This window comes from Balaenoptera musculus, chromosome 18 (genome assembly GCF_009873245.2).
Source record: "Balaenoptera musculus isolate JJ_BM4_2016_0621 chromosome 18, mBalMus1.pri.v3, whole genome shotgun sequence".
Taxonomy (NCBI): Eukaryota; Metazoa; Chordata; class Mammalia; order Artiodactyla; family Balaenopteridae; genus Balaenoptera; species Balaenoptera musculus.
Window position 1 is genome coordinate 70,006,699 of NC_045802.1, and position 1,037,391 is coordinate 71,044,089.

The following is a 1,037,391-nucleotide window of genomic DNA, read 5'->3' on the forward strand; positions in this document are numbered from 1 at the left end:
CTGGGGCTCCCATCGGAGCAGGTTTGGGGAAATCTTGGAAATTTGAGCATCTTGCTCGGACCCAGGGGACATTATCCTCTCAGCTGCATTTGTTGAAAAGTTTACTCAGGCGCTGGCATCTTGCTTTGTAGTCAGATATTGAACCCACCAAGAATCATTGACAGTGATTTGGTGCTTGTGTGTGGTCCTGTCTTCACACGCATCGTACACACACAAGCACATAAATACAGGGAGAGAGAAAACTGAATGAAACTTCCTCTAGAAGAGAAATCAGAACCCCCAAACCAAAGAACCATTCCCTATTACAAAATTATAGTCCAAGAGATGGGAAAAAATCACATACACACATTTTTAAAATAAAATCTCCAGTTCTGCATATTTAATTAGCTTATCATTTAAAAAAGAAAAAAAAAACCCTTGCACAATCTATTCACATTGGGCCAGTGTTAGCACTTTTTTATTATTTAGAGGAAATTTTAAAATAATTAGCATTTCATGAAATACAGAACCATGTGGAATATATTCTTCTGAAGATTTCAGAAAGACCAACTATATGAAAAGCTAAGTTTTAAACAAATGAAACCATATGGAAATATTCTTCACGACACAAAATGGACACACAATCATTTCGAGGCCAGGGAGATGAGAATGCAGAAGCTATATATAGACAATTATTTCAAAGAGTTTTGCTATAAACATTTGGAGAGAAATGGTGTGGGAGCTGAAAGAGGAAGTGGAGAAAAGACAATCATTATTCTTTTTAAGGTGGGAGACATAACAATACATTTTTTGCTAATGCAGTGGATGGGGAAAACTTGGTGATGCAGGAAGATGATGAGTAAGTAAAGCATGTCCCTGAGTAGAAGAGAGGGTTGAGGTTTACTAGACAAAGGAGGGCTGGCCTGACCAAGAAGCACAGATGATTCATGCATTCATTCATATTAACAGGAAAGGAGGTAGTGTCAGGTCCTACATGCAGGGAGGTGGGGAGTTGGATGGCATGAGCTTGTGGAAATTATCTTCTAATTGATTTTATTTTTTATTTCAGTGAAAGAGGAAGAAACTCATCAAGTGAGGGTAAGGATTGAGGAAGGATGTGTTGGAGGTTTGAGGGAAAAATAAGTTGGGAAATTGTCAACTAGGACAGTGGGGGAGTGGCTGCACTAGGGAACATGATTACTGGTAATCTTAAGGACCCATTTGAAATTATTGATTATGAATTTATTGTAAGAAATGCATATTTTTTCCTAGCCTTGTTTAGTTGCATGAGTGAAGGTAATTCCTATGTAATCTGTTTTTCTCCGGGTTGTAGTTTATCCTGGCAAATAATACAATATCTTCAAGCCCAGTACCGTAGTAGCAAGGCTTCTTGTGAAAGTTCATTGATTTCACATCACATTATTTCTGCAGGTATTACAATATTGCACCTGTTTGGGCCCAAAATTTAAAAAAAATAGAATTTAAGAAGATAAAGTCAGATTTATGCTACTTTCTGAAGTCAATGAATCTTGTGCTAACACAGGTTTCTTTGAATTCAATAGCCCTTTTGCTCATGGAAGATATCTACAGAGAGAAAAAAGAAATGAGAAAATATATTATCAAGGGGAAAGAAAGATGAAGCCATTTGGACAATATCAAGTAAATAAAAGGATCCTTTAAGAAATATGCATTGTGGTTTCTCTCCAAAACTATTCAACCTCATTAATCTCAGTGGTAACCTGCAAAGTTGATTTTGAGATGTTTTCAGCTTGAATCTATCAAAACACATCTATTTCTTAAAGAACACAAGTAATCAAGGGAAATTTCTAAAAGGTATGTGGAATATATTCACCTGATGTATTATTCTACATTAATATTTTCCAGTGGATAAATTGGTCCTAGTCTTGTTTCCATACTGTCTTTTATGGTAATTATTTGTAAACACGTCTACTTATTTAGATTTTAAGGCCCTTAAACTTAACCTTATAAGCCTTTGCATCCCTGTTTTGCTTTATCTAGTACTTTTTTTACCCAGTAAGGTGCTCAATCAATATTTGTTTAACGAATTAACTAAATACCAATTAGTTCACAAATTTAATTGTCCAAGATTAAGCACTTTGTATGAATAATTTTCCCTTTGATGCGAAAGGTATTTTTAGTGAGGCTGTCAAATATTTTTATATTAGGAACAGAAAATTTTCCATTCCCTGACCAGAAAGCAATCTCAAAACACAGCTGTGATAATGTCTAATTACTAAACTGCCAGGGAGCTGAAGCTTCCTACTTTAGTGTGAAAATAAAATAGAGGATGATGTTGAATAAGTATGTCCTCATTAATTTTTGAAACAGCCTTGCATTGTAAGACTGGAAAAAGCCTGCAGAGCCCATTGGATTCAGTATCTACATCTAGGCAGGATGATAGCTAAATTATACAAAAAGTATTGTTGCCTCTCTATATAAGAACCTTCCGTGAAAAAACTTATAAAATTGTTTTAGCTATAAATTTTCACAACATTATATAACAAAATAAAAAGTACAGATATGATCTGGCTGTTGTGTTTATATAACATTAAGCCATTGATGTAATGGATCTTTTTAACTAGAATTGCAGACTCCAGCAGCGATTTTCTTGTTATTCAAAGCCTTCCAGTGATCCAAGAGTATATTTGTTTTTCCAAATAGTCACCAGAAATCTTCTTCTTGATTTAAGCCTATTTCCTGCCTTTGTCACATTATAAGTGGATATGAAATGGTTGCTTATCATGAATTTTATTTTGTATTTGTGTATATGCCTATATGTTGTTATTATTATTATTATATGAATTTTCTAATTCACAAAGGCAGTGGCTAAATCTAGCCTAATCTTTTTCTCCAAGTTAAGTAATTAATTACCTCTTGATCAATCATTCTATATTGAGCAACAATTATTAGATCACAACTATTAGATCGCTACCATCTTCATTGGTCATAAACAGTTGAATAGCAGCAATTGCTTGTGGTTTAAACTAAGATATCCCACATAACATTAGGTGCTACATGTGGTACACGGAAAATATATGATATGGTATCTTAGTTTGAATTTCCCAGAAGCAGACACTGGGATGAATATGTGTGTACAATTAATTTTAAAAGAAGTGCTCCCAGGGTAGATCAAAGTGGAAGCAGGAGAGAAAGAGGAAAAAGAAGCGATTTGAGGCATAAGACTCACAGAGAGTAGGTTTTAACATGATTATGTAAAGGAATGCTGAATTATAACTTACACCTCAGACATGTCTAAACCTAGGGAAATTTGCTGGGCTTTCACCCAACAGCCGTTGGTTAATGGCTTCGGGAGGGTAAGTGGGAGAGGGAAGAGGAGAAGGTAAGGGAATAAAAATAAACATCCAGGCACGTCTGACTCTCTGCACTTATTGACAAAGTGGTCCCAACAGTCTGAGGGCAGTGTCCTGAAGATCTGTGGGTGCCGGTCTTTGAACGTGTACCAAAGGGGCACCACTTATACCAACAGAATCTGAGAAACTGAGGGGACCTGGGCAGGGCACCAACAATGTCTGCCACCTATGGTAGATGCCTTCAAGGTGCTGAGAAACTACAACCAACATATATAAGGCAGTTATAGTACAATGCAAGAATTAGTTAAATAGCTGTCACTGTAAGTCCAACATTAGTTGAGACTGTCAAGATTATCCACATGGGCTGGAGAAGACTGAAAAGACTTGTGAAAGGCATTGAATTAAAGTCAGCCTTTAAAATGTGGAAGATTTAATTGCATGGAGGGAAAGAGAGGATATTTTAAGTGGATGAAAAAGCAAAATTTTGCAGATTTGGAAGCAAATGTTGAGAAGGAATTAGGAATACAGAAGGTCTGGGGGGAGTAACACCTGGGGAAGGGAAATGGAGGAAGCAAGACTGGGGAGGGGGAGCCATCAGAATACTATGCCGGCCTGACATTGCCCCGTGCCAGCCCCATGGGCAGCTCTCACACAGTGATTGTCCCGTAGTGGCACCACATTGAGCGGAAATGGCTGGACACTCACACCACTGCCTTATCTAGCCAGTGATAGGTCATCCTGAGAAGAGTCATGACCTTGACTGGAAAGCTGATGTAGTCTCTAGAAGGACAATTTATTTCACTTGTGCTTTCCCTTTGATTTATAGAATAGAGAGATATGATAAAAAATATATATAGAGAGATAAGTCTAAAAGATCTCTTTCAATCAGTATAAAATAAAACATCTAACTGATAAGAACACATCACAGTTTAGTTGGCCACATTTTCTCTTTCTCAGTGGTGCATAAAATAATAATGAATCTTATATTTGATGAAATATAGCATGGAAAATGGTTGACACATTATAGGTTCTCAATGAAAGTGAATGGACTTGATTTTTCAGTTATTTGTAAAGTCACCAATCTTAAAGAACTTAGATATTTAAGGGACTTCCCTGGTGGTCCAGTGGTTAAGACTCCGCACTCCCGATGCAGGGGGCACAGGTTCAGTCCCTGGTCAGGGAACTAATATCCTTCATGCTGCATGGTGGAGCCAAAAAAAAAAAAGAACTTAGGTATTTAAGACATTGCAATAATGCTTTGGAAGAACAAACACAATGAAAAGTAAAAACTAATCATGTAATTAATATCTTTTAAATATATTTGTAGTTTTATCATTAACTGAAAGACATAGATGCCATCTCTCTTTCTAAACACGCTTATATCCAATCAGTTGTAAATAGTCCTAGGAAGAGAGTTAATTTAAGATATGACAATTACAAAACAATGAACTCAATTTTCCCATTGCTTAAATATCCTTTCAACACATCAGGACAATATTAAAGATATTTAGGTTTTCAAGAACTGTTAAAAGTGAAGATTCATTCTAATCTACAATGCCAAAGCAACTGATTTAGGTGCAAAATTAACTAAAAGAATGAGCTGTTTGACCATTTCAACCAGAGCTTGAAAGGCAAGTAAAATTTATGGTGCTGCCAAGGTCAAGAGGAAAGCAGAAGGTGAAAGGAGAAGAAATCGAGTGAGTTACTCAAAGACAAGATAATGAGCTGCTGTCTCTTCCACAACTGGCTTTTTCATCCCAGTTCTTCCTCAGCTACTCAGTTAATCTTCTTGTTGGTTACTGACCTCATTTGATCCCTCTCCTTTTTCCTAAGGCAATTTAATTCATATCCCATTTACAGTAATTTATCTAGATTGATTACCAGGCTTCTATCAAATAAAATTTCTATGAAACTGAATTTCTTCATTGTTTATGAAAATAAAAAGGTTTGCTGACAATTTTCATCACAATAAGAAAATGTTTGCAAGCTGCCTAGTCAAACATATTACATCAAAGTCCACATAATGTTTTTTATACCTATAATTTCAGTTTATAAGTTGCATATTATTGTAGGAAAATATTCATCTCTGATCTGAGCTTTTATACACTTATTATTATCAATGTCTATCAATTGTTATCAATTATTATTATGCTTATCAATGTCTCAGAAAACACACTCAGGGCCCCTGACTCAGGGGCTATCATGCAACCTGCCAAGCATCTCTCTTCACCTAGATAATGTGCCTTTAGTCTGCTTATTTTTTTTCTGATTTATGTTGAATGGATTCTTCTCCTGTTGGAATAATATTGAAAATAATGCAAACAGTCGTATAAATATAAGTTTTAAAACAGGGTCGTGTATGGTGTACACTGCACAAAAACTGTGAGTAGTGATGACGAAGAGAAAGCTGAGGGGCTAAGTCACTGACCAGCCTGCATAGTGAGAAAGGCACCAACCAGCACAGAGTTCACATAAAAATACACATAAGTGAAATATATTTTTAACTTCTTTTTAACTAGGTACGTACACTAGCTCTATGTAAATGTCCATTACCAGAAGACTACAACTTTCTGTCATTTCCATCTCTAATAGATGTGCATATGTAAGCGAATATATATATTTGTTTACATTCGCTTGCATATATTTATATACAAATATATATACACGTATGTCTATATGTATATATTTCCTATTCCCCCTTTATTATTGGAAGACTTTGGACAAATATACAAAGAAAATCTAATCACAGAAATTTAGAATTGGGGAAAACCAACGTTCCCTTCACCCACGCCATTTGGGAACCTGAAATTCAGCAGGTTAAGGAACCCAGCCAAGATCAGGCAGCTAGTGGATGGCGGAGCCAGTGTCAGAAAACCTTCTCTGAACAAACAGTTCAGTGTCCTCTCCACTTGTGGGCTCCTGAGTTTATCTTCCCGGTTGTTATTAACTGATTAACCGTTGAGCATGACTTTAAGAATTAAGAGTCTATTAGGGTAAAATAATATTGAAGTGATAAATCTTTTTCCCCTGAAGTCAGTGAAAACCTCCTCTATATTTTTTCCCCAAAATTTCCCTTCCGCATCAACCAGAACTGTAAAAATATTCAGAAGACTGAAAGATTATTTCTTATCCCAGAAATGCCTAATATTTCCAGGTGTTTTTACTACGTGGGAGGAAAAAAAAATGCTTCTGGTTCTGCACTAATGCCTGGAAAAGGTGTTAACTAGACACCTTTTTATTCCACAGCTCTGGCTCAGCTGAAAAGTTCTTTTTGTTGGAAATTGAAACTTATTTTTATTGCTGCCCCAGAATATTTAGCCTTCCTGAAAACTTTGATGTACCTTTTACTATTTGAAAACCTGGACACTTCTTTTTAGCTGAAAATATTATCCAAGTGAGTTTTGAGTGAAATTGTGATTTTTTTTACTTCAAACTTGACTCTAAGTGATTGAACAATTCGTGTGGCACATATATGGAGAGATCAGTAAGAGCTGTTGATTACCTGACTCTAGATTAGCCTTCTTGATTTTTTTCATGGCAAATATAACTTTCTTGATGATTTTTATATTTTAATTGCCTTAATTTATCTCATAATGGTGTGTTAATTCTTCCCTTCCATTAAACCTGAAAAACCATGCTTTAGGTCAAATTGTTGAATCTAATCAAGGTGTATCAAACTTTTAAAAGTCATTCATTCATTCATTCATTCACTTAGTCATTTTCTAGGCAAATATTTGTTGAGATGCTACTCTGTGCCAGGCACTGGAGTGACAGCAAAGAACAAAGGAGCCAAAGTCCCTGCTTTCATGGAACTTGTATTTAATTGGGGAGAGGTAGATTATACACAGTAGGTGAACAAAGGAAAAACATAATGTTAGATCCTGGGAAGGGTTGCCAAAAAAATAAGACAGAATAAAGGGTGCTTGGTCTGGAGGGCAGCTTTAGACAGAGTGAGGAAGAAGGAAGAAAAGAAGGAAGGAAGCAAGGAAAGAGGGAAGGAAAGAAGGGGGGGAAGGAAAGGAAGGAAGAAGGAAGGACAGGAGGAAGGGAATAGTAAATAAATAAATAAACAAATAAGTAAACCAATAAATACGTCTGAAAAATCTTGCTCAGCCTCACATCTCACACATCTCGCTGTCTTCAATTTTTGAGACTTCTCCCGCCTTGTCGACGTGAATCACAATGATGGAGCTGTCCAGCTCTACAGTTTCCATAAGGGAGGTGTGTTAGGATGTCCGTACTGTTGCAAGTGGGGATTAGGGCACCGTCTTGGATCTGAGTGATCAGCCGCAGGGGAGGCTGTTCCTGAGGCCTAGGGCAATTTCCAGCAAGGGGTGCAGCTGTGAGCCGTCAGCGGCTGATACTGCCCTCAGCCAGGGGATGGGTGCATAAGCCCTGGGGAGGGGATCTGGATGGAGCATCCACTATGGATACCAAACATAAAGTGTCTTCTATGAAGTGCTGGAGTATTTGAGCTTTATACTATAAACAATGGGGAGCTATTAAATATTTTTCAACAGGGAGTGAGTGTGATGGAAACTGCATGTTAGAAAGACCTCCTAGGGAGTGGGATAAGGAAAATCACAAAACTCTGAGACTGGATGCAGTGAGGCCAGTTTGGAGGCTATGGCAATGGTGTGCAAAATAAAAGTAAAAATAAACATGTTGAAGCAGGAGGAATCAACATGATTCAGTGATTTACTGGACAATCCAGGTAAATTGTAGACAGGAGCCAAAAATAATTCTCAGAATAAAGGCTATAAGAATTCAGTAAAATGATATAATTAATAAAAATTGGGAATATAGGAAGAGGATCTGGTGTTATTTGGATTCGTGTTGTATCTGCATGATGGTAGGAGGTTACTAAAGTTTGCAAATGCCACCTGACAACTGATCCAGAATCCTCTATATCACCTGCATCCTTTGTTGACTCCTAGGTCTATTATTCATATTGTGCATCATTTCCAATTAATTTATTCATGACAGAAATATAATATGTATGGAGTATATAATATGTATTGGGTACTGTTTTAGGCCCTGGCAAAAACATGTAAAAGCCCAAGTTTTACCTGGTAAACTAAGATTAATATGGCAACTGATGGGAACTTTCATAACAGTCTTGTGAACAAAATGAAGACATGGGCTGATTCCATACAACTCAGGACACTGGTAAGTGGTTAGATTTCACATTCAGAATGTGCAGATATAGGGATTCTTATTGTCTTGAAGAAAGGTCTCTCCTAAGCTTGGTCCTCACCCTAATTTTTTTCAGCTACCTCATCAGTTATTTGGAGAAAGACACAGAAAGCATGCTCAATCATATTTACTTTGGAAAGGGTGAGAGAAAGATGAAATCTGTATCCATAATGATTCTGACCGTCTGGATAGAAGAACTGAGCCTAAATAAAATTTAACAAGGATAAATATTGACTTCTATTTGGGGCACATACACTTGTAAAAGCACACGACGGGAGTAATGAGACAGTCAAAAAGTTAATGTGGTCTTCAGTTTATTAGCAGAAATATAATATATGAAATAAGAATGGTGAAAGCACCCAGCCGTTTCCAGTTGGTAGAGGTCAAGGTGAGGATGCGACCACCAGCTGACCTGTGAGCCGGACCTCAGAAATCAGAGGTCCCTCACATCCTCCTCTCCTCCTCTGCCCTTGGAATGTACCTTCTGTCCACTTTTCCACAGTGAGAGCCCTTTAGAGGGATGCAACCTTGAGAGAGCAACGTGTCGTCGAGACCATCTGGACCGTATATGCTCCGTTAAGGCCTCTGCATAAACTTTTAAGATACTGGTGTGCAGGTGTGGAGATCTACTCATTCTGCATCATCCAAGACAAGCCTCATATATAAGTTCCCTTGCTTATGGCACCTGCCCCTTACCCATCTGGAATGGTCTGCCTTTCTTTGGTCTTTCTCTGCCCTCATGTACAAGGCCCATTTTCCCAAACAGCAGTTCCCCGCACTTTCAGCCGCACCTACCTTATGGTCTCAGTGGTGCCTGCCACGTTTTACAGAAGCATCCACACCAGACAAAGCAAAAACGCTCAGGAAACCAGGCTATTGGAGACTTGACAGTGTAATACACAAGGAAGAGGTGATGGAAACGATGATGCGTATCTTGAAAAGGGTAGAATTATTTGGGGAGTACGTGGACAGGTGGGGGGCCCTGGGGAACACATATATTAGACATCTTAAAATATTTTAAGCAGCTCATGGCCAGGACATTATTTTAAAAGGCCTCTTAGAGCAGATCTGGAACCAAGGGGTAAAAACTTCAGAGCTGCTCTCAGGAAGGGTGTGTTTCCCTTAATTTTCATTCTTACCGAGTAGACTCAGTCCCTAATCATTTGGCAGGGGTGCTGTACATTGTCAATAAATTTAATTTTGGACTAAACGACCTTTAAAATACCTCTTGAACCCCAGATTCTATGATTTTGTGGCTTGATGACTCAGAACTATATTTAAGGACTAAGATGTTTTCAATCCTTTTGAGCTTGGTTTCAGTTACTAGGACACCCCCAGGCCTTTCCCCCAGAGCTGTCACAGGGTCTTTGGGGTCAGTGAGAAACCCAGGACCTTTCACACAGCAGTTGGGTCCTTTCCACATTGGCCCTCAAGAGACATGTGTCCTTCAGTTTTCTGCAGACTAGGAGAGGGAAGAAAGTAGGTCGTTCCAAGATATTTGGTACTTTGGCAGAAAAAGAATAAATCATAGTTTGCTAAAAAGTGAAAATGTTAAGTTATTTTCTTTTATCTTGCCAGAGTTTGTGTGGATCCAAGACTTTCTACTGAGTTACCAACTCAGCTGCAATATAACTATTTCAACTTCCTGGGAATATTATTTCTGAGTCGCAGTGATACAATGATCTGAATATTTCAATGCTTTCAGTCACCTGGAACATATTGTCTTTGCTTCACAGCTGCACTCTCCTCATGATAATATTCCTCATTGCACGGTACACTGTAGGAGATTAAAAGAAATGTTTTAATTCCTGAAAGAAATGTTCAAACACCAGTTCCCTATTCCACAACGATTCTTTTTTTCCCCTCAGAAAATACGCAAAAAGTAATACATGACTCATTTATTAAAAGTTCCATGTTTTCATTGCAAATTCCTAGTGAGGCTTTGGAATTGATGCTTCCCTTCTATGGTTCCCATATTCTCTGAGTCACCAAGGTTTTTAGATGTTGGCAGGAGAGCCTGTTCCTACGTCCTCATAGAGTTACAACGTGGCCAGGAAGGAACAGGATGCCAGGAGTTGAACTAGGAGCGAGTGTGGCTACCATCCTTAGATCCAGGCATCCGTGGCCCCAGCCCTGGGCCCTGGGGCTTGCAAAGCTTCCCAAATATGATGTGCAAATAGTGTTCTCAGCAGTATTGTTAAAATGTAGCCGGTGATTCTGTAGGTCTGGGGATGGGGCTGAGAACTTTCATTTGTAGCAAGTCCCCAGGAGCTGCTGCTGTGGCTGGTTCACAGATATCACACTTAGGAAATGACTGGTTTAGTGACTCCCTCTGTCTCTTCTCCAGACATACCTCCTCCCCTACAGGATGAGTACTTCACGTGATCCAGGGCACCTGCCAGTGAGCGTTTGAGGCTCCTTCTAAACCACACTGTGGGTACCCATGACTCCCGGATTCCCTGCCCAGACCACTCTCTGGCCTTTGCACACCTCTCCCCAGCCTATCCTCCGGGTGGCAGATCCCTCCACCAGCGTGTACACGCTTGGGCCCAAGGGTCGACCAAGGGTCAGCCTTTGAAGGAGGCTTAGCTGCCTGGGCTAAGGATGTGCCCCAGGCAGAGCCTCTTCTGGTACAGATGGAGTCCGGTGAAGCAGGAGAAAAAGTGTGGGCTCTGTTCAGGAGACCTCCTTTTGCCTTCTTGCCCCAGTGGGTAAATATTGGGGGTGGTCTTATATCTGTTCACGTAAATGACAGGAGAGATCTCATCCTGTTATGTGGTCCTTGATTTTAAGACCAGGGCCACTGCTTGGATGGTTCTATTTCATGAGGATCCACTGCATCTAAAGGTCTTCTTACGGCAAAGGGAGACTGTTTCTTCCCTTCCCTAAAACCTTCCACAACACCTCTCCCAGATGACCGCACAATGGAGGGGACAATGTGGGAGGTTTGAGGGCTCACAGCTTTCAGCTGAACCCCAACTTCCTGTGTGAATTTGAGCAAATCAGTCGTTTTGAGCAAGAGGTCATCCTTTGCCCTCAGTTTCTTGATCTTTATAATGGGACTAAGAATGCTACCCCACCCTCTGCCACCTCTTCCCCATTTCCACCCAACTTACTTCTATTCCTCCTTCAGCCTTCAGCTCAAATGCCATCTTGATTAGATCAGATGCCTGGAGCTAAGCTAGAAATAACTTTCAACCTTCCTTCCTTTTATATTTGTGATTTTGTTTTATGTCTGCTAGCCCAGTGGATTCTGAGAGCAGGGATCCTGTCTCCTTAATTCCCTGCTGTGTCTCCTCTATCTGGCCCAGAGCCTGGTACCTAACAGATGCTAAACCTGTGTTTGTCTAACGAGTAAACGAATGTGTGGTTATTGTCACAATTGGAGATAAAATATATGAAGCGACTGGCACATAGTATGTGTTTCATAAATGACACTGATGATTTTTTAGTGCCATTGACACTAATCACACATTTTATTTTCTCATACTTGATCCGTGGCAGAGAATAGGGTGAACTTGGGACAACTACAGTTTGAACTGTCCAAGTTAAGAAAAAATGTGGTGTGATAAACTACTGGCCCAAACAACTAGAAACATGACACTCTCTTTAAAGGATCAAGAAACGAGAGACCCATAATTTAAAACAAAGGATCAAAAGTCCAAAAAAAGTGCTATTTATCAATTTTGCTTGCCCCTCACAACTCATACCCCAAAGAGCCAAACTGTGCATCTTTTTGAAAAGCATGTGGTGAAAGTAATTCCCTCCGCAAGTGTTCTTGCTGGCATCACCGACCTCCCCCTTCCCCTTCCCATCGCAGGGATTATTTTACCTCTCCCTTTAACATCAGCCAGCCCAAATATCCTCTTGTCAAATATTTCTGGGGCCTGCACTTGAAGAAAGAAACGATTTTCTCAAATCCGTGAACAGGACTTTTTTTTCTTTATGTCAAAATAAACCATCTGCTTGTACAACTGTTTCTAATTACTTCCCTGCCTAGACTCTCCACTTGAGGGGTTTCGTACCAGCACCCCGCCCAGAGCAGTACTGCTGCCCAAATCCTAGCAGGCAGCTCATCCACGCCCTTGCAGCTCCGGGGAGAGCCCCGGACCTGCCCGCCTGGGTGTCTGTGGGTCCTTCTGCCCGGCCATCTGCTGGTGGCACCTCTCCCCCGCCGGAGCCTCCCCGACCCCCGGCCCCGTGTGCGCCACCTTGCAGCAGCGCTGCTGGCCTCCGCAGCCGGGAAACTCAGCATGCGTCCCGCAGGCTTCGGGAACTTCTTGCTGCTGGTGTCCTCCCTTCTCTTCGCGGGGCTGTCAGCTGTTCCTCAAAGCTTCTCGCCATCTCTGAGGTAAGTCTGGTTTGTTTTTCTTTCAGACAGACCTGCCCTGCTTTGCGTGGCAGGACTCAAGCTTCAGGATGGCTGCCCTAAGCCAAGAGCAGTTAGGAAGCTGGACACGGGATAAACTGTTTTCAACCTGTTCCTATTCCTTTCCTTACATCTACACTGTGTATTGCTTTACCCTTGTCCTTTTGCTTTTCCTTTGGAAAAATACAATCATTAAATGAATATATAGTTTCCTCCTATTCCAATACACATCAGGAGGATTATCTGCCATCCTATGTGTACCCGTGTGATCTCACCGCCTATAGGGCAGAGTTATTCCATGGGGTCTGTATTACATTCTGCATTACATTTTAAAAGAGAATTTGGGGCACATCACAATAACTAAACTTTTACATTTTAAAAGTATAGTTCATAAGCATCGCTTATTGCAACTTGAAAAAGCATTAGGCACTATGCTATCATAACATGTAAAGCTCTTTCTATATATGTAAAGCTCTTATTTTTCATAAAATAACTGCCCCTGGCCACCAGCTAGCAATGGGACTTTTTAAAGAGAACTGAAAAGTCAGCCAAGTGTCATATACTGGATTAATTTGTATTTAAGTATGCATGTAAGATTCAGAGGCAAAACGCCAAGAGGCAGGGCCGGATCACCTAATCCACCTGGAAGACGGTCCTGTTCTCAGGTGGGCAGGTCACCGCTTGGACATTTTGCGTCGTGGTCATTTCTTAAGGGATGGCCCGTGGGTGGTATCAGCTTGGTCTCCAGAGAAACGTGGGGTCCCAGGCTTCCTATCCACGGGGTTGCACGTCTCCGTTTGGGATCTGGGATCTGGGTGGACCCTGGGAGGCAACGTGGGCTCCGAGCAGAAGGGGCAGTGTCTGGGCTTGACCGTGGCCCCGCTGTGGTTTGTCGCCCCTGCAGAAGAGGCCCGGGCGCCGCGTGCCGGCTCTCCCGGGCCGAGTCGGAGCGCCGGTGCCGGGCGCCCGGGCAGCCCCCAGGGGGCGCTCTGTGCCACGGCCGCGGCCGGTGCGACTGCGGGGTCTGCATCTGTCACGTGAGCGAGCCCGGCGTGTACTTCGGGCCCCTGTGCGAGTGCCACGAGTGGATGTGCGAGACCTACGACGGGAGTACCTGTGCAGGTAAGGGGGCGGCGCTGTCCCCTCCGCGTGGCCCGCCGCGCCCGCCGGGGCGGGGACGTACGCGCTCCCGGGGCGAGAGGGGTGGGGACGGCCCCTCCTACAGCCCTGGAAGTTCTCGCCGCCGGGAAGGCCGTCCTTTTGCTCCTCAGTTCTGGAATCATGTCTCGTAACGCTCGTCTCCGCCCTGGGGTCCAAACTTCAGTGGAAATAATACGTGTAAGATTCATTCGCTTAATTATAATAATCTCACTTAGCTTCTACTTTTAGTTCCGTATTACGGACCAAATCTCCCAACTGCCTCGTAAATGGGATTATTTCGCTGGGCTCTCCTACCCTAATCACGAATATTAATCATAATATTTGCAGGCTGTAAGCCTGTATTTATTTTATTTTATTTTAATTGAAGTATAGTTGATTTACAATCTTGTATTAGTTTCTGGCCTGTATTTTATTTTTACCAAGGAAACACGGGGATATTATTTCCCTAAATTCCAGCGGAGCAGATTGTGTCTTTGAACGTGGATTTGCCCTCTCATACTGAGCATATAGTTCACAAAGAGAAGCACATATCAGAAAACTGTATCGGAAAAACAAGCAGGGCCCTATTTTCTTGGAAGCGATGGCTTTTGTATTGTTTTAGCTGCTCCAATTTTTTGGCTGTGGTGCAACTTGGTATTTTGTAAGGGTGGAGTGAAAATACATTCATTTCTCTTGCACATTTTTAAGGAGTGATTCGGATTCTGATACTGGAAAGGGTCAAGCTGTTTCTTCATAGAGAATACCCCTAACCTCTAACCAGTGTCACATAACCGAGCTGTTTACTTAGGGCCAAAGAACCTCAGTCAGGTCATTGTGAATGATCCAGACACTCTGTCAGTAAAAGGACTACACAGTGCCTTCCCACCAGGGTTTGGCAAATACGTAGGAAAAGAAAATCTACTTATTTTACCCACAATGTAGCTGAGAATGAGAGTCCAACACTAACAAAGAGATCACGAATCAGTTTATAGCAAAATGTTTTTTTTTCCCTTGGCATCTGGGCCCAGAAGTGCAGGGGGGATACTTAATATGCAGGCTGTTTGGCCGTGAAAAAAATATAGTCGTATGAGTAATTTGGAGGGGCACAGGTGCTTCTGAGTGTTTGTTTAGCCTTGAAGGCTGCGGCTCAATCCTTCAAACATATTGAATGCCACAACTTATTTTAGCTTTGTCAGTCCCAAAAGCTGCAGGGTTATTAAGGGCAGCCCTTTGGAATGAAAGCTAAGTATTGTCTAATATTTCATTCCAAATTCAACTGCTACCTGGCTTCTCGGGCTTTGATTGCCTCTGGCAAGGCCTCTTCAATATCATGAGTTCTGAACACACTTTTCGGGCCTTTTGTATCGCCATTTCATTGGAAAAGTAAGAAGCAAGATGCAGTTTTTCAGCCAGTGAGCTAGTTTTGGTTGCCAGATAAAACTACCCTTTTGAGGAAGCTGATCGGGTCCCTTTCTGTAAAACTAATGCTATGGTATGTATACTTTTGTTTACCTCCCATGGGAAATGATTCATTGTTTCCTCCTACCATCTTTGTCACTACATTCCTTCCTCCTTGGTACAAAATGCCGCACTGAGTCAGGCACGGTTTTGTTTGCTAGTGTGTGCATTCCTGTAGAAGGTGAAATGAGTCTCTTTATTTAAGGCTGAATGAAATAACTGTGTTCGTTTTCCATCCTCTTCTGACTGTTTCTCATTGACACCTACTCTCCAGGCCTGGTGCAGAATCTGCCCCTGCGAATGTGCTGGCTACAGTTGCAAGGGCAGTGAGGACAGCCTTACACACAGCCTATCTGGCGGTCCTGCCAGCTTGCCTGCCTGTTCTGTGCTTCAAGTTTAGCTACTCAATTCCGTCTTCAAGAAATAATTCCTATATTATAGCCAGCAAGATAGAAATGTAGCAGGTCGTCTTTTATGTTTTTATGTGCACCTGGGCCTTTACCTCTATGATAAGTCCCTATAGGTGATTTCCAGAAATAGAGTAGCTTCCAGAGACTTCCCCCACCTCCGTGAAGAGAACAAAATCATGCTCTGGGAGTCTCTCGTAGAGTGGTTAAGACTATGGGCTCTGGGGGAGATTTTCCAGGATTCAAATCCCACACTTAACAGCTATATGAACTTGGGCAGTTACATAAACTTCCTGAGCCTTGATTTCTTCATCTGTAAAATGGGAATAATAAAGTACCTCCCTTATGGGATTGTTGTGAGGTTTAACATATGCAAAAGACTTAGAAAAGTGTTTTGCACGAAGTAAGTGCTCAATACACATTAATATGCTTATATATGTCTATATAACACATTATTTTGTGATGCACAAAAAGTGAGCTGGGATGGATAGATGGGTGGATAGAAAGATAGAGAGATTGATAGATACATAACCTGGCTTTGTATTTGTTGGTCATTTGATGCAGTGAAAGCAATTTTGTTTTGTTAATGTAGTCTGTGCCTGTTATTGAGCCAAAGCTCAAAAGGTCAAGCAAGGATAACTGTTTTGGCCCAGCCTCAGAGCAGCTGTAGGAGATGCACCATGCCCTTTTAAAGTTAAGTCCATTGGGATCCTTACACTGTGAATCATAAGAGACATACTTATTTTAGTTGTGCTGGTTGAGAGTGGTGACGTTTACATTATCACAAGTGGTCTGTTTCTCCGAGTCTCCACTGGCTCATGGCACATGAATCTTCCTTGGACTTCTCTAGCATAAAGGTCTGGCCCAGCGATTGTTCCTGTGGGTGCGATTTTCTAACGAGGAGTACACTCATTTTGGTTCTCATTTCTTTGAGAACAGTCAAATGTTTGGCTGCATAAAAACAAACTTTCAGTTAGTACTTCAAGGCATCCTGGATAACCCTCTGAATATCTGTGATTACACTTAAATAAAATATAGGTTTCTTAAACATCTTTTTAAATCACTTTTGAAATATATCACTTAAAAGAGTTTCAGGGCTTCCCTGGTGGTGCAGTGGTTGGGAGTCCGCCTGCCGGTGCGGGGGGCACGGGTTCGAGCCCTGGTCTGGGAGGATCCCACATGCCGCGGAGCGGCTGGGCCCGTGAGCCACAGCTGCTGAGCCTGCGCGTCTGGAGCCTGTGCTCCACAACAGGAGAGGCCGCGATAGTGAGAGGCCCGCGCACCGCGATGAGGAGTGGCCCCCGCTTGCCGCAACTGGAGAAAGCCCTAGCACAAAAAAAAACGAAGACCCAACACAGCCAGGAATAAGTAAATAAATAAATAAATAAATTTAAAAAAGAGTTTCAGTTTTAGGAACTTGGAAGAGCTAATTGAATCCAAGTTAGCAAATACTATGAAGTGCTGTATATTTGCTAGACTCTCTGTTTGCTGTTAAAGGTGCTATAAAAGATGAGGAATATATTACAGCTTCCCACTGAGTGGGAAGGTTCAGAGAAACACCAAATGCCTATAAAGCAATGCAGACTATAAATTTCTACAAATTTCTATGAGGGTTCCATTAAGGTAGGAATTAAATATTGCGGTTAAAAGTTCTCTAGAAAAAGGTAGCATTGGACATAAATCTTTAGGTGTAAGGAGGTTTTTAATCCAAGAGGTAGACTTTTGGAATTCTGAGTGAAGAAAAATTCAAGGAATGGTTTAGAGGCAGAAACGCACGTGGGTGTGTTTGGAGAAGAGTGAGGGGTTCCGGGTTTGTCTTCGCTGGGTCTTAGGGCTGTGGGGAAAGTGGTAGAAGATATATTGAGAGTTACAGCTGGACATCTGGTAGAGAGCTTTGAACCTGAATGTGAAGCTTGTGCTCAGTTAAGTAGCGTATAGGAGCCATGAAGCAGTTTGAACATGGGAGCGATAGATGATTAATGCTTTGATTCATGAAAAGTAATATGGTGTCTGGGGGCCCAGCAGGTTGGGGTAGACACTTGATGGGGAGGAACTCAGGTTAGATGCTATTTAAATTATAGTCCTGGGAGAGAGAATAAGAATAGAATTATGAGGCATTTTAAAGACTTTTGCAAGGTAGAATCAGCATGCTTTGGTACCCAAGGATGAGTAAGATGGTGTCAGTGACCAGGCATGTGGCAGAACTGAGAAGAACCAGATAACTCCTAATCAATGGTGAAAAGTCCCCATTAAATTGAAAACACTTATTTTTATCTGGAATTGCTGTAAAATGAAGAATTATTCCTAGAAGAATGAGTCTGGACTTTATGACACTTCTGGGGTTGGATAGGAATCTTGTCTGAATTGTTAACTTAGGTTAACTTGTTTCTGTCAGTCACCCTGAGACAGTCATTTGATTTTTCTGAAGCTTAGTTTCTTTTTCTGGAATGTCTTTATGGATGTAAAGAACTTTACATTCTGCATGGTATTATTCAGAAGAATTTTTAATATTTATATATAAATATATTTAATATTCATATAATTTATGCATTTATACATTTATTCAGATTATAAAGAACCTTATAAGCATTGATTTATATATGTAAACACACATGGTATGAAAATAATTAAGAGACATGAAAACACACCTAATATGCAAATATTAGTAACTTTTTTCTTGCAGATATTTCTGACTTCTACACTGTTAAATAAATAGTATAAGAATTGTATATGACTACTCATGAGAACTGGACTTTCTGGCTCTTTATAGTGTTTCCTAGGACTGTTTGACCTGCTTTTTCATCACAGTTGCATTTTTCTTAGATTGTTGAATAATTGTCTGCAAGACTATTTTGTGGAATCATCCTTTGGTTTTTCCTTTCTTTGTCAGCTTCCATTTGCCACCTTCTCTTCCTTCCTTCATACCTTGTCCTGTCCTACTTGCCCGCTCCTTTACCTCTGCCTGGGCCCCCTGGTATTTGCCACCCTTTACTTCTTTTCAATATCCCCTCTGCCCCTGCACCGAGCACCAAGCACAGAAGAGCATTCACTGCTCTTTAGCGCCCTCTCCAGTAAACGAGTGTGTTGAACAGACTCCAGTTTCTTTGTTGCCTCTTCGCTTGTGTTTTCATCCTGGTCTTCACATGTCTTGAGGTTTTGGAGAACACATTCAGGAGCCCGCACCACCAGCTTCCCCATGTCGTGCAAGCTTCTCTTCTGAGCTCTAGCCTGTTAGGTTCATCCATTTTGGATAAATGCATCTTGTCTTACCCCAAGGGACACATAAAAATTAAAGATTTTCATTCTCAAAGAAAGTGCCAGACCTGCACATGACTTTCTCTCAACTGTCTGGCTTTATTTGGACTGTACTCTGCAGCTCTACTGTAGACACCGAAATACCTTGGCCTTGGACCAGATCATCTGCACACCTTGATAATCCAGAAGAGCGTAGTTATAACATCATAGTGTTGAGATCAAATAGTGTCAATGTGACAAGTTCAGCAGTTATCTTTTAAGTAAAATTTCACCAGAAAGAGAAGGGAACGTATGGGAACAAATTTATTTGTGATACAGATTTTAAATTTGTAGAGCATAAACCACCACAGTAGGGTTCTCAAAGACTTTCAGCATGTTTTGAGACATGATGCTAAAGCTGCCATCCCATGCTTCTTGGTATCAGAACCTACCCCCCGACCCCCCCCCCCAAAAAAAGCTGCCCAGCTCCCTGGGCCTCAGACACAGATTGTTAAGTCTGATCTGGTGCCTCATGATGCTCAGGGCCTGGAGGTGGAGGCCCAGTGCCATAGGAGCAGAGATCCCTGATTTGGTCCTTTGACAAATTCCCTGTCTGAGGAGTTACAAAGTGAGACCAAACATTTTCCTAAGTTCCATATCCTACCTGCCATTGTGTTAGTTTTCTGTCACTGCTATAACATTGACACTCATCTTTTGACTTCAACAACACAAATGTATTTTCTTATACTTTTGTAGGTCAGAAGTCCGACGTGGGTCTCCCAGGGCTTAAGGTGTTGGCAAGCTCTGTTCCTTTCTGGAGATTCTTGGAGAGAATTCATTTCCTGGTCATTTGACATTAAGAGAATTTAGTTTCATGAGGTTGTAGGACCAAGGTCCCTGTTTCCTTGCTGGCTGTCAACTTAGAGTGCCCCTTATCTCCCAAAAGCCTCTCTTGGGTCCTTGCATACCCATCTGCATCTCAGAACGAACAGCAGGTGTCAGATCCTTCTCATGATGCTGCCCTCTAAGCGTCTTGCATTGGCACATCCCTCTTTCACCACAGCCTAGAAAAGTGCTTCACTTTTTTTTTTTTAACATCTTTATTGGAGTATAATTGCTTTACAATGGTGTGTTAGTTTCAGCTGTATAACAAAGTGAATCAGCTATACGTATACATATATCCCCATATCTCCTTCCTCCCTATTCCACCCCTCTAGGTGGTCACAAAGCACCGAGCTGATCTGCCTGTGCTATGGGGCTGCTTCCCACTAGGTAACTATTTTACATTTGGTAGTATATATAAGTCCACGCCACTATCTCACTTTGTCCCAGCTTACCATTCCCCCTCCCCATGTTCTCATGTCCATTCTCTACGTCTGAGTCTTTATTCCTGTCCTGCCTCTAGGTTCTTCAGAACCCCTTTTTTTAATTTTTTTAGATTCCATATTTATGTGTTAGTATACGGTATTTGTTTTTCTCTTTCTACTTACTTCACTCTGTATGACAGACTCTAGGTCCATCCACCTCACTAAAAATAACTCAATTTCGTTTCTTTTTATGGCTGAGTAATATTCCATTGTATATATGTGCCACATCTTCTTTATCCATTCATCTGTCGATGGACACTTAGGTTGCTTCCATGTCCTGGCTATTGTAAATAGAGCTGCAATGAACATTGTGGTACATGACTCTTTTTGAATTATGGTTTTCTCAGGGTATATGCCCAGTAGTGGGATTTCTGGGTTGTATGGTAGTTCTATTTTTGGTTTTTTAAGGAACCTCCATACTGTTCTCCATAGTGGCTGTATGAATTTACATTCCCACCAACAGTGCAAGAGGGTTCCCTTTTCTCCACATCCTCTCCAACATTTATTGCTTGTAGATTTTTTGATGATGGCCATTCTGACTGGTGTGAGGGGATATCACATTGTAGTTTTGATTTGCATTTCTCTAATGATTAGTGATGTTGAGCATCCTTTCGTGTGTTTGTTGGCAATCTGTATATCTTCTTTGGAGAAATGTCTATTTAGGTCTTCTGCCCATTTTTGGATTGGGTTGTTTGTTTTTTTGATATTGAGCTGCATGAGCCGCTTGTAAATTTTGGAGATTAATCCTTTGTCAGTTGCTTCATTTGCAAATATTTTCTCCCATTCTGAGGGTTGTCTTTTCGTCTGGTTTATGGTTTCCCTTGCTGTGCAAAAGCTTTTAAGTTTTATTAGGTCCCATTTGTTTATTTTTGTTTTTATTTCCATTTCTCTAGGAGATGGGTCAAAAAGGATCTTGCTGTGATTTATGTCATAGAGTGTTCTGCCTATGTTTTCCTCTAAGAGTTTTATAGCGTCTGGCCTTAGATTTAGGTCTTTAATCCATTTGGAGTTTATTTTTGTGTATGGTGTTAGGGAGTGCTCTAATTTCATTGTTTTACATGTAGCTGTCCAGTTTTCCCAGCACCACTTATTGAAGAGGCTGCCTTTTCTCCATTGTATATTCTTGCCTCCTTTATCAAAGATAAGGTGACCATATGAGCGTGGGTTTATCTCTGGGCTTTCTATCCTGTTCCATTGATCTATATTTCTGTTTTTGTGCCAGTACCATGCTGTCTTGATGACTGTAGCTTTGTAGTATAGTCTGAAGTCCAGGAGCCTGATTCCTCCAGCTCTGTTTTTCTTTCTCAAGATTGCTTTGGCTATTCGGGGTCTTTTGTGTTTCCATACAAATTGTGAAATTTTTTGTTCTAGTTCTATGGAAAATGCCGTTGGTAGATTGATAGGGATTGCATTTAATCTGTAGATTGCTTTGGGTAGTAGAGTCATTTTCACAATGTTGATTCTTCCAATCCAAGAACATGGTATATCTCTCCATCTGTTTGTATCATCTTTAATTTCTTTTATCAGTGTCTTATAGTTTTCTGCATACAGGTCTTTTGTCTCCTTACGTAGGTTTATTCCTAGGTATTTTATTCTGTTTGTTGCAGTGGTAAATGGGAGTGTTTCCTTAATTTCTGTTTCAGATTTTTCATCATCAGTGTATAGGAATGCAAGAGATTTCTGTGCATTAATTTTGTATCCTGCTACTTTAACAAATTCATTGATTATCTCTAGTAGTTTTCTGGTAGCATCTTTAGGATTCTCTACGTGTACTATCGTGTCATCTGCAAACAGTGACAGTTTTACTTCTTCTTTTCCAATTTGGACTCCTTTTATTTCTTTTTGTTCTCTGATAGCTGTGGCTAAAACTTCCAAAACTCTGTTGAATAACAGTAGTGAGAGTGGGCAACTTTGTCTTGTTCCTGATCTTAGTGAAAATGCTTTCAGTTTTTCACGATTGAGAACGATGTTGGCTATGGGTTTGTCATATATGGCATCTATTATGTTGAGGTAAGTTCCCTCTATGCCTACTTTCTGGAGGGTTTTTATCATAAATGGGTGTTGAATTTTGTCAGAAGCTTTTCCTGCATCTACTGAGATGATCATATGGTTTTTCTCCTTCAATCTGTTAATATGGTGTATCACATTGATTTGCATATATTGAAGAATCCTTGCATTCCTGGGATAAACCCCAGTTGATCATGGTGTATGATCCTTTTAATGTGCTGTTGGATTCTGTTTGCTAGTATTTTGTTGAGGATTTTGGCATCTATGTTCATCAGTGATATTGGCCTGTAGTTTTCTTTTTTTGTGGCATCTTTGTCTGGTTTTGGTATCAGGGTGATGGTGGCCTCATAGAATGAGTTTGGGAGTGTTCCTCCCTCTGCAATATTTTGGAAGAGTTTGAGAAGGATAGGTGTTAGCTCTTCTCTAAATGTTTGATAGAATTCGCCTGTGAAGCCATCTGGTCCTGGGCTTTTGTTTGTTGGAAGATTTTAAATCCCAGTCTTAATTTCAGTGCTTGTGATTGGTCTGTTTATATTTTCTCTTTCTTCCTGGTTCAGTCTCTGAAGTTTGTGCTTTTCTAAGAATTTGTCCATTTCTTCCAGGTTGTCCATTTTATTGACATATAGTTGCTTGTATTGACATGTAGTTGCTCATCGTCCTTTGTATTTCTGCAGTGTCAGTTGTTACTTCTCCTTTTTCATTTCTAATTCTATTGATTTGAGTCTTCTCCCTTTTTATTCTTGATGAGTCTGGCTAGTGGTTTATCAATTTTGTTTATCTTCTCAAAGAACCAGCTTTTAGTTTTATTGATCTTAGCTATTGTTTCCTTCATCTCTTTTTCATTTATTTCTGATCTGATCTTTATGATTTCTTTCCTTCTGCTAACTTAGGGGTTTTTTTGTTCTTCTTTCTGTAATTCTTTTAGGTGTAAGGTTAGGTTGTTTATTTGAGATGCTTCTTGTTTCTTGAGGTAGGATTGTATTGCTATAAACTTCCCTCTTAGAACTGCTTTTGCTGCATCCCGTAGGTTTTGTGTCATCGTGTTTTCATTGTCATTTGTTTCTAGGTACTTTTTGATTTCCTCTTTGATTTCTTCAGTGATCTCTTGGTTTTTTAGTAGTGTATTGTTTAGCATCCATGTGATTGTATTTTTTACAGGTTTTTTCCTGTAGTTGATATCGAGTCTCATAGTGTTGTGGTTGGAAAAGATACTTGATACGATTTCAATTTTCTTAAATTTACCAAAGCTTGATTTGTGACCCAAGGTATGATCTATCCAGGAGAATGTTCCATGAGCACTTGAGAAGAAAGTGTATTCTGTTGTTTTTGGATGAAATGTCCTATAAATATCAATTAAGTCCATCTTGTTTAATGTATCACTTAAAGCTTGTGTTTCCTTATTTATTTTCATTTTGGGTGATCTGTCCATTGGTGAAAGTGGGTTGTTAAAGTCCCCTACTATGATTGTGTTACTGTCGATTTTCCCTTTTCTGGCTGCTAGCATTTGCCTTATGTATTGAGGTGCCCCTATGTTGGTTGCAGAAATATTTACAATTGTTATATCTTCTTCTTGGATTGATCCCTTGATCATTATGTACTGTCCTTCTTTGTCTCTTGTAATAGTCTTTATTTTAAAGTCTATTTTGTCTGATATGAGAATTGCTACTCCAGCTTTCTCTTGATTTCTATTTGCGTGGAATATCTTTTTGCATCCCCTCACTTTCAGTCTGTATGTGTCCCTAGGTCTGAAGCAGGTGTCTTGTAGATAGCATATATACGGGTCTTGTTTTTTTTATCCATTCAGCCAGTCTATGTTTTGGTTGGAGCGTTTAATCCATTTACATTTAAGGTAATTATTGATATGTATTTTCCTATTACCATTTTCTGAATTGTTTTGGGTTTGTTATTTCAGGTCTTTTCCTTCTCTTGTGTTTCCTGCCTAAAGAAATCCCTTTAGCATTTGTTGTAAAGCTGGTTGGGTGGTGCTGAATTCTCTTAGCTTTTGCTTGTCTGTAAAGGTTTTAATTTCTTTGTCGAATCTGAATGAGATCCTTGCTGGGTAGAGTAATCTTGGTTGTAGGTTTTTCCCTTTCATCACTTTAAATATGTCTGCCACACCCTTCTGGCTTGTAGAGTTTCTGCTGAAAGATCAGCTGTTAACCTTATGCAGATTCCATTGTATGTTATTTGTTGCTTTTCCCTTGCTGCTGTTAATATTTTTTCTTTGTATTTAATTTTTGCTAGTGTAATTAATATGCATCTTGGTGTGTTTCTCCTTGGATTTATCCTATATGGAACTCTCTGCTCTTCCTGGACTTGATTGTCTATTGCCTTTACCATATTAGGGAAGTTTTCAACTATAATCTCTTCAAATATTTTCTCATTCCCTTTCTTTTGCTCTTCTTCTTCTGGGACCCCTATAATTCGAATGTTGGTGCGTTTAATGTTGTCCCAGAGGTCTCTGAGACTGTCCTCTATTCTTTTCATTCTTTATTCTGCTCTGCAGTAGTTATTTCCACGTTTTTTCTTCCAGGTTACTTATTTGTCCTTCTGCCTCAGTTATTCTGCTATTGATTCCTTCTAGAGAATTTTTAGTTTCATTTATTGTGTTGTTCATCATTTGTTCATCATATATTGTGTTGCTCTTTAGTTCTTCTAGGTCCTTGTTAAATGTTTCTTGTATTTTCTCCATTCTATTTCCAAGATTTTGGATCATCTTTACTATCATTACTCTGAATTTTTTTTTAGGTAGACTTCCTATTTCCTCTTCATTTGTTTGGTCTGGTGGATTTTTATCTTGCTCCTTCATCTGCTGTGTATTTCTCTGAACTTCTCATTTTGCTTAACTTACTGTGTTTGGGGTCTCCTTTTCACAGGCTGCAGGTTCGTAGTTCCCATTGTTTTTGGTGTCTGACCCCAGTGAGTAAAGTTGGTTTAGTGGCTTGTGTAGGCTTCCTGGTGGATGGGGCTGGTACCTGTGTTTTGGTGGATGAGGCTGGATCTTGTCTTTCTGGTGGGCAGGACCACATCCAGTGGTGTGTTTTGGGGTGTCTGTGAACTTATTATGATTTTAGGGAGCCTCTCTGCTAATGGGTGGGGTTGTGTTCCTGTCTTGCTAGTTGTTTGGCATGGGGTGTCCAGCACTGGAGCTTGCTGGTTGTTGAGTGGAGCTGGGTCTTAGCGTTGAGACGGAGATCTCTGGGAGAGCTCTCACTGATTGATATTACATGGGGCCAGGAGGTCTCTAGTGGGCCAATGTCCTGAACTCGGCTCTCCCACCTCCGAGGCTCAGGCCTGACACCCGGCTGGAGCACCAAGGCCCTGTCAGCTGCATGGCTCAGAAGAAAAGGGAGAAAGAAAAAAAAGAAGAAAAATAAATAAAATAAAATAAAATAAAGTTATTAAAATAAAAAATAAAAAATTATTAAAATAAAAAAATTAAAAAGTAATAAAAGAAAGAAGAGAGCAACCAAATTAATAAACAAATCCACCGGTGATAACAAGCACTTAAAAACTATACGAAAAAATAAAAAGGACAGACAGAACCCTTGGAGAAACGTTAAAAGCAAACCTATACAGACGAAATCACACAAAGAAGCATACACATACACACTCACAAAAAGAGAAAATGGAGGGACTTCCCTGGTGGCACAGTGGTTAAGACTCCATGGTCCCAATGCAGGGGGCCTGGGTTCGATCCCTGGCAGGGGAACTAGATCCCACATGCGTGCTGCAACTAAGACCCGGTGCAACCAAATAAATAAATAAATAAATAAATATTTAAAAAAAAAAGAGAGAAAATGGAAAAAATATATAAATATATATATTTATATATAACAAAAAAAGGAAGAGAGCAACCAAATCAATAAACAAATCTACCAGTGATAATAAGCTCTAAATACTAAACTAAGATAAACAGAAAACCAGAAACAAATTAGATGCAGAAAGCAAACCCCAAGTCTACAGTTGCTCCCAAAGCCCACTGCCTCAGTTTTGGGATGATTCATTGTCTATTCAGGTATTTCACAGATGCAGGGTACATCAAGTTAACTGTGGAGATTTAATCCGCCACTCCTGAGGCTGCACGAGAGATTTCCCTTTCTCTTCTTTGTTCGCACAGCTCCTGGGGTTCAGCTTTGGATTTGGCCTCACCTCTGCATGTAGGTCACCTGAGGGTGTCTGTTCCCTGCCCAGACAGGATGGGGTTAAAGTGAAGTGCTTCACTTTTAAGGAGGCTTGCGATTAGATTGGATCCAACCAGATATCCAGTATAATCTTCCCATCTCAAGATCCATGATCTTCATTGCATTGGCAAAGTCCCTTTGGCCATGTAACATATTTATAGGAACAAGGATGTGAACATCTTTTGGGCCCTTCTTTTTCCTACCATAGCCTTCCTTCTATAAAGCCCAAGAGGAAGGCCATGATGTGTGTACATGAGGGAGAGAGGTTCCAAGGCCATTAATACCTGGCTGTCCTTATGCTCCATCCAGGCTATGCAAGTACTGTCTTTTCCATCTTTCAGAGCTTATCTACAGGACCTAGTGTTCCTAGATCCAGACTTTTCCACACCAGTGATGATAAGGAATACCAGGTTTTTGGTCCAGAACATGAAGAGTGACCTAGAACCTCAGCCACTGCTGAGGTTCAGTGCCTGACATTATCACTTGCCAGTTGTGGAGCTATGGGCAAGTTACTCAAATGCTTTTTTTTCAAAACAAAACACAAGTTTTAATCATTTAAATGTTAGTCCTCTAAAATCAATATAGGCAGAGGTATGACATGCATTATATAAGAGCATTATACGTGCAATCATATGTGCAATCACGATTAAATATACCTAGGTCTCCAATGTAAATTTTGTTGAGGTTAAAATGATGTTCACTTACACCTCACATGTAGGTAAGTGAACATGTAAAACTAATAACAATGTTGATAACAATCAACAATGAATAAATGAAACTAACTTTTGCATAGCATTTTAGAGTTTATAAATCAAATGCTTTTAATGTCTGTTTCCTTACCTGTGAAATGGGGACAATAATAGTCTCAAACGGGGATGATAATCATGCCAAGCACATACGAGTGATGAGTAGGTCACTCGAGTTATTATGCTGACTTCTGTCAGATGCCCCTGTTCTACCCTATTGTGATACTTGGTCCTGAGATATTTACTCCCAAAAAGTGATTTTCCTTCCATGTCATATCTTCTTCTGGGTCTCAATCTATGTTTCACATTTCCTCCTTTGACTGTCAGTGAGTGTTTGGAACCATCTCACCTCAGACAACAGGCCTGCTCCATAGTGTCAAGTCTGGGCGAGCTTTCAGCCCTGGCCAGCTTGAGGCGACCAAGACTCACTGGGTCATGCTCCAACTCAGTGGACCTCTAGGTTTCTGACCCTCATTTCTGTCTTTATCTCAGAAGCTGACTTTTGTGTTCCTGCCCCTGAAAACTTCACCCCAATTTTCACCATCATAATTGACTTGGATGGAAGTTTCCAGAGCCCTCCCCTCAATACTGTGTGATTAGTCCTTGAATCTGGAATTTTCAGTCTTTTTCTTTACTGGAAACCCCAAGAGTTCTGCAGATTTGCAAGGCTTACACTCAGTGTGTTTCTGCTTCTGTCTCTTACTTCCACTGAGATGTCTGTATTTCCAGGCTGTTCCTTAATCTCCTCCAAAGTCTTGATCTCAAATAGGTTGATCCCAGAACCCACTCATTCCGCTTACAAAAATGGGAAAAGCAATACAATACAAAACGAAATCAAAATAACTCACTTTCACAGAGTTTTTGAGTGCAGCTGACCCTTGAACGATGCAGGGGTTGGGTTGCTGACTGCCACACAATTGAAAATCTGAATATAACAGTCGGCCCTCCATAGCTGCCGTTCTGTATCTGCAGGTTTAAGCAACCATGGATCCTGGAGTGCTGTACCACATATTTATTGTAAAACATCCACGTTATAAGTGGACCTGTGCAGTTCAAACCTATGTAGTTCAAGGGTCAGCTGTATTTAATGAACATTACTAAATGTTCTAGAGACATTGGGGTGGGGTTGTTTAATCACAGGAATGTAAACACCTTAAGACTGAATAGTAATCGTTCTAGTTCTTAAAACCCCCAGGTTCCCAGTTGTGTGCCTCAGTCATCCCTCGCCTCTTCAGACTCCTGTTTCTTTCACTACTCATAATTTTTATTTCATTTCCAAATTCTGCTCATTTGCGGCAAGGAGTTTAACTATTATTTTTATCATCTTGTTTCTTGCTCATCCACGGTCTTTGAAGTCTTGGCCTCTATCCTGAGAGTTGATGTCCTCAGGTATTAACGTTATACATACCTTTACTTTTTTTCACATCTTGCTTTAATGTATGTGTATTTATAAATAACATAAATAATATAAATAACAAGGCCTGAGATGGTTCTCTTTGTACATATATATTCTGATTGCCCATACAAACATATATATGTGTGTATGAATATGTATTTGCTACCTTAATTTATATGCACATGTCATATACATGTGAATACATAAGTATGTCTTCAAACATGTTTACATATGTATGTGTTTATATCACATATATGTGAATATATAAATATGTGCACAATCACATTCACATATGTGTGTTTATGAAAGTGTGCGCATCTAAATGTTACACACAGAGACACACATGCATAACCCATCTTCCTGGGGGACTGCTACCTGTGGGGGGCAGACATTCCATTTTCAAATCTTTGTAATGCTAGTACTCCTGATAGAAGAGGCACCTTGGGATTGTTATCACATGTGTAAACATGCTACAAATCAGTATCTTATTGGGGAATTCTTTTGGTGACTGCCTCTTCAATACATTTCATGAAGACAGTGAGAAATTATTTGGTTGGCTCCTAATTTGATTGTCTTTTTCACTATTCTGTCAATTAAATGTTATTAGGCTGCTGAAGTCACATTTGAATTACAATTAATACTTGGTAAAGAAGTTCTCTTTTTCTAACACTAAAACTTTGTTCAAAGACGGGAAAGATTAAAACAGCTTCTTTTCCTATTTTTTATGAATAATAGTACTACTCTTGTCACTAACATATTTTTATCCTACGTACATTTTATGGAGAGTTTGGAAACTCCTCAAAGGCCCCTGTTACATGCTAAAGCCTTGAGTCTAAGTTTGGATGCAAAAACCATTCAGGATTTTTTTATAGCTGGTGGTCTTAAAAATATAAACCAAATTGTAAATTTTCTGTATTCTCAAGGCAATAATATCTTCTTGTATGGTTTTGCATATAACAATAAATTCTACTATTACAGAAATTTTATTCTCTGCTGAGTTCATCTGAATTTTCTAATCATACCTCCACAGGGAGAAAAAAGGAAATAAATAAAATGATGAGATAAACCAGCTTTATATTTCTCTGGATTTAAGATCCTCTAACTTAAGAAGCAGGTTGCATTAATGGGAAGACAACTGGATTAGGAGACAGAAGACACAGGGGGAGGTGTTGTGGGAACCAGAAGGGGGCTAACTTGTAGGAGGAATTTGTTTTGCCTTTCCACCTTTCTTCCTGCCTAGATTGCACCTGGAGTTCCAGCAGCCCCCCTTTTTAAAATTGAAGTAGATTTGATTTACAATGTTGTGTTAGTTTCAGGTGTAAAGCATGCTGATTTTCGGATATATATATATGTGTGTGTATATATATATATATATCCTTTTTTTCCATTCTTTTCAATTATAGGTTATTATAAGTTATTGAATATAGTTCCCTGTGCTATACAGTAGGTCCTTGTTGTTTATTTTATATGTAGTAGTCTGTATCTGTTAATCCTAATACTCCTGTTTTATCACTCCCCATCCCCTTCCACTTTGATAACCATAAGTTTGTTTTCTATGTCTGTGGGTCTATTTCTGTCTTATAAATAAATTTGTATTATTTCTAGATTCCATGTATAAGTGATGTATAACATTTGTCTGACTTACTTCACTCAGTATGATGATCTCTAGGTCCATCCATGTTGCTGCAAATGGGATTATTTCATTCTTTCTTATGGCTGAGTAATATTCCATTGTATATATGTACCACATCTTCTTTATCCATTCATCTGTTGATGGACACTTAGGTTGCTTCCACATCTTGGCTTTTGTAACTAGTACTCCAGCAGCCCGTTTGAATCAAGGGATGAGTATATGGCCACCTATGAGGATAGCTTAGCCACAAGACAGGAATTTGGATTTTTTTGAGACTCTGTGGAACCTGCCACACCTGTACTGGACTGCCTACCTCTGGATTGCTGTTTGCACATGAAAATAATAAACTTTTATCTCTTTAAGCCCCTGTCATTTTGGGATTTTCTGTCATCGGCAGCTAAATATAACCCTGTCTGAAACAATGGTTTTATTTTAAAAGTTCAAGTCTATTAAAGCAGGGCGAATAGAATATGTACAGTGGTTGAGAGCTTGAACTCATGAGACCAGTAGGGCTGGATGTCATACCTCTTTACCTGCTCCGTGGATTTCAACAGTTTTGGTAAACTCTGCAAGACTCAGTTTGCTCATCTCTAAGATGGGCTCTGATTAACACTCTGGGGTAGGTTATTGTAAAGTTTAAGTGAGAAAATACACGTGAAGCATCTAATGGAATCACTGATGTTTAATGATCACTCTAAATAGTAGCTATTATTACTGTTGTGATTAAACCTGGCATCCCTAAGGGGATTATTTTAAGGCAGAAGGGAATATGTCTTTGCTTTTAAATGTATTTACTAGTAACTAAGTGACCAGTTATGGACATATAGTCCCTGTGCCTGTTTACATGGTCAACATATACTACTTTTTTGCCTAGAAGTATTTATGAGGTTACAATTTCCATGAGAAGACATAATTTTTAAATGTCTGGTTACCAGAATATAAATTACCAGAGAGAATACAAAAATTGTTTATGTATTTAAATATTTAAAAATTTTCAATTGATTTATCTGTATATTAAAATTATTAAAACATAATACATGTTTGCTCCAAAAAGTAAAAAGAAAATATGTTTATTGAATAAAAAATCAGTACAGCAGCATTGCATCTTAGGCAGAGAACAGGTTCTACGTCACCGCAAAGATCAAACATCTGAAGTTTAAATATTACCCTGACAAATCTCCAAGGAAGTCTCCATGTCTGAGTTTATTCCACCATATCTCAGTTATATAGCACAGTAAACACTAGTAAATGGGGGTTTACTCCATGGCTAGAAGACATTTTCAGGCTTTGGCCGGATCGTTCTTTTGGGGCCACTCAGCCCAGTAAGATGCTGACGCTAGGAAATAGACATCAAGAAACTCAGCCCCCAGAGGTAATGTCACTTTCTTGCTCCATTTCATACCCACTTGGGGCCTCCACTCAGTGGATGGAATGACAGAATTTCTATGCTTTTAAATTATTATTCCACCTCCCTTTATTGCCAAATATATACCTTAATTGCCTAAGCACATATAATGGAAATCAAGTAAGTTAAATATATGTGTGCTGTGACTCCCCTTTAGACTTACTTTTAATCATAACCTCTGGAGTTAATATTAAATTAGGGTGTATACTTCCACATTTTCCCATGATTATATAAATATGCGTGTTAAGAACACACATACATACACTCACACTCACACACACACACGTAGGTTGTTTCCCTTCCTCTTTCTTGCTTTTTCTCTTTAGGAATACATCATGGCCCTCATTCTAGTTTTTATATATATTTATGATTAAGAATTTTCACAGGTATATGATGTTCTATAGTATGGATGTATTACTTCATTAAACTATTTGCCTATTAGTGAACATTCTGGTTGGTTGCAGTTTTTGTTATTTTTTGTGTTTGGTTTTTTGATATAGGAGACTTGAAAGAGCATTCGATTTTAAATTGCTTACACACGCTCACACTCATACACGCGCACAGCTCTCTAGCACTCTGGCTCTTGCACAAGCACGTACACATTTCCACTAGAGTGAGTCGGGCTCCAAGACACGCAAGAGGGTATCACCAGTCAACAGAAGTGTTAATAAAAGTGTCTTCCTATGTTGAGGATCTTGGCAAAAGCAAACTTCAAACCGGGTGGAACTGGGAGATCTGAAGCCTTTGTCCTTTGGGAAATTTAGATTCCCAGCCTGGTCTGGGATTCAAGGTCACAAGTAACATCTGAGAAGAGGGAGAAGTATAGTACTGCTGGTACAGGGAGGACCGGGGGACCTGCCAGGGCATTTTCTGAGCCTCACACAGGTAAATTCTCAAGCTATTGTCCATTAACTCATAAATTGATAAGGACTGAAAGCTGCAAGAAGGTTGCAAATCTCATTTTCTTTGGAAAAGAGTGCTTTGTCTTTTCAAGGATCACATTTCCTGGCAGATAAGAAACTATATTTTGTAATAGAACTCTTTCTTCTGTCTACTCTAAATCATCTTACTTAAGGCTGGGTAGAATGATGGCTTTGTAGAGGGAAAAGAAAAATAAGACCTTGAGAAGAATGCTTGCTGGTTTGACCTTGTGTAACCTCAGTCCTAATTTATGTGGTAGGACAAGTATCTATGCCAAAGGCCCTATCATCCTAATTGTACATAGTCACTCGTTCAAACATCAAATTATTCCAAGTCAATAGTTACCCACTCCAGTTTCCTGTTTTATTATTTTATCTGGATATTTCCTAGGAAAAGCCAGGCTAAAAAATTTTTTTTTAAAAAGGTCGGGCTTCCCCGGTGGCGCAGTGGTTGAGAATCTGCCTGCTAATGCAGGGGACATGGGTTCGAGCCCTGGTCTGGGAAGATCCCACATGCCGCAGAGCAGCTGGGCCCGTGAGCCACAATTACTGAGCCTGCGCGTCTGGAGCCTGTGCTCCGCAGCAAGAGAGGCCGTGATAGTGAGAGGCCCGCGCACCGCGATGAAGAGTGGCCCCCACTTGCCACAACTAGAGAAAGCCCTCGCACAGAAACGAAGACCCAACACAGCCATAAATAAATAAATAAATAAATAAATTTAAAAAGGTCAATGAGTTTGGTATTGCTTAGAAACTTCTCTTATAGCAAGGCATTGACATAAATTTGTGATTTAATCAATTGGAGAGAGTAAGGAGCCAAAATGAGAAAATCAAAGCATGGTAAATGTATTTCCTAATTGGTCATTACTGCTCTTTCAAAGCTGTCATTTTCTGCTGTGCAGAACAGTTAGACAAAACTAGTTATTTTTCTAAACAAAATGACTTGGCCATTTAATTAAACCTTTTCTTTTCCAAAATACAAAAGACAAGTTACAGACTTTTTTTTTGCTTTCTTGGTCAACACCATTACTTATATATATAAGCTCTAAGAGCAGTATTGCCATGAAAATAACTCATTTTTAAGAAAGAAAGAAAGAAAATTTTTACAAAAGAAAGAAAGAAAATATTTGATTTGTTAGCTATGTACTGGATAGACTTCTTTTGATTGCTTGCTTGGATAGATTTGAGCCCTAAAATTAGTGCTGCATTAGTAATACAAAAGAATAATGGGAAAATATCTATTTATATTTCAGTATGCTTTGCTGGAAAATATTTTCATATGTATCAATTCATTCACTTCTCATGTAACTTGTAAGAGGTAGTCAAAATTATTATTCTCCATCTATCATACTGAGTAACCTGAGAAGAAATCTATCCCCCAAATCAACAGGCAGCTTCTCTTCAAGCACAATAAAGTTGTCCTAAAACCACATATTTAGGGAAAATATTTTCATCAATTTGGAGTCTTGAAATGAAAACATAATTTTCAGGGACCTCATTTTTACATTTAAAATATATCTTGATTTTTTTCTTGGAGAAGCAGATTTTTGACTCTTCTTTCTGTCTTATGTCAGAGAGAGTGGACATAAAAGCTCAAATACTGGGCAGAAGAAAGAACACCTCATTCACTTAGCATCAAAAGAAGTCCAGGTAGCAGAAATCACTGGGACTAAAATTACTTGTCATACCAACAAAGAGCATTTCTCTCAGCTGTAACTGAAATTCTTAGAGTGATTGCATTTAGCACCAAGTATTATCCAAATAAGAAGGATTCTCTGGAGCCAGCAGTGGGAGAAACTCTTTTACAACCTTTGGTTTTCCTTTTCTATAAAAGTGAAAGAAAACGTACGTAGGAGAGTTGAATATATATTTGTTATTTTCATGGACATTAACTAGTGTTGTTTTGTGTATTACATATTTTGGCTGTTATGAACAAATCACATTAGAGATTTATTTTGCTTTTATAAAATTAAAGTGTTCATAATATGAAATCCAGAAATTCAAATACATGTAATTTTAATATATATAGAGCCTTTTTTAGAACAAAGAGATGTGAACTGACAGAAATGCACAGGGAGAGAAGAAAAATGTGTATAGAAAACTGAACAATTTTGATTAGATCATCACGAGGGTTTCCTTTGTGCCTTGAAGGTGGGTATGTCAACCTTTGGGTCATGATATGAGGCTTCTGGGGACATCCTGCATATGCCACTCATCAATCTGCCTGGTGTTCCTGCATGTCTATATCTCAAGTATCCATGCTTATATGCCAAATGAAGAATTTTAAGACTTATGAGTGGCAATACATTGATCTGTTATTAATAAAGCCTTTGTTGAATTTAATAATCTTTCCTGGGCTTCCCTGGTGGCACAGTGGTTAAGAATCCACCTGCCAATGCAGGGGACATGGGTTCGAACCCTGGTCCGGGAAGATCCCACATGCCACGGAGCAACTAAGCCCATGCGCCACAACTACTGAGCCCTCGTGCCACAACTACAGAAGCCCACATGCCTAGAGCCCATGCTCCACAACAAGAGAAGCCACCACAATGAGAAGCCTGTACACTGCAACAAAGAGTAGTCCCCACTCACTGCAACTAGAGAAAGCCTGCAAAGAAGACCCAATGCAGCCAAAAATAAAATAAATAAAATAAATAAATATATATTAAAAAAAACTTTCCTTTGGGAGAGCTAAGTGAGAAGGTTTGGATAGGATGGAAATGCAGAGGCAGGCTGCTCAGGAAAATGCCTGGGAATTAGAATTAAAAAAACAAAACAAACTGTTCTTTCTTCACTATTGTCACTTACTGTGTGACCTTGTGCAAGTCACTTAACTTCTCTGAGCCTCAGTTAAATTACATTTAACAAGCATTTATTAAACATCTCCAAAACGATGTCTAGAGGAGGACAGGGCATCAGGAGCTGTGCTCTGCCCTCTCTACTCTGCGAGGTGGGTAGGCAGGAGGGAGTTGAGTAGCTGATGGCAATAATTCTCTCAGCCACAGCATTTAACATAAATATTTGAATATAGTGGCTTTTCAGTGCAATTAATGGATTGATGTGATTGTGAATATCTGATATTTAGATTTAATTGGGAGGTAATTTTGTTTCATTTTTAAGTGTAACCATATTAAATTAATTACATGGAAAATTATATTGGCATCTTGAGGATTTTTATGAAGGGGCAAGAAAGTTAAAAAGAAAAAAGAAAAAATGTATCTAGAAACTAATATTCAATGAAGGAATTCATATCAATCGCACAAAAAGGAATTCCCTAAATATAGATGTAATGTTCTATGAGTCAAAGGGGGAGTGTTCCTTTCCACTGTACTTAAATATACCAAATCTGTCATTTTATGGCAACTTCCAACTGATCTCTGGATAAATGCATGTTCCAAATGCCATAAAATACAGTGATTCAATGAAAACCAAACTATTGATCCGTGTTACCATGTAAGGAAATAGGTTCAGTAGTTGTCTGTTTCCATTTGCATGTTCAGTAAGCCATTTATCTACATTTTTGTTAAATTACTCTCTTTAATTTTCACACTTATTCTACCTTAGAAGAACATTTTATGTAGCACAATGTGTTTGGTTTTTTGATAAGCTATTTTGGGAACTTCTTTTATCTCCTGAGAACTTCAAAAAAGCATTGGAATCAGTCTGCGTATTTGGTATTATTCAGATTTCTGTTTTTCAGCTTTTTAAACAATGGAATTCAATTTACTTAAGAAGAAGAGAATGCAAAGAGTTTTAAATTGTGTGAGCTGTCAATACAACCATTGGTTGGCCAGTCAACCATTGTAAACTTGTTGACAGCACTGTTATGTATGTACTTCGTTAATTTAATGCAGATTATATTTCCTGTTTCTCATGAAGAACTTTAGGTCCTTTAGGGACTAATTTTAACATGCAACTTGATTGATTTTGAAATTCAAAAGACAGTTTTATTGGAAGTCCGTATGAGTATAAATATTTTTGACAAAAATATGTGTGTAATTATTACTTCTAATGATTTGGAAGTTGGTATAAATTAGTCACTGTCTTTAAGTGTTGAAACTGAAAATGGACTGCTTTTTCGTATATAAAGAGCCAAAGACTTACATACGAGTATAAAATTAGAGATACAGATCATTGTGTTGTATGTGTTACTGTTCAATCACCAGCTGTTTACTGAGCAACTACTATGGGGTAAGACCCTGCGTCAGTAGCTATAGGGGTTATAAGGATTAAAATACATGATTATTTTCCTTGAGAAATCTGATAGTAGGTTTAAAATATAGTATAATGTAGTATTACAAAGTGTCTGGCATGTAAAGAGCTGTTTGGAAGATGAGTAAGGTATATTAACTAGTGTATCTGAGGGGATCAGCATTTTAGCCAGAGGGAGAACATGAGCAGAATTTGAAGCTAGGACATCGTGGATACCAGTTTTGCTTCTTTAAGTCAGCGGGTTCTTTCAGAAGGGTTCTCAGAGAGAAGCCTGCAGAGATAAGTGGGAGCCTTTCAATGCCAAAAGTATGACTGGACGGCCCTGGGCAAGTAATGGTGAGCAGAGAATTGGCTTTGCACATAGAAATTTCAGGGACACTGCTCTTAGGATGAATGGAAAGGGGAAAGTCTTATGTGGAGGGAACACTGAGAAAGCTATTTTAATAGCCAACGGTGAAAACTAATCATGTTCTGAAGTCTGCTGATGACCATGGAAAGCAAGGGAAAGAATGACGCTGGGTACATCGTTATATGATGGAGTTGATAGGAATTGAGGATGGGGCTGGAGGGTGGAACAAGACTTATCTGTTGAATGGAATCTGTTATGGTCATACTGGTTTTCAAATAATCCCAAAGTTTGCAACCTCCCACCCCAGCCCCCATTCCAGAGACACCTGGGTCTCTTCATAATTTGGAATTAAAGGGCTAATTCCTGCCTGCCTAGAGAACCCTGCCGTGCTTTGGTGTTAAGCACTGGTTCCTCATTCCTGGTTAAATACTTCAAATATCTTCTACCTGGGAGAGTGGAAGGGCCTATGTTGGGGCCATAAATAGGAAATTGGGAAGGCAATATTTTTGAGGGCAAAAGGATGGGGAGCAATTGTTCACCAAACAGCCATCTGCAGGTGGCCAGTGGTGACCAAAGAATACAGCGGCTCCCAAAGGCTGCCAGGTTATCACCTAATGAATTTGTCTTAGGAGCCAGAAGACTCCGAACAGTTACACTCTTGAGCTCAACTCATTTTCTCTAAAATATCACCTCCAGAGAAGTTTCTAGTTATTGAAATATGTATTTTTATTTGTGGGTGTCTAGGACACTTTCACTCTTTAGCTACAGGTGACCATTTCATTAGGGCTGTGAAAGATGAATGAGAAATAAAATGATAGGTTGCATGTTAAACAAATACTAGTTGCAAATCTTGTTATTTTTACTATATCCAAAGTAAAATAAGATCTCTCTGTCTTGTTCATTATATTCCTTATGTAAAAATAGCTTCCATTTGGGACTTCCCTGGTGGTCCAGTGGTTAAGACCCCACGCTTCCAGTGCAGGGGGCGTGGGTTCGATCCCTGGTCGGGGAACTAAGATCCCACATGCCACGCGAAACAACCAAAAAAAAAAATAGCTTCCATTTAAGTTCATCAAAAATAATATTCCAAATGAAAATATCAGAAACTTCCTATTATAAGAAAAAGAAATCTAAGTATTAAATAGTTTTCATGTGTACCTCCAATATTTGATTACAAGATGTGATGAAATTTAATTGTAGCACAGTATGAAGTAGGAATAAACCCGAAATATACTATGAACTCTGTGTTATTTTGTATAATAATTTCCTTATGACTTTCCTTCATATACTTTTCAGCGTATAAATACTTAAATGAGATGGAATAATTCAGGCTTATATCGGGGGGGCAAATGTATTTCAGATACTCATGGGTTTATCAGGTAGGACAATTTTCTTGGGTCCAAGTAATAGAAAACCCAACTCAAACATGCTTAAGAAAAAAAAAATGACAATTTACTGGCCTACTTAATTGAAATATTTAAGATAATGATTCCCAAAGTGTGGTTCAACCGGGGACTTGTTAGCAATGCAAATTCTGAGGCCTCACCCCAGATTTACTGAATCCAGAACTCCAACTGTGGGCTCAGCCATCTGCTTAAACAAGGTCACCATGTTGTTCTGACACATGGTAAGATTTGAGAACCACTGGTCTAGGATTAAATCTGTCTTCAGGTGCAACGCAGTTTAGTGCTCAAAGGACATTACCAGGATCTAAATGTGGGCTCTGCTACCCCAGGACAGCCCCATTTCCAGGCTTCACATGGTAGGTAGCCAGTGACAGCTGGAGATACCTGTCATCACAGCACGTTGTCCAGTGGACAAGAGAAATGATTTTACCTCCACAGAACCTTTAATACCAGATGGAAACCTGGATCTACACAAAGAAATGAAGAGAACTAGAAATGGTAACCGTATGGGTCAATATATACGATATATTTTTCTTTTATTCACATCTCTTTAAAAGAGATGGAGGGAGAAGAGTTTGACTGCAATAAGGACAAGAAGACGAGGTACTGGAGAAAAACAGGAGATGAGGTGACTGGAGATATGAAGCTATTTGAGGAATCATGGGAAATGGCAAGTAGTACAGATCTGCAGCATGGGTTTCATATTTTAGAAGTCTAGACCCCTTACAGCTTTAAAACTTCATAAGCTATTTAAATGTCATGCTTAATATTGTAAAATAATGATAATTTTTTTTAAATTAATTAATTTATGGCTGTGCTGGGTCTTCGTTTCTGTGCGAGGGCTTTCTCTAGTTGCGGCGAGCGGGGGCCACTCTTCATCGCGGTGCGTGGGCCTCTCACTGTCGCGGCCTCTCTTGTTGTGGCGCACAGGCTCCAGATGCACAGGCTCAGCAGTTGTGGTTCACGGGCCCAGTTGCTACGCGGCATGTGGGATCTTCCCAGACCAGGGCTCGAACCCGTGTCCCCTGCATTGGCAGGCAGGTTCTCAACCACTGCGCCACCAGGGAAACCCCAATAATGATAATTTTAATCATTCTTGCTATTGCTATTCTCAGTGGCTACATTACTATTCATTTATTCAGTCGATGCATGTTTACCACTGTAAGGGGAACAAACACACATCCAGTATTCCACACTTTACTTAGGTTAGTGTTACACACAAAAAAATGACTATACTGTAGCTTTCAAGTGTCAGCTTTTTTTTTTTTTTTAATGCTTTCAAAATTGCATCAAACCAAATGGGAAAAAAAATCTAAAACTATGTGAAGAACTACTAAAATACATTCTTAGGGACAATATTTTACAATAAAATTTTCTTTATAATATTTCTTCATAAACCTTGAACTTGTTTTGTGGCTTCTAGGTACTCCCAGTGATTTTAATGACCGATCTTGTTTTTTGTTTCTCTATATCTTTCTTAGGTAAAAATAAATCCCAGATTTAGCATATTACTCAAGCACATCAGATTTCACAAGAGAAATGTGTAGCTATAGCTCCACGGCAGGTGTTGTGATCCTGTCAGATTGCTCAAGCTAATTGCGAGCCGTGTCAGGGCAGTTGCCGGGAGACGTGTGAGGAGCACGGGAAATTATATGGAGCTTGTGGATTAACAGCACGTGCTTGTTCTGTGGCCGAAAATAATACCACACCTGCCCCTTCACCAACGCTCTGGCTAAAAGAAAGGCCGGGATCGGAGGTTTACCTCAGCATCACTGAAAAAAGAAAATTAGGATGCTTTAAAAATATGGTTCTAATTGTTGAAAAGTTGCCAGTGAAAATATGGATAAAATTGGCAATTACAATTGTATTGGCAAAAATTTATTTTAAAGTATATTTGATGTATAATTAAATTACTTTGGTGTGTTTTCCCAGCTTGGGTGATGGTAAGAATTAGCTGTGATGGTTTCCTGTCATCGGCTTCCTAAGCCCCTCTTCTAGAGAAGTGCATTTCATAGATGTGTGTCTTTCGTCAGTGTTCCAAGTAATTGTCAAGCTCAGATGTACTGGCAAAGCAATGGCCTAAAGTAAGGAATTTGTTTACTTTTCAGGGGAGCTCATAGAAATATACCCAATCTCAGCTTATAAAATTTATTTCCTTACAGATTATTCAGGTCAGGAAGAAGGGTTAACCCTCCCTAACTCCTCCCTAAATCTGTACTACTGGTAAGTACAGTGCCTAGGAAGATAGATGGAAGGTTAGACAGTTGCATGTTCAGTGGGCAGTTGTCACAGAAGGAGGGCTGCATACAGCTGTGCAGAAAGGTTGAGGCCTAGGAGGTGGTGATGATAGAAATCCCGGGGTTCAGAGGGGGAGATCATCACAGTGGGCCTTCACTGTGATGGGAGAGGGGACACAGAGGAGGAAATTGGGGCCCCAGTAAGTGGCGATATTGATGTTGATATTTCCCAAAGGATGTCTGGATGACACCAGCCACGCCTTTCAAACCAAGGAGCCAGCCCTTGCATTGGCATTCGGGGGAGAGCGTGATTCCAGAAGAGGCCGGAGTCACGAGAGCAGTGGCTTTTCGAATTAGAAGGCATGGTCTTTTCAGAGCAATCTGCTCATTCTTTGTTGTCATGTTAAAGGGAGTATAGTTTTTTGCTTGACATACACATTGAACTGACTCTATATCCTGACTGAAAAGAGTGGATGGCATTTCAGAGTTCATTCCTTTACTTTTAAGTAGGTTAAGGACATATGGCTGCTTAGTTTTCCCGTGTCGATTGTAAAAGTGGGATGCATTCAGGAATGGTCATGGGGGGAGATTCGAGGTCACAGGCTTTGGAACCAGGAAGACTTCAGCTGACTCTTAACTCTACCTTGTGAGAGCTGTGTCAGGATGTAAAAGCTACTAAACCTGCCCGACAACTATCCTTGCCTATAAACTGTAGAATAGGACAACTTAATAGAAAGTGCTATTTACTCAGTATATACTGTGTGCCCAGGCACTGTGCTAGGTATTCTATATATTATTCATGGAATTCTCAGTACAGCATTCTGAGATCAGAGGTCAGCACTACTGTGTTCTGACAATAGCAATAACCATTAATCTCTGTTACAGGATATTTTGGGGGGGCGGTAATCAATGAGATTAGAGACATTCAACAAACAAAACTCATGTTCCAAAGTAGGGATCAAATTCTACTTTTTTTGAGATATAAACCGTATACAGCTTTGCAACGGTAGGTTTTTTTTTTCCAACTCACATCCATTAAATTTTTTTTTTTTTGGCCGCATTGTGTCATCATTGCTGCACGCCGGCTTTCTCTAGTTGTGTCAAGCGGGGGCTACTCTTCGTTGCAGTGCGCGGGCTTCTCATGGCGGAGGCTTCTCTTGTTGTGGAGCACGGGCTCTAGGCGCGTGGGATTCAGTAGTTGCGGCGCGTGGGCTCAGTAGCTGTGGCTCGCAGGCTCTAGAGCACAGGCTCAGTAGTTGTGGCGCACGGGCTTTCTTTCATGCGGGATCTTCCCGGACCAGGGCTCGAACCCACGTCCCCTGCATTGGCAGGCAGATTCTTAACCACTGCGCCACCAGGGAAGCCCCCATCCATTAAATTTTTATGGAACGCTTCCTCATCTGTTAGCATGTGGCATATAGGAGGTGCTCAATGTGTTTTGGTGTCCCTTCAATACATTGGCAGATGGCTTGGAAAGACCAGATGATGTAGTTGAATATATATGGGCTTCAGGGTTAAAAATATTGGATAGATAGAATCTTGTCTTGTCTTGGATTGGCTGTGCAACACCGAACGGGTTATTTCACCTCTTCTGAGTCTGTTTCATAGGAAGAATGAGAATCATCTCTCTTATGAAGCTTAAATGAAATAATGGAAGGTGACCTATCACAGGGATTGACAAAAATTGGATCATATTTAAATGAAAACTGTCACACTTGAATGACCATTTGGAGAATAATTCTTTGTAAATGCAAGCCTACATCATCAGATCTGCAGCAGAAAGATTCGTTTTCTGAGAAGCGTGAGTGGAAATAATGTTAGAGTAGCATTTGGTAAGATCCCTTCTGAAGGAAGAGAGTTAGTAAACTTTTGTTTTATTTTGTTTCACGCTAGAGGAAAAAGCCTTAATGTACTGCTAGAGATGAGGTCACTGACATCAAAGGACACCTAAATACTGATGCACATTGATAAAGTAGCATTCACTTTGTCTGACTCACTGGTGAAAAAATAGAAACCATTGAGAGGTGGAATAAAGGTCTTGGTGTGAGAATTGCTAGCTTTTAAAACAAGTGAAAAACAAAATGTTTTCATTTTAGACTTTGTTTCAAGAGCTTACTTGCAGTGATGGAAACATTCAATAAGGGTAAACAGAACTTCCTGATGGGCTGAAAGTTTGTGTCCCCCACTCCCCTACCCCCGCTGCCCCGTCCCCCAATTCATATGTTGAAACTCCAACCTCCGGTATGATGGTGTTAGGGAGTGGGACCTTTGGGAGGTGATTAGGTTTAGATGAGGTCAAGAGAGTAGATCCCCCATGATGGGATTAGTGCCCTTATAAGAAGAGGAAGAGACACCAGAGCTCTTTCTTTCTTCGCCATGTGAGGATGCAGTGAGAAGGCAGCTGTTTGCAAGCCAGAAAGAGGGCCCTCCCCAAGACCCAAGCATGCCAGCACCTTGATCTTGGACTCCCCGACCTTCAGAACTGTGAGACATCTCAGTATCTGTTGTTTGAGCCACCCGGCCTATGGTATTTGTTATAGTAGCCTGAGCTAAGACGCACTTAATGGGCAGCTATTACACACAGAGTTCTCGTAAGCAAAAAAGAATTGTCCAACCCTGAAGCCAAGACTGATTAAAATAATACTACTATAAGCAGAGGTGTGAGTGATTGGCCGTTCACGTACCGTGTGAGAAGCCGTTAATTCTGCCTGGGATTATCATGTGGGAGGTGGTGCCTCTGAGCTGGGTCTTGAAGAATGAGAGGGATTTGTATCCTTGGGGTGTGATAACTTCAGAGGGGTGAGAAATTATAAATGAGGACAGAGAAGAGGCTAGACTACAAATCAACGTATTGACAAAATATGCCAAGCCCAACGAGCGTGGGCCAAGTCAAACGCAGTAGCTCTGGCTCTGTTTATCTTCTCGCTTCAGATTTTAGTGACAGATATGCAGAGAAAGAGAGCAGAGTTTCTTGGTCATTAGAGAAATCATCACTGAATAACATGCTTTTCTGTCGATGAGCTGGGAATCCCTTGGTATTCCCAGCACCAGCGTTGCCCCAAAGCCAAAGACATTTCCTGACGTTTAGTAAAGACTTCTCAAATTTCTTCTTCATATTGCCTCCATAGTTAATAACTGGTATACTAGCGTATTGCATATGTGAGATCTTTCTGTTTCTGGGTAAACCATTTGGCTGGAAGTTCTATAGAATGATTTTTTGAAGATTCTAATGACTTTTCTGCTCTATCATTTGTAAGTGCTTATATACCTCCAACTTATAATTAGGTAAACCACTGTGAGTTAAATGTGTTTGAATTTTGTCGTTAAGGAAACTCTGTCTGTTTCTCTGTCTCTGATGAAAGATTGTGAATAAAGTGCATGGGTCTCCTTTGCAGACATTTTCTCCTCTTCCAGGTCAACAGATGGCGGAGCTGATTAGGGCCAAGCTGTCCTTCTGACCATCCTTTTAGATCATCTTACCTTCCCTGTCTCGGCCACAATTTACCTTATAAAGCTGATAGCTTCCAAATTAACCCACTTTTTGGTTTTCTCATCAAGAGAAAGTTTGTATAAACAGGTACAAGCTGTGACATTGAATTTGGATTGTTAACGTTGGAAGATATTTTTTAAGATTAGACAAATGGTGGCAGAGGGTCCACGTCTCCAAACGAATTCTGGCAACTTTTCTTCCATCATCCACGGCCACTTTCTTCTGCCATACATTCCTTTGATGATTTTAAATATTTCACTTGGTTTAAGCTGAATTCTAAGATGGCAAATTCTGAGTCCCCTGGATGAACGTTTTCTTACAGGAAAATCTGGAGTGTAAGCAGAACCTTCTTTGTCAAGTTCAACTGCTTCAAATATATGATTGTATTTGTGGTCATGCTTGACCATCATTCAGTTAGGAGGTGATTTTGCTATTTTGGGAGAAGAGAGAAATGGAATAAATGGGGTTGCCTTTAGAGTCCAGAGATGTATTTGACTCAATGGAGCTGACACACTTTATTGCAGTTTTTAGGGCCTCTTTGTAATTTACAGTGGATACTAATTTCCTGTTCAGGTTTCCTGAGGCCACTTCTGTTAGTCAGAAAGGAGGCTAGGGCTGGCAGTGTTACCTGGAATTTCCTGAGAGGGGTTGTCAGAATTCCCCGTAGGGATCGGATCTGCTTCCTCTGCCTTCTTTTCTCTGGTCCCTCTTTTCTTTGTCTTTCTTTCCCCAGAATTCCTTAGAGCTTGAAAGGATGAGCTTTTCCTTTACTTCCCCTTCGATGCTCCTGGGAAATCCATTTAGTAAAACACCAGGATTTAATTCAGCAGTCCCAGCGGGTGATAGGTTAAAATGTAGCCACCAAAGGAATTTAGAAAATCTCTTAGAAGATCCTGGCTTTCAAGTGTATTGTCTTGCTATGCAATCTTCTTTTGAGTTTCAGAAGCCGAATATCAATTCTTTCTTTCTCTGCATTGCTTTTCTAATAATCCTGAACCCTTTCACCCTCCAAATTTAAATGGAGATGCTTCAAGCTGCCTAGGGTATAAATGCATTTAACAGTATTATTTAACAATAATCTCTCTATGAAGGCATTTTCTGGGAGTAAATCCCAAAGTTTCTGGGATTGCTAAGCACATAGTAGATGCACAAATAAGTAAATATCAAAAAATAAATAGGTGAATGGGTGTCAGGGAGATAGAAATGACAGGTTTTGTTGAATGAGCAGATTTCAGGTCATGCTAAGCATTTTCAAAATTTTGCTCATAGGAGTTTCTGTTTAGAGCTAAGAAAGCCTCTAGTAGTTCACAAATAAAGGACTATTTGAATTCTCTAACTTCCTTCCCTAGCAAAAACGGCACTCTTTGCTTTTTGATCTTTTACCCTCTCTCCCAGTGATTTGATGAAGGATGATGACCCTGATGAAGGCTGGCCAAACTTTAAGAAGACAGCATGTTTCACTTACTTTTAGGAAAAAAAAAAATTGCAGCTGTTTCCCATTAAATCATTTGAATATGCCTCATGTCCTGTACTCTTTATTATGATTCTCAATGTTGCAGTAAATTGTGTCCTGAGAGTCTTTGACTGAAACGTACATTCTGCATTCTCTTACGTGGACCGGAGTGGCTCTGATCTGCGGGTGGGAAATGACACCTGCACCCAGGACAGGCTTCAGCCACGCAACTGTTCTCCTGAGTGATACGTGAGCTGGGCCTTCATCACCTGTTCATCCTGCCAATGTATTTTCCACATCTGTCCTCCCAGTCACCCAAAGATTTATTTTGCATGCCTGATGGCAAAATGTCCTTGCACCTGGGAGACTGAAGCCCAGGGAACATCAATCTCATCTTCTTTCTTTGACATGAGTCTATTAGCTTCATCTGTCTCGAGGACAACCCTGGCTAAGAGCCTATCTGATTTTTCTTCTTTGGGGACCTTTCAGAGTTTCAAGGTTATAGAGAAATTGGCTTTGCGCAAAGCATGCTGCCATCTGTTGCTGGTTTCTAACCTCAGATCCATTTAAGAGATGTGCCAGGTTAGATTCATACAGACGTTTTAACTAATGATATTTCCTTGTACTTAACCCAAGAGCACATATTTAGGTTTGCCCTATCAGTATCATTTATCTAAATATCCCACTACTCAGCCATTTTGGGGGGAACATAGTGTTTATCTGCCATCAGTTGTGACAAGACATAATATGCGGTGTGTGTGTATTGGGTAGTCATGAAATAATAATGTGTACAAATGGAGAGCCAAAAAGCAAGCAGGGGGTTTGGAGATTCCTGTTTTGTTTTGTTTTGTTTTGTTTTAATTGAGAAAATTGAAACCCAGAGAGCTTATGTGGCTTCCTCTCAAAGTCTCAAAATGAGCTCATGTTTCAGGTGAAATTTGCCTTCAAGTTTTAAATAGCACTGAACTTTTGGGTGACTGTTTACTTATTACTCAGATTTTGTTTGACTCCTTGATTAATAAGTAGCAGTTTTTAAAAGTTATGAGTATAATTTTTCTAGTAAAAATTTGAAAGGGGCTAAAAATAATAACACCTCAATCAGAATATATAACTATACAACTCTCTTTATATATATGTATATATATACACACACACACCCCTATATATATATACTCACCTCTATACAAATAAATATAATATTTATATTAATATTCTATGTTATGTTTTATGTTATTATATTACGTATGCTTCATATTCACTTTTCCTTTATTCACTTTTTCTAAGTTCTAACCTTAGCGACAATAAGCTGTCTTCTAGAAATTTATCCTAAGGAGATAACCCAGGGGAAGGAAAATGCTATATACATGAAGATGCTTAATGCATTGATGCCTATAAAAGCAAAAAGTCATAGGCAAATTATTTATCCAGTAGTATAAAATACATGATAGCACATCAAATTAATATGATAATTTAAGTCATTGAAATGATAAGTATGAAGATTTCGTAAAATATAAAATCAAGTTTGAAAAACCACAACCACTATTGTATGTCTCCTCTGTTGTCAACTGTGGGAAAAGTATGTATGCATACAGACAAACGTGAAAAATTCTGCCAAAAAACAGGAATAAGTAACAGGAATGATGACTGGGCCCCAAACCCCTGGTGTCCATGACTTAGAAATGTGGGCTATTGAAGGGTGGGAATATTAGGAACTGAGATTTGCCATTGACATAACCATGAAATAGCCCACCTTTGCTGCCAGCCCCCCACACAGATAACATGCAGTCTTCTATCCCAACAGACATAACCATAGCTATATCTTCCCCGGCTTGATTTCTTTTCCCAACCTAGAGTCTTCTTGTCGAAACGTACCTGTCCTCATCCCATCCTCTCAAGGATCCTCAGGGCTTAATCTGTGTACGGGTGCGTTCCTTCAACAGCGCTGTTGCTATGTGTATAGGAGTCTTCTGGGAACACACTTTTTTTTGGTAGAAAGAAGTAACAGGGAAGATTTTTTTCAAGCAAATAATTTTTGGTACTTCTCAAATCATACTGTAGGAGGGGCCTCCCTCACATAGGATGAGCCCAGGTTGGGGAGGTGGAAGAGGATTAAAAAGGTCTTTACTTGCCTCTGTCTGGAACATAATTAGGAATCAGATTTTCCATTTGGGGGGGGTGGTAAATTTACATGGTTTACTTAACCAGCCTAGCTTCCCTTTGTCTTGACACAAGGATTCTAGGTAAAAGGAAGTCATTGAGGTAAAAGTTAATATCTTGTAGCTTACAGTGTGTATTTCATAATAGAGTGGGATATTTTCAAAAGGTTTATTGTCTCATGTGGGTTTTGTTAATACTCTTTAATTTTCCCACCAGCCTGTTTCCACAGATGCAGATACCCTCCCCCGAAATCTGTGTGTTCCATTCTGTATTACTCCACAGTTACTATTTTTCATAGAACATTTCTACTTGAATGATTTACTAACCTCTGAAAATTAATATATTGAAACCAGAGTTTAAAACCTATTTCTGTTGCAAGACAACAGATAATACTCGGTATAGAATTTCACACTCTAATCAAATCCCATTTACTCCAAAGGGAGATAAACTCCCAGGGAGGCCAGTGGCCAGCAGGGATGGAGCCCAAGGCCAGGAGTTGGGAGAACTTGGGCTGGGCTTCCTCTGTCTGAGCACAGCTCTGTGACCCAGTAAATCATTTAACGTCTCACACTTCACACCAGGGAGTGGCTCGACCTACATAATCTGGAAAGCTTCTTCAAGCTTAAAAATTCTGGTTCTATGATTTTAATATTTCGCAATATGCATAATTGTGCTTGTGCTGCATGATAATTAGGCATGAATGATAAACGGCTCACAATGAATGGCTGTAATTAGTTATAACCTACAGAGAACACATCAGTTTTTTAGTCTTTCCTCTTCTCATTTTATTGGGTTTTCCAATATCAATCATCAGTATCAATGGTGTTTGATTTTCCCTTGAAACTTGCATCCTTTTATCATTGCCATCCTCAACTTCCTTCTCTCCATTGTTTTCATTATAGTGATCACACATGGACACATATGTTAAAGACTGTTAAGTTGGATATCACTTCCCAAATCCTCCCTTTTCTGATTCTATGTTACAGTGGTCCTCTCCCATGTCCTTCCCTCTCATCCAGTGAAGACCCTTTGGCGGCAGCTTCCTGCCCTATCCTGAACAAAGGTTAAAAACCTAGAGATGTGCATGGAGGAATGAAGAAACAGGGTCTCTGCTATGAGAGTGGACAATCTGGGGAGTTGGATTAACGAGCTTCTGGATCACTATCGCTAGGCTGGGTCTGGAGAGCCAGGGCAGCCAAGGGAGCGTGGCAGAGGGCAACACCCAACCGTGGGAAAGGCCCTGGAAACTGCCTTTGCAGCTGGGAGGTCTGATGCAGAGGGAAAGAGAGGGAGACTTGGCTTTACAGGATGGGAGGGAGCTAGAATGGAGGCCATTTGATAAAGTGGTCTTCTGGGCTCTGTAAGTAAGTTTAACCTCATGAGCACTGTATTCATTATTAACAACTAATAATAACTGACCACTACGAATGTACAAGGCACTATGATAAGTACCGTAAAAGGATTCTTTTAGTCTCACGTTATTCCTTTTAGGTAAATTCTTTTTAAATTCCTAAATCAAAGGTCAAGAGTCCAAGGCTTAGAGATTTTAGGAAGCTTGGGTTCAGTCACATGGATAGCAGTTACCAGAGCCAGCTTTAGGAGATGTCTGTTTTAGGCACAAGGAGAAGACATTTGCTTTCCCCTTCTGCTTACCTTATACTACCCACCCCATCCCCCAAATGTATAACTGCCATATCGATTTTTCTTATTGAGTTGGGCCAGGACACTTAAACCAGGAAGACATCGAGACTCTGGAAGTTCTATGTAATCGAGCAAACTAGTCATAAAGTGAAGACGGAAATGAAAGAAAAACTTTGATTCCACTTGGCATCTTTTAATTGAAATTGGCCACACGGAAGTCCTGAGCAAAGGTGCTCCGTGACCCAGGTGGCTGGTACTTGTCTTCCTGAGATGAAAGCACATCTTGTCCCTGGTCCCATGTGACCATGTAGCTTTTCTTAAGGGCTGTTCCTTTGAATGACGGCCGAGTGGTCTCTAGAAAAATTATCTGGAAGTTGATTCTGATGCTAAGGTGTCCTTGAGAGAAACAGCGTGTCCTTTTTTTCAAAGTAATTCAGCTGATAGATATTTTCATTTCAGGCAGGTACAAAATTCCCTGCTGCTCAAAGATGAGTGTTCCTTATGTAGGGTTTGATACTTTGACAGTTCCAGTAGAGGTCGGGGAGATTTTGATGCCAACCTCTGATTGGAATGTTTTTCCAATAGTAGCATCTGGTTCCGTGGTAGGATTTCAGTTGGTAAGGTTTTCCGTTCAGTCGTATGATTATGTGCTTCTGGTATTTACATTCTCATTTAATGTATCTGACCCGTCATTTAAAATTTTTTAAAATTTTTATTGCACTTTTTTTCTTTTAATTTAGTACCGAAAAAAATGTTCTCTACCTGAGACCTCATATGACTTCCATTGGGAGCTGTCTCCACTTTCAACTTCCATTTCCTTTGAAATTCCACTGGCTGGCCTTAGGTTCCACATGTGCAGATGAGAAGTCTCTTGCATGAAACCTGGTCATTGTATTTCCTTTGCAGATGTGAGTGCACTTTTTTTTAACTTCTCAAATATGATGAATAGCCAAGACGGTTAAAATAATCTGTGATGGTGTGTCTGAGGGTGGAAATATGAGGCATATTTATCTATAGGGATATATATTACAATCATTCTTTTGTATATCATTTAATACCTGTGAAATACCTTTATAAGTCCATATGTTTCCCCAGGTCATATGGGAAGGGGTGCTGTTTGCACTAACTTATGTCTAGAGAGCTCTAGCAAAGTGTTCAGTGAGATGTATTTAGGATTCAAGTAATTTTGGCTTATCAAGGCTTTAGGATTTTACAAAAATAAAAGAATTATGGTGATGGATGCAAACTAGATTTTTGGTGGTAAGCACATTGTAGTGTATACAGTAGTCAAATTATGAAGTTATGTACTTGAAACTTATCTATATGTTATAAACAAATATTACTGCAATTAAAGAAGGAATCAGATAAGAAGATGTGGAATATCTTTCAGTTAAAAGATATACAGGTGGTCTAAATAATTTATTCGGATGAATCTGCATACATATTTGCATGCATGGGTATGGTATATATGTCAGCTTATTGAACCACCAATCTTATTTCCTTGAGCCTAGTAGCATACATGGCCCCTTGGTTCCTGAATGTCTTTTACCAGCACAATCTTGCTTTGCATCATCTGTGTCTTTAACTACGTACTGGTAATCCCCTGGTTATCTGCAAAAAAAGAATTTCATGCTTCTTCTGCATTTACCCTGTATCCTTTTGTTGTGGTATACATGCTCTACACCATGTATTAAAGAACAGCTGTTGCTAGATATTGGTTCCTACTTTGGTTCCTACTGTTCTTTTAACTCTGTCAACTCCTACCCCAGATCTTTGCACTTAGAATTACACAGAGGCACTGGATGCATAATTTATTGTATCAACAGCATAGAAGGCTGCAATAGTGATTGCTTTACAGTGGAAGGTTGTACAGTTTTTAATGGTTTTTATCTGGAGAAAGAAAGCAGACTGTTTGCTAGCACTGAAATATTCTTTTATGGTCTTTATGTTCATATTTTCTCTTTGACTTTCACTATAAAATGCCCCAACTCAGTTCTGGAACTAGATCAACAGGAACAAGGAAAGTTGTCCACAGTTGTCACTTCTGGCTTGGACAAGAAGTTTCTCACGTTGTTCCTATCCCCTTAATGTGAGTTGCCTATAAATAGACAGAATTTAGCAATTGATTTTTCTACTCGGAATCAGGTGTCCCCATAGGGATCATTAATGGATGGCTTTGAAAAAGGAAAAAGTTTCTATGTGTTTGACATGTTTTCATAACAGTAATTGGAAAAAAGAGAAAGAAGAAATGGGATGCAGCTCAGGGTTTGGGGGTCTCTGTGTCCTAATTTGCTCCTCAGATGGAACCTTGTGTCTGGAACACATTCCTACCTTCTGCTGTTTCAGCTCTTGCCTTTGGCTCAGTTTGGCTCTCCCGGTGGCTGTGGGCTAACCTTGGCCTCCCCGTCACCACTCCTTCCTCTGATACCATCTCCTGCTGCCCCTGTGGGCTACCGGTGTCATCCACAGCACTATCCCACCTACCAAAGTGGTCCCCTAGGCACTCTCATTTCCAGTGATCTCTTGGGATAAAACCATAAGGATGAAGACAGTAAATTCAAAATTGCCTTTATTTGATTGATTGTGGTTAGAATAGTCTTTGATCATGGCCTGCAAGCTTCAACATACTAGCAGAAAGTCCACTAAAATGTCTCGTGAAGTATCCCTTGATAAACCATTTTCTTGAATAGTTATGAACAGAGTCCACTGGATTCCTACTTTTAACAGTGAATTTAATGTAGTGAAATTCCTGCTGACCAATATTGGAAATGAAAGTTTCCTTTATAAGGATGCATTTAAAGCACTGCCAAGTTAATGATGTCATGTCACTCTGTCAGTGAGGTTCATTATGCTATATTATTATATTTGTACGAATCCTTTCTTCTGAGGGGCTTAATGTTCTCTCTGAATGTTAAACAACTGCCACAAAATTCTTGGGAGATTATTATTCTTCCAAATTACATAAAATTAAAAAATTATTTACTAATTAATCCTTCTGAATTTCTCCAAAATAGGGAGAACTCAAGCAGTCAAGAGCCTCCCCCTTTCCAATGTTGGGTTAGTTATTGGATCCCCCATACTTACCTTTCATGTAAATCAGTCCTAGATGCAGAAGAGGCATTCTTTTGGGGAATGGCATTTTACAGTCTTCAAACAGCTTTTTCAAAACAAATAATAATCAAAATTGGGCACATGTGTAAGTCCTCTGGGAACCCTGTGTCTAGCAGAGGGATTTGAATTGACCCCAATATCCAGTCCAGAAGTGCCTTGGACTTTTCCAGGACAAAAGCAAATAAAGCTCGGAATCCTACCCAGTTGGTTACCAGTTGAAGTCACTCACAGTTAATCTAACCTTATTGCTCTTCCCGCTTCCTCTTGATAGTAAATAGAATAATAATTAAAAGTTATTTTTTTTTAGACATAGAAAACAAACGTATGGTTACCAAAGGGGAAAGGGGAGGGGGAGGGATAAATTAGGAGTATGGGATTAATAGATACACCCCACTATATATAAAATAAACAACAAGGATTTACGGTATAGCACATGGAACTATATTCAGTATCTTGTAATAACCTATAATGGAAAAGAATCTGAAGCTGTACACCTGAAACTAACACAGTATTGTAAATCAACTATAGATTCATAAATGAAGACTCTTTTAAAAAGTTACTTTTAAACAGCAAAGTGAGATAGATCTCGGTGGCTATTGTTATGATTATTACCAGGTGCCCCTGTTCTGTTTCACAGCAGGGACAGAGTTTGGTTTGACTTGGGTTCACCTCTCTGCTCCTGCTGTTTGGCTTGATGACTTTGGCCTGTCCTGCCTGGCCTGTATTATAGGTCCTGGAATCCTTTCTAGGAAGAATTCAAGTAGCCTGTATCTGATTACTTTTCTGGAGGGAAAGAGGGTGAGACAGGGGAGGTGGTAAGAAGACCTTCCACAATTCCAGTCTTTCTGTGGCAGCCCAGACTTCTGGAAACGTCTGAGTTGCATGCCCCCACTGAACACTCACAGCGATGGTTGACCCTGGAGTGGGGAGCTGTCAGGCGATGTCCTGCCGTCTGCAGTGAGTGCCGCCAGCCATTCTTGGCCAGCTCATCCTCTCCTTCTCAGGGTCCTGATGGGGTGTGACCCTCGTGGCATGCAGTGCCCTGTCACTCTCCTAGCGATTCAGTTTCCAGGCAAAACCGAGGACGAGCTTTCCCATGGAGGGTCCGGCTGTCTGACACTGACATCCGCACGTGAAATACATTGATTGCAGGAAACCAAAACGCAATCTTGTGAAAAGGCAAATGACTCAGATATTACCCAGCAAGGAAACCAGAGTGTTCCAGAGACTCGTAATGCCCTATGATAACCCTTAAAGTCCCTCCCCACTTATGATTTGTGATTGAAAGATCTGTAAAGGGTGTGTGACCTTAGGCTGTACCCTCCAACGGGGTCAGTTTCTTCCACAAAATAAGTTGTACTGCTTATTGTTGGGTTCCCGTGAGGTCAAGATTTCTCCAAGGTCCCTCCCATGGATAAACTTCTGGACCAGTGATGAGCAAACTATAGCTCGGTGGAGGGCACATACTTCCTAATGGGCTTCCTGAAGTTGCTTATCATCTAATTTTTGGAAATCCCTTATCATAAAGATGGAGAAACTGGGGACCAGAGGATCAAACGTCAGCCAGTTACTTCCTGCGTCCTCTGCATTCCTTCTTCCCTAGGGCTCCAGTGATCTGCCCGACCACCGAGGGATGCTTAGATTAGCCCCATTAGTGGAAGTGAATGGGTGCAGGCAAAACAAAGCGAGAATGTGTGCTGGCTCCCAAGGAGATACCCTCATTTAAGGGGTGAAGGGATTTCACAGGCGTAAGTACACACTTAAAAAAACAAAACTGATGCTCTTTGACAGATGCCCTTCTGTGGGTAAGAGAAATACTTTAAGCTCTTAACAGTCTTTAATTTTTATATGAATTGGTATTTTTATTCTCCAATTACAAAAAAAACTGTATTGTTAAATAAAACATAGATTAAGAAAACCACACATAACCTTGTATGGCATAATGAAGTATTAGAAGATTGAATTCTCAGGCCAGGAAATTGAAAACTGCAGGCACACCAGAAGCCATGTGTCCCATCCCAAATTTGACCTCACTCTTTCCCTTCAAAAGTAATCATTGACCGGGTGCCCATTCCTTTAGTCAGTTATTCAGCATTTGACAAGCATTTATAGAGTACGTGGCATACATCAGCCTTTTCTCTTCCATCTGAAACATTTGGAATGGCATTTTAGATAGCCAAGACATAGTTCTAAATAAATTTGATTCTCCTGGCCTGGAAACTCATTCTCAAAAACTGCTATTTATGTGGCTACTCTGATTACTTGGGTGTAGAGGGGCTGGTTCACACATTTATTAATTAAATATGCTTTTATTGATAACTTTTAATATTCAGCACCTTGTGTTGGCAATTATGAGAGAGACAATATGATTAAATCACAATTTTATTTGTTTCTGTAGTACTTATACTGTAAGGGCAGCAGACATATTGCAAAGGAAATATTAGTAGTAAAAATGTCAGGGGCTCTTTTTCCCCTAAATTCTCATATGCCTGGTTATAGCTTTTGAGATGGAAGGAAAAAGAAAAATGTGTTTGGGATGTTTCTTTTCTCCACCAGCCATTTCCTGGGAGAGAAGAGAGAATGAGGCAAAATGAATTGGATTGTTCCTCAGTCTTTTCCCATTTTTCCTCTCCCATCTACAGATTCTATCCTCTAGCAATTTCCTTCCTCTGATTTAAATGCAGTGCTCCTGGGATCCTGCTTTATGTATACCCAGTAAAACAGCATTAGTCTGATAGTGGTTTGTTCAAACTGGCACAAAATTTGAAGCAAGTGCTATTTTCAACCTGCCAGGTGTCATATTTGGTAAAAGAAATATGCGATAATCTACTTTATAGTCTCCAGGGTCTTACCATGCTGTGAGATTTAGGGAAGTAAAAATCAGGATTCAGGCAGAAGGATCCAGAACATGAGAAGAAATAAAGTTGTGTGCTTAGCCACATGTACATATTCTTAAATGTGTGAACCCACTGTTTTAATGCTATTTGTAGTCAGGGTTAAGGGTGAGGCTCTCATGGGCATGACCACTTCAGACACTGGGATATAATAGGGGTTCACCAGGCGTCTACCCCCGAGAAGGGGCTGCTGGACCTGTGAAGAAATGGTGACAAGAATTTGAGCTGATAGTCAAGGCCTAAAGAATGGAAAATATTATTCTGAAATAATGAAGGAAAATACACCATGCTCCTACCATGGGGGCTGGGATCAAGGAAAGATCTCCAGGAGAGTCAGGAACTCCCCCTTCAGCTGGGTGGATGCAGTGTCCTTTCTCATGGTTAGTAGAGAGCATGCCTTTGACTGTGACACTGATGGACAGCTCTGAAATGACCTCCCATATGACCCCTGGAGGATGCACCTCAAATTTCCCAAAAAACAAGGAACCATAGAAATTGAGAGAACTGGTTTCCTTTTGTGGGGTGGGGGGAGTTAGTTCCTGGTGGGGAAAAATCCTCCCTTGGCCTCAGCAGGTAAAACTGTGTGCAGGTGATAAGTAACAGTGCTGAGACTGCCCTCTTTTGCTGTTAAAGGTGACAGAATAGAGTCTTTCGGCATCAGAGCAACCAGTAACTAAACAGCAGTACATCATATACCATGATGAATGGTCATTGGGAAGAGGAAGTGTATTCAAGTCTGGGTATTCATAAATCCTGAAGTTACTGCTCTAACCTTGATGGTCATCTTAGGCTAACATGACCTGGTAAAGCTAGGATTATGTGAAAAGTTCAGAGTGTAGCTGAAATATGGGCATACCTTTCAATCTGTAACAGACAAAAGCCAATTGGAAAAAAACACCTGATTTTAAAAGAAAGCATATTTTTTCTGAACGTTGAAATAATTATTAAAAATATTTTACATTTTATAAAGATTTTATAAAGATGTATCCCCAGGGGAGCTGTCAAAAGCACTATGGTTAGGATAGCTCCATGTTTTTTAAAAAAGGAAAATATTTTTGTTACAAAACTGTTCACCCCTCAGTACTTTATGTCTCCATCAAGTACTTGGTCTCCAGGTAGATACAAAGCAGATGGAAGGGAATCAAGTCCTCTGATAGAGTCAGTCTAGTGAGGGATTTGAACGTGACAATATGACTGCGAAGCCCAGTAACTTAATTGCTATTTTATATTACATCCCAAATTTGTTTTGAAGATCAAATAAGATAATAAGAGTGCGTTGTAACATTATACACAAGTAAAATACCACTAACTAATAAAGGAAATGTTCTGTGCATTTCTTTAAATATCTAAGTATTCATCAAGAACATCAAAGTGCTACTGTCCTTACACTGCTAGTGAGAGGAGATATTAATAAAATAAATACTGAATTCAGAATGTTACATGAACATTCCACCTTAGCACCTATTTTGCAGGAAAATAACTTAAAGAAGCCAAAGTAGTATGTGGCAAATGACAGCTGCCTGGCTGATTCATTGCTTTAACTTTGCTCTGGTAGCAGCTGCTTCTGTCTTGACTATGTTTAAGGGGAAAATATACCTAGCAAATTTCTCTAATGTGCGTTATACTATGCTTGGAGAAAATGACATCTTCACATAATGTCAAAAAAAAAACCCAGCATCCTGCAGCCTATTTGTACAATTAGGGATAATTCTGTGTAAGTGGAAGACGGTGAGGGCAGAATAAAATGTTCAGCAGGTCATCTCTCCGTGCAGTGTTAGTACTGAGACATTTTGGGTGTCCATGCTGTGTTTTAAGCTATTACCAACTCTCAAGCTTGCCTACTTATTTATTATAAACATTAAAAGCTGAGACCTTCACAAAAGGCCAAAATTAACAGTGAGTGCATTCACACAAAGAAAATGTGTTTGAATGAGATGTCTCTGCTGTTAGACGGGTTGTCAGTAGGATTGTCTAAAAGGGTATTTGTGCTTCTCTCTAAATTGCTTGACTTTGACAATCAAGAACATGTAGATACCTGTAGTAGGAGTGTGCACATAAACGACATTTTTACCGATTTCATGAATACTTTTTGAGTGCCTACTATGTACTAGATGTTCATGTCTTTGAAGAACTCAGAGTCTAGCAGAAGATATAAATAAATGAATAAATAGAAATACTGTACTTGGTTCTGGGAATACACTGGTGACAGAACATACTAGTGTCAAGAACAGAAAGGATCTGAGACTTTTACCCTCTTTGCAAGCTAACAAGTTAGCCTGACAGTATCATCAAAATTCCTGGGTCAGAAACAAAGGACTTTATTTGTTACTCATGTCACAGCAGGCAGCATACATTTCATGTTCATATCAGTTCCTCCTGCTCTACAAATCTTATGGGAAATTGCAGTAAGGGTCCATGTGGATACTATGTACACAATTGTGAATTTATATTTTCTACTTATTGAGTAAATCTTACTGATTTATACTTTATGTCAAAACTACTTGTTACATTAAAGTTTTCAACTTGTATTACTATTTATCATTGTATTACAATTTATCATTGTAATAATAATTACAATTATTATATAGCCTGTATTATTAGTGAAAAATGTTTTAATCTGTATTTACTTTTTATTTTCAACAAGAATTCTATTATTTCGTATGGCCTTAGTTTTTTGTTCATAAATATCTGAGTTTTACCTTTCCTTTGGTTAGATGTTAAATAACCAATAAATTTTAAATAATTCAATAAATTATTGAATTTATTGATCAATTTTACTAATTTTAATCAATTTATTTTCTATATATTTATATTTTCTTCCTCTGATTTTATTAAGGCTTTGTGTTATTCTTTTTAAATTTCGAGCTTAATTGATTTCCATTCTCCTGTTTTTAACTCATACTTGCTTAATACTGCATCTTATTGTATACTGATTTGTTAGCATGTATAACAGGCCACAAGGGATGTATGAAATATCTGGCAGACATTTATGTACCCAAACAGAGGAGTTTAAACTTTTGAGTACTTACGATGACATTTCTCTCCTGCCCTTTGTCCTGATGAGTTGGCTTTTGTGATCAGAGAAATGACCTGCTTCTTTGCCCAGAAAGATGATTCTCAGTAAAAGATGATAAAAAAAAGGGTATAATACGTTGAAAAAAATACAATGTATAAGATATCTTTATTCTTGTGTTTTTAAAAAATACAACACAAATAGATCATTCTTAAAAATGGAATGCAGTAGTGTATAAAGAAAAAAAGTGAGAGTTTCCCCCGTGTTCCCTCACTCACTGTGGTAAACTGTATTCTTAATTCCCTGTTACCTCTCATGACCATCTGTGATGTGGACAAGAGGTCTGATCTCAGGGCTTTCTCTCAGGCTGAAGGACCATCAGTAACTGACTTTATCATCCTCTTCCCACTTGCTAACACCCACAGAAGCAATCATCCCACAGCTTTACCCAGCTACTGAACAAGGGCAGTTTGGGGTGGCAGCTTTCCAGTTCTTCAGAAACTATTAAACTGAGGACAGAAAAGAAACTGGACTTGCTGGAACTAGGTCTGTAGATTTGAAAGTTGTTTCGGTAGCAGAGCATCAGCGCCTGAGTTCTCTTTTTTGGCTGCATGTCAGCCCCGGATGACAGTGCAGTAGCGACATGAGAGGAATCTATTGCCAAGAGGCCCAGCTACTTCTGAAGAGGTGGGTTTTCCTACCAAGTGAATATTGTTCTGATGGTGCGCCTACTGCAATGGGCTTACTGTGGAACTAACCTAAGGACATTTGAGAAAGCTTCAGATGTCCTAAAATGTGATCATGTCCTGCTGAGCTAAATAAGACATTCCTGATGTGTTGAATTTTACTCCTTGGTTTGATTCAGGACAAAATACCAGGGGGCATAACTTTCTACTTTTATACAGCATTTGTGACATTGAAGATAGAAGAAATGTTATTTATTATTATTTTTTGGCCACATTGAGTCTTCATTGCTGCACGCGGGCTTTCTCTAGTTGCGGTGAGCGGGCTTCTCATTGCGGTGGCTTCTCTTGTTGCAGAGCACCTAGGCGCGCGGGCTTCAGTAGTTGTGGTGCACGGGCTTCAGTAGTTGTGGCGCACGGGCTTAGTTGCTCCACGGCATGTGGGATCTTCCCAGACCAGGGCTCAAACCCGTGTCCCCTGCATTGGCAGGCGGATTCTTAACCACTGTGCCACCAGGGAAGTCCAGAAATGTTACATTTTTTTATCGTTAAAGACAAAACTAAAATACGTCAACGTCAGTGCCATAGTTTCTTCATTTTGTTTATTTTGGGATACATTTCTAGGGTCATGTGTCAGAATAGCAATGGGATTTTGATCGGAGGCACATTTTCCCATAGCAACTGTAAAGGCCACGTGCAGCAGGGTATTGGGATACTTAGAAGATGTGCCAGATGTTCAGGGTGAAGTAGCAGGTGCATAAAAGGGGAAGCAGGGCGGGTTCAGATTGGCAGTGCTGGGTGTGGAGTGGCTCTGCCTTCATGCCCTCTCCCCACCCTCTGTCTGCAGGCTCCACAGAGCACCCCCAAACCTGGAGGGGTTCCTGACTCAATAGGAAGAACGAGAGACTCACTAACTGAGATGAAATTTGCTTCAGGTTCAATGTCTTCTTCTTGTTTTTTGGCCTCTGATTTGCATTTGATTTCTGATTTCCTTTGACTTGTGTGACATGTAGGATTCTTGTCTCCTGAGATCTCCTTTGACTCTGAACCGATTACCCAGGGTGACATTGAAAAAATGAAAGGCTTCCAGTTTCTAAGGATTGTGGATATTTAAAGAGAGTCATTTGTTTGTTCAGTGGAGATCCTACGTTTGAAGGTGTAATTGGGAGAACTAAAGTTTTCTGCACAAGGAAAGAAAAATAAAGACACTGGGGAAGGTACTTCCCTGGCGGTCCAGCGGCTAAGACTCTGTGCTCCCAATGCAGGGGGCCCGGGTTGATCCCTGGTTAGGGAACTAGATTCCACACGCTGCAACTAAAGACCCCACGTGACGCAACGAAGATCCCGCGCGCCATGCCACAGCTAAGACCCGGCACAGCCAAATAAATAAATAGACATATTTTAAAATTATATATTAAAAAAAAGACACTGGGGAAGATCTGGGAGAGGAGGGGACTGCCGGGGTTGGGGAAGAGGAAATAAAGGAAACCTTGTTGCTAAAGGGTGTATCTAAAGAACACTCCCTCTCCATGACCCAGTAGGCTTCCCACGTAATACAGTCGGCCCTCCGTATCCGCGGGTTCTGCACCCTCAAATTCGGAACCCACGGATACGGAGTAACGACTGTACTACACCATTTAATATTAGGGACTTGAGCGTTGATGGATTTTGGTATCTGTGGAGGCTTCTGGAACCAATCCCCCACGAACACCCAGGAGCAGCTGTTTACAGAGTAAACCCTTTTCCTGCCAACCTCATGAAATTGTTAGGAAGACGTCGCTCTCTCATCAAACTGTGGTGAAGTCCGAACTGTTTATTTTCTGCTTTTCCCACCGGAAGTTCTGTAAGGGAGGAAGGCTGGCCTTTTCTGTTCTCTGCTTCAGTCCCAACACCAAGGACAGTGCTTGGCACAGAGTCTTCCAATACTTCTTGAACAAATGACTTATTTATTTAGAAATAAATCATTTTATTTTTATGATAGTATTGACGGGTAAACTATTTTTTCTATATTTATCATCCCACTTCAAATAATATCTATTTCTAGTACATATGGTTTTTAAATTTTTTATGATTAAAAAATATAAAAATCCTTCAGTATTTTTAAAATACAGAAAAATGTGGGGCAGGGAAAGCACAATTTCAACTGCCTTAGGAAACCATTAGCTCTTTTACATACTTTTTTTTAGTCATCTTGTGTTTTTATATAGCTGACGCTAACTGTAGCATCAGTCCTATAAATAACTGTAGCTTGTGTTTTAAGGAAACATGGATATAGCAAGCTCACAGACCCACGACACAGCTAAGCTTTTGGAAGTAACTTCCCATTGATCCTATTTTCTTTCCAAATCTGCTTTATAAAACTTAGATCTTGTAGAGGCGTTGCTTGCAAGGGAGTCTGGGAAATGTAGTTTTAACGCACCAAACTCTTTCCTGTGTATTACTCCTTGTACTTTTATTTCCTTTGTCTAGAACACTCCTCTTGCTGCTGTTCACAAAACTGACCCTCAGTTCAAAAGTCACCTCTGCAGAGAGACCTCATCTGCCCAGTGACCCCCCATGTGGCCTCTCTCAATTTATCCCACCACCTAGTTCATTTTCTCTATAGCATTTCTGACAATCTGTAATTCTTGTGTCTCTTGACTCTCTCATCCCCTAGAATGTAAGCTCCAGGAGGGCAGGAACTTTGTTTCATTTAGTGGTGTATCCACAGTACCTAGCACTTTGCCAGGACTTAACATATTTTATCCACATTTGTTATCTGATGGAGCCACCCAAAGTTGTACCTTTAGTTTCTTTCTAGCTTACCCCCTTAAGAACTGCAGTGATGGGCATCTTTGCACAAAATTGCCTGTGTACATTTCTGATCATTTTCTTGGCTTAAGAGAGGATGAGCTCTTGGATAGTCAGGTCTGGAACATTTTACATTTGCTGAGCTGTTTTATAAGAATACCGTTCCAGTTCCCTTTCCTGCCAGCAACGTGTGAGAACTCCCATCTTATCACATCACCACTGAAACTGAATATGTTCATGTTTAAATCTTTGCTAATTTTTTCCCACTGAAGTTTAGAGATTTTTTTTAAAAATTATAAATATTTTTCAAGTTTGAGGGTATTATGCATATTCATTCATATTTTTAAAAATAAAATAAAATTTTTATTTTAAAATAAAAATTTACATTGTTTTGTTCCATGTTAGAAGTTTTAAACATCTATGTAGTCAAAGCAATTGATTTTTTCCTTTGTGATTTCTTTTACTGAGTCTTCATCTAGAGACCAGATGAATATCCTATTTTTAATTCTTTGATGTTTTCAATATTTCAGTTCTTTGAGATACTTCCTGTATCAAATTTTATATTCATGAATTATATTTTAAGGGCTTTTAAAATTATCTTCTTTATCAAATTTGAAACTGGCTTATATTAGTAGGTAATAAAAAACATTGGCTTAGAAACCAAACATAAATCACAGACAAAAAAAAGAAAGACCGTGAAACTAAAGCTTTTATATCTTATGTATTTGTCTATTCTTGTACCAGTGTTAAGCAAGTCTGAAAATCACATTCAAACACTCATCCCCCATTTTAACTGTATTCACAAACCTAAATTAATGGTGTGTCCATGTTCTAAATGGAATGATGCCATCAAACCTGGTTTGCTTAGCACAATGTTGTGATTGTTTCAGTATTAATTTATTGGATAGCATTATTGTTATTGGATGGTAAGGTTTGTACATGGACCTAATTGTAGCCTTGAAACGGATCGCAGTGACTTCCCATAAGTGAGGATGAATGGGGGAAATTTGATTTTAGCAACGCAGGAAGCCCGTCCTCCTCAGTGTCTGACTCCCGAGTGAGTGAATGGAAATAGTATGCAGTCCTGTTAATTCTTTTAAAGTGCTAACATATCAGCTGAAGCCCTTAGATGAATCTTTTTGAAAATCCACTTTCTCCAATTTCCTGTTGCTAACTTCAGGTCGAAATTAAAATCACCAGTATTTTATAACTGTGATTAGTTACTATAATAGTTGATTTCATTTAATTGAACAATGTGCCTGTCTAGACACAGATTATGCAGTGACCTTCAAAGAATGAAGAGTACTAGAACAATTAAATATGGCCCATGCTGATTTCTTAGTTTTCCTAATTTATTGGCTCTTTTAAAATTTTTGGAATAGTCATTCTCTTCTACTCAGTTTTGAAAAGACTCCAGGAATAGGATGGAAGATGATTTTAATTTGCAGAAACTATGGGTTTACCTATTTAGGTATTATAAATGAGAACTGTGAAAGGAAGTTCAGAATTGAATGTATAGGGAAAGTAATTGTGTCAGGTAGTGTGACAGACACACCCTAAAGGGAACCCATCAATGAGTCACACCTGTGTATAGTGCATTTCTCTTAAGTGGAACCTGGGCGTTGCCTTTAACCAGTGGAATATGGCAAAAGTGATGGGCTGTCACTCCAGTGATTATGTTAACGTATATGGCAAAGGTGATTTTGTTGATGTATTAGTCACTAGTCTGTTGCCTCTGAGCCAATCAAAAAGGGAGATTATACTAAGTGGAACTGACCTAATCAAGTGGGTCCTTGAAAGGAAGATTCAGGCCATCCCTGAAGTTAGAGAGTCAAAGCAACAGAGCTCTCCCCTCCTTCTCTGGCTTTGAAGAAGCAGGCTGTCATAAATCCTACAGCCACCAGGAAATGAATTTCACCAACAACCAGAGGGAGCTTGCAGGTGGACCCTTCCCTATTTGAGCTGCCTGATGAGAACACAGCCAAACATACACCTTCATTGCCAGCCTTCTGAAACTCTGATCAGAGAACCCAGCTAAGCTATGTTCAGACTTCTGATCTACAGAAGATCTGCTTCTGATCTTACATGCCTGTGAGATAATGAATGGGTGTTGTTTTAAGCCTCTCAGTCTGTGGTCATCTGTTATATGCTATAATAGAAACTTAAAACAAGCAGTCTCCTTGATGGCATCAGCTAAGGGAGGGAGAATTTCATTTCGCAAACACAGCAAGATGTGCAGTTCCTCTCTCTCTCAGTTTGCAGATTAATTTGAATATTTTTGAATATTGTCATTCTAATTTGAAGTTATGTTCATGCCTGAAGAACAGTCTGGTCTGGTACTCCTATTTCTTTTTGAGAATTATGTTTTATTTGATGGACAAAACTGAGGACTTAAGCCTGGAACACAGCCTCTCAGATAGCTCTCCTGTGGACAATTTTTATTAAGGAATGCTGATAAAAATACCAAAGGACGATTCTTGAAATAATACCCTCTCTGACTAATAGTTGTTCTTGTTTCTGTGAGTTTTGAGTTTCCCTACGATTCTATTACTCTTCTAATTTTTGTCTATTCTCATTTAAGCCATTTCGCTTCCCAGCTCAAGTGGACACCCCCTTTCCACTTGTCATTGTGTGTGACCTGATCTCCTCTTCCCCTTGTTATTTGTCCCTTGTCTTTTTCTGGGTGATGCTGTGTTTCCCCTTCACTTGTACATGGTCAGGGTGCTTACTTCAGTTTGCGTCCTCTTTCCATTCCCATTCAGGGTCCACTCTTGACCCTTCATCTTTGCATCTTCCCTGTGCCACCCAGTATTTGAGAAATTTCTGTCTCCTTTCCTCCTTCAGATTTATCTCCACTTAAGAATTTCATTTTCTGCTTGGCAAGTTTCAAATTTAGAAATGTGGAGCTTATGCCCATTCTTTGTGAGATTCATGTTTATGTTTACTCTGCTCAAGAAGTGTACATATCAATATGCAACTTAGAGTGAGCACGGGATTTTTCATCATCATTGGATACACATATGAAAATCTCACCCAAGTTCTAGAATTGTGGACTATTAATTATAGGTTGTGAGTGAGCATGAAGACCATTCACAGTGGATGTATGATCCTTTGGAGCGAGAAGTATTGCAGGGAAAGTTGGTTATTCTTTGAGAAGAGGACATCTGTATAGATTGAATATTTGTTTTCCCCCCACCCAAATTCACATGTTGAAATCCTAATCCTCAAGGTGATGCTATTAGGAGGTGGGGCCTTTGGGAGGTGATAGGTCATGAGGGTGGAGCCCTCATAAATGGGATTAGTGCCCTTGTAAAAGAGACCCCAGAGCAACCTTGATCTTTCCACCACAGGAGGACACAGCAAAAGGCAGCCATCTATGAACAGGATGTGGACCCTTGTTCAGATACCAAATCTGCCAACACATTGATCTTGGAATTTCCAACCTCTAGAACTATAAGAAATAAATTTTTATTGTTTATAAGCCACTTAATCTGTGGTTTTCTGTTATAGCAGCCTGAACAGACTAAGACAATCTCTTTTCTGGAGTATATGGTTTCTCACGCATGATTACCTTCCCTTCAGTTGATCTATGTGCCAGGGTCTCCCCTAGTTCTTACATCTGTGCCTCATTCTCAGAAGCTGGGATTCAGAATATATTATAACAGAATACATTATAAGGAGTGCTTGGGTATTTCCTGTACCAGGACATAGCAGTGGCTTGGTGTCCTGCCCATTTGTGTGGCAGGAAATACTTTTATTTGTGCTGGTGAATTCATTTTGTCTAGGACTCTTCCTTCACTAAAAACCTTGCATTCTTTTACTTAACAAACATTTAATGGCTCATTATGATTTTTCAGGGAGTGTTCAGAGGGCTATGGAGAGTTTAAAGATGAAAAAGAGTTACCTTTTCCCTCCCAGATGCAACAAATGTGGAATATACTGGGAAGGTACCACTGATGTCTGGTGGGTACACATCTGCTGTGGCATAAGGTTGGTACTTGGTAAGACTAACTAAATGAAAATTTCTGGCTATGGAGCTTGGGGATCCAAAAAGCCTCCCATGTGATTCTTGTGCACACAGAAGTTTAATAACACTATTACCTGGTGACAAAATAACATCATTGTTGATGATGATGATGATGATGATGGTGATGATGAAGATAAGACAGAACACCAGAAATTCCCTCAATTTCTTATTAAGTCTTTAAGATAATATTATAATTTTAAAAGAGAAATCATATACTCTTTAAAATTATTTTCACTTATCAAAATTAGCATTTGGACTAGAATTCCTGTGCCTTTATAATTCTCTTGTACTTGTAAGTCTAAAGCATTTAATATGGTCTTTTATAATTATACTTCAGATTAATTGAGAACCATTGACCCTGTGAAATCAAGTTCTGAAATTGACCTACAAGTAATGAATTCTTAATAAGGATGTATTATTCACATCTGCAGAAATTTTTTTGGACTAATTATATTCTAGATTAAAATGATCTTGGAAAATACCTCACATGCAATACTTCTCAATCTCAAAACAGAACTTAATAATGGATAATGTATAGTAACTTTTATTTTTCTGCAATAACTGGGAATGAGGTACTACCCTGAGTATGTATAGATATACATATATAGCATTCATTTGTCTAATGTTTGAATTTAATCACATGTAATTAATACCCTAAATTGTAATACTTTCTCATTACTAATCATTATCTTGTATTGTGAGATTTTAAACATATCTAAAGTTTAGCATCCGTTCTTTGTTTTCATGTGATGATATGTAAATGAGGACATATTCTAAAATTAGAAGCCAAATAGCCTATATCTAAATATTCCATCCTGTACATCCCCATCTTTTTGCACTGCCTGAAGTGTGTTGATTGGTTTATGCAAACTTTGTAATTAAATATACATTTATTGCTGGAATGAAGATAAAAGGAAATGTGCATCTGAAAGTGGTCAAAATGTTGGCATCTGTTAAAAACCTGCCAAATTTCATCATTGACATTACCATGACTCAGTATCCTCCAGTAAATAGAATAAATGTCTCCCTTGGAAAAAACAAGGCACTTAAAGCACATTAACTCTTCCAGGTCAGCAAGGTACTATTTCATGAATCACATCTAATTATTTTAATTTTTTTAATTAGGAATCATTTTTAGGAGTTAATTTCCTAAAGTGTCTCATTTCTCCTTTTGAGGTCATTTGTGTAGTGAGAAATACATGTTTATAAGTGATGATAAATATTAAAACAAATTGCTTATATCTGTTAATAACTACATCTGTTAATATTATGAAATTACAATTTTCCCTCCAGCTGTTCAAAATCACTTGCATTTAATATCTGAATTTCAATTCCTTTGATATTCCTTTTATATGAAAGTTTAAACTCGAGTCTAAAACAACCACTGAAAATATTGCCCTAAAAACCTGAGAACTTGAAGACATGTGAGTGTGGTGTGTTTACACCCTCATGTATCTGAACTTGGGTGATTTTAGTTCCTTCCATCTTTGCTTCTGATGCCTCCAGGCTAGAGGAACCTGAGCTCTACTAACATGCACTTTAATATTGGCCGCCAGAGGGCTCCCATATTCCTTCCATCTAAGTGTAAAAATACGAAGTACAACTAACATAAAATTCACCATCAAACAAAAAGCATTGTAGGTATTTATGATAAAGTTATCTTTGGGAGAAAATGTTCCAAACCCACTGTGTTCTTATTCAAAACGATTTGAATGAACAAACTTGAGAAACTAAACACTTTCATTAAAACAAAGTGATGAAATTTTGTGGTTGATTTTGTTTTGTTTCCAGAGACCATAGAACAGACTGACAATACTTAATACTTGGTAACTCCATTTAAAAAATATTGACATTAATTTGTGTATAAAACCATTCTACACTTATGAATGATGTAAAATATGATTCTAGTCATTGGAGTACAGTTTTGTTTTGTTTTGTTTTGCTTTTAAAATTACAAGCTAGCTTGTAGATTATCCTGAAATAAAACTCTGGGTATTTTTGTTAGCCCAGCTTTTGGTATTTCATGAAACTTTATAAGACAAGACGGTGGGATTTTTTTGGTTGGTCGTTGGTGGTAAGAGGAATAATGTCATAAGCTGTGGATATTTCCACTGAAGAGGAAGGAAAGGATTGCTTCCTTTGTGGGTCTTTACTGGTTCTTTCTGAGTTGTGTTTGCTGAAAACCAGTCCCAGGAGCTGAGGCTTTGCCAGGGTAATTCTAAAGGTTTCTAGAAGCAGCAGATGCATGTGCCATTTTCCTATTTTCTTTTATTTACAGTCATTTGTCTGCCTTTGATAATCCAGGCACTGTCCACAGAGTTTATGTTTGCAGGCACATTTCTGCCCTGAGATAGAGGGTAGGGTCAACATTTAAGGGAAATGTTGTAATTTCCATTACATGCTTCGAAAACAAGCATGTTTAGGAACTCTTTGAATCCAGGTGAAACATTTCAAAATGAGTCATCTGATTGATCTTCTCTGATGTTTTTAAGCTTCAATTCTTTTATCGTCAGTCACCGAAAACGCGGTTTAACCATTTTACCCCTTTCAATTACTTTTTTCTCGAAAACATTAGTTATTATTTCTGCACTTAAATGTGCCTCAAAGAGAATAACAACATGGAGGGCCTGATTAACTCAATTATACACCCACACCTCCATGCCATCTTTTTGACTGGGAGACTGCAATATTGTGTTACAGAAGAAAATAAAACAATCTGTTCCCCCTTTTATCCGTTATGTTCGTCTGGTCTAAGAATTATTTCGTTTTTTCTCTAGAGAAAGAGAATTTAAAAATAGAGCTAATTTTGTTTTATCTTGTACTTATCGAAATAGTTTTAAAGCAGCCTTACGAATTCTGTTTTAATCTCTGTTGGTTTTTTCTTTTTAACATCATTAATGGAGTATAATTGCTTTACAATGGTGTGTTGGTTTCTGCTTTATAACAAAGTGAATCAGCTATACATACACATATATCCCCATATCCCCTCCCTCTTGCGTCTCCCTCCCACCCTCCCTATCCCACCCTCCCTATCCCACCCCTCTAGGTGGTCAGAGAGCACTGAGCTGATCTCCCTGTGCTATGTGGCTGCTTCCCACTAGCTATCTATTTTACATTTGGTAGTGTATATATGTCCATGCCACTCTCTCACTTCGTCCCAGCTTACCCTTCCCCCTCCCCGTGTCCTCAAGTCCATTCGCTACATCTGCGTCTTTATTCCTGTCCTGCCCCTATGTTCTTCAGAACCATTTTTTTTTTTTTTTTTAGATTCCATATATATGTGTTAGCATACGGTATTTATTCTTCTCTTTCTGACTTACTTCACTCTGTATGACAGACTCTAGGTCCATCCACCTAACTACAAATAACTAAACTTCATTTCTTTTTTTAATTTTATTTTTATACAGCAAGTTCTTAGTAGTTATACATTTTATACATATTAATGTATATATGTCAATCCCAATCTCCCAATTCATCCCACCACCACCCACCTGCCCCACTCTCCCACCTTGGTGTCCATACGTTTGTTCTCTACATCTGTGTCTCTATTTCTGCCCTGCAAACTGGTTCATCTGTACCATTTTTCTAGGTTCCACATATATGCATTAATATACAATATTTGTTTTCTCTTTCTGACTTACTTTGCTCTGTATGACAGTCTCTAGGTCCATCCATCTCACTAAAAATAACTCAATTTCGGTTCTTTTTATGGCTGAGTAATATTCCATTGTATATATGTACCACATCTTCTTTATCCATTCATCTGTTGATGGACACTTAGGTTGCTTCCATGTCCTGGCTATTGTAAATAGAGCTGCAATGAACATTGTGGTACATGACTCTTTTTGAATTATGGTTTTCTCTGGGTATATGCTCAGTAGTGGGATTGCTGGGTCGTATGGTAGTTCTATTTTTAGTTTTTTAAGGAACCTCCATACTGTTCTCCATAGCGGCTGTATCAATTTACATTCCCATCAAGAGCGCAAGAGGATTCCCTTTTCTCCACACCTTCTCCACCATTTATTGTTTGTAGATTTTTTGATGATGGCCATTCTGACTGGTGTGAGGTGATACCTCATTGTAGTTTTGATTTGCATTTCTCTAATGATTAGTGATGTTGAGCATCCTTTCATGTGTTTGTTGGCAATCTGTATATCTTCTTTGGAGAAATGTCTGTTTAGGTCTTCTGCCCATTTTTGGATTGGGTTGTTTGTTCTTTTGATATTGAGCTGCATGAGCTGCTTGTAAATTTTGGAGATTAATCCTTTGTCAGTTGCTTCATTTGCAAACATTTTCTCCCATTCTGAGGGTTGTCTTTTTGTCTGGTTTATGGTTTCCTTTGCTGTGCAAAAGCTTTGAAGTTTCATTAGGTCCCATTTGTTTATTTTTGTTTTTATTTCCATTTCTCTAGGAGATGGGTCAAAAAGGATCTTGCTGTGATTTATGTCATAGAGTGTTCTGCCTATGTTTTCCTCTAAGAGTTTGATAGTGTCTGGCCTTACATTTAGGTCTTTAATCCATTTTGAGTTTATTTTTGTGTATGGTGTTAGGGAGTGTTCTAATTTCATTCTTTTACATGTAGCTGTCCAGTCTTCCCAGCACCACTTATTGAAGAGTCTGTCTTTTCTCCATTGTATATTCTTGCCTCCTTTATCAAAGATAAGGTGACCATATGAGCGTGGGTTTATCTCTGGGCTTTCTATCCTGTTCCATTGATCTATGTTTCTGTTTTTGTGCCAGTACCATACTGTCTTGATGACTGTAGCTTTGTAGTATAGTCTGAAGTCCAGGAGCCTGATTCCTCCAGCTCTGTTTTTCTTTCTCAAGATTGCTTTGGCTATTCGGGGTCTTTTGTGTTTCCATACAAATTGTGAAAATTTTTGTTCTAGTTCTATGAAAAATGCCATTGGTAGATTGATAGGGATTGCATTGAATCTGTAGATTGCTTTGGGTAGTAGAGTCATTTTCACAATGTTGATTCTTCCAATCCAAATTGAACATGGTATATCTCTCTATCTGTTTGTATCATCTTTAATTTCTTTCATCAGTGTCTTATAGTTTTCTGCATACAAGTCTTTTGTCTCCTTACGTAGGTTTATTTGTAGGTATTTTATTCTTTTTGTTGCAATCGTAAATGGGAGTGTTTCCTTAATTTCTGTTTCAGATTTTTCATCATCAGTGTATAGGAATGCAACGGATTTCTGTGCATTAAGTTTGTATCTTGCTACTTTAGCAAATTCATTGATTAGCTCTAGTAGTTTTCTGGTAGCATCTTTAGGATTCTGTATGTATAGTATCATGTCATCTGCAAACAGTGACAGCTTTACTTCTTCTCTTCTGATTTGGATTCCTTTTATTTCTTTTTCTTCTCTGATTGCTGTGGCTAAAACTTTCAAAACTATGTTGAATAATAGTGGTGAGAGTGGACAACCTTGTCTTGTTCCTGATCTTAGTGGAAATGCTTTCAGTTTTTCACCATTGAGAACGATGTTGGCTATGGGTTTGTCATATATGGCCTTTATTATGTTGAGGTAAGTTCCCTCTATGCCTACTTTCTGGAGGGTTTTTATCATAGATCAGTGTTGAATTTTGTCAAAGCGCTTTCTGCATCTGTTGAGATGGTCATATGGTTTTTCTGCTTTAATTTGTTAATATGGTGTATCACATTGATTGATTTGTGTATATTGAAGAATCCTTGCATTCCTGGGATAAACCCCACTTGATCATGGTGCATGATCCTTTTAATGTGCTGTTGGATTCTCTTTGCTAGTATTTTGTTGAGAATTTTTGCATCTATGTTCATCAGTGATATTGGCCTGTAGTTTTCTTTCTTTGTGACGTCTTTGTCTGGTTTTGGTATCAGGGTGATGGTGGCCTTGTAGAATGAGTTTGAGAGTGTTCCTCCCTCTGCTATATTTTGGAAGAGTTTGAGAAGGATAGGTGTTAGCTCTTCTCTAAATATTTAAAATAATTGGCCTGTGAAACCATCTGGTCCTGGGCTTTTGTTTGTTGGAAGATTTTTTTTTTTTTAATTTATTTATGGCTGTGTTGGGTCTTCATTTCTGTGCGAGGGCTTTCTCTAGTTGCGGCAAGTTGGGTCCACTCTTCATCGCGATGCGCGGGCCTCTCATTATCGCGGCCTCTCTTGTTGTGGAGCACAGGCTCCAGACGCGCAGGCTCAGTAATTGTGGCTCACGGGCCCAGTTGCTCCGCGGCATGTGGGATCCTCCCAGACCAGGGCTCGAACCCGTGTCCCCTGCACTGGCAGGCAGACTCTCAACCACTGCGCCACCAGGGAAGCCCTGTTGGAAGATTTTTAATCACAGTTTCAATTTCAGTGCTTGTGATTGGTGTGTTTATGTTTTCTCTTTCTTCCTGGTTCAGTCTCTGAAGGTTGTGCTTTTCTAAGAATTTGTCCATTTCTTCCAGGTTGTCCATTTTATTGGCATATAGTTGCTTGTAGTAATCTCTCATCGTCCTTTGTATTTCTGCAGTGTCAGTTGTTACTTCTCCTTTATCATTTCTAATTCTGTTGATTTGAGTCTTCTCCCTTTTTTTCTTGATGAGTCTGGCTAATGGTTTATCAATTTTGTTTATCTTTTCAAAGAAACAGCTTTTAGTTTTATTGATCTTAGCTATTGTTTCCTTCATTTCTTTTTCATTTATTTCTGATCTGATCTTTATGATTTCTTTCCTTCTGCTAACTTAGGTGTTTCTTTGTTCTTCTTTCTCTAATAGGTTTAGAGCTTAGGTTGTTTATTTGAGGTGTTTCTTGTTTCTTGAGGTAGGATTGTACTGCTATAAACTTCCCTCTTAGAACTGCTTTTGCTGCATCCCATAGGTTTTAGGTCATCATGTTTTCATTATCATTTGTTTCTAGGTATTTTTTGATTTCCTCTTTGATTTCTTCAGTGATCTCTTGGTTATTTAGTAGTGTATTGTTTAGCCTCCATGTGTTTGTATTTTTTACAGGTTTCTTCCTGTAATTGATATCTAGTCTCATAGTGTTGTGGTTGGAAAAGATACTTGTTATGATTTCAATTTTCTTAGATTTAGCAAGGCTTGATTTGTGACCCAAGATATGATCTATCCTGGAGAATGTTCCATGTGCACTTCAGAAGAAAGTGTATTCTGTTGTTTTTGGATGGAATGTCCTATAAATATCAATGAAGTCCATCTTGTTTAATGTATCACTTAAAGCTTGTGTTTCCTTATTTATTTTCATTTTGGATGATCTGTCCATTGGTGAAAGTGGGGTGTTAAAGTCCCCTACTATGACTGTGTTACTGTTGATTTCCCCTTTTATGGCTGTTAGCATTTGCCTTAGGTATTGAGGTGCTCCTATTGGGTGCATAAATATTTACGATTGTTAAAGCTTCTTCTTGGATTGATCCCTTGATCATTATGTACTGTCCTTCTTTGTCTCTTGTAATTGTCTTTATTTTAAAGTCTATTTTGTCTGATATGAGAATGGCTACTCCATCTTTCTTTTGATTTCCATTTGCATGGAATATCTTTTTCTATCCCCTCACTTTCAGTCTGTATGTGTCCCTAGGTCTGAAGTGGGTCTCTTGTACTACCTGGCCTGCAGGGAGAACCCTCAGCAGGACTGTCTGGCCGGGAGGGAGAACCCGTGGCAGAGCTGTCAGCCCAGTGGGGAGCACCCCCGATGGGGCCGTGTGACCAGTGGGGAGAACCCTTGCCTGAACCACCTGGCCAGCATGGAGAACCCCAGAAGTTGCTGTCTGTCCTGAAGGGATAACCCCAGCGGGGGTTAATCTGTGTTTTTGAAATGATATTTCTCAATGCAGGCTTTCTCTGAAACCTCCTGTATTCCAACCATTCCTGTCTCTGAGTAAGACACTGGTGATTAAAAAACACGGCAATCCTTAGGCTTAGATTACCATGTCTGAATGAAGGGTGCTTGTGAAATTATCAGAGTGTAAAATTTATTTTGGAAGTTCAGGTGGAGTTTGTTATATTTACAGCCACATAGAAACAAATCTAGAGCAACTCACCCCCATGATTCACTGGATTTGTTTTGGTGCCGCTTTTGCTCAAGGAAACTCACAATGTTGCAAGTGGTAGTTAACTGCTTTTAAACCCTCACTTGTGTCTAGCTCAAAACAGGCAACAGCAAAAGAGAAGATAAAAAAATTTGATAGCGACTGTATATCACCATAGCCCACAAGCTAATTATATTATGTTTTACATTCCTTATGGAAGTCTTTGAATTAACAATGAAGGAAAATTTTCTTGGTTAGATTTCGCTCAGGAAAGTCTGCTAATTGTCATACCATTTCTAAATTTCTATTATTTAGGAATAAATATATCTTGAAATATTTTAATTAACATGTCCAAACAATTTTACATAACATGCTTGGTTCCTGGGTTTCCTGAATAATTACTTCAGTTCTGAAATTCTGTATGTTTAGATACTGCACCAATTGTATGTATTTACCATTTAGAAAGTTTGTTCCTATCTGGACTTGATGAAATCAAATTGGCATGAAATGAGCTTTGGCTCCAAAGCTTCTCCTGACATTCATTTACAAAGGTTTCTATGGCCAGTATTCCTGCAGCCGAGGTGACATTAAGCCTCACTGGTCACTAGGGAGAAATGTGGCTTTTCTCTTTACTCATTCCGGGTATGAGAAAAAAAGGAACTACTTGAGGATATGCCAACCTTGATTTTGATTTGGCTCTTTCTGCCCCAAGCAGTACTTGATATTTACATTTCAGCAAAAGAACAAAGAAAAAAAACCCTGAATTCCCAGCACAGGGAGACAATAATCAGGGAGAGAACTTACAATGCTTGGCTCTTAAAACCTACGTAAGTCCCTCATCTTAAAGCCACTGATGGTATCTAGAGGGCTTCCTTGCTCAAGCTCTGATGTGTATCATTCTTTTCCCAGGATTTGGGATGTCTTTAACAAAAAAATAAAATATAAACATTTATCTTAGAATATTGGGGCTCAATCTTGACTGCACATGACAGTCAACTGGGAGTGCTTTTTAGTTCCTAATACTCAGGCTGCATCACAGACCAGCTGATCATGATGTCTGCAGTTGGAACCAGGCATCCATCTTTTAAAAATTAATTTCTATTGAAGTTTAGTTGCTTTACAATGTTGTGTTAGTTTCTGCTGTACAGCAAAGTGAATCAGTTATACGTTACACATCTCCACTCTTTTTTAGATTTCCTTCCCATTTAGGTCACCGCAGATCACTGAGTAGAGTTCCCTGTGCTGTATAGTGGGTTCTCGTTCGTTATCTATTTTATACATAGCAGTGTATATATGTCAATCCCAATCTCCCATTTCGTGCCCCACCCCGTTATTGGCCAAGCAGAAATAGAGTCACAGAGGCATCCATTTTTTTAAGCTCCCAGGTGAGTACAGTATGGAGCCGAGTTCAAGAATCGCTGTCTTATAAACTCACATCCCCAAATGATGTCGTAATCATGCATCCTGACATGTGTAGCAGATGAGGATCTTAGGCTCCAGGTCCAAATGTTCCAGAAATGCAAGGTATTTTCTTTTTTTTTTTTTTTAATGAATTTATTTATTTTTGGCTGCATTGGGTCTTCGTTGCTGTGTGCGGGCTTTCTCTAGTTGTGGTGTACAGGCTTCTCATTGCGGTGGCTTCTCTTGTTGTGGAGCGTGGCCTCTAGGTGTGCGGGCTCAGTAGTTGTGGCTCGCGGGCTCTAGAGCGCAGGCTCAGTAGTTGTGGCACACGGGCTTAGTCGCTCTGTGGTATGTGGGATCTTCCCGGACCAGGGCTTGAACCTGTGTCCTCTGCATTGGCAGGCGGATTCTTAACCACTGCACCACCAGGGAAGTCCGCAAGGTATTTTCTTATCATCTAACTTAATTTTGATTATGAGGTGCACACTCCAACTTCTGTAATTCGACCAGTGTGGTAGAGTGTTGGTCTTGGCCAATTTAGGATTCTTTCTTTCCCTGGGATTGTAAGTGAATTGCAAGGGGCTTGCATGGTACTAAAGTGACTGGAGAGAGAGCTGGTCTAGGTCGCTACTTAACCACCTGCGCTGGCCTTGCTGAAAGCACACCAGCGTGTCTGTCCCACGATGGGTCTGCGGTCCACCAAGTCCCCACAGCACTGCCCTCCTACTGGGTTCCATCCCACCTGAAGAGCCCCTTCCTTCTCCCATGCCTGGTCGTGGTGTGAGGCCTTGAGGTGAGCTGGCTGAGTCTGATTTGAAGCACCATCAACATTTCCCCTCCCCCATCTTCTGGACACTTGGGAAAATAGCTCCAGGGTTGCTGTTTCGGACAGACTTAGTGTGACATTGAATGAAAATGTTAAGAAAGGAACCAGAATTAAACTGGAGCTTCTGGTCAGCAAAACCAGAGTCCCCTCCTCTTCTTTAGACAAAAGCCTGTAAATTCCTTTTTAGTGTATAAGGGACTGTAAAATTACGCCTCTTGTCTTTTTTTTTTAATATAAATTTATTTATTTATTTTAGTTTTGACTGCGTTGGGTCTTCATTGCTGTGCGCAGGCTTTTTCTAGTTGTGGTGAGTGGGGGCTTCTCTTCGTTGTGGTGCGCAGGCTTCTCATTATGGTGGCTTCTCTTGTTGCAGAGCACAGGCTCTAGGCGTGAGGGCTTCAGTAGTTGTGGCACGTGGGCTCAGTCGTTGTGGCTCGCCGGCTCTAGAGTGCAGGCTCAGTAGTTGTGGCACACAGGCTTAGTTGCTCTGCGGCATGTGGGATCTTCCTGGACCAGGGATCGAACCCATGTCTCCTGCATTGGCAGGCGGATTCTTAACCACTGCGCCACCAGGGAAGTCCTATGCCTCTTGTCTTGAAGCAATTTTTTAGCATAGGATTGTTTGATTAAAAATTATCACTGAAAAGTATATTACTCTAAAAGTTCAACTCCAAATTGTTTTGCTAGATACATCAGATTTGTCTGTCTTCCTCAGGTTCTTTTGTCGTCTGTCTAAACAGTATGAATCACCTTTAAAATTGTATCAACTGGTGCCACCTCCAGCGGAACAGGGCAGACTTTTTTTAATCCTATTAGTGCTACCCTCTCTTGTCATTCAGAACCTCTCCTTAATTATTGATTTGCATTAATTACTTCATTTTAGTGAAACTTTGAAGCTGATTCAGGGAGAGAAGAAGAGTTTATTGATTAGTACCATTATTGTGAGTACATCTTTTCAGTTTGTCTAACTTTAGGGAAACTCTAGTTCTGAATAACCTTGGCCTTCAGAAAATATTATTCCCCCTTACAAAGTCCAAGTCAAATACTCATAGCATTTATGTTACTATTATTGTAACCACAATATCCATTAATCATGTGCCCATTCTGTGTTGGTCACTACTTTCATACTTTATAAAGATTGTCTTGTTTTGTTTAACAATCTCCTTTTACAGATGAGGAAACTGCTCAAATCACTTCTCCAAGTTTACTCAGCTTGTTAATCGCAGTTAGGACCTGCTTCATGCTCTTAACCATTTTATTGATACTTAGACATACAAATTGAAGGCCGTTCTTGATATTTGAAACTGATGATTGTAAACATACACACACGCGCACATACACACACATACACACACACACACACACACACTAAAATACTGCTTTTCCTAGCAGGTACTAAACTTAGAAAATAAAGTTAGTGGCATGTACTAAAAATAAATATGTTCAAATTCATAATGGAATTTCAAGACAAGCTTGGAAATATTTTGGGAATAAAGCTTTTGAAGGTAATGTGATAGATGCTACCAAGGCCTCCACAAAGTGTCTTGATACCTGTGTCTGATACAGGGGACTGTGCTAAGGGGACCATCGTCTAACCCAGAGTTGTCTGATAGAGCAGTAAGCTTGATGGAAACGTTCTTTATTTGCACTGACCAATATGGTAGCCTCTTTTCTTTTCTTATCATGTCTTTTTTCTTTCTGTCTTTCTTGCTTCTTATTGAATAAAGCAAATAAATATAAGCTTTGGAGTCAGACAAACAAAAGTTTAATTCCTAATAATAATAATCTGAGTAAGTGACTGAGTTTTTCCTTTCTGAATGCAAAGAGTAAATAGTAGCACCTACTTAATATGGTTATTTTTAGGATTAATGGGATGACCCATGTAAAGCATCCAGTAGAGTTCCTGCTATAAATCATCTGTTGATGGTGATTTGATCATGTGATGGTCATACTGATGCTGATGGTGTGTCGTCCATTTAGCAAATGGGAAGAAAGTGCCATCAGTGTCTCCTGTGCTACGTCATGCATTTCCTCATTAATAGTAACATCTGACATGTTGTTAATAATAATGCCATGTGTGTACACAGTAGTTTCAGACTATGGAGCAGTTTATCATCCATGCATATGTACATGTGCTTTTTGAGGTAAGGGTTGAAATATTAGGCTCCTTTTACTAGTGGTAACATCAAAACTAGTAAGAGAAGGATTTGCTGCAGATCACAAAGAACTTGCACTCATTTCTTTCTGCACTCTCCTATTGCCTCCTAAAAAATAATGTGAAAGACTCTAAGACCTGGTGAAAAATATAAATGTTTTGGGGCTTCATTAAACCTTTCTGACGTGAAAGAAAATAATAACGTATTAGAATCAGTGGGTTTAGTATGATCAAAATTCCAGAGGAAATGATTTTTCAGTAGTCTCCTCTTTTTTTAACAGACCATTAGCGGTGCTTTTTAGAGGGCAGCATTTATTTTGTGTAATCTGCAATTAGAAAGTTTCAGCCCAAGCCCCTGCAATGAGTGCAGTAGTGGCAAGTGGTAGAGGAAATCCAGTATCCTTAGGGGATTAAAAGCTAAAGAAGTAATCTTTTGTCCAGGAAACATGCCAAGTCATGAATCAACTTCCACCCTCCACCGCTGTCAAAGCTCCATGGAAGAGATGGCGTGTAATCATGTTCCTAAAGGATAAATCATCGTTCTGTTCAGGGTGTCCTGCTGACTCCACGGGATTGTCGTCAGGTTGCTGGCAAGGCTGACTCACTGGAACCGAGGGATTTAGCAAATGGCAGGAAAGGAGAGCGAGTTTAAGCTGAGAATACAAGTGATTTGCTGAGATTCCAAAGCAAGAAGAGTGAAACCAGAGGATCGCTGGTACATCATAAATCCATGGGGCTAAGGAAGGGAATACAGGATGTCAGAGGCCAAGATAGGCTTCCAGTGAAACAGGTTGGTGCCTAGGGCTTGAGAAGGAGGAGGAAATGAGGAACAGACAGGAGGGTGAAGGATGATGAAGTGGCAGACTCACTGCCGTCCGTCTGCTCTGGTACAACAGTCATTTTGTATCCGACTCCTGTCTTAAATAAAAATGCCACTTGAGAGGTAGGATTTTGGCAGAAATGAAAGAAGAAGGGGTTACCAAACGAAGGGATGATAAAAAGTACTGGAATGGAAAGATATTTACAAACTTTGGGTGGACTCAAGAGAACAGAACTTTGCTAATGTGGGAGCCGTGTTTGGTGACATATAGCTTGGGGTAATATTGGAAAGTTATCCCGTATTCATTAGTTCATTCATTCTTTCACTTACTCATTTTCAGACACTGTGTTAGAAGTGGGAGTCAAAGCAGCAAATAAAAACTGATAAAATTCTCTGCTCACTTTTAGCTTTCATTGTAATATGGGAAACAGACCGTAAGCTAGAAAAGAAGGAAAAAATAAAGTATGTTAGATGGTGATAAATACTACAGAAAATTAGATGAAGAAGGGGAGTAGGGATTGTTGGGCTGAGGAGAACTGTGGTTTTAAATGGGGTGGCCAGGAAGAGCTTGCAAATGCAAAGGACCTTCCTTTCTGTTCAAGGACTAGCTGGGGACAGTGCAGCTCCTGTGGAAGGAGTGAGGGGGGAAGGAAGGAGATGATGTCAGAGGAGCAGTGGGTGTAGTAAAGTCGGATGGAGCCACAGCAGTAGACCTGGACGAAGGAGATTGCCCCATCACCCACGCTGGCATCAAGAAGGCCTTTGTCCTCCTAGGGATGCTGAAGAGCTTCCATATTCCTTTTCCTGACACATTGTCCCTCCACAATGAGCGCAAGTAAAATCGTAATCAAAGCGTTGTGTTCATTATGTCTGTCCCTCTCGCTAGTTATTTTCCATACAGAAAACTTTTTTAAAAATTAATTAATCAATTTATTTTTAAATTTATTTTATTTTTGGCTGCGTTGGGTCTTCATTGCTGTGCACGGGCTTTCTCTAGTTGCGGCGAGCAGGGGCTATTCTATGTTGCGGTGCGCGGGCTTCTCGTTGCGGTGGCTTCTTTCATTGCAGAGCACGGGCTCTAGGCACGTGGGCTTCAGTAGTAGTTGTGGCACACAGGCTCAGTAGTTGTGGCGCACGGGCTTATTTGCTCCGTGGCATGTGGGATCTTCCCAGACAGGGGCTCGAACCCGTGGCCCCTGCATGGGCCAGCAGATTCTTAACCGCTGCACCACCAGGGAAGCCCCCAGAAAACTTTTTAAAACTTTAATAATGTTTAAAGATGACACTCCCACCATTCTATCCAATTTACCTCCATTGGCCCAGCCCTGGAGGTTTTGATTTCTATGGCTCCAATGGCGTATCACGGAGGAATTTGAGATCAGATGTGAGATGCCAGTAAAGTGCTCTCAAAAGTGAGAAGAGATAGATAAAGCTTCCCCAGAAGCATGATTTAGGAAGAATAATATGGACAACTGCTTCATGGGAGACAGAAAGATTAGGAGCACAGAGACCATTAGAGCAGCTTTTAAAAGTACTCTAAGAAAAACATGGGGAGGCTCCTAAGTGGGACACTGAGGGAGGTTCATCCAGTCATCAGAATTTATTGAGCATCTACTATGTCCTGATATCTATGGTGTCCCATGTACAGGGTTCTAGGTGCCAGAACCAGTGAGGGCTCCTTGCACTCATGATATTTACATTTAACGAAAATCACGAAAAGTCAGATTTGAGGAGCTTTAAACCCAGGCACGGGAAGACATTTTTTTTTTGATCCAGGCAGAAAAGTGGCAAAGAACAGGAGCAAAGAGTGGCAACGGCATGAAATCTTAGAGTTAGGAAAATGAAGTAATGTCTTCAAAGGAAAAGAGAGTGTTTGGTGATGCAGCTGCAGGCAAAATAGTGCTGGTGGACACAATACACATTCGCTGCTCATCCAAAGATTTCACCTCCAGTCATGCAGGGATTTTTTCTTTTTCCTTTTGTATAAATTCAAAATATAAACTAAATGGAAATAATGCTGCTTTATGAAAATTCACTCTTTAGCTACCTTTCCTGCAGCATATGTGTTCCGTCAACCAAAAGTGATTGCCCATCCTAGTTGAAATAAATATGGTCCTAGATCCAAGATTTCTTAAGAAATAGATTTTATTGCTGGAAGTGTTTCAGCAATCTGTGAGTGACCCTACATTACCTATTTACAAGAAGAGAAGGCCAGGGCTGGGTGGCAAGCAGTAACCTTGCAGTCTTCCACGACTTCCTCTCCTTGGCAGACCCCCTCAGGCCTCTCTGTGAGAACCCAATGCTCTGCTTTTCTGGCCAATGGAGTTGACTTAGAATATGTCCTGGAGCGTGTAGCTTACCACCCACCATATTGGAAACTGAAAGTGTTTTTGCTAACTGAATGTCAAATTAATGAGATTTTACTATCTGGAGAGCATATATTGACAAAAATTCCGTGCGCCTTTATTGACAGGGAGGCTTCTGCTCTGGATTCATGCTCATCTAAGACTGCCTATTTTTCATGTCAGAAACCCATAAACTTGTGACTTCTGAAATGTCAAAAACTGAACACATTGCTTATTCACTAGGGGGGTGTGTATAGTTCAAATTCGGGGTGGCTTCTTTTTATTCTCTTGACAACACTTTGAACTTGAAATATGGAAGCGCATCAGACAGTTTGTAGCATGTCTGTGGCTGTAAGAAGAAAATAAAACCCTGTGCTCCTGTGTGGGTCCATCCTAGTGATCTTCAGTTTTGTTCCAGAAGCAGTGTGCATTACTTCCAGTGATTCAGGACCAGCTTGTGGGAGGGACAACCACTCCAAGCTGCAATGAGCTATCGCTGCATGGACTGTGATGACTTTCCCCAAAGCTTTACTCCTCAGACCAGGTCTGTTGTGGTAGAGGTGAAACGTGATGGCTGAGAATTACGGATTATGGTCAGCTGAGTTGTCACTCCCTGGTCTAACGTGGGCAAGAAAGAGAAGGTGACAGAACCATTTCTACTGCAGTTAAATGTGATTAATCTTTGTCTCCTTAATGAGATTAAGGGAAAAGAAAAGCTATTTTCTTTTTTTTCACCACCTCTCCTCTATGCTACAAGTTAAAGTATTCTGCAGAAGTGATCAGCAGGGAACTATTGCTGCCTTGCTGGAAATTCTCCTAATTAAAAGTATAGCCTGTCTACATAAAACAAAAACAATGAATACCATTGATACCTCAGAGTATATATAATCTGCTCACATTGCCCCAATTGTGATTTACTTTATAGAGGAAATAATTCAGTGCTTTTATTGGTGAAAGATAGATTGTAGAACTCAACCTTGCCTCATTCATTCTTCTTGCCATTATTCTTAAATCAAAAAGTTAAAACATGACACTAGAGCTTGATACTTAAAATCGGGAATGTCAAGAAGAATGAATCCATCTCATGTTTGGGAAGGATTTGGACGGTCATTAGGCTATTATCATTTATTTCGATTTATTTATTTCGATAGCTATCATCACTGATGTAATTTTACATGTGTTTGTGTGACTACTTGATTAAGAACTGACTCCTATACCAGAGTCGAAGGTGTATGAAGTCAGGAATCACAGATGTGCAGGCTCACTGCTCCCTGCAGAGAACCTAACATGGCCCGTGGCCCAGAGTTGGCTCTCGCTTGAATGTTTGTTGAGTTAAAGACTGAATGAATGAACTAACTACCTATAACTAGAGTTTTGTGCAGTTTCTGTTTAAGGGGGTTGTCTAAATTTTTTGGAACCCTTCTAGCAAAGAGGAAGCCTTGCATCACAAGGGTGCCCAATGCATTTTAGACAGTTTTGGCTATTAGAAAGTTTTTTCCTTCATTGAGCTGAAATATGTTGATGTCTAGACTTTATTATTAAAAAATAGAATATGGTATTGTGCAGAGTAGAATGACTGATAGTGCTAATGTCAAAAAATGACTAAAGAAAGTAAACTTACATGTAAGTTACATGTTTACATGTTTGAAAGTATCCTGGGCTTTTTTTTTTTTTTTTACTATTGGAACTGTTACAGGTGTTCCAATTCATTCTAGGAAGATATATTACAGGACAATCTTGTTGACTTAAAAAACCTTTGGAGGTATATGAGATAAATTTTAAAGGATGGCCGAGTTCATGAAATTCAACTGAAGTATTTAAACTATAAATTGATCTTTGATTGTTGATTTTCGAAAATCTTATACTAGTTGGTTCAAATCAGAAGTATTACTTCATGTAATTAAAATGTGACTTAAAAAGTCACTAAATAGGGGCTTCCCTGGTGGCGCAGTGGTTGAGAATCTGCCTGCCAATGCAGGGGACACGGGTTCGAGCCCTGGTCTGGGAAGATCCCACATGCCACGGAGCAACTAGGCCCGTGAGCCACAACTACTGAGCCTGCGCGTCTGGAGCCTGTGCTCCGCAACAAGAGAGGCCGTGATAATGAGAGGCCCGCGCACCGCGATGAAGAGTGGCCCCCACTTGCCGCAACTAGAGAAAGCCCTCGCACTGAAACGAAGACCCAACACAGCCATAAATAAATTAAAAAAAAAAAAAAAGTGTATTTGTTAATATGGTAGTGACGTCGGGGCAATTTAAAAAAAAAAAAAAAGTCACTCAATAGGAAACACAGAGAGTTGCTTACAAGGTAAGATTACAGGGCTCTGATAGTTCCACCACCACTGGACTGAAATTCCTTCTTGTAGCTTCAAGTTTCTCTTTAAGCTTTTTGTAATCATTAATATTTATTCACTTATTCAGTTGTTAGGTATTAATTAAGGTCCTCCTATTTTCTTTGGGTTAGATATTGTGCTGTTTTAAAGCAGTACTCTGAAGGGATTAAAAATTAGCCGTTAACAATAGTTGTGAAGTCAAGCCCATTGGGAAGGTTTTCACAAAATTGGAAGGATGATGGGTACTGGAAAAGATGCCATGCCCATTTGCTTCATGGTTTTATTGAGAATCTACCTTATCTGTTAAGTAATTTAGGCACTTTATTGGTGATTTGGACTTTTCTTGAAGGTTTCATACTTTTTAATTTGCTCTCAAAGATTCAAGACAAATGTGTACATCTTAAAATAAGGCATGCACCCTATTTAAAGAACTAATCTTTCCAAATTATTCCCTAGAAGGCAGCTGTTTATTTGAAGACATGTTAATTAAAAAAAAAATGATTCAGGTACCGTTAAGTGCATGTTAAAAAATGAAAAAGTAAATAAGCACTAAAAAATCATTTGCAGTAATTCTCTACTTTTCTAAGATGCTAATTTCTATTTTAAGAGCATACAGAGGATCAATACTCAGTACATTATCTGACAAGTGGTATGTTTATTCATTGCAAATTAAAAATCATCAAGTTCACAATTGTTCTGCTTAATAGATGCTTAAATATATTTTAGCAGATTCCATTTAGCAGTTTATTTTTGGAATTCAGTATCAGTATATTTAGATGCTAATTGCATATTAATCTGTCTTCCTATTAAAATGTAAGCTCCATAGATTATAAACAGCACCCTTATTGCAGATTTTCTAAACAGTGTATCTCCTGATAAAGTCCTCTTCACTTCCTGGCACTTAAGATTAGGAAGAGGAAAGGAAAACTATTGAACGTATGAAATTCTTCTCTGAATATGAAATTATAAAGTGAGAATGTACAAGTGCAAAACAATTTTAAACTGTTACCTTGAAAAATGTTTTGTTTTCCATAACACTATTGTAATAAAGTAAAAAGATTGATGAAACTAATGAATCTAAATAATAGCCTTTCACTGTCATAAAGATGATTATGGTTATCAGTAGAAGCCTAGAAGCATTAGGTCCTAACTCCTAACATTAGGTCCAATTGTTATTGCATGGTTATTTAAAGGCATATAATTAAACTAACCTAGGATTATTTGGAATAGAAAAATTGAAAAACCCTGTTTAAGCAGTATTAATAATACATAATTGAGGTACCATGTTCCCAATGAGCAGGTGTTAATATCAACATTCAGCTGAGTTTAGGCCAACACTGAATACCATCGTCATAGAGCAAACTTCTAGAATGGCAAGAATAAATCTGAAAATTGACTAGTAGTTTAATTCTATTAATTTTATCATTGAAAAGTTTAGTGGTCAAATTTCAAAGACATACTGGGCAAACTAGCTTAGTTGGAACTTTTAGCCTCATTCAAAATATCTTTGAACCCCTATGAAAATCATAACTGGAGAAATTTCTCTAAACTTCCTTTGACTTGCTGGAATCTATGCTGTGTTTCTGTGGAAACTTTATCTAAGCTTTAGTTCCAGCCTCATTCCTTAAGGGTCAGTGGAGAGCTCTCCTGAGCATCTGAGATCTGTCCAGAAGTGGAAACAAGTTGACACTGATTGTCATAATCTTCACAAACAACAACAACAGAACATGTCCCAGACTGTCCTTAAGCTCTTTGAAGACAATTTGATTCCTCAAAATGTTGGTGGAGAGAGTTACAAAAACATTTTCCTTGCAAGACTTCCCAATTTGAAGCCTTTCTTCATAATCATTCTATTAAAAGTTCCAGCTGAATATTTTTCATGTGACCCTGAGGAAGTGTACATCAAACATTGACAATAGGCTTAATTTTTGTTGAGAAGTTTCTAAAGCATATTTCTCATGGTTAGTTCTATAGTTTAGCTTCTTGACATAAATTCTGCATTTGGTCCTCAGTTTAGTTTATTCTCTTGTTCTTAAATATGGGTACCTGGAGAAGGCTGGTGGTCTTATATTTAAAAGGACTCTGCATGACACGTAATCAGAAGACAAGACTATAATTATTTTCTCTAAGAGCAATATTAATTGCTTTTCTCTCCCTCAAGTCAGGCTTACTATTAGAACAATGTTGCATTTTTTTTTTTAACTTCTAGAAGCATTTAGTTTCCAGAAGAGAAAATACATAAAACAACATCCAATTTCTCTAGCATAATCAATCTAGGTAAGATTATATAACACATTTTCTTAAGACATTGTTCTAAAATAACGAACCATGGAGTCATGTGTGTACCTGAAAATTATGTTGGAAAGAGGAAAAATTGAGAGTGAGTGTTGAAGCTGAGAAGTGTGGTAGAAATGACAAGTTCAGGGATACTGGGTTTGAATCAGATTTTATGATTTGAGACAAGCCAGTCGGTCTCCATGGGCCTACATGTTGGCTTCCTCATTCTGAACTCACAAGGTTTTGGTAAATAACCTAATGCTAATGAACATGAAGTACCTAGCATAGAGCCTGACATATAATAAGTACTCAGTGAGAGTTAATTTCCTCCTTTCTACCCTTGTCTTTACCTTATCTTATGAAAGTTTCTGAGTAAATTGATGCAAGCCCTCTATTATTTTCCCATGGTCATCTCAATAGCAAATATTGCCTTAATCACAGAGGATGATTTCTGGTCAAATTATCTTATTTTAATCACATGTTAATAATTGTTCCCTGGAAAACATTGAGGGCAAATGATATTTGTGCATATTCAAGGAACGAATGGCATTTAATAAACTTTCAATATATAGCATTTCTTTGCTTATCTCCATATTGAAGTAGAAGCTTTTTTTTTCCTAGGAGGAACATGATCTACATTTTCAATAAATTATTTCCTAAACCTATTCTGGCATCCAATGTTCCTTTCCCTGATTATGATCACACATTTTACTAGAACGGTGAGCATATAGAGATGACAGGGTTAAAGTGATACCTCCGGTGGCATTCCATGATCAGTCTCCTGAAATATGTGAAATTCATAATACTTTAATCAAGTTGACTATTACAGCCCTGACTATGAAAGAATTATATCAGCTCTGACTGCCAGAAAGCACATCTTGGTAGTCAGAGACTGGCTCTCCAGGCCCTCCTTGAGAGCCACTCCTTATCTTTTTTTTTTTTTTTTTTGAGAAGAACACCAAGAACTAAAACAAATTTTGGCCAAGAAGTTTAGGCAATATTTAAAATAGAATATATATCTTAAGTGATCAAAATATATTAGATTAAAATAATTTCATGTACAACTTAGTCTTTAGAGATACAGAACATTTCAAAGAATGGCTTTGAGTTCAGCCATTAGGACTGAAAATATTTGGCAGTTTGAGGATGCCGTTGCCCATGGTGTGGCTTTGGCAAAAGTTAAGTTGAAATGAAAGTATAAATTTTGACAACTGGGCAACTTATTTCATTCAACATAACAGCACTATGATAATCTCACTGAATTGCCTAGATTCAAGAATCCTAATTAAATAAAATTATTAATTTAAATCATACACATTTTTCATATAAAACAGAAATGTTCCTGTCCTCTCCGACCTAGACAATTAAAGTTTTTATATGGATCACAATCTATTAAATTTCTATAATCAACTCCCAGGCATTTTACCTTAGAATGGACTCTAAATGTCATCTATATCTTATTTGAAGATTCTATAGGAGTGTTTGCATTAGAAGAAGTTGAGTTCTAGTCATAATTATCTATAGTTGGTTAGTTGCAGCTTAATCAAAAAAAGAATTATGCAATACTTTTATGAGGGTTTATTAATCCTATGTCAAACTTTGCTTATATAGATAGAAACTACATTTGAACCAAGCTTTAAAATCTCATATGAATTAAAGCTTATTATTAATGTCTATGCAAGCCACACACCATAATTTTGCCAGTATTAGAATGAATGAGTCATTTGCAAGTCATTTGAAGGATAATTATAATTTCAAGTATATAAAACAGGTTTTTGACCTAGGCTTGAGTCCTTTAATTTATATTCATATAAATGAGGAAACTTATTATGAATATATGAAAAAGTATGATTTGCAGGAAGAAAAAACTGGATTAATATGCGACTTTTATTATTTACCAGTAGTGTGTCCCTGGACAGTAATTTTATGCTGCCTTCATCATCTGTATATTTGTCAGACTTGGCAATTACTATGTGCCAGAAAATCGGATAGGAACCAAAGATATAAAATTAAGATGACACAATCACGGTCCTAAAGAAGGTAACTGTTTAGTGGGGGGCAGAAAGCCATGTAAAGAGATAATTATGGGTTAGTGAAGTAATAGATATGTACATGGTATAATGGGAGCCTGGAAATGATTTCTCTTCCAGTTGAGGGTCGGAGAGCATTTCAAGCAGAAGAGAAAGCATAAACAATGCAAGTCAAGAAGAGGCACTCACAACTGTTGGTGGAAACGAAAGTCATTTACAGACATTTTGGAAAACACTATGGGCATATCTATTAAACTTATATATTCATATAACATTTAATTCATCAAATTTACCTTTAGAAATTAACAATTAAATGTTTGCATGTATGTGCAAAGCAATATTCATAGAGAAGTTCACTTATCTGATTCCTTTCCACATTATCCTTTCAAAAATAATTGTTCCAGGAAAAATCCCTCTCATTCAGTGATGAATAATAATTAAGAAATTAGTATGAGACCTGTAAAAAAGTAATATAAGGAATACAGAACATAAATAATAAACAAAACTCAGATAATAAATCAACATCTGAAAGATCGAACTGTGAAGCTGATAAAAATTATGAACAACTTTTCATGTTATGAGGTTAAAAAGAAAGGATTCTTTATAATGGATATATTGCTTCCAAGCAATGAGCTCAAAGAGAAGATGCAAGTACTCAAGAAGAAAATTATAGGAAAACAGAGAAAAAAGTGTTAAGGATTTAATAAATATTTACATAATGTTTATTATGTGACAGTCACTATCTTAAACACTTTACAATTGTCATCTGATTTAATCCTTATAATAACTCTATAATGCAAATACCACTATTGTTCCCATTTTACAGATACGAATTCTGGGATATATAAAGAGATTAAATAAGCTGCTGACGTTCACACAACAAAGCTATGTAGTGGGGATTTGTACACCAGCAGTACAGTGACGGAGTCCATGACTTTTAGCTTCATACTGTGCTGCCTCTAAGAAGGAAAAATGATCTGACAATATATGGGGTAGCGGGGGAATATAAGAGAAAAAAATCACAGAAATGAATGTATAGAAAAGAAGAATAGATGCTCCCCAGGCCACTGAGGAACAAGGAACACAGGCTTGAGAATATTAACAATGAAATTAGAAATAAGTGTCATATCAAAGATTAGGGAGAAAATGGTTTATGAAGAAGAAGAAGAAGAAAAAAAATGACCTAACATAACCATAATTGGTGTATCTATAGAAGAGGAAAAAAACAGGCAACAGAGTGATTTTCAAATATATAATTCAGGATTACTTTGTTAAAATATTTGCACATTAATTTGTAGAAAGGGGAAAACATGTCCTAGAAAAAAATGCAGATCAGCCAACAGTAAAGTATGGTATGGTAGAATTATTGGACTTGCAAGAGAAGAAAAGAATCCTGTAGGAGAACCAGGATAAACATAAACAAGCAAACAAAAATCAACTTCAGTATTTTACTGAAGGTGCTAGCAAGTGAAGTAGGAAAAAAAATAGTATAAGAATTTGAAAGAAAAATATTCTCAATATTGTAGGGTCAATAGTTCTGTATAATTTTAAAAATAAAATAAAACACACAAAAGACCCTATTGATTATAAATTTTAAAAATTTCTCTTGAAACTCTTACAAAAAGGAAAATAAACCCAAACTGCAGCCTACCAAGACTTTAAAAATAATCAAAATACTGGTTATCAGAATCTTTTATCAGGAATGTAGTATTTGATAAAAGTGGCATTTTAAATCAATGGGAAAGGAATAAACCATTCATTAATGGTGTTGGAAAACCTCTCTAGCAACATGGAAAAATAAATTTGAACTTTTCTTACCTTACTTCTTACACCAAAAGTTTCCAAATTTATGCATTAAAATCAAGCTTTCAAGAAGACAGCATGAGGGAATTTGATCATATGATTTAGAAGTATGAGAAACTATATATGTCATAAAATATTTGCATTATAATGACAGAAAAAAGACTAAATTATTTAATGTAAAACCTAATGCTCCTAAAAATGATGAAAATATCCAACAACCAATAGAAAAATAGACAAAATATATAAGCAGAAAATTTTAAGAAAATACACAAAAATGATTTTGTTTATAAAGTAAAAATGATTTATAAACCAAAGAAAATATGTTGAATCTCATCCATAATTGGCACATGTCAACAAAAATATCCAATGTAATTTTTTTTTTAACATCTTTATTGGAGTATAATTGCTTTACAATAGTGTGTTAGTTTCTGCTGTATAACACAGTGAATCAGCTATACATATACATCTATCCCCATATCTCCTCCCTCTTACGTCTCCCTCCCACCCCTCACCCCTCTAGGTGGTCACAAAGCACCGAGCTGATCTCCCTGTGCTATGCAGCTGCTTCCCACTAGCTATCTGCTTTACATTTGGTAGTATATATAAGTCCATGCCACTCTCTCACTTCGTCCCAGCTTACCCTTCCCCCTCCCCATGTCCTCAAGTCCATTCTCTACATCTGTGTCTTTATTCCTGTCTTGCCCCTATGTTCTTCAGAACCATTTTTTTTTTTTAGATTCCATATATATGTGTTTTAGCATACGGTATTTATTTTTCTCTTTCTGGCTTACTTCACTCTGTATGACAGACCCTAGGTCCATCCACCTCACTACAAATAACTCAATTTCGTTTCTTTTTATGGCTGAGTAATATTCCATTGTATATATTGCCACATCTTCTTTATCCATTCATCTGTCGATGGACACTTTAGGTTGCTTCCATGTCCTGGCTATTGTAAATAGAGCTGCAATGAACATTGTGGTACATGCCTCTTTTTGAATTATAGTTTTCTCAGGGTATATGCCCAGTAGTGGGATTGCTGGGTTGTATGGTAGTTCTATTTTTGGTTTTTTAAGGAACCTCCATACTGTTCTCCGTAGTGGCTGTATCAATTTACATTCCCACCAACAGTGCAAGAGGGTTCCCTTTTCTCCACACCCTCTCCAGCATTTATTGTTTGTAGATTTTTTGATAATGGCTAAGGAATCCAAATCAGAAAAGAAGAAGTAAAGCTGTCACTGTTTGCAGATGACATGATACTATACATAGAGGATCCTAAAGATGGTACCAGAAAACTACTAGAGCTAATCAATGAATTTGGTAAAGTAGCAGGATACAAAGTTAATGCACAGAAATCTCTTGCATTCCTATACACTAATGATGAAAAATCTGAAAGAGAAATTAAGGAAACACTCCCATTTACGATTGCAACAAAAAGAATAAAATACCTAGGAATAAACCTACCTAAGGAGACAAAAGACCTATATGCAGAAAACTATAAGACACTGATGAAAGAAATTAAAGTTGATACAATGTAATTTCTGATGCTCAGATTGACACAGTTTACTTGATAATATTCTATGGTGTGTGTTGGCAAGTGTATCCTCACACATTGTTGGTGGGAGTGTATTTAGTATAGTTTTGGAAACAAATCTGTCTACATCTATTAAAATTTTAATGATATGCCTACCCTTTCATCCATAAACTCTGCTTATAATAATTTATCCCACAGATCTATTCACACTTCTGCTTAAAGATGCATGTTTAAGGAAGAATCCTTACGACAACATTGTTTGTAGTGGTAAATGATCAAAACTAGTTAAGTGCAAATCAATGAAGGATGGCTACATGTTGTGGTGTATACAGTGGAACGTTATGCATCTGTTAGAAAGAGTTAATTAGATCTCTATGGGCTGGGATGTTGATATGAATAGGTGTTGGGAGACAATTCTCCATGGTCTCTTGTGTTACTGTCCTTTTTGTCAGCACAGGTACTGATTGCTTTCATTCAAGAATATCTTCTCATGGATGCTTGTACAGAGAGCCTTGGAAGATAGACCTGGTGTCTCCCTCTGGAGCAAAGGGAAGTTTGTTTATAGCCTAGTGTGATAAGAGAGTGTATCCTTCTGTGGAAGGTTCAGGCATGCTTACTCCCCAGTATAAGAGTCCGGATGATCCCTATCTGGGAAGTTTCTCTCCCACGGTGCAACCCACCACATGTTCAGGAATCCCCTGCTCCTCCTGTGTTGTTCTGTGGGAACTGGGGTTTAGATAACTGACTCAAATTGAGATTTCAATTACTGCTACTGATGTGAGGAATAAAGTCCTTTGACTCTGACCCAAGAGTCTCATGCCTTCTTCCAGAATCCATGGCACAGTGGCAGGCTAATTTGTTAGTTTCAAATAGAGGAAAATCAAATCTCAGCCCCCCCTTCGCAGTTCTTGACAGAATCTCTCCAAGATATATTTTAGGTAGAAAAAATAAAATGAAGGGTAAGAACAAAGTACGTTGCAAATTTTAAGAAAACTGATAAGGGAGTGTATGTGGCAGATTTACCTTTACATTATTTAACTTGGCTTGGATATTTGGATAAGCAAAGGAAATATTGCTTTTAATTCCTTTTAAAATTTTCTCTGACATTCCTCGTGAGCTTTCCTCCTAGTTTCCAACTGCTCACTGAATGCCAGTGGCAAAAAATAAAACAAAAGAAAACAATTAAACATGACTTAGTTCAAACCTGCTTAAAACTTAGTGTGATTCAGTAATGTAATGATGATCTTAGGTGTAATTAACTCTCTTCAGAATAAATATTCCAGTATTTTTTGTTCCTCTTATTTTCCTTATAATGTGTAAGATGCACTGGGGAATATGATTTTACTGATGCTATGTGTTCCGGCATGATGAAAGAGGGCAAGGAAGTGGAGAAGGACAAGGGAGAGGGTGGGAGAAAGAGGGGAAGATGCCAAAGGATTGAGAAGCAGCTAATAAGATAAGGACTTAAGTGTTAATTGAATTAAGGAATAAAAAGCATATTAATTTTTATTAGAAAAATGTTAGTAGAATGGGTTTGAAATCGAATTGTAGATAAAAGGTGAGACTGGGAGTGAAAAACTACCTATTTGGAGCTTTGAATAAGGAAGGGAGAATTGGCTTGGAATAGAGACTAGAAATAGGGATGTGGGTACAATGGAGGGAGTGTTGATTACACTTTGTAAAGACCAGGAGACGCTTGTTCAATTTCATGGTATAAGAGGAAGGTGCTAACAATGGAGCTGAGGTTGAACTAGAGGAGAGAGAGGAAGCAGGGCCCCCAGAGAACCAGATGGCAAAGAAATCAAGGCTCCTTGAAAGGAATGGACCTTGACACAGCCTCTGGGGCTGGAGAAGAGGCAGAGTGGATGAGGGTTACGTAAGAGGAAGAAAGAACAGGAAGTTAGGGGATTTCATTCTTGTTCAAGGTTGTGGGTACCCAAGCTGAGTGGGCGACTTGAGAGCTTGGTTAGAAATTTGGAGGAATCATTTAAAGACATTAACCAAGAATTTCCTTTTCTATAAGTGAGGATGGTCATACTGGTTTTCTACTTTTTCATGCCATTTTGATGACCAAATAAGATAATATGAATTAAAGTGATTTGCAACTGAGAAGTTTAATATATATTTGTTATTTTAGGCATTCTATTATAGTTTGGTAAAGCTATTTTCCAGGGTAAATATCTCTATACCAATGTAAAAAAGGAAGACAAGATACATTATCTAGAATGATTAAAATGGGATATTTTAAAATTGAATGGTAGGTTAGACTTTTCTATTATGAATTATGATAACTATAACCTTTCAGAATGGGGAATGACATAGCTCATGAGTCAAGAATAGGGAGGGGGTCCTGGGAGTCGGTAAGTTTTGAACTGTTTATATTTTCTTTCTTTTTTTAAAAAAATATTTATTTATTTATTTTGGCTGCGCCAGATCTTCAGTTGCGCCATGTGGGACCTTAGTTTCCTGACCGGGGATCGAACCCGGGCCCCCTGCATTGGGAGCATGGAGTCTTAACCGCTGGACCACCAGGGAAGTCCCTTGAACTGTTTATGTTTTCATGTGAAGATATTCCTTCTGTTTCGAGCAAAGGCTACCTTTGTTGTTATTTTCTTTTCCAGTTCTCCAAATACCTTGACTTTAAATGGTTTCAAAACCAATGAGTGCACTGGCTATTACAGCAACCTTTCCTTTCCTTCTGATACCCTGAACGCACTCCTTAGTAAAGTTTGCCCCTCCTCTTCCAATATATATGATTTCTAAAAGAGCTACTTGTCGAAGGAACTGTGTCTAGTGTTTTTTTCTTCCCGAAATGAGGTAGGGCTATCAGAACAGTGTGACAGAGTATTATATCCTAAAAAAGTATTGCTTGCCCTCTGGTTTTATTTCCAATTTAATTTTTCTGTCTACTGACCTAGATTTTAAATTTTTTAAAAGGGAACCAAAAGTGACACCTTGTTTAAAAATATTTTACCTTGTCCCCAAGTTCCTTTTTTCAATTTTCTAAATGACTTCATGAGCTCCTAAAAAGTTTTAAAAATGAATAGTAATGAACTGAATTCAGTCTCCATGCCAACTACTGATATATATTTTTTCTGGTGACTGATCTTTGTATTGTAGAAAATATCATGATTTAAAGTCCTTTTACCTGCTTACAAGAGAGCGGTTTCATTTTTTTCCAGTCAAGTGAACCAAACTGTCAGCAACTTTTATTCACTATCCACTTTATAATAGCTTAGAGCAGAGGTACCCTAGATAGTTACTGAATTAATAGAAAAGTCCTTGCAGTTAGAGGATTTACATTAAAGTTGACCGAACATGTAAATGTTTGTTAATTTTTGAACTGAGCGAGAAGGAAATTAAAAAGCAGTTACCATCTGCTCCTTTTTAGTTGGATGAGGAGAAAAGAACCAAAGAATTGCTTGATCATAACCTTTGAAGACCATGAGGTGATCATAACCTTTGATTTAGCCATTGCACAGACTTCTTTAAGGAGCAATAAAAGAGTTCTTTTTGAAAAATAGATTTTTTAAAAGGTAGATATTATTAAAAGTCCAGGCTTTTGGTAAAGTCTACTTCTGGGCATACTTTGGAAGCTCTGTATAGGGGAGCCTTTCCACAGCCCATTGGAATTTAATAATGCAACAGGGCTAACGGGAGAGGCGTGGCATTCTTTTCAGACAAAGGAAGTGGTTTTATTTTCTAGAAAACAGGGTTTGGGGAAAGGAGGAATCCTAAGCAGAATGATTAGAAAGATAAGCCACAGAGAATCATTTTGCCCATTTCCCAGTGATTCCATAAGCCGTGTGTTTCATTATATGGGGGATTTCTGTTGAATTCTTTTCCTATTGACTTTTTTTTTTTTTTAACTTCAGATTATTTGCTGTGCACGTAATTCTTCCATTTAGTTTTTTTTTTTTAATTAATTAATTTATTTATTTTAGTTTTGGCTGTGTTGGGTCTTCGTTTCTGTGCGAGGGCTTTCTCTAGTTGTGGCGAGCGGGGGCCACTCGTCATCGCGGTGCGCGGGCCTCTCACTTCCGCGGCCTCTCCTGTTGCGGAGCACAGGCTCCAGATGCGCAGGCTCAGTAGTTGTGGCTCACGGGCCCAGTTGCTCCGCGGTATGTGGGATCTTCCCAGACCAGGGCTCGAACCCGTGTCCCTTGCATTGGCAGGCAGACTCTCAACCACTGCGCCACCAGGGAAGCCCTCCTATTGACTTTTGACACAAGGTGACAAAGAGAAATATATACTTTTGTTTAGAGATTTTTGCCTTCTAATGTCACCTTTAGGACGGTCCTGGGTGTACAAGGTACCATTCAGATTTAGTTGTTTCTGCCAAGATGCAGGTAAACGTCAGCCTTTATTTATGGAGTCATCTATTAAGCATGTGGGTTAAAATGTGCTGACTGTGCCAGTGGGTGGCAATTACTTCCTCAGACCTTCAGCTCAGAAATGTAAAATGATACACCTTCATTTTTCTATAATTCTTTAAAACCATACCTTGAGCTTCTGTATTAGTTTGTTAGGGCTGCAGTAACAAAGTACCACAGAGTGGATGGTTTACATGACAGACATATTTTGTTTCCCAGTTCTGGGGCCTAGAACTCCCAAGATCAAGTTGTCAGCAGGGTTAGTTCCTCCTGACGGTCATGAGGGAGAACCTTTCTCATGACTCTCCCGAGCTTCTGGTGTTTTGTCCGCAATCTGTGGTGTTTTCTGGCTAGTAGAAACATCACCCTGATCTCTGTCTTCATCCTCACATGGCGTTCTCTGTGTGCAGATGTACCCTTTTTATAAGGACACTGGTCACAATAGATTAAGGACCCATCCTACTCCAGTATGACCTCATCTTAACGCATTACATCTGCAGTGACCTTACATTCTGAAGTATAAGGGTTAGGGCTTCAACATCTAAAATTGGTGGGGACACAGTTCAACTCATAACAGCTCCCATTCCACCTACGATAAAAATGGTTTTTGGTTTGATTCTGGGTGTACTCAGTTTGGGGTTTTCCCTGGAGTACAGATGCTAAGGGCGATGGGGACATAGGGTCTTTGGGAGTAAACTGCTCACAGCCCACAGGGCCCTGCTGCTGTCTTCCTGTTCCAGATCATCTCTGGTTCTCTAGTTGCTGCAGGACAGTGGTGGCCTGTGTCAGGTACTTGCACCTTCACAGCCATTTCTGTTCTACTGAAGCTGTTCCAAGATGGTCCAGAGTCAAGTTACATCTCCCGGAATGGTCACAACCCTATCTCTCTGTGTCCTGTACTCGACGCCCCCTGGAGAGGGCAGGGGACAGTACCTTTTCCTGGAGACCCAGGCCGTGCATAGCTCTTGCCTGCACCTTGCTTCCTGGCTTAGCCTGTATCCTTCTGAATAACAGTGTCCTCCCATTCAGATTGGCAACTACGTTCTACCAGCTCTTCACAGACCCTCAGCTTGTAAAGATTAACCCTACTGTCTCTTCCGTGCAGTGTTTTATGAATATGAGTCAGGGTGGTGGCACCTCCTGAGCGCTGCTGAAGTCCTAAAACAACACTCCTTTTAACATCATCCCTCGTAGGGGTATTGCTTCTAACGGATGTGTTTTTTTCTTTTTAAAATTTTTGAGTAAAATATGATCATAAAGTATAAAAAATAATTAAAAAGATCAATATTGTGTCTCCACCACCTAGCTTAAGAAATAGAATCTTTCTTATAAATTTGCAAATCAATTATCTCCAAACTCCTGATCACACTTCAAGAAATTGAATTTTTACCTGTATTTGTGTATTCATTGATAATTTATCTAGAGAATAATTCCGCATTTTGGAAACCACGCGCTCGTGTCAGGACCTTTGTTCTGAAGCTGAAAAAGAAAGATCGGCTTTTTTTTTTTTGCTGCTTTTTGTGCTTTTGCTGCATTGCCAAATGCATCCAATGCCAAAGGCTAGTATGAATGTGGGGGGAATTTTATGAAGCTTAAAAAAGTACACAGACACCTGGATACATACACACACATAAATATGTATGTATTTAAGTGTATATATACTTGTTAGCACATTGGTTAGCACACTAGAGTCTTAAACTTATTATTTGGGCACAGTTAATCATAGAATTAATTAATAGGTTTGCCTATTAGTTTTGTGAAATTTGGACCTCCCTCCTGGGAATATTTCTTATCTCTGTAACACATATGCATTCTTCGTATAGATCAGGAATTTTTCTGTGCAGTATTCGAGAGGAAGATACATGAATCAAAATTTGCACCTAATAACCATTTTTTATTCTGCAAAAGTACTTCTTCACTTAAGTTTAGGATTGGAATTATCATGACAGTTGTATTTGGGCTACCTGCTCTCCAAATACTTTCAGTAGAGATGTTAATAGCTGACATGTTATTGACAGGCAGTGTTTTGAGTGCTTTATGGGCACTAACTCATTCCATACCCATGAGAACCCTGTGAGATAGCTGTTATTATTATCCCCATTTTACAGATGAGGAAGCAGAGATAATGAAAGGTGTTTAATTGTGTCCCCAAAAACATATGTTTAAGTCCTAACCCCTAGTACCTCGTAATGTGACCTTGTTAGGAAATAGGGCCTTTGCTGGTGTAATTCGTTAAGATGAGGTCACGATGGATTAGGGTGGCCCTATCCACCAATCAACATGACTACTGTCCTCATAAGTAGAGAAGAAGAGACACAGGCACAGGCGGGGAGAGGGCCATGTGATGGCAGAGGCAGAGGTTGGAGGGATGCAGCTGCAAGCCAAGGGACTCCAAGGATTGCCAGCCCCACCAGAAACTAGGAAGAGATGAAGTATTGTACACAGAATCTCAAAGTCCATGACCCAGCTGACACCTTTTTTTTTTCCCCATGGAAAGGCATTTTATTTTAAATATAGCAGTGTGTACATGTCAATCCCAAGCCGGCACCTTGATCTGGGACTTCCAGCCTCCAGAATCGTGAAGACAGTAAGTTTCTATTGTTGGGAGTCACCCAGTTTGTGGTACTTTGTTACAAACCTAGGAAACTAATGAAAAGCCTGAGTATTTGCCCAAGCTTACCCAGCTAGCAAGTTCTGGCCGCGGGACTTGAACCTAGGCAGTGTGTCACAGGAGGACATTACACTGCCCCCTGGAGGACACAGAGCATCACCATGTTGGCTGTGAGCCGTAAGGGCATGAACAGAGTTTGCTCTGTCGACAACCAGCACAGCTTGAGGTGAAGAAGGCTAACGTAACCAGATGGAGCATATTATTAATATTTGTCAGAGATACACATACACAAAGTTCTTTTTTTAAAAAACATATTATTGGGCTTCCCTGGTGACGCAGTGGTTGAGATCTGCCTGCCAATTCAGGGGACACGGGTTCGAGCCCTGGTCTGGGAAGATCCCACATGCCGCGGAGCAACTAGGCCAGTGTGCCACAATTCCTGAGCCTGCGCGTCTGGAGCCTGTGCTCCGCAACAAGAGAGGCCACGACAGTGAGAGGCCCGCGCACCGCGATGAAGAGTGGCCCCCACTTGCCACAACTAGAGAAAGCCCTCGCACAGAAACGAAGAGCCAACACAGCCATAAATAAATAAATAAATAAATAAATAAATAAATAAATAAAATTACAAAAAAAAAAAGAAGGAATGCTATCTTTTAAGGAGTTGTCTTGGTGCTGGGAGAATGTTGCTCTTAAAAAAAAACATATTATTATTTTTATTGATATTAGTATAGTATTTTTTAGAAATTTATTTATTTTTATTTATTATTTTTTGGCTGCGTTGGGTCTTCGTTGCTGCACGCGGGCTTTCTCTAGCTGCGGCGAGCGGGGGCCACTCCTCTTTGCGGTGCGCGGGCTTCTCTTGTCGCGGAGCACGGGCTCTAGAGCGCACGGGCCTCAGTGGATGTGGCACGTGGGCTCAGTAGTTGTGGCACACGGGCTTAGTTGATCCACGACATGTGGGATCTTCCCCGACCAGGGCTCGAACCCGTGTCCCCTGCATTGGCAGGCGGCTTCTTAACCACTGTGCCACCAGGAAAGCCCAGCACATACACAAAGTTCTGAAAAAAAAATCTCGACATTGAGAGGGGTGCTGACAAATACCATCCAATCATCCAGAGCTCTTGGTAACCACATTAAAAGACAAGGTTTAGAGTCTTGCTAAGTCTCATATATAAATATACATACCCACATATATGTGTATTAATAAACACACGCATACATATACACGAACATACATATACACATATCTCCATTGACCAGATTCCTTGACACACATATTTATCTATAATGAGAAGGAGGTGATGGTGAACAGGGAGTTTCCTTTTGTTCTTAGTAAAACTGAGGAGATTTCAGTCATTTCTGGTCTCCTAGTCTGGTTACAATATTCTGAGTTTCTTAGATTCCAGTTCGATTAAGTTCATTTCCATCAGCTAAGAAATACTGTTGATGGATATTGTGTCTAAGGCTTGAGTGGCTTCTGTCATTTGGTGTATTTGAGATGAAGTGACACCCTTGAATAAAATACCCCAAGACAGGACAAAAGACCAAGACAGAAACCAAAGGAAGTGAGGGCTCCTTTTATTTTTCTTTCACAGAAGAAAGTGAAGGAATCTCTGTAAAGATTTCTGATGAATAAACTCGTAGAACTGGGAGCTGGCGGAATAGAGGACTGGAAGATTCCATCGTCTGGTCCAATAGTCTTTCCTCTCTCTCTTTTCCTTCTCAGGACATCTGAGAAATATAGCACATGCTCTAATTATGGGGCAGGGTAGGGAACACCAGCTTCTCGAGAAATGTGGATGAAACGGCAGAGAAGACAGTTCTAATAATTCCCCCTTAAAGACACATACTCTGCAACCCTCGAGAAATACTGAGTTTATGTACATGTTTAACTTACCAGACCAAAAAAAAAAAATTGAGTCCAAAAAGTTCGAGGATTAACTCACCTGTTGAGGGTCACAAGACCAACTATGGCAGAATCTATATGAACACCTAGGTTTCCTGAATTTCCAAGCTAGTGCTTGTGTCTGAGTGTGTTTGTATAATTCTTGCCTGACTATGATATTATAGGTTTGACTTTATGAAATTTGCCACCTAAGATTCAGCTAAAACATTGTGTCTTGATTTGCTATAATTTATATTTTATAATTTATAATTGTCACAGGTTACCAGAATTCTAATGTTAAATCCCCCAATTTTAGCAGTATTCAACCCAAACCCACTTTAAAAATAAACGTATCAGGATAATCGGTGGTATTTTAATGGGTACTTTGAATAACAAACAGGATTTTGTTTCATGATTGTTTTCAGTAGCAAACAAGATTTGGTAACAATATCCACAGCTACCACCCTGATTTAATATGTTGAATGCCCCATTTGAAGGAACCACCTTGGTTTGTTGTAAGAAAAAGAAAATGATTGAGGCTATAGTATGGAATTTTCAAGATGAAAGGAGTCTTGGGGTTATTCAGTCCAATTTCTTAATTTTGCAGATCAGCACCCTGAGGTCTAGAGAAATTAGATAACTAGATTCCTGAATTCTTCTATCTGCCAGCTTTAGCATTATTTCATTTTAAATAGTGAAATCTGATAATTTTACTGTTAGAATTCTTTCAACATGTATCGAGTAATCCAGTTCTGAGCATGTGAGTTACACAAGGAAACAGTGTCGTCAAGCCACTAATCCATAGATTTTACTGGTGCCACTTTTCCTAGACCAAGAGGGTGCTCTCACGTTTACTACATTGCAACTAAACGGATAATGTTGGCTGTAATAGGAAAAACACAGCTTTTCAGCTAATAAACTGACCTTGAGCGAGCTAATTACACTTTGCTCCTCCTACTTGTAAAACAAGGAAACAAAAATCTGTCTTGCTGGCTCCTTATGGCAAACAGACTAGCCTGTGTAAAGTACTTATCACTCTACCTGGAAACCAGTAATTGTTAGTTTTCCTTTCCTCTCTTCTTTTCCATTTTCCTGATCAAGGTTGCCTGGTGGATTAGTGTCCAGGTAGGACTAGAGCCCAGATCTTTCCATTTCTGGGGCAGAACTCCCTTCTACACGGAATTCTTCCATCATTCACATAGTAATGTTCTCAGAAATGGGAAACAGAAATATCTAAGAAGTCAGTTTTTAATTAGCCTGAGAAGCAAAATAGGGACTTGTACCTCTGTCTTGAAAATGGTCAAGTTTCTATTGCAAACCATGAAGTAATTGTAAAGTTAGTTAAGGGATCCTCGTCTTAGAATTTTAGATGTGGCATTGTTCTTTAGTTTCTTATAGCTGGAGAGGCTGGGAGATCTATAGTGGCTCAGAAAGAACAGGAGAAAAATTGAGTGTGTCTGTTATTAAATGAGCTTGTTTGAATCCACTGGACAATAAGACAATTCAGGTCTTGGGAGTTTACTTATTTGACCAAACCAAATAGATTTGCAGGGCCAACTGAGTGCTCAAATTAAAATATCTATTTCAAGGTTACCATGTGGCTCTAGCAGTGGAATACCTAGCTTATCTGACATCCAGAGAGAATCACTTTTTAACATCCTCCTCCTCTAGATAATAAAATTGTTGTCAGTAGTAATCATGGAATAATAATTAATCATCAAGATTTGTTTCCAGCTTTATTAAGATACAATTCACATACAGCGTTGTGTAAGCTTAAGGTGTACAGCATAATAACTTACATATATTCCAGAATAATAACCACAATAACTTTAGTTAACCTCTGTCATCTCATATAGATACAAAAAAAAGAAGATAAAATTTTTTTCTCCTTGTGATGAGAACTCTTAGGGTTTACGCTCTTAACTTTGGAATATACTGTACAGTATATTTGTATGTATATTAACTATAGTCATTGTGTTGTACATGACATACCTAGTACTTATTTATTGTATAACTGGAAGTTTGTACCTTTTGACCACCTTCATCCAATTCCCCTCCTCCTATTCCCGCCTCTGTTAACCACAAATCTGATCTCTTTTTCTGTGAGTTTGGTTTTTATGCTTGTTTGTTTGGTTGGCTGACTATTTTTAGATTCCATATATAAGTGAAATTATACAGTATTTGTCTTTTTCCATCTGACTTATTTCACTTAGCATAATGCCCTCAAGATTCATTCATGTGTCCCAAGTGACAGGATTTCCTTCTTTCTTACGACTGAATAGTATTCCATTATATATATATGCTATATATACTATATATATATATAATATATATACACATATATATTATATATATATATACTATAGCTTCTTTATCCATTTATCCTATACCTATGCCTACCTATGTCTACATTTATCTATTATCTATCTACCTTTTTAAGACTTCAAAAAGACTTGAAGCCAAAAACATATAGCTAATCCAATAGGCACGTTAATTTTGGCAGTTTATTTCCATCCAAAGTATCAGTAGACTTGGAGGAGAGTTAAGTGCCGTCCCCTTCAGCTTTTTTTTGTTTGTTCGTTTGGCAAAGAAAGGTACTATTACTTTTCATTGGTATATGCAAATGGCTAATTGATTTTTAAAAGTTCTTCAATACTGGTAAAGTATTTCCAATTGGAAACAGTTTGTTTTAATTTTTTAAAAAAGCATCAACTTCTCCACTGTGCACTAGTGTATCTTATCATCACTCTGAGTGGAATAGATTAGTGCCTTTGCATTACCCAGGTACAAGGGATCACGAAATAGTGGTGGCAGTGCTGCAGTTGCATTGTTTATTTGAGAATCACAAACCCCATTTTATTCTGTCTCTGTTGGAATGTCCTTCCTTGATCAGTGGTGATCAAGGCTTTAGCTCACCTGGGAAGCACTGGAGACAGTTGACCAGGCCTCCATATTCTTACCCAAAAAGGAGACTAAACTACTGGATTTTACCCTCCACCGTGACTTGTCTTCCCTTTCCAGCAACTGGCAACACTACTCACAGCCCTGGGAGCAATGTGAATAGCCTTTGGCTTTTTCATCCTTATTACTTTGTGGGGGGTTGTTTTGGCATTTCTCTCACATTCTTGTTTTGTGTGTTTGTTTTCTCTTGACTCCTTGAGAACATATTTGAAGGGCAACAGATTTATTCTCAAGGATGTTGGATGGTTCGTTTTAAGACGGTATTTTGTAGTTGTGGAAACAGAGTTATCTGGAGAAGAGCCAGAACTGGAATGGTCTAGACAGCCGGGAATGGTGGATGTCCTGCTGGTTAGGACTTCATATTGCCCTGGGCAAGGGCCACCCTTTGACCTGGACAATAGGAGGGGTTCGGCTCTGGTCCTCCTCTGCCATCCTTTCCCAAGGCGGAGTGGGGTGGGATGCCTGAGAGGCCAAGGGGACATCGCCACCTGGAGCCCTGGGCCCTGCCACCTCTGCTCCCCTAGGCTGAGGTGCCTGGGACCCAGGACCTTCTACCCCGAAGGTCCCCAAATCTCTTCCAGAGCCTGCTGTGGCTTTCCCCCAAGTCAGTGGCAGTGCAGATGTCCTGAGGCTGGGCTGGTGGTCAGGCAGCAGCTACCGCAGGAGGGGCAGGGGAGGGGAGGGGCTGGCAGAGCTGTGGAAGCACATGTGGACCTGGGCCAGGCTGTCTGGGAATTCTCAGGCCCTCCCTGTGTAGGATAGAAACGGGGAGGAGGGGGCTTGCTGCCAGCTCTAGCCGATTTATTTGCATATGTAAGAGAGAAAAATGATCCCATCTTATACATGACTATACAGCAGGAAAGAGGATAATCAGGACCTACTGTTTGCAGCTGTTGAGGTTTAAATTGTGTGCCCCTAAGAGATGGGTGAAATCCCACCACCAGGTGCTTGTGAATGTGACATTTGGGAAGAGAGTCTTTGAAGGTGTAATTAAGATGAGCCTCTACTGGAGTAGGATGGGCACCAATGACTGGGGTACTCATGAGGAGAAAGATGTGAAGACACAGACACACAGAGGAAAAGGCCACGTGAAGACAGAAGCAGAGCCTGGAAAGCTTTCACAGCTAAGGAGCACCAAAATCACAGGCAACCATCCGTAGGTAGGAGAGAGGCACGGAAGAATTTCTCAGATGCCCCGGGAGGAATGGATCTGCAGACACCTTGATTTCAGGTTTTGGGGCTCCAGAGCTGGGAGAGAGAAAATTTCTGTTGTTTTAAGCCATTCAGTTTATGGTACTTCGGATGGTAGCCATAGCAAACTAATACACAGTGGATAAATTATTTTGCAAAACGAGATGTTTGCCGAAGCCGTGTTATTGACACTGTAATGGAGATTACCTTGCTTCGATAATACAGCAAACTCATTCCCTGAGGTTGGCCAAAGCTCTTATTAACCTTGGATAAAGAGTAGAAATAGAAGATTATTTTCTTTCTAAAAAAAAATTAGACATTTATCTCCAAATAAGGTTGTACAGGCTATTACTTGGTAATCTTGACAGTAAAAAAAAATCGATTCTCATTTACTTTCCTAAATGGAGGAAAGTGAATCAAGAAGGCCCTACTGGGCATGAAGATTAGAAAGAACATAAAGGTAGAGGACCCTGTCCTACATTGTCTGTCATCTTTGCCTCCAATCAGATGCTACAGGAAAAGCTGAAAACACATTACCTGACACAGTGTGTGCCCAAGATATTAGTATTAGTTGTAAGGAAAAAGGGCCCTCTAATCAAAAAAATTGTGTATTCTACGTAAAGTTAAATAGCTTTTTCATGAAAGGACCTCTGATGGGCTTCAGTGTGCTGATATATATCATAGCACGCTAAGAGAAGAATATAGCATGTCTCTTTCCATGTTTATTTTATCATAGAACCTTTTATGGAAGAAGTTTCTGAAACTGAACCTCCATGGACTAACTTTGGGTTGTAAGCACCTAAAATATTGCTTCTACTGATGCTTCATTTGGTCAGTGTGGGATGAATGAGTCTTTTCCTATCATCTGTACATTTTCCTTATTTTTCCAAATCTCCCTCCCTTTCAAAAATCTGTAACCTTTGACCCACAAACCATTACCCACCTCTGTCATCTATACCTTAGTTTGGAGTTTAAGATGTTCTATCCAATATAAAAGAAGCATTGAGTATTCTTTTATTCTAGATACTTCATTTTCTTCTAAAGCATTTTTATTTTCTTTGCAGTTGATATGGAGCTTTTTAATTGGGATGAACCATAACTGACATTTAGCTTATAAAAGTGGCTACTTCATGTGATTTAACCTAATACACTAATATTATTAAAGAATCGTTACAGTTACCGAGATACTTAATTCACCAAAAGAGGCTCAGCCACTTCAAGAATTTGGCTTAATACTTTTATAAATAGACTGGAGGGTTGGCAGGAGAGATCACTTATGCTTGTAAATGATACCAAGTTGGCTGAGATTGACAATATCATGTAGGACCAGACAGGAATGCAAGATGATACAATCAATTTGACAGAATAATGTGCACTTGATAAAATGAATTGCAATTAAGGTGCAGGCAAGGTTTTGTTTGTAAAATAGAAAAATTAATTCGAAAAATGCAACAGGAATAGAAACACTTACCTGGACTGGGCCCAGGGGAGTTTTAAAGTCAGCCAATCACAGATCCAGGCTCTGCCAAGCATGCCCAAATGGCATGCCTCAGAGCCATTCATTCTGACCGACCATCTGGACTTCATCATGTGGATTTTGGCTGCCACCTCGAATGACTGTTGGCCCAAGATCAATGATTCCATTCCATTGTGGCTATGAATTTCAGGCATTAAGACATAGTACTGTTACCTTGAATAATACAAGAATATTCTCTCTGTAACCCATTCAAACTCTACTCACCTTCCAAGGCCCAGTTAAAAGTCAAGAAAGTCCAGAAAATCTTTCCCCTCTTATTTCTATAGGTTGTAGACTACATCCCTCAACTTAATATAAGGTCCAACAAACATTTCTGGCTGAAGATAACACAATTCTCTTTGCATATTAGCCTCAACTTTTCAGTTTTGTAAGTTCCTTAAGGGCAAAGACCAAGGCTTGTGTTTTGTACTTCTTTCTAATATGTAGTCAATAAAACATTAGCAGGATTCTTCAAGCAGGACTTAATAAAATTAATAACCACAACAATAAAAACAGCAAAATGTTGATTTGAGAGCATGGAAGGTTGAGAAATTTTTGTGGCAGTAGATGAATATGACTCTTATCCTTTTGACTCTTGAACCAGATTACCCCATCAAGAAACAAAATATATACTTATTTTTCATGTCAATCTTATCCCAAGGTGGTATTTAATGTATCTATACAATTTTATTACATATCAAATTCAAATAAATATAAGGCCAATGTTTAGTTTAGTGGAATTTCATGTGTTATAAAATGCAGTTAAATGGAAATTGTTCTTACGGGGCTTTTGTGTCTTAAATATGCCGGTGCTAGGTGGACTCCTTTTAGTGCTAAATTTCTGATCATGTGGTTTTTCAGACCTCTGGTTTATTATTTATCCTCATGTCTCTATGAGTTAAGTGAATGTTTTTAGAATGATTTATCGAAGTTGATTATGAAAATAAAATCCACATACTTCATTATATGGTATATAAATAGGATTACCCCTCAGTCACTGTTGTATACCTGTGTTTGAATTGATTATAGCTCGGTCCAGAACCAACATCACTGTTAAGATCCTTAGTTACAGTAATAGTTTCCTTTGGAAAAGAATTTGAGTCTAACGGAATGTTGTTAAATTCTCAGGCCACGGTGTGTGTGACTGTGGAAAGTGCAGATGTGATGGAGGATGGTCTGGGGACGCTTGCCAGTACCCAAAGACCTGTGACCTGACAAAGAAACAGAGCAACCAAATGTGCAAGAATTCTCAAGATATCATCTGCTCTAATGCAGGTAAGAATTCCATGCCCTGAGAATTGTTAAATGAAATAATCAAATGTGGGTTTTTAATGGAAATATGTAGGTGTTGAGAAATGTTGAACCTCCGAGTGAGACTGCTTTTGAGCATATTTTTTTGAAGTGAAATTCAGATAAATCAATTGGGAAAAATGTCCTCTTGCTGAGACTGGCAAGTCTGATGCTCTCCAGCTGTTCCAAATGCCTCCTTCAAGTAGGATAGTCACTGGAAACAACACCCTGACAACATTTTAGGTAAATTGTGAGCCGTGATTTTGAATGCTGGATTAATCCTTTTAAAAAGGATTTGTATAAACTTACTTAATTATCTTCTGTTACAGATCAAGGGTGCTTTGAATTTATACCTTGGCATCAAATAGAACCAAACTTTTCAAATCTAATGGGGGTTTCCGATGCCCTGGATGTGAAAACCATTGCAGAGTATAGTGATAGCAAGAGTTTTGTTTGACTAAAATATTTTTATAGCTGATAGACGTCATTTAAAAATATTTCTTAGAAATTTACAGAGGAGCTGTTAAAGTTAATTACCAAAATCATATAAAACACAACAGCTGTGGTTTTGGATTCAATGGTATTCAGCCAGTGTTACTATAATTAAATACTCTTTTAACTGTTGGGCACGTAGAACCTCAAAGTCAGTTTTTTCTCAACCCTGGTTGAACTTGAGAATGCTCCTGTCCTACATTGGAGGCTCTGATTTAATTGCTTTGGGGTCTGCTATGGACTATAGTGGGGTTTTTTTCAAAGTTCTCTGGGTAGTTCTTACGTAGATCCAGGGGTGTGAGCCTCTTGCTCTGCATGCTGAAGGCCAGGGTTTGACTACGTAAATGAGTATCTTCCCCTCTGAAGCTCACATTGTTGGTAGAGTCCTGCATTCAGAGCTGGGAGCTTTCCACAGGCTTTGATTGACAGGAATTGCTCTGTGTAGATTGAGTGCAGTAGGGTGTTTTGCTAATAGCAATCAGGTCTACTGCCAAGGCACGCTGTGAGTGGAGCAGCCGGGGACCGTGACGAAAGTGCTAACGGTCAGGTTACTCTCTGTGTTCACTGATACTCTCCTGGCTTCTCTCCAGCACTTCCTTTTTTCTTTTCCTCTCAGTAGAATCTCTCTAATTCTGGTTCATGACACCCTCTAAACACACACACACACACACACACACACACTCACCGTATAGCCTCTTTTGTTTTGAAAACTTCATGCTTTCCAAACTTCTTTCAGTAATAAGACTTGAAATCAATTTCAGTTTTGTTTCTTTGTACTCTATTTTCAGATTGATGGATGGATTAATTGATTGATTGATTGGTTTTCAAATCCAGGGTTTTTTTTCTTTTTAATAACACATTATAACCACATAGGGGTTAGTTTAGGAATCCGAAGATGTTTCAGTGCTAAGGAATCTAAATGCATGATTCACTACATCAACGCATCTTAAAGGAGAAAATTTACAGAATTGTTTCAATAGATGATGAAACACGTTGGATAAGATATAAAATACGTTTCTAAGATATCTCTACCTCTATTTTTTTAACATGGATACAATACTTTTATGTAATCTTACTGTCCATATTCCAATTGTGTCAATTGACCCAACAATGCCTTTTACATCATTGTGCCCACCTCTGTATAGGGGCAGTGTTACGTCTGGCTGTCGTATCTCTTCGATGTCCTTTAATGTGTCTTTAGACAACTTCCACAGGCAGCACAATCTTTTTTTCTCTCTCTTACTCTCCTCTCAGTTTCTAAGCCTTTCAAGTTTACTTTGGGGATCTTGCTGTCACATAGCTTTCTTTTAATGCCTACTTCTACCAGCCTAGTTCAGGACCACTGCCCCCAAACTGCATTAGTCTCTGAGTTCTCTATACTAATCTTTCCCCCTCATATCGCAGTGTGATTTGCAGGAAGCAGCTTGGAACAGAAGGGGAAGAGGAAGTATATGGAATGGGCAGAAGACTGAAGGGCAGGGGGAGATGGAGATGGAGCTGGGCACTAAAGGAGTTCCAGAAGTTGACTCCGTAGGGGTGCAGAATGGCAAGGCACAGTCTGCAGAGCAAAGCAAGGCTCCAGCACCATTGCATCAGGAGTATAGGCTGGTGTTCAAGACAGGGAGTCATCCTAGAAAGAGACAGCTATATTAGGCAGAATGAAAAGTCAGAGCTAAAATAATCTAGCATAAAACAGAAGACCAATCCTAGAGACTGAGTTACCTGGCAACCAAGAGAGAGGTGCAGGATGACACAGCACGAGCACGCGAGTCTGGCACTTTTGCCTGGGCTTCCATATGCCGTATCTTGGAGCCTCAGTTGTGAATTCTACTTGATGAGTAAGACAGGAAGTCTCTGAACTGTTGTAAACTTCCTGCATCACCCAGGAATGGTTCAGATGTGTGGACTGGAGTGAGCCAGCCTGTGGGGGACGTCAGTGAGAAGTTGTAGAATTCAGAGGCAGAGACTGTTCCTTCCCATCTTTCCTGAAAACAATGACTGCATACGTAGCCCTAACTATGTTACACCTCTCTCCCTACCCATGAAGGGCTCCTGGTATTCCAACAGATAAATTCTAAAATTCTTGACCAATATTCTTGATCCTACACTGTCTGCCTTTAGCCTACCCTTTTTTCCAAACTCAAGCCAGACTCTTCACTGTTAAATTCTCCATCCTTATTCCTTAGCCCAGGCTCTTTCTTCAACATCACAAGTTTTTTCTCCATCTCCACTTGTTGAAATTCTATCTATACATCAAGTGCCAACTCAAGAGCTTACTCCCCTACTGTGCCTTTCCTCCTTCACAGAGCCAGACTGAGGTTTATACTATCTTTATAGCATTTGTCACAAATCTGTTGCAAATGCCTTTGCGTCATCTGGTTTCATATAGATATATGTATATGTAAAAATTATCAATCACCTAGCTCTTTCTTCTTGGTCTATGATTTACTTAGTTTTAATTTTATCCATCTTATTATCTTCTATAGCACTTATGACTTCACCAATAATATAATAAGCAATGAGAAAATTTAATGAATGGATACGTGGATGGTTGAAAGACAGCATAAATAAATGTGAAAATGAAAAAGAAGGGTGATAATTAGAGAACAGAATGAGATGAGGCAATACCATGAATTGTAGCGTTAGATTGGAAACGAACTTTTATAAATTAAAATAGTTTTCAGGGAAAAAAAGCAAGAAAACGAAGTTTAATAGAAGTAAAATTCACACAAGTATTCTCAAGGAAGAAAAATAACAAGCTCAAATTCTGCAGAATCACCATTTATATGTGACTGTGAGAGAAAGAACCCTTACAGAGAATAGCAAATCACAAGTGACCTGTGTAACAGAATCACGCAGAGAGTGTGAAACCAGGAAGTGGTGGGATCCATAAATATAAAATGTGTCTGGAGAAAATATTTGGGAAAATATATGGCTAATATACTCGATGTCTTAATGGGAGAAGACAAAGAACCTGACATTTTCTGAAAGTCTACAGTGTGCTAGACACATTAGCATTTTTAGATAGATGACTGGGTGATATATTTATCACTTGATCCACACAGCAGCTCTATGAAGAAGACGTTATTTGCAGATAAGGAATTTGAGAGTTAGAGATAAAAGTAATGACCTCAAAAATGTATAGCTAGTGGGGATTAAGACCTGGATATGGCTGCGAATCTACCTTAGTCCTAAATCTATGCTCTTTCTGGTACACCACATACAGACTTGCCAGTATCCAGTAGCTCAGTTCAAATATCCATAGTACCATCTTCGGTTCCTTCCCATCCTTTACCTCTCATACCCAGTCACCAAGTCATCTTTTCGTTCTCCTGAAAATATCACCATGTGTATTTGCTTTTTTTCTAAACTCACAGCCATGACCTGGGTCAGCCTCTATCTTCTTTCCTGCAGACTAATGAACTAACATTCCCTCATGTCCACTTGGCCTCATTTCAGTTCATTCTCCGTATGACAACCAGAGTAACAGGGTGGGAATGAACACCTGATCTCATGACTCCCTTGTTGAAAATATTTCAATGGCTTCTCATTTTTCTTCTTGATTCAAGTTGGAAATCTTTAATGTGACCTCTTAGACTTCCGTAAACTGCGTCTTTAATTGCCTTTTTCCTTTCATGACATTTTCCACTTTATTTTCTGCTATACGCCAGCTGTCTTTTTCATTTTTCTCTTATCTCCTCTTTTACCTCAGAGCCTTTGCTGTTGTTTCTTGCTGGAAGTGGGCTTCTTCACCTTCTCAATTCTCTTAGCTATTATTTTTACTTGGCTTTCAGTTCTCAGTTTAAGAGCCATTCCCCAGGGACTCTATCTTTGACCACCGGGTCTCAGTTAAATCCCCTTACTATGTGTTTCTGCAACACTTTGCACTTCTCCCCTGATTTTATCACATTGTTTTTTACTCATATAAAACTTTAAGAGGAGGATTATGGCTGAATCAATCTCCTGTTGCATTTCCAGAGTCTAGGATGATACCGGTGAATGGCAAAGTCTCAGTTACTCTATGGTGACTGCTGTGATGATCGATTAAAGATTTTAAAATAAGCATTAAAAAGGAAGCTCCTCAAATGGACATTATACTTCTCAATATCCTTTGGATGCTGTTTTATTGTCAGTGAAATCACTCTTGGGGTTGTAGTCAAATCCTCAAACTTGGCTGGATATGTTGTGTGTGGTAGACTAGATGACTCCAGTGCCTCTGTATCACCCTGAGCTGCCCTGAGGTTTTGGTGAGGTCCCAGGCACTCTATGCAGAAGAAACCCACTCTGGTCCCATACCCATAATGACATGGGTATCAGTTTAACACTGTGGGTATGAAATTATTAGGAACACCTAAGGTTTTCATTTATGCATTTGATAATGAATTCCACAAATATTCATTATATAAATAATATGTTCAAATATTGTGCAAAGCATTGAATAAATAACTGCTGAGGAAGATAAGCAAGGTTACTTCTCTCACAAAGCTTAGAATTTTCTGCTTTAATTCACTTCAGGCCCTGGTGTAATCAGAAGATATTCACTCACGCATTGATTGGATGGACATGTATAAAGTAGCTCTGCTCTTGGGGAGGTCACATTCATGAAACTGTTAGAGGTCAATCATAATAGCTGTGTGCTATAAAATATAACTCCTGGGCTACAATAATCTCAAGAAAGAATGTCATTATCTATCTCATCATACCCACAGTAAAACCTAATTGGAATGTTAAATTGATTTGAATTGTCTTTATCTATGAAAGAGATAGGTTAAAATTCATTAATTATAATTTATATGCATTTAACAAATAATTTTTGCTCTGTTTTAATGGTTTAGGTACCTGTCACTGTGGCAGGTGTAAGTGTGATAATTCAGATGGAAATGGACTCATTTATGGTAAATTTTGTGAGTGTGATGATAGAGAATGCATAGATGATGAAACAGAAGAAATATGTGGAGGTATGTATATTAACTTTGCAGAAATTAATAAAAGTACTTGACTTTTTCACCTATTTCATTGCACTTTTTTTTCTATGAATTTCTGTGCTAAGTTTACTCATTTAAGTTGAACCTATGTTTATTTGGAATATACTTCATATAGGGAAAGTTAGACTAAGGCATTCAGAGCAAACTAGTACATCTTAAAAATTTTTTATAGATTTTATTCTTTAACTATTATTTATTGAAGTATAGTTAATTTACAATGTTGTGTTAGTTTCAGGTGTACAGCAAAGTGATTCAGATATATATATGTGTGTGTATATATATACACATATATATATGTATATTCCTTTTCAGATTCTTTTCCATTATAGTTATCACAAGATATTAAATATAGTTCCCTGTGCTATACAGTAGGTCCTTGTTGTTTATCTATTTTATATACAGTGGTGTGTATCTGTTAATCCCTAACTCCTAATTTATCCCATCCCCTTTGGTGAAACATGTTTGTTTTCTATATCTGTGTGTCTATTTCTGTTTTGCAAATAAATTCATTTGTATAATTTTTTTAGATTCCACATATAAATGATATCATATGATATTTAGAGCAGACTAGTACTTTTTAAATGCAAAATCAGATTGTTCCTCAAGGAGAACCAGATCAATATGGCAACAGGCCAACTGCAGGGTTCTGTAGTGGTCCTAGCTGGACTCTATCTTCTCTGCTCACCTTAACTGCTTTTACTCTGCCTCTTTTATCCCAGTCTCTCCATTGCATTGTCTTTCCTGTTCTGAACCATAAAACTTTAAATAGTCTCATGTCCTATTGGGGACATTGAAGGCCAATAGGATTATTAGCCTAGAATCTATCCCTCCCCGCCACACACTTAGATAACTTTTTTCATGATTGTTTCTACAGACCACCATTACCTCAGTCCATTTTTCTGTTGTACCAATTATTGCATGCTTGCTAATGTCAAGCACTGCAATAACTACTTCACATTCATTGGGTAACTTACCAGCATTTGGAATGACTTACCAGGGTTGAATGGGAATTTAGACTCTGGTCTGTCTGATGCCAAAGGCTGTGCTGTTCACCCCTCACCATAGAGAACTGCCCTGGAGTTTGGAGCTCCGTGAGAAAAGCCTTTCTCACCACCCGCAGTGCCCTTCCCTTCTGCTTGCCTATCTGCAACCTTGTGCCCAGAGAGAGTTTCAGTCGTGCTGGCACAGGAGAGGAAAGTAAACAGCAGTGAGAATCCCTTCAGTTTAGGTAAATTCTTCTCTGCTGTTATTAAACATTTCAACCTGGTTACCTCTGGCCTCATCTCTCTATCCATGAGTAATTGCTTCTTTCATTGAAATCTGAAAAGACTCGGTGCATGGAATCCTATCCTGCGTACCAGATGGGTGATCAGAGGAGTATTTTCCCTTGAAGGATCAGGAGCAAATGGGGCGAGGAGGAGCCAGAGGGCCATACAGTGTCACTAAGCTGTCCTTTTGTTTACAAAAACAAATTGTGGCTTCAATTCCTGGGGTCATCCAGATGCTCTTATTTTAGGTCAGCTTGGTTTTTTTCTCTCTGTTTTCCTTGCTGCACAACCAACCAAGATAAAACCAACAAACACGAACCTTCATTTTTCAAGCCAGTGACCTAAGCTGGGTGCTGCTCAGACAATTCTGCTAAAGGGCTCATTCCAAAATAATTAGAAAAATTAGATAAATCTACCCACAGATATTATGTATTTGTCCTGATATCTTATTTCCAATTATTACAGATCAAAAAAGAGGAAGGGAACATGTGTGGAGCCAGTGTTTTCTGATGCACACCACCAAAGCAAAGTCTATTTGCATGTGTAAATATAAACATTGAACTGGAAACAACAGGAAATGTTTAACTCTCAAGCTTTCCACTCATTATTTCCGTTGGTTTGAGGCTAAAGCAATTTCATGGTGCAAAGTCTCTGACCACAGATACTAACACTCCAGTAAACAGCCTCTGGGGATGACCTTGACTGGGATTCTAGATTTTTCCATGTGTCATTCACATAAAACCAGTCTGTTGAGAGGTGATCCTACAGCCCAATAATGGAGCAATTCAAAAGCAGATTTTCTTACACCATTAGTTTGCACAAAGCAGAGAATGATGCTCATTGTCTGGAGTGTGTTTTGTCCTGAGGCTTATATTTTATCTCAATTATTCAGGTATGTCTTATTACAGTATTTTCATTTGAGCTATGAATATATCTGCTTAATTTTCCACCTATATCTGCATACAGTGTAGCCTTACATGATTTATCCTAGTAATCCTATTCACCTCTACCTCAATGATTTTTTAGTAAAACCCCAATTCAATGCTGAATTTTCTAAACATACAAAGAATTTGGGTTTGAAGAATGAAGGTCTATGATCATTTGTTAATCTCATGGTAAGCCTTACATAGGTAGCATCTTAAATAAATTTCCTACAATGACAGAGGAATAAATTTCTGAAGATTTCTGAGATTATAGCGGAAATTCTACTTTTTGAAGTTTTAAAAAAAACCCTGACTCCTAGGAAAAGTTGTCTTGCTTTCTTCCAGTGTAATCCTCAAGTTCCTAAGGCTTGTGATGTAATACTGGAATGTGATTTTTTTTGTGTGTGTATACATGTAGAGATATCTTGAAGTTCATAAATAAAATGTATAGCTTTTATATTTTATTATTGATGAAATCATTTGATAGCCTTTATGTTTGCTTAAGTGAACAAATTAAAATTTGCTGTAGAAATGATCGTCTATTAGCTTAGTTTTCTGTGGCTACCCCGATTACAGCTCATTTAGACAGAAAACATGGCATGGTATGCTTGGGTCCCTGTCTCTTTCTCTCTGTCTCGCTATAGCACTTTCTCTTCATCTCTCGCTCTTTCTGTCTCTCTCATGTATGCCTGCTGGCAGGAAGTTTCATCTGAGAGACAAGAATGTCATGAGACCAGAATATTCTACTGTATTTCTCCCTTCATATGTGAGTGTCTCAGGCCCTACTGACACTCTTGCCATTGGCCAGATATGCCATAGTGTTTAGAAAGAAAAATAGCCTCACAATTAGTTTCCCATGGCCCTCTGGGACGATGACTGTTGGAGAAGAGAGAGGCAGGAACAAAGACTTTAGCCATAGACTCTGATAAAACATAAATTCCTATAAACCAGAAAGAATAGACTAAAACCCAAAATGGCCCTGGTTTTCATCAGATTTGCAAGAACAAGAACATACATTCATGGTTGGGTGGCATAACTACAAAAAGGGAGGATATAAAAAGTGATTTGGGATACAAGGTATTGTCATCTTTTGGGAATTTGTAGGATTGCTGGACATGGGTGCAGGAAGCGATGATGTGACCATTCATTACAGATTGTTTGGCATAAGTACAAACAAGCAGAGTAACAGTTTACAGCATGGAGGGAGCTGAAATTGTGTGGAGGCATCTGGACACAAAATGACGGGCTGTCCTTACCTAGCATTTGTATCCTCTTGACAGATAGGAGGGGAATTTGATTGTAAGACCAAGGGTCCATGGTATTTTCTTTGTAATTAGTAGTTTAAATGACTACTAAACATTGATTTCGCTGAAAACCTCTTTTCCATGTGGTAAGACACAACAGCTTGCAGGACACAGTTTAATGAAACGATGAAATATTTTCTCTGGTTTAAGAAATGGTCATTAATGATGTGCATCCAAGGAAGTATGCACCATTGCTTTCTCAATGGTGGATTTCAAATATCAAGAAATGCTCTTAGAGTGAATGCTTACATACATTTGAGTTTGATGTACACATCTGAGATCAGAAACATAATAGACTTGCACAGTCTTTCATGCCATTTCCTTAAAATTCTGTCATTTTAATCAGCCACCTGGCTAGGACAAGTTAGAGGACACCTTGACTTGCTTTATGTGTGTAATTACGTAGGTATAGGCACACCTATGATGTTTTGGGGGCAAACTATATAATTTGATTACTTTAAGCAAGGGCTGTGGAGCAGGTGAATTATTTCCAAAGGCAAAAATGATCACCAAGAGGTAGAAAGTTAATTCTGCTTTTAAAAGTTGCTTTTTTCCTCACTGTATAAAATTCATTTTGGGTAAAGGCCACGGAAAGTGTTACTGTGGAAACTGTTACTGCCAGGCTGGTTGGCATGGAGATAAATGCGAATTCCAGTGCGACATCACCCCCTGGGAGAGCAAGCAAAGATGCACATCTCCAGATGGCAGAGTCTGCAGTAACAGAGGTGTGTCTTTCATACTCGTTACTACGTAATTGTGAAAAAAACAAACCTCTTAATTATTAACCCAGCGTTTCTCTGTATTTCCTTCCATGTGGAAGTCATCTTTTATAGTGTTTGACTTTGATGTAAATCAACATTTCCTATACCAACAAGCTTCTCTTTCTTATTTTTTATTGGGCAGAAAGCAGAAAGATAAGAAAGTTGCTGTCATACTTTCAGCTTCACTGAACAGATAGTTAACACAGGGACTGTAATTTCTTTGGCAGCCATCCAGAAATGGCATAGTACAGGGAAAAGGCAATTCTTGTAGATACTTCTGTTGAATGTCTCTTGACTAACAGAACCATCTACAGCATGAGCATCTAATTATCCGGAGAGCATTCCAAAAAAAAACTCTCGTCTTAATTATGAGTAAATTGAAGGCTTGTGTTGCAATACAGAATTGATATGGAGTCATTTAACTTTTATATGCAATAATAAAAATGTGATATTGAACAAAATATAGCCATGTGGAATTGAGAGTGACTTAAAGCAGGAATTTTAAAAATATATTAGTATTGCTAACATATAATTTCAAGAGAGTTAACTAAGTGTTTGATATCAAATCAAATAGTTTTAAACACTTCTAGGAAAATCCTTGCAAATACTTGTTCTTTTTCCCTTTGTCAGCTGTACTGGTAGATAAAGAGCCATGTTGGACTCTTCTGACTACTTGAAGATATCAGTGAGTGGTCAATTTCCTTCTATACAGTAGTAAAAATCTAGAAAGCTGGAAACTTATTTTTTTTCATTTCTCTAAATGAATGGTACACTTTAATAGGTAATGCTTACATGATATCCTAGGCACACAACCAACTTTATCTTTTTACAGGCTGTCATAGAAGAGTGAAATGTACATAGAGGTTTCTGTACATAGAGAGAAAGGAAAGCAAAAGGCCTGACCTTGGGACCAAAATTATAAAGAAGAGTCCTCTCTTTAATTTTTGCAGAGTAGATTTGATTCTATATCATACTAATTCACCTATATTTTCCTTTAATATATAAGCTCTGCATGGGCCATGACTGCATGAATTCCCCATTGATGAACATTTAGGTCACTAGTGGTTTTTCAATAACATGAATACCATCATATTTAATATCCCTGTACGTGTACTTTTGTGTACTTTTCCTTTCCTTTAGATATGTTAATTGAAGTGAGCTGTTATGTTATATGAAACACACATTTAAAAAGTATATGTTGTGAAATTGCCACCCAGAAAGTTGGACATTTTGTACTCCATACCCTCACCAACTCTTGATCCTAACAATCTTTTTTATTTCTGTCAATCGTATGTCTGAAATAATTTCTAACTCACTATTGTTTAAAAGTCCCTCACCCCTTCATCATGGTAGCTTGAGTGGTAAACATTTTTATGTCTATCTATCATCATAACTTCTCTCCACAGAATTTCCAATTGGTGGTCTTTGCCTTTGTCTATTTTGCTGTAGGCAAATTTGTCTTTAGATATGACTTCATAAGAATTGTTTATATGTTTGTGAAAGTAGCTTTGTCTTTTACATACATATGACTACTTGTTTCAGCTGTTTTTATCTTTTAGTTTGTTTTTGGTGTCTTGCCCCCAACCAAAATTTTAGATTTTTATGTCGTTAAAGCTTTTTCTTTTTTCCTTTAAATAACTTGCTTTGAGGCTTTTGAATAAAAATGAATTTATTTCATATTTTATGGTTTTATTTTATATCCTTAAATCTTTAATCTAGCTAGAATTTACTTTGATCTAAGAGGTAAGAAAGGGATTTAACCTTGTTTTGTTTTTTTTTCACAGTGATTAACTGGTTACCCTAAAGATGATTATTAAAATTCACACAAAGTTAATATGATTTACAACTAAGCATTTCTCCTATGCAAATCTCCAAATGACCAAAGTTGTATCTCTCCACCTACACCAATGTCCTCTGTAACCTGAGCTCATCTGATCCAGCCGACCTTACTTCTTAGTCTTCCTGAATATGCACCTTCTGTTCCAATGAGTCAGGTCTACTTGGGATCCCCACGTCCATTCCCACCCTCCTTTGCTTATTCTTGCTGTCTTGACTTTCCTTGAGTTGTTCTACCTTCAGTCCTCCTAGAACATTTCCCGTTCTCTCTGCTTATCCAAACCATCTACCTTAATTACTTCAGCCCACACTGATTTCCTCTTCCCCAAACTCTTACAGTATTTATGTCCTAGTTTACAAAACGTTAGTACTTTAGGTGCTTGTTTGTTTTTCATTAGCGTTTTTTTGGTCAAATAAATTGTAAGCTTCTTGAGAGCAAAGATTACATCTTACGTTAATTGTGTTGGTATTATCTTTGAGTCAAACCAGCACGGTGCTCATTTCACATCCTGTGATCGCACATATGTATAGACATAGATAATAACTTTTGTTTATTAAAGAATCTCTACTGTCAACTTTAGATGGTGTTTTCCTCTATAGAATATTTTCCCTGAATACGTGTATTTTCCAAATATAAAGTAACAACAGAAAAAAAAGAGCAATGTGTAAGATGCTTTCTCTCATGATTTTTCTTCACTAGACCCATTTAAAATTATTTTTACCCTCTAGGGATTTGTGTGTGTGGTGAATGTTCTTGCCATGATGTTGACCCGACTGGAGACTGGGGGGATATTCATGGGGACACCTGTGAGTGTGATGAAAGGGACTGCAAGGCTGTCTATGACAGATATTCTGATGACTTCTGTTCTGGTAAGTGCTCGCCTAACTCCTGTTTTTAAATAAGAAAGTAGTCATTTCCCCATTTTCAAGATTTATTTGGCTTCTCACAGAAACCGTAAAAGAATGGAATGCGCCTTCTAAAGTATTCGGTATCCATAGGACTCTTAATAGCAACGTGAAAAACTGTTAGAGGAATCACACATTGGGCAAAGATTTGAGATGAAAATGCACCCACTCTCTGAAAATTAGTCTAATTCCTCACCAAGAAGAACTATTACCTCCAAGTGTTGAATACTCAACCGTGAGAATACAAAGCTAGCAGACCTGACCGTGAACAGGAGAGGTACCATTATGGCAGCCATATCAATATAGTACAAGACTTAGGACAATATAGTTCTCATGGATAGTTTAATGCATTGCTTCTTTGGTATGATTTATATACTAAAATTGTTCTGCAGTGCAGCCTACAATTGAATATCAATTAGTGGTTTCAAAAATTCTATTCCATGAATTTTTATGGAACAGATACTATTTTCCAGGCTCTCAATACTATTTGCCAGTGGCCTCTGGGCCACTGGTACCAGCAGTGAAGGAGACAAACATGATCCTTGACATTATGGAGCTTGTAATCTAAATGCAAAGGAAAAAAAAATACATCCTGCCAGAATTTCTAATAGTGCAAAGGGGGAAAAAAAAAACAGGCAGTCAGATTTATCTGAAAAAGTGTCATTTAGCAAAAATAGAGTTACACATTTTCAGTCTGGTTATATTGGGCAATCGAGAAGACAGAGACATGGGCATATACACGTCTTTATGCTTGACTGCTTCGTTGGTACAAGGATATAGAGAGGAAACGCCGCTTGTCTCCAGAAAGTTTGCCAGCAAAGGGAGATAAAAGAGCTGCCCTATTTAATTATGATTATGCAACTGCAAAGACTTCTCTGCCCTGGCTGAGGAGAGCCTGCTGCTAGAGCTTCCCATTGCAGAAGAATTTCCCTCTTCTGATGATCCCTTGTGCTTGGGAGAATTTCCTAAACATTTTGTCCTTTGGCAGGACACACCCAAAGAAATTGAAGTATACCATGTAGCTCATGGGGACCACATTCGCAAAAAGACACTTCACAAGGCAGCAGCTTTCATTTGTGGTTCCATCCCAGGGCTCTGTGCAGTTGTTGGTGGCACTGTCTTTACTGTCCCACCCCAGGAATGGGGTCAGTCCAATGCCAAAGGCAAGGACCAAAGACTATGCCCTTTCCAGGTTTTTCTGTTATTCATTCTGGGTGAGTGTTCTTTATTATCTTCATTATCAACACCATGGGAATAAAGCAGCTAACAACTATTCAGTGACTTCTGTATGCCAGACAATCTGTAAAGCACTTCCCAGATTTGCATTTATTCTTCATAAAAGACTATGACATAGGGAACATATTTATTCTCATTTTACAATTGGGGAAACTGAGGTTCAGGGAATTCCATAACCTGCTGAAGCCTCCACCACTAACAGCTAAAATCAAAATGTTAACAAGGTCTCTGAATCTGAAGAAATCTAAAGGTTCTTTCTTTACTGAATGGATCTTTGTTTAAACTTAAACTTCAATTTAATATAACCTTTATTGAGTGCTAATTATGCTATAGGCACGGTGTGAGATATTAGGGGATTAAAATATAAAAAAGCCTAGGCTCTGACCTTAAGAAATTTACTGTTTAGCAAAGAAAACTGCCACATAAATATACATTTCAATATACTATGGTGTGGGAGATTGGCATATTCATGTATATGTTTACTTATACTGGGGACGTAGCAATGAACACAACAGATAAAATTCCTCTCCTTGGGGAGTTTACATCCAGGTGGGCCTGGAGAGACAAAAAAGAAACAAAATTTGTAGTAGGTCAGTGCTATATATTTTCATGGCCATTGTGCTATAGACTAAAATGAGCAGAGAAGGGGGTTGAGAATCTCGAGGCATGGGCTTGTTTGACTTTTTAATTAGGAGGGTGAGGCTCTTCACAGAGGTGGTGATGTATGACATGCATCACATGATGCTTTTGGGTCACCGTGCATGTACAGTTCTGCCCTAAAGGGTAGGCTTATGGGTCAAGAGGGATGAGATGGGCATCCCAGGCAGAGGGGAAAGAGGCATAAGATCTGTGCAGGGGCCTAGAATCAATTTGGTTATTACCAGAATGTACAAGTAACGAAGGGTGAAGCCAGCAGGAAATAAGGACTGAAGGACTTTTTACCTTGCTGCTGAACTAGACTCTGTTCTAAAGGCAACGCTAGCGATGGTTTTAGGCAGTGGAGTGCTGTAGTCACCAGGTTTCTAGTCTGGTTGTCTGGGTAAATGTTGGTGCCATTTACTGAAATGGAGAATATAGAAGAACGCTGTCAAATTCGTTTCTAGACATATCAGGCATATAGGACCAATGGCAAACCAAAGCCGATCATTTTTTTCAGCCTGTTGAATCTGCGACTCTGAAGGATCAGGGCTGAACATGAGAATTTATAGAGTCATAAACACTGAATTGTCAGGAAAAAACTATACCGGGGCTCAGGGAACACCATTTAAGATTGTCATTTTAAGATTGTGTGATAAAACATGAATTCACATAAATTAAAATAGGAAAATAAAGAGGTAATCAGAATACATATAAAAATCATAACTTTGTGATTTTCTGATAGGATGCTTTTTTTTTTAAGCATAGGGAACACTCTTTCTTGTTAAACCCAAGATCCTGATTTTGGAGTGGGGTTGGAAAATTCAAAATGACTACATCATAGTGATAATTCAGGGTCATGTGAGCTAGTCCATCTCACCGTGAGGAGTAGGGCCGTGGGGTGAAGATGGGCATTGACACTTAGGTTGACACTTGGATCCTTTTATAAGCTCACAATCCCTGATGCACGTTATTTAGGCTTAGAGTTACTACCATAGGTGGGGCAGGTGAAAGCCACTGAGGAGGTCTCCTTGGAATCTGAAATTTTCCACTTCAGCTAATCCATCCCTCCTTCCTGCTCCCTATTTTCTTCTTTCTCACATTTTCCATTCTTCCCTATGCTAGAAGGTTATAGAGAAAGTTAAGTGATTGGGCAGTTATGGTTGCGTGGTTGGTGGAGTTTCTCATGGGAAGAGTTTAGGAGAGAATTTGTATGTGGTCTCTATGCCCTGGGTGTAGACAGGTAGGGGTGGGAAGAGGTGATGGGGTAATAGGCTGTGATTTGAGCAATAAAACATCAGGCTGTGATTATGATTTTTTTAATTTATTTGTTGAAGTGAATTAAATGTGGACAGTTCTCCACAGCCTGTCTCCCAGACTTAAAATGAGAAATTTAGGAAAGAAGAAACACATTGACAGAGATCCTGCTCTGTTAGATACCCATCAAGTTCGTTCACACACCTCATTCCATTTTATGTTCGCCCTAACTCAGAGAAGGAGACCTGATTATCCACATTTTTTTTTCTTATCCACATTTTAACAGAAGAGGAAATGTTCAAAGAAATTAAGCAACTTGAAAAAGTTCACACTGCCCTTAAGTGTCATCTGAAAACACATTACACGAGCCTAAGTACTCATGTAATTTAATCTCCGAGTGATGCAAATAAAATTCTTCAATTTTACTTTATTTTGGTAAGGAAGAGCTGTCCTCTGGATGCTCAAAATTCTTATAAAACGAAGCTTCTCTGAACATTATTCTGATCTGGGGCAGGCATCAGTCTCTGGAGTATTTCTTCATTCCCGCTATATCTGTAGAATTCCATATATGATGCTTAGTAAATTATTAGTCTTCGCAGTTTTCCTAATTGCCTGTCGAAGTTGCACCACAGGAAGGGAGCCATGCAGTTGATTACCGAGTGTGTTAATACCTTAGTGATATAAGACGGAAGTACCCCAAGTACGTGGATATTATCTAGTGATTTATGCCAGGCTGGAGTGTAATAAGGCTCAGATGAAATGCAGCTTTATTTTTAACTCCCATTCTTGTCCTCCTGAGAGTGTTGAGCTTATTTAAGTCCAAGGGAAATCTCCCATTGGATTATAGTTGTCTTGTTTAATTGACCTCATTTTATTCATTCATTCCCACTGTATCCATTCATCTATTCAAAAATGCACTTAAATGTAAATATTTTGTGCCTAAGGCATCATGGGTATAGGGGATGGGATACAAATTTTGAAACATGTTCCCTGCTTCCAAATAAATCAGTTGTATTCATTTTTTCTTTCACTCCTAAATGTTGTTCACTGACACATGAATTCATCCATACACAAACATGACTCATATACCCACAAAAATACACACACACACACACACACACACACACACACACACACGGCTCAAAGATGATACTATTGACAAATTTTGAGTGTGACTAAAATGGCAGGGGCATGACCAGCCATCCTGAAGTGTACCAACTGCTCTGTTACCTCGATTCTATGAGCTGCTCCCCTGAACTGACTTTCTGATTAGGAAATAACTTCTTTATTCCTAATGGCTGTTTATCACTCTGGTCTATTTCCCTAAATCCCTTAATAGGAAAAATATGCTGCAGTGTGACTTTCCACTTTTTCAGCTTGTTCCTGCCTATCAAAATGATGAAAATACAAAGTTAGTCCTGGCTTAGAGTTCCCTTGGTTTGGAAAGTGGAATCATTTGATAGAACCATATTACGTGGGGAAATTCGTCTTTGTGGATTACCAAAGCATTAAAATGGAAAGAAACTGAAGGAAATGATTACGTATATTCAGTTTCCATTGTCTTGAAAGGGAAAATAATATATCAAATGGATTTTAGAAAAAATATCAAGTACTAGTTAGATCTAACTTATCCCCCCCAACTTTTTTCTCTTGATGGTCTTCATATTACTTTGTAGGAAACTAATTGTAAATATCAGATTCCAGTTCATGAGCATTTTTTGATCATTTTTAAGGCAAGAAATATCCTCTATGGAAGAAGAGTGTTCTGGAATGGATGGAACTACATTTGTCCTGGATTGATGTTTCTGAGGCTAGATAGCTTAACACAAAAGAGCTCAATGATTACAAAGAAAAAAATAAGTTTTGGTGTCAACATGCTCTCCTATAATGTCCTGAGAGCCTTTAAAGCTCAGCATGGCCGTGATGCCACTTGATGTGTCTCTTGCTGCCAAATTCCTGCCCTTGTGATACAGTTCAGGCTGTGATACCATTTACATACCAAAATTAGACACCATGTTGTTCTTCCAATGTCATGGATGTGTGTGTGTGTGTGTGTGTGTGTGTGTGTGTGTTTTCAGAGAATGCTCATAGGTCTTTTGAAAGCAATTCTCTAATGTATGTTCCGCATATTTGCTATCAGGGATAAACAATAACATTCTGTACCTTTCATCTCTATTTTGTCGATCCTCTGCCTACAGAGTTGAAAGGAATCCTTGTTAGAATCAATGACATTAACTCCTGCAGGCCAAATATATGTGTACATATACACACCTAGATTTGACAAACTAGCATTGAAGCATGACATTTCAGATCAGTGTGGTAAAATTCACTTCTAGTTCTCTCATTTTCAAGATAAAGTGAGATGAAGGCCAGAAAGATGAACTAGTGACACATTTATTTATTTATTTATTTAATTTTTAACATCTTTAATGGTGTATAATTGCTTTACAATGATGTGTTAGTTTCTGCTGTATAACAAAGTGAATCAGCTATACATATACATACATCCCCATATCTCCTCCCTCTTGCGTCTCCCTCCCACCCTCCCTATCCCACCCCTCTAGGTGGTCACAAAGCACCGAGCTGATCTCCCTGTGCTATGCGGCTGCTTCCCACTAGCTATCTATTTTACACTTGGTAGTGTATATGTGTCCATGCCACTCTCTCACTTCGTCCCAGCTTTCCCTTCCCCCTCCCCGTGTCCTCAAGTCCATTATCTACGTCTGCGTCTTTATTCCTGTCCTGCCCCTAGGTTCTTCATAACCTTTTTTTTTAGATTCCATATATATGTGTTAGGATACGGTATTTGTTTTTCTCTTTCTGACTTACTTCACTCTGTATGACAGACTCTAGGTCCATCCACCTTAGTGACACATTTAGATGGAAGACACAGGCCTCCTAATTTCTTCACTTATGCTTTTTTCCCCTACTTGTTTAGGAAAGACCTTGATATAGTATGTTATGGCAGTCTAAAGGATTTTCATGCTAAATAGATTTTATCATTTCTAAACTCTATAAATCAAAACCAAGCATTTTCATCTTCATTTTATCGCTATAAAATGATTCCTTCTCTCTCTCTCTTTGGCATAACTTTTATGCTGGAATTGAGAAACTTGTGACCTCAGAAAAGAAATTGCAGTTTCAATTTTTGATTTCCTGCCTTTTCTGAAAGGCTAAATACCTGCTTCAGAATCTGGTATCAATACATTGCATTTCTAACTGATTTTCCTAACTCCACTGATAAAATACCATGAAGGATTTTATAGAAAAAGTACAGTTTCATTTAAAGTGGGATCCATAACATATTTTTGACAACGTGTGACTTTGAGTTATTAAAAGATGTAGAACATATTTAATTTTTGTTACTGTGAAAGTAAAGTTATGTTTATGTTTTAACTTGTCAAATTAATCTCTGATCAACATTTAGATTAGGCAGTACCACTGTCGATACTATTTTTCATCATGCTAGACTAGTTATTTAAACCTTTTCTCTGTTACTTTTACATTTGCTTCTTCTGTGATCTTCATTGGGGCATTTGATTTAGGTATTCCTACTTTCCCCAAACGATGAAACCTTCAAAAACACTCTATATGCCACTATTTCATCATTTAACCTGGTTGCCATATATTCACTGACTCTCAGGAATTTCATTATGGATGGTTTGCTTTAAGTCATCCATATTTTCATAACCCTTCTTTCCTCAGCTTGAACTTGTTCAGTGGATGTTGGCTTCTAATGGCAAAGTGTAGAAGACACATAAGTGGATGATTTGAGGAGGAGCAGCGGCCTTCCTGAACTAGGCGATGTTCTCCCACTTTGATACTTTCCTATTCAAAGGCCAAACCTTTTATCCCAAGCCAAACACAGCAATGACACGATCTCATCAGTTCTTTCCAGTGTGTACACAATTGACTGCAGCTGTTTTTGAGAGCGTCTTTTGATCAAATGAAGCAGGGGCTGGGGTACAAGGCTGAGGCAGAAGCACGGACGTTAGGGATCATCACACGCATGGTAAAAGTGAGAACACTCTTTATATCCTCTTCCCAACTTTCTTTGGAGTTGGTGATGCCTGGAGGTGACGCGGACACTCATAGGAGTAATCCTTGAGAATGTTCGTGATGCTGCATTAAATGCACAGGGAGTAGAGGTGAAGACCTTACAGGCCACATTTCCCCCTGGAGTTTGTAGTAGTGCACAGAAATAGCAAAGGGATAGAAAAGTGAAGCTGCATAACATTAGGGGGGAAAAGCACAGAGATTAAAGACTGAATGAGGAAAATAGAACAAAAAGAAAACAGAGTGAATATGAGGGCAGAAAGGGGAAAGACTTGCAGAGATTTCTTCTAGCTAGCGCATCTGTACATTTTGCAAAATTTGTTGAAGCACCCACAATTAATCTGACTTCTTTTGATATTAACTGGACCAGATTTTAATTCTAAAAATCTCTATTGATAGCTTCTGACCATCTTCACGGATTTGTTTTATGCCACCACAGTTTTTTTTTAATGTTGGCATGTGAATGAACCTCAGATAGAAGGTAATGGCTGCTCTTACACCAACTACAGAACTTGAGAACGTTCTCCCTTCCGTCCCCGTCTCCCTCCTCACAGGTTCCTACTTTATTCCACGTGCCAAGGGATCAGGACCTTCACTGCCTGTGAATTCCAGGCACCTGCAGCAGCAAGTGGCATCCTCTTGGGTACTTACAGATTTCCTGGCATCCTCACCTACTGGATGCTTTGTTCTAACTTTCACAGCTATTTTAAAGTTTCAAGAGTAAAGCTTTTTTCCCCTTTCAATCGAACTCTGTTTTTCAGTTTTATTGTTGAAGTGTCAACTTGTCTTCCACAAATGGCAGCATGTTTTGTACTTTGTCCAGCATCCTCATGGCAGATCTAACTGCCCTTGAAATGAAACCTCTTCTCTCCAAGAATTTCAAAGCCACTGGCTCCCATAAAACAGCAGAATTGATTGTACTTTAAACATTAAAGATTTTGTGTTTAAAACTGTTTTTTATCTATGCATTTGCAACATAGCTCTGTTTGCAAATTTTGCTCTAAATTATTGGGTTGGCCAAAAAGTTCATTTGGGTTTTTCTGTAAGATGTTAAGGGAAAACCCAAACAAACTTTTTGGCCAACCCGATACACGAGGATTGGGAAGATGGGTAGGAACTTCTTAAGCCAGGGTAAATGGCAAGAAGCCATGGAACCCAACAATCTCTGAGATATAATTGCTAGTAAGTTAAACTATTGTAATAAAAATTCTTATATTTGAAGGTCTAAATGATCATAGTCACGTAATATGTATTTATTAGCAATCAAAACTTTTTTCCCTTAAAATGATGAGCTCTAAGGCAAAGTATTAGTATTAACAGCAATTTGTTGTATAGACTTTGTTACATAGTAGGTGCTCAATAAATGTGCATTGAATTGAATTTAATGTTAAATGAGAGATGTGGACTCTGTGATCCTTAATAGCTCATCCTACTTTGACCTATGATTTTATGATTTGTTCCATGAAGAACCAGGTTTATAGATAGTGAAAAGCTTCCTGATAGGTGGATTGTCCAATACTTCAAACTCAAAAGATGGACATCTGACCATAGACCTCATGGAATACTGATAAAACAGACCAGTCTTCCCTAAAGACTGGTCCATACCAGTTTCCATATTGTGTGATATATATTAATATCAGATGCCAAATACAAAATAACAGGGATTGTTATTCATTAGCATTATATTTGATTTACTTAAAGAAAGTGTAATTCCACTTCCTTTAAAATTCTTCATGCATTTTTGGAGAAATTATAGAAATCTACTTTACATTGCATCTGTAATAATGAGTATCTGAATGGTTATTAGGAGTTAGGAAAAGCTCAGCTAAATTATCATGCTTTCCTTTCCTTTCTATCCCTACTTGGTTGTATATGTGGGCTCAAGTGAATAAAAATAAAAATTGCTCACTTTTATGTAGCATTTTAAGATATATTATGTACTTCCTGATAAATGTGGATAGATAATCCGATTTAAAATGAAGAACTAAACCTCAACGAGGTTGTCATTGGACCAGCCCTACTCTGTAGGGAGCAGGGTCAGGATCTGAACCTACTTATTTGATTGATAACCTGGTCTATTTTATGCTATACCATATCAGTACTTATCACAGTTCTTTACAGGCTCTGTGCCCATGTAAATTTAATATCTTTCCTGACCTCTTTTGTGTATAGGAAATTAGTCTTCAAGGGTTGCAAACTCCACACCGGTTACTGGTTTTAAGCTAAGGGTCTATAGGCTAAGCATGTAGTGTGTAGTAAAAAGATAATGAAAATAAAGTGTGAGGGACTCCAGAAACTAAGACCATGTTTCAAAAACAAATTGTTTTCCATTTCCTATGGCTCTCCTCCACGTGAATTAATTGCCCAATCCATCAAATCCTCCTTTTAGGCCCCAGCAGACTAATTCAGTCTCATGCACTTAGATTTTGAAAGATTCAAGTTGATAGCCCTATGAACCTGTTTATCTGATCTGGAGTTGTTGCTTTTCTTTCCCCGTAATCAATCAATATACCTAGATCAGGTATTTAAGAACATTGAGAAAAATGGGCTTTTGCCTTAATGTTTTATATTGTGCTTAATTGAGATCGTGACTCATTTGTGACATTCACTGTTGAAATGAAAGTTAATTCTGACTTTGGTATATTTTTCTCATATACATGTGCATATATATATATATATATATGGCTCATAAATACAATAACATATATATATTATTACTCCCATTGTGAAGGTCATGGGCAGTGTAACTGTGGAAGATGTGACTGCAAAGTAGGCTGGTATGGGAAAAAGTGCGAGCACCCACGTTCCTGCCCGCTGTCAGCTGAGGAGAGCATCAAGAAATGCCAGGGAAGCTCTGCTCTGCCTTGCTCTGGAAGGGGTAAGTGAGGGTCTCAGGCCTTGCGACCCATCGCCTCGTGTGAGTCAAATGAATTCAGTTCGCATGTATCTCATTTAAAAGGTAGCTGAGATTCCTGAATGAGGAAAGTTTAGTCTTTTCAGAACTAATAATGACTCCAATACCCATGAGTGAAAGTACATGGAGAAATATAATCTCATTCTTTCTCCCTCTCTGTCACACACACACACACACACACACACACACACACACACCCATCAGTCTACTTTAGCTCTGAGGTCTGTTCAGTTTCTATTCAGTTCAATGCTACATTAAAAAAGAAAAAAAACAGTTTGGATATTTGCTCAGAGCTTTCTCAATAAGATCATCTAATTGTCCACTGACATTTCTGAAACTTAATAACATCCTATTGATTTGTACTGTTGGCTTTTGAAGAAGTATTGTGTAGACAGATAGCTTGGAATAAGCTTTTCTTGTCTTAGACGGTGTGTAGCCTCAGGTGTGCTCTGGGTATCAGATCAGTACAAATTGGAGGAGAAGGAAGAATTCATCTAGGGGAAAGCTGGTTTCATTCTTTTTGATTTATCAAAATAAGAAATACAATTTCTACTCTCACATGAAAATGGCAAAGTTAATGTGAAATTTGCTTTCAGAGGAACTGGTAATTGAAGTTATTACAAATTTCATTCATGAAAGAGGAAAAGGAGAAAGATTTCCTTTAATCTGAATGTTAGATCAGAAATTTAATTTTATGTTGCAGGGTAATTTTTTTTTGAAAAATGAATTTTTTAATTGAGATATAATTCAAATGTCATAAAATTCACTCTTTTAAAGTATACCACTTAGTGGGGTTTTTTTAGTATATTAACAGAATTACCCAACCATCACCACTGCCTCATTCCTAAACGTTTTTGTCATCACAGAAAGAAACTCTGTACCCTTCCTGGGCACTCCCCGTTATCCTTTCCGCTCAGCCCCTAGAAACCATTCATCTACTTCCTGTCTCTGTGGATTTGCCTAATCTGGATATATCACATATAAATATGAAATATGTGTTCTTTTTGCTCCTGTTTTTTTTTTCACTTAGCTTAATGTTTTCAATGTTGTAACATGTGTCAGTACTTCATTCATTTTATGGCTGAGTAATATTCATTTGTATGGATATACCACATTTGTTCATCCACTCATCTGTTAATGAACATTTGGGTTGTTTCTACTTTTTGGCCATCGTAAATAATGTTCTGTGCATATTTATGTACAAGTTTTTGTGTGGACATGTGCTTTTGATTTCTCTTGGTTATCTACCCGTGAGGGGAATTGCTGGGTCATATGGTAACTCTATGTTTAACTTTTTGAGGTACCACAAAACTATCTTTAAAGTGACTACACCATTTTACATTCCCTCCAGAAGTGTATGAAGGTTCCAATTTCTCCACATCCTCACCATTATTTGTTATCATATGTCTTTTTCATTACTTATACTTTTTTTGGGGGGTGGACAAAAAACTCCCAAAGTCTCCAAGATTATTTGTAACATAGTATTCTCTCATACTCTGATATTCATCCTTCATGATTATAAGGAGGAGGGTAGGATATGGGTAGAAGGAATTTTTAATTTCAGAAGCATTTCTGAATTGCCCCATCTTTCATTAATACTCCCAGGCTGGAAGCAATGTTCTACCAGTGTTAATAAAATATTGTGATTATAGTGCTTGAGTAAGCCTATTATGCTCTTAAAATAACAAAGACTAAAAATCAGTATTCCTTGGACTACTGGTATTATTTATTGCTAAAAATAACAAATTATAGGACTTCCCTGGTGGCGCAGTGGTTAAGAATCCACCTGCCAATGCAGGGGACACGGGTTCAAGCCCTGGTCCAGGAAGATCCCACATGCTGTGGAGCAGCTAAGCCCGTGCACCACAACTACTGAGCCTGCACTCTAGAGCCCACGAGCCACAACTACAGAGCCCACATGCTGCAACTACTGAAGCCCACGTGCCTAGAACCTGTGTTCCGCAACAAGAGAAGCCACTGCAATGAGAAGTCCACGCACCGCAACAAATAGTAGCCCCTGCTCGCTGCAACTAGAGAAAGCCTGCGCGCAGCAATGAACACCCAACGCAGCCAAAAATAAATAAATAAATACATTTATTTAAAAAAATAAATAAAAATAAATTATACGATGGAAAAATTTTAAAAGCATATAAAATATATCTCAAACATAGAAAATGACTTTAAGTAGATATATATATACACACACATATATGTGTATGTATATATTTGCCAGCGGTTTCTCATTTGTCTTGAAATTTTTTTATATGATGCTAGTGCAAGAGAATTATTTGTGGACTTTATATATCAATGTTTAATAAACTGACAGACACATATTTGTCTCCTACCTTTCTAGAGATTCATTAAGTTATTTAGCTACCATTTTTAAGCAATAGCTTATATTTAAAGTTTATTTTATTAAAAAGGTGTTGATATGTATAGAATTGTATTTTTTATTTTTTTGTAATTCATTCAAGCCTTTTGAAGCACTTTCCAGATAAATATAAGCTTCTCTAGTTTCCTCACAGGGAAACGGAAGTATTGATGAGTGAAGTGATTTTCCAAGGAACTGTAACAAAATATAAGAATTTTGAGAATGAAGACCAAGGATTTATGACAGGCAGTCCAATGCTCGGACCAGTGGTCAAAGACTTCCTTTTTCATAGGGCTACATCTGCAACCTCCTGGGCACTGGAGGTCTTAAAGCAAACGGCTAATATGAAAACTTCCAAAGGATTAGTTTTGCGATTTATGAATGACGACTGCGGCTGTGGTTACATGAGTGAGGAAAGCAATTACAAGGCTCATCGGTTCTCCAGCCGGAGAGCCTCAGCAGCTCGCTAGCTGGGGCCAAGGAAAAAAAACAGTTCTCCTGGTGGCATTAAATTAGATTACTTCCTTGTGCTGCTGATGACTAAGTGTGATCATTATGTCTTAAAGGTAGGGGAATCATTTAGAGGATCTTTTAAATTCTCTGTTAATTCCTGTGATTCCTTGATTTCTGTCCCTTCATTTAGTTAGATGACTCTCATAAAGACAATATTGATGTACAGTGATTCATCCTGCTCCTGGGGTTGGAAGGTGGGGCACAGCTTTCTCAATGCTCCTATCAATGTTCTGCTCAAAAATTTTAAATGGCTTATGATAGTCTACACATTAGTTTTAAACTCTTCTTGATTCAAAATGCATTTTTATTATTATTGAGGTTCTCCTGAGTATGTGTCTAGCTTTGGCCAGAAAATGTGAGCAAAATGTGTCACTTCGGAGCAGAAGTTGAGGCAGTAAGAGATTTGCCATTCTCTCTTTTTCCCTGGCAAGGGGATTTGAAGTTTGAGATGGTGGCAGATCCATTAGCCTGGGTCTCTGAATGAGGATGGTCAGCAGAAACCTCTGCTGACCCACCGAGGTTCTGTCACACGAGTGAGAAATAAACCTTTGTTGTTTTAAGCAGCTGAGATATTGGGGTTGTTTGTTATGGCTGCAGAACTCCTGACTCATTCTCTCTTCTGCATACAAAATAAGGGAACACAGCTAAAGCAAAGCAAACAAACAAGCAAACGCAACAAAAATCACACTCAATCCAAAGAGATAAGCATAAAAAAGTTGAGGCTTATAACTATATATGTATATCGCATCAGTATCAATATCTAAATCAACATAAATATCTATATATTTTATAAATGATGTTTTTATACAATTCTATCGACATTTGTGTGCACTTATTCGACAAGTTAAATGCTAAGAGCACTGAATGCATTATCTTTTTTAATATTCCCGAAACACAATGAGATAGGAAGAAATATAATTCTTCTTTTTTACAAAAGAAGAAATTGGAAATTTGAGCAGTTTGCTATCTTACATAGTAGGTGCCAGAGGTGCAACTTTTAATAGAAACTTTTAATACAGGCCCTCTGATGCCAGAGCTGTCATCTTAGGTAATTTACTAACATGCCACAATTTGTTAACGTGTTCTTTTAACATGTCAATTTTCTGAACAACTTGTCATGAATATATTTTCTTGTTTTAAATATTCTTCTGCAAAATTATTGATATGGCTGCATAGTATTCCATAATATGGTTGTAGCAAAAGAATTTAATCAACCCTCTTTTATTAGACATCTAAATTGTCTCTTATTTTATTCAAGTTATAAATGTTATAATTTACATTCTTGAAGTGGAATATTTGCATAAATCCGAAGTATTAATTCTTAGATATAGATTGCATAGATCTAAATGAATAAAAATATATTAAAACTTTTTAATAAAAAAATTGCCCAAACAATTTATAGTCTCTAGAAAAATTGTTCCAGTATACCCTCCTACCAGGAGTGGAAGAGGGGTTGGTTCCCTTTGCCCACCAATAGTGACAATTTTAAATAATTAGTTTGCTTTTCTTGGTGTATTTTGCTCTTCGTGTTGTAAACTTTTACTTTATCAAACTCCTTTCATTGACTTCTGTAATCATCAAAACAAATGATTTATCTGCAGGCATTAATATTCAGAAGCTTGCGTGTGCGGTATTTGCCTTCTTTGATCATCATTTGTCCTTATGTCTAAGTCATCTTTTTGTTTGGTATTGCACTCCCGTGTGTTTTTGTTGTCTGTCCTCTGTGCCCTTTGGTTTTCTTTCATCAGACTTGTTCTAAGAGGTATTGCATATGATTTGGTCCTTCAACAAACATACCCATACACCTCCACAAGGGGAGGTGTGGAGTGGAAGAATGACAAATTGAAGCTAATTATTTAATATTGTAGCTTCCAGAAAATAGGAACCGTGTCCTCATTTTTATCAATTAGTATGCTTTAATTAATTAATTAAGCAAGTTGGTTCAATTCCTCACCTAGGAACGTACTTTCAAAGAATGATAGCATGCCAAATTCTCACCATCTGGAGATTTTTCATTTAAGCTGTAATTTATCTCTCCTTTTTAGTGGCAAAGCACTCCTTTAAATTCTTTTCTTTTATTAATCAGAGAAGTTTTCTATGATGCATGTATTTTTTTAACCTACATGTTTTTTACTCTATGTGATTTTTTGGGCAACTAAATCATTTTTCTTATTCATGTATACAGAGATATAATTATTATTTGGAACATAATTTTTTTTTTAATTGGAAGTCCTCTAAAATTTTTAAAAAATTTTTTTGGGAGGAGAGTCTTTTAAGTTTTTTTTCAATTTTTATCAGCTTTATTGAGGTATAATTGATGTACAAAAACTGCACATATTTAACATATACAATTTGATGAATTTGGACATGTGTATACATCTGTGATGCCGTCAACCACAATTAGGGTGATAAGCATATCCATTACCTCCAAATATGTCCTTGTATCCCTTTGCTTTTGTGTGTATGTATGTGCATGTGTGTAAGCATGCTTAACACAAGAGAGATCTAAAATAGTCTAACCTATAGAAACAGAAAATAGAATGGTGGTGGCCAGGGATGGGGAAAGGAGGAAATGGGGAAGTTGTTATTCAATGGGTAGAAGTGTCAATTATACACGATGAATAAGGTCTAGAGATCTGCTTTACAACAGAGTGCCTATAGTTAAACAATTTTAACTTTTTTTGTGTGGTTTTGTGGACTGAAAAACATTTTTTTAATTAATTAATTAAGTTTTAAAAGTTTTGGCTGTGTTGGGTCTTTGTTGCTGCACACGGGCTTTCTCTAGTTGCAGCGAGCGGGGGCTACTCTTCGTTGCGGTGCACAGGCTTCTCATTGTGGTGGCTTCTCTTGTTGTGGAGCACAGGCTCTAGGTGCATGGGCTTCAGTAGTTGTGGCTCACAAGCTCAGTAGTTATGGCTTGCAGCCTCTAGAACACAGGCTCAGTAGTTGTGGCTCACAGGGCTTAGTTGCTCCGCAGCATGTGAGATCTTCCCAGACCAGGGCTCAAACCCGTGTCCCCGGCGTTGGCAGGCGGATTCTTAACCACTGTGCCACCAGGGAAGTCCCCTGAAAAATTTAAGAGGATAGACCTCCAAACATTTTAGATTAAGTACAACACCACCTAGTGTGATTTTGATTATATTTTTAAAATCCCCAGTGGCCTAATTAGATATCTTATTGTAAATTAACTGAAGTGGGAAATGTGTAGAGTTTTCAAGAGGCAAGGGAACCCGCTGTGTTCTTCCAGTAGTCCTTCGAGAAGGAGAGTGGGATTCAGATTTCCTCTCTTCTAGGCGTTCAGATTGATTGATCCACCCCATCTGTCAGTGCTTGAGAACCCTGGAATAGTGATACACTGAATTATGACCTTTCAAACGTAGTTGTTAAGGATCACATCCAAAGAAGATGAAGAAATGACCCTGTAAAATTAACTTCTTTACTCTTCCTTATCCAGAAAGAATCATCCTGCTTTCAGTGATGCACAGAATGGGGATAATAACAGTGAATTGGGAAATCGTGTCAGAAGCAAAAGTCTATATTTTGTATAGACGTTAAATGATGAGAAATCAGCCTGTGGATCCCAGGGAGTCTTCTATGGATCTCTGAGCACATCTTAAACTTACCGTGCTCTCTGTTATGGCTTTTATGTGCTCTATTATCGTGGAATAACCCACAATAGAAAGATGGTATCTAGGAAGAGAAAAGCCTGTTTGTTATTTGCTTCCTTTGCACTCAGAAAATACTTATTAGAATGTCTTTAAACTGTATATGCAATCCACACTTCACAAAACCTCAGGAATGTAAATACTCTTTCTTATGACTTTGTTGAAGATAGTACAGAGACAAAAAGATTGGGATCAAGTGGGAGAACTTAATATGGGGCCTCTAGCATCCTTTACGTCCTCATGATGTGTTGGGACTTCTGTGTGTTGGTGGGGCATTTTCTACCTTCATGAGGAAGCCAAAGGTGCAGGTGCCCAGAACTGGTGTTTGTCTGGATGGTCCTGATTCAATCCAGTATTTAACCTCTCAGTCATATGAAGAAGCAGCATTTACTAAAGGCATAATTTGTGTACATTGAAGGAAACTGCTAAAAATAATGGAAACAAGCCAAGAAAAGATCTCATGCAAGACGGTTATGTAGGCACTCCCCCTTTCCAGTGGGTAAATAATTATCTCTGTTCCTTATTTTCCCTTCTTTATTTCATCTTGCCTTTCTTCTTGCTATTTTTATATTCAACAGAGCACAAAGGAAATTCAGAAGCTGAATTTAATAATTTTGTCTATCTTTTAAAAAGACGGTGGAAAATAATTCAATGGAAAATAATAAACATAGTGTTTTCTTCGATAACCTGAGTATTTTCTTTTCTTTTTTTTTTTTAACCTGAGTATTTTCTAATCCATAGTCCAGAAAACTGTATCACTCCCAAGACAGAGTGAATATTTTTTTTCATGTTCCAGTCAGCGATCTTGCCTAAATGCTTTATCTATGGCAACAGAACACTTTGTGTCAAAGATAGGAATCGATCCAAATAAAAGGACAATTTTTATTACATTTTGCATAATTTTTATGTGGTAAATTGAAAACTGGTGAAATTTTTTGGCTAAGAAAACTTCCTAGGAAAGGCTGCAGTGAATATTGTCAAAATCTATTTGAAATGAAAATAGAATATTGGACATGAATTCAACCCCGATTTCTTTAAGGGACCTTAAAATGAAACATGTGACAACTATGACAACTTTGTTACTTTAATTATATATTTATTTCTATTAAAACATTAAGCACACAGTGAAGGATGTAATGTGGGGCTCTAGTGGTTATTTAATTGATTTTATTCAATATAAATAAGCAAACCAGATATTTTTAGTGGGAGAAAAACAATCTCTTCTGCTATCAGCCATAATCTTCGCAGAACTACACATTCTACGGACTTTCTTTTTAGTAGAAAATCAATGAGGCAGAAGGTCATTATTTTGTCTAGGCTTTAGGGTCATGTAGATGATCAGAACTCTATGATTCCTTTCTTGGATACATAAGATGCCATTAAAAATTTATAAGGCTGGTCATTGTGTTATATTTGCATGATGAATATATATGTGAATATTATATTCAATAAAAATTAGTATGTTCAATGTATAATCACCCTAGAGCACACTGACATCTTATGCATCGTATTTTCATTAGTGATGTTGCTCATCGAATTTAATAAATCTAATATTTATTGATCACCCTACCAAGTATCTCTATGCTAAGCTGGGGATCAGGAAACTAGGACCAGGAGGCCCACATTTTGTTTTTGTAAATAAAATTTTATTGGAACACAGCTATACTCATTTGTTTACATATGGCTGCTTTTTTGCTATCATGGCAGAGTTGCCACAGAGGTGTATGGTACACAGGGCCTAAAATGTTTACTATCTGGCCCTTTACAGAAGGAGTTTGCTGGTTCCATGCTAAGCATTTGTAATAAAAGTGGCAAAGAACAGGTTGAGTGTCTTGAGGGTCAGGGGAAGAAGATATTATTTTCTAAATAAATTTGGGGGCATATAGGGCCTCATGAAGTGAGTGAAGCTAAAACTGAGTTTACCTATAAGCAGCATTAGACAGATACTGGTTTAGAAAAAAGAACATTCCTGCTAGAGGGAACACCATGGAGAGAAACACTGAGTTAACAAGGGAATAACTTTTTCAGGGGACAGGAGACAAACTCACTTTTGATGATATATGAAGAATCAGACAGTGGTGGGAAGCAGCCTGGGGGCAAATGCCATTTCTCCCATCCCCCATTACCCTCTCTCCATGTTTTGATGGGTTTGAGACAGAAAAAAACAACTTCTTTGCAGACCTCTTGTTCTCATAATTGTCATAGGAGGTTGATGTTAGTAAGAAGGACATACATTGTAAGTACAGATTTTAAATACACTGCAATGATGTCATAGAAATGCCAGGTTAACCTTGCTTAGTGCCTGTTCCAGTGCGTCATCGCTAAAATACCAAGTTTAACGTAAATAAGGTGACCAAGATCCAACCTTCCCATACACAAGGCAAGTATGCTAACATCCTCTCCTGTGCTTTTCTTCCTCTTTCCTATGCCTCCAATCATGTTTACTTATCTACTGAGGGAATAGGAGAAGACAAACACAATTCTAAAGTGGCTGTTTTATTGAGTCATTCATATTAGCAAAGTAAAATGACAGCAGTTTAGCAGTTGGATTGGTAGTTTGAGGGTCACATTATCTGTAACCGGTATGTGTACACATACCTGCATGTTTTAAATGGCAAAAGGACATTGTGTCGTAGTGAGGCAAGATAGTGGGTTATTGGTTTGGGTTGAGAAACCCTAGACTGAGTCTGGGCTCTGCTACTAACCAGGTGTATGATCCAGCAAGTCACAGGCTACCTTAATGGTGACTTTGAACTTAGCTTCTTCAGGCTACTTTTCCTCTCCTTCACTTCTCTCTGCAGCAAGTGAACTTGACTCTGTGTTCTGACTCACTTGGATCCGTAGATTCTGTATGCTCTCACGGGCCCCATGTGTTTCATTTATGCCTCACCTTCTTGACAGACTTTGTCTCTGGTTTTGCATAGCTAACTAGATAGCTGACTACTCTTCAGGAGAATCAGGTGACTAGCCAAGCTGTTTTCTAGAGTCTGCTTTCTACCAAGTGACTGTTTTGGGTACAAACTAATATATTCTTCAGTTATGGAATCCTTTCATTTGCAGTGTAACAGTTAAGATGGATGAAATTTTGGTTCTTCATAAATATTTATTTCTCATGTGATGCCTTTCATTTGGATAAAGGAGGAAAGACAGGATTCTTTGGCTTCTTATTTAAGTTTCTAAATAATTTTGGCCTCTCTGCTGCTCAAAATATCCATGCCATGTGGATGCTTGTAAATACTACCAAATGGTCTGGCATAGTACAGTCATGAGCCGTTTAAGGTTTGAACGGTCCCAAGGATGAAACAGAAAATATTTGAGGTCATATGTAAAGTTCTTTATAAGGACATTAAATCATTTGCCAGGATTTCTTTCTCTGGATTTTTTCCTAAAGCCCTGTGTTGCACAGTAGTTAACTGAAGGAGCTTAAAAGAAATGTAAAAAAAAGATCGCCAGCAGGTATAGAGTATACGGTGACTAGAAAGGTGTCTCACACAGCTTCACTTGATTAACTTGCTGGAAGAGTGCGTATCATTAATGTTACTATTAAATTATAGTCACAACAGTGAGACGATCGCAGAACTTATACGCTTGAGTGTAGTTTACTGTAATTATAAAGAGACAGTAGCGGGCTTCCCTGGTGGCGCAGTGGTTGAGAATCTGCCTGCCAATGCAGGGGACACGGGTTCGAGCCCTGGTCTGGGAAGATCCCACATGCCGCGGAGCAACTAGGCCCGTGAGCCACAACTACTGAGCCTGCGCGTCTGGAGCCTGTGCTCCGCAACAAGAGAGGCTGCAATAGTGAGAGGCCCGCGCACCACGATGAAGAGTGGCCCCCGCTTGCCGCAACTAGAGAAAGCCCTCGCACAGTAACGAAGACCCAACACAGCCAAAAATAAAAATAAATAAATTAAAGAGACAGTAGCAAAACCCAAGAGGTATAATTCATGCTTGACTCTAAAGGCACTATTCTGGATGATTCTGCGACATAAAGAGAGAAGCCCAGAAGGATTATTAGTAGATGAGATCCTGGATGTGGTAGGGGGCCTGAAGTCTTGGGGCTGCACAGAGGTGTGACAGGGCTGGAACATGCTGACATTGTTCAACCCTGTTCCCAAATGTCACTCCCATCCTTCACTTGTGTGGTCCCTGGGAAAACTCTCGACAGGCATCTGCTTCCTGTTTGGGTCGAGAGGTGCACACGATGCTGCCATCCTTGTGCTTCCTTTGAGCATCTATAGCCTCATCCAGTCAGTCACTTTCCAATCCCCAGGGCGTGTGCCTCTGCGGGGGCAGGAATTCAAGAGATGACCATGTGGCCTATGAAAGCCTCTCGGGGCAGATGTGCTCACCCCATTTATTGTTTGTGTGGCCCTGGGAAGTTGTATTTTAGCTTTATGGACCCTCAGTTGTTATCTCTAAAAACAGTATTATTGGGCTTCCCTGGTGGCGCAGTGGTTGAGAGTCTGCCTGCCAATGCAGGGGACACGGGTTCGAGCCCTGGTCTGGGAAGATCCCACATGCCGCGGAGCAACTAGGCCCGTGAGCCACAATTGCTGAGCCTGCGCGTCTGGAGCCTGTGCTCCGCAACAAGAGGCTGCGATAGTGAGAGGTCCGCGCACCGCGATGAAGAGTGGCCCCCACTTGCCGCAACTAGAGAAAGCCCTCGCACAGAAACGAAGACCCAACACAGCCATAAATAATAAATAAATAAATCAATAAATTAATAAAAAAAAATGTTTAAAAACAGTATTATTATAACAGCTGTTTCCTCTAAAATGTTGTGAGGGGCGATTAAGATGGCACATAGGAAATTGCTTTGTTAACTTTAAAACCAACATGCAGTTGTGAGGGATTGCAAGGGTTTAAGCAGACGACATAGCAGCTGAACTCAAGGCCGTAGAATTTAAGAGAGAAAACAAGATCAAAATTCCTTCATTCATTCATTCATTCATACAGTCAACATATATTTATTGGGATCCTACGATGTGCCTAGAACCAGTCTAGGAGCTTAGGATAGAATAATAAATAAGGCAGCCAAAGTCAGGGCTCTCAGAGAGCTTGTGGTAAGTTTGGTCAGAGAAGTTAAACAAGAAAACAAATAATTTTGGTTAGTGCTAGGAGAAGGAAATCAAGATAATTTGGCCAAGGTGGGGTACGGGGCTGGCTCCAGATAAGGTGGTCAGCGACCCTCTCTGAGGAGTCCTGCTTGGCCAGATCTGAGTACTGAAAAGGGGTCAAATGCGAACTGAGGGAAGATGGCCGGAAAACAGGAAAAAAAAAAAAGGTTTATACCAAATTTCAGACTCAAGTAATGAAGATTTTCTGGAAGAGATCAAAGCTGGGTGGGCTTTGTTCTTTAAGGATCCAGAGAGGAGGGACTTCCCTGGTGGTCCAGTGGTTAAGACTCCACGCTTCCAATGCAGGGGGTGAGGGTTCGATCCCTGGTCTGGGAACTGAGATCCCACATGCCTTGGGGTGTGGCCATAAAATTAAATTAAAAAAAAAGAATCCAGAGAGGAGACTTAGAATTTGTTGAAGAAGTATTTTTAAAGGACCAATGTGAGCTCCTACCTGATTTAATTTGTCTGTGAGATGGCCTGGGCGTCAGGGATTTTAAAAGCTCGCTGGTGATTCTGCTATGCAGACACATGTAGAATCCCTGCTCTGCAGAGTTGTGTAATGGGCATCGTCCTGCAGCAGAAGGACGGACACTTTTGCTTTTGCCCTACTTCCCGCAGAGCAAACAGGGCTTCAGGGAGTGCTTAAGAGTTGCAGAAAAATTACTGTCCTGTGGTGTCTTTGCCTGACGCTTCCATTGAATAGATGGGAAAGCAATGAGGCAGTGGGTGGGCACGGGGAAGGTGTGCTCTTGGAGAAAGGGATAAAGAATTTTCAAAACAGAAAGTCCCATCAGGAGGCACAGAAATATGAAAGAAGATGGTATATTTGTTCAGGGAATTGCTCCATCCCAGTTTTTGTATATCTGAGGTGGGAGTGAGAATCTGTATTTTTAAATAGATCCAGTGAAATTACGAAGCATTTGGGTATGAATGCGGGGGGTAAACCTCATTTCACAAAAATATCCTTCCATGGTCCTCAATTGTCCAGAGGCCTAGACCTGCTTTATGCTTCACCGATTGTTTTCTGAGAACTAATGTGTGATGTGTTTTTTCAACCAGAATATTTGTATTATAATGAGGGATTCTTGGAATTCTATACCCAAGGATTCTTAACCCGAAATGCACACAACTCTGGAGGTTTATGGTTGGGTGCCAGGGCAATAAACACCTCTTATAATAGCACAAATATATTATACATACCTTTTATATTTTTATAAAGAGAGGGTCTGTGGCTTCTTTTACCAGATTCTGTTGATAAAAGGGCTGCATGATATCAACAAAAGGTGGAAGTGATTTAGAAACCATTGCATAAAACCAAAACACTTTTAAAGAGATGTTACAGTAGATTATTAAGGAACGTATTTTGAGGTAGATGTGCCTTAACTAGACATTGTATAGTTTAATAGTTAAATTAGTAAATTATCCAAATAGTAATCAAATATAGAAATACTTTGTGATATCTAGTTGTATTCGTAACTTATGATGTGGCTTCTTTTCTTCTTTATTGAGGTATAGTCGATGTACAATATTATGTAAGTTTTGGGGGTACAACAGTGATTTACAATTTTAAAGGTTATATTCCATTTATAGTTATTATAAAATACTGGCTATATTCCCTATGTTGTACCATATATCCTTGTAGCTTATTTATTTTATAGATAGTAGTTTGTACCTCTTAATCCCCCACTCCTGTCTTGCCCCTCCTCCCTTCCCTCTCCCCACTGGTAACCACTAGTTTGTTCTCTATATCTGTGAGTCTGTTTCTTTTTTGTTATATTCACAAGTTAGTTTTAGTTTTTAGATTCCACATATAAACAACATACAGTATTTGTCTTTCTCTGTCTAACGTGTTTCACTTAGCATAGTACTCTCCAAGTCCATCCCTGTTGTTGCAAATGGCAAAATTTCACTTCTTATTTTACGGCTAAATAGTGTTCTGTTGTATGTATGTGTATATATATGTGTGTGTGTGCAAATATATGGGTGTATATATATATGGGTGTGTGTGTATACATATGGGTGTGTGTGCATATATATGGGTGTGTGTGCATATATTTGGGTTTGTGTGCATATATTTGGGTGTGTGTGCATATATATGGGTGTGTGTGTGTGCGTATATATGGTTGTGTGTGTGCCTACATATGGGTGTGTGTGTGCATATATATGGGTGTGTGTGTGTATATATACATATACACCCCCCACATCTTCTTTATCCACTCATCTGTTGATGGACTCTTAGGTTGCTTCCATATTTTGGCAATTGTAAATAATGCTGCTATGAACATTGGGGTGCATGTATCTTTTTGAATTAGTGTTTTAGGTTTTTTTGGGGGGATAAATACCCAGGAGTGGAATTGCTGGATCATATGGTAGCTCTATTTTTAATTTTTTGAGAAACCTCCATACTGTTTTCCATAGTGGCTGTACAAATTGACATTCCCACCAAAAGTGTATGAGGGTTCCCTTTTCTTAGCATCTTTGCTAACATTTGTTATTTGTGGTCTTTTTGATGATAGCCATTCTACCAGGTGTGAGGTGATATCTCATTGTGGTTTTAATTTGTATTTCTCTGATGATTAATGATGTGGTGCATCTTTTCCTCTGCCTGTTGGCCATCTGCATTTCCTCTTTGGAAAAATGTCTACTCAGGTTTTCTGTCCATTTTTTAATTGGTTTGTTTGTTTTTTGATGTTGAGTTGTATGAGCTGTTTATATATGTGGGGTATTAACCCCTTATCGGTCATATCATTTGCAAATATTGATATTTTCTCCCATTCAGTAGGTTGTCTTGGCTTTTTAAGAAAAAATGTGTTCACAAGATTCAAGTTTGGAACGAAAAGATGGACCAAACCCAAAACCATTTTATTCTAAGTCATGAGAATTTGTCACTGAAGTTTCTTATTAGGATAATTGGAAACACAGATGAAATTTCAAGCAGAGAATAAAAATTAAGTTCCTGTTTTTCCCTCAGAACAGAATGACATTTCTTCTATAATGCTCTGGGTTTTAGTCTCTACTCATGACAGGTGTCCATTCTGATTAATAAATGTTGCTGTCCGGAATGCTCTAAGAGTATAACCTGCCATTCTAGAAATAACAGGAGTATAGGAACAAGAACAGAAGGAAATTTAATTTGTATGCTAATCAAGTTCTATTCGGAATTTTATTAACATATATAAAAATATAATACAGAAATACAATTGGTGTTTTGCAATACCTCCAGGGCTCCAAACTAAGATTTAGCCAGTCTATAAACTTCTTTCTAATCAACATTCAGTCATATTATTACTGTTATAACTTTGGCTAGTTAATATCCGTATGAGTCTTAGAAATATGAGGGACAGGGATAAATTATCAAAGAAAATTTCAAGCAGTGTGACAGAGCACGCAACCTGAGGAAACAGTAGAGTAGGTAGAAAACCAGGTCTTGGAGCAGCAGTAACTTCTGTGATTATTAATCTTGAATGATCCAGGCGCTACCTCCTGGGCTTGTAACTGTTTGCTCATCATCATATCTCCATTCATGTATTCATTTCTTTATTCGATGCAATTAATTACATTGACAATATAAAATGACAAGGAGGATCTCCCTAATATTTACTTTAATGGAATAATTTGGGTAGCTGTTATTTTAACTTTGATGTTGCTTCTAGATTCTGGTTGAATCCAAGGGCTTTATTTCTATGTATAAACTGGCTTCACTGAGAGAAATGATGCATAATGAGAATATTGACTATTATCTGTTCAATGTAGGCAATACATTGGAAAGCGTTCACGAGACCATGGTTGATGCTTACTGTAGATCAGAGACTCTCAGTAACAAAAAGGTGGAGCATTACCGCTGCCAGATCACATTTAAGAGAGATCCCCAGTTGTGGACATATTAAGAGTTGTTTGGTTTTTATGTCCTGAAAGAAGTCTAGCTTTCTTGATTATGTTTTTAATTCCCTTGTCATTAATTACAGTGCTGAGGATATAACAATATTATACAACATCTATTTTAATTGAGTCATTTGGATGCAAATGGCAGAATCCCAGTTCAACCAGAAACAAACAAATGAGTTATGTGCTTACCTAACCGAGAAAGACAGGGGTAAAGATGACCTTTAGGAGGAGTGGAAAAGGGATTTCCCTCTCCTTCTCTCTTTTCTCTCTCCTTCACACACACACACACGTGTGTGTGTGTGTGTAGGCACATGTCCACACTCAACTGCCCCCAGCACACACATTTCTGCTTCTGTCAGAATTTTGGTCTTAATCTTGCCTACTGCAGATGAATTTTTCTCCGTGCAGGAGGGTCATGGGTTTTAGCATCACCTAGGATTGTATTTTTACTGTGCCCTGACCGAGGAAAATAAGAGACTTTGCCTTGTCAGTTCAAGGGAGAAACAAAAATAACTGGCGGATTACCTTAGCTTGGAACCATGATCAATTTTGAGCCAGTTCATATTTCCAAAGAAGGGGTTGATGGAGTATTAAACTTGGTTCAACTTGGGGGCAGTGCTGGGGTGGTGAGATGTAAGATTTTAAGACTTCAAAGAGCCCTTCTGAGCCAAGAAAACAATGTTTACTGGCTACAACTGCATTTCAGGTTGGTATTGGTCTTGAGAATCTTTGATTACATGTAGAGCCTTCTTGGTATAGCAAGGATGATATATAGCATATTTTTCAGATTCATAACCTAAGGACAGCACGCCATGATTAGGCAATTCATTAATGATTGTGGTAGGCAGAGTAATGCTCCCCCAGAGACATTCATGTCCTGATCCCTAGAACCTGTGATTATGTTAGATTATGTGGGAAAGGGGAAAAAGTTGCACATGGAATTAAGATTGCTAATCAGGAGATTATAGTGGATTATCTGCGTTGGCCCAGTGTAATCACAAGGGTTCTTACAAGGGGAAGAGGAGACAGAAGAGGAGTCATAATCAGAGGGATGTGACATGGGAACTTAACCTTCTGTTGCTGACTTTGAAGATGGAGGGATGGGACCAAGAGCCAAGGAATGTGGTTGGCCTCCAGAAATTTGCAAATACAAGGGAATATTTGCCTTTAGAGCCAGACGGACACAATTCTGTTGACACCTTTATTTTAGCCTAGTGAAATCCATTTAGACTTCTGATCTCCAGAACTATAAGGTTATACATTTTGTGTTGCTTTCAGCCACAAAGTTTGTGGTATTTTGTTATAGCAGTGATAGAAAACAGTGATCTGTGGATCACTAGTGATCTAGATAGTAAAGTGATCTATGGAAATATTCTTTGGCCTAGGTACTAGAATATAAATCAGAATTTTTTTCTGAGTGAATTATGTATTCCCGTGAATTTTTTAGACTTCCTACAGACAATCTGAAAAAAACTAATGTTAAAAAGGTATTTCTTTTACTGCTAGTATTTCATCTACCAGCATAAACATAAAAAGCTTAGCTAAAGTATAATTTCCTCATTGACTTTCCTCTTGCATCATTTTAAAATAATGGAAGCTAGTTTTTAAGCACAACTTTATATCTTTCTTTTTGCAATTATATGAGATTTTACAGTTTATTCCATGCTGTAATATAGTCTGGATATATTGTTTTTAATGGCTATATACTGTATTAAGTAAGATCTTTTGGCCAAGCATAATATTCATCTTTATTTCATCATTTAATCCATTATTCTACTTAAATGGCCCATGAACACAATTATACGATCTTAATATTATGGTCTGAATTTTTTTCCTGTTTCTATATTGTAATTCTGGGCGTGCATCATTATCCAAAGTAAGTAGATCCAAGTTTTATAGGGCCTACATTTTGGGAGTCTTTTTTAATAAAATGAATTCAAAATTACAAGAACAAAATTAGTTAAGGTGAATTTTTATTTAGGATGAAAAGGGAAATCAACATACTTCTTTTTTAAAGCAAATACCACAAACATTACAAAGTCCAGAATATGATAGAATTATAACTTTATGCATCGTCTGTAAATGGCTCTATATACATCAAAACTTGTTTCTTCTCAACTTCCCTAATGTGGAAGTTGCCAAATGTGGGCTGGGCATTATGGAGTGCATCACTGTTATGACTTGATCTCTAGCCTTACATTGTCCTGACCCAGTACTAATCCTAGTGTTCCTAGAAGCCATTCCTACACCCTGAAAAGCCATGCAAATGACTCTACCCCACTAATCCCAAAGTCACTGTATCCTTGATTCAACTTCGGTCTGGCTGAATCCCCAAAGCACCACTTGACACGAGGGGAAGTGTGGTTGAGTGGAAGTTAGAATAGAAAGAAAGCGTGGTCTTAATTCAGGGAAAATGTCTTATTTTTTGGAAATTTTCAAAAATATATGTCACCTATTACTAGGGTCCTCCCCAGCACGGTAGAAGGGACCCCTACATATTTGGGGCTTGTACCCAAAGTAGGGAATAGTGGGTTTCTTTGTCCTGTCATTGACTTTCTATGCTTTCCTCTCCAAAAGAATAATAAGCAAATCATTTGCAAATGCAGAACATTTGCTGTGGCTTCAGCCCTTCTTGATATCACTATAAAAGATGAAGGCCACCTGTAACTGTTGATGATGCTTCCCAAGGGACTGTTGACATCTTTGTGGCCTGACAGCTGTTTCATGATGTTAATATCATAAATATTCTTCTGAACTATTAACAGGAAAGTATCTGTTTAGATAGTTCTCTACAAGTAGATGCTTCCAGCCCAGGAATCTTTCCACTCCCTGGGCGTGCGTGGTATTGGAACTGTTTCTCACTTATCAGCTTCCAAATACATTTTTAAAAAATCTGGGAGTGTATAGCCTGAAGCCTCAGTATTTCTGTTTTTGTTTATTTGTCATGCAGGATGCCAGTTCGCTCCTGAACCCCTTACAGACATCAAGATCTTCCAGCAAAATATAATCATGACCTTGAGTCTTGGTTTCACAGCCTATAAAAAGCTAGATTTTAGGTGATGGAAATTCAGAGTTAGAGCCCTTCTATTTTTTTCCCCTCACTTAAGAAGAGATAAGGAAGTTGATCCAGCCCAGATTGACGCTAAGCCTAAAACGAGCTTTGCATACTCATTGAAAAGTGTTCCCACACTCTAGAGCCTTTATTCCACCTTTAAAATGCTCTTGTCCATCTCTTCACAAGACTTCGGAGACTGGAGATTTTCAGAGTCTTAACGCATTGATACGAAGATAATACGAAAAGAAAGCTTTTTCAAAACTCTTTTACTCTCTACGACTTCTCTGGGGGGAAAAAGCAGACCTTTATCTTCGTCAAAAGGGAATAAGACTGTTGGTCATGACAAATTCGGGTTTGAGGGGATAATTGAAATCAGGAAGTGGAAAACTTTGGTGGATTATCCCCAAAGCCTGGATCAGACAAGGCAATCAACCAGAGGCAGCACAGATTTAAGTGAAGATGTGCACCCTCAGGTCAAGGCCTGGGCTGCTTGGGGATAAAGAGATGTAACAGAAGAAGAAGAAATGGGAGAAAATGTTTTACTAGATTGAAGCTAGTGGTGTGTATGTGTGTGTGTATACACACACACATGGCTGTAGCAGATAGGGGTTATATTTTTTATTTCTTTTGTTTCCTTTGCCTGCACAGAGCCTAGGAATGTACTAGAAGCTTAAGTATTGATTGAATTAACCTTTCCCCATATGCAAAAATCTGTATGATTCAATTTTTGTTCTAATGCAGTGCATCCAATATTATATTGAATATTTAATGAGTAATAGTAATTCACATTTGATGAGTATTTACTATGTGCTGGGCACTGTGCTAGATGCTTGATATATTTCATTTAATAGTCTCATGACCTCATAATGGTCGTATTGTTAATGAATATATATTATTTAATAAATAATAAATATTTATTAAATAAATTATTATTTATCTCTACAAAGCTAATAACAACTGTCTCTCTCTGTCAGTTAAATTCTGTTATTTCTATTTTCATCAGTACTATTCTAGTCCAGGTTCTTGTGTGTGTGTCCTTCTCTCTGCCTAGGATATCCACGGACACATCATCTGTTGGGGTAAATCAAACCTCGCATGTAGCTGTGATCATATCCTTCTCCGTGCTACAGCTAACCCTGTGTACACTTTTATTTTTGCAACTACACTACTTTACTATAACTATTTGTTTCCATTGGTCTCTCTTATTGTTGTCTCCTTGAGTAGCCATGTTTTTCTTTGTGTTTCTAGATTCTAGCATCAAGAAGTACTTGGCTGAGAGTAAAGAGCAATGATTGTGAAATAAATGACTAAGTGAATGCACAGACGAATCCAGTGTTTTCTCCTTTAAATAAATGATCATGTACAAGTAATTAAAGAATTGGTTCTTAGATGTATAACTGAATCACTTTGCTGTACACCTGAAACGTTGTAAATCAACTATACTTCAATTTTAAAAGATCATCTGCGAAAAACAAAAATAAGACTTTGTTCTAAGCGTGAGTTCCTAAGTTGTTAGAGAACCATGAATGGAAAATGTTTATTTCAGTGAATACAGGGCCTTCTTCCCATGGGTTTAGTTCTATATTCCTGGCACTGATCTGGAAGGGAAAAGAAAAATTGAATCTAGAATGAGGTTGGTGTGTGTGTGTATGTGTGTGTATTTTCCTATACTTGTGACTTAATTCTAAAGTCAATTAGCAATAATATGGGAATTTTCCATTATTTATGATTTTTTTCTCTAATTGACAGTAGATTATATGTACATTTTGCAGACAGATGAACAAAATTTTAATTTGTTAATAATAGGTAATTTCTATGTCACTGATATTAACATTATTAAGATGGATTTAATTCTCCATTTAACTTGTGTGTTTTAATCTTTGCTATTAAAAATACCTCATCACAAATTTTAAGAAAACTTAAAAAATTAATACAATAATGCAACCTGTTGTTTATCAATTTAACTTGACCCTATGATATAGTGATCTAATATTTAGCATATGATCAACAATCTGTAAGAAATTTTTAGAGATTACCTCTTAAATTATTCTAGGGTGTTAACTACCTACTGGTTTCTCTAAAAAAAAGTTTGTTTATTGAATCATCTCATATTTTCTTATACTGAAATTCTTTTCTTATTTCTTTCCAAATACCTAATGCAGAGTTCTATTTTATTTCTCATTCCACATAGAGAAACATTATGTCATTATCTTTATAAAAGGCATATAAATGCATTTAGTTACTACTTCAGGTATGGTTCCGCACAGATTCCTGACAATATGATCCTATAAAATTATAAAACCTAAGTCTCCTGTTGACTTTCATCTGAGGACAGGTAATGAGTTCAGCTGTGAGTCATTGTAGTTCCAAAGATGTAAAGAAAATCATTGCAATCACACTTAACCTTCACATTGCATGCATCTAAGGGGAGATGCAAGATTTTAAAACAGACAATTAACATAAGAACTTTCTCCTTCATGTTGGGTGAGATCATCAGGGCAGTCTAATGAATAGTCTGAATGTAGAACAGTTTATTTTTATTTTTTATTGAAGTATAGTTGATTTAAAATGTGTTAATTTCTGCTGTACAGCAAAGTGATTCAGTTATACATATATATATATACTTTTTTATATTCTTTTCCATTACGGTTTATCACAGGATATTGAATATAGTTCCCCCATGCTATACACTAGAACCTTGTTGTTTATCCATTCTATGTATAATAACTTACATCTGCTAACCCTGATCTCCCACTCCATCACCTTTGGCAACCACAAGTCTGTTCTCTATGTCTGTGAGTCTGTTTCTGTTTCATAGGTAGGTTCATTTGTGTCATATTTTAGATTCCACATATAAATGATATCATATTGCATTTGTCTTTCTCTTTCTGACTTACTTCACTTAGTATGATAATCTCTAGGTCCATCCATGTTGCTGCAAATTACATTATTTCACTCCTTTTTATGGCTGAGTAGTATTTCATTCTATATGTGTACCACGTCTTCTTTATCCATTCATCTATCGATGGTCATTTAGGTTGTTTCCATGTCTTGGCTATAATGAAAAGTGCTGCTATGAACATAGGGGTGCATGTATCTTTTTGAATTAGAGTTTTGTTCAGGTTTACGCACAGAAGTGGACATAAATCTGAATTTGTTGCTCTTTGACTACCCCTACCCCTTGCTTCTTCCAGGTAAATTTCACTGGATCATATGGTAATTCTGTTTATAGTTTTTTGAGGAACCTCCATACTGTTTTCCATAGTGGCTGCACCAATTGAGAATGTAGAATATTTTAAAGGAATGAAATATTACTTTTTTGAATATATACTCTAGCCTTTTGAGTCTGTTTTAAATCTCATTTCAAAATACCCCATTGCATAAAACGACTAATGGAACAAATTTCATAAATCCCATTAGATTGATTAAACATGCCCCTCTGCGGTCTACTGAAAATAGCAATATATACGGAGGCTTGTGTTCATTCAGAGCAGTCATGTGTACAGACAGGGTGGCCCAGAGCCCCCAGGGCTCCTAGAGATATCCTGGAGGGATCCTGGAAAGGTTACTTTGGAGAGAGAAAAATCTGGATTTGTTGCTCTTTGGCTGGCTCTACCCCTCGCTTCTTCCAGGTAAATTTTACTTATATATGTTTTATTTAGTAAGGATCTATTAATGATTTCATTTGGCATAAAATGTTTCTGCTGGTTTCTTGTTGCTGTTGTTGTTCAAATGCGAAAACCTTTGCTTTAATGAAAGCAAACACCATTTCTTCCCGAATTCATCTCCAGTCTAGGCAAACATTTATATTCTATGCTCCAATAACTACAGTGCATTTCATTTTCCCTGCTCTGAGCCTTTCAGTGTTCACCTGAAATTATTTTAAAAATAGACTGTCACTCCAAAAGAAAGCGAAGTGTCTGTGCAAGAAGAGTGGGGAGGGCTCAGGATTATAGATTCACCTGGGGTTGGTCATGGATTGAGACCAAAAGCCGAGGAAGAATAAAATCAAAAGGATAAGAATGAGCGTTTGTGTCCAGTACTGACATGTGGCTTGAAGCCGCTCTGCATTTTATTCCTCTTAAATCAGTGACTCTACTGAGAATCAGGCAGGAGAGCCCTGCATCAAGAATTTCCTCTGCCTTCAAATCCTGGTCGCTGCAACCAGCTGGAGCCACCCACAGATTCCTTTGTTGATAAGTGGTTCAGGAAGGGAAGGGAAACCCTCCCCATCAGTAGGCTGTAAATGAACTGAACTGCAGCCGGTTCACGACGTCGCTAACAGTTACCCTCATTTTTGTAAGGGGTGGAAAAGGCATCTTTTTTTATAGTAATAAGGTGCAGTCTGTGAATCCTGCCATATACCAGATTAAAAGAGCTGCCGGTACATCAGTCCACAGAGAGAAGAAGCAGGTAATTATTCAGAGAGAATGCTCTGGAACAGAATGTTGTCACCCCATAATGGTCCCCTGCTGATAGATAAATGTAGAGGCAGAAGCAGTGTACTTATTTTTTAAAGCCGGAGTTGTTTTTTTCGGTGACACAATAGCAGCTCTTGTGATCAGCTTTCCTGTTTTACCAGATGAAAGGTTGTAGATTTAATCATCATTGTGCCTGATGGAGAACTGATGTCACAAAGTGACAGAAGGTGACTATAGCCTGCAGTGTGCAGACTGACTCAGTAAACAGTCTTGGTGCAGACTTGGAAGAACCGCTTAGTTATAAACGGGTAGATTCTTGATTATGCACCTTCTAAAATTCTAAATTAGTTATACTCCTACCAGTTAAGACTGAATACGTCTTTGCTTTGACAATGAAAATTCAGCTGGGTAGTAACCCATGAGATGACAGATTTCATTTGATTTCAGGGGATGACACCATTTCATCTGTGGTTCGAGGGTTACCTGTAGGGCTAGATAACTCTATAACAGTATTCTCTGAATGGAGACAATCGCTTTCTCTGATCTTGTATTTATTAAATAAATGACTTCACCATTATGTGAAGTGGGTAGAAATAAGACTCTATATAACTTGAAATTTCTGAGCTGGCTATTAACTTATGGGTCAAAACTACTGGGTAGAGGGTTCAAGAGAAATTTGGTGTGGTTTGTTCTCCTGCAATCTATTTGCCCTAACCCTTTTGTAACTGTTATAACTGGTTTTGATTTTCTGGATGTCAACAATTTCTCCTTGATTTTATCAGAAGTTGCCTTGGCTTCCTGTGATTTTATCATATTTTATCCAAATCCTATTCTCAGTATATATATATTTAAAGGAATAGAATATTTGTAAATAAAGGTTTTTATCTTGTGCAAAGCCAAGAAAAAAAAAGAGCTCATCTGGCCCAACTCTGTATTCATATCCAACCATAGTAACAGTTAACTTTTATTGAACATTTACAATATGTTAGACACCGTGCCAAGGACTTCACATAAATTTATCATTAATCGTATAACATTTAAAAAAATAACTCAGTGGATATTCTCATTCTACCCAGGAAGAAATTACACTCAGAAGAATGACTTGTGCAAGATCTCATATCAGATAAACGGTGGGATTTTGACTCACCAGGCCTCAGCCACTGTACCTTTGCTGTTCAAAGTGTGGTCCTTGGGCCAGCAGTATCAGCATCACACCATCTGGGAGCTCATCAGAAGTGCAGGATTCCAGACCCCACCCCAGACCTACTTAATCAGAATCTACATTGGAATGCCACCCCCAGGTGATTGGTATTCACCACAAGGATTAATAAGGGCTGCATTGTTCCTTTCTTACAGGTCTGCCAACCTGTTTTGCTTCTCTTTACGAGAGGAAGGGTTTAGGGTGTCTGGGTGAGTGATGACGCCTGCTTTGGAGAGGAAGGGTTTAGGGTGTCTGGGTGACTGATGACGCCTGCTTTGGAGAATCTGTGACAGATTATAGCAGTGCCTCGAGGCTGAGACTTTTCTCCGAGCATGGCGGGAAAATGATTCTTCTAGTTTCAATGACAAGGGGCAAAAGAGTGCCCTGGGAAGTATCCCTATGAAACCCTAAAAGAAATTAATGATAATAAATTCAGGAAGATGTATTGAGGTACCCAAGCCTATTTTTAAAATCATTTCCTCTCCTGGCACCACGTGACATCTTTTGATTCTTGATCATTCTACTTCATGTCTCGGCACTACACTCCCTCCCGCTGGAAACACATTTGTAAGGTGATTATGAGGGCCTGCATTTAGACCTGATGGAACCAAATTGCTGACTAAGGTGTGCTGGCCTCTTCTAAGCTGGACGGTAAATTTGTACAAGAAATTGAAATTTGTAACTTAAATACGCTAGTAATATACTTAACCTTTACAGTCTGAAATGCTTTCTCCACACGCAACAAAGTAAGGTTGATATTTAAGCATTTGACACATTAATGTTTAAAAAGGAGGTCACTTTTTTTTTATTTTGAAAGATTGCATTAATTATTGGAGAGGCCAGGAAATATACTTTAAATGGTTTTTCATCATGGGGTAGTATTTCTATTCAGTATTTTGCACAGACCCTAGAAGTAACATTAAATATCAGAAACTAAAGGCGGTATGTGCACATCCTGAAAAATAAGCCTAATTATTTTCATCATCTTTCATAATATTATGTTTGTTTAACTTTAATTATTTGAACAGTCAGTAGAAATGAAACTGATATTTCAGGCTCTGTGATGATTAAAGCTCCTGTCAGCTTTAATATCACCATCCTAATAGAGTAAATTTGAGTTGGAGTGTTCAATGAAATAACCACAAATTGAAACTTCAGAAACAGGTAGAAAAAGATGGATATCAATTTCCTTGCTGTTGATAGTTGTCTAAAAAGGGACAGTGGTGGTCCAGAAGAGGTGCTTACATCCTGATGTGCCTAGCATAACCTATTTTCTAGACTTAAGACATTCAGTGATGAAGCAGACCAGTGACTGGCAGTATGTAAATAATGGTTTGGGGAGTAGAAATGTTATATAAAATGTACACATTAAAAAAATTAAAATTAACAAATATTTATCAATTTTATTATCCACAACAAATCTAAGCCTTCTTCATAAATAGTGCCTACAAATTCTTCATAACTTTTTTGCTATTTTAAAAGATGTATCATTATAACCCATACGTTTTTATAGCCTTTCCTATAATCCTTGATCTTTTAAGCATTTTGAAAATGACACTCTAGTTTCATGGTGCAAAAAAGAATAACAGAATTTTGTGGGCATTTCAATTTTTTAAAAAAGTGATTGTAAGTGAATAACAGCTTTCTCCAAGACAAGGAGCTGACGTTAAAAGTTAGTCACTGACTGGTTTTAGTACTTGAGTGATGGTCCTTTTGAAGAATCAGTCCCATCTCTCTCACCTAGTTTTTTTTTTTAATTAATTTTTATTGGAGTATAGTTGATTTACAGTGTTGTTAGTTTCTCCTGGACAGCAAATCACCTAGTTTTTAAAAGTACCATCTACTCCAGGAAACCCGGCAATTTCTACTGCCTTTAACTGCATTGATTTTTGCTTTGCTTGTGGCAGTTTTTCCACATGCACAATAGCTTTCTTGCATTTCAATGCTTTGTAAAGATTTTTAAAATACAAATGAAGGATTTGAATTTAAATTAAATTTTAAATTAAAATCCATTATAAAAATAAAATACAGTGTGTGTGTGTGAAAAAAAAAAACAAAAAAACAAAAAACTGCATATCCAGGAGTCATGAAATATTTGAGGAAAACTCACCATTTGAGAGAGAATAAAAAGTTTCTAACAGAGTTTGTACTATGAACAACACGACTTCAGAATAAATATAAGTAACATCCACAGAGCAAAACTCAAGACACATGAACAGATTAACTAAAGTCAGAGAAGTTAAACTGTACTGTTGAAATAAAAAGCTCAAAATCTGGTTGGATGAGTCCAAAGGACATAGCTAAAAAGACCATTCATCAACAAGAAGAGTAAGGAATTACCCAGATGCAGGGCAATGGATGAAGAGCAATATGTATAAAATATGTAAAACAAAGACTTGAGGTTTAATAATTTGTCTAATGTAGTGATTATGGAAGAGAGAAAATATCCAAAATACAAACAGAAGATAATTTCTAAAGCAAAACAGGAGTTTTCAAATTGAAAGAGTTAATTGTGTCTGGCAGCAAAAATTCTAAAAGTAACCCCTCGTCTAGAGTCAACATATGGAAACTGCGGAGGGAAAAAACTGAAAACCCCGAACGTGGGCGTGGGAGGAACCTGATTAGCTACACAGGCATGATAATCACTTTCATATTAGTTTATTAGGTTTCTTATCAGTAAAACTGGATGCAAGAAGGCAGTGGAACAAGATCTAAGTTTTGGGGGCCAATAACTTGAAATCTAGAATCAATACAAAATCAAAGTATCATTCAAATATCAGAATGAGATAGTCATTTTCAACTATAAGAATCAGAAATTTGATCATTTATAGACATTCTGTGAAAAACAATATTGCTTCAGCAATAAGAAAATAAATGTAGGAGGTAGAAATGAAATGTAAGAAGAAACGTTGAGTTATGGTAGTAAAATTCATGGATACTTGCAGGTAAATGTTGACAATTTAAAATAAAATTTGGAACTAAAATTCCAAATGATAGCTATATGACAGGTGAGAAAAGAAGGAAGTGGAAGTAAAACTATGTGGAAATTCTTGACTTCTTCAGGTAAAAGAAATCCTGACTACACATTTTAAGAAAAATAATATGAAGGTAAAATATCAAATGATAATCATAAGAGTATGAATAAAATGTGTAATTTTTTCACTAGTGAGGAAAAGAAAGTGGATTAGGAAACTTCAAACCACATAAAGGCAGAAACAGGGAAAAATAATAGATAGTTTAAATAAATAAATCCTAAAGTATGAGAAATAATAAATGTCCATGGATTAAGCGCACCTATTAAAACAGACACTGATTCTTCCTTTTATTAATTTTTTATTGAATTATAACATGTACACAGTGGACTAATCCTAAGTGTATTTTATACAAATGAAACATATGCTTTCACAAGTTGAACATACTGTGTAAGCAGCATTAAAATCAAGAAACAGAACATTTATGGGCCTTCAAAAGCATCCCTTCTTTCCCTCCATCGACCCCTTTATCCCTACCTCCATTCAGGCATTACCTCTTGTAAGGGGAAACACTTACTGACTTCTCTTATGATAGATTAGTCTTACCTGATTTTGAGTTTTACGTAAATGCAATCTACATTATGTCCTTTTTTTCCCATGGCTCTGTCACTCAACGTCATGTATGTGAGATTGAAACATGTCATTGCATGTGTGGTTTAGACTGTTCATTCTCAATGCTGCATAGAGTTTTATGGTATGAATATTCAACAATTTTTTATTTAGCCATTCCATTGATGATAGACATTTGATAGTTTCCCGTTTTTGGCTATTGTGAAAGCACTGCTGTGAAAATCCTACTTCTTATAAATATATGTCCTTTGGTAAACACGTACACATTTTTGTTGAGTTTAAACCTTGAAATGGAATTGCAGTATATACGATTTCCAACTGCATCACCTATTTGTTCATAGTTGGTATTTCTTGTCTTAAATTTTAATCCATCTTGGTAGAGTTGCATTGTTATTGCTGGTTTTCAATTATCTGATCATGGAGGAGTTGAGCATGAATTTATGTTTATTCATGTTTATTGACCTCTTAAAAAAGCTTGCTCAAGAATTTTGTCCATTTTTTCTATATTGTGTCTCTCTCATTGATTTGCAGGTGTTTTCTATATACTCTGGATAATAATTATTTATCAGATACTGAAAATGTTTTATCCCAGTCTGTGACTTGCCTTTTTACTCTCTTAGTGATATATTAAAATTGGAAATTTCTGTTTATAAAAAGATACTTGTTTTTTCTTTCATTATAGCAAATTGACCCAGAATCCTTTATTTAAAAAAAGAAACAAAAAAACCCAAAAATAACAACAAATTTTTCCTACTGCTCTGAAGTGAAATATTTTCATAAATGAAATTTCTATATATTTATGAGTTTCTGGGCTCTCTGTTCTGTTTTCTTTGGCGTATTTGTCTATTTTCACCCACACCGTACTATCTTATTGCAGATTTATTATATCTTAGTGTCCAGTAGTGTTCTCTGTTCTTTGCATTCTCCAAATTTTTACTTCAACTGTTCTTTTTTGTAATTTGTCTTTTCAGTTTCATATAAATTTTATTTTATTTTTAAATTAAAAAAAATTTTATTGACGTATAGTTGATTTACAATGTTGTGTTAATTTCTTCTGTACGGCAAAGTGACTCAGTTATACATGTATGTATATTCTTTTTCATATTCTTTTCCATTGTGGTTTGTCACAAGATATTAAATATAGTTCCCTGTGCTATATAGTAGGACCTTGTTGTTTATCCATACTATATATAATAGTTTGTCTCTGCTAACCCCAAACTCCCAATCATCTGCTAAATTTTATAATTACATTGATTTACAGTTAACCCTGCTGGGATTTTGATGGGAATTACATTGGATTTGTTGCTCAATTTGTGGAGAATTGGCATCTTTGTAATATTGAGTATTTCAGTTCGTGAACATGGCCTAGCTCTCAATTTATTTGACTTATTTTACTTAACAAAATAAAATTTCATGAATTTCTGTGTCTTTCAAAAAAAAAAAAAATTAAAATCCAGCTGCACACATTCTTATTAAAGTTAATTCACTTGTGGAGGAAAGCTAATCAGATATTTTCTATTGATGTTAATTTGCCTTTTCTCAGGCAATGAAAGTACATCACTTTCAAAAGAAATCATTTCAAGATTCATCCTAATTTCAGAGAACTTTTTAAAAAAGTCTTAGAATCAAGGGATTGGCTAATTAAATGCTTTCCAATTATGATCTTAGTTTACTCAATAGGGAGCCAATGGGGTATCTTGAAAATTTACCTGGAATAGTAGACAAGATCTGAGTTGAAGTCCTGGTTTGGCCAGTTTCGGGCTGCCGTTTAGCAGAGGTCACTTAACCTTTCTGATTCTCCTTTATCTTGTCTGCAAGTAAAGGTAAAACTCTTGTTAGGATTAAATGAGGATTAATTGTGGAGTTTTCTGTTTCACTAATTTCTGTGGTAGGTTTTATGGTTTACTTTCATGTTCACTGCTTCTCAAAGTGTAATCTGAGTTGTAGAATTTCTCTTTCATTTACCTTTTTTTTGGGGGGTTATCTCTTTCTAGCTTTATGGCATTATGATCACATAATATAGCTTAGAGAAACCATGTTTGGAATATTTTAACGATTTTTATGGGATCTGGTATATGATGTATATAACCAATTTTGGTAAATGTTCTATGGATAGTTTAAAGAAAGTTGTCATATTTAATAAATTAGCCCTATTGATGATTTTGTTCAGATCCTGTACGATCCTGTTTAGATTTAATCTATCCAAGATGGAAAAGAGTGTACTAAATTTCCCATAACAGTAATCAATTTCTCATTTTATTTCTAGCAGTTTTTATGTCATATGTATTGATGAAGCATGATGTGAACAAAAAAATTCACAACTTCATGTATTCCTTAACTTTCAAATTATAAAAGAACAAAATCATATGACCTTGTTTGTTTAGTTGTTTTATTTTAAATTCTGCTAGATCTGAAATTTATGTTACTATCTGTTCTTTCTACATGCTTGATAAATCTTTGCCAACCCTTTTACTTTTTTTTTTTTTTTTTTTTTTTTTTTTTTTATAAATTTATTTATTTATTTATTTATTTATTTTTAGCTGTGTTGGGTCTTCGTTTCTGTGTGAGGGCTTTCTCTAGTTGTGGCGAGCTGGGGCCACTCTTCATCGCGGTGCGCGGGCCTCTCACTATCGCGGCCCCTCTTGTTGCGGAGCACAGGCTCCAGACGCGCAGGCTCAGTAATTGTGGCTCACGGGCCCAGTTGCTCCGTGGCATGTGGGATCTTCCCAGACCAGGGCTCGAACCTGTGTCCCCTGCATTGGCAGACAGATTCTCAACCACTGCGCCACCAGGGAAGCCCCCAACCCTTTTACTTTTATTCTTCTTCATTCTTCTTAGATTTGTCTTTTGTGAGTATCGCATATTTGGATATTTGATTTTGTTTGTCTCTTTTGTAATCTCTGAATCTTTTAAGAGGGTGGAGATTAAACTATTTGCGTTTATTATCCTGATATATTTGATTGTATTCCTGCCAACTTGTTTTATACTTTTTTCATGCCATTTTTTATTTTCTGAGTTTTGTTTCAATGCTGGTGTGAAACACATTATATAAGTTTGAATCTCCAATGCTTTGCAAATATATCTGATTTTATGTCTCTGAATGGTTACCTTATATTATTTTTAAAACATAGTATAGGGCTTCCCTGGTGGCGCAGTGGTTGGGAGTCTGCCTGCCTATGCAGGGGACATGGGTTCGAGCCCTGGTCTGGAAGGATCCCACGTGCCACGGAGCGGCTGGGCCCGTGAGCCACAATTGCTGAGCCTGCACGTCTGGAGCCTGTGCTCTGCAGCGGGAGAGGCCACGATGGTGAGAGGTCCGTGCGCTGCGATGAGGAGTGGCCCCCGCTTGCCACAACTGGAGAGGGCCCTCGCACAGAAGCGAGGACCCAACACAGCCATAAATAAATAAAATACATTAAAAAAAAAAAAACATAGTATAAATTTTTGCAATTATCAAGGTCTCCAAGTAAATGGTATCATGTGCCCGTCATCTATTGAAAACGAAAGATTTAACTTCATTTTATTTTCCTCTCATCTTTACTCACAGGAAATTATTATTATAACTTTGGATTTTAGAACTCATTAAATACAATTAAATTACGACTATTTCATAGTGCTTCTGTTTCAAGCACTATTTTTTTTTTTAACATCTTTATTGGCGTATAATTGCTTTACATTGTTGTGTTAGTTGCTGCGGTATAACAAAGTGAATCAGCTATACGTATACATATGTCCCCATATCCCCTCCCTCTGCATCTCCCTCCCACCCTCTCTATCCCACCCCTCTAGGTGGTCACAAAGCACCCAGCTCAAGCACTATTTTTGACATTTTCATTGAGCTGTAATGGTCATTAAATCTAACTACTATAAGTAATGATTACAGTGCTTATAACCAGTCCCATGTTCCCCTTCTCCCATATTTTTGATACCTTTTATTCACATTTCTCTGTTATTCTCTTTGAAGTAAATTCTTAAATAATTTTCTTCTTTTTTAAAAAAATTTATTTATTATTTATTTTTGGCTGTGTTGGGTCTTCGCTGCTGCGCAGAGGCTTTCTCTAGTTGCACCGAGCGGGGGCTACTCCTCGTTGTGGTACGTGGGCTTCTCATTGCGGTGGCTTCTCTTGTTGCAGAGCATGGGCTCCAGGCACGCAAGCTTCAGTAGTTGTGGCTCGTGGGCTCTAGAGCGCAGGCTCAGTAGTTGTGGCACACAGGCTTAGTTGCTCTGCGGCATGTGGGATCTTCCCGGACCAGGGCTCGAACCCGTGTCCCCTGCATTGGCAGGCGGATTCTTAACCACTGCGCCACCAGGGAAGTCCCAAAGAATTTTCTTTGGGTAGTTTATTTCTCAAAACCTTGAATATCTAAGATTATTTTTCTATTGCCCCCAAACCTAATCATCAAGTTCCCTTTAGAAATCATTACCTTGAGTGATAACATTTTATCTCTAAATGTTCCATTTCCTTCTGATATTTTAATTATAATAAATCTGCTCCTTTGTAGGTGATCTACATTTATTTCGCATCTGTATATTTAAATTCTATCATTAAGTGAATCTCTTTCAATTGCTCTTTCCATGGAGCATGGTGAATCGTTTGTAGCTTCAATCTGAGATCCGATTTTGGGGTCAAAATGCCTTTGTCAATGATTTCTTCAATATCGCTTCTGTACCGTTGTACTTGATTCTTCCTAGGAAGACCCATGATTCTTAGATTGGGTAGTCCTACAGCCAGCATCATCTTCTAGTAATTCTGTCTTTATTCATTTCCTAGGCATTTTTGGAAATATTGTCAAGTTTCTATTCCGAACCACTGATTAAACTGATCTCCCCTTGCAAGTATTGCCCTTTATTGTTTTCATTAGAGACTTTAGTGTTACAAATGTGCTTGACTTTCTGTGTTCTTCTCCCATTCTCACCCAGCTGCCTTTTATCTTAGCTCTCCTGCATGGCTCTTTTAAAAAAATTGAAGCTATATCTCTTATTGCAATCCACAAAGAAAAAAAATCTTGTAGGGCTAAAGAAGTTTTTAGAAACATGTGTTTTTCTGAATTTGACTGTCGCTATGCTTGTTCTGGAGTTATTCTTATTGTCCCTCTGTGGATTACTCTGTCCTCTTTAGAAATACACAATGACCATGACTTTGCTAAAGGCACTGATGCATCCCACAGTAAGGACACTCCTCAACTCTCTCCAACCCAATAGCTCCTAAAATTTTAATTGATCCTAGAACTTTTCTCCCCACAAAACATCTCACAGAGCCTGTGTTTCATGAAATTATATTTGACCACAAATGGCTAAACATATATCATTATATAATCTGTAAATATCAAGAGAAATCCTTTGATTGCTGTAATTATCCACTAGTACTCATTTTCACTTTAGGCCAATTTACTATGATTTTATATTTAGTTAGGGTTTCTTTACAAATGAAAAGAAATAGAGATGTGGAGTTGCCCAATGTTTTCTCTTGTTAGGTAAAACTAATACGTAGAAGTTAAGTATATATATATATATATATCTTATAATTCTTTCAATGATGAAAATCATTTAATGAGGTTGTAAGATATATTTTCAGACACCCACAAAGAGAGACTGCAGGAGAAAATTGCAAACATTTATCACACACATCATACTATCCTAGGTCACACTGAAATATTGCAAGAGTGCTAAGAGATGTCAAAGTAACTAATTACAGCATAGGTACAGCTGGCCATCAAGGTGAGCCAATGAGGAAAGGAAACCTTTCAACAAATGGTGCTGGAACAATGGAATAAATGTATGAAAAAGAATCATTGGACACCATACATAATCAAATGTAAAAGCTAAAACAGCCAGTTTCTAGAAGAAAACATGAGACGGTATTTTAGTGACCTTGGGTTAGGCTGAGATTTTTATAGGGGATGCAAGAACAAAAACCATAAAATAAATATTGATAAATTGAACTGCCTCATAATAAAAATAATAAACTTCTAGTTATCAAAAGACACTATTAATAAAAAGAAAAAGAAAATCACACATAGGATAACATATTCTCAATACATATGTCTGACAATAACTTATTTATATTTAAAATGTATAAGCATCTTTTATTGCTCAGTAATAAAGGTAAACAACTCAATTACATAGTAAAAAGACTTGATGAGACTTCACAAAAGAAGACATATGCTTGGCATAACCATATGGAAAAGTATTCAACATCATTATCAGGGAAATGTTAATGAAAACCCCAGTGAGTTACCCCTGTACAGCCAATAGGATAGATGGAATTGAAGAGACTAAAAACACCAGATGTTGGTGAGGATGTAAAGCCTGGAACCCTCATACATTGCTGTTAGGAGTATAAAATGGAACACCTAATTTGGAAAAAGTAACTCTATGCCACTTAGGTGTTAACCCAAAATAAATATCTGCAAAAAATACTTATGGGTGAGTAAATGGTGGTAATTCATAAAATGAAATAATACTCAACAATAAAAAATAATACACACTGTACCTAATCATATGGGTTCTTTGGATGGTATACACAATAATATGGATCTATTTATACGGCTTTTATCTCCACTGAAAAATAATTTTGGGAGGAAAATGCATTATTTTCTTCCTTGAGCTTAGTTTTTCTTAAAACAGACTGTCAGGTTTTCAAGTTTGGAAGTAAAAATGCTGCTCTTCTAAAATATTAATTTAGAAAAGGGCAACTTCTGAGTCACAGACTAAATCCAGCCTTTAGTTTAATGTCACCTGGTAATATTGTTTTTACATCTGATAATTGCTGTTAATGACAAAGCAGTAGTTCTCAAGCCTTAATGTACATCAGAATTACCTGGAGTTTCAGATTCAGCAGATCTGGGGTGGAGCCTGAAATCTTTCATTTCTAACAAGTTCCCAGTTGATGCTGATACTGCTGGCCCAGGAACAGGGGAGTACCGCTGGATAATGAACTTTCCTGGTACTGGCTGAAGAGCTCAGAAGAATCGTTAACTTTCAAATTTGTATTTCAAAGAGTACATGAATATCAGAGTATGGTGGGAGAGCCTGCTGGGTCTTGAACTTCAAGGTAGATCACTGATCTGACTACTGTTTGAGTTCTTGTAAGCCACTTAAGGCACATTCATAATGAATATATCTACTTTTGGACAGAGTTTCCTGTTTTCATATCTACTTGGCCGGTGAGGAAGCGATTGTGAAATGTTATTAATCCATGTCGCTGATTAATCGAAGGGGGCGGGATGGTGTGGTAGATTTTATTACTGTGCCCAATTCTTCTTTCCATGTGTGCTGCCATGTGACTTATATTGCTGTATGGGGTGGGGACATGGGGAAAGATATATTCCCACTGGACAACAAACTTAGTTATGTGAGTTGTCTTGGCCAACAAAAAGTGTGTGGGATATACAGTTCTGAGGAGAAGCTTTGAAAGCCCTCCTGCGTTTTCCCCCCTCTGCCGTAAGAACAGCATGTCACAGATAGTGGCCATTCCATTGGACAGAATGAGAAAAATACGTGCAGAAGAGTTGCAGCCAACATGTAACCTGAGCAAGAAATAAATATTTGTTCTTGTATGTCAGTGAAATTTGGGGGCTATTATTGCAGCAAAATCTAGAGAAAATTATTGAATACCCCATACCTCCTACTTCATGCCAGGTATTGGGCTAGGCTGATTATGTGTATTGCTTTAGTTTTAGTTACCGCAATAATCCTATTAGTTAGATATTTTCCCTCAAATTATAGGGGAGAAAATAAGGTTTACAAAGTTGACTACATTAATTCTGGTAGGAGATTTCTTTCAATTATACCACGGTGTGGTAATGCATAAAATGTTGAACTATAAATAAATAAGATTATGTGGGAAGACAGTAAAGTTTATTAAGAAATATTATTAGTTTGACATTTCTAATCCCAATATCTCAATCAATGAGCAACTATAGAAAATATAACCTCCTCCACCAGAATTGGTGTTTCCATTAAAAGCTGATTAAATAAAATCTTAACCACTCAATGCAAAAACCTCCAGTTAAAAATGTTCACTCTTCAAAACTCTGAGTAAAATTTAATTTGGAGTAGACAGGCTAAGATTTTGGTGTTTCAAAGTAGAAGATAGATCCCAGTAAGGAGAATGAATGGGGAGACAATATTAGCCAATTTAAGAAGCATTTAGTTGGGTAAATAAACATGATAACTTGATAGGTCATTGGAAGTTTGATTGTTAGTGAGGCAGTAAGTGAGGATTTCAAAGGAGAGATGGTAAAAGGCCTGGAATCCAAGGTTTGTGCTTAGGAGGTGTGTGTTAATGGGTAAGCTTAGGGGTGTTCAAGGTGAGGTACTTTCCCATTAAGATGGGAAAGATTCCAATAAAGATGTTTTATTAGGAAAGATTAGAGAATCTACTGGGCAAGTCATTTGGGATTAGCTCTCTCAAATGTTTCATTTTTAAAATAAGTGTTTATAATGCACCTGCTCTCTGCCAGATGTGCCAGGTGTGGATCATATGCAGCAAACAGGAAATAAACCTGCTCTCACAGAGCTCTTACATTCCAGCAGCAGAAACAAACAGAAGGGATGATCTTTTGGAAATCCTAAATGCAATGAAGCGAAGATAAGGGAAGAGAGGATTGAGTGTGACGATTTGTGGGGGGCAGGTGGTATTTGAAGGAGGAGGGTGACAGTTGGGGTGAGCAGAAAAGGACATGGATGAGAACTTGATAGTTGAGCTGAGCTCTGAATGAACTAAGAAAACCAGCTGGGGAAAGATTTGGAGGAAGAGTGATCCTGGGTGGTACCAGCGATAGGAAATGCCTTAAGGCAGCAATGAGGTTCTCATGTTCTATGATGTCACCAAGGCCAGTGTTTCCTACATTTATAAAGATATATAGATATAGATCCTTTTGAAAATAAGGGTGTGTGTGTTTGTGTGTGTGTGTGTTTGTGTGTTTCCATTGTTGGGCTCCTTTTAAATAATTCATTTTATAGGCAAATAGGCTCAATTTCTATTTTAATTTATTTTTGTCCTTTCCCTTGTAGATTCATGGGCATGTCTTAACTGTAACAGCTGTATTGGGAACATGTTAAATTGTATATTATATAGTCAAAAAGAAAATGAGAATGTACAATTATCTGGGAAGTTTCATATCATTCATACATACTTTTTAAAAACTAATTTTGGTTGCCTAAATTGTCTGTGCATGCTCTGCAAATAAGAGTTTCTCGAGGTTTTGTAGCACAAAATATTCTATGAAGCAAAAGATTTAGTCAATGGGCTATCACCACCCCCGACCCCCCTCCAAAAAAACTCAAACCAAAGAAAATAAAACATATGTTAGATATCTGGATAAATAAACCAAATAAAAGAGCCCAAAGTAACTTCTATTTCAATAGAATGAATAAGAATATTATCTCTTTGAAATAAACTCCAATTTAGTCATAAGCAAATTACTTATGTTAGTCACAACATTACTCCATGTCATATAGTTGTATGCAGTAAAAAAAAAAAAAAAAAACCTCTCAAAGCTTATTAAAGACAGTATAATTGTGTTATGTGCTGAAAGGGTTAGAAATACATAAAACGTGGCCCCATTTCAATTCTTGCTGTTGTATAAATACTTTATTAGTGTAGATGGTGGGGACAGGAGAAACATCCCCTAATCTGAATGCACTCAAGTAGAGAAGATTAAATATACAGCTCTTTGTATATTTGGATTAGCTCCAATAATGTAAACCTGAACTATATAGAAGTTAGTGATTATATATGAATAAAGATGGGCATATAAAGCCTTTTCAAATACTCTAAACAGTCCCTGCATTAATTTTCTGCTTTCATGTGAGGATCTGAACTGAGAAAATCCAGACTAAAAAATGCTTCACCATTTATATTCATCATAACTTAATTTTGGCATAATTTGGCCAGTATCTAAAGAAAACTTAGGGGGAACAATTACTGTTTGTCTAACCATCAACACCAAAACCAAAAATCTGCTTTAAGTGGCATATTTTCCAGTGAGCTATTAGAAAATACAGAGCCTATAGAACTCTAAGAATTAACAATTTACTCAGTGATGAGATTGAATGTTTTTTCCAGTGGGTAAGAGACCACATTTTGATAATTTTCCTTCCATTTTATTTTTTTTTTTTTTTTTTTTTTTTTAATTTTTATTTATTTATTTATTTATGGCTGTGTTGGGTCTTCGTTTCTGTGCGAGGGCTCTCTCTAGCTGTGGCAAGCGGGGGCCACTCCTCATCGCGGTGCGCGGGCCTCTCACTATTGGCCTCTCTTGTTGTGGAGCACAGGCTCCAGACATGCAGGCTCAGCAATTGTGGCTCACGGGCCTAGTTGCTCCGCGGCATGTGGGATCTTCCCAGACCAGGGCTCGAACCCGTGTCCCCTGCATTGGCAGGCAGATTCTCAACCACTGCACCACCAGGGAAGCCCCCATTTTATTCTTTTATGTAATACACTGAAAAAAATTCAGAATGTGTTTCCTTTTCAGTTTGTTCCTAATGTTAGCCAAGAGATTCCCAATGGCAGTTCAGAATAGAAGAACATGTAAATCTAGAAATATACTTTTGGGAATCGGAAACCTTTTACAGATGCTTTTCTTGTCAGGGAGAAAGGCGACTTTCTCATTAGGCAGTGGCAAGTGCACCTGTTCTTCGAATCATCAAACATATATCTGCATAGTGGGAAAGTTACCTTAGTTTATTGCCATTTAATCTTACGATTCATTTTCAAGCTGAGTGAATTAGAAATGTGCATGACCTCTTGTTTAATGAAGGGCTACTGGGAGGAACTGGCACGTAGTACTCCCCATAAATATAGATTCTCCATATTTGATTAGAAGCCTGTTCAAACATTCGTAGATTATAGGCTTTAAATATACTACTTATATTTCCTCCTATTTAAAAATTAATTGGAACCTTTTCTTTGACTTTCTTTAGAGACACCAAGTTAGCAATGCTAGGTTAGCAATTTTTAAGTGCATTGAACCACTTAAAAATAGCTTCAGCTTGTGCTCTCCAGAGATGGGAAGGAGAAGCTATAACAGATCATTATTCCTCACTTCCGCTGTGTAATAAACTGATGATTTATAATGATGATTTATAATACTTCAGTGTGTTCCAGTATTTCCAAACTGATATTGCTATGTCTTGTGCTGGAAATATCATGTCATGGTATTTGTTTGGTTGCCAAAGATTCAGTCTACTGCCTTGATAAATTTTGTCCTAGCTCATTATACCAAATATGTTTTTTGAAGGAATTTAATTAGAGTCATTTTATGTATGATATAATTAAATAATCACATCCAACTTAATTCTGAAATTAACTCTTCACTGAGGCTAATGTTTGAATCTACTAAATCTAGACAATTCCATGGGTACTAATTAGAAAATTTCCTTTTCATAGGCATAAAGAGTTTTATGTATTGAGCACCAAAGTAACAAAATGGGAAGATACATCAGAAGTTGTTTAGAGCAGGCTTTGCTAAACAAAAATTTTAGCATTTTCAGTGACTTAGAGGTGATGGTATTTTCAAATAAAATAATTTTAAAACATTTCAACTTAATGTGTGCTTATACATATATAAAAATGTGAATATATGTAAGCATATGTGTGTGTGCATGCATTGACTTTGAAATCAGATCAGTGATGGGCGGAGCAAAGTGAAAATGATTGGAACAATAATTTTAAGACCATCAATCATTGTTATATTGGCTGCATCACACAGACAGAAATACTCCCATTACTATATGCCAAGTACTGCTTTTACTCTTGGTTTTCATGGAAATTCCATGTCTGTGTGAAAATTTCCTGGGAATTGGTACTATACTTTCCCATTGTTCAGTATTGCTAGCACTTAATCTGATGTCATTTATCTGCTCATGACTCAGTTGAGTTGATTTTGTGCAGTAAGACTTAGTTTTATAACAGAAACAAATCCTCACTTACTTGTGTCACCCCATTTAATTATTACTGAATGAAAACTCATTAAAATAAAATAAAGCCCTTTTTCAAAGGAATATTCCTAGTACACCACAAAATATATTACCAAATAGTAATGTAGGTTAGAAGAAAGGAAGGATCTGTAATGAAAAATATATCAACAAAGATTTTTACTTGTCATTCATGGTACACAATTTCAGGGTGTGTTGAGAGGTCCTGATGAAAGTGTACTCCTCATCTTTAGAAGCATAACTCCCCTCCTCAAAGAAGGTCAGGGGCATTATTTTACAGACAATTTGGTAGGAATGAAATGTACTTTAATGCCTTAAAAAAGTAAAAGCATCATATTTGTCATTGCTACACAGTGGGTATATTATAAGTTGCTGCTGCCCTTAAGGGACAGCATTTGAAGAACAAAGGGAAGGGAATGTGGTGTCATGTCTTAGCGTGAGTTGAGAATAAAATAAATTAACATTTGGTTTCCAATATCTATTTATCTTCTTACTCAAAAAAAAAAAATCCACCATTGCATTCGTTTTGCATAATTATGAAATACAAAATGAGGTAGAACTGAAAATCTTTCACAGTAATTTCTTTTGGAGTTGTGGCCAGTGTTCCCCTATGACAGAATTTTCTTTTGTTCTGAGAGTCATGGGATGAAATTGCTTGAACAAGTGGTATTTGAAGGTACCAATGAGCGTTTCACAAGAAGCAAAAATACACATATTTCTTTGTCACTGGGAGTTGGGTGAGTCATCTTCAAATTACTTCATATGAAATATGATCAAGTCAATTATTTAAAGTACAGCCTACAGATATTCCTGAAATTGCTATTCTTTCAAATATATTTAAAAAGGAATTAAATATTTACTTTTAATATTAATTCTAAAACAAACCGTTTTAGAACAGTGAATAGATACAAGATTTCAAGTTGGGTTTTTAGGTATAAGGAAGGCTTTTCTTCCTGGCTTTTTAGTTTTCATTTTATTTAAAGTTGATTTTATTCTTCTGCACTTCATGCACAATCTTCGTGCATTTTTAATTACAAGACATCCTTTCCTTGGATTCTTTCTGCTTTTTACAGTATTTTGTTTTTGTTTTTGAAATATTTTGTGCTTGTTTCCTCTCTAAAATGCATTAACGCAATTTCATTTAAACTTCAGATCATCCAATTATCAGAATAGCACTATGTAGACAACACATGAAGAAATGAGTCATTCACCCATTTCCCATCTTTTGTTTCCTTTCCTGATTGAAGGGTTCAATAAATTGCTTCCGCTCATAATGACTATGAAAGTTAAATACTATTTTTATACATTCAGCTGGGTTTTAAATACAGCATGTGGACCCATCATTCTGTCATGGGCAAAAGCTCTGGAACTTCTTGACAGCTTGTAATCTTTCCTACACATATTCACAAGTAAAAATGATTATACTTAATAGCAGGAACTTTACACACTAATTTTTGAATCAACTTTCAGAAAGGCAAGAACCCCATGAAAATTTGTGCACTCATTTGCTTTTGAGAAAGTTCTTATCTCAGAGAACAAAGCATTCAGGGTTTAAGGATTAAATTTATTACTTGTTTGTCATAATTTAAAGAATAAAATATATGAAATCTAATTATTAGTGATAACACTTTTGATTTACTTATATGTAAATGTTCTAAGATGAAAGTTGAGTCAAAACATTTGGGAGTCTATATGGTAGAAAACATTATTTCCACATAAGGAAAAGAGTATAACATCCTGGTCCATTCAGTTTAATCTAAGTCAAACCAAGCCCTCACACTGTTTATCCCTTACCCTGGTATGTATTTTTTCATAGCAGTTTTTACTACCTGAAAGCGTATTTTTTTGTTTACTTCTAGAAGTCTCTTTTAGCCATTAGAATAGAAACTACAGAAGAGTGCATGCTTTTCTTATTTAGCCCTGGACTAGTAAATGGCACATCAAGAACTATGGTGTCACTATGGTGTCCCAGTAAATAGTTGATAACTGACTGACTGACTGAATAAATGAATTTTAAAAATCCATTACTTAGTTTATTTAGTAGGAGTGTACATTTTGCTATCAAGTGCTTTTCATACCTGGCATCTATGACTAAAGGTTTTGTAATAGTCACTGCAGGACATCACCATGGACCTTTATGTCAGTCAGTGTATTTTCTTATGCCTGTTTTCTGCATGTTATTATTTCATAGTTGTTATATATATATGTATATATTATAGATTTTTTTTCTTCTCAACTAGAATGTGAACATGCTGAAGGCAGGAACTTGTATTATCATCTTATGAGTTCTGTAATGTCTGACATAGGTTAGGAGCTCAGTGACTAGTAAATGTCTGGATATATGGTGGGTGTCAAATGCTGTTTGTTGAATGAATGCATTAGTTCAATAATAACCTGTCAACAAGTTTATGAATAGTGTAACACTCTGTGTGTGTGTATACACACACGTATACATATGCTTTCGTAAAAAGAATATAAATATATTTCTTTTCATTTCCTCTTTCTATGCATGATAAAGGAGTTAAAATAGATGCTTCTTAAACCCCCTTCAGTTTTTCCATCATTTATTTATGTAATTCTGGTTCTTATTCTCAGTTCTGCACAGAACTCCTTCAAAACTTTTTGTGCATTTCTCCATTCCGTTACCATATTTAAAGTCCAGGGCTTCATTTTCACATGTGATTTTTTAGTCACCAGTGAGAATGATCTGCTTTCATTCCCCCAGATGATTGGTACAGGGTGTTCATAGCCTGGGGCCTGTGCAGTCACCCATTCCCCACACTCAGAAGGGCTGAGATTAGCTTTTCATGCTCTGCTATCACTGTCTTGAAATTCCTAATACATTTTGAACAATGGGCCGTGCATTTTCAGTTTGCTTTGGGGCCTGCAAATTATGCAGCCTGTCTTCTTTGTACAATGTCATAAAGATTAAATAATACAATATTATGAAATATTTAGAACTGTACTTCATTAAAAATGAAATACACTTCCCACTTATTTCCTTCTTTTCATCCTAAGATGTATAGATTTGTGTATTTCCACAGACTATTCAATAATCCAATGACCAATAATCCAATCTGAATTAATAATCATGGACTGTATATAATACACTCCTCAATAAATTGGGTAGCTTTCAATGTGGAAAGACAGCATTCTTTTATAATTCAGTTAGGTACTTAGAGTTTTGCAAGGGCCGTTTTTTTCCTATAGTTATAAAAACTGTAGAGAAAAAATATTCATCTTTCCTTTCTTAGGATAATGGTTAGTCTTAACTTTTCCCATCAGACCATTTCTTTTTGTTTTCTATATCTATTTCTGTTTTACATTACATCTTACACTTAATTATATAACTATATATTATATATTAAAGAGAATACATACAAAATAAATGGCTATAATAATACTACCAATAATAGCCAAGTCTCTGTTTTCCATGTTAAAATAATTTTATAAATTAAAATAAATTGGAAAGAAATGTATATTTATTTTCTTTCTTTCTTTTTTTTTATTTTTGGCTGCGTTGTGTCTTCATTGTTGCGCGCGGACTTTCTCTAGTTGTGGCGAGCGGGGGCTACTCTTCGTTGCGGTGCGTGGGCTTCTCATTGCGGTGGCTTCTCTTGTTGTGGAGCACGGGCTCTAGGCGCATGGGCTTCAGTAGTTGTGGCACATGGGCTCAGTAGTTGTGGCTCGCGGGCTCTAGAGCACAGGCTCAGTAGTTGTGACGCACGGGCTTAGTTGCTCCGCAGCACATGAGATCTTCCCGGACCAGGGCTCGAACCCGTGTCCCCTGCACTGGCAGGTGGATTCTTAACTACTGCACCACCAGGGAAGTCCCTATATTTATAAAATAACTATTCAGTCTGTAATTAAGCAAAACTAGACAAAATTTTAAAAGAACACAATTACAAATTGTGATAAATATAAATAATGAAAGAAAATCAAAAATTTTAAGTCTATAATAGGTATGTAAGAATAAAACAGAACAAATATAAGAAAAATGAATCCAAACTGGGAAGCATGAAGTGTCAATAATACAAATAAATAATTCAGATACTTTAAAAATCCCAGAGAGGTTTGCTGCTGTAGTGCAATGAAGGGCAGGGTACAGCAGGAGCCAGCCGGGCGAATTCCAAGGCTTCACACGGTCTGCAGAGGAGCCCCGAGCCCCGGGGGCTTCAGTTGTCTCATGGGCTTTGGACACAATCAGCCTCTCTCATCTTTGGGGTGTGGCGAAGGGTCCCTGGGAGCTGCACTGCTCTCTGTGTGTGGCTAGGGGTTTGGGGTATTGGTGACCCTCAGGCTCTCATCCTGCCATTATGTGTTCAGCACTTCTTCTGGTTTTGCAGTGAGAAGCACGGTAACTTCTTAATCACTAGCAAGTTTTTTCCCCTCTTCCTGGGCTTGTAACCTAGTGATCCTCCAGATCTGCCCACAGGGTGTTAGCTCCATTTCAACAATAGAATTGACATCTGGAGTTCTAGAAACTCTTGAAAAAGCAGAGCTGGCACCACTGACCCAGATCCCTGACTGGCCATGTCCGCTCAGCTGAGTCTGGCTGTGTGGAAGGTCAGTGCCCTCCCCTCTGGTCTAATACTCCTTCCTGCTCCCTCACCTGGTCCTTAGTGTGGCTGTGTCGTCTTCACACTTGTTTCGTTCCGTCAGGAGAGAAGAAAATATTTACTCTGTGCCTTCACTCACTTAATTTACGGGCTTGGTCAATGTAGGTATTTGAATTTGTCCTTTCCCCACCAGAGTGCAAAAGCAGTGGTGTTTTATGTGTCAACTAGAGGAAGCTGGCTAGGTGAAATTCTACGCTTTTCATTGCATTTGGAAGCTGAGTGATATTCACGGAGAGGACAACCAGGGGTTTAAATATTAGAAGTGATGTCTAATATTTACTACAGAGAATGGTAATAGCAAATGATGGTGATACGTATAGATAGATAGATACTGATGTAGCATCAAAGGTATTAAGTAGGATATACTCAGTTTTCTAACTACACCCACAAGGAGATTACATCAGGAAAAATAAAATTCACCAAGCCCACATTGTAAAAGAAATTTTCAACAAAATCTGTCAGATAAAGATTAAACTTTCTCTTTTAGGGATTCAGCAGTTACTTAGAAATCAAAGTCATCTTTGCATGTAAATTGGTAGTAGTGGGTAAACACAACCTTATAGTTTATAAAAGGCTCTGTCACTATTATATCTTCTGGATATCTTCCTGATTATAACACCAATTTATTCTATATGTTTTTTCCATTTCTGAATTAACCATGCCTCTGATTTTCCAGTAACTCTTTTTCGACTGAACAATAAGTATTTAATCATTTATGTAAACAAGCAATTAACGAATAAAGGAATAAATTGGATGATGTGAAGGACCTGATTAAAAATTTTAGGCTGTATAAGTAAGAAGGATTTCTAAGTCATGTGAAATGTTAAGCAGCAAATTCTGGGAGAGAATATTTAGTCAGTTGCAGAGGAAAGGATGCTAGATAGAACAAAAAAATAATCAAAATAGAGGAGCAGCAGAGGAAAACAGAGATGAGGTAGTTGAATGGGTACTTCAGGAATTCCATCAGTCAGGAATAACTTTTGCCTCTGATTAACAGATACCCCTACTCCCAATCAAATAGTAACTTCAGTGTATGTCGGGGGCGGCGAGTGCCTCATTTTAAAGGAGTCTGAAGATGGGCAGTATAGGGATAATATGACAGCTTTACAGTGTCATCAGGGGCCCAGGCTTGCTTTGGTTTTGTGGTTCTTAGGGTGGGACCACCTTTGCCCTCATGCTTTCAAGGTATCTACTGAGATGCCAGACATCACGCCTGTGTCTCAGGAATGATGGAGGTGAAAAGCCAAGGGCAAAAAAGGTTGTTTGCCAGCTTCACTTCTTTAAAGGAGTTTTCTCAGGAGCCTACCCATGGGTTCTGTTTTTATCTCATTCTACTATATCTCATTGGTTAATATCTTTTTAGACAGGATGGTATCATACCCAGCTACAAGGAAGCCTTGGAATAGGGCTTTTTATTTAGACACATTGCAAACATGGATAAAATAGTTTTGTTTGTAAGAAGTTAGGGGACCATTCTATTGTATAGACCACTAGCATCATGTCACATTTCTCTCATTCAGGAAAATGAAGTATAATAATACCTTGATGCATAGTTGGCAGGCTTTTTGCAAGAACCTCATCTGCTTTGAGCCTGGCAGTATCCATGTGAGTGAGTCAGAGAGTCTGAACACAGGCCCTTAGAGAGGAAGATGGGTTATAACATGGCCACCTCATGACTCGGACCCTGGGACTGCCTCATGCAGGAGGGATGAATGGTCGTTTTGGACACATGTGTAAGGACATTGAATTTTGATAAATGTGTTTTATAATTGAATCTTTCATTTCTTGTCTTTTATTTGCTGGGATAGTTTCTTATCATTTTTTGAAAATTAAATGAGAGGAAATCCTAGTGTTTAGGTTTCAATATTCGAGTTTTCTCTCTTCCTCCAACTGGACTTCTGTTCAGCCTGACTCAAGAAGCAGTCTCTAATTTTGGTGCAGGAGCGATACCATACTGTTCTCTGCCTAACGAAAGCAGAAAATAATGATTAATGCCAATGAGTGTGTGCTCAGTGGGAGGAACAGAACTACTGGGTGTGGTCCTCAGCTCTCCTTTAGATTGATGTGTTTCCATTGGCTTTAACCCTCCATTTCCTTACATGCACAACGGTGCGAACTTTAAGCACCATCTGGAGAATAACTTGCCTTTTGTTGTTTGGCACCAATTTAGTGTGTGTTCTACCACTCCACTGAGTTTCTCAGTGAATGAAGCACTGTTATGGTAACTGGTATAATTACTTTCCCTAGATGGAGTTCAGTAGGAAAAAAAAGTTTTCATTTCTAATATGAAAAAGCCTAAATATTATATGAAAAATACAAATTCTACAAAAAAAAAATCATCAAAGTATTTAAACAACTTACCCAAAGAAAAAAAATAATGAAAAATGTATATATGAAACTTTCTTTAAAATGGAAATTTAAACTTGTTTACAAATTGGAAGAATGTTTTTTATGCTATTCAGTGTTTAAGGATTCACTATGAGTAGCGTGCTGTAGCTTAAAGTTTCTTAGGGTAATTTGCCAATGTAAATTATAAGAGCCTCAAAAATTTATATCCCTGACCTAATACTTTTATTTCAAAGAATTTACCTAAGCAAAAACCCCAAGGGTGCAAAGATTTCTATATATAAAAATAATCTTTGCAATTTTATTCCAGTAGTGGGAAAAAGGAAGACAATTTAAATATCTAATAATAGGATTAAATGGTTAAATGCAAAAGGATGAAGAGCCACACTAAAAAAAAAAAAGTTTTCAAAGGTTAAATGAAAGACATGGACAATGGTTGTTATATAATAAGTGAAATAAGCAAGATTTAAAATACATCCTCAAGTTTGATATTATATGTATTGTATATAATCTGTTTTAAAGAAAGAATGGAAACAAAGAAGCCAAAAATGTAAAAGTGATAAGCTCTGAGTGATGGACTTATAAATTATTTTTTTTTATTTTCCAAATTTATATTCATTTGGTCACTAAAATGTGATGAAATATCTTCGTTAGCATGATGTTTATTATTCACTGAACTATTAGAAGGCAATTTCTGGGACAAATGATATAAAAAAATGCCACATGATTATGAGAATAGTTTTTGAGACCTCTATTTGCCAAAATTATAGAAATCAATTAATGTTAAACAAGTGATTCAGTAGTAATAGAAATAGTTACCTAAATTAATATTTTCCATTTTCAGAATTCTCTGTGATGAAAAAAAAGAATATTTGTCTATAATTTGTTTGTAATAAAATATAAAATTTTGTGTGGCAAAAATTCACTGTAAACACATTTTAGGAATGAATAAATTGTTCTATTTCTCACTATGATCAAATAGTTTTAATAGACCAATGCAGTGGCCAAAGACAACTAGAAAAGCTGCAGTGATACCAAAAAAAAAAAATCTATTTGAAGGAATTGTGATGCTGTTGAGACAGCCAGGGCTTGAGAAGCCAAGTTCTCATAGAGAAGTGATTTAGGTGTGAACCTGCTATTCTGTGCAATGCTTTCCCCTCAGATCATTTGCCGATTTTTACCTCGTGCAGGGAAAGAGGGTGAGAAGCCAGCAGAGGGCTTGGTTACAAGAAGAGGAGACATTTGAACTTTCTGGAATCTGAAAGGGAAGGAGACAAAATATAGAAGGTTGAAACTGCCAAGACTGCCAGGACTTGAAGGGTCATGATCTTGGAGATAAGGGAGGTACAGAAAAGTGAGCCAAATATTCCACCTTAGTTTCTCTCCAAGGTGTTTACCCGTTCATGATCAGGGAAAGATTAAAGACTAAGAAGGCAAGAAGAAAGTGACTAAGAAGCTGATTAGAACTTCAGAGAGTCATGTGGTGCTCGGGAAACAAACACTGAATTTCAGGACCCACTGAGAGCATGGATCATAGACGTCTACACAGGTGCTGGGGAATTAGAGAGAGATCAGACCTAGCAAAGGCTGCAGCTTAATCAAGTCAGCTCAGTCCCTGATTGGACTGGGGAGATCTACCTCTAATTTTGGTGCCTGCTAGAAATAAGATAAATGATTTCAGGAGAAGTATTACACAAGAGTTTCTTCAGTGTCCTGCATTTAATAAAAATGTGTCAAAACAAACAAAACAAACAAACAAACAACAACCAACTAGGACCATTTGGAATACAAACCCAGAGATGCTACTGGAATATCAGATATATATGATCTACGTTGAAGAAAAGAGATGGCAAATACAGTATGCTAACACATATATATGGAATCTAAGGAAAAAAAAAAAAAAAGGTCATGAAGAACCTAGTGGCAAGACGGGAATAAAGACACAGACCTACTAGAGAATGGACTTGAGGATATGGGGAGGGGGAAGGGTAAGATGTGACAAAGAGAGAGAATGGCATGGACATATATACACTACCAAACGTAAAATAGATAGCTAGTGGGAAGCAACCGCATAGCACAGGGAGATCAGCTCTGTGCTTTGTGACCACCTAGAGGGGTGGGATAGGGAGGGTGGGAGGGAGGGAGATGCAAAAGGGAAGAGATATGGGAACATATGTATATGTATAACTGATTCACTTTGTTATAAAGCAGAAACTAACACACCATTGTAAAGCAATTATACTCCAATAAAGATGTTAAAAAAAAAAAAAAGAAAAGAGATGGCAAGATGTAGAATTTCAACATAAATTTAGAATCAATATAAGAATACAATTACTAATATTGAGAGTTCAGATGGTGAATTTAATAGCAGGTTGGGCACAACAGAAGAGAGGATTAGTCAAAAAAATGAAAAATATATTTAACAGTGAAATGCTTAAAGCAAGACAAGGATGCCTGATAGTACCTCTTCTATTTAGCATAGTTTTAGTGAACCTAATCAGTACATAAGAGAAGAAACTTATAAAAAGACATGAGGAATGAAAAAGAAGAAATAAAACTGTCATTATTCACCAATGACATGAATATCTATTTATCTAGATATTGAAAAGAATTTCAGGCTAACCATTAAAAATAATAAATGAATTTCGAAAATTCCTAGAAAACAAGAATCTAAGAAAAAATAAGTTTTAAATCTTTATCCCAGGAACAATGCTAGACACAAAAGAGGGTATTCTATGTGATTCCATTTACATAAATTTCAAAAAAATACGGATCTAGTATAGTAGTAATAGAAACTGGTAGTTATGTTTGGGGGCTGTTGAGGGGCATAGTAGAGGAACATCTGGAGGTGTAGATAAAGTTATATGTCTTCATTTGCGTGTTACATGGGTCTGTTCACTTTATGAAAATTCATTGAGTCGTAAGCTCATGACTTGGGCACTTTTCTGTACGTATATTATAAGATGACTTTAAAATTAATACACTCCAAATACGAGACACCTACATAAGATTTTAAATATTGAAAAGAAGAGCCATAATTAAAATTATGATTAACACATTTTTCCTCTTAATAAAGAGGAGTATACATATGAATCAAGAAATGGATAATTCTAGATTTAGAATCTTGGTGGCTTTTGAACATCTGTTCACTTTCATTGTTCACAGGTTTTTAATTTTTATTGAAATTCACACGTGAAAACACATCTGTTTCTCTGATTCATATTTTTATGGTGAACTCTGAAATGAGACAATTGTTGTGAACCCAAGAAATCATTCAAAACACAAGGGATGTGTCTTCATATTATTTACGGGGAAGAAGTACCCAATAAAGTCCTGAAATCAGCAACTTGTATTGCTGGCTAGTTTACATGAGAATTTATATTAAATATTTACATTTTTACTTGTGTATTTCTGTCTTTTTCAATTAGAGTATAAGACCAATGTAAGTAGGGTCCCTAAATAAACAATTGAAAAAAAAAATGAAAGCATGAATAGCTGGGTTATCTTTTGAATTAGAAATAGATTTTTAAAAATATTTTAAGATATTGGCTCTGTGGATGATAATATTTCATATGGGAATTTTATACTTCTGTAGTTATTTTCCTTTTCAGTCAAATGAAGAAATGTCAGATGCTCTCTATCAACCCCTCCCCCAGATCATCATCTCTCATTGCTCTGAGAACCTCTCACCTGGTTTCTCCATCATGTGTCTTATGTACTTTGATTCAGGTTTTCTCCATACCGCTGTCAAGGTAATCTTTCCAAAATTCAAATTTGAGTTTCTAATTTTCAAGCTTAATGCATATTAAACCTTTAGGGAAAGTCCTGACTCCTTTCCTCTCCCACATCCACTTAGGCTAACTTTAGACCTCACTCACGTGTTACTTTTTCTAAGAAGCTGCCTGCATCTCCGTGTTCCTGCACCTACTTTTATCACATTCTTAGCATACTGTGCTATAACGTGTAGGTTTCTTTGTCTGCTCTTCCCAGTAAAGTATAAGATGGCTGAGGAGTAGTGAGAGCCAGAATGACAGAGGGAGAGAGGGAGAGAGAGAGACAGAGAGAGTGAGAGACTGAGATACACAGTTGGCTGTTTTCCTAAAAATGCATGGCCCTCTTAAGTTCACAGTACCGTTGAATCTCAATATTCTCATCAGATCCTCAAATGCCCAAAAGATTTTTGAATAAGGTAAATATAATCGATGCCCCACACCATGGTTTTATATTTTGTCAGATATATACTAATAGCATCGGAAGATGTGCCTTATTTTCTTTCCTTTAAGAAGAAACATTTAGTTTTCAAAATGAACAAACTGGTTTGCAAATGTGTTTTGTAAGCAGATGATACAAAGTTTTTTCCCCCATGCCTGATGTTATTAGATACTGTTTGTGTTAGACCCTTCCCCAGTACCTCCCCTTGCGTTTAGAGTAATTGTTACATCATGACCCTTATTTCATTCTGAAAAGCAAGAAATACATTTTATGCAAACTGATAATTAATTAATTGTGGCATTTGTCCAATCAAGAATAAGTATAACCCAGTGATTTAAACTATACATTTGTGAGTAAGCCAGATACTGAATTGAATCCTGGCTCTACTATTCACTGACTGTGTGACTTCCAATAAAGCACTTAAACCTTGTAAGTCCGTGGGCCTCATCTGCGAAACAGGGAGAAAATCAGGACCTTCTTCCAAGGGGTCATGTTGGAGAAGAAATCAAACAATGGACAGAGAATATTTAGTACAATACCGGGAAACGAGTTGAGTGGTCGTAGTCACACAACTGCCTCAGGGTAGGACTATTTTCTTGCAGACGTGTAGTCTTAGGACATTGTCAGGAATTCCAACCCCAAGACCAACCAATGTGTGGAAAATCCAAATTCATTGCCTAAGGACAATGAAGATCTCAGTGAATGTCTTATCCCCTGCAACTGCTTTGTTATAGTTAAATGTATCCACTACTAGATGGGAAAAATGGGAGAATGCTCAGGAACACATAGAATGCATGAGAAGAAAATGGACACGCCAAAATTACCACTTTGATTGACGGCATAGAATAGGTCTTTGGTTTATCTTCTCTATTTTCATATGTGGGAGGAGTGGACATATTGCAAAAAGCAGTTGTTAGACATGCATATTTAAATGTAATGAAACGAGGTGGTAGACGAGATAAATTTAGTCAAATTAATGCACTAATAATTCATCCTCAGAAAATGCAGATCGCTGTTGTAGTTCTCTTCCTCTTCCTACATATGTAATTAAAGCACTCGTAATGTAGGGAAACCACGGAACTTGAGAGCAACCTGGTGTATAAGGAAGGAAACATTGACAATGTTATTATAAGTTTCTCCTCTGCTTCTTAATTAATATTTCTATATCTGTAAACCCAATTTTTGCTTCCCCTTTCTATGATGCTAGTTGCTCAATCATCTCTTTGCCTACGTTTGAAACAAACATCCACTATTATGTCTAAAATTCATTTGCTTCCCTGTTGTTAAGTCAGATGGTCGCAACCTCCCACTATACGCCATGTTCAGGTACATGAGCTGACTGGATGTTGGCAGTTCTTGTTACAGTGGCCATACCTTTTCCCATCAATTGCTGCAACTGATAATTGGTAGTGCCCTTAAGATAAGCAGTTGGAAGCCTTAATATCCAGAGAATATGATGTATATTCACAGCGGAATTTAAGGGCCATCAGTGTCAGTGTAACACCCTACTTTTCAAAATGAACTCATGTTTTAATTTGTTTATAATGATTGGCAATATTTTCCTTTCCTTTGTGGATAACTAACCCTCACCCTTATTGAACATGTTTTGGGGGAATAGTTTAACATTTTTTGCAGCTCCACGTGTACATAATATATTTTCACATCCTCCTTACTTACTTCTTTTTTGTCAATAAAATACATCTTAGATATATATTCAGTTTCCTCTTGTGCTCAGATAGTGTTGATTAAGTTGATTAGACTGTGTTCCCCGTATTGCCTCTGATGGGAAACTAGCCCAGATGCGGAAAGGAAAGTGCCTTGACGTGGCCTTAAACATAATGAAGCTGATGTAGTGTGTGTGGGTTAAAATGTGAGTATGAATATAATTGCTACATTTAGGTTGTATTAAATCAGTGAGGTTTAAAATTGTGCTTAGCCCAGTGTACCTTCAGTTTTTAATTGGAGTTGCATAAAAATTCATCATTTACTTTTTAAATAAATTATTTATTGTTAACATTTCATTTAATTCATTGTTTTAAGCCTTTATCAAACCTGCCACCTCTCTGATGATCTGATGATATACTGATCCTGGTAAACAGCCTAACACATACACCAAATCCATAAACAAATTACACCGAAGGTATAATTTTACTTTCCTCCTCACTTGCCCATCACACATAAAATAAAACTTTTTAAAAATCATCTTATGATACATTCTTATCCCCATTCTGCATGTTACTATGGGCCCCTTTCTTTCATTTTGATTTGTTTTATTTTGTATTACTCTCCTTACATATTAGCTAAACCTGCCCAAAGTACAGTAGTAGTTTTCTTTATAGTTACGAAATATGTTGAGGTCAGTTTTCATTCTGTGGAAGCTGGAATTCATATTGGAGGGTAACTTTCTCTTCCTTGGGGCCATCAGTCTTCATAGACTCATCTATTTGATTTAGATTTTAGCCTCTCTCCCTCTGTGTTCCATACAACACCTAGAATGCTGTTCACGTGGTTGAATATTAATGATTGTCTCCACAGATTATGAAGCAGAGAACAAATGGTTCTCAATTGAGTAATCTGCATTAGTACAACCCTGAGTGAAGGGGGCAAAGGAAAGACTTCCCCCCGACCTTTCCATCTCTTCTTATCCCTTGGGTGGCACGCATGACAAAGAAGCTCATTTGTAAGAGTTTATGAGCAATTTCAAAAGAATAGTGTAGAAAGATGAATTTCTTCTCCCACAGATGGCCTACTAACTGATTTTTAAGTGACTAAATCAGTATTCTGTCTCTACCCAGAGTGAATGGCCAGTAAGTCAAGTTTTAAGTAAATTAATCCACTTGAAATTCTGACAACAGGAGGAATTCAAGTGTGTGCAGTAGAGGTTTGGGCTGGTACCAGATATATCTGCTCTTTAAAAAATGTAATACCATACTTTGGGATTAAGTCCAGCCATAGCTTAGGTCATGGAAAGGGCTACTGGAAGAACGATCTTAATTAAAATGAATCCTTTACAACATGCTCCTAGCTAAAATATTCATGTTATAACTTGAGATAAAATTATATTGCCTTGTTTACTCATATATGTAAAAATAAGTGTAGATGAAAGTCTAGAAGGAAATTCATTACAATGTTAACAGTAATTGTCCCTGGAGCTGAGTTTAACGGGGGATTTCCTGCCTTATATGTATTATTTTATTTTCATTTACATTTATCCTGCATTGATTTATAATTATGTATTGCCTTGATAATACTACATTTAAATCAGTTAAATCATAATTTTAAAAGTAAAAGGGACTTAGTGTTTTAGTGTGTGTGTTTGTGTGTGTGTGTGTGATATTTAAAAATCTTGATTTGAAACTAGGGAAGTGATTTTTTTAATAGGGGATAATGGGAGAATACATTTAAAAAATATAGTGAGTGGCAGTCTTAGGTAATGGCATAAACTTTTAACGATTTGCATAAAAACTGAATACAAGATGCAGATGAGCAGCCTAGATTAAAAACTGTAAAGCAGACTCAACACCATGGAGTACATTTTAGATCAACCAGTATCTGTTTAGATTGATCAGTATATCAGGCTAGAGTGCTGCCAAGGTTCTGTTTTAAACATCATAGTGATACCTAATCAAGCCTTCAGTGGTGGTTGTGTATGGGGACTCAGGAAGTGGCAGACAATGCTTCTTAGAGGGGGTGACAATGGTCAGTCTTAAAGGAGGAAGTATAGACTCGGGTGGGCCAATTTTCATGTGAGTGTCCATATGTGCACATGTATGTGTGTGCATGAGTGCAGATGCCAGTGTGCTTGGACCTCTTGGAAAGGGCAGGGGTAAACAAGGAATAAATGCAACTCAGCCTCAGGGGAGCTCATCTCTATTTGGATTAAGGTGATCTGCCGTCACTTATCTTAGGGTTTCTCAATAGCAGCACTATTAATATTTTGGGCTGGATAATTCTTTGCTGTGGGGCTGTCCTGTGCTTTGTAGGATGTTTAGCAGTGTTTCTGTTCGTTACTTACTAGATGTCAGTAGCACCTCCAACCCATCATTACAGTCAGAAATATCTCCGGACATTGCCAAATGTCCCCTGGGGGGCAAAATTTCCCCAGGATGAGACACATTGCTGTATCTGCTTACAAAAGTGAACTATTTCTGGGGAAAAGGCTATCATCCAGAGGCTCTGTAATCTTTCCATATGCAATTTCTGACATTCAGTCAGAGAAATAAGAAACAGAACCAAGGAAACAACAACAGCCAATAGAAATACATGCATAAATGACCCATTTACTGGGATTATCAGATACAGATATTAGAGTCACTATGGAAAATATATTCAAGAAAAAAGATAGCAAGACAGGTTTCTAGACAATATCAAGTCTGTAGCACAGAGCTAAAATTAATATTGTTTTTGCTGGCTTTCACTCATGGTGGTTTGTTTCCTTGTGTGTACCTATTTGTTGGTCTTCAGTTGTAAGCTTATACATGGTTTATTCTAAACGCTGGAAAATCTTCAAGTGTAAATTCAGGACACCTTTCTTCAGTGAGGATTTGTGTTAGATTCCCCCAGGATATTACTGATCTTGGATCTCTTTAGCCTTCTTTCCAGAGTCTCCACTTTACTCAAGGAGTCTCAAATTCAACTTCCACACTTAAATTGCTTGAAGTGCTGATGTAGGCTTTTACCCTCAGGACCTCTTTCATATGGGCTTATGGTAATTGCCCTTGTTCCAGCTTATAGTTTGTTTTTTTTAAATAAATTTATTTATTTAATTTATTTATTTTTGGCTGCGTTGGGTCTTCATTGCTGTGCACGGGCTTTCTCTAGTTGCACTGAGTGGGGACTACTCTTCATTGTGGTGCGCAGGCTTCTCATTGTGGTGGCTTCTCTTGTTGTGGAGCACGGGCTCTAGGCTCGTGGGCTTCAGTAGTTGTGGCACGCGGGCTCAGTAGTTGTGGCTCTTGGACTCTAGAGTGCAGGCTCAGTAGTTGTGGCGCACGGGCTTAGTTGCTCCGCGGCATGTGGGATCTTCCTGGACCAGGGCTCGAAACTGCGTCCCCTGCATTGGCAGGCGGATTCTTAACCACTGCATCACCAAGGAAGTCCCCAGCTCATAGTTTATGAAGAATTACATGACTTCATAAGCCCAGCAATGGAATAGACACTTTATTTTAGGTCCAATATTTTTTTGTTCTTCATATTGCTGGAAGCTAAAGCCTACATACTATGTACTTCATTGTAATATATCTTTTGTAATACTATTTCAAAAAGTGAAAGTTAATAAAAACTCATATTTAAAATCATATATCCCCACCAAAAATAAATGAATAAAATTTAAAATGAAGTGGAGGATAAACAAGAGACTTAGATTTGGAAGAGAATAAGTTTAGAATGTTTATTAACTATACTTCCCACACAGCAGTTGTCATTTGCTAGAAGAAAAAAAAAAGGAATATGCAAATTAAAATTCCCAGTGGAATTAATGCAGTTTCTCATTACATAACACATCATGGGCAAGCAATCAATCCTTTGGACTCTCAGGCAATCAGATGTATTTAAACCAAAGATGTCTCAAGACAAGAGTAATCAGGGTTCCTCCAACACTGCTTTTTGCGTGATGTAGAGTTTATCATTGTTTAAAGCATCTGATCTCATAGCTTTCTTTGTTTTCTTTTATTACCTCATTTCATTCCCTGAATAGCTTTTGCAGTAGCAATGTTAACTATTATTGCTATGAGTGATTGAATGGCCTATTTCTTTTGATACATCAGGTGAAAGCAGAAGTCATTTCACTGAAGAGCTGATATTGCAATTTCCTGTTCCTTCAAAAAAGACATTGCTTTTCAAGCAAGGGCATAAATGTTTTTGACCATTAGCAATTACATGTGATTTTGTTTTGTTTTGTTTTTATTATTTTATATTCACTCCTTTGATTTTATTGAAGATTTGAATAAGAGAGACACATAAGCACAGATTAACTCATAATATGAAGGGACCCAAAGTAAGATCAGGTTTTATTTCACACAAACTACTATTTCTCCTACATTTCCCTATAGTCAGGGAGATGTGAAGGTTTGCATGAAAGATCTGCGTTTCCAATACCTTTATTTTCTGACCTTCTTTTCCATTGCTGATACAAGCAGATAATCACAGGTATTTGAGAGTTCTTTCTCTTTTAGCACCCTCCTTCTTTCCTCTTTCCCTTAATTGGAAGCATATTTCTCTTTCTTCCTACATCTCTACACTACCCTGTGATGCTCTTATCAAAATGAAATGTTTCCTCTTATCTGGTAGTGTCCAAGAAACGTAGGGCACCCTCATCGATTTGGTTATCATTCAGTTTTTCTAGGTAGCTAAGATTAGCCATGAAGTCTCTATGGTCTCTGCTATGACTAAGTATTTCATTATCTTGAAATAGTGAAAAAGAAGGTCAGGCAATTTTTCTCATACGTCTTCCCACAGTCTGAACTGTTTCCATGACTTTTAACTACTGTCTTTTTGCCTTTACAAGCAATATTCATTAGGATATACTTTGAGAATATATCTATATTTCCATCAATCTGGATCACTTATGACCCTAGTAAGTTCCATTATTTGGAATTATGTTTCTATATTTAACTACTATTACTTTATAGCCAATGGTAGGAAGTGTTGGTCTTAGTTTCTCTAGAAAATAAATTGATTTGAAGGGAACCACAAGCAACTTTCTATTTGTGATGGAAGGCCATAATTTAAATATTTAGGTATAAGTTGTATAAATTAGTATGATTTTTATATTTGCATTGCATAGTAACAGTCTTTGAGAAAAATACTGCAAGTAATACCTTGGTAGCTGCTGTTAGAGTCTAACAAGTTATACAACTTGACCAGACATATTTGGAACATTTAACTAGAAAACAGGACTGGTAGCTACAATTGATGATTTATGAATCAAATTCTGTGAATACACCTGCGACGCTTTAGAGATCATTTAGTTCAACAGCTTAGTGTAACAATATGTGAGAAGAGAACAGATAGCAATCTCTGAAAAGCAAAAGTGACTAGTCCAGGCTAGACAGAACCACTTATTGAAAAATCAGCCTTTCCGCATTGTACTGTGATGTCACCTCTGTCATAAATAAAGTGACCTTATATTGCATGGGTCTTTTTCCAGTGTTTTTATTCTGTTCCATTTGTCTATTTGTCTAATATTTTACCAGCAATACACTCTTAAATGCTATAAATTTATAGTATGTGTTAAAATCTGGTATTGTAATTTCTCCACCCACTTTTCTTTGACAACAATGCTTTGGCTATTTTTGTCCCTCTGCATTTACATACCATTATGTTATCAAAATTATATCTTTAAAAAGTTCTTGTCCTAAGTTTTTGTTTTTGCTATACAAAATAGAACTAATTTTTTTAATATTAACCAGTTGTGTCTCATAACCTTGCTGAATTTGCTTCTTAATTTTAATACTTTATATGTAGGTTTTTTGGATTTTCTACCAGCATAATCATGCATACGTGAATAATGACAGTGTTATTTCTTCTTTCTTTATGCATCTTCTTTCTTTCTTTTTTTTTTTTTTTTTTTTTGCTTTAGAGCACTTGATAAGAAGTCTGTACAATGTTGTTTAGAAATGGAGATAGTGGACATTCTTGTCTTGCTCCCAGTCTTGGGGAAAGTGTTTTCAATACTTTACTTCCAAATGTGTTGTTTGCTGTAGATTTATTTTAGATTACCTTCATCAGAATTAGGAAGTTACCGTCTATTCCTTTATTCTTTCCTCATGAAGGAGTGTTGAATATTATCAAATATACAGTGTGCATCTATTTAGATTATAATATGATTTTTTTTCTGTGAATGTGGTGAAATATTTTGATGGATTTTTAAACGGTTAAACCAACCCTCTAATCCTGGACTAAACACATTTGGAAATGATTTTTTGAAAATTGTTGGATTTAAAGTTCGTGAGAGATATTAATTTGTAACATCCTTTTCCTGTAATGTCCTTGTGTGATTTTGTTGTCAAGGTTATTCTAGCATCGTGCAATTTAAGTTCTAGACTGACCTTTACAAAACATTATTTTAATTTTGTAGAGTGTTTTTTTTTCATTTAGATTTCCCCTATACTTACTTTCATTTTTCACTATTTTCTTTATTTTAATGCTTATGTTTTGGATGGATCATTTTCTTTTTGTGTGAGGAAATTTTTTCTTTAATATTTATTCTGATAAGCCTCTTCTAGTGACAACTTATTTTAGTTTTTGTTTGTCTGGAAACGTTCTCATTTTGTAATCAAATTGGTAGGATATTTTTGTTAGGCATGGAATTCTAATTTGGCACTTTCTTTCAGGATTTTAAAGACGTCATTCCATTGCCATGTGATTTAAGCATTTATTTTGGCAATTCAGTTGTCAATCTTCTTGTTTTTTTCCTTTGAAAGTAATACATCTTTTTATCTCTAACTATTTTTAAGATTTTCTCTTTGTCTTTCAGCAATTGACTATGCTGTGTGTCAGTGATGCTGTGTAGTTTTCTTTTTATTTATTCTCCTTAGGCTTTATGAAGCTTCTTGAATCCATAACTTAAATTCTTTGGGCATGTGTATTAGTTTGCTAGGGCTGCCATAACAAAGTATCACGCACTGGGTGGCTTAAACAATGGAGATTTATCTCCTCTGGGCCTGGAGGCTGGAAGTGCAAGATCAAAATGTGAGCAACCTGGATTTATTCTGAGGGTCTCTCTCCTTGGCTTGTAGATAGCCATCTTCTCTTTGTGTCTTCACATGGTCTCCCCTCTGTGTGTGTCTGTGTCCTAATCTTCTCTTCTCATAAAATCACTAGGATTGGGGCCCTTTCTAATGACCTTATTTAACCTTAATTACCTCTCTAAATATCTTATCTCCAAATATAGTCACATTCTGAGGTACTGGAGATTAGGATTTCAACATGTGGATTGGTGGGGGTGAGGGGACACAATTCAGTCCATTACAGCACTATTGGAAGTGTCTTATCTATGACCTCTTAAAATATTACTTCTGCTTCATCCTGTCTTTTTTTCTGGGTACCCAATTAGATGCTTTGGATATTATTTCGTGTCCAGTGTATTTCTTAAGCTTTTTTAATTCATTCTTTTTGTTTTCTATGCTTCAGTCTGGATATTTTCTACTGACCTATCTTCCAGTTTACTAAGCCTCTCTTCTCCTGTGTCTGATTTGCCATTGACTCTCTTTATTCAATTTTTAATTTCAGTAACTGTATTTTTAAATTCAGAATTTCTACTTCATTTTTTATAGATGATTCTCTGAATAATTTCTCCATTTAGTAATATAGTTTTTTGAATATATTAATCATAGTTATTTTAAAGTCCATTACTGACAATTCTAGTTTGGTCACCTGTATCATTTTTGGACCTTTTTATATTGTCTATTTTTCTCTTTCCTTTTTAGTCATTCTGTCTTGTCTATTGATATACCTATTTTTTTAAATTGGGTACAAATATTGTTTAATAAAATTGGTAGAATTTTGTGAATGATGTTATCTTCCATGAAGAGATAATTTACTTTTTGTCTGGCAGACATATGTACAAAGACAGATAACCTCAATCCAATCAGACATTAAAATGATTTCTAAAGTGAAAACCTGGGATGTTTATGTTATGTTTATCAATGCCCTCCTTCTCAAAGGTCCCCAAGTTCCAAGTACTGTCTTTCCAGCCAGATGAAAAAACCAAAAGCTCTGTTTAGTTTATTCATCTTTTAGATGTTGCTTTCTGCTTAATGCTTTATCCTCTTGCCCTAAAAAGTTTCAGGCTTGACAAATGCATGAAGGGGATTATTTGTGTATTGGGTAGAACTCACTACCCTATGGTTCCTTTTTCTCTAGGATCTTGGCCACTTAAATCCAGGCTGCCTTAGAAGGCTTTGACTTATATATTGACGTCTTGCTAGTCAAAAATTATTTCTGAGGCTAGAGACAAAACGGAGATAGGACTTTCAGGTGCCATAGGAGTTTGTTGAAAAATAATGTCAGAATAAAATACCTTTTAAAGAAGTAGCATTACTTAGTACAGAAACCATAAGTTATCTGAAATATATTGTTGGCAGAGCAAAAAAGGAAGTAGACATTCATATTGAGGGAGAAACAGATTAGCTGTGAAAAAATGGTATATTACTTTCAGTTATATAAAATTATAATATGTGGTTCTATTTGTGGAAGCCTTTTACTCTTCAAGTTATACATTTATTATTTTTTTTCTTAAAGTTTAAACACTGTGCCACAAACAAATATCACAGTGGTACTTAGGAAATCCAAACAGTAATACTTAAAAAAATATATATCTGTTTTGGTGTCTTTAAAGTTACTTATTAAGTAGGTATTCCCAATTTTGAAAATTTTAAAATAGAAAGGTTTAGTTATTTTCTAAGATTATAGAGCATCTAAGTGGTGGATATTAAATTCTATCTTAGGTCTTTCTGAATCCAGAGCACAAACTCTTAACTCTTATCAAAGACTGCCTTCTTGGCTTCAATTCCTTCAGTGATGGACGCTTACTCCCTACCACGGCAGCACATTCCGTAATGGACTACTCTGATGTGTATAATGTTATTTATTACAGTATATTAAACTCTGTGTCCCTGTAACTCTTACCTATTAATCCTGAATATGTTAACTGTGCTATAAAATGACAAAGTTAAAGCAAGTTCACTATAGCCTTAAATTTTAAGTTTATTGAATTTCTGACATTTTTGACTACATGATTCCCAGGCTCTGCATATATTTGACACTGCTTTATTGAAAAAAATTGGCTTAAATCCTGAATATGACGTTAAAGGATATTTTCCAAAAGTGAATGTAAAACATGTGGCTAAGTGTATACATAATTATTGATAAGACTTTATTTTTTAAAAAACATTTAGCTGCATAGATAAATTATGTTTAGAATTTTACTTGCATATTTTTAAAATTTAAAATATTTTTATTTTGAAATACTTTTGATCTTAGAAGACTGAAGAATAGTACAAAGAACTTTTTTTACATGAACCATTTGAGGATAAGTTTCTCACATGGAGTTACAATAGCTTCAAATTTAAATGTACATATACTCATATATTCTGATATATGTATACACTTACATATATACTCAATGTTCTTTCTAATGTTTTATGATTTGGGAAAACGAATATTGGTAGATTCAGAAATAAAGAATAATTAAAAGATAAGTTATCAGTAGAAAATATTGCTTTATGATATATTTTTCCTTTATTTTAAAGGATTAGCTTGTTGTTGATGGAAATGTATTATTTATTGTTAGATGGATTTCATTGTTCAATTTGTAAAGTAAATTCTCTAATTATCCCTGATGTGGGAAGAAAGTCCACAGTTGTTTCAAATCAGTTTAATTATCACTCCTGAAATGTGTATTAAGGAAGTGATATATTCACTCACACTTTTGAATTTTTTAAAGTAACAAAACCAAGCAAGAATTTAAAAGTGATTAAGGCCTGATTCTACCTTATCCCTCTTTTGCCCAAATATAGTTTATCGTCAAGAAACTTTCTATAGAAACGTTTCTCTGTATCAGCTCTTTTACTAGTGAATGGCATTTGTTGTCTGTGTATATCTTTGACATTTGTCCCATAGAGTCTTTCATGGTGAATTACAATTGCATGTGTTTATTTATGACCTATGGAATCAATAATTCAATACCAGGCATAGACCTGGATGTGATAGGATTTTTGTTTGCAGAATCCCAAAACCTTGTTTCTGAAGCAAGGTACTGCCCACTGGCCAGTCAATGAGTTTACCAGCTACAAAGAATGAAATTCTTATTCTAATTTATATTGACTCATTCAGGATGGGCCACATTGATTAATTACTTAAGCTCCACATTTCCAACCTCATTCTTTCTCTGATTTTTTTAACCTTGGGTCTATCACATAGTTTCTGAGTTATATTGGTAAACAAGTATGATATTGCTACCTAATTTATAAAATTTTTGTTAGAAATAAATGAATCGAGTAATTTTAGTTATTGTAATAGAAACTAATCTTAAGGTTGAAATAATGAGATACTCTTACTTAGAGGTCTAATAGACTTCCTCTGTGAAGTTCTGCTCAATACCTTGGAAAACCTTTAGAGAAAAGTGAAGCCTGCTACTCCCATATCCCAGTTTCAATTTTAGACACTCTAAGGGCAAACAACAGAAAACTATATCAGTACAACATTTGCTTAAATGTCTTATTTCCTCACAAAGGTCTGTGATTTATTACTTTAATCCTTGTATACTAAGAAAACACAAACAGAAGGATTGACATTTATCCCTGTTTTAAAAAAGTTACAAGCATCTCTTCCTTGGCTAGCAAATGTAGTGTCAAAGTGTGGCTTGAATTATAAGAAGTCTCACTGCTCATTTTGAAATGGAAGGTGAAAGTTGCCTCTTCACTTTCAAATGTCTGATGGAAGATTACTTTATTCTCACACACAAAATATTTGTACTTAGATGAAATGGTGCAGAATATTATAGTTCTGAAGTGTTTAATTCCTTCTCATAGAAATTTCAAGGGAACTTCGGATGCATTTGGCAGGAGCTTTTCCTAGTACAATCAGGTTGCTATGGTAAACCTATTATTTTAGGCAAAGGAGGACTGTGTTAGTAAAGTGCTAATCTCTTTTCTGTTTTATGTGAGCCTCTAATTACTCTCCAAATATTGAGCATGTACTGCAAGCGTGGTTTTGCCCTTTTAAAAAGTGGAAGAAAATAAGGTTGTAGAGAGTGTACCTTCTGTTCCCAGGCTAGCAGGTGCATTTGATGATACGGTGTTCTTCTTAAATAATCTCATTCTGGATCAGGAAATACAGTTGGTTTATTTTTTTAGAGAAATAGAATCAGAAAGTAGAGGAATGGATTTTATGTGAGTTACTGAAATTCAAGCCTCCCAATATGTTTTTTTAATTATAAAAATATAAATAATAACATCTATTATTTATGGGCCACTTACTATGTGTCAGGTCCTGTCCTATGTACTTGATATGCATGATAATATTTAGCCTAACCAAAATTTTATGTGATCAGTGTTATTATTATTCCCATCCTGTAGCCATGATAAATGAGGTTTAACTTAGTCTTCCAAAGAATCACATTTAACATTGGATGTGCCAGGATTAAAATCCAGGTTTATTTAAAATCAGAGCCCATTCTTTTAACTGAATCTTATGTTAAAATTTATTTTCTTTCTTCTTTGCCTGATTAACATTTAACAAACACTTTAAGACTCATTCCGAATTCACCTTTTCCAGGAACCTTCTGTAACCCTATAGGGTGTGTGTGCTCATGTACTTTACCTGTATTCCCTCTACTATTAAAAGTTTTTAAATGGCTTTCTTAATTTTATATCTTCAGTATAAACTAGATGAGCTATAAACTATGCTTTTTTGTCCATGTTCTGACTTAAACTTTTACTGTATTTTGTAGAAGTGTCAAATTTGAAATGCTTAAGTAAAATCTGTTTTAATCAGAACTTCTACGTATCTGCTTTACTTCATTACCCTTCTTTGCTAGTGTATAAGAGCCTTTAAATACAATTCATAGGGATTGCAATCCATTATAAAAGTATGTCTTTGGACTAACTTTTTGTATGTCCTTAAAGGTTAAATTTATTAAAATTTAACTGGAGTGGGCAGACTCAGTGTAAATTTCAGTTAAGTTTTGGTTGGATGATATTGATGATGTTGACTGAATTAATTTCTTTTCAGACAGTTATTTCCATCCTTTTCATCCTTTTCCTGGATTGTCTTTTTAAAAATTACTTGGTTTATTTGCATTTTTGAATATATCTTTCTTTAGATTTTCCTCTCAATTTGTTATATAAAAGAGTACTTGCTAGTGCTAGACCTGCAAACTTCCATTATCCTTCATTCTTACTTATCAGAATATTAATTTGATAATCATCTGAGAATCCACAGTTACATCTCCATAACATTAAACTAATCATTGAAATAATACCATTTAGTAAATAAAGGAGAGTAGACTAATTTCTTATTTTTTTTCTTTCTGAATTTATTTTTATTTTATTTTTTAAAGTATTTTATTTTATTTTCACATCTTTATTGAAGTATAAATGCTTTACAATGTTTTGTTAGTTTCACAACAAAGTGAATCAGCTATATGTATACATATATCCCCATATCCCCTCCCTCTTGAGCCTCCCTTCCACCCTCCCTATCCCACCACTCTAGGTCATCACAGAGCACTGAGCTGATCTCCCTGTGCTATGCAGCAGCTTCCCACTAGCCATCCGTTTTACATTTGGTAGTGTATATATGTCACTACTGCTCTCTCACTTCATGCCAGCTTCCCCTTCCCCCCATGTGCCCTCAAGTCTGTTCTGTACATCTGCGTCTTTATTCCTGCCCTGCCACTAGGTTCATCAGTACCGCTTTTTAAAATTCCATATATGTGCGTTAGCATACGGTATTTGTTTTCCTCTTTCTGACTTACCTCACTCTGTATGACAGATTCTAGGTCCATCCATCTCACTACAAATAACTCAGTTTCGTTCCTTTTTATGGCTAATATTCCATTGTATATATGTGCCACATCTTCTTTATCCATTCATCTGTCGATGGACATTTAGGATGCTTCCATGTCCTGGCTATTGTAAATAGTGCCACAGTGAACATTGTGGTAAATGTATCTTTTTGAATTATGGTTTTCTCTGGGTATATGCCCAGTACTGGGATTGCTGGGTCATATGGTAGTTCTATTTTTAGTTTTTTAAGGAACCTCCATACTGTTCTCCATAGTGGCTCTATCAATTTACATTCCCACCAACAGTGCAGGAGGATTCCCTTTTCTCCACACCCTCTCCAGCATTTATTGTTTGTAGATTTTTTGGTGATGGCCATTCTGACCGGAGTGAGGTGATACCTCATTGTGGTTTTGATTTGCATTTCTCTAATGGTTAGTAATGTTGAGCATCTTTTCATGTGTTTGTTGGCCATCTGTATATCTTCTTTGGAGAAATGTCTATTTAGGTCTTCTACCCATTTTTGGATTGGGTTGTTTGTTTTTGTTTTGTTTTTGATATTGAGCTGCATGAGCTGCTTGTATATTTTGGAGATTAATCCTTTGTCAGTTGTTTCATTTGCAGATATTTTCTCCCATTCTGAGGCTTGTGTTTGCTACTACCTCAACAGAGAACTTTGCTGGCTGCTAACAGGTTACAAATCAGCCTGGACCGTAAATAGATCACTATTTATGGTAGGGTTCAGACATGTATTTATTTAGTATAAAGTGTGCATTCACTGATTTACTAATGGTGTGAACCAAGTACTGTGGAATCAGAGAGAAGGAACAAATCCTCCAGGTGACCAAACAGGGATGGCAAGCAAGGGTTTATAGAGTATTTCAGATTTAAGCTGGCTATTGAACACTAGGTCAAATTTTATAGAGAAAGTTGTAGAGTGCATGGCAGAGAGAAGAAATGGAGCACAAAAACAAAGTCTCTGAACATGAGTGCACTGTGAATGTTGGGTACAAGCTTAGGAAAGTGAGTTGGGTCTTGTGTAGAAAGCCCTGTTGAGAAATTTGATCTCTGCCTTAAAGTTCATGTGGGACCATCATGGGAAGGGGAGTTACATCATCATAGCTATGTTTTAAGAAGTAGATTTTATGAAATTTGAAATTGAAAGGAGAAGAATGGTTAATTAAAAGAAGGAAGGAATCAAGTATGTCATCAAGTTTTTTCAAGACTCAGTGACAGATTAAATGAATAGCGACCTTCTCTGGGATAAAAGAATCCAGGAAAAGGAGTAAGTTTGTGAATAAAGGTGATGAATTTGCTGTGGAACGTATTTCATTGATGTAACTGTGGAAAACACAAATGAAGGTATTCAGGTGATTGGAAATGCCTATGCATTCCAGGGAGAAACGTCTTATTCTAAATTCAAGTTCTTCCATTAAAGCTCATGCTTTGTGTCAATGTTAGCAAACTATTTACATGTGATTATTATTTAGTGCATCTGTTCAATAAATATTGGTTTAAACATTATGAGGACACAGGAGAAGTGCAGTTAATTCTGGTGTTTTTGTGAAGATGAGTGATTAGGAGGGTGCAAGTGTCATGGATTTGGTGGAGTTTACTTTGGATCTTAAAGGATGAGCGGAAATTTACCTGGCAGGTCTATGTCCTGGTAGTGAATGGAGTGAAGTTGTGAACTGAGACAGCAAAATAATGCCCTTTAAAATGTGGACCGCATGAAGAATTTACTCTTCTTTGTCTTTCTATCTGTGACAAATTAGCCTTTCTTGATGCTGAATGCTTTGCCATCCCATCAGAATCTACTGTATCCTATAAAATAAATTAGAGCTACATACATAAAGTTAATTCAGCTAATATTTGCCTTAACATATTTTTAAAACACCAACAGATACATGGCCTAAAAAATGAATTGCAAAATGGTTAATTATTGTCTGATATTTTAAACAGATGCTTGAATTACAATCTATCAGGAAAAAAAAAGTACCTAGGACCATATATTAACACTTTACTATCCAACTGTATAAAGGGGGAGGGGGATAAATTGGGAGATAAGGAGAAATAGAAGACCCTATCCAGAATGAAAACAGTGAGATGGAGATATTTAAACACATATGCCAGTAGTTAGTTCATCCTTTTCAAAGAAGTCAATAATACATATTCAGGAAACTTCCTGTATGCCTCAAAATGCTAATAAAATGGTCAGCATAAATACATATGCCCTCAAACTTAAAAAGTGTTGTTTTCTTGGTAACTGGGAGTGGATTACCTGTCCGGAATGATGTGGCTGAAGTTTCCCACATCTGTCCACCATGGACTAGTTAACCATACAGGGCCACGCTGCTGATGGTCCTATATTTTGCCTCTCTCCACAATCTGGATCGTTTTTATCCTTCACACATCTACCTATGAGAGAACCAGCGTGTTTATGCACAGCAGGAGATTAACCAGGGCTCAGAAAATCTGGGTTCTAGCACCCACACTGCTGATGTCTACTTTGCTGGCCTTAAGAACGTCATTTAGCCTCAGCATACTTGAGTTTTCTCATCTATTAAATAAACTGCAGAAAGTCATGGATCCTCCTGACATTTTATAGCAAATAAACACGTGCTGGTATATTTTTCCAGGGAGAGATCTTGGGTCTACCAGTCAGAGGTCTTGACTGCGTACAACAGAAACCGAGGTCATTAACTGGGATGAAAAATCATTTTATTAGAAGAGTTTAGGCTCAGAACACAAGCTTGGGCAGTCAGCTCACGCAGCACCCCAGCGAAGCAAGGCACTGCCGAGAACCAGCCCAAGGCAGCCATCACTTTTGAACTTCAGCCTCTGTGTGCCGAGCTCTACTACCCCTGGGTGCTCACTGCTATGCTGTTACCCTGGGCATTCTGCCACAGCCCTGTGCCTTGCTTTCCCCTTCATGAATCCAAGCCCTGGCCAAGAGCATCTGGCGTGTCTCTGTTCTGTCTGCCAATCCATAGGAAGAGGGGGTATCATTGGGGAAAGAGGAGGGGCTCTGACTCCTGCTGAACTTGGCACTGCCTCCAAGTTGGAGGAGCGATGGGTTGAAGGGTGGCCAGAACAACGTTATCTGTTGCCATATCTTTCACTGGATTCTCAAAGGGATCCTAACCCCGCCACTTCTGCCACAAAAGATTATGAGTCACTGCATTAGATTATCTTTAATTACAGCTCTGAAATTATATGATTCTAAATACTAATTTTTCTTTCTTCCATCATATCCCGGCGTAGAATTTCTTTAACGAGATACAAATGCAGCAACAGAATGACTAATAACATTGCTGGGTCAGCCCTGAAGTATCTTATGATCGTTTCAGTGGGTGTGTAATTATGATGGTTGGGATAATGAGAGAGAGTAGCAGATGTCTCAGAGTAGTCACTCAGCTGAATTTCTGGCAAACCGGTACCGATTCCTCGGAAAAAAGAAATGTACTTTCTCATACAGCCTCCTGGTGCTGCATTATGAGTATATTAAGATACAATATGGCTTAATGTTTAGATGCACAAACTTTAAGTGTAATGAGAATGGATATAAATTTTGAACTGGTTCACCAGGGAGAGTAACTTGGCCTCAGTATGTCTCCATTTCCTGTTTAGTAAAATGATAGTGATAATGGTAGTCAATGTGTGGTATTATGAAAACAGAATGACAGAATTGAAGAAATTATAGTGTTTGAGGCATAGTTACAGCTCCAGAAATAATGACAAAAGACATAAAGATAAATAGTTAAGAAATCCCCAAACTATGAACCAAACTCATTCCAAAACATGTTTATACTTTTCAACTTTAAGTCAAGGATAATAAGATATTTAGGACATGCACTCGGACATGTGTTCCATGTTGAAATGACTTCTGTGAACTCAAAAGTTGATGCCAAATCATCACTAAAATATCAGGTTGAAATGTACCTATGAACATTTTTTTTTTCTGATGTGGCAGACAGACCCACACTAAAAATATTTTCTTAAATTACAACATTATGACAAATTATGTCAAAATATATAAAATTGACTCAGTTATGTTAAATGGTCTCATCATAAGTGGAATATGAAATACCCAGAGAGTTTAATAGTTGAATTATTCTTCAAAAATGAATGAAACAGAAAGTGGAAAGTAGAAGATGGGAACGACATGAGCCAAGAGTTGTCACTTCAGCTCCCACCGACCTCCTTGGCATTTGTGCTTGACCTTCAGCTTAACCTTAGGGAGGTAGGAAAAGGTATTTGCTGAGCTCTTATCAGCTACAGACTAGAACTGGTCCAGGAAGTCTAATAGGATGCTTGCTTCCTTTCAAAGCCTTCCTGATTCTGTGAGCCTCCTACTGAGTGCACTGTGCCTTTGTGTTTTGCAGGGAAGTGTGAGTGTGGCGAATGCACTTGCTACCCTCCGGGAGGCGGCAAAGTATATGGCAAGACGTGTGAGTGTGACGATCGCCGCTGCGAAGACTTGGACGGCGTGGTCTGTGGAGGTGAGCAATTCTCACAGCCCTCTGTTCCCTACGTGCAGCCTGCTTCACCTGCCTTTCTTATCCTACTTCTCCTGTTTTAAAAAAAAATTCTGTTAAAAAGAAGATAAACAAAAAGCAATACACAATTAGACCTAAGAGCAATATACCGTTAGGTTGGTAAGGACCTTGGACTCTTGGTTTAGTCCGCGTGTATGTATGTGAAAGGATAAAGCATGCTGTCGATAAAAGATGGTGGAGACTAAACCAAGTCCTCTGAAGACAGTGAAAGGGTTTGCTTCAACCAAACAGTTTACAGTTTTGATTACTGATAAAAACGGATCGGGGAAGTAAGTATCACCTGGGACTTGGAAAATAAAGCAGTAAGACTATATTCCAAGTTAATTACACAATCACAAGAGATATACACTCAGTTTCCATGATGGCTCTGAGACCCCAAAACGAGCTTACTGAAGTAAAAAACAGCGCAAAGGAAGAATGAGGCAGGTGGAGGGTCGTCACGAAGGTTAACACAGCAGAAAGGAGAGTCCCAGGGGTAGAATGTTGCCAGTGTCCACCTGAGCTTCATCCAGGGGAGGGAAAGGGGGTCACCATGGCTCTAGTTCAGTCTTGCAAAGCTCCGTATTGTAGAGAGGGTGCATGCCGATTGCGGTTCCTTCCAGGTTTCCAGGACGATTGAGGTGAACTGGACGTGGAATCACACTGAAAGAATATAACTCTATCTCTTTAAGATAATTATCATAATGCAATTGGGCACTGTTATTGGGGGAAAAGCCCGCATATGTACATACAAGTGATGGAAGGCTGGCACACCACCCATCTCTATCATCTCTCTGACCTCCATGTACATCTATCTAGCTACTCTCTCTCTAACCAACTATAAAACACTTGGAATTTGATCAAAAATATTTTCTTCTTTCCTTTCTCTGTGAGCCAAGGGAAAAGGCCCTTTTTAATAACTGTTGGGCTGGGTGGTTTATCTCTCGCAATTCCCATGACAGACATCCTCACAGATTGTTCCTGCTTTTCTCATTTCACAAATGGAAAAGTGAGTGAGGTTTGAGGTGTCAATGTCCCCATCACTGAAAAGTGCCAGACTCAGGGTTGGAGCTGTGGAGTTCAGTTAACAGATCTCTCTCTAAACCACAATTTCCCCCAGAGTGATATCCCACTGTTTTGACTTTATGTCAATATTATTTTTAGTTTAGATTCTCTTTTCACTCGTGTTAGTTATCAGACATATCTAAACAGATTATAGTCCTTTTTATTGTTGTTGTTAAGTACTTGACATTTTACAAACCTGTCATATCTACATATCCATTAAATGACCAGCCCCCCCACTTCCCCCAGCGAATCTCTCTTTCTATCTTTGGGAAGGAAACCAAAGATGAAGGCACATCTATATATCTGCTTGTTAGAAGAGATCAAATGTTTACTAGGTAAGTGAGAAAGCATCTCACAAAGTGATAATTTTTTAGACTAATTCTTGACTCTGCATGTCTACACTCTGGATTTGTCCATCTACCCAGAGTCCTCTGTGTCCCAGGGGGACCTGACTCCCATTAGCCGAACTGGTAAAAGACCAATGTACAAACCAGAACACCAATTACTTGATATACAATCAGAAATATAATTGCCCCAGAGACTAGAATTTTTTTTGTAGAGAAACTCTGTGAGAAGTAAGAATCTGAGATAAGGATTTGGATGCAAGTCCTTGGAAAGGGGAAGGAGTTTCTGGTAGGAGAGTGGGAAAGTGTGGCATGGAGGAGGGGCAGCCGATTAAGACTGTGCTGTCAACCCAGTTACTGCTGTGGTCAACTGGAGCTTCATCCCAGAACAGAGGATGGAACTCTAGGAGCCCGAGTAAAACACACAATTCTTATATCATCAGTCATTGGTTGAGGATTGCTTCTAGGAGACGTTAACTGCCAGGCCACATCCAGCATGCCTCACAGGTACAGGATCAGAGCGGGCTTCTGCGGCTGGAGAAAACCTCGGGGCAGAGAACCCCAGGGGGCGCCAAGTGAAAGTCATCATAACACAAAGGATGACGTTGCTGGGGGACCCCTGCAGCTGCCAGAATACACGTGCGGAAGGACCGCAACTCTCACGCCGGGTGGTCTATCCTCTCTGGATAGTGCAGATTCTCATTCTTTAGCACTGTCTAGATTTTCCTACCGTACAATCCATCCTCTCTTTGATTGGATACAGGATGTGGCACAGTAGACTAGGCAGTAGCTGGAGACAGGCTAATATATCTTTTCCTCCTGGTAGAGCCTTGGCTACGATTTGGGAGATCCTTCCTCGCACATTTAGAGATTAATTCTTACATGGTTGATCTTCCCAAATATAGATGATATCAGAACATAATTATCAGAGCACAAACGTGTTTTCAAGGTCGGGAAAAACTTTGCTGCTTCTCCTGTGTCAGCTAGCAGCCAACAAATATTAGTACAATAGTAATCAGATAAGCATAGCATCTTTGATCACTATAATTGGATGGATTCTCTTGGTGTTTCTTCTTAAATTTTAGCAACCAGCTCTAGGAAATCACCTATGCATTTTAATTTCATATTTTAGATTGTATTAAAGACATTTTACTGACCGAAAGATCTTGGAACAGTTTTCAAGTAGGTAAAGGAAACACATCTTGGAAATTTTTCTTGAAAATATTTTGTGTTGTTATTCTTAAATTTCACTTGGACATTCAAATAATGTCCTTGAGAGATTTGGGGTTAAGATAATACCAGTAATTTCTTTTCTTTTTTTTTTTTTTGGCTGCATTGGGTCTTCGTTGCTGTGCGCGGGCTTTCCCTAGTTGTGACGAGCGGGGGCTACCCTTCGATGCGGTGCATGGGCTTCTCATTGCGGTGGCTTCTCTTTGTTGAGGAGCATGGGCTCTAGGCGCGTGGGCTTCACTAGTTGTGGCATGCAGGCTCAGTAGTTGTGGCTCGCGGGCTCTAGAGCGCAGGCTCAGTAGTTGCGGCGCATGGGTTTAGCTGCTCCGCGGCATGTGGGACCTTCCCGGATCAGGGCTTGAACCCATGTCCCCTGCATTGGCAGGTGGATTCTTACCACTGCGCCACCAGGGAAGTCCAATACCAATAATTTAAAAGATTGTCTGTAGGTAACAACGATTGGCTTCACTTACCTTCTCCTGCTTCATCTGAGCTCTGCAGCACAGTTGACAGCCTGGAGCCTTAAATTCTGCCACAGGTTCTGCACTAGGGCCTATGCACACATCTGTACACATTCCAGTGTGTAGATTTTTGTGACTCTTTACTCTGATGGTCAGTCCTATTGCTTGGAGGGGGATAGTTCCAGGAAGGAGAGGGAGAGATGTCCCCTTCAGTGGTCAGCTCATGTGTATCTGAAGTGACATGTAGCTAGAAAAGCTGCACATAGTTTACAGTCCACACTGATACTCTGTTAGTGCTCCTCAACAAGATAAGTCTAGTCTTGGTATTCATGCTGGCTGTGGTCTATAAAGTTGTCTTGAACAGGGATTTGGCAAATACTGACTCACTGCTCCTGAGGGAAATACGGGGCTCGCTAGTTTCCTGCCTCTGTTTGCAGCATTTTTATCAAGCAATCAATACATAACCTTGTTTTATGTGTGTGTCTCTGTACAGACATATTGTGTCATATGTAGTTGATTTATTGACATTGAACTCGGCCAACAGCCCTATAACTCACGCCTGAATGAAGATTATTTGGCTCACAGATTTTCTCCGTAAGGCACATCGCAGCCTTTTTTTGCACTTAGGGGCACTGGATAGCACTTCAGCACTATACTTGGGGGCCATCTAAAAACATTGAAATCACCAACAAAAAGCACAAAAATGCAAAATGTACAGCACCAAGTATATTGGGAAAAGGACACTTGTTTACAGTGTAAGAGCTGAACAAAGAAGGCAGAGTGTGACCTTCTTTGATCTTTGCTGGGAATGTGAACCTCAGGCAACTCAATTTTTTCACCGTTCGGCCCGTGTTCTCAAATGACCTGGAAAGCTTCTCGAGTGTTGATTTCAGGGATAGAAATAAATTTTAGAGAGTAGGCAAGTTACCAATTACGAAATCTTCGAATAGTGAAGATCAACTGTAATTCATGTTCTCACTGGAAACATCACCTCCCACATGAGTTTTGCACTTGGCCTCCAGTTATGATTTAAGACAGTTAATCAAGGTACTGTGATTTTTAATTCCTCTATTTTCTGAGCACTGCTTTATGGAAGGAACTATTTGAGCCTTGGCTATTATAGCCTTGAATTTCATTTATGTCTCAGCTGTTCTCTGGACAGAAATTACAAGAAACATGCCATTAATTAACAAGTTTGAACGTACAGTAATTTCAGTGTTAAAGTATATGACATAGTAAACCTGCTGATAAGGGGATCACAAGTTCCTTTCACAAACGTTTATGTAAATGTACTTAACTATTTAGAAATGTAAATTGCAGTGTAGTACAGTAGTTAAGACTACAGGCATGAGGCTTTCTTGGTTCCAACCTTGGCTCTGCCACTTACTCCCCATATGACCTGAGGCAATTTACATAACCCCCATTTCTCACCTATAAAAGATGATTATAATATATCTCTTGTAGGGTTATTGTGAGATTAAGTGAGCTAATGTGTATAAAGTACTTAGCACATGTGTCATATGTATATACATTAGATATTATTATCATTAGTGTTATATACATATAGAGAGAATGAAAGACATAACCGCTCAGGTGGAATTTTATGCTGTGGATTCCAGTAAACTCTATGCGACACAGAACAGAGCTCCACATTTGCTTGTTAATTCCTTTTGTAACCACAGTTTATTCAGAACTGTGACTGTCTTGTCTTCAATTTTGGACGGCATAGATGAATTCTCCTGTCTGTTCTTTTTGCATAATGCAGTTTCTATCCTCACACTTGACACTGAGCTACCAAATCAAAGGGGCCATATGCATCTCAGAAGTATTTTTAGTGGCTCTTACTCAGCAGGGCACCTTCCATGGAGAAGCTTCTCATGGGTTTGCAAGCAGGGAGGAGCACGGGTAAGAAGACACTGGCCATTAGGGCTTGAGTAAGAGCATGCATCGCCAAAGTTTCTGTATTTCTCAGTCTATCTAAAAACATCCATTATCATAAGAACATCTCTTCTTATTTAATAATATCCTATCATGTAATAATTAAATCAGCAAATACGCATTGCATACTTACTCCGTGTAAAGGCCAGCACTGCACCTTAAACACAAGCATGTCCTTAAATATTTTTGATCTCCTTGATGCCTTTACCTCTGACCTGTATGTCTGCATTCCTCTTGGTTCAATCTTCAACCCATGGAAACTTGCTCTGTCTCCCACCATTCTGTATAACCGACTCCCTGTGGTTTTTCGTAATTCTTAGTTGCCCAAATCCGGGGTGCCGTTCAGGTCTCATTCTACGTGACCGCTTTTCAGCATAGAGCTGTGGTTACTCTACTCAGAATCCCCCTTGACATGGTCTCCTGGGCCTCAGAAACACCTTCCCCCTGTTTCTTCTCTCACTTCTCTCATAACCACTTGATCTTTTTTTCTTGCTCATCTCTCAGAGCTTACCAATAAATCTCAGCATTTCCCTAGAAATGGCCTTTGCATGTCTTTTCTGCTCACTGTTTACTGTCCTCGAGTAATCTCCGCTTCTTTCTTCCTCTTTTATCTTGAGGTCAGTGTCTGCCAAGATGATTTCTTAGCATCATTCCCTCCTGGCTTCATACTCTTCAAATTCGAATTAAATATTTCCAATGTGGAAATTCCTCCACATTCTGCATGGTTGAAACTGAAGTAATCGTTTATTTTTTTTTCTTTAATTCAAGAAATATTTGTTGAGCTCCAGCTCAAACAGCTCAAAAACTGTTTGCCAGCCCTGGAGATTCACTGGTGAATCTATTGGAGTTGATGATTATGCTTGAAGGATGACATTGAGAAAGGAAGGATAATGAGGTGGATGGTCTGAAAGGAGAAGCACTAGTTCAATGGAAACATACATGATAGGGGATTTGACATAGACTGGAGGCTACGGAAGGCTTCGCTAATGCCTTCATATCTGGTAGAAACGATATGATGCATGACATATGCTTGACATGTATTAATCAGCTAAGCATCATGACCACCATACTTGGTAATTGAATGCATAGAATGTAGCCAGGTGAGGGGAGATGGGTGCGACCCAGGAGTCACAGAACAAAGTGTGCCAAGGCATATGCGGGAATGGAGGGTGACATGTTCAAGGGATTTTTGAGAACTGGAGAGAAACCCTGTGTGATAGGAGATGAGAATGCAAAGGGGAGCAGGGTATGACAGATTTTGTCAACCGTGTTAATGATTTGCGGCTTTGCTCAAGCGATGATCGGAAGCCATACAAGGGGTTTACACAAGACAATAGCGTTATCATCCTGTTTAAAAAGTACCTCTGGCTGCCAGGTGAAGTTTGGATTGCTGGAAGGAGTGTGTATTTTTGGGGTTGGTGGGTGAACGTGGATTTAGGAGATGAGTCCTGGTGAGAGATGAAGGTGGTTTAGCTAGATGGAGGATGGTAAAGATGGAAAAACTTGGATGTATTGGAGACAGTATTAGAAATAATATGGACAACAGGCTAACAAAACCCTTTACCTTGCTGCAAGAGACTCTGACCCTCTGTTAACCTCCTCACTTCAGCTCCCTGGAAACAGATGAAGATGGTAGATGCCAATGTTACCAGGCAACATTGCTCATGGTAATGTGACCTGTGATCGATAAATTTCAACTAGATTGGGAGGGATTGTGAATGAACTATGAATGTCTTATGGGAATGCCATGGTTTTTGGCTTCCATGAGTGCTGTGACTCTGCCACCAGGCACGTCCCTTGCGGGTTTTCTGGAAGCTATGCTGAAGGAATAATTAGAAGAGATTTTGGGCTCCTATGGGGCATAAGACTTCTAAGCCAGAGAAGCCTCAACATCTGTGCAATACGGAGTTCATTGAAGTGTCCACCTCCAAAACAGGACAAAAAAATACATCTGTTTTAGATTTCTTGATTCACCAGCTACAGAATGTTTTGGAAGGAAGTTGGCATCATACGAATCAGCAGTTCTGTGCCTTGAGGAAGGAATAGCAGCTACTTTGTTCAAAGCATTGGGTCTCCCCATCACGTGGCAGCCAGTGGGGAACGAATCTCACTACTAGGGGTGTGTGAAACAGATTACCATCATCCCTCTGGTGTAGCTTCTGGGAACAAAATTGACATCACTAATTTGGGTAATTTTCTCAGTTCACTGCCAGACACCGAGCCATAGTGTCTGTGGCCTTTCACCTGGAGGGACGGACAAGAAGCACATATCTAATGTGTGGCCAGAGATCAAACTGTGGGTCCCTGGCTCCAAAGCAGGGACTCCCTGAGCACTTTAGCAAACAAGGAATAAGTAAAACCAAAAATAACTGTAAACCTACCTAATCAGCGGGCTCATGAGAACCAAGAGCCAATGATGTTTATCCACCTTCCCAACAATCACACTGAAAGCGATTAAACCAATTCTGGGAGGCTGGTGTAAATGAGCAACTGTACCTGAAGCTGAATGTAAGCAATTACATAATTTTAAGCAGTTCAGTTTTGATTACACCAAAATTACAACCTGAAAATGAGGGTCATGACAGTGACGGGCAAAGAGAAAGTCAATAGGAAGTAAGGCTATGCCTCACTTACTTACTGGTAAGTCATGTTCAATGATCATAGACCACATGTGGATCTTCTCAAAACATCCCTATTAACAGTAAAAATTTTATGTGACCTACAAATGCATGGATTTCTTAAATCAGATGTCACTACTGAAAAAAAAACACACTTCGTCCAGAGAGGTAGTCCCTGAGATGTATTCATTTTTAGGGTACTTGATTTTACAATTTCATAAGGAAAGTATATCTACATGTTGGCTCATGTGTGTTTAATTGTTTTGAACTAATAGAAGCTAAACCAGAGATCTCCCTCCTGTACTCCATATACCCAGGTTGAGACTAAGAAGTGGACTGCTTATTGCTTTTCCTTTGTCCTCTCTGCTCCTGAAATGAGACTAGGAGTCCAATTTAAGAAACAAGAAGGGATAATGAAGAACCACCTCTTAACTATACAGTCAGTTCACATTTCATTTCTTCAGGGAGTTCTTTGGTTTGTAGCTGCAATTTGAAGAAGATCAGGCAGCCTGAGATTATGAGTGCAGTGACCACTACCCCCCTCCCAGGCATTGCTGGAACTCTCACACTGAGGAAGGTTCAGACCACTCACTCAGGCCACGCCTTTCTTAGCTGGACAATGTGGGTAGCAGTGTGTTTGTCTCCAAATTTCATCTTAAAATCACAAACCTCTTTCCTGAGTTTGTAAGTGTACCAGTGTTGGGATGCACCCTGCAGGCCTATAAGCTTTGTAGTTGCCCAACCTGGAGACTGAAGAAAGAGACATCAATCGTTTATCGGACAGGAGATCTTACAAGTCTGCAGCAAAAGATCCTGGAGTGACACCGCACTATTTATGGCAGACAGCAGGACATGGCAGCAATCTTTGCTACTCCAGGGAGGAGGAGGTTGCCATTTATGGGGGGAACTGATGCCAGGTTGGCTCATCAGTTACCAGGGCAACCAGGGGCTGGGGCAAGGGGCAAGTACATAAACAGTATGTTTATTAAGCCTATAATTGAGAGGATTGGGTAGTCAAGTGAGTGAAGCAGGGACTGGTCGAGCAGGGGATGTACAGAGAGCAGGGGCGCAGCCATCTTGAATGGCCTCACCACACAACCAGTTAGGACTGTGTTCAGCTACAAGCCTGCAGATTGTCACTTCAGGGATGGATGGATGGTGAGGTGACTACCTGAGAGCCGTCAGAGTCCCACACACCTTCTCTCTTCATTTCCTCTCTGCCCTTCAAGTATGACTTCTGTCGTCACACTCCTTGAAAATCTCCCATTGTGTTCATCTTCCAGGAAAGAAGAAAGGGAAAATAGGACAAAGGACAAAGGGCAAAGGATAACATGCTAGCTGAGTCTGTCCCATTTTCTTTGGAAGACAGTAGCTTTCCTGGAAACCTCACCCAAGAGATTTTCTCTTATATCTCACTTATTAGAACTAAGTCCTAGGGGCACCTCTAGGTCAAAAGGAGCCTGAGTAATCAAATATTTTCCAGATGAACTGTTATCACCTCTCTGAAAAAAATGAGGCTTCCACTAGTAATAACAAGGGGAAAAGAGTATTGGGCAGGCAATATGTAGTATCTGATGCAATTAGATACCTTCATGTGTCAGTTTCCTAATTGAGAACCGTCGCTGCAGTGTATTGAGGAAGTGTGTCTCAGAGCCCATGGATTCATTGGAAATGTCATTGTCTAGAGCATCACTGTTCAATAGAATTTTCAAAGATGATAGGAATGTTCCACATCTGCCTTATTCAATACAGTAGCCACTGGCCACATATGGCTGTTGAACACTTGAAATGTGACTAGTGCAACTTAGAAACTGAATTTTAAATTTTACTGAATGTTAATAAATTTAAATAGTCACATTGACTAGTGATTACTACATTGGACAACACTTATCCAGAGCATTCTTGGTGAATATTTTGGTGTGGGGGAAGGGAAGAGAATAGGAAGAAAAATTTCTGTTGCTCGGGGGGAGTGCCAGATGCCAGGAGGTAAGTATCTGGGAGAGGATGAATGGCACTGGAAATGAAAATTGAATGGAAAATTGCTCACCTGTATGAAGAGTTGGGAAGTCACGTGAAGGCAGATTTAGTGGACTTCAAATGATTCATTAGGCTGGTTCTCTCTACAGGTTCATTCTTGAATGATCTATCATACACTTATTATACACAGATAACCTCACTGTGGATTCTACCACCAAGCAGAGATGTTGTTCTCACTGAATGGTGTATATAGATGATTCTCCCAGTTCTGCTAACCCTGGGTGTTCCACTCATAGGCCTAAGAGACAACTTAGTAGGGTTGGTCTGGCAAAAGTTGACTGAAACTACTCTTATGACCTTTATGGTCTTTTTTTTTTAACTCCAATTTTCAGGACCATTCTACTCAATAGGCCTCCTTTATGGAATACTCTCCTTGTCATCTTACAAGACAACACAGTCATCTCATTTTTCTTCTTCTTGACTGGATGACGCTATTTATCTGGCTTCTCCCCTCTACCCTACCCTAAATATTGGAGTTTCTCAAGACTTATTTCTCCCTAGGTGAGCTCATTCACTTCTAAAGCTTTAAATGCCATCTCCTTTTGGAAACTCCAACACATACAGACCTAGCTCCAACCTGTCCTCAAATGCCAGGTTTGTGTCAGCTGCTTACTTGGCCTCTCCTTGGTTGTCTTAAGAGTATCTCAGACACACAAGGTTCAAAATGGAACTGATTTTCTGCCCTCAACCTCTCCCTCCTGCAGCTTCCATATCTATGAAATACCATCGTTACTCACAGGATTTCTTGAGTCAGAAAACTAGTCCTTTCTTTCTCTCACCTGCCACATACAATCCAGCAGCAAGTTCCATGGGTACCCCCATCAAGGTAGATCTCCAGCCACTTCTCCCCATTTGCACTGCCACCACCCTGCTTGAAGCCTGCATCACCTTTCACTTGGACTCTGCAATACTCTCTCACTTTCCCCATCCTCACTTCCTCCCAACACACCTTAATTTCTCCCACCCAGTTGCCAAAATGAATTTGCAAACCATAAATTATAACACATCCCTCTCTCGCATAACACCTTTCTATGATTTCCCCTTCCTCCTGGAATAAAATGTAGACGCCTTACCAAGAACAAATAATTTTCTATGTTCTCATTCCTAAATATTTCTCCAACTTTATTATTTTTTCATTTTTTCTTACTCATTACTCTCCAAATACATTGGCCTTTTTTTCACTGCCTATAACATGTGAAGCTCTTTCTTATTCCGAGAATCTTCATTAGCTTTTCCAGAACGTTAGCTATCTGGCTCTTTCTCAGCTGCTGGGTGTCAGAGAGCTGGCCACTCCAGTTTATAATGTTCTCTCTGCTGAATCTACCAACACCCTCCTTAATTCTTCCATAGCGCAAGTGTACTTGTTTCCTCATTGTTATTTGTTTTTTCCCCTGGTAGCCTATAAGCCCATGAGAGTAGAGCTAGTAAAATGCCTAGTACATAATAAAAAGTTCTTGAGTGGATGATTAAATTATTAGAGTTTATAAAGAAGATATTATTGAAAGCTTTAAAAAACATTTTTTAAGTAAAGAGAAGTCATGTAAATAGCAAAGCAAAACATTTAAATACCAATGCATTTTGACCATTGTCCGGGCTAGATGCCAACTTAACTTTGTGGAAGGATGTGATAAATGAGCTAATAAGTGAAAAACAATCTCCTATTTCCTTGCATATAAATTTTATATTAAATTACTTGTGGTGAGGCATCATTTAGTCATTCTCAATAATATCCTAAATCAAAGGCAGAATGTCTTTCTCTGCCATAGAGATTAAATTATTCCAATTATGTCAAATGATGGTAATTCTTACTAACCCAGGGCTTGTAAGAAGCATAAACATTTGAAAAGTCCATAGCTTGATGGTATTGATGCTAAAAGCTCTTTTTCTTTTCCTCCTCCTCCTCCTCCTCCTCCTCCTTCTCCTTCTCCTTCTTTTTGTATCACACATTATCTGCCTCCAAAGGTGGATAACTTGGATAACTTGTCTTGAACTTCTAAAGTAGGCTTCACTTTAAGTGGACTTTTGTTTTATTGGAGAAGTCAAGATAGAATCAGTTTCATAACGATTCATTGAGTATGTAACTCTTACACAGATTTGCTAACTTCATTCCACTCTAAGGACATAGAAATAAAACAGAGCCATCAAAGAACAGTACGTTGACTTTGAAGGACAGTTTATTAACCAGATGACCTGTAAACATGTCCTGTATTCAGTTTATGGTTGTCAGTTGGGATTTGTGGGAAAAAATAAGAAAGGGATTTTGTTGAAAAATAACCTTACTCTACAAGTGTTTTTTGAGGCTCCACTATGTCTAAGGCAATGCTGGGCACTCTGAAGACTAAAGTGATGGATCAGACGTGATTCCTACCATCAGAGAAATCAGTCAAGTAATGGGTCTATCTGATACATAACTGCATATTACAAGGTAGAAGACAAAAATGTTACACAAGAGGTGAAAAATAAGATAGTATAGAAATTCAGAGGAGGGGAAGATGAATTCCACTTGGGGATATTAGAAAAATCTGCCAGAGGTGTAGTCACTTTCCCTGAGTTTTGAAAATTAAGCAGGATCTGGTTGTGTAGAGTAGAAGGCATGGATTCCTGTCTCACCAAAGTCATGAAGTCTGGAAAACACCGGAACTATGTCGGGAAAGATGAGTGGGTCAGGAAGTGTATGAAGGGGAGAAGAAGTAAGGTTGGAGAAGCAGCTGGGAATCTACTTCAGGAACCTAAGACATAAGGAAGGTTAAAGTAGGTGAACTTCATCCCATAAGCATTAGGGAGTCACACAGTCCTAGATCTCAAGGCTGTGACGTGAGTAGAGTCATGTTATGGGACGCTGAGAGTGAGAATATTGGAGAAAGACGTGACAGAAGGTTTCTCAAAGGTTTCTGATGGTGATAGGAGTGGAAATTTTGAGGTCGTTTCAACAGGATCTGACAGCTCTTTGGATGAGGGAAGTGAGAGAGAGTCAAGTATGATCTGAATCATTTTGAACTGGTTGGCTGGAAGGAGAGTTGGGCTGTTAAAAGAGATGGGTGATACAGAAGAGTAGCTTTTGGAAAGAAAATTATACATGCAGGTCTCGATGTATCAATTTCTGATGCTAGTAGAATACGAAGTATGGAATCACGGGAGAGGAATTTAAGAGAGATTGAGGGGCTGGAGATAGAGCCCTATAATCATCGTGCTTATCTGAAATCCTATGATTTGATGAATTTTTCAAGAGAGAAATGGTAGAGAGATAAGAGAAGATGATTAAGGATAGACAATCAGGGGATTCCTACATTAATTGGGTGAGACAAAAAGTAGAGGAATAAGTAGACGAAGGAGGAGGGTTGAAAGGGTCAGGAAAGTCCAATGTCATGAAAACCAGTATAGGAGAGACTTCTTAAGAAGAAAGTGCCTACGAACGTCAAATGTATACCTTCATACTATGCAGCAGTTTAAAAAGACAGGAATTAAGAAAAGGCTCCTACGTGTCTCAGACTGATAGTCATTGTTTATTTTCCAAAATGAAATATACAGGCAGTGTGACGTGGAAAACAAGGGGACATTGAAATTAGAGAAAACTGGAGTCAGGTTCTGATCCTGTATGGTTGAGTTGTGTGATTTGAGGAAAAATTACTTAATCTCTCTGAGCCTTAGTTTCCTGACTGTAAAATGGTGATAATGCTTGACTCAAAGGGCTGTGGTGAGATGCAGTTCAATAAATCAACCTATGGACAAGACGAGGCTGGCAGAAATAGGTCTGTTAATCCAGGTGTCTTTTAAGTTTGCCTCCCATTTGCTTTCCATTCACTTCCAGATGGTCACGTGTTACAGAGAAATATCACTTGGGTCATGAGTACTTAGGTTTTTTAATCTTAACAACGAATTGCAAACAATTAAATGTTGGCTACCAATCCCTCCTTGTGCAGAAATGAGTGTAGGAAGAGGCAGATGGAAGAAGTTTACTATCGGAGATCCTGCCAGAGCAAATGGTCAAGGCAGAATGGTCTCAAAAGATCCAGTGGGGTTGAGCAGTCTGAATGACGATTTGATATGTCCCTGGAAGTAAGGCAGGGACCACCATGCCCATTTGATTTTGCATCCCCTGGTGCCTAGCAAAATGCTCTGTTCATAGTAATTAGTAAAATTTTACCAAACAAATAGCTGTTTTGTTTGTTCTCTTTGGAGAGATCTGGCTGTAAGGTAATGCACGTATAGGAAAAGAATAGAGCATTGATGGGAAGAAAGAGAAATTAACATGGAAGATGATGCAATTGAATGGAGTGTTGGTGGCTAGCGACTAGACAGATGTATACGCCAGTGTGTAAGTGTCACAGATACAATGTTGCATACACACCAAAGATAAACATCCCCAAACCAGGAGCCAGTGACGGAAACCAAAGGGGAGAAAAAGATATGAGTCTAAGCCTCGTGCTGTTTTCAACTTCTGTACAGCAACAGGGAGACACCATTACTTACACTTATATCTGTTCTTATTAGCAAGCAGAGGAGCACAGGGAGAGCGTAATATAATACCAGATGCCATTTGTATGGAGGTGAACCTTTGGTTTTTATTTGTAAACGATAGGAGAGTAATCAATACATGGGGCAGGCAGTGGTGACGTGACCAGCCTTGCAAATTGGTCTGGGTGTCAGGGTGTGCACAGTGAGGAAAAGCCTGAAGACTCCATCCTGATAAAAATGCAAATGGAGAAGTACTGTGGATCAAGAAAGGATGGTCACATTCCATTTTAAATTGTTTCAAGCTTTCTTTTCTCTCTTGAATCCATCTCTGATGCGACATTCAGGAGGATTGTGTTCAGCTAGAACTCTGTCGCGAAGTTCTTTTAAACACTCACACGCCAAACAGTGCGTAAGAAGACAGTGTGTTGGCTTGATAGGAAATGAGATACTCTGGTTTACATATTTCTTTCCTAAAGACTGTGACTCAGCTGGCTCTTTGCCCATCTACTCCTCTCACCCCACCCCGTGGTTGCCTCGCAGGCCACGGCACGTGTTCCTGCGGTCGCTGCGTTTGCGGGAGAGGATGGTTCGGGGAGCTCTGCCAGCATCCGCGCAAGTGTAACCTGACGGAGGAACAGAGCCGGAGTCTGTGCGAATCGGCAGATGGCGTACTGTGCTCGGGGAAGGGTGAGTGTCCGCTGCAGCTTTGGACAGAATCCCTGTTCTGACACGTGGTTTATACGGCAGCACGTACAACCAGCTTCTGCAGACTGCACGCTGCTGAACGCAGACCCCTCTGTCCTCTGCTCAGACCAGACTTTAAGCTTGGAATTTCTCCCATTCAAACGATAATGGAAATTATTATCAGAAGGAGAGTCTCAGATATACCTGTGTGCTGCTTTCTTTAGTTGTAAATGAATTCGTGATAGAAAAATGGGTTTATCTAAAGCTCCAGGGACCATAGCTCACATGCACACACCTCCTCTGCGTGTGCGGATCTAAATAAATGCCACTATAAATGAAAATGCCAGAGATAACAAAATAATTTTTAAAATAAAAAAAAAAAAAGTTGCCAAATGAAGTTCAGGGCCTGAGAAAATGAAATGCATGAGACAGGTTTCATGTGAAAAGATCCCTGGGCACTTGCTATGTTCAGCGTCACTGCTGAATAAAAAGAATTGATGATTGTATAAAGAAGAAAACCAACAAGGTAGACTGGGCACTGAATGGGCCAAAAACACAAAAGGATAATTGTTGGGTTCACCTGTGAAATGGCGCAGTCGAGAACCGCAGAGAAGTGATCACAAGCGTCTAAACTGCGAACAAATAGGCTTTGGGAATTTCAGAGGCTAAATATGTAGATGCGTGTGTGGAGGAGGGGAGGGTTAGGGATGTGAGGCTATAAAAGGATACTACATATTTCATTTCATAAAAAGGGGAGGAAAAAGTACACGGGTCCCGAAGTTCTGGTATAATTTTCTTTGGTCTGAAAATCACCAATTTTCCAATCACACATGTGTAACCTAATATAAAAAAAAAAAAAATTTAAGCCTTCAAAGTGGTTATAATCTTCAAGTTGATTGAATAGGAGCCACTAACTCAATCAAACATTTACCACAGAAACAGATTCTAGAAGAAAAGCCACCCCACCAGTGCCCCTTCCCCACCCCCAAAAGGGCAGAACAGGGTTTTTTTTTTCCTGAGCAGAGAAAGAATACTAATTAATAGATTGAATTTTAGCTATCTTGATGTTGATGCTTCTGTATAAATTCTCCAGGAGACTTTAAAATCCTGCTCTCACAGTGCCTATGGGCCCATCTAGGAGGCTGTCACATTCCTCTTTGCTAGTGACTAGGAAAACACCTAGGAAGATTCTGGAAGTGCACGGATTCTCACTAAATTTTCCGGAGCTGCCCTGCAGGGAACTAGATGTCCTGGAGCTTCCCAGCTCTCTTCTTCAGCTCACTAGCCTCCTTGCAGAACAGATGATCCCCCCCACCCCTTTCAGACAGGGCAAGGCTCTAGCTGAAGTTGCATTTACCCTCAAACACCTACCCTGGGGCAGGATTAGCAGGTAAATATCTTTCTGAAGAAGACACAGGGAAGAAAGGGAATCGCTGAATACCGATGGAGGAGCCCTCAGAAACAGGATGTGCCCCGGAGATGCGCCCCTAAACAGTGGCTGTTGCTTCACCTCTCTCTCAAGGCTGATGCTGTCAGGTTGAAGGGGACTTCTTGACACAATTGCAAAGGTAAAATCTGATGGATGCTGTGACCACGTAGGGTGCCGGGAGGAAGGCTGAAAATTGATACAAGCATGATCATTTCAAAAGAAAACAACGTTCTTGGTTTCCAGGAATCTTGTATTTGAGACTCGTGTTTTCGTTGTTCAGGCAAGGAGGCCATGCCCTCAACCTAATGCAGTTACAGCAGTCAGGTGGCTCTCAAACGAGTTTAAAGCAATCACTGTGTACCCAGTTTGTTCTCCTGTTAAATTCAATCTAATTCCAAGTCCCGAACAAATCTCGTACCAGTTTGGTTCTCAGGGGGGCCTCAGCTTCTGGAAACACTTTGTTTTGGGTTCAGGCTCTGTTGGGAGAACCAAAAAGAAGGAAGGAGAGGTTAAAAGGAAGACAAAGGGAAGGAACTGAGGAGGAAGAGATTAATAAAGAAAACAGGGAAGGAGGTAGGGATGGAATTAACCTTCAAGGATGAAACAGGAAATAAGAAAACAATGCTATCAGATCAGAATGGAGGGTATAAAAAAGTACTGAGGGCTTCCCTGGTGGCGCAGTGGTTGAGAATCTGCCTGCCAATGCAGGGGACACGGGTTCGAGCCCTGGTCTGGGAAGATCCCACATGCCGCGGAGCAACTAGGCCCGTGAGCCACAATTACTGATCCTGCGCGTCTGGAGCCTGTGCTCCGCAACAAGAGAGGCCGCGACAGTGAGAGGCCCGCACACCGCGATGAAGAGTGGCCCCCACTTGCCACAACTAGAGAAAGCCCTCACACAGAAACGAAGACCCAACACAGCCATAAATAAATAAATAAACAAATACTTTAAAATAGGAAGACTCAATTTAAAAAAAAAAAAAAAAGTACTGAGAATGACTAATTTGTCTGAGTTGGATTTTTTTGAGCATAGGTCCAAACACAATATCACAAAGTTTAGGTACTTTTAGTTGGTTTTCCATAATGGCATTATCCTTAGAATAAGGATATTAGCTTTTCGTATAAACTCTACTGAATGAAGAAACCCTGAAAAAATTAAGAAATTAATTTTTTAATATGAATTTTAATTCATATTAAAAAATTTGTGTGCTTGTTTATATTTATTTTAAAAACCAGCAGCTGTGTGTGTATCTGTTTACTAGACACACTATCACATCATTAACAGTGTCCCTAAGCAGGTCTTGGCTAAGTTATGTCCAATTGCGGGTGCTGGAAGAAAACACAAAACCATGCTCACCGGACTAGTGAATAGCACTCTGTCATTGCCCAAACTGAATTTCATTCCAAAGGAGGAGTTGTCCCTTTTCAAGAAATAAACATTCTTATTAAAGTCATTACATTCTTAGGAGAGTGACTCATTTTTTAGCCTCATAAATGTAGAAAATGTAAAAAAAAAAAAAAAAAAAAAAAATAGGTTGACTAAATATTGGCCCAAAGGCATTTCCTCAAAATGAAACAAAACAGAATAAGAAAATCTCTTTAGTTAATGCCTTTTCTAATTGTTTGCTTTGGGTGGTGGGAAATATATCCATGTATCAATGAAGAGTTGAAAGCATCTTTGTCTAAACTATTTGTTTTTCCTTCAACGGGTAGAGAGTTTTAAACTCAGAAGGAAATGTAAAACCTGCCTCGAGGCTGTACGTTTTGAGATTGCTGTTAGTGATGATGGTGGCATGCCTAGTGTTGGCAGCAGCTGGCTGTGGGCTCCTTTCTTTTCATTCTGGAAGAATCCATGCTGGACTATAGAGCAAGAAAGGTGCTACAAGTGAGATCGTGGACCTGTGTCTTTCAGAGAATAGTGGGGATGCAGAAGTTATCCTTGTCCCCATAGAGGGCACCATCCAACCCCCACCCCGAGAACCACAGGAAAAGCAGCTCATGAAACAGACTAAGGGTCTTCAACATGGTGGCAGAGAAGGAAATCCCTTCCAAGTTATTTAAACTGGGGCCATGTATTTCTGGATACATCTATGGACTTGCCAGAATGCCATGTACTTTGTCCTCAAATTTGTAAACGAAAACCCCTCACCCCGATTTTCACAAAGGAAATCGAGTGTTTTTCTTTCTCCGATCACGGGGCAGGTGTGAATAGTGGGCCTGAGATCCCCAGGGCACTGCACTTAGCAGCGCAGACCCGGCTGAGTGTTTCCAGCAGAAAAAACAAGGCTGAAATGTGTGCTCCCCAGGAGCTGTGAATAAAGCCGTCACCTCAGGAGACGATGAAGAAATAGCGTTTTATTTCTTTACAAATTTATAGCCAAGACAATAAATCTCTCCACAGAAAAATTTAAAACAAGATATACATTGTCGTGACCTTCATAACAGATGGAAGAGTTAGTACAATAGTGAAATCTGCCTGCTGGGATGTTGGTTTGCAGCATTTTGTCAGGCTTGATGGACGAAAAAGAAAGTCCGACTCTGTTAATGGGGCAGCTGACAAAGGTGCCTCGCCCTTATACTCAGTTGTTTGCGGGAATAACCAGAGATGATCTCAGAGCCAGGTCTCCCCTAAACTTAGCTACCTTTGCAGAATACATGATATAATTTATAGGCTGTTTGTTTGGGGATTTATTTATTTGGATCCAAGAATACACAATAACCTGTTAACCTGTTCTTACCCTGATAACTTCAACCCAGATCTAGGTGATCCACTCTGATATCCTTAAAGATGCCGTTGTGTGACAATGATTGTAACTGCATGTCGCTCAATGACCCCTTACACTCTTATGTTGATACTTGAGTAATGCGTCGTCCAGATTAAGTCCACGGTACCTCCACCACCTATCCCACCCCTCCGCCCGACCCGTTCTCCATCTCTGGAAAAGAGAAAGGGTGAAAGTCATGGTTCAAAAACCAGTCTTCACTCCATGCTTTAGTTGCCTCACCCGATATGGCTGTCAGGGCAGATCTGTAGGACACATGTCTCATTTTTTGAAACTATATGAAAGTTTTTTTTGTTTTTGGTTTTTTTTTCCCCTGGGAGAGGCATCACAGGTAGGTAGATACAAGAGTAGATTGAATCAGATAGGAATCTTAGGTTAACGGATGTACTTTCATTTTCTCATCTTTGAAGGCAGAAGAATTTCATTTTTTTCCCCTTCTTGTGTCCTAAGGGTGCTCTGAAGACAAATGAGAAAATGTGGTTGATTCCCGAGGAATGGAAGCCTGTGAGAAGCGCAGAAGGGAGATCAGAGCTCTCTTTAGGGTCCTTATACTAAGAAAGACAATAAATGGGTCAGTGACATTGTGGTCATGAACTTACTGCCCTAGAGATCCTGCCAAGATGAGGCAGCTGCTCCCTACAGCTGGATTGGGTCTCACGGGTGTGAGTGGAGCCCGGCCAGCTGAGCTGAACAGTTGCTCCCCTCTTGGCAGTCATGTGGCCTGTGCCTGTCTGACAGAATCCTTTGCCTAAGCTTTTCCCTTTCTAGAGGTGGGCAGTTTGACCCCCAGTTACTGATGAAAACAGAGCACTTTACAACCAAGGCGCTGCTATAAGAGGTCCTAATAACAATCACGATGTGTTAGTATTACATGCTATTCCTAGTTTCACAAGCAGAAGAATTTCCTACCTCTGAGAGGCACGAACAGGAAAGAACAACACAGCTGGGGAAAACGCTGACTGAGAAAAGCTACTTTTTCATAGCACATACAAAAATCAGTCCTCATTTTTCACTTTAAGTATTTCAGTGACTAGTAGACTTTTGGAACTGGAATTTATTTGTCAAATGGTCTATCCATGATACCATATTAACTTTAGCTGAGCTTACCAGTTTTAGGAAAATACTTTGCTATAGTCTGAAGCTAAGCATTCCAGAAGCAAGAGCAGTAATTAAAATAGTTCCAAGGCCAGAGGTAAGTTTAAAAATGAAATGTGAGATCTTTTCATGAATTGTGACAAAATACAAAAAAAATATCCTAGGCGTAAGATGTGAATATCATGGACAAAGTCATTTACTTCTGCTGCTTTGTAGAAATAACTTTGGAATGCAAAGGAAATACTATTTTAGAAACAACTGAAAACAATCAGATTCTTCCAGTAATTACTCATGGAAATAAAGCACGAAATGTGGTGCTTTCTGAGGAAATTTCAATGAAAAGTCAATGAAATATCCCAAGTTGTTTTTTTGTTTTTGGGGGGTTTTTTTGCAGATATGTTGCTAACCATTTAGTAAATGAGCAGTTGAATGGTGAACACTTCCATGCCTAGAAATTTGAAAGAAATCTTTAAAACTAGGATAAATAAGTTTCTAAAATAAGGTAACACTGTACCTGAATGAGACCAAGAGAGAGCCAGCCTTCCTCACAGACTGAGCTGGAAGGCCCCGCTCACTGGTTCCTAAGCAACCATCAGGCTGTCAGACACTCATCAGAACTGAAAGTTGTCTAGATTTTACTGAAGAGAATGCAAATCAACCAAGACCCTCAGGGAAGCAAGTCAAGACTAAATGAAATCATGCTGTGCTTAAGCAAGGACTTAACAAATGTAAACCCAGCTCTGAGGACATAACTAGTACTCCCTTATTTTCCACAAGACAAGGAATGTGGAAAGTTTAACTTGGCCATTGGGGATTTTTGCCACTAAAATGCAGATAGTCCTTTCCATGATATGAAATACCACATGGTGCTTAATGCTTGCGATACATTTATACAGATCCTTTCCTGATTCCATGGTATGAGGAAATCCTTTTCTCTAGCCACTTTACTCAGTTTGTTAACTCATTTTTTAAGCACTATGCTTCCTAGAGGCACTAATGATTGATTCCTGCCCCTCTCCGACTGTATTTTGAACTTACCGAGTCTGGAATTTTGTTAAATAGGTCAAAGTACTTTTTTCTACTTCACAATCTCTTAAGGTGACTTTTGACCAGAACAATTTAGTGATAAGCATCTTTTAGTAAAAGGAAAACATGTTTGGAAAGACTAACCTGTCCAAGGAAATAGAGGGAAGGGAAAGTCCTTTTTATGTGTTTTCCTTTAAATTTTAAAGGTGACTTTACTGTGGTTGTAGGCGTAATTTTGCCACGTGGGGTTTTATAGGCCATCAGATGAAGACATTTAGACTGCGAGAGCTTTCTTCCCTTTGTGACACCATTTAATCGATATATTTTCTCTTCTTTTAAACATATTTAAATAATTAATAAAATTATTTCTCAGCAAACCAAAATGTTTTTAATAACCAGAGGAATTTTTAAATTAGTGACATTAATTAAATAATTAATTAAAAAGAGGGGATGTGTAAAGTAATGGAAAAGGTGGTTGGACCTAGAGCCTCATAAAAGATGAACATTTTGGGGGGATTAGAGCTATCCTTGATTATGGCAGGAAATCCTGAGAATGAAATCTGATAAATTGAATATACATGAGTTACTATGTGTGTATTTTTAGCACTTTAAAGAGCTACCCAATATACAGGCGTGTCCCTATTTTAAGAAAATCATGTAAACAAAAATCCAGAATTGTAAGCACAGTAATTTAGTATTTCTTTTATTAATAAATGCATCCCCACTTAATAGAACTTGCTCTTCAATTCCTTTAAAAAAACAAGCACCTTTAAAGCATGATTCAATTCAGAAAAAAAAAAGAAGAAAAAAACATCTATTTTTGAATACCTTTTTTGGAAGGCCATCTCTAAGAATCCACCACATTCTGCTGTCACTGACATTTCAACCAGGCCGGGCCATGGAACATTTGCTCAAGGCTAATTGCAACTGTCTAGATCCATAATGAAGCCTTTCCTGGATGACCTTTACGAATTACAGTTAAGTCAGGCTCCCCTCTGAGCGACCGGCTATTCAATAAACGTTTCCCTTTGGAGGATAGGTTATTAGAAGTCTGTTGTCGCTGCACTGATGATATTCTGTTCTAGACGGAAACCTTTAGTTAAGTGGTGACAGCGAGTAGTGCCCTTTGTGATTTCAGGTTCTTGTCACTGTGGGAAGTGCGTTTGCTCTGCCGAAGAATGGTATGTTTCGGGAGAGTTCTGCAGCTGTGACGACAGGGAGTGCGACAAGCATGACGGTCTCATCTGCACAGGTGCAGTATCAGCCTACCCTACCTGTCCTGTGTCACGGCGGGCAATAGAGACGGATGATACCCACCGCGTACTGCCGTAGACAGCTGGGCGGGAGCGCGTCCGGGTAATCAAGACCCACTCTTCATAGGAAGTCACTGCAGAAGGGGAGTGGGCATTGGCGGACAAAAGTAACCACCCCCCCAACTCACACATATGCAGTTACATACTGAAAAGAGAAAATAATCGTCTTGACAACCATTTTACTTTGAGCCTGGTGTAAGGAATGGAGTATCATTTTAAACAGGACCCGGGTACCACTAATTCAAAGACGGTTGATGTATTGGTTGGCTGCAGGGAGTGGGGGGGTGTGTGTATTGGGGGGATGAGGGAGACTTAGCAGTGTCATAGCTACTGCTCTCCCAAGTTATTGAATCCTGATAATCGGTTAGAAAATACATCTGCTTGAACAAGTTACAGGGGAAAGAGAGACATGTTATGTTTGTTCTCCTTGTTTCTAGTGGAAGGTAAAAGATGAATGCTTGTGTATGTCATTAAGCTAGACATTCACTCTCTGTCCATCCCTATGGCACAAGGCTCGTCTTCTAGCTGATTCCTCAGCTTACCTCATTCTATGTCAGGGGACTTTATGGTTTTTAGCATTTATTCATAAGTCAGACATAACTTGCTCTCTACAGGAAAACAAAATTATGACACGGAAGCCACCTGGAGTGACACAGGATGGTCACTATTAGATGATACACAGATGGTGGCATCAAGCAGATGCCATTAATTATGTGAAAAATCAGATTTCCCATAGCTGCTAAACAAGATAATGATAAGATGGCTACAGAACAGAATAAGAAAATCTGCAGAGGATGAATGAAATGGTCTTGATTATGAACTGCTGTGGTTTAGAATAACATATTTTAACTTGGTGACTTTCGATCATGATAATGACTCCCCTGTGTACTTTATTGCAGGGAATGGAATCTGTAGCTGTGGAAACTGTGAATGCTGGGATGGATGGAACGGAAATGCATGTGAAATCTGGCTCGGCACAGAATATCCTTAACAATCCATGGCAGAGAACTGGATTCTTATTTTTCTAGGCCATTAGAACATATAAATGCAGAGGGAACCATATATAATCATCACTAGGACAGGTCAAACAGACCATTGTATGTTTTTCTATTTCTGAATGCCTCAGTGAAATCTGGGTACCCATTAAAAATGAGTTAAGCAAATTCTGATGTAAATAACGCCAGAAAGATTTTTTTCTACCTTAATGTACATCAGTGGTTCTCAACAAGGGCAACTTTACCACCCAGAAGACATTTGGCAATGTCTACAGACAAGTTTCATTGTCCCACTGGGTGAGGTGGGAGGGCGTGCTATGGGCATCTAGCGCGTGGAGACCAGGGTTGCTGCAAACATCCTCTGGTGCAGGACAGCCTCCCACAGCAAACAATTATCTGACTTCAAGTATCAATGGTGCCTGAGCTGAGAAACACTGAGTTACACGGTTGTTAGAAATGCACACCCCTATACAAGAAAGACCATATTAGAGTCTAAGGAAAAGACATATCCTCACATAAATCCATTGACCATATTTTGCCAGTATTTCCATATGGAGACATGAGGTATGTGGTATACAAACACACATGGGGTAGGAGAGCAGGCAGAAACTACATCACCAGTGCTTTTGAAAAAAAAACTGGTCATTTTAGCCATTAAGTCATTTGTCATTTGTCTAGTCCCACTTTAAATCCACACAAGGGACTTCCCTGGCCGTCCAGGGGTTAAGACTTCGCCTTCCAATGCAGGGGGTGCAGGTTCGATCCCTGGTCGGGGAGCTAAGATCCCACATGCCTCGTGGCCAAATAAAACAAAACAAAACTAAACTAAAACATAAAACAGAAGCAATATTGTAACAAATTCAATAAAGACTTTACAAATGGTCCACATCAAAAAAAAAAAAAAACTTTGAAAAAAATTAAAAATAAACTCACACCAAAAAAAGACTCAAGATTAAGGAAGATATGAAAAATGCAAAATTCGACATTTTTAGTAAATGGTGACATAAGTTGCTTATATTCTGTGTCAGTATATATTTGCCTACTGAGGATTAACCCAAAAAAATGAATTTTTATTCAGGGGTATCTATTTTCTGTTTCTAGAACATTTTTAAAAACTGGGCAAGGGTTACATATACAAGAAATACAATTTTTTTACTGTTTACTCCATGGTAACTTGCCTTTTAAAAAGACAACATATAGTTAGATATATGATGGGCCTGAAATATACATTCACTTCTCTTAAAAGATTCTTATTTATAAGGATACATTACTTACTGGAAAAGTAGGGGCATGCAAAGAAATCAAGAAGAGATACTATAATAAAAAGTCTCAAAAGCTCAGAGGATTTTTTAAAAATCCAGAAATGGCTGCAATAGAAATTACAAATATTCACTCAGTAATAAGAACAAAATGTTTATTTTCTTAATGGTGAAATTCTGCTCTGTATGAAATTCACATTGCATTATGAAAATGTACAATAATTTGGACTTCCCTTACATATTTACAGTTAAGTCTACTTATACACATTACTCTAGGCAACCTTTAAATATTTAGAGCTAATAAAAACCCCACTTTTTTTCTAAATGTGATTTATATTTTGTAAAATCCTAGAATAATGTAACAAAATCATTTCCATATTGTTTAAGATGAAAATTTTTGCTTGGAAATTTTACTTGATGATGTAAATATTCTAGAGTCATGGCTTGGACTTTTCTAAGTCAAATCACCAAAAATAAGGAAAATATGTATCTGCTGAGTTACTTAAAAATTTGATATTGAAAATTATTTAAGAGAAAATTTAACTGATGCTGATTTTTATAGTACTAATAGTGTTCTCATACTTGAAGAGATTTATAAAATTGTCATCTCCTGAGATTAAGGAGTGCAACCATGTAAATTGTATCTCTGTTATTAAGTATGTCAATTGATATATCAGTTTTTGTAAAATGAGGAGACTATAAGCAGTCAAGAAATAATACAGATTGTACTCTTTCCTCTTCTCTATCTAAACACTTTAAGCCTCAAACAAATCTGTTGTCATTGTTCAGTTGCAATTTTGATGCCTTATGTGATGATGCATGAACATCGGAATTCATTACCTTATCCAGCCATCGTAATACAAATGACTTTCAGTTTCCCCTCTTGCAGAGCCCTGCTTTCTATAAAGGACCAGATAGTAAATATTTTAGACTGTGGGTCACATACATCTCTATAGAAGATTCTTGTCTGTTCACGTTTAATACTTTAAAATGGAAAAAATAAAAATAAAAACCTCATTCTGAGCTCCTGGGCCATAAGAAACAGATTTCAGGCTGTATTTGGCTTGCAGCCGAGCAGTAGTTTGCCATCCCGCTCTACTGGTACGGCCCTTAGTTTCCTGTCTCATCACGTTACCCTAGGTGTGTCTTAGTTTTCTTATCATTCTCTATATTTGTTATCCCTGCAACAAGAGTGCTGCCCTTCTTATATTTTCGTGTAAGAAAAATGTCCTCAGCATTTATGCTTTTTAAGAAGTTTAAATATGGAGAAATTACTTTATTATAAAGTTCAGAATGTGATTTGTCCAAATTTTTTGACAAAATCTATTATAGTCAGCTATATTCTGTGGTTCATTTAGCTATGAATTATTGAACCAAAACTGAATTGTAGCATAAGTCACATGGTACCTAAACTCTAATGAATATTTTTCTTTTAAAACAGAAATATTTTCTTTTTACCTCTTTCTGTCTGCTATAACAGTTCTTGTGTGTGTTTTTATGTGTGATTTTTGTCTCTAGCAATGAAACATCAATAGATCTATTAAGAAGTGATTTAATTTACATGTTTAAGTTGGAGAAAAATAAACATAGTTACATGTAAAGACATAAATTCTACCCTTCTTAAATGTAATTTTATACTTTGACTTTTGATTCCATTACTAAGATAAAAACTCCCTCTTCAAAAAAAAGGCAGGGCAAGAACAAACTTGTAATAGGTGGAGGGAAAATATGCAAATTTTGTTGGCTTGTTCGAGTTGGTCGGCAGTTATGGTGGGATTAACGTCAACTGGGAAGGATGTGACACGTTTGCAGATGGTGTTGGCACCAACCCTGCTTGCTTGGCTAACCATCACTGAGGAATTCTTCCATAAAGGACTTTTTAATAAGATTCTACTAACATCCTAAGACCTAAGCGAATCACTATATCCTGTTGTCTTCCTGGACTCTTAGCTAATCTAGATTCCTACCGCACATTGGAAGGAATGGCCTCCACCACCTCAAATGCAGACACAACATGGGGATTAGACCAAATGATAGAGAAAACCAGGAAAAAACAAAAACATAACTCAGCCTTTGTTTGCAGACTCACTATCAAACCTTTGAAACCCTACTCAGTATTTGAGAGAGTCAACAGGCCCTGTGTGCCACTTTGTAAGCTAAGAAAGCTACACTATGAAATGTATTTTACTCCAAAGTAATACTATTCACACCTGGCGTTTGATATGCCTGTGTTTAGCTCAAAAGCTTGCCCTGGATATAGTCTTGTTCTGAAATAACATTGAAAATAATTTTTAATGATTTTCAATTCCTTCTAAAATGGATTTCTTAGTCAATCTGGTCTCTCCTTCAAATGTTAATTCTCACTCTAATATTAGGGAGAAAACTTTAAATGAAGTGATACATGTCTAACTTAAAAAGAGAGAAGTTTTTTTCTTGTTTTTTAAAAAAGAACCAAATCTGATGTCAGTCATCCTGAAAACAGCTGTTTTAGTGCTTTAGGCACTCATTAAGCAACTAGCCAGGTGTGATAAAGAAACTCTTCTTACTCTCCAAGAGGCAAACAATTAGACGGACTGCAGCAGGAGTCTTGAGGGCCCATCTTGAAGCCAGCCCTTACCCCAAACACTTAGGGCAAGGGAACATTTAGAGCACGAATCTCTAAATTCTCCAAGATTTGTAATGACATGATGCTCAGTTCCATTTTACTCTTTATATAGGCGGAACCATTTGCATCTCTTCTATATTTTTCCAAGTAAAGTTGTAGCAAAATATTTTAGAAAGCAAACTTATAGGAAAATAAAATGATGTCACCTGAAATATCAAACCAATGAACATTCCAGAGCATTGTTGAGGAATGAGTGAAACAGTCAGCTACCATAACAAATCAGTAGACATAAGCCTCTCACACCAGATATGGATGCAAAAGGAATGTGATATTGGAAAGAGTTGATAAGATTGACATATGTACATGGAGGTACAGAACACGTGGTGGTTTCTAAATACAAATGAATTCCATCAGATTTACTGTACAGAACACCAAATGTGACAGATTGCACTTACTTAAAACAGCAATTTTTGAGGGGAGAAAATGGTGGACTCTTATCCTGGAAAAATCGCAAGAGCGGTATCGTCAAAGAGCTAAAATTTTCTTTGGCATGGTAAAGGGGGAAAATGAGTTTACCAAACTTATTTACATGACATTTCTCTATATCTGTGGGTGATGCAATGCCATTTCATTACATAAAGTTGTTCAGTGTTTTTGAATATGCCGTCATATAAATATTTTATTCAATATGTTGTATTTATGAATAGAACAAATGATATTCAACACAGAAACTGTACAATGCAGACAAACTCTTTGTATGTAGATTAATACACACCAATGGTTCTTGATACACAGGTCCTACAACATGCAGTTCATCAGTGCTGTCCTTGTTCCATGCAACAGGTCAGACCAGACACAGAGGAAATGATCTAACTAAATCACAAATAACAAGGACCCCTCTGCAATACGTCTAAACATATATTAAGAAAGTATTTTGACATCCATTCATAGGGATAAATGCCCTTATAGATAACTCATGTAAAAAACAAAACAGAGATACACATTTACTGAAATCTCAGTCACTTACAAAAATAAATCTTGTCATAATTTTAACCAATAAACAAGCTTACAGGGGAAAAAGAAACCAGCAAGTAGGGCTGATTATCAAAAACATATAGGTGGGGTTGTTTGATGTGTGTGTGTGTGTGTGTGTGTGTGTGTGTGTGTGTGTGCGCGCGTGCCCGTGCACAGTAGGGTAAGTCCATCTAATTGGAATTTCAAGTTGCCACATATTACAGAATATATGTCTTCCCTAAACAATTGGTTAGTGAAATTCATCTAATGTATTTTAACTTAGCCTGTTAAAAATAATAGGCTTTAAAATGGTGTAACAAGAAATCGAGAGGTCAAAAGAATCATTTTGTTGTATTTGTACTTTAGCACTATCGACAATAAATCTACTCAAACGTTATGCTAACTTTTTATTTATTAAAGTGGAATTCAATACGAAAATGAAATAAGCATAAACAGTTAAATTGATAGTAAATCTTTAATCAGCTAAGCAGGCCAAAATTTTTAAATGCTGGGCAAGGGCTGTCATGGAGACTTAGGAAAGCAGTGACAAAATAATTTCCCAGTAAATACAGTGCAGATGGGAGAAAATGGCGACTGGGTCATCCTTCCACATGGAAATAATAACAAGAGGCCAGTACATTGATCCCACGTATAGTTTTCTATAAATGAGGTTCAGTTTGGTCTCAGTTAACTCTTCTGAGGAGAAAACATTGAAATTTATTAAGTATACACAGAGTTAACAAATATATTTCCAAACAGTTTAGTATCAAACATTTTGAAACTCTTTTTATCCAATATTGAACATTTTGCATGGTTTCTTCACCATGGAGTCAACTATTCATGGACTTTCTTAGTCGTTGTCTTTCCTAAGCTCAGAATTCAGCAGTATTAAATTCCAAAGTAAGTTAAGAAAGCAAAATCAAAGAAAAGAAAAAAAAAAAAATTGTATGGACCGAAAACCTGATGTTTGAACGTGTTGGTTTGTCTTTAGTTTTAATCTAGAATAATTCAACAGACTGCATTCTGAGATCATGGCAAGGCACCTCTAACTCAGCCATTTGGCCACAGGAGCCCAAGAAGCTGAGTCAGAGGTATGGACTGGTGAATTACACAGTACCTGACTCAGCATGCTGAGCTAAAAAAAATATTTTTTTCCTAATATGTCCAGTTTAAAAACTTGTTAAACACCAAAAATATTAAAGTCTAATTTATAACTAACGTTTGCATTGCTGCTGCAGAAAAGAACACAACAGCCGCCTTGCCCATGCTCTGCTGAGTATGAGTGGAATGCAGCCCAAACTGGGGATGGCATTAAGTTTGGTTCATTAAAAACAGGAAGGATTCTATCTGAAATGGATTTAGGTAGCGCAATTCTTGTAGGTTGTAATTATTGATTTTTTTTCCTTTTTTCCAAATAATGAGGATTCATAGATGAAAATGAACCTTAATCAGGCCTACAAGGCCTACAGAGTTCTTTGGACCCACTTTCTCAAAAACCAGTGGGTCTTGCTCGCTGGGCAAGGCAAATGTTACCATTACCAGTAAGCTTGTGATATGTATAAAACACACACACACACAAAGAAACTAAGGGGGATGTCAAACCCAGATCATAGAGCGCTTCTCATGACTGCGTTTGACCCTGTTTCTCAGCCCGGCCACGTGGCCTCGGGAGCACAGTATCTGCTACTGGACAGAGCGTATATGTGTGTTTCATCAGTAGTGTGAGCCAGAGACAAAACTCTTAATCTTTATAGATGCAATGTGTCATAATAGGTTTAGAAGGCTTTCTGTTTCCCTGATCGCTCTCCCAACTAAGCCAACCGCGACAGTTAAGATTGAGAGGAACACAATCCCTGCAAAAGGTCACAGACAGTGGAGCCAGCAGCCCTGTAAAAACGGGAAGAAGAGAACTCCATAACAGCACAGGTTTACAGCATCTAACTAGAAATTACTCAAGAGTATCTGTGTGCTACAAAATCGAACTTAAACACATGGAATTCGCCGAAACGGGACTCAAAAAGGAATATGGGTAGCTGTCAGCAGGCAAGGTATCGAGTGGACTTGTGAAGTAGGTCATTCACGTGAAGTGTCACAGTCACAGAAAAGATATTAAAAAGGCATTCCGTATCTGGTAGGGCATTCCATGGTCTGAGTTGAGCTGGTTATCCAGGTGTCTTCCTGTTGTGAGGGCACAACACGTTGAGATTTATCCACTTGCAACCAAGAAGTTCGAGCCAGTGGGGAGCAAGCATCTGCTTACTGCCGGCTGCTCCTGGGCCCCGGAACAGGAGGGTGTGGCCAGGATAAATCACTCAACGGTGCTCAGGGAGAGTCAGTCACAACACCTGTGAGGATCTGGCTATGTCGTCTTACTTTTGTTGACTGGTTTGCCTCCATTCATGATTGCAGACGCGCTTGTGCTTTTACTCGGCGTCACCCCGGCTTTTGGGACCATTTCTCCGACGTCATGCAAAGATGGTTCTCGGTACATGGCAACTAGTGACGGGGAGGGCAGGAGGAAAAGGAGACGTTACCCGGTTAGCTTCACACACAGACCTCAGCTGTTGGCCCAGTCCCGTTTTCCCTGAAGTCAAGTAACCCCATCAAGAGGGAATTCCTGTTTTAAAGCAGTAAAATCCAGCCCCCAAACAGAAAACATTACTTCCTTGGCATTTTCTGGTTTGTGTATCCAAAATACAAACCTGGGGGCACCTGCATTTTTGTCTAGGAGAGAAGGTTTAAATGGGGGATGTGGCCACACACACACACACACACACACACACACACACCCCACAGGAATTATGTGAGAACGGCAAGCATTTAACCTAATTCTCTTTGTTCAGCGAGAAAAAGACTTTCCTTCCACTGCATACTGTCAACACGTGGAACTCATTCTCACTCATCTTTTCCATTCTAGGTATTTACACCCCTAGATCATTAAATTATTTTTCTCTCAAGTGCTTCAAAGGCAACATAATCACACTACTGTCAGCTTCAAAGCCATAAAAGCAATACAAACAACTCACTTTCCTTAAGCCAGGGTCTTCTGGAGATCATTGTTTAGATTTCCTCTCCCGAAAATCATGCAAAGAGACCCTTAAATAATTGAAGGCAAGTGTGGGGTGTTTTATATTTTTTATGCCTCATTTTCAGGTATAATCATGAAAATCTGTAATTGATGTCATATAAGGCAGAAGTACAGAATGGCAAGAGGGCAAGTGGGAATGACGTCTGAGGAAGCTCTGGGGAATTGATCTGGTGACATCATTCATCACAATAGTTCACGTGGCTTTTTTGAAAATGATTCCAGGGAATCCTGGGAAAGGAGATTTCAGGGTGACTGATGCTTGGGGAAAACTGAGTTAAAATCATCTGCCATCAGAAAGACAAGTGAATTAGAGCTGCCCAACCTGCTTTTTAGGGTTTTGAAAGCCTATATTTTACGAAGAGAACTTAAGCTTCGTTAGGATGAACCACTATATGCATTCTCCATGTTCAAGGTGGTAGGATTTCACCTTTTGCAAATGCATCGTGAGATCTTTCAGCGGCACACAGACTTGAAAGCACATGTGTATCAGACCTATAATAAAGGACTTAGCAAGTGAAAGGATTAAGAGATTAATCCATATCCTTGACACACTTTCCAGTCCCTCACTCCCACTAGTCAGGCGACAACAGCATCAGAGTGCTAATCTTGATCGTCTACGCAGTGAAGTTGTGTAAGGAATATGAATGCCCCAGAGCACCAATAATTCATCAAGAATCTAATTTGCCCTAATATTTCCAATGATATAATTTATATCCTGTATGAGTTTTGAAAGTTTGAAATTAATTTTCCTTATCAATTACACTATGTGATAACCTGTCTTTATAATACCCCCTTAATTGTCTTTAGAGTACTTCTGTCTGGTAGTTTTTTGAAAATTCTATTTCTCTCTTCTTCATGTATACATAAACACACAACAAACACATATACACACAACAGTTCAGTGTATTAATAAAATGCAGAGTGACATTATTACCCCATATCTTTAGGGTCTCAGATATTTCCTGCTGGATATACTAAATAGCTGGTTTCCAGATTTTGCCTGATTTTTGTAGAGTTGCTATGGACTTAGTTTTTAAATTTTTTCACTCGCATTTGAATATCTGATGGTCTCAAAGTTCACTTGAAGTGGTAAAGCCAAATCATGGATACGTTATTTTGGAAGAACAGAGAAACCCTCTGATTTCTTATTTTTATTCTCATTTTCCTTATGATCTGTCATAGAATGAGAATAATTCACTCATATTTCAGACTGGAATAATTTTTCCTTTCCTAGATAGGCCCTGGTGGCTAATTGTTTGCATTTCAATGACTCATTCTAGAGGCAAATTTAGTTAAGAGTGATAGTCAATATCACGGAAATTATAAAGATGGTATTAACCAACAAGACTGGTTTTCCAAACTTAGGCAAACTGAAAGCTGAATTATATGTCCACAGATAATTAATAATTAGCGTCCAATATTTCAAGTTATCTTATTCCTATAAAGACAATACGGATCATAAAACCAATGTGCGTTTCTCTTGATGGCTTTCCTGTAGGAATAAGAAACAAAAAGAAAAATCGAACCGTGTAAGCTGGCTTCAAACGTTTACTTAGTTACTGCAGGTCTGATTTTCTGCAAAAGGTAAACAAAAGCATTTGAATAGAAAACACTTTTGAAAAGCCTCAATATCAATTTCTTTTGGTAGTTCCCAAGCAAATGTTACATAGATAAAATGACACTTCCGGTAGAATCCTTAATGAGAAATGTGCAGATGTTTCTGATTAATTAAAATTTTGTAGCCTCCTCTCCAGAAATCTAATCAAAGTAAATCTGAAGGCTTCATTGTTTACAGCTGAGTGTAAAAGAAGGTCAAGCCACATTTGAATTTACTAAACAATTATGCAGTTTGGAAGGGAGATATCTAATATCAACAAGTTCTTTAAAGGCCAACTTATTAACTCTTTATATTTCCTGTAATTATACTAATTCACAAATATGTGGTTACTTTCAGCTAGATAATAGCAAAATGGGCAAATACTCAAACATTCCATAATACTCAAAACTTAGTTTTTCTAGTATACCTATTGTCATAGTCACAGCTTTATAATGTCATTACAGATTTTAAGTTTCTTAAATTAATTAATTAATTTAAATTATTTAGGGGCTAGAGAGGTTGGGGTAGTTAGGATCTGAGACATGAGAAATGAGTACGGACATATTTAAATTAATGGAATATATGTGTATGTATATATATACATAATATACACACATATACATATATACAGTAAAGTGTACAAATCTTAGATGCACAACTTATGTAGACACCTGTGGATCACCACTGAGATCAAGATAAAGAACATTTCCAGCGTTCCATGAGGGCTCCTTGTGGCCATGGTAGAGTCATCAGTGTGAAAGATAAATGTGTGATAAATCTGATAGGGATAAAACACACATAACACTCACCTTCCAATGGCTTGGGTAGAAAATGAGCTGCTGCCTTGGTTTTCTTTACTCTGTTTCCTTTCATAACTTGCCCTTCCTTGTTCAATCCCAAAAACCAGGCTCTCCCAGATTCCTGTTGTCTGTACAGCATCGATGAGTAGATTACATAATAGTTTTCAAAAACAGATTCTTTAAACTTGCATTCAGGGGTAAAAAGTTCCTGTTGAGAGAAAAGGAAGAAATGAAAGTTAGAGGAAGGAATGGGAGCTTGCTCATGCTTCCTCTTCCTTCTTCCATAAACTTGCCCACAATGGCCAACGAGTCAGCCCTTGGGCAGGGATGGCCAGATGTACCTCTTCCTGTAGGTATTAATTGTCCATATACATTTATCAACATACAATGAATAGAGAAGAAGTTGCTACTTTTGGGAATATATATATACACACACACACACATATACATATGTGTGTGTGTGTGTGTGTATATATATAGGCAAAAGTATGGATGTCCTTTAATTAGAAAATAGAATACAGGAGCAAACTCAAAATAATTTCAGTTGAACAGAATACAATTCAACCAGAGTATAAACAGAAACAACAGGCTAAAGTAGCATCCTGTATTCACAACAAACTAAACAAAATAAAATATACGTGTAAGGTATAGCTTATTTTCAATATTTCCATAGGAATAATTACATGATACCCTGTTGCCAGTTGTTCACTAGGTCACTGATATTACAGGGTGACACATTTTACCTACAAAGAGACAAGCTGACACCTCAAACTAAGCCCCTGACAATCAGCTGGCATACAAACTAGCCCCTGGAGCAGAGGCCAGGTGTCATGTTAGCTGGTCATAGTGACAGGAGCTGAAAATCACGACCTAATCCATGGTTCAGAGTCCCCCTGGAACTCTTGAAGAGAATCATCAACAGCTGCCCTGAATAAAATTTTTGGAGGGCTTCCCTGGTGGTGCAGTGGTTAAGAATCCGCCTGCCAATGCAGGGGACGCGGGTTCGAGCCCTGGTCTGGGAAGATCCCACATGCTGCAGAGCAACAAAGCCCGTGCGCCACAACTACTGAGCCTGCGCTCTAGAGCCTGTGAGCCACAACTACTGAAGCCCACGTGCCACAACTACTGAAGCCTGCGCACCTAGAGCCCATGGTCCGCAACAAGAGAAGCCACCGCAATGAGAAGCCCGAACACCACAACAAAGAGAAGACCCCACTCACTGCAACTAGAGAAAGCCCGCGCACAGCAACGAAGACCAAACGCAGCCAAAAAAAAAACATTTTGGAAAGAGTACAGTGAGTTAACATGACTCTCAAAGCCATGATCTACATTGATTGATGAATAACACAAACCTTGCTACTTTATGATTATCATTAATAACACAAATATTCATAGATGAGCTTTACATACTTCTAAAATTTAACCTACAAAGGCATTTCAGAGAGACCTCTGTGAAAAATAATTTAAAAATTCAGCCTTCCTAGCTACAGACCATGGAAGTCACTTAACTAGCTTTTGTGGCTATTTTAAATAGGCTCAACACTGTGCTCGTCCATATTTATGGAATACAGATGCAAAACAGAGCTTTATTGTCATTACTTTTTAAAAAATATCAGGTAGTTAAATTTTTTTTCACCTTAATAGATTTTTATGACTACAGAAAATAGTAACTTTTGTTTTTCTTTTAAAAAAGTTATTTTCTATACACATTCTGAAAAACATATCCTTTAGGGTCTAAAAATATAAAACCTTTAAGAGTTAAAGTTATGCTAGCCATAATAAGGAATGTGACATTATTGTCTGTAGAAACGTTCTTTCAGTATTTCCCATGAGAGTGTTAATTATCAAGTGGTGTCTCTTGCAGGATACGATTTATTCAGAGTGCCCCATAACTTTAATTCACTGAAAGTTAAATTGTTTTCCAAGGGGAACAGGTTTTGTTAATGGCAGGTGCTTTTTATGACAAAGATGATAGTTGCAGTGATTAATCTGATGAGATTAAAACAGCCAGAAGACAGGTTTAGCCCCCTCCCAAAGGAATTTATGCAGACCTTCATTTCTTCGAGATGATGCTACCTCAGGTTTGAATTAGATACCATCCAAATAAATATTCTGGTCTTCCGCAAAGTTTTATTTCTCCAAATATCCTCCTATTAGTTCTCTAATAAATGATAGTCTCGGTGAGTCAGTCTCCAGGCCCTACTTCAGGGGAAAGACTGATAAAAGGGTCTGTGTTCATACATTTGTGGTGAGGAAAATAAAATGGAATGCTCTAAGACTAATAAACATAAGATGTTGGTTGAATGTGCACCTTCTAGGACAAACACATTAGACTTTGGCATGTCCTTTGTCTTTTTATTGAGACAGGCCAATAACTTCATAGGGAGGTGATTCTGTCTTCCACAGTGAGAGCCACTGCCTTCAGGTGATTGTGATGGTAGAGACTGGCTGGAACTTTTTCACCCTTCTTTATTCTTGGTTAAATAATTAATGTGCATACACATACTTACATGCATACACACTACATTCAAAATTACTATTGTCTAATGCTTTTTGCTAGACTTCTCTAGACTTTTCGAGAATACAATCTGCTCATGAAATATTGGAGTTCAAAATAATCCCATCATTCTCATGAGAACTGGTAGGACTAATGAAAGTTGAGATTGGTTACTACTTATTTGCTGTCATAAGGGACAAATATACTTTCAATCTGCAAATGGGAGACAGGGTGACTATGAATGCCATCTGTGGAAACAGACCTCTTGGGGTCAACCCTGACGCTACTCCTTCCTGGCTGTGAGTCCTTGGGAAAATTACTTAATCCCTGGGTTTCAGTTTCCTCATCTCTAAAATGGGTACAAAAATCATAGGATAATACGGTGGTTGGGAGAATTGAGTGAATCAATACACGTTACATATTTACAAGAGGACCTGGCATATAGTAAGCACTCAATATTTATTCTGAAAAGGTTTCCCATTATTTATAGTCAAAAATAACCCTGTATCAGTTATTTCAATTCTATCAACAATTCTGCAAACCAAAATTTAGTTAAATGATTAGTCAGTGAGAACAATGTTGTATGAACAGTTGGGCTCAGCCTCAGATGTACCAAAATGAACAGGATTCTTCCTGGAAGAGTTTTATTAAAATTTTTGTGCTTAAAAATGCTAGTACAATGCAATATTTGCTGTGGTAAACTTACCTTCCTAGAGGGACTATAGGTGGGGTAAATGGTACTGTGAAGGACAAGATGTGGGCAATGCCATGGTACATTTGGAAAACTATCATCAGTCCATTACTGGGACTCTGTGAGGGCCGAAATGCAGAATCATGTGCTAGGTTAGAGAAATGTAATAAAGGGTCTTGTGCACTCTGATAAACAGGTTAGACTTCTTATTATAAGCAAGAGGTAGACATGCAGAGTTCTTGAATAAGCAAGGGAATGATGATATAGTCTGATTAGTGTTTTATATTCTGTTGTCATTGTGGAGGATGGTTTGAGAAGTTAGTAACACTCATTATATACTGAGGTGTTGAAGCCCAATCTCCTACAAAATGGACTTGAAAACTGTTTGTAGGACATGTGTAGTTGTGTATTCATGTTAGTAATTAGTATTAATTTAATAATCAAGGGTGCATAAAATAAGGAGAGAAATACCACCAGAATTATGACACATTATTAAATTGAGTTCTGAACTTCCTGGTAGCTGAGACAAAAAGAGAAAGGCTTTATGTAATACAAATTATTAAAGAGAGAAAATCTTTTCTTTTTCTTGGCACTAACTTCTACAAGGTATTTCCTTGCAAGGAAAAAGTGACTTTGACCAAATAAAGAAAACACACCACACATAACCCAAGCAAAAATGCTCTTGATAGTAACTGTACAATTAATAGAGTCATAGTTTTGTGTTTGAATCCTACAATATGCTTTAGAGGGATAGATGGAGTGAATAGTCCCATAGGTAGGATTGGAAAAAAATTGTAATTGATGAGCTCCCCAGAGATCATGTTTGTGGCTGGAACCACAAACTCAAATGCCTATACTGACCAGGCAGAGATGAGAGTGAAGCAGGCTGTCGTCATCAGAGCACCTAGCCTCTATGATCAGGCCCCCCAAGATGGCTGTTGTCCTGCTCTCAGGACATTCCCCACTGGACCAGGGCCTGCTTCACCTACACCCTACTCACCTGATTGACCTTCCTACATACTTGCCCCTGTCCCAGCTAGTGACTGTTCTAATCTTTAGATCAGAACATCTCCGCCCTGACAGCTTATCAAAGGGGCGGGGAGGGGCATGCCCCTCTTCTAGTTTCCCTGGTAACAGATGAGCCAACCGAATGTCAATTCCCCCTATAACTGGTAACCTCCTCCTCCCCCCCGGGGGGCAGAGACTGCTGCCCTTCCTGCCTGCCATCTGCCAAACACCGTGGGGTGTCGCTCCAGGATCTTGCTTCAGAGGTGTAAGATTCCCCCCGTCCAGTAAACCATTGATTTCTCTATCACTGACTCCGGGCTCTTTCCTAGGTCTAGAAGCTGAGCAAGTACAGAGCTTGCAGGCCTGCGGGCTGCAGCCCAACACAGACCATGTGAGGATCAATGCCCCTTACTCGGGCTCAGAGCTGAGGGGATGGACAGAATGGCAGAAAGGATGACGGTTCTCATGGGAAAATAAAAACCTTAGATCTGCAAAAGTTCTTCCTGGTTTTTCAAAGGAAGTAAAAAAATCCAGATTTCTGGATAAAAATCTCCTTTGTATGGTGGCGGCTATTTCTTTGTTCTTGTTTTTGTTGTTCAATGTAGCACGGGCCAAGGGTCTGGGATGGCCCTCTGAGCACCCAGTTTGAGACCTGCAATGTAGAGTGGCAAGAACAGTACTAAAGAAAGAAGGAACCCCAGGTGGCTTATCAACGCAGCCCTAACCTAACTGATGGTATTTATCTATTTGAGTCATACCATGACTGTGCCAGTGAAACATTCTAAAACTGGCAGTGATAATATGAGAAGACTTATTTAAATTTAAGCTCAAATATAAACTCTTTGAAACTGCCAAAATGAAATAGATAAGGAGTTTGATGTGTCTTTTTCTCTTCTTGCCCAGCCTATATTTAGAGCCAGCAACACCATCACAACAGAAATCAACAGCAGTTGAGTTCCAGCAGAAGCTTAAATATTAGTTTGTAACTTTGCCAAACGAAATCATCAAATAACAGAATAGAAAAACACAACAATTAAACAAAAATTTCCTATCTCCTTTTATGTTGTGGTTGTTTTGAAATGAAAGGACCATCTGTGGTGTACTTATTATCTTAACAGTAGCAGCAGAATTCCTCTTCTGAGGGAAATGTCTTTGTTTAAGAAAATACTGTGATGGGCCATTTGCATGCACCGAGCAGGGCTTCTCGGTTCAGGATGAGAGGAGGGGGTGGAGGGAATAGAGGACCCATGTTCCATAATTTGTAACCAGTAAATAAGCCATAAACCCAGATAATTCAGCATAATCATAGCCTAATAGCTAACAGTGACCTTGAGAATCTAAGCCAGTGGTCGGCAAACTACAATCCATGGCCAAATTCACGCTACAAAGTTCAGAGGAGAGTTGTTGAGATTGTATGTCCTGCAAAAACTGTGGTACTTACTGTATGGTCCTTTGCTAAAATATTTTGCCAACTTTGATCTAAGATTGTTAATCTAGTTTCAAATATTCCCAAATTAAGCTTGGATTGCACTTACGTTCATGTATACAAATGCATACAGTTTGAATCAGCATTTTCATAGAGTTTCATCCCTGGAAAAGCCTTTACAGTGTGTTATGAGCCTGGGCTTCCTGTAAAAGTAGTTAGCTATGTAGTAGTCCACAAATTCCATTTAGTTACTACATCTCTCTTGCTTTTATCTACAACTACATGAAAATTATGTTTGGTTAATATCTACAGGTTTGCCTAGTACCAGCACCACCACTGTTTCGAAGGGAAAAACATAAAAAGAAGCATTCCAGACAAATTTATAGCATTTATTAGAATACAAGGCAATTCCAAAATAGATTAAAAAGAGAGAATAGAGAAATGATATTAGACATATTGTGGGAAATAGCACATAATAAATGCACAGTAAATAATAGCTATTAATATTCTATTAATCTCTATGTTCTACAGTCATCAAAAACTCAGTCCCCTCCCATCAACAGCCTAATAATGGCCCTGACCCTGGACTTTTTATGAATATTTCTCCCCAGGCTTAAGTTGAGAGGAGGAGGGAGCCTCAGACTTCAAGTTCTCACTTGAAGAATAACAACAAATTCCAAAGGTTTCTTGCAAATATCAAATAAGATAATAGGGGTGGTTCAAATCATTACAAAAAATAATTTGTAAATTATAAATTGAATTGTAAACTATAGCTATATTATAATCTATAAATGGAATCCAAAAGTACAACTCAAATATTAATTGTTATCATGAACAGGGTAGTAGTTATTTACTCTTAACAGCTTTCAACTTAATTAGACACACCTTTAGATGGAAAGCTCAATGATCCATTTAACATGTCTGTATTCTCAGTTAGCTTTTTCTTCCCTTTCTACCTTTGGGAGATGTAGTCTACCAAGGTTTATCCTGAGGTCAGTAGAAATTTATACTAATCTCCTTCATCTTCTACAATTTTAAAATTAATTATATCCTGGGACTTCCCTGGTGGTCCAGTGACTAAGACTCCACGCTCCCAATGCAGGGGGCCCAGGTTCGATCCCTGGTTGGAGAACTGGATCCCACATACATGCCGCAACTAAGAGTTCCCATGCTACAGCTATGAGTTTGCATGCCACAACTAAGATCCTGCGTGCCACAAGTGGGACCCAGCACAGCCAAAGCAAGCAAACAGACAAATAAACAAACAAGTAAATAAATAAATAAATATTTTAAAAAATAAATAAATAAAATAAAATTAATTATATCCTTTAATGATACTGTTCTGACACTACCCAGTTTTTTAAAAAAGAAATACAGAACACTTTTAAGATTACATATAAAGGGAAGAATATTCTGACCTTTTAGAAGATTTTATAGTCATGAATTTTGAAACAAAAAATAATTTGTAGTTAACACTCAAAAGTAGAAAATTTAGTTGACTAATGCATTTTATTTATCTGAAATTCTACATAATCAAATATGTACAATATCAGGCTGTGACTAATGCCCACAGGGAGAAAAAAAGTATACTTTTTTACATGTTTAAGAGGCAGCTTTTATTTGATTATAGGACCCAGGGATTTTGAGTATATTCTCACCAACAAAATAGTCTCCACAAGTACTTGTATTTATAGGACCAGAAGCTGTTACTTAGTTTCTGGGGAAACAAAATAGTAAATGAAGGCTTTGTTTTGCCAGTAAAGACCTTATTTGACATTTAGAGATGTTTGATATATATATCTTTAGACATATTATTTCATTTACTAAATATTATATTTTAATTTATTATGTTATATTTAATATGTATTTTCTTTTTATGACATTATGCTTTTAAACAATTGTGGCAAGAACAACTTTTATTTGTTATAATGATTCATATTAAGTAATTTAATTATTTTATTTATTTAATGTAAATATATATTTTTTTATATATATTATGCATACATATATATAATCTTAAATATATCATTGCTACTTAAAGCGTGGTATTCAGGGATCAATAGCAACTTCCTCACCTGGGAACTTGTTAGAGATGCAGATTTCCAGACCCCATGGCTGACCTATAGAATCAAAATTTGCATTTTAACAAGACCCCAGGTGATTCGTATGCATATGAGAGCTTGGGAAGCATTGGTATATGTTCCTGTTACCATACAGAGCAAATTAATATCAATATATGATCACAAAATTTTAGTAAATATCAAATAAATTGGCATTATTCATAAGCTTTCCAACATCTTAAGATTAGTATAAAATTTATTAAAGCAAGGAAATGGAAGCAAAAATATAAAGTATTTGCAGTGTATCTTTAAATAAGAAGATTTAAGATCATAATTAAAACATGTGCCAACTAGTTCTATAATGTTAAATCTGTTTTCTCTAGAATATAGACATGTATAATTCCTAAAATAATGATGCTTGTAACATGAACAGATGGTATCAGTGCTATAAATATTAGCAAAAATATCACAAAATAAATATGCTTAAGAAAGTATTAATACAACAACATACCATTCTCACAATTTGTCAGTGCTTAACAGTGATGCCTCAAAATAATAATAATGATGAAGATGATGGTAATAATAATAATGTTAATAACTACAGCTAACAGTCAAACTGTGCATACGTCTATACCAAGCACTGTTCTACACATTTACCGAATCAACTAATTATTCCGCACTATAATCCTGTGAGATTGGTACCATTATTATCCCCATTTTAGAAACAAAGAAACTGAGCCCAGAGGGTTTAACTAACTTGCCCAAGTACATTTATTTTCATCAAGATGAATAATTTAACTATTCCTACTCACTTATCATTCAATTGAAGAGATGCACTTTTTTAGATATGTGATCAATTGCAAAAATGGCCTGAATTCTTCACCCTCCCTGGATCAAAGCTCTCATAGCATGTAATGTGACTTGTCTTCCCACTATGAGCTAAGGTGAAGAAGGCAGAGGTTTGACAAGCACTTGTACAGCGGGTTTGCCTTCTCAGCCTCATCCACTGCCCTGAGAGCACCCCTGGGCTAGCCTGCCGGAGAAGAGACACATGTGGAACATAGCCAAGCTGCCCAACCTGAACTAGTCTATTTCCAGACAGGTGATCAAGTCCTACCAAGATCTACAGAGCCACCTAGCCAATCTCCATATGACTCTAGGTGCACAAGCATTAATACACTTAACTGTTATAGGCCGCTTCAGCACTCATTGTTTGCTACATGGTATCATTAAGGAATTGATAACCGGTACAGATAATTAATTCAACTGAATTATTATTCAGTTAAAACTCAGAAAATATGTACCTTATACAGCTGCTCTTTATCTACATCTAACTACATGTGAAAACAAACACAGATGGAAAACAGTAATGAATGACATACGCTGTCATCTTGGCAAAAGTGTCACATGTCTTAGGATATAATTGTTAAGGGGGAAAAAGTATATTATTAAAAGAGTTTAAAAAAACAAGAAACAAGAATACCTAGGAGTACTCAAAATGAATCTCTTCTCCCCTTTACCCAAGCTGTACGTTCCTTTTCCCCCCATTGATCAATTAAAGAAACACTGAACAAAACAGAAACAGTTGGCTACCCTCTGCTGCCAACCATCCCTCTAACTCACTGCAGCCTTACATTCCCTTACGTTCGTGATTAAAAACTGAGCTCTTAGATCAAATGGTTCTGGTGTTTTGTCGTACATCAGCTCCTCAATAGAAGACTTCTCCAACATGTGTAGGGTCAATTGTATATAACTTTGCCTAAAAGAGAAACATAAAACTGATAGTGCTTTATGTGAAAGGAATCAGACTGGATGTATGTGATGAAACCCAGCAGAAGTGCTGCCATGACTTTTCAATAATTTTCTGAACAATCAGAGTGAATAATGTCATGATAATAGCAGATGCATACTGTAATATGCAAAGAGTTTCTTAGTCTGAGAAATACTCACAGGCTTCATCAGAGATTAGTAATGTCTCGAAGTCAGAGTGTTGGCATTACTTCATCCTTTATTTTAAGGATTTTTCAGATTCAGTTAGTGACGTGTAGTTTTGTTACAGCACACATATTACATAAAGCCAAATTTATATATATATATATATATATATACTAACCATGATAATATCAGTAAGCATTTGAACATCTTAGAAATGAGGTTACCTCATTCAAAAGGTAAATAATAAAATCTATTGCACAGCCCACATCATAGTAATACCTAAAGCATGATCCACGAACTGGCACCTATCTACAAATTATTTATTTCTGGTCTGCAATGAAACAAGTACAAAACTGAGCAAAAACACTTATAAACTTCTATAGCAATTTAACAAAATATTTTTACTAACTGTTGAATATAAAAATAAAAACTCTGGACTTTTATTTTGTACTTAAAATATTTTCTAGTAACTTAATTTGATTATATTTTCTGAAAGTATATCTCTGCAAAAGATTGGAAAATTTTTAAAAATACTATCCTTCACCGCAAATAGTCTAGGGAACACCGCTCTATTATATACAGGGTTGGATGTGACTATAAATCTAATTAAAGGAGAACTAAAGTGAGAATTAGTAGCAATTATTATTTTTTTATTAATGTAAGCCAGTCACAATGCTAAATGCTTTACACGAATTACCTCATTTTATTCCTTTTAACAAAGTATGATGCTAAAGTTAAGTATCTTGGTGAGAATTTATACAGCTAGTAAGTGGTAGAGCAGGAATGGATCCTCGGCTGTCTGAGTTTTTGACCTCGGCTCGACCTCACTGGTTATACCTGGTCAACCTAGTATACATAGCTCTAAAAGGGAATCAAAGACAGGAAATGTGCCTTGACAGCAGGCAGGGCAACCGCAAGGGAAGTAAAATAGTTCCAGAACAAAATTTCTCCAATGAATGACCCTCAAGGAAGGAGTAGAAAAGATTATTAAATCCCCTGGATAAATTACTTAAAATTATCAGCCATCTTAGTGTTTATTTTATTTCCTATTTCATTCCATTTCCCTAATGTCTCTTGAGTGTTGAGTTTGGATTAGGACTTGACTTGGTGTGATCTTCTACCTGGTCTAGGTCCCTCAAACATTTCATATACCAGAAATAGAAGAAAGAAATAAAGGGAGATAGCATTTAAGAAATGAGTGCATAATTAAGGGATTCTAAAGCTTTGGGGGAAAAAAACCAAAAAAACCTGTGTTCTTAGCATCAGGGTACTAACGGTGGTGGTGATGGTGGGAGTGGGGAATGGTGATGCAACAAAGATTTCCTGAGTGGAACAAATGCTGCAGAAAATATTCAGCTCTTTTATATTTAACTAGACCAAGATATTATCACATACAGTAGCAAACATTTTCAATTCATTGCACTAGAACTTTTTGTTAGCCAAAACAAGAGCAGAATTTGCTGTGCAAAAAAATTAAGTTTGTTAGTTTTTGTAGTTTGATCAATTCAATATTTTACCGTGTCCTACCCAAACTGAGTCTGGTTGCTTTATCTTCCTTTATCAACGTTTTCTTTCATCTCCTTGTAAGTTTTGGCCCGTGTTATCTTGAGAAACTGAATATAAAAATGCCAAATATTTAACTGTGACTTTCACTTTGCCAAATTCTATGAGTGAACATGGGCTTGTTTTCATCAGTTTTTTTCTTCCACCTAACTCTCTGAACTATGTTTTAAAACTATTCTTACAGCTCTGCATGCTTCTCTCCTTAGGCCTATTTCTACACGCATCTACAAGCTTTTTCTACTTTCTTTTCTTTAAGCTCCACTTTAAGTTAGACCTTTCCATAAAACTTTTTTTGTGTGTGTTTGCATTGTGGATTTTTCCTAATAAAAACGTACCCAGTCAAAACCACTTATTTGTATAAACAAAAACAAAACCAAACAGATAATCAAAACTATCCATTTATCCAACCTATAAAATGCAAGCTTCCATAGAAAAATGAAGGAAGTACAAGTAGGTTCTACAATATTCCTAAAATTCATTGAATAATATTAATTTGTATTGAGCTTTATGAGTTTCAAAGGCCATTCACATATATTTTGTTTGATTTAATAATGCTGTTAAAAATGCTTCAAGAAGAAGAATAGCATTATCCCATGTCATAGATGATGATTTTACATCTCTGAGTGAATAGGTCCACATAAGGAATGGATTAAGATGCTTTTATTTCTATCCATGTGATATTTTATGTACATATTACTGCTAATGAGCAAATAATTATTAATAATAACAATGTTGAAAATAGGAACCAAATGTAAGAGGTTTAATTTTCCCCCCCAGAATATCAAATAAATCATCTTACTGGAATAAAAGAGGTCAGTATCTGATAAAGAATCACTAACACTAACAAAGAGAAAAAAAAGAAAAAGAATCATCATCAACACTGAAGGTGTGGAATACAGAGGAAGCCCACGTGGTGCTGAAATGACAACCTGAGGATTGCTTTCCTTTGATTTTGCTTTATTAGCTAGAAACACATTGGCCATGACTTCCCAGATTCTGGTTGCAAGTTGTTCGATAATTCCAAAGGTTAACACAAAAGGACAAACATGGAACACTGAAGAGAAAGGTCAGGAAAGTAAGAAAAGAGGAAACAGTAACACTTCCTGGGAAGAAGAGTGTCTGGGGAGAGGAAAATGTCAACCTATTGGCTAAATGACTCTACCCAGGTGAAGCTGTCACCATGAAGCTCAATTCTGCCATGGATTTAATTGTCTAATTACCACTGAATTATTTTCATGTTATATTATGAAATTTTACAGGCATTAATGAATTAAATGGCTTTACTTTCAGGCTGTTAGTTGAGAATGTGACACTATGAAATGGAAAGAATTATATTAATTATAAATAATACTAATACTAAACAAATACTAAACATTCTGTCCCAGATATTACATAATAAATTTGAATACTGTGAACACTTGGAAACATGTTTCCATTATTCTATACTTAATAATATCTAAGATTCATGCATCTATTTATCCATTGTTTATCGGTTAAATAAATGCATGAATTTTAGACATTATATACTTGCCAGTGACTGTTCTTGATCTGGAGATATACACAATGAGCAAAAATGATATAGTTGGTACTCTTGGGGCATAAAGTCTAGGGGAGGAGACAATTATTTACACTACTGATCATATCACTACAAAATAGGACAAGTTCCTACAAGAAAAGGAATGATTTCCATGAGAACACATAACAAACATGTCTGACCTAGCCTGAGTTGGTATGGGAAAATATTCAAATCGGAGCTGAGATCTAAAACATCAGCATGAGTTCACTAGGCTTAGAGTGGGGCGAAGAATATTCCTGGAGAGGGCAACATCATGTGCAAAGGCCCTGGGGCAGAAGCAGAGACAGACCATTTGAAGGACAAAAAGAAAACCAAAACTGGAATGCAGAGTGTGAAGGAGACAGCAGTAGGAGTTGAGATCTGTGTGCTAACCATGTGCCAAACTAGATAGTCACGTTAAGAGTTTAGGTCTTTCCGTAGAAACACTGGGAGAACATTAAAAGTTTTTATGCAGAGCATGTCACAATCAGGTAGGCATTTGGAAAGACCACCCTGGCTAAAGTGCGAAGAATGGAAAAGAGAGCCAGTCTGGATACAAGAATGCTGGTCTGTCCTACTGCAATACCAGGCAAGACTTTGGCAGTGGAGTGGCGTGGAGAGAAAAGGGCAGACTGAGGAAATATTTAGGAGGTCAAATAGTCAGTACCCTGTGATTGTACCTGGCAGCTAAGGCAGAGGGAGTGTCAAGCAAAGTGTGTAGGTTTTTTGCTTGTGGAACTGGATGACATTTGGTGTGTGTTTATTGCTGTTTTTGAAAGGTCACATACTGCAGTTCCATATTCTTGGGCAAAATAAAGCTTACATGTATAACATAAGTGTACATAGTACTTTCTGTCCTTTTATAGAACATTATTTCAAATATTTAGAGGGTAATTTTCCACAATGTTTTATTTAAATTGTTTCCCTTAAGTAGTGTGTGTGTGTGTGTGTGTGTGTGTGTGTGTGTGTGTGTTTTCAAGAGTTTCAATTTCCTTTTAGTAGAGGGGATCAATATTACATTAGCAATCACAATACGGAGCTTCCCATGCTGTGCTGAAGACATAAGAGGCAGAGTCTAGAAGAGGGAATAGCTATTCCTGCTCTGGAGAAGGGGACAAGCTTTTGAAACATGATGTTATTTAGCTATAGGTTTTTTTTTTTTTTTTTAACATCTTTATTGGAGTATAACTGCTTTTGAAAGGTGAATCGGAGTTTGTGAAGGTGAAGAAGAAAGAGAAAAAACATCCCACTTGGAAGGAAAAGAACTGCCTTCTAGAAATTACGAGAAGCCCCTTGAGGTAGGAGTCTTGGGCCAGTGTGGCTGGAAGCTAAGGTCCGTGTGGTGACGTGAAGCTGGGATACAGCGAACTGTGCTGGCCGTGCCGTGGGGTTGTGACTTTCTCATCAGCAAAGATGAGCCCCAGAGATTTTCAAGAAAGCGGATGAGGTGCTGAAACTGTGTTTCAAAAGATAACCGGGGACTTCCCTGGCCGTCACTGGTTAAGACTTCGCCTTCCAATGCGGGGGGTGCGGGTTGGATCCCTGGTCAGAGAGCTAAGATCCCACATGCCTCGCAGCCAAAAAGACCAAAACGTGAAACAGGAGCAATATTGTAACAAATTCCATAAAGACGTTGACAATGGTCCATGTCAAAAAAATCAAAATAAATAGAAAAAATAAAAAGAGAACCTATCATATGATCTAGCAATCACGTTCCTTGCTATCTACCCAAATGAGGTGAAATCTGCATCCTCAGAGAGACCTGCATAGACTTTATTTGTAATTTCCAACTATTGGGAGCAACCAAGGTGGCTTTCAATAGACGAATGTAGAGACAAACTGTGGTAAATCCACACAGTGGGATATTATTCAGTGATAAAAAGAAATTATCAAGCCATGGGTTATCTTAAATGCATATTACTAAGTAAAAGAAGCCAATCTGAAAAGCCTGCAGAGTGTATGATTCCAACTCTGCGACATTCCTGAAAAGGCAGAATTATGGAGTGAGTAAAAAGATCAGTGGCTTGCAGGGGCTGTAGGGGGAGGAATGAATAGGTGGAGGACAGAGGCCTCTGAAGGCAGTGAAATTATCTGTATGATTCTGTAGTGGTACATGTCGTTGTATATGTCCTACATTTGTCAATATCCATAGCATGCACAACACAAAGAGTAAATACTAATGTAAACTATGGACTTTAGTTAGTAACCAGCAAAGTTACAGAGGCACATTTCTAATGAAATCTGTGATTAAAGAATGGACAATTAAAGAGAAAAGTAGAAATCTGAAGCGTTTGCTTTTGCCTAACCACAAACAACATTTGAAAAATAGATTTATAGCATGTTTATCTTCTCAATGTTCTCATGCACTGCTAATCAGAGAAGTAAACATAAGATAGTTAGAATCTGATGTAAATAAATTTTAAAAATATTTAATATAAACTTTAATCAGTTATATAAGGTACAGAAGGAGAGCAGTAAAAAAGCCAAACAAGCCTTATTATAATGAGTGATGATAAAATCAGCACTTATAAGAATAACTAAAAATACTTGCTAAAGTCAGTCTCTGTATCATTTCAGAATGTGTGCAGCTACAAGGAGCAAAGAACAGACTATCTAAATTGCAGTGGCTTAAATATTAGAATTTGAACTTCTCTCTCATCTGAAAAGTCTGTAAGGGTTTGTGCTTCCAGCTTTGGATCAGTGCCTCTGATTTCACCAAGAAAATATACATATATATATTTTTTCTCTCTCTCTCTCCTTTCTGCCATCTTGAATGTATGTGTTGGCGATTTTCTCTCACAAAATATTGCTATAGATCCAACCATCACATTTTCATAGAATAGAATCCCAATTAATGTGGAAGAGGGTGGGGGGATAAAAGGGCTGTCTCTATTTTTTGAGGAAGGAAATATTTTCTCAGAAGCTCCTTAACAGAGCTTATTATTTATTTCATTGGTCAGAATAAGGGCATATACCCACACCTAGAATAATTGCTGGTTAAGTAAAATGGGGCTGCTATGATGGGTCTAAAATTTAAGCCTTAAATCAAGCATTATTAACTTCCCTGATTAGAGCATATGGCCCACTCAAATAAAAGGGGGATTTTGTTAGCAAGGAAGAAGAAATTACTTTGGAATTGATTAACATTAAACTAAACTTTTTCTTTCTCTTGCAATATTTTAAATATATGAAGAATACATATTTAATGGCATGATTTCACTATGTCTAACCCAATTTTAAACATGATGTGCAAATGCAACTCAGTAATACCTTATATTGTGTATGTGCAAATACACACACACACACCATACATTACATATTTGCACATATATAATATATGGTATTATACATATGCCTATAATTTAAACTGTGATAAAAGGGGACCTTAATTCCATTTTATTTCTCCCTTCTCAGCTTAAAATATTGCTTTTGTTCCCTTCAGTTCTGTGGTTTGCAAATTTTTATTATTGTTGATAAGTTAATTAAAAAAATTCTTACTAGTGGTTTAAAGGATGCTAATTCCTAAGACATTCGGTGCAATTTGACAACATGAATCACTCTTTCTGGATACTATACTTAGTTCTACTCACATAAAAGATACAAAAAGGAAGAATTCTATTATAAAGTTAAAAATCAGAACAACTCATACACTGCCACAAAACTTTTAACAAGTCTCGCTCACTGAAAGAAATGAAACATATTTTCATGGTTGAAAGTTATGGCCATGAACTTACTATTTGCTATTGATTGAATATTTTGCTCCCCTCCCCCAAATTCCTATGTTGAAATCTGATCCCCAATGCGACCATATTTGGAGGTGGGGCCTTTAGGAAGTAATTAAATCATGAGGGTGGAGCCTTCATGAATGGGATTAATGCCCTTACAGGGAGAGGACAGAGACCTAGCTCACTCTCTTTCTGCCATTTGAAGAGAAGGCAACAGTCTGCAACCCAGAGTAGGGCTTTCACCAGAACCCTATCCTGCTGGCACCCTGACCTTGGACTTCCAGCTTCCAGAACTCTGAGAAATAAATTTCTGTTGTTTATAAGCCACCCAGTCTATGGTACTTTGTTACAGTAGCCAGAATTAAGACACTACACTATTTGAGAAATCTCTCTACACAGGTGAATCCTGGTGGCATATGTTATTTCAAATAATATCTAAATCAGTAGAAGTTGGTTATGTGGCATTTGTTTAACAATAGAAATACTCATTTACTCACTCACCCTTACAAACAGTTCCTGGGTACATTCTTTCAAAATAACTTTAATTAGTACATTGGTATTAAAAGGATTTTCTTTTTCCCAGTAATTTTCAGAAGATAATGCCATTATATAATACACAGAGGTCATCAGGATAGCAGATACTAATAAACTAAGAAGTTAGAGACCTAACTTAGATTATCCAAATTAGGAGTTGGCCAACTATTTTCTGTAAAGGGCAGAATAGTAAATATTTTTGGCTCTGTGGTCCATACGGTCTCTGCAGAAGTACTCAACTCCCTTCCAGCGTAAAAGTTGTCATAGACAACACTTAAATGAATAGGTGTGGCTTGTGTTCCAAGAAAATTTTATTTATGGACACTGAAATTTGAATTTTATATAATTTCATGTATCACAAAATATTATTCTTTTGATTTTTACAACCATTTAAAAATTTAGAAACTATTCTTGGCTCTTAGGCTGTACAAAAACAGAGAGGGAGGCCATAGTTTGCCAGCTCCTCATTCAGGTATTTCAATCAGGAGCACCTAATTTGTCAGTAATTTGGGTTTGGACGGCATGTGGGAGTCCATGCGTACCTGTAATTTTCTAGGACAGGGAGAAGCTTGCCCTTCCCTCCTCTCCACTCCTGCCGCCCCAATAGAATCTGGAGATGCTTGGGAAAAACAAACGTGTGTCAATATCACTCTGAGCAAACAAGACCAGTACCTACACCTCTCCCCAATTTTTGCAGGTGATGACTAGACATTGCAAAGCCAAAGCTATGAACTATATTTGGATTATTTTCTGATACTTGCTTTTCTTTTCTACATCTCTCCAAGCTCCTGCCATTAACCAGGAGTTGACCTCAAATGAGTGCTGCAGAGAGAATGTGAGCCCTGTCCCAGTAAATAATTTAGGAAATGCTAAAGGCAGCCAATAGGGGGATATGCAAATATAGATGTTTCACATCACTCTGTGGCAGAGTAATCAAAAAAATAAAAAATTGAAAATATTTCAAGTAAAGGGTGGACTTCAGGTCAAATCAAATATCTGTTACTAAAAAAAAAACCAAAAACACAAATTCAGTGAGGTTTCCCCTGCACTGTTCAACTTGGATGTCATAATTAGTGGACAATTATTTCACTCTAATTGGCTTATGCAGACACAGGGCAAGTTATGACAGCTTCCACTGCATCCAGTCTCCTCCCCGTACCTCACCTCCTGCTACTCTCACCTCCTTCACCCCTGCCAGCCACACCGGCTTCCCCGATTTTCTTCATTCATGTCAGAGACTCTCATACATTAGGGTCTCAGCTCCGGTTATTTTCTGCCTGGAATGATCTTCCCCAGATACCTGGATGGCTCTCTCTCTACATTCTTCAAGTCTTTGCTCAAATTTCACCTCAAATCGCCCTGCTCGGACCACTCCATTTAACGCTGCAACCCACTTAGCGCTTCTGCAGCACACCCCAAGCTCTTTCCATGCTCTTTGTTCCTTTTCCTCTCTTTAGACTTTTTGCTTATTTTCTACCAGAATGTAACCTCCGTGAGGGATAGGACCTTTGTTTTATTCCCAAGTATGTAGATGAGTTCCTGGCACATAGTAAGAGCTCAATAAACATCCTCCAACCATCAGGCAGGGAGCACGGCCAGGAGACCTATATTTGGAGAACCTAACAGTATGGTGACTCTACACCCCCGTGTCTGAAGCAATCCTGTTTCTTTGCCTTTTATACCAGCTAGGTAACTTTTACTCTCTTTTTTTTTTTTTTTTTAAAGCTCATTTTTTTTTTTAATATTATCATTTTAACATTTAATGATGTATTTATTTATTTATTTTTGACTGTGTTGGGTCTTCGTTTCTGTGCTAGGGCTTTCTCTAGTTGTGGCAAGCGGGGGCCACTCTTCATCGCGGTGCGCGGGCCTCTCACCATCGCGGCCTCTCTTGCCGCGGAGCACATGCTCCAGACGCGCAGGCTCAGCAGCTGTGGCTCACGGGCCCAGCCGCTCCGCGGCATGTGGGATCCTCCCAGACCAGGGCTCGAACCCGCGTCCCCTGCACCGGCAGGCAGACTCCCAACCACTGCGCCACCAGGGGAGCCCTAACTTTTACTCTTAAAACTGCCTCAGTTTGCCCATTGACAGATGAATGGATAAAGAAGATGTGGTATATATACACAACGGAAGACTATTCAGCCATAAAAAAAGAACAAAATAATGCCACTTGCAGCAACATGGATGGACCTAGAGATTATCATACTAAGTGAATTAAGTCAGACAGAGAAAGACAAATACCCTATGATATCACTTATATGTGGAACCTAAAATACGACACAGATGAACTTATTTACAAAACAGAAATAGACCCAGGCATAGAAAACAAACTTATGGTTACCAAAGGGGAAGGGCGGAGGGACAAATTAGGAATTTGGGGTTAGCAGATACAAACTACTATATATAAAAGAGATAAACAAAAAGGTCCTACTGTATATACCATATAGCATAGGGAGCTATATTCAATATCCCGTAATAAACCATAATGGAAAAGAATATGAAAAAGAATATATATATATATATATATATATATATATACACACACATATACACACGCATATATATATATTCCCTGCGCTGAAGCGCCTAGGGACCCAGGTCCTCGCTCAGGCTCCCAGGCTGGCAGGGGCTAGTCCAGGATGCTGCCTCCTGGAGGCTCAGCATTCCAGGGCAGATGGCTGGTGACACGGGCCAATCTGAACACATGTGCCTCCTCCTGCCTCAAGGTAATTATGTATCAGGTAAAATAAGTAGAGAAGAACCGTCTTCTTTGTTGCTGAAATTTCTGCCCAAAGGGTATCTTTCCCTGCTGTCCTCTCTTTTTCCGTGTTTTTAATGCTTTTACACCATATAATTAGAGTACAGCTTTATTCTAATGATAAAAAATAGGTTGTCATTTTTGCAAAAATAATCTGACATTGCCTATAATTTCCATTCTGTAAATGGAGAAACTGAAAATCCAAAATGCCACTGATAATGGTGAAGAGAATGACGATAGTGCTTAAACCTGGAGAAAAATCAAGCACCAATTCTCCTCATTTAACTGTAAACCAGAGTTAAAATACTAAGTGGAATACACTTCCCAAGATAAATGGAAGTTAAATGAAATATCTTTCTGTTTAAGTAGTTAGGCAGAAGATATTATATATGCCAGATCAACCTGGTTGGAATAAAACAAAGAAATAGATATCAAAGTCTACACATGTAAACCTAGACAAATACTGTAGAATCATTACTATCTATAACATAGAAAACATAAAAATGTCTGGAAAACATAAAAATTGCAACATAAATGGTTGAAATTATTTCTGAATTTTGTGCACAAAGAATGCAGAAGAGACATTATAGTAATATTAGGAATAGCTAAAGTTATCTATATTTTCTCATATAGATGGACAAGATAAGAATAAAATGAGACAATAATTCTCACTCCACACTCCCCACCCTCTTAACCCTCATATATTCCCTTCTAGCTAGCTTTCTTTATGTCTGTCAATTGCCTCTTAAACTTTACCTTAAAAAGGAAGAATCAAAACAGTTGGCTAAAAATGATTAAATGAAGCCTTCAACTTTCAAGGAATTCAGAAAAGTTGGGCCAATCTAATCTTAAACTGGGGAGAGAATTGAAGATTCTGCCTGATGAGTGCTCTCCATATGCACACAAGCTGTCAAATCTTAACAGGTGATAGACAATTAGGCAAATTAGTCACATAGTTTAGTCATAGTTTGCAATTGGAAGGTAAGTCTGAGTGGCACCATCAGGAGGGAATTAAATCGCATGTCCCTCTTCCAATTCTGATTTGCAAATGAGAGTTTAGGTCCACATCATTCTTAGACTGGGGTGGTTATAAGTGTGTATGCTTATACATAACCCCATGTCATTTTCAAGAATGCCTTCTATAGTTTTAAAGTGGGAGTTGTTTAATTAATGGAGAAATACCTAATTTTAAACATAGGCTGCCTAATTTTAAACATAGGGGTAAACCTTTACAGATAAGTAATGCACGAACTTTTACTGCGTGAGAATTGTAAAAGTTATCAGAGCAGTTCTTACCAATTGTATATAAAAACATATGCAATTGCACAGAGACACTGTTTTATTTTGAAATCACAGCAGGCTTATTTTTCTGGGAAGGGAGGTTTCGATTCAGGCTGTTATCTCTTCTTCCAAGAGTATAAAAACAATAAAAACACCCATCCTTCAAAGAAAGACTTACTTCTTCCAAAGGCAATCTCTTCTCATGAACTTAGATGCAAGATAAAAATGGATTCAGACTAATTCATGCCACAGAAAAACCTTTCCTCATGTTTTAATATAAATACATTTTATAAGACAATGTTTTTCTTGTTTATAGAGGTGGATAAAAATTAAAATCATTTTATAAGACAATGTTTTACTGGTTTATAGAGGTGGATAAAAATTAAAATCATTTGTATGTAGGAACCCAAGCTTAATTACTGTAGTCTTTTTCTGCATGAGGTTAATTGATTTTGTCAGTGCGACAGCTATCCTGCGCTCTAGAAACATCCTTTACAACAGTTTGAGAAAAGAAGCAAATAGTATAATCTACATATTTTAATTAAAAAATTGGCACTATCCTATGCTAAGATTTTCTGTTAAAAATGATTAAACATCAAAGTAGAAAAAATCAAGTTAATATATAAAGGATGTAGAACACATTAAATATTACTTGAATTCATAGTGTTGTAAAAAGCTGAGTTAATTTTAAATGTTATAAAAAGACATTTACTAAGATAGTTTTATTTTTATAAATTTATTTTATTTATTTATTTTTGGCTGCATTGGGTCTTTGTTGCTGCGCACAGGCTTTCTCTAGTTGCAGCGAGCAGGGGCTACTCTTCGTTGCAGTGCGCAGGCTTCTCATTGCAGTGGCTTCTCTTGTTGTGGAGCACGAGCTCTAGGCACACGGGCTTCAGTAGTTGTGGCATGCGGGCTCAGTAGTTGTGGCACACGGGCTTAGCTGCTCCACGGCATGTGGGATCTTCCCGGACCAGGGCTTGAACCCATGTGCCCTGCATTGGCAGGTGGGTTCTTAACCACTGCGCCACCAGGGAAGCCCTAAGATGGTTTTTAAAATAACAGTGAAGTCTGATGTTTAATTGAAAGGTTTTTAGCGGAGTTATTATTCTAACATTTACAAATATTTTATTTCTTAAATCTAAACTACGAAAGCGAAACCGAATCTGGTGTTCAATATTAATTTCGTAGGGTTTTATCTAAACCGACTCTTTGAACACAGTCTGAACATCTTCTGGGCTGTTCTTTGGTATCTAGAGAATCTGTTTGTCATATTTTTAAATCACCAAATGGAGCTTAAAATCCTCCAGCCTTTTGTTTTATTTTGTTTTTACAAAACAGAGCTCTCTTTCTCATATTTTCAGTAGTGTTTTATTTGGGGGGGGGGGCAGTGGGCATGTGAGGAGCAGAATTGAAACAGCTAAAGAATTCTAAAAATTCAGACTTGCATTTATTAAGAAGGAAATTCACCCTAAATACAAACTGAGAATATGCAACAGCTCAGTTTTAAATGTCCTCGGCAGACTACTGGATCATTTAGAAACAGGTCTGAGTCCGCCTGAAATGGTGCCTTTGCCTTCTTCCTCACCTTGAATGAACAGCAACGCAACGAGGTGGCCACAGAGGACGCCCTTAGTTTATCTGTACCCTGACTCAAGATAAAGGTCACCCTCTAGTGGGGTTGACACGTATTTCAATCTCAATCCCCACTCCTGGAAAAGTGTCACTCACCATGCATTTGAGTTGCGAAACGATTCACTTTGAAAATCTAATGCAAGTCCAGATTCAGCGAGTTTTATCTGGGTGTCAAGGATGACGAGGAAAAGATTATTGTACTTCGCCCTAAGAAACTGGCCCCCATCTGAGATTAAGAAATTGAAAGTCCCACTAAGCCTATTAATGCCATGTTGAAGTTACTCGTGAATAAGTCTTAAAATGGCTTTAAGTGACAATAGGAAAATGGATAGTCTTGTCACTATTTTAAAAATGGGGAATGAAAAAACCCTCATTTCCCTTAAGTACCACAACTTTACAACATCTGGATTCCTTCTATAACCATCATATGTAACATAATATGACTGCTTATATTATAGGCAACCGATGGATTCACTGGGAAGTATGCAATGAGAAAAATAGGAGCAGCTTGAAGAAATTAAATATAGACTCAATGATATTCTTACTCTGTGTTCAACACTTTCCTCGGGCCAAGTCCTTTTCGTACATTAGCTTAGTTTCAGAAAACAATAGAAAATAATATGAAGGATAACTATGAGGTATGAATTATTGTTGTTTTTATATTACAGGCAAGGAAGCTTAGAGCAGCAGTCCTCAAACTTCGGCATGCATCAGAATCATCCAGAAAGCTAGTTAATACATCAGTCTGGGGATGGCGCGGGAGAGAATTTGCATTTCTAACAAGTTCCCGGGTGACACTGATGCTTCTTGCCTGGGGACCACACTGAAAATCACTGCACCGAGTTAAAATGCATATGTGGCTTTTGCAGTGGAAATTCCTTCAGCATAGACAGGATGAGTGCACAGTAGGAGCTTAATATATTTTAGTTTTCTGCCCTTGCAGAGCATAAAGACATAGTAACAATAGATACATAGTAACCGTAAAGACAGTAACTAAATAATTTCAGGGGCTTTAAACACTTTCTCCCACTTCTGGATCTACTTGCAGAACTTTCTAGGTCCTTATGTGACTGGCAAGAAGCCGGGGGAGGAGGGGCGGCGGTTAGTGAAAGTATGCAATGCCCCACAGGAACATAGATATTGGACCCTGAGTGTAGCTCAACGGTCCTCAGAATTCAGTGTGCATCCTTACCTGGGCCCCGCGGATTTGGATGCGGTATCTGCTTTAAGCGCCCAGATGATTCTGATGCAGGCGGTATTCCAACATGCTTCGAGAAACTCTGACTTACAGGTTTTTTGTCTGTTTGTTTTTTGGCCGTGCCACATGGAGCACGCGGGATCTTAGTTTCCCGACCAGGGATCGAATCTGTGCCCCCTGCAATGGAAGCACGGAGTCCTAACCACTGGACTGCCAGAGAATTCCCAGGACTTACAGGTTTAACAGACATCTGGTTGCTTCTGACATGAGAAAAACAGTAACAATGGCAATAACCACAAAAATGCCTTTTCTCTAAGGGCTGCAATTTTGAGCCACATCTTGGTTCAAGCTGCCTGACCAGTGACTGCTTTAGGAGTCAAGCGAGAAACAGAGCTACGTGCAAAAGTGTGCAGATCTCTGCTGGGCATTGGTCATTTGACTACTCCAGACCCGGGGAGAATCTCAACAGAGGCAAGAGGCAGGGACCCACCTGGCTCCCCTCCCCCCCCAACACCTCCCCATCCCAGCCGCAGCCACGTGGGCACCGCCTAGGATCGAAGATGGCCAGTCAGACACTCTCACGTGGGGGTCTGAATCTACAGGGAATGAAGCACATACTCAGTGTATTAGGGAGCCTGGTCAAGTAGAGATGGCAGTAGTGAATAAGAGCAGGTGATGATCGAGGCCGCTAAGGACCATAAGGACAGCAGAGGGTAGTAAATGGGCAGCAGAAATGGCACCAGTTCCACATCAGATGCAGACCGCTTCTGGCTGGGCTGCGCTTCGCTTGGCTCCCATCAAAGCCTGGTTATCCTACATTCTTCTAGATCCTCTGAGCGCCCACCACACTGCTGATACATTTCTATAATGCTTAACCTCTGATCTCTAGGTTGGAGAGGCAGGTTTACATCACCTATTTCAATTTTACATAGGATCTTTCTACCTGTGTTACTGTTGGGGAAATAGTTTAATTTTTTGGTCTCAGTGTGCTCAGCTGTGAAGTTAAGAGGAAGGACCCAGTGATCTTTAAGGCACCTCCCAGTCCTCATGATTTCATCCTATCCAGACTTAGAATAGATGCCCTCGGGTGGGAGCTACTACCGTGGAGGAAAGAGGACCAGATTTATTATCTGGCTCTTTTCTGCAGAAGTAGAAATGGAATTTAGATAAATGAGAGCATCAGTCTGGAAGCTTCAGACACTGCTCCCATTTCTACTTATAAGCTAAACTTAGTGGCAGCTAAATAACCTAATAAATTCCTAAGAGGAAAAAGGATTTCCCAGCTGACGGGGAAACCTCACATCTTTTCATCTGATACCAACCCCTGAGCCTACCAAAAATAAGGGTGATTCCAATGGTTCTTTTCGCACAGACTACAGCACTAGCAACTACGGGGAAATCTACTTTTTTTAGTCAAGGTAGGTTAACAAAGTGTCCTTAAATGAAACTATTTTTGACAGAGATAAATCTGAGTGAAATATGAACCAGTACTCAGAATGAAAGGCAAAACTCTTCCAACTAAATTGTTTGGAACCATTTAGTTCCCGGGAAATAAAACTATCTACTTGGGGCTTACTTTATGTTCACTGCTTCTTGTCTAGCCTGTATCCTGTATTAAAAAGCCCTTTCTTTAAGACCTCAGGTTGTCAGGTGACTTAATATTCATCCTATGAACACCTATTGTCAAATGTTGCCTATTCACATAATTTTCAGAGTCACAAAGACTGTCACAGGGAGAATTAAACTGCTAACAAAATCTATAAAAAGTAAGCAAAAGTGCACTTTTGGTTTACCAACAGCCAAAATGGCTTTCCAACAGTCCTTGCAGCCTTCTGAGCTCCTTTTTGGAATGAAGCCTAGGAAGGATGGGTGGGTAGAAGGAAAGATGGAAGGAGGGAAGGAAGGAAGTAGACAGGCTGGTTGATGGCACTAGTAAGCTAAGAAGGATCTATTAGCTTCTGGACTGTAGAAACTATGTGAGGAAAAATAAATCTCACATGGCACCCGTCCCAGGTCTCAACATAATAAGTGTTCAATAAATATTTGTTGAATAAATGAAAAATAAAAAAATAAAATAAAATGGCTTTCCAATGATTCAGGTGCTCAAAGCACTCACTTGGTTCCCTTGATCAAAAGCCATCAAGATATGGAAGCAACCTAAGTGCCCATCAACAGACCAATGGATAGAGAAGATGTGGAATATATACACAATGGAATATTACTCAACCATAAAAAGAATGCAATTCTGCCATTTGCAGCAACATGGATGGAGCTAGAGAGTATTATGAAATGTCAGACAGAGAAAGACAAATACTCTATCTTATCACTTATATGTGGAATCCAGAAAATAAACAGGTGTTTATAACAAAATAGAACAGACTCACAGATATAAGAGAACAGACTAGTGGTTACCAGTAGGGAGAGGGGTGAGATGGGGATATGGGGTTAAAAGACACAAATTACTAGATGTAAAATGAATAAGCAACAAGGATATATTGTACAGCACAGGGGAATATAGCCATTATTTTGTAATAACTTTTTATGAAGTATAATCTATAAAAATATTGAATTACTATGTTGTACATCTGAAACTAATATAATGCTGTACATCAACCATACTTCAATAAAGAAATATATGAACAAAAGTCACCAGTGGCTCCCCACAACTTAAAGTGTAAAATTTAAATTTCTTTTAACATGTGATATGATGAAATTGCCATAACCAATCATCTTATCCATCATGCATTCATTCTAATAATGGGTAGCTAATGAGCATCTCTTGTGTGCTAATTTACCAGTAATATTATTTTTCTTTAATTCCTTCTATCCTACTTCATACTCCAGCACATGACATTTTCTCATTGCTGTGTTTCCCTCCACCTGAAACATCCTCTCATTCTTTTTATCTTCAACATTACAATTCTTCTTCTTCTTTTAATTAATTAATTAATTAATTTATTTTTGGCTTCATTGGGTCTTCGTTGCTGCGCGCGTGCTTTCTCTAGCTGCGGCGAGCAGGGGCTACTCTTTGTTGCTGTGCACGGGAGTCTCATTGCAGTGGCTTCTCTTGCTGTGGAGTGTGGGCTGTTGGCTCACGGGCTTCAATAGTTGTGGCACGCGGGCTCAGTAGTTGTGGCTCGTGGGCTCTAGAGAGCAGGCTTTGTAGTGGTGGCGCACAGGCTTAGTTGCTCCACGGCATGTGGGATCTTCCCGGACCAGGGCTCAAACCCGTGTCCCCTGCATTGGCAGGCGGATTCTTAACCACTGCGCCACCAGGGAAGCCCAGCATTACAATTCTTCAAGCCTCAGATCCTGCTACCTACTCCATGGAGCCCTTTACAATGTCCCAACTGTGAGAAACAATTCTCTGTGTGTTTCCCTGATGATGTTCTTATAACTGTATTACAATAATACTGCCCATGTTCTGAGTTGTGTCATGTTTACTACTATATATGTTTTATCTATAAATCTGAATTACAAAGAAAATATCTGGTGCTTGCAAACTGTTACTTGCAAAATTGACTTAGTTACTAGGTATCTTGAAAAATCATTTCCATTGAGGTTAACTAAGGCAGAATTATATAAACTATCCCTATAACCTCTTTTGTAATTTCTCTGTATCCTAATTCCCTTGTGGCCTTATCTCTGATTTTTCATCTTCTACTAAAATAATGCTGGTATTGGAATTATAAATCCAATTCCTAAAATTAATTTAAGAAAAGTTATGACTGATATCTATGAAAGTAAATATGACGTATTATACTCGTTGTTAAAAAGAAACACTAAAAATCAGGGTCACAGAAAACCAAGACCAGACCACTCCTCTTTTTGTTCAAGACAATTGCTTGAACAAACTTTAGAACCGCCTTTGAAAAGTCTAATAACAATAAATAGCAAGTGACAATATTATGTTCCATTTAATTTAGTATTTTAATGATATGAATTCCTAGTTTCCAACTATTAAATTTTGAAGGTTACCTGGGAAAAAAATTGAAATCCAACAAGTACTGAGTGCAAAGGCCTCCTTGTACTTGTTCATCCATTGCAAGGACTTTCCACCACAGGGTCTTTGCATTTGCTCTTTTTTCTGCTAGGAATGCTCTTCCCTTCATATCCACAAGACCCATCTGTCCGTCACTTGTCTCTGCTCAAATATCCCCTTATTAGAGACACTCTCAGAATCACCTTTTATAAAATAGACCCCTCTCCTCTCACCTAACATGCCCTATCTTGCTCACATCGCTTTATTTTCTCTTGCCAATACCCACTATTTTTTGTTTATTTGTTTATTAACTGTCTCCTTCCACTAGAACTGAAGCTTCAAGAGAGTAGTGACTTTGATTTATTCACTGGTATCCTCCCCACCTAGAACAGTCCTTAGCATAAAATAAGCATTCAAGGAGGAGTTTTAGAATAAATTAAAAAGTATTTTTTTTTTTTTGAATGAAAAGGACAAAAAAGAATTAGATTCATACATAACAATCTTATTTCACTTTTCAATTCTGGTTTACTAGATGTCTCACTGCATGGTTTGTCTCCTCAGTCATTGTCCACAGGACTCTGAGAAGCTGTAGGAATATGCAGGCGCGGACGAGGCCCAGCTTCATCTCCAACGTTGTGGAAAGGGACTGTACATCATGGGGCAGAGCCCTATGCTCCCCTACGCCACCAGGACAGAGCCCGGGGAGTGACCTCCCGGGGTATCCACGTTGGAAAAAAAGTATTTTTAAAAGAAATTTTGAAGTCAGCATGCTTGATACTTTGTATAATTATTGTCTTGAAAGATAAAAGAATAGTATTAATTCACAGAAGCCCCTTATTAAGAATTTAGGCTTTAGATAAAATTCTAATATAGTAATCCTGCTTTTTAGAACAAAATATAAATTAGGTACATTCCTTTTCCAATACTATTTATTAACAAAGGTTATAAAGCCAAAGGCCTTAAATTAGGGACATTTGTTTTATGAAAACAACAAAATGATGCTGTGTGATTCTGTGTTTGATATATATTAAAAATAATTTTTGACTCAAATAATATATTTTGTGAATCTTCAGATAAATAACAGATCATGTAGAGGACACCATAAACAAAACTCCCCACTGTAATTTACATAACATTTAAAAATGAAGAAAAACAAGATAATGACATATGGAAAGCTTTTCTAGCTAGTTGAAAAACTCCAAAGAAAATGTCATACCATAATCTAGGTTGTACTTTGGGGTATTTGAAAGTCCACAGTGACTAGTGTCTGTCACTTGGCCAGCCAGGGGAGAGATCAAAGCTTGGAACCCACCTGACCATGGGGTCCCTCTATCAAGAAGAGCTCTTTTAGCTTTCTGAGCCCTGCAGGAAGGCCATTGGCAGACACATGCTCATTTAGGCTTCTTAGACAAGTTCACAGCAATGAAAACCGCTCTATTCCTTGCTGACAGCAAAGGGATAAGCAAATATTCAGTTCACAACCCAAAGGCTTAAAATCACAATGAAAAGCTCCCATCTCTGGGGAAATAAGCCAACAGGGGAGTCACAGAGAGAGAAACTGGCGGCGAGTTAGAACTGGGGAGAAACCAGCTAACCAGTCCTTTTATTTCTGCTTATCTCAGTTGACATTCTGAACACAAATAGGATGTACTGATGATCTGTGTAGGACAAAATACCAGGTACTGTATTGTACTATAGGTCGTTCCATAGCAAGAAGACTTGAATAAAGCTGATGAAGCCAAATTCAAATGGTAGGGCCATTTTGTCTGATTCCTAATTGCACTCTTAAACATGTTTGAAAGGGTCTATAGAGATGTGTGCTCACCTGAAAGAGGGTTAAGTTACAGATGGCCGCATTAAATCTCATACAGTAAAGCAATATTTTGAAATAGCATGTCCTAATATGAAATCAGTGATATTTGCCTTCAGCTGGGTAAACTTTTCAGTGTACTCTTCTAACTCCATTGTGGAAAACCCAGACTTTCAGATTGAATTTGTGATTCTATCCAATAAACTCACCAATTTATTATACCAAAATAGCTTTTGTTAGGAGCACTACACTGAAGTAAATTCAGGTATCATTGCCCTTTTTTCACTCCATATGCTTTAAGCTATCCATTGAAAGACTAACAAGAAATATAACCTTAAGTAACACATGTAAATATAACACCAATTCACGCCTACTGTATAGCACAGGGAACTCTGCTCAATATTCTGTAATAACCTAAATGGGAAAAGAATTTGAAAAAGAATAGATACATTCAGAATATAACTGAATCACTTTGCTATACACCTGAAACTAACAAAACATTGTTAATAACTATACTCCAATATAAAATTAAAATTAAAATTAAAAAATATATGAATATAATACCAATTCAGCCAGCTGTTGTTCACCTGTGTGATTATACAATATGGGTGAAGAAATTAAAAAATGACAAAACCAAAAGAGCTGGCCCATCATGCACTGTTGTAAATGCTCCCCTAGTAAAATGGAGAGAACCACAGTGCAGTCAACGTAATTTTAACACTTTTCTTTACACTTCAATACCTATACACTTTCTATACACTTAAATACCTGTTGGGAACCCGAAATGTGCCAGTTTTCTTTGAACTCCAAGGTATTAGCAATTGTCACATTTCATTTTCCCAAATCTGTATCATGTCAAACCCTGCCTCCTGCCTTGTCATATTTTTCTTCTTGCCCCAAGGAATACTGTCACACTAGTCAAGGAGCTGTATTTTGGCAGGCTGCTGACACAGCCGGGGGGAATATCTTTTAGTGCTGCACCAAACACACACCTCAACTCCAGCCTCTAGCTTTCCTTCCCATCGTGAACAGGTCAGGGGCTATCTTTTGGACTACCAACTGCCAGTTCCCCTCTCATCAAAAAGAAAGTCAAATGTAGGGCACTGAGTATGTTGGAAGTTTGTAAGAGGCACAGAACTAAGAGCATTTGGTCTAGTGAGTTTGGTGGGGTTGGAATTTGAGAGAGTAGCGGGGAAATGGAAGGCACAGCACAGGGGCCTGTAATTACAGTTATAACACATTATTTTACCTGTGACAAAATAAAAGACTCATAAAATTCCCCCAGTCAATTGTACCCAGAATTGGTAAGGCCAGCAGAAAGGCAGGAAGAGCCTTCTAGATCACTGATTTGTAGAAAAAGGTTAGTTGACTCAGCTGTACTGAATGTACCAGTATTAATATGGAATCTGCCCAAACTATTTGGATTTAACAGTATTTTAAGAGCCTAGTTCTTCTTTCCCTAGGCAGTTATAAAACTTTAGTTATAATATTTAGACTGGGATGGTAAAGAAGCTTTGTGTATAAAGACGATAGATGTGGATTTGATACTATATCTATGCACTCCCGTTTCCTCTCTAGTTTTAATTTGGGGTAAAGGTACTCAATGTCCCAAAGCAGTGGAAGACTAAGATGGCAGGGCTAGGAGAGGTCTGTCTCATGGGAAATAGTGCTTCATCATTGACCGTGCTTAGAAGGATAATTCAAAGCAGTCAATTTCAGTTGGTTTCATTATTATTACTTCTTAATTCTCTACAGACAGTGCACTGTCCCGCCGCTGGAACCCAGGGACCTCTCCCACGGGCTGCACCCCCCTCCCCTAGTGGGTCTCTAAGCTGTCTCTCCGCTTCAGTTCTCTAATCTGCATGCGACAAATTGAGGACCTGCTCCCACCACCGCACAGAACTGTGAACATCACATGCGATAATGGGGGAGAGAGTGTGGAACTGTCAAGCAAATTGCAGCAGTTAAGCTCTTGATTATCTCAAGGTGTGGAGCAGAGAGAATATGATGGGAAACAGAAACTCAATGGTGAGCTCCTAACCCCATCTTTGCTCCAGGTGTAGAATGGTCTTCCACCCCACAAGTGAGTAACAATGAAATGAGATTGACTAGCTTGAAAGCCAGCTTCTTCCTTCTCCCTCTCCCTGTTTATTCCAAAGCGGAGTCTCTCAACGTGGGCACGACTGACATTTCGACCAGATAATCATTTGCCGGGGGATGGGGTGCTGTCCTCTGTAATGCAGGATGTTTACCAGCATCCCTGGCTTCCCGTGAGATGCCACCAGCACCCTCTCCTCAAACTGTGACAAACAGAAGCATCTCCAAACACTGCCTGGGGGGCAAAATCACGCCAGGTAACTAACTGCTCTAAAGTAATGTCACTATTTGGGAACAAGATGGGCAAAAGGTGGAGGTCATGAAGTAAAGGAAGCCAGCAAATTTTCAAAGCATTTAATTATTTTCACATAATTTCAAATTTATTTTTCTAAGATAACTGATTCTACCTTTTTAAAAAAATTTCATTCTTTTTTATGGCTGAGTAGTATTCTGTTGTATATATATATATATATATAATTTATTTTAATTTTGGCTGCACTGGGTCTTCGTTGCTGTGAGTGGGCTTCTCATTGCTGTGGCTTCTCTTGTTGCAGAGCACGAGCTCTACACTCGTAGTTGTGGTAAGTGGGCTCAGTAGTTGTGGCGTACGGGCTTAGTTGCTCGGCGGCAAGTGGGATCTTCCCAGACCAGGGCTCAAACCCGTGTCCCCTGCATTGACAGGCGGGTTCTTAACCACTGTGCCACCAGGGAAGCCCTGATTCTACATTTTTAAACTGCTTATATGGAGTTCAATTTGACTGTGAATGAGAATTAACATTAAAAAAATTTTTTTACTGGAGTATAGTTGATTTACAATGTCGTGGTAGTTTCTGCTGTACAGCAAAGTAAGTCAGTTATACATATACATATATCCATTCTTTTTTAGATTCTATTCCCATATAGGTCATTACAGAGTATTGAGTAGAGTTCCCTGTGCTATACAGTAGGTTTTTATTAGTCATCTATTTTATATACAGTAGTGTGTATAACTCAATCTCAATCTCCCAATTTATCCCTCCCCCCACTTTCCCCTTTGGTAACCATAAGTTTGTTTTCTACATCTGTGACTCAATCTTTGTTTTGTAAATAACATTTTAATAAACTACAAAGTGATAGTGGTAACACGGTGTTCAATATAATCCCTCACAGACAGTAACTTCCCTCACCTGGGTTCTCCATGTATCTGCCATAAAGCGATGTTTCATGCGCACAGTATATAATTGGCATTTTGTGAGCCCAAAGCTCTCATGGTTCCATTTCGGATTGGTTCATCCATCCTACAACCTGTATGTGAGAGTAGTAGCAAAGGATGGCTTCGGTCGGTATAACTAAACAGTTGACTACATGATATTACTCTGCTTCTGGCACTTGTATCCCTTCTCCTAAGTCTATTCTTTTCCCTCCTTGCTTCATATTTCAGTTGTAGGATATCTGAGTTAATGAAATTTGAATTGACTACTAAGATACTCTTACAAAAAGAAAAAAAGAGAGAAATTACTTTAAAATCTCCGGTATATGCCAATTAAGTGCAGAATCTTCCTTGGTCAAAGCTATAAATCCCTGAAGCCTCTAAATGGCAAGATCCAACAACTGACAATGTCGGTCAGGGGACCTCTGCCACAGGTCAGAATAACGGTAATAAAATGATGCTTTGCTGTCGACCCTCCAATTGTGCTAGAAGGCAAGGTCGGCTTCCATTAACACCTGCAGGTCAACTGCCTGATTAGGTGAAAGTTTCAGACTTGCTCTGAGTTAAACATTTCCACTCTTCCCCTGAAGAATCTCTGTTTGCTGAGTAAATATTCCACCCTACAGATTCCCAAGCTGTAGAAATGAAGATCACATCGGTGGATCAGCATTTAAAACAAAATCTTGTTGTGTATATATATAGAAGGCTTTTATTTCTTGAATAAATCTATGGAGATTATATTTCCCCAAAATCATGAGGCTCAGTAATTGAAAAAAAACAGGTTTCAATAGTCATTGATCCTGATCTTTTTTTTTAATAACCAGAAGCTGTACTAGCTGGCATAGTACATTTCAAGTGTAAGATATTCAATATGGGTAAGAAATACCAATATTAAAAGAAAAGTGCAAGAAGTCCACCAAGCCAAGGTGGTACATGTATGTTTCTTGATGGTGTTCATGGGAGCAGACTGGTGCCTTGCTGCTGTGGGCAGGTGAGTGACATGCATCCTTTTTTTTTTAATTGAAGTATAGTTGGTTTAAAATGTTGTGTTAGTTTCAGGTGTATAGCAAAGTGATTCAGTCATACATATATACATATATATTCTTTTTCAGATTCTTTTCCATTATGGTTTATTGCAAGATACTGACTATAGTTCCCTGTGCTATACAGTAGGTCCTTGTTGTTTATTTTATATATAGTAGTTTGTATCTACTATTCCCAAGCTTCTAATCTAATTCTCCCCTCCCCTTTCCCCTTTGGTAACCACAAGTTTGTTTTCTATGTCTGTGAGTCTGTTTCTGTTTTGTAAATAAGTTCATTCATATCATTTTTTAAGATTCCACATATAAGGGATATCATGTGGTATTTGTCTTTGTCTGACTTATTTTACTTAGTATGATAACCTCTGGGTCCATCCTTGTTGCTGCAAATAGCATTATTTCATTCTTTTTTTATGGCTGAGTAATATTCCGTTGTGTATATGTACCACATCTTCTTTATCTATTCATCTGTTGATGGACACTTAGGTTGCTTCCATGTCTTGGCTATTGCAAACAGTGCTAACATTGAGGTACAGACATGCATCCTTTTCTTTCTCTCTTCCTTTCTTCCAGTGTTTCCATGAGCCTGAAACCATATTAGGTGCTCACATACAGCCTGAATAAGTCACTCCCCCTACCCTTTAGGATTTCACAGACTGTGGGAGAAACAGTTATATAACAGACTTTTGCAACATGTTGTTAGGGATATTATGACAGAAGTAAGCAAAAGATGCAATACATAGAAGATCTGCCCGGGGGCGGTTTAGGAAGAGTGCTGAACGACATCCAAAGCTGCAGAGAAGTCAAGTAATAACGAGCACTGTACTGGGCTCACAGTCTCCCCAAATTCACATCCACTTGGAACTTCACGTTGTGCCTTGACTTGGAAGCAGAGTCTTTGCAGATGTAATTAGTCAAGTTAAATTTAGGTCATCCTGGATTAGGGTGAGCCCTAAATACAATGACTGACATCCTTATAAGAAAGGGCACATGAAGACATATGCACCCACGGAGGGGAGAAGACCATGTGAAGATAGAGGCAGAGATTGGGCTGCGGAATCCACAAGCCAAGGAATACGAAGGATTGCAGGCCACCAGCAGAAGCTAGGAGAGAGTCAGGGAACAGATCTGTCCTCAGAGCCTCCAGAAAGAACCAACCATGTGGACACATGGATTTCAGATTTCTGCTTCCAGAACTGTGAGGGACTAAATTCCTGTTGTTTTAAGCCACCCAGTTTGTGATCATATTTTACAGCACCTTAAGGAAACTAATACAAGGACTAAGATGAACTTTCTCTCTAGTGATCCTATAGAGAAATATTCTGAATTAAAAGCAGAATTTTCCCATATTATACATGACAGTCCTTACTTTACTAAACTAGAAACACAATTTATCACTCTCCTGGAATTATTGTCTGTTTGTCCTCAATTTATATCGACAGAAGGTAAAATAAGAGCTCTCCTCAAGTAGCCTAAACTATTGCCGGCCTTCACTTCTCCCTTTGTTCCAAAAATTTTCCTAGCACCTATGTGATGATGAATTAATATAGACTATGATTAATATGTATAAGGAAGCAGCCTGTTGTATCGTATGGAGCCATGGTTTGACACCATCACTACATTTGAGAATCACCTGGGGAGCTGTTTTAAATACCGATGCTGGAAGGCTGGTCCCTGGAGATTCTGATTTAATTAGTCTGGTGTGATACTAGGTCACACTTTTTTTAAAAGTCTCCTCAGAGTTTCAAAAATGCAGCCTGGCTTGAAAACCACCAATACAGAGCAAGGCTTTCCTAGAAGCTGATATGCTGCAGCAAAGGATGTTAAATGACCTCCTGAAGGTACTAAACTGAAAATACAAATAAAATCCAAGAATAAGCTCTAAATTTGTGTTTATGCCTTACCAAATCTCTGTTATAAACTCATACAATATTTTACCCCAATATGATTTCAATAGAAACTGGGGAAATTAAAAAAAAAAAAAAAGGAATGTGACCTGAATCAGAGAGATAGCAATATCATTGATGTGGGGACAGTTGGGGGTAAACGGAGTGGTCCTCCCAGAGTAGCAGAAATAAGGGGGTGGAAATTTAAAAACAGTAATAAAACCATTATGGCCATGCTACCCTTTTGGGACAAACCTCCCCAGAAAAAGCAACTAAACAGAAGAGAAAAACGGTCACTTTTGTTACCAAATGTGTTCTTCTAGAAATGACTTATATTGACTCTTTTACATTTTTAAGTGTGGATTTAAATTTAAGTATCTTGTTACACAAATGAGATACTTTTGAATACAAAATTGAATACAAAAATGACAACCTATAATATCTTTCTCATTTTCCTCTTTGATGCCCACATTTATATCTTAGTGTTTATACAATTTAGAGGAAAGCACTGTTGTTTCTAAATTGGACGTCAAAGGAAACCATAAAAGTCAACAACATGTAGACATCTTGGTGTGAGCAGCGAAGTCCCTAACTGCACATATGATAAAATATCTGTTATTTTTAGAATCATACATCCTAAAAAATCATTTTACTCCGAAAAGAGTGAATCAAGCATTAAAAATGTGCTGAATATCCACGTGAAATATTAGGAAGAAAATGTTTTAGAAAAGTATATTTATATAGAGGTTTTTATTTCTCTGAATTTTCCTACATTCATGATGACAGAATAACTTATGAATGGTTGAATCTGACCATAACTTTTGTCCAAACCATTTGCTAGGGACTAATCGGTGTTGACACATTCAGAATAAGTGATGTTAGTAATTTCCCCATCTTTGCTATGTATTTGTATCTCTATCTTGTCACAGTACATGTTATTCAAACACTATGAAAGTACTCCAATATTTTAACTGGAATATTAACTAGTGTTTATAAGTGGGATTTATTAAGACAACTATTTGAATAATACATGACAGTTTAAATATTATCTGATTACTAATAAAGTAAATATTATATTAAAAATATTAGCCTGAAATACTGTTAGTCCTATTCCCTAACCTCAGAGCTGTGAGTAGCTAAATTATTAATTATACAAAACATAACCCTCTAATTATTTTCTTGTAGGATATGTCTGTAACTATAAGAAAAAAATGTAAGTCACATATTGATAAGTAATTACTATGAAATTTCACAGTCAAAAATACTAAGTAAGAAGCTTAAAATAACTGAAATGACTTAATTTAGTGGCTAGATATTAAATCTGATGTTTTAAAAACTTTTTTGTTGATTTGAAGAACACGGATAGAACATACTACATTTCTAAACAACCCAGTCGATAGTATCAAAAGATATAGTCCAGTGTGCCAGGAACATTATTTGGAATCAAATAATGATACAGAAACAACTATCAAGGAACTTACTGGGGAAATATGTAAGAAATACAGTAAGAAATAGACACAGATTTAAAACTACTTGAAAATTAAAACAGTGCATCAAATGTATTTTCAAACTGCCAATATGATACTTGTTGGGTCTATGGAATTTCAGGAGATGATTAAAAGTGCATAAATATCTCAACACATCTATAGTGAATAAGGATGTTTTGGTACAAATCAGCATGAATCTTCATGTTGAAAGACTCAAGTCTCTACAGGCTTAACTTTAGCAGGTAATATATTTCACTCACATATATAGTGCATTAGCATTCTATCTCTATAGGCACAATGAACAAAGAGGGTTTAAAAAAGCCTTGGCAAATACACTGAGGCTAATAAGACACATGATGAAAGGTTAATTTAGCATGTTGCAAGGCTTTAATTATTTAATGTGATAAATGTCCCTTTTTTTCAAGTATTGACCTGAAAGAAAAGATTTCTTCTCATTAGGGGTTGGCTAACAATCAACATAAAAGCATTAGTAGACAATTATCATTTATGTAAGTCTATTCATGCTACCAGAATGAAAACTTTGTACATGACATAGAGAACTTCATTGAAATTATACTGACTCAGAATTGTGGACTTTAGACAAATAAATATCTTGCTTTTTACTTAATAAGGTTGTTGTAGTACTGAATATTTATTTGGTCCCCAATGTATAACAGATAGCCCAATTCTCTGATCTGTGAATTTAAGGCATGGGTTGACAGAACATTTTCATGTAAAACTCTCTAAAGATTTTCAACTTGAGTTTTATGAAACTCTAGGGATTCTATATATTTGGTTATAACTCCTGTTTTCAAAACACATTTTAATAATTTTCAAACTAGATATACATAATTTAAGGGGAACCAATTAAAAAAAAAACTCTTAAATTGCCAAGTACTTGTATCACCTTGACTTTGCATGTACATTTACTAAAAAATAATGCTACTGAACAGATATGATTTGATGCCAGCCTTTGATACATTTCAATAAAATGCAGTAAATAAAAAATAATATATTTGAATACAGTAGCATTCACAGCTTCAAGGAAGGAAAGACATTATTGGAATAGAGCAAGGAATATGGTATTGACAAGGACACTGGGGAAATTCCCTCGACCAGAAACAGTCTGCATACATTATGAGAAGCCTTTGAAGGACTAAGTAACAGAAGAGCGCCAGAAGAATTTTTTAGTTGCACAATCTAGCAGCTAATTCATTGTTATTTGTTAATTAGTCCTCCATGGTTTCATATAATTAACACAAAGTCATCTTTAAATGGAGAAATAAGATGTTTCCAATATTGCTCGACATAGACAAGCATTCCAAATAGTCTGTCTTTAAACCACGGTACCAGGACAGAACTTCCTATACTACTCATTACATTTTGGGGTGGGTACCCTCTTTATTTCCTCTCCTCTCAGGATAGAGAGGCTTTGGTTTCTGTAATAACTTCCCATTTATCCCTGGTTGAAAGTGGTGGAACTTTCCATTAATTAAATTGAATTCTCTCTAATTAGCAAGTTTAAGATAATGACAGGAATTGTACCACATGTTGCAACCCAAGTAGGGCTGATGTAAAAAATATACATTATGTGACTTAATGAAGTAATATTAAGAAAAAAGAATCCGGAAATTACTCAAGTTCAAAGACACAAATAAATTGTAGCATTAAAGTTAGAAGATAAGAATTTCCTTTTGTTAGGCAGATTTTGGAAAGAAGCCTGTGAGGGGTAGCACTTGTAGAATCAAAGATAATTTTCCTACATAGAGGAGAAGAAGGGGACTCACTGAAGACCCCAAATGACAGACTATTCTCAAATACATATTCGTTTTTATAATGTCTGTTCATTGTTGGTTTCTAAATATTTTTAAAAAAATAGACAGCAGAAGAGACTGTTAGGGGCTTCATGAAGCCATTGTCTTAGATTAAGACAAGGTTTGACAACTATTACACTTTGGTTGTTTTGTACGGCTTTCGGGCCAGTATTTGCTGATTTGCTTCCTTTCATTAGTGAAGGGGAAGGTGCTACCCATCAGCTCATATTTTGCATTTCTTTTTTTCCACACCAGAAGAAAAGTAGTTAAAACTCAGCATAATGCTTTAAAACATATTGGATCATAAAACTTTTAATATAGGGAAATCCTTTCAGCATCCTCTAGCCTAGTTTCTTCATTTCACAGATGAGTAATCAGATGCTCTGAGAGAAGATGTTGTTTGCCCAAGGTCACTTAGCCGATAGGAAATCTAATTTGCAACTAATGACAAATGTAGGCTCTTTCTTTCACACAAGCACTTGTGGACGTTTTTTTTGCCAGTGATATAGGTGAACACAATTTCATAAAACTTGCAGATGAACAGAAACAGAGAGGGAGAACTAATATGTTAGAGATGATTAAATAAAAGTTCAAAAGTATGTTGGCTAGTTAGAGTGATAAGAAAAAAATGGCAAAATAAGATTTGATAGAAAATTGATGTAAAATTCTCCTCTAAGTTGACTATACCTGTGTAGACCCCACCCAATTCTACAGTCACAGAAAGGAGAAGATCAATCTAAAAAAGAGCTCATGCCAAAAAGACTGGTTGTCAGACAGACTAGTTTAACTGAACCTCATTAATATATGCAAATGAATGTCCATTTCAATGAAGGCAATAGTCCTACTGAATTTGTTTAGAGGCAGAAGACTTGTACTAAACTTCTACCTCTGTCCCAATTGTGACTATTATCTGAGTATCATCTGTAGTGATTTTTTAAATGTATGCCATTTCCACTAGATTACAAGAGGTACAGGAGGGGCACCATATTTGTTTTATTCCCTCCTATATCCCAGGATTTTGCACTGTGCCTGGCATATAGTAGGCCCTCAATAAGTACTTGTTGAATCAATTATTAAGGTATGTGACTTATCCTTTCTGAGCCTTGGTTTCCTCATTTGTAAAATTAAGAAGCTACAGTTGTTGCTGTGCATGTACCATAAGAAAGTATGTAGAAGGGCTTTGGAAACTCCAAAGTGCTATAAATAAATAAGCGGTCACTACTATTATTGATAAATGCTACCAATGATGCTTAAAGAAACAAACAATTTAGCTTGGAAAAGCCAGGGTTAGTGGAATGGTATAGCTGCCTCCAAATAATTGAATAAGAATTATATTAAAAACAAATTGGACCCTCTTTCTATGTTGCTACAGAGGAGCCAATTGGCCAGGCAGATGTGTCTCAGTGTAAGGACAATCTGTAACAACTAGAACGTATTCTAATATCTTCCCTCTATCACTGGAAATCAGTTGAGATGTCAGAATTTCTCAATGTAGGGGCTTAAAGGGTAGAGCAACCTGGTGGTAGACTGGGGAAGGGGACTTCAAGTGACCCGTCATGAAGCAAGCCCAATTCATCACATAATAAGCTCAGTGTTTTGCTTTGCTTTTACATGTATTTATTGTGCCCAAAGTGGTTGAAGAAGATTATGTTGGTTCTGAAGTCCTGTCCACCCGACCCTCACTCCTATCTCTGGCCACACTTTGACACCACCATTGGGGAAAATGTTTAAACAAAGGCTAATATAGATGATAGAGTGAATCACACATTGGGCAAGACAGTGGACTTTTGAACTTCAGGGTCGCATCCAATTGCAAGTTTCTGGATATACGTTGGAGAAACTAAAAATTTTGAATTTGGTGATGAATAAATGAGCTTAAAAAGGACTAGAAAAAAGGGATACAAAATCCTCTTTTTGCTTCCCTGTGATAGAGAAAACAGAATTTAAGCAATGATTTATATTGCCTACACATTCCACCTTCCAAAAAAAAATCACTATATAAAATTCTATATAGGAAACAAATATAATTTTGTATTAATATATAAATATGACAGTTTGTATCTATAATGCATATACATGCAAACCACACACACATATAATACAGTTATATAGAACTGTTATCTAATTTACATATCTCATTTTGGCACTTATGTAAATTTAGTTTTCAAATGCATTAACCAAAAGAAAACTCTTAGCGATTTGATGAACCTTGAATCCACTTAGAATCTGTCTTCTCTGCTAGAAAAAAAAAAGAGTATGTTTTTAGAAAAACATTTGGCCCAAAGATGATATAAGGAAAAGCTTTTCCCATTTAAATAGCTGCTATTTTTATAAATGGAACCAAATCAACTTCTCCATAAGGAGAAAACACACTTGTGAAGAGCTGAGAAATTCTGAGAGGCTGGGGAGAGGGAAGGAGGAGTTCGAGTTGCCAAGTTGTTTTCTCTTACATGTAAGCAACATATCTTAGGTGCGGGGGGGGAAAGAGATGCACTGAGACCTATTTCCTTGCCTCTGTGTAGATTAGTATAGCAAAGAGTGAAGTCTTAAGGGAGGAAGAGGATACTAGGGAAAAAGTGCAATTATGCCTAAAGGATTTCGTGTAAGTCGACAGGGAATATAAAATGAAATTGGAAAGGCAAAGAGTCTGTGTTCCCCTTGATGCCAATGTGTGCTTTCATTTGATATTAATAGTCACCGAGCCAAGGGGAAAAAGCACCTTTACCTTTTGCAGTTATTCCTAGCTACCAATTATGTACGTGAGCTAGAATACTCAGGCCACATACACAGACTTCTCAATTAGAAACACTATATTTCTAAGAGTAATTATAACATACATCGCACGGCAATATTTTTCCCGGATGATGGAAAGTTCATGAAAGCATTATATAATTCCCTGAAATGAAAAACCAGCCCAGTCAACAGGGGTTACTGAACTTCTATCTTCTTATTCACATGACACATTTGGTAGTTCCATTAATATGGCTGGAAATTACGCACAGTATCCAGAAAAGATGTCTCAGACCTTCAATGCTTTCCGTTATTATCAGTGGGGAAATCAGAAGGCAGTTTTCTTTCTGAATCGTTTCTCTCTCTGAGTGAAAGCTAGTTATTTAACTGCATTTATCGGTTAATCAGTCAGAACCTGAAGATATTAAAATTTAGAACGGGGCTCCAGAAAGGTAGTTGTTTTGTGAAACACCAAAATGAAAATTGCTTGGTGTTATTACTGCCGTCTTAAGTTGAAGCCATAATTATTAGGATGCCTTTCTCAATGGCAGTGTCCAGGGAGCACACAGGTCATTATCAGAGTTTATTTTCTCCTGAAGCTTGCCATTCAGGGACTCTGTTTTCAGTTCAGGGATATTACAGTAAATACCCTCCCAATTTCTATAGATCAGTGTCAGATCTCAGCTGGCAAAAGGCAGCTTTCAAGCTGACCTCCTCAAGATGCAGAAGGCCATAGCTCCAAATACGGTCACTGAAAGCTGAGAAGGGCAGAAGGAAAACTCAGCTCGTGAACAAACCCCACACTTCTTCAAAGCACATCCCTGTGTCGAGGTCTGGTCACATGCAACCTGTCCTAAAGCTGTGCTTCTGCCTCCCCGCCGCCCTCCCACCCCCATAGCTCCTGTGTGCTACCAGCCTCACAACCTGCCATACTCCTCCCATGGAAGTACCTGGAATTAGAGGCCAAAGAACAAGACCAGTGATAAAACAGCAGGCTCCAAGTTCTTCCCCAATCAGCTCAATGGCCAGGTCACTGCAAATCTCTCAGAACATTCTCATGAGTCCAAATGCTGCCCAGAAGAAATATGAGAACGGGCACGACCCTTCCTATCTACACACTGTTGTGGAGTTAGCCATGCTTGGAGGAAAAAAGTGACAAAATGAATGAAAAAAAGTATGCACTGGTTCATGAGTCACCAGACTCCACAATTACTATAAACCAACAAGCTGGAGAGACGACTGGTGATCTACAGCAGAATAAGGCAAACAGCTTTCTTTCTGAAAGGAGAGCACCGACAGCAAACTCCATCCGTCTCACACTTAGAACAACCTGGCTCGGCAAACTCTTTTTTTTTTTCTTCTTTCGTGTTCTTTATCATCTCTCTCTCTCTCTCTCTCTCTTTTTAACATCTTTATTGGAGTATAACTGTTTTACATTGTTGTGTTAGTTGCTGCTGTATAACAAAGTGAATCAGCTATACGTATACATATATCCCCATATCTCCTCCCTCTTGCATCTCCCTCCCTCCCACCCTCCCTATCCCACCCCTCCAGGCGGTCACAAAACACGGAGCTGATCTCCCTGTGCTATGTGGCTGCTTCCCACTAGCTATCTATTTTACATTTGGTAGTGTGTATATGTCCCTGCCACTCTCTCACTTCGTCCCAGCTTACCCTCCCCCTCCCCATGTGCTACAGTACATTCTCTACGTCTGCGTCTTTATTCCTCTGCTGTCCCTAGGTTCTTCAGAACCATTTTTTTTTTTTTAGATTCCATATATATGTGTTAGCATAGGGTATTTGTTTTTCTCTGTCTGACTTACTTCACTCTGTATGACAGACTCTAGGTCCATCCACCTCACTACAAATAACTCAATATCATTTCTTTTTTATGGCAGAGTAATATTCTATTGTACATATGTGCCACATCTTCTTTATCTATTCATCTGTCGATGGACACTTAGGTTGCTTCCACGTCCTGGCTATTGTAAATAGTGCTGCAATGAACACTGTGGTACATGACTCTTTTTGAATTATGGTTTTCTCAGGGTATATGCCCAGTAGTGGGATTGCTGGGTGATATGGTAGTTCTATTTTTAGGTTTTAAAGGAACCCCCATACTGTTCTCCATAGTGGCTGTATCAATTTACATTCCCACCAACAGTGCAAGAGGGTTCCTTTTCTCCACACCCTCTCCAGCATTTACTGTTTGTAGATTTTTTGATGATGGCCATTCTGTCCTGTGTGAGGTGATAACCTCACTGTATAGTTTTGATTTGCATTTCTCTAATGATTAGTGATGTTAAGCATTCTTTCATGTGTTTGTTGGCAATCTGTATATCTTCTTTGGAGAAATGTCTATTTAGGTCTTCTGCCCACTTTTGGATTGGGTTGTTTTTTGATATTGAGCTGCATGAGCTGCTTGTATATTTTGGAGATTTATCCTTTGTCAGTTGTTTTGTTTGCAAATATTTTCTCCCATTTTGAGTGTTGTCTCCCATTTTGAGTGTTGTCTTTTCGTCGTGTTTATGGTCTCCTTTACTATGCAAAAGCTTTTAAGTTTCATTAGGTCCCATTTTTAACTTTTGTTTTTATTTCCATTACTCTAGGAGGTGGGTCAAAAAGGATCTTGCTGTGATTTACATCATAGAGTGTTCTGCCTATGTTTTCCTCTAAAGAGTTTTACAGTGTCTGGCCTAACATTTAGGTCATTAATCCATTTAGAGTTTATTTTTGTGTATGGTGTTAGGGAGTGTTCTAATTTCATTCTTTTACATGTAGCTCTCTGGTTTTCCCAGCACCACTTATTGAAGAGGCTGTCTTTTCTCCATTGTATTCGTGACTCTTTTATCAAAGATAAGGTGACCATATGTGCATGGGTTTATCTCTGGGCTTTCTATCCTGTTCCATTGATCTATATTTCTGTTTTTCTGCCAGTACCATACTATATTGATTACATAGCTTTGTAGTATAGTCTGAAGTCAGGGAGCCTGATTGCTCCAGCTCTGTTTTTTCTTTCTCAAGATTGCTTTGGCTATTCAGGTTCTTTTGTGTTTCCATACAAATTGTGAAATTTTTTGTTCTAGTTCTGTGAAAAATGTCATTGGTAGTTTGAGAGGGGTTACATTGAATCTGTAAATTGCTTTGGGTAGTATAGTCATTTTCACAATGTTGATTTTTCCAATCCAAGAACATGGTATATCTCTCCATCAGTTTGTATCATCTTTAATTTCTTTCATCAGTGTCTTATAGTTTTCTGCATAAGGGTCTTTTACCTCCTTAGGTAGGTCTGTTCATAGGGATTTTATTCTTTTTGTTGCAGTGGTAAATGGGAGTGTTTCCTTAATTTCTCTTTCAGATTTTTCGTTGTTAGTGTATAGGAATGCAAGAGATTTCTGTGCATTAATTTTGTATCCTGCTACTTTACCAAATTCTTTTATTAGCTCTAGTAGTTTTCTGGTAGAGTCTTTAGGATTCTCTATGTATAGTATTATGTCATCCGCAAACAGTGACAGTTTTACTTCTTTTCCGATTTGGATTCCTTTTATTTCTTTTTTGTCTCTGACTGCTGTGGCTAAAACTTCCAAAACTATGTTGTGAGAGTTGGCAATCTTGTCTTGTTCCTGATCTTAGTCAAAATGGTTTCAGTTTTTCACCATTGAGAACGATGTTTGCTGTTTGTTTGTCGTATATGGCCTTTACTATGTTGAGGTAATTTCCCTCTATGCCTACTTTCTGGAGAGTTTTTATTATAAATGGGTGTTGAATTTTGTCAAAAGCTTTTTCTGCATCTATTGAGATGATCATATGTTTTTACCCTTCAGTTTGTTAATATGGTGTATCACATTGATTGATTTGCATATATTGAAGAATCCTTGCATTCCTGGGATAAACTCAGGAATGATCATGGGTTTATGATCCTTTTAATGTGCTGCTGGATTCTGTTTGCTAGTATTTTCTTGAGGATTTTTGCATCTATGTTCATCAGGGATATTGGCCTGTAGTTTTCTTTTTTTGTGACATATTTTTCTGGTTTTGGTATCAGGGTGATGGTGGCCTTGTAGAATGAGTTTAGGAGTGTTCCTCCCTCTGCTATATTTTGGAAGTGTTTGAGAAGGATAGGTGTTAGCGCTTCTCTAAATGTTTGATAGAATTCACCTGTGAATCTGTCTAGTCCTGGGCTTTTGTTTGTTGGAAGACTTTTAATCACAGTTTCAATTTCAGTGATTGTGATTGGTCTGTTTATATTTCCTATTTCTTCCTGGTTCAGTCTCAGAAGGTTGTGCTTTTCTAAGAATTTGTCCATTTCTTCCAGGTTGTCCATTTTATTGGCATATAGTTGCTTGTAGTAATCTCTCATGATCCTTTGTATTTCTGCAGTGTCAGTTGTTACTTCTCCTTTTTCATTTCTAATTCTACTGATTTGAGTCTTCTCCCTTTTTTTCTTGATGAGTCTGGCTAGTGGTTTATCAATTTTGTTTATCTTCTCAAAGAACCAGCTTTTAGTTTTATTGATCTTTGCTATTGTTTCCTTCATTTATTTCTGATCTGATCTTTATGATTTCTTTCCTTCTGCTAACTTCCGGGGTTTTTTGTTCTTCTTTCTCTAATTGCTTTAGGTGTAAGGTTAGGTTGTTTATTTGAGATGCTTCTTGTTTCTTAAGGTAGGATTGTATTGCTATAAACTTCCCTCTTAGAACTGCTTTTGCTGCATCCCATAGGTTTTGGGTCGTCGTGTTTTCATTGTCATTTGTTTCTAAGTATTTCTTGATTTCCTCAGTGATCTCTTGGTTATTTAGTAGCATATTGTTTAGCTTCCATATGTTTGTATTTTTTACAGGTTTTTTTTTCTGTAATTGATATCTAGTCTCATAGTGTTGTGGTTGGAAAGATACTTGATACGATTTCAATTTTCTTAAATTTACCAAGGCTTGATTTGTGACCCAAGGTTATGATCTATCCTGGAGAATGTTCCATGAGCACTTGAGAAGAAAGTGTATTCTGTTGTTTTTGGATGAAATGTCCTATAAATATCCATTAAGCCCATCTTGTTTAATGTATCATTTAAAGCTTGTGTTTCCTTATTTATTTTCATTTTGGATGATCTGTCCATTGGTGAAAGTGGGGTGTTAAAGTCCCCTACTATGATTGCATTTGTTGTAAAGCTGGTTTGGTGGTGCTGAATTCTTAACTTTTGCTTGTCTGTAAAGGTTTTAATTTCTCCATCAAATCTGAATGAGATCCTTGCTGGGTAGAGTAATCTTGGTTGTAGGTTCTTCCCTTTCATCACTTTAAATATTTCCTGCCACTCCCTTCTGGCTTGCAGAGTTTCTGTTGAAAGATCAGCTGTTAACCTTATGGGGATTCCCTTGTATGTTATTTGCTGCTTTTCTCTTGCTGCTTTTAACATTTTTTCTTTGTATTTAATTTTTATAGTTTGATTAATATGTGTCTTGGCGTGTTTCTCCTTGGATTTATCCTGTATGGGACTCTCTGTGCTTCCTGGACTTGATTGACTATTTCCTTTCCCATATTAGGGACGTTTTCAACTATAATCTCTTCAAATATTTTCTCAGTCCCTTTCTTTTTCTCTTCTTCTTCTGGGACCCGTATCATTCGAATGTTGGTGCATTTAATGTTGTCCCAGAGGTCTCTGAGACTGTCCTCAATTCTTTTCATTCTTTTTTCTTTATTGTGCTCTGCGGTAGTTATTTCCACTATTTTATCTTACAGGTCACTTATCCGTTCCTCTGCCTCAGTTATTCTGCTATTGATTCCTTCTAGAGAATTTTAAATTTCATTTATTGTGTTTTTCATCATTGTTTATTTGCTCTTTAGTTCTTCTAGGTCCTTGTTAAACATTTCTTGTATTTTCTCCATTCTATTTCCAAGATTTTGGATCATCTTTACTATCATTACTCTGAATTCTTTCCAGGTAGACTGCCTATTTCCTCTTCATTTGTTTGGTCTGGTAGGTTTTTACCTTGCTCCTTCATCTGCTGCATATTTCTCTGTCTTCTCATTTTGCTTAACTTACTGTGTTTGGGGGTCTCCTTTTCCCTGGCTGCAGGTTCGTAGTTCCTGCTGTTTTTGGTGTCTGCCCCCAGTGGGTAAGGTTGGTTCAGTGGGTTGTGTAGGCTTCCTGGTGGAGGGGACTGGTGACTGTGTTCTGGTGAGCCTGGATCTTGTCTTTCTGGTGGGCAGGACTGCATCCAGTGGTGTGTTTTGGGATGTCTGTGAACTTACTATGATTTTAGGCAGCCTCTCTGCTAATGGGTGGGGTTGTGTTCCTGTCTTGCTAGTTGTTTGGCATGGGGTGTCCAGCACTGGAGCTTGCTGGTCGTTGAGTGGAGCTGGGTTTTAGCGTTGAGATGGAGATGTTTGGGAGAGCTCTCGCCAATTGATATTACGTAGGGCCGGGAGGTCTCTGGTGGTCCAATGTCCTGAACTCGGCTGTCCCACCCCAGAGGCTCAGGCCTAACACCCGGCCAGAGCACGGAGACCCTGTCAGCCACATGGCATAGACAACTGTGGTAAAAATCTGACTGGTGTCTTGGATTTTTCTTTGCTGGGCGATTTATCCGAGCCAGGTTCCCTTTGTCAGGAACACAGCAAACCAAATCGCTGAGACATCCAAGGTTTGCAGTGAAGACAGGGCTTATTCACAAGGCAGCCAAGGAGAAGACAGGAGAACAAATCTCAAATCTGGCTCCCAGCAGACAAGGGGCTGGGGTATTTATGGGATGAAGAATAACGCAGCAGGGCCATCTGAGGCGTAGGGAGTGTGGGGAGCATCTCTTTATCGTATCTCTTCATCTAACTTTTAGCTTCCCGGAGCAGAGCGCTACTGTTTGCAGCCCCTCTTCCACTGAGACTTCTCTAGATCAGAGTCCGTGGAAACCTGCTTTGTTACAAAAAGGATTTGTTCTGCACTAGTGAATGTAGGAGGGACAGTCATTAAGAGGGGTCATTTGTTAAAATGCCAGTCTTCGTTAGACAGTCTTTGTAATATCCTAATTGGCGAAATTCAGAAATTGATGTGAGACCTAGCGTGACCATGTTACACTCCAGGGCTGTCACCAGAGTCAGGCTGACATCTGAATTTAACTGACACTGTTTGCTTGCTTTGAGGCTGCCTTTCCATTGTGTCTCTAACTGCAAAGGAGAATGAATCCCTGAGGGAAACTTTTGGGGTCTCAAATGCATAAACATCTGGGATTCAAATCTCTTTCAATTACATTAATGATCTACTATGTGCAGGAGAAAGTTTTGAGTCTAAAATAACATTAATTTAGTCTCAAGGTTAGAGAGAGAGATTTCAAACTTCCTGTAAACCCCAAATGCCCTTTAAAACCCCAGAGGGGAAAAATCTATATGCATCCTGTAATGAAAGTGTGATTAGACATGTGAAGGGAACCATATCCTTGAGCTGCTTGGTGAGAGTAGCTGATAAATCAAATGGCTATGACTCTTGCCTCCGTAAATCAAGCAAGTCCAGGCAGCCAAATTATTTACTTAAGAAGTGTTTGTAATATGTTATTCTACCTGAGAGCAATTGTCTGCCCACACTAGCTTAATGATCAAATATAGTTAAATTTTGTTGGTCCTTTAAAATCTCACTTGTGTTTTTCCGACCTAATATTCTCCATTGCCATTAGCTAAGCAACCTACTGTCCACTTCTTGCCAATACTACCCACGTCATGTGAATATTACAGCACCACTTCAGCATGGTTCTCCTTGTGTAAACAATTCATGCATCAGAGAAAGCTTAAACCATCAGCAACTGGCCTAAACTTGCAGCCAATGCTTTTTCCCACCGTTCCTACAGGCAGCCTCTTCCAACAGGCAGGCCGTCCTCCTTGCTGACTCACTGACATTGACCTACGATATGCTCATTGACTCCTGTCTTTGCATTACCTATGCTCTGCTCTGCTCACTTCTTCTTCCCTGCTCCTCATTATCAAATGTTCATCATTCTCAAGGCACAGTTCAAGTTCTTTTCCATTTATGAACCCTGGCTCTTTTGGTTCATACAAATCTCCCCTTCTCTATAGAGTGTATATAGACTGTACTATGGATTTTGAATATGGTTGCGTGTATTTGTATACCTGTGTGAACACATGCGTATTTATGGATACATAGACAGTAATTTCTTAAAGAAAGTGGCTTCTACTCTTTCTGTTTCTTCCAAAATATCTAAGACCAATTTGTAAATTTCCTCTGTTCTCATAAGGTATCCCTGGCAACCAAGGATTAGCTATACTTGTTAACCCTACTGTCAATGAACAAAAAATGAATGACTGAAAAAATCATAGAAGATGTCAAAGCATCATCTTCTCTTCTTCCTCTGGCCTCTTAATCCTGGTACCTCCCTTAGTTATCTCATCCCTTTATCTTTATATGTTATTAAAGAATCCTTTGAAAGGCCCAGAGACTGCTGGGACCAAAAGTCAGGCAGACAACAATGTCATTTGTACATACTACTACTAAAAAAAGTTTCTTCCTAATTCAGAACATGGCTTCACTACAATCAAAAAAACAATAGCAGACCCAATACTCAAAGCCTTAGAGAGCTTCAACTATTTTAATCTATTTCGGGGACTAATAAAACTTTCAAAGAAAAAACAATTGAGGGAAAAATGTGCCTCAACAATATCTTCAGATAAAAATATGCTTAAATTAATATTAATTCCATTTGAAATATTTCTCAAGTGTTTCTCATAAATGTAAAAAATGCTGAACATAAAAAGCATATAAATCAATGAATTTACATGTATCCAATAAGAAGCTATAAATATTTGGGGTTTGAATTGTTGGCCTGAATATTCCGTGGAAAACACTCCTATCATTACTATTGTCTTAATATGCTCATTTAATGTCCAATGGTAATTTGGCTTATTTAAGGTGCTCCAATGGTAATTTGATTTGAGTACTATATTTACAAAAAGAAAAACTGACACTTTTGTTTCTGTCAAATGATAATGTTATGGAGGAGCAATGAGATAAATTATATGAGCTATGTGTTTCCCTAAGAAAACGTTTTTTAGCACATAAGGTAGTATTTCTTTATTTTCAATAAATGTAATGCCCTGAATGACCTCCCACTCTGCTGTTCTGTGTAAGATATTAGGGACACAGACTTTGGAAGCCGATGGACTTGAGTTTAGTCATGGCACAACTACTTATTAACGGAGTGGCACTGGGCGATTCCCTTACTATCCTGGAGCATTGGTTTTGGTATCTGGAATGGACTGAGTGGCAGTGGTTCAAAACTTACTATTCAAAGTTAAGATGAAGCTAAAATAAATCATTGCTAATAAGTTGTCCCAGTCATTTGATTGAGAGAATCACCATTACTAGCTAAGAACCAAGCTATAAAATACCACTAACCGTGTGGAGTTATAAAGGCACCCAAGGTTTCTTTGTTACCCTCTATCTTTCGGAAGCAGCTGTCACAGTATCTCAGCGGCCAGAAATATTGTTGCCGATTTTGTGGTTTTTCAGCAGGCACTTGTGAAGCAGCATATGTTGTAATTTTTTTTTCCTAAGAAATTCTTGCAACATTTCACAAAAAAGGATTCATTATGTGCAGGCCAATCTACAACTTAAAAGTCTCTGCTACTTTTGTACTTAAACATGAAGTCAAAGTCTCCATCACTAACTTGTAAAGACTGGTGTCTGTCTAAATAATGAAGCTGTGTGTAATGACATATACTGAGACTTTCTTTTGTTCATTTGAAGTAGGGTAAAGGAAAAGTATGTGCCCTGGAAATTTGTTTCATCATTTCTTTTTTTTTTTTTAATTCAAATCTTCCCAAACCCTTTAAAATTGTGCGATTGTTTTCCCTTCGCTTCAGACTTGGAAGGATCTTTGCTGCAGTTCACCATGAACAGAACTCAAAGCACAGCATTGATACACAGGCCATGGGCTGGGGGAGGATATGAGAGGCTTAGAGAAGTACAATGTAGAGACTTAGTAAGCATTTCTCTATCTGAATTTAGGAACTCGAATTTTCCTTCAAAGCAGATGATGCTACCGCCTTGCTCTAAAATCGCCAATGGCATCTCATCCCTCAGAGAAAAAAAATGCAAACTCCTCATTCTAGCTCAGAAGACCCACATGATCTTACCATCGCCCGCAGCCCTGACCTCTGGCCCTTGCCCATGCCATGCCAGCCACAACAGCTGTCTTCTTGCTGTTCCTCGTACTGTCCACTCAGGGCCACGGCACGGACCTTGAACTTGCTGTCCACGCCCCACGCACTCTGTCCCCAGCCATCTCCCCACATTGATGCCCCTTGCCCCCCATTTCATTTAAGTCTTGTGTCCCTCGAGTATCGCATCTAAAATAGAGCTACTCCCACATAAATCTTGTCATTCTCTTCTGCTGCTTTATTTTACTTCAAAGAGTTTTTCACTGCCTGAAGTTATATATATTTTCAGTTTACTTGTTTAGGTCTCTTTCCGCCACTAGTCTATGAACCCTAAGAAGACGAGAATTTGTCACGCTCTCTGATGTATCCTCAGCATCTGGAACACGCGTAATCATGGTAGAAACTTTAAGTCTAAATGAATGAATGGGTGTTACGCATGACTACTGAATAGTGGCCTTTTCAGGTTGCATGTTCTAAGGAAGTAGGGAAGAGTTGGGACTAACACTTAATTCCCTGGCATAGCCTCTTTATCTGCATTAGCACATTTACTTTATCTATCTATCTATCTATCTATCTATCTATCTATCTATCTATCTATCTATCTATCTATCTATCTATCTACCTATCTATCTATCTATCTAACAATATTGTGGAGTATCTTTCATCCTCATTTTTTCACTGAAGCCTCAGATTTTAGAATTTGCCCAAGGGCATATACTCAGCAAGTGACTGCCAGAATTTGAGACCTGGTTTTTAGATTCCAAATTTGTTAATTTTGTCATGACACAGATGTAAAATAAGTTTTAAAGAACTTTTAAGAACTTAAAAGACTTTGTTAATTCTTAGGTAAGTGTTTAATATTATAAGGGAACTCTGATTCAGAAGCTGGGATGTGAGACAAATAATTAAATAAATGTTTATATAAGCAAAGAATCAAACCACCATGTGAATTAATAAAACCTAAATATTTCTCATTCTTCTCTGGCTCTCCGTCTCTCCAATTTCCCTTGATTATAGGTATGTCTTTAAAATTCAGTATGTGTTCTTTTCAATCTATCGTTTGCCCTTTAGAAAATTCATCCTTTTCCTTTTTTATGGCTTCACAACTTAATTCTGCATTTCTATGACTGACCTTGCACTTGAACTCCAGTCCTGTCTCCTAATATCTAGTGAACACTCTCACATTGTAATCTAGCCATCATGTCCCTGAGCAAAGTCAATAGTCCCCCATGTCCCCAACTGGCTCCTTGTCCTGAATTTTCTCTACCAATGACATCATAGTCCAGACGCTAAGGATTTGTCATATTTAACTACTTAACCAAAAAGGAGTTATATTCTATCAATTCTTATTTAGATTACATCTATGCCTTGTTTTCATCTCATTTTTACCATTTTCATTGCCAATACCATATTTCAAACCTGTGTGGAATCATCTGTGTTATGAAATAGCTTCTTAATTGATCTATTTCTTGTGTCTCCCTATTAGAATTCATCCTGTACATCACTACACATTAGTATGCCTTACAGATTTTTCAAAAAGTTACTGCCTCCAGTTCAAAGTTTGCACACTGTAGCTTGGAAGTAGCCATCTACAATGTGGTCCCATTATTTCTTTTCATACTAACGCCTATCATTCCTTAATATCCTCTAGTTCAGGGAACGCTTCCAAATATGTGCCCTACTCAATTTTTGTTGCCAGGACTCTTCCCACACCCTCCCATTTCTTGGGATGTAGCCCCTTCTTCTCTCCATTTATGCAGATCCCTCAAGGCTCAGCTAATGACCTACCCTCAGGAAGCCTTTCCTGATTGAGTTGCCACGTGGCTCAACTCCAGAAGACCCCGTTGACAGGCTTGTGCTCTGGGGTGCATATTTCTTTTTCACTCTTGGACATTAGCCTTTCTTAATCTTAGGTAATGCTTAATTGATGCCATTCTGAAGATTCTTTCATCATTCTAACGCTTGAATTGCACCACATCCTGAATATAATCTTCCTGTTCCCCATCTATTTGCGCACTCCTATCTCATCTTTCCCTTGTCCTGCTTGTCAATTTCCCTCTTGGGTCAATTTCCCTCTTGGCCTTTGGGGCTCAGTGCGTGTTTATTAAACACCCGCTGCTGATCTTGGATTGTTTCAGGCAATGGGTATGCAGTGGTGAGAAAATCAGACTGATGGGTGCATCCCTCACATCGTTGCACATTAGTACATGCAACCTACAAGGCCAAGTGCTGAGGGGGTGTACTACCTGATGCTCGTGGAGCTGACCAGTGGGCTGGTGGGTCACGGAAGGTTTAGGCTGGGTCTCCGCCATCTATGTCATAAGTAGCCCTCAGGATCCCCTCTAGCTTTACTCATACTCTTCCCCATGAAAAGAGAAAGGCAGATTCCACGTCTGCAGAAATATGTCCATTTTCTCCCATTGCCCCCAGGATGCCCTATTTGAGCAGGAGGAGAAGTGAAATCATTACTCCTCTACATAAAAACACAGCTCTCCCCAATATACACATGCAATGTGCACATGGATGTGACATTGACATATCTGGAGTCTTCATCTTTTTTCAATTACATATAGATATGGAAACTACTCAAAGGCAGAGAGCATAGCTTCTCTTTGCTTGGATGACACATTCAAATAGGGGTCAGCAATCACAGCTGATGACGACTGCTTCCACTCACATATTCACAGTTGCAAAGGTCAGCTTCCCTCACAAGCTAAAAGGAGGACAGGAAAATCAACCAAAAATATAAAGTAAAATGATATTATTTTTCAGGGCTGGGCAATTTGACGTATAGGTTTTTGCAAATTTAAACATCATTTTAAGCCCTTCTTGACAGTAGTTTAGTAACTGGGCACTGCAATTAAACATATCTATCTTTAAATTAAAATGCATTATGTATTGCTACCTTATTCCATCACCCTATTCTGTTATCAAGGTACCTGACTTGATAGTAATATTGTGTTAAAGGACCTTTTCCTCCTTTCATAAATTGTTTCTGGGTCTTTTATAGGTAGTAGAAAGAATTGAGTGTAAAAGATTAAGTTAATTTATTGTAGTTTTGTTTGTTTTGCTTGGGCTTTTTTTGGCTATCAGCATGTTCCTGATGTTCTAATAGTAACGCTATGAGAGCACTACTGCCCAGGCTTGAGAATGTAGACTAATCACAGCTTTTTTCTAAAGTTTCATTATTACCTATTGTAGAACTGTACTGGACATAAAATTGATCAGTGATCTGAAAGCCCCTTCTCCAATATCTGGCTCACTCCCTGAGTATGTGTCCAGGAGCCTGGCTGATAAAACCAGCCACTGGATGTCACCCTTACCCTACACCAACTGGACCAAACTGGCTGCTAATAACTCCAATCAACGTGCCATCATTGGCCTGATATCCCAGACCAAGGCATTGGCTCATGGCTCAGACTAGGTGTTTTACCCCGTTTCACAGAATTATAAAAGTACCAGTACTTACTAAGTATCATGAACCGTTTATTCCCGTTTATTTCACTCATTTCTCCACAACAACAGGGATTTTACATAAGCAAAGACTTAACTATTTGCATATAGAGAGTTCCATTGATTCTCACAATGAAGAGAAAATGCTTTTTGTATTCGTTTTCTGGGGCTGCTATTACACAGCACCACAGACTGGCGGGGCTTACACAATAGAAATTTATTTCCTCACAGTTCTGGAGGCCTGAAGTCTGAAATCAAGGTGCTGCAGGGTTGGTTTCCTCTGAAGCCTCTCTCCTTGGCTTATGGATGCCTGCCTCCTCCCTGTGTCTTCACCTGGTCTTCCCTCCTGCGTTACTGTGTCATAACCTCCTCTTTTTATAAGAACCCCAGTCATATTGCATTAGGACTCACCCTAATGGTCTCATTTTAACTTTACTTCTTCAAAGGTCCTGTCTCCAGATACAGTCACATTCTGAGGTAGTGAGGGTTAGGATTTCAACATATACATTTTGATGGGACACAGTTCAGCTCATACACTTTTCTTTTCCCAATTTGTCTGATTCTTGGGTTTCCTTCCATGGTAGCTGACTATTCAACCAAATACCATTTATACTGACTGCTAGAAGGTTGATGGTGTGCCTTTTAAGAAACGTAAATAAAAATCAACTGTCTCCATGATGGATACACACACCAGGAAGGTCAAAGCTAATAGCTCCAGTTACGTTGCTAATTAATCCTGTTCCATCTGCAAATATGCAATCTGTTTTGACTTCCTTATTATACTATGTTATGTACTATCTAAAAGCCAGACTCCAAGGATAATTCTGCTTTTGAGTCTCCAAGTGAATATTCAAAACATACAATAAATAGTGTGGAAAAACCATTGGAATACAACTTAGAAAATATGACATCACCCATTTTACTAATTAATTGTGTATTCTTCAATACATTGTTCAAGCGTATATTGTAAAACTAAGCCAATAACACTTTCCCTAACTTTCTAATACTGTTCTAACAAAGAATCTATATGAATGTCCTCTGAAAGCCATAAGGCACTATTTAACCTACTGGATAGCCATTATTATCTGTTTCTGTGATCATCATTGTACGAGTGAATGGATGACCCACTGTTTTTATACCTCAAGCTCCATTAGTTGTGCCTCCCATGTATTCCCATAATGCTCTCCACTTACCCTTATTATGGTATTCATTAGACTGTTTTTTTTAAAATTTAATTTATTTTTTTAAAGAGCAGGTTCTTATTAGTCATCCATTTTATCCATATCAGTGCATACATGTCAATCGCAATCTCCCAATTCATCACACCACCACCTCCAGCCCCTGCCGCTTTTCCCCCTTGGTGTCCATACATTTGTTCTCTACATCTGTGTCTCAATTTCTGCCCTGCAAACCGGTTCATCTGTACCATTTCTCTAGGTTCCACATATATTTGTTAATATACGATATTTCTTTTTCTCTTTCTGACTTACTTAACTCTGTATGACAGTCTCTAGATCCATCCACGTCTCTACAAATGACCCAATTTCGTTCCTTTTTATGGCTGAATAATATTCCATTGTATATATATATCTACCACATTTTCTTTATCCATTCATCTGTCGATGGGCATTTAGGCTGCTTCCATGACCTGGCTATTGTAAATAGTGCTGCAATGAACATTGGGGTGCATGTGTCTTTTTGAATTATGGTTTTCTCTGGGTATATGCCCAGTAGTGGGATTGCTGGGTCATATGGTAATTCTATTTTTAGTTTTTTAAGGAACCTCCATACTGTTCTCCATAGTGGCTGTATCAATTTACATTCCCACCAACGGTGCAAGAGGGTTCCCTTTTCTCCACACCCTCTCCAGCATTTGTTGTTTGTAGATTTTCTGATGATGCCCATTCTAACTGGTGTGAGGTGATACCTCATTGTAGTTTTGATTTGCATTTCTCTAATAATTAGTGATGTCGAGCAGCTTTTCATGTATATCTTGGCCATCTGTATGTCTTCTTTGGAGAAATGTCTATTTAGGTCTTCTGCCCATTTTCGGATTGGGGTGTTCGCTTTTTTTATATTGAGCTGCATGAGCTGTTTATATATTTTGGAGATTAATCCTTTGTCCGTTGATTCGTTTGCAAATATTTTCTCCCATTCTGAGGGTTGTCTTTTCGTCTTGTTTATGGTTTCCTTTGCTGTGCAAAAGCTTTGAAGTTTCATTAGGTCCCATTATTTATTTTTGTTTTTATTTCCATTATTCTAGGAAGTGGGTCAGAAAGGATCTTGCTGTGATTTATGTCAAAGAGTGTTCTTCCTACGTTTTCCTCTAAGAGTTTTATAGTGTCCGGTCTTACATTTAGGTCTCGAATCCATTTTGAGTTTATTTTTCTGTATGGTGTTAGGGAGTGTTCTAATTTCATTCTTTTACATGTAGCTGTCCAGTTTTCCCAGCACCACTTATTGAAGAGACTGTCTTTTCTCTATTGTATATCCTTGCCTCCTTTGTCATAGATAAGTTGACCATAGGTGCGTGGGCTTTCTACCTTGTTCCATTGATCTATATGTCTGGTTTTGTGCCAGTACAATATTTTCTTGATTACTGTAGCTTTGTAGTATAGTCTGAAGTCAGGGAGTCTGATTCCTCCAGCTCTGTTATTTTCCCTCAAGACTGCTTTGGTTATTTGGGGTCTTTTGTGTCTCCACACAAATTCTAAGATTTTTTGTTCTAGTTCCGTAAAAAATGCCAGGTAATTTGATAGGGATTGCATTGAATCTGTAGATTGCTTTGGGTAGTATAGTCATTTTCAAAATATTGATTCTTCCAATCCAAGAACATGGCATATCTCTCCACCTGTTGGTATCATCTTTCATTTCTTTCATCAGTGTCTTATAGTTTTCTGCATACAGGTCTTTTGTCTCCCTAGGTAGGTTTATTCCTAGGTATTTTATTCTTTTTGTTGCAGTGGTAAATGGGAGTGTTTCCTTAAGTTCTCTTTCAGATTTTTCATCATTAGTGTATAGGAATGCAAGAGATTTCTGTGCATTAATTTTGTATCCTGGAACTTTACCAAATTCCTTGATTAGCTCTAGTAGTTTTCTGGTGGCATCTTTAGGATTCTCTATGTATAGTATCATGTCATCTGCAAACAGTGACAGTTTTACTTCTTCTTTTCCAATTTGGATTCCTTTTATTTCTTTTTCTTCTCTGATTGCTGTGGCTAGGACTTTCAAAGCTATGCTGAATAATATTGGTGAGAGTGGACATCCTTGGCTTGTTCCTGATCTTAGAGGAAATGCTTTCAGTTTTTCACCACTGAGGATGATGTTTGCTGTGGGTTTGTCATATATGGCCTTTATTATGTTGAGGTAGGTTCCCTCTATGCCCACTTTCTGGAGGGCTTTTATCATAAATGGGTGTTGAATTTTGTCAAAAGCTTTTTCTGCATCTATTGAGATGATCATATGGTTTTTATTCTTCTATTTGTTAATATGCTGTATCACATTGATTGATTTACATATATTGAAGAATCCTTACATCCCTGGGATAAATTCCACTTGATCATGGTGTATGACCCTTTTAATGTGTTGTTGGATTCTGTTTGCTAGTATTTTGTTGAGGATTTTTGCATCTATATTCATCAGTGATATTGGTCGGTAATTTTCTTTTTTTGTAGTATCTCCGTCTGGTTTTGGTATCAGGGTGATGGTGGCCTCATAGAATGAGTTTGGGAGTGTTCCTTCCTCTGCCATTTTTTGGGAAGAGTTTGAAAAGGATGGGTGTTAGCTCTTCTCTAAATATTTGATAGAATTCACCTGAAAGCCATCTGGTCCTGGACTTTTGTTTGTTGGAAGATTTTTAATCACAGTTTCAATTTCATTACTTGTGATTGGTCTGTTCATATTTTCTATTTCTTCCTGGTTCAGTCTTGGAAGGTTGTATCTTTCTAAGAATTTGTCCATTTCTTCCAGGTTGTCCATTTTATTGGCATAGAGTTGCTTGTAGTAGTCTCTTAGGATGCTTTGTATTTTTGTGGTGTCCATTGTAACTTCTCCTTTTTCATTTCTAATTTTATTGATTTGAGTCCTCTCCCTCTTTTTCTTGATGAGTCTGGCTAATGGTTTATCAATTTTGTTTATCTTCTCAAAGAACCAACTTTTAGTTTTATTGATCTTTGCTATTGTTTTCCTTGTTTCTATTTTATTTATTTCTGCTCTGATCGTTATGATTTCTTTCCTTCTGTTAACTTTGGGTTTTGTTTGTTCTTCTTTCTCTAGCTCCTTTAGGTGTAAGGTTAGATTGTTTACTTGAGATTTTTCTTGTTTCTTGAGGTAGGCTTGTATAGATATAAACTTCCCTCTTAGAACTGCTTTTGCTGCATCCCATAGGTTTTGGATCGTGGTGTTTTCATTGTCATTTGTCTCTAGGTACTTTTTGATTTCCTCTTTGATTTCTTCTTGGTGATTTCTCCATGTATTTGTGTTTTTTACGTCTTTTCCCCTGTAATTGATTTCTAATGTCATAGCGTTTTGGTCAGAAAAGATGTTTGATATGATTTCACTTTTCTTAAATTTACTGAGGCTTGATTTGTGATGCAAGATGTGATCTATCCTGGAGAATGTTCCATGCGCACTTGAGAAGAAAGTGTTATCTGCTGTTCTGGATGGAGTGTCCTATAAATATCAATTAAATCTATCTGGTCTATTGTGTCATTTAAAGCTTGTGTTTCCTTATTAAATTTCTGTTTGGATGGTCTGTTCATTGGCGTAAATGAGGTGTTAAAGTCCCCCACTATTATTGTGTTACTGTCGATTTCCTCTTTTAGAGCTGTTAGCAGTTGCCTTATGTATTGAGGTGCTCCTATGTTGGGTGCATGTATATTTATAATTGTTATATCTTCTTCTTGGATTGATCTCTTGATCATTATGTAGTGTCCTTCCTTGTCTCTTGTAACATTCTTTATTTTAAAGTCTATTTTACCTGATATGAGTATTGCTACTGCAGCTTTCTTTTGATTTCCATTTGCATGGAATATCTTTTTCCATCCCCTCACTTTCAGTTTGTATGTGTCCCTAGGTCTGAGGTGGGTCTCTTGTAGACAGCATATATATGGGTCTTGTTTTTGTATCCATTCAGCAAGGCTGTGTCTTTTGGTTGGAGTGTTTAATCCATTCACGTTTAAGGTAATTATCGATATGTATGTTCCTATTACCATTTTAATTGTTTTGGGCTTGTTTTTGTAGGTCCTTTTCGTCTCTTGTGTTTCCCACTTAGAGAAGTTCCTTTAGCATTTGTTGTAGAGCTGGTTTGGTGGTGCTGAATTCTCTTAGCCTTTGCTTGTCTGTAAAGCTTTTGATTTCTCCATCGAATCTGAATGAGATCCTTGCTGGGTAGAGTAATCTTGGTTGTAGGTTCTTCCCTTTCATAACTCTAAGTATATCATGCCACTCCCTTCTGGCTTGTAGAGTTTCTGCTGAGAAATCAGCTGTTAACCTTATGGGAGTTCCCTTTTATGTTATTTTTAATTTTTCCTTTGCTGCTTTCAATAATTTTTCTTTGTCTTTACTATTTGCCAGTTTGATTACTATGTGTCTCGGCGTGTTTCTCCTTAGGTTTATCCTGTATGGGACTCTCTGCACTTCCTGGACTTGGGTGGCTATTTCCTTTCCCATGTTAGGGAAATTTTCAACTATAATCTCTTCAAATATTTTCTCAGGTCCTTTCTCTCTCTCTTTTCCTTCTGGGACCCCTATAATGCGAATGTTGTTGCGTTTAATGTTGTCCCAGGGGTCTCTTAGGCTGTCTTCATTTCTTTCATTCTTTTTTCTTTATTCTGTTCTGCCGCAGTGAATTCCACCATTCTGTCTTCCAGGTCACTTATCTGTTCTTCTGCCTCAGTTATTCTGCTATTGATTCCTTCTAGTGTAGTTTTCATTTCAGTTATTGTATTGTTCATCTCTGTTTGTTCTTTAATTCTTCTAGATCTTTGTTAAACATTTCTTGCGTGTTCTCGATTTTTGCCTCCATTCTTCTTCCGAGGTCCTGGATCTTCTTCACTATCATTATTCTGAATTCTTTTTCTGGAAGGTTGCCTATCTCCACTTCATTTAGTTGTTTTTCTGGGGTTTTATCTTGTTCCTTCATCTGGTACATAGACCTCTGCCTTTTCATCTTGTCTATCTCTCTGTGAATGTCTAGACTATATATATATTTTTTAATTTATATTTTATTTTTTTTGACTGTGTTGGGTCTTCACTTCTGCGTGAGGGCTTTCTCTAGTTGTGGCAAGTGGGAGCCACTCTTCATCGCGGTGCGCGGGCCTCTCACTATCGCGGCCTCTCTTGTTGCGGAGCACAGGCTCCAGACGCGCAGGCTCAGTAGTTGTGGCTCACGGGCCTAGTTGCTCCACGGCATGTGGGATCTTCCCAGACCAGGGCTCGAACCCGTGTCCCCTGCATTGGCAGGCGGACTCTCAACCACTGCACCACCAGGGAAGCCCTGTCTAGACTATATTTTAATTGTACATTTATTCATCTGTTTTCCCACTGGATTATAAACCCCTGATGGAAAGGATCATGTTTGCAAGCAGCTTTGCTTCTTCAAGGCATAACTTTGCATGGTTTTCAGTAGAGACTCTCCGTGCCCTCTGCTTACTGACTGCATCTCCTCGGAACACGTCAGCCTGATTTTCATTCTGGGGAGCATGCATCCTGTCCTCTTTCCTTCCTGCTCTCCAGACAGCTCACAGCCTCTGTCCATCAGTGTTGGTTGTCTAGGCCCACTTCCAATGCTCTTAAACAGTCACCCCACCGTGTGTGGGATTGTAATTGGGTTTGGTGTTTGTTTTCACCCATTGCTCGCTTCTGCCCACTGAGAAGGTGAAATCACATAGAAATACCTGGCTGTTTCCAATTACCTTTTTTGGCTCTGAAATCACCAGGGTGGTTCTGCTGGCATGTAGAACATGGGGAGTGCAGGCACACTAGTGTTGGGTGCCTCAATGATTTGGGAAAACCACCCAGCTAATTCAAGGTTGCTGAAATGTCTGCCTTCTGATTTCCTCTTCAGGTCACTGCTGTCAGAGTAGAGCAATTAACTGGTAATTAGGAGTCTGAATGGGAAAATTAATTTGGGTGACTGTAATCATCCTCCTCCCTCTAGGAAACCTATACATGTGTGTGAGCACTGAGGAAAATTTTGAAATATCTGCTAGTGTAATAAAAAGCAGCAGTCTTGAGATGGAACACTTGGTTAAATTAACTTATTATGAACCCAAAGCATGTAGTTATCAGAGACCTAATCAATTCCTTTAATGTGACTGGGACATTACATGCTTGCCTTCCTTTCTTACTTCGAATGTGATCAAATTCAAAACCAAGTACAAGGGGGAAGAGACGTAGACATTGATTGGATTCTTCCGAGGGCATTTTCCACAGAATTCCGTATTTTATGTTTGTCATATCAATCAGAAGGATTTGCTTTAAGTTCTAGAAGTATCAACAGCCTCACCTGTCTAGGGTTTTGAATATTTCTTTACTTTTTTTTCCCTCCAACATGCTCTCTGATTTAAGAGAAATCCTGTTCCTTCATTGTTCTTTGCACCTTTTGGACTATATGTTTTCTGACTATATTCACTGTGAGATCTTCTTCCCTCTTACCGAAGGACCCATGATTTGCCTTGCCTTCTCCTCTATACACACCCTCCTTTTAGGGGTTTATTCACCACCACATTTTCAATCACCATGACTCAGAAATGTCTCTGATTGCACACCTCCCTTCTTCTCTGTCGCTGTGGTGTAGTTGAACATGCCCAGGACGTTTTCCATTCAAATGTCTCAGTAGCTAGAATGAAGTGTATCTGGAATGGAGCTCTCTCCCCTAAGAAAACATTTCTCCTAATTTTTATGCTTCCCATCATTCTCATTGTCCTGCTGTGTCCTCAGGCTTGTAATTCTGGAATCCACTGGGAGTTCTTTCTCCCTGCATTGCTCCTGACAGGCATCAAGTACCAAATATTATTTTCTTTCAATTTCCAATATTATCAGTTTTTCAGAGTTTCACATGTACCCTCATGCCCCCTTGTCTGATCTCCATGTCTTCTAAGACTTTGTCTTCTTTTCCCAGCTCAAATCACAACTGGGGAACTGCCTAGAAAACCATGCTCTTTACTGTGCACCAAATGCAATCCTCTCTTCTTCAAATCTTTCAGATTCCCCAACCATCCTGAAGTTGATTCATATTCTAAACTCTTCTGTCGTCATTAGGATCACTTCAAAATTTAAAGCACCAACTACCATTCCCTTAAGATTAATGTGTTCTCCAGTTTTAGAAGATTCCTGTAAAATTCTAAGATTCATAGGAACTTAACATATTATATAAAACTATGGTGAAAGACTAATTTTTGGAATGAACATATGAAAGTCCTTATAGATGTTACTAGTTTCCTAAGATGGAACATCAAAGAGCATATTAAATGAAGAAAATGTAAATTATGTTTTATACCTATCAAATTAATGATAAAAGAACTCTAAATTTTAAAAGATTTATCATCCTTGATCATCAGATAATTTTCAGAGGCTCCCCACCTCAATGCTTCAGTGAAAAACCTCCACATTACCACTTTAGTTTTATTACAAATAATACACATTTCAAGGCTCCCCTTCCCTGCTTTTGGCCTTCAACCAAATGTTAAATGTCATTCTGATTTTATGAACCTTATATTCTGCCTCCTGAGCCCCATCTCCTTCATCTGCTCTTATAACTGTCTTAGCTTGTTCTCTGGATGAAGGTCTAATTCTAACATTTTCCTTTTGTTTTTCTTTAATTTTCCCCAAATCTCCTTTTTACAAAGATTTGTTTATTTATTTGCAATAACCTCCCTTTACTCTCTGCTACCCACTCTACCTCTCTTCTTTTCAATTTGTAATCCGGGAGTTCCCTCCTTTTTCTAATAATATCCAGTGGGAGTTACCACTATAAATGTGTGAAAACCAATCTGCTTCTAATTTCTGGAGAGTAGCTACAACTACATTGGAGGGATAGGAACTAGAACATGGGTAGTGTTATTGGCTGACTTTTTTCGTTTTCTTTTAAATATCTATATTCACTGCAAAATTAAATGTAAGTTCACCCATGATACATGAAATACCTAAACTCCATAAGCTAGCTGTATTTCTCAGCCTTCAGTGTGCCTCGCTTTTGGGAAAGTGTTTAAAGGCTTAGTGCTGGGTCCCACCAGGGACAGAATGGTTAAATAGTTTGGGGGCTTATGGTCAGGAATAAGTATTTTAAATAAAGATCCAACAGTTATTTTGATGTAACTTGACCTTGGGATGTGTTACGATAAATGCTGATAAAGGATCAGAGGAGAGCAATTAGTTGTACATCTTTAGAGTATCAGCACTTTGTCATATTTGTTTTCATTATACCAACTACAATGTGGATTTGGTACAGACATTTGTGTCAAAGAACTCTTTGCATTTGAAATCATTTGCTATTTTTTCCCTTGCTCAGTCAATAAGCCAAATAAAGGGAAGGATTGACAGTGTTGATGGAAAATAATTGCTGTGACCAGCACACAGGTTAGCGATTCCTGAGGGTGGCTATGAAGGGGTGTTAGGTGTGCAAGGAAGTCCTGGGGTCCATCTCCGGCCCTTTCTTTTTCTATCTGGGTGGGCTTTGAAGAACACAACATCTCTCAAATCTTGCTTCCCCTGAGTGTAATATGGGAACAACACCCCTTCACTTCAAAGGGCTGCTGTGGGCATTAAATGAGAATGTGATACAAAGTTGTATGAGCAGGAAACACACGTTAGACATGAATATTTTAGAATGTGAAGCATTGTGAGATTTAATATAGTAGATGAGGTCCTCTGGCCCTAGGGACCTGACAATTTTACTCTCCTGCCATTCCTACAACCCCCCACCCTGCACTACCTTTAAATTATAATTTTTGTAAGTTCAGAAATCTCATCTTACTCCTTGGGAACTGTGTGACATTTAGCAGTCTGTAGAGAACAGTTTTTCAATAAATGTTTCAAGTGAGTGACTTTACGAGCACATCTACTCTTTGGGAAATATCCTCTTCTTGCTAGTATTATTTTCAACCCCTTTCTCCTACCAGAAGGGGATTTTTATTAGTGTGTCTATCAAAACCTTCTGCAGTAGCTCAAAGACAGTAGAATAGCAGATTTCTAGAAGCCACGTTCCAGTCAAGAGTTGACCTACCCTCTCATCCCCCCTTAGTGTTAAAATTAACACTTTCACGGACAATTTCAAGTAAAGTTTATAAATGTTCAGTGAAACACACAGTATAAAAAGGTATCCAAAAATTAGGATTTGTAAGCATTAAGGGAATGAGGCAACTGAGTCCAACTCATCCATCTGGAAAGTAAAGTTCTCTGGATGTCAAATGACAAGCTGGATGTGTCCACACATTGGCATTTAAGCTCAAAATGAACACAGCATTAACACTTCCTAGAGAATGAGTGCAGTGAATTACAGCACCTACTAAAGGTAAGTAGAAAATGTTATTGAAGCCCCGTTTAGCCTTTATTTGTGACGAATGAGAAAAGAAAGTGTAAATTAAAATGGTTACAGATAAAAGATCTGGAACTGTCACACGGAATAATATTAAAACTGGAAGCCACCTTATTAATAATACAGAGTCTAAGAAGAATTCGGGTAGAATAAGTAAAAAGAAAGAAACACAGAACTGGTGAAGATGATAAAAAGATGACCAATTACAGTGAACTGTAAGCTATGTTCTTATTGTCAGATGAAATCCTTAAATTGGAGGTAAAGAGCCCTGATTCACATCCAGATACCACCATCTCTTTGGATCGCTGAAACAACAGGAAATAAAACAAAGAGGTTTCTGGCACAAAATGACAGCTTCTCATTTTAGTGTCACTTGGGTTGACAAATGATATACAGGACACATGTCACAACTCATCACTGCCTATCTTGCCGATAGGGGCCTTGGAAGTTTCCAGCAGAAAAGGAAAACTCAGAACAACACAGAATATCTAGGAAATTACAAGTCTCTAAAAAACAAAATAATCTTTTCATTGTCTTGAAGTTATTTCAAAAATTAGTTTTTTATTCAGAGACAAAAAACTATAAGGAAATCTTATTTCATGAGCTGAGCTAAGATCAAGGCCATTTTTGTGAAGGAAAAAAAATATAGAAAATAGTTACTGATTTATGCCCCAGACTGCCATTGCAAGAGGGCAATCAAAAATCAGCCTTGGGGCTTCCCTGGTGGCGCAGTGGTTGAGGGTCTGCTTGCTAATGCAGGGAGCACGGGTTCGAGCCCTGGCCTGGGAGGATCCCACATGCCGCAGAGCGGCTGGGCCCGTGAGCCACAATTACTGAGCCTGCGTGTCTGGAGCCTGTGCTCTGCAACAAGAGAGACCGTGATGGTGAGAGGCCCGCGCACAGCGATGAAGAGTGGGCCCCACTTGCCACAGCTAGTGAGAGCCCTCGCACAGAAATGAAGACCCAACATAGCCATAAATTAAAAATAAATAAATAAATAAAAATCAGCCTTGTTGTTAGTTGTAGGTATCATAAAACAAAGGTATGAACCCACATTTAAAAATCAGGAGAACTCACATAAAATTGAGATTTCTAGCTTCTCTTGAAAAATCAGAAGATTTCGTGGCACAGGCCCTATACACCTTTGACACACAATCACATGGAGCTGAGAAGTTGCCCCTGTTGCCACTACTGCCTTTTGCTTCCTATAGCCAGACTGATTGGCTCATTTACCTGCCTGAGGTTATGGACATTGCTAAACCATAGAGCTGTTCTGTGATTCGTTGACTCTACATTTTATTATGAAAATGATCAATTCACTGAACATATTAGTGGGACTTTAACGTTAGCAGCTCTGTTGACCTTAGGTGATAAGGCTTCTTGGAGAGATGCAAGGAGACACATGGCGATAGGTAAATACACTGAGAGAGAATTGGATGCTCACCATATTACACACACACACATGCACACACACACCCCTCCAATGTCACATCGGCAACTCAAGCAGTTATCTCCTTGGAAAAGGGTGTAGTCTGCTTCTAACCACATCCACTCTGTCATTCTTATGACTCAACTTCTTTCCTTACTTCCCCTGTTTCTGCTTTATTTGCTCTCTCTCTCCCTCTTTCCTCCCCTCGACTCCCCCCGCTACAGCTAGCCACTACCCAGGCTCTCAGGAAGCAGAGGCATTCTCTCCCTCTCGGTAAGTCTCTAGGCATCCCTACCACTTGCAGTCTGCCCTTTTCTCTCTAGTTCTTAGCTCTCCAGGGGAAGTGTCTGCTTGGTCAGCCGTCGGTCCGTCTCAGAGAGAATGGTCCTCTTGGCAGACTTCTCACAGAGGCTGTGGAGGAGGCTGGACACGGCTGCCAGCAGCCCAGCTCCTTCCTGCTCCCAGCCAGAGGCGACTAAGATAAGTGGCCACAAGGTGCAAAACATGGCGATTTATGTACAGGGAACTGCCAGTGGCCTTTTTTTCCTAGCGCCAAATAGCAAGCATTTTGACCCATGTCCAGTGAATACATGGACAGTGTTTCTACATTTAATCAGCAGTTCAAAGCCTGAAGTTTCTATTCTGGTGCACATCCTTGAACCCCTGGGGCTTAGAGCTGCCTAGCAGCAGGGGACGCAAACAACAACAACAGCCCATGTTATAGTCAACTGGATACTCTAATGTGTTTTTTGTAAATTTCAGCTCTATTGCGGTATAATAGACTGTCATACAGAGTGAAGTAAGTCAGAAAGAGAAAAACAAATATCATATATTAATGCATATATGTGGAATCTAGAAAAATGGTACAGATGAACCGGTCTGCAAGGCAGAAATAGAGACACAGATGTAGAGAGCAAACGTATGGACACCAAGGGGGGAAAGCGGGGCAGGGGGGTGGTGGTGGGATGAATTGGGAGATTGAGATTGACGTATATACACTAATATGTATAAAATAGATAACTAATAAGAACCTGCTGTATAAAAATAAATAAATAAAATAAAATTCAAAAAGAATTGTACGATATTTAAAATGTAATGTAATGATGTGATACATGTATACATTGTGAAAGGATTCCCCCCATCTTGGTAATTAACACACCCATCACCTCACATACTTATCTTTGTGTGCGTATGAGAGAGCATTTAAGTCCTACTATCTCCCCAAATTTTAATGATACAATACAGTGTTACCAGCTATAGTCACCATGTTATACATTTGATCCTCAGACCTTATTCATCTTATAGCTGAAAATTTGTGCCCTTTTACCAACCTCTCCCTTTCCACCCCCTCACCCCCAGCCCCTGGCAACCATGACCTATGCTCTGTTTCTATGGTTTTGACTTTTTCTTTTTTTAAAGATTCCACATATAAGTGATACCACACAATATCTGCCTTTCTCTGTCTGGCTTATTTCACTTAGTATAATGTCCTCAAGGTCCACCCATGTTGTCACAAATGGCAGGATTTCTTTCCTTCTCATGGCTACATAATACTCCTTCTTCCTTATTCCTTCATCTATTAATGGATATTTTGGTTGTTTCCACCTCTTGGTTATTGCTTGTTATTTCACTCCCAGCAAATACTGTGGAAGTATTTCTTGGTGAGTGAAATAACAAACATAAACAAATGGTCAAGTTTCTAGTAAACCCTCTACAAAATAAATGGCGAGGTTGGGAGATGGGAGGGTGGTAGCCACAACAAGAGTTGACCAAAAAAATACTTATTGGTAGATGATTAATCAAGAGAGAACACATCACATTAGCAGGCAGACTGAGCTTTGGTTTCAGCCTTTGCTTTTTACTGTTATGTACTGCTTTTAAAACAAATTGTACTCCATTTCTTCATTTTTAAAATTTATGACCAGACCAAAGAAAATGAAAATTATCAACCTTAGGGATAAATCTTAGGGATTCAATTGTTATGAATTACTCTGTGTGTGTGTGTATTGGACTTATGACGGTGTGGGCTAGAGTAAATAAAAAGCATAACAAATGACCTTGGGATGACATTTGTAACATTTTGAGCTAACTTCAATTTTGAAGTATTATTTCCTAAAACTAGTTATAGTATTCTACTACTAGGCAGAGGTATGGTTGATTAGAGCATTAATCACTTGGCAATGAGTTGATCTGAGGCAAAGACTACCTTGTACAGACATGGTAAACACAAAATATTTGCTGCATAGGAAAGGTTTCCAGTGAATTTTGAATGCATTGTGAGTGAACAGAATTCATACAACACATCTACTCAAGTCTAAGTGTTATTTGGCTTTTTCTTTAACTCAAGTCCATTTGGGGAAGGAAGGTTGGAGACATTTTTTTTCCCTGTCCGATCTTTCTCATTTCACATTCAAAGCTGTTCACTCTGATATCCCTTTTGTCTTTCAAATCTGAAGTTTCTTAGGCTATATGAGCCCAAAGGATAGAAAAGTCACATCAATGCCTTGGTGTGACATTGATGTGATGTCTCGTAAGCCTCCCTGCACTCTTTCCCAACTCAGCTGTTGTTCTCTTGATAAGCAGAGGGGTGCCTATGAGCAGTGAGGGCAAATGCACTGCTGGGACGATTTGCTCCAGCGAAAGATCTCTTTTCATAGTTTGGTGCTGGAAAAAAAAGATTTAGAGCCGAGAAACATGGCTTTACATCAGTTTGAATAATGTGTGGCACTGACAGAACCACTGAGCAGTCAAATGTTTGGGGGAAAATGAATAAATATGTGGTGTGTGTATTATTCTGTAATAGTCATTACTTTTTCTCACCATCCCAAATTCAGAATTTTGTTTCTGCTCTACCTGGAAGACCACTTCCCACTCCCCTCCCAGAGTGAAACATTCTTAGGATAATAGGAAGACAACCCAAGGCAAGGAGAAAAGCAAGAGGACAGTGATATAGTAAAACATTAGAAAAGAAAGCCTTTAGAAAAATACTTAGAATAATTCAAAGGGAAGAGGTCTTCAGAATTGTCAACAGTAATAATTTCATGGAAGTTATGGTAGGAATTACATGATAACAGATCTAGAAGCATGCACATGGGTAATATCAGCCTTAGTAGCGAGTGCAGGCAAGTGCATTGCCTTTTTGCTAAAATTTAAATAGAATAAATGGCTATTTTTTCAGGATGTTCTCTGACTAGCTCTCCACAGAAACACTGAAATAGCACCATGATGTAATAGGCTTTTATTTTCATGAATTAATATTTTAGAGTTTGCAAACAGAAAGGGTGTCTTGAATTAAAACTGAGTATATCAAAAATCACCCTGGGCTGCATGTCAGCTGAAAATTTCTTTTACTTTCCTATGGGACTATCCTCTCCTTTCTGTTAAATGAGTTTCAAGATAATTTATAATTCAAAGATGACTTCAAATCCTCAAAAGTGATTCAGGAATATAAAATATAAAAACTAATGGGAATGATACCTACTCTTCAAACTCAATTGCTAAATATAACAATAATCACAATTTATGTATATAATAATGTGATAATGTAGGTATACAGTAATAATAATAATAATGCATATTATAATAATCATAAAGTATATCCAAACCTAAAGAGACTTATCCAGCTGTTGTTTGCATTAGTATGAAAATCTGGTCCTCAATTATCCCTCAATTAGGATAGCAAGTGATCATAATACTTACCTTGACCATAATTCAAAAAAAATGCCTCCACTTTTAAAATAGATATCTACTTCACCAAAATGAAATCAGATTTATTTCTAAATCTGATTTATTTCTATTTATTTATTCTATAGAATCTCTATATTCTTCGAGTTTGTGCACTTCCAACTGACACATTTTGGTGAAGTAGATGGCAAGATAATTGGACAAAGTACAGCTCAGCTGTATTGTGTATAAGCTTCTACCTCCTTCTAGAGAGCTTTGGAAATAGAATTAGTGCCTTATGAGGGTATCTCTTGAAACCATAATCAAAAGACAGAATATCCTGAAGCTTCACAAATACTTACTTAATGATGAAACTGCCTGGATAATGGACTGTTAAACTGTTTTAGAAAATCTGACAAAATAGCCTGGCATAACTCCCTTAAAAGGATGTCAAAACAGGGTGTAGTGAGTGTCTGAGTGAGGGACGGTGTCTTAGTCCTTTAGGGCTGCTATAACAGAGTCCCACAGACTGGGTGGCTTATAAACAAGACGTTTATTTCCCACAGTTCTGGAGGCTGAGAAGTCCAAGATCAAGGCACCAGCAGATTCAGCATTTATTTAGGGCCTGCTTCCTGGTTCATAGACCACTGCCTTCTTGCTGTATCCTCACATGGCACAAGGGGCAAGGGAGCTCTCTGGGGTATCTTCTGTAAGGGCACTAATCATGATTATGAGGGCCTCACCCTCATGACCTAATCACCTCCCAAAGGCCCTACCTCCCAAATGGCCCCACCCATCCCATTGGGTGTTAGGATTTAAGGTATGAATTTTGGGAGGACACAAACATTTAGTCTATAGCAGACAGACAGAAGTTGTCTCTAAAAGAGCACACATCTGAAAGCTACTTCAAATAACTTTTGGGGCAACTGTTATAATTGATGCTAAATGCATAATTCTTTTCCTCACATGGTTGAGGTCTGAACAGAACACAAAGTCTGAACTGAACATGAGGTCTTTGTCTACAAGAAAATTATAAAGAACAACAGAGAGTCCATACAACAAGGAGGACTATGCTGTATTCAGAGCACAGAAATACAATAATTCATTAAACATATATTGCATATTTAATATGTGCTGAATGCAGGGGTCAACAAACTTTTCCTCTAAAGAGTCAGATATTAAATTTTAGGCTTTTCAAGACATGAATTCAATCTCATAACTACTCAATTCTGCTGCTGTAACATGAAAGTAGCCATTGATAATATAAGTAAATGAGTGTGGCTATTTTCCAATAGAACTTTATTTACAAAACCAGGAGACCTTCTGGATTCGGCCCAAGGATCCTATCTTGCAGACCCCATCTAATGAATCAAAGAAACAGTGGAGCAACATGATGAGATTTGGATGTTCTTGAAAGCTCGCTCTGACTGACCTGTTGGGAGGGGTGATTAGAAGAGGTGAGAGCACCTGAGAAAACAGTTACGGACTCATTTGCAACAGAGACCCCAACAAGAATAGGGGCTGACTTGGACAGGTTACCTTACTGATGGTAGAAATGGAGAACAGTTGATGGATTTAAGAGCTATGTAGGTGGTAGAAAATATAGAATTTGGTAACCGATTGACTATATGATCTGATAGATGTGCCCTGGATGGCACCCAGGTTTCTGGCATGAGGAATTGGACAGATGTTGCTGTATTTACTGAGCCAGGAAGCATTGGAGGAAGCCAGGTTTGGGGCAGAAGAACATGAATTCAGTCTAACACATAGTGCATTTTGGATGCATATGAGGTATTGGTGTGGAACTTTTGAGAAGGCAGTTGAATTAATATACAAGTTCGGAGCTCAGAAGAGAAATCTAAACTAGAAATATAAATACAGAAGTCATTGGCATTTAGATGGAAATTTCGACTATGAATATATTTAGATGAGTGATATTAGAAAGAGCCTAAGATCAAGCCTTAAGGAACCAAAATATCTACAATTTCACTGGAAGAGAAACCAGCAAAAACACAGAAAGGAGGGAAGCGCACAGAAAGCTGTGCTACTGTGGATGTCACTGAAGTGGTTCAGGCGGGAAATGAATGATCTATGTCCAAGGCCACTGAAACGTCAAATATGATGAGCACTTAGCAGTATGTAGGGACTTTAGTAAGAATGGTTTCAATACTGTTTCTGAGTTTGAGCTGGGTAGGTGAGTAGATTGTCAAAGCCAGACCGAAGTGGGCGGTGGAGTAGATGGACAGAGATGAGATGAAGTGGAGGAAGAAATATCTACAATAGTGGTAATTACGATGGGTGGATGCATCCTAGAGGTATTTTGGGAGTTTGTTGGTGTGTAGAAGTTAAGCGCTTCTGGCATTTAGTATATAGAAGTCGCAGATGCTGTGCCCCACAGTGGGTGAGATAGTCTCACAGGACAAGAAGGAATTATTCTGCGTCCTACACAACTGGACATTCCATAGGACATTCACGTAGATGAAAACACTATTTCTAAATATCGGCACTTAAAATCACGACTCCATTACACATACACAGACATACACAGACATACTCACGTCCTTAAGGTGATTTATTTTTCTTTTTCTGGAATAAAACACCATTTATAATGTTCTGCATGAGCTTCTATCCAGCCTAACATAGCCCACTAAATTCAGAAGGAGGAAGAGGCAGAGAAGATTATAAAGAAAAGCAAAAAAGAAGAAATGGTGCAAGAAAAAGGAGAGAGGAAGAAAAGGATGCATCACGACCTTATTCACTCCAGACAGCACATCACTTTTAGTGGACTAACTGCCAAGGCTGAACATAAAATTATATTTTTAATCAGTTCCTGGGACATAACCAAGATTCATTCCCATTGCAATTCTTGAAGAAAACTAGAATTGCATCAAAATATTGAACTTATTTCTTGAGCAAACCTGTAACCTGATAAATACCCCTCAGTTGCTAATGGGGCAGAGCAGAATCAGTTTCTACTTGAGTATAGAAAGTAAATAGACTCAATGGCTTTGTAACATTATGATTTTTCCTGGAATTGGATGTAGATTACTCACCTTAAATGTTCTCTCTGAAACCTAAGAGGTATCAAAGCAATCAGACCCATATACTCATGTACTTACTGCCTCCTATTAAGCAGGCTTCCTTTTTCCTTTTTGGTACCATATGTTCATTTTTCTGGGTTGGGCTCTGAACTAAAGCATCATTTTTCTCCTCTAGTATTTTATAACTCGGAAAAAAAATAAAAGAAGAAGAACATGCTGAGGGTAGGTACACAAGACACAGGCTAGGGAAAATAATTGCTGAATATACATAATTTTTTAAACTGGAAAGGTATACTTATTTTACAACACTTGCAAACAAAGGAGCAAGTGGAAAGGGAGTGGCAGGAATTGCAGTTTTGAATAGAAGGTGGTTGGGAGAGAATGGTACTTGTTGCCAAGTCAGGGAGATATTTCAATTATTTTGAGCTCACAATTTTGTTTCTAATAACTTTCATAATATATACCATGGAAGTAAGAAAAATGCTAGATTCCTAGGCCCTCGGCTTGGTTTTATCTGATACAATAGTGATATTATTTTGCACAATGCTGGTAAAGCCCAGGCATTATTTATGTCTGGTAATCCATTCTGAATGGAGAAAGTAAGGTTTTCGGATTGGTGCAGTTAAAAAGCTGTAAGTAATGACTAATGAGCAAGAAATATGCTTTTTATTGTTCTCCTTCACAGAGTTTAGTACTGTGCTTTGTATCTAGTAGGTACAATATATGTTTAAGGAATGAGTTAAATAAACTAATGAACAAAGGTTTCCAAAAAAATAGCAATTAGCAACTCATAACTCAAATGATTTTCAGTATAATTACATAAAAGAACATCATTTACTGTAACTTATACTTATCTGTGAATCTACTGAATATCTTTTTGTCTTTCCCTATCTCTCATCCCTATTCCTTCTCTTTTCCTTCTCTTTTTCCTTTTCTTCCACATTTCTCTCTTTCTGTGCTTCTTAAAACATTTCTCTATTTCTGTGCTTCTTATAACATTTCTCTATTAATTACTCATTATTTGAACAAAGTGATGCATTTTCAATCCAATAAAAATTTGTAATCTCATGTTTCGTTTTACAAAGCTGTTAATTTAATGTTTTCTATATCTTAAAAAATTACCATAAGAAATTCAGTTAAGATTCCTTAATAAATTATAGAAAATAATGTCTCCACCGCAAATCTAGAGTATGAGTAATCAGCTTTTGCTAACAGAACCAGAGTGAGCTATTAGTGATAAAAATATGGCTTGAGGCCATGATTTGGCATCTCTGTCTTATTGGAAGGTATGATTCTACAATACACCTACTGTTATCTGGCAATACCTACTGGGAGGTTGGTGTCCAAATAGATAAGAGATAACTTATTCCTTTAGAAGTTTTTTCTACGTAAACGTTTTGAGCATATACTGGATGGAGCTGGCAATGTTTGGATATCAAAGAGAAAAATCCAAAGCTTATGTTACTTTTTAATACTTTGCTATGATTACAGGGAAAACACACTCATAAAATACAGTAACTTAGTACATGATGTAATTCACAATTTCTCCTTTTCCTAAATCACGTGAAAACTATATTTTGGTTCTTGCTACAATTCTTGGATATTCTGCTATTAACTCATCTTACATTCTTCCATTCTAATTAGTTACCAGAATGCAGGCAAAATTTGAGTGCAAGCTTTAACGCCCTCTGGAGTTCTTGACTTCTGAGAGACTGGAGAATTGATCCAGTGCTATTTCACTTGAGTATATGTCCTATATTAAAAGTGTGACAGCGATGCCTATATTTTCACAATTCAGGCAAATCTTTTCATCTGTTTTATATGTTTTACAGTGAAACAATATGTCAAGATGAATTGATGAAAGTGCACATAGTTAGAAAAATACTTCATATAGAAAAAAGAGCTCAGTTTAGATTCCAGGATTTTATTTTTGTTTTCATAAAACCTGATTAAAAATATTTAACCATGTGCCTTTTTACAATAGCCAATAAACACCACAGCAGTCGTTAGCCTCACGTCACATCTGTGGATGTCATCACACGCACGCCTGGCTGTCCCAGGTGCAGGCTCTGAAGAGCTTATCATAAAATCTAAAAATAGCAAAACTCAGGATAACAAAAAAAGGACTTTGTCTTCTCTAATTCACAATTTATTAATTATCCTACAAATGAGCGCAGAGGGCTGTTGCCAATTGAGATGACCCAAACTAGCAAAGCCAAACAGGTAAAGGGACCTACAGCAAAGCAAGCAGCAACAGCGCAAAACAATTTTGCTCTCTGGATCTAGTGTAAAAGATTCATTCAAGATGCATGATAGACTAAAGGATTTAAATATAACAGAGCATGAAAAGTTCAACCAGAGTTCTAGGACTCTTGAACTAAATGAAATTAACTCTTGGCTAAATGGGTCATGGTGTTTAGTTGTTGATCCTACAAACAGGTCTGGCTACCCAATAAACACATTTATTCCTCACAACCGTCCTATAAGGTGTTTCCATTGTGATCCATGTTCTGTAGAGGAAGAAACTCCTGAAGGCCAGACAACTAGTCAGTTAGGAGTGAGTTGGCAGAGCTTGTATTTGAATCAAGAGTTTGACCTCTTAACTAATTTAGATTGTAAACTTCTGGAAAACAGAATCCACATCTTAATCATTTTTGTACACCTACAGTATTTATAAGTTAATAGGCCTTTGGTTATTGTACACAATTGTTCTAGGACATGATTTCAAAAATCCCACTTCATCATTATCTTCCAAATATACGTATTATAATAATCTCAGCTCTTTCCTTCCCAAAATTCATTTCAAGCGAACAACACCATAATTCACTTTACATGCTGTTCATAGCATTAGATACAGCATACTTACTGGGCAATCTAACACCACCGGTGACCGCGTCATTGCCGTGCCCTGGATCTCCCACTCATCTAGGCCAGATCCCTGGCTCCTTAGCAGGCGTCCGCAGGACTTCAGCCCTCTCTCACCCCAGCTCTGTTCATCTCTGCTCACAGCCTCCTCCTCACACCCCAAGCCTGCTCCGACACCGGGGTATCGCCAACCAACCCTCAAGGGGGCTCTTTCTTTAGGCTGGTTCACAGTTCATTCCTACAGACACGGATGCTTATTTTACAGTTTCCAAAGTATCCTGTTCTCAAATATTTCTGACTTTTTTGTTTGTTTGTTTTCAGAGAAACCTCTGAATCCTGTCCTTTTCGTGACGAGGTGCTGAAGGGCAAAACTGGAAGAGCCTGGGCCATCTCCTAACAGTGTGACCTTGGGCAGGACACAGTTTCTATGAGCCTCCCTTTTTCATCCGTAAAATGAAAGGATTGGCCTAAATATTGAAGCTTATCTTTTAGGTCTCAAGTTTGAAGGTCTCTAACAAGTAATTTTGTTACTATCTGAATTACACAGTGAAAGATGAACAAGTAAATTTGTTATTTAATTTCCTAAATTGAGGGATGATATGAAAAAGGGTCCCAGAGGTTGTTATTAGATCTGATACCAAACGATTTATCATTAACCAGTTATATGGCTGCTAAACCACTTCAACTTTATCTAAGTTCCCTCATCTACAACAAAAGTGATTAAAAGACACTCATCTTCCCCAGTAGGGTTGTTCTCTGGAAAATATGTGATAGCATTCTGAATTATTTAATGATGTTACGTGATTGGAAACTCTTTATATTATTACCCAAATCATCATCAGTTAATTGGTAAAGTTGAGATCTTACAGAGTTTCTAGGGAAGATGTACTTCATCTGGGGACCACAGACTCCCAAGCAGTGAGTGAACAGGATACAGAGGCTTTGCAAACTCAAATGGGAAAGAATGCATCTTTCATGCCATTAGTCTTTTACTGAACTTTAACATCTTCTTCCACGATGCACATAAGCAGCAAACCACGGTGGTATTATCCATACCTAACATTTTGTTATTAATAGAAGGTATAGGTATTTTCATTTTGTAATTAGTTGCAGAGATCTCAAAATATTTATGCTCATCACTATTTAGATTGGCCACTAGATCTTATTTAATATGTTAATTTGAAAAAAACATATCACTCTATCATTTTTTATATTTTGAAAAATGTATCAATGTAATTGTTTTCCTTAGCAATCTATGGACTTTTATTTTGTGCATTTCAAAATGCTTTTCCTAGAAGAGGCCCAAAGGCTTTAACAGACTGTCAAAGGGGAGAGGTTCATGGCAAAAACATTTCTAGTTTACAGGTGAAGAAAGATGCGATACCATCCTCACAGCAGTACCTACAGGCAGCAGCAAAACCTCCAGCCTCACCCAGATCTCCTGAACGTCAGACCAGTGTTCTTTGTCCCATGCCATGCCTTCCCTCTAAGTCACCATTACAATGTCCTTGGTCTCTGAACCTTAAACACTATTTGGTCAGGAAAAAAAGAATTTCAAATTGACTCTGTATAAAGTCTTCTAGAAACTGATATATCTAAAATTAAAATAGAAAAGAATATAAAAAGAACGTACATATATGTATAACTGAATCACTTTTCTGTACAACAGACATTAACACAACATTGTAAATCAAATATACTTCAAAAAAATAAATAAAATGAAAGTTTCATGTATTTGAGTTATATTACCTCTAATGGAAAAGTGTATGTAGGTAAGTCACTCCTTCAGAACTCTATTCTCAGAGACACTTGTTCCTAAAACAATCTTAACGACAGGACTTTGATGAGGAATCAGAGGAAATAAGATGATCTTTGGGCTTAATTTAAATGGCCACTGAAGCAGTACAAGGCAGCAACCTACATTTTAAAGGTCGAAGGACCTACACACCGACATAGCTACAGAATTTAATCATCAGACAGGTTCTTTCCATACCATAAGCTGTCGGATGAAATGATGAATGTTTCTGCTCATTTGTAATGGAAGTCAAGTAACGCTTAAAGGCCAAGCAAATGGAGAGACAACCAAACACTTCCTACAAAAGCATGGTCCCCCACCAGAAACACAGGCATCACCTGGGGGCTGGTAAATGCAGAATCTCAGTTCCCACCCCAGAACCATTGACCTAGAATTGCTTTTTAGCAAGATTCCCAGGTGAGTTGTGTGTGCATTCAAGTTTAAGAAACATTGTCCAAAGAAGGGGGATCTGAAAAAAAAAGTAAAATAGACCTATGCAAAAGTATAGTTTTGAGGACTTAAAAAATGTATCTACACCATTTTTAACATTTTTAGTAAAGCAGAATGGGTGGGATAGAGAGGGTGGGAGGGAGATGCAAGAGGGAGGCGATATGGGGATATATGTATATGTATAGCTGATTCACTTTGTTATAAAGCAGAAACTAACACACCATTGTAAAGCAATTATACTCCAATAAAGATGTTAAAAATAAATAAATGGAAAAAAAAAGGTAAACTGTAAAAATTACAAAAAGCAGAATTTATATACCATAAAGGTTACCCATTAAGGGTGTAATTCAATGAGTTTGGTAAATTTAAACAATCATGCAATCATAACCACAATTTAGTTTTAGAACACTTCCATCATCCCTATAAGTTCCTCAGGTCTCTTTACAATCTATCCTCTCTTCCACACCTGCTCCTCGATAACTACTGATCTGCTTTTGGTGGCTATAATTTTGTGTTTTGTAGAAATCTCATATAAATGGAGTCATATAATATTTAGGGGTTTTTTTTGGTCTGACTTTTTCACCTAGCATGATGTTTTTGAGGTTAACCTAAGGGAATCAGTAATATGTTTAATGTGTTTGTGTTTATTGTTGAATAATATTTCCCTGTATGGATATATTGCATTTTGTTTATTCATTCACCAGTTGATGGATATTTGGATTGCTTCCAGTTTTGGACTTACTGTGAATAATAATGCAATGAACTTTTGCATATAAGTCTTTGTGTCTCCAAAATGGTTTTGATAACTATCAATCAGCAATCTGATTTATAAAAACAGACTTATTAGTCTCCTAGACAGTTATTCTTACAATAACCATTTATACCAACAAAGCGGGCATCTCCTAATGTGGAGAGAGAGCCCAGGATGTCAAGTAGAGGAAAGAATGGAGTTGTTGTATACCTCTACAAGAGGGTTAGAGGAAGACTGATTTCCCTACTAGATCTGGATACTGATATTTGGGCTGGTGGAAAGAAGGTGAAGGTGGGAGTCTATATTAAGCAACAATGTTTTTGGGAAAGTCCAGTAATAGGATTGTTGTGGTGAGGAGGTGAAAGGGTGGAGTGAATCTTAAGTCTGGGAAACAAATGGCAGATGTTCGTGAAAGGCAATAGAGGAAAGGTACTCAGAAGGTAATTTTAAGATGAAAGGTAGGTTTATGAAGTGTGTGCAAGTCTTAGGTCTTGAAAGAATGCTCATGGACTGAACAATATGGCACCCCAGAGGGCTAATCATAGAGAATCTCCATCAGCTCATAGAGAACCACCTGCAATTCTTTTGTGTTGTTGCAGCTACCAGGGCTGTGACTCAAGGTACTTGAGGCTGCCCTTAACCTTATATTTTAAGAAGCACTGGAGACAAGGGAAGAGCAGGTTGGAGACACTTTGGCAAAAGCAGATGAATGAAGCCATATGAGGGACATCACATTGTTAATTCCCTCCCCTCATTGACTTAAAAATGATATGTTTGTCTGCTAGGCAGCTCACCCAAGATACTAACCAGTTACAGCTGGAGGAAGAGGATGATGTAGCCACTGGGGTAACACTCCCTCATGTAGAGTTTTCCTAAGCACTCTTCCAAAAAAAAAAAACTAGGTGTGAGCTGGGAGGAAAAGGTTCCACATACCTGAGTATGCAAAAGTCAAGGCTGGCTTGAGAAGGAAACTAAGGAGAGTAGTGCGGACAGGTGGGTGGGGGGTTATTAGCAAGAGATGCGATAAGCTCTCTTAGCTACAGAACTCTAAAGGGAGATTTAAGGTTTAAAAGTTTTGTTTGACATATACATCTTTGACTTTTGGAACTTCTTGCTCTCCCTCCCCTACATAGCATGGCAAAAGAAAGGGATTAAAAATACACCTGTAAGTGAAATGATACAATTGTCTAACAAATAACATAATATCAATTTATTCCCTAAGATAGAATTACCCAGGTCGCCATTTTGATATGTCATTTATGAAGACAAAATTATGTAAAAGCCCTACAGCTACAGAGATTTGAAAAAAATTACAGAGCATAAACAGTACTTTAGTTTGACTGGATTAAAAAATTTAGTCTATCTCAGCATGGTTTTTGCATATTTTAATAAAGAAAAATATGCTATTTTTGTACTTCATTAACCTTCTTATACCCTCATTCATACGTCCTATTCTATTGTATGGATGTCTCATTTCAAAACTCTAGGTTAAAACAGAGAAATCCAATGTACTATTTATAATATTTATTTTTATCAGAAAATAAAAGACATGCATTCACATATAGAAAGTATATTTTTAAATTATCCCTATTCCTACAATGCATAGATAATCACTGTTAATAACGGGAAACTTTTTTTTATTGTAATAGTAGGTATAACTGTTATTTTGCTAAACTCAAATTCTTTATCAATTCTGACTAAATGGGCAGGTTTTAAAAACTATGTAAAATCATTTTATCTTCTTTCAGAGAAAGATGTTTAAGGTCACATCTCACCTGCTTCTTCCTCTCTTCTTTAAATAATTTCATATGAGGAAGAACAGAGTATTCTTGTTCAATTATTCTAAGAACTTAAGTGGCTACTTCCAAACAGGTCCATGAGTTAACCCATGGTTATAATCTTCTCCCAGGATCCTGGTTTCTCAATGGGCATCTGGAATTCTGGCCATGTTCAGGCCACACTCACTTCATATAATAATCAAGTTTCTACTCCCTTCCCCCACCTTGTTTTTCTGGTTCCATCCTTTAATCAATGGATGTGAAGTTTTTCTTTCAATTCATGAATTAGCAAAAGAAGCTTTGAAGTGCCTGAAACATAAATTTTAAAAAACACAAAATAAACCTTAAAAACAAAATTTTCTCTAAAATGTAAACACTGATTAATTATTTGGGACTTTACTTAAAAAATGACACATTATTCAGAAGAGCAAGGCACAGACAAGCTATGCTCTTTCCTTCTGTCTATTATAGCCTCAGGCACACAATTTCATCATTACCAATGCTATTACTTGGTTTCGCAGTATCTTCTTTGAAGAGACACTTAATCTTTTATTTTCCATTTGAATTCATTTTTTCCCTCTTACTAGCAAGGAATTGGAGAAATAAGAGGTTAAATTTACCCTCTGAGGTTCTGAATAAGGATGCTCTATTAAGTTACACTGCCTGCCTTTCTTCCTGTAAACTTAATCAGTACCCTGGATGCCATCAGGATCTAGCTCTTGCATGAGCATGAGTTTATGTAAAATAGAGAAGATAGTAAAACTTGCCTAGCAAACATAAGAGTCTGAGAAACATCTTTAACTCTTTGGTCTCATAGAGGATTGTCAGCTATGGTCTTGGTGATCAAAACAACACAAGAGAGAGAACCAGAGACTGTAAAAAATTAGTTACCGTGCACAAATGTATAGAACACAGATGATCTAAATAAATTGTAGGTCACCCTCATCATTCTTCACTCACTTGCTCATTCAATCCCTCAGCCAAGATGCATTTATTGAGTGCTTATTGTACATTAGGAACCGTATGCAAGGCTCTTGGAAAGTCAAGGTGACTAAGACATGAACACTGACTTGAAGATGCTCTTGTTTTTCAGCTTCTAACCAAAATCTTTGTCTTGGGAAAAATATCCAGGGCCACATGAAACCTTCGAAAGCTCAATAAAGCCTGAATCCACTAAGAATATTCTGTGTCAGAGTGTCAGCAGTGAAAGATTAGTTTTTGCCTCTTTTGTTATTTTCTTAAAACTTCTTTAGATGGAAATATTCCTGAACCAAACCCATACTTAGCAATTGTGATAAAGAAATCATTCCCAACCAAACTATTCTTTTCGCTGTCAGCTTTGGTGCTTCCAAAGGACTTGAGCTTGGATGCCTGCCAAAGCAGGTCTTCCCTCTGTTGTACAGGGTATTTTGGATAATACACTCCATCCTAGTTTCTGTTAATCCTCTAGCTTTCTTATAATGGTGAAAAGCCATTGAAAAAGACATATATGTATGTGCTGTGGTCCAACTCAAACAAGACTGTCACAATGGGGGGGTCCCTGTCACACCACAACATCAATTTGAAACCCTCTTAGCTTCTTTTGAGGATCACAACTATACTCTTAAGTGTTTGGATTGTTTGGAGAGTTCCGTCAATATTTACGAAGAGGTATCTTAGGCAGAATTGCAATCTACCGAAAACGTTTCCCAATAAATTATATTTCTAGCCATTCTAGAACTGTTTATAAGCTTTCAGAGAATTACACAACTTAATCAATGTAAGATGAACAAAGGTCTATTTTACCAAAGGAAGTGCAACATGAACCTGTAAAATATAAGTATCCCTGTGCAGAGCTAAGCCTACCTGATTTGTTTTTACTAATAGGATTTCCAGTCTACCTATCTTTCCCGACTTTGCCTTGACTAGGCACTGCCCATCTGTTACTCTAAGTCAAAAGGATGGATAACCTCTTTATCCTTTCTTCAGTTCACTTCCTGTGAGGCTTACTCTCTGGGTCATCTTGAGTAGTTATCAATTAAAAACAAATTGGAAACATGATAGCAGCCATTTGTTGTGTACTTACCTTATGCCAAGTGCTTTGTACCCATTTATTCCTCATAATAAGCCTATAAGGTAGGGAGTACTTATCCCAAACTGAAAGGAAAGGAAAGCAAAGCTCAGAGTTTAAGAAACTCATCTAGTACTTCGGAGCTCTTACATTAACTGAAGTGTTAAATTAATCCGTGACAAATTAAATTATTGAGAAGGGCAACGAGAAGGAAGAAGGGTGATAGAAAAACAGCCAAGATCCCTCCTTTACAGGCAGTTATTTTTCTTAAGAAAAATCAAATAGACTCAACTGAAAAACCCAGAAGGGGACATGCATTAGCCCAGAGGCCCATTGTGAGAGCTGTGGGTAGCAGTGGGAAGGCTTACATCAAAAGTTAAGTCCAAGGACTTGGGGTGAAGAAGAGAGAAATCTGTGTTTTAGTAAAGAAATAACTATCTTCCTATCATTAAATTTAGATATCAATAACGTAAAAGTTAATCTATATTGCAGACAAATAGAAAAGGAATAATATGGTCTATAATTCTGGTACTTAAAATAAGAATGTGAAATTGAATATTTCAAGTAAACTGCAAACCCAATGATCTGCTTAATTTAGACTCGCACATTGGAAACAGTGCAGGTATCTACATCTTTTCTAGTAGTGTCCTCCATTCGTGCCCAAATCTATCATAATAATGGATTTTTAAGCTTTTCATGAAGAGACATGATAGATCAACTACAGTCAGAGAGAAAACATGCCTTTACATCTTCCATCTGGGGACCTGAAATCCTTGCTTTGTAGACATTCATTTGTCCCTCAGATGTGGGGATGCCCCCCTTGATGTGTGTGACTGACAGCTGTGCCAGGACACAGGTGTATAATTAGAAAAAAGGAGAGTACTTGAGACTCAACAGTACACTCGTCACTTTTGTCATCTAAAGTCTACAAATTTTGGCAAATCAGCTTTTCATAGCTAGTTCTTGGCTGACAGCAGGTGAAAAGATTTAAGATGAGAATTAATTACTCCAATATAAAACTACCAAGGGACATGCCAGTGGGAGATGCTCACTGGCCCCAAAAGATATAAAATGTCAGAGAGACAGCAGCTGCAATTTATCAGTGGATGGATGTTTCTGATGCTTGACAAAACACATTATGTCAATAAAAGACGTATGTTCTGTAATGAGACTGTATAAGAAAAAATAGCACTTTTCAGCAGATAGACTATTTAAAACAACATGGTTTCTTTATGTATAGCACCAGTGGCCAATAGATGAGTCCTATAAGGTTTTAATATTTTTGCTATTAAAAATTAGGGAAAATAAATTAGAATAAAGTAAGCATTGACTAATAATAAAGTTAAAATTATGAAATAGGACCAAAATTAATATATCCAAGGGGTAGGTGAAGACTTGGTGTTCAGTTTGTGATTCTGAGTTGAGCTATCATAGCAAAATCATAGTTAACATTTTAGAAGGAAATCTGAATTTGAATTTTGAAAAAAATACTCTGTTTCCCATACCAAAACTTATCAAAATGTAGTCAGGTCATTTTTTTTTTTTTTTTCATATAAGTGAAGAAAGAAGCTATGGCAATGCAAGGGTGATTGTGAAAAGGAACATTGAAAGTGCTTTTTAGGTCATGTTTACTCCCTCTTTTTTCTTTCTATTGAAATATAAGTTACATATATTAAAGCATCCAAATAATAAGTTTTGTCTACATATTCATTATACACACACACATATATACACATACACACAACACAGACTCACACAGACATGCACATGGACACATGCATGTACCACAAGCATATACACAGACACAACACATACACTAAATACAAACATATATAAAAACATACATACACACACAGCTACCAGACCAAGATATAAAGCATTTTTTGCACCTGAGTAGGCTCACTTGTGCCCCCTTCTAATCAATAATCTCTCCCTGAAGGTAATTACCACTGTGACCTCTATCATCAAAGACTAGATTTGCCTGATTTTCAGTTTCATATATATATTGAATCATTCAGGATGTACCCTTTAGTGTCTGGCTTCTTTTGCTTCTTATTATATCTGTGAGATCTATCCATATTTCAGTGAGTTTATAGTTTCATTGCTGTGTGGTATTCTATAATATGAATATATTATAATTTATTTATCCATTCTACTTCTGATGGGTATTTAGGTTGTTCCAGTTTGGGGCTATTGTTAGTAACATTGCTATTAACATTTTCATACACATCTTTTTAGTATAAATAAACATTCCTTTCTCTTGGCTATATACTCAGGAATGGAATTGCTATTCTTTAAGAAATAAGTATGTTTAACATTAGTAGACCTTGTCAAAAAGCTTTCCTAAATGGTTGTACCAGTTGGCATCCCAATAGCAATATATGAAAGTGGGCTTTTTGCTGTTGTTCTATGTCATTGCCAACACTTGGTATTCTCAATCGTTTTAATGTTAGCCATTCAAGTCAGACAAGAGGCATCACTTTATCATTTTAATATACATTGTTCTGATAAGTAATGATTCTGAGAGCCTTTTCATAAGCTTATTGGCTATTTGGATATTCTCTTTTGTGAAATGCTATTCATTTCATTTGCTCATTTTTAAGTAAATGATGTCATCTTTAAAAAACAAATTTTATATAGCACTAGAAGATGTCCTTTACATTTAAAATGCAGATGGCTTGGTATTGATGACAAAACAGTTACCAGAGGTAATACAAACATTAATAAGTATTCAACTCTTAATTAATTAAGGATCATAAAATGTTGTATCAATCTCCCACTGTTCCAGTAGTTTGGTATTTCAAATGAAATGTGTTTTTGTATTTATATTTAAAAATGTATAATTCTTATTAATAGCCATCTAAGGCTTTTTTCCCATAAATTCTCCTACGGGTGTTTTCTACACTTCCTTCAATCTCCAGAAAGAGTAAATCTCTTCATAAGATATGTATGAAAATATCTGTGAAAATATGAACTTACATTCATTATTCCAATGATTTCTGTGTAGCTTATTTATAAAGAAAAATTGAACAATGAAAACAGTATGCTTTAACCTAGACTTTTGTACAACTCAGATTGTCTATGAGTTTAAGACCATTCATGGTAACCTTAATTATGGAATATGAAAATAATCACTGCACACTTAGTTGTAGTAACACCAAGGTACAATGTTTCACTTTAGTTGCATTGATTAAATCAAGCCAATATAGATCTTTACTATTATGTCACCCTCAAGTGCTCAGAGACATTAACCTGAATCATTACAGATGAATTTAAACAAATCACCTGCAAATTTGACTATTTACTAAAAAAAATGTGGCAGTGTGGTAGGCTCACCCTAGGAATGTCAAAAATACAGATTTCAGTTCATGTCTGAATTATTATGAAATCTACCACCATTCTCCTATCCCAAGTGTAACTCGTTTAAATAAATCATTTGTATATTATAAATGAAATACATTATATATATTACATAGTGTATCTCATATATGTGTAATATTATGACTATTTTTAAAAGATTAAAGCCACAATGAGATGATCTGCAATTGTTTTAATGCAGTAGTTGCCCTACCTATGCATGTCAATTAGCGAACCTCAATGTGTCCAAAATGCCAACAGTTTTGCTCCTCCATGGCTGATTCAAACACAGTACAGTAAATCATTTAAATAAGACTGACTTGGAAGCTGTTCACTGAGAACTGAATATCCCCACTAGATCCTCCAAACCATTTAAAATGAACACATTCATCTGTTGTTGTCACTGTATGACACTCATTAACTGTTGAACAATTCCTAGAGCTACTTCAAAGACTTTAAAAATAAAACAGACCTTTTTTTTTTGGCAAGGAGACGAGGACAAGCATGCCGCGTAATAACTGTTTCTGAGTTTACTGGGTAATCAATGTTATCATGGAGTTTCCAAACTGAGGATTGCAAGGAGGTCCGGTATCCTTAGTATTCAGCACAGTGCACTGAGCTTTACACAGGCACACGGCTAGCGCTGCATTTTAGATTAGATCCGTAATAGCCATGCTATCCTGAATGGACAGGTTTAATCCATGGATTAATTCAATTCCTTACATGCTCTAATTTTATTCCAATTATGCTTGCTGAGTTGAGATAAAAATACCTCTGGCTTAAAAAAAAAGAAGTAACACATTTTAAAGAAATCTCCACTGATTTGCTTTTGTTGCATTTATTTTTACATACACACTCAGGAAGGGAAGTCAGAGAGTGGAGCCTCTCTCATACCTTTCCTGTTTTCTCAGTGGAAACGCATTACCAGAGTCACAGTGGGCAATAGAAAGAAACTCCTGACAGCAACTAAGTCAAGGTCAAGGAAGCTCATTTGAGGTCTCTGCCCTTCAGGGTCTGAATTGCTGTGTTCCTGGTGCTTCCAAATTCAAAGCTTTGCTATTTATCCCTGGGCTGAGACACAGATCTAATTGCAGGTGGGCACTGACATCAAAAAGAAAAAAAAAAGAAGAATTAAGGAATAATACTATTTCCATCCAAAACTCTTTACAGAAAGCACAAATGAACTAAGTTGGAAAAAGAACCAGCTAGCTCACAGCCAGCCTGATTCTTATACATCCCTGTGAGGGAACCACCTTTAAAAATGCAGGTGTCAAAGAGCAGGGAGATAACAACTTTGACTGAAGCTCTGCAAAATCAGTTCCATGTAATATGACAAGGTGCTATCATAGGGTTCTCCTCTGTTTAATTTATAAAGAAATGCCAACCACAATAAGAGAGAGAATAGAAATTATATATTTACAAACAATGAGAGCCTGAAAACAACTATTTTAATAGTGGTTTAAAAAGTAGTGAGTTACATTTCTTATACCAGTTAAGAGTGCATTAACCAGTCAGCACTGTCAAACACTCTTCAGAGTGTTTACTACTCAATTGTTCTGGAGGTATTGGGAACAAATAAGAGTCTACCCTAACTAAAATCCATTTCTGGCATCATAAAAAAATCTGTGGTCTGTCAGGGAAACTGATGACCCAGGGCTAAAGTAAACACCAGGACCTTTCGAGGTTGGAAGAATTTCAGAAATAACTGCCTTGTCTGAATGGCGCCATCACTAACCCACAGTAGATTCTAGATCCTCTAGAGGATAAGATTTCCAAAACTATTAACATTCAGTTAACTTCTACTACGAGGCAAACGTTTTAGTGCATTAACCCTATTTAATGCTCATAACAAATATACAAGGTGGGATCTTTATCTTCATTTTGAAAGTATTTTAAATGAGGCTTAAAATAGTTAAGTGATGTTTCCATGATCTTTAAATATCGACTTAGAATCAAACCGGGTTTACAGACTTCAAAACGTTTGCCTTTTTCATTGTAGCACAAGGGGCTGGATGAGAAGAACAAGTGGTCCTTATTGCCGCCTCTTACTCCCTGGGGGGGGGGGGTCTTAGGCAGGCTACTGAATCTCCTTAAGCATTAGTTCTCTTCCATGTAAAATGTATACGCCTGCTTACTGCATAGGGTTGTGGTACCTGAAATAAAATAGTGGCCATAGTAGAAACCTGAGAAAGCAAACAATAGCTACATAGAAGTATAGCATCACCATTTAATTTTTCCTCCACGTCAATATCATCATCATCATCATTATTTTGGAAGAGGCTCTTGTAGGCATCTTGTAGAACTGTATCTCTTGTAAGGACTGGGGAGGAGCTAGCAGTAAGGAGAAACTGCTATGATGAAGGACAGAAGGGGAAGAGGAGCAGAGATGAAACAAGGTGCAAACAGGGCTGTTTTTTCTTTTGGAGACTTTAGGGGGGATAATCTGTCTTCTTGCTTTTTCCAGCTCCTAGGCTGCCTGCACTCCTCGGCTTGTGGCCTCTTCCTCCATCTTCAAAGCCAGTCAGGGCAGTCAAGTCCTTATCATCATATCACGCTGCTCTCCTCTTCTGCTTCTCTCTTTTCCACTTTTGAAGATTCTTGTGATTACACTTAGTCCACCTGGATAATCTGGGATTTCTCATCTCGGGGTCCTTAATCACATATGATATGTCTCTTTTGCCATGTAAGGTAACACGGTCACAGGTTTGGGGAATTAGAATGTGGACATCTTGAAGGGGAGCATTATTCTACCTCCTCCACCACCTCACATGGTTTGGTGAGAATTAAGTGAGCTAATACGTCAGGCACTTAGAAGAGAGCTAGACATGGAGTAGGTGCTATATACGTTGGTTACTACTGAATTCTCAATAGAGAGAGTTACCAGATGTTCCTGTAATTGCATCTTCCATAGGATGCTTCCTAAACATTTCCTGTTGTAGAAAACCCAGGCTCATTAAAGGAAGAACTTGGATTCAGGGGCATTGCCATGCACGTACAGGGAGATTCTGCAGGTCCAAGATCAACCTGGAATCCTAAGTCACTAAAAAGTGGATTTCCCTAGGAGACAGAAAGTGTCTCTGGTGTCCCAAGAATTTTCTGGATTTGGCAATTAACTCATTCATTTACTCATTTAATAAGCATTTCTTTATTTACTGTAATGAGATCTTTGCCTCAATTCACCTGTTAAGTAGCTAGAAAGTTGGATGATCAATTCCTGGATTAAAATAAGGTCAATTATCAGTGCATTCCGTTGCCAAACTCTAATAGAAAGGCTGGTCTGCACTAGAGTAAAATCTGCAGGATTATGGAGAAATGGGTAGCACTCCAGCGCTGTCAGTGAAGGCTTGGTAGAAATTAAGTCTCCCACACTGGGCATGGCAGTGTTTGCTTGGACAATACAGTAAGTCCAGGAAAGGTCATCAGAGATATCAGGTCCTAATCCCTGGAATTGGTAAATGCCACTTTATAAGGAAAAACGGACTTTGCCTACGTGATTAAGTTAAGGCTCTCGCCATGGGGAGATTATACTGTATCATCTGGGTAAGAACTGAGCTCCGTCATATGCCTCCTCGTAGGAGAGAGACAGAGGGAGACTTGATGCACACAGAGAGGACGGGCAATGTGACCATGGAGCAGAGATTGAAGTGATGTGACTTCAGGTCAAAAGATGTTGGCAAAGACCAGAAACCAGAGGAGGCAAGAAATCGATTCTTCTCTAGAGCCTCCGGGGGAACGTGGCCCTATGAATCCCTTAATTTTGGCTCAGTGAAACTGATATCAGACTTCCGGATTCCAGAACTGTGACAGAATAAATGTCTGTGGTTTTAAGCCACCAAGTTTGTGGTAATTTGTTACAGCAGCCTTGGGAAACTAATACAGGCAGTATTGATCAGATGGGGAATTTAGATGTTTGCAGGGAAGGGAAGTCATTCAATCTAGGAAGAAGAAGTTTGAGTGAGTGATTTCTGAAGAAATTGTAGAGATCAGCTGGTATCTGCAGAAGAGGTAAAACAAGAAGAGAGGGCAGGATGAGGCACAGAATGGTGGGCATCTCTTAACCACAAAAGCCATGGGAAGAATAGAAGAATAGAGTGGAAGTAAAAGCAAGTAGACTTAAGGTAGCAGCCGAGACCAAAATCATACTACCTTCTCCGACTTCTGTGTACCCTGGAAATGAGACCGCTGCTTCATGATCATGATGTTATGAGGAGAAAAAGTGTGTTCATTTTTTTTTCTCTTTCAGGTTCTTTTTTTTTTTTCTTAATTGAAGTATAGTTGATTTACAATGTTGTGCTAGTTTCAGGTATATAGCAAAGTGATTCAGTTATACACATATGTCTATTCTTTTTCAGATTCTTTTCCATTATAGGTTATTACAAGATATTGAATATATTTCCCTGTACTATAAAATAGGTCCTTGCTTATCTATTTTATACAATATATAGTAGTGTGTATCCACTCCCAAACTCCTAATTTATCCCTCCTCCCCTTTCCCCTTTAGTAACCATAAGTTTGTTTTCTATGTCTGTGAGTCTATTTCTGTTCTGTAAGTAAGTTCATTTGTATCATTTCTTTAGATTCCACATGTGAGTGATATCACTTCTAAGTAAACAGTATGATACGGAGCCACAAGAGTCCCTGAGGGAAGCTTGTAGGAGTCCTGTGAGATGAGTTCTATCACAAAAACTAAGATAAAGAAGAAAGATTGGAGTTATTCATAAAATGGTTTGGAATCTACATTCTTATAAAGAACTTCTCAATATTGCTGTTCTCCTGTGCTTTTTTTCACTAATTCTGGTCAATTCCATATAAGTATTAATAAATGAATAATTATTTTGCCCAGGCTCATTGGCACTGCTGCCAGAAAGCAGTGGCTTGCTGTCCCGGGATCAGGGTTCGGGCCTGGCTGTAGCAGAGGTGGTTTCCCATCCTTGCTCCCACTCAGGAAGGCTGAGTCAGGCCAGTTTGGGGAGAAGATAGAACGCTTTCACACGGTACACAGACCCTTTTCTCACACTGTCCTGAATAGGCATGGCATTAAAAGCTTATTTGTTTTTTTGTTTGTTTGTTTTTTAAATATATTCTATAATATCTGCTTCACTGTTTTTGTCTTTTTTTTTAAAACCCCACATTTTGTTTATTTATTTATTTTTGGCTGTGTTGGGTCTTTGTTTCTGTGCGAGGGCTTTCTCCAGTTGCGGCGAGCGGGGGCCACTCTTCATTGCGGTGCGCGGGCCTCTCACTATCGCGGCCTCTCTTGTTGCGGAGCACAGGCTCCAGACGCGCAGGCTCCGTAGTTGTGGCGCACAGGCCTAGTTGCTCCGCGGCATGTGGGATCTTCCCAGGCCAGGGCTCGAACCCGTGTCCCCTGCATTGGCAGTCAGATTCTCAACCACTGTGCCACCAGGGAAGCCCAGAAGCTTATTTGTTTTGAAAATATAAATGCAGCCTTGATTCTCAACTATCTTTATACAGAAGTACTTTTCAGAATGGAGAACTTTTGTGTGTTAAGTGCCCATAAAGACAAATATTTAGCAGGTCTGTTGTTATTTTATATATACTTTTCTTTTTAATTGTGAGAGAAAAGAAGCAGGATTCCCATTTAAGAAACATTTTCAGCTGTATTGACTGGATAGTTACTACGGGCATTAACTACTCAGTGCTTGCGGATATAGAGATGAGGAAGTAGGATTCTTGTTCTCCAGAAAAAAATATAGTATGTAAGTTTAGCTAATTTATAACTGGACAACTGGAAGGCAGTCTCTTAAAAGCTGTTCAATTATGTGAGATACTTGCATTTTTAAAAGGATGATATAGCATATATAGTACATACAGGACTATATAGTATATATAGGACTATTGATATATGTACATCAATAGAGGAAACCATAGACTATTTGCTTTATGTTGGCTAGTCTGCACACAGTTTAAATCTGTAAGTAATTCATCATCTCCACTGGTTTAATTACAATTCAGCACCCTGCCAATTGCCATTAAAATTCAAAGGCTGTTATTGTGTCTTGATGCTTAATTGTAGACTTGGGGAAACCAAAATTATGCTGACTGCAGAAGTAAACAAACCACCTAAGCTGATGAATGCACTTTGTTATATCCTGACATAAATTCAAGAAATTTAATGGAATGTTCCATCCAAACAAGATCATAGTCTTAATTCATATGTAGTGCTATTCAAAAGTTAACACTTAGCTATTTTATTTCTCAAACCAATAATATATTTCCCTACTGATCAAGCAATTACCTCCAAGTGAGAGTATGACTCAGGTAGAAAGATGTAAAATATTGGAACCTGAACTGAAATGCTAAAGTGTTCCTAGCAAATTTTGATAGTGCATCTTTATTAAATATACAATCTCTCTGATTTTGCAAAATTCATTCATTCAATTTTGTAATGGCCCATTATCACATCACCGTGTTGATCTCCAGATACTTTCCAAATTTGTATCAAAGCATTGTTATAATCTAAGCATTTGGAATGTGGGTAACTTGAAGCTGTCTTCTTTAACAAACAAAATGAGACATTCCTAATCAAACAATAAGCAAAAGGATGACAAATACAGGTGGTCTACGGTTACAGATATGCACTACTACAGATAAAACCTTTTCATTAATTCACTATTGATTCCTTAAATGAAGTCAAAAGGTTTTTCCAAAGACCCACTTATACGTGCTAAGTAGTAGGTAGTATATATTATTATTTTCAACACTAAAATAAGACTGAGTATCATTTGTCATAAAGTACGACTTCAAAGAAAGATCTGGTCAAAGAACTGAGTACTTTAAAATCTCTGTTCTCAATGGAACAACCACATGGGATGTAATTCTTTTTTTCCATTACAGACAATTCAAGACAAAACAGGACTGGAAATGTACTGTAGAAGGCAGTTAGTCCCTCCTAGATGTCAAGGTGATAAGGCACGAATAAATATATAAGAATCAAGGCTCACAATTTTACCAGCACAAGGGTCATATATGAGAAATGAGTTAGAGACCTACATACACTGGTTAAGATATCCTGGTACCATAACTTTCTTGCTAATTTTGATCAAGCCAAAGTAAACATGTAACATTCCTATAAATAGTAGTCATATTCACAAGCCACACATGGACTAGGCAGAAAATATTTGTTGCTGGTTCCACAGGAAGAATCAAAGTTTAACTACAATGGCATATAGACATTTGTAAGCAAGAGAAAGAATTATGTTAATTGTGACAAAGAACTGTACTTTAAATCATTTACAATAAATCTATATTCAGCTTCTCTTATCGTTTCAAAATAAGAAAGTTTCAAATTTGCTCTTTAGATTGGCAATAAACTTTTCTGAAGATAAATAGTGTTGCTTCTACTCAGCCTTCCTAGGGAGGCGGTGTGTGTGTGTGTGTGTGTGTGTGTGTGTGTGTAATTTTTTTTTTTCTTTTTCAATATATTCAATATTTAAACAAACTTCATCTAAATTAACCCAGCCAAGATCAACTTAGATAACAAACTTTTTGACTCCAAGAGAAACATAAAGCATTGCAAAACCAAATATGACTTCACAGAGACATATTAAAGCTTTCCAAGTTTATTAAAAAGAAGGGTAGAATTAGACAACAACTATGAAAATAGTAAATGTACAACATTCTTCTAGCATGTCGTAAATCAGCTGCACTGGCGATAAACCTTACAACTTCAGTTCCAATCTTCCCCTCGGGTTGGTGTCTCCCCACACCCTGTGTGCACACATACAACTCTTCGCTAGGACCCAAGGGTCATAAGGATAGTGACGTATGCCTATTTTGGTCACTACTGTATCCTCAACACTATGAAGGGTGTCTGACATGTAGTAATTTCATAAATATAAAAAATATAAAGAAATATTTGGTGAGTGAGTGAGGGAACACATTTCTCTGTATAAAGTCAAAAATCTGAACATGAAAATTGCACATGTTGGTCTTCAGAAATATATGTTTCATTGGTGTTGACTCAATAAAAAAGACAAGAACTTATTCTGACTTGCTTAACTCCCTGTAACATAGAAGATATCTGAAAGGTTTTATATTTTTTCTTTCTTTATTTTGGTATACAGTTAATGAGAGTGTTTTTTAAGACTATGTTCAAATGAATGTTGCCTGTCTAAGTAGTCATTTAGGAAGACAGTGGATTCATTCTAATCATGCTGCCATTGAGCTAAATGTTTTTTTAATGTCTTTCCTTCGCACCATCTCTCTGTCACTGTCTTGGTCTCTGTCTCTGTCTGTCATCTTAATGTTGGCAATCTCAAAATACTCATCCAGCCTGTCCTCTGACCGACCTCCTGTTTTACATTCTCATTTCTTATAGCCGGGGCCATGCTACGGCATTCTAAGTATATACATTGCAAAAATAAAACATCTGGTTGCCCAAGTACAGGTTATTCATGATCTTATTTCAGTCTTAATTATCAATTAAGTTAAAGTTTCTGTGCCAGCTAACCAGGTTCCCTCTCTATTTATTCTATCTATAGCTGTTCTGTCTCCCTCTCTCTCTCTCTCTCTCTATCTATTCTGATGGAATAAATCAGGTATATCAAATAGATCTTATGTAAAATACTGACAGATTGCATTTATGGGGACTGTGTGAACTTTATTATGTTTTATAACAAAGGAATCTTATATTTATATGGGAAGAACCCACAAAACTTCAATAAATCTTATATTCTTGGTTCATTAATTACTTTATGCTAAGATAAAACATCTGAGCTCACATTTTCTATCAATAAAAAAATTACACTGCATATTAAAAAACATGCAGTGAAAGTCAATACAGACCTCTATGAGTATACTATGAACCACCAAAGTAATTAGAGATCTAAGGAATAGTTCTCAATTTATTGCCAGCTGGGACCAATAAAATCTTTTAGGTTCCAAACATGGATCAGCTTCACATTTCAGAAAAGTCTGTAGCAAAATGTTTGGGTACAGCCTGCCAGTGTTCTTTGTGAAAATAAGTAGGATTGCTCTTTACCGCATTTAAGAAGAAAACCAGAATATTTCATCATTACGTGCTTCAAAACAAAATACAAACAATAATACTATTAAAATAAACAATCCAAACTATCCCATTAAATCAACCATCCATTTTTTTCAGTAATATGTGTTTTAATAGTAACTGTTTTTAAGCGCTGGGTGCTTCTAACATTCTCCCAACTGTAATCTAATCTGCAGAAAGGCGGACAAAGGAAGAATACAAAAATTTCCCTCACTCCCCTCACCAAAACAAAGGAAACAAACAAAAACAACAACAACCAAAAAAACAAACAAACAAGGAAATGTGGAAAGAAATATAAAATTCTTAGTGTTGGATCAAAGATTCATACTAAGTCATTCTTTTGATTTCCAAATTTCTTTATTTTCTTGAATTATTTAATCACTCTAAACCACATAATCAATGAAGAACACACTTGGACCACCTTCCTTGTATAAATTGTTCGGGGGGATACAAATAATGTGTTGGACATATTTAAGTGAAAAATCACAGATTTTCGAAATGGAAATGACCTTACAAATGAAACTTCCTAATTTTGCAAACATATGAACAGCCATACCTAAGATCTGCATAGCACTTTGCAAATTACACAGTACTACCATGTATTACTGCCTTATCCAAATCACAAACCTAAGAGACCAATATTAAAAACTACCATTTTACGTATGAAGAAAGCTCAATTAAGTAACCTACCCAAGGCTAGACAGAGAGTAATTGTCAGAATGTTAAATGTTCTGAGATAGAGTTTAAGAAGCTTACCCCTACACCTCAGTTATTGATTAAACACTGCCAAGCGATTTAGTAGCATATGTAAAATTACAAACCACTTCTGCTCTAGCATACTATCTCAGTCCTAATGGAGAAGTTAGTGGAAACAGGAATGCCTAGTATATGCCTGAACCTACACAAAGCAAATAAACACATATGGTGGTTAAATTAGAAAAAAAAAATAGTGCCATATTTATACCTAAAACACGAACCATGGAGGCAAGGACAAAATCGTCAAATAGTAGAGACAAAATTTCTTGGAAGAAAATATCACATAGTAAAACCAGTGGTTATCAAACTTTAGTGTGTATAAGTATCATCTGAAGTGCTTCTTAAAATGAAAACTATAAGATCCCACCCCCATCTGGAGATTCTAATTCAATAAGCTGGGTAAGATTTAAAGCAATGGTTCCCAAATTTTGCTGTATGTGAGAATAACGTGGGTTGCTTTTAAAAGTCCCAATGCCCAGGCTGCATGCAGAGCAATTAAATCAAAATGTCAAGGGGTAGGAACCACGCAGTATTTTTTTTTTAGGTATTTTTCTCATGGATTAACTCAAAATTAGTATTTAAATGTATCTGTTTTGAATAAAGATGAGAAAATTATATATATATAATTATACCAATATATTCTGAAATATATTCTAATTTTCCTCAATAGGAATTTCATCTTAACCGTGTTTGTATTTCAAATTAAAAAGGCCATATCTGTGACCCTGCAACTTTTTGCGTCTCTGGGGAGTTTTGTTCAATAATGTCCTACTTCTCCTAAGAGGACACCTGGAATCAGAGGGCTCCCTGGTGATTCCTCGTTGCTCCTTGGATGCTCTGCTCCATCCCCAACAAAGATTTTGCTACAGGCACAGGGATTCATCCTGAAGCCTGAAGCCAAAATGTGCATGGAAGTCACTATTCGAAGATTAACATTTATATTTGAAAGAGAAATGCTGGTAGGACTAATGAGTGCTTATGCAAAGAATTTTGGTTGCTTGGTAATCACATAACTTTCAAAAGAACTCTTCGAAGCTAAAAGTACTTTCAAGCATTCTGCTCTTATAAGGATATAAAGTAAATAGACAAGAAGTCTGGTGCTGTGCAAAGTAGACAGAAAGTAAAGTCCTCACATAAATACATTTTGGCATAACGAGCTTAAACTAAGCAAGCAACTCAGTAAAAACACAGTTATTCAGAAAAAGAAGCTGCAGATGGTACAAACGATTTTTACCTAATTACCACTCTCAAATAATGAGAAAGTTGATAAGTAAAGAATATCTAAGCAAAATTTCCAAGGAACATGGATGATCAGTGGGGTGAGAATTTATATCTTCCAATTGTTCTCAAATAATTTTGTTTGTTTGTTTGCTTTTTGGCTTGTCTACTGTTAGAGCCATAAGCAGATAAAACCTGAGATATCTATTAAAAATTAGTTAGAGAGCTTTCAAAATGATCAACTGAAACGCCCATACCTTTTCCCAGAACAGTGATATTCTCAGGTGGTGCAGCCAGGCATTAATATATTTTAAAAGTTGCCCAACGTGTAGCCAAGGCTGATATCCACTGCTTTATAGTAACGTGAAAGATACAATAATACTAATAATGGTGTATATCTATTAACAAATAGAACCTAAAAATTAACACTTCTCTATTGCTCTGCACTTTGCAGTGTCTGATGAAATCTACAATTTTAATTTAGTATTGCAAAGGCTTTTATGAACTTTAAGTTGAATGCAAAGGTAGGTTCTCTTTGGTTGCTTCTAGTGATAATGGACCATGAAATACAATGTGAAATTTAATTTGTAGCCCATATAGCACAAATGCAATACTGAGAAGAGCCTTGGCTTTTGACTTCAAAGAAATTAAAAATTCAATATGTGAAGAGGATATTTAGAAATAAAGAGAAAGATGAAATTATGACTCACAATAAAGGTAAAATTAAGTAAAACTCAACTCTTAGAATTTCCAGCTTAATAAAGGCCACAACAAACTGATAGATGAGCTCAGGATAGTCTCAAAAAACAGAATTTGAACATAAGGCTTCATCTAAGTTTTGGCCACTGTGTTCTCCCAATTGCTCTCTTTTATTGTTTAAACTGAATTACAGTTCATGAAATATTAAAGAAAGCCCCAGGTAAATAACACATGATTTAGAATATCACTTCATGTGTACAGATGCAAAATGAAAAATATTTAATGTTTGTTCTAAGCTTGTAAAACCTAACAGATAATTCTTCTTCACTATAGAGATGTTTTATCTAAATAAGAACCTAACCTCCTGGACAGAGCTGGGAGCAAATAAAATTAGTTCTACTCAGGAGTAACGGCTGACATGTTTTTGTGTCCCCTTAACACTGGTAGTTTTATAAATACTTACCAAGTTCAATGCCCAATGAAGACATTATTGAAGGAAAACCAAGCCTCAATCTCTTCTTGGCAAATGAGAAATAATTGTCCTAAAATGTAAATACCAGTTCAATTAACTCCAAGGTAAAGTGGATTCCGTTGATATTTTGAATCTGATTTTACAGAAGAAATATTGACTATATCTATTTAAAAAGGATTCTAAATTTGTTTTAAATTGTGGAATGATCTGCAGTTCCTCTAGTCTATTCTTTTCAATTCACAGAAATTAATACAGTCATTTTATATATATATATTTAAAACTCATTATGGAGAGGCTTCCCTGGTGGCACAGTGGTTAAGAATCCGTCTGCCAATGCAGGGGACACAGGTTTGAGCTCTGGTCCAGGAAGATCCCACATGCCGTGGAGCAACTAAGCCTGTGCGCCACAGCTACTGAGCCTGAGCTCTATAGCCTGCAAGCCACAAGAGCCACAACTACTGAAACCCGCATGCTACAACTACTGAAGCCTGCGCACCTAGAGCCTGTGCTCCGCAACAGGAGAAGCCACCACAATAAGCCCGTGCACCGCAATGAAGAGTGGCCCCGCTCGCCACAACTAAAAGAAAGAAAGCCTGCACGCAGCAAGGAAGGCCCAAGGCAGCGAAAAATTAAAAAAAGACAAAAAACAAAAAAACAAAAAACACATTAAGGAGAAGAAATTCCTAATTTCTTATATCTTATCCTATTGCTTGAAGGCAACTTTTCCTTACTTCTCTATTACTTAAAATAGGCATCTTAAGTGTCAATTATTTAATTTCCCTTGCAATTTAAAAATATTTATGAATGTCTTTTCAGTGAGGTGTAATAACTCTCTTAATCCACTAATATAACGATACACTTTCTAGTAAGTTGTCTGACCCCATTATGTAAATAAAGATGCACATTTACGAACTGATAGTTAAAAGATGCACAGAAGGATATTATTGAAATAATACTAAAAGAAATCATGGATTTAAGTCAAAGAATTTGTCACCTGTATTGAAGTCTTTCATGCAAAGTAGCAAATGCAGTGTTCTGTACCATGTATAACAACCAAATAAATATCGGCTTAAAAACACACAGGTTATTACACATTTTTCTCTAAAATGCCTTATACATTTCTATTGTCATAACCTTAACTATTCAAACCTATCTATATCTGAAGACAATCAAGGATATGTGCCTTATGCTTTAATAAGTATTCTAACCATAGTTCCGTAGTTTAAAAATTTTTTTCTCTAGATAAAAGATGGATTGATACAAATCTATTATTAACAGGGCAATTACCATCTGGATTTCCGTGTAATAAGGAGTTTACAGTTTCAAGTGTGGGCCTCAAGTGGAAAAGTCCTACTGGGTAAATATCATGGGATAATTATATGTCCCACTATGGACACTATTAAATCAGGAAGTCCAAATAATATGTAGAGACATTGCACCCTATTGGTATTTGGTATCTCTGTCATTAGAAATAGTTATCCTTTGATTTTAAAAACAATCCTCTGTGGCCTACACAATAAGGACTGATAACAATTAAAAAGACATTAACATTGTTTATTATACTATTTTTGTCTCTTTGCACGATGTTATCCACTGAGAATACACTGTAGGGGACTTCCCTGGAGGTCCAGTGGTTAACACCCTGCGCTTCCACTGGAGGGGGCACAGGTTCGATCCCTGGTTGGGGAACTAAGATCCCACATGCCTTGCAGCGTGGCCAATGAAATAAAATATAATAAAAGAAAGTATTAAAAAAAAAAAAAGAATACACTCTAGGCATGGCCTATGGGGAGAGTGGTTTACCAGGAAATACCCCAAGGGCCACTGATTGAACTGAGGAAGATAATCCCATAGACTCTCATCCTAGAAATCAAAATCAAAATCATTCAAGAAATCAAAAATATGTATGGATTGTTTTTGGTTCCATAATCTAAACTGCCTTCCAAGTCAAAGGAATTATGAGTTAGTCCATTTAAGTTAGATTTTAGCTAATAGATTTGTTCTCTAACATAGTTTATTATTAAGCATACACAATGCAAAATCCCATCATGTTAAACTCAAACCAACTGAGCCGCTTTCCATGAAATTATGAAACCCAAGACTAGGAGCAAGACAAGTGTCCAGGGAGGGAGTGCAGTGGTCAGAATTTACCGAGCGTTGGAATGGTAGCGTGTCCCTAGAATTAGCAGCCAGGAAACCAGTGGTGACCCGATAGCAGCTGCAAGGGTAGCCACGTTCCCGTGACTCCTCTTCCCGTAGAGCACACCAACGGTCATTACTGTCAGCTCTCTGAATCACCCTCAGACTCTACATTGGACCAGTGGATATTTTGATAACCTGAGTGCCCCTGAGTCACAAACAAAAGAATTTCTGCTTCTTCCAGGTCTCCTCTGAACTGCCCACCTTTTTCTACAGCAGACTCCAGAAATGTACTTTTTTGCATGTGAAAAGCACACTCACTATAGTTATTTGTGTGAACAACTGGGTTACTAAATATGCATACGACTAAATATACATCCATTTTTTATATTTCAAGTTTTCCTTGTAAATATTATGATCTGCTTATGGTAACTCAGCTACAGATTTTATTGCTCTTTTGGTGTAGTTTTAGGATTACATCTCACCTTTTCTGAGGAACCTTGGATGCCCAGTGATTGGAAAAAAGCAATTAAGCTCCGTCAGGTGCCAAATTCCTCCTGCCCCTCTTCCAATATTCTCCTCTGCCCTCAGACAACAGGCAGGGGTGCTTTTTCTGGCATCCTCCTTTCACCCTTGTGTTTCTTCTCTCTTTCTCTACTCTTTTCATCTTAATAACACATCTGGTACTTTCCTCCCTTCTTACCAGCACATTAGCAATCCTTTTCATAAGGTTAAGCTTTACTTGTCAGTGTTACTACCTGCGAAACATTAGTTTTACAAATGGTAAATGGAGCAATAAAGATGCTCCTGGACACAGAACCCCACAGGGCAAGGATACTGATAACTTCAATAAGTCAAATCCAGACTCAGAAGAAAAGACAGGTGAACAGATGGAAGCCAAAGGGTAAATGCTACTTGATGACTGTGTAGGAGATGATTAAAATGCTCTTTGGAAAGAATAGGGCTGTGAAAGAGTATTGTTTCATGTGAAAAGTAATGGTGCTCATCTCTATACCATGTAAGGAGAAGGAGGGAGTTGAGAAGAGGGAGAGAGACAGAGGCCTAGTAGGCAGGTTTTGACCAGTGTGTCTTGAAGAGCAATGAGCATCTCAAGCCAGAGCTGAATCCGATAAAAGGAAAGCAGACAAATGTCTCTGACCTACGCTCACTCTGGGCACATGCTCACGTGTATGTCACCACGTATAATGGGAACTTTGCTTAGGTTATGCATAATGTGATGCTACTCACACAGCTGAATAATATATGCTGAAGTGGTTCACCTCTAGTTGTAGGAGGAGATGGCACTGTCAACAAATCCTTATGATGAAACATAATAAGGAGCAAAAGGATTATTTACCCAGAAATAAGGGAGTAGGGAAGATATAATGACTGAATGGGCTTCAGGAGGATCAGCGAAGGTGACCTTTGTCCCATTCTATGACCGATGAATGGAAATTTTCATGACAGAGTGAATAACTGGCGCTGGGGCTGGGGGGTGGGAAGAGGAGGCGATGGAAAAAGTAAATTTCATGTAAAGAAGAGCTCTCTCAAACTCCATGGGACTTACAATAAGAACATGGGACATAAAAATAAATGTCAGTTATCTATACCTAGACTTTTAAAATTACTATAAGAAAGAAAGGACTGTAATATGATACTTGCAACATTAACCTATTGTGTCCTATTGTAAAGGTCTGCCATGGACAAGACAGGAGCATAACTGAAATTACATGAGCGTAAAGAGACAGTGTGTTTCAAAGGTATAAGCTCTTTCAACCATGAAAATACTTTTATATGTTTTCTAAGTCTATTACTACAAACATCAGGACACAAATTGAAGCCACTAGAACATTCTTGAAACCATGACAAATAAGTCATAGAAAGAAGATCCCTGCATTGCTGCCAATTATGGACATTTACTAAAACTAGGAAAGCCAGATCCATAGCAAGACTAGTGTAATTGGTGATTTTTGACATTATGTCACCCATACATCATCTCACTGACCCCAAATGTTGTGTTCACTGCACTCCTATCCTCATTAAAAGACATTGCTTGAAACTGGCTTGAAGGCCACGCATGAAAACATCAACTTCCAGAGAAACCATTTTGCTTTGGAGCCCTGGTGAATAAAGGACATATATTCACAGCTCATTTATCATTATAACCACATATTTACAGGCTTTTTATTCAACATATGTCACAGTTCTCATCTCTTACCGTATGGCTGAGTTACCTTTGTTTTTAATTCTTTGCTCTACGGCAGAACAGAACTGCCTGTTTTATAACACATGGTACTCTGGGCTTAGCATGGGTAGTGCAGTTATGCTTCTCCCCTTTTATAATGCCCAAACATTAAGTGATGAAATCTAATCAGTACGTAATTCTCAATGCACATCCTTACTGACTTTTGTTTTAGGAGGAATATACTTTCCCTAAATCATGTGCAGCTATTTGCTTGGGTGATACTTCCATAGAGGTACACGTGCGTTCTTGAATATACCTTGGCAAATTCAGAACAATTAACTCAGAGCAGAGTTGTGATGTTGAAAATCTGAAAGACTGTACTACAGGTGCCAGAGATCAACATTCCCACCTCCTCTGACACTGTAGAAATTCACAGGAATGGATTCGGATCAAGAAGATCTTTGTTTTGGCTGACTCTCTCTAGATTTGGTAGAATAACGGAACGTCTCTATGATCTACCTAAAATGGGAAGTCCCAGCCTGGAAGTTCTTGTTTTCTGAGCTCCTTACCACCATATTGCTGCTGGTACTTTGTAAATGTCATGTAATGGCAGACATGCAGAAGACAGAAAAAAAATTTATAAAGAAATTCCTTATGCAGTTATAAATATGATATTTTAAGGTATAGCGAGTTTTTAGAAATGTCTGCGATAAGAAGAATTGCTATGGAACTTGTAAGTAACACAACCTTCATTAGTGAAAACAAAATTTCTTTAAAAATGTAATATCAGTGGAAATTTAGCTATGTGTTGGATTTTTCAATAATCATCACAACAGCTTTCACAAACTGTTGCATGTTGAAAGCATCTCTAATCCAAGACCTTAAGTGTGTTGCTTTAATAAGTCTTTATGTGTACATAACTTATAAAACAACAAATAACAGCTCTAATCTGATAAGAAAACTTGGGGAGCAATTCCTCTAATTATAACAGCTGGACAGGGAGAATTACTGCTGGCACAGAAAAGAACGTACTCTAAAGTGGCCATTTACAAAGATACATGTGAAGGTGAATGATTAACTTGAAAATATCCAGTGGCAGAAACTAATTATGATTTGGGGGTAGTGGCGAAGGTCACAATACAGAGACAGGGGATCAGAGAAACGACAGTGCAGGCATGCTGAGAGAGACAGAAAAGAAATCAAGGGTGACAAAGAAAGAAAGTGACTTTTCAAAAAGGTAGCTTGAGAAAAATCTCTGTCTCTAAGCAAAGAAAAATGGCATCAGAGCCATTAGTGAGGTGCAAGTAGCACGTTACAGGTGTTTGAAGAAGAGAAAAGATTTCTCCTTGTTTGGGGGTGTGATGGGTGTAGGGGCAATGCATCAGGGAGGCTTCAGAGTTCAGGATGGCAGAAAGCTTTGAACTCCAGTGCAAAGTGTCCTGACTGTCCCCCATGTGGCAGCGGTCAGTGTATAATTATAAAACAGCACGGACAGTGGACATATCCGGTCAACGTGCCAACAATCTGGTCAGCGTGCAGCCATGTGTGTCTTTTCAGCGTCTCCCTGTTGTGCTCTGTGCTGCTCCCTTACAATTCTCTGGACAGCAGCTTGATCTAATAGGAGTTGTGTCTAATTTATTTCCAGGTGTGCACAGTTCATTACTAGTGCTGTCATGATACCTAAGACAAAAGTAAAAGATTAAAAATAGGATACTAAAAATAAACTATATGGTCCAAGAAGAATGATATAAACATACATAAGCCAAAGTAGTGCCTTATTTCTCCTGTAAATATTATGATTATTTAAAAAATTTATCAGCATCTGGAGAATCAATAATGAAGGATATACGAGTAGAAATCTGTACAAAAACTAAGTATCTGACAAGCAACCTTATCAAGGATCTTAGCAAGAATGAAAATGGAAATGGACTGAAATATTATTATCTGGCAACCCCCTTCAAACTTGAAGGCAGTAGAGCTGAACCAAGGACATGTTCTTCCCCTTAATTTTTTTTCAGTATCTTTTACAAAGAAAACATTAACGTTTCATTCATCTTGGCAATCTGGATATCCAGAAATATCCTTGGTTGTTACACATAGATTAAATAGGATAAAACAATTATATACTTCTTCATTATGACAGAATTACAAATGCTAAATGGAAAATATACTGAAACCAACCTCACAGCTAAATATGGATGAAATGTTTTTCTCCTAATATATACATATCAGCACCTTGAATGCTAGTATTTTCCTTGCAATGGTGTTATTTCTTTCATACGAATATGAATAGGAATACGGTTAACTTTTCAACAGAAGATCACTGTTAGGAGACGCAGAAATATATCACAATTAAATAAAACATATTTTCAAAATCATCAATGTGATGACACACATTGTAATCATGTGTATCCTTCCAAGAAATTAAGTTTGTCTTTTCCAAATAAGGTGATAAAATGGCCCTCTTAAGAATATGACACAGAATACATATTACTGCAGGTTGAAATAAAGGTTTTACTAAAATCATGGCCAAAATGAAGTTATATTCTGTGTTTAAAAACTGTAAAACCCACAGAATGAATGAATTTAGTTTTCAAAGAAATAAATTTAAAAATCAGTAACAAGTTCCCCTTAGAATCATGCATAAACTGTTTATTTTTATTATATACTTATTATACTGTATTGACATTTAATCTAGTTTTAGGACATAAAAAGATGCCATGGAAATGTTATTTTATGGGATCTACTTTCATGGGATTGTTTCTAGGTCATTTCAGTGACAGTGTGAAAGCAATGTGACATTAAGAGAAAGATAGTAATAACAGTTGTAGGCATGAGATAAAGAAACCCTGAGGGCTACCAATGAAGTGAACTGAGCTGTAAATCCTTAAAAAAATAAAAGAAGAGAAAAGGAAATATTTTTAACCCAAAGCTCCAGATTTTCTTTCCTACAAGCTTGTTGCTTTAATAATTGGAAAATGACCTCAGAAAGGTTATTTCATTTCTCTTTAAAACTCATTAAACTTTTTGAAACTTAGAAAACCAGTATATTTGCAGGTGTCTTACAAGAATTGACACTGTGTGAGCACAAATCTGAAGAACCACGTACTTAAGTGGAATCTTTATTTGAGGTGAGGACCAGTATGTACATACACTGATGGATCAATATAAATGCCCTTCGCAGGTATCATAATTTTAGTCTTTTTAAAATTTTGAAGAGAGATCCTGGGACAGATAAGCAGGGAAGAGGAAGAATGCCCCCTTCTCTCCCTGCTAACCCAGGGCTTCCACACTGGGATCTCTCTGCGGCAGAACAAGTGTCAGAGAGAGAATGCTGCGGCTGGCACTGTGCCCACCAGGCCAACCACACAGCTGGGGAAGTTCTGACTTGTTCGTGATGTGTCTGTGATAGGCATGGCGATGTCTGCTGACCTTACGTAATTAGTTGCCACCATTCTGCCAGAACATAATCACAATATCTGAAGATCAAAGAAAACAGGATTGAGTGTTCCATCTATTTCTTGGAAAGCATTTCAAATGTCATCATCATGTTATAAAAAGTCATTCAGAATTCTCAGAGTCACCAAGAGGGCCCAAATGCTTCAATTAGTGCTGGTGGCATTGACAGCCCTCAGTCAGTCTTCTGAACTGGGTATTTTCTCCTCCCTTTATACACGTCCACCTACCAATCCCACTCTGTTGTCCACCTAAGAAATGAGTTGTAGAAGAAGAATCAAAAGAAGAACTCTTAGAAGAATTAAAAATAACTGGATTTGTGAATTATAAATTCTATACACTATCTGTAAAGATTGATTTTATGTTCATAGGACTTCACAATGAGTATTCAGAAAAATGCCTACAGGAGAACTAAGAGAAAACACCCACATTTACATATCAGAATAGTAATTTCTACGTGTGTACCCTTTTCATCGTGTAGGAAAAGAGTATGTGTTAGTAGTTTGTGGTTATAGAAGAGCTAGACACAAACACACACACACACACTACACAGCACCCCCAGTACAATAATTCTATTTTTCCCCTGTGGTAACATACTCAGGTATGATGCAGTAATCCCTAAAGATTATTGAGTTATCCTTGCAAAACTCACTTTGAAGTGGGATTAACAAGATTAGTTCAGTAATACATAAAACTCTGGGGCTTTGCAGTCTCTACATTTCCAGGACTTGGGCATTATGTTTCTACATCTTTATCTTGCTGTTCTCACTTTTACGGCCTCAAATGTAAAAACCTCTCAAGTAACCGATAATGCATTTCTACCACTTTTTTTCCAGAGTAAAAAATTATTTTAAAGGACAAAATGCTTCTAGGTAGAACACTGACATCAATAGAAAATACAATTAAGTATTGAGCAGAATGGTTAAGGTAATTTTAACATGCCATTATTGGATCAATTAGTACACAGTAATTTGCCAGATATTCAGTGTTTCAGCAAACCCTTGGGCAAAGTCTCTTGTTAAGCAAATGACTGGAATATTAAATAATTGAAATGAAGTACTACAATGTACCACATTCCATAGTTTTCCCTGGTCACATTAGGAACATAATGTCTAATGAAGTTATTATTCATTAAAAATTTAAATAACATGGTATTTTAGTCCTGGTGGTTAATGGTTTAACAAGTCTGAGGAATTTCTAACTGGTCCCAAAGACTGACCATCAGGAATAAAATAAAATCAGGACTGGTTTTCAGGGCTCAGAGAACCAAAGTCTGACACAATCACGTATTCCTGACATGGTTTCTTTTCCCTTTTTTTGGTTATTGTTATTGCATAAATGATGCATAAAAATTAATAAGAACTTTGCATTCAAATTCCTACAAGGTGTTATTTGATTTTTTTAGGTAAACACAAGGGAACTACTGCCCAAGGCAATTCTTCTGTCTACCCATTTCAATGTACAAGCATTCTCACATAATGTAATTTTAAATTAAAAGCTCACTGCTATTCTCCTGGGTATACATTTGGCTTTGCTAAGTCTGTAAAAACAGTCTTGTAAAGGACTTAAACTGCATTAGAAAAATAGTTAACCCATTTATGGTACCTGTGGAACAATTTCTTAAAAATTTCCTCCTTTATATTAATATGATATTTCACATTAGAGTTTATTTCTCCATGGACATTAAGAGAATGCCTCTTACCTCGTCCCTAGGTAAAAGTTGTCTAGAGAACTTTTGAACAGTTTGAAAGTTGATTTTTTCTGTTATTAATATTGCAAGAAACATAGAATTCTAATTGAAATTGGAATAAAACCAACGTAGGAGTTGGGTATATGGTAGGTAGAGTTATCTAACTTGCAAGTTCTTAATATAAAAAATTTTTTCCATTGCTTCTATTGATAACATTAATTGATGGTTACAGGATAGAAAGCAAAACGTTAAATGGCAATATTTAAATAATGAATAATGCAGTAGGTGCCATTATTTCTTCTGAAGTTACATAATTTTCTTTTACCATTTAACACAATAGCAAAAATAATATGAGTAATAAGTACTGATTGCAGAAGAGGTGCTAGCAAATGAATGTGCATCTTTGCATTGTGAGCATTTTACATGCCTCCCAATAAATACAGTTGTTTCCATACCACAATAAATATGCAGCTCTTAAGGGAAAATAATTTGCCATGACAAGGATCTGGATCTCTTATGCACTCCGCCTCAGGTTTAGAGAGTGGAAACAGTGTTATAAAGGGTTCAGAGTTGAGAGACAGATGAGTTAACTGGAGAAGTTAACACAAATGGGGAGTCAGTGAAGGTCAACCCCTTGTCATTATGCCCTTGTGAAGGGCACTCACAGCTAATTTCTCACGTGACATGGATACAAGCTCCTCCTCTCATGACGTAAACCAATATTCACCATCTGTCAGGCTAGTACCTTTCGGTACTATTTGTACCAGCATAAGAGTGAAGTAGAATAATGTTTCCTGTTTGTCCAAATAACTATTTCTGCTAAATAGTGCCCTGGATCCAGGATTAATAACCAAATAAAATTATCTCCATCTTGTCAGAGATGTAGCAATTCCAAAGCCTCACAAAAATATCTCGTTCCCATTCAGTCTCTTTCTCTACTGGGACAGCAAGTAACAACCAATTATGACGCTGTGGCATGGGTTGGGATGTACCTATTAACAAGTGACTCATCTCTTCATTTCACGTAGTTGTCAGATCTTAAAACCAATATCTTAACTCTAAATAAAACTCTCAAGAGATCTACTATGTCCTTATTCAGAAGTACACTGTGTACCTTTCCACGAACTTGCAATCCAAATTGAATACATTACCTTAAGACAAACAGCCAACATTCAGTGAAACCCTAAGTAGCTCAGAGCACAAAACACCCTTCCATAATACAGAGAAATAATTCAAAGTTAAAATGTATGGAGTTCACATATATAAAAACTATATATGTGAACAATAGAGTTTTCACTATAGGAACAATTTTTCCAATTTTAGTAAATAATGTGAAGAAAAACAGCCAATTTGGTTTTTCAGTAATGGTAACTATAGTAGTTTCTCTGGAAAAAAAATGAGTCATATTTTTATGAATTATTTTCTAAATAATATTTCTTATTAATTCCCAGTAACTAAGAAATGGAATGTAAATTACTAAGAAATGGGCTGCGTTGAGGAAACTGAGAGAAACACCCAATTTCTGTTCAGAGCCCACCATGAACTCATGGTTCATGGGTTCTAAGAGTCCCTGGCAAGTAGCTTACATACAACCCCATTCCCAGAAATAGAAAGAATTCTCTAAAAGTAAAATACATAATCAGAAACAAACCCCTTCAACTTTACTTGGGTGGATGGTGTATACAATTTCAATAAGGAGGAGTTCCACATACACAAACAATTTTTTAAAAAATCACAATTTTCCCCCAGTTTTAGTAGTATTAATTACTGCTTTAATGTTAGAGCTGATTTGTCATTCACTATATGGTATATCGGCCTTCTTAGCATTTATGTATTTAGTTTTTTTTGCAAAAGTTTTTTTCATGGTGTGGAGAATGAAAACAAAGAGATAGTTCGTTCTCAAATATTATCTATTGATTTAGGACTCAATTTTTCAGGTAGTCTTTGAAATTCCTTACATATAAAAACTCCTTTCACCATCTACCATCCATCCTCTACAAATACAGGTTTTTAAAAAATTGAAACATTTAGATCTAACTTAAATTTTGTTACTATCTACAGTATTTTATAGTTTTCACCCTAGAGTAAAGTAGGATAAAATTGCAAAATGCAATGATATTTTTTCTTTGACACTACAAGTATATCATTTATGAACATATAGAAACAATGAAGTCCTGTCTCTAATTATCATTATTCATGCTCTTGCTTTAAATTGTTCAAGTGGTAGCGACAGTTTACTAGAAATCAGGGTTTACTTTTTTGCCTTGAGATTCTTTTTTAAGGTGAGGACAGCATTACCACTCACCCATTAATGTAAATATGACCATGATATAGAGGCAGACATTGCATATCCGAGTTCTGCCTCTGTGAGTTTATCATGCCCTTTCAGGAAAGGAAATGTGTAAATAAGTGCTTTTCTGCAATTCTAACTCGAGAAATTAACAGACTCCTATCTTCTTTGCTGATGCTTAATGTTTTTTTGTGGGGAAAAAAGATAAGTGGCATGCATAATAAATAGCATGAACAAGGAAGGCATTCAAGGAATAGATTCATAAAATTTGCTGGTGAAACTGATTCCACCTTAACAATAAGCAATCAAGAACTACAGATTGAAGACTTCTTACGTATCCATCACTATCAAAGGAGTGATAGGAAATGTACAAACCTAATCATGGAATCACAGGTTCTGAGAAGAGAGGAGAAAAGACTCTTAGAATTCATCTAGTCAAGATGCCCTCTGAATGATTTCCTCATATCTATTGGACTTTAGAGGGTTTTGGTTGTTGGTTTGTTTGTTTTTAAATCGGGAATTTTTCACATATCTTTGAAGCTCCAGCACATAACAGCACAATAGCTGTCAGTGGGAGGCATACAATAATACTGGTTGATTTGAATGAGCAAATAAATGAATTTATGATTATACACATCTCTACAGAGTGCTTGATTCTTCAGCCTATATTTAAGTGTTGAACAATTATACTGAGCAGAGATGATCTTCTATGTATTTCTTGCACACTCTTGTTATCAGACATACGTGTTTAATTTTTGTGAGGTGTAGGGGCTTTGGTATAGTTAAGAAATTTATATAATGGTGGGCCCACATGGGATCAACCCACCCTCTTCACAGGACCCGGAAAAGAAACTCCAAGCATCAGGAACCTGCTGATCGTCTAGGGCAGAAGGAGGCCTCCTTTGTTCCAGAAATGGGACTTGTGTGGGAAGGTCCTGCTTAGAGGAAAACAAAGTTGGCTCCGAGGAAACAGAGGCTTAGGGAAAATACACAATTTATTAAATATAGATATATTTATTTTATAAGTAATTTTTAAAAAAAAATCCTAAAAAGAGTTCACTTCTGAAGCAACCCAGCTTCGTTGTCGTTGAAAACCTGCTCTGACAGGATGTCCTTGTTCTGAACCAGCCCTTCAGGTCAGCAGAGCGTGCTGGCCCCAGACTGATCATCTCAGGGAGAACCCCTGAGCTTTTTACATGGTGAAGACTAGTTTTCTTTCAAGTTTGCAAACCAGCTGTTACTAGTTGCAAATTCAATGTCTTTGTTTCTATTTCTCTTACTTCATTTTCTCAAGTCCCAGCAAAATTCCCGTCTTTCCCTATATTATCTTGATGCTCAAGGACACATTTCTTGTCCTATTCTTTCTAGATTGAGCAGAGTGATCACGGCTGGGACTTTTCTCTGTGCAGCTCCTCAAAGGCCAGCTCATTTGATCAGTGGGAAAGCTGAGCACTGCTTATGGTCACGTCATTCTGCTTTTACTTCAAAAGGGCTTGAACTGGACCATGAATTTGTAAATAACAACAGTAACAATAATCATAAAGCAATGGTAAATATAAAATCATGTCATCTCAGAGTCACTCCTGAGACAGTGATGCAGACCCTTGTTTATCAGGGGTACTCCTTCAGGGACATGTGTTAGAAATGCCTGGAACACATATTCAAAATTCTGATTTTGAGGCATATCGAACTCACTAAATGGGAACCTTTTAGGTTAATGTCCTGGGATCTGGATATTTACAATGCTATCTGAGTAAGTCTTATGTATAATGAGGATTGCGAATTACTGTAAGAATATCCAAAGGCCTGATACTTTGTTCCCATATTATTAGCATCATTTTTATAAAGGCACAAGTTATGAATTTACTCAGTTAGTCCTCTGCTCTACTACCTGGTGTCCAAAATTGCCTCTATCGATTCTGTATATTTAGAAATCAAGCAAAATATATTAGAAAGCTTTTTCAAGAAGTCATGATACTTAATAATGTTCTTTCTAATATCTAACTTCATCCACGCAGATGCTGTTGACCCCATTTCTTCACCTTTGTCTGACGTTCAGCAGGAAAGGGAAAACAATCACTATCCGTCACAGAACAATTCTTGCTCCATCTGCAAACCATTCTTAAGACAGCCCTTAGATGTGGTTCTTCCAGGATACATGAGCCATCATCCAGCAGGGGGATTATAACCCACCTGGGTATCCTGGTTCCAAAACTGAATGCAGCACCTTCCTCCACCCAGGCTTCCCCCTCCTTCTGGGTTTTGTTTTCTTCAAGGGAAGCATCACAGCTCACCAGGTTCTGAGTTAATCACACCAGAGTGAGCCGTGATTCTGTCACTTCCCCTACCCGGACAGCTGCAGAGTTCTTCCCATAACTCCCCAAGAAACACTTTCAAATATCTCTCAGCCTTTCCAGTCCCTTCATTCCCGGGTTGCCAACACCAGTGTCTCTAGGCCCAGAAACAAAGTTAACATGTGCGTAGAAACAAAGTTACTGCGTATATAGTGTCTTCCCTTAGAAATGAACTTATTTACAAAACAGAAGTAGAGTCACAGATGTAGAAAACAAACTTATGGTTACCGGGGATAAAGTGGGGGGAGGGATAAATTGGGAGATTGGGATTGACATATACGCACTATTATATATAAAATAGATAACTAATAAGGACGTATTGTATAGCACAGGGAACTCTACTCAGTACTCTATAATGGTCTTTATGGGAAAAGAATCTAAAAAGAAGAGTGGATATATGTATATGTATAACTGATTAACTTTGCTGTACACCTGAAACTAATACAACACTGTAAATCAAATATACTCCAATAAAAGTTAAAAAAAAAAAAGGAGTAGTTGTCATTGTGGCCAAACTGTAGACTGTAGAGTACTTGCCCAACCTAAAGGCATTCAGATCACAGTGTGTGTGTGTGTGTGTGTGTGTGTGCATGCACACACACACACACACACACACACAGTCTGTCCAAACAAAACACATGTTTGCAGTTTGCAATTTCTATTTAATGCACTCTTTTTTCTTTCTTTTTCTTTTATTCCCCCATTCCCCTACCTTCTTGCCCCTGGCAACTACAGTTCAAGTCTCTGCTTCTATGTATTTGACTTGTTTAGATTCCATGAGTAAGATCATGCAGCGTTTTTCTTTATGTGTCTGGCTTATTTTACTTAGTATAATGCCCTCCAGGTTCATCCATGTTGTTGAAAATGGCAGGTTTCTTTCTTTCTTTAGGGTGATAACACTCCATTGAATACACTCAGCATCCTTCACCTGGACTACTGCAATGGTTTTCACACTGCCACTCACCTCTTTCCACTCATTCTTACAGGTATAATCCTTTGGAAGTTAAATATGGCTATAATACTAACCAGGCATAGCTACCATTCTGGAAGGGCAAATAGGTGAAAGTGGTTATGGGGATAGAAAAGAAAAAATATTTTAGGTGTGATTAGAAACTCTAGACTGTGCTTCTAGAAGGAGGATTTTGTTTTCTCCACCCCATAGTGGGAGGCTGGAGCCAGGAGTCAGGTGGATTCCAGGAATGTGATGGAGGGAGTGAAGGTATGACCTGCCCTCTCTCCCCTCCTTGTGATGTATCTTCCCCATTTTCTTCCCTTGGCCGTTTCCTTTTCTCATCCTCCCTTCATTCTCTTTCTTTTCTCCCCCTTTTCCCCAATGCTGCCTAATGCATCTTCCTACTGCTGATTTATTATCTCCTTCTCTTTTCACTTCTCTTTTTTTTCTCTCTTCTTCCTATTAGTATCTTCTCCATCTCAACCTCAATTCCTTCCTCCAAATTCCATAAAATGGCACTGGAACTTGGATAGCCTGAACATCTATTTATTTATTTTTATTGCCTACTATCAACCTAACAATAGAAGAATAGAATGTTTCATATTTTCCTTTTGTCCAAAGACGACTTAAAATTAGTTATATGTAGTCTACCATTTGCTTTTGTTTCTAAATTGTTTTTTCCTTCTGGTAAGTGACCTTAAGTAGAATGACGGCATTCTTGCCTTTGTCATAATCAATCATATTCTGTGCCTCAGTATTCAGGGTCATAGGAACTACATGAACGCTGGAGAGAAATTAACTGAAGCACTATACTTGCTTTCTTATTACTAGAAATTATCTGAGCCAAAATACCAAGAAAGGATAATAGCCATTTTGAGCCTGGATGATATATCCATCTGAGTCATAATGTGGAAGAGACCATAGGAAAACTTGATAAAAAAAGAAATATATATTCAGCATGGTAAGTAAACCTTTAGGATAGGTGTAAATTTTAAAACTATTATTTAACATTTCATACAAAGAAATAGAAACACTCTGACCAGAACTGAAATCATGTAAATAAATGTGTGTGTAATTTAGGCACAATGTGTAATTCCACTGAAACACACACAAATCAGACACACACAAATGATATATATATATACACATACACACACACAACACACATACATATATACATTCTCAAAAGGTGTTAGATATTGTTTGTGCGGAAAAACATGCATATAGAGTCATAGATTCTTAGAATAACAAAGACATTAACAATCATCTCAAATTTAATACACTTTTTAAGATAAAGAAATTGACCCATTCAGAGAGATGAAGAATGAAAGATGAAAAATGGAAGGGGCACCTCTGTGTAACCAGATGAATGGAAACCTGCTCAGTTAGAGTTTTGCCTCCCGGCTCCCAGGGGTCACATCAAAGAACAAAAGGCTGGTGCCCAGGATGAGCAGTCATCAGAGGCTACTGAGGCCCTTGGCTCACCTGCAATGGATAGTGACGGCCAGTGACAGTCACTGTAGCTCAGATTACATGATTAATCTCCTGTACTGCCTGCTACCTAAAGAAAAACAGAACACTGGGAGGCACGGCTAGGGTACCCCACCAGCACTGGGATAAATAGTGAGCAGTGTCCTGAGGATGGATGTCCAGAGATGCTATTCAGAGACAAGATGGATATCAGGGATCAGCAAAGAACTCACACATCACTCCATGGGCACAGAAATACAAGTGCACTACAAATAGTTTATAGTTGGTCAACATGCATTTTTCCTAAATATCATTTTAAACTAATTCTTTAAAAAAGTATTTCCTTGTCAGTTTCTGTGACCATGCAGCCTGCATTCTATCTTCAAGCAAACTGTTTGTATCTAACATCAAATCTCTTGAGAAGCATCTTCAAGAAACATATTACAATCGTTATGACCACAAAAGAAATGACTCTTGTCATGTTGAAGAAGAGATTCCACAGGGAACAAGTGCCTTCAGCATCGGAAATGTGATTATTTACATCTCAGTCAAGATACCTTCTTTCATCCCCCTGAGGTGGAATTATCTGACAAATTAAATATCTTTATTTGGATGGCAAGGGATTATGAGAGTTACTTCCTAAAATACAAATAGAGGAATATACACTCCAAGTCAGACCCCTAGTGTGACTTTCATTTAATGGAACTCACTTTGAATGATCTGAGTATTTTATTGCCTACGTTCTAAATTTATAGATCCTCAATAAATGCGGTCTCATATCAGACACTAGTCTAATTTGATCTTTTTAAAGTGGGCATAAGCTTAGAACAGATTCCTTCGTTTCTCGGACTTCAATCTTCATTAACTTTTTTCTGTAAATCTTAGCTTGAGTGGAGTTTTCCTTTTCAAAAAGTTATTCAGCTTAGTTCAAAACTTCTTAGTTGGGTTAACCATGTCGGCTTTAAAAATTTAAGCTCAAACGTTACATGTGATACATTTTAAGAATATTAAGCACCCAGTATATAATATCAATCTTTCCTCCGATAAATATCATTTTCTACGATTTTTTAATTTGAGAATCTCCAAAGGAAACAGATTATGTTTCAAATGATGCTTCTTAATAATTAAAATTAAGTTTCTTCCCTAGGTAACAATTCTCTAGAGATTTTTATTACATCATCTTGTGTTTATAACTTCTTCTTAGAATGGGTGCCAGACCATATTATGAAAACTGTTTGGCACATGAAAGCAGTACAGTGAAACAGTTAAAAATGTAAGCTAATGAGTCAGACTAATAAGGCTCACATCCTGTCTTCTCTGTCTACTACCTGGGTGACCGCACAGATTCTTAAGCTCTCTGTTCATCAGTATTATCATTTTAACAATATTTGCTTAATTGGTTGGGAGAATTAAATGGGCTAAGACTGTAATGCACTTAGTGCTAGGCAGAGTACACTAGATACATATTAACCATTATTATTATTACATATTATAGTAATTGTTATATTGTGTTGTTCTAGATTATTATTTTAGTAGGCTCTCAGAAACTAATCATGGAATAAAGGACTGAATGTGGGAAAACATTCTTTTTTCCTGAAATATTTGCAGTTCAAATTTCATTACCTTGAAATAAACAGAGCACTTTAACCGTAGAATATTAGTAAAAACTGGAAATCACATTCAATTTTTATCTAAATCCTTCTCCTACAAGATGCTGAGCATGGTAAGGGCCTGGCCTGGGCAGGGGACGTTTTAGGGTAAGGCTGGGTGAATGGAGCGCTCCTTACCAGGTCCTGGGTTCAGGACCAAAGAGTCAAAAATGAGAAGAGGAGAAAACCAAGACCTGCAAATCAGAGAATCAAGACACCAAAAGGGAGGCACAGAATCCAAGTACCTGGAGAATCTGGAAGGTGAGAGTAGAAAACAATGGGTCAGATAAAAAGCTTGATGGCGTTCCTGGGACTAACCCTAGGGCAGGTGCTACCCACAGATTTGAGTTTTGGGTGGAAAGGCCGTATTTAAGGTGCCGAGGACTGGACTGGGCAGTTAGCTCTGTCCTCACTCTATTCTTGCTGCACCACTTAGACTGCACTGAACACAACCAGCACTTGGATTTTCAGCTAAGACACATACGATGATATTCTCTACCTTTTAGAAAAATGGCATACACGTGCAACTTCATCACAAGAAAACAGAAAGCATCTCAGAAGCAAAAAGATCAAACAAACATTTACATTTCCCCTGACATCAATGCATATACCTGAGCAGGACAACATGATAAAATCATCAGCAGAAACAGAACTAGAAGCTATGGCAGAAACTGCATCTAATAATTTTTAGGCATCTCAGAGATTACTTGCGGGTGAAAGAAACAAAAATAACAGAACAAATGTCAAATCAATGAAACTGACTTTTATCTGAAATAAGGTATCTCTAGAAAATGATCTTTATCCGAATCGAATTTTTCCTAAAGGAGAGATAGGGAATTCTAGCTTCCCCTTGCTCCCAATATGTTGAATATTCATCTTGCGAAACAGAATGCAATTTGCATAATGTAGGGCCCAGGTCTGTGTGCAGGAACACCCTTCAGGGAAGGCGGAGGAACGTTCCAAAGGACAAGAGCATTTCCCAGCTCACCACGAAGGGAATCTGCAGCTCATATTTCATCTTCTTTGACAGGATTTCCCGGATTTGCTGAAGAAAATATATCACATTGCACGGGAGGCCCCAGAGAATGCTTCTTCTCTGCTTAAGTTTTAGGTGTGTGCGTGTATGTAAAATGTATGTATGTTTACATGTGGTTTTTTTGATGATGATATTTAACAACAACAGAGTTTTAAAGAATTTATACTAAGATGACATGCAAACCCAAATAAGAGAATTTTCTTTGAGGCTCCATGATTTTATCCACTTTTGCTCAAGGGATAGTGGAAAGAAGTATTTTCACCTAAGTCTCTATTGCTTGGACTCGTGACAGATATGAATTCCAACTGCATTATAATATATGGATACAGTATATCTGGATATGAATTATTTGTAAACAGTAAATATTCCAGAAGAGGCTAGAAGGTGCCCAGCTACTAGTACACATTAACACAAAACCGAGACTTGCTTAAATTTAAATGCAATATCCATTTTGATTTTAGAATTATTTTCCCAATAAAGCATTTACTCAATCTGAATTCTCATTTTTAAAAGAACTACTCTCTCCTAAATTTACTTTTTTAGAATTCACATTTATAAATAATCTTTTACAAGAAACTCCCTAAGACAAGCACAATTCTAAACGGTCGAAAAAGATTATATTAATATCAATGCTTTCAAAATTGCTCAATTTTCTATGAACTGGGACATATAAAAATATGCAAATGCACAATTTTAAGAGGTGATATAACTCTTCCACTTGACACACTGATATTATCAAACATTGATGACTAATGAATTAATAGCTCCTACAGCATTGCAGTAAAGGTCAAATACTAAAGCAAAAATGAGAGTCATGAGACAGAACTGTCTCACTTTTGTGGTTGATGGTTTCGCTATTTTGCAGACATTGAATGAATGGCCAGTATCTTGGGCATGCTACTTACTGATGGGTAGAGGTAACCTTCTCCATTCATGGCTATATACAACCCTGTTTTCACTCCCTGGATGGCCACAACGCGCAGCCCCACTGGTATGAGGTTGAACAGGGCTGTTAAGAGAAAGACAGTCTGTCACCAAAGGGCAGGAAGAAGCAAAGCATCCCCATCCCTTTTCTCTGTTTCCTTTGTTCTATTTGAGAAACGTTATGCTTGTTACAACCTTCTGAGAAGTTCCAATTCATTAACTTTTAATTTCTCTGTTTAAGAAGCTTCTGTTACAAGTAAAATTTGCACTTGAGCTCCAATTTATAGGTCTTATCAGTCTCCCTATGGCATTCTGAAGGACTGATGGCATAATAAACAGAATCAAGCCTGTAAGTGTGATTCTAGAATCAAGCCTGTAATCGTGATTATAGTATCACTGTCTCTGACACCGTGTGATAGCAAAAGAAATAAGCTACAAAGATTCTGAAAGAGCAGAATTTTAAGAGCCCAAGTTGAGTGTTTATTCTGGTCTTTTAAGTAGAAGGTTTGCTTCATCACTGCAACGTAGGACAGGCAAGAAGTTTAAAAGGTAATTCCAAAACTAAATTGCTCTTGCAGAACCAACATGATATGTCAGCAGAGCCCAGAAATGATGTGCACCTGCCAATGTGCTAAATTTAGAAAGAACTAATCAAACTGAATGGCATGCAAATTTCATAGATAATTTTCTTTATTAATATTTCATAAAACTATGAGTGAAAACTAAAACAAAGAGGGAAAAGTATTCAATTTTACCCACTTAAGAGATAAAAACTCATGTTTCCATGTTCTGTTTCTTCTCTTATAGACAAAAATGTATTTTTACATATATTTCACATTGTGCAGACAGCAATGTTATCACTGATTTAAAAAAAAAAAAAGTCTTAACATCCTTAATAATGCATTTCCATGCCATGGTTACATGTGTCTGTGTAGTGGGTATTCTAGCACTATTCTTGGTGATAACTGCTGGATGATTTTGGAGATTTTATCAGAGACACATTTATAAGATAACTGTTAATTATGGGAGGTTATCTGCTCCCATTCAAGTTCTTAATTCAAGTCTAATTCTAAGTAATAGAACCAGGCCAGAAGAGGCAATGAAAACACTAAAATGTCGCAGTAAATGTACAAGTAAAATATCTTAGGTTAAGGCTCTCACCTTTATTCCACAAAAGATACATAGCTTGAAAAATGTGGGCAATTTTGACTTAAATCGATAGGTTTACTCAGTGCATAATTTTAAATGGACTTTCTAAATTGTGTTCTATTTAATTCCAAGGCACATGTTTTCTCTGAATAGGGTAGGGGGAAATTATACCCTCTCTTCCAATTATTACATATTACTGATCTTGAGATCTCAAGATGTCTGTGCTACTCAGATGATGAAAGGAAAATGGCAGGCCATGGTCCTAGAAAATTATCCTGCAAGAACACTCAGGGGTGTATATGGTTAGGTGGATATTAGCTTTCATGATGCAAACTAACACTGGATTGTCTTCTGTTGGATTCTAGGAGCTTATGATATCCTTATGGAGGAGTAAGGCTTATGTTTGCTTATTTCTATTATTTAATATTAAACGTGAGTGTGGATTTATTGAGTATTTGTGTCATGGTAACTCTCAGTATTCCTTCTTCATGGGAGAAAGCCATTGGCCATTTTCACTGTCTTCTATAATACCTGAACTGTCCCATCTCCCTTATATTTTGAAAGGATGGGCATCACAGGGTAATTCCTGATTTATGTGCAAAAGTTTTTTTTGAAAACCATAATTGTACATCTGTCCATGCAAACTATTCTATCCTAACCTATTCAAACTTAATTATTCTAACCTTCATACATATCTAATGGTATTTGTAGGTGCCATATAATTGATACAGACCAGATGGAATAATCCTAGAAGGTAAGTGCATCATGAACTCACTAAAATAATACAGTATGGGAAAGAGTAAAATTATAGAAGATAGTCTAAAATGACTGTACTAAAAGAAAACTGTCCCCCTCCTCAGGATTTTGGTTGGGACCTGAATAATAGTTATTACAATTTACAGGATGAAAACAGAAAGTGAACCCATAGAACCACCGTAATGTGGAAGCCTATTCAGAGCTGACCATGACTGAACCATGGTGCTAATCAAAACCACAGATACCCACATTAAATGAAACTTCATTACGTTTTTTCACTCTTCTTGTATATAACATAATTATAAAGCAATATCACAAGACCTAGGGGAGCAAGAATAATGAAGATGTCCATGCTACTTTGTTCATTCTGTGGAACACTGCAGTCTCCATATAATAGTGAATTTCATTCAACCCTGGCTGCACTTTAAAACTAGCTGTATTCGTAAAATAGGATGGCCATGCCCAACTCCAGACCAATGGAATTAAATCAGTCTCTGGGAGTGGGTTTAGGGCATCACGAATTTTTTTTAAAAAACGCTCCTCAAATGACCCTGACCTACAGCCAAGGTGAGAACCACCTTCCTAAGGCCTGTCGGGGAGTGGGCACTGTGAGTGACCCGCCATTTTTAAACAGCAAGTTATCAGGTTGGGAACTTCTAAGGTGAGAGGGATTGGTTTGTGTGAGGCTTTGATCTTGCAATAGTTATTGCATATGGATATTTCTATAGTCCTCTTCTGCTTGCAGTATCTGGTAATGGGGACAAAGAAGTTTAAGAGCACAGGAAAACCCCCGGGGCATCCCCAGAAGCAAATTGGGGAAGAAAACCACTCCCTAATCAAGCACCATAGTCATGGTAATGCTGACCTTTAGTAGATAAAAGGGAAACTCTAAGAATTTTAAAGAAACACACCCCGGAAAATGAGTAGGCGCCCACTACCTTTTGTGAAAGATCTTTCCAGGGCACGTGCAAGCCTAGGTAAGCAGGTGAGTTGCTCCAGTACCTCTCTATTAGGACCAATTATCCATCATCAACCATTTTCTTGCCCAGATAGTTCTAGATCTCAGGCCGTTAAGCCTGGGAGGACATTAGTATCAGGTTCGCCAGCAGGCCTTTCTCCTTTCCAACACATTTAAATTTTTTGACAAAGGAAGCTGAGCAGGGTGGTTCTGACTTTACCTAGTTTTAAGTAATCTCATATTCAGTAGCGGGCTATTTATTGAGCTCAAATCATGAAAATTTGAAGATTCAAGCCTCAGTTTTGTCATTTGATGACTTCTGGGATGGCATCAGGGTGACGTGTAGGTTATTTCTCTTTATTTTTCCTACCTACAGATGACTAATCCTTGTTTTGCATTCAGAGAAATATAAAAAAATGGAATGTGTTTGTGAATTATTACATCATAGCCTTCCTCAAGCAAAAAGGGCAGTGCTCTAATGAGGACCTGTCTGTCTGTCAGCATCTCTGATGCTCACCCCCATTTCTAAAGAACACTTTTCAGGGCTAACGATTTCCCTAGGAGTAGAAGACTACTGTGATAAACCAGAGAAAAGAAAATATCTTAAAATTCATCCTAAAAACCTGTGTTTTTCAATTAAGATGGTGATAGTACACAAAAGTAGAGTTAATTAGTAATTCCCGTTGCTTTTATAAAGCTGCTACAATCTGCCAAGTTTTATTAAATTTTACAGTCATACAATTTTTATAACCTTTTGAGAAGGAAACATTTATCTCAGACTGTCTTATTCTGTTCTGCTTTGTCTTTGCAAATGTTGAAATGGTAAAGAAACTAACCTAACTGGCTTAAAGGGCACATAAAATGCAATGGTAACTTGTAAGAAAAGAAACCGTGCGCCAGATCTTTGCATAGCAATCGAAGTCCCTCTAGTGAGGTCACTCTGATTTGGTTCTGATTTGCTTGTCCACTGGGGCTCCTGTTCCTGCTTGGTTCCCAGAACTGTTCCTCACCAGTATCTAAGGGGATTAGAAAGGATTTCACGAGCCGCCCAGAGATTCTTGTTCCTCGGGTGCAGTTACACAGTAGGAGGAAAGAAGCCGCATACAGTCAGGAACAGAAGGTCTAGTATCTTTCACTATCTCAGCTTTCCAGTCTACTGTTTAATATTATGCAGATAACCAGATATAATCACGTGTATGTATAACGTCTACATCTGTACTTTCACAATTTAGGAAATACTGTGCTGCTTACTCAGTTGTGAAGCAATATGCTTTTAAAAGACAGTGTCTACTTGACACTTCTTAACTCCATATTGAGTCCATCATGAAAAATAACCAATTTGTTTGGCATTACAAAAACAAAAGGAGAAGGTAGGGAAAAAACTCATAAACCATTTGTTTGAAGGAAATTATTTTTCCGGGAAGTCCAACTAAGCAGCATTTTCATATGGCTATAGTATATTTCCTTTCTTGAAAACTTTTGTCAAAATGGATGGCATCAACCTCTAGTCTGATAAATCAGGGTGTCATAGCTCTTATCATAACCATAGTTATGGAAAACTTGTTCTCGTGCTCTACTAGACTCTGGCTGAAGAAAATCAGAGAACACTGAAGACGTCAGAACTTAGGAATCTCTAAAGTCCATGACCCCCATGACTGTAAGATGTAAGAAAAAGAGAATGCGTTTTGTCAAAGAATGGGTAAGGAGTTAAAAGTGGGGAAGGGAAAATGAGCGGATATATATGTATTAACATGAATCAGAAGAAACTGACATCTTTTGTAGGTCAAAGATGGTCAAGTGCTGATGATTTTAAAAGTTCAACCTAATATCAAAATCCCAAAAAGTAAACAATGTTTGACATCAGTCTTATGAATAAAAATGTCTTCTCTTTCTTCCCTGTGTCTGAATTGCTTTACCTTCTCTTTTTCTAAATCAAAAGAGGAAATAAAGCGAACAAAAATCAATGAACAAATATGATAGGGAAAAATTTAAAGTACAAAAGGATGACATAATATAAACAAAGAGAGGAAAAGATTAAACATTGAATAGGAGGAGAATGTAGATAAACAAAGAAAATACTTAAAATTGAAAGAAAAATAAAAAATGAAGCGATGTCCAAAGTCTAAAATATAAACACAATGGCTGGGAAAATATTGATATTTCACTTAGCAACACCAAATGCAAAAATAGTCTATATCATTAGCTGCTCTCAGAATCAGTGCTTCTCAACAGTTGATTACTAGACTTTAAAACAGGAAGAATCTATAATTTGGTTATATGTATTCAAAGCCTCCTTCTTTCCATAGAACGATGTTCTGTATATGAAGGATAAATGATAAATCAATGAAAAGATTCATATCTACTAGTAATATGTGATTAAATATTTCTAATAAAATCAATTTTTGCTTTTCACTAATTCTCCCGAGCAATAAAAAGTGTGTCTATTTTAGAACTGATGTGCTAAACTAAAGGGAATCAGAGGCCAGTATGAACAGAAAATGGGAAAGGAAAACAAAATTGAACAAGAGGGGCAGGCACCAGAATAAAAATACAAAGAAAAGTTATATATAAAGAAATAGTAAAATGAAGACAGACATTAAAACAAGGGAAAGTGGGTGGCTTTTTAAATAAAAAAAATTAAAAGCACAGACCCAATTTTATCAAATTAACAATTTGTACAATGCATTTAAAAGCACACAGCCTTCATGTTCTCTCTATAAAGAAAGATATTATCTTTTCTTGTTGAACACAAAGAATTTGAAAAATAATATTTCTATTATTTGAAACATAACATTTCTATTATTTGAAACAACTAATCCTTGTAGCTCTTGAATTTCCAGTTATCATTAAGAAGCTACAGGCCTAATAAAGATAAAACTTCCAAAGTAAACATGTAATCAACTTTCACCTGAACGTGTCAGTGTAGTTACTTGACTTTGATGATAATGAGATTAAAGTAACAATAATCCTGGATATGACAATTGTTTGGAAAAAAAACCTGAAAAGATTAACTAATACGTCTCTTAAAATGACAGGTTTCTTTTGTGGCTCTATGAATATTTCCATCCATGTGGTCCAAGTAAAATTGTCAATGGCACTCTATTGTGTAACATTTGTAAAAATGAATGAACATAACCCAATATTTGCAAGTGTATTTTTAAAAGTCATTTAAGTAGCAGCATATCTTCTACCAATTGTGTTCACTGGTGGCCTGAGGTTGTCACTTACTAGAATTAGTGCTGTCATCCTTGGTTCCATCGAGAGCTCCATCGGGGTGCATTTGCAAGTAGTAGCCTTGCCTGCAATATAACCTGGTCACTATACCCTTGAGCTGGGGATCTGAAAGGCAAACATAGTGGTCATAAGCCTCACAATGTGTCACAATGGAATTTCTTTTTTCTTTTCTGTTTCTTTTCTTTCTTTTTCAGAAGTAAGAGGGTATTTTATGGACATAGCACCTTTTATTTTATGTTTCCCAGATGCCTCTGTATTTCTCAAACCTGGAAGATGCTAATCACAGAAGGTGAAGAAACTGCAGTCGTCAGCTGAAGCTAATAGGTCATTTTATGAAACTGATATGTGTGTATTTACATGGTTGTTTAGGTAACGATTAAACTGCTTAATCTGTTAGTTTAGTTATTAGTTAAGTCCTAAACTAACTAGCTTAATAGTTTAAACTAATACCATTCAGGATGGCAGGACAAGAGTTTTGCAAACTTCTGGCTTTAAGAAACCTTGTTAAAGGTTTCTTAAACATTTGCATGTGGCTTTTCAAAGGCCATCCTCATCTCATGACTAGATTTGATGGGGGACATCAGAATCCCCGCAATGGCAACTGGCATCTCTCCACCACCCCTGGATAGGACATGCAAATGTGATCATGCTGTCAAAACAGGAGGATATTACAGAATGATGAAACAAAGCATCTTGTAATCAATCATAAAATGATGGACTTGCAAACAGCTGAACACACACAAAAAAAACCACATGCAAAAACAAACATAAAAAGCTATTCAAAACAGAATATCCTCAGCCTTATGTTTAGTTCTCGAGAAATTAGAAAGTGAGAGCATCTGTTTCTATGTATATCTGAATTTGAAAAATGACCCCATGGTACACAGATTTTCTTCAAAGATACTATGATATTGAAGAAAACCTGGAAAATAATACATGAAAAACACAGCATTCATGTGATCAAGCATGTTAGAATACAGGTGTTTTTGGAAGAGTAGGATTTTGAAAAGAAACATCTACGTGATTATTAGGATTGTGTCATGTATGTTCCTTACTCTGTAGTATATAATTTTAAAAAACACATAATTCTAAGATGTGCATTAGTGAAAAAAATTACTCTTGTGCCTTAATCTGCCCATCATCCAATAAGACTTGGCTGGGCTACTGACCCTTTAAGCACTGAGGACTTTTCCTAGTTTTGCTGCATCATATTTTTGCTTGTCACTGAAAACAGGTAGCACAGAAAAGGAAGGGAACAAAGGCGCAGACAAGGGTAGGGATTCTTAGTTGCCATGAAAACATATAGAGCATTTTAGAGATTGACAGTTTTTCTGCAAAACCTTTATGTTCTGGATCACTTATTTTTAGTAATCCTATATCATAGCAACTATATCTTCTGCACGTGAATTACGTACATCAGGCAAGGCAGTGAGAAGACCTATAACCCCCGCAAGTCCCTTCACACGTACACAGCGAGAGCCCTTCTCTTTTGTTTTTTGTATTAACAAAAAGATAAGAGAGAACAAACACTGGAGAGGATGCAGAGAAAAGGGGACCTTTGTGCATTGTTGGTGGGAATGTAAAATAGGTGCAGTCCCAGTGGAAAACAGGATGGAGGTTCCTCAAAAAATGAAAAATAGAAATATGATCCATTTGCTCCAGGAATCTCACTTCTGGGTATACATGCAAAGGAAACGAAATCAGGATCTCAAAGAGATATCTGCACCCCCATGTTCACTGAGGCATTATTCACAGTGGCCAAAACATGGAAACAACCTAAGTGTCCATCAATAGATGAATGGATAAAAAAAATATGTGGTGTAGATACACAATGGAATATTATTCAGCCATAAAAGAAAAGGAAATCCTGCCATTTGTGACAACAGAACTGAACCTGAAGGACATTAGGTTAAGGGCCTAATTTGTCATCACACCTCATGTCTGATAAGAAAGTACAAGTAAAACATGAAATTGTGTTTTTGAGTTCTTATTTAAAGACAAGAAAAACCAAATTGATATCTATTTACATAGTTTCACATTATTTGTTTGTTTGTTTGTTTTAGAAACCGTAATAACATCGACCGCGTTCTTCTCAGGGGCCAGGATTGACTCATTGAATTTTCACCACAACTTACTTAATAGGAAGCCCATTTTGATGATGAGAAAGTGAAGACACAGAACAGTGAATTAATTTGACAAAGAGCATATGACTGATAAGTGCAAAGCTGGGGTTGACATGATCCTTCCCACTAAACTACTAAATTATGTGGCCTGTAAAAATCGAACAATTGAATTAAACCATCTTAAAAACTTAAAATAAAATACAAACTCATTTGTTTCCTTAAACTAGGTTCTCGAAGATTATCTCTAGCTGTGTCTAACCCCTAACCCTGCATACTCGGAGCTGAATCTATAATATAAAGCAATAACATAAAGTTAGAAATGACCAAATTTCTTGAAAATCTCTTCTAAGATCTGCCCTACTTTGCCATTGGCTACATTTCCAATAAATCTCTACCCATAAAACCCTCACCAAAATTATAAATTTAATACTGTATACGTTTAAATTCCTACAGTATCATTTTCACTTTAATTCCCCCATCTCCACCAACTTCAGCCAAAAGTGAACTCCTGACTTGACACTGAGGTTAACAGTGTCAACCCCCTAAGACCAACACCATGCTTGCCTTTTTTATTCCACCTAATGGGTTGCCCAATTCCTACAGATGCTGTCTTGAAAATCTCCTTCACTCTTTTCCCTTTTTCTATGTTCACGGCCAGCAGCAGTTCAGCCCCCAGTGGCCGCTCCTAGGCGGTCTTACAACCTGCAGTATGCCTGTTCCGATCCATCAGATGAGGAAATATGCAGCCACTCTCCAATACCCGCTGAATTACTCACACCCTGCAGCAGGGGGGCCCCATCCTATCTGCCCGACCTTGGTTTCTACTGTTCCCACGCCATCCTCAGCGCATAGCCCAACCTGGGTCACTGTGGGCTGCCTACAAAGATCCCATAATCTCCCACCTTTATCCTGTTCCCTTAACCTTACGTGTCTCAAATACATCCGCTTCCCTAGAGAGGCTCCCCTGTGCACCTGTGCACACAACCCCACGTGCACATGTCTTTGCCTAGTTACTCCTTTTTCTTCTTCCCAAGTTTGACTCCATCAGTACTTCCTTTGGGGCACTTGCCTGACACCTCAGAAGGGGTCAGACTCCTCCTTGGAATGCTTTTATGGCAGCATTCTTTACAGGTGTAACATTTTGTAAATATCAAAATGATTTCATTTGGAAATATTATTCATACATTAAAAGATAGAGAAAGCAACACAACCTACATCCATGCACCCACCACTGAGATTAAACAGATGTTAACATTCTGCTCTATAATTCAGAACTTTAATTCCACATTTATTTGTGCACTTGTATGACTGATGTCTGTCTCCAACCTAGACTGTAAGTTTCATAAGGAAAACTGAAATGTACGCTATTGCTCACCGTGGCATTTCCTGGGTCTAGATAAATGAGAGCTATGCAGTATATATTTCTTGAATGCATACTGACAAAGGTGTAATTTTCCAGTAATTTCATATTGCAGGTAAAAGTGAAAACTGGAACAACAACATGAAAACTAAGACAGAAATCACGGAAAAGCCTTAAAAATGTCCACAACTTTTGATCAGGTAATTGTACTTTCTGCACTTCTAGCCCCAAAATAAATCCTCAGTGTGGTATAAAGTTTTGTGTAACAACATATGTATATACAACACGAGCATGACTATGTAAAAAACACTATCCATAGAGAAAATGGGGGAGAATATGCCAAAATGTTAAATCTAACTCTATTTTGATGGTTATTGGAATATTTATCTTTCAATATTTTATTATTTGCAAAATATCCTATCATGATGGCATGCTAATTTTATAATGCAAATGCAGAAATTTTAATAAATCTATTAATGCCTTTGAGAAAGAATGAGTTAAAATAGCATTTTGTACCTACCTGCAAATAATATTGCATACATATATGCAAGTAAACTAAACACCTATTACTGTTGTAGATTAACTGGTTGCCCCAACTTTTCAAGAATTCCACTTAATATTTTCTCTTTGCACATAATCACATGTCCATAAAACCTTTACTGTGATCCTTATTTATATAATTGGCCATTGTGCAATGTGGCCATTTATAGCTTAAAGTCAGTCTTTCAAATAATTAAAACAAACAAATAAAATACCGCTTTCTCCCTAAGCCTAAAGTATGCAACCAAATAATCACAGCAAAAACAAAACAAGACAATTTTACTGACAACACAACCACATCAGTTACGTGCAGTCACACAAAGGTATGACTAATCTTCTAGATCTACTGTGAATAGAAGGCTCTAACCTTTCATTTTCTCACTCTACTTCAATACAAGTCTCAACTTCCGTCTAATATGTGCTGAACAGATAACTTACATGTATTATTTTATGACTCCGTGAGAGAAAAGTTGACAAAAAAGGACCAAGAAAATCTCACATAACTGCCGGGATGGATAGGACCCAGATTGTGCAGCAATTTAAAGCAACAGTGTCCAAAGTGGAGGGCCTCTCGTGGCCAAGGCGACTGTAGGAGAGTGCACTGCAGGGTATGAAGACCCAGTATTAGAACTTACTATTTTATTATCTCCAAAAATGAGAAAGAACTTAAGCTTCACTAATACTTAACACGAATTGACATCAGTGTCTACAGAGTCACGTGTCACATTAGGTCCTTGAAGTACCTGAGGCAGGTGGGGCATCCCATAATGCTGAGGGGCTGGCCCAGTGACCCTGGCTCTCAGTCACTGCTCCCAATGAATGCTTTACAGTATGTTGAAATTTATGTGCTCCTGGTTAAGCGGGCTGATAAGTTATATTATTTAGTTTAACTAAAGTTAGGATAGTGTAGGGGAAAAAAAATCCCAGAGATAGTATGGATCAAAGGTGGTACAAAAAAACAAAAAAAAACAAGCAAAAGCTTAACATGAAGAAAATAACAAAGATGACATATCTTCTACATGGATTATGTGGTTAAAAATAAGCGTGGAAGTAAGTATCGAAATAATGATAATCTATTCAAATCTCACATGAAGTCAGCCAAATGATTCTAAAATGTTTAGAAGACGATCTGAAATACATCTACTGTGATAAGAATGGAACCTCACCCTAAATGAATATTATGCCTTAGGATATAAAAGAATGGAAATATTGCTTGTGTGAAACAAACTTATATTGAGGTGCATGTTCACATTTTTCTTTAAACTAATGGGATAAGAAGGTTTGGGGACAAAGTGCTACAAAATCAGTGATCTTATTTGCAATACCGATATAGCCCAAACTCCTACAACTTGGACTCTCAATTAATAACTGAAGGATGAATAAAAATATCTGAAGTCCCACACCTATATTTTAGTTAGCCAAAAAAAAAATGCAAAATATTTTCCAGCTTATGAAACTGTTAGAGTTCTTTATTCTCTTTTAAAATACTTCTGCATTCAGAATATCTACTCTGCTTAAGAAAATATGAAAACTTAGCCTGTCTTAATTATCCTTTTCCTTTTGTTTTGTCTTTTGTATTTACTGTGCCTGCACATTTTACTAAAAATGTTCTGAGGATGCTCCTTGAGTGAAACTCTAACTATGTTCTCTGATATTAATTAAAATAGAAATAATGAAAGCTAATGTGCATGTATATCAAGGAAAAAAAAAGATGTTTCATAATATATTAGCCTCAACACTGAGAACTGAAAGGAATGTAAATCAGTCCAGCTGCCTTCAGGTACAGGGAAAAAAATACCCAACATTTTTAATTAAAACAATCACTTTCTCAGAAGTGGGTTCATTTAAATCAATCACTGTCACAAATTATTTTCATAAAATGTGCAGACTGACAAAAGAGAAATCAGGATAACTCTTAGAATAATGTATACATAATGTAAATCATTATTTAAATTGAAAAACGTACAATATGGCATGGATTTTTATATGGCAAATACATAAATGTATATACACACATACTAATCTCAGTACTAATTATCACCATAGGTTCTTTTTTCTTAACATCTTTATTGGAATATAATTGCTTTACAATGTTGTGTTAGTTTCTGCAGTATAACAAGTGAATCACCTATACATATACATATATCCCCATATCTCCTCCCTCTTGCATCTCCCTCCCACCCTCCCTATCCCACCCCTCTAGGTGGTCGCACAGCACCGAGCTGATCTCCCTGTGCTATGCGGCTGCTTCCCACTAGCTATCTATTTTACATTTGGTAATGTATATATGTCAGTGCCACTCTCTCACTTCGTCCCAGCTTACCCTTCCCCCTCCCCGTGTCTTCAAGTCCATTCTCTATTAGCATAGGTTCTTAAATGTCACTCCTCTATTAGCTATGGGAAATCATATATTTTTTTAACAGGGTAAAAAGCAATTTTTGGAATATATATTTTTTGAGGTAGCTCTAATTAGATTTTGGCACTCCTAGTAGCAGAAAATAGTATTGTGAATAATTTATCCAGTCATAAATTATCATATAGTCCAATCATAAAAATAAACCACGCCAAGGAACTCTTCTAAAGAGCTGAAAAAGAGGGTGAGACAAGGGCACTAAGGAAAATGATAAAACTAAAGGTGTGAAAATATGCTATATCTTTCTGTTAATTTCTGAGAATGTCATTCAATTTCCTTCCAGCACTGACCGCATGCTACCTCCAGAGCCCCATCCCTCTGGGAACCTTGTTTCAGCCATTTCAGAATAGTTGCTGAATCCATCACCCCAATCCAATGCATTACCACGTCTATTGAATTTTAACTGCGGATTCTACAGCCTACAATAGCCTCTCCACCTTTGCCTACCAGATCCTTTGCCTGTAGGTATTAGGGATACAATCTGGCCTAAAAATACAGTTCTTGCTCTCAAAGAGCTTGCTGTCTATTGAAGGAAGAAGGAGAGAACCTGTAATATGATTTTATGTCAATTAATCATGAGTTAAATTATTGGGTTTACATGTCTATCTGCCTGAAAATAAATTATAAATCTTTTGATAATTTGCATCATTATTATTCAAAATAGACTGTCACTATGCTTTACAGAGAACAGCTGCTCAACAAATATTTATTGAACTGAATTCACCTTCTGTTTGTTTTTTAAATCTATACATAAGCTTTAAATGGAATTAAAATCAAAATGCATTTTTGTATCTTATTTAATAATTAGAGGAGCAGAGTATACTTGAGATAAAGATAAATGTGGGTTTAGAAAGGAAAACACCAAAAAATTTAAAACTTATTTTCCAAAAATTATTTTGGCCAAAAAATTCCCTCTAGGTAAAATATATTAAGGAAACAAGAGGGTAAAGCCTCTTCCTGGGGAAATGTCTGAGAAGATCACTAACAGGAAGGCAAGCAGTGAAGATCTTGTTTAATATTTGACCCTAAGCTTCAAGGAGCAGACAGACCTTGAGCATACCTAGGTATCTTGGGATTCCTGGTGCAGCACTGAACTCTTCAAATATTCAGGGTCTACAAGCTCCAGAAAGAAGCCTATCTTAGAAAAGCACCCCATTCCAATGCTATTCAAAATCTTAGCAATATAGTTGCAGTAAGCACATATTACTAAATATGTTAAATTACCAGAATATTCCATGCTCACTCAGTCAGTGTCTAAATATTTAATAACAACCTTCTTTCTATTTCTTATTACAGGATTATTTTTAATTAAGAAAACCACCATGGCAAAAACTGCTGCAGACCTCCTTTGGAATGACAGATTCTGAAAGCAAACGGTAGCATCTCGAAACACTCACAGGTTCTTTTTTTTAAAATTTAATTTAATTAATTTATTTATTTACACAGCAGGTTCTTATTAGTTATCTATTTTATGCATATTAGTGTATACATGTCAATCCCAATCTCCCAATTCATCCCACCACCACCAACACCTCCGCCGCTTTCCCCCCCTTGGTGTCTGTACGTTTGTTCTCTACTTCTATGTCTCAATTTCTGCCCTGCAAACCGGTTCATCTGTACCATTTTTCTAGGTTCCACATATATGCGTTAATATACGATATTTGTTTTTCTCCTTCTGACTTAACTTTACTCTGTATGACAGTCTATAGGTCCATCCACGTCTCTACAAATGACCCAGTTTCGTCCCTTTTTATGACTAATATTCCATTGTATATATGTACGACATCTTCTTTATCCATTCTTCTGTCGATAGGCATTTAGGTTGCTTCCATGACTTGGCTATTGTAAATAGTGCTGCAATGAACATTGCGGTGCATGTGTCTTTTTGAATATGGTTTTCTCTGGGTATATGCCCAGTAGTGGGATTGCTGGGTCATATGGTAATTCTATTTTTAGTTCTTTAAGGAACCTCCATACTGTTCTCCATAATGGCTGTATCAATTTACATTCCCACCAACGGTGCAAGAGGGTTCCCTTTTCTCCACACCCTTGCCAGCATTTCTTGTTTGTAGATTTTCTGATGATGCCAATTCTAACTGGTGTGAGGTGATACCTAATTGTAGTTCTGAATTGCATTTCTCTTATAATTAGTGATGCTGAGCAGCTTTTCATGTGCCTCTTGGCCATCTGTATGACTTCTTTGGAGAAATGTCTATTTAGGTCTTCTGCCCATTTTTTGATTGGGTTGTTTGTTTTTTTAATATTGAGCTGTATGAGCTGTTTATATATTTTGGAGATTAATCCTTTGTCCGTTGATTCGTTTGGAAATATTTTCTCCTATTCTGAGGGTTGCCTTCGTCTTGTTTATGGTTTCTTTTGCTGTGCAAAAACTTTTAAGTTTCAATAGGTCCATTTCTTTACTTTTGTTTTTATTTCCATTATTCTAGGAAGTGGGTCAGAAAGGATCTTGCTGTGATTTATGTCAAAGAGTGCTCTTCCTGTGTTTTCCTCTAAGAGTTTATAGTGTCTGGTCTTACATTTAAGTCTTTAATCCATTTGGAGTTTATTTTTGTATATGGTGTTAGGGAGTGTTTTAATTTCATTCTTTTACATGTAGCTGTCCAGTTTTCCCAGCACCACTTATTGAAGAGGCTGTCTTTTCTCCATTGTATATCCTTGCCTCCTTTGTCATAGATTAGTTGACCATACGTGCATGGGTTTATCTCTAGGCTTTCTATCCTGTTCCATTGATCTATATTTCTCTTTTTGTGCCACTACCATATTGTCTTGATTACTGAGGCTTTGTAGTATAGTCTGAAGTCAGGGAGCCTGATTCCTCCAGCTCTGTTTTTCTTTCTCAAGATTGCTTTGGCTATTCGGGGTCTTTTGTGTTTCCATACAAATTGTGAAATTTTTTGTTCTAGTTCTGTGGAAAATGCCATTGGTAGTTTGATAGGGATTGCATTGAATCTGTAGATTGCTTTGGGTAGTATAGTCATTTTCACAATGTTGATTCTTCCAGTCCAAGAACATGGTATACCTCTCCATCTATCTGTATCATCTTTAATTTCTTTCATCAGTGTCTTATAATTTTCTGCATAGAGGTCTTTTGTCTCCTTAGGTAGGTTTGTTCCTAGATATTTTATTCTTTTTGTTGCAATGGTAAATGGGAGTGTTTTCTTAATTTTACTTTCAGATTTTTTCATCATTAGTGTATAGGAATGCAAGAGATTTCTGTGCATTAATTTTGTATCCTGCAACTTTACCAAATTCCTTGATTAGCTCTAGTAATTTTCTGGTGGCATCTTTAGGATTCTCTGTGTATAGTATCATGTCGTCTGCAAGCAGTGACACTTTTACTTCTTTTCCAATTTGTATTCTTTTTTTTTTTTCTTCTCTGATTGCCGTGGCTGGGACTTCCAAAACTATGTTGAATAATAGTGGCGAGAGTGGACATCCTTGTTTTGTTCCTGATCTTAGAGGAAATGCTTTCAGTTATTCACCATTGAGAGCGATGTTTGCTGAGGGTTTGTCATATATGGCCATTATTATGTTGAGGTAGGTTCCCTCTATGCCCACTTTCTGGAGAGTTTTTATCATAAATGGGTGTTGAATTTTGTCAAAAGCTTTTTCTGCATCTATTGAGATGATCATATGGTTTTTATTCTTCAATTTGTTAATATGGTGTATCACATTGATAGATTTGTGTATATTGAAGATCCTTGCATCCCTGGGATAAGTCCCACTTGATCATGGTGTATGATCCTTGTAATTTGTTGTTGGATTCTGTTTGCTAGTATTTTGCTGAGGATTTTTGCATCTATATTCATCAGTTATATTGGTCTGTAATTTTCTTTTTTTGTAGTATCTCTGTCTGGTTTTGGTATCAGGGTGATGGTGGCCTCATAGAATGAGTTTGGGAGTGTTTCTTCTCTGCAATTTTTTGGAAGAGTTTGAGAAGGATGAGTGTTAGCTATTCTCTAAATATTTGATAGAATTCACCTGTGAAGCCATCTGGTCCTGGATTTTTGTTTGCTGGAAGATTTTTAATCACAGTTTCAATTTCATTACTTGTGATTTGTCTGTTCATATTCTGTTTCTTCCTAGTTCAGTCTTGGAAGGTTATACCTTTCTAAGAATTTGTCCATTTCTTCCAGGCTGTCCATTTTATTGGCATAGAGTTGCTTGTAGTAGTCTCTTAGGATGCTTTGTATTTTTGTGGTGTCCATTGTAACTTCTCCTTTTTCATTTCTAATTTTATTGATTTGAGTCCTCTCCCTCTTTTTCTTGATGAGTCTGGCTAAAGGTTAATCAGCTTTGTTTATCTTCTCAAAGAACGAGCTTTCAGATTTATTGATCTTTGCTAATGTTTTCTTTGTTTCTATTTCATTTATTTCTGCTCTGATCTTTATGATTTATTTCCTTCTACTAACTTTGGGTTTTGTTTGTTCTTCCTTCTCTAGTTCTTTTAGGTGTAAGGTTAGATTGTTTATTTGATATTTTTCTTGTTTCTTGAGGTTGTATTGTATTGCTATAAACTTCCCTCTCAGAACTCCTTTTGCTTCATCCCATAGGTTTGGGATCAACATGTTTTCATTGTCATTTGTCTCTAGGTAGTTTCTGATTTCCTCTTTGATTTCTTCAGTGATCTCTTGGTTATTTAGTAACGTATTGTTTAGCCTCCATGTGTTTGTGTTTTTTATGGTTTTTTCCCTGTAATTTATTTCTAATTTCATAGCACTGTGGTCGGAAAAGATGCTTGATATGATTTCAATTTTCTTAAATTTACTGAGGCTTGATCTGTGATCCAAGATGTGATCTATCCTGGAGAATGTTCCATGTGCACTTGAGAAGAAAGGGTAATCTGTTGTTTTCGGATGGTATGTCCTATAAATATCAATTAAATCTGTCTGGTCTATTGTGTCATTTAAAGCTTGTGTTTCCTTATTAATTTTCTGTCTGGATGATCTGTCCACTGGTGTATCTGAGGTGTTAAAGTCCCTCACTATTATTCTATTACTGTTGACTTCCTCTTTTATAGCCATTAGCATTTGCCTTATGTATTGAGGTGTCCCTATGTTGGGTGCATATATATTTATAATTGTTATATCTTCTTCTTGGATTGATCCCTTGATCATTATGTAGTGTCCTTCCTTGTCTCTTGTAACATTCTTTATTTTAAAGTCTATTTTATCTGATTTGAGTATTGCTGCTCCAGCTTTCTTTTGATTTCCATTTGCATGGAATATCTTTTTCCATCCCCTCACTTTCAGTCTGTATGTGTCCCTAGGTCTGAAGTGGGACTCTTGTGGACAGCATATAGATGGGTCTTGTTTTTGTATCCATTCAGCAAGCCTGTGTCTTTTGGTTGGAGCATTTAATCCATTCACATTTAAGGTGATTATCGATAAGTATGTTCCTATTACCATTTTCTTAATTGTTTTGGGATTGTTTTTGTAGGTCCTTTTCTTCTCTTGTGTTTCCCACTTAGAGAAGTTCCTTTAGCATTTGTTGTAGAGCTGGCTTGGTGGTGATGAATTCTCTTAGCTTTTGCTTGTCTGTAAAGCTTGTGATTTCTCCATCGAATCTTGGTTGTAATCTTGGTTGTAGGTTCTTCCCTTTCATCACTTTAAATATGTCATGCCACTCCCTTCTGGCTTGCAGAGTTTCTGCTGAGAAATCAGCTGGTAAACTTATGGAAGTTCCTTTGTATATTATTTGTTATTTTTCCATTGTTCCTTTCAATAATTTTTCTATGTCTTTAATTTTTGTCAGTTTGATTACTATGTGTCTCGGCGTGTTTCTCCTTGGGTTCATCCTGCCTGGGACTCTCTGCACTTCCTGGACTTGGGTGGTTGTTTCCTTTCCCATGTTAGGGAGGTTTTCTACTATAATCTCTTCAAATATTTTCTCAGGTCCTTTCTCTCTCTCTTCTCCTTCTGGGACCCCTATAATGTGAATGTTGGTGCATTTAATGTTGTCCCAGAGGTCTCTTAGGCTGTCTTCTTTTCGTTCTTTTTTCTTTATTCTGTTCTGCAGCAGTGAATTCCACCATTCTGTCTTCCAGGTCACTTATCCGTTCTTCTACCTCAGTTATTCTGCTATTGATTCCTTCTAGTGTATTTTTCATTTCAGCTATTGTAGTGTTCATCTCTGTTTGTTTGTTCTTTAATTCTTCTAGGTCTTTGTTAAACATTTCTTGCATCTTCTTGATCTTTGCCTCCATTCTTTTTCCGAGGTCCTGGATCATCCTCACTATCATTATTCTGAATTCTTTTTCTGGAAGGTTGCCTATCTCCACTTCATTTAGTTGTTTATCTGGGGTTTTATCTTGTTCCTTCATCTGGTACATAGCCCTCTGCCTTTTTTTTTTTTTTTTTTTTTTTGTCTATCTTTCTTTGAATGTGGCTTTTGTTCCACAGGCTGCAGAATTGTAGTTCTTCTTGCTTCTGCTGTCTGCCCTCTGGTGGATCTGAAACACTCACAAATTCTATGTTTAACTTATGATACCTTGTTACAGTAAAGACACACACACACACCCCAGATAGCATAGAGTGAAGAAAAAGTTTTCATTTCACCATATAATGTGGCCAAAATCACACCGCTTAATTTTAACAGGCAATCCTTTCACTTTCTGCTGCTCAACACAGAAGCCACTTTATACTTATTATAATACAAAATATAATTGCATATTATAAATATTAATCATGCTTCTCACTATGTTCTTCATAAAGTTTGAGACTAATCAAATGTAACTGAATGGCTTAAGGAACAAAGGCCTAAGAGTATTATGAACACTTGCTAACATTTTGTAGTCAAACACCATAATGAGCAAATTTCAATGCAGGAAATATGACTGAAAAATAATGTGAATGCTATATGAACCATATACCACAATCTGAGAGAGCTTAATAATTATGCAGACTTTCTTTAAACGTTGAAATGACTTCTACTTCTGACCAAGATAGAGTAATGAGGACCATTCATACTCTCTCACATGAAACAACAAAAAATTGACAAATTAAACTTTGCAAGACACCGGACACCAAGAAATGAAAGGCAGAGGTCTCTGGAAGACAGGAAAGAAATAAGGTGAGCTCTACTATTGCCTGACTTTAAAGCCTGAGAGATATTCCAGGACACAGTGAAGGAAGGGGAGCCCAGTGGATTCTCTAAATTGAGATGGAGCTGAGTCCAGGGAGAGGAGAGAGCTACAGAGAGAGAAAAGTTCTAAGATCTACAGAGGGTCCCCTCGGGTATTCAGCTGAGTACTAATGAAAAATTGCATATGAGGAAACCACTCAAGACTGGGGAAAATCATCTGAGAGGAACAGAGGTAACAGTGCCTCAAACACACACACACAAGCATGGGCACAGTGCCTATTCCCGCTAGTCAGACTGGAAAAATTCATAATTCATGGGGCACTGAGCAGAGTATAAATAAGCATCTTGCCTTAGTATGGGGGGGAAGGGATTAGCTTAATTTGAGCAATGCTTCAGTCTCACCTAACAAATTCTGAAAGCAAGAGCATACTGTTTTCAAGTAACTTAACTGCATCCCAGAATAAGCTCAAGAACATTTATAGGAATACAAAAAATATCTAACATCCAAAAATGTAAAGTGAAAAATATTTGGAATTCAATAAGAAAATTACCAGGCATGCAAAACAGCAGGGAGATATGATCCATAACAATGGGAAGAATCAATAAGTCAAAACTGATCTAGAGCTGCTGGCCCAGATGTTGGAATACCAGACAGGGACAGGCAAACAGCCCTTAAAACTGTATACATTCCATACATTCAAAAGTTAAGTGCAGGGCTTCCCTGATGGTGCAGTGGTTGAGAGTCTGCCTGCTAATGCAGGGGACACGGGTTCGAGCCCTGGTCTGGGAAGATCCCACATGCCGCAGAGCAACTGGGCCTGTGAGCCACAACTACTGAGCCTGCGCGTCTGGAGCCTGTGCTCCGCAACGGGAGGGGCCGCGATAGTGAAAGGCCGGCGCACCGCGATGAAGAGTGGCCCCCGCTTGCCGCAACTAGAGAAAGCCCTCGCACGAAACGAAGACCCAACACAGCCAAAAATAAATAAATAAATAAATAAATAAAGTAGCTATTAAAAAAAAAAAAAAAAAGTTAAGTGCAGACACAGACTATATAAAGCCAGCCCAAAACAAACTTCTATAGGTGAAAACTACAGTTTATGAAATGAAAAAAATACATGGAATGAGATTAATGACAAGTTAGATTAACTGCAGAAAAAGAGTGGTGAACTTGAAGACACAGCAATAGAAATGATTCCAAATGAAACCCACAGAGAAAACAATTCTTAAAAAAAAAATTAACAGAGCCTCAGTGGGCTGTGGGATAACTTTAAATGACTGGATATATGTCTAATTGGAGACTCCAGGGGAGAGTGTCAAGAGGGCAAGAAAGAAAAAATATTTGAAGAAATAATGGCTGGAAAATTTCCAAATTGGTGAAAACAATAAAACCAAAGATCCAAACAGCTTAACTCCAAAGACTGGAAACATAAAGAAAACTACACCAGGACACATCATATTGAAAGTACTTAAAACCAGTGATAAAGAGATAATCTCTTTTTTTTCCCCCCAGATCTGTGACTGCTTGGGACCGGACCGGGAGAAGCAGAAGGTCGGGAGTACAAAGGGGCATAAGGAAACTTTTGGGGTGACAGACATATTGATAATGTTGAGTATGATGATGGCTGCACATGTTAAAACTTGTAAAACTGTACACTTTAAATACACACAGATTATTTTATTATCTTTTATACCTTAGCAGAGCTATTAAAAATTAAAGTAAAAGGATAGAAAACAATATACCATGCTAGCAAAAATAAAATGATATTAATAAAGGACAAAATAAATTTCAGGGCAAACAGTCTTACAATGTATAAGGAGGGATCATTTCCTAATGATAAATAAGTCAGTTTACTAAGAATCCATAATGATCCTGGATGTTTCTGCATCTACTGACAGAGCTTCAAATACATGAAGCAAAAACCAGTGGGACTTGAGGAAGAAATAGAAAAATCTAAAATTATAGTCAGAAATTTCAACTCTCTTCTCAAAATATATATATAACAAATAGAAAATCTATTTTCTGAAAAAGAGAAAAAGTAGGAAAAAAGTCTAAGGCTTAGAGTATTATATGTTAACTGTAACACACTCAGTTAAAGCACTAGAAAGTATGATTAACTTCTCCTTCCAGAAACTAGAAATGGGATTCCCTAAATTTAAGGAATCTGAAAAACAACTACTATTTGACTCAAAGACTTTTTACAGCCAGTCAAGCCTATAGCAGGTCATATTGAGTTGCTCTCCAGTCGTCCTTACATTATTAGAAGTTGAGACTTAGCAGAACAAAAGCTATGATATTAAAGAATCAAGGGCATCTGTTGAAATTAAAGTGCACTATTGTTTAATAAAATGCAGCATCCAAAGCCCTTCAGTGAAAGTTAACATTGGAGTCGGGATGCATCCTATTGCACGAACCATGAAAACAAGAATCAGAGCAGATGTGTAGTTTTATTAGCTTTCTTATGAGAATGTGTAGAGCAGTAAACTGGGAACCTTGCCTGAAATGCGGTGTTTTCCACCTTTTAGCACACATTTGCTTTAGAGCCAGGAAACACTTCCCTAAATGTGTTATGCCAAGGCGGTAATCAGGACAGTGGGCAAATTTTTAAAATAACTGCAGGTAACAAGGACAGGTCAATACATTCTCCAGGGCTGAGGCTCATACTTTTGAACAGTGTTTCAGAGCAGGTATATAAAACCCACTTTGCCCGTTCACATCCAGAACTATGGGGAGACCTCCACCCAATGGGTAGAACTGTAAGAACAGATGAAAATGGTGCTGTTAAATACTTTGTTTACTTCTATTTAAGGAACATGCAAATATCGGAGGTCTGCTTCCTTTTAAAGTTTCTGTCTCAGACTTTGTCTCCCAGCTGCTTCTAAGAGGAGATGAGCCGTGTAAAAACCCTTTTGTTAACAATGTCAGTCCTCCAGAAACTCCAGAGAAGCAGGGTAAGAGGCAGGAAGGGAAGGCATTCAGAGGTACTTATTCATAATAAGTCGACATTGTCTTCTTCAACTACAGAGGGAAAACATTTAAGCCAGTGGTTATGAAAATAAATTAAAACACACACACACACAACCTCCTGGAAGTCAATGTGGAAGTTCCATGAAGGATGATGTAGAATTTGGTCTGGAACTTAGAGTTCAATTGTGACCAGATCTATATACACTGAAAACCCAAACCCGCATATTTTATCACAAGAAGTGGTGCCTCTCCACCATTTTTAATTAAGGCTTAAAATGAATGGCAGTTTATAACAACTTTTTCAAAGAATCCTTAACAGCACATCAGCCACTAAAATTTGAGAATATAGCTACAGGAATATATCATTTCACATGGGAAAATAAGAGGAGAAATCCTTCCTATGTTCTGTTTAAGAGTATTTTCAAAAGCCAAGATATTTAGCCAGCATTTCTTGAACATGGACTCTGCCCCAGACTCTTTGCTGAGCTGAGAGGAACCTACAGCCAAAGCAGATTACTGTCAATTATCCCCAGCATCGGTAAACCAACATATGATGTGAGTCCTGAAATAATGAGGCTGCAGGAACAGAAAGGTTATTCCAACACCAATTATAACAATAGTAAGAATAACAACTATCATTTCCTGAGCATATACTTTGGGCCAGGAGCTACTCTACGTGCTTTACCTATACTACCTCATTTAATCTCATGGCAACTTTTTGAGGTAGGTGGCATTCTTAGTCTCACTTTACACAAGAGGAAACTGAGGCACAGAGTGGTATGTGACTTGCTCAAGAGAACACAACAAGGAAATGATGGAGCTGGTACGGAGACCACTGGAGTCTGGCCTCCTAGCCTGTCCCTGTACACTGAGCCCTGCTCTGGTTGAGGACCCAAGTGTACTCATACCACACAGAGGTCACAATGGCTTGCTGAAGGCACACAATGAGGGGACACTGATGGCTTAGAGGACAGTGATTGACACAGTGAACAAAGAACGTTTAATCTGAAAAAGGCAAAAATCAGTCATTTTCCAATATCTGTCAATCTGTCATGAAAACAGTGGAATTTATTTGGAAGACAGAAGTAGGACAAATAAGTAGAGGGAAGCCCAGATTGAATGCCCTTAAATAAGGACCCTGACTGTCATATCTTTGGTCACTACTATATCCCAGGTGCCTAGAACAGTGCCTGTCATATAGTGGGCGCTCAATAAATACATGATTAATATATGAATAAATTAATCAATAAAGATGGAGAAGTTCCCAACACTCGTAGCTGTGCAGTGAAAGAGAGAACCAACTCTCCTACAAAGTGATGGGTTCCCTGGCCCTGACAGTGTCAAGAAGAGGTTGGATGTTCATCTATTAAGGGAATTGGGAAGAGAATGCCGCTGTGCACGCTCTAATTTCAAGCTTGCTTTAAAAAAACCATTTAACTGAAGATACAAAACAAATATGAGTAAAACTCAAATTTATTTTTAAACAAGTGGAAGTCCAGTACCGTTTGAAAGGACAGGTTTGGAACCACTGCCCTCCCCCCATACAATGAATAAGGCAAGCACTGCCTTTTCCTCTCCCTACAGGTTGGGCTAAAAGCAATCAGGAAGTGAGGAACAGTAGGCACTTGTGAGGGGGCAGGAAGGAGACAAGGAAACTACTTCTTACTAAGTTGTTGAAAAAGATCAGACAAGGCTTGCTTATTAGAGCAAAAGGTAGAAAGCAGACATCTATAGCGGTGGAAAGATTGAGAATGTTTGCATACCTCATAAAGCAAACTGTGGGGTGTGGAGCTGTAGACAAGCCAGGCATATTTTTTTTTAGTTGAAGTATAGTTGATTTACAATGCTGTGATAGTTTCAGGTGTACAGCAAAGTGATGCAGTTTATATATATATATATGTATATTCTTTTTCAGATACTTTTCCATTATAGGTTATTACAAGATACTGAATGTGTGCTGTGTTATACAGTAGGTCCCTGTTGTTTACCAAGCCAGGCATGTTTTAAAGGGAGTTTGACCTACTCAAGTCTGGGAGAAAATTTGCACTAGCTTATGTATTCAATTTTCATTGTTTGGTATTTGAATTTTCTTTAAGTTCTACTTTAACTCTTTCACAAATACAGTTTCAGAGTCAGAGTGTGCTAATTTAATAAGCGATCTCGCAGTTTGGACATGTTTTCGGGGTGCCAGGTGGGCAGGAGGGAGAGAAGTCGGGGAGCTGGTTGAGAGTCATAGCCTCCTTCCACCTCCCGCATCTCCTCCAAGTGCACACTTGAGTCTTAAGTCTTGATTTCCTTTGCTTAAATTGGATTTGGGGTTTGCGGCTTTGGCATCAGATCCATACTTTTAATTTCTAAAAAAAAGAAATAAAACCGCTGGGAAAGGCGCTACTCAGAGAGCGTATTTTAGCACAGCTCCTTTAGAAATGGCACAGAGAATGACTTATTGCTCATCCCCACGGGTTCTGTACCCTCACATCTACTCGCCTGCTCTCTTCGGGGCATAAAGTTCCTCTTCACCCAAAAGCCTTTCTGACCTGTAACTGACTTGCTACGGCCCCTGAAAGAAATCACAGTGTGCTGGAGAAGAACCAGAGAAGTAGAGTAGCCGGGAGCCACAAAGGAGGACACGATCCGATCTGGAAGGTTTGCAGTCATACCTCAGTGAGCCTGGTTTCAGGTAACAAAGAATAGCACAAACAAAACGAAAAGCCAAGCTTGAAACCACTGCACTCAGAAACACCACCTAAGCATGTGCCTGCCCATGCCTGTTCTTTTCTTTTTACTTTTATAATTTCGTACAGAATAGAAATTCCAACATGGCTACCAACTTTTAAATTCTGGTTCAGTCTTTCAGCACACAGGTATAGAAACAAATGAAAAAGTCTTCATTTCATTCCAACTCTGTACAAAAGACAGTGTTAAGACCCAAATCTACTAGAAAGTTTAAGGTGTCTTCTTCCTTAAAGAATTTACAGTTTCACGTGGACGTCAAGGTAGCTTAGACAGAAACAGATCAACAATAATTAAAGACTTGGGGACCTCCTTGGTGGCGCAGTGGTTAAGAATCCGCCTGCCAATGCAGGGGACACGGGTTCGAGCCCTGGTCTGGGAAGATCCCACATGCCGCGGAGCAACTAAGCCGCGAGCCACAACTACTGAGCCCACGCACCGCAACTACTGACGCCCGGCGCCTAGAGCTCGTGCTCCGCAGCAAGAGAAGCCACCGCAATGAGAAGCCCCCACACTGCAATGAAGAGTAGCCCCCGCTCGCTGCAACTAGAGAAAGCCCGCACGCAGCAACGAAGACCCAATGCAGCCGAAAGTAAATACATAAAATAAATAAATTTATTTTAAAAAATAACAAAAGACTTAATATTCATTTATAAATGCCACTGGCCAAAGAAGATGGCCATCCTTGGTAACTAGCTGAAAAACGTGTGGTGGAGACACACACACTAAGAGCTGTCCTTCTAATCCACATGGTTAGGGGAAGACTTCAGAGACAAAGCGAGGTGTGGGCCAATCACAGATGGCCAGGATGTGGGGTATGGAAGGAGGCGTGGGCTTCCCAGGGCAGGGGAAGGTGATTATGGGGCAAGAGGTTTCTGAAGACCTCTTGACTGACAGGCTGGGTTTGGAGGGGGTGAGGGTGCTGCTAGGTAAGGCTGGTTGCAGTCTGCAGGCAGCTCCGGGCATCCAGGAAACTCAAGGTGAGCAGTTGGCACATTCAGCAGTGGAGAGACAGTCAGCCTGTTTTGTCTGGGTTTTTTTTTTTTCCTTAATTGAAAAGTGATCTGATGTCATGACATTTTAGAGAACGCTATCAGCTGCTAACTATTACTTTACATACAATGAAAGCTGGGGAAAATAAATGTTAAAAATTTAACCTGAGAAACGTATTGGTTGTGTTTCTAAATTTCCAAATCCAAAATTCTAAGCTTTGCTGTAGCGAATGTTAGCAGGTTAGCGGTGTGTGTGTGTGTGTGTGTGTGTGTGTGTGTTTAAGGCTGGTTGTGGTCTAGTAATGGAAGACTTTTTAAATGCTGTGACTTTAGGTCATTCAAGATCATTCCTACTGACATTTCCACCGGGGATTAATTTAAATAATATTTTAAGCAAGCTTACTCTGTTGCTTCATGAAGGGAGGGAATGTAACAAGATCATTAATAGAACAAAAAAAAAAGCTTTCAATCCTTATCAATATTTTCCTGAAATGTGTTCATATAAGCTAAATATATTAGTATCTCCCTGATCAACTCAAAGGGAGACAACTTTAAAAGGCCATGTCTTCTTTTGGATGAGAAACAGCAAAAAAAAAAAATCTTGAGAGATATATTTCTACTTACTTATATACAACAATGGGAAAGCCTCACAGTGAGTATCAAATGACAAAGTTTAACTATCATGATTATTGATTTAGTGCAGAAACAGATGAAAAAAATCCGAGCTGCAATTTCCACCTCCCTGAATAGCTGTTGTCTTTTCTCATGTACTAACATATTTGAAGAAATGAATTTGATGTAAATTTTGTGTCTCAATATCAGTACTGTAATGCGTTTTCCAGAGTTTAAAGTTTAAAGGAGTTAACAGAATTATCTTATGCCCCCAAATTTAACCACCAGATACAGAAGTAAAGAGAAAAGACACAACTGAACATGTTTACAAAACCACAATTGAGGAAGTCCACCCGTTTCTATGTTAGGAAACAAACAACTGATCAAAAAGAAAATGTTAAGGTGATGTTTCATCAGATGAAAGAAAAGGGGAATACAGCCTTCCTATATGTGTACTAGACCTAGAAACTTTAATGCACATGATTTATTGTAATCTTTAGCCTAGCCTGTATAATACACGGAGAAAACTTGAATCTGAGAATATACAGCATTTGCCCACTCTTGCCCAGTTGGTGAGAGATGGAGTTGATTTTAAATCCTAAAATGTTTTGGGATCTGAAAATGTCTTTGCCTTGTGGTGCTGCTTTGGTTACACATACACATATTTATTACACACATCTTTAACCAAACTATTTCCTCTTCTTCTATGCCTATCAAAATAGTGCCCTACATCAAAGCCTTGCCTAGATATCCCACTGCTTTTGAAATGGTCTCTTACCCTCCCTATGGGGAAACAGTCTTTGTTTCCTTGATTTGGATATTTTACTAAATCATCTTGGTTGAGTTTTTTTTTTTTAATTTTTATTTTATATTGGAGCACAGTTGATTAACACTGTTGTGTTAGTTTCAGGTGCACAGCTAAGTGATTCAGTTCTACATATACATGTATCTATTCTTTTTCAAATTCTTTTCTCATTTAGGTTATTACAGAATATTGAGCAGAGTTCCCTGTGCTATACAGTAGGTCCTTGTTGGTTATCTATTTTAAATATAGTTTATTGAGTTTTAAAGCTCAATTTATTTAGATAACACAAAGCAAAACAAAACAAAAACATAGCTCCTCTCTAGTGAAAAATGTTAGAATTAAGTTCATAAATCTTGACTTATGCCAAGGCCCTCACCATGTGCTGATGTGCAGATTTCAGAGCCTTTCTGGGGAGGGGGTTTGAGGCATTCTCGTATGATGGCTTCTTTCTATCCTCATCAGCCTACATCTGTGGAATACCAGTAAGTTCCACTTGCAAAATGTATTTCCTGACTTAACTGAGAAGATACTGATTTTATAAAATGGACTAATGCCGACTTCTAGGATTCTTGTATGAAACCTTTACATCTGTTTTGCTCTGCCATGTGTCAGGGAGAGCCATTTGGTGACTGCTGTTCATTTAAGTCCCTCCATTCAAATGAGATCTGTAGTTCATAAGGTCATCCCAGAAAGGCAAAGCTTGAAATACAATTGGAACTAAAAAAGAACCCTCAAATCTCAGAGAGGACAGCATGTACTAAGTTGTAACAGTATGAGTTGTAACAACAATGCTCTACTCCTGCACAGCCCATGTGCTGGAATAAAATGTTTCCTAGTCAGAGAAGAGTCTACTCTTTTGCACATTCATGAGTGCAGACCCCGTTAATGGGGACCTCTACCGAATAAGTGCCTAACCTTTCAGAGACTGTTTTCTCATTCATAAGAGCACATGTGGAATAATGTCAAACCATCAAGGTAAGACCACTAATGAGATCAGGTGTATATTGGTTTAAGAACTTCATCTGGCACTTAGGAGAGGCTAAGCAGAGGTTAAATTTTCCTTCTTTTCCATCATTTATTTCTTCTGCTCTTTTATAAAAAAGAATTTAAATTAGAATCCCCAATCTCCAAATCTTTGGTGAAATTGGAAACAATAATACAGCAAGATGGGTAGTTTGTGTGGGGAAACGCTCTACCCTTTTTTCTGTGCCTCTTCCTCTATAAGAGCCTCTCTGGTCAGACACTCCAGATGCCGGGACCCTCACAATGCCTTCACGCACCCCTCTCCCCAACTGTGTGGAAAATAACCCGATTCCAGATGCTCCCCCTCGAGATGGGTCCCCTTGACTCCCAGCGTTCAGACGGGAGCATCCCAGAGGAATAATTCATAGCAGCCTACTTCCCAAAAGCACCCTCATGCCTAGAAATATCAGAATGCATCCTTCTTTCTCGTCACCTCTCTCTATTTCCCACAGGGAGACACCAGTCCTCATGTTCTACCCTGTATCTTTCAATATGTAATGCTAATAATAATAATGACAGCCATTATTTAGTCATTACTCAGTAGTGTGAAGTGTCATACTAAGAATTTTATAAACATTTATACGACATAATCCTTAGAATATCATACATATCAATTATTATTAACTCTATTTAAAAAAATTTAAATACATATGCATAATTTGAGACTTACCCAAATAAGGAATTTGACAATGTTCACATAGTAAGCTGTAAATCTAGGCTTTGGTCCCTGTTTTCAAAGCTGCTGGATGTAGTAGGAAATAATTATGGAGTTTTCATTATCCCACCAGTCACAGAGGGTTCCTCTGATCTATACTTGAGATGGAGTACATCAGAAATAGGGGGAGAAGATGCAAGATGAAAGCTTCATGTACAAGTGCAGGGAGCCAGTGAGTGGTGTCAGAGGTAAAGAGACTGAGACATAGACAAAGGCAAGTTATCCAATTATTTGATGGAACGTATAGTATAATGGTTAATAGTATCAATGGCTAAGTTTTAAGATATCTAGAGTTTGCACAGCAGGGAAAAGAAAATAATAAGGAAATGGGTAACTCACAGTCAATACAAAGATGCAAAAGAAACACTTTCTTTTTCACATTTATTTGCTGTTTTAAAAAATGTGGCCCTTATTCAAACTCATAATTTTCCCCTAAGGAAAAGCACCACATATTACATAAAGAATTTTAATACGACGATTTCCATATAAGTTCTTTTTGCATATTCTTTAAACACTTTAAAAAGTGTTTCAGAAACAAAAGAAAATGGTCCTCACCCTAATTGTTTACCATTTAGCCACATATATTATTTGGGCTTCAGAAAAGCTAATTAAAATCAAGACATTCTTAACTTGTTAATTCTCTTAACAGCAGAGAGGAAGTATCTATGCTTTGCAATTATGTGGGCCATTGAACATGTAAAGTGAAAGGAATTAAACTTGTTATGACTCACTACCATGCCCCCAAAGTACCCCAATCCCAGTGTTGTCTGGTTTAAGGGAAAATGAATTTGCAGAAAACAATGAGGTGGTTTGTCCCTAAATCCCTGAAACTGCCAGGAACAAAATCTACAGTTTGACAGTAGACTGGCCTTAGTACACGGCAATGGGAAGAACACTGGGGGGTCAGGCACTTATTGGCTGTGTGGTTTGAAGTAAATCATAGCCTCCCAAATCTCTCTACATAGTGGACATAAAAATACTTGGCCAACCAATGTCACAGGATGCTATATGAATCTCAGACATTATTTTAAAGGAGTGAGAAGCAATATCAAGAAATGGTAGGTAGGTGTCCAAATCTCAGAAGGTCTGGTTAAATTGTGTCAAAAATGAATTTTACCCTGAGAATATGGTAGGTCATGAAATTAAAGCAGGCAGTGACAAAATCCTGTGCAGGTATTTAAAGGATTGCTCTGGTTGCTGGACTGTTGGACACATACGATGCATGCAGTTAAAATACCATCCCCATGACCATGCTGCCGATGACGGGGCCTTTCTCTGAGGTAGGAACAGAGCGATGGTGACAAATGCATAAAAGTGAGAGCTACATAGGCCTATACAGGCAGTAGAAATGATAGGCTATTTTAACAGATGCTTGCTCTCTGCATTGGTTACCTGCTGTCTAAAGCCAGCCTCTGCATCTTTTCAAATGGCTATTTCCTATTCACCCCATCATCACCTCCCTATCCAGTACCACCTTTCCCAGGACTTTCCTGTACCCCTGCACCCAGAGCTGCATGAAGTCAGCTTTCATTATGCTCTCATAACACCTTATGGCCAAGTGCTGATGTTTCTTTGAGTGTGTTGGTTGTGATTATCTGTTCATGGCATTGCCTTATTGTGGTCAACAGAATACGGTTCCCCAAAGATGTCCACATCTTATCCCCTGAAATCTATGAAAATGTTACCTTATATGGCAAAAGGGCCTTTGCATATAGAGTTAAGCTAAGGGCCATAGTGAGATTATACTGGATTATTTGGGGGGGGGGGTCCAGTGTAATCACAAGAGTTCTTAAAAGGAAAGTGGAGATATGACTTTGGAATAATTATCAGACAGATGCAACGTTGCTGACTTTGAGGATGGAGGAACAGCCATGTGCCAAGGAATCCAGATGGCCTCTAGAATTTGGAAACGGCAAATACATGGATTCTCCTCTAGAGCTTCCAGAAAAGAATGTAGCCTTATTGACACCTTGATTGTAGCCCAGTGAGACCCACGTCAGAATTCTAACCCTCAGAACTATAAGATAATACATTTGTATTGTCTTAAGCCACCAAATTTGTGGTCATTTGTTATAGCAGCAGTAAGAAATTAATATACCTGCACTAGAGTGTTAGCATTTCAAAGGGAGGGACTGTATCTTTCACCCCCTGAGGCATCACACAGTTGGCCCTCTGTGTCTGTGAAAGCACTTTCACTGAATCCCACAGCCTCTCCCAACATTTCCTGTCCTTTCTAAAGCACTTTTCCCCCTTGTGGAGATATGGAAAGATATTTAAGAAAGAATCTGAACAACAACAGGCTTTCTTTGCCTTTGCGATGGCCCTACAGAATTTTAAGGGCGCTTTCATACATCTTAATTCAATTGAGATCTACTAATTCCAGCTAAGATTGGATTGTATCCACATTATGATTAAAATAATGTACAAACATGGAAGAGAATATAGAAAAATGAAAATTGTTGCGTGAGAGTAGTCACACTTTGTTTTGTTTGCTGTACTACTAATTGAAGAAACACCACCTACATAAGGCCATTGTGGTGGTAGACAGTATCTTAGGGATTATCTGTTAGTGCAGTGAACCCCACAATTTTCAGAGGAACTGAGACCCATCCTTGTCTGGAGTACAAGGAAGCTGGATGAGAAATTAAGTACTTCTCCACACCCAGGGCTGCTGCTCTGAAGCTGTGAATAGGAATATCCACTCACACTTAATACCTGTGCCAAGATGCTCTTCATAACACATTGTATTGCTTACCATATACCTGTTGACAGACTGTTATTAATTGAGTTAAAGTCGGTATCAATTGGGAAACTGAGCTTCTCAAATCTCCTATAACGGTTTTGGATATTTATAAGTTTCTCTTTAAGATTTAAAAAAGAAGGAAGGAAGATGAGGAGGAATTCTACTCAGTAACAGTGATGTCAGTAATTAAGACTGTCAAATACATTTGCACTTCTTTATTCTAACACTAGTCATCTTTTAACTTTGCATTTTCAACACAATTTGCATTTGCATGACAACCTAGTATGGAAAAAGAAAAAAATATTAACTCTACTGTAACCAAAGACAACAAAGTCAAGCAGATGATAAAATTTTTTTTTCCCATTTAAGGGCCACACAAAGAATATTAATTTATCCAGTATGGAATTTTTTTTGGACATCATTAAATCTGGGACTCAAAATACATTCTTTCCTTAATATGTCTTTGACAAGTCAACTTTTGAGACTCAGTTAATATTAATATCTATCTCTGAATTTCCTTAAATCAAAGTCTAAGTATACTTCCTTTTGTATGATTCAGAGATCTTACACACCTTTAATCTCCTAATGGCTGCTTGGGAAGGATCATTTTACTTTTTCCAAAGTACATGAAGTCATATTTTTAAAGAAGCCATTGGATTTTCAACAATTTTTGAAATCTGATAATTTAATATCCCTTCAAATGCTTTGAGTCCTTTACAAATACAAAGTAAGGTCCTCATTTTCAGTATATAATTCTACCAGATGAAGCACTTTATACATTTCTTCTCCATTTCCTCCTTTATTTCCTCCCCCTGTTCATTCATTCAAAGTTGGTTTTACACAGTAAAAATGCTTCTTTCATATCCTGGATGTGAATTTAAGATATTCTTTCATGTTAGGCAAATTTGTGAAACATTTTAAAGCCAGATGAAAATTAATTACTCTCATTAGAAGGGCCATGACATACAAACACAGCTTTCCAAGAGAAGTAACTTTAGCAAATTAGAATGTAGAAGAAAAGAATGCATTAATTTGCAAAGAATCAACTATCTATACTTCACACTAGGAATTAGAAAGGGCAACACCTGATATTTGGTATTCAGAAGGTCAGAGAGTGAAAGGAAGGATTTGTGAGAACTATATAGGGTGCCTAGATATTCAACAACACAAATGTTCCAGTGATTCTCAAACATTTTTACTTAAGTACTTTTAAGAGCAGAGCAAAATAAGTTGTCCTATTTACTGGTGAGTCTGTGGGAAGTAGCCTCAAATAGCACCCAGTAAGCAGAAGTTTCTTTGGAATCATGTATTCTACTCAAAAATTTGAAATTTGTATTCTACTCAATAATCTGTTTTTGCTTGATATAAAATATTTTAAATTATAACTAAAATTGATGCTGCACAAACATATAGCTATGGGCTCTCATACCCCCATATATTGCTCTGTTCCCCAAGAGTATCCGTACCCCTTTGCAAAGTATGCTGGCTAGCAGAAAACATTTTGTCTACCATTGAGGCAGAACAATCATGGCCCCTGAGCATTATCGTTTTGTGTTCATGTTACCAAGTCAGTCTCATCTACATATTTTGCCTTTTATTTTCAAATCAATCCTCCCCACATCCCGGAGTACAAAATGTAAAGCTCTGACACACACACTAAGGTGTTGTGCCTTTTCTTTCTGTACTTGACTACCTTCCAGGGCTTTCTTCTCCATTTTCACCCTCCTGTACCTTTCACTTCCGTACATCTAGTATCACTCTCCGGCCATCACAATGTTCTTCAATAAGTTTATAGATCCTGTTCATAGACTTTGGGCTCTAATAATCAGATCTCCTCATGGTGACTCCACGGTGGAGAAAAATATGCCAGCTGAGAGTCAGCAAAAGATTCCAACAGGAAGAACTAATGCCTGAACAGAGGCGTATCTGAATGGAAAGGAAATCTACTCTGGAATGAAGGAAGAGATATGAAATGAAGTTAGATCTTTCAGCACAGCCTGAGAAAAGTTGGGTTTTTTTTTTCTGTATGTATATGTGTGCACACAGGCAGACATGTGTGTATCTGTGTGTATGTTTTATCTGAAATGGTGCAATGCTATGTTATACTCATAGTACATCAACAAAACAAATTAAGAGAATCATTTCTAATCTGGCTCTGACAATGACTAACCATGAGACCATCATAGGAAAATTTACATATTTGGGCTTTATATTTGTGGGTTACCTTATCTATACAATAAGATTAATGAACTGGATGATTTTTTTAAAAATTCCTTCTAGGAAAGACATAGGAAAATACACTATAGCACAAATAAAGATAAGAAATGTGAAGGTAAGTAACCAATAACCTTTACCTTTTCCTCCCAGCCTAGATTTCCAAACTGATTTATGTTAATATTCCTGGGAATGGAATTAGAAACATAATGTGCTAGGAGATCTGTTGTCATGCATGCAGAAGAGGAGTGCCCTGATCAACAGATGTACTGAATGATTTTACCCAGGCCCAGGGTTTGCCCCTCATTGTATGTATATAGAGTTTGGCAATTTACAAAGCACTTTCACGTGCATGATCTCATTTGAGTCTTACTTTTGAGACAAGCAAAATAGATATAATTATATTAACTTACTTCACAAATAAAGATACTGAAGCATGGAGCAACTGAGTCATTTATTCAAAACTACACTTCTCTAATCTGAAAGACCTCTGCAAGACCAAGGCAGTTCAGGGTGGGGCATAAGCTAGTACCAGCATCAAAGCATACCATAGGATTCAAGAAAGAATATTCTTGTCAAGTGTACTCCAGTCTTTTAAAGGTGTTTGTGAATACGAATAAAACTCTTTCCCAGAGTTATAGTAGCCTGGAGCATGGGATCTGCCATTTCATCTCTCTTGTAAACTTTAAGGACAAAGCCAAAATTAGAACACATACAAATCTTTATATTATTCTTTGCAAGCCCACAAATTTTTAACATTCTGGAAGCTGGTTTGATGATCTACAACTTTGTTGCTGTTAGCAACTGCCAGGAAATGAATTTGGAAAATGAAAAAAACAACCCCATTTTTACAGTAGAACACGAAAGCCTTAAAATACTTAAAGCTGGCAATACAAGCATTATAATAGCGTGACACAAATAATATACAAAAGATTTATATCCAGAAACAATTATTGACAAAAGCAAACCATCATTGCTCCAGATTAGATTAGAAATTAGAACTGAAAATGAATTTAGTCAGTAGATAATGTTCCAAAAGAGGAAATAAAATAAAAAGCTGGTCAAGAATTTTCTTCCAACACAACGAAATGACTTAGAAGAAAATGTGTAACTGAATTGTTGATCATACCTATGTACCTCAACAACTCTGTTAATTTTTGTCAAGATAGTGATATTCTTTCTATATTCAGGAAATGGGGACCAAAAAGTGAAATAATATTTCTGAATTGCCAGTTTCTCTGAGAGTTAGGATTTAAAATTAGGAAACCAATTTCACTGCTAGTTATGACCAACTAACCAGTACAAAACCAACTCTCTCATCATATGTGAAAGCTAGATACTTCTAAAAAGTAAAGAAAAGAAAAGAAAGAAATTTGGTTGAAGGCCCTGGAGAGCTTCCCAGGCAACCAGGACTTGAGGGGCCAACATCCCAAAAGGAAACATGGAGCCAAGCATGGTATTGTGCTTCAATTGTTCTCTCGGAATTTGCTGCTTCAGAAGCAGAGGAAGGAAAAAGGCTGAAAATCAGAGCAGAGCTTTTGGCAGTCCACAATGCTAAGGAGACAAAACTTGGAGCTCAGGGCTTGCCAATGAGTAGTAGCCTTGGTAAACATCCAGGCTTTCAATTGGAACCCCTATAAAGCTCTTCTTTGCCAAAATATAATCTAGAAATAGACAAGCTAACACACACACACACACACAGAAACCCCCACACACACACTTGAAAATCAACTTCAAATATATTTTGTACTAGAATAAAATGGGGTTTTCTGCCCCTACTCTAGTTACCTGCAAAAAGAAAAAAAATATCCTCTCCAAAGAAGATAAAATCATAGACAGCCTCTATGGTTTTCTACCCAAAATGTTCAAAACTCAGTAAAAATTGCCAAATTACCAAAGAAAACACAACAAGATCCAAGAGAGAAACAGAAAATAAAAACAGATTCTTAGGTTTCCAGATATTAGAGTTAAAAGACACAGACTTTAAAGTAACTGTGATTGATATGTTTAAGAAAAGAGAAGAAATGATGACAATCTAACCAGAGAACTGAAATAATCAAATGAAATTTCTAAAATTGAAAAATATATATAATAATGGAAAGGAAATCAATAGATTTTTGTCTAACAGCAAAAGAAGACAGGATTAAATAGCTGGAAAATAACTCAATTGAAAATTTGCAAGCTAAAGCACAGAGCATAAAAATGTACAAAATCTGGAAAAGGGAGTAAGAACATGTGAGACATAATGAAAATGACTAACATAAATGTAATTGAAGTACTAGCAAGATGGAAGTGAGACAATGGTAATATTTGAATATAATTTTAAAAAATTCTGAAGCTGACATAAAACTTTATACCTCAGGCTCAGAATGTGCTGCAAACCTCATGCAAGAGAAATACAGATAAAACTATACGTAAGCACATCACGATAAACTTGCTGAAATAAAAGGTAAGAGAAAAATCTTTTTTAAAAAAGCCAGAGAAAAACAAATGCGTATCCCCTTTTAATGATTGACAATTAGATGACAGCTGAATTTTCAAGAGGAAATAATGGAAGCCAGAAGACAACAGAATGGTATCATTAAAGTGATGACAGAAAATAACTTCCAATCTAGAATTCTATGACCAGTAAAAATTATTCAAAAATAAAGACAAAATAAATAAATTTGCACACAAACAAAACTGACAGAATTCATAGCCAAGAGACGACGCTAAAATACTACTACTACTACTACTACTACTACTACTAAAAAAGATGTTTAGGCAAAAGGAAAAAAATCACAGATGGAAACACAAGAATGTAGGAAGGAATAAAGAGCAATGAAAAATACAATTATCTAAATAAATATTGAGTGCATTAAACAATAAAAATAATTTCTTATGAGTTTTATATATACATAGAAATAAAAGCATGGCAATAGGAAAGAAAAAGCTAGAGAGATTAAGTGGTAAAGTATAATAAGATTCTAATATTTTATTAAAAGTGGAATGATTCAAATTTATGTTAGACTGTATTAAGTCAGTATTAAATGTGATAATATCCAGGGCAATCACTAAAATATTTATAATGGATATATAAACCTCAGGCTAATAATGGTGGAAAATGGAATAGAAAATATTCCTGACACATTAAAAGAATATAAGAAACCAACAACAACAAAAAGAATATAGAATAGGTTGGACAAAGAGAAAACAAATGATGGGACTTCCCTGGTGGCACAGTGGATAAGACTCTGCACTCCCAATGCAGGGGGCCCGGGTTCGATCCCTGGTCAGGGAACTAGATCCCACATGCATGCCGCAACTAAGAGTTCACATGCTACAACTAAAGAGCCCGTGTTCCGCAACTAAGGAGCCGGGGAGCCAAAACTAAGGAATCCTGGAGCCGCAACTAAGGAGCCCACCTGCCGCCACTAAGACCTGACACAACTTAAATAAATAAATAAATAAATAAATAAATAAATATTTTTAAAAAAGCAAATGTTAAGATGGTGTAATTAAACTCAACTATATCAGCAATTTCATTAAATGTAAATATACTGAATATTCCCATTAAAAGTCAGAGATTGAGTGTATTTAAAACAAAAACTAAAGTAAAACAAAATAAATTTATGTTTATAAGATGTCAAGATTAGTATAAGGATATAGAAAAGTTAAAAGTATGAAAAATAATCACCATGCAAATACTAAACCAAAGAAAGCTGGTGTAGTTATGCTAATAGCAAACAAAATAAACATTAAAGCAAAAAAACAAGATGTTATAATAAAACGGTATGTCTACGAGTAAGATATAATTTTATATTAACCTATAAAGAATAAAGGCAAAAACTGACAGGTCTAGAGGAAATACAGAAAAATCTACAATCATATGGGAGATTTTTAATATAGTTGCCTCTGTAACTGACAAAAGTGGAGAAAAAAATCAGTTGTTAAAAGAAAAAATTTGAACTACATAATTAACCAAATGACGTAATTGATACAGAGAAAACGTTCTACTTGCCACCTGAAAAAATATAAACATTTTGTTTTTAATCTGTGTATTTCATTTGTTCTCTGATTACAGTGGCTTTAACCTAGAAATTTAGTGATTCACTTTTATAAAAAACTAGACAATCCCTAAATGTTTGAAAATTAAACAAGCACTTCTAAATAATCATGAGTAAAAGAAGAAATCACAATGGGAATTAGAAAATATTTTACTAAAAGGAAAATTAAAATATAACACAGCACAACTTGTGCAATACAGCTAAAGGTAAATGCTAACAGGTCCATGTTTACAGATAAATTTATAATCTTAAATGTATATTTAAATACCTTAAAGCCTTAATGAACTTATAATTTATACTCTCAAGAAGTTAAAACAGCAAATTTAATCTATAGAAAATAGAAGGAAATAAGGTTAAGAACTGAAGTTAATGAAACAAAAAAGATACAATAGAAAAAAATCAACTAATTCCAAAGTGTCTTCTTTTAAACAGACTAATAAAATATAATACATGTCAACAAAATGGGTATTTTGTATGTGCAAGTCCTATGTATTTGAGAAAAAAGACACAAATTATCAATATCAGGATAAAGGGAGACATGGCTATTGATGTTATAAACGACTCCCAGAGATAATATTAATAAATTTTCAAACTTAATGTGAAGTAAAAGAAGGCAGACACAAAAAGCACATGCTGTATATCTTTATAAAGTTTTGAAACAATGAAAACTAATATATTGTGTTAGAAGTCAAGATACTGCCTATGTTTAGGGTTTACTGATTGGAAAGGCATATGGATGGGATTTCTGGAGCATTGCTTTATTCTTGATCCAAGTGAACTTTATACAAGAGTATTCACCTTGTGAAAATTCATTAAGTTGCATGTGATTTGTGCACTTTTCAATGTGAATGTTATACTTCAATAAAATACTTATTTTAAAATTGAGATACCATTTTGAATGTAAAAACTGCTATAAAATTTATGAAATAGAATTAGATGACATACGTATCATCTTCAATCTAAAGGTTATTAAATAAGCCTTTGGAAGTGTTTCACTCTAGGGATTTTTAATGTCTTCTTCTGTAGTATTATATGAGAAATACTGAGAGGATTTTCTAATCAATAGAAAAACAAATGTGTTTTTGAAAAACAAAAGCTTAAGATGGACAAAAAGAAGAATCATAGTGTTTCCCAAAAGTTGGGGAAGAACATTTATTCTGTTGGATTGTCTCCTGGATCTTACAGTCTCGCAAAATTCATGAAGCAATAAAAGTGAAGAAAATCTTTCTGAAAAAAAAGTGGAGTGGAATTGCCCATAATTAAATAGAAGCAGGTAAGAGAAAGAAGAGATGGGAGAAGATGAACTAAAGCCACAATTCTTGGCATCCCCCTCTGACTTCCCAATGGGTAACTTCCAACCCTGGTTAGGAAGAATGTTCTCACAACTTGCAATTGTTCCCTAGTTGCTACGAAGATTCTCCGTACATTTTTCTTATTCATTATGAAGAAACTTCAGGGGAGAAGGCAGCTGTATGATAAAGGAGCAGCCCCCACAGTAGAAATCCAAAAATACAGGGTTTTAATCCTACTACTCCTATAGTATAGGAGTATAGTATAGTATACAGTATAGTATAGACTATATCACCCAGGAAAAATTACTAATATCCGTAAGTTTCCATTGTTTCACTTAAAATTAGGCATGATGTTGTCTACTTTGAAGAGTGTTTATGAGTTTCAATGTAGATAATGGTAAAGTTTGATGAGCTAAGATATTGGTTGCCTTATATTTATTATACTTGCAACAATAGGAGTATCTCAGGTTTATCAGTTTAGCAACACCCTTAAATTACCCAAGGCAACAAATGCTTAAAGAGGACCAGACACTTACAGCCACTCTGCCAGCAGAATACCTGTAAGAGAGTACAAAGTCTCAACCTTAAGGATTCTGCTTGCTGACTGAACCTTCTACATTTAGAGGGCTTTCTCTCTCTCTCACTCTCTTTATATTATCTCTTCTTTCTGTTCTGTCCTCATTTTTAGCTTCCTGATGGTAATTGTTTAAACTTAAGGCTTTCTTTACGGTATACAGATGTATTTGAATTAATAGGGTTCATATATTTCTTAAGAATAAACCCAACAGACAAGTATTACAAATTCTGTTTTTTATTATGTAGTTTCTTAGCTGCAACTTGAAATCCAATAGTAGGATATGCATGAAACAAGATGCTTGCAGCCAATATTGATACAGCAGCTATTAAACCAGTATGTTTAATCAAACCACTCACGTAGAATGCGCTCTTTAAATGGAATCACCTTGGATACAAGTGCTCATAACCACAGAATAACCAGCTCCCTGAAGAACAAAGGAATCTTCTTGACTTATAATTATTTTCTTCACTACGAAAATTACTATTTACTGAGATTTTTTACCGAAGAATGTTTTTTTTGCTCTTCCACTCTGCCATGGTTTTTGAGAATCTTGAAGTTTCACCGGCTGATTGTTAAGCAGAAACGCATTAGTCTAACCTACTTTCAAAACCAGCACTTTTGATACAAATCCAATAGCTTTAGTCCTATGTTTGACTAATTCAACTTCTTAAAATTGAGAACTTCGCTGATTTAGTGTTTCTCCCTCTCCTCCAAACAAACCTTGCTGCTGCCATCAATCCCAAGCGGTTACCATCCAATGGTCTTATGTTTTCTAGTCCGTCCAATGCTACCACGTAGATTACTTTCTCCAGTTTTCTGTTTGTCTTTTCTTTCTCATTCTCTGTAAAGCGTTCTAGTTGCTATTTAGGGACATGGTATGCTGCTCTTGATGAATGTGTTCAATATTACGTAAAGGACTTAAAATGGAAGATTGAAATTCCTATGGGCGCCATAACATCCACTTAAGTTGCAGATCGTGGTTGTGGTGTGTGTGTGTGTGTGTGTGTGTGTGTGTGTGTGTGTGTGAATTTATTTTAGTTACACCTTTTTTCTTCCAAGCTTGTCATTGTTTCCATATTTCCTCATTGAAACTTCATTCTTCTCAAATGGGTTTTGGCTTAGTACCTAGTGTGCCTGGGTTTTATCTATCAAAGCTCTAAATTAAAAAAAAAAATCTGGGCAAATGTCAACCCCAGAAAAATATAATGAGGTTTGTTAAGGAAAAACAAAAAAAGATGTCTGAAAAAACTGAGTTCTAGAAGTACTGGGAGGCATTAAGCTGACTTTTTGTAGGGACCTGTGTAGGCTTCTTTTAAATTTTCTGTCTTAATAGTCACAAGTGTGAGTACATCAATTTTAAGTGTATGTGTGTGTATATATATATATATATATATATATATATATATATATATGTGTATATATATATATATATATATATAAATTTAGAATTGAACATACTTAGTACTTACTTTGCTTTTATGCCTCACGTGATATCTGCATCACATAGCACGCTTCGCGTTAATCTTTTATTTACACACAGACACACACATACACACAACATATTTTCTCTCTCTTTCTCTCACAATCAAACAAAAAGAGAAAGAGAAAAGGAGGAAGGGAGGAGGCGTAGCTGCAACTGTCTCAAACTCGAACAACAGATAAGATTGTAAATGTTTGGATTATAAGAGGCAAAATAAATATAAGATACACGGATAATTAACCAATTATCTTCAGGCTATATTTAGTGAACAGCCAACAGGAAGCATGGGGCCAAAGCAATTGGGAAAGCACATGGGGTGGGGAAGTGTGAGGGGCTGGGATTCTGGGGCAGGGAGACAGACACTGAGAACAGACCATTGAGAGGACAATTCTGCTCTGTAGATGGCCCTTTAATGTAAATATAATCCCTGTGGCAAAGGAACATAGCTCTGTCTTGATTTTCTAAGGCCTACTATTGGGAGTTTGGGATTGACATGTACACATTGCTATATTTAAAATAGATAACCACCGAGGACTTACTGTATAGCACAGGGAACTCTGCTCAATATTCTGTAATAACCTAAATGGGAAAAGAATTTGGAAAAGAATAGATACATGTATATGTAAAAATTTTTTTTTAATTTAAAAAAAAGGCATTCATGCACCCCAATACTCAGTGCAGCACTGTTTACAATAGCCAGGACATGGAAGCAACCTAAATGTCCATCAACAGAGGAATGGATAAAGAAGATGTGATACATATATGCAATGGAATATTACTCAGCCATAAAAAAGAGTGAAATAATGAATGCCATTTGCAGCGACATGGATGGACCTAGAGATTGTCATACTGAGTGAAGTAAGTCAGACACAGAAAGACAAATATACGATATCGCTTATATGTGGAATCTAAAAAAAAAAGGGTACAAATGACCTTATTTACAAAACAGAAGTAGAGCCACAAATATAGAAAACAGACTTATGATTACCAGGGGGAAAGTGGGGGAGGGATAAATTGGGAGATTGGGATTGACAGATACACACTACTACATATAGAATAGATAACTAATAAGAACCTGCTGTATAGCACAGGGAACTCTACTCAATACTCTGTAATGACCTATATGGGAAAAGAATCTAAAAAAAAAAAAGAGTGGATATATGTATATGCATAACTGATTCACTTTGCTATACACCTGAAACTAACCCAACATTGTAAACCAACTCTACTCCAATAAAAATTTTTCAAAAAAGGTATTCTTCCAAATCACCTTGCCTGGCCTGCTCCTTGCATAGAGGTCTCTGCGTATCAATAGAGTTTGCTCAGCCAGAAAGAGGCAGAGTGAGGCCCCGAGGCCCCAGTGTCTGAGTCCACACTCTCCCCATTACCGACCACACCACGGAGAGGGGTGTGATGTGAGGAGCTTGGGGTTGTAACTGGTGGTGGTAAAAATAGTGATGCGAGTGAATGAGAGAGGCCGTGCAGGGGAGATTTGGGGGATTTCCTTGCGTTCACTTTTTAAGAAAAATATCTATGGGCCTACCTCAGAAGACAACAAAGGGCATTGTGTAGGGGGTAAAAAAAAAAAAAGTCACAGCAGTATGATGCCAGCCAACTATGATGACATATTGCAAGGTGCTGTGTTTCCTTTTGAAAAAGTGAACAAATAGGAATATTTATGGTATAATTCATGAACTGAGGGAGATTGTTGAAATAATCCCTGGCTGTTACTATCTCAGGGCAAAAGAAAAACCCATGCAGATATGAAAAGTTTACCTCTAGGCTGAAATGTTGGTGCAGATGTTGCCAAAAAGTGCTTATTATTGTACTCAAAGTCTCAGTTTCACTTGACCCTACAACAATGAACCATCCAGAGAGTAAAATGATAACAGTCATGGGAATATCTGGATACCAGGGACATTTCTAATGATAAAAATTGCATCAGCTCAGCAGCAGTAGCCGGGGAAGAGGAAACCTCTGCTTATTAACTGCATATTCTTGACACTTCAGCAACTTTTATTACTTTTACAACTTTCCAAAATGCAAAGGCCTTGGGATGAAAAATATAAAAGTCTGACATACATAAAATACTCCAAACCTTACAGGAAAATTTCATCATCGCCACACCATCTGGGATAGCTTACTCCAAAAGGAAAGTCTAAGAGATTATGGAATGAACCCATTACAGCTCTGCCTTTCTCTTCAGCTTGGTGCCCATCGTCCCAAGCATTAGAGAGAAATGGAAAAGTGGAGACAGAGCTGGGACACACTTCTGAGCGAGGACATTATCCTGCGTGTAATGTCGCTGGTCACAGCGGCTGCTGGAGCACCCAGGAGAGAACACATAAAACCGGTAAGAATGATTAGGGGCAAACACTGTGGCTGACAGTCTAGCCCATCCCAGGGATGGATCCAGAAAGACACTGGAATATAATGCTGAATTCTATTATTATTTAAGATCCACTGTGTTCATTCTAAAAATGTTCACCCTGTATCAGTCAGATCGGCATTCAAATACTACTTCTGCCAAGTACGAGTCTGTGGCAAAATTACCTCACTTTCTCTCATCCGTGAAAATAAAAATAATGCTCCCTATTTCCTGCGATTGGAAGAAGTAAGAGATAAGATATACAATGCCTCTCATCCTAGCAGGTTCAGTGAAGATGTTTGATTACTTTCCCTACATTCTCCTTTAATGTGTCAGGCATGAAGCCAAGACAGATCCTTCTGTATTGCATAGGTTTGTCCAACCTCTGCATCCCTCCATTCAAGTCTGACCCCACCCCCCAGAGAGAAGGTTTCTCTACGGCAGATGTGTTCAGTCTTCTCTATGGCAAGGTTGGCCTCAGCATGAAAACAGCAGTGATCTCATTTGCTGGAATAAGGATGAGGTAATTATTGAACAATCGAAGCCACAGAAATGATTAAGGTGCTGGTGGCATTTACTTATGCAGAAACATTAATAGAGTTAAACAATTGTAAGCTGGCCAAATGGTAAGGAGGATAAAAAGCCGTGAACAAATATTTAAAGGGCATAATGTAACTCAGGCTAGGCAGGAATTATTTACAGAAATTTAAAGAGCTACAGTGAGGCATGTGGTAGATAAAAAGACATCAGGCAATGAGATTCTATTTTCAAGACCCTTTCAAAATGGAGAGAATTGCTGGATTCTGGAGAAAACAATTGTCCATCGAACATTCAAGATTTCCCTGCAAAAAGATAACATATTCATGTAGTAGCCACTGAACCCAGTAGTTACATATCCCCCTGGAGAAACTAACAAGAAGAGATGATAGAACTCTGTCTATAAAATTATTCCTAAACTCTAATTGCCAAAACTTCACCATTTCCCATACCTTAGATGTCCTCTGTCATTCTAACAGGATATTTTAAAAAATCAAAAATGCAAATGTAAAAAAAGTTACCTTAACTTTGTCATCAGAGCTAATAATTATGTATCTATTTTTAATAGAGAGATACATAAGAGAACATATTAGCATTACTTGAAATCAAATATTATCAGTGAAAACATTCCACATACAGAAAATAAATTTTGTTAAGTAGCCGTCTTACATTTAGGACTGTTTCCTTCTATACAGTGCTTGAATTTGAGTGATGTTGAGTGATTTTAGTTTGCCAATTATTATTGACTACGCTAGCAATGAAAGAGTTTGAAAAAAGAGTGATTACCTTGTCACAAACCTATATCTGACAATAAAGACAAAAATTTTAAAAACCAACTAACTCTTAGAAAGACCATTCAAATTCTTCTCTGTATTTTGTAGAGGCAAGTCACTCAGGCCCAATACAAATGCATGTGATGAAAAGGATCTTCTCCCAAGTAAGAAAACACCATTGCCTTCTAGTGGTACCTGAGGACCAACTGAGTACCAACAGTGTCTGGCAGGCCATCACCGGGCGTGATGGCAATAGTTAACCCATTAACATATTTCGAAATCCAAATATGTCATAACTATGAAAAGATGATCACATGAATGGCTTTAGTGGTGTAAATGGCATGTTAAAAGTATTTTGATGCTAACTTTACCCACATTAGAGTGAAAAATACAAATTTATTGTGTCAGTTGAATTCCAAATGCTGTACCAGTAGGATAAGGACTGAGAAGAAACCCTTGGATTTGACCACTTGCAGGTCCTTGGTGACCTTGACAAGAGCAGCTTATTGGTGGGGACAGAAACCTGATGAGAAAGGGTTCAAGACAGAGTGGGAGGAGGGAAACTGGAGATTTCTTTTTCAAGAAGTTTTGCCAATAAAAGATAATTGGTTTAATAACAACAGAGGAATGCATAATCAAGAGGAGATTAACTTTTAAGATGAGCTATATTACGGCAGATTTATATGCTGATGAGAATAATACAGCAGGATATAGACATTATATGATGCAGAAGAGAAAGGGAAATATTGGATTGATGTCCCTGAGTAGGGGAAACGATCTGTTCCTCAATTTGTAGAGGTCTTGACCTTAAATAGGAGCACTAAGAGTTCATTCCCAAGTTCAGCAGGGAAAAGGGGAAAGTGGATAGATCTGCAGATAGGTTTGCAAAAGCAGTTGTGGAGTATGTGGAAATTTATTTTTGATAATTTCTGTTTTCTCAGAAAAATAGAAGTAAGAACATAGTTGACAGTGGGGATGGGGGAGGAGGTATAGATGTCTGAAGAGAAAGAAGATAAGAAATATAATCTATGTAAGTGGAAATAGATTTTTAAAAAATGGGGCTTCCCTGGTGGCGCAGTGGTTGAGAGTCTGCCTGCCAATGCAGGGGACACGGGTTCGAGCCCTGGTCTGGGAAGATCCCACATGCCACGGAGCAACTGGGCCCGTGAGCCACAACTACTGAGCCTGCGCGTCTGGAGCCTGTGCTCCGCAACAAGAGAGGCCACGATAGTGAGAGGCCCGCGCACCGCGATGAAGAGTGGCCCCCGCTCGCCGCAACTGGAGAAAGCCCTCGCACAGAAACGAAGACCCAACACAGCCAAAAATAAATAAATAAACAAATTTATAAAAAAAAATGTACCAAGGGCCCACTTGATGTTACTGACTGAACTTAAAGTAGAACCAATCCATGCATATGTGTGTTTTTCTTCAGGCAAAATCAGCTGTGTAGGTGCAGGCACAAAGTAGGTGGGCAGTTGGATTAACCAGTTAGTCTTACCACGTAAGCAAAGTAAGAAGAAAAGAAGAGTCAGATAAGCCAATAAAATATCTAAATAACACATAACTAGATTTGTAAGGCTGCCCCAGAAATAAACATTCATCCATGTGCAATCTCTATAACGTACATAATACAATTTAAGAACAACTTAGCCTTGACTACATTACATTTTTCTGGTATTGGTATTAAGAATAAGATCTAAGAACTCATTAGAAAAAGACTATGAACCAATGTGTTAACTCAAAAGCAGCATAAAACATACATTATCTAGATTTCTAACAATTTACAATTTTTATGATTGATTTGTGACTCTATAATCTTGTTGGTTTGCTTCAGTTTATCATGTACAATAAAGCCAATAAGGCATGTAACCAACAAGGCTTCCTAACAGAAATAAGAAATGTTGAAAATATATAATCTAAGAAAATTAATGAAAAATTAATGAAAGACCTATCATGAAAGTCACTACATGCTCATGAAAGCCCTCCAAATTAATCCTTTTCAGAATTTCAGGTCAATGCTGCAATTCATTAGGAAGATAACATCAAACATGTGTCACTTCCAAACACTTGTTGGAAAACCAAAGCTACATTCCTATGTCAAAAATGGCTTGGTAAAATACAGCATTTATTTATTTACTGTCCCTTTCCCCAAATCCCACAAATAAGTCTCTAATTCCAGGCAAACTTTCCTACACCCTCAATTTTAAAGAGTAAATAACACATTATTACATGCATCCAATCAACAGATATATATGGTGAGCATCTACTATGTGCCTTGAAATAATGTGTCTTCCATTAATGTTGATGTCATGAAGAATTGAGAGTGTAAAGTAGTGAGAAGAATAGAGGACTGAAGGACCAATTTGCTCTTGAATTCCTGTTTTATCACTTGCTACGTGTTAAGTCTTTTGGCAAAACTCAAATTTTTTGAGCATTAGTTTCCTTTGCTATGAAATGGTGATGAATCTCAACTAATTGAAGTAATGAAATAAAATATGTGGCAATTGAGAATTGGCACTGGTTCAGAGTAGGGACCCTGGAGTCAGCCTGGAAACTGGCTTTTAAAACCAGCTCCACTCTTTAATGTTATGTAAACTTGGACAAGTTACTCATTCTTTTCTTTGGTTTTTAGATACCTTATTTACAAAATGGATAGATGGGTAATATTTTAGTGTATCATCAATTAGTGCATAATGTAGCATACCTACTACATAGGCTTGTTGTGAGGATGAAACAGTACTCAAGGGCACAGTGCCTGAGTCAATTATAGCCATTGCCATGTGCACACTGATCTCAACTGCCACTCTATACCGCTGTTACTTGTAAATCCTGAGAAATACAGGATTTTTCATTCATTCAGTAAATGCTGTGGAGTGTTAGCTATGTGCCAGGCACTGGTGAGACACTGACTTTTAAGTGGCTGTCCCCCATCATCATACCATATGGGTCCCTATTAAACCTGATACCAAAGAACTATAAAAGCACAGGGTGAAACGCATATTCCACAAAAAATATTTCACACAATACAGCTTTATGAAAATAACCTTTTCTTTCCTGAATGACAAAGTGGTAACTATCATAAAATGGTTTTTATAAAAGGTGGCTAGATTCCTACTACCATGCCCTACTGCTAGCCTTCACCCCCAGGAAACAGTGAATGGTGATATATTCATTATTAGATAAAATTACTAAATTATAGTAATTTCTTAAAATGAATGCTGGAATCATTATAGATAAAATTACTAAATTAGTTTTCTGTTCATGTCAACACAGTGCAGTTGACTTTAAATTGCATCAACCCCCCAAAAATGGTCTCTTATATGTTTGAGTTTACCATTATATTTTTGGTTTTTGTTTGTTTTTTTTGTTTGTTTTTAGCCCTTGAGTGCCAAAATGACAATATTTAAAACATCACACACAATTTGTATTATCTAAATATCATAGCCCTTTGTGGCTAAAATGTCTCACCATTTGGAGAGAAATTAATATACAGTTTACCTAGAAAGAAATCTAGATTTTGGAACTAAGTGATAAATCAGATTGAAAAATACTTCATCTACCTTTCCCTTTCAATGTCTGCCATTATTTTAAAATTAAGTAAATAAAATTTAGAAGATATCATTTTACATTGAAGAGAGGGGAGGTTTCTGTCTATTTTAAAATGATTTTCTTATAGTAACATTATATAGACTAAAAGTATTAACAGACAAACAGAATTTGGGAGGTAAATGTAGAAGAGCTGTACTAATAATTATACTAATTTAAAATATAAAGTGAAATCTGTAACTGATAACGGTAACCTACTGGGGGGTTTGAGAGGAATTGTTGCTTCCGAAATCTTATATAAAGAAATGTCAAAGGATTTCTTCACCAGTTAATAGTATTGACCATTTTCTCAATATATGTAAACTCAACTCAATCAATGAATCTAACTTAACCCAAAGCAAACCATCTTACTTAACCTTACTTGCATCTTACCTGACCTACTATGCTATCTTACACTTTCCATATCTACCACTTAATTTATTGCACCATAGTGGTATTATCCTTTTTCAGAAGCCTATAGCAAATGCAGAATGTTTGAAATCATAACAATTAAGCCACAGAAAAAATATATAAGGAAGCAAGGTCAATGTTTTAAAAAAAATCTTTAAAATTGTTTTATGTACCAAGTCACTAATATGCCCATAATATCTCTTACTTGGAAACCCTACATTTGACAAAATAGCCCTTGTTAAAAAAATGAGACAGTTCAGATTAGAAAAACTATAATTTTGTCTTGCCTTAATAAAACTAACAAATAATAAAACTCTGATTATCAAAAAGTTAGCAACAGGTATTATCAAAAGATAGGTAGGAAGACTCCCACAGACATCATCCTAAGAAAGTAAAAAAAATACACTTCTGAAAAGAAAAGAAGGATGATCTTTTGGGAGAAAAATACTCTCTTGTTTTATTTTGACCTAAAGAGCCCAAATAAGCAGGCGGTCTTTGCATTTTCAATGGTGATGGCTCAGAAGCAGTAGCACAAGAATGGTGGACTTTCGATAACTCTTGGCTGTTGATTATTTTCTGAGGGTGAGCATGGCTTTCCTTAAATAGTACCTTGTAAGAAGGAAGACCACTTCTCTTTTATTAGGATAGCTGATGAGTTTCATTGTCACAGAGGAACAAATAAATATATATAGGCATATATGTATATTTCTGCCTTTTATACAAAAGAATAAGTTGAAAACAATTTTTATGTAGCTCATTTTTCAGTCCTTGTTTCTTATGACATACTGTAATTTATTTTAAATAAAATGTGTTAGTAAGAAACCCACAAAACTATTGAGTAAACATACATGACACATGATACCATGGCTCCTATGACAGTAGCCAAAAAAAACAATAGATTTCAAAACACAATTGCATTAGCTATACCAAAGATTTTGAAAGGTTATTATCCTATAAAAATGAAAGATCTTGTTTGGTTTAAAAGCTAATAACAAAAATGCAACACTTTTAGGATAAAATGTTCATATACGTCATTGCATGTAGGTTCTATTTCAGTTTTCTTTTTTTCTTGTTGAGATTCCAAATAATAAAACTGTTGGCAAATTTTTGGTTTCCTTGTACCTTCTTATTTCTTTAGCTAAATTAACAGATATTCTAAGTATCTCTTTTCATACATTAAGCCTTAGAGTGAGGTTGGTTATATTCTTGCATTCTTGAGAGGAACTCACAAATATGTAGTCACATTCCAACCCCTGAAAAAAGGGATAGATTATATGTGTATATTTAGGGAAAGTAAAAAAGATATAAAATTTTGAAAAGTATATTTACTTCTAAAATGGTCTAGTTAGAGCACTGTGGTTCAGAGACACTTTTTCAGCTTTGCAGATGCTGACATTCCTTATTTCACTTCAGTCTGAGGGCACTGACAAGTACCCAGGGCATGGCAGACACTCTGTCAAGACTTGAGAGCCTATGAGTGCAGAAAACAGAGACGTTGCTCCCAACTACAATCTACTGAATATGTGTGTGAATTAATTATGATTGGGCATAAACAACAATCATGAGGTATAAAATGGAGAATTATTTTTACTTCTCTGCAATGAGGGAAGACTTCTCAGAGGAGTTGGCACTTTTTTGCAAGCTTTAAGGAACGGGGATAATTTCAACAAGTGAAGAGAGAAGAAAGAAGAATCTATGCATGGAGTGAAGCACAAACAAAGGCACAGGGATTTGAAACCACGTGGTTGAACTTTGTGGGGTTTTTCGCTTTTGTTTTTTAAAGACCAAGTATCTTATTTTATTTTTTAAAGATTTTTTTTTGATGTGGACCATTTTTAAAGTCTTTATTGAATTTGTTACAATATTGCTTCTGTTTTATGTTTTGGTTTTTTGGCTGCGAGGCATGTGGGATCTTAGCTCCCCGACCAGGGATCGAACCCGCACCCCCTGCACTGGAAGGCGAAGTCTTAACTACTGGACTGCCAGGGAAGTCCCTGGTTGAACTTTGAATGATGTTTGGAGTCTAAGGAGTTAGAGGAAGAGTAGAGGAAGATGAATCTGGAAAGGTAAGATAAAGTGTGATGCTCACCACGACCACTAAGCCATCTTGCAAATTTCTGTCCTTTACAGATACGAAAGCCATCCTTTTATGGGGGTAGGAGGTGGTCAGAGTTGAGGGGTAAGGTTTGACCAAAAGGGATAAATAAATATGTCATACTCTTTATATTAAATTACTACTTATAGGAGGATTAAAAAGAAAAAATCCCTACATTTAAGAAATGTATACTACTCTTTCCCAAAAGACAAAATATCGAGCTGTTCCTTATTTTGTTGGCAAACATGTCAAATATATTTGTATTTCCTTGTCAAAATGCAAACTGCAGACAACATAGACATAATATAAAATGACAGTGTACTTAAAGTTTCTACACCTCCCTTGCTTCTCCCAACAGGCTAAGGTTATTCCCACCTCAGGGGCTTCACACACATTGTTCTTCAAACCTCTGCATCCTTCTCAGATGTCAGCATTCAACCTGTAGCTCTTGGTGTGGCCCACCCTGCCTACTTGATCTAATTAGGTCCCTCTTCCTATCCACCCTCACCCCTCCCCATGGTTCTCTACCTCAGCCCTCTTTGTGCTTTTTAGGACTTTGACGTTTGCAATTCGTATTAACTTGTTCCTTGCCATCTGCAGTGACTTTCTACCCCGTGTCTGTAAGCTCCATGATGGAAGGAGATTCGTCTGTTCTTTCCAACACTCCACATATAATACCTGGAACAGGACCTGACATATTACAAAGATGCAACAACGCTTTGCCAAATTAATAATTTTCAAATACAAAGATATATAGAATTGCCATATCTAAAAGTTATATCTCTAAATTAACAAATCAGACTTGTAAAATTTCCTGGGGTCAGTTCTTATGCAAAGAGTGAGTATAGGAGGAAAAGGAAAATATGCTTAAAAAATGTTTCCTAAAAGAATATTTAATTAAATAATAAAATAATTATGTATAGTTATATTTAATAATATATTGTAAAATCATGTAATTATATATCAATATATGATTTACATAACATAGTTTTAGTATTTCTTTGGCTTAAATTAACAATTCCTTTCTGATACTCAAGGGATATATCTATATTTTTCTTCACTAAAGAATATATTTCTTGATATATAAGATATATAAGAAGGATAAAAGGAAAGGTTTTGATGAAATTTCCTTCTAGCTTATCTTCTTTTCCATTCTCCCACCAAAAATAAGGTAGCAAAAGTGACTTCGAATGTATCAGTGCAAACTCATGAATGTCAAGAGAACAGTCAGGGTTGCAAATGTTGAAATAGACTATCAGAGAGCTCAGATGCCTTTCTTTATCTGGTAAAAAGTTAAAATTCATCCCCATCTTAAAATTCACAAGTGTAAAGCAAACCCTCCTTCATCACCCGATATGACACAGAACATTTATTGTTCATATTTATAAAATAATCTACTGGTTTATATTTAAAGAATATGCACTAAGTTTTAATCATCATTTATATTAAACAGTCCTATCTAGAAGAAAATATGTTTATTTACTTCAAATAGATGGCAACACTGGAGCTCTACCTGGTGAAAATTGTGTTCTAAAAGATGATCAGATGAAATTAGGGGAGAAGCAAATACGTTAAGTCATGATAATGTGACCCTCCATGGGTCAACAATGTTTAAAACAGTTGAGTTGGTCTTATAATACCAAGGTTTGCTGGCTCAGTTTCTAGGCTAAAGTGTAAAATTAAAGTCCCTTTTTCCTAATAGCTTCTACACTGGTCTGAAAATATTGTCTCCGAAGTCTTCATCGTGAAGTTCCTTCTTTTATAGCTATATAATTTATCTGCCTTAAAAATTCCATTCTGCTTTTCCTCAGATGTTTGCCTTCTAAGCTTGATTCTAAGAGCAAGTAACTCCAATTTCTAACTGTGACAATGAGCGATTAAAAAAAAAAATTAGTTCTAGTCTTTGTTTAAAGAAGCATTGAAACTTTCGGTCGTAAATCTGCAAATGTGTGGGACACACACACACACACACACACATACACACATTCACACAGATACACACGTACAGCATATGCTTCTCTCACACATCTTTGGAACAACAGGGAACTTAAAATAAATACAGCTGGGCACCAGGAATATAATGTGCTGGGCAAACATATACTCCTATTAACGTAAATATATTCTTCAGTGTTTCCTGCGGGGCCCACTTAGTAATGAAAAGCAAGCAATCCCCATTTCTCCCACAAAACACCCCACATGCTCTCCAAACAACCGCCCCTAGCAACTGGATGTGGAGAGGAGCGGAAAGGAACAAAAGGCGCTGGGCTCCAGCTCAGGAGTGAGTCGCCTTCTCGGACCCTGGCGTTTTAAAGGCAGCAACAGAAGGTCATGTTGGGCACTAGCTGTCTCTCAAAAAATATGTATAGTAAGGCAACTATTATAGTCATCCGTGTGTAGTAACTGCTTCTCTTGCCTCACGTAATGCGCGAGTCCTTGAATCGAAACTACCACGTCTGAGGGATGTTTGCCAAACCCCCAAGTGGGACTCGTTCTCCGCCCTCTGAGCCCCTCTCCTCACCCCAAGATGCGACCCAAGGGCTTCAGAGTGGCCAGTGCTGCTCGCGAAGCAGCCTTCCGGGAAATCTCCACTGCACTGGCTCTCAGCGCCAACACACCCTCGGCTCACTGCTCTCACCCCAGCCCCTGCTGAGCGCGAGGCGGGGACCAGCCCCTCCGCCGAGGTCCGGGAGCCGAGGGGCCTCCGGGAGACCCGGGAGGCCAGACCCGGAGATTCCGGGCATCTCCAACCGGGCTGGAAGCAGCCGGCGCGACCCCGAGGGGAGCCAAGACCCTCGGAGCAGGAAGAGGTTTTCCCGGGGAGTCGGCCCACATCGGACCCGGAGAGCGAGGGGCAGCGGCGGGAGCGGGCCAGCCTGCCGGCGGGGTGAGTTTCCAGTGGCTACAGGTTGCCTGGGAGCAGATGCCCCGCTCCCGAGGGCGGCAGGCGCTCGGGGCGCTCGGGAGGGAGACTTGTGTTGGGGGGGGGGCGGGGGGAGGGTGTGAGAGACGGAGGGAGGCAGGGGAGCCCGAAAAGGCCCCACGCGGGCGGGGAGAGGGGAGAGAGCCGAGGGCGCGCCTCCCAACCGGGACCCACACAGACCTTGGCGCCGCAACCTGCGCTTCTTGAGGCCGAAGATGCGCACTTTGGAGAAGATGTCCACCAGGTTGCCGTTGCAGAGCCCGCGGTTCTTGCTGGGGCTGCTCCGCCTCCTGCTGGCCGACGGCCGGTCCCAGTGCTGCTCCCGTGCCTGCCGCTTCTGGCGGATCAAGCCGCTGGCGATGGCCGCGGCCATGGTGGCCCCGGGACCGGGTCCGGAGGAGGGAGGGGCCGAGGGAAGGGAGCTGGGGACACAGGAGCGGGAAGGGCCGGCGAAGAGGGCAGGCCGGAGGGGCCGGGGCCGGGGACTGGGAGCGCTCAGTCACGCCTGGGACCCATCGCCCTGTCCGCGGAGCGCGGGGCCGGGCCCGCAAATGCGCCCGGGGCGCGGCGGGGCGAACGCCGGGAGCCCGAGGTCGTGCCCGCCGCCGCGGTCGCGTCGGAGCCTGGATTGGGGCCGGGGCCGCGGGCGCCGCCGCTCGCGCCGCCTTCCTGCCCGGCCCGCCTCCCGGGCGGAAGGTAGAGCCGGCCGCCTTCTTCCCGGGCAAGGGATGGAGGGCAGGTGCCGGCCGGGTCCCGCGCGTCGGTCCGCCCAGAGCGCGCTGGGCAGGACTCAGCGCCGGACTCGAGCGGCCCCCCGGCCGGTGCCGCCGCCGCCGCCGCCCGCTCTCGGAGTCCGCCGGTGATCGTCAAGTGCTCTGGAGATCAGCATCTGGAGAGCGCAATCTTCTCCCCGGAGATCTCTAATCAGAGCGCTTCGTTCCCACCCCGCTACACTCCCCTCCCGTCCCCCTCCTATGCCAGTCTTCAGAAGGAAAGAAAAAGGTATATATAATAATGCCTTTTAAAAATATTAATAATACTGTAAAAGAAAGCTAAAACGGATGGCAGGGGGTGGGGTGCTGAGAGGCTGAGCCAGAGCGGGTGGAATTGAAGGAATCATCAGTGCGCTTTTTCTTGGATGAAACTCGCACGTCTCCGAGGCTTCCGAGGCTTAGCGAGGGCTTCTGGATCTTAACGTGCCTCCTGGTCCGCAGGCACTCTCAGCCGTGGTTGGAACGCGAGGTGGATCCCGCCCTCCCCGCTAATCCCTCCAGCTCCAGAGCCTTTCCACCCCGGGAAGGAGGAGGGGGAAGGAGGGAGGTTGGGAGGGAGGAGAGTGTGTCCTGAGGAGGGAGGCGCCTCCACTCCCTGCCTAATCCACCCAAACTTGCTGGACTCTCCCTTCCGCTCCCAGGAAAAGTAGGCTTGTCATTTTGAAACCGTAGCAGACAGAGCAAGAAGGAGGGAAGGAGGGACGAGGGAAGGGGACAAGACGTGGAGAGGTGGTGTGGAAAGACCCCCTTCCCAAATTTGCTCTCTAGCACTTGGAGGAAGAGATGGCAGCAGCTGTAGCTGCTGCAGAACGGCAGCGGGAACGGAATATTGAAGAAGCCACCACAGAATATTAAGGGCGGGCGGGGTGTCACAGTATTCCAGCGACAACAGAAAGCAGCCGGACTGAGGGACACTCCAGTTTGAGCTGCCGTCTTTGGCGTCCCTGGGTAGAAAGCCAGGGAGCAAAGCATGTGAACTGTGTTTGAAATTCAGATACAACAGCTGCTGCCTCTTCTCCTTGATTTCCTGTCTGTGTCCTGGCAGCATTCTGTCATGGATAACCAAAAATATGAAGGTCCAGGAGGAGGGGAGCAAGTGGAGGGCACCCTAGAAAAGGAGGTTGGGAGAGGAACAATTCGTGCTTGGAAGAATACAGATCTTTGGTTCCTAGGACACACTCCGAGCCACAGAACTATGAGTAGCTTGTGCTCCTATGGCTTCTTACCTTTTCCTCTTCCCTTTAGACTGCTTGCTTATCATTCCAAGAAGGTAAAGAAAAGAAACCCACAAGCTAGACTTCTCGCAATCCAGTGTGAAGAACGGAGGAAAGAAAACTCATCTGATAATTGGTACTTGTAACAATCACTTTTCTGGTGACCGCTTTAGAGCTGGAAAGAGGAGAGACACACTCGGAAGGCAGCCCTGGGAGCAGTTCTGAACCAACACCCACTTTCTCTTTGCCTCAGGAATAGGCAGTAAAGTACTACAGAGACTTGCAGCCAGGCAAGTGGGAGAAGTTCAGACAAGGGCTGATTACAGGGAGGCTAGACACCTTCTGCTCTAGGGAACTTATCCACAGTCTCTCCAAGGAAGCAATTAGTGCTCAGCTGTTTTTCACTGTATTTACTAATAAGCCTCTCTTGGGGAAGAGAATTTAATCTAAGAGGAGTGTTTAGATTTGGGTCCAATGCAGATATCATTGGCTTTACGATAATGTATATGCTATTTAACATTAAAGAACATACTCTGTAAGCTTATTTTCCCCACCGTACCATGTTTTATCTACATGAAATCTATATATATGTAATAACTACGATTACTAAAAGAAATATGCATGAGTAATTTTCCCAGAAATTTGCAATCCTTAATCTCCTATGAGATAGAAAAAGTGAAGAAAAAAGGGTGTGTTAACTATTTTGCTCCATGTCTACCTTTTTTTTTGTTTTCTGTTTTACATGTCTTTGTTCTTACATGTTTACTAAGTGTATTTAGTATTGCCATGATCTTGCTTTAAAAGGGAAGGACATTTGCAGAGATGGATACATCTAATAAAAGGCTATTCAAGTGTTTCTTTTAAGAAATTCACCGAAATAAGTCGTATTGAACAGAAGTAGTAGCTGCTCCTACCTTCCATTATTGAACAGTGGCTATCTGGACATTTCAGACAGTACAGATTGGAATTTCCGAACGACTTTACAATTAAAGCAAACATATTTACCTAAAGCTAGTAATGAGTTTTTCAAAGAAGCAAAATGTTAAGTATAGTGACCTTTTCAATCTAATACAACTGCCCCAAATTACATAACCTAGTTAGCTGCTTCTTTCTTTTTTTTAATCCTCGTGATATATGTGTGTAGTATAATAATTTGAACAGAGTGAGATTAAGCTGCTTCTTATTATAGCTGTGTTAATTCTTTTCTTTCCAGGCATTTTCTTACAATTCAGGGTTCTCCCCAATTCCTTGGATTGTATAATCCAAGGGGAGGTCGGTTTTTTGTCTCCTTCAGACCCCTCCTTCAACGCCCAGCTGCGGTTCAGCACCGCGGACAAGGATCCGGCCACAGCCAGGGCGCGCGGAGAGCAAGCAGGTTCCCCTGAGCGTGGGCGCGCTGCTGGCTGCGAGGGGCTCCGATACTCTCTGCCCTTAAAAGCAGCTTTCCGCTGCCCACCCCAAGCCACCCAAGGCGGAAAGGAAATTAATCCTCACGGCTTCCACTGGCATTAATAACCCACCTTGGAGCATGAAGCTTTTCAGCTTTTTGAGAACCAAGAAAGACTCTTTCTTTCCTGATTTATTCCAACCCCTGGCGCAGCGCCTGAAACAGCGGACGACTCAGTCTCAGGGCGTCTACTCAGAGTGTGAATTTCACAAGCCTTAAACGCTTCTATCTTAGGTGGTTTCTGGTCTTAAGGGAGCATGGGGTGGGGGGCAGCACTTGGGCTAATCAAAGTCTTTTAGCTTAATCTCTGGTTTTCCTTTTACCTCCCCAAAACGCTGTTTAGTTGTTTACAGATAGAGGTAAGCGAAAGAAAACGCAAGAGAGCCATCTGCTGTCTTAAGCTGTGATAAAAGTGTAGCAAAAAACCAGGGTGAAAACCGTTCCGGGCGGGTGAACCGAAATCCGTACCTTGCTGTAATTCAGAAAATAATGTTACACTCATGAGAACCTCCTCGGTGTCGTTCATTTCACCTTTGAATGCATAAAAACAAACAATATACTACTGACCAGGTAGAGTGGCTCCTGAGCAACCTGTCAGGAGTCTGAACTCTGATTTCAGACAGTCTCGTTCATTTCTGGATTTTGCTCCATCCTGGCTGTATAATGACCTCTAGTGAGTTGCTTCAGTTTCTCTCAGCCTCAATTTCCCCACCTCTAAAACTGAGATGATAATAAAATCTCCTTTTTAATTCTTGTGCAGTTAAATTTAGTAAATGAATGTAAAGATCCTTGTCCAGTGTCTGGTACATCCTCAGTGCTTAAAAATGACAGCTATTATTGTCATGATGTCCCAGATCACTCATTTCTATCTCGGAAATTCTTTTCCAATTTCCATGTCTTTTTCAAGATCAAAAATGTATGTATTCCCATGTATATTTCCTCACCTCTGAACTGGGTACTTGAAAAAGATTTTAAGTAATTAGAAATGTAAAAATTATTTCATTTTGGCAAAAGAAGTCCAAGGTGAAACTTTGGTTCATAATTGACTAAATTTGTGAACTTAGCTCTGTAAGGCTCTTTCCCCATTCACTGAATAGAGATAATAAAAACATTTCCCTCCCTCACAGAGATTAATATGTGTGCCTATGAGAAAACAGTTCTAAAACTGTAAAGTACCACACAAGCATTAGTTCATTGGAAGCTGATTATTCAACTACTTCCCTGTGCTCGCAACGTCTCCAGAAGATGCCATGCTCCCTTTGGCCCCTCTACTTTGCATATGTTGTTCCATCTATCTGGAACACTTTTACTGCCTCTTGCCCACACTCCCCTCGGTAATATAAAACAGTAGCTAAAATCACAATTGGAGTAAAGCAATCATAGGCTTGACTGTGCATCCTTGAGCAATTCATCTAAACCTCTCTAAGTTTCTATTTCCTCTTCTGTAAAATGGTCACAATAATGCAATAAGGTTATTATGAGGATTAAATGAGAACATGTCTATAAAACACAGCAGTGCCTGCCAAATAGTGCAAGTTCAATAAATGATAGCTACTGGTAATCATTTAACTCATCACTCAGGTCTTCATTTCTTCAATGACCAAGTCCTACATTGACACTTCTATGAAGATGTCTAGTAGGCATCTCAGGCTTAACATGGCCAAGATTAAACTCTCAGTCTTCTTTCTCAAACCTGCTTTCCAATCTGCCCCATCTCTGGAATGACATCTCCATTCTTCTTGTTCCTCCGGCCCCAAAACTTGGGCATCATACTAATCTCATTTCTTTCTTTAGTACCTCTTATGTAATTCCTCAACAAAATGTATTCACTCTATCTTCAAAATAGATCTACCATATGATCACTTCCCACTGTATGCACTGCTACCTACCACCATGATCTTTTGGACTATTACAATAGCGACCTGACTGGTCCCTTGGGATTCACCCTTGGTCTTCTTTGATGTGCCTTCAACACTGTGACCAAAGTGTCAAAGGTATAAATCAGATTATATTACGCCTCTATTCAAAATCCTACACCTCAGTAAAAACCAAAGTCCTCACAGTGTCTACAAACCATGCTCCATGTGATTTGTATCTCTCATCTACCTTCATTTGTTATCTGACACCATCTCTGCTTCTCTCTCTTCATTCACCAGATGCCTTCCTCAACCTACCTGGCACGTTGCTATGGCAGGACTTCTGTGCTTGCTCTTCCATCTGACTCTCTCACCTCCTGCAAAATCTTTGCTCACTTATTATCATCCCAGTTGAGATCTTCTCTTACAAATCTAGCTAAAATAGCAACCTCCAAACACAGTCAATCCCTTCTTCTTTCCCTGATTTAAGGTTCTGCATAGCAGTCACAACTTTGAAAAATTCTATGTATTTTTATATATGTATTTTAATATGTATCTTATTTATTTGGACTATCTTGCTCTTTTAAAACACAAACCTAAGACATATTTTTGTGTCTCATTTGTTGACTGCCACATCTCCAGTTCTTAAAATGGGGCAAGGCAGAGTAGGGGCTTAAAGAATTAAGAAGTTGGATACAAAGACAGCCAAACAGTTAACACCAAATATGAGGAACAGAAAATCTTGCTTAGCCCAGTCTCTCAAGGATAAATTACCCCATGGTGCTTGATCTCTTTAAGAGAAGAAAGAAATCTAAAATTCGATTTGGAATATGCACAATCTCAACCCCATAAATAGGATATACAGAGTCCTCTAGACTTTGCTTGATCATTTAGGCTCAACTTAACATGACATGTAGTTTTTTTTTTTTTAAACCAAAACATTAGCAAAATATTTAATATGAAATGTCCATGACAATTCTATATTAGATATTGGGTTGGCCAAAAAGTTCATTCGGGTTTTGGTACGATGGTACGCGAAACCCGAACAAACTTTTTGGCCAAACCAATATAATCATATATTTATATACGATTTGAAATACCATTTCAATTATTTAAGACCTAAACCTTCAAGTAAGTTAATGTTCCAACAAGAACAATGACATTTATATTTTGGCTTCCTAATACAAGTTGTTCATTATCACAACCTTCCCGAATCACCATTCTATATCCCTAAGACGACATGTAGTTTGAGTTCTGAGTTCCAGCAGTGATTCTTGGGGCTTACTGAAGGTTGCAAGACTGACTTCACTTGGATTGGAGAGGACAATGCTACTGATCTTTGTGACTCATCCCGCCCCCCAATACACATCCTGTTTTCTCCCTTGCTTTCAGGCTGCCAATTGACAACATGCCCCCTTTTCAAATTTGTTACATTGAATCAATCATTGCAAACTAGATGAACATATCTGATCATCTATAAATACAAAAGTAAATGAAGTCTAAGGGAGGAGAATATATAAACAAGAAACAGCCTTATTGATACTGATTTCATTATTTAAAGAGCCTTTTCCCCTTGCCTTCTGCATTTTGTTATATTCTAGTTTATTTTATTGAGTAGGTTGCTTAAATTCCAAATATGTAAGTTTTTGTTTGGTTTACTAAAAACAAGTACATTATTTCAACTTCAAATAAACAAAAAACTCTAAAGAACATATTTTGTGACACTGATGTCATTATTAAATGTTAACACTTCTTATTTTCACAAAGTAACAGTCTACCTATTTTTCTTCATATGTCATTGCCACAGCCATTATTTCAATGTAACCAAATTCATCGGATCTAAGAAACCATTGACTTTAAGATGCATCAGTTAGCTACAAAGGAAAAAAACCATTTTGTTCAACTATGTCACATCATAGATTACAAGATGTATATCAATTTCAGAGATATTTATAAAAAAAAAAACCTTTGCATCTTAGAATCAACGAAATGGGGTATAATGGGACTATGTAAGTCTATAAGTGGGACTGTACCCTTATTAACCCTGTCATGTTCTGTATTTTGCTTAGACATCATACATCTTTTGGTTAAAATAGATTTTAAGTGCTTGAGAGAAACTGTGTTCTGAAATATCTTTAGTTTCATTATTATTGTTGCTGTTGTTTTAATTCTTTTATCTCCCTGTGAGTCTGAATTGGAAGGATAGATAGGGTGGAAACAAATATTCCTCAAATATTTCCTGCTTACTTATTTGATCATCTCCACACAATAAGCGACTCACTCCATTTTGTCACATGGTTCCCTTTGTGAGTCAATCGCTTTTGAACACTTAAAATTAAGGATGAAATATGAAGGCCCAACATTTTTTCACAAATAAGTTATCATAAATTAATTTGGGATGAGCTTGAGTAGGGTTAAAAAGGATATATTGGCATTTATGTTTTCATCCTTTGTTCTGGATTAAATGGGTTTTATTTGAAAATGTTATGAGGTAATTCTGAGAATTTAGTCAATATTGATGACCCTTTTCATTTTTTAGTCATTTGGAAGAACACCAAAAAGTAATGTTAAGATGCACTTGGGACAAATTTTCAGGTAGTTAATTAAGAATGAATGTGTATCCCTTCCTTATAATTCAAGTTCAAAACCTTATTTTATTTTTTCTGTGATAGTATTATTGACCTTTATTTTAGATTCAAAGGATAATCGAAATGAATGTTAAAGTGTTTTAAGTTAGATTTTTCAAGAAGTAATTGATTGCATTAATGTTATAACAGTCTTGTTGATTAATTTTGCTGGATATATTTATTTCTCATAGGGAACAGATTTCCATCTATTAAAAAAAAACCTGGAAGGAATTTTATTGTCACTTAATATTTTGATTCAATAAAGAAAAAGTGGAAACTATTGGTATCAAAAACTTGTGAACATTCTTACCTATAGAAGCAATACCAGATTGGTATAAGCAGATGGCTTCACTTTACAAATCTAGTGTATTTTTAAAATCTGACTAATATGTTGGAAAAATACTCTCAGCGGTTTCCAGCCTGCTTTATTAAAGTGAACCCAAAATGTGCATAGCATTCATTTCAGAGTTGTGAGCATTGACTTATCTTTCCTCACTCTACATGAGTTGTGGGAGATGATAATAACATCGATTTAACGATATATCAGTGAATCGGGTTTTTAAAAAGAATACTGAATATATGTGTCGATGGACACTTAGGTTGCTTCCATGTCCTGGCTATTGTAAATAGAGCTGCAATGAACGTATATACAATGGAATATGACTCAGCCATAAAAAGAAACGAAATTGAGCTATCTGTAGTGAGGTGGATGGACCTAGAGACTGTCATACAGACTGAAGTAAGTCAGAAAGAGAAAAATAAATACCGTATGCTAACACACATATATGGAATCTAAAAAAAAAAAAAAAAAAAAAAAAGGGTTCTGAAGAACTTAGGGGCAGGACAGGAATAAAGACTCAGATGTAGAGAATGGACATGAGGACATGGCGAGGGGGAAGGGTAAGCTGGGACAAAGTGAGATAGTGGCATGGACTTATATATACACTACCAAATGTAAAATAGATAGCTAGTGGGAAGCAGCCGCATAGCACAGGGAGATCAGCTCGGTGCTTTGTGACCACCTAGAGGGGTGGGATAGGGAGGGTGGGAGGGAGATGCAAGAGGGAGGAGATATGGGGATATATGTATAGGTATAGCTGATTCACTTTGTTATAAAGCAGAAACTAACACACCACTGTAAAGCAATTATACTCCAATGAAGATGTTAAAAAAAATATTGAATACTTCAACAGAAAAAAATTATTCAATTTTCAAAAAAATGAGAAATGAGCTTTCAGTTATATTCTCAATACAAAGATTCTGTGTGCACTTATAGTCTTATCTGTATTTAACATTGTAACCAATTTATATTCAATGATTACTAGAATGGTCACTTTCATAGCAATTAAAGGTTCTAGGTTAATTATGTTCTTTGTATGTAGTATAAATGGGCTAAACACATATATGAACATGTACACCCATGCACATATGCACACACATACACATATGCATGTGCCAAAACACATAACTAAATTCATAACTCTGGTAAAGATAATTGTAAAGCATTAGTGATTTCCAAAGAAAAGTGACTTGCAAACTCCCAATTCAAGAATCTTAGAAAACTATTTTCATTACCACCCTAAGAATGTAGACAATATCTACCTAAATTCACTTTTGAAATTTTTCTCAATAATAGTTCAATGGAAATTAAGAATAAATTAGAGTATAGGTTTTAGTCATAATTCTTTGAACACAAACTGAGACTATGTCTCTCTCAATTTATAAAGCACCTAAATAATATTTGTATAATAGTCTGTGAAGAACTTTTACATGTATTGAAGTGGGTGTTATGATTTCCATTTAAGATAAATGTTAGGTCCCAGAGCCGTTAAATGATTCTTATGTTTACAATGCTAGAAAGTGGAAGAAACAGATCTTAAGTACATCCTTTTTCTACCAAGCTATCTCCATCCAGCTATTTAAAATTTGACTAACCTGTCACAGCACCAACTCTAGGATGGAGACTCTCACATGGGATTCGAGGACTCTCAGCAGTTTCATGGATGGATTTAGGATTATCTGTGATTCTCCCTGACGTTTGTACTAAAGGAAAAAAATCGGGTGAATGTGCATTTTTATGCAACCTGGGTTCACAGTTTTCCTCCAATTCTCAAAGTGACCTGTTTCCAAAGCAAGAATAAGAATCACAACTGTAGAGGGAGGGAAAGAAGGAACACACAACACCCAGTACTACATTTCTGATTATAAAAGTTAATACATACTCATTAAGAAGAAGTTGGAATATAAAAATAAATGATAAATAAAATCACCTCTAATCTTGACATTAAACGTTTTGGTGTATGTCTTCTGGTTAAAAAAAATCATTACATGAAAATTTGCTCTCACATTTTTGGCACACTTTAGTGACTAAGAAACACAACGGAGGTAAAAGCCAGTGTATCATTCATACACTTTAGCTACATGAAGTCCATCAGAAACTACTATATTCTACATTCTATATTCTCTAAAAGCTCTTTACAACTCAAAGATCACTTCCTTCTAAGTCATGCTCTAAGTGTTCTAACCTCTGGGACCAATGCTTGCTTTAGTTTTCAGAGTTTTAGGAAGTCTAGCTAAATAACTTAAGCCTTAAGGTTCCGAAAAAAATTGCTATTTATCTCCTTCTAATCTGGGAATCTACTTCTAAAAACTGCATGTGAAAGTAATTTCCAAAGTGCAATGCACTTAAGAAATGTTATCATTATAAATTGATGCCATTTTGCGGGTTCAGCAGAACCTAGCTCCTACTTTGTACTTAAGAACTAAACAATTATATCCTTAAATTGATGCCCTGAGTCCTCAGTAACCTACAATATGTTTCTTATTGCTTCTGTGACAATTTGCCACAAATTTAGTTGCTTAAAAACAATACATTTATTCTCTCGCAGTTCTGGACGTAAGAAGTCCCAAGTCAGTTTCACTGGGTTTTGGTCAAGATATCTACAGAGCTGGTTCCTTCTGGAAATGCTGAGGAAAGAATCTGCTTGTTTTTTTAATCTCCTAGAGGTCAACTTCATTCTATGGCTCAGGGTCCTTTCCTTGTGTCATTCCAACCTCTTGCTTGTCTTGTCACATCTACTACTACTGATTTTGCCCCCATTCTGCCCCCCTCTTCTAAGGGCCCTAGTGATGACATTGGGCTCACCCAGATAACCCAGGATCATCTCCCAGCTCAAGATCTTTCATTTAATCACATCTGCCAAGTCCCTTTTACCATCTAAACATACAGTTGCAGGACTAGGGATTAGGACTTGGACATCTTTTGGCGGGGGGCAGTGGGGACAGCTATTATTCCGTCTACCAAGCCTACCCTCTATCTAAAGCACATGAAAATAGAGCCCCGCCTAGCATTTGATAATCACCACCCCCAACCCCAAGAGCATGGACAAGGTAACTGCTCCAGAATGCCAGTTTTTAAATGAGAGTACTGTTTCCTACAAAATATAATTCTTTTTAACAACAGCTGTTTACTTGACTGAACCTGACTAGTGCCTGCTTCTGCACCCCCCATTGCTTTACTCCTTGCTCTCAATGATGTCTTGTTATTGGCTGGGACTCTCTGATACCACCTGCTTACCTGAATTTCTTATGACTTTAATTATTGCATCTCTCAGAAAAAAAAAACAAAAACAGTACAGCAATTTGCAGACGTTGTGGAAACAGAACCATTTTGTTCCCCTGTGGGTTGTGAGGATGCATTTTCTGAGTCACACATAAATCCATGAAGAATTTAATTCCTTGAGTTTATAACATGCCTTTCATGAGATTTAGGGCCATAGAATTGAGCTGAATAAAACTAAAGCTAGACATGTGATGCTCTACAAGATGAGATTTAGGGCCTGAGGCTATCACCAAATGAAGGAAATAGATTCAGATAGTCTTGTTTTCCCCATTCCATTTTCGTTTTTATTTAGCTCTAGGGGTAGTAGGTAATTGCTGTTTCCTTTCAGAAATTTAGACTAGCTCCTTAGGTAAGAATTTGCCTTCACTCTAGATTTGATACTGACTACAAATGAAAGGTATCACTGAAGTTAAAGATTTTTTTAAAGGAATCAGAAATATTTTTCAGTGAGTTTGATATGGACAGAGGGATAAAAAGGAGGAACCTCAGAAACAAAGAATCATTTCAGGCAGAATGTCATGGAGAGTTTTAAATAAACAAATTCTGTGGCCCTGGTCTCTAAATGTCTCTTTGCTCACTCCTTTGGCCCTTTTTCCCTTTTTATGTTGTCACTCTCTATACCTTCCTCTGAGTCCCTACAGAGGTTTGAAACTGGTTTCTAGAGATGAGAGTATCCAATGGTTGCAAGAAGTCTTTGGCTGTGAGTCTGGAATAGCAGCTATTCTACTTTGCAGGCAAATATATATAATTTGAAACACCGAGACATAACAGTAAATGGGTCTCTTCCCAATGAACAGGGATAAAGGGTCCAAGCAGAATTATTCTTCCCCCAGATACCTAACTGGTGCAGCCACCTGGGCTGAGGAGGAGAGAGCCCCGGTCACACTCGTAGACCTGTGCGCACCTCCGCATAAAATGGGCTTAGTGATCTTCTCCAGGGATTTAGTTCTAGCACGACAAGTCTCAGATTAGTTTATGTCAGGGAATTCTGACTACAAACAGGAGACAGCAATTCAACATGTCTTTATAGGACGAAGATTTGATTTTAGCTCTTGGTGCCCTGCTACAAGAGCCGGAGCAGATACTCAAGCGTGCGTTCTACTTTTCAGGTTACTTAGGCAGATAAACCAGGCGTCCTAATTCCCGGACCTTTGTTGTAACTTCTTTACGTGCCCTCTGAAGGGGCACTCTACCCTCCGCCTCAGTAAATGCATTCCCACCAACTCCCAGCCTCTCAAGCTTCCGGGGATGATCTCTTTGCCTCCCAAACACTCCCAGCCGCCCCGGTGCAGGGCTCCGGACCCGAGGGCTCGCCTTCCCAGGGCCTGGTACGTGCGGACACTTCCCAGCTACTCACTCAGTGATGGGGAGGAAGGAAGAGAGTAAGAAAGGAAGACCCTTGGGTTCTGGACTTCTGGGCTCTTTAATTCTCCACCCAACAGTAAAACACACCTGCCCTCGGGTCCCATTTCCAGCCCCCATTTCCTTTCTCATCCCTGGTAACACTGTAACTTTTCAAAAGACTTGAAAAAAAAAAAAAACCCAAAAAACCAGCACCTTCTCTGAAAGAAGCTATTCTCATGCCTGAAGCACTAAAAGAGGTCAAAGGGGCAGAGGTTTGTGGAGGTCTTCGGAACCCCCGGATTTTCTGCTAATCCCAATAAACAGAGAAAATCACTAATAGGTGCATCAGAGTCATATCTTATTCCTCAATTCCAATCATTTCTAGATTTGAACTGAAATCTTAATTTGTTATTATATCATTATTCCCTACCTTTAAAAGTTAGAACGAGAAGTAATCTTAGACATGATCTAGTCTAATAACCGCATTTTACTGAGCAATAAACTCAACCCCAAGGAGGTTAATTAATTTACTTAAGTTAATTACAGTAAGTCCCCAGCATACAAAACGAGTTCCATTCCGAGAGTGTGTTCATAAGTCCAATTTGTTTGTAAGTCCAACAAAGTTAGCCTAGGTACCCAACTAACACAGTCGGCTGTATAGTACTGTACTGTAATGGGTTTATAATACTTTTCACACAAATAATACATAAAAAACAAAAAAATCATTTTTAATCTTACAGTACAGCACCTTGAAAAGTACACTAGTACAGTACAACAATTGGGGTACAAGGACTGGCATCGAGTGAACAGGCAAGAAGAGGTACTGACTGGAGGAGGGAGAGGAGGTGGGAGATGGTAGAGCTGAAGGATCGTCAGCAGTAGGAGACGGAGGGCAAGCTGCAGTTTCACTCACGCCTGACGCTGATGGCACAGGTGCTGGTTCCTTGCTGGAACCAGATGCACGTTCGCATCTTTGAAAGTTCTCAGCTTGAAGGTTTGTATGTCAGGGAATTACTGTAATAAGCTAACTGGAAGCAGCTCCAGGCCTGGATTCCGAGTCTCCTGATGTCAGGTGCAATGACCTGTCCATTGCACCTCTTACTTCTCAGAAAAGCTTGGCTACACTGGAGAAGACTGCCCATTATACGGTCCCCAGACAATTCTGGAACACAAATCTCCTCTCTCCTTTCTTGTTAAGTACATCCCATTTTTTTTTTTTTTTTTTTTTTGCAGATACACCCACTATTCTTAAAGAACCCGAGTTGTCTACGAATTACTTCATCTGATTTGCAGAATGGGCCCCCTTCGGTCAATATTTTCATAAAAAGATAGTGTTCATAAAGGCATATGTCTTAAGTGACATATTCAGCCTCCATTCATTCATCCATCCATTCATTCACTCAATTAACACATCTATGGGGCACTAACTCTCCATCACTATGCTTGACCCAGTGTTCAGACAGAAATAAAAAGCGATTCTACCCTCAAGCAGCTCAGACTATAGGGGAAGATGGCTTCATACACAAGTGGGACTGAGTGCTAGAGATTCAGAGCGTAAAGCCTGCACAAGAGGAGTGGGAAGAGGAGCCAGCCTACCTGGTGTGGGTCAGGAAGGGTCTCCTGGAAATAGTAACGCAGCAAGCTGAGATTTAAATGAATGAATAAATAAATAAATAAACAAACAAATAAAAGATAGCAGGTGTTCTACCAGGTACACGAGAGGGGCTTGGGGATTCCAGAGGGAAAGTGTCAAGTGAGAGAAACCCCAAGTTAAGACACAGCTTCACATGTGAAGTTAAGTGAAAACCGTTTCATACACCAACAGTGCCCACTCTGTGTTGGAGGGAAGGGTACAAAGAGCCTTAGCTGGTGACCATATTAGGAGTTACTGGGGGAAATTTGCACTAGAACCAGCTGAGCATATAAATACTATGTAAGGATACACAGAGTAATGTATTTCCATGTATGTTTGCAATATGATCCGCTTACTTACCTGAGTATTTTCATGTTATGTCACAATTCTCATGCTACCCTTTATCCACACTTTTCTATCAACCTGAGAGCCAGGGTCATTGGAGCTAAATTGTACACAAAACAGTATCTCCGTGACATATGTCATTAAACATATGTATATACACATAAAATAGACTGAAGGGCAGTATTAACAGCGTTTATCCGTAGGTGGTGGGTTATAGCTGTTTATATTTTTTATTCTTCGTACTTTTCCCCCAATTTTTCCCAAGGAGCATGTGCTAACTTCATAACTGTAAAAGGTTGCCTTTTTAAAAACAGAGATATTGATTTAGAAGAAATAGGAGGACAACACATATGCAAAGGAGAAAGTCTTTACGTCTAGCTGTGGATATCATTAGCTGATTAGATTGTTCTTTCTTCTAAATTGCAATTAATTTTATTACTCCTTTTAAGGTGAGAACATATTCTATTTATATGGTATCAGAAGGCTTGTGTTTAGAATTCTTAAACATCAAAATCTTTCCCTTTCCCCTTCTGCTTTCAGAGATATAAAATTTTACTGTTCCAATAAGATCACTCTAAAAACACAAACAGAACAACAAAAAGAGTAACATCGTTTTCCTTGAAAAATCAAGTTGCAATCTTTAAGACAACCTTCAATATAGATTTTTAGGATATGAGGAATATAATTCAGGGTTGATAGTGTTTACAAGGTCTGGTGTCATAAAGAGCAAAAGTAATTTCCTGCAGTAAAGTATTGCTCTTTTTATGGCCATTCCTTGGCTCCTAGATAAACAGACCCAATTTTAATTATAACACATTTATGCCCCATATCCCAGTATTAATGCTGTACTGATAAACACAGAAATGCAACTCTGTCATTGGAAGACCCTCATCATGCTCTCTCTGTATGGTTATACAATCATTCAGTCATGTTCTTTTTACCTTAGAGGGTCTTAGTTACTTGCAAAGTTTTCTCCATCAACTTTCCTGGCTAGATGTTATCAACAGTTCAACCTCATCTTCCTCACAGAGGTAAATTATTTTACATTGTAACAGTCCTTGACAATTCAGTCTAGATTAAAACACACACACACACACACACACACACACACACACACACACACACAGAGTTAAATAAATATTGCTAAACCCTCTGGGTCTGTCAAGGAAATAAAAATTTCTTCCACACAGAGTTCCAGAGACTAGTTTGTTAAATTCACATTTACTCTTCTGCTCAGCATTTCCATCAAAGAGGCTTCAAATCATCTAGTCCTGTTTTATTCTAGCGACACCATTCAGGGGATGCCTGATTTCCACTGGCACCCTCCATGGACTGAGGACACAACAGATCCAATGTCACCCTCTCCTTTCCAGATGGCTTGAAATTTAGAAGGTCTTCCCCAGTATTGGGCCTGAAGCCTGATTTTGTACTGCTCACTGGAACAAAACATGTTTCCCTCTTCCACATGACCATCTTTAAGTGTTTTATTACAGAACACTATTGATTTCTGTCCCTCTAGCTTTCATACCTTTAAATGACATTGACCCACCCATGAGAGCTGTCACCAAGGTCATACAAAACCTAAAGGTTTCTTCTGCTTGTCTATTGATTTTTTCTGCTTGTCTCTCGAACTCAAGTGAACCCTTCCACTCTCGCCTCTCTGCTTCCTTGCCCGTGGCTTCCTAAGTCCTTACGTCCACCCTCGCGTTGTCTCAGTGCCAAGTCTTAACACCCATGTTTTCTCTAGACCTTTCACTGACACTTCAATTAGTAGTTTACACTCACTGTCCTTGCCATTTCTTCCAAGGATACATTTTGATGTTCTCTTTAGTTGCAAGCACTAAGACTTCAAAATGAGGCTGCATTTATCTTAATTCTCTTAAAACCTCTCCCAGAGAGATTTTCAGCTTCACTGAGTCAGGGACCTTGTCTGCTTTGCTCGCTCCTCATGCCTGATGCTCCCAGAGCCTGGCATCGTGTCTGGCCTCAGAAGTGATTCAGTGACAGTTGGTGCATGGCTTTGGAAGGTGGATTTCCTCTGGGTAAGCCGGGCAGGGTGCTGATGGCCATGTTAAACCTTCAGATCAGAGCTGCACACTGCAGAGACAAGTAGGGTCGAGGTCTCAGTACCCTTCCCTGTGCCGAGGGTCTGAAGAACAAGGCTGACCCAGCTGGGACTTGCCTTTAGCACCTCATGTCTTCTTCACGTCGTTTCCTACATAAATTCGTTTATTGTTTTAATCCAGTGGAGCTCCATAGCTGCTGCTCACGGGAATCACATAAGAAACCTAAAAAAAAAGTATCTTCGGGGGTGGTAGGTGGGTCCTAAGTATATAGAGAACCTTCTCTAAAAGCTCTCCAAGATCCACTTCAAATACTACGATATTATGTAAATGATCAGAACATTCCATTAAAATTAAGCGTATATCTTTCCAAGATTTTCTGGAAGCTTATTCTTTCTTTCATGTGCTGATCTGTAGCATTGCTCTGCAATTTTTCTCATATGGAAAAAAAAAGTCCTTTAATGGAAGACAGTCTGGCCCATTGGAAAAGAGGCAGGTTCTTTTTCTGATTTTTAAAAAAGGAAACCATAAATACATAAATAAGCAATATCATCACAGAATTTCATGGGATGGTTCTGGGCAAACTTTGGTTCCTGGATCTCTTGTAACTGCCGGCTGAATTGAAATATGTTACAGGCAAGTTTTCTAAAATGAAGGAGCTTTTTTGTTTTGTTTTGTTTTTATAATTGAAGTTATTTGTCAATCAGTTGCACTTACTTTTGCTAAGCTTCTCTTTTTTTTTAATTATAGCAAATTAAATTAAAAAAAATAAAGTACCTAAGAAGAATTCTGAGGGCAAGAATCAGGTTCTAAAATTCTAGTCAAAACATTTTTCCTCAGTGTTTAACATAGGGGACAAATTTAGAGGGAAGAGAAAACCGTAATCACATGATTTTGAGATCAGTTTTGGTGAGGTGGACAAAAGAAGCAGAGAGAAAGATGGAACAGCTAACCAGTTATCGTAACACCCTGAAGCCCTGTTTCCTCTCTTTTGTTTCTTTTTCCTTTTAAATCCTTTTTAGCCTTAATTTTTCACTGTATCCATCTCCATCTCCTTTAATTGATCATAACATGGAAATGACTAAATTATCATTAATAACATTGGTGATATTTTATATATTTTCTTCTTATTATTTTAAAGGCCAAGTTATTTTTATCCCTCAAAACATGTTCAAACAGATACATTAAAACTAACCAAAATTACTGATGCCCTTTTCCCGTAAAACACAATTTGTATGTGTTTGTAGTCAGAACCCACTCTCTGCTCAGCTCTAACTTCTCACTGTGTATAGAGAAAATGCTTTAATAGCAATAAATCAGAAATTGACTAATAGAAGATTTTCAGATTGTCTTTTGTGAATATGTCTGTTGAATCAGATTGAATTAATGTTATTAATTATATATTGGTGTATTATCTAATTAGTTTATGATTCTAATTTCACATACTATTCTAATCTTCTCTACAGTTTAAGTAACTGAATATTAGTCTATGTATTATTATTGCTTTTAGGTACATAAATATGCATACTACATACATACATGTTTTTGGTTTCTACAACTATGACTCAGAGTAGAGAACACATTTTAATTTCACGAGTAATTTACTTTGGATTATAATTGTTGGCAAAGCATGAAACTATAAACGTCCATAACCAACTTGGTTAATATTCTCAAGTGATGACTTTTCTAGTAGCAAAGGGAAGATAAAACACATTTTGAGTACTTGCAAGTTTCAAACTTTTAATTTGCTTCATCACTAAGGCAAGGAGGTAGACCTTGAACAAGTCAGTGACTCACAAGACAGAAGCCTTGATTTGATAAATAAATGCGGTCCATGCAACAGCAGAAAGCAGTCTCCAAGCTGCAGTGGTACTTAATGGCAGCTGGTTCTCCAAAACACAACATAAGGAAACAACCCAAATGTCCAGCGATAGGAGGATGGAAAACAAACTGTGGTATATTCACACACCCCCTGAAGGACTCCTCCCCAGTTAAGAAGAATTCCAAATCTCTGGTATACACAATAACAAATAAACCTCAAAAACATGATGTTGAACACTTAAAGAAGCCAGACACAAACAAGTACAATCACGACTCCATTTAAAAAGTGGAAAATTGTTACCTATAGACATCAGAAGAGTCTGTCTCTGAGGCAGAGGGTTGATTGGAAAGGACAAGATGGAACTTTCTGGGGTGCTTGCAATGTTCTTTGCCTTGATAATGATGAGAGGGATGTGCACATTTGCCCAAATACACTGAGCTGTACCACTAAAACATCTGCATTTTACTTTGTGTACATTACACTTCAATAAAGTTCTATTAGAAGAAAACAAATAACAACAGCAAAAGCACCTACTCAAAGGACCCTAGCGGCAGTCCTGTGAACAACCGTGGCTGATGGAGATTGTCTGGAAGACCACACTGCCCCACCCTCTACACCACTATCTCCATGAAAGATCCTCTGACACTGGGTGGAGATTGGGGGAATATAATGTCCTCCTGGGGGTGGTTGGTAGCCCCACAGTCCAAACTGTGACAAAGGAAACTCAGTTCTAGCTTTTGTTTTCGACTGAGTGAGATACAAAAGGACATTATGGAGCTATAGATACACTACAATGAAGTAAAAGAAAAGAAAAGGCACTTATTCCCGAGAACATATTTTAATAAAACATTTCCTACTAAAGCTAAAATGGTAATGGGAAGCTTATGACTTTTTACAATTAGATTCAGGCAAATTGTGAGACTGAATTGATATGAGGCCAGGCTCTTCCTTTCAACCCCTTCAGAGCCGTCTCGAGCAGCCACTTGGTCCCCTGGTACCCACTGATGAGTGCTCACTAACCAGGCAACCTACCAACAGACCTGCCCAGGGCTTTTGGGTCCTGATACCCTAGCTGCCCCCAACCACAACCGCAACACACGCAGATACATAAAACCCAAAAGATATACAGATGTCCAGCAAAGTATCTCTTCCTCGTGGGGCTTCTAAGTTGTCATCTAGTGACTGTGACCAGTTAATCTGAAAAAGCATTAAGTGTATTCCCTTTTCCTGCTCAGGTAAGGGGTTTTAATTCTTAATAAAATATTTTTAACCATATTGTATAATCTCAAAAGAATAAGATATTGGCAGTCCTGCATCAGGTAAATGAAGGGGAGATTCTGAAGGCTGGATGGTGGTGATGGAAAGGTCTTGCTGGGATCTCAAACATCCTGCATAAACGAACATTTACTGAGTGCCAGGCTCAGTAGCAGACCCATAACATGCATTATCTCTTAATCCTGAGACGGCCTTACAAAGCAGAGACCGTCCCTTCCACTCCCCAGTTGGGGAAGCGAGGATGCTGCAGGGTGACAGTGTCTGAGTCTCCTGAGACCAGCTCAGAGCTGCTTCTTAGCGCCCACACCATGAAGGTGATGAGAATTTATGTGGTAATGGAATGAAAACAACTTCAAGGTGCTTGGAAGCTCACTTCTAGTAGCATTTTACTGGGAAGAGTTGAGTTTTGAGGGATGCATTAATCCTGCCACTTTCCCCCTGGGGCCCTGAAGGTCATGCTTCAGGCCTTGCCCCATTCCCTGACACAGTGCTGAGTAACAGGGTCACTGCAATTTCCAGAGCCAAAGTCAGCAACACCAGTCCCCAGTATCACCCTTCTCCATATGAGAGGCAGACCACTGGGGATAACAAAATGTTGGCAATTCAGCTGGCTGTGGAAATCACGGGATAAAATATTTTAATTAGTGTCTGATCCAAAAGATCCAGACCCTTGGGCCACCATGCCAAATCAGCAGGAGAAGTCTATCCTCAGGGAGCTTAGCTGCTCTCTTCCTGTAGTTCTTCTGTCTTACATTTCCCGTTTTCCAGAGCAAAGTGAGTCATGTTGTTTGTTTACCACTAATACTTAGTACATGCAGGAAATTGTTGATAATATTTGTTGGAAGAATAAATGAATGTCAAAACAAGAAAGAAGCTGGTGTGATCAACTTACCAGTTTCATAGGACTGTAATTATGGCATTATGTCATAGTTTAATCGACAGCATTCTGTCTTCCTTAGTTGGACATAAAATATAGTGCTTCTTACAATCAATAAAATACAGTAATTAAAAAAGAAGATGATCGCTATGGAAGACCAGGAACAGAGATTCAGCCCAAGAATTATGTTTCTAAAGAAGAATCCAGAACAATCAAAGAGGAAGCAATCATTGAAGATACAGTGAAAGAAAACGTTCCAAAAAGGGAGGGGAAGAGGGAAAGCTAAGAGAATGAAATGGGTTCACTGGGTTCCAGGGAAAAGTAACTAAGAGAGACTCATACCTAAAAATATCCTGAAAACTTTTTAAATTAAAATAAAAAACATGCTTTACACACACACACACACACACACACACACACACACATCCATCCATCCAGACCAAAAGTCAGCAGTAAAAATATCTATGAAGGAATAAAAATCATGCTGATAAAAAAATAAATGAATGATTGAACGAATGAGGGAATACTCCCAGAATACATAATTGAAGTCCTTCCCACAGAGCCTTAATTTACTTCCCAGGGATGTTTGCAAATGCATGTTCTTTTTCTAGGCAGGAATATCACTGAGTACATGAGAATAAATCAGCTCAGAAAGGCCAGATTAAAAGGGGGAGGATGGGGGTCCCTGGAACACCAGCAGAATGAAGAACGTTTTATACAACTTGAAATACACATAAACTCCCCTTGCTTGAAAGGATGGCACTTAAGTCTGTCACAGCATCTGCAAGCCTTCCTCAACCTTGAAGGATGCTTGAGAAGATTTGACACCCACTGTCACTGCGGATAAAGTTCTCTCTTTGCATCTATCTCCTTGTGTGAATTAATGGAACCAATTGAAGATAATGAATACATCAGAGTAATTCCTCACTTACACGACACTTATGTGGAAGCTTTTTGCATGGGCTGAATTGTGCTCCCCCCAGATTCGTACGTTGAAACCCTAACACCCGGCGTCGTCCCAGAACGTGACTGCATTTGGAAACAGAGCCTTTGTAGACGGGTTAAATTAAAATGAGGCCCTTGGGGTGGGTCCTAATCCAATGTGACTGGTGGCTTATAAAAAGAGAAAATTTGGACAAAAAGAGAGACACCAGGGGTGTGTGTACAGAGGAGAGACCATGAGAAGACCTAGCTAGAGGGTGGTCATTTTCAAGCCAAGGAAAGAGGCCTCAGGAGAAACCAAATGTGACATCTTGACATGGAATTCCCAGCCTCCAAAAGGGAATTATTTATTATGAGAAGACAAATTTCTGTGGTTTAAGCCACCCAGCCTGTGGTACTTTGTTATGGTAGCCCTAGAAAATGAATACACTGTTTGAAAATAAACTCACTCTTCTGTTAAATGGAAAAACTCTGAAGTCAAGAAGGCCAGCCTTCACACCTGTGGCGCTGCTTAGACCAGGGGATCGCTTTATACAGGATTTCGACAAGTGCCACAGAGGTCAGGTCATTCACTGGTTCTGCCAGCAAGGTGTTGATGTGTTGACCTCCATGGAGGTAAGAACAGGCAAATCATCAAGTTTTCATTTGTGACTTCAGTCTGGTCTTGGAAACTAAGCTGATTTGTGCACATAGAGCACCATCCCCTCACGATCAGAGACCCCTTTTAGCGGTTTGCTGAATGCACAGCAATGAAGTTCAGTGGCACAGAGAGAGGCCACCCTGTGTATTTACCAGGAATTATTTTTCTTAGTCAAGCACTGTTAAAATTAATTATGATGAACATCTGGTGAAGAATGTCTTTGCGAAATTAATGTTTACAATTATTCTCTCTGCTCTTATTTCTTGGGTTGATATTGAATATGAACATGGGAAGGATATTCATTTAGTTCCTAATACAAACTGCTACTAAAATAACATCATGGTATACTTCTCCTAATAAAGTCCAGGCCAGAAAGAAAACCTCATTCAAATAAAACTAGTATTTATTTTTTCCTTTCATTTGTCAGTAAGATTTATGTAACTTATTTTCCTTTTAAATTTGTCTCCTTGGAATCTCAAAGCTTAATATATTCTTTAAATGTAACTGCTATCTTCAGCCTAGATTTCTGGTATGACTTTCTCCCTCATCACTATATATTATTTAATCTTCAGTCATTAAACTAACAAATATGCCAAACTGTGTTTTTTCCCGTAAGCTTCTTGAAATTCTTTTCTAGAATTAGATAGGACATAAATAATAAATAAGAATTGTCTTTCTGAGAAAAAGGAATACCTTTATCCAGGAGCCAGTGGTTCTCCACTGGGAAGATTTTGCCCCCCAGGGCTTATATGGCAAAGTCTGGAGATGTTTTTAGTTGTCACAACTAGGAGTGACAGGGGCTCTGAGCATCTAGTGGGTAGAGGCCAGGAGTGCTGTTAAACATCTTATATTACTTCCCATAACAAGGAGTTAACCACCAAAAATGGGAATAGTGCCGAGGTTGAGCAAGCCTGTCTTGGAGCTGGCACATCTGCAATAATTAGGATAGCTTGGTAAAGTCATGGTTGAACATTGAACATTTGATGAATTAACAAAGTCTGATGAGTTTCAGATTCTCCATCAATCTCTAACTTTTCCCGAGTTACACTTTCTAGATCCAGAGAAATAACTGCTCAATATAATTCTGTGCATTTCATAGACCTCTGACCTTGACATCTTTTTCTCTGAGTGTTGGTGGCAGGGCTTCTCCAGACCTCCTGGAAAAAGCTTTAGAGTTATTAACGGCACCAGTACACGGGCTCATTGAACGATGATTAGAAATGGCTCAAAGCTGCAGCCAGTTTCCTAAGCCCTCTCAGTCCACCCCCTCCTTTATTTTTGTCTGACTTTCCATGATCCCAAGAGTGAAAGTACATCTTTTCTGTACATTATCTCCTACTGTAAGCCCAACTCTGACCTTTAGAAAGGTTGAGTGAAGAAGTTAGAATTTGGCCAGGAAGGTCCCTGGAAGTAACTCAGGACACTTAAATACACCACTGGTCCTGACTGCATTTGCATATTGAGTAACAAAGCTTTGTAAAAATCTCCTCTCCACACACTGATGGAACAGTCTTCCATCTTTATTCCAGATTCACAGACTGCAAATGCCAGTGGTTTTTATACAACTGCACTATCCACCTGAAATAGTCTCAATGTGAGGAGAATTCAATGGGGGTATAGCCACACTGTTTGTATTCAATCTATTTTATGGGGGAAAAAAGCTATTGGGTCCAAAGGCCACCAAATGCTCCCGTTAAATGGAAATGGGGCAAAGAACTGTCATGCTTTGGAAGGAAATAGTATGAAGGGAAGGGTCAGAAAGTGAAAGAACCATGAGATCCAAGAGGAAGGGGTAAAAGGTGGGGAGAGGGGAGAAAGGGAACATCGCAGAGGGACACATTATAGCAGACAAAACAAGGTAACTCAAAGAGCTCTGGAATGCGATGTAGAATTCCTGGGCTCTTTTCCTCCTTAAATTGGCAAAATGGCCTTGTCCAAGTCACTTAAGCTCTCTGGACCTGCAGAATAGAGGACTTGCTTTGAATGATCTTTATTCAAGTCCTTCCAGGCACTATGTGTGCCTTGGGTGGGCTAGCAAGAAACTCAGCAATCAGCACGCCTAGATAAGCAGGCTTTCACACACAGGATTTAAAGTGCACAAGGGAGGACTTCCCTGGCAGTTAAGACTCCGCGCTTCCACTGCAGGGGGCACAGGTTCAATCCCTGGTCAGGGAACTAAGATCCTGCATGCCACGCGGTGTGGCAAAAAAAAAAAAAAGTGCAGAAGAACAATGTAAAAGGGTGATTGGGAGGGTGAAACGAGGTCTCCTCTTCCTCTGGGAGCGTGTAGGGAGACACAGGCATTCAAGGGAGCCATGATTCTCCAGTGGGGGATGAATGAAAACAGTACCCCCTGTGCTCACCTGTCCTCTCCAAGGTGAACTGGAAAGCAGTAAAGGGAGATAGAGTGGCCTACTTTCTATTCTTCCAACGCACAAAGCTTGAGGCTATGGAATAAATTGCCTTTTTCTACCTGAAATACTTGGTAGGGCCTAACCTTTCTTGTCATCCAGGTTTCCACCCCAATTATCACCTGCTCAGAGATCTCTTCCTGACCGTCCGATCTAAAGTAACTGCCAGTCTCAAGTAACTACCTGAGCTCTTTCGATCACATCTAATTTCGTCTGCGGAGATCTGTTCTGAGTGTCACAGCTTGTCTTGATTTTTGTCTTTACACACTTGAGATGTTTCTCCCTCCACCAGAGCAGAGCCTTCGCAGGTCTTGTTCACTGCTCTGTTCCCAGCACCTGACGCTAGCGCCAAATTCAAAAAAGATTTGTTCAGTGAATCAGTGAAGAAATACATACGAAATACTGCAAATAAAATTTACATGTGGGAGAATCTGAAAAACAGAAAATGGTAAGAACAGATGAAGTCCTTGGGGAGATAAAACTCCCAGGAGAAGTCACCTGGAAGATGCAGAAAGGGGACATAGCCTGATCCTGCAGGTCAAGTGAGACCTTGAGAGCAGTAACATTGTGGAGAGATTGATGTTATCAGCCTACCCAGTCCTGCTGCCCAGACGCCTACAGCTTCAAATCTCAAAAACCTGGGTTTCATCACAAAGCGGGGGACAGGGCTGCAGTATTTCCACATAACTTAACAATCTTCATTAATAGGTATAGTCGTCTCGAAGGGTGTGTGCTCTCTGGGATAGCTGTAGCTATTCAATCTCAAAGCTAATAAATGCTGAAATTCTACACTAGCTTTCAACTATCCAAGCTAGATTTCTCCCACTAGAATAGATCGCTATTTGTTGATGTCCATAAATTCTACCAACATGATAAGACCATTTTATCCATGCATCTTAATGCTTTTTTTTTCCTGTAGCAAAAATAAATAAATAAATAAAACTCTAGCTTTTACCAGAGACAAATACAAATTTTAAGGAGAAATATAAAAGGAGCAAAAATCTGTCCTCGGTTTCAACATATATTCTCAGAGTTACAATCTACTGGGCCCTCTGCTGCCTGTTTTTGGCACTGAAATCTAGGAAGCCTTTCTAAAGCACATAGAAATCTCGGAAAAGAGGCCATTTCTAGTTAGGCTTTTATCCAACTGTCCAGTTAAATACATTAAATTCTTAGATTACCTATTGCGTTTCAAAGGTTTAACAAACTGAGCTGTCCTTAAATATTCTGAATATATTAAGAAAAAAATCCCATTCCAATAATCTTCTACTCTTCTTCTTCTAGACCTATGATAAATGTCCAGAAAAGAAAAAAACCCAGGTAAATTTCTGGTGAATTATTGCTTGAAATGATCAAAAAAAAAAAAAATTCAGCTGCATCACTGTAAAATGATAATTGACTTTACTTATTTGATACCACTAAACACAAACTTCTTTGTGAAAATTATATTTTCTACTCTTTTAATATATTAAACCTCAACTATCTTAAAATACGAACTGTTACTAGGTTGTATTCTCAGATTTATAGAGGCAAATCATTAATTAATGACTGGCCTAGTAGAAAACTAACATTTTTTTTTTTAAACCCCAGTGATATCCATTCAGGATATATGCCTTAAAACCCTTACCTGAAAACGCACGCTGGTGAAGTCAACATGTTATCCCTCACATAGAGCAGCTCTATGTAAAAATATGGTGCAATTATCTGCTTTACCAGCAGTGGACACTGTTTCTCTAGTTATGATCACACAGTGACTAGGAAAAAGCCTGCTCAATATCTCAGGAAATGCCTGCTCTTTAGTCCCTTAAATAGTAACACTGGCGACTATTCTAGAAAAATAATAAAATAAATTTTAGGAAAAATACCTCAGTGTTACTCTTGGAAACCCAAAGATTATTAAGAAATAAATATTTACATTGAAAAATATGGTTCTCATTTGATCTTGTCTTTTTAATTTACGGAACATATCTATTAGCTGCAGAATAGCTAATCATCGTCACTCTCAAGTATATTTACGCGTCTACAAAAGATCTGTCTCCAAGAAGATGCTGACAGTCGGTATGAGAAACACACTAAACTGACCAGCAGTGGCCCAAGTCCCAGTCCTGGGTTCCCACGAACCAGCTCTGCAACCCTAGACGGATCATCATCAGTCCCCTCTGATCTTGGTCATCTGTCTACAGAGAAAGCACCTCAACTTGCAAATTGCCAAAAACGCCTCCTTGGATGTCGGTGTTTCTAGGACTCTCTCAGGGCAGACTAGAGCAAAAAGCCTTCATAATCAGGTAAGGTGTTTGTTAAATCTCCATCCGAAAACTAGCCTTATAAAACAGCCATTCCTTCTGTAATGAGGCCAGAAACATAAGCTCCTGCCCTCAGGGCAAGCATAATGGAAATCAGGCAGTGGGCTCAAAATAGAAAGCCTCTTACTCTCTACTTTCTTCCCTGCACAGCAGAGGAGTGCAACTTGCCATAATCAGGGTGTTTACTCTGGGCAAAGTAGGTGTTATTATTATTCCTATTTTACAGGTGAGGAAACTGAGGCATAGCAAATTAATAGACAGTCTATGGATAACAGCTAGCGAATGTTGGATCTGAATCTTGAATCTTGGCAGTCTAACTGGAAAGTCTATGCTTTTAAAACCACTAAGTTCTACTCTTCTGGGTTCCATACTGACTCTCAATACGATGCTCTCCACAGGTCCGCTGCCATTTACTAGATTGTGAATTGCTTTGGAATAGGAAATAAAAGCAGCATGGTGGAAAGATATGGGTGTAGACCAGTGGTTCTCAACTCCAGGGACATTTGGGAATATCTGGAGACCTTACTGTCACAGCGGAGGGAGAGGTGCTACTGGCAGCTAGCGGGTGGGAGCCAGGGACGCTGTCACACATTCTACAGGCTCAGGATAGCCCTCCACGGTGAGCAATGACCCAGCTCAAAGAGTCAGTGGTACCAAGGTTAGGAAACACTGCTCTAGAGTAAAACACTGGGTCTGAATACAGGCTCTGCCGCTTACCAGTTGTGTGAACTTGAGCCCCTGGCTTAAGCTCCCTGAATCTCTCAGAATCCTCCCTTGCAAATGGTAAAAAATAATATCTACCTGACAATTACGGTTGTGGGAAATATTGAATGCTTTTCAACTGTGAAGTATACTTACACATTTTCAAAGACAGCACCACTTAGTAGAAAGAGCAGAGGTTTTGGAGTCAAAGGATATGAGTTTTTAAACCTTTCAAGTCCCAGTTTTCATCATCTAATAAAAAAAAAAAAGAGGAGGGATTTCTACCCCACACAGTTTTCCTCAAGGTTAAATGAGGTAATGCAGAGATCCTCTTAAACTGTCTGACACACAATGCATCCCGAAAAGTGATTCTTACCACTCTCCAAAGTATGTGTCTATTATTTCTTGTCTCCCTAGTATGCAAACCTCCCTCTCCACAAATGACATTCCTTCCTCCCTAAACCAAATCCAGTTTTGTTCAGATGTCCACCTTAACTTCGGCAGTCAAGTGCCTCGGAAATGACCCTATCCCCCAAATTCAGAAATAAGACTCCATTCAATCGATCCAAGGTCAATCCAATGCACTGTGCAAGTGACAAATTTAGCATCAGCCACGTGACTTAGTTCTGGCCAGTAAACTCAGGGGACTTTGGGACTTTGGTTTTCATTCCTTAAAAGTAGTCCCTGGAAGAGACAATCTCATTTTTCCTCTGGAAGTATTTTTGCCTATGGCACCAGGAACTTCTCTAGTCACTTTGCTACCAGCTGGAGGAGGAAACCAACTCCACAGATGGCAGAACAAGGAAATGGGCAGTTCTGAATGATGTAGTTTGAGGTCATAGTTGAAATGAGTTATCCATGTGAACTGCATTCCCTTTGGACTTACTGCAATATTTAAGAATAAATTTCCTTATTGCTTAAGCCAGTTTGATTCAGAGTTTCTGTTACCTGCAGTCAAAAAACATCCAAACTGTTACAAGTAGAGCCTGGGACCCTACCTCTGAGTCACAGTCTTCTGACGCCATCACCATGGTATAGGTTTCACTCAATCTCCTGAAATAATTGTATGTGGGCAACTAGTCTAACAGCCATTATAAAGTGGAATGGGAAGACAGCAATAGTGAATGACTCTTTGCTCTTTTGTTCAATCATTTACTGTTTTTAAATTGTGGTAAAATACACATAGCATAAAATTTACCACGTAAACCATATCTAAGTATACAGTTCAATGGCATTAAGTACATTGACATTGTTATCCAAACATCACCACCATCCATTTCTAGAACTTTTTCACCTTATAAAACTGAAAATCTGTACCCATTAAAGAGTAACTTCCATCTCCCTCTCCTCCCAGACCCTGGCAACCACCCTTCTACTCGCCATGAATTTCACTACTCTGGGTGCCTCATATAAGTGGAATCATATGGTATTTGTTCTTTTGTGACTGGCTTATTTTGCTCAGCATCATGTCCTCAGGGGCCATCCATTCCATCCACGTTGTCATGGACTTTTTCCATGACATGTCTCAGAACTTCTTCCAATTTTAAGACTGAATAATATTCCATTGTACGTATACACCACATTTTGTTTATCCAGTCACAGACAGATAGACACTTGAGTTGCTTCTACTTTTTGGCTAGTGTGAAAAATGCTGCCTGGTTGTAAACAGCAAGTTTTAATATGGCAATCCATTTTTAATCTCTAATGCATATTTGACAGCCTACGTCAGGGACTGACAAACTCTGACCCTTAGGCCAAATCTAGCCTGATGTCTGTTTTTATAAATAAAGTTTTATTGGAACACAGTCATGCCCATTTGTTTATATATTGCCTAAGGTTGCCTTCACATTACAGCACAGAGTGGAGCAGTCACAACAAGACCACAGGGACCACAAAGCCTAATATATTTACTCTGGCCTTTTACACAAAAACTTTGCTGACCCCTGGTCTAAATGGTGTTTAATGAACAAGACTTCAACTGATCTCCTACCTCCCTTATGGACCATCTATCCTTCCTGCCCCCAGCTCATCATCTGTTAAGACTAAAAGAGTGAATTTTCTAAAATGCAAGTTTTATTCCATCAATCTGCTTTAAGAACTTCAACAGTTTCCAACCACCTGCAAAGATGGCGCCCCAGCTCCCTGGAACCCATCCATAACATCCGGGATCCCTTCCCTCCCCTCCCCCTGCCCCTTCAAGCACCATTGGCCCTTTACTCAACCTCAAGGGCATGTCTCCCTCTGAGAAAGCCTTCCTTAACCCTCAAGAAACTTGCAAACACAAACTAGCTGTGCAGTCAACGTTTATTGAATAAATGAATGAATGAACTTTTTACCACATCGCAGCTACCTCTTGGGGAGGTTTGTTTTTTTGTTTTTACCTCTTTGTCACTTAGGTGTTTGGATAATGTCTAACCCTGCTGAAGGTGCCAGACAGGAAATGCATGAAAATGACTCGGAACTGCTGATGAATTTCATCATCCTCAGGGCTCCTAAATTCAGAATGGTCACTTAGAACGAACATTTTAGAGATGGTTGGACTACCGTTTTTGATAATTAGCTTACATTTTAACTTTTGTGTTTTAAAATTCTATGTTTTCAACAGAATGTTTATTCTGAGTTCCTTTCATTGCCCTAAAAAGCAAACTGCTGTACAACATTAGAAATAAGAATTAATAGCCTATCATGTCAACATAGGTGCAGGCATATGAAACACAGATCTGATAAAATATTCTATATATCACTTTCCTTAAACAGCATGGTGTCATTTATGATTGATAAATCACTATTATATTATCTAGAGAGCTTGCTTTTACAGACATTGTTCTATATTGAACCTAGTGAAATTATTGTATATTATACCTAGAGGAAGAACTCTTTAACTCCCAGAGTTTTTAATCACTTAATGCTGAGATTTTCTAATAAAGTAATCCTAGAAATAAATCTTTCTTTAGTTGTCCCCCAAAATAAAAGTATTATGTAAAAGGCAATAATTTGGCAATTTAATGGTAGGAAAAAGATTTTTAAACCTTTTTTCCAGGGCAATTAATGGATATTAATTCAAATATAACCTTAAAGCTTCACTTTTAAAGAGAGGGAAACTTTGTTGAGAGGCAATGATGTCCAAGTAGGCCTTTAGCATGCATTTCCAATACAGTTTTATCTTTTGTCAACTTTGAGAGTCGTATTCAAGAGGTCTTTTAAATATGCTAAACTTTACCAATGATGTATGGTAAAAGTCAGGAGGAAGCAAAGACATATCTTCGGAGGGGCATATTATATATTACTACTGGAGTTTATTTTTATTATCAGTCTTAATTTATTAGACATCAAAATGAATTTAAAAGTATGTCAGGTTAATTGCCCAATATATAGCATGCCAAATACACATTGAAATTTAGTGTTGTAAAACAATTCTATAGGAATGACTGAGAAAGAGAAGTGTGTGTGTGTCTGTGGGTGTGTCTGAGAGAGAGAGAGAGAGAGAGAGAAACTGATGTCATTTTCACCATCAAAGGGGCAGACTTCTAGACTTCTCTAATGAAGTCAGCTTAATCACAAATACAGACATAAAATGAGCTCACTAGTAATGATATTAAATGAGTGCCCATGCACAAGCCTTCTTAATGACAAAGAAGGAAAAGTTAGAGGGTTTTTCTCTTTTATTAAAAAAAAAGAAATAAAAGAAGTTTGACACAGAATTTTCACATCTGCAAAAAGTCCTTATAATTAATACAATCACCAGACATTTCTAGAATAGGACACATACCAGCTCTAATGTGCCCTGAAAGTCTGAAGTACAAACATAACCTTCCTCCAACTTTGCAACAGGTTTTTTTTTTTTTTTTGGACTCAGTATTCTATACACTAAGTCCAATTCAAGTGATAGGACGCTCTCAATTGCAAGAACCTGAAGACACGTGAAAGAGACAAGACTGATTTCCTTTTCCTTTTGTGTGTATATTGGGGTGGGGAAGGGGCGCTGTTAGAAGAGTTACGTGAAGGACACAACATAACGGCACTGTTCCTACCTCATCAGTGGTTCCACTATCTTACATTTATGTAAAGAGTATAGTAAATGCAGTATACCTTTACATTTACACAAGTCCTTTCTTCTGTCCAAGAGTAGAGCTGCAGAGATTCTTCACACAGATCTATCACATCTAATACATTTATTTCTAAGTATTTTCTAGTCATATTGTTATTAAAAATGAAGTCTTTTTTTACTATTAAGACTTTTTTAATATATGAAGGGTGATGATTTTATATATTAATTTTATAACCAAGAGCTTAACTTAATTCCACTATTATTTGTAATATTTTTTCAGTTGGATTACTTTTTATTGTAGTTTAATATTAAATCTTATAACCTAAAAAAAAATATTTCTGAGCCTCAGTTTTCCCCTCTGTGAAATGGCCCATGGATCTCATATTGAGATTGAATTCTGGCCATAAATTGAGAGGGTGGCCCAACATTTTCCTCTTCCAGGAAACTTTCCTAGTAAGAATCCAGGACGCTGCTCTATTCCCTGATGTAATCACTGACCAGTGTGGACTTCGATGATGACACACTTTGATGAGTACTAGTTAGCAGTCCTGTCTATCTGCAAAGTTTCTTTAATACTCTTCCCCTATGCCTGTCACAGCTGCTCAGTTGTAGGTCAGGAGAAACCTGAGAGACTGCGTGCATCGGTAGCTCTTTGGGGCCACTTGGGTACTATTTAGCAAATGAATGCCATTTTCAAATACTATTAACTTGGTAAGCGCTAACAAGTAAAAAGAAAAGAAATTCAGTAAAGGCACACTGGTACTTAAAAATGTGTGCCCTTTAGTTATTGTATTATGGGGATTTTAAAAAGCTCATGCAATTCTCCAAATGCCTAAATTTTCCCCCAGAAGGATGTTTAAGTATCTTAAAGGACCTAGAGAAGAGCTAGCAAAAGATTTTTAATTGCTTGGTGTAGGAGACACTAAGTTTTCACCAAAATGCATCCCATCCATTTTTGTCAAAGGAATCCTGACTGTTCACTGTGGCGATATGCTCATCCCCAAGGAACGAAACACAGTTGCTCTGAGCCCACTATGGCTAGCCTGCTTCCCTTTTATAGAAACTTATTTCCCCAGCTTTCCTTGGAGAAGCATGCAGCTGTGGGATCCAGTTCCTGGCCCATGAGGTGCAAAGGGAAGTCTTCTGGTGGGGAGGAAGGGGGTGTGATGGGAGGGGTGCTGGAAAGATTTTTGTGTTTTTCCTCCTTGATAAAATGACAACCCATTTTGCCTGGCCCCTTCCTTTCTGTTTGGGACATGGGTATAAGAAAGAGATGCCTGCAGCTCTGGAAGTCATCTTGTGGCTATGCGGTGCCCAATAAGGACAGGAAAAGCTGATTTTCTAAGTCATCGATGAAGCAGCTGAACAAGCCTAAAATGATCTCCCTCCAGATAGTCCAATTAAAAAAAAATCACATACTTATAGATTAAGTCACTTGTAGCTGAATATATCCTAACTGACACACTTAGGTATCTTCTAGGTGTAAATAAGTTTATATTATCTTTATATATAACATTATAACATAACATTATATAATAATTATTATAACGTTATCCAGCTAACCTTAGAGGAGCTTAACTCAGGAACTCCAGGGATAGGAATATTGTTATCACTAGTGTTGATCTGTGCCATTTTCATCTTCTCCATTAGTTAGTGAAGTTCTTAGTGATCAAAAGCATGCCTTTTACTGACTTTTTAAAAATCTTATCTGTAAACACTACACCTAGAGTGAGGTGCTTGAGAAATACTAAATTAAAATTTGAGTAACTGTCAACCCAGTAATGTCAAACAACTTAGGATCATAGGACTCAGCCTCTTAGTGATATCTTTTTATTCAGTCAAAACCTCAAAATAGCTTGTAGTTCAAAAGGAAATGCTAGTTAAGCAATGTCTTTGCTCTCAGCAGGTTTTGTTTTTGAATGTCCAATTCAACTTTAAAAATATGTTCAATTTTGAGATTAAACAGACATAGTTCTTGCTCTAAGGAGTTTTCAAGCTAATGGGAGAACAGATCTGCACAGTAAAAAGAAAATAGTGGCTTAAAATGGCATGACAGCAGGAAGAGAAAGGGGTTATTCCTGATGGAAATGTTCCTATACTCTAAATAGGAGGAAAAAGTTGAGCTCTGCTGTGAAAGTTAAGTAGGTTTTCAATATGTAAAACATATCTATCCAACACATACATATGGCTAACAGGCACATAAAAAGATGCTCAACATTGCTAATTATTAGAGAAATGCAAATCAAAACTACAATGAGGTATCACCTCACATTGGTCAGAATGGCTATCATTAAAAAAATCTACAAATAGGAGATTGGTTCAAGATGGCGGAGTAGAAGGACATGCTCTCACTCCTTCTTTCAAGAACACCAGAATCACAACTAACTGCTGAACAATCATCGACAGGAAGACACTGGAACTCACCAAAAAAGATACCCCACATGCAAAGACAAAGGAGAAGCCACAATGAGATGGTAGGAGGGGTGCTATCACAATAAAATCAAATCCCATAACTGGTGGGTGGGTGACTCACAGACTGGCGAACACTTATACCACAGAAGCCCACCCACTGGAGTGAAGGTTCTGAGCCCCACGTCAGGCTTCTCAACCTGGAGGTCTGGCAACAGGAGGAGGAAATCCTAGAGAATCAGACTTTGAAGGCTAGCAGGATTTGATTGCAGGATTTTGGCAGGACTGGGGGAAACAGAGACTCCACTCTTGGAGGGAACACAAAGTAGTGTGCACATCAGGACCCAGGGGAAGGAGCAGTGACCCCATAGAAGACTGAACCAGACCTACCTTCTGGTGTTGGAAGGTCTCCTGCAGAGGCAGGGGGCAGCTGTGGCTCACCAAGGGACAAGGACACTGGCAGCAGAAGTTCTGGGAAGTACTCCTTGGAGTGAGACCTCCCAAAGTCCGCCATTAGCCCTAACAAAGAGTCCCAGTAGGCTCCAGTGTTGGGTCGCCTCAGGCCAAAAAACCAACAGGGAGGGAACCCAGCCCCACCCATCAGCAGACAAGTGGATTAAAGGTTTACTGAGCTCTGCCCACCAGAGCAACAGCCAGCTCTACCCACCACCAGTCCCTCCCATCAGTAAACTTCCACAAGCCTCTTAGATAGCCTCATCTACCAGAGGGCAGACAGCAGAAGCAAGAAGAACTACAATTCTGCAGCCTGTGGGACAAAAACCACATTCACAGAAAGATAGACAAGATGAAAAGGCAGAGGGCTATGTACCAGATGAAGGAACAAGATAAAACCCCCGAAAAACAACTAAATGAAGTGGAGATAGGCAACCTTCCAGAAAAAGAATTCAGAATAATGATAGTGAAGATGATCCAGGACCTCGGAAAAAGAATGGAGGCAAAGATCGAGAAGATGCAAGAAATGTTTAACAAAGATCTAGAAGAATTAAAGAACAAACAAACAGAGATGAACAATACAATAACTGAAATGAAAACTACACTAGAAGGAATCAATAGCAGAATAACTGAGGCAGAAGAACAGATAAGTGACCTGGAAGACAGAATGGTGGAATTCAATGTTGTGGAACAGAATAAAGAAAAAAGAATGAAAAGAAATGAAGACAGCCTAAGAGACCTCTGGCACAACATTAAACGCAACAACATTCACATTATAGGGGTCCCAGAAGGAGAAGAGAGAGAGAGAAAGGACCAGAGAAAATATATGAAGAGATTATAGTCCCCTAACATGGGAAAGGAAATAGCCACCCAAGTCTGGGAAGCGCAGAGAGTCCCATACAGGATAAACCAAAGGAGAAACAGGCCGAGACACATAGTAATCAAACTGGCAAATAGTAAAGACAAAGAAAAATTATTGAAAGCAGCAAGGGAAAAATGACAAATAACATACAAGGGAACTCCCATAAGGTTAACAGCTGATTTCTCAGCAGAAACTCTACAAGCCAGAAGGGAGTGGCATGATATACTTAAAGTGATGAAAGGGAAGAACCTACAACCAAGATTACTCTATCCAGCAAGGATCTCATTCAGATTCGATGGAGAAATCAAAAGCTTCACAGACAAGCAAAAGCTAAGAGAATTCAGCACCACCAAACCAGCTCTACAGCAAATGCTAAGGGAACTTCTCTAAGTGGGAAACACAAGAGAAGAAAAGGACCCACAAAAACAAACCCAAAGCAATTAAGAAAATGGTAATAGGAACATACATATCGATAATTACCTTAAACATGAATGGATTAAATGCTCCAACCAAAAGACAGGCTTGCTGAATGGATACAAAACAAGACCCACATATATGTTGTCTACAAGAGTCCCACTTCAGACCTAGGGACACATACAGACTGAAAGTGAGGGGATGGAAAATGATGTTCCATGCAAATGGAAATCAAAAGAAGGCTGGAGTAGCAATACTCATATCAGATAAAATAGACTTTAAAATAAGAATATTACAAGAGACAAGGAAGGACACTACATAATGATCGAGGGATCAATCCAAGAAGAAGATATAACAATTATAAATATATATGCACCCAACATAGGAGCACCTCAATACATAAGGCAACGGCTAACAGCTCTAAAAGAGGAAATCGACAGTAACACATTAACAGTGGGGGACTTTAACACCTCATTTACACCAATGGACAGATCATCCAAACAGAAAATTAATACGGAAACACAAGGTTTAAATGACACAATAGACCAGATAGATTTAATTGATATTTATAGGACATTCCATCCAAAAACAGCAGATTACACTTTCTTCTCAAGTATGCATGGAACATTCTCCAGGATAGATCACATCTTGGGTCACAAATCAAGCCTCAGTAAATTTAAGAAAATGGAAATCATATCAAGCATCTTTTCTGACCACAACATTATGAGATTAGAAATTGATTACAGGGAAAAAAACGTAAAAAACACAAACACATGGAGGCTAAACAATACATTACTAAATAACCAATAGATCACTGAAGAAATCAAAGAGAAAATCAAAAAATACCTAGAGACAAATGACAATGAAAACATGATGATTCAAAACCTATAGGATGCAGCAAAAGCAGTTCTAAGAGGGAAGTTTATAGCTATACAAGCCTACCTCAAGAAACAAGAAAAATCTCAAATAAACAATCTAACCTTACACCTAAAGGAACTAGAGAAAGAAGAACAAACAAAACCCAAAGTTAGCAGAAGGAAAGAAATCATAAAGATCAGAGTAGAAATAAATGAAATAGAAACAAAGAAAACAGTAGGAAAGATCAATAAAACTAAAAGCTGGTTCTTTGAGAAGATAAACAAAATTGATAAACCATTAGCCAGACTCATCAAGAAAAAGAGGGAGAGGACTCAAATCAATAAAATTAGAAATGAAAAAGGAGAAGTTACAACAGACATGGCAGAAATACAAAGCATCCTAAGAGACTACTACAAGCAACTCTATGCCAATAAAATGGACAACCTGGAAGAAATGGACAAATTCTTAGAAAGGTATATAACTAGACTGAACCAGGAAGAAATAGAAAATATGAACAGACCAATCACAAGTAATGAAATTGAAACTGTGATTAAAAATCTTCCAACGAATAAAAGTCCAGGACCAGATGGCTTCACAGGTGAATTCTATCAAACATTTAGAGAAGAGCTAACACCCATCCTTCTCAAACTCTTCCAAAAAATTGCAGAGGGGGGAAAACTCCCAAACTCATTCTATGAGGCCACCGTCACCCTGATACCAAAACCAGACAAAGATACTACAAAAAAAGAAAATTACAGACCAATATCACTGATGAATATAGATGCAAAAATCCTCAACAAAATACTAGCAAACAGAATCCAACAACACATTAAAAGGATCATACACCATGATCAAGTGGAATTTATCCCAGAGATGCAAGGATTCTTCAATGTACGCAAAACAAGCAATGTGATACACCATATTAACAAATTGAAGAATAAAAACCATATGATCATCTCAATAGATGCAGAAAAAGCTTTTGACAAACTTCAACACCCATTTATGATGAAAACTCTCCAGAAACTGGGCATATAGGGAACCTACTTCAACATAATAAAGGCCATATATGACAAATCCACAGCAAACATCATCCTCAATGGTGAAAAACTGAAAGCATTTCCTCTAAGATCAGGAACAAGACAAGGATGTCCACTCTCACCACTATTATTCAACATAGTTTTGGAAGTCCTAGCCACTGCAATCAGAGAAGAAAAAGAAATAAAAGGAATACAAATTGGAAAGGAAGAAGTAAAAGTGTCACTGTTTGCAGATGACATGATACTATACATAGAGAATTCTAAAGATTCCACCAGAAAACTACTAGAGCTAATCAATGAGTCTGGTAAAGTTGCAGGATACAAAATTAATGCACAGAAATCTCTTGCATTCCTATACACTAATGATGAAAAATCTGAAAGAGAAATTAAGGAAACACTCCCATTTATCATTGGAAAAAAAAAGAATAAAATACCTAGGAATAAACCTACCTAGGGAGACAAAAGACCTGTATGCAGAAAACTATAAGACACTGATGAAAAAAATGAAAGATGATACCAACAGATGGAGAGATATACCATGTTCTTGGATGGGAAGAATCAATATCGTGAAAATGACTATACTACCCAAAGCAATCTACAGATTCAATACAATCCCTATCAAATTACCAATGGCATTTTTTACAGAACTAGAACAAAAACTTAAAATTTGTATGGAGACACAAAAGACCCCAAATAGCCAAAGCAGTCTTGAGGGAAAACAACAGATCTGGAGGAATCAGACACCCTGACTTCAGACTATACTACAAAGCCAGAGTAATCAAGACAATATGGTACTGGCACAAAAACAGAAATATAGATCAATGGAACAGGAAAGAAAGCCCAGAGATAAACTCACGCACCTATGGTCAACTAATCTATGAAAAAGGAGGAAAGGATATACAGTGGAGAAAAGACAGTCTCTTCAATAAGTGGTGCTGGGAAAGCTGGACAGCTACATGTAAAAGAATGAAATTAGAACACTCCTTAACACCATACACAAAAATAAACTCAAAATGGATTAGAGACCTAAAGGTAAGACCGGACACTATATAACTCTTATAGGAAGAACACTCTTTGACATAAATCACAGCAAGATCTTTTTTGATCCACCTCCTAGAGTAATGGAAATAAAAACAGAAATAAAAAATAGGACCTAATGAAACTTCAAAGCTTTTGCACAGCAAAGGAAACCATAAACAAGATGAAAAGACAACCCTCAGAATGGGAGAAAATATTTGCAAATGAATCAATGGACAAAGGATTAATCCCCAAAATATATAAACAGCTCATGCAGCTCAATACTACAAAAACAAACAACCCAATCCAAAAATGGGCAGAAGACCTAAATAGACATTTCTCCAAAGAAGACATACAGGGCATCATCAGAAAATCTACAAACAACAAATGAATGCTGGAGAGGGTGTGGAGAAAGAGAACCCTCTTGCACTGTTGGTGGGAATGTAAACTGATACAGCCACTATGGAGAACAGTATGGAGGTTCCTTAAAAAACTAAAAATAGATTTACCATATGATCCAGCAATCCCACTACGGGCATATACCCAGAGAAAACCGTAATTCAAAAAGACACATGCACCCCAATGTTCATTGCAGCACTATTTACAATAGCCAGGTCATGGAAACAACCTAAATGCCCATCGACAGACGAATGGTTAAAGAAGTTGTGGGTACATATATACAGTGGAATATTACTCAGCCATAAAAAAGAACGAAATTGGGTCATTTGTAGAGACGTGGATGCATCTAGAGACTGTCATACAGAGTGAAGTAAGTTAGAAAAACAAATATCGTATATTAACGCATATATGTGGAATCTAGAAAATGGTACTGATGAACCAGTTTGCAGGGCAGAAATTGAGACACAGAAGTAGAGAAAATACGTATGGACACCAAGGGGGGAAAGCGGCAAGGGGTGAGGGTGGTGGTGTGATGAATTGGGAGATTGGGATTGACATGTATACACGTTGTGTATAAAATGGATGACTAAGAAGAAAAAAACCTACAAATAAATGCGGGAGAGGGTGTGGAGAAAAGGGAACCCCCTTACACTGTTGGTGGGAATGTAAATTGGTGCAGCCACTATGGAAAATAGCATGAAGGTTCCTCAAAAAACTAAAAATAGAGCTACCGTATGATCCAGCAATCCCACTGCTGGGCATATATATATGCTCACTGCTGGGCAAAACTATAATTCAAAAAGATATATGCACCCCTATGTTCACAGCAGAATTATTCACAATAGCCAAGACATGGTAGCAACCTAAATGTCAATGGACAGATGAATGGATAAAGAAGATGTTGTACATATATACAATGGAATACTATGCAGCCATAAAAAGAAAGAAATAATGGCATTTGCACCAACATGGACGGATCTACAGATTATCATACTAAGAGAAGTAAGTCAGAAAGAAAGACAAATACCATATGATATCACTTATATGTGGAATCTAAAATATGACACAAATGAACTTATCTACAAAACAGAAACAGGCTCACAGACACAGAGAACAGATTTGTGATTGCGAAGGGGAAGAGGATGTGGGAGGGATGGACTGGGAATTTGGGATTAGCAGATGCAAACTATTATGTATAGAATGGATAAACAACAAGGTCCTACTGTATAGCACAAGGAACTATATTCAGTATCCTGTGATAAACCATAATGGAAAAGAATATGAAAAAGGATGTATATATATATGTATAACTGAGTCACTTTGCTGTACAATAGAAATTAATACATTGTAAATCAACTACACTTCAATGAAATAAATTAAAACGAAACAAAACAAGACCAAACAAATATCTATCCAGTTAAAGTGGGAGTGAAGAATGAATATTCTAACTGAAGAGAATAGCTAGAGCGACAGCATAGATTTTTGACAAAAAAAAGAAAAAAAAAGCTACAAAAGGAATATAGTAGGATAAACAGATTCAAGATCATATCACAGAAGATCTTTAGTTCAGGCTCAGACCATTGTTTTTCATTAAGAAAAAAATGCAAAATTGCCCAAGGTTTGTGGCCAAATAATCATGTTAATATAATCAGATGCATGTTGTAGAACACAGACTAGTAAAGAGGTATTACTAGTAAAGAGGTATTATTAGAACATAGTTAGACTAGTAAAGAGGTATTATTATAGTACAAGTTAACAGGCTTGACTAGCCTAAGAAGAGAGTGAGGAAAGTCCAAGCATAGACCATGGCAGCGGAAACAGGAAGAGAAAGAATTCAATTCCATTTTCTCAGTTTTCCCAGTACCCAATTATAATCTGTAAACTGAACAATTTCACACATTATGTTGATAAGCAAATTATTGTCTGTATATATTCAAGGGGGTCTAGGAAATTGGAAGCATTAAGGAATGGAGGAGAAGAATTCGACTAAACTTATATTTCCCAAGAAGATGAATATGCCCTATTTCTTCAAAAGAGATGAATGTCAACATTTAATCATCTTTTTATGAATGCTCAAGTTTGTTGGTTTTCACATTTGTCAATTTCAAGCCTCCAGATTTCACCAATACACAATTTGACATCATCCTCAAATAACAATAAGGATTTTAATAAGAATTACACTTTGGAATTCAACTGATACGTATGTGACCTGCCCTTACAGCACTATGGTGCATCATCGCCACTATTCATATATCATTATTGTTGTCAATAACACCGTTAGTCATCCAGACTATTCTAATCCTTTTTTGGTTCTTTTTAAAATTACTTAATACCTGAAAGAGAATGATATGTCATACTAAATTTCTTCGAATTGCCTATCAAATATTTGACAATGGCCAACATAACAAATCTACTACTTACATCATACAGTTTTATTACGTTAATGCAACTGCTCCACTTTGATAACTTGTGCTTCATAAATTTGACACAATTTATTTAATTAAATCCAGTCAACATTTATGAGGTGCCTACTATGTTAAACATGGGATGGTATTTTGTGCATTTAAAAATTTTATCTTTAAAATAAACATGCAAACCATATACTATTATTCCACTTCATAGATAAGGAAATTAAGAATGAGAAGATAACTTGTCCATAATCTTATAATAGTAAGTGGCACAGCTGCTGAGATGCTCCCAGTCAAGGAGAAAAAGAGATAAAATATTCTTCCTATGTTCTTGTTCTTGTTGTTTCCTCTTCCTTTCCCTTCCCTTCCCTTCCCTTCCTTCCCTTCTCCTTTCTCTCTCTCAATCTCTCTCTCTCTCTCTCCCTTATACATTTTATTATTTCATTTTAGATATAGAAAATTAAAGTCTTGCTACAGTGACACATTTAATTGTGAGACTAATGAGACCATAGCTAAATGTAATCAATACATTCAGGATAATCAAGGTAACATGTGGGAATATAATCAAGAATCTGCTTCATGAGTGCAGATGGTTTCCAAGCTATAAAGAAGATACTGAACCCTAAGGAGGCCCTGCATTTCCCAGTGTTTCCTTCCAGAGACTCAAATTTGCATTTAGAGATGAGATTTATAAGCAAAACAAAATATAAACAAAAGAGGTATGAATCAATATCCCCTGAATGCTGTATCTAGTTTGTCTAATTTCAAAACCTAGTTTTGCTTTTTAAATGAAGTACAAAAGTAAATGGATTTACTAAGGTTGTCCTTTTGAGGCAAAGAAAGTAGAGGTGAGGCTGGAAGAAAAGAACAAAGAGAGACTGTACATGTTAGACACAGGTAGTGGAAATGAGAGAAGAAAGAAAATACAGAACCATAGGAGAAACTGAATGAGAGCTCATAGACTATTAAATGGTCAAAAAACTAAGTAAGTGCAGACAAACTGAGTCCTGCTACTCAAACTGTGGTCCCCAGACCAGTAGCATTGGCATCACTTGGTGACTTGTTACAAACACAGCAGCTTGACCTTATCCAACCTATCAAATCAGAATCTGAATTTTAACATGATCTCCAGGTGACTCACATGCAGGTTTTTGCCTGTTATGATTTTGAGCTCCCCCGTTTCCTCGATCTCATTGTTTCATAACCAGATAACCATTCCCCATCGGTGATCTTTATGTATTTACACAGGTCTACCGTTGTTTAGATGCAAATTCATACGAGACTCAGTTCTAAAGTAGGATGGGATGTGAGGCACAGCTTAGGGAAATCATTTTAACCCCTTAATCCATATCATATACAACTATATGTATGTTCACAGGGCACCATTTCCCTCCATCCATCCAACTATAACAAGAAAAAATATTGGCAAAGGACATAGGCTAGAAGTGCCAACTGGCTCCAAAATCATGAATTAAAATATAATAGATAAAACCATGCACAGGGCAAACCTGTTAACATCTCAAAACAACTCTCACTTGAAAACCTACGAGCTGGGAATGATGTCTTCTTTCTACCCAGCTCTCAGAAAAATGGAGAACTTCCCTAAAGCATGTTCTGCATCTGTGAGGCTGGCAATCTACAAAATGAGGTGTTCCCTGCAGAATGCTAGGATAAGCATTGACAAAGAAAAGAAGAGCCTCCCTGATACTTAGAAGCCAGCCTGGCACTCAGAGCTCAGCCGTGGTATCTCTTGTGCATAAATAATCTCACAGAACACCCACCTCAGATAAAGGTACTCTGAAACCATAACACAATGAAACAAAGCAAGGGTACCTCACAATTTTGCCTAAGCACTCACAAAAACAAGGTCACTGCGCCACCCAAAAATTACCAAACAGCCTCTCTTGGACCAAATGAGCCTCTGCTACTGCTTTACAATCGCAGCTCTACCCTCACTCAAGCCTCCCCTTTCTGTAGATCAGGGTTATTGAGATACGCGACCACAGACTTGCTCCCACTTTCTGACAGCATCCAATCCATAGCACACCCCCCACTGCTTAGACCCTCTCCCAAAGCACCCAGCCAAACTCCAAACCCTGTAATAGGTGCCTTCCAGCATCCTCCTACCAAGACGTCCACAGTTCCCCACGGTGTGTGTCCTCTCTGAATGCAAAGTATAATAACACAACTTATTCATTTACAGGTGTTTTCCTGGGGGTCTTTGCTGAAGGGCATTGACAGTGTCTGTATGATGCTGAATGCTCTTCCTGAGTTGGTTCTATAGTACTTTTCTAGTCTCATATCCATCTCATTAGACAACTTGTATTTCCCTCAATACACACTATATTTTCACATCTCTGTATGTGCTAAGATGTTATTTCAACTCAGAGTATCCTTCTTCTAACTCCCAGCTATTGAAACCTTGTTTATCTTTCAAAGCTCAGGCTAAATTCTACAAGCAAGTTTCTCTGATTTCTCCAGGCAAAACCCATCACTTTCTTCTTAGTGTTTTGTTTACATTTCATTTTGACATTTACTCTGTCTTGCACTATAGTTATGTGCATACTTCTTTCCTTCTTCACTAGATTTGGAAGCTCCTGGAGAATTCTAATCATGCCTCATCCATCTCTCTCTTCCATCATGACTTCCAAGCTCTCTGCCTGGTGTATAATACAATTTGAATAAATATTCGTTGAATAGGACTGGTCATTGAAGCTCCAGATATTTGAGTTAAAGGTGAAAATTCTGAGAGGTACATGTAAGTTCTTTTAAGAATCTCAGGGGGCACCCTTATAAAAAAGGGACATTTGGACAGAGACAGACATGATGTACTCAAGCAGAGCATCATGTGAAAATGAAGGTAGATTGAGGGGTGGCTTTCAAGACAAGGGATACCACTGATCAACAGGTACCTCCAGCAGCTGCCTCCAGAAGAGACAAGGAAGAAGTCTCCACACAGGAAAGGAAAGAGAATAGCCCTGCCAGTGCCTTGAATCTGGATTTCTAGACTCCAGGACTGTGAGATAATGAATTTTTAGTGTTTAAGCCACCCAGTCTGTGGTACTTTGTTAGAACCATCCTAGGGAATAAATACAGAAGGATTATGAGACAGTTGGTCATTGTTTGCAAATTGCATCAGGAATCCTGCTCAGATAAGGGGCTGAAGGACTCAAAGAAATAAACAGTAAAAGGATAGTTGTCAGGGGGTTGGGGGAAATGAGGAGATGCTGGCCAAAGGGTACAGACTTCCAGCATTAAGCTTTATATTCTGGGATCTAATGTACAGCATGGTGACTATAATGAACAATTATTTTACACCAGAAAGTTGTTAAGAGAGTAGATCTTTTCTTGCCCCCAGCTTTATTGAGGTATGATTGATAATTAAAATTGTAAGGTATTTAAAGTCTACAACACGATGATTTGACATATGTATACACTGTGAAAGGATTTCCCTCCCCTGAGTTAATTAACACAATCATCACCTCACATATTTGCCCTTTTTTTGGTGAGAACATTTAAGTTTTATTCTCTTAGCAAATTTCAATTATACAGTACAGTACTGTCAACTATAGTCACCATATTATACGTTAGATCCTCAGGCCTTATTTTTTTTATCATTGAAATTTTGTACCCCTTTACCAACCTCTATTTAACCACCCCCCAACTCACCGGACCCTGGCAACCATTCTTCTACTCTGTTTCTATGAGTTTGACTTTCTTTGTTTTTTGTTTTCATGTTTTTTGTAGATTCCAAATATAAGTGATACCATGCAGTATGTCTTTCTGTGTCTGGCTTATTTCACTCAGCATAATCCCCTCCAGGTCCATCTATGTTGTCACAAATGGCAGAAGTTCTTTCTGCTTAAGGCTGAATAATATTCCATTGTGTATATATACCACATTTTCTTTATCCAAGTATCGATCCACAGCCCTTAGATAATGTTTCTGTACCTTGGTATTGTGAATAATGCTGCAGTGAACATGGGAGTACAGATATCTCTTTGAGATAATGGTTTCATTTCCTTCAGATATATACCCAGAAGCGGGATTGCTGGATCAAGAGAGTAGATCTTAAAAGTTACCACCCTCCCAACACACACACAATGGCAGTTATGTAAAGTGACGGCAGTGTTAACTAACCTTATTGTAGTAATCATCTTGCAATATGTGTGCAAATCATTATGCTGTACACCTTAAACTTACATATGTTATATGCCTATGATAAAGCTGGAAAAAATAAAATTTAATTTTATTAAATAAAATTTTAAATAATATAAAATAAATAAAATTTCAAAATTTTAAAAAAGAAAGTAAGCTTAAAGGAATGCCTGAGAAAATTATTTATTCTAGGAATGTAAGAGTTTGGTTAGTCAGCTTAAACTCGAATTAATAGCTAACTAACCCCATCTTTGATTAAGAACACCAAGCATCAACACAATGCTGTAACGTTTAGTTCTTTGAAAAAGAGCACCAACCTAGCACTTGTGTAACATTCACTTGGTTTTTCTCTAGCAGAGCATCTCAGTGTGTGGCCGTGCGTTTCCTGCATCAAAGTCACATAGCATGAACCTTAAGACTTATATTTCCAATGATCATCCCAGACCTACTGAATCACATAGAATATCTGAGGATGGAATAGCCTCTTCTATTGAATGGGAACACCCAGAGGGATTTTTAATTACTCTCAGATAAGACTTGTACATATTAAGTTTGAGAACTGCTGTTCTATATTTTCTTTGGCTGTTTTCATGATGTTTCCCCTCCGACTATGCTGAAGTTAAAATGCGTGTCAATATCAGTTTCTGCAGTAGAGGCAAAGCATGATCATTTCAAGGTCATGCGGTGTGAACTTTTATGTTGTGTGGGAGGAACTTATTCCTTCTTGTGAATAACTCAAACTGCAAGAAAAACAATGGAAACACTAGAGGTCATTAAGTAAGCAAATCTGTTCTTTAAATGCTCTCCTTTCATAGCTTCTTCTAAATTAAGGTTGTTTCTTTAAGACCCTGAACATGGAATTGTTCATGTACCTGTGCTTTACCTTCTCTTGATACTGTCTTTGGGGGCGAGACCACGTCTTGGTCATGAAGTCTTTGTATTGCTTTTGAATCCTCTACAAAATTTATCATGTATCTATGTATCTTATGTAATCTTAGATATATTAAGGGCCCAATAAATACCTGCTGCCTAATTAGAAGGAGAGGAATCTGATAAATTAATGCTCTTGGGATAATATGGGGTGATGCCTTGAGCACACAGGTGACAGAAGAGAACAACTTTTTCTGAATTTGAAGCTCACCTATGATTGTAGTGAAGATGGGTCACTGGGTCCATGATCAGACTGTGAGTTTGTGACTCTGCCAGCATTTTAAGATTTTTTTTAAATGACTGTCTGCATTTTATTAGCTAAGATTAATGACTTGAGGGGAAACTCTCATTGATTGCATATTACAACCAACTTCTGTTATTCAAACAAGTGAAAGTGCAGCAATAAGTAGATAAATATTGTCTCAGAAATGAAGATGAATGAATATAAGTGAATAAAGGTGAAATTGTGATGTAATGGCTATGCCTAATTTATTAGGAGTGTTGTCATAAATCTGACAAGAAGTCTGAACAATGTTCCTTCAAATAGTTTTTCCAACCTACCAAACTGTAGAATAACATTTTAACTGTCGGATGTACTAAACACTGTTTTCTTATAACAGCCATTGCACACATTTTTTTAAGATCTTTTTTTAAATTGGAGTATAGCTGCTTTAAAATGTTGTGTTAGTTTCTGCTGTACAGCAAAGTGAATCAGCCACACGTATACATATATCCCCTCTTCCTTGGATTTCCTTCCCATTTAGGTCACCGCAGAGCATTCAGTAGAGTTCCCTGTGCTATACAGTCTGTTCTCATTAGTTATCTGTTTTATACACAGTAGTGTATATATGTCAATCCCAATCTCCCAATCCATGCCACCACCCTCCTTCCCCCCTTGGTAACACCATACACAAAAATAAACTCAAAATGGATTAAAGACCTAAATGTAAGGCTGGACACTATAAAGCTCTTAGAGGAAAACATAGGCAAAATGCTCTTTGACATAAATCGCAGTAAGATCTTTTTTGACCCACCTCCTAGAGTAATAAAAATAAAAACAAAAATTAACAAATGGGACCTAATGAAACGTAAAAGCTTTTCACAGCAAAGGAAACCATAAACAAAACAAAAAGACAATGGGAGAAAATATATGCAAACAAAGCAACTGACTAGGGATTAATGGGAGAAAATATATGCAAACAAGGCAACTGACTAGGGATTAATCTCCAAAATATAAAAACAGCTCATGCAGCTCAGTAACAAAGAAACAAACAACCCAATGAAAAAGTGGGCAGAAGACCTAAATAGACATTTTACCAAAGAAGACATACAGATGGCCAACAAACACATGAAAAGATGCTCAACATCACTAATTATTAGAGAAATGCAAATCAAAACTACAATGAGGTATCCCCTCATACCGGTCAGAATGGCCATCATCAAAAAATCTACAAACAATAAATGCTGGAGAGGGGGTGCAGAAAAGGGAACCCTCTTACACTCTTGGTGGGAATGTAAATTGATACAGCCACTATGGAGAACAGTATGGAGGTTCCTTAAAAAACTAAAAATAGAACTACCATATGACCCAACAATCCCATTCCTGGGCATATACCTGGAGAAAACCATAACTGAAAAAGATACATGCACCCAATGTTCATTGCAGCGTTATTTACAATAGCCAGGACGTGGAAGCAACCTAAATTTCCATCAGCAGAGGAATGGATAAAGAAGATGTGGTACATATATACAATGGAATATTACTCAGCCATAAGAAGGAATGAAATTGTGCCATTTTCAGAGACGTGGATGGACCTAGAGACTGTCATACAGAGTAAAGTAAGTCAGAAAGAGAAAAACAAATATCGTATATTAACACATATATGTGGAATCTAGAAAAATGGTATAGGTGAGCTTACTTAAGATCTGAAAACAAAATCTTGATGAAGGCCTCACAGCTTAAACTTTCTAGTAATTTATATTTAAGAATACCCCAAAGGCAAAAGAGTCAGAGCATACAGCTGCTAAATGAAGTTCCCTGCCACCCCGCTCCTTTATCTCTCTTCTCATTCATTCCTTAATCATTCATTCATTCATTCCATTAGCAGACTTTTTATTATCTGAGCATTGTTTGAGTTGAACAGAGCTGGGAATTTGGAAGTGGTAATGGGAAGGTACTTTCAGGAAATGGATTTCTAAAGCCAAGTTGCTTTACATCCACACTTTCCACTGAGGATCCCCTTGGTCTGGACAAAAGAGAAGGACATACCTAGAATTAAGTTACCATAGAACTCACCACTTGACAGGTAAAAGAACTGCTGATGGAAGAGAGGGCGGAGGATATTTGGCCAAAGGGCTCCATGTTTGGAGACATTCGTGGATTCTCCTTTGTAAACAGATGGACTGGGTCGGTCTTTTTAACTACATTTACCCAATACTTGGCTCACAGCTGGCACTTATAAAGTATTGGTAAGTTAATAATAACAAATTTATCTGGTCCTGTGACTCTGGCTGAAGGATAAGAAATGGTATAGCTTAGTGTTTCTGGCTGCCCTCATTTGGACAGTCATCAGTAAATCCACTGCTTTGGAAGTTCTCTGGTGCTTTGTAAATATGCTCTTCCAACACAGCAAAGGAAGAGGAGTTTAGATCAATCCTTTGTGGAATCCTAAGCAATCAGCTCATGGTACCTCCTCTTCATTCCTTATGCCACTAGACACACTAAGTCCACATGACTTTTTATTACTATTTTTCACCCTAAATTAAACTCAAAACTGGAATATTTCCACCTATTTTAAATATTGGCTTATGTTAGTTTTTACATGGAAGATTTTCTGCCTAGAGTAGAAAAGCAGCATTCAATTAGGTACAAAGGAGAAAAAGACACTGAGTTGTGATAACTGGGGAATGAAGTAGGGTTTGGGCAGAAGGTTGTTCCTTTGTCCTAGAGCACAAAACACCCCACATCCTGGGAAAGAGTGACCTCAAAGGGCCAAAATGGAGCATTCTGTTTTTTCATTGTTCATCATGTTACAGTCATTGTCATGGGTACTCTTTCTTCTGGTTTTATTGTTATTTGCCTCATAACAATCTCTTAATCTCCCTTGACTGTCTTTTGTTCAAAAGACAAAATAAATATCATATAACAGCTTTTTCTAATTGGCTCCATTGGCTGTCAATTCTAGGGGACCACATTTGGGTCTCATATTTTGAAGATGAGGGAACCGAGGCTCACAGAAGCTACATATTTGTCAACTCTTAAGGCATGATACATGGGAGACACAGACCTTGAACTCAAATGCTTTCTTTCTATCTTCAGCACATCCAGAGAACATTTCTTCAATGCTACATGTTCCCAGTATATTATTGAAAGTAATTCCCCCTGTACACCCTGTATTTTACCCTTTGCCTATGGCCATTCGTGCAAAAACATTTTTGAGATTGTCTTGTGATTTTCTCTACCTAGAGGATCCTCTGAGTGACATTTAAGGACTTGGCAATCAACCAAATATGCAGATATTTATAGGACATTCCATTCAAAAACAATAGAATACGCTTTCTTCTCAAGTGCTCATGGAACATTCTCCAGGATAGATCATATCTTGCGTCACAAATCAAGCCTTGGTAGATTTAAGAAAATTGAAATCGTATCCAGTATCTTTTCTAACCACAACACTATGAGACTAGATATCAATTACAGGAAAAAATATGTAAAAATACAAACACATGGAGGCTAAACAATCCACTACTAAATAACCAAGAGATCACTGAAGAAATCAAAGAGGAAATCAAAAATTACCTAGAAACAAATGACAATGAAAGCATGATGACCCAAAACCTATGGGATGCAGCAAAAGCAGTTCTAAGAGGGAAGTTTATAGCAATACAATCCTACCTCAAGAAACAAGAAACATCTCAGATAAACAACCTAACCTTACACCTAAAGCAATTAGAGAAATAACAAAAAACCCAAAGTTAGCAGAAGGAAAGAAATCATAATGATCAGATGAGAAATAAATGAAAAAGAAATGAAGGAAACAGTAGCAAAGATCAATAAAACTAAAAGCTAGTTCTTTGAGAAGATAAACAAAATTGATCAACCACTAGCCAGACTCATCAAAAAAAAAAGGGAGAAGACTCAAATCAACATAATTAGAAATGAAAAAGGAGAAGTAACAACTGACACTGCAGAAATACAAAGGATCATGAGAAATTACTATGAGCAACTCTATGTCAATAAAATGGACACCCTGGAAGAAATGGACAAATTCTTAGAAAAGCACAACCTTCTGAAACTGAACCAGGAAGAAATAGAAAATATAAACAGACCAATCACAAGCATTGAAGTTGAGACTATGATTAAAAATCTTCCAACAAACAAAGCCCTGGACCAGATGGCTTCACAGGCAAATTCTATCAAACATTTACAGAAGAGCTAACACCTATCCTTCTCAAACTCTCCTAAAATATAGCAGAGGGAGGAACACTCCCAAACTCATTCTATGAGGCAACCATCACCTTGATACCAAAACCAGACAAAGATGTCACAAAGAAAGAAAACTACAGGCCAATATCACTGATGAACACAGATGCAAAAATCCTCAACAAAATACTAGCAAACAGAATCCAACAGCACATTAAAAGGATCATACACCATGATCAAGTGGGGTTTATCCCAGGAATGCAAGGATTCTTCAATATACGCAAATCAATCAATGTGATACACCATATTAACAAATTGAAGGAGAAAAACCATATGATCATCTCAATAGATGCAGAAAAAGCTTTTGACAAAATTCAACACCCATTTATGCTAAAAAATCTCCAGAAAGTGGGCATAGAGGGAAACTACCTCAACATAATAAAGGCCATATATGACAAACCCACAGCCAACATTGTTCTCAATGGTGAAAAGCTGAAACCATTTCCTCTAAGATCAGGAACTTAAAGTTGTCCACTCTAACCACTATTATTCAACATAGTTTTGGAAGTTTTAGCCACAGCAATCAGAGAAGAAAAAGAAATAAAATGAACCGAAATCGGAAAAGAAGAAGTAAAACTGTCACTGTTTGCAGATGACATGATACTATACATAGAGAATCCTAAAGCTGCTACTAGAAAACTACTAGAGCTAATCAATGAATTTGGTAAAATAACAGGATACAAAATTAATGCACAGAAATCTCTTGCATTCCTATATACTAAAGATGAAAAATCTGAAAGAGAAATTAAGGAAACTCTCCCATTTACCACTGCAACAAAAAGAATAAAATACCTAGGAATAAACCTACCTATGGAGACAAAAGACCTGTATGCAGAAAACTATAAGACACTGATAAAAGAAATAAAAGATGATACAAACAGATGGAGAGATATACCATGTTCTTGGATTGGAAGAATCAACATTGTGAAAATGACTATACTACCCAAAGCAATCTACAGATTCAATGCAATCCCTATCAACTACCAATAGCATTTTTCACAGAACTAGAACAAAAAATTTCACAATTTGTATGGAAACACAAATGACCCCGAAGAGCCAAAGCAATCCTGAGAAAGAAAAATGGAGGTGGAAGAATCAGGCTCCCTGATTCAGACTATACTACAAAGCTACAGTCATCAAGACAGTATGGTACTGGCAGAAAAACAGAAATATAGATCAATGGAACAGGATAGAAAGCCCAGAGGTAAACCCATGCACATATGGTCACCTTATTTTTTATAAAGGAGGCAAGAATATACAATGGAGAAAAGGCAGCCTCTTCAATAAGTGGTGCTGGGAAAACTGGACAGCTACATGTAAAAGAATACCATACACAAAAATAAACTCAAAATGGATTAAAGACCTAAATGTAAGGCCAGATATTATAAAACTCTTAGAGGAAAACATAGGCAGAACACTCTATGACATAAATCACAGCAAGATCCTTTTTGACCCACCTCCTAGAGAAATGGTAATAAAAACAAAAAATAAACAAATGGGACCTAATGAAACTTAAAAGCTTCTGCACAGCAAAGGAAACCATAAACAAGATGAAAAGACAACCCTCAGAATGGGAGAAAATATTTGCAAATGAAGCAACTGACAGAGGATTAATCTTCAAAATATACAGGCAGATCATGCAGCTCAATATCAAAAAAACAAACAATCCAATCCAAAAATGGGCAGAAGACCTAAATAGACATTTCTCCAAAGAAGATATACACATTGTCAAGAAACACATGAAAGGATGCTAAACATCACTAATCATTAGAGAAATGCAAATCAAAGCTACAATGAGGTATCACCTCACACCAGTCAGAACGGCTATCACCAAAAAATCTACAAACAATAAATGCTGGAGAGGGTGTGCAGAAAAGGGAACCCTCTTGTACTGTTGGTGGGAATGTAAATTGATACAGCCACTATGAAGAACAGTATGGAGGTTCCTTAAAAAACTAAAAATAGAAATACCATACAACCCAGCAATCCCACTAATGGGCATATACCCTGAGAAAACCGTAATTCAAAACGATACATGCACCCCAATGTTCACTGCAGCTCTATTTACAATAGCCAGGACTTGGAAGCAACCTAAGTGTCCATCAACAGATGAATGGATAAAGAAGATGTGGCACATAAATACAATGGAATATTACTCAGCCATAAAAAGAAACGAAATTGATTTATTTGTAGTGAGGTGGATGGACCTAGAGTCTGTCATACAGAGTGAAGTAAGTCAGAAAGAGAAAAACAAATACCATATGCTAACACATATATATGGAATCTAAAAAAAAAAAAAAAAGGTTCTGAAGAACCTAGGGGCAGGACAGGAATAAAGACACAGCAGATGTAGAGAATGGACTTGAGGACATGGGGAGGGGGAAGGTTAAGCTGGAATGAAGTGAGAGAGAGGCATGGACATATATACACTACCAAATGTAAAATAGATAGCTAGTGGGAAGCAGCCGCATTGCACAGGGAGATCAGCTCGGTGCTTTGTGACCACCTAGAGGGGTGGGATAGGGAAGGTGGGAGGGAATTGCAAGAAGGAGGGGATATGCAGATATATGTATATGTAGAGCTGATTCACTTTGTTATACAGCAGAAACTAACACAACATTGTAAAGCAATTATATTCCGATAAAGATGTTAAAAGAAAAAAAAGATAGGCCATTACTGAAAGGAAGACAGCATGATCTAATACAGAAGCTATCAATGACCCCAAGCTTGTAGTTCAGAGTGTTCAATAGATGTGGCATATTGTTATGCTTTGTTGAAAATTTTTAAATTGCACACAGCATCACCATGAGCCTGCAGTGGCAACCTGGGATCCCTCAGTGCATAGTTTGGGAACCTTGAGTATAATCGTTATACTTCATGTAAGGTATTTTACATAGATAACTTTATAATCTTTTCTATTCCCAGTTAAGGTTTATCTTTAATCTATTTATAGAAACACAGTTAATACAGAAGGGTATATAAATCATGAATATACAGCTAGAAAGTGAACAGACCCATGTAACCTCCACCATGAGAGTCCCTCAGGCTCCATTTCCCGTCACAGCCCCTGTCCGTCAAGGTGATCGCTATCCTCAGCCGTAACACCATAGGTGAGATTTGCCTGTTTATGAATATATAGTGCTTTTTTGAAACACAGCCATCTGGGAGTTTCAGTGAAGTGCATTTATGGTTCCTTCTCCATCGTCTTTCCCAACTCTCCCACAATGTGAAGTCGCTCTGAAGATTGATCCCAAGTTGGTCTAAAGGCTCAGGAATGGACTTGTTACCTGAACCCAAACCAATCTCCCCATCCCATTCCCTGGCCAAAGGAGGGGGGGCAAGTGACCTAAGATGACCGATCAGAGAGAAGTCCCTGAATTTTCTTTCCTCTTTCTCTCCTTCCTTCCTTCCTGTCTTTTTTTCTCTCCTTCCCTTTCCTTTTTCCCTCTTTTACACATGACACTTTCTCTGCTTCAGCTGGACAAGGAAGGCGGTGACTGTAGGACTGCTGAGAGCAAACCTGCACTGAACTAGCCTTGGAGAAGCGCCAGCGTCACACAGGCAGACGGGAGAAAACAAAAATACAGAAACAACACATGCTCCCGGTATCATCTTACAGCCACTGAGTCATGACTGCACTTTATGTAAACCCATCAATTCTGATTTTGTATAAGTGAATTTGAGTTTACTTCAACCTAAATACTTATCGAATCATAAGATCAGCTAAATATCAATGAGCTGGAAACTTCAGTCATAGAAAACAACCCAGTTCCCAGGGTGGAAAAACTAGAATAGAATTTTCCCAACAGGAAAGAAAATGCTAGTGAACTAAAATTTCCATTTGAAAGAAAAATCAGTTAAGCCAGTTTTTGCTATAATTACATTATATTTCTAGGGCTCAATCACTAACCCTCCACTCATGCCTCTTGCAACAGAAGGAGACTTAAGCATGTTAACCAAAATGGGGGTGCTTTCTGATGGGTTTAAATGATTCTGTTCAGTGAAATCGTCCATCCGCAATAGACAAATCTCCTCTTTTAATAGAGTTGCCTTTTCAAAGCAAAAAACCCCTTGCTGTCCTTATCTTGCTAATGAAGTTTCCGCTGACCTGTAATCTGTGTAGAACGGGGATATTTGATGTGGCATTTTCTTGACATTTCTATCGTACTATAATCACACTCTTTGTCTCTGCCTCATCTGCATAGTAGAACGGACGTCCCAGCCTAGTTTCTGATTTTAATCATAATTCCATGGAGCCAGAAGTGTTACTAAACAGCATTCAGAAAACACTGTTATCAGAGACATTTTCCCAATGCTTTGAAAGGCCAAAGCAAACTATATTTTTCTTTAAAAAAAAAAAAATGAGGGCATTTGCATATGTGGCAAAAATAAAGGGATGGTTTTTCAATTAAATACCAAATGGGCTTTCTAAGCCTTAAAATAGGATAAGTGCAAAACGAGACTAGGATGTACCTCTTAAATTATTGAGCTGATAACATCATCTGAAGTCATTAGGCATTTGCAGAAAACAATGATGAGTCTAGTAAAATGTCAGCTCTAGTTTCAGAGGATCCCTGTTGGATGAATTGCCTCTCGCGGGCTACTAAAGGCCACTGTGGTCCCAGAAGGAAGACAGCACCCCTAATGGATGAGCCCTCCCTGGAGGAGTAGGATTCACTCCCCTCCCCACCCCCCCCACAGGCCAGCTCTTGCCATGCATCGCACCACACCTGCTGCAAAGTGACGTGGAGGCTTTCTTGGAGGAATGGCCACTGTGTGCTGGAATTCTAAACAGAAGAATCAGAGCAGAGAGCTGAAGGACAGGACCGGTAGCCAAGGTAGCAGCCATGAACAAACCCCCATGTAAGGAAATGTGTCACCTTAAACCCTGTTTTTTGAGCAAAGAATAAAGAGAAGGCACGACCAGCAATTAGGAATCGTGGTAGGGTTAGGACCATGAACTCCCCAGACAGACCTCCTAGTCCAAATCCTGCTGGAACAATCGCTAGCTGTATGACCTTCAAGGAGTTACTGGACTATTCTGTGGTTCTGTTTCCTTCAGTATAAAAATGGGAAAAAAAACAAGACCTATTTCTTGGGGTAGCTATGAGAATTCAACTAATATTTGTAAAGTGCTTATAACACTTATTAAGCATCACACACGTTTGGTAAAGAAATAGATTGGAAAGTAGGACTAACATTTACTGTGGCTGTTTACTGCAGTAGTACTCTTTTCCTGTTCCCACAAAGGGGAAGGGAATGAAACCGTGTTGAATTTATTTAGTAAAACAGATATTTTACTTTGTCTGTCTCATTAAATTCCCTTGAAAAAATTTCAAAATAGGCATTATTAACCCTAATTTACAGAAGAGAAAAATGAGGCACAGGGAGTGTAAGTAACTCTCCCCAGGGCTCTATGATCTACATCCAGGTCTCTGTGGCCCCAAAATCTGAAATGTTGTTTGTTTGTTTTTTCCATTGTACAACCTTATATCCAAAAGGTTGGAGTAAAATGGGGAAGGCCTGAAATTGAAATAGAAAGAGGATAAACAAAAGGAAGCAGATAAAGACAAATAATAAATAGGCTGAAGGCGAAAGAGGATGGTCTCTCATTTCTATTCTCACAAAGTTAGCACACCCCATGGAATAACAAAGAAAACCAGTTCTACATAGAACTGGTTAATGATGAACAGGAGATGCCAAAAAAGTAAATGAGGCAAGAAGAGTACAGAAACTCGCTCTGATGGCAATGCAAGGCCATTTACTGCATGCAAAGGGCAAAGTGGAACAAGAAAAAGCCTCAGAAGTGCAGAGACTTCCAGATTCCCTTCTCAACTGTCAGTCAACGTTTAATTGTTGGCTGCAGGGAAAGCAGCTGCTCTCCATCAGCAGTAAGTCAAGCAATGGACTTTTTACTAACTAGAAGCGCCAAGACTTATGGTGTTATTGCTACTATTTATAAAGAATGAAAGGATTAATTATCTGCAAGTAATGCCAGCTCATTACTTTTGGCATTCTCCAGGGGAAAAAACAACCTGTTGTTCCATAAACAGATAAATGTGCAATAAAGTCTGATTTAATTAAATAAAATTGCAAAGGCAAGGTAACTACTTCCAACAATTTAGGTTACCTAAACAAAAACACAGATAGAATAAAGGTTAGTATATTTATTTTGACTTCCATGGATTTAAGGGTTAGTTTTATAATATTACTCATTAGAACAAAAATGACAAAAAACAGAGCTCAAAGACATTCTAAGGTTTTCTATTATAGGAGTGCTTTTAAAATCTCTGCTTATATGAGAATGTAAATGGAGTCTATTAAAAGTGGAAAAATGATAAAATTTAAACTAGGGCATCATAATGATTTTAATAAACTTGCTATTGGAAAGCAATTGATAAGGGAATAATTTCCAGATGTGGATTCACACTTGATTTGTCAAGAAGTTTCAGAGCCTTAGAAGAAATGACTATTTTCTCAAAAACATCTCTATGGACTCCAAAAAATTCAAATACATTTGTTGCAATGGATCTAGTCATTGTGTACAGAAAACTCCCCTCCCCTGTGAGTGCCAGCCTGCCATCAGGGGGGTAAACACATCAATACATAAACCTTAATGTGACAGCTAAGTTTCACAGCACAGGGCAGGACTCAGAAGGTATGGGGTAAAGACGAAAATGTTTTTGGAACAAACCTATTCAGGACATGTGACAGAGATGGAGAATTCAGGCAGAGCCTAACCCACACTCTAGTAAAGCAAGCACTGCAGGGGCTGTAGGTTTGAGAAAGATCAGAGGATGAAAACCATAGGAGAGAACATTGTGATAATGAAAAAGATAAACTCAAAATCATACTGGGGTGGGGAGAGGGAATACAAACCATTGATTCTTAAGCTTACTTCAAGATAGGGTTTTAGGGCTCCACTGAAAATTAGGAAGGCTCCTTAAAAGAATAACAAAGTCCTCTGACTCTTGGCCAAATGGGCAAGAAGGACAGACAAATTGGCTCCACCATTAGGAACAGTAGCAAGAGGGAGGCTAATGAAAGGCATCAGGCCAATTAGCAATGCCAACCTTTGAAGGAACCCACCTTGAGTCCCACAGACTTAGCTACCATGGTCAGTTGTACACACTATTTGGGGAATCTCAGGAAAGAAGAGATGGTTGGGAAGGAGACAGAGTGGCCTCAGGTATAAACAAGCCTCCTTAGTGTCCAGTATAGTCACTGGATAAAAGATGGGTAGCAACCACCACATTTCTCTAATTTTACCAATTAATAGGGTGACTATAAAGTCTGGCATTCAGAGAGAACCCTTTAGAGAACTGTTGCTGGTAATAATTACGGTAGAACAAGAGATAGAAACAAACTAGTCTAACTCTTCTAATTCCAATGCTAATTTGATACACTTTTGCTCTATCACAGTTACAGAACACATCAAATATATATTTCTAATTAATACACAGTTTGCAAATTGTGTCTTTCCATTTTACACAGCAGGTTTTGATCTAAAAGTATTTGTTTCCAAAATTAAATTCATCCTCAAAATATTAAGGTTTGGCACTACAAAATCTTCAAAAATGTGCCACAGTGTAAGCTAGCATTACAAAAGAGAATTTCCATCGAGGCTTTGAATACTGCAATATGCTAAAATAAGAGTGTACTCACCTTGCCATCCTGCAAAGTGATGAATTAAAAGGCAACAGCTTTTATATGGATGTCTAACTTGTAGAATATTCTCTAAAAAATAGATCACAACAATTCATACATTATCTAAAAGTGCAAATTTGCATTTTAAACATGTTTGGGAGCTAGACATGCTAGATCTCAGAGAAACCTAAGGAATGTGTTATAGAAACAAAAATCCCTATTACTCATGTTACTAGAGATATACTATGAATATAGCTGGCCTACTCTGTCCCAGAGAAGAGAAAGAAAAACTGGAAAAATAAAACCTTACTTACTGTCTGATTTAAACATCCTATTTTGGGTAAATCTGCAGAAGGCTCTTAAGTTATTTCACCCAAGTCAATCTTCTAGCAAGTAGATGGAAAAAACTGGAAAGAATGTTTTCATGTACAAACCCATATTACCTAAGAGATGTGATACACCTGACTTGCTCAGATGCAGTAATGCTATGTAGAAGCTCCTCTCTGCATGAACCTTCTACCTAAAAATTATGGATACAATCAACTTAGATGCCCACATGAAAGCATATCATTTGGGTAGTACCAACAGCTGATATGAGTGGATGTTGTATGGTAGCTCTTTGGAATTATAAATAAATGACCTGATCAAGAGCCTTTGAGAACTAACTTGTTAGAATGTAGATAAACTTTTGTGCAGCTACTTACTACCCAGAATCATTTGTATTCCCATATCCCTCCAAACCAGCGCCATCATTCAGTATTCCTGTCAAAGGAATTAACCCATGCACAAGGGTTAGTTCGATATCCTTACACCAGAATTATAAAAGATTCCACTAAATATTGAAATATCTTTGCAACATCATTTTACAATTAAAATATTTCCAATAATGTGTCATTGTAATTCACACTTTTGGCCAGTTCTCAAACACTAATTGAAAACTAAATTTAAATACTTAAAAGTAAATATGGTTCTTATTAGGAATGAGATTATACAATCAGTAAGGAATCCAACCCCCCCTCCCCAGAAAAAGGTAAGAAAACATCTTCATGTTTTTGATTGTTAGCCCTGGATCCATCCAATAATGTAGAAATAGCAGGCCCGGTTACTGCATTTTTCTGTGGTCAGTTTACAGTTTTCCTGCCCTTAGATTCTTCATTGGTTGGAATACATTATCTCTAGGACCCAAGGAGCTGACCCTCATATTGTCCACAGGTGTCCCTGAGGCAGCATTAACAGGAGAAATATTTCAAGAGATTCAAATCCAGAGCTGTGCTAAGCCATTTCTGGGCAGACATCAATTACCCAAAAAATAAGACAAAGACTTGTGCTTGGATAAAGATTGAGCCCTGCCACTGTGCACCTGTCCCACATGGACGCGGGAAGGCTCACCAGCTGTGAGAGAACTTGATGACAGGTGGCCACGCAGGTGATGGCACTTCCTGACGGTCTGGGTTCACTGCTTGGTCACAGAGGGTCGCCTGCACTTTGAAGTCAGAGACATCTGAGTTCACTTATTATTGCCACTTCTTATTCCCGTGAACTCAGATAAATTACGTAGCTTCTCTTTTAGCCTGTTTATTCATCCATAGAATAGAGATAATATCATCCTCACGGCATTGCCGTGGGAATTAAGGGAAATGATGCATGTAAAGTAACAGGCCTCCCCAAATGTGACTGCCTTTTATATTGATTTCATAAAAGGCCTGGGAGAGAAATCCCAAGATTGACATTGTGATGCTTTTCAGTTTTGTGTCTTAGCCATAAGTATTTCACACCTAAAATGCGCAAAAAATAATTGCATCTGTAAGCCATTTTGTAGTCATAAATCTTCTAAGAACCAAGCTGAATTCAATCTATCATCTATTGCCACCTTGAACACTGAAAAAGATAGATAAAAAACTTTTTTTTCCATCTATCTAGTTCATGATTTCCACTCTCTTCAATAAGATGGGGAAATCCTGTGGAATTACTATTCTTTGAAAGTCATTCAGTTAAAAATAAATAAAATGGATATTACTAAAACTCATTTCCAACTGCAATTTTTAAGAATACTTGAAAAAGGGGTTAATTCAATTCTACAATATTTCACTATTATTTAACACTAACCAACATTATATTTTAAGTCCATCAGAATCACCAATTCCTATAAAATGTAGAACTCTTATGGGAGGGGGGGCTATACAGGCAATTAGGATCTGTATTCCACAAAGATATACACATGAATTGAAAAACAAATCATGACAACTAAATTGTATTGAACACATGTCCATAAAATTTTAAAAAAGGAAGTATTTGGGGGGAAAACATGCCTGAGTTGTAAAAATATTACAATTACATCTATGAGGACAGCATCATAAAACCTGGATAATCTATAACAAGAAAAGTACAAAAATATTCTTAAAAGTATAAATTTTTATAAAACTCAGTTGGGCTATGGATTAAAATCTGTGATTTTATAGATTAGGAAAGACAATACTTAAAATGTAAAAAAATAACTGTACCAATAAGCCATTTTATTAGTCATGAAGATATAAGAATTGATCACAAATTCAAGATTTCCAGCACAACAACAACAAAATTATCTCAGAAATTTGCTTTAAAAAAGTTTTTCTAGTTTCCATGTAAGCAGATCATCAGGTTACTTCTATTATCTTCCAAAAGGACCAACCTTGAATGGATACTTAAGCTATGGAGGGAGGTCCCAAAATGCTACCAATTTTTAAGTTAGCTTAATTAAGTAAATTGATCAAATTCCCAAGTGTACATGTGATTTCCATTTAGAAAAAGAAGAGTTATATTTATGTGTGTGTTGTATTATTTTCATAGAACTCATTCTCGTGTTAAATAACTTCTAGAAATTAAAAAGATTAACACTCATAAAAAATATCCCATGCACCATGTGTTAAGATGATTGCATTTCTAAAATGCAGAAAAATCCCATTATTTCAGTATCTTGTTGAGTTTCACTGAATCATCAGCATTAATCATAGATGACACATTGCTAATGCATTAGTGCTGTCCTTCATGGTGTGAGAACATCTACCAGGGAAATAGCTTTTCTTTTGTTGAAAAAAAAAATCCATGATTCAGATGAAGAAACCGGAAAATACGTGTTTTTCATCTTCATCTCTGGCCCTTTTTTGCAGCTCCAAATGACATCCTGCAAAATGCTATGCATGGTTTTTTGAACAGTTATTACTATTCAGGTCTATTTAAAAGTAGAATAAAATGGTATGCCAGCTTCCCTTTTTCTCCAAAGTTTTGTCAAAATGGCTGCTTATTCAGCTCTGCCATTTTCACCATTCCTGCCAAATCTGCAAGGATTCAGAAGACACTCAACTTCTACCCAAGCCCAGGGTCACATCCATGGTTCTTAGTGACTGATCCATATACACACAGAAGACAGACAAAGCAGAGAAAAATCCCATTTCAAGGTTAAGAAATTAATTTTGAGCCCCTCCCCCAGTCCCCACCTCCAAACTGTTAGGAAATTGTCAGCTCTACCTTCATAACATAACTAGGACTTCAACTGCTACAGCCTTAGTCCAAGCCATTATCACCTCCAGCTTAGGTTGCTGTAAAACATCCCTAACTATGACCCTAATTCCACTCTTGTCACCTACAGGCTACAGTCTGACCTCCACATACCATCTTCTTTCTTTGAAAACATAATTCAGATGATATCACTCCTCTCTTAAAACTCCTGCAATAATTTTCCACCCCACTCAAGGTAAAAATGCCACATTCTTGCCCTGACCACCACTGTGGTCTCTTCTCCTAACAGTCTTCTAACCCCGATTCTGCTCCCAGCACTCTGGCCTCCTTGCTCCTCTGCTCAAACACACCGAGGAGGCCCCTGCTTCAGGCAGCCTGCCTCTTCCTGCAACTCTTTTCCCCAAGATACCTGCATCTCTTGCGTCCTCACTTCCCTTAGGTCTCTATGCAAACATCACCTTATTGGAGACACTATTCCTGACAACCATATATGTAAAGTCTTTGTCTCATCTCTCTCTTCTCTCTTCCCTGCTTTAATTCTTTTTCATAGCAACTTTTAGCACTTAATTTTATCGATTTATCTTTTTATTAATTATTTTCATTTTCCCTCTACTAGAATCTTAGCCCCATGAGAGTATGATTTCATCTGCTTTCTTTCCCCCCACATTTATCCTCAGCACCTAGAACAATGCTTTGCATGTGGATATTCGACAAATATTTGCTGCATTGACCCATGCAAATACATTTAGTCTATTTCTGTAAAAAAAAATCTAAGAAGCTTTTAAATCTACTTTCATTAGTATTTTTAAGGCAAATTCGCCGTAGACATTACCTGAGTCACTGGTCAAATGATCATCTCTTTCCATTAGACCATAGGGTCCATAAGGATAGGAATGAATTTTATCCTGTTTGTTGACATATTGCCAGTGCCTGCAACTGATCCTGGCACATCTGTTAAATGCTGAGCGTATCGCTGTGATTTTATTTCATTCCCACTCTAGAACCATAAACGAAATGCATACAAAACAATATTTCTTGAATAAGAAGCCATAAGCAAATTTCTTAGAGACACTTACATTTAGATGGGGAAATAAAGAAATTCAGATTTGGGAAGGTGAGAAGGATCCTGAGTCATTAGCAAAGACAGATGATGAGTAAGGGTCTTAGGTGGTTGTAGCAGAGGTGGAAACAAATGGTGATCAAATGAGAAGTTTGCCCTAGTATGAGGAGCAAAATAACTAAGAGGACAATGTAACTGCAGAGATGGCGACTATAGCCAGGAAGACACGTGGAGCAGTCAGTAAGCTGGGGCACAAGCTAGCGGAGGGTCAGTCAAAATAGCTCAGAAAGAAGAAATGAAGACAGGATGACTAACTACTGCCATGGAGAACGCTCAACAAGCCGACATTTTCCAGTGGGTTCAATCCAGCCCAAATTAATGCTTTTTATCCACAGAGAGACAACTTCTACCTGAAGGCTTCATCTCCTGAGACAGAACTTTATTGCTGTTAAAAGCTGAACGTATCAGGTTGACTCTGACTTCCCAATGTCGGGGAATTTTTTTTTTTTAAATGTCTCTTAGCTTTTTTTTTTTTTAATGATTTAATTAATTAATTAATTTATGGCTGTGTTGGGTCTTCGTTTCTGTGCGAGGGCTTTCTCTAGTTGCGGCAAGCGGGGGCCACTCTTCATCGCGGTGCGCGGGTCTCTCACTGTCGTGGCCTCTCTTGTTGCGGAGCACAAGCTCCAGACGCGCAGGCTCAGTAGTTGTGGCTCACGGGCCCAGTTGCTCCGCGGCATGTGGGATCTTCCCAGACCAGGGCTCGAACCCGTGTCCCCTGCATTGGCAGGCAGATTCTCAACCACTGCGCCACCAGGGAAGCCCAGGGAATTTTGGAATTTTACTGATTGCTGGAGAAATGCCTCTTGGATGATCCTTATCAGTCTTCTTTAGCCCTTTGATCCCTCTGATACTACATTGATTTAAAAAAGAATCTTTTGATAATCACTTTACTTCAAACAAACTTTTCCAAAGAGCTGTAGCTGCTTAAGAGGGTTAATAAGCTCTAAAATAATCAAGTAATTTACTGCCCTCTCTGGAATATATTGTTCTTTGTAAATTTCAGTGTATTAAATGTATAAAAGGTTGAAAACTTTTATGTATAATTATTAAAAGCTCCAATTTACAAAAATGTCATGTGAATTCTTATGTCTTCCAACTCATCTTCTGCTCACAAAACAATTATCCACTAGTTCTCATTTGTCTGAAAGATTATAGGGAATTCTGTGTATATTATAAAGAAGGGTGATGTACATTTGATTCCCTATATCAAAACATGTTTCCTTCCACTTAATAAATACTGGATTATTCTTAGTCAATTTCACAGTGGCCATTTCCTAAATCCATATGCAGGGGTAATTAACTGATGAAATTCTATGGTTATTCCATTAATAAATAAAGCTTTCATAGACCGTGTCATATATGCATGCATATATATTCTTTTGTGTGTGTGTGTGTGTGTATATATATATATATGTGTATATATGTATATATATATATATACATATACACACATATATATATATATACACACACACACACACACACACACATATAAAACTGATCCTGGCACATTTATTAAATATTGAGTGGCTAGCTGGGATAATATATATGGTAATATATTATATATAAATTAATAAATATGTTTAATTAATAAACATGTATTAGTCTTAAACTGCTTGGCAAACAGGTAAGCAAGCCTTAGAATTTTCCCCATGATAGCATTTATTAGCTTTAACTGGGTTTTCTCGTATGGAGGCTCCTGTAAGTGTTAATTAGATATCTCACTGAACCTATTGTTTTTTATCCTTTTGGATATCATCCTGAAGTTATTTCACTGAGAACTTCTAACTATAAATTCTTGCCAAGTTCTCTCTATTACTCATCCCAAACACAAGCCAGATTTATTATAAGATTAATAAGTTATTCCCTAAGAAAGCTCTATCTCACAGTTTCTTCCAAATATTTTTTGTCGACTTTTAATTTGAGAATAAATTTCCAAAATCACGAGAGCTGTGGTGCTCATAAAATATTATGTCAAAGCTCAGAACATAAACAAGAAACACTCACTTGATTCCTGCCTGCTCTCCCTGAGCTAGCACCTTGATTCAGAGCTTTGTGGCACTGGCCTATGTGGTTACAAAAGGGCATGATTTTGAACAATAATTTAGGATGGAGGTTGTCAAAGCTCTTTTGTTTACTCCAGCTTCTGTTTTAATTAAATGCCCATTCATATCTATATCTAATTCTGTATCTACAACTCTACTGCCCACTTCAAACTCATTTGGCTTCTAAGAGTGATTGTACTTCAAGGGTGATGTGACCGTGAGAACAAAAGGGTGACTGCCCTTTGCACTGCATTAGTGTGGGGCTCTGGGTGCCTGTACCGGATTGGCTGTGTATAGGTCTCTGGGCATGCTGACTTAGCAGCTAGGATGCTAGGAGCGGGAGAGGGGCAGCACCGTAAATTAACTACAAATAACATTATAACCAGAGAAAATGGTTACAGTCAAGCCTAGCTCTTTATGAGCTACATGATCTTATACTATTTTCAGAATCTCAGTTTTTCACATACAGCATTAAGATAAAACATACTTCACAAAGTTGTTACAATAATCCAGAAAAGTAACAAGTAAAGTCAGCAGGGCACCTAGCACAACTGAATCTGAATTTCAGGGAAAAGAAACAATACTAATGGACTCATATTAACACTAATGCCCTTCCTTAACCCTGCAATTACAAAACTTTGTATTGCATCTTTCAGAGAGGTTAATTTCTCAGGATTAACCATATACCCAATATATATTTTTAAAGATAAATTTAAGATGCAAGCCCATACCATAAAATTCACCCACTTAAAGTATACAAATCAATGGTTATTAGTAATTCACAGAATTGTGTAACCATCACCACCCAAAACACAATATATTCTTAAATTTCTTTTGCAACAACCCGAAGGATGCCCCCTCCATGAGGAAACAGTCTGACAAAATCATAACGTAAAACTTTTATAATTCAACTGGCAATGACGATGTTAAAGAAGTTTGAGTTCAGTTGAATGGTTTCTAGATTAAGGTGGCTACAGGGGCACAGAAACCAATTGAAATGTGTGACGCTTGATTGGTTGCTGGATTAAACACAGAAAAGCCATGGGCTTCCTGTTTCTAATCTGACATATAAAGAGCTTAAAAGTTGTCACTCCCATCCTCACAATAAGGAAAAGCTAAACAAATTGAAAATCAACAACTTTTCTTAGTTCTGTCAGAGAATTGAGGTCACAAGTCAAACTGCTTCCCTGAGAACTGTAAAGACAGGTGGGTACAGAGAATCGTATCTTATCAGGAGCAGAAACCCAGAATCAGAAGCCCACAGATGGAACCAGTTCTGTAGAAACACTTAAAACGTAATTGATGAATTTCTGGAGGCTCATTGTGGACTTGCTTAAGAGTTAAACACTCTGGAAGGGGTGGGGGGCATACGTCACACTTTCTTGAGTTTTATGTGGAGGAGTTCCACTAGGTTTTCAGAGAAAAATACCCTTGGGCTCCAAGCAGGGAGAGGTTACTCCAAAAGTAACCATTTTGAAATAGATCCAGGACCCTCTGTTCTCCTTACCAAAGCCTGCCCTCTAAGCAAACTATTTTACCACAGCCTAACTAATTTGGGTTTTACCAAATAACAACCAACGTGGAGGAAGGGAAATATCCAACTCCAGCCCCCTATGCTCTTCCCATGCCACTTACAGGGGAGGGGAGTTGCGAAGTAAAGGTCACAGGGCAGGGGCATAGGCTCACTAAACACTAAGTCCTAACCATAAGATTTTATAATGCTTCCTCTCCCTCTACACCTTACCACGGTAATAATAGGGCTTCTATACATAAAGAGGGGTTTACAGCTGAAAGAAGTACAATGTATTTAAGAAGTTTCTAGGGAAGTCCAATGACATGAGGGGAGACAAAAAAAAAAAAAAAATAGTAGGAAAAATTTAGCCCCTGACACCATAGTTACAACCTGAATCTTAGGTAGATGAACATAAAACCTCACATTAAAGAGCTACTTACTTAGTTCCTTTTACCTGATACATCATGTCTACTTTCAACAAAAATTACAGGCATGCTAAAGGGCAGTCTAAAAGACAAAGCAAGCATCAGAATAAGAGTCAGATTTGACAGAGAACTAGGCATTATCAGACCAGGAATTTAAAATAACTGATTAAGAGCTTTAATGGAAAAAGTGGACGACATGCAAGCGCAGATAGGAAATATAAGTAGAGAGATGGAAACTCTAAGAAAGAATCAAAAGGAAATTGTCAGAAATTTTAAAAAAAGAAACTGAAACAAAAATGAAGACTGCCTTTGATGGACTCATCATCAAACTGGACATGGCCTAGGAAAGAATCAGTGAGCTTGAAAATAAGTCAATAGAAATGTCCCAACCTGTAAAGCAAAGGTTAAAAAAAATGGAATGGAATATCAAAGAACTGTGGGACAATTACAAAAGATGGATTATACATATTTTTGAAATGTCAAAAAGAGAAGAAAAAGAGAAAAGAAAAGAAGAAATATGTGAAGTAATACTGGCTGAGAATTTTCCAAAATTAATGATGGACACCAAACCACAGATTCAGGAATCTCAGGGAATACCAAGCAATATAAATAATACCCAACAAACTACACCTGGGCATATCATAGTCAAACTACAGAAAAATCAAAGAGCTACAACAAATAATCCTAAAATTCATGTAGAACCATAAAAGACCCAGATTGCCAAAGCAATCCTGAAGAAAAAGAACGAAGCAGTAGGCATAACCCTCCCAGACTTCAGACAATATTACAAAGCTACAGTAATCAAAACAGCACGGTATTGGCACAAAAAAAGATATTTAGATCAATGGAACAGAATAGAGAGCCCAGAAATAAACCCACACACCTACGGTCAATTAATCTTCAACAAAGGAGGCAAGAATATACAATGGGAAAAGACAGTTTCTTAGCAAGTTGTGTTGGGAAGTTGGACAGCCACATGTAAATCAATGAAGTTAGAACACACCCTCTTACCATACACAGAAATAAACTCAAAATGGCTTAAAGACTTAAACATAAGACATGACACCATAAAACTCCTAGAAGAGAACATAGGCAAAACATTCTCCGACATAAATCGTAGAAATGTTTTCTTAGGTCAGTCTCCCAAGGCAATAAAAATAAAAACAAAAATAAACAAATGGGACCTAATCAAACTTACAAGCTTTTGCACAGCAAAAGAAACCATAAACAAAATGAAAAGACAACCTACAGAACGGGAGAAAATATTTGCAAATGATGCAACTGACAAGGGCTTAATTTCCAAAATATACAAACAGCTCATACAACTCAACAACATAAAAACAAACAACACTATCCAAAAATGGGCAGAAGACCTAAACAGACGTTTCTCCAAAAAAGACATACAGATGACCAATAGGTACATGAAAAGATGCTCAACATCACTAATTATAAGAGACATGCAAACCAAAACTGCAATGAGGTACCACCTCACACCAGTCAGAATGGCCATCATTAAAAGCCCTGCAATAGCAAATGCTAGAGAGTGTGTGGGGAAAAGGGAACCCTCCTACACTGTTGGTGGGAATGTAAGTTGGTGCAGCCACTATGGAAACAGTATGGAGGTTCCTCAGAAAACCAAAAATAGAATTACCATATGATCAGCAACCCCACTCCTGAGCATATATCTGGACAAAACTATGATTCAAAAAGATACATGCATCCCTATGTTCATAGCAGCACTATTCACAATAGGCAAGACATGGAAACAACCTAAATGTCCATTGACAGATGAATGGATAAAGAAGATGTGGTACATATATACAATGGAATACTACTCAGCCATATAAAAGAACAAAATAATGCCATCTGCAGCAACATGGATGCAACTAGAGATTATCATACTAAGTGAAGGACGTCAGCAAGAGAAAGACAAATACCATATGATATCACTGATATGTGGAATCTAAAATATGACACAAATAAACTTATCTATGAAACAGAAACAGACTCACAGACATAGAGAACAGACTTGTGGTTGCCAAGGGGGAGGATGTTGGGGGAGGGATGGAGAGGGAGGTTGGGATGAGCAGATGTAAGCTTTTATATATAGAATGGATAAACAACAAGGTCCTACTGTAGAGCACAGAGAACTGTATTCAATATCCTATGATAAACCATAGTGGAAAAGAACATATTGAAAAAAAAAGAAAATGAGGACAAAGGAAAATAAAGTCATCCTCACCTTAAAAAACAAAATGTTGATTAAAATCCTCATTTAACTTTTAAGGTGTCTTTGAAGAATCTCAAGACAGAGGACTTATTGTCAGTGAACTTGATGATTTCTTTCTTTAAATTTACAAGTAACAAAGTCTTTTGTGTATGATACTGCTTATTTTTACTCTAATTTCCAGAGAAATTGGTTTTGCCCACAAGAGGTTACCGAATCATTAACTACTGGTTACTTAAACCCATAAATCACAAATAGTGAAATTTTTATTTCACTTCCCAAGTAATATAATAAAATTGTGTAATGAAAAGTAATCTGAAGTTTATAAGAACTGCAGGAAATAAAATTAGTAGCATGTGAAATTAAAAATGAGCTAATAAACACATTTTGCAAGATTTACAATGATATCTCATGCTACTCTTTATTGAAAAATGTATTTCCCCCTTAGTCAATTCCCTAGTTATTTGAAATATGCCATGCATTCTATACTATGATCTCACCACGATTGAAAGACCTGTTATAGCACTATCAGGGCTTGTGTTATGCAATCAGGCATGACACATTAACATACGGCTAATCAAACTGCAAGGCCATTATAAACACCTATCTTTCTTCTTTAAATTCTTTGTACTATATCTTAACCACAAGATAGGAAATAATTATAGCAATTTGAAGAGAACATCTGCTGGTTAGAGTGAGGACCATAATGTCTGTGATCAACTGTCATGTGTGAATGGTCATAAAAATGTCTGAAGGGCAGTAATTTTCTAAAAATTCATTGAAAGCTTCATTTAGCATTTTGCATTTTCATCATCTTTTGAAAGGCATACATTTGCATGTTTGTGTTCTGTGTGCATGCTACTCGATACAACATGGATATATGAGGAATTTCTCTAAACGGCATGGCCCTAAACCAAAAAAGATTGCATTTTAAGGGAAAGAAAAAAGTTCTCAGTAAGTAGAAATTCAGAAACATGGTTATAACATGGTTTAGGAAAAAGAAAAGAATTGTTTTCCAGCTTCGGTGGAACTGGAGCGTGGCAGTTAAGTCAAATATTCTGCCTAAGAAAGAGCTAAGTCATGTTTTTATTTTATAACATATACCATGCCAACTTCCAATACTTAATTCTATTCAATTTAGCAAGTAATTACATGTATAACATTGTCCTAAGAATTGGAGTGATATAAAAATGACTAAAACCTCACTCTAAAATAGGTCACAATCTAATGAGAGAAAAAGGTCAACACATAACTGTAATACAAGACAAAGCACTAAATAGAAATAAAACCAGCTGCAGAACAGAGAAGGGCAAATTTTCTCTTTAGGTGGAAAATCAGGGAATCCTGCATGGAGGAGCTGGCATTTGAGCTATGCCTTGAAGTGTGAAAGGGATTTTGAAAACTGGATTAGAGAGTGTCAGCTTCTTTGGGTTTTGAACTAGTATAAATTGTAGGGTATGTGGGAAATGAGAGTGGGAAAAAGCAATTTGGGGCGGATTATGGAGGATCTTGATTTGGGGCTGAATAGACTGGACCTGAGCTCGTGTCAGTGGAGAAGCTTTCTGAGGAGGGTTGTGACTAATGCCCACGTTTTTGGAATACAACTCTAGTGGAAAAATAGACGATGAACTGAAGTGGAGAGACTGGAGCCAGGGGCAGTAGTTAGGGGCTGTGAGGATAATCCAGGTGAAAACTGATGGAGGTAGTCAAAGACACATCCAGGAGACACACCTGACAAATTCAGATTCGACTGCTGGCAAGGGGATAAAGAAGAAAGGTGAGATCAAAGATAACCCAAGTTTCTGACTTGGATGAAATCTTGCCCCTAAAATGGAACATAGGAGCAGAGCTTAGAATAAAGAGCGGAACTTTATGAATCTATATTTGGGGGCCCCTGCCCCCAAATCTAGTTTGCAAGTAGGTTAGAGATCAGTGATCAATAAAGCAAAGGTACACCTAATGCGCCAGGCAATCCTCTCTTAGTTTTCCTTTGTTCTTCCCTCCAGACTTGCGAGTGACAAAAAGGACACTGGTTTACCAAATTACTACTGCATGGAACAATTTCTTCTACCTCCTGAACAGAGACCAACAAACAGCATCCACCAGACCCTCATTATAAGCAATGTACTAAGTGTGTTGTCTGATGTCTAGCACATTCCTGCCTCAAGACATTTGCATCTGCAGCTCCCTCTGCCTAGGACTCTACCAGGTATCTGCATGGCTCTCCCAGTCTCTCCATTTAAATGATCAGAGGGTTTCTGCAGCAGCTGAATTAGCAGTGCTCCCAACCCCAGGCACTCTTCGTCCTTTTAATCAACCTCAGAGCACTTCTCACCACTAGTCTTGACACTGTATACTACTCAACATGGGTGTACTTAATCTTTGTTTATTGTCTGTCTTTTTCCAGTAGGAAAAAAAAAAAAAACAAAAAACCTGTTCCATGAGAGCAGGGACTTTGCCCACAACTGTATCCTTAGCTTCTGGAATAGTGCCCATTATGCAGCAGGTCCTAAATAAAAATCGACTAAATGAATGTTGCTTTTATTTTGGCCTTAGGACTATCAGACATCCTAGCTTCAAGAGTTCTCAAGATGATTAGTTACTACATGTGGAATTCTCAGTCAACTGCCCGTATCATAAGGCAACTATGCCCTTTCTTATTTACTAAATTTAAATGAAATTCTTTTACGTGCATAATACTACTATTTTACTCACAGTTGACTTGACAGTGGCTTGGCATTACAGCAGTGGTTCTCAGACCCAAGCATGCCTCTGAATCACTTGCTGAAGTGGATTCCTGGCCCCAGTCCTAGAGATTCTGATTCAGCTGGTTTGCGGTGGGTCCAATAAGCTCCCAAGTTACACTGATATTGCTTGCCAGGGACCACACTTTGGGAACCCCTGCATTACCAGCTATAACATAATTACAGCAGAAATATGCTGCAGAGTCAGGGAACTGAGATGTTTCCCTGTTTTGGTGATAGAAGAGTGGGTCCCAAGGGGAACAGATCACTGCTCCTCTGTTCACAAGGCTTTCAGCTTTCTAACCTACTTTTAAAATACCTAGAAAATCTCTTTGCTTTCTTAATTGGATTAAAATTTTACACTCCATTTCATTCAGTTGCATTACACTGCTCAAAAGAGCTAAATTCACATTAAAAGAGCGTTGAAGATGTAATAGGAAACAATGAAAGTTACCGTTACAAGGAGAATGCACCATGTGACTTCTAGTTCCCATCAGGACAACATGAAGACAACATTACAGACTGTCAGAGGATGTCTGGATGTAAAAATGCACTTTAAGACCCTGGGGAAATTCCTCTTTCATGTGATCTCTTGGGCTCTTATTGATTCTTGACCCAAGACCATACAGATTTTAATTATTTAAGAGAAATGTAAATAGAAGGATCACATTATTTATTACACAAACCAGGCCACTTTTGAAAGAGAATGGGATGCTATCAACTTCAGTGGGTTAATAGCTGTCAAACAGGAATGTCACGGGGGGCGGGGGGTACGATCATCTATGTGAGGAAATTGTATTGAATATTAAATGAAAATTGGATAATTTCATTATTATTATTTTATTAAATGAAAAAAAATGAAGGTTGGTTTGTTGTTCATTGGCTGGTTTTTGTTTCCTCATTCCAAAGGGATTTCTGAAATTCATTTGCAGTTGCCTTTGCAAGGTCTTCAGAAAGTCTTCCCCTCCACCCTCATGCACTGCAAATCTTCAGATCAGCACATATGTTGGAGATTCCCATCGGTGTGTGCATATGATCATGATGCAACAGATGAACTTGGGAGATGGGCAAAATGCAGTTTGCACCCCAGCTCTGCTATGTGGTCTTGAACCTCTCTGCACCTTTGTTTCCTCAGACATAAGTGATGAACAGTAACACTTAACGCCATAGAATTATCTAAATAGCATGAACCACCCAGAGAGGGCCTGAGGTACAGTCCATGCTTCATAAACCTTCATTTCCTTTTCCCAAAATGTACATACGGCAGAAATTTAACCTTACTATTCTAAGAGATTCATATAATTTATTAACTCCAGTTAAGTGATTTCAACCATGTTTCTCAGAATATTTGAGAACAGGATGTGGAGGTAGAGATGGGTGGATGGGCAGCGGGTAATTTAGAAAGCAACTGATGAGAAAACCTCAACTTTGTAATCTAAACAGCTGCAGTTTTTGTTGTTTTTTTGTTGTTGTTGTTTTTTACAATTTGACATTTTATGAAAGGAGAATGTAACTTTTCAGATCTTCATCAAAGGTGACGTGAGTTTACAAGCCATGAGAAACACTAACAGAAATCAATACATAATTAGTTGAATTTCTGGACAGGTTTCAAAGGAAATGAAGAAAATCTAGCAACGTGTACAGAGTCACTTAGAGGCCAGGGAGTCACAGGGTGGTAAGTGGGTCACCCAGGGTCACCTAACAGAGGCTAGGTGCTTCTTATAGCTTCTGCTTTTTATAGCTTCTTTATTTTATTCTCCTCTTAAACACACAGATTCTCCAAGAGCGTCAAACTAATTTTCAAAGTGATGTTTCTTGGTGGAAGCACCTGCTTGCTAAAGATAGGGGTGAGGGGTCGCTGGGGGACAAGAGAGTTCACCAACGGGTGGTGCTGTGTAAATAGGACAAGCTTTATTCTCGTTCCAGGAGCTTAGCCCCAAGTTCCGTATTTCTGGGCTTCCATCAGAATCCCTTGCTACACAGCCAACTATTCTTTGTGCACTATCCTCAGTCATGCAGAGTTTTTAAATGTCCGAGCTGAAAGGACCTGAGAGGTAAACTAACCCAAGACCCTAATTACGTAAATGAAGAAGAGCAGCCCAGAGATGTGCAGTAACTTACGCAGGGTCATACAGATGGTAAGTCATATAGATGGTAGATGGTAATGGCCTGGAAACCCATTCCTGTCTCCTGGAACTATGCTTCTTTCAGTGGATCACTCTTCCTCTCCTCTACCTCAGCCCTTAAAGGTAGACTCAAAGGGGATTTCTCCATGAGTCCTTCAAATGGGTCCTTGGAGTTTTTAAAAGTTGCTCTTAAATGACTTAGACATCCAACAATTGGGGATTTACTAAATAGATTATATAAAACCTATATGCTGAACCACAGTTTATCCATAAAGTTCATACTCTAGGATATTCCACAGCATGTGAAGATGTTTATGACATACTGTTTAAAAAGCAGGTTATAAAGGTGATTATATTATGACTTGTGAGTATTTATACATGTAAAAGGAAGGGTATAGAAGGTTACATGCCAAAATATTAACAACCACTAACTCTAGGTGTTGATATTGCTGGTGAACGTGAAGTGTGCTATGATTTCCGTATGTTCTTCAAAAGAACATGTTATTTTTGTAACTATGATATAAAAGCGAGACAAAAATAGCTGGATAGCAAGTAAATATTTCTATAAGTAAATATTCTGAGCCTTTTCTGATCTTCTGTTCTTGGCTTTCTCCCTTTTTCCGTGACTCCACTTTTCCCCAGATTTTCATCTGAGGCTCATGATAACTGCCCTCAGTGTTTCCAAATAGAAATGCTCATATTGGTCTTCAGCTCACCCGCAGACTGCACCTCTGGTCTCCATTGTGCTCACTTATGATTCCACTGTACTAGAACATTCCAATGAAAATATTCTGGAACCAACTGAAACTACAAGTGAGAAAGAGGGCTGGAGATGAAGGTTGAGGAGTCATCTATCATCTACAATACTTACAGAGAACAGCAAAAGCCAAGAGGGCAGAAGCCAAGGAATTCTTAGAGGGCCAAGAGACTAGGACAGACCTTCAAGGCTGGAGTTTAGGGAGAGAGCCACCGTTTGGGGTCAGGAGAAGAAGAACAGCATCAGGGAACAAAGAGGAAAACCAGCAAAAAGCAACATCATGGAAACCAAGAAGAAAAATCAACAGTATTGAATGCTGCTTATTTACGTGTAAGAGCAGAATCAGGACAATTAAAGAGTAAGTTGAAAACAGTTAAAATGAATGATGGCCAAGACATTATTTTGATCATTTAAGAACATGGAAGAGTAATTCTGGGGAAAGAACGCACTGAAAATTTTCCATATGTTCTGTTATAATTAGAAAATGAGGAAAATCATCCTAGCATAATACCTGTCTCAGAGGAAAGATAAAATCCAGGAAAGAAATTTGTTGGTGATGGATGTTCATCAAGGAAGCCTTATGACAGAAAAACCAGCACACGTTAGGCTCAGAGAGACTCTGGAACCATATGCTGGACCACGGAGATGCTAATACAAGACACTTCTTTGCAAAGGAACAACCTCAGGGGTAAGAGACAACTGGCCCCGCTCCTGTCTCTTAGCCCCCAGGAAGGACTCCAATTTTTGAAACTTACTAGCAAACGGTAGAGGCCGTCACTGCTTATAGGGAACATGACCTCCTCCCAGTCTTTGGACCAGCAGAGGACACAGCAAAGTCCCTTCCTTTTTCTATTGTGCTTCCCCTACCCTTCCCCCATCTTTTTTCACCTTTTGTATCCTACCCTGACAATGAAAGAGTAGTTAACGATGGAAGACATTCAAAGCATTTTTTTCCTATTAAGGTTGAGATGATTTTTAAGAAACTAGAATTTAAAACAATTCAGGGATTTATTATTGGCAATAATAGATTTTTTTTCTCATGTAATCATACTGTAACTTGTGGCATGGAGGAGGGATGTGTCTTGAAGACATGCATGCAAAGGTGACTCTTTGGCCGGTATTATTATAAATCTAAGTTCCCACAGAAAATGCCTGGAGCACAGGTGCATTAAAAGGCAGCCTTTCTATTACAACCATGACAATGACCATGCTGACATTTGATGAGTGTCAGGTGTTGTTTGAAACACTTTGTGTACATTGACTCATTTATTTCTCACACAACCTTACAAGGTGGGTGCTACCATTGTCTTCATTTATAAAAACCGAGGGGAGAAAGTTTCAACAGCACATGCAGGGTCCCAGAGCCGGGACAGAAGAGCCATGAGTTTTCACATAGTCAAGCTTCAAACCATCACCCTATAAGCTGTCTCTCAACAGCAGTTTGTGTCCATTTTTCAACCCAAGTAGATTGAAACTATGAATTCATTTTTACTCATGAATTAAAGTCCGGAAAAGCATTCCCAGAATATCAACTGGTTGTTAAATTGTCATGATCATTTAGCTATTGTTTTTTCAACTTTCTGTTTTCCTACTCACAGCCTGTGAAATAGACTTGTGATGCTGTGTACCAGAAAAGATTCAATCTCTCTAGAATGACCTTGTTTTTTTTTCATTCAGAACATATTTATCAGGTTCCTGTTATATGTCTGTCAGGCACTGGACCTGGTTCTGGGGGACAGGTGATAAAATAACCTGACATGGGTTCTACCCTCAAAGAGCTATATTATCATGTGATTCCCAGTATTTTCAAACCTGGCCTCAGAGAAAAAAAAATGATAACATTTGTACTGGAGTAAAGAGATGAGACCATGAACCAGCAGTTGACCCATTCTGCTACCGGCTCTGCCGAGTGCCCTGGGGCTAAGGGATCAAATGGCCCACACATCTGATCCCTTCTAAACAGCATGGGTGTATCCACGCCCATAAGAGGAACTTGGAGGACAGAATAGAAATAAATGATATACTATTACATCACAGGACCGAAGTCCCATGCTAGGGAAATCACAAGGGAAGCCTAATTCAGTCTAGGTAGGTCGAGGAATGATTCCCAGGGAAATAACAGTAAGTTAAAAAACAATGAATGGGTTGGCCAGGTGAATAAAGAAGAAAGGAACATGCTCCAGGAAAGCAAGAGAATGGGGGGAACAATCAGATTGACTTTGAGTGACTCAACTCAGTTCGATGTGTGAGCTGGTGTGCATCGTGGTGGGCAGGGGAGTGGAGAGGATGAGCTGACTGAGGAATCACTGCGCTGTTTCCTTGGAAATACGATGCTAAGCTGGGAAACATTCACATTTTGAGACCGTGGTCCACAGTGGAAGCTTATCGTTATATCAAGGATGTCAAACACCAGTGGCTGGTTTTTGTTGCAGAGGGTTGGCTTGCGTTTGTTAATGTCGTCAAGGGGAGCAATTCACAGAGGACACATCCAAAGGGGAAATGCATGCCTCTTCCTTTGCCAGCTCTCTTCTCGTTTCAAAATGGCAGCCTCCCGCAGGACTAATGGATGTGTTCAATGTTCTAATGCCCTGTTGCTAGAGCCAAAATAGACGTTAAGCTTGACAAAGAAAACTGAAGTCATCATCCTGTCAGTGACCAAGTGGAAAACAGAGCTCAGCCTTTCAACTCCCTGTCTGGTGCTTTTGTTGTTATCCCAAGCATCCCTCTGCTTTCTCATTCCTCTCCCCAGAGAGTCAGCCGTGCGTCATCCCCACTGACAGAAAAGCTGCCAAGTTGAGTCAAGTGCTGTTGAGTCTCAGAATTCATCAGGGAAGTCGCAGCCCTGGCTTCTGCATTGACTGGCATTATTCAAACAGTATTTGCTCGTCAAGTTGGAAGATAAAGCATCCACTGCCTTCAGCAGAGAGGAAGGGAATTTCTAATAGGCTTATAGTTGAAAAGGGACTAGATTATTCCAGACATTTTCTATCAGCCTGGTTATGCTTGGGGAGAGAAAAGAGATGAGTCACTTTAGAAGCTTTGTTTACGTGATTCATTCAACACAGGACTAGAAAATAGATGTTTCATCAGATCAGATGGGAACTAAGTCCTGGCATAAGCAGAAGTATGACCTGGAGCCCCCTTTTGGACCCTTCAGCTCAAGTATTCCTTAATGTCCATCTGAACACCTGTCAACTTGAGTGATGTCCTCCCTGAAGGACAAGGTATCTATCTAGAGTCATGGCTCCTCCCCACATGGCTTAGCCTGATTAACTCCTGGACCTGAGGTTATCACATCCCTCAGTAATGATCTTGGCTGATTTGCCTTTGAGAAACAAACATTTACATGGTGGTATCAATTTCTTTCCAAAGAAGAGAATACCTTAGGAATGTCAGGCAATGAATGACGCTTTGGCCTTTTGGACATTTGATTTAATTTATTCCTGGGACTTATTCTCTAGGGAAGCAATCCAAAATTTAATACAAATTGTGCAAGTTTTGCTTTACTATCTATTTTCCACAGAGAGGGCTGCCTTTTAGTTCTTATATCCATTTAGTGACGCTGTTACAAAAATCCCCACATAGATACATAATCAAATGCAAATAAGCCCAAGAAATGTTGATTTTGCTCTTGAATTACAGCATTCTCTATGCAAATAGTAGCTTTTAAACTTGCACAGAGCTTTCTCTGCTCGACTCCAGCACCAGACAAAATATCTTAATGTGGCCTTGGCTTCAACAGTTTATTGCTTTTCATCTTTTTCTTTACACAGAGGATCAATGTCAGTCCGCAGATCTTTCCAATACGCTATGTGTGTTTTTTTGATTGGTTTTTGAAGGGCAATACACTTCGAGACATGGTCCATCTAGCTGACTTGGGTAATGACAATATTTACAAAGATAACCCCTAACTAAGAATTCCAAAGCCAGCTGAAAAAGGACTTTGGGTGATACCCCCTTTTCAGTGGCTTCTCTTCACTAATGAAACTTGAAACAGTCTGGTGATGTGAATTAATCTTATAAAACTAGCTTGTAAAATACATTATTCATATATAATATATGAAATAAATGTCAATCTTTCCTAAAAGATTATTCCTGTGATAACTTGTAACCAATTTGGAGAAATGGACCCACTCTTATCTCTCTCAAAGTTTCAGGTAAAACCTTTGTAGAACTGAAGCTGCCATTATTATCCCCTAGAAAAGACATAGAAAATTTTAAATAAATGACAGCTTGTTCCTGAACCTGCGGTTACATTGGTATTTGTATCATATATTTAGTAAATACAACAACCGCTCCTATTTACCTATAAAATATAAATCAGCTAAAATGTGCTTCTTCAGTTGTCTAGCTCCCCTCAATGTATTAAAAACACAATGATTAAGTCCTAGGTACAGGATGAGTTCTTAGTGCTGTGAATGGCTTTAGAGACAACTAGGACATGTTCTTTGTCAATAAGAAGTTTAAACTCTTATTGGGGAAAATGGGGGAAGCTGAGGAAAGCTTATAGAGAACCTCTCTGTACTATCTTTGCAACTTTTCTGTGAGCCTGAACTTTTTTCAAAATAAAAAGGTTATTAAAAAATCATACTGGGGAAAAAGAGCCCTCTTGCACTGCTGGTGGGAATGCAAATTGGTGCAGCCACTATGGAGAACGGTATGGAGGTTTCTTAAAAAAACTAAAACCAGAGCTACCATATGATCCTACAATCCCACTCCTGAACATGTATCTGGAGAAAACCATAATTCGAAAAGATACATGCACCCCAGTGTTCACTGCAGCACTATTTACAATAGCCAGGACATGGAAGCAAGCTAAATGTCCATCGACAGATGAATGGATAAAGAAGATGTGGTATATTTATACAATGGAATATTACTCAGCCATAAAAAAGAATGAAATAATGCCATTTGCAGCAACATGGATGGACATAGAGATTATCATACTAAGTGAAGTAAGTCAGACAGAGAAAGACAAATATCATATGATATTGTTTATATGTGGAATCTAAAAAACAATGGTACAAATGAACTTATATAAAAAACAGAAAGAGACCCACAGACATAGTAAACAAACTTATGGTTACCAAAGGGGAAAGGAGGGGAGGGATAAATTGGGAGTTTGGGATTAATATATACACACTACTATATATACAATAGATAAACAACAAGGACCTACTGTATAGCATAGGGAACTATACTCAATATTTTGTAATAACCTATAAGGGAAAAGAATTTGAAAAAAATAAATGTATGTGTAACAAAATCACTTTACACAACACTGTAAATCAACTACACTTCAATAAAAATGTTTTAAAAATTGTATTGGGGAAATAATATATGTTCGTATGCAATTATAAAAAGACAGGACATAAAGACAGCTGAGGAAGGTTAACAGAAGGTGGTTATACTTAATTGTTAAATCAATTACATTAATAGTAGGTCCTGGAGAAGCTCAAGGCAGTCCAGCCACATGGTAGATTTTTATTTTAGAATAATAATTTTTTTATTTTGGAGTAATTTCACATTTACAGAAAAGTTTCAAAACTTCACCACATGAGGCCACCTATTTTCAATCCATTATAACTTTGTAAGTGAAACTCTGAAAGAAGACTGATTTTACAAATACCACGAGTTAGCACAGAAATTCTACAGAAAGTCCCACCTTCTAAAAAGGTGGCTCTGCTTTATTCTACCTGAACACAGAAACAAACTAGCCAAAAGTAGCCAAACTGAAGTTTTCAATACACAGACCTTTTCTGAAATAAGCCCCAATGAACAACCAAAAGCCTTGGAAAATGCCACAGTCTGGAATATGTCATAAAATCTTACTTCCGAGAGGTGGATAAATGCCAAAAGGTCAAAAAGAAATCAATTTCCTAGAAAACAACAGATGTGACACTTAAACCAAAAGTTTTCAACTACAATTCCCAGTGCGGTTATCTCAGCTACACAACCCTCTGAATCTGTTTCACAGGAAACGAAAGGAAAAGAAAGGAAGCAGGGTTCTCGTGGATAATGATGATTTCAGGTGTCACTCCCTCTGAATCACAAGATGGTCTAAACTGGATGCCACGCACAGTGGGTGGTAGGGTGTTCACACAGGTCTGAGGCATATTAACGGGTTTCATCTTGAGGCAAACGTGCCCAATAATCAAAGTCCCATGAGTGCTTTTATAATACAGTATAGATGTGAGAAATAGGATAAAAGTAAAAATGGGCATATGAGCATGTTTCTGAACTAATAGTGAACAACACTTATCAAGGGTGGATGGGGAGATGTGAGCTGCATCACTGCTCTGAAACCATCCAGTAGGTAGTGACATTCAGTGACTCAGTGACTCCAATCTTTTATTTTCCAAACTGTGTTAATCAATCTCTTCCTACCAATCAAATCTTGCTGCGGTGAAATGCCTAAAAGCTCTATGAGAGCACATGCTGAAAAGGGGCGACCTGTGAAAATGCCTGTGATTTTGTGGCTCTTTTCATAATAATGAACGGTGGTTACTGATCTTTCCTCTATATTGTTACATTCCAAAGACATGATCCTCCCGGTGATGCATTTGAGTTAATACAATAATGAAAAAAACTATAATGAGGTCTCACTGTACTTCCAAGACGTTTCATTATCCGTTAGAATAAACCGGAGCAGAGGAAGAAGATGATCAGAGAATCGGGGTAGAAAATAATGAGCCTTAGATCCCACTGAGGATCAAGGTAGGGAAGCAACTAGACTGCAGGTCACAGGTGACTCATCCCATCTCACAGCATCTATACTCGTAATTTATGTAGAAATTACCACAGAAATAAAGTCAATTTTCTAGAAGCTTAGACATCCTCCAATTCCATCTTATTGGACAACACTTTTATGATCACCAAGAGAAAATTAAAAGAAAATCAAATTACCCCTTGCCATCTAATTGGTTTGTATGTGCTGCTGGGGACTCTGGCACAAATCTTTCACACGTGAAAGCTACGGGATAGTCTTCTGATTGTCTGTCTTGAAAACATATGGATCCATTCTTCATTGCCCATAGTAATTGAGTTTCTTATTATTTCCCAAAGTGAGGGAAAGCCTTTCCAAATCACTCCATAGTTATTGAAGTCATTTCTCCTGAATGTCCACTTGATGAACAGACCTCAGTACTGAATGGCGCTATTCTGCACTTCCTGAGGCATTTTTGTATTTGGGGATTACCCAAGTCTTGCCATTTTAAACTATGTGTATCGTAGGGTAGGCGCTAGAACGACCCTACATCTTACACTGGGAAACACAACAGTGCTGAGCTTAACCAAGTGAGTGTCCCGCTGCCTTTAAGTCACACCCTAGGACAATACACTGCATGCTAGGACAATAAATAGCAAAATGACAGATATATTTCTCAGTCCTTTCCATGTGATGACTTGATTGCTCTGTTGAACAAAGAAACTATAAAAGTGGATGGAAATGTTAGTGTTTGAACTTGTTATGGGAGCTAACCTGTCTAAAATAAATCAAACAATTTTCAATTTTCAATAGGGAGACTTTAAGACCAGTGAAACTGATATGTGATCACAACCTAATTCCGTTGTTGGGTGGAAAAGATTAAGAGTCATTTGTCAGTTATCTCTGCTCTAGGGTCTAATTTCCCAAATTCTATATCTATATTATTCAATATATTATCAATTAGAATCAAATATCTCCACCCTGATTTGCAGAAAACTAATTGAAAATTTAGGTCAGTTTGAATATTTATCAGTTGTGAGGAAGGAATTACAAAAAAAAAGTTCTCTCAATGCAAAAGTCATACCTGCTCTTTGAAACATTAAAAGTAGAAATAACAGACTGATGAGAAAAAATATAGTTCCGTGTATATTACATTTTTAACATCTTGTATATTCTTTCATACCTTTACCATATATACTTGTGTGTTTGGATAAGATCATATTGAACATATTTTGTAACCTCCTTTTTAAAATAATGATATATTGTATATAAAATAGTTAAACAACAAGGACATACTGTATAGCACAGGGAACTATATTCAGTATCTTGTAGTAACCTATAATGGAAAAGAATCTGAAAAAAGAATGTGTGTGTGTGTGTGTGTGTGTGTGTGTGTGTATATATATATGTGTATGTATATATATATATATATATATATATCTCACTTTGCTGAACACCTGGAACTAACACAACATTGTAAATCAACTACACTTCAATAAAAATATAATATATTTTAAGCATCTTTCTATGTAAATAGATTTAATAGATAGATGATAGATAGTTACAACATCATTTTTGTTGGCTAAATAGTATTATATTCTATTGGTAACTTTTCTAACCAATTTCCTGTTGTCAATTAGTTGAAATGTATTCTTTATGGGTTTGATGTGCATGAGTTTGCGGTTTTACTGGGCCTTGCAATAAACATATTTGGAGTTTACATCTGTATGCATGTTCCAAATTACTTCTTTAGGATATGATTTTAGAAATAGAAAATTTGTGTCTAAATAGATGTTCTTTTAAATATTTTTAATAGAGGTTTCAGTATTGTCCCTCAAAGAGTCTCCACCAATTTACACATCTACCATCAGGAAATGAGCTAGAAAAAACTAGTTATATCTTGCTTTAACATTCAAATACATTAGTAATTTTAATAAAAGATTCACCTTGTTTATAACGAGGTGTACTATAGACTGATTACCAGATTCCTGAGAGAAATAATTTAAAGAAGTCAGAGTACCTCCTCTGTTTTTTTTGTCTTCTTCCCCAGTACATATGCTATAGTAAGATAAAGTTTATTAGTCAAGCGTCCCAAAGCCAGAGATCATGCAAAGAGCACCGATTCTTTCCAGTTCTTTATAGAAACTCTGACAAAGCTGACCACAAAATTTCAAATTCCAAAAGTCCTTGAATTTTGAATAATGAAAAAAATATACCCAGACTAAAATGGAGGAAAGAGTCAAGTCATTCTAAAATTAAGCAGTAGAGGAAAAGAAGGTGGTACGGCTGCTTCCTTGGGGCCCTATTTAGTTACTTTCACACTTTAAATGAACCATCTCGTTTTACTAAGTACATGGTTGAAATAGCATAACTCCTCACTTCAGTTTAGAAACAGAACATTCTCTCACAGTGGGTTTATATTATATAACAGGTTTGAGAGAGAAAATAAAATTGATGTGAAGCCGTTAAAACAAACAGTTAAAATGGCAGCAGATGGCACCAGCCATGAAGACAGGGGCCATTCCTACAAAGAAAGGAAAAAGTCCTGAGGACAACTTCAGCTTATTTTGGTCCACATTTCAGAGTAAAGAGATGTGCATATTCCACAGAGATAACAACTAGGTCTAATCAGCAAGTACTCTGCCCAGAATCTACTTCCTGTTCTTAGGTGTAAACACAAAGAAGAAAAGGAAAATGTGTTTATCTTTTATAAAGACAGAGTTTCATTCATGTATTTATTTACACGATAAGCACTTATTAAACATTTTTATGTCTCCAGGGCAGATTGAGATCATGAGAAGACAATCACAGCTCAGTGTCTAGAAAAAGCTAGGTTTTTAAAATCAAGGAGACCTAAGTCCAAACTTGGTTTTCCCACTTACCAACCGTAATACTTGCATATGTTAACTTCTCTCATTTCAGCTTTCTCTTCCGCAAAATAAAGATGATAATAATAATGCTCTCTTGTAGGATTACTGTATTACAGATAATTCATCCGACAACACAGGGTAGAATGGTGAATGGTAAGACGTAATGAGATGCTGTATCAGAGTGAAAACCACTTGCTCAATTTCAGTCATCAGCGGGCACAGATGAAGGATAAGAGAATGTGGAGAAAAGGACACTTCAGAAAATCAAAGTGGGCTTTTGTTCTCTTAACACTGCATAAGTAAATCAGAATATGCTAAATTTAAGAAGTGAATATACTTAGACTAGGTTTTCTATTTTTAATAATGCCATTGTTCATTTTAGTGCATTATTTTAGTGATGTGCCCTTTACAAGAAGCTGAGAGTCCCATTTCCATGGGAACACGGTTTAAAAATTTGAAGACATTGTCTTTCTCATAGTGTATTCATCTGGGAATCATTTAGAATGGCATTATTATAAAAACATTTTATTAATTGCTTAATCGTTCATTATGTTCTCCTAAATACTATATGGAGAGGATTACTATGGTGACATACCTTGATCTTTCTCTCAAAGAGTTTCCAATAAAATTCGCCAAACACATTAAGAAACCTTCACCTGTAAGTCACACTCCTTCCCTCTTCTTAGTTTCTCAATACCCAGGAGAAAGACAAGACTTAGGTGTATTGTCCTCATGCTGCACGAGTATTGAGCTGAGCCACAGAGTTTAAGGAACAGCTCAAACAAACATGAGCAAGATTACTTCAGGATGGTGTTTTGAAAATGTTCTGCCATCCAGATGGGGTAATCCATATGACAGTGTTTCTGGAAAGACCGTAGAAGTGCAAAGTCTTTGGTTCCCCAGATCACGAGCATTCTCTGCCGTGATATGATTGGGCACACTGATTCTATAAATACCCATCTCCAGATGAGTCCTCTGCCCAGGGAATATTTTTCCTGTGCCTGCGTTAAATGGAGAACTGTCTCACTAAAAAATGGATGAAGCAAATCATCTATCTTCAGCTGTCACTCACAACTTTGTTCGTGAATGAATTTGTGGCAATGTATTTATTTTTTTCTTGCTACCAAGAATAAACATTGTTTATTGAGATTTTTTTCTAGGTTTAGCTTGGAGATCAAACCAGGAGTAGGGGTGAAATAATCATGATCTCTTATGCTGCCACTAGGAGAGGTATCACATTAAGTCTTGAATAATCTCTAATTCTTTTTTTTTTTTTTTTTCTAATTCTTTAATGTAAGGTAACTCATCAGTTTGCCTGTCTAGTGACCTGACAATGCCCTGTGGAACCATAGAGAAGACAAGGATCCTGGGTCATAGAAAAGCCCATGGCCTCAGCTACACAGTACCATGAATATTATAAAAATTAAAACGTGGCTATAATCATATATCTCACTCTTCATACTTGGGTCTGGAAAGAAAAACTGAGTTCTTTGATGCTAATGTAACAAGTAGTTACTCTCATAACAATTTAGATGTCTTCACAGGGCTCCCCCCCTCTGGGGGACTTTTCTCTAGATTATTTTGTCTGCATGTGGAGGGTTCATACACACCCTCCTGCCAAAGTCAGTGACCTGGAGAAGTAGTTGTAGTCACTGGTGGGATATGGCAAGACAAACATGAAGCCGTTGATAAAAGACAGGCAAGACATAACCTCAGGGTGTTTCACAGTAGATTGGTGTTTGCGGTGAAATACAATTGTCTTAAGAGCAAATGAAATAAAAGAAGTTAAATAGATTAAAAATAAAGTCATGCAGTAACATAATAGATGGGTTTTCAGAACTTGACAAAGTTAAGATGGTAAGAGAAAGAAGAGGAACCACTCCCAAGCTGGAGTTTGTGAGGGTAAAGAGAAGCTCCCCTGTGGTAACACCTCCCTCCTTATTTCCAGCCTCTCCATCCAGGGCTCTGGCTCTGCCTCTTCTGGGTGCCCCATCCTCCTTATTAAGCCCTCTCTGCTTGTTCTTTCAAAGTGATGCCAAATAATCAACTCTTGGTTTTATATATAAATATAGGAAAGAATGAATTATAATGGTGTGATGAAGCACTGCTTCAAAGTATCATCATTCCTTTCAGAGGAAGAATATGGATATAAAACAGAATCACTTGAAAACATATCCACACAAAAACCTGCATGTGGATATATAGCAACTCCATTCATAACGGCCAAAACCTGAGCGCAACTAAGATGTCCTTCAGGAGGCAAGTGGATAAACTGTGGTACATCCAGATGACATAGTAATAATGGAATATTATTCAGTGCTAAAAATAAATGAGCTATCAAGGCATGAAAAGACATGGAGGGACCTTAAATGCACATCATTAAGTGAGAGAAGTCAATCTGAAAAGGCTACGTGCTATTTGATTCCAACTATATGACATTCCAGAAAAGACAAAACTAAGGAGACAGTAAAAAGATCAGTGGTTGCCAGAGGCTGGGGAGAACGGATGAATAAACAGAGCACAGAGGATTTTTAGGGCAGTGAAAGTACTCTGTGCTGACCGTAATGACGGATACGTGTCATTATACGTTTGTCCAAACCCACAGAAGGCACAACACCAGGCGTGAACCCTAATGTAAACTATGGACTTTGGGTGATTATGACGTATCCATGTGGGTTCAATTGTGACAAATGTCCCACTGTGGTGGGGAATGTTAATAGTCGGGGGGGAGGCCATGCATGTGTGGAGGCAGGGGGTGTATGGGAAATCTCTGCACCTACAGCTCAATTTTGCTGTAAAGCAGAAACTGCTCTAAAAATATAAATTCTTAATAAAAACTTTAAAAAACTGTAAACAGGGAGAGAAGGAAGAGGAGGAGAGGGAAAAGAAAGAGAAAGAAAAGATGAAAAGAATTAAAAGCACTATTAGCCCTTCTTGGTTAGAATTGCCTACTTAGGTGTGCCAAACTTTAATTTTTAAAAATTGACTAACCATAAGCCTTTCTGAGAAAGTCATTGAAACAAATGTCAAAAATAAAGAGATTTCAAGAAATATTACTGATTGCATGTGTAACAGTTCTTCTAAGGATCATCTTCTTGGAAGGAAACACTCTCAAATGGTCTTAAGTTTCTGTCACAAATTCTGAGATGCTCACAAACTATCTGCTGTCTTGTGAAGGGTCCTTTGAAATTTTCCACTGAAACATGAATTTGTAATAAACAGGTTCTTAAACCCAAAGGAGCCGCGCAATTGTTGAATTACAGAATCCATCAGTGGCGCAATTTGACAACTTAAATACAATAAACAATTTCTTAGATTTAGCCATCTTCCCTCCTAATCCCACTGCAGAAACACAAGTTTGCTTGGAAGGATTTATCTCTTTGTTTCATAGCCGCCTACCACATACCAGGCCCTGTCACTTATTCCATTTTATTCTGTCCCTAGGACAATTGTGTCAGGTCAAGATGTGAGAAGACTTGCTTAGAGCCTAACAACCTAATCAGGTTTAGAGAAGAGGTCTCCCAACAAAAAAGGGCATAAAGGAAGGTCAATAGTCAATATTTATTGAGTGCTTTCTATATTTCAGGTACTTTTAATGTATTAATGAATTTAATCTTCACAACAACTTAATTAAGCATCTATAAAAGTTCCATTGTAAATGTGAAGAAAATGTGGTAGTTAAGAAATGTATCTAAGGTCAAAAAGCGAGACGGTGGAGCCAGGACTTGAACCCCTTGAATCACTACATATCCTGCCTGAACATAGGTGTGGGAAGAGGAAAACACAATCAATAGTGAACATTTAAATACACTGTGTTGATCTCTACACTCTCTCCTTATCTCCTCTCCTCTGACTTTTTAAAAATAAATTTTATTTATTTATTTACTTATTTACGGCTGCACTGGGTCTTTGTTGCTGTGTGCGGGCTTTCTCTAGTTGCAGTGAGCGGGGGTTACTCTTCGTTGCGGTGCATAGGCTTCTCACTGCAGCGGCTTCTCTTGTTGCGGAGCACAGGCTCTAGGCGCGCGGGCTTCCATACTTGTGGCACGCGGGCTCAGTACCTGCGGCTCACGGGCTCTAGAGCACAGGCTCACGAGTTGTGACACACGGGCTTAGCTGCTCTGTGGCATGTGGGATCTTCCTGGATCAGGGCTCGAACCCGTGTCCCCTGCATTGGCAGGAGGATTCTTAACTACTGCACCACCAGGGAAGTCCCTTCTCTGGCTTTTTTTCGACTGACAGATAAAATGCCAAAAGCAACTTTTAGTTAATTTTTTAAATGAAGCATTTCTTTCTACCAGTTTAACAACTCTATAACATTTAGTGTAATCATAATTATGTATAGATTGAGCAGAACCAAGCATAATCTCAATAGCGCATGCAAAAAATCTGAAAGTCCTAAGGAAGAGTCCCCTGCAGCAATGCAGTGGGGTCAGGAAAGAGTGGGGCTGTAACATTCAATGGAAAGACAAGCTCTTTGTAAACAATTTTGTGGGGATCGCTGGGCTGGAAAGTGCTGTGTTCCAGTACAAGTGGTCAGAGCTGTGTGCCCTTCCTAATGCCTCCTTCTCTGAGCATGAGCGTTATGTCCATAAAGTGGGAATCACAGTGTCATAGGGCTGTTCAGAGAACAAAATGAGATCTTATATTCAAATGCTCTTTGAAAACCATAATATGCCATAAAAATATAAAACGCTGCTGTAAGTATTCAGTTGGCTTCCTACAACGTCGTCAGCATTCTGACCAACACAGGTAATAACAACCAGACCTAACAGAGGAGCTAGAAATGTAGCGTATCCTTCCAACAACATTGTTCTTTGAGACTAGAAATTCTGATCAGAAGTTGTAAATATGGTTACATTGCCTATTCTAGGTATTAAACTCTCAGTAAATCATGAATTAGGGAGAAAATGTATCAACACAAAGTCTATAATTTATACAAAAAATAAATAACTCCTAATCACTGAAAATGTGGTGATGCTTTAAACAAAAACAGTCAACTGTAAAAAATTTCAGGAGCTTTCAGATTCTTTAATATGCTAATATGCATAGTGAATCAGGGAGAGAGAGAGAGAGAATAAGAAGGAGGGGGAGAATGAGGGGGAGGAGGAGGAATAAGAGGAGAGAAAGGGAGGGAGGGAGTCAAGACAAGAGATACAGATATGGTGTACAGGATTTCCCAAACATAACATCATGGTCCCTCAGAGAACCATGTCCCTTCGTTAACAGTGAACGTTCTACTGGAGAGTTATAGCTAAGTAGGTAAGTATGAAAACTAGCCAAGAAGTCATGAAGATGTTGTCCGTTATTGTATACATCATGGCAAATGCACTGATTTGGATCCCAGGTCAACTAAAGCAAACAAAAATGAGAAGTGCAGAGGGATTGATCATCAAAAAGTAATTTATAATTAAGTAAACCAAGAGCTACATTCTTCACCTCTTTTCTCAGTCCATGAGTTGATAATTTGAATTTTAAAAATACATAAAATGGTTGTTGATGATACCAAAATATGTCCTCCATTTTCTCTTGTATGATTATTTATTTTATAGGTTAACAATGTTAACATATCAAACAGTTAAAAAGCACAATGAATAAAATATCGCAATCTTCGTTTTTCCAAAAAAAATTGTAATTGCCATGATTCTTTGTAGCAAAAGAATGGAAAAAAGGAATCAGAATTAAGAAAAGTCATTGTGTGTAAAATATGGTGGAAGTCCAGATCCATTCAAAAAGAAGTTTTTTTCTGCTAAAACTCATAATGAGGAATACAAGCAAAGTATGGACTTTGTTTACATTTCCAGCTACTTTTATTCACCAAATATTTATTCATTCCCTACTTTGTGTTAAACAGTAAAGATCTCTTCCTTGGTATCACCGGAAGAATATTTTTTTAGGGGCTTCCCTGGTGGCGCAGTGGTTGAGAGTCTGCCTCCCAATGCAGGGGACATGGGTTCGAGCCCTGGTCTGGGAAGATCCCACATGCCGCGGAGCAGCTAAGCCCGTGCGCCACAATTGCTGAGCCTGCGCGTCTGGAGCCTGTGCTCCGCAACAAGAGATGCCGCGACAGTGAGAGGCCCGCGCACCGCGATGAAGAGTGGCCCCCGCTTGCCGCAACTGGAGAAAGCCCTCGCACAGAAACGAAGACCCAACACAGCCAAATATAAATAAATAAATAAACTTCTTTTAAAAATAAAAAAAAATTAAAAAAAGAATATTTTTTAAATACATTAACTTAGGTCATATCATTTACATGCCCAATAATTTCAAACACTTAGATTCCAGAAGATTCATCATGGAGGAATAAGTTTAAAGAACAATTACCTTTAAGACTAGCAATAAAAATATGTACTACCAATTATACATTGGTCTTCTCTGTCACTGCTCTTATGCACAGAAGCCCTTTAAAATAAATTATTTTGAAAGGAATTTGTGATAGGCTGTTTCTAAGTGTTTTGTCCCTGGATATGATATGCAGACTGATTATCACAGATTTCTATGTATACATCAATCATGGATACAACATATGTCCAGATGTAAACTTCCTGTGGGGTCAGGACCTGGAGGACGGTGTGATGAGAACACCACCACCTACTTCTGTGCTGTTTTCCAAAGAAACCGAATCAGCATTCTTAATAAAATTAAAAGCCCAATGCATACTGTTACCTGAATGTAAACAAATTTGACTAAGAAGCACAATTTTTATTTCCTCCCCAATAGACTCTGAAAATAGTCTTAGTTCAAGTTTATTTTTCCAACTTCAATAGCAATCTCAGCAAGCAATGTGCCATCTTTTCAAAAAAAACTCACCAAAACAAATGGAAATATTCTCTCAAATTTGCTACCTCTTTAGTCCTCAAAACTGAGCTGTTGGAATGTAGAACTATTAGTCCCTCATTCCAAAGCTCCCTTTGGAAGAGAGTTACATGGATTTTGGCATAAATAATATGTTTTCTAATAAAAGAAAATGAAATCCATTATTGTCAAGAACAATAATAACAACTAGCACTTGAGTGACCAATATAAGTCAAAGCATCATTTTAAGTATTTTAAGTGAATTAGTTAATTTAATCATGAAAATTACCCTGTGAGGTAATTCAGTTTTAATCTATATAGTTTTCATTTCACAGTTGAGAAAACTGAAGTTTAGGCAGGTAAAGAAAACTCTCTGTTCTCTCCACATCATAATGTTTATGACTATTTCTAAAATGTAGAAATTTTAACTAACCTGCTATTGGAATAATATGAAAAGGTTTTGACATTTTAAACATAATGAAAAATATACATTTTAAAATTAACAAATTGAAAGGTCCACCTACAAGAAACAGGGAGCAATGTGAGAAAACTGAGATTAGTTCATTGCTTACAGATTATTTTGCTAGGAGTTTTCATTGTTGGACCAAAATCTATACAGATCCATAGGCCTAAATATAGCATGACCTGTAATGCACAGGTTTTGAAGCCAGGTAACATAGTGAATAATATTTTCAGATACGGTAGCTCTTTTAAAATGTGGTACATCTGAATCAATTGTGGAATTTACAGAATTATAGACTCCCAGGTGACATTCCAGATTTGCTCAATCGAAATCTCCAAGTATGGGGCTTGAACACGTACATTTCACAAATACCCACAGTGAGTTTTATGCTCAAAGTGAAGAAAATATATCAGTGTAATTTACCACATCTAAAATGCTTCCTTACGTACCAATCCACTAAAAATGCAAGATGCTAAGAAAATAACGCTAAGTTTTGACTCAGCAAAGACATTTTGCAAGGCATTATAACAATATGCTTACCTTTGCAATGAGTTCACCTAACACAGTCAAGATAATTTTAAGAATACGATTAGTAGGTCAAACCCTCTCCTCATATCCTAACCCTTCTCAGGTCTTCATCTTGAGGCCAGGTGAATTAGAGGCCACCCAACCTTCCTCAGAAGAGGACATCGGTAACTCCTGCCCTACCACCCAGTAGGGTTTATGAACCATTTCTGCTGCTCTATAAACCTGAAGAATCTGGCTCTGCAGACCCTCCTTCTAGGCATGAGCACAACCTCCCACGTGCCTAATCACTGTCCTTCCTCTACTGGTCAAGACTTTCTGGAACCGGGTTCCATTCCCTGGAGTCTTTCATGCCATCCTTGCGCACGTCTTCCCTGATTCCTATGAGAGATAAACATCCCACTTTCCCCTGATGGTCCTGCATCTCCCTTGGAGAAGTTATAAGTGGCTTAAATTTTCATAAGTAGCAAGTGATGGAGCAGGTATTCAAATTCAGGTCTGCGGTTCTAAAGGTCATACTCTTTCTACTTCATAGCATACTGATTAAATGTTTCTCTCAAGAATGAGAGGTTTTAAGCAAGCCTGTGGCAGCTGCTGAATCCCAGGACATTCATAATTAAATTTTCTCTGTGTTGTACTTTGACGGCAGATATGCTCTTTTGTTTGTTTACCTAAGAACTGAAACACTTTAAATGCCAGAGCTGGGAGAGGCACAACTGTCCTTCTGTTATAAGATGATAAGAGCTGGACTTGTATTCTTGCCCAGAAAGGGGTCATCCCATTTCAGCACAGATGTGAACATTGCAGATACCTTCAATTAGAGATGGCATTTAGTTCAATAAAAAAAGAATAATTTTATTTCTGTCAGGTACTTGCCTACAGCAAAACAAAAGCATGAGAGACTGCGTTACATAAAAAATATTTAGGAAAAACATACACACTTAAGCTTCTCATTAATTTATAGGAAGCGTCATCTGATGATCGTGATGTTGGTGGTGATGAAGAGTGTAAGCATAGCAGCGTAGCAGTGTTTTGAGAAAGGGATGGAATCAGGAGGAAGTATGGAGCGAATGACCTTATTGGAGGGAGGGATGTAGGAACAGGTGCAGATATGGCTAGACTTGTAGACTCTGCAGTGAAAAGTTGAGGGAATTTATTTTTTTTTTAAAATTTTCTCTGGGAAGCAGGAGAGCTTGACAGAGCATAGCAGAAAGGTCAGGTATTTGAAGAGTACAAAAGTAAGACGACTAGAGACACAGAGCAGGATTTGGGATAGTACTGAGGGCACAATTGAGGTGGGTCATAGTGAATTTTATTTCCCCAGTGTTTGTGGCTTTCTCTAGTAGAATTAGCAACCCGAGTGCAGGAACGCTTAAAAAGGACATTTGGGGAGCTCCACAGTTGGAGTCTTTCCTGACAAGAACAACAGGTTCTCAGAGTCAAGTGAGTTTAGGACATTGGCATAAGGATCAGTGAAATGGTGCATGGGAGGAGAATGCGAAAATGAGGTGTCAATGAACACAGGGGTTCAAATGAGACTGAAGAATGGTCCCAGTGGGAGAAGATAAACGAAAGCTGGAGGGAGATACTAGGGTCAGAACACATGATATTTAAATTAGTGGTTTTGGAAGTGAACAGTTCTCAATGGTCACAACGCTAAGGGTATGACCATTGGGTGTATGGGCTTAAGTTGAATGGAGAAAGACATTGGAGATGAGGGAACCGAACAACTGAAGGCCCAGGGGAGGATGGATTGTACATCATTAAAGATGAAGCAGGATTTAGAGTTGAGAAGACTGCTAGTCTGGTGCCAAAGTCTTGGATAATTGAAGGGCAGAAGATAGATAGTCTGAAGGTCTGCGAATAGGAAAGGAAAACGATGATACACTTAAATAGCAACATCCTTGAAGGAGCAGAGGATTTTAAAAGAGGGTAAGTAGTAACGGTCTGATGGCAGGGGAGTTCAAGGTTGATATCGTCTCACCTTGTGATTCTGAGGAAATGTGATGGGGAGAGAAAGAGCCCCTTGAGAGACTTGCAGGGCAACTCAGCTTTTCTAAATCCCATCCTTGCGCGTTTCCGTCCTATCATGAGCAGCTCTATTGTTTCTCACTCAGCAGCAGTCTTGAGTCACAAAACAGAGATGCCAGATATCCTGCCATGGTTGAAGCTAAGGGAAGGACAATAGACGGAGGAGATGCAAAACTGGTTTGCTTTGGACCATTCAGGGAAAACTGTTGATCGATTAAATTCAACAGATATTTACCAAGAAATTACCTTGACTAAGAATCCACAGATGAGACAATTGATACCAACTGCTAGAAATGCCAACTGTTTCCCTGAGCCCACCATCCTGAGTCTAATGCATTCATCTGATACAGAAAGCAGTGTGTTTTCTTTAGTTTCCACAAACCAGGAGCTATGACTTCTCTCCTTGGTTCTTTTATTGTCAGACCTTGAGCAACCTCTCACATTTCCTGAATCCCAGACTCCTCACCTACAGAATGACTGATGATGGACTAGAGAATAACTAGTGACCTTTCTGGTTCCCAGGATCAAGGACACCATTCATGATTCACTAGGAATCCCGAAACAGACCAGTCATGTCTGCTTGACTTCCATCTTGGCAACTACCCTGGCTGAATTCCACACTACTTCATGGGTCCCCTCCCACAAACATTGAGAGTCCCATTGGGTAGGGACTTCCTCACTTAGTGGTCTTGTTACACAGTCAAACAGAGCCTGATTTGTATTATGGGCAAGGGAAACCTCTCTATTATTTAGGGGACACCGTGGATTGCCTCTCCTGGAACTCTAAAAAGTGACAAACGGGAATTACATCTTTCTAGTGCCAGAAACCATCTTTTTAAAATAAAAAGCAGAGGAAGGGGAGGGGATTAAGAACAATGGCGGTTTTCCTAATAAGCCTGTGTTAAAAGCCCAAAAAGATAAGTGGTGGCTTCAGATCATAGCAGGAGTCCCACTGAACTGAGATGAGGCACTAACCTCTCCCAAACAGACGGTAATATCAACCTCTCTTTTTTGTTACTCTTTTTTTTCCCCCCTAACTCCATATGCTCAGAGGAACCAAATCTTCCTCCTGCATTGGCATGAAGACTGCCGGAGAATTAAAAATAAATGGGAAGAAACTTGGAGAAGATAAATAGATGACACAGCCTCAGATAGCCAATAATATTGCCTTTGCTCCATTTAATATCCAAATGAAAGGCAGGAAGTCTTTTATTTAACGTATTTTAAATGCCACAAAACTCTAAGAAGTAGCTCATAGTAAGATAATATTCATATAAAATATATGTTAAGTTCCATTTTAAATTAGAAAAAAGAGGAAATCTTTGGATAAAGGTTTTTATGTTAATTTTGGGTTCTATAATAAGGCTTTACATACCATTTTTCACAATGTACACTCAAAATTACCTTCTTCCATCGTCATAGCATTTTAAGCAAATTTTTCATCTATTAGCAAATTAGAACAACCATTTTGGGAGAAACCCTGTGCTGGGCTCCCTAGTGAATATGAAAGAGCACAAGGCAGGGCATCTGATCTAAAGTAACTTACAGCCTAGTAGGGAAACTATGCACGTGTACTAAAATGTTTTCAAACACACACAGGCACATACACCTATACAAAATAAGTAACAGATTGATATTGCCAGGTAATGCTTAACTGATGGCCAGATAACTAGTAAAGAAAGCAAGAGTGATATTTCAGAGATGGGATAGATCAAATTGGTGGGGAAAGTTTTCAGAGAAAGATTTTAAATAATTATACCAATTAACCATTTACCTTTTTTATTGAGTAGTCGCTATGTGAGGAATGATAGATAGATAGATAGATAATATACATTCTAATCTAATCTTAATATCAGACTTCCAAAACTCACTTGATTTGTAAGTAGATTATATCTCCAGGTTATATACCTGGTAAGAAGCAAACAAACATTTGAACTTAAAGTAAACTTTAACCCTTCTTTCACGGCACTGTGCCAACAACCTAACTTTCAATAATGGGAAGGACAAAACCATCCATAAACCATCCATGTGTTTAATGTTCAGCACAGGGATTAACTTTGCCCAACTCCCCTCATTAATTCCCAGGTCAAGACAGGACTTAAAGTCAGCCTTTCAAATAAGAGCAATCAGTAAACCAACTTCCTAAGTAATAAGAATTCACTGAACTTGAAAAATAAAATGAATACACACACATACACACATATAGACATATATATGGTATACATACACACACATACTTATAAAACAGCGTAAGTGTGACACAAATTTATTATACTTATTATAGTTCAGCAGGGGAATAGGTTTTCCCTTTTAAGCTTTAAATGACATATATTCCTCATTTTTCAGAAAAAAATAAAGATTAAAGGAGGAGAAAAAGGGATATTTAAGCAAATTTCCTCTAACATTTGTCTTTGTTAATATCCTCCATAGCTGACAGGAAAGATAATTCTAATGATACTTTAAATACTCACCATATTCCAAGGGTTGAAACTATTTTTTTTTAATTTAACATCTTTATTGGGGTATAATTGCTTTACAATTTTGTGTTAGTTTCTGCTGTATAACAAAGTGAATCAGCTATACATATACATATATCCGCATATCCCCTCCTTCTTGCAACTCCCTCCCACCCTCCCTAACCCACACCTCTAGGTGGTCACAAAGCACCGAGCTGATCTCCCTGTGCTATGCAGCTGCTTCCCACTAGCTATTTTACATCTGGTAGTGTATATATGTCAATGCTGCTCTCTCACTTACCCTTCCCCCTCCCCATGTCCTCAAGTCCATTCTCTACATCTGTGTCTTTATTCCTGTTCTGCCCCTAGGTTCACCAGAAACTTATTTTTTTTTTTTAGATTCCATATATATGTGTTAGCATACAGTATTTGTTTTTCTCTTTCTGACTTACTTTACTCTGTTTGACAGTCTCTAGGTCCATCCACCTCACTACAAATAAATCAATTTTGTTTCTTTTTATGGCTGAGTAATATTCAATTGCATATATGTGCCACATCTTCTTGATCCATTCATCTGTGGATGGACACTTAGGTTGCTTCCATGTCCTGGCTATTGTAAATAGTGCTGCAATGAACACTGTGGTACATGACTCTTTTTGAATTATGGTTTTCTCGGGATATATGCCCAGTAGTGGGATTGCTGGGTCATATGGTAGTTCTATTTTTAGTTTTTTAAGGAACCTCCATACTGTTTTCCATAGTGGTTGTATCAATTTACATTCCCACCAGCAGTGCAAGAGGGTTCCCTTTTCTGCACACCCTCTCCAGCATTTATTGTTTGTAGATTTTTTTATGATGGCTGTTCTGACCGGTGTGAGGTGATACCTCATTGTAGTTTTTTTTTTTTTAATTTTTTATTTTTTTTTAATGCTATTCTTGTCTGCTTACATTCTTTTTTTTTTATGTATGTATGTATGTATGTATGTATAGCTGTGTTGGGTCTTTGTTTCTGTGCGAGGGCTTTCTCTAGTTGTGGCAAGCGGGGGCCACTCTTCATCGTGGTGCGGGGGCCACTCTTCATCGCGGTGCACGGGCCTCTCACTATCGCGGCCTCTCGTTGCCGAGCACAGGCTCCAGATGCGCAGGCTCAGTAATTGTGGCTCACGGGCCGAGTTGCTCCACGGCATGTGGGATCTTCCCAGACCAGGGCTCGAACCCACGTCCCCTGCATTGGCAGGCAGATTCTCAACCACTGCGCCACCAGGGAAGCCCCTCATTGTAGTTTTGATTTGCATTTCTCTAATGATTAGTGATGTTGAGCATCCTTTCACGTGTTTGTTGGTAATCTGTATATCTTCTTTGGAGAAATGTCTATTTAGGTCTTCTGCCCATTTTTGGATTGGATTGTTTGTTTTTTTGACATTGAGCTGCATGATCTGCCTGTATATTTTGGAGATTAATCCTCTGTCAGTTGCTTCGTTTGCAAATATTTTCTCCCATTCTGAGGGCTGTCTTTTCATCTTGTTTATGGTTTCCTTTGCTGTGCAAAAGCTTTTAAGTTTCATTAGGTCCCATTTGTTTATTTTTGTTTTTATTTCTATTACTCTAGGAGGTGGGTCAAAAGGATCTTGCTGTGATTTATATCAAAGAGCGTTCTTCCTATGTTTTCCTCTAAGAGTTTTACAGTGTCTGGCCTTACATTTAGGTCTTTAATACATTTTGAGTTTATTTTTGTGTATGGTGTTAGGAAGTGTTCTACTTTCATTCTTTTACATGTAGCTTTCCAGTTTTCCTAGCACCACTTACTGAAGAGGCTATCTTTTCTCCATTGTATATTCTTGCCTCCTGTGTCATAGATTAGTTGACCACAGGTGCATGGGTTTATCTCTGGGCTTTCTATCCTGTTCCATTGATCTATATTTCTGTTTTTGTGCCAGTACCATACTGTCTTGATGACCGTAGCTTTGTAGTATAGTGTGAAGTCAGGGAGCCTGATTCCTCCAGCTCTGTTTTTCTTTCTCAAGATTGCTTTGGTTATTCAGGGTCTTTCGTGTTTCCATACAAACTGTGAAATTTTTTGTTCTAGTTCTGTGAAAAATGCCATTGGTAGTTTGATAGGGATTGAACTGAATCTGTAGATTACTTTGGGGAGTATAGTCATTTTCACAATGTTGATTCTTCCAATCCAAGAACTTGGTATATCTCTCCATCAGTTTGTATCATCTTTAATTTCTTTCATCAGTTTCTTATAGTTTTCTGCATACAGGTCTTTTGTCTCCTTAAGTAGGTTTATTCCTAGGTATTTTATTCTTCTTGTTGCAGTGGTAAATGGGAGTGTTTCCTTAATTTCTCTTTCAGAGTTTTCATCATTAGTGTATAGGAATGCAAGAGATTTCTGTGCATTAATTTTGTATCCTGCCACTTTACCAAATTCATTGATTAGCTCTAGTAGTTTTCTGGTAGCATCTTTAGGATTCTCTATGTATACTATCATGTCATCTGCAAACAGTGACCGTTCTACTTCTTTTCTGATTTGGATTCCTTTTATTTCTTTTTCTTCTCTGATTGCTGTGGCTAAAACTTCCAAAACTATGTTGAATAACAGTGGTGAGAGTGGGCAACCTTGTCTTGCTCCTGATCTCAGAGGAAATGGTTTCAGTTTTTCACCATTGAGAATGATATTGGCTGTGGGTTGTCATATATGGTCTTTATTATATTGAGGTAAGTTCCCTCTAGCTTACTTTCTGGAGAGTTTTTTAAATCATAAATGGGTGTTGAATTTTGTTTAAAGCTTTTTCTGCCTCTATTGAGATTATCATATGGTTTTTATCCTTCAATTTGTTATTATGGTGTATCACATTCATTGATTTGCGTATATTGGAGAATCCTTGCATTCCTGGGATAAACGCCACTTGATCATGGTGTATGATACTTTTAATGTGTTGTTGGATTCTGTTTGCTAGTATTTTGTTGAGGATTTTTGCACCTATGTTCATCAGTGATATTGGCCTGTAGTTTTCTTTTTTTGTGACATCTTTGTCTGCTTTTGGTATCAGGGTGATGGTGGCTTTATAGAATGAGTTTGGGAGTGTTCCTCCCTCTGCTATATTTTGGAAGAGTTTGAGAAGGATAGGTGTTAGCGCTTCTCTAAATGTTTGATAGAATTCACCTGTGAAGCCATCTGGTCCTGGGCTTTTGTTTGTTGGAAGATTTTTAATCACAGTCTCAATTTCAGTGCTTGTGATTGGTCTGTTTATGTTTTCTATTTCTTCCTGGTTCAGTCTCAGAAGGTTATGCTTTTCTAAGAATTTGTCCATTTCTTCCAGGTTGTCCATTTTATTGGCATAGAGTTGCTTGCAGTAATCTCTCATGATCCTTTGTATTTCTGCAGTGTCAGTTGTTACTTCTCCTTTTCATTTCTAATTATGTTGATTTGAGTCTTCTCCCTTTTTTTCTTGATGAGTCTGGCTAATGGTTTATCACTTTTGTTTATCTTCTCAAAGAACCAGCTTTTAGTTTTATTGATCTTTTCTATTGTTTCCTTCATTTCTTTTTCATTTATTTCTGATCTGATCTTTATGATTTCTTTCCTTCTGCTAACTTTGGGGTTTTTTTGTTCTTCTTTCTCTAATTGCTTTAGGTGTAAGGTTAGGTTGTTTATTTGAGATATTTCTTGTTTCTTGAGGTAGGCTTGTATTGCTATAAACTTCCCTCTCAGAACTGCTTTTCCTGCATCCCATAGGTTTTGGGTCACCATGTTTTCATTGTCATTTGTTTCTAAGTATTTTTTGATTTCCTCTTTGATTTCTTCAGTGATCTCTTGGTTATTTAGTAGCATATTGCTTAGCTTCCATATGTTTGTACTTTTTACAGTTTTTTTCCTGTAATTGATATCTAGTCTCATAGCGTTGTGGTTGGAAAAGATACTTTATATGATTTCTATTTTCTTAAATTTACCAAGGCTTGATTTGTAACCCAAGATATGATCTATCCTGGAGAACGTTCCATGAGCACTTGAGAAGAAAGTGTATTCTGTTGTTTTTGGATGAAATGTCCTATAAATATCAATTAAGCCCATCTTGCTTAATGTATCATTTAAAGCTTGTGTTTCCTTATTTATTTTTATTTTGGATGATCTGTCCATTGGTGAAAGTGGGGTGTTAAAGTCCCCTACTATGATTGTGTTACTGTCAATTTCCCCTTTTATGGCTGTTAGCATTTGCCTTATGTATTGAGGTGCTCCTATGTTGGGTGCATAAATATTTACAATTGTTATATCTTCTTCTTGGATTGATCTCTTGATCATTATATAGTGCCCTTCTTTGTCTCTTGCAATAGTCTGTATTTTAAAGTCAATTTTGTCTGATATGAGGATTGCTACTCCAGGTTTCTTCTGATTTCCATTTGCATGGAATATATTTTTCCATCCCCTCACTTTCAGTCTGTATGTGTCCCTAGATCCTAAGTGGGTCTCTTGTAGACAGCATATATACAGGCCTTGTCTTGTATCCATTCAGCCAGTCTATGTCTTTTGGTTGGAGCATTTAATCCATTTACATTTAAGGTAATTATCAATATGTATGTTCCTATTACCATTTTTTAAATTGTTTTGTAGGTCTTTTCCTTCTGTTGTGTTTCCTGCCTAGAGAAGTTCCTTTAGCATCTGCTGTAAAGCTGGTTTGGTGGTGCTGAATTCTCTCAACTTTTGCTTGTCTGTAAAGGTTTTAATTTCTCTGTGAAATGTGAATGAGATCCTTGCTGGGTAGAGTAATCTTGGTTGTAGATTCTTCCCTTTCATCAGTTTAAATATGTCCTGTCAGTCCCTTCTGGCTTGCAGTTTCTGCTGAAAGATCATCTGTTAACCTTATGGGGATTCCCTTGTATGTTATTTGTTGCCTTTCCCTTGCGTATGGGACTCTCTGTGCTTCCTGGACTTGATTGACTATATTTCCTTTCCCATGTTAGGGAAGTTTTCAACTATAATCTCTTCAAATATTTTCTCAGACCCTTTCTTTTTCTCTTCTTCTTCTGACACCCCTATAATTCAAATGTTGGTGGATTTAATGTTGTCCCAGAGGTCTCTGAGACTGTCCTCAATTCTTTTCATTCTTCTTTCTTTATTCTGCTCTGCGGTAGTTATTTCCACTATTTTATCTTTCAGGTCACTTATCCTCAGTTATTGTGCTATTGATTCCTTCTAGAGAATTTTTAATTTCATTTATTATGCTGTTCATCATTATTTGTTTGCTCTTTAGTTCTTCTAGGTCCTTGTTAAACGTTACTTGTATTTTCTCCATTGTATTCCCAAGATTTTGGATCATCTTTACTATCATTACTCTGAATTCTTTTTCAGGTAGACTGCCTATTTCCTCTTCATTTGTTCAGTCTGGTGGGTTTTTACCTTGCTCCTTCAACTGCTGCATATTTCTCTGTCTTCTCATTTTGCTTAACTTACTGTGTTTGCAGTCTCCTTTTCGCAGGCTGCAAGTTCATAGTTCCCGTTGTTTTTGGTGTCTGCTCCCAGTGGGTGAGGTTGGTTCAGTGTCTTGTGTAGGCTTCCTGGTGGAGGGGACTGGTGCCTTTGTTCTGGTGGGTGGGGCTGGATCTTATCTTTCTGGTGGGCAGGGCCACAGCCGGCGGTGTGTTTTGGGGTGTCTGTGACCTATTATGATTTTAGGCAGCCTCTCCCCTAATGGGTGGGTTTGTGTTCCTGTCTTGTTTGGCATGGGGCATCCAGCATTGGAGCTTGCTGGTCGTTGAGTGGAGCTAGGTCTTAGCGTTGAGAGACAGATCTCTGGGAGAGCTCTTGCTGAATGATATTACGTGGGGCCGGGAGGTCTCTGGTGGACCAATGTCCTGAACTCGGCTCTCCCACCTCAGAGGCTCAGGCCTGACACCCGGCCGGAGCACCAAGGCCTTTCCCCTCCCCCCACCACTGAGGACCACCCTCTCCACTCAGCCATCTGGACTCATCCTCCGGCTGCAGCAGGAGAGGGCGAGGGGCCTCCGCTTTTGTTCCCTGGGGCTGGCAGGTCCATGTGGGGCCCGGGCGAGCAGGAGATGCCGTGAAGGTGGGTATCCCGGGTGGCGATGTTCACTTGCAGCAGCTCTGTCAGCAGCAGTAGTGGCACCGGTGGTGGCGGCGGCGGCAGCAGCAGTAGTAGCAGCAGCAGCAGTAGAGATAATGCCGGGTTGAAACTATTTTGAGTCCCTCAAATTTTCCCATTCTAGGCACACAAAAAGAAAAGCCAAAAATGGCAGGTGTACTTTCCTAAATCTGTGAAAAGTGCCAAATCTATACTAGAAGTTTAGAAACATTTTAGCATATGGCTATCTCATTTATTAAACTACCCACCTTTTGCTTGCTTAGTATAATCCAATTTGCCAGTTATAGCCTTTAAGATCAAAGACGGGTTTAGATATAGATGATGGAATGTGTGTGTGTGTGTGCACACGCATATGTGTATTTGACTTAGTTTACTGGCTCATCACCCTCAAAACTTACATGCATTTATTATATGCCAGGCTATTGATATTTCTAAAGCAACATCTCAAAATGGTTTTGATTTTTGCGTCACTAAAGAAGGTAACAATCTTAGGCACCCTTTTTCTTTCAACAGAGAAACTAATAGAAGCAGTTATGTTCTCTGATTATTCATCACCCTTTATTTGGAAAATAACACTCCAGGTTTTGATTTGGTATCACTTGATCCCAGGCATACCCAAACTTCTCTCCTACCTGTTCTCTAAGGTACAGCACAACTCTGCCAACTGTCACATTAGATCACCCTCAAAACAGAAAGGAAGATAAATTAAGGGAGGAAGAAAAGTAAAGTGTGCCTTTCAAAAGGCAGCTGTGCCACCGCCTTTTCTCTCTTCCTCCCTCCCTTCCTTCCTCAAGCATTTATCGAATGCTTACGATGTAAAAGCAAACGCTCCAGGCACTGAGGACACTGAGAAAATGAGCCATTGCCCTGGCCCTTGAGTCTTCACTTCAGGGGACTTCTTTTTTCCTTTTTAAAGCTTTAAATAACAAATGTCCTTCTGCTTTCAGAATAAATGAAGATTGAAGGAGGAGAAATTCGAAGGTGTAAACAAATTTCATCCAATAAACCATGTTACCTAAACCCCTCCCTGAATGTTAATCCTAAGCACAGTGTCCAGGCGTTCCCGGCTTTGCAAGTCTCCTGCTTGGCTGGCTCTGGATTTTATGAAACAGGAAGAAGCCACCTCTGCCCACAGGGGAAGGAGCGCTCAGCTGGAGACAAGGCTCACAGGACACACGCCCCGTGCATGCTAGAAACCCACAGCTCATCAGTGCTGAAATCAAACACGCCTCATTTATATACAAACAGTGGTGACATGATTGTCACAGCACACGTGGTGACTTCACTGGCTTGGGAAATTATCCAAAAATCAACTAACAAGCACTTCAAAGAGGAGGGCACAATAGGACTCTTGTGTTGCCTGCCATGCGTGTCTTTCTTCAAAGTCAAGTGGCCAGATCTCTTTGGAACAGATGTTCTTAGGTCTAAAAAAAGGCTGATTTGGTGAATTCACCGCCATTATGCATAATATCAGATATCTTTCCTTTTATAATAGTATAACTTAGAATGCAAAGACTTTCTCCATCTCATCCTCATTAACTAAAAATCCCATATCTACAATCTACCCCTCTTACAGGTTCCCTTTGACCATATTCAGTCCTTTGAGGAATACATTGGTGAAGTGACACAAGCATTCATTCTGAGGTCTGGTAGAGCTTAGCTGATTCCAGAAACGTCTGGATCCAGCAGATAAAGAGCTCTGTTACTATGTTGTAAAAAGCTCTGGGGAGTAGGAAGAAGGCAGTTAATTTAAAACATTCATTCCTCATCCAATCTTAAGATCATTATGAACTTCTGGGAACAAAAAAAAAATTCTCTATTTTACTATTTATTCTGAAAAAGGGAGGAAGCAACACAGAAAGCAGAAGATTTTATTTACTGATCAAATAGGTACATGATACTTTCTTACACTAGATTTAATCAAATGAACAAAATGTCTTGAAGTAAATGCATTTGAGAAATGAAATAACTTGAACCACTGTAACACTGTGTATGTAGATTGACATGAATTATGTCATTAAAAACTCTCAGAGCTTAAGCAAATTAAACTAGATCACTAATGCCTATTGTCGCTCTTCGTTTTATGATTTTAAAGAACCTAACCCGGAGTAGAAAGCTATAGGGATATCTGACTTGGAGATTTTTACAAGAGAAAAAATTGGAAATCTTTGGAATGGTATGATTTATGAAACAAAATTGTTTTTTCTCTCTACTCCCATCATTTATCCGTACAGGATAATGACCAAAATAGAAATAGAACTAATATGTTCTTTGGGAATCAAGACAACTATTTAATAATAATGATGGGGAAAGGCTCTGGATTATTCAGTTCATTAGATTATTTACCATATATTAAGCCTCTGTTATATCTTAGGCTTAATGATACATACTAGGAATATAGGAGTAAACAGAAGAGGAATGACTTTTCTTGTCTTCAGAGAGCTTATGATCTGGTATGGGAGGGAGACAGTAAGTGAGTTAACAAGCATACACATTATGAACTCTCCTTGTTAGAAGGTGAGAAAAAGGTATTATGTGTCCAGTACACTTTATAATTTTCGGCAATACTAGGTCAACTATATGAGAGATTTCCATTCAAACCACCATTATTGATTGAGCCTCCAAATCCCTAAGAAAAATAATATACTTTAATAAAAGGAATATATCTTTGTCTACGGATAATTTGTTTTCAGGCAAACTTACTGGAAGCCAAGAAAAACAACAGACATCTTGACTTTGTAAAGTCTACTGGATGGTAAAAATCAATGGGCTAATCGAAACACTCTGGCCCAGGTTGCAGAGATCAGTGTTCTGGGGAGGACATGCCACCACATGGCTTCAAAGATGAAGCAAGGAGACCAAGGAGTTAGTTCGTGTCGACACGGCCCTGAACATAATCACTGTGAAATAGCTGCAACCAATCAACAAATCTTCAACAGCAAGAGGTGTCAAGGCACAGGGAGAGCAGTTAGCTAGGGAAGGTCAGTGGGCAATGAGAGAGGGCTGAAAGGGATGTATTCAGGGGAAAGATTAACCTAAACTTTGTGGTTCCAGACCAGAAAGGGTCCTCAAGATAGTTTCTTATCCTTCCGATCTATCTGATTCTTTTCTTGGCAAAATACTGAACAGGAAGAGTCCATTTCAAGGAGACCTCGGGAATCCAACTTCACTGATGTCTTTGGTTGATTCCTATCTCACCAATGTCACAGGTTCAGTCTGAGTCCTGGACAGGAACTTTGGGGAAGCCTGGAGGAAAGGTGTGGAAGCAGATATAAAATGCTCTCCAGCTCTCTCTCCTATCCATTTCTCTTCCCTCACAGTAACTCTCTTGCCTTTGTAGCCATAGCAATCCAGGCTCCTGAGGTTATTCTCAATTGAAAATATAAGTGAATGCTCAGTGTAAATTTCAGTGGGTTCACCTTGCAATTCTGATATCACGGGGGAAAATTAAGATCCACATTACATAGAAACGCACTAGGCAATACTATCTCCATGTGAAGCATGACTTAAGCACAGGGTGTTTGGCAACAGCTTTATAACATAAGTCAAAATAAAATTGGTTTCCATGCCACCCATATAGTTACATAAAAATCACAAGTAGCAAAAATGTTCATGCTCTTCATTTATGGCTTTTACATTTATGTACCAAGCATTTGTGCATTGTTGTATTATATAACTACCCACAAAGAATATATAAACTGGTTAATTTTCTTTCCTTCTATATAGTCATTTACATCTTTTATAACTGGGAGCTTGATTGATTGTGAAAAAGATCCAAGCATAAAGTTTTCTGTAGTGAAAAATGAAATCTAAATTGTGCTGTATTAGAATGAGATAGCTATGGCTTGCACTTGGCAATGCATTGCACCTCATTTATTCCTCACAATGAGATAAGTATCCTTAAGCACTGATCATACTTGAGGCTCAGAAACGCTAAGTAATTGGCCCACATTTGTGTAGCCAGTTCTGGGATTGGAACCCAGATCTGAGTTTCTAGGAAGCCCACATTCTCTTCAGTAAAAGTTCTTCTAATTCCTAATTTATTAATAGTTTGCTTAAGTTTTGCACATTAAACTCTTGTTATGAAATAAGAAATGTAAATATCCCTCCAGATGGGAGACTGAAAAATCTATATTTTCTTATTTGATTGAATTCTGGCTACAAGCCCAATAAGGTACAATGAAAGCATAGGACAGCAAAAAAAACAAAAACAAAAACAAAAAAACAGGTATAACCATATCATCATTCTTTATCTTGGACCTCTGAATAGCTTTGCGTCTATAAGAGAGTCTCAAATGACCTTTAGAAATTTATTTCCTTGAGACTAAAAGAGCATATACATACAGCCCATGAAAATAGCTATAGCTGAATCTATTTATGTGAATATTTAATAGAACATTTTGTAAAAGAATGAAACATTAAAGAATCATTATGATGAGATTTCTATTCACTTATTCATCAAGGTTTTTTTGAGTGTAACAATGAAATTAACATAGTGACCTGCACATTTCTAAAATTACAAATCTGTTAAATAGCTTCCTGGAAACAGAATCATGAAAATGATGGGGGTGGGGGAGTGGGACTTGAACTCATAACATCAATATAAAGGTTATAAATCCGCTACCCTTGATATTCTAAATAAAGAAGATGAATGCCTGACTCCAAAACTCCTGCTGGTCCACAGCTCTGTATTCCCTTTACACAGCCGCTGGCAGCACAAGAACCCTGCCCGCTGGAAGCTTCTATTTCTGACGGATAAAAGTTACTGAAATGCAACTGTGTTCAGCTTTTCCTCTCCCCCCTGAGCACTAGATATGATTTGTTTGACTTTATTCAGCCTCTTCTTTCTCCCTTCCAAGGACGGTCCTGCTTTGCCTGTCTGTTGCCGTGCTCTGTGATTAAGAATCAGAAAGAAAGAGGAAGAAAAAGAGGATGATAAGACAGGCAAAAGGAAGGGGACTGATGGAATTTTACAGAAAAAAAAAAAAAAAAGACTAGGGAGAAAGGAGAGAGAGTAGCCACAGGGCATGAAGGCAACGGAGGGGAGAGAAAATTAGTAAGAACTTAAGATATTTTGAGACACTATGTATTTATTCCCTTCAGGGTACTGCGGGATTCCAGCATAGATCCTGAGTTATTTCGGAATACGATTTGTTCCGCGGTGTTCCTTTACGCTCATACCCTCCAGGGCTGCGCCACGGGGCTGCTGGTGCACGAGTGCCGCACAAGCTGGGGCAGGGGAGCCAGGCATGGGGACAAACACTGTACTGACGTCCTGCTTTTCCCCAGGAACAGCGCTGTCCTCAGAGGGGCACTGTCACAGCCCTACCACGACAGCATCGTACCGGAGCAGAGACCCACGAGGAAGCGTCTCAAGGGAAGACATCAGGAACCCAGAGGTGTCCTACTCATCCCCTTCTGGACGTTCATCTCTTACAGGTCAAGATTTTATTCCCTGGGGGTGTCCTTTAGGAACCTGAGAAGGAACGGTGACTAATTGCTCGGAGGCCAACTTTGGTCCAAGGTTCTTCAGAAGAAGAAACCTAATGAGCTTTATTGAACATTCAGGACCTCACTTGACCCAAACTATGTATTTGCTTTCTGGAATTTCCTCACGTGCTAGAAAAATGCCTGGCAATTAAAAAAAAAAGTTCTTTAATACTCTACATACAGACTTTAGAAGTTGGAACTTCTTTCCATGAAAACTCATGCTAGGTTTCATAGTATCTTCATGATCTTTGTTACTTTTTCATTGCATTTCAAGCATACTCTGACTTACAGAACATTTTGAAACACATCGGATTGTAATGAGCTGTGTGAAACCACAAAAGTGTGCCAAACAGTAGCAAGGTCATAGAACAGAGCACAGATGAAATAAAATCGTTCTACAATAGGATCAGCATGAAGAAATGACTGGTTAGTGGGGCACTGAGCAAGAAAATGTTCAGGCTGGACCAAATCCTGGGAGAAAAGAAGAACGTTCTATATTTTAACAGAATACTCGGTTTAATAGACCCATTCAAATCAATATTTCAACCTATACACACACACACACACACACACACACACACACACACAAAGGGCTTATATACTTAGGCTTGTTACCTCAGTGTCACATTATCTTGATTTTTAAAGCCCTTTCAGGACAAGATCTGAGCTACTTGGGCTTAAATAGACACTCAAGAAAGGGAGGAGGGCCTGGCACCAGGCTGTATTAGGATGCAATGCCTATTCAGCAACAACTCCTACTGGTCTAAGGAATTCATATCAATTTTAAAGCTTATATGCAAAGAATCATTTGGTTTAAGCAAAACACAGACACTGAAACAATTTCGCAGTTGTAAATCGATGCACTTGAACCGACACTTCTTATCAGCTCCACTTCCCCACACCTGGTGGACGTGTGCTCAGTGGGGAGGTGGGGTCTGTATGTTGCAGGGTGTCGGTGCTAGCCATCTGCTTGAAAAGCAAAATGCTGCATCTCTGGAGAGCAAACCTAGAACAGTGAGGCTCTCACGTCAGAGGAAGATGCAAGCTTTGTTTTCCCCTTGATTTCAACAGCTGCGCCTCCCTTCTCTCTGGGATCAATGCACTCTTTTCTCTAACAGCAGGAAAGGAGGTGATTGTGTAACGGAGCAGCAGATATAAAAGCAGAGGATGTTACTGCAGAGGCTACAACTCAGCGTCCCTGGAGACTGTGCCCACCAGGAGCCCAGAACTCCAGGACCCGGCAGAATGAGATGGAGCTGGCTCAGTGAAGTGTGACAAGTCATCACATTACGAGTCAGCTGGAGCCTCTGATGGACTCACAGCGTTTTCTGGTTGCTGGGGAGAGACCGTGGATGAGAAGGCTCTTAAAGAGTCAGGAGCGTAGCTGTGAGGCAGGTGACTTGTAGAGATAACCCCTTAATAATGGCGGCTGTTCACACAAACAGCGGATGCTAGTGGCAGCGAAAGTCACTGCATCTAGACTTTCTATCTACAAAACAAGGAGAGCGTCATTCTCCTGTTTACACCCCTGACCAGAATGAATGCAGCAAGTGAGGCACTAGCCTTAGGCACAGAATTTAAGGGAGTGCCAGAAAACTCAGAATCAAGATAATATTTCAATACAATATTTTAAAATAAATATTAATGCAGAAATATCCATGCTGAACAAAACATCACATTTTTAATTAAAATAGGATACGACCCTGCTTTTGAACCACCACGTGCCTCACCATGGCCCTGGTCCTGCTCTTCAGAGAGATGTTGAGATCATTACATGATGGATATGACAGACAGCGCTACAAAGAAAGAACAGCACCTACTAAGCACCTATTACCCCTGAGCACCTACCAAGATCCATGCATGAACCTACTAGGCTCTTTAGAAATAGTATCCCATTTAATCCTTGTTGCTTTCTGAGTTCATCATTATTTTTCCATCGTACAGATAATGGAAATAGGTTCTCATAAGTACCTGGGCCAGGATTTGAACCCCGGGTGTCTAACTCCATCTCCTGTGCTCTTGCTACACCCACGGTGCATTATCCACTAAAAATAAAACTTTTACTGAAACTTATTTGATGCATTCTAAAGACCTGAAGTAACACAGAGAGGCCAGGCGGGGCTCTCTGTTGCCCGAGCTGATAGTTAGACAACTGGGTACTCCTCAAAGAGCCCTATGTCCCAATAAATGAGACTGTCAGAAAAATCCATGTCAGAATTAAGGTTCTAAGGAGATTTGAGAGTGAACTCTGATCTGGACACAGGAAGAGAAGGTGGAGGCGAATGTATGTCTTCCTTTTTGTGATTTTTTACATATATATTTCTCTTTTGCTACAATGCATCTGGATGAAGATTGGTTCAAAGAAACCAGGTCGCTTTACTTAAATGTGAAACTTCCAGGAAGAGTCTCTCACCCCTGCCCCATCTGTCCTGTCCTGAAACACTTTCTAACAACCATCAGCAATTACCCGTCTAGTTCTCTCCTAGACTGGTCTTGGGCTCCGCTACCCCACAGGCTAATGATTTTACAGCCAGTGGTCTTAGGGTCACTGTACCAGGCCACCTGGCTGACCCAGGACGGTCAGTAAATCAAATCACGGCCCCTAAATCTTCACCTAACATTTTCACATGCTTTGCCTTGCTGACTTTAATTTCTCACTGCCAGAGCTATTCTTAGTCCCTCTCGATCTCACAGAGAAAGAAGCTAACATTCTTTCTTAACATCTTAACACTGTTTAGCACTTTTTAATTATTTAGGTTCTTTCCCTCCAGGATCTTTCTGTTGAGTCAGAGGGTGAATAGCCCACTCCCCACCTGTGCCTTGGGTGTAAAGGCAGTTGCTCTACACGTGGACATTTGCACCATCTGAGCTGGGAGTCACCAGTGGTCCTTCTAGCTCTCTAGTTCTGTGTATTTCTAGGAAGAGACACTCAAGACAAAGTCAGAGCAAAAATTGGAGCGCATAAAGGGGAGATGAATCAGAAAGAATGGCCTGGGGGAGAGAAGATCAAGTTCAGAGGAAACACCTTGTATGTTATAAATTGAGAGCGGAAAGATTAATTTTTAACAGGGGCAGAAGAGGAACAGTTGCCAGGCTGTAACCGGGGCCGGGATGTGGGAGGTAGGCAAATAGAGGGAGAGAGACTATTCTAGATATTACAGGCACAAGAAATGCGTTTCAGCAAGCTCTTCAGGTGATTCTGATACTCACTAGTTTGAGAACCACTGGGCAAAGCATGGTGCCAACGCTTTTCAAAGACATTTCCATTAAATGACCTGTCTCAACACCAAAATGACTAGGGGGGAAGTCAGAGAGCTCTAAGAAAAGGTAAGAATGTGGCATGAGTTCTTGGGAAACAGGGATGTGACAGCCAGTCTGCATACCCATTTCACAGATGTCCCTAGGGATGTGGTAAGCATGATACTCCTCCTGCCCTTATGATGATCAGATGCCAAGCTACTGGTATGTCCCAGAACTGTGACCCTGTAACCAAAAGGAGGGACACAGTTTACCTCTAACTACTTGAGAGCCCCCCTGAAGACAGAGGAAGGGAAGCCACTCAGGTTCAGGCTAGGCTGATCGGGGTGAGAAGCAGAAGCTTTGAAAACAACAGCTTACAATGCTACTAGTGGAACTGTCTGATGCTGTATTATAACGTATGCAATTTATCACAAATTCCTAGAGAGATAAGGAGAGAATAAGAAATTAGAAGACTGGATCAAAGAGAGGGAAGAAAAAGAGAAGAAAACTAGGTCCTCGTGATTCCATACTGAGCAAAAACAAGTATAAAAACACATTGCACCTTGGATCAAAGTTATGGACTTCTGGGACTTCCCTGGCGGTCCCGTAGTGAAGACTTCGCCTTCCAATGCAGGGGGTGTGGGTTCAATCCCTGGTCAGGGGGCTAAGATCCCACATGCCTCGCAGCCAAAAAACCAAAACAGAAAACAGAAGCAATATTGTAACAAATTCCATAAAGACTTTAGAAATGGTCCACCTCAAAAGTTATGGACTTCTATATTCAGTTTATGAGAAATGCAGAATTCTAGGTCACAAAGACAGTTGAGAGCAATGAAGAATATTAATTTGGAAAAAGAAAAAAAATGCTAATGTTTGCTTTTATATTTGCATAATCTCGGAAAGATGAGACTGAGGAGGAAAAGGAGACATCCTGCCCTCTTACCAATCATAAAATCTGAAAGAGACCAAAGCGAAGTACACAGAAGAGCAAGTTTCCAGAAGAGTCTACCATCTGAATTCTACACACTTTGCACCCGAGTGGGTGCATGCTGGCCAGGCAGCGTTTGGGAAAAACCACGTGTTGGGCTCTTTAGAGTTTATTGGTGATTAACTGTTATTGTGGATCAAAACAAAGACTCTGTAACTCTTTACTAGCTTTCATTATTAAAGTATATCCCACAGTCTTACTCTATTGCACTAAGTTCCTGTTTTTGCTGTAACAAATTGCCACAAACTTAGTGGCTTAAAGCAACACGAATTTATTATCTCACAGTTCTATAAGTCTGAAGTCTGCCACAGGTCTCACTGGGCTAAAATCTTGATGTAGGCAGTGCTGTGTTGCTGTCCGAAGGCTCGAGAAGAGGCTGTTCATTGCCCTTCCCGCCTCTCGTGGCCGCCCGCATGCTTTGTCTCCTGCGTTCTTCCTCCATCTTCAAAATCAGAAACATCACATGTCTCCGTGCCTTTCTTCCAAAGTCACACTTCCCCCTCTGACCACAGGCAGGGAAGGTTATCCACTTGTAACGACCCATGTGATTAGACTGAGCCACCTGGATAATCCAGGATAATCTCTCTCTATCCAAGTCCTTCACTTAATTACCTCTGCAAAGTCCCTTTTGCCATGGGAGGTAACACATTCACAGGTCCTCAGGTTCCAGGGATTAGGACATGGATATCTTTGCAGGTGAAGGAGGCACATTATTCAGTGACCACACAGAAGTGCTTTTAGTCATAATAGATGAGATATTTAGTTAAGCATTATTTGTAATAGGAGTAAAATGCTTTAAAACCTCATCCCCAAATGTTCAAAACTGTAACTTCCTAAAGAAATCTATCCTGAAATTAAAAAAGGGTGAAGGTGAAAAGAGCATTCATTAAGAAATAGGAAAAAGTAAGGGAATGGAGGAAAGATCATAGTAATGACTACAAATTTGTTTTTGAAAGTGTGTATCTTTTTCTTTTTTTTAATTGAAGTATAGTTGATTCACAATGTTTCAGGTGTATGGCAAAGTGATTCAGTTTTATATACATATATTTTGTATATATATAATATATATATTCTTTTTCAGATTTTTTTCCATTATAGGTAATTAGAAGATATTGGACATAGTTCTCTGTGCTGTAGAGTAGGTCCTTGTTGTTTATCTGTTTTATACATAGTCATGTGTATCTCTTAATCCCAAACTCCTAATTTATTTTTCCCCCTCCCCCTTTCCCCTTTGGTGACCATAAGTTTGTTTTCCATTCCAGAGAGTCTATTTCTGTTTTGTAAATAATTTCATTTGTTATCATTTTTTTAGATTCCATATATAAGTGATATCATATTACTCATCCATAAAAAGAATGAAATAATGCCATTTGCAGCAACATGGATGGACCTAGAGATCATCATACTAAGTGAAGTAAGTCAGACAAAGACAACTACCACTTCGAACACGGGAGAAGTGCCTAGTGCATGCCAGATTCTCTGCTTGTCAAAGTCAGTAGTTCGGTAAATTGATTTAGAATAAAGACTTGTTCCAAAATGGCTACATAAAACTAACTAAAGAAATAAAAATTAAAGCACATCAGTTGCACATCAACCACATTACAAACCAATATCCAACGAGTTGAGTTTAGTGATGCATTCGTGTCCTCAGTGTTTGACTCACACTCCTGTTCATCCACTGAAGCGCAAGTAACTCCCTAACCAGTATAAAGATCTCTTCTTTTACACCAAACATTTGCTGTTCCTCCATGTTATACCTGCAGTATGAACAAGCAACCAAGCAGTAAAAAAAGATAATACGAATGATGCAGAAGTATGAGTAAAACTGATTTTCTGCACTGATCTAAGAAGAGTGGGGTATGGAAGCTAGAAGGACTCTAGAGCTAGAAGGATGACTGAGAAGCCAATTAAAAACTTTTAGGCTGGGGATCCACAGTACACCTTCATTATTTTGCAAAAACTACTGTAATATTCAAGTTCAGAAATACCCGTGTTGAACTGTATGTCCATAAATTCATTCTAAAGCCAAATACCAATGGGTTTAGGTCAACCACCATTGAAAGTTTCCTAACTTCTTTTATTCCAAAATGGAAAATAAATAATATTACTTAGGGTAACAGTTTGTTTAAGATTATATGTTTTAGTAAGCACAGCCATTTCAAGGAACCATTAAGTTGCTCTACACTATAATTACACATACAAAAGTAGAGCGCATTGACTGAAGCTCTGCTCCTAGGTCATGCAAAACTGGAAAAATCCCTGTGAAGGGCATTTGCCAGTGGGCAGTTGAGAACAGTTATATTAGCCATTTTTCCTAACTCTAATTTCCTGAATGTTTTAAGTTCCTGATTATTACAATGTGAACCATAAATTTTCATTTCATTCATCACGGATAACTTGTGTTCAACAAATTTACTGAGTAGGGACTTGGTGTGTTCCCAGCATACAAGTGATTTCTTCTTAATTTGATTTATTCTTTATCCTATTAATATTTAGTTGACTCTATTCGGTATGTGCACTAGCTTTGTATCCTTGAATGGAAGTGACTGAAAGATAGGCCTTCTTATGTCATTTATAAAGCAAAGGCAACATATTTTAATCCAGCGTGAAATTTTTAATACTATATCTGCAAATGATTAAGTGAAATGTATATTATAATTTATTAATACTTATTCTTAAGAAATAAAGTGATTTGTTCAAAATATTACATTAACAGAAGACTGATTATAATGTCTTTATAAACATTGCTTTAAATTTACAAGTCATTTCTCTTTCCATCAATATAATGTATTTTACATGGAATCTTCATCTGAACTATTTCATGTTCATTTAAACTTTTTCACCCTGGTATTTACAATGTTAAAAAAAAAAAAACAAGGATAGACTAAATAGTTATCCTTCTCAGAGAGTGATCGCCAGGCCAGCAGAAGCAGCATCTCCTGGGAGATGTGAGGATGCTCATTTCCAGCCCTTAAGGCAGCCCTACTGAGTCAGCGATCACCAAGGGTGACACCTATTACTTCATTAATTTATTCACACTTTCAGGACTAACATCTTCTTTGGCCAGCGTTAGTGTATATCAGTGATCCGTGAACTTGAGAGAACATCAGAGGTCACCTGGAGGTTTTGTTAAAACAGACTATGGGTCCCCACCCCCCAGAGTTCCTGATTAGGCAGGGAGCTCTGTGTCTGTGGGCTCAGTGTGTACAGTAGTGAGAGGCTTCCCTCTTCTAGATACTTCCTCCTATTCTCCTCCCAGGAGGAACCCAGAACCATCATGGATTCTCTACTGTCTTATGCCTGTGACATTAGAAGTTGCTTTGGAAGTTGCTCCTGCAATTTAGACATAGTGCCACCGCTTGGCTGTGTATGTCAGCACTGAGTTTTTAAGCATAAAGGCAGAAACCATAGGGAATCTGAGGTTACCAAGCCTTTCTACCTCTTCCATAAATGGAAACGATTCCGTTTAACCTTCCCTGGAAGAGCCATGCCTGGGCCACTGAAAAGTTTCCTTAAGTTGTGACCCAAATTCCCTGAAAATTCATAAGTTTTGATGGAGGCATATCAATGGAAAGGTACAAAATGCATTTTGGTTACTTCATCTTCTTTCTGGGTGATCAATCCAGATGTACCTGAGAAAATCACAGCTCCTGTCTACTGTTTCTGTAAGATTCAATGGCTCTTCATTTTATTTACACTCTGATTAATTTCATAAGGGCTGTGAGTTAGCTGGCTCCGCCTTAAGATTGAAGGCCAGCGACTATCCTAGTTATAACCTCCTTTATCTTGTATTTAGAGGTAAGTAGCTCCTCCTCTTAGTAAACTAAGAGAAAGTTCCTTCAGACTCTGGCTCCCTGCATGATTTTCTAACCTTTCATCAGCGTACACAATGAAAGCCTCTCATTTCCTTCCCATTTCTTCTGAAGCCTTATCACTGGAGGGTACACATCTTTGCGCCCTGAGAGACCAGACAAAGCTCAACTAGGGAAACTTACGTCGATATCCAATACAACAAAATTTAGGATAAAAATGAACGTACCCAAGAAACGAAAACTTCTCTTCATTAGTCATTCCCTTTTGCATAAAATATTTTCTAAAACACAGAATTAATTTTCACACAGGAGTTCTGGTTCACACACTACCAGTGAACGGTAGGGGCCCGTGTGTGGAATAAAGGATGATGATGAGGTAGCTCACGTCTGCAAGACAGCAAACATGGAATGCAAGGGAAAATACGGTATTATTTAGTAAACCACTGAACCAGGAAATGTGTGCTAACTCATCTCATTGCCAACGAATTAGCGCAATTTGCTCGTGTCTCTCTCACTCCCTAGCTAACTGCAGTCTAACTCAGCGAATTTAGAAAGTCAACATCATTGTTTCTTTGTGACTTTGTCTATTCTCACACTTATTACTAACTCTGGCACATTTCTTAATAAGTAGTCTACACCTACTAGAATAGATTCCAACAGGACAAGGATTTTTGTCATGTCTGTCCAGATATATATCCCCAGAATCTAGAAGAGTACTTGACATATAGTGATGCTTAAAAAAAGGTCTGAAATGAATGAGCAAATACATGAACGAACACTGTGTCTGGAATGTATGAAGTATCAGGATAAACAAAAACATTTTTTAAAAAACCTCTCATGTGGAGAAAAAGGAACCCTCCTACACTGTTGATGTGAATGTAAACTGGTATAGCCACTATGAAAACAGTATGAAGTTTCCTTAAAAAACTAAAAATAGAGTTACCATATGACCCTGCAATCCCACTCCTGGGCATATATCTGGAGAAAACTCTATTTCTAAAGGATAACTGCACCCCAGTGTTCACAGCAGCACTATTCACAACAGCCAAGACATGGAAGCAACCTAAATGTCTATTGACAGATGAATGGATAAAGAAGATGTGGTATATATATACAATGGACTATTACTCAGCCATAAAAAAGAAGTCAAACAGAGAAAGACAAATACCACGATGTCACTTACATGTGGAATATAAAATATGATACAAAAGAACTTATTTACAAAACAGAAACAGACTCACAGACATAGAGAACAGACTTATGGTTACCAAAGAGGAAAGTGGGGGGAGGGATAAATGAGGAGTTTGGGATTAGTGGATACAAACTATTATATATAAAATAGATAAACAACAAGGTTCTTCTGCAGAGCACAGGGAACTATATTCAATATCCTGTAGTAAACCATAATGGAAAAGAATATGAAAAAGTATATATATATACCTCTCTGCCCTCACAGAACTCAGTCAACTGGGGAGATTAACTCATAATATTAGTGATATGCTTGCTGATACATGTTTTGTATATTCTTAGGAGAATACCAAAGGCAGAGAACTAATATTTCCTGTGGCTTAAGAGACACTTGATAAAATTTTATTCAAACAAAAGCAGGTATCTCACCCTCAGCATGATTGACATTTTGGGCTGGATAACTGTTGGTCGCAGGGGGCTGGCTGTCTTGTATATTGTAGAATGTTTATTGTCATCCCTCACCTCTACCCAGTAGATGTCAGTAGCAAACCCCCAGTGTGACAACCCAAAATGTCTTCAGACATTTTTGCTAAATGTTCCCCCAGAAGAGAATCACTGGTCTAAAGAATATGAGTTTACCGGACAGAGGAAAGGAAGAGGAGAAAAACATGATCTCCTGTATGAGACACACTGAGTTGTATCTACCTTTGCGTTCTAGCAAATAGAATTTGTGTTGATAAGAAGAAATAATAAATGCCTTCTACTTATATTGTTCTTATGAAGTTCATTCATATATATGTGATCCTAACAACGGCTTTGTGGGAAAATACGGTTGACATTTACTTCGTTTATAAAATAAAAATGCAATCCAGATAAGGAAAGTGATGTGCCGAAGGTCAACCTGAGACTTTAGTGCTGTTTGTTCTTTTCAGCCTTTCCTGCAAGGATTATTGTGTTTGAGTCACTGTAACCACTGAGATTACTTATTCTTCCCTCTGTGCCTGGCCGCATCAAATCACAAGTGTTTAATAATGTTCAAGCGACACGTTTCACTTACTGATTTAGCAAAGTGCCTGACATAAAGTAGACATTGTGTATTCCCCTTTACTCCATTGTATTAGGCACTTTGCTAAATGCCAAGGCTAAAACTCTGAACAACAGGTTTCTTTTTAAAAAGGCAAATACTTCATAGTGTGTTGAAAGTGGGGCATTTTTTTTCCTAAAGTAGTAAGACTGTGGAGTGAAGATGAAGGTCTTAGAACTCTAAAAGCAGGTTTGGGGGAGAAATTAGAAAGAGAGGGAATGCAGTTTGACACAGGCAGTTTGAGATGCTTTTCCAATAAGGCCAGAAAAGAACACAGCAGGATACAAGTGAAGACCGACCAAGAATGGCCCACATGAGAAATGTGACACTGGATGAGGAACTCAGAGACCTGGCTTCTCTTCCTGTTCTCCTGTTTGAGTGGTTAACCCTTAAGCATCTCATTTCACCTTTCCGGGTCTCATTTCAGATTATCTCAGACCCTAAGGACAGCTTAACTGACATGTTTTGGTGATGTCACTGTGGTTCCCGGATGTATCCCAGCTGCTCGGCTATGGTCGCTGCTGCTGCATTGTACTTGTACAAGTGGCAATCAGAAGGATCTCCAGGTTTACAGTTTCGCCTCCTCTTCCTGACCGACTCTGCTCTAACTGCTAATCATCCAAGAGAAGATTCCCCTCTTTGTGCTCCTCCCCCCACCTGCAAAAAGAGATCAAAACTATGAAAGCTGCCTTTGTTAAGTAAATTAGATGAATGCTCTTTTTTGAGGAAGAAGGAAATGTGTCAATAAATTTATAATAGTCCATGAAAACCTGGGCTACACCTTCATCATCCAGTGGTAATTGTTTTCCAGATCATAGATTCTGTTGAGAAAGGAATGAAAGCAAAGACTCCTCTTCCTTAAAAAAAAAAAAAAAGCATATGCGCCAAATTTTGTGTCACTTTCCGGTGACACGGGGGCGCTCTGAAGCGTTGAGTTAAACCCAGTTTAGAGAGAGCTGCCCTAAAATGGACATTAATCCTTGCCAAACCCACGAGCTCTCAAGGCTACGTCACGGTTGCACGGGCACTTTCAGGGGGAGACCGGAACCTCAGATGACTCGCCACCATCCAAGAAGAGGGAAGAAATACACTGTTAGACCCTGCACCGCTCTCAAACCCCAGACTAAATCCCAAACACGTTATCTGACCAGAAAAATGCAGACCACTTAAGGTTTAATGAAAATATTGATGAAGCGAAGTAGTCTACATCTACTGGAGAAACGTCACTGATGGGCTCTGACTCCCCACCATGGCCTCCACACAGGGATGTCTTCTCCTCACCACGCTTGCACAAGAAGAGAACAGCAACAGTGCCAAAAATACGTGGCTGTAACCTCACTGTAAACGTCCCACATCCGTGTCAGTTAAGTTGACCTCAGAGTCTGAGGTTATCTGTTGGCTTTTGCTCATCTGATAATTTTGATGCTCAGTTCAAGTAGTTACAATGGACGCTGGAAGATGAAGTTCCATGAAGCATCTCAGATGCTTCCAATCAAGACCCTGAGTGAGCACGCAGGTAGACTGAAGATGTCACAACAACAGCTACATAGACATCCTTTAGGAATGATTAAGGGAAAACTGCTGTACAGATGAAAGAGAGGCTGTCACACAGACCTAACTATACGTAAATACACACAGACGTTTCAGTTCTCACAGGATGCCGGAAACAGGAATGCTTGATCTCTTCCATAAACATTAAGTTTTTAGAATTCCATAAAGAGTGATGAAAGTATGCAGAAGGGCACAAAAGGCTGAGATAGGAGGACTTGGTTGAGATATACAGAAGCCATCAGCACAACTCAGTTTTCTGATGTGGATTTCTATGCAGAGCTGTGACGTCTACCATGAAAATTTCTTAACAATCTAGAAAAGAATGGAAAGGAGCATGCAGGGGCAGGGTGAGGCGATGTAGAACACGTTATACTGTTCGTAGGGACCTCCTGAAAGGAACAACTGCAAAGTGTGTGTGTCTGGAAAGTTCTCATCCTGATCCCTGATGCCATTTAGAGAAGTGCAATGTGTACCTCTCTTTCCCCTTGATTCTGGTTGCATGTCTTAAATTGAGCAAATAAACTGTGTGACTCAAGCATGTGAATTTGGCCTGTAAAGCTCTGCTCCTTGAGCTCTAGGCTGGCCTGCCCGGTAGCTACATGGAGGCTACAACAGCATGAAGAGGGTCATTCGTGCAGAAGTGTCCAGAGTCTGGAAATCATATTCAGGGCAAGAAGGGCAAGATGATGAAGACCCAGGTTCCTCTCCAGTGTGTCCTCACAAGAGTAATCACCAAGTCATCACCAAGTCACCACAGTCTTGTCCCTTCCCATCAAGGGTCTCTGTTGATCCGTTGATGTCACCTTTCTAACCCCCACTCCACTGACAAGAAGCAAAGAGGTGCCTTTCATCCTTGCCCCAATCAAGTCACCCTGGCTGCCCAGTTACCCAACTCCTAACTCCTTCTTCCAAAGCTTCTCTCTAGTCTCTAGCGGATTTCCGGAAAGACATTCAGAATAAGATTATTAATGTGCAAAAAGATACTTTGATGTAAAAGAATTATAAACACAAATGGATGATGTTTAGATGTACCCGCAAACAAAGAAATCTGCCCATCCATAATGACTGGGAAAAACCAACGCATATTTCCAGGAAATATTTTTGAGTTTTATTAATATAAAGAACACTAGTATAACAGCTCTTACAAGTTATTATTATTTTATAGCAACATGAATTAAATATGAAGAAGCACAAACAGCAGGAGTATAATAATGCAGCAAAGGTGACAAGTGAGCACAGATGCTCAGGCTTACTTACATTTGGAGTCTTAGTCACCAAGTTTTATTAGACAGTTCAGCTCACTGTTGCGTTAAACTACCATATTGCTTTCCTTAGTCCTCCCTCAAATGGTGCAATTAACAAATTACAAGTGCTTTTTTGATATCCAATAGAAGGTGGAATACCTTGAAAAGGTTTATTAAAATTATTTTATCTGGAATATCTTGAAAAGGTTTATTAAAATTATTTTATCTCATCTTCAGATAATCGTTGAAAAGCACAACATTGTGTCAATAGACCGAAAGCCTTAATTTCTTTTTTACCATCAGAAGGTGAGGATTAAAAAACAAAATGTAAGTCATGGATTTGCTAGACTGAAAGTATGATTTCTGCATCCATAAATTAGTTCAGAATAAACGTTGCTACTACCCCACTAGTTCAGGTCTCTCCATGGCCACCACTGTCATACTTAATTTGAAAAAAATGTATTAATTGGGCCACAAAACCATCAGATGTAGCTTTGCGTGAGGTGTTCGGTTAGTGTTACACTTTAGCATAAAACTATTAAGAGTGTGTTACTTTTTAGCATTCAAAGAACCAGACACATGCAACTCTGGATATGAATTAAAGAGCTATATTTAGAATGCAAACCCCACATATCAAAGCAAGTAAATATTATATATTCTTCTTGTGTGTAGCCTAAATGAGAATGACATTTAAGTGAGAAATTTTAGTAATAAAATACATGTACATATCATAAAATATCATCCAAAGATTATTTTTGCTTTATAAAACTGGTTAATTAAAATTAACCAGTTCATAACCCCCTTTCACATACACACATGCACACACACAGAGGCATGTATCTTGTCATTTCAAATTTTTGGTTTGTTTTAGGAATACTTCAGATAATAATGCAAGCCTGAAAGATTTTTAAGGTAATCATTTCATCTCTTGAGAGATATTTAGAGATACTTGTTTTTTTTTAAAAATCATTAGCCTATTAAGCATAGGCTAAGGGTTGAAATATTTTAAACATCTGCATCTTTACATGTATTTTTGTCAGCAAAAACATTTTTTCATTTAAAAAAAGAGAACGGATCTCTTTAGTTGGTCCGGCGCACATTCCTTTGTAGTGAGACTTTCTTAAGCTTGATTTATCATCTTGGCTATTAAAAGAAGCAGCAACTGATAACGAAGTTTTTCTTTTTAACCAAAGTTTACACAGAAGAGATTAAGAGAGTTTCTAGTCCATGAAATGATGTACTCTAGGCTGATATAATCAGATTTTTTTTCTTTTTTTCTGCAGAATGGTCCAGCACAAGCTGTTTAATGGTGCAGAAGAGTGGGAAAAAGTGAAGCTCTTATGTCACACTCTGGCTCTGCCACTTAAAAGGTGTTATTTTCTTAGGAAAAATATTCCATCTTATTTTTCTCTTAGGACAAAAGAAGGCAATAATAAATACACTGTGTAGCTGCTGTGAAATTCTAATGGGATAATGGATGTGTGCAAAACAATTAGCAGAGTACTGGATACTCTGTAGATTAGTGTGTGGTAACTACCATTGTTTTGTTGTATCTTCCATGTGGTTTCCCAGGTTTTACGCTCACACCATCACTCCGAGATAGATTATAATCTCCGTGTTAGAGTTGAATCATTTAAAGCTTAGAGGTTCGGTGACTTTCCTATTGTCACACTGAACTCCTCTGCAAGTCTTCTGATTCCAAATCCAGAACATGCTTTCCCTGACTTGTCCTGCCTGGACCGTACCTTCAAGCAGGGGGCAGCCAGGGGACACTGTGGTGAGCATCTGGGTGAGAAGGGGCTGCTGCGCACGTTATTTGGCAACTAATCCAATAAGAAGAGGCCGCCAGGGATGAGTGGCCTTGGCCATTGGAAACCCGTGGTAGCCAGAGCTCAAGTCCAACTGCAGAACTGAGGTTGTCTGCACTAAGGCACATTTGTAATACTAATTGGTCTTTGCTTTACCGGCTCTGGAGCAAAAGCAAGTTTTTCTTATTCATTACTCTGGACTCCAAGTCTAATTCCTCAGATACTGTCACATTAATTATTTAAATCTGAATAACTTCCTGACCTAAAACAGCAGTCTTTGACATTGCTGTTTTTTAGCTGATAATGGAGGAGAAAGATGTTGGATTCAAAGAAACGGCAAAAATTAAAAAAAAAAAAAATTATGATACAAAATAAAAAACTAAAACCTGTGTCTCCTGAGAAAACAACTTATCAATAGTCAAAGGAACCCCAGTCAACTACATGAAAGGAAAATTGTAGAAGAAAAACGCAATCCATACAAATTTGAGATGATATTAATCTCGAACATGCCAGAAAATCCTCCCAGGCCATATATAATTTATAAAAAAAGGCACAAACTTTGGCTTGCACTATCTGATGCCCTTTCCTTTACCTCCACATACTTGAGCGGCTGAATCAATAAATGTGCTCTTCCTCCATCTAAATGAATCAGAGAATCCAATTTCTTATTGACTCTAAAATCATTGTTCCAGGACAGAGCACCCAGATGGAACAGATTTTCACAAAACCTCACTGTCACCGTGAACCCTTCTTTCTCTTTTGGATGGGTTTAATAATTTTGAGCCTTCTAATAATTTGCTAGGTTCCAAACAGAAGATGCGAATAATTTTTTTAAATTCCAAATCATCATAAATATCCATTGTTTGCCTGCCTGAGTGTTATGGTTTGAATTGTGTCCCCCCCAAGATTCATATGTTGTGGTCCTAACCCACAATACTGCAGAACGTGACCTTAGTTGGAAATTGGGTTGTTGTAGATGTAATTACTTAAGATGAAGTCATATTGGAGGAGGGTGGGCCCCTCCTCAGACACCAATGTCCTTACAGAAAGTAGAAATTTGAATACAGATACACATGTAGGAAGAACACCTTGTGAACATGAAGGGAGAGATGGGGAGAGGCATCTATAATATAGTCAAGGAAAACTGAAGATTGACACAAACCACCAGAAGCTGGGGGAGAGGCATTGGACACATTCTCCCTTGCGGACTCAGAAGGAATCAGCCCAGCTGACACACTGATCTTGAACTTCCAGCCTCCGGAACTGGGAGACAATAGATTTCTGTTGTTGAAGGCCCCCAGTTTGTGGTACTTTGTTACCTCAGCTCTCCTAGCAAGCTAATACACCTGAGGTTGTCTCAGCAACATGTTCCTGGAACTTGGTGTTCTGTTTTCCAGTTTTAAAAGCTTTAAAAACAAATGGAAATACAAAGGCAAAGTCTAAGGGAGTTTATTTCCTTTCAAGGCCAAGTGTGGATGATTCAAACATTTTAAGAGGAAAATAAACAAGAAATGCCTGTCAAATACCTATACCTCCTTCTGCTTCAGGAGCCAGTATAAGTCAATAGATTAATAAACTCATAAAATTAAAGGCTTTCTAGATCTTATACATCAAACTACCTTGGGAGTTGAGGGAAATTCTCATAAGCAAGGAAACAAAGCTATGTAGTTTTGGAACCACACGTCATGGTCCTCACATCCTCCATCACCATAACCACTGACTTTTACAGATCACTGTAGAACTTGCAGAAATTGTAGCTACACCTAGCTCAGTATAGACATCCAGTAACTGAAAGCCATCAATATACCCATACCCATCTTAGAAATAACTTGATGTTCTGACTGGTCATGGGGATTGGGAAATTAAATTAGTTGATAAATACATCTATATCTATTCTTCATTTTAAGAGTTAAAGCATTATACACTGATTGGGAAATTAAATGAAAATGAATTAATTTGTAACCAACATATCATTATGATATCTTTTCCAAAATATATTATACTAAATGCTTCTCTTAAAGGTTCATTTCAGAGTAATTTGAAAATTTTCGAATCAAAACCTGGTTCAAATCTTTTATCAATAGATACCTGGTCCTCTTAAAAGTGGATGATTATTTAAAACCAAATTTAGTTAGTAGCAAATAAAGACACATATTGTCTCCACAGCGATATTTTAGATGATGACAGTTTCATCCAACAACCTGTGAAATTAAGTATTTTCAAGTAACTCTTATTCTGATTGACAATACTTTCAAGAAAGTCTAGCATTTTGATGCTTCCTTTTTTACTTTCTGTTAAACTACTTGGATGGTAAAACTCCGGTCTCATATTAGAAATCTTAACCTCTGCTTGATTTTATACAACAAAAGCAAACAAAAAATAGCTTTCAAGACATTTATTTTCAGAAAGTTGATGTGGTATATACATATGTAAACACCAGAATAATACTTGTCAGGATCATCCTATATCTTTCCAGAAGTTTCACAATCCCATATCTACCATCAAAACCCTAAAATATTTGAAAACCAAAAGTTTATTTTAACACGTTTGGTGGCAAAACCTGACCTGAACAGATATGTTGGTCTTTGCAGCTCTTATTTATCCCACTTGGTATAATCATAGTCTCCTGCAGATATATTGAAGTGCTGAGGTGCTGCCCAGATCCCAGTGGGTACAGACAGTACATGACACACTATATATACAATAGTACCCGATATTATATAGATACAATATGATAGACATCTAAAATTTTTTTAAATCTTAATTTTGAAATATATCTTCCTTCCCCAAGGATTTGGGGTAAGGGATTATGAATTTTACGTTGTTTTAACACATTCTACCTCACACCAGTAAAAGAAATTAATCAACAAATTCTGGTTCGATACCGATTGTATACTAGATTATGCAAATAGGACAGAGTCTTCATTAACAGTTTATAACTTCATTGAGGTAATGAAAACATACATCTACTAAAAGAAAAATTATTCTATAACAAACGTCACAGATTGTCCAAGATTAACTGCCAAATCAGAGATATAAAATCCTCCATTTTTCTCTTCCTTGCCCAAGCAGGCATCATTCTTTCCCTCTGAGAAAGAGATTGCCTGAAAACACTCCTAAACCAGGCAATCTCACTTGGCACATAGGAAGAAACTGCCTGCCACCCCAGGCAAATAAATGTAGAAAATAAGGTCATCAATTCAAAACGCAATAAATGTATTAGGTTGAACTAAGTTTAACGGAGACCCATAAAGACCCTGCAGTGCTTAGTAAAGTTTCCCCACCATGAACCAATACTTATTCTAGCACTTCTAAGTGTCAGATACTTGATCAGTGCTTTATAAGTGTTACATCCTTTAATCCTCATACAAGCCCAGGGGCAGATATTCATCTCTCAGAGAAAAAACTTCAGAGAAGTTAAGCGACACATACAAATGGCCTAGAACTCCTAATTTGCAGAGTTGGGATTTGGAAGCGGATTCATATATCTGACTCAAAAGTTTATACTCTTTCTACCAGTTTTCCTTATAGGCGACAGAGTATATTACAGGGAAAGAGACTGAAAAGATCCACTTTAAAAAATTATACTTGGGAATCTTGATCTTAGTTATGCCACTTTACAGATTCTCCCCTATCATGACTTTATTCAGTGATTATACCATTACATACAAAAGTAAATAGAATTTCAGTTCTACTTTCTTTATATGTCATCTCCTTTGTTTTTACTAGATTGCCAGTTGCATGAGAATAGAGGCTCAACACTTAACACAGTACTGGCAGTTAGAACTCACTCAACAAGTTTTACGTGAATGAATGAAGCTATCAGTGCTCAAATTCCTTTAGACAGCAGGCATGTGGGCAGCATTTATCTAATGGCTGATATGTATGTCTCCACAGTTACGGACATTTCCTCATGGTTTTCACACCATCCTTAGGAACAAGGCAAGACAGAATAGACTAAATGTAAAGAAGGAAAAACCAATCTGTTGTCACTTATGCAAGACACTACTGAGTTCTTTTTTTAAAATGAAGCTTAAGGAGTAAGATTACATTTTGAGAAATAAAAGTTAACCATGATATTAAAAGGCTGAAACTTTTGACCATACTTTTCTGGTAGGAGATACCATACTAATAATTTCCTTACAAAAATAAATTAAAATATCAGTGTATTTAGAGATTTTCTTTCCTGGTGTTTTAGCACCCCTTTTATAATGGACATCAATTACAGACTCTACATTTATACGTAACTAAACACAAGCCATTTTGTAATGTGAGGGAGAGGTTCATACACCTCTGCTTGGCCATCTCCCCTGTAAAATAATGGGCAAAGCATACTGAGCTGCAGAATTACTTTCAGTATTAGAAAGTGTCCGTTTCATTACTCTCCTGCTCTCTGCTGATTCTCAAATACTTCTACATCCCTCGTCTTCAGCATCCTGCTAGACTCTGCACCTGAATGTCCCAACCCGGTTCAACTTCTGTGTCCAAACCATAAGTCACTCTGTTTCTCCCCTCCTTTTCCACTCCTCCTCTCACCACAAATCGAGGTGTCCCTCCTTCTACATTCCCTAGGTCATTATCAGAGTCATCCCTCCTTTTAACTTATCCCCACCATAAAACCAATCACCGAATCCCATCAGTGTTACTTCCAAAGTATTTTCTGAAACTAGCTTCCCTGTCCGTCCCCACGGTCCAGCCTTCATTTTTGGTTCTCTTCACCTTCTACTGCACAAGCAGGTGACTGTTTTCCTCCACTCCAGTCCAATATCCACACTACAGTCCCAATTTTCTACCTAAAAATAAAATCTGACCTTACCCACTTAAGACTTGGCCAGTTCCCTGTTTGTTTCTCACAGTTCAATGCCCCATTTGCAGCACACAAGGATCCAACCTAGCTTTTCAGCCTATCCCCTGTCTCACACATGTGTTTTTCCAGTCACTTGGATTTTTTGCATCATCTCCAATATACGCTGAGTCCTTTTTGAGTCTCTGCTTTCGCACACATTTTTCCCTCTGCCTGACTTGCCTCTCCCTGCCTCAATGTCTGGCAAAATCCAAGACGTCCTTTGCGACCCAGATCAAATGTCATCTGCTCTGTAAAGAATTTATTGATTTCCCCTGGAAGGACTGATCTCTTTTTTCTTTCTGTGTTTTCCTAGTACTTCATTCATTCTCCAAACAGCAGTCAAGGGGATCTTTTTGAAACATAACTAAGATTATAACGTATTCCTGTGGAACATGTGCAATTTGCTTTTTATTCTACCGAGAATAAACTCTAAACTCCTTACCCTGTCCTACTCAAGAGCTTCCCTTAGAACTAGGAAGTGGGCCTCTGCCCTGGGCTCCACCATTCAGCACATCAAAAACACACCCATGATTCACTTATTAACAAACACACGAGTGCCTCTGTCACTTGGATCTGGAGTTCAGTGACGGCACTTCGTGGGGACAGGGGGTGGGCAGCAGACCACAGTTCAATGGCCAGATCCAGCCTTCCTGATTTTGTCAATAAAGCTTTATTGGAACACAGCCACGTCCGTTCATTTACCTGTTGTCTAAAGCTCCTTTTGCTGGCTACCTGTTACAAATTGTATGGCTCGGAAAGCCAAAAATACATGGCACTTTACAGAAAAATTTGCCAGCCCCTCGCACAGCCTGTAACCCTGAGCATCTACTCTTGTGACCACCCACACTCAGTGCCAAAGAAGCACTTCTCAACGTCTGTTGACCTTTGTTCTCAAAACAAAGGCTACTTTTTGTCCAAGTGATACAAAGGTCCATAGGTTGTGTCACCAGCATCAAAAATTGACATTTCTTTGGGAGCCAGAGAGGATTTGAGTGCTTTAGATATAATTAGGTATAGTAATTATCCTGTCAAATCCTTCCTCTAAGACAATATGGATGTGGTAGACACCTATGTAATAAAATATTATTTCCCCAAAATGCTAAGTGTCCATTTTCTTACTTTTCTTCATGTTCTTATTTGTGGTTCCAAAGGTACTCACAATTTATCACATTATATTCAACAGTGGTGCATGGCAGTCAAGAAACATTCTGTAATATTAAAACATACATTTTTGTCTTAAATTTAAATATAAGTTGGTCTAGATATAAAGTGCCTGAAGCATGATCCTAACTCTACCCTCACAACTATTCAACACTGAATACCAGCAATGAATGACATTTATAAAATATAATATGGACATATAAAAACTAAAATGAACATAATTTTATATTTATATAAAATATAATTAAATTTTTAAAATAAATAATTTTGACATACATGTTTTATAATTAGTATTCCCCTTTTAGTATAATATGTAATTTTGAATATTTTATTTTTTTATGTTTTTAATTTTTTTTGAATATTTTAGAAAAACAACTATTTTTGAAAATATATTTAAACATTTTTCAACTTTGCTGATTTGCCTTGACTTGCATTTTTGGTGACACATTTAAATTTTGTACACTTCGAACACAGTTACATTTTATTTTTTAATCCTTTAGATCATTGCAGCCAATAAAATATGTTATGGACTGCTATTTATTTAAGCTTAATTAGTGATTTTGCTAAAACGAAAGCAAGAAAAATAAAATCTAAGGAGCAATGATGTAATTGTTTCTATAAATTGTGAGTGTTTTTCTTATCTTATGAATACACGATCACTGACCCATTTACAGAACATCCAAAAATAAGCAGTAATAAAGAAAATCAGTCATCTTGAATCATTTGCTAACATTTAGTCATCCAACTCTTATCGTTCGATGGGTATTTTAAAATCTTGCCTTTGTGAAGGCATATTTGTCAAGGCAGAAGAGAGAGAATGTAGTCCAGTCCAGTCAACACAGTCCAGTGATTTTGATCTATAAGGTTAGCTCTTTAGACCTATGGCATATGGGTCTCCATTTTCCCTCCTGCCTGGGTCTCACAGCTGGAGGGGGTGGGCCTGCTTATGGGTCTCAGTGTCTGGCCCCTGCTTCCTAGGTTCCTGCCTCACTCCTAGTTGCTTCTCCTGGGAGCACGTGCACCCCACCCCACCCCACCCCCACCCCCACCCCCGTTCTCTCTATAGGAGGTATGGAGATTCCTGAGGCCAGACTCATTTGATATTCGGACCCCAGGTTGCAGCTTGGCCTTCTGGACCAACAACCTAAGGGAATTTCACAGATTCTTTATCACATCAGTTGTCTTGTTTTCCTCACAATGCCCTTGGCAACCTGATATCTCTTTATTAATCTGTTAACTTAACATCTGACTCGTCCAGATAGACTAGAATTGGTATGAGAACAGGGATCTTATGTTTTAATACCGTATTTACAGTGACCAATAGAGTATTCGAAATATAGGAGGCATGCAATAAATGTTCATTGAGTAAATATCTATTTACAGCATGAATAATGTGTTCTAATTATCCATGGCCATGAACGTCTCTTGCTTGATAACAAGTTCTTAATACATAATTCAGTGCTGACTCAAAATTACTTCTTGAATGAATGAGGGAGTAAATAAACAGATAAATGATTGAACAAATTCATCAATTGTAAGGAGTATACTCCCGATTAAATTAATGGAGTATTTTAGATCTTGGGTTAACTCTTTCTGCACCTTAGTTTCTCCACGTGCTGTATCTTGGAATCACTGTCTTCTACCACCAAGCGAATGTTTTTGTGTTAATTTGTGTTAAGCCCATGAAACTCCTCCACTGACAACCACGTAACTTTATTATTGTTGTGTCTCAGCCACCAGCTCAGAGCATGTCATTTGCCAAGAACGTGTTCAAAGCAGATGGACAGGAAATCTGTGAAGCTTTTATTATTTTTGTTATCACGTGTTATAAAGGACATGAGCCTGTATGATCAAACATTGCTGCAGAGAGCCTGCAGCTCCCTGACAGCCACAGCCACGGCAACACAACTCCTGCTTAGATGAGCCTCACCGCTACGAACACAAGCAGAGACTTGAGTCAAGGGCAGAAAAAGAGAGACTATTTTATTAACAATTTCCTGGCTATCTAGGAACTTCCTTGACACATATATGGAAACTGAATATCATGATAGTAACATCTAGACACACTCCTCTCACTTAGGTGACGTCTGCATTGATTTTCTCAGTAACTCACTTTTTTATCAGACAACAGACCCAAAGTTTGTCTGCAGGTCCTTCTTCCTTCTTAGAAGAAAATGAGCTACTTCACTTTTCATCAAGAGATGTTCATCAGGGATTTTACATGGGCCCATGAAGTTAAGAAACTGTATAATTCTTTCTTTTTAAAAATAAAATTGGTATCTTATTATTTAAAAAGTAGTACATGTGCATTATAGAAAGTAGACACATAGAAAAGGTACAAAATAAAACAATCATCTTCTCTCCATTTAGAGGGTTCTGCCACTACGTCTTAGGGCAGCGGTCCCCAACCTTTTTGGCACCAGGGACCGGTTTCGTGGAAGACAATTTTTCCACGATGGAGGGTTGGCGGGGGTGGGATGGTTCAGGTGGTAATGCGAGCAATGGGGAGCGATGGGGAGCGATGACGCTTCACTCACCCGCCGCTCACCTCCTGCTGTGCGGCCCAGTTCCTAACAGGCCGCGGACCAGGGGTTGGAGACCCCTGTCTTAGGGTATCATTCCCAAGAAACACACACATGTATATGCATTTTTTCAAAACAAGACAATATAATACATAGGTTTTGTAATTTTTTTCAATTAAGGATATCTATATCTCCTTCTCAATAAATTCTCATATAATCTAATACCCACTCCTATTCAAATGTTCAATTAGATCCCAAATTTCTATTACTGCTGATTTGTTTGAATCGGAATCCAATGCAGGATCACACATTGTTTCTAGTTGCATGCCTCTTAAGGGCTTTTTAATCTAGAACAGTCACATTTCTTATGATATTGAGTTGCCAAGGAGACCAGAAATTTCTTATCTCTTAACTCAGAAGCAGACAGAGGTTTATGAAGATAGATGACTATGTGACCACAAGTATATAACTCCATCCCATCAAACTCCTGATGAAATAACCAACAGGAGTCCCTAAAATGGAGATGAGGGCTCTATATGTTCTAGAAACTTAATGATGCATGCTACTTTACATGGCAGAACCAATAAGGAATGTCTTCTAGACCTAGGGCAGATTGAATGGGATTGAAGGAAGGCAATTCCCTCTGAAAGTCCAGGATGTCTAAGAGGTAAATGGAAGGTACCATGGTCCCATAATGGGAGTTAGACATGGGGCCAGTCCTCAGCACAGCAGAGGCACCCAGTTTGGCATCTCCTTCGACTCTGTAGACCAGTAGCCTTTAGAGTACACCAGTCACTCTGAAGGACAGAGGACTTGTGCCATGAGTGCACACACCAAGCAGAATAAGGCAGGAATCTCTGAAGGAAAAATACTGGGGTTCAAAGGCTACACAAAAGCCAAGCTGGTGTACAGGAGTATAGAAAAACTTCATTCAAGGAAATGCAAGGACTTAGAAAATGCACCACCTACAAAGGCCTCCTAAATAATCCAATTGATGATCTATGCCAGAATAACAGAAAATGAAGCAAGATAGTAAAAGAAGAATGAAGAAATCAAGTTATCAAGGACTAGTAGGGAGCATGAAATCAGTTAAATACAGAGAAATAAATCCTGACAAACATTCTAAGCAGTGTTACAAAATTAATGCCTCACAATATTTTGATAGAGATTATCTATTCCTTACAAAAAGTTTTTATCACTTTAAATTAATAAGAAAAAAGAAATGAGCAAGAAACATCAGCAAGAAGTCCTGATTCCAAAAGGAAGACACAGCCACTAGAAATAATGTTTTTCAATAATTTTTAGACTTTATCATTTAAGTAAAAAGAAAAAGAAAAAGGTTAGAAAACTATAGTTGCTGTAATTACAAGTTTCTTTTTCAAGTAAAATTTTAAAAATCAAAGCAAATAAAATTAATGGTGATCATCTCTAGTTCATGAAGCTACTGGTGATTTTAATTTTATTCTTTATGCTTTTCTGTACTTCTCATATTTTCTAAAAGGAGCATATACTATCAGTATAATCAGATTTGTATCTTATTTTTATTAGTACAAATATTTTAATTTGGCCTTTTATTATCTCCAACAACGCTTTAAATGTAGTATAGCCTACGGGTCCTTCCTTGGTGTCCTATTATCTCACTATATGGGCTAGATGGCCTTTTTCAAATCCATAGCTTCAAACGTCATCTGTGTACTGACGACACACCCAAATATATTTAACTACTTATTAAACATCTTCACTTAGTTGATGTGGACGAAGCTTAAACAAATAACGTATGTTCAAAATGGAAATCATTCTTCTTCAACAAGTCATTCCTCTTTTCTAGAGTTAACTATTTCATCAAAGACATTTAATTTACCCAGCTGCCCAGATTAGCAGAAGGATGTTGAAGAATCATAGTATTTGAGTGAATGATGGTTTTAGGGGAGAAATGACATTTGAGATGGGCCGCAAAAAATTACTAAGGTACCACCAAGTGTAAAACTAGGACATGATTTGCTCATGAAAAATCACTACATCTTACCAGAGGTCAGAATGAAAACTGAAGTCATGCAAATAAAGCATCTTTAATTTGAGATATCTGAAGACAGAGATGATTAGCTTCAGATGAGTTCCTACTTAAAAGTATACTGAGCTGATCACCCACATAGTTGAAAAAATTATTGTTGGTGCTTTTGAGACACAAAGTGCAAAGTAAGCCTCTGCTGATAGTGGCCTAGAGAGATACTGGCTTCCACCCTTCCTTTCAGAGATCTGAAGACAATATGTTTCATGCATGGACTTAGAAGTGGTTTATGTGTTTCTTAAAATTTCAAAGGAGATGTATTACTTTGGTTAAGTCCAAGAACATGACAAATGAACACTTGAATTTTGATGTCAGAAAATGTTCATTTATGTTGCATTTTCTTGTATCACGTTTAATACAAATTGAGGACCCTCTTCAAATCAGTTTTAAACAGCTCAAAAGAAGAAAAATCTACTGCATCTATTATGTGAATTTCAAAAACCAAAACAGTATATGTAAAACTTAATCTAAATATATGTTACATTTATGGGAAAAAACAAAATGAAAATAAAAGGTAGCCTTAAAAATCAAGGCATTTATATAGCACACAATTCAAATATGTATAATTATTTCTTTTAACAAGCTATAGAACATAAAAAGAAAACTGAATGCTAATTTCTATCATATATATCAGATAAGTGATATTATAATGTCACTCTCTTTTCAAAACTAAAATGTTTTCAGGAGAAACAATTCCAAAAGTTTATACAATGTTTAACTAAATATCGTTATTATTGAAATAATTAATCAGTTTCAGCTCGGATTCCAGATCTATTAGGTCTAGATGGATGGACGTCATAGGAAGGAGAAAGGAGATTGGACTTGTAGAAGTTTCCAGCACAGAAATACCCCTTTCTTTAGGGATATATATATAATCACTGCAAAAGTTTATAATGTCTAACTTGTGGCTCAAGGTAAATCATTCATATATGATCTGATAAGAGATCTACGCTCTGTTGCTAGGAATCAAGGTCAAATGGAGCCCAGTACCCTTGGCTCCTCTGCTCAAAACTTAACTTCAATCAACAGCAAAGCTCGGGATTTTCCAGATACGTGACAATATAGTTTAAAACACCCCTTCAAAACGCTTCTCCCAAATTAGCATCTCTACAATTTTGAAAATGTATTCCAGCAAGTATCAGAAAGATAACATTGCTTATTTTAAAATACATGAAAGAGCAATAAATAACACATGCTTGGAAAAAATTAAATACATACAATAAAAAGGCCACTGTTATCTGACCAGGGATTTACCAAATCATCAAGTAACTTAAAGACTATCGATCATTTTTCAATCATTATCTATGGTTATCTAACCTAATAAAAGAGTATTCAGGCAATTCTGTTTTCAACATATTAAAAGTCATTTTCGTGATATAGATTTTGAGTAGAGGAATGTAGCTCTTGGCTCTATTTAAGCATATTTCAGATGTAACTAGTTAAGAATGCCAGTGCACAAGAGTACACTTAAGTAATACATTAATAATAACATTTGGCTTAAAATACACCCTGATTTTAAGCAGGGTATCATTAATGTATTACGAATCCATACTAATTATCATGGTAGAATGCCCAGAATTTTAAATGGGAAACTAATTCATAATAGTAATTTCTATTTTTAAAAAATTAAGCTTAGTTCGATGTGTAATAAGTACCTTACCATTTGCCCAAAATTCTTTATCATTGTTACTGTAGCATATGATTTGAGAACATCTTTAAAAGTTATTACTTTTTCTGACAGTTAATTTGCATCAAGTTCTTAATTTTCAACTGAAAACCAATTAGGCACTCCAAAATAGAAGAACCAGTGAAATTACCTTCTCAGTAACAGCGTTATTTTACCAAAGCCAGTGATCGGTAAAGACACTGACAGGCCTGAGTTTTTTTACCATCAAATATATTTCACTCTTTGAAGTTCATGTTTACAAACTCTCATCAAAAACGCTTATGGGGCCAAATAAATAGCACAATGCTTATCTCCTCCAATTTGCTTCGGACTTTCCAGATGACACATTCAGTGTCTCCAGTTTCAAGAAGGAAATATTCCTCTTCCACACACATTTCTCCCTTTATTCTTATGAGTCCTAAGTCCCAAGTGTCTTTCTCTAATTATGGCCTAATTATTACAGAATCCTAGTTACTCTTCCAATAAAATCTCTCTTGAATCTGTAGAATACCTGTCGCCTCTTAGCCCAAGTGTTTATCACTTCGTACCCAGACTATCGCAGGAACCTCCAGGCCTCTGCTCAGGTTTTATTCCTCCCCATCCATACCACCCCTAGGTTCATGCTCGCATCATGAAATACACATCTTAAAACTTGCATGGGTCCCCCACGGCTTGCAGAAAAAAATATACATATATACTCAAAGCTCTCCACCGTCTGACATTAACTTATCCACTCACCATATCTCCTACTGTTTCCCAGCAAAAGCTCTTGTCCCCCACTTCACCCATTGAAACTATGCCTCCAGAGCAAACCTTGGTCTACGTTGAAGTCCCATGTTTCCTGAGGTCTCCAACAGAAGTTCCCACAAAGTAAGCAATATGTATGTGAAGCTTGGATTTATTTCAAGTCATGGGATCATCACATTTTCAGGCTGAAAAGGCCATTTGAAATCATCTGGTTCAATTCTCTTATTTTATAAACATGACTCTGAGTTGCAGTGAAAGATAATGAAGTAACTTGTATATGTCCGCCCAGCTGGATACTGATAAATCAGAACGAGAATTTGCCTCCCAGAGAACTATCATTTTTGGTTATTTCATATCATGCAAATGATTTAGAAGCATTGCTAATGGTGATGAATATGATGCAATGACATGCTTTCATTGCCCGCTGAAAAACTGTCTTGAGACCCTATTCTCTCAAACCCCAATCCCTACATTTGAGCTATTACATAGAAAATGTTTCCATTTTACACTTTAAGATCAGTATTTTGACAAAGAAATTGAACTGTACCAATGAGTTTTCATGGCCTATGCGACAACTATGAGATATCTATTTAAATAAAACATGTTTTTTTAAACAAGATTTAATTTTTCCTCTGTGCACTACCATATAAAAGACCTATTTTCACCTCCTGTCTTCACGCATAATGCCATGAAGTCAAACCACATACATATGTTTACTGCAGTTGGTAACTGGTTCTCTAAGGACTGCAACATTATTGGGCAGATAAAAAGACGATGATCAATAAAACTTTTCTAAGCAAGCCTGAGGAAAAAAAGCAAATGTGATCAAGTAACTTACAACTTTAAGAGCTTACACCACCAAATCTGTTAGCCTAGTTCCTCTCTAAATCATAGGTAAACATCACAGGAGGAGAAAAAGAAATCAAACCCAAGAGTTATTTCCTGCCCTTGGAAGCTCTCCTGTGTAGACAGTAGGTGGCAAAACAACAGGGGGATAGAGCGCTGGATCAAGGTTGTAGGGGAAGTTTAAAAATAGTGTCTTTGTAGATAAGCAAAGAGAAAACTACCAAAGCAAATTTTCCGTTATCCACAGAAATCATAGTAAAACGTGTTTCAGAGAGGTTTGGGGTCGATGATCTGACACTCCAGCTGTCTTCGGCGGGTATTCAGTTTTAAGTTAATGACAGTAATCTATCTGATATATTACTTGCCTTATTTTTACTTTCTACTGGTCTCCCTCTGTTTACTATTTGTTGTACTTTTCCTTCGCCTTCTTGATAATTTTTTATAACCATCATGTCAAGACTCAGTAACAATAAAACCATCCCCTCAAATGCAAGAGTAATCTGAGCTTCATCACTGTCTTTCTTGTGTAGATGTGTACCAGCAACTTTCTCGATGTAACAGAAAGAGATCAATTTATTTTCCCCCTTTCTGTCTCCCGTCTTTGTACCCCAATAGTAGACAACTAGGTACAGATACATCCAATCTTTCTCTAGTCTTCATCCCTCCTTAGAAGATACCTACTGGGTAATAATATAGTGGCAATAGTTTCCATTTTTTATCATTGAAGTGAAACTTGAATGCAAGAGATCTGGGTGATAGGGATAGGAGGAAGTCCAATTTCAGTCCTGAAAAATACTAATAGGTGAAAATCTGCTGTGGTACATGTGGACACTGAATGCTTATAAACGGACTCAGTATTGGAAAAACGTAAATTGGGCTAAGACCACCCCCGAACACACAAAACAGAAATGGGAAATACAAATATCATCGTCTCCATGCAGACTACTGCAAAGTAAGAGAAAATCATGAAAACTGAGGGGCAAAGCTCATTTCTGTGATAGCATGCAAATAAATATAATCTTTGTGGAAGAAGAACAGAAAACCATAAAGCAGGAAAGGTGGAGAATAAAGGCATTATAACCAGATGGTGGCAAGAAGGTTGAATTTTAGGACATAGAATTGCTATCCTTACTGAAGGCAGCAAAGAGAAGCATTAACTTCGGGGGCAAATTGAATCACTGATGTAAGGATGACGTACAGAAGCATTCCTAGAAGTTATAAGAAGATAAAAATCAATTTGTAGACAATAAAATAGAAGAGCCTTCAAAAACAAAGGAGGGAGAGCAAAATATCATTCTCAGAATTAATGGATTACTGAGGAATCATCAAGAACAGAAGCAATACTTTTAAAAAGCCTGAAGAAAGAAACGTTTCCTAACTAATAAAAGTAATTTGTAGTTCTATTTTTTTCAGATATATATCCAGGAGTGGAATTGCTGGGTCATATGGTAGAACTACCAAGTGTTCATCAACAGATGAATGGATAAAGAAGATGTGATATATATATTATATATGTATACACACACACACAATGTCATGCTATTCAACCATAAAACAGAACATTTTGCCATTTGCAGCAACATGGATGGACTTGGAGAGCATTAAGCTAAGTGAAATAAGTCAGACAGAGAAAGACAAATACTGTTTACTATCATATATATGTGGAATCTAAAAAAATAAAACAAACTAGTGAATATAAGAAAGAAAAGAAGCATACTCACAGATAAAGAGAACAAACCAGTGGTTACCAGCGGGGAGAGGGGAGAGAGGCAATACAGGGGTGGAGAGTGGGAGGTATAAACTACTGGGTGTAGGACAGGCTACAAGGATGTATTGTACAACACGGGGAATATAGTCAATATTTTGTAATAACTGTAAATGGAGTGTAACCTTTAAAATTGTATAAAAAATTGTGTAAATGTTTTAAAGCCATTTGCATACAGGGCTCCACAAGTTTTAAACAAAGTTAACAATAGCCCCCTCCCCAAATCCTGCCAGCATTGTCAACGAATATAGAACAATGGAGGGATATCGTACAGAGCTTGGCAGCAAAGCTCTTACGACCTGTTCATTTTACTCACAGCCGAGTTGCTTTACTGCGTGAGGAAACGAGAAAGACATTTTTGGATAAACAAAAACGGGACAGCATATCACTCATTTACACTTCCGGAAAAAAATCACCTGAAACCTCACTCAGATGACAGCAGAATAGTAACAAAGAACTTGGGGAATAGGGAAGTAAAGTTGTAAATTGAGGTCTCAAAAAGCCAGTGTCTTACCAGAGGAAAACCAGTATTATAAATGAGCAAACTGGCTGACGCAAAGCCGCAGAAGCAGCAGTATCTGTGGCAAGCGTTAAATTTTACTCCCCGCCATTGAAATGCAAATGCAGAAATACAGCCACTGCTCCGTCCAGCCGGCGGGGCAGCAGTGTTCCACCTCTACGCTGAAAACACGCTAGAGTTTTCCCTTCGCGGCTTCCCATCCCAAAGCAGCTGTCCCCTTGGATATCAGGTGGATTCTGAGGCCATGAGCACGCTTGGCCTTCAGGGTTTCCCGGGTTTGGCCCTGCGCTCCGCCCACCCCTCTCTATTCCACCACTGGGCACGCATCACGCCACGTCCTTCACCATATAGTTCCTGAGGAATTCAGCACCGCTTTTGATGATGATGGTTAAAATAACCACAGGTTTTGTTCTATTCCAGTACTAGCTAAGAGAGCCTAACGTGTATACATGACTGAAACGCTGTGTCAAGAAACCAAAATCCACCCAACAAAACACATTTCCCCTTTTTTCAAGTTGCATAGAGAAACGCTATTGCCAATTTCATTGCAAGATATTTCTGCAGTACCTTTAAAATCCGTGTTTAACTGATTCCTTAAATTTTACATTAATTGGCTAAGTCTTTCATGCTAATTGGGAAGAAGCAGTAACTACCAAATGGAAGATATTGCTGGTTGCACAATATTCTATATCAAAGGCCTGATTATACCTGCATTAACTATGTTTAAAAATTCATATTAACTGTTGAACTTAAACTATGGTAACCAACAAGGATCTACTGTATAGCACAGGGAACTCTAGTCAATATTCTGGGATAACCTATATGAGAAAAGAATGGAAAAGAGAATGAATATATGTATACGTATAACTGAATCACTTTGCTGTACACCTGAAATTAACACAGCATTGTAAATCAACTATACACCAATAAAATTAAAATTTAAAAAAAGCTAAGAAAATACAGCAAAGTATCTATTTTATAAAATTCTGGATTATTTTCTATATTATATTTCTGTATTCAAAATTTTCTACATATGTGGTTTTTATATAAAGCAGATTAATAATTTAAAGTATTGTTCTAAAATTTGGGCAATGACTATGGATCATATTAAAATGAGAAATTATCTTTCAATAATTTATTTATAACAATTCATTATAAAATAGAATAAAAGAAATAAAGTTGTAATCTGGTCGTTTGGCATGCAGATACATCATTTTCTCAGAACAGGCTTTTTTGAATTAATGGTATAATTGTTCATACATTCTGAATAACCCAAACCCTAATTACCAGTCAACGGGTGAAACACATTTTGTTCCAGATCATTTTCTGAAAGAACACCAGTGAAAAAGAAAGTTAAGATGAGGCCTTTCCTCAAGACTTTTGCAAAAATAAATTCTAAGTTGTTAAAAAGGTAAATGTTAAAATAAATTGATGTAAATAAGAAATAAGAAAAGGTATATCAGTAAATATATGTGTGACTAGATTACACATTCTAAGTGTAAACCAAAGGAAAAGGATGGAGAGTGAAAATATCAATAGATGAAACTACAAATATGAAAATTTTGCTACCATTGTTAGGTAAAAGTAAAGGTCAATAAGATACATATCACTATAGAAAAAACATGCAAAGGACATAAACACAAACTCAGATATTCACCAATTCAAACCTCAAATTAAACATCAATACAAGCCTCTTTCTATTTTTAATTTTTTGGCCTAGAAAATTGGCAGAAGTTTTTGTAATTTTAATATCTTATTCTGGTACATATGCAGGGAGTTTGATCAGTGTCTACTGATAAGAGCAAATTGTTATTTTTATGAAAGCAATTAGGCATTGAGAGTCTCAGAGTTTTTATTTTCATAGCTTTGGTTTAACAATTCCACATCAAGGAACTCCTACTAGGATATAATCAGATCTGTATCTGTATCTAACAGCATGTTCATTGTGGCCTTATACATGGTTTATAGAACTAAAAATCACTTATTAATATAATAATCAAGTTCTTTTTAGTAGTCCGTATGTTATAATAGTATACAGCCATCAAAGTGTTTTCAAAATTAGTTGAATAATAGGAAAATCTTCACAATAAAATGTTAAGTAGAAAAAAGTGTATGATTTTAATTATACAAGTAAATACTTCAAAATCTCCATCATGGTTTTCTCTCAGTCATGACTTGCTAGGAAGTTTTTATTCTACATTTTTTGTGTATTCTTAAATATTCTATGATGAGGATACCCAACTTCCATAATTATAGGCTATTTTTCTTCTGTAGGGTAGATCTTTTCATTCATTCATTCATCCATTTACTCACTCACTTTACAAATATTCACTGAATGCCTAATATGGGTAGAATTGATATTTAACACCAAGTTCTAGGTTATAAAACTCATTCTTCTGTGTCTCTAAATTAAATATCACTAAATCAGCAGTCTTAGTTATGACATAATTAATCCAAATTAAAAAAATCAATATGATGATATGTTCATACCATTGAAAACCACGCAGCAATAAGAGAGAGAGCACAAACCATGAATACGTGCAACAAAATGGATGAATCTATAGCTCTGTGTATTTGTAATATTTACTTCCATCAAAATTATTCTATTGACAATAAAATCAACACCATGAAAAAGTCTATTGTTCAGAATGAGCTGATTTAGAAAAAAAATAATGGATTGCCCGAACTGGAATTTTAAGTAGTTTTGCGCATTTTAAAATTTGTCTTTGGCCATGGATGATGTTTACTAACAGAACTGCCAGAGTCCATAAAAATGACCAAGAAAAAACACTTTCAGGGTGTCTGGAAAGAGATGAATCATACAGCTTGAGATACTGCAGAGAGGTGAGAACATCCTTGCCAGATGTAACATGCTGGCTTTGCCTTGGTGAACTGTCAGGAGATGGGGCGGGAGCTCCTTAGGCACCTGCTCTGCCCTTGGTCCAGGCGTGTTGGTCCAGATCAGGGCTTAGAAAGTAAATAGACAGTGGAAGCCACGTGGGAAGCCAGAAGATAAGCTTTGGGGCCTCTTTCCAGCGTGTGAATTTCCTGAGATATAAATTATTTTAAGATATTTTGGAGTCATATGAAAATGGATATATTATAAAGTATAATTCAAAATCCATGCATATTTTTCGAGTAGAATGTAAGTTTTCAGGTAGCTACTTGTACTATCCCAGTCCCTGAAAAGGGGTTTCTTTCCTTTTCATCAGCCACTGGGGAAGCTTCACAGAGAAGAAGATGTGGATCACACTCTCTGCAAGAGGGCCCCCGAAGTCCAAACCACACGTGATGCTCTGAATAGGGTAGAGGGCCCCTCTGAGGAAGCTTCATGGAGCTGTCACAGCCCTGCCCACAGGTGCCCAAGCCAGCCTCGGGGAGCCTCAGGCTCGTGTGTGTGTGTGTTTGCATGGGCATGTTATGTGCTGTGTGTGTGTGTGTCAGTGCGTCTTTGTGTCACATAGAAGCATCACAATGCCGATCCTCTAACAGTGGTAGTTTAGAGGCTGCCAAGTCCTAGGTTGGATAAATTCCCAGGTACAAACAACTTCCCTGCTCCTTGATACTTAGCTTTCTGGGGTGGAGGGGGTGGGAAGTGTCTGCTGGGGTCAGAAGATGTGGCACGTGAATGCTGCATGACTAAAATTACTTTTGGGGGTGGTCACCAATTTATTAGACATGGTAGCACTTACAGTTTTTCAATGGTCTTATTGTATCCCTTGAAAGCAAATTGCAATTTTTCACCCTATTAGAGAACATACATAATTGTAACTTATGTTTCAAAATGTATGCAGCTGATTCCATGTAGTTGTGACAATGCAGGCACAAATCTGACAATTACAACCTTCTTCCTGCAAGTCACATATTAGGAAGTTTTGTAAGTTTCAGTGGCGGGGCAGGAGGAAGACTTGAGGGCCTCCTTGTGCACCTCCCCCCCTGCTGGGTGTGTAGCCTGTCACGTGATGATCGAAACTTGTAAGCACTACAAAGTGTTACGCAAGGCGCCTGGTACGACTTCATTTTCTGCCTCTCTCTTGGCTGCTCCAGGCCAGGAAGGCCTAAGTGTACTCACGTGTGATGAGTCCGCCAAAGTAGGGTGGCCAGATAAAATATAGGACACCCAGTAAAATGTGGATTTTAGATAAACAATGAATAATTTTTAGTGTACGTATTCCCAAACTGCATCCTGCCAGCCCCATCAAGGTGGCATCTCCAAGACTCGAAGAGGGTCTTGATGGTGACAAAAATCCAACTGCACAAATGTACTTATTTACAAAAGAGAAACAGACTCACACACGTAGAAAACAAAGTTGTGGTTACCAATGGGGAAGGGGGGGGTATAAGTTGGGAGTATGGGATTAACAGATACACGCTACTATATATAAAACAGATGAACAACAAGGATTTACTGTATAGCATAGGGAACTATACTCAATATCTTATAATAAACTATAATGGAGAAGAATTTTTAAAAAGAATATAGAGATATACATATATATGTATGTATGTATAACCGAATCACTTTGCAGTACACCTGAAACTAACACAATATTATAAATCAACTATACTTCAATGAAAAAAAAAAAAAAACACTAGTTCTTAGAACTCCAGAAAAAAGCTGAGGTCTGATTTCCACCGGGTATACTCAGCTTCTCTGTAGATGGAGCTCTTGGTGTTGTAGGAAGCTGCGGTAAGGAGTGGATCTGGGACTGTATCAACGCCTTGCTCACCTCCAGCCCCTGCAAAAGTACTGAGCGGTCTAGAGGGTGGGATGAAGACCCAGCCTCTCAAGAGCATGACCCCTGGTCAGCAGGGCACAGGACCAGCTCCCTTCACGTGAATCAGCTGCACTTCGCAAGTAGAGCTGGACCGTGACACACGGGAAAAAATGGGACTGTGCTTCAGTCGTGGCTGTTAACAGGGATGGCGGTGCGGGAGGAACCGAGGACAAGGAGCAGAGGCAAAAGCCTCTGGGAACTGGAAACTCAGAAAACGATGCTCAAGCTGCTCTGTTAGGCAGGTTAGAACGCGGCGTGCCTGATCACGCCCGAGAATCTTCCCTCTGGGCTGCAGAGCTTGGAGCCCAGGATGAACAGCCAAGTGACTGTGCTAGCTCTCCATCTGCCACACTCATCCGTCTCTACTCTTCCTGTTCCTCTCTATGCCCAGGTGGGCTGTGGAAAGAGCCCCATGGGTTGCAGCACCCGGGATTCCTTGCCCTCTGACTGCTAGTTGGGTTTGGCCAACGGTAGACAGTTGAAGGAGACCAGAGACAGTAGGAGGGAGAGACTGGGGTAATTCTTCCGCTGCTCTCTCCTGGCCGTGGATTCGGCAGTGGCTGCTTTCTTCCAAGGCTCCTGTTTCTACAGGGTCGACCCTCCGCACAGCTCCAGCTCTCTCCAGCCTCTGGGAATGCCAGCGCTCAGGCCTATGGCCTAAAGGGTCTTTGCTTGGCTGCTTTCAGGGTGTTTCCTCAATACTGCCCACATCCCTGCAAGACAGGTTCTTCATCACTGAGCTTTCAAGTCCCAGCCGAGTAGGTTTCTGTTCCCTGTTCAGAGCATGAGTGATACACCATCTCTACTGAGTCCTTGATCTGAAGGGCATGGAGGATTTCCTGGAGCCGAAGAAAGACCCTGGTGGGAATCATCTCCAAAGGCAGGATGGCTATTTCTATCATTGTCTCATGCTCTCCCTCTCTCTGCTCCCCCAACAAGGTCCAAGACAAAGTCTCCCCAGAGAAGAGATGGTCACTACCAAAGGGCTAGTCTCTATATAGTTCCACACATTTGTTAGGGGGAACATGTGTTATCTTCTCCACCTAACTCCCTACCTGGGGAACATTCTCCTCGACTGTGACTCCCAGATATTGACATCTGGGGACACTAAACCATCATTCAAATCTTGAATACCTGAGATGTGGCAGGCATCGTGTCAGGCACTGAAAACACAACTGTAGACAAAGCAAATTTCTCTACACCTTCAAGAAATGTATAGTCCAGAGGAGACACCAGTATGTAAACATGGAATTCTAACACCAGGTGGTATGTGCAATCTGTACTGTAAGGCAGGAGCCTACTGGACTCTTACAGAGACATCTAGCTCAGCTAAGCAGGTATCAGGGAAAGTGTCTCATCCAGACTGAGATACGGAAGATGAACAGAAGGATCCAGTCTTACAGAGTAGGATTTAAGGCAGCAGAGAGATCAATGTCCCTAAAGGCCCAGTAGTCTAAGAGAGTGCGGTCCAGCCAAAGAGTCTTAAAAGCTGTAAGGATGGAGAGCCATGAAGTTGGAAACACCTATGAAATGTATTAAGAGCTTAAACTTTATTCTCAGATCAATGGGGACGAGCTATTACAGGGTTGTAAGCAAGGACATGATACATCCACCTTTCAGAGTTCTCCAGCCATGGGAATGAGAAAGAGGCAAAATTGAAGTCTAGGAAACCTGGTGGTTAGAATGCAGACAAGAGATCATGCAGACAGTGAGAACGGAGAGAATAGAAAAGGCTACAGAGATCTTAGGAAGGAGACCTGAGAGGCTCAGTGATTCTCTGGACACCATTGCATCTGGGTAATGGTCAGAGTTGTTCCTGCCCCTCTCCTGCCCTGACATCTTTGCTGACAGTCACCCGGAGAGCCCTTGGGTAGCTCACCTTAGTGTCCCTTCCCCAAAGACATACAAGGATTCTGCCACTGACTCCTGTCTTATGTTCTCTTTTCTGTTAAATTCTTCCTTTTTCGGCACTTACTTAGTGTCTGTCAAAATTCACTGTTTACAATTTATGCTTTTTCCATGGTATGAAATGAAACCAAGTCTGAACTTTCAAGGTGCCACAGAAAGAGGGGATTAGCATGTTTTCTTTCCTAGAGGAACCTGTATTAAAGATAAAAGTTATTTGTTGGTCTAATCAATAAATAATTATTGTTCAAATAATAAATAATTATTATTTGATCACAGCAGTGATCAAAACAGATAAAGAGTCTATCCCCATGGAGCTTACATTCTCCAGGGGAGAAATAGATGATCAATCACTAGATCTAGATCGTTTTTACATTTATATTACATTTGTCACATATATAAGTCTAAATATATTTAATAAGTCTACATGTACTATGCCAATATACAATGTGTCAGGAGGTGATAAGAAAGGAGACATTGCTATAGAGTGCCAGGGCAAACTTCTTTGAGGAGGTGGCCTTTGAACAGAGACCTGCAGGATGTGCTAGAAGAAATCCATAGCTATCTGGGAGAACAGTCTGAAAGCAGGATCAATAAGTGCAATAAGTGGTGACTTGCCTGGCATGTATGAGAAATGGCCAGAAGATCATCATAACTGGGGCAGAGCGAGCAAGAGGGGGGAGGCTGGGAGATGGACTCAGCGAAGCTGTGGGTGGGGTGGAGAGAGAGCTGATCATAAGGACTTTGGCTCTTACCCTTACTGACTTGGGAAGCCATTGGAGTGTTTTGAGCTGAGATGTGATGCCATCTGAGCTGGGTTTTACTAGGCTCCACCTGGTTTCTGGACAGAGAATAGACCGTGGAAGGACAAGGGTGACAGAAAGACCAGTTAGAAAGCTCTTGTAATAATCCAGGAGAGGATGGAGATGGCAGCTTGGGCTGGAGAGGGTGAGAAGTTGTCACACTGGGGTACATTCTGAAGAAGTGTCCATAGACTTTGCTGAAAGAACCAAGAACCAACCAAGGGGAGAATGAGGAGTCAAGGGTGACTCCCAGTGTTGGTGCTGCCGACGTCTTAGACCAGCCTTTTAGACAAGTCTGCTGGGACCGTCCTCAGTTCCTCTACATATGCCTCCTCACCCTCCGACTGCTGGTTCCTCTATGAGCCATTTTCTTCTCTTTCAAGACTGGCCAATTTAAACATCACTCTCTCAATTCTCTACCCCATCTCCTTCCAAAAATCAACGATCTACATTCCAAATGCGTACAATGTTTGGGAAGACTAAGCTATTTTTAAAAGTGTTATAAATGATTAAGACCTAAAAGGATAAATGTTGGTGTTTTGTCTACATGGCCTCTTTTCCTCCCTCTAGAGCTCATTCTCAATATAGAGACAGCAGAATGGGGAATGAGCTTGGTTCCAGAAGAGTTCATCATATCCTATAGGTAATGATCTAATTTACCCACAGTTTGTAGAAGTTCATTTACTAGATATATCATATTGTACCATCAAGTTGAAGACCAAATAAAAGTTGCTTCTCAGCAGAAATCTAGGAAAGCAGAGAGCACCAGGAGACCACCCAGGGGAAGTCACTAGGCAACCAAGGTCGGAGAGGACCTGAGTGTCCTTCCAGCTCCAAGGCCCATTCCTTTGGACGAGGATGCTCTAATGAATTTATTCTGCCTGAAACCTTCTCCTCATTTTCCAGGACCATTAAAAACATTTCATAGAGAAGACTGAATAGCAGGAGGCAAAATGGTAACTCTTGTAAAAAATTTTTAAAAGCTGAATTAATGTTTATGAGGATAAAAAAGGCAACTCATGCTATTTGGCGAAAGTCAAGTCGTTGCTTCTCTTTCCCATCACTCAGCCAAAGCATAACCCTTAACCAGGCAAGAGAATTGCTTCATCTTGCTTTTTGGTACCTTTGGAGGTCCAGAGATTCTTTGAAGCTCTTAGTAGAGACCTGGCATGTTTAAGTATGTACCAAAGGCTTCAGGTAAAGCAATAAAACTCTAATTACAGAGTTCAGGCATCAACCAATGAGGGAGAATTGTAGGGGATATCAAGGAATCCCCAAGACATTTTACATTTGACTTTGCCTTCACTCAGGATGCGATGGTTTGCTCATTTCAATTCCACATTTTCAGCTCTGTGTGGCTGCTCGTCCCAAGAATCTCACTGACATTTGTTGAAATATTATCAGCAATATTTTCTACCGTCTTTCATGATTTTTAACCAAATGCAACTTTTTACCCCTTTGTGCCTTCATTATGACCTAATTATTATTTTGAATAGATACTCATGTTCTAATTTTTGTGATTGTGACACTGGTATATAGCAATCATATAAGTATCTTATAGATTTTTTACTTATTTACATTACTATGAATACATGCCTTTGCCTTCCATGTGAAACTACAAACTCCCTATGTCTAAGGATAATATATGATTGCTAAAATGTGCCAAAACTCTGATGTAGTGTTATACAGACTTATGTATTAATTGCAAACATGAATGGTAAAATTTGTGAAAGCAAAACTAAAATGAGTTTCCAAGTATAAAATTATAATGTTTCAGATTTAGTATCTATAAATGGAATCATATGTATACAGCAGTATGTTACTGCAACTGTAATCCTGAAAATAACAATTATTTTTAAAATTAGTTATAACTGTTTAAGCAAACAAAACAAATAGAGAAACCAAAAATTCCATATCAAGATATTTAATTTACCCATTCTGTTATTACTATACAGGGACTACATTTAAAATTACCACCAAGAAATTTATGGTGTGAATCCAAAATGGAAAAGGAAGAAACCAAATTAAGACCATAACGTTTTGTCAACAGCACTCTAAAGAGATCACAATGCAGATAAATGTGAAAAATTACTGTGAAATACTTTATCTCATAAAATGGACAAAAGGAAAAACCTATAGAGTACACTTTAGTTCAGTTGGAATTCAGAAAGCCTTCCTCAGAGCTATTCCTTAGTCTTATTTAAAAAATCCTGAGGCCATGTCTTCTCTTGTTAGCTTGTGTTCATTATAGAAGAGAAAGCCGTGTTAAGGGACAAAATAGAACTGGCATTTGCCAAATGCCTCTAATCCATCTTCCCAAATACTAGTTCTCATTAGTTTCAGGAACAGGAGCCACAACCAGAAAACCAACAACAGCAATAAAAATGGATAAATGGCTACTTAAATGATGGACTTTGAACCCTGTTCAATCCAAAACTCAGAGAGATGGGAAAACATTTAAGTGAGGTCAATATTAAACATGAATACTGATGCACAAATTCTTGTGCCTTGAATGAAAAGTAACATACTCTAAACTCAAATTCCTGGTTAACCTCTTAGAATGTACTTCAGCAACTTATGTCATAATTTAAATGAATCCATTTTCCCATAAAATCACTTGACTTGGTTCCTTTATCCACTTTCAATAACCTTCCATCTGTTGAAGAAACTTGGATTCATCCTTGATGCTTTTCTACTCTCAGTGCAACACATAATTCATCAGCAAATTTTGTCCGCTCTACCTTCAAATATATCAGGGCTACTTGACATCACCCCCAGTGCAATCACTCTGGTCTCAGCTTCCATCATCTTTCGTCTGGATTACTGAAAATGCTTCTTATTTCCAACTTGTTCTCCATTAGTCTGTTCTCAACCCTGCAGTCTTTTAACAGTTAGGGAGACTGTCATCCCTCTGTTCAAAACCATGAAATAGAAAAAATAGTTTTCCATTTCAGTCCAGGTAAAAGCCAGTTCCTCTAACGGCCTTGAGATTAGTCTCTCTTACATCTCAGAGCTCATCTAGCTCTCCATCTCTCTCTGCTGTAGTAACTGGCCTCATTTTTTGTATAACTCATGCCCCAACTTGAAACCATTGCTCAGGGCGTTCTCTCATCCTGGAATGCTCTTTCCTCCTGCCCACAAGATGAACTCTCCCATGGCCTCCAAACGTTTACTCAATATCATTCTCCTAATGAGGCTTCCCCTACTGCAAATTGTAACATCCCCACTCATGTCCTTGACTCCTTGCTCTGCTACGTTTCTTTCCTCTGCACTCGTCTTTTAACGTACTCTATATTTTTCTTATTTATTGTGATTGTTTTTCTTCCACTAGAATATAAACTCTATGTTGATAGGGTGTTCTGGTCTGTTTTGATTCACAGGCATATCCCAGCATCAAGAATTATCGCAGACACAGAAAACAAACGTATGGTTACCAAAGGGGACCGGGGGAGAAATAAATTGGGAATTTGTGTTTAACAGATACACACTACTATATGTAAAATAGATAAACAACAAGGACCTACTGTATAGCTCAGGGAACTATATTTAATATCTTGTAATAACCTTTAATGGAAAAGAATCTGAAAAAGAATATATATATGTATATGTATATAAATGTATAGCTGAATCACTTTGCTGTACACCTGAAACACTGTAAGTGAAATATACTTCAATAAAAAGAGTTAGTTGTCAGTTAGTGTTTGTTGAAAAAAATCAACGAATGAACATTTTTTTTTCTTTCTTCCATTTAACTTTCCTACTAACAATGCATTTTTAGTTACGTACTTTCTTTTCATTTTCTAATAGACATTCAGGGAGAAAAAAATTATAGACTAGTAATTGAAATGATTTGTATTACTTGCTGACCATTTCAAGATAAGGCATAAAATTAAGGCTGGCTCAGATACTTAGAGGTGAATATCATTATAATAATGGTATGAATTATATATAGTCAAAGGAAGCAGAAAGTTTTTGAAGCAATCACACACACACACACAAAAAAAAGGTAACAGGAAGGGCTTTGAAGATGTATTCCCCAGACAACTTACAATCAAAATCAGCACAAGAGAAATGCATTTTGCAGGAGAGCCACCCCATCCAGGTGTGAATTTTCTCATTAACATGCTGGATGGATTGCCTTTTAAGTGGCGGGATTATGACAGTCGCAACCACAAAGAGCTACACTGGCAGAAATGGCTCCCCCCAAACATTCATTAATATTGATTCCCAATGTCTCCTACTATCACAATTTCTGGTCTTTATTCTTTAAGTGGAAAGTTTCCCCCCAAATTCCCAACATTTATCCTTTTACTGTACTTGAAATTTTCGTAGGAAATACCATTGACCAAATATGAAACAAAGCAAAGTTAAACAAAAGAAGTTAAAAAGTAGTATAATTGGCCTTAACCCTCACCATCTTTCCTCTGCACACTCTGCCATGCACCTTGTATACATTTTTTAACCAATTCAATTCTATTTTAATTAAGGCTAAGTTTCTCTTTCTTTCTCTTTTTCTTTTCCCCCACTCCCTGTGTGTGTATGTGTATGGGGTGTGTGTGTGCGTGTGTGTGTGTGGTGTATGGTCTGGTGAGGTAGGACAATTTATCAACCTCTCGGTATGTACCAAGCACCATACTTAACCCAAATTTATTTAATCCGAAAATAATCCTTAAATGAAAGTTCATTTGCCCATAATCCTTCAACTGATAAGGGCTGGAGAAATTATTTGATCTAAGTTTTGCAACTTACAATTTTATGTTATTTTTGCTTCTGTTAGAAAAAATTAAGGTGATGACACTCCATTTTCTGATGAATTATTAAGAGAAGAACTCTGATGGACTAAACAGTGACCACGACATTATTTAGGAATGTACGACATGGGCAATTTCCTGAATTGATAAAACTGAGTTCACTCGGACAATATATAATCCTAGGGAGTTAGTAATTTATTTTGATTAAGGTGAGAATAAATGTCCTCTGGTAGGATGAAAAGCTTGGGTACCCAGAGACCTGTGCAGTAAAACCAAGCACCCTACTTTTTCTTTGGTATTGGAAGGTCAGATGTGCTAAAACAGAATTTCCTCAACTGAACCTTAATGCAGATATAAGTTGAAAATATTGAAAGGAAAATCACGCTACCTCATGTATAAAGGAAAAGCTGAAGACAAGATAAAGAAGAGATAAGAAAGTATCTTTAATTTCTACTCCTGGAATTCTGTTTTAGTAGCTGCCTTGACAATCAAGCTTCTGATATTTTCCCAGCTCCATTAAATTGTGGCTAAACATAAATTGTTGTTTAGTATGTGTTTATTATCCAAGGTCCCTAAAGCAGGCAAAAGGACAGGCTACTATTTTGCAAACCCATGTAGAGATTAATCAATAGTTAGAAGGGCTGTAAATGTGGAGTTGTGCTGAATGACAAGTCTTGATTAAAAACGAAAGACAATGCTTTTCTTAAACCCAATTTTCATGAGCAGTGGTTGATCTCAACTTTAAATGCAATTTGCTAGTTAATTTCAATTCAAATTAAATATAGACTTTTAGAATTGAGTGGTACTGCAGACCTTATTTCATCAAATCTCTTCATTTTACACATGAGAATGTAAGTGACTTTCTCAAGAAAATTAAAAATCAACAGCAACAACAACAAAAAACAAGGATATATATATATATATATATTTTTTTTTTTAAATCTCAGAATTCACATATGCTCAGACTGCTGTATATCAGATAATAAATTGGTTCTTTTCCTTTCCTCCCATTCTGATTCCAGGCCCAGATAATCTACCTAGTTTGATTGAAATTCAACACGTGCAATTGTAACTACCTTTGAAGATGGGTTAACATACATGAAGCTGTGCGTTAAGCTTTTGAAACTCTGCAGAGTTACCCAGGGTGAGTCAAGGCAGCTTAGACAGGGGTTGGTCTGATGATGTGGGGTGAATCTGGAATCACAACACTCCCCAAAGACTTCCATGGCTGACCTTCTGTGCTATCTGAAAGTTCCTCTATGAGCCTGACTTGTAGGATCTGAGGCCGAAGGAGCCAGACTTTAGGAGGCAAATGTGTCATTTTTTGGGGGAGGAGCACACAGATCCAAAAATAGCCCTGCCATAATTTAGTTCATCAGATTCGTTGGCTCATGAACTAGGACACAGGAGTGGTTCAAGTTGATGGGACTGGAGTTGGAAAACATCACTGTGCATTTTTGGAAATGATATACACTGGTGGGCCCTAAAGTGTGAAAATCTGTGCAACCAGAAATAGTATGCAGCCCAGGGTAGGTGAAACATCAAAGAAGGAAAAGAAGAGAAGAATTAATGCAATTTAAGGGCTTCCGAGCAGTGAGACCTGAGCAAGGTTTCCTCGTGACTACCTTGCCTGGACCTAGTGAGAATTAGAGATTTTAGCTCTGAACACAGGGTCTGGCACAAAGCAGGTGGTAGGCAAAAATGGTATTAGAAGTTGTTTTTTTATCTGCTCTGCACCTTCTCTACATCAGACACTACACACACTAAGCATTTTGCACACAACTCTTTTAATACTCACCACGACAACCATCTTATGGATGGAAATGTCAATTTCAGAAACAAGTATAGAAGATGATATTTATACAGATGTTTGATTTCAAAGCCCATGGCTTTGCTACTTCTCTATATGTGTGTAAAAATAATATGGAGAATTAACATACACTGAGCACTTACTCTGTATTAGATCTCTCACTAATATTCACATCTAACACATGAATTTGAAACTATTATTCCCATTTTACATAAAGAGGTACTAAGGCACAGAAGGAATGCGCCACATGCCCAAAGTCACACTTTAGTAAGTGGGTTTGTTTTCCATTCTTGTTTGGGTTCATTTCTCCAAAGCACACAGCTAACACATAATTTTTATATATAATAACAGCTTGACTCAACTGTCAACCTGAAATGAGTCAGAGACTAAGTTTCTCCTGATATTTTATCAAGTTTTAGAAATGCTGTATTTTAATAAAGGTTCTCCCAGAGGTCCTCATCTCAGCATCATTACCCAGCTCCACCCAACTGCCTGCAAACTCCAGTGCTGGACGCCTCAGGCCAAACAACCAGCAAGATAGCAACACAGCCTCAACCAACAAAAAAAATGAGATAACAAAAAAATATGTTACAGACAAAGGAGCAAGGTAAAAACCTACAAGACCAAATAAATGAAGAGGAAATAGGCAACCTACCTGAAAAAGAATTCAGCGTAATGATAGTAAAGGTGATCCAAAATCTTGGAAATAGAATGGAGGCACGGATCGAGAAAATACAAGAAATGTTTAACAAGGACCTAGAAGAACTAAAGAACAAACAAACAGTGATAAACAACACAATAACTGAAATGAAAAATACACCAGAAGGAATCAATAGCAGAATAAATGAGGCAGAAGAATGAACAAGTGAGCTGGAAGATAGAATGGTGGAAATAACTGCCAAGGAACAGAATAAAGAAAAAAGAATGAAAAGAACTGAAGACAATCTCGGAGGCCTCTGGGACAACACTAAATGCACCAACATTTGCATTACAGGGGTCCCAGAAGAAGAAGAGAAAAAGAAAGGGTCTGAGAAAATATTTGAAGAAATTGTAGTCGAAAACTTCCCTAACATTGGAAAGGAAATAGCCACCCAAGTCCAGGAAGTGCAGAGAGTCCCATACAGTATAAACCCAAGGAGAAATATGCCAAGACACATATTAATCAAACTAACAAAAATTAAATTCAAAGAAAAAATATTAAAAGCAGCAAGGGAAAAGCAAAAAATAACATACAAGGGAAGCCCTATAAGGCTATCAGCTGATTTTTCAGCAGAAACTCTACAGGCCAGAAGAGAGTAGCAGGATATATTTAAAGTGTTGAAAGGGAAAAACCTACAACCAAGATTACTCTACCCAGCAAGGGTCTCATTCAGATTCGATGGAGAAATCAAAAGATTTACAGAAAAGCAAAAGCTAAGAGAATGTCATAAAACTCTTATCATAGCAGATACTGTATTTACAAAATACCATAGGTCAGGTACAAAGATAAGTGCTTCATGCATAAGCTCATTTAATTTTCACAATTATCAAATAAAGTATATATATATATATATATATATATATATATATATATATATATATATATTTAAATTAATTAATTAATTTATTTTTGGCTGTGTTGGGTCTTTGTTTCTGTGCGAGGGCTTTCTCTAGTTGCAGCAAGCGGGGGCCACTCTTCATCGCGGTGCGCGGGCCTCTCACTATCGCGGCCTCTCTTGTTGCGGAGCACAGGCTCCAGACGCGCAGGCTCAGTAGTTGTGGCTCACGGGCCTAGTTGCTCCGCGGCATGTGGGATCTTCCCAGACCAGGGCTCGAACCCGTGTCCCCTGCATTGGCAGGCAGATTCTCAACCACTGCGCTACCAGGGAAGCCCGTAGTTTTTGATTTATAGTTCCAGCTTAGGAAACTGAAGCTCTAACAAGAATCTGGACCCAAGTCACAATGATGTCAAGATTTTGCCTCCATAAAACATTAACGGTCAAACCTCTTTCAACTCTAACTATTGAAAATATTTGTAAAAGCTATTTATCTGCCTAAATAGATACAGAATTCAGAAAACAATCTTAATTTTAGAGTGACGTTTTCAAGACTGTAGGGAAAACTAATTGAGTACCAAGGTAATATATTTTAAATATTTGTTCACATTCGCTGGAGTGCAGTGAGTATAGTGTATCCTTTATGCTCACAACAAAACCAAATTGTATTCTATTATCATTTGTTTCCCTTCTCAAAGTTGAAGGAGAAATTGTTTAGCCCATAGGTGAAAAAGGTAGATCATTTCTGTAAATGTATTATATTTTATCCAGAAGAGGGCAGTGGCAGACATTCAACCTAATGTCTGATATTTTGGTCAGAGGAAAGCCAAGCTCAAATAAAATAAGTGCCTATTTCAGCAAGATGTGCTTCCTTTCATGCCCTGCAATGCAATCGGAAGGAACGTTAATACATCTGGATAAAATGTTTTGAAAACTGATGCTAGTATTTTTAGCGGTTAGCTGATTTTACCAGCCAGCAGAAGAGTGCGATTCTGGTCAGTGTTAACTGCCTAAGCGTTCCACATTTTCCCCAAGCTTTACTTTCAAGGAAGCCTATATTTGGTATTCAATTACAAAAGTCCTCTCTATCTACAACTATGTTCAGTAATATGTAAGGTGGCTATGAATAAAATGTTCGTCATGACATCAAGTCTTCAAAAATGATTCTGCTTCACTGAATCTTAAAAAGGAAATGGAAAACGATGGTAGTTTTGATAAGTCTGATTTCCTGAGTGGCTGAGACAAGTGATTTATCAATCACATAATTGCTTCTGTTCATTTTAATTACTGGCTTTGTCTTCAAAGCAACTCTTCTCTGCACTATATAGATGTGAAAGTACTCTTAATTTTGTGTCCAAGATTTTATACTTGGAAACTCTCTGGGAATAACTGTCATTGGCAGGGCGTTGTCTCTTTTTCTCTTGTGTTTTGAAATTCCATTTGCCTGAAGCTCAAATGACAGGAGACCCTCTTTAAAAAAAATCATTTTCTACTGTTGGGTAATTAGCTTTATTATGCACATCTGGCCTTTTAGAAAAACTGTATAGATATGCACTCAAGGTCAAAATGGATCAATTTGAATATTATCATTACAACAAACATGTTTTATCAATATAATATATATACAACAGATATTTACTGAGACTCTACTATGTATCAGGCATTTATATTATGAATTTATTGACTCTTTCAGTTAATTAGTGTCAATTAATCTGTCAAGTAATTGTACTGTTTGCAAAATAACCTCTCACAAATAATGAGTTTGTGTCATGCGTTGCTACAGGGAAGCAGAGTGAAAGGAAGTTATAAGTTGTAGAAACAGAATGGAGCTGGGTTGTCTTAGGCAAGTCGCAAGGTCTCTGCACCAATGACCACATCTATAAAACGGGGATAATATTTACTACTTAGAAATTGTTGTGGGTAGATGCATTGTGCTTATAACCCCTAACAGAGTCGCCAACTGCCGCAGAAGCTCAACAACTGGTAACCATTGTTTTTGAATATAATTTTCATAAAAAGCCCAGGTCCTGACTGCAATGGGCACTCAGAATTCTGCCACTGGCCGAGGTGGCAGTGGTAGAGAATGTTACTTCCCATGTGTGCCTTCACGACCCTTAGAATTAGCCCTAAAAACCTGGGGACAACCAGAATGATGGCTGGGATTCACATCTCCATTACAGCATGCCCATTCCAAAAACAAGATCCACGGATGCCAACTATGAGAGGGTGTCTGCAGTGTGGTCAGAACATAAAAGCACATGAGGTCCTTTTCCTACACAAGCCTTGTACCTGACAGCAGATGGTCTGCCACTCTGAGCTGGCGAGAAGCTGACAGTCTAGAGTCCAAATGGATATTATAGCATCAAACCAAGACAGGGGGTCTTAATACTAGGAGACTCAATGCCCGCTTTTTATAACAAATATTTTATAATGTCTCCTTTGCTCTCCTGAAATGAAATTATTATTTCTCTCTAAACATAATTTAAATCAATGTAATAGGATTATGTAATATAAAAGAACAGGAAACAAATATTGGGTTGGTCAAAAAGTTCGTTAGGGTTTTCCATAACATCATATGGAAAAACCCAAACGAATTTTTTGGCCAACCCAAAACATACATTATATGTATTTATATTTATGTACATTACATGTATTATAATATGTATATGTGTATTTATATTTAAATACATTTAATGTATTATAATACATAAACGCCTAGGTATAACTATACTAAAAGACATGATTATAATGAGCAAGTTTGGATTCAGGAGATGTAAGACAATCGCCAAGGGTACCACTTACTAATTCATTGTCTCTCAGTTCCAAACTTACTCGATCCCAAGTTCTGCTTTGTGATGCTGGGTCTGGGACCCCCAAACCCCATTTCTGCTTGTCTCCCCATTGGGATCTGCCTCTAGGGGCGCTGGAGACCTCAAAGCTGGAGAAGGAAGAGGAAAGCCGCGGAAGGAACATGCTCCTCCCACCTCCCACTGGGGATCCTCTTGGCTGCCCAGGGCTCCTGGGAGCCTCACCCCGCCGTACGTCAACAGCTGCAGAGCCTTTCCTCGGTGGCACCTGAACACAGTCTGTGGATTTGTCCACACTTAGAGAAGCAGCTTCAGGGGCCCACTTCCCTCAGACACCAGCCAGCCATCGTTCCTTCGTCAGAGGTCTGGATCCCAGTTTCACGGCCCCTCCTCTGAGCCCAGCAACACCAGCACCAGTCCAGCCACGCCTCTCCCTAGAGGTCTGAGTTTGGGCTTCACAGGGTCTTGCCTAGAAGTTTCTAAGTTTTTCCCTTTGTTCCCTAGTGGTGGTAGCTGCTTCCTTAAGTTGTTACTTCCAGGGTACCTGAGCATTTCTTTTTAACCTTTTAAGTTACCAGCTGACAGCTTTTTAGTAAGAACGCTTTAAAGTTTCTCTGTTCAAATATCTGTTGTCATTTCTCTCTCCTGACCAGACTCTGACTGCTACATCTACTGAAGATTGTTAAAATGATTTCTTTTTTATTCGAACATTTAAAATAAGGACTAACAGCATGTTTATATATACACATAAAATGACCATAAATACAATCGCTACAGATACTGACTGATACGAGGACGACACATTGGTGATCAAAAAGCCACGAGCAGCATTGCCTTTGATGATGCCACTTTCAAAGATGGTGAACAACTCTTTACAACGTGCTCAGCAAAACAAACTATCATCTCCCCTAACTTACAGTTTCATTCCTGGGAAATTCAGCCCATTTCTTAAAATGATTAAAAAACACTTTGTGTTTCTACATAAAATACAGTCACAGGCTTCCCTGGTGGCGCAGTGGTTGAGAATCCACCTGCTAATGCAGGGGACACGGGTTCGAGCCCTGGTCTGGGAAGATCCCACATGCCGCGGAGCAACTAGGCCCGTGAGCCACAACTACTGAGCCTGCGCGTCTGGAGCCTGTGCTCCGCAACAAGAGAGGCCGCGATAGTGAGAGGCCCGCGCACCGCGATGAAGAGTGGCCCCCGCTTGCCGCAACTAGAGAAAGCCCTTGCACAGAAGCGAAGACCCAACACAGCCAGTAAATAAATAAATGAATTTTAAAAAAAAAAGAATAGTTAAAAAAATACAGTCCCGGGAGACGTGGAAAACTCGTGCAGGACAGTCAGGCTTTGCTGTACATCTAAAGCCTCCCACCCTGGACACTCAGTGCCGGTGCTCTTCTCCCAGCCGCGGGCAACCGGAACTACACCCTCTAAAGCCACATCTGTTGAGAACCAAGAAAGGCAACACAGGCATACCTCGTTTGATCGCACTTCACTTCATTGCACTTTGCAGATATCGAGTATTGTTTTGTTTTTTTTTTTTTACAAATTGAAGGTTTGTGGCAACCCTGCACTGAGCAAGTCTATCAGCACCATTTTCCCAACAGCATTATTCATTTATTTATTGGCTGCACCATGCAGCACGCGGGATCTTAGTTCCCCAACCAGGGATCAGATCTGTGCCCCCTGCATTGGGAGCGTGGAGTCTTAACCACTGGACCGCCAGGGAAGTCCCCAACAGCATTATTTTTTACAGAAGGTATGTAACATTGTTTTTTAAGACATAATGCTATTGCACACTAAAGACTACAGTATAGTGTAGACATAAATTTTATACACACTGGGAAACCATTAAATTCGTGTGACTTGCTTTATTGTGATATTTGCTTTACTGCACTGGTCTGGAACCAAACCCACAATATCTCCGAGGTCTGCTTATAAGAGGCAGGCAAGGCAATTTCCTTTATGAAGTGAGTCGAGGGGCAACTCACCCCATTGGACTTCCACGTGGACAGAACCTCCCCTCATATTTCTTTGCACTTGATAAAAGTCTGAAAGTCTGAGTTGAAATGAAGAGTTTTTCTTGGAGGGGTAGCACACTAAAATAAATTATTGACTACCTATAGACATACTTTTAAATTAATATATGTCAATTTCAATAGGAAATAAAACTAATACATAATACTAACATATTAGGTAACAGTAATAATATTAACGCATACAATATTATAGTATGCAAATGCCTTGGTACTACATTGGACCCTGACAGTGAATATGATTAGCAGTTTAGTCGTCCTGGAGGGCCCTAACACGGGACACCAGAAAGGTAATGTATAGTTTGAGAAAGGAAAAGAAAGATATAGTAGTTCAAAATCTTAACAAAGATGTTATATGGCAAAAGTGTTATGAAGGATGGGCAGCATGAAAGCATAAGGCTAGGTCAGGGAGCCCTAAAAGTGCAGGTTGAGCTGAGTGAAGACTCACGCATGTATCTATACATATGGTCAATATACATGTGTATTTTCACTCTGGTAATCTACTAGTGTGGACACATATATCACATTGAGTACAAATTACACACATATCTTTACTTCTTTGGTATAAATTCGATATTATCTTTTTTGTATCTTATTCAAAATTGTTAGAGTTGGGATACGTCACTTTGTATATGAGTATATCAAATATATTAAATCAGAGTTACTAGGGTGAAGTAGAAATAACAATGTATTTTAGCAAAGGTTAGCTCAAGAAATATCTGTAAAACCAGAAACGAATGACAATTTATAGAAGAAGGCTAGTCAAGTGAAAAGAAACAAAATTATAAATGCAGATGGTCAGGTTAAACTTCTGTCCAGATGACTGGCAAAGATAAACTAATGGTGAAGCTCTCACTTCATGCAGACATTCAAAGTGGAGATCAGACCTCCTTGAAGAATGGTGATCAATGGCCTGGCATGTAAAGGACAGTCCTGATTTAATCTTGTCATCCTGATGTTTATTAATTTTTATTCTAAAGCAAACAAACAAACAAAAACCAAAAAACCCTGACTTGGATGATGGTCACCCTCGTTTGAAAACTTAGAAGAAAAGTTTGATTAAGAACACACAACAGTCATTGAAAACCTAATATGAGCCAGGGAGTGTACTCCCAAGTTTCCACCTGTGATTTTATTTACACGTCGGAATAACCAAGCAAGGAGGTGATTTCCCCTGTTTTACCTCTCAGGACGCTGAGAGACTCAGAGAAGGTACCTGACTTTTTCCAAGGACATGCAGTTTCCGGCTGTCAGTGGCAGGTTTCCAACCCACAGCTATTGGACTTGAAGTCGCCACTCACCATCCCTGGACTATTCTTTCGGAGCGGAGGGTGGGCGCAGAAGACAACTAACCAGGAAGTGCAGGCTTCCTAGGTGCCAGGAAGGGAAGAAACTGGACCAAGCGTAAGCCAGGACCTTGTTTGAATAATGAGAAATTTTAAAAATTAAGAAATCGCCCACAAGCTACATGTGAAGCTAGACTAATCTATGTCCACTGCCAGGGCCTGCGCCTGCCTGTTTTTATAGACAATTGCATATGAGTACATAGAGTCTGTTCTCATATAAACCCTGTACTTGTAGTAAAATGGCTTCTGTCTGCCTCAGGCAAACAACCGGAGAGCATAATCTTTTCACTGACTATGGAATTGGGTCATAAGACCAAAAAAGCTGTGTTCTTGAAAAAATACCTCCCACGTGGAACTCCAAAATCCTGGATAGTTGCCTCAAAATGCCGAAGACAAACGTTTGTTGCTTTGCAATTCTGACTACCTTAAATCTGTAGATGGTCGGCATGTTCTTTTCAAAATATAGTCACGTGCTGCCTGTTCTAAAATGGCTAAGGTCTTCAGAAGAGAAAGATTCAGAATTGAGCATTTTCCAAATTTCCCCAGATGGTCAGAGCCAGTGTTAGAAATCTACTGTCACTTGGTGAATCCATCTAGGATGACTAGTTTTCCAATATGCTTCTAGACAAATTTATGGTGAGCTTAATGAATTCTTTTGTCTCCTTGATCGTAGTGCCAGCTCAGATACATTTATCATGTCCCCTTTCAGTGAGCAGCAAAACAGACTGGGCTGACACTGTGCCACATTCTTTACGATCCAAGTTGTTAAGAGCCTTATGTCTTAGACCAACCCAACAGCGCTCAGAGTTACAAAAGCAACTTTGGAGCTGAGGGCCAAACTGTTGACATCAGAAACTCTCTGTGGGATGTAAAATGACTGAAATGGTTTTCCATCTTCCCATTGCCAAATTACCCACCTCTCCTCCTTCACAGGAGAATGTTTTTCTCCTAGAGCACATCTGTCAAATAACACTCCCAGGAGCGTTTGAAGCCATGCATGGTGAACAGAACAGAGGCAATGGGAGAATAACAACTGCCTTGTGTGTCAAGCTCACAGCCGACTGAAGTCTGGGTCCAAACTGTGAGCCCAGAGCAGCCACTTATTGGAATGCACTAGAGCTCCCAGTGTAGCCCAGATTGCATCTGTAGAGTCATGTGCTGCCCTCCCCCTCACTGGGGTGAGGCCTGACTCCCATCTCCAGCATTGCCTGTGCTTTTGCAAATGAACCTGCTCTAATTCTGCACATTCGACGCAACTGCCTTAACGCCCCACCGACCCTAGCTCCGTGTACCATCATCGGTAACAAACAAGAGCTTCCTTTCCGCCTCACGCACCCTGAGTCTCTATGCAGAAAACAAGCAGACAGTCTGTCGCCAATCTGCTTCTTTTGTTTAATAACCCGTTTCCAGAAAGGCATGTCCCTGGATATTCACACTTAGAATGATAATATGGCTGATATACCCAGATGTAACACCGAGATCATCTTCTAAGATTTGTTTCTTACAAACAGAGCATCTATTGGTTTTTCCTGAGCAAATGCCGCAGAATCATGTGTGTGTGTGGATTTTTTTTTCAGTAATTTACAGATAACTTCCATGTTTTGATGCTCAGGCAGTATGTGAGTTCAGAAATACATTGCATTTACAGCAATTCAGGATTTATTCTGGCTACATTCTATTGAAATATTTCTACAAATACACTGTGCATGATAATTAGCCTGATGAGATTTAGATACTGAACCGTGAAACAAGTAAGAATTTGCTCAGAAAGCGAGAGATGTTAAAAATGTTGCTGCTATTAAAAATGACTAAGACAAGAGGAGGTCAGACACAGGGTGTGAGCTGAATCCTGAGGTCTGTGTGCTCCGGGTGTGCCCCTTCACCCCTATAAGATATACAGTCTATATCTTAAAGATGAGTAACCCTCAGCTTAGAAAGGTGAAGCCATTGGCCCAAAGTCACGCAGCTCGCTCTTCTTATTTCTGTAACAGGTAACCTTTCATGTCCCTTCTACTTAGCCTCTGGCCTTCTAGCAATGACCTTTTTATCCAGAAAAAGGTTATTTGGGAACATGATAAAATAAATAAACCAGTAAATGTGACTCTGGCTGGTCCTTTCCCTATAATTATATAATATGGTAGGGTAAACAATCTCTTCTGAATGCAGAGAAATCCAAAGGTAAAATAAGCAGACACATCATAGACACACCTGACAAAAAGGAATGTGGCCGAAGTTCACAATTTAAGTCTTTTTTAGTTGTCTGCCAAACATAAGAGTTATGGACAGTCTTTAAAAGGCAATAGAGCACGCCTGCTATTAATCTCAAACATACTTTGTGTTTTTTCTAAAGCAAAGTGCATTTTCAGAGCATATAAAAATGTGTAGATGAATGAAAATCAGGCGTACAACATAGTCCCTTAGAAGTAGTAACTGTCAACATTCTACCAACGTTTCCTTTGTGACAGACAATCCCCAACAGAAGAAAGTCGCCAAATGTTTATTGTGCAGAGCATCCTTTCAAGGGACAAAAGACAAACCCTACTAAAAACTGATCTAATAAACTGGGCATGAGCAATTTATTTTGCACAAATAACATAAGTAGCTATTTCCTCAGTGCTCCCAGTTAAACCATTTTAAAGGAACTCTAAACCAGAAGTAGCAAGAACAAAACGTAAGAAGAAATAGCAGTGAAAGGTGTTTCCTTGCCAAAAGCCACCAAGATATTTAATGGGGTTAGAAGTAGGTTCCTTACCATTATGACAAAATACTTGTGGTATTCTAACAAGCAATGCTAATGGGCGCGCTCTTTGCTGAGAACTATTGTTACCTTGATACTAAAAGTGGGAAAACTTTGTGCTAATTTCTTGTAAGCAGCAAAGTTGGGGGTTAGAGCTTTTGCCCAGCCTCCTCCTGAGGGAAAACCTTGAGGGGCAGAAGAGCACTGTTTTGCCAGTGACTTCATCATCCTTGATGATCAATTAAAAGAATTAGAAAATGTGAAAGAAAAAAAAAGATCACATGGAACTCTGCTCGGCCATTGAATATTAAACTAATTCAGACAAGCCAGTGAGTGATGGAATCTCCGATGCAGCACAAATACTAATAATAATTAATTTGTATACACACTAATGACAAACTTTTACATGCATTCTTCATATTATCCTTCTAACCCTCTGTGTAAGTAAAACAGGTATTATTACCCCATATCACAGATGGGGGAACTGATATTTAGAGAGTCACATAGTAGCAGAGAAGTAAGTTGTATATAGGTCTCCTCCCACTTCCCCATCCCCATCTAGTGATCTTCCCAGGAAACTGTCTCTGAAATCTTAGAGAGCAACCTTTCTCCCTGCGGTGTCCTCAGGGGTTGGGGACACAGGCCAGCTCCCAAGCCTGCAGGTCCTCATCCTAGTGCACTGCCAAGGCAGAGTAAAAGAACTACAGAAAAGTATCTAAATCACAAGGGAATCACTGTGAAATCTGCCTGGCAAAATATTATTTCTCCAAAAAAGTCAATTTTTCAGGGATGCCACTGAAGGTCTATTTGCCATCCTTAAAAATCCAATGCAATTTGCTGAGTAGGAGAGGGCAAAATAAGAAGAGATTGACAGGAAGAATAGGTAAAGATCCTTGATTAAACTCTCCGCAAAGCAACCAAGCAAGAGAATGAATCCCAGTGGTACATCATGGGCTCACAACTCAAGAACTGCAAAAAAATACCTCTGCTCTGGGAGAAAATGAAAGCTCTAGAAGCAGAGAAACATCCACTTTCTCACAGGGTAAAATCACCACGTAGTTTTAGATCACAAGTCTTACAGAGCAAAAGGAAAACGTTTCCCTTAAGATGGACTCAAGCATTTTGACTAATTTCAGGAGACCAAGATGCTAGTACTTGGATACGCTCCGAGGTCATCACTCAGGATTTGTGTGTTATCAACTGAATCCATGCTCTTTGTCTAAAGGTTCAAAGAGCCTCAGGTTATGAGTAAAAACATGTTTTCAGTTCCTTCCAGACTTGATTTGCTTCTTTTAACAACAACAACAACAAAATCAGTGTTTTGAGGCAGAGCCACTCAAAGTGTGGTCCTCACATAGGCAGCATTAGTATCACCTGGAAACTTGCTAGAAATGCAAATTAGCGACCCCAACTCAGACCTGCTGAAGGAGAGTCTGCGTTTTAACAAGGTCTCCATGTGGTCTACCTGCACTTTAAGTTGGAAAGCACTGTTTTAGAGGTCCTTGACCTGAGTAGGCAGAATTTTAGGTCCTCACCTGCTTGTTGTACACTCTTTCTCCCATTCTCAGCCATAGGATAATGCGAAAGTCACCAACCATCTTGGAATCCAGATTACTAGCTCTGTAAAGGTCCTTCTGCATCATTGGGATCCAGGGACATCTACTCTGGCCATCCAGCAAGCTGGTGACAGAGGCTAACGTTCATTCTCTTTTCTCCAACTCCCTACTTCGGAGATCTTCCCATTTACTACTTTATTTTTATTGTTTGTCATCCCTGTAATGCCCTCCCTCCCACTGTCTCCTACCAAAAAAACAATAGGTCATCAAGCAGGAATGACCAGTCCAAACTGTAAAACAATGTGTTTATCTTTAACATACCCAAGTATATACTAAAGAACCTTCTGGATCCATTCTTTCCCTAAGCCAGTCATTAGCACCACTATCATAGTTACATTCACCAAAAACACGATTATACCATGAGCTAAGCTCTGGACTTCTACTGATATTGCAAAGATGTTTCAATAAGAATGAAAATGGTAACAACCAACTTCTACCAAACACGCAGTACTTGCAAGCAGTGACCTAAGCAAGTACGCATTTAATCCTCACAATGCTTCCATTAATAGTAACTCACAATCATAGTGAATTCTGTCCTTATTACGTTTTACAGGTAGGAAAACTTTAGGTAGAAAACTGCAGTAACTTGCTGTAGGTCACACAACTAGTGGCCTTTATTCATTTATCCCTGGCTTGAGGAGACTGGTAATTTAAGAGCTCTCTTTCCCAAAGGTATTTGCATTCTAGCAACATTAAAAACCTTAAGAGAAAGGGTGAAATTTCAGCAGCCATCAGCATGAGAGCCCTCTTTTGCCCCTAAAGTCACAAGCCCTGCACCAGTGTCCTACTTACAAATGTGAAGGGATATTTAGGGATTAAATCAAGAGTAAAACACATTTTCAGAATTCAAATTAGGTTACAGCAAGGATCTTATCCAAAACCTAAGTGCAGAGTGTGTAGCAAGATATAACTCATGCAAAGAAAGTACCAATTTTTTTAATGTAAGGAGGTTCTGCTCTACTGAACTGCTGCCATGCTATTTTGATTGAAAGGACATTTGCTAAAGAACTTAGAAAAATGTGGCTAGTTGGCTCATTTCAAAATGTCAGTAAACTAATGATTGTGTCCTGAAGGCAGTGTATTATGATCTGCTGCTGGAGGTTAGAACTTCACATTTTGATCAAAAGTGAAGTATTTTTCCATTGTTTCAGGCAAAGTCTTTGGGTCTTTTTTTCTAAGAGAAATGAAGAAAATTGCTGCCAGTATTAAGTAGGTCTAGAGGAATAATTAGGTATTTTCCCCTGATCATTTAACTGACCATGGTTGACCTCTACTGGAGGCAATTAAATTTTTTTCATGAAGAACCACTGACCTATTTTATTCCATTTTCATGCCTCCTAATATTTGACAAGACGGTGAAAAAAATCTAGTTTGATTGTAAATGTTTTTGAATCCCTGATTGCTAGAAATTCTAAAACATCTCCAGGTATTTTTATCACTGATAATCAGTAGCTTTGATGGAGAGCTTTTCTGCATTATTGGAGAGTAGATTTCTAAAAGTGTGAAATATTACAGTGTTAAATATAGCTAACTGGGACATGAAGCCTATTTCATTTATTTTGTTTTTCCAACAGGGCTTGGCTGACATGCTGGTTATCGCAATACATTCAGTCATCCAGAGCCAGTAGTTTTTTAAGTGGAAGAAATTAAGCAGGAACTGCCTGTAATTTTGTAAACCCAATTTTCATAGCATTTCAGTGCACTCAGCCAGATGAGTTAGGCAGTCAGAATATCACAATCCTGGATTCAATACAGAACATATTTAATTTTAAATGGTCAATGTCATCATCTATTAATAATTGTAAGTGCCAGCACATATTGCCACATATTACAATCAATAGTTTGCACCTTCAATAAACATTCTTTGAAGATGATGAGATTCCAGACTGTAGTAAATACATTGATTACAGGGTCTCTACCTTAGCATTTTACATTCAAACAGATCAACAGATTTGACACTGGATTACGGGATTACTACAGAGAAGCATCTCAAAAGTGATGAGGTCCAAAAAACTTTTTCTAGAGAAACAGAACTTCCTTTACTAAAAAATATTTAACTTGAATATTTTTATGTTCAGTAAGCCAATGTAATGCAGAGTGATTTATGCCAAGATACACACACCCATTTGCATGACCACTAAGAATATAAAGGATCTAAAGTTAAATCAATCTTAATAACTGATAAAGCTTTACCCCAAAGAACATTATCACAAGGTAAACAGTCATATGCAAACATATCTATTTGTGTTTATAGTAGCTTCCAATATTTCCAGCGGGGCTGGTATAAGAGAAAATATGCTTACATGCTTTCTTGAGAACATAGGGGAAATATGACTTTTAGTTAGCAAGTAGTTAACTGTATATTCATTTCATCTTTATTTATGCCAAAAATCACGTTCCATTAAAGTAAGTACTAGTTGTGAGTGAGGAAAATGAATCAGGTGGCCCACACCTGTACTGAGGATAATCTGAAAAGCTCATAGAACCATTTTAAGAAATTCATCTATAGCATGGACTGTTTCAAAATGTAAGCAACACACATTCATGTCCTGCTGATTTTCTCTCTTGATAGGCTCTAGCACACCTTGTAAATACATCATTTGGGAAATTTAGCAGGTGTTACCCACTTTTGAACTTCAATTTGATGAGTACTCATTGTATTTTATGTAAGAGACACAGTTTAGGGACAACTTTCATAAAAATGAATCTGAAACAGAGATAGGTACAGAACTTTGGCAAACTGTCCTAGATGCTGACCGCTTTGAAATCTGGTTCCACAGTCCTGTTGGCAAGTTGCTATGGAATTAAATGAGTAGCACAATATTTAAAGCTCAGGTCAGAACCTATTTGCAGGGCAGGAATAGAGATGCAGATGTAGAGAACGGATGTGTGGTCACAGTGGGGGAAAGGGTGGGTGGGATGAACTGGGAGATTAGGTTTGACAGAAATACACTACCATGTGTAAAATAGATAGCTAGTGGGAACCTGCTATATAGCACAGGGAGCTCAGCTCGGTGCTCTGTGATGACCTAGATGGGTGGGCTGGGGTAGGAGGGAGGCCCAAGAGGGAGGGGATAGATGTATATACATAGAGCTGATTCACTTCATTGTATGGCAGAAACTAACACAACACTGTAAAGCAATTATACTCCAATAAAAAAAATATTGAAGTGGCAGGTTTGAACTCTAAGGAAAGACACCTGTAAAGTTTTTTTGTTTGTTTTGATTTGCCCAATTCCATCTTGACTTTTTATAGCGAGTAAAATTCAACTCAATTCAATACACATTTTGAGCACTATGGGGTTTTCAAAGATGAGGAAACAAGGCAACTAGCCACGGAGGAAGAGAACAAAGGAAAGGGTTATATTTATTGAGCACTTACTATGCCCTAGACACTTCCAAACACTTGTTATGATTTAATGCATAAAGGGAGATATAAGTGTTAATGTGTGTTTGTGTATAGTTGATGCAAGAAAGAGAAGCAACAGTATCTTAATGAAATAGCTGGCATTTAGACTTACTTTAAAGATGGAGCTTAATTTTAGAAGTAGAAGAAGAAAAAGATGGCATTCCAGGAAGATTGAACTTCATAGGAAAGGCACATGTGCAGCAGAAATTATAAGACATGCTCAGAAAACAGACTTACAGTTTGACCGCATCACAGGTATGCTGAAGCAAAGGGGGAATGTTTACCTTTCTTAGAACTAAAGATAGAGTTCCCTTGTGTAGTTTATCAAAAAGACATCTAATCTCATTTGGGAATTCAGTACATATAAAATATTCTTGATGACTTTAATGGACTATATAAATATATTTTTATAGCATTTTTTCAGGACATTTTAAAATTATTTAGACTAAACAGTGATGTTAAATTGATTTATATTAAATAGTAATTCATTATTCATTAAATATGAATTCATTAAATATGAATTACATAGTGTATGCCATGTTTTTCATCTTTGAAAATGATCAAACTTATTTTGTGCTCAAGATAGATTTTTAAATTTCATCTATTGTATCAATTTTGGGGAAAATCAGTACAGTTTTCCTTATTTTCTTTCCACGTCATAAATTTGTGTAACACATGCAACTTTCTTATTTATGAACCACCCAAATTTTCCTACTTATTACAACAGGTGATGTGGTTAGTCTCCTGTTTTAGTTGTCATCTGTTTACTTCTCATTAGTTTGCCTAAATAAACTGCATCTTACACATACTTGTATTCCTAACACTAGATCTGGAAGACAGAACTGTGTAGCAGTAGATAGCAGCAAAGGATTAGAAATATTTGCTGGATTGGAAATATTTGCTAAAAAGAGATTTGAGTTCAAAAAATGAAATCTGGTATCAAATTGGATATCTCTGAACCATGCTGATATTTTATCAGCTCTTTGTAAAGATTATTAGCCCTGAAAACAGGTTCTGTGTTTTAATCTCCCCCATGGTTAGGTATATATTTAAACCAGTATGTATGTATAGGTGAAAATGTATAGATGAGTAGCGTGTGTGTGTGTGTGTGTAAGTTTATTTGTAGGTGTATACATGTAAATTGCACATTTAATTGTATAACCCTTGTTCACATATGTGGGGTCTTCCATTCTTAGAGGGACGATTTCATTTTTCCTATGATCTGCCTGGTTTGTCAAGAAACAAATGGGACCAGAAGGTTTTAAAGAAAAGACCTTTGTTGACTTAGTAACACAATAAGGTTTTCAATTTAACACAATATTGTTTCACATTATGTACAATGTAAAAGACCTTTCAATATGACTCATCTTTGAAATCACTGACAGGGAAAAGAAAGTTAAAACAGAGGCTTTTCAGCTAGACTCCATTATGGTCACGAATCCCCTGAAATTGTATGTATGCACATACATATGAATATGTATATATGTAAAGTTATGTGTCTTCATGCATGTGCCCACATTTTTCCCTAGGGAAAAGGTCTTTCAACATATTCTCAAAAAAATCAGAGTCTCCAGAAAATTAGCCACTGTGTGACCCCAAGTAACTTTCATTCAAAGTCAATTATAATTAAAGTTTAAATCATAAGATTTTTTTTGTAATTTCTTTAAGCAAGAACTTTAAGAATACTTGATAAAATATTCTTTTGGAAATGTAAGGCACTCTATTATCAATTAGCATTACAGAAAGATAAAGATTTACATATCAGAACCCATAATCTTTTAACTTCAACTTTTGGTTATTTTGCATTCTACTATCATAAAGTTTTCTCTTAAGCCCATTCACTAAGAGGGGCAAAGGCATTTCCTATTAATATTAATTTTTAATAGCTCCAAAGGACGCTTGTCTTATATCCCTAAAGTAATAAGGATATAAGAAGTGAGTTCGATAAAACATTTTTGGTAGAAAACTACATTTAGCTAAAGTTGGCATGGTGTTTGCCATCAGAGGTTTCTCTTCCTCAGCGCAGCTGGGATAACTAATCCAACAACAATTACCTCATTAATCTAGTTATAATAAACCCCCAACCACTACAAAAATGATGCACAACTACATTTACAGTGAGGAGCACATTTGCAGTATCTCCCGGGCTTGGCAACCACAGCCCACAGGCCAAATACGGCCAGAGCCAGATTTTGTAAAGAGTGTTTCACTGGAACACATCCATACCTTCTCCTTTAGGTATTATCCAGGGCTAGTTGCATGCTACGACTGCAGAGTTGAGTAGTTCCATTTGAACCATACTGGCCCTTGAGCTGAAAATATTTACTCTCTGGCATTTACAGAGCAAGTTTACCAATCCCTGATCTAGACATTCATGACTTCTCAACGTCTACCATTGAGACTTGTCACTATGCTCCTTGGCTTGTGTCCCACTGTCGCTGCAGTCTTCCAGGGAAAGAGTTCCGTGCTTGTCTCCATCTTCTTCACTTCATTGCTGACTCAGTTTCTCTTCACCTGATTGTTGGCAACAGCTCCCTTTTTTTGCTTCCCTACTCCCACCCCATTTCTTCCTGCATTAAAATAATAATTTACCTTTCCTGAAATACCATTACCTGATACCCCCCTTATAAATGGACAAAGTTTCCTTTAGCTTGAAGAAAAATTTCAGAATCTTTACCCCGACATAGAAGACGAGGAATGTGCAAATCAGACCTTGGTTTACAGAATCCTCTTACAGACAGCCTTCTGCCCCGCATTACGTATCCTCTTATCTTCCAAGTCTTACCTACCGTTGCTGCCTGTTCCCCATCAAGTCCCCACGTTTAAGAAGGCCTTTCATGACCTTCTTACTCTCCGGCAATCACTGTTTTCTCCATATTCCCCAGCTACTACCACGTCTTGGCATGTACGTGGAACTGGGCACACGCATCCACTGGTGGATCTAGGTTTGGGGTTCTGATTCTCTCTCTTCTACTGATTCAAATCCATCACAGCCGCAACTGTGCCTCATGCCCCTTGATATCCTCAAAACTTAGCACAGTGCTTTGGGCAGAGGTAAATGTAAAATATACTCTTACTTGTGGTGAATAATAGCAATAATAATAGCAATTATTGAATGCTTACTATATACCAAGACTGTGTCATGTCTTAAGGATTTCATAGGCTCAACAAAAAATAATTAAAACAAAAGAGAAACAAACAAACAAAAATTCTCCAGGAGCTTACAGTCAGTCTATTTAGAACATAAAAATAACCACAAGTTAAAATGAAACCAGTTGAACAAATATATCACCAAACCCAAAATGCTTAGGGCTTTATGTGTTGAGTAGAAAGAATGAGAGATCAAAGTAAGATGAATTTAGTTAGCAAAGATTTTGGTGGAGAAAGTGAAATGGGTGATGATCGTGGATTTGGGAGAAATGAAGTGGAAGAAAGCATCCTTAGTGGAAAATGGAGGGGGGGGATTCAAATAAATTCCAAAACCAGAAGGGGTTGTTCAGTTGCTAATTGTATTAGTCAGGATGCCCTTCCCAAAACCTCAACTCTACATATACCAAAATGTAGAAATGCCAAAGTATTGAACAGATAAAGTACTTAACTGTGGTCTAAACTTGGATCCAATCTTAGGGATGCTTCTATAGTTCTTATTTTTGGGATAATTTATAAACTCTCTGGTGGGAATATAACATATTAGAATATTATATATATGACATATATAAATTCTTCATTCTTGGTCATTTTTTAGATACTTGTTATGGTATAAAGAGGATTTTTTAAATATAATTCAAAACTAATTCTAAACGTGTCTGCATTAAACACATTAAAACACAAATCTATTATACTTTGGTGTGCTCTAAAATTGCTTGGATTGAGTGAGGCTGAAATTTGTGAGAATGCCCCACATAATTTTTATGCAAATAAAGAATCTTCCTTTGGTGTTTTACACTCAAACAAATGTCAAGGGGGAAGGGTGGAGGTAAATCCTCCAGAGTAGGACTTTTGCTTGATTTCAAGCTATACAACCAAGTCAGGAACTTCAATAACCTCATTTTAGAAGCATCGTCTTATGTCTGGCAAAGAGTTTTAAAACGTGATAGCAGATTTCTTTGAAAATCTTCATTACATATTTGGTTATTTTTCTAACCAAAGTCCTTCCTCCTCATATTTTTGCTCTCATGCCTTTATGGCTTTTAACCACTGAATACCTTACCATAACTCCAAATTTCCTAGCAGAAATTCTTTGTACAGCAGTAACTTTTTCTGCCTTGTTCTACTAATAGCATTTTCGTTTCTGCTTTTATCTTTTATATGGGTAATCAGTTCCATCCAGTTTAGTATCAAACAAATGAGTAACATCTTTCTTCCAGATTGTTGTAATAAACTGAACCAAAGCAGAGGTATGGTTGTTCCCACAATTTATGCCTAGGAAGCACAAAGAATTCTAGGTGTAGTTCACCCATGTAATTATTGCTATAAATACGGTATATTCAAAACCCCATACATATATAAAATATGAAATCATTTTGAAAGAAACTGTGTTTTATTCAACTGTAAGGACCTTAGTCTTTTTCAGTGTGTTAATACTTTTTCAAGGTACTGATAGTAAATATTCCCTCTTTGCTTTCCCCGAAGGGCTGAGCATTTTCTTCAAATATTGATCTCCCCTAACTGAACATAGCCAGTTCAGAAAGAAGACAGCACATTTTAAGCATGTATATTCATATTATGAAAAAAAGCTTTCAAATAAAATCCAAATGATTTTAGATCATGTATTTTTTTTTAACTAGAATGAACTTGGTATAGCAAAAGTAGTACAATCTTCAAAGTTTTGAATATTGTCATTTACTAACACTGCTCTTGGAAAGGGTATTCAACCTCTCTGAACCTTTCCTTGTATGTACCTACCTAATTTGGGGATGATAATTTCCTACTTTATAGGTCACTCTGGGTATTAAATGACACCTGTATGTAATACACCTGGCACAGGATAAAGGTGAGTTCCCCTCCCTATCATTAGACAGATAATCACAGCCTGACTTGACTCTTAATAACTTTGCATCTTATTATCTCATATGTCATGCAAGAACTAAAAATTTCTTTAGAAATAGTCCCTACACTTTAAAAAATTAAATTTGTATTTTCTCTATTTAATTCTCATGTTATCCTCAGTTCTGTAGTTTAGGCTATACATTTAGTCCATTGCACAAATAAAATCTAACATAAGGCAAATCCAATTTGTAAAAATAATCACTACCCTTTATTGAGCACTTATTGTGAATTGGCACTGTTCTAGTACTTTATACTTATTATCTCATTTAATCCCCCACAGCCCTGGGGAAGGTATTACTATTATTATCTCCTTTGTAGAGGTGAGGAAACTGAGGCACAGAAGGGTGACTTACAGTGACTGACCCGGAGAGTAGGTGGAGAGGCCAGGTTTCAAGCCATGTGGTCAGGCTCCTGAGCTCAAACTAGCAGACATGAATCTACACGTTGGGGCCACGGTGAGGATCTGTGGGTCTCCTCTTTCACTCCCACCACCCACTAGTCCCAAAAAACCTAGAAACCAGCTTGGAGTCACACCTCATACGTGGAATTCCTACACATCACCTGCGAGTTTTGTACTGATTCCTTTCTCAGAAGATTATTAGATCATTTGAAAAGTATATTTACTCTACTTGAAAATCCAGGTCTTGAAATAAACATTCATTTATTCATTCAATCAACATTTACTGAACGTCTACTCTGCTCTAGGCAGGTGGAAGTTGCTCAAATTATCTTGGGGATGATGTTATTAAACAGGAATGGTTCTGGGTTATTTTAAAAACATCCTTAATAATAACTATAATTATAATATAAATTGACGTGCTAAATTATTTTATTTTAAAACTTGTGCAGCACTTTATAGTTTCTGCACTTCATACTTTCATTTCTGATCCTCATAATAACCTACAGGGTAAGTATAACATATTCTTCATTTTCAGATGAGAAAACAGATTTATCAAACTTGAGCGATTTGGTCATGGTCCTCTCACTGAGGTCTTCCAACTTCGAGTCCAGAATTCCAGAGACTTGGGACACAATGCACTATAAGATACAGGTCTTGCAGTCTTACAAAAGTAGCTCACAATTCTACAGAAAGATCAGACCTTTAGCTACACCTTCACTGACATCTATTTACTTTAGGATGTGACATCCTATGGCAGAAAATTATTTTGATTGACTTTCACCGGAAAATTCAATTAGCAGCATGAACAGATCTAATGACAAATATTTTTCATTTACTAACTGCAAGAATCTAAGTTACATTAACAAGCTATGTCTCTCCACTGAGGGATGAATGATATATTGTAAAAATTGGATTTGCTGGTGTAACAATGGAAAAGATCAGAATTGGCCTGAGAGAGGATCTTCCTGTTTGGTCTGGGTACTGTGCTCATTAGGATTCTAGACAAGGGCTTCTCTTCATCCCTATCTCCACCCCGTAACCTGCCCCTCTGTGGCATGTGCACATCCTTCAGGGGTAGGACACTGGCAAATCCTGCAGCTCTGTCCTGGAAGGGGCATAGCAGAATATGAACCCGTCCTCAAACCACAAAGATCCCTGGGGATCATTTACTGTCCAACACAGCAGTTGCCAGATTATCATAATTAGCATTCAATTGTGGATGCATCACTAGTCTACACTAAGTCTACCTAAAGTTTTGAGTCAGAATTACCTGTGGAATTTTTTCAAAATACACACATCCACATCCATCCCCAGACCTACTGATTCAGAATCACCTTGCTGTTTGTTAAACCCCAATGGCTAATACCAATTTGCAGCCACGTTTGAGAACCACTGACAGAAGTAAATACAAGACCAGGAGATGAGTATCTTGACCCATGCACCCCATCACCCCAGAGCCAGGAATAAGAAGATGCTGACGGTAAAGTTAAGATGGATTTACACAGAAGAAAACTATTATATTTAGGCCATATGTCTTCAAATTTCACCAGTATCAATAGTAAAGGGAATACAATTACAGGAAACAGTTACTACCTAGGCTACCACACTGCAAGAAACAGACATTCAAGAAAAGGCAGGGAAATACCCTTGGCACCGCAGCCAGCATGTTGGGGTTCATCTGACTGTGAGGACAGCTGGTTTTACCTCGAGCTGAGAAGAAACCTGGTCCAGGCCAAACAGAACCCTGACCCTTCAACCATCAAGGGGCCAAAAAAAAAAAATGATGATTTGAGACTGGAAGTTAGATTGATCTAGAAGGGAATAAAAACGATGGCAAGTAATCCAGTCAAAGAAGGAAGACATGACTGGAAGGGGTGACTTGTATGGGTTCCACCAGAAGCCAAGCTGGAGACAAGGGTTCAGATGCAAGTAGTTTATTTGAGAGATGAAGGAAATAGCAAGTGCAGAAAGGAGAAGTGATGTAGGGACAGGAAGGCATCCGATGGGGATGGTGTTCTCAAGACAGCTACCAGCTTGGAAGGCTGGAGCTCAGCTCCAAAGGAAGCTCTGGGAAGAGGTGGTCAGCAGCAAGTCTCAAACTGTCATGCACAAGGATCTCCTGGAGAGCCTGTTGAAACACAAATTCCTGTGCCCCATCCCAGGCATTCTGAGTTAATAGGTCTGAGGTGGGGCTCAACATCAACATGTCTGACAATCCCCCAGGTGATGCTGGTACTGCTGGTCCAAGGACCTCACTTTCTGTAACACTGGTGTAGAGCATATACACGCATCCCACCCAAGGAGTAAGGGAATTGGGGTTTTTGTACACTGATTCTGGTCCTTCATTGGTCCATAAGGGCCACTGGAGAAGAGGCAATGATACTAATTCCCTGTTGCTTAGAGAGTACCACCAAAGTGACCTTCCTCAGGCAAAGAAATGCAGATACTGGTCATTGGAAATTAGCCTTGAAGTGGTAAAACCAAAGGGAGATGAAAGAGCCTGATAGTGTCTGTTACAGCACGGGAGGAAATTAGCGTTTCAGCCGATTAAGCTGCTTAAAAAACAAGAGGTCATGTACCAACAATTTAATCTTATAAGTTGAGCTTCCCTCTCACTTTTTCATTCATGCACATATTTATTTAGCTACCATTCATTGCACCGGACACTACAGTAGACCTTATTGAATATTGTCTGTGTGCATTAGAACATTTCATTGTCTAGCCTGAATTGGGCGGACAAAAATAGCAGGAAAGGATACTATTGGAAAAATGAATGTGGAGACTACACTGCCCACCAGGCATGTGAATTCAGAAGGCTGTGCCTTTCTTTATTCCCAGGGTGATGACAGCACAGCGACTTAAGCACAAATGGCACACTGGATGAGGAGGCTTCCTCTTAGAGGCTGTCCTGGGGAACAGCTTTTGTTACACAGGTGATACTGATTCATGTCTGTACCTATGGTTCTTACTTCCTGCCCCAACAGCTCCTCCTCCTCCTCTCTCTGTGCTTACCATGGTCTTATCATATCCACACCACTGCAGTGTTAGAAACAAATAATCAGGAATAATACCATTGCTCAAAAAGCATAGTTTACCATCTCATACCCAATAGGATGACTATTATCAAAAAAATGGAAAATAGTAAGCATTGGCCATGATGTACAGAAATTGGATCTGTTGTGAATTGCTGGTGGGAATTTAAAATGGTACAGCTGCTATGGAAATCAGTTTGGAAGTTCCTCAAATAAATTAAACACAGAACTCCTATATAGTCAGTAATCCTACTTCTAGGTATATACCTAAAGGAATTGAAAGCAGGGACTCGAACAGATCCTTGGAGGCCAATGCTCATAGAAGAATTATTCACAATAAGCAAAAGGTGGAAATGGATATGTGTGTGTGTGTGTGTATACCATAGACTATCATTCAGCCATTAAAAAGGAATAAAGTTATGATACATGACGCAGCATAGATGAACCTTGAAGACATTATGTTAACTGAAATAAGCCAGTCATACTGCATGATTCCACTTATATGAGGTTCTATAATATGCAAATTAAAGAGACCTAAAGTAAGTTAGAGGTCACCAGGGCCAGAGGGCAGAAGGAATGCAGAGTTATTGTTTAATGGGAACAGAGATTCTGTTTGGGGTGATAAAAAAGTTTTAGAAATAGATAGGTGGAATGGTTGTATATTTGTCAATGTAATTAATGCCACTGAATTACGAACTTAAAATGGTAAATTTTGTTATGCATATGTTACAAAAAATTTCTTTAAAAATCCAGTTCATCTCTTCGTGGGTCCACACAGCCCGGCCTGACCTCCAAACAGTGACTTGGACCTTTCCACTCAGCATCACCGCCTCCCACCTCCCCACCTATAGGCAGGCTCGCCTACTTTTCTCCCACTTTTCTATTCTTGAGGAACTCATGTTAGCGAAACTGAGGGGCTGGTTGCTCTCTTAAAAGAAAGAGTTTCTAGCTGTGCCAACTGTTTGCCTCCGTTCCCAAGGCCTTTTTCAGCTTCTTTCAGTTTGGAGCTTCTTGTCTGTTTTTCTACTTACCTAGCCTGCCTTTTTGGTTTCTATAGTTTCTTTCTTGCCATGACTGGCTTTGTCTTTGCAGGGGCTGCTCTGCTCTCCACATTAGATCTTTCTGAGTTTCTTGTCTGTTTACTTGATTCTACTCTTTACCTGCCTTCATCCTTATACTTCATGATGCCCTGTCATGCCCCCCTCTTCCCGGCTCACACCATGCTTTTTGCCTTTGATACCTGGACTGCAAATGTCTCTGTGGTTCTACACACCTAACTTTTAAGTCAGCCCATTTCCAATCCTAACTTTTATTCCAGGAATGCTCAACCACCTTCCCAGGAGCATCACTTGGAGAGCTTTTAACAACATTGATACTAAGGGTAGAAATCTACCTTGAGGACATAGCTCCACAAGTACAAAATAGCACACACTATTCACAAACTAATCAAAATGGTTATTAATGGGGAAGCAGGAATGAAGTAGAGAGGATTGGGGAAGAAGTAATTCTCTGTGTGGACCTTTTTATATAATTTTGATTTTTAGCCAAGTGGGTATATTCAAAATATAAAATATAATAAATGAACACAACTGTATGCCAAATCAGTAACTAATCGCAAAAGAAAAGTATTTCAAGCAACTTTTTAACACAAGACTCTGAGTACACATTCAAGATAAAAGAAAACCTGATATGAAAATATTAATCATAGTTTTAGTGTTGGTAGTATACATTGCAATTGAAATTTTCAAATTATTATATTTGTATAATAGAGTAAGTAAATACACTATTATTAGGAACCAAGGTTGTAAATGTTAGAGAGAGAAACAAATAAAGAAGTTAAGAAAAACCCTGTAATGTTAAAGTATTGACTTGATTAAAAACAATATTTTTCTAATTCTGACAATTAATACTCCAGTAGAATGAGAACCTCCATCACCCAGATATTGGATATTATGTATGTTCCACACTCAAAGGATCCTGAGATTCTTGGATAAACAGCAGATCTATCTATTTTGGGAAAAATTAAAGATGCCACAAAACAAATAATTGCTCAAACACTAATGGGGGCTTTTCAGAAGGACTCGTGGGTGGACTTAAAGGGACTCCCACTGAGCAAGTTTGGAAAAACAAAACAAAATTTTAAAGTAATGCTATATTTGATTATAACATGTAAACTAAATAAAATATATGAACTCACAGTTATACCAAAAAAGGAAACTAAAAATCAATTCATTTACAACCACGAGATGTAAGTGTTACACACCCTTTCTCTGAACATTGGTAATAAAAGGAAGATAATTAAACCTTTACCCTACCTTTTTTGGAGTGAGTGTAGTTCACCTAGTTGGAGCTAATGAAGGTAGAAGAATCATAGAATTAGAACTCAAATTCTACAACCCTTAATGAAATCAACGAAAGAGTTGATTCAGGCAAGGATCATTATTGGATGCTGAGATCTATATTAAAGGAAGATCTGACAATCATCACCTTAAGCATCAATAATAGTGACCTCATGGGCCTCTGATGTGTTGCAGTATGAAGTCCACAGCATCACCTATGAGGCATCCTTCACAAAAAACTGAATCTAATTCATCTGAATCTAATCAAGCAACAGACTTAACTTCCTTGTTATAGGGAATACAAGGGTAGAGGAACAAATTAGCAAAAACTTTGAGAAAGCACTCAGATCAATCTCGAATGTGGGTACTGATCAAGACAACTGGAGAGTTCTTTTAAACAGACAATATCATGGGGTGGGGAGGAGTTAGGGAGACAGTTCTAGATTGGGAGAGACTAATGAGACACAATAACCAGATGCAATGTATGAAATCTGATTGGATCCTGGATTGAAAATAGCTAGGAAACACAAGACAGAAATCCGAATATAGACCGAATACTAGATGACATGGAGTTTATTAGGAAGACTAATGATATATGATCACTTTAGATGAAGATATATATCATATATACATTTATATATAATTTATTTATATATTTATATATATATTGACAAGTTTATCTCTTGATCTATTTATAGATTTATAAATGTAAATTTATACATATATACAAATGTTATCTATTAAATGTGTGTGTGCACACATACATGAGTTCCCATGCAGGCATGTACATATCCCAAATATAAGAAAATGTTAACGATGATCAAAACTGAACAGTGAATAAAGATGCTTATTTTCCAGTTTTTAAACTCTTCTGTGTGTTTGGAATTTTTCATCATAAAAAGCCAGAAGAAATACAGACATGAGGTTCCACTCACAAAGATTCAAATTAGTTGGGATGAGGCTTGAGCATTAGTATTTTGAAGAAACTTCCCTGTGATACTGTACAGACAGTGACTGTAGAGCCAGTGCTGTGCCTTGCGCTCTCCCTCCATACGCCACCTTCCTGCCGCCCAGCCTCACTTGACTTGGCATCTCCAAGTCAGAAAGACAGCTCCCCAGACCTCCTGGTGCCTTGCTTGAGTCAAATCTTCAGGCTGCCTTCCTGGGGAAGCCACTCCTTCAACTCGCCATAAAGCAGATCTTTGGATAGCCAAACAAAATCCCACCAGGAGATGATTCATCAAGAAGAGAGGTGACACAGAAAACTGCAAATGCACATAGTATAAAATGCAGGGGGGGGGATATAGGATAGATATGGAAAGCAATGACATTAAACAACTGAATAAAAAACTTAAGAGAACCACCAAGAAACTAAAAATCTAGTACAATGAGAGTCCCATGTGTATGGCTAAGCTGTGAGGTCACGATTATGAAAATTACGATTTAAACATGTCAGTAAGTGTATAGTTTTACAACAGACAGATCTATCAGAGAGAGTTCTGTCCGTTTGAGGGATTCAGAAGCTGGGATCCAGGGGAACAGGGAGAAAACGTAGATATACGTGGTCCTATTGGACAGTAACTTTCACCAGAAGATAAAATAATTTTGCAAGCAGCACAGGTGTGAGTTCTCAGATAATCTTCTGCCTCGCCCACTTCCGACAAAGACTCCTTCCAGAGCCCTGGCTGAAATGAGGCTTTGAGAACAATTGGTTAGTAGTATAATAGCTGTAAGAGATTTGACAGTACAGCACGGCGTTGCCTTGTGGCTTATGTACCATAGAGAAGTGATCTATATACACTACTATATATAAAACAGATAACTCATACGGACCTACTGTATAGCACAGGGAACTCTACTCAATACTCTGTAATGGCCTATATGGGGAAAAGAATCTAAAAAAGAGTGGATATATGTATATGTACAACTGATTCACTTTGTTGTACACCTGAAACTAATGCAACATTGTAAATCAACTGTACTACAATAAATGTTTTTAAAAATAAAAATAAATTAGGGAATGCGTATCCTAGGGCATACGCAAGCACCTTCCAAGGTACTCAGGAATTGATGGTTTAAGGGAATCAGAGTCCAAATCCTCAGCCTCCATGGGAACTCCTTCTAAAATTCTTCTGCCTCAGAGAGCACCTGTCTGGGAGGTCTCATGCCCACTCTAATCTGCTTGCCCACCTCCCCCTCCCACAAACGGGCTTCCCCCACTTCACAAAGGAAAAGCATACCTTTCACTGACCAGGAACATTACTGTGGTACATTGCCTAGCAACAGAAAATCTGGTCAAGGGACAATCCAAAACACTGGTGTTGGCAAAATCTCCTTTTGCCCAAGGGACCGTACCTTCACCACTCTCACCCCATTCATCTCAGGAAGATATGAACACCCAACAAACTTAGTTTTTCTATTTACCCAAAAAAAAAAAAAAATCTATTTATCAGTAATCACAAAAATTTTTAAAAGGATCCTATTTTGGTTCATTGTTTACTACTAATAATTATAATGATAAATTAGCACAGGAGAAAAATTTAATCCTTGGAGTCTTATTTCCCAAGAAAATTTTTTTAATTTAGTTTTCATTTGTGATCATATTTTGTTGCTGAAAACTATATGCTATGGATTGTTGAGTATTCAGGTAGAAATGTTTGCTTATGTTAATTAATACATCCTGCATTTTCCCTGAAAATATTCTTAAATGTATAAATTGTACATACCAAAATACTCCTATAAGACTGGAGAGGATGTCTTTGAATTCAGACCAAGAATGTAATGGAACCACTTTTGCTTTATCAGGTGGGTTCAGAACACAGCTAACAGACTGTGAATATTATCAAGCTCCTAATCTCTTTGGGCTTAAAGGCAACTAAACATCGAATTCTCAATGTCTAACATAAATAAAGTTGTCAGTATAGCTTGTCTTAGCGGGTCTAAGAAAACTGTTTTTTTGCCAAGGCAATCATTTTTGGCATTTAAAAGTTATATTTCAATTGAATGCAATCAAATGTAAATCGACCAAGACAAAATGAGAAGCCATTAATGACTGAAATAGTGTTTGCAACTGCAACAAATCCATGGGCTATACTAGCCTCCTGAGTTCTGTTCCCCTGGGATGTTTTTGCATTTCAAACAACAGATTAAAAAGCAGTTTAATTTATTCACAAGCTTACCCAAGCAAAATGTCAGCTAACACACTGATGACTTCTATATATTTTGGAATTTTCTAGTTTCCCAGTAATATACCAGGCTGTTATTTTTATATTCAGTCCACATACTGGTAGCAGGACTTCTGGTCTCAGTTGGCACTCTCTCCTCTTACCCATTATAGCTTTTCAAATATCCTTCATTCTCTGGAAACTCTCAGCACATCCCGTCCCCACCATCAGACATACAGCTGGTACCTTAACCCTTCATCTCACAGTTTCCTGACAATAAGCCCCTAAATCTCATTTGCCTACATCCATTTTTTCCTCTTTTACAGATATGATAGCAGGAGTATCTCACTGTACATGGTGAGTCTTTCCATATGTTCACTGGGGAAAGCACTTTTTACCTCTTAAGGTGATCTCCCTGCAAGATTTCTAGTTTTCACCTTACTGCTAAATTCAATGGATATCTTTCAGTTGTTATGAACCTTGATTATTTGGTAGCATTTTACATTGCTGAAAATCAAAATGCAACTTTTTATAAGCATTTTGATGGTAAGAAAAAGATTTAGTTATATCCCCTAGATTGCATATACTCTGGCAGGAAAGTGAACATTTTGGTTTTAGAAAGATTATTAAAATTACTTTTGAAATAAATATTTTCAATAATGACAATGGCAAATATTGGTTAAAGACTTAAATGTTCCAAGTTCTCTTTTAAATGTTTCATATTTATTAATGCATTTGACCCCTCAAATAACTCTGAGATAGTTATTTCCACTTTACAGAAGCTAAGGAGAAAGTTTAATTAAATTGCTGGAGTCCATAGAGGTGGCATGTGTTTGACCTTAGGCTGCCTGACTCTCAAGCCCATCCTCCTACCCACCAAATGACACTGAGTCACCCCTTAAATTCATTTAACCAGAACGCCTCAGGCCCCAAGTAGTCAAATTAGCTGTGATTTGGTTCTAAGGAATGTAGCCCTTACAAAAAAATTATATATAGAGATGATGAAGAAGAAGGAGAATGAGGAGGGGGAGGAAAAGATGACAGACAGGTACATAGATAGATGATAGCTGGAGAGCTGTAGATAGATAGACAGAGCCTGGTAAGAATGAACTAATTAAGACAACACCTCTATTTCAAGTAGCTTATCGGTAAGAATACTGAAACCAAAGCACAGAAAGATTAAAGAACTAGTTGAAGGTCATAAAATCAGGTTCTGCAACAGAATTTTCTAGGTCATATGCAGCCAACCATGTCTGCTACTAGATTGAGAAGAAGCTACATTTTCTCTTAAGCACTTTGCTAAGTAAAATGACAAAGATGGTAGGAGGAAGAATGCAAGGTTAATCAATAATTGAATGAAGTTAGAACATGAACTTTTGCTTAAGAATAAGATATTAAAAAATGAGAGCAATTAATTTAAATGCATATAATGCTGCTGATATAGGAATCTAGTCCAGAGAGAAAGATTAAATAAAAATTGATTTTTCTCAAGAGACACTATCATTCAGAACAAGTGGTAGACAAAATAGAAATGGTAATAAACAAAATTTTTAATAGCCAGATGATCAAAGCTTTGCTTGATTTTCCAAATTCAAATAATATGAAGCTTTCAAAGTCCCTAGATAGGGTCCATGATCCCCATTGTTTTTCTACTTTCATATTGCTCTACAGTTTTAAAAGAGTTTTTGCATCATATGTAGCTGATGTCATCAACAGTTTTTAAGGTAATGATTTTTGATAAATCCACCATCCCAACCCAAACCAGATTTTAAATTCTTTGTACGCTGAGACTCATGGTGTTTGATTTATTTTTTTTAAAGTCCTGCAAGCCTATACACGTAATAAGCATGAAACAAGAACAACGATCCTTTGTGTGAATTAAATATTTTAAAGTGGAAGTGCTTCAGACCTAGAAACATACACACAGTGACCTTAGTTAATGAAAATACTGCCACACTTAAGATAACTCAAGACTTCTCCAGAATGCAAAGTACCTATAGAATGAGATGTAGATTTACATGTTGATAAAAGGTACTCTCCAGCCTTATTCTCCAAAATCCAGGGAAGAGCACTGGGGCAGGAATAAGAAAGAATGGCGACATGAAAATGGCAAGAAACAGAACTGTTCATCCTCAGGTAAGTTCTGGGAACAAGGTATGTGTTATAAAAAGAGCGAAGAATAGAAAGTAATATTAATTAACAATCACTAAAAATTAAAAAGCTGTCCCATTTGAAAGTACTAACTAGGTTACTAAAAGAAACCTGGAAAAATTACTGTGGACTGTTAAGTGTGGATCTGGGACAAAAGATAGTATAGGAAAATGTAATTTATAGAATGGAAAATTAGGTGGAATTTTTTTTAAAGAACATTAATTTTGACCACTAAGATGGAGATAATTGGACTTCCCTGGCAGTGCAGTGGTGAAGACTCTGTGCTTCCAATGCAAGGGGTGTGGGGCTCGATCCCTGGTCGGGGAACTAAGATCCCATGTGCCATTCGGCACAGCCAAAAACAATTTTAAATGACTAAATAAACAAAAATAAAATGGAGATAATTATACTCTCAAGAAGAGAGAAATGTTGAGGTGTAGCCATACTGAGGTTCTGTTACAGAAAAAGTAGAAGATTATGGAACATCCAGCTATGAAATTAGGGAGGAAAAGGCCAATTTTCTGTACTAATAGATTTTTTTTGGCATTTGCTGAAATTAAAGAGATTTAAAACAAAAGGGAAAGCAGAATTCCTTTTACGCTTAGAATATACCAGCATAGCATCAGATCTAGAAACATTTTGTAGTGGTCATCTGTTCAGTTCTCTGATATGCTGGACAGATTTTTTTCTCTTCTCTTCCAAGAGCTGGAGAGCTAGCACATTCCTTGCTTTTACCAGTTTGAGGTTTCCCATATTTTCCTTTTATCTTTTTCTACCATCTCTAGCTTTCTCTTGAGCACATTTGTTTTTGCTCCATTTTCTGTGTTTATAACGTGTTCAGAGAAAAAAAATTCTTTGGCATCCATTTTAGGAATAGAAAGTTTATGATGGTAGAGACTTCCCTGGTGGCACAGCAGTTAAGAATCCGCCTGCCAATGCAGGGGACACGGGTTTGAGCCCTGCTGCAGGAAGATCCCATGTGCCGCGCAACAACTAGGCCCTGTGCGCCACAATTACTGAGCCTGTGCTCTAGAGCCCGTGAGCCACAACTACTGAGCCTGTGTGCCACAACTACTGAGCCTGTGCTCTAGAGCCTGCGAGCCAAAACTACTGAGCCTGTGTGCCACAACTACTGAAGTCCGCTTGCCTAGAGCTCGTGCTCCTCAATAAGAGAAGCCACCGCAATGAGAAGCCCACGCACCGCAACAATAAGTAGCCCCTGCTCGCCACAACTAGAGAAAACCTGTGCACAGCAATGAAGACCCAACACAACCAAAAATTTAAAAAATAAATAAATTTATTTAAAAAAAGAAAGTTTATGATAGTAAATGTTATTTTTAGCTTCTTTTCCTCTGTATTTAGAAACAGTAATTCCTTTACCCTTTGCTCTAGAAATACTATCTTACTACTTTAGTATTCAGAACATGCCTCAGTTTCTCCAGGTTAAGTTTATAAAGTTCAGCAAACTACATGAAATTCCCATAATTCAAAATAGAATAAAATAACCATATATTTCCATGAGATGTTGCTATTATTTTTAGTTCATCTCTTTTTAAAATTTTTAAACTATTGATTCCTTCTTCTTTTGGTAAACTAAACCCTCAGATATTATTGTTTAATATGTAAACTTGATCAAACTACCCCCATTGTATTCCTAATAATAACTTCTTTTGCTAAGGTTGTCAAGCTAGTTCTCCAATTCATTAGCCAATTAGATTTTATTTTATTTTTTTGGCCACACTGGAAAGCTTTATTGACTTTTCTTATTATGTGTGGAGTCATATTATAAAAGTAATTTATACTCATAGTAAAAATGTTAGAAAACTTAGAAAAGTATAAGAAAGTTATTCATAATTCCTCAGCCTACAGATAGCCATTGTTAACATTCTGCTATGCATTATCATTTAGAATCATAGCACTACTTCTCAAAGAGTAATAAACAAAACACTTCACTTACTAATGTGTGAAAACTAGTCCTCAAATTAGTATAGTTAGAAAGAAAATGTTGGCTCATTATACCTGTTGATGTATGTGTGTGTCCATCAACCATCGGACACTAGCCTTTCTGGCTCTGGAGGTCTTCCCTCCAGGAGACTGCTGGATGGCAGGACAAGAAAGCGGGCCTTTGTGCCCAATAAAGGAAATAAGCACTTGAAAAACGATTTGCTCGTTGAGTCTTACTTCCTATTATAGAATTATAAAATGGATTTGAACTGTTTCTTTGTATAATAGATTTTGCGTAGTATAGTATAGTATGATACGCATAACAGTATTTTAACAAATCTTTATGGTCTAATTTTCCTTTCGGCAACTGATGATGTGGTGTGGAAGGTGAAACAGGTTAACATAAAACCTCTAGGAAATCGATCAAGATGGCAGAGTAGGAGAACTCAGAATTCACTTCCCTCCATGAACACATCAAAAATACATCTACACGTGGGACAATTCTCACGGAAAGCTTACTGGAAACTGGCAGAAAGACTCCGGTACAACCAAGGCTATGAGAAAGATGCACAAGTAAGCAGGTAGGAAGGGAAGAAAAGCGATCAGGTCGGGACCTGTGCCCCTGGGAGAGGAGTCAGAAGAAAAGGGAGATTACCTGAGCAGAGACCCGTCCTGGGGAGCGAGCAGCTGAAGCCACAGATTGGGTGTCCCAGTCCTGGGATCCCACACAGGGAAGACGAGCCCCCTTGGCTGCCTAGAGGAGATGCTGGGACTAAACAGGAGGCCTGGGGGAAGCCTGGACTCCACTTGTGAGACGCATGCACGCTGAGTAGCCCTGGGGCAGGGCGGGGAGTTTGGGCTGCGGACTGCCCCAGTGGTTGCCGGCATCCTGTGCCCGCCTCCAAGCCCACCCCAACGCAGGCCAAGCAGACTCTCCAGCTTCACTTATTCACGGATCTGGGGCTGCCATGACCAGGGAGGAAGCCCAGCCGCGGGAAGCAGAGGCGCCTGGGTCCTGGGGCGGCACCTGGGGGCGGGGGGGAGCCAGCGGCAGTGCCGTCATTGACACACACTCAAGCAGTGCATCAGAAGCAGCCCAGAGCTCTGACGGCGGTCAGTCCCCCAGAGCTCACACGCACCACGAGTCCATGTGGGCCCCAGCTGCCCTGTGGCGCGGCTCCACAGCAGGGCTGAGGCAGCGGAGGCTGGGGGTGTGGGCAGCTGCGAGGGACAGAGGCGACTTGGACCTGCGGCTGTGTCCGCGCAGAACGAGGGACACAGCTGCTGGCCCCTGCACAGGCAGCACACAGGAGACAGCTCGAACCTCTGTCTGCAGCTGACACAAGCAAGAGCCCCCCTCGCTTCAGCACTCCCCCGCTCTGGGGAAAGCACACACTTACAGGGAACAGAGCCAGCTCAGGCCGACCCTCAGGGCTTCTGCTCCAGCAACCTGGGATCGGACCCCACCCCGACAGGGCAGTGATGGCCACTGAGCAGGGGGGGGAAGCCCCACCTCACACCTGGCTCCAGTTCTAGCCCCGCCATCAGCAGCCCTACCTCCTACCAAGGTGATAGCGGCCAGCATCTCCTTAGGAAAGATGTGACTGGTGTCCACATCAAATCCAGCCCTCTCGCAAAGGCACTAAACCATTGCAATAGTAGGGGGCTGAATGGTAGAATATACTGGTAGCCCATTTTAGGATAGTACTCAGAAGAGAGAAGCAACATGGCAAGACATAAAACAGATAACACTGAAAGAAAACAAAGACAAAAATCTATAGCACAATACTAGTTTTGTAAATTTAAAACATATATACACAAAACACTACATATTGGTGTATTTAAGGACATTTAATGTGTATATTAGGAGAAAATAACAAGGAGTAAGTAGACAGATGATAGATTGGATAAATTGGATAGAGGATAGATACAGGTGATAGATAATGATAGATGAGACAGATAGATAGATAAATAGTTAGATAGACAGATAGATAAAGGACCTTACAAAGACAGTTTTTCACACAGACCTAGTAAAGTCAAGGCATGATTATTTCAATCTGAGGTCCAAATTAAAGAAACAGATGACAGACAGATAGATGTATATACACAGACTCTAGGAATTCTTTATAAGCAGTTTAAGCAGTTTTTCTGTCTCCTAAGAGGGTTTATTTGGGCTACAGATCACATTACTTAGCCTTTATTTAAACCTAAAAGTGACCAATGAAACATTTGGTAGAACTGTTAAAAAGACTTTCAGGTGTTTTGTTGACCTAAATACATTTCCATTTGAGCAGTTACATTTATCCCTGAAAACATAGCCAGCAGGGAGCTTTGAAACATCTGCTATCAAAACCATCAAAACAGAAGGCCTTTCTATTCTAGCCCCTACAATTACATTGAAATGAATCACTGACCATTATTTTCTACTCTCAACACATTTATTTTTCATCAACAATTTCCCACCAGTGCAGCACTATAATATTTTAATGGAAGTGTTATTTTAAAATAATTATTTTTATTTGTGATTCTATGTCTGTAGTGCTTTTAATCTGACAAACTATTCCAAATAGTTCTTTATTCATAGTTATTATATAAAATTTAGAATAATATGACCAGGTTGGGATTACTTCTCCTAATTAAACAAATTTGTAAAGAAATAGATATATACATATATGGTTGTTTATACTTTAAGGAATAAAAGAGAATCACACTTATGAAAGTCTTATGAAATGGATTATAATTTAGACCATGCCAATCAGTCTTCTATAATATTTGTATATATGTGTCCATGTGTGCAGAGGTATTATAGAAATGTATATATTATGGAAATATATATTACCCACATATACTGTAGAAGATTGAATACATGATAAAAGACTCGTATGGAGAATAACACATAAACTAAGAGATTTATATAGAAATGGAAATTGAGAAGGCAGGATTTCCCAAAGAAAGAGAAGAACGTTAATTCTAATGTATCAATCGTGATTCCCTAGATTGATTATCTAGTTAAAACAGTCCCAACATCTTTAATCCATTAATTGTTAGCTGACAATTGACTTGAAGCAGGATTAATTAGCTAACAGTTTCATTCAGGCTCATTAGAAGCGTGTTTTTAGCTTCTGTCATACAGCAGCATCAGCCAGGGGCTGCCTTGTTTAGAATTCCCTGGTTTCAGCAGGTGGAGGTTAATACCCATGTCACGAGCACAGGGCAGCCTAGCCCGTGTACACAGGGAATGGACTGTTTACATGTTTCCTTACTATCTGTTACGGGAAAACAGCTTTCCTTGATCTCCTTCTGAAAGATGCAGGTAGTAAGCATATGTCTGAAGCATCAAAAACAAAACCATGAACAAAAAATTCTGTTTATTTTGTCATCTTTCTTCTCTCGATGTAGTGTTTATTACATCTAAACACATATGTTGTCTGTAGACCTTGAACAAGGCACAGGGCTAAACCTTGAGTTTCAAACACAGACAAATAAGACATAGCCCTGCCTGCATGAAGACGAAAATCTCATCAGAAAAATGCAGGTGCACTGCATTATGAAGGGGGCCACGCTGTGAGCTTTACTGAATGTGCTCAGAGAATGACACAAGCATATATCTGCCACCTCCAGGTAATCAAGTCTAATGGATGGAAAAGCAGTGCCTATGATTGGCATCTTCCCACAGGTACAGATATATACTCCCATGGAACTCAGTATTTAAAGTAATTATGGGCATCAAATATTATTTAGCCTGCCTTAGGACTTATGCCTTTGCACGTGACAGAGCTAATAATCTTAATCACCTTGGTGTAGAAATTGTGGGAACAAACTTACAGCATAACATGGCAAAGAGGTTTCCTCTCAAGTGACAAGTTGGGCTAATTGATAAGTGGCTGTTTGGGGCACCATGCTGAAACTCAGCAATATGAAGTCATGAATGTTCCTTAATAATGACTGAAATGGCGGAACTCAAAGTTAATGGTTTGTGATTATCTTTTTACAAAGTTGCTTAAATTAAGAATTTTAACATTAAATAAAAGAAAAATCTCTGTTGGCACAAATGTTTCCTGGACCTACTAAATTCTTCAACTCAAACCTCTTCAATGTATCCTCAGGCCAAGTGTCTCTGAATGAGCAAATCACAGAAGAAAAGTCCTAGAAACTGTTTCCACGCACACCAGAAAAACGTGACAGTTGTCTCTTCTTAGGATCTTTGCTTCCATCTGACCGAACTGAGACCTGGTGCCAAGTCACATCTAAAACGAAGTCCACTTGCACTATGAAAAAGCTCCACAGCATTTAGTTTCTACATGTCATGTGGACAAATACTGAACGTGCGGGAAAGCAATTACATGAAAACTTTATCTGAGCTATAAGCTGAATTTTCATTCGAATTCCTTTAACTGGCTGTTCTTATTACAAGTAGCATGACAAGAGTTAAAAATGAATAAGATACTAGGACTTTGGATGGCAGCTCTATAATGGAGTCTATGATATTTGGAAAACTGCCTGTAAACAGTACTTTTCTACATGTGGGATTTGAAGCTCATTTCCAGGGGAATTTTAAATAAGACTTTGGCTGTAATTCTTTTCTCTTATTTTACACGTGTCAATGCATTTGCTTTGCAGAGCTGTGTTCTCCGAAAGAACTAAGATCTCCAAAAGTGAAATATATCATAGTATGACCCAGAACTCTTTATCCAATGATAGTTTTTAAAATTCAACACTCCATTTGTAGCATTTTGCATCTTAACAATAAAAATCTTACTCATATCTGGAATGCAAACGCTGACAGGTGACACTTATCAGACTCCAGATACTGTATTAACCACTATATGTGTTTTAGGTCATGCAATACAGAGACCCTATACAGTAGATACTATTATTATCATTATTACTCCTGTTTTATAGATGGGAAAACTGAGGCACAGGAAGTTCAAGCAGCAGGCCCAAGGTCACGCCGAGAGCTGAAGGCTGAACGCAGGCAGTCTCATTACAAGTCTGCGCTCATGGCTGTTAGACTAACCTGTCTTCCGTACTAGCAGCAGGAAAAATAGTCCACAGAAAATAATCGGCTCTGGTACAGCCACAGCTTTGCTTGAAAATGGGCCCTCTTATTCAAAAAGCTTTAACTGCAAAAAGCACTATAGCAACCAGAATGGTCCTGCAGGAAGAGTTAGTTTTCCTAGGATCAACATCGGCAGCAAGCCTAGCTATAAACCAGCCCACAGATTTACATAAACAAATTCGAAGAAGAAAAAGCTCAGGTTGACAAGGTGAGTCCACAGGCTCGAACACACGAAATAATCCAAAGTAACGATGACTGATGTTAATAAGAAAACTTACTGTGTCCAGGTAGCCAAAAAATAAAAACCAAACCACAAAAAACAAAAAAGTAACATATCCTTCTCCATGATTGCTATTTGAACGAGCTCACTTACATTGGGGCTTATTCCATATAAAAATAAATTAATGCTTCAGAGTCATTCCCTTCCTGCCTCCCATACTTGGCTAATGGACCAGGTCTGGAGACTTGATCACAGTGAGGATAAGCCCTGGGACATTAGATTCCTCAGGCAAACAACATTTACAAAATTTGTCACAATGATAAGAATCTGAAATTAGGCCACTCTGCCCATTATATTTTAGAAACAGCAATGAGGTCAGTTCTAAACTCTGCTAAGTTTTTGGATGCTAATGCGGTGCCATCGGTTCACTGTGCGATTACACAGGTATACAGCCATTTCTCTTCTATCCGGCATTCTTTAATAAACTTGATTTTTCAATTGTTTTTCCAATGGTCACAATGTATTTATGTTGAAGCAACCTCATCTCAGGCATCTATCTCTCTTGGCAACCAAATCAAGATAACTGACAAAGGCTAAAAACCAAAAGTTATGACCAAATAGTGCTTTCTCTGGATAAACAAAAAAATTATTTGAGCAGGGAAACCTGGAGGCATCATACAGTTGTCTAGATCGTGGATTGCTCCATCATAATAAAATAATATGCAACCAAGTTATCTGTTCAGATGCTTGATGTGTCTGGATAAGACTGGACTCCATTATTTTTAAACACTAAATGAGGAGTTCTTGGGAAGGAATGGACTCAAGTTTGGTGCAATCCCACCTGTTGTGGACTATTAACACCCCAAAACTGTAGGGTGATGCATACATCCCATTTTTTGTTTACTGTCCTGGCATAGCTAATAATAGCCTTGATTTCACTCTCTAAATGTCTTGATTTGGGGAATGGATTGTACAGTCACCACACATCAGTACCCTTCAAATCTAATAACACAAATCTTGAAAATTGTACAGATGTTGTACCATTGTGCTATTGTCTTATTAGGGCCGTAGGTCAGGTCACAACCCTCAGGCAGGGTGAGGCTTTTGTCCAAAAGGAATAATGGTGTCAGCGTTAATCAGTGAAAGCTGTCAGTCCTGGGATAAGATATGGTGACGTGGGAGGGGGGCCTTAGGCTGGGGTAACGAGGGACAAAAATACTTGGTCTGGGACTGGGATTTCACGTTGACCCCGCCGCTGCGACGCTGAGGACTCCTTATGGTGGAAAGGGGGCTGCCGCCGCCACATGGAGCAAGTCCCAAGATGAGCACGGTAGCATGATAGGACACAAGGTGGAAGATATTCCTTCTGCTGTCCTTCTGTCCCCATTACCCTGAAACACTTCCATAACTTCTCATTGCTCGCTACAATGTGGGAATTAAGGAAAAGAGCCTACATGTTTACGAGGAAAAAACACTGGCGAGCTGGGTGCCTGCCCTCCAGAGCAGAAAGACACCGGACTCTCGTTTCTGAATAGAGTACAGGGCCCACTTCAAAGGCAGCTAATTCCTAGCAGTAAACCCAAGGATGGCTTGTGCCATTATATGAAGCATAGTTACCGTGAAACATGGGAATTATGCATAAAAGGTAAGCAGCTTACGTAAATGACTGTAACTGATATTGTTTTTAATACACTAAACCACTTTTTAGTTTTTCAATCCTTACTTCATAATTTTTCCAAGATCTATGATCAAACTCAAATCTTCCCAAGGTCCATGTGCTTCTGAATCATTTATCACTATTCATCTTGTAAGACAAAGGTCACATGGTTCTTATTCTCCAATATGTAGAATTCCCTTTGACAGCCTGGCTGTGAGCTCCATCTATGCAGTGCATTCAGATGTCACCTGTGACCTTTTTTGAAAGCAGAGGTGGGACTTCCCTGGTGGCACAGTGCTTAAGAATCCGCCTGCCAATGCAGGGGACACGGGTTCAATTCCTGGTCTGAGAAGATCCCACATGCCTCGGAGCATCTAAGCCCGTGCACCACAACTACTGAGCCTGCGCTCTAGAGCCTGCGAGCTACAACTACTGAGCCCATGTGCCACAACTACTGAAGCCCGCATGCCTTGCGTTCCGCAACAAGAGAAGCCACCGCAATGAGAAGCCCACACACCGCAACGAAGAGTAGCTCCCGCTCACTGCAACTAGAGAAAGCCCACGAGCAGCAGCAAAGACCCAACGCAGCCAAAAATAAATAAATTAAATAAAATAAATTAAAAAAAAAAAAAAAAGCAGAGGTGGTTACCATTATCAAGACAGAACAGTCCCTGTGATGAATGGCCCTGAGTGTGAATCTTGGTTCTTCCACGTTGGAAACTGGAGGAGTTTGAAAGCTCATAACTCATTTGAGTCTCAGTTCCCTCATCTATGAAATGGAAAAAGCACCTACCCTGTAGAGCTGGTGTGAAAATTAGAGATAAAATATGTTAAGTGCTTAGTAAAGTGATTAACAAATGATAAGATGATTATTGTTAATCCAGAGAAGTTGTCCGCTGTCATCACCGGGTATGTTCCAGGAGATATACCCCGTGAGTGATGGCTTGATTATTGTTAAGGGGTTGGGGCAGAAGCATTTGAGGTAAAGATGGGAAGAAAGGAACTCAGAACAGGCTCTAAATTACCAGAGTGAGAGGGTACTGCGGCAGAGGAGTGAGACCACTGAAGTGTAGTTAGTTATGGGAGGAAATAAGCAAAGACTGGGAAGTTTCTGCCCCACAAAGCGTTTAACAGCAGGCTGGCTCTCAGGGCTGGCCAGCTATGGGAACTAATTCATCCTTTCAGGCTCAGCCTGATAGCCTGCTATAAACCAAGTCACGGGTAAGCATGGCTTACCTTTCAAGAGAATCTAATCTGCATAATAGTTTTCATTCTATTGTAACTGTCTTGTATTAACCTTAGTGGAGTGACATTTTCACAGAAATTTTATTATATTTGCATCTTAAAGCAACATCAGCTTTATGGTGACAGCTTTAGGTCAAACTCTTCAAGACCCCTCTAAACTGATCACTCATCCACATTTGGCGCTTTGGAGAAAAACTATGACAGGGTAGACATATTTGGAAACAGGGCTGGGCAAATTCTCCACATTTGCTTATCTATAATGGGGAAAATAATGGAGGCCTTGAAAAGATATTGTAAAAATTAAAACTTAATACAAATAAAATGATTACACTGCATCTGGCATATAACACTAAATATTGCTCTATATTTCACCCAAACTTATCAATGTTATTCTCTGTACTAGACGCAAAGTGGGATGTTGGATCATTTCAAAAGCAAAAGAAGTATGCCCTCAACCCACCCAAAGGTTTCTATACTTCACAAAATCTACGTTCAAAAATCACTTCAAAAGAAGACAAAGTTTATCATTCCTGAATTTTAGAGATAAAAGGCTGAAAAATTACTGGGGAGAGGTAACACATTGCTGTGAATGGACTCTAGCGTGCCTGTAACTTAGTATTATGTAGTCTTGGTAAGCGAGAGTGAAAAAGTAGGAATACACTATATATTTAAAAAAGAGATAGGGTGCTTCTAATTAGGGGTAAAGGAGTAGAAATTAGACTTGATAAACCCCCATACTGAAGAAGAGGTCACAGTTTTCTGCTACTTTCACAGAAACTCAATTTCCCTCTCAATGCTCCCTCCATAAATTGGGTTATGAGAAAATTTGAGCAGAAAAACTGACAGTGTACCCAGTAGTATTATCATACTAGTCTGGTGAAAAGCGATGGAAGCTAAACTGAAAATCAAACTTACCTAAGGGAAACTAACCATTTATTGCATTACAAAATCCAAGGATGGATTAAACAACAGAAAAAAAACCCAAAAAACAGAAAAACAAAACAACACTCAGAATTATGGGAAGGGCAGACAGCTGGATCTCAGTAAAAGTAGAAACCAGGAGTAGAAATGTCACCCAGACTTTTTTCCCCATCTTTGACTCCCCATCTCTTACTAAAATCTAGCAGTAAACATGGCCGTCGACATTTTCTCTATGTTGGAGGGCCTCCTGTACTAGAAAGAGACTTACTCCCTTTCTCAGTTCTAGTGTCAAAAACCCCAGGAGAGGATTCTAGCTGGCTTGGTTTGGAAAACGAGTTCATTCCTGGACCAATCAACTTTGGTCATGTAAGAAAATGGATGTTTCAAATGGAGGTAGTGGGAGTTTCAGGAAGAAGAGGAAGAACTAAGCATCAACCCAGCAGAAGTCTAGTAGAGCCACGAGGCCAGGATCTAGTTCTATGTGGGTATTTTCTGTCAGAGTCAATTCTTGCCACGTTAAACAAGACAGTTTCCTTTTTCATGCAGCTCTTTAAGGATACTCATCAACACAAAAATAAGAAATAGGTTATGGATTAATGCCGCAATTTAGAAGAGTCCTTATAAGGTGGATTCTAAAAAGAGAAAATGCATTGGTGGAAAATGTACTTACTTTTCCTCCAAGAATCCCAGCATTTGCTGGACAAATGGACCATAAACTTCATAGGGCAATACATTTTTGTGATCTAAGAACTTTGTCTAGCTAGATAAATGGTGGATTTAGTTTTCCAATACATAATTCTGATGCATTTTGAAAATATATCAAGCTCAATGACATGAGATTTTTCTCTGTGTGTTAGCATTATTACTTAGTTATTTAGATGCTGAATCATTATGCACTCAAAGAAAAATAAGTCAGGTTTCTCTAACTTACTGCAAAAATTTATGCATCTACCACTAGAGGGCACAAATAAGACTTTCTGTGGGAAAAGAAAGGTCTTGAAAATGACAAAATTCCACACTTGGAATAGTGACTGAACTAAGATATGTAGATATTGCATGTTTTCCTTAAATCTGAGAAGAAAAATCAAAACATACTCACATTTAACCATGGACCATTTTGTTATGTTCTCTCCCCCTCCCTCTTTCTCCCCCAAAAAGTATTCATATACAAGGAGTATAAAAAAATATCAATGGCTCATAAAAATCTAGACATATACAAAATTATTGAAGTTAAATGACTATCGAAAAATATGGTAACATAAAAATACTGCTACAGCAACATGGTAAAAATGTCACAAATTGGCAAAACTATTCACAGTTGCCTAAACCACACTTAGGATGCTTAGAGTTACTCTCTCTAAAATCATCAAGCACAATACAGTTCACAAAACCGATTCTAAATCTTGTAAGTCAGATATACATTGCCTCTCTTCTTAGCAAATGAGGCACTGTGGTAAAAATAGGATATGATTTGGTTGCTATCTTCACACAATACTGTGTTTGAGTCACACTTGCAGAATACCTCCATCTTCAACAGCTGTTTTACTCTTTAAAAACAAAAAAGAAAGAAAGAAAAAAAAAATAACCCAACTTCCCCAGAAAAAGCAAACACTCCTTCCTCATCTTGTCACCCTGGATGTTTGACAAGTACTAATAACTGTGGACAGGTGTGATGTCTCCCTTGATTTGTTTTTGGTTATTTTATAAGGAAGAGGGCATTTCTAGAACCAGTGATTCTACCGGAAATAAAAACAAGACAAAAAAAAGAAAAAAAATATGACAAACTGAGAACAAAGTTTGCTGTTATGCTTTGAAGGTACAGAAAGGGTAGTGAAGTGACGGTATAATGATTTGACTTAGTGATGAGAGTGAAAGCGCCACTTTTGTGATAGGTTGGTAGTTTCTATGCCTTTTACATCTTAATTTTTCCTCCTGATATGTTTCAGGTCATTAATTCGCAGGTAGCATCAAAAATGTATCAAAATATAGGCTGCCTTCATTTTACTGAAATTTCTCTACAACACAAATTTTAAAAGTTATAAACAAGGAGTTACAGATTTTCATAGAATCGCTCAGCTTAGTCCCTTCCAATGCTGCTCTCTGAAAAAGCATATTTTTATTCTTTGTTTAATGTTCCATTCCACAAGCAACAAATCTGATACCTTCTGAAAATGTTTTCTCGTACTCAAATCCTGTTTCCTTTCTTGCTTCAGGTTTTGTCAGTTTCCTCCTGATGCCATCTTAAGATTCCACCATGGTTCATCCCCATAATCTGGACAGATCCACAGGAAATGGCAATTATGACACAAATACCCATTTATCCTCCCACTGATGGGCATCCACGGAGTACTAAGTAAGCATCCTTTCTTAGGAAGAGCTTGTCTCCAAATCTGAGCCCCAGGGTCGAGTTTCCTCCACCAAATGCTTTTAAATGCTTTGTCCTATAGGATTTCTTTTGTATAATGGTTTTCAGAAGTATGGGGAGGGAGGCACAAACTACTTCCATGTGACAGAAGAAGAACTATTACTCCTCCTACACAGCCTTTTTCACTTGTGTGTGTGTGTGTGTGTGTGTGTAAATATATGACACATATACCAGAGGGTATATGTATACATAATGTTAATAATGTTATATAGATAAACATGTGTTAATATATATAGATAAACATGTGCTAATGTTATATAGATAAACATGTGTTAATATATATATAAACATGTTTATATAGATAAACATGTGTTAACATATGTTAGTAAGTTATATATAAGTGTGTATATGTGTTGACATATATATTTAATGTCAACAAGCCTTCTAGAGAAACACTGAGGGGGACGGCAAACATTTGGAAACTAATCATGACCATCTACTAAAATATTACCAATTTCATCCTTCCTCAGGAAAAAAAAGAAAAAAAAAACTCTTGTTTCTCATTCTACACATTAATATTATAAGAAAGCGACCCAGTGAAGAGACCAAAAGAAGTTTCTATATGCCCAGTAGTGTCTGGATTTGAGAATCAGCTTTAAACAGTCAAGCTTTAACTCATGCTTCTACTTAACTTGATATAGTCATATTGACCTCAAAATTATTTTTGAATCCCAAAGACACTGTGTTTAAGATCTCTGCTCCCGGGCTTCCCTGGTGGCGCAGTGGTTGAGAGTCTGCCTGCCAATGCAGGGGGCACGGGTTCGAGCCCTGGTCTGGGAGGATCCCACATGCCGCGGAGCAGCTGGGCCTGTGAGCCACAATTACTGAGCCTGCGCGTCTGGAGCCTGTGCTCCGCAGCAAGAGAGGCCGCGATGGTGAGAGGCCCGCGCACCGCGATGAGGAGTGGTCCCCACTTGCCGCAACTAGAGAAAGCCCTCGCACAGAAACGAAGACTCAACACAGTCATAAATAAATAAATAAGTAAATAAAAGAACGTGAATTTCTTTAAAAAAAAAAAAAAAAAAAAAAAAAGAACTCTGCTCCCAAAAAGCAAGACAAAAACTGCCTCTCTTCTGCGCAGAATGGATCTCATGTGGCGGTAGAGGCCAATAACCCATGCACTGGTGGAGCTTAGCACGGTTCTAGAAAAAACGGGGGGAGGGAGGACTTAGGATCTAATTTCCCTAACAAATCCCAAAGCAAAGCGAAGAAGGAGACAGGAGGACCCTAGGGAGATAACAGAGATGCCCATGGAGAGTGCAGCCAACAGGGGGCAGCATGGCTCCTTCCAGAGCCTTGAGCATCTAGACTGGAGGGTCTTTGTACCTCCTCTGTCCTTGCTGTCACACCTGGAGCACCTGACTTTATGGACTCCATAGGATTACCTAGATCCTGTAAGACAGCAGTGTTTATCTCTAAATAGCTTCTTACAGAGTAGAAGTGGTTCAGATCATCATGAGAAATGCCCTCAAGTCTTAAAACCACAGCAGTATGTATCATGCATCTTACGATTAAGGAACAAAACAATCCACACCGATCTTAAGTTACAACTTAGTCTCTGGTGGGCTCTATTTTTCTTCACCATTATCCATGATTTTCTTTCTAAAACACTTGATTACATCAGGATATATATTGTTCTACATTGAAAGTTTTATTGAAAAGAAATCATCAGTAGAAGTCTAGCATATAGAATGGTTCAAGGATTTTATTAATATAAATTTACTGTGTATATATACATGCTTATGACCGGTATTTTTGAAGTTAAATGAAAATAGGGGTCTTCCCTGGTGGCGCAGTGGTTGAGAATCTGCCTGCTAATGCAGGGGACACGGGTTCGAGCCCTGGGCTGGGAAGATCCCACATGCCGCAGAGCAACTAAGCCCGTGAGCCACAACTACTGAGCCTGCGCATCTGGAGCTTGTGCTCCGCAACAAGAGAGGCCGCGACAGTGAGAGGCCCGCACACCGCGATGAAGAGTGGCCCCCGCTCGCCGCAACTAGAGAAAGCCCTCGCACGGAAACGAAGACCCAACATAGCAATCAATCAATCAATCAATAAATGTTTTTAAAAAAAAATGAAAATAGGGTCCATATTTATAAGAAAATTTGAAATAAACTACAACCTTCCTTCTGTCTATTCCTCCAGTTTATTTCTGTATTAGATCTTAGTTGTGAAGAACTGGAAAAATCCTGAATCATTCAAGTTAGTACTTGTAAATTGTAATAGTTTTTTAACAGTTTGCCTTGTAAACAGAATATTCGTCAATGACAGTGATCCAGGAGCCTCTGAGAAGACTGACAGGAAAATTTTTCTCTAAAAATTGATTCATTACAATATCCATCATCTGGTATAATTCTTTGTCATCTGCTGTGGATTAAATGTTTGTGTCACTCCAAAATTCATATGTGGAAGCCCTAACCCCCAATGTTACGGTATTTCGTTTAGATGAAGTTATGAGGATGGGACTCACATGAGGGGATGAGTGCCCTCATAAGAAGAAACACCAGAGGCCACTCTCTTTTCTCTCTCTCAACCCACCATGCGAGCACACAGTGAGAAGTCGGGATCTGCAAGCCAGGAAGAGGGCCTCCACCAGAACCCAACCACGTTGGCTCCCTGATCTCAGACTTCCAGCCTCCAGAACTGTAAGAAAATAAATGGCTGTTTATGCCACTCAATCTATGTTACTTTGGTATAGAAGCCCTAGTAAACTAATACATCATCATAAACACAAAAGACAAATACCCGAAACCTTTAATATGCACATAACCATCTACATTGCAATAAGTTAATGGTATTACATAGCCTATGACACAAATTGCCTAAGCCTTGGCTGGCATTCAGTTAAGCAAGGCATACATATACTGTAGTAGCAATTGTACCATTTTTATACACGTGACATGTGCAAGCCTAAGAAGAATGAACTAGTGTAAAGTCACAACTTTTGTAATTAATCACAGCTTATAAGAAAATCAATTATATACAGTTATGTCTGGGGTCATTTATTAAGAGGCTTGCCCCCAAAAATAATTTAAGCGGCAGCACAAGCTGATGATCAACACATTAAAATTGTATATATTACGCATTACTGTGATATTTATTATAGTTTTCAATACATTTTAAAGATATGCTTTGAAATATGTTCAAAAACAGTGTTAGCAGAATCTCTGAAGCATCTCCTCACAATTGTATTATTTCATGAAGCACGAATTGAAAACCTCTAAGTGAGATTATAAATATTGCCCATTATGGTCACCATGGAATGATATCAATTTCCATATCCACTATTCTCTACCTACCTAAGCACCCTAGCTAAGGCACGTGTAGTCATAAGTTCAGCATTCATCAAGTCAGTGCGATACTCAACCCATCACATTTTGTTCTCTACTCTTGATATTATGCAGCGCAAAGCTTAAGTAAACAACATCAAAAGTACATGTACTTCCAACTGTTTTCATCTGAATAAACAGCACATGAACATAAAAGGAAAAAGAATTCTAAAAATATGATCTAAATCAGAAACGTTACATAATTTTAACAATGAACTCTCTCATCTACTATTTATTTTTAAGTCAAATAAATATATGACTACCAAGTAATTCCCCAGAAATATATGACAACAAAATCCCGAAATAAACACTCCTGGATTTTGTTAGGTTATTTGACAAGTGTGACAGATGATCTTGTTGCCAACAGCCATTATCTCGTTTTTTCAATTCTAAAAGAACCTCAGTTTTGTTGAAGATATTGTGAGTAGGAGTATGAATCGTGCCGCTGGAGGAGATTAAGCCCTCCCTAGTGCTACTATGTGAATGCTGATTACGTCAAGACAATCACTATCATTACTTTTCCTTGCAAATGACTCATTCAGGAATGGGCATGAGACCCAATGCTGGCCAGTGAGCTATGTGAGAAGTTCTACTAGGGATGGGTACGCTTTGGACATTGTTAGGTGACACCTGAATATGCTCCAACCATATTGCAATCACGAGGGTAGAGGCCAATCCACCCCAGGTGGCAGGGATGAAAGATGAAAAACTAGATCCTAGATGAATGTCAGGAAACTGCTGGATTAACCAACTCTAGAACTTCCCTGCCTTCTGCCTTCTTAATTACATTTAAGCCAATTTTAGTTGGGTATTCTAATTTTTCATTTTGAAAATATGTTAAATCCTATGACCCAAATTTCTAAATGTGAAATTTCCTTCAATGGATCAGTTATAACTGTTAACGTCTTTATGCTCCAAAGTCATGAGTTTTCATGGTACTCATAAACAGCTGAAGTAATATACCTTCTCCCCAGAGCTACATAAGGCCCCCAAACCACCTCAGGAATTACTGGTGCATTAATGAAATTATTTGGTTACCCTAATGCATTTTTGGAACAGGAAACCCTGCCAAAATGGAGAGTGTTTAGAGAAATATATTAACATTATTTTATTTGAGTACAACAGAAATGAAATCCATTTATAGTGAAAGAAACAAATCAGAAAACACCCTTGCAAAATCATCCCTATTTATTTTTCAATAATGTTCTACTTAGACGCCAAAGGAAAAAATAGTGAGTATGGAATAAAAGAGCAAGTCCAACCTAGCACTCTGATAAGCAAAGCACATTACTGAATTCAATGACTCATGAACTTTTTTATTCTACAAGTCTTGTTCCTATGAGTCATAAAACTCTTCCTGGTTGCTTGTTCAAAGTCACTTCATGTTGACTATCAATGCCAATGGGGAAAAAGAGTTTTGTTCTGTTTTATTTTGCCATTTACAGTGTAATGTGCAATTTATATGCATGCAGTACATGGTAGTTTAGATTGACCTAGTAGCTCTGGGTAGGGCCTTGCAGAAGTAGCTAGCTAACAAAGGTGACTGTTGATTTTTGTGGTTCCTAAGGCATTTTATGGGATGAGCACCAAAGTCATATTCGTTCTAACATAATCGTAAATATGGCACGATAACAGTATTTGCCCGTTAACACATTAAGAAAGATGGCCCCTTTTCTAGGTTTGATGTCTGCTAGAGAACCCAAACTCAGCAATATCTCATTAATTCCCTAATTCCTTCAACAAATACTCTAGACACTGCCTCTATGACAGGATTATAGAGGAATAAGTATTGCAGGTAGAAAATACTCTTTTCCAAGTTCTTTATATGCGAGAAAGTGGAGGCCCAATGAGATGATGTAATTTACATCAGTATAGCTATTTAGTGACAACATCAGAACTCAATTCTAAATCCCTTACCTCCCAGGCCACTGCTCTGTCAACCACAACATGCTGCTTGGATAATAATAAGAATCCTCCAAATGACTGCCTACGTTCAACTCCAAAGAGCAAAAGCATGAGCTTCAAATAAAAAGAATAAAATATTTTTTCAAACCAGTCCTAATGATCTGACTCACTCATGAAGAGTATTAATGAAAATGACTTGTGCAAAAGGCAGAGAAGACTATCACATAAAAATAACAGTGGCCAGGAGGGAAAAGAACAAAGTCCAAAGCACTGATGGAAACTTAATGACCAACACTTGGTTCCATTTTAGCTTCTGCCATTGGGTTTTGGTTTAAACTCTGACACTGTGTGGGAGGGATAAATTAGGAGCTTGGGATTAGCAGATAGAAAATACTATATATAAAATAGCCCAACAACAAGGTCCTAATGTATAGCACAGGGAACTATATTCAATATCCTATAATAAGTCATAATGAAAAAGAATATGAAAAAGAATATATATACAACTGAATCACTGTGCTGTACACCAGAAACTAACACAACATTGTAAATCAACTGTACTTCAATAAAAATTTTTTAAAAAATAAACTCTGACACCAAAAGAGTTACCCGTGATGCAAACTGACCAAATCTGAGTTGATAAATAAATAGCACCCACGAGCAAACCCCTAGAACGAATTACAGTATGATTTAGTGGCTATTAGGTATTTTGTTGAATTATTTTAGATCACACTTAGACAAATATTATTGAAAATACTTAGATAAATATGTATTGAAAAGTATCTTATTCATATCTAGGCAAGACCCTTTATTAGCAGATGAGAAAAAGCAACTGACCCAAAATGAGCCAAGAAGTAACTGACAGGATTCAAATGTGGGTCTTCTGAACTCTAGGTCACATTTTCTTCTGCCCTGTGTTTGACCAGGTAAGATTCACAGACTTGTCAGGAAGGCGGGCCAGGCCTTACGAATATGCAGGTATGTATGTTTATAGTGCAAATCAGGTATTCAGCATTTCTATGTGCCACACACTGGTTAGGGGTTGTGACATAAAGATGAATAGGCAGGGTCTACTTTCAGGGAGCTTATGTGGCACAAAGCGAGACAGACCCATACACAGACATGTCATTAGCATGTGGTCAATACCACTGCAGTGGAGTGCTTTGAAAGATTACCAAAAGGACAGCTTTTAAAAACCACCTCTCCTCAGACTTCCCTGGTGGTGCAGTGGCTAAGACTCTGTGCTCCCAATGCAGGGGGCCCGGGTTCGATCTCTGGTCAGGGAACTAGAGCCCACATGCCACAACTGAAGACCCCGTGTGCTGCAACTAAGACCCAATGCAGCCAAATAAATAAATAAATAAAAATAAAAACCACCTCTCCTATACATATCAAAAATATCATCATCAAAAACGTCATTCTTTTGTACTAATCATTGGTCTACCTATCTAGACTTTTGAAAATGCAAATATTTCAGCATAGGAGCCCAGAGCCCTTGGGGCCCAGGGCGGCGGATCTGCCTGGTTCTCGGAAAGGGGAGGGGTAAAGAAGTCAAACTTCACTTAATTTCCATTTCTGTCACTAATCTGTCACTTGCTCTACTGAGAAGCTTTCACCAGACAAAAATGATTTTCTTGTTAATTTTAAGGAAAAGAAGTGTGCAGGTTTTAGGCCATCCTGTATGCTAGGCTATGCTTTTCGATAACTGCCATGCGCACACACAGTATGACTAATAAGTACTCTTCAAAACTTGGCAAATGCCCAGAATGCAGCAACTCTCCCATACCTGGGAGGTATGCAGTTTTTAGTAAAACCTTTATTTAATATATCTGAATTAAAATGTTTTCCAAGCACAGTGCCTCCATGGCTCTAACGCATAATGTGTCAACAGTCCTTGCATGGAAAATGAAAGTTGTACCGTATGTAAAATATTCGTTTTTCTTCTGTTCAGTTGCTTTCTAAAGTCTTATACTTAAGTGTCCTGCAGTGTAGTCCCCTCCCCACGCACATTTTTATGTATATTAGGATGTGGAAAATGGATTATGGAGATACAGAAAATTGCAGCTTTTTACGAATAACAGCTCACAGTTATTGAGCACCTACTATGTGTCAGGCTACGTGCTAAGTGCTTTACTTGGATTATCTTACTACTTAAAAGAATGTAATTTAGTCAAAATAGAAATGTCTAAGGCAGCATGTCATTAATTAAAACAACTGATTCCCAGATAAGTGTTTGAAACATTTATTGATATAAAGTGATGTCTCCTATGGTGAATTCTAAGAAACACGAGTTTCTTTAACTACTAATAGGTATTGCTTTTTAAAAAAATGTTGTGATGGTTAATTTTCTGTGTCAACTTGACTGGGCTAGGAGATGCCCAGGTAGCGGGTAAAACATTATTTCTGAGTGTCTGTGAGGGTATTTCTGGAGAGATTAGCATTTGAGTTGGGAGACTAAGTCTTCTGCCCTCAACAATGTGGGCATAATCCAGTCCACTGGAGGCCTTGAAGAGAACAAAAGGGTAGAGCAAGGGAGAATCCTCTGTCTTCTTGAGCTGGGACACCCTTCTTCTCCTAGACATCACAGTTCCTGGTTCTCAGACCTTCAGACTCCAGGACTTAACACCAGGAGTCACCCCTTCCACCCTGCCCATCCCATCCCATCGGCTCCCCTGGTTCTCAAATCTTTGGACTCACACTGAATTATACCAGCAGGCTTCCTGGTTCTCCAGCTTGCAGACAGCACATGGTGGGATTTCTCAGCCTCCATATTCACCTAAACCAGTTCCCATAAAGTCTCCTCTTGTGTATCTACATGTGTCCTAATGATTCTTCCTCAGAAGCACCCTGACTAATACAGATGGCAAATGAGTTCTAGAGAGGATAAGATAAAGCAAGTCAAAGACATCTCTGTACCATAACAATTCTTAAAGGCTTTATTACACAACCACACATGGAACTCTGTGAGAGCGCGAGATTGAAGACGGACATGCGTGCTCACACCAAGGCACGCACTACATCAGAGAGCATCTCTCCGACCTGGTGTCCTGCAGAGCACACTCTGGGAAACACTAACACAGAAACTCAAAACGCAACGTCATGCTGGTGTCAAGTGGGCAGGACACACTCCAGGGGGAGATTAGATTTGAAATCTGTTTGAAAGGAGACTTTCATTTGATTGCTAGAGGGAGAGGGGGATATGGGGGGTTGGGTGGGATGACAAGGACAAAGGCACAGTGGCAGGCAGGACAAGACAGATGGAGATAACACGGCAAAAGCAGACCCGGTCAGATCTGGGAAGGCCTTGTAAATCAAGTTAAGGAATGGGGTAATGAAGAGAGCTCTGCTCTGATATGTCTGCTCTTCTTTCCTTCACTGAGGATAATAGAAAATCACAGGCCCCCGTTCTACAACCTCTACTCAGTCATGATAAACAGTGTAGGACTAAAAAGTGTAAACTTCCTTGAGAAGTTTATAAATCAACTCAGATACAAAAATCATCATATGTATACACGTAAAAGAACCAGCCTCATTAAGATGTATGCACTGGAGTATCTCACAGTATTCTGAATTGAAGGGAAAATGCTGCCCTGGTTTAAGCAGCAGCAGATGTTGGAAAGAGCACTGACCAGGGAAAGTAGACATTTTTTGTGGTCCTGGTTCAACCATCTGGGTGCCTGCAAGCAAGTCCCTTAGCATCAATGACCTTCCCAGGGCTCATCAGTGCAGGCAGAGATGTGGCTGGATGGTCTACAGTCTTTGGGTGTCCTAACAGTCTATGCTCTCTAGAGCATGTTTTGTTTGATAGTTTTTCAAACAGCAGCAGTAGATATTGTGATAGGAAGTAGGGAAGGTTATACCCACCTGGAAGAAGTGCTACAAGGATTTAATGTAAAGACTAGTGACATAATGGAAACCGTTCCCTTACTTCTCTAAGGCACTGGCTTCTCCATGTGCCCGCCATTCTCACATATATTCTTCCAAGTCACCACTCTCTCTCCATGCTCCGTAGTCATCTTTGTCTCCTCGCTCCCCATTCTTCTTGCCTCCCTTAAATGTGACAGGTCAAGGGGTCAGGCAGTAAAGGACAGTGACAGCACTGGGTAGGGAGGAGGGCTCAGGAGCAGATAGAGTTTGTTCTCATCTTGGCTTCAGCCTGGTCATCTCATTCTCACATTCTTCTCTGAGATTCCTCCAAGCATCATTCCCTTGATCTAGACCAATGGTCTGCAGTTACGGGCAATCTTTCCCCCCAGAGGATGTTCAGCAATGTCTGAAGACATTTTTGGCTATCACAAATGGGGGAGAGGATTTGCTGCTGTGGAACCTCGTAGGTAGAGACCAGGGATGTTGCTAAACACCCCGCAAAGCACAGGGCAGTCCCCACAACAAATAATTATATAGCCCCAAATGTCAGGAGTGTGGAGACTGAGAAACTGCCTAGTTGAAGTTCTCAGTTTAGCAAAGGAAAGGCTGTGGAGAATGTAAGGGGAAAGGGTACATTAGCAGTGGGTACCAGAACTGGGGGAGAGGAGTTATACTTTTTTGTTAGTTGAGCGCTTTTGCATTTTAAAAGCGTTTTTTTGATGAACTTGTATCAGTTAAAAAAATTTTTCCCTACTATGTGGTGAGGCAGAGAAAGAAACACTATTGGAAAACTCCATGAATCTGAGGTTTCATTACGATAGAGCACAAAGTGACAGGTCACCATGAGGGGAACTGCCAAGCTCTGTGATCCTTTGCCACTGGAATGAGCTATAACTCATGGATCAATCTCTAAACCCAAATGGAAGTGGCAGCTGTGGGCCACGTGGATTATGTGATTCTGGGGGGCTAGCTCATCCAGAGCAAGGCTGTGGACCCCATTTTCTCTCACCTTTCCTGGGACCCTTCCACCACCTTCTTACGCCTCAGTTAAAAAGTCAAAGAAAAGATGAGGGAATTTAACTTCCATACTAATGTTAAATCACATGCTGAAGATGAGTTGAGCTTCAAATGCCTCCAGTTTTACTTTTTCCTTCAACTAAAGGGTCCACGTGAAATAATGACTCATATTATTATATAACAGTTACATTTACATAACTCTGTCGTTTACATGGTGCGGAGTTTCATAGCCATTAGCTCACTTATTTCTCACAACAAATTAATCAGCCCATTTTACTAATGAGAAAATATCCAGGAAGTCCACACAGCTCACAGGGTCTTTAAGCGAATTCCGATTCCCCAGTGGCTACTTTTTCACACTGCCCAACACACAGCATGAAAGTACGGACATTTACATACACTATTATACTTCACACTCAGGGACACAAATGCTGGGTTTCTACCCCTGAAAATAAAAATGGCGGTTTTCTTCACCACAGCGAGGTTAGCGCCACTGCTGATAACCTTTCATTGTCATTTCATTGGAAATTGAAGACCTGGCAAAACTCCTAAGCCCACTCACTACTGTCTCAGTTTGCTAGGACTGACGTTAACGAAGAACCACTTAAAGGCCTAAAGGACAGAAATTTATTTTCTTAAAATCAAGAGGCTAGAAGTCTGAGATCAAGGTGTCAGCAGGGTTGGTTTCTTCTGAGGCCTCTCTCCTGGCTTTTACGTGGCCATCTTTTCCCTGTGTCTGCACGCCATCTCCCCTCTGTGCGTCAGTGTCTTCATCTCCTCCTCTTAATAAGGACAACAGTCATAACTGAATTCGGGCCCACCCTAATAGCCTCATTTTAATTTAATTTCCTCTCTAAGGACATTTTCTCCAAACCCAACTGCATTTTCTGAGGCACTGGGATTTAGGAACTCAACGTATGAATTTGGGCACAACACGATTCAGACCATAACACGGATGTCAGGAAACTTTTTAGAGCTCAGATCTGGGTTCCATGAATAGCTAAAACGCAATTCCAAAATAGAAAGATCTTTTTCAAGTTATGATGTTCTGCCTTCACCTATAATTTTTTTAGTCTGTTAAAATATACCTAAACAGTGCATTTTGTTCTTAGAGCTTAGCTTTGTGCAGTGATGTGGAAAATGTATTGACATGTTAATCTACTAATGTTTCAAGTTCTGCTGAACATTTAATTTTAAAAGATGTGAGGGGGGTGTTCAAGAGGCCTATTTGGCGCTGCTTGGGAAACCACTTTTTGCCTTTCTAGGTGACTTCACCCTCCTCCTGCACCTCTACCACAGCGGTCCCAGGTCCCTGCTAACATCAGGCGTTGCACAGCTTCAGCGGGAGCTGCTGTGAGCAGAGAAGTCCCTGCTAGCCTTGTTTCCAGGTACATTAACCTGAGGTTCTCCTAAATAAGAAGTGATTAATTGTATTCAGAATTATCTCAAGAAAGACAAAGCCTTTCCAAACATACTTGACATTTTCTCAAATTCTGAGAGAGGCTGGAAGAGGGAGAAAGAGCATCAGAGAGAAGGGAACTGATGGAGAACAAAAAAGAACTAGAATTTCGTATGTAGATTCCCCCCCAGATACACATATGTATTTTTCTCTGAGAAAAGGTGACAGCAATTGATCTCTACAATGATAGCACATTAGAAAAATATAAGGAACTTTATTCTTGGGTCATAAGGTCTGGGTTATATCCCCAAATCTGTCATTTGTTTCTTGCATGCTCTTGGACAAACTGCCAACCTCTTGGAGGTGGACTTTTCATGTACAATAGGTGGTTAATAATCTCAGCCCTGCCTATTTTACAGGTTTCATATGGATCAAATGAGGCACAGTATGTGAAATGGTAATGTAAACTATCACCATTTTGAGAAGCATTTTGGTTGGTTATCTATCTATGGAAAAAGCAAATTCATTTTCTACAGATTTCTACTCATTTTCTTGAAGACAAATTCTGTCTTGAGGAGTTAAACATACATACTGCTAGATTTCAAGCATTAGCCCAAGCCCAATTGTAGGCTAAAATGTGAATGAAGCTCATGTTTTCAAAATAGAATGCCAGGAGTGTTCGGTACTCTTTTAAGGAACACAGTTACCACTCTGTAGATTAGGGTTTGCAATCTTGTAGTGGCTTCCATATTCCTTCTCCACTGAGGGCACTGGGAAGGTGGGGAAAAGGGCACGAACACAAGTTTGCACACGGAGCACACCCGTGAACCGAGTTCTCCTTTCTTTAGTTGGAAATCCAACTAATCTCAGAGAATGAGAGAGAAAGAGAAGTCACAAATACTCTAAAGAGGAATTATACAAAAACTGCTACTTAATAATGTCCGGGCACTATGTTAAGAATTTATGAGCACTACCTTACCTAATCCTCCCAACAGTCCTCAGAGGCGGGCATTGTTCTTCTCCCTATTCTATTCTAGTTCTGAGGAAATGGAACCAGTCTCTAAAGAGGTAACAGCCAAGGCAGGATCTGTACAACCTCAACATCCCTGCTTTAGCTTCTGTGCTAGCTGGTGTCCTTGAAATAACAAGAATGTAAATACAGTGAAATCTCGGAGATGAAACAGCGACTCCGCTTTAAGGATTCCAAGTTGGACTTGAGGATTTACAAGTTGATTCAGAACTTGTATACTGTGAGTCAGAGTGACTGGACTGGGGAAACCACTGTAAACCATTAAGTATCAATCAAAATTGTAATAATTCCCATTAATAAAATTTGAGGAGTTTGCAAATATGTTTTCTTATGTACATACGCAAGACTAGCTATAATAGATTATGGCAAGTGTAATAATTAGTGATGTGAACAAGTACTACAAAGGCAAAAGAAGGCATTAAATGAATCTGACACCATCAAGGAAGACTTCGTGGTTTTGGCATTTTAACTGGGCCTCAGAGGAGAAATAGGTTTTCTCCAAATGGAGAGAAGGGGCAGCAGGAAGAACATAACATCAGTACAGAGTAAAGAATTGAGGAATGGATGGTATAATTCCTCATTAATTGTAGCTTAAATAGTTCCCAAAAGAAAATTATAACTCTTCTCCATTATTCGTAAATGGGTTTGCAGAAAACCATGCCAACAATGGCATTTTAGAGCTTCAGAAGACATTTCAGCAATAAAATCAGAGATGTGGCTAATTGTTCATTTCTCTGTTACAGCACCCATCAAATTGTAGCATAATTATGTGCTTATTGCTTTATGAGATCCTACTTTTTTTATTTTGTACACCAAACACCCTGCCTGGGACCTGACCCACAACAGAATTTAACACACATTTGATTAACTAAGTACCAATTGCAAAACACTGTCAATATTGACGGAATTTCTATTAAGGCTTTACTTCCTCTTTTAAATGTTACAATTAAAAGTTTTCTCTGTCGGGTACTAAGAAAAGTAGAACCTATTTACTTATAACCAGTTTACTGAAGTATCTCATCTCAATGATATATACCCTTTAAACAGTTTTGTATTTTCCTAATCAATATTACTAAATATGCTATGTCAAATCCTCCTTTCCTGCTGGGTAGAATATTTGGTCATTAAAACTTAGTCCAGACCAATTTAAAACTTCAGTCTCACCTCCAATTAAAGCTTTCCCTCCCCCTGCACAGGATGCTCTGCTCTGGGCACACCCTCTTCCTCCTCACTCTTTTAGGCTCCAATAGGAGGGCTCTAAGAAGGGACGGAGGGATGAGTGCATTTTTGGTCCTTTCCTTGTCAGTCCCTGCAGGCAATTGAAGGCAACACATATGCAAGCTCTTCTGAGAGACTCCCCACGCACAGCTCCCTGATGTGGGACACCTGGTACCCCTCCGCATCTCCCACTCTTCTCAGGTCCGGCCACGTATGGTCCACCCACTGTTTCTTGATGCTATGGTCTCTTCTCCCAGGGACAGCCCCCTACATATTGTCATAGCAAAACGGCTCAAGACTGGCTACCCCCCAACACCATCCAGTTCACCTCCAGGAAAATCAGCATCTTTGCCAAGACATGTAGCAGGAGAGGGCTGGCTTCCCTGCTGTTGCACTTGACTTAAGCCTGTCCTACATCCAGCTCTCTCCCCCCGCTCCCCACCTGAGGAAGATCTAGAGAGGCATGAGCTAGTCTCCACTTTCACTGATACCCAACTAGGGAATGAGATATCATCTCTCCTTTTTGGAAGACGTCCTATACTTGATGAGGGCTTCTCCTGGAACTCCTCCCACCTGGCTTTGGGAAGATGAAAACATACCCCACAGACAGGGAGAGAATTCCCTTTCATTAGAAACACTGCAATCCCCTCAAGATCAACAACCCCAAAGCCACCAGAATAGGAGAAGGGAGCATTTGAGGGATGGCAGGGCTTGGAGAAGAAGCCCGGATGCTGAAAGGCAGGGAAGACACCTAGGATGCTCGCTGTTGGGCATGGCAAGGATGTGGTTTGGGGTGTGTGAACATTATAATGCATATCTACTCAGGGTGGCAAACAAAGTGGTTGCAAGGTGGTAGAACAACTGGTAAAGATCCTCTTCCAACCTCTACACCCAGCTCTAGCTTGAAAGGTGTTGAATTATGACTCAACAGAGGCACTTAAAACTAAACTTCAGTGCTTCAGTTGGACAGTCTTCAAAACCACATCAAACCATGCATGCATTTCTGCTTGGAAGATATTAAAAGTGATACTGATAGTTAAGATCAACACAGTGAAAAACAAGAGAGGAAAATCAACACAGGGTATTCTTAAGAGAAAGAAGAGGATGAAGGAAGGAGAGTGTAGTAAAAACTACTCTTCACAAAATCCAAATAGATAACTAAGGCAAAAATGTCTTCCACAACTTATTAGGCATTAAAAGTTTTGAAGGAATGAATTAATGAGTAAAAGAAAATATAAAAATAAATTAAGAGGGAAGAAAGGAGGAAAGGAAGGGCAGCTACCAGAACTCCACATTTATGTTTTGTGGGAGGTTTTCCTCACTCTAAACAAGGAATTCCTACCATTCTCGAGGGAAGATTAAGCCTGCTGTTCCATTGCCACTCACGTAACTGTGCCTTTCTTGTCACCACTGTATCCCTGCTCTCCGTCTGGCTAAAGAGATGGGAAAGCAGCAAATCCGCCCTCCAGGGAGCAAATCTTACCCAGGACAGACGACAGTTAAACAGTCGATGTATTCTTGTCTTTGCAAATGAAGGAAAATAATTGAGGGGAGCTTCTCAGGAATTCTTTTTATTTAATTATGTTTTCATTGTAAATATCAATATTTGATGCAACCAACTTTCCATTAATCATATTATCCCAAGAAAAAGAATACAGATAATAGAAACGTAAGAATTCCTCAGTCAAGGTTGAAGGGAAATTGGGAATGACTGCCAATGGATACAGAGTTTCTTTTGGGGGTGATGAAAATGTTCTGAAAATTGATTATGGTACTGGTTGTACAACTGTATGAATATGCTAAAACTCTTTGAATTGTATACTTTAAGTGAGTGAGCTATATAGTATGTGAATTATGTCTCTTTAAAGCCATTATAAAAGTCATTTGCAGCAATCGATCAATGAAACCTCTTCAGTCAGACTCTAAGCTCTGTGAGGGCTTTAATTAATCACTGTATTCCCAGCATGGTGCTCCTAGAAGATAATAAAAAAATATATTTTGAGAATGAATGAATGAGTGAATGTTAACTGCTCACTGCGGACACTGATTTTCATCTGCTTATCATGAAAAATAGTAGTACTGCCTTTTTCCTTCATCCTAAAGATAAAGTATAGTGGTTTAAGAATATCTCTACGAGTAATTTCTGATTTATTAATACGATGCTAGAACTTAGAATCTAAATGCAAAAGCTAAATGAAACAATGAATATCTGTCACATGTAAGACATCTTAGTTACAAGCATTTTTAGGTATCTTATCTCTTGTTTTTTAAGAGACACGGGGGACTAGAGTCAGTTGCAGGTGTCCTAACTCGGAGCTCTGGGAAAGCTAGTTACTGGCACGTTTCAGCTTTTCAAACAAGTGCTGTTTTAAATGGCAACTGAAGTTTCAGCAAATGCAGAATCTCTTGATCAGGGGCTGAACAAAGCCTGCTATTTTAGGCATTTTGTGATAAATTATAAGAATGGATCACAGGAATACATTTACTGGAAAGCAATTCAAGAGAAAGCTTTCAGAAAAACAGATTTTTGGCAAAAGCAGCCATGAGCTATTCTGGTCTTTGGCATTATGAAGCCCAGAGAGCAAATTTCCAAGGCAATTATTATAAACGAACATTACATTAAAATCAATTCTTTTAATGCCAGGAGATAGAGACAAATATCTAGTCTTACAAATGAGCACTTTGCATCATTAAAAGTATCACAAAGGCTTGAACCCAAAGAGCTGATCAAGTTTATAGTATTAGTAACACTGCATGTCTTCCTGGACAGAAGACCTGATCTCTGAATATAACCCATAAAGTTTCTGGCATCTCCCAATGTAACATGAGACTTTGTTAACTGAGAGTGAACTTGGATTGAAAAATGGAAATTATATACACTAATATGTATAAAATAGATAACTAATAAGAACCTGCTGTAAAGAAAATTAATAAATAAAATTTTTTAAAAAAGAAAAGAAAAATGGAAATAATAGAGACGTTAAATTACCTGGGAAGCCATAGTTATGGTTCCCTGGGTTTCTCTTGTGGGTAGAAAACAGTCAAAAACATGCCCCTATATGAACTATGTTTGTGCCCCAGCTTTGTGTGTGAGGACTGCCCAGCTTCTCTCTATTGTATGTTCATTAAAGACTTTTCTGGGACGATGCTATAAACCTGGGTAATTTTCCTCTGGTCAGTACCTGTGCTTAGCAGTGTCTCTCTCATTCGTATGTAGGTTAATGGTAAAGACAATAAGGATAAAATAAACAATATTTCTAATTCTTAGAGGAACCTATCTGCTTTGAAAATGCCTCTAAATAAATATCTATGCTGTTAACATACATCCACATATTTCATATGAATGGATTCATAAAACTTCCACCAATATATGAAACATTTGATTTTCTTTTTATAAAAAGTTCGTCAAGTACCAAACCCACAGCCCCAACTCTCAATAAACGTAAATACTTTTAAATGTTTCTTTGCCCAATTCCACAAAATGACCTTTCACAGATAAATTATATGTGATGACAAATAAGAGCACCTGGATAGTTTACGGGTATTAAACTCATTCTACTTTAATTTTATAAATTACCCTCTAGCAAGGAGATATTACACACCAAGTACAAAATCTTGTGTCATATGCCATGTTTTACCAGATAAGGAATTTTGCTATTCATCTCCCACAGAGGAAGGATATTTAAATTAAGCACCTGCTGTGATAGACACCATACTAGGCACCAAGCTTATACATGAGTAAAGCAGTTCCAGGAGTCTGTGATCAAGGGACTTTTAGAGCAAGTGGGAGGACAGCTAGTAAACCCATGAAAACTTTCAGTTTAAGAAATGCTATCTAACCAGGGATAGCATGTCTGTCTCACAGAAGCACCAGTGAGGGTACAAATCTCTTGGCAGGGTTGCTGGCAATAATTCTCAGAAGTCATTTTGGGCTGGGTCTCTGCAGGATGGTTATCAGGTACAAGCATTCTAGTAGGTGATCTGGCTGGGGCCAAAGACAAGCAATTCAGGGGCACGAAAGCATAGCGTAGATAGTGCGAACATGACCAAGAGGAGGCTGGATTGTGAAGATTCACAAGTACCATGCCTAGGAGTTGAGGATTTTCTCATACAAAAGGGGGAGCCTTCAAAGGCTTTTGTGCAGGGTGATGAAATGACCTTTGCACCCCTGGAAAACATTCTGGATGCCTCCTAAAGGATAGTCTGGAGCAGGGAGAGATGCAGAGAGATGGGTTAGTGAAGCCATTCCAAAAACAGAGGGAAAATAGAGCGTAATTTAGACATCTGATTCCTGCTGTAGATTACATGACTTTTCACCCACTGTTCTGATGGCCTCCATGCAGAAGGGTCATATATTCCCTCCCTATTGACCCCAGCAGCAGCCAGGCGACTTGCTTTGGCCAAGAAAATGTCACATGTCACTTACTGGCAGAAGTTTTAAGACGCTGATCAATTAGCAGAGACCCTGGGTAGAGCCACAGTCAGGTTACAAGGAGTACAGGGTGTGAGCAAGAAATAAATCTCTGTCTCTGTAGGCTAAAGAGATCTGGGTGTCTTTTTGTTCCTAGCCTATCCTGACTTCTACAATCCCCAAATAGCATACATTTTATTTATCCTATTTTCTTGTGCTGCAAAGCACTGCTGACGATTGATCAATAGGTACTTATTGGACATCTGCTTGAATATTAGACACTATGTTTATGAGGACCAGTTTTCACCCACAGAGACTTTGCAATTATGTCAGGAAGAGATGACATGAAACAAAACAATATCTTTGGGAATTCAGAAAGCATAGAAATCCCTTCCTCCGCCTGAATAGGGTGGTCATGGATGGTGCCCCTCAAGGTGGAATGTGAAAAGGGAAAAATGAAGAGGGTAGGAAATAAAGACCAGGTTGGGGAACAGGAAGAGGGAGAAGTTATACAGGCAAAGGCAAGAAAGAGGAAATCTGCAAATCACCTCTGGGCCACAGCAAGCAGGCCACTCTCAATAAGCAGTTGGCGTCTGTGCTGAGCCTGAGTGCCACTAGCCGTAATAACTCAGCAGGTCCTCAGCAACACTAGCCATGGTTTGAGCGCTCAGCAGTCTCAGGTGCTGATTCAGGGCAGATATAGAACATTTTCATCATTGAAGAAAGTTATACTGGACAACGCTGGTCTAGGAGAAGTGGGACATAGAATGAAAAAAATATGTAAAACCAGAGAGTCCTCGAATGCCAGGACAAGATTTTATTCCATTTGAAAAGTTTATAATTTGAGAAAGGTGGTAACAGCAACAAAGAAATTGAAAAGGTTAATCTAGTGGCAGCAAGAGGGAAGAATAAGTGAAAGACAAGGCGGGGGAGAGTAATGAGGGGTTTGCAGCAGTCCAGAATTTACTGACCAGGACCGACATCAGAATGATGATGGTCAAAATAGGGGGAAAAAAGGAATACAGTGGAATCTCATCATTTGCAGAGTCTGTATTTGCAAACTTACCCACTAACTAACATGTATTTTAAAATGTATTGGAACCTCCAGAATGAATATTGGCTTCAGAGTCATTCACAGCCGTGTGCAGAGTGGAGAAAAATTTGAGACACTGATGGCTGGGCTCATCCCCAGCTGAGGCTAAGCTGGGTTTCAGCTGATGCTGTAAACAAGTGTCCTTTTCACAGTCTGCTTAGTGCCACGTTTTCTGCATTCTTGTGCTTTTTGTTGGTGACTTCACTGTTTAAATGCCCCCCGCCACCCCGAAGCGAAGCGTGGTGCTGAAGTGCTGTCAGGTGTTCCTGAGCCCAGGAAGGCTGTGATGTGATTGTGGAGAAACTACGTGTTAGATAAGCTCTGCTCAGGCATGAGTTTAATGCTGGCGGCCGTGAGTTCAATATTAATGAATACACATTAAATAAGGTGTCTTTAAACGGAAACACACAGAAAACAAGGTTATGTATTGATCAGTTGAAGAAAATGGTGTGAGCAGAGGCTCACGGGAACCTAGCCCTGTGTTCCCCCTAGACACAGTGGTGAAGGATTCCCTAACTCAGGGCTGGAAGCACCTAGTCCGAACAGAAGTACTGTGAATACGCAGAATCAGCTGCGTGGAGGCGGCCTTCCAAAGGACATGTGACAGAAGCTGGGCACTAAGAGGCTGACAAAGACAGAGCAAATTCATGGATACTTCAGGCTGTACCTATAGAAATAATATGGTACCAAGTCCCAGACCAGCATTTTCCTTTAATTAAAACATAAGATTTGCTCACAGTCACTGGAAAGAAGCCACCCATGACTGGATTTTTTGGCATGCGTACTCAGACTTTTTTCTTTAAATCTACTGCTACTGAAAATCCAAGCAAAACCTTTCATAGTTTACCTTTTAAACTAAAACAAAACAAAACAAAACAAAACAAAAAAAAAACACTGGGTCTGGAAGTTCTAATTTCCATGTGTCTATGTGAATCATACACCTGGATTAATCTTTTTTCTATTTCTCTACCTGAAGAGTAAGTAAATAGGAAGTCCGAAAAAATAAGTGATACATTGAACCCATTGATTTAACAGCTATATACATGTGAGACTTTAGTTCCAAAGAGCCTTGAACTTTGAAAAATCTGTTAGAGAATCCTCATTAAAATATTAGAAACTGAAATGTCAGATCTTTTTTGTTTTTGTGTTTTCAAAATATGGTTTGGAAGATGCTGAACATATTTAAGGAGGAATCAATTTGTAAGAGACTAAAAGGTCATATATTGTAATCCTTCAGATAATGGATCCACGGGGCACAAAGATTTCAAACCCCCAATGTCTCATTAAATTGCACTCATTCTTCAATATCAGTGTCCAATCCCAACACCGCGTCAACTGGTCTGTCACCATGTCATTCATAGCTCCCTGGGATCACCTTTCAAGGTTCTCATAACTGTGAAATTCTACAGTCTGCACCTATTTAATGAACAACTCTCTCCCCAGGGAACTGTAAGCACCCCTCCTGGAGAGCTACTTGCTCACCACTGCGTTCTCAGCGCCTAGCACAGGGTCTGCATACAGCAGGCGCTTGCTCAAGGAATCGGTTGTTAAGTGAGTGGATAAGTCAGTGAACCAGTGAATCTCTGTACTTTTCTAAAGTTGAAGGTCTGCGCCTCTCACTTAGGCACTCAGGCGGAAACAAAACGGCATACAAGGATAGCACATGCCTCTTACCATCAGACTTACAAAGCGGGGCTTGAACCTAACACTACCCCTGTGTGGCCCCTTCTCGCCACCTCACTGCTACATGCACAGGTCTTAGGAAAGTGTGCAGACATTCATATTTACAATAGCTGTCTCCTGGGAACTTTGATGAACACCCACAATCAAAAATGCCCTCACTTTCTGAGTGTGGCTTCCATCTCTGGTACCCAAGAGTAGGCTGCCTACTTGAAGCTTGCTTTTTTTCCCCTGAAAAGAAAATATGGCTTTTAAGTACTGGGGAGGCTCAAGGAAACTAGTGTAGCAAACCAGTAAAGCACAATTGAGAGGATGACGCATGAGAGTCATTTAAGGCTAAGAGGCTTGTTCCTCTGTACCAGGCTGGGAGGACTCAAGATTCAAATTTAGGTCTCAACAAAGATCCAAGTTACCATATATCATGGAATTTGGAGGTCACACTCAAAATGCACAGTAGTCAAATTTCAATTTCTCAAATGCCAAGGGTCTTCTCTATACCATAGTTATAAGGAAAGTTATCTGTCCTTTATTCTATGAGTGGTCTGATTTTAATGATATAAGCCACATTTTCAAGTACACAGGACCTGGTAATTTATAACAAAAATAATACTGACCTCTAACTCAGCTACCAGCACTTACAATGAATATTACGCTGGTCGTCTTCTCCCTCAATCATGATTCTCAGGAAACTGACATTCATGTGTCCTTAACTTTGACATTACTACTAATTCTGACACAATTTGGATACGCTGTGAGCAGAGATAAGGTTTTTTTCTTTTTTTTATGTGACCCAATTTTCCACCGCATACTATTTTTCCTTTTGTGTAACCCATTCGTTTAAATGTTGAATTAGAGGCTTCGGCTCTAATAATCGATGTTGTTCTCTCCCAGGAGAAGTGGGCTGCAGAAGAAGGACTCTGCATCCAGAGGAACTTGTGCAAAATGTGTTCTGAAAATCTGAGTGCCTAATCTGGCTGCAGAACCACTCGTAACTGAAAATCAGCCTGAATAATAAACAATTATCACCCTACTGCTGAACTAAGATAGGCCAGATGAGTGAAAAAGAAAAAGGAAAATGAGATATATTTGCTTGCATAGAAAATAGCAGCTGCCTTCTTTATCATGCCAAAATAAAAGAAAGAACGAAAGAAAGAAGAGGGAAAAAAAAGGAAAACTGCGTAAAAGGGAGCCACAACTGCTTTCATTTTATTATTTTTAGAAGCAATGAGCACATGTTTGATAAGACCTCCACAGTGTGGGGGAAATATGGCATCGATGCAGTGAATTCTTTTCTTGGGGCTGCATCAGGACAGGCTATGGAGTCGAAATAGTGAGTTTCAGAGCTGCCCTTGCTTAATGTGGTGAAACAGTCTGGAGGAACTGACAAATACTTTAAGAAAGCCTGTATGAATCCAATGCACATAGCACAATAAGAGCTGGATTTCTTATTCTGACCTCCTTATAAACCACAGGCACAAATGCTGTTTCTTTAAAACAAATTAGTATTTTATTGCTGGGAAGATCTGCGTTAAAATTGATTTAGGCAGGATCTTATCACCTTTTGTTTGTTTTTCTCAGACTACAACAATGTTCTCCAGAGGGAGAGTCAGGCTAGCAATTTTTTAAAAAAGAATCCAGAGAAGAGGGGATGGAAATCTTCAGCTCTTTTTCCCTTGGGCCCATGGTTCTCAGTTTACCCTGACCAAGGCTGAGGGCACCAACAAGATCACATATATGCTGAAGGCTGGCGCTTGCTATTCACAGCTGGGCCAGCACAGGGGGGCTTTCTAGGTGAGCAAAGGAGACCAACCACACCCAGCGAATACACTGCAGAGAGCCCCGGAAAGGAGACAGAGGAGACTCCCAGGACAGAATAAGCCCCAGACAAATGTCTGTTCCCTTCCTGAACTGTCTGTCAACAAACCCACACTGTGCTAAGGGAGATCCGGAGCAGTGTGAACAGCTGCTGTTCCCTGAGTTTAAGGCACTTGCATATAGTTGGGAAAGTCAGATGGAGAATTAAAGAGAGTTAGATGCTCCATTGTACCCAGAACAACACAGAGAGCGGGAAGAAAAAATACACACTCACAGTTTACTCTTCTCTTCTCTGAGAGACTGAAAGTTCTGTTCTGTCATTCATCCCAAGCCCTATCTTTGGACTTAAGAAAGGTATATCATCTTTAGACAACTTGATTACGCTGAAGGATCTATGCCTTTAAGCCAGGAAGCCGGCTCTCATTCATAGGCTGGGCTCTTTCACACTCTCCCTTGAGAGCTGTTTTGCCCTCGGTTTTGCTTCCACACATTTTCCTAGTACCCTCAGTCCAAGAGCTCTCACTTCCTACTCTGTTTCCAGCCTCCCACTCACCCCTCCCACCCAACACCTGGTCACCCCTCCCAGCCTCCCCGCCCTTGAGTTAGCAGGCCCCTGAGGACAGGACTGGGACCAGATGAGCAGACCAAATTTTACGTGTTTTTCTTACGTGTTGTACCAAGTGCAACGGAAATCATAAGCCCCAGATGGGAAGTCAACAAAAGCCCCATTGCTGAGAAAAGAAAGAATTCAACTCTTTAGAGTTATGGGACCAAGTCTGCAAATTCACACTGCTGCTCAAAGATGTGCAAATAAAAAAAATTTTTTTTAAATAGTATTTTTGTTTCCTATCAACTGATCTAATGCTGCTTAAAAAGCCCCAATCAAAAGTAATCTAATTGGGTAACCTTTCTCCCAGTCAACAGGAGGAAGTTCTTTCAGGAAATCCGCTTCCCCGTGGGAAGAGTGTCACCGTCTAGTAGAACTCTCCGTGATGATGGAAATGTTCTAGGGCCATGCCATCCGACGCGGTAACCACTGGCCACAAGTGGCCCTGGGGCACTTCAAGTGCGGCAAGTGAGACTGCGGAGCTGAACGTTTAAAATTAATTTAAATGTAAATGTATATAGTCACGTGTAGTTAGTGGCTGCCAAGTTGAACAGCCACTAACTAACTCAAAACTAACTAGTTCGAGGCTATAAAACATAAATGCCCCTGTGGGCGTGTGGCTGACACAATGTTACGGGTGGGCGGGGAGTCCTTGTCCCCATTCATCCTGTAACAGAGCCGGGGCCGGAGGCAGGTGGCAAGGGCTCTCCATCCCTTCTTTGGCTTATCCTCCTCCATCACTGAGCAGTCAGTAAAACACTATGATACCGTCAGCTCATAAAGGAGAAGGTAAGGGTATTAAGATCGTCATTTTCTTTTTCGATAAATTGTGGCTTTCATGTCCATTATGTTGATGACGACACAAAAATCCTATGTAGGAAACATCAGCTCGCCTTTTTCTGTTTTTCTTCTTCCCCCTGTTGTTGTCCTCTCCCTTCTCCTCCTCTGTCTCCTCTTCTTCCTCCTTCTCCTCCCCCTCCTTCCCCTCTCTCTGCTCCCCATCCTTTTGCAGCAATGCTACTACTTCTGTCCTGCACCCAAGCAGACGGCTGTCCTGGTTTAGCAGAGAGAGAAAGCCACTTGCAGACAAATGCAGCGGGAGCAGCACAGTGTGATATTTCTAGACACATCTCCCGTCACAAAGGCATTTATCTTACAATCAGTTCAGCCTTGAGGTTCAGTGAAAGAGTTACAATGACCAAGAACATAGGGCATCTTTTGTTATCATGAAACTACAGGTCGGCCAAGATGTTCCTCAGCAATTATTTTTAAAAACAAAACAAAAACCCTTCAGTGAAATTTAGCTACCCGGGGCTTATATTCTTCCAGACTGTACAAACCAAAGGTAAGCCTCTGCAATAGCAGAAAGTGTGGACTGTTTTGCTTCTGTCCTCCTCAGAGCTAATCCATACCTGCATCTTATAATATGTTGTTGGCTGTAACTTCCGGATTCTTTGCATCTACATTTTTTAACCACTTATCTTGCAGAAGTCTTTGTGTGAATAACTCACAAAGCATAGTGAATAACAAAAAAACAAAAGCATTGTTTTAAAATCATTAACAATGGAAGTTTTTAAAAAATGCAAACAAGAATTTTAAATGTGATTGGTTTCGTTAAAGTCATTTTAATGAAAATGAAACTATAGAATGATAGCAATTTAAAGCATCCTATAGTTCAAAAATAAGCATAAACTCAGGATATAAATATATATTTGAGGCAATGTGGACATGGACACTTTAAATAATACCTGCAGAAAGATGTAATGCATTAATTGACCCCCTCATTTTCAGACCAGTGTCTACCTGTGCTGTCCCTACGTCAGTCTTTAAAGAGGAAGAATCAGCCGTGAGCAAGACACTCACTACTCCTGAGAACAGCAACGGAACAGCGACTGAGTTGATGAATGAATGATTGTACAGTGAAGCATTCAGAAAGATACTTGCTGACAGTGTCTTCAAGAAATCCAGACACTGAAGCACTTAAATTCATCAGAAATGACAAATGATAAGGGAGCTTCTAACAACAGACCCTTCATCTAGGTATAAAAGGAAGTTTCTTCCTTTCGAATTAAATTTTCCTTTAGAAAATCTTTCCAGGAAGAGACTAAAAGTCTAACCTTCATTTTTAGCAAATGAATAAACATAAGAAAGTAAAAACAGTAAGCCTTAATGCCTTTCATTTCTCATTTTAACCTTGCTGGAAAATATTTAATTATTTGTACAAAAATGAATAAAATCATTGCAAGCAACAATAATTTTTCAAAAGAAAGTTCCTTTGTTTATGCTCAAAATATATGTGCTGTTGAATAAAAGATATTCATATTGGAAAAGAGTTATGTTGACAGTCAGTAAAACATTTTTAATGCCAGTTTTTGATAAGGGCTGCTATTCGCTTAAGAAACACTACAAGATACCCCATATGTTGATGACTGGACATTGCCCATCCTCCAACAACTCTTCAGTAAATGAAAACACAAAATCTTTCAGTTTTCGGTTTTTTCACTGCACTATATAATTTTAAAGAGATTTCAAAATAAATTTTGCAAAAAAAGTGTTAAATGTTTATTTACTTTTTAAACTTAAACTTACATGTTTCTAAGACATAATCATAAAATACTTATATCAAATTTCAGGAAACAGCTCATGCAGCTCAATATCAAAAAAACAAACAACCCAACGAAAAAGTGGGCAGAAGACCTAAATAGACATTTCTCCAAAGAAGACATACACATGGGCAGCAAACACATGAAAAGATGCTCAACTTCACTAATTATCAGAGAAATGCAAATCAAATCTACAATGAGGTATCACCTCACACCGGTCAGAATGGCCAGCATCAAAAAATCTACAAACAGGGCTTCCCTGGTGGCGCAGTGGTTGAGAGTCTGCCTGCCAATGCAGGGGACACGGGTTCGAGCCCTGGTCTGGGAAGATCCCACATGCCGCGGAGCAACTAGGCCCGTGAGCCACAACTACTGAGCCTGCGCGTCTGGAGCCTGTGCTCCGCAACAAGAGAGGCCGCGATAGTGAGAGGCACGCGCACCGCGATGAAGAGTGGCCCCCACTCGCCACATCTAGAGAAAGCCCTCGCACAGAAACGAAGACCCAACACAGCCAAAAATAAATAAATAAATAAATTTATTTTAAAAAATCTACAAACAATAAATGCTGGAGAGGGTGTGGAGAAAAGGGAATGGTCCTACACTGTTGGTGGGGATGTAAATTGGTACAGTCACTGTGGAGAACAGCATGGAGGTTCCTCAAAAAACTAAAAATAGATCTACCATATGACCCAGCAATCCCACTACTGGGCATATACCCTGAGAAAACTATAATTCAAAAAGAGTCATGTACCACAATGTTCATTGCAGCACTATTTACAATAGCCAGGACATGGAAGCAACCTAAATTTCCATCAACAGAGGAATGGATAAAGAAGATGTGGTACATATATACAATGGAATATTACTCAGCCATAAAAAGGAATGAAATAGTGTCATTTGCAGAGACGTGGATGGACCTAGAGACTGTCGTACATAGTGAAGTAAGTCAGAAAGAGAAAAACAAATATCGTATAATATCACTTATATGTGGAATCTAGAAAAATGGTACACATGAACTTATTTGCAAAGCAGAAATAGAGATACAGATGTAGAGAACAAACTTATGGACACCAAGGGGGGAAGTGGGAGTGAGATGAATTGGGAGATTGGGATTGACATGTATACACTACCATGTATAAAACAGATATCTAATGAGAACCTACTGTATAGCACAGGGAACTCTACTCAGTGCTCTGTGGTGACCTAAATGGGAAGGAAATCCAAAAAAGACGGGATATATGTATATGTGTAACTGATTCACTTTGCTGTACAGCAGAAACTAACACAACACTGTAAAGCAACTATACTCCAATAAGAAATTTGTTTTTAATTTGACGAAGAAAAAAATGTAAATATTCAATATTAAATCAATTCTCACCAATGGTTTAAAACAAATCTGTTCTACTCAGATAATCCAGTCATTCCCCAGTCTACCTTGGAATGACTGACCCTCAATACTGTTTTTTTAGGGTACCCATGATTACGAACCCTTAGAAGGTTGCTGGGCAGAAGGGGGCAGGCACAAGAACAAAAAGGCAGGATTTAAGAGATAGAATTGGGGTGTTCTGATGAAGAAAGGCAGCAGGATTGAGAGTAGCTTAGAATCTAGTCCAGTTACATGGTGATGTACACATATACTCCCCTTGCTCCTGAATCTGAATCGGCTGGAGAACTTTGGTCAGTCATTCTGGAAATATGTTCCGAAACCTCCTAATATGCCTTTGCTCCGTCCTGGGACACTCTCTCCTTGAATCACCTCCTGTCTTAAGGGCACCCTGTGGCTGCTGCCCAGGCAGCTCAGCTTCCCTGCGCAGCTCTCTCCCCTGTGTTTAGCCCGCAGCGGAAGAGCGTCAGGCTGAGAGGCCCTTTCTGTTCACACAAGAGGGACATTTTCTCCTTCAATACACTTAGACTTTTTGCCTGGCACTGGAGGCCATCCTGCTAATCTGGGGCAAAACAGTGAGGCTCTGAAACCCAAGGGCACACTTGGATAACCTAGCATGTAACCTGTAAGTATCATCAGGAAAATTCTTTAGCCTTTGTTAGTCAGTTACCAAGCATGAGTGATACTCACTGTTTAACAACAGGTAGACATGGAAACCAGCTAGATCTGCTGGCTGTGAAGTAGCAGGATGGTCAAACTGGGTCACATCAGCTGTATCCCAGCATTGGATAATATTTTATCTATTTGGATCTACTTAATCCAAAGCATCCAGTAGCTCAAACATAAGCAAAAACTGGGAATAAAAACATATATTATTTGAAGCACTGTGTACATGAATATTTTTAAATAGTTGCAAACTCTATAATGTATTAATTGTCCCCTCATTTTCAGTGCTTTCCATGTGCTGTTGCTTTGTCAGTCTCAAAAAAAGAAAGGTCATCTGTGAGCAATGCATTCACTGTTTCATACGAACAGCAATGGAAAAATGATGGAGTTGATGGATTAATGCCCACATGGTGAAGTGTGCACAAGCCCTGGGATCTACGTAGCTCAAATCCAAAACGTACCTGTTGGTTCTTACCAAGGGACTCGTCCAGTGGGAAATATGTCTTTATGGAGCTTAGACTTCAATAACAAACAAATTTGAAAGATTCAAATTTTCTAGAAAATAGACATTTTTCTCATTCAATTCATAGGGTAGAGAAGACAGCCTGACCTTGCGTCCAGGTAGTGGATCCCTCGGGAAGCCGTGCCACGTCTGACAGGAACCAAGCTAAATTCAGACGATGTCAGTGGTTTCAGTCCTAGAGTCCTTTCTACTGGTTCCTGGTGTGGCGGTCAGTCTCTAGACTGCAGGCTCCTCAGTTTACAGGAAGAATAATGCAGTGATCCTTTCTTTTTCTCAAGGAAAATCACTAGCTTTTTCAATTAATATGTGCGACAGTGACCACCATTTTTCAGACACACCATTCCTTTTCTGTATTGCCTCTTTCTGATTTGGCATCTGCCAATGTCTGTGCACCAAATCTATTCTAAACTGTTCTGTCAGCGAGTTCTTCACAGAAAAAAAAAAAAAAAAAAAGCAAACCCCTTGCAGTCTGCTTGAGTTTTTTCTTAGGGACCTTATGGCTCACTGAAATCCTGCATTCACTGAAGGGGGAGTCTATTACCAAGAGCTATTCAAGGCTGGTGTGACACAGAAGAAATGATAAAGAAAAAAACTCCCATCTCAGAAGAAAAGGGCCCAGCATTTCATAATTTCTACATGAAAGTTGATATCACTATACTCCTTCAAATCTGTTGCTAAAGAAAATAGACAAGATTTAATCATATCCTAACAAGCGTATATGAAAATGACACAAGCCCTGATGCTGGTCCATCCCTTCCAACACACGGCACGTGTCTCTCTCAGCTCATGCCCCAGGCTTCGCCTGATCACAGCAGACATCACAGCTCATGTGGACGGCCTAAACCAGCAATCCCCCGGCATCACACCCTCGTCTCCAGCACAAATATAGGGCCAAAGCCTCCTTGATCAGCTTCCCTGGCTTCACTGATATCTTGACTGATCCATCCACCTACCTAGTCCAGAGTCTTGACTTTGAGAATGCCCAAAGCCCAGCGCCCTGCTCTGCTTCAGGGGCTTGACGAGAGTAAAGTGAGGATTGCAGAAAGGAAAGCAACTACCAATGGGGATGACGGAAACACTACTACGGCTCAGAAGGCTGGAAGACCAAAACTCTGTACACGGAACCATAATCCTCCCGTTGTGTAAAACATTGCCCGCATGGCCACTGAAAACTGACTTTGGTGATGTAAGACACCAGTTTCGCTCAAACTCCCCCAGCTTTCCAATATAACTACCTAATACTCACCCATTAGTTATTTTAACTTTAATTTTAAAATTGCATTTACCATTATAATTTAAACCCAAATGCAAAGATTTTATCTGATTCACTGTTTGTAATCAGGGAGCTATGTATCCCTTGGGGACTTGATATTGTGGGAACCGTAAGCAGTGATGAGAAGAGATACTGAGGAAGCCATCTTAGGGAAGGACATAAAAAAAGAAAAAAAAGGAGAAGTGAAGGCTAAAAGAAATCCCAAACACAGCCTGCAGAATGGAATTTGGTAAGGCAGCCGACGGCAACAGTGTAACCACAGATCAAACAGCACAGAAGTGGGTTTGTGACATGAAGTCCCCACTCTCCCTTGGGCTTCCTACAGCAAGTGATAAAGAAATAGGGTACCATTGCAGCCACTTATGGAAAACAGTATGGTGGTTCCTCAAAAAACTAAAAATACAGTTGCTGTATGATCCAGCAATCCCACTCCTGGGCATATATCCAGACAAAAGTATAATTCAAGAAGATAAATGCATGCCTGTGTTCACAGCAGCACTATTTACAACAGCCAAGACATGGAAACAACCTAAATGTCCATTGAGATGAATGGATAAAGAAGATGTGGTATAATACATATATACAATGGAATATTACTCAGCCGTAAAAAAGAATGAAATAATGCCATTTGCAGCAACATGTTTGGACTTGGAGGTTATCATACTAAGCAAGTTAAGTCAGAAAGAGAAAGACAAATACCATATGATATCACTTACATGTGGAATCTAAAATGTGACACAAACGAACATGTCTACGAAAGAGAAACAGACTCACAGGCATAGAGACAGACTTGTGCTTGCCAAGAGGGAGAGGGATGAGGGAGGGAAGGATTGGGAGTTTGGCATGAGCAGATGCAAACTAGTATATACAGGATGGATAAACAGCAAGGTCCTACTGTACAGCACAGGGAACTATAGTCAACATCCTGTGATAAATCATAATGGAAAAGAACATGAAAAAGAATATATATCGGTATAAGTGAGTCACTTTGCTGTACAGAAGAAATTATCATAACATTGTAATTCAACTATAGTTCAATAAAATATTTTAAAAATTAAAGGAAAAGAAATATGGTGTGATTGAGAAATACCCGGTTTGCCCCTAGAATCACTGCTGTCCCAGGAACTGCAGAGAATACCCGATCTCTGCCTCTACCTCCCAGCGTGCTCCTGGTCCTGGTGACAGTGTGACCAGCAGACTTCCTTCAGTCCTGGTTCAAGTGTTTCCATGATAAGCCAGGGTTTCTCAAGCTACCTAACTGTATGCTTAATGGTTTGGGGATTACATAATCTTATACTAGCCCTGGCTTCCACATTTCTTAACAGATATGTTCACTAATAAATGGCATCTTATTACTACCACCACCATCAACACTACTACTATTAAACTACTGCTATTAATAATAATAATAAACAAATAGCACTTATACAATTTTTATTACTCGCCAGACACTCTCCTGAACATGTTATACTTGTCTTTATACCCATTTCACAGAGAAGTAAATCAAGACTTAAAAGAGGTTAAGTGACCTGCTAGGACAGAGTACATGTGAAATTTAAACTCATGAAGTCTGGCTCCAATGACCATGTTATTTATCACTCTTCTATGATAACTCTCAAGAGTGAAACTTAGTAATAAATTTAAGAGTCCAAATATATAACTAAAATTGTGAACAATATAATTCCTCCCTCAAGAAAGCCTTATGAATGGGATCAAGCAGACCATTGATCTTATATCCCCTTTCAAAATACCTCTATGGTTGGTGCATTTCTTTATAAAATATGGATTCTAAAATAGATCTGCTGGCAAAACTTGATCAGATTTATAAATATGATCACTCCTCATCCCTACTTAACATTTCCCATCCCAGTTACCTCCTTAACTTCTCATTTTATTACTAATGCAAAGAAAAACCAAGTGTGTTTCTGACAAAATGTTATAGACTTCGTATGGAAATCTATTGAGAGAGAGGTTATTTAACATTGACCTCCAAGGCAGAACCATGGGCTAGCCATTTAAAAGTCAACGGGTATAATTTCCTTATTTGAAAGATAACTTATTTGAAATTGATGATGTTTTTCTGTTGACAGTATGCGTGTTAATCATTAAGATTGTTTATATCATTTCCATGCTATAATTCTGCTCAAATATTGAAGTCTGTCAATATCATTTAAGATGAGTCATATCATAAAAGAAATATGCTTTTACCAATTAGTGTTTTTCCTAAATTAGAAGCCTGATCATATTATCCTGCTTACTAGTAACTGCCCAAGAAGAATGCATGTAATATATGAAATAGGAAATTCTTTGCTGGGTTATATATATATTAGCCTAGAGAAATATACACAGGCAGTAGGATACTAGCATTCCTTTGAAATACATCAGTGATAAATATTAAGCGTCCTAAATCTGGAAACTTTGTTCAAACTACCCAAAAGGGTCCATTTTACCATGTGGGTCACTCCCTTAGATGTAGTCCATCCTGACTAGGACTAATTTCTAATGTATTTTTCAAATCATGTTTATCATTACACTGTATGGCATTTTTAGTAACACTCTAGTAGGTCTGACTTATATAATATTTTGTTTAAAGGACGAGTCAGCAAGATGCAGCCTGTAGGTCAAATCCAACTCTCTACCTGTTCCTGTGTGACTCATAGCTCAGAGGGATTTTTCCAGATTTGCAATCAATTTGATGATAGGGAACACTGATTTTGAATCCCAATTAAACCACATGTTATCTCAAAAAAAAAAAAAATAATGTTCTTATTAGTAAGTGTGGTTGACAGAATAATGGTTCCCAAAGATGTCCACACCCTAATCCCCAGAACCTGTGAAAATGTTCCCTTACTCGGTAGAAGGGATTTGGTAGATGTTATTAAGGTTATGGACTGTTATGGTTTGAATCATGTCTCCAAAAAGATATGCTTAAGTCTTAAATCCCATCCCAGTACCTGTGAATGTGACCTTATTTAGAAATAGAGTCTTTGCAGATGTCAGCAAGTTCAGATGAAGTCACTAGAGTGGGCCCTAATCCAACGTAAGTGATGTCCTTATAAGAAGACCGAAGACACAGAGACACAGGAGGGGAGGAGGCCATGTGATGACAGAGGCAGAGATTGGAGGGATGCAGTTACAAGCCAAGGGACTCCAAGGACTGATGGCCACCACCAGAAGCCAGGAGGAGGAAACGGAGGATTCTACCTAGCCTCTCAGAGGGGGCATGGCGCTGCTGACACGTTGATTTGGGACTTTTAGCCTCTAGAACCGTGAGAGAATACATCTTGATTGTTTTAAGCCACCCACTTTGCGGTACTTTGTTACCGCAGCTCTGGGAAACTAACTCGTGGACAGCGAGATGGGAAGATCACCCTGAATTAGCCAAATGGGCCTGATATAAACACATGGATCCTTAAAAGTGGAGAACCTTTCAGCTTGTGGTAAGGGAAGGAAATGTGAGGACAGAAGCAGGGTTAGAAAGAAGCTGTGCTGCTGGCCCGGAAGACAGAGGAAGGCAGACACGACCTAAGGAACACAGGCAACCTCTAGATGCTGGAAAAGGCTAGGATGCAGATTCTTCACTGGAGCCTCTAGGAGGAACACCTTGGTTTTAGCCCAGTGAGAGTGTTGGACTTCTGACCTCAGAACAGTAAGATAATAAATTTGTATTGCTTAAGCCACCACGTTTGTGATAATTTGCTATGGTTACAGTAGAAAAGGAATATAATAGACCTATAAAAAATTGTACTCAATTATCATTGTTATTGTTATCATATGAATTTCACCAAATTCTGTGGAAATTTGTTTTTTCTCTTATACCTACATAATGTCTTCGATTTTTAAATCTTGGCTCACGAAGCCTAAAATGTTCTCTATCTGGCACTTTACAGACAAAGTTTGCTGACCCCTAGCTTTGAGTTTAGCAAGTTTCAAGTTTGTCAAAAGGAAAATACAGATGGTTCTGATGGTTTGACTTGCAATTTTTTGACTTGTGAAAGCGATATGCATTCAGTAGAAACTACTTCGAATTTTGAATTTTGATCTTTTCCTGGGCTAGCAATACACGGTAAGATCGTCGTGATGCTGGCCAGAGGCAGTGAGGCACGCGATCACGAGGGTCAACAACCAATACACTTACAGCCATTCTGTACCCAGACAGCCACTCTGCTTTTCACTTTCAGTAAACTGATCAATAAATTGCATGGAATACTCAACACATTTATTATAAAATAGGCTTTAAGTTAGACAATTTGTCCAACTGTAGGCTGATGTAAGTGTTCTGAGCGTGTCTAAGGTAAGCAATGCTCAGCTATAACGTTCATTAGGTTACATGTATTAGATGCATTTTTGACTTAGAATATTTTCGACTTAGGATGGGCTGATCAGGACATAATCCCACTGTGAGTCAAGAAAGGTCTGTACTTAAAGTGTAGATCTTTCATTTCTCAATATTTCTTGTTGAGTAGTTTACTGAGGTTCAGATTAGAGAAGCAGATTTACTGTAAAGAGTTGTATAATTGTAGCTCTCAAAAGGAATTAAAAGAAACATACCCACTCTTACTATATTTATTCATTTTTAAAATTCATTTGGGCAGTTTGTGATGTGACACCATAGTGCAGTTGGGACAGCAAACATATAAGTCAAGAATCAGAAGGAGATATTAGACAACCTGGGACAAAGGCAAGTTCTGACTTCAATTTCCAGAAACATATGCAAGCCCACTTATCCCAGAGAGATGGGTAACACACTATTCCTACCAGCAGGTGGCTGGTAGCATTGGCACTATGCTAGCATTAAATAAAAGTCACGTGTTTGATGGGAATGTCCAAGACTGGGAATAAGTATGTTCCTATTTGAAAGATGACATTCACCTATAATATGTTCAGAATTCATTCCTCTATGGATTTCTTCAGAATTCAGAAATTCCAAATTAGATCACCAGTAAAGTTAAATAAAACACTGTTCTTCCTTATTAATCATCTGTTCAAAGAGTTCAAAACTTACTCAATCTTAATCACACCACTTGGAACTTGGTAGCCTCATTTTGAAGAACTGGAGATTAAGAAGGCAGAAATGGATTGCCGAAGGCAGGCTGAGTCATGCAGAAAGGGGGTAAACATTACCAGCTTGTTCCTGCTCTACAGACTGGTTAACCCCGCTTTTATTTGCAAGAAGATGGTAGCTTAAAGAAAAGCATCTCTCATTCAATAATCACTAGTAGCTCTTTGGTATCTACCACGGGCTGGGAACAGAAGAGCCAGACTTGACCCTGCTCCTCAGTGAACTCAGTCGTTTGCGGTCAGAACGGAAGGGGCCTTTGGCATTTTCTTTCCTCCCCGCTCATCACAGCCCACCCCGCTCAATCCCACCCCACGCGAGGTTGTTTGTGTGCCTCTTGGGCAGAGAGCAGGCACAAGCGAAGAAGCCGTGCATGGCCGTCAGGATCAGTCAGACTTAGGTTCAGATCCACTCTCCTCACTAGCTATGACATGGTGGGAAAACAGTCTAACATAGGTGGCCCGCAGTTTTCAAGAGCTCAGATCCAAAAAACAGGAGCACAGCTGCCCTTTGTGGGGCTGCTGGGATGGCGGATGGAGAAAGCACACAAATGCTTAGCCTTCTTTGCATGGTTCTGTAGGACTCTTGTTCATCAGTGAGGTTTCTGTCCAAAGGCGGCTCAGCAAAGGAGCCCGTGCTATATGCATAGGCACCTTGTAGGTACACATAGTGGAACTGTCCTCGGACGGTGGAAACATGTAAGGGAAGGACAGCGTGACACATGAGACAACCTGGAACAAAGGCAAAGTACTGACTCCTGTTTCCAGAGACACACACGAAGCTTACTAAGCTCAGGTTACTACAAGGATGTCAACAGTTTTAAATCGAGGGGAGAACAAAACGGTGAGGAAAGATGCATGGAAGAAAAGGAGAGAAAAAGTAAAAGGAAGGGTGAGGGGGTGATAAAGCCAGGCAGGAGGCATAGAGGCACATGTCACTAATCATCCAAAGCTTGTCGTCGAGATCCTTCATCTATCTAGACTTACGTGTACGGGAGCAGCTGGGCCATGCTCATTCCAGCTCTAAATCTCTAAGATTGAAATGATTCTATTTTTCTGAGGTAGAGTGGTGATAATTGATAAATGAGATAAGAAGATGATTTAGACAGTTTTCAAAACAAGAAGATAAATGGCCAGTAAATATGAGCAAAACAAATGGCCCATCATTTGTTAACAGCACAAATTAAATCAATGTGATGCAACGTTTGCCTATCAAAGGAACAGAGAATTAAAAGGAGACTATCAATGCAGTTGAGGGCACAGTGAATAGACACATTCAGACATTACTGAAGGAACCGTAAATTGGGATAAGAGTTTGAAAATTAATTTGGTGATATTTATAAAAATAATTTAGAATGTGCATATCTTTTGACTTATTAATCCTTTTTAGAAACTATCATAAGGTAATTAGTTATAAGGAGATACACCAAAATGCCCACAAAAAGTGATGTACAGAAGTGCAGTACCCAGGGAGAAATTGGAAACCCCCCAAGTGTTCAATATTAACAGCATGTTTTAAAAAGCCAGAATATATCCATATGGTGGAATACTCTGTAGCCATTAAAAATGAAGGTTTTTCAATAACATGGGGAAATTTAATAACATTAAAAATGTCAAGTAAAGAAAGCATATGTTCTCACACAAGCTAAAAATTTCTTGAGAAAAATACACCAGGAGATTACTATTGCTGGAATTATGAACACACATTTCCTGATTCTTCATATTTTTCCAAATTTTCTAAGAGCACATGCATTATCTTTAAGCTCAGAAAGGACATAAAGGTAATAATTACCATCATAAGGAAAACAAAGGATGAAAGGAAACAGTTCCCCTCTGTTTTCTTTCATAGTTCTGAGGTCTTATGTCCTTGAAAAGATAAGAAAATGTTCAGTGGAAAAAATAATTTTATTAATTGTTTTCAGAAGGGCCATGAGCCAGTGGGAAGAGAAGAGGTGGCAACATAAATTATTGAAGAGGGAGCTATTTCTAGGAGAAAAAACTTTCTAAACCTCTCTTCAAACTATATGCCACATAATGTGGCATTTTTCATGTTCATTTTTCAGGCTTATTTTAACTGAATAGTTACCTAACAGAACTAAAGCTTTGGGATATACCCAGGCTACGCTTTCTTCCAAGATGCTTCTTAAAGTCATTCCACCTGCAATAAATTTCTTAGAAGTAAGGGAAAGAAAATGTTTTCTCTCTGTAAAAGTCGTTAGAGTTCCAACACATTTGATTAAGTTTAGTTTCAGCAAACAATGTAATCCTTCACATTAATGTTTGATTATATCTTAATATAATTAAGAATAAAATTTTAGGCCGTGGTCCTTTAACTTTTTCAGCAGAGACCTTTTAAAAATTTTATTTTCTCCTTATCTTCTCCCTCTATTACTTGACTTTTGTATTTCAACCTGAGTTAAAGGATCTGTTGTATTATACTGTGTTTTATCTAAATCCTTTTTGGTAGTCAGCAGAAATATATATATATATATATGTATATACATATATATATATACACATATACACACACCAAGGTGATTCAGTTATATATGTAGATATATATTCTTTTTCAGATTCTTTTCCATTATAGGTTATTGCAAGATTTTGAATATAGTTCCCTGTGCTATACAGTAAGTCCTTGTTGTTTACCTATTTTATATACAGTAGTGCATATATGTTAATCCCAATCTTCTAATTTATCTACCCCGCCCCTCACTATCCCCTTTGGTAACCACAAGTTTGTTTTCTATCTTTGTGAGTCTATTTCTGTTTTGTAAACAAGTTCATCTGTATCATTTTTTTTAGACTCCACATAAAAGTTATATCCTATGATATTTATCTCCTCTGTCTGACTTACTCAGTATGACAATCTCTAGGCCCGTCCATGTCACTGCAGATGGCTTTATTTCATTCTTTTTTATGGCTGAGTAGCATTCCATAATACTATACATATATTTTTGAATGAAACAATAATAACAGTACAGTAACCATAAAAATAATGACGTTAACTAGACATATTGTGATGATCATTTCACAATATGTACATATATCAAACATGTTGTACACCTGAAACTAATATAATGTCATGTCAATTATATCTCAGTAAAAATATATATGTAGCAATAACAATAATAATAATAATAAACAACCATGTCCAATGTAGAATAAGAAATTTATCTTCAAAGATTTCCATATGTGTTAATATTATATCTTCCCTAGATAATTCAATTTCTTTTTTTTTTTTTAATTTTTATTTGTTTATTTTTGGCTGTGCCTCGCAGCTTGTGGGATCTTAGTTCCCCGACCAGGGATTGAACCTGCACCCCCTGAATTGGAAGTGCAAAGTCTTAACCACTGGACCACCAGGGAGATCCTTTTTTTTTTTTAATTTCTATTGATAATTCAATTTCTATCCAAAAATTAGTTTATATTTTATTCAGTGAAAGGAGCCTGAGGTTTGAAACCAGAGCACCTGCATTCAGAGCTAGATCCCCCAGGTTGATGAAAGGGACAAATCACTCCACTTGACCTGCACGTTTGTCATCTATTGAGTGGAAATGATATGGTCCCTGCCGCATTATTCTGACAAATATGAGATAATATATGTAGAAGTGAGTATAGGTTGTGAAGTTATTATTTCAATTCTTTCACAAGAAAGCGGGGTAAAAGGCTTTGACAGGGCTTCTTACTCAATGAACATGCCATATTTATTCAAATGAAGGAAAGATTAAATGTAAACTTTGTTGACCAACTCTGGAAAAAGTTCTTAGCCTGGACACAATACGTTGAACACAGCCTCAAGAAATTACCAGTTTTAACATGGTGTAATTTTTTTCTAGGTGAAAGAAAATGTGATTCAATAAGTAAAGCTGACAGTTTACAAAACAGAGAGATCACAGCTACCGTAATAGTAAATGGAATACTGCCATTAGTAAGCATAATATATCCCTGGATAACAGAAACATTATCTTCCCTAAAATAACTCATTGGGGCCAACGGATTAGGACTTACATGCACTTCAGTACAGAATGATATAGTGTTTTGCAAACTTAAGTAATGTCAAGAGCCTATTTAAAGAAAAACATCCTCTCATTAACTGCAAATGTTAACAAATTATTTTTATGACAATATTAATGTATAAAACTACGTATAATCTGCCTGCCTTATCCTTATGGCTTGTTTACAACTATAAAGCTAAAATTAACTTATAAGTTAAAAGCAAAGAAAACTACAAAAATAGTATGAAAAATAATAACATTAACGTGAAGGACTACATTGTTTGCTGAAACTAAACAACTATTCTCAGTATGAATATGAGAGTACACATGCACAAAGTCTGACACGTCTAGAAACACAATTCTCTCAATGTTTTTCTCTGTTCAAACTTCTATGAAATCCCCACTGGTATGGTGCGTGCCTGAGTTATACATGCGGCGCCCAGGCGGGCACATGTAGGCACGCATTTCCGTCATGTATGCAGTGCATGTGCGGAACACGTGCAGATACATGCCTGGCTTACGTATGGAGGACAACTCGAGTCTTTTTCGTTAACCTAAGACAGATAAACAGCATCCCCTCGTGCTAATCATACGATCGGTCCAATAGAAAATGTGGGCACTGAAACTGCATGACCATTATGATTACGAGCCCCAGATGATCTGGAACATGCTTACGTCGCTACTTGTAGACTACAATCAGAATGGGAATTATAAAGTTGATCATCTTCTTGAGTAGCACACAGGCACTAGGAAAATGTTTATACAGCCCCATTTGAGAAACTCTAGCACCTACATTGTGAACTAAGTCTACACACTTTGTGACGTTCTTCATGGAGTGGAATGCTAGGACCCCTGAGGCGAGCAGGACTGTCGGGGCGCCGTGTCCAGCCCGAGCGGACGGATTGATTTACGTGATGCTGACTCCGGCAACAGCAGCCCCAGGTTGGCCGTCCTGGCAGCTAATTCAGTCTAGTCTTCATTCTCGTCCATTATCTTCTTCTCTTTCCTAACTTCTTTTTCTTCCCTTTTCCACCTTAGGGCCCTGCCCTTGATCTTCTTAAATACCCCATTCATTGGGAGACAGGCAAAACAGACATACCACGGAAGCGCGTTTGTTTTCATCATGACGGCCTATAAAACGGCTTCTCTGTGGAAGGCAAGCCTCCGTTACAGTTGTTTACATGGCTAGAAATTCCAAACTCCCCTGCAAATATTTAAGGCTGATGCCCTTTCCCTTTGTTAACTGCCAAATAAATAGACCTCCAGGCCTACTCACTTGCACAGTAACACAAAAAGACCTTTAATGGACCGTCCACATATATGTGGTAGATGCCTCAAGAGCTTGCCCTTATATCCAGAGCTATGGTCTGCATAAAGGAAGCACAGAGAAAAACAGACCCCCCAAAAGCTGATGGATTCAATTTTCAGCAATTCATTCAATTTAACAAATAGTTATTAAGTGCCTATTATCTGAAAAATACTGCACACTTTTGATTTTTCTCTTTACATCAATAATGAAATAAAAGATCAAGACACTTATGTTCAAAGTTTTATTTATCCATCTCCTTTATGTAAAATATATACTGGCCATCTATCATGATGTACTAGGCACTGTGTTGGGTGCAGTAAGAGGTTAAAGAAGGGAAAGACTTAACTCGACTTGAAGACCGGGACATGTGTTATGGATGAACTGGCATATAAATTTGGACTAGAAAACATCAGAATTCCAACAGAGAAAGAGAGGAGAGGGAAAAGAAAGAGGAGCAAAGACAAAACAATATAGTTTTGTGGTTAAGAACATGAATATGGTCAATTGAAAAGATCCAAGTTTAAGGTGCAGTTTTTTTCAATTAATATCTTTGTGACCTTGGTAAGTTATTTAACCTCTCCAAGCTATAATTTCCTTTTATGTGCCAGAAGGCTAAATAGAAGTAACAACAAATTGTTTTCTTTTTGTTTTTGTTTTGGAGAATTAAATGAGATAAAGTACAGTATCTGGCACAGGGTTGGTGCTCCGTAAAAGCAATAAAGGCTACATATTTTCATTACAATTATTACTTTGAACATTCTAGTGTGAAACATAGCATAAGAAAATTCCCAGAGACAGAAAATAGACTGCTGTGGAAACGGTGAGCACCCTGATTTGGTTAAAGTTTAGATCTTAGAAGAAAAGTAGAAGCTGACAGGTTTGAAAAGCTGATTCTAGTCAAACTGAAAAACAGGCTGAGATATTGGGATTAACATGTAGATAGTAAGAAAACTTTGAAACTTTTTCAGTGGGGTAGTGATAAAATCAGAGGTGTACTTTGGAAAGATAACTGAGGATGGTAGGATGAGCTGAATGGAGAGACGAAAAAAGAGAGAGGGCATTTCATGAAAAATGTTTCAATTAATCAGTTAAGACTTAAGGGTTTCCCTGGTGGCGCAGTGGTTAAGAATCCGCCTGCCAATGCAGGGGACACAGGTTCGAGCCCTGGTCCGGGAAGATCCCACATGCTGCGGAGCAACTAAGCCTGTGCACCACAACTACTGAGCCTGCACTCTAGAGCCCGTGAGCCACAACTACTGAGCCTGCATGCCTAGAGCCCGTGCTCCACAACAAGAGAAGCCACCGCAATGAGAAGCCCATGCACCGCAACGAAGAGTAGCCCCCGCTTGCTGCAACTAGAGAAAGCCTGAGCGCAGCAACAAAGACCCAACACAGCCAAAAATAAAAATAAAAATAAATTTAAAAATAAAAAAATAAAAAAAATAAATAAATTTATAAAATTTTTTAAAATAATAAATAAATAAATTTATATTAAAAAAAAAGACTTAAGAGGCAAAATGGGAACTAGAGAGTTGAAGTTCTATGAAAAGGAGGGATTGGATTTAAGAGAGACAGACTACGGTGGTACAATCCCTTACAACTTTCTGTAACGTGTTTAAGTTCAGAAATTTTAGCTTAAATAGTTCTCACATGAAAAGCAAAGATCAGGACTTCCCTAGTGGCACAGTGGTTAAGAATCCACCTGTCAAAGCAGGGAACACGTGTTTGATCCCTGGTCCAGGAAGATCCCACATGCCGCAGAGCAACTAAGCCTGTGAGCCACAACTACTGAGCCCACACATCGCAACTACTGAAGCCCACGCGCCTAGAGCCCGTGTTCCACAACAAGAGAAGCCACCACAATGAGAAGCCTGCACACTGCAACAAAGAGTAACCCCCGCTCACTGCAACTAGAGAAAGCCCACAGGCAGCAATGAAGACCCAACGCAGCCAAAAATAAAATAAAAAAAAATAAAGAAGAAAAGCAAAGATCATGACATAGGCCTAATTTGTGCCTTAATAATAACTCTAAATATTGTACCATTATGTACACATTATGTACCATTTTAGTTTCATGCTAAGGCTGAACATCCAGTGGATTTTACAACCTCACACAACCCAACCTTGAAGGAGAAAGAAGGAAACTTTTCCTCCAGCTGTTTGCAGCAACCTTTCCTCCTATCTCCTGTTCTTGAATTGGTTACACCTCCGCCCTTGAACCACTAATTGTGATCATGGAATTTCCATGTGTTTTAGAACTTAAGCCTTGTTTACCTGAATCAACTTCTGTGTCTAAAAGAATGAGACTATATTAATATGGTTAGAACGGTGTTCTCAACCAGGGCAGTTTTTCCCTGCAGGAGACATTTGGCAATGTCTGGACAACGCTGTGGCTGCCACACCTGGGAGGGTGCTACTGGCAGCCAGTGGGTGGAGTGCAGGGATGCTGTTCAATACCCCACAAAGCACAGGACAGCCCCCCTCAGCCCAATTACTGAACCCCAAATGTCAATAGTATCAAGGTTGAAAATGCTGGATTAGAACAATCAGGGATTACCTCTGGATCTGAGGGTGGGATCAGCTCCAACCCAACTTCACATTCACAGAGAAGTATAAAATCAACGCTGGAAAGAAAACCACAAAGTCCATTTAATTCATATTGTGGATGGAAAATGTCACCTGCCATATCAATAAACAAAGGATGTTGAGGTCATCAAGCTGTCAGCCACTGTAGCCACCCCCAACTGTGCATCCTGAGGGGATTCAGGATGGAGAAAAACAGGATAGTGGCCCTAGACAGTTAAGGTGCATATCAAAGGAATGATTTCAGGGAGCCCAGACTTGCATCTTCCCATACATAGAAAAGTGCTAAATTCATTAACGTGAAATGTCTGGTTTTCTTTAATTAATAGTCATCTTTTGATGTTCCCACTACCTGGTTTTTGTTGCAAAAGCTCTGATGTATCCTGGTTCCTCCCTCACCTCTTTAGAGCAGTCCCTCAGAGCTATTATCTGAGAAGCTGCCTCCAGGGATTAAGTCCTCAGGAAGTCCACTGAATAAAACATAATTCTCAGGAATTCCCTGGTGGTCCAGTGGTTAGGACTCAGTGCCTTCACTGCCGTGGCCTGGGTTCAATCCCTGGTCAGGGAACTAAGATCCCGCAAGCCGTGAGGTGTGGCCAAAAAACAAAAAAACAAACAAAAACATAATTCTCAACTTTAGGGCTGTGCATTTTTTTCAGTTGACAATATACTCATTAAAAATTCATTGGGTGTGACAGCCCTGCAGAAATGTTGCAGTAAAGACCTTTAAAAATATTCTCCTTCATAAAAGCAATGAGAAAACTAACAATAATGTTAAAATCAACTTTTTAAGAACCCTGGAAATTAGCCAACAGAGGAATCCAAGGAATGTTTATTGAAGAAAATCAGCTGAATCTCAACAAGAACAGTGGTGTTTTACTTGCCGTATTCCCATCCTCTCTCCCCAGCTCCACAGTAGCCTTGAAAAACAAGAGCTTTGCACACATGATAAATGTGAAAACCAGCAGCCATTGGAGAGGGCAGAAAAGGTTCAAAGCTCCCCAGAAGCACCACTACCAGCTGTTATCTGACCTGTCTGGTTTCCTGGAAACCTCCACTACCAGGACTGCCTTTCTTTGGCCTGTCTCAGAGATCATTCACTGCAAACAATCTTCCCTCAGGACATTTATCAAAAACAATCAAGGGTAATTGTTTAACATCAGAGCTACCTCAGAGAGTTGGGGCAAACAAGAAGCTGACCAAAGGGACATGTCTCAGCCTGCTCAGACTGCCATTAAAATAGGCTGGGTGTTTTAACAACAGACATTTATCTCTCACAATTCTGGAAACTGCAAGTTCAAGATAAGATGACAGCATGCTTAGGTTTTGGTGAGAACTCTTTTTCCTTGCTTGTAGATGGCTGTCTTCTTGTCGTGTGCTCACATGGCCTTTCCTCGATGCATGCACACAGAGAAAGAAAGGAACAAGCTCTCTGGTGTCTCTTCTAAAAAAAGGCACTAATTTCATCATGAGAGCCCCACCCTCATGGTCTCATATAACCATAATTACCTCCCAAAGGCCATTTCTCCAAACACCATCACACTGGGGAGTAGAGCTTCAATATATAAATATGAAGGTAGAGTGGGGAGACACAAACATTCAGGCCATAACAAGGACTTTGAAAAGTTCCAGCATATTACTGGGAATCTAGAAGTCCACACACATGTGCAGAAAGTGGAAAGACCAAAAGACTTGAGAAAGCCCTACTCTCTCAACTCTTGCTGACCTTGAGGCTCTGAGAAAGCAAGAAGTGAAGGCTAAGGCAGAATTTTTAACAGCCTACCAGGAAATTGAAAGCATTCTCCAACACAGAAACCAGATTAATAGCTGATTTCTCATCAGAAATAATGGAGACTAGGAGATAACATAATCAAAATCCTGAAGAAAAATACTATCAATCGGTAATTCTATGCTAGCAAAACTATTCTTCAAAAATGAAGGCAAAATCAAGATATTACCAGATAAACTGAGATAATATACTGCTCATAGAGCTCCCTGTAAGAAATACCAAAGGGAGTCCTCCAGACTGAAATAATAGGGCACTAAACAATAAATAGAATCCAAATGTAGAAATATTAAGAGTAGCAGTAAAGTTAATATAGATATATAAATATAAAAGTCAATATAACTGTACTTTTGGTTTATAACTTTTTTCTCCTATTTTATTTGAAAGATATTTAACTCAACAATTATAAAACTGTGTTGATGGACTTACAGTGTATAAATATTTATATTTATAATGTATAAGAGTACAAAGATGGGGGAGGGAATGGAGCCGTATAGCAGCAAAGTTTTGTATACTACTGACATTAAGTTGGTATTGACCCAAACTAAATTGTTAAGATTAAGATGTCAACTGTAATCCTCATTAAGAAAACAACTTAAAATATAATAAAAGAAACAATAAAGAAATTAAAATGCTAAAGTAGAAAAGATTTATTTAGCACAAAATAAAGTAATGGAGAAATAGAGAAAAAAATAAGACATATAGAACACGAGTAGAAAAATGGCAGATGTAAATCTACCTTATTAGTAATTACACAAAATGTAAATAAAATAAACTGCAATCAAAAGGCAGAGATTGGCAGAATGAAAAGACAAACATGAACCAATTATATACTGCCTACTAGAGACACATTTTAGATTAAAGTCACACATAGTTTAAAAATAAAAGGATGAGAAAAGATATGCCACACAAACTGTAACAAAAAGAGAGCTAGAATGGCTACACTACTCTCAGACAAAATAGACTTTAAGACAAAAATTGTTACTAGAGACAAAGAAGGACATTTTATAAGAATAAAAGTGTTAATCCATCAAGAAGACACAACATTTATAGGAACATATGCACCTAACAACAGATCCTGAAAATGAGTGAAGCAAAAACTTACAGAATCAAAGGGAGAAATAAACAATTCAGCAATAATAGTTGGAGACTTCAATAACAGACCAAATTGGCAAAAGCCAACAAGGAAATAAAAGACTTGAAAAATACTATGAAACAGCTAGACCCAACAGATATACATAGAACAGTCCTTTTAAGAACATTAGAATACAAATTTTTCTCAAGTGCACATGGAACATTCCCCAGGATAAAATAGTCTTGATAAATTTAAAAGGATTGAAATCATGTGAAGTATGTTACCTGACCACAATGAAATGAAGTTAGAAATTAATAGCAGAAGGAATTTGGGAAATTCACAAATATGTAGAAATCTAAAAACACATTCCTAAATAACCAATGTATCAAAGAAAGTTCAAGGACGTTAGAAAATAATTTAAGACAATGAAATGAAAACAAAACATACCTAAACTTTTGAGATTTAGCTAAATGAATGCTTAGATTGAAATTTATACCTGTAAATGCCTATATTAAAAAGAAGAAAGATCTCACATCAAAAACCTAACTTCCTACCTTAAGAATCTAGATAAAGATGAGCAAACTAAATCCAAACCATGAAGAAAAAAAAAGAAATAGGAAAGGTCAGGTCTGAAATAAATGAAATAGAGATTAGAAAAAAGAAAAAATCAAGAAAAACAAAGTTGGTTCTTTGAAAAACCATTAGATTGACCAAGAAGAGAGAAGACTGAACTACTAAAATCATTAGTGAAAGAAAGGGCAATACTACTGGGATTATAAGGGAATATTATGAACCACTGTTGTAGGGAATAAAAAGGATTATAAGGGAACATTATGAACCACTGTATGCCAAAAAATTAGCTAACCCAGGTGAAATAGACAAATCATCAAAAGATACAAAGTAATAAAACTGACTCAAGAAGAAATAGAAAATCTGAATAGAACTATAACAAATAAGGAGATTGCGTTAATAATCAAAAAAACTTTCCACAAAGAATCCCAGGCCCAGATGGCTTCCCCAATGAATTCCACCATATGTTTAAAGAACATGAATCCTTCATAAAAACTTTCAAAAAAAAAAAAAATAGAAGAGAACAGAACACTTCCCAATCATCCTATAGGGCAAGTGTTACTAATATAAAAACAAAAAAAGACCTCCCCCCTCCAAAAAAATTGCAGACCATATACCTTATGAATTAGAAATGAAAGGAACTTCCTCAACCTAATGAAGATCATGAAAAACCCACAACCAACATCATAGTTAAGGTGAAAGACTGAAAGATTCTCCCATGAGACAAGGAAGAAGAGAAGGATATCCACTCTCATCACTTCTACTCAACACTGTACTGGAGGTTCAAGATGGTGCAATTATGCAAGAAAATAAAGTCATCCAGATTGGAAAGGAAGAAGTAAAACTATTTATATTCAGATATGACATGATCTTGTATTTAGAAAATCATAAGGAATCCACTAAAAATCTATTAAAACTGATAAACAAGTTCATCAAGGTTGCAGGATACAAGATCCAAATTAAAAATCAGATGTGTTTCTACACACTAGCTAGGAACACTACAAAACCTGAATTTAACAATAGAATTCCATTTATAACAGCATCAAAAAGAATAAAATACTTAGGAATACAGTTAATAAAAAAAGTGTGAAACTTGTTCACTAAAATCTACAAAGCATCATTGAAAGAAACTGAAGAAGACTTAAATAAATGGAAAGACATTCACTTTCAACAATCAGAAGACCTATTATTATTAAGATTGAAATACTCCCCAAACTGATCTACAGATTTGACACAATTCCTATCAAAATCTGACCTGGTTTCCTTGCATAATTTGACAAGCTGTTCCTAAAATTCATATGGAAATGCAAAGGACCCAAAAGAGCCAAAACAATCTTGAAAAAGGTGAAAATAGTTGGGGACTCACCTTTCTAGATTTCAAAATGTACTATAAAGCTAAAATAACCATGACAATGTGTTATTGGCATAAGGACAGACATAAAGACCAATGGAATAGAACTGAGAGTCCAGAAATAAACCCTGACATTTATGATCAATTGATTTGGACAAGGATGCAAAGACAATTCAATGAACAATTAATAGTCTTCTCAATATTTGTTCCTTGGACAACTGACGTCCACGTGCAAAATAATGAAGTTGGACCCCTACCTCACACCACATACAAAAAATAACGCAAAATGCATCAAAGACCTAAATGCCAGAGCTAAAACTATAAGTCTCTTAAAAGGAAACACAGAGGTAATTCTTCATGACCTTAGATTGGGCAATAGTTTCTTAGATATGACACCAAAGCACTAGCAACAAGAGAAAAAAATTGATAAGTTGAACTTCATCAAAATTAAAAACCTTTGTACTTCAAAGAACACCATAATAAAAGTGAAAAGACATTTCTCCCATGGAATAGAAGAAAATATTTGCAAATTATATGTCTACTGGTCTCGTATTTCTTGTAAAAAGAATATTGAAAGAACTCTTACAACTCAACAATAAAAAGACAAATGACCTAAGTTAAAAAAAAATAGACAAATGATTTAAATAGACATTTCTCCAAGGACGATATAGAAATGATCAATAAGCACATGAAAAGATGATCAAAATCATTAGGCATTAAGGAATTGCCAAAAAAAAAAAAAAAAAAAAAACTTTACACCACTAGGATATCTCTAATCAAAAAGACAGTTAGTAGCAATTATTGGCAAGGACGTGGAAAAATAGAAATCCTCACACACTGCTGGTGGGAAAATAAAATGGGGCAGCTACTTTGGAAAACAGTTTGGCAATTCCTCTAAAATTTTAACATAGAGTTTATGACTCTATGACTCAGCAATCCCACTCCAAGTTTATACCCAAGGTAATTAAAAACATGTATCTGCACAAAAACTTGTAAATAAATGTCCACAGCAGCATTATTCATAATAGACAAAATGCAGGGGAAATGCAAATGTCCACCAACGGATGAACGGCTAAATAAATAAAATGTAGTATATCCATTTGATAGACCACTATTCATCCATAAAAAGGAATGAAATATTCATACACGCTACAACAGGGATGAACCTTGAAAACATTATGCTCAGTGAAAGAAGTCACACAAAAAAGACCACATGTTGCATGATTTCATTACACGCAATGTCCACTGTAGGCAAATCCAGATATAAATTAGATCCATGGTTGCCAGGGGCTGGGGAATGAATGGGGGAATAAAGAGTGACTACTAATGGAGAAAGCTTTTTTTTTTCTAGAATGATAAAAATTTTCTGAAATTAGGATGTTTGCACGGCTCTGTGAATATAGTAAATGCCACTGAATTGTACACTTCTGAAAGGGTGGATTTTATGGTACATAAATTATATGTTCGTTTAAATAAAAACATTGGGGGGAGCTGTGAGGTTGGTTGAGAAGAGAAAACATTAATTTTACTTAATTGAAAAAATTGTGTGTTTTATAATGGCAATAGGGCCATGAATATGAATATGGTTATGATGATGATGAAGATGACAGTTAAGATTAACCTCTACAGAAATCTTATGAAGCAGATACTATTTTTATCCCCAATTTTCAGATGAAGAAAATCAAGCACAGGGAGACAAGGAAACCTGCCCAAAGTTATCCAGCTAGGAAGAAAAGTAGCAAAAATAGAATTCAAAACCAGGACCTTTGATTTTTTTAGGCACTAGCAGTGTCAATGTCTCTACTCTTCAGATCACATTTTGTAACAAAAAGAGCTGTGTGCAAGGTGCTTTGGTAAAAGAAGAGGGAAAAACACAAAAGATGGCTCCGCGTTCCCCAGGAAGAAAGGACAAGAACATTCTTTGCAGATAACTAGAGTAACTGAAGTCCTGCAACCAGGATTTCAGTCACTTTCTTGATGCCTTTTGGCACCTGCTCTGCCTCCCTACTTCCTTAACTTACTGTACTCCCCCTACACACATGCGCGAGTGCTCGGGCACGCATGGTATAGGCAATTTAGATATTAGCTGAGCTTACAACTATACAATCAGCTGACCCACACATTCTAAGGCGAATTGGTTTCTTACTCACATTGGTTTAAAGACTGTGCTTACATACTTTGGAGACAAGCCTTTAGGTACAGAGACCTGTCTCCTGAGCATTTTGAACGCTTTCAAGTTCTTCTTTGAAAAAAAGAGTTCATTTAAACTCAGTTTTGCATACAGTTATTAGCAGACTATTCAATGAACTATGAACTCTACCCTGAACAAAATATATGTTAACAGCTGTTAATCACATAAGAGGAACCGCACCAAAAATCTAGAGGAAACAACCACTGTCTCAAACACAGAAAGAAGAACATCACATTTGGATAATGATTTTTCTGATTAAATTTGTTGCAGACAGACAGAAGACAGAATTAGATCAGTAGTGAGTTTACAGAGTAGCATTAGCGAGAGAAAGGAATTGAATCCACAAATGTCACTTTGGAGAGAGGAAGCAGGATGTATATGTCGTCTCCTAATAGATTAATTAGGATAAACTAAACAGCACGTTCAGAAAGTTTATACGATTGGCAAATAATGTTTTGGTAAGGTCATTATAAACCATTCAATGGCCATTAGGATGGTAATTTACAGCCGTGACAATGGTCTAGACAAGAGAATTAAGACATAACTGGATCCAATTTTAATGTGAAACAAAGCTAACCGTATCATGTTAAGTGTCCTGGTCTTGTGGCCTCCAGCCACTGGCTGCAAATGTTAAACTCATTTGCTGTTTTTCCCGGAACAGCTAATAGGAGTGGGCAGGGGCAGGAGAAAGAAACGAGTCAATTGTGAAGAAATCTGGACTCTAGCAAAAAGACTCAGGGGAGAAAAAAGGTCCTTTCTGCACAGCACTGTTACCCAAACAGCAGGGCTGTCAGACTGCCTGGTGGTGGAAGACACCCCATCAACAGCCTCTCGTAAAGGGAGAGACAGAGGTTTATCTTTGAAAGAGTCCATAACTGAGCACAGACTCTGTTTCTCCTGCCCTTACAGAATAACCTTAAAGCAAGGCAGGGGCTAGTGGTCTCAGGGAATGGGAGAGAAAGTAGAAGGGAAAGACCCTTCTTCCCCTTTCCTGAGGAACCTCTAGGTTGCTTGCTCAGGAACGCAGTGATGGGTATACCACTGTAAGACCATGTATTCATTTGCATTTGATAGCAAATTAACCTTGTGTAGTTTTCCTACTGAAGTTTTATTATACTCTCTAGGCCAATTACTTCTTTTTTTTTATTTAGAGGAATGGGGTTGAACAAAATATTTTATGAACAGTAATTTTACCTGTTTCTCTTTACCTTTAAAATCACTACTAGAAAATTACGTATGTGGCTATTGCTGTTGGATGCTATTGGAAGGCACTGAGCTAAAGCTTCTGGTCCTGGTGAATGTGCCTATGACATAACCTGGAAGGCAGACACCGCTCAGAGCTGTCCTACAAGGCAGGCCCACTTGTCCCACTCTCTGTGAGGTGGCCAATTACTTCTTAACATGTCTCTACTTGGTCCTTCCACAATGGACATCAAGTTAGAGTTAGAGGGGGAACATCTCAGAATCACCCTTAGGATGCACAGGCAAGAGCCCCAGACTCGCACTTCCACCGACACCAGGAACCACTGCTCTAGACTCAGGGGCGTGTGGGAGGGTGTCCGGGCTTGCAGAGAGCAACGTGAGTTTTAGTTAAGGTTCTGCCTTTTCCTAAGACCTTGGCCAAGTCACTCTACTCTCCTGGCCCTCAGTTTCTTTATCTGTAAAAGGAGGAAGGTTAACTTGTACCTTTAAAATTCTGTGATTTTAGATGCCCATCCCATATGAAATAAATCCCCCACTTCCCTTAAGATAAATGAATATATAATATATAAATATATGTTTATCTATAAATATACTTTATAGATAATAAAATGTCTATATACAATAAAATAAATAATATCCATTTATATGTAATTATACATATATAGCATAGCGCACATACAGATATACTATATAAACGTTATACTATATAAACGAAATATATTACCGTAAGTGTGTTTTCAAAACAGTCTCCCGACAGCCCATCCCAAAGTAGCTTTAGGTCAGTACGAAATTAGTTTAGGTCTCTCAGAATCAGAAGACAGAAAAGCCTCAGGGCACACAGTAGCCCACTCCTGATGGAGGGTAGTCTTTATCAATGGGAAACTTCTCAATGGATAGGAGCCAACATTGTGAAACATTTGTCCTGGGAGCAATGGCCTCAGACATCACGGTGAAGTCAGCAATTCTTACTTCTCCTATTCCCTCCAGAGTCCTCTCACCAGCTCTCTTCTCTTTCCCAGCTTTCTCATCCACCCACACACCCTGACTCACCATTGCCATCATCTTCTTTTCAATCACACTCCCTTCCAGTGAGGTTTTACTGAAACTCACCCATTCAAGGTAGACCTTGGGGGCAGCGGCAGCAGCAGACCACAGTGCTTTCTTGAGTCACCAAGAAGAGCCAAGGCTCAGTGAGAGATAAGAATCAAAGCAAAGAACACGGTCTTCCAAGGCTAAGGGTGTATTATCCCAACTGGAAGAGGAAGTTAGACTACAATGGTATCTTCCAAGTATATAATTCTAGGACAAATCCATCCACATCAGCGTAAAATATAACACGTGAATTTTTTCTAGAAAGGATGACCCAGCCACTGTTAATGATTCAAAGAGTGGATATTTCAGGCAGGTGGGCCTTTCTGCTTCCACCAACATTATATTCTACTGGCAGCAGCCTATTCCTCAAATCACCTTTAGCAAGAAGCCACAGAAGACAGAACTGCAAAACGCAGCAGGGCTATTCTTACTGAAATTGAACACAGCATCCTTCTGAGTGGAGAAATGGGGGTGTAGTAATTTTAGTTCTTCCTTCTGAAGACCAGAGAGGATTTCTGCTCTGCCTGACAAATCCCATATCCTTCTGGACTTTTTAAATAGTGCTCCTGGAATTGACTGTCATTTAAATGTTGAGAGGAAAATCTGCCAGAGTGATTCGATTATTCAAATGCTTTAAAGAACCGTTAAAATGCCAACCCTGTGTGATGAGAGGAGCTGGCCCACCCTTCCTGGACGCCATTCTCATGCAGCCTCCGACACAACTAACAGACATCCTTAGCTTCTCCCTAGGGCTTCAGGGTTTAAGCTCACTGAGCAACGGAGGGCACTTAGTTCTCAGTCTTTGCCAAACTCTAAATCTAAAGTCTCCTCAGTGAAGCCCCAAATTATCCTCTTATGTCTAAATGTCGCAACAGTGACAAAGGTCCTGAAATATACAAGGAACTGACTCGAGAACATGAAACATTATTATTCCACGACTACATACCTCTTAAGATTCCTAAGATGTGTAGGTGATTCTCAGTTTTATTATCTTTGTCATGAGTCACTAAGATTGCATCAGGTAGAAACTGTTCATCCAAATTAAAATAAATCTTGTCCAAAGAGAAGGCAGGTATTGATTGCTTATTAGTGGAAATGGTCTACTGTCTGGGTTTAATAGAACTTTATTCCTTCCAGGAATTAAAACTCTCTGTATAATATGTCATCCTTTTAAATCTCACCTCTCGCAAATTTACCTCTAATAATAGTTACAAATACAAATCTCATGTATGTTTAAGGAGTGTTTTCTAAATGCTAGTACTGGGTTAGGATTAGCTTTATGTGGATTGTTTAATTTATCTTCAAAACAACCAGATGAAGCAGGAACTATTATCACTTGTCCGGGTCACAAAGCTAGTTAGCAGTGGAGCTAGAATGCCAATGCTTAACACTAAACTAGCTGATAGATTACCAAATCCTTCAAAAGGTTCTTATTATCCAGCCTTATTTATTTTACACCTTTTCCCACTGCTGCAAAAGTCCTATAACTCATCTCTCTGACTCCAGGCTGTAACCTAGCCCACGGAGGGTCCCCCCAATCTTCCTAACGTGCTGTTCACCCTGCACTGTGGTGTAGTCACTCCAATTCTTCAGAAAAAATCCAAACTCACACCCCCTCCACATTCAGACCTCATGTACCAAAACAAGAGATCTTCCTATTTCCACTGAAAAACACTGAGTAAGGTTCTTTCTCCTTCTTCCTCAACATGTCACATTCCAAACTCTAGAGCATGTTCCTCTCCCTGCCCAAGATCCCCTTTTCTCCTGCATGTCCAAGGCTTTCCTCAAGCCCCACCTTCTCCAAGCAAGCCTTTCAGTTATATTACACGTTGGAGACTCACCCTCACACTAGTTTAAGAGAAGATGTTATGCTTCAATAGAAAGACCACAGGGCTTAGAATCCAGAGAGCCATGCGAAATCCTAGTTTTACTTACACGATGTCATGTGGCCTCAGGGTTTTCATTTACGATGTGGAGTCATTAAGGATGCTATAAGGATTAAATGAAATTATAAATACACACACGTATATGTATAAATATAAATAAATATATGCGTATGTCTATACACATATAATTTCATAAGGTATACTTTATTTAGTCCTTATACAATATTTATACATGAGTATACATATACATATTATTTTGTACACACATATAATAGCTTGGAAAATTATAAAATTTTCTAAAGAGGTAAAAAAATCATTAATGTGTCTTAACTGGTAGATAGAGAGACAGATACAGGGTTAGAGACACAGATACAGATAGCTAGATGCTGGATTCCTAGAGGGTAGCAACCTTTTTTGTTGATAACCTTCTTAGGTTCTGGCATAATGATATACACAATAAATAATGCTCAAAAAGACTTGAATAAGAATTTTTCCAGGTCCCCTCGGAAAAAAATCATTCTTCCCAGATTATCCACTGGAAAAATGTAAAGGCTAGAGAAGTACACCAGCGACCAGGCAACCAGTCCCAGAGCAAACGCAAATCTCCGAATTCTCATGTGAGACTTTTTTCCATCAGGCTGTTCTGTCAGCTCTTTTTCTGATGAATCGGACTTCATTTTTCCTGAAGGCATGCAGAGGATGCACTCACTGCTTGTGGAGAGCACCAAGCGCGTGGAGTATCAACCACATGCGGAGGGTGTCCTGCAATTCAAAACACTCCTGACAGCTTGAAGATGTGGGCAGATAAACCACAGCACTGAGAAGGCCACACATCAGAAAACAAACTGATGTCTTCCTTATCGAGTGTCTCCTCAGGAAAGTTTAAAATGCGAATGCTGAAACTTAAGATCTAGCAGACAACCTCTCCATCATAGTAAATATAACAGGTACCTTTGAATCCATCTCCACTTTAAGAGCGCCCAACTGGACAAGCACAGAGAATATGGAGAGGGTTGCAAGAGAATAATAAACACACCTAATGGATTAATAAACTATATTAGTGAACATACACAGTTCACAGGAAGAGACAGTGCCTAATTGTACACACACACACACACACACACACACAAGCAGCCACCATCTTTTTCATTTCCCTCCAAAAGACTTACAAATTCCTTAAGCATCGGGTTTAGCTAAAAAAAATTCTCTGAGGTGTAATATCATAATCTTAATTCTCTCTTCTGTTATCTCTGAACATCCTTTCCAGGGCAGATACTGAAATGGCTTTTGAACACATGCATCTGATTCTTTAGCAAGAGTTTAGGGGAGGGCTTCCCTGGTGGCACAGTGGTTGAGAATCTGCCTGCCAATGCAGGGGACACGGGTTCGAGCCCTGGTCTGGGAAGATCCCACATGCCGCGGAGCAACTGGGCCCGTGAGCCACAACTACTGAGCCTGCGCGTCTGGAGCCTGTGCTCCGCAACAAGAGAGGCCGCGATAGTGAGAGGCCCGCCGCACCGCGATGAAGAGTGACCCCGTTTGCCACAACTGGAGAAAGCCGTCGCACAGAAACGAAGACCCAACACAGCCAAAAATAAATAAATAAATAAATAAATAAATAAATAAATAAGAGTTTAGGGGATGCTAAATCTTGGATAGTCCAGAGCTTGAATGATGAACAATTGAGCAGGACTGTTAAGATAAAGTGGAGAAGATGGTGGGGAAAAGTGTTTTAAAAAATATTAACCTGGCACAGCTGTGATCCCGAAACTAAAGAGAAGAGTGAGGGACAAATACAGAGAGGTAGCGTTGAAAACTAAAGAGTAACACTTCCCTATGTCTGTCACCGGTGACAGACAACATGACCAGCTGCGCCTCCTCTAAGCCAACGCACCAGGAAAAGTTACCACGGTCCCTGGAACACTCAGTTGGTCCAAAGAGCCTGTCAGTGTGCAGACATTGACTAGCAGGGGCGGTGTGGAAGTTGATAGCATTTGTTCTCACTCACCTACAAGGAAAGGAGTCTCATGAGCAAGAGGCAAGGATATGATAACTCTACATAAGTGTCTGGGAACCTGAGTGAGGGAGGTGGCCAGAGGGCAGAAGGAGAAATCACGAACCTTCTTGTACCACCACTACTTTACTATTGTTAATATTACATGGAAAACATTTTTTTTATGCCAGACTGTATTCTGCTGCATTGGAAAAAAAATCCTTTTTCGCTCTTTCCCAGAGTTAAACTTTATCATCCTAGCACTGCTGTTGCTAGTTGCTGACACTACAAGCTTCCTGGTGAGGGCAAACTCATCTTAGAAAAGGTCTGACCTCCGTGTTTTTGGAGTTATTGTTTTTCACTTGTAATTCTAGACCTTCAAAAACATTTGCAGAGAAGTGCTATCCTTAAGCAGTAGACAATTTGGCAAAATTTCCATTTCTAAACTCGTGGTATTACTCTGACCACCAGCAACAAAAGGGCTCAGAGTCAGAATACCCCAATGCTGATAATTTTTTTCACACTCTTCCCAAAATTCTCTGAGAGTTGGAGAATGGGAAAAGGAGCTAATGGGCCTCTTTATCAGAGCTTTGGGGGCAGTACTGACACAAACATTACCACAGGCCTCCCGGAAATTCCTTTGATTTCACCATAGATAACTAACAACCAGATTAGGATCTCCCTAAGCGCATCCAAGACTGAGAAAGAGCCCCCATCCCAGCAAGGTTATGGAGACCTGCAACCAAATTAATCCAGAGCCTGGGGCAAATTCTACGTCAGTTTGACACTGTGAAAGGCATGGGTTTTCCTTTGTTCTGGTAACAGTGTATTTGCCTACTGAGTTATGTTTTGCTTAAGCAAACACCATAACAAATCAGTTTGCATTTTCCAAGTACAGATCGAAAACTAATGAAGTGAGGCAGTCCCCAGAAGGGCTGGGTGGTGAGGAAAGAGAATCTGCTTTTTAAATTTATATTTACAAGTCTCAAATTGGATGACATATATGCAAATCTGGGGTATAATTTTCAGAAGAAAAAATACAATTCTGCGTGACTCTAGGAAAATAAAGCAATTAGGTCACTGCCTCTGGAGAGAGACACTGGATGTCTCTCTCTTCCCATACGCTTGTTACAATTTACTAACATGCATCTATTACCTCTTTGAAATATATGACATAATTTATTGATTTTAATAAAGAATGAGACCAGTGAGAGAACATTAGTGGAATTAAATTATATTATAATTGAAATCTAGAAGTCTCAAAACTAGGATGCTTATATTATTTTTGTTTAAGTCCATTGAAACAGTTTATTTTAAACACATGCCTGCTTTGCTTTTAAGTGTATTTCACGGAGTCTAATTTTTTCTTGTGGAATTGGGTTGCGATTCCTTATTTTTTTCCTCCCAATTAACACAAGTTTTGACAGCAATTTGCATGAGGACAAATACAATTTAGCTCAATGAGCCCATGTGCCCCTCCCCCCCATTAAAGTTTGCACAACTGGAAACAACTGCTAATTAAAGCTTAATTCTTATCTATGATGCACTTTTCATGTTATTAGATAAGTGGCTTCTGTTGGAACAACTAGCTGAGCTATGCTCAGTGGAAAAGACTAGATAGCCAGGTCCTGTCCATGGGTAAGGTCTCTAGTCTTGCAGAACATGGACTTCCATTGTGGCTCAATTATAGCTCTAACAGGGCAAATTGAATCCTTGGCAACAATAAATAAAAGAGTCAGGTTCCATAGGACGTACGTAAGTTTGGCAGGTGGGTAGCTTGACTCGCTCTGCCAAGCTTGTCACACTACCTGAAGTTTGTCCCAGACAGCTTTTCCTTACCCCACTTGGTTGCACCTTCCCAGGAGGCACACACCCTCCCCTCCTGACTCTCCGCTCCACCTCTCAGATGTCTCAGTTAAGATTTGGGGTGGATGAAGCAAACACCCTCACCTCCGACCACCTCCCTGTGCCACACCTCACTTCACTAGTCAGGAAAGCCTAGGAACAGAGTAGGCTGGTTTTGTTCTTCAGGGGAAAAAATGGATGCAAATCAGACTGAAGGTATTTGCCTTCTCCGCAGACACTCCAGCCCCATCGTGAAGACAGTACAGAAGGGCTTCCTTCCCTCCTGTTTATGGAGCACCAGAAACTGAGAGAAGAAGGGCTCTGTGTGTGGCATTGGTGTTTGTGTATGTGTGTGTACATACACATGCATGTGCATTAACTCAAGTGAGTTATTTAATCTCTGTGAGCCTTGGTGTTTCCATCTATAAAATGGGGATTGTTTCTAATAGCGACCTTACAGAGTTGCTGGAAGGACTAAATGAGATGATGCATGTGACATGCTTAACAGAAAACAAGGCACAAAAAATAAAAACCCTCAGTAATAACTATTACTATTGTCATAGTTAATGAAAAGTACCAGAAGTTTGGCACACAGACTTTAGACATTATATATGTAACATATATTGTGCTGTGGGAGATATAAAGTAAAGTATATGATCTCTGATCTCGATTTGCCTTCCAAGGTCAGAGGGGGAGGAATTTATGTCACAGGAAGAAACTGGTGACCTGGACTTCATAGGAAAGAGTCCCCCAAAATGGGGGACACTAGATTAGAAAGGGTACAAAGGGTCTTCAGAAAGGGAGAGAAATACGACAGCATATTGCTGTCTCTCCCCCAAGTAAGGGTTGAGAGACCAAAGGAAACCTTCAGGAACAAATTGCCTAAATTTGTATTGTAATCCAGTGTGTCTTCAAAAGACTGAAGGAGCACACCCAAAATGGGAAGTGGGAAGTGGGTACCTGGCAAGCAGTGACTAGTACACTCATGTTCAAGGCAGTGAGGATTATCACCCAGCCAACTGTCCCACTGGACATACACAGACCTCTCCGTTGGACTTTGCTTCCCCCAGAAAGTACCTAAAGAACCCACCTGTGGAGGCTACAAGGGTCAGAGTATAAACTCATTTAGATGTTGGAATGACACTAAAGTATTGAATTCAACCCAGTAAAACTTCAACACACACACACACACACACACACACACACACACACACTCCTACACATTAATAGAGGGTGCTTAATTTCTCAAAGAGGATGTTGCTAGGTCTAAAGAATATTAGTATTTGTTATAATTTAGGGGAGGGTGGAAGAAATATTTGGGGCACTGTCTTATCTTAAATCACACTACAGACTACCTAAATGTCAAAGATTCACGACAAGCTATATTTGATGAAATGGTCAGATACAAATCTTCCCCCCAACACCTTTGATTTCATATTTTCTCAATTCAGGTAATGTGAACGCTTCCAAGAAGCCCTCTTATGCCTCTAAGCCTCTAAACTCAGGAAAACTGACAGAAGACAGTCATCAAAGAAAGCCAGATTTGAAAATAAGCAACAGACCTCTTTCCAGACTTCTAGGATTACCCCCCAAATGGGAGGAAGCAGGCTCCACATTATTTTAACAATCCCTCCACCAAAAGAGAGAGGGACAGAGAAGAAAAGGAGGGGGAATCAAAACGTCTGAAAAGCATTTCGATGGGGAAAAATAACAAAGCATTTTAACAATTTTTTGCAATATATCCCCTTAAGAAAGAAAGGAGAATCAGTTTTTGTAAAAATTAGTGTCCATGCACCTAGAGCCCATAATGAAGGCTTTGAAGGTGAAAATCAAGTGTATATAAGATTCTTAAGTGTCTGTGATGAAAGAATGTTTGAAATCACCTAGTCCAAACCTTGCATTTTTCTAATTACAATGGTGAAGTTCAGAGAGGCTGAACTACCTGCCTGGAGTCACACAGTGAATTGGTGATTGTTCTCACCCAGTGACAGAAGCTGGTTCTCCTGTCAGGACTACTTCCCACTAGTTACCACTGTGGTAACTCAAAAAAATCTACAGATTATAGCGTTAACAAAAGTTTCTTTGGTGGGATTGTGCCTTCGGTTTATGGAGAATAAAATGTGTTTTTCTGCTGTTTTCTCTAGGAACTGTCACTTCATTAAAACCTTAATTTCCAAGATAAGTTCCAAGGTTAAGATGGCCTTTGAAAAATATGAAAAGTTAACCCTCCTCATTCAGCTGAGTCAACACACAGCCATAGAGAAGCAGTGCTAGTGGAAAGTCAGCTGGGGAAAGACGGAATCCCTGCATTCACACCCATTCTCCTTCTGAGCCATCTAACAGGCAACCAGAAACCGTGCTGGAAGTATCTGGAGATCCTGGAATGCGAGGAGACACAAATCAAGTGTCACTCATTAAAAATAAAATGCCTGGACGTTCCAAATTGCCTGTGCTGTTTGTGTTGCTGTTTTATTTCCTAATCCTCATATCCCTGGAGTCAGAGTACATGACATCATTCTTCCATAAAAACAGTAACTAAAGCTTTTAAAAACATACATATTAGCAAGTCACACACTCCTATCAGTTTATCTTGTGAATATCATAAATATCATGCACACAACAGATGGAAATGGCATAAACAGCAAAATTTTGCATTATTCATAAACCGTAGTTAGCTTTTCCCCAGGTTCCATGCTACTGAGGATTATGTGTATGTGTTTATATGTCCTCTGTTAGAAACCAAGTCTTTAACAACAACATAGTTGTTACTGAAGCATTTTAAATTGGGGGATTATCAAAGTCTTAAATTTGAGTATACTGCACACTCGAGTTTATCCTACCTCTCAAACCAGAATGAAAACAGATAATCCAAAAGACATAACCCAAGTATTTTTGGCTCATTAGGAAAATATCAAGGAGAGTATTTATTAAGGGTAAGGTCATATTTTCAACAGCTGTCCTCCTGTTGAATATAGATATTTCATACCACAAACATCACAAAAAAGATACCATCAAAAATAACCACAACAAGGAGGCTTCCTGGTGGCGCAGTGGTTAAGAATCCGCCTGCCAATGCAGGGGACACGGGTTCGAGCCCTGGTCCAGGAAGATCCCACATGTCACGGAGCAACTAAGCCCGTGCGCCACAACTACTGACTGAGCCTCCGCTCTAGAGCCTGAGAGCCACAACTACTGAGCCCATGTACCACAACTACTGAAGCCCGTGCACCTAGAGCCCGTGCTCTGCAACGAGAGAAGCCACAGCAGTGAGAAGCCCGCGCACCACAACGAAGACCCAAAGCAGCCAAAAATAAATAAATAAATAAATAAATTTAGGAAAAAAATAACCACAATAAGTGAGATAAACCCACTGTATCATTTCCACCCCAAATTGAGTGATTTTTAAACTGCCTTCTGCAGAATCACACTCTTAAAGTGCAAGTTAATGAATGTGTGTTTCACAGTGAGTTTCCTGGGAACAGATTCAGAGTCAAGTGGAGCTTGAGAGGTGCTCCCAGGAATACACCTACAAGGAAGTGAGGAAGGCAGGACTGGGCAGAAGAAAAACTAAGCCCTCTGAAGCTCAGGCCAGTTCTACAGGGAGCTCTGGAGTTGGGATGACCCTGCAGACCTGTCCCCAGCTGAAGGCAGGCTTTGCATCTCTGCACCGGCCGGTCACTGGCTTCAGTTCGTGGGCAGTTCCCGGCAGCTGAGGGCAATTCCCAGTGAGCTGTGAGCCATCAGTGGCCCATGTTGCCAGCACATCTGGGGATGGTACTTCTGATCTGAAGGAAGGATCTAGACAGAACAGCACAATATTGCCTATAAAAAGGGTTTTTCATTGTAGTAAGCACCACCAAGCCAGATTTCAAACCATAGAGATCTTGATTCAAACTTGTAAGACCTCAGATACTCCTGAAGGGTGCCTAGCCAATGAAAAAGAAGCATCTATTAAACAAGAAAGAATAAGCTTTTTTTTTTAAATTCAATACAGGGAAGAGAAGAATGATGGAGAAATCTTTTTATCAACTTATTTATATGAACAAGTGTTCTCAGCACTTAAAACTATAAAAATTAAAATAGAATTGACGCTGATCCTCTTCTCATTCTAGCAATAAGTAGTAACTCACCCCAGGTACAAGACCTAATTGAGATTTTTTTTAAAGCTCCATGCATTTCATTGACATGCATTTTAACATAATTTTATTTTTTATGTTTATTAACCATAAAATCTACAAATTATGCTGTTTTGAACAATGATTCTAATGAGAACCCAATTTAGAAAAAACATTTTTTAAGTTATATAAATATTTTTATTACAGAGAGGTATGAAAGAGTGATCAACAAAAGGCTTTCAGGAATAGATTAAGTTCTGCAAGGGAAGTTAAATGAAAATACAAGTTCATGGAGGAAAGGAAATGATGGAAATTTTCCAAACATCAAAGAAGAGCTTGTTCACGTGCTTTTTAAATGAAAAATGGTGATTAACAAATCACCGTAATTTCCAGATGCAATTGTGGCTCTGAAAAGAGAGATATCTGTTATCTTTGATTTTTAAAATATTTAAAATACATTAAAAATTACATACTTTGCAACTATGATATAAAATTTAGGCTTCATTGTAAAATGTGCAAGGGGCAGAAAGATTTTCAAAACTTTTTGGGGGTGAGAGTAGGAAGGCAAAAGAGTTTAAAAGAGCCTGTATTTCAACGTCTCTCCCAACACTGAGCTACTCCTAATTATAAACTGTGAGCCGAAACTATTGCCTATGAAGCACCTCAGAACTACCAACAGAAACATGTTTCATTAAATGTCGAGGAAGCATTTTAAGAGTCCTATTCAACACAGCAAAGGAGTAAAAAGTGATCACATCCAAAACAGTCTAGGAGAGACTATCACTGGAAAATGAGGGCTTTGCAAGGTAGAAAAAAATCCAACTGGTGGAAATCAAGAAGGCCGAAATGCTGCATTGTACTGAGTCAAAACAAACTGGAAACCCAGTTCTGTGTTTTTTTATTGTAATAGGTAACTCTTGCCTTAGGAAGTGGAGAACGTCTTGGGACAGAGGCAAGACCCCTGAGTGATGTCACCCGGAGGAAATGCAGCCTCATCTCAGCGTTGACCTTTGTTTGTTTTTTCTTACTGTCTTTACTCCTTTATTTTCTCCTTCTCCTTATTCTCTTTCTTCTTCTATCTCCTCCTCCTCCTCCTCCCTTCCTCTCTCTCTTTCTCTCTCAAGACCCCTATCTCAGTAAAAAAGAAAAGCTTATGATTACAATGCAAAAATAACCAACATAAAAATCATTCATTGTTTTGCCAAGCTGAGAGACAGATCGGTCAAAACTGCTTTACAGGAAGAAAGGGTAAGTGAACAACACACCCTAATAAGGCTCCAAGAACCTTATACCTACCTATTCCCCCCAAAATTCATTACATGTAAATAATGTGTGATTCACCCCAGCCTTATCTAATAAAACATTTTAAAGAATGTCTTGCCCTATTTCAAATCTGTTTGTTACCTTCATTCTAATCAGAATTTACACGTTAATATGACTCCTTCGAATTATTTTTCAAGATTATTTTGGTGTCTGCCATTTTAGCTTGAAACTAGTCAGACTTTTGGTTCAAGTACTTGCGAAATTTTTTGAAGTTAGGAATAGAAAAACACACGGACACACAATGTAGGCTTAGTATCCCTTTTGCCATTTGAATGCAGTAAACACGTTTGACCCCTGTGTGCCAGGCACCTGCTAGGCCCAGAGGAAGCATGGCTTGCAAGTCTACTTTAAAACTGAATTTTGCTTAATAATTTTCCAATGAAATTTGGTTGCTCTTTTAAACTCTAATACCAAGAATTCAAGATTGGCAACATTACACAGGACTCTGTTCATACCCCAGATCAATTTACCAAACAGAGCTTGGGCTCTCGAAGGAAGCATTTCAGGTGGCCAGCAGCTGAGGGTGAATTTTGGACTGATTTTCAGAAAAAGGACTTCAATTTTGAGACTTATTTTTGTCATTAATGCTTCTTAGTTCAATATGATGAGCATATAATTTTGCCCTATTTTTTCCATTTCAGTCCTTAATTCCTGTTCTATTAAGTCAAATACTCTGATTTTGCTTAAATTTCCCCTTCACCATTGCTCAGATGTTTTCTGAGAGAATATTTAGGGCCCCTTCATTTACAGAGTTTCTCTTGTTAGAGGCTAGCAGGAAGTGAACAGATGGCCCCAATTCCAGTCCCCTAACTGGTTCCACAACGTCCCTCCCCAGAGTCAGCCTCTGTGCATTTTATTCCACACCAGCTCCTGCTGACTTTCTTCTCAGCACTTTCAGGCTTCTTCCAAAACTTTTGTGGTGGTTGTTTATTTAAAATCGTGTGTTTTTCTTAAACCACTAAGGTAGGTCAACCTGCTTCCCAAGCCAGAAGCAAACGGAGGGAGAGTCTCCAGAACAGCACACAAATTCCTCGCACTGTCAAGCCTAAGTGCAATAGCCCAGAACTACACCTTCGCTCAGCGGCACTCCCCACCTGATACTTTTTGGGGTTGTTTCATCACATGCCTTGCTCTACCACCAGACTTTTAAGCTTTCTCAGGTCATAGGTCACATCATCCTTCTCTTTCTCTTGACTGCTTTATGGCTACAAGTGACATACTCTGGGAACAGCTTTGAGAATACGCACTGAATGAAAAAAATAGGGAATTATGACTCTGACATTATTATCAGATTAACAAGAACTAGTTACAACACTGACCATTACGGGGGGAAAAAACAAACTATCTTCGTCTTCAAAACGAACAGCACAGATATATCAGTGTAGTGGAAGCAAGATGGGTTGGCACCAGACTGCCAAGCAAGGCTTGCAAAAACCTTTGCTCAGGTAGGAGTCTGTATTCTAACCAGGCAATATGCTTCCACTAAATCCAAATAAAATCTGCAACGCCACTTCCCCCCGCGGCGCAGAACAGTCTGAGCTTTCGACGAAAAGGACAGAAAAGTAAGCTGAATGGTGCCAGCTGTCAGCTTTTTTTTTTTTTTTACATATTGTTGCAACTGCCACTTTTAAAATTATTCAACACCTTGAAGAAAATAGTGACAAAGATGGAGATTTCTTAGAAAAGAGCTCTAAAGCAGCCCACTAAGCAGGCGATTCGTGCCTGCAGCCAGGGTTCACCCAGCCTGCTTTGCAAGTTAAGCATCAGTACACATTAAATGAAATGAACTGCCTGGGGAATTCTACCATTAGCTTTTTTTACAAACAGCATAAACATTAATAGAGCTTTACTTATCTTCCATTAAGGGGTTCTATATGTTAATACAGTAATTCACACTGGGAGGAAAATACAAATGAAAGTGTTTAGAAACCTTTGCTTGGAAAATAACCTCGCCCTCCTAGAACATTCCTTTCACGTGTGGATCTCAAAGCACTTTGCATTCCCCAGCTAGTGGCAGGGCTAGGAATAGGATCAAAATATTATTCAAATGGTAGGTGAAAGAAACGTCGTGGAGCATACAGATCAAGTCGATTTTTAGGGGTCCATGAATAGATTCATCAAGTGACTTTAAAGTTAAGAATCTGTTGGAGTAACTGTCAGTAAATCAAGAACCAAAAGAAGTTCTTTGGAAACCCTGAACTACTGTACTTATTTAACTGTTGTTGTCAATGTTAATTTAAAAAAACAATAAATCAGAAGGATGGCATTGAAGAGTGAGAAGAAATAGGCTCAACAATTTAAATGGAATCATTCTTTATTCCCCTTCCCCAACAAGCAACCTCAACGGCATTTGCTTCTGCCTGCCAGCCGGCCAAGCCAACTTAGAGTCTAACACTCCTCTCTCTGTACTCCAGGCACCAAATAAATGTGTAGGTCACCAAGCTGGTCTAGATGGTACTGATGAAGAACATCCCATAGTCTTCCCATCTCCTTTAATTAGAAGGCATTACTCTATTGCCTAAGGAACCAGTAGTCTTTGTTTAGAATGCCCCAACCTCAGAAAGGAGGAAAGCCCGATGCTGCCTTTCACCTGAGAAAGACTACAGGTGAGGATTCAGATCGGTACTCGAGAGTCAGGTCCTGCAGACAAGATGCCCCTCTCCTGAAATGACTGACAAACTAGGAAACAAGCCTTGACTCCATAACGGTGGAATGGTTTAGCCTTGACCTAACCTTTGACTTCACAGTCTTGAGTTGCACGGCACAACCTCTAAATGTTGACTTAGTTGCAATCAGCAGGATTAACAATATTGCCCATTGTGGTCTCCTCGGGAAGACCCTTCCACTTTCTCCACTTGCTCATTAATTCCCTTCTTTTGCCATAAATTATTTACAACCAAGTGATGAAATATTGTCATCAGAAAAGATTCCATTTATTTTGAAGCCATGATTGAGTCATTTCATTGTCTCTTTTTTATTCTTAATTTGAGTATTGGGCCCACCATTTAAGATGCAGAAGCATTTAAAAAAAAAAAAAAAAAAAAAAAAAGGAAGGATTTCTTTCCAAGGGATGAGTTATTGGGTAGCTCCAAGAGGGGTCCACAGTCTTCTATGAAATCATGGGAATACACTGGGCATCACACAGTAAACATGACTAAAACACCCAGTGTGCTAACTTCATCCTTCACACTCTCTGAATATCATTCTGAGCCCTCAGCTCTCCCCATGGAAGTCAGGTAACCATCTGGAATGGTCTCCTCCCACTAAGTTGTTATGAAGTTCATTGCTTATCATATATACTTCTAGATCAGGGGTTCTCAACTGGGAGTGTCTTTGCCTCCTTTTCCCCAGGGAATACTTGGCTACTGCTGGGGACAATTTTGATTGTCACAACTTGGGGACTGCTACCATCATCTAGTGGGTAGAGGCCACGGATGCTACTCAACATCTTAACAATGCACATGACAGCTCCAAACGAAGAATCATCCAGCCCAAAACGTCAATAGTGTCGAGGTTGAAAAAGCCTGTTCTAGATATTCTCTCCTGCCTGCCTTGTTCATATTCGGTGTGGAGAGACTCTTTTACTCATCAGCCTGAAGAGCTCCCATAAATCCTGAAAGAATGACTCACCTATAAATAAAGGAGTGGGAAACAGATATATTTTTTTGGTGGGAACTGAATGTCACCACCCACATTCTGTGAAGGAGAGGCAGATCACTATTCACTCTTCTAGGAAAATTAAGTTGAAAATTTCACAATTTACTTCTTTTTGGTTCACATGCAAATTATAATACACTGAAGATGGGAGACACTGACAGGTTAATGGCGCCCACTCCTCTGGTCCAGCTGCACGGAACTGACGCTGAGGAACCACGGAGCAGGAAAAAGGCATCAGAGAGGGTCAGCCCGTTCCAGGAAGCTGGGTGCATCAGTATCCCTTGAGTGTTGAGTTAGAATGACTGATAATATAAGACATACTTAACATTCGCTGGTTTGATTCCAGCTTTTTAAAATAGTCTTTTCAGAAGAAGTTGGCACTGCTTTTACTCCTTTATTTTTTTTCCTTGTACTTCTTAAAAAGAAAATATAAATGCAACATATGTTTCAGGCAAATTGGCTCAGAGCTCCAACAAGGTAAAAAGAACTCTCCTAGACAGCCAGTGCTCTCAAATAAAAATCATGCCCAGTCCCCAAGCCTTTCTAGTCACACAATTTTTGTTCCCAACAATCAGATTAAACGACCACACATTTATCTTTGTCCTGAGACCTTTCCCCATGGCCAGCAGCATGTTTATCATGCGTGCTATACCGTTTGTGTACGTGTATGTATGTTCAGGCTATTTATATAATTCCAATTAGAACATTTTGTATCCTTCTTGAGATGATGAACTTTTCAAAAGCAAACTGTGAGTTTCTGAATCATCTCAAACTGCTTTTTCAAGCACCGGGTTATATATACAATACTCAACACATGTTAGTTGATCATTTTTATTTCTGAGTGGAGAGGGAATAGGGATGGTATGTACATTATTTTAGCCATATGCCTCCTCCTCTTAAAGCACTGTTCTTATTCATGATTGAGTTTGAGTTGATATCGTACTGTTCAAGTTCTTAGAGCAGCCGGAAGGAGAAAAGTAAAAGTCAGAGATGAAGGTTTAGGTTCCAGATAGATCCAGACCTGTGAACCGAAGGCACGAGAGAAGATGAGCTGAGCAGGAAGGAGCCAGGAGACTAAACGGAGCATAAGTTAAGTGGCTGGAAGGAGAGAAACCATAAAAACCAATGCAAGCTCCGCAGGAGAAAACGGAGTGATCACACGGCTTGCAGATACACAGTATTCTCTGGTGCTGTGGTCACTCTCTCAATACGGAGCCCAGGTCTACGATGTGCCTCATTCTAGACTCTCAGTGCAGCTTGGAGGGAAGGCAGGATGAAGGGGAAGAAAACAATAACCACTGAACCAGACAGAACAGACTTCAATGGCTGCACCACCTGCTAGTCGAATGACCTCAAATAAGTCACTTAAATCTCCCCAAACTCCATTTCCTCATCTTTAAAATGGGGACAATCGTGATTACATATCAGGGTTGAGGTGACACGTGTAACGAATGGGCCAATGTTATGCGGAACACTTTCTCATCACATCACACAGTACTCTCAGTACTGGAGACAAAATATGTGAGTAATAGCCAAAGCAAAATTGGATTATGAACATTCTCAATCCATGGCAATTTAAAACTACATGGGCTAACCACTAATTCCCAAAGTAGAAAATATCGTGTTCTCTTAGAAGACTTTAAAGCACTGAATTTACCATGTAACTGGAAAAAAACCTGTTTTCCTGCTATTTCCCACCAGGGGAGAAAAACAAGGCATTCCTAAAACCTTCAGAGCAAGACATTTCTCTTCTAAAGGAAACAGGAGTCTTTTACAGAAATTTCCAAGTCCAACATCCGTGTTAACATCCATTGTGCAGAGAATTCCTCAATTTATTACGAGCCAAAAAATCATTTGCATGTCTTAAGAAATAATTTGCTAAAAACGAGATAAGTAGACATTTTATACTCAGGAAATAACATTTCATTCTCTCAACAGGTTTCAAATAAAAGCCTACTCTGTGTGTTGAAATTAGAATTTAAGTTCTTAGAAGAGTGGCAACCATGAAACTCAGGGAAAGAGAATACTGACTCAGAAAAATAAAGGTAATTCATAAATAAGTCAAAAGTCACCCCCCTTTGTCTTACACAGACAAAGCACCATGCAACCAGCACCAGCAAATTCAAGGTCCTACTGGTAGAGCCTTACAAGCCGGGCTGGCCTCAGATGAAGCCCTCAGTTATAGGCCTGCCGGTGGGAGGGTTGGAAAACCATGCTCATTAGAGGAAGCTGTGAAGCCAGGAGGACTAAAGCGAGGGTCCAGGACCCACTCAAGCGAACCACAGCTGCAAAGGGCAAGTCAATATTGCAGAGTAAAAACTAATGTTCAAAAATTAGTACTTAAAATGGTTTAGGAAAACTCTCCTCAGAAGCAAAATTCTGATCCTGTTTCAAGAGAGCCTTCTCTACCATTCATGTGTTCCATTTTTCAGCAGCACAATCTGCCTTTGGGCCCTCAACAGCTCCAGCTTTGCCTAACTCTGCAAATGCAGTATCGATTCCTGGGGGAAATCAATCCCAGCTTGAAGTCAGAACTTTCACCAAATCCCCATTTTTCTCCTCCACGCCAGAACTCTGCTTGAATAAAAAACGTGGCCCACAAAGCAAGGGTTTCTTTCCATCTTATGTGTTCAGCAAATAGGACTGAGACAGAGATTTTTGATCCCATCAGGATGGCCCTTGTCCAAGGTTACAAGAGGGACACCAGGCCCATGCCTGACCTGCAGTACTTGGTAGAGAATATCTGGGCGTATGAAATTAGAATTAGAGGTGAGGGTAGAAGTTTTGGTTTGGAAATTGTAACTGGAATATGTAGAATCCCTAGCTGAACTTTAAAGAGCTCAGAATCTTCTGGGAAGTGCAAAAAAAAATTTAAAACGAAAGATTATATATTAAGGGAAAAATCAAATCATTCAGAGCTTAGGCTTATTTTGCGTTAAAAGGCATCAAGTTAAGCTAGAATGCTAATGGCCCTCACTCTTCACCTTTTCCTTTCCTCTGCACCCATGGTACCCACCACCTCCTCTCCTCCCACCCAAAATTACCATCTTGGTGTGTTTTCATTCATACCTTTATACTTACTGATAAGATAATATGCTGACATATATGAATATATACATGAGTATGTAGAAATATAAACATGTAGAATTTTTCTCTTTATTTTACAAACCTGAGATTATAAGCTGATCTTTTCAGTTAAGAGCAAATTCATGATTAACTCATTATTTGTCATGCCTGCATGACTCCCAGTTGCTCTTCTTTTTCAAATTCTCCCCTGATTCAAAAGAGCTGTACTGGTTAGATTAAAGACCATTTTTCTCTACTGTGCTTTTTGTTGAGTGTTCCTTTAGAGACTGTCCATTCCCAGCACCTTTAGAATCTTCCCATTGCTAATTTACATGGAGGCATTTTGCCTCACAGTAACTCCACAGGGCTGTTCCCTCCATGCAATGGGCGTCCCAGAGACAGAAGAAGGAACTCTTAACTGAGGACCTGATGCCAATTGTGCCCTCCAGGGTTTCTACTGTCAAGTGAGATTGTTCCATTTCAAGTCTTGTTGAAATCGGTTGTAGAGTTGAACCCTCTGAACGTGTTGTGGAGATTGGTTTGGAACTTGGAGACATGATGTTCTCAATCATGAAAAAAGAAGTAATGTGTTTCAGGTAAGAATTTATAATGTTTACTTTTAACTTCCTCCTGTAATTGGAAGGCCGGATTACCATTTTGGTGGGCGGGGTTCAGCTGTTGAAATTGGAATTAAAATACCCTCAATTTATATATCGCAAGCCCTAACGCACAACTCACAGCTCTGGATTCTATAAAATGTCTCCAGCACAATGATCACAGTAGAGTCAATGTAGTGTTGACTTAAAAAAAAAAAAAGAGCAATGTGAGGGTTGCGAGTTAAGTTTTATTTGGGGCAAAATGAGGACTGCAGCCCAGGAGACAGCGTTTCAGATAGCTCTGAGAAACTGCTCCGAGGAGGCGAAGGGAGGAGCCAGGATATACAGGAGTTTTGCAACAAAAGGACAGGTAGTCGGGAATGTCAAAGATTATTGTTAATTAAAGAAAACCAGATACCTCAAGTTAAGGAGTTTAGCGCTTTTCTATGTACGGGAAGGTGCAAGAGTCTGGGCTCACTGAAATCATTCCTTCGATATGCACCTCAGCTGTCTGGGGCCAGTATCCTGTATTTTCACATCCTGCGTTTCCTCAGGGCTCACCGGCTCACTTTGGAGGGTTGCAATTGTTGATGACCGTGACATCCTTTGTTTATTGATATGGCAGGAAATATTCCATTTATAAATATTCCATTCCATTTATAAATATTCCATTTATCAATAGCAATCAAAGCAAAAGACTTCCTTTTTTTTAAATTAATTAATTTATTATTTTTGGCTGCGTTGGGTCTTCATTTCTGTGCAAGGGCTTTCTCCAGTTGTGGCAAGCGGGGGCCACTCTTCATCGCGGTGCGCGGGCCCCTCACTATCGCGGCCTCTCTTGTTGCCGGAGCACAGGCTCCAGACGCGCAGGCTCAGTAGTTGTGGCTCACGGGCCTAGTTGCCCCGCGGCATGTGGGATCTTCCCAGACGAGGGCTCGAACCTGTGTCCCCTGCATTGGCAGGCAGATTCTCAACCCCTGTGCCACCAGGGAAGCCCAAGACTTCCTTTTGATTAAACTTGAGCCATGTTTCACCAAATCTAACCCTAGGACACTGCCTGCACTCTATAGCTTGGCTATAGCTTAATTTAATCTTGTTAACAACATTATTAATATAAATAATCATATGAAAAGTATAAATGCATGGCTTTTGGCAAATGATCTTACATTTTTGGCTTTTTATTTTCAATTGCATAAAATCTAAAAGTTGGATGAGAATCTAAAGTTTCTTCCTACTTGGTCTTTTTGAATTCTAAACTTCTAAAATCAAATGACCCAGCACTGCAGAGAGAGAAATGTTTTTACCTGAAGAGTAATTTTAGTAATTCTCCTAACAAAAATATTTGGCTACATTTGTCATTTAAGAAGGTAAATAAAAGTGTTATACAAACAATTCAGAATCCAGATTGAGTCTGAAAGAAAGAAAAAAAAAATCTCTAAATATACCTCACCTTCAGTCATCAGCAGGAAAACTCTAGACCTACATATAAAATCCAAAATTCGTTATTTTCTGTAGTCATTACTAAAAACAGATGCAGAAATTTAAGGAAGAGAGCAAAGTATCTAGAAGTTTCAAGATGTTAAATGCATTTTTACTTATGGTTTTTGGAAAATACAATTCAGGTCACTAGATACGGTTAATATAATTACCATATAGCTCCTGTTTAGCTGTCTGTGACTAGCACACAAGAGTAAAACATTGGATCATGTTCTTGTTCTAAAACACAGCAGAATTTTTCCAGGTAGTATATACATTTTTCAAAAGGATGTTTTGTAAGTTGCTGTAACTTGGCACTAAGAGGCACTTCACACAGTGTTCGCAGCGACCATGGACTAATGTGTTTCCCTACTGAATTCACAGCACATGGACATTCCACAGCATAAGGATATACATGCTAACATCATGGTTTATGCATGGAGGAAGAGAGAGCCCACAGCTTAAACTTGCATGCTGGTCTCAGCTCAGCCCTTCTTTAAGCCATATAATCTTAGACAAATCACTTAATCTCCCCAGCATTCCTCTCCCCCTCTGTAAATAAGGAAATGCACTGCACGTGGGTGTTGAGATAACAGCTATAAAAGTGAAGACAGTTCTCCCTGTAGATGGGTTATGACAGCATTAACATTTGTCATGCTAGGAGAGCAAACATACAGTGGATTCTGGGAAGAAATTTTCCGATGAGTCCTTAGTCTTTCATGTCCAAAATGTCCAATGAACTCTAGATACCCCAGCAGTGCAAAAATTAAAGAACAGAATTTTTACAAACACGTACATGTGATTCTAATCCAACTGTAGTATGGAAGCACTTATTATCAGAAGAGAACTAGATTTGGAGATAAAATGTTTTTTTCAGATGGAAATTTTATAAAATAAATCAGAACTCCCAATCACCTAATGAACCCAGACCCACTAATAACAAAGGAAGAATGTTAAACTCATAAAAATGTAGTTCTTTCAAAACCACTGAGTAAAAGAACAAGGAAGTTTCAGATGCTAACTCTAAACCTATTACCTATCACTGCTCTGAGCATTGAAGGGATCCCCCCAAAAAAGGCGAGATCCCTGTCCTCAAGAGAATCTAAAAAGGTGGGGCTCGAAATCTATCAACGAGCCACAAGAAGACTGTACATCACAGAAACTTAACGCATGACCATTTCAGCCATTCAGAATATATACCTGAGGGCTGGGCTGGTGGGGATGATATCTCACGGAGAACATGGCTTATAAATGAAGATGTAACCGTAAGTTCTGTGAATTAACAGATAACTTGCAAAGAGGTGGAATGAAAGTTAGTCATGGTTGGTTGAAGTTCAACTGCAAACATAGAATTATGGCGTAATAAAGAATTGTTATTTAATTATCTCATATCATTGCTTACTTTCCCAGCTAGACTGCAAGTTTCTTGAAGGCAGAATGTGTATCCTTTGTTTTATACCCCACTCCTAACTAGAAGATATTTGGCATCTAATAACTGTTGGTTGCTTGTCTATCCTAATCACTTAGTTGTGTGGGCAGCAGGAATTTTTACCACTGATTTGGAGACGATTAGGAGCTAGAAATGGTTTGTCTTTATCTTTGGCAATACACTCTTTTGTACTCAACAACTGGTACAACCCTAGAGCTTACTGTAGATTTCCAAAGCCTCCCCACCCCATAATAACAGACTTCAGGGTTACAACAGGCTTCAGAGTTACACTCTGAGCATGGAGCACAGTAAAATATGGGTCACTCATGTGGTAGGTGTATAACAAATAGCTGTTACATTCATTAACTGCCATTCCCTGGGTCCCCTTAGGACTTTGTTTACTCCGTTATTACACCACTTAAACACTACGTTATACTCAGCCTTATGCATGTCATTCCCTGAGTAGATTGCTAGCCTTTCTGGCAGGGTCCATGCTATACTCAGCTCTGCATGTCCCAGCACCAGTACAGTATGTGGCACATGTATGATCCACAGGTACTGGTTTGGCTGGGTACACAGTTTCGAAAGTGGGAAGCTTTTTTTAAAAGACATGCGTTGCCGCCCTGTACCCAGCTAAGAAATTCTGACCAGTGGTTTGCCAGCCCGGGCTTGAAGGCTTGAATACCTCTGCCTCCTGAGAGAGGGGAGGGGCCCTGGTTGTTAGGGAATCCTCTTCCGAGCTGAAATCACTCTCCTTGTGCCTCCTGCTTACTGGTTCTAACCTTTTATTAAGAGAAAAGCTGAATAGCTTCTTCTGCTACATCTAGAGGTTGTTCATTTGAAATAGAGGTCAGCAAGCTTGTCTCATTCGGGATGTTTCTTCCTCAGGACGTGTCCCATTTTCTTTGAGTAATCCTTGTGGCATGTGGTCTCTGGATCAATAGGCATCTTAGTCATTCTCCCCAAATACTCCTCTAATCTATGCCCTTCTTGAAATACAGCATCAGAAAAGGGACACAGTCCTCTTAAAGGTACTGACTACGTACCAAATCCAGGCACATTTCTCCATTAAGGCAGCCCAAGACCCTATGTAGGAGAGAATGGAGGAAACAGAGTTAAACCATATTTGAGGGGGCTATTTAGCGCTCAGCTTTCATTAGATCTTTCATCATCTATTGGGATGCTATCTGGGTCAGTTAAACTATCCTAGAATAGGCTAGTTTTCACTTTAAAACCTCATTTCCTACATTCCAAATATAGGTTCCAAGTTATCTAGAGAAAGACCAACTTTGAAAACTGGTGAAGCCATACACATTCACCCATTTACCAAAATTCAGTATGAGTGGGAGTAAGGGTGTAGGCAAGACCCTTTGCTACAAGATGTGACTGGAGACTCAGTGCAAATAACATCAGTGACTAGATACAGAGACAGGTATCTGGCGGGGGGCAGAGGCCATGCATAGAGACAGGAGCTTGCAGACTCAAGAGCGACAGTTGTCATGGCTACTGGAGATCAAGAAAGGGACCAGAATTATTATTAGTTTTTCTATCTTTGATAACTTTTCTCTGTTTTTCTCCTCCGCAACAGTGGCAACAGTGGCAGTTATCTATCATGCTCCATCACTTTCAAAAGAGTTTTAACCTAATTTTTAAACATTTTGAAATCATCAGTGTTTTGCCCTATCTTTGAAAGCTACTGTCATAATTCATTCACATGTATCCTGTTTCAATCTCCATCAACATCTAGCCTACATTTTGCTTCTGTTGTTCACCAGCATAATGTATAAAATGTTCTACTTTGGGATACATTATATTAAAATTTTTTGATTTTTCGTTCTGTTGTAAATGATAGGATAACACAGCGGTAATGAGAACTTGCACTGAGCTACAGCTGTCAGGACAATGAGAGGTGAGGTCCCATAATCTCTGCATGGGCACTCTGATTTTATCATCTGGCTTCTCTTTTCATATATAAACATACTGAAACTAAGAAAAATGTCTGGTTGCAAAATGTTATCAAAACTACTTTCATCCTGTAACTTTCCCCCACCAATATTAACAGAAAAAAAATGTGGAAGTTAGAAAATATATCTCTAAAAATGTACTCACGCATCAGTGCGCATTGAAACAGTCCTTGGATTAAAAGACACTCTCTTTGTCATATTGACAGCATCTAGACAGCTTAAGAGGAAACTCCAGATTGGAGGTTTTTAGCATTAAACAAATATTATTTAAGAATCACCTCCGTGGTGGTATCTCTATAGGAGAGTTCTTTTTCTAAATAAGAAATTATTTGAATTGTGCTGTGTACAGGGCCATTGGGGTATTAACTCTCTCCTGCACCATCATGTGATACTTGATCATTGCTTTGGTGAATGAATGAATTCCATTTGTCATTTCCACAGGTTGTCCTAGGACAAAGAGAAGGCAAGATTCAGGGTCCTTCCCAACTGAAACTGAGACAAAAGTAATTTTAAAAAGCACCGAGAATTGCTGAACGCACTATTTGTAGAAGGCAACTTGTGCTATATGTACCAAACAGACTTTAAACTATTAGAGCAGCTGCTTTAAGCGCCCTCACACCTCTGAGTCTAACCAAACTATACTACGCAACGTATCTAATATCAAAAATAAGACATGGCTCAACAACTCAAACACTAGCTCTAGTTTTATCCCCCTGAGCAAGTACCTTGATGATCAATGATTATGGCTATCTTAAAAGATGCTTTAAAGCGGAAATGTTTTAGCTCAATTTTGGCACATTCTCCATCTCCTAGTGACTATTTTTTATGCAGTCCTACGTCTTCAGCGACTAATAATTGATCATTTGTAGCTTCCACTGCTTTCCGCTCTCCCAGCGTCCACGGAGAAGAGTAAAAACTCGTTTCAACACATACTCATCGAAATTAGTGCCTTAGAACTGCAGCTTGGCCCTTCATGCTGAACAGAAGAACATTTTACTCTAATTGACTCCTTTTTCACAGAAAAGTTCCAAGTCTCTGCCCACTCCCAAGTCCAAATGCGGCCCCCAATCCCCAGCCGGAGAGCTGGCTCTTAAGGAGTAAGTGGTAGCACACTCACCACTATCTCCACCTGCCTTTCCTCTTGACTCAGAAAGCCCGCCTCCGCCCCTGAACAAGCCCTTCAAGCCCAACGAATCTTCCTGCGACCCTGCCTTCCCCAGAGTCCCAGCACTTCAATGTACATCTCTTCAGTGCTACATTTCTAAACGCAGAACTGTTACCTCCATTTTTACTACTTGCTCATCCAGGGCCGGAGCAGATATGTGGGTACCCTGGAGCAGCTCATAATTTCAAGCCCTTTATTTTATGATCTCCAAAGGAGACAATTTTCTATTAATGCAATCTGCATGCCTCTCTGTCAGTTCAACATAAGAGATTTATTTCCTGCACTAAACCTATGCTACTGTTAACTAGTTTAGAATTGCCTTTCACTTGGCACTTTTTCAATCACCTCTAATAGATGATGTTAGTCTCTCTGAGTACACGCTAAGGATAGGAGTAAATTACAGACTAAAAGACTGAATCAAAAAAGTTTACAATGCTTTTTTTACTTTCAGATCAGCAAAGTAGGTCCTCCCTTCGGTTTTCTCTTGCTGTTTTACAGACCAGACCACTTCTTGGAGGTATACTGAGGAAATTCACATTTAGGTAATAAAGTAAATCATGTTTTCCTTGAAAAATAACATTCTGCCATGCATTTGTTTGGTTACAGAATTTACAAATTGTGACTAGCAACTTGAGGCAACTATCACTGAGATAGCCCGTGAGTTTGGGTTGTAGTCTCATATTTACACCTTTCAACTTGTGGCAGCAGGAGCCATGGAAGACTGTTTTTGTTTGTCTGCTTTAAGCTCCTGTCAACTTTTACAGGTTCTGTCCAATCGACATAGAGTCGATTATGCAAGAGCTCATGTGTGCTTTAATCTCCTCAAAGTAATAGCACATCAGGAAGCCACCTGGCTGACCCCCTCACCCCTGCCCCAGGCAGCACACCTGCACACACTGCGTCTGACTTTAAGTCACTACAATTTGTGCTTAAAAAGTTGAGCTCTGCAGCCAAATGGCCTGCGTTTTAATCATAACTTGGTCATTTACTGGCTATATGATCTTGATAAGGTTGTTTCATTTTTCCATGCTTCAGTTTCCTCATCTGAAAAATGGGCTAATGACTGAGGTGCTATTAGGATTGGAAGGAATACACCAGACACCAAGAAAGGGCTGAAAGAATAGTAACTAGTTATGCTCATTTTAAATTTCTTATCCTGTTAAAATAAATAAATAAATAAACAAATAAATTTATTATCCTGTTTATCTGCTAAAACTACCCTTGCTATTATCTGTATAAGTCCCAATATTCCAATATTCTCTTATTTCTTATCCTATTCTATTTTTTTTATGACGTAATATTTTGGAATGTGATGTTTTTGAAATGTTCTACAACACTGCAGCTTCAATACTTCAGCAGTGATATTTCCTTCTGGTTTTCTTTCTTTTAAAACTTCTATCCTCATTCCTGAAATGTACTTATTCCTTATGTTTTTGTTCTTGATCTTTTTCTTCTCAACGTACCTGATCTTTTAAGGCAAAATCATCTACTCTCAGGCTTACAATTACTGCTGTGATTCAGATAATTCTCAAATCTGTGTCTGCCAGCCCACTTAAACCTAATCTTTATTTCTAACACTTTGAGAACATTTCTTCATAAATAGCCACGGAATTAAACTTACAATTTTGACCACACATCTTACCTTCATTCCTCCACTCCCTTCTCAAACCTTGCCTCTTTCTGCGTTCCCCATCTTGGTTAAAGGCACCGCTTTCATCCTGAATACCCAAGCCAGCAACAAAAGAATCCTATTTAACTCCATACTGTCATTCACATTTGCTCTCCCAGTACACATTTAGGAGCCAATTCCTATGTATTCCTATGTATTCCTATGTTCTACCATTTCCAGTTCCGGGGCTTGTTTTCCAGCCTTACTGCCTGTGTCTCCCTAGCGTTCAGCTCTGGTTATTTTCTATCTGCAGTTTAATAACATTTAACAGATTCCCATTTTTCTCAAAATAAACTCTACATTATTACAACACCATTCAAGGTCTGTCACTATCTTCCTCCCATTCTGTCCACCATGCAGCCCACACTAGGGTCCCTCCAGCCTGCTCCTTCTGGGGTGTCATACACTCTCTTGCCTCATGGAATTTTGCTTTTGCTTTTTCTCACCTTGCCATGTCCTGGTCTCTCCATCTGCAAAGGGAGATCTACGTATTCATTCCTCAATGCGCTGCTCAAATGTCTAGTCTTCAGTCAACCTCTCATCCAGCCAAAATTAATCACACAGATTTTGGGTGTTTGCCAGTTCTTACGTTTTTCATACTGTCTTCCTATACTACCTTGCCATCTCGTTGAGGGCAGACATGATATCCTATACGTTTTTGTCTCCCCTGCGCCCCACCCCAATATCTACCACAATGTCCGACAAACACAATCATAAATTCGTGCCACCATGAACATTGGTCTACATCACGCAAAACTATCTGAAATCAGGAATAGATCTGCTTCTAACTCAAATGTTTTACTAATCCTTGTCTATTTATAAAATTATATTATTTATACTCTGCCTTCCCCAAAGGACTTACTGCAACCTAGAGTAATAGATACAAGTAATAGAGACACATTAAGTATTAAAAAAAATAAGAGTCATCAATGAAAGGGTTGTGAAAATCCAGAATTCTGCCCATTGTGTGCTCAGAGTAACAGGTGGGTACTTTCTTGTCTTGGGTGCCATTCAAGCAAGCATACCCACCATCTGGCAACTTGTCTGCTGCGCTACGTAAACCACCCGCCTTTGTTTTACATCATATATTGCCTGCACCACATCTTTGACTCACAGACACTTCCAGATTTCTTTATTTGAAATACACTCACAAAGGGAAGCTCCACATATGACACCCTCCACTGCTGATTGAGCAACAGCCCACCTTCCTTGTTGAGAGTTTATGTTGACCAACATTCTCATTCATGTTTATTAACTATAAAATGACTAAATGGAAACATACTTTCTTTGCTGCTTCCTCATGGCAGATATTCCTATTTCAAAGATTTTTTTCATCAAAAATGATGTTACCTTTATCCTACTACATTTATCCTCAGGAATGCTGGACAGTTTTACTTCTTTACCAACACAAGTGTATTTTCTAGTTGTTCAAAGAGAGCTTAAAAAATTAAGATTTGGGCTTCCCTGGTGGCGCAGTGGTTGAGAATCTGCCTGCCAATGCAGAGAATACGGGTTCGAGCCCTGGTCTGGGAAGATCCCACATGCCGCGGAGCAACTGGGCCCGTGAGCCACAATTACTGAGCCTGCGCATCTGGAGCCTGTGCTCCGCAACAAGAGAGGCCGCGATAGTGAGAGGCCCGCGCACCGCGATGAAGAGTGGCCCCCGCTTGCCACAACTAGAGAAAGCCCTCGCACAGAAACAAAGACCCAACACAGCCATAAAAATAAATAAATAAATAAACCCAAAGTTAAAAAAAAAAAAAATTAAGATTCATTACCATGTGGCAGGGGTGCCACTTAAGAAATGATGTAGATGAAATAAATAGAATTCTAAGCCACTCAAGTCTCAATGTGTCCCTTTCTATTCTGACACTAATGGTGGTTTTGCTTATGCAGAAGTATTAATTGGATGATTTTTGTGATTAAGGAAAGTTAAGACTAGAATTGCCTAATTAGTACTTAATATCTATTTTCCTGGGATTGAAAACAGGGTCTATCTATCTATCTATCTATCTATCCATCCATCAATCCATCCATCATATTCTGTCATCCTACAGTATCTATTCTGATTGATCCTTTCCTATGTCCGAGGCCCTCTGCAAAGTTTTTTCCTAATATTACACAATTTCATCCTTAAAGTAGTCCAGGGAGTTAGCTATTATATCTCCCATTTAACAGAGAAGAAAACCAACGCTTAGACAAGTTAAGAAAGCACCCATGATCACACAGTAAATACATCCTAGTGCTGGGATTCTTGTCTTGGGTTTTACTGGCTCCAAAAGTGTGCTCTTAACAGCTCCACTCTGCTGCCTTCTAAACATAGTGCAACTGTCCTCTGCACGCTGAATATTAAAATATAAAACCTCCCCCTCTGCCATTAAGTGTATTTTTAGGAACAGTCTCAAATACATTTGGGGCTGATTTAAAAATGTTATTCTCAAGATTACTGACTTTGAACTTCTCTCCTTCACTGACGCCCTTCTCATATCCCTTCATTTCCTGCCCTTTACTCCTCTTGGTTCCACCTTGAATGGTTATGCAGCCCGGGTGAGAGCTGTCAGAGTCCGACTACTTCTGAAGCCTGGAAGATCCAGAGTGGGTGCTGCTTGGGCGTTCTCGCTCCCAGGAAGTTCTTTGCTTGCTAGAAACAAAAATCTCACACAGTGATATCTAGTTATATTTCACTAATTTCATTTGGCTCACGCCAACAAACAACAGTATTAGTAACTAGTATTTATTTAGCACTGACAATGCGTAGGGCTCTATGCAGGGAATTCCTTCATCCCCAGGACAAGCTAATGACACAGGAATGACCACTATCCCCATTTCACAGATGAAGTGAGAGCCATGATGATGTAAAGAGGCCATGAACTGGCCCTTTGCCCAGTATTCCTTCCTTCCACTACCTCTTGCTACTGGTAATGGTAGGTGCAAAAGATTGTACAGTTGTGATGATTAATCATGATTTACTGACTGGCAACCGTCTTTTCCTGAAAACACCCTGCTCTCCTGGCTTGGGGGACCCCACTTCTCCGGTTTTCCTCCTCTCTCTCCAATCGTTCCTTCTCAGCCTCCTTTTCGCGAATCTCTCTCTTTATCAAACCACAGGGCTTCTCAGGAGGTGGCCACGGTGTAATAAAATAGACTCTGCCCTTCCCACACCTACATGTGTGGTTGCTAGCAGCCATGATAGGAGGCTAAGGGCTAAGTAAAGAAAAGGAGCTTTAATTCCCAATTTGCCAGATGAACTTCGGGTTTGGACAGTGGAGAGATCAGAGGTAAGCTTGGGGTGAACTGTTTGAGTGTGCTGTGAATGGCTTTATCACATGAGAAAAATACTGAATAGCCTTCAGTTACGCAATAATATGTTATTTATCTATTCTAGGCATTGTTCTAATCTCTGATAAACCATAATTACTGAACATAACCTTTGTCTTTAAAACATTCACAACCTAACAGAAACACATAAACACATAATTACAAATCAAAATGGAAAAAAAAAAGCTTCTAAAATAGAGCTCTAAAAAAGACATACTGGGAGCACACGGAGAGGGTGTGGAGAAAAGGGAACCCTCTTACACTCTTGGTGGGAATGTAAACTGATACAGCCACTATGGAGAACAGTATGGAGGTTCCTTAAAAAACTAAAAATAGAACTACCATATGACCCAACAATCCCACTCCTGGGCATATACCCGGAGAAAACCATAATTTAAAAAGACACTGTACCGCAATGTTCACTGCAGCACTATTTACAATAGCCAGGACATGGAAGCGACCTAAATGTCCACCAACAGAGGAATGGATAAAGAAGATATGGTACATATATACCATGGAATATTACTCAGCCATTAGAAGGAACAAAATTGGGTCATTTGCAGAGACGTGGATGGACCTAGAGACTGGCACACAGAGTAAAGTAAGTCAGAAAGAGAAAAACAAATATCATATACTAACACATATATGTGGACTCTAGAAAAATCATATAGATGATCTCATTTGCAAAGCAGAAATAGAGACACAGACGTAGAGAACAAATGTATGGATACCAAGGCGGAGGTTGGGATGAATTAGGAGATTGGGATTGACATATATACACTAGTGATACTATGTATAAAATAGATTATTAATGAGAACATACTGTATAGCACAGGGAACTCTACTCAGTGCTCTGTGGTGACCTAAATGGGAAGGAAATACAAAAAAGAGGGGATATATGCACATGTACAGCTGATTCACTTTGCTGTACTGCAGAAACTAACACAACATTGTAAAGCAACAGTCCATTAAAAATTAATAATAATAAAAAAGATATACTGGGAGCACAAAGGAAAGAGTGGATAATTTACGCAGACTCCCAGGTCCCAGCCAGCCCAACCCCACTGTTGGGGAGTAGGCCTCAGAAGGCTTCATGGAGGAGGTGACTCAAGGGGCCCTTGTAGACAGTAGCAAGTGTAAGGGATGAAGGGCATTCAAGAAGGAGTGTGCCTGCACTTTAATATCTCTATTATTGTGATAGTTAGTCCAGCAGGAACTTGTGTTGGTTATTCCTGAAAGCCTCTAACTTTTCTCAAGTTCTGCGTGAGCAGATGGGAGCAGAGCATTTATTTGCAATCCATCATAATACTTGTAGAGAGCATTAAAAATATATACAACAATATAAGCTGAAGCTTATTAAATAAATGTATAGTTAGAGATGGCTAAAGCCAGATTTTATAAATATTTCAGTAATATTCAAACCAAAGGAGGGTAAAAAGGTATCCCTATTCACCTGGTAAAGAAAGAGACTTTAAGAGTTAAAGTGACTTACTCAAGGTCTTAGGGGAACTAAGTGGTTAGAATCTGACCTTGGGTATATTGATCCAAAATATATTCTTTCCCCTAAATTATTTTCCTTCTTCTGTTCTTCTGTAATATCATATTTTGATGTCTGCCAATCTGGTGAACTGAGTTGCCACTAAATGCATTTGTTTCTTTCTTCCTCTCTCAGATACCAGTTTAATATGTCATAGAACGTATGAATCATTCTTTAAAAGTCTTGAATTGTAAATTGAGGGGGAAAAAGTGGCAGATTGCAAATCAATAGCTTATCAAGGTCACATAAAATAAGTACCCTACTTTGCATTTTCATCTGTTTATTTCTTTTAAATGTAATCTTCCCTGCCTTTCCGGCACACTGTGAACTTAGAAAAAATCTCCTTCATGAACAACAGCAGTGCCAAGAGGTGAGCTGGCTACAAGGACGAGCTAGAAATGTTTAGAAATGAGAGGAAAGAATTTAAAGCCAGAGCGGAAGGCAGAGTTGGGGTTGATGGAGGAGGTATCACCAGAGACAGAGGTAAAGAGCTATAAGACATAATGTTTGAGATGTAGAAGCTAGCTACCCTAATTACGCTGCTTTAGAGCTCTGTTGCTTCTTAAGTATTCACTGACTGACAATCCAGTCAGAGAGATGCCCTTCTCTCTCCTAGGATCAGTCCAACGGCTATTTCATGACTCACGAGAACCTACTAGAGAATGAGCAAGGAGTAAGATCTCCTCCATCCAGTGAAGTTAAGAGGACAGACTGAATTCAGATACCCATCTCCATCTCGTTCTGGCTCTCAGTCCCTGGGTAAATTACCTTAGCGCTACCTAACTCTGTTTCTCCATCTGCCAGTAGTAAGTATGACAGTAGTTCCTCCCCTGAAGATACCACACTCATTCTCGGCACCAGCTGCCTGCCCCTCATCTCTACCTGGACGTCCAACAGGCTCATAATTTCAACAAACTCTACCTCTCCCCTCTCGTGCCAGCTCTCTCGAAGTCTCCCACCTTAGGGAGTGACAGCTCCATCCTTCCAGGTGCTCAGGCCAAAAACTGCAGACTCAGCTTTCTCATCTCTAGCCAAGTCCTGCTGTCTCTACCTTCAAGCCATGGTTGACCACCTCTATTGCTACCATCTTTCTCCAAGCCACTGAATATAGATCAACTGAATTTCCACAACAGTCTCCTGCCCATCACTCTTACTTCTGCTCTCACCCCCTTCAGCAGTGAGAGTAACTCTTCCAAACATGTCAGATCAAGTCACTGCTCTGCTAAACACCCTTCAGAGGCTCCCATCTCATTCCAAGTAACAGTCACAGTCTGTATAATTGACCGCAAGGTCCCATCCGCTTTGGTCTTCCGTCATCTCTCCGACCTCATCCATCACCTCCCACCTCCCCCTAGCTCCCAACTCTGCCACAGTACTGTCCTTGCTGTTCCTGGACAGGACCAAGCAAGCCCCCACTCCGGCTTTCCACACGTGCTCTTGCCTCTGTGGCAGACACCCACATAGCCCCTGGCCCCCCTCCCTCTGAGTTTTCACCCCTTCCCTGGGCCCACCTCATACCATCCCCTTTCCCCTTTCCACTTCACTTTTTACCAAAGCATGCCTCACCACTGAATATGCGGTATCATTTTTACATTTAGCTTACTTTTTGTCTGGCTTCCCCCACTAGAATGAAAGTTCCATGAGGGCAGGGACCTTTATCTGTTCTTTCTGCCACTGAACCCCCAGCACCTACAACAGAGCTTAGCAAATGAAGAGCTCAAATTCCCGAAAAAATGAATGAACCTGGAAGATCATCCCTGGTTCAACCCCCTGAGTTTGTAGATGAAATATACCTGAGCTCCTCTTAGCTGAAAGGACAGTCAGATGTGAGAATCTTCTCTGATATCATTCTGCCTCCACGGTTTCACAGAAAGTCTAGCAACTCTATGCTTAATGGTGGTGACACACGAAAGAAGGAAGTCCATGAGAAACTGGGTTCCTGCAACCTTGCATTTACATCATGCTGACTTTTAATGTGTTTCTGATTGGTTTCCTGCTATGTTTTTAAACATCTTCAACCATTAGACTATGCAGTTCCATATGTGACAACAAAATAGTAGATAGTTTTCCATTTATACTAGGTACCTAGAATAATCAAATTCATAGAGACAGAAGGTAGAATGGTAGTGGCCAGGGGCTAGGAGGAGGGCAAATGGGGAGTCGTTTAATGGGTGCAGAGCTCCAGTTTGCAAGATGAGAGGAGTTCTGGAAATGGATCGTGGTGATGGTTGAACACAATGTGACTGCAGTTAATCCTATGACACTGTACACAGAAAAATGGTTAAGATGGTACATGTTATGTTATGTGCAGCTTAACACAATTAAAAATAAAAATTAAAAAATTAAATTAAAAAACCAGTAGGTGATTTTCAACATTTTTTTCTGAAATGGCTAGATATTATATTTCTATCTTCAAAGAGTTCAGAATTATTCTCTCAAGTTATGTAAATATTTTATTGACATATACACATATATGTGTGTCAGACACATTAAATGCATATTAGTCATAAATTATAAAAGTTAAAGGTTTGATATCTCCCCAGTGGTGTACAGTGGAATTTGGAATCCCATTTGTCATAGTCAAACAGTGTGTAGAAAAGACTCTAAGAGTCAGTAAAGCTTTAAAACACTGTTTGAGTGGGAGAAGTAAAATTTTTCAAGGTAAAAATTTCACAGTGCAAAACTAACAAAACTCTAATCTGCAAATTAACAAACAACAATTACAAATCTAAAATAACAAATCTTTTAAAAGTAAAATGTTGAATTCAATAGCAAAGTGATTTGAGTTACAATAATAGATTCATATGCAAATTTCTGAAGCACATATATAGAGAAATCAGTGTGTTGGCATCTACTCTAAACTGGTATTAGGGACACATATTACCTGAAAAATCATGTTTTTAAAATCTACTTAAATTTTAATTATGCAGCTCTTTATACTCCCCCCAAATCAAGTTAATTACCATTTATGCGGCCGACTTTGTACATAATAGGCAACATTTTCTTTACCATCATTAAATTTGTCTCTTGACTAAAGTGACATGCTTACTAAGTGAAATAACTGGGACATAAGAAATTCATATTGTAAAAGCTGCACCAAGTCAAAATATTCTGAGATATACTGAGGAGACTATTTAACAAGAAAATAAAAAGTGACGCTTTAAGAAAATGAGATAAAGATTAATCTGATGACTAACAAATGCCATAATTCAAGATAAAACAGGTTGCAGGCAATTTTCTAGAGACTAAAATGTTTAGAATATAATGAACGTTTCCATCTTCTGTACTATTTTGTATACCCTGTCTTTCTACCTCCACCTAAGTCACAGAGAGATCTCCTTTCTAGGATGCTATTCTAAATGACAAAAGATACGCATTTCATCAGCATGCCTGGCACTGTATCTTTTTCAATGAAAATTCATTTACATATCTCATATCTAAATCAGATGGTATTTCAGAGAGAAGCTGAATAAGATATATTTATGGACATAGTTCATACTAATGTAAAAATTTTAAATTTGTCAGTGAGTCAGAGCATCATATCTTCATCAGAAATTTCCCCATATTTTTAGAGGGGAAAGTACAGGAAGTCAAGTTAGAAGGAGACAAGGATGAGACAGCCAGGGTCACTGATTCATTTTTACAGAAAATTGGCAGAATATTTAGTTGGAAACTTAGTAATGTTAATTTAAACTATTAAAATAACCTCATAGTGCTTAAACACAGATTTCCCCTTACCCCTAGCTCATTTATATGTCTATGTGTCTGGTTTATGTTTCTGCCCTTAGAAAGGCAGTACATAAAGAATAAAATGTAAGCTATTGAAAAGAATAGCCTGACTGAATATAATTATGTGGTCCATGAACTATTTTGCTTATCAGCCTGACATAGTGGAAAGCACAGTGCAGCCAAAGTACTGTAGAACTGAGAACCAGAATGCTTCATTTCAGCTGAGGGTAGAGAAGACGTGAAATGATTTCCTGGTAACGAAACTGGTAAATCACAAAACCAGGATTCCAGCCCTGGTCTGCAGGACGGCAAAGCCCTGAGCTAGCTATTGCACTGAATAAATTTCCATTTCCTGGTTACTGTAGATTTTTCCTTCTCATCACGTTCTGGCCAAGCTAGGCTATTTTTTCTGTTCAAAGAGATATCTGATGTACTATTTTTCAAAGGAGCTAAAGATAATAAGATCCAAGTGATGCTTGGTCCATTAGTGCTGCAGAACAGTGCTTCTCAAACAGTAATCCTTTAAAAGAATGCAGATTCGGATTCACTAGGTCTGGGGGGGGGCATTCCCAGCACGCTCCCAGGTGACACCACCACTGCTGCTGGTCCAAAGACCACACAGAGCAGCAAGGCTCAGGGAAGACTATGATCAATTTTCTGCTTTGGGATTTGAATGAGGTTGACTAAATTGCTAAATTGGGTGTCTACATTTATAGCAGTAGCTGCACATCCAACACAGTGATCACCTGCAAGCTGAAAAAAAGAAATAGATGAAGATATGAAAGAAAGTTCTTAGCCAAAAGAGGTTTCTATGGTTTCTGGAACTACTCCAAACAAATGGAGCCACTGAATGAGCAAGAAAATCTGGACACACTTTTACTGTGTCCTATAATTTAGGATTCACTTTTCTTACTGCAGTCCCTCTGACATTTTCTTAATTATTTTTGATTCTTCACCCACTCAGAATAGGATATCTTCCAAAAGGAGGACAAGAAACTCTTCTCCTCCAACACAAAGTTTAAGAAAATACACCTTTCACCTACTGTATAGAACTATACTCAATATTTTGTAATAACCTATAAGGGAAAAGAATCTGAAAAAGAATAGAGATAGATAGATAGATAGATGATAGATAGATAGATAGATAGATGATAGATAGATAAACTGAATCACTGTGCTGTACACCTGAAACTAACATGACATTGTAAATCCACTATCCTGCAAGAAAGAAAGAAAGGCAGGGAGGGAGGGAGGAAGGAAGGGAGGGAGGGGAGGGGAGGTGAGGGGAGGAAGAAAGAAAGAAAATACACCTTTACAAAATGTCAGTGGAAGCAAGAAAGTGTTCCAAAAGCACACCATTAAGATTGAAAAGTCTAGAATATAATTTCACAAGGAAAATACAAAAGATATTTTACTCTAATTAGGAAAAGAGTCACTTTTTCAAAGAAACACTCCCCAGATGTGCTGTTTTACAATGGAACTTTAACACAATGCATTTACCACCTCACAGCACAGCCTATCTCAGGGATATTACCAGAAATGCTGGCCATCCCCTTGCACCTGCATTATCATTTTTTTATCAGCATCATGAGGAAGAAAATCCCTCTTATAGATAACATACCTAACTCTCAGCAAGATTATGAACTGGCACTCAGAGGTTACACAGAAAATATCTCAGAGGTTACAGCGATCCTAATCCAAGACAGAAGACAAAGCATATGGCCAACCAAATGCAGTCATTCTGGTACCCCTGCTACTCCCTGCTCCACAAAGCCACGCTTTCCCCAGTTCAGCGTTACATAATAAGGACTCATCTTCACTTGAAAAGCACACTCTCCCTTCCTACCTGTCCTGTAACACTGCCCAACCAAAATCAATCTTTTCAGCAAGGTTGAGAGTGGATATTTGCCTCTGTAGAAATAACAGACCAATTTTCTGTGCTTCCCACTGCATCTGTTTCCTTGTTTCCCTTCTTGCACAGAGCAGCGTCGTAGAAACAACTTTCAAGTCTGGCAGCTGCAGCCCCAGTTCTCCCCATCTAGGGACCACTCTTTAAGGGTTGTCATGGAGGAAACAGAAGCGGAAGGAAGGTAAACCCCTACCCCGGAATAACATATGGAAATTCCAAAAGGATTGAAGAATCAAACATCAGTAGGAAATAAGTGACACTGGGAGAAGCAACATGCAAGAAAAAATTTTACCCTCTTATTGGGGAAATATTATCAAAATATATAGTAGTGAAATGGCCAAGGTCTAGAATAGGAAAAGCACTTCTACAAATCATTAAGAGAAAGGGGAACAACATATAAAAATGGGCAAGGCTTCTGAAAAGATAATTCCCAGGAAAAAAAGAAATGCAAAGGCCTGGTGAACATGGGTAAAGATTTTCAATCTCACCAGTAATCGGGAAAATACAAATTAGAAGAATTAAGAGTCTATATTTCCCACCAGATTGATAATAACCTATGGTTGGAAGATTGCAGAGAAAGGGACGCTCTTCCACATCCTGCTAGAAGACTCCATCTCTCAGGCAATCCAACATCTGTTTTTTTCTGTCACATAGAGAGGACAGACTACACACGTGCATGAGCCATCCTTCAAAAAGGAAGTACAAGTGCAAATTCTATACGCCTTTACCCCGGTCCAGGGAAATCATAGGAGTCACTTGATACCTTCACTTTCCCAGGGTTGTCCTGGGACTGTACCCCACACAACCCATGCAGCCAAACATGGAAGCCCTGCTCTTCCCCCACCATAAAAAAGACTCTTTAGAAGAAACAGCAATCAAGTTAAAAGATGCAGATTTCTTTGTTGGGGAACAGTCAAAAGGAACTGGGACAACTAACAAAGACAGCTCCAGAATCCCGCTGGAGTTACACTACGGAGAAAATATCATTTGTCCACCTGCTTTGCTAATTTGAGCTCAAGAACTTCAAGATGAAGATAGTCTATTTTTTCCATTATTAAAAAAAAATCCTTTCCATGAGTAGCAGCCAACCTGTCCTCCCATTACCTACAGAACAATCCACTTAATGAAGAAGGAAAGTGTTTGTTTAGAGCACAATGAGGATAGACAAACCACTGGAGACAAGGTTCTGCCAATGAGAATCCCTAAAGCTCTGATCCAGCAAACAGCTCCTGCCAGGAAGTCTTATTTTTAGTTAGGAAATAATTTTCTACAAGCCATGTAAGTTTTGCTTGCTTTGTATTTAAGATTTAAATCATCTTTGTTCCTGGCAACCTCAAAATGGAAAATATACTAAACGCTCTCTTCAGGCTCTAAGACCCCAAAGTGCAGTAATGACAGATACAGTGGCTTTTGGTGATGGGAAACCAAACCCCTGCCCCTTCCATTCACTGGCCTGCATTTCAAATCTAAAGCATTTGTATAATGAGCATTATCAGAATAACCTAGTTTGGGAGGCTAAAATAAAATAAGATACCTGTAAAAGATTTGTAAACTGCAGAAATAAGTTTTGAGCACACAGAGGTCCTAGCCAGTCTTGCCCCCATCTCTTCTTTCTCTAGTATTCCTCAGGCAATAGAAAAAATATTACATGTAAGCACAATATTTAAATTTTTATTTATATGTTAAATATATTTAATATTTTACAACACGTAAATCTGTAATTTTGAAAAAAGGCAGAGCCAAGCCCTGACCACACCATGGAGTGACATGGTAGCATCTCCTCTGGGTATATCCACTATGCATATTTAACCTTTGTCCTTTTCTCAGTATTTTGCTTGGAAAACTATTTGTCTTACCTTTTTAGAGTACTGTTCCTTCCAATGTGTGCCAGACTGCTAGCTTTCCCTCCAAATCAGTTCTCTACTCTTGCCCTGGGCACATGGCTGCACAGCTAGAGACCATACTTCCCAGCCTCCTTTGCTCTTAGGCATGTTGTGACTAAGTTCTTGTCAGTGGAAGTGAGTGGAAATACATGCCACTTCTATACCTTGGCCATTGAAGCTTGGTGATGCACTCCACCATTCTTTCTCCCATTTCTCACAAGCTAGGACAGAGTTATAACAGTGACTCAGCTATAACCTTGAAGATGAGGACAAAGCCCAGAGGAGACAGAGCAACAGTATGGAAAGAACCTGGGTCTCTGAATGACCTCCCAAAGCAGAGCTAAGCTATCAAACTAAATTAGCTGGACTATTACATTAAAAAAAAATAAATTTCTATCTTCTTTAAATGACAGTCATCTGGGGTCTCTTTGTCATTGCAGCTTAATCATTATCTTAATAAATGCAAAAGAAATCAATTTGTTCAACCAAATTCTGCTCTTTAGAAATGCTACCTTTTCCAGCAGTAACTACATTTCAATATGAACTTCTGGCAACTCAAAAAAGTTTTAAAGTCCAAAACAGATTATCTAAGTTTTATAAACCCAAGCCATTGGTGAAAAATAAATGTCTAGGCCTGACATTTATTTGTAACAACAACCGATTGAATTATTTAACTAAAACTAATTAAGGAGGGAAAAGGACCAACTTCCAATTATTGCTATAACATAAGCTGGGGGTATCAGTGTGGTAAAATGGAAAGAAGGAAGGCAGGCCATGGTTTAGATACAAGACCTCACAAACACTAGGCATGTTCGTTAATTTCTCTGAGCCTTAATGTAATGTAATGCATGTAATACAGGGATAAAACAATCCAGCACATGATGTTATAATAAATGTTCCGCCTAGAAATGGTAAATAGTAGGCTGTTGGCAAGAGTGTAGCTACTGGCGGTAGTCCTTTAATTAATAAACATATTTATATACAACAGCTGTAAAGAACAGCCCTTCTCACTGAAATAATAAAATTCTTTAACAACCACACTGATGAGAACGCTTTCATTTCAAGTCCCATTCTGGTTCCTCTTTTTGGATCGTCTAGACTCAGATGAGGCTCTTGAGTGCCTCTCCTGTATCTCATCCCAGACTGTCAGCACTGAGAGGCTTTCTTCCCCATAGGAGCCCCACATCATTATATTTAGGAAATGCTAATTCTTTATCTACAATTACTTCAAAGTTTCCTTTAAATTCTAAGCGTTTAACGAGAGTGCTGCTAAGGAGGTTTGCATCCTTCGTGTGTTCTGTAAAATCTAAGCTGGTACTTATTACTTTGGGACTGGATTTCCTTGTAATTTGTGTAGTGTTGTAGATCTGCACTGGGTCGGAATTTTTCTGCATTTAGGGTTCTGTATTTGGTCCCGAGTTCTTCTTTAACTGAAAAGTGTAACTTGCAGGATGGGTGTGAGGTGAAAGCCTCACCCCCAATGCACAGGAATAGGGAGACAATGGTTCTCCCTATGCAGCACCCACATCCTCCCTGGTTACTCAGAATTCTACTTTTTGACCAATTCACACACACCACTGGGTGAGCTAAAAAAAAAGAAAAAAGGAACTAAAACACAGAATTTTAAATGAAACAAAAATTCTTTAAAATTACATTATCGAACTAAAGAGTTTTGAAGCCTTATGTAAAACAACAGATGAGACAGCTGAGTGTAAAATTATCAGATGAATCTATATGCATTATCTTGAGTCCTTCAGATTTTTCATGCTATGGCATGCAACAAGCTGAATCTTTTAACCACCCTACAAATTAGGGTGTCATGTGATCACTCATTGATTACTGGGGCACAACTGGTTTAAATATATTTTCTTCTCAAGTAAAGGATATTGAAAATAACAGTGAAATGTGCCTGATCTGGTGCAGTGAAGGGGACTATTCCCCAGTCCCAACAGAAGCTGAGGGTACTGGTCCATTATTGTGAATGACCTAAGAGTCCTCTCTAAGGAAGAAACATGTTTCCGTGAACACACAAGTGCACAAGGAAAAAAGGATTTAATGTATCTGAACCAGGGAATGAAATAACTTCACAATGATAGCCCTTCAAAATCGTGGCAGAAAAACCACCAGTTTGTTCTTATTATATAAAATGTAGAAACTATGAGCTATCTCTAATCAATGTCAAAGGAAAGAAAGAAAAGCTGTTATCTCCTGCTTAGGGAATGGCACCAGAGATATTTATTTCATCTTCCCTTCACAAATCCCAACCAGCAGAGAAATCAGCCTTGTGTGTGTGTGCCCCTTCTTTAAATGATCCCTAATGCTTTCTTCTGCCTGCCTAAGCTTGGGTGAGTTATTGAATCACGTCTAAAAAATAGACATGATGCTACCTGAACCACCTCTCTTAAAGGTTACTGTAAGAATTGCTCCAGAAGAGTAATGTAGGTATGTCTGGTCAACCTTGCAGCAATATGTAAATATAAGCACTTTTGTTAGAACCTGTTAAAACATAGTCATCTTGCGTAACTGAAATTTAATGCCCGTTAATTATCAAGATGAATAAGCTCTGGAGACCTGCCGTACAACACTGTACTCATAGCTAACAATATGTATTTTACACTTAAAAAAATGTGTTGAGGGGAGATCTTGTGGTTAGTGTTCTAACCACAACAAAATAAAAATTTAAAAAAGAATCAGTTACTTGGAAAACATAGAGAACAATTATTGGAACTTTCTTTAAAGTATTTCTGGTGAGTCTTTACAAAACGTAGACTAAGTTGCCCCAAGGAAGGGACCATGTTAGTTTTATCCATATTTTGGATGACAAGGGCTTGGCAAAGTGCCCAGCATATAGCAGGCATTTGATAGAATGGTTACTAGATGAAGAAATGAATTAACTAAATAAGTAATAACATCTTGGAATTAGAAAAAATTTCCCATAATCTCTAACTTAACTACCATTAATATTTTGATATAGTTTTTTTCTAGCTTTTACTCCTACAGGGCCCTCATGAAAAATAATTTGTGTAAAATGATAATAATAGCTAAGGTTTATTGAAAGCTATCCATTAGACTAAAGGAACACCTGACAGCATTATCTCATTTAATAAACACAACTGCATGTGTTAGGGGCTTCTTTCATGCTCAGAAAACAAATATGAGATTTGAGGTATGGATTTAAAGTGTCATTTGATGTCCTAAATTTGGTTTTTGTTCAATATTCAGGGACTAACCCATGTGCACAAGAGATCCATTTTATCCAATTTAAAAGTGTAGTAAGGAAAACATTAATTTAGCAGCTTACAATCAATTAAAACCGTATGCCACCATTTTCCTACTTACTTCTTAAAAAAACCTTACATGCAATTGAACATAGTGTGTAAAACATTATATTTTGCTTTACTCATTTCTTTTTAAAACAGATTATGTAACAGATGGATATTATCATTTTCCTTTTTCTTAGAAAAGAATTGAAGCACAGAAAAGTCAAGTAACTTGGCCAAGATATCCAGCAGGCTAAAGAGAGAGTTATTCCCAGGATTCATCTCTCCTTAATCTCTAAGCTACTACTTTTGCTACATGCCCTCTCAAAAAAAGTTAATAATGATCACATTAAATGTGAGAATTGAAAAAGCAAAGAACCATCCACATTAAAACTTACACTACTTTGCAGTCCTGGTAATGTTGTTAAGATTTTCAAATATCAATTAGTCCTTAAATGTTGAACTAACAAAGGGAAGCAATGTTCCACAAATGTGACTGCATCAACTTTTTAAAATCAAGACAAGTTGGCAAACACTCATTTGCAAAGGCACTTGAAAGAGATAGAGTTGGTACTGGCAGAGAAGGCAAAGCAAATTTGGATACAGAAAAACACAAATCCCAGTTATCCTTGGGGAAAAGTGAGGAAATGTCATTTCCAAGTTTCTTAGACAATTTACGACTGACTCTCATATGTTTTAATCAGTCAATATTAAATTGTACGTACTCCATTTGCAGGGCACTGTATTCAGCATTATGGGCTATATAAAGAAGTAGAAAACATTGTCCCTGTCTTTTAGACTCTCAGAAATTATTAACGTGTACTTCTTTACCAACTAAAGTAAAATGAGGGAATAGATAAAATGAGGAAACGTTGCAGATGTGCCTTATTACAAAAGTTTAGGGAACATATACCCTCTTAAGATTTTCAAGACTCAAACAAGAAGATAGAGTTGGGAAATAGACTTAATAAATTCAGTATAAAACCAAGCAGGTCAGTGTGACTCTAGCCCAGGGCTTGTGAAAGGAATAAGTGGAGGCTAGGTTGGCAGAGGAAGGCTGGGGACAGATTACACAGAGCTTTGGATGGCAGGTTAGATTTGCACTTAATTTGTCAGGAAATTGTGAGCGATAGCAATTTTGAACCAAGAACTAATAGAATCAAAGCTGTGTTTTAGGATGATTTCAGGTGAAACACACAAAACATATTACCTGCAGAAAGAAATACGGGAAGCAAAGAAAAATGTGCAGTCTAGTCTCTCGTGATGTAAAAAATGACTGAACAAGATGAGTAGTGGGAAGAAAAGAGAAAGAAGCATTAAAGGAAAGAACCGTTGAGACCTGGTGACTGACCACATAAAAGCAGCTGCTGCCAAACATCGACTTTCAAGCCTAGATGATCAGAATAGTGGCAGACGACAGCGCCACTGCTACAACAGTGATAACGGAGGGAGCCCAGGAAGGAAAAGAAACAATTTAGTTCTGGAGAAGAGTTCAAGGAACAGCAGCACATCTCTAGAGAAACATGTACTGTCCATGGGACACAGATGGCTGGAGCTGTGGAAATGGAGGCCGGAAGGGAACTGAAGGCCTGAAGGTGAAGATTTAAGATTTGCAGTGCCTGAGATTTCCAAGAAGGGTAGAAAGAACTAGCAAAGGGCTGAGAGTTTACCCTCATGTTATTTCCTTCCTTGGGAGCAAGGGAAAAAAAGAGACAGTGAAGAAGAAATGTTTAGAAAAGTAAAGAGAACCTTGATAGTATACTGTTGTTACCATGGAATGAGAAAATTCTGAGCCGGTCAGAGAGCGTGAGTACTGGAGAAAGACAAATGGATTCTGCAGCCAGAAGGAAACTGGTGATCCTGCAGACAGCAGCTCTGCAGAATGATGGGAGCCATAGTTGAAGATCAAGGGTACAGCAGACAGTGAAGAATGGAGGCTAAGTGGGAAAAATCACCAACCACTCAGATAGTCACAGTACTGCAGTAGAGTACTGAGAACAGCATGTGTGTGTGTGTGTGTGTGTGTGTGTGTGTGTGTGTGTGTGTGTAAAGAGTATATTCTGTGGTACAATGAATGACACCAGATGTTAGAACAAGACTTCACTTGAGTCCATTTCAGGAGAGTTGCCAACCTGGAGGCGTGCACATAGTCAAGGGAGGGGGAGGGCACGAGAGACCCCCACCCCCATCCCCCAATTCCTAAGGAGGGTTGAGGAAGACAATGGTCCTGAGAAGCTCTTCCATGTCTCTTGAACTCCTTGGTGGGAGTAAAGATCCGAAGAGGACTTCTTCAGAGTGAGGATGCAGTAGCATTCCCTCCTCCTCCTCGTGAGAAACCGGAAGTGGATTCCAGAACCCATGACTGTGGACGGGCTGGGGGAAGGGCTGACGGCCCTCTTTGAAGGCAGACCCAGGGTGACCTGAGCTCCCAGGCTCATTGGGGCAGGGAAGCATGAGTGCTCCCCCCAGACCAGGCAGGAGCGAGAAGGGGCCTTGGCCTGTCCCTGTAAGCCTCCCGGCGGAGGAGACCCCTGCAGAACAAGGTGGCAGCCATCGTGGCCCAGGGTCTGGGAGGAGACCACCTCCACGAAGAAAGAAGCATGTGTTCCATGCCAAGCCAACTCTGGGAGGGAAAGCCTATGCAAGCACCATCGGGGGGAAGGGTGAGCTTGAACAAGGGCCAAGACGAGGGGAAAGCAGCGGAGCTGGGCCACACCCGTCTTATTACCCTCTCACCTCCACCCCCCAACCCTGCCGGGGAGCTAAGTGGCTGCTGCCAAACGGAGGAGCTGAGCAAGGGGGCGGCAGCCACCGTTTTTCCTGGGACCCAGGCGTCCAACTGAACCACAGCTGACCTGGGAGAAGTCCAAGACTGAGTTCAGGCACCTGTTTAGGATTGTAATTATCCACATGTTGTGCATACGCTTTTTGAATCGTCTGTTTTTACAGCCAGAGGAACGTTGTCACCTGAGAGTGATCAAGCATCATGGCCTCATCCAATCCTCTGGTCAGGCGAGGAGATCACACCCACCCATTGTGTAAAGGGACGAAGTGGAGTTGAGTTTTAGTCATGAGCTTATATATACATATGGCACAGGTTACACATTATGTTCCAAAATGCATTTTAACATGTTAAAACTCCTGAAAAACCCTGCAATAAAGAAGCGTGTTTACCTCATTAATCCTAGTATTTCCCAAATTTACTTATCCAAGGAATTTTTTTTTCCGAGAACTCCAGGTAACATCCTTGTAATCTAACATTTCACTGAACAGAGTTTTAAAAACATCATTCTAGACATTTAGTATATTATGAAATCCCGACCTCCAAAACATTTTTGGAATATTTGATAATTTAATGGTTCATTCTAAAGAATGAGCTACACAATGTTATTCCTTTATTTACAAAATGTTATGACAAAATAACTGTTATAGCACTTTACTTTGCAATTCTCTGTTTAACTAACCTCATCAAGAAATTAGGCGTAATAAATTCACTTATGTGACAAATTCCTACATAAGTGAATTTTCATGATAACTAGAGCTCTCTCCTATACATTTTAGTATTCAAAACGTCAGCTATTAAAAATAAAACCTCTGAAAATAATTCAGCGATTTTATTACTCAGGGTATCCATTATAAACATGAATGTTATTGGTATAGCATCTAGGCCCTTGGAGACTACAGGGGTGGGGGGACTCGGTCCCCTCCAGGCTGCTGACTTTTGATGGCTTGGGTGCCCGCTGTATACTTTCTTTGGTTGCCTTGCTTGCAATCAACCTGTCAGCTGTCAGTCATAGTCAGCGAGCTCTGAGCGAGGGCGCGAAGGATCTGGCCTTTGTGAAAGCCCTGCTGATCACCCAAGAACCTTATCAGTTGGTGTTGGTTTTTGTTTTATTCATTTCCAGATTCAATCTTCTAAAATGTCAGGAAGTGGGATCTCATGATGAAACAGTATTTCCTTAGACCTCAGGGCTGCTGCACACGGTAAACAGCTTGTGCACCGCAAAAAGGACTGAGGACTGAGGTGAGTGGGGCTCAGATCCAGTGCGGGGGGTGGTCAGCAGTCATGAGCCTGTGGGGCTTCTCTACGGGCTAAGCTCTGCACTCCCAGGCCTGCCCTACCAGGGCGGGCACCTTGTCCCAATCACCCAGGAGCACCCTGGGGGCGGGGGCATAGGCTGTAGTGACGGTCACCCCAGTAGCACTGGTGCCTCAGTCCATATCAGGTGCCGCTCCCCTTACATGTTTTTTAGGCTTCTCTTCCAGCATCCTCCAAATAATTTAGCTAATTCTGTCCTTCTACCAAGCCTCTTTTAATCGCCTAACAATATTCCCTTTATTGGCAAGAGTGCACCATTATCTAAATATCACTGATAAATCAGAACTGAAATTTACCCACCCACAAAACTCATTTCACCTGTTCTTCTGCATCTCAGCCTACACAAGCTATGACCCACAACAGATAAAATTAAGTCAACGTAATACTAGACTAGCCCGGTCACAACTTATTACTGACCCCAGACACCTAAATATAATATCTACGAAGTTAATCCTATCTGTCTGGACCACGTTAGGAAACAAGGGAACTAGGAAAAGCATTATGCATATTTGCAATAAAATAGAAAAAAATGAGCCACTTGCTAAACGTAGGTGGCACTGAGAAGAGCTAGAGCAGGTTTGAGATAATAGAAAATATATATATATTGGTCTCTGCCCCCAATTCCTTGCACAGAGCTCTTAAACGCTTGTAAATTCCAAGTGATAAGAGCGCTAGGAGCATCTTGTATGCTAATGCAGCAACTTTGAGCGGGCTTCTAGATGGCTCCTGGATGCAGGCTGGTCACCAGGACAACCAAGCCGTGATTAGAAGCTTGGGAATTTTCAGCCCAACCCCTACCCTCCAGAGAGGGGAGAGGGGCTGGATACAGAGTTAAGAATCGATCATGCCTACGTGAGGAAGCTTCCATAAAATCCCAGTAGTAGGGGGTTCAGAGAGCTTCCAGGCTGGTGAACACGGAGATGCTGGGAGAGGGGTGTGACCAGAGAGGGCTGGAAGCTCTGCGGCCCTCCCCACAGACGCTGCCCTACAAATCTCTCCCATCTGGATGTTCATCTGGATCCTTTATCATATTCTTTAATCAACTGGTAAACGTGTTTCCCTGAGTTCTGTGAGCTGCTCCAGCAAAGCAACTGAACCCAAGGAGGGGGTCACTGGAGCCTCTGACCTAGACCCAGCTGGTCAGATGCCCTGCGCGACCAGCATCTGAAGTGGGGGTGAGGGGACCAGTCCTGTGGGACTGAGCCTGTATCCTGTGGGATCTGATGCTGTCTCCGAATTGGGTTAAATGGTAGGACATCCAGCCGGTGTCGCAGAGATTTGCTTGTTGTGGGGAAAACCCTCCACACGTCTGATGACCAGAAGTGTTGTGAGTGTAGTGTTATCTGGTAAAGGGGACAGACAGGAGAGCCGCTAGTTTCTGGGGGGAAAAAACAGCACTTAGGTTCTGATTCTGCCACGGAACTCATCAATAAAATGGGGATGAAAATAATCATACCTGCTTCCCAGGGTGAGGCTTACTTGAAATAACAGAGATGAAAGTTTTGTAAACTGTACAAATAAATAAATAAAAAGTAAGTATCATGTACTTCTTAAATCTGAAACCCTGGTGATTAGAAATAACCTGACAAGCTTCCATTCATTGTCTTGAGACAGGTCTCTGCTCCCCTCCTACGAAAATAAGATGCAGATTCCTTCCCCCACCTCATGTTTTGACATCATGAAGGTCAGGCGAAGGCAGACTATAAAACACTGTGCATGTTAACACCCCTGCCGAGCAATAAGGATTTCCACCCCCAGCAGCAGAGGGCAAGGGAGACCGTGTTGGTGATGGTGAATTTCTCCACTATTTGGAGAAAATGCTTATTAAATTAATGACCCGTCCCAAAACAATCCAAAAACTTCCAAAAATACATAATGGATAGCTGCGTTCATAAAGTTAATCTGGTTAATATTGCTGTTAGTAAAGCTGGTACTGAGTGCCCACGACACACACTCAGAATCCGTGGTTCCTGGGAGGGTTCTAGAATTGCCTGAAATGCAGGAGAAAGGCAAAGTCGGCAGAGGGGATCTGCCAGGGCTCTGGATCTGTCCTGAGGGGACAGCTGAACATCGGTTACAGACAGATCTCGGGAACTGAACCACGATCCTAGAACTCCTCAGCGTCGGGTTGACAGGAGCTGCCAGGAAAGCCCAGGAACCCCAAATATTAAATCACTCCAAATAACCCGAACCCAGGAGCAGTTTTATACTTTATGAAGATTCCTGAGGCGCGGTGATGGCCACGACTCTCCAGAAGAGCTCCATTTGAGCCTAGCGGTCAAGGACACCTAACGTCGGGTCACAGCTCAGGGTTTCTCAACTGCAGCACTACTGATACTCAGGGCCAGACGATTCCCTGAGGTGGGAGCCTGCGCACTAGATAGATCCTCGTAGCACTAGACCCCAGTTACAACAACTGAAAATGTCTCGGACGTTGCAAGTGTTCCCTGGAGAGCAAAATGGCTCCCAGCTGAGAACCACTGGTGTAGCTGAAGTCCCAGAAAAAATATAGTAGAGACTGCATGCTGCTGACCAACTTGCTTTCTTTTTCAATTCATGATTAATAGACCATTTCAGCAAACAGCTGGGTGACACCTCTAAAATCACTGGTCATCTGAGATAGTTCCATTTAAATTTAAGTTCCAATGGTTCTTGCTTTGAAACAAGAGTTCAAATTCTAACCCCTTTTATTCTGTTCATTGTTCTCAGTGCTCTGTTTCCATCAATTAAAACTGAATCATTTCGTCCTTGTCAATCAGAAAGACAGTGGAGGCCACCTCAGAACTTGTCTTTCATTTCTGCCTTCCTGCGAAAGCAAATGATTCTCCTGTATTCTGTAACTCCTTTGGGCCTTTATTCTGATCAAAGTTGAGCAAAATTTGAGCTTGAAAGGGACTGAATGAAAAACCAGGACCGAGAGCAAATACAAATGTCCAACCATCTTTGGGTATTAAATACAGTGATAGGACAGGAAATAAAGCAGTGTTGGGAGGGAGACAATCCATTTAAGGAAGTAAATTAGAATTCTAAAACAGGAAAGAAAACAGACTGTCATGTACAGTCAGGTGTCTTACTAACCCATAAGCAGAGATACCATCAGAAAGGTCTGTGATGGAAGATTGACCCTTGCTTGTAAATGAGGCAAGATTACAAAGTAATGTAATTTCCTGGATAAACTGTGAGTAAGTAATTATCTCATCAAGGAATTCTGCTTCTGGTGGGCAATTAGATGGAAAAACAAAAACAAAAACAGAGCCTTTCCTCTGTCTCAGAAACTCCTGCTGGAATACCAGAGGCTATTACTGCTTGATGTAGTTATGTGTCTACTTGGGTTAAAAACACAAGTCTTCAGAGAGGAAAACAACACCTGCCATCACCTAGTTTCTAAAGGGCTAATCTTGTGACTAAGTAAACTCATCTGGGACCTTAACTCTTAGTACATCAATGCACACGTCCTCTAAACTTTCCCACATCAGGACACCTTTACAAGACGTACTCGATGTGGCACAGATTCTGGTAGAGAAGGTAGGTTGTAGAAGATAAAACTGGAATCTGACAATTATAATAAAATATAATCATTGATTAGAGAAGGATCCAAGACCACTCAACTGCCATCTGGGAACTCAGTTTGGGTGCAGCACCCAACCAAACTCCAAATTATTACTGAGTGGTATTTTGATTGAGAACATGAAGGGATGGTACCAGCTGATGGAAGAGAGGGGAAAAAATGAAAAGAAGAATGAGAACCCAGATCACACCCATCCAAGAGGTCTTTTAAGAGTAACAATAGAAGAAGCAAAAACAGAGGTGCCCAGCAACTCATCAAATTTTGTAGGAATGTTTCCCAAACTTTTCTTGGGAACCATTGCATTAGATGTTCTAAAGAGTTAATAAATCTTCCAGAATTTTCCACACCTTAAGCAGAACTTACTTCCTCCACAAGATCTTGTCTAAATTAATATATAACTTACTAGCAATTGCTCATGCTAGAGCATAAGGTAAGCAAGCTTAATAAGTGGGCAGCATTTCTTGATTTCAAATTAAGACGATGCTAATAATACTATAAAATTAGCTTATGTAGAATGTAGTTTGACTTTAAATTATGTGCTATGCAATATCAAGTTTATAAATTAAATGTAGGTAGTTTGGAATAAAACAATAAGAATGAACGGAAAATTTATTGAAAAGATAAATGGTATTTTTCCCAGCAAAATAACATTCCTTTGCCTTCACATTTCAAATGGGATTAACATCTTTCTATCCGAATTGAGGGGTTTGTTTCAAACTCATTTCCTGGTATATAAGGAGAAAGGGAGGGTTGGCTTGTATAATAATTGGCATAATAAAAACAGTAAGATTACTGCAAAATTCAGCATTGGCTGGCTTGAATTGACATTTTTCTCATGACAACGGCATTAGAGTAAATGATGGTGAATATATACAACTTACTCATTAGAATAAAAATACCCACCACCAGATGGAAATTCATTACACCCAAGAATAAGTGTTCAGAATGACATTTTTCTGGGAGTAGATTCTTTCAATAGTTACTGGAAGTGGATGATTTCAATAGTCTACTGATGGTTTTGATGTCACCTTGGTCTTTTTCTTTTTCCTTTTCATGTGCATCTGAATTTCTAATCAATAGAGTCCCCGACTACTTATCTTGTGACAAATGTGTATTTTTTCCACCTCTACGTCCAGTTTTCACAATTGTTTCCACCAGGCCACAAGGAAAGGATAGAGCTGCATAAAGAAATAACGGATGCTGACAGACTGCCGGTGTGCAGTGTTTCTGGGGGGATCACTTTTAGTCTCCTTTCTTCTCTTCTAGCTGAGTTAACTGGGGTCCCGCCCTGCTCCAGTTCCCCAGACAGTTATGCCTACAGCTGGGGGCACAGCCGCGACCTCAGCCCCTGCACGGGGCAGGGGTGCTACTCCTTTGCTCCTGTACCCTCCCCCAAGGTGGCATCAGGAAGTGGGGCAGCCGCGGATCCTGTTTGCCTCTCCCCACTCCTGCTTGCCCGGTCTGCTGTTTTCTGTCTTCACGCCCTCACGCTGCCCTCAGCTCCCTTACTCTGCCTTAGCTCCCTTTTTAGCCTAAGCACTGGCCCGCCTGCCTAGGACTCTAAGAGCTTGCCTATCATTTGCCAAACCCCTGCTTCAGTGGCCAGCTCCTGCCCCCTTGTCCCTTCGGTCTGAGGGCTGGGAGCATATGGGAAGAGTATGGTAGCATACGGCGGCAGATTGATGACTCCAGCTTGTCCTGAGCGCCTAGAGTGACAGCTGTCTCAATGAATTATTTATTCCACCTATTTTATGCCATGGATAATGTCAGAGGGACTACACATGAAATTGTGAGAGATGTGCTCTTGGTTTCATTAACTGAATGGAGGATATGAACGATAACGTGGAATTTTCAGGATCAGGTCAGCAGCTTCGGGACAAATCCCACTGACGTCAAACTAATAAAAGTAAATATACGATATCAGCGCAGGGAGTTTATCCACTGTGATCTTGGACGGTCGTCAGGGGGTCTCTCTGCCCCCTGCAACTATACAGATATAGATTTACCTGTAGATGCATTTTCTGGAGATAACATTCTCGAAACAGAACATGATCTGAGTAAGTTAGAAACCATTCTCCTCATTCATCGGCTCTGTTTTTTTTTTGTTTTTTAGAGTTTATTCTTAATTTTTTTTTTAACATCTTTATTGGAGCACAATTGCTCTACAATGGTGTGTTAGTTTCTGCTTTATAACAAAGTGAATCAGTTATAGGTATACATATGTTCCCATATCTCTTCCCTCTTGCGTCTCCCTCCCACCCTCCCTATCCCACCCCTCTAGGTGGTCACAAAGCACCGAGCTGATCTCCCTGTGCTATGCGGCTGCTTCCCACTAGCTATCTATTTTACGTTTGGTAGTGTATATATGTCCATGCCACTCTCTCTCACTTGATAAATGCTGCTTCCAAGGCGCAAAGAGATGGCCCTGAAAGGCAAATAGAAGGATCTCACCCGCTTATCGGAAAGATTTCTGTGGCCCACCACCACTCTCCAGATAAAATCCAAGCATGACAGACCCAGAACCAGCGCGGGGACCTGGCCTCAGCCCGCCGCGGCCTGTGCAGCTTCGGGCGCAGCCCTCATCGGCACACGTGGCCCCCGCGGACAGACTGAGGGCTCACGGTTCCCGAGGGCCCCACGGCCACACCACCCTTTGTCAGCAAGGTCTCCCGCCCCCACCTAACAGCAGAAGGCTCGTCTAGCAGCCCTCCCTTTGTAAAAACTTCCTGACTCCAGTCTCCATCAGCTAAGGCCATCCTTGTTCTTACAGCACCTGAGTACACCTCTCTCACAGCACGTACCCTCTCCCACTATCGATATATATTTGCTTATCTCTGGGTTTATCACTCCTGGGGAGGCCCTCCCCCTTCATAGCTCTTTGAAGGTAAAATTCTTCTGCCTTCACAATCCTCAGTCCTAAAACTCCTCCCAAAACATTCTAGTTTCTCCACAAATGTTTGCTATATGAACGAACAAATGAATGAATGAAACTTGAATTATAGACTAGTAAAGAGAAAGCACTGAACATCTCCTATAGCCCAATATTACATTTTATAGCTAAAACAGGTCATCCAGGATGCCACATAGCTAGCTGGCTTGTGACAGAGGCCAGGACTAGGAGCCTGCCTCTGATTCCAATGATGTTTCTTTCATGCTCCCGTGCTTTATGTCTTTGCTCTGGAAAAAAAAAAAGTCACAAACACTTTTTTCTTTTCAAAGCATAAAGTGTAACTGTTGCCTGCACAACAGTTCTGAGAGGAGGGAGCTGCCCCTCACCTCTCTACAAGGATTACTCTGCCCGACACCTTTTCAAGCGATCTCTAATTCGCAGATTTGGTAAGAGTGAGTGCATCACCAGAGAAGTCCTTGATGTTTAGTGCAGAGAGAGAGAGAGGAAGGGAGGGAGGAAGCAGAAGGAAGTAGAGGAGAGAAGCAGGGAAGAAGAGAGGAGGGTAAAGGAGGAAACAGGAGAGGAGAGAAAAATTTTAAGCAAATTTTTAAGACACCAGTTGAAGCGTAATTACCTTGTATATACATAAATGACACTCAAATCCTCAGTTATTTGTACCTCAAGTAAAAACTAAATCTCAAGTTATCTCAGGTACAAAATAAACTGGGTCACCAACGATTATGGTAACCCAAGCACACTTTCTGGAAAACAGGAAGTTTGATCCAGTATCCAGTGAGGACTGAGCAAAGTGATACCCCACAAGCACCGTGGTGGCCGCGAGCCAGTCTGCTGGGCTGTCCTGAGCCACTCTGCAGTCGCTTTCTGGACAGTTCCAAGGGGAGTATCACAGTACCACTATGTTTTCATTCCCTCTGCAAGCCTGCAGTTGCTCCTCTTCTCCAATTCACCACAACATACTAAAGATAAAAACGTTTTCCCCCTGTATCACATAACTACTGTCCGTTGCACTAAAAGTGCCAAGAAGTAGAATGGACACCGGGATTGAGAGGAAGACAACTGACCATATTCTAAGCCATTCTGTAGAAAGGCTGAATCCTACCCAGCCACTTGCACCCTCCCCAGGGCAGCCTGGCCTTTCTCATCTCCTGTGCTTAGATGTGGGATCCCTTTGCTTCCGGTGCTCTTCCCTGCCCCACTCCCCTTCTCTGAAGACCACCTCTTTCACCTCATGGCTCAGCAGAGAAGTTACTTCCCCAGGAAGCCCTTCCTGACTCCTGCAGAGACGGGAGCAGTCCCTCCCAGGGCTCCCATAGTGCCCGCATTGTAACTCTTTCCCTGGCTCTGTCCAATACACTGTCAGCTACTGAAGGGCAGAAACTGTGTTCATAGGAGACACTCAAAAATATCTGAAAAATGGATAACTTAGACTGTTTTACAAATAAAATGCACGTAATTTTAGTTTAGATCAGTATCTGGGGACAATGGAAAAGGGCAGAGGGTGCCTGGTAAGATCCATCAGGGCTGTCCTACAACAGGGCTCAACTCAGCACCAAAAACAAAGCACAAGTTCTGTAAGAGGCAATGAGAGGATTTTGCATAACATTTAAGGAGCTTTACCCTTAGCTTCTTGGCTGGTATAAAAAGTTTTAATTCAGCCTCGGCTGCAGGTTGTAGAGAAAAATCTTTGAGATATTTAAACCAATCACTGTGCTCTCAGTTATAAAGAAATGAGAAAAAAACAAAAGTAAATGAAAACCGATATGAATGTAGCATCTTTAAAGAATAATAAATTAGCTGGAACCAGCATCCAAATAGCAGTTCCCAAGATGTCACTATGTAATTATAGCTCATAAGCGTATGTCTTGCATATTCCAAAATAACCCGTTACACTACCCCCTTTTTCCCTAACTTGGGAAGGAAAGATGACAGCAGGCCTCAAAAATAATAACTAAATGGTTCCTTACCAACAAGGGTGGCTATCAGCTTTCAATGTCCAATATTTTCTATAAATAGATCACACACAAAGAAATCTGCAAGTGTATTCCTAGAATTCAAATTACCCTTAGTCTATTTTCAGGGATTTTCATAACGAATCCCTGAAAATGATTTTTTCATTAGAGACAAAATGATTTTTTTTCTCTTGAATTTCAAATACAGAGGAGATTATTACCGTACAAATAGAGGGTAGCCAACAGGTTTTGTTGGGCTGGGGATACGGCGGACTCTTTCTGCCCATGGCCTCTTAGGTGTGACCATCCTAAATAGCTCGCAGATGAGATGAACGGCTTCATTAGCGAGTGGTACCAGGAGTCGTGGAGGGCTGGTATTCATCTCAGTCCCCTGAGGTTAGGCCGCGTAGAAGCAGTGTGCTCATGCACTCACCCCGTATCAGCTGGGGCTGAGGCCCGGGTAAATTCCACTGGACAAACAGATCTGAACATTATAAAGCAGAGGCTGATCTTCAGTACGACATAGTGGGGGAAAACTGCCCTTCACGGATAGTACAAGAAGGACTTGCACTGTTTTTAATATTTTAAATACTCAAGATCAAACATTTTAAGGTTCATACGTCAAAAATAAACATTTTAAATGCTTAACATAAAATATTTAGATTAAACAATCTAAAACTTTTCAGAAGCAATAACTTACCATCTAAAATAGAAATAAAAATTCAAAATTGTTATTTTCCACCTTTTATTGTTTGGCCCTCCCTTGCAAGTGATGAAACTCAAAAAGTTTTACTTTTCATTCCATGTTCATTCTGTCCCTGTGAGGAGCTATAATAAAGGAAAATGGTGCTACAATTCCTATCGCTGAGAATCTTTCAGCATTACTGCCTCTAAATAGGCAGTTGTTTATTTTAGACGGTCTTTCTAAAATTCCTAGCAGGGATGATTACTTGTGATAATTTTTTATGTAAATGTAGCGCTAAGAAAACTTCATGACTTCTTTTATTAAATCATGTAATAATAATCCAATATAGCCAATTATAGCCAAAATTTAGCACCTACTAAGAGGCAGGCATATGGTAGGCAGGGGACACGCAGAAGTAACACATTTTCATTGGTATTTGGGCTTTTTATGAGGACCCCAAATAGTTCACTTTTACCTGTATTTTATTGATGCTTTCACTCCATATCATCTTAGGAATCAGTGATTTATTTTTTAAAAGGAGATTTGATAAATATTCCTTTGGTGTTAAGCAAGGAAGACTTTTCATTTTAAAGATAGGAAAAGGGAATATAGGGCTTCCCCGGTGGCGCAGTGGTTAAGAATCTGCCTGCCAATGCTGGGGGCACGGATTCGAGCCCTGGTCCGGGAAGATCCCACATGCCGTGGAGCAACTAAGCCCCTGCGCCACAACTACTGAGCCTGCGCTCTAGAGCCCGTGAGCCACAACTACTGAGCCCGTGAGCCACAACTACTGAAGCCCGCGTGCCTAGAGCACGTGCTCTGCAACAAGAGAAGCCACCGCAATGAGAAGCCCACGCACCGCAACGAAGAGTAGCCCCCGCTCGCCGTAACTAGAGAAAGCCCGTGTGCAGCAACGAAGACCCAACGCAGCCTATAAATAAATAAATAAATAAATAAATAAATAAATAAATATTTAAAATTTAAAAAAAAAAGGAATATAGGCAGTGAAAATTACATGGTACTATGATTTAAGAACATAACAAAAATTCGGTCCCAAGTGTTAAGGGTTTATATACTATCACGTTTTCTTCACTCTTCAAAAAACAGGAGAGGCACTCACAGTGGAGATAATATCTGTTGTGCATGAAGATTAGAGAGATTATGAGATTAATAAATGCCGATATGCTCATTTTATGCCAACTTTCATTAAAACATATACCTAACAGCTTGTTTTTTACTTTATCAGTATTGATAGTTTGACGCAGTGGATTTTCATGGAACCTAAAATAATATTCTGTTTTTAGATAATAAATATTAGTAAAGATAAAAATATTTCTAGTACAGTGCTTCAGGATATAAAATTGCCTTTAATTCATGAACTATTATTAAAATTCAGAATTCAAAAAAAAAAAAAGCAGCCTAGAGGGAAAATCACAGTAAACACTCTTACACGGTGTAATGATTTAATCTCTGGTATATATGGCTCTGTTTTAGGTAACAGCAAAAAGTTCAAGAAGCAGAAAAGTTTGTCATTTAAGCACAGAACCCATCAGAAGCTTTAACCCAGTCTTTCCAAATCTGGCTGCGATCAGAATCACTGCGGTGGGGGTGAGTGGGGCTTATAAAAAGATACCCACAGGCTGCTCCCCTGTAGGGTTTTCTTTTCAGTACTACTCTGGGTTACTCCTGGCCATCTGGATTTTTAGAAGAGCTCCCTATGTACTTCTGAGGTACAGCCGGTTTAGGGAACCAAGTTTGATGGATTAAGATAGAAAGAGTTTGAATCAGCTCTGCCATTTACCATTCCTGAGACGTTGGACAACTTAAGACCGGCTAAACTTCATGACACTCATCTATAAAAGGAAGGAAAAAATACCTTTCTTAGGAGAGTCTTACTTGGATTACATAGGATAATGAAATGTAGAGCACTGACACCAACACGAAATCGATGCTGGGGGTAGTGGGGAAGGATAAATTGGGAGACTGGGATTGACATGTACACACTACTGTATATAAAATAGATAACTAATAAGGACCCACTGTATAGCACAGGGAACTCTACTCAATACTCTGTAATGGCCTATATGGGAAAAGAATCTAAAAAAGAGTAGAGTATGTATATATGTATAACTGATCCACTTTGCTGTACACCTGAAACTAATGCAACATTGTAAATCAACTATACCCCAATAAAAATTATTTAAAATTTTTTAAAAATAAAAACAGGAGGGATTATAGTGGTTCTACTCACTGGACTGTCCTCTGATGAAGATGCAGAAGTATCTTACATCATGCTCATAGGCTAAGGCTTTTTTAAGAGGCAAATTGATTTAACTAATGAATACATCTGTATTAAATAAAGATAAGGTTGGCTATCTCCTTCTCAAAAAAAAAGAAGTCAATGCTCAGAAAAGGTTTGCATCCTTTCTTTCCTCTCTTTCCCTAAAAGTAGCATCTACTATTGACATTGAGGCATACTTGCAGTTCTCTAACTTTGTGAAGTAATATTATGCAGGCTTCCACTTAAAGCATGAAAGGTGGCCAAAAATAAATGTCCTGCCCATTTCAGCTGATTGAGCTATATGACCACCGGGCCATCTGTGTTTGCTCTAGGGGAATTCCAGACACTATAAAAATACTTATATAAACCAAGTAAGCCCAAGGGTCTCTTGCGGCATCATTCAGGTTTCCAGCAGAAAACAACACACTTCAATTGGGTAATTTGAGAAGGGGGTCTATAGAGGCATTGTTCACAAGAGTCCGGGCAGGACGTATAGAAACCACAAGAGATAGTAACAGGACCCTGGAAATGAAGATGGGGATCAGGGGGTTCCTACCACACCTGAGCCAAAGGGGCAAGGCAGCAAGTGATTATGCAAACCTGGAGTCAGACGACCCCTCTCACAGAAGCTATGACCTTTCGTCAAGGGACACAGCTGGCCCACAGTGACACTTCAGGATGACGGTATGAGGAAGAAGTCCCCAACCTCACTTCCTGCTGGTTGCTTGCTAATGCTCCCCATTGGTCAAAGGTCAAGATCGGCCTTCCAGGCAGGACGAAGAAGAGCTGAGAGGAGACTGGAGTGGAAAAGGGAAGGCATCCCACATAAGTCCTATGTTCTTCTTTCAGTAATCCAAAGAAACTTGGACTCTCACCACAAATTAATTTTAAAAATAGTTCTTTTTTTTAAGATATTTTTGATGTGGACCATTTTTAAAGTCTTTATTGAACTTGTTACAGTATTGCTTCTGTTTTTTTATGTTTTGGTTTTTTTGGCCGCAAGGCATGTGGGATCTTAGCTCCCCGACCAGGGATCGAACCTTCACCCCCTGCATTGGAAGGCAAAGTCTTAACCACTGGACCACTAGGGAGGTCCAAGAAAGACAGTTCTAATATTTACTTGTCTTTCAAAAACATTAAAAGAAATGCAATTCATAACCAAAACACAATTTAAAAATGCCTTTTCTCTCTTCCTCTCCCATTCTAGCAAATCACACAAAATTAAAGGATAAAAGGATAAACACATTGAAGAGAAAATAATAATCATAGAAGATTAAAAAAAATTCAAATGTGGAAAATTGATATTCCTGAAGGAAACAAAAAATGAAAAAGAAAAAAATTAGATTAATGAAAGAAATATTTCTTAAAATAAATGACTTGAAATTAAACAGTCGTGCTTAATTTACAAAGAAATTACTCAGAAGTATAAAGACAATATTCTGGTGAAGTTATTGGACCTTGAGGAAAAAGGTGAAATTTCCAGTCAAAACTATTGGGTTAGAATGATGCCCATAAGTCAGACAACTGACTTGGAACTCGACCACATCCTACTCTGGGAGCTTCTCAATGAGAGTCAGAGAATTTTCCATCCTTGTACCTCCAGCACCTGACACTCTGCACTGTAATGTAGGAAAAGCAAATTCAGGAGCATTTCAGATAGACCTTAGACATGTCCACGTCAATTTTCAATGTCCAACACAGCGGAGAGGTGAAAAAATATATGATTCCCAAATTTTATACTCTGCCAGGATTTTGAGTCAAGTATATAGACAAAAGAAATGAATTTTTAGACATTCAAAGACATAAGGAATCTATTGGTGAGTCTTTAAAAAATTATATACCATACATATAAATATTATATGTATTATACATATATACACATATATACATCCAACCAAATGATAAATCATAATGTATCCTATATGAAAGATTAGTGCTGAATCAATATAAATGAAAAAATAGATCTGAATAAATATGGGAATTACAGTTACAGAATAGAGTGCAAATGTTATAATCCTTGACAATGTAAAAATAATAATTTAAAACCCTAAAATTATGAAGTAAAGGAAAATGTAAACATTAACGACTGTCTAATTTTTCAAGGCAGGGAGAAATTGTATAAAGTTAATAATCAAGAAATGATTATCCAAATTTATTATCTAAGAATATTTTAAAAACCACTAAAAGAGACCAGTTAGTCCAGCTGGCAATTTTTTATACCCTAACAAGCACAAAAAAGAATACAGTCAACTTAACTAAGAATAGATCAGAAGGGAAGCAATAAATCATGAAATACAGCATCCTAAGACATTAGAATAGGACCAAATAAACTTATGAAAACAAGAAATGTAAATGAAATAAAATCAATTCTTAAAAGAGAAAAATGTTGCAATAGTGAAAAACTGACAGCAATATGTGTCCATCCTTATGGGCACAAACTGTATGCACTCTGAGGAGAGATCTGGCCTGTGCTGTTTACTGCATCCCTAGCAGTCAATCTAGGTCAGGACATTGCAGGAACTCAACCTGACTTATGGGCATCATTCTAACACAATAATTTTGACTGGAAATTTCACCTTTTTCCTCGAGGTCCAATAACTTCACCAGAACATTCAGTCTTCATACTTCTGAGTAATTTCTTTGTAAATTAAGCATGACTGTTTAATTTCAAGCCATTTATTTTAAGAAATATTTCTTTCATTAATCTAATTAACTCTTTAAGGGTTAGTGGAGTATTCATAATAATCCATACAAAGGAATAATGTGTAGCTGTGAAAAACAATAAGAAAGATCTAAAAATGACAAATGGGAAAAGTTTTGCATGATTTTGTAATTAAGTGAAAAGAGAACACTGCAGAATAATGATCTCATTTGTCTAAAAACAAGATATGTAGATACTATATAAAAGTTATATAAGTAATACTACATTATACACACATATAATGTTATTTACACAGAAAAATGTCTAAATTATGTATAAACTATATAAGAAAATCTCAATAGAGGTTCCAACGAAGGAAACGGGGAATAACGGAAGAAGGAGGAGAAGAATTTTACTCTTCATTCCTGACCTGTCATGTTTCAACTTTTTAGGATGAATATGTTAATTTTATAATTTAAATTAAAATCAAAAACTACCAATGTCATCTGGAAATTTCTAGCACTGTTCCGTAGGTCACTAAAATATACAAGGAAAAGCACACTCTATTATTCAGATAGAGACAAATTAAGAAAACTATTTACATCAAAAATCTGGCTAATCTTATGATAAGTCTAATGATAAACTCACCATAGCAATCAGTTTAATTGCTTCCATAACAAGATGGTTCAATGGGTCACCAAGAAGATAGAGATGTCATTTATGTCAGAGAGAGAAGCTTTAGATTCTTATACTCTACCACCTAATAATTAACAATCTGGAGAGACAGAACCTTCTCTCTAAGTGTTCAAATAACATTCAACTGAGAAAAACATAATTCAAGCCTCATGTTTGGTTCATACAAAAAATGTGGTCTGAAACAGACAGTAAAAAGTTACGCACAAATATGCATTAAAATGAAAACCAATTCATCAGGAAACACAAAAGCCCTGAAGTGCTAGGTAGAGTCCAACTGGACATATGTGAACTCAACAGTTAAGGCTATGTCCGTGAATATATCACAAACTGCAAGGATCAGCAATAGGCTACAGGTGTAAAACAAAGTCCTTTTTATTACCTCTGAAAATGTCTCTCAACATGGAAAGCACAGGCAGCTTATTTTGGGAAGACGATAGAGAATGTAATTCTACTTTTCATATTAGACGGGTTATTATATGAAGAATGAGATCAACTTTTCAACATCTCTTATGAAGACAGTATTAGGAAAAATGAGTTTAAACTACATGATAGAGAATTTTGTTCAGACAGAAGTAGGAAGGTGCTGAGTTTCTAGGGTACATCAAATGACCACCCTAGAAATCTTTTTTAAAAATGGATGGATAGCACTCGTTTAGAACCCCAAGGTTATAATGGCGTCAATGAGCTACAGACCTGAGCAGGGGTGTGCACCTGAGCACACCTGAGTCTGGGAGCTCCTCCCAGACAAGGAACGGGTTTTCACCGTCATTGGCCACTGGCACCTAGCACTGTGCCTGATCAAGTAAAAAAAATTCTCTGGTGTCAAATTTGTACAAATTTAAAATAGAATTAATCTACCATCTGACGAGAGAAGGGTAAATTTTCAAATAAAACATGTTATAAAATTATTTGCTACTTCAAGAAAATATGGAACATTCAAAGAAAAAAATGACCCATATCTGTTCACCTAAAAACAACCACATACTAAATGGCTTTTATTTTCATCTCTCTCTGCCTAAGATAGTTCATATATTTTAAGCTTGAACATAATATTACTTTGATTTTTTACTGCATTTTATGTCAGAAGCTTTCCCCATGTTATTGCATATTTTTCACATATCTTAGTTTAAAATCTCTATCATATTACATGAAGTGATTTTACCATTGATGCCCAAAACATTTCCTTGTAGCTGGAAATTTAAGGTGTTTTCAATTCTTTATGGTTGCAAAATAATTATTACACAGAAATATTTTTCTAGTTAGGTTCATTTCCTTAGGATAGATTCTCACCAAACAGAATTACTTAGCAAATATATGTAAATTTTAAAGAAAGTTTATAAATATTGTCAAATTGCTTCCTAAGAAGTTAATCTGATAAAAAATATAAGTTGAATTTTAACTTACACACTTTCAAGTGAAAGTTAAATATACAGACATGTAAATATATAAGTACATATGCATATATTATATATAAGTACATTACATTGCATTATATGTCTTAGCTACTTGTTTTTCCTTCTTTCTGATTATCTGTTCAAGCTCTTTGATCATTTATTTGTCTTAATATTTTTCTTATTTATTGTTATGAATTCATGAGAGCAAATACATTAGTCCTTTGTTATTTTGCAGCAACTAATGTTTGTGTACATATTTTTTTGTAAAGTTCTTTCAAACATTTTTTGTCTTGAATAAATTTCATTTAATGCCAGTATTATTGTTGTTACTATTGAATAAATACACTGAACTATTCCTTCCATGCTTATGCTATATGTTAAAAGAAATGAATGAATACTCTTGTACAATAAGTAGTTGACATGATTCATAATGGAAAAATTTTATGTATTCATATTAATTAATTAACTCTACAGGCCCTGCAGATATATTATCATTTTTATCTTTTTCTATGGAAGAATGATTTGATCAATTGCCCTTGATTTTGTGGTAAATTCTCATCAGAATTAAAGTTAAGATATAAAAGTATTGGTTCATTTGGTATCTGGTTTACTTTTTTCTCAGATTAAATTCTGAATCTTTGTCAAAACTTTTTTTAATATCTCAGATTTGTTTGCCACTTCCCCAGTACTCTCTCTTTCCTGCAAAATAAAACTCTATCATATGCCTCCTTCTCTTCATAATTCTCACTCTTGGCTATTTGCTATATTCCAGTCACACTGGTTCATAATTCTCCTCCCAGAGGCATTTCTGCCCGTTTCTCAACATGGCAAACTCCAAACTATCATTTGAAGCTGCAATTAAATACCGTTTCTTCAGTGAATTCTTGTGAATAACCCCAGACAAGTGAGTTCCTGTGAGCGCCTGTGCCAGTGATTCACAAGCACTGAAACCGTTACCACGTTGTATCATATGAATTCTTATGTGTCCATTTTCCCCACCAGACTAAAAGTTTAATAACTAGCACAGTATCCCGTTGTTCAATAAATATGTGATGAATGATGACTGTCTTCATCAAGTACTTTTGGATGCCTGTCTGATAGGCTGTCAAGTAGAGGGCGTGGCATAAAAATAATTCCAAAAATTAATCAGATATTTCCTTTTCTTCCATCTCAACTCCCACCTCCTTAGACGAGGCTGCCATCGTTTCTCACCTGGTCCCCACTGGGGGTCTCCTGCCTGCTCTCTGCTTCCTCTTTTGCCCAAACCCAAGGGTCCACTCATAACTGAGAAGAATCGTTTTAGAACATAAATGTGATCAGTCTCTCCTCTCCAATGGCTTCCAGTTGCATATAAAGCAAAATCCAGATTCCTTATCCTGGCCTAACAGCTCTCCATATGCTAACTTTGGACAACCTTTTTGACTCTCTCCCCTTTGCCCACTCCTTCAAGCCATTCCTTCTTCCCACCACCCGCCACCAATGCTTTTCCCCTGTAACATCTTTGGGCTTGATTTTTATTATTTAAAAATTTTGAGTTTATGTCACAGACTCATAGACTAAAGTATCCCACATCTTTCAATTAGATCACCCCATGTTAATTCATGCATTTCTATTGTTTGCTTATTTGATTTCTTTTTGGCTTATATATTCTTGTTTATTATTTGTCTCCCACCAGTAGAATGTAAGCTCTATACATTTTTTTCATCATTGTAAACCCAGTGCTTGGCGCAAACTAGGTACATAGTAAATATTCCTAAATGAGTATACACGGTAACAGTATCGGCAGTAATAATACTAGCTAGCATTTATTGGATGGCAACTACACACAAAGTACTGTTCTAAATACTCCATATGTGTTAACCCATTTACTCCACACACAAATACATGCACACACAAAACTATGCAGTAGAAAACGCACACATTGATTACCCCCCATTTTAGAGATGGGAAAACTGAAAAACAGGAATGTTAAATAACTAGCTCAAAGACACAGATATTGAGTGACACAGCCAGAACTTCAATTATGTCACACCGACAGGAGACCCCACTCCCTCAGCCATTGTACTATATGCATCTCATTTTAAAACAAGGTGGCAAATTCATCAGAAAGATCTTTCTCCTAGTTTTAAATCTATTTTGATTTAATTTAAAAACATACCTGATGAGTTCAAAGAACATTTTTAAAAATAAAGCAGATTGAAATCATATCTTAAGACCTGTCAGGAGATAAACAAAAACCAGTGACAGGAGAACTAAACCCAACGCCTACCTACCCTTAGAAAAAGGCAAAGACTTTCTTCCCTTTTAGCTGAGGGGAATGCACAGGACTCCGCTGCATTGCATTATCTTGACAAAAATGTAGCAACACCGCACTGGACATATGGTGTGGTTCAAACCCGTGCTGAGTAACTTTTGGACAGGGACACTCAAAAATACACCTAACCTGGTTAATAATAGCAAACCACTGATCCGTCAACTAATGGTGTTTATAGGAAATAGAATTCATAAGAACAAGAAATAGCAGCATGAGACAGAATTAATCCACAACAGGTAATTTCCTTTTCTGTGCATAGCCTTCACCAAGAGGAAACCTGAAGATCTACCACCTGTTCAGATGTGCCTTTCATAAGATTTAGAATGCCCTACCACCAAAATGACCAAAGGCATTCATTTATCTCACATGATAAAGGTAACCATCGCATTGGCTGAAAGGTAAATTTTGTGACATAAAGAAGAATGGAGTAAAAAATAGTTACATTCTTAGTTCTTGATCTCTTCATTTTAGTAACAGATATTTTGTGTGTACTAACTTAAAACACCTGAAATTTAATATGCAAAAAATAGTGATTTTTAATGCTTATCTATGGGCAAGCTATATTTCCAGGATGTATATTCATAGGAAATACTTTACTCATCTTAAAAGTCTTCAACTTTCCTTTCTTTTTGTACAGGACCAAGCTTTTAATACCCCTTTCAACACACACACACACACACACACACACACACACACACACACACACTCTAGAAGGAGCTTTGGGTGGAGGAAATATTGAAAACCACTGCTTTAACCCATGTCTGACTTGGTGTATTACATCTTTGATTCTCAGCTACAAGTGCAGGAAACATGCCTGTATACTTTATGCCCAATGCAGATGTTTTGTTTTTACTCATCATTATTTAATAAATTTACATAATGGTAATCACAGCATTCAACTCATAAATACGTGTGAAATCCACAATAATTAAATGCATGTTGATTTTATGTGAACAAGATTTTATGTTGCCTAGACAGAATCTCAGCATATCTTTGAAGCATTTTCTCCTGAGTGCTTGCAGGTATGTCCTCTGTCTTCACATTAAATGACAAAGGTGAACTATTTTCTCCACGGTGTGACTTCATGGATAACACTCTCTGTAATACCTTGCAGAAGCCTCTGCCTCTTGACACATCTCTTTTTTCACTCTAAAATTATTAATGGTTCATCCTTGGTATTTTTATTAGACTAAAAATATACTGTCTAATGAAGAATTTAAATCATGATGTCCGGACTAGGAGTTATTACCTTCTCTTTTTTCACAATCTCTGAAAATTCTGCATTAAAACTGGAGGGATTCCTCTACTAATCCTCAGATTAAAAATAACTTTTGGAATATTCAAAAAGTAAAGAAGGTAAAAATGAATTTGAGACTAATGAGCTAATAAGCTCTCAGAGAGGAAGGCACTCCATTGGGAAACAACTTAGCGATAATCCCAGTGCCTTACAGGGATCCTTGCAAAGAACAGCAGATGTAGAATTTAGGTCTCAGACTTTTGTGACTGTCAAACTCCCAGATTTTAGAACAGAAATGACACTTCTAAAATCCCGCGCTGTGATGTGAATCCAAATTCTGGACCCTCAAAGGAGATTTCCCTTCCCAATGACCACCTCTGCTTAGTCCAATAAACTCTTCTGCCTTGAATTTAACTCCCTGTAAAATCTTCCCAAGACTAGGAAAAAGGAAAAATTATTTAAAGTGATTTTTGGCATATTAACTTTTAAGTGATCTAAATTCACTTTGCAAATTGAATTGAACCGATACGATCCCAGCTGTGTATCAGTTGCGATCTAACACAGATAATAAAACTGGGATAGGAAGGATGACAGACATATTTTGTCATCATATCGTGTCAACATATTCTCAGATTGGATTTAAGAACAATAAACAGTAAAAAAAAATAAACAAAACTTGCATCACACACACTTCTTGACCTACTGTCTTACCACTGTGCAAATATGAACGTGGAATACATATACTATTATTAAGAAGCACTGTGGGATATGAAATGACTATGAACTTTGGCATCAGACTCGATGGAATGGTTTTCTGCAAATTACTCGGTCTGAGATTTTTTTTTTCCACTAGTAACATGGAGACTCCAGGTTGTCCTGAGGAAGATGGCATGGGATGATACAAATTAAAACCATTGCATGGGGCTTCCCTGGTGGCGCAGTGGTTGAGAATCTGCCTGCCAATGCAGGGCACACGGGTTCGAGCCCTGGTCTGGGAAGATCCCACATGCCGCGGAGCAACTAGGCTCATGAGCCACAACTACTGAGCCTGCATGTCTGGAGCCTGTGCTCCGCACCAAGAGAGGCCGCGATAATGGGAGGCCCATGCACCGCGATGAGGAGTGGCCCCCGCTTGCCACAACTAGAGAAAGCCCTCGCACAGAAACAAAGACCCAACACAGCCATAAAAATAAATAAATAAAAATTTAAAACAAACAAAAAAAACCATTGCATGGTTGAGGTCTCAATTATCATGCTTTTACTTTAACTACTGAGTTATACTAATTAGGGTTTTCTGGAAATTTCTGTCTTCCTAGCTTAGAAATATATGTATATATGTAATATTATATATAATTAGTTTATCATTGCTATATCAAAAGCACATCAGCAAAGATCTCTTAGAATCTTCTCCAAACTACTGAAATATTTAGATTATAGAGCCTTTCTTATAGTTTATTACATTCGCTGCAGGCCATCAGACAAAAATTCTGCAGCTCTGAAAAGACTGTTCACTGTCAGTTCAAAGAATTATTTATCCTTTTAAGAAGAGTTGTAAAGCCTTCGGTGCATTATTCAAGTTGCCTAAAAAACAAGTAACTCTCATGGCATACATAGTCTTCTTTCTGAAACACTACAAAGAGATGTATGTATCTGGCCTTTAATGTTTCTAGAGAATTTTTTATTTAGGCAGTATCTTACATAAGCAACTGGAAACACATGAATGATGTGCTTAGTTACAAACATGACATTTTAAAGTTGACAGTAAATGATGCAAAGAATTAGAGGTTCCAAGGTCTTAGAGTTGCCATTAATAATAGAAGAATGTGGCTTTGACTAATTTGGTAGCATGTTTATGGGTATCTGCTCTGATGGTCACCCTTATAAAGTTAGTGGATGTGCAAAAGCATAGATTATGAAGCCAGGATGCTTGCTAGAGGGTATCAACCTAGAAAGATGATGCAAGGGGTAATACTTTGCCTGACTTTTTTTTCATTTTTCATTTTAATTATTTTATCTGTTCAGGTACTTTTGTAGCTTTTAATTTTATCGACTGCCACATTACCAGAATATGGCCAATTTTATCAACCTTATTTTTAAACAGATGCTAGACAACAGAATTTGTGGTTTATGAAGTTCTATTTTAGAATGACTGTCAAGAAAATCTATTTTAGAAATCACTATTGACTTTATATTCCCATTTTAAATAACCACAAGGTCTCTTTGCCTTAAATTTATATATTTCTGTTTAATTCTAAAGTTGTATTTAAGCTGAAAGTTATTCAAAACTTAGAAAAGCCACACTCAGTGTCTTCTAGGAGAGACTGCCCCACTATCAACTTTCGCTCTCAATCTCCCCCCAACGTGTGGGCAATGTCCAGTGGCCTCGATACTCTCCTACAAGTGCACACGCAGCATGTTGGTTCCATGCCACGCCCACCAGGGTTATTTAGAAGATTCTTCATAAACTTAACTCACCAGTCTACTGTAGCCTGAAGACTCACTCTTCCATTCCCCAGGGAGAGGGACTGGGAAGAGGTCCAAGTGGAAGCCAACCCCAGGCTCTGCTCTGTTGCCTTCCATTATCCTGCTGGAAAGCATCCCATGCAGGGGAGGATCCCAGGAGAATGAAGACCTTTCAAATCTTCAGTCATTTACTGGATCTCATCAAGGGAAAAGGGAATGCTGAATACCCTTTTTCCACTAATTTTCCAGCTGTTCAAATTCTTCGCTGACACATGTTTGCATCTGCTAAGGTGAACCCACAAGGTGCTCCTGCACTCGGCGACTTCCTAGCCTACCTATGTAACTGATCTAATGTAAGGCACGTGTCTTTTAAATTTTACATCCTTACTATCCCTGTCCAGGTCATTATTATCTGTATTAAATGCAAATGATACGTGGCTGGGGTTGTATCTGTCCAATTCACTTCGAAAAGTGACTGGCCCCAAACCAAGTGGGACTCCTAGAGTAAATGCTTCTCTTGGGCTGACAGTCTTTGAAGAGCCCCTTCAAGAACTGTAGTCAAGGTGGGAACCCACCCATCATTCAACTTAAAGGGCTCTGCTACCAGTTTCCATGACTGAGCTCTAGTAAAATAGCACAGATGCAGCTCAAGTCCCTTTGACATCCTACTAACGTCTGCAGTCCATTAAAAGAGGCTTCCTGGTCACAGGCTAAGGGTCTGAAGAGTCCCTTTTTTCACAGATGAAGAAACAGAGGCTTGGGAGGTAAAATGGTTTGTGAAGGATAGCGCTAATTGACAGCTGTCTCCTGACGCTCAAGGGTTTGCCCATCAGAGAATGAACAGTGGACAAGTTAAAAATTCTAAAAGGGCAGCTTCTAAGATAAGAGTGAACAAAATAGCAATATATGTTGACACCAGCCCCTAGCCATTCCTAAAGTTATTCTTTTATAAGTTAATGCATTTAATCAGCAGACTGGGTAGATTAAACAGTGGGTGGGTGAGCATAGGTTCAAAATGCATCATTACTTCAGAAAATAAGATCAAGATACTCTAAAATGCAGGATTGCAGACACGTGACCCCAAAAGTAAGCTTCATTCTACATATACTTTGTGTACAAAAAAAAAATTTTCATTAAACTCCAAGGTATGTATTACTCTGCAAAATTCTGCCCTGCTGCTATCATAATGTTCATTTGTTAATTTTTAAGCTAAATGATTCAAAGAAAAAACAACTGTGAAAGAGGGAATCACGTTCGACCAAATACAGAAGGTCTGGCCCCATGTGCTCTAGAGTGTAATGATGGCACCCACTGTGAGGCCACATAAGCACAGGATGTGTCTGGAGCCCTGCCTTCAGGGGCTGTGCATAAAGTGTCTATGAAAGAAAGACGATGTGACAATATATAGTATACATTTTGTGGCTTATATACCATCTGGGTTAATTTTTATTTTATTTTATTTCAATGGTGTTTTATGACTATGAAAGTATTGGGAACTTGAGGAAGAAAAATGGGGGAGGGGGGGAATTACCTGTAATCACTTATTGAAAGATTACTGCTTTTAACATACAGCTGTGTTTCCATCTGGTCCTTTATATATGTATGTATAGAGATAGATAGATGGATGGATAGATGGATGGATGGATGGATAGATAGATAGATGTAGATTAATTGAATACAATATCTTAATCCTTTGTGCATGTAATACATTTATGTGGAAAACATGATATCTTGGTAGCTACCATCATATATAAGCTTATATGTTTATTTCTCTATTGTTGGAGGTTCAGGTTATTTCCACCTTTTGGTTATTAAAATAACACTACAATTAGCAATATTTTAACAAAATGTACATGTTATATTTAATCAGTTCAGTTGCCAGAGTTTTCTTCTTAATGTTCCAACTTAATGTTATGTCTTATATGAATGTCTTTATTACTATTGTCTATCATTCCTCATCAACTTATAATACTAATAATAACAAATTTATTGATCCCTTACTGTATACCAAACACTCTTCTAAGCACTTTCCATATATTTGCACATTTTAACCTTCACAATAACTATAAGATAGGATTATTCTTATGTTTTACCATCTTTAAGGAGAAAGGGAAGCTAAGAAAAGAGAAAACCACGGAGAAAACCCTCTAATTTTTCTAAGGTCACACAGCTAACACAGGATGGATCAAGCATCGAAACCCAGAGTCCCTGGTCCCTGCTCTGAATTGTGTAAGTATACCATCTGCCTAAAGAACAAGATCATGTGTTTAATAAGCATGCTATTTTAATATATTTCCCATTTTTAAAAAGAGCACTTTAGGAATATTAATGCATCTGGATAACGAACAATTTTAAGGGAAAAAAAATACAAAGGAAAACTGTCCCAATGACTCAACCCCTTCACTGAAACAGCTTTATTCTTCCTACAAATGACATTTGTCTTACCCCTCCTCTTGTGGAATTACACAGTGCTGTGCTCATATTTTTTGAGAGAAGAATAAGAATACAAAGTCGTAAGTTCAAGAAGTGAGTAATGGAGAATTGTGATTTCCATATTCTGAACTGTCATGGTGAGTTTGGACCCGAGTGAATCCTAAACTTTTACTCTTCTCTAGATGCAACCGTAGGAGAGATACTTAACTCTTTAAGTGCCCCCATTTCTAATCTGAAAATAGTGATGTTAACCTCTCTCGCAGAGTTATTGTGAGGATGGAAATCGAATACCAATATAAAGCAACTGGCACAGTGGCTAATGCATATTAAGTAATTGTTTTCTCTCCTCTGCCTTGCTCACTTCAAAAAGCAAATAATAAAATAAAATCCTTCTCGGAAACAACACAGTTGAAAAGTCTAAGCTTTTATGATATAACTATTAACATCTCATTCAGAATAAAATCCTTTAGGAACTCCATTTGAAATGTACCTAGGCTCCCCTGGAAAATATCCAGTCATCCTTTTTCAGACTAAGTGTACAGGATGCCTTCAGAGTCTGTTCCCAAATTTATGCTCACTGTTTACAGAGCTTACATCTTACTGTAAACAGGTGATCTGGAGACACAGTGCTCAGGGGCCAGGCCTAAAGCAGTACTCTGTGCATGATTTAACATATCAGGGAGGAAGCTCTCCATACGGTAAATAACAATTACAAGCATATTTTGAGTATACTGAGGATGCAGGTCTGTACATATTAAATAATTATTATTATTTCTTTTATTCACTCTGTTCAAATAACAGTCCCTACTTAGACCACAGGCTGCAGGGAAAATTTGCAATTATTTCAGCAGTATCCAGACACGTCAGCCACTGAAGAATAAATATTTATCTTTTTAAAATTATGTAGCACGTTGAAAAAATGTCATTTTAACAGCTGGCACCAGAGTTCCCCTAAAGGACAGAACTATCTTTGTTTAGGAAAAATACCTGGATAGACTGCTTTACGCAGGGAAGTGTGACCCAAGGGGAATGCTTTATGGGAAAACAGCAAAAGCAAATAATAGCTTGACTGCCCCACGAAATGTTAACAAAATCTGGAGGGTGGAGGAGGCATCTAGAGAGGAGAGAAGGCAAGTCATCAGTGAGAGTGGATGGGACAGCAGACAGCAACTTAATAGAAGGTTTGATCATGCAGAAACGGAGGTCAGTAAAAAAATTCCAAGTGGCAGGGAAGTCAGGGCATTCAGTTATTAACCAAGTCAGAGTTTGGTTCTTCGAGGTAAACTGCCTTCATCACTGCAAACCTTCAGTAAAGCCATTACACACCAATGCATTCTTTGATGGTGCTTTTGGTTTCACTTTTTTTTTTTTTTAATAAATTTATTTATTTTTGGCTGCGTTAGGTCTTCGTTGCTGGGCGTGGGCTTTCTCTAGTTGCGGTGAGAGAGGGCTACTGTTCGTTGTGGTGCGTGAGCTTCTCACTGCAGTGGCTTCTCTTGTTGCGGAGCATGGGCTCTAAGCGCACAGGCTTCAGTAGTTATGGCACGTGGGCTCAGTAGTTGTAGCGCACGGGCTTAGTTGCTCCGCAGCATGTGGGAATCTTCCTGGACCAGGGCTTGAACCTGTGTCTCCTGCATTGGCAGGCAGATTCTTAACCACTGCACCACCAGGGAAGTCCCTTGGTTTCACTTTTGAATATACATGGCCAGAGAAATAAGAATAGCTCCAGGCACTGAGATAAAAATGAGATTTAGAGTCAGCAGAAATATGAAAACAGCTTTAGGGGTGGAAATGAGAACGTGAGTCCCTGGGAAATAGCAGAAATTGTGGGGAGGATGTTGAGCTTCCTACAGAAAATGGAGTTGGGAGTTTGAGTCAACTCTATGTAAATTCCAAAGGGACCTAACACCAGGGTTACATGAATGAATAGAAGTAATCTCCAGTCAACAGCCATAAAAGAAACAGAACAAAGAGGCACTTTCCAAGGTGCTTGGGGAACTGAATTTGGATTTCATCTATTTTTGCTATGGGTTTCTATTTTTTTCCAAATGCTTGAGTTTTCAAGAGTGATATTTTCACAAAGGTAAATAAAAATAATTTTAAATGCATTCTAAATGAAATCAAGTCATTGTTTTGATGAAAAGTAAGACATTTCTTTTATTGGTTATAAACAGAGTAGCATCAAAACTGAGTTTCCTGGATGCAGGCTCTGAGTGTGCTCAGAAGATAGTAAGCGCCGCCCAGTGGCCTGTGCTGCCACTGTTGCTTGAAGCTTTTATGGAGTTACAATGTCCAGTGAAGAGGAAGCAAGAGTGACCCTCCCCATGAAAACTCTATTCAGCAGCCCAGCAAAGTAGAATGTGTCCTGTCTGCATTCTAGCATGTTCCGGCCCCACCTCATCTCCCTCCTCACAGTCATTCATTCCTCAAAGCAGAGCAATCAAATCCCCACCCCTACTTCTCCAACCTGATCGACTCCACCATGGTCATCAACAGCCTCCTAGTTATCCAAACTAACAATCTTACCTTGTTGGAATCTCTGACTCTGTTTTTCCTATTCATCACATTATTAGTCTGATCCTAACTTCTCAGTCATTCTACAGCTCTCCTTCCTCCACCAGTGCCTTAAATGGTTTGTTTCCCAAATCCTATCCCGTGTTTTTTCTTTTTATTCCACATATACTCCATGCTTCAACTGTCACTGAAAATGACTTCCAAATCTACTTCTCCAAGATTTCTTATCTCTCTGAGCTTCAAACCTCTACTCCCAAAAGCAGGAGGCACACATCCGTCCAGATGTCTCTCCAAATATCTCAGGCTCTGTATGTCTTAACCAGTGGAGGCAACAAGGGATGACCTGGCCAGGATTCATCCTTCCTCCACCAGGTACTTCTCACAACTACACCAAAGAAACGAAATCGTACATTTGCACACAAACACTGTAACTTCTTCCAGCCATATAATGACCAATAAGCTCCACATATATAAATTCAGAAGACATCAGGGATCCCAATCTTGCTCCTGAGTGTATCCCTATCTCGTTATAGGTCATCACATAAGCAACCCGAGCCATCTCTTATTTAGAAATTATTTCATCTATCTTAACATCATAGTTATAGTCATCATAGTGCTTCCAATAATAATTGATTTCATTTTCCTTCTAAAGTAATGTATCTCTATCTCCACAACTCTTGGTGTTCCCTAATAATATGTTGAATTGAATGGCTCTCTACACCAAAACTTCCTCGTGCCTACCTCTACCCTCAAAGTACTACCCTCAACATTTACCTTAAGCTTAGCCACTAAGAGCTTCCTAAAGTTGCAGTTCTCAAAATGCAGTCCACAGCCATAGGATGCCCCGTTTAAAAAATTATTTTCACAATAAAAAAATTAGAAATACTGCATAATTCCTTTTTGAGATTCACCCCTAACACTCATCCAATAAGAGCTCTGAAAAGTCCTAAAATTTAAAAAAAAAAAAACAAAAACCTTTCTAGCTTTGTTTATGTAAATTTTTGTCTATGGATCCCTTCTCTCAAGTCATACTTATTAGTATCTGAAAAGGTTAGGATATGGCTTGTCAACGTAAAAACGCGCAGTGGCTTCTAGATAGAAGTTGATCTCTTTCTCTGAGAGGGATAAGCAGTCAGTCCAAAGTGGACATGGTGGTTCCAAGATGTGAGGGACCAGGCTCCTTCTACCGTGTTGCTCTGCAGTCCTCAACAGGCAATATTTCATATGCTAAGATGACTGCTCCAGCTCCAACCCTCACACTCACGTTCCATCGAATGGAGAAAAGAAAAGTGGACATCCTACAACTTCTATTTTAAGCAAATTCCCTGAAAATTATTCACACTATTTTCACTCATATCCTGTTGGGTATGGCTTGATCACATGACACAGCTACCTGCAAGGAAGGCTGGGAAATATAGTCTTTAAGGACATGGCCAAGCGCTCAGCTAGAATATCTACTGCTGTAAAAGAAGGTGAGAATGGAGAGAGGAGAATTACTAGCAACCTCTGCTACAATATCTACAGAACCCATGTGGTGACATGTTGAATGTGAATGCGAGACCTGATGAATGTGAATGAAATTATAGGGGACATACATTAAGCAAACTAGAAGGAAGTGCTTACTGGCATTATCCAAAAGTTCACGCTGAAAAACAACACTTTGCCGTAAGTTTTATTTTTCCATATCCTTCAGGTTTAGTGTAGATTCCAACCATTCTTAGGAAATATAAGTTTTTTCACAGATTTACATTGAAATATTTCTCTGAACTCATTATCCACTTCAACCATTCTACATTGAAAATTACTTTTCTCTAATGCATATATTCATAAGGGAGACATTAAGTGACCTTAAGTCATTTATTTTATTTCCTAATCCTTAATTTCAAGAATGCCATTCACTGACAGTGTAAACTTGGGTGGGTCAATAAACTTTTCAAGTCTCAATTTTTCCACTGTAAATTGAAGATAATACATGCACACTGCAGTATTATTTAAATGGTTTAAATAGAATAATAATGCATATAAAACACTGGAAGATAGTCAATAGTTGTTGATACTTTTACATGCTTAAAGTGGGTGTAACTAGATGATCTTTAACATTCTGTTTCTATGACCAAAAAATAGTGAAGGGTAAAGAGGTGTTACAGAAACAGTCCTGGCACTGGAGCTTCAGGAAACACTGTAGTCAATTTTGCTTTTTCCTCTTCCAACGACAGAGCAGTACTCGGAAACAAGATGATATCCTGGTAGCACCTCAAACTCTAGGAAACAGCTCTTGTACACACAGAAGTATATTTCAGGTAGCCCACCCGAAGGTCTCCAAATCTTAACTCTTTTACAAAGAACAATCACAAAACTTTCTAAGATTGTCTTGATCTAATCATCACCTCCATGAAGGAGTCTATAAATGTAAATCCTCAATAAAATTTATTGATGTAAGAGAATGACTGAGGGTTGCTGGATAAAGGAGGAACGTACTAACGATAAATACGGCAAAGTCCTAAGGAAAAAAAAAAAACACTTCAGTAATCTATACTTTGGCTAAAGTTTAACCTTTCATAATATGAACAATAGGTGGATAAACTGTGCAGCTACCTCTCATTACAATTCCTCATTTTAAAAATGGAATTAGACTAGATGCTCTGTAAGATATTTTTCTACTTTAAAATTTTAAGAAGTTAAGTTTCTGTGTTAATTTTAATGTGAATTTTTTAGATTAAATACACATCTATGCATTGATTACAAGTACAGGCCCCCGTGTGAGTTTGTGCATCAGCTATAAAATAACAGAAACATAAAACTAAAGCATTTCCATGGAGATTTCAAACACAAATGCTTATTCATTGTTTAAATGCAAACAATCCTATATTTTTAAAATTTTAATGACATTTCCTACTAACTGATGAGTGTGGAAGACCCTAAATAATTAACACAAATATCGTTTCTATTGCAAACAATGTTTATAGGTCTTTAGCTGTGTGTGTGTGTGTGTGTGTGTGTGTGTGTGTGTGTGTGTGTGACCATTTTGTTTGAACTGTATATATCACATATTTTGAAAAAAGGCAGGGAGAGTCACCAAAGGCATGAAAGAAAGAAAAAAAGAAAATAAATCTTGGAGGACCATAAAATTAAACATGCTTATTCATTTAAAAATTACTATAAACTTATACCCTCCTGATGGCAGAGGAAATTATTCATAGAGCAAAGGATAATATTCATAACTCCATAATAATCCCTTTGGTGATTTGATGAATGTTCTTGGTACCCAGATTAAAACTATGCTTTTGGTTATGAATGCTGCTTCAAGCACCATGTCACTACTTCATTAAGAAGAACTTTCACATTGTGTTTGTGTGTATTATATGAAATATATTCATGGTAGCTGTTTTCTGAAGATAATAAAAAGCCTAGAAAAGTAACTTCCTTGGAATGATTTATATATGTGCATTTCTAAAAACAGGAGGAACTAAGGATTGGTGGGATAAATGCTAGTTGGCAACCATAATAAACCTGGTTCCTAATAACCTGGGTAGTTACACTAAGAATTAACACCACACAATCTTTGCCCTGAGCTTTCCTCTATTTTGTTACTATGAGAGTACACCACATTCCAGTATTTCTGATGTTCTCCTTCACAAATTCTCCACTCTTTCAGATCTCTATTTAGTCAGGGAATGGATAAGCCAAATCTTTGTAAACAAGCCAACATAATATTTTGATAGCTTTTTGTACTTTTATAGTGCTTAGCAAGTTCCAGGCACTGTTCTAAATGTTCTTAATACATAAATTCTAATGAGGTAGGAACTGTTTTTATTCCAATTTACAAATGATAAAACAGAGGAAAAGAGAGGGTAAGTAATTTGCCCAGCGTTACAACAGCCAGTTACATAGGACGTGAAGCCAAGGCAGATACTTCAAGGCAAACAGAGCTGTAGTTGCAGAACTGTGATACAAGGCAAGGCGTTGGTAACAAGGACCAAGGAGAGAGTATTCTTCCTGGAACAGGGTTCAAAGTAACAGAGCTGCAGAAGGAAGGAAAACCACCCTGAACCCTTGGTTCTTAGAACATGCTCTGACTCAGGGCAAAATTGGTCTCATTGCGTAGGGCAGGCTCCAACCTCTTAGATGGAGTTAAGTAATCTCATCCACAGATGTTTTAATGTAAGGGGCCCGGAATCCTAGACAGTTGCTGAATATTCAGATGTGTTTACATCCTCTCTCCTGAATGCATTGTGAGCATTTACTCCCCGGCACTTTCTTTGCTTATTCTATTCTCCCCACCACTGTTCATCTGCCTTCCCTTGAAAGAAATTTCCTGCCGCTCAGATCTTCCCCATCACACAGGAGCTGATTAAGTTCTTCTTCCCCCTTTTCCTTTTAAAGACTTAAATAGCCACAGCATCTACTAACTGTATGTTACACTCAGTCAGCCATTTCACTGATATGTTTTGGTCTTCTGCATGACAACTTACCCCTGTGACCAAAGACCATGTAGTGTAGCGTCACTTCTCCCTATCACTCATAATGCGTGAGATTTGTTTGTACAAAATGCCTAATGGACATTTGTTTAATGAAGGTACCAATGAATATCATAATTTATGGGTTACCCTACTTCTTCCACTAACCCATTCATTTCTGGAGCACAAAAAGTGCTCAATAAATCTTTATTGATTAACTACTTCACTGTTGAGTCAGAAATCTTTTGCAGTATTATGAAAAACGATTATGAATATAATCAGTACTTGTTCTTTTAAATAAATAACATTTAACTGTATGTACCTAAGGTGCTTTGTGTCATTCCATAAAAGCCACACTACAAATACAATCCCTGGGATTCATTGCTAGAGAAGGCAAAACTTTTCTTCCTTCCTTCAAGCGAGGATGTATGGCATACCTTTTGTTCCTGGTAAGCTTTCCCTCTTTCTGAAACACAGTTGACAACAAGAGAGAAATGTGAGTTTTAATAGTGATAGCCATCAGGAAGAAGGCTTCTAACGCAAGGCTGCCAAGTCCCTGTCATGAATCTATTTTGGTTTTGTTTGGACCTTTCTGAAAATGTTGCACATGTAGGCAGCAACACAGGTGCATGTGCTCTGTCTGGTGTTAGGCTAAGAGTGTGAAGGTAAATATGAAGGAGCCTTGGTTTATAACATTATTTGGGATATAACAACTACTAACATCTCAATTTCATAGGAACTGTTTAAAAGGTAGACCTGCAAATCTTTTGGTAATTCTTTGTGAAAACATCTCTATTGATGTATATAATGCCATATCTTCTTTTTCTTCTCCCCACACAAATGTTTTCTACTTATTTGTATTTAAATTTCAGACCAGAACTGTAGAGGAGATCACATAATTTATATCTCTATAATGAGAAAATATCTCAGTCGATCAAATGTCTAACACTGAATGTTTAATTTTTTAAATCTTCTGGCTCTTAACATAAATGGCCCTAGAAAACATATGAAAATTCATCAAATGGAATTTTTAAAAATAAGAGACTTGTAAAATGATTGTTGGTATGCATAAAATAGCACTCTCTGCCCTTCTGCTATTAGACCGCTCAACCCATTACAAAAATTTATCTTTGGGAAGATGATTCCTTGGCCACTGGAGTTCCACGTTTTACCTTTTTACCTTTTTGCACTTGAGCAGGCTGGGAACTCACTTTAATCGTCCTGTTATTCCGTGCGTATCAGGCACCATGCCTGGCACACTGTGGGCACTTGATAATTGTTTGATCAATGAATAAATGAGAATCTCTTGAAGCCACACAAATGAACTAAAATCTTTTGAGGATGGATGATTAAAAAAAAAAAAAAACCTTTGCATCAGAGAATAAAGTAGCCTTTGAAGTTGAATCTGTCTAAGAATCTAACAGTTCAAAGGCTCTTCTATGTTACCCTAGCATTTTTTTTATATCAGTACCATTCTGGAACAATGATTTTACTTTATGTAGCTTTTTTCTCTCAGTTGCGATCAGGAAAGACTGACAAGGTGATTTGTGTTCATAGAAGCCTGCAAACTAAAGCCTATCATGAACTTACAAAAACAATCTACCAAAACTGGGGGAACAGCCTTATTCTCACAATTCCCCAAATTCTCAGTAATTAACAGGAAAACTGATTCAAAGTTCAAAGATGAATTCAACTGATTCAGCTTTGTATTCATTCTAAATGCAGACTAAGATATTTACTTAGGTTTTGTTTTGTTTTGTTTACTATTCCATAATAACATTCAGAGAATTAGAACAAAAACACTTTGAATCCTTCAGAAGAAAAGTATTATTCTCATAAATTTTTAATAGTCTCCTCATCACACAAAAATAAGCCCCTTTGGCTCAATTATGGAGCACAATATATTTCTATCATTTCATACACATGAACAGGTGCTGTCTTTTCTCTTTTTTAAAAGTATCTATCCTTCAACATTTTTCTCAATATACTGTGAATTTGTCAGTTTTCTTTTTCAGTTGCAGTACCAGTAGGTGCCAAGGGTAGCCAGTGAAGGCCTGAGAATTACAGGATGTTATTAAACTTATTCAATATTTCTGGCCCTTTTGCCTTACAAACCTGCAACACCAGATTGGAAGGGATTCAGTCGGAAACCCCTAAACACTTAGTATTACTAGAATTATGTTACCGATTACAATTTGTTTATCACTCCTTCAGTGTGGTCTCTTGTGAGCCCTGTAAAGAATTTAACAAAAAGTGATGAATGGGGACTTCCCTGGTGGTGCAGTGGTTGAGAGTCCACCTGCAAACGCAGGGGACACGGGTTCGAGGCCTGGTCTGGGAGAATCCCACACGCGGCGGAGTAACTAAGTCCATGTGCCACGACTACTGAGCCTGTGCCCTAGAGCCCGCAAGCCACAACTATCGAGCCTGCATGCTGCAACCACAGAAGCCCGCGCGCCTAGAGCCTGTGCTCCGCAACAAGAGAAGCCACCGCAATGAGAAGCCCACGCACTGCAACGAAGACCCAACACAGCCAAAAATAAATAAAATTAAAAAAAAAAAAGTGATGAATGTATTAAGGCCACTGTGGGTCTGCTTTACCATCATTACATTTCTAGGTCCCATTATACAAGTTCATATATTTATACACCTTTCCTACCCAGCACTTATCACGTGTGTATTTTAATGGTGTGATAATCTGATGAATGTCTTTCTACCCCACTAGAAAACCCATTGACAAACTTTTTTAGGAAAGAGTCAGATACTAAATATTTTAGGCTTTATGGACCAAAAGGTCTCTAATTACTCAGGTTGGCCATTATAATGTGAAAACAGCCATAGGCAACGGGTAATTGAATGAGTGTGACTATGTCCCAATAGAACTATATTTCTATATCTGTATGCCCAAATTTGAATTTCATATAATTTTTCATGTACCACAAAATATTAGTCTTCTTTAGATTTTTTTTTAAGTCTTAGCTTGTTCTCCTTACAAAAGCACTTGGTGATGGGTCATAGTTTGCTGACCTCTGCTTCTGACCATAAAATCCACAAGAACAGATTCTGCATCCCCTTTTCATTTGCCAACACAGGTTCAGGCCTTGCATAGTTCTCTGGAGATTGTTGGTGCTCAACACATGTTTATTAAACTATTCACTGCTGAATAATTTATGGTTCTCATAGCAGTGTGATTATCTTATTTATGGTAAGCAAATTTATTGGCACCCTTTTTTTCTTCTCTCTTTCTCTAAGACTCTAGTGAGGCCAAAATATGCCAGCCTTACAGGGTTAAGTCATTTCCATTAAGTTCAGCATATTTAGAAAGTGACTGAGTTGTCAAAGCAAAGCTCGGTTAAGTAAGTAGAAAGGTAATTAGCCGCACGGCACATTATCGAAACTGTCACAGCCGCTCCCTTTCCAGGCCAGCTTCTGGACACAGTAGTCACCAACCTCTAAGGTTCAGAGGAACCACTCATCTTTGGCTCTCTGGACCTGATCTACTTTGTTCTGGTGCCAATTACCAACTGTTCCACTGAATTCTAGTGCTGTGCCTGAGTCCAGCCTCAACGTAGCGTCATGTTCCTCTGCATACACGAGACTTGGCTGTAGCCTTGAACTCCTGTCTAGAGTGAGTGATAGGGGGCAACCCTGAGCTAGGTCTAAGGCCACTGTCACCCTCGTCTAGCAGTTTTACTGCCTTGTTCCTCCACATCCTACCTTCAAATCACATAGTTTTCATCCTATGCCGTCATCACCAGCCCTTGCTGGAGCCACTGTGCCCCAGAGATGACACAGCAGCAGCAGAGAACCACCCTCTCTTAGTGAAACCTGCCCTAGGCACCTACGCAAACCTATGTATTGATAGTTTATAATTTTCCCTCAGCGGAACCTAAAATGTTGCAGAATTCAAATATAAGTTATTTAACCAATAACATTTTAAAAAATAATATTATTCTTTTTTACTTTGTATCACTTTCACACAAAAAAATTAATAATCAAAACAAAGAGAGCACTAAAACTGAGCAATAGTTTTTTTTTAGTAAGCAGCATATTTTCTTGTTCATGATTCTGAAAGTACTAAAAAGATGCTTTTGCTAAAAAGAGTAATTGATATAGATTCTCTAACTTTTTAGCTATAAACTGTTGAAATTATTTAACTACCAAACAACTCAAAATAACATTATGAATTATCTTCTTTCCTATGTAAGCTATCATTTAAAAGTTAAAATTAAGCATTTTCTTTTTTTGAAGTTTACAAATTTCAGATACCACCCTGGGGATTTTATACAATTGGCTTGATCCTTACCTTTAGAGCAGAGAAAGTGTATTTAAAGATCTCAGTGGAACACAGAGAGAGGAACTTGCTAGTGTGTTCAGAAAGTTTGGGAGAAAAAATGTGTGGAAGATTTCTCAGCAGTACTAACAGAAGCCTAGTGGAGCTTATTCCTTCCCTGTCTCAAGAAATTTTTATCTATTCACCAAAGTAAATAAATTCACAAACATAAATTAAAATAGATGGACTGATAAATAAAGCTTTTTAGAACCAGGTAATTATGCACGGAGCTAAGAGTCCTACATGCTGTCAAGCTACACTGGGCAAACTGAGGAAGAACTTCAAGGACTTAATCTGAATAAGATGGGATCCTAAAAATGAAGCTGGCAAAAAAGACAGAGCTCAGAAACTAGCAGCTTCGGTGCAGCTGGACGGATTCAACAGGTGACCTCCCCTCCTCTGGTTCTGACCACCACGAATGGGACTGGGAGACCCCAGGCTGCCCCTCCTACTTGCCCATAGGACAGCCACTCAGCCTTCTCTCTGCACACATGTGGAAGCACTTTCAAGAGAGAAATGCTTCAGAGTCACTGCAGTGAGTCAGCACATTAATGCTGACTCTCCAGTTACCTGAGTGAGAGCCAGTCTGGCTGGTGATCCTGGACCCCCTTTTCCCCAGTCCCAACAGCTGCAGAATGGCCAGCTGACCAGAGCCAGTGCAGATTCCTTCTTCTGGCTTGCATTTAATTTTTTAACATGAATCAGTGGTCAATACTGAACTAGCCTTCCCATTCAGAAGTCTTCTGTCACACCAGAAATGTGTTGATAGATTTCTGAAAATGGCTGGATCATATTCCACTTAGGAAAGCCTAAGTTTTGTGAGGCTTTGTTGTTGTTGTTAATAAAAGGACTGCTTTTACGAATTTAAATGAATTGGCAAAAACTCATGGGGTTTAAAAGAAGTCAAATCTTACCTGCCAAACATTTCACAATATACACTCCAGAGCAAAATAAATATGGAAATTTATGACCATTTTCAAAGCAGGAGATTTAAATGTATTATTCTTCTTGAGGGTAAGTCTTTCATGTTATTATCTTCCAGAATTTCAAATACAACAGGAAAATGTGAGATCAGTATCCTAAACCGTTTCCTCAGATAAGAGTAGATTATTACTTTTTTAAAAGACATGCATATCAGTTTGTTCTTGGCTTTCTTTTTTTTTTTTTTTTTTATTATTTATTTATTATGCTTATTTTTGGCTGTGTTGGGTCTTCGTTTCTGTGTGAGGGCTTTCTCCAGTTGCGGCGAGTGGGGGCCACTCTTCATCGCGGTGCGCGGGCCTGTCACTATCGCGGCCTCTCTTGTTGCGGAGCAGAGGCTCCAGACGCTCAGGCTCAGTAGTTGTGGCTCACGGGCCCAGTTGCTCCGCGGCATGTGGGATCTTCCCAGACCAGGGCTTGAACCCGTGTCCCCTGCATTGGCAGGCAGATTCTCAACCACTGCGCCACCAGGGAAGCCCCTTGGCTTTCATATATAAAGTGTTTACTATGATATCAGACACTAAGTACTCAATAAACATTAATTCTTAGCTTTTCCTTTAAGGCTTTGGTAAGAGTTTGTGATTTCCAAGTCAAAAGTTAACAAAACATTATGAACCAGACAAAAGAAATCACTTCACCTAAAACAATGGGCTTGACACGCAGCAGGATGTAAGACATCTCTATATGAATACATTTTTAAAAATATGGATTCAATCTGTATAAAGAAGGGCAGGGCAGGTAAAGCAGAAGACAACAATGAGAGCCAAGGGGTGGTCTGGGCATCTCTTCTGAATGCAGTAGACCATAGCAATGGCACTGGTTAATTTCCAGTGACATGTGTGGCATTTGGCCCTCTTTGTTAGACACTGTGCAGAAACCAGAGATAAGGGAGCACCTGATACGTATTCATCAGGCTAAGATGAAAACTACACATGCCCTCCTCCACAGCCCTTTGCTCATAGTCTCTCCAGAATCAGCGAAGAAGGGAGGGAAGATTATTAGCCCCCAGTTTTTCAGGCAGTAGAAAAAGAATCCACAAATTGCAGTCCCCTCACTAACCCCACTTTTCCATCTCTGGTAACCATCTCCCCTTCACTCCCCAATCAACAGGCTCCGTGTTTCTTCCTCCAGAAGATAGTGACAGATGGAGGTCAGGTATCCAAAAATGCCACTGAAGGCCCTCTCTTCTCTGCCATGACATTTTCTGGCATCTTGTCAGTTGGCTACCAAGTCTCAGCATTCACTTTGCAAAATGAATTAATTTATAAGAAATGTGCTGATAGTTGCAGGCTCAGCACTCTCAATAGTAGGAAATGACAAACCTTACTTATTGAATTTGTTTTTTAATTGTCCTTCTTTAGAGAAGAAAGCCTCCCTTGCCTCCCATTGCCCTGGTCCTACCATGAGGACTACATCTGTCTTGACCAGCGTGTTAACATAAAGGGGCCCCATCTGAGGCAAATGTCGGCTCCACGTCTCATTTCCTGGTTCTCTGCTGAGGGTGTTGCTTACTTCCAGATGTGTAAATAGTTTGCACTTTAATGTAATCAAAGACTGCAAAAACATGCCACTTGAAAACCGTTTGAGAAAAGAGAAAGAAAGGGGAGCAGGTCTCTGAGACGGTATCTCTAAAGCAGTACTGAATTTCACGACCTTCACGAACGGTGACTCGCATGTTTTACAACATTTTCCCATGGCATTATTTTCTAATAAATCTCCCTTTGTTTTGCATTCTTTCTGCTGTATAATATGCAAAAAAGAAAAGAATAATGACTGAAAATTCCGTCTCTGTGATTTGAAGTGCTCTCGCATGCTGAGAAGTGTTATAATGAATATTTTTGGCATCAGCTGCTGATAGCAGCTTGGAACTAGCAGCTCTTGATTCAAAATGTCATGATACAATAATATACAAATTGAGCACACAGAGGAGGGAAATAATCATGCAACGTGTCACAGGTGCAGCAATTTTTCATGAGTATTCAGGGAGGGAAATGCAGAAGTAGAAATCTGAAGTATGAAATAAATAAACAACATCTACAATACCAGGAAACAGAATTATTAACAAATGGAACATAGCAATTTTTATGTTATCATAACACAAATGGTTCCTTTAGTCAAAATCTTATGACATAAAGTTATGATCTGGTTATGAATTAAAGTACTGAAGCCAATGAGAAAGTATATTTACTCAATATGATCACATGCTTTTCCTATTAAGAATTAAACTTAAAATAATAGCCCTTTTCTCCAACTACTTAAACTTTGTGTTCCACTGGTCTTTCCTCAGAAACAGATTAAAAAAACAAAACAAAACTACATGTCCTGAATATGATTAGGATAACTACTGGAATGGCCTTATATAAAAAATGTTTAAATATTTGCCATTCACTACCTAATATTAACTTTAAAAATAAATGCATTCCAAATATTAATTTCCAGGATGTTTCCTTTTATACCATGGCATTCTCTTGTCTTATATTCTGTCATTTGTCTTTGAACATTTAAGTAGTTACTGGTTCTGAATTGTCAATTGGTTAGCCCCTCTTCCTTTTTTATTTCCACTATTTTCCCAATTGCCCAAATAGATATTTTGTCCCGAGTCTATTAGTGATATCTTCCCAATTTCATTTTTGTTTAATATTTATAGTTCAATGGCCTCTGTCCAAGTCCTGGTTCCCCAGAACCAGATGCATGACCTCAGTCAAGTCATTCCTTCTCTTTGTGTCTTGGTTTCCTCATCTACCGCATTGGGTTGCTGTGAGGATTACTGGATTAGGTTGGCACTGAGAACACGGTCTGGCACACAGTGAGCTCTCCATTAATGTTCTCATCTTAAAAGCTGAAGTATTTAGATGTGAAAGCATATCATTCAAAATATTTTAAAATATTTATTTTTATTTGTTTTTCCCCCATTGGTCTATGGTTTTCTTCAACTTAAGTCATCGGTTTGATCATTGTAAGTGGCCATCCAGAGGATTTCAAAACCAGGAAGAACCTTAAAAGTCCTGTTGTCCAACTTCCAATTTCTATAGTGGATTCTTAATCATCATGATTATTGTCATCAGGCTTTCGTTAAACAACTAGCTGTAATTCTCATAACTCTGACGCCGCTGAAGTACATTTGTAATCTAAGCTTCAAGCATGGAGATGTTCTCAACACTATGGATAAATTCACTCTCTTCTCTGTCCCTCAGGTCCACTTTTTTTTTTAACAGCACAGGTCTTCACCGCACCCTGCACTGCGATACCTAATAGTGGTGTCGGTAGAAAGGATTCCTGGAGACTTTTCCTTGCCATTTAGCACACTCCCATTCTTTCTTTTCCTTTGATTTTCCAGCACAGTGTGGTTTGTAATGCATTTGCATAATTAGCATCCACTGGATCCTAAAACTACCTTCCTAAAGATAAGCAAAGCAGTTACAATTGTCCCCTCAATCTCCCCCAGGAAACTACAGGTCAAAGGTTAGGCTCTTTAGATCTTAGAATTAGAAGTGACAGAGGGAACTGTAAATCCGATGTCTTAGGATTTCCCTTCCAAAGGTGTTTTCACAGTGCCATGCTGCTTCTTTCCAAAATGTGTCATTTCATACTATGGTATCAGTGGAAGCAGATACCCTGGCAATAGGCAAAGAACCAAGACAACAACATAGGACGGTAAGATAACGTCTGAACGGTCAGTAAGCTGTCCACATCATTCATCTGCTCAAGGTTAAGTCCACACTGAGGTTGTCTACGTGATGTAGATATTGGGGAAACAGATGCATACGTTCTGTATTCAGCCAAGATTAAGTGGAAAAATAAAGTCCTTTGCGGCTACAGGAGAGAAAACCTTGAAGAGAACTGACCTCAGCCTTATTTTCCTTTCACATTGTGATAACGTAAGATTAAGTTTAAACTGCCAGGACCAGCGTTTCTGTTCTTTTCTAACAGTTAGAAAACCGTTATTATTTAAGAAAGGTAGATGAATTTCAATTCTAAAATGAAAAGTTTTCACATTCTCACCATATAACTCCGGGTAAAAGGAAGTTTGTGTAACATCCTCACAATCTCCAGGCCCACAAAAGGCAACAGATGGTCTCTGAGGTTTAGAGATCTCTTTGTGTTCTATATTAAAATGTTTCCAATAGATTAGCATAGTGTAGGCGTCTGATTCTTTATTAAAAGATTGTTTCTCAGGTTTTGTGCAACTTCTTCTGTAAAGCATGAGAAATGAGAGGTCGTGGCTTGCAGCTTGGGCCAACAGCGCAAAACTTTTCTCTACACCGTACTGGAATCACTTTCCATCACAGGGATGGTTTACAATTGGGCAATGGACTTATCAGTGCTTAATTGGCCTTGGTCATCCACTGATATGCCGCAAGGTGATTATCAAGTATGCAATACCTTTCTGCTAAATGCACCCAAGAGTAGTGAGAAAACTTTTAAGTTGCAAGAAAACGTTAACCACAGATTCAAATAAAACTGAACCAAGGAATGGCACATTTAGTCGAGCTTGAAATCCTGAATCGTGCAACTGAAAAAGCACAACTGTACAACCAAAGTGTTCCATTTTCCTTCCAAACCACTGCCAAAAAAACATCTTTGGAGCCTGTGTTTCCCTCAGTTAGATACTAAAGCTCAAGAAACATGAAACAAGACAGCAAAACTGGAATTCAGTAGGAGTGCTAAGATGACATTAAGTGCATTTCTTTCAGCTACTCACAAAATCCTCATAATGAGGCCAAACTATCTAACTTTATCATGAAGAGAACACGGTTGAAAGAATTCACCTACCTGCACATGTTCCCATTTCTCTGTAGCAAACCATCCGAGTATAAAAATCGCACAGATGCAGCAGAGGAGACACTTGACTGCACTACCTCAGTCAGGTGATCAAGGGCAACATCAACAGTGATAAATTATATTGATCGTATTGAGAGGTGCCCTTCGTATGATGTGACGAGAATGGTACTTTACCTCTGGGATCTTCCCCACAAAAACCCCTAAGCCCAGGCTAAACGTGAGGAAAATGTCGGACAAAACCAAACTGAGGAACATTCTACAAAACATTTGACCGGTGCCCCTTACAGCTGTCAAGGCCATCGAAAGCAAGAAAAGTTTGCAAAACTGTCACAATCTAGAGAAGCCTAAGGAGACATGACGACTAAATGTCATGAGGTATCCTGGATGAAATCCCTGAAAAGAAGAAGAACACTTCATTCGTTTTTCATTAGTAAAAACGAATGAAAGCTTAATAAAGTATGGACTTGGATTAATAACAATGCATCAGTATGAGCTCCTTAACTGTAACAAAGGTACCACACTAATGTGAGATGCTAAGTAAGGGAAAACTGGATGTGGGGTATATGGGAACTCCATGGACTACTATCTTTGCAACTTTTCTGTAAATCTAAAACTTCTGAAATACAAGGTTTCTTAAAAATAAAAAAGTCATTCCTTTTATTCTACTGATATCTATGGATCCAAATAATTGAATTAACCAACTATTTTTTATTTCTTCTGTTGTACAGAGGAACGTGATGGTTGCCTACCAGATGCTGACCACAGGGCTGGGATGCCCTCACAGACCGTCCACGCGACGCGCTTCTGTTCCTGCTAACACAGGCCCCCAACCTTCTTTATACCAGTTGTACTTGTTATTTTAATTATGAATTTAATTATTTTTGAAGTCACAGGTATAACTGCAAAAGAGAGAGTCATTATTTCTATGAAAAAATAGATTGACTGGCTTGAAAAAAACCTGATAAAGGCAAATGGCTAAAAATACTTCTTTGAAGATGTATTCTTGTACCACAAAAGATTAGGAGAAAATGTCAAGAAAGTCAAGAAGAATTCTGCACTCAGATTGCTTACATCCTTCAAGATCTGCTCCACTTAAAGATACCAAAATTAGAAATCATAGATCGTGGGTGTGATTTCTGCAGGAATTCAAATCAGTTCAACCATAATCAAAGAAAACACCATGGGGCTATCTCAAAGGACTGCTGAATGAGCATTTATATATTTAATATAAAGTAAATTGTTTAAGGTACACTTGTATCATTTTTAATAACTGCCCTGTTTTACTGCCTTTTTCATTAACTTATCATTTCAATGAACCAATTACCACTGATCCCAATTGACTAACCAAGGCATTCTACTGAAGATGATTTTTACTTTCATCTTTCATGCAGTCATTTACAGTCCATTTTGAGCTGTTTTCCACTTCACTGGTAAGCTCAGGTTTTTATTTTGCACTGTTTTATAATAAACCCATTGTGCAATTCCATCACTTGTTCCCCCCAGTGGATTCTAGATGCAAGGGTAACTGCCTAATTATTCTGTGCTGCTCATAAGAAGCAAATTCGTCCAAGTTCCTTCTTAGATGAACAGTGTAAAGCAACCCGTGAAAGCAGGAGGAAAAATCCCTAAGAACAAGGGAACTTGAAAATGTTTGTTTGTTTGTTTGTTTTAAATTCAGTGTCTGGGAAAACAGTATCATTTCCTCAGAATGAAGTGAGTCTATTTTTAAAGAACTCTAAATAGGAGTGAAGATGAAAACTGAATAAATGTGAGGTGCTTCTCTCTTGGCTTCTAGGTAATAAATTCTGCACCAGATGAGTACACTCTCAATGATGGTGACAAAGCTGTTTCTTTCTACATCGGTAGAAAACTCATTCTAATCAAAGTTGAATAGTACCAAGCTGTAAGAATTTTCTAAGCAAAATGAACAGCAAAATGCTCTAAAGATACCACAAATGGAATTAAATGGTTATTTACAAATTCAGCTATGCAACCCCCCAAAAATGTTCTTTAAAAAGTGTCTGGGATACACTTTGGAGAAATAATTTTTTAAATAGGGCATTTATAAAAATACACTTGAGAAACAAATCAGGAGAGCCAAAATGGATACTAACTATCCCTTAGGAATATAAAGCAGTACAGAGGATCCAAAATCGATGCTTCCTAGGATTAAGCAATATGCAAGTTTAAAGGTTAGGATCTGCAGCGTGCACATAGGTCTGGCTGGACTTTTTACGTTTCCATTATGAGCAGACTATTGCCAGAAATACCGGCTGGCAAGTAGGCAAGATACCAAGAGGGAAATCAAACAGGAAGAGAACTGCTGGGGCTACTGGGTTTCTACCCACGACCCGGCACCGCCCCCCTCTCCCAGCTCAGGGGAGGAGACCAACTGCAGGGTGGGAGGTGAAGACAGAAGGAAGGCGGCGAGTGAGCGAAGGGGGTGTCCACGAGCAAAGTCTCAGGAAGGCAAAAGGTTCCTCCTATTTCCCCTCCTGCGCTTCCCACAAGAATTAACCTTGAGACGAAAAGTACCACATAAAAAGGAAAGAGGCAGACAAGATGGGCTGGGCAGTACAGCAGACATTCCCTAGGTCCGAGGAAGGTCAGATTTTGAGAGTACATCAACTTGGGTAACAAAATGTAAGAATCCCCCAGTAATATTTTAGGAACATCAGGGAGAAAAGCAAATACATAAACCAAATACAGAAATGCAATTAAACTTTAAAAGCTTGCTGATCTTGTCCCTAAACAAACTTCTGCTGATATATGTATTTCATCTTTCAAGTGTTGGAAATGAAATTTGATTTAACTGACATTTTCATAGCTAGCTATTCTACCTTTAGAACATACTTCTATTTCCTGGTACATTCCCGTATAATTTCATATCTGCTGTGTGATGAAAATACAAACCTCATATTCAATAACTAAAATGACGTAAAGTACACTAGCACTGACTGTTTCATGGATGCAGCGACAAGAAGCATCCTTCTCTTTACAGCCCGGCTCGTAACTCACCACTCCCACCAACCTTCCTGTTGCTTCCTCACACCCTTCCTTCCCTCCACCTAGAAACTGCAGCAGCCGCATGTATGTGCCCTGCCTTCTCACCTAATTCCCACTGGACGTTTCCATACAAATCTCTGTACGGACCCCTCAACTAATCTCACATCATCTAAATCAGCATCTTTCCCCAGACTCTGCAGTCCTCTCGGCTTCCCGACATAAGTTAAGCCAGCATCTTCTCAGGATCAGGCTTCTGTGTGACTGTCTACAACTCTCTCTTCCTAACACCCCACATTTAGTCAGTTATCCGAATTTGCCCATTCTCTCTCTACAGGGATTCTAATTTATAGCCCCATTAGATTCTGAACCCCATGATAGCAAGAATCTTATCTTTCTGTTTATCTGTTTTAATTACTATGGCCCTAGCACCTAGCATAGCACCACACACGAGAAAGTGTACAATACAGAGCTGATGATGAAATTCATGTATTGCTTGACCTCAAGGCTACACTCTTGGTTGTTAGTCTTTAATGTTAGGCAGTCACACACAAGAGGATATTTTTAGAGCTCCTTTGCCAACACTGACCTCTGACCTAACTTTTTTTCATTCCATGTTCTATTCCTGACCCCACGAACTCCTTACCAAAACACACACACACACACGCTTAGTTTTAATAAAATTTCAAATTGATAACAGTTATAAAAATATTATTTTCAAAAGAAAAAGGTGATTGCCTTTTTTCATCTTCTAGACTTTCCTCAAAGTAAAATGGAAAACTGGCAAGCGTTAGGTCAATTTGATTAAATGTACACAGGTCAAATCAAATAGTTCAGGCCAAATACTTAACTGAAATATTTCTTTTCATCCATCTACTTAATTGACAAAATTGACCATATCGTCAAAAGTTTAATGTACCTCAGCTGTGCTGATACATCTATAATCAAAAGTAGCGTTTTGGAGCAGAACAGTTCCTTATACATATTTATGTGGAACTGACTTTTTAAAAGAGTGCTCAATAAAATTTCACATAATGCAACTGACGTATAATGACTAAGAAAAATATGAAAACGCAATCCAAATGACAGTTATGGATTTCCTACTTTGGAGAAAAAAACTGCTACAGAGTATGTTGGAAACATCAAAGAATGAGACATGGGCTTATAAGCAATTGGGGAACGTAGAGATAAATACAAAGTATTAGAGGAGATAGATTATAATCACTGGCAAAGTGGAAAAACAGAAGGCTCTGATTTCGAAGCTTCCCTCACCCTCCTCCCGCCCTCTCATCTGGCCTTACCCACGTGGACCCCATGGGGCATCATCGTAATCACCCCTCCTTGCCTGACCCCCCTCACTGTGACCCACCAGCCAAAACGCGGTCCACCCTGTGGCCATGCAGCTGAACATAACTGGAGAAAACCACCCAGCTTCCCCGGCATGCTCCCCTTAACATCACGACTGCTCATCTCTAGCGGGTGGTCAGTGATGGAAGGCAAGCCTACAATATTCCCTGGAGATTATTTTAGACTTCCTTTTTCCTCAAAACTCCACTCTCCCCCACTTTCACACGTTCCCACCACTGTTTTCCAACCACCTGCATGTGCGCCCAGATAGGCTGCCTCCTTCCTGTGACTTCTGTTGACATGTCCAAGCTTTGATATAAAGCCTCCTTCCACCTACAAGCCAGACCTTTCTCGTACTGCCTATTCAAGAGCATTGCCATGGCAAGAGGTTCTCTCCCTGAGTATTCTTTGCTTCCTCACCAGCTCATGGAGAATGCAGAAAGGTTTTAAAATATGATATCCAGCTTTTTTCATTGTTTTTTCCAGAAGGTCAAATGGAGTGCACCATGTTGCAGATACATTAATGGTTAACCCTCAGCCATCATCTCACTCAGTATGTCAGCAGCACTGACTATAACTGCTCTCCCTTCCACGTGCCTTCAGGCAGCATGCTTCCTTAGTCCTCCTTCCTATCAGATGTTCGCGTGTGCTGCAAACACTGGCTCATCCCCACACCACTCCTCTTCCCCATCTACACTGACTCCTCAGCTGTGGATCCAGTCAGTGCCTTACACTCCCAAAGTTAAGTCTCCAGTCCCCACCCTATCCCCTGAATTCTAGACTTAGAGATCCAACTCTCTATTCACCATCACCACTTAAACGTCTCTAAAAGGCTTCTCAAACTTAGGATGTCTGAAACCAGACTCTTGATCGCAGCTCCGACATCCTCCCACAAACTTCCCCATCCCAGTAAGCAACTCCATCTTTCCATTTGCTCAGCCCCCAAATCTTGGAGTTCTCCTTGACTCTTGTCAACTCTACTTTCAATCTATGTCCAGAATCGGACCTCTTTTCTACCATCTCCACCAAAACCTCCCTGATCCAAGCAAGCACTCTTTTGTTCCTGGACCATTTCAATAGTGTTACTTTTAACTCTGGCCCCTGCAGTCTATTCCAACACAGTAGCTAGAGTGATCCTTGTAAAATGTAAGTCACATCATTATTCCTTTGTCTGAAATTCTCCAATGTCTTCCTATCCCTCTAGTAGTTAAAGGCAAACTCCCCACTACGACCTTCAGAACCCTAAATGAGTTGACCACCCACTGTCTCTCTGACATCGTCCCCTACCACTCCCTCACTCACTCTGTTCCACCTGAAGTGGACTCCTTGATGTTTATCAACATACCAAGTATGCCACCACCTCAGGACCTTTGCACCTGCTGCTGCCTTTGCCTAGAATGTCTTCCCAGATACCTGCATAACTCTTTCCTTCACTTCTTCCAGTTCTCTGGGCATATGTCATTGAGGATTTCCTTGATGATCCTATACAAAATATCAATAGCATCCTCTTCCCAAATACGGCACTTGCTTTCATCCTTCTCTGTCTTATTTTCTATACAGAATTTATCACCAGCTTATACACTTTATATTTTTGGTCTTACTTTATGGCTATAAGCACCACTCCATGAGGATAGTGATCTTGGACATTTTATTCACTTCTGTTCCCCAAAACCCAAAGATATGCCTGGCATATAAAAAGAAATCAGTAAATAATTGTCGAATAAATGAATTAATTGAAATTTGAGAAAGGATATTTATATGAAAACTAAAAGCTAACATGTACTGAGTGTTCACTATCAGGAGTATTGAGTGCTCTACATGTTTGCCTTACTAAACCTTCACAGAAGTCTTTGAGGTAAATTCTTTTAATCCCCAATTTTACAGATGAGGAAATTAAGGCTTGTAGAGGTCAGATAACTCACCGACACTCCCAGGGCCATGGGTGGTGGGCTTGAGATGGACACTCCAGCCTGATTCTCTCCACAGTCCATTGCTTTTCTAAGTTGACTCCACCCATCTCATAGCTGTGTCGCTGGGATGAACCTCAATAGTGACATTAGTGTGCATTAAGCACTTAATAAATGTCCGCAGCTAGTGTTATTAAAAATTAAACTCCACACAGTAGGTACAATACTAAATGATAACTTATCAGGTTCAAACAGCTATGTAAAAACAAACTTATGGTTACCAAAGAGGAAATGGGTGGGGGAAGGATAAGTTAGGAGTTAGGGGTTAGCAGATACAAACTACTATTTATAAAACAGATAAACAACAAGGTCCTACTGGACAGCACAGGGAGCTATATTCAGTATTCTGTCATAAACCATAATGGAAAAGAATAAAAAGCTATGTAGATTTGTAAACACTGCATTTTTCCAACAGAGATTTGGTATAACTTCACTGTCTTGCTAAATGGAGACCACCACTGTAAGTCTGGAATTTTCATATCTTCAATTTAGTTACCAAAAGCTACTTGGTCTTTGTGGATGCTGAAGTTCAGGTTGTTAAAAATCTATTTGCCAGGGTGCTACCAAACCCAGTTCACCACGAGCACAGGCAAGAACCAGAAAAACCCATTAGATTAAATATCCTCTCTGAAGATAAACAGCTAGGGCTGCTTCTTGCCCAGCTCTCTAGGACCCATTCCCCACAGTCCTGTCTTCCTACGTAACCCCACAAACTCTCTTGATCAAAGGAGGCAGCTGCCCTGAAATGTGACTGTTTCAATACCTACTATTCTCTGGACTTGTCTTCCTGACCCAGATTCCTGCGGCTACTCTGATTCTGAATCTGGCCCTACTATCTCCGATACTGCTACCTTATGTTCTGATTCCTGATGCTTACCTGACACAGGTTCTCTATTCAAGCCTAAGTAAATGTAAATCATGTTTTCTAAGTACACAAAATCAGCAGTTACACAGTCAGACAGGCTTAAGGAATAAGAAAGAAGGGCAGGTGTGCGATAGCCTGCCTTCACGAGGACGCCGGTGATTCCTGCCTCCTGGTATTCAGGCTTTTTTATAGCCTCCTCGTGCACTGAATAGGACATACCCTTGTGGCTAAGGCTAGGTCCTAAAGACCTTGTGGGGTCTTCTTTGCAGTCTTAGACCCTTAGCTCTGGAGGAAGCCAGCAATCACACCATGAGGACACTGAAGCAACCCCAGGAAGAAGTACACGTAGGAAGGAACTGAGGGCTCCAGCCAACAGCCAGCACCGGCTTGCTATCCACGTGTGTGAGCCGACTAAGAAGATTCTCCCCCCTCAATCAGCCTTCAGATGACTGTGTCCTCAGCCAACATCTTAAATGCAACCTCATGAAAGACCCTGAGCTAGAACTACCCAGCTAGGATACCCCTGAATTCCCATCCCCCAGAAACTGTGTGAAAGATAAAATGTTTCTTCTTTGAAGCCACTGAGTTTTAGGGTAATCTGTCATGCAGCAAAAGATAGCCAAGAAAATATGCATTCAAAATCCATTTATAAGGAAGTAAATCTAAAAAGTCATGAGCCCTGTAACAAGAAGAATTGTATATAAATACAACTCAGCATCCAAAATACATGTGGAATATAAGACAGATAAAATAAGGAGTGTCTTTTTACAAAGTTGAAAGTTTTGATTATGGGTTTTTAAAAAAAAAAAAAAAAAAGGCTATGAGCTGACTTTTTCTGACCTTCAGTAAAGCCCTAAATGTCAGCACTTCAATAAATGTGTGTAATAGCACAAATAGCTTAAACTATAGAAAATGGAGCGCCAAAGACTTTGAACTTTAAACTCTGAACTCTGAGAATTGCTAAGAAACATAATTTTCTGCTGTTAATGAAATAACCCTGACTTAAAATATAATAACCAATTGCATGCACATTTTCTAGCACAGAAACAGAAGACTGAAGTGCAATACAGGAGATTAAAGACAATGCCAGGCCATGACTATGAAGAAAATAACAAGATCAAGACAGAAACATTCGCCTTAAGGGTGAATCTGGCATGAATACGAGAAGAGCATTGTCAGGGGATCTGTATACTTGCTGTACTTTCTTACATAAACATAAGTTTGCTTTGGGTAACAAACTAGAAATCTGAACATAAATTATTCCGCACGTGACATCAGTCATTCTCAACTAATCCTCTGTTGCCTTGGACTGATGTTAAAGTGACCTGAAACAGGCGAACGCAAATTGCCAATTGCAGACAATATAAGAAATTCAAGTAAACAGATGAAATGAGGTGCACCCAACTTGTAGAGTTCATGTAATATTGCCAATATTTACTCTTATCTTGGTATATTATGCATTAATATAGGGAAGAGGTGCTATAAATCTAAAACTGAAGACTGAAGACCTGAAATAATATTTGGCTTCTGTTTTGAAGCTCTAGAAAAGTATTTAATAGATAAAAGTTAATAATTTCAGTGACCTCTCTTGCCCTCAAATAAAGCACTTTGCGTCCATCTCTTCATGAGGAATGCACAACTCACTTTGTCAGAGATGTATCACTTTGATGCTTCCCTAGAAATTAGGCTGCAAACCCCTAGGGTACCAGAACTGTGTCTATTTATGGCTCTGCCTCTGGTCCCAAGTTTTGTACCCTGTGTTTGGCCAACAGATAACCGTTGAGTGACAGACAAATACTCATTTTCTAATCAGCGCACTGGGATACAACCAACACGCTTTACATGCTTATCTTCTATCAGGCACTGTAATAGACACTAAGGATACAAAGCATTTTAAGGAACAATCCTAGCTGTGAAGGACCTCACAGTGCAGCAGGGGACCCAGACCTGTACACAGACACTGCTGGGGCAGGGAAAATATGTCACAACTGAGGGAAGACATATGATGGAAGGAAAGACAGAGAAAAGAATCCTAAATTCTGGAGAGAAGTACATTCGTACAGTGAACAGAGCACTGCAGAAAAGGAGTGATGAAAACAATGACCTTTGAGCTTGATCTTTAAGTGGAAGGTCTCCTGATGAACAGCTGACTTTTGACAAAGCAAGAATTGACAGTATGCCACAAACAAATCGGAAGCTTCTATGAAATAAGACTGTGCTGGAAATATCGCTGAAAGAGTAATCAAATAAGTGTGTTCTAAGGGCCCATAAGACCAAAAGAATGAAGAGAGAAATTAGTGTGTTTTCTGGTGAGGTATTCTGGCTTTTTCACCGTCTGAACAATGAAATTTGGAGCTTGAACTATCCAAAATTAACCAGGTTCATAGGCCTGAGTCATTTTTGGTACTCTAACCGTGGTATGCAGAACTATACCTCCCTGCAAAGATGTCTACATCCCAATCCCCAGAGCCTGTGCATATGGCATCATACATTGCAAAGAGGACTTTACAGATGTGATTAAGGTTAAGGACCCTGAGGTGGTGAGAGAACCTGAATGATGCAGGTGGGCCCCATTTGATCACATGTGTCCTTAAAGGTGAGGAACATTTCCTGGCTGTGGTCAGAGAAACGGCAGCATTGCATGGACTTGGTACCCTGTTGCTGGTTCTGAGATGTATGTGGCTACATGCAAAGGCTGGAGAGAGGCCTCTCAATGCTAAGGGAGGCCCTTGAATCCCAAGGAGCAAAGTCCACCAAAAAAAAAAAAAAAAACAACCCACACAAGCTTCCCTGTCTGCTGAGCCATTTGACAACACCACCTACAAAAATCGCCAGCATCATGATGAACAGCAAGCAAGGAAATGGAGACCTGGACCCTCCAACCACATGGTACTGAGTTCTGTCAACATCTGGATGAGCCTCCAGAAAGGAACCCAGCCTGCTGACACCTTGATTTTAGCCAGGTGAGACCCATACAGGACTTGTAACCTACTGACTTGTAAAACATTAAACTTACGTTGTTTTATATGACTAAGTTTGTGGTAAAAATAAGTTACAACAGTAATAGAAAACTAATACACCAACAAATTCTGTTTTTAACTTAAAGGTGGAGTTACAAACGCAGGCTTATAACTTGGTCTTATAAAAATAAACACTGTTCAAGATCCAGAAATGTTGTTAAAGTGAAACCACTTATTTTTATGGACCAGTTCTTCTAAAAGGGAGGAAAGAGTAAATAAGAAGAAGAGCTACTTTAATGAGTAAGTATCATGGCCTAGTTACTGCACTAACCACTTTACACAGCGATAATAATTGCTGATTTTTTGAGCATATGTGTAAGTATGTTAGCAGGTGGTAGGCACTGTCCTAAGCACTTTACACATGTTGATTCATTTAATCTTCACAACAACCTTCTGACTCAACTTCTAGTATCATCCCCCTTCTACAGATGAAGGAATTGAGACACAAAGTATGTAAGTAATGTGCTAAGGTCACACAGGTAATAACCACTTAATCCCCACAGCAGCACTCTAATAGAAGCAAGCACATCTTAGGAGCCTGCAGTGTTTCAGGTTCAAGGGCAAGTTCTTCCATGCATCTGTGCACGACGGCCCTATAGCACCCTGTTTTGCAGATGAGGAACCTTACAAAGGCTTGGTAACTCGCTTAGTGACTCACAACAAACGAACAGCTCAGGATGGAACTGACCCCGGAACAGACCCTCTGACCCATCCAGCTGTTCTACAGAAGCCAGTCAGGCTAGGCCAGCGGCATAAAGGTACAGCTACTTGAGGATGTCTTTTCCTGGATCATCTTCAGAGAAGTGTTTTAGTTAAAAGCTTTCCAAACACTCGAATCATGGCAGCTCTCTCGCAGAGGACACTGGAGGTCCTCTCCGTTGGCAAAGGGTGGGCCTCACGGATGCCAAGTGGACAACTTGGAATATTTGTATTTAACAACGACAACAGAAAGGTTTAGTCAACTTCCCACTTTTCATTCCATCTAATTACAAAATTGATTCAATATTTATTGAGCACCTACTATGTGCAAATCACTATGATGAGCATTAAGGAACATCTGATTAGATATAACTTAACTGAGTGTACTGATTTCAAACTTACCAACTTTCAAAAGAAGTTAAAAGAGCTCCAGTGATCTGTTGGGTAACAGCCATGGCACTAAAGAAACTTAGAGGACTTACTGGGGGAAATTCAACCTTCTCATAATCTTCTAGAAAAATTCAATGCAATGATGTCAGAAAAAATAAATTGGGCTAAAGGTCAGTAGACCCAGGTTATACCTGAGTGACCTAGAACAAGGCATTTCATTTGTCCACGACCATGTCCTCGTTTGTGAAATAAAAAGATTGATCTGTTAAATATCAAATATCCTCCTGGCTCTGATTCCTATCCTTGCACAATCAGAATGTCTAGATTCGGAAAACGTGCTGGACAGCGGGACTGGAGTGGGGCCTTGTACCTGGAGTGGTACCGGGGGCAGAAGATGGTAAACATCCAAACCCCAGAGCCATTCATATATGAATTAGGAGGGTTTCATTCATATATATATAGAGAGAGAGAGAGAGAGAGAGACCCTGGAAAAAGGGCACTCCAAAGTATCAGCAAAAATGTAGTGAATTTTCCAAGACCTGGATAAAAATGGGACACCAGAAATAGTAACCTTGCTAAGTAAGTAATCGCAGATGTACTTGACACTTGGTTAATGGGATTTAAAGGAAAGTAAACATGCACCCACACAAATGCATACATGCATATAATACACACACACCCCTTGCACAGAAGTGAGTGAGCACTTCCCACTCGCTCAGTGGAGCACAGAGCCGACGCAAGCAGCAGCATGGAGCTCTTACACAAGCTTGCTGCACCGCACCAAGCCCGCGGAACACACAGCGCGCCTGCACACACCACCGCGGTTTCCTACAAGCACAGCGGAGGCCCTGGAACTCTTCCAGACCCTGATGCTGTTATCAGCCAGTTAAAGGCATTCATTTAAACCAGTGCAAATGACTATCAGCCTGAACTCGGCAGCCCCGGGAAAGGCAGCCTCACGGCCCACTCGGCAGTACTGGAGAGGAAAGGGGATTCTGCCTGGATCCTGCCAGGAACAAATCAAAGGATGAAGAAAGTTGCATTTTAGTGCCTATGAGTGCTTTTTCTTGCACAAAAGGATCATGCAGTTTGGGCACAAAACCTAGAAAAGTAAATTCAAGAGTAAACAGCAAAACTAGGGAGAGCACTGAAGTGTTCAGCAAACAGAAGGCCAAAACGAGCGCCGTCTATCGCAAAACTGCAGGAGATGCTCCAAATGCACGTTCATCCACGAAAGGGATGAGCTAACGAAACTTCCACAGAATTAAATAGTAACAATCTTCTCGCTCCCCACTCTGCTCCATGTAAGATGTCAAGGTCCTCTCCGAATCTTCATCGTGCATTTTGTTTAGTCTTTGAATCTCAGTTACTCTTGAACCAGTTAAATTTCAATTTAGTATTTAGTGGAAACCACTGGTAAGGTCTCCATGACCTTAATTTTTCACACACATGCGGATCTCTCTCACAAGACAGACAAGGTGCTCACTGCCCACACCTCCGTGTGACCCTAGTCGTCACTGCCGATTAGAAAATGAGTCAATTTAGGACTCACTTCCTTACCCTATAAAATGAGAACTTTGCTTCCTTCCAGCTCCATGATTCTGGCATCAGCTTTTACTGGGAAAACCTTGGAGGGGCTTTAACTCAGGCAAGTCCAGATGATGAAAAGAAGGGGAAATAGGAGAATAGTTTTATTCTTGCCCAGTTTAATCTTATTAAGGTAAAACACACACACACACACACACACACACACACACACTCTCACACACCCTTCCCCTTCCCCCTTTTATCACCTGAGAGTCTTTTGGATTTTTATCTATTCCTTATTTAGATTATTAACTACTTAAAGTGAGGAATCCTGACAGACAGAATCCTAGAATTTGAAAAATAAAAGTGACCTTGAGAAGCACAAGGAAACAATAGGGCTGATAAATATTAAAAGAGAAGGGAATTTACTTTTTTAAACAGAATGGAGTCTTTTCTCTTTGAGGAGAAGCTGTGCTTCCATATGTATCTCTATTGCTCTGTCCTCAGAATTCGTGCCCATAGGGGACAGAAAAGTGTCTTCCTAGGCCAGGAGATAGAGGAAAGTAAGGAATAAAACCTCCTTTTTTCTCTGGGTTTTTTTTTGGTTTTGTTTTTTTCAGCTGCCATACAGTGCCCTCTTCCTCTACCTGTGAAGTAACAAGCCCTAAGCTCCAGGTGAAGGAAGCTTGGCTTCACCGGGCCTGAGGTTCAGGAGTTAACCAATCATTTGGGGCCAGATGCCGGACCAGATTGTTCCCCCTTGGGGGCAGGAAATGATTGCCAGGGTCTCATCTTCAGGAGCTGAGAATTGCATCCAGGGCATGACCTAATTCAAGCCTGTGTCCCTCTACTGTGCCAGCATTACCTCTGTTGATATTACCAGCTGTGTCCCATATGGCCCACATCCGTTCATTTACACACACACACACACACACACACACAAACAAAATTCGGAAAGGTTTGGTCAGCCATTTAAATAGGCTTGCTGCTCTGACTGCCTCTTCATTCAGTGTTCTTCCATTCATTATGTCCAGGGTGGTCCAAGGGAAGAGGTTATTTCTTAAGGGTGTGAAGAGAGATGCATTTGAAAGTGCACTCCTCAGGGAAAACAGAGCTGTTCTTTTCTAAGAAGGTCATGAACAGATCACAATGCATTAGGAGTTTCTCCTGCCCTGGTTTCTGGGCCCTGGAGGGTTGAGCTTTATGATCTACTAGGTACAATTATCTGATTGGTGCCGAAGAAAACATCTTTTCTGTGTGCGGCTTTTAAAGCCAAGCTTTTAAAGTCAATGATTCTCCCCAGAAAAGAAGGGTGTCTTTAATTTGAGCTCCAATGCCCCTGCTGGCTAGCACCCACACTTTCCCACAGCTGAATCGGGCCGATTTAAAAGTCACCTCATGAATTTGGGACAGGTTGGAGGTATGGAAAAACACTACCATCACAATTCAAAGTACTGTCATACTACCAATAACTAAAAATAAAGCTGTAGATGGCGGGGGTGGGTTGGGGGGTGGTGAGGTAAACAGAAGAGAATAAGCGTCAGGCAAGGCAAAGTGTTACAAGAAAGGTGCCTAACACAGGACGTTTAAAAAACAAAGGACTGAGCTATTCTAAAGCACAACTACAAGCGTTGTTCTCAAATATCTGCGATCACATTTAAGAACAGGTTACCCCTTCTCTTCCTACTTCTTTGGAATACAGAAGACGCATCACGGCATCTACCGAATAAAACATAAGAACATAAGTAGAAAACTTACTGATGCACTAAAAAGTTTCTTTCATGTCCAAACCAAACAGAAATGAGTATTTGAATATTATTAGGGACTCATATTTTCTAACACTTGTTTAAGATAGCTCCTGCCTGGGAGCTTTCAGCAAAAAAAGGGGATGAGGGAGATTCTTCACTCCTGTTTTCCAAAGTATTAACTACATTTTACTATTTCATATTTATGGGTTAGTAAAATTTGAATTTAGAAACCAAGGGACCTGAGTTTCAGTTTAGCTATGCTGCTAAGGACTGTTTGGCTTTTCATAAGTGACAAACTCTGCGTTTCAGGTCCCCATCTGCTAAATAAAGGACTCTGTTCTCTTTGAGGCTGCCTACGATTTACAGAACTACTATCGTCCCCTTTAGCACTCACATTTCCATTGTGTGACATGATGAACAACGTACAAGGCCTAGAAGAAAGGTAAACCTGACTTGTTCATTTTGATGAAAGCAAAGAAAAAAGATCTTAAGTGGGAGAGAGCTGATAATAGCACCCACGTCTGGACAATACTAATATTTTGTTTCCAAAGAGTTTTCATGGACATAGTCTCATTCGAGTCTTACAACAAACCTTGGAGGCTAATATTCACCACTGTTTTACCAATGGGGAAATTCAATGATTATTCAAGGTCAACGAAAAAATCTTTCTTAAAAATAAACAGGACCGAAACTTGGGTCAAAGGTTTGAAATGTCTGTAGATCCCATCACAAATCAAATCCACCAGAAATCATATTTCCCACAGACAATTAAACTGCCAGCATTATGCCATTTTGCTATTAATCCCAGTACTGTTTCGGTATTCCAGCCTCTCCTGGATACCTTAAACTGATAAAGACACTCAGCGCCAGCCCTAGGAACACTATAACAGTGGTTATTTATACTTGAAGGAGGTTTATTTTCCTTTTCAGGGCACAGGTTTGAAAGCTTCCTACAGCAGGAAGCTACTGCAGATTATTTTGGTCCCAACAATGTCCTCAGAAACAGAGAGAGAATAAAGAAACCAGCCCTCCGTCCACAGCTCCCCTGGGATGAGTGAAAAGAGGGTAGATGGGGAGAGGAGATGAAACCTGAGAAAGACGAGGGAGTCCCTCTCCCCCTCCATGGAACACATGCAAATATGACGTAGGCACGTGTGCTCTGTATGACAGCACGCAGACCAGCCTGCCCCTTCCTGGGCCACAGCCACTGGAGCAAATTTAAATTTAGTTCAAGGACACTGGAGCCCCCTCAGAACACTGATAGCCTTACCGCTCTGTAGGGGTAAAGGAAGTTCCAAGCAAGTCTCCATAGCAAGGTTCCCACTGATCTAGCCAACAGGAAGTTTAACAAGTATTAAACCTCAAACTGTGAACAGAGCACTGTGCCTTGAAGGTACAACTCAGTGTAAAACACAGTCTTGAACCTGAAAGAACTCACAGGCAGTGAAGGCTGTTGTAAAAATAGTCAAATCACAAGTATGTGCTTGGTCTCTTTATAAGTTACAGCAGAATCGGAGAACTCAGAAACTGAGACCTAGAAGGTAACATTTGAGCTTAATCTTGAAAGATGGATAGGAGTTTATCATCAGAGCTGAGGGAAGGCCAGTCCACTCATGGAGAAAGGCATTTAGGGAGGAGCCTAGATTTTACAGGAAATGGTGAGAAGTTTAGTGTGGGAATTGTAGTGAGTGGTCCAAACAAGAGATTCTTTGGGAGTTTTCTCAGAAATGCAAGGTGGAGGAGGAGCCAAAACACCTTGATTTCTTGTCTTTATTTTTAGATTAATAACATAATGACATTTAAAAGGCCTATTTCCTTCTTCAACCCAAAGAGAAATATAGTTTTTCTTTTAACTAAAGGAGATATTCACCAAAATCTTTCGGATTAAATAAATTATATGGGAAATCATCCCTAGTCATCAATCCCTTTGATTTCAACAGTCCAAATGGAAGAATAACAACATAGCCCAAACTCTTCCCAAATCCCTCCACAAAATAACACATAGTTGTTCAAGAAAGAGAAATAAAGTAAGCTTTAAAGGTCAATAATTAAACAACAAGGACTTACTGAATAGCAGTTGTCTACTTTGCAATCACCAAACCTGGTTTCCATCATCACTCAGAGGAAATGCAGCAATCAGGTAACAGCTCTGCCACACTGAGGCAGAAAGGCACAGCCAACACAAAACGACCAAGATGTTTACTGCATTTAAGAAAACGCTCCTTGTGCCATGCAAGTCATGGTCATGAAGCATTACATATTGAAGAGAAATGGTTCCTAATCTGAGAGGTCAACTGGAAATAAAGAGGGTGAAATTTCTTTCTGCTGCTCGTACAACAGAAAATCTATCTTGAGCCAAAATGAATTAACAGCATCGTGGTCTCCCTGACACGGTGATCCTACAAAATGAAGTTATCAATCACGTTACCAACATCTCCATTGGTGTACCATCGCATTTTAGTCAAATGGAACAGTTCTTCTTTCCACCGATTTCCCTAAACATCTATAATAGGCAAAACCAGGCAGCATTATCCCTTACTGAGCACTTATTAGTTCCTGGCGAGTAAGTCCTCGATGTGTCACATCCAATTCCTGCAGTGAAGGAGCCGTGTCCATACGTCGTCATCGTGCAGGTCATTTCAACCAGCCAACCATATCTTGACTGTTTGCCATACACACTACCCTTTCCAGATACTGAACTAGGTACGAGGATCCAACAAGTAATGAGAAACCGTCCCTCCCCGTGCGAGTTGGCAGCCTCATTTCATCATCGCAGTAACTCACAAAGCAGTTATTCATAGCAAGCACTCAGGAAATACTGGATGAAGAAACAGGTGGATGGACATGCAAGTGAATACATGCCAACCACTGTTTCAAAAATGTTTAGGACAACAGAGTTGCTGTTTTTATTCTGAAAGTTCATTTCTGCTCTCAGAAAAAAAAAATCACCTCTCATGTATTGACTGTTAGGGATTTCCCATTACAAGCGCTTGGCCACACCTGCCAGGAGGGTTTGGTGTTTGAGGACAAGGGAGCAAGTATAATGTTTTATTTATCTCATTTATATCAGCTTTAGCTCCAAAATTACTCACATATATAATGTATATATTAATATAATATATAATATCCAAATAATATACATATATGCATATACATACAAACATATATATACATACACACACATGTGCCTTCCCTAATAGCTAGGTCAAAGAAATCAGTGGTAAAGAGAAAGTATGATAAAACCTGCTGTTCTCCCCTTTTACGAAATTTCATTACCTTTTCAAAAAGAAACACACATTGCTCTAAAAGTTAGTCACCTCCATGGACATAGGAGCCCACTTCCAAGGTGCCTCTCAGCCTGCATCCTGACTGAGCAGAGGAGACCGAGAACCGCCCTCTGAAGTCTAGTTCAAGGAGCTCCATGAGCCCTCTCCTGTAAGCAGTACCTGCAACACTTTACTGCATCCTCTGCAGGTCTGCTCTCCTTGACTTAGCTCCCTGAGGGCTGGCACTGTGACCCTTTCTTCCTTAAATGCCAGGAACTCAGCACAGCCCAGGTCAGACCCCACAGCTCCAGGAAAGGGGACTCAAAAGCACATATTAGTTTATTAAAGTAAATTTTAAACGCATCTTCTTTTGAGATATTTTGTAATCCCCCTAAAATCGTTGAGGTTCCCCTATCATATCACAAAACCAGACTTGGAAATTTCTGTCCCAAATATCATGCCTCTAAAATATATTAGCTTGTGTCCTGTGTACCTTAGGGAGAACCCCAGGCCTGAAATAAACTAGGTAAGACCTCAAACACAGCCAGGCAGTGAGCCTAACACAGATTTATTAAAGCCTTAATTCCCTCTTCTTACCTTTCTAGCCAATTACTCCCTTTTACAATATCCCAGGATATTTAAAAAAACTGTTGTGTATTACATTACACTCTTTCATGAATATACCAGCACTATGAAAGAGCAGAAACTAGGACATAACTACTTTGATGCATAGTAAGTGCTATGCAATCCCATAGCTACATTGTTCAGGGAAGAATAAAGCATTTGGCCAGTGCCGTCTAATTAAGGGGAAGTGCGCCCTGCCAGGACACAAGGGTCTAAACCAGAAGACCTATGGAGTCTCATATTAAACCCAGGGGGGTGCAACACACCAGAAACTGAGCTTCGTGCCTGGAGCAAATTTTAACGTTCTTAAATCCTAAATTCCTGACTTTTTAGCCACAGTAGTCAACCGAGTTGTGATGACACCCTATTATGTTACAATCAGTTGTGGCTCTGTCAAAAGCAATGCTACCAATAATAGTTAAAATATTCATATTTGAAAACAATGAATTTTTAATAAATTAAGGCATATTCAAATTAACTCTCCAACATCATTTCTGACACCTGCGTACCCAGTAGGTTTTCTTGAGTGTGAGAGAGGAGAACAGACATGCACAAGCACGTCAAGGACTGAACATTCAAAGAGAATGCCATGCACCGTGCAAGTTCACCATCAAATTCAGCACATAAAACATGGAGGAAGGCTAAGGAAAATTTAAGCAAAATATATTTACAGATTGCATGAAGTAGCTCTCTTGGACTACCTGTGTGTGTGTTTGTGTATAAAATGTTACAAAAGCTGACACCCTGTTTTTCGGCCATAATATTATATATATATATAGTTGTTCCAATATCTCAAACAGACCTCTTTGAGAATCAGAATTTTTAAAATTTTAACTGCTTTTTTATAAGGCTGACGTCAGTATGCCTGCCTCTGGTGAGGATGCATTTTTCCTAAATATGAATGAAATTCTTTATTTCTCTATAGCTTGGAGATATGCTGGTTTCGAAACCTCCTTTGTTTCTTTTACACACTTCCCCAAATGTAGGACCACATTCTCGATGCGCTCGGGAGGCTGGAAGGTTGAGAGGCACACATGACTTCCCTCTGGGGCAGGACCTGCCCCTCTATCGCTGCTGGGGAGAGAGCATCCTACCCCATCTCACCTGCACTGAGTGCCACCACTTGCCTGACTGGCCCTCTTCCCAGGCCCTGATTTCTAGGTCCATTCTCACACTCTCACATTCCACCTGGAGGCAGCTAGGCTCCAAATTCCAGTTTGACCAAGTGGAAACCCTTCCTTAGTTCCTGACGGGTCCTTCCAATAAATCGTCCTATTTACAGTATCTTTGCTCAACTCAGATAAACCCTCCCCTGCCCCAATCTAGCCTCCTGCAAAAATTGCAAGATCATAAACCCCTGCAAGGTGAAAGTCTGATGCTATCATGGGCACTGGCCTTCACTCTGGATCCTCGGAAATCAAAATTGACCCCAATCATACTTTATTTTTTATTTTTGGTTGCTTAGACTAGCATTTTATCCATTATTTTACCCCCATGCCACATATGAATATTGATAATAGCACCTGGCATTCTCAGTAACTGGAGGAGGTCCCTTCCAATCACCTTGAGGGCTGAGAGGATAAACGGGTCAGCACTCCTATAGGACATTCGAGGCACAGAGGTGGGGAAGATTTAAACCACTGGAAGAAGCCAGAATTCAGTTTGGACTCTACCCACAGAAGGAGGGCACTATCCCTGGGCACTGTGTGAGCTGAATGTAACTCTTGCGCCTTAGAATGCCCTGCCCAACCCAAACTGGGCACGTAGTTGTATTAGTCTACTGGGGCTGCCATAACAAAGTACCATAAACTGGGGGGCTCAACCAACAGAAATGTATTGTCTCACAGTTCTGGAGGCCGGAAGTCCAAGATCAAGGTGTCAGCAGGGTTGGTTTCTTCTGTGGGTTATGAGGGAAAATTTGTTCCATGCCTCTCCCCTCACTTCTGGTCGTTTGCTGGCAATCTTTTGCATTCCTTGGCTTGTTGAAGTATCACCCCAATCTCTGCCTTCATCTTCACATGGCGTTCTGCCTGTGTGAATTTCTGTGTCCAAATGTCCCCTTTGTATAAGGACACCAGTCATGTTGGATTAAGGGTCCACCCTACTGCAGTATGACCTCATCTTGGCTAATTACATCTGCAGTGACCCTGTTTCCACATAATTCCATATTCACATTAAACTGGGGGGTTAAATGTCAACATATGAACTTTGGGGGGGATACAATTCTACCCATAACACCAGGGATGGTATTGACCACTATCTGTGGGTTACCTGAGACAGCGCCTGGCCCCACAGTAGGTCGGTATTCAATACATGTGCTAAATAAATGAACACGTGAATGTACAGTCTGTGCTGAGTGCAAGGATTCAGTCAGCAAGGATTATTCATCTGGTCTGGGGTGATGAAGATGTACGTATCTGGTTTGGGCTGATGTGGTTTTCATGATCATACTGTGTACACTGTACACTATTGAAGAGAAAAGCTGCTGCTGTGAAAAAGTTTCTGAGACTGTTTCCTGAAAAAGTGAGGCACTCTGAGCTGTCTGAGCACAGCAGAAGGCTCTGAATTTGAAGTTAGAGTGCTATAAATAGCAGTTAATCTTATCCTTCCAAATGTCGTATGTACATATAAAAAAGATTTTAGTGTCAGATAAGAGTCTCTGAGTAATTCGATTTATAGGAAAAGGAGACCAGGGAGAACTAACTATATTATAATTAATTACATATGCAAATGGGGGACTAAATTTAGATGCACAATTACATGTCTAATCACAGCTGGCAAAGGTAGAAGATCGCGTGCGTGGACCGAGGAGCATGCCTCCCGCTCCGCTCAGGGGCTCAGACCCATCAGTCGCCTCCCTCAGGACCACTCAGGCTCTAGATGCTGAAGAGGAAACCTGGGAACGTGGTCCTGGAAGAGCCCAGGCTCCCGCCCCAGGAGCCTCGTTGATGTCACTCGGCCTCTGGGATGTGCTCTCCCCAGAGCAGCACAGAGACTACACAGTGTGGGGTTCTGTGGTGAGGGCCGCCCCGAGACTGCGGCTCTCAGGAAGTGAGAGGAGAGAACAAGTTGGTGTCACTGCTACAAGCCAAAGAGCCGTGATCGTGTGCACGTGCTACTTAAATGCAAGCAATGTCAGGAAAGTCCTTCTGGATGCACAGGAGCTTTCCATGCACTCAAGCCAAGTGACAGGTCGCCTGTGTCCTCCCATCACCTCTGAAACAGTCAGCTCTACAGGCTGATGCTGACGGCCGCCCTGCGCGGAAATGGGAGACATTAGCTAAGGATGGTGACTGACCTATAGATATAAATATACATGTGCTAAGCACTGTGTGTGTGTGTGTGTGTGTGTGTGTGTGTGTGTGTGTAGAGAGAGAGAGGGACTGATGAAAGCCACTTTGCTGACATCCCCAAATAGCTTCAAAGTTTAAGAAGCATATTATAGGTGCTTTTTCTGAGACTACCTACAAAAGTGTATCATACAGGTGTGTTCTCTGTACACACCTGTATGATACACACCTGTATGGTTTCCATATTCAGAATGTATGCATGTGCCTGTGTGTTTGTGTGTGTGTGTGTGTGTGTGTGTGTGTGCGCCCTCCCGAAGCAGCTGTAGGTACTGCAAAGAGTAACAGTTTGGGAGTTACTCAGGAAGCCGAAGTTTGAGTCCCAGTCTTGCCACTGGTGAAAATGGAAATAATGTTTTCTACTACCTAATCTGTGGGCATGAAATAAAAGAGATTATGTGAAAGCACCCTATAAACTACAAAAAATAAAACAACACTCATGAGTCTCACAGGTCAGGGAAGGTAAGAAGCACGCGGGGAAAGTTTCCGGCAACCTTGCGATCCAGATGGAGACACGCCTGACCCTCCCTGGCTTCTGGACATGTCCCCAGCACGGATTCAGCTGGTGCTGCACTAGAGCAGCCATACGGTCTCACCCTGAGCCTTTGCTGTGGGACTGGACGTAGCCCAGGGACAGTAGTGACTACACCAAGTTTCTCTTCAGTGTCTACGCTTAGCCTTTTCAGGGCCATTCCCTCTTTTTTGGAGACTAATTCCCTCATACAGTCTGAGAGGGAAGGGATCAGGATTGCTGGTTCACAATAAGAGGCTGAGGTCAAGGAGGTGCCCCTACTTGGAGCAGGTGCTCTTTGAAAGGGGACCTGCGAGGACAAACCTGGGAACACGGGGAGATACGCGGACCGGCATCTGCCTCCTCACCCACGGGCCCCACGCCTACTTAACCACGTCCCCTTGAGTGGGTCTGAAATCCGGAAGACAGCCACAGGAGATGTGATGAGGCCATGGTGTGCCATGTGGTCATGTGTTTATTGTGAACCCTTTAGGGAGTGAGGCCTCATTCCCTATTCCCTTTGCTCCTTCCACTGAACTCTTAGCCGCCTCTACATGAAACAGACTCCCTCTGGAACCAGTATGACTGTTCTCTGAACGGCTTTATCTAACACGGGCTCAATTCGCAACCTGGGTGGTTGGTAACAGTTCAAACAGAGAAAAACTTCAGGCTGTTCAAAAGCGTTCAATTTTCTGATTTCTGCTTGGCATTCTGTAGAGGAAGGGGTACCAGTCTGCAAGGTACCAGGCCAGAGTGCAACCCCTGCGGGGCTACCCAACAGCTGGATGGCCCTGGAAAAACCCCTTCGTTCCTATCGATTGCATTTTCTTATCAATAAAATGACTGAATATATATATATATACACATATATATAGCTAGAACTTCAAATTATATGAACTGTTTTAATCTCCACAGTACAGATAAATGAGATGGTAAGCACGGTATGATATTCTGGTTAACCTGGAGTCACCACACAACAATTCTCAATTTTCAAGGAATCACAGTGTAAAGAAAATGTATTTAACAATGCAACTATACAGAGTATAATTTTTAAATGAATTTGAAGTGTAATACCTCCCAGGGTCATTATAATCACACGTTTTCATTTACTAGTGAATTTACTAGTTGAACTGCTATTTTTGATAAATTCTTGTTATTAGACTTTTCTATACTTTATTTTTAAAAGTATGTGTGTGTGTATGAGATTATTATAGGTGAAGGTAACTGAACATTTGGACTATTGCCAAAATGTGCGTATATGTCACTAATTTTGATTGGGCCTCAATGTGTTTTCTAAATTGGGGCAGGGCACACTGAACACAACAAAATTAAGATTCCACATCTGGTTCATAGCCAGTAGCATTCCAGTCATTTTTGATTCTATAACGAATGAAAAAATCACGGTTCATCCTTATTAATTGAGTCAGATTAATTTGCACCCTCCTCCCACCTTACATTTTAATTGTCTTCAAACCCAAAGGTTCAGCGTGACCTTTAATTTCTAAAAATCTTTTCAACCCAAAGTACACCAAGAACAGACCAAATTTCCTCAGGCAGACCCAGGCCAGAGCGGGTCTGAGCCCAGTAATGTCAGGATCCGAGGGAAGCACCAACCACTGGAACACAAGGTGGCTCTCCGAGCACCTTCCCCTCCAGCATTCACTGGAATGAAAAGCAAATGGGCTGGAGATATGCCTTCTAGGAAGAGCTGAAGCATTACTTTTCTAAACACACCTACATATTGCTTTCTAAATGTCACGCTGAGATGAGCAAGTACTGCCATGAACTCCTTGAGCAGTTAACTCAGTGGCTTAATACTTGTAGTTTAGCAACTTTAAACTGTAATTTCCTGAAATGAGCTTTACCACCAAGATTGAGGCCTCACCATGGTAATGGAGGAAATCAATAAAATACACCCTGGCATGGAAAACAGGAACACATTTACTACAAATGGGAAAGACGTATTAGGCCTGTCCATCACCATGCCAATACCTAATGTATCCCTGCAGCTTCGGGGATCCCATAACTGCCATGATGAATGGTGGTGACTCACGGGCATTTATGAAGATGGAGAACATCAGTAACTATAGATTGGACTCTCGAGCTGTCCATACTCCTAAAAAAATTGTCCAAAACTTTGCCTAATATGTTAAGTCTTCTCGTATTTCTAAATAAAGGTTTGGTTCAATATTTCCTTCCCTGCCCCCTACATTATTTCCTTCAGGTAAAATTATCTTTTTTTTTTTGGCCAAGCCACGTGGCTTGTGGGATCTTAGTTCCCCAACCAGGGATTCAACCCGGCCCATGGCAGTGAGAGTGTGGAGTCCTAACCACTGGACCACCAGGGAATTCCCAGAATCATCATTATTAATTTTGTAAAATAAGGTAAAACAAAAGGCCACATAGAATTTTTAAAATTTCGTAAGATCACTCTGGTTATTGTTTCCTATTAAAATGTATATAAATCATTTCTAAAACAGACTATGTGACATGTGTTCTAATCCCACATACCTTTTCAGAGATAAATATACATTTGTTCCCTTTATGTCTAATCTCTACCTCTTCCCAGTTTATCTTCAAACTAAAAAAAATAAAAATAAAAAAGAAAGAAAGAAAGAAAGAAAATTTGCTGTGTGATACTAAAAACAATAAAATAAAAGCTAGAGAAATGTTCTATTTTGATCTCTCCAGTCCTTGCTTTTCTCACAAATTGATCCTTATGCCAGCATTTCTTAAACTGGAAAATAGCACAAAGGTGAAATAGAAGGCCTTTGGTTTCTGCCTGTAACATAAATTTAGTTAGTACTGACGCCAATGATTTTTTCCTTTTTCTGCCCAAGTGTAAGGTTAAAAAAGTTGCTGCAATGTCAATTTATAAACTATGGTTAATACTGTGTCAGCATTTGACACATTCCAGTATATAAGAAATACTGAGAAAAACTGCTACACGTTCGTCTGAGACCTTTTCAGCTGCATTAGTCACAAATTTCTCTAAGAATACCTGGAATTCTGAGTCTTCAGATGAAGGCAGGATCACATGTAGCTATGGATTTATAATACCATGTTTTCTATAGTTCATTAACCTGCTCCTTTTTTTGTTTCCTGTCTTTATCATTGATGAAGTAAGCTAATTGAGTACCACTAAAGAGTCTGATTCATAATTTTCTTAGGAGTTATCTAACAAAGATACATAAAAAGCTGATATTCAAAAGGTATTAATATGACATCGGTAAGGACAAAACCCTACCTCAGAGTCAAATTGAAATTGTATTGTTCGTATATTAGTCCAGATTAAATTTAGCAAAAATATTTTAACCATAATTCAAAAAGACACATGCACCCCAATGTTCACTGCAGCACTATTTACAATAGCCAGGACATGGAAGCAACCTAAATGTCCATCAACAGAGGAATGGATAAAGAAGATGTGGGACATATATACAATGGAGTATTACTCAGCCATAAAAAGGAACGAAATTGGGTCATTTGCAGAGACATGGATGGACCTAGAGACTGTCATACAGAGTGAAATAAGTCAGAAAGAGAAAAACAAATATTGTATTTTAATGCATATATGTGGAATCTAGAAAAATGGTAGAGATGAACTTATTTGCAAAGCAGAAACTGAGACACAGACGTAGAGAACAAATGTATGGATATCAAGGGGGGGAAGAGGGGGTGGGATGGATTGGGAGATTGGGATTAACATATATACACTGCCATGTAAAAAACACATAACTAATGAGAACAGACTGTATACCACAGGGAACTCTACTCACTGCTCTGTGGTGACCTAAATGGGAAGGAAATCCAAGGAAGAGGGGATATACATATACATGTGGCTGATACACTTTGCTGTAGAGCAGAAACTAACACAACATTGTAAAGCAGCTATACTCCAATTAAAAAACAAAACCAAACCCTTTACTGGCTCCTTTGAGAATATAAATTGTAAGGTCTTACCACGCTCGCCTCAATTTTTTTTAACCTTTGAGAACTTAAAAAGATATATGACCTACAATAACCAATATCCGATAACCAATAACCAATCATCAGGGAAAAAAAGACTGGAATAAAATTAACCTCCTAGTAGAAATAAAATATATTACCTGGGGGGGTGGGGGTGGGATTTAAATCCAGATTCTGAGTTTCATTTGCTGCTCTCCAATTTGTTACATACAACTCAAGGAAACAAATTTAGTCCAGATCAGTGATTATTTCACTGAGAGTAAACTACTGCTCAAGGGATCTTAAGAGAGTTACGTAGCACAGGACTCCTCAAAAGATCCCAGTGTGCAGCCCATGTGTGTATGTTCTGAGCCTGTGTTGTCTGTGAGCACACGCACGTGTTTGGAGGCATTACCATGTTCATCTTGGCTGACGTTAAGGGGAAAAGGGAGAAAGGCACAACAGACAGACATGACAATACTTTTGTACCCAAGGACAATAATCGTAGCAATAAAATTCAGTGTGCCTAATACGTGATCTCATTCTAAAATCAAAGTGGAAAGGAGGGGCCATGGACTTAAAAGAATGGAGGGAGAGACCGCTCTCTCTGTTGCCCAACACACACTTACGAAAGCCTGCTGGTGCCGTGATTAAGAGCTTGGGCTCTGCCCAGGTTCAAAGTCCGGATCCGTCATTTATACAAACAGCGAACCATAGAGATGAGATTTCTTCTCTTGTGGAAGTGCGATCAGACCCTGGGTGCAAAGTCTTTACACATGGACTAGAACAGAGCAGCCCTCAATGAGTGTTGGGTAACAGGGTTTTTATTATTACTGGGCGCCAGACATCATACGAGGCACTTATGAACATGATCTCTAATCTTCAAATGGGTAAAATGGTTATGAACCCTGTTTTACTTGTGAGGAAGCTGAGGCTAACTGAGGTGAAGTCTCTTGCCCATTCACAGTTCTTTTTTTCCTTTATTAAAGAAAGACATTACACTTTCATATGAGAAACTCTGTTCTAAGCACATTACAAATATTAACACATTTAAATAGTTCATTAAAATTCACAGTTTTTTACCACATTGTCTGCTAACCATTAATTGATATTTGTTGTTATTTCTGTTGATACTTTTAGAAATGTTAAAGGTGAATTTTTTAAAACTTTACTGTCATTCTCAGTTCAATATCATAAACACACCACACACAGAGCAGTCATAAGATTTTTTTTTTAAAAAAAAGAGGATATTTTTGAAATCATAGTACACCAAAGAGAAAACGCTCAAAGGAAATGGAAGGAACCTAAACAGATGGGGCCAGATTTCCACAAATAGCTCTCAAATATCACCGGACAGAAACAAAGAATGAAGGATGCCAAGGAAAGATGAAAAGATTATACTGGTTTCTAATCATACCTGGAATTATTTTTTCCAAAGAATTTTAAAAAGAGGCAGAGAGTATCCAATCAGATCAAGGTTATCAACAAAAGAAAAAAAAAACTTTTAGAAAAATATCACTATGAAATTATTTTTCTCTCTTGTTGAATAGAAAGAATATCCGCAGTCCTCACAATAGCACTGTGGGTATTTATGGGATTGAAATGTGAGATGAATCATAATCATTCAGATATTGTTTAATTCAAGTTTTAAATCACAGTCTCAAATAACAAACCAAATGCAAAATGTAAAGAATAAGCCCAAAAGCCCAAGAACAATAATCAAACTTCAAATGCAAAGGACTAGAGAAAATAAATTTCTCCACTGAAAATATGGCAGCCAAAATGTTTTTCAAAAATGTCATTTAATAAGCTAAAAGTCACAAACTGCACAATGCCAAATAAAACTGTTAATATAATCAGGCCAAACTTAGTAGAGAATTATCCCATAATCTAAGTTCAATTTAAATAAATCAAAACCAAAAGAAGAATGTTGACCCCCTTCCTTATGATTTCCCTAGCCTTGTGAATTATTTTCTTGGGACAAATTAATGATTAGTAAATAGACAGTAAATAGCATATTTAGCACCATTTCCTCATCACTCACTGGAGAAAAAAGTATTCATCTATTACCACGTTGGTTAAGAAGCAGGGTTGGGATGACAGGAGGAACAGGAGCACAAGAAAACAGTCCAAAATGATTATAAAGCATTTTAAAATCTGATATGCTACTTAAATCCTACATTTTAAAATAAATTTAAAAGGGCAAAAGAAAAAAAGATCCAAAAAAAATGCATGTGAGGAAATGAATGTTCCAGTGTCCTGGAGATTGTGCCTGAAAAAGAAAGGCCATAAAAGACCAAAATAGATAAACTATAGAATAAGAATGGAACAAAAAGTCAAGAAAATAATCCCAATTATTCCTCCACAGAAGGCAGACTTACAGAGAAGGTTCTGTTCAGCTCATGTGTTAAACCAGCATAATAGTTCAGTCTAGTATAGGATAAACCCAGCAAAAATCCAAAAATTCAAATTGAAAACAAAAGTTAAATGGATAATTAGCTTCCAGCAACTGGGCTGACATCTCCAGGCGTCTTCATCAAAATAAAGTTGAAGAATGCCAGGTAATCACTTGCCACCTAGGAATGGCTCTCCAGTCCTCCAAAATCACATGAACTATTTCAACTACCTATTTCTTTGCTTTCAGTAACATTAATGAAAATTTTTTTAAAAAATCATGCGTACAACCCTTCACGTTCGGGTGCCCTGTGATACATCTGTTAGGATCCAAAGGTTCAGACTATTTTGGCAGGGGAGGGGGCGGAGCCAGCAGAGAGCAACAGAAAAGCACTTAAAAATCAACACTAGTAATTGATGGTTATCTCATCTAAGTTCTTGTATCAATCTACGATGCAAAGCAAAGTAGCCATTAAATTACTGAAAGATGCCTACAACTCCAAATAATTCTCTTAATTCAAATAAATAGGTCCAGGTGGTCAAATCACTTCTGTAAATCTCTGTTGTCTGGTAAAAGACAATTGTACTAATATCCTGAAAACAGAGGAGATAAAGAATGGACTCATTCCTAAAAAAGACAACAAACAAAAAAAACTGCATAAGCAAAAGGCAGCATTAAGGGTATTGGAAGGGTCAACAAAAAGATTTAGAGCAAATACTAGAATGTGACATAAGAATCTATAACCCAGGAAGACTCCTCTTCCCCTTCACGGGGAAAAACACGAAAAAAGAGGACTAAATTTCACAAGCCTCCTCCCTATTCTCTCCAGAGCACACATGGTCTCCCCTCCTCCATTCTCCCTTCTGGAGTTCAAGGCAATGAAGTCCAACTGTTTCATCTTGTTCTTGAATTTTAACATAAACAAGAAGTGTTTACAAGTAATTCAAGTTAATCATCTTGAAGGCTGAAGTCCTTCATAAGTATATTTATTATTTATCCATCCATTCATTTATTGATCAAAAATACTTGAGCACATACTATATATAAACATTGTGCTAAGTGCTATATAACTGCCCAGAAATCAAGTTCTTTGCACGCGGCTGTAAAATTGTGTTAATAATCTGACGAAAATGGGTGAAATTTGTCCTCTAGATAGGATGTTCTGTCCTATATTTCTAGGAAAACTGACATCTAAATATGTCACTATCTCCTCTATCTCCCCATATATATGACAGCTTTCTCTGTAAACTCCTCAAAGAAAGGGACTCTATCCACCCATGGGCCTCCCACCTACTCCCTCACTTAAAGCTCAAACGCAGAGCTTGGCACGTGGTAGATGCACGATGGAAGAGATACACAGACAGCTAAAGGGGGAAAATCTGCAGCTCCACAGCTGAGTACTCTCGCACATGAAGAAAATGAGTTCCTTAGCAGAAGTGTCTAGTATGAAACAAGCGTGTGCCCTAGCACTGCTCATGTTCTCGGACTCAGAAGAGCATTCCAGATATGCTGGTGCTCAAGGTGAAACTTGCTCTCTGCAAGCCTCTGCACCATCATTTTCAGGAAGAGGAGAATCCCAAAGCCCCACACGCTCCTGACCAACCTCCCTTCCTCCTCACCGCTCATCACACCCAGCCTCAGCACCGCTATCTGCTCAGCAAGCGCTGGCGCTCACTTGATTTTCCGCTTTGAAGTAGCCCAGGAGTTCCGGTCCATTCTGCTCTCTCAGTCTACCATCCCGTCCAGCCCTTTACGTCCTCCTCTCTGGCCCTGTCCACCGCGCCTCTGGCCCTGTCCACTGCACCCCAGCTCTTAAAGTTCTTACACTGTGTCCACCAAAGCCCATCCTCACCAGTACAAGTCCTCCTTGCCCAGCCCCCTCTGTCTCCCCACTTCAGCTTCTTGCTCCGAGCCGGGACCTGGCTCTCCTCCGAGGACTCAGCTTCTTCTTGGCCCCGTGAGTGAAGGATGCCTTCTGTTCCGCACCACCAGGATGATGCGAGCTTGGTGTCCTCCTCCTCCTCCTCCTCCTCCTCCTCCTCCTCCTCCTCCTCCTCCTCAGCAGCAGATTCTCCCTTCCCCCCCTGCTCCCCAAAGACCCACAGGTCCTCAGTGCCACTGGTGAGCAACGCTCACTGCGAGCAGACTATTCTTCCTTAAAACCCGTCAACAACTTGCCCCTTCCTGCGGGCATCGCTGACCTCTGGCCGCAACCACTCCCTTGGAGGAGTTCTTCAATCTTAGCTCATCGTCAATCTCTAGAAGAACCCCAACACAAGAACCCCAGTTCTTGGTGGTTTCCCTTTCCAACGAATGGTGATCTTTCAGATCCTCCAATGATCTCATCCTCTGGCCCCCTCAGCTGCTCAGACCTATGGCTACAGCCAAGAAGACATCAGTCACCCAGAGTAACCTCATCATCAAGCATCCCACTCTCAGACCACCACCCCTGTTTCCCACCTCAGTCCCTGGCGCTTGGACCCTCCCAGGGCTCACAATCCACTGATCTCATCACACGTCCATGTTCCTCACCACCCCCATGTCCTCACGTCCCACCTGCCCAGCTTAAATTTCACGATTATTATCTCCTTACTACACTCTTCCGGCAAAACCCCTCCCACCTCCTCTGCGCGTCCTGATCTGGCTTGGGAAGCATGCTCACTCCTCAGAAACTGAACCCACAGTCACACCAAGTGTCTCACTCTGAACACATGGCCACTAACCCCAAGGGGACCCTTAATGCTGGCAGACGATGAAACTGCGGAGATATGTTCCAGCCACTCTATCACTCTTCCAGTGGAAATTCTGCACTGTTCCCTCCTCGGGTTTCCAACACAGCCTCGCCCACCTGCACCCTCAGCCCAAGATCTGATTTTGCTTTTTCGATGAGAAAATAGGAGCAATCTGAAGAGGATGCCCTCAACTCCCACAGGCTCATCTCTTCACCAACCTGCGCTGTGCGCCTACCCTCTGCCTTCCCTCCGATCTTGGTGAACCATTTTCCATGCTCCGAAGATCGAGCCCTCCACTTCTGCACTAGGTCCCAGCCATCTCACCTCCTCTGAGACATTCTGGTACAATTCTCACATCTCTCTTGTGCATTATCAATCAATTCTCCTTCTCCACTAGACCATTAGCACTTAGCACTTAACCATGCAATGAAATCTTAAATCTTAAAAAAAAAAAAAAAAATCCCATACTCTCCTGATCCAGGACCAGTTTCTGATACATGACTTCAAAGAGTTGTCTGTACTCTTTCTCTCTCCAACTCCTCTCTCTCTTCCCTTTCTCTTCAGCCCTTTCCAATATGCTTCAACCCCACCCCACTGCCGCTTCAATTATGCCTTCACTCATGCCCTTGTTCCAGTGTGATCTTCTCAGCAAGGCCTCCCTGACCACCTTACTCAAAACTGCAAGGCCCACCCCCTTGCTCATCACTCCCTACTCCCTTCACTGCTTTGTTGTTCTCCAAAGCTGCCATTACCATATGACATCCTATACATTTTACCCATTTCTTCATTTACCGTCTTGCCTATAAGAACGATAGTTCCATGAGATCAGGATTATTTATCTATTTTACTCTCTGTTTCCCTGGCATCAAAAAGAGTAACATGCCTATAAAAGTGTGGCCAATGACCAGCTGATTTGGGGAGAATCAGAGCATAGCGATTACGAGTACGGCTTTGGAATCGGACAGTCCTCAACTTGAATAGCAGCTTTGAGTGCTTAAGCATGTCGTTTAACCTTTCTGCAACTCAGTGTCTGTTTCTGTAAAGTGTGGACAATAAACTATGCCACAGAATTATTATACTCATTAAACAAAATGCTATACATAAAGCAGTCGGCAAAATCCTTAAAGCACAGCAAACAGCCAACAAATGAATGGCCACTTGTACATCACCCCAGGTCAAAAGTTACAAAGCAGTTTAATGATTATATTCTGAACTGCTCCATTTTCTAATATTTTTAATATTCCAAGGCCCCAAAAGACATAGTCCCAGCTTATGCAATTTACCATGATTCCGGTACAATCCCAATACCTTGGGCCCCAAATGGAAGTGATGTTCTGCTCCATCACATATGTGCATCCTCAGCCTGCATTTATTAGCTAAATTTTGGCCTCGTCATTATACATTCACTGTTTGCTAGGCCCTGGGCTCCACAGTTCACAGTGCTGTAATGTGGGTCTGCACTTACCAATGGAAAAGGCAGGGAGAATCACGACAGTGCTACAAAGCCCAGCTTGTTCACAACATAAGACCCAAAGCAAAATGTAACCAACTGTTTAAAATAACTGAACCCTTCGTTTGAGCACTGTATCACCAAGGGGCATTACTGCACTATTTCTTACGCCATCTTTAAGACAAGGTGAAGTAAACATAAAACACAGCATGATGAATACAAGCTATGTGAAATGCACAATGAAGGATTTTCAGGGTTCGACAGCATTTTTCATGTGTAATTGATTAAAGGGTGATAGAATCAAGAAAGTTCGGAGTCGGTAGTACAGCATGCTCATTTCATAAATGAGGAAACTGAGGAGGTCCACTGAGTTTATGTGAAGAGAATAGGCACTACTAAGAAAATTCTTCCCGTGGAAACAAAAGTAAACTTCCATAGAGCAAATCCCGCACAGCAAAGATGGGCAGGCAGCATAATGGAATAGGAAGGGCACAGAAATAGCAACCAGCACAGCACCCAGCGCAAGACATATTTGTGCAAGAACTGAATTACGACTAAAATAAGTTACTTCACCTCTTTGGTCTCATTTTTCTCCTCTTTGTACTTACATCTCAGTCAATAGTTTCCACCAACTTACGGGCATGTTAGGTGGTTGACTGTGAGTTGTAAGGGTAGGAAAAAGAGCAACCTTTCAAAGTTTTCTTGTGCTAAGACTCGTGGGGCTTCCCTGGGACATAAAGGCCTAAAGGGTAACATTCTATTTCATACAGTTGAACACAACAATAAGAATGAACAAATAGTTGACTGCCCATTTCTACAAAGAAAATGCATAAATGAAGCAACTGAAGTAAAACGGTCATTATTACGAGATGCCATTATATGTGAATATTTTTTAATATATCTTTAAGATAGCATTTTTAATTATCACAGATTTTATTGTCTCTATGTGTGTGTGAAACACTAATAAGAATCCAAAAATGCAAAATAGTGAGGATCCCTGCTGCCACATTTGTAAAGCTGAGGGAAAATTCCATTTTCCCAGAGTTTAAGGCTGCAATCCATGACTTCTCCAAAAAGAGCTTTACCGACATCTTTTTTATAAATTCAACTGCTTTGCATCACGTCCTCAAGTACATCATCCACAGAGGATGACTAACTCACAGCAGACTTGTCGCCTCTCGAGGGCTGGCTGAAATGCTGCCATCCTTCCTGACAGTTTTAAGTATTTCAGTCATTAATAATTTTTACATTTGAGTGTCTTAACATTTATAAAGAACCCCTCCCAAAAGCCTTGCAAGTTAGACAGCTTTATTTTGCATACGTATATTTTAAGCATCAGTGAAGAGACAGGATAAGCAGTATTTCTCAAGAAATAGCTCAGTTATAAACCAAATCAAAAAAAAGACCAGAAGTCCCACTTTTAATGCTCTGACCTGACTGTCCCATAATGCTTCTAGCTAACTGGTGAGACAACTTAAAGCAGATCACAAAGTAAAGGTCTTATGAAGATATTTCTATTTATGGTATTTCTAGAAACATTACCAGTTCTATGTGTCAAGCTATGTAAAATTTGGGAACTACATTAACATACTGCACTAAGTAAGTCTTGGGATATCCAACATGCCACCCACAGGCCAGATGAAGCTTTCAAAATTGAAAAGCCTCATATATATATATATATATATATATCTATATCTCAGATTCATTCCAAAAAGTAGAACTTCCCTTCTACCTTAACCCCACATAGCTCTCACATATGTGCATACGTGAAATGTTTACTGTTTGAAAACACATCAATGTCCATGACAACTAGAAAATCAGTCTGCATGTGTGAGAATATGACTCATAGATTTGTGAGCAAGGTTGGGGGGGTCTTTATTCCAAATAAAGGGAAACTGGGTCATAAAACAGTCTAGTTCAAGGTCAACCTGTTAATATACTAATGATTAATTAATCATGCAATGATATTTCAAATCTTAAAAAATAAAAGATCCCACACTCTCCTGATCCAGGACCAATTTTTTTGACACGTGACTCCAAAAAGTTGCCAAGCTCAGGGTCAACTTGTTAATATTGAAGATGAAACGAGAGTTAAAGCTACGGTATTGGTCTTACTTAAACTGAGTCTCTCGATTACAGTTTCCTCTGGGCTCAGTGAAGTGGCAAGAATACGGATGTGACACAAGAAGAGGCCCCTCTGCTTTCGGTACAGTAGGAACACAAAGGCACTGCCAGAGATACTGAGCAGGATTCCTGTTTGTGATTTCCTGTGTTCTGAGGATGGGAGATGTAAACAGTTACCAACCAGTTACCAAAAATACTGAGCCCAGTCACAAAGGATGCAAAGCATCTGAGAGTGAATAAACAATGCTCCTTCCAAACCTGCTTCTGTCCATTCAGTGACAACTTTTGGTCCTGACAAAAAAAGTCCCTTCTGAGGCATGAGTTGGCCATTTGTTATGTTCATCCCCAGTGTGTGAAGGGCTCCTTCGATCAGAGAAATCACCCAACAGCCACCACAGGATGTTTCTTATTTTGATGACTGAAAGGTACATGCTGGGTCTGGAGGAGGGAGCCGTCGATTTATTTTCACCGTTTTTCTCTGGCTGACAGCAACTTGGAACAAGGCAGATCACTCATCTGCCTGCCTGGCATGCCTGGCAGTCATGGGAGCCCAGGTCAAGGCCATCTGTTCAGGTCCCAGTCTCTCCAAACACACACAGAGAGATGATGTCAAGAGGGGTGTGCTCCAGCCCTCCTAGCAAGGCACCCTAGGTAAACCAGAGCACCCAGCCTGAGCAGCCCACGCACTCTGCTGGATTTGGGCTGACACAATTATTTTTAAGTTCATTTGCCTAAACAAATGTTAAGTTGATTTGAACATCCCTGGCTTAGTCCTATCTTCCAGACGTGTTGGTAGGTAGATCCAGTGAATCAACAGAAATGCGTGTTGGACACAACCTACAAGATGAAACCCACCTCAGAGGACGTCCTGCTCAGTGCTTGCCTGATGGCGTGGTACTGCACCTTCAGACTTAGCTCTCAGATGCCCCTAAATTACTGCAGCCAGGAAGGCTGTTTGCAGCAAAGCATACAAATGATAGCCACTCTTCAGAAACAGCAGTGTCATGTAGCTCCACTCAGTGAAATAAAAGCAAACGAGACGTCCTCTCTCGCCTCAACATTGCCCTGTTGCACCAAGATTCATGATCTATTACGAAGAACTGCCAATCATTACAGATGAGGCTGGGATAAAAGAATGCATTAGTATAAGGTTTCTGTGATTGGAATTCAAACTTCATGTTTCACACATGTTATAAACTCTACTGGAAATAATCTAGCTTTCTAAGATATTTTGAATTTTGCCTTTTGTACTCTAAAATGTGTTATGCTTTTTAGTTATCTTTGAGATGATCATGTGAAGGATGTCCTAGATTTTTCAAAAGAACCCACTATGATAAGAAGGGAAATTCTGGGATCTAGGGCCATTTTGGCAGTTGTGTCAGTGACGCCCCCATCCCCAGGAAAGCACTTGTTTTCAACCCACGCTGACACCAAGGCTACCAGGCAGCACCTTGGCTGACTAAGAAGCCACAGTGTTAGAACCACCTCCTTTTTTTCCTCTCTATGACCCCTTCCACCTAAACCTACCTTCCCATCAGTACACGTCCACACCCCATTCCTTCAGAGACCTTCCCATATCTCAATACAGGAAAAGTAATTCATGATCACATTTTATGAATATTTTAGGTCTCTCAGTTTATAGGTCTGCACTTCCAATTAGGCTCCCTGTTTTACACAGCCCGATCCTGGAAGTAACCGGAGAGAGAGAGAACAACATCATCATAGATACACTGAAGTACCATAATGGTAGCCTTCATTTCATTATTCTTTGATAATTTCCATATACATTACATTGTTTGGTTCTTCCTGACGAAACCTGCACAGTACTGGTTAGATTTTGGACCTTGTGGACTTTCTAAACTACTTTTAATTGAGTTATCTATATACCTATAGCTATATACCAGTCTATTCCATACATAATGTAAGTCTTCTCAATAAGGCGAGCCTTTTTTTTTTTTTAACACCTTTATTGGAGTGTAATTGCTTTACAATGGTGTGTTAGTTTCTGCTTTATAACAAAGTGAATCAGCTATACACATACATATGTTCCCATATCTCTTCCCTCTCGCATCTCCCCCCCTCCCATCCTCCCCATCCCACCCCTCCAGGTGGTCACAAAGCACTGAGCTGATCTCCCTGTGCTATGCAGCTGCTTCCCACTAGCTATCTATTTTACATTTGGTAGTGTATATATGTCCATGCCACTCTCTCACTTTGTCCCAGCTTACCCTTCCCCCTCCCCATATCCTCAAGTCCATTCTCTAGTAGGTCTGCATCTTTATTCCCGTCTTACCCCTAGGTTCTTCATGATCTTTTTTTTTTTTTTTCTTAGATTCCATATATATGTGTTAGCATACAGTATTTGTTTTTCTCTTTCTGACTTACTTCGTATGACAGACTCTAGGTCCATCCACCTCACTACAAATAACTCAATTTCATTTCTTTTTATGGCTGAGTAATATTCCATTGTATATATGTGCCACATCTTCTTTATCCATTCATCTGTCGATGGACACTTAGGTTGCTTCCGTGTCCTGGCTATTGTAAATAGAGCTGCAATGAATATTGTGGTACATGACTCTTTTTGAATTATGGTTTTCTCAGGGTATACGCCCAGTAGTGGGAATGCTGGGTCATATGGTAGCTCTATTTTTAGTTTTTTAAGGACCCTCCATACTGTTCTCCATAGTAGGCCAGCCTTTTTTTAAGATTTAGTCATTTTAGCAGACAGACACCAAACCCAATTCCCACCAAGAAATGAGATACAGCCAAAAATGTTAGTAGGAATAAGGAAGGCGCCTACTGAGGAGGACACCAGTGAGATTCACTTCAATTTACCCTTCAGAACCTAGAAAAGGCCTAGGAGTTGGAAGTACAGGAAGAGTGTAAGTGAAGAGTATACTGGACTAAGAAGTTTGAAAATAAGAGAATATTTTGAAAGTCTCTATAAAGAGCATTAATTTTCCTGCATCCCCACCTCCAACGCACTTATTACGTGATTACTCATCCCTCATTGCCACAGGAGTATGGGGAAATATTCTACAGAGAAATTAAGCCTGAGAGTATCAAGACTCAAGGACACCAGGGACAGTGGTGGGGGAGGGGTGAGAAAACACCGAGACACCCATCCCTCCTTCCCGCCCGCTCTAGGATGTCAATAGCCAGGTTCATGCTGCCTTCAAAGGAGACTGGAGAATCCCGCTCTAGAGAAACTGGGGGGAAATGTACTCAGACTGAATTTGGGGTCCCCAGCCAAGAATGATCTGGCTGACCACAGAAAAGCTGATGAATGAACACACCCAACTTTCCCACAAAGCTTCTTATTGGTGTTTAAGCATGAACATGAGGAGAAAAGCAAGAATTACCAAACACCTGAGAAAAGCCTCCGACTGAAAGATAGCGAATGAAATCGGAGAAAAAACAAAAGAAACAAAAATGGAAATTTCACATAATGGACAATGATAGCATCATAGATCAAAGACACTGCACGCATGCATGAATTAAGGACAAAACGTCATACAAAGGATGATAAAAATACAAAAAAAGAGTTCTTAGAAATTAAAAGTATGTAAGTAGAAAATGTTTAAGTCCAATAAGAGAATTAGAAGATGCAAGCAAGAAAATATGTCCCAAAGAGGAACAAAACGACAAAGAAAGGGCTTATAAACAAACAACACCAAAAATACTAGTTCAGAAAATCCATATGGTCCAAAATCTAACTAATAGGAGTTTCAGCAGGAAAGACCAAACAGTCTATATAGAATTATCAAAGAAATAAAAGAACATTCCTCAAAACTGACTGATATGAGTGTCCAAATTGAAAAGTCCTTGAAAATGTCTAGAAAATTCAATAAAGATTCACACCATATACTTTAAAATTCTAGGCAGTGGAGTGAGAGAGAAGGTTGCATACAAAGAATTAGGAAAAAGTGGTATCGGATTCTCAATATTAACATTGGAATCTAGAAGACAAGAGAGTGATGCCTTCAAAATTCTAATGAAAAATAATTTTCATCTAAAAGTCTGTAACTGGCAAAATTATCAGCACAGCATGAGGATAAAATAAAGACATTTTTAGACATGCAATGTCACACATTTCTCCTTTCTCAAGGAATCACCGTAGTTAGGAGTGATATGAGATCTGTGAGATAGAGGGTCCCACATATAAAGAAATTAAGGACATTTCCAAAATGATAGCATGGACTATATAACTCAGTACTCAAGAATAAAAAGGAACACATCATATGAAGTGTGTCGAGCATCTATCACAAGTCATTTTTCATTTTTACGAGTTTGCTAGAAGGAAACTGGAGGTGATAGTGGAGGTTAATGACACACTGAATAAGGAAGTTGTCTACTTGGATTAGGATAAAAGGTTAATAGATTTTCAAAGGCACTTTGATAAGTTCAGTTTACTTTAAAAAATAATAATAAAATAAAGTAATACTTAATATCTTCAGATTTTTGGCAGACTTACAAAAAATCAACCAAATTCAGTTTAACTGCAATTCTGTCCAATGAGGCATGGCTCTGAATTTCTTTTCAGTTGTATTGTTTTTACATTAAAATTGCTCCTACCCCCACCATTTTGTGCCATTTTGGCAAATCCCTTAGAGGGGAATCATGTAGTTTGGAATTGGAAGCAACTGTATTTCACATCAGAAAGTATTTTTCTTTAAGAGAAACTAAAAGAGGAAAGCATAATAGTAACATATAGTTAAAACCTTGATTCTCTTTCTAGTTAACATCTAGGATTACTAGCAATCCTTTGCCCTCTCATCCTTGCCCCAGTGCAAAACACACACACACATACACACACACACACACACACACACTCCAAAGAAGACTGTTAATCAGTCCTAGAAGGTCTGCAAAATATGTAAGCCTTTTATTTTACCATGAATTCTTGTTATGCATCCCAAAATATCTTTAGTTTACAATCAGAGATACTCTATTACCTAAGTCAGTCCTTTTGTCTATGAATCATGTTTCCTGATTCTGAAATAATAACTCACAACTATGATGAAAAGGAATACAGTAAAGTGTCCAACAAACCAACCTTAAAATCAATATATGGATCAAGAAGACAGTAATAAAGATGCAAAGGGCTTCTTATTGTAATAGCTAAAGTTCCTGCAAGAAGAAAAGGTAATCAATTAGATTACCATGATGAATGTACTTTTGTGGGCATTCAGAGTCCTTAATAAACTGGCAATCAGGTTTACTCAAAAGAGTGACTCCCCCATACATCTGTAATAGTTTATTCAATTGAGAAGTATTTATTAATTACCTACTATGTGCTCAGCACTGAATTAGATGCTGAGAATTTTTTAGTTAAATATGTGCTATTACTTAGCCTCATGTAATTACCGTAAGAAAACTAAATAAGCAAATAAGCATCAAGTAGAAACAGGAGTAAAGTTGAATAACCAATGAGGAGCTTCACAGAGGATGTGCTGCTGGAGGGAAAATTAAGGAAAATAAGGGGGAAAAGAAAGGCTCTCCAAGCCTGGGAAAAAAAAAACTTTTCTTTGTGAGAATTGTCGACCCAAATCATCATAATTAGAGAAACCACTTATCAATTATAAGTAGGCAGACAGTAAGCAAATATTAAAAATCACCTTGCCAGGGAGTACTACGGTTTCCATCTTAAGTGTGGGAATATTCATCCTCAAAGAGTTTGAGCTGAGCTGCAGAGAATTAAGAAGTAACTGGGAGGGAAAGCAGTATGTACCTACCACTCCTTTAAAGAGCTGAGTGTCGAACAAGGGGAAACGGTGTGGCAGAGAGTCAATGCCTTCTGAAGGGGCAGACGTTAGGGAAGCGAGACAATTAAGGGGTCAGGTCCCAAAGAAGGAGGATGGGAAGGAATCCAGAAGAAAGGTGGGTAGCTTTACAAAGAAGGCTCTTTTTTTTCAGGTGAGACTAGAGAAGAATAAGAGGATAATTCTTTTATTCATGCAAATAAAAAAGGAAGAAAAAGTATTCCATTATGAGGAGACAATTTTATTTTAGAGATCCTGTGTCATTCAAAACAACACAAAGTAGATGTAAAATATCCATATCCATTTATCCATCCATCATCCATCCAACAAACCCATTCACTCATTCAGCAACCACCTTAAGGTGCAGACTGCATGTTTAGCACAATTGTAGGCTTTAAAGGATACAAAAAATGTCGAGTTCCTTCCCTTAAAGTGCTCCTGATGTAGGTAGAATTAAAGGCTGTTCTTTCCCCCTCCTCCAACCCACGTACTGTCCCTATTATCAGCTCAAAGCAAGAAGGCTGACAAAGCTGCTATTTGAAATGTTTTCTGATTGAAAGGGCTACCTTCCTGCAAGGTTTCCAAGACAGGGCATTTTTCAAGAACTTTTTATGTCCTCTTACTATGAATAAAAGGCAGAAAGCTGACACAAAGCTGTGGTATTACTTTTTCTTAACTTGAAATTGCAAAATGATTAAAGCCGCCTAGCAACAATAGTTGACCTATTAAGGAAGAATGCCAGTCAGGTGCCAGGCAGGGATTGGTGTGGAGACGTATTTATTTATAAAGGACTCCAAGACTACCTGCATTTTTCTCGGAGACTGTTTTCCCTCCCTTGCCCCTCTTATTAGCTTATCCGTAGCTCCACGAGGCCATCCGAGCTGACCCTGCTCAACATGGAGTCTTGCAAACCACAGGCAAGTAACAGGCACACCTGTTAACAGGAGTAATTATAATTTGAGATCTTCACTCACTAGTCAGTTTCTGCTAATTCAAGTAGAAAATCAGCTTTTAAAAAAAAAACAGCTTTTTGGATACTTTTAGGGCATCACCTAAAAGTATATAGTCACTTTGATAAAGCCAGTACTTATAAGGCAGCTTTGTGCTTCAATCTCTTAGTTCACTGAGAATTATCCATGTGGCAGTCTTCTACAAAGGGACAATGAAAACACCAATGGAAAGCAAGCTACACTGTAACTCCACGCCTGCTACCTCCCGAGTAGTCTGGAATGGTTTTCAGATCCAAAAGCCAGGGGAGGCATTTTGGAAATACTTTGCGTGGGGCTCAGTGCTTCTCTGAATTTGCCATGAAATCCTAGATAATCACTTAAGATTCTAGACTTCAGCTTTCTCCACTTCAAAAATAAAAGGAAGATAGACAAAATTAACTCAACGCTCTATGCCCCAGTGATGGTGTCTACTTCAGAACTTACTTTTATGCCTACAGAAAACAGCAATGACTAATTCTATAACTACATATAATACCTAACATGATAATCTCTGACTTTATATAACTAAGATAACTCAGACGTAACAATAATCCAGCAGCCAAGATTAGTGACAGCTCAAGGAACAAAATAACACAGAATCACTCTAAATGGTTAGGAATCTAGCTAAAAATGGTGATGCCTTGCCCATGTTTGCTCCCCAGAAAATCCTAAACCCATCCAAAAACACCAGTGGAGGGCAAAATGGATCAATGGGCACATTTTGGAAGACAAATTTCTATGGGGAAAAAAGGTCAAAATTGAGCATTTTGCTGACTATGCTGGTTTTCTTAGCCTAAAGTATTTTCTTCTGTAGGAATCTAAGTATTTGAGTAAGAGTTGAAATTATAAACCAAAGCTACTCATCTCTAATGTTTTAAACTACAACATGAAAACAAAATCAGTAAGTATAATAATAACAGCTCAGGAAAACATCCCAAGCTGGAGACCATTTATTTTGAAATTGTTGGCAAAACTCCCATGAAGGATATTGTTTTCAAGAGAGAGCAATCACGTTCAATACGTCTCTCAGGTATGGGTGAATCCATTCATAAATCTAGTCAACCAAGGGCCACACAGACATAATAAAAGCTTAGAGTCAAAGAGGGAAGAGTAATTGCATACACAAAACGTTAAGAGTGGCTTGAAAGAACAGTGATGTAGCGGTAAATCATGGGTGCAAGAGAGGGGGTGATCAATTCCCCTGGGAGAAAGGACCGAAAGCGTCCATTCCAGGCTGACAGGGATGGCTGCATTATAATAGGAAATAGTCAATGGCTGAGGTATTCTGCACACTGGGAGCTGCTCCTTAGGGCTCCAGCATGGATTTCAAGGGCAGTTATTTTCCAGACCTGCTTCCAGAGGACCCAGTCTGCCAACCTAATGTGTTTAGATTCCACAACTAAAGGGCTTGCAACAGATGAACCACATAATCAGATGTGCCTTTAGAAAGATAACTGTACCAGCTGCGTGAAGAATGGATTGGAGGGTGTGATATTAGACAGAGTCACACGCGAGAGTGTTGGCTTTCAAACTAAATTTAAGTGACCCCTTTCTACAAATACTATGGGTCAAACCTTCTACTAACCATAGCTCTCACAAGTCTCATATTGCCTCTTTAGAAGCATAGCAGAATCTAAACCTATTTTGAAGGTTAATATGCTTTTTAATATCCTGTTAGATTTCCTTAGCTGGAAAAAGAAAAGCCACTTAAGGCTGACATTAAGATACATTCCTTGGGCGGCTGTTTGATCACTCGAACCCAATCTTTATCTGACTGTAGTATTGAATATAACATCATTAAGCTTTTGCAGGGAAGAAATCCTAATAACCATATTCTCTGCCTTGTGTTTTTCATACTCTGTCACAGAATGAATATGGAGTGCTTTTTAAGCTGATTATATAACTCACAGCAAGATCTGTTCCATTCTTAGTTATCAGTAAAATTATTAAGTTAGCAGCTGCAATCCACTTTTTTCTATTTCTACCAGAAAAGGAAAGAGATTCATCACTTACAAAATGATTCCCCATGAATAAATTATCCTGTGGGTATAATATTTTAAAATTCCCTCATACCTATTAAAAACTAAATTAATCAAATCACTTGGATGTCAGAATGTTTTACAAAGATAGATATTGTCAAAATGCTACAATTTCTGGTAAAGATTCCTCCAACCTCTTAGGGAACCTGAATAAAAATAGAACTGCTTCCTTAAAGAACCTTCCTAAATCCATTAGCCATTGAAATATAACACAGGTTGCTTCTGGATAAAAAATACTCATGTTTTGCCCACTTGGGCAAAACACTAATTAGATGTGTAACAATATAAACAATGGCTATCAATAGAGTAGCCATTTGAAAATTGTATTTTCAAAAATCACACTAAATTTCTTTTGAAATAGAATATGGTCTAAGGACATTTATTTATTCATTGATTTAGATTTACTCTCACATCCTATTTGGTACAGACAACCTGTCAGTTTAGCCCACTTGAACAATATTTGAGCAGTCACTACACGTTAGGTTCTGAGTGTGCTAAGAATTTATAGTAAAGTAAAGAAGAGGCCCATAAAGAGATAAATGTAACAGTAAGAACCTTACAATGTCAAGCGCTAGGACGGCCACACATGAGCCCTTGCTGGAGGCTCAATGAAGGCTACTTGGAGAAGAGGAGCTAAAGTTTGATACAGGCATAAGAATCTTCCAGGTACAGAAAGGTGTGAAGGGACTTTATTTAGATGGACTTATATTGCCTAAGACGCAAAGGCATGAAGCAGCCCTGGTGCAGGGTAGGGAAAACTACTGGCCACTTGGTGCTCCTGGAACATGAGATATGCAGTGAGGAGCTATGGGAGAGAAGGCTGTCAAAGCAGGTGAGGGCTGGATCCTGGATGTTCTTCTAGAACCTACTACTTGAGCCTGACTCCCTCTCCTAGAATAGAACAAAAGGAAATTTTACTGAATTCTAGATGAGGATCCTGCTAATAGAACCTCCGGTTTATGGTTTTAATTCCGCTAATAATTTGCTGTGAACTTCTGGGGAAAATCACTTAGCCTTTTCTGTCTCTTCTCCCTTTTGAGAGATCCCCTACCAACCTACTGAGGTGCACTGAAGAACTAAAAAAAGATACTGAGAGAGTGCTTTTGATAGACAGGTGGGATAGGGAGGGAGGGAGGGAGACACAAGAGGGAGGAGATATGGGGACATATGTATATGCATAGCTGATTCACTTTGTTATAAAGCAGAAACTAACACACCATTGTAAAGCAATTATACTCCAATAAAGATGTTAAAGAAAAAAGAGTGCTTTTGAGAGCATAACCACAATATTATTTTAAAGTATTATGTTATTTGAATAATAATCATTATTATGCATAGAGTGAACCACCCCAGGTGAACAAGAAACGGTAAACACGTACATTTCATAATATGCGTAGGCAGCATTTGTCCATACGCATTTTGCTATGATGACTTCTTTTAAGCACGGCACTACTTCGGCATGTCCTCTCCTTTTCTTAACATAGAGTGTTGTGCCAAGAAAAAAATAATGAAGCAAATAAAGATTCTCTCCATCCTCCAATTTATCTTCTTTCTCCTTTCTTTCCTTTCTCCCTCTAAAGCATACCTTCCCTTCCCCCCATCTCTTCTAAAGTAAAAAGCTGGAATGGATCTATCTTATATTTTTATGTTGGTATAGATGTGTTGCTATAGATTTTCCTTTTCCAGAGGTAGTTACATTTTAAATCATATGTCCATAGCTCCTATATTATTAATAAAAATGTTAAAATTTCAAGGAGCGAGTATGAGTTCACTAAAAATTCATCAGACTAATCTAACCTTATTTACTTTTATGAAACTCTTACTGGAGAGGTAGATTATGAGAATGCTGAAAAGATAATATATTCTTATTCAATCAGGGCTTCTGACAGCATTTCTTCCTCCTTTCCTTGGGACCAGAGAGGGAAATTGATCAGGAATATACCAATCTGTTGGATTGATTCAACACTCAATAGTCTTAGCCAAAGTCTCTTGATCAGTGGATTCACAGCCCCAGGGCGATGGGGTAGGGGGTACTACTGTAATGATAACAACAATGGGACGTGCAGTTCTCTACTACATTTACTGTGCTTAACACTTCCATCCATAAATTGGATTAAATGTTGTCCAATTATCAAATTTAAATATGATGTACAGATCCAAGGCATAAAGATTGAAAAGTATTTTAAAATTATTCCAAAGCCTGAAATATTGGGTTGAAGTCAACAAGATAAAGTTTAACAAGTACAAAAATATAAAATCCAACTTTAAGATTCAAAAATTAAATTGTAGGATTGGGGCGACCTAATCTAAAGATGCTATCAATTGGCATATCCATAAAACAGAATGCTATATAGCTATATGAACTATGTAACTATTTTAAATAGTATATGTTATATAACTATATAACTGAAATTTGGAAAGGGTAAGTAACCTACCCAAGGTCATACAGCTAAGTAAGTGGTAATGGGATGCAGAGCCCAGGTCCACCTGGATTCAAATCCTGGATTTTTAACTACTATTCACATTACTTCCCAAGGCAGAACAGAACTATATTTACTGACATGAAGAGACATCATAATATATGACAGTGTACAGAGCCATAAAATATATATAAATGAACATATGAGCTCATGATACACAAACATGCATATATATATATATACATATACACATGTATATACTTACGTCAATATAAACAGCTCATGGGAAAACTCTTTAAGGTTATAAAATTTTAACACTGGATGTTTCTAGGTGACAGCATTATTTGGTGATTTTAAATTATTCTTTTCCATCTGAACTTTCTAGTTTTTTATAATGATCATATATTGCTTTATTATTTAAATGTATCACGCAAATAGCTGAAGCATTGCAGTGGTCAGATTTTTTGCATTTGTCAGCAGTGTGACTCAGGGGCTAAAATCATTACAGCAGGCCTGATGCGTATTAGAGAAGGACCATGCATGAATAGAGGAAAAAAACACTTCCATGTGTTTTGTGCTGATACCCAGAACATCCAAAAGTGGGTAGCCAGAATGGTAGGAGGTCTGGAGACCACATCCTATAAAGAAAAGCTAAAGAATTTAGCTCTGTCAGCAGAGCTTAGAGAATGAAAACAAAGAGGGTAAAAATGAAGGGGAGTCATATGATCATGGACAGTCAAATGGGAAAGTTTAGAAGCAGGGTTCTTTTTTTTTTAATGTTATTCCAGATAGCAGACACGATGAAGGGAACCACTAGTCATTAAACATGGAGGTCCTTCAGGCACCAGGCCCTACGGTTGACAGCATGGATTTACAGTGACCCCAAAAATAGACACTGCCCTTGGAGAACTCACAGATGAGTGCGTCATTCATCATATTATGACAAATAATTAAATAATTACACTGTGCAAAGTGTCCTGAAGGAGGAGAACAGGTGCTCCAGGGTGGCTTGACCTGGGTGCCATGGAAGGGCTCTCTGAGGTGGTGAGGTGGTCACGGGCAAGCTGACAGCTGAAGGATGACCAGGAGTTGGCTTGGCAAGGAGGGGCTGAGCTTTGTAAAAGTGGAAGGCGGCTTTAGAGAAGGTACACAGGTGGGGGCGAGCAGGGCCTGTCGCAGAAATCAAGTGAAGTCCTCTCTCACTGCTGCTTAAGGAGCAATCGCTTCTAACAGTTTCTAACAGTGCGAGAATCCAAACTGCCCCCTGCCGTGAAGCACACCTAAACCGAGCGTACTGTAAGATCCAGAGTGACAGAACTGTCACCCTATGATGATTCACTGGGGTCAGCTATGTAAGTAGAATCAGGACCAGGAAACCAGGTGGTGTTAGAGGCGACAGTCTACTCTGACCCCAAATTGGAGTAAGATGGAAGGGTAGCAGAATATGCCACCCCAAAATATGCCGCTTTCCTTTATTGACTCTTTTGAGCTGTAGGCACTTCAAAAGCAGCAAATGCAGAGAGCAGTTTTCTCTGAACTCCTCTTATCTGTTTAAAGACAGATTTTCCAAAAGGAACTCAATTGTCATGAGTCCCCTCCCCTGGAATTTCACCACAGAGGACTGACTCATCACAGGAGAGGAGACCAGAGGTTGACACTACACTCAGCCAAACTTTGTCACATTGTCACACCTCCACAGATTCTTCTTAGGACCCATTCATCTTTCCTAAAAGCCATTTAGTCTCTCCCTTCTCCCCTTTCCCTTATTAAGATGGTATTTAAGTCTAGATTCTGATCCACGTCTGGGAGTTACTCATTTTTCCCTGGGTATCTCCCATGTATACATGAGATATACATGTTAATAGACTTGTTAATTGTTCTCTTGTTAGTCTCTTTTATTACAGGGGTCTCAGCTAAGAATTCAGAAGGGAAGAGGAAAATAATTTTTCCTCTCCTACAGGATCATGTGATTCTGTTTCTTGTGGATAGGGAGTTTGTTATCAACATGCAGCAAAGGGAATGCATCTGTAAAAATATAAACGGTGATGGTCTCCTGAGAGCCAATCTATATCTATTTAAAAATACAAAGCATTTTAATAACTAAGAAAGGACAGGATACAGTGATATCTCTAAGAATGCATATGACCCTAAGTAATCTTTCCTGGGTAATAAAATGCAGTCTGATAGGGACATCTCAAGAGGATGTGTGAGTGGGCAGGAAATTCACAGATAAGCTTTGATGTGGGCAGGTGTAAAATTACACATTTATGCAAAATAATTCAAATGTCCCTTGTAGAAAGATGAGTTCCAAGAAATCACTTGCAGCTTAGAAAAGGATCTAAAAGTCAGATATTTCCTTAAAATGTGTTACTACAGTCAAAATAGCATATCAAATGCTGAGCGACCCCAGATTTTTGACAACTGTGGTGTATATTTGTAACCCATCCTTATGGCACAGATGTCCTGAAAGATGCGAAACCCTAGGAGATGGTACAGGATGTAGAATGAGGGAAACTGAGTCTCACAGGGTTTGAAGCAAAGAAAAAAACATACCCAGAGAGAGAAGTAAAGGAAAGAGGAGGCATTTTCCCTTCATCCCTCAGTGCAGAATGTGAATTAAGGAAGACAATTAAGAACGACGGGAAGCAAACAACGCAAGGATTAAATAGAAAGAGCAAACTGTGAACGAGAAAACCTGAAGGTAGCAAGCCTGAGCATGAAGAAAATCACAAAGGTAATCAAGAAAGATCTAACGCTAGATAACAGCAATGGTGGTTTACTCTAGAAAACTGGTTCTCAAAATGTGGTCTCTGTGATGCAACAGCGTCCTCTAGGAACGAGTCAGAAATGTAAGACTTCTCTCAGGCCCTCAACCTATTGAATCAGCAACTCTGGGGGCCCAATAATCTGTAATTTAATAAACCCTCCAGATAATTCTGTTGCACACTCAAATTTGGGAACAACTATGTCTGGGAGCTAACAGCCGTGAAGATACCATGAAACTTAAGGAGACCCACCCCCCCCAGCTCTGGGTAGTTACCTGGTAAGTTGGGTTTGTAGTTAGCCTCACCAGTCAAAGGGCCTTTGACACTCCTTTAGCAAAAAGGTACTTCTTCCTCAGCAATCTCCTCTTACTGCAACCTTGAACACAGGTTGCTATCCTAATTCAGTGCTTCCCACAGGCATTATCTAGACCAGTGGTTCTCAACTTGGGCTATTTTGCCTCTCAGGGAACATATGGTAAAGTGAGGGGCAATTGTGGTTGTCAAAACTGGGGAAATAGGGGGTTCCCTGGTAGCCCAGTGGTTAGGATTCGGCACTGTCACTGTGGAGGCCAGGGTTGGGGAACCATCCCGCATGCCACGTGGCGCAGCCAAAATATAGAAGAGAAATTTTAAAAAAACAACTGGGGAAATGGAGTGGTTCTACCATCATCTACTGGGTAGAGACCAGGGGTGCTGCTAAACACGCAACAACGCACAGGACAGCCACCACAAGGAAGGACTGTCCAGCCCAAAACGTCATCAGAGCTGCTGCTGAGAAACTCTGATGTCGATCAGTGGCCCTGGGAACTAAATTCACACCAAACATCATCTATTTGCTCTTCCATTCCTCCAAGTTAGTTCCACTAAAGCTTGTGAAATCCTGGTTCCACTGATATAGTCAATTCCCCCTGTATACACAAACTTTTCCATTATCTGCCTTCCATCCCCTCATCTTAATCATACATGGCTTTCCTCAGGCAACACAACCCTCTCAGCTGCACCCTCCATGTCAATATTCATTCTACCATTTAAAAATCCCCAAAGAGAATTGATGTCCTGTTTTCAGCACTTCATCTTTTCTGACTTGAACCTGGTGAATAAAAACAGAAAGATAGTTTCCATAATAAACTATAAGTAAACTACAAGTTACAGTCTGATTTTCAACTACAGGGAGGGTCGGCACCCCAACCCCTGTGTTGTTCAAGGGTCAAACTGTATACACACATGAATATCCAACACTTGAATCCGGTAATTTAACTTGACAATTAAAAATAACTATGGAATACCAATAGGGTTCTATAGAAAATAACAGGATTAGATGACTCACAGATGGAAATACGGGGGAAATTTTAACTACTAAGGAAACAAGTTGTTTTAATAGCTCATAAACATTATCTACATTTACTCATACATTACGACAAGTCCATCATCAGCTGTCAGTGATCACATAATCTAGGTCTTCTTTTAAGATACAGGTAAGTAAAAGAACACTGCATCTTTAGGAATACGAGTTTTCCTCTCAAAATATTCTCCCTTATAATTGATTGCTCTAATTGCCACCTCCCTCCCACTGCCTTTTCTATTTCTCCTGTCCTTGAAAAAAGGTGTCTTGAACCGGAAGAGTTTGGATTTACTTCCCTCCTCCTCCACATGAAAGTATGGTCCAAATTCTGAAGTGACTTGTCTAAAATAATTATAATTCAATGTCTAGTTCACAAGGAATCAAAAACCATTATATCTAAAAATAAAAGCAATAAACCTGGTAAGAAGGTATACTTAACTCATATGAAAAAATATGAGACACAGCCCATGAAAGCATGAGCAATAATACATTTAGGTTACTAATAAAGTGCTTCTTTTTCTGTCTATGTACTCTTCCTCAATCTCTTTTGCTGGCTCTCCTTCACCATCCAGGTGTTCACTACTGGTGTTATTTAGGGTTCCGTGTATGGCCCCCTTATCTTCTCATCTAAAGTGCTTTCCCTGGTGGTCTTGTCAACCCCCATGGCTTCAAAAACGAGCTAAATACCAGGATCACTCCCAATGCTGAACCCCCAGCCTAGGAATCAACCAATCATGGATCCTGTCATACTTCACTATTTACTATTGAAAAAAATCCAACTGTAAGTGGCCCTGCACGGTTCAAACCCATGTTGTTCTAGGGTCAACTGTATACACCACTGGCTGGAAGCTGAGAGTTTTGATATAGTAGGGATGCTTGCTTAAGGCCAATTTAAAGAGCCCCTCTTGTGTGAGACAGAATGTGTGACATCCCAGTACCTGATTTAACACAAACTGCACAGCCTCCCAAACTTAGACAAATCTGAGTGTTCTATAGAAGGAATAGAACTTTAAGTAGGTCTACTCTCTAATGTTACAAAATCATTATTTATTGACGGTATGTTCTCCAATGTAGTTCGTCTTCAGCATCTGAAAACCTTGTGCAGTACCCTTTAAATAAAACGTGAATATATTTATAACTCTTCCTTAAAATTAATTTTTATAAAAAATTACAGAAAACACTCATACCAATTCAACAAAATGCAATAATAAGTTATCCTAAGACTAATTCAGTCCTTAGATTTTTGCTCCATCTCATTCCACTTTGCAGAGAGAGCAGGTAACAGTTGAGTTAGCACAATGTTCCCATCCCTCACGGACATCAATTTTATTGCCACGTAGAAGTCACTTGCTCAGGATTATTATTTTTGGAACTTTTCACAAAACAGTTTTAAAGCCTGAAGTGAGGTCATAACAGATTTTTAAGTAGAGGACTGGAGAAGAAGAAAGTGATGAACATTTCAACAAAGAAAGGAGACTCTAATGAGTCCTTGCTGGGAAGCAACTGAAATGTATCACCCTTCTCAGCTGAAGGTAAAACCAGACCCAGAAATACACCTCTTCCTTAATACAACCCTGCTACTTACTACAAGTGAAACATTTTTAGACCCAACCATGCAACTTGCAACGAGACCAAAGAGCTCCTTCCAGGACAAGAATAACTGAAGCAGTTACACATACACCTAGATCTTCAGGTTTGAAACCCTTGTTATGTGCCTGATCTTTAAAAACACAGTATTCAGAAAGCTAATACCTACATCTCGCCTGACAAAAGAATACTGAGCATTAATGAGTCAGCCAAACACGGAGAGTTCCTTAGGCTTCCGCTCCACAGAGTTGTGTGTCACATAAAATCCGCCATTATTAATGAGAAACCTTGAAAATCTGCTAGACGGAAAAATATCCAAGAGGCAAGAAACACATTAGACTCAACACCTGAAGGCAAGATGATGTCCCTTTACCCTGAATGTCCCACGTCCCACTGTCCGCTGATGCACTGAATCACACAACTGGGACACAACTCAATTCCCATTAGTAGGGGATTGGTTACATAAATAATTTTATTACTTTAAATGTTACTTATTTTATTTACATTAAATAGATTCACATAATGGAACATTCAGTAAATATTTTGTAAAATGAACCAATTCTCAATATCCTGACCTGGATTTCTGAAATTGAAAGAATTATAATTTATTAAGTGAAAAAAGAAAATGTCAGAGTATGTATGTAAAGTATGATTTTATTCTATAAAATGCAAATATGTATATATTCATTATAAACTATATATGAACACAGAAGGAGATTCATTTCTGTGCATACCTATTAAATATCTGGAAAGTTCTATTTCACACTGTTAAAAGTTACTACCTCTAAAGTGGTAGAGAAAACCAAAAGACACAGACTGGCTGAATGGATACAAAAACAAGACCCGTATATATGCTGTCTACAAGAGACCTACTTCAGACCTAGGGACACATACAGACTGAAAGTGAGGGGATGGAAAAAAATATTCCATGCAAATGGAAATCAAAAGAAAGCTGGAGTAGCAATTCTCATATCAGATAAAACAGACTTTAAAACAAAGACTATTACAAGAGACAAAGAAGGACACTACACAATGATCAAGGGATCAATCCAAGAAGAAGATATAACAAATGTAAATATTTATGCACCCAACATAGGAACACCTCAATACATAAGGCAAATACTAACAGCCATAAAAGGGGAAATCGACAGTAACACAATCATAGTAGGGGACTTTAACACCCCACTTTCACCAATGGACAGATCATCCAAAATGAAAATAAATAAGGACATACAAGCTTTAAATGATACATTAAACAAGATGGACTTAATTGATATTTATAGGACATTCCACCCAAAAACAACAGAATACACATTCTTCTCAAGTGCTCATGGAACATTCTCCAGGATAGATCATATCTTGGGTCACAAATCAAGCCTTGGTAAATTTAAGAAAATTGAAATCATATCAAGTATCTTTCCCAACCACAATGCTATGAGACTAGATATCAATTACAGGAAAAAATCTGTAAGAAATACAAACACATGGAGGCTAAACAACACACTACTTAGTAACCAAGAGATCACTGAAGAAATCAAAGAGGAAATCAAAAAATACCTAGAAACAAATGACAATGAAAACAAAATGACCCAAAACCTATGGGATGCAGCAAAAGCAGTTCTAAGAGGGAAGTTTATAGCTATACAATCCTACCTTAAGAAACAAGAAACGTCTCCAATAAACAATCTAACCTTACACCTAAAGCAATTAGAGAAAGAAGAACAAAAAAACCCCAAAGTTAGCAGAAGGAAAGAAATCATAAAGATCAGATCAGAAATAAATGAAAAAGAAATGAAGGAAACAGTAGCAAAGATCAATAAAACTAAAAGCTGGTTCTTTGAGAAGATAAACAAAATTGATAAACCATTAGCCAAACTTATCAAGAAAAAAAGGGAGAAGGCTCAAATCAATAGAATTAGAAATGAAAAAGGAGAAGTAACAACTGACACTGCAGAAATACAAAGGATCATGAGAGATTACTACAAGCAACTATATATGCCAATAAAATGGACAACCTGGAGGAAATGGACAAATTCTTAGAAAAGCACAACCTTCTGAGACTGAACCAGGAAGAAATAGAAAACATGAACAGACCAATCACAAGCACTGAAATTGAAACTGTGATTTAAACTCTTCCAACAAACAAAAGCCCAGGACCACATGGCTTCACAGGCGAATTCTATCAAACATTTAGAGAAGAGCTAACACCTATCCTTCTCAAACTCTTCCAAAATATAGCAGAGGGAGGAACACTCCCAAACTCATTCTACGAGGCCACCATCACTCTGATACCAAAACCAGACAAAGATGTCACAAAGAAAGAGAACTACAGGCCAATATCACTGATGAACATAGATGCAAAAATCCTTAACAAAATACTAGCAAACAGAATCCAACAGCACATTAAAAGGATCATACACTATGATCAAGTGGGGTTTATCCCAGGAATGCAAGGATTCTTCAATATACCCAAATCAATCAATGTGATATACCATATTAAAAAACTGAAGGAGAAAAACCATATGATCATCTCAATAGATGCAGAGAAAGCTTTCGACAAAATTCAACACCCATTTATGATAAAAACCCTCCAGAAAGTAGGCATAGAGGGAACTTTCCTCAACATAATATAGGCCATATATGACAAACCCGCAGCAAACATCATCCTCAATGGTGAAAAACTGAAACCATTTCCACTAAGATCAGGAACAAGACAAGGTTGCCCACTCTCACCACTATTATTCAACATAGTTTTGGAAGTTTTAGTCACAGCAATCAGAGAAGAAAAAGAAATAAAAGGAATACAAATCAGAAAAGAAGAAGTAAAGCTGTCACTGTTTGCAGATGACATGATACTATACATAGAGAATCCTAAAGATGCTACCAGAAAGCTACTAGAGCTAATCAATGAATCTGGTAAAGTAGCAGGATACAAAATTAATGCACAGAAATATCTTGCATTCCTATACACTAATGATGAAAAATCTGAAAGTGAAATTAAGAAAACACTCCCATTTACCATTGCAACAAAAAGAATAAAATATCTAGGAATAAACCTACCTAAGGAGACAAAAGACCTGTATGCACAAAACTATAAGACACTGATGAAAGAAATCAAAGATGATACAAATAGATGGAGAGATACACCGTGTTCCTGGATTGAAAGAGTCAATATTGTGAAAATGACTCTACTACCCAAAGCAATCTACAGATTCAATGCAATCCCTATCAAACTACCACTGGCATTTTTCACAGAACTAGAACAAAAAATTTCACAATCTGTATGGAAACAAAAAAGACCCCAAATAGCCAAAGCAATCTTGAGAAAGAAAAATGGAGCTGGAGGAATCAGGCTCCCTGACTTCAGACTATACTACAAAGCTACAGTAATCAAGACAGTATGGTATTGGCACAGAAACAGAAATATAGATCAATGGAACAGGATAGAAAGCCCAGAGATAAACCCACGCACATATGGTCACCTTATCTATGATAAAGGAGGCAAGAATATACAGTGGAGAAAAGACAGCCTCTTCAATAAGTGGTGCTGGGAAAACTGGAAAGCTACATGTAAAAGAATGAAATTAGAACACTCCCTAACACCATACACAAAAATAAACTCAAAATGGATTAAAGACCTAAATATAAGGCCAGACACCATCAAACTCTTAGAGGAAAACATAGGCAGAACACTCTATGACATAAATCACAGCAAGATCCTTTTTGACCCACCTCCTAGAGAAATGGAAATAAAAACAAAAATAAACAAATGAGACCTAATGATACTTAAAAGCTTTTACACAGCAAAGGAAATGATAAACAAGACGAAAAGACAACCCTCAGAATGGGAGAAAATATTTGCAAATGAAGCAACTGACAAAGGATTAATCTCCAAAACATACAAGCAACTCATGCAGCTCAATATCAGAAAAACAAAAAACCCAATCCAAAAATAGGCAGAAGACCTAAATAGACATTTCTCCAAAGAAGATATACAGATTGCCAACAAACACATGAAAGAATGCTCAACATCATTAATCATTAGAGAAATGCAAATCAAAACTACAATGAGATATCATCTCACACCGGTCAGAATGGCCATCATCAAAATATCTACAAACAATAAATGCTGGAGAGGGTGTGGAGAAAAGGGAACCCTCTTGCACTGTTGGTGGGAATGTAAATTGATACAGCCACTATGGAGAACAGTATGGAGGTTCCTTAAAAAACTAAAAATAGAACTACCATACGACCCAGCAATCCCACTACTGGGCATATACCCTGAGAAAACCATAATTCAAAAAGAGTCATGTACCAAAATGTTGCAGCTCTATTTACAATAGCCAGGACATGGAAGCAACCTAAAGTGTCCATCGACAGATGAATGGATAAAGAAGATGTGGCACATATATACAATGGAATATTACTCAGCCATAAAAAGTAATGAAACTGAGTTATTTGTAGTGAGGTGGATGGACCTAGAGACTATCATACAGAGTGAAGTCAGAAAGAGAAAAACAACTATCGTATGCTAACACATATATATGGAATCTAAAAAAAAAATAAATGGTCAGAAGAACCTAGGGGCAAGACGGGAATAAAGATGCAGACCTACTAGAGAATGGACTTGAGGATACGGGGAGGGGGAAGGGTAAGCTGGGACGAAGTGAGAGAGTGGCATGGACATATATACACTACCAAATGTAAAACAGACAGCTAGTGGGAAGCAGCCGCATAGCACAGGGAGATCAGCTCGGTGCTTTGTGACCACCTAGAGGGGTGGGATAGGGAGGGTGGGAGGGAGGGAGACGCAAGAGGGAAGAGGTATGGGGACATATGTGTATGTATAACTGATTCACTTTGTTATAAAGCAGAAACCAACACACCATTGTAAAGCAATTATACTCCAATAAAGATGTTAAAAAATAAATAAATAAATAAACAAACAAACAAAGTGGTAGAGAAGCAAGGACCAATGTTCACTTTACATAAAACCTGAGCTGTTTCACTTTAACAAGCTTGAACTACTTTCATTATAATGTTTTTTTTAAAAACAAGTGTCCTAACTCTTCATCAGGGTCGCTCCCTCACACACCAGGGAGGCCTCCAGAGCACAGCACACCACGTGCATCGTGTTCGTGGACACACGGTTCACAGTGTACCCGGCAGACCCCCTCCGAAAAGGAAGGAGACGCACCTGCACACACTCCCCGGAGCTTTATGAACTGGGGACGCAGAGGTTACTGAGAGGGCCACTGCCTGTACGAGGGCACCGCCAACACGATACGCAGAAGGCCCCTGAGAGCAAAGCCAAGGTCCAGAGATAAAAGAATACACTGTTTAACTCTGGAGTTCTTACCCTCCCTTAAAGAAGGCAACTCAAGGCAGCAGTTAAAACAGCCCGCTCTACGGACTGCCTAAATCTGAATCCTGAACCCGTCCGTTATCAGCTAGGGAACTCTGAGCAAACGGCTTCTCTGTGCCTTATTTCATGGCCTGTAAATTGGGGATATTAATATGGAGATTGTGAGGTTTAAGTGACTTAGTGCAGAAAAAGTGCTTAGAACAGAGCCTGGAACGTAATACGTGTTGAATGAATGTCACTTTTTGATAGTGTTCTTGTCTCTACACCAACAAGCAGTGGGGGAGGGAGGGGAGGGGGGGGAGGAGGTGTGGCAGAGAAGGTATTGAAAATGGGGCTCACTGATTGCACCCACTTTATAAACGTCTCCAACCAGCCAAGCTCAGAGAGAAGCAGGCATAAGCCGTCAAGGTCTGGTTTATCATTCTCTAGAGCTAGATGTACATATCTTTGGGCATAAATAAATTACCAGCAATTACATGCCAAAGAATTGTATGAGCAGCTGATTCACTTTGTTATACAGCAGAAACTAACACACCATTGTAAAGCAATTATACTCCAATAAAGACATTAAAAGAAAAGAAAAAAAAAAAAGAAAAGAATTGTATAAGCAGAGACATCAGAATGGAAAGATTTTTCACCAACAGAAACCAGATTATTTCCATTTTGACAGAATATCTCACATCAGGAAAATCTTATTTCTAATGGGCAAAACTTGAACTTTATACAAAGAAAATTAGAGAGTTGTTCGCCTTTGAAAAATGATCATTAATTTTAAAAACCTTTGGTTTCTTCTAAATAGTGATTTCCCATAAAGCAGTTGAAATATGAATCATTAACAAAAATATATCCACTGATACATGTTCAGTAATACATCAATTGTGTGGAACAAAGAATTCCTCCATCATGACTGTCTATGATCTTCACTGAGGCTTGATTTAAATTAGTTTTTGATACTCAGTAGACATTCACAACACCATTAGAAGGATTTTCTAATATCAGGTGAGTATCCTGGTGGTTGTATGGGATTTCCTTACCGTCAGGCTTTTAACCATATACTGTCTTGTTAGGAGGCCTGACTATGTACAGTCTGATGCTATCAAAGGTTCCAGGAGTGCAGTGGAGAGAGTGCATGAGCTGTCAGGGCCCAGTTCAGCTTATGATTTGAGCATCTACGTGTTAACACGGTATGTGTGTGTGTGCGTGCATGCACACATGTGTGTTCTTACCTCTCTACTTGAAAACATGATAGGTATGTTTTGGTTCATGTTTGTTTTTACTTCCATGATACAAAACCATTCTCTTTATAGGCCACAAAACTACCTTTTTTACCACAAATTAGAGCTCCATAATGAATGCATGGAAAAGAAGGACTCAGATGACAAAATTTCCTTTTTCAAATATTGTAAATGCTAATTTGAGATACGATTCTACAATGAATACCAGTTAAACCCTAGAAAAATTTTCATTAGTCAATTCATATAAAATTTATAACCATCTAATATGTGCCACACGTTCATTAGTCAATTCAGATAAAATTTACAACCACCTAATATGAGCCACGCATAATGCAAAAAATGTGCTTTCACATACAGCAGAAGAGCAAATAAACTATTATTGCACCTTAATATTCCTCTCCATATTTGCATCATTTTTAAGACATAAAGTTCTTTCTACATTTTGATGATTTAATCCAAATACCAAGGACTCCTGCATTCTATACATCTTGGTAGTTTTCGCTTTCTTTCTGTCTAATACCAGCTAAAAGGCAGCTCTTCCTTCACTCAGATTCCCTAAAGCAAGAAGATATGATGAATTTTGAAGTTAGTAACAGTGCATCTGAAAATATACAGTGGTTTAAGTAAAGTTACAAGCTGCTGTTTCAAATAAAGTTTCATTTTTAGCCCTTCATCCCTCAGTGAAATTCTCCTCTTACGTTAAACTTCTGAATTAGATAAAGTAAAAAGAAAAAAAATCCACATCCTTTATGTGTTAACTTTCTGAAATTCTAAACAGAATTCCATTGGGAAACTGCTGTAGTGGCTTAGAAAAGAAATTAACCAAAATTAACTTTATGTTAAAAAATAAACAGTCCTCAGGGAGAATAATTTACTTTTCCATATTTACAATTTTTTTCTGGTACTTAAAATATAATGAAAGAAAATGTTATAGTATACAGAATACACATAGAATGAGTAGACTGGATTTTGAATAAAAATGTCATTTCAAATACTTTTCCCAATTAGGTTGTTACAGAATATGAAATTTGAAAAAGAATAGATATATGCATAGGTATAACTGAATCCCTTTGTTGTACACCTGAAACTAACATAACATTGTCAATCAACTATACTCCAATATAAAATAAAAAGTTAAAAAAAGTGTTATTTCAACCCAAAATATGATGATGTCTTTTAAAACAAAGCCGAAGAGCTAGAAAGATTAGACAGAGCTATAAAACCTTCAAAGAATGGACTGATTGTCCCTTTGCACCTTCGTTTTTACTCAGCAATAATTAATGCCACGTAAAGCAATATCTTAGCACACACCCAGAAAGGGGTGCGCCGTGTGTAAAAACCTGCTGTGATGGGGGATCAGGGTCGTGCCTTTTGTCAGCTTGTGGCCACTTTAAAGCCATGGAACATCGTGTTCTTCATATCAAATTTACTAACTACATATGGATACAATTCCAAGAAGACCTTGTTAGGAACATTCTACAGATCTGAAAACTAACCTATCAAATAATTAAACTACTTGCCCCCAAATGTACACTGCTTGCACTACTTCAGGGCAGATAAGCCCATGCATTTTAGCCTAGATGGGAGTATCTTGATTCAAAATGTTTAATGCCATGGAGGAGATGCAGCAGGTTAAAAAGGAATGATAGGGCTTGTCCACATCCTTTAAAAACGAGTGACATAATTTTAAGAAAAAAAACATGTTCCGTGCAGTGCTAGTTACTTAGTAAACTTATAACCTCAAGAGGTAGAACAAGATGGAAATATAAGTACTCACTTCAAGTTTGCATAAATCGTAGGTAATATCTCCACAGTAAGCTGAGAAAAATTGGAGATGGTAAGAGTGCAATTATCTTTGGAAGTCAATGTCAAGGAGGAAAATGACCACTCCCCATAGCTAATCATTCACACCTGTCTCAGAAATTTCCTTAGATGGACTTTGCTCTCCCTTGAAATACTATTCTTCATGTTCTACCTTAGCCAAGCCAGTTCCCACGGTACACTCCACTCTAAACGTTGCAAAGTACACACACACACGCACACACACACACACACACACACACGCACAACTGCATCAGCAGCAGACACATTCATTCTGTTAGTGCACAGAGCCTGTCTGTTGAAGAAGTGATGCGTAAAATAGGCCATGAACACCAGGATGTCTCTGCACCTAGGGCATAAACTGCAAAGCAAAGAAGTTAGCAGTTTGCTGTTTCATATGAAGGTAATTCTACAATATCTCCTAGTCAAATTATATCATTGTCTGATTTGTAGAATTTATAATGGAAAAAAAGGAGGGTGGGTTAAGGTCCCCATGTCAAAATTATGTAACAGATAATATCTCAGTGTCTTAATAAATTAAGGAGTAAATTATAAAACACTGCATTATTAACTGATATGCTCTTTTCAGGGCATCCCATTTCAAGACAGTCAAATCAGAGCAGTCCCAAAGTAAAAAGAAACGTTCCCGTCAACAGCATGTCAAATGCCCAGCACTCTCATCCTGCAATTATCTGCGGCCCAGGAGGAGCATTAGCTTAAACATGATAGAATTTTTTTTATTTCTCAAATTGCAGTCCAAGTGTAAGTGTCCAGGGCTGATACAGCAATATCATAGCATCAGGAACTCAGGCTCCATCAGGCTTCTTTGTCTCTTGAATTCACGTCCTCTTCTGCACTCCCAAGGCCGCTGTCTTAGTTCAAGACTCCATCTTCTCTTATTTGGACTATTGTCATGGCCTTCTTTCTGGTGTCATTGCTTCTGGCAGCTTCCTCACTACTTCTAGAAGATTCTAAATTCATTACCACCAGAGTCAAGGCCCTTCAAATTATGGCCTGGGTTTACCATTCCATCTCCATTTCCAGCCACTCTATCGCCATTTTCCAAACACTTCACAAACTTTTGTTCCTTCATGATTTTTGCTGGACTGGAACTTCCCTTCTCACCTCTGTTCTTTCCTTTTTCTGCCTCATCATTCTTGAAGGCCCACCATGAACGTCACCTCATTTGCTGAGTGTTAGCTCCTCTGTGAGCTCTTCTGACTTCTGTCCACCAAACTGAATTCAATAAATATTTAATAAGCATAAAGAAAGGTAAGGACTAAATACACTGAGATAAATAAGAGTGCTTCTGCCCAAAGTGGTTAAATTATTAGCAGATGAAATGGGAACTTTACTCATTATAATAAAACATTATCAACAGGATAATTGCCATATGAACAGAGTGATATGGGGGCCCTTAGTCTTGCCTGCAGACAAAAGCAACGGTTCCACCTCTATGTACAATCCTACGTTCTTAACTTAGTATTGCATGTTCAATAAATATGCGTGTATCTCTCTTCCTTTTGCCAAATTATGAGTTTGTGGAGCACAGAAACCGTGCAACTTTGGGGCCCCAAGGGAAGCCACCCCAAAATATGCCTCAATGGTGTATTGATTATTTTGAACTAAAGTTACTTAAGAAACAGCCAATGCAAGAGGGACACTTTTGACCCTCCTGTCTCCCTGAAAGCAGGAAATAAATCTCCCATGTGAAAGGTACCCTCCCTTGTCTCCAGAGATAGGGAGTTTGGGCCTGAGAAGCCTGTATTATCAAACGTTGTTACTTCTTTACTAATTTACTACCCAAACTTTGCTTAAACTCCTTATTAATTAAGCACCCAAACCTAAATTTCTTTGTCTTGTCAATTCCTCTCAAATTGATTGTTTCTTTGTCTAAAAAATATAAAAGTTGCCTGCGTTAGCCACTCCTTAGGTCCCATTTCTAAAAGAGTCCAGGCTAACCAGTTAAATTTGTTTCTTTTTCCCCTGCTAACCTGTCGTGTCAATCTGAGCCACAAGAACTCAAGAGGGGTAAATGGGGAAATTTCCGCCTCCCCAATGCTACCCACACCACTATTTCATTCACTGCCAAAACAAATAGGGAGGATTTCATTTTGACACTTACTTGTGAAGTCCGTACAAATACAGGAAAAAGAATTCAAACTTTAAATAACAATATTGCCGTATAAAAATTTTAAAAACTGATTAAAATAATACTGAGTTATCTTTAGCCATATTATGAAGAATAAAAAAATTACATGTCAATTAAGTCCAAGTGAAAAAGTTACTTTTTTGAGGTATCGAAAAAGAAAAAGATTTACGTTCCATAGAAAAAAATTAATTGAAAATAATGAGCCTGTTAAGAAAACTAAACCATTAAAGCATGTGCTTTTTATTCTACTACAGATTGAGTTAACTTTATTATCACATGAAATACACTAAAAATTGGTTATTTTAAGATATACGCACGTGAAAGAAAAACATTGACATATCAGAGATACTGAGATGTAATTCTGCACCAAGCTCTTCTAATCATCTGTAAAAATTAATGTACTCCAAAGCTCAAATTAAATAGTTGATTCGACTTCACACTGAGATCAGTTGATTGTGACCTTCGGTTACTGTGGTTGCTAATTTATTTATAGAGAAAACACACTCTTATTAATCTATTTGAAAAAAAGCCCACTCATTTAGGATGGCACTAATTTCCTCATTTTGCAAGAAAAAGAAAGTGAACCTGGGAGAGGTTTAGCAGTTTTCTGCATTTCACATGGTAGATCAGCTGGGAAATCAGAGGTAGGACTCCAGCCTATTCAATGAGATAATAAATATTCAAAGAGCTTTGTAAACTGTAAAGAGCTATAAAAATGGATGTTCTGTTACAAGCTGGATTAGAACACTACGTGTTCAAAGACGCTTCAACTAAATTCTGTTGCAAAAGACTCCTTTTCCCATGGCATGCGACTGCCATTAGGATGAATGTTTACCGTGATTCCAAAAGGGAAAACAAAAGGCATCTCCTCAAACTGAAGAAAATATGTAATATTTTATTTTTTTAAATATGTCACTATCAACCGTTGATGACGGCTGCTGGGAGTTCTCTGTCTTGTTGCCATTTTGAAGGGTTTGAATGACTTCCTCTCTATCCATCCCCACAAATTTATAGCCGAGATTCTTTACCCTCATATTTACCATTCAACGGGGAAATATCTGAATTTTTCATAGGATCTTTTCTTGAAGAAAGGTCTTAACCGTGATTTAACTGCATTTGAATATCTTAGCCCCAAAACGCACTTTCAACTTTCTTGTCTCTACCCGAGAGAGAGGCAGAGCCAAACCATTTTAGATCATTTGGATACCCTGGTTCATGGCAGTGGATCTGATGGAAACTGTTATTGTTACCTTTTTATTAGAGAGAAGACGTTGTGTTACAGGATTTTTCTCTAAGCTTTTTAAATTAGTTGCCAACAGCACAAACGTGCACATCCATATTAATGTGACAGCACTGATTTCCTTAGTAAACGTTCGAAGGATCAAGAGCGGTTGTGCTGTAAAACGTTTCAGGGGGCCGTGCCTGAGGTTACGAGCCATCAGGGATGCTTCACCCTGACACTGCTTTCATGTCAATTTGTTCTTATGGTTTCAAAGTTTTTATAACAGGCCATAACCTCATGGTGGACTCAATTCAACATTAGGAAGTTGCTAGCATGTTCACAGTAACTCCTACCAAAGTATTCTTCTGTAGGCTACACTGGTTCACACAGTTTCAGATTCCAGCCTCACCACTTTAGTTCTTCACTGTTTCATGCTTAAGAATGTTTCCTGTTTACTACTGCTGAGGGAAAAAAAAAAAAAAAGAATTGTGGCAACCAAAGAACTTCTCAATGGACATTTTTATATAGTGCCATTTAAGCCTAACAATATTTCACTTACGGAGTATAAACAGATCTATTGGAGGTTAGACTATAAAATGGCAGAGAAAGGCCCTTGATAACAAAATCTAAGCCTGTTTTCAACAAAAGGCACCCACCTCCCTCACTGGAACCATCCACAGCAGCAAGCTGACGGGGGTCAGAAACCACAGTCTCCCCAGACTTCCCCGTTCAGTTCCTCTGCGGGTGCTCATCAGCCCGCAGCAGAGTGCTAAATCTACTGTCTGTAGGAGGAACCCCAGAAGGGACCGGAAACCCCATGCATATACAGGTGAGTCGCAAGTCCTTTGCCTGGTCACAAAATCTATGAGACCTAAGCTCTTAAGTCCGACCTGTTTTCCTAACTGGGATCCAGAGCCAGCTCAGTCCCAAGTAAAAGTTTTCCTTTAAAAATTCACTAAATTCAACAGTCTTGCTCTTTTCTCTTCATTCCAGAATCACTCAGGATTCTTCTCACCACGAGGTGCCTCCATTCTGGGAATGCGCTTTTCCGCGATCGAGTCATTAGGCAGGACCGCCCCTCCGACTTCATCAGCCTCTTAGTCACGTGGGGCAGACAGTGACCAAGGAGAAACAAAGTTCTTAAGTTCTGTTGAGTCATGGCCAATTTGAAAATCTCCAAGTCTGAGTCCTCCAACCAAGAAAATTCAGACACACACTCAAGTATACATGACATTTTAATACTTTATGGATCCCCAGAGAACCACGCATGGACCCTGGATTGAGGAATCTCTGGAAATAGAGAGATCTAAGTAGATCTGAAGACAGAACCCCCAGATTCAACTTCCAGTTTTGTTCCTTATTCACTGTAAGACTTTAAGCAAGTCAATTAAAATTCTTTGAGCTGCTGTTTGCTCATTCACAAAATGATGATAATTCCTGCCATAGCTACCTCTCTGGGTTCTATCAATAAAAACTGCTACGTATGTCAAAATTTTGTACTTATATATCCCTACCTAGGTTAAAGTATGTCTTTTAATTAGAAACCTTGGAGTTATCTTTGAGTCTTTGTTTTTGTTTGTTTCCTAACATCTATTAGATGTTCCTTCAATGCATCTCTCATCAGCTCACTCACCTTGTTCAGGTCCTTAGGCCTGAACCCCAATCTCTGCTTCCCAGCTGTTATACATATGCATTGTTACATATGAAGAAATAAACATAAATATACATATATAATGTCTATATCTATGGTTGTATATGTAAACATACAAAATTTCATATGTGAATGTAATGTATATTCATTTATCTTTCTGCCTTTGCTATGTTGCTATGAGATAATCAAGTTTCCAAAAAGAATGCCTTGTTTCATCTAAATGATGTTCTCTCTAATCACTTCTGCTGGCACAAAGTAAGCCAAGATAGAAAATTTAGAGGAGAGAAAGACAGAATTCGCTGATGGGGGGGTGGAGAGAAATGGGCATGAATAGCCAACGAAGAGGCTTTCGTTAAGAAAATTTCTTCTAGGGCTTCCCTGGTGGCGCAGTGGTTGAGAATCTGCCTGCCAATGCAGGGGACATGGGTTCGAGCCCTGGTCTGGGAAGATCCCACATGCCGCAGAGCAACTGGGCCCGTGAGCCACAATTGCTGAGCCTGCGCGTCTGGAGCCTGTGCTCCGCAACAAGAGAGGCCGCGATAGTGAGAGGCCCGCGCACCGCGATGAAGAGTGGCCCCCGCTTGCCACAACTAGAGAAAGCCCTCGCACAGAAACGAAGACCCAACACAGCCATAAATTAATTAATTAATTAATTAAAAAAAAAAAAAGAAAATTTCTTCTCATCCAATAGAACAAAGATTTTGAAACATATATTAGGAAGACGTTAAATAGAACAGTATAGCATCCTGTTGCCTTACAGGGCTTCACAGACTCTGGCAAGAGCTGACTCGTATCAACCTTCTCTCTCCTGGTACCCTGGGAAGCGCTGGGACCCCCAGCTTAAAGACCATTTCTGAAAGACTGTACAACATTCAAGAGTAAAACGTGAGTGATTAAAAAACATAAAGGTACATGATATCAGTACACGTCATGCTGGTGTTCCAGATTATAATATTTCTGAAAATAATTACATTTCTAAATATCACACGTTCCTTGATTAATAATCTAAGTATCAACAATACAGAATCACATGAAAATGATGAGGCATGGCATCCAGGACATAATTAAGTCTGTGATCCACGTGTGGATTTGGTGAACATTTTGGTTCATCAGTGATGCCAGTAATAATAAGCCTCACACGTGGCTGTCTGCCCTCCACTGCAGGATTCTGTTTTTTATAAATTCTATCCTCCTTCTGCCCAGGCAACACAGCACTGACCAAAACACTGAAAACACTCCTCCCTGCCAAGAAGCCAGCAGTTACTTCTATATCCTGTCTTCCTCCGTACAATAAAGTGTTCATAAAAACGTCCTGGCTTGTTCTTTCTCCAAACTTCACAAAGTGATTTAAAATATAAAATAATCTCAAACAGATAATATCTTAAAGCAGAAAAACACATATTTGTTGGAAAACAGATTGCAAAAATTCTCTTCTGAACTAGCACAGTATATCATTTTTTAGTACAGATCTTTACAACAAATTTGCTTACAACTACTAGATTGAATAAGACTTATTCAGCTACAATTTCCTTACATACTGTTGTGTGACAATCACTGTGAAATGAACCACTTTATAATTCAGCTAGTTTTAAAACTCACGGTCATAAGCAGGAAGAATCCAGAGTTGAGGAAAAAACACAATGAAAGGAAGTAACCAAAAGGGTCTGTATTGTATACGTTAACAATTGCTATGTAACAAATCACCCCAAAACTTATCAACTTGAAACAGCAGTAAGCATTTACCATCTCACGCAGTTTCTGTGGGTCAAGAATTACCTGGGAGCATCTTAGCGGGGTGGTTCTAGCTTGGGGTCTCTCATGGTGTTGCCGTCCAGGTGCTGGCCTGGGCTCAGTCATCGGAAGGCTGACTCGTTGATGCATCCAATCTCAGATGGGCCACTCTCATGGTTGGCCAGTTGGTTCTGGGTGTCGGCAGGAAGCCTCAGTTCCTGGCCACGTGGGAGCTCCACAGAGCTGCGTTAGTTGCCCTCACATCATAGTGGCTGGCTTTCCCCAGAGCCAAGTGATCCAAGAGAGAGCCAGCAGGAGGCCACTATCTTTTATGATCTAGTCTCAGGTCATACTGCGTCATTTCTGCAGTAGTGTACTCATTACACAGGTCAGCCCTATTCACCGAGGGAGGAAACCACAAGAGGGCATGAACGCAGGAGGCAAGGCTCACCAGGGCCATCTTGGAGGTTGGCTACCACAGACCCACACATAACTTTCAACCACCGAAATATTCAGAGCGTGGGGTGGGGTGAGGGTAGAGGGCATGGAAGGGTTCCTTGGATCCAGAGAGACCTAGTTTCAAGAACTAAGTCTACCAATTACGAAACGTGTAAATGGGGAACAGGCTCTGATTTCTCTGAACACTAGTCTTCCGCCACTGTCTTCAGTGGCAGATGCAGTGACGGTCACCACTCCGCACCTGCTGCCTTACACTTCCCATCCTCCTACAGGGCGCTGAGACCATGGGACCAGCTCCGGCCAATGGGCGATGAGGGCAAGTAATGTGTGAAACCCCCATGCGTGTGTTTTCTGTTGCTTTTTCCCTGCCACAGCCACGAGGCAGCCCCTCGACCTGGGCAGTGCAACTGCAGGGTGACGGCGCTTTCCCTGGCCTCAACTGCCAAGTAGCTGCAAGGAGGAGTCGCCCTGGAACGTCACCTGGCACCATAGTCAATGTGGTGTGAGCAAAAAATAAACCTTTACATTATTAGGCCACTGATATTTGGGGTCTGTCTGATACCACAGTATAATCTAGCCGAATCTAATTTGCATACCTAAAAGAATGAAATTGATTTTGAGGATTAAATGAGAGAACACATGTTCAGCTCCTAACACACTATCTAACACCATGACAGGTGTTTTAAACCACCTTCTCAACTCTGAGCCTGTTTCCTCATTAGCAAAAAAAAAACCCATATATATGTGTGTGTGTGTGTGTATACACCTCATAGAATAGCTTTCAAAATTAAAAGAAATAAAATACATGAAAATTTTACCACATACAAATGAGGTAATAAACATAGTTTTTCCCCTTTTTGCCTCTGAATTCTGATCAGAGGTGATTCAGAAGATCTTTTTTTCTCTCGTCGGAACTCCTCTTCCTCTGCATTCAAAGCTTCAGAGTCCCTGGGAAGCTAACATACTGAGTTTACTTGATAGTTCCAGCAAAAATATCCTGTTCTACTTAAGACATAAAATGCATGACAGAAATGATAATAGTTTAAAAGATTTACCAGTCCTGACAAGAATGCATGACTCCATTTCAGAATTACTTTACATTAGCCATTGTTTCCTTACATGTAAATAAAATACTGTTCACTTGCTTTTTAATGCTGATATTAAAGGCCCACAAATGCCACCTTTCAGGGTTTTTGTCCCCACAAAAGAACTATGTAAGAAGTGACTTGACCTGTCTCATCTCTAAACTCAGTAACAGAAAAAGCTAAAGTATAATTGGATCCTCCAGACCTAAATGAATAGGAGGAAGAGCCAATAAGGAGAATTCTTTTCTTTAAGAGAATCCAGCCATTTGTGTGACAACAGTCATCGCACCGTTTCACAGGACTTGTTCCAGAGAGATTTCATCAAGGATGTACTTGAGCTCTCAATCAACAGACTAGTCAACTCATCTGACTCCTCACTGACAAACTAACCACACGTGTCTCTGCCACCTAAGCCATGGGACCACTGGCCCATCTGTCACACAGCCTGACCCTGGAGCGCTGGTGTCAGTGGAATGTGGCTTTTCAGCCACATGGAGGCTCCGGACACCTCGGTGTTCTCCTGTCACTGTCCTTCACGGAAAGGCCCCGGGGGGTGGCCACCGGGGCGCCGCAGCACAGAGAAAGGAGCACGGCATGTACCCTGCTGCACGCCCTCCCCTCCGCAGAAGCCAGAACAGAAACAGCCCAGACGCATTCTGCTTTCTCGCGCTGTCGTCAGAGACGCAGGGACGTGAGAGATGCACTGTTGAGAATGCAGGTGCAGCGTCTCAAACTAAGCGCCATCTGACAGGCCAGCTCTGCTCTTCTGTGTGTTCCCTGTGCTGCGGAATCAATGTGTGAGTGGTGCTGAGTCATGGTGACACAGTATCTCGCTGCAGACGTTATCAGACAGGATGTCACAAGGTCACACTGTCTTCCTACTCTGTGGCCAGGTGGCTCTTTACCTGTTCGAGGTTAAGCTTTGCCACCTTGGAGTCTGGGTGTCTGAGAACCTCGCTCAGGACCTCCTCAACGGGTGTGCTTTCCTTAATGCACCCATGTGAACCTATACTTACAATCAAATAGCATTAGATGTCAGCAAAGTAAAAAAAATTACCCAGAAAAATAAAGAATTCATATGTAATAATACTTAAAGAGCACATTATTGTTCTGTATATAAAGTGATACACTTCTTGGAACACGGAAGCTTTCCTATTAGCATCACTGCTTGCTGCTTCTTGGTCTCAGGATTTATGTCTTCAGCTTTGAGGCACAAAACTACAACTATGAATTCAAAGTTCATGATTTGGTCTGTCTCAGACTTCCCTAGCAGAATTCTTTAAGTGTAAAATGAACAATTCTATTGACACATCAAAACTTAAAAGGATTAGAGACAATTACATTTAAAGTAAATGGTAACAATTACAAGACAAAGACATTATTAAATACAAAGAGTAATTTTAATGAGATCATTATGTTATCAGATACTGGATTATTTTTTTTAACGAAAGCGGGTGAAGAATGAATTTTCCACTATGCATCCAGGGTTATTCCTGTAATACCCAATAAATTTATCAAAATAATAAGAAAGTACAGATACACAAATATGCCCCATCTTATACGTTTTGTGTTTCTTGTTCAAATGTAACAAGAATTTTTTGAGCATTGTTTGATGTGTTGTGGGTACCAAACAGAAGTGTTAGGAGAGGGGCCCTGCCTCTAATGACCTTAAGGCCTTGGGGAGATCACACACACACACACACACGCGTGACTTAACCTTATCTTTTATACTCAAAACTTCTGCCCCTATACCAAAAACACAAAAACAAAAAACAAAACCAGCCAGAAAAATTGTTCAAATCCTAGTAATTCTTAGCAATGTTTCCGGCCCAAGATCTCTAAGCTCCTGCTACAACTGCTCTATTCCCATGTGATCGCGTGATCGCCCATCAACTATTGCAACGACAACTGGCCACCTGTCTTTCTATATTTCAGATATATTCCTGAGACACAAACAGTTCGGTCTCACTGACTTAAAACTTTGGGTGATTGCCCGTTGACTAGACAATAAAATCAAAACTTATAACCGGATAGAAAACACTCTTCACGGGCTCATCTTGCCTGTCCTTAAACCTAATCGCCAGCTCCACGGCGTCTACTGCTTCCAGAGCCCTCCCTCCCTGCATCTTCTTACAGTCAACCAGTTCTGCCAGCTTCTTTCATAGGCTGGGGTATTGGAGTGTTTTTCATTCTCTCTCTCTCTCCCTAAAATGGCCTTAAGTCTCTTCTCCGGCAAACTTTTATCCATCCTTGAAAACCCAGTTTCAATGCAAACTATTTGGTGAAGCTCCACCAAGCTACTTTTCGTGGCTCTAGAAGCAATTCGTTCATTGTTATAACACTTGTCACACTGCATTATAATATCAATATTACCCCTCTCCTTCCAGAGCTATACTGTGAGCGCGACGTGGGCAGCCATTCTGTCTTATTTTTGTATCCCCAGCACCAAACACAATTCTTGGCACATTTCAGAAGATGCTTAGTAATGTTAAAAAGAATGAACGAATGAATGAATATCAAAGTAAGTGCTTTAAAAGTTTACAGAAGGGACAATTCAATATGTTCTGGGGTGAACAGGAAATGCTACATTAAAATATATGTAAATAAAATGTTTGTACATAACGTTTTAAATACACTTGAGTAAGGAATTATTCAGAAGCATGAATAATCATACTTTAACCCTTTGTAACTTCAGACTTTATTAAAATAGGATACACTTATACTATCACACATGCTCTTTTTTTTTTTTGGCCTCACCTCGCGGCATGCGGAACTTCCCCAAACACGGGTTGAACCCGTGCCCCCTGCGACGGAACTGTGAAGTCTTAACCACTGGACCGCCAGGGAAGCCCGTATCACACTTGTTCTTTAATATGCCGTATGTATCAAGTTGGAAGAAACTTAGGTTCAGAATTAATTTAAATTCTTGGGATTAGAGAAACAGACATTCTTCTATCTGCATCATCATTGTCTAATTTTACTTATTAGTATCAACCTGTAACAATTATATTTATAATATTTCAACAAATGAAGCCATCTTAATGCTATAATCTAGATTTTCACTTATATAAGCAGTATTTTCCTCCACTTCATTTGGAAATGCTACCATTTTACTCCAGGATAAAACCTGCCTAGCATCTAATCCAAAATATTCTTACATAGCATATAGGTAGGATTGCCCAATTTAGGGGAAAAAAATAAAAATAAGAAACCTACAGGATGCCCAGTTACATTTGAATTTCAGATAAATGATTTTTTTTCTTAGTTTAAATCTGTCCCAATTTGAAGCATACTTATAATATTTATTTATTTACTTATTTATTTATCTGAAATTCACATTTAAACAGGTGTCCTTTACTTTATTTGACAACTCTACACGTAGCAGACAAGAAGACTAGCAATAAATTGATGCTAGGAGGGCCTTAGATGACTAAAGAGTGCCATCTTAAAGACTAGCTTTCCTGGTAACCCAGAGGAAACCAAAGGACCTCAACCATCTCCTAGGCTATATGTATGGCCTTAAAGAGACCCATCCTCACCCATGTGCTATGAGCATTAGGGCTCTCAACAGGAAAGTCAGTTTGGTGAAGGCACAATCCAAGACTATGTCTGAGGGTAGTTTTTTTTTTTTATAAAGGAGAGAAAAGATGATGTTCTTTACAGAACTAACCCCGGAATTTTGTCCTGCTACTGTCTTAAAAGATCTTATTTTACAACTATTGTAATCTGCCCAGTAATACTGATGATATACAAAAGGCCAACAAGTATATGAAAAGGTGCTCAACCTCACTAACCATCAAAATGCAAATCAAAACCACAATGAAATACCACCTCACACCTGTTAGGATGGCAATTATAAAAAAACAAAAGATAACAAATGTTGGTGAGAATATGGAGAAAAGGGAACCCCAGTAATGCAGTTGGCGGGGATGTAAATTGGTATGACCATTATGGAAAACAGTATGGAGATTCCTCAATGAATTAAAAATAGAACTACCATATGATCCAACAATCCTACTTCTGGGTATTTATCCAAAGGAATTAAAATCAATATTTCGAAGAAATATCTGTACTCCCATGTTTATTGCAGCATTATTCACAATAGCCAAGATATGGAAACAAACTAAATGTCCAACAATGGATGAACTGATAAAGAAAATATATACAATGGAATATCATTCAGCCTTTAAACAGTAGGAAATCCTGCCATTTGTGACAACATGCATGGACCTGGAAGACATTAGGCTAAATGAAATAAGCCAGACAAAGAAAGATAAATACTGGGTGATCATACTTATATGTGGAATCTAAAAAAGTCAAACCCATAGAAGCGGAGAATAGAATGGTGATGGCCAGGGACTGAGGAGAGGTGGAAATAGGGAGGTAAATGTCAAAGTGCACAAAGTTCCAGTTATGCAATATAAATAAGTTCTGGAGACCTACTATACAGCATATGCCTACAGCTAGCAAAACTCTATTATATACTTAAAATTTTCTAAGAAGATAGATTTTATGTTAGGTGTTCCTACCAATGACAATAATAATAATAATAATAGGGACGAGAGGAAACTTTGGGAAGTAATGGATATGTCTGTGGCCTTGATGGTGGTGATAACACCATTAAATATGTTTACATTAAACATGTACAGTTGTATACAACTGTATACAAACTCATCAGTTGTATACATTAAACTCATCAGTTGTATATATTAAATATGTATGGTTCTTTTACATGTCAATCATTCCTCAATAAGTGGTATAAAAAAATTTAAGTTAATGAGCATTTCCTATAACCCAGGGGCTATTATGAGATTTTATATGCATTATTAATGTTAATCCTCACAACATCCCTACCACATATGTGTCATTATCTCTACTTTACAAATAAACTGAGATTAAATAATAACTTTTGCCCTAGGCTGAACAGTGAGGAGAGGTGGGGATGAGACTCAAATCCAGGTTTGTCTGACTCACAACTAGTTGAGTATTTAATAATGATGCTGTATACTAACTTTTAGTACCTAGATCCTTCTAAAGGATTAAAGGAAATGCAAAAGCACTCAAATGAGTTGATATACAGGTAAGTGGTCTCAGGATAGATAAGTTCCTAAGCAAGAATGCAGATGTGTATGTATCTATATGTGGTTACATACAGCTTTCTCTAAAAATTCTTCTCTAAAATCAAAGAGCTTTACAAAACCAAACCCTCGCCATTCCCCTTTCAGTATATTTGAAGTTTCCCAGATGGCATATTACTCTCCTAAGAAGCTAGTACATTTCCAAAAGGGTCTACCTAACGGGTATGGGCAGGTAAATACAAAAATAATCTGTCCATTTCTTCTGTTTCCCCAGGTACAAGAACTTGAAATGACCATATGATACTCCAAGACAGAGCAGGATGTTCATCTGAGTCACACCAAGTAACCTGATTACTGCTAAAGTAAAACTGAAAATGATTGAAGTGATTTTCATGATCAGCCTTCCGGAAGTCATTCAAAAGTGCTGCAGTACTACTTGAAAGAAGATAATTCAAATTTAAATGTCACTCTCTCTTCACTGTTGTTTATCAATAGTTGAGTATTAAATTGGGAAGCTTGATTTATGTTATGTAATTTAACTAGTATATAATTTAAACACTCATAATTAAGTCACTATTTGAATAAATGGAATAAACATAAGATTAAGTTTGGTAGTGAGGTGCTCATCTCCAGAGGAGTTCAATCAGACTGGGAAAACATTTGGTAGAGATTTTATAGAACAATGGTTCTGAACCTTGACTGCCGCACACTGGAATCACCTAAGGCAGCGGTCCCCAACCTTTTTGGCACCGGGGACCAGTTCTGGGGAAGACACTTTTCCCGTGGACCGGGGTGGGGGGTGGGGGGGGGAGACGGCTCAGGCGGTGATGCGAGTGACGGAGAGCAGCAGATGAGGCTTCGCTCGCTCGCCCCGCTTGCCCGCCGCTCACCTCCCGCTGTGCGGCCCAGCTCCCCGGGGCCTGGGGACCCCTAACCTAAGGAGTTTCTAAAAAGACTGATGCCCAGGTCCCGCCCATGGAGATGCTTATAACACTGGACTGAGGCGAAACTTGAACACTGGGTTTCTGAAGCTCCTCAAGTCATTCAAATAGGTGGCCAAGGTTGACCCCCCTGCTACAGAAGGAACTCAGGCACTGGATGGAAGGTTGAGACGGGTGACATATCAGGACCCTTCCAACCCTGACAGTCTAAGTCTGACTGTAGCATGACCCGTGCTGCAACACAGTACTAGATTAGACCTGAAGTTTCTTTGGATGTGCAAATTCGGAATAAACTGCTTCAGTAATATTGTTTCCTGGGTGTAGTTTCCAAATACAAAGAGGGTGCTACCATTATTTACACCTCCTCCCTATAGTATCCTATCTTCTCTAGATTATACATTGAAGAGATATTAAAAATGAATAATTCAATCAAGTCAATTATTAAGTACCTTCTGAGGATCTACTATCTGCATGACACTCCTATAGGTACTGAACATTAAATAATGAGTTACTGATCTCACTGGCGTCTCACATCTTACTGGAATTTACAATTTAATAGACACAAATGGCTGTAATACAAAAATAAGGTAAGTATGTTTGAAGTTTAAGTGCAAAATAGTTCATTTAAGAGATTATGTCCAGTTGTGAAGGAGGGGTAATGCAGGCAGAAGTATTTTCTTATCAGTGCAAAATCCATACCTTATGTATTTTATTGAAGGAGAATAAATATCAAAGTAAAATGTTAAAGCTGTAGGTCAGACTTTAGGTATATCGACACGCAGGTGTGTCAGACTCTTTCACCTCCCTAGACATTTACTGAAAGGGATTTTGTTATGCAAAACCTTCTGGAGGTTTTTTAAATCAAGGGCTAAAGTGAAATCTTCTAAAGTAACACAGGTCTATTGGTAGTTTATGCAGTTTAAATTCCCAATAACTTGAAACAATTGCATAAAAATAGCCAGCTAGCTAGTGAAACATGCTGATCCCACAGTATAAAGAACACTTGAGATATGAGAGAATGTCAATTAACAGACATTTGCTGAATTCTATTGCAGAAAACTAAACTTCCACACACGAGAGTTTAGACAGGCAGAACAATGTACCACAGCTGTAGTTAAAGGAAGACTTGGACTAAATAAATATAACTACTGGCCAGTCCTTTCAGCTGACCATACCCAGCAGAACTGGAAATGCAGAGAATGCTAGGAAAGGTCACTCACTCTGATAAAAAATAATACCTCTGCTACCACAGTCACACCACCCAAATGAAATCCACATCCACATGTGGTTTTGGTTAATCTTCACCGCTAGACCCAGGATCAATCTAGAGGCAGACGCTCAGCAGGAGCCAGGAGGAAGCTGTGTTCCGTATCCCTAATTCCAGCACAGGGTACCCAACACAGCTGTGATCAAATCAGAGCCGGCAGACAGTGCAATACAGATAATAAAACGTTTTAGCTAAAGGGATAAGACTTTGGAGTCTACTAATGACTGGGAAGTCAGCTCTTTGACACGAATTATAATTCTTTAATGATAATGATGTAGAAGACTAAGCAAGGCTTTATCAATTTAAAAAAATCAAGTTAAATCTATCACATAAAATCTACCTTCTAAATGAAGCAAATTAAAGACCCGACCTTCAGATGATAAGACTGTTTATATGGGAAGCTATATTTGGAAGTACAAACTGTAGTTTCTATTTTAAGACTGTGTCCTCCAAATTCCAGTTATGAAAAATATTCACCTGAATTCCTTTCCATACAAGATAACCACTTCTTAGTTTAAGAAAACCCAACCTCAACTCAGCAAATAAAGTATCAATAAAAGCCCTCTGCCTTCTTTTTTCAATCCTGCTCCTTAAAAATATCAACAACAGATTAAAAACTATACACATAAAACAAAAAAATCGCAACCAAAGGAACAGTGTGCCCTAATGAATCTTCTTTCTTTATTGAGTTCAAACCCTACAGAAAAGAAAAAAACTATTAATTCAGAAGCTGTAGTATCTAGAGTCCATTTTTCACATTGCTTTGCAAATTCTAAGCAATAAGTCAGCTGGTTCTGCTGTCAATAAAAATGCCTGGCTGGCTTATTATTTTATTCAGCATTGGAGTCTGTAAGGACCCTGTTCTAGGTTGTCTTCTCCTTTCCCTCTTTCTCTCCTCTGTCCTTCATTCATTCCTAAGTTTTCAGTTACCGGCCACACACTGATGATGCCAGCATGTCTTTACGTGGCCCAGGCCTCTCTTCTGAGGAGTAGCTACAACTGCCTACAGTCTACAGTGCTCTTAAAGATGTATTTTCCTCCTGCACAGCCTCTTCTGGAAAGAACTCCCATTACTATATAATTCTAAATAAATAAAGTACGTAAATACTAAAGGAAGCACAAAGTAACTTTTAGTGAAACTTCATCGCTCCTGGTATCATATTAAATATTCAATAGGAAGCCAGTTAAATAATTAGTCATTGATTGACATTTTGAATCAGGTCGTCTTCACTTGCTAGGTTCTCTAAACTATATTTTCCCAGCACGTTGAAATTTGTGTTGTCCAGTGGTATTCCCAAGAAAAAGAGAAGTCTGTTTTTTGTTGTCACTCCCAAGTAATAAGCAGCCATCACAAGCCCAGTGGCTCCAGGTCTTAGAAACAGCCCCCGTCACCTGAGTCCTGGGGTGGGAAGTGTGCTCATGGGGTCCAACCTCTCTCCCAACCAAGACGGGATTCTCATCTACAAGCAGAGCGTTTCCTACAAGGCCCCTGAAAGAGGCAAATTCAAGCTAGACTTTAAATATTAGGTTATTTTTACTCCTAAAGAAAATAAATGAATGACAGAGCCTAAAATAGTCAGGTAGGAACAAAGAAAGGGGCTACAATTTTCACAGATAATACAAAATTAGCAGGATAAGCTATTTATAGTTTTCAGGGTGTAAGCAGCATGTCCAGTTGCAAAACTAAGACTTAAATACACAATGGTGGGGGGATGGGTAGTGAAATGAAATGAAAGCTCAGGAGCGAAATAAAGAGTTCAAAACTACAAATGAGATTTTTAAATACAAAGAAGTTAAAAAAAAAAAAGTTGGGCAGTGACTCTTAGCAGAACAATGATAGGAAAGGTTGCTTTAAAATATGTTTCATTCCTTTATAACTAAGGTAAAAAGCCTCAGAGAATGGGAACAACCCATAAAATTTACCTCAAAATTTTTGAGGTAATTATTGTTAGGTATAAGCAATTACGGAAGATAACAATAAAAAACAAACTATACATATTAGAAAAGCATATAAAATATTTTAAAATACTCATTTTGGTATATACAGATGACTAAGACTCAACTCTGTAAGATACACAGGAAAGGCAGATACTGAAATATTCTATCACAGATATTTGACAATGTTCTTTAGCTCAAGAACAATATATGAACTCCAAAACTGTCTGTTTGCAGCCAGTCCCACTCTGGGCAAAATACAAAATGTTCCAGGCTCCTTTAGGCCCTGAAGGCTTGTGAGTAAAGAACTGGTTAGGCCCATAAAGTACAAAAGGAGGCTCAGCGAGAACACGGATTCTACTGGGCCTCTAAACCTGTCTTCGTTCAACCTTTACTTGGACATTTTTTAAGAATTCATTTGCGTATCCTATAGGATTAACTATAGGTAAAACTTTAAAATATTATATTAATTAACAAAAAATAATAATTTTAGCATAGGTCACCCACTGGAAAATGTAGGAAAGAAACTAAAATTGTTTCTGAAAAGGAAATGGGGTGGAAGGAACTGATAAATAAATGTCCGTGTGGTGGGTATTTTGTTAGGTGCTTTATTTATATATTCTCCTTTAGTCACTACAGACACATAAGGGAAGTATTCTCCCTCTACTACCAAAAACAAAATAAGCTAACAAACAAAAACAACTCTGAGGTACAGAGAAATTACAGCTACGATTCCAATCTTTATCTAACTCCAAAGTTCGCACACACGCTGCTGTCCTTGTCAGTAAAAAAAATACATAACAGCAACCAAAATTAGTTTTAAAATATACACCTATCTAACAGTAGTTGTCAAAGGAAGACAATAAGAACACAGAGACGCTGAGTGGTCTTTAGACAGGGGTCACAGAACTAGCCATCTCAACCAACAGGGCTGGGGACACCTTGGCCAGCACAAGCCAAAAGAAGATAAAATCATCTGACTTGGACTTGTACCAGAAGATCCTTCTATAATATGGCGGAGGGCATAAAAAACTGAGGTTTTTCTATGCTTCCTATTAAAGGGAAATACCCAGGCAAATCAAAATCCAGATTTTTAAATGTTTCATTTTTTAACACTATAATAATATCATCAAAAACCTCTATTAAAGTGGTTATTTGTACTCAGAGCTCTACTCTCCAGTTTAGATTGGAGATATCTAAATTAAGGACATTAAGAAAAATATTATTTTCAAGTAAATCAAACTTATTCTGAACGCATTCATTCAGCAAACCCACGAGGCATCTGGAAGTATGTTTCACACCAGAGAATAAGGAAATAGCAAAGAGATATGCCTATGTTTGATTCATTTGTATATCACATGTACACCTACATAATGTGGAGATATATACACACATATGCATATGCACACACACACACGCACAGAGAATTCAATGGGCAAAAATTTACTATATGTTTCTGGATGTTAAATGTGCATATAGATTAAGGCAAAAGAATGCCAGCATGCTAACATGCTGTTAACAATTCTACCTGTTCTTAAAGTTTGGGGTCCAAATAAACAAGTTAGGAAGGTGAAGTAAAAATCATCTCATAACTGCACTCTTCCCTGGCAATGTAATTAAAAATAAACATTTTTTGATATCAGAAAACAAGAAATTTAGCTTTGAAGGAAAAATTTATTATATCCCTTAAGATAATAAAACCGAGATCTTCCAAAGTTTTCAAGCCAGGCCTTTTAGAGTCTTAGCCATGTCTCCTGAGATGCAGCTCCCCTTTGGGTATCTCACTAATGACGGCTACAAGAGAGGGAATACTGGCACTGCTCTGAGTTTAATACTCTGGTTCAAGTAAAGGTGAATGGCCCTTCTCTTAATTCTCTAGTGCACAGCCAAGGCAGGGCTGCAATACTTAAATGTAAGGTAATTAAATATTTGGATATCACACAAAGGAAATCAACACAGAATATCATGGAACTGGATAATCTAGCATACAGTTTACCTGTTTTCAGCTTGGAGTTCAGTACATGGATGCCTCCCTACTCAGCATCCAACCTGCCAAAAATGCCTAATTACATCTAGCAACCTAATATCCAAACCCAAGAGAAGTATTACGGAGAGCATGAAGTTTCTTTTCCTATACAGTTAACTCCCACTTTCAGGGTTCAAGTTCACGTCTGAACCTTTCCACGTATGATTGGCCCTGAGAATGTCCACCTGCTGTAGGAAAGCCTCTGCCCATTTACAGTGACAGGACTTTACTGGAGAATAGGGTGATTTTTTTTTAACAAAGCACAGTAAGATATAACAGGAGGGGTTGTTCTCTTACAACTTTAGATGACATTCATATCAAGGAATGTTTAAGTTTTGCATGAGATATTTAAGAGGTGAACCAGAGTAAATTTAAATATCAATAAAAGTAAAATGTATATCTCACAGTGAATTCTGAGCTTCATGGCATTAACATTAAAGCTAAGCAAACAAATTATATGTAAATATAGTATCATATTGTCAGTATATTAATGAAATGCCCATGCTTTGAACATAGATAAACATAGGTAAGAAGAGTCAGAGCAATATTTTAATCAGAGATAAATATATAAAAATTGCTCATTCCTTATATCTATAAATAGTGTTTTATTTTCACAATGGTATTAATTTCCTTAAAGTGCTTATAAGTTTTATAAGGGTATTAATTTTTTTAAGTGCTTATAGGCTAAACTACAGTAAAAGTAGGCATTATTCATTAGATAAGTATACCCAGGGACTTCCCTGGTGGCACAGTGGTTAAGAATCCACCTGCCAACGCAGGGGACACGGGTTTGAGCCCTGGTCCGGGAAGATCCCACATGCCACAGGGCACTAAGCCCGAGCACCAAAAGTACTGAGCCTGCACTCTAGAGCCCACGAGCCACAACTACTGAGCCCATGTGCCACAACTACTGAAGCCCGCGCACCTCGAGCCCGGGCTCTGCAACAAGAGAAGCCACTGCAATGAGAAGCCCGCGCACCGCAACGAAGGGTAGCCCCCGCTCACTGCAACTAGAGAAAAGCCTGCGCGCAGCAACGAAGACCCAACGCAGCCAAAAATTAAAAATAAATAAATTAAAAAAAAAAAAAGATAAGTATGCCCATTGAGAGCCAAGTAAACAAATTTAAAAGTACAAAAAATGCACAAAGACCCCAAGGGTATTGCTAGTCGGTTTTGTGGGAAAATAAACCAATTTCCAGTCATAACCTGTTTTACAGTTGTTGTTACCTTCACTGTATTTTTCAACTTAAAAATGTACCCATAGAGTCTGTCATACAGAGTGAAGTAAGTCAGAAAGAGAAAAACAAATACCGTATGCTAACACATATATATAGAATCTAAAAAAAAAAAAAAAATGGTTCTGAAGAACCTAGGGGCAGGACAGGAATAAAGACCAGACGTAGAGAATGGACTTGAGGAAACGGGGAGGGGGAAGGGTAAGCTGGAACGAAGTGAGAGAGTGGCATGGACATATATACACTACCAAATGTAAAATAGATAGCTAGTGGGAAGCAACCACATAGCACAGGGAGATCAGCTTGGCGCTTTGTGACCACCTAGAGGGGTGGGATAGGGAGGGTGGGAGGGAGACACAGGAGGGAGGAGATATGGGGATATATGTATACCTATAGCTGATTCACTTTGTTATAAAGCAGAAACTAACACACCATTGTAAAGCAATTATGCTCCAATAAAGATGTTAAAGAAAAAAAATGTACCCCATTTATCATGAAATGCTATCTAAGGACAGCTATGGACTCTTCATTCTATTTGGAAGACTCCAGCCCGAATCCGTCCCTCATTTGGTCCAACAAGCAGAATCTCCTGACATAATTGGCAGTGGCAAAGGGAAAACGAAATGGGAGAGAAAAGGGGAAGGAGGGTGGATGAGTTCATTCCGTCCATCTCTATCGATATTGCTTCCTTAGCTCCAGGACCGACCATCCCCAGCAACTCTTCCACCTTTATCTAATCTTCCAAATCCCCTCTACTCCCCCTAGAAAGACTAAGATACCATATATTTGGAGGTAACAAAACTAACTTCTAAGTTACCTAGATGGCCTACTTATTGGAGAGAAGTTTAAAGTGCTAGTTAGACTGTACCAATCCATAATGTCCAACGCCAAGGTGCCTGACTAATAAGCCTGATATAGGAAGTAGACATACCTCACTGTTCAGCCATTCCATCCTATGCTGCAGTTCTCAGCATCTAATTTTATTTCTTTTTTTTGGGCGGGGGGAAGGCATTTTATTTATTTTTTTTAACATCTTTATTGGAGTATAACTGCTTTACAATGGTGTGTTAGTTTCTGCTTTATAACAAAGTGAATCAGTTATAGGTATACATATATCCCCATATCTCCTCCCTCTTGCATCTCCCTCCCTCCCACCCTCCCTATCCCACCCCTCTAGGTGGTCACAAAGCACCGAGCTGATCTCCCTGTGCTATGCAGTTGCTTCCCACTAGCTATTTATTTTACGTTTGGTAGTGTATATATGTCCATGCCACTCTCTCACTTTGTCACAGCTTACCCTTGAGACCAGCTCCCAAGTTTTACATCACTTGATAAGAGGAACTGACACAGCAGAAAGGTTTCCCTGACAGACCCCGTGGGGCTCAGTGCTTAACATAGAGGAAGAGACTTCCTTCCTTGGACAGTATCTAGGCCCCTGCTGTGACCAGAGAGACAACAGTAGAATCATTATGTGTACCTAGGATTATTTCTAACTCATGAACCTGTCACACTAAAGGCCTTTGCCTTGGCTATTGTTTCTTCATGTTTGAGCTGACCTCTAACAAAGATGGTGCTAGTTAAACTTAACACTGGTTGATGTGGTCAGGTAGGTGGGGCCCTGTTCCAAGAGATGCAATGCACTAACTGGTGGTCTCGGAAGTAGACACCAGCACAGACACACTGAACCGTATCATTTGTTAGTGCTCATTACGGCCCGTGAGGCTGCAGCGGGGCTGGGTCATGACCTTTAAAGTAAGAATGTATTTGTGGTAGGTTTCCTTATTCTAATTTACTATGATTTCATTATTTTGGTATAGAAAATTATGCTGGTGATAACCTACACACATGGACCCTAGGGTGTTTTTCAGTTCAAGTAACTGGAAAATGAGTGACGTTTCTGTGTAATGGAATGGGAGGTGTATGTTGGCATGACTGAAGGAGAAACCTTCATTCGTACCTTTCATGGCCACAGAAGTTGCTGCTGATGCTCTGGGTGAAGAATGGAAGGGTTATGTGGTCCAAATCAGTGGTGGAAATGACAAACAGGGTTTCCCCATGAAGCAGGGTGTCTTGACCCATGGATGAGTCTGCCTGCTACTGAGTAAGGGGCATTCCTGTTACAGACCAAGGAGGACTGGAGAAAGAAAGTGCAAATCTGTACAGGGTTGCACTGTGGAGGCCGATCTGAGCGTTCTCAATTTGGTCATCGTAAAAAAAGGGGAGACGGATATTCCTGGACTCACGGATACTACTGTGCCTCGTCGCCTGGGGCCCAAAAGAGCTAGCAGAATCCACAGTTTTCAGTCTCTCTAAAGAAGATGATGTCCGCCAGTATGTTGTGAGAAAGCCCCTAAACAAAGAACGTAAGAAACCTAGGACCAAAGCACCCAAGATTCAGCGTCTTGTTACTCCACGTGTTCTGCAACGCAAACGTTGGCGTATTGCTCTGAAGAAACAGCGTACTAAGAAAAATAAAGAAGAGGCTGCAGAAAATGCTAAACTTTTGGCCAAGAGAATGAAGGAGACCAAAGAAAAACGCCAGGAACAGATTGCCAAGAGACGGAGGCTGTCCTCTCTGAGAGCTTCCACTTCTAAGTCTGAGACCAGTCAAAAATGAGATGTTCTAAGAGTAACAAATAAATAAGATCAGACATCACGAAAAATATATATATATACAATAATATTTAAAAGTATTTCTACCAATTTAAAAGAATACAAGAAAGAGAGGGTCAAAGATCCGTCTTATGCTAAAATTGTAACAGTGAAAGCAAAAGCATAGTTAGGCCAAAAACTGTTCCCAAGATTCACAGAGGTAACTCCTCCTTCTGCTTTGAGTAATAAAAATAAGAGAGCAAGATTATGATGCACAGAGCGAGTTGAATGACCCTAATTTCCTTTCCTGAAGGCTCTCACAAACATTAGAGGGCACCAAGACACTGAGTAAGCAAGTGTATGTATAGCTGTGGCAATCCGTATGACGCAACTTGGACTGTGGCATCTTTAGATGCACATTTTAATTTTTTATTGAAAACTATGTTAATGCAACAACATTCAGACCCTTTACTTAACTCTGTAGCATTCAGACCTTTTGCATTGTGCAGCTGTCTATTGCCTTTACACTAACTGGCACCCAAAAAAAATTGTTAAATCGCTCACTACCCACTGAAATGACAGAATTCAGGTTTATGCTGCTAATTTGCTCCCCGCACAGGGTGTCTACAAGTGTTATCACCACCTCAAATGAATCCCTTCCCTTACTTGTATGAATTATGCTTGTGACCCTATAAATATGCATTTTATAAACTTATAAACTAGGATCTCTAACAAGGATCCCAGTTCTAAATCAAAAAATTGAAACTGCTGCTTATAAAGCATTACTAGTTATGTATTTGTAAAGTTTAAAGGGCCATTGAGAATTGAATTAGTGCTCTTGTTTTAACAAGTGATATTCCTTAAAATATTATTTTATAAATTGCGTGGCATTCTTAAGCGTTAAGATAACCGAGAAATAGATATTGACCCCCTAAAACACAATTCAAATTTTATAACAGAAAGGAGCAGAAAATCAAAATCCATTTCCAAAAGTTGTGCTTTTAGCAAATTGTTCCTTAATGCATCTCTCCACTAAGCAACGGTCATCAAGGGTTACTCAAACATAGATCTGCTGCTAGCGCCAGAGCAGTTTATCAGGATTCTCGTGTAAGAAATTGTGGTTCAAATTGCTGGAAATTTCCCTGTAGCCAAATAGCCTGTGACATTTTCAGTCCAGCGATGTTTCACTAGAAAACATCATCTTACTGGGAAATTAACTGCTGCCCCAAGTACCTTAGGCGCCACAAACAAAGTTGTGCCGTCTTCCCACTCCAGAAACATTCCCTAGTTCACTAAATTTTACCACATCCAGTCTAACTCCTCTGCCAGGCTTTTGGACTCCAAATTATGATTCCTCTAATCCCCCAACATAAGATTCCATTAACATTCCCAAAATCCCCAACCATGAACCTTTCAGCCTTTGACTTTCACTCACATTGCTCCCATTGCCAAGAATATACTTATCTCTCCTGCCAAATGAAACACGCTTTCAAAAGTCAGCTCAGGTCACACTTCTCGACAAGATTTCCCTTTCTTCTCGGCTCATCTTTGATGGGTCTCCTACAGATGCCCTGTGGCCGTCCATCATTCAAGACTCTCTCATTACTGGTGTTCTCTGTACACTGAGCTTAAGTACTTTGGGGCCAGAGACCAAATCCTTATGGAATGTTTTAAATCTCTCCCAGTAACTAACACGGAACTTACCACAAATAGTTATTTAATAAATACTAATAGGTGTATTGTATAGATTGTATATTGTCTGTCTTCTCAAAACCTCAAGATCATTTTCTAGATAATTTCCAAATAAATTTTTCTCTATGTTAAGTGCATCTTTGGAACAACAAGAATGGCAATCCTGAAGAAACCAGAAAGGGAAGAAAAGGTTGCTGTGCAGAAACAGCTTTAAAGAACAACTTATCCATGGGATTTCTGCTCTGTCTCCTAAGAGCTTTTGACTCAGACTATCTTCACGAGGATATCTGCATTGCAGACAACCTTGCACTCTAAAGATAGTGCTTCCAGGTTAGAGGGCGATTTTTCCCCCCCCCGGACCCCAGAATAATAAAGACCATGGCTCGCTGCTGGGCAAAGGTTGGGCAGTTTTGAAAGACGTTCCTTAAAAGAAGGGGGATTTCCTAAACTCAGAGGTCCTCAGCTGTGACACAAAACCACTGTGTGCAGGCGTCCACCTCAGCTACTCAGCACTGCCCCTGGGAGATGCTAGGACAAGGGAAACAAGAACGTGGCGTCTGTTGTGCCCTGAGTGATCCAGTCCTTTATCTCTGACCCAGGACTCTCCGTCCTCAGCCAGCATCTCTGTAACTGGGGCGGGCCGGCTTGTGAGCCTGCCCGCCGGGTCGGCTTGCGAACCCTTTGTAGTTTCGGGCAACTTCTGGATGTTAACTAAAAGTGGGTGTGTTCAATTAGGAGTTTCTAGTTTACAAAAGAAAACAGAAGTTACCGCATGGAAGTCTACACATCTCACGTGCGATGGTATAGGTGGATCTCAAAAACAACAACGTGTGGAGTGAAAACAGCAAACTCAAGGCATGAGGACTCCAGGATCCGATGATCTGAGGCTCTAGGACAGGCTAAGGTAAAGTCAGAGAGGGGACGGCGGCTGCCTCTCACAGAAGGCACGGGTGGGAACTGAATCGAACTGAGAATGAGGTTTCTGGGCGACAAGAATATTCTATATCTTAAATGGGGTGTCTGGCACAAGGATACACACAATAGTCAAAAGACATCAGACTCTACAGTTAAGAGCTGCGCATTTTAATGTATGTAAATTACGCTCAATAAAAAAGCATTACAAATTCTAAATATCTGAACACGAGGCAAACACTGAATATGTTGCATTCCTCTTTAGTTTCAGGATATAATGATTCACAGAAACACTGAGACAACACCAGCCACTTTCACATATACGCTTTGAACACAGTCTTTAGGGAGGTAGCTGCAATACAGGAATTTAAGAGGTTGTCTCTGGAGAAAGACTGCTTGGGTTTCAACCACTGGCTGGGTGCCGCCAGGCAAATTCCTTAACCTCTTCATGCCTGGGCGTCATCCTTTTTCAGATAAATGTAAGAAAAGTTCCCACATATGGTTTTTGAGGACTAAATTAGGTAATATAGATAAAGTATCTAGTACATAGAAAGCATCCTATAAAGCTAGTCTTTTATTATTACTTAGAGCATAAATACTAATACAGGATTCAGAATAATTCAGGATATTTCTGTTCAAGTAGAAGAGCAATAAGTCTTTTAAAATCTAGTAAGTTTAAAGGCATTCATTAGTGGGACTATTAGGTAGAATAATTATAATAATATCCCCAAATTATTTAATTATATAACCGATTAAAGCAATAGATCCACATCACAGTTTTTTTTATCACGTTATTTGAAGCACAGAAAGAAAAAAATTAAGTCAAATAAATGCTACTTTGGGTAAGTGTCTCAAGTTCAGACAGATGTGTCTCGTTTACTGTCTGACAAGTGTATTGTTAGCATTTTTTGCCGTTTTCCCCTAATGTAATACATGTAAAAGTTGAAAAGCCAACTGAATACGAATCCCAGCCTTGCCTGAAGAGTTAAATTGATGACAAACCTTTTGAAAGACACAACTAAAGGAAAGATGTGAAGGGACAAAATCTCGAGTATGACAGTACAAATACAAGGAGAGCGGGACAAAGTGGGGCAATCCTCAGTGATGGAAAACAGAGTAGCAGGACTCCACGGCCCTGCAGATCAGGCCACACTCCACCTTCCACGTGCACGTCAGGGGTTCACGTTCCCGTGAAAAGGCACGTGTGCCACAGATGGACCAGAACCACCTAAGCACTGTGTTCTCTAAGATGATTCCCAAGATTTTAAAAGGAAATATAATTAGGAAAGATAAACAATAAACAATCATGACCCCCCCAAATTTCTATCTTTTTCAAATTTATTTATATTTTAATTTGTTACTGTACCATTAAAATATTTCTAACATTTAGTATCTATTCTATTAAAAAATATTTCCAATATTTTTTATCTATTATCATATATCTGATGTATGAGGAATTCTATGTCACTTAATTGGCATATGAGTGGAAAGTTTAAATGTAAAAGAAAAAATAGTTAAGAAAATGTTGCGGCAGAATGACGGTAACTGCTGAGTGTTTAATTCGGAAAGGGATTCAGGCCTCCTAGCAAACAGAGCCCTTTCTTTGCTTACAAGCAATAACACCTGGGGTACAACAGAAACACAACCAAAAAACATGAGTTTCAGACTCTGAAATAAGTGGCTGTTTAAGAAAAAAAACAGAAACCCTACAAATGTTTTAGTCTTCGAGCCTTCTTATTTTCACATTTCTTCTTTTTTAAAGTACGACAGTAGTATGCCACGTGCTCCACACAGGAAGTGGAAAGAATAGAGATCGCAATCCGTCCCAAACTACACTTTATCTAAGTAAGAGGCAGCATTACAGAAGAGGCTAGCTACCACACACTTCAGTGATCCACTGTAATTGCGCAGACAGCAAAATGTTACGGGGGGGGGGGGGGGGGAAGGCATTTTAATTACAACTATGTTCATTGCTACCCAAGAAGCAGGTGCACAAACTTACATATGTAAATTCAATAAAGTTCACACTTCCTTCTCCTTTCTTGCCAGACCTGAATAATCTGAAAAATTGGCTTTTAACTGTATTATTTGACTCCTCAAATGGAACAAAGTATTGCACACAAATCATCGACTATCAACAAAGAACCGTATATCATTTAAAAACAAAAACAAAAACCTTTGACTTATCTTTATTGTAAGGCATTTTTTTTTATCCCCAAGGACTTTCAGGTTTGGAGTCAAGAAAACGAACCCTTTATCCCAGAGCAGTTCCCCTAGAACTGCCTATTTAAATTATGATCTAGAAGGAGAAACTTGTCCAAGTTTTCTACTTGCTCTTAAAAGTTACCACAGCCCCTCGAATACAAACAGTCTGGAGAGAGTCAAGTTTTTGCTCCGTGCTTTGAGGAGACAGGAGTGGTCTACTGGCAAATGGTCAGTGGCTCAGCATCAAAAGGAACGGTCCAAATCAAAAACCTGTGGTCAGAACATCCTAGACACCTCCCTCTTTTCCCTTCCCAAATTCAAACTGGCCACTGAGATAGAGGGACTCCACTTCCTCTCCAGCCCCTGTCACTGCCTTATTTCTGACCTCACCACTTCCTCTGTGGCCTTCCTTACCTTCAATCCCGCTCCACGCAAAGATATTTTCCACACTGTTGCCATAATGATTATCTAAAGGGTAAAGCTGACCAAAAGTCTTCAAGATTCCAAAACAGTTTTACTGAAAGATTCACTGCAAATGGCTAATGCAAAATTAAGGATACAAGAGGCACCTAAAACAGAAGACTCTAAGTAGTGACTTCTACTACTCCCCGTATCCGTCACCTCAGTCTTCACTGTCTGCTCGTCCTCTATCTGAATTGCCTTTCCACTCTGAAGAAACTACAAGACCATAAACAGATTAGTGACAGTACAGATGCGCCCACACCTGCCCTTGAAGGGTGGCCCCCAAATGCGCCCCTCTCAGAGTTCATGGGACTCCAAGGGATTCTCCAGGAAACCAGTAAACCGCTACCAGTTATTCTCTTAAGCAGCCAATAGGAAATTCAAGTTAAAATTAGTGAAAAACCTTGCCAAATTCAGGTAGATGCCAGAGCTACACTCTACTTTAAACCCCACTTGCTCTGGAGCCTAAGAAAACTGGCAGATGCCAGAGACATTGCCAGATGCCAGAGAATTCTTACCAGAGTCAGCTCTCCTGTCTGTAGTGCCCAGTTGAGAGGGGAAAGGAAGATCTCACGCTGTTCCTTCCTTTCCAAGATGCACTGGTTGTGGATCCTTTCTCTCCCAGGGACAGCTATTGCCTTCTTGTTTGTCTCATTTTGGGTCTTGAGAACTTGGCCTGGGCACCATCAGGCTGAGGGCCCTCAAAATACGGCCGGACGGAAGTGTGGATGGCACGCCACTTGCAGCTAGTGTCCTACTGACCGTTGCCAGCGCTCAGGGGAACTAAGTCTTTCTTTGGCTACCTTTGGATGTGGCTCTGGATCTTGGGAGGGTAGGATCTTTTGCACATTCTTTGGGGACACCTCTTGAGTCCAACAGGTTGTTCAGTACTGCCAGGAATATTTACTGTTTGTCTCGGCTGAAACCTGACAAGATATTTGAAAAAACAAAACAAAACTTTTTTTTTTAAGTAGCTCTACTGTGAGAATTTGGCCAGACTGGAAGCTGATATTCAGAGCCTGATAGGAACTTTTTTTGAGGCCTCCTCCCCTAAGCTAAGTGAAACTATGTATACCCAGAAGGAAAGACCTTCCAAAACAAAAAGCTCTAAATCTAGAACACAGAAATCTTTTTATTTCCATCTTAGTTGAAGACCTTCTCCCGGATCTAAAGATGCAAACAGAAGATAATGTAGTTGGATGGGTGATCAGCCCTTCGATGTCATAAAGGTTGCAACTCAATTCTTTGAAGAATTAAAAACAACTATCCCTGTCTCAGGAACTGAGTCTTTGTAAGAACAGAAACGCAGCTACCGAAGCAAATCAAAGCCCATCTATCCTTTATACCAATCCCAAAACCTCCCCTATGCTGACACATATTGTAAAATTCTGGATTTAGGAAACAAAAGTCCTTCTTGGAGGCACTTACTTTTTTCCCTGTGCCTTGAGATGTAAATATTCTACCCAGTCTTCTTGAGGAACTGATGGCCAGTTCTTTGAAAAGCAAACTTCAGGGAGGTAATTCTTATAAGGGGAACAAAAAAAGGTAAAAAGACTATTTGGAAACTAGGCCAACAAAAAGTCTTTAAAAAGTGTAAAGCCATCTGAGCAGGTAACCTTAACCTACTCCATCCGCAGAAACACAATTTGGATCTAGCTGTTCTTTTATAAACTAGTGAGCTTGCCTTATCATACCCTCAAAATAGTCTTTTTAAACTTCTAAATATACAGTGAAGTTGTGTGTGTGTTTTAAGATGTGAAGATGCTTGTGATTCTTCTCAATAGTCCAAGATAACAGAAGGAAAAACAAGCCAAGGTAGGTCGAGTCCTCTCCAAAAAATGTTTAGAGACCGCAGGAAAAGACATCTGGGGAATACAACAGATACAGAGGAATGCCATCTGTTTCAGCACCCATCACACAACTCTGTAAAATGCATGAAGATCTCTTGGTGGTGTCACCAGTAAAATACAACGCGTGTCTTCTTCCAGGGCTCAAAGCTGTGAACTGTGCTTTCCCTACCACTCAAAACCGGCTCTTGGAAGAGTCACCTCTGCACAGGGAAGGAGTTGCCACACCTCTAAAAGGCCGGTCATGAGCCCGCAGGTAGCCTTCGATCTCTGAAAGCCTCGGGTTTAAACTACAACTTAAATATACTCAACATAGTCCAGGGGAGATACAGGGAAGAGGGAAAAGTTCATTCAGAATCCGGATCGGGTGGAAAGTTACATGACGCTTGGAACGTGAGAGCGGAGGCCGACCTGAGATTATTCTAATCAACGCACTTGCACTGCCGTCGAAGAAACTGAGGCCCAGAGAACGTCAGGAGCCCTCCTCGGCCTCCCAGTAGCTAGTGCGGGCTGGGCTCATGCTCTCCCAGTCCGGAACTTGGGCGCATCCTTTTCCTCTAAACCCTGCAGCGCGTCGAGGGGAGGCGGCCACCTGTGGGCTGGAACCAAACTCTTCCGCTGCCCTTCGGCCCGGGGACGCACTGGGGCGCGCGCAACGTCGCCGGCCCGGGGCCCGCCGAGGTGCGCCGCGTCAACGGCCTGCGCGGCCCGCGCACCCCGCGGCTTCCGGCCACGTGGTTTCCATAGCAACGGCTGCGCCGGCCTCCGAGACCCCAGAGACGCTCCAGGGTCAGAGGTCATCCCCGTGGCAACGGAAACCCCCCGCGCTACGGCGGCTCGGACGGGCCGCTTCCGCCGCATTGCGCTGCGGAGCCCCAGAATCCCCGAGGAGTGGATCACGGGGTGGCTGGTCCAGGGAGTTGTGGCCGCGGGTCACAACGGAGGAAGGCCACGCGTCGCCTGCGTGCCTCCTCTGTTCGGGGCTCCATTAGGCAGACTCCGAGCCCGGCTCCGGCCAGATCCCCGAGGGGCCCGACTCCTGGAAGCAGATCCGAGCCGCAGAGGTGGCCGGCTCGCGGCGAGCAGAAAACAGTCCACGGCCCGCTCGCTGCTCTGGCAAGCGGGGCTCTGCCCCAGTCGTGCGTCCGCCTTTGCCGGTGGCTCCGGAGGGCGGAAGCTGAGTAGCTGAGTGTGGTTTTGGGAAAGCAGGGCGCCACCAAGTTTGCAGATGACTGCTTCAAAACGGAAAAGAACAAAATAGGGAGGGGGCACCTCCTTTCAAAGCAAGTGAAACTCGAGGCTGTTGAGGTGCTGTCCCCTCTAGAACGGAAACATGCCACATCGGATGGTGCCAGTGACCATCGTCACAGAAAGGAGTTCAGACAGGAAGAGAGAAACAATTCAAATTCACTCCACTGTTTTTCGGAATGCCTTCCTTTCGGAGAACATTAAAGATCAGAAAAGAAAATGAAGGGGGGCCCTTGCAGAGGGAACCAAATGGTGCCCTAACACTTGTTACTTACAGGCTGAACGGGCCAGAAGGGGTGAATGCGCTTGTGTGTTTGAGGAAGGCCTGAGCCCAGGGAATGTTTGCAAACCATGTTTCAGGATGCCCTGGCGTGGAGCATGAAGAGAAAGAAGGCCACTAACAGCTTTTTTTCCTTCTTGGTTTTACCATTTAGAAGCCAAATTCTTGGTTGGCACTGCTGGAAAGGAGTAGGCGTTAAGTGAACTTAACCAAGTAAATTGTATGACAGTGGCAGTTAAGTCCCACAGTTAACTTTCTCAGAGAACCCTGTTTTTCACCATTAGTTCATTTAATACAAATGTATTGAAAACCTGAGACTTGTCATAACCTGAGTTTTTGTCAGGGGACAGCGATAAAGGCAACAGTGCTCAACAATTGTTAGGTGACTTTCTTCGATGGTGTTAGTAGGTTAGATAAACAAAAACTTCAGTGTTCCCTGTAAAACATGTCTGCACTATGCCTCCTTTTTTGCTTTCATGTTTAGGAAAGCCCTAAGAATTCCTCCTTTCAACTCCTCTTCCCTTCATCATCCTACCTTTTACTTCTGGCCAAAGCAGAAAATTAGTTTGTACCAACTACAGAAATATACAGGGAAAACATCAAGACATACTTGGTCCTTCAGAAGCAGAATAGCAAAAAAAAAACTTAGTGCATCTCTGCAGGCATATGGAGGAACTGAGAAGTCGCCCTCAGACAATTCCCTGCTGTTCTGTGCTCAAGTTCAACTCTTATAACTAAATGTAGCACATGGTACACAATCTAAAACCCTAAGAAACACCACACAGACTATGGCACCAGGCAGATAGACATGTCAGCAGGTATTTCCCTGGCCCACTGTCCTCCTGGAGGTGGTAGTAAGTTGGGCTCAAAGGTTTTATTAAGAATATAGACATGATGCAATGTCTCATTTAAAACTTAGTAGAGGAGCTTCAAATATACTGTTCAAACATCCAACTGTTTCCCCATAAGGCATAAGAAACTCTTGAATAAATGCTTCCATTTTGAGACATCTACATATTTATAGAAAGCTTATGAGTCAGTTGAGTGAGTTAATGATGCCAAAATGTACAAAGGAGCAAAAACCTTGGTTGTTGTCCTTGTTACAATATGTATAAAAACACTTCACAAAAGTCCTCAGTGTTTGTGTTGCTAAAACATGGAAGACTGGGTTTGAACATTTTTAAAGGAGTGGCTCCGCGTGGGAAATGTGAACTATAGAATTAGCTTTAGCACCTTCTGAAAGCAATGCATCGTTTGAACGGATGTTCTCAGGGAGGCTGCCTAAGATGAGAACAGGCTGGATATGGGTACAACTAAAGTGATCTCCACCGTTAAAACCAACTTTAGATGATCACTGATTGGATTTCACACTTGTTAACTTGGATATAAATTAAAACAAACATAAAACAAAACAGTTGACACTCCCAACAAGTCAATACTTGGAAGCCTACCTAACATGCCATCCTTTGGTTCAGGAAGTGCTACTGCCTGCAAAACTCATTTTGCTGCTTCAGTAATGAAGCTTCCTAGATGGAATCCAAGGCCCACTCATATTACAGGGAATCCCACGCTGAAGGCAAGCATATTAGAAAGAGAAGGACCTTACATCTGTTTGGTGTTCCAGCCATGCAGTCTGAATTTGATGTCTCCATTTTACATATGCTCAGTGTTTAGAAATGCACAGGTTATGGACCATTTGTGGCTCACCCAGCTCTACAGGAACCCAAGATGAGTCGGCAGGCAGAGGAGAAGGGGTGAAAAATGCTTACTCTTTTTTCTTCTCCCTCTTCCTATTTTCTCACTTCTCAAAGCCATGACTGCCCCTAGATGTAAAGCAAGTAGCTTTAAAAGAATAACATATATTTAAATGAGTAACAGTGGCACACCAGATGTTTTTGGCACCTAAAACAGCTTAGTCAAAGGCAAAAGCAGAGCTGGAAGACACCCCAAAAAAGTAGGAAATAGAAAGTGACAGTGACTTCTACCAAGCCCTGCTTGTTTCATCTCAAAGTTTCATGGCAGAGAGGGAGACAGTTCAGAAGAGGAAACACTCAGGGCCATGAGTTTGTGGGATTTTCTAAATGTGCTCCGCAGAACTAGGTCTAGGGCATCCGCTTCATACCCTCCTTGCCACAAACACTGGTACCCAATAAAATTACATCTGGTTACAATTTTTCTTAAAATCTCTGCTTTCCAAAATCCTATCAAGCCGTGGAAGTTTGTATGTGTGAGTAGCTGTATATATTTGAAGGTCTGTGGCTTCCTTTGCCTGTTGGACATTATGTATCTGAAGAGACATCCATGATATGACCTTCGTATTTATCTTTAGTGTGGACTTTTTTTTTTTTTTAATATTTATTTATTTATTTGGTTGTGCTGGGCCTTAGTTGTGGCATGCAAACTCCTAGTTGCGGCATACATGTGCGATCTAGTTCCCCAACCCGGGCCCCCTGCATTGGGAGCATGGAGTCTTAACCACTGCGCCACCAGGAAAGTCCCCTATTGTGGACTTCTTTTTTCCAACCATATTTATTTCCTTAGTAGCCATTGCTCAGATTTCAGTGACCTAGATTATTTCCCAAACTGGCCTGTGACACACGTCGGTCAGTCCAAACTCTCAGTACTAATTTAAAGAAACATATCAACCCCTCCTCCAGGCAAAGTAAGTGCCTTGGACTCAGTATTCCCCATTTAATGATCTGCCTAAAATACAGTCACCTTGCATGACTCATGCAGTGAGAGTTGAAGCAGGTAACATCTATTCTAAACATATAGCTATTCCTCTACTGGGAAAATAAGGGAAGGTAGGACATTAAGCGTGTGTGTGTGTGTGTGTGTGTCCTCTGATAATAGTTGTATTGTGAGATATTGGACATGTTTATGAAGACAGTAAATTTACTTTCTATCCAGGATTTCTAAGCTATTGCAATTTATTTTAAAAAGCATATATTGTGCAAATATATTCTTCATGCTCTTTTCCAGTTAACTTTTACATAAAAACAACTAAAAACAACCTACTTAATTAACACCTCTTACTTAAACATGAATTAAGAACTTTTGGGTAGATGAGTAACTTTGCCCTTAAGTTCATGACTCTATTATTTGCTTATTTCTACACCAACCTGATTATATAGCAGTGCTCTGAAATTCCTCTCAGGAACCCCTGACCAAACTGCCTGTACTTCTTGACAATTTAAAGCAGTGGGAATAATCAGTAAATTATTTTATAACTTACAAAGATGGGGAAGAAAAATTCATCTAATAAGAAGTCGTTACACCAAATTCATGATCCTACAACTGGTACGTGCAGGTATTCTGACAAGCTTCTTAGTTTGAAACCAGTTAATTGTCCTCGTTTTAGACTTAAGATAACATAATAGGTAGTAGTCAATCTGTTCTTTTTGGTTTTAACAGTTAAGAGGATTTTAGTCTTTGTTTTATTTCAATTACCCAATTAAGTTCTTAGTTATACTGCTATCTTGGGATCAAAAACCTGCAAACGATTATAGGCTTCATGTTAATAGCAGAAGGAGAATGGAATTTACCAACTACAGTCCTGAAAGGGAATGGCTAGGCATGGGATGGTTTAAGCTCAAAAGGCAAAACTTTTAGAAGGTGAAATACATAGTGACACATTAATGTCTCATTTAAAAAATAATTTACAAAATGCTCCAACTCCCAGGTTGGAACTCTCACCCCTGGCAATCTAAGACTTAAGCTATCCTAGTGGAATAGTTGGAGTGGTTGTTAGAGTTTGAGTTAACCCATCAATTCACCCCCGAGTACCTTAGCATTCATAAGCTGCAAAATAAATTGCTCTAAAAATAAGTCGTCATTTGTTTGACACCTTCCAAACGCCTCGGAAGGAAAAAAAAATCCATTCCAGAGAGATGAAAGTGGGTGGGGTGCGGGAGGTGTAATAAAAAGATCTTGAATCGTGTATGGGTGAAACTTAGCGTTTCCAGTAAAACTGTTTACAAAAAAAAAAAAAAAAAAAAAAGACATTATCAAAGGAAGTAAGGAAACTTCCTGTTCCATGCTGAATTATTGCCCACTCTCCAGCACTATGGAGGGACTGACTTCAAGATCCCTAAACAAATGGCCAAGTCTAAAGAAATGCTTTTCTAGTAGTCCTGTCTCAGAGGGAGCTAAATCTTTTCAAAGAAGAACACAAGAAGGCTTCAAAAACCAGTAATTTTACTGTGTGAGGGAGGAACCCCACCGCAGCCCTTGGCTTGTCCCACTTTAGGAAGTCTTGCCAAAAGGGTCTTCGCGTGAACTTGTGAGATGGTAGTGTTTGCAGATCTAGCTATGACCAAGGCATCAGCAAGTGCTGGGCTTCATAGGCGGGGGTTAGGGTACACCTGACAGCCCAACTGGAGACGTTGGTTGGTAAGGTGACCACACTCTGCGTTCTCCTTGGGTAACTCTCAGGATGGTGGGATCATCTCAGAGCTGCTAACGCTAAGTTAAGAGAGAAAGTGGTCAAAGGACCGGGGACAGAGGGGGTGGGGGTCAGGTGGGGGGGAAGAAGAGGGGGACGGGAAGACAGCGGGGAGAGCCAGAGCACAGGGATGAGGACTCCAGGACGGAGGCACGGAGCCCGCTGCAGCCCCGCGCCCACAGACCCAGCAGCCATCCGAAGGTCCCAGCTGACGGCAACTGCCAGGCGTCCGCCAGCACGCGAGCATCTGCCCTTCTGGACGGTCTCAGAACTCGCAGTTTCCCTTCTGCCGCAGCAGAGGGGGGCTGCAAGGGGGAGCTTCATCCTCCACACCCACCGCCTCCATCCCCGCCCACCCACACATCCTCCTCCCCTCCCCCCCCCCCCCCCCCCTCCCCTCCCCCCCTCCTCCCCTCCCCCTCTCCCTCCTCCCCCTCCCCCTCCCCCTCCCCCTCCCCTCCCCCTCCTCCCCTCCCCCTCCCCTCTCTCCTCCCCTCCTCCTCCCTCCCCCCTCCCCCTCCTCCCCTTCCCCCCCTCCCCCCCCTCTCCCCTCCTCCCCCTCCCCCCCCCTCCCCCTCCCCCTCCTCCTCCTCTCGATCCCTGGCACCCGCAGGCGGCAGCTCACTGGGAGCGCGCCGCCCAACTAGGCTGCATTAGGCAGCTTCGGAGGCAGGGAGGCGGCAGCCACTTGCTGCCCGGCCGCTGGGGCTCCGGGCGCCAGCGTGGCCCCCGGCGGAGCTCGGGGTGTCAGGGCGCCCGCGGGGAGCCGTGATCTACTACACCGCAGTGCCGGCGTCAGGAGCCTCGGACACCCGGGCTGCCGCTGCAGGACGGCCAGGGCCCCGCCCCCAACAGGAGGACCCCAGACACAAAACACCCAGCCCGGGTCCCTCCCCGGCCTGAAGCGAACCGGGGGACACCACACACCCCCCGCCGCCGGCGCGCGCGGCTCCCGGACCCGCTGCGCCCAGCCTCCTCGCCCGTGCGCCGCCGCCGCCGCGCAGCCCTCCGGCCTGGCCTCCCCGGGGTTGCTCGCCCACAGCTCCGCGGCCGCCCCCAAACGCCTCAGACTGAGATAGCGGGAAGTGAACCCCGGGGACCCGACTCCCCGAATCACCTGCATTTGCATTTCTTATGTAATGTACTGCAAGTTTCCCGGTTGGAGCCTTTTGGAATGGGGGCGCACGATCACCAGGAGGCTGAAGCAGGGACCCGGGGCCAGGCTCATCCCACCCGGGGGACCCAGACGCCGGGCTAGGACACTGCTTTTTAAAAGGGAGGTTTAAATTACATGTACTAGAGAGACCGGGCTTGTCTGCTCCGTCTGGGGTTCCCTCCCGGCATGAGCCCTGCTCAAGTTTTCCCAGCGGCAGGCGTGTCGGGGGCAGACGGGGGAAGGAGTTCATACTTCGGCACGCGGAGCTAGACGGGGGCGGGAGGCGGGGGCTGACGGAGGAGCGGGGCCGCGACGGAGGGGGCCTCTTTTCCTTTGGTGAAGGTGATGGGGTGGCGAATATTGTGCAAGCTACTCAGAAAGTCTAGAGCAGGTTCTCGGCACCGAGCTACGTCCCCGGACCTGCGGCACGAGTCAGGGGAGCTCGCGGTTCTTTCTCCTGGCAACTACCGAAGCTTCAACTGCCTCGGGCCGAACCTTAAGCCATAAACCCTTCAATATTCCACCAAACATCGTCAACTAGATACATTCCAAAAAAAGAAAAAAAAAAAAAAGTTTCCTCCTCCCTCCTAGTGATGGATTGTGTCACAGCCAAGAGATGCTGGTAATGATTTGGGGCTCACAGACGCCGATCCAGCTGCTACTTGTTTATCCATGCAACACCTCTATACACAACGCTGTCCTGGTCCTTCTCTGTTTCCCCTGCCTTCCTGCATAGCCGAACTGCAGATCTAGCTCAATGAGCAACAGACAGGTTATTATGAGGAAAAACATAAAATGATGCATGTTTTGCTTACCAGTTGGGTTCTTGTTTTTCTTAAGACTCTTGCCACAAAGACACTGCAGCATATGCGTTCCTTTGCTGAAAATGTTCCAAAGAAACCACATTGATTTGGGCGAAAAGCAATCCAGCAGCTTAGACACCCTGAGAAAGAAGAGATCCTTGTGGTTGCATAATAATAATTTGAAATCAGTTCTCCTGAAGAGGGGCACCGGTTTTACCATAGGAAAAACGATAATATTCCGGATCTTCTCCCAGTTTTTTCCCCTCACGTGGTATATTTCTTTGAGACTTCTCAGTGATTGTTTTTTTTCGGCCAGGGTGAATGATTTATCCCCTTGATCACCACTGGATTATTACCAAACGGTTAGCAAAAAAATCCTTTTTCAGCATGAAGCCAAACAAAAAAGCAAAGAAATCCCAACTGAGACCAGAACTAATCAGGGAGAACAGTAATGCACAAAAGATCCCCAAAGAGAAAACCATAGCCTTTTAGTTGATCGCTACGAGGCTGGGTGAGTCTGCAGGAGTCAAAGCAGGATTCATCTCACTGAGAGAACACTGCCATTGTGTAGTCCCTAGGAGAGAAGGAAAGGGAAAAAAAAAAAAAAAAAAAGGAAAGAAAAAAAGAAAAAAGAAAAAGAAAAAAACCACCAGCACACATACACACACCAATACCACCTCCGAGTCTGACGGCCGAAGACACAGCCTCCCTTCTCCCAGTGTCGATTTTTTTAAAAATAATCAATCGCCAGTGCTCAGGGGGATCCGATTGAACCTGCAGTTCTCAACCACCACGAAGAAAAGATGCAAATCTAGGTGCCCCCTCCCCTGGTCAGGCTGGTAGTAGGTAGAGAGCGCCTCGGATCCCCTGCTGCCTTCCTCTCTCTCTCTCCCAGTTTCCAACAACGGTGAGCATGAGGAAAATCTCCCCTCCGGATTCCTCGCCCAGCCTTGGATGTGAGTTACCGGCATTAGAGGGAGGAGGAGGAGGAGTTGAAGTTTGCATTGAAAAGACTGGCTTTCCATGACGTAGCCACGTGCTTTCAGACCCATCACCAGTGAGATGCTTCCACCCGCCCGGGGAGGGCAGTGTCACTGCAGTCTCTCCGCTGGTTCCCCTCTCGAAGTCCCCCACCGCTAGCATCCAGCCACAGCCCCACTATTTGACCCTCTCCCTCCTCTGCCCAGCATAATTAGGCTTGCTGCTTGCTCTTGCAGCCAGCTAGCAGCGCCTTCTCTGAAAAGTGAATTTCGAAAAGGAAAATTAATTATAATTAGTAAACCTTAAAAAATACACAAGGTGGAGGGGAGGCAAGGGTTTAAATAGAAACAGTAGTTTAGTACCACTCCTTGGCCCAAAATTAGTTCCACCTTACATTTTCAAAAGCCGCATCTAAAGCATCTAAAACATTAAGGAAAAACTCAAGTTCCTTTAGTTATTATTTGAATCCTACTTAAAGCACTGTTTGAAAAATATACACTAGGCATATGACAATATGTACTTGCAGAAAACAAGTACTGTTCAAAGGGCAGAGAACTAAATCGGGGTGACAAACTACACTTTGCTGAGGAGGGTCATATGTCAATGAGAACATTTATGCCTTTTCTAGACAGACAACCTATTATCTTCAAATATTTTTTTGGTACAGAAAGCACTCTGCTTGATTCACACACTAATTCATTGCTTGTTTCTGCACCCATTAATTGAACTAATACTGAATTCACCCCCCGTTCACTTAGCTACACTAATATACAATCTTGTCACCGGCCACCACGATCTACCCTAACAAAATGGACAAAATTTCTCTTTCATCAAGATGCAACCCAACTCCCTAATTTCCCAGAAAATCAAAAGATTTAGGGCAAAGCTATTGATTTCTCTTATCTTATTTGGGAAAAAATACAATGTACAAAATAGTACAAACTATTTCAAAGAATAATATAACAAACTCCAGTGTACTTGCTAGTCAAAATTAATAAATGTTAGCATTTCATATTTGTGAGCTGAGCATTTTGGAAAAGTAAAATTGACCACTCTCACTGCTGTTAGGCAAATGAAATAACATTATGCCAGTTTATTTCCACTTTTATGGGAAAATTGACATAAAATGTTTCATTTTTAAAAATATATTTAGAAGCTCCATCTTAATTTCAAAAAATTAAAACTACTACCTCTACTGCATGGAATATCAAACTATCTTATAAATAAATAGATGTAGATTTATGTTGTTCAGGGCTGATTTTAAAGAAAATTAACTTCTTAATTATCAGTTATCAAAATATGAAAATGTAATAAACAACTTTCCCACTGCTAGTGTTTTCTAATATTTAGGAGGAATTTTGAGATGCCAAAATTTGTATCCAATATCTTGAACCCTTTGGGGAAATGTCAGTTGATTTTAAGCAAGATGGAAGAGGAATTTAACACATGCAAATTTTATGAAAGTTAAGAAACTTGAAAGTTAAATATGGATGTCCTCAATGTGCCTAAGGTATCATGTCATACAGCTTAAAGAAATTACTAAGATTAATTGCAGTCTAAATCAAGTTTGGGAAGTAGGGAAAGAGAGAATAATAAAAGTCCATGGATTTAATGTCAAATGACTTAGAATCAGGCTGAAAAAAAAATTGAAGAGCGGATTCTTTTTTGAAAGAGGTAAAATGGAATAGCATTGCCGATTCATTAGGAAAGAATTTTTGATATCAATCAATCAGGGTCACTTACCACATGCTGCTTCTATAACATTCTGGTGTCCTGTCAGGGGTTCTAGAATATCCCAATATATTACCACTGGACATATGCCAGAGGGACAGTTGGATAAAAAATATTCTCCAGCAAGGTCTTCTGAACTCACACAGCTCAAAGGTTCTGTAAAAGCTTGCTGAGTTCCCTGGGGTATTTCACAAGTAAAATCCGGGCACCTGTTCGGTAACTATTGTATCTTTCCATATGCTAAGTTTGTGTAGACAGAGTATTTCTGAAACGAGCTCTTCTTGCATTTCCAAATTGGACTCTGTTCTCTACATTGTGACAGTGAATTTGATCCCTATTAAAGTAAAGAATGATTGAATGACTGCCAGGAAGCTATGATTTGTTTTGTATTGGTGGAAAACTTATTACTTCTTTGTCCTGTGACCTAAGGAACAACATAAAAGGTAATTAATGGTGACTACTATTTACTGAGAATCTATTACATCAGGCACTGTGTTAGTTGCTTCTCTTCTTTTATGCTATTTAAAGGAAGGAGAAATCTTTTCTTACAATGAACGAAATTTCTATAGTTTTCTTCTATATTTATTGATACATTATTTATTTACATTACATAGGCTATAAATCACATTATTAAATAAACAAAAAATACCAAGTACTTTTGTCTGAAAAAGATGGCCTAACACTGATTCAGGTCACCTTTGTTCCAAGGGAGTTATCATTTCTAATGAGCTCTGAGTAACCCAGTTTAATTATTCAACCAATATTTATTGAGCATTTACCCTGTGAAAGTAACTGTACAAGACTCCATGGTGCATGCTAATTCATAAAATTAAACCAGATTTCCAGTTACACAATAAAGAAGACCAAGGGTGGTTTGCCTCCAGTTTAGGGATGATCCAAAGATACACCAATCTGAGTTCAGACCCGTAAGTTTTGTTTTGGAAGACATCAAAATATTTACTTACCCTTTGCCATGCTACATTCAAATCAATAATAGATGATAAAAATGGAAATTATTAGAAAGTAAATGTAAGCTTTCCCACTAAAGAAAATAAGGAAAACCTCATGGTAACTGTAAAACTGACAGTAACATCTGTAGTATATATAGGTAGAGAAAAATCTTAAGACTGTTGTCATAAGGCTCAAGTAAAATAAACCCAGTACTTACAATCAAGTTCACTTAAAAATTAAATTTCAATTCAGCATATTAGAGTAAGCAAACCTAAAGGTAAGTGTAATGACCATAACACAATAAAATATACATTTTATCTTAATATAGGACATATAAACTTTCATGAGATTAGTCATCAAAAATCTTTGTAACTATCTTACCATGCTTTTTCTGATTGTTCCCAAGTTACTTTCCTTCTTCATTCTTCCTTTTAGCCATAAAGTCCCACCCCCGCCACACTTTTGGAAAGGCACATGGATATCCAAACAGAGACTAATTCCCAGCTCCGTTGCAGTTCAGTAGGGTCATGTGACTAGATTCTGACCAATGAGCTGTGAGCAGAAGTGCCGTGTTCAACTTCCGGGTCACATTCTCCAAAGGAAGCTGCTCATCTTCCACTTCTCTCTTTTCTCTTTCCTACGAGCTGAAAGGGATGGTGTGGGCGGCTCTGAGAGCACGGAAAGGAACACACACCAGGAATGAAGTACCGGGATAGGACAAACCCAGGACCATGGACAGAGCAGCCAACCTATCCCGGATTGGCCACCTGCCTCTGTTCTGTTAGATGACAGAAAAAGAAACTTTTATTTTGTTTGAGCCACTGTATTTTTGTGTGACTTTGTTACAGCAGCTTAACCTCCCTACTATCTTATGGACTGGTCTGGTATTAGTAACAATACACCTAAATATTTGGCTTATTTACTTATATTAAAAGGATAAAGAACACAAGTACGTCACATATAACCTATGGATTGATTCACAGTCGGCCACTCTCCTTTGCAATCACTGTCGCAGCTACTGATCTCTTAGCTGCCTCTCACAAGCCACTCTTGCTTATCCTCACCACCAGTGCAAACGTCCCACTGTCAGATCTTTCTTCCCCTTGTCCCCTCTGCCTTGCTCCCTGCCCATCGGATGTAGCCTGTGACAGTTCAGAGCTTATGATCATGACAATAAAGGAGAAGAAAGACAGAGGGAAAAGTGATTGGAAGAAGAGTTGGTCAGAAAAGGAAAAAGAAGACCAATGCATAGACAAGGACTTCAGTGTCTTTACCGTGTAAACCTTTTTCGAAAAGATGGTGCCTTTTGTGATTTGCACACTTATTCCTCCTCTGTTGTTGATGTTAACAATTATTATCATGTTTTAAGGACTAATTCTCCATTTCACATCACTGAACTACTCAGTAGTACCACTTTCTTCTCTCCGTGTTCCTCCATTGGCTCCTGGTGTACAACCTCTGCTCCTCCCTCCTGGAGGGAACAGTCTGGAAGGGGAACTGCAGTCCTTCTGTCTGCCACCTCCCAACCTCTCAATGAAAATGGAACGACTTAAGTGGCCCAGACTTCTCCCTCTCTCTCTCTCTCCCTCTCTCTCTTTGGATCTGCCTGCCTACAAAATGTTTTCAGACTCCTCTGCTTCAGCTTCTCCTTGCAGGAAGCATTGGGTCAGCCTGGAAGCCCACAGCCCATCTTCTAGAAGCAGTCCTGGAGACTGATCTCCCTCTGAACTCTTTATGGGGTCTCGTAGCCGCCATCATCCGTGTCCCATGTACACCCCTTTCATTCTATCACATCAGTGTGCTCTGGTTGGCTTTCACCTTCCAGTATCTCCATCTTTGAACCTGAGGAATTTTTTCAAACCACAGAAGTCCCCTGTTCCCAGGCACTTACAGAATTAGCACACCCTAGGAGAATTCCTCCATTACTAAACACCCAGCTCCCTTACCCCTCGGGAGGGATAATGATGAGGCATGTGTTTTACATTCTTTCCCAAAGTTTTCCTGTGGAATTAAGACACAGTCTTCCACCAGGATAGTTGGCTTAACACGTCATTGGCCCTCTCCCCTTCCTTACACCATCCATCCCTTGCTCATCTACTGTGTTCTTTCATAAATAGACTACTTGTATTAGAATCTTCGTTCCCTGCGGAAACTCAAACCAAGACAGGGTTGCAGAGGGAAGGCAGGGGTTCCGGGTAAATGTGCCTGCTCTCCAGATCCAAACTCTTCCTCGCGCAGTCAATGCAATATTCAGATGTGGGGGAAATGGTAAGAGAAACCAATTCTTGCCTACAGGTTCAATTTCATTCCCCAAAACAACCTTATCGGTAATAAAACTAGTATTTTTATTTCCATCTTTCCAACTTGTGCGACCATATTTCTGAACTGAATCTGAACTCAGAAGTGGGGGGAAGAGGAAGAATTAATTATCACCTCTTAAGACCCCCCCCCCCCCACTGCTAGAAAGTAATATAAGAAAAAATCCTCCTCTTCGTTCCTATTATGCTGGTGAGTATAATAATAAAACTGTGAGGAACCGGCCAACAGATACAGGCCAAAGCAGGTGAAACCCCTTGAGTCCTCAGAAATATGAGCTTCTCTTGGCAAAATACCACAAGGCTTCATTTCTCACCTCCAGGGACTTTATCTCAGTCCACACAGATATGCCTGACAGTAAAGCCCTAATTCCCTGTACAGCCCAGTAAGAGTCCAGAGGACCCTTCTTTGCATCCTCTGAGGCAGGTAGGAGTTCACTTTATACAAGTAGGATTGGCCCTAAACAATTTGAGGACCTGTGCAACCTGGCCCATTGTATCAAAGTCTCTGGACATTTATAACCCATGCTTTCTACTGATACGCATATTAAACCTTCTTTAATGTGATTTAAATTCAATATGAATTAAACATCTTTACTAAAACCAAATCAAAGCAATGGTAACTTTATACAACTCCTTCAAACAACACTCTACTTTCTCCCACTAATCCCAAATTTCGTTATGCCTTATTCTAGGGAAGCATGCCCTCAGTTGAAAAGCATTGTCATCCATGATTTGAAATGTTCTAAGGGGAAACTACATCTTCTCTATGTGGAATCTGGTCCTTAATCTCTATAACTATTGAATAAGACAACTTTGAGGGTATCATTTTAAATTTACAGGAGAAATTTGTCCACTAAACTTTCTCATTTGGGCAGAGATTTGTATATTTCAAAATTCAGAATATTATTTGTCCTGGACAATAGTTCACTTTATAAAATGTAGATAACTGCAGAACAAGAATAACAGTATTGAATATGTGCCTGAAGAGAAGAGGTACATCCCTCATTCTCAGCTTTTCCATTAGCTCCAAGTCCCCAGTTCCCATATTAAAACACTTTGAAAGTCTAATATATCAGATGGTTTCAGTTTTCCTGACTGATCTCAGATGGATACATTGTTTTCTCTGCCGAGATTCCGGGTACCTGGTACCTCATCGATAAACAATTCCCTCTGAGTTTGGGATGGTAAACTTAATAATACCTAAACATCTGGTGTTATAATGCAACCTGCAATTCAGTATCCACATGTTTTATTACACACTGTTAAACATGTAAACAGTATTCCCTCCTATAAATGTTTGCTGAGCACCCCACCCAACAATCCATTTTTTAGAGAAAATCAAGTTGAATCTGTAGCACGTTTTACTTTGAATTGAACGAAAATGACTTTGTTGGGCTTATTTCTCATATTTCCTCAAAAAAGTGGTTTATAAAATCAAATTCAATGCTCACATAAGAAAATGTATGGAATTATTTTGCTTGTAAACCAAAATTTCCTGTCATTAAGTTAAAATATGTCATTCATAAAGCAATTTATCAGCATTAATGTGAAAATTGCAATTCAAAAAAGTGTGTCATATGTTCTAACGTTGAGGTTACAAAGTAAATGAAGAAAAACGCCAAGTCAGAGAGAATTTACGTTCCAAAAAATAAATGGCACAAGTCTGTTGGATCATAAATGTCCAGAGGTCAAAAATTAAGGCTATTTAACTCACTTAACTACAGCACCCTAATACTCTCAGATGTATGCCTAGCTAATAATTCGTGTCCTGAATTTCCATGTAAACTTAGATTCTGACGATTATATTATGAGAAGAAAGTCCCATTTCTTTGTTCATGTCAACAGACAGCCTCATGAACATTTACAATATTGCAGATTTAAGTGCACATAATTGAATTACTGTCCAAGCAGGTGTGAAAAATGTTTAAAATATTGTGTTTGAACACTGATTTGGTTTAATGTATTACTGGCATCTGGAAAATAATGCATTTTACTTTATTACTTGTTTGAATGACATAAATAATAGAATACACACAGGTATAAAGGCTCAAGATAATTACTACTTAACAATGACTTTGTTTTTTAAAAATAAACATGGCAATAAACAATACATAAGTAATTAGTCAAGCACATCAAGACTAATATTTTAGGTTATATGTAAAGAATTTACAATTAGGATAAAATCAGAAAAAAAATTACAAAAATTACATTGTAACCTCAATATCAACCACTTTCTCTTAATCAGCAGATATTTCTCAAGCTCTGATACACATTAAGATATTTTTGTTTGTTTCTAACTTTTTAAATTAGCATGTGTTTTATATAGGCATTCCCAAGTGTTTGGATGTCTTTATTTTAAAGTTCCATTAGTAAATTGCATTTACTATTATTCCATTAAGGCAATACTTTTAAGTGAGATTTTCAAATATGTTTAGGTAATTGAAGGCAGGAAGTCCTGATAGTCAAGGCAGAGCCGTATGAAATATTGTTATAGGAAGCTTAAAGTTACTAAATATACTTTTCTGATAATAGTCATATCATCTTTATTACAGTATGAACATTAGCAACAGCAGGCACCAAAATCTGGGAGAAAAAAACAAAATTGAAAAGAAAATCCATCAATAATGTTTCAGTTTTATTTCCTACAATAGAGGAAAAAAATAACTCTACTTGCAGCAAAACATGGTCGTTTAATTCCAGACATTGCAAGTTCAAAGGCAGCTAACCCAGGGGGTGTAATTCAGGACTAAAATGCAAACTGGGCTCCATTTGTCAAGCCAGTACCCCAGGCATCAGCCTAGACTAGGAAGGACATCTTCTAATTGGTTCCCCCCTAGGGGCTGCCTTTTTCTCATTTGTCCTCCAGAGGTAGCGCCTTTTTCTAATTGGTCAGACCAGAGGCTATGCTTTTTCTGACTGGTCAGCCTAAAAGGGGTGCCTTTTTTCTGATTGGTCCATGCAGAGGAGACTTTTTTTTCTTTCTGGTTTTCGCGGAGCACTGAAAGCTCGGCCTTCCTGCTAATACACCCACCAGATCAAGGAGACCCGTGACAAGTGCCCATGAAACCAAGGGCATCCATCTCTAAAGACAAGGTGTATAGACACGTAAGATTGATCAAAGAAGATAGACTCAGATACAGAAGGAATGGTAAGTTTTGAATACAGTACCAAGTTTGATGTTTAGATTAATTGAGGCTTATTTTCCACCTTTTTCTAACTGGTGAGCCCAGAGGATGCCTGATGATATTCTAAATAAATTGTTTGTCGTTCCTTGAAATCTGAGTACTCATCACTGAACAAATGTCTTTGTACCAGAGTCCATTCTCAAGCACCACGTCTCTCCAACCTATTAAATGTCAATTTCTGCAGATGAAGACTATTTATCTCAAACATACAAAATCAGAATGGCATTCAACCAAAAGCAGAGTGGATCACTGGTCTGAATCTAATGTATTTGAGGATTAATAGTTCTATTGATTTAAAAAATATTTGCAAATCTATATCATGCACGCCTGCTGATATTAATTCTGGCATTTATCCAGCCAATTCATGAGAAATTTAGCCAGCTTCTAGGAGTGTTAGAAAATCTGTTTCCAAGTCTCTAGAGGATCTCAGCTTTGTCTATGTGAGACCAACCATTGAAAGTTTAAAAATTCAGACCATCTACATTAATTCTCTGTCCCCCTCTCTCTGTCCTCTCTTATTCCTCTCTCTTTCTCTCTCTAACATGGAACCTGCATGAACACACACATAATCACAACTCTGGGAACATAATTTTTCCTAAATTGACCATTTTTGTCATGTTTAAAAAAGAAGGGAGAAACATGGTGCCACCTGCAAAAAAGGGCTTTTGTGGGCGTTTCTTTAAAAACACTGGCTTTAGGGACCTGAGCACGTGGTACAGGTTTGGACCACTTTCACAAAATGCGGCTGAGTAAAATCCTGTGAGGTTTTGCCAAGGCCAACACCTCCTCTTACCTCCTCTCCACCACCTCCATCCACACTGGAATTATAATGAACAAGTTAACCAGCAAGCCATGAGCAAAGGACTTCCTTAACCCCGTACACTCTCCAGTGTTATGCCTGAATATCTAAAATTGGACTCATTTGTGAAATCATAAAATGTATTTTCATTTTAAGCTATTCTTCACAATAACTTATAAGTGCTGTCTTTTAACTATACATCTATTATAATTTCTATCTTTTAAATTATTTTTCTGTCTTTGATTCTTATATTATTTTCTTTTTATAGTTATTCTCATTTAGAAGTGCTGCGCTCTCAGAATATGGTGCATTGAGGCTTCCATAGGGCCTGGCACATGGTAAATTTTTACTCTCGGGTAACTCTTAAGATTTTTCTCTTTCTCTTGGATGATCTGCAGTTTCTCCATGGTATGCTTATGGGTGGATTTATCTTTATTGACCCTGCATTCTAAGCAGTGGAGACTCTTCAAGTCCAAAATTCTCAGTCATTACCTCTTCAGATAATTATTCTTTGCCATTCTCTCCATTCTCTTCTCCTGGAAATTCTAACACAGAAACATCGATTCCTTATTACTTTATGTCTTGGGTTCATGATTTCTTGTTCATGCTCGATGTGAGTTGTGTTCTCGTTTCTCTGCTCAAACATCTTAAGCATACATTAAAGTCTCTGTCAGATTGTTCTAGCAAGTAAATATAACATGGATTGAATTCACATTCTGTCACATTGATTTTCTTAGTGGTGTTTCTTAGCATGTGATTCGAATGCGTGTTGGAATTTTGGCTTTTAGAAGGTGCATAAGGAGATTTCTTTAGATTTTTGTGTCTCTCTCTTTCCTATTCTCCCTCACTCTCCCTAGTGGTTGCCTCTATCCAGCACTTCCCAGAATCTCAGTCCAGACCAGAACTGATGGCATTGCTGGTACTCACAAGCTTCAGTGATACTCAGGATACTGTACATCCAATCCCCAAGGCCGTACTTGACCATGCCACGGCTGCCTTTATCCTTTCTTTTCCTAAGCTCATAACTTCCCAGGTCCCAGGGGGTAGCAAGAACAATGGTGTTTCAGAGTCCAGTGACAAGACAGGGAGTCCCATCCCAGCTCCTGACCTCCAGATCCCATTACCCCTCAAGAACCAAACCCCCAGCTGCTTCTGCCCTATCTGAGCCTCACTGTGGCTTTCACCTCCACCTCTGTTGAAAGTTTCTATTCTATTTCTGGTTCACGAAAATATCAATCTTGATTTTTGACCCTAGATATGTAACTTTGGTTTCTGGTTTTTGTAGTATATGCATTACTGCCATGTGATTGGAGTAGAAAGGGTAACTACTTAATACTGTGCCATATGTATTAACTATCTAAATATCACCAACTTTAATGATAAGTGTTTATCAACAAAGATTACATGGAAGAAGCAACAAGGGGTGTGCGTCTATTTTTTTCTGATTACTATGGAAAATAACAGCTCTTACTTCTCTATTGCCTTTTTTTTTTTTTTTTTTTAGTAATCTAGTATAAGAAGAGCAAAAATTTTACTGATTCTCAAGGATGAAAGGAAAATGGGTTTTCCATCTATTATCTCTGTTCCTCTCAGTGTGTCCTGTATATTCTATCAGAGCAGCTTCCTCTACAAGTTCGGAAAAAAATGATTCCTGGAAGCCTTGAGGCTTCAGGAACAGAGAAGATTTGAAACTTTTTCTCCAGACCCAAGTTTAGAAATTCCAGGGAAATGTTCTGATTGATTCAGTTGACCACCTCTGGGCAAACTGAAAGTGGGTCATGGGTGTAGAGTATTTAATAACATGGTAGCACTCATTCAAACCACACGGATAAAATGGGACGGTGCTGGCAGACCCATGGCAGACAAGAGAATAGATTTCCATTATGGCTTTTCAATAAACATAAAAGTAAAGATTATGTTTGAACTCTCAGGAAACAAAGATTGTTGCAGTTAGTGTTTGATTCAGGAAGGAGAAATCACTCTATATTACATTAAGGATGTAATAGAGACAATTATTCACTTACAAAGTCACTGGAACCAGTGGAGGAGCCGAGGACACAGAGGCTGGTACTGAACTAACTTTAGGGACAAAATAGGATGATGAATTATAAAAGTGTTAGGCAATCTAGACTAAAATTTAGACAATAATTGTATAGCTAGTGAGTCATTTCTTTAGGTAATATAAAGATTAATAAAGTATTATCAGAAACTCCCTTATTCTGTTTTTAAAAATTAAGAGGAAATGGGTGCAGTTAGGGAGTTATTCAGATAAGCACGATATGGAGTAATGTCTGGGATATGATCAAGGACTGCTGAAATTTTCCGAGCTATATTCTATGAGTTGGCCAAAAAATTCATTCGGGTTTTGCTGTAAGATGGTTTGGAAAAGCCCAAATGAACTTTTTGGCCAACCCAATACATGTTCTACTAATTTGTGTGAGCTAGAAGTCTGCTTCCTCATGACAAAATACACTGTTTCCACTTTTGTGTGTGCCCTGTGTCTTTTGCAAGTTATTTGTGTCTGCCTCTTTCCCCCTTGTATGGAACAAAGTCAGCCTATTACAACATACTTCCAAGAATACACAACAATAGAATAAGTATAAAATCAACCCTCAATTTGATCAATGTGAGTAAGTTTCAAATTTGAGTTTTCAGGCAGCCTGGGGAAAAAGAAAACACGATGAATTAGAAAAGTTTCATCATAGTAAATAATGAAGATTATCAGTCATCAGGGGAACAAATGCTGTCGGTACCTGGAAAACACAGTGACTGCCTTCATGAGAACCTGGAAATATAGGGAATAAAATTTACTTTAGCTAAAAGTAATGGAAGAGTAGATACTTTGTTCTAACACTCCAGCTGAAGACATAATCCTCTTAAAACATAAATACTATAGTATACTGTACTATACTATACTACACTATACTATATTAAAGGAACTTCTAGACCAAGGTCTTGGATGTGAAAATAATTTAGAGATTTTAGCCCTGTATATGGCACTGCTTCTATCCTAGGGACACTTATCAATTAGGAGCTAACTACTGAAAGGCTGAATTATACTTGGGACAATATCCCAGAGCTCTGGGGGCAGCAGTCAGAGAGTCCAGAACCAGCCAAAGGTTGGATCCTGAAAGCTGTACCCCAGGAAAAAGGATGACTTCAAGGATTTCATGACGGAAGTCCAGCTTCAAATCAACTGGATGGACAGCCCCAGAAGGAAAAATAATAATAATAATAAAGATCTCTCCAGAGGAAGATAACATTACCCTGTCTTTCGAAATATTTTTACAAATAATTTCATCACCTGTGTATTCACTTAAGAACCTCGTATGGCAGGGTAGTTGCCATCTGGAATATTTCCTTTGTCGGGGGGAGAGAAAGCATGGAAATCATGCACAAGCTTTAAGAGTTTCTTCTTAGAAGTGACAACACATCACTTCTGCTCCTGTTCCATTTCTTAGTGCAATTCTTATGACCACACCTGGGTTTGATGGAGTTGGGAAGCACAGTCTTCTTAAAAGGTGGGAGACCAGAAACTGGTCATTAGTAGTACAACTTCTCAGGTCCTGCCCTGCTAAAGACCAAATATTCGTTTCCCTCTCCTTTCTCAGTGCAGAGTGCGCTCAACCTGTCCCCAAGGGAGAAATCCAAACTTTCTATCCAATCATTGCTTAAAGCCAGGATCTCTGAGAGATACACAAGAGTTTCTACATCTAATCTCATGTGGCTCTTCCTGATCTGGATACTCAGGGGCTAAAGAGACAAGGTATCTGCCCCTCACGCTCCCAAAAGAAAGTGGGAAAGGGTGATACCAGTACATTCTCCTGCACTGAAAGAGCGAAAACATGAGACCCACAGAGGTCACTAGTAATCAGCAATTCCAGAATCCTGTGAGCAGGTGCCACGAGAGACTTCGTAGTCTCGGAGCAGGACGCGCTCTGCTCTCTGGAGCGCCTCCCCAGCCCATCGTTCTCCGTGCCCCTCGGCTCACCAATGCAGACATCCTCCTTTGCGCCACCAGCATCCTTGACCACAACCTGCGAGAGCATTGAAGAATATGCCCTCCTTGAGGGCTGGGCTTCTCAGCCAGCCTCCTTCTGGTGGAACTATGGATACCGCCTTGGTCTGTTTGGGCTGCTGTAACAGGACACCAGAGACTGGGTGGCATATAAACAACAGAAATTTTATTTCTCACAGATCTGGAAGCTGAGAGGTCCAAGATCAAGGTGTCAATGGATTCTGTGTCTAGGGAGAACCCTCTTCCTGGTTCATAGATGCCCATCTTTTTGTTCTGTCCTCAAACGGCAGAAGGACCAAGGGAATCTCTCCGGGGTCTCTTTTATAAGAGCACTAATCCCATGCATGAGGTCTCTGTCCTCATGACCCAATCACCTTCCAAAAGCTCCTCCTCCAAATACCATCCCATTGGGGATTAGGTTTCAACATATGAATTAGGGGAGGACACAAACATTCCATGTATAGCAGGCATCTAAGTGGCCTCTTAAGTATCAATTGTCGTCTCTTTAAGTCCAAGCTGGTGGCTCTTTGTGCAGTACAGTTTGCAGTACAATTCTCTCAAAAACTTAGGCAGCTTAAGATCTATTTTATCCCAATCAGTTTGTTTTGTCCCGTGCCCTACATCCAGTATAAATGCAGCTATCTTGTATTTGTAAGACATTGATGGGAGAGCCACACACTTAGTCTCTTTTTCTTGAGGTGTTTTGCCCAAATAAAAGTATTTACTGGGACAATCTTAATCTATTCAGAAATTTGAACAATCATTGTGACAACCATACCCTTCATTTGATCCTTACCTTAAAACTAAGTTCTAATTGGCCTTTGATATTCAAATAATTCCTCAATTTCATCTTTCAGTGTTTGAGTTTCAGAAACATTTCTCTTTTCAACCTACGAGTCCCTGAATTTATAGACTGTCTCTATTCTTTTTCATTCTTGCCGGCAAAACAGCCAGTATTGTTCTGATCTTGTCTCTTCCTTGTAATAATAAGCTTTCCAATGCAGCCAACACACGCTACTAAGAGTTTGTTTTCCCATAAAGCTACAAATTTATTAGACATAAAATTTTTCTTTAACTTAGCACAGGCAACAATTTTGCTAAGTAATTTGCCACTACATAACATGGATCACCATTCTTCTAACCTCTATTATCTGTTTTGTTGCAAACTAACGCCTCGCCCATAAACAAAAGCCACATATTTTAGGTTGTTTGCTACAATATCACTTCAATCCTGATTCCAATTTCTGTTTCAATCAGATAGATCTTATTACACTGCAGTAATAAATGACCCTAGAATGTCAGTGGCTTAAAGCAACAGACGTTTATTTCTGTCTCATGTCATTTGTCCATCACAAGAAGGATGATCGCACTGATTCCCATCATTATTGTCCTCATGCTGGATAGCAGACTGATAGAAGAGTCACTCTCTGAGATATTACCAATAACCACAGCGAAAGAAAAGAAAAGCATGGTGAAGCATGTACGGGCTCGAAAAGCTTCTGCCTAAAAGTGATACACATCACTTCTGCTCCCATGGTCACACACACCTGAGTTTCACATGGTAGGTAAGTATAATCCTAAGGTAGGAAGCAGAGCTAGGTATTGGTGGAAGATGTTAGAATCTATCATTAAAATCTACCAAGTAAAAGTAACCTACTTACTACTACTAAAGGAGATAAAAGCCAAGCCTGAAAATTTCAGCTAATGGAAAATATGAAAAGAGACATAGGAAATCTATATCAAAGTAAATATACAGGATTCTAGAATTAAAACACACAACTGAAATTATTAAAAACCAGAAGGACAGGTTTAAGAGCAGTTCAAGCCAGGCTTAAAGCAGAATGTGTGAACTGGAAAAAAATAACTATGCAGCCTATCACTAGACAGACAAAGATATGGCTAAGAATCAAAGAGGATGTCGTAAATTCTCCATTCACAAACCTATGTTAAAGAAAGCAATAAATACTCTCCAGGGAGAAAGAAAATGATCACATTTTTAAAGGTTAGAGATGCTGGAAGAAATGAAGAACAAATAAAAAGTGATAAGTAAAAGAGTTAAGCTAAGTAAATACTGACTCTAAACCAGTAACGGTAGTGTCTTATGGGGTTCATTTTCTATACAAAGAGAGATGAAATACATCTTAACAATAGTATTCGAGCAGGTAGGGGATAAGTGGAGAAAAAGTCTTCTCAGATATTTGCATTTCCTGAGAGGAAAGAAAAAATATCAACTAACGTTAGACTTTGATAATTTAAGAATTCATGTTGTAATTTCCAGAGTAACAATGAAATAATAAAAATAGTATATGACTTCCAAAATAGTGGGAAAGTATGATCATAAATAAAAATGACCAATCCTAAAGGAGGTAAAAAAAGAAAAAAACATAAAATAGATTCAACAAATAAACTACACATAATAAGATGGAGAATTTTAACCCAAATATATTAATTATATATTAAGTGTAAATATAGAAAAAGATTCAGATAAAGACAAAGGCTTTCAGATTGGATAAAGAACAATAACAACCATGACAACTATAAGTTGTTTTTAACTTATAGTTGCACACTGTAACTTCTTTACATTGCACACTTGCAACATAAAAAATCAGAAAGAAAAAGTAATACTAAAAAAGGCACTATGTGGACATTAAATGAAAAAAGTTTTACTTCATAATGATAAAAATTCGAACTTATCAGAAACATAAAACAAATTTTATATTTGTATGCACGTATTAATGTGGCTCCAAAATATATTGAAATATACACATATATAAGGAAAAGTAGAGAAACACACAATCATAATGGAAGATATTAATACTCTCAATAAAACAAGCAGACAAAATATCAATATGCATATAGAAGATTTAAACAGCATAATTAACATTAACGAATGGATACAGATATATAAATATGTAATCCTGCACCCAACATTGAAGAATATATCTTCTTTTCAAGCAAACATTTATAAAATTTGCGTGTATGATCAGGCATAAAGCAGGTCTTCACAAATTTCAAAGATACGAAATAGTACAGTTTTAGAGATATGAAGAATACAGTGCAATTACACTAATCATGGTGTAATTAATCTAGAAATAAACTGCAAAAAAATAAGTATAATCCCCATATATTAGAATTAAGAAATATACATTTAAGTGACCCATGGTGAAAGAAGAACTCACAGTGGAAATTGATTACATTTGTTAAAATATTTAACAAATGAAAAATACTATTAAAATACTACATTAAAATATATGGGATACAGCTAAAGAAGAAATTAGAGGGAAATTTACAATCTAAAATGTTTATATAGGAAAAGAAAGAAGGCTGAATTTTAATGAGCTGAGTTAATCACAAAAATTTAGTAAAAGAATAGCAAATTGCCGAAATAATGGGAAGAAAAACAAAGAAATGAAATCAACAAAATGAGTATTAAAATAAAGAAGATCAACAAAGCCTTGAAAAACTTACAAAACGGATAAACTCTGCCTCCCCCCCAAAAAAAATAAATAAATGGAGAAAGCGTGTACACGCGCGCACGCGCGGACACACACACACACACACTGTTAGGAATGAAGAAAGGGGTTATCACTACAGATATTGCACGTATTAAAAGGACAGAAAGGAAATTATGAGCAACCTTGTGTAAGTTTTTAATGCTACTTACTTGATTGACATAGCTTTGTGAATTATTATGAGGTGCACACTATTGTATCCACTTCACAGATCAAGAAAAGGAAGCATACCAGTCCCACAGTAGCCCCTAGTCACAGTTATCTCCCTCCAAAAGCAATGACTCTCCTGGCTTTTAAGACACTCACTTCCTTGCAGGAGATTCCAGGAAAGGAGCCTGAGGAAAAGCTTTCAATTAGGGAGAAGGAAGTCATGGAGTGAAGTGTAACAAGCCAAGACAAAAGAAGTGAGTAGAGCCAAGACAAAAGAAGTGAGTATTCCTGTGGGAATGGTCCAGTTGAAAGCGAGAGAAGTACAGCTGGAGGGTGGAGAATTCATCACAGAGTATGAGAAGGCTAAAAGAGATGGGATGCAGAACCCAAATGAAGGGTTGGAAGCTTTGAATTTTTAGAAAATGATCTCCCTCCCTCTGGAGGGAAGAAGTTTGGGTAGGTTTCTGGACTTGGAAGTGAAAAGACGAAGAAATTCCTAGCTGATGATTCCAATGTTTAAGTGAAAGTAGACTCAAAGTTAAGTGTAGGGATGAAAGTATAGGCAGGGGAAATAAGCAGTTTGTGGAGAAAGCAAAAGGAACAAAATAGTTAAAGAGTGAGAAACTTACAAGACAAAGCCTGTTGAGTTGTTAGGCCGGGCTGAGTGCCGCCTTGGAGTTTTATATAATTTATTTAAAGGGAAACCAGTCTGCCTGGCTGCATTTCTCCTCTCCTCCTGCAACGTTCATCTGTGTGTAAGGACAGAACTCATGGTTGGATGGCTGAGTCATCACAGACTGGCGTTTGACCACGCAAAGATGACAAAAGGAAAGAGAAGAAGGTTAAGGAAATTGCAAGAGAGTAATAATAATGATAAGCCAAGGGCTCTGAGTTGCACAAGGAAGAAAGTGAAAACATGTGTATGTGGGGCTGGGGGAGTGTTAGTGAGAAAGCACTGGGGTAGGTTAACTGGAGAGAATTCATTGATAAGAATTTTTGCAGTAAGATTAATTGAGCCCATGAGCTGTTAGGAAAGGTGGTGGTTGCAGAATTGGGATAAATTGAAGATTTCAAAGGTGGTACACTTTCTCCAAATGACAAGTTTCAGGTAGGACTGTGAGAGTGGTAGTCTGAGGGGGAGGGGAGGAAAGGATGATTGGGGAAATATTGGCTAAGGAACCGAGAGGCCAGCATGTCAGATGGGACATGCACTAGGATGTCGAAGTCTCTGGGAAGGATGGTGTGATTCAGGGAGAAGGGGAGGGTTGTAGCGAGAAAGCTTTCTGGAATGAAGGACAGAGCCCGGAGCCAGTGGACGAAGCAGTGAGGGAGAGAAGAGCGTGATTGCACTGGCTGGCATCTGCATACACCGGAGACTCACAGGGAAAACCTCAACGGGTCCCCTTTCCCTCTGGTTTCTGGTTCAGCCATTGGAGAGCCTCTCAGGAGTTTGGAGGCAGGGAGGCCTGAGTATTTTTTCCCCAGGTTGCATCAGGCTGACTGTGTCTCTTGCCTGAAGGTCACTAATGACTCAAGGCAGCCAATCCTACATGAGTGTCTTGTCCTGGGTTTTGATAACAATTCCCTCCTGTCTTTCTTGAGGCCACCAACATTACTAGCTCCAGGTTTCTGCACTATTCCATGTGGTTTCTCTACATCCTATTTGTATCTTTGTAAATGCTCCCTTTTTAAAACCCTCTTTGAATTTTCCTACTTTGATGTGCCATCTGTTTCCTTGCTGGGTCTCTGAGTGATACCACGATAGATTCCAATGGCGTGCCATGAAGTTTAAAAAGAAAGAAAGGAAGGAAGGAAGGAAGGAAAAGAAAGAGAAAGCTTAATGTTCCAGAAGTGGTGATGAGAATTAAGGATGCCTACCCCACCAAGTGTCTTGGAATCTTGTGGTGCATGAGAGAGAAAACCGTGCCTCCAACTGGGAACAATGTCCTCAGAAACCTCCCAGGCATCCGTTAGGGCCACAAGTGGAAGGAATGACAAAAACAAAACAAAACAAAACAAAACAGAAACAACTTGAGGATGGAGGGGAAGATGGGACAAAATGAAGGAAGGCGTCACACTTCTTAGATCCCGTAGATCTATGACCATAGACGTATTCAGCTGCGAATGTGCATGATTCTTCAAGACAAGGGAAGAATGACCCAGAAGGCAGTTCAGAGATCATCAGGGCTGTCTCTTCAGCTTCAAAGAGGGGGGGCCCCATCTCAGTTTCAACAGGCAAGATGGCAGTCACCTGGAGCCTTGGGGACGTGACCTCTGCCCAGCAGAGCGTCAGAGGCAGGACCTCTCCCTCAGTGGATTTCAAAGGCAGAACATTGAACCAAAGAGGATTATTCTTGAGGCTTAAGAGCTAATATTTACTTGCTTGGGACGTAAGCAAGTAAATATTAGCTCTTATTAGCAAGTAAATATTAGCTCACCCCTTCCTTCTTCCCTGTTTCTCCCTTTTGGAGTGGGAACATCTATCCCAGGCCTATCCCACCAGGAAGCACATGACTTACCTGGTCTCACAGGTTCACAGCTGGAGAGGAATTATGCCTCAAGTCTCACCCACTTCTGAGTTAGATAATATTTATACTTTGGACTTAAGATTTTAGAGTTAATGCTAGAAGGAGTTAAGACTTCAGCGCTATTGGGAAGGAATTAATATATTTCACAGGAGAGGTGAACATGAATTTGGGGGGCCAGAAGCAGGATGTTATGGGCCAAATGTTTGTGTCCCTCCCAAATTCAGGTTGAAGTCCTAATCCCCAATGTGATGGTATTTGGAGGTGGAGCCTTTGGGAGCTAATTAAGTTTAGATGAGGTTATGAGGGCGGGGGTCCACGAGGTGGGATTCGTGTTTTTATAAGAGAAAACACTGGAGCTCATTCTTTCTTCCTTGTGATGACACAGCGATAAGTCCACAAATCAGGAAGAGAGCCCTCACCAGGAACAGAATCTGCCAGCACCTTGATCTCGGTTCAGCCCCCAGAACTGTGAGATATGAATGTCTGTTGTTTAAGCCCCCCAGTACTTTGTACAGCAGCCTGTACTTTGTTACAGCAGCCTGAGCTGACTAAGCCAGAGGGCATGTGGCCAATCACAGAGCAGGAACTTCAGAAAGCAGTGACAGGAAAGGAGGGAGGGTTGCAGATTGGGAGAGATTAGGGGTACACAGAGAATATAAGGGTGATTTGAGGTGGTAGCAAATGCCTGCAGAGGTTTGGAACTCTGGGGGTGATGGAAGCAAATAGGGAATCAGGCACAATAGGATTCAAGGCAGATGGGCTTGGGGTTCTAGCATTGTATGATGGCCCCAAAACATTTCAAGTGTTGATACTGCAATTGGTTACTCAGGTCATAGCAGTTTTTTATTTTAGCAGGCAACGGGGCAGAGCCAATCCTGTAGGCTATGATAAGTGGTCTAGCTACAGATAAGGGGCCCTACTCTCAGAGTACAAAGGTTAGGGGGCAAGTCGTAGAAAGATTTTTTAAGATGGAAGAGACTGGGATGTGTTTGATAGCTGATGGGCAAGAGATCAAGACAAAGCAAGAGGTTGAAGACACAGAAGGAGAGAGAGGGTAATCAAGGCCGAGAAGTCTCAGAGGCAGCTGGACCCTGACAGTGGGTGATGGGACTGGTCTCTTTCATTCTGATGAGAGGGAGGTATTTTGCTAAGATGTCACAAGGATCTGTGGAGAATGACATGTGATGTATTATGCATATTAATTACTCACTATGAATTAGTAATGACACTGACGTAGCAAGCTCTGGGCTGAACAAGTCTGTATCCTCCTCGGTGTACTCCTGTTCCCATGTTGACTTGCCCTACGATATCTGCTTCTTTTTTTTTTTTTTTGGCCACTCTGAGTGTCACCAATGGCTCTCACCTGTGAGCAGAGCCGTGCAAGACTGCATGTCTTCCATGTATCTGAACACTTATGGTAAAAAACAGGAGTCTCTTCTCTGCCTCCTTTTGGTCCAGCAGAAATATTCTCCATGCTGTGATGATGTTAAAGATCTTAAATCTCCTATGATAGGAGGAGCCCTTAACTGCTTGGAGCCCAAACATTTTGCTATGATGCTTCTGGTAGAATACCGTTACACATGCCCAGGCTTTAGTTTAGCGAGGTAACTAGTTACACTAGCCCCCACGAAAGTAGTCGCCATATAGCACATTAAGAACAGAGACAAGAAGGTCAAAATCAAAAGATCAGAAGGATGAATAAAAGGAAATGGGGGACGTAGTGGCATTTGTGCAAATGATCTGAAAATCGGAAACCAAATCCGAAGTAAATCCAGACAGATCCCATCTCCAAGTCTCAGCTCCAAAGGAGGCAGAGTTCAAGCCAAAGGGAATATGAACTGAGCAAGTCTGTAATGTACAGCACAGGACAATGAGCTCATCCAAGGGTTGTGTTACAAAATAAGAGTGAAACGTAAACGGGGAAGGGACCAGAAAAGTTTTCTCAGCCAGTCTACTGCAGGCGTTAGATCCATGAGGGGTAAAGAGAAAAGCCCCAGATGCCCAGAAAAAAGGGGAAAGAAACATTCATACTAGTCTGGGAAGGAAAAGTGGAGTGGGAGGGGTCACCAGCTGAGAGCATAGGAAATTGCCCAGCACCCTGTCTTGGGCATAGACCAGAGACTATTTCCAAATAATTTCTGGGACAAATGCTATTAATATTCTACCAGTGGCTCAAGGGAAACTTATTGAATAGAGGCTCAGGGACAGGGCTGCTATTCCATAGGAATGGTCACATTCCCATACAATAATGACCTGAGTACAATAAACACATATAGTAAAACTCTGATGTAACTTGATTAATGTACATGACCAGGTGTATATTTCTTCTGAAGAAAATATCTCCCACTCAGGAGACAGAAAGTGATGCTGAGCTGAGAGAGGAAAAGGTTTCTTCCACCCTTGAAACTCAGAGATGCTAAGGTTGAAAAGATAAGACTCTGGTTCCCCGAGACGGTGAAACTGATCGGGCAGGAGAAGGCTTGGATGGGTAGTTGTACGCATGTGGGTAATTCTATTGAGGGTAATTCTATTGCGACTACTCTGCACTAGGATGCAATCTCACATCACTTTAATGTCTCCAAATTCAATTTAATCTGGTTTGGCACCCAAATGCCAGATTGACATGAAGTCAGTCCATCCTCAACCTCTCGGGGGTTCTCCCCCTCTCTGTTGGTTAGTCTAAGAAGTTGAATATCCTGTGTGTCCCCAAGGGTTCCCCACAAATGTCCATTCCTAAGAAAGGAAGCGGACATTTCCTTCTCACTTTGTTCTTCCAACTGGCCCTCCCCACATCAACAAAATAGAGCAGTCACCAGCTGCAGGCTCAGGCCCATCAGATCCTTTGAAAGCTGTGCTTCAGGTGCCCTGACCCGGTTGGCCCAGTGGCAGGACCTGGGCTTAGTTTTCCAGTTTGTACACCAGCATTTCCCAGAGCCTGGGGCCACAGCAGAGTTGTGCCAGAACACATGTGTCACCGGCCCATAATAAAGCCCACACCCACCTTCCTCTTTTCAGGCTGCGTTTCTTTTCCACCCCTGAGATATCAGCTCCTTCCCCCTAAAAGAAAAAAAATTATTACTCAAAAGAAGGCCCTGGACTTTTGAGATACAAAGAAAATCTTCTTCCCCTCTCTAAGAGAAAGACTCGGAGCTTAAAAACATGAAGGCTTTTATGCCCGATCTGAGAGCAGAGGGTAGAGGCAATAATCTCCATCCTTCCTCCTTCTAGTTGAGTAAACTGGCTCCCCACACACCCAACAGCAAGAAAGAATTTTTGGCGGGGGGGTGGGTCTGAAGGAAGAAAAGAAATGGGTAGAGCTATCTTTATCAGATCACCCCTACTGTGTCTAAACTCAAAAAGCTGTGTTACCAATGAGTGAAGCTGAACCAAGATCACTGGTATGGAAGGTCCAAGAGTCTGTGGACTCCCTTTGCACACCTGAGACAGGTAGCTCAAGCACCTGTGTGTCATGTAGGAACATGTAGTCAATGATGGTGACTCCGCCCCCTGGAAAGAAGTGTCTGAGTGGAGGAGCAGCACCAGAAAGCAGCCAGGGATCGAATCAGATTTCTAGGTCACCAGGTCGTTTAGGGAGGGGGTACCGGGGGTGGGAGGCCCGGGCCCAGTTCTGGGGACAAAGGAGACCGCACTGGGGCAGCTGGTCGGCCTGTGTTTCAACAGTGACACCATGTGGCAGCAGTGGCTACGGGGACAGCGGAGGTCCATTAGACTTCTGGTTTTCTGTCTGACGTTATTGACTGGTGACTACCTGAGACTATTAACATTTCCGCTGAGAAAAGCCCTCGGATTCCCACACTGGGCGCGGGTGCAGGTGTGCATGCGTGCTCCGGGTCGGGGAGTTGATGGGAGAAAATGGCCAGGGCCAAGGAAGGAAAACCTTCCCTTCCTTTTTTTCCAGATCTCTTATTGTTAGGTTATCCCCATGTTTAAAAAAACAAAAATGTGAAACTCAGGAGTTTGGGAGTTTCTTGTACAGGTGATGGTCCTGGGCAAAGCTTTAAAGAGTTCTCCTCGTATCCCAGGTAGAGATATGGTTCTGCAACTTATAGCCTGACCCAGGAGCAGTTGTATGACCATTGACTGGAAAGTCATTCTCTTCCCCTACAAAGAGGGATGAATTGATGCCTTAGCTATAGAAGAGACCAGACTGCCCGTGGGTGTGAAGGGTTAGGCTCCAAATATCCTTAAGATATTGTATTCAGTGTGGAAGTTGTGTGTTTGTTGCATTTGTAAGACCATTGTTACTTCTTGGTGAATCCTCATGTCATTTCCCTGTGCTACAAGGAAGATAGAGGATCTCAGAACGTCTGTGTGAGTGTCTAGCGCCAGTCTGTGTGATGCCATCTCCTCTCCCTCCCCACTCCTGGAGTCCACACAGTCTCTGAAGATAAGCCAGGCGTATCTTCCCAGGCAAAACTAACGAAATAAAATCATTCTAAAGAGATTGTTTGAACTGGGAACACAAAGGCCTGTAGCCTGATGGCTGGTGCCTGTCCTGGAAGCGCTCCTCTTCCTTACACTTGAGGGCCCGTGGTCCATGGTGGGCTATTGGCTCATCCTAAGAGCAGGGACCAAGATATGCAAAGGGCAGACCAGCTGACCGGACACCCGACACACACTCACACACACACTCAAACACGTGAGGGTTTGACACAGTATCCCACACACAGTGGGTGCTGCACAAATTTGGTGGAGAGATGGGCATGATACTCGCCAACAGCGGTGAGAAAGGTTAATTTGGGGACAGGAAGAGGGAGTTGAGAAAAAAGTTACTATTTTAAGTGACAATTCAAACCCAAGCTGCCTTGGCTTCAGAATCCACAAGCCCACCAATCCTCTGTACTGAGTCAAGTGTCATTTTATAAGAATAAGGGAGGGCTTCCCTGGTGGTGCAGCGGTTAAGAATCCGCCTGCCAATGCAGGGGACACGGGTTCGAGCCCTGGTCCGGGAAGATCCCACATGCCGCGGAGCAACTAAGCCCATGTGCTACAACTACTGAACCTGCGCTCTAGAGCCCGTGAGCCACAGCTACTGAAGCCTGCATGTCTAGAGCCCGTGCTCCACAACAAGAGAAGTCACCAAGATGAGAAGCCCGCACACCGCAACGAAGACCCAACTCAGCCAAAAATAAATAAATAAATTTATTTAAAAAAGAAGAAAAGAATAAGGGAAAAAAGTAAGAAATTTAGTTATAAGCCACTCGCCTATGACTAGCCCAAACAACAAAGATTGTCACATCCTCCAGGCAACCCCAAGGGGTTCATACATAGAGATTTAGGGCCCAGTCTCAGAGTAAAACAAGTGCCTGTTCCCTTGGCAAGGTTCTCTGCACATAGTTCATTCGGGAACCTCAAAGGAGAGAGTAGCTCACCTAGGACAGAAACGTGTTCCTTTTTCCTCCACTCAAATGCCGTCTTGAACTCAGCCCATTCGTTCTCTGAAAAGACCCCAAGGTACAGGCTGTGAAAGGGTGTATGTATGGAGACAGCAGGATGTGGAACAAAGGCACAAAGGACTTGGACTTCTTTCTAAATTCCAAGATTAAGATTCTTTGCTGTGGGAGGAGTCGCAAAAGACAGGACTGAATGTGCATGAGTCCAGGCACCAACATATTGAAATCCGGTCTTCAAATCTAACAGATGGCCACAGCCAGGAGCCCTCGAGTGTGTGTTCGAAGTACACATTGTGAGGGACTTGGCAAATAAAATGTTGCCTGAGCACTGACACTTTATATATGGCAACCTGTGTTTTCAGAGTCACTTGCTCAAAAGCCAGTAAGGTTAACAGAAGTGATGAAACACTGTGTAAACATCAGAATTTCATGGCAGAAAGGGCTGGGCAAGCAGAACCGAACTCCTTTGGCTAGGCTCAAAGAAAAGAGGTACTGGAGTTGTTGAAATCAAAACATTTCAGGGCCAGAAGAAACCCTATGTTTCTAATTCTATTCTCTCACTTCCAGGAAAGACTGTTTTGTTGTTTATCTGTTTGTTTGTTTCTTTTAATTTACACTTGGAATTTTCCAGAGAAGACTCTTCTAGTTTCTTTGTAAATGTATCATAGCTCCTCTCAAACTCCACCAGTTACCTGGGGGCTCAGAGGTTTTTATCTTTGTTTGTATACCTAGTTGCATACATTTCTACATTAAAAGAGATTTTTCTTTTTGCCCGAAGTATAAACTCAGCTACTGAAGTACACTCAGGAGATCACTGTAAATGTAAATCAGAACTGTTGATGATATAAACAATAATCCAAGGCTTTTAAAAGGCTTAGTTAAAATAGCACATATGGTTGATATGAACTTCTTCACCATGAACTAAACCCAGATCCATAGTTCTAAAAAAGTGGAAAGCCAATAAGCTAATACAACATGTTCAGTATCTTCATTCCTTATGCAATTTCCATGTCTGTGGCGGTCACTTGGCTCTTAGAGATTTTAACCACTTCATGCATCCAGAGGTATTTGTGGGTTATATTCTCATAATCACTTTTGCTGCTTTTGCTGGGGTTCCCTTCTTATCTGAACTTGCCTCTTATCCTTGTGCTGACACACATAGGAAACAGTGCCCCTTTTCTTTTAAATGCTTTCCCCCAAACAATCCATGCAGCGCTTTGTGGGTGGAGTAGACTTTGCTGAAGACAAGAGGGCAAAAGAAGGGTTTACGGTGTGGGAGTGTGATCAACTTAAAATGGGAAATTAAACATCCCTGTTGTGAAAGTGGCTTCCTGTTCTGCGGATTCTCACCGGCTACATTCCCTGCAGGTCCAGCCTCTAGCCAGGCGGCAGCTTCCTGCCCCCTCTCACCACTTCCATTCCCACGTTTTCCCCTCTGTCTCTCTCTGCTCCTGAGCTCCCTAACTTTTGGACTATCTGCTCCTCTTACCTGGAAATTCAGATGAAGCCATTCATCACCCACTATGAAACTCTGGGTCCACTTTTGCTTATCCTAGATGTTGTTAATATTTCCGCTCAAAGGAAGGGCTTTCTAACCTGGGTCTCATCCAGTAGCAGTACCAAGGAATTGGCTAAAGCTTTGAAATTTTAGTCTTTTATTTCTATCTCTTTTTCTCCATCTTTACAAAAGGCGAAGAGCAGTAGAGAAACACATTTTCCCCCTGAAATGCCTTATTCCTCCTTGTACGTATCTCCAACAGCTGTTATAACAACAGTCAATTTTAGTTTAGACTAACATTTTTCCTTCATTACATAGAAACTAAAACTGAAACAAAACAAGACAGAGTGAGGGAGCTGCAGGTAAGTTTACCCAGTTTAGGCCATTTTCAAGTATATCTCACATGGTTGCAAACCAACTCTCATTTTCCTAAAGCTGTCGTACTCTATGCTGTTCAGTTGCCCAGTGTGGTAGACACTAGCCACGTGTGGCTATTTAAGTTTAAATTTTCATTAATTAGAATTAAACAAAATTAAAAATGTTATACCAGCCACCTTTCAAGTGTTCAATAGCCACGTGCAGCTGGTGTCTATTCTATTAGGGCAGAATTATAAAACATTTCCATCAATACAGAAATTTCTATTGGATGGTGCTATTCCAGGTGGAAAAAACATGTTGTACTCTCTTTTGGTAACCTGTTCCATAGTTTCACAACACATATCTAACCTGTGGTTAATCTGGAGGAAAAGGTATTGAATATACCGCAATCGAGGAGATTCAGGTTTTAAATCATGAGCTACATAATGAACGAAATACTATCTTTGAATTTTGGAATGCCCACCAGCAAAATTTGATTTCTTCTCACTGCTTCTGGAACTTTCAAAGGAATGCCAACTGATGACTTTGTTAGCTGACATAAATATGCTGATTAAAGTTGGGGGAGGTACAAGTAAACTCCATCACAGTGACCAAGGACATTCAAAATGAAGAGGTCAGGCATTTACTGCTTAACTCACCTCTTTATCTGAGGCCAGGTGAAATATGGCAATTTCAGTCCACTCTTACTCCAGTTGGTGAAATGTAGATTAAAAAGTAGCACATCAGTGCTAGATTTTTATCCTCTGATCAAAGTAATTCTAATGAGATAATTAAAAGAAAATATTAATTTCTCCAAAGAAATCTTAGGAGTTTTTCTATAACTTATTCATAGATTTTAATGCAGGGACCTTCCTATCAATGAAAAAAATCACACATTAAAGGAAAAATGTAATTAATTAAAATAGATTTACAATAATGCCTACATGTATATGCATTGCACTTTTTCACATAGTATCTCATTTAAATTCTTGACAATTTCCTGGAGTAGGTATCATAATCCCATTTTACACATGAAGGCATTGGAAGATTGAGATCATTCTTAAAGACCACATACCCAGTAGGTGCAGAGCCATGTTCCCCAAAGCTTCTTCACTCTACTGTGCTGCTCTAGAATGTAAGACAGTTGGGCATTCAGGGAACACATGGAACACATGGAACTCTTTGCTATTCATTGAAGCTCAAGACCAACTGATGGCAACCAACAAGGAGAGCAGTCATCCACCTCCAACCTGCTGCTAAAGAGAAACAGAGGGTCCCATGAGCCCCAGGATTGTCAGTGATCACACATTTGACACTGGCATCCATGAATGATAACAAGCACCACATTGTTCATTTCCAAGTTCACTGTCAATAGAAACACACCCTTCACTCATTCAACAAATATGCCTTGATCTCTCTTTCCCAGTGCAGGACCTCTGCTAGGCACTGCACTAGGCATATGCTAGGGTGTGGTCCTTGTATCACAGACTTAGTTGACTAGGGGCCACTAAGACTTGGTGTTCTCACTATGTGATGCTTTAAGAAGATGCTTAATTGAAAAGTCAATGAAAGTTCAATATTGGCTGAGGTCTGTTGAATTTTAGGTGCTTAAAAATATACCTAACTCACACCCATTAGGATGGCTACTATCAAAAACACAGAAAACAATAAATGTTGTCAAGAATGGGGAGACATTGGAATCCTTGTACACTGTAAGTGGAAATGTAAAATGGTGCAGACACTATGGAAAACAATATGGCAGTTCCTCAAAACAGTAATAGAACTATCATATGATCCAGCAATCTCATCTCTGGGTATATACCCCCAAAATGTTAGAGCTAATAGACAAATTCAGTAAAGTGTCAGGATACAAAATCAACATACAAAAATCAGTTGCATTGCTATACACTAACAATGAGGTGTCTGAAAAAGAAATAAAGAAAAAAAAAGCTAATTTATCATAGTATCAGAAATAATAAAATACTTAGGAATAAATTTAACCAAGGAGGTGAATGGATTAGAGAGGGATGGGAGTGATAGAGAATACTGTTAGGAAGTCAGTGAAATGAGGAAGAAATGAGGAAGGCTAAACCACAATACAAGGGCAGGGGCAAAAGAGAAGGAAAGATGGATTTAGAGATAATTGGAAAGTAGAATCAACAGTGTTAAGTGACAAAATGATATGAAAAAGAAAAGGAAATAGAAACTGTAAGTGAATTCTTTCCAATGCTCTTTTGTTATTTCATAAATTGGACCTTATTAATATTCATCCTTTCTTCTTTATGTATGTTAGAATTTAAGGATATACATTTCCTATTAAATATGGTATTAACTGCATCACACAAGTTTTTACGTGCAGTATAGCTATTATCAGTTCTAAGTGATTTCAAATTTTCATTAAAATGTCTTTTTTGGAATGTGTTATTTAACACTGCACATTTATATTTTCTACTACATAGTGCTTTTCGGTTATTTTTATTACTTATTTTTTACTGCATTGCATTGGAGTAAGAGGACATATTTTGTATAATAATTCATCTTTAGTTATATTGATACTTTGTGGTGTTTCCTTTTTATAAAGGTGCCGTGGGTGTTTGAAAAAAATGTGCATTCTCTAGCTGTTGAGCATGAAGTTCTACATATGTCCATTGAATTAAGATTGTTCATTGACTGCGTTATTTAAACATTCTATATCCCTCCTCATTTTTTTCTTCATCTATCAATCACTATGAGAAATATTTACATTATTCCACTAAAATGATTGCTTTGTGAATTTCTCGGTCCTGCTAATTTTCACCCTATATGTTTTGAGGCTTCATTATGGATATAGTTTGGGATGGCTATACCTTCTTGGTGAATTGAAAATCTTATCATTATATTGGGCACCTCTTTATTCCTTAAAGTCTGTTTCATTGGATATTCTAATCTGTTTTTGCCTAATTAGTGTTTGCCTGATACATCTTTTTCTATGTTTTTATTTGCAAACCTTCAGAAATACAACTTCTGAAGATAACACATAGATGAATTTATTTTTAAATTTTGTATGACATTCCTTGTCTCTTCAACAGATTTTAAATAAATTTTAAAAATGTTTCCACCAAAATAAATTGCTGTGAAATTTGAATGCTGAGAGAGAATTGTCTGGGTTCCGTAAGCTCTTGTCATTCTTTGCTCTAGACCCACATGGTCCCATATGGTAGCCACTAGCCACATGGAGCTTTCGAGCACTTGAAATGTGACTAGTTCAAATTAAGATGTACTATAAGCGTACAATACACTCTAGATTTCAAACACTTAGTACCAAAAAAAAAAAAAAAGAATATAAAATATCTTATTAATATTCCTGTGCTGATTACAAATTAAAACATTTTTCATATATTTGGTAAAATTAAATATATTATTAAAATTAAATTCGTCTGTTTCTTTCTACTTTTTTAGTATGGCTATTAGAAAGATTAAAATTACCAATGTGTTCTACATTTGTAGCTCACATTACTTTTCTATTGGACAGCACCGTTCTACATGTTCCTGACACCCGGCTGCATTCTTGCCCTTGGGGTCTAGATGACACCTTTGTTATTATTGTAACCGATCCCTCCTTTTTTCTTTACTATAGTTCAAGTTGATTTTTGGTACTTGCTATCAAAAGACTCATAACTAATATACTCATTATAAAGACTTTTTTAGCATATTAGTTGTTAGGGACTGAATTGTGTCCTCCCAAAATTCACAAGCCAGGAAGAGACTTCTCACTAGGAAAGGAATCAGCCAACACCTTGATCTTGGACTTCCCAGCCTCTAGAACAATGAGAAATAAGTTTTTTCTGTTGTTTAAGCCACCCAGTCTATGGATTTTTTTTTAGCAGCCCGAACAAAGACATTATTTCATCATCTAAAGATGCCAAATTCTCACTATACTGATCCTGAGATGTAAGTTTTCAAGAAACAACTGTATCTTACAAATAAGAGTAAACCGAATTAAAATATATAAATAACATTTTTGCCAGAACATGGAGGACAAAATTTTTGAAGTGGATCCATTAGCATATGATTACTACCTTAATTTTCTCTCCTCCTAAGTGTTGCACAGAGAATAGGTTGAGAAATATACTCTGTGATCCTTGGAATTGATACTTGATAAATTCTAGCCCAATTTCACTTTCCTGGAGAGCCACAACAGGCATTATCGCATTACAGATTTTGAATTGTCCTGACATAAAGAAATCAGATTACCTTGGTTGAATTCCCAAAGGTTCTGAAACTCATTTGACCATTTCTATGGTCAAATTTGACCATTGTTTTCTCGTAATAACAACCAAAATCTCAAATAAATTTGGGAAATGCTGCCTTAGCATTTTAAAATATTTTTTAAACTTCAATGATAAAGTCACAAAGAAAGACTTTTTAAAGACTTTCTTCATTTTCTTTTCAATAAGTTATGTCAGATTTTTGAACAACAAATAATTCAGAGGCTATGTGCTCTCATTATTTTGTTTGCCCAAATTGTCAGTAAGTCACTTAATCATATCAATCGTTGTTCAAAAGGTTTGTAGCTGAACTAATGAAAAAATTGAAGCATTATCCTTCATGTAAGAAAATAGGGATAATAACTCACTATTAAGACAGGCAAAAGTTGGTTTTCACCAGTAGTGATGGATATAAGCAAATGCTTCTACCCTCTCTTTCCTCATATGATAAGTGACAGACTTTTCTGTAACAGCTGGCACTCTGGGGAAGGGGAAAATCCACAGAAGGAGGATATAAATAAAACCATCACTTTTTGAACTTTAGACTTTATCAATGCAGTTTAATAATGGAAGGTTTTTAAAGATATCCCTATCTCTCATTGTTAAGGGTGGGGCTCCAGTTTGCCTATTTATTTCTTAATTTCTAATGTATCAACGTACAACATATCTACAGGACATTTCAAAAACCATAATTATAATTAAGACCTAAATCCACACTTATATGTTCAACTGTTAACGTTTCTCTTTAGTTTTTCTTCCATTACCTTTTTAAAAAATATTTGTTGCTGTTTATAGATCATTTGGATGCCTGCATATTTGATGAATGTTCCTAATTTAACACTAATTCCAGTATGTATAGGGTTAAATTGAGATTTGTTTGTATTCACCTTTGTTCAAGAGGAAAATGTTCCACTTAGAAAGAAATTATTTTCGAATGCTATCAAATTTAATATTTTTAATTAAACATTACCATTTTTAATTTTTTAAAAGTCTTGTTAGGTTAATTTAGTGAATGCTAAATTCTTTAGGATAGATTGGCATACTTAGGAAATAATAAAGGATGTACACCAAATTACATCAAATGACCTCACTCAGGGTTTTATCAGCCATTCTCATACTGCTTTCCTTCTCTAACATGGCAATTAGGAGTGATAGTTACCATTTATAAAGAGCTTTACTCACTTTGTCTCCATTAATCTACAAAACCACATTATGTGGTAGTTATAACCGTTTCCATTCAGTAAGAAAATTGACACAATTGTCAACTTGTGGATGAGACATAGTAAGAATGGCAAAGTCAGGACTGAATGCAAGTCTATCCGCTCTTTCTCACTTTTCTGCTCTCACTTGTATTATTTCTGTCTGACCTTGTACTTTGTCAGAAAACAACAGGTTTCCTATCATATAAGTGTATAATTGTGAGGCCCATGTCCAGGGGATGAGGAAAGTCCAAAGTGCCAAGACCAGCATTTGGACCACTTCTCCTTTAGAGGCACCTGACAATTCTGAAGGCTGTAGATGAGTCTCAAAGGTGAGCAGAGCCCTCAAAAGACTCAAAGGCCAAAGGATCACCAGCAATGAATAAATGCAGAAAACAATTCCCATAACAATAGTATCCAAAGGATTAAAATACCTAGTTATAAATGTAATCAAGAAGGTGAAAGACTTATGCACTGAAAATTACAAAACATTACCAAAAGAAATTAAATGGTGGTGGCAGAGGGGGTGCTTACAAAGGGCTGGTAATGTTCTACTGTCTGACCTTGTTCGTGGTTACATGGTAACTCACTGAAATATATTTTATGATTTGTGTACTCTTCTCTAGCTATGTTCTACTTCAATTAAAAAGTAAAAAAAAAAAAAAAAAAAAATTAAAACCACTAAACCCAAACCCTAATCATGGCCCTACACATCGATTCCTGCCTTCCTCCTGACCTGTTGCTCACGTCCTATCATAGTCCAGCATTTGCTGGTTAGCCTCTGATTTTACCTCCCATATTGAGATCTGCCCTCACCTCTGATTGCAGCCATTTTCACCAGCCCTTAGCCTTTCTCCTGGTCCACTTTCAGCAGCCACAACAAGCCCACATCACTCAACAATGTGAGAGATCACAGCTGGCCCTTTCCTCGAGGTGGAAGCAAACACACTTACAAGGCCAGTCTTACACACCTTGTACATGTCTGTCTCACTAAGGAGATCACAACCTCGTCATCTAAAGAAACTGTTTTCCTCCTGTTTGCATTCAGCAGAACACCTGGCACGGGGCCTGGCGTACAACAGACATTCAATAGATGAGGAATGATGTTGCCTTGACAATGTATTTGGTGAGATGTATGCAAGTGTCAAAAGAACAGAAGGGGTGGTAGAGACCAAGCTGGGGGGTGGGGGGGGATATTTTTGTGCTTCTTGTTCTTAACAAGATGGATTTCATTACATATATCTGAAAGAGCTTAATGGTTTGTTTTGTTTCCCTTGATTTTGCCCTAAACTTGACTCTGCTAAGTTCTAACGAAGGTACTCTTCGCTACAATTAGCTGATTACCAGAGAGATTAATAAGCCTTTCCAGCTTGGCTCATAAATCACAAATTTCTACAAGTAGGAGATTTTCAAATAAGAGGCAAAATCCCATTGCTTAGTCACTCTATTGTCCCCTTGAATCAGTTTTAGAATCTAACAGCACTTCACATTCACAGGCATGTAAAAGTATTGACTTTCTTTGAGATGAATATTATGTTCTAATGACCAAAAGTAATAAATATTGTATTAAATGAAAATAAGACAAGCCCAATATCTCAAATGCCTATAAATCTTCATGTTCTCCCAAACGAAAATACATTCCTATTGTATTACCAGAGAACAATTTGAAAGATTTAAACTACTAAAGAGACTAAGTAACATTATGTCCGGTAAAAGAACTTGGATCTTACTGAGCCTTCCAGAAGTTGACGTGAAAGAAACATTGAGCAGGCACCAGATTCACTTTATGAACCAAGAGGAGAGGCTCTCAGGGGATGCCCAGGTTGGGAAGTTCTAGGGAGGCTTCTAAGGACAGTAACCAAAGATTATTTACCTGAGAAAGCAGGTGTGTTTGGAACACAGAAAGCAGTGGTTGGTATTATTCAATTAATTCTATTGTGGGAATCCTTTTTCAACAGTCCAGACCAAATGACATCTTACTACCTACCACCGGAACCACTTAGAAAGTTAAGTCTAGCTAGGAACCCCTAGCCTAGTTCACCCCACAATTTCCTTCCCTACTCTTACACCTTTGGTGTTACTAAAGAAAAATCTATAAGAATATGCATTGGGATCTTCTGAACCAATTATTTCTCATTTCAATTGGTACCAACACAGGACCAATGGAGGAGGGCTTAGTCAATTACCTCTTCAATTTCCTTCAGAGACATTTTGAAATTTACAGCTAATTTTGCAGAGAGATGGCTGATCACAATCTTAAACTCTTATGAAAAAGAGGTAAAATATAAAATACATCAGATAAACCCACGCACATACGGTCACCTTATCTTTGATAAAAGAGGCAAAAATATACAATGGAGAAAGGACAGCCTCTTCAATAAGTGGTGCTGGGAAAACTGGAAAGCTACATGTAAAAGAATGAAATTAGAACACTTCCTAACACCATACACAAAAATAAACTCAAAATGGATTAAAGACCTAAATGTAAGCCCAGACACTATAAAACTCTTAGAGGAAAACATAGGAAGAATGCTCTTTGACATAAATCACAGCAGGATCCTTTTTGACCCACCTCCTAGAGAAATGGAAATAAAACCAAAAATAAACAAATGGGACCTAATGAAACTTAAAAGCTTTTGCACAGCAAAGGAAACCATAAACAAGACGAAAGGACAACCCTCAGAAAGGGAGAAAATATTTGCAAACGAAGCAACTGACAAAGGATTAATCTCCAAAATATACAAGCAGCTCATGCAGCTCAATATCACAAAAACAAACAACCCAAGTCAAAAATGGGCAGAAGATCTAAATAGACATTTCTCTAAAGAAGATATACAGATTGCCAACAAACACATGAAAGGATGCTCAACATCACTAATCATTATAGAAATGTAAATCAAAACTACAATGAGGTATCACCTCACACTGGTCAGAATGGCCATCATCAAAAATCTACAAACAATAAATGCTGGAGAGGGTGTGGAGAAAAGGGAACCCTCTTGCACTGTTGGTGGGAATGTAAATTGATACAGCCTCTATGGAGAACAGTATGGAGGTTCGTTAAAAAACTAAAAATAGAACTACCATATGACCTAGCAATCCCACTAGTGGGCATATACCCTGAGAAAACCATAATTCAAAAAGAGTCATGTACCACAATGTTCATTGCAGCACTATTTACAATAGCCAGGACATGGAAGCAACCTAAGTGTCCACTGACAGATGAATGGTTAAAGAAGATGTGGCACATATATACAATGGAATATTACTCACCCATAAAAAGAAACGAAATTGAGTTATTTGTAGTGAGTTGGATGGACCTAAAGTCTGTCATACAGAGTGAAGTAAGTCAGAAAGAGAAAAACAAATACTGTATGCTAACATATATATATGGAATCTAAAAAAAAAAAAAAAAAAAAAGGTTCTGATGAACCTAGTAGCAGGACAGGAATAAAGACACAGATGTAGAGAATAGACTTGAGGACATGGGGAGGGGCAAGGGTAAGCTGGGATGAAGTGAGAGAGTATCATGGACATATATACACTACCAAATGTAAAATAGATAGCTAGTGGGAAGCAGCTGCATCACACCAGGAGATCAGCTCAGTGCTCTGTGACCACCTAGAGGGGTGGGGTAGGGAGGATGGGAGGGAGACGCAAGAGGGAGGGGAAATGGAGATATATGTATACATATAGTTGATTCACTTTGTTATACAGCAGAAACTAACACAACATTGTAAAGCAATTATACTCCAATAAAGATGTTATAAGATAAAATAAAATAAAAAATAAATAAAATAAAATACATCAGAATGACACCAGAGAAGAACTGGCTCACTTTCCTTAGTCTCAACTCAAAAAAATCCCTGGGAAGAACTCTAGCTTGGGTCACATGCCCATCTTTGAGGACAGAAAGGCTGAATATTATATGATTGGCTGTTCCCCATAGAACAAAATTTTCAAGTAGGGAGAGGAATTGGTTCTTTCCATCCACCCCCAAAGCATGTTATTACCAGAAAAGACCAAAGGTAGATTATGGAACAGGAACCATAAAACCCACAAATCTATGATTGACTTTATATAAACCATAGTGGTTAGAGGCCAGTAGCAGTTTTTCTGTATAAGCTGTAGCCCCTACTCCCTGTTCTCAAATCAAACCTTGGGTCCTTTGCCTTCTTTTCCTTACCGTGTTCTTCTTGCCCTGAGAATGACCTTACTATCTCTTTCCCCACTACACTCACTACACTACCACCACTTAACCTATCTTGATTCTTGCTGGGCTTATCACTTTCTAATTTTTATAGTATTTCTCATATGCATCTTACGTCCTCTACTATACTGGAACCTCTCTGAAGACAAGCACCAATTCTTATTTACCAAGGAATAAACTGCACATAGCAGAGACCCTAAGTAAGTGTGATGAATAAATAGTGAATGAGTAACTGAAATAATTACTATAAATGATACATTTTAAACGGTGACTAAGATTTCAATAAAGAAACCCAGAAAGCCCCTAAATAATTAATAGTAAGTCTCCTGCCAACTCAAGAGTTACATTTAAACTAACTTTAAGTTTGCAAAATGCCTTCCCTTCTTATGCAATATTAATGTTCCAATTGAATGATACTATTAATTTTTGATCAACTTTAAAAAAAGGAAAAGAAAGAAAAGACTGTAAGTAAAAGTAGTGCAAAATTAATTCAAAATAGTGACTTGCTTGTATACTTAGAAACAAATACATCACACCTTTCAAGGAAAATTTGGCAGCCATTCACCACATTATTGGTACACTACTAATTTCTGTAGCAAATAACACAATTTCTTATTAAACTTACCATTAAATCTATATTGAATTAATTTTCGATTGTCAATCACACCCTCAAAACTGGTGTCAGTGGGCACCCTTCTTGCAAATGGAACAAGTTTGATTTTATTTTTCAAGAGCAAAGGTGCCTGTACATCTAGTATACTTAGAGAAGATGGAAAATTAGAACAAGAAGAAGAGTAGCAGATACTTTTGCAAAATGACTTCCTTATGGGATTCCATATGACCTGAAACTCTCATTCTTCAACTCATTATTGTGACATATATCTATAGAGTCACTGTATATTTTTATTATTTTCTTGATTATAAAAGTACTGCATACCCACTGTAGAAAATTTTGAAGACATAACAAAGATAAGAGTCAGTTTACCTCTCATGACCAACTTTCCCTTTTGTTCTATCCTGAAATTTGCCCTCAGCCACAAAGAGCTCTTTTTGCCCAAACACTGTTCCATCCCTTAAACAATCAAATGCATGTAAGTTTTAACCATGAAGTTAAATAACTCTTTCCTGAAGGCTTGAGTGATGACAGGAGTAACTAATCCTCCTACTAGCAGTGGCCACATTAAAAACCAGGGCCCTATATATCTGAAGAAAAGTCTAATTCGAAAAGACACATGCACCCCAATGTTCATTGCAGCACTATTTACAATATAGCCAAGACATGGAAGCAACCTAAGTGTCCATCAACAGATGAATGGATAAAGAAGATGCGGTCTACATATACAGTGGAATACTACTCAGCCATAAAAAAGAATGTCATTTGCAGCAGCATGGATGGACCTAGAGATTATAATACTAAGTGAAGCAAGTCAGACAGAGAAAGACAAATATCATATGATATCACTTGTATGTGGAATCTTAAAAAAAAGGTACAAATGAACTTATCTACAAAACAGAAATAGAGTTACAGATGTAGAAAACAAACTTATGGTTACCCAAGGAGGAAGGGGAGGGAGGGATAAATTAGGAGTTTGGGATGGGCAGATACAAACTACTATGTATAAAATAGATAAACAACAAGGTCTTACATATATATCACTGAATCACTTTGCTGTACACCAGAAACTAACAACATTGTAAATCAACTGCACTTCAATTAAAAAACAAACAAACAAACAAACAAAAAAAAGCCAGGGCCGTAAACCCAACCCAGTGTTTCTCTACCTTCCTACAGGCTCTCCCACCAGGTAGGAAGCAGCCCAACCCCACACCAGAGACATTTCTAGATTTAAATCCAGTTTACATTCATTCAGCTTCTATTAAACTTAATTTATATTAAAAGGTAAATCTTGATTAAGAATAGAAACCCAGTATAAACTGATGGTTACCAGGGGGTAGGGGGCAAGGGGAGGAAGGAGAAATTGGGAGATTGGGATTGACATAAGCACACTACTATATATAAAATAGATAACTAATAAGGACCTACTTTATAACACAGGGAACTCTACTCAATACTCTGTAATGACCTATATTGGAAAAGAATCTAAAAAAGAGTAGATATATGTATATGTATAACTGATTCACTTTGCTGTACACCTGAAACTAACACAACATAGTAAATCAACTATATCCCAATGAGTTAATGCCCTCTCCCAGGGCAGAGGCCATTGAACAATTTGCACATGTGAAAAAACATACCTGACAAGAGGCACCCTTTTTTCAGCCCAAACTCATAACTTTGGCACATTTCCACACCAAGGAGAGGCTTGGGCGATGTATCTCTGTTTTGAAATACACATGCTAAATTGTTTTCCTTATAGTAGTATGTTCTGACCTTGTGGGACTATGATTTTTCAAAATATATTCAAGTTACTTGGTGCAAAAATAATTAGCTTTCAGAGATGTCAGTGTTTACTTAAGAGGGAACATCATGCTTCTTTATCTGATGCTACAATTCAGAATCTTTCCAATTTATCCTTCCTGATAAATTAGGTTGTATCTCAATAGTTTTAACTTTTCTGAGATGATTGTATATTTTATTTCTGCAGCAAGTATGCAGTAACCCCAGATTTATCATGTTTTACTCCATTAAAATTTTTATATGTTTACACTAAAAAAAAAAAAAAGAATAGAAACCTAGAGAGTTCAAAAAAAATAGAATATCAGTGGCCAGCATAGGGGTCTGGCTGCTTAGAAGGGTGGGGTCGTCTGAATTGGGCTGGTGGAAGGAAAAACGTGGCACAGACAGGGAAGCCTTACCAAGAGGGAGGGTGGTAGGGAAATGCTGAAAATTGTGTTCCTGGGGAATTGTGTTGTGTGAGACCCTCCCTTATTTTGCCTGCCTGGGAATGGCCCGAAATGCCCTTGTGCCTGTATCTGACAGCCCTGTATTCCAGAACACAGAAATGGAAACCTTTAAAAAGAAAATAAAAGTGCACCTGGACAGATGGCCTTTTATAACTTGTCTCCTGGGGGAGACTCTTACTCACTGGGTCAGCAGCCTGAGTCAGCCCTGAAGAAAAGGTGGCCTTAGGAAGTGAACAACAGATTGAGGGTAATTGCTCCCCTGGGGCCTCGCAGATTTTTCAGAATGACTCGGAGTCTGCATACCTCTAACTTGGGGAAATGAGCAGACAAAAAAACTAAACACTGAAATTTCCCATTAAGAACACTGATAAGGACCAGTTTCATTAAAAAAAATTTTTTTTTTAATTTCGAAACAATCTCAAACTTAAAGGAAAACGACAAGTACAATTATTTTCCTGAAGTACTGAAATTGGGGAGTGGGTTGCTGACCTGATGCCCTATGACCACTGTATACTTTAGGGTATACTTCCTATAAAAAAGGACATTCTCTTACATAATCACAGTTCAGTCGGGAACTTAACATTGATATATATTACTACTTTAGTTTTTAGAGCAGTTTTAGGTTCACAGCAAAACTGATTGGAAGCTACAGAGTTCCCACACGCCCCCTGGTTCCCACACATGTGCATAGCCTCTCCTACTGAGAGCACCCTGGCATCTGTTATAATCCATAAACCTACACGGACACATCATTATCACCCGAAGCCCATGGTTTACATTAGGGTTCACTCTTGCTGTTGTACAGTCTATGAGTTTTGACAGATGTGTAATGATATGTACCCACCATTATAGTATCAAACAGAATAGCTTCACTGCCCTAAAAAAACTCCATGCTCTCTCTGCCTATTCATCCCTCCTACCAACCCCTAGAGCCCACTGATCTTTTTACTGTTTCCATCGTTTTGCCTTTTCCGAAACTGCCACATGGTTGGAATCATAGAGTATGCAGCCGTTTCAAACTGGCTTCTTTCACTTAGTAATATGTATTTAAGTTTGTTTTCTCCATGTCATTTCATAACTTGATAGCTCGTTTCTTTTTAATGCTGAATACTATTCCATTGTCTGAATGTACCACAGTTTATCCATTAACCTATTGAAGGACACCATGGTTGCTTCCAATTTTGGGCAATTATGAATAAAACTATAAACATGTGTGCACACATTTTTGTGCGGATGTAAGTTTTCAACTCTTTGGGGTAAAATACCAAGGGAAGCAATTGCTGGATCATATGGTAAGAGTATGTATAGTTTTTTTAAAGAAGTCGCCAAACTTTTTGCTTATCGTTGACCATTTATGTTGACTTCCTTTTTTGATTTTACATACAAGGTTGTAACGAGAATTTTGACACCCGAGAGTTTCTCTAGAGTGTATTCTAAGGATGGAATTGCTGTCACACAGGCTTTGTGAATATTTAACTGTACCAGATAGTCCCTAATTGCATTCCAAAATGATTGTAACAATTGACATTTTTTATACCAGGAGTGTGTAAAAATCGCCCGTTACTCCACATTCTCACTAATGCATATTAGCAGAGTTCTTTGCTGTTTCCAATCTAGTGATATAAAATGGTATCGCATTGTTGACTTAATTGGCATTTTCTGATTACTCATAAGATTGAACATCTTTCCATAAGTTTATTGGACATTTGTATTTCCTTTTCTATACAATGTCTATTAATGCATGTTACTAATTTTTCTACTGAGTTGACATTTTCTTACTGGTTTGTAGCCATTATGTGTCCTGATTACTGATGCTTTATTGGTTTTATATATTGTAAACATTTGCTGCCGGTTTGAGTTTTTACTTTCATTTTCTTTGTAGTGTCTTGAACTGAAGTTCTTGGTTTTACTTTCATCAAATTTATCAATCTTTTCTTCTATGTTGGTATTTTTTGTATCATGTTTAAGAAATTCTTCCCTACCTCTCTGTCCTAAAAAGATTTCTTATATTTTCTTCTAAAACTTTTCATACTTGGGTATTTAATTTTGTGAAAAGTATAAAGTAATAATCCAATTTCAGTTTTTCTTTAGATAACCAAGTGTCCAACACAATTTATTAATAGTCAGTTCTTTCCCCAGCAATCCAGAATGCCTGCACAATTATAAAGAAATTTGCATATATACCTTTTCTCATTAGGCCATTTGCCTATGCCTGACCATAATTATATGATACTGATTACCATGCCTTTACAGAAAGTCTTCAAATTTGGTAGAGTAAGCTTCTCTATCTTATTCCTCTTTAGAGGTATTTTAAGTATTCTTGGACCTATGAACTTGAATCTAAATTTTAGAATCAGTTTGTCACCATCCTCAACAAATCCCATTGGGATTATTATTGAAATTTTATTGGACTCTACCTCCATTAATATCTTTATGACAGTAAGTCTTTCACTCCATGAATGTGAATTATCTTTCCATTTATTTAGCTCTTATCTAGTGTCTCCCAATACAGTTTAACAAATTTGTCCATACAGACCGTGCACTCATTGCGTTAGATTTATGCCAATGTACTTTACATTTTTATTGCTTTAAAAATGACCTCTATATTTTGTTTTTAATTAACGTTTCAATTTGGAGATAATTGTACATTCACATGAAGTGCAAAAAAATAATACAGAGAAATATTGTATATGCTTCATCTAGTGTCTCCTAATGGTCACATCTTGAATAACTACCTTTTTTTTTTGGCCGCATGGCTTGCGTGATCCCCCATCAGGGATCGAACCCATGCCCCCTGCAGGGGAAGTGCAGAGTCCTAACCACTGGACTGCCAGGGAAGTCCCTTGCATAACTGTTGTACAATAATACAACCAGGAAACTGATGTTGATAAAATCCATGCATCTTATTCAAATTTCACAAATTTTACGTGCGTGTATTTAATTCTAAAAAATTTTATCACATGTGTAGATTCATGTGACCACTATCATATTCAAGACACAGAACAATTCCATCACCACAAGAACCCCTCTCCGCTATCCTTTAGCAGTCACCACTGCCTCCTTCCTACCCACTCTCCAACCCCTCTCTAACCCCTGGCAACAACTAATCTGCTCTCTACAATGTTGCCGTGTCAAAAACGTTACCTGAATGGAATCATATACTATGTAAGCTTCAGGGATTGGTTATTTGACTCAACATAATTTCATTGAGAGCCATCCAAGTTGTTGCACATACCAATAGTTTCTTCCTTTTCATTGCTGAGAAGTGTTCCATGGTATGAATATACATATATTCAACCATTCACCCATTGAAGGACATTTTAGTTGCTCCCAGGGTGGAGCTATTATGAATAAAGGTTTCATTTCTCTGGAGTAATGCCCCAGAGCGCAATTGTTAGGTTGTATTGTAAGCACAGGTATGGCCTTATAAGAAACAGCCAAACTGTTGTCCATTGTATGTCTGCACCACTTTACATTGTGTTTGTGAGATTAACTGAAGTTGATCATGTTGTATTCTCATATTTATATGTTACTGGTCATTTTGGATAACCTCTTATTGATTTTCAAAAAAGAATTTACCCTTCATTTTGCTAAACAAATTCCAACTTGATATTTATATTCTGTCTCTGATGACGTCAAAATCTGAAATGTTGGAGTCCTCACCTAATTTTTGTTGTTTCTGATGACTTTCGTTCATGGTGATTTTTTTCCTAGTGTGTTTGATGGTTTTTTTTATTAGGAGCTCATATTTAGTTGATCTTAATCTGTGGGGAAACTGGAGACCATACTTGAGGATGATTTCCCTCCGGAAGGATTGCGTTTGTCTCCGCTGGGAGTCAGAGGTACAACCTGCCTGGGATGCTTTTAGCTCCTTTCCAGTGACCTGCCTGGGATGCTTTTAGCCCCAGGTTTAATTTAGGGCTCAAATTCCATTCCCCCAAATTGCACTTACTTCACACCTTGGTCTCCCAATTAAAAGTAGACATTGATAGGATAAAGTAAGCAGGGAGACAGCAGCCTGGAACCAAGTGCTGAGTGGCTTGGGACCATGGCATGGCACGAGCAAAGGAGGTAGACCCAGTTGCTGTCCCTCAAAATGCACACTGAGCCCTGCATAGGAAGAGGCAGAATAAAAAAATAAGTATGAGGATTCAGTGCAGAAAGGGTTCTGTAAGACCCAACTTGGGAATGAAAGGTTTTCAGAGGCAAACTAGTACCTTCTTTCAAATTTTACCTAAGACCAACCCTGGAAAAAGCCCTTTTTGGCAACTTTCAGATATTTGAAAGTCTCCTTTCCAATCTTACTAAGAGTATTAAAATAATGAGACCTCGTTTTGCTAGAATTCCAGCCCATCTAAACTGAGTCATGTCAGTTAAACAGCTACTTTAGGTAGTGAAGCTGTAAGTAATGTTCCCTGAGACCAGTGTGAACTAGAGCAGTCTCCATTTATGGGGCTTGTAGCCCAACTTTTCCATGAGGCCACAGTTACTTATCCTGAGCTAGGGGATATTTCCATGCACATAGAGTTAGCCAAACCTGGATACTATATTAAGTGGCCTATTTCCATGTCTAACAATCCTTTTTGTTGCATAAGGATACTGAAACATAAACAAAAATGTAAACTCTTGGTTATATATCCCTTACCAAGTGGCAGAAGCCTGGGTCTACCAGTGTTTAAATATTTCTATTTTGAATATTTTCAAACATACATAAAAATAGAACAACATCATAAACTCCCATAGACCCACCACTCAGAGTTAAAAATTTATCAAGATTTCTGTCATACTTAGTTTACCCCTTTTGAGGTTCTCTTGTTTGTTGTGTTTTGTTGTTTTTTTGAAATGGATTGTTGTTTTTGTTTTAGCTAAAAACTTTTAAAGTTACAGATGCGATATTTCAACACTAAATCGTGCAATATTCATTACTAATATTATGAGTCAATAAAATTATCTCCCATATGCACAATACCATTATTGTACCTAAAAACTTTAACACAATGCAGGCTGCACAGTAAGGATTTTTCATAATTTTTTCAACCCGTCCTCTATAGAGGATCATTTGGGCTATTTCTAGTCTTTTGCTTTTATAAGTAATTATCAGACCTTTCATGACTAATTCCTAAAAGAACACAGAAGTTTAATTTTGCTTTGAGGCTCCTCCTTCGAATATATGCTTGTTTTACACATTCAAGTCCCCCTGTATGTAACCTGCTCTGGATTTTGGCAGGAAGAGTAAATATGTTTACTGAGAGCATTTCTTGAAATGTACTAATGTGTTTTGGTTTCCTTGGGTGAAGATGACTGAAGTCAATGTCAGACAGACAAATGTGGCCAAAAAAAACATGTAATTTACAAATAGAAAGCAAACCCAGCCTCTGGTCATCCTAAATGAAAAAGTAGTTTGGCTTGCTTCCCACTGATTTTTAAAAGAACAAATCTTGGAATGTTCTCAATTTCCTTACAATCTAACATTTATTGGCTTCCATTTCCGTGAGTTCTTTTTAATCAAATGAATCTTTTGAATATCTGAGTCAGTGTGAGGTCAAGTGGCAAATTTTTATATTCACCATTTGTTCAGTGAAATGGAACTTCTAAAAGACAGTCAGTAAATCACTCTGTCATTTGAAAAGTGAGCTAGAAGAAAGATAATGGGAGTGGTAAGAAAAATTATAAAATGCCAAATATATTCATTGCAATTCATTCATGAAACAGAAGAGAACCAATTTCAATCTTTGAAGCATAATTCCAATATAACCTTTCTTTTCTTTCACTCAAGGAGCTCAGAGAACCAACCTCAGCTCAAATGTCTCTAAATATAGAAAATCAGTTTAACTTGGGAATATCGGCCTGTAAAATGTTAGCAGCCTTTTTTTAAGCTTCTGAAGTCCCAGTTTTCACGTGTACACTCCATGTCTAGTGTAAAAGGTGAATATCATCGACTCTCATTTACTCAGGGCAGGGCCTCCTTGCTCTCCCTGCCCTGTTCTCTAACAGAATCCATCAGAGAGCAGAACAGCCTGTGGAAAAGCCCAGGCCCTGGAGTTGGGCAGAGCGGCATTCCAGCCTTTGCTTTGACACTTACTGGCTGCATGACTTTGGATAATTTATTTATCTTCTCAATATTACTTGTGCCACTATATAAATTTGGATTATAATATCTGCCCTCTAAGGTGTGGGGAGAACTGAATTGAGTGGTTCTCAAACTTCATTGTAATTTAGCATCACCTGGGAAGCTTTTAAAAACCCAGATGCTCAAGCCTCATCCTAGACCAATAAAATCAGAATCTCTGGGGGACACCCAGGTATCAGTATTCTTTGTTAAGCTCCCCCAGTGATTCCACTGTGCAGTTAAGTTCAAGAACCCTACTGCTCTGGTATATATAAGTATCTAGTATACCTGTCCCTCAGCAGACTCTGTATGTGGTGACTATGACTATTATGTCCTATCAAATTTCAAAACGCCTTCTTTCTTTCCATTTTCTCATCTGGGATGTCTCCATACTGTTAAACTGGGTAAAATTTGATATTAGAGCTTCCTTGCTCTCACCATCATCCTGTTTTTCCCTTTGAGATTTCCCTTTCCTTTCTTATCACCATTGACTCCTTTAATAAAATAGCCATCTAGGGAACAATATTCAATATCCTGTGATAAGCCATAATGGAAAAGAATATGAAAAAGAATGTATGTATATGTATAACTGAATCACTTTGCTGTACAGTAGAAATTAACACAACATTGTAAATCAACTATACTTCAATAAAATAATTTTTTTAAGGCAAAAAAAAAAATAGCCATCTAATACCCCCAAAATTAAACATGCCAAGAGAGGGTAGAAAGTTAATCTCTCCAAGTAGAATTTCATACTGCCTGGCCTCAAAAAGTGAGATGGAGATCACTGGGTCATCTTGGTGATATCTCAATAATAATCCTTGTCACCACTTACTGTACTAGGGTAACCATGGGGTTAAAATTTATGATTCACCATTTCCAACTCTATTCAGTGACACAGTGTGGCTGTTTCGGTTCCTTTTTCATACGATTCCATATTTTTATTCCAGTTCTTCTTTGTGCAGTGCAGTAAAAATTGTCCTGGTTAATTTCACATCACCATTGTCATGGGTGCCATGGCACGTGGCCAAACCAACACTGCAAGCATCTGACTTGAGACACATCCATTCCCAGGGTTGCCAGACTGTGATTTGTGTGCTTTTAACTGAAATGAAAATATAAGTTAATTAAGATGAGATGATAAGTGATGAGTCCGTCCTGAGTCAGAGAATTGTTGCTTCAAGAAAACAAGTTGTAGTGTTGCTGCATGCATGAACCAACTCGTGTTTATACTGACGTGCTTTATAAGTGTGTGTCAACCATCCTCGGTAGACTTCTCACACAAAGATGAATAATTTTCTCCAAGGCTTATTTTTTTTTTTTTTAGAAAGTGTTCTTTTTTAAAAAATTTCATTTATTTATTTATTTAATTTTGGCTGTGTTGGGTCTTCGTTTCTGTGCGAGGGCTTTCTCTAGTTGTGGCAAGTGGGGGCCACTCTTCATCGCGGTGCGCAGGCCTCTCACTATCGCGGCCTCTCTTGTTGCGGAGCACAGGCTCCAGACGCGCAGGCTCAGTAGTTGTGGCTCACGGGCCTAGTTGCTCCGCGGCATGTGGGATCTTCCCAGACCAGGGCTCGAACCCGTGTCCCCTGCATTGGCAGGCAGATTCTCAACCACTGCGCCACCAGGGAAGCCCTGCAAGGCTTATTAAATCAAGGTGACAATTGAAAATTGACAGATGAAAAGTTGAACCTCCCAAGTAAGCCAAACATTCGAACTGAACAATATGAAATTTCAATCTCTGCCTCTTTAACATCTACAAAGTCTTCTATCAGTTTGTAGCTCAGACTAATAACACGAATCGACGAAGAAGTTTCATTCTTGTTGAGCCATCTCCACGTCCATGAAGATAAGGTTTTGAGGGAAGGTATACAGCAGCATTTAGTTTCCATTGTTCTGTGTTTGCTGTTCAGCTGCTTCAAAGAGTAGTCGACATGTCCACACGGCTATATTTAAAATGGATGACCAACAAGGACCTACTGTATAGCACAGGGAGCTCTGCTCAATACTCTGTAATAGCCTAAATGGGGAAAGAATTTGGAAAAGAATAGATACATGTATATGTAGAACTGAATCACTCTGCTATGCACCTGAAACTAACACAACATTGTTAATCAACTATACTCCAATATAAAATAAAAATAGAATTTTAAAAAAACACAAAAAACCATTAACGTTGCAACATATCTTAAAAAAAAAAAAGAGTAGTCGACATTCATATCAACCATTTCACAGCTCAGCTCCCTGCAGTAAGTGGATATAAGAGGAAACCAAATTTTAACTCAATGTCTAAGTACCTTTGTTTTGATTGCCTCCTCTTTTTTTTTTTAATTTTGAAATAGTGTATTTTATTTTATTTTATTTTTTTAACATCTTTATTGGAGTATAATTGCTTTACAGTGGTGTGTTAGTTTCTGCTTTATAACAAAGTGAATCAGTTATACATATACCTATGTTCCCATATCTCTTCCCTCTCGCATCTCCCCCCCTCCCACCCTCCCCATCCCACTCCTCCAGGTGGTCACAAAGCACTGAGCTGATCTCCCTGTGCTATGCGGCTGCTTCCCACTAGCTATCTATTTTACATTTGGTAGTGTATATATGTCCATGCCACTCTCTCACTTTGTCCCAGCTTACCCTTCCCCCTCCCCATATCCTCAAGTCCATTCTCTAGTAGGTCTGCATCTTTATTCCCGTCTTACCCCTAGGTTCTTCATGACCTTTTTTTTTTTTTTCTTAGATTCCATATATATGTGTTAGCATACTGTATTTGTTTTTCTCTTTCTGACTTACTCCTCTTTACTCCATAGGTGAGGGAGGGAATCTCACCCAACGATTTCAAGCCAACCTGCAACACCCACACTGGACAGATGGCAGTGGCAGTAGTTTATTAGTCACATATACTCCCAGCCCGAAAGAAAAGGACACCGTGCCATGCAGGGCCACCCTGGGGGTGCGCTCTGGAACAGGGTGACCAGTCAGAGGCTGGGAGAGGCAGGTTCTGTAGTAACAGGAGGGTGGGTGACCCCTGGTTCCAGGGCAAGGATGAGATTGGCTCGTTTGAATAATTCTGGGGGCTGTCAGAAACCTGCTCCTCAGGGATGAACAAGCCCTGGGCCTGGCTCCCGCAAGGAGTGAAGTTGTTTGGCTGGGGGACCCCATCCAGGCGAGCAGAGCAGGGAAACTTGCAGTTCTGCCACTCAAGGTCCTCCCAGTTGTCCCCACATGTCAAGGCACACAGTACTGAGCTTTAACTTAAGGTCATATTCCAGGACCTTATACATTGAGGGCTGTCCAGTCACCTGATGGGATAATGAGAGGGCGAGATGACCAGTGGTTGGCATTCTCAACGGGCACTTCCTTGTTTAACTGTGTATCTTTCCCATTAAGTTGGAAACTTCCTGCGGACAAGGGCTGCGTCTCTCTCGCTTCCCGCTGTCATCCCAGCTCCACACAGAGCACAGGACATCCATTCATTCGTTGATTAATGTCTTCATCAGCTCTCGAAGATCCTCTGGACGTCACCATTTTATAAATCTGATTCAGGGAGGCTAGTTCAGCTTCATGTTGACAGAGAGAAAACATATTAACTTCACCACCTTGTCATCTTCAATTCTGCAGCATCGCCTAATCCTATCCTACTTCATAGAGCTCTGGGGAAAACAAATACTAAATTTCAATCTCTTAATATTGTTTTTTGACATGCCTGTTGAGAGTCTAAGGGCTACGAAAATATAACCTCGGCAGAAACAGAGAACAAAAAGAGCCAGCCTCTAGCCAGTGAAAGTGAGAGTGATTGTGTTAGCTGATATATGCCAAGAATCCTTTCCTTCATTGCTCACTGCGGATGTCAGGATGTACACTCCTTTGTGCTGCTCTCTTCAATGTGTATAATTCTGGAAAATGAGTCAGCCTGTTTGCTTCCCCCTTACTCCCTCTTTAAAATTCAAAGGCAAGGCCCAATCCCAAATACTGTTTCTTAAATGTTGACTCAAGAACAAAATATACTGAGAGACCATTGTTTAAAGTGAATCTAGCAAGAGCTGCCCAGAAAAGAAGTAAAATAATGGACACCAATATCCAGATGGCTTTTCTGATGAATCAATTGGATTAAATCCTATCTAGTATCCACAAGCTTCCTTCTCATATATTGTAATTTTTCACTATTTTGGCTGATACAATTTCAATTAATAAAGTACACATGACACAGCAGCCACTTGAAAGTGATTTCAGTGAGAAGAAAATGATCTGTAATGAACTGTTTCAATGGAGATTAGAAAATATTTCACTCTTCACAATTTTCCCCCTACTAATTAATCCTTAGTGGAAAGAATTCTGAAGACTTCAATCTCCATTTTATAAGCTATCTGGGCTTGGAGATCACAATCTCTCCAAGCTTCAATTTCCTCATCTGTGTAAAGTGGGGACAATAATACTTGTCTTGCCAAGTCATCTTGCAAAATAAATGAGATAGTACCCCTGAAAACACTTTGCAAAGTACAGAATGTTATGTACAAATGTAAGATACTATCAGACCAAAAGTTCTTTGGTATTTTCATTTCATGCTTTTTCCCCCTGAATCCTCCAGTTATTTTTCTGTCAATAAGTGAAATAAAAACTAAAATGTTGCTATTACTACTGAAACTGATCTCTGTAATTTCACTACTCCTAAATGGGCAGCCCAAATGCAATCTCAAACTCCAAACCCAGACTCCAAACAGAACTCGTCTATGGAATAATGATTAGAAGCCTGGTCTCCAGACCCAAGTGCCTGGATTAGATTCTTGTTCTGCCGCCTCCTTGCTGTGTAGCCTAGAACACGTCATTTAATCTCTCTGAGCCTCCGCTCCCTTTACCACAATATTGGAATCATAATGGCTTCTCCTTCATAGTTCTCATGAGCATTAAATGGATTCTCACATGTTGTGTATCTAGACAGTGCCAGACATGTGGTAAGCCCTCAGTAGATCTGGTTGTTATGAGCTGTATTACCTCCAGACTCTCTCCACCTGCTTCTCCCCCGACCTGGTGCCCGACTACCCAGCAGGTTTCCTGTTTCCTTGGGGACCCGAGGGCTAGAGCCTCCTATGCCGCCATCTTTCCGATGTCATTCCTCATTCCTCGATTTCTAAGCCATTTTCACTTCCGTCTCCTCTTTCTTCTTTTCTTTCTTTTTTCTTTTTTTTTAATCCCCTCTTCTCTAATCAGTGTCACCTGGCCCCAAGTACTTTTCAATTTAACAATGCTTTGTAAAGATACTCAGATACTTTGGGTGCACAAAAATATTGCTAGTCAAGGTTAAATAGTATTTAGAATTGATATGAAATGAAGGTAGTCAAACTTAAAAGAAAATTAAACTCTTCCAGGGTAGTCTCTTAATATTAGGAATCAATATTTAGACAAACAGCATCTATTACTGAATGCTTAGCTGGATTTGGAAAGAAACGCTTAGTTTCTCTATGGTTTAATCCAGAGATGTCTCTGTATAACCAGAATACTCAGTAAGTAGTACACTAATAATGACACTAAAGCCAGGGCCAGCTACGTAATCTGCCAGGTCCAATGCACATTGAAAACGCAGAGTCCCAGCTGAATGGGGCAATCAGTCTTCCCTTCCCACCAGGTCCTCTGCCCCCACCCACAGCCGACCACCGACCCTCAGGGACTGCAGCCCCCTCCCAGGACACACTCAGTACCCACGTGGGCAGTGGGCGGTACCTGGAAGGGGATGGACCAGAGCACCCAGGGCTGCTCCCCTGCCAGAGTCCTCAGGCGCGTGCGGACGCTGTCCATCCAGGTGCCCACATCCAGGCCCCCAGCCAGGGAGAAGGCGATGGCAAAACGGGGGCTTCCTCCCAACCAAGCCGTCCTGTCAGTTGCTGCCTCGACTGAGAGTGGGCAGGGGCGGCCCAGGCACCAGGTAGCCAAGAACCCATCCCAGGAAGGGGGAAGGAGGTGAGACAGGCAGAACCACGAGGGAGCCAGTCTCGAAGCCCCCAGCACGTGCCCCCTTCAGAACACAGGTTCAAAGATAAAAGTATTAAGAATTTCAAGACGGCAATTACCGAGCATTACACCCCAAGCACAGAGCTCTTCTGAGTGAGTTCAGTGCAACTGCACTTGTCACTGCCGAGGCAATGTAGTTAAACGTCCACTGAAAAGGAAAATAAGTATATTATCCATCAAAGCTAAGGTTCTCACTACTCAGCCATAAAAAAAAAGAGTGAAAGAAGGCCATTTGAAGGAACATGGATGGACCTAGAGATTATCATAGTAAGTGAAGTAAATCAGACAGAGAAGGACAAATATCACATGATATCACTTATACGGGGAATCTAAAATATGATACAAACTGACTTATTTACAAAACAGAAACAGACTCACAGACATAGAAAACTTACAGTTTCTACAGGGGAACGAGCGGGGTGGGGATAAATGAGGCGTTTGGGATTAGCAGATACAAACTGCTACATATAAAATAGATAAACAACAAGGACCTACTGTATAGCACAGGGAACTATATTCAAACCATAATGGAAAAGAATATGAAAAAGAATATATAAAAGAAATGTATAAAAGAAACTGAATCACTTTGCTGTACACCTGAAACTAACACAACATTGTAAATCAACTATACTTCAATAAAAAATTAAAATTTAAATTTAAAAAAAGTTAAGATTCTATTTGTATTCTTATCAGTCATTAACTAGTGTTTACTCAATACCTACTGAGCCTTGTATTGGAATTAACTAGGATTGCTGCATTTTAGAAAGATGGAATCCAGGTACATACTTAATTGCATGAAACAACCTTTCTCGAATAATATTGGATTATTAGGATACTGATGATGAGAAAAAGGAGGAAGAAGAGGAGGTGGGAGAAGAAGGAGGGGGAGAGGGAGGAGGGAAAGAGGAAGAAAGAGGAGGGAAAATAAGAGGAAGAGGAGGGGAAAGAGGGAGGGAGGAGAGAAAAGTGGAACAAGGTGGAAAGACCAAACAGAGCTCGTATTTTTAGTAAATCACAACAGTTCCTACTAATTTCTTCTTGCTGATAAAAAAATCACATAATATGTCAATTAGGCATAATTAGACAGAATTCAGACAGAATAATGTCAATTGTTTATGTCATTAGTCACATAACTAGTTTAACTTGCTCTGAGTTCTATTATAAAGCAAATATAACACAATTTACTGAAAGCATTTTACCAGGCTTTAAGAACACCACGAGCTACTACTTTTGTTTCCTAGGCATATATTTATGCAATTTTACTTTCATAGTGTGTTTAGCTTGTTTTTAAAAAAAAAATACTTACAATGATGTTTCTGCAAATGTTCTTATTTACAGGTTGAGCTGTAGTTATAAAAACTCATTTTGTTTGCATCTGACTTTCAGAATTTGTAGAATGACATTTATATTAGCTACCCCCCAAAATGAGTTATGTTTTACTGCTGCTATTACTATTATTGGCTCTAAGCAAGACAGAAAATCAAACGTAATCTAAAGAAGCTACAAAGATTTTTAAAAAATTTTTATTGGAGTATAATGTTGTATTAGTTTCAGGTGAACAGCAAAGTGAATCAGTTATACATATACATATATCCACTCTTTTTTAGACTCTTTTCCCATATAGGTCATTACAGAGTATTGAGTAGAGTTCCCTGTGCTATACAGTAGGTCCTTATTAGTTATCTATTTTATATATAGTAGTGTATATTTTTAAGGATGTCCATTTTATGTGTTACTTGTAATGATCTTCTTGAATACTATTAAAGTACCAGTCCAGTAGTCTGCTCTGCCTTTCCAGTTTTGATATTAATTTATGACACATAAACACATTTTTAAAAGACTTTTTTCCTTACCCTACAAAGAACCGTGACTGTTGGGTACATGGGATGAGCTCTGATGACTGTTTATTGAGTGCCTACCATGAGCTGTATATCTTCTAAATATCATGTAATAATATGACACTCACAAGAGCCATTTGATGTAAATGCTACTCATCCCCACATTTTCTTGTTTAACAGATGAAAAAACTGAGGTTCAGGTAGATTAAGCAATTTGACCAAGGACGAAACAATCCCTAAGTGGATTCAATCCATTCCTGAACGACTCCAAAACTGTTGCTATTTCTTATCTGCGAGGCTGCCTTCCTTCTCATGGTGGATAACTTTATATTTCATCTTGTGAGACAGTTGTCAAACTTTTAGTGTGAAAAGAGGTGCGGTACACATTTAATAAGCCTCAGTGTTTTCCAGAATAAGCTTCCTAACATCTCTGATTACATATGCATAAGTTTTGACGTTCTTTCATTGAGCTTGAATTTAGGAGCTCTAATAATCAGTACCCTCAACTCAAAAACAACAGTAGTTTAAGCCTTTGAAGTCTCTGACGTTGGTTCTGCTTGAGTCACGGTGGGGGCGGGGTGGAGGAGCTGTGGGTCTAGGTTCATCACAGCCACCTGAGGGGCTATAGGACCCCGAAGAGGGGAAGCTGGCCTGGCAAATGAGAGTGTCCTGCTTTATGACGAAGGATCGGAAAAAGACGGGATGGCCTGGGTGGTGCCGCTTCCGCTGTTATCCACCAACAGGACAGTCGGATCTTTTTCCCTTGTTCCATAAGTGCCTGGGAGGGAGTCTTCAGATCTATCGGAGCCTGGGAGCCAGTTAAAAGAGAACCAAAACGGGTGGTTTCTGATTCCCTTAGCTAACATAGGAGCCATCCAGAATAGTTGAAGTTTCTTCATGTATAAAATAAATAATTTGGACTATGATGCCTTTAATTTTCTCTAGTCTAGCGTACGGTGCCTAATACAGCACCCAACAATACACTAGGAATTAGAATTTTGAGCAAGTAAATGTCTGAGATTTTCAATGTTTTGAAATGGAGAAATTTTACTTCCCTATGACTGTTTTTAAATGTTAGAAATGATCAGTATGTTCTACAAATATCTACTCTACTAAAAAGCTCAGGGAAAAAAATTCTTTTCAGAAAAATCACTTCTATAGTTTATGTATTAAGAAAATCTATTTTGAGGAAAAAATTGCCAGTCTTCCATTCCTGGCAATGTGAATGACAGAACCAGATAAATTGCATATACACTCTGACAAATTTTTCAGAGCTCTATCACTGTATTATTTAATACAGTTAAACAACAAGGAATCTACCAGGAAATTGTGCAGTCAAAGATATGAAATGTGTGGATGCAAACCCAGTCAGTTTTAGAGGAAATCTTGAGCTATGAAACTCCAAGTCCTGATAAAATATCAACCACACACCATGAATACACAGAGGTACCAAAACTGCCAGAAGACAAAGGATGAAAACGTCCAACAAGACTTTTTTCATTGTATAAGTGTTTATTACAACACAGATTTTAGGGAAAGACACGTTGTTTTTTTAGCAGGAAAAACACATTTTTCTTAATTATAGTAATTCCTGCTGGCATTGTCTGGGAGGTCTCAAGGCATTTAAATATGCTCTGTCAGTGTAAAGACCATATAAGCTGTATTAAATATTTATTTAATATAGTAATTAATAATCTTTTTTGCATCCCAGATCCTTTGAGGGAGGTGATGAAAGCTCTGGATCAAATTTTCAGGAAAATAAGCCAGTTGTGCCCCAAATTGCAGGTGCTCCATGGACCTCCGGTTAACAATCGTGTAGCTGCAAATATCCAGGAGCTACACAGATCTTTAAATATATGGATATTTACTATATATTATTTCACATAGTATAATATAATATATATTTATCTTCTGCAACAGAATAGTTTGAGACTATTTTGCAAAAGGAATCACATTATATAATACTTTATTACAAAATTAAAATTACAGGAAATAAAAATGATTTAAACTTTATTATCTAACTAGCAGGGTTTCACTGATCTCTGATGGATAATGTAATAATATAATAAAAACCAGTAAACAAAGAGAAGAACATTTTCATAATGAGCAAATTTAGAATATATTAAGATTTGAGGAAACTTCTTTTCATGGAGCATAATATATCAAATTACCATGAAATGAGAATATAAAACCTTTTTTAAAATTCAGTTTGCTTACTTTAGCAAAAATGACTTCAAGATGGTCACTAGTTTTCCACCCTTTGCTTGACCGTGACATTTGTCTAATTTTAGGGGCAAGGAACCATTTTTTCGTTTGTTCACTTTGTCAAAAACATCCCGTTATCTCCCACAAAAATATGGACTGTCCAGGCTCAAAACTCTCTTCAAAACCCGACCTTTACCTTAGTGCCATGTGCTGCTGCAGAATAGCAAGAATTCCTTCCAAGAAGAAGAAGCTTCGAGAAAGGAAGATCACCATATCTGGCATGCTTGTGGGTGGAAATACAGGTTCTTCAAGGAGCTGCTTTATCTGCTTCATCTTTCTGTCTTTCCCCCATGACAACTCCATGGTGACTCATTCAGCAAGGAGGCTGATTGAAGACACACGCACACACACACACACACACACACACACACTATAAGGTTCCAGAACTTCAGCCTTGTACACAATGCGCACTGTGTATAATGGTCTACAGAAGCCAGTGCTTTTTCCTGCACAGAGCAGCTGCTCCATGTTTTTGCAGGGAAATGAAATTCTTTTCTTGTTGCTTTTTCCCCTGTAAGTTAGAAGCAAACACTTGCCACCTGGACTCTTTCTGGTCTTCAGCTTCTGTTTGATGCTAAAGCAAGCCTGGTAGGCCAATGGATAAAAAAATATGCTTCTAAGACCCAGACTAAAAATAAGAGTTAGGCTTTTTCATGTTTTACTCATATTACTGAAACAAAGCCTTAACCACATTATAGCATTACAATTTCAGGACCAGCCTTTCAAAATCAGGGAGGACAGCCAATCGAATTGCCTAATCCTGGATGCATATTTCTTCCTTTGAATTCTTCCAGTAATTGTACATATAACACTTTAAGGTGCCCTATAACATCAGCGTGTTTGTAGCTGTGTGACTTATTAACCAGATTATATAACACCTCTCTGATCATTATACACATCCTTTCCTTCCTCATACATCCAAGGTCCTTAGGAATGTGTCCATCCTTTTGTTGAAATGAGCATCAAATATGTGATTTGATTTTAAAACTATTTACAAACAGCACGTAGATCATAGACTCTTTAATTTCTCAAGCTGGTTGAGCAGAATTAAGAATATACAATTCTTTATGATGAGTAAATGAAAGTCACATAAGACACTCAGCGTAGTACATGCAGGTACCCTGCAGGGCCTTGATCAGTTGCTATTTTGGTTGTTATAGTCTCCTCATCAAGCTCAGCAATTTGTAAGTTATAGGAGTTCAATAAGTATTTGGCTGGATAGATGAGTCAATGATTGAAGAGAGAGTTATCTCAGCCCTGCAAACAGATTTTTTGAAAATAATTGCCTGGCATCAATAAATTAATTAAGGTTTGCTTGAGAGTTTTCCATACACATTAATATTAGAACAGAGGAAGACTTTATGGACTATACACTCCACTCTAGCGAGGTTTAAAAGTTCACACTAGTCCTGGGACTTTCCTGGTGGCGCAGTGGTTGGGAGTCGCCTGCCAATTCAGGGAACATCGGTTTGAGCCCTGGTCCGGGAAGATCCCACACGCCGCAGAGTAGCTAGGCCCGTGCGCCACAACTGCTGAGCCTGTGCTCTGAAGCCCACGAGCCACAACTACTGAGCCCACGTGCTGCAACTACTGAGGCCCCCGCGCCGAGAGCCCGTGCTCTGCAATGGGAGAGGCCACCGCTGTAAGAAGCCTGTGCACCGCAAGAAAGAGTAGCCCCCCCATCGACGCAACTAGAGAGAGCCCGAGTGCAGCGGCAAAGACACAACGCAGCCAAAAATAAATACATTAATTAATTAAAAAAAAAAGTTCACACTAGTCCTGATAGCTACGTGTCTTCTATTAATCCAGACCAAGACCTACTCTTTAAAAATCATTGATTAATATGATAGACGACTCAGTAGGAAATGTGATCAATGGAAACTTCACTCCGGATTCTCAAGGGACCATAAGAAGCTCATTCACTAAAGGTGAGGTGACCCTAGACCCTAGTACACTATTTTCTCCAACTGACAAGAACCTGATTTTTTTTTTTTTTAAGAACCTGATTTTTAACACAAAAATGCATAATATGCCTATGTCTGCATTCATTTAAGTGCAAGAATAAGGAAATATAGAACATATTAAGTATATATTGCTTACATTATAAGGAAATTTAAGTATAAGAGTAAGGAAATATATGCAACCTGGGTTGATGTAGGTCGTGACTAGAGACCAAGCAGCTGATTGGGAAGACGTTGAAAACTTAATTGCTATTATAAATAAATATTGTTAGTTTTGTACTTCATTTGAGAAGGGTAAGCTTTTACCTCACCTCAGGTATTAAAATAATATTGAATGGGCCTTGATGCCTAGAGGAAAAGATGTTTTCATTTCACTACCATGGGAAATTATAGGTTATTTTCCTTTATTCCCTGATCTATTTATTCGATCGATATTTACTGAGTACCTACTAGTTGATGGGAGGGTAGCTTGTAACCAGCTCCTTATATGTGTGGTTCTTATGTGCTTTGATTATTGAATTGGCAAGATCTTGTTATACCATGGGGGCAGAAAGATGAACAGTACGTAAAAGGTAAAATTTCACAGGAAACAGGAAGTCATTCATTTTGAGAAAGGGGATCTTTCTGAGCCCAGAAATCGGAAACAAACAGGAGGCTTTAGTTGGGCAGAATTCAGTATAAAACACTATGCCTGGAAGACTAGAAAGGTCCCTTGGCCTGAATGTGCTACAAATCAATGCAAAGGGAGAATCTACTTTCTTTGGGCAAATTTGTTGGTCCTGGTTCTACATAAGAAGGATTCAGAATAAATGTTAGGGTCCCGTGTTGTTTGTGTATCTGTCTCCTTCGAGACCTCAGCTTATCACTAGCAATCATCAGTTAGTAGGCAATGAGAGGAGACAATGTCTTGCATACAATTTGACCAGTTATATTTGGAATGCTGCCGGAACTCAGAGGAAAAGTAAGCGATACATTGGGTTAGGTCGGGATGTCATTACTGGGATGGGATTTGAAGACAGAGCAGAAGAAAGTAAAGACATGCTCGGAAGCAGGAACAGCATCAGTAAAGGTACAGAGGTGTAAAAACATTTGTTTTATTTGGGGACCGATAGTGAGCAGTCTGATGTGGCTAGGAAACAAGGAGAAGAAGTAATAGATTAGCAAAACAATTGTTAATGCCTTTAATAGTGGAAAAACACCTTCCTTAAAACAGAAGTTTTAGGTGTGGGACCTTGAACAAGCATCCTAACCATTTAGGACCTCAGTATCCTCAACTACAACAGAAACAAAGGAAGGTAGATAATCTCCAAGATTCTTCTCAATGTGAAACACTCAATGATTTAGGAGACAATCAAGTGAAAAATGTACCTTAATACAGTGCAGATATTTATTCAACAAGTTTTTGTTATGTCATAAACTACACAGCACAGTGGGGAGAAAAGAAATGAAACCCACACCGAGGATTTTTAGGGCGGTGAAAATGTTCTGTATGATTCTATAAGGATGGGTACAGGTCATTCGTTACACATTTGTCCGAATCCATAGAAGGTACAACACCAAGAGTGAACCCCAATGTAAACTATGGACTTTCGGGGGATAATCACGTGTTAGCGTAGGTTCATCAGTGTTCTTTGAGGGGCCAATGGTAGGAAGCACCTATTGTGCCATTTTGCTGATGTCACCCTGTCCAGAGCCCTGCATGGCCCCTTCTCACGGTCCTTCTACAGCAAATAACATTTGAGTGCCCTTGCTTCTGGAATGGGGCCTATGAAACTGCCTTTTAAGCAAATATCTCAATTTACTCTGAGGCAAATAGCCTGTGAGCCACACTGTGAAAAACATTTCAAACACAAAGCCTTCAAGTCAGACATGTCCCTTCATTTTTGTGTATTTGCTTTTTTGATAGTACAATAATTCCTGCATTAAAGACGAACACTGAATAACAAAACTACTTATCTAAGATACATTAGGACATCCTGTCTTCAGGCCAAGTCTGAGTCCTCTATCATTAACTGTGATTGCTAAAGCAGAGCGGCCTCAATTAACTGAGAATATGCCAAAGCTATTATCAATACTAGATTGCTAAAATTGCTAACATCATTGGGAAGAGGAAAGAGAAATAAATGGGCCTTTTCAGGCAAGGAATTAATAAGGGGGAATGGCATCACTTGCCAGGAAAATAAAAGCTATTCCTTACGTCAAAAGAGGCTTCACAAAGAAGCTTGAAGCCGAAGCTTGCCAGTGACAATTAGATATCAGCAATTCTACCACTGTCCAGTTAGCAATAAGGTAAGTTCTCAAAAATGTGTTCCCCAGGCCAATAACATTAGCATCATCTAGGACCCTGTTTAAAAAAAAAAAAAGGTAACTTCTTGGACCCCTCCCAGCCCCACTGAGTGAGAAACCCTGGGGATTAAGCCCAGCAATCTGCACGGTAACAAGAGCCTTCTGACAAACACAGTGAGTGCTGGTGAGGATGTGGAGAAATTGGAACCCTTGTGCACTAACAGTGGGAATATAAAATGGTGCAGCCACTATGGAAAACAGTGTGGAGTTCACTCAAAAAGTTAAAAGTACAGCTACCATATGATCCAGCAATCCCACATCTGGGTATATACCCAGAAACAGTGGAATCAGGATCTCGAAAAGTTATCAGCACTCCCACGTTCATTGCAGTATTATGCACAACAGCTGAGATGTGGAAACAACCTAAATGCCCATGGACAGATGAATGGATAAAGAAAATGTGGCATATACATACAATGGAATACTATTTAGTCTTTAAATAGAAGGAAATCTCACAATATGTAACACCATGAATCAACCTTGAGGGCATAATGCTAAGTGAAATAAGCCAGTCACAGGACAAATACTGAATGATTCCACTTACATGAGGTATCTAAAGTAACCAAAGTCAAAGAAGCAGAGAACAGAATGGTGGTTTCCAGGGGTTTGGTGGGAGAGGGGAAAATGGTGAATTACTAATAAATAGGCATAAATTTTCAGTTAAGCAAAACGTGTAAGCTCTAGAGATCTGTTGTACAACATTGTACAACCTATAGTCAACAATGTATTGAATTGTGCACTTAAAATTTTGTTGAGATTAGATCTCATGTTAAGTGTTCTTATTAATACAAAATAAAAATCCCCTGGTGATTCAGATACAGGCTAAACTTTGAGAACCCCTAGTGTAGAGAGAAGTCAGGAGCCAGCTATTTCGCTATCATGCTATGACTGAGAGTAAAACAAACAAACAAACAAAAAAAAACAAAGCTAAACTCAAGTAGTTACAGGAAAGGATGTAAAAAGCACTAAGAAAAAAAAACCAAAAAATAAAAACTCCAACACAAATCAGATTTACATTAAGGAATCTGGTTATTTTCAGACAGCTGAATCAGATGTTTAACCTTTTATAACATCCTACACCTACCTCTGGTCTGTGTCTTCCTCCCACTGGAAAAATCCTTCAGCTCAATTTAATTAGCATGACAGTTTACAAAGTGGGTTCATACACATTATCTCATTTGATCCTCATACTAATCCATGCACTAGGCAGGGATTAATCCCATTTTATAAGTGAGACAACTGAAACAGATTAAGAGATTTACATGAAATCACACAACTTTTAATCAGCAGAGGCAGAACCTGAATTCCAGACTTTGTCTCATTCCCTAATCCATGCTGCCTTTCTGTCGACTCAATTTACCTACATTCCGGAAATTCCTCCTAAAGGATTTAGTGCAGAATTTCTCAACCTTGACACAATGGACATCTGGGGCTGGTGAGTTCTGGGGTGCTGTTTGCTGGGGATGGGGGCTGTCCCATGCGTTGTAAGATGTTGAGCCGCATCCCTGACCTCTAACCACTAGATGGCAGTAACACTCTTCCCCCAAGTTGCGACAACCAAAAATGTCTCCAGACATCGCTAAATCCCTCCAGGACCAGGTGGAGGGTAAAAATCACTCCTGTTGAGAACACTTGATTTAGTTTAACTAAGCCTCCATTCTGATGGAGCTGAGAGCTTCTTAAACTTCAGATGGCTGAGCCCCACCCCCTGAGCTTCTGATTCAGTAGGTCTGGCGCAAGACCCGAGTATTTGCATCTCTAACAAGCTCCCAGGTGATGCTGATGCTGCCGATTCACGGACCACACTTTGAAAACCACCTGTCTGAACCATTTGTGAGGTCAGAAAGTATATCCCTAAAAAAGATGTTTGCTTTTTTAAAATATTTCGTTACAAAACAATGAATAATCAAAACAAGCAAAGATTGCCTTGATCCACAGCCAGCAGTTCTATATACAACATCTTCCTGTACACCCGCATGAGGTTTCCATGATTAATACATGGCCCTTGAATATTATTTAAACAAAAAGTACTCTGATGTTACTGACTGGAAAATCCCTCATACTTCTTACTTCCTACGTCTCTGTATGAAATTTTTAAATTTATTAGATCTTCAAATCCCTCTTGTGACACAGGAAAGACAACACTCTAGCTTTTTTTTGCCTACCACAGTACTAGAGTTAGCAGGCCAGATCAAGAGATGAAATGAGTAATTCTCTCTCAGAATTACGGGAAGGATCATATTTTATAATGAATTTAAAGTGCTCTCTGTGTGAGAGAGAGAGAGAAATTCTGAAGTCCCAGGTGTAGAACTTTTGATAGATGTTATTCAGAAGATAAAGCAAATCTGTTTCTGAGGATAAAAGATTCTTTTACATTGCTTCCTGGATTTTAAGGAACTATTAATATGTCTCATTCAAGATGTCAAAATCTACCCTCTTAGTTTCCTTTAAAAGTAGGTTTTAAAATTATTTTAAGGAGTTTTTATTTAATAACTCAGATTTATCTTTAGAAATTTGAATCTTAAAGTAAGATTTTTAAGGAAGTTTTAAGAGAATAAATTGGCTTTTATTCAAAAATTTTAGAGTTTTCTAATGATAAGGAAATTGCCCATCGTAAATACTCTTGAAACAGTAGGAAGGCCAGGGAAGGGGAATTATCCCCTATTATGTGCATTTCATGGCCAGTCTACACAGGCAGACCTCAACTCTGTCCAGCAAGTTGGTTTTCAAGGAGTGCTGAGACAGCTAAAGGTTTGAAAAGAAAACATTTCTCTAAGTCCTTGATGGTTAAAATATAGTCCATAGACCAGCAGCATCAGGCATCCCCTGGGAACTTGTTAGCAATGCAGAGTATCAGGCCCCACCCCAGACCCACTGAATCAGAAGCTGCATTTTAACAAGATCCCCAGGGGGATTCACATGCATTAAAATCCGAGAAGCACTGCCTAGCAAAAGCTGGCAATTCTTCAAAATAGAGTTATTAAATAGGAAAAAAAAAAAAAAAAAGAAATCTTGGAAGTTAGAAAAGGCCAGAATCGAATCCTTTTATAAAGGAAAGAAAACCAGACCTATTCCAGAAGCTCACAAATGTTTAGCTTTAAGCTATATTAGAACTGTTTTATTGAAGATGCAAAACTTCTCTGAATTTTTAGAAACTAAATAATTAATATGGGGGGTGTCTGTAAATAAAAGAATGTTACTTTCTCTTTTCATATGTACTCTTTTTAATTAAAAAATATAAAGGCTATAGCTAAGATTCATGGAGAATATCATAGTTAGCAGAATTTTTTAATTGAAGTATAGTTGACTTATATTAGTTTCAGGTATACAGCATATGATTCTATATTTTTATAGATATTCCATATAAAATTATTATTAAATATTTTCTATATTCCCCATGCTGTACATTACATCCTTATATCTTATTTATTTTATACCTAGTAGTTTATACCTCTTAACCCCCTTCCCCTATCTTGCCCCTCCTCCCACCCTCTCCTCACTGGTAACCACTAGTTTGTGCTCTTTATCTGTGAGTCTGTTTCTGTTTTGTCATATTCATTCATTTCTTTTACTTTTTATATTCCACGTATAAGTGAAAACATACAGTATTTGTCTTTCTCTGTCTGACTTATTTCACTAAGCATAATACCTTCCAGGTCCATTCATCTTGTTGCAAATGGCAAAATTTCATTATTTTTATGGCTGAATAATATTCCATTGTGTGTATGTATATATATATATATATATATATATATATATATATATATATATATATATATATATATATATATACCACATCTTCTTTGTCCATTTATCCATATATATACCACATCTTCTTTATCCACTCTTCTTTATCCATTCATAATATTCCATTGTATATATATATATACCACATCTTCCTTATCCATTCATGTGGTATATATATATATATACCACATCTTCTTTATCCATCCATCTTGTAAATGGCAAAATTTCATTATTTTTATGGCTGAATAATTTTCCATTGTATATATATATACCACATCTTCTTTATCCATCCATCTTGTAAATGGCAAAATTTCATTATTTTTATGGCTGAATAATTTTCCATTGTATATATATATACCACATCTTCTTTATCCATTCATGTGTTGATGGACACCCAGGTTGCTTGGTGCTTGTAAACAGTGCTGCTATGCATGTATCTTCTTGAATTAGTGTTTTTGTTTTCTTCAGATGTATACCCAAGGAGTGGAATTGCTGGGTCATATGGTAGTTCTATTTTTAATTTTTTGAGGACCCTCCATACTGTTCTCCATAGTGGCTGTATCAATTTACATTCCCACCAACAGTCTATGAGAGTTCCCTTTTCTCCATATCCTTGTCAGCACTCGTTATTTTTTGTCTTTTTGACGATAGCCATTCTGACACGTGTGAGGTGATGCCTCGTGGTTTTGATTTGCATTTCCCTCATGATTAGTTATATTGAGCATCTTTTCATGTGCCTGTTGGACATCTGTATGTCTTCTTTGGAAAGATTCCTGTTCAGGTCCTCTGCCCATTTTTTAATTGTGTTGTTTGGTTTTTTGATATTGAGTTGTGTGAGTTCTTTATATATTTTGGATATTAACCCCTTATGAGACATATCATTCGCAAATATCTTCTCCCATTCTGTAGGTTGTCTTTTTGTTTTGTTGACGGTTTCCTTCACTGTGCAAAGCTTTTAAGTTTGATTAAGCCCCATTTGTTTATTTTTGCTTTTGTTTCCCTTGCCTGAGGAGATAGATCCAAAAAAATACTACTAAGACCAATGTCAAAGAGTGTACTACCTATGTTTCCTTCTAGGAATTTTATGGTTTCCAATCTTACCTTTAGGTGTTTGTTAACAGAGTTCTTAAGATCTGATGATTTTGAACAAAATTTGCTTTAGCATTTGAGTCTAGGTGATTTTTTCGTTAAATTTGTCTGAACTGAACAGCTAACTGACTGGATTCATTCAAATAGGCACACTGGCCATGTAATTTTTATTTCCTTGTTAAAATATTGTATCACAGTTTTCTTTCCTTCCTCTTTATTTTAAAAGTGATATTCAGTAGATCAATCACCTATACATAGATTTTGAAACATTTTGAAGTTATTATGAGAATAATTGATGAAGAAACAGTCACTTATTTCTTCCACCTTAATAGAGGAAAAAAAAGTGATGTTTGTGTAATGTGACTAGAAATTCTTTCACTGTGATGGTGCTAATTGAAATACAAAAAATACGTTTCTGTTGCATATCTTCCTTTTGAAATCTAACTTGACATTTTAAAACTAAGCATTAACATTTTAACAACCAATAATTATGTAATTATAGCCTGTATATTTTTAAATGATTGAAAGGGTAATGGCCCAGGACAAATGTCTTATAATTAATTGAATGTTTTATGTGAAAAATAGCAAAATGACTCAAGGCTAAAGCAGTGAAAATTTGCAAAATTATTTCTTTGCAATAAACTCACTGTATATTCCATTTAACTAGGATATACAGGCACAATGGGTAATTCAATCAAATGCTAACTTTGCAAAATAAGAAGTGCGTTTTCATGGTGGTATTCAAAGGTCTGCACTAAAGGAAGTGCTTCAAGCCCCAACCCCCCAGCTCTTCCCTTGAGTGGTCCTCCCTCCCACCAGGCTGGGGCCTGGTTCATACAGACCCGAGCCTCAAACCACTTTGAAGAGCCAAAGAGATTCCTGAACCCCCGATGTCAGGAGGCTCCCGATAACGGCACGGAGATCAGTCTCACAACCATTATTTCCACTCAGTAGTTCGACAACTCCTTTTTCTCCTGAAGTGTCTGTTGTAGGGTTCTCCCCTTATCCCTCGCCGTTGACCAATTGGTTTCATTATGACTATCATTTAGTCATAGGAAGTGAATCTAATCCTCTGAAACTTATCAATCAGGAAAGGAAACCTAAGACAATTATCCAGGACTTCCCTGGTGGCGCAGTGGTTAAGAATCTGCCTGCCAATGCAGGGGACATGGGTTCGATCCCTGGTCTGGGAAGATCCCACGTGCCACGGAGCAACTAAGCCCGTGCGCCACAACTACTGAGTCTGTGCTATAGTGCCCACGAGCCACGACTACTGAGCCCGCATGCCACAACTACTGAAGCCCGCGTGCCTAGAGCCCATGCTACGCAGCAAGAGAAGCCACCGCAATGAGAAGCCTGTGCACCGCAATGAAGAATAGCCCCTGCTCGCCGCAGCTAGAGAAAGCCCACACACAGCAACAAAGACCCAACACAGCCAAAAATAAATAAATAAATAAATTTATTTAAAAAAAAAAAAGACAATTATCCAGGTGACTCAAACAAACAAATCCTTCAGCTGTATCTACCTAATAGGAAAAAAACAAAAAAACAAAAAAAAACAGACTTGGCAATTATTTGATAACAAAATAAAGTAAAAAATCTGGGCATTGCAATACCCAAGGTGGATTTTATCTTAAATTAGCCATTTGTGCTGTGTTTAACCTAAACAAATCATATTTAATCTACATCTGCCCATAACAGCTTGAATATACTCAGACTCCACTGTCTGAATATTGGAGAGAAATGTGTTTCTGTCTTAAACCGTCCACACAATTCCCTTGCTTGCCTACTTCCCCATGGGGTTGTAGGTGGACTGAGTGAGGCGTTTCCTGCCATCAGCCTCCTTTCCAACACAGAAATTCAACGAGAAGGAGCCAGCCACATCCCTCGCACTAAAGCGACCTGGAAATCCTGGTACTGTTGAACATGTAAATATTTCAGAGATAACCATGGACATTTTTAAAAGGAAAACTGAGTTAGGAAAAATATATAATGCCTTCCTTTACTTTGCTTCCTCAATACCATGTGTCATTGTAACCGAGCAGGACCCTTTGGGGCCTTCCCAGGACAGGCCTTCCCCCATATCCTCTGCTTTAGCTCCTCTCTGAAGTACCTAGATAACAGTATCTGATGCACATTTCCTGAGTTGCTTTCCAGATGTGAAAACCCCCCACCAAATGGAAGACGTTAACTACTTGATGACCATGAGCAGATAGCCCCAGGTCTCCTCCAGTCTAAGGACCGATAATGTTAAGCCCCGTGACACCACCCTGTTACCTCACCATCAGCCAACCAGAGAACTGTGCACGAGATGATCACTTACCCTGAGACCCTCCACTCCCTCACCTGGCTTTAAAAATGCTTTGCTGAAACCCTTCGGGGGAGCTTGGAGCTTTTTAAGGCATGAGACACTTGTCTCCTTGCATGGCCCTGCAATAAACCTTTCTCTGCTCCAAATTCCCACATCTCAGTTTCTTTGGCCTCACTGTGCGTCGGGCACATGAACTTGCACTAACATCACAAACTGTGTTCGTGATGGTGGGCATAAAAGTGAGTCAGGTACAGCCTTTGTCTTCAAATATTTCATGCTCCAGTAGGAAAGACAGACCAGAACATCACCAATCATTGTAGATGTTGACGAGAACTATACATAAAAATGCCCCGAGAGCTTTAAGAGTAGAGTTGAAGGCCCCTAAAATGCTCTGGGCAGGGGTGGTTGAGGGGAGTTAGATTTGTGTAGGGAACTTGGGAAAGAGCTGGGAGATCAGTGGTGTGAGACAGAAACTATGTAATCAACCTTGAGGCTTTCACAGTAGTGATTACAAAGGGATGTTGCTTATGTACTGACATGGCTAATGCATATTTTAAGAAGGGAAAGTACTCAGGACTCATAAAGTGATTAAAGACAGCCTTAAACCTGAGGGGTGTTTAAACACGTTAATTTTACCCTTTTAATATTTAAAGCCCGAGTCATCCCTGTTATGTGTTAAGCTTCTGTGTTTATGAATCTCCCAAAGAAGTTTCTATTAAACGCCTTATTTTTGAAATAGCAGATATGCTCCTGTGTTTACATCTCTCAGCCTCTCAAGATCTCGCTCCCTTTACATATCGTTTCTCTACATTTCTCTGCTCCATGAGGTTAATAATAATGAGTCAATGTGAAACCTTCACAAAACACTTTAAATTGCCCTAGAAATGAAATTCTCAATTATTGTGATTAAATAAGCTCCCTGTGGAAAAATGGAGAATAATTTGGGGCTGCTAACAAATTTAGGCAAAACAATATCTCAAAATATGGTTTTCTTTTACATCTCTTCAATTCCTGTTAGTATTGCCTGGCATTTTAACGCTATTCTTCTGAGTGAGATAAAGCCCCCTCCTTTGTCTCTTTTTATAATAAACAGGGCAACAAAGACCATAACAGCCTTAGGATATAGTCCAAAGAGAGAAAGCCTTGGGATAGAGGCAATATTAGACCAGAAGCAACAGGAGGAACAATTCTGGACACATTCACACAGTAGAAAACCAAAGCTTGCCGTGAGAGCTTTGTGAGAATAAATCCTATTGACATTCTAATGGACCTACAGTGATATATATATATACAAATATGGATATATTCTCTCTCTATAGGAATACCTAGATAACTATATATACATTTGTATACTTACATACATAATATACATTTATACAGATACTATATATAATACATGTATATATAGATATCTCTTTGTCTATGTATACAAAGTATTTATGTATTATATATCTTATATATGTATATATTATGTATACATATACACACATACATGTATAATACACAATATATACACATTATATATATAGTATATATATGTGTATATCTATGTTTAGTATAGGTAGGCATATACATTATATATAGTATATATGTGTGTATAAGTATGTTTATTTTACATAAATAAATAAATAAATATATATATATATATATATATATAAACGTGTCACCAGTTGCACAGAAGAAATTTTACAGATTTGTAAATTAAACAGTGAGGTTCTTTCATGCAATAGCTATCAAAGTTTTGTGACTACAGTAGTAAGATGTTGTCTCAGTAAGCTCTAAGGTATTTTTAAATCACCTTCTCACATGAAACTTTCTACAGTATATCTTGACCCAAAGAATTTATTTAAAATTTTGGAAAATACAGCTGTCTTTTTCCATTAAAAAAAAAACTTGAATATTAAAATTTTGATTTCAGAAGTTGTATGCTTAGCCACTTGTAAATGTCTAAGTAGAATATTTCCTTTTTGACACGTGGAGGACAACCTGAGAAAAGCTTGAAGCAGTTTCCAGAGGCATTCAATATGAAAAAAAAATAATTAACTCTATGATGATCACTGTTGCCTGGCCAGCAGTCATTCCCCCATCCTCCCTCCCGAACAGTCCCCAAAGAAACTCCTGTGCCCTTCCTTCCCTGGGCAGCCAGGAGCTGGGTCATCTTTGTGAGGCTATTAGTCAGCAGAACACAAAAGCACAATCAAGATAAAGAAAAGAGAGATCACAAACCATAAAGAAACCTGGGTAAGACACTTACTACAAATAAACATGCCTATACTGGTGAACTGGTGGCAGTCAAGGCCTGAAGAAAATGTGATATATTATGTTAGTTGCAAGAACATGCCCAGAAGCTCAACAATTACAGAAGCAGAATTAATGTGCTTGTTTCTAGTTGCTGCATCCATCAGCGCCACCTACATTAAAGGCTAGGATAGGAACTGTAGATGGACGTCAAATTCCCACACCCCATCCTTCCCAACAAGCCACCAGCCCCCTGCCCAGATGGGCCCAGAAACCAGCCACCCCTGGTGCTTCACAGGCCTGCATGACTGAGGGATGGAAGGGGAGAGAAGCCAGGGGAGGGTGAGAAGTTCAGCCTCTGTGCACCCCTATTTCCTGGGAAGCCTGTTTCCCCTGGGGATCACAGAGGGCCTTGTGGGTCATTCTAACCAGTGAGGTTTTTATGCATAATGCACTGGGAGCCCCTGGAGGGGGTAAGCAGAGGAGTGATGTGATCTGACTTATGGTTAACCTTCCACTGGAGAGGGAGGAAGACAGAGCATGAACAGCCAGGAGAAGCCTCCCCGCGTGGACTCTGCCCTGTGTCACTCCTCTGTGCTCCAGCCCCTTCCTCCCCCATCTCTCTCTGGACCACTGCGATGGTCCTCAAGGTCCAGGTGGCAGATCCCTTCCAGCTCTGGTGAGTATCCCGTGTTCCCAGAGGTTTGCCTCACCCACAGACCAAACTCTCCTGTCCCCACTCTCCTGCTAACGAAGGCTATGAGCTCCACGTCCTATTTCATTAAATCCTAACCTTCCTCTTTGTCACAGAAGGCTGTTTCCAGTCTAAGCTGCAGCCTCATTGCCCCGCGCTCTCTCTCGGAGCGCCACACCTCTGCCCCACTGAATTCTAAGTGTACCAGGCCTTTTCGGGATTCTTTATGTTTCTTTATCTTTTCATCTGTTACATAGAAAGATAATCACAGTCTCATACCTTGTTGAAAGGACTCCAAAATGGCAAGATCCCTATGGGGGAAATTTTTTTTTTTTTTTTTTTTGGCTGCGTTGGGTCTTCACTGGTGCGTGCGGGCTTTCTCTAGTTGCGGCGAGCGGGGGCTACTCTTTGTTGCCGTGCACAAGCTTCACATTGCAGTGGCTTCTCTTGTTGCGGAGCACGGGCTCTAGGAGCACGGGCTTCAGTAGTTGTGGCACATGGGCTCAGTAGTTGTGGCACACGGGCTCAGTAGTTGTGACTCGTGGGCTCTAGAGCACAAGCTCAGTAGTTGTGGCACACGGGCTTACTTGCTCTGCGGCATGTGGGATCTTCCCGGACCAGAACTCGAACCCGTGTCCTCTGCATTGGCAGGTGGATTCTTAACCACTGCGCCACCAGGGAAGTCCTGGAAATTTTTTTTTTTTAACCCAGCAATCCTATGACTAGTAATTCATACCCTGCACACATACAAAATAACATATGTGCAAGATTACTCACCACTGCGTGTTTTGTGATAACAAAAGATCAGAAGCAACCCAAGTGTTCCTCGATAGAGGATTGTTTAAAACACAAGCTCTCTACTAGGGGTGATTTATTTTTGGCTGTCACAACTGGGGAGGACTCCTAGCATCTAGTGGGTCAAAGTCAGGGGTGCTGCTAAGCATTCTACACCGCAAAGGACAACGTCCACAACCAAAAATTATCCTGCCCAAAATGTCCCTAATGCCAAGGGTGAGAAATCCTGGGTTAAACAAGCATACATGTAATGAATATTATGCAGCCATTTAAATAAGAATAGGATAAAAACACTCTCTATGTACGTACAGATATAAAAAGATCTTCAGAGTACATAAAGTGGAAACAGCAAGGTGAGGATGGTTTATATGCTAACTTCTGTATAAGAAAAGAAAAATAAGAAAATACATAATATGTGTATTTGCCTGTGTCTGCATGAAGAAGCACTAAAAGGACACATGGGATTAATTAATGAAGATGATTACCAACTGGGGATTGATTGGACTTGGAGGGGGAATGTTTACAGACAAGTAGGAGCAGCGATTCTCAATGTACATCTCAGTATCTCATTTTAATTGGGAACCATGTGTCTCTATTACCTACTCAAAAAAAGCACAAAGACTTAGGACACCAAGATAAAAAAAGACATGTGAGGTCCTTGAGAATGAAGGGGTTGTATCTTATTTACCTTTGTGTTCTAATTATCTAGCATTATGCCTTTTCTAAAATGGACACAGCCATTAAAAGAATTTAATTCAGTTCAAGCCAATGGCTTTCACACCATTAAGGGCCTACATAAATACATTCATAAGTACAGGGCTAATTACAAAATAAATGATATTATAACTTGTAGCCTTCGACCTCATGGAGGTTACAGTCAGCTATGAAAACAAACACATAAAACAATTAAAGAACAATAACCCAATTCTTTGGGTTACTTAATGGGGAAAAAAGAATTTTTCACTATAGATTTTCAGAAAAATGAAGATGAGTTAAATAAAGCTGAAAGTCAATTTATCAACTGCTTCTTCATTGAACATGCAAATTTGTCCTCTGTTCATTTACAAAGACATCTGACTTTGATTCATAGGTTTATTATTTTAGTTAATGGACTGAGGCAGAAATGAAAACAATGACATCATAACAAACTAAAATGGAAAAAAAAAAAAAACCCAAATAAGCCGACACTGATTCACTTGAAATTTAACATCATCTAGTCTGGGAAAATGTCATAAAGAACTGAGGGATTGCTGCCCCCAAGAGGTTAATCAAAAAACTCCAAAATAAAAAGGATGACATTTAATTTCAAGAGCCAAGCAGCTGAGAAAGGAAGACATAGGACGGAGCCTTTTAAAAATATATATATATATATTTATTTATTTATTTATTTGGCTGCGCTGAGTCTTAGTTGCAGCACGCGGGATTCTTTGATGGCATGCGGAAGCTAGTTCCCTGACCAGGGATTGAACCCGGGCTCCCTGCATTGGGAGCTTGGAGTCTTAACCACTGGACCACCAGGGAAGTCCCAGAGCCTTATTTTATAAGGGAGTGAGACCCAAGCCCACCGATTCTGGAAGATAAAAGAAAGAGAAAGTTGTCTGGAGCTTCTAAGTGGAGAAGGGTTTGGAGCAAAGGAAAGAAAGTGAGTTCCCGCTCATGGCATCCAATGAACATTAGGGGCAACTTCTTTGGGGAGTCTTCTCAACTTGTGAGATTTTTCTTTTGTCACTTCTGCCCATATTTCTCCGTAGATGCTAGTGATTAATAACCGTGACATATTCCCAAGGGGCTCTGTTCTTATTTCAGTTATTTAAGAAAAGCTGCGAGGTTTTGTCTTACTCAGCAGTAGGCCAGAGGAGGGTAACCCCTATCAGAATTAACTCTTTCATGCAGCGGAAGTGAAAGCTTGCAGACAAAATCTCTGTACCATGGAACTCTTTTTAAAGTAACAGGCAGAAGGAAGGGAGCCTGGGGCCCAAAGGTGCCCACTAGGTGTCTAATCTAGCAAAAGACCATGAGAAACTTTGCATCTCTTTCATGACCTTAAGCATCTACCTCAGCAGAAATCCTACCAAGCCAAGGAGAACCTGGCTGGTTTCCAGTAACCTAGAGTTTTAAATTCCCAAATTCTGCTGCCTCAACTGGGAAGGATATATTCAAAGTAAACCAAATTGGGATTTATATGCGAACATTTATCTATGGCTGTACATTTTAGGTTAAGTAAACATATGGGAGGTACTGCTTCTCTGAAAAAAAATATTTAACTTCAAATTACCAACTTAGAGAAATTTCTGAAAAAGCAGATTAACCCAGTAGAAAGGCTTTGGACTTTTAGGTCAAAGAGATAGCAAATTTCAATTATGATTCTGCCCCATATTACCTGTCAGTTCACTTCTTTGAACCTCAGCTTCCTTGTCTATAAAATATAGATAATTCTTACCTTGCAGCATTGCTGGAGGGTTGAGAAATGACATATATTTTTCATAATATATGGCTAAAGAAGATGTGGTACATACATACAAAGGAATATTATTCAGCCATAAAAAAGAATCAAATAATGCCATCTGCAGCAACATGGATGGACCTAGAGATTATCACACGAAGCGAAGTAAGCTAGACAGAGAAAGACAAATATCATATGGTATAACTTTTGTGTGGAATCTAAAAAAAAAATTGATACAAATGAACTTATATACAAAACAGAAACAGACTCACAGACATAGAAAACAAACTTATGGTTACCAAAGGGGAAAGTGGGCGTGGGGAGGGATAAATTAGGAGTTTGGGATTAATATATACACACTACTATATATAACATAGATAACCAACAAGGACCTACAGTATAGCACAGGGAACTATACTCAATATTTTATAATAACCTATAAGGGAAAAGAATCTGAAAAAGAATATATATATATATATATATATATATTTGAGATTAACAGCAAACAGATGGGTGCTTATGATGAGGAGGCAAAGATGGGCTCCAACAAGCCTGGAAGCGAAGGTAAATTGATTTTAGGACAGATGTACGGGTGGTGACGACGGAGCCAAGACAGTCAGAAGCAACAGCTGAGGACTCTCTAGGGAAAAAGCCCAAAATGAGTTTAAGAAAAAAATCAGCATGTTTAAAGGGGTAGCTTAAGAACTCACTGGTTCTAACATGGTTATTTGATCCTAACTTCATCTTCATCTGACGGACAGTACCGACAAAGAATACAGCATTGGATGTGTTATTATACTTACTTTAATTAGTAAATTATCTTTGCCTTGTTGTATGAAGGATTTCACAGTGGTGATAATGTAGGTATCCATGCCAAACAGACATGATGTCTTAAGCTCCATCTTTCTGAGCCTCATAAAGATTTGTAATATATCTTACATAGTTATTTATGGAAATGTCTGACATAGTATTAGACTTGTACCTGGCCTTCAATAAATGTTCTTTGTTTTTTGGTTTACAGTAGAAGTTCAGATTATGAACAAAAAGTTAAAATCAGAATGAAAGAAATTTTAATTTAGAAAAGTCTTTGAAGACCAAGGGGAAGTTGAATACAGATGTGGAAACCATTGGGTTGTAGTGGACACAATGATACACCATCAAGATCCCATTTCAGTGAAGAACTGGGGCCCAGCTGCTGGCAGTGATGTCACAGGCAGCATCTATGTGTCAGCTCTTCAGGAGCAGTCATCACCGTAGGTGAATGGTCAAAGTCAGGAAGGATGCACAAGAAACCAGAAAGAATAGGTATAGAGGAAGGGTAGTGACCAAAAAGACCCATAGCCTCTGACCACAGCTAGTTCGGACAACAATGAGTTTGTGAGCTAATGGGATCCAATGGGGTTTCCTTGGGACTTTTGACTGTCTGCCCCCAAAATCCAAATTACCCACCCCTCTCTGACAGTAAAATCCAAAAGACTTTGGACTTGATACTGGAGAGAGCTAAAGGACAGCCCTTCTCTAGGGGCTGACACCGTGAGATGTAAAACTCAAGAAGTCAGCGTCCGTGTGTCCCACTAAGTGAAGGAAGTGTATGAAATGAGAGACTGAAGCCAACATTCTGAGTAAAGCAGAGTCAAGAACTGGAAGAAGGCCCCTGGTGGCATGTGTGTCCCTGGTTCCAGTGGGTCCTCAGGCTCTGCTGCATCTTTTCTTTTCCAGAGTTGTGTATGGGCCTGAAGCTCTCAACTAACCAATAGAAAACCACTGCATGTTTACCCTAATAGATTTCCTAAGGAACTCAAGAGTCCTGTTGTGCACACCTCCATAAACAGAGGCATATCCTGGGGTATCTCCCATGGTTCTAACACCCCCAGGGTGGCTGAGGAAATCAGGAATGGTCAAAGGCACTGCCCACTGCAAAGGCTGTTTGTGCTCTAGCACAACCACAGCAGCCAAGGTAACCTTCCTCTGCCGGCTTCTTCCCACAGACCCCAGCCACTGCTTCCCCTCTTCCTGACACACTCTCCTTCCCCTACCGAAATCATCTGCTTCTGGGCCTGGTTACTGCTGCAGATGGTCCCCACATCTCAATTCTAATAAGTGTGACACTCATCCCGATACTGAGGGAACATAGCTTCCCAAAAGGGGGAAATCATAACTGCCCCAAATCTGGCAGAAATACCAGAAGTGCATGGAATCACCCACCACACTATGAGATGTAAGTCACAGTTCTATGTCAATGAGTATTTTCTCATGATAGCAAACAAACAAAAATAGAGGACTCTCAGAGCTGTCTTGGAGACATTCCACGGTCAAGATACTCATTATTCCAACACAATTATTTTAGCCACCATTTATACCTATGATGTCACCAGTTACCAGCTCATGGACACATAGAATAGCCCTCATCTAGCACTAAACTCCAGCATTGCTACTGCAGATACTAATTAGGAGTAAATTCTCATCTATCACTAAAGCATCAAAACATGACCTGTCAATGTTCCCTTATCACAACAGGGTTACATACGCTAACTAAATGAGTGAATTAGTTACTTTATGAATACATGAAGAGCTTGGATTACCTTCCATTGTTTAAAAGTAAATTTTCAGCTTGTTGTCAAAGACGAGCTATGAAAATCCTCCTTTTGGGTTCAACTTTGTTAGCCTATTTTTGGCTTATGGTAGAAGATGATTTTTCTGCCACACTAATGTATCCATGTGTCCTCATGTTTTCTATCTCATTGGTAAAGTTTTTCAGATGTTTAGGTAAAACACTCTCCTGTCTGATCATTTCACATTTTAATTAAAACAATGACTATTTTTAGCTAGCAAAAACACATCCTCACCTTTGTATATCTGGATCCTCCAGAAATAGACTGTAAACGTGAAATACTTTACTAAAAAAGAGAAGTAAGAAGCATCTAGTTTTGGAGTGTACATGTTCCAATAAACTGATTTAATGCCAAAGTGAAGACATTTTAAGCATGCTTTCCCAGCTGAATCCAAACAGACACCTTCCCATTTGAGGGGGTGGCACAGGGAATCGTCTGAGCAGTCGTCGCGTACGTATGCTCAACAGAATTCATCATAAGCAATGGGAAACTGCATTCTGGTAGGGAATTTACGATATTAGATTGTTTCTTTAGGGAGATTCATACTGAGAAATACAGGGCTGGCTTGTTTTCTCAAAATTTCCATTCTCCAGCCAGAATGGTGGGCTGCAAAGATGGCATCCATAATGCCAGTCCTAGAAACCATTAATCCTAAATATTTATGAAGCACCTATTGTGCGCAAGACACTTTGCTCAGAAAACCTAAGAGGCTATTCTATCAAAGACTTCTTGCAAGTCACCCAGCTCTTAACGCAGTGCCTGGCTTTGCCTAGCAGCCAGGAAGAGTCTGGCACCACCACCCCAGGTTGGGCGCCTTCCTCAATCCTCAACTAAGGAGGTTGTACATCCTGGGGAATTCACTGAGATGTCAAATTTGGGGGAGCAGGAGGGCAGTCCCTCAGCGATGAAGGGCAGTAGAAGACGGAAAAGACACAGGAACTGTGGATGACAGTCTACAAAGGAGCATGTGCCAAAGCTCCACATGCAAATTTCACTGCAGGGTCATCCTTCTGTGGTTCTAGGACGGTTCATCCAGCTGTTCCTGACACTGAGCGCCTCCCCTCTGCTCGGGCGTGTGGGTACCACACTGCAGCGTTCTCATGATGGATGGCCTCCCATCTAGGTCAGTCACCCCCATCACCAAACTTGTGAAATACTAAAATGAAAAGAGAGTTGCTCCATCTCCTGCTTTCATGACTTCTCCCCCATCTCTCAGCCCCTAACTCTCACCTATATACCTGCTTTACAAGCGTCGGCGTGTCTTATTTTCAAAAGGAATAAAGTCCATGCAAATAACACTTTTCCAGCCTATTTGCTGTATCAGAAGAAAGTATCTCCTCCAATCTTCACTCCCATTGAGCCTTGGAGCTAATTTCGCCAGAAATATTACCCATTCCTTTTTCTTTGACAGTCGTGCAAGGGAATCATTATACACATGGCATATATATTTTTCAGTCTAAAGATATGAGCAGTCTTCCTAGTAGGGACGGTTACTGTAGAGGCATGGTTGCCTCTGTTCCATGATACTCAACCACTGAGTCTGTTGAGATGGTGTATTGAAAGCCCTTTCTAAAGTGAACATTTTATTTGAGTTGCATTTCCAGGGGGCTTTTCAATGCCAAATCTGTGAAGTATCTGTTGACTGGAATAAATACAATGTGAGTAGTGACTTAATTGAATAAATACAATGTGAGTAGTGACTTTTGAGGAAATTGTAAACAGGTTAATATAGAAATTAAATTAAGGCAAACCCCATGGCTGGCTGTGAAGTGGAATTAGAGTGCAGGCATAGATAGCAAAATTGACATTCTTCTGCTGCTGTCTTTGGCTGATAACAGAGAAAGGATGCTAAGAGACCTGCTGGAGACAGGATTGGAGGGAGTGGGCGGAAGACAAGCTGGCTTTGCTACAGCCAGAGCTGGAGACCAGGACATAAAGCCAGAGGTGGAGATAGAAATCTACCAACAGAATCCACGATGTCTTGGGGGGTGAGGGTGTCCCGGGAGGACTCAGCAAAGAGCCATAGATGGGATGGTTCACTCTACCAGTAAAGAAATTCTGGATCATATAAATATTCATGAGAAATCGTGAAGAAAATATTGGCAGAGGCAATATTTGAGGATAACAATGCAAGATAGGGAAACCAGATTTTCAGTTACAGAAAAGGATTCCACGTTAGTCACATGCAGCATTTCTAACAACAAGTCAGAGTCACAAGGAAGCCAAGGGACTAGCTCAAATCCTATATCCCTTTTTAGGATAAAATTTATAGAGTGATTTTACTTGAAGCAGAAATGCAATTATATTAAATATAGCTCTTTGTTTTACAGTAAACTAGGGCTTAGCACCAAATCTCTGCTCCTGTAGAAATGATTTATCTAACTGAATGAATTAAATTGTAGTTCTCAGTTTCAAAACGTAGAGTTTATGGGTTTTCAAAAGGTCAGAGAGGCCATATTGAGGTCAAAAGCCTAAACCTATTACCCCTCACTTTCCCCTCACTCTTAGTTGATGACACTATGCTGTATATCATCTACTCTGGTGATGCTTTCCAGAGACTTCCAAAGAAAGATCTCTTTAAGTCTCTCTATTAATTCATTTTTAATAGCTACGTGACATCAGTTCATTGAAAACAGTTAAAGGAGGGTAAATAAGGAACTTGCTTTTCTTTCTTTTAATTGACATATAACATTGTGTAACTTTAAGGTGTACAACGTGTTGATTTGAGATACTTAAATCTTGCAAAATGATTACTACCTTAGCTTTGGCTAACATCTTTGTCATGTCACATAATTACTGTTTCGTTTTGGTGGTGAGAACATTTAAAATGTTCTCTCTCAGGAACTTTCAAGTATGTAATATGGTATTATTAACTATAATCTATTATAATCAATATTATAAAATATATGATATATTTACTATTATCAACTCATTTTTCTTAAATAAAAAAGTCTTGGCTAACTTGAGCATCTGGGAAGCTATAAATTGAGAGCAATAAAGATTGATCAACCTTAACTAGAGAAAACGCCTACAGACTTGGAAATACTTTAGTGTAGGAGTTGAAGAATACGGCTGACTAATGAGCTCACAAGCCCAAATATAACTGGTGAACCAGAGACATCTACAGGCTCTTCCTTGTTGGGAAAGCTGCTCAGCTCCTAGTTCCTTGAGGGAAATCAATATATATGAGTCACCATATCTGGTCTGTCAGGTCGATTTTTAGTTGTGGTGATTGACGGACATCCAGATAACATGAATAGGCTTTACAAGTGAATATATAAATACATCTGTGAGATTTAAGGGCTTTGTTTGCCATCAGATTTAGAGAGGGAATAAAAGGAAATCATCAGATCAATTTCTCAATATTCACATATCAATTCAAGACTAAGTTTTGGGTTGTTGGCTGCAAAAGTGATCAACAGGCACTTTGTCCGCTTTATTTTGTGTTGAGAAGTTTGGCAACTTTAGAAACCAAAAAGAAAGAAAAAAAAAAAAGCCAGTTAACCTTTTTAGGTGCCCATTTTTATCTTAGAAAAGACCCCTGTATTATTTTCCATGACTGAGAATTAAGAGTATATGTCTTTTGCTTAAAAGTATCACTGTATTGGGGACTTCCCTGGCTGTTCAGTGGTTAAGACTTTGCCTTCCAATGCAGGGGGTGCGGGTTCAATCCCTGGTAGGGGAGCTAAGAGCTCACATGCCTCATGGCCAAAAAACCAAAACATAAAACAGAAGCGATACTGTAACAAATTCAGTAAAGACTTTAAAAATGGTCCACATCAAGAAAAAAATCTTTAAAAAGTATCACTGTACGACAAGAATTTCATGCATCTGGATATTCATTTAGTAAGATGTTAGTGGCCTTGGCTGTAAGAAGGTTTTGCTTTAAGCACATTCTGAAAGGCTGAATAAATGAGAATAAATAGTGCACCCACAGTCATTCAATTTGGGACATTTAGGTAGGAGATTCTCAGCCTGAGAGTCTTAACATAAGTTGTCCTGATCATGCACGTGGTTTGTCTCAAGTTAATTCTCACTACTTATAAAGTGCCCCTTTTGTGGTAACCAGGGGCCATTTGAAAGGTGCGGGTTTTCTTATCTTGAGACTGGATCCAAGTCCTTGAGCTTTATACACGGGAGGGAATTCATGATTTTTCCTCTAACGGAGATGCTCACTCGCACCTACAAGCTTCCCTGAGTGAGAAAGTGAACAGTGGAACTGGGGAACTCTCTGTATCCTGGACCGTAATTAAGCAGGAAATTTAGCATCTTTACTACTGACTCTGAATAGTTGTGTTGAATACAAATTGCTGTAATGCATTATTTTTACCAAAATAAAAGAGGGAACAGCTTTTGTGAAAATCTGGGCATGCCTACGGCAGTTGTCTCAAATTTTAACTTCATATTTTAAAGGGAAAAAGTGAGGGGGCAGGGCTTAGGGTCTATCACTTTAGATGAATTCAAATGGCTACATTCAAAGGCTTAGACGAAAGATAAGCAGAAGCCCTTGTAGCCCAAAGACCCACCTTGGACAGCTCCTGACCCACGTACACCCACATTTTTCATTTGACATTTTCTGTGACGTATACAGTTCCACTGTATCTTTCTAAAAGAGAATGGGTCAATTACAAGCAAAGAAGCATTGCAAGTTTACATGGTTTGTTTGTTTATATGCTTGGCATAACTTCTTAGTTCTCTCTGTTTCCTGCATTCCCTATGCCTTTTGTCCTCTAGCACCTAGCAGACCAGCATCTTTAGGGTTGTAGTCTGCTGAGATTGATTTACCACAGTTCACTCACTGGAACAAAATCACAATTTACCGAGCCCTGTGGGATGGTCTGGACAACACACCAGCTTGTAAAGGCAAATTCCAACCAGAAGGTGGCACTATTACAAAGCCAATGCTGAGTGAAAAAAACCTAAACGAATTGCTTTTGATAAAGAACATTTTCCAGGATTTACACACACACAGATATTGAATGAAAGTTTATGTGAATAAAAGAATTGAGAAATTTTTACTCCTGTTAAGAATAATTATAATGGAATTATAATCATATTTTAAGCTTGCGACCACAGCAGGCTACTTTCCTACAATGTGTAAATTTGCAGTTTACTTTCTTCTATAGCCAGTTTTCAGTTGTAAATATTACAACCATTTAATTACTTAGAAACTATTTAAATGTTCAGAAATTGGGAATGTTTCAAAAAATTTTGGTATATCCATTGAACTATATACAAATCATGTTTATAAAATAAGTTTTTAAACTCTGAAAATAAGAACAATATAATGCTAAATGAAAAGTTTGTACATGACATTCTAATCCACAGAAAGAGTCTAATTTTGGCTGTTGGTCTCTGTTTCAGAGCAGTGGAATTACAGAGCTTTTAATTATAATCAAAGGTGCAATGAGGTATCACCTCACACCTGTGAGGATGGCTACTATAAGAAAAAACATGGTAAGTGTTGGCAAGGACGTGGGGAAATAGAAGCCCTTGTACACTCTTGATGGGAATGTTTAACAATGTAGCTGCTATGGAAAACAGTATGAAGTTCACTCAAAAATTAAAAACAGAACTACCAAATGCTCCAGCAATCCCACTTCTGGATATACACTGGAAGAATCAAAATCAGGATCTTGAAGAGATATCTGCACCCTCATGTTCATTGCAGCATTATTCATAATAGCCAGGATATGGAAACAATCCAAATGTCCATCAAAAGATGAATGGATAAAGAAAAGGTAGTACATACATACAACAGAATATTATTCAGCCTTTAAAAAAAAGAAGGGAATTACCGTTTTCAACAACAGGGATGGAACTGGAAGGGGTGCTAAGTGAAGTACATCCGTCAGAAGGACCAACAGTGCCTGAGTTCTCTTACAGGAGGCATTTAAATGTCAAAGGTATAGAAGTAGACAATAGAGCGGTGGTTCCCAGGATGGGGGAGGGGAGGATGTGAGGAGTTGTTGGTTCAAGGGGTATAAAGTTACAGTTACACAAGGTGAGTTCCAGACATCTGCTGTACACCAGCAGATATAGTTAATAATACGGTACTGGTACTCGTAAGTTTGTGAGGAGGGTCGATCTCATGTTAAGTGTTCTTACCCTCCCCCCACCCCACCCTCACACACAAAGTGATATTTATAAGCTGTCCTCCAGTTATCATTCTTTTGTTAAGGGAAAAAAAAAAATAGTTCTACGAAATTGGAGATGTATTTATTACAGTTAAAAAAAACCCATCAAGTTCTAGAAACAGTAAAAACATATCTGCCCACGTTATGTTTCACCAGTGATGGAGTAAATTGTTTGATCTATTTACCTGAAGGAAACAGGCTTATAAGGTCTCTGTACTACAGGCCTAAGTTGATTTTTAAAAACCATTTCTTGCAAACTGAATAACCGTTTAAAAAAAAAATCAATTTGCCTGCTCTGTGGAAGTCTTAACTTTAGATAGTGGGATGCCAAATGATATGGCCAGCCTCAGTGCACTGAATCGCTGCTGCATCCCAGACACGATAGAATAATAGCAATGATTTATTGTCACTGCGGAAGGTACCTTTTCTCATTTAACGCTGACGAAACCCTCAGATCTGTAGTTGAGGTCACTGAGGCTTTGTTAAAGACCGTGGAGCGAATCAGTGGCAGAGCCAGTCCCCAGGGACAAGATCCCTTAACCTCTCAGTGCTTTCACCCGCATATTCTCTGCCTCTCTCTCCATCAAGTCAGGATACTCAGGATCATCATGAGGATTAGGCTTTCACCGGAATCCAAAGCCTGACATGTTTTTCTGGCACTCCAAGTTCGGGCCGGTGGATGGGACTTAGGAAATCCCACGCAGGTACTGCAAGTAAAAACAGCCACGGTGGCTGGGCAGATCCCGGCCTGTGCCCATCTCGTGGAGAGACCCACAGCGCTGAGATGCTTCCTACAGTGAAACCACAGAGGGCAGGAACTACCCGGGGACAATTCCTGCATCGCACAATTTAATTCATGTCTGTCCACATAAGTGTGATTTACTGTCACGGAATTCAGTGGGAGTATGTGTTTGCTAACTAATACACATCAGGAATGGGTGAAACAAAATAAGCACCATAGGCTCTGTTCTAGGTAAAGCTCTTTTGATTAAGGAAGAGAAAATTCCAAAGCATATCAAATAAGAATGTTTAATATAAGGATACGGATGGATCACGAATCAAACCAAAAGCAGCAGCTCGGTGCACCGGGGCTTGTCTGAGAATAGAGCAGTTCTGGATTAAAGAGAGCTCTCAGCCTCCCAACAGCGGGCCCCAAGGATCCAGCTTTCAAGAACCTCACTCAAACGCTCCACCGCACACTACATGCCCGTGGGCTTCTTTCATCTGCCTCAGGACAAGAACCACTCCTGGTCCCATCACCTACGGCCAGAAAGGAGATGGGGTATAGCCTTCCTGCCCACTGAGCAGGGACTGGGGGCTGAAGTCCTCCAAGGATAGGAGTGAGACTTCTACAGCTATGCATGGAAATTTGACTTTGTCAGAACTAAAGGAACTGAAGATATTTAAAATTTTTTTTTATTGGAGTAGAGTTGCTTTACAATGTTGTGTCAGTTTCTACCGTACAGCAGAGTGAATCAGCTATACGTAGGCATATATCCCCTCCTTTTTGGATTTCCTTCCCATTTAGGTCACCACAGAACTTTGAGTAGAGTTCCCTGTGCTATACAGCAGGTTCTCATTAGTTATCTATTTCATACATAGTAGTATGTATGTCAATCCCAATCTCCCAATTCATCCCCCCCCCCCCCCCCGAAGATTTTTATGGCCTGAAACGTTTACATTTTAGAAACAATTGTACTGGCAAGGAAGTACCCATTTCCAATTTCAAAAACAAGAGATTTAAAAACTAACTTACTTGGGGCTTCCCTGGTGGTGCAGTGGTTGAGAATCTGCCTGCCAATGCAGGGCACACGGGTTCGAGCCCTGGTCTGGGAAGATCCCACATGCCGCGGAGCAGCTGGGCCCGTGAGCCACAATTACTGAGCCTGCGCGTCTGGAGCCTGTGCCCCGCAACGGGAGGGGCTGCGATAGTGAGAGGCCCGCGCACCGCGATGAAGAGTGGCCCCCGCTTGCCACAACTAGAGAAAGCCCTCGCACAGAGACGAAGACCCAACACAGCCAAAAATAAATAAATTAATTAATAAATTAAAAAAAAAAAAAAAAGAATCTGCCTGCCAATGCAAGGGACACGGGTTTGAGCCCTGGTCCGGGAAGATCCCACATGCCGCGGAGCAACTAAGCTCGTGTGCCACAACTACTGAGCCTGCACTCTAGAGCCTGCGAGCCGCAACTACTGAGCCCGTGAGCCTAGAGCCCATGCTCCGCAACAAGAGAAGCCACTGCAATGAGAAGAAGCCCACACACCGCAATGAAGAGTGGCCCCTGCTCGCCACAACTAAAGACCGCACGCAGCAACGAGGACCCAAGGCAGCCAAAAATAAAAAATAAAACTAACTCACATGTTAAATAAATGATGACACAAGCAAAGGAATAGTATGAAGCTATTAAGAAGAAAGAGAAATAATTCTCTGTACTAATATTCATCAGGAAATAGTGTAAAATGAAAAAAAAAACAAGGTACAGGACAGTGCAGTATGTTACCATTTATATAAAAAAGGAGAGAGGAATCATATTTTTTCACACACATTTACACATTTATGTATGCATACATACATACATATAGTCATAGAGTATATGTACACATACATACACACATATTCTTTTTATGCATGCAACATTTCTGCAAAGATATACAATACAAAGAAGTCTAGAGAATTTTACGCTCTTCAAGTTGAGATGTTTCTTGGGCATTCCTATTTATCCATGGTAGTAGAAACCATAAGGTTACTCTATTTTTCTATTATTTTCTTTTCTCACTTATCAGAACCCCCCAAAAAAATAGAGCCCGAGAGACAATGCAATCAGTAATAACCAAATAGTGTGCAAACTTGAAGATTAAATTAGGCTAATACACAAAGGTTGAGAACGTATTCTGTATTAGAAGCCATGTAAGAAGCAATTGGCTATTTCAGAACAATTCTTTACCCAAGGAGGACCTGGTGTAGTTTAACTATTTATCGAGCACTCCTGTGCTAGGTGGTATGTAGTTGGAAGGATAGAACCATCTGAGCTTAGCAGTCATAATCTACCCCTTCTATTTCTTTTTTTTTTAACTTTTTATTTCATATTGGAGTATCGTTGACTAACAATGTTGTGTTAGCTTCAGGTGTACAGCAAAGTGATTCAGTTATACATATACATATACTATTCTTTTTCAAATTCTTTTCCCATTTGGATTATTACAGAGTATTGAGCAGAGTTCCCTGTGCTATACAGTAGGTCCTTGTTGGTTATCCATTTTAAATATAGCAGTGTGTACATGTCAATCCCAAACTCCCCAACTGAATGTTCTATTTCCGAACCCTAAGATGTATTTCTAGCTCCCCTGAGGCGACCTGGAGTATTTGCCATCCTGGGCCTCCCCCTAGGTGGCCATCCAGGAATAGATGTCCTCACTGTCTGTCTGGCAGTTCATACGGGATACTGACCATGGGGGAGAGGAGCACTTCTGTTTTGGGCATCACATAACCAGCTTTCACTACAGTGAAAACGTCTTGAACATCAATGAGGTTCTGGTAGTAATTAGGACAATTCAAATATCCCAGTTATTGTTCCCTTGGGCCCATGATAGAACTGTGTTTCTCTGCCCCGTTGAACGTGGCCATGACCCTGGGATCTGCCGTAGCCGGTGAAGTGTGAGCAGAGTGACGGAAGCTTTAAGATCAAGTGCGTGCTTCCCCATGTTCTCATTTTCCTGCTGTGGTGACCAGGAACATTCCAGAGACTGCCAGCTCTTCCAGCCTGACTCCAAGACTGGGTGGAACTTGGAGCAGAGCCCGCAGTGGAGCTGGAGTGGAGATGGAGCACGGGTGAAAACTGTCTTTATACCACTGAAATGTGGGCTTTCATGCTGCCACAGCATAGCCTGGACTGACAATCAGGTGTTTGGCAATCGGTGTTTTACTGAAGATGGCAGTGAACACAGCTGGGGAAGGCTGCAGAGAGGGGCATGGACTTGCGCCTGTGGCCACCCATGGCTGAGCTCCTCATCTGCTTGTGCTTTGCATGGAGGGCAGCCTCTCTGCCTAAGCCCTCCCCATGCTTATCCCAGGACACACCATCCCGACCCACACAAATAATCAAGCCCCATCCACCACGTTTTCCATGTGTCTGCAAGTCTACCAGCTCCAATGTCCTCTGGAAGCCAATGGATTTGCTATTCTACCCACTTTCTACGGATTCTGTAGAAGGAAGGGATGGTCTCTGCTCCTAAGGACAGCTGGTCAGAGCTGTCAGGAAGGGAGAAAGGGCAGCTCTGGTCCCACAGAAGAGGAAAACAGTGAGAGGCTTTTACTGTGGCTTGTGAGGCACCTATCTTTCCTATGTGAAAAATTCACACTTCTCCTATTTATATAACATTGACTCTATTTCTCATGAACTGACAACCCTAGCCTTAGTATGCTAAGAGCACATGAACTTTCTCTGCCCTGGGGGATATTTTAATACTTTTTTTATATTAACTGACCATAAAACGTACTGTTTTGAAATGGATTCAAATCCCTCCCCCACCCCCTACCCCTGTAGCTACAAAAGAAGTTCCATTAACTCTTTCCCATGCAAACAAGGAAACTGAGGTCCAGAGAGGTTCACTGCCTTGTCTAAAAACGACAAACCAAGAGAGAGCTAGGACTAAAGTTCAGATCTCCGGATTCCTAAAGCCAGCTCTCAACCACCCCCCAATACCAACTTTTGCACTGGCTAGACATGAATGGCCATCTGACAAGGCCCACCTCACTGGCTCATGGCCTTCACTTTTTTATTTTTATTTTTTTATTGGAGTATAGTTGCTTTACAACATTGTGTTAGTTTCTGCTGTACAGCAAAGTGAATCAGCTATACGTATACATATGTCCCCTCTTTTTTGGATTTCCTTCCCATTTAGGTCAAAAATATGGAACGCTTCACGAATTTGTGTGTCATCCTTGCACAGGGGCCGTGCTAATCTTCTCTGTATTGTTCCAATTTTAGTATGTGCTGCTGAAGTGAGCACTGGTCTTCACTTTTCTAATTTTTCAGGATTTTCTCCCCACTTCCCTTTGCCCTGAAAGGCAAGGCTGTCCCAAATGTTAGGCTCAAGTTTCTAAGTTTACATCTGCTCCAGAAATTCTTCACCGCACTGTTAGCCTTCTTTTGCCAATGAGTATACTTTTTCATGTGTTGTCCAGTTTTTCTGATTACTCTCAGCAGGAGTCTTGGTCCAAATTGCCTAGTTTATCATTTCGTTATTGAAGGTTCAAGGACCTGGAACTGTGTTATAATGCTTAATTTAGTTTGGAGGTAGAAAGAATAGAAAGTGAGAGGATAGCAGGCATAATCTGAAGTATTTAGAATCATTAAAGTCTTAAGGTTAAATGGATATATTATAGATACATATATGTTGGCAAAGTGGCTATTTGGTATAATTAACAAATCTTTTGAATTAAGAGGCATCTTTTGAAAGGCCTTTCTATGTTTATAGAATTTCCCACATTATCAGTCCTGTCTACCCATGCAAGAAGTCAGAACTTAATCTCCCAGCCTCCTTTACAGCTAAACGCAGGCATGTGATTTAAGCTTTGCCAAATACCTTTGTCCGTCTGGCTTTGCACTGGAGAATGTCTAGGAAGCCGGTCTATTTGATAGGAATGGTAATAACGGCCTTGGCCTCCAGGGGGCAGCAGTGGTGAAGTTTGAAGCACCTGAATCTCAGTTCGGTGTGAACTAGTTTAGTCCGGGTCCTCCGAGAAGCAAGTGCCAAGGCTGGCTTAAAGGAGCAAGGATTCTATCGGGGGAAATGCCTGTGTAAGGTAAGATAGTCAAGGGTCCACCAAAGGCTGGGAGGGCCATCAGGCCGCGAGGCAAGTTAGACCCTGAGAAAAGAAGAGAAAAGCAAAGGCTGGGTGCCACGCAGCCTAGGGGAGGCTTGGCAAAGCCGCGGGGGAGTGCTGCAGCCCAAATCTGCTGTCACGGAAGTTCCTCATCGCCCAGGAACGGCCCGGCCCTAGCGTTCCTGCTTCCCTCCATCACCGCCTGGGAGCAGCCACGGGAGGAGTGGCCTCGCTGCTGACGCTGCGCAGGACTTCTACGCCCGGCCTCTGGGACACGCTGACGCTTTCACAATCTCTGCGCAGTTTCGGATACTTGATTAAAGAATATTCTCTAAATGATACGGTGCCGCAATAGCTACAAAGAAAGTGACTCATGGGAGGCGATGCCTTTGCCCGCACCTCTGCACTGGCGCGCGGCCTCCCACCCGGCAGGTGATGGGGAAGGGAGGTGGCCCTCGGGAACACCCTGCTCTGCCCTTCCCGCCCCGAACAACGCTGTGTGGGAGGGTGCGTGCGTCCAGCCTATTACTTTACCCCACATAGGATGCCCCGGTCTGCTGACCCTGTTGTGTCCTGACATCCCCTTCCTCCTCCTCCTCCTCCCCATTCCTAAGCCCTAGTTGTATTTATCTATATCTTCATTGTTTTCTTCTGAAAGCCAATGAACTGTCAAACTGTTTGTCAAGTTGTGCAAACGGACTTGGCACTGAGAGCGTTCCCTTAGCTGGCAATGTCATTAAATCCAGAGAGGAGGAGGTGTAAACGCAGAATGTGGAGAATACTGTGGCTGGAAGACAAAGAGTAAATGACTTCGTATTGAGTTAAAGTGATTTCAGGGGTTTTATAAAACAGTGGTCTTCAAACTGTGGTTTAAAGTCATGGATAATTTCAATATGATCAATTTCCAGAGGCTTACATGTCCTATCTACTCTTTTCCAAACTTATCTGCTTGAAGACGTGCCTGTGATGGGAGGACATACCGCCTCCCCTTTGCACCTGTTTCACAGCTGGGTCTCCAGCTTCCTAGAAAAAAAAAGGCATCTTACTATCGTGCATCACCTTCAGGTGGAATAGCTTCTTGGGCATCAAATAAAGGGACGATTTGAAAAACTGTCAGTAAAACCTTTCATCAAAGCCCCGAAACATGCATCTTTTTAAGAACTGCATTTTCAATAAAAATTTTCTTTTTGTTCTGTAATTTTTATCTTAATCAAATATTTATCAAAGCTTAAGATTTATTTATGTCCTTTTGATCAACTTTCCAATAATTGAAAGATAATCCAAAAGGAAAATTTTAACACTTTGATCCCAGGAAAAAATTTTAAATTAAATATTAACATACATATTTTTGTTGCAGATAATAATAAATGATCAGTAGGACTTTCCATAATAAATGTAAATTACATTAGGATAAAATTCTGTGTAGAAAGTTAATAAAATTTCAAGAAGAAATAGTGATGTCAAATATCTGATTTTAAATGGAGTATGTTCAGGTATATAAATAGAATGGCAGATATCAAAGAATAACATTCAACTGGCTATATTTAAATGAATGATGTAGAAGTTTCATTAAAGAATGTCAATATTTATAAAATGCCAGATATCACATCCTTTATAATTTCTTGAACGTATGATGACAAATTTCAAAAGTTATATTAAAACTATACAAGAGGGTATGTAATTTTTCTAAAACATTTTTATGGGAGCTGTAAACAAAAAAAAAAAATTTTTTTTTTTTAAAGAACATTGTTATAGGAGTCTAATAAAAAGTCTGCCACTTTGGTTTCACAATGAACAGTTCATTCACCATCCATTCATTGGGTGACACTCTGGTCGGAGAGCACAACAGGTGTGGTAGAAAACACTGGGGGCAGAGGGCTTCCCTGGTGGCGCAGTGGTTGAGAATCTGCCTGCCAATGCAGGGGACATGGGTTCGAGCCCTGGTCTGGGAAGATCCCACATGCCATGGAGCAACTAGGCCCGTGAGCCACAACTATTGAGCCTGCACATCTGGAGCCTGTGCTCCGCAACAAGAGAGGCCAGGATAGTGAGAGGCCCGCGCACCGCGATGAAGAGTGGCCCCCACTTGCTGCAACTAGAGAAAGCCCTCGCACAGAAATGAAGACCCAACACAGCCAAAAATAAATTAAAAAAAAAAAAAAGAAAGAAAACACTGGGGGCAGACTATGAGAACAGAAATCCAGCTTTCTCACTAACTCCGTTTCAAAACCCGTGGCAGTCAGTAAACCTGTCTACCTTTGCTCCTCATCTGTAAAATGAAGCGACTGGACTACCGGTTCCTTTGAAACTGGAAGCTATTCCATTCTGTCACTACATGTTCTATTTGAATATCTTCTGAGTGTGTCTTTTCTTTACCATTAATTTTAAGCCCTTTTCTAGAGGTAACATAAACACAGTTGGGAGTAGGAAAGAAAACATTAACTATTCTCCATTTCCTCTCCACTAAAGAGAACATGCTTCTCTAAGACTTATGGAATAGAAGAAATGGACCACTAATGAATTCAAAGAAATTGCACAGCCATTACAGTAATTTTTGAGATTTAGTGGAGAATCTCCCAATCCTATGGATTGGAAACTCGTGTACATAGGATTTCCCTTTACACCAAGCATTCTTAACCTGGAGTCCATGATAGAATCTGAGGGGTTCAAAAACTTGAGTAGGAAAAAAAAAAATACATCCTTACTTCCACTAACCGTTTAATTAAATGTTCCCTTCAATTACAGATGTAGGTAATAACCAGACTGGTATCAGCACTTACTGTTTGTTACTGTTTCACCAATAAAAATGTTTATCACAGGGCTTCCCTGGTGGCGCAGTGGTTGGGAGTCTGCCTGCCAATGCAGGGGACGCGGGTTCGAGCCCTGGTCTGGGAGGATCCCGCATGCCGCGGAGCGGCTGGGCTCGTGAGCCGCAATTGCTGAGCCTGCGCGTCTGGAGCCTGTGCTCCGCAACAAGAGAGGCCGCGACAGTCAGAGGCCCGCGCACCGCGATGAAGAGTGGCCCCCGCTTGCCACAACTAGAGAAAGCCCTCGCACAGAAATGAAGACCTAACACAGCCATAAATAAATAAATTAATTTAAAAAAAAAATGTTTATCACAGTACGTTACAGGTGTCTCAAAATACTATTTATGCTCTTTACTATTTTGAAATTATGGGAGCTTTTTAGATTTGGCGCTAGCTCCGGTTATTTCATGCAAAGAAGCATACATATAACTATATGTATAATACTTGCTATATAATAAAGCTGGTTTTCATATTTTGATAACTATTTCAACATAATTTCCGGAGTAATTCTATATATTACATTTTATGAGTTTAAAATTGTTCTGAGGTGTCCATAAGCCCCGCCAGATTGCCAAAGGGGTCGCTGGCACACCCACACAAAACACTAAGATTACCCTGGCAAGAATACAGACAGAAAGATCATTAAGGGCCACTAGTGCAGCACGGAGCAATTGATAGCCGCCATTGTTAATCTGAAAAACTGCAAATTATGGCTCGATAACTGAGTGGAGAACCTTCAGAACCTTCAGGACCAACCAGGAACATCAATTTAAAGAGAGAGTGAAAAAAAAAGAATGTTTTTCAGAAATCCCGGAAGCCCAGGGTGAGCAATGAGGATAGGAGGGGCCCACTTCAGGCTGGTATTTGTTACTGGCTACGAGGCCGACTGAAAGGCCAACAACCCACTTCCTGTTGATTGCAGCTCTGGCCCATCCCCACCCTATACGCGCCCCCCGTCCCCCATCAAAGGGACACACTCGAGAAAGGGGAACACAATCCCTACACCACTGAATCAAAGAACTCCCTCTCAAAAATTTTTGTACCGGCATTTCGCCAAAATCCGACACTCCTAGGGGTTTAGCGAGAGTGAGTTGGCTCCCTTTCCTCGGGTCAACCGGGGATCCTGCAGCAGCTGACCGAAAAGTTTAGTCCACAACCACAAGTTCGGAAACCAAAGCTTGCCAGCGGGAGGTACCTGCTACAACAGACTGGCAGCCCATTTCCTTTCCCGTCCCCGGAGGAGTGTTTCGGCCCAGAACACGCGGACCCTTTGCCTGGGAGCCGGCCGTCCCCTAAAAATCCCAAACGCGAGTCTCTTTAAGACCCCAGGTTCGAAAACTGAAGCCTCCAGCAACGCCTCCGACTCCGCCTCCTTCTCTGCGGCCCGGGCAACACTCGGGCCCAGCTCCAGAGAGCGGCGCCGTTGGCTTACGTAGCAGCGCGTGATTGGCCGCCTCTCCCTGGCGGGCCGGGATTGGCCGGCGGCTGGCCCCGCCCCTCGCCCCCGCCCAGGCCCGCGGCCGCCCGGGTGTCCTCGCGCCGCTCGTCCGCGCGCAGGCTGGCAGTTTGCCTCTTCTTCGCCCTCCAGCTTGCGTCCATGGCCACCGCTGCGAACGAGGAGCCCTTCCCTTTCCACGGCCTCCTCCCGAAGAAGGAGACCGGGGCCGCGTCCTTCCTCTGCCGCTACCCGGAGTATGACGGTCGGGGGGTGCTCATCGCCGTCCTGGACACGGGGGTCGACCCCGGGGCTCCGGGCATGCAGGTGCGGCAGCCGCCGAGGGCCCGGGCGCGGGGGCGCGGGCGGCCGGCCATCGGGCCGGGGACGCAGAGGGGACGCGGCGTCGGAGCCTCGGAGGCCGAAGCCCGCTCTGCGGCCGAGCGGGAGCCGCCGGGAGGAGGCGGAGGGCCCGGCCGGGGGCGGGGTGCGAGGGGCCGGCGGCCGGGCGCCCCGGCTGGGCCCTGATCCCGGCCCAGACAAAAGCGGCTGGTCGGGGCGCCCGGGGCCGCCGGTCGCCCAGGAAGCCCTTTCCTACCCAGGCGCCTCCAGGCCCGGGCCCTCGGGCTCCTGCCCAGCACACCGCCTTCTTCCGCGGCTGCCTCGTGTCTTGGGCACCGACCGGCCGGTGCCTGTTATTTGCAAACGAGGATTTTACTGTTTTGTTATTCATGGGAGCCGGGGGTGGGAAGGAAACAGGGCAGGGGCAAATGACCTATCAGAACTTCATTTTTATTGGTGTCGTTCGGGAGGTTTGGTTTGGGGAGGAATAGTTTATCTTGAAACACGAAAGCCGGCTTTCAAGAAGATAACTCGGTCAACTTCCGGAATTGTTTCCTCTGGTAGTTTTATGTATTCTATTTTTAACCCTCTTCCGCAGTGTACTTGTTTAGGGTCAGTGAAACGCATGGCTTAGTCTTTGATATAAAGAAGAACCCAACTTTGTTTTTGGCGAACTCTTCAGACTGCATTAAATTATGCTTCCGTATTTTTTTTTCAGCCTCAAAATGTAAGACAACATACTTCATGATTTTTTAAAGTTATTTTGTTTTGCCTTAGCCACCTTTGAAATCGTTAGATCAAGGTACCATGCCGAAAGGTAATTTTTTAAAATGTGTCTCTCTGTTGAAAGCATTCTCATTAAAGTCTTCAAAGTTTGACGTTTGTAAATTTAGTAGCCTGAGCCTTACACTGAAACCCAGCAATAAACAGAATTGCAGTTGTTCAAGACTCGTCTCCCAAATGTCTAACCTGGCTAATCCTCCTGTATGCTGATCTCTTCCTTGTATCAGTCTTTCCCCTGTATTTCTTAAAACCCTGAAGTTTAATAATTCTCCTCCTCCCCCATGCCTCTCCCTCCTTTGCATCCCTTATTGTGCTCTCTTATAACTGAGGTAGTATTTTGGAAGTTAGGATGTAATGCTGAGGGAAAAGGGAACCAGTCTGGTTCCCGGTCTGGCCGACTCTGTAGAGACTCTCTCTAGGAATGTTGCTCTCTCCTGTTCATTCTTCAGCAGCACTCTGAAACGCAACACACCTCATGGTGGCCCTGCCAGGCAGCTCTGGTGCGTCAGAAGGGGAGCAGGTGATGCCTTCCCTCCTGATAGCTCTGGTGGTCCAGTTTTCTTAAGAACTCCGAAGGCTTACAGCAGTGACGGCTATCACCTCATTGAGGCTTCATTACAGGGCAGTAATGGTTTCCATTCTGGTGTGGTGTGTGTTTACTTTTTACAGGGATAAGTGGGAGGAGAACAGCTGGGTAAGTGGTTCACTGGCTCTTTTGTCAGGATAATAAGGGGATCGGAAGAGTTTGGAGGAGAAGTGTCTCAGTAAAAATGCTTTTGTAGAATTCCCCAGACCTGCTTATCAAATGATTCTGTTACTCTCTCTGTAAAGTAGCAGAAATTCTCATCCCACAGTGTTGCTCTGAAAATTGAGGCGATCAATTACATGTGACTTCTTAAAGTGCTCATGAAAAGTGTTAAACAAACACTGATTTTTTTAAGCAAGGCTATTTAGTAGAGGGAGTTTATGCTGGATCTTGAATCACCATCTCTCTGAAGGATAAATACGCATTAGATATTATGTGCATGTAATCATAAATGTTTGAGCAACAACATGTTTGAAGTAAAATGAAAACATAACTCTTATAGTCTAACAACTTGAACTCTGAGAGATTGACCTAAACATGGCCATCTGAAAGAAGTTCACTAAGGTGGCTTGCAAACATGAGTGAATTTTTAAGGTTTTTTCCCCCCTTTACCTTTAACAAATGTATTTTGTAGATGTGTGTGTACATCATTAAGATAAGAAGGTGGATAGAAATAAAATGGAAGGAAAGAGTGAAATAGGAAGAGGAGGTTGAACTGGACATTTGGAAAGGCAGATGGTGTCTGAGTAGGGGACTAGGGGTGCAAGGGAGAGTTTTCAGGAACACAGTGGGGAGTCCCATTCTAGTCCCATTCTTCAGTGATGGCCTTGGGCCCAGTTCTCTTTTGTGATGGCCTGTTGGCTTCGTTAAATGTAGAGGGTGGCCAGCATGAGAGGAGGAGTAATTAAATAAATGATTAAGTCTTTTCCTCAGCAAATATTCAGGCACCTGCCAGGTCCCTAACATTCTACGTTAAGAGATGATGTAGTCCTGCAGATAACTGTTAACAGAGGTTGATCAGGGGACCAGTGAGAGCTGCAGCAATCAGGCTTCACGGACAAGAGATGGGGCTTGGACTGGACCTGGAAATAAACCCACGGTGGCCAGCGGGTCTCCTGGCTGCCATTGGTCACCCTTCACATTGCCAAAGTTACTTTCCTTAAAACAAAAAAAACAACAACCCATCACACCTTTGCTTAATATAAAACAACTATTTGGGCATCCCAGTTGTCTTTGCATTAAAACCCCCGGATCTGAACTTTGCACGGCTCTTTGCCATTCAGCTCCAGCTCTTTGCGTAGCCTCGGTCCCACCGCTTCTTCTGTCCACATCCACTCCACCCCACCATTGAAGCACCCCGCCTGTGCTTCCACCAACAGCATTCCACAGCTTTCCTCTCACCCAGATGTTCCAGGTCTTTCCCCAACACATGCCTTTGCATGTGGGGTTTAATCTGCCTGCAGGCCTTCTACAATCACCTGTAAATGCCTACTTAATCCCTTAAGACCAGCTGGGCCTTCACCTGTTACCTTTGGGGATATCTAGTGATATTAATTCAGCCCCCCCCTGCGTATTTATGTGTATGTGCCAACTGCTGTGTTGGGACCTGGGGGTCCAAAGAGGAGTAAGGCCCAGTCCCTGGTGACAGTTACTTAGTTTGCTCTCTTAGCAATTTTCTTCATATCCTGTAGCACTTAAAATTATTATTTTTTTGGCCGCACTCAGGCCCTCAGCAGTGAAAGCGCAGAGTCCTAACCACTGTACCGCCAGGGAATTCTCTAAAATGTTTCATTTTAGTATATCGGCTTATATACCTTTTTCCTGGTTCAGTTAAAATTCCTTGAAAGCATATATCCAAATTCATTTTGTATGAAATGTGCTTGTAACAATTTGTGTTGAATGGAAAAAAAATGTATATATGTGATAATGTCCTCAATTTCCTCATGGGGAATAAATAGTTTGGGAAGGAGGAAGTAGTCCTGTAAAAGTCTTTCTAATTTTACATTCACTAGAATATAATGGAGTACAATAAGGAAGTTATCATAGGTATGTACTTGGTTACTTATAGTGGGTACTCTCCATTAATTTAAGTTTTATTACCTCCCTTTCAGTTAGCCTTTCCTGATTCCCCCAAGCTGGCTTTTGTGTCCTTACATGCTTTCCTAGACAGTGTCCTTATCATTATTATTTATTGTGCTATATTGCTGTCCTCTTTTCTTTTTTCTTTTTTTTTTTAAATTAATTAATTAATTAATTTGGCTGCGTTGGGTCTTTGTTGCTGCGTGCAGGCTTTCTCTAGTTGCGGCGAGTGGGGGCTACTCTTCCTTGTGGTGCGAGGGCTTATCATTGCGGTGGCTTCTCTTGTTGTGGAGCATGGGCTCTAGGTACATGGGCTTCAGTAGTTGCAGCACTTGGGCTCAGTAGTTGCGGTGCACGGGCTTAGTTGCTCCACGGCATGTGGGATCTTCCCGGACCAGGGCTCGAACCCGTGTCCCCTGCATTAGCAGGCGGATTCTTAACCACGCGCCTCCAGGGAAGCCCCTGATTTAAGTTTTATCATAATTTTATCAGGGTTTGGTATGATTTCTGCAGTGATTTTTGTTTAATTATGATTTTGAGCCTTCTCAGTATATTAGAATACTTGTTACTAGTATAGACAGCCCCCCAGAAATAAACATTCAGCTGATGAATTACCATACATAAAAATAACAGCTGTGCGGCCCCTGACAGAGCTGTCAGCCCCCAGTTGGTCGATGATTGGAGTGAGATCCGGGATCCACCAGCCACCACCTTGTTTTGCCTCGTCGGAAAAAAAACACGTGTGTTTGTTTCCTCCACATAGTGAATTCCCCCGCCTCCTTTCGGGTACACCTTAACTGCAGGGCTCTGAGGACACTGCGGTTGGTGTTGGGGAGGAGGGCGTGAGACCAGAAAGACGCCTAGTGATGGACTCTACACTTCATCTTAAAGAGGGGGAATTCTCCGAGTGGAAAAGGAATCTGAAGGCTGTACTCTTGTCACACCATAGGCATTTTTTTACATTCCTGTTTCTCTCTTGAGGGTGGGGGGGGGGTCTTCATTTTTCTGTATTTTTTGTGTCTCCATACCTGATTCCTGCTGGTAACTCAGCATGTATATCTTGAATGCTGCAAATTCCCTTTGCAAAGCTAGCCCAGGAAGAGCCCCAAAATGGTTTTTCCCACAAAGACAATGAGGATATTCAGTATTACTGTTAGCTGTAGCAGTCAGCATGGCCCAAATGAAAGTCTGGGGCTGGCCAAGAAACCACAGCTGAGGAACATCAATCTTAATGCTAAGTAATTTGTGTCAGGCCATCCAACAATCCCATAGGCCTTGAGTACCTAACAGGCACTGCTAGGTGTGGGGTAGTTTGGTGAATGAAATAGACATAGCCGTTGCCCTTATGGACCTTATCTTCTGACAGTGCAAACAGGTAAAGAGCCACAAACTGTAATTACGAATTGAGTTAAGTTCTGTGAAGGAAACAAGGTACAGTGAGAAAGAGTAATCAGGCTTAGGATGATGGGCACTTAAATGAGACCATCAGGGAGGCCTTTCTGAAGGGGGCGGCATTTTACTAGAAAATGGAAAGGTGAAGCTGGGATACCTGTGGAACAACTGAAGAAACAGAGAATTCCCAGCAGAAGGACCTGGCGCAGAAAGTCATGAGGCAGGAGGAAGGTGGCCACGTCCGAGGAGTTGAAAGGAGACCAGGTGGCCAGAGGCGGGAGTGACTGGCACCCTGGGCCGGGTCCGGTCCCGAGCTCTGTGAGCCCACTGAGGGTGTTCACTGGAGGACCGGCACGGCCCAGCTCGCTTTACTGTTGCTCGTGGAGGGCCTCCTGGGAGCCGGCATCGCCTTATGAGCAGGAAGTGACGGTGGCGGAGGGGTTCAGGACACCAGCAGTGAAAAATCAAGGGAAGGTGGGTCTGAACTGTACCTTAGAGGTAGAGGGAAGAGGATTTCCTGAGAGATTTGCTGTGAGGCATAAACTAAAGAATCTGAGGACTCTATAAGTTTCTGGCTTGAGCAACTGGGTGTGTGTTGGCTTCCTGAGATGGCAAGGCCTGGGGAGAGACAAGTTTGAGTGCTAAGTTTGAACTTGATTTAAGAAGTTTGAGTGTTAGTGTGGCCTCCAGTAATGAAATGTTATTAAACATTTTCCCCTTAAAGTTTTGTCCAGCCAAAAACTCACCTTCTTCAGACCTTTTCTCAAATGTTAACTTCTCCGTGATACCTTTCTTGACCAGCCTAATTAGTATTGAAAGCCCCATACCACCTGTCTCCTTTCCCTGCTTGATTTTCTTCGTAGTGGTGATTACCATCTGACATGTTATATATTTGTCTTGTTTATTGAGTCCATGTAACACAGAGCGTGTGAGGTCAGGAATTCTGTGTACTGATCATTGCGGTACTCCTGACACCTAACAGAGTGTGGCCTGTGGTAAGAGCTCAAGAAGCATCTACCTGAACACGTGAAACCACTTGAAGGATTCTGTGCTGTTTTCTGTGACTAAATCTTCTCGTTAGTATCTGTCAGGCTTTTGGCTTAAAACGATTCAGTTCTCTTTTTAAAGTGAATGCAGATTTTATAGGATATTTTAGGTATGGGTACATGTGCATGCACACACACATACGGGAGCTGGCATTGCTTTAAGGATAAAAACTAAAATCTGTAATTCATATGTTAATTGTCTCTTAATTTTCAGGTTACAACTGATGGAAGACCGAAAATCATTGATATCATTGACACAACAGGAAGTGGTGATGTGAACACTGCTACAGTGGTAGAGCCAAAAGATGGTGAAATTATTGGTCTTTCAGGAAGAGTGCTTAAGGTTGGAGCTTTTATCTTTTTATTGACTTTTCTTCTTTCTTTTTGTACTATCACCTCAAAGCATTTTACGTTTTTACCTTACATTTCATGGTATGGTATTAGTTACCTGTTGCCGTATAACAGATCACCTCAAAACTTCATGCTTTAAAGCAACAAACATTTGTTATTTTACAGTTTCTGTGAGTCAGAAATCTGGGTGTGACTTAGCTGGGTGCCTCTGTTCAAGATCTCTCCTGAGCTTGCTAAGTGTTGGCCAGGGCTATGATTTCATCTGAAGGCTCGATGTGGCTGGGGAAGGGGAATTTGTGGTTACTGGCAGGCTTGGTTCCTTAGCACATGGGCCTCTCCATGCGGCCGCTTCACGGCGTTCAGCTGCCTTCCCCCTGGTGAGCAGTCAGAGAGCGCCCAGGTGGAGGCTCTGGTCCCCTTATAAAATGATGTTGGAAGTGATGCCCATGACCTCTGCCATGTTCTTTTCATTCGAAGTGAGTCAGTAGATCCAGCACACGCTTACAGCGAGGGGTTTTACAAGGGCATGGGTACCAGGTGGTATAGACCCTTAGGGTCCATCTTGGTGGAAGTTACTGTTTTTGTTGTTTGATAGTGGGCTTGGAATTGGGATTTTTTTTTCCCAGTATGGCTGCTGAATTCTAAAAATTTTAAGATTTAAGTGGAAAGGTGGGAAAAGTGATGAGAATGTAGTTTTGCCTTCTGCTTTTCCCTTCTGGGAACTTGAACTTGAAATATGTAAGCTTTAATATTTGTGGACTTAAATATCTGACCTTGTCTTATTCCATGTACTTGGTAGAAAGGCTGGGGTAAGCTAACATGAAAGATGATTAGGAAACAAACATAAAGCAGTTCATGAGATATTAGCTAATGGGTTTGTTAGATGGCAAGAATTTGATTGTGTTTCAGTACTCTTTTCAAACAATAAGCAGAATTAGTTTGGAAGGTAAATTTGTGGTTATTTAGATATCTAAAGAGCTATATTTAACTTCCCATCTTTTACCATCTATCTGAATCATGTTTAGACCTTGTCTCTCGGGTAAGATCGTCACGGCAGTGTATTAGTTTTCTGTGCTGCACAACAAATAAACACAAACGGCAGCTTACCACATATGTTCCTAAATTTACTATCTCACAGTTTCTGTGGGTCAGGAGTCTGGGCGCGACTTTTTGTGGTTCTCTGCTCAGGATCCCACAAGACCTCAGTCAGGTGTTGGTTGGGACTGTGGTCTCAGCTGAGGCTCAGAATCATCTTCCAGGTTCACCTTGTTGTTGGGAGAATTCATTCATGACAGCGTGTTTCTTCAAGGCCAGCAGGAGAATCTCTGCGACCTCGGGGGTGGCCCCAGTCTCTCTTTTAAAGAACTTGCCTGATTAGGTCAGGCCCACCAGGGCACTCTCCTTTTGGTGAACTCAGTCACCTGATTAGGGACCTTAATTGCATCTGAAAAAGCCCTTCACCGTTGCCGTATTACTTCCCATAACATAACCACAGGAGTAATATCTCCTTGTGGTCACAGTTCCGCCTTCTCTAAGGTGGAATCTGCCTGTCACAGGCAGACGGCAGGCATTCATGTCCCAGTTTTGCTTCTTTTTCCGCATGTTGTGGACTGCATGTGTGACCCCTGAATCCGTATGTTGAAGCCCTAACACCCAATGTGATGGTAGTAGGAGGTGGGACCTTTGGGAGGTGATTAGCGTTAGTTAGATGAGGTCATGAGGGAGGGGCCCTCGTGATGGGATTAGCGCCTTGATAAGTGCCCTTCCAAGGGAGAGCTTGCTTGCTGTCTGCTCTGTGAGGACACCATGAGACAGCCATGCCTGCAGGCCAGGAAGGGCGTCTCACCAGAATCCGACCAGGCTAGCACCCTGATCTCATGCCCCTTCAGAACTGTGAGCAAACAAATGTCTGTTCCTAAACCACCCAGTCTGTGGTATTTTCTTACGGCCGCCCAAGCTGACAGAGGCACCACGTGCTTTAAAAAGAAACACTGCAGGGAAATGACTTTCTGCACATCCGAATTGCTCTAGTTTTGCCTGTCTTTCCCAAGTCAACCTTGTTATTTAGAGTATGTTTCAAAGAGAAACATGGGATTCCTATGAGTTACAGTACTCTGGGAAACTAGAGAGCATTCTTAGTAAGTCAGGCAGATTTAGAATCATATAAAGTATCAATAATATCTCAAAAATCTATTTTTGAATAGTTGTAGCCCATGCTCTAGATAAACCATCCACACTTGTAATGTTACTAGTGTTTAAAGGTAGAATTAGTGTGTCGTATAACACGGCTGTGAAGTAAGATCAGAGAATTGATAGATTGGTATTTACATCCTTTCTCAACTTGGTGATGTATTTCTTTAGCTGTGCTATTAACTGTTCTCAGCCCATCAGTATAGTGAGTTTTTTTACTTTAATTTTTAATTGTATCCAATATGTCTACATTGTTTAAAGAACCTTCTACAAGGCTTCTAAAGAAAAGTTCAGTCCCCTTTCCATAGTTCACCACCAATTCCTGCTCAACCAGGGTTAAGGCTTTGATATATTATCTTTGGAGTTTTAAATGACAAGCTAAAATACTTTTTATTCTTAATTTTTCCCCCCTAGTTTTAGACTTTATCTGTAGAATTAAAAGTGGAAGAAGAGGGTTTAACTCTCCGGTCCTTCATTTCTGAGAAATTTTCTTGCATTGTCTCTTGGGTTACTTCCTCCCACTTTTTTGCTGTTCTTTTATCTGGGACTCCTGTTAAGTGGACACTGACCTCTTTAGTTGATCCTCCAATTTTCTTATGTTTTTTACCTTTTCTTCATTGCTTTTGTTTGATTTTTTTCCTTCCTGAGAGAGTTCCAAGATTTTCTCAACATTTTCTTCTAACTCATGTATTGAATATTGCCAGTTTTTAATTGCAGAAGTCTGTCATGTTCCCTCAGAGCACATTTTTTTATCATGTGTACAGCATTTTATCTGTGAGAATATCATTGTCTTGAAAAGTTTTGGCTCGTTATTTCTTCTGTTCCTTTTCGTTTTACTCACCTTCTGCTTCCTCCCATTCTCACTCTTCCTCCTGATCTTGCTCTCCTTTTTTCTTCACCTCCTCCTGACCCTCCTCCTCCTTCCCCTGCCTGTTCTTCCTTGTGCTTTGCTTTTGACGTGAGCGCTTTTCCTTGGGTGTCCCCTCACCCCAGCTGTCTCTGATTTAGTGGCACATGAAAGGTGATTGGAAGTTCTCTGCTTGTGGAGAGTCTGTGGTGTGGGTCTCACTGTAGGGTCACGATACTATCATGGGAGGCCCCAGGATCTCCGTATATGGTATATTTTTTCCATTGAGATGCCCAGTTACCTCAAAGAGGACCTTCGCCTGTTTGGCCTGGAGTTTGGGGGCGGAGGAGTGAGAGAGAAGCCTGGCCGTCAGCATCCGGGGACCTGAGCCTTGAAAGGCACCCGGGGAGATTTCTTGCAGACTCTTCACTGTGTCTCATCTCTCCCCTCTGCTCCACAGGCCTCTCTAGAGAGTTCCCATCCCAGCCGTCTCTCGCCAGCTTCGTGCAGGATGTGGGGTAGGCAGCGGGGGACTAAGTGGTCCTCATACCAGCTTTCCAGCCGTCGTCTTGGTTACACTTCCCTTCTCCAGCCATACACAGACCATGGCTACACACACGTTCAGTTAATTGTTTTTCAAGCATGCGCAGGTGTTCACATATTTTGCAGTAGTCATTAAAAAGAATAATGTTGTTAGTCACTGGGATTCTAGCTAGTGGGATCTCTCAGAACTCTTTAGTACACAGTTTTCAGAAAGCAGCACAGTAAAGTCTTCAAGTTTCTTTGATTTAACCTTGCTTTAAAGTGAGTTAAATAGCTGTATTCTACTTCTGCTTCTTCCAAATAGCCCATAAACTGCTGACGGTTAATGTCTGATTCTTCTGCCAGTTTAAGATCAATGGCAGTTAGGTGCGTTGAAGATTCCTGCCGTCGCATTCTCTAAGGATGCTGCTGTTCCTCAGCTGTCTTGAGAAACTGGCAGTCCGTTACTTATGGCCAGCGGTACTCGTAGGAGCAGGTAGAAGCAAAAGAGGGAATAGAAGGATAACACCTTTCGTGGTAAACTGTACAGGCAAGAAGAAAAGTGCACAAAGCACACATGTACCGTTTAGTGAGTAATTTAAACGGACGCCATTTTATCCACCCCAGGTAAGACTGAGAGCGTTGCCAGGCCTCAGAAGCTTTCTGTGCTCTCCAGATCCCAGTGCATTTTGACTTTTGTGATAATCTCTTCTTTGCTTTCCTTTACAGTGTTACCACCTCTATGTGGATACATGGAATATATTTGTTAGTTTTGCCTACTGTGACCTTTATATTGAATGGCCTCGTTTGTGTGTCATTTCATGTCTTCTTTTCCTGGGTGTTTGCAGGATTCATGAGATTCAGCCATGATTTGCCTGGAGCGATGATGTGTTGACTTTCATTGCTGTGCCTGTGACATAGTTTGTATGTACCACATTCTGTCCATTCTGCTGGGGAACAGTTGAGTTGTTTCCAGTTTGGAGCTGTCACTAACAATTCTTTAGAGAACATTCTTGCAGACAGATCCTGTGCACACATGTACAGATAGCTCTAGGATGTGTACTTGGGAGTGGAATTGCTGAGTCATAGAGATACACCTTTACTAGGTGATGCCGAACAGTTTTTCCAAGTGTTTATGTACTAAAATACATTTCCACCAGCTGTATATAGGAGTTTTAATAGTTGCACTGCTAACACTTGGTGTTTTTAGGCACTTAAAATTTTGCTTATAGGCTGGGAATCTAGCTGTATCACGTTGTGGTTTTAATTTGCATTCCTCTAATTACTAATAAGATTGAGCACCTTTTCATATGTTGCTTAGACATTTGGATTTCCTCTTTTGTGAAGTGACTCTTCGAGTTCATTTGCCCTTTGTTTTTAATACTGAGTTGTCTGTTGTTTTCTTACTGTACGATTTGTGGGATTACCTGTCCTTGGGTTACATGTGTTTCGGGTGTCTTCTCCCACTCTGTACTCGTATTTTCACTTTCCAGATGATGTTTTTTGATGAGTAGGAGTTCTTAAATTTGATGTAGTTGGATATCAATCTTTTGCCTTTTTGTCTGGGGCTTTTTGTGTCTTAAGAAGTCCTTCCTCCAGCTGACAACCAGTGAGAATCAGTGGCCCTCAGTCTCACAGACAGAGGGAAGCGAACTCCGCCAAACCCATCACCAGTCAAGTGCCAGATGAGAGTAGGGCCCTGGCCAGCACCTCGGTTGAAGCCAAGTCGAGGATCCAGCTAAGCTGTGCCAGCTTCTGATTGACGGAATGTGTAAGATTGTAAATAGTGTGTTCTCTTAAGTCACAAAGTTTGTCGTATTTATAGCACAGCAATAACTAATACACTCAGCAAAGATATAGAAACTGTAAAAACACTGTCATGGATATTTTAGAACTGAAATTTACAATGACTGAAATTTTAAGAAAGCATCGCTGGGTGGATGTAGTAGCAGAATGGAGATGACGGAGGAGTCTGAGTCAGTGGACTTTAAGATCAACCAATGGCGAATATCCGTTCTGAATAATGAAGAGAAAAATAACTAACTTAGCTTTGGGAACCTGTAGCTCAATAACAAATGGGCAGATATTTGCATCATCAGACCCCAAGAAAGAGGAAAAGGAGTGTGCTGCTGAAAAAAAAAATACTTGAAAAAATAGTGGCAGAGAATCTCCCAAGTGTGGCAAAGATATAAACCTACCAATTCTAGAAGCTGAGTGAACCCCAGGTAAGATAAACCAAAAGAAATTCATGCCCAGAAACATTCTAATCAGATTGCCAAAAATGAAAGACAAGGAAAAAAATCTTGAAAATTGCCAGAGAGAAGGGACCCATTGTATAGATGGCAAAGATACTCAAATGACTTTAGCTTTCTCCTCAGAAACCCTGGGGGCCAGAAGGATGTGGTACAACATTTTTCCAGTGCAGAAAGAAAAGATCTGTCGATTGCAAATTCTATATCCAGTGAAAATATGTTCGGGGAAAAGGTGAAATAAAGACATTCCCAGATAAGGTAAATCTAAGAGTATTTATAGCCAGCAGATACACGTTTAAGAAATAGTAAAAAGAGGCTTTTCAGACAGGAAGAAAACATGGAGCAGCAGAAATGAAGCACTAGCAAAAGAAGCAAAATGTCTGAGTAAATATGATGGACTGCTTTGAGTTTTTTAAAATCGTATTTGATAGCAAAAAAAAAAATCCTTCCTGACCCCAAATCATGAAGATATTCTCCCATATTTATTTTCTGAAAACTTTCATTGTTCTTCTTTTCATATTTGTTCTTAGAAGTCACCTGGAATTGATTTAATGCTTAGTTTGAAATAGGAGTCCTGTATCCTTTTTGCCATCTGAAGACCCACTTGTCCCAACACCATGTATTAAAATTCCGTAGTTGCCCCACTAATTTTCAGGGCCTTCTTTTTACTTTGCAACTTTCAAAATGTGGTGACTTTTGGCTTCTAAAGCCTCATGGCCCATTCTTTGTCCTTTGGGTTTTTGGTTTTTTCCTTTTCCTTATTCTAATTTTAGTAGCATTTGGAAGGGAGCACAGTGCTTTCTAAAATTTTACCACATTTAACTTGAAGTCATTTTTTAAAATCATCGATATTTAGCCTCACATGGTAAAAAAGCGGTTAGCCCAGAGACCGTGAATGCCTTGGCCAGGTTTAGCATTGTAGTTAGATGCAGTGATAGCTGAAGGAAGGAGGGTCCATGTGTCCTGGCAGGACCATGAGGCTGACGAGGCTGAAGTACAGCTCTGAGGCAGAAACTCAGATTTTCCTGCCTGGAACGTTAACCAACTCATGATGACACTTGTCTCGTGAAGAAAACCTTCAATTCGTTAAGCATCCTCTCTCTAAAAAAGAGTCAGGGAAATGAGGTGTAATTAGAAATTAAAGACATTCTGTTTCTCGTTTGAAAATCGGTCTTAACCACATTGTAGTTACCACGTAATTAAAACTCTTTTAGAGAGAGCAGCTTAAAATGGTCAAAATAAGCACTTTGATTCTTAAAAGAGACCAAAAGTAACTTCATATTATGAAATACTCAAGTATGTGAAATGACATACTCGATAATTGCCTCAGAGTAAAGTTAGCTTCACTCTAACTTGGTTAAGGTTAGCTGGCAGAACCATCATTATACATAATTTCTATTTTCTGATTTTTTTTTTTAGCTCAATTTTTGTAAGTAACTAGTCTGCCTTTACTTTGAGGAAATACAAATACATAGTAGTGATTTGAGAAGTATCTGGTTCATGGACCCTGCAGAATTTGGTCTCATTTTAATTAAATATAAATTATATCTATTGGATTATTTTTATTGTATTATATACGTATTTTAAGTAATTGTGATTGTCTTAACACCTGATTATTTTGCAGTGATTTTAATTAGTTACTCCATTTAATCCTTTGGCATTTCACAGCTTTTGTAATCTCTTTGCCCAAAGACATTGTCGCTAGCGTAGGGTTACAAAGCCACCTGTGTCGTGAGACACCTGTGATGAAATAGTCTTTGGATTTGCCAGCTAGTGACTACTTACCTTTTCGTTGTTGCAGTGCTTTATTTATTGTTGTTGTTATGTCACGGGCTGTTACAGGAATGTTAGAGTTAAGAATCTCTGTTCTCTAAAGAAGGCTGATAAGTTTTGAATGAAAAGCACTAGTTTGTGTGCCAACATATTTGAAATTTCACAAACTCCAGACATCCAGTTGATTCAGAAAAGATTACTGATATGCATGCTTTTTAAAGTCAGTACATCTTTGAAGTTCTGTGAATGATTGTCTTCTTCTATTTAGTTGTGAGAAAATTTCCTCCAAAGGCTTCCTACCTGGGGAATAATTTGACGAACAGGGGCTTGGGGATGAGTCGGTTAAAGATCCTGCGCGAGTAAGAATCACTGGTCAGTCCACCAGCTCTGAGTGGTTGATAGCTCAGCTTCATAATCTGTACGCATTTAAAAGCTGTTTTTAGTGATCATGGGTCCTGTGATGACAAAGAGTATGAAGGGTCCCCATTGTCTTGACTGACATTTCCAGTTGGTTGATGTTCATGCGTCTTACTATTCATGCAAATCGGGGGGTAAAGATTATTTTCTTCCCTTTGCATATGAGGGAGCAGAAGCCTGTAGGTCCCACCTGGTTAGTGGCAGAGTTTGGGCGCACTGCCAGGTGTATCTGACTTTAAATTCCATATCCCTTCCACCACGTTTTTGTCTCTGTGATAGAACTAGATTCCAGTTTTCTTCTCAACCTTTCTGTTGTTTGGGCCAGCAATTTAATTTCTTTTTGCTTCTTTGCTTTCTCCGTTTGTAAACTGGGCATACTCTTTACATCATTCTGTTAATTAAAAGCTGGAACTGTTACTTTTAAATACTTTGAGATAGTGGAAAAGACTATTGTAAGATGTTATATGTAATTAACATGATTTTATAGAACTTTTTTCTTAAGAACTCAAGGAGCTCTTTTTTTTAGTATCTGGGCATATCCCTGTAGTATCATAGAGGACAGAGTGAAGTTCTTTTTCTTAATGGGAAATCTCAGGGTGGAGAGGTTCTGTAAGTTGCTTCCCTCCCCCTGGTTGATGGGCAGTGGAGTGGCGAAGGGGGAGGTGAGGTGTCCTTGATGCTTGGGAATTGAAGATCTTAGTGGTTTAATGTGATGTTGAAAGCACTTTATAAAGCATTGTGTAAATGAAAGATATTCTCCTTAAACCATCTCACTGATGGAAAAAAAAGAGCCAGAGAGATACTAAGTGGCAACTTAGAATATTAGAAACGTTGCTCTAACACGTGAGCCTGCCGATCCAAGTGGAGCCGTTCGAATACCTGTTTCCCCGGTGCTACGTTACTGGAATTGGGAAGCATTTAGTGAGTGAGAAAGTTACTTTTTATCTTTTATAGATTCCTGCAAGCTGGACAAATCCCTCAGGCAGATACCACATTGGCATAAAAAACGGCTACGATTTCTATCCAAAGGCTCTCAAGGAAAGAATACAGGTAACGTGCGATCAAGTATCAGTGACTTCTTTTCTTCCTCAAATTTTATTCATACTGAAGAAAAACATTTCCTAAAATCTCACTAACTTAATTGTTTGGGGGGTCTGGGAGGCTTTCAAATGGTGACTGCTTAAAGCAAGATTCTGTTCAGTGGAATGTCACGCATTCGTGGTTCTTAATCTTGGATATATGGATACGTTTAGGGAATCTGTGAGTACCTTGAAATTATATTCAAATTCTGTGTATTTGTGTTTTTCTGGGAGATGGGATATGCTTTCATTGGATTTTTGAAGGACTTTTTTTTAACTTCAGAAAAGTTAAAGACAGTCGATTTAAAGTGGATTGCCTTATTTATTCCCGTTGCTATTGTTTCTATGGTAATTTGTCCCATTTTCTTAGTCTTTACCTAGCTTTCTTGATCCCAGTCATCATTCAGTATTAGGGAAAGAATTACTCAGACCTAAAGCAGCTGAAGGATAGGAAACACAGTCTGTCATTAGAGAGATAAGAACTGTGAATTGAAAGAGAAGGAGCCTGCTTTAAGACAACGCAATAGACCTTTCAGTGAGATGGAAAGGTTTGAAATGTTCATTATCCGTCCATCATGGTGGCCATGAGCCTCAAGTAGCTATTGAGAACTTGAAATGTGGCTAGTATGATTAAGGAAATGAAATTTTAATTTTATGTAATATTTTAAAATTTAAGTTTTAATAGCAACATGTGGCTAGTGGCTGCCGTGTTTGACAGTGCTGCGTTAGAGGACCGCTGACACTAGTAGCCCATACACATTTCAACTATAAAACAAGATGTGATCCTTGCAGAGGGGCCTCACGGGTAAGACCTGTGGGCCCTTTTATCTAATCTAGTATTGTGATTTGCTTCTCCAGGGGTCAGTGAACCATAGGAAGTTACTCAGTACTTTACATATATAACCTTTACTTATTTGTCAGATTCCAATCATTCTGAAAAAAAAAAAATACAAAAAATAAATGCACATAACTCAACTTTTATTGGATACTATTTTATTTTAAAATTTCAGGCTGAAATGCATAGTATTTTTATGCACTATATTAAATTTAATCAACCGTGTTAAGGTACAAATTAACATACAAATAGAGTGGTTAAATTAAAGCGGATCCCCCTCCTTAGCTCAGTGGAGTTGATTATTTTACTGGAAAGGATTTCTTTAACTAGCAGACTTCCATTGGGAGGCACTAGAGATGAAAGTAAGACCAATTTCAGTAACAAAGAACCCTATCAAGTCAACGAGGGTGGGGGAAAAAAACAAGCTAGAGAGGAAGGAGATTGAGGAAGCCGGCAGGTCCATCAAAATGCAACTGCAGGCACTCTTATCCTGTCTTCTGCTTGCTCTTGGCCGAAGGCATTTCCCAGTTCTGTAAGGGTTCAGAATAAACTCTTCCTTCAGTGACTGGGATTTCAGTCAGTTACCTGACATGGTATTAGTTATTCTTGGAGAAGGGAAGGATTTAAATTGGGACATAATGATGTGTAAAAATACATTTGTTTGTGCCTTGGTAAACTTGTTCTCTTAAAACCTAGATGTGGTGAGTTAACTAATCAATTTTTTATAGCTGATCCATTGCTTTATCAGCTTGATTATAAATGATTTTTTTAACCTTTATAGGAGAATTGTATAGCATCACAGCTCATAACAACTATAAATGACTGTCTAGGTTTACCTGAATATTTGTCAACCTCATCGGAAGGTCATTTTTCGGTCTTTGCAGAAAGAACGGAAGGAAAAAATCTGGGACCCTGTTCACAGAGTCGCCCTTGCAGAAGCCTGTCGAAAGCAGGAAGAATTCGACGTTGCCAACAATTGCCCTTCCCAAGTTGGTGCTAGTCGCTTTTATTTAAACGTTACCATGTCGTCAGGGAATTAAGAGTTCTTAGAGAATTAATAGACTCTTTTTCACAAGTTTTAAGTTGTTTGCTTTTACTAATTTTTCTTTGCTTATTTTTCCTGAAGTCAGTTTATATATGATCTATCAATTGTTTGAAAGTTCTTAACAAACATAGAATACACACACGTAAAAGTGCATGACTCCTAAGTGTATTGTCACGAATTGTCACAAAGTGAGCACCCCCTATATGCAGCACCCCGGCCCCTCTCTTGCCTCTTCCTACTCGCTGCTGCTTCCTCCCCAAAGCAGCCACCATCCTGATGTCCGACACTTATCGGATGACTTTAACCTGTTTTGAACTTTGTAAAATGGACTCATACAGTGTGTGTTCTTCTATGCGTAGCTGCTTTCGTTCGTTGTTTTTTTGTGAGGTTCCTCCATGTGTGGGGTGTTGCAGTAGTTTACTTTCCTTGCTATATAATTGATGGGCCACGATTTATGTATCCATTCTGCAGATTGATACTTGCTTTGTGTTCAGGTTTTGGCTATTATGAAAAATCCTATTTTGAAAATTCTCGTGCCTGTCTTTTGATGGGTTATAAAGTGATCGTACCAATTCCACAGGAAGCGTACGAGAGCTCCCATTGTTCAACATCCTTGCCGTTATATTTTTGTGAATCAGTTTATAAAATGAAAATAATTCTTGGTTTATTATGAAAATCATGAGTGGTGGCTGCAGAAACTTTGGGGCAACACAGATATGTAAAGTTTAGCAAGTGAAAGCCTCTGAAATGCCACCGCCCAGGGATGGTAACAACAACTTGACATTCGTCCTTCTGAATTTTTCTTTTAATGCATGCATTTCTTTTCTTTAATGAATTTTTTTATTGAAGTATAGTTGATTTACAATGTTTTAGGTGTACAGCAAAGTGATTCAGTTACACATACATATATATATATATTCTTTTTCAGATTCTTTCCCATTATAGATTATTACAAGATATTGAATATAGTTCCCTGTGCTATACAGTAGGTCCTTGTTTATCTATTTAATGTGTAATAGTGTGTATCTGTTAATCCCAAATTCCTAATTTATCCCTCCCGCCTTCTGCCTTCGGTAACCATAAGTTTGTTTTCTGTGTCTGTGAGTCTTTTCTGTTATGTCACTAAGTTCATTTGTATCATTTTTTTAGATTCCATATGTAAGTGATATCATATGGTATTTGTCTTTCTCTTTCTGATTTGCTTCACTTAGTATGTTAATCTCTAGGTTCATCCATGTTGCTGCAAATGACATTATTTCGTTCCTTTTTATGGCTGAGTAATATTCCATTGTATATATGTACCACATTTTCTTTATCCATTCATCTGTTGATGGACATTTAGGTTGCTTCCTTGTCTTGGCTATTGTAAATAGTGCTGCTATGACCTCTGGGGTGCATGTATCTTTTCGAATTGGAGTTTTCGTCTTTTCCAGGTATATGCCCTGGAGTGGGATTGCTGGATCATATGGTAGCTCTATTTTTAGTTTTTTAAGGAATCTCCATACTGTTTGCCATAGTGGCTGCACCAGTTTACATTCCCACCAACAGTGTAAGAGGATTCCCTTTTCTCCACATCCTCTCCAGCATTTATTATTTGTAGACTTTTTGATGATGGCCATTCTGACTGGTGTGAGGTGATACCTCACTGTAGTTTTGATTTGCATTTCTCTAATAATTAGTGATACTAAGCATCTTTTCCCATGCCTGTTGGCCATCCGTGTGTCTTCTTTGGCGAAATGTCTATTTAGGCTTCTAATGCATGCATTTCTTAATAAGAAATGGAATTGTATTAGTGGTTCTCAGCCCTAGGTGCATATTAGAGTCACATCAGGAACTTTAAAAACTGTCAGTGCTTGTGCCCTAGAGAGGAATTAAATCAAAACCTTGCAGAGGAGGCAAGCATTTTTAAAACTCTTCAGGAGTTTTAATTAACATGCAGCTTGGGTCAAGGACCACTGGCCTGTATAGATCTATGTACACATTTAACTTTTATTAATCTGTGTACATCATCCTTTTTTAACAGCTGTATAATCTTCTATTAGACCAAGATTTGTTCTTCAGCCTCCTATTGGAGATATGAAATGTAGTATTTCAGGTGCTACATATAGACAACTAACTTTATAGAAGAGGGATCTGAATTTAATTATCCTTTTTATATTGTATGCCAGAATTGTTTATATAATTGTCTTTTTCCTTAAGGAGGAGTAAATGTTGAATATATTGGATAAATAAAAATGAAGCACAACTTCAGATTTTGGGAACATGTGAAACTTAAATTTTTATTCATTAGGACTATTCAGGTGAATGTAAGGCAGTCTAATATAGTATGTAGTTTAAAAAAGTGCCTAGGTTGAAGCATATGAATTTCCCGTTTTTATAGATCAAAATGGTTGAATAGCAGCTTGTATGTACTTGGTCATGAACATAGTATGTACTTAACTTAGCAAATTCTAAAAGAGGTAAGACTGTTCATGGTTCCTGTTATTTATTTGGGTTCTTAAGAAACAAATTTGAAATGGAAATGTTCCTGATATAAAAATCTAAAAGTCGATAGAGAAACTATTTTATAACAATTTTAGCATTACTTTTGGAAATGAATTACACAATTATAGGTATGTGACCAACACCCTTGGCCAAATGATAGCACCACCATGTAGCACCGTGTCTTTCCCAAAACAGCTGTAGGGAGTGACTGAATATGATAGTGAGTAAAAGAAGTATTTTTTACTGTTTAATATTTTAATTGTTACTGCCACTAAACTAACTGGACTACAAGTTGCACAGATATAAAAAGAAAATTTTCTTACATTTTTCCAGGGTAAAATGACTTTACTATTGGGTCACACTGTGCCTTTGGTGTCTTTGGTTGTATGTTAATATCACTTTTCAAGAGCACAAAATGTGCTAATGTTAACATCTGTTCTAATTGTTTAGGCAAATAAACTAATCAAGGAGGAGCTTCAAAGTCAAGTGGAATTGCTTAACTCTTTTGAGAAAAAATACAGTGATCCTGGCCCTGTATATGACTGCTTGGTGTGGCATGATGGTGAGACCTGGGGGTAAGCCGTGTGTTTCCAGTTCTTCATTTAAAAGTCATTTTATCTGCTCTGAAGAACATTAAACCCTCAGAACTGCCCAGAGATTTGGTTTATGTGACATTAATATCTCCAAGCAAAGCTACTTGAGGGCCAAATTGGCTTTTGGGTAGTTTTAGTAGATAAGCCTTTTGAACCTCTTAGTATTTTAGACACGAAAGCTGACCCTTATCTGTTTTAAAGAATCTTATTTCATTAACCAGATAGTAGTCATTAAACAGATAATATCAGCAGGTTGATGATTGGCGTATGTAGAAATGTTCCTGATTGAAGCTGGGCAGTTTGGAAAGTAAGTGCACGAGGATGTTGCAGAGCATCTACTATAAATGTTTTAGGAGCAGAGGAGGAAAGTTGGGTAAAGATTTACCAACAGAGACCTAGTAGCTAAGTTGAAGCGAGGCAGCGAGATGCGGGCAGCAGTGTAGAGCTCAGATCTGAGGCGGGATCCTAGCATGTGAGCTTGAATGCTTTATCTGCACCTCTCTAGGCCTATTTCCTCATCTGTTAATTGGGATGATAATCGTACCTCCTTAGAGGGTTTTGTAAATTTGATGTTTCTAGACGTAGTAGGTACTGGATAAGTGTAAGCTGTATCTGCTGCTTCTGCTACTACTAATAATGATGATTTATACCAAGTTACCTATCACGTACATTTTCCACTTTCTTTCTTAGCGAATCACACACTGCAGTTGTGTTTCTTTATGTCAGCTAGTATGTCTTCTTGAATTACTATCTGTGTAGAAGCAGGAATATGTTCTTAATACAGGTATTTAGGCATATATATGTTTCAGGGTCGCTGCAATAAACCAGGGACCCTTCCAGAAATTGTTTTGTAGTTTGAGTCCCTGCTCATATGCAAAGAATTGTTTCCCGAGATGTGGCAAACACAGAACAAGATACGGTGATTTGATTGCCATCTCCAGTTATTTAGTTTATAATGCACTGACTTAAAAGGGGGCTTTCCTCTCACAGATGTGGGTACTAACTCATCTTTGATAACGGGTATATAAAATTGTCAGTTGAATCGGAAATTTGGGCCTGAAAGTGGTAATAAAATATTTGCATATAACAATATTTCAATCTAGATGATAGTTAGCATTCATGCAACTTTTCCGTGTATCGTAGTATGTTTTGGTGTGTGTATATGTGCAGGTGTGCACACATTGTGAACAGTTTTTTTCCAAAAGCTTTGCAGAAGCTTTGATCAAGTGTTTGTAATATTAAAAAGTTGTTCAAACATATGGTTTAGTAAATTTTGGGACATCTACCCCGTGGCATAACACGATACAGTCAATCCCAGTCATAAACGTTCAGTGATTTTTGTCATGGGAGAGGAAGCAAGGTTAAGTGTGAGGAAAATACTAGATACAAAATCCGGTGTACGCGGAAAATTTACTACAAAACACGCAGGAGGACTTAAGGAAATACTTTAATGTTAGCGGGGATCGGGTAGTGGAGCAATAGGTGGTTTCAATTAAAGTGTTTCTACAGATGCTGAAAGCACTGCAGACTACGTTGTCCTAAGGGGAAGGGCTTGGGGTTAGGATGTTCAGGGGGCCGGTGTATGTTTCCAGAAGGTTTTCTTGGTCTTTAAGACAATTGACAAAGAAAGTGATAAGTGTAATCGTTTGTCAACAGTATGCTAAGACATCTTGAGGAATTTTTGTGTTGGAAATGAAATTTAATCAAATATTAAGTGAAGTGAAATCTGTGATAACTAGAAAACATTTTAGATAATGTTAGTATAATCAGTGAAAAATACAGCAGAATCATGCTTTCAGGCGCTACTAGAAATAATCTAACTTTTTTTGCACAATACTATATATTGTATGGGGCTTTGATTCCCCCACCCCATCTCAGAGTGAGATCCAGAATTTTTTGAAGCGAATCTTAAAGATCTCAAATCACCTAAGGCAAACCTCGGCACTGTCTGCAGGTGTTCTCACGTCTCATGTCAGAAATGCCAACCATTTCTGAGGGGAGGTAAAGTGACCTTAAGAGTCTGTTTTGTTTCAAGAATGTCAGGTCTGCCCTCCCCCTGGCACAATTCTGCTAATTGTTAAATCCCTGTCTCTGCACTTAACCAGGTAACCTAGTGTGACTGCACTCAGGTATTTGCCAGGATGCATAGCGTCAAGTACTGTCCCTCAATAGGGAGCAAAACCTGGTTGGAGAAACACTATTTATAGAGGACTACGTAAAGGAGAAACACTATTTATAGAGGACTACGTAAAGGAGAAACACTATTTATAGAGGACTACGTAAAGGAAAGACTATTAATTGGTTTCTTTTCAGTGGTTTTTGACCTCGTTTCAGTTTTTCTTTGAGAGTTTGATGAAAAGTGTGGATTCTTTTCACACACACGTACTCTAATCCTGTCCACAGGCCTTCTCTGTCTTCTAACGACTGTCCCTTGAGTTAAGCCAACCAGACCTTCAGAAACGTATACCCTTGCACCATGTTCACATTTGCCCTCTGTGGAGTTATTTAGTGAAGTCACTAAGTTTTGTATTTATATTTTGATACGGTGCTTGAATTGTTGAGTCCCTCCATGTAGATGGTGGTTATAAGAAGTGCTCTGTGAAATGTGTCACAGTATTTGCTGTGAGAATGTTGTTAAAAGATGTTGATGCCTTCTTTCATCATTTGGCAAATAGCTTCTTTGTACCAAGCAGACTCTCTAGAAGCTGCTCCATGGACTCTAGACTCTGGAAGCAAGTACTCCCTGGGAACATCTGAACCTGACTAGGAAGCATCAAGAGAGATGTCATTGAAGGGTCAGCACAAGTTAGCTGAGCGGAGGGTAGGAAAGGGGGTTGAGGGTAGAGGGGAAAGATGCAGAGAATGATGGAGGAACTGTTAGCAGTTCAGTGTGTGACGGGCCGCGTGAGGGAAAGGGAGGACTTGAGAGTGATTTCCAGCATGGAGGCTGGCCAGGTACTTACATTTTGGCATCAACGGTGCTGCTTTCTAGCAAACGTGGAAGCTTTGTTGGCATACGTTTTATCCGCTAACCTCAGCTCTGATTCCATTTGATATGCTGCTTGTTTTCTCTTTGCCTCACTCTCCCCGTAAGTGTTCATTCTCCTGTGTCTTGCTATATTGTACATATTTTTCTGAAATGCCGTAAATCATTTTAGGCACACATTGGAGTATGCATAAAAACAAACCGATGATATCAGAGATTCTTCTTTCCAAATTGTTGTAGCGTGTTAATGAAATGTATGCCTTAGTATTTATAATAACGCCCTCTCTACACTATACTAGTGGGCTTCCATTCATTCATTATAGCGATTGTGATTGATGTACTTAGCTTGTTAAAACACAGTTCTTCTTATTTAGAAAATGAGCAGAAAGGTCTAATAGCTAAACACATAATGTTGATCCTTAAATGACGTACATTTCGTTTATGACTGTTTTAGATTTATTTAGTTTTAATCAGACTATCTTCTAAAGTGTTTGGAATATATATTTTAAAAATTAAAAAGTGAATAAAATGAGGAAAGAGCAGACAGGAGGAGAACCATGAAACTGTAGAAAATGCTTCTTGTGAAAAATAAATGTTTGCCTAAGGCTGTTATAAATATGAGTCCGAGGCTCCGTGTAGTTCATCTGGTTTCGAGGGCCTACGTACGCTGTTGGATTCATGAAATCACTTCTAAAAGAAGCAGAAGGAAGCAGGGCCTAAACTGTGTTGTGAGAATCACCCTAAACTATTCTGAAGGTCGAGGCTAAGCTTTGGGCTGATTCCTTAAGCAGATAGATGGTCTTGTGCCTGGAGTTTCGTGAAGGACAGTTCCTAAAGCTCTCTGTACATGACTTCATTTAAGGGCTGGTTCCTGTAAGTTATTTTACCTAATCTTTACTGTTGACTCTGTGAAACAGGCAGTTGCCATGTTTGTTATGGTAAAAGCAGATAGAGTGGTGAGAAGACATCCGAGAAACAGTATTGCGTGATTTTTTAAAAAGTAAGAAAATAAGATAAATTTCATTACCTACTCTTTATTCTCATCTTACAGAGCCTGCATTGCTTCGAATGAAGATGGGGATTTGAGTAAATCTACAGTTTTGAGAAATTACAGAGAGGCCCAGGAATATGGCTCCTTTGGCACAGCTGAGATGTTGAATTACTCCGTTAATATATATGAAGATGGAAACCTGCTCTCCATAGTGACGAGTGGAGGTATTCTGCTTCAGATTTGCTAACTAGAGATAAACTTACAAAGTGGTAAGATGACAAATTCTTCTAGCCAGAAGCAGCCTTATAGAGAATTTAATCGAATGATCCCTACTAAGGAACTAGGTCTGGAATAATGGATGTGACTTGATTCCCTGGAAATTCCCTGGCTTTTTTTTAAAGCCATAACCATGTAGGCTCCATTCGAGGAGTATAAGCATGGTCCAACCACAAAAAATACATCAGCATAAGTCATCTTATGAACAGTAATTTCACCTCCAAATATTAACCCTTGAAAATTCACCCATGAGTGCAAAGAGTCAGGTAAAAGGATCCTCACTACAGCATTCTATGTAATTTTGAAAAAGTTGTAAACTTTTTAAATACCCATCAACAAAAAACAGGTTTTTTAAAAAACTTGTGTTATTCATCCTGTGGAATACATTATATAGGAATGAAAATGAATAAATCTACATATACCTGTATGCATAAATCTCAGATACATAAACTTTACTGAAAAAAATGTACTCATGGTAAAACATTTGTGTAAAATTTTTAAACATGCCAAACAATATTATGTTTATGTGTGTGTGTGGTAAAAATATAAAAACATAGGTGGGAAGAATGTGCGTACCAGCTTCAGGGTAAGGGTAGTGGGTACTTCTGGGGCGGGAGAAGGAGAGTGAAGTAGGACAGCCAGCTCTTTCCCTCCCCCTCCGCAAGCTCTGTTGAGGTACAGCTGAAGTACAGGAAACAGCACGTATGCATACACGTGGTTTGGTGAGTTTTGATATGTGCATACACCCAGGACACCATCACCACAATCAAAATTACAAACGTATTCATCACCCCCAGAAGTTGGCACGTCTTCCTTTATAACCCAGCCCTGTCTCCACGCACATCCTCAGGAAGCCGCTGAACTGCTTTCTGTCCTCTCTAGCTTACTTTACCTTTTCTAGAGTTTTATATAAATGGAATGAAAGAAAAATTTTTTTTTTGCCTGCCTATTTCAGAATCCATATTGTGATTGTAACTAGCTTGTTCCTTATTGCTGAGCAGTATTTCGTCATGTGCATCCACCATGGTTTGTTTATCCATTCACCTGTTGATGCACATTTGGATTGTTTCAGCAGTTGTGTACAGGTCTTTGTGGAAATACGTTTTTGCTTAATTTGGACCAGCATCTGGGAGAACTGGTTGGGTGTGGTGGTTACCTATTTAAGACTCTCGGAGCTCCTCTTCACAGCGGCTGCTCCCTTTACGCCCCGCAGCAGGGGGTGCGTGCACGTCCCCACCCACAGTTGCCACTGCCAGGCTCAGAGCCGTAGAAGAGGCACCTCAGTGTGGCTTTCGTTTGTATTTTCCGGGTGACTAACGACGTTACACATCTTTTCATACATATATTTGCCATTTGGTTATTCTCTTTTGGGAAATGCTTTTTCAAATGTTTTACCCATTTTCCTTTTGAATTCGAAAGATTATGTTCTGGATATTAGCTCTTTGTCAGTTACATATGTTGCAGATATTTTCTCGCCTCTGTGACTTACATTTTCACTCTCAGTGAACGGGGTGTAGAATCCAGTGTGACAGAATAGTGTGTGTAATTCATTTTTTGTGACTTATCGTTACGAGACTTAAGATAATAATACACTATTAGATGTTAAGATAAGACTATATTTTTATTCTATTACTTTTATTGTGGTTAATAATGTGCAAATTGAATCTAATGGTTAAAACTTGGAGTCTCTGAGGATGTTTCATCATCTTCTCCCCTTTTTGCCTCTAGGAGCTCACGGAACACACGTCGCTAGTATAGCTGCTGGGCATTTTCCAGAAGAACCTGAACGGAATGGCGTGGCTCCTGGTGCTCAGATTCTTTCCATCAAGATTGGTGATACAAGGCTAAGCACCATGGAAACAGGCACAGGCCTTATCAGAGCTGTGAGTATTTGTGAGCTGTTGACTTCAAAGACTAATGATTAATGATCATGGAATTTTCAGGTTTATAAAGTGCTCTGGCTTTACAAAAAATATGTGGAACTGTATTTGGTGTATAGGACTTTGTTTTTAAAAGCAAAAATGCTTATTAATTCATTTAAAAATATTTTTATTGAAAATTATTAGGATAAAGTTTTTTGGAAACTATGAAAATATTATTTACATTATACTCTCACTTCTAGTAAATCCCTTAGCAAGCTATTTTGAGCTACTTTAAAAAGCAAAAAGACCTCTTAGCCAGCTTGCTCCGTCAGTGAGAAGAATTTATTATTCTGCATTTCATTTTAACATATGAATTACATTTTACTTTAGCGAATTTAGACTTTAATAAGAACCATTCCATCCCCCTTCCTCTCCCCAACTCCACTCTGCAAATGCTAGTTTGTTTTTTATTGACTACTTCCTGTACTCTGTGACTCCCTCCTACATTTTTTTAAGTTTATCAACCATATGCCTGAGGATAACTTATAAATTTAGATTTGAATTGGAATACGATTGGTTAAGAAACTATGGGATTCCATGCCTTTATTGTACTGGCTCATCTGTTTCTATAAATGGCTGCCTAAACTGGACTCTTAATCTTTTCAATAGATGATAGAGGTTATAAATCATAAGTGTGATCTTGTCAACTACAGCTATGGAGAAGCAACTCATTGGCCAAATTCTGGGTGAGTGTTCTTTGGCACTTGTCAGCCATAGAAGCTTAGCTGATGAAAAGTATTAAATGCTTTTTAGAACTGGATTGGATATTACAACTGAAAAAGAGCAGACTCGGTGGGTAGATGATAAGTGTCTGTCTCTGAGAACCCCGCCCCATTCCCACAGTCACATCTTTGATGTAGTTTTCCCCTCCTAGCCAGCCAGGTGGACCCGACGGCCCATCCGTCACTAGAATTCCTCATCCACACGCAGCCTGACCTCTTCCAGGTGTACTTTTCCTGACAAAATCTAGACTTGTGGAAGCCCGGCAGATCCTTCAGTGATCACACAACTCATCTGCCCGGGTCTGTGGAGGTCACACTGATGTCATACTTCGTTTATGACCGCGAATCGGAGATGTTCGTCAGCATCGTCTTTGGTCACACTGCACGTGCCCTTCCACTCCTGGATGGCCATTGTACACCTTCTTTTCTCCTCGGAGACTTTCAGCGACCTCCCCTTTCATTCCTCCGCTGATGTCCTCACGTCTTTCTTTCCCAGAGAAAATAGAAGCGCTCAGAGGGAACTTCCTTGCCCTTCCTGTGACCTGTCTGACCCAACCTTCTGCCTTCCCTTCCTCTGTAATGAAAGAAGTGCCGGGATCCAAAGCCACTCAAGCACTTACGATCTGGCTCTCATCTCCTCTTTCCTCAAAGACTGCTCCAGCATCATCCCTCTCCTTTCCTGGGTTGTCGTTATTACTACACAGACATGCTCTAGTACCTGCTAGCTTTAAAACTAACTAACTAAAAAACCTCTTCATTTCACACGGCCTTCACTTACTTTCCAGCAAAACTTAGTTATGTACGTTCACTGTTTTCAATGGACGTGTCTCACTGCCCCACCCCCTCCCTGTGCCGTCAGGATCTTCCTGCCGCCAAGTCCACTGGCTTAGCGTAGACCTCATGTTGCCTCACCTCTTTTTCCTTCATAGTAATAACTTTGAAATTACCTTATTTAGAGTGTTTACTTATTGATCACCTCTCCCTCACTCCCCACCACACCATACATATACACCCACCATCCACATACACCCACCATCCCTTTACACCCACCGTCCACATACACCTACCATCCCTATACACCCACCGTCCACACACACCCACCATCCACATACACCCACCATCCACATACACCCACCATCCACATACACCCACCATCCACATGCACCCACCATCCACATACACCCACCATCACTATACACCCACCATCCACATACACCCACCATCCACATACACCCACCATCCACATACACCCACCATCCCTATACACCCACCATCCACATGCACCCACCATCCACATACACCCAATCTTGTATATCTCAAGATTGTATTTATGTGACATGCTGAAAAAGACACAATGACTGGAATCAAGAATGATCAGTGGTTGCCAGGGCTTAGAAGGGAACATGTAACTACAAATGGACAGATAACACCCAGGAGATTTTTTAATGAGGTGCTAAAATTATTACTGTGTTTATGGTGGTGGTTGCACAGTCTATACCTGTGTTAAATCTCATAGAACTGTACACCAAAGAGAAAGTCAATTTTACTGTATGTTAATTTAAAAAATAAAAAGTTTAAAAAGTTAAAGAAAAAAAAAAACACCTTAATTTTCTTAGATCACTGGTACTAAGTCCCTTGTGGGGCAGGAAAGGAATGTCTCACAGGTACCCTCTGTCTCTCAGTCGTGTCATCCATGAACGTAATCTCGCCTCTTCTCTTGCTTCAGTAGCTTGATTACCTCAGTGTATTTCTTTCTCTCCTTTAACATTCTTTCTTTTAAAGTCTTCTTTCCCTAGTGTTCTTCCCTTCACATTTATCACTTTGGAGTGTCCTTGGCCCTTTACATTTTTTATATTGACCCCATTTTCTTCCTTGTGGTCTAACTTCGTCTCCTTTAATTAATACCAGTACATTTTTCTTATTTGCTGTCAAGCTCTAACCAGATTTCTCATATTTTAAATCCTACACTTAAGGTCTTCTTAGTGCCTTATTTCCACCTTTGCCACTCGTCACGACTGTGTGTGGGGATCCCCGAGGAGTCATTTCTGAATACCTTAAGTGGTAGATGGAGGTGGACCCCCTGTTGTCCCACCACCCAGTCACTGCTAATGGTTCAGTCTTTGCTCTTGGTCCTTTTGTAGTTTATTTTCCCCACATATATTCAGTTTTGTATCTAGCATTTTCGCCTTGTTTAACCTGGGGCCTCCTAACTCCTTCCCTCCGCTAAAATCCAACTAGGGTGTATCTCTTGGGATGGCTGTATCGTGTTCCACCAGTGGTGGATGTGCCGAAATTTACTTAACCGTGCGTTTGAGCGTATTTTGGTATTATAAACACTCTGGCAATAGGAGCTAAGCACTTGTAGTTTGAGAATGTCCCTGAGTGATTCTAAAGCACCCCCCCTGACCCGTGACCACCATCTTGCTTCTGCTACTTAGAGCCCTTGTTTGGTTTGTTTTTTCATGTAAACCATGTTTGAAAATATTTTCATATTGTAATATATTTCTTGAAAAGTGGGACAGTTTTGTATGTTCAGCGGAATTGTCTCTCTCTTTCAGGAGAATATGTGAAGTAATTAGTGAAGCCGTGTGGAAGCATAACATAATTTATGTTTCAAGTGCTGGGAATAACGGCCCCTGCCTTTCTACAGTCGGGTGCCCAGGAGGAACCACATCAAGTGTGATAGGTTAGTTTCCTGTTTTACAAATAGACTTAAAAACAAGCAGGCAAAGAAACCTCAGTTCATCCAGTGTTAACTGTGTCTCTACTCTATGCAAGACACTGTGAGCCTTAAGTAGATCCTTAGGAAAGTGAAATCTAGTAGGGACTTGCTGATCGAGGATTTTCCCCTACAGCAGCCTGGAGTTAAGGGGTTTGCTGGAAGTACAGATCCAGGGCTGTGGGATTACAGATGTGCAGTTACCTCTGCTTTGAGAATTTGGGCGAGGCTTTCTGAAAGCAGTGTGGGAATGAGGATTTTAATAGGTAGAAACGAGCAAGGGAAGGGCTTTCCAGGCTAAGTAAACAGCATAAATAAAGACGCTTGCTTCACTTCTTATTTATAGTGTAGGGCAACTTATTTATAGTCGCGCTTCCTCCTTTAATTTCTCTTGGAACATGCAGAAAGATTTAGATGTAGAGGAAGGGAGCTTCATTATTGTGAAAAGCAGTCGAATCACATTTCTTCTATGAATATGGCTTTTTCCCACTCTTTGGTCTTCAGGATCTGATGCAGTGTTGTTTCACTGTAATCTAACGGGATAAAATGCCTGTCAACCGGAGTTGTAGGAGAGCAAAATTAGTTGCAGTCATAATATGAAAATAATCAAATTAACTTCCATTATAGTACAGTAGCTGCCACCTTGTGCAAACCCCCCCCCACAAAACATGAAACCCACCCCTGATTTTTTTTAATATGAGCATGAATGAGGAGGATGAATTGAGAGATCCCTTATGTAGTAAATGAGGCCTAAAGTTTTTTGGTTTATTTTTAAATCTGGGATCAAAATAAAGCTTACACCTCTTAACATTTGTGATTGGATGCATGACTATAAAAACTGGTCCCAAACGGTTTTTCTGGTCTATCCATCAATAACTGCACAGATATGTACATATTATACATATCATAGGTGTTATTATAGTTGTAAAGATATTATTGATGTTGTAGATACAACACAACAAAATTTGGGCATCAAAGCTTAGAACAAACTGGTCCTTTTGAAAATGTTTTTGTTTTGAAATATCAGTGACCTTATGTTTATAGGACGTGCTTTTATTTATAGCTTGTAAATTTTAAGCAAGGTGTAGCTTGCTTTATGTAATTTGGTTTTTTTGGTTTGTTTGTTTTTTTTTTTTTGGCTGCGTCGGGTCTTTGTTGCGGCACCTGGCATCTTCGTTGAGGCATGCACGATCTTTTTCGTGGTGGTGCGTGGGCTTCTCTCTAGTTGTGGCATGCGGGTTCCAGAGTGCATGGGCGCTGTAGTTTGAGGCGCACGGGCTCAGTAGTTGTAGCACACAGGCTTAGTTGCCCTGCGGCATGTGGGATCTTAGTTCCCAGGGATCGAACCCACGTCCCCTGTGTTGCAAGGTGGATTCTTTACCACTGGACCCCTTTATGTAGTTTGAAACTTTTTGATTCAGTAATTCTCTTAAATCATGTGTTAACAGTGCCTGCCAGTGATACATCCCTTGTGTATTCCGGATCTCTAGATATTTTTAAGTACACAAAATGAAACAGAAAATAGATCTCAAAGGTATCTAATGATCAAAATACACTACGCTGCTACAATGCTCAGTGTTTTGTCATTTTTTGTATCCCCAGTTTCACTGAAAATTTTAAACTAAATTTTACAAAACGATTACAGTTTTATGCGGCAGCATCATGAACCTGAGTCCTCGTAACTCACTCATTTTATCCAGCCTTCTGCCCTGAAAATGTGTGTTGTGAAGAAGAATGAGGAGCTGCTAGACTTCAATTCTAAGTCTTGTCTCTGCCGGTCATTTTCTTCAGTAAATTTTTTTAATCTCTCTAGGCTCTGCTTCCAAATTTCTAGAATGAAGGAACTGAGTTTGATCTCTGTGTTCTGCGATTTCAGAGTCTAACTAGTTTGCATCTGCACATTTATCTAAAAGACTGTAGCTGTGACAAAGTGAGGTAGTGGCATGGACACATATACACGACCAAACGTAAAATAGATAGCTAGTGGGAAGCAGCCGCATAGCACAGGGAGATCAGCTCCGTGCTTTGTGACCACCTGGAGGGGTGGGATAGGGAGGGTGGGAGGGAGGGAGACGCAAGAGGGAGGAGATATGGGAACATATGTATATGTATAACTGATTCACTTTGTTATAAAGCAGAAACTAACACACCATTGTAAAGCAATTATACTCCAATAAAGATGTTAAAAATAAATAAATAAATAAAAGGGACTTTTAAAAATATAAAAAAAAAACAGACTGTAGCATGTTATATGTTTGTTATTTGCTTATTTACTACAGCCATTTTTGTGGGGAGGGCTGCTGGCAGCTGGAAGAATTTTAGATACAGTGGTCATTTAAAAATGAAGACCAATCAACTGATTCCATATCTTTCTAAAGTTATATTTTTAAAATTTGAAACACATTTCTCTTTCTCTTTTACACATAGATACACTTTTAGATACATTATTATATTTAATCCACATAATCATCCTGGTAGATATTTTTATATACAAAAGCATAGCACCTAGTGTAACATCTGGCATGTAGTAAACTTGCCTTGGTTATTAAATTTTCTTATCTTTCCATTTTGTGAGAGAGAGCTGTGGTATCGGGAGAGTAGGTGATTTACCAGGGTCACACAGCCGAGGGGGCAGTGGGTTTAGAATCGGGATCCCTGTCTTGTGTCCTGTTGTTAATGACCGGATCCACTCCACAGGTGTTGGTGCCTACGTTTCTCCTGACATGATGGTTGCCGAGTATTCTCTGAGAGAGAAATTACCTGCAAATCAGTACACATGGTCTTCTAGAGGCCCCAGGTAGGTTGAGAATAGTACAGGGGACTGTTACAAATATTTTGTTAAACTGTATGGTGGGGAGGGGCAGAGTTTTGGTCATTTTACCGATTCTTTCTATTGGTTTTTGCATTTTCATTTTGATTAACAATCTCGTTTTAGGGAAACAGGTACTTAAAGAAATAAATTACAGTTACTTCATTGTTAGATGTATGACATAACTATTCTGTTATAAATTTTACGCCCATGTCTACAATCCTTCACTAAGAATATGTAAGGTTTATATAAGGAAAATTTTATTTTTTTATTTCAATGAAAGTTCTATTTACGTTTTATGGAACCTATTTTTAGAACACTTTCCAACACCAGAAATGCTTTATGATCAGCCACTTTAACAGACTAGTGGAAAATTAATAGAGAGTAAGGAAGTAGTCAGAATTCATGAGTCTTCCCAGTTATTTGTTCCAGTTACAAGATATCAAGGTTCAGTGCAAACATTGGTAGACAGCATAGAGAGTGCAAAGAGAAAAGTGGGAATCACCCTAAACCTCATCATCTGTCGTGTGTATGGGTCAGATTTCGAAGAGCATCTTTTTGTCACTGCTGTGTGCGTAAGTGGAAACACACGCTACTCAGGCACTTTTATAACCTACTTTTGTCACTGGGTAATACAGTGAGAACATCTTTACAGGTCAACAGATATTTACCCAATAATATTTGTTTTAGGATAGTCACCAGAAGGGCTGCTACCAACCCATTACAGGAGTTGTTTGCATTGCTTTCAGTTCTCTGTTAAAATGTGAAACCAAATAGCCTCAACGTTCCTAGCCAGGAACAGCAGTAGCTGTTGAGCTGGTGCTTGGTGACGACGCGATGGTGAACTAACTCTGCGGGCTCTAACTCAGCAGACGCTGCTGGCTTGATCCAGCACGGCAGCCACTGGTCACACGAGAGTCTGAACTGAGCTGTGCTGCAAGTATGAAATGAACACCAGATTTGCAAACTTGGTACAAAAAAGAATGTAAATTAACTCATTTTTTCCTATCAATTTCATGTTGAAATTATAGTATTTTAGATATGTTGGATTAAATAAAATATGTTACTAAAATTAAGTAAACCATCTTTTTGTTAGCTTTTTTTAAATATGGCTTTTAGAAAACTTTAAATGCCATGTGTGTCCCACATGCTTCTCCTGGACAGGGCTATTTTAGACTTTGTAGACTAGAGGGTGCTTCTGCTTATTACAGACGAGTAAAGTACATTCATCAGGCGTCTGAGCAGTGACACTCATTTACTGTCCTTATATAAAACATACTTGATGCTATGGCCTGCCACGTGTAAGCCCAGATACGCACACACGCACACACGCACACACACACACACACACACAGACGTTTTGTCTACTTATGAGGGAAAAAACTGCTGCGTAATAGCGAAATAGCCGTGACTGCGGATGGTTCGTGTGTTGTACTGTGATTTATTTGGCCGGTGGCCTTTTTGCAAAGGCCCTGTGTATCCAGCGTCCACCGTCGTAAGCCGACTCTAACTGCTTTCGTTCAGTGCTGACGGGGCCCTTGGAGTGAGCATCAGCGCCCCAGGGGGCGCCATAGCCTCTGTTCCCAACTGGACGCTGCGCGGAACTCAGCTCATGAACGGGACGTCCATGTCTTCTCCCAACGCGTGCGGAGGCATCGCCCTGATTCTGTCAGGTAACCACGTGGCTCACCTTACAGCCGTTGCTCAGCTTCCCAGTGAAGCGACAGTGAGTTGTCGGCTGTTCCGCGTGTACTTCAGCCACAGTTACGTTACTTTTCTTAATAAGATAGAAGTACCATGATAGAATGGATTTTAAAAGAATCATTTATATTTCATCTTGGTCCTGGTTCTAAAGTGCATGATTTATTTATAAGCTTAGTTAAGTAGGTGTGAAGTATCTAGACAATTTCATGTTCATAGCATAAAATAAAGTCAGATTGTGGCCGTGAAAAGTAATTGAATAAATTTCTCTTATTTCAGGCAGATATATATATATTTTTTAATTAATTTATTTATTTTATTTATTTATGGCTGTGTTGGGTCTTTGCTGCTGTGCATGGGCTTTCTCTAGTTGCGGCGAGCGGGGGCCACTCTTCATCGCAATGCGCAGGCCTCTCACTATCGCGGCCTCTCTTGTTGCGGAGCACAGGTTCCAGACGCGCAGGCTCAGTAGTTGTGGCGAGCAGGCCTAGTTGCTCCGCGGCATGTGGGATCTTCCCGGACCAGGGCTCGAACCCGTGCCCCTGCATTGGCAGGCAGATTCTCAACCACTGCGCCACCAGGGAAGCCCAGGCAGATATTTTTAATTTCTGAATTTCTCAGGGTGAGAAAATGTGGTACAACTGGCAATGTCCTGGCCCAAAGTAAAGTTTAAGGTGGATACTAGTTTATGTGATGATAATGATTTGAATGTGTATTCACTCATTCAGCAAGCGTATTTATTGGCTATTAATGACTCTTAAGCATTATTTTAGCTCTGGGGCTAAATTAGTGAACAGAACACCAAAAATACCTGCCTGTGTGGAGTTGATGTTAAAGTTGGAGGAGAAACAGACTGTGAACAAAATAAAAAATGATTTCTGTTACACGTGAGAAGACAGTGAATATTGGCACGGAGCCAGCGAAGCGGGCGGGGCGGTAGGCTGGCGTGCGAGAGGCTGCCGTGGTGTTGGACGGGAGGGCGTCGGCCCTGACGAGGGCTCAGCGTCCGGGCAGCCCGGTGGGCATGAAGATCCCTCCCCAGCAGCGTCCCTCTGGTCAAGTCCCGGGCTCTCCACCCACACTCCTGGTCCTGTCAACCTCACCGAGTATCTCAGGGTCGCTCGCGCCTCTTGTCTGTGGCACGCTGCTCTCTTTGCCTGGAGCTCCTTTCTGCCGTGTCTCGGCCTGTGTGTTCCCTGTGTCTCCTCTGATAGACACTACTAAGGATACCGACTCACGTATCTGTTCTCGTGGAGCGTCACCCTTTCGTGGATTCTCACTGACACAATGGTCACCTTCTTGACTGGCTCTCAGCGCCGTAGCGTTTCCATGTTTGTTTTGCTCAGGGCTCACTCTCCTGAGTGTCTGCGTGTTCCGTTCTGGAGAGGACAGGGGTGCGCTCTTACTCATCTTGCACCTCTAACAGCAGTCGTTATCAGAAGGTGAACAGCTTGGCGCCGCCGCATCCTTCCCAGAGGACAGTCAGCCCCAGCCTCGCTGCCCCCTGGCATTGCCAGAGAAGCTTCTAATCGGTGCCCATGCCTGGGATCCGGTCTCAAAGGTGCTGATCTAATTGCAGCAGGACCTCAGCATCTTTCTGGCTCCTTTCAGTACCCTTGCCGTTTATAATGGGCACCCGGGTTGAGACCTTCTGCCAGTGACCATGTTGTTTGACCAGCAGTATTTTAAGGAAGGTGTCACTCGATGCCTTTTGGTACTTGCTCAGACGTTTACATTCCCAGTGCAGAGCCCGCGTTCATGCCGCTGCCTAGTGGGCGCACAGGAATTTTCGTTGAATGAAGTCTTTGCGTTAACCCAAGCAGCTTGAGTCAGACTGTTTGTCAGTTTTTTGGTGTTTTGGTTTTTTTAATAAAAAAAGATTTAAAAGTGCTTGTTGAAACACAAGACGTTAAAACCAGAGGATGTACGCGCTATCCGTACTAGTGAGCGGAGAGCGTTTCAAGTAACCAGCTCACCTGATGGACACTACTTTCTTGTTTTCTGTTTTTGGCTTTTAGGTCTGAAAGCTAATAATGTTGACTACACGGTTCATTCAGTCAGAAGAGCTCTCGAAAACACTGCAGTGAAGGCTGACAATATAGAAGTATTTGCCCAAGGACATGGTATTATTCAGGTATTGTCGTTTGTACGAAAAACGGGTTGTAAATCAGCAGGATGATATTTTAGTGATTACTGGATAATATTCCTATTATAATGACGATTGAGTTTTTCTGATTGATTATATGCCAGAGTAGTCTCTGAACTGTAAGCAAAGAGGGTATGAAAACAAACTTTGTACTTAAGACAGATTTGTGGGGCTAAGATGGAGAAACGTAGTAGACGTAGGGCACGTAGAGGGTGGAGTTCACGGCAGAGCAGCAGAGGGCAGAAGCCGGCCAGTCGTCACGGCCTGTGGAGGTTTCCTAGCTTCGTCACTTGGGAGTAAAGAGGGTGGAGTGGAAGGCGAGTCCAGTGGCTAGACCAGTGTTTTGGCCAGTGAGGTAGAATTGCCCTCCTAAATGGGGTTTCCGTGTAGGTCAGAGAGGCGGATGGAGAAACTGACTTTTTGCTTGTACTTTGCTACAACGGAAAAGGAATTGGTGATCTGCGATAAAGTACTTTCTTGACCCAGCCGTGTATATCTTACTGTTTGTATTCTCTTAATTAGGTTGATAAAGCCTATGACTACCTCGTTCAGAATACATCATTTGCTAATAAATTAGGTTTCACTGTTACTGTTGGAAATAACCGTGGCATCTACCTCCGAGATCCTGTTCAGGTGGCTGCACCTTCAGATCACGGTGTTGGCATTGAACCTGTATTTCCAGAAAATACTGGTGAGTAATAACCGGACAGTAAGCTGATGTGCTCACATTTATGCTTTGAATGAATTGTACCACAATGGAGAAATGCTGTTTAGGCTAATGTTCTAAAGAGAAGACAGGAATTGACAATGTTATTATTTTGTATTTCATAGAGGTGTAGGGGACACTGATGGCCATTAGGGATCCTGATACAGTGGCAATTCGGTTAGCAGTGTGACTACCAGAAAAACAGTAGAATGGGCCTTCAGGGACCTGGAGCTTTTATTAAATTGTGGATAGTAAAGCATCAAATTCCTTTTCTTTCCCACTTTTACTACTTGGGTGTAAGACAGAGTTTTTGGTTGGAGAGTGGGAAGCAGAAGTGGCCAGGAGAACCCCAGCTCAACGAGTGTAAACAAAATGGTCATCACCATAAACTTAGGGGTCTTTTCTCTTAGTCAGATTCTGCTAACTGTATGCAGTAATGAAAAATACTCACTGAAATGGTTTGTGTTGAGGTTGTAGCCGTGTTGGGGGAACACATGAATGGATTCCGAGCATCCTAAAATAAGTGTGAGGGAGGTTCTGTGGCTGTTTTATGTAAGCTGTGTTTCGGGAGCCCATGCCTACCGCATTTTACAGCCAACCACATTTATCTGCGGAGTTTTCTTGACAGACGACAGAATGTTTTAAAATGGAAGAAAAGGAAAAAATAACTAATCTTTACTTTTTGGTCTTTTTAACTCCAGAAAACTCTGAGAAAATATCCCTTCAGCTTCATTTAGCTTTAACTTCGAATTCATCGTGGGTTCAGTGTCCCAGCCATTTGGAACTCATGAATCAATGCAGACACATAAACATACGTGTGGATCCCAGGGGCTTAAGAGAAGGATTGCATTATACAGAGGTATTTATCGGGGTGTCTTCATTTTTACTTTCTGTAGTCTTTAGGATGTGTAGAAGTCTTTGTGTAGCAGCCCGTTTCCCCACTAGTCTGAGTAAGTCAGGGGTGGTCACGCGTGTATTTATCCAGGCTGTTTGCCGTTAATTATGTGGCCTGACATCAGAAAATGGATGCCAGCTTGTACTTAGGACCTTTACATTTTAATATTAGATTAATTTATTCTCTGAGTAGATTCACCCTTTTTTTTTTTTTATTTTCTCTTTTTAAAAAAGTCTGTTTATGGATACTGACACTTATTCCTTTTTCAAGGTGTGTGGCTATGATATAGCATCGCCTAACGCAGGTCCTCTGTTCAGAGTCCCAATCACTGCAGCTATTGCAGCAAAGTAAGTGCCCAGCTACCGACAGCTTGCTGTTACGTGTAATTATGTAATGGCTGTTTATGGAAGTGGGGTGAACTTTTAAAGGATCCATAGGCCAGAACCAGGTGACTGGGTTTTGGTTCTGTTCCTTGCTTAATTGCTTAACGTTCAGGGTGGTTCGTAGTCAGTCACGGTGTTCCTTGTTCACGGTGAGGGTAACTGACAGCATCTGTCACCCGCCCTCCACCAGGATGACATCTGTCACCCGCCCTCCACCAGGATGGCATCTGTCACCCGCCCTCCACCAGGATGACATCTGTCACCCGCCCTCCTGACACCTGATTCAGAGGCTGTTTCAGCCTTCATCCGGCCTGATGCCTCTGCAGTGTTTGACATGACAATGACTTTGTCCCCTCCCACCCCCGACCCACATTCCCCCCTTATCTCTGGGATTACCGTTATCTCCTCGTTTCCAGACTCTTCCCTTTCCATCTTGTCTTCTACCCGGGAGATCTGATCCCACTGCTTCCTGTATAAAGTACCTCAGCGGCGTGCCCAAGGATCGTGCTCCTTGAAATAGCAAACGGTGGCGCTTCACAGCCAGTGTTTGCCGCGGCTCCATCACCAAATTAACACTTTTCCACGAGCTCACCAGTGCTGACCCCCTGGTTTCCTCAGGACGGGTGCATTTGCACAGCTGGCTTCTTTGCTTCAGTTTCCTGTCCCTTAACTTAATGACCAGGCGTGTTCTTGGTCATCTCCGGGCGGAGGGAGTCCCTCCCTGCTGCTTCACGGCGCTTTTCACATGCCTGTGGTACAGACTTTAGCTAGTGTGTTGTCATTTTTAATTCACCCCATTTGACTGTGAGCCCACGGAAGACGCGGGGACTGCATCTTACGTGACCCCATATGGAGCTCGTGTACAGAATGTACGAAACAAATTATTCAGTTCATGAACGGCAAGATGGAGATGAGAGTACTGGACACAATAGAGAACTCTGAGTTAACAGCTTCCATTGAGTTAGTTGCACAGTAATAGTTAATATGCAGTAGGTCTCAGCCCATATGAAACATAGGATGAAACTGAGGAGGTAACAGGTGACACACACGTGAAAAAATTGCAGAACAGTTAAATTCTCAGCCGCATATTCCCTATAAGTCCTGTAGGAACTTCGACAAGGTAATGTACAAGATTCAGGAGTCGGCTGAGACCTCATCTCCTTCAGGAAGCTTTCCCTGACCGCTCCTCGTGAACCAGGAACCTTGCATCTTCTCCACTAACGCTTCCTGTCTCCCCAGAGCATATTACGTTCAACGTCCCTGTTGGGTTTTCCGTCCCCGCTAGATTGGCTGGGGAAAAGGAAAACGTTATATTCATTGTTGTAATTGTAGCACCTAATAGCAGTGCCTCAGGTATAGTAGGCACTCATTAAGTGTTTGTCATACTGACTAGAGTTTGTCCTTAGTATGTACTTCAGGTTTCTGGGTTGGGTAATTATACATTTGACCTTTATGTTTCACTGATCCCTCACAAAAACGCTATGGAAGTACTTTCTCTTCTTTACTGTGTCATTTATGGCATGGGTGCATTTTGAAGCTACGAAAGAGATTAAATTTAAATATCAGTCTCAACTATAAGGCAGTATCAGTGGCACAAAACATTACTTTTGATTTTAATATTTTGGACTCACAATAGTCCCGATTCTGGTAACCGGAAAATCCTGTGAATGTTGTAGAATTCCTTTAACCAAAAAAGAGGGAGCTATGTGTCTGACTTCAGACAAATTACAAAGCAAACAAGTAAAAAGCAGAAAAAGCATCTCCACAGTGTATCTCTGCTAACATGTTGCAAAACTGAGATGACATTGTGTGTACTGTTTTGTTACCAGCTTTTAACTCCCTGTGTTCATTTCTCATGAACTGTTGAAATCTAGAGTACCAATGGGCTTAAAATCTAAAGCTTTTTAATGAGAGTGTCATGTTTAATCATTTATTTTTATTAATTTTCAGAGTAAATGAATCAACCCATTATGATCTAGCCTTGACAGATGTACATTTTAAACCTGGTCAAATTCGAAGGCATTTTATTGAGGTTCCTGAGGGTGCAACATGGGCTGGTAAGTAAAATTAATGTCTTGTCTTGCCCATTTACCTTTATGTGCATTCTATCTCTGCTCTGATTATGACCATATAAAGTTCATATATCTGCAGTAGACTTTTCTCACAACAGTAATAGGTGCCTGGCACCCTAGATTTGCTATTAGGTTCAAACCTTTTTAAAGATCTAGTCCTGTTTTGCCTTGGCTCATACGTCAGTCATCTATCTAGGCCAGGGGTCTCCAACCGCTGGGCTGCGGACCCGTACCGGTCCGGGGCCTGTTAGGAACCCGGCCGCAGAGCAGGCGGTGAGCAGCGGGCGAGCCAGCAGAGCTTCATCTGCCGCTCCCTCCCCACCGCTCGCACCCCCGCCTGCACCATCCATCCCCCACCAACCCCCCCCCCCCCCCCCCACCGCCCCACCAAGTCCATGGAGAAATTGCCTTCCACGGAACTGGTCCCTGGTGCCAGAAAGGTTGGGGACCGCTGATCTAGGCTATCTTAAGATGTCTTAATAGTCAGGATTTTAATTTGGTTCAGAATAATGCCTTCTCTGTTCACAATCAGAGTCAGAGTTGCATCATGGTACAACTCAGGGCTTCCACTCACATAGGCCCAATGCTTGTGTAACATCTAACTCTAATAAAACGGGCGCTAATCATACCAAAGAATAAAGATCTATAGTTAATTCATATTGAACATGATGTCTGGTAAATGTCAGTGATTATAATGCCCTAATTATGATTTGTTTAGGTTGGGTATTGAAAATAATTAGTTCTTTGGTTTTTTTGTTTGTTTGTTTTTTGTTTTTAATAAGAATTGATCAGATCATCCAGAATAGAAGTAGCTCAGAGCATTTAGCAGTCTTTGATTAGATATATACTGTGGGAGGTGGAGAGGTGGGAGAGATGTTGGTCAAGGGTACAGACTTTGTTATAAAATGAAAAAGTTTGAGGGATCTAATGTCCAGCATGGTGACTGTACTTAATAATACTGGATTGTATACTTGAAATTTGCTAAGACGGTAGGTCTTAGATGTTCTCTCCACCCAAAAAAATTGGTACCTGTATGAAGTGATGGATGTGTTAGCCAACCTTATTGTGATGATTGTTTCATAACATATACATATTCGCCAAATCATCACGTTGTACACCCTGAACTTGAAAATATTATATGTAAGTTGTTTCTCAATAAAACTGGGGAGAAAAAGAGTTAAAGCAGGGAAAAAAAAGAAATGTACTACAGATGATTCCTATTTCAAATACTTAGACATATTGTCATAACACTAGATTCTGTGTTCTTAGCAAGTGATTAGGTTCCCAGAGCCCTGTGACCACTTGATCTTGTGAAGCAGAGAATTAAGCGTTGCTTCAGTTCCTTGTCTCAGGGCCAGGTATTCGTTAGATAAGCTGCTGACCTGGCTTCATGGTGATCCTGGCTCATCTCCAGCTCAGCCGCAGAGCACAGCTAAGCATATGTAGTTCTGATAGTCATACTTTCCAGAAGCAAACAGTGGAGATAAACCAAGAGCGAGAGACTAGGAAAAGTTATCAGTGAAGTTGGATAAATGGATACTAATGGAACTTAGGCATGCTAACAAATAGAGGTTTCTAAAATTAATACCCTCTTTACCAAGAATTGATTGGTTTTTAGCTAAACCAAGAGGAAAGGTTGAACTTAGTAACAGAGGAGGGAGGGATTTAAAAAATTACCTGACTAGGATAATTGTGTGTCCATCTGTGGACAGCTTGCTGTTTCCTGCTGTTTGCAGCATAGCGGTTGCTTATTTTAGTCCTGATTTATTTATTTTCCATAGCTAAATTTTCTACCCTCTCATCTTTATTAATACTCTGTCAGTTCATTGTTTTTAAGGAAATATGCAGATTTCATTTGAATATATCGTTTCATTCTCTTGATACAGTATTTCCCCCAAAGTAGGCATTATGAAAGCCATTTTGTGTCCATTTTAAATCTTGTCAGTTAAAATGTTGCTTCTTCCCTTCTCGTCGTAGAAGTTACGGTGTGCTCCTGTTCTTCTGAGGTGTCTGCCAAGTTTGTTCTTCATGCGGTGCAGCTTGTGAAGCAGAGAGCCTATCGAAGTCATGAGTTCTATAAGTTTTGTTCCCTTCCAGAGAAAGGAACGCTGACTGAAGCTTTTCCTGTCTTAGTAAGTTTTAATTAACAGTCTGGAATCCTGAAACAGTTTCCTTTCTTTCTGGGTGTGGGCTAAGACTGAGTATTTGAATTTGATTTTATAGTTTGTATTCAGAGCACATTGGGACTGTATATTTTATTAATGCTGAATAACGTGGGAAGATAGGTCGTCTTACTAGGATACCTGCGACCAAGTCGAGGTAAAATGTTTATCTCTTAGGAAAGTGCTGGTCTGCTAGATGCTGACGCCTCACAAAGCGGACCCTGGTTGAGATTGTCTCCTCATCGTACAGTAGATTATATCCATGTTTAAGACTTTTCTCCGTGTTTTCTACTTATTTTAGTTATTTTATTAATGCCCTGTTGTTAAGAATCCATGAGGTTAATTTGCTGTGTAGGTGAAACTGCTACTCCTTCCTACAAATTACTTCAAGTGTGGCAGCTCTCCAGGCTTGTCTGTAGTGTTAGAGATGGTGCCCAGTCCTTCCTTCTAGAAGGTGAATGCACTGATGGTCTTTCTTGAACTTGCTACTTAGTGTTTTCAGATGGCTGCCTCGTCTTTCCTGTATCTCTTATGTTTCTGATAACTTTGACTTGTGTCCTTGTATGTGTTATAGAGTAATATGGTTCACTTTAAACTTTCTAATGCACTGATTACTAGAAAACTTAATTTAAAACTCAGCGTTCAAAGAACAGCTTTTGTTTTTAATTTTTTTAATAGGAAGAAAGATATGAGTGACCATAATTTCATTTGGCTTTGGTTGCCAGGCAGCTCTTGAGCCCAAAACTCAGCTGTGGCTATTAAATATGCCTCACAAAGCTGTCATACCCCTTCTCTTGTCATTGTTCTTAATTATTTTTCCTTTGGTCCCAATTTTTTATTCCAGTTTGTTTTCACTGTTATTTTATTACATGTACTTCAGAAGCTACCTCAGACCTCTTACGACAAGCAGTTTAGGATTATGAGTAAATAACTGTGTATTTAAATACCTGCACTCTGTCTCAGCAACTGTGATTTGTGTAACTTCAAGCATAGCTAATGATAAGGTTCTGTGAATTTTCCTGCTGTACAAATAGGAAAAGTTTGAAAGCATAGAACTGCTTTGAAACACCTATTTATGTTTTGTGATTTACGCATTGGTAATTTAATTTCATTTTTCTTTGCAGGGTGGGAAAGCAATTGAGTTTTGCATTGCTCGTTGGTGGGCAAGTCTTAGCGATGTCAATATTGATTATACCGTTTCTTTTCATGGGATAGTATGTACTGCTCCTCAGTTAAACATTGTAAGTTCCACATTTCCATCATTTTTAATGTCAGTTATTTGTGTTATTGTGAAATAATTTCAATGGTTGGGTTTACATTTTAATGGGGAGATTACCTGTGGTTCTGGAAATAACAATAGTCTTTGTTCATGGGTGCTTATAAACTTTGTGTTTGACACATTTAGGTCCAAGTATTGTTTAAAAATGCAGTTTGTTTTCAGTAAAGTTTGAGAAACTAATTTGATAAATATCCTTTGTAGCACGCATCAGAAGGAATCAACCGTTTTGATGTTCAGTCCTCCTTGAAATATGAAGATCTGGCTCCCTGCATAACTTTGAAGAGCTGGGTCCAAACACTGCGGTATCTTCAATGTTTTAGGGCTGCAAATGTTGGGTATCAGTGTGACGGGGGTGGGGGGATGGGCGTCTCTTCACTCTTTGGAAAGGGTCTCTTTCATTTTTAATCATGTGAGCGCTGGACGTGAAAATTCAGTTCATGACTTTCCAGCCCAGGGAACCCGGCGGGTCTCTGAGAGGCAGCTGCAGCAGCAGCTTCTGGCTTTAAGTAACACGTGCCTAGAGCCCTTGCTGTGGCACCTGGCAGGACCCATCCCGTGACGAGGGCAGGGCTGTCTGCGGTCAAACCCTGTCCTTCAGCACTGTGAGGGATTGTCACCTAGTCCTGGGATCTGATTCTGTTGAGACCGTCAGTTGATGGTTGAAAATGTTTTTATCATGAGAAGATTACCTTTGTAATACTGCAAAATTTAACTGTGTATTGCTGTGGTTCAGTCAATAAAGAATTATATAAGTTAATGATTAAAATATTACAAAATACACGGAAAAGGACAGCGTCTAGGAATGCTCATTTGTCATTTATTGTGATATATGATATAGATTTTGCTGATTATAGTTTTCTCTCATTTAAATGAACTCTTATGCAATTGTCTGATTACAGCCCACTGAGTGCAAAAACAAAACCTTTAGGATCAAGGGACGTTTTGCCAAATAATCGTCAACTTTATGAGATGATCCTGACTTACAACTTTCATCAAGTAAGTGTTTGTGTAACCAAGTATACCCTTACAAAGAACTCTTGTGTTCTATGAATCATAAAATCAAAAATGGAAGGACAGTGTATTCAGTGTGTGTGTGTGTGTGTGTGTGTGTGTGTGTGTGTGTGTGTGACATACATATATATGAAATAGAAACAAGTAATTAACCCTGGTTAATTTAGAATTATTCTTTGGGAAATTATGATATAGAACGATCTAAGTACCATTCAGATCTGAAGTCACAGATTCTAATTTAGTGGTGACCTGGCCTTTGAGCCTTAGTTTTTGTAATCACTGACACCTGCCTGTTCTGTGATAGCTGTCCACTGGCTTGATGTCTTGTCAAAGGCAGGTGCCTTCTGATGATGGAACCAGGCCTGATTGCTCTCTGTGAAGCAGGTGTTGGCACAGTGAGACATCAGAATAGCTCCCAGGTTGAATGGGTGGTAAAGGTAGCTGAGATGGGCATAAAAATCAGATCGAAGTTTATGGAGGATCAGTAAGATTTTAGTAAAACTCTTATTGAAGCATAGTATGAATTACTGTTGGGGAGATGATTGATTTCAGTGGATTGTCTCGTTTCAACTTCATGAAGAAATTTTTAGTTTTATTAAAAAACCAGTTAATTAGGGGTCCTGAAGAATAGGTATTGCTTTAGTAATGAATACAATTAGCTAGGTTTGTGTTTTTTAAACCTTGTAAAAGAGAAGTACCTTTTATTAGTCGCGAAATCCTGGATGTGTTCTGCATTTTTGAAATTGGTTACTGCAAGAAAATATTTTTAATACTTTTAATGTAAAAGTCTGATCAATAGCAATATTACAGATCTACATTAGAAATCATATAAACCACATCAAATAATCATTCTTTCCACCCCCCCCCCCACAGCCCAAGAGTGGGGAAGTGACTCCAAGCTGCCCCCTGCTTTGTGAATTGTTGTACGAATCAGAATTTGACAGCCAGCTGTGGATTATATTTGACCAGAACAAAAGACAGATGGGTTCCGGCGATGCTTACCCTCATCAGGTATGATTTTTAGAATTAACAGGAGCTGTTTCTTGAGCTGATGAAGCCCGGATTCTCGCTCTGGTAACGTGCCTGCTTTTTAAACACCAGTGTGGTTGTGCGTTTAGTACTTGGACACACGGCTAGCAGCTCAGCTGTCTGTTGCAGGACAGACCGTGACAGCTTTTCAGCTCCACGGTTGGGCTGATTCCGGCTTCGGGGTAAAGGAGGGCCAGGGGGATGCTCGCAGACGCTGGCCAGCAGAGCTTTTTATTTTTAGTATTTCTCCTTCCTACCCAGTGCTTGCCCCTATCTGAACGGTGAAAGCACATCATCCGGGATATGTGAGCGCCTTGAAGTGATCCCAGGTCTGAACTGGATCCAGAGCACAACGGCAGTGCCAAGTGTCTTCAGTTTATTAGAACTTTGAAATATGTTTCTTCTTGGTCAGCTGTGTAGTGAGCACTTACTATATGCCAAGCACTGTGCCTGGCACCTGTCATTTGGAAGGGAAAAAAATCTTTTAATCGTATAATTTATAGAAATCTTATCCCTGATTGAAAGACTGTGACAGAGAAATGAGCTATTTCCTGTAACCTTTATAATTTTATGCTAAATAATAAAAATAATTTACACAGGGTTTTCAGTTAGTCATTCAAGGAATGGTTTCCTTTTTCTCCTCAAAGCCAGGCCCTGGCACGTCTCCTCAGTACAGACTGGGTTATTGCAGCCATTCCTTTGGTTGCTTTTAAAATCTCAGAAGAAACTGCAGCTGCAGAATGCAGCGTTCCGTCCTCCTGAGCAGGCTGCCTGGGTGGAGCGTGGTAGATCTGTACTCCTGCGTCTCCACTGGCTCCCTGTCGTTCCCGTCTGCAGTAAACGGGCATGGCATGGTGGTTATGATCTAAAGGTTACCAGTCATGTGTATCCAGACCCGTGTGTGTGTCTGTCTGAGATATTACACAGCACCTCAGTTTTGCTCATTCTTGGTGTCGTTTTATCCGTGCCTGTGAAGACCCAGGAACTAGAAAGTCGTTGCCTTTTCCAGTCTTGAGCGGATGCTGATTCAGCTGGGCGCCTAGGAGTGGCCTGTTGTTGTGGGAGGGCTGAGGGCTGAGGGCTTGGCTGCCTTCAGCTCCCTTATCCTCTGCTCTGGACGTGACCTTGGCCAGCTCACTTGACGTCCAGTCGGGACGTTGTGTGCGTGTCATGTGTGTGTCGTAACTTGCACTGTACCTCACATACTGTAAGCACTCTGTAAGTGGTAATTCTTACTGTTTATCCTCTTACTGTAATTTTCGTTCATGTGGCTAAACCTTACTTTTCCCAAATGTTGTTTTTCTTTTATAGTATTCTTTGAAACTGGAGAAAGGAGATTATACAATTCGACTACAGATTCGTCATGAGCAAATCAGTGATTTGGAACGTCTTAAAGATCTTCCATTTATTGTTTCTCATAGGTTGTCTAATACCTTGAGCTTAGATATTCATGAAAATCATAGTCTTGCACTTCTAGGAAAGAAGAAATCAAGTAACTTGACATTACCACCCAAATATAACCAGCCATTCTTTGTTACTTCCTTACCTGATGACAAGTAAGTGATAACATTGCTTAACACTCACTCTCCATCTTATACTCTGTAGTCCTTAAATGCTGGTTTATAATATTAGGCTACACTTACGCTGTGTTGTCATTTGCCATTTTAGACTTAAGGTTATTTCTCCCTTTGGTTTTTGAAATCTTAGCTACGGAAATTATTTCAGAATGCAATTGTTTTGATGTTTTTCCCCCTAATTCTCATTGTCAAACTTTCTTTTTTGTTCCTTTTCCCCTCTTTTGAATCTTCTTATTAGAATACCTAAAGGGGCAGGACCTGGATGCTACCTTGCAGGATCCTTAACGTTGTCAAAGACCGAACTCGGAAAGAAAGCTGTAAGTATTAGGTTTTTTTTTTTTTTTACACTGAAAAGTGCCTGTTCCAAAATTTCCATTTCCTTAAAAATGGAAATTAATTCTACATTTCAGAATGAGTAAAAGAGAAGATCTCTCTGGAAAAAGAAATTTAATAGTTTTTTTTCCCCAAGTTGCTAGTAAAGGTCAATTAATATTTGGTTGTATTTTTATATATTTAGTATTCTTTTTCCCAAGCCTAAGTACTTGGGCCTTGAACCTGTTCTGCCTTGCACAGCTAATATACTTGAACTTCCTGTGAAATATGTAGATCCAGATCAAACTTGGCTTAAGTGAATGGGATGTTTTTAAAATTAGAGAATTTATAGAGTTTTAACTAACATAATATTGTGGATATAGGAATAAATCAGATCTTCTTGGGTGACTTCTAAAAACCAGTCAGGACAATTACTACTAATAAACAGTATTTTTCCCTTGTACAGATCTTTCTCTTATTGGAATTTTGTGTAGTTATGTAGTTAACTACAAGGTAGTTATTTCTTTTGGCGTTAAGGTTTATTTTATAGTTTCAAAATTGTGCTTTTTGTTAAAAACATGTTTCTGGTTGTTATATTTTAGAGATAATTGTTATGGTTTGATAGTACCTGTTTTAGTTTTTCCATCTGTTTTCATTACAAATTTATTGTGAGAATAGTGTTTATATAAATCTATCACCCTCTGTCATAATGTCATTTTAGCTCAATGCCAGTAAAAGTTGTCATTCTTATAGTTCTGCATTTCTCTTTAGCATTAGTTTTTACAAAGTAAGTCTGCCACCTAATTCTGGAATTTATAAGTGCTGTTATCAAAATGAATAGAGCTCAAACCTCTTCACAAGGATTCTCATGTCTTACCGCTGTTGAACCAAAGACGGTTTATTCGCTGTCATAGGAGCATCATCACGTAGGACTTTGTGCTTAGAACAAGTCGTTTGCCCTGACATTTCTTGAGTCTCATTTCAGTCCGTACTATTTACTTATATGTACTTTAGTATAAATTATAAGTACTTCAGTATAATATAGCCTTAGTAGAATGTGAAGTGAATCAGTAGTTACTGGAATTCATAGGTGCACTGATTTAAGAAGTCCTGGTCTAGGTCGTTTTAAGTAGGTTTCATTTTCCGCTATGGGAAATATTGCTGCCTCTGCTGTGGGGCTTCGACAGTGAGGCTTCTCATCCAGATAGCTTCTGAAGTGTCCACTGCCTGTGATGAGTAACAGAGCAGAAGAGCACTGTTATTAGAAGTATGCTTTCAGCAATTCAGAGATAGTTACTGCTTCCTGGCTGCATTCTTTAAGAGGCCGTTGTGAAATTAAATTATAAACAGGTGGGATTGACTATAGTTATTACTTACCAGGGTAGATTTTCTTGAGAAAACCTAAAGCTGTAGAGTTAATTATAATTCCCAGCACATTGTTTATTTCACCGGATCTCAGTCGTGGCGCATTCCTTGCGGTTCTGGCAGCTGGGAAGGTAACTGTCCCTCTTGCTCCTCTCTGACATTCCCAGTTACCTCGAACGATGCTGTTTCTAGCGCATGGGCGTGTGTGATTGTTGTCACAGCCTTGAACGTCTGACTCTGCGGACCGTCACCTAAATTTAATGTTTTCAAAACTGTTTGGGTAACTAATGAATTTTGCTCTACAAACTTTTGAAATAAAAAGCTGAAAAACATTGACCCTTAGGAAGAACACATTTGAGTGCATTTTTATTAAAAAAAAAAAAAAAATGAAAGTGGCAGTATTGCTTTCTTTAAAAGCCTGCCATTTTGATGACAGACCTGACCCTTCTAAGTACTGTGACGCATACAGGTGGGACGGAAACTGGCAGAAAAATAGACAGAGGTGGTATCTCCATCCTGTGTAGATTACGCATGTTTTCTTACAGAATGTCGTTCTAACTCCCAGGGGCAGTCTGCAGCAAAACGACAAGGAAAATTTAAAAAGGTACTGATTGTCAGTTCTTTAAAAAGATGTCTTAAAGCCTTATTTGCATATTAGTTAAACTTCTTTTTCTGTCACTATTATCTTTTTTTCAAAAAAATCTCTCCCTTAGTTTCCTTTCTTTAAGTTCTGCAGTATAGCGCGGTGTTGACAAACTGCTTTCTTAAAGTTTTTTTTCCTACCATAAATTGCTTGAAGACCCCTGGTTTATATGTGTATAGAGAACATGTTAATGCTATTCATTTCTTACTGCAGGTATGACCAAGTAATAATATTTGAACTTTGGCATATCTAAAATCCTATAGAAAGGTGAATGATTTTTTTTAGCTATATATGACAGAACAATTATTTTTGAAGTCTAAAGTCATTCTTAAATTGGATGATTTGATTAATAAAATGTTATTAAAATGTTTAAAGTGAAGTTTTTTTTCCTGCTCTTGCATCTTCTGCGTCCTGGAAAGACAGAGACGGAAAGGGCAGTGGGCGGAGCAGAAACAGAAATGAGGACTGCTGGCCCCACATTAAAACTTACACTGAGGGCTTCCCTGGTGGCGCAGTGGTTGAGAATCTGCCTGCCAATGCAGGGCACACGGGTTTGATCCCTGGTCTGGGAAGATCCCACATTCCACGGAGCAACTGGGCCCGTGAGCCACAATTACTGAGCCTGCGCGTCTGGAGGCTGTGCTCCGCAACAAGAGAGGCCGCGATAGTGAGAGGCCCGCGCACCGCGATGAAGAGTGGCCCCCGCTTGCCATAACTAGAGAAAGCCCTCGCACAGAAACGAAGACCCAACACAGCCATAAATAAATAAATAAATAAATAAATAATTAAAAAGAATTAAATCTTTAAAAAAAAAAAAAAAAAAAAAAAACTTACACTGAGAGCAGGAGCAGCTTGTAAGACCGTAACTAGTAGGTGATCCGAGCAGCTTCTCTGCAGCTTACCTGACAATCTCTGATTGACTGCTGGAGCCAAATTTAATTTGAAAAATGGTACTTCAGGTCTAGTTTAGAGAAAGGGATACATATTTGATGAGCTCTCTGGCAGAGGTGCTTTTTTAACAAAAAGCACAATTTTGAAACTATAAAATAAACCTGCCTGTTGACCTGCTGACATCATTCGTCATCGTAGGGACTTCTCTCCTGCGTGCAGGGAGCACTGCAGGGCAAGAATTAGTGTTTTAAGAAGAAACAAAAGATAATTCAGTGTTTCTTAATTCATAGTGATGTGAAACTGGGGACCACCATTTTATAATAGATAAAATGTCTTTATTAAAATGACCTCTAAAATTCTATATGATTATGTAGTGGTAAAGACTTTGTGCAAACAAAATACACCACTGGGGGTTGTCGTCCCAGGTAAAGGAATATCGGCTTCTCTGTAGACCGTATTTCTCAACTGAGCGTCTTTACCCATTTGAAGGCCATGTAAATTCATTTAATGGAACTTAACCAGCATTAAAACAAAAACAGAATAAAAACAGAAAATGTCCGTTCATCAGACTCATAAAACTGTAATTTCATTTTATGCACAAATTATCTTTGATTCATTTTGAAAATAGCCTGAAAGCCACTGCTTCAGAGAATGAGGAGCAGGCATTCTCAGAGCCTACTAAAAAGAAGGTGCACGTCCCGAAGGCAGAGCTGGGGTTTTTCTTTCTATTGTGTTGTTTGGTGGATCTTGTGGAGTTTTGGTGCCTTTGGTTTGTATTAGATTATTTGAGATGGGAAACTATCAAATGAACAGGAACGTTATTGTTAATTGACGGTTAGTGAAGCTTCTAGAGCTGGGCAGCTGGAGTCACTTCCTCCCGTTTCTCCCCATCTTCAGTGCGAGTGCACGTGAAGCTCTTGTTTTAAAAATAATCGTTATTTTATATAGTTTTATAGTCACATTACAAAATATATAATTTATTGCCTGAACAAAATACCAACTTTGTACACATAATCCTCAATGGATTTGTCCTCTGGGTTTCAGTGACTTTTGAGTTGAAAATGTATGTTACCCTTTTTTAAGTTCATTGTAATATGAAAGAATATAGTTATTTTTAACATAAATAGCACTCAGATATGACATTAATTTTTTAAATAGCTATTTTAGTTTGTGTAGAGATATTAAAATTTTGAATTTATAGTTTTTAATCATATAAGAGCTAAGGGTATTATGTTTTGAACCGAAATTTAAATGGTGGTATGTTAAATAGTTATTGGTTTGGCAGATAGATTTGATTTTCTAAATATCATTCAGTTCAAACACTGTTGAAATACTTTGTAATAATGGAGTAATTTTTTTTCTTAAAAAATATGCTTACTGTTAAGTGTCTGCTATAGAGAGCTTATATTGTAGTATTTCTGCTCTGAAGAGTCTTCTTTGACTGTCTTTTTAAATCATAATCAAGATTTCTTATGATTTAATGGTACACAATCATTTCTGTTAAATGGACCCTATGCTAAGCTCTTGAGAAGTTGAGTTGTAAAAGTACTTACTGACAAAAAGAACAGATGACCATGATAAAATAAATGAAAAATAACTTCATGTCTCTTTTGGTTGGGGACTAAAACTACCGTGTCCATAATATTTAGTAACAAGAAGCAGCTCTTGTCCTGAAATATTTTATAGGATAACACCAGCCTTTATGATTACTAATTTGGTACAGATTTACTATGTAAAATGCCGATTACAAAATCTTGGTCCCCCCACCCCCACCCCAAGGCCATTCATCATTAACTCTCCCAGTATCTTTTGCATTTTTAGGGATAGTTTATGGTTGCTGTTGTATCTGGTTTCTCTCTATTTGCAGATCTTTGTTAGAGTTCATTGTTGACCATCGATTAAGTTTAATGGATTGTTCACTTTCAATTCAATTCTGTTTTCTCTCTTTACTAAAACATCTCAGCAAATGCCTTAACCTCTGAGCCTCAGAGGAAGAATTGCCTCACAATAGAGAGACCTGGCCTCCTGAAGTGTGTCCCTCTCCCTGCTCAGGCGAGGAGGAGGGGACAGCAGGGGGGTGCACGCAGTGAACGCAGGTGCAGGCACGTTCCAGCACACTGGGCGGCACAGGAGCCTGACTGCAAAGGAAGTGGGGCCCTGTTAACAGAGTAAATGTTGGAGGCCACTTACACCTTTAATGCTTAGGTGCGTTGTCTCTGCTAAACAGAGGACGCTGAAGTGGGCTGTTACCCTGAGAACTTGGTGGTCAGTTACCCACTCAGTGTTGCAGACCCTTTTAACTCGGCTTAAGCTCAGGGCAGTGTCCCCCCAGCAGAGTAAACCTCGAGAAGGAGCGCAGGATGGGTGGCAGGGACCGCAAGGAGGCTGCCCACGGGAGGGCTGATTCCCCTTCCCAGGCTCACACTTCACTGAAGACCTGCGCTTGCAGACTCGCTGCCTGACCTCGGGAGAGTGGTGCTCAGACGGCTAAGAAAGGCTTTCTGCGGTTCTCCTCCACCAGTGGTTTTCTGCGCTTTAAATGGGTTGTACTGAAATGGTGGTTACTGTTTTATTAGAGCTACGACAACAGTAGCTCCTTATATTTACTGTTATATCCCCAAATAAAGTTTAATTGTGAAAATTGTTAAAATGGACATATTTATGTAGTATTTACACCTCAGGGAAGATGGGGCCAGTACTAGTTTGTGACTCAACCTGTGCAGAGTTTTTTTCTGAAATTATGTGATGGAGGGCCTTAACAATTTTGATAGTGTAATTTGTTCCAATTTTAGAAACTTTGTTAATTAAAACAAATACAAGATTTTAAGTTTAGCAGCGTTTTTAATATAAACCTAAAGATAGAGTTTTAGAAATTGTCTTAATAAATAATGATTTAATTAGGGACACCTAGTTACTGTGCCAGAAACGGATCTAGCAACTATAACAGGTGATTTCATTTCCCAGATCCTGCATTACTTTTCACAAGACTCACTTGCTAATAAAATAGACACAAATAGGTGTAGTTACACTTGCTCTCTTTAAAGCAAAACTTCTCAAAAGGACCACGCATACCTGTTTACTTCTCATCTCCCTCTCACTCGGCCTTTACTCTCCGCCCCCTGCCCCCCGCCAGCCTCCCCTGCCGCCCTTGCTCTGTCAGTGATCAGTGGCCGCTGTGCTGTCAGGTTTGACGGTTACTTCTCCCACCTGACGCCGCCTTTCAGCAAGCTGTCACTAGCCGGCCACGCTCGATCTTCATGCTGGCTTTTCCCCGGGGCTGCCGTGACCTCAGGCTCTCCCTCCGCAGTGGAAAGCTTTGGTACACTCCTGGGCTTGCTCTTTTCCCCCTTCCCCACCCCTGCTGGTCTCATTCAGCCCCTCGTCTTAAATACCACCAGCAACCACCATCGGTCCTGCCTTCCCGGGACATCTCATGTCCATTTATTGCTTCCTTTTCTATAGCCTGTCCTTTAGTTCCAGGCAGTGTCGGGACACCTGGGTCTGCGTCCCAACTTGTTTTCTCTTTTTCCACTTTGGCCTCTGTCATCCATTCTCCACGTAGTATCAAGAGTTATTAAAAAACAAAAACAAAAAAAACCCCAAAGTGTTTAATCCATACAGGATCCAGAGTTATTAAACAAAAAGCAAAGATCCTTAATCGTGTCACTGCCTTGCATACAGCTCTTCCTGTGGCACCTAGAATAAAACCTGTGTTTTTTTGCCCGTACTCTGTCCTCCCTGCTTGCTTACTGTGGCCGCTGCCCTTTCTCAGAACCCCACCTTGCACTTGCTGCGCCCCCCTCAGGTTTCTGCAGGTGCTCGTCTTCTCCCCGCACGCCTCCTCCTCTCCGCATTTTGGTTATTCAGGTTCACTGCGGTTTATTCCTTCAGGTCACTGAGGCTCCGTTAGGTCGGACATCGGCTCCGCAGAGTGTCTCAATGACCACTTTGTCTGCGCGGGTCCCCCCTTACCCACCCGTCACGCTCTGTCCCCTTACTCTGTTCTGTCGTCTTCGTATCACGTGTCGTTCCTGAAGTTGTTTATTTACCTACACGTTTGTTGACTGTCTTCCCAGAGGGTGAAAGGCCCTTGTCTGCTTTGTCCCTCACCTCTTCGGAGCTATTACCCTTGCACACCGCGGGAGCTCAGTAAGTCCTGTGGATTGAATGAAGAAAGAAATTTCTCTTTAAATTTAATTAGAAAAGCGGATCTTTTCTTTCTTTCTTTAAAATTTAATTATTTTCTCTTCTCAGATGTAAAATGTGAAAGCTCAGTACGTTTTTGTAGTCAGTCTGTCAAGTAAAACTAAGAATACCAAATAACACTTAAATGGAGAAAAGTTTGTTCTTATTTCCTTGTTTTAAAGGAGTTATTAGAAGCATGAGCTTTAAAGTTTGGGAGAAAATTACTTTGATCTCAGATTGGAACTTTAGATGTATTTTTGGCCCTTAGAATCTGAAATACAGTGTAGTACCGCTCAAGTGCAGCCGATGTTACGTGCTGTTCGGCTATTGAAGATTTTTAAATAAGGAAAATTAAGCATGTTAATCTAAGACTCTCTCCACGTTCATTTTTCACAGGATGTAATCCCTGTTCATTACTACTTAATATCTCCACCAACAAAGACTAAGAATGGCAGCAAAGACAAAGAAAAAGATTCAGAAAAAGAGAAAGATTTAAAAGAAGAGTTTACTGAAGCATTACGAGATCTTAAAATTCAGTGGATGACAAAGTAAGTTTTAAATGAATTTTAATCCTCTAAGCGTTTACTTCTATTTTCCCAGTTACTACAATATGGTGTGTGTATGCAAAGGCTATATATTCAGAAATGTTAACAGTGGATACGCCTGCAAGTGCTCTTCAATTTTCTTGTAATTATATTTAGTCTTTAATTCCCTTTTGTGATAAGAATTTTTAAAATTTTAATCCTTACTCTGACCTGCTCTTGGAAGAGAATTTTATTGGAAGGTACAAAAGAGAAAATAAATCACTTTTTGCCCCCTTTCCAAAGATAATCATTGTCCTGTTATTATTAGCTGTCTCTGTATTTATACATGTAGCAGGTGAGTGATACTGTGTCCTGGTTTTCCAGTTACTATTTGATTACGAGCAAATTTAAAACAACCTTTTTAAACCTCTGGAATTGATCCTAAGGACAGACAGCAAACGGAGAAACACCTATTTAAGAATATCTACAAAAGTTCAGTAAGAAAAGTGAGACTCTGGTATGTGAGCCAAGGTCACTCTCCTCCCGCTCCCAGCTCAGTGACACGGAGCCTCCTGCAGACTGGCTGCAGCCAGGACCGCAGGCTTCCTGTCCCCTTGGCTTGGAGGACTCTCCTGCCGGGAGGAGCAGGGGGTCGGCACGTGTCGGCCGGCACCCCAGCCCCGCGGCCTGCTGCTGAGGCCAAGTCCTGGGTGAATTGCGTTGGGAGGCGGGGGCTCTCTCCTGCTCAGCCCCTGCTCGTGGCGCAGAGGGTCTGCCAGGTGGGCCCTGCTGAGAACGCAGGCCCGGTGGCCCCGCCCCTACTGGGAGCCGTGGTGTCCCGCCAGGTGGGGCGAACCACGGCCTCTGCCGCAGCCGCTGCCCCTCCCGCCGTGTAGTCAGTAAGAACAGACGTAGTTTATTCAGCTTCCCCAGCTGGGAACGTGGAACTTCTGTCTCTTTGTTCATTCAGGACTTCAGATTCTTCCAAAACAGTGGAAATTTTCCTTCTTTGTAGACCTTAGGCATTTCTAGATCTTTTAATCTTTCTTAACTGTTTTTGAATGTTTTTTTCCCTCCTGTTGATAAATCTACTTATAGCTGGTACGATGGAAAGCTGTTGATGCTTACTTTCATCTGACCATCTTATTAAACTCATAAATGAAATAATTTCCGGTTTGTTTGTTTTTTTTTTTTTTTTTTTTTTTTTTTGGTTTTCTCGGTAAGCATATTTATACTGCCTGCAAATAAATACAATCTTTGTCAGTAATTATATTTCAGATTGATACCTTAGGTTATTGACTGGAACTTCAAAACAATGTTAAGTAATATGAAAGGCAAATTATTTTCTTTCTAAAAGAACTGAAATAATGACTGTTTCTCTTTCTTGCATATGTAGGCTGGATTCTAGTGACATTTATAATGAATTGAAGGAAACATACCCTAATTATCTCCCTCTGTACGTTGCACGACTCCATCAGTTGGATGCTGAAAAGGTTGGGCGTGTTCAACTTTACTATGATTCTCTTATTTTGTTTGCAGTATTAGATAAGGTTTGCCTTTGGAATAAGGGGGCAGTCTTTGTCTTCTCTTCTTGCTGACTGAAAACGTGTCGCCTCAGATTGAATGTTCTGTTGAGCTATTTTCATTAAGCTGACTCAGGACTCACGTTTGGTCAGTGGGAGGAGGAGTAGCTAGGAAACCCTGAGGATGGCTTTTCTGACCTTGACCTGAAGAGCCGGGAGCACAAGGCAGTGGTCGTGGGCCTGCTGGAAGTCTAAGGCACCCGCCGCAAAAGCGGAGCTCCTCTGCACTCACTTGGCTAACTTTGTTTCTAAGTTCTAAGAATTGGCCGTGTAGCTCCCAGCTGCCTTCAGTGGACCAGCTCTCACTGGGAGTCCTGGCTGTAGAAAGTGCTTGTAGCCATAATCAGTTAAGAGTCCTCAAGGGTTGAGTGTGAGCCCGAAGGCCCTGTGAGGAGCCAGATTGCTGAGGACACCAGGACACCCCGGTGCCCATAGTGAGACTCTGTTGGTTCTATTCCTGTTTACTCTCATTTCTGAGATTTCAGTAATAAATTAGAATTTGTCTCATCAACTAGTGCTTTTTTTACTTCTGTTTTCATGTGCTGTGGGACTGGGGTAACATAGCTGATCACGTTTCTGAACTTTTAAGTTACCCAAGGAAAGAGCTGCCTCTGTAGAAAACAGTTTAGATTTCTGTGAACTTCGTATCTTGCGTATTACTCTGTTCAGCGCCAGTGGGGAGCGTAGGGTAGGTATTTTCCCGTCTGAGCTCAGGTTTTCTAGAGATGCTGACCGTCGTAAAGGTCACACCAGGAGCTAGTGCGGAGCCTCTGGGCTGCACAGCCTACCTGGTCCCGCACCACGGGAGTCCTAACTCTCACGGGCGTGACCCACAGAAGTGAAGTGCGTCAGGAGACTCATGGGTACATCCAGTTTTTTCTTATTTCTTCTTTTTTTTCCTCCCCAGGAACGAATGAAAAGACTTAATGAAATTGTCGAAGCTGCAAATGCTGTTATCTCTCACATAGATCAGACGGCCCTAGCAGTTTACATTGCGATGAAGACTGACCCCAGGCCCGATGCAGCTATTATAAAAAAGTACCTAACCAGTAAATACTCTTTCTTGCATCTCATTTCTTAGTTACTTTTTTTAATTATTGAAAATATCCTTCTTTTCTGGTATTTTTTATATCCTTATCATTGGAGTTACCGATTTGGGGGTACTCCGTCCTTAAATATCTTACAGTAATTTTCTCTAGTCGTTTAAGATTAAGCAAAAGAAAAGTCGTTTGCTTCCTCCACCATCAGGTGCTGTCGTGGTGGAGAGGTTTGAGTGACAGTGGTCAAGCAGTCCAGCCATTTGGGGGATATGTGTGAACTGGACACATGGAGAAGGAAACACAGAGCGCCCTGTAAAATTAATTTTTCAAGTGTTTATTGACCAATAGCGTGACAGACTCCAAATTTAGTTTATAATGCTTATTAGTAAAGTGGTGAGAAATAAAATTGGGTTAAAACCATTATCTGGCAACTTCAGTTTTATGAAACTGGGTTTACAGTACTACTTGAGGAGAACAGGGGTGGGGGAATTATAGTTTAGCCTTAATAAACTCTAACGTGATGTGTACAGCAGACACGTAGCTGGGTTTAGGCGTTTGTAAGGCTCCATCCCTGTGAGAGTGTGGTTTCCACTTGCTGGTGTGACGGTCCGGCGGCTTTCCCGTTCACCCTTCCACGAGCTCTTACCATCATCTCCTGATAACACCCCCAGTACCAGTTTCCCCTCTGTCGCTTTGGCTTATTTCCAGCCCTGGGGGTCCTTAACTTACAAGGGTGGAAGTTTCCTCCTCTTAGCTTTGTTGTAACTAATAAACTGAAACCGTGCAGGCTGCCTGAAAATATGGTAGTTTCCCTTAAAGATTCCATCTGCTTCAGTCAGAATTTTTTTTATATACATACAAAACGCTTGATTTTAAACTGCTAGAACTCTTGGCCTTACATCGTTTATACTGATATTATAGGTCTCAACGAATCTTACAAGCAGCAGTGTTCAAGCGGAATAAAATTTGTTCAAAATAGGTTCTTGGCCATTGTCAGCACCCTTTCACACTTTCCAAAGGAACCTTCTCGAAACATTGCTATTTTATTGTTGTTAATAATAATAGTGGCTAGTGCAGCCACCATTTATGAAATGCCAGTTACATACAAATGCCAGTTATGTGCATTACGAACTGCCAGTTACATACAAATGCCAGTTATGTGCATTACGAACTGCCAGTTACATACAAATGCCAGTTATGTGCATTACGAACTGCCAGTTACATACAAATGCCAGTTATGTGCATTATGAAATGCCAGTTACATACAAATGCCAGTTATGTGCATTACGAACTGCCAGTTACATACAAATGCCAGTTATGTGCATTACGAACTGCCAGTTACATACAAATGCCAGTTATGTGCATTACGAACTGCCAGTTACATACAAATGCCAGTTATGTGCATTATGAAATGCCAGTTACATACAAATGCCAGTTATGTGCATTATGAACTGCCAGTTACATACAAATGCCAGTTATGTGCATTACGAACTGCCAGTTACATACAAATGCCAGTTATGTGCATTACGAACTGCCAGTTACATACAAATGCCAGTTATGTGCATTACGAAATGCCAGTTACATACAAATGCCAGTTATGTGCATTACGAACTGCCAGTTACATACAAATGCCAGTTATGTGCATTACGAACTGCCAGTTACATACAAATGCCAGTTATGTGCATTACGAACTGCCAGTTACATACAAATGCCAGTTATGTGCATTACGAACTGCCAGTTACATACAAATGCCAGTTATGTGCATTACGAACTGCCAGTTACATACAAATGCCAGTTATGTGCATTACGAACTGCCAGTTACATACAAATGCCAGTTATGTGCATTACGAACTGCCAGTTACATACAAATGCCAGTTATGTGCATTACGAACTGCCAGTTACATACAAATGCCAGTTATGTGCATTATGAACTGCCAGTTACATACAAATGCCAGTTATGTGCATTACGAAATGCCAGTTCCATACAAATGCCAGTTATGTGCATTATGAAATGCCAGTTACAGCCAAAGGATTATTTGGGGCATGCATTTCTCATTTCCAGCTGCTTTCGCTTAAGTCACTCGTGTCAAAAATTGCAAGATGGCCATTTTGTAATCTTAAAAATATTAACTTTTTGTAGGGGATCTAAGTTTTAATTAAACTGCAGTTTACTTAGGCCACTAAAGTATCTAATTGAAGTTGCTTCCTAAAATGTAGCTATTACCACCTTGATCAGTCCCTAACTAACTTTGATTCAGAGACCAAACACTGTATGTAGCACCACTGAGAGGGATGTAAAAAAAATGAACAAGACACTCTCTACTCTTAGAAAACATACAGCCTAATACAGAAGATGATAATTGCTAGATGGAATGTGATTAACGGTCATAATAAGTATTTTAAACTGTGAAAGCCCATGCGAAGGAGAGCAGGGAAACCGTCATGGATTAATAGGTATTTAATCTGAGCAGGTCAGTTCAAAATTAGAAGAGGGTAGGAAGAGAACATTCCAGATATGTGGAATTTAGGTTATTGGATCAGAGAATGCGGAAATAGAAAGGGGTCTTAAAGGTGATTTAATCCAGGTCTGGTGAGTCCAGCACGCCTGTCACCCCAGCTCGCCCTCCAAGCTCTGCATCCTGCAGCCCTCCTCTGGGCGACCAGGACAGTCAATCAGGATGCCGTATGTGAGTGGATATCCAGACCTGCCCTGCCTGCCCAGTTCTGTTCCACGGCCCCCGTTCTCCCTCACAACGTGGGGAAAGCACTTGACTGCTGACCGCTGAGGCTGCTGTAAAGCATGAGTGAAGTACTGCCGAGACATGTCAGGCGCCGCCTGGCATCGAAGAGGTGGGGTGAGGAGGGAGTCAGTAAATGAAAGCCCGACCATCCTTCCGTTCCTGAGTCCACAGTGACCAAGCACTTCAAGTCCCCAGAAACGCTTCCCAGGAAAGAGAGTGAAAGTTGGCTCTTTTAAACTTTGAAACTCTTTGCTCATAAACTCTTGGGCATCTTTTAGGCGTAATTTCATCCGCATTGCAAATGTATTAAGGTGAGTAACTTAGGTTGTAGCAGGTTATTGGCGTTGTTTTGGGTTTTTTTTTTAATTCTTCTTCTTCTCATTTTAATTGTCTTTTGTACAAATTGTTGATTTTATAGTCCCAGCAGATTTCATCGGTGGCACGTTTCACTCTGGGTCCTTCAGAATCATGCTTACCGTTAGACAGTTTGTTCGTCCCATATCTGAGTGCCTCCTGGTCATCTTCTCAGCACTTTTAATCCTCGTCTTTAGACGTATCTGACAGGAGTTGGACAGGATGCGTCAAATAAGCATTCTAGGGGCCAGTACTGTCCCAGGAGTGTAGGCTGTTGCTGTATTTCATTCAGCAGCAATTTATTGGGTGTCTGTTCCGCGCCAGGCATTGTTCTGGGCATTTGGAACACATCAGAAACAAAGCTGCCTGCCTGGAGCAAGGCAGGTGGCCCCGGCGATTAAGAGCAGGGGTTCCAGGACCGGCCGCAGAGCTCGGAGTTCTGGATCTGCCGCTGCCTAACTGTGGGACCTTGAACAGATCGCCTGATCTCTGTGTGTCTCAATTTCCTCTTTTGCAAAATAGAGGCAACTGAGGGTCTTTTGCTCATAGAATTATTTTGAGTATAAATGAGTTAATGTGTTAAAATGCTAGAGTAAGCCTTGTATTCCTTTGCTCTGTGTATGCGTGACAGTTCACGACTACACAAGTATGTAACGACTGACATTTATAAGAAGTTGAAACACTTAAAAGATACTGTTCTAAGAGTTTCTTAGCTGGCAGAATTGAGAACCCAGCAGTCTTTCCCCTGTGTTGCGCAGGGCCTGCTGTTTCAGCCAGTTACAGCGACCCTAACTCATGTAGTCTGTGTGTGGAACACAGTGGCTCAGGTGTTGTGCAGTGCAGACGTCTCTCCGTGGCCGCACCGCATTCCTGCGTTGTACATCTTAGGCAGAGAAGGCCTGCGGCTAATTTCGGGTGAGGCTGCGCTCTTGAAGCCGCTCTCCTGACGTGTGGAATGTGTCGGTTTGGCGCACAGTGACATGGACAAGCTGAAGTCGACGCTCGTGGACGCCCTGTGTAGGAAGGGCTGCGCCCTGGCCGACCGCCTTCTCCAGGCCCAGGAGCAGGACGGCGCCGCCTCGAGCGACCTGGAAGGGCGAGAGGAGGAGGGAGAGAGCGCCCTGGATGCTCTGACGGAAACTTTCTGGGAAGCTACAAAATGGACTGATCTTTTCGACAGTAAGGTACCCTTTCTCCTTCTTGTTTCGCTGCAGTTCTTGGGGGTGCATCCCAGATCCCTTGTGCCCAGCGGGCCCGGCCGGAGAGGACGAGGGTAAATGGAACGAGGCTGAGCTGGGCTCCGAAGAAGACGAGGCGCTTAGCGAGGCCTCCCTGGTCTTCCCGGCTTAGAAAGCACTTGACCATTGTTTGGTCTGTCTGCACAGTGGCTGGTGGACCACGCTAGCTTGGGAGACAGTTGGAGAACGTGTGTGGCGGGCCTTTGGTTAAGCCATTTATGTACCAGCTAAAATTAAGGGCATCTGAAAGCTGTCTTCGTACCTTCCCGCACCTGTCCCTGTGCGCATTTGTCAGGGATGGAGATGGGGGTATTCTGGTTAGTTTAGATATTTGTTATTTCTCTCCAAACTCTTGTAACTTCTAAATAACTATCATCTTGATTTATACCTGATCAGTTTTTAAAGCCCAGTTTAGAAAAAGTAACATTGATGAACTTTTTGGGTTTAGATTATAAAAACATGTAAAATGCCTTCTAGCTCTCTACTATAATTCTTAACAGTAGAGATTATATAGCTACAGGTATTTGCCAGTCTTCCTTTCTTCTGAACATAAAGGAAGAAAAAAGGAAATGAAATCAATGGAATTCTTCTTCCAGCACAAACTATTGGGGTTTTTTAGTAGACAGGTGCTTGTTTTCAAGATTAACTATGGTGAACGGTAGTAAAGACTCCTGAAGTAGGAGAAAATTCTTCCTATCTGCTTCAGGTTTTTCCACCTCAGTACAGTAGTGCTTTTATAGAGGGAACTCAGTAATGTTCCAGAAACTGAAGGAAGCAGCACCAGAGGTTAAGAATTTGGATCTGAAATCAGGCCCTTGGAGCTTGGATTCTGCCCCTGCCACTTTGACCTGTGTGACCGTAGGCGGGTGACTGAATGCTCATGTGGGGCTGTGGGGCCGTGTACCGCGGGCTTTTATGAATGAGTATCACGTACCTGGAAGGGCGTCAGCAATACTTGCTGTTACTACTAACAAAGTTATCTCGTGTCTGCTGTGTGCCAGACGCTGCGCTCGCTGCTGGGAAAAAGGTGAATAAGAGCCTGGCCCAGCATCAGGTCGATAGACACTTGATGAGCATCACAGTAAAGCTGTCGTAAAGAATTCTGTTCTTGCCACAGCGCTCTTACGTTAGGGGCGTGCATTATGTCACCTGTCTGTTTACTGTGTCTGTAGCAACAGTTGTTGAGCCCTTTCCTTGTCTCTAGAACACAGGTAAGTGTGACAGGATTCCTTTCTTTGAGGACATGCTCCACATTCTAAAAGTGGAGACTAAAGATATAAACAAATGGTTATGAGTATTTTTGACAGATGCAGTAATTAAAGGTAGAAAACTTGTACAAAAGGAAGCAGTTGAAAGTAAGAACATGTTTATATAATCTGACACTTCGTTTGTTTACTTTTATCCTCTTTTGCAATTTTAGGAATTCATAGTGACTCTGTAGTTTTGTACTTCTGACTTGCAATTTTGTAATCACTTATGTTAGCTCTGCTTTCTTTTGCAGAGAGGTATTTTGGTATGGTTTCCAACAGCTAGTGACTTATCATACTAGCCTTCTTTCCCCAAATAAATTATCTGTTCTGTGGGATACCCAGCTCTTTTAAAGATGTTAATTGTTGTTTTAAAAAGTTGTTAAAATTTACTTGATGTAACATGTTCATTTGAAAAGCTACACCTCTGTTAAAGCCTCAATTCTTTCATTATTTTTCTTCTTTATTTTTTTTTCTTGGATTTTTATTTATTTATTTATTTATTTTTTGGCTGCACTGGGTCTTTGTTGCTGCGCGCAGGCTTTCTCTAGTTGCGGCGAGCGGGGGCCACTCTTCGTTGCGGTGCGCGGGCTTCTCATTGCGGTGGCTTCTCTCGTTGCGGAGCACAGGCTCTAGGCACGCGGGCTTCAGTAGTTGTGGCACGCAGGCTCAGTGGTTGTGGCACACGGGCTTAGTTGCTCCGCAGCATGTGGGATCTTCCCGGACCAGGGATCGAACCTGTGTCGCCTGCATCGGCAGGTGGATTCTTAACCACTGCGCCACCAGGGAAGTCCAGTTCTTTCATTATTAAAGCAATATGCCTTAAATTGTAAATATTTTGTAGATAAGCTGTATCTTGTTTTACGTTGTAGGTTTTGACATTTGCATACAAGCATGCCTTCGTAAATAAAATGTATGGGAGAGGCCTTAAATTTGCAACTAAACTTGTGGAAGAAAAACCAACAAAAGAAAACTGGAAAAATTGTATTCAAGTAAGTGATGTTTAAATTGCCACTGTTGGGTGTCATTTCAATATTGTAGAGTGACAAGATAGAAAGCCTTACGGTAGTGATAAAACAGTACCAACTTTATCATGACTAATGATTAGTCTAATTAACATAACGTGAACTATAAAATAAATGCATGAAAGGTAGTCAGTAAGCTGTTTAAATTTTTAAAACATTTTTCACTCCTGTCCAGAAAACCTATATTTTTGGCTTTTAGTGTTTTCAACATAGGCAAAATGCATTGCATATTTTGTGTAGTTAGAAGACAGGTTTCCTTTATGAAGGAAACAGATGATTTCTTTTAAATACATGTTGGCTCAGTTCTAAAATGGTTGAACTTCTAGAGTTTATGTTTGATCTTATTCTTCATTTGACATGATAGGCCATTTTTTATTTTACCATGTATTATATGCAGGGAAGTTCTGTGGTTGAGCTCTCTGCACAAATTAAATGTCAAGTGTAAGAACTTACTGAACTCTGCAGAAATTGTTTCAGCCTCGCCTTGTCTTTGTACACGTATAGTTGGTTTATGCTTAAAGGGTATATGGAGGTTGGGGTACGCTGGTCCTGCCAAAGGCGGCCGAGGGTCTGGTCTTCATATTGAAGGTATTCTTTGGATGTAAAACTCACCTGTAGGTTCCTGGGGCAATTTCTGGTAATTAGAGTAAACTATAGGTTATCTTTACTCTCAGACCTTTTCTGTCAGTTCAAATTGTAAGACATTTCAAATTCACTTCTTCAGATCTTTGAGGAGGTTGAGAGAGCTCTTTCTGGAACTTAATGTCTTCTCATCACGTAGGCTATGAACTGAGCTCTTACATTTGTGAAGCCCACGATCCACCCAGATGCTCACATCAGGGGATGTTTCGTAACTTGTCTCCCCTCCACTCTGCTCGCCTGCTGGCTCTTCTCCACACAGCAGCCGGAAAAGATGGCTTTAGACCCCTCCTGGTGAAGCTCCGTCACACTTAGAGTAAAATCCAAACTCCTCCCCGTGGCCTGTAAGGCCCGTGTGGTCCGGCCTCTGCCAGCGGCCTCTCCAGCTGCATCTCATATCGCACTCCTGCGTCCTCACTGCTTCCGCCGTCCCAGCCTCCTCTCTGCTTGGCTGACACCGCGCACCCTTCCCCTCTCGAGGACCCAGCTCTTCCAGCTGCGTGGAGAGCTCTTCCCCAGATTTTCACAGAGTAGGTTTCTTCTTGTCATTCAGATTTCAGCTTAAGTGTCACCTCCTCAGAGATCCCTTTCTTGACCATCTCACTTCCCAGTCTGTATTATAGCAAGTTTTATTTTTACTATATACCTGATACATTTCTTATTATTTACTCATTTGTTATCTGTTCATTAGCTTGCTGACTTTCTATTTGGCTTTCCTGAATAGAACTTAAGTTTCCTGAAAGTGGGAAGTGAGTTTGTTCAGTGCTTCTTCCTAATGCCTAGAACAGTGTTTGACTACCGTAGGCACTCAGAAAGAATGAGGGAAAGGAAACTAGGGTGGTTGGAAGGAAAGGAGCAAGTCACGTCAAGTCAATAGGAAGAAAGGAGGACAGAAGGGAGGGAGAGCAGGAGGGTTGGCAGGGATGATGGTAATCACCACAATAGGCTGGTTGGTAGGAAGGAAGGTTGGTGGGTGAGTTGATGGAAGGAAAGTTCTACCTGCTACGTCTTTATTATTACTAAATATTTAATACAGAATTTACCCTAAATGCTGAGTTTGAAACATCTGTTCTTTAATAATTGTGTGTGTTTTATTATAGCTGATGAAGCTGCTTGGATGGACCCATTGTGCGTCTTTTACTGAAAACTGGCTCCCCATCATGTATCCTCCTGATTACTCTGTATTCTAGAATAGGAACCAAGACTTTAAATTTTAAAAAAGAAAGTTTTATAGTGAATGGATATAAAAACAAATTTGTGGCATTTTTAGTCTAATGCATGTTTTCATCTGCTATCAAATGCTGATTATTAAAATGATGTGTATTTATCAGAGAATTTGCTGGTGTGTGGCTTAATACATGTAAATCTAGACCTCTGACATCATGGTGTGTTCTTAATGCCTCACATTGCTGGCAGTGGGCTGTGCCCTGGCTGCCAGCACCAAGGACTTTCAGTTGGGTTGCAGCTGTTACATGCATGAGAGGTTTTCAACAGTAACTTTTAACTGCAAACCTATAAAATTCTATTTTTTATTTTATAAATGAACAGGGTTTTAACATGCGCGACTTTAATTTTTTTCAATTGTATGAAGGCCTTAAAAAAGCTACATTAAGCGTAGCTAAAATTATTTATTAGACTAAAAAGTAACAGAACTTCATTTCCAGATTTTTTTTTTTTTTTTTTTTTTTTTTTTTTTTTTGGCAAACGTTTACATTCAATTAAGGGGAGAAAATAAAACCGGCACAAATAAATGCGTGGCGGACGCTGGAGCATAACTGCTTCAGTCAGTCTTCATCTTGGAGTTATTTCAGGCCGATCACTTTTAACACCTTGACGTGCAGAGCATCAGAATGAGCTAATAATACATGTATAAGTGCCAGACAGCTTAAATCTGTATCAGGTATTGTAAAGATACATTTATGGTATGTTTATATTAAAGTTGAAATAATGTAAACACGTGAATAAATGTGCAAACCCAAGATTGCAGTACACCATATGCACTCTCATACCGTAATTTTTTTATAAATAATAAAAGTGAATATTGAAGCTTCTTAAAGTTGGTCTTAATTTTTCATAAATAAAATTTGGGGTTAGAACAGAAATGAATAATATATTAAATCCATAGACAAAAAATTCAACATGAAATAATTTATAATGTTTCTTATAGGCTTGCAATTATTTGAATATATTTCCGAATCTTATTATGTGATTAACTTTTGTGTAGGTTTAATTTTTTATTTTTATCTCTCTGGCTACTATACTTCTTTCATCCTTCCTCCGTAAAATAAACACACGTAGACAATATTAAAAGGCCTCTACTGTCTTATAGCAAATGTGTTTGTGTGTGTATGGTTTTTAAATCTTCCCTTAGAATTTACTACTGTAAAAGGCCTACCAGAGATCTGGTCTTAGTCATTCGTAACTGTTTTTTGAGTAATTGACTCCTTTATCTGATGAAGACGTTAGACCCTTTATGAAAAAGTGCTGCAAATATGCGTGCAGACATTTTGCACAGTTTCTGAGCCATCTAGAGTCTAAAGTCCACCCGTGAGCAACCGCATGTATGTTCTCTGACAAACACATACTTTCACCTACACGTGTACAGGTTCGCACATACACAGGTTCAATCCAGTCAGGGCATTGAGATGCTCAGAAGGGGTAGGGTGACTCCCCAGGGTCGTGCTGCTGGCTGGATGTTAATTAGAGAACGTGTTTTACAACCGGGTTTGGTATCTCTGTAAGTACTACCTGCAGCACAGAGCCTCAGGGTCAGCCAGGGGTGAGCACTTGGGTCCTTCCTAGGTCTTCCCTGAGGATGCGTTCAGCCCCGCGATGTGCGTGGCTGGTACCCAGGAATATGACAGCTTTCTGAGCCCCTCTGGACGTTTCCCAGCATTTCCCTTTAAGCTTTTTAATTAGTCCCAACGGTTAGCCATCCTCTAAGGCAGCCACAAAATTGTACAGTTGCCTGGAATCATCTAGACAAACCCCTGGGAAAAGGCTTCTCGGCCTGCGAGAGATCTGAGTCCAGTCAAAGACGGCCTTGCCCGTGGTGTTTTCTGGGGAACAGTCTCCAGGGATTGCCAGGCTGCTGGTTTTCAAGGCTGCCGTGGAGCAGGAGATGGGATGGGGACAGGGCCATTGAAAACATCACAAAGCACGTTGCTCTCTTAAGTGAGGTTCAGCCGTTCTGAGTGAACATGCTTCCTATTGCTACATGCCTTTGGTTAAGATTGCTACGTGCTTCTGAGAATTTTTGTCAGTTTTCTCATGACTTTAACGGAGGAGAGAATTTTCGGAGGTGCTTTTTCACTGACAAAAAGTTCTACCAGTTTCACTGAAATCACACCTTTTTTTAGAACATGCCTTTAGTATCCAATTTTAGTGTAATTTTAAGGTTAGAAACTTCCTAGTAATAGATTGATTTTGAAGTACTACCTTCTGAGTTATGTCAAGATACAATAAATTCTGGTATCCTTCAAGTATGACTTATTTTTACATGAAAATCACCATTGTTGCAGAGTTCCCTAATTTCTCACTTTATTCTTCGGGTTTTGGTCTTTTAGCTATATTTTTTAATGTGGAAGGAGAAGTTAAGTTCATGGTGGGTTTTGGACGTACTCTCACAGTCCTGACTGGTAGTGAGAAGCAGTCGAGTGAGGTACACGTCTGCAGGGGGAGGTGGTGAATAACGGCGCTTTTTAATAGGACGTGCAGTACATCGTGAAAGTTCACAGGCAAATTTTTTTCTTTATTTTTTAAATCTATGCGCCACATCCGGCTCTCTGTTGCAACAAGGACTTTTCTATCCGTAATTACTACTTCTCTCTTTCAGTGGGGTGTAAGTCTTTCTCAGATAATGAAATTTTAGAATGAAGATTATTAAGTTTGCTGTGGAAATTAGAGAGACAGCCACAGACTGGCAAAGTCTGCTTTGAACAGTGATTCCTAGAAAGGTTGGTCCATCAGTGGTACCCGTGGTGGGTGATACCGGCATCTGGGGCGGTGACGCCAAGCTGCCTTGTCAGCCCTGCTTTCAGGCTAGATTATTCTGTGCCTCCATGCCGACACATAACGTTCCAGGAGAAGCCATCCCCGGCAAAACTATGACGTTTCTGTGTGATTGATAACAGGAGACAAAATGGTTCTTTATTTATTTATTTTTATTTATTTATTTTTTTTATTTTTATTTTTATTTTTTTATTTTTTTTTATATTATAAAGTGGATTCTTTTTTTTTCTTTAACTTTTTATTATATACTGGAGTAGAGTTGATTGCCAGTGTTGTGATAGTTTCAGGTGTACAGCAAAGTGATTCAGTTATACATGTATCTATTCTTTTTCAAATTCTTTTAAAAGTCGGGACAGTTTTCCTACTTCAGGTAATGGTGACCAATGTCTGCACCACACCACTGAAAACAACGGAAAGAGCTGGATACAAATAAATAACTTGTGAGAGAAGCACTAGGGATGGTGCAGAGTGTGTGCTCGGCACTAGTTGTGGGCCCCATGAGATGACATCCATTTTCTCATTCCAGCACTGTTTCCGTATTTTTCAGTTTTAATCAGTGTAAAGCCTAGAACTGTTTTCCATTACTCTTTACCCTCTCCCTTTGCTACAGTTAAAGTCTGTACAAAGTAGACTCTTCAGATTAAGATACACTGACCCTGTCAAGCTCATTTTCAAAAAGCAAGTGACAAAAGTATATTGACAGGTTTAAGACCATGCTTTCCAGCAGAAATAACGAGGGGAAATCCACTTGTTAATTTATTTGTGTAAAATTTATTAAACACTTAATTGAGACTCTCGGAAGCCAACAAAGCTACTTTCATGTTTTCATGTTATTTGTGTATATTTAGATGAAGCAGATAATCCTAAACTGGTTGCTTTGGAGAGTTGCTATAATATTATGTTTATTCTAGTTATACAAGTTGTTTCCGTGCACTGCCTTTGCAATCTTATAAAATTTCTAACACTGTTCAAAAGACACACTAATGTTTCGAAAGGCATCTTGTTGAATTTAGTCCCATTTTAGCACTCCTTTAAAAAGTTTGATTGATGACTCTTGAAATTCAGCCAAGAGTGTTGTGTCAAAAACCTGCTTGAATTTATCTAAAAATTCATAATCGGTGGTGAACCTGAACTTGTTAGCCCAAAGCAACACGGTTCCCGGCTGGCAAAGGTATGCCATGGTAGCGAGCAGCTTGTCCAGGAAGTAATGGTGGTAGACCACGTCAGAAGCCAGCAAGTAATCATAGTAACACGTGGACTTGGGGAAGTTCTGTTCCAGGCCCTCTCCCCACACCAGCTCTTTCACTTCAGGCAGATGTGCTGTATGGTTTAGTGTGTTCCTTGAAAGGTTGTATTGAAGGTTCCCTAGGACGTCAGGCAAATCCGTTGCTGTGACTTGAGCTCCTAAGAGAGAAAGAGGAAACTTGTACGCATTACCTGGAACACTTGGGCAGCCACAGGGTACACATGCTCTCAGGGGGGGAAATGGAACTGGGCTTCTCACCTTGGCCCTGTGGACATATGGGCTGGATAATTCTCCTGGGGGGGCCTGCCCTGTGCCCTGTAAGATGTTTAGCAGGGTCCCTGGTCTCCATCCCCGAGATGCAAGTAGCACCTCCCCACCCAAACCCCAAGTCGTGCCCATGAAAAATGTCCCCCGAGACTGCCAAATGTCCTTCATGGGGCAAAAATCACCTTTGGTTAAGAACCATTGAAATAGAATAACATTCCCGTCTTTTAAGAAACTAAGTTAAACGGCAGTGCAGTTTTGAGAGATTTCGAAATAATTAAACATACCAGGATTCTTAGCGTTTGATTACTGTCATCATTTATAATGGTTTTCCTTCCCAAACTGTCTTTATCTGAAGATTTTGGTTTTCTCTTAACGTGAGGTGTCAGCACCTAGTTTTCTTTCCTAAGGGATGATCTATTTTGAATGACTCTTCCCCCTACTAAATGCATTAAATTAATTTTTAGGCATTTTAATGCTAGCGATAAAGGTTCACAAAATCATAATTCCAGATTGGTTTTGATAGAAGAAGACCTGTAATAGTGTAGGCTGAAGTAGGCCAGACATATCCGCCTCTTGCCCAGCTCCCAGGACTCACAACTGGCATTTTGGGTATAAATCTGCCTTCACCTTGGATTGACTCACTTATTTTTTGTTTTTTTCCAAAACATTAGTTGATAATAGTTGCACTGAAAAGCAGGAGACAGCATAACATAGCTGTTTACAACAGGAATTCAAGAGTCACACCTTCAGAATTTCAACTTTCTCACGTGGTAACAATCAATGGATTGGACGAGTTAGCCTCTAAGGCACAGTTATCTTATCTCTGGGGATAACAGTAGTCCTTCTAGCCTGGACATCTGGGCAGATTCAGGGAGCGCCATCATGGCCAAGCACCTAAACCACAGCCCGTCCCACAGTTGTAAGTGGTTATTATCACTGTTGTCACCGCAACCATCTTTTGAAACAAGGCCGAGAATAGACAGACAAACCTAGAATACTGGCCACGATGGAAACGAGGCCTGGTCCAGCACCGATTTCGAGCGTCTTAGCACCTTGGAGACTGAGTTCCTCTGCGTGTTCCTCCAAATACTGGCACAAAGCCATGGCCTGAAAAACATTCACAGTTGTCACCTGGACACTGGAAACCGGGGACCCTGTTCCCCACCGCAAGTTAAATACTCAAAGACATGTTAACAGTTTCAGCTTACTGGAGGCTCACAAGAATCAAAATATACGTGCAACGGCGTGTTTTGACCTCTGGAATATGAAGGCTGTAACATCCTTCAGAGGAACGAGAGACACAGACTTGTGAAAGCGCCTGTACCAGAAGACTCTTGACCAGCCTCCAGGAACAGGAAGGTCAGCTCGGCTCTTCCAGAACCAGGAGACGAGGGGCTGCAGGGTAGCAAGCCCTCGCTCTGCTTAAGTCGTGTCAGGCCTCCACCTGCTGTAAGACTTGTGCTGTGAGCGGCGCCATCCCCTGCCTCCTGACTCCACCGACGTTCAGGTTGCTCTGGACTTTGCCTGCTGCACTGAGCAACTGCGTAGGAATTTTTCTTTTAAAGCAGTTCATCTAAGAAACACTCGACTGGCCGGGCAGTGCTTCCCAAACTCTAGCGCACAGGCAGGTCACCGGGGGCCTGGTGAAAGACGCCCGGCCACGTGTAGTGGGGCTGACGGGGCTCAAGGCTGCGTTTCTAACAAGCCACGGACCACACTTTGGGGGGTAGCAGCAAGGAGGTTACATCCTTTACACAGTAAAAAAAAAAAAAATGAATAAATTTAGATCGATTTCTATACAGAAGATCAAGGTCCCTTCCCGTGTGAGCCAATGGGCGTCGGTTGGTGATGTCGCGGACGGGGGAGACTGGGGAGAGGTACTGTAGGCGCGAGGGTGTTGCCGGAGCTGGGAGTGCGAATCCTGCGCTGAAAAGGCAACGTGAACGCTCTCGTTTGCACACACTTCTAGCCCTTGTCTTCCTGCAGACGCTCTGGGCTCCTTATGACTCACTTTCCGTCTGGGGCCCAGGCTGCTCTAGGGGGCAAGACATGCCGCGCTCACAGTGGCCTGCGCCAGGGTTGGTGGCAGCCCCAAGCCCCTGGGTCCCTCCCTTTCCTCCTAGGCTCCTCTCAAGGGAGTCGGGGGCCAGGGACGGGGGTGGGGGGAGGACGGAAACCAATTCCCAATGGCACGGTAGGGAGGTGAGGGGCGTCAAGGGGCCCTGGGCGCTGGAGGATGAGTGGTGGGGGGGGACAGGCGGGATGGCACAGGTGCGAGGTGGCACCAGCATCCAGCCGTGGCAAGGAGCTCTGCAGCTGGGGGCGGCAGTTTTGAGGAGAGGCCTTCTTTGGTTCTTGAGGAGAAAGGAGCATTATTCACTGTGTGGGGTTTCAATATTTGGAAGAGTGTCACCCAGAGCCACCAAGACGTGTGCTCTGAGGAGTTCCTGAAGGGGTGGCTGTAGGCGTCCTTCCCGAAGGGCCCTGCCCTGTGACAGGCTGGCCCGGTGGGTGCCATCTGGGGACGGATCTTCCCTCAGGAACAGCTACACCTTTCAGCAAACACTCCCCCACTTCTTAGTCCTATTAGCAAACTCCGAAAAGTCATCTCTCACAGCTGCTCTTGAAGTCACACAAGGAAAGGGTGCTTCCCCACACGATACAGATCCTTCTTCTGCAGCCTTCAGGAAACTGAGGTCCCAAGAAGGGCCAGGGTTTGGTGCACGGAAGGCTGAGGCCTTATTAAGAATAAAACAGTCCAGTGGACAAATCGTCTTTTTCCACTCCTGATTTCTGATCACCCAGCTCTGGGTGTCTGTTTGCCAACTATAGTACAAAGCTGTGGAGTCGCTTGGTGGTTTCAAACTTGTTAAGCCAAAGAAAAACATTTAGCTGAAGGAAATCATACTTATATTAAGCATAAGGGGAAAAAATCGAGCTTCCTTGGCTGGGGTCAGTGAGGGGGGAGCTCTAAGAGCCTGGAGCCCTTGGCTGTCCCTCCCCTGCTCCCCCCCTCCATCTCCCCCATCGCTGGTACCCAGACTGCAAAGGGCGCTCCAAGGAACCTCTGATCACAGCCACGCAGTGGACCAGCAGGTCTGCGTCGCCCGGGAGTGGGTCAGAAATGCAGCCCCGGTCCACCTCCCCCAGCCCGACCTCCTGGATCAGAGTCTGCATTTAACAAGAACCCAGAAGGATTCCCATCTAAGCTAACAGTGGAGCAGTTCTGACCTGCAGCCTCTCTAAGCACAGGCTGAGAACCTCTGCAGTGGAAAGAACGAAGGCGCTGGCCTCCGAGGTCCGTCGTCCCAGCCTGATTCTGCACCACGCCCCGCCAGGGGAAACAGTGCACTCAGCCAGAACAGAGCAGGTTTTCTGGCTCTGAATTCAGTGTTTGCCCCTGTTTCAGCTCCATCCTCTGGGGACTGTTGCAGGGAGAGCATGAGATGAAGCACCATTTCCTAAGCGTCTCCACTGGACTAGCCACAATGTAAAAGGCGAGTGGATACCCGATGGTCTGTGGGAGAGGCCCAAAGGTGGCCGCTACGAAATCTAAACTCTACAGACTTTTCTTCTGATTTTTTAACAATTCATATGGATTTTTCATCCTACTTCCCAATATACTCAAGTTTATGTTAATGTGAAAAAATAATGTTTCAAGAAACATGGCATAGAGGAAAATCGTTGTGTTTAGGAAAGATGCCGTGTTTCTGCAGCATCTAGGTACACCAGCAACAGCCCTGGGGGGGCATCCATGGACCCTCAGTTTGAGAAGCACAGGACGTTAGAGCACGTGGCAAGTCGTCCAAGGCACCACAGTTGTACAAAATCGCTGTTCTCATCCCCAGGATCCCCGACACCCCAGTGTGACAGCTCCCTCACCCCTGGCCACACCACTGCTCCGTAACTCTCGATCGATTCTTGAATGACAATCTTCTTGCCTGCAAACTGATAGTACTCCTGGGTGTAGCTGGCGTAATTCATAGGAACAAATTTCTGGAGGCTTTGAGGCGATGGTTCTATCTTGTTAGAATCTGTGGGACAGAAAATTAAATCGGTTTCATGATTTGTTGATCCAGTGCAAATCTACACTCGGTACAATTAGTCAGATGGGAAGAGACTGAGCAATCTTCCAGAAGCAGAGGGGCGAGTGCTATCAGTGACAACGGCTGCAAACTAGCACAAACTGAATGATATGGGGTGACAGGGACTTCACATTTCTATGAGACATTTTTATCATATGACAAAATGCCCAAGGATGCCCTGGGCCCTTCCCTCGATTTAGGAGAAGACAGTGCGGTGTCGATCCGTCCCTCCCTCTGTTTTGGTGAGAGGAGGAAGCTAGGCCACCGGACAGAATGGCACGAATGAGCCATCTGCATAAGGAGGACCGAGGCAAGCGTGGACCTGACTATTTTTGGGTCTTGAAGTGATGCGACATGCCCGCGTGTTGGCTGGAACGTGTTCCTTAAGTCCTTCTACAACTGCTCCTCAAAAGGTACAGGTCACCCCAAGACGAGCCAGCTCCGCAGTCCTGGGGGAGGTTGTCAGATGAGCTCCAGCTATTAAATTACTCTCCCTGAAATACTCCTTTACGCTCATGACCCACTCAGGCAGCTCTCAGATGTCATATAAAATGAGCGGAAAGGAGCACCTGATCGGGGCTGACATCATGGAAGCCCAGAATGTCAAAGGTTTCGCAGGGGGTTTCAGCGTAAGAAGAACAGCGAGTAATAAGGTCAGAATGAGGGTGCTGAGCACACGGAGGGGTCGTGCGCAGAAGACGGGGGGCTGCTGGGACCCTCGGTGAGAGGCACGGGCAGCGAGGAGTCGGGGGGGGAACTTGCATGAGACCAGCCTCGGCTGCCTGAGCTCTACCTGCGGACGTGTAACCAGGGATGAAATAGCGGGAAGGAGCACTCAGTGCACATCTGAAGGTCTCTAACCAGAAACATACACTCAAGGAGGTAGAGGAGGGTGAGGGCAGGGTGAGTGCAGGGTGAGGGGTAGGGGGCCTTTGAAGAAGCCTAATCAGGGGTCCACCCCTCAGAGTTCAGGTTTCACTGATTTCCACCCGCACTAGACGGTTCTGTGCCACGGCTCTGCAAACGCTTTGTAACAGGGTCACAGCCAGAAGAGTCCAGAAATGTGCAGTGAACACTTAGAAACATTTACAACAACTTGACCATATCTGTTGAATCTGATTACGAAAAACCAAAGCTTGTATTGTGTATGTCTTTGTACTTCTTTTCATGTTGTTCTTCCAGAGATTCATTTGTGTTGCATTTTACAAAAAAGTGTCCAAATGGTCTTTGACCACAGTGTGGGCCAAATGACCAGTTTGTAAATTAGCACAATGACGCCTGCAGCTCTCGGCCGTGGGTTCTGATCTCCTGGAAGGAGAATTCTCTGTCCTGACCACAAAGGCGAGCTTCCAGAAACCCAGGACTTCCCTGAGCTTGCAAGAACCTGCTGATGAATAGTGGCCAAGTCAGTCCTGAGATGTCATCCTTCCCTGTCATGTGCCCCAGGAGAGGCTGTGGGGAGAGGAGAGGACCTTTGGTCCTCACCCATGTCTTACAAGGGAAACTACCAACATCTAGAAACATGAACCTGAAATTTATCACTCAACAAAGAGGACCCAGCTTCTCCCATAGGCTGAGAGGCTGACTCTGAGTTCTGTTTCAGAGAAAATAAGAAGGCAGAGGAACAGACCATCTTGTGCCCAGAAACGTTTAACAAGCAGCCTGGGGGCGGTGAGGAAGCACTGACGTGTAGGGTTTGGCCGTCACCATGGTGACGACGCTCCCACAGTGGCCATCCCTGGGAAAGAGGTGAAGCAGCTCAGCATCACAGGCATTTCTACCACACGGATACGACCTCCCTCCACAGCCTCAAGGGCACAGGTCATCGTAAAATGTAGGAAAATAGTTCCTGATGAGACGTGAGTATTTATTACCCAAGTTTTTTCATATTCCTTTACCTTTTACATAATCCATTTCATTGTACGTTTATATGACTTAAATTTTAACAATGGCCATGTTTAACAGTCAGCTCGCAGAAGTCCTGAAATGCAGGCGCTGGTACAGGCCATCTGGTATGAGGAGTGGGTACCGGGTGCCCTCTTTACCTCTGAGCCTGTCATCACTGGAGCAGCCAGACCGTCAGGGACCCAGGGCACCTCCTGCCAGCTTCCGTCCCCTCGATGTCACCCAGACAGTTCCTTCCTCCCCTCCTCCCACAAATAACCGGCTGAAGGCTAACTTTTCTCTCAAGACTGTAGGAAAAGTCTATGTGCTGATTTTAAGTGGCTCATCCTTTCACAAGATGACAGATCATAAGCTAATGGTTGTACTTTCTGGATCAACATTGTAAAGAAACATGGGCATATAAATATTCTCCATAAGACCATTTTCCATGCTACAAAGATAAAAGAAATTTATGTTGATTGCGCATGATTTTCAATTATTGCATCTATGCTCGTCTGACAGTTTTAGAGACATCAGATTTTCAGGATAGGCAGAGTTGCATTTTTATGTAAACAGTTTAGTAAAAATGAATACCATCCTGGTTTTACAGAGTTGGGACATAATTTTTCACTGTTGACTGTAAATGTTTTGAATGTTATATCTTGGCTCTTATGACATTATTTGTTATGTCTGTTATTTATTTACTACTGATTCCCTGCCCAGAAAAGCAACACTAAAGGGTTCTGTTGTCATAATGGGAAAGTACACTTGACTTTACACTGATCCACCGAAGGACACAGCTGCCAGGAATACATTTTGGCGAAAAGCAGGAAGGAATGTAGATTCCATTTCTTTTTTAAAAGTTCTTGTTACAAAAATCTAACTCTCTCAGATTTGGATAAAACAAAGTTTTGGTCTTTGATAGGTAAATAATAAAAACATAGGGGTTACCTTTAGTGTCATGCTTCTGCTTGCATAAAGGCATTTTTCTACTAAGCATCATGATAAGAAAAACATCTAGGGTTAAAAGGAAATGGATATTCTTGTGCCTGAGGTTCACTGCAAAACGCCATCCCCAGGAAAAGAGGGGAGAAGATGTGGAGCTGAGGAAGGAGGTTACCTCCCGGGGGTCCGCTGCTGCCGTCTGTCTGTAGACCCTCCTCATCCGGGGGTCTCGGTGCCTCGTCCAGGGACTGGGGCTGCTGTCCTGAGCGCAGACACGCATCCATCCCGGAACCGCCAGGGAGGAGAGAGCTGGCCTGGACTGAGCGCTCCTCCGGGTCTGACTCGCCCAGAGCCTCTGCAAGGTGCAGCTTATCGCCTTAGCATCTGCTGGGCCGGAAAGAACACCGGCATTTCAGCTTAGTTCCCCGGGGCGGGGCGGGGTGGGGTGGGGAGAGCAGCCGCCCTGGGCGCTGCCATCCTGGTTTTGCAGAGCAAAGTGGAAGGAGACCATGAAACATCATCACCCCACCTTTTCATCGCCTGGAGAAACGCAAAAGCAGGGCCACTGTAGCCAGACAGGTGCTGCCTTGCTGCAGTCTAGGGTGTATTCCTAAGAGCTTTTGGAACTGAATCTTGACGAAGAAGGTCTGATCCAGCCGTACACGTCTTTAAGGGTACCTTGTGGATCCAGGGTTAATGGCATCGAGGATTTGCCCCAGATGCGGAGCTGCTCCCTCCTCATCGGAGGCTTTAGCGCAAGGTAGTAGAAAGCGCTGGGGGCTGAGAGCCAGGAGGCTGGTTGGCTCCCCACTCTTGCTCTTGGCAACTCACTTAATCCCCTCCACACCGTTTCCTCATCAGCAGAAAAGGGAAGGATGACATCTACCTGCCTCCTAGGGCTGTGGGCAAGAAACAGGGGAGCCAAAGTGATTAGTGCAGCTCAGGAAGACTCTCCTGATTAAGAAAAGAGGACCTGGCTGTTGGGATCATTGATCAGCATCCAAATAAGAACACATGACATCGCTGCGGGACTTGGCGTGTTTTTGCCAAGCACCGTTCTTGTGCTTTTAGTGAATTGATTCATCTAATCCTCACAACAAACCCTATGAAGTGGATGCTATTATTATGCCTCCTCTCAGATGAGAGAAATTCAGGCACAGAGAGATTCAAAAGCAGCCCAGGAGCACGCAGCCGGCCAGTGGCAGGGCCAGGAGTCAAATCCAGGAGGTCCAGCTGCAGGATCTATATTCTTGACCATGAGGTGGGACACGGCTTGAGTTGCCTTGCTTCAGCGGTGGGTTTTCTGGCTGAGTTTGCCCTGAAATTACTCATAATGCTTAGTTGTCACAGTGACGTTTTCTAGTCTTTTTTTTTTTTTTTTTTACAAAATGTAAATCGTTTTCCTAATTTGTTTTTATATACCAGAGTTGCCCCATCATATTGTTTTGGCCAGCTGGGGATGGCAACCAGCCACAGCATTACTAACTATTCCACACCTGGAGGGGTTGTGTGCCCCTCACATTAACGTGCAACAGGATTTCAAATCAGTGAGGTTCCTGTGAAGGTAATTTAGCATTTTCACCGGCTCTAGAACCAAACAATCAAATATTTACCCCAATTCTTCAACTCAGGAAGTTTTTTTTTCTCTTGCAGATACTTACTTGCTCCTTCTCATCAACTTGCCCCGGACTCCAGGAGGTTAATTGTTCCCCTAAAAGACAGCTGACTGGTTATTGGTGAGTACCCAGAGCATCTCCAGGGAAGAGTCTCAGCGCTGCGGTGAAGGGCCCTGCATTTGAATGCTGGCTCTGCCATGCGCTAATTTTGTTGAAATTGTGGATAATGGTGATTCTGACCTCACATGACGGTCGTAGGAATTAAGTGAGATAACCTGTGCAAAGCCTCTTGCGCAAACAGTATTAACTGTTATTCTCATCTCCAAAGCCAGAGAGTAGTCAGGCAAGACAGCACTCCTTACAGGACACCCACCCAGCACCGCGGGACTCTGTGCATTAAAGTTAGACATTTCTTCATTTTGCATGCAAGAAAAGGAGACCTGTTTTCCCTCCAATAACAGGTAGTATTTTTTCTTGTGAAATGAAATGACTCCCCTCCCCCATCGTTATAGTTGACGTGAGACATTAATTCTTTCCCCAAAAAGCAACCTAGAAAATAACTACAGTAATCTACCTAGTGTTCATTAGTAGCTCAACGCATCATATGATCTATATCATATGTTAGTATTTAATAAAGAATTGGGAAGTTCTGAAAAGGACCCCTTGTTAGTACCCTCAAAATAACTTCGAACGGTTAGTTTAAACATATCTTTACCTTATGCAGCAGAAGAGGTTTGAGATTTCTGTGCAGACTTTAATCCCCAATGTTTTATATAGGTCTGCACCTGAGAGGATTAGCATTTTATGAACAAAAGCCAGCCAGTGGAAGTCCAAGTTATTTAGGGTAGCATTACCCACCAGTACCCATACACATTACTTTGCTAGAATTACTCTCTCTCTTTCTCTCTATCCCTTTCTCAGTTCTCAGTTTTCTGTCTTACACACACACACACACACACACACACACTTCTTTCAACATGAAATGGAATCACTCTCAAAAGATCCAGAAAATCGTTCCAGCAGAATAGAGGCTGTACTCTGTGGTATCCAGTGGCTGTGATGCGGTTTGAAATGTAGACTTAACGTTTCATTTTAAAAAGGAATGGGCGAGTGCACAGGTGGAGTTTTGTACAAACCTGCAAGCTGGGTGCCCATCAGCCCAACTCCTGTGGCTGAAGGGAGGGGCACGACTGACGTGGGCTCTGTCCTGGACCCTGATTCCAGCAGCCAGAAAGAATGTTAAGACTCTACTGAGAGCAGGGCGAGAGAACATCTATCCACAAGAAGGGATGTGAGTCAAAGGCTTAAAGTTGCCTAAGGGGTAAAGTTAGTTGGGGCAACAGTGAACAGGAAATCAGAAAACTCTTCCCAGAAAAAAGCCAGCCGTTGTCAATAATTTCTTTGAATAAGGGGCAGTTAAAAAGGAAGGAGGAAAATCATGTGCTCATTTGGGAAGACTGGAAACCCTTAAAATAGAACATAGGGCATGTAAATTAAAGCCTTAGGCAAATGAGAATTGAATAATCCTTCACATTTATGAGGGACTGCGCTTACCCGGTGAGCGAGTGAGTGCTTTAGCTCGAGTCGACACGAGCCTATTTTTATTTAGGTTTTTACTCAACTTTGGAAGTCTGTTCTCTGCTGTCACTTTTTTTTTCTTTAGTCCCTTTCTTTTAACTCGGGATCTTCATCTGGACATGCTGTGGCCCCATGACTATCTTCTTTCTCACTCCCGTAAATGAAGGGAGGTGACCTGCAGTCTTTTCCAAGCCTGTCATTCGAACACTTTCTTATTCCCCAGATGGTCCAGACCTGTGACTGATCCTGCTCTTCTGTGACTTATTTCCACCAGGTGTCATCACCCCTATAAGAAACAGCAAAAAGATGGTCATCATTACAACTTAATAAATAACTCAAAAACTGATCGCAATTTATACGAATATATGTATATATATATATATATTTACACACATGCACGTTTATTCTACACGCCTTAAAATGAAGAAAAGAACAAAGAAGAAAAATGTTTTGAATCTCCTTTAATCCCTCTATCTGGGGAAGGAAACTGAACCAACATTTTTGGGTGTCAACTTCTGGGCTTTTTTGTATAAACCTTATCAAAACTATTTGACTGAAAATGAAACTGGAGATAGAAATATGTATCTCTCTGACCTAGTATGGACTAGTCCATTATTTTAAGAGTTTCTTTTCAATACTTTCTTCAAAAACCATCTTTTCGGTAGCTGCTTTAGGAAACAAATCAGAACTCTACTGCCCGGAGCTGGAATAAGTTAGTCTGAGGGTCCTAAACACTGTGCTGTGGTCAGGGTACCTCAGAGTTAACTGGAAGCTTTAAAGTACATAGACTCTGGGCTCCTGGAAGTTCTTGTTCAAGATCGGAGAAAGCGTCTAGGACTTTGCGCTCCCCGCCTGACAGCTGTTCCCGGCGTGTCTGTAGCACGGGCGCGCGGTAGTGTCCATCATAGGGCAGGGGACGTGGGGGTTGTCTTCCCATAGTTGAAGTGCCAGTTCATGAGGAGGGATTAGCCTCCCGCCTGGCCCCGCAGGACACGCTGATGAAGTAAGTCCCCAGGAGGAAGATTTGGGTGCAACAGGAAAGAACTTTGTAACAAGCCGAGCAATGGAGCAACTGGTCTCGGGGAGCCTAGCAGGAGGAAAAGGGGGCCAGATGTGGAGTCAGAGGATGCAAGATTGGATAAAGGTTTATGCAGGGTCAAGGAGAACGCTGCGTGCATGCCTCCACCCTGCACTTCCCCATCAGCGTGGACTCCGCGGGATCACCGGGCTTTCTTCCGGCTCTCTCGGCTGGTGGTCCTCAACGAGGGGGAATCCTGCCCTCCTCCCAGGGCCGTTTGGCTATTTGGAGACAATCTGGCAATTTTTGCTTGTCACCGCTGGGGGAGGGTGCTGGTACAGAGAGGCGGGGATGTTGCCAGACGTTCTACACAGGACAGCCGCCCTCCACTGCCCCCCGCAAAGAACCATCCAGCCCAAAGGTCAGCAGGGCCCAGGCTGAGAACCCCAGTCTAGGCGATGGGTAGGAGTTGAATGCAGGGTAAATTCTAATCGCCGTCCTGCAAATGCCATCTACCAGCAGGCTGATCCCTGCCGCCTCCGTCTCAGCGTCCTCATCCATGAAATGGGTGGGTTGGCGTTTACAGAGTGGCTCATACACACCAGACTCTGAGCCACACCCTCACAGAGATCCAACGCTGCAGCCCCTGGCTTTGTCCGGTTTCTCCTAGAACCAGACCCAGAGACAAGGATTTGAGAGAAAATAGTTTATTTGGGGAAGTGAGGAAGGGAGAATAATCCAGGGCAAGGGAGGCCACCAGCAATGGGTGTTTATGAAGCAATACCTACCGCAGGGGGTGATAAAAGAGTTAATCCCGTGGGGGAAGACTTGGAAATGAGGCAAAATACAGACCTCAGAACTATTCTACTCCAGGTCCAGAGGGTTTCTGGGCTGTCTTTACACCAACACATCGGCACAGATGCAGAGACAGCGGATGGAGCGCCCTGATGTGTCCGAGGGATGTGAGATGGTGTCATTCCTTTACCCATGGTAAGAAGTGAAGTTTTATACATCTGAAAGAGTCTGGCACAGCGTCTGGTGTCCTAGAAGGTCATCAGTAATATGTCTTGTATTAAATTGTATGCCATTCAAGTCGTGGGTCGGACAAGCAGGGTTCTTTGGAAGGGCTCTGGGCCATTTCTCTGAATCAAGTGGAAAGGCTGAGCACTGGGGCTTCAGAAATAACGGACCCAGGGTGGCTCTGGTCCCACATATCTCAGCAGCAGCAGGCGTTCATGGCCTTCTCTTTGAACAGTGCTCTGGGGGCCTCACTGCACTCACCTTCCGCCTTGTGTAACTGTAGAGTCAAGATCTGGGGGACATGACTCTGATTGGTCTTAACTTGGTCCTAAGCTCTGCCTCATAGTCAGGGCTGGTCGGGGTGAGAGAAGCATCCGACCACATCACAAGGAGTAGTGCAGGCAACTCCGGGAGGGATGCTGAGCCCATAACAAGCAAGAGTTGTGTGTGGCCCTCCTCCCCTCCCTGCCACCCTATGCATACACACTTTCTTATTTTCATAAATACAATTTCAAAATGGGGACCCATCCTCTCTATAATGGAAGATAATCTTAGTCTCATTGGCTATTGCATCTGGAGAGAATGGAGCCATTCTTCAAGTTGAAAACTCTAGACAATGGCATTTCTTCACTAGTTCCACGCTTGTCCCTCAATAGGCAGGCATTCCCAGGAGACCAGAGACACTAACTTAATTGTTTCATCACCATTTACCACAGGCCGCTAGTCCCATCCCAGAATGTGAACGAGAGGCTCATGCTTCTCACGTGACCTTCCCCAAAAATTCTACAACGGAAGGGTTGCTGATGAGACAGATATATGTCCACCATCCTTACTTATAAGGGAGGCTACGGTGGTAATTCACTTCCAGGGAGGTGAGGGTCTCAGCGGAAAACTAGAAGTTCCTGAAAAACCCTGGTAACCACTAGCATTCAAAAAGTGTGTGATTTTCAGTGTGTTATGCAGAAAATATTTAGTCACAGTGAAGTGCAATTCCAGAATTTCTGGTCCCTCAACTATTTGGTAACACAGTGGCTCAAAGTTCATGATCCGTTCTGTCAAATGATTTAGGGCTGCTGCAATGCCCCCTCCCCTCATTTGCCAGATTTCTCGGGGAGCCCCTGAGGGTGCCAGAGGAAAGGGTTCATTGACGCTGCTCTGGGAGATGTAAAGATTTAGACCAGCTAGCACTGTGGAGGCTCAGACATGGGAAGCCTGCAGAGCAGGACCTTAAAATGGGACTCTTCTTGTCTTGGTTTGACTGAGACATGAAGATGATGGATTACTTGTCTTGTTAAAGAGAGACCACTGTGAGACATTTTAAAGTAGGAGTTCAAAACACATTCAGACAACACTTACATTTTGTCAAGCTGTGGACATAGAAGAATTTGCTTCTATTTCATTTTAAATGCCCTTTATATAATGACAAACAGTACCAGTCAGGATGGAAGAAACAGTATGAGTGAAATCATCCAGTATGTTTGGAAACAGCAAGTGAAGTTATAGCCCTTTCATCTTAAAAATAGCACCTGCCGGGTCCTAAGCATTTGAGTCCACACTTAACCACACGGAAAGGCATGGCTCCCCATAAATTATCCGCCTTACAAAGTGGCTCTGACAGGAAACCATGAGTACCTTGACGGACTTACATGCATTTCAAAGAAGGGATGTACTTGGTTGTTTGTTTCTATTTTTAATTTTTTCTCAAGCCAGTTCTTAAAACAGATCTCCCCCCAAAGAAATGTCATTGCTGTTTTAGAAGAATCTTCGACTGCAACCGTGTGTAAATCACAGTTGGTAATTGCCAGGGTTCATGTCATCAAAAGAGACAAGAATGCTTTGGAGCTGAGCTATAAACCTGTGATATTAGTCACATGGAGGAACATAATGCTTGGGCAGTAGGTTTAGATAAGAAATTCTGACCGAAATGTCTACGAAATAAGGGTTAGTTCGCTAGTAACATTCCTCCTAAGTTAACATTTAATAAACAATAGCTTTCTGATGCTCACATTATTCCTAGGATAGATGGAACCAAATGAATCTATCAGTATGGAAAAAAAATCCCTTCACAATAATTCAACTTTGAGAATGAGGATGGGAGATGATCCTTCCCCCAGTTCCAGTTTTATTACCCAGGAAGCAGAAATGACTACAACAACCCTTCCAGCTCCCCGCCAGACGTGGATGCCTCCAATACCATCTGTTCTTTCCATATTGCCATCAGCTGCTTGGAAATGGCACTTTTTAGAGGGACTTTTTTTAGTGGTAACTAATCATGCTCCAATTTTAGCAACAGCAGTTGACCTGTGTTCAGAAAGATAATTTTTTCCCAACAGATTTCTACTAGGAAAGAATGTTTACCTGATGGGACTCTTCTGGGATGGGCCACAGTGGAGAATTCCTTTCATTCTTTCCCCTCATTCTAGGGCAGACTCCATTTGAGAAGCACGGGTTCTCATCTAGGGCTGTGCTGTCATGGGTTTGGGGAGATATGCTGAATGATTTCAGTACCGAGCCAGGTAAAAGGAGTGAGGGGGCGTGGAGGAGCAGAGAGGGGCGGGCAGTTCCATGGGAGCCTAGCCCTCCCAATTTCCAACTGTGGGATCCCAGAGAAGTCACGTCCCCGGGCTCCCTTTCCTTCATCTGTTAGGGGTGATAACACCTCTTACATACTTACTGCATAGATCCTTTTAGGGGCCAAATGAAACAAAGTAAATGAAAGAGCTTTGAAAATTACAAGGCCTGTTCAGCATTATCATTAGTTCTTTCAAGAGGAATTTGGATCCTATGTCATGTGTGCGTCAATAAAGTTACGAAAGAAAGCAAGTGTTCACTTCTGGCCACGTACTGATGAACATGGTGCAGGCGTTCCTTTCCATTCCCAACACATAAAATACCCAATAAGTATTTTCAAAGATGCTTTAGAAATGCATATCCAAGCTTGAAAGAAAGGGAAACCCCTAGATGCCATAAATGAAGAGGGAAATCAAAGCCACAATAATAAGTGAACTAATGCATGCCACCACAGCGTGGGGTGTGTTAGACTTGGGTGCAGGCCTGGCATCCAAAGGCTTTGGGGTTTTGATGCTTTTGGAGGACAGAAGCTACGTCCTTGGGCAGACGGGATGTGCGATCTGGGTAAATCCAGGTTTGGGGCAGGGCCTGATGTTTATACAACCTGGGGGGAGTGTCCTCTTTAAGGAAAAAAATTTTTAATTACAAATACAAAATTTGGTACAAAAGTAATATTTATTTAAAATGAGAAATCACCCAAATTAACAAATTTTAAAAGATGTAAAAGAGTATTTTTAAAATAATATGTCAATCATGATTACTGAATATATAATAAATAGAATTATTAGAACTATAGAATGCATTAGAGAATATAACTATAGAATAATTATATATATGGAATCTAAAAAATACAAGAAACTAGTGAATAAAACAAAAAAAGGAAGCAGACTCATAGATATAGAGAACAAACTAGTGGTTACCAGCAGGGAGAGGGAAATACAGGGCTAGGAGAAAAAAAAGGCTTATTATGGGATTATATAAAATCATGTGTGTGAAACTTTTGAAAATTGTAAAGCACTATAGAATTAAAGACCCTTTCATTCAATAAAAAAATTCTTTAAAGAGGAAAAATAGTGTACATAAAAATAATATATTAATCATGATTTACTGTATATAATTTATAATTATAACTATATAATACATTATATAATTATAACTATATAATATAATCATAATTATATAATAATATATTAAATACTCTATCAATATATAAACTTCCTACCACACTTTAAAAATATTTCCTAAATTTTTGCCTGCCTACTTTTTGATTACTTTATATGGTAACAATATAATATCATATTTCTTAGAGAAGATAAAACATTAATAAAGTTTTTTTCTTCTGGCATGATTAATTTAAATCTATTATAATTAATGATATTTTGATAAAGTTTCTTTTAGCTTTGTAACCCATTATTGGTAATGTCATGTGGATTTTTAGGTTGTTATCAAATTTGCTTCTTTCATACATGACTTGTAAGATTACAGGGCACTTAAATTATGAAGAGACTGGCTGTAAATATTCTTTGAATTGACAACACTCGTTGACCAGATTGTGATCTATGCCCTTGTTTTTGTAGTGAATTATAAGTTTTATTTTTATCTTCTTCAGTGTCAGCATTTAATATTAAACAGTAAGAAGTTTAATCTTTTTTCCCAATGTGTTCATATTACTCCTTCCTTTTTATTAACTGGTAGGAGAATTATGCTTAAGCACATGAACTCCAGGCATCTGTGGACTTGAACTTCAAGACGCAGACAGAGGAAAAATTAATGCACTTAAGGGGGCATACCTGACGAAGAGAGAAAGGACACATATCACACATGTGCACGCGCACACACACACACACACTCTCATATATAGATGGAGAGAGACAGACAGTCAGTAAAAATATTGGAAATGAAGATATTATTAAAGAAAAACCAAAATGGAAGCCCCAGTTTGAAAACTGCCCTACACCAAATACTCATAGTCACATAACCAAAGTTTAAACTGTCCTGATTTCCCCACTATGCTAACTCTGACCTTCAACAAAACTCCCATTTCAGTGGGTTAGAGGTAACATGAACTGTCATAAACCACCTCGTTAGGACTTTTGCCAATGATGACCTTTCTTCCTACAGTTGTTGGCTGGATCTTCAGCAAGAAAACTCAAGTTGAACACAAGATCTCCCCGTGTCGGGTAACCTTCCAGCATCCTGGCCGGTCAGCCTGGAACAAGCAGGCCTCTGCAGTGTGCTACCCTAGAAGAGATGTAAGTTCCTAGGGACCCATCACAACAGAAAGCAACAGGCTTCCTTTCTTCTTTGCTCTTTACTAGCAGAGCTGTAGCTGGTGAGAGCTCAGCTTTGACCACTTTTCCTCTCCAAGTCTCCCCGCTTGTAAAGAGTTGTTTTCTCGCTTAATAATAGGTTCCTATCAAGCAAAGCTCTCTGCACTTTCTCTTGATGATGTAAAGCGACCCCCTGGCCTGAAGAAGCCCAGGGTCAGGCAGCAGAGAGCAGGAAAGCATGATCTGAAGAGCCGCACAAGGCGTGTCTCATACACACTCATATACTGGTTGAATTTTCTCCAGTGACTGCCCATTATTGAGCTAATCAGAAAGATTCTACCTTCATTGTTGAAAAAAACATCTATTTGTGTAAGTCTTCCCTTTAACAGGTTAGAGGAGAAAAACCATATGATGTCCTTAAAAGATCCAAAAAAAAAAAAAAAGATTTGTTATAAGTCAACATCATTCACGATTTTTTTAAACAAACATAAGAGCCAGAAAACTTCATTAACATGATAAATGGTATCCTCTGAGAGCCCTCAGCATGAATTATATTAAATGGAGAAAAATGACAAAGACAGGAAAAAAAAAAAAAGGTATCTGCTATCACTCTTTGTAGTCAGTGTTGTGCTGCAGGTCTGGACACTACAATAAAAGCAAGGAAATAAGTCAGAGGTATAATGATTAGAAAGGAAGAAATAAATTTCATACCATAGGGTTTCCAATATGGAATATTCAATAGATTCTGTCAACAAACTGTTAGAACTGATGAAAGAGTTCGAGTTTGTACAAGATCATGTACAAAACTATATGATACACTAACCACAACATTTTAGAAAGGATAATTTTTAAAAGATGCCATTTGCAACATAACCAAAATTATAAGGAACCAAGGAATAAATCTATTGAAGATGCTCTAAGAAATTGTCTTTTTTCAAGATCTTTCCCTCTAGTTAGTGGAAAGACAGCTCCAAATATATACTCTCATTACAGTGGGATAGAGGTAACATGAGCTGTCATAAACCACTTCATTAGGACATTTGCCAATAATGACACTTTCTTTCTATAGTTGTTGACTAGAATTTCAGCAAGAAAACTCAGAAACTTTTGGAGCGTCACCTATTCTCTCTCTCTCTCTCTGGTTTCTTTTTCTTGTCTTCACTTATTCAGTTAAAGTGTACTGCACTTTTATTTAGTTATACCAAAATAAATGGAAAGAAAATCCTGAAGCAGGAGATGAATGTAAACTGGGAAAATCTTGCAAAATCAAAATAATTCTTGGTGCTTCCAGAGACAGAAGAAAGCACTGAAACAGACCCACTCTCTCTGGAGGAGAGTGAAAGTTGACAACCTCTGGAATTAAAGATGACATTTGCTGCCTCTTATTTCTTAGATTCCAAATGGTATCGTCGACTGTAATATGAACTTGATCTCTTTTTAACTGGTATCATGAATACAGTCCATTGGCCAAAGAAAAAATAAAAGTGTGTTTGCTATCAAGAGACTAGTAATGCTACCTGACATGGGAACACGTGCTTTTCAGTTTCCAAAACCTATTCATAAACATCGTCTAATTTGATGCTCACAGCAATTTTCTGGGATCCACAGAAACAGCATCAATGTGTAGGAGGAAAGTTTCAATTAATCATCTCTATGAGGGCAGCAGCAAGCTTAGAGGACAGCAATGTTTATCAGGGTTAAAAGTAAAATAATGGGTCAAATAAAAATAAACTTCATCCATGAAAGAAATAATTGATAAGGTGGACTTCATTCAAATTAAAAACTTCTGCTCTGCAAAGGACAAATATATGTCAAGAGAACAAGACAGGCCACAGATTGAGAAAAAATATTTGTAAAAGATATATCTGACAAAGGACTGTTATCCAAAATATATAAAGAACTCTTAAAATTCAACAGTAAGAAAATGAACAACCTGATTTAAAAATAGGCCACAGCCCTTAACAGACACCTCACCAAAGAAGATACACAGATGGCTAATAATCATATGAAAAGATGCTCCATATCATATATCATCAGGGAAATGCTAATTAGAACAACGGTGAGATACCACTATCCACCTGTTAGAATGACCAAATTCCAGAACACTGACAAGGCCAAATTCTGGTGAAGATATGGGGCAACGGAAACTCTCATTCACCACTGGTGGGAATGCAAAATGGTCCAGCCACTTTGGAAGACAGTTTGGTGGTTTCTTACAAAACTAAACATACTCTTACCATATGATCCAACAACTTTGCTCCTTGGTTTACCCAAAGCAGATGAAAAAGTACGCCCACACAAAAACCTGCATGTGGATGTTGATAGCAGCTTTACTCATAAACTCATAATGGCAAAACTTGGAAGCAAACAAGATTGTCTTCAGTAGATGAATGGATAAACAAATTGTGATCCATCTGGATAATGGAATATTATTCAGCGCTAAAAAAAGAAATGAGCTAAAAAAAGACATGGAGGAATCTTAAATACGTATTACTAAGTGGAAGAAGCCAATCTGAAAAGTCTATGTACTGTATGATTCCAACTATACAACATTCTGGAAAAGGCAAAACTATAGTAAAAAGATCAGTAGTTGTCAGAGGTTAAGGGAGAGTTAGGGATAAAAAGGGGAATTAAGCACATAGGATTTTTAGGGCAGTAAAACTACTGTGTATGATACTGTCATGCTGGGTCCACACCATCATACATTTGTCAAAAGTGATAGGATGTGGGCTTCCCTGGTGGCGCAGTGGTTGAGAATCTGCCTGCCAATGCAGGGGACACGGGTTCGAGCCCTGGTCCGGGAAGATCCCACATGCCGCGGAGCAACTAAGCCCGCGTGCCACAACTACTGAGCCCACGTGCCTAGAGCCCGTGCTCCACAACAAGAGAAGCCACGGCCATGAGAAACCCGCGCACCGCAACGAAGACACAAAGCAGCCAAAAATAAAATAAATTTAATAAATTAAAAAAAAAAAGTGATAGGACGTACAACAGTAAGAATGAAACTTAATGTAAACTATGGACTTTAGGTGATGATGATGTATTGGTGCAGGTCCATAGATTGTAACAAAGGTACCACCCTGGTGGAAATGTTGATGGAGGTTGTGCATGTGAGGGAGCAGGGGTGGTATATGGGAACTCTCTGTACTTGCCGCTCAGTTTTACTGTGAACTGAAAACTTCTCTAAAAAATAAAGTTATTAATTAAAAAAGGAAATGACAATAAAAAGCCTCAAGATTTAACATTTCAGTTAAGAGATTTTAATCGCAGTACAGGATGGATTCCATTTTAGTGTTCTGCAAGAAACAAATTTAACAAGTCGATCTTTTTCTAACCCCTTACAGAAAACCCTGAGTAGAAATCAGAATTCAGTCGACAAGTCAGTGCAAGTTGAAACCCCGAATGGCAGGGCAGCTTAAGTGTTTTACACATGTGTCAAAAGATCAGCCAATTTAATTAGAGTCTTGGTCCTCTGCCAAGCACAGCAATGACAGTGGCATTATCAGTGGAACCAATTTGGGATCGTCTTTTCATTCCAGACATATGAATCACTCTAGGTATTGGAATAACAGCACAGTGGCTTCTCCCAAAGGAAAGGATTGCAGGATGCCTCAGCACATAGGCAACAAGATCGGAAATACTCAGTTGCACACACATGGAAAACAGCGATCCGATCTTGCAGCATCTCTTTGAGAAGCCCAGGATAGACAGGAGAGAACGTGCGAATGTTCTTTCACTTAGAAGATGAATGTGATTAAATGCACATTTCATGAAAGGTGTATGTGTTACCTGTCCCAGAATGTGTTGGTTCTAGTCTGAAATGCATGCTGAGTTATCCCAACCATTTACAACTTTTAGCATTGCAGATGGTCAGAAAATTGACTGTGACCCAAATTTAGCCTCTCTCTCTCTCTTAACTCTTCTGGCACAATGAGAGCTGTAGGATCACAGATCATTTATAAATGCTTCAATTCCATCAAACTTATTACTCACTTTATTTAGACTATATCTCATTTTAAAATTTTTAGGTGTTTCTTATTTAGAGTATACATTTTCCCATTCTCTTGGTTTAATTAATTTATAGGTGAAAATTGAGCTAGACTTTTAACTTTTTTCAAACAATTGCTTTTCTCTCTGAAATATTCTCTCTTGGATAATTCTTGTTATTTCCTGCAGCACAACACAGGCACCACTGTACCAGGAGGACTTCCAAAACTCCTTCTGAGTGTAAATGTCTCTTGCATTCTCTTCTGTCCAGTTTAACTAGCCAAGATTTTGTCTCTCGCCTCCTGGATGTGAGGAACAGGAGTGTTGGGACCCGGTATGGTTATCAGCATAGAAGAGATGCTCTTAATGTTTAATGAATAAATTAAAGTATGAATAAAGGATGGGAACAAGTTCTTTCTTATTTCTTCAACAGAATTCAGATCATACAAGTTTAAAAATTTCATGTAGATCAGTTTCTTTAGACGTAGAGGGATTTATCTACCAGCTCAAGGGTTCTCAAGCTTAAGAAATATATCAAGCACTTTTTCTCACCAAGACTAGATTTAAAATATCTAGAAAGTTACAAAATGGATATAATAAACACCGAAAGTCCTGCCACTTACAATTTTAACTTAACATTTTATTGTATTTTATTCTGGGTTTTTTCAAAATATCGATACAAGCAAAGGTCCCTTTCAACAGGTATACGGTGCCAATCACGGGCTTCCTGACTTTCTGCTTCACATTCACCCTTTTTTGCCTGCTCTGCGAAAATAGGTGTGGGTCCTTTAAAGATTTTTCCTTTGCCAGATGGATCAATGCTAAACTTTGTCGGTAGAGGGCGCAGGAGGACAGGGTTTGCCTCCTAGTTCCGGTGTCTCCCTCAGCCCGGCACACATCCCCAGGTAAGCCTCCTTAGGAGCCGGTGGCTTGCCCAGGACCCAGCTTCCGCAGAGCTCACAGCTCCTCCATCAGCGGCAGCAGCGTACCGCCCTCTCCCCCGGCACTCCTGGGCGGTTTTGTAGCTCCGTCCTTCCTCATGAACACCTTTCCCTGGCATCCTCTAGGGCAGATTTCCGAGGAATGTGGCCAGCACAACACCACGACAACTTCTCAGCAAGCCGCAGCCTGCCCTCTCAACAAGATGTGGATTTCAGCCCACCTGGTGGGGTAAGTGGAGAAAAGGGGGTTCCATCTCAGCCCTAAGTACAGTGGCTGCTCCCTGTTTTTGCGCTTTCTACATTCTTTCGTTCTCGCCTCATCATTCCAATCTCCTGTTACAGTTATTGATTCTTTACATTCAACTTTCCCTTTTAAATTAAGGTGTGGTTTCTTTCTGTTGACTGGACCCAAGCAGAAGTAGATACCAGCAAGTGTCCCTTTCAGCAAGTATATTAAATGTATATTTCTCTAATAAGGTGTGGAGTTAATGAATGTTGCTGGCGCAGCTGCTTTTACATCTGGACATATGGCACGCATTGATGTGTTACGTGCTTGTACATCTTGTCCCGTAAGTGCCAGAGGGAATGATTCTGGTCATGTAGAGAAGTACTACCACCCTTGGGGACCTGTCATCCTGACTCCTCTGAGCTATAAGTCCCTGTGACTAACGATTATGCCCATTGGAGTCTCGGGCAAAGAGAGGCAGCCTCTACTCAGACGCAACCCTAGGGGTCTTGAACGTGTCACTCCCCGATGCGATCGCTCCCACCCCGCGTTCCCGCTTTTGAAAAGCAGCTGCTAGGCTCTTGGGCTCTCATGAAGGCCAGGTGACCCTCCTGCCTGATATTCCCATCTGAGGCGGGTAAACTTGAACTCAATGACTACAAGGTGCGGAGAACCCAACAAACCCTGCTTGCGAAGGTTTCAGCCCACCTGAGCCTGCAGCGTCACAGCTCTCTGTGAAAAAGTGGCCGCTAACTCTCTGAGGGCAATTTTATCCCCCGCCTCTTCCATAAAGCCAAGCTGCTGGCTCTAGGGGACCCTCAACTCACAAAGGGGCACAGCTGGGGAATTAATAAGAGACATGTATTCTTTCAATTAATTTAACCAATTGAATATGTGGAAGAGAGAAAAAGAGAGAGAGAGAGAGAGAGAGAGAGAGAGCGACCCAGCTCATTGGACATCACTGGAAGTACCAGGGAGCCAATTTCATTTGTTTTTTTTGAAGTATAGTTGATTTACAACGTTGTGTTAGTTTCTGCTGTACAGCAAAGCGATTCAGTTATTCTTTTCCATTATGGTTTATGACAGGATTTTGAATGCAGTTCCCTGTGCAATACAGTAGAACCTTGTTGTTTGTCCATTCTATATATATTATTTCACATCTGCTAACCCCGAACTCCCACTCCATCCCTCTCCCCAACCTTGGCAACCACAAGTCTGTTCCTTACATCTGTGAGTCTGTTTCGTAGGTAAGTTCATTTGTGTCATATTTTAGATTCCACATATAAGTGATATCATATGGTATTTGTTTTTCTCTGTCTGACTTACTTCACTTAGCATGATAATCTCTAGGTCCATCCATGTTGCTGCAAATGTCATTGTTTCATTCTTTTTTTATGGCTGAGTGATATTCCATTGTATATATATACCACATCTTCTTTATCCATTCATCTGTCAATGGCTGTTTAGGTTGCTTCCATGTCTTGGCTATTGTGAATAATGCTGCTATGATCATAGCATGTAGCTTTTTGAATTGTACTTTTGTCTGAGGACACCAATTTCTTTCTTTATTTTTTTAAACATCTTTATTGGAGTATAATTGCTTTACAGTGGTGTGTTAGTTTCTGCTTTATAACAAAGTGAATCAGCTATACGTATACATATATCCCCATATCTCCTCCCTCTTGCGTCTCCCTCCCTCCCACCCTCCCTATCCCACCCCTCTAGGTGGTCACAAAGCACTGAGCTGATCTCCCTGGGCTATGCGGCTGCTTCCCACTTGAGGACACCAATTTCTTACTCTGAAAATTGGCAATTAGAAGGAAAGAGTTATCTTGCCTTTCAGGATAAACAAATAGCCCTAACTGAAGAGTGACAGTTCTTATTTACAGAGGAATTCCAGCTAATACATACGAAAGAAATGATATGAAACTATCGCTTAGCCACCCCTAACGAAATAATTGAATCAGGCAATAGTCATCAAAGGATAATATCACTTGACCAATGATTGGTGGGGAGCTACGATGGAGAGATCAGGCTGTCACCACCCAAACCCTTTGATCTGTCTTAGCATCACTAAAAATAGAAACCAGACATTAGGTGCCTCCAGATGTAATGCAATATGAGGAACACAGCACCAGCTGTAACATATTCTTGCCAAAAAAAAAAGTTAAACCTGAATCTAATCAAGTCTCTAGGGCGAACTAGAAGACATACAGGGGATAGAAGTTAAATAAAATCACAGAGATACGAGAAAACAAATCAGAATGTGGGACATTCTACAGGACAACTGGTCTGGCTTATTGAACAAGCCAATGGTGGAGGAAAGGGGAGGCCTCAGTTTGATGAAAAGAGCCTTAAAAAGCACAACCACCAAATGTAATGAGTGGACCCTGATTCCATCCTATTTTGAATAAACAATGTGTACAAATATTTTGAGATAATCAGGAGAACTTGGTCATAAAATGGTTCTGAAGAATTATTGTTAATTTTATTACGTGTGATAATAACATTGTGATTAAAGAAGAAAATGTTTTTATATTTTAGGGACTAAAATATGCTGGAGGGAAATGACATGTCTAGGATTCTCTTGAAAATACTTTAGCAAAGAAAAAGAAAACAGACATGCATAGATGAAGTAAATGTGGAAAAATCTTGTTAACTGTTGAATCTGGGGAAATGGTATATAGGCATTCATGGCACTGTTCTCTGAAATTTGGGGCATGTTTTATAATAAAATCATTTAAGGTCTTTTAGACAATAGATGAAATAACATAACAAAGTAGAAATTAGAAGCCATTAAAATGAGCAGAAAAAGAACTAAGTATCAAAAATTCAGGGGATATGTAAAAAATATTCACCAGAAAAATTGTAGCCTTAAATGTATTTATTATTTTTTTAAAGAGTGACAAAAATAAAAAAGAATTTAAAGCTTAGGAAAAGGTACACTTCTGCATATGGTTGAGATGGGACTGGATTTACCCACCTGCCTGAAACAACAAAAAACTAGGCAACATGTAGAAAACAGTGGTTGCCAACATACTGAACATCAGGCAACAAAAGAAAGTGATCCCAGAGAAACAGAAAACAAGAGAGGTGAGCCCTATGATTAACCCATTTTCTTGCATCAAGTTTCCAGGCCATAGAGAAGTGGGCGTGAACCCAGGACTATGTTCCAGAACTATGGCTCTATAGTTTAGTAAAAAGTTAAACAAAGGTCTGACATAAAATCCAGCCATTCACTTAGGTGTTTACATAAATGAAATGAGGGAGTACGTCTATACAAAGATCTGTACATGACTGCCCTTAGCAATTTTATTCACAGTAGCCAAAAGCTAGACATTACTCTAATGTTTAACAATAGGTGAATTGACACATTACGGTATATTCATACGACGAAATGAAGTACTACCTAGCAGTAAGAAGGAACGAGCAATTGATATATGCAACATCATGGATGAATCTCAAAATACTTATGTTATTTATATAAAATTCTACAAAATGCAAACTAATTATTGTGTCAGAAAGCAGACCAGTGGCTTCCTGCAGAATGAGGGTGGAACGGGTGAAGAAAGGCAGGATGGAGAGATTTTTTAAAAAAGCACAAGGAAATTTTGGGGAGTGATGTATATGTTTATTATTTTGTTTGTGGTAGTGGTTTCATGGGTGTCAGATGTGTTGAACTTAGAAAATTGTACAATTGAAGAATATGTAGTTTACTGTGTTCAACTCTATCTCGATAAAGCTATTTAAACAATAACAATGAAATACCATTTAATATTCATTCGATGGAAAAATTTTAAAAGATTGACAGTATCTAATCATTACGAGGTTGTAGAAGAAAGAACATTATCATATATTATGGTATATGAGTAGGGAATGGCATTGTGGAGGGTAATTTGTCAGAATCCTTCAAGATTTCACAGGTGCATTTAAAACGTGCTGTGAATGCAGGGAGTTCTCTGGGAAGATGGTGACCCAAATGCTTCTGTGCCCCCTTCCTCGCCCAACTACTTCTTTTGAGCAAAATAGCTGCTGGGCTTCCAGACTTCCATATTTTGCCTGGGGATCTGCCAGGATTCAGGTGCAGAGGACCTTGCTAGCTTCCCCCTCACTCTCTGCTGGGCTCACCCCCTACAAAGCAGAACAGCTTCTGAACTAAAATATAAGAAACTTACTGAAGAAAAAGATTTGAAGCAGTGTTGAATGTCTCCTTTGTCATTACTTGAGGCTGGGAGACAGTTAGATGGTATTTACGAACTGCTGCTAGAAAAGGCTGTAATCCAAGATTCCCACATCCAGCTGAAGAACCATACCTCCAGGTAGCAATAGAAACACCTATGTGGACATACATGGTTTCAAAGACTGAAACATCGATATTTCATGTGATGAATATACTAGAGAAATCTGGTTACAATAAACAACAAGTAAATTAGAAAATCAACTTCAAGATGAAGTGGAGAGGAAATAGTTTTGAGCTATGACTCTAGTGATATATAGTTAAATCCAAACGGTTGATGGTAGATTGGGTTTCTAGAATTCTGTATAAATGTTAAGTAAGGAATCTTGCAAGAGAAAAGGTGTTCTGCAAAGGAAACCCTGTCCATAGGCTGGGAGTAAAATATCCAGTTCTCTTACCTAAACCTGGTACCCACAGGAAGCAAAACTGTCTAAAGATCTTATCTGACAAGAGGAAAATAAGGGGAGCTAAAAGTAAGAAAGCATGAAAGGAATGACCCTCTTGCCTTCAGTCTCCAGCAAGAGGGTCCCCTGCTCTGCACCCATGTCTTGGTGGGCTCGGCTTTCTTTCGTACGGAGCCCACCTTCCCGGGAAGCAGTGTGCTAAGTGTGTGACAGGCGAGGCGTCCACCCACCTTCTTCCGGACCGTGCTGTGGGTTCCTAGGATTCCACCCCATCCCAGTGGTCCTGAGCCAACCCTCAGGGTCTGAATGTGTTCTTTTCCAAGTCTCTTCTCCAGAGAATGAACACACACGGTAGGACCCAGCGGTGGGCAAGGGACAGCTCTCTGTGTGTGTGTGTGTGTGTATGTGTGTGTATTGGGGAAGGTTGATGGAACATGTGTACCTTGCATGCGTGTGCTGCTGTGTTCACACCCGCAAACATGATGTCCTTCCTTGTGGGAACGGGCCAAGTTGGGAAGGAGGCAGGGAGGGCTGTGGGCCAGAGTCCTGAGCCAAGATGACCCCTCCTGCACTGTCACTTTCCCGTGCAGATCTCCAAGAGGTCTGAGGATTCTAAATTTGAGCCCGGGCTCCCAGTGCGTTATGAAGATTTATTTGTCACCTTGAAGGATAGAACACGTTTTATATAATGGCTTGTTAGTTTATTGATAACTTTTGCATATTTAGACCAATGGTATGTGGGTCTCCCTTTGCATTCTTGCCCTGGGCCCTGTAAAGGTCAGGGCAGCCTTGTATACACAAATGATGAGCCATGAATTCAGAGAAGAGATGAGGATGGGCTGGTGTGAGCTGTAAAGAAAGGCTTCATGAGAATTCACTGCCAGTCATGGTATTTTAGGCTAGGAGACAGCTGAGATTATGCCAGCTAAAAAGTCAGGTATCTTTTATTTAGGCTCACACAGGGGAAACCATTAACCTAGTACAGTGCTCTTATTTTACAATAGAAAACCCAGGGAGGTTGGGCAGATAGTAACAGAGCTGGACCTGACCCCATGGTCTCCTGGCAGGAAATTCTGTGCCTCTCCACTTTCCTGTTTGCTTCAGCTGGCCGGTTGGGGAAGAGCAGCAGCTTTGGAAAAACAGGAGTGCGGAGAAGTTCAAGGAGGGGCAGAGAGGAGACCGAA

At 39.1% G+C, this 1,037,391-nt stretch overlaps 4 protein-coding genes, 2 non-coding genes and 1 pseudogene across 12 annotated transcripts; 3 read left to right on the forward strand and 4 right to left on the reverse strand.

Moving 5' to 3' along the window:
• The first annotated feature begins 12,477 nt into the window (after positions 1–12,477).
• ITGBL1 (integrin subunit beta like 1) lies at positions 12,478–224,263 on the forward strand. 2 transcript variants are annotated; one of them, XM_036831493.1, is made up of 11 exons: positions 12,478–12,858; positions 13,781–13,998; positions 107,429–107,575; positions 112,918–113,040; positions 117,147–117,287; positions 119,889–120,029; positions 129,982–130,128; positions 200,011–200,127; positions 214,852–214,998; positions 222,467–222,580; positions 223,541–224,263. In XM_036831493.1, the coding sequence occupies exons 1-11, from the start codon at positions 12,761–12,763 to the stop codon at positions 223,630–223,632; spliced, it is 1,485 nt and encodes a 494-aa protein (XP_036687388.1). In that variant the 5' UTR covers positions 12,478–12,760; the 3' UTR covers positions 223,633–224,263. The 2 variants fall into 2 exon arrangements, with proteins under 2 accessions (XP_036687388.1, XP_036687389.1); XM_036831494.1 differs by lacking the exons at positions 12,478–12,858; positions 13,781–13,998 and adding an exon at positions 32,717–32,738.
• Positions 224,264–224,635: 372 nt separating this feature from the next.
• Positions 224,636–846,505, reverse strand: FGF14 (fibroblast growth factor 14). 3 transcript variants are annotated; one of them, XM_036831497.1, is made up of 6 exons: positions 845,501–845,548; positions 836,229–836,636; positions 359,634–359,744; positions 353,524–353,627; positions 234,009–234,207; positions 224,636–231,010 (listed from the first exon to the last, which is right to left on the reverse strand). In XM_036831497.1, the coding sequence occupies exons 3-6, from the start codon at positions 359,683–359,685 to the stop codon at positions 230,874–230,876; spliced, it is 492 nt and encodes a 163-aa protein (XP_036687392.1). In that variant the 5' UTR covers positions 359,686–359,744; positions 836,229–836,636; positions 845,501–845,548; the 3' UTR covers positions 224,636–230,873. The 3 variants fall into 3 exon arrangements, with proteins under 3 accessions (XP_036687392.1, XP_036687390.1, XP_036687391.1); XM_036831495.1 differs by lacking the exon at positions 836,229–836,636 and having other exon boundaries at positions 845,501–846,505; XM_036831496.1 differs by lacking the exons at positions 836,229–836,636; positions 845,501–845,548 and adding an exon at positions 408,246–408,438.
• On the reverse strand, positions 262,378–262,578 carry LOC118884479. The gene has a single exon (XR_005017310.1). It is a non-coding gene; the product is annotated as a small nucleolar RNA SNORA73 family (small nucleolar RNA).
• LOC118884126 lies at positions 829,810–830,493 on the forward strand (annotated as a pseudogene).
• An 86,443-nt stretch (positions 846,506–932,948) lies between the features above and the next one.
• Positions 932,949–933,051, reverse strand: LOC118884466. Its single transcript, XR_005017299.1, has one exon. It is a non-coding gene; the product is annotated as a U6 spliceosomal RNA (small nuclear RNA).
• A 5,138-nt stretch (positions 933,052–938,189) lies between these two features.
• On the forward strand, positions 938,190–1,005,951 carry TPP2 (tripeptidyl peptidase 2). 4 transcript variants are annotated; one of them, XR_005017182.1, is made up of 30 exons: positions 938,201–938,439; positions 944,555–944,683; positions 953,647–953,742; positions 955,491–955,595; positions 958,586–958,710; positions 962,766–962,929; positions 964,710–964,864; positions 965,513–965,589; positions 968,184–968,311; positions 971,042–971,141; positions 972,678–972,826; positions 974,873–974,988; positions 975,523–975,691; positions 976,408–976,565; positions 976,872–976,948; positions 978,935–979,041; positions 981,034–981,188; positions 982,343–982,459; positions 982,699–982,799; positions 983,397–983,493; positions 984,382–984,519; positions 985,849–986,093; positions 986,353–986,431; positions 988,357–988,395; positions 993,907–994,058; positions 995,431–995,527; positions 996,525–996,655; positions 1,000,729–1,000,931; positions 1,003,110–1,003,229; positions 1,005,002–1,005,951. XR_005017182.1 is itself a non-coding variant. In XM_036831430.1 (30 exons), exons 1-30 carry the CDS (start codon positions 938,275–938,277, stop codon positions 1,005,089–1,005,091), a joined length of 3,789 nt encoding a protein of 1,262 aa, XP_036687325.1. In that variant the 5' UTR covers positions 938,202–938,274; the 3' UTR covers positions 1,005,092–1,005,951. The 4 variants fall into 4 exon arrangements, 3 of the variants coding, with proteins under 3 accessions (XP_036687326.1, XP_036687327.1, XP_036687325.1); XM_036831430.1 differs by having other exon boundaries at positions 938,202–938,439; positions 1,000,729–1,000,936; XM_036831431.1 differs by lacking the exon at positions 988,357–988,395 and having other exon boundaries at positions 938,190–938,439; positions 1,000,729–1,000,936.
• A 2,970-nt stretch (positions 1,005,952–1,008,921) lies between these two features.
• Positions 1,008,922–1,016,667, reverse strand: METTL21C (methyltransferase like 21C). The gene is made up of 4 exons (XM_036831772.1): positions 1,016,515–1,016,667; positions 1,013,308–1,013,459; positions 1,010,415–1,010,532; positions 1,008,922–1,009,316 (listed from the first exon to the last, which is right to left on the reverse strand). The coding sequence occupies exons 1-4, from the start codon at positions 1,016,621–1,016,623 to the stop codon at positions 1,008,922–1,008,924; spliced, it is 774 nt and encodes a 257-aa protein (XP_036687667.1). The 5' UTR covers positions 1,016,624–1,016,667.
• Between the last annotated feature and the right edge of the window lie 20,724 nt (positions 1,016,668–1,037,391).

Bases quoted from the DNA above. Each gene is read 5' to 3' on its own strand.
- TPP2 (XM_036831430.1), top strand. From the start codon at position 938,275: ATGGCCACCGCTGCGAACGAGGAGCCCTTCCCTTTCCACGGCCTCCTC. The intron at 979,042-981,033 runs GTAAGTAAAATT...TTCTCGTCGTAG, and splicing joins TGAGGGTGCAACATGGGCTG to AAGTTACGGTGTGCTCCTGT. The intron at 1,000,937-1,003,109 runs GTACCCTTTCTC...TTTACGTTGTAG, and splicing joins CTGATCTTTTCGACAGTAAG to GTTTTGACATTTGCATACAA.
- FGF14 (XM_036831495.1), bottom strand. From the start codon at position 845,708: ATGGTAAAACCGGTGCCCCTCTTCAGGAGAACTGATTTCAAATTATTA. The intron at 359,745-845,500 runs GTAAGCAAAACA...TTTGCCTTTCAG, and splicing joins GAAAAACAAGAACCCAACTG to ATCCCCAGCTCAAGGGTATA. The intron at 231,011-234,008 runs GTGAGTGTTATG...CCCCGTCACTAG, and splicing joins TCTACCCAAGCCATTGGAAG to TTGCCATGTACCGAGAACCA.
- ITGBL1 (XM_036831493.1), top strand. From the start codon at position 12,761: ATGCGTCCCGCAGGCTTCGGGAACTTCTTGCTGCTGGTGTCCTCCCTT. The intron at 13,999-107,428 runs GTAAGGGGGCGG...TTAAATTCTCAG, and splicing joins CGACGGGAGTACCTGTGCAG to GCCACGGTGTGTGTGACTGT. The intron at 113,041-117,146 runs GTATGTATATTA...TTTTGGGTAAAG, and splicing joins AACAGAAGAAATATGTGGAG to GCCACGGAAAGTGTTACTGT.
- METTL21C (XM_036831772.1), bottom strand. From the start codon at position 1,016,623: ATGGATGCGTGTCTGCGCTCAGGACAGCAGCCCCAGTCCCTGGACGAG. The intron at 1,013,460-1,016,514 runs GTAACCTCCTTC...TCTGTCCCACAG, and splicing joins CAGCAGCGGACCCCCGGGAG to ATTCTAACAAGATAGAACCA. The intron at 1,010,533-1,013,307 runs GTGAGGGAGCTG...AATGTTTTTCAG, and splicing joins GAGCAGTGGTGTGGCCAGGG to GCCATGGCTTTGTGCCAGTA.